Source organism: Sesamum indicum, linkage group LG9, assembly GCF_026168435.1.
Source record: "Sesamum indicum cultivar Baizhima isolate 11 linkage group LG9, ASM2616843v1, whole genome shotgun sequence".
Taxonomy (NCBI): Eukaryota; Viridiplantae; Streptophyta; class Magnoliopsida; order Lamiales; family Pedaliaceae; genus Sesamum; species Sesamum indicum.
In genome coordinates, this window is record NC_142665.1 from 24,145,408 (window position 1) to 25,232,118 (window position 1,086,711).

Consider the following 1,086,711-nt stretch of genomic DNA (forward strand, 5'->3'; position numbering starts at 1 on the left):
CTTGGGGCCAAGAATTCTGTTGATATCGTTGCGATTATACAGCTCGTAATCGAAACCATCAGGGACCTTGATCGTCTTCGAAGGGTCTCCATCCTGCACTATGATCAGGTGGTATGGCTGGAAGAAGGGCCTCCACATCTCCAAGAAATCCAGGTTCCGGATAGTTGGTATCACGATGTCTAGCTCATCTTTTAGCGGCGGTGCTGCGGCTGCCATGGCGGAGGAGGGAATCACAATCCACAAGGAGAAAAGCGTGTTGCCAAAGAGTAACGCAATGTGCGTTGTGTGTGAGTTTGAGTTTGGAGAAGGTAAGACGTTGGTAATATAAGGGGAAAACGCTGGAGCGGGGGGGCCGGCACGTGTGGCGGGAGGTGTCTGGACGGGGACTTGTTCAAATAAAGCAGTTGACGCGATTTTAATGGAGGGGGGTACCCTCTATTTCTGAGTGAAGTGTCAATAGTCGTGTCCCACATCATTTTCTAACTACAAGCTGAAACCCTATATCAAAGCCTGCCACAGAAAAAAAAGGTCAATTGTTGAGGGTGTGGGGCTGGGATTGCACACGCTTTACTTAACCCTAAACCGTTGCTCTGTTACCAGAGTATTTGAAAACCAGGGGTCGTTTGTCCGGTGTTTTTCCCCTTGAAAAAATAAGCAAACGCCGATGCACTGCGTGTGCAATTCCCAGAGGTAGTTAACCCCGGGAGTGGCTAGTAGGTGGTGCTGCCTGGCGCTCGGTACGTGGCTTCGGCGGTCACTTGTTTCCTCGCCGCTTCAACCACCCTCCTTTTTTCTCTGTATTACCAAGCATATTTCAACAAGTATGTATGTTTAAAAACAAAAAAACAAAATTTAAATTTCTATTGATTAAAGAAACTATTATATATACATATATGATAAGTTATTACTATATTAAAAAATTAAATTGAGACTGCTACTGAAATACAGAACCAGAAACAATGAAAGAAAAAAGTTTTCAGTTTAATTTAAATATTCTTTTTATATATTTTCTGCGATGATTTTACTCTTAATTATTCTTTAAAGGAAGCTCGAACTAAAGAGACGTTTGGCTCAACTTATAAACTTCTCAAAGTATTTTATAAGATATTTGAGAGTTTATAAAAACTTATAAGATTTCAAATAATTTTTTTTTTATCTTCTAAGGTTTTACAAAAAAAAATTATTTTCATTCAACTTTTTTTAAAACATCTTATAAACTTTATAATATTAATGTGTCATAAGTAAAAAATGTTCTTATTCATACACACATATCCACTCTCTTTAGGATTTTAAAAGTTTTTATTACTTTTTTCTTTTGGTATTCGAAAGAAAAATTCTTCGTTATTTAATAATAAATTTAAAAATTAAAATTATTATTGATATTATATTTATTAAAAAAATATAAATTCAAGACATTATAAATTATATGACTATATATTGCATTGCATTAACAAAAAAATATGAATTATATATATATATATATATATATATTGATATATAGCAACATGTCCCCAAAAAGTGTCCAAAACAGTATTTTCTTGATTTATTCAACTTTCTTTATATTGGTCATGATAAAAAAAAATCTGGTCTTTCTCTACATGATCAAATATATAAAAACTTACATGGTCAGATTTTATGATGATTCTTGTATATTATTTTTACTTTTTTTTCCGTCTACATGATCGGATTTATTAACCCCCGTCCACCCCCTTCCCTCTTCCACCATTATTATCCTCCCCCTACCCTTCCCCAACTTCCCCTTCCATCGCCGGCCCTTCCCCTCCAGCCTCGGGTCGCCATTGTCTTCCTTCCCCCCATAAGGTTTATTCTACACATATATATTATACACATATTTTTTAATTAAATTTTATATAAATATATAATTTTAAATCTAGACGATTGATTCGAATTAAAAAAAAATTAAATCTGAATCTTAAATTCAATTATATTCAAATAATTCTTTACATAAAATTATAAATACAATTGTATATTTTAAAATAAAAAATATAAAAAGGTAAAATTTTAATTTTTTTTCTCATTAAAAGATCATTTATTTATTTATAATATTACATAAAATATATTATATTAAATTAATTTTTAGATCGCAAAATAAACTTACATTTTGTTAAATAGTAAGGACCATTTTGTTTGAGGAGAAAAAGAAAAAATTAAAATAGCAATAATGGAAAATAAATACTTAGAGAGGCGCTAAAACTTTTTATTTAATCTGGTTTCTAATCAGGGAGAGGAGTCCCGCCTAAATTTTAAAGCGCCAAACCTTTGCATTGTTGCAGAGATTTGTTTATGGCGGCGATTAGTATAAAAATAGTTCTCAGTGTAGAAGGAGAACAGCGACACATACTGATACAACGTTGGGAAGGCACTCAGTTACTCAAGAAGAGTTGCCGCAAAGACAATGGTAAAAGATCCACAGTACTTGCTTTTGAAATTTTGATAGCTTATGTTTGATGAATATTATGTGGATTTCATGTATGTTTCACTTGTTTACCTGTTCAATTATGTGTTGTTTTGATTGTATTATGTTTCTATCGAACAGTAGCAACGCCCGTTCAGATCATCTTCTATTGGTTTGTTTATGTGCACAGCAGATTATTGCACCATGGAAAAATGGGTTTCGAATCTCTAATGCTTGTGTTAGCTGAAAATTTTTTGTACATCCAAAAAAAGCTACTCTGATCTGCCGTGTTAATTCTTTTTTATCCTCTGTACACAGTTCTCTTGGGGTGGTTAGTGAGTCGAAACCCTAATACGAAGTCCGTTAGGCGCTTCAACCCTTGGGAATTTCATTAGCTTGTCTCCCCCTACTTCTTCCCATTTGTACTTTGTCACAAAATAGTGAAGGAACGTGGAAATTTCGGCCAGTCCGAGTTCCTTTCCAGGACACTGTCTAGTGCCTCCTCCGAATATCAAGAAATGGTGTTGATTTTCTAGGCCTTTGTCCTGCGGTTTGAAACATGGTTGAAGTTGTTAGTTGTCGCTGATTCTGGAATCAATAAACAATAACATTTGCAATAATGAAACTGTTATTTAAGATTTGTTACTACGAACCAGCCATCTCCATGGGTTGAAGGTCAATGGATCAGGATAAAGGCATGGATCGTAATTGACCTCCCTTGTGTATACATATATCCTCCATCCCTTGGGAATCAGATATCCTGAAAGTGGAATAAGTAAGAGATAAGCGACTGTGCTAACACTATTTCATTGTGTGTTTGACCAAGAAAATGAAAAATGAAAGCTTCAATTGAAATTTGAACATTATAGGCCTTAAGCTTGTTCTTTCTCTTAACACAATCTAGGACAGTTCGTGGTGGACTAGCTTTTGTTGGGTTAAGAATAATAATTCGGAAATTAGATTCATTGATTGTTTTTAGCACTTGGACTTGACAAAGGAATAATTTAAGTTTCTGATTGGAAAGATGAGCAGTGATAGAATTGAGTTCCCTCCTTTCTTATCCAAAACAATGGACAAAATAATTCTTCGGACCAGAGATGGGTCATCAATCGAATGTCTTGGGTTGGAGTGGTAGGTTATCCATGTGGATCGTGATAGGGTAGGGTCCATACAGAAAAATGATCTCTTAGTCTATGATTGCTTGAATGTGCAACTGCTGCTTTTGTACAATTCTTTTATTTTTGAAGTGAAAGCTGCAAAAATGGGGCAAATATTTGAGAACTCCTCCTTCAGGCAGCAAGTAAATTTTGATTTCCTGTGTGGGCGGCTAAAGCATAAAGAAAGCAAAAAGGAATAGATACTGAGAGAAAAGAGAGTGTGCACACCATTTATTTCCATATCTCTTGTTGTTTTCCTCAAAACTCCGTTCACGATAGTAGCTAGTCTTGATGTCTCATATATGACCTGCAATAAGAATTATCCGTTGAGCATTATTACTTAAGTTTTATTGCACTAATTTTATGAGAAAGCTAGCAGAAAAACTTACAGCACGTGTGAAACGCATTGATTTGTAGTCATTGTAATGAATAGGATCCTCAGGCTTTTTTCTATCTCTTATTGCCATATGTTCTTTCTGAAAAGTTTGAAGCTGAGTTAGAACGCGTGATGATACAGTAATGAAACACAAGCATACTTCATGAACAAGATTTCCGCTCACCCTTAATTCTTCAAGTACTTTTGGATGGTCATGAAGATACTTGACAGCCATCATAGAAGTAGTAGATACGGTCTCATACCCAGAATACAAGATTGTGATGATTAAGTCTATCATCTCCTCATCACTCAGCTTATATTTATTTTCTTCACCTACTAGAAAACCAAGCATGTCCTCTTGATTTTCTCCAGAAGCTCTTCTCTCTTCTACCAGTTTTCTCAACAAGCTTGTAATGTGTTGTCTTGCCTGTGATGGGTTTAAGTTGTTAGTACCCCTTGAGCTATTTCACTTTGTTGAAACACATAAACTAGGGATGAGATGTACCTGAAACCCGCGATGATAGTTTGTGTTGGGAAGGTTGATAGGGAGTGAAAGAGTTCCCAGTACTAGCTTAAAGAATTCAGGCATGAAAGATTGGGATATTGAGCTGGCTTCCTTGCTTGCTATTTGTCTCAATGATGAGAGAAACGCCATCTGAACAAAGATCATGTGTTTGTTTGTATCAGAACAGAGTCGTAAGAATTTATAGTATTCCATGATTCATTGAATAGATCTAGAGTTTCCAGTACAAACCTCTTTTGTTTTCTCTTGAATATCAACAATTTTGTTGTTCCAGTCGCTCAGATGGGATCTCATGAAATCGTCGATTTTTGGCAACAGCTGATCTTTAATCATGGTAGGGCTAATAAGAGCAAGTAATGCCCCTCTCATATGCTTGTGGGCAGAACCGTGGACAGCTGCAATGTTGCATTTCCCTAAAATATCTAACATTGACTGTGGATAGCCAGGGACAAGGCCTTTTGCCTCATTCACCAGGATATATCTGTTTAACTCTGGATCCATCGAAACTATGGTAGGACAGCCCAGTATATGGGATTTGAAAAAACTCCCAAACCTGTCATCGCAACAAAAGTGAAGGAAAAATTAGGTGAAAATTATAAGCCACATACAGAAAATGGTTAGTCAAGAATCTTAAATTTTAATCAAAAAATTCTAGAATCTTAACAACAAAAGAGTATACTGGTCGACAGGTTAGCATGTGCTCCATAGGATTCTTTTTATTGGTTATCATGCACATAAACATGCAAGCACCCTACAAAAAGTTATGATATTATGCTGTAAGTTTTTGATGCATTTATCTTTTGATTGACAGGTATGTTTCCTACCGGATGAGTTGATAAATATGTATTGGAAGATTACATTTGCGATAGTAAATATGAATGTCAGTTCTGCAATAAGAATAATAAGAGACACCTTGATCTCTGGTTTTTCATGAAGCCTGGACCTTGCTTTAGAAACTCAGTGGTCTCTCCAAAAACTGGCCATCCCATGGTACCAGGAGGTAATCCTTTCTTCCTGTACCTTACCTCATTCCATCTCAGTAATGCGATACTCAAGATGCAGAGGCTCCAAAACACTGCTAGAATAATAACCAAGCCAGCCATTTCTTCTCCCTATAAGCTCCAACTACTAGAGAGAGAAAGGAGAAGAGGGAAGCTGGGAAAGATATGGGATTTCCTCTAGTTTGTACTGCCTGTTCATGAGTTCGTGCGGGTGTTTATATAGACCCGGTGAAATCAATGTCAAGAGAGAGGGAGAGAAGGATGCCTAATACGCCAAAATCATGCACATTAGAGGAGTGGGACCTGGCCCTAAAACCTGAAGGAAAATTAAAGGCAGAATCAAGAATTAAATTACAAAATCTTGGTAACTCAAATATTTATATTCTGCTCGACTCTTATTTTTTCTTTAAAAAATTGTATCTAATACCTTAAATTCTTTCATTTTTCTGGTCCTTTAAAACTGTAGCTGTGAGGATATACTTAGCTGGAATTTTGAATTGCAAGTTGTGTTGTTGATATAAGTTACTTTACAGGTGTGGCTCTCTAGTGATTTTTTATCCCTTTAGGAGCTGTATTCCTAATCATTTGGTTACTAATTAATCTTATGTTAAAAGTATTGGAGAGAAAATCTGCCTTTGACTGATGTTAGAATTTTATGCAATAGAAGAGCACATGGACGCCACCCCATTAGAAGCAAAGCACTGCAACTAAATGGTTCACATGTCTGTCAAATAGATCTGTACATGAAATTACAAAAGTCACTCGAGGACATGTTCTTGGTTAGCGAGTGTGTTTGAGAGAGAGAGAGACAGAGTTATTTCCATGAAATAACAAAAGTCGCTGGAGACACGTTCTTGGTTATTGAATTGGAGAGAGAGAGAGAGGGTGTGTTTTTTGGGTTCTACCCTAACTTTAAGCTAGAACATAGAAGTCATAGTCGGTACCCTATTATTAGATTGAACTTAAATCTGTAGGTTGTATTTTCTAGTAAACTTCCCCCGTGAAATTTGACTTTTGGACTGTTTCGCACTTAACTTTTCCAAACTTGTTATCCAATAGTTCCCCATGTTCTAATCTTTGCTCGCATCTCAAAATTCAGTGACTTTTTGGAGCCTTGTGCGCAGAGGGGAGGCTATAAAAAAACAGAGGAAAGAGCCCTTTTTTTTCTTCTAGTTAATGGCAATCCACTAAGCATGATTTATAGTTAGATTCTTGTGGGAGAATAAGATAAAAAACTTAAATATTGTGCTAATCACATCACCTTGACATTCAAATCGCGCTAGATTTATGCTTCTTCATTCACACACGTAACTAAAGGACAGTCTAATTCCATTTCTGCCCCATGTGGAGAGATTAGTGACTACTGAACGTGCGGGAATTCCTTGATAATTGGTATTATTATCAGATTTTTTATGCTTAATAATGCTTGAGTTGACCGCTTTGACTAAATCAAGCTCCAAGCCTCCTGACATACTAGTAGGATCCCAGACGTATAAATGACTTAAGAATATAGAAAACGTTCTTGTGAAGAGGCCTGTGTTCCTCCTTGGCTCAAAACATAAAAAGGACATAAGAAATATGTTTGAAAAATGTGGATGCTTGTTGTTCACTTGATTTGAGCTATCTAAACCATGCAAATGGTGATGCCGTACACAAAGGCGTACATGCTTGACTTGTCTCATCAGTAGGTGAGATTATTTGCACAGAAATTTGTAATACATGCTCCTAAGACATGGTTTGTCTTGTAATTTTCATTTATCTCTTCTCCTCTCATTTTGTTTATTGACTTTGAGCGGAAGCTGATGGCTTGTCATAATGTGGCAAAAAAGGTGGGTTGGAAAATGACTTGAAGAGAAGTGTGGATCCTTGAGAAGATCCTTAGAAAGGGATTTGACACAACTGACACAGTGCCACTTCTACATTCAAAGAAAGAAATTTGTGATCATCCACCCCCTCTTTTCAAGGTACGTGTTATATTAGAATTGCATTTTTGCTACTTAAGGGAAAGAATGTGTTGGATCTCAATTTTATTAGTACCATTAGAAATTAGTCTAGTTGCATACTATCCTAACTTATGCTCCATACCACAACTTGAAGCCAATTATAAGAAATCCCTCCACATAATGTACTTAGCCTTTTTGTTCTATTTTATATAGCGGGCTACTCTATTACGAATCAGGTAAACTAAGTTATAGGATAAATTTGCACATGTAGTATGACTAGTCACGAAACATACAATTACATTTATCGATGTTCGGTTTAGGCCTAGTCTGAACGTTCTTGGGACTACTATAGTTTGATTAATATTTGGTTACATGAAAGAAAGAAGACGATTTATGACGTCATTCCGAATAAGTTGTTTTAGAGAAACAGGAAAAAGATATTGCCGACAAAAATACAAATCAGCGAGGGAAAAGGAAACCCATTAATAATTTTGAAAATTTTGGTAAATAGGAAGTGGGGCAGAAGAAAAAGATGGGAATTGTATGAATGGTAGCACACAGGTGGATAAAAAAGATGTGCACGGAAACTACAGAAAGGATGCACACAATAGGCTGCAAAAGGTTGCATATATACAAATAATAATGTAGAGAGAGAAAGAGTTGGGGGGGGGGGGGGGAGAGGAATGTCTACCCACACGCACACATGCAGAGCTTAACTGGAGACGTTTTTGCTTCATTAAATGTGTGATATACAATCAAAACTCCAGAGGTGCACGAGGGCCTCCATTTTGTTCTTTTCTGCTTTTTGATAAAGTTGGTACCCATCCCCTTCTCTCCCTACCATTATTTTCCTTTGAAATTATTGCAAAGATTTCTTCCTCTATTTCTTGCATTATATGTATACAGAATAATGTATGTATGCCATTCTAGATATATCCTAAGTAATGCCCACTCTTCCAAATTGGTACTCCCTACTTCTGCCGTCTAATAAATACTTTTCTTTTTGATATATGTACTTTGAAATTCCTATTGTATTTATATCGCTGTATAAGCTCACCGGCTTATTTATGAACGGATTGAGATTTTCTTGGCATGAGTGAGCTCTGTTCTATTTATGTTCCTTGCTTCGAGAGAATCAGTATAATTAATTTATTAACGGTGGAACACTGTTTTTTTTAATTAATTTTTTTATTTTGCATAATCTTGATTAATTTGGATTCTTTATATCTTAATATTAGAGAAGTTATAATCCAATGATCTAAAGTTATATTTACTTTTATTTGGTATAATAATAATAATGATAATGATAATAATAGATTGGGGTTTCCTTGTTGGTGGGTCAAGAATTAATATGTAGTCATCCTCTTTGGTTGAATTTTCCGCTTTGAAGCGTCCTTACCTAATTGGTCGTCGCATCTATTTTGTGAACTATCCCATTCTGAGATGATTGGCAATGATATACAACGCTTCTGTTCTTAAATTTATTTCTTCATATCTGATATCCTAGAAGCATACGTGGCGTTGTTTTGATTCATTAATTAATATAAGCATGCGTAATCACCAACATATATACCTATACACGTGATAGTTATACCTACATTTTAATTTCATTTGATCGTTCATTAAATTGAATTTCAATCAATATAAATTATAAGACTAGTATAAAATAATTTAATTTAACTAGCTAAGTAAAAATAATTAAATGGGTAGAAATTCATTCACTAATCATCAAAGCTTTAAACGTACTTTTTTACATGCAATGAATCTTGCTCAACCAAATTTTGAATGATTAGCTAGAGACAAACTTTGAGCAAGTCGATTCTTCATATCCCACTGTACTAAGTGGCATGGGTTGAATCTACCTAAAATAAATCAGGAAGCTGTCACCAGTCAATATTGGGAACTCATATATTCTCAATCTAATCTATGCGTACACGTAAATGCAAAGTATACCAGACCAGTATATGGTACAAGGTAGGAAAATAGTGGGTGCAAAAATTTGTGAAGTTACGGACTACTTTAATTAATAAGAGCAGTGCACTGTTTTATTACCCCGAAAGATGAGTTATTGCGTACGTGTGCTATTGAGAGGGACAGGGGTAGAAACGTGGGCCTCTTATGATTGACTGCACGTGTGGGAGATGCATCCACGTGCACTCGTTTTTATTCACTGAAAATTTTGATTGGCTTTTGTCTCTTTCCCACTATTATTGTTATTATTATTTTTATTATTATTATCATTATTATTATTATTATTATTATTCTGGGCCTCTGATATTTTGTTCCCATCCATTGTCTCACCTAATTTGGTCTTTGGTTACTAATAATTTAAGATTTTAGGGTACTGAACTGAATATAGTTTGGTTCAACCCAACCAATTTTAATTCCAAGATTCCAGTTTTAATTATTAATAAATGCTAGGTTATATTCTTCGCATGACAGATCTTGGAACAAGAAGAATAGGTTAGGTCTCATCTGATTTGAATTCATTCATTAATTGAGTTTGAAAATTTTTGGGGTTATTTGTGGCTTTGATTTTAGGTTAGCCTAATATAAATATAGTGTATTTAATCAGGTTTTGAATGTATTTTCTTAAATAGAAACAACTGATATATTTAATTATTTTTTATTTTGCATATATCAAACTAAATTGTATTTATGAAAAGAAAAAAAACCATCATATTGAAGAATTGTGAAAGTGATGTATACAAGATAAATTAAACTCTATAATATAAAATATAAATTTAAATATTAAAGATAAATATGAAATGAATAATAATAATAATAATAACAGTAATAATTTATTAAAAGTAAAGAGTCCCGATGTATTCAGTTCTCTGTCTTCTTTATCGATCACATCATTAAATAAAATTAAATGAAGAGGTCCAGGAAGATAGCTTAAATTAGCTAACTGTCACTTTCCTGGTGTGGGGATGGTCCCTTGGCTACTGTTTCTAGTCCTGCTACAGACTTGCAGGGTTAATTTAATTTATCGCCCAGAATTTACTGCAGCGCAGGATAAATAGTAATAAATATCAACCCCCAACCCCAAGCAAGTTGCAGCTTTTTCCCTCCCCGTCTTTAACCGCCGCTTCCCTTCCTACTCTTCTCACTTTATACTTAGGTACTACTGGAGTGAGAGGCCGGCAAAAAGATACACCAACACAGAAGAGTATAGAGAGATGTGATATCGATTGTCGGATGAAATTCCAACTTCCTAATTATTTTATCTTTCTAATTTAGCCTGCTTTTATTAAATATAATTTAAAGGATAAATTACAGTTTTGCCCTGAGTGCATAATTTGGTTCCATCATCAAATAATTTGTTGGAAATTACTTTATGCTTACAAGGTCTCCAAGTGCTAAGATTCATTCGCAATAGAAGTCGTCATTTTCTACCTTCCACTTGTGCATTTAGAGTAGTCGGTTGCACATGCATCTCCACTCCTTCAACTTGTCTTCAACTTACACAAAAGCCAGACAGAAAACAATTGATCATTCATATATACCGTTTTTTTTTTTAAATTATTATTAGTGTTAGTATCTTTTTCTTCATTCTTGAACGAATGAGCACTCTGTCCTGGTTTTATGTGGATGCAGCTAAATGGGACATCTAAATCCTTACGTCTTGATACACATGTGACGTACAGCCATTAGATATTGACTTCATGCAAACATCCTTCGCCACGTCCCTTTTCCCTGTTTTATAAGGCGTCTGATCAATTAACTTGAGACTCCAACGTTAAACATCCTTTTGTTTCTATGATGTTTATTTAGTTATAATATAGGAAGTATAATTAATTTAAACATGAAAACACTTGATACATATTATTAGGGGGCGCGAGGGCACGTTGGTCGAAGAAAAGTTAATAGGGAAGAAACACAAATAGAAAAAGACGAAAATAGTGAATGTTGTTCAGGGCAAAAAGTAAATAGCACTGGACATGGACCATGGTGATGCAAATTGCAGCACGAGTGGGGAAGTTGCAGGTGGCTAATGGAATTTAAGCACTCATGGCTGTACCGCTTTCTTGTGCTGGGACTTTGCTTATGGTTTTGTATGTATGAAATTCTATTCTAATAATATCCCATCACTAAATAAGAAAGTCATTTTTAATAAAAAAATTCGCGGTTCGGTTTGTTTGGAGGACAGTGATCTGGAAAAAAATCTGCATGTCGTTTCTAAGGTTGTAGCTATTATTTGTTGTTGGATCGGTACCTTAGTATAAAACTATTACTCAAAATAAATATGTATAAATTAATTGGAGGATAGTTGGATGGATGATTAGGAGATTTATGTATTGGGACAAAATTGAATTATGAGAAGTTAAACATCATGACTTTTATAATTACTATTATGATTATTGTTATTATTATTTGAAAAGATAGTATTATGTGTTGAAACAAATTGTGCGTCCCAACAAATCAAAATAATTGATGAGAAATAAGATAATGATAAAGGTCTAAGCGGGACATACGTACATGACACTCCCTTTAAACCCCTATTATGGCACTTTTAGCTACTGCAATAAGAGAACAATAATGATAACTAATTGATTGACTTATTTTAGTATTACTTTTTCCAACAGACTCACTTATTTTAGGATTGAACCTTGTTAATGGGACGTAAAGTGTAGTTGTCCGCAGAATGTGTCTACTCACAGACATCTATATATAATTTTCTGACTTGCATATATACATAATTTAACAGTCTTTCTCAGTGACACTTCATTCTTATTGAATTTCTAAGGTTGTTCATGCTGAGGAACCTCAAAACTTATAGCTGATGCTTTTCACGTATTACGTATATTCTCATCGGAGAGTGACATTAAAATTTTAATTAACTAAATAAATATTAAAATCCAAGTGTTAATATAGTAAAAAAAAATCAATTATTTGTTTTTCTTAATTTGATTGCTAAATGAACCTATTTGTTGTGTTACTTTCTTGAGCTTTATATCAGGATATTTCTGATTGAGAACCATGTAAAACATGTGTTGCTGGCTTTTTGAAAGTTATGTTGCTTCAAGTAGTTTTTTGCGTGTAAAAACACTGAAAATACTTATGAGGTAAATAATCTTATTTATTGTTATTGAAAATGTGAAAATAAAAATGAATACAGAAAATCTAAATATGAACCCGGTACACTTTTTATGTTAAAACTCTAATTGCTATAAAGAAAGAAATAAGATAGGAAAAGAGAAGTAATCTCCGAACATACTTTAGAAGATTTGAGATTAACAAGAGAGGGGTAGAAACATGCCCCAAAGAGTGTGCTCCTCCAACAAACATATTGCAAAAGAATCTTAGCTTTAAGTTGGCTCCACTTCACAAACTCAATAGCAAAAATTGCACCCCACCCCATGTGTGAATAAGGTCCCCCCATTTCAGTCCTTGTTTGATGCCCCCTTTTCATTTGCTTTGTCTTTGCTGTTGTTTCTTTCAAATTCACCCATTTGCTACATTTATTTACATAATAGACACACACTATCTTTATTTTTCGAGCAATCTTTTATATCACCTTTATACTTTCCCCCTTCTCCTCCCCTTCTAGCCCACATATGTCAAAAAAGAAGGCTCCAACGCCATGTGATCCGGTCATTGCTTGGCCACAATGAGCATCATATTTAGCCCCTCCCGTGGGGCTTTCCCTCTCGTGTTGCTTTCTTATGTCGCATAAACAACCAATAGGAAATCTTCACATGAACCTCAACTGCATGTTACCTATCGTGGGAATATCATAATCGTCCTTGGTACGATCAATGGATAAATTGACTTCTGCCAACCCACATTCATCCCTAGCCCTACATTTCCTTTTCCCTTCCTATGAAAATGGGAAGTAAGAAAAAATTGAAGCATGCATAGTTTTCCTTCTTTTCTTGAGTTTCCTTAGTGATGATCATTTCTTGATTTTTGCATGCATCAAGTGGATTTACATTGTCTGAGCCCATCTATCTAATTAAAGTATATATTTATGTGTATTTTGGTCGGGATTTGTGTTCGAAACTTGGGAATGGAAATTAATGTACATATTTGCAGTTATCTTTATAGAAGCTATAAGGAAGAAAGCACCCTTACATGCACATTTATTTGTCTTATCTCTTATACTCCATCTGACTATCTTTTATGGCGTCCGATAAAGTGGGGGACCTAAAAATTAAACTAATTTTTAATAATTTTGGATATACATATGTATCTATGTACGTGTATGTGTGTGTGTGTGACTATACTAGAATTCAGGGCTTTTGTTGTCTAGAATGAGCCAGCTATTCCCGGTGTATATGGCTCATAACTTTGCATATATGTAGTCATGATAAAGTACAGCAGAGTTCATAAGGCCACTTAGTCTTAGACAATTAGCGGTGGTTTGGCCTTACGATTCACTAGGCCGAATCTTTACTTTGAATGTAAATGTAAATTTTTTTTTTGTATCATTTAACTTATTTTTCAATAATTATTTTTGAAATTATTATTATTTTTTTTAATAAAATATCATTTTGATAAAAACTGCGGGCAGGAGAATTAATATAAAACTATTTATGATTGGGGAATGGAGAGTGTGAAATTATGCTTTGACTATATACAGTCCAATAACAAAAGAATGTTGGTCACCAATTAATTATACTTATGTACTATATGATAAATAAATTATAGTAATTAGCAGGATCTTAGGGAAAATCATGAGTGTGAGAGACTGTGTGCCTTTGTTCTCTACCTATTAATTCTATATTCTAATTCTGCCATCTACCAATAACGTGAGCCCCATTAACGTCGGCATCGATCAAACCAAGATGTAGTTATTTTATTTCTACATTAATAATAATAATAATAATAATAATAATAATATATATGCGTAATTATATGTTTCCCCAAAAAAAAGTGTGTATTTGTGAGGATATGATTTTACTTTGTATTAAACAAATGAAAAGAATTGTTTGGATTTCTTTCAAATTTATTTTTGGTAATTATTGTTTTGGTTTCTTTTTTAACGTATCTTAGGATCGGTAGCATGTGTTAGATGCCACAAAATCCACCTAATCACATGCTACCCACCAATATAATAAAGTGGGCTTAAGTTATTTTTTCGACTCACTTTTATTAATTTTGTATTCAACATAAAATTAAATTTGTAAAATTAAACTCATGGGTTCTTGACTCTGAAGCAGCAACAGTTTGTTTTCTTTTCTAGGAAAATTGAAATATACAACACATATCAAACATTGTATTTAAAGTTTGTGTAAATTATTATATCATCCATACTATGACGATCCTAAACATCGAATCTGCAGTATTATTGTGACTCTCTCTTCTTTCTTTTATTAAAAAGTAACTAAATGTATTATTCCCTATGATGTCAAAATAAGTACCATATTACATGATTTATGTATGTAGCAAGTGGAAAAGGAAATGGGATAAATTTGATAGGTTTGCGTCATAACTTGAATTTTCTATTGAAATTTTTTATATTATTTTTTGTATTGGTACTTTCCATACGGGTATATTACATCAACATTATTTGGAATTGTGTCTAAATGCATAAATGTGTTTTGATTCTTGCAAAATTATAAGTTTATACAAATTCCCGTAAAGTAGAATACATTAATATTCTTTTAGGGAATGTAACTATAATTTTTAAAAACATATTGGGGTGTTTGTGAATCTACCCCCAAGAGATCATCTTTGCATATTAAATAGTTCCCAAAAACCCAAAATTCCACTATTGTAAATTGAACTCATGATTAGAAGATGAGATGTTTAAAATGAGAGCAGTGAAAAGAAGGGTCGATTCTTGGGCTTGGGTAAGATAAAATTAGAAGGCAAAGGTGTGAATAAAATTTGGGCTTTGGATAATTTAATTATTGGACTTGTAATGAATCAAGTTTGGTAAGTGCATCATTGGTTAGTTGTCTGGGGCCACGATTAACTGTAGTACACAGATAAAGCAAGATCTTCCCACTTTCTTTTTCTTTTCCTTTTCTTCTTCTTCTTCTTTTTTTTTTTTTTGTTAAAAAAAAATTAAATATAAAATAAAATAAAGTCCACATGTACTCCAATTCTGCTTTTCTTCTTTTCCAACTATTATTTATAGGAATCGTAATCTTCCACTTTGTAGCCCACTGGTGAGTGCTCATTACAAAACAGCGGGACATCCACATTGTTGTAATCCATACACAAATCAGTGTCCGGCCCAATATAAATTATTCTATTACCTCATTGAACCTACGTTGTCGTTTCGTTGATAATATTGTTAATAGCTCAAGTTTTCAATGCAAGGCAGTGGGTTTTCATATCAATGTCTTGCCTTTTTGCCTTCAAAAACAGAATAATAGGAAGTCAACTTGTGGGGTTCATTATTACCCAACCAAAATAGATAGAGAACTAAAAAGCAACAACTTTTTTATTTGTTAGGAACTTCTTTTATTATTATTATTATGTAGGTGTAAACTGTAATGCATCGACACATTGAAAAAGTATCCTTTGCAGTGTTGAATATTATTGAAGTACAAATTAACTCAATGGGTAGAAGAAGAAATCTCAAATATTTGACTCAATTTGAAGATTATCACCTAAAAAAGAAATAATAAACCCTCAATTTTCTCCTATTAGTTTTTTTCCCCCTTTCTTTCTTTCGATTTTTCTTCTCCGTTGTTAATTACATCGGTAGAACTCTTCAGAAGATATGTTAGAATTTATATTTCAATCTCTATTTACTCGTTAAGGAACTACTTGTGTATATTTTTTAAGGTAAATTTTGATGGGCTCTTTTGAAATTTGCTATAATTATAATATTTTTATTGTTTAAAAAAGTACAAAAATATTCTTTTAAAATTATAAATACCGTAACAAATATTCCCTACAATGGCTATCAAAAGGAGTTATTTGTTAGGATATTTATAATTTCAGGAGGTATTTATAATTTTTCAAATAATGAGAAAGTATTTGTAATTATGACAAAGCGCACGAGAACTTATGATAATTTACACTATATTTTAAGCCATGTGCTTGGTTGAAAAAGTTGGAATTAAAACATTTTCATTTTAGTTTAGTGTTGATTTTCTTTCTTTTCCTTGTGGTGTTAAATATTATGCATTTTAGTTTTATGAGAACATATAAATTAAAATATATATTGTACTAGTGTTTATGTTGTGTCGTATTTTAAATTATTTAGACTTTTGATGTTACCGTGTCCATATTGTATCATATTTGTGTCACATGTCCGTTTTCACATGTCATAATCTATAAATAAACAAATCAAATTTAATGAGCTTTAATTAAGTTGAAATTCTAGCACTTTAACATTTTTGTTTATAATTTTCTATTTCTTTAACTAATTGAATTAACTGTGAATCATGTTTTAATCTTATCAAACAGAAAAAGGTTCAATTTTTTAGCCCTATTTATTAGTAAGGTAAGGGAATATTGAGAAGAAATAGAAAACTATAACCAAAGTCCCTTTATTCGAATGACATTTGGGTCATTACAGTGATGCGCGAAATTGTGAGGAGCTGATGGAGTCAATTTTCCTTCATCTTTGAGGAGATGATGATCATGGACAGCTCGAACCTGCCTGCAGGAGTCCATCAAATTCTTGTCAATGAGCAGTACAGCTCGAACCTGCCTGCAGGAGTCCATCAAATTCGTGTCAATTCCTGCCTTAGAAAGCCTTCCAAAATAAATAAAAACCATACTCTGCCAAGTATCACTACACCAATTTCTTTGTCGATCCATTAAAAGCTGTTTCCTAAAGTTGTTTTCGGCCCTAATTAATTTCTGTTATGGGCCTAATAAATACAACAATCATCGTTCCATTAAAGAAATTAATTAGGGCCCAAAGATAATGGATTGCCAAATTCTTGTTTTGTTTTTTTACAGATGAAAAAATAATAACATATATATATATATATATTTTAAAAAGTTCGATTTTTGTAATAATAATGACACTACAAAGCTATCTCCTTATATATATTTTTTATATATTATTTTCAAAATCGAATTAAGATATAGACTTACAGCGCATGAGTGTACGTCCTTACATCCACACAAGAGCTCCCCATTTAACATGTCTGTGGCTTCAAATGTTCCCCCTCCCTCACTCCTCTGCACCAATCACCAACAATTTCTCCATATTTTATTGGCTCAATTTTTTTTAAAAGAAAAAAGGAAATGAAAAGATATTTAATATAACAACCTTATAAAAATCAACAGCCACAAAATTAGCCCACCGATTGCCGGCGGCACCATAACACGTCTGCAGCATGTCGAGGAGGTCGCCGGAGTTCTGCACACAGGCCAGCGCCTTAACCGGAACCGACCTGAAATAATTTACCAGAACCAAAGACTTACTCTTGTCGTTGAGGGCTGAAGACTCCCCCCTGTTGGAACACTCCCCCGCCTTCATTCCATCATCACCGTCTGATCAAAATCAAATCATTCGTTCAATTCTTACAAAAAATGACATAATTTTTGGAAGTATATATATAGGAAAAAATACAAACAACGGCTTGATATCGCAAATTAGCAAATTAACTCTTTATGAAAAAATAAATAGCAATTTATTTTTTTGTATTTCTTAAAACACAATAATTTGACCCCCTTTATTTGAAAAACTACAAGGGATAAATAGCTATATCTTTTTTTATATGGGAATAATATGTTCATTTGTAATATCGTAAATTACTATTCACCTTATATATATATGTATATATATATATGTTTTTTTTAAGGCAAAGTTGTACATACATTGGTTTTCAACCATGTAATTCCACTGGTAAGCAATCCCTTCACTGCTTTCCTTGGACTTTATAGAAGTGAAGACGAGCAGCCTTTGATTGTTAGCCACCATTTCACTGACCAGTGGCCAGTCCTGTCCGTTTTTAGGCATTTTGGACAACGGAAACCAGTATTTCATCAGCCCTGCCTCCGTGAATACCTTTGTCAATCCATTTTGTGTGTGCACATAGTCTTCCAAGATCACCGTCACGATTTCCGACGGATTTCCGGACAAGAATGCTTCAATTTCCCTCAATGTGTCTATTGCAGGTTCCTAGTAGAAGATATCCATGTAGTTTTATTAGTTAATGTAAGATTAATGAGGACAAAATATGGAAAGTAAAAGAGTTTTGTCGTTACGAATTTGGTGTAGTCATGGCATTTGCCGCCGAAGGAATGGCACAGCCATATGTCTCCTTCAAAGTCATATGTATCGAGCATCAGGGCGCGAACACCGTTCTGCAAATGATCAACGATTACTCATAAGAATTTTGACAAATACATTATGTACGATGAAGAAGTACTTTTGTTAGTTCAGAAGACAATAAAATCGTAATGAAATGAGATGAATTTTGTAACGTACGTTGAGCTGTTGAGTGACGTTGTCTTCTTGATTGGTGAAGGTAAGTCTTGGGACCCCGTCGTCTATAGCAAAAGCGTTGTGGGTTGTCAGAAACGCGTATTTGTTGAATGGTAGAGAATTGTTCTGTTGGCCCCAAAAAGTGAACTTTGTAGGTTAGAATTCTTGAATTCAAAAACGACTAATAACTTCAACAAACACGCTTTTGAGTTGTAACATATTTAATTAACTAATATTATGATTTATGGAGAGATGTAGCGTGTCGGGCCGCCAAACTTCTTAGGTTGAGAAGAAATATGGGCCACTGAATTTGTTCAGTTCCAAGATAAATACATAGGTTTCAGGGAACAGCAGGATAATTAGGACGAAGACTTAATTGTCCAAAATCCTATCTATCCTCACACGACCTTGAACCAACTCTAATTACTCAACATAATTCATTCATCTCACAGTTGAAAAAAAGCATGGAAATTTGGTCATGGCAGTGTTGAGAATTCACATGGTTGGCAAGCAATTAAGAGAGATAGAGAGAAAGTGTGTGTGTGTGTGTGTGAGAGAGAGAGAGAGAGAGAGTGTCGACCACTATGTTGAACTGATTGGTGGCGGTGGATCGAACACATCGGGAGCCCTCAAACGCGGCGTCGCAAGAAGAGCAAAACAGTCCCGCCCCGCAATCACCACCGCTCGAACATCCATCCCCCACCTGCACTTAACCACCACTCATCATCATGCATCCATTCATCAATCCAAAGAAACACACACTCTCTCTCTATACATACACAACCACTTAAACACAAAATCATAAACAAGAAAACCAAAAAAAGAGAAAAAAAAACCCACACCTTGCAGCCTCCACTAGAGCAGGCCGCGCCAACTCTCAATACAAGCAGCGCTGTGACAACTCCAAGAAACCCCTTCGGCATCCCCGTCGCCATCGCCATCGCCGCCCGATAAATTCCGTACGTGGACGAATGCTCAAGTTGGAACAAAAACAAACTCACATTCTGACAGAATTTGTTTCTTTTATTAAACCGAATAGGATATTCAGATCTGTGGAATAGAATTCTTGTAATAATTTCGTCTGAGTAACCGAAGAGAGGAGTGATGTCTTGTATGCTACCTACATAGAACAACAAAAGACGGAATATCTCCCTAACTTATTACATCACGATAACTAAAAATTATGTCAAAGCATACATACATAGTTATATGTATTTGAGTGTGAAATTGAATATGATTTGATTGCAACTGCAACGGTAGGCGTACATGAAAAAATATGTGAAATTGTTCCTATATATTGGTCAAATTTGAACCAATTATATAAATTTATGTGTGATTAATGTACAATTCAAAGAAAGTGACTAATCAAGTGTTATACATGTGCTTTGTAATTAATTTGATTCGACCAAAAATTTTCACCAAAAAATGTGTGTTGGGTGAGTTAGGTTTATGACGATGGTGATATCACTATATATGTCATGGTTTATTTGTTAGCGTTACTCGGCGCCATGTGGATTATTCAGAGAACATCGTCATTTAGTATCATGGGAGAATTGGCTAATTGAGTGAGTTTTCGGCCCATTTTTGTGTGATTGGTTCAGTTCGGACAATAATTAAAAATAAGTAATGCCTTTATTACTCATTGCTGCAATTATAATACGATCTTCAAATAATTTGTATTGATTCTTGCAGCAGTATTTTTAATATCATAATCTTAATTAATCTTTTCCAAATATTTGAAGGGATTTTTTATTTATTTTTTATAAAAATGACCGGTTAAATACACTACAAGAAAATAACTCAATAACTACGAAAACATTTAATGTTAAGATCAGTATCGATTAATATAAGTAATAAATAAAATTCTTATTAAAGTTCTTGCTAATCTACATTAATTAACAACGAATTCCACTATTTTAAAGAAATATATATTCTTGCTATTATCGATATTTTTGTAGTGATATATACGTTCATTTTTTGATATCAAGTTAATTAATTACATAAATAATTAAATTCAACTTTTGAATTTAAACCAGACATAAAAATATGAATTCGAAATTAACTAACGCAAATATCATTGATCATTTAAGATGAGCATGCAATTATGTAAAGAGACGACCAATTATTTTGAACATAATTAGCTTATTGGAAGAATTCATGAGAATTGACAACCTCCACATCCTCTCTCCTCCTCCTATCATCATCATAATCTCCTTATTCTCTACGTCCTCACTGCACATTTTTCAACTTGTGAATTTTAGAGAAATTAATCACATAAAAGATTATGTAAAACAATATTTCTAGAACAAGAAGGCTACCTAATTTAAGACATTAATTCTCAAAATCTGAATGCATGATTCATGGGTCTGATTCTAGTACCATATATTACAAGAAATATGACTTCTTGTTATAATTAATTGCTATAGTTAAAAATAAAACATTATGTTAGTTACTGCGTAACCACAATTGTGCGATGACTATTAGCCATTGTATTTGTAGGTGAGGCTAAAATATTAACAACAATTAAAAATCACGGTGAATGTTTTAGCCATATAACTAAAACCATAGTGAAAATTTAAGTTTCGTCATTGATTTTATATGATCGTTATAGATAGTATTGATTTGTTGTGGTTTTTATGCCGTAATCATTTATAATGTAAGGAATAATTAGTGGGAGACTTACAACACATTCATGGACGTCGTTGCGCCCGCATAACAGCTCTCCGTTGAGAGTATCCACAGCTTCAAATGTTCCTCCTCCCTCACTCCTCTACATATATATTACCAAACATATATGTACATATTAATATTATTACTACATTCAAAATTAATAATTAAAAGAAAATCATCAAAACAAGTCACTAATAATGACAAACAGATGGACAAATTAAGGTACATAGATAGGAATAGTTGCAAAATTTAGGTAATTACAACCTTGTAAAAATCAACTGCCACAAAATTGGGCCATCGTCCGCCAGTGGACTGGTGGCAGGTCTGAATCATGGCCAATAGGTTTGCCGAATTGTGAACACAGGCAAATTTTTTGCTAGGAATAGATCCGAAATAATTCATCAGAACCAAAGACTTCCTCTTGTCGTTAAGGGCTGACGACTCCATCCGATTAATGCAACTTCCTACTATCATTCCATCATCACCATCTGACAACATATAGAATTCGACGTTGTATATATAAGTACTAAGAAAAACTTGGGAAAATTGGAAATGATTGATAAAAGTATAGTTGATTTGGTCTAAATTAATAATAATTACGATAGTGTAATAATATTATTACATGTACGGATAACGTACATTGATTCTCAACCATGTAGTTCCACTGGTACGCAATTCCTTCACTCTTTTCCTTGGATTGTACAGAAGTAAACACCAGCAGTCTTTGGTTTCTAGCAACCATGTCGCTGACAGCAGCCCAATCCTCACCATTTCTGGGCATTCTCGACAGTGGGAACCTGTACTTGGACAGCCCTGCTTCTCTCAGCACTTTGCTAATTCCTTTTGGTGTCTGAACATAGTCTTGCAAGATTAATGTCAGAATTTCCGACGGATTTGTCCTCAGAAAGCTTTCTATTTCCTTCATTGTGTCAACAGCCGGTTTCTACCACGTACAAAATCAATCAAATATATATATGTGTGTGTGTGTGTGTTTAGTTAAGTCCTTAATATATATAGACATGGAAAATCAAATTTCAAGAAATTATTAATTAACGCGAATAGAGTATGCAGAATTTAATTCTATATTCTTACGAATGCTGTGAAATCATGGCATCTGCCTCCGAAAGAATGGCACAACCATATGTCTCCTTCAAAATCATACGTATCGAGCATCAGAGCGCGAACCCCATTCTGTATGAAATTAATATTTGATAGAGTAGTCGAGTTAAGTAATTAATTATTAATATATATATATATATATAGAGAGAGAGAGAGAGAGTAGATGGTTTGATTTATTAAAATTTGTGTAGGTAGGTAGAGATATGATACATTGAGCTGCTGAGTGACAGTATCTTCTTGATTTGTGACAGTGATTCTTGGAACTCCAGTGTGATATGGCTCCCCTTCTATGGCGAATGCATTGTGGGTTGTCAAGAATGCGTATTTATTCAACGGCATAGAGTTATTCTGCAGACCACAAAATAAATAAATAAACTTCAAATTTGATTTACAAAACGCAGCCAGTCTTTTTCATTACATTATTTGTCATTTAAATTCAAAAATTAATCCAATACACCCAAATGCACTCATCAAATGAGGCAAAGAAACAAGAATTAAGCTACTCATTATAACGACAAACATACATTCACGTTCGTAAAACTCACAGTCTTAGCCTTACCAATCAAATAAGGCCTAATTAAGACAGAATGACATAGGTAGTTTATTTAATTTGAGAGAATTAAGGAAGAAATATTAGAGACCAGAATCCGGAATGGGTTGGTGGCTTTAGATCTCACACATCTGGAGCCAGGAAACCCTACTTCACACGAATAACAATACAGTCCAGCTCCACAGTCTCCGCCCCTCCAGCAACTATCCTTCACCTGTACGTATATCTCCCAAAAACAGGCGTATCATAATTCATGCATATATTCAACAAAACACAACACAGAGTGGAAATTACTCAAGTACCTTGCATGTTCCATGGGAGCACGCCACGGCCGCAGTGGTCAACAGCAGCGCCGCCGCCACCACCGTCACAGGAGAATATATATTCTTGACAAACATGGGATTGATGAAAAACAGTATATATTAGGAGGAGTTGATGAGCGAGAGGATGGATTAGCGGGTGGTAATGGTTATACTTTTTTATCCTTCTTCCCAACAAAAATATGACAACTTTTTGTGGAATCGAAGAGAGTGGAAAGGCGGGAAATTGTAGTAAATGCATATTATATGTTTCCTATTGTTTGGGAAATTATGTTAATTTGTTTCACTCTCTCTCTCTATATATATACGTACAACAATAGCTTGCAATTTTAATATACATATATATATATAAGAGGATTTGGATGATTTTAATTATAAATGGTTGGTTTATGATTAATGATCATTACTTCTTTCATGCATGCATTTAACTCTAAATTCACACTTCAATCCCCCTTACTCTTGAATTGCTCATTCATTTTCCTAATTAATTAAGCAAATAATAATTCCCAGCATTGAATTTTATTTTATTTTATTTTTTATGATTACATTAAGAATTCTTACTTAAACAGGTTTAATCGAATCAAACCAATCACAATATAAACGTAATACATTTGTTGTGTGATTGGTCATTTTTCATAACTGCATATTAATTATATAATAAACATATTATACTTGTCATATAATTAATTTAAGTTCGATCAAAACGATTATGAATAGGTCTTTTTGACGTGGAGTTGGTATTAGGACAGCAAGAAGAGAGTATTATAGTATAGAGGGAGATGTTAAAGTTGCGAATGAGTTGCAGCGGAAACATAGTGACAAAATTGAGCATTTTCCAGTCGAGGAAAGAATAATTAAAGTCGGTGTCCATTTCAGGGCCTCGTTAAAAAGTTGACCAATCAAATCTAGTTAGATTATATTATTAATTTGATTAGTCTTTCTTGTTTTCAATTTTTCATTAAGATAAATCCACATGCATTATTCTACTAATGACTTCTTAATTAGTTGTTAATTAACATCTTATCATAAATATGAAATTATAAATTCCGATTTCATTATATATATATATATAAATGAATATTTATATCAAATTTTGTAATATTATTTTTTAAATTTGATTGTCGTGAAATAATATATTGATGTATATATTAATTTCTTGGAAGAATAATATAATGACATGATTATTACTCAAAAGAAAATGGAGAGGACAATTAATTTATTTAATTAACACGGAGATTTCGATTACAATCAACAAAGAAATAATAAAATTAACATATATATAACTTCAAGTTCAAAAAGGATTCACACACAGCTTCATCAACTTGAGGTTGGCGGCGGCAGACGGTACGTAAAAATACATGGTGCGGACATCACTTGTGGTCGGAGAAGAAGCGGTTGAGGGAAGGCATGACTTCCGGTGGGCGTGTGCGGAGGAACTTGCGTAGGCTGTGCTCTGCATACTTTTCTCCTTCCTCTTGATTTTCAAGAACTGCTCTTCTCCGATGAGCTTTGTTGATTCTGGCACGGACGGCCGTGGAATATGGTATTAGCATCAGATCAAGCAAACGAAGTCAAATCTCATTGACATCCATTTATAAAAAGACGAAGACAGATATGGTTAAAAGAGAAAAAAAAGGGGGTAGCTAGGTACGTACCTGACATCAGGATTGAGGAGGGCATTGCGAGTGAGCTGAAACAGGCACATCCCCGTCACAAAGCTCATGGCAGCCACAAGCGGGTAAACCTGTTAATCAATTCCACTTCCATCACAATAAACATATACCTATCCCTATATACTGTTCTAATTAATGGATATATAGCATGAAATTTTCGACGCTTACATCTGGTTTCATCCAACGCCCCATTTCGATTTCGAATACTTGGAATGTTTGAAAATACAAAACTACAGAAATATATAAATTGATAATGATTATCAAGATTTTACGTATGTAGTAACTGTGTACATGGGATCTCTCATATTTATAGCTAGAGTTGGTGTATTAATTAATTTTATTATTCACGTAATTGGACGTCCTATATTGATTGCAAATAAGAAGTTTGAGAAACTTGTATAAGTCTCAAAATGAAGTGCTTCTTTCGGAGTTAAACTCCCATTTGTCCATATTTCGAGAAAGAGTATCTCTTGTTTTTCATTCCCATTCCCATAGGAATGAATACTAAGAACTTCTTCTCCCTAGTCAGGTGTTTTTTCAAAATAAATTCACGACGATTATATAAAGTTAGAGCGATCAATACTTTGAAAAATAAAACACCGATTGAGTCGTAGACTGTGCGTAAGTTATTATTATATATGAAATTAAAGGGGTACTTTATTTGACTAGTTGCAATGAAACAGATTGGATTTGGTGGAAAAGTTTAACATGGAAGCTATGGTTTCAGTGTGCTGAAACAAAATCTTTTGACCTTGACAAGAAAACCAGGTGCTTTAGCCCCTTGTTTTTTTAATTAATTCTACGCTGTTATATATCTGTTGCTTCCTCTATTATATATACTACTATTCCATTTGCTTCTTTTTATAATTAATGAATTTTTCTTTTCTCTTTTCTTTTTCTTGCTTTTCAAGTAATATGGGTTAAAAACTAAATCAAACTATTCAATACTTGATTTTATCGTTTGAATTCGATTTATTAAATTTAAAAACAGAATATTTTGTTCAATAAGTTTTCAAGCTCGACTACTGCTCGATTCCATTAGTATAAAAATAATAAAATATACTTAAAAATATTTTATTACTCGAGTTCAACTCATATTTGATCCAATTAAAACTACAATCAAATCAAATTCAAATATAACTTTTTTCAAACTCGATATTAATTCAAACAAATTTGAATAATAATGTACTCGACTCGACTTGAATAACTTACAAACCTACAAGTGTTTGGATGTGAAGCATGTGATCAATCACTCTTCTTAATTAAATTAAGAATCAATGAATGTAATAATAGACATGATTTTTTGACGAGTCATATAATTTATTTAAATGTAAAAGACTTGACTCAAGCTCAACCTGGAATATCAGCAATTGGGGCATGGAAAAGATCCTTACTTAGAATAGGGCTGATGGAGTATTTGGATGATTGGTCTGGACTGAACTCATTCAGCCCATTCCAGTACTTTTAACAGTGGACTGTGGTAGTTCAGGGACAAAGAATAGAGATGGGGTTGGTGTCATTATTGAGGCCTGCAGCAAGAACATGTCTATATTTCTCTTCTTTGCTTAACTCTAACTCATACTCCTCACCAACAAATACTTGTGCTATCTTCTTACCTTCAATGAAAAAGCTTTCGACACATGATCATGTTCCCAACAAAATTCCTACTCAAGCAACTTTACAGTCTTAATTAAGGTCATATTAATGTAAGAAGATTCTGGTGATTCAATCCTTTGATGATGTGTCTTAATCGTCCTATTACACAAGTATAAAACATACTTCTACAATACTTCAAATATCTGAAAATGGCATTGAACCAGACTGGTAAAAACAGAAGTATAAAACATACTTCTATAATACTTAAAATATCTGAAAATGGCATTGAACCAAACTGGTAAAAACGAATTAGGATTCGAACAAGAAAATGTTGTACCAACGACTTTAACTACAATTTGGTTAAGTTTCGGTCACATTTTTTCAGATTTTTTTTTACCAAATACGACATAGATTGGAACACTTGGATTCTTTATGGAAACTCATCTCTCTATATTCCAATTTTACGTTAAAATCCTTGCTTCAAGATACAGGAATTCCACCAGTTATATACTACTGGAAATGGGGACTGAGCAGCATATATCACTAGCATCCAACTGCCAGTGGGTGAAATATCTCAAATACTCTACTAAACCTCCTTCCACTTTACATATTTCTTTCTTACATTCTGAACATCTTCTCCCAAGAACAGATTTCAGACACTGGCTGTTGCCATAGCAGTAGTTGCTCGAATTATCAAATCCTGCATATTAGAAGAATCTGGAATCAATATAGATAGAAGAAACATGAGAGTACTCATTGCAGCTTCCTTCCTTCTTGTGCTCGTTTCTTCCGTAGGTATAATTTGTGTATCTTTGATATCAGTTTGAGTCCTGCTTCATATTTTTTTGGTTCTTACAGTTATGTTTTTTTTCCTGTTTTTGGCAGATGCCTATGATCCGTTGGATCCAAATGGGAACATAACGATAAAATGGGATGTAATGTCTTGGACACCAGATGGCTATGTGGTTAGCACTCATCAATAGAAAATCTTGTTGTCAATGAGATTTTATGCACAATACCTAGTAAAAAATGTCAAACTGTCGATATCCGTTCATTGTTGGCTTCAAATTTCTTGTTTTGCTTAGATAACAGATGAAATTCTTACAACGATCATTTTGTTTCCCCTAGGCTGTTGTGACGATGAACAATTTCCAAATGTACCGGCACATTATGAGCCCTGGTTGGACCGTTGGATGGACGTGGGCGAAGAAAGAGGTGATATGGTCGATGGTTGGTGCACAGGCCACAGAACAAGGCGACTGCTCCAAGTTCAAAGGCAACATCCCTCATTGCTGCAAGAAAACCCCAACAGTTGTGGACTTGCTCCCTGGAGTCCCTTACAACCAGCAATTCAGCAACTGTTGCAAAGGCGGAGTTCTGGCCGCCTGGGGCCAAGACCCTCAGGCTTCTGTCTCTGCATTCCAAGTCAGCGTTGGCCAAGCCGGGACTTCAAACAAGACGGTAAAGCTACCGAAAAACTTCACTCTTTTAGGCCCTGGACCAGGATACACTTGTGGCCCTGCCAAGATTGTGCCTCCCACAAATTTTCTCACCCCCGATCGTCGTAGGAAAACTCAGGCCCTGAGTAAGTCCAGACGGTTTTATCTCTATACTTGGTCAAATATTTTGATGAAGATATTAGATGTAGAGTTTTCAGCTAATAAGATTTTATCGTCGGACTTCATCTACAGTGACATGGAATGTTACATGCACGTACTCTCAGTTTCTAGCCCGGAAGCATCCCAGCTGTTGCGTCTCTTTCTCATCTTTCTACAATGAAACAATCACGTCTTGCCCTTCTTGCGCTTGTGGCTGTGAGAACAAAAACAAATGCATCAAGTAAGTCTCCATTTTTCGTTTGGTGAGAAATAAATCTAATTAGAATTATGCTAATAATGGTATTGGTGTAGGAGTGATTCCAAACTCCTGAGTGTGGTGGGAGTGAATACTCCAAGAAAAGATAACACGCCTCTGATACAGTGCACGCACCATATGTGCCCTGTCCGGGTGCATTGGCATGTAAAGGTCAATTACAAGGACTACTGGCGGGTAAAGATCGCCGTTACTAACTTTAACTACCGGATGAACTACACGCAGTGGACTCTTGTCGTTCAGCACCCAAATCTCAACAATGTGACTCAAGTTTTTAGCTTCGATTATAAGCCTCTTGTTCCGTATGGCTCCATCAGTAAGTACCTCTGTTTTCAAGCATCAGCTCTTTCCTTTTACTAACTTTTACCAAAACTCAGTTCTTTCAGCAACCAGGAATGTTTATTGATAGCCTGTTTTATTTTTATTTTTTTTTTATATCGATAGCCTGTTTTATGATACTTCGAACTTGCAGATGATACAGGGATGTTTTATGGCATGAAATTCTACAATGACCTGTTAATGGAAGCCGGGCCGTTCGGAAATGTTCAGTCAGAAGTACTTCTTCAGAAGGATCAGAATACATTTACTCTCAAGCAAGGATGGGCTTTCCCCCGGAAAGTCTACTTCAACGGGGAGGAGTGTATGCTGCCCCCACCGGATGCTTATCCATTTCTACCAAATTCTGCTCATCTGAGTCGAGCTTTTATTTCTGTATCGATGTTCTCTATTGTAGTTTTGTCTCTCATTATGATGTGGTGATGAGTTTTGATCGTACTGGAAATTTTGAAGCTTTAAGGACACCGGTGCAGATGAACTCAAAAGTACAGGTATATTAGTCACTTGAGCTTGTGAAAAATAAGAAAATGTCCATGAAATGTCAATTTGCACTACAATTATTTTGCCATATGCAGTTAGTTTAGACGGTTGTCATAGTCATGATAGGATCTGAAGCCTGTAAAAGAATAATTTTGGTGCAATCCAATCGGCTGTAACTATCAAATTGTTCTGATGCTCATACAATTCTATTGAACAGTGACTCAAGAAACTATGAACAATGGCATAGGAAAGAAGTATAAAGCATCTTTTATACACCTAAAGAGAAAAGAATGGCAGCATCACCAACATTACAGTAAGCAGGAACTCTTATGCTCCTCTCAAATTTGTCCACCTGAATTCATATGGATATGTAAAGGGTCACTTTTAGGGTATTTAAGTCCTTCAAGTTTCTCTCCAGATCCAGAATTGAAATGTACTACGGTGATGGCCATACACACAGAATTTCTCCTATTTGAGGATGGAAGATTCTCATGCAAAATGGAATGCCGAAGAAAATAGCAGAGTGATCATTAGCATAAGCATGGAGACATTTTTTCTTAAACTGGCATTTGGTAGATATGGGTATGCGTCTGGAGGTGGCATAACGCAGTTGTCACCATTGAAATAGATTCTTCTTGGGAATGCCCAACCCTTTTCAAAAGTGAAAGTAGATTTGTCCTTTTGGAATAGAAGCTCCGACTGCACGTTTCCAAGAGGGCCGGCTTGCATGAGCAAGTCATTGTAAAATTTGACACCCCACAACATTGCAGTATCATCTGTCACAACAAAAAACATAGTATTAGATTCATGATTAGTTTTACCCCACCACTCGAATCAGTAGAATAGTTTATGCCAAGGAACTAGGAACTAATAAACTGTCGGAACAAGTATAAATATTCTTATGTCAAAAATTATGGCAAAAAAAAGAAAAACAACGGTTGGACTCTATATAGGAGAACTTACTTATATTTTGGTACGGAGTTAATGGCTTGTAGTTGAAGCTGAATATTTGTGTCAGATTGTCGAAGTTGGGGTGTTGGATCACTAAGTTCCACAGGGTATAATTCATCCTGTAATTGAAGTTTGTTATTGTGACTTTGACCCGCCAATAGTCCTTGTAATTTAGCTTCACATGCCAGTGGACTCGAATTGGGCACATATGGCTGGTGCATTGGACTAGCGGTGCCAAGCTATTAGACTTCCCATGATCAGAAACAACTGAGGCTAGGTATGGCGAATTTGGACTGAGAGGAGCAAATATCGAAAATGTCTTAAGTTAGTGGAAAATCTTAAAAGTGAAAAAAAGCAAGATAAAGGATGAGCATAATAAGGTTAAAGGGGAAAACTCACTCCACGCAGCTTCCTGGCTGAGTAAGGTTATTTTGACACCCACAAGTACAAGTTGGACAAGGAACAATAGTGTCGTTGTAAAAGGATGATAGTGAGACACAGCAAGTAGGAGTCTTTTGCGCCAGAAACTGAGAGTATGTGCATGTCACGTTCCATGTCACTGCAATAAGAGAAGCACCAGAAAGATTCCAAGAATCTCAGTCTAAAGAATGACTTCAACAAGAACCCTACAATCTGGTCCTTTGTGCCATACATACTCCCACCAAATATGGATATGATAGCAGAAAATGGATAACTTACTCATTGCCTGCGTTACTCTTCGTCCATCCTGGGTGACAAACTTAGTAGGTTTCACGATTTTCGCAGGTCCACAAGTATAGCCAGGTCCAGGTGCTTTCAGAGTGAAGTTCTTGGGAACCCGAACGGTCTTATTGGTGGTTCCAGCAGCACCAACGCTAAGTTGGAAAGAGCTTGCAGCACTAGTTGGATCTTGCCCCCATGAATTTATCACCCCTCCTTTACAACAATTTGCAATCTGTTGGTTGTAAGGAGTTCCAGGCAATAAGTCCACAACCGTTGGATCTTTCTTACAACAATGTGGAATATTCCCTTTAAATCTTGAGCAATCTCCTTGCTCTGTTGTTTGACCTCCCATCATGCTCCAAATCACTTCCTTCTTCGCCCAAGTCCATCCCAAAGTCCAGCCCGGTGCTTGAATGTGACGATATTGTTGGAAGTTGAATATTGTCACAACAGCCTATCCATTTTTCAAGTACAGAGTGAATTAGCATACCATAGAAGCACAGATAGCAACTACACCAGTATAAGAACAGTATAAACTATCAGACGTCCAATGTCAATTCATCAAGATAGTGCATTCTTTAGATACATTATACACTTAAGTTGACCTTAATAAATGAACAGATTCGCGCCATTATTATACTCAGAAAATTGTTGAAGAGGCAGCAGTAACAACAAAGCAAATGGAAATTGCAATACAGAATATCATTCAAAAGAAAAGATATGAAGTGTTTAAACAACATATTCACAATTTCAGAATTGAAATATTATAGTGGTGCTAGAAATTCAAATGGATAAGTATAAAACTTACAACGTAGCCATCGGGAGTCCAACTGATAACGTCCCACTTTATTGTGATATTCCCATTAGGATCAAGTGCGTCATAGGCGTCTGAAAGAAAAAGGAAGGGAACAAACACATCAGAATTCTATGTTCTTGAAATAATATACTAACACTTAAAATTTTCAGCAGAAATGCATTCAGCAAACCATCCAACTCCATATGAACAATAAATTTAACTGTGTAGATTTTCCTAGCTTATAAATATGCAATTCTCAACTGTGATGCTTCAGATTAATCATGGAAAACCAACGGAAGTGGTAGCAAGATTCACTAATTTCACCTCCCAATGAAGGAAAACAGGAAAAAACAATACTACAATAAAACAGACGAACACTCTAAGCCCACTTGAATTCTCTCTACTGCAGCTCAAGCTTTGATGCAATTCAATTCACCTTAAACTCCCATTCATATCAAGAACCAAATCCCATTTCAAGAGGGTAAAAGAAGAAAAAAGAACTGAAAGGAGCCTCAATTTCGGATTTATTTACTGAATAAGTCACTGATGCAACCAGCTACTTAAAGATCCGAATTTCTTTCCAACCAAAAACTAACTTATTAAATCAGGCAATCAATTGCATTAAATCCTCACGAATAATCAGAATTTAGAGCCCACTTGACCAAATTCATTAACAAGAAAACAAGCGCATAATTTTCAATTACGAAAAGACAAGGAAAATCCAAAAGAAAAAAGACAAAGATTACCCGTTGAAGTAAAGCTGAAGCAAGAAACTAAGAAAAATAGCAAAATGGCAGAATTTGACACTCTCAGCAAAGATCTGAAGCAGAGCTCCATCTCCCGAAGCAGATTTTCTTGACCAGCCACAGCTCTCAAGATCTGCAACTTACGCCAAGAGCGAGTGGAGACAAAGAAGAATAAGTGATGATGAATACCCGGTGGCTAAAGCTTGTTTAAGAAGAACTAACTGGACTTTTAAAAACAAAAAGTCAATTTGCCAGTAACATTCGCTGTAAGATTTCTTGAATAATTTACTCTTCTTTATCATTTTCACTACTCTTTTTTGGCACAAACATACGTAAATCTCAAATGGGTCGATATAGATTTCTACCAAGAAACTCACATAGTCACTGTTCTCCAAGATCACTGTAAATATATCAAGGGATTTGATTATTATACTGTGAAGACGACAACCCAACAAAGGGCATGCAGAAACAGGGAGAAAAAACATTTCCCAATGACATTTATTGAGTTTTTTTTTCTTTTTCTGTGGAAATTTATGACATTTAATTGAGTTTGACCAAGTTATTTGATGATTCTTGTGATCTTTAACCCCAAAGATGGCGACGGTTAAAGTTGCTATCCGGATTCTTGATTTTAAATTTGTATTTGATAAATGAGATGAATTCATTTAATTTATTTATTACCAATCAGAAGTCCATACGAAAATTAAAAAGATATTTGGTTAAACTTACAAGTTATTCAAAATATTGTAGAAGGTGTATTAGTAATGTATATGTTATTCAAAATGGTGTTTTTAAATTTATTCAAAATGGTGTTTTTAAATTTATATTTTTTTATCTTTGCATTGACTAAATAATATGTCAAGTATTAATATTTAATATTAATTTATAATTTACCATAAATAACATTATTAGAGTAAATAAAAACTCATAAATTAATGATACCAAAATTAATATCTATAATAGTCATGAACACTCAACTTCAGTATTTAATTTGAACGTGCTTGATTGGCACCTCAAGTTGTTATTTATGAAGTTAAAATTCATAAATATAAGCTACATTTGATATATTTTAACTCTTATATTTTAATTTTCAATACTTCCATTATGAGAATATAGTGTGATAAAATAAGTTGATATAAGTCAAAAATTACGAGCAATTTTCTATTGATTTATGCAAAGTATGTTAAAATTGTAAATATTAAATTGTTTTTTCAAATACTACTCTGACTCTAACTTTTTCTCTATTTTACTTTTGTTTTCGAATACCCTCAACTTGAACTAAGGCTTTTAACTTACAGTAATTTTTACAACTTATTTCCATCATAATTTTTTTTTTAAAATACCTCTTTTATAATTAATACGATTGAAATTGAATAAAATTTGTTAAAATTTGGTGAAAATGAGAATGCTGGTCAAATTTGTAATTAAGAATGTCTGTGTGGGACAAAATTGCCGACAATAAAGACTGAAAACTACAATATATATATATATATATATATAATGTCCAATAGCAGGTAATGGGTCCTGCATTTGAATTCCATCATCTAGCTTTTAATTTTTTTTAATATTATTAACAATAATAATAATAATATATTTAGTTAGAACAATGCTCCCTAAACACTTTATTATATCTAGCTTAATAAAAAATTGGTAAATTAATCCCTATACCATCGTCGGTGCTGCAATGCCAATTTCCAATTATAGGGCACGGCATTGGGGTTTCTTCTACCAGTGTATAAATATTTAAAAATCATAGGGATAATAATGTTTCTTTTTCTTATATTTTGATTTAATTACATATAAAATTCTGTATGGTTTGAAAATTTACATTTAGTATTTTTGAAATTTGCTTTCATTTAATAAATATATCTATCTTTTAATCAAAATTCAACGAATTTGTTGATATTAACAAAAATAAATAAATGAAAATCGATATTTATTCTTGATTAACTTATTACTGACTTATTGCAGGTCAAATATTTTTTTTGTGATTAAACTACCCTTATAACGGTAACGATATGTATCTCCTCACATGCATCAACATATAAAAATGTATAAGGGTAATTTGATCATAAAAAGATTTGTTTTATATGACAACCGGGATCAATACGAATTTCTTTCATCCAAATTTTTTTGATAATATGATCAAGGCCGGTGAATTTTGACTAACATTGGAATTTATTTGTTAGAAGTAAGTTTCAAGGGTATTAGATGTAATTTTCCGAATCACAGAAGGTCTCTGTGTAATTATACAAAATCTTAGGGGAGGAGAGTGTAATTATTTCAAATTATAAATAATCAATATTTTTATTGATAATTTGGAGAGAATTAATATGCTAAAGAGTAATTTTTTATATTTAAAAGTAGCAGCGACAACATAGTTCTCTAATGCTTAAGTGATTCGGGCAAAAGAGATCGATAGAAAAGACGAAGAAAATTCTTACAATAAATGAGGTATCTATATCTTAAAATAGTTATGAAGTAGTTGTATGACCAAATATCAGTATTTGTAGGAATTCATGTGTCCTAATCTTAATTTTTGTAGTGTTGGATGATTGACGATGGTAATTTTTTACTACTGAATCGAACCGGATCAATTGCGAATCTACTTGAATAAAAATATGTGAATTCTCTATCATGTTTGAACATTTTAAAATCCTAGAAGTATTATTTTTGTTTTTTAAAAGTTGTTCTTCTTAGACCCCTCCTAACACTTACAAGAAAAGGGGAAAAAAAAAAAAGAAAGAAAGAAAACTTGATTATTTGAATAGTTTAGTAGTCTTGGTCATATGTGGAGGACAGAAGGACTCCAGCTCAAAACAGAACACCTAATCTAAATAAATTCAATTAACATATTTACGTAATTCAAAAATCTCCTCCAGTTATATATAGTTGCTCAAAATTTATTTTACGAGCACCAAATTATTTCAAGTGAAATTATAATAAAATATTTATACTGTAATACCCATAAAATACGAATTATTTGCATCCACCTCCGTTGAGGTTTTGGTCTTTGATATCCACATCCCTTGATGTTTTAATTTTTGGCAAAGAGATCCCCTCTTAGAATTTTTGGTCACAATTATATATTACTTCTTTTTATAATAAAGTAATACTGATGTTTATGACTCAAAGAAATTCGACCTAATGAAAAAAGAATTCTCAACATTCTAATAGGATCCATGACATTAGAATAAAAAAGACAAGTTTAAGGCCTCCCCATCAGGCCCACAATCTGTATGAGGAGAAGGGCCTAAGCTACTCACAGATCTTCCACACATAGCGTCCACTTAGATTGTCACGCATGACTTTTAGCCAACATAGACGACGTGTGTTCCCTTTACAGCCCTGACTCTTGGAGTAGAATGATCCCTTGTTGACCAAAGAGTCCTCAACAACGAAGAATCCTCCTCAGCTCGAAAACTTACTTTCCTCAACCAGATTAGTTGAAGATAAGATCGGATTATGATTTATCTTAACTCATCTCGAAATTAAAGAAAACGTGCAGAATCCTGCCGAGGGGGACACCCCCTCTAAATACAGGTTTGGTCTAGCGAGGGACACCTATGCTGGAATCTTGCTGACACTCTTTTGCACTCTTAACACAATTTATCTCACACAACTTATCACCATATCACGATTTTTAATTATAATTTATTTCTTGAAATTATTTTTACTTAAATCCGATACTAATTTAAACGTTGGAGTGCTAACATGTTGTTTTGCAAGTTCCGTTTCTCAAATTCTTTTATCTCTTGGCCAAGCCCAAAACTAAAGTCCAAGTTTGTTGAATCCGTACCCGTTCGGTAAGAAATTTCATAACAAGTTTTATAATTAAACAATCAAATTTTTTGAGTTGAGCTTTTGGAAATTTTAGCTCTAGTCAATCTTGGCCTGTTTTTCTTTCTTTTTTTTTTTCAATAATTATGTTTTTCAAATTAATGTAATATATTACTTTAATATTTAAGTATGATTTTCATCCTTATTGTTTATATTTCTAATATTAGCCATCTAAAACGAAAGTATAGTCTTAATCTGTTATTGGAAAAAGATGAATATGATTTTTCATTTAATTTTATTTAATTTATTTTCGCGTAATCAAAGTAAAAATAATTAGAGTTAATTAATTATTTTTTATTAACTAACCAAACAACAAAGTGTATCAACATAGTGATTAAATCAACCATTTGAATTGAATATATGCTTATATAATAAAGAAAGACTTTTTTTATTTATAAATAGCGGTTAATAATACTAATACACTAATTTTTAAATACTAATAATTAAGTAGTTTTAAAAAATAATTTTAATTAATCTTCTTCTTCATTTTTATTACAAAAGTAATTGAACGTAATTTTTTAACCCCATTATATTGATTTTTTTATTGTATCGATAATATTTTAAGGCCTTATTTACTTGATGTGATGGGATTTAAGTGATATTTTTAGAATTAGAATTCAGTTATAATCAACTATATTAACCAACTTTAGGTACTAATATCGGATCGATTTAAAATAAATTAAATAAAAAATTACTAAGTGATTATTTTCTATTAATAACTAAAGTAAAGGTGCCCTAAATTTATTTTTATTTTTTTAAAAAAATAATTTATTGAGTTATATATATTCATAATTAACAACTATACAACAGATAATAAAGTAACCACTAAAACCAACAGGAACAGCGAGGGTTGTCGTACCCGCGGCACAGCAGATCGCCACCGCCAACGAAGAACCTGATTTCTTTGTTTGAAATAAAAGAAACCTGACTTCCGCCCAACCGTTTTTCCACCAGACGCGCAGACGCAGACGCAGTGCTCAATTTCTTTTTAATTTTTTGGTCACAGTTTCAACTTCGCCTCGTGTTAGGGTTTTCTTTTTGTTTTAGGTGTTGTCTATTCTGATTGAGTGTTCGATGGATATTGGGGGAGGAGGCAGACAATCGTTTGGTCAAACGGAGATTAACTGGGACAAGTAAGCTTCGAGTTTATCTACTTTAATTTGTCTGTTAATTATTTCTTTCATCATTTATAGTTTGTTGAGGAATTTATTAGTTCCTTGCGATTGGTATTTGTTAATGAAATCTTTGTGATTGGTAATGGACATATACTTTGTACTAGAATAATTGCACTACTGCGTACTGGAGTATGGTAAGGTTTACGGCTGTCTGCTGCCGTATGTTGATGTGTAAGTTGAGTTTTATCGGATTGTGGAAGAAGAACACAGTTGCATTTTACTTATTCTTCTTTTCTTGGGTTTGGGTGTGTTTTTGGTGTGGGTGGGTCGTATTAGATTGGTTTGTTGGGATTTCTTTGTAGTGCAATTGCAGCGACATGATTCGCTTAGAGTTGGGGATTTGTTCAAGAATGTTAGTAATGTAGAAGTTCCTAAAGATTCCTTCCAAGATTTGAGTAATTTGTGATTGTGGCTGGTTAAGGGTTTGTTTAGTTGTGGATTAATTGTTTTCCACGGGTGATGAGGGGGGTTCCTTGCAAGACGTTGAGCTGAGATGTTTAGTGGCTTGGAGTGTTAACGTGGTTATTTCATTCATTTTGTTTCCAAGAGATTCTACTGAAAGAGATTTTACTAGCAAATATTTATTTGGGCAGCTTGGAAACGATAACTTAATAACCTCCCATTTATATTGTAATAAGTTCTTATTGTAATACCCAAATGCTGTTGTTTCCAAGAAAAACATTTAATTGATGTAGTAGATTATTAACCGTGTTCATTCTCCATGGGCATAAGAAATCTTCCATTATGTCTCATCACGGGTCCTGTATTTATTAGGCTGCCTTGTTTCTTGTCCCGATTGAGGTAACTACTGCTTGAGAAGATCTTGTTTTGTGCTATTATGTAAATTTGGTATCTTTCTAGTTATTAAATGCTTTTCTTCTCTACTGCAGGCTTGACAAAACTAAGTTCTATGTTGTTGGAGCTGGGATTTTTACTGGAGTTACGGTGGCACTTTATCCAATTTCAGTTGTGAAGACTAGGTTGCAAGTTGCTTCGAATGATGCTTTAGAAAGAAATGCATTTTCTGTAATCAGGGGTCTATTAAAAACAGATGGGATTCCTGGATTATATAGAGGTTTTGGAACTGTAATTACTGGAACAATACCTGCAAGAATTATATTTCTCACAGCATTAGAGACAACAAAAGTGGCTGCTCTCAAGATGTTGAATCCATTCAAATTGTCAGAGCCTACACAGGCAGCTATTGCAAATGGGGTTGCTGGCATGATGGCATCTTTTTGTTCACAAGCTGTTTTTGTTCCTATTGATGTGGTATGCGACAAGTACTCCATAAGTTCATCTTTTGTCCATTAAATTTCTAGATTATTTCTTATTTAGGGATACTTTTTGAACATTGGGGGACAGTGCCATGACCTAGGTTTGATTGAACGACCTGATGTATGTGTTAAATGCAAATAGGTTACGGTACGAAATAATTACCGTCATGTGTAAATATTATATGTTTAACCTTCTGATACCTTTACTTGCTGCTCTGTCCAAAACTCTTATAGTTCTTATTATTCTGTCCAAATCGTAGTATGTTGGAGAGTAAAATAAACATGTCTCTGATTTCACCTTTTGAGGTTGGTTGAAATTTGTTTGGCTTATCTTCTCTTGGTGCATTTTAAAATATCAGTTGCTTAAAGCTAATGCAAGTCATGTTTTCAAAAGGTTAGTCAAAGGTTGATGGTCCAAGGTTATTCTGGGCATGCAACTTATAATGGGGGCTTGGATGTTGTTCGTAAGGTCATTAAATCCGATGGCATACGGGGATTATATAGAGGCTTTGGTCTGTCTGTTATGACATATTCACCATCAAGTGCTGTCTGGTGGGCAAGTTATGGTTCAAGCCAACGCGTGATCTGGAGGTCTTTCTTTGAGCTTCAGTTTACTTGGTTATTTCTGTTAGATTAGAACTAACAGTTTTTTTCTTTATTATTGTGAAGTTTCTATCTTGCATGTTGCATCTTTTGATTTTTGGGTTTTAGTGTGATAAATACTGTTCAAGACTCTATTAGTCCTTGACTGAAGGTCATAGTTCTAAGTTTCTAACTGGTATAGATTTTTGCAGTACTATGTTTACAAGTTTTTCTTTCCCTATTCTTTCTTACCCAACTTAACTGAAATGTTTACTTTCTGTGCCACATGTGTTCACGAGTCATATCATGTTACCTAGAGTAGTTAGGAAATAGCATTCATATTTCCACAGGTATTTGTAATAGTTTTCTATTGGACATGACTTTTATTCTCCATAACTAATGCAGCCAGCAGCACACCTTTAGATGAAACCATGGAATGATTGATTTTTGTGCCAAGTTCATTTTCCTTTGTGTTTTTTTTTGTCTGTCCTCATATTTGGTTAGTCTTGTGATATTTTTCTACTTTCTTATGTCCCAACATTCATTTTGAATGTTTGCGGCAGACTGTTGGATCATGGTACTGGTTCTGATGGGAAAGCTCCAAGCGAAGGGAAAATTGTGTTGGTTCAAGCTGCTGGAGGAATTTTTGCAGCTGCGACGGCCTCATGCGTCACAACCCCATTGGATACCATAAAAACTCGCTTGCAGGTTGGGCTATTTATTTATTCTTGTACACTGGTCTCATAGTACACTATATTTTTTGCTTGGCAGCATTACGCTATACTAGAATTGTTTACGTGGAACTCCTTTAAGTGGTTTTTGTCTTAAAAAATTGTATCCAGTCAATGTTTTTATGTGCTCCAGGTGATTGGGCATGAAAAGAGACCCACTGCAAGGCAAGTGGTCAGAAATTTGATTGCAAATGATGGTTGGACTGGATTATATAGAGGGCTTGGCCCTAGATTTTTCAGCATGTCAGCTTGGGGAACTTCTATGATACTGGCCTATGAATATCTGAGTAAGGCCTTCTTTGCACCTCTTTTATCTTATCTGTTGTCATATCATTTTTACTACAAATGTCCCTTTTGTTAGGCATATAGGTTTATTATTTTTATTTTTTTGGGCATATTGGTTAATTAAGTCTGATATGTTCTGCTTGAATAGAAAAAATGTACAGAGATTAAACCTTTTGACAGCAATATTCTGGTCTTCTGTTTCTGTTGGCCATTGGTCAGTATTTTGTGTTGTTGTCTCGGACACATCTGCAGTCCATGGCAGAAAAACACTTTAAAAGATTTGTTTGCTTTGTGGAGCTTCCTTTTTACGTACTGTTTCTGCCACAATTAGAGACTGCTTTCATATGTTTAATAGTGGCTGTTGCTTGTTCATATTGTAATTTGCCACTATCACAAAATCCTATACAATGTTTCCAGTTGGAAGTTTAGAATTTATTTTATACGTCCATCCTTGTGGCAGCATGCCATAGCTGTGAAGCATTTCATCCCAGCTAATTTTTGAGTTCAAACTAATGGCTGTATGTTGTTTTTTTGGAACATGCAGAGCGCTTGTGCGCAATAGATGAATAGGCTCATGACCACAATCTATTGGGGCTGCATATGTTCACTGGGTGACATGATTTTGCGTAGAACCTGTCCATATAGAAGATATATAGGTTGTTGAAGTTACAGTAGAGATGTTCGCTCTGCATTTGAACTGGATAACAGATATCTTGCCGTCTATTACTGCAGAGTGGAAAGTCAGCGTCTTGGCAGTATATTATTATTTGCCAATTTAACAAAATATTGATGCCTAATTCTTTTTGGTGGATACACATTCTTTAGCATTGAACCACTGCATATTTTGTCATTCTCGACAAAAGAATTGTACTTGATGTAAGGTACAGCAGTTACAATAGATTGCCTGACCACAAGTTCCACTGCCCTGCTATATTTTTTCATGCTGGGGAAAACATCCTTTATTGTAGAGAGATTCGATTTCCTCAATTATGCGCAGTTTCCGAATTTAGTTGATGTATGAATTTAAGATTATTGTGGATTCATGGGCTCTGCTATTCAAAGACGGTAATTGAAAGAAAAAGTGCTTAAAAGATCAATCGACCTTCTACCTGCCTTGTATTGGAAGGTGAAAGCAAGGAGCATTTTGGAAGCCCCTCCTGTTGGCGGTATCTATCCGATAAAATGACTCGTGTGTTTTTCGTTGCCTTGACAAGTGAGGGAGCACAAGCACCTCCAGGAAGCGGAATATTTAAGTTACAATCACATATTATTCATAATTCGGGTGATTTAATAGTCTCTACTCAATGGGAAGTTTAATATCTTATTGAATTGATTATCTAATCTTCTCCAGTAATTTATTGATTGATTTGTAATATTAGTATATAGTCTTCTCAATTTACTAGACTTGGGTTTCTCTGATAAGGACATAAAGCCGTCAGCAAATTATTCTATTCGAGTTCCTGTTGCTACCTGCTTAAAGAGATTCTTGGAGTGGAATTCTTCAAATTCTTGCCTGTATAATTTTCTTCTCTTAATAGTACTAGATTGTCTTTGTGTCAGATTTTCCCGAATTCAGGGCTCCATCTCTTTTGGCTGCATTTGGCTAAGTTGATATCAGTACTAGAAAATATGAAACTTATACACCAGTCATGGATCACTTGATTTCTACAACAAACGACAGCTCAAAAATTGGGTGGATTGACTATAGCTTTCAGCCAGCCACCTTGGACCTTCGTGTCAATGATGAAAACTTTAAATCCCAAGTCCGCGCCGTGCCAGGAACTAACTTATAAAAATGTTACTGCCTGACAATTACCCAAGAGAAGAAACACAACCGATAGTAGGTAGTGGATATGAAATTCGATCAACATCTCAACGTCCTAAGGGGTTCATGATTTCAGAGAAAATATCCCCAGACTTCAACTTTTCACTGCTGGGGGTTGATAAACCGCTGCTCTTTGATCCAGACAGAGCAGCTTCACTACTCCCCCAAAGCATTTCCTCATCCGTTTTGTCTGGTTCTCCAACTGCGAGCAATGGCAATGATGGACTTGCTGCAAAGAAGCTGTCACCACCTTCCACCTTGTTGCTACCTCTACAGTCCGTCCCCTCTTGCTGCTGCATTGCAAACTCGAGCATCCAAAGGACATCACTCATTGCTGGCCTATCAATTCCCTTGTCGCTAATGCAGTGGATGGCCGTTTCCACGAATTTCTTCAAACACTCGGGTGCAATTTGATCCTTGAGATTGGAATCAATAATTTGCTCAAATGTCCCTTTCCTATAACAAAATTTAGCCCACTCCGCCAAGTTCACTTGCTCCTTTGGGAGGCTTGGAATTATGGCAGGCCTTGCGCATAAAACTTCCAACAATACTATGGCAAAGGAATAGACATCGGACTTGTCCGTCAACTGTTGTCGCCTGTAGTACTCAGGATCCATGTAGCCAAAGCTGCCTTTCACCACAGTGCTAACATGGGTCTGCGCGCCACCTGTTGGCCCTACTTTTGACAGGCCGAAATCGGACATTTTGGCCACCCATTTCTCATCTAGTAAGATGTTAGTGGACTTGATATCACGGTGAATGATGGCATGCTTAGCGCCAGTGTGAAGGTAGTGCAGTCCTTCGGCAGCGTCAATGCAAATCTGCAGTCTTTTCTTCCATGATAGTGGAGAATTCTGTGAATTGTAGAGATGCTCACGTAAAGTGCCATTCGCCATGTAATCATAGACTAAGATCATCTCTCCATTCTCATCGCAATAGCCAATTAAAGACACTAAGTGATGGTGCCTTAGCTTGGACAACATCTCGATTTCTGTCAGGAATTCGCGTGCTCCTTGATTTGACGACGGGTTTAATCTTTTAATTGCCACGGCAGTGGCTCCATCGTCGATGTACCCTTTGTAGACATTGCCAAATCCTCCCCTGCCAATCAGAAATTTCTCATGAAAGTTATCTGTAGCAATTTTGATCTCCCTCAGCAAGAAATGTCTGCATAAGTCGGACGGAAGTGATGAACCCGATCCATTGGTCCTGGTGGTGGACCTTGATGTGGTCGAGAAGGGCACCCATGGTGTCTTGGTAGCACTCGTAGTTCCAGAGTCCTTCATTTTTCGCTGCCTCCTGAAAATCAAGAAACTCAAGGCTGCAACTAAGGAAAGAATGCCCACGATGCTCCCTATAACAGCGTAAACAACCGATGATCCTCCTTTCCCCTTCTTCTCCAGTGGTGGATTCACCACTGCTGCAGGCGAGGAAGAAGTCGTCTTAGATCCAGGGTTGGAAGCTGCAAGACTCCGGCCAATGTCGCTGAGTTTGAAAATCTCTAAACCATTTAACAGAGCGCTTGAATACATTGGCAGTCCCTCCATGTTAGGGAACAAAGAAAGCCGTAGGTTTTTCTTCCCACGGTGGCCGTCGTCAGGAACCCATGTTATGTAGTCTCTGAAGATGGGAATTCCACGGCCACCGGACCAGGAAATGACGTCTGCTCGAGTTTCCTGCGTCTGGTTATTGACAGCAATTGTGAAAACCCTTCGGTTTTGCTCCGTTATTTCCTGCTGAAACTCGCAGAAATGGAATCTGAGCAGATAGTAAAACCCGGAATCAACGGGAAATGCCCACTCCAGACTTATGCTTGTGTTCGCCATCGCTCTGGCTGTTGTGTATACTATTTCCGGTGCACTGTAAGGCGGAGTCTGGTTAGTGTAGTTGATCTGGGAGTCCTCAAGATGAGGGGTCCAACCATGATTCTCCCCAAATATAAGGTCATCATCTTGGGACCAGGCCCGAAACATGCCGCGGGTAGGCCCGCTGTCGTCTTCAATTGCAACATCGGCACCGCCGCCCACGTTTAGCCGGTAAAGATTCTCCAGAGCGGTATCGTCCTTGAGATAAAACAGCTGGTCCACAAATTTGATGGGCACATCGTTTCCCCGGAAATAGAGTTTATCTGGAAGTGAAACAATTTCAATCCCATTGACAAAGGCAAAAGAGTTCTGATTCGGGGAGAAGGTCACATCCAGCCTCTGTTTTTCTTGAACATTGACGACAAATTCTTTCATAAAGGAAGGTCTTGAAGGCGACGGGGAGTTCAGAAAAGCACTGAAGTTGCTTAACAAAGTGAAGCCATTGGCAGTGACCGAGAAGAAAGATTGAGAAGTGTTGAAGCCGGAGTAGGTGTCGGGGTAGAAGTAAAGGCGAAGGAATTTCGCGCCTGTTAGGACGGGGAAAGCGTAGGTGAACGAGGAACGAAAAACACGGGCCGTTTGATAAGGGACTTGGAAAACGGAGGGGGCCATAGTGGAAGCCATGGAGCTCAAAGATATGCTGGCGGCGTTTGGTGGAGCGTAGCTTGAACGCTCGTCGCTGTCCCAGCTCCGACTGCTGGTATCGTTCAAGTTTGATAGTGAGCCGCAGTTGAGGAGGATGAGATCGGTGGCCGTGTATGCAGGCGTGGCGGCAGAGGTGGTTGGGATTCTTGGAAAGATGTGGAGGAGAAGGAGAAGGTAAAGAGAGTAGGTGAGCAGCATTTTTAATGGGGGAATAGAAGAGGTTTCAGCTCAGGCTGCTGAACAGAGCTCTCTGCAATCAAACTCTATATGAAGGAAGAGGCCAGAAATGAAAAGATTAAAGCTTGAGAAAGAAGACTTGCAAGTCTTTGCAGTAGAACAAGTCAATGCAATTATATATATATGGGTATGTTATCTTTATATTATTCATTTTAAATAACTCATTGTTCATGTAATAACGAGATAAAAGAATTGAACCAACAGTGAGAAGACTCTCCATCACATCACTTAACATTTCTCCTTCCGACAATAACAACAGCTGCTCCAAACAAACACAACCGGAAATGTTAGACTGATCCCAAGTAGTTTAAAGTTACACACAAAAGCAAGAAAAGAAAACGAAACTTGATCAAGCATCCCGATCGCAGAGATTCTTGAAGTCACAAGGTCGTTTGTAGAGCTTGTTGGTAGTAGGGAAGCAACTGCTATAAACTTCAGCGTCGCAGTATCGCTTATTCTGCTTCATAGATTCGTAGGAAACCACGGGTGGTTTCCCCCCTAAAACCCTTCTGCTAATCTCCGACCCACCCATTAGAAATTCTGCTTCATCGTCAATTCTCCACCCATGGCCGCTGGTGCTGTTCAAACAATCGGCAGTGTCGTTCAGGCATGAGAATAAGAGACAAACACACATGTAAATGCAAGAATTCCTCAAGATTGTCGCCATATTTCTCTATCACACCACTCTGATCTAAACGTGTTGATTCCAATTAGTGAAAATGATGAACTCACGGACTTGAATTAGTATGTCTATTGCCACCTCTTTTTTAATTGTTTCTTGCTTTGTATTTTAGCAAATTGCTGGATACGAATCTTGCTCCAATTATTTTATCTTCACATAAAGATGAATGAGTTAGTAGTTGTCTTCTGTTCCATCTTACTATACTGATAAATGATTGTCATCGTTGCCCCACTTGATCAATGAATTTTGGTTTTGGTGAAAATATTGTCGGCAATGCACAGTTGCGTTTGATGTCGTATGGGTCCCTATGGAGTTGGAGAGATTGGTCCCTTGATACGAGGCCACCTGAAGCTTGACGAGGGCCAAGTAACCCATGTACCAGAATTGGTGAAAATATCCACCTGTTTCCGTTTTTAGGAACAACCCAATGGATTGGACGACTCAAAATTTGAATTCGAATTTGGTTTGTGAATATGAGTATGATGGGCTTGTGTTAAAAAGGATAAAAAAGACATCCTTGTATTCACAAGATGGACATTTGTAGTACTTGCTCTCTGGCGTCTAGACCGATGCAACTGCCATAAACTTTAGTGTCTAATAATATCTGAGGTAAATTTAAGGAAATTCATGCATCTTATATATAGACCTTTTGTGTATTAATCCAGATAATTTGAAGTTTTAGAAGGCAGTTCTGCTAAGTACTACTTATGTTTCCCTGCACTAGTGCACGAACTTGTGTGCTACTTCAGATTGTGAAAAAAATTTGGCACGAGGCAATCTCAAGGACCAACGGGGATGCAATCTATACAATCATGACTCTTCCTGACTGGGCAAAATATCTACTACCTGTATTCAGCTCTTCATGAGTTGAGCACCTTAATTACCTTCTGCGGTTTCCTGCTACTTTAATGCGAGTCTTGTCACTATATCAGACGGCCAGTCAGTTCCATGATCAACCAAACACCTTCCTGCTGTCTCTATGAATGTTTTAAGACTATCTGGTGATATTCGTCCAACCAGAATTGGATCGATACAACCAGCAAGGTTACCTCTCATGCACGACTTAATCCAATGGGCCAGACTCACTTGATACATCCGTTACTCTGTTAATTATTTCTTTCATGATTAGGAGTTAGTTGTGGAAGGAATTTATTAGTTCCTTGCGATTGGTATTTGTTAATGAAATCTTTTGCGATTGGTAATGGACATATACTTTGTACTAGAATAATTTCACTAATGCGTACTGGAGTATGGTAAGGTTTACGGCTGTCTGCTGCCACATGTTGACGTAAGTGAGTTTTATTGGATTGTGGAAGAAGAACAAAGTTGCACTTTACTTATTCTTCTTTTTCTTGGGTTTGGGTGTGTTAATCGTATTAGATTGGTTTGTTGGGATTTCTTTGTAGTGCAATTGCAGCGACAGGATTCGCTTAGAGTTGGGGATTTGCTCAAGAATGTTAGTAATGTAGAAGTTCCTAAAGATTCCTTCCAAGATTGGAGTAATTTGTGATTGTGGCTGGTTGAGGGGTTTGTTTAGTTGTGGATTAATTGTTTTCCACTGGTGATAAGGGGGGTTCCTTGCAAGATGTTGAGCTGAGATGTTTAGTGGCTTTGAGTTATTTCATTCATTTTGTTGCCAAGAGATTCTACTGAATGAGATTAAACTTTTAAGATTTTACTGGCAAGGACTTATTTGGGCAGCTTGGAAATGGAGCATGGAAACGACAACTTAATAACCTCCCATTTATATTGTAATTGATTGTAATAAGTTGTTATTGTAATACCCAAATGCTGTTGTTTCGAAGAAAAACATTTAATTAACGTAGTAGATTATGAACCGTGTCCATTCTCCATGGGCATAAGAAATCTTCCAGTATGTCTCATCATGGGTCCTGTATGTTTCTTGTTCCTGATTGAGATAACTAGTGCTTGAGAAGATCTTGTTTTGTGCTATTATGTGAATTTGGTATCTTTCGAGTTGTTAAATGCTTTTCTTCTCTACTGCAGGCTTGACAAAACTAAGTTGTATGTTGTTGGAGCTGGGATTTTTACTGGAGTAACGGTGGCATTGTATCCAATTTCAGTTGTGAAGACTAGGTTGCAAGTTGCTTTGGATGATGCTTTAGAAAGAAATGCATTTCCTGTAATCTGAAACGTTATGGAAGCAGAAAGAGGTGGGAAAGAAAACAGAGCGAAGAAGAAAGAAGTGAAAGCTGCAACTCCATTAAATTTTTCATTGAAAAACTCAAAATGAATCCGCTCATTACATATAAGAACCAGTCTGATATTCTTCTTTCCCAAAAATTACAACTAAAAATGGAGAACCAAAGCTCTTCAATCTGCTGCTTCTTTCCTTTTTCTGCAAGCTCAAGCTTCAGAGCTCAGGGGCGAGACCATCCACGCCTGCCTCCACGTGTCCCTCTGTCAGGTCCCCTGCCGTTTTCTCCAGATTGCCCTAATTGAGCCAAAACGTCGCCGTTGCTTCCTTCGTCTTCTAATCCGCCCCCAATCTTGAATTCGCCCTTGATCGTGTGGCTCTGGTTCATCCTCTTCGTCGAACGGCCATTTCGAAGAATCGTGACGAAATGCATAACAGGAACACGTAAATTTAACAGGAACATGTAATTACAGGAACAATACCAGGAAGAATTATATTTCTCACAGCATTAGAGACAACAAAAGTGGCTGCTCTCAAGATGTTGAATACATTCAAATTGTCAGAGCCTACACAGGCTATTGCAAATGGGGTTGCTGGCATGATGGCATCTTTTCGTTCACAAGCTGTTTTTGTTCCTATTTTTTGTGGTATGCGGCAAGTACTTCCATAAGTTCATCTTTTGTCCATTAAATTTCTAGATTATTTCTTAGTTAAGGATACTTTTTTGAACATTGGTGGACAGCGCCATGACCTAGGTTTGATTGAACGACCTGATGTATGTGCTAAATTGCAAATAGGATACGGTACGAAACAATTACCGTAATGTATAAATATAATATGTTTAACCTTCTGATACCTTTACTTGCTGCTCTGTCCAATACTCTTATAATTCTATTATTCTATCCAAATCGTGGTATGTTGGAGAGTAAAATAAACATGTCTCTGATTTCACCTTTTGAGGTTGTTTGAAATTTTGTTTGGCTTATCTTCTCTTGGTGCATTTTAAAATATCAGTTGCTTAAAGCTAATGGAAGTCATGTTTTCAAAAGGTTAGTCAAAGGTTGATGGTCCAAGGTTATTCTGGGCATGCAACTTATAATGGGGGCTTGGAAGTTGTTCGTAAGGTCATTAAATCTGATGGTATACGGGAATTATCTAGAGGCTTTGGTCTGTCTGGTATGACATATTCATCATCAAGTGCTGTCCGGTGGGCAAGTGATGGTTCAAGCCATCGCCTGATCCGGAAGTCTTTCTTTGAGCTTCAGTTTACTTGGTTATTTCTGTTAGATTAGAACTAACAGCTTCTTCTTTATTATTGTGAAGTTTCTATCTTGCATGTTGCATCTTTTGATTTTTGGGTTTTAGTGTGATCAATACTGTTCAAGACTTAGTCCTTGACTGAAGATCATAGTTCTAAGTTTCTAACTGGTATAGATTTTTGCAGTACTATGTTTACAAGTTTTTCTTTCCCTCTTCTTTCTTTACCCAACTTAACTGAATGTTTACTTTCTGTGCCACATGTGTTCACGAGTCATATGTGTTTCCTGGAGTAGTTAGGAAATAGCATTCATATTTCCACAGGTATATGTAATAGTTTTCTATTGGACATAACTTTTATTCTCCATAAGTAATGTAGCCAGCAGCAGACCTTTAGATGAAACCATGGAATGATTGATTTTTGTGCCAAGTTCATTTTCCTTTGTGTTATTTTTTTGTCCGTCCTCATGTTGGGTTAGTCTTGTGATATTTTTCTACCTTCTTACGTTCCAACAATCATTTTGAATGTTTGCAGTAGACTGTTGGATCACGGTACTGGTTCTGATGGGAAAGCTCCAAGCCAAGGGAAAATTGTGTTGGTTCAAGCTGCTGGAGGAATTTTTGCAGCTGCGACGACCTCATGCATCATAACCCCATTGGATACCATAAAAACTCGCTTGCTGAAGGAATATAGAAGATATTTACGTTGTTGAAGTTACAGTAGAAATGTTCGCTCTGCATTTGAACTGGATAACAGATATCTTGCCGTCTATTACTGCATAGTGGAAAGCCAGCATCTGGGCAGTATTGTTATTTGCCAATTTAACAAAATATTGATGCCTAATTCTTTTTGGTGGATACACATTCTTTAGCATTGAACCACTGCATATTTTGTCATTCTCGACACAAGAATTGTACTTGATGTAAGGTACAACAGTTACAATAGATTGCCTGACCACAAGTTCCACTGCCCTGCTATATTTTTTCATGCTGGGGAAAACATCCTTTATTGTAGAGTGATTCAATTTCCTCAATTATGCGCAGTTTCCGAATTTAGTTGATGTATGAATTTAAGTTTATTGTGGATTCATGGGCTCTCTGCCATTCAAAGACGGTAATTGAAAGAAAAAGGGCTTAAAAGATTAATCGACCTTCTACCTGCCTTGTATTGGAAGGTGAAAGCAAGGAGCATTTTGGAAGCCCCTCCTGTTGGCGGTATCTATCCGATAAGATGACTCGTGTGTTTTTCGTTGTCTTGACAAGTGAGGGAGAACAAGCACTTGAAGGAAGCGGAAGATTTAAGTTACAATCACATATTATTCATAATTCGGGTTATTTAATAGTCTCCACTCAAAGGGAAGTTTAATACCTTAATGGATTGATTATCTCATCTTCTCCAGTAATTTATTGATTGATTTGTATTATTAGTATATATAGTCTTCTCATACACGTTCAATTTACTAGACTTGGGTTTCTCTGATAAGGGCATAAAGCCGTCAGCAAATTATTCCATTCAAGTTCCTGTTGCTACCTGCTTAAAGAGATTCTTGGAGTGGAATTCTTCAAATTCTTGCTTGTATAATTTTCTTCTCTTAATAGTACTAGATTGTCTTTATGTCAGATTTTCCCGAATTCAGGGCTCCATCTCTTTTGGCTGCATTTGGCTGTTGATATCAGTACTAGAAAATACAAAACTTATACACCAGTCATGGATCATTTAATTTCTACAACAAACGACAGCTCAAAAATTGGGTGGATTGACTATGTCTTTCAGCCAGCCACCTTGGACCTTCGTGTCCAATGATGCAAACTTTAGATCCCAAGTCCGCGCCTCGCCAGGAACTAACTTAGAAGAATGTCACTGCCTGACAATTACCCAAGAAAAGAAACACAACCGATAGTAAATAGTGGATATGAAATTCGATCAACATCTCAACGTCCTAAGGGGGTCATGATTTCAGAGAAAATATCCCCAGACTTCAACTTTTCACTGCTGGAGGTGGATAAACCGCTGCTCTTTGATCCAGACAGAGCAGCTTCACTACTCCCCCAAAGCATTTCCTCATCCGTTGTGTCCGGTTCTCCAACTGCGAGCAACGGCAATGATGGACTTGCTGCAAAGAAGCTGTCACCACCTTCCGCCTTGTTGCTACCTCTACAGTCCGCCCCCTCTTGCTGCTGCATTGCGAACTCGAGCATCCAAAGGACATCACTCATTGCTAGCCTATCAATTCCCTTGTCGCTAATGCAGTGGATGGCCGTTTCCACGAATTTCTTCAAACATTCGGGTGCAATTTGATCCTTAAGATTGGAATCAATAATTTGCTCAAACGTCCCTTTCCTATAACAAAATTTAGCCCACTCCGCCAAGTTCACTTGCTCCCTTGGGAGGCTAGGAATTATGGCAGGCCTTGCGCATAAAACTTCCAACAATACTATGGCAAAGGAATAGACATCAGACTTGTCCGTCAACTGTTGCCGCCTGTAGTACTCGGGATCCACGTAGCCAAGGCTGCCTTTCACCACAGTGCTAACGTGGGTCTGCGCCCCACCTGTTGGCCCTACTTTTGACAGGCCGAAATCGGACATTTTGGCCACCCATTTCTCATCTAGTAAGATGTTGGTGGACTTGACATCACGGTGAATGATGGTATGCTTGGCGCCAGTGTGAAGATAGTGCAATCCTTCGGCTGCGTCAATGCAAATCTGCAGTCGTTTCTTCCATGATAGTGGAGAATTCTCTGAATTGTAGAGATGGTCACGTAAAGTGCCATTCGCCATGTAATCATAGACTAAGATCATCTCTCCATTCTCATCGCAATAGCCAATTAAAGACACTAAGTGATGGTGCCTTAGCTTGGACAACATCTCAATTTCTGTCAGGAATTCGCGTGCTCCTTGATTTGACGACGGGTTTAATCTTTTAATTGCCACGGCTGTGGCTCCGTCATCGATGTACCCTTTGTAGACATTGCCAAATCCTCCCCTGCCAATCAGAAAATTCTCATCGAAGTTATCTGTAGCAATTTTGATCTCCTCTAGCAAGAAATGTCTGCATAAGTCGGACGGAAGTGATGAACGCGATCCATTGGTCCTGGTGGTGGACCTTGATGTGGTCCATAAAGGCACCCACGATGTCTTGGTAGCACTCGTTGTTCCAGTGTCCTTCAGCTTTCGTCGCCGCCTGAAAATCAAGAAACTCAAGGCTGCAACTACCGAAAGAACGCCCACGATGCTCCCTGTGACAGCGTAAACAACCGTTGATCCTCCCTTCCTCTTCTTCCCCAGTGGTGGATTCACCACTGCTGCAGGCGAGGAAGAAGTCGTCTTAGGACCAGGGTTGGCAGCTGCAAGACTCCGGCCAGAGTCGCTGAGTTTGAAAATCTCTAAACCATTTAACAGAGCGCTTGAATACATTGGCTGTCCCTCCATGTTAGGGAACAAAGAAAGCCGTAGGGCTTTCTTCCCACGGCGGCCGTCGTCAGGAACCCATGTTATGTAGTCTCTGAAGATGGGAATTCCACGGGCGCCGGACCAGAAAATGACGTCTGCTTGAATTTCCTGCGTCTGGTTATTGACAGCAATTGTGAAAACCCTTCGGTTTTGCTCCGTTATTTCCTGCTGAAACTCGCAGAAATGGAATCTGAGCAGATAGTAAAACCCGGAATCAACGGGAAATGCCCACTCCAGACTTAAGCTTGTGTTCGCCATCGTTCTGGCTGTTTTATACACTATTTCCGGTGCACTGTAAGGCGGAGTCTGGTTAGTGTAGTTGATCTGGAAGTCCTCAAGATGAGGGGTGAAACCAAAATCCGACCCGAATATAAGGTCATCATCTTGGGACCAGGCCCGAAACATGCCGCGGGTAGGCCCGCTGTCGTCTTCAATTGCAACATCGGCACCGCCCACGTTTAGCCGGTAAAGATTCTCCAGAGCGGTATCGTCCTTGAGATAAAACAGCTGGTCCACAAATTTGATGGGCACATCGTTTCCCCGGAAGTAGAGTTTATCTGGAAGTGAAACAATTTCAATCCCATTGACAAAGGCAAAAGAGTTTGGATTCGGGGAGAATGTTACATCCAGCCTCTGTTTTTCTTGAACATTGACGACAAATTCTTTCATAAAGGAAGGGCTTGAAGGTGACGGGGAGTTCAGAAAAGCACTGAAGTTGCTTAACAAAGTGAAGCCATTGGCAGTGACCGAGAAGAAAGATTGAGAAGTGTTGAAGCCGGAGTATGTGTCGGGGTAGAAGTAAAGGCGAAGGAATTTCGGGCCTGTAAGGACGGGGAAAGCGTAGGTGAACGAGGAACGGAAAACACGGGCCGTTTGATAAGGGACGTGGAAAACGGAGGGGGCCATAGAGGAAGCCATGGAGCTCAAAGATATGCTGGCGGCGTTTGGTGGAGCGTATCTTGAACGCTCGTCGCTGTCCCAGCTCCGACTGCTGGTATCGTTCAAGTTTGATGGTGAGCCGCAGTTGAGGAGGATGAGATCGGTGGCCGTGTATGCAGGCGTGGCGGCAGAGGTGGTTGGGATTCTTGGAAAGATGTGGAGGAGAAGGAGAAGGTAAAGAGAGTATGAGAGCAGCATTTTTAATGTGGGAAGAGAAGAGGTTTCAGCTCAGGCTGCTGAACAGAGCTCTCTGCAATCAAACTCTATATGAAGGAAGAGGCCAGATATGAAAAGATTAAAGTTTGAGAAAGAAGACTTGCAAGTCTTTGCAGTAGAAGAAGTCAATGGCATTTATGTCGGGGCCACAATATGTCAACATTTTAGAAAAAATGAATGCCCAATTCTCTTCTCTTTGGATTATTGGTCCAAAGTATTATTATTATCTTTTCTAATTCCAATCAAATTTTAACATCACTATTTCATGACAGGGTTACTTTTTTTTTTAAAAAAAAGAAAAATTAACCATAGTGTTATATTTGTCATAAAAGTACAAAAAAATTGGTATAATTATATCACTTAACATTTATTTTGAGTATAGAGAATTTTTCATTTTTATATTAATAATATAAATAATAATTATACGGTGGCAAGTATGATTAGTTCATATAGACTAAAATTTTTGATGTATTCTATATTACATAAAATTGACAAGCATCCTATTGATGTTCATATTTTTCAATAATTATCTTTAATTTATATATATATATATGTGGGTATGTTATCTTTATATTATTCATTTTAAATAACTCACTATTCATGTAATAAGGACATAAGAAAAATTGAACCAACAGTAAGAAGACTCAACTTTGATTCCTCCATTACACCACTTGACATTTCTCCTTCCGACAATAACAACAGCTGCTGCAAACAAACACAACCTGAAATGTTCAACAGATCCCAAGTAGTTTAAAGTTACACAGAAACGCAAGAAAAGGAAACGAAACTTGCACTTGAAATTACTGAGAAACTTGATCAAGTAATGAAATGGTTTTATGTATATCAAACATATTGCCTTATATTTTGAAGTCGTTTACGCGACTTCCTTAAGTTGCTAGCCGGGATAGTTAGTTAATTAGTTAGAGTACACATGTATATATTTCTTCAGGGTGCAGTCGTCTTCTCATGAACAAGAAATCTGCTGCAGAAACAAAATTTCGCTTCTTGAAATCAAAACAAGAAAACTTCCTGTTCTAAGCTCATGGATTCTCCCATACACTTCGTAGCTTGAATCTTTACAGGTTTACCCGCTAAAAACCTTCTGCTAATCTACGACCCACTCACCAGAAATTATGTTTCATCGTCGCCAATTCTCCACCCATGGCCGCTGGTGCTGTTGAAGCAATTGGCAGTCTCGTTCAGGCATGAGAGTAAGAGACAAACACACATGTAAATGCAAGTATTCCTCAAGATTGTCGCCATATTTCTCTATCACACTACTCTCTGATCTCTGCGTGTTGGTTCACCAATTAGTGAAAACGATGAACTCATAGACTTGAATTAGTATGTATATTGCTACCTCTTTTTAATTGTTTTCTGCTTTGTATTTTAGCAAATGGCGGGATATGGATCTTGCTCAATTATTTTATCTTCACATAAAGACGAATGAGTTAGTAGTCTTCCGTTCCATGTTACTATACTGATAAATGATTGTCATTGTTGCCCCACTTGATTAATGAATTTTGGTTTTGGTGAAAATGTTGTAGGCATTTGATGTCGTATGGGTCCCTATGGAGTTGAAGAGATTGGTCCCAAGAACAGTAAAGAAGTAGACATTGGGTCGATAAGAGGCCGCCTGAAGCTTGATGAGGCCCGCTCAAGTACTCAAGCTGTCTTTACTCTTTAGGAACAACCCAATGGATCATACTCAAAATCTGAATTTGAATTTGGGTGTGACTGTGAGTGTGATGGGCGTGTGTTTTACAAAAAAAAAAAAGGACATCCTTGTAGTAACAAGGTCGACTTATGTAATACTTGCTCTCTGATCCGGAGCAGGCAGTCTTGGTCAGGCATGAGAGTAAGAGCCAAACACACATGTAAATGTAAGTATTCTTCAAGATTGTTGCCATATTTCTCAATCACTGCATTCTCTCTGAGTGTTTGTTTCATTAGTCCATGCATGCTAGCTCCCATGTTGTGTGATGTAGTATTGAAAAGCAAAATGCATTTAATTATGTAATATTGAAACAGAAGAAAGAGATTAACTTTCTACTCGAATGTAAAAGAAAGCAGTATTTGAAATCAAATCCAATGGAGGAGAAATGCTGGTCTTATGTTATTTTGCAGCAGGATAACTATGTAAATTATGAATATTTGGTAATTTTGATGTTCAATGTATAGTGTGTAATAATATCTGAGGTTTAAGGAGGTCCACGCATTTGTATATAGACCTTTTCTGTATTAATCCAGATAATTTGAAGTTTCAGAAGGCAATTCTGCTAATTACAACTTAATGTTTCCCTGTACTAGTGCATGAACTTGTGTGCTACTTCAGAATGCGAAAAAATTTGGTACGAGGCTATCTCAAGGACCAACAGCGATGCAATCTAGATATTACATGACTCTTCCTGTCTGGCCAAATATCTACTATCTGTATTCAGCTCCTCATGAGTTGAGGACCTTTATTACCTTCTGCGGCTTCCTGCTGCTTTAATGCAACCTCAAGTCTTGTCACTATATCAACTATTGACGGCCGGTCGGTCCCATGATCAAGCAAACACCTTCCTGCAGTCTCTACGAATGTTTTAAGACTATCTGGTGATATTCTTCCGACGAGAAATGGGTCGATACAACCAGCAAGGTTACCTCTCATGCATGACTTAATCCAATAGGCTAGGCTCACTTGATCCTCTTCAGACCACCGATCTGATTCTTTTTCAGCAAATAGCACTTCGAACAAAACAAGGCCAAAAGAGTAGACATAGGACTTCTCTGTTAATTGTTCTCCACGTATGTAGTCTGAGTCCAAATATCCCCAGTTTCCCCTGACAATTGTCGGCAGTCGACTGTTTCCTTTCTTTTTGGATAAACCCCATTCTGAAACCTTGGGAATCCAGTTCTCGTCTAACCAAATGTTGGTTGACTTTAATTCACGGTGAAGCATTGTCTGTTTGACAATGGAATGAATGTGGCTTAGCCCCTGAGCAGCACCGATGCAGATTTGAAGTCTCCGCTTCCATGGAAGGGGATCCCCATAAGGTTCGTGAAGATGATCATGGAGCGTCCCATTTGTCATGTAATCATATACAAGAATCATATCTGATTCAGTCTCAGAATACCCAATTAGAGAGGCCACATGATTTTGAGCAGATGAAGATTTCATTTGAATCTCTTTCTTTGATTGCAACTCATGAGCCATGCAGAGTCTGGCCTCTGTAGTTCTTGACCATCGGATTGCTACAACTTTTTGACCACCATCTATATATCCTTTGTAGACGGTGTCCGATCCTCCAAATCCAATGATGAGACTGTTATGGAAGTTGTTTGTGGCTTTCTGTATCTCCTCGAGAGAGAACTGATGGATAATTACTTGTGGGGGCAGTGGTGAAGCTTTCGACTTTGATGGTGCTCTTGGTAAAATCCCAAATGCATCCCACCACCATCTTGTTGATGGATTTCTGTTGGAACTGTTGTCCTTTGCCTTTGTTTTTGCATTCTTCTGATCACTGCCTCTGTTTCTCGTGCCTGAGCTGGGATTATCTCCACTCATCATTCTATCTGATTCTCCTTCTGGAGGAGTTATACTCATGTCATCAATAGAAATAACCCCATCGCTTTGATCACTGTGAGTTCGTCCAGCATTCTCCTCTTCCTCAACCTGTTTGTCTGGATCCGAGGTCTGCTGTAGTGCCAATGCTAACTCAAGGCCCATCACTACATCAGCCATTGCAGGTCTTCCCTGTGGTTGAGTGTGCAAGCATCTACCTGCAATTCCTACAAACACTTTTAAACAAGCTGATGAGATCTGTCCCATCAGGTTCTGGTCAATAAGTCGGTCCACTTTTCCCTCTCTAATGCAATACCGTGCATATCCAGCTAGGCTGTGTTGCTCCTCCTCAAGTCTTATGTCCACTGCTGGTCTTCCTGAGAGCACTTCGAACAGAACCACCCCGAAAGAATACACATCGGATTTTCTCGTCAATTTACGCGTCAAAAAGTATTCTGGATCTAAGTATCCAAATGTGCCTCTGACATTGGTACTAATATGTGTGAATGAATCATTTGCTGGTCCCATTTTGGATAATCCAAAATCTGAAATCTTGGCAACCCAATTCTCATCCAGCAAAATGTTTGAGCTTTTCACATCTCTATGAATGGCCCTGTGCCGTGAGTGAAGGTAGTACAAGCCACGTGCGGCACCAATTGAGACCTTGAGCCGCAGTTCCCAAGGGAGAGGAGGATTGGACTTCCCATGTCTGTTTGTTTTGTAAAGATGATCGGCAAGTGTTCCTCGGGGCATGTACTGGTAAACTAACAGCCTCTCTTGACCGTCATTGCAGTATCCAATCAGAGAGACGAGATGCTGGTGCCTGAGCTTGGATAGCATCTTGATCTCTGTCCAAAACTCAGTCTCCCCTTGTCTGGACTCTGATTTCAATCGCTTGATTGCAACAAATGTAGCTCCCCTGTCAATGCTCCCTTTATAGACTCTGCCATATCCTCCGCTGCCAATATGAAACCGAGGGTCGAAATTGTTGGTTGATGTTCGGATTTCATCAATTGAAAACTGACGGCATCGATGCTCCGATGATGATGATCTTATATTGGTCAATCCAGAATTTGAGTCTGAAACTCTTCTAAGGTAATAAACAGCAATATTCAACAAGGTTAGTGTACCTATCAGCACAGTGGCAATCAAATCGGTGGTGTAAACAGACGATGGTTTCTTTTGCCGTGGTGTTGATGTTGGACTCCGCAACTCTGGGACTGACCAGCTACCTGCTAGATTGTTGTCTGGGTTGCTCAACTTGAACACTTCTAAACCATTCAGGGAGCCATGGAAGTGTTTATCTCTTGACTCAAAGTTCAGCTGGAACGTTATGGTAAGGTGGCGCTTCCCCACCATTTTATCTCCCTCCATCATCACAATATAGTCCCTGTAAACTGCAACTCCATTTGTTCCGCCCCATTGAATAACATCAGCATTATCTTCAGCAATCTGATTGTTTATGACAACAGAGAACTCTTTTTTGCCTGCCTCTGCTATCTTTGGTTGAAACTTGTAACAATGGAGCCTAATCAGGTACCTAAAACCCAAGTCCACTGGTATTTTCCATGTGAGATTATTTGCACTCAGTTTAGTGTCTGCATAAATAGTCCTTGCTGTTTGATAAACTTTGTTTGGAGCAATGCATGTTGATGTGCCTGTATATGCCATTGTAACTACATTATTGGCTGGATCATCACCAGTTTCCAACAAGTAGTCAGAGTCTTGGTCCCATCTGCGGAACATGCTTGAATCTTCAGCAGGTAAAATGGAGGTTCCACCAACATTTAGCCGTTGAACGAGCTCGAGAGCTGTGCTGTTATCTATGTAGAATCTGTACTTCTGGCCGACAACAGGGGCACCTAGTTCCCCTTCTGGAGTGAAGTAAAGACTGGTCGGCATGTAGACCACCTCAATACCATTGACAAAGGCATAGAAGTTGTCTGATCTCCTTTTTCTCGGAGCCGGTGAGAATGTTATTGTCAATGATCCACCATTATCTATATTAACACAGTACTCCCTGATCATCTGCTTTGAACCCAAAACATCAGCTGCGGTGAAGTTGCTGAGGAGTGTGTAAGGCCCAGCTTTGACAGTGAACAAAGCTTTAGAACTTTTGAACCCCTTGTATGAACCTTGATAGAAGTGCAGACGGACGAATTTCTGTCCCGGCTCAACAGGGAAAACATAACTAAACTCACGGTGAGATACTCGAGCAGTCTTATACGGTACAGAATCCAGTTGGTGGATGGCTCTTGACTTGGAAGGTTTTCCATTAATTTGCGGTGAAAATGAAGATTCGTAACCGGAATCTCCAATCCAAACTCGTCCATCCGGTGCAGTCAACTTGCCGGAAGAACCACAAGAAATGGCAATACTGGCAGGCGAGGAATAATTAGCAGAATTGTTGCTGGCAAGAGTGATCAGAATTTGCCAGAACAAGCAGAGAGTTATGAGAATATCTGATAATCTTGAAACATACATGTTTTTGTTTTGATGTAATTGGGACAGGAAACAATACAAGCTAGCTATGCACAAGATTTCACTGATTTAGGAAAGAAAAATGAGTTGTACTCTGGAGTCAACTCAAGCCGAAAAGTCTTTGCATTTTATATATGTAGAAGATAATCTACATTGGGTTGCGCCAGTTCAGCCCACCAACCGTGTATACGAGAGGAACAACAGAAGCTTATACGTGCAACATTAATATCTTGCTGACAGCTTTGTTTGAAAAAGTAGTCTACTGGCAATTATTGTTCTAAAAGATACATTTCAACGTGGCTTCTTTGCTCGCTTTCAATTATTTCATTTATTTGTTATTATTCGCCAATGCTTTTGATCCAGGTGTTGGTGGAAGAAGAAGAAAGGAATTTCTCATAGTTGAAAAATTAGACGTGTGTGGGGTAGGAAAAGAATTGGATTTGGAACTCGGAAGCTTCCTCCATCAATTCCTTATAACCTCTCTGGACCAAATGCATTTCTGCTCAAACCAATGAACTTTCTTCTGAATTGTTGTGGAAAATAAGCTGTAATCCACTGAGAATTTTCCTTCAGTTTTCACCTGTTTCGGCCTGAAATTGACCTGGTTATGCATGGGTGATCAATTTTATTTGATCGGCAAAATCTTGTTCATCCTTGTCTCCTGCCCACAGAGACCCGTACACACGGCGCTGACACCATCCAGTTCAACTTGCCCCGGGTCGATCAGAATTCTAAACCGTATTGACCCATGGATACCCGTTTACATACAATAGCTGATTGCATCCGGCCCAATTATGGCGGGTGGGAATGGTTGGATGGATGGGTTTGGTTGTCATTTGGCACCGCTAAGGGTTTTTGTATAATTATCATTATATTCAACATCATGTTCACAGTACCTGCAATCTATGCATTGAAGCGAATGTAGCATTTCAAGACAAAGTGGCTTGATTTATTTTCCCGAATTTTAGATATCGTGCATAACGTGGTGATGCTTTGTGATTCTTTTGCTAACGCAGTCAATCTGTTTTATAAAATGAAGCATCCGTAGTGTGCCAACACGGGAACGAACAAGTACAGTACTAATTATGTATATGATGTGGGACATTGCCAACAACTACTTCCAACGAGTATATTCAAAACAAATTTCTTGATCGGAAACTAAATTTATTTGATACAATGTGGCAAACATTTCCAGCATGAATAGAACGGCCCAGTCCAGCATATGGCTACCTTTTGCATTGTGTTGTCATATTCAAAAGTTGCTGCACTTTGGCTACCTGAATCAGGGATGCCATTGTGTTCATTGATTTCAAATGTTCGGGAAGCAATAAATGATGATTCTAGGTATTCATTCTCCAAATTCGAAGCACCGCTACATTCCATATTGCCCCGATAAGAAGCTGCTTCTGCTACTTATAATGAGAACCCTTTATCGAGTAATGAGAACCCTTTATGAGAACCCTTCTGCTACTTTCTTGTAATGAGAACCCTTTATCGAGTAACAGCATAATCACGGAACGCATTGTTGGTCGATGATAAGGTTGCTGTTTTGTGCATAAAAGGCCGACATGGATGCATCTTAGTGCTTCCTCAGCTGGAAATGCTCTGCCAACAGATTCATCTATCAGGTCTAGAGCTCTCCCTACACTCCATAGCTCCCATGCCTGTGCATTGGCTGAATCAGAATGCATGCATGTATAGTTATAGAATTCGCACACTGGAAAATGATGCACATTTACATATTCACATATACTGGTTACTTTTTCCATAAGTTGGCTCTTTTCTTTAATCACATCTTAATAAATTATGTCATCATGGTTCAGAACGAATTAGGAGGAAATGAAGGAAACTAAGAATAGGTGGAACTTCTGAATATATAAATTTGAACATGGTATTATCTTCATGAAAAGTATAAAGGCTACAATAGATATTATGATGGTCTTTCTGAATTATTTCTAGACTCTTTACCTGTTTACCACCCCTACTGTTATTGCATGCGATTCGTGCCTGAAGTTCATAAAAGAAGGTTCTGAATATTTACAAATGCAATGAGGTTTAAGCCATATCTTGGATATCTCATATTTTTCTTGCCACTCAAACGCTCCAGGAGTGCAACGCAGAAGCTGTACACATCTAGCTTTTCTGAAACTCTCCCTTCAAGAGCGTACTCTGGAGGGATATAACCTCTGTACACAAATGTTATGAGAAAAACCATCCTTATTCTTTAACTAGGCAAATACGAATGAGAGGGAATAGGATATTGATCCTGATACTTACAAGGTCCCAGCCACTCAGGTTTCCGCGTCAAATTGGTCATCTCCAAGAGTCTTAGCAATGCCAAAGCCTGAAATTCTAGGGTTCATCTCAGTGTCTAGTAAAACGTTGTTGGGCTTGAGATCTCTGTGAATTATTCTCAACCGTGAACCTTCATGAAGATAAAGAACTCCTCTAGCAACACTCAATATGATTTAGAAGCGTAGCGACCACTGAAGCTGATGACGTTGTACTCCATCTATGTGCAAAGACATTCATCACATTCAATAGACATGAGTTGTTCGATCTCATACTTATTGCCTATTTAATATTTAATGGTAGAAACAGACTCTGAAGGCACCAACCAAAGATGAAAGTGTCTAAACTTCCATTTTCCATGAACTCATACAAAAGCATCCCTCCTTCTCCATGAATGCAGTATCCAACTAGTTTAACAATGTTACGATGATGACGGAAAAAAATATTGTGAATATTGATAAAGTCACCTTATAAACAGAACCAAATCCACCTTGTCCAATCTTATTTGAAGATGAGAATTGGTTGGTGGCAGCTGCAATCCTTTCCAAATCAAACTTGGGCAATTTTATTTCTGCTGCAGTCAATGAAGCACTGGAATTGCTGATTAGAGTGAAAACTCCAGCTTCCACAGTGAATAAGTCCTTGAACTGTGTGACACCTTTATATGGAGCCGGATAAAAGTGCAGGCGGAGAATTTTCTGAACTGGGCTCAATTGGAAAGTGTAGGAGAAAAGAAAGAGAGAGATTCTTGCCGTCTTGTGGGGAGCTGATCTGCAGAGATCAACTTATGGATGACAGTAGTGAGGTGGTCGATGAGCCCTCTATTTGTAGCAAGGAAGAGAACTTCGGGTTTACATCTCCAATCCATTCCCTCCCTGCCATTGCTTGCTGGGGATGTGCCAATCGAGCCACAATTAATGGTAACATCACCTGTGAAGTGAGTTGGATTACTACCGACGAATGTGAATGTGTTGAGGAAGCAGAGAAATAGAAAGGGCATTGAAACTGCGCAAGGATGCATTCTTTGGTTTGTGTTGTGGTGGAATTAAGAGGAAAAGATAATATGTATGATCATGAATTTCAACGTTCATCTGAGAATTAAACGCCTAAGAAAGCAGCAAGAGTTGACCATAGTGCATTTGTGAATATTTTCATCTCTACTATGGCTGAATGATGTTTTGGTAAGTTTTTACTACTTCTGTTTGACTTGCATGGGATGAAAATCTAAAAAGAATGACCAATATTCCATGTACAATTATTTCTCTTCATACATATCTCATATCTTTGGCTTCTTTATTTTATTCTTTTTTTAAATAATAATAATATTTTGAAGAGTCAAAGGAGAAGCCGAATTATATAAAAAAGGGTAAATTATATTTTACTATTCGAACTATGATCGTTTTTATATTTTAATATTTAAATGTAATATTTTTCACATATGCACAACGTGTGATGTTTTTCTAATAAAAAAAATCAATAAAAAACAGTCATATATGGTAAAGTACAAATTTTACAAAGTTGAAATGGTAAGTTAACACGAAAAAAATTGATGGGAAAATGTGAAAATAGACATAATTCGAATGACGAAATATAATTTACTTAAAAATAAATGAGATTTGCTTTAATAAAAAATGTACTTAGACATTACTAATAAAAAAAATTCTCATTTCATTATATAAAAAACACTATTAACATAAAAAATTTCAACTAATTCAAATATATCTGATCACTTAGGATGTTTCATCATCAAAATGGACACTTAGAGACCATGTGTTTTGTGGGTCAGGTATTAGCTCTTCTCCTTGCAACATTTTAAGCACAGAATACATTTCTGGTCTGCGATTTGGATCTTCTTCGGTGCATAAGAGAGCAAGCCGAATGCATCTGATGGCTTCTTCCACTGGAAATGCACCTCCAAGTAATCCATCCACCAGCTCTACTGCTTTCCCTTGATTCCAGAGCTCCCATGCCTGAATTGTGTTGCCAATTATATTATATGAATCTTTCACTAAAATCCCTATACATTTTCTAAGCAAATAATACTTGTGAACATGCATATATGTACAAGGAGTAGCAGTTGACAACTTAGTTCACCATACTTACATATTCAAGAACAACGTACATGCGTTCCTCATCGTTAGGTGCACCAAAAGCAGAAGCTCTGCCGCTGACAATCTGCAGAACTGTCACTCCAAAACTATACACATCTGATTTAAAAGAAAGTATCCCATGCAGAGCATATTCAGGAGGCAAATAAGCGCTGCACACACAAATAACATTGCTGATCCAAAAATAACTGAGGAATCAGAAAGGGATGCGAGACTGTTGTGGATCTTACAACTTACATAGTCCCACAAATTCGTGAGGCTTCGGTTTGAGTTTGATGTTCTCCCAAAGTCAAAGCATAGACAAAGTCTGAAATTTTCGGACTCATCTGCGCATCCAATAAAATGTTGCCGGTTTTGATACTTCTCTGAATTATTCTCAATCCTGAATCTTGGTGAAGGTAAAGAAGCCCTCGAGCAATCCCAATTATGATGTTGAAGCGTACTGGCCATTGAAGGAGGCGACCTTGTTGTGCGTCACCTGTGAGTGAAAGTTAGTTCATTCGATTGTTAATCCATAGTACTGATGGAGAGGGAGATGAGATGAAGCAAAAGATTCTTAAGACACCTACCTAGATATTTAGATACACTTGTGTATTCCATGAATTCATATACTAGCAAATATTCTTGGTCCCTATGAATGCAATAGCCAAGTAGATTAATGATGTTTCGGTGCCGAAGCTTGGGTAGCCAAAGTATCTCATTTTTAAACTCCTCAAAGCCTCGCGTTGAAGCTGGATTATACCTTTTAACTGCAACTACCTGTCCTGTAGGGAAAACACCCTATACAAATAACAAATTAGGAGAATAAAATCTTTAGTTACAATCCTATTTTAGTAGAATGGATGAGTCCAGAAAAGGCCACCTTATAAACAGGACCAAATGAGCCTACTCCAACTTTATTTGAAGAGGAGAACCCACTGGTGGCCGTTACAATCGTATTCCAATCAAACTTTACCAATTTTATGTTCGGTTCAAAGACTTCTTCACAAGTTTCTGCAATTCTCAAACATTTTGCACTTGTCAGAAAATAACATTAATCATCAAGTAGTATTGCGTAAGTAATAGTAGATCACGAAAATTTTGAATACAAAAAAAACCAAAAGGAAATGTCTATGACTGTTACTGTGGGCATATAGATCTATACCAGAATAATAACAACTCTTTTGTTGGTTTTTATATTTAACACTATTCTAAAGAACTTAATATTTCTGAAAAAGAACTTGCATTATGTGCAGCGACCACATACTTTACAATATATCTATAATAATGTGAATGCCAAAATCCTTTCATGTTCATGAAGTGCAGTACTGAGGTAAAACAATCTACATGATGTGATGCCAAAATTGTTGAAACCAACACATAACATATGTCTAGAGATAAGAATTTAAGGCAGTAATTTGCAAATTCTATGCAAAATAAGTGAAATTGTTTCTAAAATTTTAAAATCTTTGCAGTGTGTCATCAAGTTCAAACCTTGCAACTGCGTCATGAATGTTGCATCACCATGTAGAAGATTGGCTGGAGGTGGTGGCTTTTGTGGCTCCACTACTAGCTCTTTGCCTTCCAACATTTTAATCACAGAATACGTATCTGGCCTGTGATTTGGTTCGTCTTGGGTGCATAAGAGACCAACTTGAATACATCTTAGAGCTTCTTCCACTGCAAATGCACCTGCAAGTGATTCGTCTACCATGTCCAGTGCCTTCCCTTCATTCCAGAGCTTCCATGCCTGAACAGTGCCAATTACAAAATTCACCATTCTATTATATGAATCTTTCACTAAGTGGTTCATTTCTAAGTTACCCACAAATACGTACATGGAGTACTAATAGTTGATCATTTACTTCACTATACTTACGTAGTCAAGAAGGACAAAGGGTTCCTGATTAGGTGTATGTTGGTTATGCCTCCTGCCACTAACCACTTCCAGCACAGTGATTCCAAAGCTATACACATCTGATTTAAAGGAAAATTTGCCATATCTGGCAGACTCTGGAGACATATAGCCACTGCGCACAGAAAACACAACTAATCCTGACAATGGAACAAACTAGAAAAGAGAAAGAGGGTGGGAGAGATGAATCCTGACACTTACTGTGTCCCAATAACTTGTGTGGTTTTCAGTTCAGATTGATTATCTGGTAAAGTCCTGGCAAAGGCAAAGTCAGATATTTTAGGATTCATCTCGGTGTCCAATAAAATGCTGCTGGTTTTGATATCTCTGTGAACTATTCTCATTCCTGAATCTTGATGAAGATAAGAAAGTCCTCGAGCAATCCCAATTATGATGTTGAAGCGTACTGGCCATTGAAGGAGGGGACGTTGATCTCCATCTACGAATAAAAGTATCATTAATCAATAATGCTAGTGGTTAGTATGTGATTAAATAAGGAAATGGGATTGTGGAATCTATTACTTGTTATCATTCATTTCTATTATTTTATGAATGTAGGGTGAGCGGTGATGAAGTAAAGAATCTCAAAACACCAACCTATAAAGGTATCTAGACTTTTGTTTTCCATGAATTCATATACCAGCAATTTTTCTTCTCTATAAATGCAGTAGCCAAGTAGTTTTACGATGTTTCGATGCATGATATTGTGAAGGAAAAATATCTCGGTGTTGAACTCCTTGCGGATGAGGATTGAAGATGATGAAGGCCTTTTAACTGCAACTGCATGTCCCGAAGGGCAAATAGCCTGTACAGGGAGTATAATTAACAGAAAGATGGATAACGGTCACCCTCATATCTGATTTAGGAAAATAGTAGAATGGATCAGTCCAGAAAAGATCACCTTATAAACAGGACCATATCTGCCTTGTCCAACTAATTGTGAAGAGGAGAATTGATTGGTGGCAGCTGCAACTTTACTCCAATCAAACTTGGGCAATTTGATGTTTTCTTTGCAGAATTCTTCATAAGGTTTTGTTTTCAGAAAACAACATTAATCATAAAGTAGTATCATAGATAAGAAATAGTAGATCATGAAAATTTGAAAACCAAAATACGGGGAAATGTTTTTTACTATCACTATGTGCATATAATAAATGTATACCTGATAATAAAAATTCCTTTTTCTTGGATGGTTTGAATCTGTTCCAAAATGCATCCCATGGCCAAAGTCGTGGTGGCTTATACGTTGTGGCTATTCTTCCAGATGAAAGCTCAGCAATAACCACTTTGCTGTTAGCTTGTTCTTTTCGAGGAGGTGTGAGATTCTGCACATCTGTAGAGGTCATTGTTAGCTGCCCTGTTTTAACAAATTGGTCAATTTTGTCATCACGTGGACCGATGTCAACAGAAAAACTTGATGTCTCATTAAACTTAAGAGGTTGTTTGCTTTCCTGTTGCTCAAGTGAAAACTCAAGTTGCAGCACAACTTGAGCCATTGTTGGTCGTTTCTTCGGTTCATCAAGCAAGCACCTTTCAGCAACCTCCACAAATGCCCTAAGGCTACTTTCTGAGATTTCACCCCTCAGACTTGAATCTACAATCTCATCAACTTTTCCATTACTGATGTTTTCTCGAGCCCACTTGGTCAAAATATACTCATCCTCAGGAACCATTAAATCCACTGCTGGTCTCCCACATAATACTTCGAAAAGCACCACCCCAAACGCATATGTGTCACTTTTCCTTGTTAGCTTACCAGTGCTCATATAATGTGCGTCCAAGTACCCCTTTGTGCCTTTAACTTTTGTGATAATGTGGCTTTCTGACGTGCTCCTGTCTTCCTGTTTTGCTAGGCCGAAATCTGAAACCTTAGCTACGAAATTTTCATCTAGCAAGATGTTTGAAGGCTTTACATCACGATGTATGATTCCTTGGCCCGTGTGGAGATAGTCTAGGCCCCGACCAGCTCCGATGCAAATATTAAGGCGTTGCTTCCAGGTCAGAGAAGGACAGTCATTGCTCTTCCTTTGAAGTCTGTAGAGGTGGTCAGACAGTGTCCCTCCAGCCATATAGTCATAAACAAGAATCATTTCTCCACGCTCATTGCAATAACCAATTAGAGAAACTAAATTAACATGTCTCAGTTCAGAAAGTGTTTCAATCTCTGTCAAAAACTCATGCGCCCCTTGCCTCGACTCCAACTTTAACCTCTTTACAGCCACAGTATTGTGCCCTTTATCAATCAGGCCTTTGTAGACTCGACCAAATCCTCCGCGTCCAATTAAGAGTGCGTCATTGAAGTTTCTGGTGGCTAATTGGATCTCAGCTAGTGAAAAACGGCGACAGAGTCGTTCAGCCCTGACCGATGGCTTGTTTTTCTCCTCAGTACTGCAAGCTTCCCAAATCTGCGGCAACTTATGGACAATAATATTCACCAGTGCAATCATAGCTACTGCAAAAGTTGCCATAGCATTTCTACGACCAAGAACCAAGAGTAAAGTTTGGATAATCCAGGATGGCGGATCCTGTTCTGGAGGCAAGGGATTTGGACTGGCAAGACTATTATCAGGGTTGCTCAACTTAAATACTTCAAATGCATCAAGCAGTCCCCTTCCATCTATGAGTTCATTATCCCACTGCAGTGAAATCAAGATATCGCGTTTATCCTCCCTCTTTTGGCCTCTCATCATCACTATGTAGTCCCTATACCGGGGGATGCTATTTTCATTGCTTTCCTTCGCTATGTCAATATTAGTCTGAGCAATAATTTCATTAATGAGAACCTTAAACACCACATCATCAGTTCCTGTAATCTTGATTCCTAGCTCCGAGAAATGAAGCCTTATCAAGTATCGGAATCCTACATCTACCGACACCCTCCAGGTCTCATTTCTGCTTTTATTTGCTTTTTTCATTGCCCAAGTCGGGAACACACCATCAAAATCTCCAGCAGACAGGACTGGATTCGGTTTAATGCTTAGCCGATGGACAATCTCAAGTGCAGTGTTGTGATCAACATGGATCAGAGACTTCTGACCAACCACTTGGACTCCAATATCTCCACCATCAAAGTAGGAAAGACCGGCCGGCACTGGGATAATCTCAATGCCATTTATAAAAGCATATGTACTATCCCTCGAGGGACTAGTTACAGGAGAAAATGTAAGGATGAGTTGCTCATTTTCTCGTATGTTTAGACAGAATTCCTTGGCAAAAGACTTGAGAGCAAGAGCATCAGCAGTAAGTGAAGCGCTGAAATTACTGAGCAAAGTAAAAGGTCCAGCTTCCACAGTAAAGAAGTCCCTCAACCCCTTAAAACCTCTATATGGAGACGGATTAAAGTGAAGGCGGATGATTTTCTGACCTGGGTTCAGTAGAAATGCATAGGAGAATTGGGAGAGAGAGATTCTTGCAGTGTTGTGGGGAACTGGATCAGCAGAGATCAACTTATGAATTGCAGTTGATGTGGTTGATGAGCCCTTCAGCTGTAGCAAGGAAGGAAGTTTTGGTTTAACGTCTCCCACCCATTCCCTGCCATTGAGTGCTGAAGAAGTACCAACTGAGCCGCTGTTAATAGAGACGTCGCCTGTGAAGTAAGTTGGAATATCACTAGCCCATATGTATGTGTTGAGGAAGCAGAGAAGTAGCAAAGCAATTGAAACTATATGCAGATTCATTCTTTTTTGGTGCTCAATTGTGAGTCATTGGAATTTGGGAAGTAGGAAAAATGTTCTGAGAGGACTTTGGTAGTCCACGCCCACACTTTCTAGGAAGAATGTTCCGAGAGGACTTTGGTAGTCCACGCCCACACTTTCCAGGCAATAGATACATAATCAACAGTGTTTTAAAAGTGTCGTGGCAATGACAATCAACTTAGAATCCTACGTCTGAATTTGTGTTGGGCTGCTGCTGTGGTCTTGCATATGGAAAACCAAGGTATGCTACAAAATTTGACCCCTAATATATTTGTTAGGTATCAATCCTTCATATACCAAGCCCAATAACAAAGAATCAAACTATTACATATTTTGATAGGGTTTGAAAACCCCTTATATAATAATTTTCGGTTATTATAATTTATAAATTTAAATAGTTACAGTAATAAAATTATAGAAAATATAAAACAGAATAAAAGAGAGTTAGAATACACAATGGTTTACATGAACAAGGCTCAAGTAGCCAGAACCAGTCAATGTAAATCCAAAGCCACAATCCAGACTCACGATTGCTTGAAACCACTGGGCCACAAAGGTTAAGGTCTTACAAGATTTGTTTAGCCACTAAGGTTAATTCACGAAGAATTTTAAGGAACACAAAAGGAGATTAAAGAGAGCAGAAGGGTTTTAGGTTTTGAACATGAACGAGACTGAAGCCAACAATATATAGTGGTATAGCCCATTTAATTCCAAAATAGAATTGAGGAAGAATGGCGCCAGAAAGAAGAAGAATAGAGAGAAGACGAGAGAAACAATGAGGCCGGGGTAAGGGATTAGGATAATGACAAAGAGAGGAAGAGACAGGCCATATAAAAAAGGGGCAAAGTGGGTAACCCTAGTGGATGAAGTCAGGGGATGGGCTAGGGCCAGGTGCACGTGGGCCAAGCATAATGAGGCGGACCAATCCCAACCATGCAGGGAGATGGGCTGGGCCTAAGAGATTTGGGCCACAATTTTTAACAATATTAAAATAGATTCTTCTGAAATTTATTATAATTACAAATATCTCCTATTTTTTGGAATATAAATACCCCTTAAATTACAAATACCTCCTTGTAACATCTTATTGTAGGAAAGTATTTGTTAGTATATTTATAATTCTAGAGGAGCATTTGTAATTTTTCGAACAACGAGAAGATATTTATAATTACAACAAACTTTAAAAGAACCGCTTATAATTTACCATGTATAAAAAGTATCTATTTTTTCTGAATTGAAGTGTAAACATATAATAAAATGAAAAATAAATATTTGATCTTCTATATGTTAACATTCTTTATTATTTAAATTGCAAATGCCACGCGTTTATTCATATATATATATTTTAATTATCTATCTATTTTCATATATCTACACTCCATTAAGGGTGCTCATGGTGCGATTTTATTTTTTTAAAGAAAATATTATTAAATTGTGTTGTCATTGATGGTTTTATAGAATAATTTTTAAATTGTCACTTTTAAAATCAAAATCAAAGATGTAATTTTCGGTGGTTTGGCGGTTGTAATAGTTATAATAAAAATAAGAAATCGAGACTAATAAAAATAAAAAAATAAAATGAATATTTGTATGTAACAATCAAGAAAGACCAACATTATCCACTATAAACCACCAACACGCTCCACAACTTTAAGTAGATTAAAATATATGTACATATATAGTAATCCAACAAAAAAATACTTAATCCAGCAAAGGCCAAGGGTCGATTATGAACATATTAAATATTATATTAATAAAGCATACCAAATTTAGTTGTATCCTTAATCAATATTTGATAAATAGTAGTAGGTAATACTCTTGGTAATGAAGATTCCATGCAAATTAGTCGTATATGTCCGTTGAGGTTGCACAAAAGTTTGATCCTTTCAATTATGAAAACGACAAAATCATTATCAATATATTTAATAAATATTTAAAAGCATAGGACAAAAAAAAAGACAGAAAGACAGAATAAAGAAAAAATGTGGTAAGAGAGAAAAGAAAGGAGGAAGAGGTGGAGAAAAAAAAATATGGGAGTAAAAATAAATGAAAAATTGGGACAATCATCAAATGAGCTTAAAGAGCTAAGCATATTTTTTTTTATTATAAAGTCCAAATATAAATATTACAAAAATGAGATTTGTAATATGGATTTTTAATAATATATGAATTTTGGGCTTATATAATTTGAATATGAAATTAATTATTTTCTTAAATTATTACATATATATAATTTAAAAAATTAATTATATACTTAATGGTGCGATTCCGTTTTTTAGGGGTTTTTAAACTTTAATTTAAAATTATAATTTTAAAAATAACTCATAAAAAATGGTAAAATTGGATTTGATTGGGTGGGTTTAAATTTTTTTTATCAGCCCTGCATTCCGTAACTAATTAAGAAGCAGGTCGTTGTTTAAAACCTATAAATTAGAAACAAATAATCAACTAATTAAGCTGTTAAGAGCTTTGTAAATTGATAATGTATGCCATTAACGAAATTGGTAGGGTTTATTAATTTCTGGTTTTATAGCAAGACCTTTTTTTATTGCAAGAATTTTCTTTTATTTTCTATTTTCACTTTTTTTTATCATTATCAGGGAGGGGGGGGGGGGGGGCACATATATATATATATATATATATCATAACCCATCTACATGTATAAAATAGGAGATTAGGGTTTACATTCGTCCCCTGCAGCAAACCCAGAGGAGGAGAGTTCTCAGCCGCTGCCGGAATTCAACCATGGTACACCCTGCCATTCTTGATGCATACTTTTTCCGTTTAACTCAGATGCTAAAAATGCATTCTTCTTGTGTGTGTGTGTGAATGTTGAACTATCTGGCAGCCGTCGCACAAGACTTTCATGATAAAGAAGAAGCTGGCGAAGAAGCAGAGGCAGAACAGGCCAATCCCATATTGGATCCGCATGCGCACTGACAACACCATCCGGTACAACGCCAAGCGCCGCCACTGGCGTCGCACCAAGCTCGGCTTCTAAGTTCTAACCATATGCTTTTTCAAGTCTTCATTTTGTCTTTATCCATTATGTCATGTTTTGTTGCGTTAGAAGTCAGTGATTTTGATTTTCTACGTAGTCGGAATTAGATAGCAGGTAATATGATTATCATGGTGTAAGACTTTGAATTGGGTTTTCTATTACTGTTATACTGTGCTCTCAATTGAAACCAGAAGTTGGTCTGGAGATAAGTGGGTTATTTCTCTTATTTCAGTTCGTATACGCTGTTCTGTTATTATTGACCAATGGATGTGCTCTGTAAATTGGTGCGCATGCTGTAGCTGTTTTCTTAGTGGTTGTCCCCATGATTTTGGCTAATGCATGAGCTCTGGTTATTAGGGAGAGTCCCCTGTCTAATGTGCCAAATGTCATTCTGGTTGCTTGTTTTTGTGTAAATTATTGAAGTTTGTGGATAATTTATGTTTAGTACCATAAATTATGTGGTTGAAGCTGTCGAGCCTGAATAGTGCCAACAAGTTAACTATAAAGTAAGCTTGATGTCTAGTTGCTAAGTATCTTAAAATTGAAGGTACTACCGGACGAACTTAGTTTGTCACTCCTCGAGAGACTAATCTTAGTGTATAATGTTGGTTTTTTTTTTTTGTGATTTGAGTGTTTGTCAAATCTAGTTAAACTTTGATGGTTCTTTGCATGATAGGTATAGCTAAAACAAACATGAGGATTTAGTTAGTGTTGCATATTATATTACTTGGGCTTCTATGGTGGCACTGTGTGTTTTCTTACTTAATCCCATTATGGGCATGAAGCAATTGCCAAGACTCTCTTGTGGAGGTGAGTTCAAGATGCCACATGTAGCCTCATTTGTTGTCTTTGTTATTCAGCTTGTTAACTTCTGTCATTAGAATATAGCATTGAAGATGTATGTCTGTTTTTATTTTTTAATTTTGTGACAAGGTTTCTGGTCAATTGTTCATCAATAAATAGATTATGGCAGTTGATTTCTTGCTTTATCATGTTTGTTCTAGTAGAATGTGGGTGGGGGTTTGTGGGCAACTAGGTTTGAACCTAGGATCCTCTCCTAGAAAGAGAATGATGCCAACTCAACCAAATGGATGATGGTTTGTTTTATCATGTTCGAACCCAAGATAAACCAGTGTATTGTGATGCGATTGCATTTCATTGGGCTGTGTATATCTAACCCTTTGATGGAGATTTAACCGCCAAATTCCTGTGGACCTGTTTATTGGTTTGGCAAATCCTAGCGTTAATAATTGCCTTGGTGCATGTAGTCAGTGCTGGTTCTGTTATTGTTATTTGGCTTAGTGTAGTGGGAGTGCCGGAAATGGTGGTTTACAAATGAGATGCTTTGATTTATATATATGAAGTGTGGAGGATTGGTGCACTTTTCTGCTTGGTTGAAGATACTCTATTGGTAGGTGTATCAACTTGATATGGAAATCTAGCATCGTTAGCAAAGAACTTGATGATATGATAAATCTTGGGGTATGAATGGTTGACTGCAGCGACGCTTAAGATTCGACTATGACACAACACGTAAATCCGATGACATGAAAGACTCACAGTTCAATACACTTCATTATTGATTTATCTTGATGGTCAAGCTTTTATTTTGTTTTCATTTCCAATTTTGGAAATGTGGGTTTTTTATTTTGTATATATTTCATGTGAAAACAAAAACAAAAGTATGGTTGATTTTGAATTAACTGAGTTGTTGTATTTTATGTTGCTAGTGTTGTTGAATTCAAATATATATTTTTATTAACTTAGAATTGTTAATATTATATCTAAGCGTTATTAACAAAAAATAATGTATAAGATTAATAGTCAAAGTTTTTTTCACATATTTCTAAATATATAAAACAATAATAAGTAAGATGAAACTGATAGGTAAAAATTTGTAAGAAGAATACAGATAACAAATTTTTGCTTCTTTATCACCGTTTTAAAAATATAAAAGGAAAATAAAACCAAACAAGGCGGTTCACATCTGTTTTAGTTTTCCTGCTCTGTATTGCACATTCAATGAGTGGTGGTATGCTGAGTAAACTTATATTATTTTCGCTTGGTTTTGAACCGTGGTGACGACCGACTAAAATGACTATAAGCGTCGTGTCTACAAAGCTCTAAAAAGCCTACAACAATTGTGTTTAAAAGCTCTCGGAAGCCTCATCTTTTGTTTATAGTAGAAAAGATAGGGGAAGAGAAGTCAATGCTGTAAATTTGCAAGACAACTAAATGACCAACAATACACTTGAAGATACAAATCACACCTTAATCGATGAGTTTCAGAATTGATCAAACGGCTGCCTGATATGAGCGTTGAGCATCTAAATAACAAGAAATATTAAACTTCATGAAAAGCGTAAAATTTTTGCGTCTCATCTCAATAAATGCCAATCACCTGCAACAGCATCTCTGATGTAAGTTAAAACTCAGGATGCAGAAAATGTCTACCTTAATCTTCCAATATGTCAGCGGAACTGTGGAATAACAAGGCACTTGGAAAAGGATTTGTCTAACAAAAATTATGGAATCTTCGATATTTCCACTAATACTTTATGCAAGGCTTGAGGCTTTGAGAAAAATGGTGAGTGATCAGCACCTTTAAGACGGAAGACCTGCTCTGGAGGATTTTTGTTTATCATACATTCCTGCACAGCAACGGGTATAGCATTGTCTTCTAAAGTTTCAATATAAAACCTTCTTACAGACCCATGGTTCGCTTCAGAAAGAGAGAGCTTCTCCAGAACCGGCGAAAATGGTATTGGCCTCATTGAGACGGATGCCAATGCAACATCCTGGGAAAGGAATTTAACAAGGAATTAGCAAGTTCTAACAATCGCATGCATGTATTTATATATACTGACAAACTTTTTTTGGTTTCTTATGTGAAATGGTCCAAAGAGGCAAAACATGCAAAATTCTCAAAATCTGTCTGTGTCATTTTCAGTTCATGCAACCAGGACGTGGCAAACAACATTCTGTAGATAATTTTAGTTCACACTAATGAGATTCAACAGAAACATGTGCCTTAATCACTTTCTATAAACCCATTAATCAAAGAACTAATCCAATAGACTTCTTTCCTAGAGCATTATAAATATCAAGACTACGCATTAATGGTGTTTTAACTTCTGGAACCTAGAGACAACACCAAAGACCACATTTTATGGTTGAACTCCAGCCAAAACTGTTGCAAGATTCATCGACCTTAGTATTTTGTTGAACTTCCATGTGTGTCAGTTAATTAAGCGACGACCAAATAAAATACTGCAGTTGGTTTCTGTTTGTGTATGAACAAGACCATGTTACTTTAACTGTTCACAACACACAATACCTTGGCAGGGCTCTGGTTGAATAGCAAGTCCCTCAGGAGGGATTTGTCAAAATCAATAGCAGTTGGGGACTGGTTGTTCCCATTGGCATAAATAAAAACCTGAGCCTGGCGCATCAAGTCATTTGGTTCCACCTGAAATAACAATCATATTTCAGTTCTAATGTTCTATCACATCACACAAGGCAGCTATCTCTTCAACAACTGAACATTAAGGGCCCGTTTGGTTGTGTTTTCATTTTCATTTTCAGTTTTCAACAATTGGAAATGTGTAGAAATGCTTTATTGATTTTTGTGCGAAAATTGAGAATATGTTTGGATTAGTTGTTTTTAAATATAGGTATATAGGTGTGACAATGTTGAATATAGGTGTACATGTATTTTTGATGTGACAGATGACCAAATTGATTGAACATGTAAAATTATAAAATAATCAAAGTGAGTCTTGCCATTTGAAACAATTTTAATTGATTTGAAACAAGAAAAGACATGTTGACAAGATAAGACAAGTATGACAAACCTATGTGACCTATAATTTCAAAAAATTGAGAATTAAAATAGGAATGCATTCTCAATGAAAATGGCTTGACCAAACAAAATCCCAACTACCCACATACTGAAAAGTGAAAAAAATCTCATTGAAAACACAACCAAACACAACCTAAATCTCTCTCCAAACAATGAAATCACCATCATTCAGAATTACATTTCAATTTTACGTGGAAGGATCAGCGTTTAGCCTCAACAAATTCAGAAAACCAAGTGAAAACACAGAAATCAAACTCCTGCAACCGCAATATGGTTAAATGGCAGAGGTGAGTCTTAAACTCTGAAAATGAAACTTTGACCCACAGAATTCAGAATTACATTTCAAATTTTACGTGAAAGGACCAGGGTTTAGCCTGAATGAATTCACTTTTCTCCCGCCTTTTCACAGGCTCATAAACCAAGCAAAAACACAAAATTCTAAAATCCTGCAACTGCAACATGGTTAAATGGCAGAGGTGACTCTTAAAACTCTGAAAATGAAACTTTGACCCACAGAAAGAAATCATATTAATGCAATTTATATCTGAATTCAAGTCCACAGACTAATGAGACACACAGTTCACCAAACACCTCACTCAAAGATTCATTTGAATTCTAGGTAATCCTTGTCTTTTCCTTTTCCAAGAGCGCACAGAGAATGTCATCTCTACTATTCCACATTAGCAGTACAAACCAGAACAAACAATGTTTATTTGGCTCTACACTACGGCTGCTCAAAAGTTTAACTGAAGTTGACAGACTGGTTTTGTTAAATGAAATTACTTCTATCTACATGTCAACATTCGATACAGAACCAACCAGTTAGAAAACCAACCTTCTCAGAGAACATATCAAGGGCACTTTGTCCACTTGTCAACATAGCCGCAGCAAGAAAAACAGCTTTTGAAACTTTAGATGGAAACAGCTCCAAAGCATATGATATACATGCCCCGCCAAAATCATGTCCTACTAAAATTACCTACATGTATCAAGGACATAAGTAACAGGAAGTCATATCTTCACGTCCTTGGAGGAAACTTAGAAATAGAGTCACATGGAAACATGGCCATATAAATTGGGATCATGTTCACAAATAGAAGAAACTTTGAGCTAGAAACAATATATGCAGCTCTTAAGGTAACTTGCTTCTGGAAAGCTTAAACTACAGATAGTGCAATTAGACGACACTAAGAAGATGATTTTGAATAACTAATATTTACACTTTTGTGGGTGTAATCATAAAATTTCAAAGTGCTATGAGCCATTTTCCATGATGTAAATAAAGGGCATAATAAGCCCTTAGTACAAGTAAGTGGATAAACTGCAAAGACTACCACCACCTGCTAGTACTTCGGATATGGGATATGATTTAGCTAAAGAAATATATAACGAATGATGAAATTGCTGAAACAATTTCAAACCTTGAAGTGTACATGTATACAAAACCTGTAAACAGCTCAGACAAGAATTCACATGTATAGCACTATTCACCAATATATGTTAAAGGATAACAAGAAAATTTTCCATGAAAAAAACATTCCGCTCATCCTTAATTTTCAAAATTTAATTGAGAATGCAACATGCTGAAGAAAAGGTTCACATGGAAGATCATTAAATGGAACAACTGTAAAGGTAACCTTCTCTCCATCAGTGAGCTTTTCCAAAAACTCAGTCAATGGCTTCACATATTGGGAAAGACTTGTGATGCTATTTGTGTCAAACGAATGAATCCCTGAACCGGTCAAATCCACTGCTGTAACTTTGTATCCACCTTCTTCTAGAAGTGCAATAGTTTTATACCAGCACCAGGCACCAAAACCACCACCATGAACAAGTACAAAATGGCTAGTCTCTAGATTGTCAAGCTTGATATCCTGTCAATTAGTATAAATTGAATATCACGCAGGTAAAAGGAAGCAGATATATAGATCCAGAATGTTGGGCTGGAAGAAACAAGCAAACACAAATTCAGATAAAATAATAGCAGCGAGTGGAACAAATAACATTTAGTTCTTGGAAGCAAAAATGAGAGAATAGAGTATAAGGGAAAAATTACAAATGTTTTCAGGTTGGTTCATTCTCTATGACATTTAATTCATTTCTCTTTTTCTAATGGAGAGAGATCACAAAAATGAGAGAATCCTGAAGCTAGGAATTTAATCAACATGTAAGGATCAGGTAGCTAATAATGAAAAATCTCTTCACAACAATACACAAGATAGCGATTACCACATCTCCAGAACCTGTCAGCACCAGTTACAAGTTAGAATACTTCAAATGGGACCACCAATTAACAACTGACTTGGGTCCAATGTTAGCAATATAACAATCCAGACAATGAAAATATTCTCCAACAAGAGATCAGGGATGAGAAGGAAATAACACAGTTGCATTGCTAAATGTTGATTGACAGTCAAGAGTTAGAGAAAATAACCATGTCAATTGTCAAATTCCCTATAAATATGCAACTAATGCATGTACAGTGAACATATTTAACACTTCAGGGAGCTCCAGCATGAACAATAGAGAGAAGGTTGTAGAATACTTTTGGAAGTAAGGGAATTTTTCAGATTTACATTAGAAAACAAAAAGGATGTGTAGATACATCATAGCAATATGCTGAAGCGGGACTGCAATTCCTCAAACAAACATCAGTGTTAATGAATTATATATTAGATAACGGCAAGTGGAATTGTATATGTAAAGACCAAGACACCTATCAACAAAATTACATAAAATATATTCCTTATGTCTTTCTCCAATCTCCGCCAATCTAATAATGTAACACAAACTTCAATAAAGCTCTCAAGTTTTTCGACTTTACAGACAGACTTGATTATTGGGAAAAAGCTCGATCATAATAAAATACAAACCAAAATCCCAAACATAATAATTGCAACTCCAAGCCTGTTCATGATTCTAAAAAAAAAAACTCAACGAATCCAACGGACTAGCTAACAAAACACAGCAAAATCAACAAAAAATTAGAAACAGTCAAGTTAATAAACTATACCTGATTAACAAGCTGGTGTGGTTGAAGCAGAGGATCAGTGAGCGAGCGCGCTCTGGAGCTCGAGCTCCGAGGCAAAGCCTGATTCTTCTTCGAGTTCCCAGTCGGATACCTCAAAGACGTCGACCTATCAAACGGCGCCGTTCCGACGCCGCCGTTCTGCAGCTGCTGCTGGAAGAGAATCGCCGCCGCCAGCGCCCGCTCGTGAATTAGATTCTCCTCCTTCCTCGACGACCGAATCCTCGTCCACCGCTTGCTCCCGACGCCTCCATCCGCCGCCGCTGAGTGGTTTGTGATTCGCTTAGACGGTCTTCTCCTCGGAGTGGATCTGTCTCCGCGTGAGAAACATAAACCCATAGTTCGATTGCTGATAATCGATTACTGCTCCTATTCAATCATGGCATGCAAGTAGAGCTGCACGTATAGCGTCGTAGCAACACTCGTATACGCGCGTGTATCTATGAGTTGGATACGGAGTTAGAATTAGAGAGGAAAATGGAACTGTATTGGCACTTTACTGAACGCGGATGATGACGACGGAACAAAGAAAGCTCCTTCCATAAAAGGCGTAAGGGGGGCGGGTGGGGAGGTTATGCGTTAAGATCGTGGCGTGATTTTTGTGAGTATTTACAAAATAACCCCTGTAGTTTCTTATTTTATATATTTTGGCCCGAATCAAAAGTGATGTTTTGACCTTTTTCTATTTGGAAGCTGAATATCTTGTTTGATTTTTGTTGACTTCAAATCTTATTTTAAATTAGACAAAATTTCAAAAACATTTTGGAAAGTTAATAAGTAATTTATCTTTTATTATATTTATATCAAACCAAGTCAGATTTTTTTCATTTTCTTTCTATGTGGGTCAAACTTTATTTCATTCACAAAATAAAGTCTAAATACTCTTGACTTAATAAAAATCTTGAATTTGACTATTATTTTATGCAGCTATTTACTTATTTTTACAATAATAATGATGCGGGATTAATATATTAAATGTCGTATCTAGACATACGATCCCACCTTATTCTTAAACTGTAAACAGTTCTGTACCGGTGCTTTTCATTTCAAATAGTCATAACCTAATCCCAGTACCTCCAAAACCCTAAAATATATTGACTCATTGCGACCATCTTTCTCATTTTATGTGTTTGTGGTTCATACGAAATTATGCAATTATAAAAAATATATAATAGCCGTCATCCATACTTCAAGTACAACTTTTTTTGTTGTCGTAGCATTTCTTACTACATTAAACACTTTGTCATTACAATCTATCTAACTTAGACATTAAATGATTATTATCAGGATATTCCCAGTATAGTTTTGATGTCTTGTCTCGTAAGTTTTCTTTCAGGGTATTTGAGGCGCATTCAAAAAAAATAATCTACATTTATCACCGAACAACAAAAATCTTATTCGTAAAAATTATCAATTTGCGTCTAATTTTTGATTACTTAAATATATAGGGGTGTGATAATTAATTCTTTTTATTTGAAGCATCATATTTGATTAAAAAATACATAAAATAATTAGGGTGGGTATTTGTGGGCGGCTATGTGTATTTTATTAACAGAAGTGCGAATTAATTGGGAGGGTGTGGCAAGATATTTAATTAATAATTTTGGCGATCTGCCAGAGTTGACTTTGGGTCCAGTAAAAATATATGATTATGATTAAACGTGAAAGAAACAAGACGCTGCATGCCCCATTCACCTGGGGATTTGTAATTATAAATTAACTACTTCATTCCAAATATATAGATGCACAAACATTTTTCTTATTTAATACATAGGTCATAATTTAAATAAAAAAATTCAAAACCCATCTCATTGGTCAACAGCTGTGATATATTATTAGTTTTGAAATTCTCCACCCCACAAAATGGAAAAATAATGAAAAAAAAGTTAATAAATTGAATTTTTATATTCGTGTTGGGGTTGGTGCGCAAAATTTGCATAATTGGATAGCTAGTTCATGGCCCCATCAATTACGTCAGCCAAGTCGGATCTGGTTGCATCATGTGATTGGTGTATAATTAAGAAAAAGTGGTTGATTTGATTCGATCAGACTTGATTTGAAATGGGAAAAGTGGTGTGGTTTGGTTTGGAGCCCTCAACTTTTGAGGTGTATCATAAATGGCCCTCTAAGTTTCCTCTTGGTGAAGAAAGGGTGTAGGGAGGTGGAAAGTTGAAGTGGTTTTCAGTTCAAACTTAAATGCAAACCCACCCTCATACCTAAACTTCATTATTATTATATCAAATCTTACACCAGCCTTTCTCCTTACTTTCCACATTTGCCTCAACCTTTTGGGGTCCCCTAATTTCGGTGATGCGACTTTAGTTCTGATGTTATAATATTATTAAATGTAAATCACTTCTTCATCTCCACAAAAATATTACTCAAATCATAAAAATCATGTCGGATTTCCCTAATTGTAGAATTTCACATGAAATCAGGACATAAAGACCCTAATTTAATAAAGTGGATCAAGAACTTATTTAAAAATAAAAAATATGCTGAAGATAGGTCCGAATAATGAGTGCATTGAGTAGTCAGAGATTTGGGCTTATACAACGTACGATAATGGTACTAAACCATGATGATGATATACATGATGTACACATGATCCGAGTTTGCTCTTTTGCGAGTGAGAAATAGGGTGAGGGCAGAAGTACAGAGCATGGAAACGTAGGAATGAAACAAGAGGGAAAGATGAAAGTGTTGTAATTTTTGGACCACAGAGATTTGTTCATCTCTGCGGAATGATTTTAGTTTAGTAAACTAATGCTCCCACATGCGTTGCAGCACTGTAACGTCGTACATATAAATAGTAGTAGTTAAGGTTAATTGTGTTGTGGTCCAAAAATTGCGAGTAATTTAGAGTAATTAGAGGGTTCAAAGGCTAGGACCACATCCTCCTGTTAATATTTGCAACAAGTGTGTGGGTCATTATTCTCTCATGTTGATATAAGGAAATGGGGTGCTCGTGCCTCCAGAGTTGGAGTTATTGCTTTTCGACTTTGTTATTGCCTTATATTTCATTTTTTTTAAAATATAAAAATTTAAATATATTGACTATTAGTTCTCAAGACGAGAGACTTTTGAGCAATGCATATTTATATTTGAGTTTAATATTACTGATACTCTTGAAATTAATATTCGCTGTGGGGACACATTCTATCAATTTTCTTCAGAGTTATATCAAGATTCTGTATTGATCTGTCCAGAATGTCATTTTAAACACTAAATTCTATTTTTATATTTTTAATTTTTTTACAGTTGATATGATTTATAATATAATATATATATATTATTTGTTTTGTTTATGAGGGTAAGGACTTTGGTATTTACTAAGGGGAGCTGAGTGAGTGCTATATTTTAAATGTATTGGATATGTTATGTAAGAACTTAATAAATGTCCTTTTCATCATCAAAAGAAGCAAAGCATTCTATTGCAATAAATTTGGAAGTGGTGTTGGTTTTAGCCTTTATATTCCAGGCAGCATCAATGGAATTCGGGCTCCCCTCATTAAACGTACGTATTTAAGGATACATGTAATAGGCTGCATGTAATAATTGACGAGCGACTGTTGACTGTCCCAATTTGAAATATCCATTTAAGCCCAAATCTAGATTTACGGAATACACCAAAAATGTTTGGCTAAGTTGAAATTCTAACATCATAGTTTTGTAAAAATGTAATAACGCCACTCAAAAGGTTTGGATTAGTTCAATTGATGCTTGTGTCAGTAATGTTGTAAGATAATTAAAAATGAAAGACGAAGAGTTTGTGTTTATAAATATTCCCCAAGTGTAGGACAATACGTGAACTATTGATTTAAGATGGTCGTGTAGTTATCATCCGTCAGTATATACTCAGGTTTTTTGAGTCGAACTTTGGCCTGGTCGATACTGCCCCGATTAAGATTAGCGCAAATCTTGGGCAATTTTCGTGTTATTGAGAAGTTAGGGGGCCTTTTGTAATTTCAGATTATCATTAAGTAGCCCCTCCATCACTTGAAGTAAAATTATGCGAGCCACGTTTCAATTTAACAAAGGGCCAATATCAGCAACTAGTTGGGCCAATATAGTGTATGGACTGACACATTGGCCCAATAGACTTCAACAAGTTCAGAGCCTATTGTATAACATTATTGATTGGGCCAGCACTGAAAGAAGCCCAATTATCCGTATCCGCTGGAATTCCCCAACAACGTGAGACCGACAAAGGCCCGGGTCTGAGTTAAAATCGCTATTCCATAAAAGAAAGCTGTAAAAACGTGAGTTTGGTTATTAACATGGCCCGGATGTCCGGATCGGAGGCCCGGGGCCCGTACCTGAGTCTATACAAAATCAACGCTTACGCACTGCGGCGTCTGTCCGTGTTCCTCTGCCGAAACTTGACCCTGAGGTAAGCATCTTTGCGTGTTTCTGAGGTGTGTTAGTGTGTGTTTACGACTGAATTTATACCAACACCTGTATGTACGTATGCATCAATCGTCAATCTGAGGATTCACAGTCCTTTTATATCGTCTTGAGTGTACAGTTTACCATTGTTATTTGTGGATTTCGCTTTTGTAGATTGCTGTTGAATGGTATACGTGCACATAGCATTTCTTTTTTGTTGCTTATATCAAGTTGTTTCTTAATTCACTATCATTTCTTAAATCCTCTTCATTTGGTTGATGGTCTAGTTTTGCCTGAAAATTGGTGATGTAGTTATTCCTTCTTTCTTTTTTCTTATAGATATGATTATAACAGTATGTAAGAAGAATCTGAAGTGGAAAGGATAATTGATTGAATGTTGTGAAAAATAGATGGTCTTTTTTTAAATTGGTTAATTTAAAAGGATAAAGGTTTTGGAACCTTTTTTTAATGTAATAAGGAGGAGGATTTTCAGTTAAGAACTATTTATTTTGATTTTTTATCAAATGTTTCTTCTTACATGGTGCTGGTTTTTTATGGATAAAGATTTTTCTTCTTTTTTCGATGGATTACAATTTTCCTTTTCTCCTTGTCACTAGCGATTGGTGAAGATTTTGTTATGTGCAGAACTGTTTACACGTGTCGGTGTACTTTAAGCATTTATTTCAAAAATATTTATCCGCTTAGGATGATCGTCACCTATTTATCTTGATTACACTTCAAATGATTGTACTTTCTTCTGTTTTTTGGTATGAGGGGATGAATATGATTGCTTACTGTCGCATTGTGTCATTATGTATGGTTCTGCCTGTAACGAAGAGTGAGATTTTTATACGTGTTGTTTAATGTGATGCTTTCCTATTGGAATATTTTGCCTTTTCTCTGTTTTAGAAAATATTTGTGGGTATCCACTCATGAATGTGAAGGAGTCTTGTGTAACTGAATTGATGAGTCAATGTCCATTCTAATCTTGATGTCTGTTTTGCATGATTCCATGGTATTTCTATCAAATATTAAAAGTTTAAAATTCCCTTCAATTTTGTCTTTTCTTCTCATGGAAATTTTGTTTTGGTTTCTATTGCTTATGGTTCAGGTTTGATCTGTGCATTATGAAAAGCAAAGCAAATAAGATAAAGAGGGAAACTGGACGGACTTAAAAAAATTCATTGTTATAAAAACCAAGAAAATCCAAGAAAAAAGTTGCCAAGGATCTCCTGAAATATTTTTACTGTACTAGCATATGCCAGTAATAATCTACCATGGATATAGAACTACTGCAAAATCCTGCTGGAGGTAGTTCTAAGAGCAACCCAAGAAGGAGAAAGAAACGGAGAGCAAAAAAGAAGGCTATGGAACCACAAATCATGGAACAGATGGATGGTAATTTGGAAGCTTCGAATGATACAAGAGATACTAAATTATTCAATAATGAGGCAGAAACAAATCTTCTTGAGACAGATTTAACTGTGCAACCACTGGCAGAGTGCCCTACGATGGCTGCAGGTTCAGCAGAAAATCTTTCTATAGTGAGTAAGGAGAGCAAAAAGAAAAAGCGGCGGAAAAAAGTGAAGAAGAAGGGAAAGATTAAGGACGAAGTTCAAAGCTTGGACCAAATTAAGATGGATACAGGATCAACAGAAAATCCAGTTGAAGGGAATGCAAATGACAAAAGAAAAAGGAGGGGGAAAAGGATTAAAAAGAAAGCAAAAAGGAAAGATGAAATCCAAAGCATCGGCCAGGAGGATAGCATGTTAAATTTGCACTTATCAGATGGAAGCCATGGGGGAGTGGTTGATGACAAGATCATGAATAATGAGGGCACAGCTCAAGAATCTGAAATTTCTTTAAGGAAAGAATCCTCTTCATCAGATTTAATGCAGGATAAGGGGAATCTCTTGGATTTGTGTAAAGATGAACAGACCATATCACTGCCTGATGTTATTGAGGCTTCAAGCAAAAAAGTTACTTCTGAATTAGTTGATGAGAGTTCTGGACCTATGTTGAGGCCCATGGAGGTGGAAGAGGAACTCTTTCCTTGTGAAAGCCAACTTAGTTCCCATGCTAATCAGATCGCTGGAGAGGTGGAGAAGTTTGATAATGCTAACAATGAGGTTGAAATTGTTGTTGATCAGGGGAAGTGTTCAGATGAAAGCAGGAGTGTCATCTCCACTTGTGATGTCGGGGCCCTGCACCTTTCTTCTCCTGATGTGCTTGAAGCAGAATGCCTGTCACAAGATTTGGGACTGCATCCAAGAATAGCACCAATTGCTTCTATCAAGAGAAAGCTGCTAGTCCTTGATGTAAATGGTCTACTTGCGCACATAGTAATGCCAGCACCAAAGGATTGTAGAGGAGATGTACATATATTAGGACGAGCGAGTAAGATGTGTTATTGATTTATAACTTAAACGATTTATGAAGTTTTTTATTTCAATTATTAGGATGTGAAATCAGTGTATTAATTCAGATAAAATCATTACTTTCCTTTTGTAGTTTTCAAGAGACCCTTCTGTGATGATTTTCTGAAGTTTTGCTTTCAGAACTTTGATGTGGGCGTATGGTCGTCAAGATCCAAGTACTCTTGAACTTTATCTCTTTCTTTTCTAATGTTGCTTGTTACTTCTCTCTCTCTCTTTGGTTCTTTAATTTTCTGTGAGCACTTAAACCCAAAATATGTAGCACTAATTATATTTCCTGAACTTTCCGGAGGTTTCTTGTGTCCCTTGGAAGATTTTTCATGGCAACCTTTGAAATTTATTTGATATGCAGGAGAATTATTGATAGAGTTGTTGAGTATTTATTGGGAGATCTGAAAGATAAGTTGCTATTTTGTTGGGTAAGCCTTCCACAGATTGTATTTACATACCTTTTCACAGATAATGGTTAAGAAATATATATCTTTTTCAATATTTGGATCTGTCTTTGTTTTTCATTGATCCATCAACTTTTTTCTTCATGCTTTTTCAGCATCTGGCTGACTGCACATGTTTATAGTGGCGAGGTGATAAAATGAATTTTAGTTAATATAAGGAATATATTTCAGACTCTTCTTTTTTGGGCCAGCTATGTTTTGGTTCACAGTAATAGAGGGGTGCTAAAGATGGCAACTGTGTAAACTCAGAGTTCATGCCATAATAAAGCTGGCCATGCTTGCAGGAGCAATTGAATTGGCATTTCTTATTTTATGTGTGATCTAATCTATATTAATGCATATTAAATGAAGTATCACGTTTATTAAATCATTCGTAGAGGTTATCAACTCCAACAGGTGCTACAAATCACTGGAGGTGTGCAATTAAATCCCAGCGTCATGTTTTTACTTGAAATGACACAACTCAATGTGGTGCTGTTTATTACTTTAATTGATTTTAATCCCAAAACCAATCTCGTCTTTCATGATACAGAAACTTACAATGTAATGCAGGATATGTTCCACAGTACCCAAACAGGGTTCAAAACTCTTGAAAATAGCCATAAGCCCTTGGTCTTCAAGGAGCTAAGGAAGATTTGGGAAACTGATGATCCTACTTTGCCTTGGAAGAAGGGTGACTATAATGAATCAAACACATTATTGTTGGATGATTCTCCTTACAAGGCCTTACTCAATCCAGTGAGATTTCGTGCTACTTCACTTTTTATCTTGTCTCTGATTCTCTGTTCTTTCTTTAGTTTATTATGTATTTAACAATGTGTTTTTTGCTTACCCTTTAGCTGCATACTGCAATATTTCCCAATTCATACCATTACGGGGATAAAAATGACAATTCATTAGGTAAGATTTTTTAAATATTATTTTCTTATATATATGTTCCTATGGCAATTCTTTCCGAGCAATAAACATTTCGTTATATTGATATGACTTTTATTGATGCATCTATATATAAACTTCTGTTTCTCATTCCCTCTAATTTTTGTAGCATTAAAAGTACCCAACCAAATACCATAGGAGATCGGAGGATATTTAACTTGTCTCTGTACTTCTGTTTGTTCTGCTTGGAGCTGGTCACATAGGGGAGGTGATTCCTAGGAGAGTTTGTTTTAGCCAAACCTCAGGATTAGGATAAGACCCCTGAATGTTGGAGCCCAATCATACACGGCCGGGATAATGTCACCATAAGTTCACCCGTGATATTGCTCTCCTAAGTGTACTACACGGCTAAACAGGTGAACATCTCTAGGAAGCATGATCCACTAACTGATGCATTTCTTCTAGAACGTATAAAAAGGTCTATAGTAGTTGTGCTCACTGACTCACAAGACTTTGAGCAGGAAGGGCAACTAGAACATTAAAGCCTGTAGAATATCTATAGAGGTTAGTTGGAAGAATGCTTCAACTTGCTGATATTTTTAGTGTTAATTGCACTTCCCTTCCCATTTAAAACTCAGTTTCCAACTCGTCTTGTTTATATTTCATATTGCCTTCCTCTCTCTTTTTGTATCCTTGCATCCTCCCTCACCTACACGCTCACCATCTCTGCCTCTCTCCTTCCCCTCCATTGCTGTCATATTGCTCTCTCTCACACCCGTTACACACCCAGTACTCTCTTTCTTCCTAATTATCGTCAGCCATCCCTCATCTTTCCTGTTGCCATCTGACAAAGAGAAAAAATAATGGGTGAAAAAGGAAAAGAAAGAAAGATCTGAGAAAAGAGCATTGGAAAGAAAAAAAAGATAAGGAATGGGAAAAAGAGAAGATTTTCAGTTACTATTCTATATAAATTAAGCCCAATCATGCTTCCAAGGTATTTCAAGATTGTATAGCACTAGAAGTACTTGGACAAGTACAAGAATGATTGTTAGCCACTATCTATCCGAGGGCCAAAGGAAAAACCCTCTAACTCCTACGGCAAAGATTTTGGCCTCAAACGACCAATGTTTCTTTTGAACAATTGTTTTTGGACATTGATTTGTTTTTTTATTTGCATTTTTTTCCTTTTACACTTCCTTTAGGTATCAAATGTTATCATAGAGTATTTTGGTTGATGAGAGATGAGGACGATTTGGTACTAAATCTTTTTAGACATAATAATTTTCCTTCCAAAACTAATATTCATGGAGAGTTCGATAAACATGGTAAATTTAGGATGGAGTTTTTAGTAACTCCAAAAAGTGGAGGGAAGGAGTTGATAATTTATTTATTTAGAGGAGATGTAAGTCTAATTAATCCTTCATATGAACCAGCTTGCATGAAGTTTATTCATGTCCAGCATTCACCTTTTTGTGGTTAATGAAAGGCTGATCAATCAACTAATGAAACTCAATTTCATTGCAGGCCCTGGAGGTGATCTTCGAGTTTATTTGGAAGGGTTGTTGACATCTGAAGATGTTCGGAAATATGTTGAGCAACATACCTTTGGTCAAAGTGCTATAAATGAAACTAACTTGTCTTGGGGCTTCTACTCTGGGGTTCTTCAGACCATGTCGAACCAATTGGAAAATAATACTCCAAGTTCCCTACCTACTCTGAGTTAGCTCTGAAGCCTTTATGAGCTTGAGAAGCTATATACATCTTTTATACTTTTTATGCTTCTTAGTATTTCTCTTCAGACGAGAAAGGAGAAGCTGCGAGACAAGGTGGTGAGCTCATATTTTTATTGAATTGAGCAGCTTCGATATTAGAAACCACAGATACTGATGGAGTTTCTTAGAGAAATTCAATAGCTCTTTTTCCTTTTTTTGCTGATAGTGGCTGCCATATAGTAATAGAAATTGGAGATTGGGTGGAGCATGTGGGGAGCAGATCCCCCATTGTTTTGTTGATTATTGTTGTAATAAATTTGTGTAGTTCATCTCTTCTTGATCTTGAATTAAGAAACAATGGGTTGTTTGTTATTTCTGATGTATTTTTTTTTTGTTTTTGGTAGATAGATAGAGAAAGATCGAGATACGTTTGAAGATTTTTTAATATGTTTGACTTGTGTTTTACTTATCTATACATTGAAATGTGTTCTGTAAAAACATAGGCAAACATTCAGAATGGTTTGGCTATTTATGGGGACAATAAAAACATAAATACAAACAAAGCCAAATGGTATTTGATTAAATCTTTCCTTTGTGGTGTAAGTTTCTGCCCTTCTGGTTAAACGATGCATCCTTTGGAAGTCAGCAATGTATTTTCTATGCCTGATTGGGGTTGTTATGCAGCTTGGATCATTTTGATGAATTGATCAACAGGGTTACTTTCTGAAGGGACTCTAATATTGGTTTCTTGTGCTTGAGTTTGGCGAAAGATATGTTGCATCGTTCTTAGGCCGATTTCATGACTTGGCTGGAGATTTCCTATGTCATTTCTGCAAACTGCCTTTGAATTTCTTACCAAGTGATCATTGGCAAAACAGAAATGACAACAGATTTTTGTCCACAAGTTTCTGCTTCTGCAAGTCCACGACTTGCATCGTGTGCTCTTGATAACTCAAAGGTATGGGAAAGGTAACAGGCGGAAGCCATGATTGAAGTGTAAATTTTGCCTTTCTGACGTTCTAGCAATGACTACAAATCCCGGTAGAAAAAGAGACAAAAGAGGGAAAAGAACAATTCAATGATCGAAAAGAGCTGCAATGCGAGGCCCAATAAGAGGGAAAGCAGGGTAAATTACTATTCCCAAAAGCCCATATACATACCCCACCCCAAGAATAGATGCGTGGTACATGAATTATTAGTACTGTTTGATTGCAATGTAACACCAAAATCGTTGGGACAATGGTAGAAGTAAGGGGAGTAGGGTGTACTCTTTTGCTTCCCTGTGTGTTGTGATTGATATTAAAGCGGTTCCATAATGGGGGGCCGGAATGGAACGGCAAAGTGTGAGGCATGTCTCAAATAGTAGTCATAAGTTGGATATGATCGAACCTCATAATTTGGCCAAGATAAGAATTGGGAATACGCCCAAATCAATCAAATTAGTTGGTTCCCACATGGGATATGAACACGATATTTAGACTTCAATATGCACCTTTTGTGAAGGTAATAGCAGAATGATTGAGAATTTGATTTGTTTTTGTTCCAGTATTAGAGTTCAACTACTTCACACACAGTCCTTGTCCTTTGGATTAGATATTAATTTTTCATCATTTATGTCACTTTGATCCGGACGACCACGTCCCGAGAGAAAGAACACTTAAAAGATTCCACAGAGAAAACTTAATTGATGCTTTGTTACTAGGAATTAAGGATGGATATGGCAATCATGGATTAATGATAGAAAATGAGGAGAGGGATTTGTAGGTTTGATAAGACAGAAAGTGACAGGTGAAAAAGCCATTGAGGGCTATTGCTCAACAGCCTCAAAATACCCCTTAACTCATAGGGGTTGATGAAGTTGCATGTGCCCTTACTTTACTTCATTTTCCTATGCATATCAATGATGCCCTTTCCAAAAGCATACATCACATGCCAATAGTTATTGTTCATGAACTACTCAAGTGAAGTGAGGACTCTTCCCCCCCCGCCCCCCCATTGTTTTCATGATCAATATCAAGAGAGGTATATACATGCATACTCCATACATGACTATATAGTACTCATCATGATTGTGTGTGTGGGTGTGGGTGTGTATTTTTTGATTCTTGAAATTAGGAATGATCCATTGTGGGTTTTGATGATGATTTCCCTCTTGTAAGTGTTGATGACGCAAACTACACAATGACCACACATTCCTAATGCAACTGGACAATCCCATTGCAGATCCCCATATCATAATATTCTCAACATATATTAAAGATCTTTATCAATTAGTTCAAACTGCAAATATTTCTTCATATCCATAAAACTAACTGTAGTGTGTTTGGTGGGCAGGTGAGATACCCCCTAGCTAGAGTTATTAGCAAAAAAGTTGATGATCTTGGGAATATGCATGAACCCCAATTGGGATATCAAGTTCCAATTATCTTCTTCTTAATTTCTTTGGATATTATAAAAAAGAAATGGTGGATATTTGATCAGATCCCAATGGATGAGAGAGTGCAGAAGAATGAGGGTGTCTGCAGCAGCAGGTTGGCATGTGCATAGATTTGGGATGATGATGATCAGCTGGCAATTACTTGATTCTGTGAATTGCAGTAGTTGATTTTTTGGAAATCAAAATCCTCCTTTTGAGCAGTTAATTGTTCTTGCTCTTGAAGCACCTTCCGCTCTAATTCTTCTTTCATGTTCAACAATCTAATTATTGATGATCACCTTTTCTATATTTCATGAATTCTCATCTAAGTTACTTCAACATGCATCCTTCCATCCTTATAATTATATTTTAAACTAATTATTACTATGCTATCACTCACTTTCATAAAGAAATCAACTTTATTTATATACTTAGGAATTTTAAAATTTGGCCCGGTCAATTACAGGGCCAAACGGACACTGAATATTATTATATCAAAGCATAAAAAATTATAGAAAAAATATAAAATATTTTTAAAGATAGAAAAATCAAATTAGTTGGAAGGGTACCTTAATTAGACATACATCTCCCTTTGAAAATATATATGAAAATTCCCTCCCCACAAAAAAAAAAAGGTAAATGGAGAATTTTTGAAAAGGATGCAAAAATTCTCCATTTACTTTTTTTTTTAGGATTTGAACGAAAAATATTATCACCCACAAAAAATTTACATAAAAATTTCAATTATACCCCATATTCTAAGTAATAGTTTTATACTTATAAGTGTAACTAACGCTATTTTGAAAATCTCAAACTTAAACTCAATGATCTATCTTTCGACCCCTTTTCTCATGTGGTGGAGGTGTAGAGTACAACCAAATATCTCATTTAAAAACAAAAACCCATAGTCAAAAGCCATCTATTTTATTGATGGGCCATCTTATTTTTTTAACCCACTATTGCTCAATTCTTCATAGACATGAACATGATAAAAAAACCCATTATTTTTCTCTAGAGCAAGCCCTCCATGAATCTTGATAAGCTTATAAAATTAATAACCAAAAAGACATGGGATTGTTTAAAGAATTATTAGGAGATGATCCCAATTTGACAAACTAAAAAATCCCAATAATTAAATTCAAAATAGACATGAATGCACATGGATGATTTGGTGGGGGGAAAGGTCATGTGGCAATCATGTTGGAGTAATGGGGTAGGGTTTCTTGTAACATAGTATTAGCTATTGGGTTGATTAAGATAGGTTAGTTGGCTTTTGCCTTATAAAATTGAGGCAACCCTCATGGGGATCTCTCCACTTTATCCACATGATCATGCACCATTATTTATAGTCAACATTTTAAGCCACACCCATCAATTTTATTTCAATTTTCTACTATTGGGTTATTAAAGTCAAATAACTTGAAAAATACACATTTAAACCTTTTTTTCTTTTATGAAAGGTCAGTTTATGAATGTACAAAAGGATGCATATCTTCTTGGTGACTACATCCCATGTTCATAGAGAGCTAAGCACTTGCCTTCATTTCTCATTTAGGCAATTTTTTTGTCTAGGGATAGGATCAAAGCTATGAGGATATTTTTGGCCTCCAAGACAAGGAGATACCCAAAGTTCTATATTGATGGATGTGATAACAGACTCTCTTTTCAAATTGCATTAAAAAAAGAAATACAAAATTTGATTTATTATTGGTTTGTTCCCTAACGATGATCGATCATGACTTCAGGAAATTCTAACTCGGATTAGGAGCTGACTGGTATATATAATATTTTTCAGGATAAATTACATTGATCCCCTTAAAAAATTATGCCAAAATACGTAACACTCCCTACTTTTTGTAAAATTACAGTGACTTTTCCTGAGTTGTAGTTGTGATTATAACTACACCTACTGTTCAAAGACAAAGCTTACACGAATATCCCTGAAAAATATTACACTAACACCTTTTAGGGGTATAACGATAATTTTATAAAATACAATGGATATTTGTGTAATTTAGCATAATCTCATTGGGTGTGAATGTAATTTACCCAATCTTTTCTTCTTTCCTTAATCGGTTGGATTTTGTAAATGGAGAAACTCATTACTTGCGTCTGTCTTGGAGCCCTAATGTGGATATCTTGACTTTATTCTTGAAATTGCATATGTAGAGCAGATGGGCATAGATTATTAGGTGGAGAGACTGTCCTTAAATGGCCCCTAACAATCATTTTTGCATGCAAAAGAACATGCATCCATGTTACTGAAATTTTTGGTTAAGCAGTCCAACCCATCATGGCTGCAAAGTTTGGTCAATTAGGTCAGAAATGGCAAGTAATAATGCTGAGGTTAGCTTAATAAGCAGACAATCACCTTTCTGATAACAAATTCACTTGAGTGCAAAACACAAATGCTTGCAATATTCTTCCCAAATTCTGACTAGAAGACTGCACAGATGCCCAAAAACTAATCTACAAGTACTTAACCAATAGTCAGAAATGTATGAAAATTGGAGTAAATGTAGTGGTGGTATTAATTGATGCGTCTCAGACAATTATTGAACTTTTCAAGTTACAAAAGTGACTTGCAATAATTGTTGAGAGTGGTAGCTGGTAGGAGCTGCTTCAAGCTTGTACTGTGAATATTACAACTGAGAAAGAGAAATGAAGACAAGCCCACAAAGGCATTAATTAAGTGAAGGGTAAGAGGAGGGCAATTCTTGGCAATATTTGATGAGGTGGGGAACCATGATGTCCTCATAATCTATCCAGACACAAGCCTAAACAGCTAGCTCCCTATCATCTTCACCCCTTCAATTACAGCTCAATAATATCATATACTTAGTGTAACTATGTTTTTGTATTAATTTACTGAAGTGAACTAAATTCCCTCATTCCTTGGTGTCGTTTCAGATGTATTAGCATTGAGCAGACGCGCACTGTCTTCTCAGCACAGAAAAATCACCTCTAGGCAGCATATAAACTTGCTTGATTTGGAAAATCTTGGCAATCTTTTTCCACCATACGAGATGCTATTGTTTTCTATTTTGACTGACTTTTATGACATTGAATTATGGTACCTAATAACCGGACCATGTCTCTCCATCATATGTAAAAGGTTGCCCATTTATTGCATGTATGGCTCATACTGACACAGATCCTACAGAGAATAGATGCCAAGGCAGAAGAAGAGTCTCTGAATAGATTCCAAGCAATATGTGAAGAATGGACATAACAAGTTCAGAACCATTAATAGAGCCTGGCTGTGATCTAGCTAAAGGCCAGAGAAGCAAAAGAATGAATAAATAAATAAAGGGCCCTTCTACTAAAAACGAACTTCCTGAGAGAATCAAACATTGAATACTATCAACAACATTGTACAGAAACTGCTAATCTCTTTGATGGCAGCCCAAGCAATGTGACGCACAGCAGCAGATTAAATTTCAACCACCCGAATAATAACTTCTGCAACCCTTTTGGATATCTCTTGCAGCAGAATTTATTACTGCCAGCAGATGACGCTGATTCGAAACTGATGAAGTGGCATTACAGATTGACCTTACCAGCCCATCAATCTTGCTTTTTATTTTACCACAGTGAAGAGTTCCTGAAACCGAATACAATCAACCTTTCAAAGAATTGGTCAATGTATATATACCTCACAGTACACACACATATATGATCAAACCAAGTATAAGTCTATCATACCTAATGTATACTGTCAATCTACAGATTAAGATGTAAAACTAGTAAAATTTTCAGGTTGCTTTTCGGATGATTGGTCAGAAAAAATGGTTTGAAGAGCGGTTTGGACTGGAAAGGATTGCCAGTGCACCAATCCACTTTCTTGCATTACCTGACAGAGTCCACATGCCCATATAGAGAGGTCCTGGCTGCAGAACCCAGACCCACCCACATTACATTGTCCACATGGAAATAGAAGAAAATGACCAGTGAAAATATGCCCCACATATTCACACTAGATCTGACCCACATTCTCACCTCAAACAAATAAATTTAAGTACTTGCCTTTATAAATATTACATTCCCTCTTAAAGCTCTAGCCTCTACATATCCAGCAGCCTTTTCCTGGGAGAGAGCCAAAAGACAAACAATCAACTTATTTCGTTTCACTTATTATTCTGTGAGCAAAACCCGAAAGCAAAACATCTCTTCTTCATCTTTCCACACTGTTTTGCATTGACAGATTCAAGGTAAGAATCGGGATCCGGGTCCATCTCCAGTTTCCTTTTCTAATTCAACTGAGGAAATTGTCTGCCCAGATCACTGGAATCCAGAAAAAGTGATCGTTTGAACCAGTGTCCTTTAGTCATCAACCAAATGCTTTGCACCTCCCCTGTAAGTGCTCTGTCTTCTGTCTTCTTTTCTTTCACTCAGAGTTTTAGTAACTTAAATAGATCCTCAGAAAACTTAACTCCTTCAACCTTTTCTTCACAAGAAACATACTGAAAATATGTATTATTAGCTTACGACTGCATGTTATGGTGTAACTTTATTGAATTCTTGAACCAGGCCACATTCTTGGGTTTAATGGAACTCCTTCAAAGAATTGTAGCCAATAGAATGCATTGAAGAGCGCAGATAGAAAGAGCACAGGTTTCAGTTTCCTAAATATGTCTGCAAAGACAACGCCTTCTCTGGCAGATGAGAACCGAGATCTTCGGAAGCAGATTGGGTGCATGCACGGCATATTTCAACTCTTTGACCGTCAACATTTCCTTACAGGCCGGCGAGTTAGTAGTCACAGCCATAAAAAGCTACTTCAAGGTACTTTTCAAGATTCATTCTTCAAATTAAGCAGCCAAGAAATTTCAAGAATTGCACTTTATGATTACAAAAATTTCCGAATTCATCTTTTAAGGCTCGTTATGGATATTACTGTATTTGAATTCGTATCTTTTACAGTAGTGAATGTCGTTTGTTGTGAGCCTAAAAACATGAACAGACTGTGTTGCAGTAAGTGTAAACTCATAAAGACTGACGAGGAACGTTTTTTAAAAAAAAATTATTATATGTGACTAGTATATGTTAATAAAAGGAAAGAAATTATGTAACAGTGTGAAATAAATTATATTACATGATGTCTGCAACAGCCTGACAAGCACGGAGCAATAAACATTCTCTTATAGAAAGAAAACATTGCATGATATGAAGGTGAGTGTAAGACGCATGAATTTTAAAAAAGAACAAAAGCCTATAGCAATTGACAATGTCAGAATGGATCGTTACAGATAAAGACTCAAACATAGTTTTCCTTTAGCGTGCAGCTTTTATATAAATCAATTTCAATCATCCATGTATATATCAATGATTATTCACCAAAGATTTTGCTTAGATTGCTGCATTTTTTGTGTTTGTCAAGGTGTGCAGCACGAACTGGACCCTCAATATGCAACAAAAGATGTCATAGTAAGATTCTGAAGATGTTCCTTTTTTCTTTTCTGAAAGAAAAAAAAAGAAATGCTTTCACTGATTAATCGTTGGAGATGTAAACAAATAACTTATATTCGCAGGAAAAAGATCTGGAAGTGCAGAAAGAGAAACCAAGGATCTCCACTGAATCATCCCGGGCCTCCTACTCATCTTCTTCTTGTTCGTCTACATTCTCATCACTTGACTGTAATCGAATAGCTCAATCAGAAAGACTTGCACTGAGACAGATCAATATTCCTGAAAGCCCATTTCAGATCACAGCTGTGAAAGAACAGAAGCCTTCATTTACTAAGGGCAAGCAATCCCTTGATCTTCGGGATGTGGTTAAGGACTCGATGTATAGGGAAGCCCGTTGTCTGTCTATCAAATCCTTGGCTAATGATGAAAGAAGAGGCACTGTAATGAAGCACATTGACTCTCCCAGGCCATCTCAGCAGGCCAAATCCAGAAGGCCAAATGCCACAAATTATGAGGGATCAGCTCGAGTTCTTGCTAAGGTCCAGGAAGGTACAAAGAACAGCAAGGATGACCGGCTGACACTCCATCGTTTCTCTTATGATGGAAGAGAATCAGGAGAGGCATTTAAGTCGGCCATGAAGCAAAAAGAATTCCCAAGACTTTCACTAGACAGTAAAGCAAGTTCCATGAAGTCTTCGGCCCTTGAGTCAAGTCTGAATTTTCTCGGCCGTGACCTGCATGTGGAAAATGAGAACCCCAGCCAAAATTTTCAAATGAACCAAGAACCTGGAAGCCACAACAGAACGTCCAGTGTTGTAGCCAAGCTAATGGGTTTGGAAGCTTTCTCAGATACCATCTCCACAAATGACGGTAGGACCCCCACGATAAAGTCATGCCCTAAAGAAGCTTTTTCTTCACAATTAACCTCAACAGCTGAGGAAAGTAAGCAAAATCAAGTTGCTAATTCTCCACATGCTTCACAAAACAATCCCGTTCTACCATCACCAAAATTGGATAGTGCCAATTTTGTCAGAAAACCAACTACAGGTTCAAGGTTTCCAATGGAACCAGCTCCATGGAAGCAACAAGATTTCAGTCAAGGTTATCCTAAAATGGCTCCACAGAGTCGGAAACCTCCAATGAGTACCCACCTCTCTTCTTCAGTTTATGGTGAAATTGAGAAGAGGATAACAGAACTTGAATTCAAAAGGTCCGGTAAGGATCTCAGAGCTCTTAAGCAGATAGTTGAAGCAATGCAGAAAACGAGAGAGCGGTTGGACGACCAAAGAGGTAAGTCTGCAGAAGTCCCATCGCAGAGAAGATGTAGTTTGGAAGACAGCTGCTCTGATCAGTCTAACTTGTTAATGTGGAACAATAGAAAGAGTTACCACCAAGTTCCTAATATCAAGGGACTTTCTGCTCCTAAGCAATTAGGCTCTTCTGTTGTGATCATGCAACCAGCTCAAGTGATCAACAACGTCAAACATCCAGTTTCATCCCCAGTCCACACAAGAGAAACATCAAATTTGCAAAGACTCCATGCTCAGAACCCTAAATATAACAGGGGCAATTCAGCTCACAGACAAAAAGCAAAAGAGCTCCCACCAAAGAACAATAATCTGAAAGACCCAAGTAGGCAACTTCCTTCCACTGACAAGAAGACTATTTGGGGAACTTCAGAACCAGATCGAATCTTAGGAGGACACTGGCGCACGAAAGTAGAAAATTCCAGTACCCCAGGAAGGAGTTCTGGAATGGTGAGCCCAAGGTTACAACAGAATCTACTCAGGATAGAAGAGCAAACTCATCCCACCACCCCATCATCAGACTCAGGGAGGGTCAGAAAGCATTGCAGTAGGATACTCATAGAAACAGGTCCGCAGAACAGAAAACACAAAATCAAAACAAAGGATCAGCCGTTATGTGATAGCCAATTGAATGAGCTTAGTAGTGAGACGATACACTTAAGTTACCAAGGTGACACAGCTTCCATTAAATCAGAAAGCATCAACAGCCTAGTCTCACAGACAGAAACAGAGGTCACAAATCTGGCTCATTCAATGCAATTAAATTCTGGAGGAAAAGAGGTAAGTAAAACAGAGCATGTTATGTTACAACACTGCTTGCTTGGTTGTTTATCATTAGTTGACAGGTTTTTTTTATGGTTTCAGAATTCTGTGTCAACAACGAGAGAACACATGCCAGCAGTTGAAATTTCAGTTATCATGTTGGAACAACCAAGTCCCATCTCAGTTCTTGATGATACATTTTACTGTGAAGATTCACCATCTCCAATAAAGAAGATATCAACAGCTTTTCGAGGTATTTTCCCATTGATCCTATCTGGAACGCAAAATTTCAGAGTTGAAGTATGATAGTTTGCTTAATAAGAATTTGCATCTGTTTACTAAAACAAGGTCAATTTGAACATTACACATTGCAAGTATATGAAAAGTACATCAAGCCAAGGCATGATGCACTTTGAAACTCATGATTCAGCATGCTCTTTCACGAGGATAGCTTAAATATTTTTCCCTTGTTCACCATTGCTTTTGCAGCACACTATTAGAAAATAATTGAAACGTGATGAGTATATATACTGATTTTTAATCTATTAATACAAGTCACTGGTAGTTGGTAGGTTAGCCAAACAGCTATGATGTTACCTCTTTGTTTCGATATCAAACATGAAGACAAAATGAACAATAGCACAGGCATCAATATATGCCCTCCAAATCATTTCATTTGTCCTCTTTTTGAGTAGCAATTGTGCTAATCCTTTTAATTGCCACTTAAAACACATCACATGAAAATGCCAACACTTGAAGGTTAGTAACATTTTAAAGTTAACATCAAATATTCAAGATATTGCACCAATAAAATCAATCAGCCAGAGTCCAGACTAGGAAATCAGAGAATCAACGAGACATGCATTTTACAACTACCATGTTTGATTGTATAAATTGGAGTCACGAACACATGACTGACTATATAATCTTTGATTCTCAATTCTCAAAACTGAACAAAAGATGAGAGTCCAAGTCCTGATGAAGCAGAATGGCAACTTGAGACGGACTGCACAAGATCCAGTTATGGTTGCTACAATCAGAAGTCAGAGATGACGAAAATTCCAGTTCACAAGCTTGGATTGTTGAATGCTAAGCCTGATGAAATTGCTGAAAATGACAATGCATTAGTATATGGGAGCCTCAATCCAGATCACAGATACATCAATAAGATACTAATGACATCCGGACTCCTCAAAGACTCAAGCTTCATCTCGACAACTCATCAAATCCTTTCCTCACGCCATCGTATCAATCCTGACATGTTTTATGTCCTTGAACAAACAGAGGAATCCATGGAAGGGATGAATGGAGAAGCAATTGAAAAGAATAATAGGATGAAGTTGGATAAGAAAATTCAAAGAAAGATTATTTTTGATATGGTAGATGAAATACTGGTTAGCAAAATCACTTCAGGCAGATTATTTGCAGCAGGAAAGAAAAGGACAAATAGAGAGGGGCTGTTGAAAGAAGTGTACTTGGAGATAGACCGTCTGTACAGGATATCAGAAAGCACTCTTGATGATGAGGTAGACGAAATAAACAGACTCTTAACTGCAGATATGATGTATCAATCAGAAGACTGGGCAGATTTCAGTGGTGAGACTCCAGCTTTGGCGTTGGACATTGAGCGCCTGATCTTTAAAGATTTGATCAATGAGGTAGTCACAGGTGAAGTTATGGGTTATCATGATTTGCCAAAGAGGTATTGCAGGCAACTGTTTAGCAAGTAGTATTCTCCCTCCCCCCTTCTTGCTTATATGTATACTTTGGCCCCTGAGGTCTGTGATCTATAATGCCACAGATATCAGCAATATAGCTCTTTTAAAATTGGGGACACAGATCACATTTAAATTAAAGTAGCTTCTGTTTCTTTCATCTGCTGCTTCAGTCCATAAACATGCAAACCACCTAAATGAATCATTTGGCTACGAAAGTTAGGATATTCTGATCACATTCCATGAGTCAGATCTTAGAATTCTATCCCTTACTATTCCTGATCCTGAAGTGAAATAGCAAACATCCGAAGCATCTGAAAGCCTTGAACAGAGCCCCAATCCTCAATCCCCTGAATCACACCAATTGTATTGGCTCCTATTAGCTAAATTGGCGTAAAAATTTACACCTTTCAGTCTTTCTAATGTACCGGAACCCCTCATATTCCAGGGTGTCAAGTGCAGACTTCTGGAACCTTTGAACGCAAAACTCCGGTAAATCAAAGTACTTCTCTCGAACTAAATTTCCCAAACATGCAACTTATTTTCCTTAAATCCAACAATATATAGCATTTTTAACTGGAAAATCATCTAGCGAACACTGTTCGAGCGAAAACACTAGGTGTGCTTGCATTCGCAGAAGCAGAACAAACACGCTAGAAGAATCCAATACCGTTGAGCTCCGCTGCAAGAGCCTGTACTGAACCGCAATCTAGCGGGGAGCTGATGAAAACAATTGAACAGAATAAATTTGGAAAATGAATGATTTAAACCACTGTAAACCCTCACCCAATATTTTAGAGAGGAGGCGGTAAAGATAAACTGAACAGTTGGAGCTGTGAGTCCCGACCCGATTAATTGATGAAACTAACGCGACTTTAGTTTAAAGAATTGGCATCGCGACCAAAACGCATGATGAGGTCCAATTTTAGTTTTCTACTTAATTTGGGGAAGAAGAAGAAAAATAACACTCTGGGATGGATTTCCAATAAAGTACTAATTCAAGTTAGCCATAAATAATACATCTCATTTGCTAGTTTTAATTGCTTAAAAAAAGATTTATAAATCAATCTAATTTTTTAGATTTGATTGACTCGAGATTTTGTGAATTCAGTAATAGATTTCCCTGATGAGATTTATTATAACCACAAGGAGATTACAAACATATTAAAAAGTGTAATTAATAATAATCGAAACGAAGCAAACATTGTAATCACTATTCTATTCAATTCAAATTCATTCCAAGATTCCATCTCTTGTACAATCAAATTCCAGAACAACTCCTCAACAATGCCACACTGCAAACATTCAAACCTGCCAATGGCAATGGTTCCCGGACTCATGTCTGATTCATTTCAATTCCATTATCAATTTCAAATGCATGATTCTAATATCAAATTCCCCAATGGTACGTAGATATTCACCCTCCATGTGTTTCAAGAGCATCCCCTGCGTACTAGGGCGGGGGATAAAAACGAAAAGAGCCATTAAAGTGGACAGATGAAGGTTTATGTCTTGCCATAGTGAGTATCAGATTGTAGGATGCATACAGAATGTACGAGTGTGACTGGAATTCTTCTTCCTTGCAGAAACTTCAACATTTGGGCAACTCCATTAAAACCAACGGAAACAAGCTGATCTGGCTAAATTCCATCCCACTATTGTGATCTGCAGGGTAGAAAGATTGACAATTTGATAAATAGGGGGAAATAAAAAAGTGATGATGGAAGCAATGAAGCTCCAAGGTAGAACAGGGTCATAATTAAGCAACCTTAATGTTCAAGCAAGGTCTGGCCTCTATCAATAACAAACACACAGCCAAAGTAGTTTCCAAGTTAATTTAACAGAGTCAAAAAAATTCTACGAATAGGCAATTTTATATCTGTATCCAATTTCCATAATAGGCAAAACAATGGAGCGTATATTTTAATGCGAATGTGAAAAAGGGGAGAGGATAGAAGACTGAAGCTGCTTACAGGTGATAAATTATTCACTAACTACACGCATAAAGTGTGCACCATGCATGAACCTCCCCCCAATTCAGAGGTGAAAATGATGCAACATCACAATTGTACCAAGGCCTGCCTGCTCTATCAACCACCATTAGTACCAGATATAACCAAGATAAGCTTTGACAGGCAAGAAAGCTCCTCTAAATTAAAGAGAGAAATCAAGTTTCAGTTCAGAAAATAATGGAAATAAAAAATTTCACCACTTAAATCCCCAGTTGCATTAACTATTAATACAACCTGACAATCAGTGAAAGAACTTATTTGGAAAAAAGAGCGGCTTACTTCAATGCTACCCCTAATTTGTCCAAAAGAAACATCAAAGATACACGGTCAAAACAGAAACTAAAGAATAGAAAAATTAACAGGGGTAAACAGTGGAGTCATCAAGACATACCCGTGACAATCTCTTCAACCATCCTAAGCAAAAATGATAGCAACGTACATCCCACAGAAGCACTGAGGCAACACAGATCAAAGTGCCTCTAGGTGATCAGAAAAGCCATCACTCCACTGAGGCATATCCTTGCTGGTGAGGTAGTGTCAGAGCTAGTGCGTAAAAATCTTTTCATGGTCACATAAGTGACGCTTATGCTTATAGTGTTAGTAGAAAGTCGGCCATTCACCTTAACATGTCTTCACTTTAGAAACACTGTATAAGAATTATGAGCTCTCTATACGGCTGCTTTAACAGCTTACCAACGCTAAGCATGCAATACTTGCAAATGCATGAAAATATATGTGACCATATGGAACACGGACATAAGCCAGACTTTTATCACATTTAGATCTTTTTTATGGCGTGAAGGAAAAATTTTCACCATAAGGGAGCGTAGGCTATAACTTGAGATTGACTGTCAGGATGAGGTTGGAATGCACTGCAGCAGAAGGTTTGGCACTTAACGTTGCATGGCTTTTTCTATGAAAGTGAGAATGCGTGGTACAAATGAAAATAAATTATCATTGCTGGTTGTATTCACTTAATTTTCTCATAATCCAGGGAAAAACCCTAAAAGCGACGAATTCACCCTAAAGTCAGACAAGATCATTAAAAACCTGTGTGCTTTTAATGCATCCACATCCACGAAATTGTTTTACCCTTATCTTGCTACAAAAGATTTAGTGTTCTTCTTATCTGTTAGATTCACAGGATTTTGTAATCAGATTTACAATTATTATGTCCAATAGCATTTGATCCCTAAATAGAGCTACTTTTCAACACTTCACACTAATGTATTAACTTTTCTGAGTATAAAAATAAGCTCATCAGTTAACAGCAATGAACATAGTTGAGAACATAAGATAGAGAAAGAACACAGAGAGAAATGGAGCAACCAACAGGAGCACCCCAGCAACAACAGCAAGCATCAACCCCTTTGAAATGCCCCCGTTGTGCCTCCCTTGATACTAAATTTCGCTACTTCAACAATCATAGCCTTGCACAACCCCGACATTATTGCAAGACTTGCAAACGGCAATGGACTGTAGGTGGAAACTTAAGGAATATCCCTTTTGGAGGTAAAACTAGGAATGGTAAGCAAACAAAAGCCTCATCTTCAAGATGTGGCAATCCAAGATCTCAAGCCCCAGAACCACCATTATCACTAGGGGAGGAACACCTACAGAACTCTCAATCTGTGACACCAATGGCAGAATTAATTCCCCAAAATTTAGATACAACCATGACCCAACCAGTCACAAATCTGCCTGCAGAAATATCTCCATTCAGTTCATATTATTTCAATGATGAGATCTCTTGTTTGGATGCTATACAATCTTTGATCCAGCCAGAAGTTACCAATCAACATGTCAATGCTTGGAATCAATTCGACAGTGGCAGTGCCAACATGAGGATTCAGCATGAATGGAATATTCAGTCAATGGCACTAGAACAGGTTTTACCACATCAACTCCCCAGACAGATCGAGCCTTACCAAACTCATAATCATGCCAATAATCCATCTCCTTATCACTTATACAACAATAGTTTGGTTCAACCTACCAGGCCTATAGATCCTTTACCCCAAGACATCATGAATAACTTCAACTTCTATACATCAGATGCTAGTGTACGGAACAACTTCAGCGGCAACATAGCTGACACAGAAATGGATACAACTACAGTGAACGTGGATGAATGGCTTAATTTTCCAGGATATGGACCACCGTAGGTAATTAATGAAGCCATGTTTTAATCCTAACGCTAGTTTCACAGGTAACATGGCTTTACTATATCTTCCCCTGTTGCGTAGTGAATAGATTTTGTTGTTCTCATTTTTTTCTTCCCATGATTTAGTAATTCGTATTTCATGTGATCTTCATTTTTCCAGAAATATTCAAAGGTATGCCAGGAAAAAAACAATAAGTAGCGTCCACTGAGTTTTTATGTTAAACCTAATAAATACACTGTTGCTTGAGCTATAAGCATTACAAAGTCTGGAAAATTTACATTTTGCAACTCAAGAAAAATTGGGTGGTGAATGAATGACATGATCTAGTCATCCAAGCAAAAACAAATTCATTGATCTGAGTTCACAAAATTACAAGCACTATCCAGGAAATTCACCTGTTGATCATCACACCTTAAATTTTGAATTGTTTAAACAAATGAAAAAAGATCAAATTTATAATAAACAAATTAACTAAATTTTCCTGTGTCTTGTCTTGAGGTATAAGATCAACGGGAAAACAAATAAAATTCTCCACAGATCAACCGTACTATAACATCCTCAAATTTTGTTCATACGCAGCATCTATTATCATATCATAACAACACAACGTGGAAGTATATTGTATGATTGTTGAGTCTTTTATTCGTTGAGGATTTAATTGACAAAATATTTTTTTGAAAAGCAACTGAATGTTGAAAAAATTAAAAGTTGAGATGTGAAAGTAGAATTATGTAAAAGTAAGGGGGGGTTAGAAATTGAAGTATCCTTAGTCCTTATGAAATTAGAGAATGCTGGGTCGTAGTGGCTCCTAAAACTCAAAAGGGGAAAAAAATTAAGAAAGATCTTGTTTCCTACGTAACTGAAACATCTAAACCAAACTCCATTCAGCACTTCATGGAAAAGCCTCAACTTCTTCTCATGTTTCGTTCTAGCTTTTCTCCCTTTGATACCGGCAATAGCAGATATAAAGATCGTCAATTTTGAAGACGAGAGTTTCTGTTGCACACATTCTTACAACCGGAGAATATTCTTTAGGTTTCCACCTATAGACCATTACCTTATGCAAAGCCATGCATAACAAGATGTCGCATAGCCATTTACAGTCGAGAAATTAGTATGTAAAAAAAGTCGCAACTAGGACATTTCAACAAGGTTGGCGATTACTCCTGCTAATGGGGTTCATTTGCTTCTCTCCTTGCTCCATCTCTATCCCCCACATCGTCATTCGATGTTCTTTTTACCTATTTAGTCGCCAGTATGCATATATATATATAGTGATAGCTATAGTTGACCTCATGAAATGACCGGCAGCAGGAATTTCTATGTTGGAGCACATACCCATGCAAACGATGAGATTCCAGTTTGGCTGCCACACAATCTTTAAATAGCCCTCAGTAATCTATCAACATTTCAAAGGTGAACCCTTATTTGAATGTGCAAAATGCATTTTCCCTCCAATGGCATCAAAGCCGGTTTTATCGCGACAAATTGGTAGTCATTGTGAATCCAGCCAAATTTATAATCTAGATAACACTGGGAATCCTCATAATTTATGTATTGGTTCAGCTTATAAGGCCCATGAATCCGTTGCCTCGAGACTTTACCAATAATATCGGCTTCTCTACACCAAATCCTAGTTTTAGGAACAAACCTAGTGGCCAAACAACAAACATGGAAACAAGTAGAACTCCAGTAAACCGGACACCTAGTTCCAGCAACAGACCACAAGAGAAATAAACGCAGCCACGTGTAAGCACCCCATTGTTTTAGTAGTTAATTAATACGCATTCATTTCCTAAGGCAGAAAAGGGCATAAAATAAACACCAAATATCAGGAGCGCAACTCGAAAGATCACTTATAAACAGCAAAGTACAGATGACTAAACCAAAAAAGTAATAGAAACTCATGCAAGTTCACGCATCATCTATCCCAGAGATCAGCAGGCAAATGCATGATAGCAGGTTAGTCATCTAGCATAATAATTCACAACCACTGAATTGAATCCGCAGAATCTCAAGCTGCATCACCAATTGTTTCTCCAAAAAATCTAGGTTATACCAGAAGATCACTTGTTTACTACGCCTTGAAGATTAATTAAATCCATGGCAAACAAACGAGAAAATGATCTCAGCTAAACACTCCACGTAAAATTCACGCCGACTCTCCACGTTCGCTGCGAGTAGTGATTCGACCATCACAATTAAGCTCGCAACAGAAACATGAATACAATAAGCAAACGCAAATCGACAATTACAGAGATCCTAACAAAAATTCAGGGAAAACGAAAAGGAAAGAAGAACCTGAACTTGGACTGAAATTCTGATGAATTCTCCAACTACAGCCACTCACTCAGTCTTGGAATGTCGATCGCGTCAAGAAGACGCACGTAGGCACAGGTGTATATATAGGCGCGCGCGCCTGATTCTTGATAGCATCACCTTGTTTGATTTTCAGTCAGGAAAAGAGTATTCAATTACAATATCCCTAAGAAATTCGACAGGTAAATTCATTAATTCGTTGAGTTTAAGGATGATTAATGGTTGCTGCTTGCCTTGAAATTCAAGGACTAGTTTTGCATTGTGGGGAAAGAAAATTTAATACACAGCTCTAATTTGTACCCTCAAATTATTTCCATCACAATTTACTACAGCCAATATGTGCACCGTAATTAAATAAAACTTAGGGATAATCAGAGTCCCCTCCCTTGAAATTTAGTGTAATTACATATGTAAACTATTTATGGTTTAAAAAATTATATGTAGCATTCTTAATATTTATTTTTATCTAACCAATTAGTCATTCATTGGTTAAAAATCACTAAATTTACTGATATTAACAAAAAAAAAAAAAAATGAATGAAAATTGATATTTACCCTCGATCGACATATTGCGGGTTAAATAATTTTTTGGGACTAAAATGCTCATATAATAGTGAAAATATACCTTCTTACATGCATTAACTCGTGAAGACGTATGAGAATAATTTGGTAATAAAAAGATTTATTTTTGACCTGCAATAAATTAGTAATAAGTCAATTTTGAATAAATATAGATTTTCTGTTCGATTTTTGTTAATAGCAACAAATTTGATAAACTTTGACTAATAGGAGGACTTATTTGTTAGATAAAAATAATACTTAATGGTGCTAAATGTAATTTTTCAAACTAATGATTAGACATAAATTAATAATTAATAACACAATATTTACTGTATATTATTTGAAGGAGGGACTGTATTTGCCATGTTTATTAGTTGGGATTGAATTTTAGGAGAGATTGGGATTTATTAAAGTAATTTTTATTCATAAAATTTTGATAAAATCATTGTTAAAATATTCTGAGGAATGTACTAACCAACTAGCTTCCGTAGCATAGTGGTAGTGCGTTCGCTTCGTAAGCGAAAGGTCGCGAGTTCGATCCTCGTCGGGAGCTTTAATTTTTCAGGAACTGCGATTTTTTCCGCAGTCTTGGGCTACTATGGGCCAGAACGCATGGCCCATTATCTAACAAACTGACCCATTGTGAGCAGTCTCTTCAAAGTTACCTTGTTTATTTTCTCTTCCCCCCCCTTCCTTTTGATTTATTTACTAGTGGTTGGAGATATTAATTGGATGACAGTCAATTATTTTTTAAATATCTACCAAATGGAAATTGATCTCCGAAATTTAATTAACAAATGACATAGTTGTTTACCTTTAATTATCATTCTTAGATGTGGGATGCAACTGCGATTGTTTTAATTGTTCATACCGAAGTAATTTGCGCGTACGAAAGAGATTGATACCTAATCAAAGCTCTAGTATGAATTACATGGCTATTTTAAGTTAATATAATAGCAAAAAATGTGAGAAGGATGTTCCTCCTATCGTGTCCTTTCTGGATGAGGTTCTTCTTATCGTGTGAATATAATTTTGTGGATCTAATGTATGTGGATGAATGTATAAGGTCACTTTTTCTTCTAGTTGTGCATCTTTTGACCTTGCCTCCCCTTCTCCAGTGGAAGAGGTCCCTCTTTTTAGGCAACAACAAAATTGTTGTAATAGATCACGGATTTGGGGCTATTATGGCCTCATAATTATTGAATAAGATTGATCCTCTCAGATTTGGTGTTGGCTGATACCCTTCAGATTTGAGGGGCAGTTGGAGAATACCTCCATATTCAGGGAGGTTGTTGGAATTCGTTAGGGTTTGGAGTCCTTCTCTCTGATGAAGCCACTTGTCATTGAGGGTCTGTTGGGCCTCCTTTTTTTTTTTCTGGGGAAAACGTAAGTTTCATAAATGAAAAAATTGGCATAGTACAATAGTGCTCATAAGCTATGCTCTTTCTCGACAGGTCAAAGGATACACTACAATCGATAAAATGCATTAGTACTAACAGAGCTAGGAAGATTTATGCTCAAAATTCGTAGTCTAACATTCTCTATTATAGCTAGCTAACGTGACCGGTGTCCTTGCAGTGTGTTCGAACCTTATCAAATTGTGTTCCCTCCAGATGTGGTAAACGCAGGATCCAAGTAATGTACGAAAAGTCATATTAATGATGTGTTTGCCCTCCACTTCCTAGAAACCCATTCTATGTCCAACCGCCACTCTTTATTGGGCCATAGAAACTGTATGGTCTGTCTGACAACTGCCAAGCACCTTCGACTATAATGACAGTGAAAGAACATATGTGTGTGTGTCTCCAAATTATCCTCATCGCAAAGGACGCATCCTCCTAAATGTGATAACCATTGCTTGTCAGTTGTAGTAAGCTTCTCCTGTATGGCAAGCCAAAGAAGTTTATGTGTCGAGAAATTTTAAGAGGTCCTGAAAGTAGTGACGACCAACCTACTTTAGGGCCAGGGGGATCAAACAAATGATAAAGGGCTTGCGTTGTGATAGCATTGCCCGAGAAACGTTATCTTGTCATTACCTCCGTGAATAATAGGTAATGCGTGCAAGATCTTCAGACATTCAATATCAATGAAAGTAAGCCATTACCACTGACCCTCGTGAATAACAACCTGCAGCTTCAAGGATTCTTGCAATCCCATAATAATGGGCCCTCGGGGAAACCCGCTAGAGCCGTCTGCCAGGTCCCTTTGGATCTCCTAGGCTCTCCTAACCTAGGTCTCCTTGGAGCATTACGAGCTTCTTCTTTTTTTTTCCCCTTCATCTTTTTGTTTTTTTAGACCACTTGGGTCTCTTTAAACTAATTTATTTTTATCCACATCACATGTATATATATATATATATATTAATGAATGAGATCAATATGCAATAATACAAGGCACAATGAAAATTATTCTAATATTGCTTCCTTATCATTCTAATTTTGCCAAAGTCATCATAATCTACAATAGAATGTAACACATAATACATAGGCAAAATAGTAATTTTAGTCTTGTAATTTAGGAAGGATGGTATTTTTGGTCCTATATAAATCGGATTTTATGATTTAATCTTTTAATTTTATAATTTTGATAATTTTAGTATTTTTTTTCTAGTTAATTTGATTTAAAATTGAATGTGACTTAAACAACCCAATTAAATTATAATTTTAATTCTATAAATCAATTTGTGCAAGATAAAAAGTGGCAACTTCCTAAATTATAGAATTAAAAATGCCAATGTCCCTTAAGTTACAAGATTCAAATTGCAATTTAATTGTGTCATATACAAGTCAAATGCAATATCCGTCCAATTTGATCGAAAAAGAATGAAAATATTAAAATTTTAAAATTACAGGACTAAATTGAGAAAATTAATTTATGCAGAATAAAAGCACCATCCCCATAAATTATAAGACTAAAATTGCATTTTTTTCCTAAACTAAATTATTTAAGATTTCCAGTTCTCTATGCACCCTGAAATAAAAAGCATTCATTAATTGGATTCAGTATATATATGGGTAAATTACAATGAGCACTCCTAAAATTTGACATAATTATATTAATACTTCCTTATTGTTTGAAAAATTACAAATACCTCATAATGTTTGGTGAAATTATGTATTCTTGAATGGATATTTGGAATTGCCAACTGTTCCTTGTTGTATATATTTGCTTCTTTGAACGAGGTGGATCGAAAATTTTTGAAAAATTATAAAAAAGTTATCCACTCAGTCCCTATTTTTTTTAAAACAAATAAGTAAAATTATAATTCGCTATCCATAAAATGGAAGAAAACCTAATGAAGACTAGTAGATCGGGCTAGTTGTTAGATGACTGTTAAAATCAAGGATATTGATAATTTTTTAAATAATAAAAAATTATTTATAATTATGTTAAATCTTAGAAAAATTACAATTTTAGTCCTATAACGTATGAAAGGTGACATTTTTAGTCTTTGTACGAATTGATTTCCGCAATTTAGTTTTGTAACTTTATAATTTTGAAAATTTTATCATTTTTTTGGCCAATTTGGCCGAAATTATAATTTATTTGCAGTTTTAGTCCTACAATTAGATTCATATAGGACAAAAATGGTAACTCTCCTAGGTTATAAGATTAAAAATACCAATGCATCATAAGTTACAAGATTAAATTGTAGTTTAATTGGGTCATATATGCAAGTCACGTATAATTTTCTGACGGAATTGATCGAAATATGATGAAAATTATCAAATCTTCAAAATTACAGAACTAAATTGTGGATTCAATTCGTATAAAATAAAAATTATTACTCCCACAAAATTACAGAACTAAAAATACAGTGTTCCCACAGAAATTCATAGTAATTTAGCCCGCCGTATTTATAACTCTTACAGTCTCTGATTCTTCTCTTACAATATACCCATGATTGGATACATGCATGTGTATGGATAAACACTCTTTTTGTGTACTAACTGATCAAGATAACTAATGTATGAAAAACTTACATGAAAATTCTCAAAAACTTTAAGGTAATTATAATTAAAATTAGATCATTGCAAGAAAGGTAGGGATAGGATTAACCCTAAAGTTTTATAAGTGTGTAGTTTGGGTTACATAGAGAGGATGGGGGGGGTGGAGTGCAGGCCAATGGGGACCCTCCTAGCTATGACAAGAACATTGCATGGTGGTCCTAATTGTAACTATTATTAATTACACACACTCACACATGATAACAAACCAAACCCTAATACTACTTTTGTACCTTCACCTAACTTTTTTCTGAATTCGGATTTCGGACCACACACTATCTTTTCTTTTCTTTTTCTTTTTCTTTTTTCAATCTTATTTACTTTGTTGGATCTTGTGTAAAGTTGACGTGACTACAACTGTCGTCTTCACCCCGGAACAAAACCCTTCTTCTTCTTCTTCTCATACTTCTGCTCCTTTCTGCTATATTTATATATATATACTTAATTATGATCACCAAATAAAAATGTAATTTAATTTAATTAATTCCTATATATTAAGATACTTGAACTTTGTATATATTTTATTAATAATGTTAAATTCAAGGACATGCATGCAAGATGATGATGAACTAATACTGAACTGGGAATTCAACAGGCCATATGCAGGGGCTGGGACCATGCTACCTAGGTTTTTACTAGGCTAGAAATGTGATTTTTTTTTCCTTAATTTTGTGGATTGTAATAAAAGGGGTGGGAGGAATTAATTAGGCATATATATATATATATATATATATGGAATTTCATCGATGAGTATATGAATTAATTTAGAGGATGATGAAGCCGACATTAGAACAAATTAAGAAAAAATTCTTGGAATAAGTCTTTAATTTCAAAGCTTGATGGGAAGAAAATATGCAAGTGCTCATGCATGGAAAAAGCTATATATACATGTGTGTGTATATGGATCATGTGGAACAAATTCATTATTTTTCAACTATAGTTGTACTAAATAATATTAGTACCAAAGCTAACCATTTCTTTCATTGTCATCAACAACATAAGACCTTGATCATTGGTAATAAAATGAAATATTAAACAGACAAAATCTTTATATATATATATATGTAGTAGGCACCTTACCAGTGTATATATGATCAGCTATATTCATCCACTGTAACCAACTGGAAAGCTTCTATGTACTTCTCCCAGAAGCATCTCTGGCACTTCCATCGATCGATCATGTATATGAAATCAACCATGAAATCACAATCTTGACAACTATGATCACTAGAAATTAATTCTCCGATTGATCCCTAAACGATGAGCTTGTCATCATGCTTGCTCAGGAGAAAAAAACAGGCATGATTGATCTAAACAATTCTCCAAATGCTTAATTTAAGGCTGCCCCAGAATTAATTGAACTCATGAGTGCCATTTCTTGCTAGCTAGCTTCCGTCGTTGTTTTGTGAAGGGAGGAGATTTGCAGTCATGTTGAAATGGATTGGCCTGACAGGCTGAGTAGTGGAGTCATGAACAGGTGAACTAAGGGAAGAATTTGAGACATGTGAACTCTGAAAGTTCACTTGTTTCGGGTCGAATTCAGTACCAGTGGGAGGCATTTGAGAGGGAAAATAAGATTGTGTGCTCAATCCAGCAGGCTGATACACAAGAACCTGATGATGATGATGAGATCCTGATGGCACAGTCGACAGCGTTGGCTGCAACGGGACGAGGCTGAAATTGTGCCAATCTTCGGGTTGAGCCATTAATCCATGGCTTCTTGGAGGGTGAGATAGAGTTAAATTTGAGGGATCCCATCTAACAAATGAATTGAATGGATTAACAGCATTAATTGGTAGTGAAGAGGGATTTTGGCTGGAGGAGAAGTTGTATGCAGCACTTTGGTTTTCCAAGTTAAATTGCCTTTGATCTTCTTCATTTCTTGCCCAATTAGCCTGATCATCTCTACCACTTGTTTCTCCTTCAAAATCCTTAGATTTCCCCCCAAAAACACTTGGTCTGGGCTGCGTCAAAGGATCATTAATATCCCAATTGATGCTTCCTCCACCGATCTTTAGGCCGTGTTTGTCCGACTGAGAAGCTCCCAATTCATGATGGGAATTAGACAGCACTTGCTCAAGACTTTGGCCAATTAAGCTCCCTTGAGGGATTTGGAGTGGGGGCAGTTCATCAATTTCATGCTTTGCAGCATTGAGCAACCAATCAACCACTTTGCTCGGCTGATTTAGCCCTAACCGGTCTTGAAGATCGTATAATTGGATGGCAGTGGGAACGGACAGCCTCACTCGCCTGTCCCTCAGCCCTCTTACAGTGCAGACTTTGCTGTGCCTGTCTTTCCCTCCGAACGCTCTAGAGACGCGCACGATTCTTGGATCCTTAAACCTGGACCAAGACGTTGTCGAGCTCGATGATGAGGCCTTGAAGTTCTTGCTGGGATTATGATCATGACTTGTGCTGCTCTCCTGCTTGGTGAAATCTGTTTCCCTTGGAATCATCTTATGCTGCTCATAATTTGTGCTAAAAGCTGATGATGAATTAATTGCTGCTGCAGAAACCGAGGATGTTGGATCTTGATGAAAACCCTTCTGCTACTTCCCTCCTCCAGATCCTCAAGATTTTCTGTTAATTATGAGAAATTAATAAAAATACATAAACATCATCAAACTGAGAACAATATTTGCAAACCAGTTTGTCCTATTTCTATTCATGTAATAGCTAGACAATCCCAGCCTGAAAGATTATAACATAAGAAATCATTCGCCTTCACGAAAGAAGAACTTGCCGTCGACGTTTGCACACAAACTGAAGTATAATTAAAAAATAGGCAATTAATTAATTTCAAGAGTTCCTCAATCATGTTCCTGCAGAAAATTGAACTGCTGCAGATTGATGAATTGATTGAACTTCGAGAGAGAGAGAGAGAGAGATACAGATATATGCATATGATTTGATTTCTTGTGAAGTATGATGCAACCAAGGACTCAAGAAAACAAACTTGTCTTTCATTACCAAATTAGAAACCAAAATGATAAAAAGAATCTTACACAATTAGTTTGTGTGAAACTACCACATAAGTTTGTTGCAGGATTACCTGTGGTTTGGGTTTTGTCTGAGAAGAGAAAACTCAATATGCAATATGAATTTCCAAGTATTGAATGCGGCTTTCTTATAAACTCAGACTCAGACAACACAGACACAGACAACACAGACACAGACACAGGGCCAGCCCTTGATGAGAGCCATATAGATAGATAGATAGATAGACGTTAATCTGGAAGACTAAAATTGAGTTGATGAATAAAGAGATGTACATATACAACTGATATTAGGTAGCAGTATGAGAGTATGAATGATTAGAGAAAAAGAAAGAAAAGAAGATGCTGCCCTCCGACCGACCATGCTCCAAGAAAACAAAAGAATGGTGCACACAAGCCCACGTGTACATCCGCATCCCATACATATACATACATATATACATATATATGCCAGTCAAAATCTTATCAATCAAATACCCTCATCATGCTTAAATTAACCTATATATATATCAAAGTTAAATTATATGCTAATTTATAATTAACAATGAAGGAAGACGTTGTTCTAATCTACCCAAGAAACTGTGTATATTTTTCTTCTTTGTGCAAATATATATAGAAAAAGTTGGGTTTGGTGCTTTATCGACAACTACAAAAGGCATTATGGTTGAGTTCTTATCCTACGACATCAACATGGGACTTGACAGAATAGATGCACGCCTGTTGCCAATCTCACACAACATCCATGTTAGATTATATGTATATATTGCTCTATGATCCAAGACGACAGCTGCTAGTTATCTTTGTACATTAGGGCATTAATTAATAATCTCAACATTTGTATGAGGAATTAAGGTTTCTAATTATACACACACATATAAACAATTGAACTCAAGATTGACCGATCGATCGATGTCTAGAGCAATTATAGGATGTCAGCGGTTGGATTAATGAGGGACCAAAGTAGTGCTGATTCCCATTAAAACTCTTTGATGATCGATGGTCAGCCTACAATACATATATAGGGGGGAGGACCACACTGTCTTTTGTTCCGGCAGTGCGTGCTGCTGCATGCAGACAGATTTGTTTTCAAAGAGAATGCGGAATTTTTGTAATTGTATGGATGATTTTTGTTTGGCAGACGTCCAAGATTTGCAATTGAGATGAGAGTTTAAGCCAGCCAGCCGTGTTCAACCTTCTTTCTCTCTTTCTTACATCTATCTATGCTGAAAAGGATTTAAAATGCGCGTCTTAATTTCGCCATCCATCCATCGGACAACGATGCGCTACTTAGCTTCCTACCTCTTTCAAGAATAATACCATTGTGGGCTGCCGACCAAATAAATTCTCTCTCTCTCTCTCTCTCTCTCTCTCTCTCTCTCTCTCTCTCATACACACACACATATATATATATATGGGGTTAAAAGTATTTTTTGTCCTTTAATTTTAGTCATTTAACTTACTAGGATTCTAAAATAGTTCTTCAATTTTTTAATTTACTTAATTTTAAGACACTCGTCACCGAATTTTATCAAAAATTGAAAGAAATATGACCAGAATCTGACGTGCCATTTCAAATTGGGAAAAATAATTTTACTGGCTAATTCTATATGATATGACAATTACATGACTTAACAGAAAAAATAAAATGTGACATAGCATTATGACATGGATTTTTTTGGGAAGAAATTGCATAAATATATTTTATAGTATTTATATTATATATACACAATTATGTATATACATAAAAATACATATATATATTATGCAAAATAAATATTGGCTACTGCGAATAAAAATATTAATATATATATATATATATATATATATATTATACAGTAGTGCTTGATGAAATGCTCAACCTTCAAAATTAAATGTAGGCCTGGAAAGAGGGTTTGATATTTGTATATATGTCTATGTAGCCATCCCAAAGGGGAAAAGACTATGATCAAATTAAGTATTATGCATATAAATAATTATTTATATTTAAATGCCAACTGCATAGTCGACTCATAATTGAGTTAATTAATTAGCTGCCGAGCGTAAAATTGTTAATAACTACTGTTTCAGATTGAATTTTCTATTTTAAATCATATTGCATCTGACTTGCTTCAATTACCAGGTCATACACGTGTATAAAATCTTTTTTTTAAATAAAATAAATTTTATTATTCTATACACGTAATATACGTATATTAAATATATATATAAATCTTAATTAATATGTAGCTAGTCCTCAAAATTAATTGTGTGTGACAAAATAATTGAGCATGAGGGCCGGCCGCAACCCCAAAGTTAATTAGGTTAGGACAATTATTTTCAAGGGAAATTAATGGTAGAGTACAACACATGAGATGCATGGAAAAGCTACCTTGTGCTGTCCTTCGGTAACATATGCAATTAATGACTATTACTTTCTTAATTAAGACAAAAATCGATGCGGAAACTTAACTTATCCATTATGAAAAATAATTTTCGTCATGTTGACAAATGCATTAGTCGCATTTGCAAAATTATGACCAACAACTGCTGCGTACTATTTATTATAATTATTTATTTATAATTAGGTATAATTAAATATTATATTATTTTTTCATGTTTTCACAAAAGTGAGGAGAGGAGATATATATATATATATATATAGATATAGATATAGATGATGTGGTTTTGAGGTAGTACGTGATTCTTAATTTAGAGTTGATCTCCAGTTTGGAGGGTGTTGTGAAGTTAGCAGGTGGGTCGGAAGACAAGGAAGTAAATGATATTGCAGCAACAGCGTTGTTTGTAACTCAGAATTATTGGTACTTAGTATTCATCGTCATCATCACATGACTGTGTCAAGAAAGGTGATGGTGAACAGAGACTGTGTCTGTAGGCATGTATAAATTTCTGCAATTAATCAACCATGATTAATTATTACATGGAAAGATCAGCTGTCAAATCTTAATTTCATGGAATCAGATTCAGACACTGTTTTCCAGGGAAACGAAAAGAAAAGGGAAATTACATTACATGCATGTGTGTGTCTGAATTAGTACAAATTGGTCATAAACAGGCAGTGATGGATATGATGAGAATCTCGAGAAAAAAAAAAAAAGTAGTAAGGAAAAATTGCAGGTAGATAAGAAGAGGTATTTACAGCCATTTGCATTATTATTGACAATATAATATATATGTATATATATGGTCCCCAGATCCCAGACAGGAGGCTTTTCCTCAGAGTTTCAGTGATACATCCCTTTTATTAGCCTCTTTCTTTGAAGTCTGAATTATATCCCCCCACCCCCACCCCACCGGCCGTCAGGGTTTTCTTTCCAAGCTGTGAATCTATTGTTCCAACTTCCAGCTGAGTCCTGTATTCATTTTTGTAGTAATTGAGTTCTGGTATACTGAAATATTAACTATAGGACAAGTTGAAATGCATGGGGAGTGTGAGTGTGTGTGTAACAAGGGACAAAACTCTGATGTATTTGTTCTGATGAATGAAGGGTTTTGTTCTTGACCTTTTACCTTCTTGTCACAATATTAATGTAAGAATTCAAGTGGGAAAACAAGGAATAGTAGGCTAATTTATTGAACATTAGGCCTAGTTGATGGGGTTAAACTCATCAAATTTGGCAATATCTTGAAAAGTTATGTCCTAAGAAATATTTTGTGATGTTTAAAATCCTACCATCAAAACTCACTAATCATATAGTCGTTGTAGTACGTTGTTTTTGTTTGTATATAATAAATAATATATTTTTCATCTTTAAAAGTATATTAGAAATAAAGAGTAACTATATATAGCCAACACATTACATTAAGAAAAAGAAAAAAAAAATTAATATATCAGTTAATATAAAATTTGAAAAGTTAAATAAGTTAATCATCTTATGTATATTTTTGGTATTTCAAAAAAAATTTGTAGCAGTGTCACGTTGATGAGTGTGGAAAGTTTGTATTTTTTTTTATCTTAACTAGTCATCTTGGCACAACGTCTCTACGTGTATATAATAGATTGTCTTTCATACTTTAAAATATATTATAAATCAAGAAGTTAAGTATGAGAAGTTGAATAAGTTAATTATCTTATCAGTTAAAATATATTTTTTAGATTATAAAAATTTGTGCAACAATGTCAAAACTACTATTTTGTCTCTATAACACTTCTTCTTCTTCTTCTTCTTTTTTTTATAATAGTATAGATATAGATATTGATGTTTGTATTCTTGGAGCGTTTAGATAGGCATAAGTCCAAGATTTAGCGCTTCGATTGCATGGTTTGACAGTAGAACTTCAAAGGGCCATAATTTTTGTTCGGCTAGAGTTAATAAGAGAAGTGCCATCTACCGTTTCGGTCATCTTCAAAAGGAGAATCTCTTCTCTCACAACGGCAATCCACTATTTTCATGAGGGACAATCGATCGTTGCAAAATTCCATCATTTTGACCATTATCTGGTGGATTCTTTATATTTTTCTATCTTTCCATAAACTTTGCGTATTTTTCATATTTTATATAGTTATCTTTTGCACTTGGTACTTTTTTGGAATATTGCTACTATAGGTATAGTATTTTAGGGCCGAGTCTAGAGGGCTTTTGAAATAGTTCAAATTTTAACTAGTTCTAGACATATTTTACCTATACCGAGATTATGAATCTATCTTTAAATAGCTAATAGGATTCATTCGACAATAAATTGTTAGCTATAGTGAAATTCACATCTATTACAAAATTTGAAATATAAATTCAATTAAAGTCTAGTAAATCTGTAATCATGCAATAAAAGCTCCCGACTCAAGATTGCACTGCCGACCCACATAACAACCGGATGGACAATCTAATTACATAAGTCACTGCAATCTATAGAAAAGAAAAAGTGAGAGAAGGAGGCTACGCGATGTTCCAAAAGAAATGTACCAATTCAAAGAACTTGATTAATAATCATAATTTCATGAGATATAAATGATGGATAAGAAAAGATTAAAACAAGGAAAAAGGGGGGGAAAAAGATTGGTGTCAGTGAACATAAAGGGACCACTCTGATAGAGTGTTGAAGCACTACAGAAGGTGGTACTATACTACTATGCTCCTTTGTCTCTTTATTTGGTAGACAATTGATAGGCGCATGGAAGCAAATTGTAATTTGTAAGCAGCGTGGTGGTGGTGGTGTGCTGTACTTAAAGTTGTAGCATGTGAAAGTTTAATGGATACTGTCGGAAACCAAACAAAAACTTAATTGGAGCGTTGCTACGTACTTACTAGCGATTTAATCACATTCATCTAACGTTTTTATTGCTGCAGGAATAAGTGTTGTATATATTATAGAATCATGAGAAGAAATTTGGGAAAGAAAATTCCACAAAGTAGAAGGTAATTTGTCTCATTGATATATCATTTTAAATGGAGTTGATGGACAGATAGGGGGAGGTGCAGTTCAGTAACTGCACCAACAGATGCAGCAGCTCAACAGTAGAGAGATAAGACAATCCTGCTGTTACTTCCACATAAAGGATCACTCTGAGCTCCCTCCCTCTTGAGGGTATCCTAATTTAACTCACAATTCATATCATTGTTTCTTTATTTTTATTATTTTTCTTTTTTCTGGCAGCTCTTGGTTCTTGATCTTCTTGGACGCTTTTTAATGTTGTCATTATGGCGCATCGATACGAGTACTTGTGCTTATCTTTGAAAAAGTACACTATTAATTCCTTGATGCATATACAAATTGTGATCATAAATGCATTATAATCACATCACCATCGATACGAGTAATTGTGCTTATCTTTAAAAAAATAAGTATACTATTAATTCCTCGATGCATATAGAAATTGTGATCATAAATGCATTATAATCACATCACCATCATATGTGCGTATCGACAACCACTAACAAGTCCTATTGATTTGCATTTGAACCATCTTGATGAACTATGAAGTTATAATGTATGGTTGAGCAATGTGTCGGATGAGTGTATTTGTCTTGTATAGTGATGGAGATGGTAAGGATATAATGAGGGGGCAGAGCTGATGATGAATTGGTGATAGCGAGCGGTGTACCGCGGACGGCATTGGCAGTAAAAGAGGGACCCTCAATCTCATCAATGGGCTGCTGCCCAGTCAGTCTTGAGCTTAAATGTAATAATTTGTACTGGTGACTGCTTTGTTTGGTTAGTTTACAAACAAAATGCAAACCAGTGATGAACCCATCGGACATTGTGCTCAACGATGGTGATGGGAATGGGCATGCGCGAATGGGAACTGTAGAGGGATAACAACCACACACTAAGCACGTGCACGACACTTTAGTTGATGAATACCTCCGCAATTCCTTTATCACGTCACTGTTGATTGACTAAGATTTGCGAAAATGCTCTTGGGACTCATACTTTGCAAATAATTGGAATACTGCAAACTATGGCAAGAATCAAGTTATGGGCCTCAGTTTGGACTACACTTGCAGCTACAAAAAGGGTTTGTGTGGGACAGAACATTTTATCCAAGGTATTTATTTCTGAGAGACCAGAGCATGCATTGAACTGGGTCAAGGTAAAACTGTAAGTGAAACAGTTTACTAAGTCTTACTATATGTGACTGTAATAAATCATGTACATGAACATCCAGGTTTTATGAGTGAGCAAAGGAATGTTGGATTTTGATTTCAAGGCATCACTAAGCAGTGTACCATGGGATTACTCAATGTATAATGTGCAAACTCACCAACTGATATATGTATAAATTCACACAGAGATGGGTATCATACAGGGCAGGCATTTTCTCAGCCATCTAAGTTGTTCACCATGGAATGCTGCGATAATGACATGTCTTATTTCTTGCATGTCTTTCCGCAGAGCTGCTGCATATTCACACAAACTTCTTGTAGTTCTGTAATGCTCGAACAACTAAAAAAGTAATGTTATGAACTGTTATCAAGTTTTAGTTTGTAAAATCTTAAATATATGTAGCTCTTAAATAAACTTTAATACAACTAGAACAAGAATGTGGGTGCAAACTATAGTCTCAACAATCACCGAAAAGTTACTTGGTTCTCATGATTAGTGTTGTCTAGGCGAATTTCCGTGGCTTAGAGTTCGTGCGGGACAAAAAAATCCACTAAATGTAAATGGACTTCTACACCCAACACTTGTCATCCTACAAGACCAAATGGACTTCTTCATAACGTATCACCTACGAATACACTCAATTCCTATCCTGATAAAAGACATTATAAAGAAGGAAGCCCAGATACTATCAATACATATCTTCATAATGGTGCAGAGATGAAATCATGAACTACCCAAGCTTATGGACTACTATATATATCCTAGTATTTAAGAAATATCATAAACCATAACTCCATCTCTAATTGCAATCATTAGACTGCTTAACAGAACGTAGCTTTTCATTTCCTACAAATGCAGGAAAATAATTTAAGTCATTTGAAAAGATGAAATGCTGTCCAATAGACCTGAAGTTTATGTAATCCAGTGGAAGCACATTCACATTTTTATCAGATGTCAAATCACATGAAGATTGACTTGCTGGGTTTAAAAATTTAAAAATCAACTCTGTGAAATATCAAAATAATTCACAGAGCAGAGTGTTATAATGTGCAGAGTGTTTTCATTACCTCAAGAAATTATACAAGCTTCAAGGGTCCTGATAGCAATCAAATTTCAGAACAAAGGAGACCAAATGAGCCACTCTTCCAACGGCGTTCAGAAATATAAAGCAGCATTGAATATTGCCTGAGGTGCAACATGCATTATTGACAGAAGAACTTGACTACACTTTATGTCACAAACCTTCTTGCCTTAATTAAGATGTCTGAATACATGAAACAGAGATCAGGACGGGAAAATAGAGAAATATGGCAAGTACTAAAAGGCAGAGAAACCTGCTGTGTGAAACCAGGTTGACCTTTCTAAGCCTCATCAGTGAGAATTTTGAGAACTCAGTTAACTGTCGCATCTCACAGACCTGTCGCATGAAAAAATGACACTAAGACCATTAACCAGAACCCTATTCTCTGAAGGAACACTGTTAATTAGAGCTAGCCAGCCTAAATAACTTTTCAAATGCAAACATATATGAATTCATTGAAAGTTCAAATGCAAGTACTACCCAGGTGCAATGCTTACATCCAAGTAGATAGCAAGATTGTGATGAATATAAGTCCAATTAATACACACTTTTTGTCCATTCAGAATCTGGTGTTGTTGATTTTTATTGATAACTAAAAATTTCAGCCTCAGATTTCACTTCAGAAGTTCAGAGATCTAGGAAATGAAAAATTCGCCGCGAAATAATGAGCAGGCTGAGGTAGATACAGCTTCTAAGCATGCAGTCAGTATACTCCACCGGTAGGGTCTGAGAAATAGGATCGTGACCCAATATGGTACCAGATAAGGTTCAGGATGACAGGTTACAAGGTCAGAGAAGAAAACGTTAATAAACCGTTGGCAGTTCTAATTTCAGATTGGGGATGCAGGAGTCCCAAATCTTTTATTTGGATAGATTTTGAGGTACTTAAGTGCAATTGAATATCCGGAATGATGTGCATGGGATTCAAAGTATTGCGGCACATCATACTATGACAGTATAGGACCAACCTCCATTCTCCAACTCTTATTCTGAACAAACATACCTTTGTAATAATTATTTCAGACCCTTTAACAGTATTAAGTTTTACCTCTCTTCTTTGGAAATAATATCGTATTAGATAAGAACAATAGGAAATGCATTCACAACAAATTCAAAAGTCTATTGGAGCTTTTAGTATTGAAGGGCAAAGCTCAAAAATAGATAATCACATACACAAAAAGTCTGATGATAATATGAGTCTAATTATCATGAGCTAAACTAGTTTACCAGACCAAACCTCATGGAGTGACTAATATCCTTGACCTTTTTAGTTTGGACAAAATTCAATCTACCATTTAATTGGATTAACAAATTAGCCATTTATAATATATTCAGACAACTGAAACTCCACTCACTGGAAAAGGATATGGAAGTGGTTTAAAATATCAAAATTGTTAGAGTCTATTCACCACCACTGGAAGCAGTCATTTACATATTTTTTACCACACAACCTACATCTACATGATGAGCCAAACTACACATATCAGCAAGGTACAGGTAGTCCTGTTGCACTGTCATTTCTTGAAATGCCACTCCCCACCAATATTGAATGATCAAAAAATTTGATTTATCTGCTTTATCAGCTGACAATTCCTTTCAGAAACAAGTATACCATATTATCAGCAGCATGTATTCTTCACTGTCCAAACTAGATAAGTCTCTATAGAATAACAAGGTTAAGACATCCTACAAAAAGTTGGAACCAAAACAGTTAAGATCCCCGACACAAGCTTCATTCTTAAACACTAGCATAAACGAAGACTCTCATCTCATGATTCAATATGTCTAATGTTACCATGTAAGTTATATCTAAACATCATTTCCATCACATAAAAAATAGTCTCAGTAAATAAACATTTATTAAAGCTCAAAAGTAAAAAAAAATCAAATACCCAGTTCAACATCAAACAAGCAAACAACCATCCATTTGAACTAAATCAAATCCATCTTCCAAATAGAGATACGTAAAATTCATACTCGGAGATTTTATTTCTGGTATCCGCCACCGATAGCATTATCATCCTCGATGACTTTCGCAGTCAAGTACGGCCTAGGGAAATCAGTCAGATCAAAAGTCTTCTCCTTCATCATCTTCTCCACGTCAGCCTTCTTCAAAACGGTGCGTTTTATTGGGGGTCGGTTGCGGCGCTGGTCGCGAGAGAAGTACTTGATGTCGTAAACGGTTTCTGGTAAGGAAGTGGGGACGATGGCTTTAGCGGGGACGGTGGCGGGGCAGAAGACGCGGTATTCCGTAGCCTTCGGTACTGCGGAACGATATTCTGGATCAGCTACAGGGCCGGTGATTTCCCAGGGTTTCTTTATGTAACGACGGAGGGTTTGGATTAGGGATTTCGCAGCGGACGCCATCGCAGAATTGGGGATTTCTTCACTGCGTCAGACTCACCAATTGCCGAAAGAGGAATCGCTATGCCTCAAATGGAGACTTGTGCTTTATGAATTTTTATTTCTAAAAAAATCGAAATACTTCTCGTGGATTATAATTTTGTTTCTAACGAGTTATTAAGTATTTAAAAAAATCCATAATATTTCTGAAAATTTATAAAATTAAGTAAATATTCATAATAGTCATAAAAATATTACCTTTCTTTATAATTCATGCATATATATTTTAAGTTTATATTATTTATGTGCGTAAATATCATTTTTGATCCTTCAATTATGTCACTTATACAGACTTGATCCCTTGAATTTGTGGCTCATCAAATTTAGCCTCTAACGTTTGAAAGTTTCAGAACTCATACCATTAAAGAAAAGGTAGTATGAGGCCACTCCACTAAATACACTTTTTTGCAGTTTTATTCACCCAAATTACTACTTAACACAATCTCATAAGTTTTATTTTCAATTAAGAGCATATTTACTTACCAGTACTTTGGATAGTTTCCTGCATTGATTAGGATGGGCTAATTTAGTACATGTTTACTTAACATGGGATAATGATATTGGTTATACTTGAAACATGTTTACTTGCATTTATGATCACAAGAATTACATTATAAATTGAGAATTTTACCCATACATGAAACAAAATGTATTGTATAGTATTCTAGCACCCTTTTAAATAAATCAATTTTTCACTGAATTTTACAGATCAAATAAAGATCCAAGTTTCAATCATAGAATCAAAGAGACTCATTCCTCAATGCCATTTAGAGTAACATTCAGTCTTGCAAGAAGTGGAGGAATTGAAGGCAGCTTGGTTTGGCAACAGTGTGTCTAAACGATGGAATCATACTTGGATGGATCTGAAATTGATTTGTCTGAAACTCCATCAATAAGCTCAGTTATAACGTCAACAGTCAGCCATAAATAAAAACGCCATAAATGTCGTCCATTTTTTTTTTCTTTTCTTGATGTTTACTTATGTATTTCCAAAGGGAAAAGTGATGATTATATTACCAGTTTGGTGTTTGTGTTGCAATCAATTTCGAATCGATTTTTAATACTATGTCCCAATTTTGAAGTAACAAATATCAAATTCTTTGATCAAAACTTTTATTTCCTTGGCTAAAAAAATAGTCTTTACATTAGTATTCTAATTTACAATAGGCAAGACTAGTTTCTACAACAGAGGGCTTCAAATGTCCTTGGACTTGTGTCAAGATCATCTTCAACAGAAAAGGTCTTTTCTTGTGTCGAGATCATCTTCAATAGCGTTGTTTCTCGACACATCTTTTCTTGTGTCAAGATCATCTTCAACAGCGTTGTGTCGCATCGTATGACATGTCATCATGTAAGCCTGAAAAGAAAAACAAAAGGCAAAGAATGAGAAACATGTGCAATCTATCTATACTCGTTAATTAAGGCCGAGGACTCAAAGCCCATCACTGATTTGTCACATGTGCTTGCCTAAATAACCTCGTACCCCCAAGAGGTGGACATCTAAGGTTAATGTAGAAAATTTAAATACTCTACTGAACACACAATGTACTTCAACAACATTCAAAACCAAATGGCAAGTTATGTAGCCACGTTGTTGCTCTCTCTCCCTCTTCCTCTAACAGAGAAAGTGACCAATGTTCCTATATGTTTCCCCTTTGTCAACTTCTCCCTTATTTGAAAATCCAAAAAGTTGAAAGCCATTGTATTTTCCTTTGTACACTTCAAAACCCAAAAGTCTGCTTTGATTTTTATAAAGTGTCCAAATTCTCACTATTCTAATTTGAAAAGAACAGGTACATGGATTTTTTAAGCCTCCGAAAATACGAGGGATGCAAATTGAGAAGAATGCCTCTTTCGAGAACAATACTCCAACCTTTTGGCAAATTTGTTCCTAATTTATTCAATATGTTGGATTTGTTTCAAGGGTTTGCTTTTGCAGAACTATTTAACATCATATATTTAACATTTTGTACAAATTTTACAAAAAATCATATCTCGTCATGTTATTGACATTTGACTTTTACAGGTGTATCACAATATAAAATTTGTTGGAAAATTATTACTATACAAAACACAACTTATTTATTTGTGAACTTCATTAACAAAACATCACATACTAAAATATTGACGGTTGTGTACATGCCAATTTCTCGAATACATGTGCATTTGTATTGATAAATATTATCATAATTAATACGTCAATTTTTTCCAGTGTTCTCGATAATTAAAAAAACTTACATTCAATCATCAAAATGTGGGGAAATTCATCCATTTATAGGGAAAACGTCAGATGAATTGCTTTTTTGAAATGATGAAAACTGCTTTTTTATAAATTAAAAAAAAAAAAACTGGAATGGGCTTTTTCGAGGAATTTCGAAGCATTTATCCAAAAGCAAATAAATGAATGCATCTCACAAACTACCAATTATTAGGTAGGTTTTTTAAACAAAATGCTGGATACAAAAGTTTGTGCACTAGAATCTGATTTAGGAAGAAAAAAGTTTATCAAAAGAAATTTATTCATTCAAGTAAGTTTTAGACAAAAGGAAAGACCAAAAGAGAGAGAGAGAGAGAGAGTAAAATACTTGTGGTAAAACATGAAATGAAGGCATTTAACAAGAAAAACAAATTTCTAAATATAAGATTATTTAGTTGTCAAAACTGCATGTTGCTTCAAACTACCAATTATTAGGTAGGTTTTTTATACAAAATGCTGGATACAAAAGTTTGTGCACTAGAATCTGATTTGGGAAGAAAAAAGTTTATCAAAAGAAATTTAATTCATTCAAGCAAGTTTTAGACAAAAGGAAAGACCAAAAGAGAGAGAGAGAGAGAGTAAAATACTTGTGGTAAGTACATGTTTTAGAAAAATGAAGGCTTTTAACAAGAAAAACAAATTTCTAAATATAAGATTATTTAGTTGTCAAAACTGCATGTTGCTTCAAAAAACATTTCTCAAATTTGAGACATCATATTAAAGAAAGAGTTCTCAAATCCCTTTAAAAAAAATCAAAAGTGGCATGTAGACAACCATCCTATATTTTGGCATAGTGTTCCATTATCAAAGATCACAAATAAATAGTTTATGATTGTATGGTAAAGAATTTCTAACAAATTTTTCTACGATACACCTGCAAAAGTAAAGATGTCAAGGAACATGACAACATAATTTTCTGTACATCCATACAAAATGATAAATAAATGGCATCAAAAAATTGTAAAGCAAACCCATGAAAAGAACCCCACAAAATGAATAAACCACGAGCAAATCTACAAAAAGAAAGAAGTTTTGTTCTTCCGATTGGCATTCAACTCTACACATGCATCCTCATATTCCTAGGAGCCTTAAAACATACACATTCCTGTTTCTTCCAAATTATAATGGTGATAACGAGGACACTTCACAGAATCACAGCAGGGTTTTAGGTTTTGAAGTTTACAAATTGTAAAAACAATGGTTCAACATTTTCTTGATTTTCAAACGTGGGAGAAAAAATCAACAAAGTAGGATGGAAAGGAACAAGGATCACCTTTCTGGTAGAAAAACAAGTCGAGAGGAAACCATAGATACAACGATTACCATTAGGCTTTAAATGTTGTCAAAATGCATTATTGTAGCAGCCAATGTGTGTTTCAGTTGAGTGTTTAAATTTTCTGCTTAACCTTTTGATTTCCACACAACTCTTAAGAATAAGAGATTACTTTAGTTTGCACAAAATTGACAAACCAAATTCAAGCTGAGGCCCTCAATCTTACAAGAAACGAGTATAGATACAATCAAAATAAAATGCTTGTGACACATGGCACTGAAAAATGATTTTTCGAATAAGTTGATTCCAGTTTATAATTGTATGCTATATGTGTTATGGGCAAAGAAAATCAAATATTGCCTCCACATCCTATAATATGCATTAAGACAGGATTGTGAAAGCAACTTGAATATGACAAAAGAAGATAGCTAATCATTCGGGTTCCACAGGTGCAACCTGTTACTTAAACCATAGCTCATAGAGTTCTCCAGTTAAAGGGGGCATAAGCAAAATAGCAATAATACTCCATAAACAACAAACTACCAAGATGCAGGGGCATAAGAAACAAAGCAAAAATACTTCACAACCATGAAAGTTTTCTAGATGCAGACATAAGCAACAGAGCAGAAATACTTAATAACCAAGAGAGCTCTCCAGATGCACTTAAGAAAAGAAATACTGCTGATCGATCACAGGCTACTAATGATTTAAGAAGATTACTAAACTCCAGCTGAACTAGAAGTAAAAGAGAGCAGCTGGAAGGCACTTACATTACAGTGAATATACATATACAGAGAGAGATAACCTGTTAATTCATCAAACCAAGAAACCAAGCAACAGAAAGAGTCACATGCACAATAATCAAGTTGTAATCTCTCCAAAATTCACTTATTTGCTAGTCTACAGTATCAAGAATCAAATCATAAGAATATTGAAAAAAGAGACTGGATTCAAAGATAATACCACTCTGAATACCAAGAACCAAGGAATATAAGCAATGCAAAGCCATGGTAGAATCTTAATGCACAACTTCAAGATAAGAAATGCTGAAAGCACAAAAATGACAATGCCTTTGAAAGGAAGAGACTATGGAAGTTACACAAGAAACTTGAAATGAAATGATTACGTCTCATAGCAAATTCTCTTGAGGAGACGTCGCATTTACCCCCAAGGAGGGAATGTCGAACAAGCAAGACCTGCCAATATAGACGTAAAAACGGTGTCCAATCATGTTGATAGTATGAAATATAATATGAAAATTAGTAAATATATAGTTTAAATTGTGACGCTTCACTGCTCTTCTAAATCACCAGAGTGACTGCACGGAAAGTGTAGCACAACCAACTTATCTGAGGAAGTGTACTGGACCAGAAAAGTATAAAGCATACAGTTTGTGCAGCTCATACCAAGGAGGGTGTATGAGAATCAGGCTGCCAACTTCCAGCTCAACATCACTACATATTCTCGGGTTGAAGATGATGGTCAAAGTCCTTGCCACCCCTTTCATTCTCATACGCAAGCTATCCTCCCAATATGATTTCTGAAGAGGCAACACATGTAATCACGTAATTTTTCTGTCATTATAAAGGATCATGCATGGAAACTAGTGGATGTGTTCAGTCAATCATGTAGTCACTAAAGTCACATAACTCGTTGCTCCTTTCATAAAATTTAAGTATTTTTTCGAATTGAACTTTTTAAAGTTGTTACTCCATGATTGTACACACACACAAGACTATGCAAGGATCTAGTTTTCAAATGATTCCAGCAAATGCAACTGCTTGCTAAAGCTAGACTGTGGTTTTCATTCTTTAGCTAGTTTGATGTTCAGGTAGCAAAGCAAACCTTTCCCTCTCCAACAGGTGCACAAGAACAAACAATCAGCTCTAACAGCCTTATTCGTCACAGATTGAACCGAAATACTAATTTCACAAACAGACCATCACACTTGAAAAGATGTAGGCAAAATCAGAAAATGCATTTGTTTTGTTAGTGGCCTGTATGCCACTATCAAATAAATGATGATAATGAGAGGTAGAACTCAATTGACAGAGACATACATAATTGCAAGGAATAGGTTCGTGGCGATTGAAAACAATGAGTAAGGATAACAGATTGATAATGAATTCATCATGAGAACTTTCAAGTGAAGATTAACATGAATCAAACCAAGAATTCCAATCAAAAAGTCCAGTTTTGTAGTTTCCCACCTGATATGTAGTGCGAACAGCCAAGCATGAATATCTTCAAGAAATTCAAGTTCCTTCATAATCCTGTCGGGATTGGCAATAAAGGAGGATGCAGATTAAAACCCTGAAACGCATATACAAATTTGAAAAAATAAAACTACGATTGCGGTAATAATTCATTCATCACACAAACAATAATAAGGCTTTCCAAGAAAATGCAAGAAATCATATTGTTCTTGCCTTTCCAAGAACTAGTACAGAGAAGGAGATTGCAGTGTGCCTACGGAAAAACACAAGACCTAATTACCATTACTCCCACCCCTCCAAGAAACATCAACATATATAACAACCAAATCAAGAACACAAAACAATTTCACCGAAACAAGATCATAAAACCCCAATTGAGGCCGTCAAAACATTAAAAGAAAATGAAAATACCATAATGAAGTAGCCGATGAAAACATCACTAGCATCTCTACCGTCAAAGTCGTAAAGATATAGACCCAATTTATATCTAACAGCCTTATTCGTCACAGATTGAACCGAAATACTAATTTCATAAACAGACCATCACACATGAAAAGATAACCAAAATTCATACCCGGAAATTTTATTTCTGGTATCCGCCACCGATAGCATTATCATCCTCGATGACTTTCGCAGTCAAGTACGGCCTAGGGAAATCAGTCAGATCAAAAGTCTTCTCCTTCATCATCTTCTCCACGTCAGCCTTCTCCAAAACGGTGCGTTTTATTGGGGGTCGGTTGCGGCGCTGGTCGCGAGGGAAGTACTTGATGTCGTAAACGGTTTCTGGTAAGGAAGTGGGGACGATGGCTTTAGCGGGGACGGTGGCGGGGCAGAAGACGCGGTATTCCGTAGCCTTCTGTACGGCGGAACGATATTCTGGATCAGCTACAGGGCCGGTGATTTCCCAGGGTTTCTTTATGTGAAGACGGAGGGTTTGGATTAGGGATTTCGCAGCGGATGCCATCGAAGAATTGGGGATTTCTTTCACTGCGCCAGAGCTCTGCAGTTCAGAAGTTAAAAGAAGGGTGGGGAGAATGTTAAGAAAAATGTTGTAAATACTAAATACAAAGCGCTTTTCACTCACCAATTTTGTTTACCGTTGGCATCACAATGAACAACAATTTTTTTTTAAATTTAAAAATATATTAAAAATAAAAATAAAAATATATAAATTAATAAATTATATTTCAAAAATAAACAATAAAAATTAAATAAATTAATTTAAGTTATTGTCGATACAATTAAAGAATTATTGTTGTGATGTTAAAATGACATGAGATCACTTTTGTAAAACAAAAATATAATTACAATTAATTTTTAAAATTATCTAATTAAGGGTATAATTTCATATTAAAATATTATATGGTGATGTTATTAGTAATCATGTAGTGAACGTAGATGATCTTTCTTTTATATACTAGTCGTTATGTCACGTTGTAATTATGGCTCGCAAATAAAATTATTTTTATGTAAATCAGGAATAGATACAGATATTAAAAATCAAAATAAATTGCCATTACTTTTAAATATTTCTTTTTTTGTATTTCTACTTTATGTTTAGATATAAATTTGTACGCAATCAATTTTCATGTCTTTAAACCAATATTTTTAATGTAGTTTTTTTTCAAAAGTTTATCATATTCTTATCAACAATATTTTTGGAGATAATTACACTGCTCTCTTCTGAAATTTAATATAATTGTAATTAAATTCTTGTAGTTTAGAGAAAGTTATGTATTGCATCCCTAACACTTATTTTGTTTAATAAATAGAATAATTAATTAATTAAAATTTATTGATATTAGTAAAAAAGTTAAATGCAAATTCATATTTTTATGCAATTGACTTATTACTGACTAATTAGGTGATTAAATAAATACTTTTTAAAATCAAACTATCTTTATACATGTTCGCACTTATAAATGCAATTATTATATAATTCGAACAAAACATAAGGGGAAGTTAATGTAATTATTCCATAATTTTAGTTCATATTTAACTGATTATGATTGATTAATTGCGTATCGTAGTTAAAAGAAAAGGACAATACCATTATGAAGTAGCCGATGAAAACATCACTAGCATCTCTACCGTCAAAGCCGTCAAGAAGAAGAACCCAAACAGAAAAGATGAAGAAGTAAACAAGAATCAACCCCTCTTCTTCAAGATCGTATAACTAACCGCCCATCAAGAAAGATATATAGAAATTACCATAAAATTCTCCAATTTATATACGCACACCAAAGTAGAATCGTTTTTCACTCACCAATTACCAAAGATGAATCGCTATGCCTCAAGATGCTTATCGTGGATTTTAGTTTTGGTTCTAACACATATTCCGAATTAATAAGTATTTAAAAAAATTCATAATATTTTTGAAAAATTATAAAATTAAGGAAATATACATAATAGTCATAAAAAAGTTAAACATATTACCTTTCTTATAATCCATATATATATATGTGATCCGGGTCGAAATCTACGCGACCTCCTTGGTTCGATCTCCCAAGCGGTTCGAGGTCGCTCCTCCCCCAGACTAGTGATTGAGCCCTGAGAAAAGAAGCAGATCGTTAGGCTTGCTGGGGTGGCCCCCAGCTAAGGCCCTCCGATGCTTAAGTCAGTGTTTGGGTTGAGGTTAAAATATGGGGTCGCTTAGAAAAATAGCGAGCTGAAGGTATAATGCGGTCAAGACGACGTACCTTAAATGCACTGACTGGGAGGTATTTATAGAGAACCTGGGGGTCTATCGATCCGCTATGCGCGCGCCACGTGTCTCAGGTCGTCGGGTCGGGTAGCGACCCGACCCGGTAAAAGTGGTGCGGGTCATGCTGGCTAGCTTGCGATTTTGGGCCCCATTAGGGGCAAAGTTGTCTTTTTACGAGAGAATAGGGTCTTACCCCCATCATTACTCCCCTACTTTTCTTAGTGTGAGTAGCACGCTAAGGAAAGTCGAATGGTCCATCGATCTCGTCCTTTAGATCATCACCGCCATCTCGATATCCGACCGTTGCCTTCGACATCCGACCGTTGTCTTCGACACGAATCTCCATAAATTTACCCCTATAAATATTGGGGGTTCGACTGCAGCTTTGCTCTTCACTATCAATTCTCAATCGTTCCTCGCGCGACCTGCTTCTTCCAGCTGCGACCTGCCTTCTAGCCAGGTACTTCCGAGTGACCTCCTTTTAATATTATGTCTTCCAAGCCTAGTAGTTCTAGTAGCTCATCTGGTAGTTCGAGTAGCTCTGGTAGTTCGTCGAGTAGTTCTGGTAGTTCGTCGAGTAGTTCCGGTAGCTCATCTGCGACCTCACAAAGGCCCATAGCTCATAGGAAACAGATAGAATCTCCTAACGTAGGTGGAAGCGACCCGGAAATAACAATCCCGCTGATGACCTCCGAACATAGCGAGGGCGAACCAACTGACAGTCCTTGGTTAGCCATTGAGAGTACTTTATACTGGACAGCTGATGCGATCAGAGAGAGGTATTATATCCCTTCCGATTTCGAAATTATTCTACCTTCTCCTTCAGATCGCATGAATCGACCTCCCCCAAGCAGTTGTCCAATTTCTATTGTGCATTTAGCCGCCGGTTTGCGTTTTCCCCTTCCTCACGCTGTTGCTAGAATTTTATCTAGGTTAGAGATAGGCCCCATGCAACTAGCTCCCAATTCCATTTGCCATATTTTATCTTTTATTATCATAATGCAATACTTCGAGCTTGAACCCGACTTCGATAGCTTCTGGTCGCTTTACAAGTTTACGACCTCGAAGAGGTCAGGCGACCAGGGCTTCTTCTATCTCACTGCCAAACCAAACTGCTCCTTTGTTACCAAGTTAAAGTCCAATGTGGGCTCTTGGAAAGACAAATTTTTCTTCCTTCGACCTCCTCCTAACCAAGTCTGGCCATTCCCCTGTGACTGGCGAACTACTAAACCCGAACCCAAATTCCACGGCGTAGGGTTAGATGACGACCTGATTGTTACTATCATCCAGTATCAATATGCAACCAAATTGCTTTTGACGGAGCATACCCTGAAGCTCGCAGGTCTCGGTCCGGCTCCTATCCGAACCCGGGGTTCTTTAGGTGATCAATCTCTTACCTCCCTCTGTTCGTAATTTATGGTACTTAGTGGTGACTGGTTTATATCTTTGCAGATTCTGTCGTGATGGATGCCCGTATTGCAAGAATGGTTCGTGCCAAAAGGGCTAAGCGAGCAGTTCCTCCTTTGGGACCAGACTCCCAGCGTACTCCATCTGCTCCCTCAAAAAATGCGTCAAGGTCGCACGGAGTTCGCTCTCTGAGTTCGCCGTGCCCGACTCCCGTTGAGGTCGCTAGTGAAAATAACGATCCCGTTCCTGAGCATCTGTCGATTGGTTCCGAAGAACAAAGTGATCCTGAACCGCTCATACGGAAGAAATCTAAGGGGAAACAGGTCGCTTCAGAGTCGTCCAGGAGGAAGCGTAATTCCCCGCGACCTAATCCCCCATCTGAAAAGAAATCCAAGGCAAATTCTTCAGCGGAGAGCGAGAATCTGAAGGTAGTTGACGAATTGACTGCCTGGTGGAGAGAGACCCAGGTGGACCTCCAATCGCCTTCATATAGTCCTGCTGCCATGGAGGGTGAGAAACTGATACCGAACTGGGCCATCTCGGGCCAAAGTTCTGTGCTGAAGACCCATGTTGGCCAAGACTCCTGGGAGTTGTATAAATCCACCATCCTGCCTCGCGATCAAGCTCTCCTCGCTCCCATGTCGCATATTCGGGTCGAGCAGAACTTCGCTCACTCCCTCGCACGGGTAGTGTTCTACCAACTTCAACTTCTTTTGCTTTTGCTTTAACTAATTCTTAGCTGCTATATGTAGGTCTCAGCTTTCGGACATCATTTGTCCTTAAAGTGCAATTACTGGCGACATTAGAAGATGGTCGCGGACAAGCTACTTGAGGAAAAGAACTCGAAGTTAGCGACCTATGAGAAAGAGAAGGTCGAGCTCGAGGCTCAGAAATCTGAGCTCGAGGCTCAGTTAAGGGAGCTCAGGCAGAAGGTCGCATCTTCGGTGGAGTCGGCTAAGGCTGAGGGATTTTCGGCGGGTCGGGTGGCCGGCCGAGAAGAGTACCTCTTCTCAGAAGAGTATCAACACAAGCTCGAAGTTGCCCGAAATCAAGGTCGCGAACAGTACTTGAGTTCTGATGACTATAAGAAGACCTTAGCGGACACTCGGTTACAGGGAGCTCGAGATTTCATGAAGTCTACCGCCTTCACAACCGCTGTAGAAGCTAAGTCTGCTGACTACCTCATAGAAGGTTTTAATCGCTGCATTTCTCAAATAAAGAAGCTGAAGGGGTTTGCCGATGGGTTCGACACGAACTGGACCGACCCGTCCTTGGATGGTAATCTCGCGGCGTTCCCTGAAGAACCCCCTTTGAAACATAATGATGAATTTGCGGTCTTGGTGGAGGAACTTGAGAGTATGGACGAAGATGCAGCAGGGAAATAGGCTCTTGTATTTTTTATTTCACAGATCTTACTCTGGGATCGAATCTGTAAATCAAATCTGTAATTTATTCTTCTCAATGAAATTTCTTCTCAAGTGATTCCTCTTTCCTCTTCGTGTTCCAAGAATTCCCATTAAGATAATCATCAATCCGACCTCAAATATAGGGAGAATTGGAGGGATTTTCAAGCACTTTCCCTGATCGCATTGATCGGTTTTGGCTGACAGGGAGGATGCATTCTTTTAGATCGCATAATCAATGGTTACCAGACGATTTTGCACCTTATGTGGTCCTGACAGGTTGTACCCTTTCCAGGCCTCGTAGTTGGTGGTCCTTTATAGACGAGGGGTCCCGTTGTTGACGGTCTTCTGCAGACACAATAGGTCGCGCCTTTTGCAGGTCGCGTAGTTGGTGGTCTTTCGCAGACACATGAGGTCGCGCCTTTTGCAAGTCGCGTGATTGGTGGTCTTTCGCAGACACATGAGGTCGTTTAATTGGTGGTCTTTCACAGACACATGAGGTCGCGTAGTTGGTGGTCTTTCGCAGACACAGGAGGTCGCGCCTTTTGCAGGTCGCGTGATTGGTGGTCTTTCGCAGACACATGAGGTCGTTTAATTGGTGGTCTTTCACAGAAAAATGAGGTCGCGCCTTTTGCAGGTCGCGTAGTTGGTGGTCTTTCGCAGACACATGAGGTCGCGCCTTTTGCAGGTCGCGTGATTGGTGGTCTTTCGCAGACACATGAGGTCGTTTAATTGGTGGTCTTTCACAGACACATGAGGTCGCGTAGTTGGTGGTCTTTCGCAGACACATGAGGTCGCGCCTTTTGCAGGTCGTGTGATTGGTGGTCTTTCGCAGACACATGAGGTCGTTTAATTGGTGGCCTTTCACAGACACATGAGGTCGCGCCTTTTGCAGGTCGCGTGATTGGTGGTCTTTCGCAGACACATGAGGTCGCGCCTTTTGCAGGTCGCGTGATTGGTGGTCTTTCGCAGACACATGAGGTCGTTTAATTGGTGGCCTTTCACAGACACATGAGGTCGCGCCTTTTGCAGGTCGCGTAGTTGGTGGTCTTTCGCAGACACATGAGGTCGCGCCTTTTGCAGGTCGCGTGATTGGTGGTCTTTCGCAGACACATGAGGTCGTTTAATTGGTGGTCTTTCACAGACACATGAGGTCGCGCCTTTTGCAGGTCGTGTGATTGGTGGCGGCATGATATTGCATCGTAGAATAGGATACCACTGGAGCTATTTATTTCATGTGAACATTCATACGTGCCAATACAACCAAATATTGTGATTGCATACATGATTTGTGATGTAAATACTAATATTTCAAAAACATAACAATCATCCGTCATGGAAATAAAGATATGAACATACCCACTGTAGTGGATTGCTATCTTCAGTCCTCGTCACGCTTGCTCTCTGGAGGTGACCGTCGTCGCGTACTAGTGGTATATTGGCGGGAAAGGTCCCCTCTCCTGCTACCTTCGCCTATTTCGACTTCGTTCTCGATCTCCTTCCCATTCTCTATCCTTGATTGCATTCATTTCCTCCTCGTTGATATATTTGTGGGCCAAAAGCATCAATTGTTCTAAATCTCCGGGGGGATCTCTAGCTAATGCTGATGCGAATGGTCTCTTTTTTAAACCGTGTATTAATATACTCATCATCATATCAATCCGCAGCTCCTGCACCTCCAATGTCTCATTATTGAATCTCCCCATAAAATCTTTAAGAGATTTCTCTCTTCCTTGCCGGATCGCAAATAAGTGGATCGCTGATCTCTTCGACTTTTGTTTGCTAGCGAAGTGGTATGCGAACCTGTGTATTAATTGCTTGTATGATCCAATGGTCCCGTTAGGCAAGCCAGTGAACCATTCTTGTGCCTTTCCTGTCAAAGTAGTCACAAACAGCCTTGCGTTAATAGAATCCGTTTGCCTATATAAATTCATTACCATTCCAAACATAGTGATGTGCTCGCGCGGGTCCTTCGTCCCATCGTATCTAGGTAGATCGGGTAATTGAAAATTTGGACCAACAACTTCGGATAGCATTTCGTTGGTGAAGGGCGAGTTCGTATTTTGCCTAGCCAGGTCGCCTTGCTTCTCCAGGTCACTTCGCTTCTTCAGGTCGTCTAGCTGTTGCTTCAATTTCTCTATCTGCCTTCTTACGCCTCCCACTTCAGCCCTGGACTGTCCTGCCTTACTGGTAGATGTGGTAGCTGATCTCTCTCTCACCCGACTGGTTCTTGGCATTATTTCCTTATTCTTCCTCATGCGAACAGTTACTTCTAATTGACCACCCAAGATCATTTTCCTCCGTTCTTCCGTCCGTCTTTTCCTCGATGGTTCCCTAACAGATGAGCAGTGCTCATCCATGACATTCTTACTCGCTATCCCGATCATCCGCTGCTTCTCTTCCTCGGTTAGATGCCACCTTCCCTCTTGTTCACGCCTAGATGATTCTGACATGGCGAATTCTTCCTCAAACCAAATCTAGAAAGGGGGCTTTCCTCAGTTTTCCACAGACGGCGCCAACTGATCTGGGTCGAAATCTACGCGACCTCCTTGGTTCGATCTCCCAAGCGGTTCGAGGTCGCTCCTCCCCCAGACTAGTGATTGGGCCCTGAGAAAAGAAGCAGATCGTTAGGCTTGCTGGGGTGACCCCAGCTAAGGCCCTCCGATGCTTAAGTCAGTGTTTGGGTTGAGGTCGAAATATGGGGTCGCTTAGAAAAATAGCGAGCTGAAGGTATAATGCGGTCAAGACGACGTACCTTTAATGCACTGACTGGGAGGTATATATAGAGAACCTGGGGGTCTATCGATCCGCTATGCGCGCGCCACGTGTCTCAGGTCGTCGGGTCGGGTAGCGACCCGACCCGGTAAAAGTGGCGCCGGTCATGCTGGCTAGCTTGCGATTTTGGGCCCCATTAGGGGCAAAGTTGTCTTTTTACGAGAGAATAGGGTCTTACCCCCATCAATATGTATATTAAATTTCTATGTATTTATGTGGGTAAATATCACTTTTGATCTTTCAACTATGTCACTGATCATGATTTGATCCCTCAAATTTCCGGCTCATCAAATTTAGCCTCTAACGTTTGAAAGTTTCATGACTCATACCATGAATGAAAAAGTGGTGTGAGGCCACTCCACTAGTGTAAGGGCGCCTGAATTGACTTTAAATAGTTTTCTGTATTGATTAGGATAGGCTAATTTAATACACATTTATTTAATATGGGAAAATATTATTGGTTGTACCTGAAATATGTTTACTTGCATCTATGATCACAGAAAGTACATTATGAATTGAAAATTTAATACAACAAAAGTGTTTAAAGCTATTGACGGAAAATCCATTGACAATGTCCCAGATGATTCAAAGCTTGAAGATGATGAATATGCTTATTTTTCAATTATTCTTAAGCTATCTTATTTTGTAATTAAAAAAGTAGGGAAATAGAATTTTGCTAAAGATCTTTGGAATAAGTTAGAAGAACTTTTTACTGAAATTTCTTTACTCAGTAAGCTTTTTTTACTGGAGATTTTTTTAGATATAAATTTGATTACTCTAAAAATATTGAAGAAAATTTGGATGATTTTTCAAAATTAATTCAAGACATAAAATTAACAGGAGATAAACAAAAAAAATAGATTATTACTCTCCTATAATGTTGTTAAATGTTATTTTTGAAACTTATGGAGATGTCAAAGCTGCAATTAAATATGAAGGGATAATGTATATTTAGAAACAGTGATTAGTGGCTTAAAAAGCAAAGAAATGGATATTAAAGCTAATAAACCTAGTTAGTATAGAAATCAAGTTAATTTTGTTAGGGAAAAACTAAGAATAAAAATTTTGATTATAAGTTTAGAAAGTATAGCAAAAACAGGATTAGAAGTAGAGGTAAAAGCAGGCTTAGGCCTAAATATAAGGAAGATTGACATAACGAAGATAGATAAAAAGAAAAAAAGATTTTATAACTATGGAGGTAAATGACGCTTTATAAAAGATTGTAAAAAGTTAAAGAGAAATAATACAAAAGAAACTGCAAATGTATCTAAAGAAACTTCTAATGAAGTTTATATGATTTATGATATTAATTCTACTAAATCATCCCTGCATATAAATGATTGGCTTATTGTCTCTGGATGCACTTACCATATGACTCCTTTTAAAGAAATATTAACAAAATATAGGTCTGAGAAACTGGGTTCTGTCTCTATGGCAAATGAAAAATTAAGTGATGTTCAAGGCCTTAGTGATGTTTGTTTAAATTTTGAGAATGGTTTCAAGTTTACATTAAGTAATGTTAGAAATATCCTTGAATTATGTCATAATCTGATATCATGTGCAGCCCTTGAGGAGGAAGGGCTAGAGGGAAGATCATGAAGGGTTCCCACACTATGTTTAAGGCAGAAAGAAAAAGTAATATGTTTGTTCCTAGGAAAGTTTTTGTTTCTTAATGAAGCAAAAATTTGAAGCTTTTGGAAAATTCAAAAACTGCAAAGTTTATGTTGAAAACCAAACTAGTAAGAAATTGCAAGCATTAAGAATGGACAATAGTTGGAATTTTATAACCAGCAATTTTCTGATCTTTGAAAATAATTTGATATTAAAAAGACATAAAACTATTCCTTGAACGTACGGATAGAACTTTATTTAATAAAGTAAGATGTTTATTAATAAGTTTTGGCTTGCCCAAAACTTTCTGGGAAGAAGTCATTTTGACTGTTGCTTATCTGATTAATCGTTCTCCTTTTGTTCCTTTGCTTGGTAAATTGCCAGAATGTGTTTGGTCTGATAAAGATGTTGTTCTTTCTTCACTTTGCAGTTTTTGGATGTTCTGCATTTGCTTTGCAAAATAGTGATAAGTTTGATCCCCGCTCCCAAAAATTTGTTTTTATCAGTTATCCTGATGTAACTAAGGGTATAGACTCTGGCTTAGAAGCCAACCAAGTTTTAGAGTTATAATTAGTAGAGATGTCATTTTTAATGAATCTGAAATGCCATGTTTTTCTAAATCACCTAAAAAAGATTAATAATATAACATAGAAACCACCTTTAATAAGATAGAGGAAACTGTACAGGAGAACCAACAAGGGAAAGAGGTTAATGAAGAAAATCAACAAAATATTGAAAATGATTTATGTGATAATAGTAACTGTGAAAATAATGGCTCTAGCATAGATCATTATCTACTAGCTAGACATAGAGAAAGACGTGAATCTAGGATTTCCTCTAGGTATAGAGACTTTCACTTAGCTTTGAAAATTGAGAGCTATGAACCATCCTCTTATATGAAAAAGCTGTAAAATCTGCTAATTCTAAACAATAGATAAAAGTCATGAATGAAGAAATTCAATCTTTATATAAGAATAAGACTTGGGTCCTAGTTCCTAAACCCGATAATGCTTCTATTATTGACTGTAAATGGATTTTTCAAGATCAACCAAGAAAATGATGAAACACGTTTTAAAGCAAGATTAGTTGCAAAATGTTTTACTCAAAAGAAAGGAATTTGTTACACTGAAATTTTTTTCTCCAGTTGTAAAATACACTACTACAAGAATTACTATTGCTCTGGTTGCACATTTTGATTGGGAACTTTAAGCAAATGGATGTTATAACTGCATTTCTGCATGATGATCTCAACGAACAAATTTATATATATCAACCCAGTGGTTTCATTGATAAGATTTGATTATGTTCTTATACTTAAAAAATGTTTTTATGGTCTAAAACAATTAACCAGACAATGGAATAAGAAGTTTGATCTCTTCATGCATTCTTTAAAATTTCAAAGAAGTACTATGACGTCCGTAGAATTTTTTCACATAATTGAAACACTAAATAGTAATTATTTAAGAATTTAAATTTAATCATAAATAAATTAAAAATTAAAAATGGAATATAATAAAACTTGAACGGATTAAATTGGAGTTCGTTATACTATTTAGAAGCAAATTATATTAATTAAGAAATTAGGTAGGAATGTATATGTGATTGTAATGTATGAACGTGTGAGATATGGTTATGAGATCGTATAATTGATGAAGTTAGTGATAGCGCTATTGTGAATTAAAATAAAAGATGATACTTACCTAGTTAGGAACATAGTTAATTGGTTACGATAATATGGTAGATGATGATGCGATATGAAAAATAAATGAGTTAAGTTAGGTACCATGGCGCGTAGGGTACCGAGATATTTCGGGTACTGGGGGATATCCTGTGTTGTTAGCTACACACTAGGGTGGTGCGGGAATGTCATGATTGTTGTAATGTCCTGTGCTGATATTGCTACACACCGGGATTGAGAGTATGAGGATATCACATACAATGGGTATCCTGTGCTGTATATGATAAGACATTGACTCAATAATGATAGTCGGCAAAACCGTTGATTGATGTACTCCAATTAGAGTAAGTAGGACACTTAGATAATTAACGATAACATCAAATATTATGTCGCGGACAGATTTACAGTTGCGATTTTAGGTTGTTTAGTTGTTAAATATTCTAGTATTTTGTCAGGTTTGTATTTAAAATTTTGTGTGTTGTTTGTTACCCTATTTTCCTTTGAGATTATGTATATGAGGACATGTGTTACGTGTAAATATAAAGTTTTGTAGATATCTATTATCTCCTGTGATATCTACATACTATATTGATAAAATAGAATTTATTTTTCGAGTTGAAAAAAAATTACTTATAGAATGAGTTTGCTATTAAGGAAAGGATGAAATAGTGATCATTAAATTTAGAGAGTAGGGGGTTTTAAAAGTATAGAAACAAGTTTTGAAGTAACAAATATCAAAATCTTTTGATCAAAACTTTTATTTCCTTGGCTAAAAAAATAGTCTTTACATTAGTATTCTAATTTACAATAGGTAGGACTAGTCTCTACAACAGAGGGCTCCAAATGTCCTTGGAATCATGTCAAGATCATCTTCAACAGGAAAGGTCTTTTCTTGTGTTGAGATCATCTTCAACAGCATTGTTTCTCGACAGATCTTTTCTTGCATCTTCAACAGCGTTGTGTCATATCGTATGACGTGTCATCATGTAAGCCTGAAAAGAAAAACAAAAGGCAAAGAATGAGAAACATGTGCAATCTATCTATACTCGTTAATTAAGGCCGAGGACTCAAAGCCCATCACTGATTTGTCACATGTGCTTGCCTAAATAACCTCGTACCCCCAAGAGGTGGACATCTAAGGTTAATGTAGGAAATTTAAATACTCTATTGAACACACAATGTACTTCAACAACATTCAAAACCAAATGGCAAGTTATGTATCCATGTTGTTGCTCTCTCTCCCTCTTCCTCTAACAGAGAAAGTGACCAATGTTCCTATATATTTCCCCTTTGTCAACTTCTCCCTTATTTGAAAATCCAAAAAGTTGCAAGCCATTGTATTTTCCTTTGTACACTTCAAAACCCAAAAGTCTGCTTTGATTTTTATAAAGTGTCCAAATTCTCACTATTCTAATTTGAAAAGAACAGGTACATGAATTTTTTAAGCCTCCGAAAATACGAGGGATGCAAATTGAGAGAAGAATGCCTCTTTCGAGAACAATACTCCAACCTTTTGGCAAATTTGTTCCTAATTTATTCAATATGTTGGATTTGTTTCAAGGGTTTGCTTTTGCAGAACTTTTTTAACATCATATATTTAACATTTTGTACAAATTTTACAAAAAATCATATCTTGTCATGTTATTGACATTTGACTTTTACAAGTGTATCACAATATAAAATTTGTTGGAAAATCATTACTATACAAAACACAACTTATTTATTTGTGAACTTCATTAACAAAACATCACATACTAAAATATTGACGGTTGTCTACATGCCAATTTCTCGAATACATGTGCATTTGTATTGATAAATATTATCATAATTAATACGTCAATTTTTTCAAGTGTTCTCGATAATTAAAAAAACTTACATTCAATCATCAAAATGTGGGGAAATTCATCCATTTATAGGGAAAACGTCAGATGAATTGCTTTTTTGAAATGATGAAAACTGCTTTTTTATAAATTAAAAAAAAAAAAAAACTGGAATGGGCTTTTTCGAGGAATTTCGAAGCATTTATCCAAAAGCAAATAAATGAATGCATCTCACAAACTACCAATTATTAGGTAGGTTTTTTAAACAAAATGCTGGATACAAAAGTTTGTGCACTAGAATCTGATTTAGGAAGAAAAAAGTTTATCAAAAGAAATTTAATTCATTCAAGTGAGTTTTAGACAAAAGGAAAGACCAAAAGAGAGAGAGAGAGAGAGAGAGAGAGTAAAATACTTGTGGTAAAACATGAAATGAAGGCATTTAACAAGAAAAACAAATTTCTAAATATAAGATTATTTAGTTGTCAAAACTGCATGTTGCTTCAAACTACCAATTATTAGGTAGGTTTTTTATACAAAATGCTGGATACAAAAGTTTATGCACTAGAATCTGATTTGGGAAGAAAAAAATTTATCAAAAGAAATTTAATTCATTCAAGCAAGTTTTAGACAAAAGGAAAGACCAAAAGAGAGAGAGTAAAATACTTGTGGTAAGTACATGTTTTAGAAAAATGAAGGCATTTAACAAGAAAAACAAATTTCTAAATATAAGATTATTTAGTTGTCAAAACTGCATGTTGCTTCAAAAAACATTTCTCAAATTTGAGACATCATATTAAAGAAAGAGTTCTCAAATCCCTTTAAAAAAAATCAAAAGTGGCATGTAGACAACCATCCTATATTTTGGCATAGTGTTCCATTATCAAAGATCACAAATAAATAGTTTATGATTGTATCGTAAAGAATTTCTAACAAATTTTTCTACGATACACCTGCAAAAGTGAAGATGTCAAGGAACATGACAACATGATTTTCTGTACATCCATACAAAATGATAAATAAATGGCATCAAAAAATTGTAAAGCAAAAACCCATGAAAAGAACCCCACAAAATGAATAAACCACGAGCAAATCTACAAAAAGAAAGAAGTTTTGTTCTTCCGATTGGCATTCAACTCAACACATGCATCCTCATATTCCTAGGAGCCTTAAAACATACACATTCCTGTTTCTTCCAAATTATAATGGTGATAACGAGGACACTTCAAAGAATCACAGCAGGATTTTAGGTTTTGAAGTTTACAAACGTAAAAACAATGGTTCAACATTTTCTTGATTTTCAAATGTGGGAGAAAAAATCAACAAAGTAGGATGGAAAGGAACAAGGATCACCTTTCTGGTAGAAAAACAAGTCGAGAGGAAACCATAGATACAACGATTACCATTAGGCTTTAAATGTTGTCAAAATGCATTATTGTAGCAGCCAATGTGTGTTTCAGTTGAGTGTTTAAATTTTCTGCTTAACCTTTTGATTTCCACACGACTCTTAAGAATAAGAGATTACTTTAGTTTGCACAAAATTGACAAACCAAATTCAAGCTGAGGCCCTCAATCTTACAAGAAACGAGTATAGATACAATCAAAATAAAATGCTTATGACACATGGCACTGAAAAATGATTTTTCGAATAAGTTGATTCCAGTTTATAATTGTATGCTATATGTGTTATGGGCAAAGAAAATCAAATATTGCCTCCACATCCTATAATATGCATTAAGACAGGATTGTGAAAGCAACTTGAATATGACAAAAGAAGATAGCTAATCATTCGGGTTCCACAGGTGCAACCTGTTACTTAAACGATAGCTCATAGAGTTCTCCAGTTAAAGGGGGCATAAGCAAAATAGCCATAATACTCCATAAACAACAAACTACCAAGATGCAGGGGCATAAGAAACAAAGCAAAAATACTTCACAACCATGAAAGTTTTCTAGATGCAGACATAAGCAACAGAGCAGAAATACTTAATAACCAAGAGAGCTCTCCAGATGCACTTAAGAAAAGAAATACTGCTGATCGATCACAAGCTACTAATGATTTAAGAAGATTACTAAACTCCAGCTGAACTAGAAGTAAAAGAGAGCAGCTGGAAGGCACTTACATTACAGTGAATATACATATACAGAGAGAGATAACCTGTTAATTCATCAAACCAAGAAACCAAGCAACAGAAAGAGTCACATGCACAATAATCAAGTTGTAATCTCTCCAAAATTCACTTATTTGCTAGTCTACAGTATCAAGAATCAAATCATAAGAATATTGAAAAAAGAGACTGGATTCAAAGATAATACCACTGTGAATACCAAGAACCAAGGAATATAAGCAATGCAAAGCCATGGTAGAATCTTAATGCACAACTGCAAGATAAGAAATGCTGAAAGCACAAAAATGACAATGCCTTTGAAAGGAAGAGACTATGGAAGTTACACAAGAAACTTGAAATGAAATGATTACGTCTCATACCAAATTCTCTTGAGGAGACGTCGCATTTACCCCCAAGGAGGGAATGTCGAACAAGCAAGACCTGCCAATATAGATATAAAAACGGTCTCCAATCATGTTGATGGTATGAAATATAATATGAAAATTAGTAAATATATAGTTTAAATTGTGACATCAGTTTTGCTTCACTTCACTGCTCTTCTAAATCACCAGAGTGACTGCACGGAAAGTGTAGCACAACCAACTTATCTGAGGAAGTGTACTGGACCAGAAAAGTATAAAGCATACAGTTTGTGCAGCTCATACCAAGGAGGGTGTATGAGAATCAGGCTGCCAACTTCCAGCTCAACATCACTACATATTCTCGGGTTGAAGATGATGGTCAAAGTCCTTGCCACCCCTTTCATTCTCATACGCAAGCTATCCTCCCAATATGATTTCTGAAGAGGCAACACATGTAATCACGTAATTTTTCTGTCATTATAAAGGATCATGCATGGAAACTAGTGGATGTGTTCAGTCAATCATGTAGTCACTAAAGTCACATAACTCGTTGCTCCTTTCATAAAATTTAAGTATTTTTTCGAATTGAACTTTTTAAAGTTGTTACTCCATGATTGTACACACACACAAGACTATGCAAGGATCTAGTTTTCAAATGATTCCAGCAAATGCAACTGCTTGCTAAAGCTAGACTGTGGTTTTCATTCTTTAGCTAGTTTGATGTTCAGGTAGCAAAGCAAACCTTTCCCTCTCCAACAGGTGCACAAGAACAAACAATCAGCTCTAACAGCCTTATTCGTCACAGATTGAACCGAAATACTAATTTCACAAACAGACCATCACACTTGAAAAGATGTAGGCAAAATCAGAAAATGCATTTGTTTTGTTAGTGGCCTGTATGCCACTATCAAATAAATGATGATAATGAGAGGTAGAACTCAATTGACAGAGACATACATAATTGCAAGGAATAGGTTCGTGGCGATTGAAATCAATGAGTAAGGATAACAGATTGATAATGAATTCATCATGAGAACTTTCAAGTGAAGATTAACATGAATCAAACCAAGAATTCCAATCAAAAAGTCCAGTTTTGTAGTTTCCCACCTGATACGTAGTGCGAACAGCCAAGCATGAATATCTTCAAGAAATTCAAGTTCCTTCATAATCCTGTCGGGATTGGCAATAAAGGAGGATGCAGATTAAAACCCTGAAACGCATATACAAATTTGAAAAAATAAAACTACGATTGCGGTAATAATTCATTCATCACACAAACAATAATAAGGCTTTCCAAGAAAATGCAAGAAATCATATTGTTCTTGCCTTTCCAAGAACTAGTACAGAGAAGGAGATTGCAGTGTGCCTACGGAAAAACACAAGACCTAATTACCATTACTCCCACCCCTCCAAGAAACATCAACATATATAACAACCAAATCAAGAACACAAAACAATTTCACCGAAACAAGATCATAAAACCCCAATTGAGGCCGTCAAAACATTAAAAGAAAAGGAAAATACCATAATGAAGTAGCCGATGAAAACATCACTAGCATCTCTACCGTCAAAGTCGTAAAGATATAGACCCAGTTTATATCTAACAGCCTTATTCGTCACAGATTGAACCGAAATACTAATTTCATAAACAGACCATCACACATGAAAAGATACGCAAAATTCATACCCGGAAATTTTATTTCTGGTATCCGCCACCGATAGCATTATCATCCTCGATGACTTTCGCAGTCAAGTACGGCCTAGGGAAATCAGTCAGATCAAAAGTCTTCTCCTTCATCATCTTCTCCACGTCAGCCTTCTCCAAAACGGTGCGTTTTATTGGGGGTCGGTTGCGGCGCTGGTCGCGAGGGAAGTACTTGATGTCGTAAACGGTTTCTGGTAAGGAAGTGGGGACGATGGCTTTAGCGGGGACGGTGGCGGGGCAGAAGACGCGGTATTCCGTAGCCTTCTGTACGGCGGAACGATATTCTGGATCAGCTACAGGGCCGGTGATTTCCCAGGGTTTCTTTATGTGAAGACGGAGGGTTTGGATTAGGGATTTCGCAGCGGACGCCATCGCAGAATTGGGGATTTCTTTCACTGCAAAGAAGGGTGGGGAGAATGTTAAGAAAAATGTTGTAAATACTAAACACAAAGCGCTTTTCGCTCACCAATTTTGTTTAACGTTGGCATCACAATGAACAACAATTTTTTTTTAAATTTAAAATATATTATAAATAAAAATAAAAATATATAAATTAATAAATTATATTTCAAAAATAAACAATAAAAATTAATTTAAGTTATTGTCGATATAATTAAAGAATTATTGTTGTGATGTTAAAATGACATGAGATCACTTTTGTAAAACAAAAATATAATTACAATTAATTTTTAAAATTATCTAATTAAGGGTATAATTTCATATTAAAATATTGTATGGTGATGTTATTAGTAATCGTGTAGTGAACGTAGATGATCTTTCTTTTATATACTAGTCGTTATGTCACGTTGCAATTATGGCTCGCAAATAAAATAATTTTTATGTAAATCAGGAATAGATACTGATATTAAAAATCAAAATAATTTACCATTACTTTTAAATAATTCTTTTTTTGTATTTCTACTTTATGTTTATATATAAATTTGTACGCAATCAATTTTCATGTCTTTAAACCAATATTTTTAATGTAGTTTTTTTTCAAAAGTTTATCATATTCTTATCAACAATATTTCTGGAGATAATTACACTGCTCTCTTCTGAAATTTAATATAATTGTAATTAAATTCTTGTAGTTTAGAGAAAGTTATGTATTGCATCCCTAACACTTATTTTGTTTAATAAATAGAATAATTAATTAATTAAAATTTATTGATATTAGTAAAAAAGTTAAATGCAAATTCATATTTTTATGCAATTGACTTATTACTGACTAATTAGGTGATTAAATAAATACTTTTTAAAATCAAACTATCTTTATACATGTTCGCACTTATAAATGCAATTATTATATAATTCGAACAAAACATAAGGGGAAGTTAATGTAATTATTCCATAATTTTAGTCCATATTTAACTAATTATGATTTATCAATTGCGTATCGTAGTTAAAACAAAAGGACAATACCATTATGAAGTAGCCGATGAAAACATCACTAGCATCTCTACCGTCAAAGCCGTCAAGAAGAAGAACCCAAACAGAAAAGATGAAGAAGTAAACAATAATCAACCCCTCTTCTTCAAGATCGTATAACTAACCGCCCCATCAAGAAAGATATATAGAAATTACCACAAAATTCTCCAATTTATATAGAAATTACCACAAAAGTCTCCAATTTATATACGCACACCAAAGTAGAATCGTTTTTCACTCACCAATTACCAAAGATGAATCGCTATGCCTCAAGATGCTTATCGTGGATTTTAGTTTTGGTTCTAACACATATTCCGAGTTAATAAGTATTTAAAAAAATTCATAATATTTCTGAAAAATTATAAAATTAAGGAAATATACATAATAGTCATAAAAAAGTTAAACATATTACCTTTCTTATAATTCATATATATATATATATATATATATTTTGAATTTCTATGTATTTATGTGGGTAAATATCACTTTTGATCTTTCAACTATGTCACTGATCATGATTTGATCCCTCAAATTTCCGGCTCATCAAATTTAGCCTCTAACGTTTGAAAGTTTCATGACTCATACCATGAATGAAAAAGTGGTGTGAGGCCACTCCACTAGTGTAAGGGCGCCTGAATTGACTTTAAATAGTTTTCTGTATTGATTATGATAGGCTAATTTAATACACATTTATTTAATATGGGAAAATATTATTGGTTGTACCTGAAATATGTTTACTTGCATCTATGATCACAAAAATTACATTATGAATTGAAAATTTAATACAACAAAAGTGTTTAAAGCTATTGACGAAGAATCCATTGACAATGTCCCAGATGATTAAAAGCTTGAAAATGATGAATATGCTTATTTTTCAATTATTCTTAAGCTATCTTATTTTGTAATTAAAAAAGTAGGGAAATAGAATTTTGCTAAAGATCTTTGGAATAAGTTAGAAGAACTTTTTACTGAAATTTCTTTACTCAGTAAGCTTTTCTTACTGGAGATTTTTTTAGATATAAATTTGATTACTCTAAAAATATTGAAGAAAATTTGGATGATTTTTCAAAATTAATTCAAGACATAAAATTAACAGGAGATAAAAAAAAATGGATTATTACTCTCCTATAATGTTGTTAAATGTTATTTTTGAAACTTATGGAGATGTCAAAGCTGCAATTAAATATGAAGGGATAATGTATATTTAGAAACAGTGATTAGTGGCTTAAAAAGCAAAGAAATGGATATTAAAGCTAATAAACCTAGTTAGTATAGAAATGAAGTTAATTTTGTTAGGGAAGAACTAAGAATAAAAATTTTGATTATAAGTTTAAAAAGTATAGCAAAAACAGGATTAGAAGTAGAGGTAAAAGCAGGCTTAGGCCTAAATATAAGGAAGATTGACATAACGAAGATAGACAAAAAGAAAAAAAGATTTTATAACTATGGAGGTAAATGACGCTTTATAAAAGATTGTAAAAAGTTAAAGAGAAATAATACAAAAGAAACTGCAAATGTATCTAAAGAAACTTCTAATGAAGTTTATATGATTTATGATATTAATTCTACTAAATCATCCCTGCATATAAATGATTGGCTTATTGTCTCTGGATGCACTTACCATATGACTCCTTTTAAAGAAATATTAACAAAATATAGGTCTGAGAAACTGGGTTCTGTCTCTATGGCAAATGAAAAATTAAGTGATGTTCAAGGCCTTAGTGATGTTTGTTTAAATTTTGAGAATGGTTTCAAGTTTACATTAAGTAATGTTAGAAATATCCTTGAATTATGTCATAATCTGATATCATGTGCAGCCCTTGAGGAGGAAGGGCTAGAGGGAAGATCATGAAGGGTTCCCACACTATGTTTAAGGCAGAAAGAAAAAGTAATATGTTTGTTCCTAGGAAAGTTTTTGTTTCTTAATGAAGCAAAAATTTGAAGCTTTTGGAAAATTCAAAAACTGCAAAGTTTATGTTGAAAACCAAACTAGTAAGAAATTGCAAGCATTAAGAATGGACAATAGTTGGAATTTTATAACCAGCAATTTTCTGATCTTTGAAAATAATTTGATATTAAAAAGACATAAAACTATTCCTTGAACGTACGAATAGAACTTTATTTAATAAAGTAAGATGTTTATTAATAAGTTTTGGCTTGCCCAAAACTTTCTGGGAAGAAGTCATTTTGACTGTTGCTTATCTGATTAATCGTTCTCCTTTTGTTCCTTTGCTTGGTAAATTGCCAGAATGTGTTTGGTCTGATAAAGATGTTGTTCTTTCTTCACTTTGCAGTTTTTGGATGTTCTGCATTTGCTTTGCAAAATAGTGATAAGTTTGATCCCCGCTCCCAAAAATTTGTTTTTATCAGTTATCCTGATGTAACTAAGGGTATAGACTCTGGCTTAGAAGCCAACCAAGTTTTAGAGTTATAATTAGTAGAGATGTCATTTTTAATGAATCTGAAATGCCATGTTTTTCTAAATCACCTAAAAAAGATTAATAATATAACATAGAAACCACCTTTAATAAGATAGAGGAAACTGTACAGGAGAACCAACAAGGGAAAGAGGTTAATGAAGAAAATCAACAAAATATTGAAAATGATTTATGTGATAATAGTAACTGTGAAAATAATGGCTCTAGCATAGATCATTATCTACTAGCTAGACATAGAGAAAGACGTGAATCTAGGATTTCCTCTAGGTATAGAGACTTTCACTTAGCTTTGAAAATTGAGAGCTATGAACCATCCTCTTATATGAAAAAGCTGTAAAATCTGCTAATTCTAAACAATAGATAAAAGTCATGAATGAAGAAATTCAATCTTTATATAAGAATAAGACTTGGGTCCTAGTTCCTAAACCCGATAATGCTTCTATTATTGACTGTAAATGGATTTTTCAAGATCAACCAAGAAAATGATGAAACACGTTTTAAAGCAAGATTAGTTGCAAAATGTTTTACTCAAAAGAAAGGAATTTGTTACACTGAAATTTTTTTCTCCAGTTGTAAAATACACTACTACAAGAATTACTATTGCTCTGGTTGCACATTTTGATTGGGAACTTTAAGCAAATGGATGTTATAACTGCATTTCTGCATGATGATCTCAACGAACAAATTTATATATATCAACCCAGTGGTTTCATTGATAAGATTTGATTATGTTCTTATACTTAAAAAATGTTTTTATGGTCTAAAACAATTAACCAAACAAAAGGCAAAGAATGAGAAACATGTGCAATCTATCTATACTCGTTAATTAAGGCCGAGGACTCAAAGCCCATCACTGATTTGTCACATGTGCTTGCCTAAATAACCTCGTACCCCCAAGAGGTGGACATCTAAGGTTAATGTAGGAAATTTAAATACTCTACTGAACACACAATGTACTTCAACAACATTCAAAACCAAATGGCAAGTTATGTATCCATGTTGTTGCTCTCTCTCCCTCTTCCTCTAACAGAGAAAGTGACCAATGTTCCTATATATTTCCCCTTTGTCAACTTCTCCCTTATTTGAAAATCCAAAAAGTTGCAAGCCATTGTATTTTCCTTTGTACACTTCAAAACCCAAAAGTCTGCTTTGATTTTTATAAAGTGTCCAAATTCTCACTATTCTAATTTGAAAAGAACAGGTACATGAATTTTTTAAGCCTCCGAAAATACGAGGGATGCAAATTGAGAGAAGAATGCCTCTTTCGAGAACAATACTCCAACCTTTTGGCAAATTTGTTCCTAATTTATTCAATATGTTGGATTTGTTTCAAGGGTTTGCTTTTGCAGAACTTTTTTAACATCATATATTTAACATTTTGTACAAATTTTACAAAAAATCATATCTTGTCATGTTATTGACATTTGACTTTTACAAGTGTATCACAATATAAAATTTGTTGGAAAATCATTACTATACAAAACACAACTTATTTATTTGTGAACTTCATTAACAAAACATCACATACTAAAATATTGACGGTTGTCTACATGCCAATTTCTCGAATACATGTGCATTTGTATTGATAAATATTATCGTAATTAATACGTCAATTTTTTCAAGTGTTCTCGATAATTAAAAAAACTTACATTCAATCATCAAAATGTGGGGAAATTCATCCATTTATAGGGAAAACGTCAGATGAATTGCTTTTTTGAAATGATGAAAACTGCTTTTTTATAAATTAAAAAAAAAAAAAAACTGGAATGGGCTTTTTCGAGGAATTTCGAAGCATTTATCCAAAAGCAAATAAATGAATGCATCTCACAAACTACCAATTATTAGGTAGGTTTTTTAAACAAAATGCTGGATACAAAAGTTTGTGCACTAGAATCTGATTTAGGAAGAAAAAAGTTTATCAAAAGAAATTTAATTCATTCAAGTGAGTTTTAGACAAAAGGAAAGACCAAAAGAGAGAGAGAGAGAGAGAGAGAGAGAGAGTAAAATACTTGTGGTAAAACATGAAATGAAGGCATTTAACAAGAAAAACAAATTTCTAAATATAAGATTATTTAGTTGTCAAAACTGCATGTTGCTTCAAACTACCAATTATTAGGTAGGTTTTTTATACAAAATGCTGGATACAAAAGTTTATGCACTAGAATCTGATTTGGGAAGAAAAAAATTTATCAAAAGAAATTTAATTCATTCAAGCAAGTTTTAGACAAAAGGAAAGACCAAAAGAGAGAGAGTAAAATACTTGTGGTAAGTACATGTTTTAGAAAAATGAAGGCATTTAACAAGAAAAACAAATTTCTAAATATAAGATTATTTAGTTGTCAAAACTGCATGTTGCTTCAAAAAACATTTCTCAAATTTGAGACATCATATTAAAGAAAGAGTTCTCAAATCCCTTTAAAAAAAATCAAAAGTGGCATGTAGACAACCATCCTATATTTTGGCATAGTGTTCCATTATCAAAGATCACAAATAAATAGTTTATGATTGTATCGTAAAGAATTTCTAACAAATTTTTCTACGATACACCTGCAAAAGTGAAGATGTCAAGGAACATGACAACATGATTTTCTGTACATCCATACAAAATGATAAATAAATGGCATCAAAAAATTGTAAAGCAAAAACCCATGAAAAGAACCCCACAAAATGAATAAACCACGAGCAAATCTACAAAAAGAAAGAAGTTTTGTTCTTCCGATTGGCATTCAACTCAACACATGCATCCTCATATTCCTAGGAGCCTTAAAACATACACATTCCTGTTTCTTCCAAATTATAATGGTGATAACGAGGACACTTCAAAGAATCACAGCAGGATTTTAGGTTTTGAAGTTTACAAACGTAAAAACAATGGTTCAACATTTTCTTGATTTTCAAATGTGGGAGAAAAAATCAACAAAGTAGGATGGAAAGGAACAAGGATCACCTTTCTGGTAGAAAAACAAGTCGAGAGGAAACCATAGATACAACGATTACCATTAGGCTTTAAATGTTGTCAAAATGCATTATTGTAGCAGCCAATGTGTGTTTCAGTTGAGTGTTTAAATTTTCTGCTTAACCTTTTGATTTCCACACGACTCTTAAGAATAAGAGATTACTTTAGTTTGCACAAAATTGACAAACCAAATTCAAGCTGAGGCCCTCAATCTTACAAGAAACGAGTATAGATACAATCAAAATAAAATGCTTATGACACATGGCACTGAAAAATGATTTTTCGAATAAGTTGATTCCAGTTTATAATTGTATGCTATATGTGTTATGGGCAAAGAAAATCAAATATTGCCTCCACATCCTATAATATGCATTAAGACAGGATTGTGAAAGCAACTTGAATATGACAAAAGAAGATAGCTAATCATTCGGGTTCCACAGGTGCAACCTGTTACTTAAACGATAGCTCATAGAGTTCTCCAGTTAAAGGGGGCATAAGCAAAATAGCCATAATACTCCATAAACAACAAACTACCAAGATGCAGGGGCATAAGAAACAAAGCAAAAATACTTCACAACCATGAAAGTTTTCTAGATGCAGACATAAGCAACAGAGCAGAAATACTTAATAACCAAGAGAGCTCTCCAGATGCACTTAAGAAAAGAAATACTGCTGATCGATCACAAGCTACTAATGATTTAAGAAGATTACTAAACTCCAGCTGAACTAGAAGTAAAAGAGAGCAGCTGGAAGGCACTTACATTACAGTGAATATACATATACAGAGAGAGATAACCTGTTAATTCATCAAACCAAGAAACCAAGCAACAGAAAGAGTCACATGCACAATAATCAAGTTGTAATCTCTCCAAAATTCACTTATTTGCTAGTCTACAGTATCAAGAATCAAATCATAAGAATATTGAAAAAAGAGACTGGATTCAAAGATAATACCACTGTGAATACCAAGAACCAAGGAATATAAGCAATGCAAAGCCATGGTAGAATCTTAATGCACAACTGCAAGATAAGAAATGCTGAAAGCACAAAAATGACAATGCCTTTGAAAGGAAGAGACTATGGAAGTTACACAAGAAACTTGAAATGAAATGATTACGTCTCATACCAAATTCTCTTGAGGAGACGTCGCATTTACCCCCAAGGAGGGAATGTCGAACAAGCAAGACCTGCCAATATAGATATAAAAACGGTCTCCAATCATGTTGATGGTATGAAATATAATATGAAAATTAGTAAATATATAGTTTAAATTGTGACATCAGTTTTGCTTCACTTCACTGCTCTTCTAAATCACCAGAGTGACTGCACGGAAAGTGTAGCACAACCAACTTATCTGAGGAAGTGTACTGGACCAGAAAAGTATAAAGCATACAGTTTGTGCAGCTCATACCAAGGAGGGTGTATGAGAATCAGGCTGCCAACTTCCAGCTCAACATCACTACATATTCTCGGGTTGAAGATGATGGTCAAAGTCCTTGCCACCCCTTTCATTCTCATACGCAAGCTATCCTCCCAATATGATTTCTGAAGAGGCAACACATGTAATCACGTAATTTTTCTGTCATTATAAAGGATCATGCATGGAAACTAGTGGATGTGTTCAGTCAATCATGTAGTCACTAAAGTCACATAACTCGTTGCTCCTTTCATAAAATTTAAGTATTTTTTCGAATTGAACTTTTTAAAGTTGTTACTCCATGATTGTACACACACACAAGACTATGCAAGGATCTAGTTTTCAAATGATTCCAGCAAATGCAACTGCTTGCTAAAGCTAGACTGTGGTTTTCATTCTTTAGCTAGTTTGATGTTCAGGTAGCAAAGCAAACCTTTCCCTCTCCAACAGGTGCACAAGAACAAACAATCAGCTCTAACAGCCTTATTCGTCACAGATTGAACCGAAATACTAATTTCACAAACAGACCATCACACTTGAAAAGATGTAGGCAAAATCAGAAAATGCATTTGTTTTGTTAGTGGCCTGTATGCCACTATCAAATAAATGATGATAATGAGAGGTAGAACTCAATTGACAGAGACATACATAATTGCAAGGAATAGGTTCGTGGCGATTGAAATCAATGAGTAAGGATAACAGATTGATAATGAATTCATCATGAGAACTTTCAAGTGAAGATTAACATGAATCAAACCAAGAATTCCAATCAAAAAGTCCAGTTTTGTAGTTTCCCACCTGATACGTAGTGCGAACAGCCAAGCATGAATATCTTCAAGAAATTCAAGTTCCTTCATAATCCTGTCGGGATTGGCAATAAAGGAGGATGCAGATTAAAACCCTGAAACGCATATACAAATTTGAAAAAATAAAACTACGATTGCGGTAATAATTCATTCATCACACAAACAATAATAAGGCTTTCCAAGAAAATGCAAGAAATCATATTGTTCTTGCCTTTCCAAGAACTAGTACAGAGAAGGAGATTGCAGTGTGCCTACGGAAAAACACAAGACCTAATTACCATTACTCCCACCCCTCCAAGAAACATCAACATATATAACAACCAAATCAAGAACACAAAACAATTTCACCGAAACAAGATCATAAAACCCCAATTGAGGCCGTCAAAACATTAAAAGAAAAGGAAAATACCATAATGAAGTAGCCGATGAAAACATCACTAGCATCTCTACCGTCAAAGTCGTAAAGATATAGACCCAGTTTATATCTAACAGCCTTATTCGTCACAGATTGAACCGAAATACTAATTTCATAAACAGACCATCACACATGAAAAGATACGCAAAATTCATACCCGGAAATTTTATTTCTGGTATCCGCCACCGATAGCATTATCATCCTCGATGACTTTCGCAGTCAAGTACGGCCTAGGGAAATCAGTCAGATCAAAAGTCTTCTCCTTCATCATCTTCTCCACGTCAGCCTTCTCCAAAACGGTGCGTTTTATTGGGGGTCGGTTGCGGCGCTGGTCGCGAGGGAAGTACTTGATGTCGTAAACGGTTTCTGGTAAGGAAGTGGGGACGATGGCTTTAGCGGGGACGGTGGCGGGGCAGAAGACGCGGTATTCCGTAGCCTTCTGTACGGCGGAACGATATTCTGGATCAGCTACAGGGCCGGTGATTTCCCAGGGTTTCTTTATGTGAAGACGGAGGGTTTGGATTAGGGATTTCGCAGCGGACGCCATCGCAGAATTGGGGATTTCTTTCACTGCAAAGAAGGGTGGGGAGAATGTTAAGAAAAATGTTGTAAATACTAAACACAAAGCGCTTTTCGCTCACCAATTTTGTTTAACGTTGGCATCACAATGAACAACAATTTTTTTTTAAATTTAAAATATATTATAAATAAAAATAAAAATATATAAATTAATAAATTATATTTCAAAAATAAACAATAAAAATTAATTTAAGTTATTGTCGATATAATTAAAGAATTATTGTTGTGATGTTAAAATGACATGAGATCACTTTTGTAAAACAAAAATATAATTACAATTAATTTTTAAAATTATCTAATTAAGGGTATAATTTCATATTAAAATATTGTATGGTGATGTTATTAGTAATCGTGTAGTGAACGTAGATGATCTTTCTTTTATATACTAGTCGTTATGTCACGTTGCAATTATGGCTCGCAAATAAAATAATTTTTATGTAAATCAGGAATAGATACTGATATTAAAAATCAAAATAATTTACCATTACTTTTAAATAATTCTTTTTTTGTATTTCTACTTTATGTTTATATATAAATTTGTACGCAATCAATTTTCATGTCTTTAAACCAATATTTTTAATGTAGTTTTTTTTCAAAAGTTTATCATATTCTTATCAACAATATTTCTGGAGATAATTACACTGCTCTCTTCTGAAATTTAATATAATTGTAATTAAATTCTTGTAGTTTAGAGAAAGTTATGTATTGCATCCCTAACACTTATTTTGTTTAATAAATAGAATAATTAATTAATTAAAATTTATTGATATTAGTAAAAAAGTTAAATGCAAATTCATATTTTTATGCAATTGACTTATTACTGACTAATTAGGTGATTAAATAAATACTTTTTAAAATCAAACTATCTTTATACATGTTCGCACTTATAAATGCAATTATTATATAATTCGAACAAAACATAAGGGGAAGTTAATGTAATTATTCCATAATTTTAGTCCATATTTAACTAATTATGATTGATCAATTGCGTATCGTAGTTAAAACAAAAGGACAATACCATTATGAAGTAGCCGATGAAAACATCACTAGCATCTCTACCGTCAAAGCCGTCAAGAAGAAGAACCCAAACAGAAAAGATGAAGAAGTAAACAATAATCAACCCCTCTTCTTCAAGATCGTATAACTAACCGCCCCATCAAGAAAGATATATAGAAATTACCACAAAATTCTCCAATTTATATAGAAATTACCACAAAAGTCTCCAATTTATATACGCACACCAAAGTAGAATCGTTTTTCACTCACCAATTACCAAAGATGAATCGCTATGCCTCAAGATGCTTATCGTGGATTTTAGTTTTGGTTCTAACACATATTCCGAGTTAATAAGTATTTAAAAAAATTCATAATATTTCTGAAAAATTATAAAATTAAGGAAATATACATAATAGTCATAAAAAAGTTAAACATATTACCTTTCTTATAATCCATATGTATATATATATATATATATTTTAAATTTCTATGTATTTATGTGGGTAAATATCACTTTTGATCTTTCAACTATGTCACTGATCATGATTTGATCCCTCAAATTTCCGGCTCATCAAATTTAGCCTCTAACGTTTGAAAGTTTCATGACTCATACCATGAATGAAAAAGTGGTGTGAGGCCACTCCACTAGTGTAAGGGCGCCTGAATTGACTTTAAATAGTTTTCTGTATTGATTATGATAGGCTAATTTAATACACATTTATTTAATATGGGAAAATATTATTGGTTGTACCTGAAATATGTTTACTTGCATCTATGATCACAAAAATTACATTATGAATTGAAAATTTAATACAACAAAAGTGTTTAAAGCTATTGACGAAGAATCCATTGACAATGTCCCAGATGATTAAAAGCTTGAAAATGATGAATATGCTTATTTTTCAATTATTCTTAAGCTATCTTATTTTGTAATTAAAAAAGTAGGGAAATAGAATTTTGCTAAAGATCTTTGGAATAAGTTAGAAGAACTTTTTACTGAAATTTCTTTACTCAGTAAGCTTTTCTTACTGGAGATTTTTTTAGATATAAATTTGATTACTCTAAAAATATTGAAGAAAATTTGGATGATTTTTCAAAATTAATTCAAGACATAAAATTAACAGGAGATAAAAAAAAATGGATTATTACTCTCCTATAATGTTGTTAAATGTTATTTTTGAAACTTATGGAGATGTCAAAGCTGCAATTAAATATGAAGGGATAATGTATATTTAGAAACAGTGATTAGTGGCTTAAAAAGCAAAGAAATGGATATTAAAGCTAATAAACCTAGTTAGTATAGAAATGAAGTTAATTTTGTTAGGGAAGAACTAAGAATAAAAATTTTGATTATAAGTTTAAAAAGTATAGCAAAAACAGGATTAGAAGTAGAGGTAAAAGCAGGCTTAGGCCTAAATATAAGGAAGATTGACATAACGAAGATAGACAAAAAGAAAAAAAGATTTTATAACTATGGAGGTAAATGACGCTTTATAAAAGATTGTAAAAAGTTAAAGAGAAATAATACAAAAGAAACTGCAAATGTATCTAAAGAAACTTCTAATGAAGTTTATATGATTTATGATATTAATTCTACTAAATCATCCCTGCATATAAATGATTGGCTTATTGTCTCTGGATGCACTTACCATATGACTCCTTTTAAAGAAATATTAACAAAATATAGGTCTGAGAAACTGGGTTCTGTCTCTATGGCAAATGAAAAATTAAGTGATGTTCAAGGCCTTAGTGATGTTTGTTTAAATTTTGAGAATGGTTTCAAGTTTACATTAAGTAATGTTAGAAATATCCTTGAATTATGTCATAATCTGATATCATGTGCAGCCCTTGAGGAGGAAGGGCTAGAGGGAAGATCATGAAGGGTTCCCACACTATGTTTAAGGCAGAAAGAAAAAGTAATATGTTTGTTCCTAGGAAAGTTTTTGTTTCTTAATGAAGCAAAAATTTGAAGCTTTTGGAAAATTCAAAAACTGCAAAGTTTATGTTGAAAACCAAACTAGTAAGAAATTGCAAGCATTAAGAATGGACAATAGTTGGAATTTTATAACCAGCAATTTTCTGATCTTTGAAAATAATTTGATATTAAAAAGACATAAAACTATTCCTTGAACGTACGAATAGAACTTTATTTAATAAAGTAAGATGTTTATTAATAAGTTTTGGCTTGCCCAAAACTTTCTGGGAAGAAGTCATTTTGACTGTTGCTTATCTGATTAATCGTTCTCCTTTTGTTCCTTTGCTTGGTAAATTGCCAGAATGTGTTTGGTCTGATAAAGATGTTGTTCTTTCTTCACTTTGCAGTTTTTGGATGTTCTGCATTTGCTTTGCAAAATAGTGATAAGTTTGATCCCCGCTCCCAAAAATTTGTTTTTATCAGTTATCCTGATGTAACTAAGGGTATAGACTCTGGCTTAGAAGCCAACCAAGTTTTAGAGTTATAATTAGTAGAGATGTCATTTTTAATGAATCTGAAATGCCATGTTTTTCTAAATCACCTAAAAAAGATTAATAATATAACATAGAAACCACCTTTAATAAGATAGAGGAAACTGTACAGGAGAACCAACAAGGGAAAGAGGTTAATGAAGAAAATCAACAAAATATTGAAAATGATTTATGTGATAATAGTAACTGTGAAAATAATGGCTCTAGCATAGATCATTATCTACTAGCTAGACATAGAGAAAGACGTGAATCTAGGATTTCCTCTAGGTATAGAGACTTTCACTTAGCTTTGAAAATTGAGAGCTATGAACCATCCTCTTATATGAAAAAGCTGTAAAATCTGCTAATTCTAAACAATAGATAAAAGTCATGAATGAAGAAATTCAATCTTTATATAAGAATAAGACTTGGGTCCTAGTTCCTAAACCCGATAATGCTTCTATTATTGACTGTAAATGGATTTTTCAAGATCAACCAAGAAAATGATGAAACACGTTTTAAAGCAAGATTAGTTGCAAAATGTTTTACTCAAAAGAAAGGAATTTGTTACACTGAAATTTTTTTCTCCAGTTGTAAAATACACTACTACAAGAATTACTATTGCTCTGGTTGCACATTTTGATTGGGAACTTTAAGCAAATGGATGTTATAACTGCATTTCTGCATGATGATCTCAACGAACAAATTTATATATATCAACCCAGTGGTTTCATTGATAAGATTTGATTATGTTCTTATACTTAAAAAATGTTTTTATGGTCTAAAACAATTAACCAAACAAAAGGCAAAGAATGAGAAACATGTGCAATCTATCTATACTCGTTAATTAAGGCCGAGGACTCAAAGCCCATCACTGATTTGTCACATGTGCTTGCCTAAATAACCTCGTACCCCCAAGAGGTGGACATCTAAGGTTAATGTAGGAAATTTAAATACTCTACTGAACACACAATGTACTTCAACAACATTCAAAACCAAATGGCAAGTTATGTATCCATGTTGTTGCTCTCTCTCCCTCTTCCTCTAACAGAGAAAGTGACCAATGTTCCTATATATTTCCCCTTTGTCAACTTCTCCCTTATTTGAAAATCCAAAAAGTTGCAAGCCATTGTATTTTCCTTTGTACACTTCAAAACCCAAAAGTCTGCTTTGATTTTTATAAAGTGTCCAAATTCTCACTATTCTAATTTGAAAAGAACAGGTACATGAATTTTTTAAGCCTCCGAAAATACGAGGGATGCAAATTGAGAGAAGAATGCCTCTTTCGAGAACAATACTCCAACCTTTTGGCAAATTTGTTCCTAATTTATTCAATATGTTGGATTTGTTTCAAGGGTTTGCTTTTGCAGAACTTTTTTAACATCATATATTTAACATTTTGTACAAATTTTACAAAAAATCATATCTTGTCATGTTATTGACATTTGACTTTTACAAGTGTATCACAATATAAAATTTGTTGGAAAATCATTACTATACAAAACACAACTTATTTATTTGTGAACTTCATTAACAAAACATCACATACTAAAATATTGACGGTTGTCTACATGCCAATTTCTCGAATACATGTGCATTTGTATTGATAAATATTATCATAATTAATACGTCAATTTTTTCAAGTGTTCTCGATAATTAAAAAAACTTACATTCAATCATCAAAATGTGGGGAAATTCATCCATTTATAGGGAAAACGTCAGATGAATTGCTTTTTTGAAATGATGAAAACTGCTTTTTTATAAATTAAAAAAAAAAAAAAACTGGAATGGGCTTTTTCGAGGAATTTCGAAGCATTTATCCAAAAGCAAATAAATGAATGCATCTCACAAACTACCAATTATTAGGTAGGTTTTTTAAACAAAATGCTGGATACAAAAGTTTGTGCACTAGAATCTGATTTAGGAAGAAAAAAGTTTATCAAAAGAAATTTAATTCATTCAAGTGAGTTTTAGACAAAAGGAAAGACCAAAAGAGAGAGAGAGAGAGAGAGAGAGAGTAAAATACTTGTGGTAAAACATGAAATGAAGGCATTTAACAAGAAAAACAAATTTCTAAATATAAGATTATTTAGTTGTCAAAACTGCATGTTGCTTCAAACTACCAATTATTAGGTAGGTTTTTTATACAAAATGCTGGATACAAAAGTTTATGCACTAGAATCTGATTTGGGAAGAAAAAAATTTATCAAAAGAAATTTAATTCATTCAAGCAAGTTTTAGACAAAAGGAAAGACCAAAAGAGAGAGAGTAAAATACTTGTGGTAAGTACATGTTTTAGAAAAATGAAGGCATTTAACAAGAAAAACAAATTTCTAAATATAAGATTATTTAGTTGTCAAAACTGCATGTTGCTTCAAAAAACATTTCTCAAATTTGAGACATCATATTAAAGAAAGAGTTCTCAAATCCCTTTAAAAAAAATCAAAAGTGGCATGTAGACAACCATCCTATATTTTGGCATAGTGTTCCATTATCAAAGATCACAAATAAATAGTTTATGATTGTATCGTAAAGAATTTCTAACAAATTTTTCTACGATACACCTGCAAAAGTGAAGATGTCAAGGAACATGACAACATGATTTTCTGTACATCCATACAAAATGATAAATAAATGGCATCAAAAAATTGTAAAGCAAAAACCCATGAAAAGAACCCCACAAAATGAATAAACCACGAGCAAATCTACAAAAAGAAAGAAGTTTTGTTCTTCCGATTGGCATTCAACTCAACACATGCATCCTCATATTCCTAGGAGCCTTAAAACATACACATTCCTGTTTCTTCCAAATTATAATGGTGATAACGAGGACACTTCAAAGAATCACAGCAGGATTTTAGGTTTTGAAGTTTACAAACGTAAAAACAATGGTTCAACATTTTCTTGATTTTCAAATGTGGGAGAAAAAATCAACAAAGTAGGATGGAAAGGAACAAGGATCACCTTTCTGGTAGAAAAACAAGTCGAGAGGAAACCATAGATACAACGATTACCATTAGGCTTTAAATGTTGTCAAAATGCATTATTGTAGCAGCCAATGTGTGTTTCAGTTGAGTGTTTAAATTTTCTGCTTAACCTTTTGATTTCCACACGACTCTTAAGAATAAGAGATTACTTTAGTTTGCACAAAATTGACAAACCAAATTCAAGCTGAGGCCCTCAATCTTACAAGAAACGAGTATAGATACAATCAAAATAAAATGCTTATGACACATGGCACTGAAAAATGATTTTTCGAATAAGTTGATTCCAGTTTATAATTGTATGCTATATGTGTTATGGGCAAAGAAAATCAAATATTGCCTCCACATCCTATAATATGCATTAAGACAGGATTGTGAAAGCAACTTGAATATGACAAAAGAAGATAGCTAATCATTCGGGTTCCACAGGTGCAACCTGTTACTTAAACGATAGCTCATAGAGTTCTCCAGTTAAAGGGGGCATAAGCAAAATAGCCATAATACTCCATAAACAACAAACTACCAAGATGCAGGGGCATAAGAAACAAAGCAAAAATACTTCACAACCATGAAAGTTTTCTAGATGCAGACATAAGCAACAGAGCAGAAATACTTAATAACCAAGAGAGCTCTCCAGATGCACTTAAGAAAAGAAATACTGCTGATCGATCACAAGCTACTAATGATTTAAGAAGATTACTAAACTCCAGCTGAACTAGAAGTAAAAGAGAGCAGCTGGAAGGCACTTACATTACAGTGAATATACATATACAGAGAGAGATAACCTGTTAATTCATCAAACCAAGAAACCAAGCAACAGAAAGAGTCACATGCACAATAATCAAGTTGTAATCTCTCCAAAATTCACTTATTTGCTAGTCTACAGTATCAAGAATCAAATCATAAGAATATTGAAAAAAGAGACTGGATTCAAAGATAATACCACTGTGAATACCAAGAACCAAGGAATATAAGCAATGCAAAGCCATGGTAGAATCTTAATGCACAACTGCAAGATAAGAAATGCTGAAAGCACAAAAATGACAATGCCTTTGAAAGGAAGAGACTATGGAAGTTACACAAGAAACTTGAAATGAAATGATTACGTCTCATACCAAATTCTCTTGAGGAGACGTCGCATTTACCCCCAAGGAGGGAATGTCGAACAAGCAAGACCTGCCAATATAGATATAAAAACGGTCTCCAATCATGTTGATGGTATGAAATATAATATGAAAATTAGTAAATATATAGTTTAAATTGTGACATCAGTTTTGCTTCACTTCACTGCTCTTCTAAATCACCAGAGTGACTGCACGGAAAGTGTAGCACAACCAACTTATCTGAGGAAGTGTACTGGACCAGAAAAGTATAAAGCATACAGTTTGTGCAGCTCATACCAAGGAGGGTGTATGAGAATCAGGCTGCCAACTTCCAGCTCAACATCACTACATATTCTCGGGTTGAAGATGATGGTCAAAGTCCTTGCCACCCCTTTCATTCTCATACGCAAGCTATCCTCCCAATATGATTTCTGAAGAGGCAACACATGTAATCACGTAATTTTTCTGTCATTATAAAGGATCATGCATGGAAACTAGTGGATGTGTTCAGTCAATCATGTAGTCACTAAAGTCACATAACTCGTTGCTCCTTTCATAAAATTTAAGTATTTTTTCGAATTGAACTTTTTAAAGTTGTTACTCCATGATTGTACACACACACAAGACTATGCAAGGATCTAGTTTTCAAATGATTCCAGCAAATGCAACTGCTTGCTAAAGCTAGACTGTGGTTTTCATTCTTTAGCTAGTTTGATGTTCAGGTAGCAAAGCAAACCTTTCCCTCTCCAACAGGTGCACAAGAACAAACAATCAGCTCTAACAGCCTTATTCGTCACAGATTGAACCGAAATACTAATTTCACAAACAGACCATCACACTTGAAAAGATGTAGGCAAAATCAGAAAATGCATTTGTTTTGTTAGTGGCCTGTATGCCACTATCAAATAAATGATGATAATGAGAGGTAGAACTCAATTGACAGAGACATACATAATTGCAAGGAATAGGTTCGTGGCGATTGAAATCAATGAGTAAGGATAACAGATTGATAATGAATTCATCATGAGAACTTTCAAGTGAAGATTAACATGAATCAAACCAAGAATTCCAATCAAAAAGTCCAGTTTTGTAGTTTCCCACCTGATACGTAGTGCGAACAGCCAAGCATGAATATCTTCAAGAAATTCAAGTTCCTTCATAATCCTGTCGGGATTGGCAATAAAGGAGGATGCAGATTAAAACCCTGAAACGCATATACAAATTTGAAAAAATAAAACTACGATTGCGGTAATAATTCATTCATCACACAAACAATAATAAGGCTTTCCAAGAAAATGCAAGAAATCATATTGTTCTTGCCTTTCCAAGAACTAGTACAGAGAAGGAGATTGCAGTGTGCCTACGGAAAAACACAAGACCTAATTACCATTACTCCCACCCCTCCAAGAAACATCAACATATATAACAACCAAATCAAGAACACAAAACAATTTCACCGAAACAAGATCATAAAACCCCAATTGAGGCCGTCAAAACATTAAAAGAAAAGGAAAATACCATAATGAAGTAGCCGATGAAAACATCACTAGCATCTCTACCGTCAAAGTCGTAAAGATATAGACCCAATTTATATCTAACAGCCTTATTCGTCACAGATTGAACCGAAATACTAATTTCATAAACAGACCATCACACATGAAAAGATACGCAAAATTCATACCCGGAAATTTTATTTCTGGTATCCGCCACCGATAGCATTATCATCCTCGATGACTTTCGCAGTCAAGTACGGCCTAGGGAAATCAGTCAGATCAAAAGTCTTCTCCTTCATCATCTTCTCCACGTCAGCCTTCTTCAAAACGGTGCGTTTTATTGGGGGTCGGTTGCGGCGCTGGTCGCGAGGGAAGTACTTGATGTCGTAAACGGTTTCTGGTAAGGAAGTGGGGACGATGGCTTTAGCGGGGACGGTGGCGGGGCAGAAGACGCGGTATTCCGTAGCCTTCTGTACGGCGGAACGATATTCTGGATAAGCTACAGGGCCGGTGATTTCCCAGGGTTTCTTTGTGTGAAGACGGAGGGTTTGGATTAGGGATTTCGCAGCGGACGCCATCGCAGAATTGCGGATTTCTTTCACTGCAAAGAAGGGTGGGGAGAATGTTAAGAAAAATGTTGTAAATACTAAATACAAAGCACTTTTCACTCACCAATTTTGTTTACCGTTGGCATCACAATGAACAACAATTTTTTTTTAAATTTAAAAATATATTAAAAATAAAAATAACAATATATAAATTAATAAATTATATTTCAAAAATAAACAATAAAAATTAAATAAATTAATTTAAGTTATTGTCGATACAATTAAAGAATTATTGTTGTGATGTTAAAATGACATGAGATCACTTTTGTAAAACAAAAATATAATTACAATTAATTTTTAAAATTATCTAATTAAGGGTATAATTTCATATTAAAATATTATATGGTGATGTTATTAGTAATCATGTAGTGAACGTAGATGATCTTTCTTTTATATACTGGTCGTTATGTCACGTTGTAATTATGGCTCGCAAATAAAATTATTTTTATGTAAATCAGGAATAGATACAGATATTAAAAATCAAAATAAATTGCCATTACTTTTAAATAATTCTGTTTTTGTATTTCTACTTTATGTTTAGATATAAATTTGTGCGCAATCAATTTTCATGTCTTTAAACCAATATTTTTAATGTAGTTTTTTTTCAAAAGTTTATCATATTCTTATCAACAATATTTTTGGAGATAATTACACTGCTCTCTTCTGAAATTTAATATAATTGTAATTAAATTCTTGTAGTTTAGAGAAAGTTATGTATTGCATCCCTAACACTTATTTTGTTTAATAAATAGAATAATTAATTAATTAAAATTTATTGATATTAATATAAAAGTTAAATGCAAATTCATATTTTTATGCAATTGACTTATTACTGACTAATTAGGTGATCAAATAAATACTTTTTAAAATCAAACTATCTTTATACATGTTCGCACTTATAAATGCAATTATTATATAATTCGAACAAAACATAAGGGGAAGTTAATGTAATTATTCCATAATTTTAGTCCATATTTAACTAATTATGATTGATCAATTGCGTATCGTAGTTAAAAGAAAAGGACAATACCATTATGAAGTAGCCGATGAAAACATCACTAGCATCTCTACCGTCAAAGCCATCAAGAAGAAGAACCCAGACAGAAAAGATGAAGAAGTAAACAAGAATCAACCCCTCTTCTTCAAGATCGTATAACTAACCGCCCTATCAAGAAAGATATATAGAAATTACCACAAAATTCTCCAATTTATATAGAAATTACCACAAAATTCTCCAATTTATATACGCACACCAAAGTAGAATCGTTTTTCACTCACCAATTACCAAAGATGAATCGCTATGCCTCAAGATGCTTATCGTGGATTTTAGTTTTGGTTCTAACACATATTCCGAGTTAATAAGTATTTAAAAAAATTCATAATATTTCTGAAAAATTATAAAATTAAGGAAATATACATAATAGTCATAAAAAAGTTAAACATATTACCTTTCTTATAATTCATATATATATATATATATATTTTGAATTTCTATGTATTTATGTGGGTAAATATCACTTTTGATCTTTCAACTATGTCACTGATCATGATTTGATCCCTCAAATTTCCGGCTCATCAAATTTAGCCTCTAGCGTTTGAAAGTTTCATGACTCATACCATGAATGAAAAAGTGGTGTGAGGCCACTCCACTAGTGTAAGGGCGCATGAATTGACTTTAAATAGTTTTCTGTATTGATTAGGATAGGCTAATTTAATACACATTTATTTAATATGGGAAAATATTATTGGTTGTACCTGAAATATGTTTACTTGCATCTATGATCACAGAAATTACATTATGAATTGAAAATTTAATACAACAAAAGTGTTTAAAGCTATTGACGGAAAATCCATTGACAATGTCCCAGATGATTAAAAGCTTGAAAATGATGAATATGCTTATTTTTCAATTATTCTTAAGCTATCTTATTTTTTAATTAAAAAAGTAGGGAAATAGAATTTTGCTAAAGATCTTTGGAATAAGTTAGAAGAACTTTTTACTAAAATTTCTTTACTCAGTAAGCTTTTCTTACTGGAGATTTTTTTAGATATAAATTTGATTACTGTAAAATTATTGAAGAAAATTTGGATGATTTTTCAAAATTAATTCAAGACATAAAATTAACAGGAGATAAAAAAAAATGGATTATTACTCTCCTATAATGTTGTTAAATGTTATTTTTGAAACTTATGGAGATGTCAAAGCTGCAATTAAATATGAAGGGATAATGTATATTTAGAAACGGTGATTAGTGGCTTAAAAAGCAAAGAAATGGATATTAAAGCTAATAAACCTAGTTAGTACAGAAATGAAGTTAATTTTGTTAGGGAAGAACTAAGAATAAAAATTTTGATTATAAGTTTAGAAAGTATAGCAAAAACAGGATTAGAAGTAGAGGTAAAAGCAGGCTTAGGCCTAAATATAAGAAAGATTGACATAACGAAGATAGACAAAAAGAAAAAAAGATTTTATAACTATGGAGGTAAATGACGCTTTATAAAAGATTGTAAAAAGTTAAAGAGAAATAATACAAAAGAAACTGCAAATGTATCTAAAGAAACTTCTAATGAAGTTTATATGATTTATGATATTAATTCTACTAAATCATCCCTGCATATAAATGATTGGCTTATTGTCTCTGGATGCACTTACCATATGACTCATTTTAAAGAAATATTAACAAACTATAGGTCTGAGAAACTGGGTTCTGTCTCTATGGCAATTGAAAATTTAAGTGATGTTCAAGGCCTTGGTGATGTTTGTTTAAATTTTGAGAATGGTTTCAAGTTTACATTAAGTAATGTTAGAAATATCCTTGAATTATGTCATAATCTGATATCATGTGCAGCCCTTGAGGAGGAAGGGCTAGAGGGAAAATGGGGTAAGGGTGCCATGAAGATCATGAAGGGTTCCCACACTATGTTTAAGGCAGAAAGAAAAAGTAATATGTTTGTTCCTAGGAAAGTTTTTGTTTCTTAATGAAGCAAAAATTTGAAGCTTTTGGAAAATTCAAAAACTGCAAAGTTTATGTTGAAAACCAAACTAGTAAGAAATTGCAAGCATTAAGAATGGACAATAGTTGGAATTTTATAACCAGCAATTTTCTGATCTTTGAAAATAATTTGATATTAAAAAGACATAAAACTATTCCTTGAACGTATGAATAGAACTTTATTTAATAAAGTAAGATGTTTATTAATAAGTTTTGGCTTGCCCAAGACTTTCTGGGGAGAAGTCATTTTGACTGTTGCTTATCTGATTAATCGTTCTCCTTTTGTTCCTTTGCTTGGTAAATTGCCAGAATGTGTTTGGTCTGATAAAGATGTTGTTCTTTCTTCACTTTGCCGTTTTTGGATGTTCTGCATTTGCTTTGCAAAATAGTGATAAGTTTGATCCCTGTTCCCAAAAGTTTGTTTTTATCAGTTATCCTGATGTAACTAAGGGTATAGACTCTGGCTTAGAAGCCAACCAAGTTTTAGAGTTATAATTAGTAGAGATGTCATTTTTAATGAATCTGAAATGCCATGTTTTTCTAAATCACCTAAAAAAGATTAATAATATAACATAGAAACCACCTTTAATAAGATAGAGGAAACTGTACAGGAGAACCAACAAGGGAAAGAGGTTAATGAAGAAAATCAACAAAATATTGAAAATGATTTATGTGATAATAGTAACTGTGAAAATAATGGCTCTAGCATAGATCATTATCTACTAGCTAGACATAGAGAAAGACGTGAATCTAGGATTTCCTCTAGGTATAGAGACTTTCACTTAGCTTTGAAAATTGAGAGCTATGAACCATTCTCTTATATGAAAAAGCTGTAAAATCTGCTAATTCTAAACAATAGATAAAAGTCATGAATGAAGAAATTCAATCTTTATATAAGAATAAGACTTGGGTCCTAGTTCCTAAACCCGATAATGCTTCTATTATTGACTGAAAATGGATTTTTCAAGATCAAACAAGAAAATGATGAAACACGTTTTAAAGCAAGATTAGTGGCAAAATGTTTTACTCAAAAGAAAGGAATTTGTTACACTGAAATTTTTTTCTCCAGTTGTAAAATACACTACTACAAGAATTACTATTGCTCTGGTTGCACATTTTGATTGGGAACTTTAAGCAAATGTATGTTATAACTGCATTTCTGCATGATGATCTCAACGAACAAATTTATATATATCAACCCAGTGGTTTCATTGATAAGATTTAATTATGTTCTTATACTTAAAAAATGTTTTTATGGTCTAAAACAATTAACCAGACAATCGAATAAGAAGTTTAATCTCTTCATGCATTCTTTAAAATTTCAAAGAAGTACTATAACGTCCGTAGAATTTTTCACATAATTGAAACACTAAATAGTAATTATTTAAGAATTTAAATTTAATCACAAATAAATTAAAAATTAAAAATGGAATATAATAAAACTTGAACGGATTAAATTGGAGTTCGTTATACTATTTAGAAGCAAATTATATTAATTAAGAAATTAGGTAGGAATGTATACGTGATTGTAATGTATGAACGTGTGAGCTATGGTTATGAGATCGTATAATTGATGAAGTTAGTGATAGCGCTATTGTGAATTAAAATAAAAGATGATACTTACCTAGTTAGGAACATAGTTAATTGGTTACGATAATATGGTAGATGATGATGCGATATGAAAAATAAATGAGTTAAGTTAGGTACCATGGCGCGTAGGGTACCGAGATATTTCGGGTACTGGGGGATATCCTGTGTTGTTAGCTACACACTAGGGTGGTGCGGGAATGTCATGATTGTTGTAATGTCCTGTGCTGATATTGCTACACACCGGGATTGAGAGTATGAGGATATCACATACAATGGGTATCCTGTGCTGTATATGATAAGACATTGACTCAATAATGATAGTCGGCAAAACCGTTGATTGATGTACTCCAATTAGAGTAAGTAGGGCACTTAGATAATTAACGATAACATCAAATATTATGTCGCGGACATATTTACAGTTGCGATTTTAGGTTGTTTAGTTGTTAAATATTCTAGTATTTTGTCAGGTTTGTATTTAAAATTTTGTGTGTTGTTTGTTACGCTATTTTCCTTTGAGATTATGTATATGAGGGCATGTGTTACGAGTAAATATAAAGTTTTGTAGATATCTATTATCTCCTGTGATATCTATATACTATATTGATAAAATAGAATTTATTTTTCGAGTTGAAAAAAAACTACTTATAGAATGAGTTTGCTATTAAGGATGAAATAGTGATCATTAAATTTAGAGAGTAGGGGGTTTTAAAAGTATAGAAACAAGTTTTGAAGTAACAAATATCAAAATCTTTTGATCAAAACTTTTATTTCCTTGGCTAAAAAAATAGTCTTTACATTAGTATTCTAATTTACAATAGGTAGGACTAGTCTCTACAACAGAGGGCTCCAAATGTCCTTGGAATCGTGTCAAGATCATCTTCAACAGGAAAGGTCTTTTCTTGTGTCGAGATCATCTTCAACAACGTTGTTTCTCGACACATCTTTTCTTGTGTCAAGATCATCTTCAACAGCGTTGTGTCGCATCGTATGACATGTCATCATGTAAGCCTGAAAAGAAAAACAAAAGGCAAAGAATGAGAAACATGTGCAATCTATCTATACTCGTTAATTAAGGCCGAGGACTCAAAGCCCATCACTGATTTGTCACATGTGCTTGCCTAAATAACCTCGTACCCCCAAGAGGTGGACATCTAAGGTTAATGTAGGAAATTTAAATACTCTACTGAACACACAATGTACTTCAACAACATTCAAAATCAAATGGCAAGTTATGTATCCATGTTGTTGCTCTCTCTCCCTCTTCCTCTAACAGAGAAAGTGACCAATGTTCCTATATATTTCCCCTTTGTCAACTTCTCCCTTATTTGAAAATCCAAAAAGTTGAAAGCCATTGTATTTTCCTTTGTACACTTCAAAATCCAAAAGTCTGCTTTGATTTTTATAAAGTGTCCAAATTCTCACTATTCTAATTTGAAAAGAACAGGTACATGAATTTTTTAAGCCTCCGAAAATACGAGGGATGCTAATTGAGAAGAATGCCTCTTTCGAGAACAATACTCCAACCTTTTGGCAAATTTGTTCCTAATTTATTCAATATGTTGGATTTGTTTCAAGGGTTTGCTTTTGCAGAACTTTTTAACATCATATATTTAACATTTTGTACAAATTTTACAAAAAAATCATATCTCGTCATGTTATTGACATTTGACTTTTACAGGTGTATCACAATATAAAATTTGTCGGAAAATCATTACTATACAAAACACAACTTATTTATTTGTGAACTTCATTAACAAAACATCACATACTAAAATATTGACGGTTGTCTACATGCCAATTTCTCGAATACATGTGCATTTGTATTGATAAATATTATCATAATTAATACGTCAATTTTTTCAAGTGTTCTCGATAATTAAAAAACCTTACATTCAATCATCAAAATGTGGGGAAATTCATCCATTTATAGGGAAAACGTCAGATGAATTGCTTTTTTGAAATGATGAAAACTGCTTTTTTATAAATTAAAAAAAAAAAAAAAAAAAAAACTGGAATGGGCTTTTTCGAGGAATTTCGAAGCATTTATCCAAAAGCAAATAAATGAATGCATCTCACAAACTACCAATTATTAGGTAGGTTTTTTAAACAAAATGCTGGATACAAAAGTTTGTGCACTAGAATCTGATTTAGGAAGAAAAAAGTTTATCAAAAGAAATTTAATTCATTCAAGTAAGTTTTAGACAAAAGGAAAGACCAAAAGAGAGAGAGAGAGAGAGAGAGAGTAAAATACTTGTGGTAAAACATGAAATGAAGGCATTTAACAAGAAAAACAAATTTCTAAATATAAGATTATTTAGTTGTCAAAACTGCATGTTGCTTCAAACTACCAATTATTAGGTAGGTTTTTTATACAAAATGCTGGATACAAAAGTTTGTGCACTAGAATCTGATTTGGGAAGAAAAAAGTTTATCAAAAGAAATTTAATTCATTCAAGCAAGTTTTAGACAAAAGGAAAGACCAAAAGAGAGAGAGAGAGAGAGAGTAAAATACTTGTGGTAAGTACATGTTTTAGAAAAATGAAGGCATTTAACAAGAAAAACAAATTTCTAAATATAAGATTATTTAGTTGTCAAAACTGCATGTTGCTTCAAAAAACATTTCTCAAATTTGAGACATCATATTAAAGAAAGAGTTCTCAAATCCCTTTAAAAAAAATCAAAAGTGGCATGTAGACAACCATCCTATATTTTGGCATAGTGTTCCATTATCAAAGATCACAAATAAATAGTTTATGATTGTATGGTAAAGAATTTCTAACAAATTTTTCTACGATACACCTGCAAAAGTAAAGATGTCAAGGAACATGACAACATCATTTTCTGTACATCCATACAAAATGATAAATAAATGGCATCAAAAAATTGTAAAGCAAACCCATGAAAAGAACCCCACAAAATGAATAAACCACGAGCAAATCTACAAAAAGAAAGAAGTTTAGTTCTTCCGATTGGCATCCAACTCTACACATGCATCCTCATATTCCTAGGAGCCTTAAAACATACACATTCCTGTTTCTTCCAAATTATAACGGTGATAACGAGGACACTTCACAGAATCACAGCAGGGTTTTAGGTTTTGAAGTTTACAAATTGTAAAAACAATGGTTCAACATTTTCTTGATTTTCAAATGTGGGAGAAAAAATCAACAAAGTAGGACGGAAAGGAACAAGGATCACCTTTCTGGTAGAAAAACAAGTCGAGAGGAAACCATAGATACAACGATTACCATTAGGCTTTAAATGTTGTCAAAATGCATTATTGTAGCAGCCAATGTGTGTTTCAGTTGAGTGTTTAAATTTTCTGCTTAACCTTTTGATTTCCACACAACTCTTAAGAATAAGAGATTACTTTAGTTTGCACAAAATTGACAAACCAAATTCAAGCTGAGGCCCTCAATCTTACAAGAAACGAGTATAGATACAATCAAAATAAAATGCTTGTGACACATGGCACTGAAAAATGATTTTTCGAATAAGTTGATTCCAGTTTATAATTGTATGCTATATGTGTTATGGGCAAAGAAAATCAAATATTGCCTCCACATCCTATAATATGCATTAAGACAGGATTGTGAAAGCAACTTGAATATGACAAAAGAAGATAGCTAATCATTCGGGTTCCACAGGTGCAACCTGTTACTTAAACCATAGCTCATAGAGTTCTCCAGTTAAAGGGGGCATAAGCAAAATAGCAATAATACTCCATAAACAACAAACTACCAAGATGCAGGGGCATAAGAAACAAAGCAAAAATACTTCACAACCATGAAAGTTTTCTAGATGCAGACATAAGCAACAGAGCAGAAATACTTAATAACCAAGAGAGCTCTCCAGATGCACTTAAGAAAAGAAATACTGCTGATCGATCACAAGCTACTAATGATTTAAGAAGATTACTAAACTCCAGCTGAACTAGAAGTAAAAGAGAGCAGCTGGAAGGCACTTACATTACAGTGAATATACATATACAGAGAGAGATAACCTGTTAATTCATCAAACCAAGAAACCAAGCAACAGAAAGAGTCACATGCACAATAATCAAGTTGTAATCTCTCCAAAATTCACTTATTTGCTAGTCTACAGTATCAAGAATCAAATCATAAGAATATTGAAAAAAGAGACTGGATTCAAAGATAACACCACTGTGAATACCAAGAACCAAGGAATATAAGCAATGCAAAGCCATGGTAGAATCTTAATGCACAACTTCAAGATAAGAAATGCTGAAAGCACAAAAATGACAATGCCTTTGAAAGGAAGAGACTATGGAAGTTACACAAGAAACTTGAAATGAAATGATTACTTCTCATACCAAATTCTCTTGAGGAGACGTCGCATTTACCCCCAAGGAGGGAATGTCGAACAAGCAAGACCTGCCAATATAGATATAAAAACGGTCTCCAATCATGTTGATGGTATGAAATATAATATGAAAATTAGTAAATATATAGTTTAAATTGTGACATCAGTTTTGCTTCACTTCACTGCTCTTCTAAATCACCAGAGTGACTGCACGGAAAGTGTAGCACAACCAACTTATCTGAGGAAGTGTACTGGACCAGAAAAGTATAAAGCATACAGTTTGTGCAGCTCATACCAAGGAGGGTGTATGAGAATCAGGCTGCCAACTTCCAGCTCAGCATCACTACATATTCTCGGGTTGAAGATGATGGTCAAAGTCCTTGCCACCCCTTTCATTCTCATACGCAAGCTATCCTCCCAATATGATTTCTGAAGAGGCAACACATGTAATCACGTAATTTTTCTGTCATTACAAAGGATCATGCATGGAAACTAGTGGATGTGTTCAGTCAATCATGTAGTCACTAAAGTCACATAACTTGTTGCTCCTTTCATAAAATTTAAGTATTTTTTCGAATTGAACTTTTTAAAGTTGTTACTCCATGATTGTACACACACACAAGACTATGCAAGGATCTAGTTTTCAAATGATTCCAGCAAATGCAACTGCTTGCTAAAGCTAGACTGTGGTTTTCATTCTTTAGCTAGTTTGATGTTCAGGTAGCAAAGCAAACCTTTCCCTCTCCAACAGGTGCACAAGAACAAACAATCAGCTCTAACAGCCTTATTCGTCACAGATTGAACCGAAATACTAATTTCACAAACAGACCATCACACTTGAAAATATGTAGGCAAAATCAGAAAATGCATTTGTTTTGTTAGTGGCCTGTATGCCACTATCAAATAAATGATGATAATGAGAGGTAGAACTCGATTGACAGAGACATACATAATTGCAAGGAATAGGTTCGTGGCGATTGAAAACAATGAGTAAGGATAACAGATTGATAATGAATTCATCATGAGAACTTTCAAGTGAAGATTAACATGAATCAAACCAAGAATTCCAATCAAAAAGTCCAGTTTTGTAGTTTCCCACCTGATACGTAGTGCGAACAGCCAAGCATGAATATCTTCAAGAAATTCAAGTTCCTTCATAATCCTGTCGGGATTGGCAATAAAGGAGGATGCAGATTAAAACCCTGAAACGCATATACAAATTTGAAAAAATAAAACTACGATTGCGGTAATAATTCATTCATCACACAAACAATAATAAGGCTTTCCAAGAAAATGCAAGAAATCATATTGTTCTTGCCTTTCCAAGAACTAGTACAGAGAAGGAGATTGCAGTGTGCCTACGGAAAAACACAAGACCTAATTACCATTACTCCCACCCCTCCAAGAAACATCAACATATATAACAACCAAATCAAGAACACAAAACAATTTCACCGAAACAAGATCATAAAACCCCAATTGAGGCCGTCAAAACATTAAAAGAAAAGGAAAATACCATAATGAAGTAGCCGATGAAAACATCACTAGCATCTCTACCGTCAAAGTCGTAAAGATATAGACCCAATTTATATCTAACAGCCTTATTCGTCACAGATTGAACCGAAATACTAATTTCATAAACAGACCATCACACATGAAAAGATACGCAAAATTCATACCCGGAAATTTTATTTCTGGTATCCGCCACCGATAGCATTATCATCCTCGATGACTTTCGCAGTCAAGTACGGCCTAGGGAAATCAGTCGGATCAAAAGTCTTCTCCTTCATCATCTTCTCCACGTCAGCCTTCTCCAAAACGGTGCGTTTTATTGGGGGTCGGTTGCGGCGCTGGTCGCGAGGGAAGTACTTGATGTCGTAAACGGTTTCTGGTAAGGAAGTGGGGACGATGGCTTTAGCGGGGACGGTGGCGGGGCAGAAGACGCGGTATTCCGTAGCCTTCTGTACGGCGGAACGATATTCTGGATCAGCTACAGGGCCGGTGATTTCCCAGGGTTTCTTTATGTGAAGACGGAGGGTTTGGATTAGGGATTTCGCAGCGGACGCCATCGCAGAATTGGGGATTTCTTTCACTGCGTCAGAGCTCTGCAGTTCAGAAGTTAAAAGAAGGGTGGGGAGAATGTTAAGAAAAATGTTGTAAATACTAAATACAAAGCGCTTTTCACTCACCAATTTTGTTTACCGTTGGCATCACAATGAACAACAATTTTTTTTTAAATTTAAAAATATATTAAAAATAAAAATAACAATATATAAATTAATAAATTATATTTCAAAAATAAACAATAAAAATTAAATAAATTAATTTAAGTTATTGTCGATACAATTAAAGAATTATTGTTGTGATGTTAAAATGACATGAGATCACTTTTGTAAAACAAAAATATAATTACAATTAATTTTTAAAATTATCTAATTAAGGGTATAATTTCATATTAAAATATTATATGGTGATGTTATTAGTAATCATGTAGTGAACGTAGATGATCTTTCTTTTATATACTGGTCGTTATGTCACGTTGTAATTATGGCTCGCAAATAAAATTATTTTTATGTAAATCAGGAATAGATACAGATATTAAAAATCAAAATAAATTGCCATTACTTTTAAATAATTCTTTTTTTGTATTTCTACTTTATGTTTAGATATAAATTTGTACGCAATCAATTTTCATGTCTTTAAACCAATATTTTTAATGTAGTTTTTTTTCAAAAGTTTATCATATTCTTATCAACAATATTTTTGGAGATAATTACACTGCTCTCTTCTGAAATTTAATATAATTGTAATTAAATTCTTGTAGTTTAGAGAAAGTTATGTATTGCATCCCTAACACTTATTTTGTTTAATAAATAGAATAATTAATTAATTAAAATTTATTGATATTAATATAAAAGTTAAATGCAAATTCATATTTTTATGCAATTGACTTATTACTGACTAATTAGGTGATCAAATAAATACTTTTTAAAATCAAACTATCTTTATACATGTTCGCACTTATAAATGCAATTATTATATAATTCGAACAAAACATAAGGGGAAGTTAATGTAATTATTCCATAATTTTAGTCCATATTTAACTAATTATGATTGATCAATTGCGTATCGTAGTTAAAAGAAAAGGACAATACCATTATGAAGTAGCCGATGAAAACATCACTAGCATCTCTACCGTCAAAGCCATCAAGAAGAAGAACCCAGACAGAAAAGATGAAGAAGTAAACAAGAATCAACCCCTCTTCTTCAAGATCGTATAACTAACCGCCCTATCAAGAAAGATATATAGAAATTACCACAAAATTCTCCAATTTATATAGAAATTACCACAAAATTCTCCAATTTATATACGCACACCAAAGTAGAATCGTTTTTCACTCACCAATTACCAAAGATGAATCGCTATGCCTCAAGATGCTTATCGTGGATTTTAGTTTTGGTTCTAACACATATTCCGAGTTAATAAGTATTTAAAAAAATTCATAATATTTCTGAAAAATTATAAAATTAAGGAAATATACATAATAGTCATAAAAAAGTTAAACATATTACCTTTCTTATAATTCATATATATATATATATATATATATTTTGAATTTCTATGTATTTATGTGGGTAAATATCACTTTTGATCTTTCAACTATGTCACTGATCATGATTTGATCCCTCAAATTTCCGGCTCATCAAATTTAGCCTCTAGCGTTTGAAAGTTTCATGACTCATACCATGAATGAAAAAGTGGTGTGAGGCCACTCCACTAGTGTAAGGGCGCATGAATTGACTTTAAATAGTTTTCTGTATTGATTAGGATAGGCTAATTTAATACACATTTATTTAATATGGGAAAATATTATTGGTTGTACCTGAAATATGTTTACTTGCATCTATGATCACAGAAATTACATTATGAATTGAAAATTTAATACAACAAAAGTGTTTAAAGCTATTGACGGAAAATCCATTGACAATGTCCCAGATGATTAAAAGCTTGAAAATGATGAATATGCTTATTTTTCAATTATTCTTAAGCTATCTTATTTTTTAATTAAAAAAGTAGGGAAATAGAATTTTGCTAAAGATCTTTGGAATAAGTTAGAAGAACTTTTTACTAAAATTTCTTTACTCAGTAAGCTTTTCTTACTGGAGATTTTTTTAGATATAAATTTGATTACTGTAAAATTATTGAAGAAAATTTGGATGATTTTTCAAAATTAATTCAAGACATAAAATTAACAGGAGATAAAAAAAAATGGATTATTACTCTCCTATAATGTTGTTAAATGTTATTTTTGAAACTTATGGAGATGTCAAAGCTGCAATTAAATATGAAGGGATAATGTATATTTAGAAACGGTGATTAGTGGCTTAAAAAGCAAAGAAATGGATATTAAAGCTAATAAACCTAGTTAGTACAGAAATGAAGTTAATTTTGTTAGGGAAGAACTAAGAATAAAAATTTTGATTATAAGTTTAGAAAGTATAGCAAAAACAGGATTAGAAGTAGAGGTAAAAGCAGGCTTAGGCCTAAATATAAGAAAGATTGACATAACGAAGATAGACAAAAAGAAAAAAAGATTTTATAACTATGGAGGTAAATGACGCTTTATAAAAGATTGTAAAAAGTTAAAGAGAAATAATACAAAAGAAACTGCAAATGTATCTAAAGAAACTTCTAATGAAGTTTATATGATTTATGATATTAATTCTACTAAATCATCCCTGCATATAAATGATTGGCTTATTGTCTCTGGATGCACTTACCATATGACTCATTTTAAAGAAATATTAACAAACTATAGGTCTGAGAAACTGGGTTCTGTCTCTATGGCAATTGAAAATTTAAGTGATGTTCAAGGCCTTGGTGATGTTTGTTTAAATTTTGAGAATGGTTTCAAGTTTACATTAAGTAATGTTAGAAATATCCTTGAATTATGTCATAATCTGATATCATGTGCAGCCCTTGAGGAGGAAGGGCTAGAGGGAAAATGGGGTAAGGGTGCCATGAAGATCATGAAGGGTTCCCACACTATGTTTAAGGCAGAAAGAAAAAGTAATATGTTTGTTCCTAGGAAAGTTTTTGTTTCTTAATGAAGCAAAAATTTGAAGCTTTTGGAAAATTCAAAAACTGCAAAGTTTATGTTGAAAACCAAACTAGTAAGAAATTGCAAGCATTAAGAATGGACAATAGTTGGAATTTTATAACCAGCAATTTTCTGATCTTTGAAAATAATTTGATATTAAAAAGACATAAAACTATTCCTTGAACGTATGAATAGAACTTTATTTAATAAAGTAAGATGTTTATTAATAAGTTTTGGCTTGCCCAAGACTTTCTGGGGAGAAGTCATTTTGACTGTTGCTTATCTGATTAATCGTTCTCCTTTTGTTCCTTTGCTTGGTAAATTGCCAGAATGTGTTTGGTCTGATAAAGATGTTGTTCTTTCTTCACTTTGCCGTTTTTGGATGTTCTGCATTTGCTTTGCAAAATAGTGATAAGTTTGATCCCTGTTCCCAAAAGTTTGTTTTTATCAGTTATCCTGATGTAACTAAGGGTATAGACTCTGGCTTAGAAGCCAACCAAGTTTTAGAGTTATAATTAGTAGAGATGTCATTTTTAATGAATCTGAAATGCCATGTTTTTCTAAATCACCTAAAAAAGATTAATAATATAACATAGAAACCACCTTTAATAAGATAGAGGAAACTGTACAGGAGAACCAACAAGGGAAAGAGGTTAATGAAGAAAATCAACAAAATATTGAAAATGATTTATGTGATAATAGTAACTGTGAAAATAATGGCTCTAGCATAGATCATTATCTACTAGCTAGACATAGAGAAAGACGTGAATCTAGGATTTCCTCTAGGTATAGAGACTTTCACTTAGCTTTGAAAATTGAGAGCTATGAACCATTCTCTTATATGAAAAAGCTGTAAAATCTGCTAATTCTAAACAATAGATAAAAGTCATGAATGAAGAAATTCAATCTTTATATAAGAATAAGACTTGGGTCCTAGTTCCTAAACCCGATAATGCTTCTATTATTGACTGAAAATGGATTTTTCAAGATCAAACAAGAAAATGATGAAACACGTTTTAAAGCAAGATTAGTGGCAAAATGTTTTACTCAAAAGAAAGGAATTTGTTACACTGAAATTTTTTTCTCCAGTTGTAAAATACACTACTACAAGAATTACTATTGCTCTGGTTGCACATTTTGATTGGGAACTTTAAGCAAATGTATGTTATAACTGCATTTCTGCATGATGATCTCAACGAACAAATTTATATATATCAACCCAGTGGTTTCATTGATAAGATTTAATTATGTTCTTATACTTAAAAAATGTTTTTATGGTCTAAAACAATTAACCAGACAATCGAATAAGAAGTTTAATCTCTTCATGCATTCTTTAAAATTTCAAAGAAGTACTATAACGTCCGTAGAATTTTTCACATAATTGAAACACTAAATAGTAATTATTTAAGAATTTAAATTTAATCACAAATAAATTAAAAATTAAAAATGGAATATAATAAAACTTGAACGGATTAAATTGGAGTTCGTTATACTATTTAGAAGCAAATTATATTAATTAAGAAATTAGGTAGGAATGTATACGTGATTGTAATGTATGAACGTGTGAGCTATGGTTATGAGATCGTATAATTGATGAAGTTAGTGATAGCGCTATTGTGAATTAAAATAAAAGATGATACTTACCTAGTTAGGAACATAGTTAATTGGTTACGATAATATGGTAGATGATGATGCGATATGAAAAATAAATGAGTTAAGTTAGGTACCATGGCGCGTAGGGTACCGAGATATTTCGGGTACTGGGGGATATCCTGTGTTGTTAGCTACACACTAGGGTGGTGCGGGAATGTCATGATTGTTGTAATGTCCTGTGCTGATATTGCTACACACCGGGATTGAGAGTATGAGGATATCACATACAATGGGTATCCTGTGCTGTATATGATAAGACATTGACTCAATAATGATAGTCGGCAAAACCGTTGATTGATGTACTCCAATTAGAGTAAGTAGGGCACTTAGATAATTAACGATAACATCAAATATTATGTCGCGGACATATTTACAGTTGCGATTTTAGGTTGTTTAGTTGTTAAATATTCTAGTATTTTGTCAGGTTTGTATTTAAAATTTTGTGTGTTGTTTGTTACGCTATTTTCCTTTGAGATTATGTATATGAGGGCATGTGTTACGAGTAAATATAAAGTTTTGTAGATATCTATTATCTCCTGTGATATCTATATACTATATTGATAAAATAGAATTTATTTTTCGAGTTGAAAAAAAACTACTTATAGAATGAGTTTGCTATTAAGGATGAAATAGTGATCATTAAATTTAGAGAGTAGGGGGTTTTAAAAGTATAGAAACAAGTTTTGAAGTAACAAATATCAAAATCTTTTGATCAAAACTTTTATTTCCTTGGCTAAAAAAATAGTCTTTACATTAGTATTCTAATTTACAATAGGTAGGACTAGTCTCTACAACAGAGGGCTCCAAATGTCCTTGGAATCGTGTCAAGATCATCTTCAACAGGAAAGGTCTTTTCTTGTGTCGAGATCATCTTCAACAACGTTGTTTCTCGACACATCTTTTCTTGTGTCAAGATCATCTTCAACAGCGTTGTGTCGCATCGTATGACATGTCATCATGTAAGCCTGAAAAGAAAAACAAAAGGCAAAGAATGAGAAACATGTGCAATCTATCTATACTCGTTAATTAAGGCCGAGGACTCAAAGCCCATCACTGATTTGTCACATGTGCTTGCCTAAATAACCTCGTACCCCCAAGAGGTGGACATCTAAGGTTAATGTAGGAAATTTAAATACTCTACTGAACACACAATGTACTTCAACAACATTCAAAATCAAATGGCAAGTTATGTATCCATGTTGTTGCTCTCTCTCCCTCTTCCTCTAACAGAGAAAGTGACCAATGTTCCTATATATTTCCCCTTTGTCAACTTCTCCCTTATTTGAAAATCCAAAAAGTTGAAAGCCATTGTATTTTCCTTTGTACACTTCAAAATCCAAAAGTCTGCTTTGATTTTTATAAAGTGTCCAAATTCTCACTATTCTAATTTGAAAAGAACAGGTACATGAATTTTTTAAGCCTCCGAAAATACGAGGGATGCTAATTGAGAAGAATGCCTCTTTCGAGAACAATACTCCAACCTTTTGGCAAATTTGTTCCTAATTTATTCAATATGTTGGATTTGTTTCAAGGGTTTGCTTTTGCAGAACTTTTTAACATCATATATTTAACATTTTGTACAAATTTTACAAAAAATCATATCTCGTCATGTTATTGACATTTGACTTTTACAGGTGTATCACAATATAAAATTTGTCGGAAAATCATTACTATACAAAACACAACTTATTTATTTGTGAACTTCATTAACAAAACATCACATACTAAAATATTGACGGTTGTCTACATGCCAATTTCTCGAATACATGTGCATTTGTATTGATAAATATTATCATAATTAATACGTCAATTTTTTCAAGTGTTCTCGATAATTAAAAAACCTTACATTCAATCATCAAAATGTGGGGAAATTCATCCATTTATAGGGAAAACGTCAGATGAATTGCTTTTTTGAAATGATGAAAACTGCTTTTTTATAAATTAAAAAAAAAAAAAAAAAAAAAAACTGGAATGGGCTTTTTCGAGGAATTTCGAAGCATTTATCCAAAAGCAAATAAATGAATGCATCTCACAAACTACCAATTATTAGGTAGGTTTTTTAAACAAAATGCTGGATACAAAAGTTTGTGCACTAGAATCTGATTTAGGAAGAAAAAAGTTTATCAAAAGAAATTTAATTCATTCAAGTAAGTTTTAGACAAAAGGAAAGACCAAAAGAGAGAGAGAGAGAGAGAGAGTAAAATACTTGTGGTAAAACATGAAATGAAGGCATTTAACAAGAAAAACAAATTTCTAAATATAAGATTATTTAGTTGTCAAAACTGCATGTTGCTTCAAACTACCAATTATTAGGTAGGTTTTTTATACAAAATGCTGGATACAAAAGTTTGTGCACTAGAATCTGATTTGGGAAGAAAAAAGTTTATCAAAAGAAATTTAATTCATTCAAGCAAGTTTTAGACAAAAGGAAAGACCAAAAGAGAGAGAGAGAGAGAGAGTAAAATACTTGTGGTAAGTACATGTTTTAGAAAAATGAAGGCATTTAACAAGAAAAACAAATTTCTAAATATAAGATTATTTAGTTGTCAAAACTGCATGTTGCTTCAAAAAACATTTCTCAAATTTGAGACATCATATTAAAGAAAGAGTTCTCAAATCCCTTTAAAAAAAATCAAAAGTGGCATGTAGACAACCATCCTATATTTTGGCATAGTGTTCCATTATCAAAGATCACAAATAAATAGTTTATGATTGTATGGTAAAGAATTTCTAACAAATTTTTCTACGATACACCTGCAAAAGTAAAGATGTCAAGGAACATGACAACATCATTTTCTGTACATCCATACAAAATGATAAATAAATGGCATCAAAAAATTGTAAAGCAAACCCATGAAAAGAACCCCACAAAATGAATAAACCACGAGCAAATCTACAAAAAGAAAGAAGTTTAGTTCTTCCGATTGGCATCCAACTCTACACATGCATCCTCATATTCCTAGGAGCCTTAAAACATACACATTCCTGTTTCTTCCAAATTATAACGGTGATAACGAGGACACTTCACAGAATCACAGCAGGGTTTTAGGTTTTGAAGTTTACAAATTGTAAAAACAATGGTTCAACATTTTCTTGATTTTCAAATGTGGGAGAAAAAATCAACAAAGTAGGACGGAAAGGAACAAGGATCACCTTTCTGGTAGAAAAACAAGTCGAGAGGAAACCATAGATACAACGATTACCATTAGGCTTTAAATGTTGTCAAAATGCATTATTGTAGCAGCCAATGTGTGTTTCAGTTGAGTGTATAAATTTTCTGCTTAACCTTTTGATTTCCACACAACTCTTAAGAATAAGAGATTACTTTAGTTTGCACAAAATTGACAAACCAAATTCAAGCTGAGGCCCTCAATCTTACAAGAAACGAGTATAGATACAATCAAAATAAAATGCTTGTGACACATGGCACTGAAAAATGATTTTTCGAATAAGTTGATTCCAGTTTATAATTGTATGCTATATGTGTTATGGGCAAAGAAAATCAAATATTGCCTCCACATCCTATAATATGCATTAAGACAGGATTGTGAAAGCAACTTGAATATGACAAAAGAAGATAGCTAATCATTCGGGTTCCACAGGTGCAACCTGTTACTTAAACCATAGCTCATAGAGTTCTCCAGTTAAAGGGGGCATAAGCAAAATAGCAATAATACTCCATAAACAACAAACTACCAAGATGCAGGGGCATAAGAAACAAAGCAAAAATACTTCACAACCATGAAAGTTTTCTAGATGCAGACATAAGCAACAGAGCAGAAATACTTAATAACCAAGAGAGCTCTCCAGATGCACTTAAGAAAAGAAATACTGCTGATCGATCACAAGCTACTAATGATTTAAGAAGATTACTAAACTCCAGCTGAACTAGAAGTAAAAGAGAGCAGCTGGAAGGCACTTACATTACAGTGAATATACATATACAGAGAGAGATAACCTGTTAATTCATCAAACCAAGAAACCAAGCAACAGAAAGAGTCACATGCACAATAATCAAGTTGTAATCTCTCCAAAATTCACTTATTTGCTAGTCTACAGTATCAAGAATCAAATCATAAGAATATTGAAAAAAGAGACTGGATTCAAAGATAACACCACTGTGAATACCAAGAACCAAGGAATATAAGCAATGCAAAGCCATGGTAGAATCTTAATGCACAACTTCAAGATAAGAAATGCTGAAAGCACAAAAATGACAATGCCTTTGAAAGGAAGAGACTATGGAAGTTACACAAGAAACTTGAAATGAAATGATTACTTCTCATACCAAATTCTCTTGAGGAGACGTCGCATTTACCCCCAAGGAGGGAATGTCGAACAAGCAAGACCTGCCAATATAGATATAAAAACGGTCTCCAATCATGTTGATGGTATGAAATATAATATGAAAATTAGTAAATATATAGTTTAAATTGTGACATCAGTTTTGCTTCACTTCACTGCTCTTCTAAATCACCAGAGTGACTGCACGGAAAGTGTAGCACAACCAACTTATCTGAGGAAGTGTACTGGACCAGAAAAGTATAAAGCATACAGTTTGTGCAGCTCATACCAAGGAGGGTGTATGAGAATCAGGCTGCCAACTTCCAGCTCAGCATCACTACATATTCTCGGGTTGAAGATGATGGTCAAAGTCCTTGCCACCCCTTTCATTCTCATACGCAAGCTATCCTCCCAATATGATTTCTGAAGAGGCAACACATGTAATCACGTAATTTTTCTGTCATTACAAAGGATCATGCATGGAAACTAGTGGATGTGTTCAGTCAATCATGTAGTCACTAAAGTCACATAACTTGTTGCTCCTTTCATAAAATTTAAGTATTTTTTCGAATTGAACTTTTTAAAGTTGTTACTCCATGATTGTACACACACACAAGACTATGCAAGGATCTAGTTTTCAAATGATTCCAGCAAATGCAACTGCTTGCTAAAGCTAGACTGTGGTTTTCATTCTTTAGCTAGTTTGATGTTCAGGTAGCAAAGCAAACCTTTCCCTCTCCAACAGGTGCACAAGAACAAACAATCAGCTCTAACAGCCTTATTCGTCACAGATTGAACCGAAATACTAATTTCACAAACAGACCATCACACTTGAAAATATGTAGGCAAAATCAGAAAATGCATTTGTTTTGTTAGTGGCCTGTATGCCACTATCAAATAAATGATGATAATGAGAGGTAGAACTCGATTGACAGAGACATACATAATTGCAAGGAATAGGTTCGTGGCGATTGAAAACAATGAGTAAGGATAACAGATTGATAATGAATTCATCATGAGAACTTTCAAGTGAAGATTAACATGAATCAAACCAAGAATTCCAATCAAAAAGTCCAGTTTTGTAGTTTCCCACCTGATACGTAGTGCGAACAGCCAAGCATGAATATCTTCAAGAAATTCAAGTTCCTTCATAATCCTGTCGGGATTGGCAATAAAGGAGGATGCAGATTAAAACCCTGAAACGCATATACAAATTTGAAAAAATAAAACTACGATTGCGGTAATAATTCATTCATCACACAAACAATAATAAGGCTTTCCAAGAAAATGCAAGAAATCATATTGTTCTTGCCTTTCCAAGAACTAGTACAGAGAAGGAGATTGCAGTGTGCCTACGGAAAAACACAAGACCTAATTACCATTACTCCCACCCCTCCAAGAAACATCAACATATATAACAACCAAATCAAGAACACAAAACAATTTCACCGAAACAAGATCATAAAACCCCAATTGAGGCCGTCAAAACATTAAAAGAAAAGGAAAATACCATAATGAAGTAGCCGATGAAAACATCACTAGCATCTCTACCGTCAAAGTCGTAAAGATATAGACCCAATTTATATCTAACAGCCTTATTCGTCACAGATTGAACCGAAATACTAATTTCATAAACAGACCATCACACATGAAAAGATACGCAAAATTCATACCCGGAAATTTTATTTCTGGTATCCGCCACCGATAGCATTATCATCCTCGATGACTTTCGCAGTCAAGTACGGCCTAGGGAAATCAGTCGGATCAAAAGTCTTCTCCTTCATCATCTTCTCCACGTCAGCCTTCTCCAAAACGGTGCGTTTTATTGGGGGTCGGTTGCGGCGCTGGTCGCGAGGGAAGTACTTGATGTCGTAAACGGTTTCTGGTAAGGAAGTGGGGACGATGGCTTTAGCGGGGACGGTGGCGGGGCAGAAGACGCGGTATTCCGTAGCCTTCTGTACGGCGGAACGATATTCTGGATCAGCTACAGGGCCGGTGATTTCCCAGGGTTTCTTTATGTGAAGACGGAGGGTTTGGATTAGGGATTTCGCAGCGGACGCCATCGCAGAATTGGGGATTTCTTTCACTGCGTCAGAGCTCTGCAGTTCAGAAGTTAAAAGAAGGGTGGGGAGAATGTTAAGAAAAATGTTGTAAATACTAAATACAAAGCGCTTTTCACTCACCAATTTTGTTTACCGTTGGCATCACAATGAACAACAATTTTTTTTTAAATTTAAAAATATATTAAAAATAAAAATAACAATATATAAATTAATAAATTATATTTCAAAAATAAACAATAAAAATTAAATAAATTAATTTAAGTTATTGTCGATACAATTAAAGAATTATTGTTGTGATGTTAAAATGACATGAGATCACTTTTGTAAAACAAAAATATAATTACAATTAATTTTTAAAATTATCTAATTAAGGGTATAATTTCATATTAAAATATTATATGGTGATGTTATTAGTAATCATGTAGTGAACGTAGATGATCTTTCTTTTATATACTGGTCGTTATGTCACGTTGTAATTATGGCTCGCAAATAAAATTATTTTTATGTAAATCAGGAATAGATACAGATATTAAAAATCAAAATAAATTGCCATTACTTTTAAATAATTCTTTTTTTGTATTTCTACTTTATGTTTAGATATAAATTTGTACGCAATCAATTTTCATGTCTTTAAACCAATATTTTTAATGTAGTTTTTTTTCAAAAGTTTATCATATTCTTATCAACAATATTTTTGGAGATAATTACACTGCTCTCTTCTGAAATTTAATATAATTGTAATTAAATTCTTGTAGTTTAGAGAAAGTTATGTATTGCATCCCTAACACTTATTTTGTTTAATAAATAGAATAATTAATTAATTAAAATTTATTGATATTAATATAAAAGTTAAATGCAAATTCATATTTTTATGCAATTGACTTATTACTGACTAATTAGGTGATCAAATAAATACTTTTTAAAATCAAACTATCTTTATACATGTTCGCACTTATAAATGCAATTATTATATAATTCGAACAAAACATAAGGGGAAGTTAATGTAATTATTCCATAATTTTAGTCCATATTTAACTAATTATGATTGATCAATTGCGTATCGTAGTTAAAAGAAAAGGACAATACCATTATGAAGTAGCCGATGAAAACATCACTAGCATCTCTACCGTCAAAGCCATCAAGAAGAAGAACCCAGACAGAAAAGATGAAGAAGTAAACAAGAATCAACCCCTCTTCTTCAAGATCGTATAACTAACCGCCCTATCAAGAAAGATATATAGAAATTACCACAAAATTCTCCAATTTATATAGAAATTACCACAAAATTCTCCAATTTATATACGCACACCAAAGTAGAATCGTTTTTCACTCACCAATTACCAAAGATGAATCGCTATGCCTCAAGATGCTTATCGTGGATTTTAGTTTTGGTTCTAACACATATTCCGAGTTAATAAGTATTTAAAAAAATTCATAATATTTCTGAAAAATTATAAAATTAAGGAAATATACATAATAGTCATAAAAAAGTTAAACATATTACCTTTCTTATAATTCATATATATATATATATATATTTTGAATTTCTATGTATTTATGTGGGTAAATATCACTTTTGATCTTTCAACTATGTCACTGATCATGATTTGATCCCTCAAATTTCCGGCTCATCAAATTTAGCCTCTAGCGTTTGAAAGTTTCATGACTCATACCATGAATGAAAAAGTGGTGTGAGGCCACTCCACTAGTGTAAGGGCGCATGAATTGACTTTAAATAGTTTTCTGTATTGATTAGGATAGGCTAATTTAATACACATTTATTTAATATGGGAAAATATTATTGGTTGTACCTGAAATATGTTTACTTGCATCTATGATCACAGAAATTACATTATGAATTGAAAATTTAATACAACAAAAGTGTTTAAAGCTATTGACGGAAAATCCATTGACAATGTCCCAGATGATTAAAAGCTTGAAAATGATGAATATGCTTATTTTTCAATTATTCTTAAGCTATCTTATTTTTTAATTAAAAAAGTAGGGAAATAGAATTTTGCTAAAGATCTTTGGAATAAGTTAGAAGAACTTTTTACTAAAATTTCTTTACTCAGTAAGCTTTTCTTACTGGAGATTTTTTTAGATATAAATTTGATTACTGTAAAATTATTGAAGAAAATTTGGATGATTTTTCAAAATTAATTCAAGACATAAAATTAACAGGAGATAAAAAAAAATGGATTATTACTCTCCTATAATGTTGTTAAATGTTATTTTTGAAACTTATGGAGATGTCAAAGCTGCAATTAAATATGAAGGGATAATGTATATTTAGAAACGGTGATTAGTGGCTTAAAAAGCAAAGAAATGGATATTAAAGCTAATAAACCTAGTTAGTACAGAAATGAAGTTAATTTTGTTAGGGAAGAACTAAGAATAAAAATTTTGATTATAAGTTTAGAAAGTATAGCAAAAACAGGATTAGAAGTAGAGGTAAAAGCAGGCTTAGGCCTAAATATAAGAAAGATTGACATAACGAAGATAGACAAAAAGAAAAAAAGATTTTATAACTATGGAGGTAAATGACGCTTTATAAAAGATTGTAAAAAGTTAAAGAGAAATAATACAAAAGAAACTGCAAATGTATCTAAAGAAACTTCTAATGAAGTTTATATGATTTATGATATTAATTCTACTAAATCATCCCTGCATATAAATGATTGGCTTATTGTCTCTGGATGCACTTACCATATGACTCATTTTAAAGAAATATTAACAAACTATAGGTCTGAGAAACTGGGTTCTGTCTCTATGGCAATTGAAAATTTAAGTGATGTTCAAGGCCTTGGTGATGTTTGTTTAAATTTTGAGAATGGTTTCAAGTTTACATTAAGTAATGTTAGAAATATCCTTGAATTATGTCATAATCTGATATCATGTGCAGCCCTTGAGGAGGAAGGGCTAGAGGGAAAATGGGGTAAGGGTGCCATGAAGATCATGAAGGGTTCCCACACTATGTTTAAGGCAGAAAGAAAAAGTAATATGTTTGTTCCTAGGAAAGTTTTTGTTTCTTAATGAAGCAAAAATTTGAAGCTTTTGGAAAATTCAAAAACTGCAAAGTTTATGTTGAAAACCAAACTAGTAAGAAATTGCAAGCATTAAGAATGGACAATAGTTGGAATTTTATAACCAGCAATTTTCTGATCTTTGAAAATAATTTGATATTAAAAAGACATAAAACTATTCCTTGAACGTATGAATAGAACTTTATTTAATAAAGTAAGATGTTTATTAATAAGTTTTGGCTTGCCCAAGACTTTCTGGGGAGAAGTCATTTTGACTGTTGCTTATCTGATTAATCGTTCTCCTTTTGTTCCTTTGCTTGGTAAATTGCCAGAATGTGTTTGGTCTGATAAAGATGTTGTTCTTTCTTCACTTTGCCGTTTTTGGATGTTCTGCATTTGCTTTGCAAAATAGTGATAAGTTTGATCCCTGTTCCCAAAAGTTTGTTTTTATCAGTTATCCTGATGTAACTAAGGGTATAGACTCTGGCTTAGAAGCCAACCAAGTTTTAGAGTTATAATTAGTAGAGATGTCATTTTTAATGAATCTGAAATGCCATGTTTTTCTAAATCACCTAAAAAAGATTAATAATATAACATAGAAACCACCTTTAATAAGATAGAGGAAACTGTACAGGAGAACCAACAAGGGAAAGAGGTTAATGAAGAAAATCAACAAAATATTGAAAATGATTTATGTGATAATAGTAACTGTGAAAATAATGGCTCTAGCATAGATCATTATCTACTAGCTAGACATAGAGAAAGACGTGAATCTAGGATTTCCTCTAGGTATAGAGACTTTCACTTAGCTTTGAAAATTGAGAGCTATGAACCATTCTCTTATATGAAAAAGCTGTAAAATCTGCTAATTCTAAACAATAGATAAAAGTCATGAATGAAGAAATTCAATCTTTATATAAGAATAAGACTTGGGTCCTAGTTCCTAAACCCGATAATGCTTCTATTATTGACTGAAAATGGATTTTTCAAGATCAAACAAGAAAATGATGAAACACGTTTTAAAGCAAGATTAGTGGCAAAATGTTTTACTCAAAAGAAAGGAATTTGTTACACTGAAATTTTTTTCTCCAGTTGTAAAATACACTACTACAAGAATTACTATTGCTCTGGTTGCACATTTTGATTGGGAACTTTAAGCAAATGGATGTTATAACTGCATTTCTGCATGATGATCTCAACGAACAAATTTATATATATCAACCCAGTGGTTTCATTGATAAGATTTAATTATGTTCTTATACTTAAAAAATGTTTTTATGGTCTAAAACAATTAACCAGACAATCGAATAAGAAGTTTAATCTCTTCATGCATTCTTTAAAATTTCAAAGAAGTACTATAACGTCCGTAGAATTTTTCACATAATTGAAACACTAAATAGTAATTATTTAAGAATTTAAATTTAATCACAAATAAATTAAAAATTAAAAATGGAATATAATAAAACTTGAACGGATTAAATTGGAGTTCGTTATACTATTTAGAAGCAAATTATATTAATTAAGAAATTAGGTAGGAATGTATACGTGATTGTAATGTATGAACGTGTGAGCTATGGTTATGAGATCGTATAATTGATGAAGTTAGTGATAGCGCTATTGTGAATTAAAATAAAAGATGATACTTACCTAGTTAGGAACATAGTTAATTGGTTACGATAATATGGTAGATGATGATGCGATATGAAAAATAAATGAGTTAAGTTAGGTACCATGGCGCGTAGGGTACCGAGATATTTCGGGTACTGGGGGATATCCTGTGTTGTTAGCTACACACTAGGGTGGTGCGGGAATGTCATGATTGTTGTAATGTCCTGTGCTGATATTGCTACACACCGGGATTGAGAGTATGAGGATATCACATACAATGGGTATCCTGTGCTGTATATGATAAGACATTGACTCAATAATGATAGTCGGCAAAACCGTTGATTGATGTACTCCAATTAGAGTAAGTAGGGCACTTAGATAATTAACGATAACATCAAATATTATGTCGCGGACATATTTACAGTTGCGATTTTAGGTTGTTTAGTTGTTAAATATTCTAGTATTTTGTCAGGTTTGTATTTAAAATTTTGTGTGTTGTTTGTTACGCTATTTTCCTTTGAGATTATGTATATGAGGGCATGTGTTACGAGTAAATATAAAGTTTTGTAGATATCTATTATCTCCTGTGATATCTATATACTATATTGATAAAATAGAATTTATTTTTCGAGTTGAAAAAAAACTACTTATAGAATGAGTTTGCTATTAAGGATGAAATAGTGATCATTAAATTTAGAGAGTAGGGGGTTTTAAAAGTATAGAAACAAGTTTTGAAGTAACAAATATCAAAATCTTTTGATCAAAACTTTTATTTCCTTGGCTAAAAAAATAGTCTTTACATTAGTATTCTAATTTACAATAGGTAGGACTAGTCTCTACAACAGAGGGCTCCAAATGTCCTTGGAATCGTGTCAAGATCATCTTCAACAGGAAAGGTCTTTTCTTGTGTCGAGATCATCTTCAACAACGTTGTTTCTCGACACATCTTTTCTTGTGTCAAGATCATCTTCAACAGCGTTGTGTCGCATCGTATGACATGTCATCATGTAAGCCTGAAAAGAAAAACAAAAGGCAAAGAATGAGAAACATGTGCAATCTATCTATACTCGTTAATTAAGGCCGAGGACTCAAAGCCCATCACTGATTTGTCACATGTGCTTGCCTAAATAACCTCGTACCCCCAAGAGGTGGACATCTAAGGTTAATGTAGGAAATTTAAATACTCTACTGAACACACAATGTACTTCAACAACATTCAAAATCAAATGGCAAGTTATGTATCCATGTTGTTGCTCTCTCTCCCTCTTCCTCTAACAGAGAAAGTGACCAATGTTCCTATATATTTCCCCTTTGTCAACTTCTCCCTTATTTGAAAATCCAAAAAGTTGAAAGCCATTGTATTTTCCTTTGTACACTTCAAAATCCAAAAGTCTGCTTTGATTTTTATAAAGTGTCCAAATTCTCACTATTCTAATTTGAAAAGAACAGGTACATGAATTTTTTAAGCCTCCGAAAATACGAGGGATGCTAATTGAGAAGAATGCCTCTTTCGAGAACAATACTCCAACCTTTTGGCAAATTTGTTCCTAATTTATTCAATATGTTGGATTTGTTTCAAGGGTTTGCTTTTGCAGAACTTTTTAACATCATATATTTAACATTTTGTACAAATTTTACAAAAAATCATATCTCGTCATGTTATTGACATTTGACTTTTACAGGTGTATCACAATATAAAATTTGTCGGAAAATCATTACTATACAAAACACAACTTATTTATTTGTGAACTTCATTAACAAAACATCACATACTAAAATATTGACGGTTGTCTACATGCCAATTTCTCGAATACATGTGCATTTGTATTGATAAATATTATCATAATTAATACGTCAATTTTTTCAAGTGTTCTCGATAATTAAAAAACCTTACATTCAATCATCAAAATGTGGGGAAATTCATCCATTTATAGGGAAAACGTCAGATGAATTGCTTTTTTGAAATGATGAAAACTGCTTTTTTATAAATTAAAAAAAAAAAAAAAAAAAAAAACTGGAATGGGCTTTTTCGAGGAATTTCGAAGCATTTATCCAAAAGCAAATAAATGAATGCATCTCACAAACTACCAATTATTAGGTAGGTTTTTTAAACAAAATGCTGGATACAAAAGTTTGTGCACTAGAATCTGATTTAGGAAGAAAAAAGTTTATCAAAAGAAATTTAATTCATTCAAGTAAGTTTTAGACAAAAGGAAAGACCAAAAGAGAGAGAGAGAGAGAGAGAGTAAAATACTTGTGGTAAAACATGAAATGAAGGCATTTAACAAGAAAAACAAATTTCTAAATATAAGATTATTTAGTTGTCAAAACTGCATGTTGCTTCAAACTACCAATTATTAGGTAGGTTTTTTATACAAAATGCTGGATACAAAAGTTTGTGCACTAGAATCTGATTTGGGAAGAAAAAAGTTTATCAAAAGAAATTTAATTCATTCAAGCAAGTTTTAGACAAAAGGAAAGACCAAAAGAGAGAGAGAGAGAGAGAGTAAAATACTTGTGGTAAGTACATGTTTTAGAAAAATGAAGGCATTTAACAAGAAAAACAAATTTCTAAATATAAGATTATTTAGTTGTCAAAACTGCATGTTGCTTCAAAAAACATTTCTCAAATTTGAGACATCATATTAAAGAAAGAGTTCTCAAATCCCTTTAAAAAAAATCAAAAGTGGCATGTAGACAACCATCCTATATTTTGGCATAGTGTTCCATTATCAAAGATCACAAATAAATAGTTTATGATTGTATGGTAAAGAATTTCTAACAAATTTTTCTACGATACACCTGCAAAAGTAAAGATGTCAAGGAACATGACAACATCATTTTCTGTACATCCATACAAAATGATAAATAAATGGCATCAAAAAATTGTAAAGCAAACCCATGAAAAGAACCCCACAAAATGAATAAACCACGAGCAAATCTACAAAAAGAAAGAAGTTTAGTTCTTCCGATTGGCATCCAACTCTACACATGCATCCTCATATTCCTAGGAGCCTTAAAACATACACATTCCTGTTTCTTCCAAATTATAACGGTGATAACGAGGACACTTCACAGAATCACAGCAGGGTTTTAGGTTTTGAAGTTTACAAATTGTAAAAACAATGGTTCAACATTTTCTTGATTTTCAAATGTGGGAGAAAAAATCAACAAAGTAGGACGGAAAGGAACAAGGATCACCTTTCTGGTAGAAAAACAAGTCGAGAGGAAACCATAGATACAACGATTACCATTAGGCTTTAAATGTTGTCAAAATGCATTATTGTAGCAGCCAATGTGTGTTTCAGTTGAGTGTTTAAATTTTCTGCTTAACCTTTTGATTTCCACACAACTCTTAAGAATAAGAGATTACTTTAGTTTGCACAAAATTGACAAACCAAATTCAAGCTGAGGCCCTCAATCTTACAAGAAACGAGTATAGATACAATCAAAATAAAATGCTTGTGACACATGGCACTGAAAAATGATTTTTCGAATAAGTTGATTCCAGTTTATAATTGTATGCTATATGTGTTATGGGCAAAGAAAATCAAATATTGCCTCCACATCCTATAATATGCATTAAGACAGGATTGTGAAAGCAACTTGAATATGACAAAAGAAGATAGCTAATCATTCGGGTTCCACAGGTGCAACCTGTTACTTAAACCATAGCTCATAGAGTTCTCCAGTTAAAGGGGGCATAAGCAAAATAGCAATAATACTCCATAAACAACAAACTACCAAGATGCAGGGGCATAAGAAACAAAGCAAAAATACTTCACAACCATGAAAGTTTTCTAGATGCAGACATAAGCAACAGAGCAGAAATACTTAATAACCAAGAGAGCTCTCCAGATGCACTTAAGAAAAGAAATACTGCTGATCGATCACAAGCTACTAATGATTTAAGAAGATTACTAAACTCAAGCTGAACTAGAAGTAAAAGAGAGCAGCTGGAAGGCACTTACATTACAGTGAATATACATATACAGAGAGAGATAACCTGTTAATTCATCAAACCAAGAAACCAAGCAACAGAAAGAGTCACATGCACAATAATCAAGTTGTAATCTCTCCAAAATTCACTTATTTGCTAGTCTACAGTATCAAGAATCAAATCATAAGAATATTGAAAAAAGAGACTGGATTCAAAGATAACACCACTGTGAATACCAAGAACCAAGGAATATAAGCAATGCAAAGCCATGGTAGAATCTTAATGCACAACTTCAAGATAAGAAATGCTGAAAGCACAAAAATGACAATGCCTTTGAAAGGAAGAGACTATGGAAGTTACACAAGAAACTTGAAATGAAATGATTACTTCTCATACCAAATTCTCTTGAGGAGACGTCGCATTTACCCCCAAGGAGGGAATGTCGAACAAGCAAGACCTGCCAATATAGATATAAAAACGGTCTCCAATCATGTTGATGGTATGAAATATAATATGAAAATTAGTAAATATATAGTTTAAATTGTGACATCAGTTTTGCTTCACTTCACTGCTCTTCTAAATCACCAGAGTGACTGCACGGAAAGTGTAGCACAACCAACTTATCTGAGGAAGTGTACTGGACCAGAAAAGTATAAAGCATACAGTTTGTGCAGCTCATACCAAGGAGGGTGTATGAGAATCAGGCTGCCAACTTCCAGCTCAGCATCACTACATATTCTCGGGTTGAAGATGATGGTCAAAGTCCTTGCCACCCCTTTCATTCTCATACGCAAGCTATCCTCCCAATATGATTTCTGAAGAGGCAACACATGTAATCACGTAATTTTTCTGTCATTACAAAGGATCATGCATGGAAACTAGTGGATGTGTTCAGTCAATCATGTAGTCACTAAAGTCACATAACTTGTTGCTCCTTTCATAAAATTTAAGTATTTTTTCGAATTGAACTTTTTAAAGTTGTTACTCCATGATTGTACACACACACAAGACTATGCAAGGATCTAGTTTTCAAATGATTCCAGCAAATGCAACTGCTTGCTAAAGCTAGACTGTGGTTTTCATTCTTTAGCTAGTTTGATGTTCAGGTAGCAAAGCAAACCTTTCCCTCTCCAACAGGTGCACAAGAACAAACAATCAGCTCTAACAGCCTTATTCGTCACAGATTGAACCGAAATACTAATTTCACAAACAGACCATCACACTTGAAAATATGTAGGCAAAATCAGAAAATGCATTTGTTTTGTTAGTGGCCTGTATGCCACTATCAAATAAATGATGATAATGAGAGGTAGAACTCGATTGACAGAGACATACATAATTGCAAGGAATAGGTTCGTGGCGATTGAAAACAATGAGTAAGGATAACAGATTGATAATGAATTCATCATGAGAACTTTCAAGTGAAGATTAACATGAATCAAACCAAGAATTCCAATCAAAAAGTCCAGTTTTGTAGTTTCCCACCTGATACGTAGTGCGAACAGCCAAGCATGAATATCTTCAAGAAATTCAAGTTCCTTCATAATCCTGTCGGGATTGGCAATAAAGGAGGATGCAGATTAAAACCCTGAAACTTATATACAAATTTGAAAAAATAAAACTACGATTGCGGTAATAATTCATTCATCACACAAACAATAATAAGGCTTTCCAAGAAAATGCAAGAAATCATATTGTTCTTGCCTTTCCAAGAACTAGTACAGAGAAGGAGATTGCAGTGTGCCTACGGAAAAACACAAGACCTAATTACCATTACTCCCACCCCTCCAAGAAACATCAACATATATAACAACCAAATCAAGAACACAAAACAATTTCACCGAAACAAGATCATAAAACCCCAATTGAGGCCGTCAAAACATTAAAAGAAAAGGAAAATACCATAATGAAGTAGCCGATGAAAACATCACTAGCATCTCTACCGTCAAAGTCGTAAAGATATAGACCCAATTTATATCTAACAGCCTTATTCGTCACAGATTGAACCGAAATACTAATTTCATAAACAGACCATCACACATGAAAAGATACGCAAAATTCATACCCGGAAATTTTATTTCTGGTATCCGCCACCGATAGCATTATCATCCTCGATGACTTTCGCAGTCAAGTACGGCCTAGGGAAATCAGTCGGATCAAAAGTCTTCTCCTTCATCATCTTCTCCACGTCAGCCTTCTCCAAAACGGTGCGTTTTATTGGGGGTCGGTTGCGGCGCTGGTCGCGAGGGAAGTACTTGATGTCGTAAACGGTTTCTGGTAAGGAAGTGGGGACGATGGCTTTAGCGGGGACGGTGGCGGGGCAGAAGACGCGGTATTCCGTAGCCTTCTGTACGGCGGAACGATATTCTGGATCAGCTACAGGGCCGGTGATTTCCCAGGGTTTCTTTATGTGAAGACGGAGGGTTTGGATTAGGGATTTCGCAGCGGACGCCATCGCAGAATTGGGGATTTCTTTCACTGCGTCAGAGCTCTGCAGTTCAGAAGTTAAAAGAAGGGTGGGGAGAATGTTAAGAAAAATGTTGTAAATACTAAATACAAAGCGCTTTTCACTCACCAATTTTGTTTACCGTTGGCATCACAATGAACAACAATTTTTTTTTAAATTTAAAAATATATTAAAAATAAAAATAACAATATATAAATTAATAAATTATATTTCAAAAATAAACAATAAAAATTAAATAAATTAATTTAAGTTATTGTCGATACAATTAAAGAATTATTGTTGTGATGTTAAAATGACATGAGATCACTTTTGTAAAACAAAAATATAATTACAATTAATTTTTAAAATTATCTAATTAAGGGTATAATTTCATATTAAAATATTATATGGTGATGTTATTAGTAATCATGTAGTGAACGTAGATGATCTTTCTTTTATATACTGGTCGTTATGTCACGTTGTAATTATGGCTCGCAAATAAAATTATTTTTATGTAAATCAGGAATAGATACAGATATTAAAAATCAAAATAAATTGCCATTACTTTTAAATAATTCTTTTTTTGTATTTCTACTTTATGTTTAGATATAAATTTGTACGCAATCAATTTTCATGTCTTTAAACCAATATTTTTAATGTAGTTTTTTTTCAAAAGTTTATCATATTCTTATCAACAATATTTTTGGAGATAATTACACTGCTCTCTTCTGAAATTTAATATAATTGTAATTAAATTCTTGTAGTTTAGAGAAAGTTATGTATTGCATCCCTAACACTTATTTTGTTTAATAAATAGAATAATTAATTAATTAAAATTTATTGATATTAATATAAAAGTTAAATGCAAATTCATATTTTCATGTAATTGACTTATTACTGACTAATTAGGTGATTAAACAAACTTTGTACGTTTAATTAGGAATATAATTATTTGAAAATTGAAGAAAAAAGGATATTGAAAATTAATTTAATTTTGAAAATAGAAAGTGAGAAGAGATGAAGCCGCCCAGGACTCTGTACTGGAAGCTTCTCAACTCTCGCTCGCTCGCTCGCTATCAGCCTCTTTCTCTCTCTACAGTCTACGCTCACTCACCATTCGTCACTTTCTCACTCTCTCTCCCTTTATCCACCTCCAAACTAAGTCCCATTAATCAGGTATTCATTTTCACGTAATTAACCAGATCATGCGGGAGCTGGCTGTTTGTCTGATTTGTTTGTTTTCATTTATGGCGTGAGCTCTGCTATTCAATTGATGGAAAATGTGTGTTTTTCTGAATCGATGGATTCGCTGATTAGTTTCTGCATTCGCAATGCTTTTTGATTCCCGTGTTCTATTGTTGATTGCGATCACGGTTAGATCTGCTGGTGGAATGAGTGAAAAGGTGATGATTGGTTTATTCTCGCTGTAGGGTTTTTTTGTTCTGTGTCAATGCTGCTACATGAGAGTCTCACATTTTAGGAAAAGTTGTCGGGGTTTATACTGTGATATAGAAATTAAGCGATTAGGGTTTTAGGTAAACAGTTTTATCTCTTTTTTTTTTTCTTTTCTTTTTTTTTTTTCAAAAAAGAAATGTCTGAGCTGTTAAGAGTGCTGGTTTTATTTTGTTTCTTTTGCTGTGTTCTGATTTTGGATTTGGAATTTGAAACTAATCTATGACGTGCAGTTAGTAATAAATTATAATCCTTACTTGTTGTGACTTGGATCAGTTACTAAAGGAATGAGTTCCAGCATTTTAAGGTTTAACCCCTGTTTAGCTAGGTTTTTATTTTTTTCATGTTGTTTCCAAAGATTATGCACCAGAATGCAGATAGGGCGACCATGGGGCTCCCTTTTTTTTTGGTCTCTTTGCTTTCTTCTCCACCGATTTTGTAATGTTAGGATGAGATTCCATTCTGACATCAAGTTTGTTAACTTTCTAGTAGGATGGCCACAGAAACTGCAAATCTGCCACCAGCTCCCAGCGCTCAAGTGGTTGGAAATGCTTTTGTTGAGCAGTATTACCATATCCTCCATCACTCTCCTGAGTTGGTTTTCAGATTTTACCAGGATACAAGTGTGTTAAGCAGGCCAGATGCTGATGGCTTTATGACTACTGTGACAACTATGAAAGTAAGTTAATAGAATTGTTGAGAATGTTGATTTTATCTCTGTATCAGTTCTTTTCATATTCAAGTTTTTGTTTACCCTCTTCTTTTATGGATTATTAAGCTGTTTATATTGGTAGTGATTTCCCAAAAAGAGCCTCACATTCGTCATAACACTTGTACTAGTCATCAGATAAATTTGACAGGAACGACATATTCATGTGGCCTGGCTGTATTGGCATTACGTTTTTGTACTCTTTCTTCTCCTTTACTGGAACTGTTTTGGAGTCCTTTTCCTTGTGGCTGATTTATTATACAATTTGAGTCATGTCACATGTTGTTTGAACAAAAAACTCAGGTAAACTTCAACAGTAGTGTGTGTACTGGAGTGGCTAAAACTGAGATTCTGAATTTGATATAGGTTGATGAGTGAAAATTGATCTCACTGATTTAAGCATGACTGCCGGTAACTTAGTCAAAAACTTCTGATTACTGCTGATACCTATAAAAAAGAATACTATATTAGAAGCAGAATAGTGCTTGTCCATGTAACTATTTCTGTAAATATCAGCATCTCGAATTAATTTGGTATGTTGAACAACAGTTGTGGAGTTGTAGCTACTAGGTCATGGCTTTGCAAAACAATATATTCCTTCCTCTTTCCATGAAGTTATACTTTTAAAGGGAAAATAATGATATTTTGCTCTCACATTTGCAGATTAGGTACTATAGTTGGCAGTGATGAAGGGATGGATTTGTCATATAGGAGTGAGATCAAATTAAAAGGAATGATCTCCTTGGTGATTACTAAAAGTTTAAACATAGATTGAGTACATTAGAGGCACAAAAATTAGGAAAGCATTATATACAATAATTTGTAAAAGATTATATTTTATTAATCTATGACGGCAGGACGAAATTACAGCGACTGGAATTTTGTATGCGGAATGCCTTTTTGCCTACTTCTGTTAGGTTGAAAAAGTCAGGAGGGATATACTTCTCCTTGCTTAGCAGGTTTTGCAGACAGCAAAGAAGAAAAACTGTAAGGTACAGCACCTTTTGCAGGTCAATTCTCCTTCGCATTGGTGATTGGTGGGAGAGTTAAGTAAAGCATTGACAAGCTCAAATAACAATGTGAATGGAGAAAGAAGAGAAGTGTATGTTAGTGGACTAGAATAAAAGTTGCTTAAAATTAGATGAAGACAACGAGTATGGTTATGAGTAAGTCGTAAATATTATAATATCTTCTCTTTTGCCTATAGTTTTGTCATGTTTATTTGTTATTCCTCTTCAAAATATTCCTACAGAGGAATTGCACCTTTTCTGCCATGCTCATTGCTTCCCTTCATTTACAATAGTCTTAATGCTGCTGTGCATTAGTTACTCTTTCCATGATATGATTTTGAACTGTGGCTTAGAGAATGAAGAAGAATTAGTTCCTTTTGCAGTTCTGGTGCTAGACAACTCCACTGTTAGCAGTTTCTGTTTGCTAAAAACAGTGAGGCTTGCAATAAGTAGTTTAATTCAAGCTGGACTATATCTTCCAGGAAATTTGGAAAACATCATTTCCCTTGACTTTCTGGCTATGCAGAGAAGCTGAAAATTGAATTAAAGCAGATTTCTCATCATACTTTCTGTTGTGTTAGTCATTGACCACTCTGAGTTTTCACTTGCTAAAATGTTATGGTTTCTTCCAGTGCCCTTAACTTTAAACAAAGAAATTATTGTTATATTTGATTTTAGTTAATTTTCCATGTGATTAAAGATTGATTTTGATACTTATACACATAAATTTTGCTCTGTTTTTATTTGGTACCAGAGTATAAATGATAAAATATGTTCCTTGGACTACAAGAACTACAAGGCCGAGATAAAGACTGCTGATGCGCAGGATTCTTATAAGGATGGAGTGATTGTGCTAGTAACTGGATGCTTGACTGGAAAGGACAACGTGAGAAGGAAATTCACCCAGACTTTCTTTCTTGCTCCTCAAGATAAAGGGTATTATGTTTTGAATGATGTTTTTAGGTATGTTGAAGAGAGTGAACCTGACATTAGCTCAGGGGTTGTTCTTGGAGTTAATGAGACACCATCTAGTTCTTTGGGCCAAGATCCAGGTTGGTTTTATAGTTGCTTGTCATTCTACCATCTCTGTTCTTAGGGCAACTTCTTGCTAAAGCCTTTTACATCCTCATGTTATTTCCAGAGCTGGCTCAAGTGGTTGATCCCCCCAATGCAAATGATGCAACTTCCACACCAGAGGAAGTTGAGACAATTGAGGAGAAAACGAGTGATCAAGTGATTGATGAGAGACAAGCTAGCAGTGATAGGGATATTTTGGTGGAAGCTGAGTCTCATTTAGATGAGAATCATGAATCCGTGGTTGCAGAGTCAGTTCCTTCTGCATCCCAGGAGGATCTTCCGAAGAAATCTTATGCATCAATTGTTAGTTCCCAGGCAAAGAAGGGGCCAACCAAAGTTTATGTTCCTGCTAATCCAGCTAAAGGAACTTCAGCGAAAACTGAGAGCCAGCCAGTCAATCCAGCTACAGAGGCTTCAGACACTGAAGCCGAAGCACCTGTTCCCCCTGATAATGCACAAGAAAGTGAAGATGCTGAGGATGAAGGTATTTTATTCTCACTTTGCCCCTATTGCTTATGTGTATCAACAAGCCCCAAGGAACATAATATTTATGATATTTAAGAGACACACAGAGAGCTCGTCAAGGTGTAATAAGAATTGGTGTGCGTCTATAAATCTTTTCCCTTCTTGAGTGCTTTGCCCAAAATTTTGATATTCTTTTATCTGGCTTGCTTCTTTCAGTTGAGGGTCACTCCATATATATCCGCAATTTGCCTCTTAATGCTACAGTTGCTCAGCTCGAAGCTGAATTTAAGAAATTTGGAACTATTAAGCCAAATGGGGTACAAGTTAGAAGTAATAAGGTTGGTTTTACTCAAACTTGCCTTACTGTGTTATTCTAGTTGTTGAGTTGCTTGAACACCCTATCTCCTTTCTTTTCAGCAACAAGGGTTCTGCTTTGGCTTTGTTGAATTTCAAGAATTTAGCTCCATGCAAAGTGCAATTAAGGTATGTGCCTTTTGCATTATTCTTCTTTTTTCTCTTGCTTCATTTTCATATTGCATGCAGAGTTGAGTCTATACAGTAAATTATAGCTTTAATCTGGCTTGAAAGAGTTGTGTGAGAGTCTATTATGGGTCTTCTCATCGCTGCACCTCTGGGACCATTATGCTCCAGCTTCTCTGTACCCTTCGTTTCCAGAAGATTAGGTCATTATGCATTTAGCTTAACAGTTTTGCATTTGATCTTATTTCCTCTCCCGTCATATATCCAAGAGAGTGGAAACTCCTTTGCTTTAATGCAGTCAGAAAGTCTTTGATACTGAAACGACTGCTGAGGTCCCTGTAAGTGATTTTCTTGGTTTCTTGGTTTTGATCAGATTCCCGATGTTGTTATCCTACAATTCATGCATTTCTCTATATTTCTGAGCCACTGATCTTGTGCATGAGTCTGTAACTTGATACGATAAAGTGGCTTTATTTTCCTTTTTAGAAATGATGACAGGCTTGATTTTGATGCAATATATTGGAAATGAGTATTAAATGTGCCTGCTGTATGCTTATTTTATGAGAGACTCCCTCCGGCGTGATTCTACTGATGCCTGGCTCGTCCTTTGCTACTGGCTTGGACTTCTGATAGATGCTGAATTATCTTCCTAATTGACATTTTAATAAATTTTCAGGCTTCTCCCGTAACTATCGGGGATCGTCAAGCTGCTGTGGAGATAAAAAGGACCACCACTCGAGGTGAGCCACAGGCATTAATTAACTCCTCCTCGCTATTCCCTTCCAAGTTCTAGGACATGAATTACTTGACAGTACAAAAATACATGAGATGCAATTCTGGGTTATTAATTAATTCGATGTACTCTAAACTTGTTATCCTCAAGATTCATTCAAATGACATAGGTGTGTTATCTCCATATAGTTGGCAGTGGAAGGGGTCGTTTTACTTCTTCACGTGGAGGGTTCCGTAACGACAACTTCAGAGGTCGTGGAAACTTTGGCAGTGGTCGGGCCTATGTCAGAAATGATAACTTCAGGGGTCGAGGAAACTTGAGCAGCGGGCATGGTGGGGAAGGTTATCAACAAGGAAGAGGGAGGGGTGGAGAAGGTTACCAACAAGGAAGAGGGAGGGGCGGTCGTCGTTACGGTCCAAGTCAGATTTATGCTTCAGTATAGGGAATGGGAGGGTAAATTTTTTACAAGAGTTTTCTTTGCATATGTGAGCACCTGAAACACAGAAAGTGCTGGTACGGGTAGTGGCATCGCATCAACTTAAAATCCTTCAAGAGCGTGAGTAACAATTAATCAATTCTTGCTAACAGAATTTTTGTGTAGGGAGGACTTCTCAGCTTTTTAGGAATGTAATTAAATTGTCATATCTGACTGGGAAAAAAGATGATATTTTCTTGCGAGCAAATGTTTGATATCATCTCCACTGTTCCTGCTCCTTTTTACCTTGAGAAAAATCTCCATTGCTTTTAATTTACGTTCTTTTTAACCAACTCCGTCCCGCCAAACGCACCCGCTCACCAAAAATAAAGCAATCACCGGCAGGAGGGGGGGGGCCCTGGCGTGTTGGCGTAACAAGTAGCTCTCCTTCGATTGGTCAGTCAGACTACGCGTCGCTTTCAGCGACTGCGGTGCTGCCTAGCTACTCCTCTCAACGAAAACCCGGCACGCGCCAATTGCTCCACGTGTCCGACACCTCCAGCTTTCAACATGCAACTTGATTTGGTTGACCCCACTCTCGATTTCCCACAGCAAACTTTCCTTCTTGGGGGTACCCTGTCCCCGAGCTTCTGCTTCTGAAACCTTGTTTTGCAACTTTCTACTATTTCAAAAATCCCCCACTTTTTGGATTACAACCCACATATCTTCAAAATGTCTACATTATTATTATTACTTTTGTATTATATTTTTCTCTATTTAAAATAAATTAATTTTTAATTTATATCTATATATATTAAATAACATTTTCTATCAACATAGTATTCGTGCCACATAAACATAATTGGTACTTACATAATCAATATAATAAAATTGATCGCCAGTTAGAGGGTGTCTAGCTAAGCTACTTAGCTCTTCAAAATATCTTATAAAATATTATTCTCTGCCTTTATCAATAGGATTTTATTTGTCTACTTGATGACATTTGCCGGTCATCCATAAACTTACATACCTTAAACTTCACATCTAAACTTTTAACTATTTTCACGCACTCGCCCCAACATTTTAAGTATTAGCAAACCAGTCCCCTCATGAACGAACCCAAATCCCTTTTCCGCTCTTTCTATCCCCAAAAACCAACCATAGGCGGCATTCATTCGGGGGAGAACTTAATATAGGGGCTATTTCGTAATAAATCAAAATTTAGGGGAGGGCAATAAAATTTTCGACAAGTTACACAATAGTCAAGAGCAAGTAAGATATATTTTCAATGCATATATCCAACTGTTGAGGCAAGTGGGCTTCTGTTAACATCATAGACTCAAAAGCACCCCTCTCAAATCCACCCTTTTTTTTTTATTTGATGATGGGGTCATTGGGGTGGGGGTGGGGGTGCAATTGGCAATAAACTAGAATGAAGAAGATGGGCAACTTGCATAAAATTATTTAAATTTTGGGGTCGAGAAACTAATATGTAGGAGAATTTGTGTGTTTTTCCAAATCCTCATTGTTCAATGGATGAGATGACAAAGTTGTCAAATCCCTCCACCCACTTGTCCTCACATAAGTATTTTACTACAAGATTTGGATCCAGACACAGAGCTATTTATTTTTTTATTAGTAAAAAAAATTTATATTAATATAATTATTTTTAATACATTAATAATAATATATCGAGTCGTGATTTTAAATCACAATTCGACATTAATTTTTTTTTAAATAAATTGAAGAAGTCGTGATTAAAAATCACAACTTGACGTCGTGATCAGAAATCACAACTTCATTCATTTTTATTTTTTTTAATTTTTGAATTAAATTTTATATAAATTAATTATATATAATTAATTTTTAACAACATATTAAAGACCAAAAAAATTATTATATTAAAATTATATTAATTTAAAAATTTATAATTAAGGGTACAAATATTAATTTTAAATCACGACACCAAGCAAAAAATGCTGAAAAAAATAATTTTTAAGTTCAGATCGTGATTTAAAATCACGACTCGATGTATTATTATAATGTATTAAAAATAATTATATTAATATAATTTATTTATTTTTACTAATAAAAAAATAAATAACTCTCCAGACACATACACACATACTTTTGTCAATTCTTGAAAATCTCTCCACGATTTCTATTTATCTCTCACCACCCCTCCTTTTCCCCCTAACTAAAAGTTAATGCGGCTTGCAATTTGACCGATTTCTCATTGTGTGAGGTATTTTTCAATTTGTGAAATCTTACATACTTATTTTGAGACGATATATCTTACTAAAGAAAAAAAAAATCAAATTTATAAGTAATTCAAACACTTCGTTGGTCTATAATTAATATAAAATATTTATTTAATAAAAATAGAATGAGATGCACAAAGGGAACACCCACGTTTTTTAGCATCACAAATTTCTAGACAATCAACCATTGGAGAGGTATCATTGTCGCATCATGTAATAATACTGTAATGTGTTGTGACCAGATTGATGATAATCCTAATATTACAGAATGGCCCCAAATACTTTAGGAAATTACAGGATTGCCACTCGAGATGTGTCGAATTGCAGCCCCATCCACGTGACGACAACTTTGATTGGGTAGAATACCTTTTCCCCGTTTCCATTGGTTGGTATAGTGCCATGCTACTCATCCATCATCATACACCATCATAATATTTTCTATCTAGCCACGTCTGTTAATATATGTGTTTTATTTAGATTATGGCGTATTTCTTGACCTGTTGAGAGAGAAACCAACTGAAGAACTTTGTTGTACTATTATGTGTTTTTATTAATAAAAACTACGTATACCCAAAACAAAAATAATATTTTCTATCTATTGTTTTTTATTATTGAAAAAATAAATAAATCTCGTTAATAATGTTAAAATTTTAATAAAACGAATTAATTACACTCTCCTCCTCTTGTTTTGGTGTAATTATACATAGATTGAAATTATTTGCTTTCATGCAATAAATAAGTCAAAATTCACCAAATAAGGGGACTCACTTGTTAGATGGAAACAAATTTCAGTGATGTTAGATGTAATTTTTCCTAGGGGTTTACCCTTCCCTCATCTTAATTTTATTTAAATTCTTGGTATTTACTGAATCTAAATGTGATCCGGGTCGAAATTAGCGATCTCCTGAGACGATCCCACGTAGATAGTCCAATTGTTCCTAGATCAGGTTTTGGGTTCCCTGAGAATAAAACACGAACCATGAGCTCGTCGGGCACGTCCCCGACAATGACCCTCCGACGCTCAAGTTAGGTTGATCGAGAGAAATGTATTCGATCTAAGAGTTCGAGCTCAATTAATGCACAGCAGTTACCTCATTTATGGCGTATCGGGGTCTATTTATAGGGCACAGTTGGATATTAAGTACTGGGCCACGTGGCCTTATCCTACTGGCTCGCGTTCTGATCGAACGACTGTCATTGTCCGGGTCTTCAATCAGTCTGTGCGATTCGGGTTGGGTCCTTCGCGACCCACCCGTCACAAAAGGCACGGATTCTGATCGCGAAATGACCAAAATGCCATTAATAAAAAATAATTCGATCTTTTTGCAAGGGTTACATGTGTATACCCATCAAAATGAATGAGTAATCTCCCTAATTTTCATGACTTAAGCTTAGGATACGTAAACTTCATAAGGTGGTTGCTACTAATTATTTGAGTTGGTGAACATATAATTGCGTCATCAACTATTATTATACCACTACATTAAATATTTTTTTGTTGACATACTAAAATTACACAAATTTCAATTTATTACTAAATGTTTTCAGTAATTTAAGAATATTATTATAATCTACCAGTATTTGTGTGTACAAATTCTATAATAATATTTGTATTTTTTTATTTAATGAAATATATACAAAATAATAATTTAATATTAAATTTATAAAAATATGCATGACAAAAAAGATGCATGAAAATTATAATTTTTTAATTTTTTCTTTTTTCAACTTCCACATTTCTTTCTCTTTTATTATTTTTTATATTTTTTTAATATTTATTAGTCTAATTAATATATTTTTAAAATTTTAAATTGATTGAGCACACACATTTGAATGTGCGATATATGCTCGTAAAAAATAAAGGCTCTACGCTTATAAATTGCGATTAATGACACGTCGTACCAATTTTTAAAAAATGATAATTATACTTTTAATTAAATATAATATAAAATTTATTGCACTAGTAACTCATATCAATACGCTATTTTTTTAACTTAAAATGTATTTTAAAAAATAAAAATGAATTATTATAGGGGGAAGTTGATGATATGAGAAGGAAGGTGAGGAGGATGCTTGTTTGGAAGTCTTATCCTGGAAAACTGCTGGTCTCAACCACGTGGGCGTCCCCAAATTATCATCCTTTCACCACGTGTCGATTTTCTGAAGCTTTTACGTTACAACTTTGATTTCATGACCCTTTTCGTCTTTTCACAACCTTACCATGAATGACTTGAGAATTCATTATTCATATCATCTCATCTCTCACTTGCTCTCTTCCCATTTCCTTCTTCAACAACTCTTGTTCATGCTCTTCCAACAACCCCCCACCCCCAACATCATCATCATGCATACCTTAATTCCATTCTCTTTTCTTCATTACGATTCAAACCCCTGATTTGTTTGTTTAAGTCTTTCCACTGTTGTAATTCAGCAGATTGCTCTGGGCCTCGCCAAAATTTGATCTTTTTGTGGTTTTAGTGATGGAGGGAGCTGAAGGAAGCAGAGATAAATTCAATCTTTCTCTGCGAATGAACGGCCTTTCAGGAGATCCGGTGCACAAATTCATGAAGCAAAGCCATTGCCGGGAGAATGGAAATGAACAGGGAGTGGAGGATGATGCGGAAATGGAGCTGAGTTTGGGGCTGTCGATGAACGGTAGATTTGGAGTCGACCCGTCGAGGAAAAAGCTGAAACGCTCGTCTTCCATATCAGACTTGGTTTTCACAATTGGTGCTGTTGACAATGGGAGCAGCCACCGAGCGCGTGGGGCGGCGTTTGAGGGGTACGCGCCGCTGGTGAGGACACACTCCCTGCCGACTGAAGCGGAGGAGGAGTGGCGCCGCCGCAAGGAGTTCCAGTCCATGAGGCGCATGGAAGCGAGGAAGAAGAGGATGGAGAAGTTGAGGAATGTAAGAGTGGTGAAGGATAAGGAGAACTCTTCTGGTGATGTTAATTGTGAAAATGTTAATGGAAGTGTGAATGGTCAAAGGCTTGATTCTGGGATTGCAAATAGGTTTGAGGATGGGAATGGAATGTCATCACCACAAGGGTCGATTGGATCACGAGGGAGCGGCTCATCTGGAACCTCTGATCTTCTAGCTAACCAGACAGAGGGTATACAATCTTCTCCCTAATCTCCTATTTATTGGTTTTTCCCCCTCCAAGACAATGATTTTTAACCTTTCTGGTTATTGGCATTTGACCTTTTTGATTTTCTTATGGTAAGGGACACATCATTTATGTGTCGGATGATATGACATACTTTCTGATTCTTACATTTATAACATCTTGTTGATTCTTTCGGGCTGTGGGCGAAGAAAAGATTCTTGTATTCTGGAAGTTACAATCTCTTAGTTGCAAAACAATTTTGCATCTCCTTGCATTTTGTGATAAACTCTTAAAAACTTGTGATTGCTGATGAATTGGATGAGCTTGAATTTTGTTGGGCAAAAACGATTCGGAAATTTATTTGTTATGACTGTAATATGCATTCTAATCCATCCAGCGGTGACGGGAAATAGTTGTCTGGATATTGAGTGGTCATCTTGATGACATTATTAGATTGAGCATTGGACTTCTGAGTAATTTTTCTTTATGTGTATCTTAACGTATTAGTTTGTGCATTAGAATTGACCCATCTCACATTAGTGTATCTGACATCAAAACGTGGACTTGTTCTTCTCATGTAATTACGAAACTGTATATAGTGGCTATAGGGTTTACGCCACTTTGAACCTATGAAGATCACTACTATATGCTAGATCTGTCACTGCTCTATCCTCTCTCTGAAGTTCTATGAGATCATCAACAACAAGAAATGCTTATGTGCTCATATTCAGATTCATTGCTCTTTATATAGAATTTCTTGAATTTCTATGATTTTGTGTATGATAACAGAATAGGAATTCTACCTAGTTCATCAGGGTGCAATAGCAAGGGTAGGTACAATGAAGAACAAAACCATCACTCACTCTTAGAACTTTGTATGGTGTGTATGACTGGTTTTTATTTTCAAAATAGAATCTTTAATGCGTGAATAGCATACACTTGATGATTTCTCCGAAAGGGATGAGGAATTTCTGTCGAGCACTAAATGGATGCAGAATTGTAGTCCGTCACTCCTTTGATGTTTAGGAATAATTCTCTTTTCCAAGGTTCTCCCACAGTCCCACGATCCTGTTCTACGATGATCTTGATATTGCGTTTTCCAATTGTTTCATGACAATCTTGTTTATGCTGCGCGCACAACATTTTCCCCTCCATTTTACTCCCTTTTACCCAAAATGATGCTGCTTCAAAATCAAAGTTCATGAAAATGGTCTTTGTTACCGTAGGATATGCTTTAATTCAATATGAAAGTGCTGGAATATATCACGATAAGTTTCTTTAAAGTGTTTATTTGATTTTTTTTCCCTTTCTGCTTGTACCGATATAGCTGTCAACCGGTAATGCATGGCTCATAGTCCCACTACTTGCATGGGGGGAGGGGTGGGCTGCTTAGCCAAGTTTTGTCTCTGCATAGTGCATAGAGCTTATGTTACTGGAAATAAATTATGTCTTTTGACAGCAGGATCAAAGCGAAATGCTGAGGCTTCACCTTCCAGTGTTCAAGAACAGGGCGAGCAGGAATCTGCTGTCAGAGCCCCTGATAGGGATGTGAAGAGGGCTAACAGTCTGATTAAGAATGCAATGCTTGATATGCCTTATGTGACCACCAAGGAAGATGGGCCTAATGGTCACAAGATAGAAGGATTCCTGTACAGATACAGAAAGGGGGAGGAAGTCAGAATAGTCTGTGTTTGCCATGGCATGTTTCTTTCGCCAGCAGAATTTGTCAAGCATGGTGGTGGCGGTGATGTGGAGCACCCGTTGAAGCACATAGTAGTTAACCCTTTTCCTCTCTTGTGAAATGCAACACGTGTTTGCCGATCGTTAATGGAAGAGAGAGCTGAAAGTCTAGCTTTAGTTTCAGGATTGAACTTTTTGTTTTTAGACTACTTGACGAGAAGAAGCAGATGAGAGTTTGTATTTCGAGTTCATTGATTTGGTCTCCTCAACTATGCAGATATTGTTTGTTCGTCTCATCTCCTGTTCCCAGCAAAACAATTTGCTCATATACAAATGCTAACAAAAGAATTTAAAGGTTTAGATTTAATGGCAGTCAGATTTTATTCACAGGCATAGCGTGATGATACTGATTGCCACGACAATGCAAGTTATATACTGTGAGCTGATCAAGCACTGAACCGAGAAGCTAGATAAGAGCAGCTCCAATTTCCCAATTCTCCTTCTTTTTCAAAGAGTGAAAATCTGGTCAAAAGCTTCTCTTGGGAGCCAAAAAAACCTCACTCAACCAATGTAAAGGAGTATAGACAATAGAAATACAAGCACGGCACTTGGCAGCACAAATACCAGCGGCTTTGCTTTTCAGGAGAATAAAGGCGATTGTTAAGACATTTACCGCGTATGTGAGGCCAGCCAATAGCTTGGTTACAACCAGCTTTAAGTGAAAATTTCATGGGGGTTATATTGCTATGTTAAGGTACTGAATAAACACGTATGGAAGGTTGAAGAAGTGACCACCACTAGCTGCTCTTTTTTCCACAGAGATCCTATCCTTTGTTATTATTTTTGACAACAAATAGAAATGGGATACAAGTATACGGTGTCCGAAACAAATATCTGCATTCTTCTGCAGGGCATTAGTGAACCCCCTAATCTAGGAAACATCATGGAAAAATGGGGGCAGATCTACTCTACAATTTACAAGAAGCTATGACTGAGGACTAACATCAGCCCAGGAAGGCACCGAAAAGCACAAAGTGCAGGGTGTCGCAAATTGCAGTCGGGCTTACCTTTCTACGGATTGCTATGTCAATCAAATGATTCCTTTCTGTGTGGCTAACATGATGGAGGTTGAAGTTGTTTTAGTCGTCTGACCACCTGCTTCATTGTTGGCCTGTTTGAGAGCGAGTCAACTGTACATACCACAGCCAAGTGTAATACTTCAACCAAATCGTCGTGCGGGCCTGAGTCCCATAACCCGGCTGTAAAGAACTCCTTGGCACGGCCTTGCCTCAACAGCATGCATGCCCAAGCCACGATGTTGAAACCATTTCCAAAGGAAGAAAATGAGGGATCCAGTGCTTTCTTGTCAGATATCAACTCAAGCAACACAACCCCATAGCTATAAACATCAGCCTTGTCAGAGACACGACAAGTCATTGCATATTCTGGAGCAACATATCCAAAAGTTCCTGCCACACCAGTTGTTGCATGAGTTTCGGATGTTCCAAGGAGCCTAGCTAGTCCAAAATCAGAGAGATATGCATTGTAGTCCTCATCCAACAATATATTGCTAGGCTTCACATCACGATGAAGAACACGTGGCACACACTGATCATGTAGGTAGGCAAGTGCACGTGAAATGTCCAGGGCAATCTTGTGCAGTATCCTCCAATCAACAGCTCTAGTTGACCTTTCCTGTATGAACTTTTCCAGGTTGCCACCAGGTAAATAGTTATATATAAGAAACATCTCTGTTTCACTGGCATGGTACCCTATCAAAGTCACAAGGTTTGGGTGGCGAAGTCTGCCTAGAGTTTTAATTTCAGCATTGAATTGTTGAACACCTTGGAAACGTCCTACTGCAAGCCGTTTTATAGCCACTAGGACACCTGGAGCAATCTCTGCTTTGTATGTTGCCCCAAAACCGCCATTGCCAATACAGTTGCTTGCATTAAAACTCCCCGTTGCACGCACCACATTTTCAAACGTTAGGGGAACCCCAATGTCGGTAAAGATGATCACTTCCTTCCTAACAGTTCCGCTTACTCTGGACCGTGGTTTCCACTTTCTTGTGTAAAAGAAAAGGACAATGAGAGCAAGAAGAACTGATACAATGGCTGCTGCAGATGTTATGGAGGCAATCTCAATTGAGTTGAAGCCACCATTCCCTCTTCTCCGGCTTGGAGTAGAAGATGGAAAAGAAGTATTGTTTTGTGTATCCCCTGTTCTTCCTAGTTGATCCGTAGGAGGCGAAGAGGAAGACACCACAGGGCAATGCACCAATGGATTCCCAAGATAGCTATTGCATTTGACCATATTATTGTTTAGAGGCACTGATCCAGACAAATTATTGAAGGACACATTGAAAGCTGACAGAGTGGATATATTTGTCAGGCCAGGGGGGACCTGCCCAGATAGCTTATTATTGTTCAAGAGAAGGACCGTCAGGTTTCTCAAGTTTGCAAGGTCCTTTGGAATTTCACCAGAGAGCGAGTTTGAAGACAGCTCAAGAACTTCGAGAGAGTATAGCTGCCCCAAGCTTGCAGGGATTGAACCATTCAGGTTGTTTCCTGCCAAGGAAAGACATTTGAGATCCTTTATCTGGCCAAGGCTGCTAGGAATTGAACCTTGCAAAGCATTCCAGCTTAAATTAAGAACACGAAGTGAAACCAAGTCGCCAATGCTGGGAGGAAGGTTTCCGGCTATTCGATTATCAGAAGCATCTAGAAGTGTCAAAGTCTTGCAGATTGTGGCAATATCTCTTGGAAGTTGACCAAATAACCCATTGCTTGTCACATTAACTATTATACCTTTCGCCTGATCACAAGTCTCAAAGAAAGCTCCAGGAAAGCTTCCAGTAAGCATGTTTCTGCCAGCAAGAAATGCATAAACTGTTTGCTTTCCTAATCTTTCTGATGCAACAGGCATTGACGGAAGGGGGCCAGTAAATTTGTTAGAACCAAAATTATGCAACACTGAGAAACTATCACCATCTCCATAAAATGGCAAAGAGGTTTCTTTTTGAGTTCGATATCGGAAAAATGACATATATGCAGACGAAGGATCATAAGGATCTAAGGAATCCCACAGCATGGACTGGATGGGAGAACAACCTTCATAATTAAATTTGGGAATGGAACCAGACAAATAATTCCCGCTGATGTCAAACACTGTCATACAAGGAACAGGAATGTTGTCAATAATTTCCCCACCAAGTCTGTTTGAGCTCAAATCAAGAAAATGCAGCTTCTTGCAGTTGCCAAAACTCTCTGAGATTTTCCCAGAGTAATAGTTCTGAGCCAAATTCAACACTTCCAAGTTATTGCAGGAGCCCCAACTAGCAGGAAAGTTTCCCTCTAGAGTTGCTCTAGGAGCCCACATCATCCTCAAGCTGGAGAGGCTGGTAATCCCTGCTGGAATAGTACCTTCATAAAAATTGTACTCATCAGCAGTAAATGCCAACTTTTCCAGTGAATAACCACCTGCCAAACTCGATACATTTGGAAGAGGATCCCATAAGTTTGACAATACAAGGACTGATAACTTCGTACAATTACCAAGCTCAGACGGTATAGCGCCACCAAAATTGTTCCTCGACAAATCGAGCACTTCCAGCTGACTCAACTGACCAAGTTCGCTTGGAATAACCTCCTCCAACAGATTGGAGTACAGAAGAAGGGTCTTCAACCCTCTACAGTTCCCAACAGTCTTTGGGATACTCTCGGCCAAGTAATTCCCAGAAAGATCTAGATGCTCGAGCTTCCCACAATTATCCCCTATCTCAACTGGTATAGATCCACTGAGTAGATTAAAGGACAAGTAAAGCCCCCTCAAATCTCTAAAGCCACCAATAAACCCTGGAATCGATCCATTAACTTGATTCCCAGCTAAATTCACAACTTGAAGCCCCACACAATTTGATAATGAACTCGGTATCCCCCCAAAAATCTCATTAAACCCCAAGTTAAGAACTTTCAAATTCTTCAACCCACTAAAGTAAGCAGGCAGAGAGCCGGAAATCAAATTCCCTTCAAGGTCAAGAACCTCGAGCTTTTCCATTCCCCAAATTTCCGCAGGAATTTGACCTCTTAATTCATTGAACGGCAGTGATAAATTCCTAAGTTCACTAAGTTTAGCAACAGCCACAGAGAGTTGTCCCAAGACTTTAACTTTACTGCTGCTCCCAAAACAAGACCTCCTAATCCCAAACCCATAAAGTGGAAACTGAGCAATTCTAGCACAAGACAAAGAATTACCTCCACCAGCAATACTCAGCGCTACGACCCGAGAATCTGAATCACAAGAAACCCCGGCCCACGAGCAGTGATCCGGGCTGTTCGAATTCCAGCTGCTCAGCACTCCATAAGGGTCTGAAAGCGACGCCTTGAACTCCAAGAGAGCAGATTTATCCGAATCGGAGGCCCGAACAGCGTTATCATGAGCTGAAAAAAGAACACAAAGAACAATCAAGAGCTTCAACGGCTTGTGAAGGTGGTGCCATTTCACGGTAACTGAAGACGGACCCATTACAATAGCCCGAAAAGGGTCCCCAAAAAGCCCGAGTAAAGCCCGGACCCGTTCTTGTTCCCCCCTCTCTTGAACGAGCATAAAAACCCAAACCCTAAACCCGATTTTGGTGTTCCCTTTTGTCTTTTACTGTTACACTTGTGAACATAAAACTAAAACACAGAGAGAGAGAGAGAGAGAAAGAGAGGAGGAGGAACAGTAGTAGGTGTTTCCTTGTTTGTTCTAGCTTTCAGAAAACAACGCGTTGCTCTTCACATTTCATTTTTTCTTTGTCTTCTATCTTCCCCTTCTTTTTCTCTTTTCCCTCATCTTTTCTTGTTTTTCTCCCTCTCTCTTTATTTTCTTTTTTTCTTTTTTATTTTTTTTGATAATTTGGTGTTTTTACTTTTTATCAATTTGAATTCCACATAATATGGTGTTAAGCTGGACTGCTAAGACTCCAAATAGGACTGCAGACTCAATATTCTCTTCACCGGTCTTCCTCTCTATCTACTACTCAATAAACAATTTCAATTCATTTCAAATATTTTAAAATTGCACAAAATTTATGCTCAATTTCATCACACTACACCAAACAACTTTCTATAATCATATCCACTTTATGCATACCAAACTAATTATATTTCAAACACAATTTTATCAAATATCATTTACATTCTTAATATTTTCCTACTGTAATATTATAATAAATTCATATAAATATCATTATTTCACATATCCCATTAATATAAAAGATACCAAGATTCTAAAGATGTGAATGTATTTATCATTTTTTGTAATGTTCTTGCAGGGACAAATTGTTGACTTTTTTTTCCCTAAAAATTCAAGATTTTTCTTTTTTGTTTTTTTTTTTTTGGGGGGGGGGGGGGGGGATGGGGACCAGAGAGCAGCGGTCAGTAAATGCAGGGGGGGGGGGGGGGTCAATGGAGGGAAGGCCCAAACCATAGGCTCTTGCTAGGGCTCAACTAGTTTGGGTTCCTTGTTGATTTTTGATGGGCTCAATTATTATCCTTTGAAGTTGACATGTGGAATGGTCTAGGGCCCCATTATCCTATTAGGGCGTGTTTGGTGAGACTAAAAGAAAAGTTAAACAAAAGTCTCAAGCTTGTGAAAAAGCCACTTTTTTCCCCTTTTCTTTTGAGTATTCTTTATTTGGCATGTTATCATGCAAACACTTAACCAATTTCTCTCTTTTTCTTGCTTTCCATTTCTCATCCTCAATTTCACCCCCTCATAGCACAACAAAGTTGACAAATTCATTGGCTCCCATTTAGTGATTTCTTTGCGTCGTTTGAGATAAAAAGTAAAACTGTCGAAAATCAAACTTTATAATATATCAATATTTAGCATCAGAAAAAGAAATAAAATGACACGAATAAATTAATAAAAGCTTCTCATAAGTGCATTTATTCAAGATTAATATTAAAAGTCTCCAAATGGCAAAGGGGTCTTTTTCTAGGAGAATAGCCACAAGACTTGTTAAATGTGAATGCAGAAAAAAATGGGAGGTTGATTTTCTTGGATTGCACTAAAACTGTAGAAAGTTCAAACCAAGAAAACTGTGTCTGAAATTAGCTCCTAGTTGGAGTATTGCATCAGCATGACCTCTGCAACCCATTTCATCATTACATCCCTTTAATAACACTGAGAAAATCTACAACAGGACATGCAGATTCTTTTAAATTATTTTATCTGTGAAAAGGGAATTGTTAAAGCAGGCTGATTGAATATCCTACTTCATGTGGGCAGTTGATCCAAGAAAAGAGAATAACACATTATGTCTGATCATGTGGAAGCTCTACAACCACCTTTGCAACTGACTGTCCCATGAACTGTTGGTTGATTAATTAAGGACAACAGCACATGGGCAACCTCCATAGCTGAATATAAACTAAGGACAACCTTTTTCTTGATGTTCCTCAGAGTCGGTAATGTTCTCTCCTCATTCTCAAAAGCCCAAATACACACCCCTGTCACCTAGCATCAGTAACTTGGTGTCAAAGGCAGTGTGTGAAAAATCACCTCAACTTACTGGTAATTCTTTCTTCAGGCCAATTTTCTTGGGATATTATACAGCTCTTGAATGCACACGCGAGATATCTCAATGATGCAAGACAGTGTGCGTATGTTAATGTAATCACAAGAACATGAAGACAAGAGGAAGAAGTAAATGGATTGATAGTAAAATTCATGAAAACCAATTATATTATATAACTCAGTTCTTGTAAGTGAGTTAATGTGTGTAGTTTCACACATCTGAAGCATCATATACAAGAGTTTCGAGTCATATAAATTTTCCCTGCTTGCTTCCTAGAAAATCTAAGAGCAACTACTCCTGAATCCCTGGTGAAGTAGTCACATAAAGAAACTAACAGGGGAGAACAGTCAGGCTCAGGATCTTGAAGCTTGCTGTTTTCAAGACTGCAAAATTGAACTAGTCTCCCTAAGCTAGACCCTCTGGTTTAATGAAGCTAAGCAGGTCTTAAAGGTATGGGTTATGACTAAGTATCATCGGTAAACAGCATAATGTTGTTAACAGCACCGAGGCCAACAGGAGAATCTAGAAAACCATTTCGTGTTGGAATCTTTAGGAGCTTCTTTAGAGGTTTGTGCTTCCAACTGTGGTTTCTCAGGTTTCTCCGTGGCCATGTTCAACGAGCCGGTCTTTCCTCCATCGTTCACTAATCTGAGATCAAGAAAACAAGCATGTCACATTTCTCAAATGAGAGCATAATCCTGTTCGTTTGAATTCTGTTTTTCAGCCATTTATTTATAAGAGATGGAACAATAGAACAATAATCTTACACTGGGAATGCAAAAGATCTGCTGCTATTTCCACTTTCCTCAGAAAGACGGGGGTTGCTTGTCGACATGCGAGGGGTACTTGTGGAAGTCTGAGTAGTCTCGCCTCCTTTAGAGTGAACTTCTGGAGCAGGACTCGTGTTTTGCTTTGCATGATCCTCGATGGCTGCCTCCGTGCTAGTATTGGGATCTACGTCTTCACGTTTAGAAATATTGCCTGAACTTACACTACATTCTTCATGTGTTGGTACTTCCATAAGTGGGGGAAGGCTATTCAATTCATGAGATTTGGCTTCAGAAACACAAGGAAGATTGCATGGTGAACTGTTCGATTCGTCTAGCCTGCCAAGTTCTCCCGACTTCCCAAAAAAAGGTGTGTGATCCCGGGATAAACTGTTGGTCCCCGTATGAATGCTGAATAACGACTCGTTTGAGGCAACACTCCAATCTGATGCATTTGTACCTTTAGTCGAGAATATGGATGCTGGAATACGGTTTGGATCATAACCTTCCGGCTGGTCCATCGTCTGGACTGGAGGAGACTTCATTTCTAAATCTGGAGAAGCATTGTAGCAATCTGGTGATGAGGGCGCCACCAACCCTACCGGTGGAGATGCACTTATCATGCCCCATTCAGGTGTCTGGGAACCGAATGACAGAGATCTGAATCTACCAGACGGATCACCAGAGTGTCCCTTTTTAATATTTTCAATTTTCAATGAAGAACTAGAACAAGGCGGAGACGCAGAAGAAGCAGGTGAAAAATCTTGAGTCTTTACAGGCTCACTGATTCCTTTCACGTGTTCGGTTTCCATAGCTCATCTGGTTTCTGAAGTTCTCAGGATATTCTCAGACAATCAACTAACTGATTGTAACACTGCAATGTGAGGGAAACAAGGTTCAGAATCAATCATCAAACTACAACAAGAGGAAGTTGCAATACATTGATAAGGTTTAGCAGATTCCGACATAGGCAGTAGTCATAAATTAACCTTGTCCTCGTAATAAGAAGATTAATACACTGTAACAAACTACTTAAAGATGCTTAGAACGACTGCTCTTGTATCGGCTCTACCCTTATACATCAATTTGTTCAAACTATCATTTCAGAAACCAGAAAACTCCGCAGGGACATGCTAGAAATCCCAAGACAGTGACTAAGAAAAGAGTGAATCAGATACTTCTCAGATGCATTCAATCTTATCTGACAGTATATATGTATATTTTAAAGTCAATCTTCTTAACTGATCCGTTAAGGCAATGGCAGCATTACATAATTACCTATGCCTGTTGCAGATGAAACAGCAAGAAATTGGACATAACTCTAGTTTTTTAAGGTTAGGCATGATGATGGTCCTTGTTCAGATTATTAATAAAATGCTGCTCGGTGATCCGTCCTTATGGTTGTTAAGGATCAACTTAATGCATCAAGAAAGATCATTGATCAATATTCAGACAAAAAATCATGTTGAACACAAACACATATCATTAAAGGGACCTCCTAACAGAATCTTCTCAAGAACAGAATGACGATTGGAGTTTGGATTCTTGATGGTCAGGATGTGATGCAACTCTGTTTGATGATTCCTTGATTTCAAACAAAAGGGTTTTTGGTGCTCTGTTTCAAATTGTAATATAGCAGCAGCCATTTAAATGCAAAAACAGAAAGTATCAAAATTATTACACATACCTAATCATGCAACCCCATGAATCAAGAATCAAGTTTTTTCATGACAAAGTTTTCTCCCTTTAATTTAGAAGCCAAATAAAGGGATCATACAGTACCAAAACCTAGGACAAACGACCACAGAAATTGATGTGTATCAAGAAATATTGCAAGTTTGAGTGACAGAACAAGAACGTGATGCATACAAGTTCGGGCAAGGGCAGATCCAAAAAGAGGAATTGATTTCTCAGGGTTTATTCTTGGAAGAACAGAGTCTTTGTTGAAAAGGAGGGGCAAGCATCTATTTCGGACATTCTGATTTGTAACCAACTACATATCATATGTGTTTCATCATGTTATTTTGTGAAGCGGGAGTTGTCACGAGATAGGTGGACTTAAAAATTGAGTCTTGAATTGCTGCCTAAAATTTAGGAACATATTATTCTGTGATTGCTATTGTGCAAAACAAAATAATTCAGCCCAATTCTTTTATTAAAAGAAACAAAAAAAAAAAAAAAAGAATTCCCCGACCAGGAGCTCACCGTCTTTTAACTATGCAGCCCCACCTTTAAATTACGAAATCATTAAATTATATTTTTAAATTTTCAAAAGAAACACGTGTGACATGTTAATGTGTAACACTAATATGTAATAGAAGATCTGCACTGGCCAACAAGAGAGCACAAGTGTCTGAAAACAAAGTATGGTTAAAATTTGGTATCATCTTATCTCTTATACATTTCTTGCCTATCCTATGCTATCCTCAACCACTGCAAGCTATGTTCCTCAGTTCATGCAGCTATTTAAACTATCTTAGAATTATTTCAAGAATCAATGGAAATTACCATGGAGAAGCTGCTGTTAAGCAGTAAAATACAAGCTTTTATGAGTACCCTTCATCCACAATTTGCAGCAAAAACTTCCAAGTTGCCTTCATGCTCTGAATCAAAGTCTCAAACTATTTTCAGAGGGATTCATGTTAAGAGCCAAGTTCAAGGCCATCTACTCAAGGTAACGACGAGTGTGATTCGTCTGTCATGTGAATAGAAGTTTTTGTTTTTCTTTGGTTTTTGGGGGTAAATATGATTGGTAGTTGTTGTTATTGTTCACTAGGTTTGTGCTGTGAGGAGGAGAAGAGCCAATGTAGATAGTGATACTTATGTATTGATGGAACCTGGGAAGAACGAAGAGTTTGTGTCGGAGGAAGAACTGCGTGACAGGTTGACAAGTTGGCTAGAGAATTGGCCCGGCAACGCCCTACCGCCTGACCTTGCAAGATTTGATACAATTGATGATGCTGTTGATTACTTAGTCAAGTCTGTCTGTGAACTTGAAATAGACGGTGATGTCGGCTCAGTTCAGTGGTATCAAGTTCGCTTGGAGTGAGTACTATTTTCTTCTTGGATTAGACGATGTATTCGCTTATAAACGAAATTATTATGTGTGTGCCAAGTTATGTTTTTCTCCATGATTGGATTGATATAGCAGATGAAGATGTGGAAAGTTGTGAGAAGTTCCAGTTTGTTATACAGAAATGGGAAGATTAATTACATAAACCAACACATGTAAGACCTCCCATAAAACAACATATATGTAAAGATTATGACATAGATAGGCCATTAGTTCGGACACTTGTCCATCTGGAGAGAACTCAGTTCCTGAAGCTGAAGAGCTTGAATCTGCATTGACAATTGGATCCAATGTCAGATACATGGAATTTGCAAGATTCTTGATATTGAGGAATAATGCTTGAATGGGTTGTACCTTGGGAGGGTGATTGGCAGAGGGTGGGAAGAGCTTGCTGCCCTTTCTACTTCTGGCAAGGATTCCCCTGGTTGCAGGTGACATCATTTGATCAGTTGGGCTAGTGTACCTGCGACAACATCAAATCCTTAATCATTTCACCTACCTAAATTACTTCAACTGATTCAAGAAAATTGTGTGTAACATAGAAATCAACGTACCTTTCGCGGTATTTGAATGCCTTGGGGACCTTGAGGCGGTCGGGCGTGCCGTTCTTGCCAGAATTGCAGATGGGAGGAGTTTGAGGTTTGTGAATGTTGTCTTGGTTGGAAGTGGGTGGGGTGTTTTGGTCGTCGGTAGTAGTCGGGACGAGCTCGGGAGGGGTTTGGAGTGTTTTGTCCATTGAGTTGTGCAAGAAACTCAACTAAACTCAATCAATCAAATTTTGGTGAATGCAGAATTTGAGTTTTGTGAAGGATTGAAGTGAGATTTTAATCAAAGTGTTGGGGAGTTGGCTTTAAGGTTACCGTTTGGGGTGGTGTTCCAACGGTCGAATTTTGTGGTTCCAAAGGTCAAGAAAAGACCAAACACAACGGCAATAATCTATCTATAATGTAAATGTTTGATGTCAGGCTGTCAAACCAGACTTTGACGCATATTTTAATTTTTTTTTAAATAAATAAATTACGATAATTTTTTTAAACATTTATCATAATTATAAATTATTTAAAAAATTATAAATAACTCTCAAAATTAATAAACATCTAATAAATACCTCTGTTAAGAGTCCATTATAATTTATTTGTAAATAAAAGAATAAGAGAAACAAAGAAGAGTATTTTATTTTCCTACTTTTTAATCTAAAACTCCTCACCAAATTCAACTCTACCGTTAAGGCCCGTTGTAACTGTGAGGGTCTGGTGAAATAATCGGCCCAATTTAAGCCCAAATGTTTACTTCTTAGTGGGCCGGTCCAAGTCTCTGACTTGATCAAATTACTATAGTATGAAAGTTAAATTTTTTTAATAATTCTGATATTGCTGAATTTCTCAATCTTAATATTTATCATATTATTTCAATCTTATTTAATTAATTATTTTAAATATTGATAAGCTTATATATCACTTCATTAGAAAACACACCGTTTTGATCTTTTTTTTAAATAGATTTTTGTACACAGTATTTACGTACATATAATAAATAATTTGTTATATTTTTTTAGTATATTATAAAAATATACAAATAAATACATCATATTTATAAAAAAAATTAACTTAATAATATTATCGATAAAAAAAAATTTAATATCCTTTTGTATCAAACCTAAAACTCTTTTAATACTCGTCGACAATAAATTAGAAATTAAATTGAAAGATTGAGATTAATTTTATCGTTCAGTATATTAGAATATAAAATGACGCGATTTGTGATTCGACTAATTTTTTAATGCTTTGCTTTAAATTTATATGAGCCTCACAATTTTATTCTGAAAAATCCGACTAGAAAAATGAGGTCTTGAACTTGTAGAGCACTCAAAATTTTTGTGTATAATTAACGTGGGATGCTTGCATACGTCATTATAAAAAACAATTAAACACGTCAATAATTTTATAGTAGCAAAGCAGAACACGCGCGTTGGAAGACAATAATTTGTCTGACTTTTTTAATCATAGTATGAAACAAAATTACATGGACGGGGGTTAGTCTAGTCGCGTGTTGGCTATTGAGAAAGAAAAGCAGGTTTGACGATTTGACCTCATGTCCCTGTTTTCCCGCCCATAAACAAGGACCGTCCATCACTAAATTAAAGTAAAAAAGACAATTCTTGAACATAATTTTCAATTATAATCTTGTACAGAAGTAACAAAATAATAATTACGATTAATTACACTTAAACCTCTACGAACAACACAAAATTATATTCTTTCTCAATTTTTTTTGAAATTACACTTTGCAACCCAGTCGATAGTTTTTCATACGGTATCCCTTTTGTTAAAATTTGAACATATAATATTCATTCGTTGTGTTTGAATTCGACTGGGTCGAATTTGAATTAATCGTATGGCAAGTACAATATGATTGACATATAGTTTAGAAAAAGTGATTAATTATAAAACAAGTGTATCACATTTACCCGGTGATTGAATTGATTCGATTGAAGTATGTTGGTGCAAAAATTTTCCCATTCACTGTCTGTGTACAAACGTTTGGAGCAGAAGTGATGGGAGCAGATATGTACTATACTCCAAAACTTGGAACAATGTAATGTAGTGTAGTCAACACTACTGTAACATGATTGGACCTCTATATCCCATCTAATTGTTTCATTCCCTCCTCATCATCATCATTATTTTTCTATTAAGTACCATCTACAAAATCATTTCAAAATATTGTCGGAAAAGCTCTTTAATCCAACAAATTATTATTTAAATTTGATTGAATTAGTATCAATTTTTAAAAATTGTACTTGATTTAGAATGATTATTACCCTACTCGAGTTTTAATTGAATAAAAAATGAACTATATATACGCTAGTTAATTGTTTTTATTTTTAAATATATCTTATTATTTTTATACTAAATGAATTGAGCTCGAGGGTCGGGTTTTTTATTAAAAAAATTTAAGGAATTAGTTTTAGTTAATTCCATTTAAGGATTAGAAAATAAATATAGATATTAATTAGTTATAAATGTTGGTATAGGGAAAGAAAAATGGTTGATTATATATGGTTAGGGAAGTAGGTGTCTGAATAAATCATAAATGTTGACATTGAAATGTTTCGAGCATTTCGATGTATTTGCAGGATAGACGACATTAATGTCTCATTGACCATCAATCCCACACTATTTTGCTTACACGATCTTGCAACTTTAATTTCACTTTTTGGAAATTATTTTTATTTTTTAGTATATATATAGTTGGAATTTTGATCATCCAAACCAATATACATTTATATAATTTTAGAATTTTTCATTTTATTTAGTCACTTTAAATAAAGAAATACCAATCGCGAAAGCTTTATTATCACCAATTAATTCAATTTTCTTGCTCTGTAATTTTTGGAAATTATTATTATATATTTATGCACGAATTAAATGCTTCCGTATGAACTAATCCAACCCCTAACTAAGCATATATATATATATATATATTGTTTTTTTTAAGGAAAAAAATAATAATTTGACTAGTTATGAACGTCATTTTTGGAGTGGGAGCCATCACTATGGAAAATCGTTGTCAAAGCATTATTTCAGAAGCTACCTTATTGTATATATATCTTTCCCATCTCAACCACTTGCTATATACATTGATTTTTGATTTATTTATTTATTTATTTTTGTTTGGTTATTTAATTTAATTCTTGTATTTTATATTAACTTATCCCAAATATATATATAATCGAAAAACGTATAATTAAGTGGAAATTTAATTTTAAAAAATACGGAATTTATATGTATATATATATTGCAGTTGTGAATAGCAACTGAAAGGGAAAAAGAGTGATGAAATATATTTCTAAATTTGTATATGATATGGTACTAATCATTTGGGAAGGAAAAAGGTAATGTATTAGTTGGAAATATTGTTGTTGATCAAACTAACCATTTTCCAAATTTAGGAATTTGTGAAAGTAATAATAAAGTGGGATGGCCGTCACCACTCACCAGGGAAGGCTTATATGTACATATTGTAATGAAAAATTAATTATACTTTTAGTCCCTTAATTCTGGGTATACTATAAATACACCCCCAATACTCATATTGTAGTTTGCAAGTTCCCCAAATTAGATATTTTAGTGTTATTTTCAATGACATGAATGATGATGGCAGGGAATAGGAGCAATACATACATACATACACATGGAAATGATGATCATGGTAGGGAATTGGGAGCAGTTTCATTTCTAGTGCATGAGTCCTATACATGTCACCACTATTGCACAATGGAACTAAGAGGACATACTTGTCTATCTCCCAGCACAATATCAACCACTTATCTACCAATGCATGTTTGTCTTGTGTCTCATTTTATCTTTTCATTTAATAACAAAATTTTGGTCCAATTTGGTTAAAATTACATGACGGGTATTTGTGTCATGACTAATTATTATGTTTGCGCATGAACTGAAAAATTAAATACAGTATATATGAATCGAATTTTATTTATTTCGAACGAATCTCTAATAGTAATAGTTCTAAAAGGTTAGGTACGACCAAACTTTAATTACGAAATAATTAATTAGTATTTAGTATCCTGTATTTAATTTCGTGCATAGATGAATTTAATTTGTGTATAATTTAGAAAAGAGTGATCAATTTTGTAATAAGTGTATCACACTCATTATGTGATTGATTTGAGAATTTTTTTCTAGCAAGAATTATTAAAAAACTGAGATGGGTGCGATCCTACTAGAATTGGCCTACACCCGATGTACTCTCTCTCCCTATTTATTTCAAGCTCATCCCTATTCACCACAAACCTATTGAGTTGCAGAAGTACGTACAGACAGGGAGGGGGAGCATTCATTTACGTTGTTTCATTGGTCACAATTCTTAAAAAGGGCACCCATGTTCTTCTTCCTGTCCAGAAAAGACAAGATGACTTCTTATTTTCTCGCCGTCGTCGTAGCATTCGGTTTGCTGGTGCTACATGTACATGCGGGAGCTGAGGAGGAAGCTGACAGGATTGTGGCTCTCCCTGGCCAGCCTAAAGTCGCGTTTCAGCAGTTCTCCGGCTACGTTACGGTGAATGAAGTCGCCGGCAGAGCCCTCTTTTACTGGCTTACTGAGGCTGTCCAAGAACCCTTGTCCAAACCCCTGGTTCTGTGGCTCAATGGAGGTTTATTATACATACATCTCCCTCTCTCTCTCTCTCTCCCTCTCTCTCTCTCTCTATATATATATATATGTGAGTGTGTCTGTGTGTGTGTGTGTCTTTTGAAACTATGGATGGCTTCATGCACATTCATGTCCTGGGAAATGAAACCTGCATTTAAGAAGGTGGTTTGTTACTGTGTGTGTCTTTTCTTGCTAAAAATCGTGTTTTTGATCTCCTCACTTTAATTTCTAATCTTGATTGTGTTGATTTTCAACTGAAATTTAAATAATAAATCGTGTCCATATATAATTTGCAATATATATCTTATGATGCATGCATGGTAATTAATTAGGTGAAAGCGTGCTTATGAATTTGATTTATGACAAATCATTTCGAATTTCTGGGACAAATCAGCCAACTTCATGGCTAAATAAAAAAATATAATATATTTATTTTCTTTTCTATAATATTCTTCTTTGATTTCCCCCTGGATTTATGATATACACCAATTAATTCAAAGCTGGAAAAAAAAAAAAATAAATGCAGTAATTAGAGAAAATAAATGCGGGAAGGTGACTGGGAACAATTCTCATTTATTGCCATCGCCCCCCTTACAGTTCTGCAAAATATTAAATTTGTCAGCATGCTTGCTGTTGCTGCAACCGGGATAGAGTCATTCATGGTTATACACTCATACTTGTACACAATATAGTACCAAAATGCAATTTACCTAAACTTTTAGACCCGTTTTGCAAATCTGACGACCCTACTGCAAAATTTCGGCCTCCCATTAAGGATGTCACTGTTCACGATTCTTTGACACGTAATTTGGTCAGCTCATGATTTCTACAGCTTCCTCCACTATACATATGTGCTACAAATTAATTCTCCAACACAGGATTTTATGTAATAATTTATTTTAATTTCATATAACCTTATTTTATTTAATTAAAAAAATTAGGGCCTGGATGTTCTTCTGTGGCATATGGTGCGTCTGAGGAAATTGGACCATTCAGGATTGACAAAAAATCCTCAGGCTTATATCTCAACAAATTCTCATGGAACAAGTTGGCAAACTTGCTGTTTCTGGAAACTCCGGCCGGCGTAGGATTCTCTTACAGCAACCGGTCTTCCGACCTCTTCGACACCGGAGATCATCGCACAGGTAAGCGCAGCACGGTAGTATACGTTACTTCATATTTGCTATGAATTATAATTAGTTTTATACTTGAACAATGATTTCAGCCAAGGACTCGCTGCAATTTCTCGTCCGATGGTTGGATCGTTTCCCTCGTTACAAGAACCGTGAGATTTATCTGACTGGAGAGAGTTATGCTGGTCATTACGTTCCTCAGTTGGCACGAGAGATAGTGAACTACAATGCCAACGTGAAGCACAAAATAAATCTCAAGGGTTTTATGGTAAATTAATTTTTATCTTACGACATATGTAGCCTGATCTGGAGGGATTGAATTTTTTATTCTAAATCATATTGCATTTTCTGTTTAATTCATTTAACATATGCACGTCACGTTTATAAAGATGACAAGTAATATTATTGCAGGTGGGGAATGCGGTGACGGACAACCACTACGACAACCTAGGGACGGTGAACTTCTGGTGGAGCCACGCAATGATCTCAGACAAGACCTACCGGCAACTGATGAGCACCTGCGACTTTGAACGCCAGAAGGAATCGAACGAGTGCGAATCCTTGTACTACTACGCCATGGATCAAGAATTCGGAAACATCGATCAGTACAACATCTATGCCCCCCCTTGTAATAATTCCGATGGTAGCAGAATAAGGGCAACGACACGGCACAACATGCGTTTGCCCCATCAACCTCGCCCCGTATGTTGTTTTAATGTTCATAAAAAATGTAAAACATCCATATATATACATAGATTACTTATATAGTTTATCTGTTGCTGAATATGATTACCAGGTTTCTAGAAAGCTGTCGGGGTACGATCCTTGTACGGAGAAATACGCTGAGGTTTACTATAACAGGCCCGACGTGCAGAAAGCTCTCCATGCAAACACAACCGGCCGGATTCCCTACAAATGGACTGCTTGCAGGTAATTATTAATTACTTTTTAAATTAATTTAAATATTTTCTAAATTAAATAATAATTATATATATATATATTAAATTCTTCTTGCAGTGAAACTCTGAACAGAAATTGGAACGACACAGATAGCTCGATTCTTCCTATATACCGACAATTAATTGCAGCTGGGCTCAGAATTTGGGTGTTTAGGTACAATATGTAATTAAATCAAATTGCCCCTTTTACTTAATTTTAATATATTAATTAATGTAATTGTAGTTTAATTAATTGTATATTACAGCGGTGACGTGGACTCAGTAGTGCCAGTCACAGCTACTAGGTATTCCCTGGCACAACTCAAATTAGACACCACTGTTCCTAGGTACCCTTGGTACGTCAAAAACCAGGTGAGTGGACGTGAATCAAATTAAATTTATCCTATGATTTTTAATTATATCAGGATAAATAAATAAAATTTAAATGTAGGTGGGTGGGTGGACAGAGGTGTACAAAGGGGTGACATTTGCGACCGTGAGAGGGGCAGGTCACGAAGTCCCTATGTTCAAGCCCAGAGCTGCATTCGAGCTCTTCAGATCCTTCTTACAAGGGAAGCCCCTCCCTAAATCCTGAACTCATATCTGTCTCAATTACTTCATCATTATTAGTTTATGTTACGTTGGTTGTTAATTGTAGCCGTTAATTAATGATGTTTGTTTTTGGCAAAAATTCAATTGCCCAGTTTGTTGTTCAGTCGTTTGTGACAAGATGTATTGTACTGTCGGTCTTTGAATTTGAAATGCATCTAGAAGTGTACAACTCAAACACCACATGCCCACTTCTTCCATACATCAAATCTTTGAATTTGAAATGCATTTCTGATCAATTTAATGGATAATTACACCGTAAAATTTAATGGATAATTACACCGACAATTATTATGCATAGACCCTTCATATTTTGAGAAATTATACTAACACCCTTGATGTTTGTTTTTATCTAATATATAAGTCCCCCAACTGGTCAAAATTCATTAAATTTGTTGATATTAACAAAAAAAATTGAATAATAATTTAAATTTACCCTCGATCGACTTATTGTAGGTCAAATAATTTTTTTCGAACTAAAGTACTCTTCTAACGGTAAAGATATACCTTATCTACATGCATTAACGCGTGAAGATGTATGAAAGTAAATTGATTATAAAAAGATTTATTCGATCTGCAATAAATCAGTCGAGGTTAAATAACTTTTTTTAATTTTTTGTTAGTATCAGCAAATTCGTTGAATTTTGACTAATAGAGAGATGTACTTGTTAGATAAAAGTAAACCTCATGGGTGCTAGATATAATTTTTTAAACTACCAAAAGTTTACGTATAATTACACAAACCTCAAAAAATAAGAGTATAGTTACCCCATATTGTTTTAATACGAGCAATAGTTATCTCAGTACATCAACATTCTTTTCAATAACTACTGGAAAGACCACAAAAATTTTCTTTTCTTTCATTTTGCCCCCAAAAATTGATAAAACATCAATTAATAGCACACGTGGTTTCCAAAAGTATTGGTTTTTTCTAAATACTGTTAACTCTAAAAATATGCATATCTATATCCACACTGTATTTATATTTGAAAAGTATTTAAGATCACATATCATTTATTCGCTCAAATACATGCGTACACGAATATAAAATCGATTGACATAACATAAAAATACATGAAAATTGGAAAGAGGAAAATATTTAAAATTAAGAAAAAAAATAAATATTTGATGAGTAAGTATAAAAAGATAAATAAAATAATAGATTAAAACTTTAGGACATTCATAAAATCACTTTGAAAATATACTAGAATATAGATATATAGCAACCCCCCCCCCCCCACCCCAACCCCCCAAAAAAAAAGGCCATAATTCTGAGCCCCAGCAATGAGGTTAAAAAAGAGAAGGTTCCAGACCAATGAAAGATCCAATTAATGTAGTTCTAACCAAATGTCGCTGTAAACCACTTTGATTATCTAATATCTATCTATGCCAAGAAAGGAGAAAACATAAAAAGAAAACACACCTCGACTTTCAAGAAGAGTCCGATTGACTGTCTTACCCATGAATTTTTAGTATTTTTTTATTATTTTCAAGAAGACTGGGAGTGGGAGGGTCCAAACTCAAAAGCTACCGCGACAGACGGTTGCAAGAAAATTGTAAAATATCAAGCAACAAAGATTGGGTTTTTCTTTTGCTTCAGAATTAAAGCAAGGAAGATCCGTTAAAGTCCTCTAGATCAGTCATTAATGCCGGCTTTTTCAGCTTCTGAGATGATTAATCAATAAAGGGTCAGTCATATTCTCTCTGTTTTTCGTCTTTCCTCTCTCCAAATATCTATCTTAAGCAGAGATACGTTTTCTCTGTGTGTGTGTGTGTTGGTTTCTTCAGTTCTTGTTCAAGATATAGCAAAGATTTGTGAGAATCTTGAGCTTCTACAGGTTCTTGCTCTCGGCAGCTGCTTGGGAGCGGAGCTGTGATAGTTCTGAGAATAGATATATGTTGAGACTTTCTTGGATTGGGGTCAAAAGGTTGATCTTGAGCCAGGGGCTGTTTTGCAGTTTTGATATCAAACCTTCTTAAGTTTTGGGCTGGCAATTGCAGATCTTCATTATTCTTGCCTTGTGAATACCTTGAGGAGCTGTACTAAATTGGTTTTGCTATTTGTTCAATTTGTAAAAGTTGTTCTTGGATTGCTTGAGGTTTTGGATTTTTGGGTCAAGATAACAAGTGTTGGAGATTTTGTTTGTGGTGATATCATAAGCAGTTCTTGTATTAGTGAGATTTCTTGAGCTTAGGGTTCTTGTATGGTATGGGAGACTGTACAGCTGCAGCATCTGTGATGGAAGCAGAAGAAGACTTGATTGCTGCGGTGCAGCATATTGTGAAAGCATTGGAGACAAAGCATAATTTGACAGATGATGCTAGGAAAATCTTGGCAAATCTTGGGTCACAGTTAACCAATATAACTAGAGTTAGTGAAAGCAGTAATGAAGAACTTAAAGAACATGAGGGACTTAATGAGATTGAGGAGCAGCTAAATAAGATTCAGGATAAAGTCATCAAGTGGGAGAATGATCGGTTGATGATATGGGATTGTGGCCCTGAGGAGTCTTATGAGTATTTGAAAGCTGTCGATGAAGCTCGAAAATTAACGGAGACCTTGGAGAATAGGAGTCTAAATAACAGTGGTGAAGATACGAGTTTGCTGCGTAGGGCTCATGATGTTCTTCAGACAGCAATGGCTAGGCTTGAGGAGGAGTTCAGGCACTTGTTAGTTCAGAATAGGCAGCCTTTTGAGCCTGAGCATATGTCTTTTCGTTCTAGTGAGGACGATATCATTGAGGCGGGCTCTGTTATTTCCTCTGGGGATGATTCTGTCGAAGATATAGTCCAAAGAGATAGCATGGCTCGATCCTCGGAGGAATATATCATCGAGCTGGTGCATCCAGACGTGATACCAGACCTGAAGAGTATTGCCCATTTGATGTTTGATTCAAATTATGGTCGAGAATGTTCTCAAGTGTTTGTTAACGTCCAGAAGGATGCCCTGGATGACTGCCTTTTTATTCTTGAAGTCGAGAAATTTAGCATTGAAGACGTTTTGAAAATGGAGTGGAATGCATTGAATTCCAAAATCAGGAGGTGGATGCGAGCTATGAAGGTTTTCGTGCGGGTTTATCTTGCGAGCGAAAAGTTGTTGACGGATCAGATTTTTGGAGAGCTTGAATCAGTGAGTTCTGTTTGTTTTGCCGAGTCATCAAGAACGGCAATTTTGCAGCTTCTGAACTTCTGCGAAGCCATAGCCATTGGGCCCCATCAACCGGAAAAGTTGATTCGGATTCTTGACATGTACGAGGTGCTCGCAGATCTTATTCCAGATATAGCGGCTTTATACTCCGACGAGGCTGGATCTTGTGTTACAAATGAATGCCAGGACATCCTAAAGAGATTGGGAGATTGCGCAAAGGCAACGTTTCTTGAATTTGAGAATGCTGTTGCCTCCAATGTCTCGGCCAACGCTTTTCCTGGCGGTGGAGTCCATCACCTCACTAGATATGTTATGAACTACATCAAGACTCTCATGGATTACAGCAAAACTCTGGATGAGGTCTTGAAGGACCAAGACAATGAAAGTTCACCTTCAGTTTCACCTAACATGAGTCCCATCACTGAAGATGAGAACGTTGGTGAAAGCCCCTCCAGGTCTCCAATGGCTCTCCGTTTCCGATCCCTTATCTCCATCCTGGAATGCAATCTTGATGAGAAATCTAAGTTATACAAGGACGAATCACTGCAGCACCTTTTCTTGATGAACAACATACATTACATGGCTGAAAAGGTTAAGAATTCAGAACTCAGAACCGTGCTAGGCGATGAATGGATACGGAAACATAATGGGAAATTTCAGCAGCATGCAATGAATTACGAGAGAGCTACTTGGAGCTCGATTCTTGCCTTACTAAAGGATGAGGGAATCCAGCATCCCGGTTCCAACTCTATATCAAGGACCATTCTCAAGGAGAGACTGCAGAGCTTTTATCTTGCTTTCGAGGAGGTTTACAAGAGCCAGACAGGATGGTCAGTCCCAGATTCTCAGCTCCGCGACGATCTTCGGATCTCAACTTCCCTCAGGGTAATCCAGGCTTATCGAACGTTTGTTGGACGACACATTAATCATATTAGTGAGAAACACATCAAGTACACGTCCGATGATTTAGAGGTTTTCCTATTAGATCTTTTTGAGGCATCCCCGAAATCGTTACACGGTAAGAAATGATGATAACCGTATATGGTACTGTAGGGACTTGATTAACGAAGGAACTCGATATTTTTAAGAATTCTTTTTACACTTTTAAAACGTTGTATCCTACTGTGTAAGAGTTCCATTCTTGGTTCATCAGTTGTTCATCACATATCTTGATAATAGAAATTTGAAGTTTTGGGTACTGATGCTCTAATTTTGTTCCCCTCCCTTCTCTCAAAATGGAAAGTGGTTGTTAGCCAAAGAGCAGTAGTGCCAGCATTAATCGCTAAATTCTTAGATCAAATCAACTTTTTTCTTAACTACATATCATTCACACTATAACCATATTATACTTGTCCTGTAATTCATCCTGATTCGACCAAATTCAATTTAAATTATAATTTTTCGCATTAACTGTTGTCGGGATGATAATAAGCTGATAGACGAGAAGTCTCGAGGGATGATAATAAGCTGATACTAAATTTAAACTTTGATTCGATACGTTAATAATTAAAAAAAAAAATAATATATAATTATTCTCGTAAAATATATTTAAGAGATAAGAGACTGCTACGGTGCATTTAACAAATGAAGTGAAAAAACAATACAAAAATGATCAACTAATGAAAAATATTGAATCAATTTATTGCATCTCCACAAATATATTTAATAGACCATTTTTGTGGGCCATATAACAGAAAACCATTATGCTAAATTTAGTATTATTTTATTTTATTTTTCTTGAAAAAAGAGAGAGCACTCAGAAATGAAAGTATATAATGGATTATATGGTGGGAGAAAAATAATAATCAAATTCTAAATTAAAACATATGTCACGAAATTAGTAACCAAAATCAGACGACTATTAACAGACTGATTTTATGGTTGACCAATGACCACCGCCTTATGCAAATTCTAGGGCCGATATCTATTGATCACATGGTCTAGATGTGCACTCACTCACAGAATATTGCGCCCCAGTTGAATTTCCAACTTCAAAACCCTTTTCTGAGTGTAGAAAGTGAGAGAAACTCTGGTGCAGTTTTCAATTGTTCAGAGGTGTGATTCTCTTCGTCTTTGCATCTCTACTGCTAAAACCCTAATACCATTTCCTCTAGTTTTTGGGCCGTTTTTATGATCGGTTAATAGTTTACATTGGGATTTTCGCTTTGAATCGGAGCTAGGCTTTAGGGTTTATCGGAGCTTTTTTTTTTTTTTTTTTGTTTTTTTCGGGAAGGAGTTCAGATTATCAAATATGGAATAATGAGCCAGCTTCTTCTTGTTCTTTTAATGCCACTATCTGTTTACTGTGATTCTTTATATATATAAATTTTTTGTGTTATTTTGGTATGATAGAATGTGTGATTCCGAATGAAGTGAAAAAGGAGGGTTTCCTTTGTTGTGATTTGTGTACATTCTTTTGTGAAGATTGATCGTTATTAAAAAATTTTCAGCGGTTTTACTGCAATTTTTTCTATGGTTAGAAATAGGATTTGCTTTTGATTTTTGAAGAAAGTGAATGGAGAAGGGAACAGAATTGAAATGCGGATGGTTTACCTTTTTCTTACTCTCTGCTGAAAATCACTTGAATTAAGTCTTGATAGGTCTTGATATTAGAGGTAGCTCTCTGTATGCAGCACAATATGGCTTGTAAAAGCTCATTTCAACTCAGGTCATGAGTACGTGATATCATGGTTGAATACCCATAGTCATCCAGTGTTTTTTAATTCAACTAGAGCAAATAAGTTAGAATTGAAGGTTACATGTGAAACCACTAATATACTTGACAGTGATGCATGTTCGCTTCAGTTAGTCCTCATTTTGATTGGCTTATTAGATGTTTAAGTTAACCTCAATAACAATTTTGACTGATGCTCAACCCAAATTTCAACAATGTGTTCTGCTTGAGCCAAGATGTTTATATCTCTTAGAATAGCCAAACATACCAGTTGCACACACACACATTTGACTCAATATGGCTCGTGCTAACCACATTTGTTTTCTATTATTTTTTGGGTGCGTTCCTTGTGTTTAGGTACAGGAATGGCTTTTATGAACAGAGTTGGCAACATCCTGAAACAAACTGTCACCAAGCATGTTACGTCCGAACTCTCTGCCCCAAATGCTTCACTTTTTCAGGCAATAAGAAGCATGTCATCATCTTCAAAGCTCTTTGTTGGAGGTGTGGTAGTCCTGTTCTTCATGATGAATCAACTTCTTCTGCTGTCTTCTAGTATGTAATGCTATTCTCTTGCAGGCCTCTCATACAGCACGGATGAAATGAGTTTGAGGGAAGCTTTCTCCCAGTATGGAGAAGTAGTTGAAGGTATTGTCTTTCTACCAAAAAATTGATTAATTGATGTTCATTGGTCTTGCCTTTTTTCGTTTTGACATGGTGACTGTGATATTTGCTGTTGATACTTTAGAATAGTTCCTGAACAAGAATTGTTGTTCTGGTGATGTATGCTGATACAAATATGCCATATTGGTTATCCTTAAAGATAACCAATGGAGTAGACTTTCAGATTGTTGCTTTCAATTGGGTGCAAATGGTCTTTACTGTATTGACTGCCCGCATATCTGAGAGGGCCATTCTTAGGCTGCTGTAGATGGCCAATATTTCCAGATTTCAACATTAATCATAATTTCTTTTTAATAATTTGCAGCTAGGGTTATTTTGGATCGTGAGACTGGTAGGTCACGGGGATTTGGCTTTATTACTTTCACTTCAAGTGAAGCTGCTTCCAGTGCCATCCAGGCATTTGATGGCCAGGTAATTGAGGTTTAATTTCTTCATATCAGCACCATAAACTTATTTTTAACTGAGCGGAAAGTTCCTTATAATTATTAATCAAAACACTTGTAAATTTCTAGAAATTCCTTTCTTTCGTGTGGAGATTTTTAACTTCAAATAATTTCCAGTGAAAAATACGCTTTCTGGGGAAAATAGCTCTACAAGTTTCTGCATGTTACATTTCCTCATTTTACATGTCTATTTCCTGGCAATGTCGACTCACATTGAGTTGAAGCAACAAATTACCCTTCAATTTCTAGCAATTTACTGCAGTGGAAGGAGAAAAGAGTATGCTAAAGCTTATGTTGAGGGGAATTAGTCATTAGGACTTTCTAAGTAAAATTTAGACATCGGTGTGGATTGTAGCTTTTTTTTTTTCCTGGTCTATCTTGTTCAAGAGGTTTAATTTCATCATTGAACAAAATAATATTGCAAATTTTTGTTTGTGACTGGTTTCGATTAGCTTTTCCAACTGACAATTCAGTAGCATTGCTATGTTTCTGCATATAAAGCTTCAACTTGGTTTGGGATTGAAGCGTCTAATGATGAATTTTTCAGGATCTACATGGGCGAAGAATTAGGGTGAATTATGCGACCGAGAAACCTCGGGGTGGGGGTTTTGGAGGTGGATTTGGTGGTGGTGGTGGTGGTGGTGGATTCAATTATGGTGGTCAGGGTGGTAACTATGGTGGGGGTGGATATCAGGGTGGAGGATATCAACGTGGCGGTTATCCTGGCGGAGATGGCAACTTCAGTGGAGGCAGTGGTTTTGGCGGCAGCAACCAGTATGCCAGTGGAGGCGGAGGTTTTGGCAGCGGCAACCAGTATGCTGGTGGAGGCAGTGGATTTGGTGGTGCTGACAGTTATACTAGTGGAGGAGGCGGCGGGTATGGTGGTGGTGATTCTGTGCAAGGTGTTGGAAACTATGGTGGCAGTGACGGTAATTTCTCTGGAAGTCAAGCTGGCTTGTCTTCTATTTTGAATGACGAGACAACTAGGATGAGCGAACAAAGCCAAGATTCCTTGGTTGGTAATCAAGCAGCTGGAAATGAAGATTTTGGGCAGGGCATGTTGGACGAAAACAACAGGGATGATAATGATGAGCCAAATGATTATGCGAATACCAGGGGTTGAATCATTCCGGAACTAGTAGAAAATGCCATTATATTGCGTCTTTTGCATTGTGAACATGAGGCAATAATTTTTCCTTTGGGTCCAGTATTATGTGCTTTTGCTATTGTGCTTTTCACCGCTGGTGCTGTACCACTCGACTTTCTGCTCGCAAAGTGATTCTTAATTCTTAGCATAAATACAGGTCAACCGCATACATTGTGGATTTTACTTGCCGAGGTTCGATCTTCCAGATTTTTGAGAAAAAAAATGGTGTAGGATTTGATACATTATTTCACTTTTTGCTTCCCCAGTTCTCCATTTTAGTTCCCAAGGTCAAGGGAGTTCGTTGGATTGCTGGGCTCTGCATGCACCGTTTATTTCCTTTATTTTTTGGCCCTCCGTGCTTGAGCATCACTCAAATCGACTGGCTCACAATTAACTTTATTAAACTGGAACTGAGAACTAGACAAAGATCTAACGCCAAAAAGGACGTGCATGATGCAGGCAAAACCCAAAACATTTTCGGAAAATCTCTACAACTAATGTACAGGACATAATACATGCCTTTTCCGGAGGGAGCACCAATACCTCAATTAAGTAGTGGTAATGAGAACTGCTACATGTCCAATCAGGTTGTGAAATTTATCCTTCATCCAGGTAGCATTTCTGCGAAGGATAGAATCTCCACTCCCAAACACCCAAATCCCCGGTGGGTGGGTGGTCGAGGTTATCAAACTCATACAGCCCAGAAAGGTTTTGGTACAGTGGGAGAACTTGAATGGTTTTTTAAGGGCACTGTGGACGTTTCCTCAAGGTTGTCATCATCATCATCATCTCCATATTCCAGCAGCTGGATTAAAGTATCTAACAAGACAATTTTTTATAAGGAAAAAAAGATACTTTCAGTAAGAACATAGAGAACAGATAAGTTGAGGTCAACTGCTTCAGGATTGGGACCATTTCCTGCTAAAGGAGATGAATCACAATAATTCACATAATAGCTAGAAGAGCAAAATTTACCAGGTACAGCCTCTGATTTTGATCTGTGTATCCCGTTGTTGTCTCCATGCACTTTTGGGGTTGGGCTAAACTTTGGTGGGGGTGAGGGAGGCGATATGCGCCTAGGAGGAGGTGGAGGCATTCCATCAGGCGCTGGCTTGACAAACTTATTTGGATCTTGGTCAACCAAATTGTCTCTTGCACCTACATGTGATGTTAGTTCACGTGGCATTGGAAATTCTGATCCCTGTATATTCTTCTGGGAAAGCATATACCAGATCCCTCAAGTTAGCAGGAATATGGTGTCATAAAGCCATGCAGTTAGCAAAATCTTCATTAAGCATGCAAATCTCTGCTCAAAATTTCCGCCTTTGGCAATATAAACATGAAAACAGCAGAAAAGCACCAGCCTCAAACTATTATATGAGTTAAGAGGGAACTCAAGAGATATGGTGAATCCATCAGTACAAGTAGACACAGGACTAAGCTTCTATAGGTTTCATTTATCAGTAATTCTATTTCCTAAGCATCAACATAATTTGTCAGAAAACTTGAGCTGAAAGTGGTGCTCGTGTGCACTCCATGCAAAAACCATAAACAGATACGAAATAAAGAGCATAGTATCTGGCCGAGCGCCAGAAACAAAGCAATGAAATAGCAAGCAGCTATATCATGCCACCTTGATTTCAACCCTGTGAAAGATACAAATGTCCAACATAGAGGTCCAGTATCAGCCTGTTAGCTTCATACAAGGTCAGTGAAAATACCTGGAACAAGAAGTAATAAAAATCAGAGAAAGATACTTACAGCAATAAATTTAGCTTCAATATAAAGATGTAATATAAATGCAACAATTTATGTAGAAGAATTTGGACTTCAATAGTCAACACTCATATTAAGCAACTAATTCATTCAGAGTGCGTGAATAGTCTGATGCCAAGAAAATGTGGGAAATAAAACAGAGGACATATTATAAAGATGGGAAATTTTTGACCCATTCTCCCCCCTTGCTACCCTGATTAGGAGAAATTGCCATACCTGGTTTTGATTTGCTGGACCTTTTGCAGCAGCAGGTAATTCCTGGAACTTCCGTTTCTGGGAGCGCTTATCTTTCACAGGGAGGTTCACCTCTGTTGGTGGCTCAATGCTAGCTGGAGTGGTAACGGGAGAAACTGTAGCAGTGACTGGAGAAGTCGACTGCCTAAGGGCTAAGGCAACTTGTTGCAATGGTGTGGCTTGTGGATATATTCCACCATAACCAATATAGCTTGTTCCACTTGTCACACCATGAGGATAGAAAGCGGTATTTGCTTGTGGTGGGCCAGGATTTGACGATCCAATAGATTGAGATAGCGCACCCTGAGAGGCGACACTGCTCACAGCAGCCAAAGCAGTTGAGCTGAAAGGAGCTATATCTCTCACTTTTGATGCACTTCCCGGACTCTGGATTCCAGCCTGCAACTGAGGTGGAGGTGGCACAGCCCCATACTCCTTGCATGAAGATACCCTACAGCATATGACCATGACAAGGCAATAAGTTATCCTCCAAAAACTGGAGGTAGATTAATGGATTGAAACAGATACTTGTCTGAATTCAACCAATAGTAATTCATAAATTGACCAAGCACTTCATTATATGATTCACGCATCGTGTTTGGTGTAAGAAATTCAAGGAACTTGTATCAATTTTTTCCCCTCCCATTTGAATACAGATACATGAACCCTTGAAGAAGTATAACAAGATTGAGAATTCTTGGAAACAAGTCAAATTGGAGTTCACATAATTAGATAGGTCTCAACATATAACAAGGGTGACACCATCAGTCTCTCATGAATACAATAAATTCTCTAAAAGATATGACACAAATATACTGTTGGAATACTGCCCTTATGATGGGCACAGTCCTAAGTTCACCTTACAAATGAGCATTAAAAAAAATCAATTACCTAGATGCACCACACTCAGTGCTAATTGTGTCCAAAAGATTTTCCGCCAAGAGCTTTGCACGTTCAAGAGTGTGTGGGTCATTGCTTGATAACAACAGATGTAATGGTTCTTGCGTTTCTGCAAGCATGGCAAAGCAGAAGACATATGACCAATATGCCAATGCAAATAATAGCAAATGCTAACAAAATGCACCATAATAGCAACCTTCAGTCTGCCCATTTTCAGAATACCCGGAACCCCTTCCTCTTAGTAAGACAGTTGCTCCTGTTTCATTCATAATGTGGTTTACATACTGGTCCTGCATTTACAAAACCCAACCAGCAGCAACACAAAAGAATCTCTCCAGATTGCATGGAGATATAGAGAAAGCTTCAAACATTAGAATCTCTTATCTTTGATGAGAAAAAACAAATTAAGTCATTGATCAACATATAGCTAAAACAAGAATGCAACAGGTTTGGCATAATTGTAAAGATAACTGCAAGTATGACAAAGCACTAAAATGGTCTAACAATAACCATGCATGACCATAACCATAAAACACCTCTAGAAATGCATAGTAAACCAGGCAACTGAACTATTGCATTCTCCCGTCCCACCACTCAGCTCCCCATAAAAACCCAGGCATAAGTCACAGATTAAATGAGAAAAATCCAAAAGAGTAGGCAAATTATAAAGGGAGACCGAGACAGTGCATAATGTTTTCAAGTAGAAAGTGGTAGGTCTCTTTCTTAACACAGTCCTCTATCCATATCCTCCAAAAAACATGGCAGACATCAAAGAGAAAAACTGAAGTAAACAAAATAATGAGGTAAAGAAAAGGAGAGAAATGAGTAAGAAAAAGCTCACATTTGGGCCACGGATGCGTGAGACAATGTTCAACGATGGGTCTGCCTCAAATCCCAAAAAGACACGTGTATACAATAAATGATCAACCTGAGACACAGCATGTGGAGTTGAAATAATCAAGTATGCACAATTATTTAGATTGCAATATCTCTCAGAGTCAGAATTACCTTAGCTCCACTACTCACTATTGCCTGTTTCAGCATTTCTTCCACTATAGCAGCAGCATGATCAACTGCTTTGATTCTTTCTGCCGTTGTTTCCAACTGAAACCACAACATAACATGTAAACATAACAAAAACAATTCGAAAGAAACAAACACAAAACTGAATACTGAAAAGACGGGAAATGTTCAAAACGTGAATGGCATCAGAATTCAGACAGGATCATAATTTCTCAACTGAACATATCTTTTCGGCATAGAAGCCTTCATCTAACAATTGCCCTATAGATGAACTTACGAAAAGTAATATCTTGCCAGAATCAAAACTCAAGGTCTTAACAGTTCTCTTGACTAGCTTTCATACCATGCACAAGACAAGAGTGCTTACATGTGAAGCAGCCGATATATGAAGATATAAGGGTCTCTCACCATCAGGTGGCGCATTAGGAGGCCGGTATTTTCCACTGAAAGTTCCAATCCATAAGTGAAAGAAAAGCAAAGTAAACACAATGGAAAGATCACCAGCAACTGGCTTACCGAGTTATTACCACAGCCCCTGTAGTCTTCTGGATCTGTAAAGTGTCAAATAAATTATCAACTCCCAGGTCCCAACCAAGACCAAATAGAAACACTTATGCACCATAATTCTGCTATATGTGTATCCTGAGAATTCCTTACATTACATAAGCCAAAATATTGAAATTTTACCTCTTCCTGGGTTTGCCGCTTGGTGAGCTTATAGCGGATAGCAGAATCAGCATCATTTATGACAATTTCTCTTGCTATTAATTCATCTTGGATCTTTGGCTATAAATTTAAAGAAAAAATGAACTGTGTGAGAACAAAAGTGGGTTGAAAGTCCTAAAAGTGTGTCAAGTGTCCAGAAGCATTACTAAATAAAGCTAGTAGCAACCGAAGAAACATATTTTGTTCAAATTTAATAAAAGAAAATCAAAAGATTAAATGGTTCTAGTAGATGCTACCAACATAGATATTACCCTATGGGGTTTGTGAGCCACTGGATTATACAGGATATCGTCCACTCTTGCACTTTTATTACATTATCCTGTGCAGATCCAACAGCACCCAAACCCAATGGGACAAAACCCAAGTCGATTGCATGAAATTTTGGAAACAGAAAAAAGCCAAATAACGAAGAGTTGGTCTTAAAAACCATTTCTTGAATCAACAGAGTGGATGGAAAATAGAAACAGCACTGTGTTAAAAGGGGATGTTTAGTCAGTCAGTAAGCATATTGTACTTGACCACGAATGAGAGGGCCACAAATCACAAAGATGAGTGCATAAACATGTATTTACAGAAGTGAAGAGCCGAACTTCAATATACCCTTACTTGGACTAGCTTTTGGACAATTGCAGCAGCATGCTGCTGTAAAGGCACCTGAACAACTTGCAGCGGAGTGCCACTAGAAGTGGGAAAAGGGATTGCAGGAGAAGCAGATACCGGGGAGACAGCAGGCAGAGTTATCCTGGCCAGAGATCCCATGTTTGCCAGTGGAAAAATTCCTGGAAAAGCTACACCAGCAGAAACAAATGACTCGTCGGGCTGATCCCACTTTCTCTTTTTCCTACAAAAACCGCTTACAACTGTTAAAACCGCTTATCTTATTTAATTTTTCAGTGGAATTAAATACTGGAGACTTGTGGGTTAATGCTTTATGAAAGCACAACATGGAAGGTGGACCAAACCACCAGTCAGAAATTTCACTTTCAGATTTCAAGTTCAAAACCACACTCTATAGACTGTAGAGGTCTCTTCCGTATTCTCTCCTATGTCAAATTGTCTTTTTCTATGGGAATGACGAGATTCCGCTGCAGTGGCAACGACCTCCGTCAAACTCATAACAAAAGGCAAATCAAGATAGAAGAAAAGAGCAACATTCAGTCCAGCTAGTTCTAACAAAATTTCGAACTTCATTTTCATAACCCATTAGCGAATTTTCCATCTTTTTGCTCATTCCCGGGGCGGAACTAAATTCAAGTGAAAGAAAACAACAAAAATATCCAACCACGTCTAGAGTGGCAAAAACAGAAAGCTAAAAAATCTGAGGCAAACTAAGTCAATCTCCATAAAATCAAAGCATCCCACCTTTGCTTGGTCGTCGCTGAATCTGGTTCCGACGACGAAACCCTAGGGCAACTATCCTCCGTCATTGATTTTGTGGGCTACTTCTTCAACCCTATTCTCCTCGATCAATTGTACTTTCCCGATTTCAGAATTAAAATTGCGCGATGTTTACTTGTCCGTCTGTCTGTTCGCGTGAAAATCGTACCACAATTCGCGGGTTCCAACGTTTATGAGGCTGGAGAAAAGAGTTTGGTCTCCTGTCACAATATTTAGAGGTAAGGCAGCAAGCAAGATACATCATACATGGCCGATGCATGTGACTTGCACGTGCTGATAACCACACTCATGTCATTTTTCATGGGCCTAATCTACCGAGCCCAGTATATTATGACATGGATGAAGTGGCCCAATTCTTATTGGGCCTATCCACTGCAACCTACAAAATAAGGCCCAACATCATAGTTCTATTGTTTCTCCAATACCTTATCCCCAATTTTGCGAAATTCCTAACCAGCTAACTTCTTTCTCTCACTCTCTGCTTCCGTTCTACCCCAGGTTCAGGTACTGCAATCTCTCTCTCTCTCTCTCTTTCTTCCTTTATTATGTGTTTATATACTTGTTTGATGTGCATCTCGCTGGTTCCACTTTGACTCTGTTCCAGAGACGCTGTTCTGAATTTGGGAAAGCTTCTTGATTGTTGTTTTGTAACTGGAAGGGGATATGAGTTCTTTTACATTTTGGTTGGATTTATTTTCCATCCCAATGTCTCCTCTATGGAATCTGAATTTGTGTGGAGTTCAGAGAAACCACATTGTTTAGCTTTAACAAGTGACTAGGAATGAATGAATATTCGTCATAAAGTTTGGCTTTTGTGCATTAGTATTACTGATTATGACTAAATTTGAAAAGTTTATGAGGATAGGTTAGATTCTCTAGGAACGAGGTAATATCAAACTAATGAAATGCAAAAGTTTTGTTAGTGCAGTGAGCTTTTGGTTGCTGGGGGGCATTTAAATTGAGCTCTGATGGGATGTCCGGTTGGTGCTACGATGCAATCTAGGTGAGAAAACATATATGTGAATGTACCACATTTCCGAGTCTCGGAAAATGTACTTCTGTTCATGGTGTTCTGAGGCTTTTGACCCCATTCTTTTTGGCTTCAAATCAGTTACTTGAGCTGCCCTTTTCTTGGGGAGGCAAATGGACTTCGTTTTTCTCCGGTTTCTGCACCGCGTGTCGCTGTTGTGAGAAAGATTGTGGAATGCAAGGAATCAAGAATTGGGAAGCAACCGATTACGGTGCCATCCAATGTGACTCTCACGATGGACGGCCAAGATTTGAAAGTGAAAGGCCCTCTGGGGGAGCTTGCTCTTACTTATCCACGAGAAATCAAACTTGAGAAGGAAGAGTCTGGAGCTCTCAGGGTGAAAAAATCAGTAGAAACAAGAAGAGCCAACCAGATGCATGGTTTATTCAGGTACTTGTTTGCATTTTCTACTGCCGTAGATGTCTCCACTATACACACTTAATATCTTGTCTGCAATTTTATGCATAGTGAATATTTTGCTTAAGGTATTGTATTGGGAATCCTGAAGCTAGATGTTTGTGGAATTAGTTAGTGCGGATGAGTTCTTGATTTATCTTTTGAATTAATTTGAAAGATGTAGTTTATAATTTACACAGCCAAAAGATTAAAGATTGAAAACTTCTTCTAATAGCCCGATTTCCTTCTTATGTTTTCTGCTGATCATTTCATATGCCTTAATGGGATATTACATAGTCCAGATTTTGCCTCGTACACGGGATCTCTGAATATAACAATTAAATTTTGACTTGAACCCTGATATTGTTTTTCTTTTTCTAAAGAGAGATTATTATGAAGGAAATTTTCGTAGTTATGATTGAAGTATTTTTGCTACATATTCTCCGCGGATTTTTTAAGTTAGGATTCGCCGAATTTGTTTCTCACTTTTAGATTAGTAAAGGCTCCAAAAATTATGCAGCCATGTGCACACACTGATATAAGTGATGATTCATGTTTGGTAATTATATTTACCAGCTAATTCTAAGAGTATTAACAAATATCAAATGACAGACTGTTTCTGTTTGCCTGAGGTTGAGACAGAAGAGTTCCTTAAGTTTCGGTGTCATGTTTGATATCTTCTCTGGTACTACCTAAATCAGTCTTCAAATATCTACTGAGGTATGAAATACATCAACATAGCCACTTAAAGCCGTACTCTTTGCCTTCCTCAGCTACAGAATTTATGGACAATATACCTTTTTAAGACCATTACCCTAGTTAAACTTCATAAGCTCACATTTCTTTCCTGTATCCATAAAATCAGTTTCTAATCTACAAAGAATGGATAACATTGGTATGCCTTTGTATTGCAACCAGTTCCTATGCGTTTCAATATGTGAAGCATATTGTTCAACTGATTTAGAGAACAGACTACATGCAACTACCGAAGAACTGCTGCAACATTTGTCCGCTCTAGCAATTCATTCTATTCTCTGTCAAAATGAAACTATGTTTGCTTATCGGATTGTTCATGACAAAGTTATAGTACATGTTGCAGATACAAGAAGGATCCATAAATGAAAGCTTGAGGGGACTGGACAAATTTCTATATCGGGCTTTACTACTTTGGCTTCATATAGTCACATTGTAGGGGGGGCAATTTAATAATGGGAAAGGCCAATTTATACCCAAAATTTAAAACTTATGCATAATTCCATAAAAAAGAATTAGAAAGTTTGAGGGCGAGCCTGGGTGCCTCCACCCCCGCCCCCCAAATTCCATCCTTGGTTGCAAAATCCTGACATGATCTTATCGCAGATTTCCACTTCTTGTGTGGGCACTGATTTTATCTCTCCCATCTTATGATATTGTTTTTATTTTCTGAATGATCTTCCCAGGACCCTAACTGATAACATGGTGGTGGGTGTTTCTAAAGGCTTTGAGAAGAGACTTCAGCTGGTAGGCACTGGTTATCGTGCTGCTGTTGAAGGAAAAGACATAGTTCTCAATCTTGGCTTTTCTCATCCAGTTAGAATGGCAATCCCCAGTGGCCTGCAGGTGAAGGTGGAAGAAAACACAAGAATTATCGTGAGCGGATACGATAAATCTGAAATAGGTCAGTTTGCTGCTTCAATCCGGAAATGGAGACCTCCAGAGCCATACAAAGGTAAAGGTGTGAAATATGCTGATGAAGTAGTTAGAAGAAAGGAGGGTAAAGCAGGCAAGAAGAAGTAAACAGATGTACTTGTTACCATTAATTTTGTCGGTCCCTCGTTTCTTGTCTATATGATTATTGAAGATAATTTCTGAACAGTGGTGTTGCTTCACTGACTTCAAGAACTAGTTCATTCAATTGTAGTATTATCATCTGATCTTCATTTTATTTTGTGCGAGTATTTCCACCTTGATTAAAAGTGCAGTGCAGTTGCTATGCTGTTATTGACTTGGTTCAGTCATACCCCATCACGAAAAAAGAAAAAAGGGAACTTACTCCAATCGCACTTTGAATAAATAGCAGAGTTGAACAAAAACAGAGAATTACATGGAGATGCGGGGGATCGAACCCCGTGCCTCTCGCATGCAAAGCGAGCGCTCTACCATTTGAGCTACATCCCCGTTTTGTTTATTCAACGAATGTAACCATATTAAAAAACTGGTCCTCTTGTAAATTCTATATAGTTTAAAAATTATTCTTAATACCCAAAATTTTTTCTATTTTACAAGTAAATTCCTCCATTAGCCAAAATTCATTGAATTTACGGATTTATTGTAAGTGAAATAAATCTCTTTATGATCAAATCACACTCATACATTTATTTTCGTTGAGTTTTTTTTTTTCAATATCGACAATTCATTAAATTTTGATTAACGAATGAACTAATTTGTTATACGAAGATAAATTTTAAAAGTGTTAAAAGATAATTTTTCAAATCATATAAATTTTATATATAATTATATTAAATATAAAAAAATAGAATATAATTATCCCTATTATTAATTTGGAATGAAACAATCACCATACAATATACATCACTATGAATTATGAAATCACAATTGAAAACTCATATGCAATTACCCAAAAGAGACAAAGAGTGGTATACAGTAAAACCTCTATAAATTAATAATCTTGGGACCATGAATTTTTATTAATTTAGAGAGATATTAATTTATCGATAAATTAATATTTTATTAATTAAAAGAGACACTTTTTAAATTTAACAAATTTAGTACATATGTATTGAAAATAAATGAATTCATATATATTTCATTGATTATGTTCATGCATCAATCAATTATTTGTAACTAATTAAATATATTTATATTGTATACAATTAACTATTATATTCGTAGACGCATGTATCAATTCATTGAAATTACTTAAATATACATGTTTACATTAATTCGTTGCACTTAAATAACTATTATAGCCAATTAAATATATTCATGCATGATGATGAAACATATACTTAAATCTCAATATGAAAATAAAACAATTCATGACATCTAACCATGTCTTTTCTTCTAAAAGGCATCGCAAAATCATCCATGAATGATCAAATGCGTAAAGCATTACAAACTTCATATTTTAGTAAATTACCATAATATTTATAATTGTAATATTTATGAATTATTAATTTAGAGTTTTAATGGGACCTAATATTTATAAAGGAATTTTCTGAAAAATTATTATCTTATTATCTTATCGAATTTGATGATTTTTTACAAAGGCCCAAGTCGGGACCGGAAGATTTTATTATTTTAGAGAGTTTATTAATTTATAGAGTATTAATTTATGGAGGTTTTACTGTATGTTCCTTTTTGTGCAGTAGGTGCCACTAGATTTTGCCCACCCTTTTCTCTTTTCTCTCTTTCAACAAAATCTGTCCCCTCAGAAAAGATACTGAATGACCGATTAGGCATCCAAGATCGTGTTGCTATAACTAACCAACAAACACGACTTCGTCTGTTCTGTCAGCATCATCACAAGACAGTATGTGTCAATATCTGATTCAGAGAAAGAGAAAGTGATGTGAGAGAAAAGAAAAAATGATACCCAAAAAAGAAAAAAGAATTTTTTTATATATATTAAATAAAATAAAATTACAACAAGATTTAAAAATAAAAAATGCAGTTGGTCTGAATAAAGAATGAAACAGGATCTTGTCAATGCAACTGTGCTTGTTAATATGCATTTTGAATATTGAGAAATGTGACAAAGATACGTACATTATGTTATGGCATTCAGCTTCAGAAATGTGCATAACGAAATCCGTTTCTCATCTTTAAAACAGGACAGGAAATCGAAACTAGGATGCAAGAAATAACATCAACTGATTGTGTGAGAGGCGGAATAAATTTTGTCTTTTTATTCTTTTAATTAGAAGGGGAAGAGGAGGCGGAATATCTGGAGTTTTGGTACTCTTATTGCGGTTTTGAGGGTCTTGAACATTATTTGCGACGGCTTCTACTTTTAGAGGAGTGACTGTTGTAAGAAAATTAGCTCTTCTTGTCCTGACAATCTCTACGTCCACGATTTGGGACTTGTGTTTGATACAGAGAACTTTCTGGACATATTTACTGCAAATGGGCTGAGTTTTTAGTTGGGAGCATATCACTGTGGAAAGCCCAGCATTGTCCTAACAATGTTGAATCCAAGAATCCATGTCCAACCAAACATGGACTAGGTTTCACCCATTGTCACTTCACTCAGAATGGACGCGTTCTCATTTACATTCCGGCCTATTTACAAGAACAAAGCAATGTCCAGGAACTAAAAATGAACATATATATACAACAAAACTCACACATTAAATAACCGATTCCAACGTTACTACCGACAAATACCCTCCAAGAAACGACAGCCTCATTTTCATCACCATATCCACTTATACAACTAGGTTCACGGGCTTGAGGTGATTAACAACAGAATCTGCAAGTGAAACAAAGTGGGAGAAATGGGAAAAACACATCATGTATTGGCTATACCATATCCCGCACAGGGCCATGTGATTCCCCTGATGGAGGTTGCTCAGTGTTTAGCCAACAATGGAATCAGAGTCACATTTGTGAACACTGATTTCAATCACGGACGGGTTCTCAGGGCGCTGACGGGGAACGTACATGAACTCATTAGTTTGGTTTCAGTTTCAGACGGATTAGAGTCCGATGAAGACAGAAATGACCATGGAAAGTTAGCTGAAGCAATAACCAAGGACATGCCGGGGAAGCTGGAGGCTCTTGTTGAGAAGATGAATGGAACGGAAGGTGATGGAATCACATGTGTTCTTACTGACTGTTATTTGGCAGGGGCAATGCAGGTTGCAGAAAAGTTCTGCATCAAGAAAGCTGCATTCTTGCCGTCTTCCGTGGCCCTGTTGGCCTCAGTGATCAGCGCGGAGAAATTGGTTGATGATGGGATCATTGACGCTGATGGTAAGTGTATATTTGTCTACTTCAAAGGATTCGGTCTCAGGATCAGAAACAGATGAAGTATGTGTCAGTAAAAAATCAAGATATTAAGACTAAGCAAACTGCATTTACACTCAGAAATACACGTTTGTGTGTGTGTGTGTGTGTTGATCAAGCAGTATATGATTTGTTCAAAATCTTCTCCAACAGGAACACCCTTGAAGAACGAGTTGATTCGGCTGTCTCCATCCATGCCTGCAATGACCCCAATGAACTTTGCATGGACATGCTTCCCTGATCCCATGCGGAAGATTATCTTCAATGTTATCATAGAAAACAACAAATCAGCAAAACTAGCAGAGTGGCTAATTTGCAACACGTCTCAACATTTGGAGCCCGGAGCCCTCACTTTCATCCCCAATTGTACGCCAATAGGCCCACTGCTCGCTAGCAGCCGCATTGGGAAATCAGCAGGCTACTTCTGGCCCGAAGACTCCACTTGCCTGGCATGGTTGGACCAACAGCCAAACAATTCTGTCCTGTACGTTGCATTCGGGAGCTTCACCATTTTTGACCAAGTTCAGTTCCAAGAACTGGCATTAGGCCTGGAACTCACCAACAGGCCGTTCCTGTGGGTCGTAAGGCAAGACATAATTAAAGATATTGATGAGGCGTACCCGGTGGGATTCAAGGAACGAGTAAAGAATCGTGGGAAAATCATCAATTGGGCACCTCAACAACAGGTCTTATCCCACCCTTCTGTTGCCTGTTTCTTGAGCCATTGCGGCTGGAACTCTACCGTTGAGTGTGTAAGCAGTGGGGTCCCTCTCCTGTGCTGGCCTTATTTCGCCGACCAGTTCCTTAACCAGACATACATTGTCGATCATTGGGAAGTTGGACTAGGCTTGGACAAAGATGAAAGTGGAATCATCAGACAGGATGAGATCAAGCACAAGGTGGAACAACTCTTGACTGATAAAAGTTACAAAACTAAGGCATTGGACCTTCAGGCTAAGACGACAGCTTGTGCCGGAGGAGGAGGGGAGTCTCAGAAGAACTTCCATAAGTTCATAGATTGGATCAAAGAAAAGCACTAGTCCCTTTTGAAAGCAGAGTTGAATCCTCCTCTGCATGTATAGATCATGGACAAATTTGTGCTAAGACAGTAAGATCACATTAGCTTGAAATCTTGGGCTGTCACTTTATCAGCACTGATCCTTTCAGCAATGTTTTAAATCTTTAAGTAGCGGCATGTTGCTCCTATGTATCTATAATGAATAATTTTTCACGTTTTAAAAAATATATAATAAATAAGAGTAATATATATATATATATATATCAGTATATTACGTTAAAAAAAAAAAAAGAAAGTAAGAAAAGAAAATTAATTTTAAGTTAATATAAGATTTATAAAATTAAATAAGTTAGTTATCTTATAATTGAAGAGTATTTTTAGTTTAACAAAAAGTTGGTACAATAATATCATTCACCGTCGTTTATGAGTGCAACATTGGTTTGTTTTTTATATTCGGATAGATAACTAAAACATTTCGAAATTTTAGCCATAAATTAGTTTATAACTCTTGCAGCTATTATACATAGCCTATCAACTAGAGGCTGAGATTGAAGAAGCCATGGCCCTGTTGGATTGAAGCGGCCCAGAAGCTATTATGTTAAAGGCCCAAATACCTGGTTAGCTACTTGTGCCGAGATGGATTAGGCTGATGGGCCAGAGTGGAATCCGCCCAAAGCTCTATGTTTTCTTGAAAATGGTAAAATTAGATTTAATATAGAAAAATAAATTATTGGGGAAAAGTGCTCAAGTCATATGAACAAATTCAAGGTTATAGATTTGTGTCCCATCAGGCAGGTGATATTTATTTTATTTTATATGTATTATTATAATTTATTTATCATTATTACTCATACTGATGTATTAGTTGAATTGAGGTATTATTTAGTATATCGGAATGAATTATTATAATTTATGATAAATTATATTGACATCTCCTTAGATTAGGCAAAATTACACAAACACCCCTTATCTTTTATAAAATTACAACTACACCCCTAAAGGGTGTTAGTGTAATATTTTTTAAGAGGTGTAAAATTATAGCTACACCACCTCAGAGGTTTTAGTGTAATATTTTTTAGAAAATATTTGTGTAAATTTTACCTTCAACCAGGGGTATAGTTGTAATTATAATTATAACTTTAGGAGATATCGCTATAATTTTATAAAAATATAAAAAATATTTATATATTTTAACTTCATCTTAAAAGATGTCAATATAGTTTACCCTATAATTTATTTTACAAAGCAAGAAGACTCATTTTAGCAAGTATACATTCTTGAATGATACTCAACTAAAAGAAAGGGGCCAATCCTAATCCACGAAAATTGTTTCCTCATTTTTTTTTTCTATGAATTTAAATATATTAACCGTTATAGCACGTCGTCCCTACGTGCATATGATAAATAATTATTTATATTTTAAAATATATTATAAATAAGAATAATAGATATAAACCAACATCATTTGAAAATTAATAAAATAAAACTAGTTTAAGGATATTATCAATACAAAAGAAAATTAGTGTGTGGAATTTTCATATTAATATAGATGAAAAGAAAAATTTGAGTAGAGATGGTTCAATATATAAGGATATTTTTGTAATTTTAAAAATTAATATTACATTGTAAGTAATCGCTATTTGTGAGGGAAAATAAAATTTTCATCCGTATATAATATAGATAAGGATTTTTGTTAATTAAAAAAATCCTCCAATGATTTTGGTTCCAAGATTTTAGAGGGTGGTGGAGGGGTTCTTTTGGGCAGTAATTTCTGTGGGACAGAATTACCAAAAATGGTTAAGATGGTTTTCCGGTGTGGGATTGTTGAATTGGAGTCGATTGAAAATGACGGATTACAAGTGGGTACAATGACTTGAACTCAAACAAGACATGCAACCTTTGTAACTACAGAGTTGTTCGCCTTCCTCAATAACATCAACAAATGTTGTCTTAATCGATGTGTTACTAATTTTCATAACTTTTTATTTTCAAACGATATTTCTCCATCTGAATTTAAATTCATATCAATTTTTTGAATTTAAATTGTATTTGAATCGAAAAAATTGAAATCATGGATCTCAAATCATTCATAATTAATTCTCTGAATATCTCTGGACAATTCTAAATATAACGGATTTCAAATTTCTTTCAAATGGAGTCATTTGAAATCCTTATTTTAAATTTAAATTCATCAATCCAAACACACTCTTAATAAAAAAATATATCTTTATTTAAATTTGTGCGACGTATTTAGGTAAATATATATACATGAGTGGAATATAAAATAAATCATTAATTTAAAAGAAAAAAGAAAGTGTAAAAAGCGTTATCTTAATGAAAAGACGTGGGAAATCAAGAAAGGAGCGAGTGTCGTGCGATTTCGCATAAGACAACAGAGTGAAGAGTTGCACCCACCAATCGAATGCACAAAGTACTATTGTCGCATGTCCGACAAAACAACTTTGCTCCCACCTTTATTTATCAAAAATAAAATAAATATAAAAAAATCAAGAAAAAAAAGGAATAATAAATAATAATTGGATGGAATTCGGTCAAATTAATTAATGAATTATATAGTAAGATATTTATTAATATATTTTAAAAATCGATCGTTATTTATTTTCTAAACAAATAAAAATAATAATAAAAGTAAAAAATAAATAAATATAGGAAGTGGAGACCGAAAAACAAAAGGAATAAAGCGAAGTTAAAAGGAGAGGAATTGGAGGGTGATGAGTACTTAGTACTGAGCAGTTGATGGATGATGAGCCCAAAAAAGCTTGTCATTTCACATCCATTTTTTCCTACAATACCAACAATCTCCCTTCCCCTCTCCATTTTTATTTTCGATAAAATTTGATTCACTACAGTTAAACTTAAAAATTAATTCAATATATTAATATTTATAAATTAGTTAATATTTTATTTAAAAAAAAACAACTGATAAAGTCAAATCGAATATGAGCATTTTTAATTTTCAATATGTTTATAAGGGTATTTTAGAGAAACGAAATATTCGAAGGATATTTTGATAATTTTACAAAATAATAACTTTTTTGCCACCAAATACACTATAACTTCCCCCATTGTTATTTTAAATATGGTCCACGACCAATTTGGTAGGCCCAGCTCATAACTTCCCAAACCTCTTCACTTGGAAGGTTCAGCCCATTCCACCTCTTGGTTCATTTATTGGCTCAGTCCACACTCTCAACCTAGCCCACTCACCCGACCTGATGTGTTTTATGTTTTATATTCCTCTCTTTTGCAAAACCCTAACCCTAATCCATTTCCATTGTCTCCTCGTTTTCTTTCAATGAGTCTCTCTCCTTCTTCTGGTTTTTTCTCTCCGCCAATTTCTATCTCTCTCTCTCTTCTCGATTTCTTCCTCCATTGTCTCTATCTCTCTCCAGAAATAAGTGTCTCTGACTCAAATATCTAAGCTCTACCTCTATAAATATCTCTGGTGGTTCTCTAATAAAGAATAACCTCTGAACAAGATATCTTCTTCTTCTCTTGCTCCGATTAAAAGTTTTTTGTGAATTCTTTCCTAGGAGAAAATTTGAAGTGGTTATGAGTGGTCCTTTGTGGACTGACCTTGGTGGTTTTGTTTCGATTTTTGAGCAATCGAGAAGAGGTTTTCAGCCTTACTGGCTGTGGGCTATCATCTCCGAATCTGGCTCTCTGAACCAACCTCTTTACTGATTCCGTTTTTGTCTGTTACTATTTATAAATCTATAAATAATAATATATATATTCTATTATTCTAGGTCTGTATAGTTTTATTAATAATATTGTATATTCATCTGTAATATAAGGGTTTTCGTAACCCAACATTCTCTGTAATAGTTGAAATAGAGCTTAATCGTTCGGGCTCACTGTCGATGGTTACATCCAATACTTATATTTTTTATATTTGACTCTCGAACACTCTACATTATTAATGTTAATTCTTTTTTATATATTTATTTTTGGCTACATAATCTAAAATTAGCAGGCGATTAGAACAGAAAAAAAATTTAAAAAAAAAAAAAAACCAAATGCATGGGCAGCGAGAACCTTTTGGAAAATATGTGTCCAGATTTAGCAGCTACCCTACCTTTTTGCGCTATGCTTTGCTTTTTCCCATATGGATAAAAATGTAATTCCACAGCCCCTGTAAAGTTTTGCAAACCAAAGCTTTGTGATTTTTAAGTAATCATGAGATTACATTCTCTATGTAAAAATTAAATAAATTACAAGAACTACTTTAATGATTTGTAATTACTTTACTTTCACAGCCAAAAAAGTATAATATATATATATATATAATATGATTTAAGTGATTTTGATTGATCATTATCATTATTTTAATCAACGTGCATATGACGGTATATTTGGATTGATGAATTTTAAATTATTCTATGAAGATTTAAATTCATCAACTCTAATTATGACTATATTTTTTTAAATATCAAAGAATTTAAAATTTATTTTTAAAATATTAACATTTAATTCAAATTTATTAATTTAAATATAGTCGGGTAAAATATCTGACATGCCGTGAAAAGTACAAAAGGTACTTACACAACAATAATAAATAAATAAAAAGTATAGAGACTAGGACAACATTTTAATTTTTGAATAATATAATATTGTTAATGGGGAATGGATTAGAATGAAATAATAATAATAATAATGATAATGGTGAATCTTCAATTTTGGATGGGGCGAATGAGTTGGAAAACAACTTTCCTCCAAACAAATTGACTACGGAGATTACACTGCAATTATTTAATTATCTTAATGCGGTCACGTGACACAGTCACACGTGGCTCACATGCCGGATTAATTGAGTTAATCCCCGGAAAAACCACATGCCAACATGTGCTACATATATATAATTAACTTCCAAATTTTCATACTTATAAATACTAATCCGTGATTAACATTTTCTTAATTATATTACTCATGAGTCATCATCTTCCCAAATCCAGCTACGTGTTATGTGGCTAAGTTGTGTGACATGATATTCTACTTTTATAATTTGAGAAAGTCGGTGAAGTATTTAAAAATAAATATGAAAAAAATAATTTAATATTTTATAATTTTAAAAATAAGTTGCAAAAATTCTTTCTTGTGATTTTTGATTTAAACTAATTTAATTTAATGAATTTAAAAGGAGAAATTGTAAATTAAAAATAATTCTTTAAGTAGAAAACTGATACGAAATAACTTACAGTTTAAACGATTGGAAAGGGCGCTGAAAATGTGTGATTGCATGAAGCTCTAATGTAAATAATATTTTGGTATTTTTGTCAGGTTTTATTAAGGGAAAACTTAGGTAGAATTATATTATTGATAAAATGAATGATAAAGTAGATATGATAGTTAAATTATTATGGGTAATTAAGAAATATATATATGATGTCTAGAAAAGGAAGGAAGGAGGGAGGAAGGGGGGGGGGGGGTGGGGGTGGCATTGGATGAGTAGGATGCAGGGAATGTGCAGAACATGGTGTACAATTGATGCTGCTTCACTGTCTCACCTTTGTCACATGCAATCTCTCTCTCAAAGGTACAATCCTCTTTCCCTACTGCATGTGCTCTCCATGTGCATCCTCCCTTTTCTTCATTTCTCTCTCTCTCTATATATATATACATACTTATGTGTGTGTATATATATTTGTTTTTCCATTTGTGCCCTTTGGGTGGCCCATTCCCACATTCACATGTGCCCTTTTGGGAGGCCACAACACCTCTCAAGAAACACTACCACCTCTCTCACAAAGGCACAGACACCCCCCTTTATGAGTGGAATGACAAGAATGCCCTTCAATTTTCCCTAATATAAATGGGTGAGCTTTTGTCACCATGGGGAAAGGTGTCTCACTAATTCTATGATCATGAGCCCCCCACCCTTTTCTTTTTTTTTTTGCCCTCTTGAATCATTTAGATTTTCAGCTCTCATGTTGAATAGTTATGGGTTTTTGTTGTGTTGCACAAAAAGTGGTTGCATGTGGGATTAATTACTTGCAAGAATGGCTCTTATGGATATAATTAGTTTGGTATTTATGAGACATGTAATAATAATTATAGTTTGTTGTTTGACGATATTTTTTCATTTGATACTGTTATAATTTATTAGAGTCGCGACCGTCAAGTAAAATGATAGTTGGAGTGGAACGAATCGTGTCTTCTCTAAATGCAGAACTGTTTATGGTTATAGCATCAATTTATAACTCGACTATGATACGTAATGCTGATCAAACTAATTACATATCCAGACGAAAAACATTCCATTTGTGGGATTTATTTCATAAAATTGAGATAAGAGAACTGAAATGAAGGATGATTGATTTTAGAAATCCAAGAACAAGGTTTTGGCATTGATTCTAGGGATGCAATCTGGCTGGAGAAATTTGCATGAAAAAGTGCAACTGCAAAACAGTTTTCCAACTTGGATTTTGATTGTGAAAAGGGTTGGCAAATGGTGTACAAGTATTGATTGTGCAGGGGTATTTTGGGAATAATAGGTTAGAGGGAGGGGTACAGTACAGGAGTCTCACATGCGCCATTGCAGATGGCAGGCTTTCTCTCTGTAAAATCTCGCATTGCTCGCAAGATGTGCCCTCTTCCCGCTATAACCATTTTTCAAGTGAGATACGAAAATCGTGTCGTCTTCTGCACTCGATGTTACATAAACACCCCTACAAACATCAAAAATATCTTTTGCCTGCCCTAGTTCCAAATCCGGTTCCCCTCATCCCCAATAGCATAATCCTCCTCAATTTCATATCCCAATTAATAACTCAAAATAAAGACGACTTTAGTGATATGACAATAGAAATATAGTGTAACCAAGATCGGAAAATCTGATCTAAAACATACTTGTGAATATTCCGATATCTTCGTAAAAAAAAATAAATTCAGATAAATCGTACTCTATTGAAACACAACGAATAATGAACGTGAATGGAGAATATCCAAAAATGGCATATTCCAATTTTGATAAACCTATAATTCTATAAGCGTTTTCCATATCATGGGTACTTGTATCGAATATGTTTATTAAATTTACCGTTAGTTCTAGATAATTAGTTCAAAAGAATATGCGATCTCGATTAATAATAAATATTGTTTACTATGAATTAGAATTAATACTCCCTTGATTCGAAAATGTAAATGATAGATAAGCAATAAATCAAAAGATCGGATTATTTCATATGGTATAATAATTAATTATTTAGTTACGCTTAAAAAATATTTATAATATAATAAATATGAAAGCTTGAAAATTTATGAATTATAATAAATGAATACAAACGAAACTCCAAATTATACTATTAATAATTAATGATGTATCAATTAAAAAAAAAAAACAGGAAGAGTTAATTTATTTGAAATTTTTAGATATTTGGAAAAGCGAGAAATGGCAAAGTCGTAGTTCCTCCACAAACTAGTGGGCACTAGTCCGTACCCCTCTTACTTATACCCCTCATAACGCCATTCCTGTGAATCATCCGTTACACCGTCACCCCGTATTCCCTCCTCCACCAACTCTCCTCCTCCTCCGCCGCCGCCGGAATGGGTTCAAAGCCAAGAGCCTCAGGGCCCACCGCTCTTAGAAGGCTGAGGAGAAGATCATCAAACTCCAAGAGAAGGCCAGCTGAAGCGTGCATTGGGGGCGGCGCGGCGTCGTCGGTTTCCGAGAAGTTGGAGGCACTCCGCAGCCTCATTCCGTCGCAAGACGCAGAGATAAAGGCGGAGCAGCTGTTTAAAGAAACCGCGGACTACATCGTGCTTCTGAAAACTCAGGTTCTTGTTCTGCAGAAACTGGTGGATTTCTACGGGGCTCAACCTCAACACAATCCAGATGCGGTATAAAAGGAAAATACTCACCCAACCAGGCAAATGGAGAAGAAGAAGATGAAGATTGTTGTGATTTCTATTGATATTTTTTGTTTATGTAGGTAATTAGTACAGATTTAGTTAATTAGTTTTGATGGCGAGAAATGTATGCTTCTGCTATATATATATATATAATTATATATAGACCACCAAGTAGAGATTTAGTATCAGCAATCTTCTCATATTCTTCCCCAATATCTTCAAATCTTCAATTCCTCATCTCTCTCTCTCTCTCTCTGTCTGTCACACACACACACATGTATGTATGTTTTTGTGTGTGTTGAAAATGGTGTAATTCTATTTTGTTTTGGATTCAGATTTCTCAGAGTCACAGTTAAGAGTTGTGAAGGGGGGAGGGAGGGTAGAACTTAGAAGCGTGTTCCCGTTTTCGATGACAAAAGCGTCACTGTCTCAGTGTGCAACAGGCAGGGCCAGCAGAGCAGAGCAGAGGGTGAGTCGAGTGAGAGCACGCAGCTGCCAGCAGGCAGCAGGCAGCAGGCAGCAGGAGCAGGGCGGACCAAGGAATTTTCATCCTTGCCCAAATAAAATAATAAATAGAAAATATGTATACTATGTATATGTGGAGTAGAGAGAGTAGTAATTTTCACATGATATCTGAATGAAACAGACAGGACTGCCACCATACCATACCATGTGTAATTGAGTCCACATGCCATGTTCATCTTGAAAAATTATTGTTGGAATCAGGTAAGTATATTGTACTTATTATAAAATTGATCATTTTTCTTGAATCGTGCGCAAATACAATGCACTTGCTATTTAATTAGTTTAAATTCAATCAAATCAAATCTAAATTAAAATTTCACGATTCATCTCCCTCCTCGTGCACTTTCCTCGTTTCTTTTCCCTCTCCTAATTAATTTGAGATTGCATTTGCATAAAAAGATTTAAAATTCTTATATTTTTTTCAATTTCATAATGATTAATATTATCATTTCATTTTTCCAGTCTTAAATTTCATTAAATGGGGAAAATCCTCCATATTTTAGTGCAAGATATTTAAATAATTTCAGAGTGGTCAATTCTTGTAAACATATGATCTCATCGAATATTTATTTAACTGAAAATTTAGGTCACCAGGAAAAAGGTTTAGCCCATCTTCAATAAGAATGATGGGCCATCAGAGGTTTCACAATCTGGGCCGACTATTTGGTTCATCATAGCCCATTTGCATATATTACGGAGAGAGAGCCCAAAGATGACACTTTCACTCGCCTTTTTCTCTTTGTTTGAGATCTCCTACATTGATGGCAGCGGATTGCGTTCAAAATAACTCGAAAATAGTTTTTTTTTTGTTTAGTTTTTATTTTTGAATTATTTACATTAAATTAATTTTCTCACTTCTACAAATTATTGATAAAATTGTACACATTAAGTTATTTTTATTAAATAATTTAATGTTTACTTTTATTTTCGCACATTCTCAATTTTCACTATTCCTTAACTTGCAACTTTATATATAATTTATTACATTTACATTTCTGCTATACTAATTTTTTATTGTGTTGATAATATTCCAAATATATATATTTTTTAAATTTGATTTTTATTTATAATAAATTTTAAAATATAAAAAATATTTATCATATTTATATAGAAACAACGTACTACAACTGACTAGTATGAAAAAAAAAAAAAGAAAAGAAAAAGGGTTGTGAAGGTTGGCATCATTATTTATTTATTTTTAATTTTTTTCATGTCTTGTGCTAATACTCAAAAGTCAAGAATCTATGAATGAAGTAGATGTCAATAAATTAAGTCCATTTAATTTTATAAAGATGAAAAATTAGAAAGTCAATGAATATGATTATTATTTCTTGAATATGACCATAAACAATTAATTGATGCACAAATTGTGTCATCATTGCTTTTCAAAAGACCATTCAAATAATTTTATTTCCACTACAAATATAATTATACCCCTCAATATAAAAAGTTTGTGCTTATTAATTGATATTATAAGTATATTTACCATCAATTATGGTGGTTCAGAACATTGAACATTGTTACACCAACGATTCATATAATCAGATATTTATTTTAAAAGACAATAATTCAGCTATAGAGACACTAATTCGTAAACATGACTTAAGTGCAACTCTTTCTTACGGACATACGGATTGATATATTTTAGTTTTGTCTACCAAAATTAAATATATATATATATATATATGTAAGAAAACTCAATTCCTTTCATGAAAAGAAAAATGTGGGGGTATTATTGGAACTTTGAATAAGAAAAATTACACTATTGTATTTTCATAGGATTCTAATAGAAAATTTATACTTTTAATTAATGGGCCACTAATTAATGCTTTGTCCTAATACTTTTTTTTTTTTTTTAATAATTGAAATATTTGTCCTATTGCTATTCCTATAACAATTGTCAAAAGCTTATGTCAATTTCCACATATTTTAAATTTTTTTTTAAAGAAAGGGTTGTTGGGAACATGGGACCCACAGAAACCTCATCCAAATCATGATTTAATGTATCGCGTCACAGCGAATTCCAGCACCTCGCTCGCTTTCTCTCTCATCTTAATTTTCTTTTGTAGATTTTTTCTTCTTTGTCGACTAATCAGCAACGTATGATCCCCGGACTCAAGGTTCTGTATATATTCTCTTCTTTCTTCTTTTCCACTGAATTAATTTTCATTGATTCCTGAATGGTATACATTTTTTTTTTTTTTATAATTTTTACCTTTTCTGGGAATTTAATTTTAGTACTCATTAGGGTTTGATTCGTTTTCTTAAGCAATTGGTTTTTGGGTTTTAGTTTTGATAGGTTTTTTGTCTTTCTGTTTTCGTATTGACTGGATGATGTGACGATGGATTGATTAGTATTTTATTGTATCTTTTGTTCTGTAGTTACGGAGAAATCATTTGGCTGGGTTGGTTTGTTTGTCTGATTTTCCCCCCTTTTTCTGGAGATTTGCTCTTAGATTTACCTTTTTTGCTCGTTCTAGTTGTTTTAGAGTGAATGTTTTTGTTGTGTTATTCTAATTTGGGCTTTTGTTGTAAAGAAGTTTTTGGCGTGTGATATAAAATTGTTAGTCAAGTGTGTTGTTTTGGCATGATTTGGGTGTGATCTGAATCTTTTGTGTTGCATGAGTTGATCTTCAAATTGTCATCTTCTTGCAATTCTGATGGTGTGTTAATATCTGAAATGGAAGTATATATACTCGGATTGCATGGTAAGAGAACTTAATAAAGGGGAGTTATAGGTCATGATACGTCTTTGTTGAAGTGTGTGGTTTGATATGTTGATGAAGATATTGTTGTATTAGTGGTGCTTGAGATGTTGGAACCTAGTACGCAGTGCTGTAATTAGGATTTTAAGATCTTTTCTGTGCTTCTGTAATCCTAAAAAATGTGAAATACAAATCATAATCTTTTCTAATCTTGTTCTCAAGAATAGATCAGTAGGTTTCATTTAGTTATGGTTATACATGCTACATATTAGGGGATTCACATAGTAAACCACTCTATATATGTATGGCATCTGACATTCAATTGTCTTATTGTTTTCAGGAACCAATATGAATTAATTACCCGTAAACCATATACTGCTGCCAAAGTTGTTGAATTTAAGATTTTTGCCATTTGAAGTGTATAATATGCTGTGAAGATGTCATGCGAGGAAATTTTGAAGGCTGTTTTCCCTCATCTAGAAGGCAGAGACCTGGCAACATGTATGTTAGTCTGTAAGCAGTGGCTAGAGATTGCTCAAGATGATTACTTTTGGAAATGCTTATGTGCAAAGAAATGGCCATCAATTTGCAAGCAGCCTTCCCCTCCCACTTTGTCTTATCAGAAACTATTTAAAACCTTCTATAAACGCCAACAGACTAGAACCCTTCTTCCACCAAGGCTATCCTTCAATGATTTGGAGTTTTACATCGACATTTGGACTGAAGAAAAGCTGATGTTTTCAGAAGTGGTGCCGGGGCCTGTTCTTAAGAAGGGAACTTGGACTCCGCCAACTGGAATTTGTGACGTTCTTAGGTTTCACTTGGCAAGTCCTGATTACAAGATGACATTGCCTATGCAACCAAGGTTTAATATTCCTCTGGGCCAGACTGTTAGCGTCTCTGTGCTTGTAGGTCGAAAGGATTCCAAAAAAGTTGCTTGCATAATAAACAAATCTGTTTTTGATTATATAGATCGCTCCACATATCGGGCCCTGGCATTTGACTACCTTGACTTTTCACCTGCACACCCTTTTGTGTCTGGTATAAGGGCGTGGATCTCCTTGCTTTTTATGGACCATGGTAATGAGGGGGTCATTGATGTGTTCGGGATTGAATTGGATTTCTGTGATGCTGCCAACTCGGAGGACCAGGTTTTGTGGCTCCTTGACATGCTTGATTGGAAGTGAAGTATCAACCCATGTCAAACGTGGGAATCAGTTTCTGCCAAATGGCCAAGGTTACCTATTTGGTGTAGCTCTCATTTAGAACAGAACTTTTATGTATATTCTCTCTGTGTCAATATTATGGATAGTTCTTCGATTTGTTTCCATGAATAATTGTGCAAATTTGGCATTAAGCTCTGATAGAAATGTTTTCCTTTTGTGATTTTCTTTGGATTGTGTATAACAGAATGGCTTTCCCATCTGTACTAGTACAATGCTTTACGTCGGGAAAATGACCTTTGTGGTTCCCGTTGTGCAGTACTTATGTAATGTTCATTTATCTGGTCTTAATCTGTAGAGTCATGAATGCTCTAACAACGTGAGGGAGAACGGAATCTATGATATAGCAGATATTTAGTCATGCTGTTAATGACGGCCAGCGCCACAGATTGATTGAAGTTAGGCTCACATCTTTCTTCAGGCTACAATGGGAGTTTCTCTCGTTTTTAAGGTTTCCAAGAGTAATGTTAGTTATTTAGGGATGCATCGCTTGTGGAATTTTTTCGTTCACGTGTGTGTTTGTGAGAAATAAATTTCGAACACATTTCATGCTCTAAAGAAACATATCACATAACTTATAATCTTTTCATTTTGTTATTTAACTAACATTTTTTACCACAATCATTAGGTTTTCTATCTTAATCAACACTTTTCACACCCAGCATCAACTTTCATTGTTATAATTTTACTTCACAGTCAATCATATACTAAAAGAAAACCCTAATCTCAATCAAACTTATTTCATCTTGTATTCTCACTTAGATGAGATGAAACCTCGCGAATAATCCCTCCTTTAATGTCTGCATGAGTTCTTTTCGTGGATATTAGCCTCGAAAAGCATTGATATGCCCTTTTTGTCAATTTACTTGTACATAGGGCAGTTCCGTAACAAACTACACTAGCATAATTCAATAAGGTTAATTGTACCACAAATAAAAATATAAAAAAACAAATGATATGGATAAAGGTCCTGTGGTTTTTTTCTTTTATAAGCAAGCTACTGTGGTTTCAACATAATAACGATTACAGAAAAAAAATAACATAATAATGTTACAGTATGAATATTTCTAAACCCTGCTTGATTACATCCAGAGAACAGAGAAATCAATACAGAACCCCACATTAACATAGAAGAATCAGAATTGGCGCGTCGCGTTTGCTGGACGAATTGGTTCACCAGTGAATGGATCAAATTTGTACGGCTCACCAGTGAAAGGATCAAACCTAATTTGAGGTCGAGGTGCTTGGCGACCACCGACAACTGAAATGTTGGGACTCAAACCTATACCTGCTCCAGCATAAGATGTAGATGAACTGGGTCCTTCTTGGACATGAGATAGAAGCCTTTCCTCAGCTCTTAGTCCACCTATGGAACCAAGTCTAACGTAAGATGCAGAAGAACTGGGTCCTTCTTGCACGTGAGACAGAAGCCTTTCCTCAGCTCTTAGTCCACCTATGGAACCAAGTCTAGCATAAGATGCAGATGAACTGGGTCCTTCTTGCACATGAGACGGAAGCCTTTCCTCAGCTCTTAGTCCACCTATGTAACCAAGTCTAGCATAAGATACAGGTGAACTGAATCCTTCTTGCACATGAGACAGAAGCCTTTCCTCAGCGCTTAGTCCACCTGTGGAACCAAGTCTAGCATAAGATGTAGATGATCCAGGTCCTTCTTGGACATGAGATCGAAGCCTTTCCTCAGCTCTTAGTCCAACTCTTCCATAGGATATAGATTGCCCTGGGGTTGCCTCAAGGGGAGAATGGGTGCTTGCCTCCAATGTTCCTATTCTAGGAATCTGGATGCTCTGGGATCCATAGGATATCGATTCGCCTGGGGTTGCCTTAAGGGCAGAATGACCTCTTGCCTCCAATGTTCCTAGTCTAGGAATCTGGACACTCTGGGACCCAAAGAACGATCGATTTGGTAAAAGAAACTCTGGACCTTTCTCATCCACTCTTCCTATCTGTGTTCGACTTGATAAAGGAAAATCTTGGTCCACTGCTGAATAGTTTGATGCATGAATGTCAGACCTGCAAGAGATCAACTGCAAAATGATATTTCTTGCACATATTGCAACACAGGACACTATATATACAGCTTATAAAGACGACCTTGATTACATCTCCACAGTTAAAAGGCAAGAAAATGTTATTGATCTGTCTAAGATCAGTCAATGAGAGTTCATATCAACTAGACAAACCTTGCAGAGCTTGAATGTGCATGAGAAGTAAAAGGCCCACAAGCAGAGGGAGACATTTGATGCCAAAAGATGAATGAACTGGGCTCACTCCTAGTAGTATCCGCAACTTTTGACAAACTGACTAAGCTCGGAGTCTGTCCCACTTTATCAACTAGGTGCTACATTGGACAAAAATGGCTTAATGAAAATTGACAGCAGCAAAACTAAAGCCAGTCACACACTTGCCATACAGGTCAGTTACATACTTTAGAAATTAGTCCAGCAAGATATTCTCCCTTATTTTGCAAACCGGCTCCACATAACATGAACTACAAACAAGGATCAAGCAAAAATAGAATGGTGATAGTTAGTCAACACCATTTTAGTACATTTTCTTCCATCGAAGAATACACACATCCAAGATAATATAGTATATATCTGCTAAAACCTGGTCAAGGACAGATATAGCAATAGACTCTGGTAATTCCTTGAGACTGCGTAAACTTCTGATATCAATCTGTCAACAAACAAAAAAAATACTGTGTAAATTTCAGAGGATTTTGCATGAGAAATATAAACACAATTAAACTGGAAGCAATCCACTGGACATAATATCCGTTCTACACTGAGATGCCATGATTAGGGGTCCAGTTTCAAATTCCATTACCAAGCACCAATTCTTGGTATCAAGTTTAAAACTTACATCAAATCGAGTAGCAATCCCAAGCCTAAGGATTCCAAGTAAGCGCTCTTTAACAGCTACAGGCAATGATATGACGGCATCCTCATAAGGGTCAGCTGATTCCAGTTCCTATAAGGCAAAGTAAACATGTGATCAGATAATAAAAAAACTTGACTAAACAGAAGACATTATAAAACCCCTGATCCAAAAAAGATTCAGTTATAAATATATGATGTCAAAATAAGAGGAAAGACAGATATTAAGTGCAACTAATGTTTCTAGTTAACCCTATTTGAGCATAGAGGAAATAACGAAAAACAAGCAAACAAATGGATGTCATTAACAGAGAAAAGTGTGACTCACAATGGGGAACATGGTGAAAAGGAGTGCTTGTGAGTCTCAACTACCAAAAAGACATTATATATTTACTCAGTCTATATATTCATTATTTTTCCTCATCTACATTCTCTATCAGGCCAAGTTTTTGCAGAGTTTTGCTTCCAACTTGAGTTTCTCAAGCCGTCTTATAAGCTGCTTTTAATAATTCCAATTGTTGGGGCATAATACTTGAAAAACAGAAAACCCAGTTAACAGAAAATATGGTTTTAGGAATGAAGTTACCTTTTGGACATGGGAACTATCCCTAATGGACAAAGTAAGTGATGGTTCCTCCTTCCGAAGTTTGAAATGAGCTTGAACTGAGGAATTTTCCGAATCCTCACGAATTCGTTTCCTGCTTCTATCCATCGGCCGTGCTACTTCAACCTATTTGCAGACAATAATCTCACATGTAAGTCCGTCAAAGACTCTGTCAAAATAAGTTATGTTTGCCTCATACTATATTTACCACAGAAGACTAGATTCTGAAAAGGAACAAATGTCAGTTACCAGACTACAAACATAAATGATTCTAGTGCAATACTAGTACCTGGAGTTTATACAATGGAGCTCCATTAGGTCCTTGAACTGTTTTCTCGTTCAGTTCCTTGATAGCTCTTTCAAGATCCTACACCAAGAATTAAGAGAACTCAGAAGAAGGAACCACCCAACAAGACAGTGAAGTTGGAATGTCAAAAATATCAATAAGATTTCATCAAAAGGTCCAAACTAAACTACGTTCATGATTACAATAAAAAGGCATAAAACAAGTCATAACTCAAGCAGAAAATAAATAAATAAAAGAAAATAGCATACTAAGAAAACTCCCACAATTCCCCCGTAACCTACCTACACAACAAATTAGATAAGTAGCAGGTTCATGATATTAAGTAAAATATGACACCATAAGGATATAATGAGATAAATCATGGCCAAACAAACACACATACGGTTGACACGTACTTCAGTCAAAAGATGGTAGCTGGCTTGTCATCACTTAAAATTATTTCAGTTTATATATATTCATCACTTAAAATTATTTCAGTTTATATATATTCTTTAACTTGGATATAGAATGTGGTCCGTGCATCAGGAAATGGCCGGACGTCCCTGTGCAGTTATCAGATTGCAATTTGCAGCACCCAATCTGTTTTTATCAAATCAACATACTACATTCACCTTCCCATAACAAAGCAGACAACTGATAATATTTTAAGTAAAAAGACAATTGCCCCAAAGCATATCTTATATCATCATAACCGACGCACATCCATACCCCAAATGACACCCAGCAAGAATAAAAGGCAGGGCAGGACAGATAAGATGAAGACAGTTTGATATGGCACACAACTAGTACAACAACTTCATAAGCATTGCTGCAACCACAAAGTTTCATGTCTGAGTACATAGTTCTAAAGTTAGTTATTTGCGGTGAAATTGAGAGTTTTCACTCCATGGATCTCAATTAACTTAATTCAAAGCTATTGCTTTTTAAAGATCTAGGTTACTTACAGGTGCACGCACACTCCTATATCAACTATATCTGTGGATATATGACACATAAACAGAAAAAACAAACTTCCTAAATTGAATAAATATGCGAGGGAAGCTGCTGACAATTTTATAATTTGTTGATTTTTGAATCACCTGGCGCATTCGCTTCCCCTTACCCCAGCAGGAAGACAAGGAGGGAAAGTAGAAACAGATTTGGTAGTAGGAGCTAAGTGATTGATTATGGATTGGCCATTGAATTAACTATTGTAAAATGGGTTCACTATCATGTGAAGTAACCCAAACCCCAAAAAGGGCTTCCATTTTAGAAATATCATACACACCTGTGGTCCATCATTCGCGAAGATGTACATTTGCGTTCTATATCCCTTTCTGCCTCCACCAAGGCATCGAGAGGGTTGATGATGAGATGTGAAAGTATTAAAAATAAAGAAGGAATGGGGATAGGATAAGGAAGGTCCATAAAAGAAATAGGGTGGGGCCAGATACCAGAAATACCAGAACTGTCTAAATTATTTGAATGCAATAAGAACCTTGAGACTAAAGCTTATCCATTTGGGTGTATCATGTATATGACCATGCATACTTGAGTAGGAGTCACGAAACAGATATCAGAAATTAAATACTAAAGCACTTGTTTTCTATGTTCAACCATATGCCTGGGCTTGCGTTCATTCAAATAATAGGGTAAGGCATTGGAAGAATATTTCCCTGCTAATCAGAATTAGGTCCTAAGTCAGACCTTATATATCAAGGGTAAAAAGAACAAGAAAAAAAGCAAAACATCTACAGTGGAATAACAAATAACCAGTAACTGGCAGCAACTCATCAATCAGTCGAGACAAATAAGCACAGTTACGAATGAATATACCATCACCAATATGAATAAATGAAAACCAACTTACCAATCTTTCAGCAAAATGAACAAACCCAACCGGGAAGCTTCCTTTTTTGGACACCACTACTTTCTCCACCTGGAAGATCCAAAGATGGATTCATCATTCATAACAAGTTGAAATAGGATATAATACACAAGAAAGCTGAAGCCAGAATCAACATATGTAGACCTTGCCAAAAGACTCAAACAATTCTTTTAAGTAGTTCTCCTCTGCATCAACAGGCAGGTTCCGGACAAAAGCTATTTTTATCTGAAAATAAACAAGAAACGTAAAAAATAAAGCAATATTCTTTAGAAAGCTTAAGATTTAAAAAAATATGATGGTGAACCTTAGCAAGTTCTTTTGGATCAATTTCAGGTTCCTCTTCTGCCCACTGAACAGCTGGGTGCAAATTGCCAAGACGAAAATCTGGTTGAGAGCCTACCCGTTGAGCACGTGAAGCAGCCTGTGATCGAGAATTTTGAAGTAGGTAGGTTCAATTTTGTGCTAGAAAAGGGTTAAGTTTCTCTTTTAGAGCCTCTGTGTGAACTAGAAGAATTATAGACTTGGTGAAAGATTGCATATGGAAGGGTAACAGAAGATCGGGCAAGGATGCAAGCTGATTTGTCAATAATTATTATATATATCACAGGCGCAAGTATTAACATTTTTCAATTAAGTTGTTGGGAGTTATTATCAAGCTTCTGGGTTTCTTGAAGTTTAGTTGCCAAATTTATCCACTACGACCACTACTATAAGGTAGGGAGAGAGAGAGCCAGGACAAGACACCAATCAAGATGTCAACTCCACTATAGACATCAGCTGAATCTTAAGTAAACACTACACAGCCTTTCGGGCAGCAAGAACACGAGAAGTTTAAAATAAACTAACTGAAAGAAGGCATATGATTCTTCTATCAAAGGAGTAATCTCCAACACTTTCTGCAAATATGTATTCTCTAGGTATATGGTAGTGCAATTTTAAGAATTTTTTCAAGTTTAACTATATTCTATCCGCAAAAAAGTATCTAGAAAACAAGGAATACTATAATGTTTTGACTTTATACTGTTAGAGTTTGGATCAAATTGCTCGACCCTTTGTAGAACAAAGACACGGCAAACTAGAAGAACAAAATTAATGCTTCAAAAACAATGGTCATTTGAGTAGTGAAAACTTCAAGGAAAGAATATGAAGATTTTATAGATGTAATCAACAGTGATAATTACAAGATTTGAGATTCTAGGAAAAAAAAATCAAAATGAATAGGCAAAATACCATAAGATAACTTCAAGCAAAACAGAAAACATGAAAGTAAATTCTTTTGTGATGATTATCTTCAACCAAATAATGAGGGGCACTGAAAATATAATTAATGCAGTTCTAGAAAAAGCTCACAAAGGCTTGGAGTAGCATGATAGTAAGTTCTATAACACAAAATTTACAATTATACTTTGACCATGTTCGGCTAGAATGATGAGATCAAACATGATCACATTGAATGGGATAGAAAATGGAATGATAACTAATCCCTTGATACATAATCCTCATTTTGGTAGGATATATTGTACAGCTTGATATCCCACGTGGCAATCCAGCCTTGTTTTTAATTGAATTTGGTTGAATGGATCATGTAACATGATAACATGTAAAAGACCAATAAGACTAACATTTTTAAAGTTAATTCCGTTTAAACCATGCAATATGTGAATTGTTACAAAAGATATAAATGCTCTCATCATTTATTGAATTAACATATTTTAAAACAATGTTTACAATAATATTTTTATTATTCCTGGTTCAAATTCAAATAAGCAAAAACGCCTAATCTTATTTAATTTTCACGTAATGCCACTTTGAACAATCATATAAAGTTGTGGGTTAACAAATTCATGTACCTCATAAAAAAGAAAATCACAATCATGTTCTGTATAATTGCTTGAAAATCAAAACAAGAAAAGAGTGGTCAAAAGACATTAATGCATTTTGTCTTCATGTGTAAAGTTTATGGCATTTTAATCCAAACATAAAATTATCCCTAGTGACATTATCACTTGAATAGTGTGGAGGTGGCATTCACTATCCTTCATATGACGATCCATAAGACCTGGACTAGTTTTTACACCAGGTTCCAATCAATTCAGCCAAACTAGTGTATATGCATGATAGGAAATCCTATCATAATTACACCAACCAAACAAGGCCTTCACTTATTGAAATATTGTTTCGAATGATGTAGAATCTTTAACAAATAAATTTCTCTTGATTTTATGTTTTCCAAGCATGTAAATTGGAGATTCGGGATATTCTAGGATGAAATAAATGAGAAGTGTGAATGAATATATCTATAAGAAGTACTGGACATTCCTATCAAACTCAACCGCAGATCAATACATTGGATTAAAATAGCTTTACAAGGAAAATGGGAGGAAACAGAAAAAACTCAAAAACGTCAATATGACATGATGGATGGACATTATATAGAACCTCGCACAGTGCCTGGACAGGAAGGTATGCCGTGTCCTCTCAATGATTTGTACAAGAGGGAAAATAGGCTATTAAATGCCGAAAACAGTAATAGAATTAAATGAGGGAAGATGAGAATAGGAATAGGGCATTGAAACAGAAGAGAAATGAATCAAATGATTCAATTTTCACTGGCATGATAAGTTAAAATGACAGAGCTTGCATAAACCTGTTTATAAATTGATGTATGATCCATCACAGTAGGGAAGGGGAAGAGAGCGATCAGAGAGAAAGTGGATTGTTTTGCAAATTATCACCCATAAAAAGTATGTTGATTTAATGTTTCCGTTGCACTTGATGCAACTAATTATTTGGATATAGTTTAGACACTGAGAATGATCAGAACACAAAACTTTAAGATGGAAGTTTAGACATGCCTGACATATGGAACAGCTGAAAAGTCTTCTCTAAATTTGTTGAGTTAACACATTTTCATCCGTAGAGGATATATTATTAAGGAATCTACTCGCAATATAAGTTTCCAGTTTCATAAACAATAAGAGCTTCATTTAAATTTTGATTTTGTATCACACAACTGTTAGGGGCCTTATTATTCCAATCCATTAGGCAAGCATCTAGTGTGTATTAGGATTTCTAGTAACAAAGGGTGAATAACTGATGCTGGAACAGAGAATCAGAACCACGAACCTGGTCTTTTGTCCTGTATGATTTCAGATGCAACAGGAGAATCAACTTAATTTCACACTACAAGCTTAGGAAGAATGGTTGTTCAAGACCTTTAACTGAACAAATAAGAAATGCAAAAGAAAACTCACAGCATGGGAGCGGAATTTCACAAAGGCAAAACCACGGTTCCGGTGCTTTTGACCTGGAGGGGCGTCTTTAAGCATTACAAGATCAACGGATTCAATGTCCGGGAAAACCTACAGAACAGGAGAAAGAATTAGGCAGACAGACAACAGACAGATGATGAGGTATTTATGATGGAACTTTGTTATGAGCTAGACAAACTCCTCCAACAAAAAAATAAAATTAAATATAATACCTGCAGCACAATTCTTTCAAATTCTTCGGCACTCCAAGCTGTGGGAGGGAAGAAATCAAAGTCATGCATGTAGGACAATAATAAACAGGTCACATAACAGGAGAAAACATGGATGAATGGGGACAGCAGGGGAGGCAGAAAGAGCAAGCGAGTGAGAGGGAGAGGGAGAGGGAGAGGGAAAGGAGACTGAAACAGATAAGAAAAACTATGAGAAAAAGGTAATCGAAGAGAAAGGAAATAAAATAATGTAAAAGTACTTGAATAATTAGACTTGAAATGAACCGATCAATAAGATAAAAAAGAAAAAAAAGAAGGGGAATTTGCAAAAGAGGGGAAAAATACAACATAAAATTTAAGGGTGATGAATTTTAGTATACTCAGTCCTGGTAGTAACATGCAAACTACACAACGTACAGTCATCAAACTCACAGAAGACATAATAGAGGCAGACAACTATTTCAACTACATCAAGCATTACAAAAAGGGTAGGTGCTATTGTGTTAAGGAATACTCATAACATAGCATTATAAACATTAACTGTACAGATATTACGCCAGCTCCCTAACCAGAGGAATATTTGGTTTCAGTTTTTAATAGCAAACAAAGAACTTATGAATTAACCTAAAAGGCCAAATATGTGGCACATGCATAGAGTTATTCTATAACATAATCAACATCGAGAAAACAAACCTTTGTTAAGGTTTCCGAAGTATAAAGTATCCTGCTCGCTTGCCGGGAGAACACCAATCTTCTTTCCATCTAGCTGAAAAATGTTAACACAGCTGTGGGATAAACAAAAAAGCATGGAGGGATAAACAAAAAGGTAGGGTTGACATTTTTCATTAATGGAATTAAGAAAATACAGACCCATACCTTATGTTTGGCTTCGGTTTTGGGCCATCTCAGAGATGGCCCAAAACCGAAGCAATGTTTGCCATTGCTTATTTTGCCATATTTTTGTCTTGTTTCTAAGTATTTTGTCTTGTTTTTTAGTATTTAATTTTTAAATACAAATATATTTTATTTTAACTATTTAATATTTTATACGTAATATTTTCTACATCATTGAAATAATTAAAAATTTTAAAAAATATAAAATAATATAACTATTCTACGCGGTTAATTCATATATTACATTATTTGAATAATGTATTTAAATTTATCACCTCGAATAGAACAACTAACAAAAAATATTGTTAATCCATTATTAGAGTGCATTTAATTATTTTTAAAAGTGTATTTACATAAATTATTTCTTTTCATTTCCATACATATATAATTAGGAAATAATATTTATTTTAATCCACTCACAACTAAATAAATTATATATATATTTATATATATATAAATATATATAAAAAAGACATGATTTGACAATGAACAGTATTTTTTATCTCCCCACTACCCAACATCAAACATAACATACTTATTTTATATTATTTTCAAAAACAAATCCAAACATACACACTATCTCTAACTTATTTTTATTTATCTTTGTTTTTCTCTCTCTATCTCCACAAAATCACCAAAAACAAGTTAAAAACAAAACCAAACATAATGATATGGTCTAGATTAACAAAACTCTGCGAACAAAGTTCAGGATTCTAGGGACAACTTATCTGCTCACCGCAAATCAAGGGAGTAGGAATCATACTCCTCCCCAATCTTAGCAAGACAACTAGAAGGTTTTACGGTTTGAAATAATTAGCTTGATTCCGGTAGACCCTTACCTCGCAGCTCATCTATTGACTATTGTCTATACTTTAGATAAAGAATTTTTTCCCTCATATAGTGGATAATGGGGCTGCATTTCAAAATTGGATCTCTTCTGTCTTTTCGTGGATTAAATGCCAAAAGAATTTCAAATTTATTTTGCATAGAAAAAGACAAGTTTTTAATTGGCTATTTAATATTTGATTCTCCAAATCATCACAATTAGAAGTTAATATCAATGCGACAGGTCATCAGGTCCTAAATGTCTGTAACAAATTAACTTTAATGGGTCAGAACATGCTTTATATTTCTTGGTTGAGGAAAATGTCAAAAAATATTTCACAAATATGCCGAGAAAGGCCTTTATCAATTACTTTTAATATAAATTAAGTGCATTTAAGTTTCCACATGTAAGAAAGATCAACTCCATATTCAACAGACAAGATAAGAGATCTTAATTAGCTCTTTGACATTCAGATATTCCATTGATGAGGTGATCTTACAAATAGAAACTAGCTAAATAGCTGCCCATAACAAAGAGAGCCAAAATTCCAGTCTCCCCCCCCCCCACTCCTAAACCCAGCACGGCTAGCAGGAAACTGGTAGCAAGAAGACCAACTACCAAGTTCTCTTACAGAAGCTTTGTTCAACATGACATAAATCATTGTTTAATGATTATGAATGAATAAAAACACAGTTAATAGTTACAGTACATTAGTTTAAAAAATGGTTCTGGATGACTTCTTGAACAACTATAAGCAAATAGAAAAGTTTTGTCAAAGAATACTGCCAAACACAACAGAAAATTTACCGAAGTGCACACATGCTATCCTTTTCAGCATTCATTTCAAAGGATACGCAACATGATTCGGTTTAGAGATACAAACCAGAATTTGTGCTGAAATCGGGTAAAAGAAAGGCTCAATTTTTATACTGATGGACAGAAGGAAGAGTTACTATTACTTTACCAGCTAGACATAGGCACATCTAAAGCTTATATAATCTCAGTTTGAGAATAAAATAATTGGGAATAACTCTTTTTCATCTCCTACAATCCCCAAGCACTAATGTAATGAGACCTGAAAATACACGAGAACTAAGTGGCTCGAATACAGCTTAACTAGGCTTGTCAAGTTTCTTTGAGCTAGAATTACCAACAATCCAAGATTGAGCATTTTCTTAGACTCCCCAGGCAACCAAGGCTTAAGCAGCCTTATGTCATCTCAAGCCAGGATACATTGAAGTTCTCAGTGAAATGATCAAAGATTCGGATGGAACAGATTAGGTGCAATTAAAAGAAAAGGGAAGACCACCAAAGATCATTTCAAAAACAGGCTTACTGCACCAAGCAACAAATCACCATGATTCAATAGTTTCTTGAAAACTCAGAAGCTGGTCAACTTTCAATAATAAGAATTTCCGCCAGAAGAAAACAATCCTAAGACATTAACGTTACAAAATCCCAGTTATATTTCTCACCACAATGCCGGATTTTTCCCTCACAGCTTTGTTTGCATCTTCTTTTGTCGCAAAACGTACAAAGCAAAATCCCTGCCAAGAATCATAAAAGAAAGAGACAACAATAAGAAGAAAGTATTCATTTCTTGGCATATGATATTTTCCCACGAATTCAGGACGTGGGGGTTAGAATTCCTTCATGAAACAAATGAATTATGTAAGTTGACCTTCAAATTGCCATTCCGGTCCCTCATCATACGAACTTCCATAATTTCACCACAAGAAGAGAATACCTGAGAAAGTCAAGTTTCCACAGGAAAAACATATGTGAATAAAGATCATACCTAAAAAGTTGTTTCATCAGTTAAAGAGCATAAATAAAAGGAAATAAGTCACCGGCGGGCACAAACTACAAGCAGAAACCGCATTTCTGTACCGGAAGGAGAAGGGTGGCGAGATCCACTTCCCCTAGTTAATGGCAAGAACAGGCAGACTAGATGTACTAAATGTTCAAAAGCAACATTTAATGTGACTGGGAAACCCACGCGTAAATACAAATAGCTTTGAGTGAGCTCTTAGCCAATGGATTAAAAGCAACTTCTCCAGATAAAGTATGCCACGTGTATTTGTGCAACCAGAGTTGCCATAACTCCCCACCGTTTTCAACTTGGCTTCTGAACCTCATTGAGAATGATTCACATGCATTCAACGAACATGAATCATCAATTTTCCTCATACAGTTTGTATGTTGTAAAGGTCAATTCGACATAAATCTTCTAAACTATTCAATTCTCTTCAATATTTTTTAACTTCTTCAAGTATATTTATCAAAGCCATCAAAGTTATCTCTGAAGGGCAGCTCGAATCTTTTGACCTAGCATATTAAAATTCTTTATTAACTTGACAAACCAGAAGAACCCTGCTTTTAAGTGATTCTAGGTTCAATCACTCATGACCACTACAAAATCCCATTTCCCTTCCATAGTCAGTGTATCAACCACTAAGGAGTTAAACTGAATCACCAAATATATAAATTGCAATGAACAAAAGAAAGTAATATAGCCAACAAGAGAACAAAAGATCGACAGTTCACGTAAAACAGTCTGATGCTTTTTTTTTCGCTTGTCTTTGCTATACCCATTTTCTAGTGCTTCTTTGAGTTCACAAAATGTTATGCATTAACCTGCAAATTGGCAGCATTGCTCATATATATGATCAACAAAATAGAGAGAAAAATAGACCTTATGGATTTTCTCTTCTGAAATGCTCCGGGCCAACCCACCAACAAAAACTTCAGTTCCTTTTGTTGCATTTTCTTCTCAAGGCAAAATTGTGAGGTCATCAGATACAATGATTCAACCATGAAAACATGCAGATAGTAATTCAAAATCTTTGCATGAAGATTGAGTAAAGAACGTACTTTGATCAGTAGAATGTTGCTCGGACGGCCGGCTCATCTTTAGCTAAAAGGGATTGAAAAACTAATTTAACAAAAATGAAAACAAAGACAAACAAAAAGGAATTATCAGGCATGCCGAGAAATTAACCTCTCCTCCCCTACCAAGGGTTTCTGTACCTTAAAGATATAAAATTTAGGAACTTGAACTACAAGACTCTATACACTGGTACAAGTGCAGACAAATCATTCAAATAACTCGTATTAAACATCAGCCGCTCCGAATCATACAGGGTAAATTCCAACCATTTCAAATGATTATAATAATTCAGGACATCTACATTACTTTCTACTTTTCCAGACAAATGTACCTTCTCGCACAAATTCAAATGACTGTATGGATGCAAACGCTGAATGCCTGCAACCGTGGACTTCAACTCGGCAGAAAGCGGGAATGGAGATGAATTGAAAACCCTAATAATAAAATGATGTTCTTGGGTTGAGAATTTTATTCTAAAGTTGGCTAGTTATATATATAGATTCATACAACGATCGACCTATTGACCTTGTTTTTAAGGTATATGTCAAATTGCCCATGTATTTTTACTCAATTCATGACCCAATTCAAAGGACAAAAATTACAAATTGCCCAATATTACTTTAAAATGGCACTCTTTTTTTTCCTTTTTGGCCAAAAAGAAAATCATAAGATCATTCAGATATCATAAGAGAAAATACAAATCCAATAGCAAGTGCTGCTTCTTATTTTTAGCAATTTTTTTTTTTTAACAAGGAATAGATTTTTATTGCGTATCAAAAGTCATTACAAAAGGGGAGACTGTTTGCCTAAAACATACAAAAGTAGCATCACATTTTACAACTAAAAATGATCTGCAAATGTGATGTCAAAGCAGCTGATGAACCCGCCAAAAAAAAGACTGCTTGGTTGGCCTCCTCATAGCAAAATGTGGTTTTAACTGAATCTAATTTAATTAATATTCGCCAACAATCACTGAGTAGAGGGATGAGGACCCTTAAAAAAAACAAGTTTACTGGGTTAGATCCATGTCAGCCGCGCCAATAGATTTTGTAACAAGGTGCAACCAGTTCTCAAGTTCATCCTGAAGTTGGTAGGACAGGTCTTGGGTCCACCAAAACCTGCCCCTATCAACACCATGACATAAATTGTAAGTGCATGGATATGATGTATCGAAAAACCCATGATTTCGAATGGAATAGGTAACAAAATCACTTTGCCGCCCACGACTACTAGTAAATAAATGTCATTTGAATAACATCCCAATACTGTTCTAGTTTATTATCGTTTTGTCGAAAGTTATATTCTACGGCATTTTCAGTGATCCACGTGTAAGTCCATCCAAAACTTATTTAAATCCAGAACTCAATTACCGTAATAATATATTATTTGAATTTAGTTATTTTGAATTATCAATACCGTAATGCAATACTTTGATTTGTTGTTCTTGCAACAAACTCTATTAAATATTTGTCAAATACATTGACACACACACATTTAACCTTATTTATATCACAACGTATTAAATACCACGTTTAACGAGTTATAGAATTTGTGATATTTTCTTTGTTATAAAGTTTTATGTCTATTTTATGATACGATATACTTCATAGAATTTAAAATTTTGTGAATGTACAAAATTTTCATACAAAAATCCTTTTTGCAAATCACACTTTGTACTTTTGAATTCAAATCTTATGATGAGCACGTATATGTCAATTTTTTTTTTATTACATGGCATTTTATTTCTTATATATATATATATATTTATAATTTGTTTCACGCTATATCCAAATGAACAATTTAATATTGTTGTGAATGTTTTTATCATAGAATTATATATCAAACAATGCAAACAATTATTCACATTATAAACCAAGTGTTTTTACAATTATACTTATAATTTTTTAATTTATATAAATATTTATTGCCGTTGGATTTACTTACCTTTTTTAAGTATATAAACTAAAGAATGAAGTATATGTCCTCATGCCACTATTGTAACACCCTCTAACAGCACTATGACTATATATCTCCTAAATATCATACTTAAAATAAATCATATTTATATATGTAATTGTGCACATAATACAGTCCCTGCGGAGTATATATATACACTCGTAATCCCACCATCACCACAAGCACAATTGACTCTCCATCCACAAGATTATATATATACATATAAAACATAACAAAATAAAGCTTTCATAATTAGTTCGCCACATCACCCATATTTTATGACTTTATACACTCCAATAACGTGATTTTCATTTGTACTATTGACTATGAAGAAAACTGCATACTGGCTCGACCTGACTAAAATGCAAGGTTTGGACTTAGCTCTCGCTGGGTAAAATTTATATCTGGAAAAAATGTTAGCAGATGAATGAACTTGCAACTCAATAAACAAATAACTGGCACTATCTTACATCAAATATTGTCCAGACAAGACAAAATGAACAATATATATAGAATATAGTTAATTAAATCTCAGCATAATAAACTTTATCACAAGACAATACTCCTCTTTTCCTAATCTGTTTACCAGAAGGTAATGTAGTGTTCTTCTCCACCAACTCAATTTCACCATTTATTATATAATGTTTAAGTAAGTCCCCTTGACATGTCACGAAGGGTCATCAATCTCAATTTGTATCATAGTTTTTTTTCATATATCATAGTTTTTTTTATATCGCATCATAGCTCTTTTCTTTTCATTTTGCCACATAGGTTATTCAACAACATCAAGGAGTATTCACATCACAATTATATTCAATTTTCAGCACTCCCTCATTTCCATAAAATCACCATTCTTGTAAACAACTAGTAACGTAAAACTATATATCTATGAATTTCCATTTACAAGCACCAACAACACATCATTCAACCAATGTAATACTTTAATGCATATTATGATTTCACTTTCACAATATAGTCATTTAAATTAAATTATCCACCATCCATACAATTTCATATAAATTAGTTTCAGCATGAGTCACAAACTTACATAAAAGTAGTATCACAAGGAAGGAAACATATAAAGATAATAATAATTATCTACTTACTTTGACCTTACAATGCTTTAATTAGCAAATAGAAAATTGTTTGGTCATCTACCTTATCCTCGGATCCTATAATGAATTATAATGAATATAATTAGTATATCAAGAATATTGCAATTTCTAAATAGAACATTAAATATTATTCATACAATTTTCAACAATCTTTTAATATTCTATTTATACTGAAATAAATTTTTCTTTCCATTATAATCTAACTAACTAAACTTTCTAAGTATATATTTAATTTATCAACCAATTAATAAGAATTCACTTGCTCACACCCCTCATATTTTTATAAGTATTGTTCTTAATAAAATATCATAATTGACTTATTACGAGAATATTATATTTTATTTTAATGAATACAATATTTCCCAAATAAAGTTTTCTAATACTTTTTAAATATAATTTCTAAATATTTCTACAAAATTTTATATCAATTTATCGCTACTATAGAGTTTAATTAAATCCCAACACTTATAGTTAAACATTTGATCAATAGGCCCGGTGGAATTGAGCAATTATGCATAGTACTTGGTGAAATGGAAGGGATGCAACAACGAGGAGAACACTTGGGAGTAGGTGACGAAAGAGTTGTATGCTAAGTTAAGCAAATGTGAATTTTGGGTAAATGAGATAGTTTTCCATAAAACAAAATAGGCAAAAGTTTCCAACTCAAAACCCTCCCAAAAAGAGGGGTCCAGATCTATGTCCGAAACGCACTGATGAGAGAGGTACATGACATTACCGTGAAAGAGGTATTGGATGTGGAGGCGATAAAGGACACCCCCTCATCCAGTTCGGACGAACTGAACGATCGACGCCTAAAAGCATTCCACTATGATTCTCTAATCATCACTGCATTATTAGCCAACTATGAAGTAGGGTGAATTTTCATAGATTTAGGGAGATCGACGGACATATTATTTAGGGAAGCCTATGACCAGATGCAGTTGGGGGACATCCGCTTGATAAAGCTGAACACCTCCTTGTATGGCTTCGTGGGGGAGGTGGTGCACCCTCGTGGCATGATCTCAATCCCAACAGTTATATACATCAACATGTCCTCAACCTAGGGTAAGGGTAGTGTTGAACCAATTGAATAAATCTCCTATTTTTGTGTCTTTGAGCTAGCTGCTTAGCTTCCCTCCACATACATATGGGAACGCATTTGCGTCCATATGGCGGCCACGCTAGCCTTTACTCTAGGCCTATGGTAAGCCTTCCGACTCCTTCTCCAGCCCTAGCTAAACAGACCTTCCTAGAAGACCCCAACTTAAGCTCCTTTTCCTCGGGCCGAGTGTATCCTTGGGTTTCGACTACCCTTTCTCCATGATAGCTCTCTCCCTTAGGCCGTACGGATTTTTAGGGCGTCATTTATAACAGGACAAAAATAGAACATAAAAAATATATTGTTCGAGTAGTGCTCATCATCACGCATTAAGAATGGGATATGACGGGTGACGTGTTGAACAAATTCGTATTTTCTAACTACAAATACATTTAGTTTTAATTAACTTTAGAAAATAAATGACTAAAATATATAATGCATAATTAGAATGTTAAATATGTAATTTAAAAGCCTCACACATCAATATACTCCCATCATGGGATGGGCTCAGGATAGTATTCAACAATAAACTAAAAAATACTTATTGCAAATTTCACTACATTTTACTCCTATTTAGAGAAAATAAATTGTATATAATGCAAATTATTAAAGTGTTAAAAATCAATTTTTAAAATTCTACACATTAACATACCACAAACATAGGGTGCGCAGAATGTTGTGGTCAACAAATAAACTTAAAACACTCGTATTTTTTATTATAAATTTCTCTATTTTTTACTTTTCTTTGTGAGCATAAATTAAAGAAGTATATAATGTAAAAAATAGAGCATTAAAGATGTATTTTCAAACTTCGCAAATCAACATGCCCATAGTTTGGGATATGCCGAGAGTAATGCTAAACAAATAGACTAAACAAACTTATATTTTTTACCCTGCTTAGCAAAAATAATCAAATAAATTCAACAATACAAAAGACTAGAGAGTCAAATATGTAATTTTTGAACTTCACACATCAACATACCCAAAACTAAGGGTGTTCGGATAGTTGTGTTGGAAAGAGAGATTTAAAAAGCTTGTATTTTTTACTACAATTTTCTCTAGTTTCTTACTCTTTGTGAAAATAAATTAACAAAATATATAAATAAAATAATTAGAATATTAAAATGTATTTTACAAAATTGACACATCAATATGCATCCAGTACAGACATATGCTAGGTAGAGTTGACAAGCATATAGATGAAAAAGGAACTCGTATTATTCTACTACAAATTTCTTTACTTTTAACTCATATTAAATAAAATGAATTAATAAGATATATAAAACAAAGAAAGCATTAAAGATCTATTTTCCAAATCTTGGATTTGTTCATGCCCCCATGCTGATGGTACTTTCGAATGAATAAACTAAACAAGCTTTTTTATCATTCAATATTGTGAAACATAAATAAATCGTACAATTAAAAACTTATGTATTTTCTATAATGTTATTTTATATTCATACCTTATAAAAATTAAAATATTTCTCAATTTTATTGAATTTCCTGTTATTGCCATTCAGTATAAATTAAATATTTCTAAAAAAGTTTATGCTTAACAACAATGCACTTGCATTTTACTAGTGGATAGAAATAAGAAAATGTACGAAAGTTAGAAATTTTACTTCTTTGGACTTAAAACGAATAATAGTCTTTATTGCTTTAGGTAAAATAGAAGTACAATCTTTTATATCATACAAAGAATGTTGAAATTTTCTACAAACAATGAGTACTAATTTACATTTTAAAAAAAAAAATCTTCTAAAACCCATTAGGCATATTCAGAAGACAATCTGAGACATGTTCGTCGCTATGAAACAAGTCCAAGATAGGTTCGTCGGGCGAACTCTTTTGTTGATATCAACTTCAATAGTGTCGTATGATACGCCACTTCGACTACATCAGTCGACGACTGATATTAGCTTAAATGATGCTTCCGAGGCAATCCTTTGCTCTAATGTCAACCTGAAGAAAACAAAAGGACGAGTCTTTATTAGTAATACACAGCGCAATTGTAACATGGAATCTATAGTCTATCCATATTCGTTTATTAAACCTCAAGGCGCTAGAGTATATATTTGGTATTCAGTTCTATGCTTATATAAATAACATCATCTCACTAAGAATAGTGCGGGAAACTAAAGGTCGAAATAGGGATTTAAACACTCAACTAAAACTGTTTCACTTTGATTGTTTGAAAAAATGCATTTCAACATCATCTAGAACCAAAGTACTGTATCTCTCTCTTCCCCATTGTCATTTTCTAACAAAAAAGCAACCATTGTCCCTATCCATTCCCTCTACAAATTTTTTCCCCATATTTAAAATTCAAAAAATGGTAAAACCATTGGATTTTTCTTTGTACACTACAAGAACTCGATGTGTGACTAATTTCTACAGAACCTTCACATTCTCACCATTCTCATTTGGAAGACATAGGATTATAAATTTTGAGACAACATTAAATGTGTTGGATACGGGAGACATTAGAGTTGAGGCCTACCGGGAGATCATCCTCCACTATTTTTGTTGATTTATTCTTGATTCATAAATTGTGTTAGGTTCCCATGTTGCTATCTCAAAACTTTTTGTTTGTCATAACATTTATGATTCTTGTACAAATTTTACAAACCACCATATTTATTCACATTATTGACATCTGGACTTTGTAGGTGCATCATAACAAAATTTATTGGAATATTGTTATTATACAACCACAAATTAATTCACTTGTGAACTTAGAAAATAAAATAGCACATACTAAATTGACGAATATTTGTCTAGATGCCAAGTATATTTATTATTTTTATAATACACGTGACAACGTATCTTAAAAAGCTTTTTTGGCAAGTACAAGAATTAATAATACATGTCTTTTGTTATCATTTATCACAAGAAAAATTAATTATGCACTTCTTTGAAAACCAAAAAATATATTTTACATCAATCCATTTTTCCAAAAATAGGAAACAACGTGCATCTAAGTTTTCCAAAGAACTAAAAAAAAATGTTTTAAATCAGTTATTATTCACAAAAATAAAAAATTTAACACATTTATCAGGAAGTGAAAAATTACAAGATTTCATGCATTTTCAAAAAGCAAGTAGATGAATAATGATTAAATACATTCCAAACTTTGTCCATTTATACTTCGTTTTCTTTGAAGAGAAATTAGTACACACTTCATACCGATTTTAAAAACTTCATTGGGTAACAAAAAAACATTTGGCAAGAGAGAACAAATCTTTGAGTAAAAAAGAAAACTAAGTGGGTAATATAAATAAAAAGAAAAAAAGTTCTCCATTTTAAAAATGAAAAGAAAAAAAGTTCTCCATTTTAATAATAAAAAGGAAAAAAGTTCTCCATTTTAATATTTATTAAGCTACCAAAAGTTTGTGTTCCTTAAAAATCATTTAACAAAATCTGAAATTACAAATATTCACAAAAAATTACTCATATTGGAAGAGAAATTTAAATTGGCATCTAGACAACCATTCAATATTTAGCATATAGCATTTTATTTTTAAAGTTCACAAATTAAATAATTCGTTGTTGCATAATATAAATTTTCCAACATATTTTTCCATGATACACCTGCAAAGATGATGATGTTAATAACATAAACGAATGTGGTTTCTGTAAAATCACACAAGGATATTAAATGTACAACAACAAAAATTTTTGAAACCACCACATGAAGAAAACCCAACTCAATAAATGAATAAGGAATAAGTCCACAAAGAGATAGGAGGTTTGTTCTCCAATGTAAGTCTCAACCCAATGCTTGCATCCTCCACATTTTGAGCAACCTCAAAATTCAATGATCCCATTATTTTCAAATCAAAATGGTGACAGTGAGGGATTTCCACAGAAATTAGTGCAGTAAATTTGAGCTTTGTTGTTTACACAGTGTAAAATCAATAGTTTCAACCTTTCTCGATTTAAAAATATGGGGAAAAAATCAGGAGAGAAGAATTAATTGGGCACTGGTTACCTTTCATTAGAAACATGAAGAGAGGAAGATGAAGATACAACTACCATTAGGTTTTAGAATGTCGTCAAAATGCATACTTTTAGCAACCAATGTGTGTTTCAGTTGAGCGTTTAAAACCGAATTAAACCTTTTGTTTCCAGCACTATGCTTGATGAAACGAAGCCATTTAGTTCGCACATAACTTGCCAACCAATATATTCTAGCCCCTCTGTGTTTCAATAGACGATTATAGATCACCTATACTTACTTATATACTTGACTTGCATAATCAAATACATTGGATGTTATATACTAACTAATACTTCACGTGAAGAACCAAATAAATGCATGTCACATGTATTACAAAAAATGATATACCAAGTAAGGTGAAACCCTTTTATAATTGTGTGCTACATGCGTTGGGCGCGAAGAAATATTGCCTCCATAGTACAGTTTTAGCATTCTTTGAAAGGCATAAGCAACAGAATTATGAAAAAACTAACACACGGAAGAAAAGAACATCGATAAATCATTCGGGCATTCTTTGAAAGGCATAAGCAATAGATACTGCATAAGGAAGAAACCTTTTTGGAGACACATCACAAAAATAATTATGTGGGTTCATCAACTAGGGAACTAGCAATTGGTTTACGAAGCTTCATCACAGTCAAATTAAGATCTCTTAAAGTAAATCTCAAATAGAAGAAACAGAGAGTGGAGGGATGGCACTTAGATTTCAGAGAATCACATTTATGCATCAAGACCCACATAGGTGAAATTGATTGGTATCAAAGATAATAGTAGAAAGCATATACATTACTTACTGCTCCTAAGATAGATCGCTGATTTCGTTACCTACAGACCTTTCCAAAGATTTCAATAAGGACCAAGAGTGGCATGACAATGAAACCCATAGAAAGGGAGCTGCATTAACCATGATCGCTTATAGGCAAAATAACCGACATTTCCGAACACAAAATCATTCCATAGCTATAATATAATAAATTCAAAAGAAAAGGAGATCACATCCACAAAATTGATAGAAAATAGAGATTTTAGAAACTCTAAAGTTGTCGAGATAAAGCAAAAGCAAGCAAAAAAAGTGAGTTAAAGATTTCTCAATGTGAACTATCCAATTCAATTGTGTCAGGAGGCAGAAGAAAGACAACCACGTGAAAGCAGATTAGGTTCCGGAAAGTCATGGAATCAAAAAGGATATCATTAGTTGAGGCATTACTTACAAGGATGAATGCACATAAAATATCATGCCTTATCTTTTCAGGAAATTGAAAAACGACTTGCCTCGAGGATGAAAAGAGTCCATTGCAATCAATCATCAGTCAACATACATAACTAATAGATGTAAGTGATCGTACAATGAATATTCAAGCGTAGGGACAAAAAACGATTTTGTAGCTGATCATATATATAAGCTAAACAATCTTTCCCAAGTCTAATTCAGGAAAAAATGTACATATGCATCACCTAATATCATATAAAAATATAAGAAAGTGCGTTTTCTTTCTCTTGTTTCTTTTCTTTTCTAATCTTCCTTTTGTTTTTTCTTTTGGTGGCCGGGACTTGGAGGGTGTAAATACTTACACCTATGTTTTCAGTTACATGGCTTCCACCATGTCACATTTAAAAATCTGAAAAATATTTATTGAGACAGAGTAATTAGTTACCTGGCCATACAGTGTAGGTGATATATTCTTCATTTTCTCTAGAAGTTCTAGAAGCACTGGTGCCTGAAAATAAAAGAAATTATATTATTTCCTGGTCTAGTGACATAACCCACAATCACCAGTAGAATCATAGTTAAGACATAACAATTTGTTCACCACAAACCTTTCTTTATCAAAGACAAAAGTAAGAGAAAGCACGCCAAATGATTAATAGGACTAAGCGACGGAGAAATTCAATACGAAAATAACAATGAACATTGCTTCAATGTAAGAATCTGCTTAAGTTACAAAAAGCTTGATATCGCAAAAGAACAACACCAGAAATTAAATTTCACAGAAAATGACCCCAAAAACATGTAGTTTTCCTTGAATATTTTATCACATATGAAAAGGAAAATAGGGCAAACTTATGGAAATAAAGCCTCTAATTGTAGAAAATGGAGGATCAACCACAAAGGCCACAACACATTTCTCTTGTAAATAGAGCAATGTATTCAAAAATTTCTAAATAACACCAATGATTTAGCATTACCAGAAGAAAACATGAAAAAAATATATAAAAAAAAGGAAGGAAAAGAAATAGTTATTTCACCAAGAAGCATGCAACACAAGAATTCACGAGAAGTGTAATCAGTAGTACCATATCAAGAATCAAAATCTGAATAACAAAACTGAAAATAAGAAAACTGGGTTCGTACATAAGAGCTCTCTGAATGCCAAGAAGCCAGGAACACAAGATGATGAATTAACGAGTCATTTTTTGAGAAACTCCAGTCAACCCACCCACGTGCTTGAGGACTTCACCCTTAGAATCTTGATTTTCTTCCACCCCTTCAGAATCTTGGTCCTTCATTCCGGGTAACTTCCAGTGATTCATAGTCTGTTATCTGCCCTTTCTTGAGTGAATTTTGGATTCTGCAATGATATTAGAACCACTAATAAAAAAAATCTAGTGATTCAAAGAAAGCAAGAAATTAAAAAGTGGGACTGCGAAAACTTACGCAATCCATTCGGTTCACATTTCTTCCATCCCCTCATAATCTTGATCCTTCATTCGGGATAACTTTCAGTCGAATTCGTTGTCTTTTATCAGCCGTTTCTTGAGTGAATCTTGGATTCTGCAATGATATTAGAACCATTAGTAAAAATTTTAGGGATACAAGAAAGGAAGCAATTACAATAGGAAAAACTGGAATTGCCGAACTTGCTCAATCCATTCGTTCAAAAGTTGGGGAGAGATGCTGTGGAAGTGTCTTCTTCCATGGAGATGGTGAAAAATGAAATCAGAAGAAAAGGAAAGAAGAGAAGAAAGAGGAGATTGTTCGACGAAAGTGATTCTATATTTATGCTTATATTCCCTCTTTATTTTTTCGATTAATTCTTTACTTTTTTTCACATTTTATTAAAAAATATTATAAATACTAAACAATTATTATTCATATAATATTTATATGTAAAAAATATTTTTACATCAAATTAAATTATTATAAATTTTTTACATATGAAAGTATCAAATATTCAGGACTATTTTAATATTTATATGTTTTTGAATTGAAATACATGATTTTGTCCTAGAATATTATTAGTTAATTTGTTTTGTGTTGAATATATTATGAAAACTATATTGTTTATATAAATTATAGTAAATAAGTTTACATGATATTTTTTCTTAAATAATATTAGTTAAGGTATTTTGTATTGAATAAATTTTGAAAATTATTTATGTAAATTACAACAAATAAATTATATTATTTATATAAATTAAAATAAATAAAATTTTAATATATTTATATTTAAATATAAAAACACATAAATAATTTAATTCATATGTTAAAATTTATAAAATAAAAAATTCAAAAAAAGAAAGAAAAAAGATGCAGAGCAACAGCATCATCGTCTTCGTCAAGCACTCCCCACGCCGCGCGTCTCTGCTTCCACCTCGCGAGCTCCCTCACCATCGCCTCTACCTCTTTTGACTTCTCCGCAACTGAATTGGATTTTTCTATCTCCACGATCGATCTCATCGCCGCCCACCCAGATTTAGGCACGAGATGGAGCGGTGGACCTCCATTGGCATCTATAGCTATACATATACATATACATAATTGTACGTATATATATGTGTAACATACATTTTTAAAGCACCACCCACGAATGTTTTGCGAGTGATTCTGATATTCTATGCTTATATTTATCGTCATTCGTTTCAAAGTAATTTGCACTTTGCCTCCTAAAAAGCGAAGAAATAACAAAATGCCATGCTCCCTTTGCCATAACGGCAAACCGGGAATAGAAAATTAGCATCCGGGTCGGCTCACCAAGATCTTTCGAGAGATTCATCCACCTGATGCGCCAACTATAAAATAAAGAGAAAATTGCATGATAACCCCTGTGTTATTTTCAAACCATTAAAAACTTACTTATGTTATTGATTATGGTTATTTCAATTGCATTATGGATACATGCATCCAAAAACTGTAATACTATTACAACAAAGATTAACGACCGATTTACTAAATTTGAAATTTATTACAATCAGCCATTAGACTTTTAATTGACTTAATGAGATTTGACCATTGGATGAATTTAAATTTTCAAAATGAAAAGACAAAGTGGGAGGGATGAAATAGGTAAACTACTGTTTTGACTAATTAAAAAATTCTTAAAAAAATATTTTTTAAAGAAGAAAACGGAATGAAAATAGGAAATATAAAAAGATATATATAAAACTAAATAAATTGGTATTTTATGATCATAAATTAGTCTTAAAATCATAAAAAACCCGAATTATTATAGTTTTATTTGAAAAAAATTATGAAATCAATGTTTTTGGTTCAGTAAATTGAGGGACCAAAATGACATTTAATCAAGCTCTAATTCAAGTTTAAAGAAAAAAAAAAGGTAAACAAGAGAATCTAAAAGCGTCGCTCACAAGCTTCATGCCTGCGCGAAAGGAAAACGACGACGTACGGGATAAATTGCAACAGACACGTCACAGAAATGAGCAACGGCATGGGTAGTTTTGTAAATTTGGAGTAGGTTGGACTCTTTTTTACCAGGACATATAAATTGCCAGCGCAGCTCACGAACACAGACAATCTGCTCTGCACTGGCTAAAAAATCCCGAAATTTTCTATACACTTTTCCCCGCCATTTGTCCTTCTCTCTCCTCCTACTCCCCATTTCTCTCTCTAGGGCTGAGCCCCCGTCTCCCCCTATTCGAACTCAATTGATGTGAAATCACTTGATTTGTGCGCTTAATTAGTTTCTGGATGTCGAATCCTAGTGGTGTTGAGGGGGTCCCCAGGGGCATTAGCCTCTCCAACACAGTTCATTCTGAGGTGGCCCCGTGCTTGCCGCTGCCGTCGCTTCCGGTGTTCTGCGGCGCGCTCCATCAGGAACTCCGCCTCTTCGATGATACTGGCGGTTCAAGGTGGAATTCCAGTAGCGGTGATGTCTCTGGCAAGATTGCTGATCTCCTCCGTAATACCGACGTGTCTTACTTGTAAGTGTCGTTTTTAAGTTCTGGTCTTGTTTTGATGTTTGGTTTTCAGGAACTTTAGTTAACGAGTGATTATTGGCACATGTGGTTCATTGGCTTGGAATTACTTGTTTTCGAGTAATGTTGCTTGGAATTGAGAGAATAAGGGGAAAAATTTGATTTATCGGAGCAGTACTTTTACCACCGATAATAATTTATTTACTTATTCTGTTTTCCACTTTGCATGGTTGAAACATAGTATATACTAAGAACTGCATGGTATTATTTGGGGGAAAACTGATTTAAATTTATAACATTTGTCCTTTTTTCTGGAGTTCCATTTGAATTACTTAAGTGCAGAACTTCAAGTACATATTGGGTGAACTCAATCTTCTTCTTTCCCCTCTAGCTAAAAGTGTTATTTAGTAATTTAAGTTTTCAAACCATTGTGCAATTTGTGTTAGTATCTTTTAAAACTGTAAAGGACAGCTTTCGAAAGTGGATTTCTCATTTTCTCTATCTAAAATACCTTACTGAGAAGTTGTTGGAATGAACTTAGCAGACATGTTTGGGACCTTCTTTTCTGCTTTTCTCTTGCTAGAAGGAAGGGAGGAGCAATGAAAAGCCAAATAATGAGCTGAAGAGTTTTAACCGCCAAATTTTAATTCAAAATGTTTAAGTAGAAATTTGGACTTGAATTAGTGGTTCTATGGATCATTGAGTCCTCAGGCAGAATCAAAATGCAATATTCTCCATTTTAGCCAGTGTTGCTGGCCAGAGAAAAAGAAGTGAACTTGAAATGTCTCCTATTCCATCCTAATTGTGACAGATAACAGCTCATGGAATAATTAGTCTCTAGTATTACCTCAGTTTCCTGTAACACATGAAAGAGAAGGTGATAAATCTCTATGATCTCCATTTCCTGCCAAAGCTTTAATCTGTCCACTGGACCGGACACAGCACTACGGTTAGATAAAGGGGACAACTTTAAGACAAGGAGTCATACAAGGTATATTGCGTCGAAGGTAAAACTTAAAGCCAAAGAAAATTGTTGGGAATGGGCAACTCATGTTAGAAATTTGATTAATGTGATATTTGTTAATTCAAAAGGATTGAAATCCTACTTAAATTACAACTTTGGAATAAAAAGAGGAAGTACACCATGATAAAAATCCTGATGAGAAATTAAGAAGTTGAAGTAGCAACAGCATAACAGTAGAACATCTGGGTATATGTAGCACTAACATGCATGGTAAGGGATGCCAATTATCTTTTGCAAGCTAACATATTAATTTTGTTAATCTTGTGGATGAAATATTGTATATGTTCGGTAAACAAGCACGGTTTAACCATTTATGGGAAGTACAATCATTTTATTGCCTAAATATGTTAAACTCCTTTCCACAATTGTGAGTTGTTTGTATCATTAGAAAACTCTTCGTCAGAGTATTGATATTTTCTTGCATCATGCTTTTCATACCAACATATGCTGAACGGAGATGTATCAGTATGAGAGCCATTTATATTTTTCGTTTTAATACGCCTAGAGTGCTTTTAGGCATAGGGGGAAATCATGGAGTATGGAATTTTAAATGTCCCCTCGGTTTCTTAGCGGAAAAAAGGCTGCTTCCTCCATTCTGGCTTTTAATCTGAAAAATGAAATTGTTTAGAAAGAAAGTTAGGCTTAAATTACCAATTTTATTCAACGCATCCTCCTCAAGTGGCTGAATATTTGAAATTACACATTTTATCTATAGGAATCTCAAAGATGAAGAAAATCTTGAACCAGGTGGTTCAGTGGGGAACTTTAACCTATTCAATGATGTTCTGAGACATGATCCTGAAGCATTTGAGTATGCCAGTCCAGGTAAAATGGTCCATGAATGGCTTTTGAAATTTTTATGTTAATGTCTAGAAGATGTCAGCTTGTTCATTTCATAAATGTTGTTCTTTAAATTTTTGGAAACACGACTCTTTGGTAGCAAAAACAACTTATAAGTAGATGGCTTATGTTGGTTGGACCGAACTAGCTGAATTAGTTGACATGAAATGATCCTAGCTCACCATCGATAATTGTATCTGATATATGTTTGGTGCAGGTAGGTTCTGACCAAAGTTTCTTTTGATTAAAACTTTGCAACTTTGTGGTTGACCTAAAATTCCTTGACCTATCTGCATTTTGCTTGTGAAGGATTTGATTACAGCCCTACAATGCACTTCAAGTTTCAGAAAATTTTCTGTTGAGACTGAAACCCCCTAGAACTTCTTCATATGATCCGTTTTTCTGCTCAAACACAGCTCTACTCTTGCCTTCACCTACTAAACTTTCCTTGCTGCTTACACCTTAAATTATGCTATCCTTTCTCGCAACTCAACAGTTTCTAGTAGTAATTGTTGAAAGATTTTTGACATGGTAAGTGGCTGAATGTAACACATCTTGCTCCAAACATAATGTTTTTGGACACATTTGTATCACTTTAAGTCCTTGTCCTTATTAGTTCTTAAAAGCGAATCCTGCAATTGCAGCCTGTACCATGATTAGGGAATCTCATTTACTGTTTCTTCTCCTGCCCACTTAACTATGATAGCATTTCTTGGATATTACCTGTATTGCTCGCATTTTTGGAGTGCTATTTTAATCAATATTACTATGTTCTAAAGATAACAATTATTATCTGGCTTATTATTCAATGCATTGTTCAAGTTTCTCAGGTCCTGCCAAGCAGTCAATGTACAGTGGTAATTTGACTGAATCAAAGCCCCTTGAGCAGAGGAAGCCTACTATTAATCAAGTGCCAAGCGACTCTTCAGGAATGAAAAATAATCAGCATGACCATAATGTTAATAATGTAAGCTATCTACTTCTCCAACATATATATATATATATACATATGTATAGCTTAGAATACCCAATTGACTGATAAATGACTTCTGGTTAATAATTTGACATTATTTGCAGGATATTATCAGTTCTTCTAAAAAACCTAAAGTGAAAAAGAAAGGGAAAGATGACTTAACATCAGCAACTTGTCATGATAACAGTGAGCGCCAAGGTTTTACAGTTCTATACTCTTTTTACTTTTTCTGGTTGCTTTGTCATGTTTTCTGGTTATAAATTATACTTAAGGAATTTGAGTATGGTATCCTTCCTCAGGTGCAGCTATTGCTGGCTTTTGTGAAATGTTGGACGACATATGTGCCAGAGCGGAAATTATTTGTGATGACAGAGATGAAGCAGAATGGGTACCATTGTCTCATGCTGATCTTAAAGCACTTGTGAATGAAATCATGTCGATTCGGTCTAAGAAAGTACTACATATGGTTCCTGTGGATATTCTTTCAAGGACATTAAAGGTTTTAGATCGCCAAATTCATCGAGCAGAAGGACTATCTATTGATGATTGCGAAAATGTGAGTTTGCATTTTTTATCTTCTGAACCGTGCTGTCTGAATTGATTTTCCTACATAAAATTGTCTTGGACTGTTGTCCTAGTTTTACTTCTGGATGCTTCTTTGAGTTGGTTGCTTTTGCTACATAAAGATCAGCTTCTGCTGGAGCTTGATAATCAAACTGACTCAGAGGCTATTGATCATGTTGGTCTTGTTATGGGTTTCATCTAGAGCTGAAGTGTGTCACTTATGAAGAAGCTGGCACCACCTTTGTCTGGACGAATTGATAATCAAATGCGTCCTGTGTAGGACAGGCCTTCTGTGAGTCTGGAGCTATCTGTGCTGAGAAGGGCAGTTCTGAGAGTTCATTGCTCGGTGCATGCACACTGGCCTGCTTATTTTGTTTGGGTTTTTGTGTTGTGGACGTATATGGGCCCCACAATGTGACACATACGACTTTTCTGCATGCTTCTGTAATTGCTCCCAACATAAAAGGAAAATTTACATGCTTTGCTAATGTACTATTAGAAAAGAAGAATCTTAACCCTTGCCCCTCGTTTGCTACTTCTCTCTTTTTGCCCTTCTTTTTCCCTCTCCTCTCTGAGAAAGTTCGATGACATGGGATTCGTCAATTCATGTGTTGAATGCGGGTGAAATGTAGAAGTTGGCAGTAAAATTTCCCTGTGACTGCTTAACTAACCAGATACTTGTCCAGAACTTGGACAGATTTGAAATTTTAAGCCAATGTGAGGATCAGGTTTTTACTTGAAGTAAGATTTTCATCTAGTTGATGGTGCTTTTACACTTAGGCCTGTATAATTGAATATAATTTTAGAAACATAATAATATCGTGTAATTCTATTAGGCTGCATCATGTGTTTCTCCTTTTATCCTTAGGTCTTGGTCTGTAACTTTGCCAAAATGCCGAGTTGAGGCACAGAATTACCGTAACTGGATTACACATCAAGTTCCAGGGTTGCAAACTAGATCAGATGGACTAATCCAAGGGTTATTTGTGAGTTCACTGTTCCTGATGGGGAATGCAGAATGCTGGACATGCCATCTGGAAGATAAAATGTTGACCTATAGGGATCAGGGTATAATAATATTCGATACGCCTTTTGCATGTCTCAAGTTCTACTGGGATACGGCTCTCTCTTTTTCCTCCGCTACTCAGTCAAGATGCTTAATCCCATTGGCCTGAATTGATTATTGCATACCATTAAATTCAAATTATTCTAGTTCTAGAAAAAGAAGGTTTAGTAACGCTAAAGATGTATTTGATAATCTGACATGCCCATAAGGCAGGCCACTTTAACTTATTTCCTGATTAAGTGCTTGAAAATGATAAATACATAGTTTTTCTATAGGATATGTACTAGATTAATGGCCAAATGTGGCCTTGTGAGTATATTGAGACCCTTCGCTGTTACTTCGTAATTAAACTGGTAGGTATTAGTATTCTATGCTATGCATGGGAAATATCAGACAGCCAGCCATGCATTTTAGAACATTGCTAAACACTCCTGAGTGTTCCTACTTCCTAAACAACTGATATTGACTGATGCATCAATTAGAATGGCTTATAGGATTGGCATGAATTGTTCTTTGGTTGGACAATTTATGGCTTGTACTCTGCCACCTAAATTGGAAATGGAAGATTGATTTTACTCATTATCCGGTTAACCTAAAAATGGTATGTATTGCTTTGGTTTGTTTCTCGCGGTTGGCATGAGTGGAGGTAAATGGTAAATTGTGCCAATATAGATTCCATTTTCAAGCATTTCGGTAACTGTGCTTGGTTTTTGAAGATTTACGTTGTTGCTATATTCTTCGAAGGTGCTATCTTTTAAGGAGAGGGACAAAGTGCTTTAGTTATGAATTAGTGGATTGCAGTAATACTCTCTCTCTTGCATTGATCATTTCCCACGCTTAGCACATTATGGATGAATCTGATTCATAGTTGTTAATAGCGCCCCATGGTGCATGGCGCAGCCTCAGTGCCATTTTATAAAAATGGCGCTGAGCTTACGAATCGAGCAGAGGCGTGTAAAAAGGCTGGGGCTTGGAAAAAACAGTTTCTCCACCCAGTGTAAATAAAGGCTGGGCTAAAACCAGCCTTTGATAATTCTTTTTTAAAAGAAAATCAATCAAAAAATTTAGACAACATAAGGGCTGAAAAATTAGGCCTTTACGTTGCAAAAGAGAGAAAAGGGAGAATATAAAGAATGAAGATGAGATTGGGGAGGATTTGGATTTTGATTGATGAATATTTTATATTTGTTTTGTTTTATAATGATTATGTAGGATTTGTTTAATCATTTTGCATGTTTTGAACTCTTTTGTTTTTTTCCTAAGACTTGTTAATTTGCAAATTTCTTTTATGGTATAATGATAACTGTTTATATTTAATATTTGAGCATTATTGATGTGAATATAGATTGATTGTGAAAATATATTATTTCTGTACATGTGCACCGTGCTTTAAAATGGTGCGCGCTGCGCCAGGTGACCCTTGTGCCATGGCTGCCGTGCATTATTAACAACTATGATTTGATTCTCTCGATGATAAGAATCGTAACTTTCTTTTTCTTTTTCTTTTTTCACCAGGCAATAAGAATTCCGTGATCATTTGTTTCTTTAACTATCCATTTCCTTTTTGTCCTACTTTAATACTTATTTCCTTTATTTATTTCTGTTACCATGTCTAAGTTGACACTAGGTCTATCAACTGCCTCATTTGTGGAGCTTGTCATCTTTAGTTTCCTTATAGCTACTTGTTCCAGTTGAATGTTCTTGAATATATAGTTTGATCTTCCCTAGAAAGGATAAAATTTTCATCCTTATCAAATTGAGAATAAGTGTTTCTCAAATGCATATGCTGAAATCAAGTAGTATGCAATTCGCTCTACCTCATAAAATGCCACCTTGCTGCTAAATTGATTCCACTCCCTTAGTCCGTCCATCCAGGATTCTATGCTCGTACTTCCGCTTTTTACATCCACAAATAAAGTTTCATGTCCTAAAAAGGCAATATCTAACTCAATTTACCCTCTTAAAGTAATTGTGTCATCCTATTGACTCCACAGTTTTTTTGAGGTTGAAGATGGGTACTCTTTTTCTCGAACATTCTCAAACAACATTGAAAATGCTGTATCACTTCAAACATGGAGATTTTTGTTTTCGACAATTCTTCAAACCTGGAGATTCAAATTGTGAGAAAGATGTTTGCTCCTGTAAGCCCCTAGTATGTTTTTTGCACAAATCTTTCATGTTCCCTTTTGCTGTATGCCAAAATGATCTCACTGGCTTTCAACAATTTTTTCTTTCCCTCCCTTCCCTCCTTCCATTCTTGCCATGAAGTTACTTTGGTCACACTCGTGGTTCAGATGCTTTTCATAAATTTGAAGTTAAATTAATTTACTGAAATAAAGCTTGAGGAATGACATGCTATAGGTGTTTTACCAATTTGGATTGTTTCTTGATTTTGCTGGCTGCTTGATGATATATTACATTCATGTTTGTTTGTGTATGGTGTTTTGCAAAGTTGCCATGGTGCATCTGTTTGCTATTAATGCGAAGAATGGTATTTTTAACTTATTCTAGTTGAAAATTTTCTTTTATATTCAACGTCTCTAATTTGGATCTTGAATTCCAGTTGGATGCTGATGTGGTGTCATCCATTTACTGCTCTCTGGAGTCAATTCATGCAGCTTTAGCTATTATGACTCATGATGGTATGCCTAAACAGCTGTATAAGGAAGAGGTATGCATTTTATATCATTAGCTATGAGAAAATATCGTGCAATTCTTTGTTGGTATCACTTTCTTGCAGCAGAAAATCTTTCTGGAGGTTGCCAGATTATTGAATCAATTGTTTGTAAATATGGTCTTCTTGTATTAGAATATTGAACGGATCCTGGAGTTCTCGAGACATCAAATGACGGATGTTATGTTCGCCTGTGATCCATCCTATCGTGCCTTGCACAAACCAAACTGTAAAGGGGCCCTTGATGGTATGTTATGCTGCTAATTCTGTCAATCCCTCCTGCTCATTTGGATTCTTATGTCATGCTATTACTTTTAGATTATGATATATGAAGAGCGACCACTCTATCTTTACTACCTATTCCAGAATTTCTGTTCTCTTCTACTTCATACTTGAATATAAAGTAAGATTAAGGTTCTCTTATTATTCTTAAAAAAATGTGAAAAACAGTTCTAACTTTTCATTTGAGCTGAAGTTGCACTCTTGTATCTCCAATTACAGTAAGGAATCTCACCCTCCTTATAACGGTAGCATGCCCCTTAGCAGCTTGATCAATTTTCCATCCTAGGTTATGGGCTGGTTGCAGGGTTTTGGCAACATCTCATGTCTGGCCATGGGATCTTAGCCTTTCAACATGCTTTTCAAATTAAAATCCACAAATATAAGTTGAGCCCTGAAAGAGGGAACAATAGATTACCCCTTTCAGGCCGTGGGATTTTACTCATTTTAGCAAGATTCATGTTCTTTTCTATTATATGCTTATTTACTTTGGAACTTCAGATGAGGAAGATGAAGAAGTTGCGGATTTTGACTCAGCTAGTAAGAAAAGGCGAGCTTCAAAGATTGTAAGAGTTAGGAAGTCAACCACAAACAGGTGTAGTATAACAAAATCGCATTTTCTAAAACAAAGTTATAATCATTTGTGAAATTTCAATATTCAATTAGTATATTTATACATATTCTCTGATGTGGTTTTGTTCCTTCCGTTGTAATACTATTCATATTTTTGACAGAATGTCTGCTACTGTGAATGCTATACTTCAGAAGTTGTGCACAATTCTCAGTTTTCTCAAGCAGTTGTTGTTTATAGAACGCCTGTCAGATAGTTGCATTCTCCAGCTCATCAGAACTAGTTTGCAAACTATTTTGGTTGATAACATCCAGCTTTTGCAGCTAAAAGCAATCAGTTTAGTTGGTGGGGTAATGAATTTGCATACCTTGTCGCTAGTCTGATATATTTCTAGTGGTATTTGTGCTGAATTGCATTTTACATTCCGATTTGCAGATTTATTATACATACACTCAGCATAGATCGTATATGATGGATGAGACACTTCAAATCCTTCTGAAGTTGCCACTTTCAAAGAGAGTGCCAAGAACTTATCATCTTCCTGATGAAGAACAACGGCAGATTCAGTTAGTTACTGCTCTATTAGTCCAAATGATTCTTTATAGTGCAAATCTTCCAGAAGTTCTGAGGCAAACCTCTGAAAATCCTTCACTGGATGTTTCAATTGATGTTGATTACCCTTCCAAGTGCCATGAGGCAGTTACAGAGTCCTGCTGCCTCTTCTGGAGTCGAGTTCTTCAGCGATATACAAGCACAAAAAATCAGGATGCATCTGAATTGAAGGCAATGATGGAAAATCTTGTAATGGATTTGCTCACTACTTTGAACTTACCCGAGTATCCTGCCTCAGCTCCTATTCTGGAGGTACTTTGTTCATAGTTAATGCGAAAATATATGATATCGACATCATATTTACAGACAGTTTGTGCAGGTTCTGTGTGTGTTGCTACTTCAGAATGCTGGGCTGAAATCAAAAGATATTGCAGCTCGGACAATGGCCATTGACCTTCTTGGTACAATTGCTGCGAGGTTGAAACATGATGCAGTCATCTGTAGGAAGGAGAATTTTTGGATAGTACAGGAGTTGATGAATAGTGGCACTATTGATCCTAGCTATCTCAAAGATGTCTGTTCTATTTGTTATGATTCAACAATGGAACGATCTATATTTGTATGCGAAGGTTGTCATAGATCATTCCATGTTGATTGCATGGGCGGAACAGAGCAAGATGCTCCTTCTCGTGAATTTGTTTGTCAGGTTTGTTTGTGTGAGAAACAACTTCTTGTCCTGAAAACATATTGCGAGTCTCAGAACAAGGATGAACACAAGCAAAATCGCAATCGTTCGGGAAAGTCTTCTCGAGCTACAGTCTCAGTCACAAAGCAGGAGATTATCCAACAAATGCTCCTAAATTATTTGCAGGATGCAGGGTCTGCAGACGAACTGCACCTCTTTACACGATGGTATGTGATAAATCAAAATTTTTTGGTTGCAACATTTTAATGCCATAACTTCTGATTAATATTGACTTGCAGGTTTTATCTTTGCCTTTGGTATAAAGATGACCCTGCTTCTCAACATAAATTATCCTACTTCCTCGCGAGGTTGAAATCAAGAGCAATTGTGCGTGACTCTTGTTCATTTTCATCCTCTCTGACAAGGGATTCAGTGAAAAAAATTACTTTGGCATTGGGACAAAATAGTTCTTTTGCTAGAGGATTTGACAAAATTCTTCAAGTGCTACTGGTAGGTGAAATTGCTTGTTGCTAAAAAATTTTGGAGTGTGAATATTTATTTCTATTTCTACATGTAACCAGGCAAGTCTGAGGGAGAACTCACCAGTGATTCGTGCTAAGGCATTGCGAGCGGTACTGTGAACCACTTCTATTGGCTATACGCCTTTCTTTTTTCCTACTTTCTTCTATAAATTCCTTTATGGGTTTGGGAGGTGGAATTTCTCCTTTAGTTGAGAACTCAACATCTTTGGTTACTGCATAATGACAACAGGTTAGTATTATTGTAGAAGCTGATCCAGAGGTTCTGGGTGACAAGCTTGTCCAAACGGCTGTTGAAGGGAGGTTTTGTGACTCTGCTATATCGGTTAGAGAAGCAGCACTTGAGCTTGTTGGTCGTCATATTGCATCACATCCTGATGTTGGTCTGAAGGTATTGGAGTTGCTTATGTTTTGTCTTGTACACTTTTGGCGTATGCTTTGGTCTTTTAACCTCTTGGTTCTTCTTCTAGTACTTTGAGAAGGTAGCAGAAAGAATAAAGGATACCGGAGTAAGTGTCCGGAAACGTGCTATTAGAATTATCAGGGATATGTGTGCCTCGAGTGCCGACTTTCCACAGTACACCACTGCTTGTGTTGAGATAATTTCTCGTATCAATGATGAAGAATCCAGCATACAGGTACTGAATGAATTGAATTTCCATGCATGGTATACTTATTGGTATCTGGCCTTTCTTTTTAAGTTTTTGATATTAGCTGTACTCATCTTCTTTCTGTGATGCTAAATACTTGTATTTCTGTAGATTTGTGTATTGATCAGAGTACATGACCTGAAAGATCTGCTCTGATGTTCCTTTTGTGTATATTTGCCCTCAATTTTCCATGCATCTTTGTTCTCATGATCAAGTCTGTGTATCAACTGGAGAATATAACTGCTTGAAAAGTTGGTGTGGTCCACCAATTAGCTGTAAGAAGCTTCCATTGTTTTTGAGCAGTGGTGTCTATTATTCGAAGCGCTTGCTAAAGCTCCTTCTTTCTGCTTCAATTATTGTTTTGTTTATTCTAATCTATTGCTATTACGGAACAAAGGTTATGTTAAGGTTAGGTTTTGTAGAATCTCAAGACCAAGTTTATTTCTTGTATAAAATTAATTTGCTTTCCGTGGGTGATCCAGATATGATGAAATGTATTGAAAGACGTGTAAGAAAGTATAATTATTCGGATCTATATTTAATATGGTTCCTGTTACAGGACCTGGTCTGCAAGACATTTTATGAGTTTTGGTTTGAGGAGCCTTTGGGTTCACAAGGCCATCTTTTCAAGGATGGTAGTTGTGTTCCATTGGAAGTGGCTAAGAAGACAGAGCAGGTTGTTGAGATGCTGAGAAGGATGTCCAGTCACCAACCCCTTGCTATTGTTATTAGACGGAACTTAGCACTTGATTTCTTTCCACAATCTGCTAAAGCTGCTGGGATAAACCCTGTGCTACTTGCTTCAGTACGCAGGCGCTGTGAGCTAATGTGCAAGTGTTTGCTGGAGAAAGTACTTCAGGTATTGTTTTTCTAAAGAGTAGGTAGTTGATATAAAGCTCTCTCGTTCCTTGCACGTAAATTTCATTGTATGCAAGTTTAGCTTTTTTCAGAAGTAGGTCATTTGTATCATGCCCGCAGGTTCCTGCATAGATTCGTCGTTACTGTTAGTGTTATCTTTGTCAAGTATACCACCAAAGGTTTGCACCCCTGCGTCAAGCATAAGTTTTAGAGTTCCACACAGTATTACGTACAGTTAATTTGAAACTATCAAAACAAAAATGAAAATCATGATGTTAATAAACTGCCTGGGGCTGTGATTAGTTGCTGAGATTGGTATTTATGCCCTGGAAAGTGTATGACAGTATATGGCACCTGAGAGGAGCATTTCTAATATGAGCATTTCCTCTTAATGATCTAGTCAACATACCGGAAATTGACATTTGACCGGGTATTGTTAAGTTCATCCTAACAGAAGCAATTAAATGGCCACTGCTTCTCTGGTGATGGTCATGTCAATAAAAGCATCTGAACTCTCCCTGTCCTTGACCTAGACATCATTTGATGTATATTTTGCCTTTGAAATCATAACTCCTGATATGTATTGCTTGGCGCTACTATTGTGGTTTTACAGGTTGCCGAAACAAACAGTGAGGAAGGAGAGGGTCGTATGCTTCCATATATTCTGCTCTTGCATGCCTTTTGTCTGGTGGATCCTACATTATGTGCACCGGCTACTGATCCTTCCCAGTTTTTGATCACATTACAACCATATCTAAAGAGTCAGGTTAACAAAATTCCATTTTTAGTATATAGATACCCACACGTAACAGTTCTACATATCTAATTCACGAATGCGTATAATCTGTTACATGGATTTTGGTGCACCAGTGGTTGAAGACTTCCTGCTATTTTCGTGCTATTTTTGTTCCAGTGGCTCTTGTTGTTGAACTCTGTAATAAAATATTCTTGAAATTTTGATATAAAATTGAGAATTGCTGACAGTTTTTGTTCTTACAGTCTGACAATCGAGTGGCTGCACAGCTTCTGGAGAGTATATTGTTTATAATTGATTCTGTCTTGCCTTTACTGCGGAAGCTTCCGCAGAATCTTGTTGAGGAACTGGAACAAGACCTAAAGCAAATGATCGTCCGGCATTCTTTTCTGACGGTTGTCCATGCTTGCATAAAGTATTTTACTTCCTTTATTTTACTATTGTCTATTTCTGCTTTTCTTACACAACACATTTACTTAAGTGATTGTTTTTTGGCTTGAATTTCTATACATAATTGATTCATTATTCTCTGTCCTCTATGCATCTTCTTTGATGATGATTTAGTATGAGCTGGTTGTGTTTGGTTATGTCTTTGGGCTGTTTTCAGACCTTTGGCCATGGTTGATCTTTTCTTGGCTGCTAGTGTTCAGACTTCTTTTCCATTTCCCAAAACTTCTTTTCCACAGATATTACTCCTTTGTCCCAAATTGACATATTTAGTTTGACTGGGCATCCAGTTTAGGATAAGAGTGAGAGCTTTATATACTTTATACTATTGCCTTAAAAAGTAGTGGCTGAAATTGGTTGATAACAGATTTTTTTTAGGACATGGAGTCTTATCTTGGAATGTTCCAAAAAAGATTCGTTCCGGAATAGGGAGAACATAAAACTCCTAATCAGTAACACCCCCCCCTCTCTATATATGTATATATTCTCTAATCCTTATACACATTTTATATATTTTTATACTTATTTAAATCATTATATTAATCAATATAATATATATATATATGTGTGTGTATTTATATATTCCAATTATTGAAAAGCTTGATGTGACAATACTAATCCCATAAGAATCTAACAACTCCAAACATCCATCACATTTGGCGATCCATTTCTAAAGCACCCATCTCCCGAGAACCCTTTCCAAAGCATCTTAAGAACTGATCCAAATATTTGCAAGTAACTACTTTTATTGACTACTAGATGTCCTATACTGGCTACCTGTAATGCAGAGAGGACTTATATAAGCATTTCTCCTGGGGGGTTCCTCTGATTTCTTGTTTTCGTTTTTATGTTTCTTTTGAATTTCTAGAAGAAGTAACGATTTTCTGTTTTCTCCAATTCTGTCTCCCAATGATAGGTGCTTATGCTCTGCGGGTAAAGTATCAGGAAAAGGTGCAAATGTTGTTGAGTATCTTATTCAGTTATTCTTCAAACGTCTGGATGCCTTGGGATTGGATAACAAGCAGGTTAATAATCATGTAAATCGTTAGCTTCTTGGCCCTCTCCTATCTGTTGTTTGATAAGTGAAATCTATGAAGGATTCTTTTTGTTGTTGTACTGCTCACTTTTTATTGCTTTTCTCTTTAATCGTTTTCATGCTGCTTTTCTTTCTCTTGTTTCCATTCTTGTACCGTGTTCTACAAGTTTTATTGCAAAGAAAATGCAACCTAACAAATTACTTCTAACTGTCAGTAACTGCTTGATGCTTTTGCATGTTCGTAATCATCTCATGCTCTCATGAATGTATTATTAAAACATGTCGAGATCTTTTCTAAATTGGACTCAATGCACTTCATTACGAAGTAACATATTCTCCCATGAAGACTGTCAATCCGTTTTATCAACTTTAACTGCTTGAAACTTACAAATAACTATTCAAAGTCTTTAAACATTCTGTTAGTACACATCAATACTTCCTATTTCAATAATAGGGGACATAATTAGCTTCAGCCTCTGTGCTCTCAATTTATGTCTTTTATTATTTCTTCCTCACTTGCTCTATTATTCTAAATTCCCACTCTGATACATATTCAACTCTCTCTTTTCAGCAAGTAGGTCGATCTCTTTTTTGTCTGGGTTTGTTGATACGGTATGGTAGCCCATTACTGGATGCATCTGCGTCCAACACAAAAAATATGGATGTTGCAAGCAATATCAACTTATTTAAAAAGTATCTGGAGGCTGATGACGACTGCATCCTGAAAGTTAGGGCATTACAGGTATCCAGCATACTACTCAACTTTTTAGTTTTTAATTTGTAAATTTAAAACATAGCTGTGTTATTTATCCAGGCATTAGGGTACGTATTAATTGCTCGACCTGAATGTATGTTGCAAAAGGATGTTGGTAAAATTTTGGAGGCAACTCTTTCAACCAATAGTGATGTTCGTCTGAAGGTATCATTTGTTTTCTGTTAATTACATGATCTTTCTGTGCGTTTTGCTCATACATTTGTTTGGCAGATGCAATCATTACAGAATATGTACGAATATCTTCTGGATGCGGAACGTCAAATGGAACCTGATAAAGCTGGCAACACTGAAGTTACTCGCCCGAACGATGGTGTACATAGTGTTCCCGTTGCTGCAGGTGCTGGTGATACTAACATCTGCGGTGGTATAGTTCAGCTATATTGGGACATCATCTTAGGGAGAAGTCTGGATGTGAATGAGCATGTGCGTCAAGCTGCTCTAAAGGTGGTTGTGAAATTTTGCCCTTACTCAGTAATCACATTATTCAGAGCTTGTGTACAAACAAATTTGAGTTTATATGCTGGCCATAATTGCCTTGATAACCTGGTTGTTTGATTTCAAAAGCTGGCAATCAGCTCTTACATGTGTCGAATTATTATGTGGCTGAGGTCTGCAAAGAATTTCCTGGAAATTATTTATCTCATTGATCTATTACTTTCTAGGTTTGATTGCCATTATGTCATTAAGCGATTGCTTTCTCATGCTTCCAGATTGTGGAGATTGTATTACGCCAAGGTCTTGTACATCCAATTACTTGTGTACCCTATCTCATTGCACTTGAAACAGATCCACAGGAGGTTAATTCAAAGCTGGCTCATCATCTCCTGATGAATATGAATGAAAAGTATGTTTTTCTTTGGGAGATTGAAAAACTTTTGCTCTATACTTCTTATTATACTAGCTAACTAGTTGCTATTCTTCAGGTATCCAGCTTTCTGCGAAAGCCGTCTGGGAGATGGCCTTCAGTTGTCATTTATATTCATTCGTACCATGAGTGGAGGTAACCCTGAATTTTCGAACCCCGCCCAGGACAGATTATTTAACAATATGAAGGGAAAGTCAGAAGTTAGCTCTTCTATGCATGCACGGCTTGGGGTTGCTCGAATCTATAAGCTCATTCGTGGAAATCGCGTTTCAAGGAACAGATTTATGTCCTCTGTTGTTCACAAGTTTGAAATGCCTACCTGGAGTGATTCCGTGATTCATTTTCTGAAGTGAGATCTGTCTCTTCCACTCATGGTGTGGTAAATTTCTTGGTGCTGCTTTGAAAATGCTTTTAATGAGATTCCCTTTCCTTTTCTGCAGATATTGCACGGAGATTCTTGCTTTGCTACCTTTCACATTGCCGGACGAGCCTCTTTATTTGATTTATATTATAAATCGAGTTGTGCAAGTCAGATCTGGGACATTAGAATCAAGCATGAAGGAATTTTTGCATTCATTACAAGGAAATAGTCAAAAAAGAAATGGAAATGGTGTGATTCAATTAAATGAAACTCTCAAACCTGGTAGCGAAAGAACCATGTGGATTGATGGGAATCATAGGGTAACAGGGGAGTTACAGGATCAACATTTATTTGGAGGTGATGCATATAAGGATCAAAATATAAGTCCTATGACCTCATGGGGTTCTCATAGCATTTCTACTAGTGATCTGCAACAAATTCAGGTAGATTTTGTCTCATTTCGTTATGTTTGATCACCTGAGCAGTGGTGGCTCTTATCTAAAATTCTAGTAGTGGACAATCTTTTTTCTTATCAGTTGGTAAAAACTCCAAAATCTGGTGACCTAAAATTACTAGCCGGGTTAATTTGAACTTTAATGTTGTTAGTTTTCCTATCTGGCTAGTGTTGGCTTGGATTAAGAGTCAATGCCTCAATGGGAAGAACCAGGGTGATATTTAGCAGACACTATCCTTGTTTGGTTGTGGAAGGGTATATGGGTGAAGGGAGCTGGATTATTCACCTTGGGTTCATGTATTTTGTATACCCAATTCTGTGGAAGCTGAATGAAACAACAAATGTTGTTGTTCAGGTCAAGTATGATTTATATTCTCTGATGGTAGGTAGTACAATCCATTGACCTTCCCTTCCCCCTCCTGGAACAAAATCACTTTACCTTTCCAAGTCGCATGCAGTGTTCTCGAGACCATCTTCACAATCTCTTTGAAGTTTTCAGTAATTTATGATTCCAGCATTCTGCTGGTTCTGTTATATGGTGTTTTTGAATATGTGAATTGGGTAATTATTTCCTTTAAGTGGCTTAGTGTTTTTTGTGTTATTTTATCTTTTTGATACTTCCGCAGGCTGACTGTCTAGCAGCCGGTGCAATGCAACTTCTGCTGAAGCTGAAGAGGCACCTGAAGATTGTTTACGCCCTAGATGATGCTCGCTGTCAGGTAATGAATGCTCTGCAGAATCTTAGTTGGAATGATGTGGACGATCTAAATTTGGTTTTCTTCTTTAATTAGGCATTTTCCCCAAATGAACCAGCAAAACCAGGAGAAAGTCTACTGCGACAGAGTATTCCTTTTGATATCAGCGACGTAAACATTGACCCACCTAAAACTTATGAAGACCTCTCGAGGAGATATCAGGTATTTGATTGTTGATGATAGACTATTGTCTCTTGATCTCTGTGATGGGCATAAAATGTCTATTTGTTAAGGCAAACATGTTGTTTTGCTTTCTGAACTGTTACCTACATGTTTTGAAGGTCTGTGCACCTGATCATCCTCGTCCTCCTTTTCTTTTTTGCCTTTCCAGTTTTCCTACATGCTGGTTTATCTTGTTTGCTGAAGCATGAATAAAGATTATTTGCATGGTATATTTTCCCTTGAAACTGCTATCTTCTGCTTCCATTTATCTTCCATTTCCATATCCTCCTCTTTCTATTTTTCTATGGGAAAAGGTAGGAGCTTTTCTTTTGGTCATTCCTGATTTGGTGCTTGGATCATTTTATGTATTTTGTTAGTCTGTTTTAGATAAGCTCTGCTGGAGGTATGCTATTTTGTTTGCTTATTAGTCTATTCTTTTCAGGACTTCAAGAATGCATTGAGGGAAGACACAATTGACTATTCAACGTACACAGCCAACATCAAAAGGAAACGACCACCTCCCAGGAGAGGTGGGAAGGCTGTGCGAGTGCTAGATTTAGATGATGAATATGATGAAGATGATGAGAATTGGGTTAATAGCGTTAGCAGGTTAAATAAAAGTGGCCGGAGAGGCAGTAACAGCAGAAGTAGGCAGCGGCTATAGTTGTAAATACCTGTAGGTAAAAAGCTAACCTGTACAGTTCATAGAAATGCAAAATATCAAAGCTAGTACAAACAGAAATTTTAGGACAAACTGAATGTCAAAAATTCGGAAGTGGCTAAGTTCGTCAGAATTTGTTCTCAGAAGTTAAGTTGTGTCCTGATAGAAGGCATGTTATTCAGAATTTAGTACAGCCATTATAGGACAGAGAAATTATTGTTAGGATGTCTTTTTGGGAATGATGGAGAAAATTTTGTTAGGAGGTGGGGTGTTATACCCCTTTCTAACTATGTTGTTAGAGCTAGCTTGTATATTTTGTTGATTGACCTATTCATTTAAATTGAAATCATCTTACTGTATCATCTTCCCATTATTTTAGATGCCATTGAATATCCTAAATGTTATCTGTTTTACTACTATTTTGTTGGCTGGTGTGCCTCCACTGTCAGGATGCAGTGAAAAGAGTAGGCTTGTTGCTGCTAGAAAGTAAGTTCATAATTCAAAGTCTTCAACATAACAGTCTAGCTGTCATCAGAGACGCACTCGATTTCAAGGACATGAGGTGAGAAATCATTATTTGATCTAGAGCGTTTTCACCATGTTTTCTTTGATAAGCCTTCTCATAATCTTCCCCGAAGGTGATTTTGGGATAGCATCAACAAATTGCAGTACTCTCACTCTTTTGTAGCTGGCCACATTAGATGAAACATAGCCCATCATATCCTCTTCACTTTCTTTTGCTTTGTTGTTCATCACTACACATGCGGCTGGTATCTCTCCTGCTTCGTCGTCAGGTATCCTGCAAATAGTTGTCCTCTTTCCAGTTACTATCCCTTCATTATATACTCATTCCCTACTCCTAGTAGTTAATATAAAGAAGTATATAGATATTACCCCACAACCGCTGCATCTTCAACTGAAGGATGACTTAGAAGGATTGCCTCTAATTCAGCTGGAGCAACCTGTCACGGTACTTATAAATATCAACCTGTCATGTTCTTTGGACAATATTATTTATATTTATACAATGCAAATATAAGTGTGCTACAGCGAATAGCACCTGGAACCCTTTGTATTTGATCAACTCCTTGATTCGATCGACGATGAAAACATCTTCATCATCATCGATATAGCCAATGTCGCCTGTATGAAGCCACCCATCTTTGTCGATGGTGAGGGTCGTCTCATGCTCATTCTTGTAGTATCCTGAATGTTCTTGCATTAATATACAAAAAGTGCACATGAACATCACTAATATAGAAACAAAAGAAAAATGTGCATCATTCTTCGTTATCAAGGCCAACTTCACCTTTCATCACACATTGGCTCCTGACGCATATTTCTCCTGGAGTGTTCTTGGGAAGCGATTTACCCGACTCAGGATCGACAAACTTCACCTCCAAATTTGGAAGGATAAATCCCACTGAATTCTTCTTTGCAATCCCATGTCCCTTGTTTGGATCCCCATGAGTCAGGGTAATGCAGCTATGCTCAGTCATTCCATACGCCTAGAAGCATGAGTATATATATTAGAGAAAAGCTTCAAATATTTCTGGGACTAACTTTAGAAAGATCGTTGTGAATCACCTCTTGGACCTCAACCCCAGGGAACTTCTTCTCAAACTCATTAAGAATTTCAGGGGCGAGGGGGGCTGCAGCAGTCATGATGGACCTCAGCCTCAGCTTGCTGAGATCAAATTCATCCACTATCGGGTTCTTGACCAATCCTAATACAATGGGTGGGACGATAGGTGCAAATGTGACTTGGTGAGTGATCAGGGCTTTGAGAAATGCCCGGAGTTCATACCGACGCATCACCACCACTTTCCCCTTGTTTCTGATGGTGGCACAGCAGATTCCAGTCAGCCCGTATATGTGGAAAAACGGTATCAAGCCCAGTATAGTGATTTGTCCCACCAATTCTGGGCCTACGCTGAAGAGGCTGGAGCAGAGATTAGCCACCAAGTTCCGGTGAGTAAGCATCACTCCCTTCGATAGACCTGTCGTCCCTGATGTAAAGTATCACAACCCGAATATGACACCATCTTTGATACAGTAAAAGATCACAAATTCCTATAATTTAAATATCTTGATGTTACATATTGAACTTGACTCCCTAATAGCATTCACAGTATATTTTCTCTACCCTATAAATAAGTCTTCATGCTACTGCATATGTTCTATATATTTTTGTTTAAATTTGATCACCTGATGAGAAGGGGAGTGCGCATATATCAGTTTGCTGCACCTTATCATCAGTAGTATCAGCGCTGGCCTTGTCAGCTGCCTCAAGAAGTTCATCCCAGTATATAGTTCCCTCCACGCGGTCTTCGCCATGTATTATAACTGGCAATCCCAGATCTTTCACCTGGTGGAAAATCACCAAATCAATACTATGTAAGAACAATTATTCAGATGAGAAATAACCAAACTGTTGGCATAGAAAGGAACTGAAATTGCACATTTCGCTTATATAGTTAACTAATGTTTTACCTTATGATAGGTCGATCCATCAGTCACAACGAGCTTGGCATCAGCAGCCTCAGCTTGCTTCTTGATTTCTGATGCATGAGCACTCGGGTTTGCACCAGAGAAAATTCCTCCGGCTGCCATGATTCCAAGGGCAATGGTGGCGTAAACAGGCACATTTGGAAGGAGCACCACAACGACCCGGCCTTTCCTTAGCCCAAGTGACCTCAAGGCCCTGGAAAATCTCTTCACATCTCTGCTCACTTCCCCATAAGTACACCCTTTTCCGGTGACTGAATCCACAAACGCTACCTTGTCCTGATACAACTCCACGTTGGAAAGCACAAATTCCGGCAGCGTTACATCATCAGGAACCTGAACTGGTGGATATTTACTGCGGAAAATAATCTCTTCCTGCTTCAAGTTTTGAGCGTCGGTTCCCATGTTTGGTTGTGTTTAAGGCGCAAGAATTGATTCACCTCATCATCTTAATTTATAGGAAATGAAGCTGTGGTCATTTCATCAGTTGTTTATCATGGGGGCACATCAGTTAGATTGGTACAAATTTAGGTAAAAGACAAGTTTAAGGCAAAGAGTTGATGGGCTTTCGACAGGTGAAAAATTGTTGAATCATAAAGGTGAAGAAGACACTGATTGCATGAATTACAACTTCAAAAGAAAAATAAGAATTCTGAGTCCAGACAAAGGGAAAAGAAGTTATCAGATTGTATGGAACATGTGTTGTATCCAATTTGGATTTCTACTTTATGGAACGGAAACGACTTGCAGCTAGCCATTGGTATGTACATTTGTTTCTTCATCACTGGAGTGGAAACACACCGTTTGCGAGGTTCACGTTGACGACAATTGTCCAATTCGATTAAAAGAAGAAATATGGGAAATCAGTATAAACACAAAGCATATAATACTCGCAAGAACTTGCTGCTTAATAGTGGTGTTTTTATGACGTTGCATGTACTAACGCTTAATAGTGATGTTTAGTGGTTAAATATACAACTAATACTTAACAGCTATGTTCTAGTGGTCAAATTTATATTACACTATTGCATTGTGCACTGAATGCATACTAATGGCCACGTGCTACTTATTTTTAAAGTGATGGAACGGAACATATACCAACATCTAACTATTCGTTGTGTTGAATTGAATATCTAGCGTTTAATCCATATGCATAATTATTGATAATTGTACATATTTAATAGGCCTAATCGGATGCCTGATGGTAACACCAAACATCAGATGTAGCATGAATTTAACCAGAAAAATGATAGGGTAATTGACTTTTATAACTTTCATAACCTACAGCGTGAAATCAAATGCACACACTTAATATCCTATAAATCTTGAAACATAAAGCTTTCAGTATACTTGATTCTATGGCGAACATTTCTTCATTGAGTGAGAATGTGAATCTTTTCTGCAACATAAGCCAAACAGCTTTCTTTTCTTTCATCGAAGGCAATTAATTACAAAACCAACAAAAAAATCGGGTGATAATGAGAAAAAAATAACATGTTATGTCCCTCTTTTATTCCGTCCTTGGATGCCTTCATCTTGAAATAGTAAAGTTGAACTCCGGGTCTTGGAAATAACAGACAACGCACTGGTTACAGCTCAATTATTTTCACTAATCAGAAATGTTACAAAAGAACAACAAAACGCAAATGGGTGAAATAAGAATAAATTGAGCCGGCCCAATATGCTGTGTGGGTGCTGGAATCATACCATAACATCAAATCACCTGATATGTTGAGAAAAGAACCAAGTAAAAGTGCCAACTGGTCGTGAAGAGGAACCTAGTAACGGAGCCAGTAGGTCCTGCGCCTGAACCAGTTGTAGTCTGGCAAGCCCTTGATTGGCCCCATTGCAGTAATTGCAACATCCTGCATAGACAGCAGAACAGTTTAACTTAGACCCTGAGAATCAGTTCAGATTCTTGAAACACTATTCTCTGCTGAGGCACTGCAGCACTTAAAAGATCTGGTGATCCATCTTACTCTATCAAATATAAATCGGTTTGCCACGCGCTTGACAGTGCTGGCATCTACAGAATCTATCCTAGCAAAGAGTTCGGCATAAGGGATCCTTCTACCATAGGTAAGCAGCTGCAACCATGATGATGAATTAAAAAGGAACAAGTAAGTACCAGATAACATGGCCAAACTCATTTATCAGTTAAGACAAAGAATCTAAGCTCCGGGTTGTTCTTAAATATCAAGCAATTATCTTTGCATATCTGAGGAGAAATATATGTTATTAACAGGTACAAGCCTTTATTTATGAAGCTCCAAACTGCACCATCACCCATTGACTCAAAGCCTAAATATCCAAAACATACAATTGACTCTTAGATACCAAACCATACCTGCCGTCCAATATCTTCAGCAACAGGACTAGTTCCATCAATGTGAAGCAGCAAAGACGACTTCAACTGAAAGTGATCACACACATGATTTAAGTTACGCAAGAATAATAAACAATAAATTCAGAAAATATATAAAGTTCTTAAAATCCACCCACTAATTTGATCACCCAAAGAACTTACAGATATGTTCATAGAAAAACCAATTGGAAATTACTCAATACAAAACCTCAGAAAAGTTAATCAACTTGATACCAGATTTAAAAAGCCTACCTGGTTACGAGCACGAATCACATCGGCCTCTGATACTCGATAACATAGCTTGGTTACTTCATACATAATTGCATAGGCCAAATCATCCAAGCAATCAGGCTGCAGATGGAGTGCGAAATGGAATAATTAGAAGCACACTAAGTAGAGAATGACTATGTAATTACAAAGTTACTGGCGCATCCTCCAACCCACACAAAGAAACGGGAAAAGAAATTGTATGTGCAGTACAGGCAAAGAACTAAGTGGGAGCCAGGATAACTTATAAGATAAACAGACAAAACATATTATAATAAAAGTTTTCAGCAAAATATGCACCAATACTGTCAGTCACACTCTATTAGCATCCTAGAAGGCAAAAGAAAACAAATCATCAATTTCAATAACAGTCACCCTGTATGAAGGTTGGTGAGCCTATATCCCCATGTAAGACATCAGGAACTAAAAAGGATTAATATTCAGGTATTTCCAGAGCCGATGGCTTGTAAATTTATTAACTCTCACCATCGATCTACTAACTCATAACTGAAGCCAGAACTTGAAAGACAACAGACAATATAAACCTAGTGATAAGCCGAATCCCAGTGATGACTCAGAGGAGGAGAAGGTCCCGCATATATCCTCGTACTTTATTTATAATACTGATTCAAACAAAAAGTTCCATTCCCCTCTAACCCAAAGTGAGGAGATCACCTTAGCAACAGCGTAAACACCGAATAAACCAGTGTCTTTGTAGTTGGTATTGAAAGCCATCATGCTCTCTGCTATTTCGTTGATGCCAACTCGCTGCGCAAGCTCAGAACTGCATTACAGATTTCAGACCCATTTAATACATGTGGGTGTAAGTGAAGATCAAAAGCACACACAATAAATCAGATAAATCATCAGGATGTAAAGTGGCAAATACAGACCCCATATGCTTTCCACCACCAGCATTTTTATTCCAAGAACCCAGCATAGATTGCATGACCATTAAAGCAATTGAATCTGGATCTGTCCAGGAGGTGCCTTCAAAAGCTACCGCGAATTGGGCAAGTGGAATGTCATCATCAAGCATCCTAATCTATTTTTTACAATAGAAGTCATCAAAACGAGTTACAGCCTACATTTACCTTCAAGCATTATTACACCCATGGTTATCAAAACACAATCAAATCGCATAAGCATACCTCTGATCCTGTAAATATTGCAGGTTCTTTAGCAACCAACTGAGAAGTGGTTGTTGGATTTGTTGACAAGTTTGTAAATAATTTCTTCACTTGCTCAACAATATCGTCATGTTTAACAGCACCAGAGGCAGCAACTACCTATAACAGAAGCCAAAAAGAAAAAAAATAAGAGGAAATGGGCTACAAAGAACGAAATCATATAGGACATGTACATGGAATCTAATCTAGAAAAGCCTGGATAGCAAGTAAATACCATCCTAGGAGCAGTGTAGTGAGTTGATATGTATTTCTGTAGATGTTCTCTGCCAATTGCTTTGATATTTTCAGCAGGTCCAAGGATTGTTCTACCAAGAGGCGTGTACTGGAAAGCAGTGGCATGCAAGTGATCAAATATAACTTCTTCTGTTTGTCCTTCCACCTGAACTCAGTTGAGAACATAAAATGCAGTGAGCACGGAAACTCTAAATTAGAAGAGAATTTATAAAACGAAGTGAACAAAGAATAATCATGCAGCAACAATACTTGGTTATCTAACAAAACACCCCCTACCACTGAAAATTTAAAATTAGCCTTAAGCTACCATTTACTTCTGCCAGAAGAAAGAATTAACCAAAACAGACAACCTTTCTGATAAAGACAACAATAAACCAAAAATGCCATAAAAAATCGAAATCAAGCAACAATTCTCGTTAAAAGAGGCAAATTCCACTAATACAGTAAACAATTCATCCAATACAAAAGTTTAGAATGAGATTTGATACCTCCTCCATCTCGCGGAGAATAACATCCCTCTCTCGGATGATCCTCTGCTCATCAAACCTTGAATTCTGTAAAATATCAGACAAAATATCCAGGGCACGTGGCACGTCCTTATCAATCACCTTAGCGTAATAAGTTGTCTGTTCTCTGGAAGTATACGCATTCAAATGACCCCCCATGTTCTCAATCTCTTCCTCCAACTCCCTCGCATTCCTTCTCTCCGTCCCCTTAAATATCATATGTTCCAAAAAATGTGCAGTGCCGTTAGATTCTTCGCTCTCAAACCTCGATCCAGCATCAATGAAGACACCAACGGTTGCCGTTTGTGATGCAAGAGTGGACTCGGTGGCGATACGGAGCCCATTCGGGAGAGTGGTGACTCGGGTGAGGGGAGCCGAGAGAATTTCAGTGTGAGAATCTACAGTTGGATGCGGAGAGTTGTGCTTGAGAAACCGAGGGTCAGGGTCTTCTAGTTTTTTCAGCTTCCGTTTCACGGATTCAGCTAACCTGTCGTAGATCATGGCGGTTGGGGGAGGGGGAGACGGAAGGGACGCATCAGGAGCGGTGGCGACGGCAGTGGAGAGGGGTTGGCGGGAGGTGAAGGCGTGGACGGGCTTTCGGGCGCGTCGAGTGAGGTGGATTAGGTGGCGGATGGTCATGATTGCGGCGGTTCAGGCGGGGAATTTCTGTATGTGGACAGACTAGGGTTTGGCCGGAGAGATGAGATGAGAGGGGGGAAGAAGATGAGCGAGTTACGAGGTGGCCACCCAACAATTGTAGCTCGTAAGCTGGAGATCAACACGGCGTCGTCTCAGGTTTTACCAGTTCGCCCCTTGACCCACTGCTATTTCTGTTTCTCCCTAAAAAAAGAAAAACATATTTATTTATTTATTTTTCTTTTCTTTTTGGTCAATAGATCTTAATATTATTACATGTTTTTCTTTCTAAATTAATTCCCTACAAATAACAGAAATCAAATTTCTGAGTATTATTGTTTTGTTTTTACTGACTCAATAATCTTTCCTTTTTATTTTTAATTTTTTTCTGTATTGGGCCAATTGGGAACTACGGGCCCAATATATTAATGAAAGGGGCCAAAGCCCAATAATTCAAAAATGGGCTGCACCAAGCGCAGCCCGACAGTTATATATATAATGTCGCTGTAACCTAACACTCAAAACCCTAGCGTCTGCCACTGCGTCTTTCTCAACCCTCATCTCTCAAGAGAGGTGCTCTAGCGAGCTGCCCCGCACGTGATTCGAGATCTCTTCAGCAATGGCGACCGCGAGAACTGTCAAGGATGTCTCTCCTCACGAGTTCGTGAAATCCTACGCCGCTCACCTCAAGCGCTCTGGCAAGGTGAAATTGTCTTCCCGATTTGTGCTTTGGTCCATGTGGAAGTTTGTGTTTGTGTATTTCTGTTTACGTTTCAGAGAGTTGTTAAATTTCTTTTGTGGGAAATAAAAGTTATGATTTTTTTTTTTGGAGTTGGATTATGTTTGGGTTTGCCTGCTTTTACCACATTCGTGCGTCTGTTTGTTTGATTTATGACATTGTGTGTTGCTGTATTGAGTAATATTGGATGGTAATTGTAGTCACTTTAATGGAGCTCTGGAAAAAAGACAGCTGAATATCAGTTTTTCTTGTAGAAAGTTATGGTTGTTATTTATTGGTTGGAAGAGCGAAAGCAATTTTCTTAATTTGATTATTAGTTGATTGGATGATAAAGGTTTGTATTTAACTGACCCAGCATTTTTGTTGTAACTTTCTCTTATTTTTGGGCATTTTTGCACTGCGGTGGTACATTGCATGCTGCCAATGTGTTAAGTTTATGTTTAATTTAAACATTTCATATATCCACTCCAGAACTTTGAATAGTAAATGGGAGATATATTTTTTACTTCCCTTCAGCATCACATTTATATTCTTTCGTTTTGTCCAAATTAGATGGAGCTTCCTGAATGGACTGACATTGTCAAAACTGGTGTGCTCAAAGAACTTGCTCCATATGACCCTGACTGGTACTACATCAGGGCTGGTAATCCTCACCTTCCTTTTAATTTGGTGTATATTGTTTAATGTATTTTTTTTGCAGTTCTTGTGGATGATCAGCTTGTGTGTATGCTTACATTTAAGCTGCTTAATGGCATGTCATATGTCATGACATAATTTTAGAAGCTAAGTTGCATTCGGATGTTACAGCTTCCATGGCTAGGAAGATATATTTGAGAGGAGGTCTTGGTGTTGGTGCATTCAGGAGGATTTATGGTGGAAGCAAGAGGAATGGAAGTCGTCCACCCCATTTTGGCAAAAGCAGTGGGTCTGTTGCTCGTCACATTCTTCAGCAATTGCAGAATATGAACATCATTGAGTTGGAGCCAAGGGGGTAAGTCATAGTTACTTATGTTGAATTAGGTTTTGTGCATATTTTGACTTGTCAACAAGGCCTGTTGAATCTATAACAAACAGATTTTGAACAATAATGAAGCTTATGTTCATGTGAATATTTGGGTTGCTTGTAAGCGTATACCTGTATTTTTGCTGTTTTTCTTACAAATTGCCATGACTGCTTGTCTTACAGTGGAAGAAGAATCACATCAAGTGGCCAAAGGGACCTCGACCAAGTTGCTGGAAGAATTGTTGTCGTTGCACCATAGATTAATTATTTAGACCTGTGTTTTAGCTTGTCGGGAACTTTATCAGAAGAAATCTTTGAACAATTTTTGGTTGAAAGTGTTTCATGTTATTTCTTTCTAATTTTGGGTATTGAAGTTTCAATGAGATGTACTTTGGATTATTGAGTTACATTTTGATATAAATTTAGTTACCAGTAATGGATGATAGCCTCTGCTCTGCCTCTGCCTATTCTTGTTCACTTGTCTGGGGATAGATAACTGCTTTGAGGTCTCCATGGACCATGGTGAAAGGGTTAACTTTGCATATCTATTCACAGTGAGATATAGAAGAATGAAATTTCATCTGCAACTTAATCTGTTATGACAGTTCGAGGTGAATTGCTCTTGTGCGAGTAGATTTTAACTTAGAAAATTGGTTTTTCATTATTTGTATGTACTTCTATACAATACAAAAGATGTTATATTAGATAAATGGGGTATCTGTAGAATTGCATTTACCTTTGGCAGAGTCTTTTAAGTTAGAATTTTTTTAATGAAAAGTATTAAATTACTTCTTTTAGTTAACAACTTATTTGTTTTTGTTGGAAAATGATTGGATATAATTGTGATTCCTTTCTGTTAATTAAATACTACAAATACTTATGACAAAAGATTAGAGATACAGAATAATTGTGAGTCCATCATTAATTGAACGTTTACTCTTTTCTCCTTTTGTTTTCTTTGTAACATGTAAAATTGAAAATGTACTTAGAAAATTAATTTAGTAATTCAATAATGAATTTAAACAATTCATTAGTTTTAAAAATATGATCACAAGACTGTCTAAATTATATGTTTTCAAACTAGTATTCCATTAATTAAGGTGTTATTAATTATACTTTTGGATAATAAACAAATAATCTTAATTTATGTACATACCGTTAATATTAATATAATTTTTAGAACGTTTTAATCGAGTATGGAAAATTTGCATAAAATTGACACAATTTGCGTTGCAATTATATTAGTATTTCTATATTGTTTCGAAACTAAAATCAAATGAAATATTATTAAAGCAATGCTAAACTTAGGTCCAAACAGAAAATTGTATCCTGGGTCTATTTCTGATTCCATATATTAGGTATTATTTTTTTTAATTTAGCTTTTTGTTACGATTTCTCACGATATATTTCATAAATTGAAAATTTTCTCAATTTTAAACCTTACGTGCATTTTTCATCTAATAATTAATAAAAAATGTACGGATTTGTGGGTGAGACTGCTAAGTGGTTTGTTAATTGTTGGACAAAAAATGCACGTGAAAACTAAAATTGAGAAGATTTCAACTTATGGTAGGTAATGCGAGAAAAGAGACTAAATTAAAAGAGATCCTAAGATATGGAACCAAAATGCAAATTTTCCTTTGGTCTGCTCTTGCCTTGAAATCGAGTTGCATCCAAGTAGTAAAAAAGACTGATGGAAGAAAGAGGATATTCATTTAAGGCACGCCATTGTGCCAGTAGACCACATTTTATGTATTCCAAAATTGCGAGTCTCTCACAGATTATTGCAAGATATACAGATAGTAAAGATTTTGTTTCTGAAAAATAGGATGCCAGTGGAATATCAATCCCACCATCCTTTAGTGTTCAGTGCTGTTGCGCGTATAAGTCGTCCAGTGACAAGTAACACTTGATCTTCTTGTTTTGAGGTACATGGAATTTTGGTTCTTTTGGTATAGTTGGGTGCTTCGTAGACCTGATACAAATCAAAGACACGATTAAAGATTTCATTGTGGTTGTCCTTTAAATCTGTACTGCAACTCAGTTTATCAAACAAGATAAGCAAGTGATGAGACTGCTCACCTTCTGGGAATGAAGGGTCTGTCGAAATATGGCATGGGTTGAGCTTTTGGAACTAGCTCCTTCCTAAGTCTTCTGATTTCTTCTTCCTCTTCCAGCTGCAAAAGCCAACATTTTTCAGAAGATGTTAAGACAATAATAACATTCTGTTTATTCAGATTTTTAACGTAATTTACCTTCTGCAGCCTCTCCCTTTCCATCCGGTACTGTTCAATAAGGTCCATTTTCACAGCAACCTTAACAGACACAGTGCATATGTTAACAGCTGACAGTTGCAGCAAAAACAACCATGCCGTAGCACCAGCTTTCTGGCGCTCATAAAAGCATACATTATTGGAGCACTATATGGTACTTCAAGATGGAATACCTGATGATCAAATTCAGAGCGATCCACAGCCCTCATATCACTGTGCAAAACCAGATCAACAGGCCTTGTGCTTTCTTTAACCGGAGGCTTCACCAAACACTGAGACAGGACAAACCAAATTGACCAAATTGTTACTGAATAAAATATGTATACAACCAGGATATAACTCAAATGATATAAACATGATTTCTGTGTGTGTGCAACAGCTGTTAACATGAGAAACAGCAATTTATCCCTTCAGTAAAAGAGATCCATACAAACTAACACGATGTCTGAAAAATTGCATGAGATAAGAATACTTGCCAAGAAAAGCCCACTATTAACTCAGCAAAAGTTTTTCATACATTTTACTAGAAAAGAATTACTTTAAATAAGTCATGAAGAGCCTAATATAAAAGAGAGCATAAATTCAAACAGAAAAACTTTCCTCAAGTTACCTCTGGTTCATCTGTAGTCCAAGGAAGACCTTGAGCTATAGGTATCCTCAACTTCTCCTCTTCCTCAACCATCTGTTGCAATTTCTTCATGAATTCCTCCTCCTTGATCCTTCCTCTTACCTGAAGAAGTGGGCACAATTGCCAAATTTGGTGTTATTTCAAGAATGATAAAACCAAGGGTCATCCACCAGCAAAGTAGCTGATGTCCATAAAGTGATTGGTAATTAACTGATTCAAGTGTCCACTCAGCATGCAAGCAATCTCAAATCACACTTGCTCCAATTCCAAGTAAAAGAAAGAGACTTCAGTATCAGCCACTAGTTGTCATTGAACATGGAGAATGTAAGTTAACTAAGGAGCAAAAAGGTTTGCATCAGTATTGGCACACTGAAGCTCATCTTGTACCTTAACTTCTACAACTAACTCACTGCTCAATAAACTCCGAATCGGAGCTTATATTTTTACCTCGTGTAATTAAGCTCTATTGCGGAAACATGTCTATCTGTAAGTTGGAGATACTGAAAGGAAAAAAACCTTAACCCTACAACATTTATATATATAAACCAGCTTGGAGATAATCAACCTTATCCAAAACATACAAAGAAAATATCTCCACTTTATCCTCTACGGACCATTAAAAGTCATGATTGAGTAAGAAACATGAATTAGATTTCATAAGACAAACCTCTGTTCTAAGCGTGAAAGGCTTTTGAGATGTTACTTTCAGTTGCTTTTTCTTCCAGTATCTTCTAGCACGGTTTGATGATTCAGTGCTCTGCACAAGTGTAAAAATAGATAAGATCATCAAGAACAGGAAAGAATTTTTATTATTAAGAAATTTACGCATAAAAAGTTCTCACATTTCGCCTGATTTTTTGACCGCTGGCGGAAGATCTCATTGAAATGCTGAAGCTTCAAATACACAAAGTTCAATTGAGAATAAAAAAAAAGGAAGTTACGAACGCACACTATCTGGTTAAGTTGTAATTCAATAATTTTAACTGTTATCCTCACTAACCTTCCCTGGCTGCTGTCTAATGAATAAGAACGATGACAATCAAGGCCTAAGCTCTCTGATGTCAGGAAAAAATCTGATGGACAGAACGAAGAAGAAGAAGCCCCCGTTTCTGAAAACTTGGGAGGTTCCTGCGATCCAGGCAGTGCCCATTTCACGCCATTCTTATCGTCCTTCAACTCCTCCTTTTCCTCAGAATCACCCAATTTGAGCATTGAAAGTTTTTCAAATTCCTTCACCAAATGCATAACCCTCCCAGATCCAGGAGTCACAGTCTCTCTTGCTTCTTCCAACAGCCTATTTCTAGTCCTCTTCGCTCCCATATCATTCACCACAACCTCATCTCCATCATTCTTACTTTCCCAATTAGTTTTAGATGAGACATCATTTCCCTCCATTTTCCCATCAAATCCTTTGTCAGTCTCTGGTTTAACCGCTTCCTTCTCAGCTATATCAAACTCCTTCAACTTATCGGAAATCTCATCATCTATTTCAGTCCGATTCTTGAAAAACTCCTCCTGAGAAGCACGCAGAGTCTCATAGGCCACACACAAACACTTGGATTTCCCAGTCGCCTTCTTGCATTTCTCACAGACCACATCAGCAGGAGCCGAAGAATTCCGTTCCTCATTCCGCAGTTTCTTCTTCGCAATCACGAACTTCCTCTCTCGAATCTTCTTCTTCGGGGAAGGAGTGGCCAAAGCCACTTGGTTAGGGTTAGGGTTTTTGTAAAGTGATTTTTTGGCGCTCTTCTCGGACTTGATGCTGAAAGGAGAGTTGGAGGACTTCAATGCAGGACTTGACACATTCGGATTGACATTCTCGGAGTATCGTAGGGTTTCATTTGCCTTCGATCTGGTGGTTTTTTCTTTAGAAGGAGTAACTGCTCCAGCAGTCTTCGGACATGAATCCATGGGGATATTCACCGGAGAATTGATCGGACAATCGATTCTCAGAAAGAGAAAATAAGAGGAGAATTTTGGCCTTGCCGAAAGGAGATTTTTCTAGGGTTTACAGTGTGAGATTGATGAAGCCATTCATGATAATAGATGGAAACTGGGGAAAAGGAAGAAGTTTAAGGTTTGTACGCTCGCTTTGTAACGGCTAGTTTTCTGCGCTGGGCCTAGGAACGTTGGATTCATTGTTTGAATATTCGTGCGACTTTGGATCGTTGGATTTCCGCTGATTATATTACCGTTATCATGGACTAATATTAGATTTATTTAAAAAAGAACCTCTCTATTGGAAAATACTAACAACAAAAATTGATCATTTTTTTTTTTCTTTTTTGCCGAAAATTTTATGCTCTTAATGTGGATTGGGAGTAAATTTGGATCAACATTATTTCACTTAACACAAAATTCATCTGTGTTTTGTTTCAAAAAATATTAAAATCATATCCAAAGTCAAAAGATTCCACTCATAACCTTTTTGAGGTTAAGACAGTAAAGATTTTTGAAAATAAATCAATATGCAAAATTCAAATATTTATAAATTAGACTCACTTAGACCAATCACATCAAAATTACACGAACTATTATATACTGTTAATAGGAGGTGCATCATGCTACCAAAATATAAGATAATGAAATCGAGTTGGCGTGGTTCAATCCAACTATGCAAAAAAAGACACAAATCCTTGGTGTGGGAAGGTCATTTCTGGATTTTTTAAGGATAATTTTGTCATTTAACACACAAATAGATGAAGCCCACACCAAATACATTTACAAGATATCAATTGATTATTTAAAAATAGTTAATTATGAATAATAATTTATAAAAAAAATTTCAATAAAATAAGGGGTAAAATCCATTTTATTCCCCAACATTTGATTTCAACTTTAAAATAGTCCCTGTCTTTTTAACTCATTTTAAATTAGTCCTTTCCGACGGACAATTTTTCCATATTAACCCTATAAACCTTTTTTTTTTTACAAAAAATTATTTTAGAGCTTCACTTTCTATTTTTTATTGCAATTATTATCGCAGAAAATAATATTATATTAATTGTAAGAATTTGTTATTAGATAATTATTCAGATGTTTGTGCACACTTAATTTTAAATTTTAAAAACTAATTATTATTTTTAAAAGAGTATATATGTTAACTGGATAAATAAAAAAATGTAGAAGAAATTTATGAGAAATTATTGAAAAAAAAGTAGGAGAAGAAAAGGAGAGGTAGAAGTTGAGAAGAAATAAAATTATAAATTAATAAAATAATTTAGAAAAAAAACGGCAAATAAAAAAATTATAGACAAAAAAAGAATAATAACCTTCAATTATATGAAAGTATAGATAATAATTTGATTAATAACGTATGAACGTAAGAATTTACAGAACTTGTTGAATTTTTCAAATAAAAGAACGTCTAAATGAATAAGGGATTTTGTATACCCCATTTTTCAATATTTTAGTTGAAATATTTATTTTCTTATTTATGTTATATTTTAGAAGTTTTTTGTTTAAATATTTTTGCTCTATTTTTTTATTTAAACTTTTTTCTCCAAGTCATTTATTCAAATATTTTTTAATTTAAAAAATTCAATAATTATGTTAATATATCATTAATTAATTTATTATGTAAATAATTGGGCAATGATAAAGTATTCCAATTAAAAGGGTTATATTTTTTTAAGTTTAAAAAAAGGATCAAATTGTAAATTTTGAAAAACGAACGACAAATGATTTATGTTAAACAAAAAACGAGAAGAGTTTCGTAAGGGTGATATAGTAAAGTCACTCATCGAATGGACCAATTTAAAGTGAGTTGAAAGGACAGGAATTTATTTAAAATTAAACCAAATGTCAGGAACTAAAACGAATTTTATCCTATATATTGCACAACACCTAACCTATAATTTGTATTTATTTTGTGAACTAAATATGTCTAAAACATCAATAGTTTAATGTCTCATTTCACAATAATCCACCAATGCACACTAATGTCTAGAATTTAATTTTGATAATACAAAATCCAAATAAAGCACTTTGGGGTTTATAGTGATGTCTTAAATATCACTCAAAGAGACCCCACCATCACCATCACCTCCATACTCTTCTTAGTCTTGAAGTCAGCTCCATGCATCATGCATACAATCCATATGTATTAATCAAAATAAACACAGGATTAAATTTTATTCTAATGCAATAATACATTCAAGTAAGCACTTCTCTTAACTATTCGTCATGTAACGTGCATCGGTGGATTATTTATAATTTTACGACAGCAATGAGGTATTTGTGATTATAGCAAATATTAATTTTATAAACATTCTAAGTTTTGTCATTTAATATTTAAATTGAATTTATTGTATATATGAAAAATAAATTTATATTAAAAATGTTTGGTATGTCTATTGTATGGTCCAAATGTGTCCAACCAAGAATGTGAGGTGGGAGTGGGATTTCTTGATTTGAAGCAATATATGTCTTCTGACAGATGAGGGAATTAATTGAATGATGCTTTATGCTCCTACCACACCCCAAAATTCCACTCCCATATACAATTTGAAATATTCCACTACTTATCTTCAACTTCCAAATTCAAAATTTATTCTTTTTTTCATATCATTTGAGAAAAAAAAAATGGGAGAAAATTTTGTTTTATTATTGATTGTATTTGCATAATTTATATTATATATTAAGGAGAGCATCTTTTTTACGTTTCTTTTTTATTTCTATTTTTTAGAATATTTAATTATTTATTCATGTAATTCCTACTCTTCTAATTTTTTTGATAATTATTGATTATAAATTGAAGTAATTGGATTGAGGATTCGAGATTCTGAAGTTGAATTTTGTTAAGATTATGAGTACAGTCTATTTTAATAATAATTTAATATTTAATGAAATAATTATGTTTAAAAATAATTGGGTTAAGTAAAACAGACTTAAAGTCAATAAAAAGCGTAATTTTGTCACGTTACTAACCACAAAAAATTGTTAATCTTTCGTAATTAAATAATAATAAACAGTTTGGTAAATGATGACATCCCAACACCCGGGCGGTTCAAACCAGCGGGCCGACCCATTCCACGGAGTTTGTTGGCGCACCACACAGGAAGCATCGCGTACAACCCGCCAACAGTATCAGCGTGCTTGACAGTGGTGCATGCACCGCCAGTCAAAACGCGTAGAATATAAAACCCCACTTCTCCTCCACTTCACCGTAAAGGACAATTTCGGTATTGCACAGCTTTTGGCGCAACCTCTGTTTCGGGTTTCCATTTGTCCCTCGCTCGACGTGTGGGGAGGGAAGGGTGTGATTGTCTTTTCAGTGAATCGCCCGGGTGTAGATCTTGGATCCCCAACGACTATATAAGGAGCTGCCCGCTTTCTCTGCTTTGTGTAACGTTCTTTTACACATACATTTTCACTCACAGATCTCTCTCTCTCTCTGTCTTTCTCTGTTTTCTTCTGAAACCAAACGCGTGATCGGGAGGTAACTTATTTGTCCCAATTGAAACTCCATTGTTTTGTATGTACAAGGTTTCCCTGTTCTCTGAAAACATATGAACACACTACCATGGGACGGTTTCATGCATATGTGTGTGAAGTTGTTCGGATGTAATTTTTCCGTGAATAAATGTGGATTTAGTGCTGTTATTTAATTCAGGTTTGCTTGTGTCTGATCTGAAACGGAGATGTGGGCGATTTACGTGATTTAGCTTTTTAATTGATTCCGAATTGGGCGAGTTTTGTAGATCTATGTTGCTTGGTGTGGTCTGTGAATTGATTTGTCTTTGTGATGGTTTATGATTTAGCTTAAATTTCCAGTAGGCACGTAGAGCTCATTGCATGCAAGTGGCTGTATAATGGTGATAGATCTGATCAATATTACTGATGATTTCACTGGAGCTATTTGTAAAATACTGAAGGTTCTGAATCATCAAATTATTCTCGATCTGCCGGTGATTTCTATTTCTTGTTCTGATTGAAACACATTAGATCTGGATTCTGAAGTACTTCAAAATTCTGGTGAATTTGCCCATATTGATTTTGGAGCTTGGAATAGTATAGGTCTAATTGATTGATGGCTCAATCGAATTTTGTGGAAGCAGAGAATAGGTCCTTTAGTTTTGTGGGCATCAAATGCATCCTGTGAATTTCTTAACAGAAATCATGTCACATTTATGCTGTAATGATAATATGTCGACAAATGATCTGGACTTTGGAATTATTTTAAAGATCTGACAAGATCATATATCATGTTATGTGAATGCTGGTAACATCTGCCTGAGGCTTCCATATGGATCTTTATTGCTATTTCTGATGCCTAGAGGCCACCTATATTATAGATATTTCTTTGTGTTAACTTTCATGCTGCGGCTTGTCATCTCATGAGAGTGTGCCTCTAATTTTTCCAGGGAACTGAAACAAGGGCAACATGGTGAAGATTTGCTGTATCGGAGCAGGGTATGTGGGAGGCCCTACCATGGCTGTGATAGCACTCAAGTGCCCTAAAATTGAAGTTGCTGTTGTTGATATTTCTGCCCCTCGTATCAATGCCTGGAACAGTGATCAGCTTCCCATCTATGAGCCAGGGCTTGATGAGGTGGTGAAGCAGTGCCGAGGCAAGAATCTATTCTTCAGCACAGATGTGGAGAAACATGTTTGCGAGGCTGACATAGTCTTCGTCTCGGTCAATACTCCGACCAAGACTCAGGGTCTTGGAGCTGGCAAAGCTGCAGATTTGACATATTGGGAGAGTGCAGCCCGCATGATTGCTGATGTATCAAAATCTGATAAGATTGTGGTGGAGAAGTCTACAGTTCCTGTCAAAACAGCTGAGGCCATTGAAAAAATTTTGACCCACAACAGCAAGGGAATTAACTTTCAGATCCTCTCTAACCCGGAATTCCTTGCCGAGGGAACTGCAATTAGTGATCTTTTTAACCCAGACAGGGTTCTCATTGGAGGCAGGGAAACCCCAGAAGGCCTTAAGGCAGTTCAAGCATTGAAATCTGTTTATGCCCATTGGGTTCCTGAAGATCGCATCCTTACCACTAATTTATGGTCTGCAGAGCTCTCAAAGCTTGCTGCTAACGCATTCTTGGCCCAGAGAATCTCATCGGTTAACGCCATGTCTGCTCTCTGTGAGGCTACTGGAGCAGATGTCACTCAGGTGTCTTATGCTGTTGGTAAGGATTCTAGAATTGGTCCCAAGTTCCTTAACGCCAGTGTTGGTTTTGGTGGGTCCTGCTTCCAGAAGGATATTCTGAACTTAGTTTACATCTGTGAGTGCAACGGCCTTCCTGAGGTTGCAGAGTACTGGAAACAAGTCATTAAGATCAATGACTATCAGAAGAGCCGTTTTGTAAACAGGGTTGTTTCATCTATGTTCAACACAGTTGCTAACAAGAAGGTTGCCATCCTGGGGTTTGCCTTCAAGAAAGATACAGGTGATACCAGAGAGACTCCTGCTATCGATGTTTGCAAGGGACTCCTAGGGGACAAGGCTCAGTTGAGCATCTACGATCCTCAGGTCACAGATGACCAAATCCAGAGGGATCTTACAATGAAGAAATTTGATTGGGACCATCCCCTTCATCTCCAGCCAACAAGCCCCACTACAGTAAAGAAGGTTCAGTCTGTTTGGGACGCCTATGAGGCCACAAAGGATGCACATGCTGTCTGCATTCTTACCGAATGGGATGAGTTTAGGAAGCTTGATTTCCAGAAGATATATAACAACATGCAGAAACCAGCCTTTATTTTCGATGGAAGAAACGTTGTCGATGCGAATAAGCTCAGGGAAATTGGTTTTATTGTTTACTCAATTGGCAAACCACTCGACGCCTGGCTCAAGGACATGCCTGCTGTTGCATAAATGCATCATGCTTGATCAAGTGCCTTGTGATCGTACTAAACAGTATCCGTGAGGCAGGCAACCGAATTTATTCATTTTACCATATATTTTTTGTTTCATTTAAAGGTTGGGATAATATTCTGAATCTTTCTCATATGCCCTTTTTGTAGTTGGAGGATCTGAGAGTATTGTTATCCGGGCTATGTTAGAAGTTGGATGTTTGCTTTTACATTGTATTCATGACTTTACTTATTGTCTATTATTACATGGCTTCTTCAGGGACCTGATACTCTTTTTTCTTTTTTGTGCTGCGTTATAACATGACGCGTTTACTTTCTTAAGAGCACTGCACCCCAGTCCATAGTATTCTCCGAAATGCATCAACAATCTCAACTTGCTTCGGATTCACCAGTGAGGGAACAAAGATTTGAACTTTAGAAAAAGTTGAAATGTGCAAAATAAACAACAACAAAAAGTGCTTGGAAAAACTAAGGATGTAGAATATAAAATGAGGGTGTCTCCCATAGAAATGTTCATAATAATGCAAGATATATTACATCAATACTCCTTGATACGTTAGATTTAATCAGACAAGTATCATTACTCTTTGCAAAATTATTGATACACTCCTTGAGCGGTGCTGATGTAATATTCTTCAAAAGGTATTTGTATAAGTTTTCGCACCTGAGAATGTTGTATTTGTAATTTTTCAAATCCTCAATATTAAGTTTAATTATACAAGAATCCTTTATTCTTTGCACAATTATAAGTATACTCCCTTATGGGTGCAAGTGTAATGTTCCTCAATAAGCATTTGTGTAAGTTTCATCCCCGGAAATATTATATTTATAATTTTTAAAGAACATAAAATATTTTATAATTAAACCTAATCTCATGGAGCGTAATTTATCTTAAAAATTCAAAAGAAGCTAGAAAGACCTACTACCTTTTTTCTTTCCTAAGTGAAAACAATGAGACATTATTTTTTTGAATAAGTTGATTATAATTTTAAATATCAAATATCTATATCGAATACTAATTGTAATTATCAATATTAAATAACAATATCTAATCAACATTTATTATTAAAGTAGAACAACATGCATTAAAATAGAATAAAATTTACAATTAAAGTAAAATAACATCCTATACATTGATGAGTTTCAAACTCACGATCTTAAAATTATGAGATCTCAATTTCACCAATTAAGCTAGACCTGATCCACACAAACACCAACTTCTTATGTTTAGCTTCTACTCCCTTCTCCTTACATAGAACTAAAAATACAAAAGATGTTTTGCAAACACTCTTTCTTAGCAAGAAGTTGAAAAATACTTTACTTCAATGTTTGAAAACACTCCAAAAGTTCCTCCTAACTCAACTGCATCCACTTCTGTGTCTGAATACATTAATTTCTCCATTTTTGCCCTAAAACCAATCCAATATCTATTAAACGCCCTTCATAATGAATTCAGCAGTTCCTACATTTTCATTTTTCTTTTTTTCAAATTTAGACTTATCCCATTACACTGTAATTTTCAATTCTGAGTTAACACATTCATACTAATTTCAGTGTCAAAATTTGACCTTAACCCAATTTTTGCATTTTGAAAAAATCTCATGAAATCTAGACTTTAAAATAACTTTGTATTAAATTTTAGACCATCAAAGGTTTGAAGCATTCTGAATTAATGCCAACAGTTAAAGGAGAGTTATATTTTGAATTTAGTATTCACCTTTTCTTTCTCTTTTTTAATATATAAAGTCAACAATTCAATAGACTTTTAATAAAAATTAAGGTAAAATAAAATAAATAGAATTATAAATTTATCGTTACTAACATCTTATAAGTTTTATTTCATTCAAACACTTTATAAACTTGTTTTTTAAAATAATATTTAATAATTTTATAAATTTTAAAAATATCTTATAAGATATATGAGCTTATAAGATTTTTTTAGAGTAGGTTATAGCCAAACATTGTCTTATTAGTTGCAATGTTGGGACTCATCATACCCAAATTAACCACTCCTTGAATTAACCAATACTCCCCTAAAGCCTAAAAAACCAATCAAGAACACCACATCCCCCACGCTCTGCCGTCTACACAAAGCCTAATCACTCGCCATTTTCGATCAAATCATTATTTTTCTCGAATCGTTTCCCAGACCTGAATAACTGCAAATCAAGAAATTGATTTAGCATTGGAGGCGAGTAAGTGTAATTCATGTACTCGTGCAAGTGTGGTTAGTGCTCGTGCTATGTCTTTGCTTCCATGCAAGGCTTTCTCTTCTACTACTGAATTGAATATTAGGCCAAAGGCAAGCTGCCATCAGAGAGAGAGAGAGAGAATATGAATGCCAAACAGGGCTTTAGTAACCACTATCTTTACTTGAATGTTAAATTTCAATTGGGGAAGTGAACAGTTGAAAAGAGAGTAGAAACAACACTTATGATAAGGGCTCCTTTTTCTTTTTTCTTTTTTTTTAATCCTTTTTCTGTGAACAGATCTTGTATTTTGTCTCCGAATTTATGATGGGTTCTCCTTTTATCCCTTCAGAATTTGCTTTTCTTCAGTGTTGGGTTGCAGCTTCTGAAGAAAGCTAAGCTTTTTTGTTGATCCTGATTTTCAACCTCTGTTCGATTGAATTCTTGAGTCTTTTTCTTTCAATGTGATGCTTCGATTGAGCATAATTGAGCTGATAATTGAGGTTTCCTGAATTTTATCATCTGGGTTTTTGTTTTCCCGTTCTTGGATCGTAGAAGCTTTTCTTGCAATGGGGGAAGTTCAAGGACAGAGGTATGTGTGCAAGATATGCAGCAAGAGTTGCGTTAGCGGGAAGTCTTTGGGGGGGCACATGAGGGTTCATTTGGCTCTGATTTCAGCTTCTAAAAAAGCAGCAAAAAAGAGAGCTGAGATCAAAGTGGAGTTTGAGGGCGGTGAGGATGATGATGATGGCAGTTTTCAGCTTAAGAAAAGCTCCAAGAATCAATCCAACAGTGCTCTTCCGGATGAAGAACAGATCAAGAACTGTGACGGAGCCATGGATTTGGGAGATGGTGATCAGAACAGCAGCTATGAATTGAGAGAGAATCCAAAGAAATCTTGGAGGATTTCTGATTCCAAAACCGGTGTTTCGAAGATCAGAGCTGCTTGTAAAGAATGCGGCAAAGAGTTCCCTTCATTGAGAGCTTTGTCAGGTCACATGAGGAGCCACTCAATCAAGAATAGGAAGCTTCATCAGTGCAAGGAATGTGGTAAAGGTTTTGATTCAATGAGAGCTATGTTCGGCCATATGAAAACTCACTCCAAGAGATCAAGGGTCCCTGATGAATCTGCAGACAGTTTGTCTGAATTGGAGAATTTGTGTCCCATTCGCAGGAAACGGTCCAGGATCGGGTATAAGAGTACTTCAAATCCTTCTCTTTCCAGTTTGAATGCATCTACTTCTGCTGTTTCTGAAGCTGGGGAGGTAGAGGAGGTGGCTAAGTGCTTGATGATGCTTTCGAGGGGTGTGAAGGTATGGCGAAAATCTGACTTAGTTGCTGAATCCTCTGATGATGATTCTGTATACTTTGGAGCTGAATCATCCTGTAAAAGAGAGAAATTCTATGAAAATGATGGAGATTTTGGGTGTGATGGTGCTAAGAAGATGAAGATGAGTTTATCAACTGGGAAGCTTGATTATTGCGTTCCTTGTTCTACAAATGCATTTGCTGAAAGGAATGTGTCTGAATTTGATGATCTTGATTCTAGGTGGTCCGCAGAAGATGAAATGAAGGTTGATTTCGAGGTTTCTGATGAAACAAAAGTTGATTTAAAAGTTTCTGATGATGGGAAGCCTAGTGTTCATAAGCTCGTGAAACTAGAAGATTTGAATGAGTTTGCTGTGGGGCTGGAATATGCTGGTGATTCTAGGAGTTCCGATTCAACAAGATTTGCAGAATCGCATAATGATCTCTTGGGGGCAGCTGGTATGAATGGAGCTGGCTCAGAATTCTTCAAATTCGACTCTTCCAAGAAAGGAAGCTCTTCCGTTGATCAGTCTGGCCTTTCAAAATACTGTTCTGAAAATGAAGCTGATGATCTTGAAACTTTGAAGGACTTTGTGGAAAAGCGCAGAACCTGTGACAAATTCTTTCACCCTCTCTGTGAGTTAGGAGGCCACAGTGCGAGGCATAAACTGCAGGGAAATAGCTCCTCAATGCCTAAAACTCCTAGCCTTTTATCCATTACTGTAGCTGATTCAAAGCTAGATCAGCTTGAGTGCAGTGATAATCAACTTGAGCAAGAAAGTGCAAGTACCGGCATTGTAAGTTTGGAGTCGAGCAAAAGCAAGGAACACGAGTGCCCAATATGCTTCAAGGTCTTTCCTTCAGGTCAAGCATTGGGCGGCCACAAGAGGGCTCATTGTACTGGATCTAACGAAAGTAAAACCAACGAAACCACAACTGTGAATCAAGAAGTTGCTGAAGTTCGTGATTTGCTTGATCTTAATTTTCCGGTAACTGCTGATGAAGGCACCAAAAGTGATGTCGGACTCAATCTGTGGTGGGCTGAGAGAAGCCATGAGCATGAGGCGCTAGTGCTCACTAATTGACAAACTAACTCCATCCCGTTCTCCCTGCATCGATAAAGCTGATTGTCTATCATCCACCAAACATTCCATGAATACGGAGATACAATACTATTTTGTTAGAGTCGAGACAAGTTTTTGTTAAAACATTTCTCATCCATGCTTGTAGCTTTCAAGTAGGAGATATATACTTGCAATACAGCAACTTGATATAGTGTTCATGTTATGTTAGGCTGCTATAGTTTCAACTTGATACCACCTTAATATCTTCTAATTTCCACTTCATTTCATATTACAACTGTTTAAAACCAAGTCTGTGAGATTAACAAAGATGGGCTCATGATTCAAGAATGATCTGATCAGCATCTCTGCTGCTTCAAGAAGTAAGTATTCTTATAATTTATTAAGTAAGAAGGAAACACATTTCATGTCCCTCAAAGCAAATATATTTAAATTACATAGTCATGTAAGACTTTGGGCAGAAGGTGGTTGTTTAGTCACCTACCATACAACACAAACATGACAACAATCTCACTACCATAATGTCTCTTTCCTTCTTGTTGGATCTTACATGGGCCCTTCTCTTTCTCTTTTACCTTTTTCTTTTAATGATAGGAAACAAATAAATATATGCAGCAAACCTGGCATAGGTGTGGGGTTCTCTCTTTCTTTTTCAGCTTTGCCTTCATGGAAAAGTGCTTAGAACCTTCTCTTTGAGATCTACACTTCTTCTTTGCCATTGATCAACCTCATTTGTCAACGCTAATATCAATAATAATAAGATATAATTGTTTAGGTTCCAAAAAGTAAAAGTTTCATCCACCTTGCACAAGTTTGCAGGTTTGGAGTCACTGTTCTAAAGAAATTACAGGACAACTTGGTTAAAATAAAGAGAGTGGCATGCCACCATATGTTTCACAGGGTGTTTGTTTCTGGAGTGGCTGGTGTGCCTTGTTACTCATTGTAAATTACAATGGGGTTTCTTAAAATTTGTCATAATTACAAATACCTTTTTATTATTTGAAAAATTATAAATACCTTTTAGAATTAACGTTCGTTTAACAAATACCCTCTTGTGACAGTCCATTATAGAGTATTTATTAGACCACCATTAATCTCAGAAAATATTTATAATTATAACAAATTTCCATTGTAATTTACTCTTCATAGTATTTCACAAAGTTTCTCTTGTACAATCTATCTTGGGTATGAACACAAATTGTAAAAATATAATTGATTTTCCCTAACAATAGTCAAACTACCACATCCTAAGCTTACCTAAGGGTAAATATAAATATCCTCGAAAAAAGTGCAAACAAAATTTTCTGTTATATTATAAATGAATAAATTATCTTTTTATGAATTTTTTTTAGCAAGTTATATTTTTATATTTTTTAAAATGCAATAATTTAATCCTCTATATTTTTTAAAATGAAATAATTTACTTCCCTCGATATGGGGTAAATTGCTTTATTTTAATTAATACTTTAGGAATAAATTGCTACTTTTTTTTTAATAAGGGAATAATTTACTCATTTGCAATATCATATAGGTAAATTACATAAAACTCAGATATCCTCAATTATTATTTACAAGTCAAGGGACTTCGAGTATGTTTATTTACTAATAGTTTCTTTTACTTTAGAGTTGTGCACGTAAAATTATTTGAAATGACTTCGTTATGAATTTACAAATCCGATTTTTATCATTTTCAGATCCCATGATATATACGTAAATGATTGGTATATCTTATAGCAACGATGTGTTTTACTAGGTTTGCTGCATTTTCGAATAGAAGAATTCTATATTTTGCTTTTTTTTTCTTTTTTTCAAACCCAAGATTATATTTGAACAGGAAAATGAGGCATGGTTATTGTATGATTATGATCATTTTAGGTAGATAGATCCAACGAGAAGCCCAAATAGCCCAAAATCTTGGAATAGGGAGTGAAAGGAATTGAAATTGATTTCCCCAAATCTCCTCTGTTTTCCCTTCAATGGAAATGGTGATGTTGTAGGTAGCAACTGCCATCGCCATGGACTACACCAGATGGGCTGAAATGCAGCAATACCCTAACCCTAACCCTAACCCTAATTCTGATTTTTCTATCATACAGACCACCAATTACCCCGCTAGTTACTCTTACAACACCAATCCCGATCCCTACCAACAGCCCAGCTTTGATCCTCATAATCCATCGTTTCTGCCTCAGCCTCAGCCTCAACCTCAACCTCAGCCTCGGCCACCGGGGGTTGACCCACCGTATGGGCCGCCATTGGGGGTTGACCCGCCGTATGTGCCGCCATTGGTAACATATGCGCAGCAACCAGTCAGCTTTGAGCATCAGCAGGGTGCTGCTGCGGCGTCGTATTATCCGGACCCAAACGTGGCTTGGGCGGCTGCCGTCGCGCAGTTTGGGGTCGCTCCGTATACCGCTGTAAGTTTTTTTTTTTTATTTTTTTTTATCAAAATCTCCTTTTTGTACATTTTCTTTTGCTGTGGAGAGAAGTTTCGAATCGGAAAATGTTCTATCTATTTTTCTGGTTTTATTTTTTCTTTTCTTTTCTGTTATATGCATAACACGCGATTAATGGGTTTCTGAGAAACTTGATTGGAGATTCTTCAAAAAAAAAATTCAGTGTGGTTTTATTAGTTTACCTGTGAATTTGTTTGTCTCTGAGTGTATATTGAAGAATCGCTGGAAAATGTTGTGTTGTGACAAAGACCGAGTACTTTTGGACCCGCGGCGCTGTTTTGTGCTGTTGGAATTCTGCTTAAGAAGCTACTTTGAAATTGGTAGAATGACGAATGCCCTAATTCGACACTGCTACTCATGATTGTCTGATGTCCCAAAATACTGGATCTAAAATATTGGTTTGGAAGTTGGTCTCACTGATGTTGGGAAAAGTAATGTGGACACGAAAAAAAAAGTGAAATGTTTTTAAATTTTTTTAAAACATATAGATTCAGGATGTTTGTCATATAATATTGTAACCTTAACGTAACATGTCAGCTAAGAAGCCAGGATGTGTTTTAGTGCCATCATACTTGTCATTAATTCAAAGAGACAATCCAAACATGAGAATGAAGGTAATGCCTGGAGAGACTTTTATATTCATACATTTCAAAAAGATATGTCTGTTGCATGAAAAGTTTATACAAGTTTGCTCCTCCGGAAAGGTATGATAGTTGGACAATTGTGTTGTCTGAAGAGCTGGATGAAATATAGTTTGACATGTCTATCGTGACCTGGGACTGCATGATGACCAACAAGTCAATGCAATGTGATAAAGTTATCATTTGTGTTTATGGCTGTCTATGTTCAGTTAAGTGTTTTCTCTGTATGTCAGAAGGTGATGATCCTAGTATCTAAACCCACTAGTGACATTATTAAAGCATTTTCAATATGCATTACTGATTTGTTGCTACACTTAAAAGTTGTTTTTGGAAAGATTTGAAATGTCTGGACCATCCCATTGGAGCGATGTAGCAAGATTACTTGTTTTTATAGATTCACTATTTGTTACGTTCATGCATCATTCAGAGCACTTCCAAATTCATTGGCCCTTATTGGGGTTAATGTTCAAACTTCTTTTCTTGTCATTTCTTAATCAAATAAAGAAGTCATTTGTTTTCTTTGTGGTCTTAGGGTGTAAGTGCACCTAATCCAGCAATTCAGTCTCATAGAAGAAAGACTTGGAAAAAAATGCCCAGTAAGACAAAAGTGGTGCAATCTGCTTGGTGTGAAGTATGCAAGATTGATTGTAACAGCAAGGGTGTTCTCGACCAACATAAATTGGGGAAAAAGCACAAGAAAAATCTTGAAAAATTAAAAGGAGCCACAACAGTACCTGTCTCTGCCCCTGTGGCTGCTCCTCCTGCCACTGTAGCTACTACACCAGCTATTGTGGCTGCTCCTCCTGCCACTGTAGCTACTTCACCAGCTATTGTGGCTGCTCCTCCTGCCACTGTAGCTACTTCGCCAGCTATTGTGGCTGCTCCTCCTGCCACTGTAGCTACTTCACCAGTTATTGTGGCTGCTCCTCCTGCCATTGTAGCTACTTCACCAACCACTGTGGCTGCTCCTCCTGCCATCGTAGCTACTTCACCAGCCATTGTAGCTGCTCCTCCTGCCATTGTAGCTACTTCACCAGCCATTGTGGCTATTCCTCCTGCCATTGTAGCTACTTCACCAGCCATTGTGGCTCCTGCTGCTGCTGCCACAGAGGCGGATTCTACACCTTTGCCTCCCTCTGCTTTAGGTCCAGTGGATAAACCAACCATTGGACCAGAAGAGAATCCCCACAAGTCCAGAACTTCCAGTTCTAAAAAAGCAAGGAAGAAGGCAGCTGCACGCACTGAGGATTTGGAAACAAAGAGAAGGAAAGTCTTGGAAGGAGGAGCAGCAGCTGATGGAGTACGCGCATGCAGTATTTGTAATGTGGTTTGCAACAGTGACACTGTATTCAATTATCACCTGGCTGGTCAAAGACATGCTTTGATGATCAAGAAGCAAGCATCCACAGCAGAAGTTGCTCCTGCCATGTGAAAATGGGTTGGTTAGTGGAGATTGAGATTGAACTTTACGTTCTGGTTTTCATTTCTTCTCAGGCTTAGTTTCTGTCTAGATTCTTTAGAAATGAAATTACTTGTACCTCCTGAGTGACTACAGTTACTTTAGGATTTATAACTTTAGGTTCAGGTTAAACTACATTTTACCAATTTGCTCCAAGTCTATAGGCTAATTTCACGATGAAGAATTAGCATTATGCGAGGATGCATGGGGCCCTTGTTTCTCAGGTTGCAGTTCTTACGGTGTTTTTTGGCCCAGATGCTGGATTGTTCTTAGGCTTCAGATGCCCTCCTAAGATGGGGAGCCGATAGTGGTTATGATTGCCCCATGACTAGGATCTTTAAAGAATTTGTATATAGATTCTCTCTTTCTTCCACACTCTTATTTCTATTTTTAACTCAGCTTTACATGAAAAAAAATTCCATTTTGAAATCATAAGTCATGATGTGTGGTTGCCCATCTAAATTTTCATTGGGAGAGTTCATGCTCATCTTCTACCCATCTGTGCCATTGTCATTTTGGTATCACAAGCTTCTGTCAGCATGGAACCACTCTCACTCATACACTATTGGAACATACTTAAGACAACCTCTATTAGAAAAGTTGCCAGTATTATTTCAAGCTCAAGCAGGAGCATTTTCACGAAGTCTACGACAGACCTAGGAATAAGGAATTGAAGTGATCCAGTATAACTGATACAATATGTCAGATTTTCTCATCATATATTTATTAATCTTCACTAACTTCCTATACAAAAGCTTAGGACGAAAGAGGATTGGCTGGTTGGCTGCCTTGCACACGGACATCGCATGTCGATGTCTAAATTATTTCGAAAGGGTTAATGTTCCATATGTCCTTGGCGTACTCGTGAATTGTCCTGTCGCTGCTGAACTTGTGGGAACCTGCTGTATTCAGTATCGACATCTTAGTCCATCGCTGCCAAACAAAAAGTCCACAGATTAGACATCATGCAAATAAGCACGTGGGAAAATGGCACGATTTTCTGAAGTTTGAGGGAGAGAACCATCAGAGGAAAATTAAAGTATTTCAAAGTAGTAACATCTAAGAGGGGGCAAGCCTTCACATTTATGTAATTATTCAGCTGATAATATGCCTGATCAGATGTGACGAACCTAGCAACATAGAGAACACATGATTTGCATAGTACCACTTACCCTTTGATCTCGATAAGCTTCGTCAACCTTCTCTTGACATTCAATGTAACTAGGGAAGTCCTTGCCCACGAGAAAATAGTCTGCTCGACCAAATCCCTCATTCCCTTCCAAGGATCCCATCAATTCATCATAGTTGTAAGGCCCGAAAGCACCACTCCTCACAAATTTTTTGACTTCTTCAAAACGTTTATCTGGTACAAACTGCAATAGTGAAGAAAGAGACTTCAGATCACACAAACCCCAGATTTAACAATACTTGAAAATGGAGGGAAGTTACATTTAAGAAAAGTTTGACGGACATGTTATCAAGCTATTTGCATCAATTTTTCAAATATACAAACTATAGTTTGCAATTTAAAAGAAAAAAGAAAAGCCAATCTTAGACTGAGGAGAAGAAAATTACACTGTACCTTGCCTGCAGCTCTTTCTTCTCTAAGTGCTGCTATCTCGTGAGCTTGAGCACCAAAAAGGAAAAAATTGTCCTCTCCTACTTCCTCTCTAATTTCCACGTTGGCACCATCCAAGGTCCCAATCAAGAGACAACCATTCATCGCAAACTTCATGTTGCTGGTTCCACTGGCTTCCATCCCAGCAGTACTGAGGGGGTGGGCCAGCACAAGCAGGTAGGTTTAAGTGTTAGTTTTAATAAGAAAGACCACCTATTTCGGGTAAAGTTAATTTACAAAATCTAATTTGGTAGATATCCACTTGTTAGACAAAAACAAATATGCAAAATCTCTGAATATATATTTGATTTAGATTTGACTCATACACGTTTATTTATGTATATGGTCAATGAGAACTGTTATCGGACATCTCTATGAATCAAAGAACAAGTAAAATAACAAGACCTAAAATTATGTTCAGATTTGTGCCCATTATACTTCCAAATATAATCTGCATTACCTGATATGCTGTGAAAGCTCACTCGCTGGGATTAACAATTCAGCAGTACTGACATTGTAATCCGGAACAAATATGACCTACAGAGAGATAAAATGAATAAGAACTCGGAAAAGAATTGTACGTCTGCTACTTCAAAATGGCAACTAGCAACACCATGTATCAAGCATGCCACAAAAACTTTCGAAGAAGAAAGTTCAGTATCTTTGATAGACAAGTATGAACAACCCAATGAAATAAATAAACACAAAACTTCATACCTTCAACAAATCACCAATATCTGGATCGTGATTTATCGTAGCCCCAACATCTGTAATAAATTTTACGATTCTCTTGGCCTGCACATATGTAGCAAATGCTTTTCCCCCAAAAATACAGACTCGAGGAACAAACTTGGCTTTCCTTTCAGATGCAGTCATTTCTTTCATTTTCTTATAGCGATAAACAATTCCCAGGATATTTAATAGCTGCCGCTTGTATTCATGAATACGTTTAACCTAGAAAATGGCAACTTTAGTCCATACTGCATCACCATCTTGTGAGGATAAGTAATTGGAGTATCATGCCAAGTGTGAAAGTGAAACTAGTAAATTCTGTCAAAAACTATGATAAGTAAACCTAATATATTCTCACAAGCTCATTGTATCTGAATGGTTCAAAGTTAAAGAAGGGAGAGGATTAAAAGGAGAGAAAGAAACCTGGATGTCAAACATTGCATCAGGATTAACAGAATACCCAGTTCTTTCTTTGAGGAATGATGCAACCTTAATTTTGTTGTTTCTTTTAGCAGTCCTCCACTCAATTTGGAGATCCTCGTTATCTGCAAACTGCCAATGATTCCACTCAATCTAGTCAGAATTCATGTCATGGCTTAAATAAACCAGAAACTTAGAAGAAGAAAAGAAATGCCAAATGGGTCCAAAAAGATAGTAGCTCTACCTTCCGCAGTTCTGCCAATTTCTCAGTTTTCAGGACCCAGTCCTTAGTGCCTATCCACTTAGTTATTACTGCACTTAGATCGGTATTGCAGAAATAGATCCATCTTCTAGGTGTAACCCCATTTGTTTTGTTCTGAAACTTATTAGGCCATAACTGCAAAATATTACCGGTTTAATATTAATATAAGACATATTGCTAGCATAGCAAAATACAAAACTGGAGGCGAATCTTACCTGGAAAAAATCATTAAAGACTTCTTTCTTAACTATTTCACTGTGGATCTCAGCAACGCCATTCACAGCATGACCCCCGACAACACAAAGGTTAGCCATCCGGACCATTTTTGGAGGTCTAGGAGCTGCTTTCTGCTTTACTGCTTCGTTCTCCGATGTGCATTCTCCTTCAAGTTCATTTTTCTCGGTAATTGAAACTACATCATTAGTTTCTACTTTCTCACCGGTCTCATCAACAGGGCTTTCTTTTGGTTTGGCAAATAAATCCGCAATCGGAGCAGGCAGATCAAAATTTTCTAAAATTCTCATTGCGACCAACTTCTCTCCCAACATTTCAAGATTTGATGTGCCATATTCTGATATTATCTCTTGAATTAACTGAAAGACACACATAGCAGGAAGAAACAGTCAAGAAAAATATTACAAGCAGTGTAACTTTTACCTTTTGTATATCCATGTTTTTCTACCTGTTCATCAATCTTTTCTATGATCTCAACATGTCTTGGAAGTAGTCTCTGCATCAGATCGAAACTCCATTTCTCCAGGGCCTCAGGCAAAACAGTGTGATTTGTATATGCAACAGTCCTGTACAGCAAACCCTCGTCAGACTAGTTTTAGTCACAGGAAACTTGAAACTCCATGTATACTGAGTTATTAATGATTGACAAAAAAGGAAGACCATGCATCTCCAATTGTTGGACTCTAGTTGCAGCCATCAGATCATGCATGAGGGCTAATTCAAAAGGTTATCTTAGGACTTATTAGTTGATCCACTTCATTGCATAAATCAATAAAAGAACTTCAGAGCAATATGAAAAATGAGAATTTCTTACATACAAAAATTAAAAGAAGAGGTCTTAATGCGGATAAGTATGCAAAGAATACTAATGGAGTTGAAAATAGCTGAGAAGAAAAATCCATACCGGTTAGTTGTCAGAGAATGAGAAGCTATTGAAAAGATCAGAGCATAAATGACAAGCAAAACATGGTGATGAATAACCATGAAAATGATCATCAATGCAAGATAGCATAAATCATATGAAATCATAGTTTGTTTTATCTTATCTTATATTATTGGTCTTGAGAAAGTACTTGAATAAAATTACAGAAGCAGAAGCTCAGAGCAACAATGGTGCAGGGGCCATGCCTTATGCATTCTCAAGGTAGTGACTATATACTTAATTGAAGCTTCTTTATAATGTTTACAGCCTAACAAATCTAGTTCAAGTAAAACCAGTATATTCAGCAGCTTTGGAACAAACCTAACAGCATTGTCTGTACGGAAACGGTCTATGGTTCATCCTTCATCTGGACAGGACACAGAAACAAACTATCCAGACATATAATCCAAGGGGTGTTTTTTTATCCCGTGCAGATTATCATAACCATGGTCCAGATGCACTGATGCTGTGATGCGGTCATAAGACACTGCACACATATGTGAAAGTTACAGAATGGTTGACTCAATGCATGACCATATAACACTATGGAGGCAAAAATACATAGCATCCCCTTCAATAATGCACCAACATATTCTCCAACCAAAAATAGCTGGTATAATTGGAAGATAACACAAGAATCGTACCCCATACATATTAGGTGGATATCATGCATAATGGAGAGAAATTCCTAAGCAACTATAATTACCTCTGTGTAATAGGCCAAGCTTCCTCCCAACTCATGCCCTTCAAGTCCATCAAAATTCTCATTAGCTCTGGTATGCATAGCGTTGGGTGGGTGTCATTCATCTGAATAGCAACTTTATCAGGGAACTCTTCCCATCTCACATTTCCACCAGATCTTCTCTCAAACCTAGCAATAATGTCTTGGAGAGATGCGGAGCATAGTGTGTATTGTTGCTTCAGTCGAAGAACTTTTCCCTCCTCTGATTCATCTCCAGGGTAAAGTATATAACAAATCTGATGTCAACAGATTGGCCATGTATGTTATCATTGCAAATATATGCGCCTATTCTGTATGATCACATCAGGAGAACTTAACAAATATAAAAAGGGGAAGAATAGAGTGAAAAAAGTGTTATTACCGCATCAGAAAATTAATATCGACTTCACCCTTCCCTATTTATCAGCAGTTTCATTTATTTAATGCTATCATTCAGAGGGTATAACCTAAAAGGTTGTAATTTAAGAATATCAAGAGTAGCTGTACATCAATTATTCTTGTTGTAGATTCATGAAAGAGCATTCATGAAGTGAATACTGCCACGTTTACGTTCCTGATACTATTTCTGAAAATAAGTGCATGCCATCAGTATCAAGTCAACCAATAATTTCAATTGGAATCAGTTCCTGGATGTATCAATCAACTATATCACTGCAGATTAGGACCCAAGAAGAATCCCATGGATCAATCTAGAATTAAATAGTTCAAGAAAGACAAAGATAAAGGAGAGAAACATATATATGAATCGAATAAACTTACTTTTTCAGCATTTGCTTGGGCCTCACAAGCTTTCGCGTGTTCTCCAGCATTGAAGGCAGACAAATCAAATTGGTTAGAAGGTACTTTTGTGGACCACAACCTAAGATTGATTGTAGTTTTCGTCTTGTATCCTGGAATTGGCACATCATATGCAACAGCCATAATATCTTCACCACCTACCCAACGACTCTTCCCATCTGATCCCGTCACCACTTTTCCATAAAATTTCACAGGATAAGAAACATCATTTCTAACAATTTCCCAGGGATTGCCAATCTGAAAGGAGAAGTTCAGTGTTCAAGAGGCTGTTGACAACTGAAAAACCGAAATGAAAAAGAAAGAAAACGAAAACGCCATACACAATGAATATGAAAAGAAGCAGAGTTACTCCAAATAATATTAACAAATGGATCAAACAAGCTAAGTCATTTTTGGTCACATAAAAATGTTCCTGCATGAAAATGAAGTGAAGGCTGAAATTTTAGAAAGCATACTTCAAGCCAATTTTCAGCAACCTCCTCTTGACCATCCTTTGTAATTTGCTGTTTAAATAGGCCATACTTGTACCGAAGCCCATAACCCCATGCGGGGTAGTTTAAGGTAGCCAAAGAGTCCAGAAAACAGGAAGCAAGACGGCCCAAACCCCCATTTCCAAGTGCGGCATCTGACTCCTATAAGGACCAGAACAGAAGATTTAGGAGCTTAGAGAAATGAACGGAGCTCGTAATGATTAAAGAAGTTTACAGCTAATCTTATTTCAGATTAAACAACCTCAAATTACTTATAGGAATCACAGTATAACTATTTAAGCGATCATGCCGGCATGTAATTGTTAGCCTGATATCATAGTTGAGCATGGCCCAACGACTCTAGCCACATGAATCCTATTCCAACATATTCTCAAACTCAAACGGCAAGAAAGAGAGGATCACAGCTATAGAGCTTCCGAGGAATGATAATAAGATAGGATGTACACAAAGTGGCATACCAGGAAAATTTGACAATCATAAGAAAGATACCCATGCTGATAATTTAGAATGAAACAATATTTCAAAGTTGGCAAAATGATCTAGACACAGAGGAAGATGACTTGTAAGTAGTACACTTTTAAATTAATCACAACTGAAATAATCATAAGACAGTCTGACCTGAGAAGCTACAGTTTCTAGAGTGTGGCCAAGCTTTTCCAGAGCCTCTGCATATTCACCAGTGAGCTCCAAATTACCAATTGCATTTAACAACGCTCTACCCTGCAAAGTAACAGAAATGTCCATACAAGAGAATTACTCGTCAAGATTTGTCTAACCATACATTTGTAATGTAGTACTGCATATCTGATGTTTAATACTAAAAAAACTTAGAAAGAAATTGGGCAAACCTGTAAAAATTCCATAGACAAATAATAGGCCTGCTTTGCATTCATCTTTTCATAAAGATCATATGTTGTGTTCCAATTAATAATAAGTGCATCACGCACACTTTGCGCTGTGGCAAAGAAAGCCTTGGAGGGCTCAAAGTTATGAGAAGAAAACAATGGTGTGAACTCGGCATGGTGTTTGATGCTTGAGGCAATAGATGCAGCATCAGGAGCAAAAGAACTCAGATTGCTGAGAACTTCTGAAATCATCACGAAAACTTGAATTAGAAATGTATTTTATATGGTCAAAGATGAGGTGGAGATGCTGTTCTCTAGTTCATTTATGCATCCGTCCATTTCTAATTGATGTGTGTATTGTAGCTAGTGAAGCTCCCTATAAAAAAAGAAACGGTGTGAAATTGTGAATATTGCTACAGTGTCGCAGCAAGGTGAAAACACTACACGACGGCATTGATATTATGTGCTTCATTTTTCAAATAAAGCTGTAAGTTTTCGATCAAGATCTATCATTCAGCATCCACAGAAAGCCATTCCTCAAAATTCAACCAAAAGAATCAACAAGAGTATATCTACATTAGCATATAACCAACACAAAAATCAACAAAAGCTCTAAAAAAGGACAAAGAAACACCTTTCTCGGCGATCCGATCCTGTACTCTCTCCTTCTGCTCACTGGAGACACACCTGACGCATAATGACGGATTTGCTCTTCTCAACAACAACACCCTGACGCTACGATTTCGGGAGGTGAAATCGATCAGTCTGGCATTGGAAGAACAGCGTGACAACGTCGTCGCCACCCCTCCGGTGGATGAGGTCGCCATTTTCGCCCTACCGCTATTCTCTCTCTCTCTCTGTCTTACTTTCTCTCAAATGCACACAATCACTGATCCCTACCGACTGAGAAGAAGAAGAAGAAGAAGAAGGAGAGTGAGAAATATCTTGGAGACAGTGAGTGGTGGAGTGTGTTGTCTTGTAGCGAAAGGTTGCCCCCATTGGAATTGATCGTTTCCCGATACTTTCTCGTGCCGAGTGGCGTAAGCTGTGAAGTCTGAACATTTCCCCATAAGTAACGGTGTGTGGATCTCTCATAACTGTACACCTGCCCACGTACACACATATTTCCAGTCACCACAGCAATCACATCAGTAACTAAATGGGCTGATAATTACCCATTTGAGTTTCTTATTACTGGGCCTAACTATTTGTAGGTCTAGGCCCATAAGAATAAATGGTCTGATACTAAACCATTTGAGTTTCTTATTATTGGGCCTAACTCAATGTTACCCGTTTATCTATTTGACTTGAACTCAGGAAAGGCCCACTTTTCAGTAATATTTCTCATCAGTTTGATTCGTTTTTTTTTTTTTTTTGAGAAAAATTCATCCGGTTCAACTAAATTCGTTGAAGCAGGCGAGTGAAACGAGTATGTGAACCAGTTCGCCACTACAGTGAAAAGATTCCTTCCTTCAAAAGTTGAAACCAATAATGGCTTCTCACCACCACCTCTGCCACCCCTCCACCGCCAGTTACTGCCGCTGTTACTCTACTTCCTACTCCGCATGCCACCACCATCCGCCGGATTCTCACTTCCTTTTCCACCCGCCACCTCAGCCCAACCTCTGTTCTGCCCAAACCCACCTACCTAATTCACAGCACTACTATCCACATTTTCGCGAATCTTCTTTCCAAGAAGAAAGACAAACTCACCCCACTATAGTCTCTCTCCTCCGCCGCATCGCGGTGCTGGAATCCGCCCTCCATAGCCGCTCCTCCTCATTGCAGTCCGTCCGCGACGCCGCTGCCCGTACCATCCAGTCCTACTTCAGAGCCTTCCTTTTGCGCAGATCAAGAACTCTTCGGCAACTCAAGGACCTGGCTTCTATCAAGTCTACTCTCAGGAGTCTCAAATCCTCAGTTTCTGAAAGAACCCACTTCGATTATGATGTTATTTATCGTAAAGCTATGAACTTGCTTCTCAAACTTGATGCCATCCAGGTAAAGATAGAGTCTTCGTCTGAACGCTTCGTAAATATTTTTCATATTTGCATCTTCGATGTTCTTATGAGATTAATGTTAGGCAGATCTGATAGTGGTCTTTCTTGTCCTTCTGTTTATATTTGAAGGGTGGTGATCCAATGATTCGAGATGGGAGAAGTTCAATAAGGAGAGAACTAAATAAATTTTTGGACTCCATTGATGGATTTTGCTTGGAGAGGAGGGTGCTTTCAAGTGGAGTAAACGTGAGATACGATAGGAATAACGTGAAACATAGTGTCGCGAATGGTGAAAGAAATATGGGCAATGTGCAATGTGGGGATTTGAGAAGTGTTGATGTGGAGAAATTGAGGGGTCTGGTTGAGAGAATTGATAGATTAGCTGAGGAGCTTGATGAGGTAGAGAGTGAGGTAATTGAAAGCCCCAGCGTTTTGGCAAAACAACATGGTGTTTCTGGCAACAAATGTGGGGGTTTGGTGAGGCAGCATTCTGGAGTTCAACCCAAAGTGAAGAAAAGCGTGAGCTTTGCCGATAATGGGAAGGTTTATAGGGTGTTCAGGAGGAACTCTGAGCCGTTTTTAGTTGAGAGTTATGATGACAGCATCGATGGGGACAGTGCCGGAAGAGATCTCAAGAATGATTTTGATGGAGAAGTTGAAGAATTTGGAGTGCAATTGAAGGAAGCAGAGGATGATGATGAGGTGGAAGCGCACACTGAAAGTGGAGGTTCTCTGCACAGCAGTGATGGTGAAAAAGACTCGAGGATTTATTTGAGAAGTGAAGGTAACTCTGGAAGCAAGATGTATAATCAAGGTGAAGCTGATGACTTCACATTTTCTGCACCATTGCCTCTGAAGATGGAAAGTAGAACTGACTTGATTGACAAGAGGAAGAAATTAGCTAATAACATATAGTCAATCATGCCTTCATGCCTAGGTTTGTGACTTGCCGAAAATCATGCAGTTAGTTGTTTTTGAGCCTTTAGTTTAGTTTGTAAGTCGCATCTGTCGAAAAACCATGAGGAGAGAAACTGCATCAGACTTCAAGCTCTCATTGGTCATAACCATTAACATCGACTTTACAAGTTGGCGGGATTTGAATAATTTTGTTACTCTTCTCTTAAGATTGAGCTTGTGTTGTATTTACGTCCTCATATTGCATTTGAATTCATTGGTATTGAACTGTATGGCATCTACTTCGCCTACTTTCCATTTATGATTCTTTACTTCCGGCTCATGATAACTTACTGTATCATCTACTTTAAGGAAGGTACATAGTAGTTTTCCATGTGACGATGTATCTGCAATCTGAAAACTCTTCCAACTATTGATTTATGCTTCATTGTTTGCGTTCTGCTGGTAGCATAGTGAAACAAGTGACGGGTCTTTTATCGCCTTCCGCCGGGGGAGCAGAGTTTCCAGGTGGGGCAGGTAGCATTGTCACAGTCAATCACTTTAGTTTGTATTATTTGGTATATTCAACTCATAAAATTTAAAATGAAGTTGCTCAATTGTATAATTACCTTTTCTCCTGTCCTTGTAGTTAAATTTTTAGCACTAATGCATGATAATTATAAATGAACTAGTAAATGAGACTAAGTACATACAACTTAGTGTACTTTGGTTAGCATATAGTGGTGTTATATTGACGGGATTAGTCATATGTACTTGCGCTAGTTGTTCTACTATGTGGTAATTGTCGTGCATTGATTCTTAACAGTGGAAATTTATGATATAATTGTAATCGATTACTCAAAATTTGTGTAATGTAAAGACTAAATTTAAAGATTTCAATGATACCATTTTTGAAGAGCAATTGTTTTAAAAATTTCACGGTAAAAATGAATTATACAAAATCAAATCTCGTTTAATCAACTGTCAAGAATGCAATCATGCTTATTGCATGTAGTGGTTAGATGATATGATATTATGAGTCCGAATCAAAGCAATCATAAAATAAGTGGGATATATTATTATTATGTTATTAGTTATTTTTTTTAAAAACATCCGTAGCACGATGATTATATTGTATTTTTTATATAATTAATTTATGTTGGACCAAACTCAATTTGGTCTTGATTAGTTTGCTGCGCTAAAAACGTGTCTATAAAAAACCGAGTAAAGAAGCAATTTTTTGTGTTGCATCACGAGATTTGCAATTAGCAATAGCGCTAGTCAGCCGGAGTTCGCGGTTTCTTGTTTTAGTTGAGAGTTGTGACGCAATAGAATTTGTTTCCAGTTGATGAATGGCCCATCATGCCCACCTCTATCTCACACGCTAAAACAAATCTTCTCAGCCACCGCCGCACAATGCGAGTCGCTGTTATACCGCTGTGCCACCACCGCCAAATCCCTGGCAACCACCAAGAAGCTGCATGCCCACGCCATCACTTCCGGCATCCTCTCAAATCATTTTCTTTCTCTACTGACGTCTGCCTATGGCCTTTGTGGCCAGATGGAGTATGCTTGTAGACTGTTTGATGAATTGCCAAAACGGACACCGGTCGCTTGCAAAGCCATTATAAGGATGTATACCGAAAATGGGTACCCCAGAAGTGCGCTCGAGCTGTTTGTGGAAATGCATGGGTCGGGGTGCTACTGGGCGGATGACTATACGTATCCGTTTGTTGTTCGAGCTTGTGGCGATTCGTTATTGCTTGAATTGGGCATGGTGATTCATGGGTTGATAGTTAAGAGTGGGTTTATATCAGGCATTTTTGTGGGGAATTCTCTGCTGGCAATGTACATGACTTGCGGGGATAGAGATGGGGCTAGAAGAGTGTTTGATGCAATGAAGGACAAAACTGTTGTCTCTTGGAATACGATGATCAGTGGGTACTTTCGGAATGGCAGTGCCAAGGAGGCTCTGATGGTTTTTAGGAGAATGGTAAATAGTGAGGTGGAGTTTGATTCTGCTACTGTTCTCTCAGTCTTGCCTGCTTGTGGGTATCTGAAAGACTTGGTGGTAGGAAGAGAGGTTCATCTATTGATCAAAGATAAAAGTTTCTGGAAAAGATTGGCAGTGCAAAATGCTTTACTTGATATGTATGTGAAATGTGGAAGAATGGACGAAGCACGTGGTGTCTTTGACGGGATGGTGGAGAAGGATGTCGTGACGTGGACTACTGTGATTCACGGATACATTTTGAATGCAGATGTTAAAGGTGCATTGGAGCTTTGCAGATTAATGCAATATGAAGGTGTGAGACCTAATGAGGTGACCTTGGCTTCACTTCTAGCAATGTGTGCCGATTTACAGGATTTGAAATTAGGGAAATGCTTGCATGGGTGGGCAATTCGTCAATACATTGAATCTGATGTCAATATGGAGACTGCTTTGATTGATCTCTACGCCAAATGCAGTTCTTTTAGACTTAGCTTAAAGGTGTTCTCTAGGACATCTAAGAAGAGAACTGTCCCCTGGAATGCAATTCTTTCTGGGTGCATTCACAATAACTTGGCCAGAGAAGCAATAGAACTCTTCAAGCAAATGCTGCTGGAAGCAGTAAAACTCAATGATGCAACTTGGAAGAGCCTTCTTCCTGCATATGCCATTGAAGCGGATCTGCATCAAGCAATGAATATACATAGTTACCTGATAAGATCAGGTTTTGTTTGTAAACCCGACATCGCCACCGGTTTGATTGATATATACTCAAAGTGTGGAAGTCTACAATATGCTCATAACCTCTTTGACACTCTTTCTACAAGGAACAGGGACATTGTTTCATGGAGTGTGATAATAGCTGGTTATGGGAAGCATGGACACGGCACGGTTGCTCTTTCCCTTTTCAATCAGATGGTTCAGTCTGGGGTTAAACCTAATGAAGTAACTTTCACTTCAGCATTGCATGCTTGTGGCCATGCAGGATTGGTGGATGATGGATTAAATCTATTTAATTTCATGCAAAAGAATCACCCAGAAAATCTACGGACAGATCACTACACTTGCATCGTTGATCTTCTTGGTCGTGCTGATCGGCTTGAAGTAGCTTATCATCTGATCAATACCATGCCCTTTGAACCAAGCCATGCTGTTTGGGGCGCGTTACTTGGTGCCTGTGCGATACATGAAAATGTTGAACTGGGAGAGGTTGCTGCAAAGTGGTTGTTTAAGTTAGAACCAGAAAACACTGGTAATTATATATTGTTAGGAAATATTTATTCTGCAGTTGGAAGGTTTGATGATGCAGAGAAAGTGCGGCAGATGATGGATGACATAGGATTAGTAAAAGCTCCTGCGAACAGTATGATTGAGGTGAGGAATCTGTGATGTCTGAACATTACGTTACTGCAATGCAATTTGGTGGTTCCTGCCCTTTCAGGTAAAGAACAAATGTAGAATGCATGGAGCTGGACTTCAAATGGTTCCCGGCGAACTGTTAATGTTGGCAAATTAATTTTTTGTTTAAATACATGGTAATAGAATTGAAAACTTAATTAAATTATTTAATATTCGATTTGACATCGACCAATAAAAGCTTATTTGACCAACTCAAAGTTAATCTTTCATTTGTTAAGTTTTCAATTAGACTACTCGAATTTAACTCATGTCCGTTTTAACTGAAGTTCATTTAAACACTATTCGATTAGTGGATTGGACTTGCTTACAGCGTTGCCGGACAATTATCTGAATTGATTTAGTTTGCAACTCGCGTGAAAAAGAACAAAAGGACAAACAGATAACAAGGAAGAAAAGAAAACCTTGAAAAGATGGCATCTGTCAAGCAAGTGACTGTGTGTAATATCCCAAAACATCAACATAGTGGCCTAATCCTGATTCAAATTCCCCTAGTTTGGTTAGTGGCGTGATACTTGTCATTTAATTTCACAAAATTACCCTAATCCTAATTCAATTTTTGAATGAAAGGCCCATAATTTGTAATAACAGGAATTTGTAATCCAACTTAATCTTGGCCCTCGTTTATACCTTTTTGTAGTAATGATTGAATTGTAAAAGTCAAAAGTCGACCCCGTCGTTTGATTTTCTCTCTCTAGCACAACACGGTTTGAGTTTTGACCGAAGAATAAATTAATACTATTTTACTTATTACTACTAATAATCATCATTACTTTTCAATTTCACTTTTCGAAGGGAAAAGGGAATTTGATATAAATTTGGGCTAGCAGCCAATCAAAATTAAAGAGTCCCGCAAAATAAACAAAAAGATCCATAATCACTCTTCGGGCTCCCGATCCAGAGAGAGAAATTCGATCACCGGTCATTGATCTATACAAAGCGGCATAATTCAGAGAGAGAGAGAGAGAGAGAGAGAGGATTTGATTACTTGTTTTGCTGGGACGATTTAATTGATGCATTGATCTGATTTACATTAATTCATTCGTTGATTTGCTGAAAGGGATTTCGCATTTAGACATTTCACGTTGAGGTACGGAAATCGGTGACGGAATCGGAAACCCTAGGATCATTGGGTTGGGCGGGATTTGTTTTGGAGGAATTCCAATGCGGTGGTGTTCACCGCTGGGTAGAAAATCAGGACCGTTGAATAGCTGCGGTGGCGGATCTGATGGTGAGCAGTGTGTTATCGTTTACGAAGAATTATTCGGACCGGATTTTTCTGAAGGGTACTATCGTTGGTAATACTGGCAGCGGCTGTGGTGCTGGTGCAAGCGTTGATTTGTTTAATTTTCGGAGGGTAAAAGGGGGGAAGAGGAGGATACTGGTGGAGAGAGGGGGCGGCGGAGGAAGATGCAGCTGCACTTCTCACCTAGCATGAGAAGTATAACAATATCGTCGAGTAGCAGTGGAGGAAATGGCAACGGAAGCGGAGATTTGATGAAGATCAAGCTCGCAGCTCGCCATATTTCGTACCGCACGCTGTTCCATACCATTCTGATTCTTGCGTTTTTGTTGCCATTTGTGTTCATTCTCACCGCCCTTGTCACTCTTGAAGGTGTCAACAAGTGCTCCTCGATCGGTACTTTCTGATATTTTCCTTCCCCTTCGTCTTTTGGATCAATATTGTCTTGTCATTCATTCTTTTGTTAATCCTGATCAATATAGATTACGATGGTCTTAGGTAACTGGTATTAGAAATTCATTTTGTTCATATTCTTGAAGTTGTATGGATTGATATTGGATCTGAATTGTGAGTGCTGTTCTTCGTGGGGTCTGATGCTCCTCCTTTAGTAGTTAGGTTAAAAATGCTTCATAGAGAAATCTTACTGATAATAGATATTAGCATGAATCAAGGATAAGGATGGCTTTGCCTGGGCTTTTGGGTGCTGATCTCGTTTCAGCTGTGTTCCTCAGTTCATCTCTTGCTAAGGTTGCATAGTCTTACTAGCTTCTTCATTCACAAGTTTCTTAAATAGGCTATATTATGGATTTAGGTTGTTGATTTTACTACAAAGAGTCTGCTATCGAAGTAGCTTTTCCCCATATTTGTGTGTGTTAATTTCTTTTGGCTTTCTCCTCTGCCGTGGCAACTCATCATCTGTTTGTGATTGGTACTGGCTTAAAGCTAGATATATTTGGCCCACTTCCATGACGACGTTTTTTGCTGTTTGTGGACTATGTTGCTAGTCATTACATTGACGAATGTGTGAAAAATTCTGATGTAAAAGTGACTGACTGGGTGTATAGACCTAGTGTTTTATTACACATAGGAAACCCTGGGCTTTGCTTTTCTTCTGTACCTTTTGTTTGACCTTTTCCTTTCTCCACTTATATGTTAAGTTGTAATAGTTCCATTAAATTCCAGAAGATTTAGTTCATCTGTTCAAGTAGGTTTTCAGATTTGTTTTCATATTGGTCTCAGATTGTTTAGGACGACGATTGGGGCCAAAGCTTCTTGGAAGAACCGATGATTCTGGGGTAAACTTCCTTTTTTATTCTTTTAATAATTCTTGTATATTGATTTAATTATGTTTATCGGCAGTTTGCTTATACCAATTATCCATGCTAAGAATCATGAGGAAACATTGTTGTTGTTTTACTGTTATGACAGAGGTTGGTCAAGGACTTGGTTAAGATCCTGAATCAAGTGAACTCTGAGAAAGTCCAGGCTGGTCTGAAGCTCCCAGACTCTTTTAGTCAGCTTGTTTCTGAAATGAAAAACAACAAGTTCAGTTCAAAGGAGTTTGCTCTGATTTTGAAAGGAATGGTATGTAGTTGTGTTCCCTGATCACTGTTAAATCTACTTTCTCTTGGATGTTCCTAGGCGATCATCTCTTCGCAAGTAGCGCTTTTAGTTTGAAATCATCCTTTTACCTAACAGTTAAATATTCCTGAACTGCGTAATGCGTGCTACAATTAATATGTATTTCCTAACTGAGAGGATTACAGTCGACATGTGCCCCATAATAAGTTTACATTCTGTTGGATTTTCCTAGGTGAGCTTTGCTTCACAAGTAATTCTTTTAGTTTGAAAATTGTCTTTTTTCGTAACAGATGGAGAAATATGAAAGGGAAATCAGAGAGTCCAAGTTTGCTGAGCTAATGAATAAACATTTTGCGGCTAGTGCCATCCCCAAGGGCATTCACTGCCTCTCATTGAGGCTTACCGATGAATATTCTTCAAATGCTCATGCACGGAAGCAGTTGCCTTCTCCAGAGCTACTTCCTTTGCTTTCTGACAACTCCTACCATCACTTTGTGTTGTCAACAGACAATATTCTTGCTGCTGCAGTTGTCGTGACATCTGCTGTCCAGTCATCTGTAGACCCTGCAAAGATTGTTTTCCATGTCATTACTGACAAGAAAACTTATGCAGGCATGCATTCGTGGTTTGCCCTAAATCCTGTCCCTCCAGCTATAGTTGAAGTAAAAGGTGTGCATCAATTTGATTGGTTAACAAGAGAGAATGTTCCGGTTCTTGAAGCTGTGGAGAATCACAATGGAATTAGGAATTACTACCATGGAAATCACATTGCTGGAGCCAATCTTAGTGATACAACCCCGCGAACATTTGCTTCAAAATTACAGGCTAGGAGTCCAAAGTATATCTCATTGCTTAACCATCTTCGTATATATCTCCCAGAGGTAATCATTTGCAATTGGACATATAGTTCTTCCGTGTGATATGGAATTGTTTTTTGTGTTGATTTGGTCTAGAACACCTTGTGGCAGTTGGTGATTGGAGAAAATGCAACTGCTGTTTATCTGATATTATGAGCCTGGGAAACAAAAGAAACTGGAAAGCCCAAATTTAACTGTGGGCTAACATTTTTTAATCCAATCATATGTGAGCAAATTGAGAGGCAGACACTTATTCCCAACTTCTGCACAAAGCTAAAGAAGCCTTTCCGTCAAACCGAGGACATCTCTGACCCCTTCATTTGTCTTGATCCAAGTTGTTGCTCACATGGTTTTCAATTGTCATGTCTTCTATAAATGTTTTAGTCTACAAATTATCTGGAACTACTTCACTTTGTAACTCTTCTATAGAAGAGATTTTCCTTTTGGTATATCGGAAGAAAGAATTCATTTGTTCGACGATTTAGTGTATAACCTTGTCAAATGGTTGGAATATGCTTTTGGTGTTTCCTGAATGAGAGGATTCTGGCAGATGAGAAATGCAGTTTCGCGTTTTGTTCTAGCTGCTTGTGTATTGTGAATGTAATAGATGGGATTTCGAATTGATTCCATTTCCATCATTATTTCTTCAGACATTGTCCATTCTCTATGTAGTTTGTCGTTTTTTATTCGAGGCTGAGAATAATATTTTGTTATGTTTTTGCAGCTATTTCCGAACCTTGACAAGGTGGTTTTCCTAGATGACGATGTTGTGATTCAACGAGATCTGTCTCCTCTCTGGGAAATTGACCTTAATGGGAAAGTTAATGGAGCTGTTGAAACTTGTAAAGGTGAAGACGAGTGGGTTATGTCTAAGCGATTTAGGAACTATTTCAACTTCTCACATCCGCTTATAGCAAAGAACTTGGATCCTGATGAATGTGCATGGGCATATGGGATGAATATTTTTGACTTGCGTGCATGGAGAAAGACAAACATCAGAGATACTTACCATGCATGGCTTAAGGAGGTACGTTAAATTTCACCTGATTTTAGTCATTTAGCTTATTATCTATCGCTGTGCCTCTGAACAGATCTTTTGGGCAGCTATAATACTCATTTATACTATCGAGTAAACCTTTCCTGCTAATGGAGGGTCAGTTCTTTCCTTATTTGTGTTTTGCTAGGAGTGGTGTGATAGTGTTATGATCAGAATTTTTTTTTAGCAATTTACACGAGAAATTATCTCATTTGAGAGTTGCATCTTGGCAATAAACCCTCACATCTCAACATGACGTAACAATTTTTACTATTATTTTCATCTTACACTGTGTCATGTGTTCTTGCAGAATCTGAAGTCGAACCTAACATTGTGGAAACTTGGGACTCTTCCTCCAGCTTTGATTGCATTTAAGGGTCATGTTCACCCAATTGACCCCTCGTGGCACATGCTTGGGTTGGGCTATCAGAATAAGACCAACATTGAAAGTCTGGAGAAGGCAGCAGTGATTCACTACAATGGCCAGTCAAAACCTTGGTTGGAGATTGGTTTTGAGCATCTCAGGCCTTTTTGGACCAAGTATGTCAACTACTCGAGCGATTTTATAAGGAATTGCCACATCTTATAGTAAGGAAACAGAGGACAACACGCATGAAATGAGTGGACGGAATATGGAAGCATTACGTATTCTGCTGAAAGTCTCTTTTTGGAGGTAATATTAATCAATATTCGATTGAGTTGACTAACTGAGAATGTGAGAATCACAAGGGCAATATATGATATCTGGATTTGGTTGCTGTACCCCCATTCTTGAAGAAGAGGACTTGTGGTCTGGAATTGAGATTCATTCCTCCACCTGTAAAGTAACATCCTTTCATCTATATTTGGTTCGACCTAGGACATCAATTTTTCGACCTCCATGATGGGGTCTCTCCTATGTCTTAGTGCTTATAGAAAGGAATAATAGTACATGCGACTGAGAATGCAGATCCATGCATGAAACGACAGAGCTACGATGCAGGTCTCTGGGAGGCACCACACTGGCCCCATTGGCCTTGGAGATGATTCTTTTCCCTTTGTTTTGTTTCCATTCTCTATTCAGATTTTATTGCGATTCTCCTATTATTTACCTGTTGTTTTTTATATTATTTATTTACGGTGATTCTAGTTGGTAGGCTTGGAGGTTTGTTGTTATAGGGACCTGGTTGAGTTAGGGAAGAAGATAGTTTATATCTCAGGTATTTCTTCTGTATGATTCAGGCTTAGACATTTTAGATGTGCAGATTATTCTTTCATCAAATTTACAATTTGATATCAACATTTTCCTTTTCTCTGTACCCCCTTATGCTTATTCCTTGTACCCAATATTTCTTTGTGGATACCTTTGATTTGTAAACAAGAAATGGTTCTGACTTTGTTTTCTTGACAAGGATTCTTGTGTTAGTGTTTATCTAGTTGGCAACAAGAACACCATTGACAATGAAGCATTTGATTGTTTTCATACACCTCATGCTAAAGTTTTTAGATTCCTTATTTTACTTGACTAAAAAATTGGCCAATGATTATCCCCACCTTATTAGGTTTTGTCAGTTGATTGTGTATTTTTCTTCTACTTTTAATATTTTCTAGGTAAATTATAACGAAATTCCTTGAAAATTGTCATAATTTATTTAAAAAATTACAACTGCCTTTTAGCATTAACGGTCATTTAATTAATACCTCATTGTGGCTACTCGTTGTTTAGGGTATTTGTTAGATGGTAGAAAAATAGTATTTTTCATCTTGTTATTTAGGGTTTTTTTTTCACTTTTGATCCTATTAATTATGAGATTTTCACTTTGGTCCCTTATCTTTTATAAAGTAGTATTTTTTATCCTACGACACATTTTCGTTAGATATTTAACGAAAAAGATCACGTGCTTGTTTAGTGTATGAGATCAGAAGTGCTACTTTTTTAAAGTTATGAGATTAAAAGTATAGAAGTTCTAATGGCTACATTCTTTTTTCTATTAAAATATAACGAAAAATGTGTTATGGAAAGAAAAGTGCTGCCTTTAGAAGTTATGAGATCATAAGTAAGAATTTTGTAATCAATAGGATCAAAAATAAATATACCCTAATTTATGGAACGAAAAAAGTCATTTTCTTGTTAGATGGTTGTTAATTGTATGATGATATTTTATATTTATATTTTTTAAATAATAAAAAAATATTTATAATAATGACAAATTTCAAAAAATTTGTTGTAATTTACCTTATTTTCTATTAAACGATGTCACTGTACATGATTCAAGCTGTAGTTTGTTGGTTTCAATAATTATTAAGTTGTTCTTGTCTTTCATATCTAAAAAACAATGGCTGTCCCTACCCCTCTATACTTTCTCTTACATTTGTTAGTTTATCATCAATATACAACAAAAAATATCCGTTTGTCTTTTATTTTAAATAATAATAATAATAAAGAAAAGAAAGAACAGAAATGTGATGCCACAAATTTCAATTTTTATTACATTGCAGACACTGACAAAGGCTCCGTATCCATATTAACTACTTTGTCCAAAAGAAATAGACAGAAAGAAAGAAAAGTGTAATGAAGAGCTTACAAAAATGTGGGACGTGGCTAATTTGATCATCATATCAATAAAAGAGAAAATAAAAAAGCAAAAAAAAAAAAGGAGTTAAGTAACAATCATAACTAATTCCCGGTCAAAAAGGGATACAGCTATTAATTTTTCTTAATTAATTGCTCCAACTTTATATATATTAAAAAGAAAGAAGATTATTGCCATAGAGTTTGGAGAATTAGAAATTAAATTTCATTCTTTCATAATTATTATTATTAGTATTTATTATAAGTAAGACTTTGAAAAGTACGAAACAGCGTTGTCCGTCTCGTCTTTCTATCAGCATTTTCTTTTTTTTTTTTTTAAATGTGTCTGTCTGGGCTTCACTAATTAATTAATTAGCATTTAATTACCTTGTTGTTACAATATCTTTTTATTAGTGCTAATGCACAGCACTCCTCCGCAGCCCCCTTCTTCTTCTTGTTCCTCTTCTTTGGATTGGGTTTTTGAGTTTCTTGAAAAAATAAAAGAAAATTCGTGAAAAGGGAGAAAAGAGGAGGAGGATCCCAGATCAAGTAAGTGAGTTCTTGCCATATTTTTGTTTACTGAAATATTGGGAAACTAAGGAAGAAATTCTTGAGTGTTTCTTGGGTTTGACTTTTGATTGATTGAGAGGAAAATTGGTGTTAAAAAAAGGATTATTTGGGGGAGGGAAATAGCTGGTGAGATTCTACTGTCACTCTCTTTCTTTATTTGGCTTCATTTTCGTTATCTTTTTGTGTCAAGGTGGAGTTGCATTACATCCATATATTCTTGGATATGTCCAAGTTTTGGGTTCTTATTCTCTGCTACTGGGCATGATTGGATCAGTGCTTAATTTTCTGGATGTATAATAGGATTATCTCTGCACCCATTTGGCTTTTGATTGTATATTTTTTATGAATAGTACATCTGGTGCTCCAATTTAGCTTCCATTATATGCTAATATTCCTTTGTATATCTGCACCTTAGTAATTCCAAGATTTTGTTTTTTTATTAATCCTAAAATCATATCTCAGATTCAAAAAAGAGAAGGATATGGTGGATGGATTTTGTGAGTCAATATCAAGAGGAGATATTTGTAATTATTGAGTGGGTTCTTGATTTGGTGTGAACCACTATAAGTGGGATTGGAGATTGATTGCTTTGTGGAAGAGCAAAGTGAATATCAAGTTCTTTTTGTTGAACTCTGTTCTGGGATAGCTTGAACATGTCTGGAGCACAAGATCAGCTAGAGATCAAGTTTAGGTTGACTGATGGAACAGATATCGGACCGAGAAATTTTCCTGTGGCTACAAGTGTTGCTACCTTGAAGGAGAATATCATAGCTCAATGGCCCAAAGGTTAGTTAAATCTTTCAAGTCTGTGATTGTGTTTTTGTTTGTTTGTCTTTTGCTGAAATTGCCACGACTTCGTTCTGCCATTGTGATGCAATTAGGATGAACATATGTGAGTTTTAATCCTAGTGGCTTAGGCGTGGTTCCTGGGTTCTGGTTGTGCAATTATGCTTGAAATCAGAAAGGGATTGAATGTGCCATGTGTCTAGATTAAGCTGGTATAGCATTTGTCTTGGACCTGATGTAAACTTCTCCACTGGGTTTGTGAAATTCCAAATACAAATTCCTGCCAAAGTTAAGCTCCTTCTGGGAAATAAATTGCATTATTTTTCTACCCATCTGAAGCAGAAAACAGAAAGCCAGGATCTTCAATCATCACTGTTTGATATAGTGTTCGGACGATTGAGTTTGTCTTTGGCCACACCCAAAGTTGGTCTGTAACCTGTAACTTCTCTGTCTTCATAATTATGAGCACCTCGCATAAAACCCAAGAATAGGGTAATTTTTGTTCACGGGGGACAAAAAAACTTGCACATATTCTTAGGTTACTAAAATCTAGTGTTGCTTATCAACTTTCATGCAACCCTCCACTCCTACCCCTCCTTCCTGCTAGAAGTCAAATTGAAATGGAACTCGGAACTTATCTTAATTTTGTTTGCATATGTTCCAAACTTAGACTTTTCCTGCATCGTTGATGTCTTTGCTTAGGACGACTGTTGCCTATTCCACAATTTGAGCAATTTTTATTGTTCCTTTGTATCCTACACGTGCTAAAATACTTATTTTGAAACAGAGAAAGAAAATGGTCCACGTACGGTAAAAGATATCAAATTAATCAGCGCTGGAAGAATATTGGAGAACAATAGAACTGTGGGTGAATGTAGGAGCCCATTATGTGATATTCCAGGAGGAGTCACAACCATGCATGTTGTCGTTCAACCGCCATCAACGGAAAAGGGTATCTTTAAGCTTCTTGTTAGTCCTACAGAAAATTGATAATATGAAGTATGACATTGTCTTTTAGAAATTTTCTGACAGCTTTACAGTATAATCCTTGGCTGTTATTGATCACTTCTTGAATGTAATGCGGTTCAGTGCTGCCCTCTGTGATTTTTGCTTTTGAATGGTCTTGTCTCAAATGCCTTCCTTTCTTCTTTCATTAAGGGCATCTTCTTGATGTGAGCTAATCTTTTTTCATGGAACAGAAAGGAAATTGCCAACTGACCCTAAGCAGAACAAATGCGTCTGTGTGATATTATGAGATCCAGCTCCAGAAGCAGGAGAATCATTACTTGCAGGTTGGTAGGTTCTTAGCTCCATTCACTAGAATTGATGTAAGTTACAAAATAAATTTTTGTTCTTGTTTTCCCGACTTTATGCAGATGAGGTTTCTGGGTTTGGTCGGTAAAGTCATTGAGATTGGCAGATTGGCTTGTCTATCCAATGCAAGTGGTGAAATGTGCAGTCATTGTCAAAATCATATCTTCGTCCAGGTCCACGTGTCCATATAGTCATCAGTTTCGCGTCCATATAGCATATCTTTTCACTAAATTATTTCAGATTATATTTCTGTATTCACGGCCTTTTCCTCCAATTGAAGATTTCTGCCTGCTTTGAATAAACCATTTCATGGTAGCAGAATGAGGCAATTGGTTTAAACTTCAGTGATATGTTCATGTTAGTAGATGAAAGCTGATATGTGTGAACTGTTTCTCAGCAATAATGAAGGAACATAAGGGAAGCTTCAGGTTCATTTGAATTATATCTTCATAGTTTGTACCTGCTTGTGGTTGATCCGGATCAAGATTTGTTTTCTTGAAACATTCATTCGGTCTTGATTAGAGGACTTCTTATTGGTGACGCCGAGCCTAACAGATTTTGTTTTTTATAACTGCATCCGTCTACTCACGTAGTGCCACAGATTGGAAAGTGATTTGAGCCACATAGACTAGTGAATAAACGTCGAAGCTTCCTTGTGATGAGGCAAGAAATCAAGAAACTGTTGCATTCATCACAATCTAACCAGTGAAAATCTTAGATGTTATAAAATTAGGTATGTTAGGTCCACACATCAAGTTTCTGCCAATAATGTGAGATTACGTAAGCTGTTCGACTCTAAACTGAAGAAATGCAAGAGTTGCATTTCTCTTTCCCCTTTCTTGGTTGGAGGTTGGCAAGAAATGTTGATGAAAAGGAATCAGTCAGGCTGTTAACTTGCTTCCGTGATTAGCTAAATTAGCCTTTACACCCTGTATGCAACTCTTTCTTCAATCAGACTTTGACACTAAAAAGCTGACATTAGAAACTATTATTTGTAACATGCATCCTTCTGTTCAAGCAGGAACTGATGCTGAAAAGCTGGTATTAATTTATACTATATGAATTCCTGCTTGTTTACCCCAGGAAAAGACAGATACCAACAAAAAGGCATTTCCATTTTGTTTATTTTTAAGAGTAGCAAGAAGATGGGTAAATTACAATCACAAGTTAGTGCTAAAATCCATTGCAAGTTACGGTATTCTTGATGTTGGCCTGTGGGGCAGCAAACGTTGTTGTGCAGATAACAAATTGAAACATGACAAACAAAATCAATGATTACTTCCAACTATTTAGGGCCAATATTTGTATAGCTTCTTTAAAGAGTCAATCTTGTGCCCAGAAGCATCCGCCCACGCCCTTTTCCCCCATGCCTGCTATAGCTAGAGAACGAGTTTTTCCAGTTCTTCAATGAATCAAGAAAGGAACCAACATAGAGTAATGACATTCTCGAAGTCGATTCTTGAATCACAACTTAGCTGATATATTTGCGGAGCAACTTTGGAAAGGAAGAATGTCTTTTACCATGTGAACTATTTCTACTGCAAGCAGCTTGCTAAAATTATCTAAAATCAAGAGATGAACAGTTTTATGATTTGCTCAGGAACCTGAATCGTCTTGAGAACTAAATTCTAACAGCACTGAGCTGACTTGTAAACTATTGAACTCATTAGCTGTAATAGCTCTAAACCTAATCTTCTATACATCAAATAAGTAACTGAATAATATACAGAAAGAGGTTGGAGGATATCAGAAAAACCTATACAATACAGAGTCAGGTCTCTTGTGGTCTGAACCATAAAGCATAAAGATTGCATGGCTAACATTAGACACTAATCCTTAAGAGTGTTTCTTTTTTTCTGATCAACCTTTTGGTAAGTTTTGCAGCATCAAAGCCCGAGTTTTGCCATCGGGTTTGAGGCCAATCTCACGCATTTTCGCGTAGAATTTTCTTGCCAAGTCAGTCTTGCTCCTCAAGCAGATACCCTGAATAGCAGCATTATATAGAGATCCATTTGGTGCAGACTGCAGCATGACAAATAACATCATTGGGTTAGGAATGACATTCAATGGGAACACATTATCAACCGCCAAAAGAAAAAGAAGGAAGGAAGAAAGAAAAAGGAACGAAAACGTGACTCTTTAAGCAAAAAGGAACGAAAACATGACTCTTTAAGCAACGAAAAGTGGTTATTACTGAAGAAAAGAAAATGAAAAGGATGGAGGGGCAAACAGTCATCTCTCTGTATCCAGATTCCAGAAGGGAGCTCTTGTAAACACGAGATAGAATGTTAAATCAGTTCAGAAACTTACATTTAGGATTTCTTCGACTTCATCCCAAAGGGAACCCCAGATACAACCTCTTATTAGTGACAAAAGAGTGAATATGTCAGGAGATTGTTTTTGCTGAACCATGCGCTCATAAACTCGCAATGCAACCTTCGGTTTCCTTGCAGCCTCACAAGCTCCAATAACAAGGTTATATGATGTAACAGAAACAGGAAACACAGAATCTTCCATTTCCCATAGTAGCTGCATTGCTCTTTCCCAAAGCCCAAGCCTCTGGCAAGACATCAAACATGTATTGTATATGTGCAGATTTATGACGGTGCTGTCCTCTCTTCTAATGGTCTCAAAGAGCCGAAGAGCATCAGCATGTCGATTCGCCCGGTTCAATGCAACAAGCAGTGCATTCCAAGTGTATGCATCAGGTTTATAGCCCAACGATCTCAAAAGACCATAAACCTTGAATGCGTGTTCAACTTTGGCTGCTTTCCCAAGTGAGTTAATTAAAGCATTACAAGCTGTTAGAGTCGGCTTCAGCTCACTGTTTAACATACTCTGCAAGACATTTAGTGCCATATCCCACTTCCCCTCTCTCGTGCAAGCTCCAATAATCGCTTGCATAGAATCATCCCCTGGACATAATCCATTTCGAATCATCTCATGATATGCATCAAGAGCTAGTTCATTTCGACCACAACGAACAAATATGCAAACTAACAGGCGATATGTTACTATTGTCCCTACATGGCCATTATCTTGCAATTTTCTCCACATCCTCTCAGCCTGAACCCAGTTGTTCAACTTTCCAAATATTGCTATCATAGTATTATAAACAATTGTGTCCATATACTTTCTGGTTTTGCTCGCCCTATCTGCTTCCTCAAACATACTTAATGCTATATCACAGCCCCGATCATTTGCAACTGCTTTTAAAATCAAGCTATAAGTGTGGCCAGTAATGATCTCACGTGTCTTCATAAACTCAAATATTTTCAAGGCATCATCAAGTCTTCCATTTCTTGAGAGACAGGAAAGAAGTGAATTGCAAGCATGTGAATTAGGCAGCAGACCAGAAAACTCCATTGACCTATATAATGCTAAAACACTTCTAACTTTATTTGATCTGCTGAGCTTCAAAATCCTTTTCGATAATATTTCTTCATTCCTCTCCTCCAAGTAATATCTCTCATTGTCAGTCTCATCGATAGTTTTTGTAGATCTCCTTAAACTATCATCCAAATTATTTTGATATTCCAACTCTTCATCAGACAAATCACCCCAAGGTGGCAATATATGTTGCGGGCAATTTTCACTAAAACCTTCTTTTCCTTCAAAAAGTGGGGTTCTTCCTTCATCACAATCTGACTCAAACTCAAGCCTCGCAACCTTATTAGGCATTATACAAGGAGTTTTAATTCCAATTGACTTACACGACAGAAAATTTTCTGGGGTTATCTGTTTAGGAGTTCCTAACCACGTGCTCGACCCCTCAGCTAAAGCAACCACACCAAAGACATGATTCTTGGCACAATTCATCTTTATGTTTAATCTCCAACTCAAATATGCAGAACAACCAATACACTTTAAATGGGTTCTAAGATCATGCCTTCTTGAACAGCAAAACCAGTGAGTTTGGTGGCTGTTCCTGTACATGGAAATAGAACATGCTGGTGGATTGTTCAGCATCTCTACCATTACCATATCCAACCCAAAAGCAGAACGATTGAATTTTTCTATATGTTGCCTCTACCAAAACTGGTATCCAAGAAAGAAATCATCAAATCAGATATAGTTTTAGACAACTAAAACTTGTATGCTAACAGAATTTTCTTTCCTCGAAACAAGAAAGACGCAATTCTTGAATTCCAGATTGCACTGCGATTAGAAGATAAAAAAGCAAAGCATGAATGAAGTAGTACCTCGAGAAGGTTTACGGATTTCTAAAAACGAACTTAGAGCTTGCGAATGAAATCTCTCTCTCTCGAAGCAGAGATGGGAGAGAATGAGACAAGCAGCGTAGGAAGTGTCCAGAAAGGATGCTAGCAAGATAGCTAGCGGTAGATAGAAAGAAATCGTAAACAAGATAGCACCCTGACGACGTCGTTCTAACAAAATATCAAACGCCACTCCGTTGGCATAAAAACCCTCTCCCACTTCAAAAACATAAAAACCCTCTCAACATTTGACCTAAAACCCCGGGAAAGAGAGTGCATAGACAACTTCCATAACCCTACAATGGGTAAGTTGTTTTCCTCCCGAACCGGAAAAATACGATTATTTTTGTTTATTTGTTGGTCAATTCGTGTATTCTGCTACCTTTATCATGCTTTCTTGTTGCAGAAGGAGGAGAAAAAGAGGAGAAATCCCAAACGGTAATGGAGGGTGTAGCGTCAATAGCCCTTCTGCCCAGTGGATCCATTTCAGGCCATTTTATTCAGCTTCCGCACTCCATTTGCTATGGCCTCCATGGCACTGGTACTCTCTATCCTTTTAACTTGGAAGTATTAGTAGAATTGTTTTATCCAATATGAATAGCTGTGTATTTGTATTTGATTGTGTTTTTGCCAGTCCATATAAATAAATTTGCTCATGCACTTGCTTTTTCGTATTTTTGCAAAAGAACTGGAGTGTGAAAGGGAGTGCAGCAGGGGTGAGGATTACCGCCTGATCAAGCTAACTGTAACAGACTATAATGTTAGTGTCATTTTCTTTATTTTTTATGCCTTGAAATTTGCTATACTTGTAAAACTCACGTTCCCTTATTCTATTACACCCTACAATCGTGTCAAGTTATCTTGTTCTTGTTGACTCAGTATGTTCTCTAGCTAGGGAGTGTTGGTCTTGCTTTTTGAAAGAAATGGATTTCAATTAACATATGATCATTGCAATCATTCTGATAAATTCCTAACAACAGACTAAGAGAGAAAGAGAGATAGTGGTGGAGTGCAGAGGACATGATGCTGCCAAGATATGCAGCACTGACCATGCTCATGGGTAAGCTATTTGTGCAATATCTTTTATGTTGCTGGCATGCCAGTATAGTCAAAAAGTTGTGTTTGGCATTAAGCATGTACATTTTGTGTATTATTGGGCTTAGCTTGAAGATGGATTTCATTTTAAGTTTATCGTAAATCTAGTGAGTTGTAATATCAAATAGGTTATTGTTTTGGCTTCTAGGAAAAGACTGCCTAAGACTAAGTTGTTATTGTGGTTCCTTGAAGGCCTTTCATTTGGTAACAGGTGGCAGAAGGATGTTGTGGGTATGCTTGAACAGAAGCATGGGAAACATAAGGTTTCAGTTTCTTTTGAATGTGAAACACTCAAAGCTGAGAAAGCAGCTGAGGAGCATCTCAGAAAATTCATGCCTAAGTTAGTGGGCATGGATGCTGTCGGTAAATCAATAACCAGTTCTTAATATTTTAAGAGCCATTTTCTTGAAAGTTGTATGTCCGCATAATAAAAATAAATTAAACTCATTTCAAGCAGAGCAACAAGCAACTTAGAACATCTTATATAATCAAACATGTCATCTTCATCATTCACAGAGGGAGTAGAAAAACTGGCTTACATATAACCTCACAGCCTCATGACTCTTAGAAATCTTGTGTACATCTGTGAGCGTCAAGATTTTAGTAAGTTTCAATAGATTAGGCCTGTTTGCTTGAACAAGTGACAAAATGAAATATGGTAAGAGATCACCAAGCAGTTCTCTTCAGGTGCCATTAGCTGTTGTATGCTTTCATCGACAAACTGCAGCTTGATGTCTAACGTTGTTTTTGATTCGTTTTCAATTTTCGTTTAGTCTTGACAGGAAGCCTATATTTGCAGTTAATATTGGTCATATGACCATTGAGGGATTGAACTTTGATGCAGAGACTGAATGCAAATGTATTGAGCAGAGCAGTTGACTGTGAATCACTAGATTGAACCTATGTACAGGCTGTTGAATTCTGTTATTGTCTTGTCTGAGTTCCTCTGAAAATTGACTCATTGTATTTCTGGTTCCTTTTTTTCTGATACATCTAAACACGGTATCTCTTTCGGTTTATGATCGTTAATGCTATGATACCTGCATCAACACATGGCATACATGGATTTGCCTATTTATCCAAATGACCCATCCGTTCACTGTATCAAAGGTTTGACCCCTTACCTAGCATTGTCCCCAAGTTTCTCCATTATGACTGATGATTTGTGAAAGAATTGTACTAGTTAGAAGTACCTTAATCAACGAGAAGTCTGACTTGATTGTAGGAGTACTTTTAACAGGATCTGCAACTTGTTCCAAACTCAGATATTTCTCATTAATTAACTACTTTGGATAATGAGACAAAGATAATGGGATATAAGCCTTGTTCCCCTTTCAGCAGAATGCATCTTCATGGACCAGATGGCTAATGTAGGAGGCAAGTATACAAGAGATATTTGGTAGCATTGAGGTTCCATCATCCATGTTCATAATAAAATGAAAGGGGCCTTTCTGCTTCACAGACAGACGAAGATGAATTTTTCAAGAATGTCATTGGAATGAAAGTAGCGAATGAGAAGACTGGTGGAGTCTCTCATTTTCTGTGGTGATTATGATCCACTTGAAAATCCAAGCAATATTAGTATCATTTAGAACCTTTCTTCCCAACAATACAACCTTATTCTTTTTTTTCTTTTTTTTTTTCTGATAATTAAATACAACCTTATTCAAGGATAGAGATCCACAAGTTTGAAACTCGTGAATAAGTGTGTCAAACACCCAGCCTTCATTCAAATACAGAACGTTTTGAAGGTCATAATTGTACAAGACAGATACTTTTTTATGAACACAAAACAGTAGAAAGGTTAACAATGCACTAAAACAGTCTGCTAAGTAGGGGAAAAAAAGATCCCAAAGCAGCAGACTTAGAGTGGATTGGAACTCAAAACTAGAAAAAAGAAGTTCCACTCAACAGTCTGTAATATCTGACTCGCCCACTTCTCCAAATTGGCTGTTTTTCATCATATAGGTACACCAATGCGATTACTTTCATACATGATATCCCTAGCAAATAGGAGTAGTTTTCATCAGTAACAAGCTGAGAAGGCAAATCATCAAAGCACTCCAAAAAGCTTAAGCATAAACAAAATCAAAACAACAACAAACAACCAAGGCAAGATATAAGGGGAAGGTGGAAAAAGGAAGAATGATCTCCTGCGGAAGTGCGAATGTAAAAAGTCAAAACGCAAAGCTAGTAAATGACTACCTGACTTGTACTAAATTATCACTCCTCTGATGCTTCATCTGTATCAGATAGGGGCAAGAGGGTACAAATCCCGAGCACATGCCCGTTAAGGCACACATAATACTCAATACAATCTTCATAAGCACCCAACCGGCAGCTAGCACTTGACGGTATCATTTTAGCTGCCAGCATGTTCCATAGCCTTGCCTTACAATATGGACACACCTCGGTTGGATGCATTGGAGCACTTCTGCTTATCAGCATTTTCCTGACCTTTGACAGTGCAAAGGATTTAAATATCCCACGAAAAAAACCAACATCTCCTTCATCCCCTTGGTCAAGATGCTCGCAAGGATCAGACACGTATAAGACATCCGTTCTGCATTGTGGCAAGAGAAAGCTCTTGCCCGATGTCCTTGAGAACCGTGTCCGGTAGACAAAGTGGCCTGGAATGTTAATATTATTGAACAACCCATTTTTGTTGCATCCAGAACAATATATTAGCAGCTTGCCAAGTGCTCTCCAGTTCCCATCCACACTATGACTTCCACTCGACTGCAAATCAAGCATCATCTTGGGAGCTCGAGTCCTACAGAACTCCTTCCAAAGCACTCGTTTAGCAAGATCGTCAAACCATTTGCACACACAAGAAAGCGCCACAATCAACTTAGGGTTCCAATTCAAATGATTAAAAACTAAGAATAACACTTCTTCAGTAAGGTGTCCTTTCGTACAAACACAACTTGCCGAGTGTATGCAGCGAAATTGCTTTGTGAGAATCATTGTCTGCACCTTGTCGTAGAAACAAAAACCATGGTAAGTATCTCTATTCAGGCCCAAGTTTAATGATACCCATATTATCAACGGCAGATAGTAATGGAATATCAAACATCCATTAGTAGGAGTCATTACCCTGTCCCGCAAACCAAGAACAAGATAGAAAAAAGTAATATAATTACAATGATGAAGTCAAGAAACATCCTATGTAAATATAAATTTTGATAGAAGATATCAATTGCAATAAGCAGCACAACAAGAACTCTATTCAGCAGGAAAAGTCAGTGTTATTAAACAAGAAGGAAACAATCTGAACTATCTTTACTTAAGCATTAAATCTCTTGAACGAAATGAAAAGTACCCAAATATCATGGCCAAAAAACCTATGATAAATAACTCTACATTTAAATGTTATCTCTATGTACAACCCAGATAAAGCTGAAAAAAACTTTGGGTTCAGGAGCTGGGAAATATGCATTTTCAGAAACTTTTTTCCTGAAAAGAACAAGCATCATCTGAATCTATTCATCAATGCTCTGATGCACAAGAATCCATAAGTGAAAATCTTACACGCAGTACTCATCACACCCTACATTGATAGCAATGGATTCATCACTTCACAATCACAAGATAAACTCAAACCATCCCAGAAGTAAACCCACTTCAATATTCACATAGCCAGCAGCAAAACCAGCATTAGTTATAATCCAAAAGAGTTTCTACAATTTCCCAGAAAAATACATCTAACATCAACAGAACGCAAAACAATAAAATCAGAGAACTTCGAAAGGGCAAACAACAAATACACTAGATCGCGACAAACTCGAACGAAAGACCCCAAAATTCCACCTCAGTTCAAAGGCAGCTCACTTCCAGCATACGTCCACAAATTTTCAGCTGCACGAACAAGCAAACCAAGATTGGGAGGATCGGCATATAATGCCAAAGGGCAAATTCCGAGGCCGATAAAATTTCCTGATAACATACAAAAAAAATTGCTGGAGATTGTATCTATTTAGCAGAAACAATTTCGGCCCAGAAAATAAAAAATCAATCTTCAGCTTGGAAATATTATTCTCAGGGATTTCGCCAAAGCCAAATATGAAGTCGTGAGCCGGCCTCCGACGTAGCATATCTTGAACAAGAAAGGAAAAAAAAAATAAAAAAATATATATATACATATATACACACAATATATTAAAAAAATAATTAAAAAGAATATCTCTGGTATATGATAAACACAGAGAGAGGAGTGAGGAGTATTGTTTTAAGCTAGAAAAGGACCAATCGTTTATTTTTCAGTGATTTGTACATTTTATCTTTTTGCTTATGTGGAAATTTAAAGGCCATTATTTTCCTTATTTGTTAACTCATTGGTCCTTCAATTTCTTAGGTCACAGACATCAAGTTGATGAGAATTTGCACTGTGATATTCACCCTTTATTGGGTCGACATGCAAAAACAAATTTTTTTTTTCAAAATTATGTCTTCAATAAAATTATTATTTCAAGAATGGGAGTTTAATACCAAAGTTTTTTTACTTCCATTTAAAATTTGTATCCCCTAAAATACAAATTGAGATATTAGAACTAAGGGTAAATTATAAAAGACTTTTTTGATATTTGTTATAATTATAAATAATTTTTTATTGTCTAAAAAATATCTTTTTGAAATTAACGATCCTTTGATAAATATCCCTTATAATAGGTTGTTAAGAGAGAATTTTTGTTATATAGTTATTAAGTTTAAAAAAATATTTATAATTTTTCAAACCACATAAAATATGTAATTATGATAAATTTTAAAAAAATTCGATATTTATATTAGAATTGATGATATGGTGGCAATATCAGCTCACTTGGACATTAAGGAAACATCATTGAGTAATAAAAATATCAGAGGATTTTGCTCAAAGAAACAAAAACCGTACAAGAGTGGATTCTTTCTTTAGAAAGTAACCAAAATATTTCTACTTTTATTTGAATTATATTTTATAAAATATTGATATATTTTAAACTGTTTTGATTAATGAGTTACCAAAATTATTTTAAATACTCAGTTTAAATTCAAATTCTTTTATCCAAACGTAATTGTGATTTTGCTTCAGTTTTGAAAATCATACCACCGTTCCATATTACAATTTCAAGTAGTTGCGAGTTATGAGGACTCTTGGAGGAGTTGCAAGACTGACTTTGGAGAATGAAATGAATTCTTGATAATCTGTTGTAGTTCTTCAACAGTTGCTAGGCAGAAAATGGTCAAGAAAAGTTGCTCTCTGTTATTCATAAGAAGAAGCCCACATCCAGCATACCCATAACAAGCATTCATCAAAGTTATAATTTGTCTGGAACACATTTGAAACCAGACAAAATGTCAAGAAAACCAACACAAAATCTGTAAATCTGTCAATACAAAACCAAGCATTCAGATCTTCAAAGTCAACTGTCGCAAACTCAAGGAAAATAACTCCACTCTTGTCCAGACCTTGAAGTTCTCCTTCTTCCTCTTCCCTTCAGTCTAAAATCTGAGAAGAAAGAAGAAAGAACAAGCTTACCCTACGGAAAGGTTTCGAAGCCACATCAAAACCACCAGGCACGACCACACATTGCAACGAGGCCTCCGAGGCTTTCTAATTATAACCTATATTGGCAGTACCAGAAACTCGCGAAATGCCACTCCACTATTCACACCCTTGTATTGTTCTCTTTAAATTGCTTCAAACTGTCAGAAACATGATGATATGTTATTGAGTACAAGTGACGGTCTGTGAAGAAGGTTTACTCTCCTGGAGGGAGATCACTGTTTCAAAAGCTCCAACCAGGGCTTTAACCTTACTTTTCCTGCTTTCAACAAGTTTACTTGCTGTTTCTTCGATTACATTATTGAGTAAACCTTGAGCATCTCTCTTTCCCTGTACATCTTGGTGCTTTAAAACGACCTTTCCGGAGGAAACCTCTCCACCACTAGCATTGACTCCAGTCTTTTTAAAGGATCTCCCCCTCAAATCATTACCGTCTTCGGCCCCGAGACCTCTTGCCCTCCTAAATCTGAGTCTCCTGGGGCCATTATTATCTGACTGAAGATCCACCACCTTCCCGCTCCTGAACTTTAACTTCACAGGAGAGGAATATTTGTTTTCAGACACCACCACCCTACTCTTTATCAGAGTCTTAGTTTGGTCTTTCACAGGCTTGCCAGTCTCCAGAGACTGATCACTGCCAGAGGTTAACTCACTTGCTTCACCGACACTTTCCTCAGTCCCTTCATTATCTTGTCCGTGGCCTGGTTTTTCATGACACAGTGACTCGCCTGAGGATGTAGGTGGAAGCGATGCAGCAGCATGGTCATGGGGAATGGACTGAACGACACTGTTCTGAGTTTCCTTCTTGATGGCATGCAAGGTTTTCTCGGAAACCTTCTCATTGTCAGATGGCTTAGTCTTGACCTTGCGTATCCGCTTTCGATCCTTCAGAGGAAACTTACTTTTCCTGCTTTCAACAAGTTTACTTGCTGTTTCTTCACTCACATTGTTGAGTAAACCTTTAGCATCTCTTTTCCCCTGCACATCTTGGTGGTTTAAAATGACCTTATGCGAGGAAACACCATTAGCATCATCTTTGACTCCAGTCTTTTTAAAGATTCTCCCCCTGAGATCAGCCTTGCCATCTTCTGCCCTGAGGACTCTTGCCCTCCTAAATCTGAGTCTCCTGGGGCCATTATTATCTGACTGAAGATCCACTACCTTCCCACTCCTGAACTTTAACTTCACAGGAGATGAATATTTGTTTTCAGAAACAACCACCCTAGCCTTTCTTAGAGTCTTGGTGTGATGCTCTTTCACAGGATTGCCAGTCTCCAGAGACTCATCGCTGTCAGAGATTAACTGGTCTGCTTCACCAACACTTGTCTGCTTCACCAGTGACTCATTGCTGTCAGAGATCAACTTGTCCGCTTCACCAACACTATTCTCTGTCCCTTCGTTATGTTGTTCGTGGCCTGGCAAAGAGGAAGATTTTGCATGACACAGTGAATCAGCTGAGGATGTAGATGGAAGTGATGAATCAGAATGATCATGGGGAATGGATTGAGAGACACTGTTTTGAATTTCCTTCTCGATGGCAAGCAAGGTTTTCCCGGAAGCTTTCTCATTGTCGAATGGCTTAGTCTTAACCTTGCGTATCTGATCTTTCACAGGAAACTTCTCGATGGCATGCAAGGTTTTCTCGGAAATTTTCTCATTGTCGGATGACTTAGTCTTGACCTTGCGTATCCGATTCCAATCCTCCACAGGAGTAATCAACTTCAAGTTTCCAGCTTTTCTTGATCTAGCGGATGCTGTCTTAATGGGGGAACTTTTAGGGGGCTGGGTAACAGCACGAGGTGCCAATATTTTCTTTGCAGATGCTTTGTACGCTGTTATATCTCGGACTGTTTTGGCATCACTGTTTCTTCTCCCTTTTCCACGTATACCATCTGAATTGTCAGAAGAAGAAGGTGATTCGACCATAACCGCTTTTGACTTTACGGGAGCCATATGCTGCTTGGACGGATAAGTTGTCTTTTTCTCAGGTCTTGACATTTTATTATCTGTCGGGGAAGCTGATTCTGCAGGAACTTCAACTCTTTTAGATGGAAAGACTACACTCTTAATGATTTCAGGGGGATCAGGTGAAGGGAATTTCTTAGAAGATGAAGGCTTGTTTTTTGGCAAAAGGGTCCTTCTAACAGGTGAAGCATTTTCTCCCGCCGAATAAGTTTTAACATCCGAGGACGTTTTGGGTTTCTGTGAAAAGGATTTGATATCAGGAGAAGGCTTCAGGTTAGGTGAATGGTTCTTGGTACTTGTCAAAGACTTCTGCTTGACAACCTTTCCCTTGTCCGAGGATGTCTTGGGATCTGGGGAACAGGATTTGGTACTAGGAGACGGCTTCAGGTCAGGTGGAAGGTTCTGGCCATCTGCTGGAGGCTTATAGTTAACAACCTTTTCCTTCTTCCGCTCATCAGAAACTATCATCCGCACAGGATTCAGCTCATAAGTAAAACATTTTGTAATTCTCTTTCGTAGAGGCTTCCTTGCCTCATTTTCAAACGAATGTTTTCTTCCATATTTACAGAAATCATGGCAAGAACCAGTGGAAGCTCTAAGATAATGAGGAACCACATTTTGACTACCACTCGCGGAATCTGATTTCACGGTTGAATGTCTAGTTAAACCATCCCCAGCATGGTATGAACCAGAGAATGCTCTGCTACAACGGGCATGAGTGCTGTGTACATCATTCAGAGACCCCGAACTCCCAGCAGAATTTCTGCTTATGATCCTGCCATCCAATTCACGTTTTTCAGGGGTTACCAATGAATCAATACTTCCTTCAGCCATGAAATGGACAGTTCTGGAAAACCCAAAATCCTGCAAATAAAAAGATACATACAAGTGATCAAATGTAACTGCATTAAGAAAGTTATAATGCTGTATAAGAAGCAAACACTTCAAGAAAAATAATATTTCCAAAAAGTACTCGATTTAGATGTAGAAAATGAGTAATATTCGACCCTCTCATTCTTAAGAATTTGGTGAATAAGTTGCAGTAGTTTATGATTTCTCGAAGACGCTCCACCTTAACATACTTGCAAGGTTACGATAAACTCCGTCCAAACCCATTAATAATCATAAATTACAACGAAGAAAGAAAACAGACTGAAAGCTGAAAGCATCCCTGCTAGCTTATTTTCAATGCCATATGCACTTAGCATTGGGATATGACCAAACTGCCTTTACAAAAAGAAAAATTTCAACACATTCCTCGTCCTGGAAATATCAAACAGTCAACTTAACAATTCGCAAGATGCAAAATCAATAAAGTTCCAGGAAATGCAACACCAAATCAAAACCACAATAAAGACTTAATCCCACTGTTGGCATTTGAAGAACAATACATATAGGACTAAATGAGAGATGATTTGGTTGCCACATCAAACAGTTAAGACCAAAAACACTTATTGGCAGAACAAAGAAAGTATAAAGATTCTAAAAAGTATGATCACTACATACTAACGTAATACACATGTTTATTCCAATTGAAAGAAAAAACAAACTAGCAACGTATGCTAATAACACTCTTCTCCGGCCTCAGCACGAATTCATTCACGAAACCAAATGCACAATGCAAATGAAATGATTGACGAATGTCTCTCCTTCCATTATTGTTCCAGAGGTTTGAACATGCAATTTCATTGATATACAACAAACAAAATATTAAATTTGGCTAACAATCTCTAAGAGATGAAAATAAACTCCAGTCTGGATGGGGAAATCCAGAAGTTCAATTCTTGATCCCATTAAAGACAGGAATTCTGATTTGTCATCATTAAGTAGTATATAACACACAAACAAGCACCTTGCAACTTGTCTAAAACCAGTCAATCACCCTGGGAGACGTACCTTTTCCTAAAGAAACCAAAGGCAAATTGAAGACGAGGCAACTCACAGAAAGCCAATTACAAAATCTACAACAAGACTTGCAAAAGAAGTAATCCAATCAACCAACAATCACACGATCACCGCTAAAAATATAAATCTTCGAACAAATTCTCGTCCAAAACATTAAGGCAAAAAACAGCCTATAACCGATTCAGTGGCTCTTGAAATTGCTGCAGCATCAAAAGACTACCTTCCAACATCCCCCAGACATAGAACTATGTAAAACTAAAAAATAAAAACAGATAACCCACGATAGACACATAAGAAAAAGGAGGTTACAATGCATTAATGATGGGACAATCAAGAAGTCCAAGAATCCGCGTACCTATCCCCCTTCCCTGCTGAAGCCCCCTTCTTTCCTTCGTCACTGCTTAACCGCAAAGCAAAGGAAAAACGTTAGGAAGAAATGAAATCAAACGAGGGCCATCCAAGAAACAGAATCAAGACATCCTAAAGCAGAGGAAGAAGAAGCCCCACCTTTTCCATATACAATCAAAGTCTTCACATAATTTTAATCTTCCATTCTTAAGTATTAATATTTAATATATGTTTGTTGTTGTTGTTGGTCGAGAGAGAGATCGTGCAAGCAACGCCTTTAAGTTTTGATGAGTTCTGGGGAGTTCTGTAAGGAGGCCTTTGCGCGTTTGTTGTTGAACAATCTCTGGTGAGGAGAGAGAAAGGTTTATTCCGTTCCGTGCCGTGTGTGAGTGTGAGTGTGAGTGTGTGTGAGAGAGAGAAAGCGCTGGAGCACGCAATGATGGAAGGTGGGAAAATGCGCTTTTAGAGGAAGGTCGGCGCCAGTTTTACTTTAATATTCGTCTCATTCTCATTCTTTCACTCATTCCTCTCCATACCATATTCCCTTTTTCTTTTTCTTTTTCTTGAATTGCAAAACTTAGGTACTAAGTATATATAATAAAATAAATGTTGGACCACCTAAACATATAACTTATATGTAATTTTTTTAATTTAGAAATTCAATCTCGTATATTCGTTTTTTTGGTTCGTGCCACTAATAATTAAGTGAATAATATGTTTGCACAAATTATCAAAATTCTAATACTAATATAAAGAATTAAGTCTATTTAATAGTAATTATAAATTAATTATATATATATTTGATATTGATAATTAATATAAATTAATTATTGAAGATTGAAATCGATAATGTAATTGTTGATTGTGAAAAGTTGCATCAACATTGCACACCGCGCCAACTTCAACCCATACTAGGGTGCTGTCGTGTTCACAGCGCCACAACTTGAGCCCATGCCACCATTCTATGTTCTTGGGAGTTGGAAGTGGGTTAGTGTTGCTATGTAATTTGAATGGGGTTAGATTGCAAAGATATTTTACTAGTTGGAATTAAGTTGGGAAATTGTTTATTATTAAGAGTGGATTGGTTTAGTGCAGAATCTGAGTTCTGCAGCAATGGGATGGGTTTCTTTAATTAAGCCACTAATAATTGCGTTGGTTGGTTTGGTTTAAAATAAGACTTAACTAAGCAAGTGAGATTAAATAATAATGAAGAGTTTGCAGTGGAAGGGTGCATGGATTTCTGTATGATTCATGGGAATCACATCACTTAGCCTAGGATTCTATTTCCTACACTTGCTTTTCCCACCCCAAATCAAATCAAACTTCCCACATGCTTCAGATGTAGCATCTTACTTGCTACTGTCATCATATCATATCATTACAAAATAAGAAAGCCCACCATCTCTCTCTCTCTCACACACACACACACATGAGTTGGACCAGTTGGTAGACTGAGATTGTCAAACCTACTTTCACCCTCTACTCAAAACAAGAGTTAACTTAATCTAAAGAAATTTGGCCATTCTGAATACAAAGAGGATATTAGTACAAGCTCCAAAGTTTCATATCAATACTATTTTTAAATGTAAAAATTGTGCTTTCAATTGCTTATGAATACAAACAGGGGTATCAGATTTAGTAGCTGATGTGTGGGTTTTACAGTTTACACCATTGTTTTTCTGGCACTTTAAAATGAATAAGCATGCTGTCCCGGTGCAACAGCTATGTTTTACCAGATTTTCCGTACGATGGTAGTGACGTTCAAACAAGTATACTAAAGCTATCTACAAAATTTACCATTAGTTTGTAACTGGTGTTTATCACTTCTTACGACCTGAGACGGTCTTCTTCACAGCTCCCACTGATACCAAGAACTGATCGAGAGATGATAGGGTCCTCATGTCGTCTGGGGGGAAATAACTGGCAGCCTTTCCCAGAAGTGATGTGAAAAGAAGGGATAGGGAAGGGCGTGTAACATAGCGTTCACCCAAAAGATCATCGAGAAAGGCAAATGCTGCTAAAAACTCGGATCTGCTCGCATTAATTGGGGCAGCAAAGTGAGCGGGGATTATTCTCTTGAACCTCCAGTCCCGTGCAATTCGATCAATCCAATCTTGGACCTGAAGTTTTCAAGGAAAGGTATCAATGAGGAGAACAATACCATTTGAATTACTTTTGATCTTTACAGTTTGTATGGTCTTAAGAATTAGGTTTATCTGCTAGGTGGGACCACCACTGTACAATTACTTCGTTAATCGTTAGACCACCACTATGCAATTATTTCTGTGTGCTTTATGCTTACACACATAGTAACCCTATGCGATCTATACATTTTGAAGTACCTAGCACTATATCTAATAGCACTAAAAGCCAATTTACAAAGAATATGATGAGTTGCACATCAGGTAGTACATAAAATGCAACACTTCATATATTATTGATGAGGGGACTATTAGGAAACAAAGTGGAAGATATGCTGGATTCAGTGCTTAACATGCAGACGTTGATGGATTGGAGATGCTGATTTGCAGCATATATGAATTTCATATAGAAGCAAACAATTGACCAACTTGCCTTTTCAGGAACTTTGCTGAAGACTAGAGTCTTTACAATGGGCGAGACGATCAGCTTCTGTGACATTTGAGAAAAGCTAGCATTGGGCTCCAACAGATTTGAGGGGCCAAGAAACAAGATCTGAAGGACCATTCTTTCCCATCCTGTAATCAAAGAAAATGAATGAGGGTACAACCTTAAAAGGGCCTTGAAGGATGTCAGCCTTCAAATTGCACATGTGTCTTCTTCAGTTCATAGCCATCAAGCACATCATAAGCTGCTTTGCATGAAACTTACCCTTTTGTCTGTTCATCTTGTTGTCAACAACTGGTTCATCAGGGACTTCTTTACCTTTACTTAGAATTTTGACAGCCAAGCCATTCTTTGCAGATGATAGTAACGAGTCTTTGCTAATACATTCAGGAGGCTGTCTAGGAACATATATTACAGCATCAGTCACTAGTAGTGTCCTCGTGCGCTTATGATAGAATGCTACCTCAACATAAGGTCCAATTCCTGACGCATTATGCCATAAAAGAACAAATATTTTTATGCAATAATGTAAGCTAGGGTTGGTTGAAGGACAAATTAACTCAAGAAAGAAATAGAATAAGTGCAGTACCAACTTCAGGAGAGCTCAAAACTTTCTGTTCGATTTCATCAGCCCATGGGGCAGATGCATCCTCATCCTTCAATGTTTTGGCACGAAAAATCCCAAAAAATTCGAGGGGCAAATTCAAGGGCCAGCTCCACTGCCTAGGTGCCACCCACACCTGTGCTTTAGGAAACTTTCTTGAAAATGGACCAACAAATATTTTATGCTCATATGCAAATGTAGGTAGGATTATGTATTCCACAGGAGCACCTAATTCTTTCAGAAGCTGCAAAAATGAAAGAAGAGAGGTATTAAGAGAGCATATCAGTATGCTCAAATGTACAACAAATGCTCAACGAGCTGCTGACGTCTGCATTGTTAAGTCATGCAAGCAAGATCAGTGCATTCAGCATAGACTGATCCTGTAACTTCTTTTACTTTCTCCATTAGTCTAATGCACAGAAATTACTGCTTGTTCCATTAGCTATAACAGACTGGCCTAATAAAAAGTAACATTCAAGTATCACCAGTCAAAAAGATTGTCTAGAACCAAAAGAAAATCAGAATTTCTCAATGCAGCTATCGTTGATCACCTGGATGCACTCTTTGGTTGGAGCAATAGGGGCATGAACCCATAATCCCCCTGACTTCAGCTTGATAACCGTCATTCGAATGTTTGTTGACACACTACTGAAACCCAGCGCTTGCTCTTGCTCAAACAGCCATATGCTATCCTTCACAGCCTGAAATTCTAACATATAAAACAGTAAGAACTCAGACAGCAAGAACCCTTAACACTACGCACAGCAGTATCTACAGAATCTGAGCATTGGTCGACACATCAACGTTGTATACAAGCAGAATTATAAACAATTATTGGCACTTAACTCAGTTTCTTATAAAAGGTAGCTCATTTTATCAAAAAAAAATAGCTTCACATCTCAGCACCTGGGTAGTATGGAAAGGAAAAATAAAGAATCAACCAACAGAAACAGCTTGAATTGACAGTAAGTACTAACCTCGTATCTTATAGTACGGCGGTTGAGAAAAGGACCAAGGGGGAAGGGAAAGCCAGTGAAGTTGAAGTAAAATCTCCCTCCAGGACCAGCCTGGCCGCTAGCTGCGGCGGCAGCAACGACCAAACTCACTTCATTTCTGTCCTTCCTTCTATTGGGTATCACTGGAAAGCACACACTCTTTAACGGCGACCCACTAACAAAACTGGAATTCAGCTCCCGGGATGTCAATGGAGAAGATTTCGGTGAAGGCACTGCAATGGCCGCCATCTTTTTCCGATCAAGAATTTGTCGTACAAACTCACTCCACCACTAGATAGCATAAAGAAATCAACGTTTACAGTTGGTAGAGTGGATTCAGTTTCAGGACAAGGCAGGGAAATACGACACAACTCCACATTTCTAAGTTCAAGGTTAATATTGCAACACGTGGGAGGTTGATGTTCATTTTATCCTAGTTGGAATTTTTGGATTTCCTTTTTTTTTTTTGTGTATTTTAAGTGGATGACCTCATGAGTTTTTTCGTGGATGACATGAATGTAGTGAACTTCCCAGAACTTCTTTAACTAAACATTCATTTTTTTTGGTTAAGGTCGACTGTACTGTAGGATGTAGATGATTGTATTTGCAGTTGAAAACTTCTTACCCTCAGTTTTAGAAACAAATGCAATCCACCCGTTCTGCCCACAATGCAAATATTTAACTTATATGTACATCAAGCAATAGAGTTCCATACAGTCTTATGACAAAACCATAATGAAAGCAGAGCCACCATTCTGGGCTAGAACTACTGCTACAAAGAACAAATGACACTAGTAGGACAAAATTGTTCCCCACTCTGAAGTAAAAAGATCAACACTAACTACCCAACCAGTTCCACAGCAGCATTAACAAATTGATTCTTGGAATGGAGCAGTTAATTTAAGGAGATAAAAGAGATATATTGCTAGTGCAAAAAGCCCGGCGTGGTGGGATTGCCAGGATGCCAAAAGTTTCAAGCCAACAGTGCTTATCTTGCAGATGCCAAGAGGGATCTCGTAAGGCACCAAGAGAATGAGAAAAGTGGATATCATGCAATGATCTCCCTCACTAGCCAATCCAAGGTTGGGTATGCAAAGTACAGAATGAGGAAAGACGGAAGAGCAAAGACAACTGTAATGAGAATGTACAGTGCCAGGATGGCTGCACTGGCCGGAATTGCATACAAGATGATGAGAAGAAACATGATGACAAGAGGGAACTTGGCTGTCAAGTGAACAAAGAAAACAAGGGACCTCTTGAGGGACAAATGCAGCCTCCCAATCGCATGATAACCGTTAAGCTGATGCCCATCATGAACTGATCCTGATTGTTCAGAATGATGAAAGTGATGCCCCCTCCTCTGGTTATTCCCTGTATGGCTTCCTGTCACTTTCGTGCTTGATGGCCAAACTGCTTGATGATCCCTACAGATGGTGGAATGAGATTTCACTCTGTCACCATTCATGCTCTCAAGCATCCAAAGAAGAAAGAAGTTTTTACGAGGAAATTTCAGATTCCCCCTATAAACCAAGCGCAGTGATAATAGATTGCACCAGGGGCAGGAAACAAAGAGTGGGAGCTGAAGAGGTAAAGTAGGAAATTTCACAGCAGCCCATTGTAGTCCTAGTATGCAGTTTTTGCACAAAGTATGTCCACACCACAAAACGTAGGGTATGTTTTCAACAAGGTTAAAGGATTCCCAGCATATTGGGCATTCCAGGCCTTCCTCCTCTCTGCTGGTGATAGAAGAAACTTCATCATCGGAGCAGTCCAATGAATCTCGTGCTGGCTTCAACACACCTTTCTTTGGCCCTATACTTCCAGCTAAACAACTTGATGCAAAATTCCACATCTTGCAGCCAGCTAAAACCACTACAAAGTGAATATTTCACATCTAGACGGCAGAGACTCAAGTTCCTGAGAGATTGAAAAAGAAGAGAAGGTAAAAAAAGTCACCAGGAAATAGATGAGTAGTGCAGATCCAGTTTAGCCAACTGAGTAATAAGCTTCTTAAAAGGATTTCACTTATTACTTCACAAGAATAAAAAAATTTAGTTAATTCAAATAAACATTGATCCTGTTGAATCGACATATATTATCTGAAAGTTATAAAGCATTATCTCATCAAAAATTCTTGACATCAACTCCACCACTGAAAGTGGCTTTCCAACATGAAAGTTATAAAAGAATGCGATTCACAAGCTGAAGCTCATCGAAAGAGTTCCAAAAGTGTCTGCATCATGAAACTCAGGAAAACTTAGCATCACCTTCTCACTCTCTGTCACAACCCTATTCCCAACAGTTACAAATTAAGTTGACTGTCATCCTCAACCAACAAATTTATTGGCACAAGACAACAACTATGTATTTGCATATCAATGTTCATGTCCCTATCAAAGGTGTTCGTCTCAACTTTTGTCTGCTAAATTCTAGTGCGAAGGGAGTGTTACAGATTGTTTACAAGAAAAACATCTTTCACTGTGAAGACAGCAACCCAACTATTCCGACTTGCTACAGCAACTGAACCTGATTTGGATCAACCACGTACAGACTGGACAAATCACTGGAGCTAAGTTTACTTGATCATGGAATGCCTTACTTGAATACGAACTGATCTTTAAAAAGGAAAAGTCAATAAAAATAGTTTTCATGAATGTTGCTGTTTGTTTCGTTGCACTACAGTATATCCAACTGTAGCATATTTGAAACAGTAATAGAATGCCAAACATCTCAAACAAAATTTAGTTAAAAAAAGTAAAAATTATATCTAGCTCAGTTCGAAACATCTCAAATGACTTTCAGGTTCAGCAAGCCTAATATCAGCGAGTCCCTTCTGATTAATTTTCAAGATGCCACAAACATTCTTCCAATAGGAGCCACCCGGGATCAGTCCTCGTAGATCCATGCACAATAGCAGGTATACATCACAAGACACCCACTAGCTACATTCTCAATCATTCAAAAACAACACCGGCTAGCTTAATTGATTCCAATAACTAAACTCAACAAACCGATATCCATAATCAATCATTCAAAAATAACACCGGCTAGCTTAATTGATTCAAATAACTAAACTCACAAACCGATATCCATAACCACCTTTAGAGCCACACTAAAATATCAGAGTCAAAAAAACACAACGGTACATATAAAGGCACACAACAATAAATCATCATAACCTTCTGCTGATCCAAACAAGAACAGAATAACCAGCAAACATCAACCACAGGAGATCAACGAATCCAAAACAACATTAAGATGCGACCAATTACCATATGATCGGAGCTAGATCAGATAACGGCGGAGGGATGAGGTGTGCGTAAAAGGACGAAATAAGATCCCACGATCGTCTCTCTCCTCTCGCACTCTGATGGCTCTCCGGTGTGACTTGTGCGGCTGAGCTGACGCCTTTTTGCTTCTCTCTCTCGATAAAAATCAACGCAGCACTCAAATTTCTCTTGTTAATATCGAATCGGTATATAAATTTTTGGCAGAATTGCTTTATAAAGACAGTGTTTGGATAGGGGAAATTTAAAAGCTGAATACCTTCCTTTTTTCCTTTTTTTTCCTTTTATTTTTTGTTTTAAATAATCCTCATTTCCGAAGAACTAAAAATTTTAAAGGGTTGGGCCTAACAGGTTTCAAGAAAGTGGCCCAATTCCTTAACAGATAGATCTGTCTGTCACAATTGGGCCAACTTAGGGAATCCCCGGCCCAAATTCAATAAGAATATATTTTGATACATTAACAAAGAAATTTCATTTCTTCTTCTTTTTTTTAAAAAAATAAAAAAATAAAAATACTCAATTCCGTGCTCATTACATCAAAATATCAAAATTAATTAAATATATAAATAAAATTAAAACCATATATTAAAATATTTTAAAGTAAATTAAGTATATTAGATCAATATTCATAAATTTAATTACATTTATTGCCCTGTATATTAAGGATTGGCAAAACAAGGACTTTAAATATAGAGATAATAAAAAGTACCCCAAAATTATTTTTTTTTTTTGACAATTGTAGGACTCCGACCATTAAATTTTTAAAAGTGACCAAAATTTGCTTACGTGGACCAAAATTAAAACTTTTTTTAGAAATTTTTATTTTTTATGGCGATGTATGCACTTTATCTTTGTATTTAATATATCTATATATATAATTCAGTAATATTATAAAAAAATAATTAATTTAAATAAATAAAAGAAATGATTTTACTCTATTTTTTTAAAAAAATAAAAATAATAAATTATTTTTTTAAATAATTTAATTATAATCATTAATATCAATATTAAATTTAACGGACAATTTAGGATATAGTCCCGATTCCGAACAATGATGCAGGAATTAATTAATAGGGGAAAAGCGTGCGTGGCCCAAACAACTCATAATAATCTTTGCTACATTCTCACTCGTTGTTTTGTCCTTTTTCGACGTTAATCAAAATGTAATAGTGTGCTTTTTCAGGTTGTCCCTCAAACTGCTGAAAAAAGGGGTCCTAACATTCTGAATATTAAAAGAAAAAGTGAGATTGTTGCTCACATGTTGTTGTCATAAAAAAATCTTGGGCGTATATATATCATTCCAACCAATTATTGTGGTTAAGCACATGCAACACTGCATCTACACACTTCCTTTTTCTTTTTCCATTGTGGTATGTGTCTGCGTGTATATAATAAATAATTTTTTTTATATAATTAGAGATATAAATGTTGTATTTAAAAATTAGTGCGACGATGTCATTAAACGTTAAGTGTATAAGATCTTTTTTTCTTTTTTATATTAGTATAGATAACTTTGGCTGATTTCTTAACTACCCTCGACTCTAATTACCATGAAAAACTTGTGTTTTGAGCGTAAATATAATTTTATTTTGACGTTTAATTAACCCTTTTTTAATAGTTACTTTTGAAATTAAATTTCATTAAAATTGCGTTCATTAAATGTCAAAAAAAAAAAAAAGAAACAAAGAAAAAAAACGTACTATTTCACAACCTTTTGAAGGAAGTAACGAATAGCATAATGATGAGTTTTTACTTCCCAACCTATTTGTCCATATGATTTGATTTATTACCAGTACAGATACCTCATTTCTCTTGAAGTGATTATGGATCAATTGAAACATTAATAAAAAAGTATAATAGTACATCTCAATGGGGTCCGACCACTAATGTGCATTGTCCCTTAACTTTTTCTTGATCATGTGAAACATGTAAGAATTTTTAGGTTTTGTGATATGATCGGACCCGAATTGTGTTAAAATTTGAAACAGAGGGGCGTCTCTCTTTTTTAAGTTCGTTCATAATCTTAAAAAGTGGATCGTCTTATATGTTCTTTATTGTTGTAAATGTAAAACATGTTACGAGAATTCTGTGCGTTTTGATTGAGTAATATTGTTATATATGATTTGAATCAGGTGAAAAAGTTAAAACAAATGAGAACCACTACTTTTTTTAGATGTACGTTTATGATCTCATAAAGTGGGCTGGTTTGATATGAATGGGAATTTGATCGGACCCATATTTTCGTTCTTATAGTTGGCAGATAACTCAATGATCGATATGTGGGTTCTCGCACTCGGGAGATCGCTCATTCAGCCAAGATGTTTGTCGTACGGCTGTTAGGACCACCGAAAGGTCAAGTGGGTTGATTTCACTTAGGTTTGGATGGTCCATGTATGAAAATTTGTACATAAGCTGCTTTTAATTTAGCATTGGAGAATTGGTCCTAACCACTGCCTTTGTTGTCTTGTAATAGTACTATACTGCTTTCTATATTAACTGCAATGGTCCTTTGTTTCATTTTCATCGTCCTTTTTGGATTTCAGCTGTTCAAATTGGTGCAATATGGTATCTACGTAGTAACTTTGCTGAACAACAAAGGGCCAACAAAAAATGGTATTTTCTTTTTGGCTGTTCTCTTGATAAACGAACATGGCAATGTTGTTACAGAACCAATCAGCTCCGAGCAAGTGGACACATATGATACCTGTGCGCTAAAATTACCTAGTTCCCATGAAATTGGATGATCCTAGGTACCTAATTAGGCTTAGATATGTTCCAATGTGTTGATTTGTTCAAATATCTTGATATGGCCTAATTCTTATCAAAGTATTTGATAATACCACATATATATATATATATATCTTGATTTATTACGGCTTTCGAAACCCTTAATGACCTGACTATATATAATTTGGCTACTTCATAAAGTATGAGTTGAAATGATTACTTCGATTTGAATAAATAAGGTTGACCTGTACACAAAATGTTAGGCTTGCTGATATGGCCCCCAACTAAGCCTTTTTTATACTTAAGTTAGTATTGAAACTTGAGGTTATAGGAATGATATTTAATAGTTGTAATAAAAGGCATATGTTGTTAAATAATTTAAAAGGTATTTATAGATGCTTATGTGCCAAAATCCATAAGGGTCGCGCGTTGTTTAAATGGTCATAAGATGATTTTGAGATCTATAATTAATAATTTGAGCTTTTGGGTTATACGGGTTGCATCGCTCAAAAAATTGGAATTTTTCTCATTTATGGAGGACAAGCCTGTCATTTGGGGCTTATTTATTGTATTTTTCCTAGTATATAGGAATCCTAATAGCTTCATATATATATGTATATAGGTGTAAAAAATTAAATTTAATTAGACCAAATCAATTACTATAGTACAAAATTATTTAATAACATATTCTCATTTAACTATCATTTTCTTTTCTCATCTCCGCACCCACCTACGTACTGCTTATATATGTACCAAATAATACCGACATCTACTCTTGATTAATGCAACATCACTAGTACAGTAGTAATTTACTATATTCAAGACTTTCGTTAATTCCTCATCTTTCTATGTACTACCATTAATCCCTTCTCACGCATCTTCTTCCCCCATGGTTATCCTGACCCCTCCCACATGCCTTCCCTTGATCAACAACCCCATTTCTCCTTTTCAAGGTGAAGCTCTATCTATGTCTTTGTCTATGTGTGTGTGTTTGATTACGTAATGGATGCTGACTCAGAGGTATCCCAAGTGCAGGTGCTGCGGAATACTCCGGCAAGAATCATCGGAGGACAGCAGCGAAAGCGAGGACAATCAAGTCTCTGCCGCCGGCGAATGTTACGCATGCACTCAGGTGGGAGTCCCGGTTTTCCACTCCACCAGCTGCGACAAAGCCCACCAACCCGTGTGGGAGGCTTCCGCTGGTTCTTCCTTGCTCCCCATAAAACACCGCTCGCCCGGCCAGAAAGCCAGCTCCGCCCAGTCCTCCACCAGCCCGGAGAAGCCCACCTTCGGGAGAGTGTTGGACCCCAGGAGCAAGCGGGTCCAGAGATGGAACCGCGCGGTCTTGTTGGCTCGTGGCATGGCGCTGGCTGTGGACCCTCTCTTCTTCTACTCACTGTCGATTGGCCGGGGTGGCTCGCCTTGCTTGTACATGGACGGAGGCTTGGCAGCGGTTGTGACGGTGGTTCGGACGTGCTTGGACGCGGTGCACCTCTACCACTTGTGGCTGCAGTTCCGGCTGGCGTACGTGTCGAGAGAATCGCTGGTCACGGGGTGCGGGAAGCTCGTGTGGGATCGACGTGCAATCGCTGCTCATTATCTGCGGTCGATCAAGGGATTCTGGTTCGATGTTTTTGTGATTCTGCCTGTTCCTCAGGTTAGAGACCAGACCACATACTCTTTCTTAAAATTTTCGATATGCAATAAAATATTAAATTAATTATTATATTTTTATTTTATTTAAAAGAGTAGTGATGAATGATAGGAGTCTTAAGAGAATAGGGCCCAGTTAGTTTGGATGACGTGAGAGGAAGTACAGACATGCGTGCATGGCAACCCACGTTCGTATATATTACAAAAATAGCTAGATATTCAGGCGGTTGGAAATGTCAGGCGGACTGAATGTTGTTACAGACCAGAAATAGAGGGTGCACGCAGACATTCAATTAGTAGTATCTTTTTCTTTTCATTTCTATGTATATATTTATATATATATATATATAGTATGATAAGGTAAGGGAGTGATCGATCTGTCCAAAAAGGTACATGCTAGACGGGGGAGAAATCTTCACGTAATTAGGACAATTCTGTCACCTCCAGTGAATTCTAACTCAAGTTGTATTTAATAAATTTATATTAATTATATGACAAGTATAATATAATATTTATTATATAATTAATGTACAGTAAATTTCTTTTTTTCCAAACTTGGTTAGGCCCCCGGGCTCTTCTATCGTGAATTGGATGGATTGTTATTACAAATCATATTTTATTTTTATTCTTTTAGAATATATTTGTCACCTGTATAAAGTTGATCATATCGTGTATTTAATTAGAAAAAAATTCTACATGTAACATATATATATTAAAGTACAAGATTCAGTACGATTTAGAATGAAAAATTCAATCCGCTGTCTATAATGCTTTAACCATGGAAACAGGCTTGTAAAGCATAGTGATTATCCCATGAACTACTTAAATTTTCCAAATCTTATTCCATCTTTTATTACAACAAAAATATTTTTGTCTATTTTATTAAAAAAAAAATTGATATACGTATGTTGAATGTAATAAAATATAGAAAATAATTTGAAAAAAGAAATTGAACAACGTCGAGAAATTCTGTGACTACTGATACATTTGAGTTTTCGACTGGTTTTCTCAAGTTGTTTTACGTGTTTTTGTTGTCATCCAGGCCGTGTTTTGGTTTGCAGTGCCGAGGCTGATCAAAGAGGAGCGAATAAAGCTTGTAATGACGATTCTCCTGCTCATCTTCTTGTTCCAATTCCTACCTAAAGTCTATCACAGCATATGCTTGATGCGAAGAATGCAAGAAGTCACAGGCTACATCTTCGGCACGATATGGTGGGGTTTCGGCCTTAACCTCATAGCCTACTTCATTGCTTCGCACGTACGTTTATCTCGATCTCCAACTCCTCCCGTTGTCCCCCTCAGACGTTCCAAAATTTGCTGTCAATTAACTCTATGCTGTTCACAGGTTGCCGGTGGATGCTGGTACCTTCTTGCCATTCAACGTGTGGCATCGTGCCTTAAGCAGCAGTGCAGCAGATACGGCTTCTGCAGTCTCTCTCTGTCCTGCTCAGAGGAGGTTTGTTCCCAGTTTCTGTTGCCATCCAGCACTATTGGAAATCCGTGCGGTACTAACACAACGGCTGCGCTTAGAAAGCCGCTGTGTTTGGATGTCAACGGGCCGTTTCCTTATGGAATATACGAATGGGCTCTTCCTGTTGTATCGAGCAGCTCTGTTGCTGTCAAGATTCTTTATCCCATTTTCTGGGGACTTATGACCCTGAGGTAAGTACCGTGACAATGTTTAATTAGTTGAATCTCTCTGAGTTCTTCAGTAACGAAGTAAAAGTGTTGTGTTGATATGGTTGCAGTACTTTTGGCAACGACTTGGAACCGACGAGTCAGTGGCTGGAAGTGATGTTTAGTATATGCGCTGTGCTTAGTGGTTTACTGTTGTTCACTCTGTTGATCGGGAATATCCAGGTGATTTTATTTGAAGTCTCGACTCTACTCAAAATATAGTGGATTGAAATTGCGACTGAAGATCGCTTGTAATAGGTTTTTTTGCATGCTGTCATGGCGAAGAAGAGGAAAATGCAGCTGAGGTGCCGAGACATGGAATGGTGGATGAGGCGGAGACAGTTGCCGTCACAACTGAGGCAAAGAGTTCGGCGTTATGAACGACATAGATGGGCAGCTATGGGTGGTGATGACGAGATGGAGCTAATTAAAGACTTGCCAGAAGGACTTAGGCGGGACATTAAGCGCTTTCTTTGCCTTGATCTGATAAAAAAGGTGTAGTAAAAGCTCATCTTTCTGCTGAAACATACTCAAGATTTGTGTTAATTAAACTTGATGACTTGTATATTCTCAGGTGGCGTTGTTTCACAACCTGGATGATCTCATCCTGGATAATATATGTGACCGTGTCAAGCCCCTTGTGTTCTCCAAAGATGAAAAGGTAGGATTCTCCTATGACAGGTCCCAGAATTTGCTCCATGTACGCTTTCTTATCTTACCTTCCAAATCGACAACAGATCATACGAGAGGGAGACCCTGTGCAACGTATTGTGTTCATCGTGCGTGGTCGTGTAAGAAGTAGCCAAAACCTCAGCAGAGGAATGGTGGCAACAAGCCTACTTAAGCCTGGTGGATTCTTCGGGGATGAGCTTCTCTCTTGGTGTCTTCGACGCCCGTTTTTAGACAGACTTCCAGCTTCTTCTGCTACATTTACCTGCCTTGAGCCCACGGATGCATATGCTCTTGATGCCAACCATCTCCGCTACATAACAGATCACTTCCGCTACAAGTTTGCAAACGAGAGGCTTAGACGTACTGCCAGATACTATTCGTCCAACTGGAGGACTTGGGCTGCTGTTAATATCCAATTGGCTTGGCGGCGTTATCTGCAGAGGATGAGACCGGCGGAGATCAGCTATGGCTCGCCCAACGTTGATAGCGACCGGCGCCTCAGACAATATGCTGCGCTGTTTATGTCGATCCGTCCTCATGATAATCTTGAATAAGACGAAATCTGTAGCTCATGATAGCTAGGCCTGTTCTTCTGATGTCACATGTGGAAGGAAGACATTTGCTGAGACAGATAGAGGACAATTTCTTTCATTTATGTAAGAATTTTCATGTATAATACAATCAGTGTGATATCATTGAGGATGATAGTTGCTGAAATAAAGAGCTGTATATAACATGATCATGTTTTGTTGTAAACAGATGATCCACTTAAGAATTTTACGTAAGAAGGAAACAAAAACGTCAAAACATAAAACAACAGGCAAATGCAAGATCATCACTCATTCATAAAGGATTAAAACATTAATTCAGCAATTTCAAATATCCACGATTTTAGATTTTTGATTTGATGTATCACCCCCAAGAAGAGATATAGCATGCCGAATTTGCGTATATTAAGGTTATAAAATTTTGATAGTATCGCATTTTGTGTTTATTTCATGTTATATTTTGATTTATTTTGTGATCAAAATGCTCCTAATTAAATATTATTTTGTAGCATTAGGACAAATGAAATGAAAAATGAAGAAAAGAACCAAAATGGAAATTCGGACAAGACTCAAACTCGATTTTTAGCAAGAATTTGGAGCTGCTTGTACTACCTTTTGATGAATGAGAAGTTTAACTAGGATTATAATTTTATTTCCAATAGTCTTTTATTTCAATTAGGAATCTATCTTTAATCCTAGTAGAATTATGTATCTAGTTACTATATATATGTGATGTAATTAACTTTAAGAGACAACTTTCGAACTCTTGAGATCTCTACGTTTTTATGAAATTTTCTTATTTTGCTTTTCATGCGTTCTTCCATGAGCATGTCTAGCTAGTTCTCTCATTCCGGTTGAAGACTTGGTGAATACTTTAATCCAACGAATTGTGAGATCTAATTTATGCTTTTTACTTTTATTCATATTGGTATTTGTGTTGTTCTCTGTACTTTTATTACAAATAATCTGATTTATTGTCAAGAATATTTGCCTAGTCAATTGAACTTGCAAATTCGTAATTGTTTGTTTAGTTCAATAACTAGTGGTAACATAGCATAATTGATCATGTAGAAGTTTTCGATTATGTTGTGGAGAATGCACAATCTAATTTAAATAAATCCTTGTAGGAATTTATTGGTTAGAATTGGGTCTTTCTAGTTCTTAATGCTGTCGGTAAATTAAATTTTGAGAACGTTTCCAAGGTTATTTACTAATTAGAAATTTAGTCAACGGACATTTCTTGACTATCCACAAGTTAAGGAAATGTGAGGTCGTTAAGTTGTATCTAAACTAATTATAAGACGAGTGTATTATACGATTGTTGTGTGATTGGTATATAATTCCAAAAAAATTATCAATCACATTATATATATAACACTTGCTCTCAAATTAATTTGAGTGAATCAAATCTGGATGAAAAATGTCAATCAGATCCGGTTAAGAATTTGTCAAGAAGATATATTAAAATGCATATATTAACGAAATTGATGGTGGCAATTCCCTCTAATTCTTTTCAACACAACTGTCAATTTGTATGGCTTAATTTTCATGTTATGTTCCTAACCAATACAAATCTTGTAATAGAAAAATATGACATAATTCATGTGTTGCAAGAAATTAAAATCGGAAGGGAGAGAGGGGGAGAGGGAGAGGTTGAGAGAGAGGAGAGATGTCAGATTGTCCTGGTGAAGCGGCCTCATTTTCTCCAAGTTTAAGGTGGTCGGAATTGTGGACAAAAATCCCAAGCACCCAATTTAGCCAGGAAATCTTTGCCCTGATTTTTACTACACATTCCTCTCACCTGATCTGGACATGGGCTCCTTCACCTCCTCCTGTTGGCCCCCTTAAGAAACATACACACACCTTTGCACAAGCACTGAAATCTCGCAGTTTCTTGATTCTTGGACCAATCTTGGTGATCCCTCCATTCACTTTGATTGTTCCAAGCAACCTTCCAGACGAAGGGTAAAAGGAGCATAATCTGTATGATAAAATAACTCTCTCCACTCAAAATGCTGTTTTTTCTTTTTCTTTGTGGGATCGTGCTATTGCTTTCTTGTTTCTGAAAAAATTCTTTTTCTGTCAATATATTGGGGCCCATTTTGAATAATTACGTTGCATTATTTGTATTCATGGATGATGCCTGCATTCATCTGTGTTTGATCATGTTCTTTCTTATCTCCCATGTTGTGGAGATGAATCAAGAATGTGATGATTTCTTCTGTTTTATAATCTTTCTTAATGCATGCTTTGAGTTCGTGTATTCACATTCTGTCGTTTTATTTCTTTTGTGGTGTTATTTTCGGCAATGTGTGGGCAACAGGTGATGATCTCGACATGAGGAGGATAAGACAACGTTATTAGTTATTTGATTGGCTGGCAAACAAGTACCTAACTAACATAAGACAGTAGCATTTTATTATGCTGTTCGCAAAGAGAAATAACTATGAACTAGTAGTAATTACAACACGTTTATTCCTCAGACAATACAGGTATAAACAGCATTCAAGCAGGCAGAATAATGTTCTTAATCAGCAATGTGGTTTAGGATGTAGTTCCGTATGCAGTGTCCCTTCAACACCTTGTTTACAAATGAAAGTAAAAAATGACGGTGAAGGGATTACACTGTTGTCTTTAATGATTAATTGTGTTGATCGTATTAGTTTCTCACTCACTGTAATGTCCTGAACCAGCACTGATGTTACTTTCAGATTTGTGTCCATTCGCTTGAATTGTGCTCAAGTTCATGATATAGTGTCATAACCTTGTGCAGGTACCTTTTCTCCTGCGTATGAGCTTGTCGTAGTGATTAGATGGGGTTGAAGTTTTCAAAGAAGGAGTCCAAAAGTTCTGAGGATTTGGGTTTGAGCTTTATCCAGAGCCAATTGGTCAATTGTCTCTGGAGAAATTATTTACGTAATTTGGTGTCCAAGCAAAGGCGGCGCATGCTAGTTGCAGGCTATGACCTTGATATGACTTATATAACGGATCGACTATTAGCAATGTCATTCCCTGCAGAACGCGTGCGAGCCATGTACCGTAATCCTATGTGGCAAGTTAAGTCCGTACTGGATATGAGACATCAGGGTTATTATAAGGTCAGCAAGTGTACATTGTTAGTATTCCCTCTACATCACCTCAAATATGATTTTTACTCGTTAGTTTCTATTCTCTCTCACTGTCTTTTGTCCTTTATTCTTGTGGCTAATAGGTATACAACTTATGTATAGAAGAAGATTACGACGAATCACATTTCCACGGACGTGTAGAGAGATATCCATTTGATGACAACCACGTCCCACCATTAGCAATGATCAAGGAATTTTGTGAAGATGTCCACTCTTGGCTATCAAGTGATCCAAAGAATATTGCAGTTGTGCACTGCATGGTATGCAAAACTTTGAGAGTTTCAGTCACTATATTATCTCTGCTCACGAATCAGTATGTTTTTATGATGCTATTTTAACTCAATTATTTAGCTAGTTCCCTTTATATCGCTTTTCTGCTTGTTAGAACCCGGTAATATGATTACTCCCTTCAGTTGAACTGGAGTAAGTCCTCAATGTTTTCATGTTTGCCTAACATGATTCTTCAATACGGCGTGAAAGCAATTCTGTATCCCTTTTCAGTGTTTTTCATTGTTTTGTCAACACGTTTTGTTTCACAGGCGGGAAAAGGTCGAACTGGCTTAATGGTTTCTTGTTATCTGGTTTACACCGGCATGTCAGCTGAGAAGGCTTTGCAAGTGTATGCAGAGAGACGAACCACCAATAATGAAGGAGTAAGTCATTTAGGTATAACTGGGCTGTCACACTGTTCGTAGAAACAAATGTAGGTATCAGTGCCTAAGTTGGAAGCTCGTGGGATGCAGAACACTTGATTCTGACTAAGTTTTTGTGGAAACAGTCTACTTAAATTTGTTTAAAAATTGAGTTACTGTGTGATGCTTACTTTCGCTCTGCAGGTCTCAATAGCAAGTCAACGCCGTTATGTTGCATACTGGGAGAAAGCACTTTCTTTCGCCGAAGGAGCTGATCACCCTTCTCCATACGTCTATTTGCCTAAACCATGTAGTAGAGAACTTCAGCATATCCGGCTATATGACACAGTCAACATCGATCAGATCTTTGTTGTGGTTTCTGAGTTGCAACCGGTAAGCAAACCCACACGTCTTCAACAGAAAATGTTGTTTTGCTGTATATAAGTTTCTGTTTCAGCCGTAACGTTTCTTACTTATGCAGATTCCGGGGCAGCGGTATTGCCCCCCAACCGAAGTCGCCAAGAGTTGCTGCAGACGGATCGGAACAGATCATGAAAGATGCAATAAGCCACGATACTACTACTCGTTCGTCGAGAGTGAAGAAGGAAAGAAAGAAGTAGTAGAGCCTCATTTGGTAGTCCAAATGGACACCGAAAGTTCCATAATCTACCAGAAAACTTGTCTTGGTTGTTATTACGAGAAACCTGTGCAAGTAAGATATTCGACACCATTCTGCTGTAACGTAAATGCTCTTATCATCGGTCACCAAAAATTGTTATTTTACAGCATTTACGCATACTTTTCACCCCATACACGAGCAAATATTGTTTTACAAGTATATAGTAACATGTTTGGTTCAGCAGCTAACAGGGGACGTGCGCATAATTTTCTACCAAAAGCTTATTGGAAGCCGTCTCTTCTACGTCTGCTTCAATACAGCTTTCATAACAAGCAGCCTCCTTCAGGTAAACCTTGTTCTTACTAAACCTTAAAAGGAACCAACATTTCTCACATCAACAGCTCTTGATTTTCGGCTGAAACGTTTCAGTTCACTATCCGGGACTTGGACAAAGTCGGCAAAAGGGGTCGATCAATTTGTGGCCCTTCATTCTGCTTGGAGCTCTTCTTCGGCCCCTCAAACGCTAACTGCTTGATGCCACCATCAGACGACGACGATTAATCTCAAAAAAATGCAGTTAGAGCTGCAATTACATCTGTCTTCCCTGTATAGCTCACTAGCTGCATTCAGCAGTCTTCTTGTCAATAATAGTTCTTTAAGGACGGAAAAAAACAACACTAGGAACGATGTGAAGAGTTTGTAGTTAGGAATCAAAATGAAGATGGGCTCAGTTTTCCCCAGTGGTTCAAGTGGAAAAAAGTGCATTTGTTTTGATCTCTTTAGACACTATTCTCAAACAACATTGTTGTTATTTTGCTAATCTATCTATGTTATTATATTTTGGACTTAAAGCTTTCAACACAACAACATTTTGTCTTTCTTTTAATTATATTTTATCAAGTTTTTGGTGCATGGTTTCTTCATTAACAAGCGCCATTTTATTTAAATAAAATACTCAGAAATTTAATTATTTTCCAAAGAAATTTGTTTATATAATAAAGTTTTGATGATAAATAAATCATGCAATACTTAAGTTTTTATGGAAATTTATAAATATTCTATATGAATATGTGTGACGATTATCTCGTGCTATGCAGAGTTTATGTTCAGTATTGTCGTACATGTGATGCGTGTATAAAATTATTAAAAATGTATTTAAATGTTACATTTGTATTGCAATAATATTACTATGATCAAATAATAATAATAAAAAAATCATGTATGGACTCAAATATATTTGTTAAATAAGTTAGATAGATGATAACTTTTAATTAAATAAATCGATTTTTTTAAGAAGATTGTTATTCTTAAATAATAATTGGAGAAATTTTAATATAAGAACTAATTTTATTTCTTTTTTAGTGGGACGGTTACAATTACATTATAATTTTTGATAATTAATAATTATTAGATTAATTATTAAATTTTGAATATTTATAATTAATCGACAACTATTATTATAATAAATAAATAATTATTATTAAAATAGATCAATATTTAATAATAATAGGATCGGAATCTATAATTTGGAAGTCTTGGCCGCCAATTAAAATGGAAATTGTTGGCAATATAAAAAATTATTAAGCATATGATAGTCGAGGAAATTGCAAGAAAGGAAGGAAAATGACATGCCATTGTTCCCCAGCTCCATCGTATATTTCAGTTTTACCCTCAAGTATAGAGTAATTACAAATCCGCCACTATTTTTCTTGCTTTAAACCTCTCCACCACCATTCCTCGGTAAAATAGTAAAACCAACGATGAGTCGATGACCACAACTCCAAGTCTACAGATTTCTTTCTTCTGATCTACTCCTGAAAACCCTAATTCAAGAGAATCGTTTTGTCGCAGTATTCGAAGGCATTGAATTGTTCTATTACTACAACTATGTCGACGCAGAGAGCCCCAAGAACGCCGGCGGAAATCGAGGATATTATCCTCAGGAAGATATTTCTTGTATCGCTCGTCGATTCCATGGAGAGCGATTCGCGAATAGTCTATCTGGAGATGTCCGCAGCCGAGATTTTGAGCGAGGGTAAGGAGCTGAAGTTATCGCGAGAACTAATGGAGAGAATCATAATTGATAGACTGTCCGGCAACTTCCCCGCCGCCGAGCCCCCGTTTCAGTACTTACTCAATTCTTATCGCCGCGCATATGAGGAAGGGAAGAAAATCGCATCGATGAAGGATAAAAACGTGAGATCAGAGATGGAAGGTGTAGTGAAACAAGCCAAGAAATTAGCAGTTTCGTACTGTAGGATTCACTTAGGGAATCCTGATATGTTCCCTAATAATGACACGAGCAAATCGAATGTTTCTCCATTACTGCCGTTAATTTTTGCTGAGGTTGGGGGTAATCTTGATGGGTTTGGAGGGAGTAGTGGTGGGATTTCGTGCCCCCCTGGTTTTCTTGAGGAATTCTTTAGGGATGCTGATTATGATTCAATGGAGCCTATTTTGAAGCAGTTGTATGAGGATTTGAGAGGTAGTGTTTTGAAGGTTTCGGCTCTGGGGAATTTCCAACAGCCACTAAGGGCGTTGTTGTTGATGGTAAACTATCCAGTGGGGGCAAAGGCATTGGTAAATCATCCATGGTGGATTCCAAAAGGTGTGTATTTGAATGGTAGAGTGATTGAGATGACCAGTATATTGGGACCCTTTTTTCATGTTAGTGCATTGCCTGATCATGCTATATTCAAGAGTGAACCTGATATTGGGTGAGTTTGATTTTTCTTTTATCGTCTTCACTATTTTTCCAGTTACATTGTTATATCTGGTAATGCTACTTACCTTTTATGGGGTTGTATTATAACTAGTGAGTTATTGCTAGCAAAACACACAGAACCTGTGTTGTTGGATAATGTGATTGTACGTATATATATGTGCGCGCACACACACGCACACACGCTTACCTAGTGCTGTGGGCGTAATAGTGTACCTAATCTTATTGAATTACTGGGCTTTACTGATTAACTTGATACTTCTACAATGCAATTGAATCTTTTTCTTTTTCTAGTTGAACTTGGGGCTATGAAAATTGAAACTTAACATTTTCTGGTTCTGTATATGTTGTTACTGATGGATGGTTGTCTCTCGTAATACCAGCCAACAGTGCTTCTCTGAAGCATCAACACGCCGCCCAGCAGATCTTTTATCATCCTTTACAACTATCAAAACTGTTATGAACAACTTATATGATGGGTTGGCAGAAGTTCTTATGTGCCTTCTTAAGAATACAAATACCCGTGAAAATGTTCTTGAGTACCTTGCAGAAGTCATCAACAGAAATGCTTCAAGGGCACATTTACAAGTACATTTTTCCCTCTTGATAGAAAGAACACTTTGACTCCTTTTTACCTTGATCGTCTTAAGAGTTTCTTCTGAATGTTTTAATATTCTACTCCATATTTAACCTTTATCTACATTAATTTTTGGTTGCAGGCCGATCCGTTATCTTGTGCTAGTTCCGGCATGTTTGTAAATCTCAGTGCCGTAATGCTTCGTCTCTGCGAGCCATTTTTAGATGCCAATTTGACAAAAAGGGACAAAATTGATCCTAAATATGTATTTTACAGTAGCCGCCTGGAACTGAGGTAGAGGAATATCTTCTATTCTTTTTGAACCTGTTTCAGCTTAGTATTAAATATTTGTGTTTTTTCCGGTGATGAACTTGTACCAGAGGACTGACTGCTCTACATGCAACATCTGATGAAGTATCTGAATGGTTTAACAATAATACTGCGAAGGTTGATATCTCAACAAATAATAGCGATGGACAAAGCCGATTGCTACAATCTCAAGAAGCTACAAGTTCTGGCAGTAATGCTAATGAACCTTCTCTCCTCCAAAATAATAGTTCAGTCTCCAGAAGTAGTGAAAAAGCCAAATATCCATTCATATGTGAATGCTTCTTCATGACTGCTAGGGTGCTTAACTTGGGGTTGCTAAAAGCGTTTTCGGACTTCAAACATCTTGTTCAGGTTGTGCCTAATTGTTAGATCAACCAGGAATGATATTTTTAACTTTTTCCCTCTCCCTTTGCTGTTTCTTTTAGTTTTGTTTTATTTTCGGTTGTACATTATAAGGATCAGAATATGTTATTTCTGTTGGTTGAAGGTTAATTTAGTTCTCATATTTTATATTCAGGATATTTCTAGATGTGAAGATGCTTTATCCTCTTTTAAAGCCATGCAAGAGCAAGCGCCTTCTGCACAATTGCAGCAAGATATAACCCGCCTGGAGAAAGAAATTGAGTTGTACTCACAGGAGAAGTTATGCTATGAAGCGCAAATACTAAGGGTATAAAAGTGTGGCTCTTGTTGTGCCCGTAATTTGAGTTTTGATTCTTGTAATTGCTAAAATTTCATGCTCATCTGCACAATAACAATGGAAGCCTGGTCCATTTCTATTCTCATACTTCAATGCCATGCCTATCTTTCCTGTGAAGCAAAGATCCCATTGTATTATTATTAACCTTCATTTATTAGTCAGATATTAAGATTTCTCTGCGACTCCACCGGGCTAGTGCATCTGTTTAGTCTATCATTGTTTGCTGTTATGAAGTTATCTCGTGCTGCATAACATCTTATTTGTCTCTTGCTATCATGCTAATCATTTACTCTTTTATCCTGTAGGATGGAGGAATTCTTCAGCGCGCATTGTCTTACTACCGCTTAATGGTAGTTTGGTTGGTCGGCTTAGTAGGTGGATTTAAAATGCCTCTACCACCAACATGCCCAAAGGAATTTGCTTCTATGCCGGAGCACTTTGTGGAAGACACCATGGAGTTGCTAATTTTTGCCTCACGGATTCCTAGAGCTTTAGACGGGGTTATGCTGGTATATTGGGAGTTGATTTCACTTACGGTCTCATTATCGTTTTGCATGTTTGATGAACCATACATTTTTATGTTCTTATTGACAGGACGATTTTATGAACTTCATCATTATGTTCATGGCCAGCCCGGAGTACATCAGAAATCCATATCTCAGAGCCAAAATGGTTGAGGTCCTTAATTGTTGGATGCCTCGGAGAAGGTATGTTTTGATGAACTTTGTTAGGGAGTACGTTATGATCATTCATACCTATGTCTTCACATAAAGTAATTTGTGAATGCAGTGGCTCAAAGGCAACCGAAACTTTGTTTGAAGGGCATCAGTTGTCCCTTGAGTATCTAGTGAGGAATCTTCTGAAGCTCTATGTTGATATTGAATTCACGGGTTCCCACACACAGGTAAATTGTTGCTAAGGACACTTATGGCATCTCTATACAGAATTGCAAGTTTCTCATCTAGGTATTTAGTTTATATGTGATTTTGTAATCTATCTCCTGATTTGAGTCCTACGGAACCTTTCCAGTTCTATGACAAGTTTAACATCCGTCACAACATTGCCGAACTCCTTGAGTACTTATGGCAGGTTCCTAGTCATCGTAATGTCTGGAGAAAGGTAAAGCTAATTGGTTTTCTTACTCTGCCAGTTTCTTATTTCTGTTTCAATGAGATCTTACACTTAATTGCTGCATGCTGCACCAGATAGCTAAGGAGGAAGAGAAGGGCGTCTATCTGAACTTTTTGAACTTTTTGATTAATGATAGCATTTACCTATTGGATGAAAGTCTAAACAAAATTCTTGAACTGAAAGAACTGGAAGCTGAGATGTCTAATACTGTGGAATGGGAGAGGAGACCTGCCCAGGAGAGGCAGGAGAGAACTCGACTCTTTCACTCTCAGGAGAATGTCAGTTTTACTTCATATAATTTGGTTTCCATTAGATTGAAATGCTCACTGAGATTGTCCATTGGTTTCTCTAGATTATTAGGATTGATATGAAATTGGCGAATGAAGATGTGAGCTTGCTGGCATTTACTTCGGAGCAGATAACAGCCCCTTTTCTGCTGGCGGAGATGGTATATTTTGCTTTCCCTGTTGATTATTTCACTTGTTTTCGATTCGGTGTGAGTTAGTTTTTCTGACAGCTGTTTCCTTCCAGGTTGAAAGAGTTGCTAGCATGCTGAATTATTTTTTGTTACAACTCGTGGGGCCCCAAAGAAAATCTCTTAGCTTGAAAGACCCTGAAAAGTACGAGTTTCGACCCAAATTGTTACTAAAGCAGGTATGAGAAATACTTTTTTCATGCTTGCGAATGTAATAATTCTTATTTACATATTCAGAGATTTTCTTGAGGAGATCTTCTGGTAGTTTTGGTTATAAATAGTTACATCAGGTTCAGGGTGAACTTTTCTCTGCCTCTAGTACGTGTTGCGACTATAAGCACTTTACTCCTTTGGAGCCATTTTTTGGATGATGAAACCTCCCTCCCTCCTCTCTCTCTCTCTATATATATATATGTGTGTGTGCTCTCTCTGTCTCTCTCTCTCTCTCTATATATATATATTATATTATATTTCTTCTTTTTCCTTTTGTTGGGGTGTTGAGGGGGTTAACTACCTACAAATTCTGAAATATTACATGACAACCAAATCTGATGTTGCTACCATTTTCTTTCTTTTGAAGATTGTTAATATATATGTCAACCTGGCCCGAGGAGACAAGGATAAAATTTTCCCAATAGCCATCACAAAGGATGGTCGTTCATACAATGAGCAGGTAAAAACTTGAGATTCTTTTCCTTACTGCTAAAAACATCCTACAAATGGGAAACACTTTTTAACAATATAAGCTGAAAAAAAGTTTATTGATTATTTGTGTTCTTTTCTTTTGCTTCTTTTTTACCCGTTTTTTTGGGTTGTTGGATTCGGGCTGCCAGCTCTTTGGTGCTGCAGCTGATGTGTTGAGGAGAATTGGGGAAGATGGTAGGATAATACAAGAGTTTGTTGACCTTGGAGCAAAAGCCAAAGTTGCTGCTTCTGAAGCAATGGATGCAGAGGCTGCTCTTGGAGACATACCAGATGAGTTCCTTGACCCTATTCAGGTAATTCATGACTTCCTTCCTTGCCCTGGCATTATTGGATGCGGTAAGAATGGATAATTCTGTGATGCTAGTAGCCTCTTGTTCGGTATGATTTTGTACTATTCGATTTTCTACTCTATTTGTAAACATGCTATTGTTTCTTGGGTTTCAGTACACTTTAATGAGGGATCCTGTCATTCTGCCATCATCCAAGGTCATCGTAGACAGACCAGTTATTCAGAGGCATCTCTTAAGTGACAGCGTATGAAACTTCAGCTTCTACCTTTTTCTGTTGTCATCGTTCTAGAGAAATCAAGTTAATTATCGATTGAATTTCGAATAACCTTCAACCTCTACCTTTTTTGTTATCATTTTTTAAACAAGTTTAAGTTAATTATTGTTTGATTTGGAACTGCAGACAGATCCATTTAACCGGTCTCATCTGACGGCGGACATGTTAATACCCGATGTGGAGTTGAAGGCAAGAATTGAAGAATTTATTAAGTCCCAAGAGCTGAAAAGGCGTGGAGAAGGCTTGAGCATGCAAAGCACCAAAGCCACCATACAGACTACTGATACAACTACCTTAATTGATTAGCTATGATATTTAGGATGTTATATGTAAATCAAATCTGGTCGTGTATTTTGTAACCAGTCAATATTACATCATCTCATGTTATGCTGATTGTGGATAAGGCAGTCCGTTTACTACCATCAAGAAAATGCATACTTCGTTGAACATTTGGGGAGCTTGGGAATTAACTGCTTAAAGAAATATTGTGAAGCTGCATCATATGCTCCTTCGAAAGTTCAAATACTGGATTTTGGAGCTGTAGGCTAATCCAGCTTTTTACGCTCCTGAAATCTACAGCAATATGTAGCTTCAACTCATTCGTGCCCTGTACAGACTTTGATATTTCTTGACTTCAAGTCTTTGTTTGCTGTGTTTTACAGTTATCTTTGCTTCTATTCCTTTCTATGTTGAGCACAGCAAAGGTCAAATGTGAACACTACCACTCAAATGAGAGAACAAGGCGTGGGGCAAATGCCATAAACTCATCCATATACATTCCTTTGCAAGCATTTCAAGTATGATTTTTCCGCAGTGCAAAAAACAAAGATAATACAGACAGCAATTCAGTTACAAGAGGCTTTGGCTCCAACCATCAAATGAGATCATGCAAGCCGCTCGGCAAAAGTCTGCAACAAAAGAGATTCATCCTCCATCATATCACTTCTTTTTGCTGTAGAAGGATTTGATATTCTTGCCTTTGCTGAATGTAACAGAGCTCTCTAGCTAAATTCTAAAGTATGACTTACTACCAGCGGGATAAGCTTATATACATTCTTTATCGTGATGCTTCCAGCTATTGACCCAGAATTTGATCTAACATGACTTCCCAATTCTTGCCATGAATTTTTCCAATATTATTACCTGCCTCCTCACCTGCTTCATGAGAATTATCAGGTTGAATGTAATTAGACAAATGTATAAACTTGCCTAATCCAGCATATGCCAACAGCATCATGAGACGGCAACAATATACATAGATATACATACCTGGGACAGTACAATCATGATCTGGGACACCTGTGCAGAACAGATTATAGCTTCTACAGTTTGGAGACAGAGCTGGATACCTTCCTCTTAGAAAATTCATTCGCAATGCTTAAGGAGTTTTTGTTGTGGCGCAGATAAAACTCTGCTAGGAGAATCTGGCGCTCTTCCTGTGTTAGATCCCCGTGACAACCCTAAGCCAAGAAAATACCATGAGGGCTAAGAAATGCATTTCCATGTGCGTGCACCTCACTTTCTCAAAAGGACAAGGCTTCATGAAAAAGAAATGGTGTCCCTTACTACATCAGTAAGATATAGATCACAGCAATTTATAAGTCAAGAGAATTGCTAACAGGAAAAGTAATTACTGGAGGACATATGTTGAGACTCCAAAAAATCTGTCCCAGAAGGTAACATGTACAAGTAACTTAGCCTAAAGATCGTACGAGTGCACATTGGATAATATGATATATAGTAACGTTTATTAAATGAAAGGTACAAGAAATTCATTGGCAGCTCAGAAAGAGCAATAAGTGGGTTCACTCAACAAGAGATTACCATGCGCAAAGTCCTATCACACACGGCTTGATGCATAAGAAGGCCAGCAGCTACTGAAACATTAAATGAGTCTACCATGCCTCTCATTGGGATACTGCAGTGCAGATCTGACAGCTCGAGAGCCTCTTTGCTTATGCCCCTGAAAGTGATAGCTCCACCATGTCAAATGATCCAATACTGAGAACACATCAAGATTTATGACATGAATTGAAACGCTAAAAGAACTTAGCTGAATTCACGGATTGTTTTTGACAAATTGTACATGCATCCGAGGCATATCTTGTTGACATGGATTGAAAAACTAAGAAGATTGAGGGTAGAAAACACATACCTAAGTTCATTCCCAACAACTATTGCAGTAGGGCATGACCAGTTGACATCATAGACGGATACCTGGGCAAAGAAGAATTTCATAGCAGAAGGGCAAGATAATAGTAAGGTAATACAAGAAGACAGAGGGAATAAGTTTATTGATACCGCATCCACCCCCAGGTGGGTTGTAGCAATTCTATAACCGCGTGCTTTCAGAATTGCGAAGCACTCCCTAATGGAACTCCAGACTTCAATATCCAACCATTTCTCTGCTCCCATGCTCACATGACGATTGTCTCTGTATCTGCATGGCATAAACAAGAATCCTGAGTTAAATCAATGAACAAATCCGAAAGACTACGTTCCAACGAAATAACTCCCATTGCTCATTAGATGAATGAATAAAAACCAATCAGACAAATGATCAAACAGCATTTGCCTCAGGCAGTAATGCACCTTCTTGAGCTGTCACACGACACAACATGGACAGACTGAATTCCAAGCGCATCAGCAGACCGAAAAGCAGCCGAAACATTCCCAAAATCGCTCAATCCTTCGACCACCAAACTCAGCGAGTAGCTCCTGTTATTCACCACATTCCTAAACCTCTCCTTCCTCGACTCCATTATATATGGATCCATCGCTTCCAAGATCTCGTCACAGCTTAGATACGCATCCCCTACTTTACATTTATTCAAATACGGAAACCAACGCTCCCTCCTCTTATCATCTTTAAATTCATCACCATTTCCCAAACGCCGTTCCATTTTCATCAACCTTGAAATGTCATCCTTGTCTTTCGAAAGTAACTCTTGCACCGTGTCTTTACATGAATCTTGGGGTGTTCCTAAACTCACATTATAAGGTGCAGTTCCCTCCTTAGAATCCGGAGTTTCTAAAGAGACAGCTGCTTTCGCACTACGAAAGCTTCTTGAAATTGAAAAGGGCCTCTGGGTTTTGATTCTCAGCCCTGTTTCAGCAAAGAAAAATCGTAACTTGGTTTAACAGTAAAAGTTGAAGAGGAAAATACATATACAGAAGTACATAAGTATGACTAAATAGGTAAGTACCTGAATGAAGTGAAAGGGAAGAAGTAAAATGGCGGAGGGTAGTTGAATTTGGTGTTCGAGCTCGGAATTCCAGACATGATAAGGAAGTCCGGGCTAGGGTTTTGCAGGCGCTCATTTGCGAAGAGGAAGATCAGTGCGGAGTGCTTACGACGTCGTGAGAAGTTTGAAGTGTGTTTCGCTCTGCATTACCAGAAGAAAAACAAGGACTCGTTTTCCTAACTAATGACGTCTTAAGTCTTAACCAATTCTTGTCTTGAAACATCATTTATTAATATATTTATTTTAAAGAAAAATAAAACATCAATAACATCAATTCCTCACCTGACGAATCTTTTATTCAAATTAATGGCATAACAAATATACCATAGATAATTTTGTTTTAAATTATATATCGATCCCACATCATTTATTGTATAATTAATTATAATATAATCAAATTTCAATTTAAATTAGAATTTTAAGATGAAATGATGTCCCATTTAGACTTCATCTTGTATTTGTCATAAAACATTGTCATGACTGAATGAGATTGTCTCGACACAGCCATTCTTGTTCATAGATATCCCCATGAATCTACCTACCTCAACCTCCACCTACCAAAGTTGAGAATGCCACTGTGTAATATCTGAGACATGTATATATGTCACGTAGCTAGAAGTAGCTGCGATCAAAGGCCACCTTAAAGACAAGTAATGTACTGCTCAATGGCAAGAGGACCACCCAATTTAATGAGCTACCCTCAGAATAGTCTCTATAAACAGTATGTAAAGCATTCCTTTAACCCAAGACACCAAGAAAAACAATGGCAACTACCACCAAATCGGAGAAGGGGACACCACCCCACTTAGCACTGTTTCCGTGTGCCGGCATGGGCCACTTGATGCCATTCCTCCGGCTGGCAGCCATGCTCGCTTCACGCGGCTGCAGCGTCACCTTCATCACCGTCCAGCCCACAGTTAGTGCCGCAGAATCAGATCATCTGTCCAGCTTCTTTTCAACCCATCCGCATATCAAACGCCTAGAATTTCCACTCCCTCCTTATAAGAAATCCAAGTTTTTAAACAACGATCCTTTCTTTATCCAGGCTGAAGCCATTGGCAACGCTGTTCATCTTTTGCGTCCAGTACTATCTTGTTTATCTCCATCTCTGTCTGCTATAGTTGCAGATTTTTCTGTTGCTAGTAGCGTGAGCCAGCTTGCTTCTGATCTCTCCATTTCTACATATATACTAATTACGACTTCCGCTAGATTCCTTTCTCTTATGGTTTATTTTCCTCTGCTCGCACAGTACAAGAATACAAAAAATAATGCCGGTGGTGGAAATGGTTACATTGAGCTTCCTGGTATAGGCCCAATGCCTGTGTCTAGCATTCCTCCAGCAATGCTCGATGATAATAATTTCTTCGCAGTCAGTATCAGTACAAACGTTTCGTCGATCTTTAAAGTGAAAAGCATTCTGATTAACACGTTTAACTGGATTGAATCAGAAGCAATTGAGGCACTGAATAGTAGTGGAGTAGCACCTCATCCAGCGCCTATTCTTCCTGTTGGACCCTTGGAGTCTTTTGATATTGAACAGGCCTCTGATCTTCCATGGCTTGATGAGCAAGCTCCAGAATCAGTAGTTTTCGTTAGCTTTGGGAGCAGGACAGCACTGTCCAAAGATCAAATAAAAGAGTTAACCACTGGATTGGAGAAAAGTGGGTGCACATTCTTGTGGGTGTTGAAAGCAAGCAAAGTGGACAAAGATGACACGGAAAAGGTAGAAGACATAGTAGGTGAATCATTTCTTGGAAGAGCCAAGAAGAAGGGTATTGTTATAAAGGGATGGGTGAACCAAGAGCAGATCTTAGCACACCCAGCGATTGGAGGATTTGTTAGCCATTGTGGTTGGAACTCAGTGATAGAAGCAGCCAGACTAGGAGTGCCCATTTTGGCTTGGCCACAGCATGGTGACCAGAGGATTAATGCAGAGGTGGTTGAAAAGGTGGGATTCGGGTTGTGGGTTAGGGAGTGGGGCTGGACAGGGGAGAAATTGGTGGACGGAAATGACATAGCGGACAGGATAACAGAGCTGATGCTAAGCGAAAACTTGAGGGCTAGAGCAAAGGAGGTGAAGGAAAAAGCTCGGCACGCAAGAGAAACGAATGGAAGTTCAGAAAGGTTGCTCCAAGGCCTAATTGACTCATTCAAGAGCAAGGAAGAAACCTGAATTTTCTACTTCTACTGCTTTCGACATGTCTACATTTAAGTTATTGGTACATGATTTTTCTCTTGAGCTGATTCTGCAATCTTTCCAGTGTTCATGTAGGATAATCTATTTTCTCTTAAGACAATCAAGCATCTGATCAAAACCTGTATGGATTAATAATCCGAAAACATACACTAGCACAATGATTGACAGCTAAAATGAACAAACAACATGCATCAACTTATGGCTGGTTACAAGTATACTGCAACTTGCATAGTGCTCTCCAATCATTTGGAGAATGGAAGGGTGCATTGTTGCTCTCAAGAACAGATATGTATAGTACCATTGTTGCTTGTTTAAACAAAGATCGCTCTCCTAAACTAGTAATTCTTTGTTACAGTTAGAAGAGTGGTTGGAATGGCAATATTAATTAAACTTATCTCATACATATAAATATAGAAGAGAAGTTGACATAAAAGAATTTCTTTTGCATGCAGAATCTTTCATGGGCCAGTAGATCATGGAAAATGGTGTTTCCTTCTTGGCATAATGTTGAAGTAGATTCCTTCAAATTTTCAACAAACTATCGAACAAGCAAGTTTTTCATAATGGATTAAATAACTGGTGTAGAAACATAATCAAACCAGGCAATTTGATAAGACGAAAGTTACAATTTTCACGGTTTAATCTGAGAATTACAGAAGTTGCCCGTTTTATGTCCTTTTATATGGCTTATGTGTGGCAGATCATACCAAGTATCCACCTACTGCTACTCTGCTAATTACAATGTCTGTCTCAAACAGCTTCAACAACAGAGAGTATCCTCACCTAGTTTTCCTTCCAAGTGGTACTGGAAACTTGATTCCGTTTTACCGAATTGCTGTCATGTTTGCATCGCGTAACTGCAAAGTTACTTTCATCAACATTAAGCCTCAAGCCCTTGCTCCTGAGTTTACTAGCTTCTCCCATTTCTCAGCCAACCACCCAAGACTAGAGATACTCGATTTTGAAATGGATTTGCACACCCCCTCGGACTCCACCATCAGAGATCCTTTTATTATCCATTTCCAAAACATCAATCGTTCCCTAGACCAGCTAAAGCCTATCCTATGTTCTTCACCAGTTAAAGCTATATTCTCAGACTTTGCTATAGCATTTAAACTGGCTCAAATCTCTGCTGATCTTGACATCCCTTACTACATTGTTTCCACCACTTCAGCACAGTTTTTCTCCCTTGTCGCATATCTTCCTGTTCTGATGACGGAGGATCCCAATGTATTTAGCAACCCTTTGGGGGATGTAAAGATCCAAGAATTGGCACCAATACAAAAATCGAGCATTCCTCCCACGTGGATGGATGATTCAACAAATTATCTGTTACCAGTATTTCTTTTGCCAAATGCTGGATCATTACCAAAAGTAAAAGGAGTTCTCTTAAGCACCTTCAACTGGTTTGAACCGGAAACAATCGCAGCCCTCAATAGCGGCCGAGTTTTAAACAGGCTGCCACCACTTTTTCCTATTGGGCCTCTGCAATCTTATGAGACTCAGGAAAGCCATCATCTTCCATGGTTAAATGAGCAACCTGCTGAATCAGTGGTGTATGTCAATATCGGGAGCCGAGAAGTAATGTCCACAGATCAAATAAGAGAACTGAGGAAAGGGCTGGAAATATGCGGGTGTAACTATTTGTGGGTGATTAAAGCCAATGAGGACGTGCACCATAGTAGGGAGTTTCATGAATTTTCAGGTGATTCTTCTCCTGAAGGAAGCAAGAGGAGGGGTAAAATAATAAGAGGGTGGGTGGATCATGAAAAGCTACTGGCTCATCCTGCCATTGGAGGATTTGTTAACGAATGTGAATGGGATTCAGTCATGCAAGCAGCTTGGAATGGGGTGCCAATGTTGGCCTGGCCACAACATGGTGACCAGAAGATGAATGCAGAAACTGTGAAGAAGGCAGGCCTCGGCATTTGGATTGAGGACTGGGGCTGGGGAGGTGAAAAGTTGGTCGACGGAAAAGAGATTGGCCCACTGCTGGCGTGGATAATGGAAGACTCGAATATCAAGAAGGCAGCTAAAAATGTGAGGGAGAAAGCTAGGGAGGCCTGTGAAGTTGGTGGGAGCTCAGAAAAAGTCTTAGCAGAAGTAATTGCAATCTTGACGAGCAAGGAGAAGTAGCTAGACTTTGGTGCACAAGAATCAATTTGAAGCATGTGTCTCTGTATTGCAAATATCCGTGCTGTATTTAAGACATTTCCAACTGAGAACCAGATTTCATATACTTACACGCATAATCACAATGAAAACAGTCTTGTTGTCAGTTACTTCTCCAGTTCTTGAAGTAATTGAACTAGAGGAAATCAACACAGACAAGTTGAAGCATCCCCATCTTGAAAGAAGTCAATATAAGCTTGTTTTTACATCCAAATTGGCATAGTAGTGATTGAACATCTAGCTTTTAGTGAATTGAGAAATGCAGTTCAAACATCCTGAGTAACCTCGCAAACAAGGTGGATAAACAAATAAATATCCAAGTAGCGATCAAGACACTGTAAAAAATTTCAAGAAAAGATATCTCATTATATATTATTGCCATTCATGATGAAAGAAGTTTGAGATTATCACATGAAGACCATAAGACTCAACAGAAACAGTGCTCTTCTAAATGAAGTCAAAAGAGATTCCATTCTCTTGGATTCGTGTTTCGAGGTCTGTTGGGCCAAATACGATCCCAGGGTTGAAAAGTCCTCCTTTTGGCAGATTCTCACGGTCCTTCAGCACAAGAAGAGCGCTTTGGAAAAGAATTATTGGAGTTGTCAGATATCTCAGGTCCCGTTGCACTTGTTATTACTTCAGAGATCCTTTCATTATGCAGTTCCAGAACATCAATCATTCCCTCGACCAGCTAAAGCCTATCCTATATTCTTTACCAGTTAATGCTATATTCTCAGACTTTGCTATAGCAGTTAAACTGGCTGAAATCTCTGCTGATTTGGACATCCCTTACTACATTGTTGCCACCACTTCAGCACAGTTTTTCTCTCTTATTGCGTATCTTCCTTTTCTGACGACGGAGGATCCCAATGTATTTAGCAATCCTTTGGTGATGTAAAGATTCCAAGAATTGGCACCAATACAAAAATCGAGCATTCCTCCCACGTGGATGGATGATTCAACAAATTATCTGTTACCAGTCTTTCTCTTGCCAAATGCCCGATCATTATCAAAAGTAAAAGGAGTTCTCTTAAACACCTTCAACTGGTTTGAACAGGAAACAATCGCAGCCCTCAATAGCTACCGTGTTCTGAACAACCTGCCACCACTTTTTCCCATTGGACCATTGAGATCCCGTGAGCCTCAGGAAAGACATCATCTTCCATGGTTAAATGAGAAACCTGCTGAGTCAGTGGTTTATGTCAATTTCGGGAGCCGAGAGGTAATGTCAACAGATCAAATAAGAGAACTAAGGAAAGGGCTGGAAATATGCGGGCGTAACTATTTGTGGGTAATTAAAAGCAATGAGGAAGGGCACGTTAGTAAAGAGTTTCACGAATTTTCAGGGGATTCTTCTCCAGAAGGAAGCAAGAGCAGGGGTGAAATAATAAGAGGGTGGGTGGATCAGGAAAAGATACTGGCTCATCCTGCCATTGGAGGATTTGTTAACCAATGTGAATGGGGTTCGGTCATGCAAGCAGCTTGGTAGGGGGTGCCAATGTTGGCATGGCCTCACCATTGCGACCATAAGATGAATGCAGAAACTGTGGAGAAGGCAGGCCTCGGAATTTGGATTAAGGAGTGGGGATGGGGAGGCGAAAAGTTGGTGGACGGAAAAGAGATTGGCCGACTAGTGGAGCAGATCAGGGGAGACTGCATTGTCAAGAAGGCGGCTAAAAATGTGAGGGAGAAAGCGAGGGAGGCCTGTGAAGTTGGTGGGAGCTCGGAAAAAGTCTTGGTGGAAGTAATTGCAATGTTGACAAGCAAGGAGAAGTAGCTAGACTTTGGTGCACAAGAATCAATTTGAAGTATGTATCTCTGTATTGCAAATATCCGTGTCGTATTCAAGACATCTCCAGCTGAGAGCCAGATCTCATATGCTCACATGCATAATCACAATGAGAACAGTCTTGTTGTCAGTTACTTCTCCAGTTCTTGAGGTAATGGCGCAGGACGAGATCAACACAGACAGATTGAAGCATCCCCATCTTGAAAGAAGTTACGTACATTCTTGTTATGTTGAATATAAGCTTGTCTTTTTATATCCAAATTGGCATACTAGCGATGGAACATCTACATAGCGTTTGTATTCATAAATAAATGTGTTGTACTATTTGGATTTATTTCTAAAGATAATTTAAAATAAGTATTATATGTTTGATTTTTTATTTTAGATAAAAATAATTATTTATTGTCATCTCTTTTAAATATTTATATATATAAGTATTGTATGTTTAATATTGTGTTTTGAAAGATCATTTTATTATCAAATTATGCCTTTTATATATATATGTGTGCGTGTATATGTATCATGCCAAATGAGAGAAAACACCAAGAAATATGATATTTCTACATGAGACCAAAGTGTTTCGGCTTATCCTTGAGAAGATATGATATTTCTACATGAGACCAAAGTGTTTCGGCTTATCCTTGAGATGGTCCGAAAATGAGATCAAACAGAGTAGTTTTTAGTGAATTTGAGAAAATGCATCTCAGACATTCTGAGAAACCTCGCAAATAAGGTGGATAAACAAATAAACATCCAAGTAGTGACCAAGAAACCGTAAAGAATTTCAAGAAAAGATATCTTATTATTATTGCCACTTATGATGAAAGAAGTTTGATATTATCACATGGAGACAATAAGAATCAAGCAGTAAGGGTCTTCTTCGAAATGAAGTCGAAAGAGATTCCATTCTCTTGCAGTCGTGTTTCGAGGTCTCTTGGGCCAAATACAATCCCAGGAGTGAAAACTCCTCCTTTTGGCAGATTATCACGGTCCTTCAGCACAAGAAGGGCGCACTGGAGAAGAATTATTGGAGTTGTCAGATATCCAATCTCAGGTCCCATTACCCTTGTTATTATTTCAGTATCAGGTTTCTTGTTTCCCTGCGATGCTAGACTGCTGTCAGAAAACCCCTGACCAATAAACCACATCTTGAAGGTAGCACTCGCCACTTCATCCTCAGAAGGTCCTTTCTTCCGGAACCACCCAAAGCTGAAAAATGAGGGGAATTTCAAGAGAAGCCATCTTCCTACTGCACTTTTGCTTAAGAGCCCAATGAATATTCCAAGCATGATGACGGGAAATAAACCAAGCAACGATTTTGACCCCAATTTCACACCAAAATGAGCCGGCTTCACAGACAACCAGAAGGCCTCCCTCATTTTAGCGCTTTCAAAACTTTCATTAACACCAGGTAAACCATGAGGATTTTCAGTCAGAGCGGATAGCGTTCTTCGCACAACAATGGAATCAGCTGATGGTAGCTTTATAGCCCAAAGCCCGAGCTGCTTCTGGTGTTCTATGATAGGACCTTTGGGGGGTGCAGGTCCAAGAATCTGCAATAAGCAAGCGAATTTAAGAGACCATGTCCTGTAAGCCAAAAGCAAACAAGTATAACAAGATAAGTTGAGTGGACACCAAACTCTATACAAGTTTGCTTATTCCTATCAAGTCCAACTCCAAGAGGCTCATTGCTCTTGCAATCTTATTTAAATCCATATACAGCTCAATATTATAGGCAGAGAATTTTATGATTACAATTTTTTTTCTAATACAGAATATGCAACAAATACGGCAACTGTTCCACGAGTTCTGAACTACAAAAGCTGATCGTCAGAACAACTTTTACTCTGGGTCAGAAACAATTTTCCTTCAGAATTGAAGAAAGGCATACCATCATCTTCCTCTAACTATTACTGATACTGCCTACACGATATCATCGGCATAAAGAAAGCAAGTAAACAAAAATCCAACTTAAGCAAAAGAGAGAATCATACCTGGGGTCGGGCTCTTTTGGGCCTGTTCCTTCTCAACTCCACCAATTTACCAGCATTAGCCACCCCAAGAACGGCAGACTCATACGTCCCAAAATTCCCAACGATCCTCTTATCCGACTCCAAGCTCAAATATGCCTCCACACGGTTGGGGACCGAAGGCCCGGTCCACTGCCTGGAATGAAACATCAACCCCATCTCAGCAGGAACAGAGTCGAACCCGCAAGCCGAAATAACCAAGGATCCCTTGTCCACTGCCTTCTCGTGGTACAAAGCCTCCATCCTCTCCATGAACTCGGGTTCACCACAAATGTCCAAATAATCGCAGCCGGCATCCACGCAGGCCGAAACAACAGGCTGCCCATAGAGCCGAAACGGGCCGACGCAATTCAGTATGATCCTTGCTTGGGCGGCGAGGCGGATAAGGGAGTTGGGGTCGGAAGTGTCGGCCGTGAGGAGGGGGATATTGGGCGGCGAGTTAGGGGAGGAGGCCCAGTTGAGGGCTTCAGATAATCTCGACGGGCTTCGTCCCGCCAAGGCAAGGGTTTTGAGGGGTGAGTTAGGAGTGTTGAGGAACTTGAGGGCTTCTCGGACTACGTATTTGCCGGTGAAACCGGAGGCGCCGAAGACTATTATGTCATAGTTTTTTGAGCTGGTGCTGGAGGCTTCGTTTGCGTTATCTTCCGCCATTCTTGAAAAGATCTCCGAAGAGAAGAATGGATCTTCTTGGAGGTTTGGTGTTGCTAGTTTTTCGAAATGCGGCCCAAGTTTGATGATGGGATTCAGACATTCAACAGCTAAAGATTCAGTCTTGCATGTTCAGTTCTGGAAACTCCGTCAGATATCACTATTATACTATGTCGATGAATGAAGCGGTTCCATGGTGTAGTGGTTAGCACTCTGGACTTTGAATCCAGCGACCTGGGTTCGACTCCCGGTGGGAACTTTTTTTTAATGTTTTTGTTGTGTTCTTCTCAAGTTTTCATTGCTAGGGGCAGGGAGGGAACATGAGATGTTTTTCTTTCCTTATTTTCTGTTCTTATCTTTCCGTATATAGATGCTGAAAACTTTATATAGAGAAAAAATGGAAGTGAGACATCAAAGATCAAAAGAACTGGGGATTAGCACTTAGCAGGAGATGTTTTAGAAACTATTTCAGTAGAAAATGACATAATAATAATAATAGGAGTGCATATCATGCCAAAGTCAATAATGGGGATTTTTAGTTTTCAAATTATGAACTCCCAAAAAACCCTGTTTAGTTAAAAGTCTATGAGGCTATATCCAGGAGTTCTTTTCAGACCCTTTCCTTTGGCAACAGCTCCTAAATGTGCTACTTCATCCCATTTTCCTTCTCCAGCATAAAAATTTGATACTGAGCAATAGGCGCTTGCATTCTGCGGCTCGATGTCCAATAGCCATTGACCTACTCTTTCTCCCATTTCGGAATTTCCATGAATTCTGCAAGCAGCAAGCAGAGCACCGATCGCTGAAGCATTCCGTCTTGAAGGGACATGTTTTAGAAGATTGTAGGCTTCTTCCACCCGACCTGCTCGACTTAATAAATCCACCATACAACCATAATGCTCATCTGATGGAGTGATTCCGTATTCTTCCTGCATGGAGCTGTAAGCATGAAGCCCCTCTTCTACGAATCCGCAATGGCTGCAAGCTAAGAGTATTGACTTGAATGTAACTCCATCAGGAGCAACGTTCTTGTTTTTCATCTGGTCCATCAATTTGAGGGCCTGAACACAGTCCCCATGTGTACCGTATGCAGCAATCATAGTATTCCAAGATGACAAATGCTTTTCAGCCATGTGCTCAAACAAATGGCCAGCCATTTTTAATTTTCCCCATTTGCTGTAGGTAGCAATAAGAGAATTCATCAATGTTATATCTTTCTCTAGGAATACTCGATAGAGTTGACCGTGTACTTCTTTTGCTAAAGTTACAGATCCAAGCTGATTCAATGCTTGAAGCAGACATGTAAATGTCACAGCATCAGGGTGTTGATTTTCTCTTTGCATCAGCCCAAACAAGGTCATTGCTTCATTCGCAAGCCCGTGGTTCACTAGACCAGTCATCATTGATGTCCATGATACCTTATCCTTCATCTTTGTCCTATCAAAGACTTGCCTAGCGCATTTAATGATGCCACATTTTGCATACATAGTTATAAGTTGATTTGCTATGTCAACGTTTGCTTCCAAGCCTTGTCTGAACACGTATCCATGAATGCACTTGCATGCACGTATGCTGCCCATATCAGACAATGCAGAAAGCACACTGATAATTGTTCCAGTATTTGGTCTAACACACATAGCGACCATTTCACAAAATGTCTCTATGGCTCTGAATACACATCCATTATGGAGATAACCAGCAATCATCACGTTAAATAGAGCATCATCCTTGGTGTCTGTTCTGTGGAAGATGTTCATCGCAGCAGTTAAGTGCTTACATTTACAATACATATCCATTAAAGCTGTGGTACCAACAAGATCGAGATTGACTCCTCTGCGAAGTATGCGGCAATGAATTGCCTTTCCCAGAAGCAAATATCCCAAATCTGCACAAGTCAATAGTCCATTTGCCAAAGCAATCAGATCAAGATTACATTTATTAACCATTTGGAGAAAAAGGTTACAAGCTTCCAATGGCTGCCCCATCTGAAGATGACCAGAAATCAAGGCATTCCAAGAACCAGTAGCCTTTTTGCTCATCTTGTCAAAAATCACGGTGCCACCTTGTAGATCACCACACTTTATATACATATCCATGATGCTTGTTTCAAATACTTCATCCGGACAACCAATTCTTCTTCTAATTGCATAGCCATGAATAGATCTTCCTTCATGCAGTGCTCCTAATCGTGATGCACACTGCAATAAACTCACCAGTGTTACCCTATTAGGCTCAAATCCATCTCTCTGCATATCACGCGCGACGCTAAAAGCGTTGTCAGCATGACGATCGCCGACTTGAGCATATCCAGTTATTATCGAAGTATAAGCAACCACATCTCTGTCAATTATTTCATCGAACACTTTAGCTGCTTCGTCAATTTGATCACACTTAGAGTAAAATCCAACAAGTGACGAACCCACAAACTGATCACAACTCAATCCAAATTTAAAAGCATCCGTATGAAGATTCCTTCCAAATTCATACGCGCCCAACTGAACACAACTTTTCAACCCAAAAATGATTGCTGAACCATGAACCCCTATATTCTTCTGCCTCAAATTCACATAAACCCCTAAAACTTCATTATGTTGATCGGTTCTGAAATATCCAACAATAATTGATTTCCAAACAGAAAGATTGTTGTTGATGATTTTGTTGAAAACCCATTTGGATTCCGTCAAAAGATTGAATTTTGCTAAGGTATGAAGAAGCTTGGAACCCACAAATACGTTCCCGTCAAGACCCTGTGTAATCACCCAAGCATGCAGCTTCTTTAAAGAACTCGTATCTGGACAGTTTTCCAAATAAGAAGCAACCTTTTCAGGGAGGGAAAAGGATTGAGAGCGTAGGATTTCTGCGGTTAAGTTGGAAAAATACAAAGCATGGGACTTGATTGAAAGAAAAAGGTTGGATTTTTTGAGCAAATCCAATTTCCTAAAAGAAAATGCATTCATATTTCTGAAAGAAACGGTCTAAAGTGCAATACCGTTGGCTTTATAGCTGAAAAATATGTAATTTTGCTTGCTGCCATTCTGGATCCAATTTTACTTAAGTTTCAAGAATGTGGCAAAAGAGCAAAATTCGCAGAAGGGCAATCTTTTACAAGCCATTTATCGTTATGACATTTAAAGTAGAAAGAACGAAATGAAGATGGCGGAACAACATCAATTGCAATTGCTAAGCAGGCCTATGAAAACGGCAGAAAATCCCATACAAAGGTCAAGAACTCAGTAACATAAGAATTGTGACATGATAGTACCAGTCTGGTCTCAATGTCGAGTAATTAATCATAAACATATTTGCTTCCGGCAGGAGGAACCAATGGTAACGACAACAAACTTACACCAGTTTACTGATATTGAAGTCGGGAGAATAATATTAACTCTATAGCTATTTACAAAAACTGATACTAGAGCTCAATAATGAAGAAAGTCTTTATGCCACTCCCTGAGTTCGGTTGTCTATTCATCAAGAGAAAACCAGGACAATGGATTTGTCAGCATTTTACGGGAAACGAAATAATCGCATTGGGGCATCTCTGCCGTGGGAGACGCCTAGTTTTCTTTCCCCATCCCGCTAAACTTCTCTCCTCAAGTTGACAAATGGGCTTCTGCACTGGGGTTGAGCAAAGTGCTCTTGTGGTTATAGGTGTCGTTGGACCAGCCGAACGCTTCCTTCCCCTACCGTTCCTCGTGGAGCTTCGTTGTGACAAACCTGACTGCAAAGTTCTACCTTCAGCTTTCAGTAACTCTTCAAACGCCTGTAGATCCTCAGTCACTTCAAGACGTGACAATGTAACCAAACCAGGAAGTATGTCGCGTTGGAAGTCCTTTCGTTGTCTCCCCCTCCTTGACTGCCCTCTTCGAGACCTTTTGGACAATGTAGCATTCCCAATCTCATCGTCACTTGGATTGTTCAACACAGCTGGCTCATAGTGATAGTATTTTTCCTTGGTTTCTTCTAACTTTAATGTCATGAACTCAAAGTAGTCCATACCATCAGGAATAGATTCTTCTTCTTTACATGATCCATTCTGATTCAAGGGAACTTCGACATAAATGCTTGGAGTATCACCACATTGAGATAAAATTGTTTCTGCAAACCATTTGAGATGATCCCTAGATGCGACTTCTGGAGGCCCGCAAACACAGTCATCAACCAAATTCTTCTTCCCAGACAACAAGATGGAAATTATGGCCTCCGCTGCAATTCTATCACGTTCTTCATAAGAAACTCCAGGGTTTCCTTGAGGCATGTCCATTTTCCTAGACTTGGATTCTTTAGGAGATGATGTATTAGTTTCGAATTCAACAACTGCTGGAACCTCCAAATCTATCTCTGTGGTTGCAATTTTTACAATAGCTGTTGGGACAGAAGGTGCTGATGGAGCGTCCTCCTCTTCCAAAGACAAGTTCAAATCGATATGATGCCTCAAGTCAGATATATAGTTATTTAATCCTTTCTGTAAAACAAGATTCTTGGTTTCAAGCTGATTCCTTGAAACATCTTCATCTGTTTTAGCTTTTGTAGCACTATCACCGCAGATACCAGGGCAGTTGGCCCTAGAGAGGTTGTCTCCAGAATTTGGATCCTTGAAGCTTTGAACGATATTAGAAATTGGAAAACCAAGAATCTTTTTAGTACTGATACTGTTGTTGATCTCATTGATTCCACCCTCCACATCCTTGGGTGCTGAGATTTCCTTGTCCTGCTTCGAAGCTTGAAAGGAGCCATCAGCCATCTCAGATTTCCCAAAGAACTTCTGAGAACAACTTTGCAAAGAGTCCAGATTCATGAAATACGACCTCTTCACCCCTTTGTTTGGATCACCACTATCTTGTGAATTTTTAAGAAACCAGGGCAACCCTCCCCTGGAATTCTCCCGGTGGCTTTGACAATCTGCAAGAACAGTATGATGTTGAGGAACCACCTCTTGAAACTTCTGGAAGTTTTCTGGATTTTTCTTCAAGACTTCTGCAGGCTTCAAGTTCATGTCATCCATATTCATGAAACATTTTCTGTTATCACTTTGCCCTTTGACAAAGTTTGATCCAATTGAAGAACAGCCCTGCAACCATTTCCCATTCATATCAGAATGATAGGATTTCTGGCTCGATAGTTCGCTTTCCACATCTGCCTTGTTTTTGCCATTATTCCCATTGATTCCACCAAGCTCAAGATTTTGCACGTAAGATTTAGAAATCCATGAGGGTGAATCAAACGAGACAACATGGTGATTTTCTTGATGAGGTCCAACTTTCTGATCCAGAGTACTTGAAATGTTGGAAGCAACGTTAGAAGGACCATCATTTTCTTCAGAAATTTCAACCCCAAAGATTTTCCTTTTCCCACGAGGCACTGATGTACCCATATCCAACGGACAATTTGAAGGTTCATTTCGTGGTTCAGCCTGTAGTGGTTGAGGAAATGCCAGTGACTTGCCAGAACCGAAGTCTCCAACAGAAGAATGTTTGTCAAATCTCCTTTTCTCTGGAAAGTGCGTTAATTAAATACAGCATGAGAAATGAATGAATTGTAGCAGAAGACCTAGTCTAGCTAAAATGAAGCCATGTGCTCTCTAAACCTAGATCAACACTAGAAATGCCTATTCTTGCAAAAAAAATTCACATGCTTTGTACGTCGTCAGACAAACATGAAAACTTATACCAAGAACCCTGGTGAACGGCCTATCTTTATATGAATAAAATATCTCAGCTAAATACACAAAGGCGCAATATGATATGATAAGTGGGTTTTATGCATGATGGAATAGTAGCCATACAACAAAAAGGAGATCCCGCACTCACGAGGGGTATTTCTCATGCCACAATATATACACACAGGGTTCAATAAGTTTTTCACATGAAATAACTGTCACGGAAGTCTACAGAAGCACGAAAGTTTACAGAAGCAGAGGTCAAATGCATCCCTTTTTGTTTTGTTTTTTTTTCTTTTGGTGTGTGTGTATTTGAATGGGGTAGATTCGTCCCTTTCAACTTGAATATGTAACAGGATACTAAAACATAGTAAAGTCCTGTTGAGTTGACCAAACTTGAAAATGCAAACAAACTACACTAAAGCACACTCAGAAGGTCACGTTAAGCCAGTTGTGCAATAGAAGTCTCAAAACTTGAACAAAATGTTATATAGGCATACCTGCATGGTCATCAGAGTGATGCTCCTTCCCACTTCTTTCATTCCTCGATCCCAGAATGCTCAGAGAACTCCCGTTCTTTGCATCCAGGGAATTTTGAAAGAAATCTCTAGTCATTAGATTAAAGTTTGAACATGTATTTGGAGTTACCTCTCCTCTTGAAAGCGTTGGACCATCAGGAACTCCATCTCTTGGGTTGGTTAAACTTGTGTCTCCTGGATGATTGGTACGTTTGAAGCACAAGTTAAATCCCAAAGCCTCAGTATCACATTGAGATGTCTGAACAGCAGTAAGAGAAAATTTAGCATCTCTACCGTATGCGGCTGGATGGTTCCTGTTTGTGGAGGCAATTTCAACCCCCTGTAATTTACAAAATCTTTCTTGCATCCGCTTCTCCAGATTTCTATGGTATATATCAGCTGGAATTCCGAGGGTATAGGTTCCATTTGGGAAAACGCTGCACTTAGACAACCAAGGTTCACAAGTCCTCAAACTTCTTATGTCTTGGGTGCAGGGCAATACGGGCACACCGTTATCCTCCGGAAAACTGGGAAACAGTTTGCTAGAAGTGCCTGACGTTGGCAGACAATCAGCCATCGAATGAGGGAGATTCCATGTTCTTTTTGCATCTCCAGGAGGGATGGGAGCGAACAAAGTGCTCAACCGATGCTTTTCTCCCTTCATATCATCTTTGTTTAATTCTCTCCTCTTGATTTCATTCATCAGCTCTTGCTGTCTTGCATAAAGACGGTGCAGTTCCTGGATCTGCACAGTTAGGCATACAGAAAATATGAGATGGTTTCTCACCTGTCTATTTCTCACAAAATTCGGGCGTCGAATCACTTGTACCTGATTTCTGAAAATCGATTCATGCTCGAGAATTGTCTGCCTCACTCTCTCTGAGTCATATCCCAGATAACCATTTGTGTACATCGGGGATGTGAATGAGTCAGGATTCTGTCCATTTCTCAGAAGCTGGTTCTCATGATATAAGGTCCTCGCACCACTGCTTGTGCTTCCGTCAAGATCAATGACAGAATGAGACTCCCGCAGAAATGCATTACCTTGTATTTTAGTTCCCATCCCTGGAATCAACAAGGAGCAAAACAACAATTACCCAAAACACTAGTTAAACTAACTCACCCAAGAAAGATAATAACAACAAAATGTCGAAGAGAGTCAACTGTTATGTTAACAACAGGTTAGAACATCCAGCCTCAAAGAACCATGAAGCAAATGAGTACAGTTCATGCATTATCCAAGTCTAACAAACTAAGCAAATCACAAGAAACTCCTTGACCTAAAAAACGAACATATTGAACTTCTCCGCACTCATTTAAGCAAATATAATTATGTTTCAATCAGATCGTTCCTATCTAATTTTGCACAATGATTTAGGAAAGTGGCTCTTTCCTTCCAGCTGGTTTCTGCAGGTCATCAGTTCCCGGCACGTAAATACGGATGCTATCCAGCAGATCATTCATCAAAATGTAAAAAGAATGCTCAGATAATAATCATCAGCAAAATGTCACTACACATCCAACCAGTAGTCAACTACTGCAAATCAAACAACATACACACTACAATTCAGAAAATACCACAACCTTTTTACTTTTTCTGAGATGATGTTAACCACAATCTATATTGCTTCTTTCATAAACAAATTACAGTCCATTTACCGTAAACGATTTACAGTAGGGCTTTCATGTATGCCCAGAGTTTGAAAAACACAAACAATATGCCATTTCTTGAACTGTTCTATTTCACATTTAGGAAATTTCTTAAAATGGGCGAAATTGAGTTGAGCAATTATTACTGTGGAGGGAGAGCATTAAAGAACAGCATCATACCATGGGAAGAACCAAAGGCACAAGCTATCAATTTCTCAGAAGAAGCCAGCCCAGAATATGAACCACAGAATACCATAATTAAAATCCAAATGTATATACAGCACAAGGAAGCAAGAAAATTGGAACTCATAAGAAAGCAAGAAGAGAAAAGAATATTCAAAGTCTTAATGAAAGAAAATCCAAAAAGTTTAAAAAAAAAAAAAAGAAAGAAAGAAAAAGAAAAGAAAACGTATGAGGTATAAAAAGAGACAGAATTACCTCAAAACCCAGATTCTTTTTTCTGACTCCTTTACAGCTCCATATAAACAAATACCAAAGGGGTCAAAAATTATCCAAAGCAAAGCACAAGGAAGGGCAGAAAGCTAGAAAGAAAAATTCAGTTTGACAAGTTGGAATTTTTGTGTGCAGTAAAAGGACAAGAATTGAAGGACCCCAGAGAACAAAGCTGGAATCTTTCTACTGCCATTGGAGAACCTTCAAAACCAAAACAGCAAAAGAGAAAAATACAGTTCTTGATCAATCAGCCAAACTACATAGAAAGAGAGATTGAGACACACAGAGAGTGAGTGAGAGAGAGATCCAAGATAAGATCTCTTCTGTGTACAAACACAAACATGAACAAGTAACAAGTGTTTTTGCAAAGAACAATGACCTGAAATTTGTCAACATGTGAGCTCACCTTATTCTATGTACTTCTCTTTCTCTCCTGGCTTTAGAATCAATCATTTCTTTCCCATTTGGCCATATCAAACTTTGATAATAATAGTACAGTTATACAAGAAAGAAAGATTAAAAAACACCAAGAAACCACACATATATATGTGAGAATATATTATTAATTTATTCATATAGATTTTCTTGGTTTTTTAGGAAGTGAGAAAGGCATGCCTTGCCTATCTGTTGGGACATTTATTACATTATTCAGATTCTCTCACCTTCCATGCTTTTTGGCCTACATTATTTTTTTCTTCAAAATTCCAACTCTCAAACACCATCATTTATTTCTTTTACATATGACCATAAAAAAAATAAAATATATATTTTTCATTTTTCCGAAATGGGATTCTGTTTATTTTTTTTAAATATATATATATATGTGTGTGTGTGTGTATTTTAAAAAATAATAATAATAATTATTAAGAGGAAATGTACACATGATTTAAGATGCAAGAAAGAATGCAACTCTCCCACCCCAGTTTCCTAAAAGCATCTAACTGACCTCATCTACCTGCTTCTTGTCCCACGCGCAGGGGTAGCGACTGAAAGATGTTAGAAAGTACAATGAGGGTGTACGATGAAAGATATACTCCGGCAAGTGGAACACCACGTGCACCCGTGGCGCGTGGACATAGGATGATATGTTTCTTAGATTGACTCATAGAATGGCTGTTACATGGGAGAATTACAACGACCTAAGTGGGGAAGAACAGATATTTATTTATGCAGATAAGGACCTCCCAATTTATAATTTCTTTTTTTTTTATATATAAATTGACAAATCAAAAATTAGTTGGTAAACCTTTTATTTTAAATGTTATCTCAAAAACCAATGTGATTCAGATTTACGTACATGTTCGAAGTCACGAGTTCAAGTCATACTTAATATTTTATATGATTTTTTTGTAATTTATTTCATGATAAATCAAATATATTGTTCAATTTATTACAACATTAATGTAATCACATAATTATTATTATTACCAAAAAAGTGTATGTTAGAAGCATCATAATTCATTCACGAGTAAATTTGATGGGGGTGAGTTCCACCAGACGTATAAGTCTATAATGTATTATTAATTTTCTGTAGTATGAATTTACGATTGAGTCGTTGTATTTCTTGATTCATTCAAAAATAAAAATAAACTTGGGAGGGGTGTTTTGTGAGGTAATAAAAAGGATTGGGAGGGGCATTTTGTCACCTACCCTGATTAGCACATTTAATAATTTCAACTTCAATGAAACGAATAATAAATTAAGTAATAAAATTTGCAGGTTGGGTAATGGAATGGAAACATGAGCATTCATGAAGAATGAATAATTGCAGCGGACGGAGACTATTCTATTCTCTTACTTACCCATACATCCCTCTATCATCAATAATCCTCTTACCCTCTAATTATTTTTATTACATCAAATCATAAATCTTACCTATTTCTGGGAATCTACTTTCAATTTTTATTTTTTTTTTAATTCCGTCATGAATCTTGAAAATGAAGTAAGTTTTTTAATTTTGTGATTCTACATATGTAAAATCAATTATCTTATAATTAATTATGTAACTCGAGGATTGAACTAGCTTGAGGACATATACACAAAATCTAAGTAAAGCCCATGTTTTATAATCCGAGGTTGAATTTCTTTATACCGAGTGATCAGAATTAAAATAAATATTAAAGGGTAAAATTACAGCCACCTTCCCTGAAATCTGGTATAATTATAAATATCATCATTATTGTTTGAGAAATTATAAATACTTCCCTGATATTATCATTCATCTAACAATGAGCCCATTTCATTAGCCTACTTTAGGTTTCCGATTAATTTTTATGGTGAACTTATCAAAATACCCTTTTGGATTATATTTAGAATTTTCTAAAGTACTTTTATGGATTAATATTCCGTATAAGTTATTTATTTTACCCATTCTCAGATTTTTTTACACTTTTCAGTTTATCTAAAGAAGTTATTTATAATTATGTCAAATCTCAAGAGGGCGAGATATAATTTACCCTAAATTAAAACCTAATATTAGTGTAGCAATGGAAAAGTAGGAGTAAGTATAGTATTAGTATTAAAGTGGTGATGTTGTTGGAGAGAAAGATTAGATGGGATTCATAAATGGGAAGAAATTGAAGGGGGGTGGGTGGGATCATGTATTTGTCCTCTTCTCAATGCACATATACTACATAGGGTCCCCTTATTCCTTTTAAGATTTTATAGGGCAAACATTAGTTGAGGATTTGATATTATGCAACTTCTCATCTTTCCCTCATCAACCTAAACTCATCTCCTCAAGTAAAAAATTCTAGGCCCCACTTTTTTTATCCATTTTACTCTTTTAGGAAATGCCCAAATACCTATATTCCATCAATAATTTGTCCCTTTTTAGGAGTTATCATCATGCTCCATATAAATTTTATTTATTTATTTTTATCTACGTACTTTAATAATACATGAGTCGAGCATATATTCTGTGCTATTTTGCTTCTGCACCGTACTGTTTGAGTGACTGTTCATTTACTTTTATGTTATATTGAGATATTGATATAATTATAAATAGTTTGAACGAGAAATGGTGCACGTAATCCGGAATTAGGCTGGCAAATTTGGCCATTTGTGAGGCTTAGTTGTTCTTAGTAAACACCATCAACAATGTCCTTTCTACCTAATGATTAAGAGCCAGCTTAGATATTTATGTACTTAATTTCAGCTGTAAAATTGAGATAGTAAGAAATTCAATAGAAAAAGTATTGGAGGAGGAGAAATAATTATTTTAAGATAAAAGTATAATGAGATAATTATTGGTTGTATGAGAAAGTCAAATTGAATGTAGTGGTTTGAGCCAGTTGGCCAGAATTTACACAAATATGGAACACTTTGGTCTTTGGGTAGGCAGCAGAGCGCCAGACTTAGTTTGAATCTCCAATATTTGTAATCATTTTTTCTAAATTGTTCTCTACTGCTTTTACTCTTATTTTCGTTTTTTTTTTATTTTAATAAATGAATTTACTCCCTTTTTTTTAATTTATTTTTTGGAGATTTTATTTTTTTTAAAGAAAATAGTAATAATTGATGCTGCATCAAAAGGATTTTGAAGGAGAAAGATGAAAAAGAGACAAAAGCGTGTTTCATTAAAGGAAATTGCGGAGAGAGGCAGAATATTACACACTTTTGACATAAATATCAGTTTTCAGGTAAGCTAATAGTCGTGCTTTTCTGAGAAAAGCGGATTGCAACTTATAAGCCTAATTTTGCTATTAATTAAGATTATTTACAAACTCCCTTCAGGGCAATGACTCTTTTCCAGGCCCAAATACTGAGAATCACCAAACTTTTCTTGGGCCCATTAGGCCCAAGATTTCCTCCCACAGCCCAACGCTTCCGACGCTGGTATGCCCAACAACACTTGGGCTGCATGCAGCTACAGTCCAATACCCAGCCCATATCTCATCCCTCAGCTGTTCTCTCTCCCAAGCGCAGTACCCATCAAAGAACCTGAACTCCTCCACTTGAACTGCATTCCTTCTCACCATTTCAGCAGCACAGCCGACACTCTCTTTCGTGCCGTAATACAGACCTTTCATTACCTCCTCGAACACCCCGCTCTTACCAACTCCGTCGTTTTCTTGCTGGGGACTCACCAAGAACAGCCCTTCTTCCAACGGCCCGCCGAAGAACAATGGCCTGTCTGAAAACGCACCAGATACGTCCAATGCCGATGACCGCATCTCCTTAATGGACATGAGTGATGGCCTGTTGAGTATGATGCCTGTTGGGCCTATTGGCCCGGTGGAAAGTAGCAGGATAACTGTTCGTTCGAAGATGTGGACGCCGTCGAGCTTCTCGGTGGCGATCAACAAGCAGCCCTTCTCTGGTTCGTGGATGGTGTGTGCCCATTTGTCTCCTATTGTCATAGGCTGAGGCTGGTCCGTTGGGGCATCTAGATCAAGAACTGCATCGGGAAGTTCTTCGAGTGGGAAGGCTCGTTCTCTGGCGACTAGTCTTGCTCTGAATGATCGCCAGTCGGAGGTAAGAAACGGGCCATCTTCGTCCTGAGATGATGCTGACGCTGGACCTGATTGGCAACCTGATAAACATTTGAATTTTCATTAGTTCTGACTGAAACATATGTAAGTCTGACAAGCTAAGTCACATCAATCAAGATTTCATCAACCATGTTATGATTGTATCTTAGCGCTTGAATCATACCTAAGAAGCTTCGAACAAGGAGAACAGATTGAGTTATAAAACAAAGAAACCACAGAAGGGAAGAACATACATGATATAGAAACAGGAGCACCAAATTTCCTGGTTTGATACTTCGTGTGCATTTTCCTTGTGTGTGTAAGAATTCTGCCTCTGACTGAGGGAAGAACTTCCATGGTTTTTGTGAAGGAATTGGAGGAGAGACAGCAAGCTTCCATGGCGGTTTATTTCTCGCTCAACTTGATGACTCTGTGTTTCGAGGAAAATAATATATATGCACTGTATATAGAGCATATGGTAGCTCAAGGATAAGCTGAGATACACTGTATATTAGCATGTGGAATGCGGATGAATTTGCACCACGAATTATTCTAGACCCATAATGTCCAAGTGGGACCCTTTGGTTTTTTCCAGCTGACATTAAAGGCCCAGCAGACCGCACAGCCATTTTTCGAGACTTTATTGGGTGCAAGAATGAAGTGCTGGTGGTTGAGGTTATTCTAGAAAAATGTTTTGGTCCTTTATAGATTATGTGGCGTGGTTTCAGCCATTCCTGTATTTCTGTTTGTTGTTACTTTGCCTTCTACAGAAAGCTGAAAAGTGCATTAATTTTGGAGGGAGATGGTGGGGGATCAGAGGACCAGGGCCCACCCCTTTACTGAAAAAGTACCCAAGAATACTTAAGAGTAGCAAATTTATAGTATTCTATCGTGGCATTATGTCATTGGTAGCCTGAATTTTTTCATATCTCAAAAGTGGGGAAATAAGAGCAATGCTTGCGCCCCCCCCAACCCTCTCCCTACCAACCAAGAAAAAGGAAAAAGGAATGCTTTATGCACCGAGCGTATGAATGATTGTGATATATCTTTTGTAAGATATTTGTCAATCATTTGAGTTAACTATCAATATTTTGATTTCGAATTCTATTTCCTAAAAAAATTAGTGAAAGAATGTTCCTCACATTTGCTTTTGCATTCCAAATTCCAAATGTTGGATAAGAAACAGGTTGGCTCACAATTAATAATCTTGAAAGAAAATTGATTTTGTTATGATGGTCCTAGAGTGATAATACAGTGCTAAAAACATGATGGTTGAATTGAAGCTGAAAAAACGGTGTAAAATTAGAGAAAGTAATATGATGTATTATGGCATAATTGAATGAAGCTCTCAGAGTGAGTGCTAGACTACTAGCAAATGATACTTTCCAGTATTTATTACAGTGAACAGATTATCATCTACAGAATAGTATCACCATGTACATTTTACACTTTCCAAACTCAAATATTTGCTTGCATTATGTTAATTTCTTACAATTATACAACTATAGAACAGTGACCACGAATTCTTTTTGCGGACAAGTATACCTGCTGATTCATGCCTGTACAGAGAAGGTTCTGATGACATTCACCGTAAAGACTTTCTGCCCCACATCAAGGGCATCAACCCACTGGGCCACAACCAGGTTCTAGATGACAATGGATGGAGCATAAGGTATCTTTGTAAGATGCTGATTCAGTCCCTTGATCGTCTGGTATATTCCGTCTGATTTAGGGTGAGTTGTATCCATAACAGTGAATTCATGAAACTCATCATTTACCTCTATTAAACTAACTCCAGAAGGCCGTTTGCTGGCTACCTTTCTGATCTGCAATCTTGCATTTGAAACACTTCCCCAGTCTCCTGCTGCAGCATATATGTTTGACAGCACAGAAAAGTTTCCTGGCCCAGCTGTCTCTAGTTTCACTAACTGGTGAAGAACCTCCTCAGCTAGTTGCGCAGCATTATGCATTCGGCAAGCCCCTAACAGAGAGCTCCAAATAACAATATTTGGTTCAAAAGGCATGTTATGGAGAAGCCTAAAAGCTTCGCCGAGGCGCCCCTCACGACCCAAAAGGTCAATAAGGCAACCATAGTGCTCTATTTCAGGAGCAATGCCGTAGTCATTCACCATGCTGTAAAACTGATATATCCCATCGTTGACCATACCGGCATGACTGCAAGCAGCAAGGACACCAACAAAAGTCACTTTATCAGGTGCAAATCCTTCTTGCTTCATCCTATCATAAAGCTGAAGAGCCTTCCGTCCATGCCCATGCATGGCTAGCCCGTGGATCATGGCATTCCAGCTGACGATATCTTTTCTTCCCATTGCACTAAATATGCTCCATGCTCTATTCAAGCTTCCACACTTGCAATACATGTCAATCAAAGCATTACTAACCAGGGCACCACACTTGTACCTACTTTCCAGAATAGACCGGTGAACTTTCTTCCCTAGGCCCAATAAACCAGACTCAGCACTTGCAGATAAAATGCTAACAAAAGTCGCATCATCTGGCTTCAATCTCGCCTCCTCCATAAGGTCATAAAGTCCGGCTGCCTCCTTTGCAAGTCCCTTCTCAGCATACCCAGATATCATTATTGTCCATGCAACCAAATTCTTGTCCGGCATATTATCAAATAACACTTTAGCCATCTCAATGTCACCCGTTTTAGCATAACCAGAAATAACCGTAGACCATGACACGACATCCCTTGATGGCATTTTCTCGAAGATCTCAAACGCGGCGCTCATCTCTCCAGCCTTCACATACCCATCCAAAATGGCATTCCAACTCACCTTATCTCTATGAGGCATTTCATCAAACAGTTTCTTCGCTTGCTTCAACTCACCCGCCTTTACCAGCCCACTTATCATTGAATTATAAGTAACAACATCCTTCTCCTCCATTACATCAAACACAATCTTGGCAGCTTTAACACCAATCAACCCGCACTTGGAGTACGCATCAATCAACGAATTGGGCACGAACAAATCCGAGTAAAGATTGCATTTCTCCACATGGGCATGAATCATTTTCACGGATTGCAACCCCGAACAGGCCTTGAGGAGAAAAAGATACGTATAGTTATCCGGAAAAATTCCAGACCACCGCATTTCCCTGAAAACCTCAAAAGCTTTGTCAGGCTCAGAGTTCCTAATATAGGCCTTAATTAACGTGTTGCACAGATGAGCATTGGGGTTCTGAATTTGATCGAACACATTGATTGCTAATGACATTTGTTGGCACAATGACAACGCTGAGATGAGTTTCGGCGCAACGAAGGGATCTTTATGAAGATTGGACTTATATATGAGAGCATGGAGTTGTTTTAGCTGGTTCAAGTCCGTGCACTTGTGGAGGTCCGCGAGTTTTTGCTCGAAAAGCCTCCGCCTGGAGAAAAACGTCGGAGCTCGAATTGGCGCGGGCATCTGCATTTTGTAGTTCGTGGGGAAGACAACTTAGCTCGCATGCGCAGAGATGAAATCGGCGGGCCGAAAGTTTGAATTGGAATAGAACGAGTGTGTGAACGAACGGTGGACACTAGAGATAAGAATCTGATTTTTTTTTTTTTTTTTCTGATGATATTTTGGAAGGTAAAACTCAATTTTGCCCCCTCCAATGTGGATTGTGGATTATGCAACATTTTGCACAAAATCTGATGTGAGTTCCACAACCATGTCATTTGATTATTCCGTGGGTGTTAGTTTACTTATTAATAGGTGAGGCTGGGCTGCTTGATTTTAAAATTATTTTGGAGAAAAGTCTTACATAGAATTAACTTTTTTTTCTAGACAACATAAAATATATCTAAATTATAATTTAAAAATGTAACTTTGAATATTACAAATCCCAATATGCGACTTCAAGCCATTTGTGGTAATTGGGACTTGAAAGGCTAATGGTATTGAGCCTCCAAATATGGAAAAAGAAAAATAGTTGAACTGAGGTGTAGACGTGGACGATGTGGTTGAGGTTTTTTACTAAGGAATAAAATTAGAAATTTTATCTCAGCATAATTGCACACCATGTGAATTGCAATTTCCGCAAGGGGGTGCTATTTTCAAGAAGAATGGGTCTCACTTAATGAATAGTAACTTGCATAAAAAATTAATATTTTGGTATTTATAGTAGTGTTAGAAATTATATGATGTGGTGGATTGTATATGTTTAGTGTATGCCTCATACATATCAAGTTATGTATTTACCCTCAATTTAATATTTTTTATTAATGTACATCATACGGCCCCCTACTCTCGAATGGAATACGCCCACCTAGTATAATATTTTGTCCGAGAGTAAACACTCTTCAGAATTGAGTTAACACATGGGAGTGGATGGGTGGGTAGTCGTTTATTATATTTTCAATTCATTGGGGGTGTGCGAATGCTTGGCCAACAGTGTCTGGTGCCCGGCTCGAGCTGGGGGTTCACTAGGTGGTGCACCCCAAGCCCAGCTCGAGGCAATTCGTTGGTGCACCCCGAGCCCAGTTCGTGGCATTGCCTTGAGCTGGCGCACTCCCGAGCTGGTGCGGCGCACCAGGTGATGCAACTAGAGCCCTCCTCAAGCTTGGCTTGAGTCTTCAAGTGTTGGAAGGAGGTGTACCTTGTTGTGTCTGATGGGTTTTGAACCCAGATCAAAAAGGTGAAAAGTGGTTACTTCAATCACTACACCATCAAGCATTTTTTGATCATATTTATTCTCATTCTCCATTAGTAGACATTATTCAGGGTTTATTCAGCGCCGAATTCTTTCATTTGTTTTGAGGATTTCGACGTCATCTCCAAGAGAGACTCCCGTAAATAATTCTTACATGCGGTGATAGAGCCCCCCAAGACTTTGGAGAAAGTGAAGTGGCGCATTTTTTTTTTCCAGGACGTTGCCTTTTGGGGTGATTTTCTCACCATCCATAGTTGAAAATTTTGATAGGTAATTCGATAGTATTCCATATTCATAAATGTAGTTACTGCACTAACTAAGCTATTGTTTTGTTCTCTTATGATTTATATTCATCAGATGTTGCCTTAAGGGATGTTTTTGCTCATGCCCCGGAGTTAGGTTTTTACCAACTTCGAAAGGGGGGGCAAAACTTTCCGAATCCAATATTTTTATGAGGGAACATTGCCTCAAGAATTTGATAAGGAGATGTTGCCTCAAAGGATACTTCATGTCCCGGAGTCGGTCTTTTACTAACTTCAAAGGGATGCAAAATTTTCGGGGCGACATTATCGACGAGGATCTCAATGAAAGTTCCATTTAGAGGGTCCCGGGACAATAGTGATTTTTGTCTGTATGACAATGACGATTTTTGCCTCTAGGGTCCTCGTGAAACTTCAAGGATCTCTACGTCTAACTCCGTTTCGTTTGTTGGGACTACGACAAGAAAACTAACTTCATTACTTAAAATTTGAAGTACATTATTTTTGGGAAAATCAAAAGAGAAAATTATGTTGAGCTACTAGAGTTTTCTCCTATTACAAGTGAATAGCCAAAAACTGATTTTTCCGCTACGTCAACTCTGAGTTACTCCTTCGTGGCTTGTTGATCTTTTTGAGGTCACGGGATGACTCATGTGGTAGGATAATTATCATTACGAGGAGTTGGCACATTCGGCCCACGGTCAAACTGGAGTCCTTATAGATAGTGGTTGACATATTCCTTTAAGTATCCCCGTTGGATCAATTTTTCCATCTCATTCTTCAGGTGATGGCATTTCTCCATCGAGTGTCCCCTGTCCCGGTGAAAACGACAATACTTATCGGATTTAAGTCTCTTGGGATTATCTTTCATCTTTGCCGACCATTGACTGATTAGCCCTTGCTGTTCCGCCACCATTAATATCTACCCCCGGGAGCGTTCAATGGGGTATAGTGAGCAAACCCTGCCGGAGGTACATGCTTACGTTCCTCTTTCTTTTTCGACTTCTTTTTCTCTTCTCGACCCTTCCTTTTGCCGCTAAGGGAAGGATCCAAAGCATTAGACTCCTCAACCAGGATGTATTTATGGGAGCACGAGCAAATCTTCCACAGTGCTAGGGGACTTGCCGGCTATGGACTCCTTGAATCTTCTCGGCAGCAGGTTCTGTTGGATAATACTAGCCAACAACTCATGATTAACATGTGGAACCTCATGCACTGCATCTACAAACCTTTGCATGAAGTCTCTCAAAGTCTCGCCTTCCCTTTAGCGGATAGTAAATAGATATGCTGCCGTTTTCGGGACCTTTTTGTTCATGAAGAAGTGGTGCAAAAAACGTTGAACCAACTGCTCGAGGCTGGAAATAGTTCCAGTGGGCAGTTGGTTAAACCAGGCTAACGCGCGTTTTGAGAGTGTGGTGCGGAAAACCTTGCAGTAAGCGGCGTCACTCAGATCATACCTATCGATCTTGGCATAGAACTTGTCTAGGTGTTCTTGTGGGTCTCCTGTCTCATCATATTCCGATAGGTTCGACACCTTGAGACCAGTTGGGAGCGCCTCGGCCAGAATGTTTGGGGCAAATGGGTAGGAATCTTCGGTTCCTCGAGGTGGTGGGAGGCGGAAGATTCTCGATTATGGAGATTCTGATCTTGAGTTTGTGCAACTTTGGGTCTGGAGATCCGACTGTTTACTTCTTCTCATCTCTGTTCCTCCCCCTCGGGAGCCGAGGATGGCTCTCGACTTCTGCAAGGGGAAGGAGGGGGCGGGTTCACTGGTTGTTGCGCCACAAATTGGGCTACAGGTATTAAGGCTAGCAAGGCTTCCTGTGTCAGCTGAATCATCGGTTCTTGGGGCGGAGCGTCCGGGGGGAGTGCTCCGGTTGGGGGTACGGCCGGAGATTGCCGATGTGATGAGGGGACTTCCCCATTGAGGGGTGCCTGCTCATGCGTCAGGGGGGTTACCTCCTGGGATATTGACTGTTTGCCAGGCGGGTTTTGTTCCATTCTGTTCACTTAAGCTTCGCGGGTCATGTCCAGATCGTGGACGTCACGGGCTCCAGATCTGCTTTGCATACTCAGCGTCGAGGTAAATTTTTTCCATGGACGGCGCCAATGATGTGGTTGTGGTTTTTTTACTAAGGGATAAAATTGAGAATTTTACCTCGACACAATTGCACATCAGGTGAATTGCAATTTTCGAAAGGGGGTGTTGTTTTCAAGAAAAATGGGTCTCACTTAATGAATAGTAACTTGCATAAAAAATTAATATTTTGGTATTTATAGTAGCGTTAGAAATTATATGACGTGGTGGGTTGTATATGTTTAATATATGCCTCATACATAAAAAATTACTTATTTACCCTTACAATTTAATATTTTTTATTAATGTACATCAATGTACTTTATCAATTCTCCTAAATTAGTAAGGGGAGTTAATTGTTTTAATAGTTAAGCAGTAATATTGGGGGATGTTTGGTACGTTTTGTAAATTATTGGAGAATTTGGTATAATTCAGAGGCGCAAATCGAATTTTGTTACTAGATTGAATACAGCTTGATTGGAGGGCGACCATTGATTCATATTGGACGTCTCACTAGTCTACCAACTTTAATCACAAGTTTTTGGTGTGTTGCGTGTTTAGACAAGTAAGCGCAATGGAGACAGTATTATTGCGCAAGGGACAAGCTATTACGCAACTAAAATGCCCCTTTTCTTGCAAGATTAATGTTTAATTTAGCTGTTAATTACTCAATTATTTATTTGTCAAGAATAGAAATATATATTGTTGTTTATCGTATTCCATTCCGATTATAATATGAAATATTGTGATAAGGATCAAGATTTGAAATTTTAATTAATATGTACGAGGAAACAAAATGAGGTGTAGGGTGATACGAGCTATTGCTCATGAGAAAAAATACACAGTTTCTCGAACACATCACAACGAAGTACAACTCATCTTTTATAAAGGAAAAATATGAGGTCGATCCGATCTACATCCACAATTATTTAAAACACGAAGATATATGAGAATCCCTGTCCCCGAGTGGGAAGAAAGCCTATGAATGAATCTACCTCAGTTGGCGAGAAAATATGACTACAGAAGGCTCAGGTTGGTATTTGTCGAGGATGAGCCTCCTCAAAATTCTAAGATAGTTGGCCAAAATCTCTAAAGAGTCTTACCGGTTTAGAAAATTTGGGTTGGATAAGCCCCAAGCGGATAGTATTGCATTTCTTGGGGGTTGTTGGAGGATGTGGACAATCTAGTCATATCTTTAAACTTCATCGATGATTGCATGGTCATTCTTCCCATGTTGTACGAATGTTATTAACATGTTTGAGGAAGGTACTTTTGGAAGTCAAGTTGGCATGAGAGACATGTTTCTATGTGAATCAACAAGTTTTCATCAGGATTTAATCCCTTCTAACCTAATGAGTGAGTTAGTTGCCGACTTGGTGGTTATTCTCTCTCGGACCTTGTCTACTCAAGGGCCTTTCGTCGGTCCTCCATGTAAATTGGGCTTAAATGCATTTTTTGGACGTTAGTTTTAAATTTATTTATGTCGCTGAATTGTGATTATGAATTCATTATTTGAGAAGTATTTATAATAATCATGACTCAAGTCAACGTTAAAGAGAATTTTTACATTGACTATCATATATTTTTATATTTAAAAACAAATCAATTGCGGTATGATTTTGCACATATAATATAAAAAAATATGAAAGAATAAAAAATAAATTAAGTAAATATAATTTATGTTATACTAACACAACATAACTGTAATATTTTGAGGAAGACTCCATATATATGACAAACAAATTTGGATAGACCCTGGAGTCGGGTGGATTGTGGCCTTTACCAAACTAATAAATTATTCATAGAATTGAACAATCAAGAAAACCCAAATAAAATTAAAAATAAAATAGAACAATCAAGAAACCAAAAAACAATAGTAATAATAGAAAGATAGTAATAAGTGCCTAACCATGTGAGAGTGATCATATCCACATAAAAAGGTCTTTTCAGTGAGGTAATTACTTACTTACATTGACCGAAGTAAGAATGAGTTACGTAATCGGTGAACAAATGCGCATTAGGCCAAACACCACAAACCCACCCTAAACATCGTGATGGGGATTTCCATTTCTCACCTACCACGTCTCAACTACTGCCCTCCCGCCCACTGCTCCCAAATCCAACTCAGCCCACAACAACACAAGCGCCACCAACTTTTTCAACCTCCTCCTCCTGTTTTCTTGATTCTTTGCCCACACCAAACGCGCAGCCCACTTCTTCTCTTCACGGTTTTTTCTTGCTTTTTATATTCATAGTTTTGTTTATTATTGTTGTTGTTTTTCTTGGCTTGAGAAATGGAGGTGAAGATGTTGAGAGCGGCCTCTTCCTCCTTGCTCACTCCTAAGGTTTGCGCTTTTAATCACCGAGCATGGCGTATAAACTGTAGCTTTGAGTTATGCAATTCAAGACCTCCCAAGAACGGCATTCTGGCAATTCAGGCTTCTTCCGCTACAATTGGGTATTATATTATGTTATAATGCCTTTTCTTCCTTGGGTTCGATTTTTTGTTCTTCTTGTATTGTTGGGTTCTTTGCTCTGTCTGATGATGCCTGGTTGGTACATGGGTTTACTCGCTTTTATTATTTCCTTTTTTTATATTTTTGGAAAAAAGAAAGAAAATTCTGGGAGGAATTGCTGATGTAATTGAGCTTTTTGTCTGGTTTGTGTTGATCTCTGCAATGTCATGAATTGCGGCGTGGTATGATGTAAGAATTCTTGTTCAGGTAATTCCACTAATAGGATGTTTTATCCGACATGATAAGCGTGGTCCTTAATTCTCTGAAGATTTTGTTTGAATTTTCGTTCCTGAAGCTATAACTGACACTTTTCCCAAGGCTTGGATAATAAATTAATAATACACCGAAAACGAAAAGCGCCCGCAGTTGATATTACTATGCCAGCTTCCTGCTATGGTTGTGGTTGAACACATTCGTGTTGCAAGATGTAGTTCCAACTATATTCGGCATTTTTGTTAGTCCTGTATGAGCTAATTGAAGCAATTCTTCTCCACTTAGTGTATTAAGGGAGCATATGACTATAGACCCACTGCAGACCTATAAGCCGGGATCCGTTCCTCTAATCTTTTATCTATAATTATACTCCCTTTTTTTTCCAGATGGAAGCAGAGGAAATAGAATACGTTTCTTTGTAATTGTATTCAGGCATGATCGTAACGCATTGTTGAATGAAAAGATTGGTAACTATGATGTTGCTTTTTTGAAGCATTGACCGCTTTGTTGCTGACATGACACAAGAAAATCTTGTGCCTATTTCAATGATTGTCTGACTTCTATGACCTGATCAACGAAACTTGTTCTTAGCATTGTCTTGTTTCTTTTCAGATTGGCACCAAAAACTAGGGTAGATGAGACTCAGAGCTACACTCTTGATGGGATCAGAAACTCCTTGATACGGCAAGAGGATAGCATTATATTCAGTCTAGTGGAGAGAGCTCAATTTTGTTACAATGAAGAGACTTATGATCCCAATGCTTTTGCGATGGATGGCTTCCATGGGTCTTTGGCTGAGTACATGGTCAAAGAAACTGAAAAGCTTCATGGCAAGGTAAGCTCAAACTTTGAACCTTTCTTCAAACTTTGAATAGTAAGAATATACATATTGAACTGGTATCTGGTATAGGTTGGAAGATACAAGAGTCCTGATGAGCATCCTTTCTTCCCGAATGACTTGCCTGAGCCACTGTTGCCACCTCTGGAGTATCCACGGGTAAATTATGGATGTCCTATCACTTTTAGCACTATAAAATCCAACATCTTCTATTAAATCAAACTCATAGTGGAATTCATGCTTGTTCCACTATGGCAACCATGTATAAACTATTGATGTAGATTAATAAAAAAATTGAGGCATTTCTTGATTAGTACTTCTGGGAGTCTTTGCATCCAGCATGTGTATAGCATTTTTGGTCTTTGCCACCCTCATTTTTCTATGATCAAGTTGACTCTTACGGGAGGATGTTGTTGGAATATTACAGGTTCTGCATCCAGCAGCAGATTCAATCAATATTAATGTCCAAGTATGGGACATGTACTTCAAAAATCTCCTCCCTAGATTGGTTAAAGAAGGTGATGATGGTAACTATGGATCAGCTGCAACTTGCGACACAATTTGCTTGCAGGTATATATGGTTTGAGGCTCTATCTTAATTTACAAAGTAAGAAAATGAGTTGGTCAGCCATTATTTTATTCTGAGCATATGTGGCAAGCATCTAATGCGGCTATCAGATGACTATCATATACTTCCTTATTTATGTGGTAAAATATATAAAGAACAGGGCCCCAAAACTTCCGAATTCAGGAATGTAAACTCTTATATTTGTCTTCGGCCTCTTTATAAGCTTTTTTGTTCGTTATAGATAAGGTGACTTCTGTAAATGGTTGAAGTGTGTTTAAATTCCTTTGCGTTATTTGTAATCTCGCCTTCACTCCAAAAGCCAACTGTATCATCTCTTTTCAAAGCTATCATATGCTAGAGCTTGCTCTTAAATTTCAAGAATGTAAGCGCACAAGTGGCTGACTGCTAACTTCCATTTGTAGACCCTGTCAAAGAGAATTCACTATGGTAAATTTGTAGCTGAAGCAAAATTCCGTGCGTCCCCCGATGTCTACAAAGCTGCCATTAAAGCACAGGTCAGTTGATTTTATTTAAAAAACGCAGACATGCTAGAAACAGAATATTGTCGGTGACTGTTTCACCAAATACATTTGCATGCCAATGATGCAGGATAGAACCCGACTGATGGATTTGCTGACATACCCAGCAGTAGAAGAGGCAATCAAACAGAGAGTCGAGATGAAAACCCGAACATACGGGCAAGAAGTAACTATGAACGGAGGGGAAGATACAACTGACCCCGTCTACAAAATCAATCCAAGCCTAGTTGCTGATCTCTACGGGGACTGGATCATGCCACTGACGAAGCAAGTCCAGGTCGCGTATTTATTGAGAAGACTTGATTAAATTGAAGGAAGAAAGATGTTGATAAGAAGATTTCTGCAATATTTATGTAGATTACTGTCTCAGTACTCTGCTGTCTATATTGAAGTAGAAGCTCGCGAACGTGTTATAAAAGTCATAAATCAGTATATATGATTGTCAAAGCTATGAATGTGTATTTCTAGGATTCTACCTCAAGATATTCTGGAAAATTATGAATATGATTATCTTTTTTTAAAAAATTCATACATTTCTTTGTCGATCAACCGACAAATAAAGCATGATTTAATTACGGGCTCTTTTTATATGAATCGAGTGTGAAAAGTACTAAAATTTAATTTTATAATTGATCTGATATATAAGAGAAATTGGATGAATGCGAAGGAGTTTGGGACCAGAAAGATAGAGAAAGAGGGTTATTTTGTGGAGGACAATGAGTAGGCCCAGCCCATGTTGTTCAGTATCATTAGCTCCAAATTGGGCCCACTATGCTTCCAAAAACCACACTACTATTATAAATGGACGGAGCCCATTTGGATTTTTCTCTCAAATTGCACTACACCAATCTTAATCAATCTGTGCCCTAATTTTGGCAATTTGATGATTACAGTATCCCCCACTATGCTCCTCATCAATAATCAACTGAAAAATACCAAAATAAAAAGACCCCTACACACAATTTGTAAAATTTGACAGGTTACCCGATAAACTAGTTTCATTCAATAAATTTTACCATTTTTTTTTTCTTATTTTATGTGGATGTACAAATATTTTGTTAATAAACATCATGTAATTAATTAATATCTTAATATAATAACATAATTACTACTTTCATGAAATTAAGGCTTCAAGTGTGGGGAAAGATTAATTGAGCGTGGCAACTGGCAACTGGCAACTGGCAACTGCCACATCATAATCCGCAACAAGTAATGGAGTAATTGACTCCGCCATCAACACGCTTCCAATCATTGTATGAATCCCAACTATTTTATTTAAATTAAATATCACCTAATTCGATTTAGGTGCCTTTCCATTTCTCATATGTTTTTTTTTATTTTTAATAGTCATCATTACACTTTTCTTTCTTGATATCTGATATAACTGTACATCGATGTTAATTATACGTAAATTATTTTAAATTTAAAAAATTACATCCAACATTCTCGAGGTTTGAGAAATTACAGTATTTGTAATTTTTTAAATAAGGGGTATTCGTAATTATGCTAGACATTTGGAGAGGTTGTTGTAATTTTCTCTTATAATTATTCAAATAATAAGGAGATATTTATAATTATAATAAATTTTACAAAAAAATGTATTGTAATTTATTTTAAATTATTATATAATAAATAGTGGAGAGTGTGATAGTAAAAAATTATGGAAGGCCACTGAGAATGAGCTGTACAATTGCAGTTTTGAACGCGGGCCGTTGATTGGTTCAGATTATAAGGAAAGAAAAGAGAGGTAGGAGGAGTAGGAGTCTTGCTTTGCAAGATTTTCACTACTCCCCGCAATTGTTTAGTATTTACAAATTGGTACCTTGGGTTCACATATTAACAAAAACAGGTCACTCCTTCATGCATACAGATCTGCACTCTACCCCACACATATATACCGACGCGCCTTATTTAATTAATTAATACTGACTGCTCTCTCTCTCTCTCTATATATATCTGCTTTGCCTCCGCTCCCTTCTAGACTCTCACTGACTATACACACTCTTGAGTTGTTCGTTTCTTGTTCCGGAGAAGTGAGGAGACATGGACGCCCTAAGGCGGCGCATTGGACTTGTGGCGGTGGCCTTTATGTTTGCGGCGGTGATGTTGCAGGAGGTCGCGGCGGTGCGTTACATTGTGGGTGCCAATATGGGCTGGACCTCAAACGTCAACTACACAATTTGGGCTCAGGGCAAGCATTTCTACAATGGGGATTGGCTGTGTATGCTCTCTTTTCTCCTACTTTCAGATCTGCTCTTTTCTGGATTCTTTTTCTTTTCAAGATTATTTGCCTATTGGGTATGGTTGCTGACTTCCTCTGCTGAAAATATTTTAACTTGGAACTCAGAGTAGATGTACTGTTTATAGCTTTTGTAAATAAATGGTGTTATTATTAGAATGTTGAACTTAGATGGTTTCTTCTTTTGGTCAATAATTGGGTCATTTGTCTGATTTTTTTGTTTCGTTGCTATTAGATCTGTTGTTTTATCTTACTCCCCCGTGTGTCTCTGTTTTACTTGCTTCAGTAGTCGTTGCTTTCTTGAATTGCTTAATTTGGTAGTTCATGTCGGAGCTTTCTGTAATGTTCTTTTTGATATAATTCTTGGATGACGGTTCTTTTGCTTGTTCTTATCATTGAAGGAATTCTGTCGGCCTTTTCTGCCGCAGTTCTTGCTTTATGGTAAACACATATATGGGCATCCTTCTAATGTTAAAGAGATGAGGATTGTGAACTTTGTTGCAGCTTAGTGGCAAGAATAGTTTTTTTTTTTTTTTAATTTTCTTACAAACTTGATTTTCTCATTAGATTTCTGCTTCCGGTCTCATGCTACTTAGCAAATCAGCACGCATCAACGAGTTGAGTTGATGAATTAATAATTTAGTGATTTGTGGTGGTGTTTTTCTTATTCATCCATCAAAATCTTGTTCAAGCTGTTTCCCTGCATCTCCATGCCTGGCTGGGTTTAGTCATTAATGCTCTTGATTTTTATCTCCAATCTGTTTGTCATTTGATGTGTTCGATCCTCTAACAATCATACACAGATATCATGAAGTTATGGTTTTTCCATAAGAAGCAATTATGAAGAAGTCGACCATGTGGTGGTTCTTGGATAGATTTAGAAATTGCAAATATGTTTTCTCTGTGATTTTGGAGGAGTATAAGTTTTTAGAGCCCAGTTGTCTCATTCTTCGTGATTAAGTCTGAAACCCAGTTTGTGTCTACTCGTCAATAATGACTCTCTATCTTGTCAATGCATGTTGGTCCATTTTCAGTTTTTTCCTTCAAACAAGAAGCCGTTTTTAGCTAAATGTTGTCTTTGATAAAGACAGTTAGTGGGCTGGGATATTATTGTGAAACACACTCATTGAAATATCAAATATAACAAAGAGCAAGACACATTAATAGAAGCATTTTGTGGCTGGCCTTACTGCAATGTGGATTTACTCGAGACATGCAGTCCAGCTATGTTAATTGCAGCTAATAGCAACCAAAAGCGTGCTACTTGTTCGTAATTTATTGCCAACAAGTTGATAACATGTTTCTTCTCTGTCCGTAGTCTTGTTCTTGTTTGTTTTATCATTAACATGTCGGATTGTAGTCTTTTCACAATACTAATCTTGGGCATGGCTTCTAGTTTACATGGCGATAAAACTCTTAAATCTTTTTCCATTTTTTTGCGTATGGCCTCTCATTTATCATTGTATATCTTGAGTAACTCTTTGTTTCCCTTTGCAGTTTTTGTGTATGATAGGAACCAGATGAATGTCCTTGAGGTCAACAAGACTGATTATGAGAACTGCATCTCCGATCACCCACTTCACAACTGGACTACTGGTGCCGGAAGGGACGTGGTTCCTCTCAATGTTACAAAGACCTACTATTTCATCAGCGGCAAAGGGTTCTGCTTTGGAGGCATGAAAGTAGCAATCCACGTGGAAAACCCACCACCACCACCATCATCATCGCCCATAAAGAGCGCATCTCCCAGTTTGCTGTCTACACTCAGAGGCCAGATCTTTGTGCCAGCTCTTTTCACCGTTGCAGCTGTCTGGGATGCATTCGTTCTGCTCTTGTAGTTGTGTTCTTGCACAAGATGGCAGCCCATCCGTCAGTTTGGTCAATTATTTAACCCAATTGTGAAGAAATATTGAGTTTGTGTTTCATTGTTCTGTTAGTTCCCTCAATTTTTATTACTTATTATCCACCCTGTTTTGACCTGAATTACGAAATATTCAGATCAAGAAAGGTGGGGTTTGTAGCAAGTGTTGAAGACTTTTTTTGTTTGTTCAACAACTTTGAGGAAAGAAACTCTTTATTGGGGAGTTAAAAAAAGTGCTTCAATTCCATAAAGCATTGTTGATTCTTGAGCTGTAAAAAGTGGTTTAGGCGGGGCCCTAAACCATGTGGCTGCAAAACGTGAAACGGATTCTGGGCCCTTCAATTTCTACGAGACAAATGACTGTTGTACTAACTTCTCGTTGCTCACATGAAAGTTGCAAGAGTACAGTACAGACTACAGATCATATTCTCTGTTTCTGCTGTCGAGAAATTCCTCATGTCAAGTACTATAATTTCAGTCGTCTGCAAGAATATTTCCCATCTTGGTCTCTATTGAGCCCATTAGTTGCTTCGCGGACTCCTCTGCTATCAGTGAAGCTTCTTTGTTCGTGGGCTCAATTATTTCACATTGGACTTGGGCTTTTAATCTATATATAAAAAAACATTATCATGTACGAATTTGTGGTAGATAATTCCAAGGGTTAAGGAACATTTTGTAGTCTCACACAAAATGCATGTGGTCTCTAAAACTTGACTGTCCAACTGTAGTGTGGGGAAATTCTTATCTGGATTGAGGTTGCTCAGATTTGAATCAATTATACAATAAGTGTAATAATGTATTGTGTGATTGATGTATAATTCTAATATGTATCACACTTGTCATGTAATTAATTTGATTTCCACCAAATATGATTTAGATGAGAATTTTCCGTTTTGTGGAATAGCATGAATGTGGCGTGCGACTGTTATGTTAGTGTGCTGGCTTTTAAATGGTGCCACCATTTCTTGCCAAAATTGGCGTTCCTCACGATTTATTGCTCCTTTCGTTTGCTACTATATATAAACTGCTGAGTAAACGTTTCTTTTCTGTATAGCCTTCTCAACTACACACATATACACACACAACAGACGGTGGTGGGATGGGGTGGTGTTGGCGGCCGCTATGTTGACAAGCGCGGTGGTCGGTGAGCTTATCAAGGTTGGAGGAAGGGCAGGGTGGGCACAGAATGTTAACTACACCGAGTGGGCTGCTGCTCGCCATTTCTATGTCGGCGATTGGCTCTGTAAACAAATCTCTCTCCCTCTCTCTCTATATATATACAATAAAAATGCTATGTTTTTCTCTGTAAGTAGCCAAGTCTTTTTCCTTTACGGTCCAGATTTTGTATTCGACAAGCGGTACTACACGGTGCTGGAGGTGAACAGATGGAATTACGAGCAATGCAATGATTCGGAGTTCATAAAGAACATCAGTAGGGGTGGGAGAGATGTGTTCAATCTGACGGAGACGAGAGCTTACTATTTCTTGAGCAGTGGAGGCTACTGCTACCATGGAATGAAGCTACGCATTCACGTCCAAGAATTCGTGCCACCTTCCCCTATTAATCCTTCTCCATCATCCGCCAACAATGCAGCAGCCATCTCCCCAGCAAAAATCAACCATATTAATGTTCTTCTCATTCTTGTTCCTTGTCATTGCTTGCTTTCGTCTTTGATCTGCCGTCTTCAAAATCGGTTACTAGCTTGGTAATTATTTGTTTGTAAGAAGCTAAATGCCAATCATCAAACGGGATATATATCTATATGTATATGAAGAGTGTGTGACACTCATTTTTAAGGTGGCGCTTTGATTGATACAATTTTTTGTAAGGATGATTTATATATAAGGATTCGATCAAATTATAAATTATAAATACATTTTTATTAAATTAAAAATTACGATTACCCCCTTTGTAGTACATGTAACCCCATTTGGTAGAATTCAAATGAATTTTATACGTGATATTCCAAAAATAAAATTTGACTAATTTTCCTAATAACTTTACAAACGTTTTGTCAGGTACAAAGAGGTGAAAAGACAGACTTGACTTATAAAACGGCATGATGATGAGGGAGACAAGAAAAGGAAACAAAATGACTAAAAATCTTGTAATAAAGGACACAACACGACAAATATAAAAATATCATTATTAAATGTAATGGCTGTTGCTTATCCAATTTATTTACTCCATTTAATTAATTAATTAATTTCATATGATATATATAGCTAGAAATATATGTTATTCCGAGTACCTATATACTCAATGGAATTTAATATTAATAAGTTGGGTGAGGAGGCCTCAAATTAACATTGGCACATGCATGACTGAAATGGGGTAGAGCCCATATGAGTTGGCCAAGTTGAACCTGTTTGTTTCAACAAAGCTGATGACCCCAATTGCCACATTACTTTGAAAATCAATTATTGACTCAATATGATATATTTATTATGTGATTGATAAATATCATTCAATTTTTTTAGGGGAACAAATGCAAGTGGCCTCATACCTCTCCCTTTCTTTTCGATTTCATAAATGCAAATGTGTGTAGACTGTGGTGGGAGCTTAGTCGGTACTTTAGACTGTGAATTCCGCGTGTTTACTATTCAATCCAAATATTTATATACCAACACTACAAAAACCGAACACTTTATGCTGGAGCTTTAGGGTTTGATAATATGAATGACAACCGGGCAGGTTTGGGGCGGATTTGCCTGAATTTGAGACTTGTCCCCTTAAAGAAACACCCTGCCCCCAATAGATTTATATCTTACCTAAGTGTCTCAACTATCGAATTATATAATAACAATAATATTAATAAATAATAAACATTTTATTTTAGGCATTTTAGATTTAACTAGTTTATTATTTTTCAATAAGTAATATCATTTTATATTCAGGCACATAAATTTTGATCTAAAATAAATATATAATGCAAAGAATACATTCAACTAATTTTTAACTAAGTAATATCAATTTAGTTGTAGGTAATCTAATATATTTTTTTTATCTAAAATAAATTATATAATACAAACAATACATTTATGACAACTAATTTTTTATTTTCAATAAGTAATATTATTTTAGATTTAGATATTCTTACATAGTTTTTGATATAAAATGTTTTACATAATTCAACCAATACATTCAACTATTTTTTTTTCTTTAAAGGTAGTATCATTTTAAGTTTAGGTACTTTAAACATAGTATTTAATGTAAAATGAATTATATAATACAAATAATCATTCAACTATTTTTTTCTTATATTTTTTATATATAGTTGGATATATACAAAATAATTTAAGAACTTATATTTAATACTATAATTTCTAATAAGCAGGTTCCTGGCAAAAACCCGAGACCTCCTTGAAACCCTGTTGGGTTTCACTTTATTAGCCCGAACCCCACCAATAGGCGTATCAAATTTGCTTCAATCAGGGCGGACCCCGACTGCCTCGACCCCGTTGCTATCTCTAGATAATAAATCTATAATGTATTTTAATTATTTCATAGTACCAAATGTAGTCCCTACATCATTATGGTTTCTAAATTTCAAATAAAAAAGTTTTTGAAAATCAAATTTCACTTAGATATCATTGTTCTACTTTTATACTCAATTTTCTCTCTGTTTTTTTTTTCTTTCTTTCATAATTAGAAATTTAGGTTGAGTTACTTATTACAGATGTACCAACTACCCAATAATCAAAGAGAAAACATTATTAGTGGTGAAGTTTGATCCTAAATTTCAGGAAAAGTAATAAGGATGTGTGATTCGGGTAGAGAACCCTTTTCATCTACACGGCATATACTTCAATGGACTGCCACCTACTTGTTGTCATTAAATGTACTTGTGCAATTTGATGAAAAGAATACATAGGGTAAGAATATTGACAACCCTACACTTGTGTAACAATTTAATGTTGAAACACACCCCATTTTTTATGTCTGCAATTACTTTATTGTATGTAATGCAGACCCGGAGTTTAATAATATCATAATGATCGAAAAATATTCTTAAAATTTTAAGATCAATAGAAGATTAAGTTATAAAATAGAAATTAGTATTTTAATACTTGATTAGTAAATTATTTGATTGAATAAATTAAAAACTTCAAATATGACGACAATAATACGAATCATGTGAAGTGCAAAAAAAGAATATTGTTTCCTTAACTGTATCGAAGGAGTTCCATCCGCACAATGCTCGTGTCTCCTCTCTCTGGCTCGTCGTCACCAGCCAATCAGACTAGGCGTGCCACACCTACCGCGAGGTTTGGCCTACACAATGGGTATTTATCACTTATCACATTTAAAGATTTGTGCAAATTTCTTAAAAATCATGCGCGAAAAAGATGATCATGCCCAGCACACCTGGACAGACTCTCACCACTCAACACGGCTTTACAACAATAGCCCAACAGGGCACAAGCAAGCAGCTCAAATTTTCCCTACTGCACCAACATGGATGAAAAGAATCTTTTCTAAGTAGATTTTTTACAGGAACGTTTCTTTCTACTTTAGCAATTCAACACCAAGTTTTGCACTCCTAGAGTTGGGGGAGGGGGGTGATGATAACCCCCTCAAATATTTTTTTCAGGTCAAGTTAAGAAGATATCCCGACTAAGCAGCCCAACAAGTTTAACCCAGCTGGCCCATGAACAAAGTAATAAGCTCATAGCCCATCTATTCTTTACTAACTTGGTAGACAGCAAAAGTGACACGTCACATGCCTTTTTGGCATCACAAAACACATTATAAAAAAAAATTCTCAACAAACTTCTCTTAGATTAACGACAACTGACCTAGGAGTAGCAGGTAAAACGAAAACCCGTAGATTTTTGACTGACTGGCAAGACTCATTCAAACAGTGATAACTTTTTCAAGATAAGTCCAAATTGCAATCCATTTTTTTGTTATGCGCATAACAAGATGCAACTCCTTTCAAGATTCACTCTATAGCGACTTATAAATAAAGGCATTTATACAGTTATTTTGGTAACAAGTATCTTATACTCTCACATCCAATTGTCTCACGATTTTCAACTATCTTCAATGTATTTTTGCACTCCATACGACTTTTATCAGATTGTCATCATATTCGGTAATTATTCTCTCAAAAATTTTAAATTTTCTATTTATTTATTCAATCAAACAAATAATTAATTTAAGCATTAATGTGTTAACTCCTGTTTAATATATTAGTCCACACTTGATTGTAGGATTTTCAAAAAAATTATTCGACTATTATAGTGCTATTCGATGCGCATTAATATGAATCTATTTTTTATTTTCTTCTGGATCAGTACATTTTTATTTAGTCACAATAAGTGTTGTGTACGCTCATATCCAATATCCGTACTACATTATTATGACATTTGACCTCTTGATGTCAAGTACTTTGCTAGCTGTTGAGACATCACTTTTTTCACCACAATATTGACAATCGTATGCAGTTCATGTCAAGGCAACCTATGTGTCTTATTACAACAAGAACGTTAATTCATCATTAATCTTTACAATTAGGACCTAATTATCAAATTAATGAACCCAAGTAATTATAATTTTCCTCAATATAAAATAATAAATGATAATTTATTTTACAAGAAAATAGGAATGATTGCATGACGAACAGAATTGCGTCACCCCCATGTAAGTGTAATTTCAAGAAGGAACAATGAACATAAAAGAAAGAAACAGGAGTGAGGGAGTGAGTGTACTGTGTGTGTAGAGCTATTTCTTTCACGTTGAAAAAATACAAGGCCACTTTTTTAGTTGTGGGAGGATAAGACGAAAAGCCAATCACGACCGACGAGGGAAGATTTTATTAAAGAAAAGCAGACAGCAGCAAGTTGATGATATTATTTTCAGACTTCTTTTTTTTGTATTTGTAATAAATTTTTTGAAGTGGGTCCCTGGATCCTTGCACTCACTGCTGTCACAACTTGCTCGATGCATCCATCTTTCTCTCTCTTGTTTCCCCCCCTCTCTCTCTCTATATATATATATATATGTGTTTATATAATGGATTATATGTACATGTGGTGCGGCAGTGGAGTAAGTGAGAAGAAGACGAGGAAGAAACGAAACCTACTTTTTGGTGTTTGAGCAATTTGAGAGATAAAGATCACTTTTTTTCTTCCTTTGTTTTTCTTGTTTGAATTTTGGGAGAAGAGGATACAAGAAATGGGTGAGAGTACTGTTGGGGAGGCGGGGGGTGTTCCGAGACCGAAGCCGACGATCTTGGTGCCGCCGCGGGGGTCGATGGAGTCCCTCTTTACAAACGGGTCGGGTGGTATTGGGTTCAGCCCCGGTCCGATGACGCTGGTGTCCAGTTTCTTCGCGGAGCAGGGCTCGTGTTCTTTCTCGCAGCTGTTAGCTGGTGCCATGGCCTCGCCGATGGCGCCGAACTCGGGTTTCTTGTTCGGTGGAAAAGAAGAAAAGGGAGGTAATTCATGTGATGATGGGAAGAATAGCGAGAGTGGTGGTGGGTACAAGCGGAATAGGCCGATGAATCTGGTGGTGGCTCAGCCGCAGCTGCAGATGGAGAGTCTGAGCCCGCTGTTCATGGTTCCGCAGGGCCTGAGTCCGTCTGGACTGCTCAATTCACCCGGGTTTTTATCCCCACTTCAGGTAAACTTTTTTGTTAAATAACTAACTTTTGAAGTTTGTTGCTTGGATTCACAGAATTTAATGTATTGATGAGAAAATCTAATCAAAATTTCGCAAGTATCACCAAATTCTCATTTTTTACGCTGTCTCCGGTAATTGAAGTTGGGGTGTTTGTGTGAATCATTTCTGAACACAGTGTTGGTGTTGGAGAATTGGAGCCCTGGAATCAGAAGAGGAACTATTTCTGTTCAAATTTAAATCGAATTTTCATGAACACAGATCGATATGGAATTTAGGGTTATTCCCAAAAGACTGCGTCCTTTACCTGTGCAGTGCAGTGACGGTGGAATTTAGGATTATTGGAGATGCCAAAGTTGAAATTAAATACTATCTTGCTCCAAATTTATTAGGGTTAGGAAATCTCAGAGTTCTCGCCTTCACAGTCATATATTCATGGTCTGCAAAAATGTCTGGACGGTTTGCAGGTTATATATTTGTTTAGATAAGCTTTGAGAATCCAGATTCCAGCTATCTTCTCCTAAAATTGCTGGAGAATATGTTTTCATTTCGATGAGTTTAGTTTGAAGGTGGCAGGGTTACATAATCCGGAGTTGGATTTCCTCGACACAGGTGATTAATAATCGCTTCTTGATCTTCATGCAGAGCCCTTTTGGAATGTCCCACCAGCAGGCCCTAGCGCACGTCACAGCTCAAGCGGCGTTCTCGCAATCTTACATGCAAATGCAAGCAGAACTTCAACGATCTTCATCTACAGCTACTGCAGAACTGTTGGCTAACAATTCGTCCTCTGCACCCAGTGAAACTTTGGCACAGCCAACAAATCCTGTGCCAACAGAACCTGAGAGTTCAAAGATTGAGTCATCTGAAGTTTCTCAATCGGATAGCAAAGCTGCCAGTGTGGCTGGCGACAAACCAGCTAGTGACGGTTATAACTGGAGGAAATATGGGCAGAAGCATGTCAAGGCTAGTGAGTGTCCTCGGAGCTACTATAAGTGTACACATCCTAATTGTCCTGTCAAGAAGAAGGTCGAACGATCTTTTGATGGTCGTATATCTGAAATTATATATAAAGGTCAGCACAACCATGAACCACCTCAATCTAACAAAAGGGGAAAAGACAGTTCCCAGACGAAGCACGTTTTTGATTCCCAAGCTCCGACTGAAATGAACAGGTTAAATAAGGCTGTGCGTGTTGACCCTGAGCCTATCGCTACTCATAATGACGAAATGGAGGACACTGTAGTAGTAGTAGATGATGGCGACGAAGATGAACCAATCGCCAAAAGAAGGTAAATTATAATATCTTCATCTGATCATTTTTATCCTCTCTATATTCATTTGCTCATGTGGAAGGCCCTCCCTTGCTGCAGGAGCATGGATAGTGGACAGTCCGCGCCAGCCTCTTCACATCAAACGATTACAGAATCAAAAATTGTTGTGCAGACAAGAAGTGAAGTTGATCTCTTGGATGATGGATACAAATGGAGAAAATATGGGCAGAAAGTGGTTAAGGGGAATCCACATCCAAGGTATGCCAGTTGATTAACTTAGAAGTGAAATTTGTTTGGTTCTTGTTGATCTTTCAATTTACTAATCCAAATCCAAGGGCACCTAATGCATTTAAATTCTTACTGCAGGAGTTACTACAGATGTACATATCCTGGGTGCAATGTCCGTAAGCATGTCGAGAGGGCTTCAGCAGACCCCAAAGCTGTCGTTACTACATACGAGGGCAAACACAATCATGAAATCCCAACCGGAAGATACAACAATCATGGCATGGCCAATGCCAGCGCTCAGCAGTTAAAAGCACAGAAAACAGTAGCTAAGAACCGTTTGCCAAGTCGAGAAATGGACGTTGGGAATAAGGATCAGATGCCTATGACTCTACATCTCAAAGAAGAACAAATTGCCGCATGATCTCCACAAATACACGATGATATGCAGTTTTACATATCTGCTACAGAATAGAAGGCGGGTAAATAATGAACAGCCACCATCAGCTAAAAGCTTTCTGACAAACCACACATCTGAGGAGTGCGGCAACGGAGCTTCTGGCGATGCTGTAAGAACATAATGATATATAGTCTCTTCTGTATAATCGAAAGTGTTTTGTGCTCCTGTTCAGTGTTTCACCAAACATGATACCAATAATGTTTTATTGTAATCTTATCAGTTTTTCCTCATTCTTGTTTATTACTACATAAAACAATTGGTAATGTCCACCTGGTTTTGGTGGAACTTCAATCAACAAATCTTGGGCGCCACGTCTAATTAAGGCGGCCTGCAGGTCAATTTTCTTGTGTTTGCCACCCGGGCACTTCTGAAAGTGAGTGGCTTTGAAAGTTTGATACAAACAAAGCGAAAATCGCATTTCTTGGATCAGTTGTTGGCTGTGTGCAGATGCCCTTCGGATTGATATCCAGGAAAGAAGGAAAAAGGAAGCCTATTGCGGGCCCTAAATATTGGTGATTAATTCAACAACTATCTATCTAATGGAAAATGATTGTATCTTTATGAATTATTAAATTATACATAATAATATCAATATTCTTTTATTTTTGAGTATGAGAGATGGCTCTCTGGATAATTTTGTTTTTAAAGATTAAAGACAATTTTGGTTCTGTAATTATAGCTCTTTTCTATTTTAGTCTTTTAACTCCCTAATGTTGCGAAATGGTCTACTACCTTTATTACTTACTCAATTTTGGTATATTTTTTGTCGGAATTCTATTCAGGTTGCCGAAAATTCCATGTGCACTTGTAAATCAGGTGTGAAATCTTATTGGCTAATTTGAAGCTGAGTCGGCCAATGCTTTCAAATTTTCAAAAAAAAAAATCCCATGTGGCATGACTTGCCACATCACCGACTGAGTTGTTCGATGAGTTGACTAGGCGAGTAGACTTGAGTTTGCAGTGGAATCGATTGGGCAAGTTTGGGATGATGAGGCCGTGGCTGGAATTTCTCTGATGCCGGAAATTGATTGGATAGACAGTGGTGCAAGTCCGCAGGCGAATGGATTTCAGATAACTGAGTAATGGTTGTTTAAAGTCGTGATTCGATGGAGGATTGGAGAAGGCTAGAACTAGCTGGAATCTCGACGAGAACAGGTGGGTCAGTGTGCAAAAGAATTGCCTGGAGGTGGAGAGTCGATTGGTGGTACTCACAGCCGGTGGGTGTGGTGGAGAGTAGCCAATCGAGGCGGAAAAGAAAGGAGATCTAGGGTTAGCGAGATGACTTTCGACGCGTGAGTGTATGCACGTGGGAGCTCCGATGGTGGCACGCAAGCGCTGGGAGGGGGGGGGGGGCGTGCGAGAGCCCGTAACGGTAAAAATCCAAAAATATTAGATATAATTTCTCAAATTACATAGGATTCTGAGAAACATTAAATATAGTACCCCTCAAATCACATACACTATGTTTGTTTTTTTTTCAAGTTATTTTTGGGATAAGTCAAAATATATCCAATGTTTGCCATTATACAAAACACCCAAATACTGTTTTGACATGACTACATACATATTATACACACTTATATAAATAAATATATAAAAAAAGACATAATTTGATAATGAACAATAATTTTTATCTTCTAAAAAACATAACAAAACACTCCAAAAATAAATCTAAATATTATGATAGAGTTCAGTACTCTTGACGAAACAAATATTATATATATATAATTATACCAAATTTTATCTCCATAATATAATTGTTAGAAACCAAAATGTTCATCTCATAATTGGCGCCTTTTTATAGTGGTTGGGCAGTTGGTCTATAGTTCTTGGAATAGTGCAGGCATTGGCAGGACCCCAACTTCTCAACGGTCAGGTTGCATTTCTTTGTTAGTTTGAAAATAATTTGACAAAATTAAGAAAGAGAATGATGATTGAGATTGTTGGACCCACGGAAAGCAAATGTCTCATCCTCTGCCTCTCCTCCGCATATCCCGCAGCACTCTGATGACAGAAAGAAGAAGTGACAAGAAGAAAATCTTTGACCCTTCCTTTTTCCTCTTTTCTCTTTCCTTTGCCACCTCTCCAAAAAACAAGCTCTGTTCTTTACAAACGCTTTCTCTCTCTCCCTCTCTCTCTCTCTCTCTCTCTCTACTTTTCTGGGCTATTTCTTTTTTAACCAAGAGCAGTGCGCAAGATGTTCCAGGGGTGTTTTTAATCTCACCCCTCCGGCATTGGCCCATTTCCCATCTGGGTCTGTTCGGGTTTCCGCGGCATCGGATCCCTTGGATGGGTTTTAGTGGGACATGGGTTGTGTAAGCTCCAAAAAGGCAAGGTCGCAATCACCTGCATTTGATGATGTCTCCTCCTGCTCAGCAAGTGCAGGCCGGAGCAGTAGGCCGGGCCGTCTCGCGTCCTCCGGCTCGGTGCATGTCCAGGCAGCATTGGGATCATTGGAGAAAATAAAGGAAGAGCCCGAGAGGGAGAAGGATGTGGAGGATGTTGATGAGGAATTAAGGAAAAACGGGCTAAACGTTGATGATAATTTGGGGGATTTGAGGGCCGGAAAGAGATCAACTTCTCAGAAGAAGTCCGTTTTTAGCATTAAATTTGGGAGGCCGGCGGAAGGCGAGCATGTGACGGCAGGGTGGCCGGCCTGGCTCACTGCTGTGGCTGGTGAAGCCATTGAGGGATGGGAGCCATTGAAATCAGACGCATTTGAAAGATTAGAAAAGGTAATTCTCATTTCTTTTGTTAAGAGAACACATGAGTAGTAGTTTAATAATAGAATGGCACCTTTTTGCCTCTCCCATGATTCTGAGGTGCTTGTGTATTTTCTTGATGTTTTGATTGATTCTGTGGCTGGTTTACACAAAAAGTTTGGGACTTGTATTTCCTGGATGGTCTTCCACATATTAGGAAAGTGAAAACTGTTGAAGGCAAATTATGAGTTTGAGAAGCATGCTCAGTTAGACATCATTGAAGGTGAGTGTAATTCAGAGTTTGGTAAGATTTGAGGCTGTCTCTAGGTAAGAAAGTTTATTGGTAAGATCTGCTCAATCTCAAGGGATTACACTAACATTGTACCTTGCGAGTGCTCATAGAAAATGGCAACAATGTGTATCCTCGTCCCCTGAGAAAATTATAGCTAGTAGGATAATTCAAGTACTTCGATGATAGAATATACTATACCTCTCATAGATTGAACCTGATCCGGATTATCTTCCATGTCTGTACATGCGTAGATTGGACAAGGTACATACAGCACTGTATACCGTGCACGTGAGCTGAATACCGGTAAGATGGTTGCTGTGAAGAAAGTTCGATTTGACAATTTTCAACCGGAGAGTGTCAGATTCATGGCGCGTGAAATTCTGATTCTGCGCAAGCTTGACCATCCAAATATCATGAAACTGCAGGGTATCATTACGTCTCGCTTATCATGTAGTATATACCTGGTTTTCGATTACATGGAACATGACCTCGCTGGCTTGTTATCATGTCCCGACATAAAATTCACTGATTCACAGGTTTGTTTACCTCCGTCATTTTAGACAATCACAATGGCATATAGCTATCTTGCTTTGTCATGTCTTAAAATGCTGTTTCCTAAGGTGAGTTTCTCTTCTGGAAGTAGATAAAATGCTATATGCAACAGCTATTGAGTGCAGTAGAGCATTGCCACTCACGAGGTATAATGCATCGAGATATTAAATCCTCCAATATCTTAGTAAATAACGAAGGAATTTTGAAGATAGCGGATTTTGGTCTCGCTAACTTCACGAGGCCCAAGAACAAGCAACCTCTGACCAGTCGAGTGGTGACGTTATGGTACAGACCTCCTGAACTCCTTTTGGGGTCGACGAATTATGCAGAATCAGTTGATCTCTGGAGTGTTGGTTGTGTTTTTGCTGAACTTTTTATGGGAAGGCCTCTCTTGAAAGCCAGAACTGAGGTTAGAACATTCTTAGAATTTGCATGTTATAATTGATCTGTCGTCTCTGTCTATATTTCCTTGTGTTGACATTGTGACCAACAGCGCTGGAATTTCTTCTTGCATCTGCAGGTAGAACAGTTGCATAAAATCTTCAAACTTTGTGGTTCTCCACCAGATGATTACTGGAAAAGATCTAAGCTTCCTCTAGCAGCTATGTTCAAACCCCAGCAACCTTATGAAAGTACACTTCGAGAAAGATGCAAAGAGTTCCCAAAAAGTGCAGTTAGCCTCATTGAAACGTTCCTTTCCGTCGAACCTCACAAGCGAGGAACTGCTGCTTCTGCTCTGGAATCTGAGGTTAGGTTCGATAGAATATGAACAGACAGGTTTTCCTTAATTGATCTTATAATTCAATAAGCCAGAGAAATCCTCCTATGCAGTCAAAGATTTAATTCATATTGGCTTCTTAATCTATGATATGTATATTGTTCAATATATGTCTGAACTTTCCCATTTTGCAGTACTTCACTACAAAACCATATGCATGTGATCCATCAAGTTTGCCAAAGTACCCACCCAACAAAGAGATTGATGCGAAAATCCGTGAAGATGCAAAAAGGTCGACTGTCTTTGTTCTTCTACTTCAATATATACATCTTCATTTGGTTTCGAATGCAACTGTAGAACATAGATGCAGATGGTGTCAAGTATTCGGGACGCACATAATTATTTGGGATTGTCCGCTGTTTAGGATTTAGTAATGGGAATAGAGGAGTTCATATGGATTTCTGCAAGTCTTTCTGTATCCGTCACACCGCTATTGAATAAATGAAGTATCAATATTTCAGGAAGAAAAGCAGTGCCATCACTCGGGCAGAAGGAGGTCCAAGAAATCCAAGAAGGGCCCGCAAGACTTTGCAAGAATCAACCGACTTCTGTAAAGTGATCCCAGCTGAGGTTCTCTCTCTCTCTCTCTCTCTCTCTCTCTCTCTGTGTGTTGACAATGCGAAAATTTCAAACCCACTGAGTATTCCACTTGTTTTCTTGAAGGAGGTTGACAATGCACAAGTAGCTCGTAGGAACCACGGTGTCAGCACTAACGCATATAGAAAAAAAGGTGGTGTCGAGACTCGGACGTCACTTAAGCCATCCTACGACACAAAGTCAGATGCTTCCCAGGGTTCCCAGACAACACAGGTATCTCAAGGAACCAGCATTCATTCCCTCCCTGCGCAAGTGACAACATCAAACAGTTTTGCATGGGCCAAAAGGCGAAAGCAGCCAGATGTATTCACAAGGCTACACAGTCAACCCACTCAATCAAGTAATCAAAAATCCATTGCCTTAGAGCCATCCAATATACTGCACGTGCACGACACACTGGAACCAGATGGGCAACAAAATCATGATTATTCAGGCAGAATCTCTGGTGCTGAGACTGCCAGGCGTCCCACTCGTAGAGAACAAGCACAGCTGCGTAGGCCGGAGTCTTTTGATTCATCTGATATATACGAGCCTCAAGAGTTACCAGAGGTAAGCCAACTAGCCTGCATTGATCAGAGGAAGCAGCCTCCTAATAGCTCTTGACGCACTGAATTTTACTTTGTCTTTGTGATTTTAATAGGATTATGGCAATAAGAAGAAATGCCGGGTTGGATACTCAGGAACATTAACATCTCAAGAAATAGCTGCAAGACAGCACGACCTACCTCGTCAAGTTCATAGATCGCGCTTTTACATAGGTAATCGTCTTAACAACCCATCCAAAAGATTTACATCCTGTCATCAGCATTAAGGCAGGACTCCTTTCTTACCCAAACACAGTTTCATAAGAATGACCACTTACGCTACATTTCTGCAGATTAATGACTCCAAAGTTGTAAGATCGCTTGTCCTGCTCATGGATGAATGCATGCTACATAAACTTTGTGAACAGTTTTGCTTCGACTGCTGAAAGTCTTTCAGACTTCCAAGAAGCTCTAACTATATATTGTGCTGGAGTTTTTTCGAGCTTTGCGACGATTCTATACAGAATAGTGCAGACAGAAAAAAGAGTTTTCTGCAACACATAACTCCACAGTTATGAAGAATTTTGAGTGCATCCAGCAGTGTCGTAATAGGGATAGGCCAAATCTTTCAAATTGTAACACAAGAATTCCTCTGGCCGGATACCACATTCTTTTTGTATTTTTTTTCCTACTATCTTTTTTCTTTTAACAATTTTTTTTGCTTTTTTTGCAGTTTCTCTCAGCAATTAATTAATTATTTTTAAGTAAGATATTACTGCAAGAACCAGCCATTTAACGTTTTTGTTGATTTTTGGCTCACACTTGCATTAATTAATTGTAAGAAAACTAATTTTGAATTAATCAATTTTAGTAATAATAATTATGTCATGTAAATTCATAATCTCATAACCGAATATACAAATGTAAAATTATAACTAAGTTCTAAGACGTATCATATTATCAAGATTAATGAGGAAATTAAAAGAATATTTGATGAACATAATGAGTAATTATACAAAGAATAATTACATTCGAATTAAAAATTATAGCTTTTATGAAAAGCCGATTCTGATAGTATTTATCCCAAAAGTATTGAAAATGAGGCCGAACGACGTAGAAGAAATGCGTTCGAACACAAAGCGTAAATTTGAGTTGGCCTCGTGAATCGCAAGGTGAAAGTGAAATAGACACTTTTGCTCTATTTGAGAAGCCATGAGTGATTATCCTGCGTAGTGGCTCTATTCCACCTCCATACCTAAAGGAGTCATTATATACAGGTGAAAATTCTGAAATAGAGATCGGATCAAATCAATCAAATTAATAAATGTATTACACTTGTCATGCACATTAAGCTAAATTCATGCCACTGGATTTGACGGAGAAGAGAAAACACTACAAAAGTTCAAATTCTATTTGAATCTGAGAGAAAGCAAAACAACTACACAAACGATGAAAACATATATATTCGATTGATTTAGTGTTACATTAACATGTTCTAATCCAGTAAAGAAAATTTTCTGAAAAAAGTAAGAAAAAAATATTCAGAATACGCAGAAAATTCTTTCTTTCGGGAGCTGAAAACAGACAAGAAAAATTGTAAACATGAAACTGAAACCCTAGAAAAACATTATTGCTTCCCCATTGCTTAGATTTGAAGAAGTTAGAAAAACAAAAAACAAGAAATGAAGAAGAATATAGGGCAATCCCCTCGCTTTAGGCTGCAAATCTAAGGCAGCAAAGCGGCCATGGAGTCCCCGATTGGATTGATGTGCGCCGATCGCACCAAGTGCGCCACGATTTAAACAGAAACCTCTCCCGTGGAATACCACGCCACCCCTTCTTTCACGAGGGAAGCGCTCGGCCTACGGCGCTGCTTTGCTTTCTCTACTATTCTGTCCTGCCTTTATATCACTCAAGCCCTAACCCCCCGACTTCCTCAATTGCCCTCATATTTTACTTATTCCCATATGTATCCCCAACCCCCATAGAGAGCTTCTAAAAAATATGACTAACTGCAAATCTTCTCCAATATTTTTATCATTTTTTATATTATTAAATGCATTCAATGTAACGTAGAAATATTAATCTATATTGAATAAAATAGATGAAATTAATAGTTATAAGTATGCAAATAAAAACCATAGACATGGTATATTTTATCAGGAAAATGGATATGATAATTTTTAAATTTTCAATGTTTAATTAGTAAAAATGACATCAAAAAATGAAAAGAAATACAAAGAGGCTCAACTTTTCCATCAAACATCTTCCAATCTTGATGCTGATTTCAAGAATCAATGGAACAATATTTACATCTCCACATTGTCAGAGGCTACAGCTTAATACAACATGTTACATTTCAAGAATCGGATGAGTGAACATTTTTGTGTTAACAAGTCACTGAATCCAAGTGCTAAATCAATGTTATGCTCATACATTAGTAGATACTCTCAGTTCATCTGCTTCACAAATTGGCTGGGTCTGGAATTGCTTGGACCCGGAACACATCGGGAGCCCGTAAACCTTTTCTTGCTCATCAGTCATCGTGCCATCATTCATCGTCGATCCTGACGATATTGGGTATTTGTCCATGGTTGACGAAATCGATCTTGTTCAGTCGCACGCAACAGAGGACTTTCTCCGGTAGGTCTTCTGGCTTCTGTGCCTGTTTTATTGACAATGTAAGGGTACATATGTATAAAGGTTAAACCCACATGTGATGTATGTACATATGAAAGAATGTGTGCACCTGAATTGTCAATCCTAAATCCAGTATTCCAGTCGCCAAACGCTCTCGGAATGCTTCAAGTCCTTTTCTTGCTATGTAGCTGAAGCGATGAATGTCCAGGTCGATTTCAAAGTAATTAGGCCCCTGTAGAGAATTCATGATAATAATCCATATCATGTTAACAGCTAGACAACTCATAAAGTGACAAAGTTTTTGCTTATTCTGCGCAAGAACGAGGAAATAGTGCAGAGAATTAAAACAACTTAACCAGCTCTTAAGAATCATCGATAAAGATTCAACTAACCGCAACAAATGAGCAATGAAAGAAGAAGCAGATATTGCGCAAACATCCACAAAGGACTATTCAATTTTAGCAAAAAAGGTGTTTGTTCAGCACGTTCAAGTACAACAGCATAGTAAAAAATGTCTCACCTGATAAAACTCATGCTGAGGGCGGGAAAGAACTGGCTTTTCATTGTATGCGTTCAGAAGTTTTCTTTCAGTAGAACCCGAGACAAAATCTTCGGGGTTAACCATCCCAACCATGATTTTTAACCTTTCTCTGAAAGGAGCTGTTGAATCTTTAGCAAATCCTTTAATCTTTTCCACATCATCCTCGACCAATCTCTGCAGCAGAAAGATTGCTTTCTTAAACAACATGGCACTAACTAAAAACGGAACCCAATAATTGCTGTACTTATGTTCCATTTTTTGTAGGAACAGGTTAATGCATATATTCTATGATCCACACTGTAATAGGCCTCGGAGAAACAGTAATAGTCAAAATTATAGTTATCAGCATAAAAGTTCAACCAAAATTAATTTTTGCCCATACATGTGCTTGCGTGCATGCATACTTGCAGCTAGCATTAGTTGGCTACTGCAGTAACAGGTAACTAGAAACCTGGTATGTTATACCTTGATACTCTCTTGGAATTGAGGAGATATGTCCTTCTCAAAACTGTCAGAAAGTCGAAAATATAGTACAAGACTCAGGCCCTCTCCATCAGTATCACCAAGAAAAATGGGCGGTGGATAAGTGGGCAGCTGACACAAGACAAATAAATGGGACAGGCAATTGTCAGACGATATACTTCTCTTAGGCGAAATTAAGACATCTGAAAAAATGCTAGAGGTTACCTGAATGTTGACAATTAGTAGTGGTGGCACTTTCCCATCTGCTTTTACAGAAGGTAGCTCAAGGCGTTGTGCAATGTGGTTGATCTTTCTTTTAGATGCAAACAGATCTACACCAATTGGAGTGTAAGGAGAGACATTTGGTGCAGGACATTTTTTCTTATCTCTGCAATACCAAATTGTTAGGCAATCGACAATGCAAAAGCAGGATGCATGTACCAGAATAACTTGAAATTTTCTTTCATGGACGACATATAGGGCTGACAGCATACTTAAAGTAGTTTTCCCCACGGAGCTTAAAGGTTGAGGGCTGAATCTCAGACCAAGTTCCAGAAGTCGGCTTCTCCTCAGTACAGCAAGGGATCATTAGTCCGGCTCTGGGACGATATATATACTTTGTTGATGCACCTGAATTGACCGATGTTATTCTCAATTCAGGGTAAGGTTAATATTTAACAAAGAGGGGATCGCATTCTATATGGACACAATACCTAAAAGATGCTCACAGCATTCATTTGTTTCTTCTCCATCAACAGACTTCCTCTTAAAAGATAGCCGGATAACAGTTGATTTCTTTCTTTGAGATTGTGTTCCCGCACTAACTGCACTGTTGATCTTATCATTAAAACTTACAGAAGGAACCAGCCGAGGTAAGACTGACTTAAATAACTTCTCTGAAGCTTTCTCCTCATGATCATTTCTGTCATCTTTCACTCCATTAAAACTCACATAGGACCGGTCTAAGTTTTTCTTCCTCTTGGTACCCAACTCCTCACTCATCACTAAACCTGGAAGTTCTTTTACTTGGTTAGATATAATGTAAATCCATTTGGCTCCTTGAGTCCATCTTTGCTCAAGAACAATTCTATCTTACCATTATCTATTTTCCGATTTTTTTCATAGTAGTCTTTGAAACTGCATTTGCTGTCCAAAATCTGTGGTGGAGTCTCATACTGAAGCACTTGACCATTTGCGACGTTGGGGTAGGAATCTACAGGAGAAGATGAGAAAGTTATAGATATGTTACAGCTGAATTTAAGACTTGTTAAAAGAAGCATACTTTGTTTGAGAAAACCAGCTTAATTCATAAAAGCATCAAATGAGCCATCTAGGTTTTCTAATTTTTATTATATGTGTACTGTGTTTTTGGCAGCTTGTTATCCTAATGTGCAAGTCCCTTCTGAGTGTTAGACAATCATCAGATTCTAACACATGCAATCATAAATCCGTTAGTTAGAAAATTAAACCCATGGGATTTGAACCATAGCAAATATTGGTCATTTTAGATAAAATTAGGCTCCACAGCACATGAAGATATATACTTAAATAAGTAGTGTCACTGCATCAAACTCCCCAGCTAGAATAGCAACATATAGATCTGCAAGCCATTTATTCTCGAGCAATAGATAATTGTTCACTCTACTTGTGTAGGTCTTCAACGGCTTCTTTCAGCATTGTAATATATTAGGAGTTCACACGCCTGTTATTTGATTAGATGTCAATGTCTCATACAAGTTAATTCCCATGATATGTGTCTTAATAGGATCTAAGATTTGTGAAAGAAAATAGACCAAAAATAAATACTGATGGAGCACAAAATTTAGTGGAATGCGTCAATTACAATTTGTATACATTTAGAGCATGACTAACAACAAAAAGTTAAATGATGGCAGATAACAATAACTATGGGTATTGACTTGTCATACATCGAGGCTAGATCCGCAATTCTTTTCTAAAAACTTGGAGTAATTAAGTTTTCCATCTACATAATTCACTGAAATGAGAAAAGAAAAATGGAAAGATGCTGGTATTTTGATGTTCTTACCTCCATGAACACTACTAAACTCCTCATCTGAGTCAGAATCTAGTATGCTGAGTGTGTCAAACCATGCTTCGTCGTTGCAAATTCCTGCAAGTACAAAAATATCTTCTATCATGTTCAATTTGATCAAGCTCATAGTCCCTAGAGAATGAAGTACAGAAATTTTCTCTACACTAAGATTCGTTATACTTGAGTACTTCTTTGACTCATGAAAAACAAAGTACAAGGTTGTAAAGACCAGAGTAGATGAGAATTTAGCAAAAAACTGTTGTATCCTTTTTTCCTCAACAAACAATATACCCAGAAAAATATGGTGCCAAACAAAAATCATTTAATATGTATTCCTGTATGATGAGATTATCGAAGGGTTTTGCTTTCATAAAAGAGTGATATTTCATTTGCATTGACTATGAGGTATGATTCATGACACTCTGGCCTACTCCATGTATCTGAACTTTTAAGAGCAGATAATATATACCATTAGCATCAATCTGGCCATGGTGCCATTGCAACTGAGAGGGATGGAATGTGGAATTGGAGACTTCGGATCTTCTGCTCGTGGTAGTTGATTGAAGAAGCTCTCCAACAGACAAATCTGAGACTCGAGCTCCTGCGTCATTATTCCTTATTCTAATTCCATCTGTAGCTGAAGATGGAAGGTGCTTCTTGGAGCGACCACGGCGCCGCCTCCTTGCTTTAACAATTTTTAATGGTTTATGCGGTAAAGCTGGTGTTGATACACAACCACCCATAATGACTACTCAGTCTCTAAACCTCTGCAACAACATATAAGACGTCACCATTTGTTTCTAGAAGATGTTATCCCAAAATAACTAGTCCAAATAACTATGTATGCCAAATTCTAAAGTTCCAAAAATTCAAATGCAATGAATTGTCAATGGAAGGATGAGGAAACTTGTATTTAAGATTTTCAGCTGCCAACATTATTTCCTAAACAGGCACGTATAATAACATGATAATTAGAATAATACTGGAAAGTTTCTCTAATTTTCGAGATGAGTTCCATCAAAACTGAGAAACATTTTAGTAAAACGGCAGAAGAGAGGGGTATCCTGTCTGGGTTTTTCTTCATCTGCTCCAGCTTTTATCCCAAGAGGAATATGTGTCTCTACACACACACACATATGATGCATTCTGGTTCACATTGGCATACCTTATCATGATTTTTCAAGAGCATTGCTGTGATTGCAACTAGTAAGGTCTGCTTTTATAATGGTTGCACAAGAATTCTTCCAGAACCTTTTCAGCTCAAAGATTCATAAATTTCAAGCTCCACTCCTCCTTAGGACCTGCCTGGACATCAAGAGCGCAAAAGACTTGTGAGTTGAATCTGGAAGGGGTTCAGAATTGATAACTCGACATCACATCTATTAAAAACAATGCGTTCCCAAAAGACTAAACTTATCAGTGGCAAACTTTGTTTTTTCAAGACATAAAAAGATAAAGTTAAACAGCTCCATGTGATCACATAAAACAAGACGCAGAAAAAGTAATCTTGAAACAACACATGCAGGTGTAATGACCTACACAGACCTCTTCTGAAAATGCCAATAAAAGAAAAAAGAAGAATGGGGAGAAAATGACCTCGGAAGGTTCACTTTCATGCATCAATCGAAAGAAAAAGATATTGTACGATACGAAGAAGAAGATGATCCATATGGGTCCGCATCAAATGAGCAATTCAAGACAAATCAGAAAGAAAAAGTTCAAAAGCAAGTGTGTGGATGTGCCTCTGTTTCAATGCAATACAAACAAACACTACATAACCAAATGCCCATTACCAAGAACAATATAAAAACAACAACACGGAGGCAGATGCAACGGCAAACTGAAACGTGTAGGACGAATCCACATTCCATTTCAGACAAGAAGCAGAACATATCAGATATCATCCAATGTTTACCTAAATAAAAAAGCATAAATCCGACTCAAAAAGCTGTAAATTGCCAACTGATGACTCATATTCTCCTGAAAAAAACAATTTAATATCATCCCGAAATCTAAAACAATTCCTTACAGGAAACTTCTGGGAAATGCAGCTCATCATATTAAAAACACCACACAGAAACACCCACCACCCACCCCAATCTCAACAGAAAAAACACAATCATAACAACAGATACATTGCACAAGCACAATACATACACACAGAGACGCACGTGTAAGTGCGTGTATCTATGCAAGAACAATGAAAGGGACCTGGAGAAAAAGGCTTTTGAGGGTAGAGGGAGAAGTGGGTCCGCCGTTGTCGGGTCCGATTTGCAATTCCACACCCTTTTCTTCTTTTTTCGAACACCAATCCTTCTTTATGTTTCCTATTCCTGAAAATTTTATCTTTCATGGATTTCTCAGTGCGCCTAAGGTGATACATATAAATAATATATATATATACACACACACACACACACACAAAGAAGAAAATAAAGGAAGATGGGGAGGAGCAATCAGCGTACATTGCTCTGTTTTTTAATTGGGATGTTCCGCCACTTTCTCCTCCTCGCTATTATGGCTGGTGGGATAAACTTCTTTACTCTTCTACACATGTTGTCTTTTTTAATAATGTCTTCAAATCAATTCTCCCTCTTTCTGTTCTTCAATGATAATACATTACACTATTCATGAGAGTAAAAATATTATTTGGTATTCTAATAATAAATTCAAATAAAGTTCCTCCCATGCTACAATGTGGCTTGAAATAATTGTCACATAATGATTCTTGTTCCGATTTTATTACATTCAAATCCATAATATTTTTATGATGAGGTCTCAACATATTCAGTCAAAATAAGTCATCGTCGATTCAAAAATAACTCGTTTTAGATATAATTATACCTATTTTTGACATTTTAGACAAATGCACGACAAAAAATAGATTAAAATTGGAGAAGGAAATTTCTAAGACTTCACCAACCAACCTAGTCCATTGCCTTTAGAGTCAACTCTTTGATTTTCATGGATGCATTGACTTGTCACCATCTATTTTTTTATTTTCAAAAGTAGTTTTTGGTTCAATTTTCAAAATTTTTTGAAAGTGGATGGAATATTGTAGGGAATGATTTTGAGGGGAGAAAAACAGATCATGTGATGGACAAGCAATTAGGAATCTCAATGCTAAAATTTATGTCATATGTGACACTAATTAGCCAACAATGCAATAACTATGCCATGTGATGAACCCCACTTCAATTATTACTCCATTAATGTTCTATTGCATTTTTGCACTTATATTAATAGTAATCAAATGAATTATTATACTATATTTGGTTTATGCTATAAAATTTTATTTGAATCGGATTTCAATGTCAACATTTCACGTGACTCGAGAAATTAATATATATATATTTTTTTACAAAATTAACTTGTGGTATTATGTTGGTCATAAAGTCTGCATTAACTAAATAAAAATAATGTAAACACAGAAGCAATTTTGTAGCATATTGTATGGAAATTTTAGTATTATAAAATTAATTATGGAGTGTTAATTAGGAATTAAGTGGAGGGTGCAGGTGCACCAAATATGGGTAGGATGGGATTCCAATGTTTTGTTTCTACATTGTTGTCAGGTTTTTGGATTCTCTTTCACTGTTCAAACTTTGAAAGTTCATTGTACAGAGCAGTGCAGTGGCGACAGTGAATGATTGCAAATCAAGGACGCTTTTGATTGATTTGATGTAATCTTGTACATTTCGTGATTTCTGTTTAGCAATTTTGGGCAATCGACATGTGCGCTTTTACTTTAAATCAATTCCCTTTTTCATTTTACAGCACTTCATAATTTGCTTTTTTCCTTTTTTTTTTTTTAATTATAGAATTTCTTAAAATATTTTTTATTTTAAAAAATGAAACACATACGTTAAGTATAATAAAAATAAAAAAGAAAAAAGAGAAAGAAGCAAAAGGGCCCATAATGGGTTAGATATGAGGGCCCATTAAAGCAGGGAGAACGGCCCATACTTGGGAAAGCTATGAAAATCTGATCCAATTCTCTTACTCCCGCATCGTTCATACTCGGCTGTCGTGTAGTTGGGGTGGTGGCAGCTGTGAATTTCCACTTCTATGTAAGTTCATCAGGATCTTTGCTGATTGATTTGATCTCAAGTTTTGATGTATTTGGGGATTGATGTGCGTCTTCGTGGAGCAATGATGGATTTTTGGAATCTTGTGAAATTTAATGTTGATACGTGCCGGATTTTGATCTGGAAATGAGCGGAATTTTGAATTTGTTCCATGGAAAAGGTGATGTGGCCTTGTGGATAGCGATTGTTTTCGGGGGGAGGTTGTTTATGATTGGAAGGACCGAGTTCATAATTAGTGATTGTTTAAAAGCTGCGGCAAGTTTTTCATCAGATTCACCTGATTTCAAGTAATTATACTACTGTAAATTGGGATGTTTAGGGATTTGACTGTTGATTTTAGTGTCAACATATGGTGTTGATGTAAATGGAATTGGAGCGTTTATATCATATTTTAAAATCTGTGCTTTTGGAACTATAAAAGTTTTGCTAAATCACCAGCTCCTTGGCTGATTTCTTTGTATGAAGTTTCTGAAAAGTGGTGGACGAGTGGATACTTTGAGTGTCAGTATTTTCTTACTTAAAATTTTCCCAACAAGGAATTGTAGCAATTTGAATGGTGATGCTTTTGCAAGAATGTCAAGGTTCACATTTGAATTCGTTTTCACGACAGGCTTCTCTTTATATCGTTTGATGTTTAAGTTTAGGCATCAATATGTACTGCAGGTTTTTTTGCTTAATCCTGCTCTAATTAGTCCATCTCTGTTTTCTGTTGAAGCTTCTGTTGATCTGTTCAACTATTCAAGCACGGCATGTTATGAGTCATTTGGCATTTCTGTAACTGAGACATGTAGTTGAATAACATGGAATCTAAACGAAAATATCCACTGTAGTCGTCTTTCGGTGGACGGAGAGGATTCTTATGATGGCTGCAGCCAATGGCGGCAGGACACCTAGAACTTATTTTAAAGTTCCTGGGAACTGGATTCTCCTCCCAGTTTTCACTGGTCCCCTATCACATGGGAGGAGAGTTGTCCCTGGCATGTCTGGCCTTTAGACTAGGATTTCTCACCTTCATGCCTGGTATCCCAAGGACTCTTGTTCCAATTATCGTTTACATGTCTTAAACTGTTAGTTAAAGACTGATCAACTTTGTATATAGACTGTTCTATGTGGAGCCTCTTCTAAATTAATGCATATAGGCTCCACTACTTTGTTTTGAAATTCTTCATTCGGATGACTTTGTATTCCCATGAACCTCCTTTGGCTCCAACACAGCTTCTCAAAATACACCGTATGTACATATGGTTGCTGATAATTGGCCTGAGTTATCGACATCCGTTTTCTTTTCCTGCTATGAAGTAGAACAGATTACTGATTCTCTTATTCCCTCAATTTTTATACAGACTCTTGCTAAAATGTGCTGCAGGCTTCTTGAGACACGAATTGGCTACTATTCAACGTTTCTGCTGGTTTAACGCGTCCAGGCCGTGACTTTTGGTTCGACTTTTCATTCAGGTGTATTGGCTTAAAGCTTCCCTGTGAAGAATTTGCCTGCTTTATGTTCCACTTGTTGTATAGCTATACTACCAGAATTTGTATATTCTCTTGTTAAGTGCAGCTGAAGATCAGTGCTGTATGTCTGTGCAAGTGTTCTATTCTGATTGATTCTCTTAAAGTATTAGAATTTAACTAAAAAAGTGGTGTTCTTGCCATTTTGGAGATAGCATCAAAGGCAAATAATGGGAATATGAAAAGAAGAATGTGTGAGATAATCAGGAGGATTAGAGATAAGGGAACAACTTACCTAAAAGAAAACAGTAGCCTACAAAGTGAACTTATCCCTTTCCCTTCACATGCCTGATTCAGAAATTTCCTTGATTTATTGATCATTCTTGCCACTATTCTAATAATTTCAGGAGTCCTTTTGTATTTATGCAATAAATAAATAAATGAAGAAATAAGAGCAAAAACCGCATGAGAGATTTTCAAGTGTTAGAAGACTGTTTTATGTCCAATTCAAGACAAAGACTAATTGCTCTATAGTTTGGCAATGCCATGTTCATGCAGGTCAATGATGGTGTCATCTATTAATTTAATTTTTTATTTTCAAATATATTCATATTTAGAATTAAATTCAAAAAACGTCAAACTTAATTTATTTTTAATTGAATTCATTTTAATTAAATTGCGATGAGTAGAGATCGAGTAAGCTGATATTTAAAAAATATTATAATCTATCCATGCTAATTAAATTGATGTTCAAATAGTATTTTACCCAAAAGAAAAGTGTTCAAATTTAATTCACATATCCTCAGCAATAGAATAGAACCTAAATGAATTTATAGCCCCAAAATTCAAAATTGTAATACAATAAGTCACTATCACGCAATTATGCTTGAACAATAATAGAAGAAGAGAGGAGGTAAAATTGTGGGATGATGTCGGAGACTGCCCCTTTTTCATTGTTTGGAAATATATATGTATATATGTGATAGTTTCCAGGGCAACAACATTGGCAAGGAATCAACTTTGGTTTCCTCCAAAACAGGTAAAAAACGGAAACCAAATACATTCTCAGTAACGCAATTTTTGGAAAAAGAATTTAATCCAAATCGGATTTTATCGAATTTAAACTAATTATACGACAAATATAATATATTTATTATATGATTAGTAAATATTTAAAAAAATGATCAGTCATAATATATTTTACTTACTTTATGATTGATTTGATTTAATCAAATCTAATTTACATAAAAAATTTCGTCCAATAATTGCATTTCCATCCACCCACACATTAATACTACTCTTCCAATTCCTTAACCCATATTTTTCCAACATCAATCATCACTAATTAATTTTAATTTAAACTTTATTATAGCAAATAAACCAATTAATTACAAATTAAGCTCCACAACTCAAAGGGTTTTCTTTCTTTTTTTTTTTTGTAAAAAAAACAATTAATTAATAAAGCAAAAAGGGTGGGGCGCTTCGCTTTCACCATCATCATCATCATCATCTCCTCCTCAACCTGCATTGGAGGAGTTCCATCAACCCGCATACACGTCACTCACACTGAATCATCTCTCTTCAATTTTCTTCAACTTTTACTATTTTGTTTTGCCCCTTTCCCCGTCAGCCTTTTATATAGCATCTTCACAGTTTCAAAGATTCTGCTGCGGGGCGTCGTCCTTTTTTTCTTTTTTTGGTTTCTGTTGTAAGTTTCGATATCGTGATTTCTGTGTATTCGGGAGTTTATTGGAGAATTTGATTGCTATTGGAATTGAAGTTATGTGATTAAAGAATGGGGTTTTATTTTAGTTTGGTTTGGTTTTCACGAGTTCCGCAGATCTGTATTGGGGATAAGTGGTGTGAGTTTATGGATTCATTGCATTTGTAATTTTGCGGAAATTGAGGGTTGATTGTAAAGATTTGAGCTTTAGGGCGCGGTGTCGAGTTTTTTTCTTTTAAGAATTTTTGTACGGAATTAGCAGTTTGTGATGAATTAGTTTTTTTGTGATTCTTGGTTTGTGATTGCGGCGTTGTTGTAGGCTTTGACTTTTAAATTTGCTATTCGTCGTTTAATTTGCTTGCGAATGTTATTTTTCTGAGGGGAGCTTTATGTTTTGAACTGTCAAAAAAGAGGGACTTCCATAGGTCGTCTGGATTAAAATTCACATTCTTGCTGAAGTTCACTGAGCATGTTGAATGAGAACTTTGTTTGCCTTATATAATTTTGAGCTTAGTGGTACCTTGCTGGCTTTTATTTCAGCCAAAATAACTTCTTGTGTGAACCTTATACACATCAAATAAGTGTATCCATCTGCAATGACCACTGCTTAGATTTTACCGATTTCTCCTGGTGGGTCCTCTCAGTGGCGGGTCTTTGTGTGATGACTGTTATTGTTCTGAATTATTATTGAAGCTCATTGCAATCAATTTTGACATGCATATGTATGTGATGCTTTTGGCTGTCATTTATTCTTTATAGTCATGCATGTTTCTACATTACATACCTTGCTTTAATTATCTCCAATCATATGTATTTAGGATCATGGATGGAACAATCCAAGATGGTAGTAGTGTGGATTCATTCCTGCGGAACTACAAGCTTGGAAAGACTCTTGGGATTGGTTCATTCGGGAAAGTTAAAATTGCTGAGCATGCGTTGACAGGGCACAAAGTTGCTGTTAAGATCCTCAACCGTAAGAAAATAAAGAATATGGATATGGAAGAGAAAGGTCGGTCAAGTGCTTATGCTATAAATGTTCATATTACCATATGTAATACCGTTTATAAACCCATATAGTCTATTACCTAGTCTGCATCTCCTGTCTTTCTTCTGTCGATTTTATTCTTTTTCCGGATGAATTAGTCTAAATACCATTGTTCAGCATTCTAAAAGTGAAAATATTATGTGTTTACTTTCTTCTGGTACATTATCCTGAGCAGCAACTATTTCCTTCCGTATTTGTATGCTTCAGTTATTACTTGCATCACTAATGTTATCAGTTATCCATGATTCACATACTCTTTCATGGTATAAAATCTACCTTGGTTTCGCTAGGTGCCATAAAATCTGTGAAATATTTCTGAGAAAGGCTCATGATATTTAATTTACCATTCTGGCATAGCTGTTTACGAGACTCCAAGTATCAGGTGATGTTTTGCCTCAATATATTTTTAATGTCCTTGAAATAGCTCCAAGTATAATTAACCTCAAAAGATTTATTGGAACTAACTACTGAAAATTGAGGCATCACTGCCAAGTGGCCAAAGACATGGTGTTATCTTCTAAAATATTTAATCTACTGCTGTCTAGTTGCCTTGTTATGTATAATAATCCGACAGCTGCATTTATATTCATGTCATGTGGATCTTCTGCTTCTAGAAATGCAAATTAGCTTAATCAAGCTTGGTTATTAGACCTTTCTGAATTTCTTTAAGAGTCGGTTGGTTCTTGCAGTTAGAAGAGAGATCAAAATTTTGAGATTGTTTATGCATCCTCACATCATACGTCTGTATGAGGTTGTGGAGACCCATTCTGACATATACGTTGTGATGGAATATGTGAAGTCCGGTGAGTTGTTTGATTATATAGTGGAGAAGGGTAGGTTACATGAGGAGGAAGCACGCATGTTTTTTCAACAGGTAGGATGCTTTTTATTCAAGCTGTTTCTTTCACCTAAAGTAAGTATATCAATGTCTTTGTAGCACTGGTGATTGCAGATAATATCTGGAGTGGAGTATTGCCATAGAAACATGGTGGTTCACAGAGATCTCAAGCCCGAGAACTTGCTTTTGGATTCTAAGCACAATGTCAAGATTGCTGATTTTGGTCTGAGTAATATCATGCGTGACGGTCATTTTCTGAAGACAAGTTGTGGAAGCCCCAACTATGCTGCTCCAGAGGTATGCTTTGAATGTAGCAGTGGCAATCATGAGCTATACATGTACCCAGAATTAGAAGAAATGTGTATTGAGGCAATTTTATACGCTTGAAAAATGGGCTATAAAAGCATTCAATATGTATTTCATCTGTAGGTTATATCTGGTAAATTGTATGCGGGGCCTGAAGTGGATGTATGGAGCTGTGGTGTGATTCTCTATGCACTTCTCTGTGGCACCCTTCCCTTTGATGATGAAAATATTCCCAACCTGTTTAAAAAAATAAAGGTATCTTCTTATTAATTTATTTCAAATCTTGTCTTTTAACTTGCTCTCTTGTCTTCTCTATGTTTGAAAGTTTAGTTGATAAAGTTGATCTAAAATTTGCTGGATTTTCCATGTCATAATTATTGCAGGAGTTGTTTACCACTGCAGTTTTATCTTTTAAAGGGTTGTAAGTGCATTAGTGGGAGCACAACTTTATGTTAATGTGGATCTGGCTGTTAGCACCTATGAACTGTAAAATTGCCTCTTATTATTCAGACTAGCTTAAATTAGACCCTTATGAGTTGAGTGGCTTTAGGTAATTTATTCACAATTTAATCCTTATGAGCTTACTGGCCAAGTTTGAGGCAAGTTAAGAAATTCGGCTCTTGAATTCTTATAGGATTTGGCTTGTCTCACTCTCAGCTGAATTCTATGAGCTTGGGACTAGCTACCTGCAGCTGATCTCAGTTGCTAAGGGCTATATACTGCCATAGAAGTTGGACACCCCCCCACCCCGGCCAATTGAACTGAAATGTGGTTTGGAAGTATTTTAATGTTTCACACAATTGTTTGCCGGCATTTAATTCTGAACTCAATAGTTAATTCATCAGTATTCCTTGCCTCCTGTATATAAATTCATTGATAACCCTAGTAAATACCTTCAAATGAAAGGATAACATTCAGATATTTTTGAACCACTTTTTTTTATTCTCTAGGGTGGAATATACACACTGCCCAGTCATTTATCTGCTGGAGCAAGAGATCTGATTCCCAGGATGCTTATAGTTGATCCTATGAAACGAATGACTATTCCTGAGATTCGTGCACACCCCTGGTTCCAAGCTCACCTGCCCCGGTATTTGGCTGTGCCGCCACCAGATACAACGCAGCAAGCTAAAAAGGTTTGTGAAAATTTTCTATGCAATATCTAGATGTTCATAATTGATGGATAAAGTCTAAAGCTCTGGTAGCCCATTCTAGGAGCATAATACAAAAGTCTGAATATGCATTCCAGTTCTTCGCATGTGCATCTGGTGGTTCTCTTATATTAGCGTTTTTTGCCCTTTATATTCTTTTATCTTTTCTGTAGATATGCCCCCTCAGGTGGTTCTTATTGCTCATCTAAATTTGGCAGACCCCTACACATTATTGGATCTGATTCTTGGTGCTAGGAATCATTCCTACAGTTTCACTTTGTAACAAGTAAAACCTCTCTTTATTAATTCAAGAAAGGTTGTCATGTGCAGATTGATGAAGATATTCTTCAGGAAGTGATTAAGATGGGATTTGACAGGACTGCCCTTGTTGATTCTCTTAGAAACAGGGTTCAAAATGAGGTAAATTTTGCACTGGATCATGTCAATATTAATGTTGAAGTTTTTTCTCATTTGTTGGCTGTTTTTCAGGGTACTGTTACTTACTATCTGCTGCTTGACAATCGATTTCGTGTTTCCAATGGCTACCTAGGAGCTGAATTTCAGGAGACGATGGTATGCCTTTTAGTTTCATATGTGAATAGAAAGCAGTACTTTATTATACTTACTAAAGAAGAGCACGTTCTTTTTATATTATTTCCCGTGATCCAGACAATTTCTGTATTGTGGATCCTGTAGTTTGTGTCATTCTGGTTTTCCATTTTCTGATATTCATGCATCATCATAGTTGATTGATATTTCACACATGCAAAATTCTGGCATTGTTACATGTTTGTTCGGATCCTATCTCTGTAGGAATTTGGGTATAATCGCAATATGAGTGAGACCGTAGCATCTCCTGTTGGGCAGCGGTTTCCTGGAGTCATTGACTATCAGCAATTTGGAGGAAGGCAGTTTCCAGCAGATAGGAAATGGGCACTTGGACTCCAGGTTAGTTGTCTGCTTTCTAATACATTGAGATGAGGATATAAATTTGAGCTATCTGAGCTTGTCTGGGAAGATATGAGCTAATTGGCATAGTTTAAACGGTTGGTTTAAAGTCTTTGCATGTGCTGAGCATGAATATACTGTGTATTTTGGATATTCGATCACTATATATGTTCATGTCTTATGTTTGCGTTTAAAATTGATTAAATGTATTATACATTTAAAAATAATATTTTGCCTTCCATTAGAGCAGCCTCTTGCTGGTAGTGGTAGTTATTTGTATTCATTTGGCTTTTTTGATAGTCTCGAGCCCATCCTCGTGAGATAATGACCGAAGTTCTCAAAGCTCTGCAAGAATTGAATGTTTCCTGGAAAAAGATTGGGCAGTACAACATGAAATGCAGATGGGCTCCTTGCAGTCCTAGTCACCATGAAGGAATGCTTAACAACTCCATGCATGATAATAATTATTTTGGAGATGAATCCGCCATCATCGAGAATGATGGTAATGTGAGGCCCCAAAATGTGGTGAAGTTTGAAGTGCAGGTAATAATTTTGATAATGCATTTTATTTTCATTACTGTGGGTTTGTATATACCAAGTAGTTGTGTAAGAAATATGCCAACGCATGATATTAAAATGTTCAAGAACATACAGGTGCTGGTCATTGTTTATTGGCTCCCTGCCAATTGGTTGTTGGTTAACCTGTTTAATTTTATTTCAGCTTTACAAAACTCGTGAAGACAAATATTTGCTCGATCTGCAGCGTGTTCAGGGGCCGCAGTTCCTGTTTCTTGATCTTTGTGCCGCATTCCTTGCTCAGCTTCGCGTTCTCTGATCTGGACTTCTATGCCAAACTAGTTTTAATGTGCGTGGAAAGTTAGGAGTTGATGCTGTATATAATTATTATTGTTAGCTAAGATCTAAGTCTCCCTTCTTAGAGATGAATGCCGCTGATAATTTTGTCGACTCACTCTGAGTTGGCCTTTGCGACATGTTCTCACTTCTCTTCCGTAACTGTAACTTTTCTTCTGCTCTTGTAAGATATTGAGGAACTTCATCAAACCCTTATATCTGATGGTTAATATGAGCCAGCTGCAGTTTGCTAGATGCAGCAAGTCATTAATCAAAGATATTATCTTATGTCTTGCTGCTAATCTAGATCTTGCAGTGCGTGGTAGAATTTGTTGTGTTTCTTGTTAGTTAAATCCATTCATACATTTTTTTCTTAAATATGGAAATCTATTCATACATACTCCCATCTTTGTCATCGCAACGTTGTGTGTGTGTGAGAGAGAGAGAGAGTGACATATATTGTAATTCTGAAGATAGGTATGTTAGATGGAATTCAGGAGATAGTTTTATAAAATTGAAGTAGTTGTGTCTGATTTCTTCTTCAGTGTTTCATCTCTGTAAGAATGGTGTGTGGGTTCATTTTTACGGTTTATATGAAACGTCCCCATTTAGAACATGGACTTGTGGATTTGAGAAAAAAGAGAAGAGACATTATATTTGTTGGATTGTTTCTTCCCATTCTAAATAAGAGATGTTTCTTTTTTGGTTTCTTCTCTTGGACTGAGATTTACTTGGATTGCTTCTTGTCCTTTGTCCAAGTTCTATCTTATTATTGATTGATGTTGTCTCTTTATAATAAAATCTTAAATTTCTGAAAATGTGATTCAATATTTCAACAATTACGGCAACCAAGATTCATGAATACTGCAACTTGGAACTCTATTTCCTGTTAAACAGGGAAGAATCATAAGCGAATACAGTACACTGTTAGAATGTTGATTTCTGGGAAAAGCCATTACAATCATCAGAATTAGAACCTACAATGTTAAGAAAATATGATCATCAAAAGACCATCTATCAGTATGATCATCGGACATTAATTAACGAAGCATATAGTTGGAAGATCAATCGAGCTCCAAAGCGACAATTCTCCATCTTCCTTCTCTAAACTATCATCCTCATTGCCTTTCATCCCTTCTCGATCAACGTTGTTTTCCATCATCATCATCTCTTCTTGGTTCAATTTACAAGCATTCCTAAGCCTAGTTATCTGTTCAGACCTGTTGAATCTGTTCCCAAGCTTCAGCTTCAGGCACTCGTTGATCCCGTTGAAGGCATACAGAGAAGCTGAAAACTTCCTCTCATAGTTCATCCTCTTCATTGCTTCACTCAACATCAAGGGCTCATCATCTTGCACCAATGGCTTTGAAATTTCCTCAGCAATTTCGAATGGCGAATATGCAGAGGAGGATGACCCGATTTCATCAACAAAGTGGAGGTCCACAGCTTCCAGGCTAGCACTGTTTTCCTCAATCTCATTTTCCATTTCCAATTCGCTGGAAACTTTATGTTCACTGGTTTGACAGTTGGAATCAGCTTCTATTACGGATGATTCAAAACTCAGGCTTTTGTAATCACTAGCAGCGATCAGGCTGTTGTTTTCCATGGAAAAATTCTCATCAGGGTCGTTAATAAAATCTCCAAAATATGGTTCGGAGAAATCAGGGACTTCATCTGTGTACTCCATTTCCCGTTCTTGAGCAATAGACGGCATCAAAGATGCCAATGATGAAGACGAGTTGGAAGTGGAATCAGAACTAGCAGCTAACGCATTGTTTCTTGCCTTAAGCTTGCTGAGGAGAAGATTTGTGATTCTTGAAGGCAGAGCAGGAGTGGAAGAAGAATTAGGCGAACAGGGCCAGAAATTCGTTCTTGTATTAGCCCCACGAAGCAAACAGGCAGCCTCATCATACGCCCTGGCAGCCTCCTCTGCCGTATCAAACGTGCCTAACCAGACCCTTATCTTTTGTATGGTGTCCTTTATCTCCGCCACCCACCGCCCTGATGGGCGCTGCCGAACCCCTACAAACCTCTTTCGCGCTCTTTTAACTCCGCCTAGTGCCACCACAGCTGCTGCTTCCTTTACCATCTCATTCAAGGAAGCTAAGTTTCCTTCTCCAGGATTAAGTTTTTCATGATCATCCAACTCCTCACCAGCCTTTCTTTTCCTTGCCATTTTCTTGCTTCCCTTTATGGGGATGGGAAGGTGTTAAGGGGTTAGTTGATGTTGGTTTTTAGTGATTTCTTGGCTTAGTGAGTCATGTTGGTTGATATGGGGGAATGCTGGCCTTTTATATGCAGAAAGCAGGAGATCCTGTCAAGGAGAATAAAAATTAGAGTTGAAATGGTCTTCTTTGTTTTATTTAGACTCATTTGTTGCTTGCAATTTCTTGTAGACATATGGAGAAGAAGAAATATGGAAAATCTACTTTGACCTGGCCAAACCGTGAGGTCCTGGATCGAGTGTGGCCAAATCGAGATCAATTATATTGCAATTATTATATAATTGATATACAATTTTATAAAATGATCAATTATACGATAAGTATAATTTACTTACTATACGATTAATTTAGTTTCAAGGGACCTGATTTGGGTAAAAAACTTTAAAAATCTTCTTGCTTCCAATGTGTATTTCAGTTGTATAATGAGGCTGAATTTCTTAATGCAAAATGTGCTGTTAAGATGCTTTCTTGATTTCCTCATAAAATCAGAAACCTACGGTCACCATCAACTTGTATTTTTTATTGCTACGTGGGAGTACAAGTGGGGGAGTAATGATGTCTTTATTTTAAGACAAAAAACATAGAAATCATCAATTCATGGAAAAGGACTTCTTGGGTCGTTTTCACTGCAACAGTGAAAACAATCATAATCCTCTGCAGCCTTAACCAGTCCGCCATAGTAAATACCTCCCATTTGTTTGGTAATGGATTGGGGCGTGGAAGGAGGGTCGCAGACACCACACGAGGGCAGTGATCTGAGTCTGTGATCATTACATACAACTACTCTTGAATTGAGTTTGTGTCTTGTTGTCATATGAATAGTAAATTTAAGTTTTACCCCTAGTTGCAGTTGATGAATTATAAGGAGCAAGTGCATAAACGAGGATATTCTCGTCATTCCATGTGAATTACATTACATTAACATGGGGTTGAAGATATATGAAACCCATTATTTGTGATTGGCGATTAAGGTCAAGGAATGCGATTTACCCAAAGGCAATTCCACTAGTTGATTGGTGATGTTGATGTTGATGTTCACATCAACTTACAAATGATGTCAGCAAAAAGTTGAGAGCATATATTAAGACATTTCCTGTCTCTCACACAGAAACGGAATCCCACCCCATTTAATAATTCCCACTCTCTCTAAATAAATCTGATTTTTCTCAAGTAAAATTAGTAGATATGATGATGATACGTTTTTTATGTAATAAGTAATTCTTGAAGAAAAACTATATTTTGAACTTTGTTTGTGACGGCAAATAATGCCAAGCTTTATGCTTGAGATATCCCTAGCATTAGATTCTTTATTGCAATTCGTGTTGTATTTCTTATTCCATTTTATATATATATACGTTACATATATAAAAAAATATTTATATATATGGAAAATACAATATAAGATGCAATGCAACTGCAATAGAAAATCCAATTGGGAGGAGGTGAAATGTGAATGTACGGACATTAACAACAGAAAAGACATGTTAAGAGTTCCAATGTTGCCAAAGTACCCCTATTCTGTTTCTTCTGCTGGTTTTTATTTATTTCATCCCCTTAAAATCATAACCAAACTCCAAGTGTGTGAGTGAAGAGAGAGAGAGAAACAAAGAAAGGAATTTATTATGACTATGGTGGTTGGTGTGTAATAAAAAAAAGATAGTGAGAGGAGGGCGCCTGATATATGCAAAAGAATAAGCAAAAGGAATATGTCAATCACGGATTCCTATTGCTCCAGGTGGAGGTTTCAGACAAATTCAGTGGTCTTCTTCCCTCAAACTGACGTCTATAGCTTATTATACTCATTAAGGAAGTTGACTCAAAGAGAAACTCTCCTTCTGCATACAATATTTCAAAACTTGCCAGCATAACTTTGGTGGCTTGAGACACCAAAGTTGATACAAATGTTGCAACATCAGAGCAAACAGTTTCAAAACACGGTTTTGCTTGAGACTTTGGGGACAGGACCAAGAATCGGGCCATATCGCACAAAGTCGATGGATAGTTATTTCAGAGCCGATAAGCAACAGGTGCAATTAGGTGTAGGCCTGTGAATAAATCGAATTCCATACAACTTACTATAAGCTTGTGTATACAAACCTGTTTTTGTAATGTTTACAGTCCAATCAAATCCTTCCTGGGAGAGCAGGGAGATTAAAGAGAAGGGTTGAACCACAATTTTTTACTGTGGACGTCGACCGGGAACAACAAAATAGACATGGAAAAATGTATTTTCTAAAGTGCACGAACCAAAAACTATTTCGAAAGAGATGAATTCAGTATATACACCAGTTTCTACTTGTCCTTCAGCCGTTCTAGCTACCATTTGAAACTTAACAGGAATTCCGTCCAACTTCACCTATGAGCACCATACAGAAGAGGGGAGCTGCTACTTTCCCTGGCTTCAGAATATCTGCCTGATTTCATTGCAGGATCACGATACGCAGTGGCGAGTTCATCGTAGAAAGAAGATATACTGGGATCACTTTGATCAAATCTATCCTTGTTTATTAAGCACTGTATCATAACAGCAGAAGGTGAATACTCGATAGACAAGCAAACAAGATTGAAGGAGCAAACTGCTATTCTGTGACAATCAATATTAACCTAACAAATGGGGCTCTTACATCTCCAGTGAAGGTTAAAAGGGATGACGAATTACCCAGAACTGAATATGATATATAATCTATATGCATAATATACAGATTTTGATTTACTAGAGACAGCGAACGAGAAAATCAGAAAGCATCAGTATTGGTCAGTCGTGTGATTTAGCACAGATACACCCAAATCTATATGGCCACACTTGTTAGTCAGCTTTTGATATCTTTTAACTCAACAACATTCATTAGGTTCAGGAATGAAACTTTACTTGGTAAATATGAAGGGACCCAGAAATATTGGCAACTCTTTATGCCACATCAACTGCTGCTACATAACAGAACAGCATGCATCTACAATTAAGAAGTTAAAGAACCTGAAAATTTAATGTGCAATATTATGAATCTAGGTTTCGTAACAGGATGAAAAATTTCATTTGCTTACTCACTGTCAAGAAGAAAAAAGATGAAAGCATTTCAAGATAGTGAAAATTAATAGGCTATTTAAAAGTTTTTGATTGTCAAACCTTTATCTTATAAATCCAACTTAATCATGTACCAGAGCAAGGAGGAGAAAGAGATTGAATATGATCAAATGACAAGCTAATGCATTACAGTATAGCCACATAACGGAACTAGTTCAAGAGCTTCGAGTAATAAGTCAAGCTAGAATGACAATTTACCTCAGCAGGGTAACTTTTGAAACTAGGTAAAAATCGTCTCCGGCAATAACTGTTGAAAATGAGGGTGAGAATTGGAAGAGGAATTGTTAAGCTGGAAGCCAGTGGAACTTTCTTCAGACCGAATATACCAATGGCAATAACATGCATCAATATTAAAGAAAATATTGTTGCATCGTGCACTACGGGCCAAAACTTTCCACCAGTTTCAAACTTGGGTGCATAAACATTTAATAGCTGCTCCAAAGAGAAAAGTAAGCCAAATGAACTGACCATACTAGAGCAGAACATGTGATGGTTTAGCAAAGGAACTTTAATGAACCACATATACGATGAACAACAGTGAGGAAAGTCAGCTGACCTGGTTGCGGTAGATGACATAACCAAGGCAATAGTAAACCAAGAGGAATGGCAAAATCAGGGGTGCGAGGAAGAAGTATGTTATACCAAGAAGGCTGAAAAATAGAATCCTGGGAATTTCACTGTGATAAGGATTAGACGGGACCTCAAGTTCCTCATCAGATTTCCAACACAATGTTCCTTTAAGAAAACTCCAAAAGAGCCGCTTTAGCCGAAAAAGTTCTGAAGAAAACGTTTTGGTCCATCCAGATGTTACAACATATGCAATGAAAAATGAAGCCTGAAACATGAAACATAAAAGTATTTATTAATCTAATCTATGATGTCTGGAAATGTGTCTGAATGGAATCATTATTTCCCACAAAAAGGTGAAAATACTTGGAAGTTCTTTCAAATCATAAAAAGGGAGTAGCAAACCAAACAATATCAATGAATATTCTTTTCAACTTTTGAACAAATTAACTAATGATATATCCTTTGGATCAAGGCAACATAGAATGGAGACAATCATTTTCAGTCCTCGCTTCACTTTCATAATTAAGACCCTGGCATTTTAACTAGCAATGATCCTCAGACAAATTCTGTCTCCTAGCTTTGGAAGTTTGATTGCACGTTTACAACTTCTACGATCATATAATATTGTTACAGAATGTAATTAAAACAACAGTTCTGTGAATCAATAAGGGATTTTCCATAAATAGTTGACAACCAAATGTGCATTCCTATATGATAAATTTGTTTCACTTGGATTTAATATACTGGTACATATGAAGTTGGACCATGAACTTCTGGAGAATCTTTTAGAAAGATAAAATTATGGGGGCTCCAAGGAAGTTCAACTTCAATGAAAAGAGAAATGGACATTCTCAGAAAGCCACTCAATCACCCAGTCGTTTCCTTTCTCTCCAAATCCAAATACGTTACATGATATGAGAATAAGTCATGAAGGCGCCCAAAGAAGAGAATTCCGGAATTAATGCCATTTAAGAGAGAAGTTAGCTGTTAAAATTGAACGTACCTGTCCAGGAACTGCCACCGCCAATAGTTCAGGAATTCTTTTGGGCTCAAGAAAGACATCAACCCTATACAGTGCTGATCCTGAGAGTACATTTGCAAAGAAGATGTTCCATATGGTGAACCACAACACTTTGATACATGCACTTTTCTCAATCTGACTAAGGGCAATGTAGCCTTGTATGGAGGAAAGCACAATCATGACGGGTGGCACTAAAGATAAAAACATCTCAAGTATGAGACTTGGAAAATATCCTGTAATTACTTGGCTAACGATTTTCCTGCATGACATGTAAAGGTTATATTGTTAGGCTAGTATAAAGTGTCATTCTTTTCATAACCGATATTGCCAGAATAGGTATAAAATTCATATGTAACGTCTGGATCCATATTTTCAATATTCTTCATTTTGAAAAAAGAAAAACTGGTTAAGAGTATTTTATCTACAGATTGACAAAGTAACTTACAGATTTAATATGCCTCTCAGAAAAGGTAACCAAACCTCCAACTGATCCAAATGAGTAAGACCTTGCACTAAGAGAACAGGTACAAGGAACAGAACAGTTACAAAAATACATGCAAAAATAACAGCAATGTTGCAAAACCATCTTTTGATAAATGACGCAGAAAAGAATGGCCAATATACATCCTGGGGATCAGGAGCTGGCTCAGTAAGCCATTCTGTGGGTTTAACCCCTTGTTGAACGTGTGACACTACCGCAGCACTAAATCGAGACTTGAAAGATACAAATGCAGCCGGAACTTCCTATTAAGGGCATAATTGAGTGATACAGCATCAGATGGTATCCTAAATTAAAAATCCCAATCTAAGAATATAAACTAAAATAAATAACACCAGCCATCATGAAAAAGGAATTTCTGGAGCAAGGGCTTCTCAAAACCAACAGATTTGTTAGAATTTGAAACGCAAAAAAATATTAGAGCAAGAAATGACTATCAGAAGTGAAATTTTTCATCTTTATATATGCCAAATCGCAAGCGTGCCTAACAAAGAGAATTACACAATTCTAAGGCCTTTTTTATTGTTGATACACACCCCTTGGAAAATGAATTCATCACCTATAAAATCATGCACAGTTCTATTGATTCATCAAGTGTACAGTTGCTATAGAGCATGTTACAGCAGGGTAATGATTCATGTGAACATGTGATGAGTCGCGTGATTAACTAACTCTTAGATGCCATATCTCGATCTTGGACTTCTTTGTGTGGCACACATTGGTTTCAAACGGAACTGATGTCCCTATCATGGTATTAAAGGTAGGTCTCAACACTGCAGCCCATCTATCCTGCACGTCCGTGAAATCATATTTTCTCATTTTATGCGATAGTAGGTTCAATCCTATGTATATTGGTTTTCAAGCTATTTTTTCCACTTTCCAGTGTCTCCCTACTCATGCTTTGATATGCTAATTTCTGCCCCTCCAGCCAAGTCAATTCTTCCTTCAGCTGTTTTTGCTAAACCAGCTTCTATTCAATAGGTCAGAAAGTGAGGGACGCTATTATGATGTAATATCCCAATAACTAATCTAAAACTCAGAAATTCCACATAATGATCTTAAGAACTCCTCTTTTAAACCAATTTCAATGTGGAATTCCTGTTGCTTATCATTGTCAAGTATATATGACAGTTGACAAGCCTTTAGTGATAAGAAGACTAGTGATTTATGATGGCTATCATCAAGAGGGACCTTATCCCGAAGATTAAGTACTTGGGCTTAAAGTACTTGACAGTGAGAGATTCAACATGCATTCATGCTATTGGTTTGTTTCAAAAAAAAAAAAAAAACAGCAATTGCGACAAACAGAAGAAACAAATCAATTTATTGCATCTTCAGATGAACTACCCATGAGGCAAAGATTGTTACCTTGCCAGAAATAGAAGCTCGTTCTGTCCTGACATTACCTTCCACATCTTCTAGCTTCTTCTCATAATGATCTAGGAGGTCAACTTTGCGTCCAAAAAGGCCCATAAAGCCAGCACGCTTGAATCTTTGTTGAGGATGCTTTTTTGATTTTACGTGTACAAGCCTTTTATACACCTTGTCCGCCTCATTCTAGAAAAAATATTAGGATGTATCAGAAACCAAACAAAATAAAGGAAAATAAAAGGTCTTATATTGCATCTATTAACCAAGAATGAAATACACGACTCTGGTATCAAAATTCTCTAATTATACTTAGAAGTACAGTTGCTTTCTATTTTTCCCCTTCAGAAGTTCAATTGAGCAGCTAACCTTTCTTTATCTAAAAAAGACATAAAAAAGTAGATACAATATACACATGTATCAAAAGAATTTAATGATTAAAATGTATGGAGAAATTTCCAAGTTAGCAATCGGATACTTATAGTTAGCAAGTCCAAGAGGGACATTGAAATGAAAGAAGCATCAATGATAACATGGACAAAAAGATAAATCAATCTATAAGCTCCAGAATATAGTTGATTAAAGAGTTAGCTTTCACGCTTTGCTTACCATGAGCCCTTTAAGTTTGCTTGTCCGACGAACCACAGAGTGGGAAAGATAGGTAGACGGGTAGTATTCACTGAAAAAGCTCTCAACGCTCTCACTGAAGCTCCTCCCAGAAGTGGCAGGAATGCTTCGAACTAAAACAGTGAACTGGCCTGGCCGAGGTTTTGAAGAATAGAAGTAAGCAATCCGTTTGGATGCAATATAGTCATATTCCTGCAGAATAAATAATTATTTATGTTCAAACTCTTTTACCTACAGATGGAAAATCCATGACCACAGATACGGGCAATGAAATACTTACATAGTAAAGAAGATAGCAGACAACGGCTGTGAAAATATAAACAGCAGCAAAGTGTATCCATAACCTTTTAGAACCCAAAATAAAAAATGTTAGTTTTAGAGCTAAATAAAAGCAGTAAAATGTTGACCAACTCAACGCTTCAGTTGTTTGCCACCTCAGCCACATGCATACACACTCTGCATGAAGACACAACCTAGCTTGCTGAATATGGACTGCCCATGTTACAAGGTAAAGAGAGAAACTTTTCAACTAGAACCAGATAGAGAAAGGCTTTCAAGCACCAAAGTCTGAGAAAGCATAGACAGAGAAAAAAAGCTCATCTTTTCTTTGATTTTAGAGGACTAGACCTAAATGACCCCGAATATGCATGACCAAAGGCCTTGTTGAGCTTGGGTGATATCCACCCAATGGCATACGGTTAGGGTTGACACACATGAAAAATGTATAGATTAATATTGCCTTAAAACAAAAGGCCCAACTTGTCGTAAGCAATGCACTAGTTCATTGTTGTAAAACTAAATTTTGACTTCATTCGAATATATAGCACTAACCTGTTTGACCCATCATCAACATTTGAAATACTGAATGATTCCAAGGACTTGTTTGGTAAGTCAGTAAAGTCAATATTTAGCTGATTCCCCATATAATTGAACGGGAGAAGAACACAAATTCCAACAATGCCCGCAAATCTAAATACTCTCAGTCTGCAAATCAAGAAAGAAAAGTGTATAAGATGAGAAGAAATCTGTAGAAAAAGAGAACCAGAAATTACCATAGAATAACTAAGTTCAAGACAGGCCCTGTGAACAGTAAGTGATGTGAAGGAATTAATCCAAACAATAAAATGTGTGAAAATCAACACTTTTTCTCTCTACAAAAATTCTCGGAAGATGCAACCACTGATTTAACCTAATTGCAGATGGCGTATACTACTATCCCTCACCAGCTATAACAAAGTTCAAAGGATTCAGACAAATAGACATCATGAAGTAGATATTGCATTTAATACTTGAAAATGTTTGCTTTCCAGATCCTTTGCCGGTCAAATAAAAAATAGGAATTTACTTTATAAGATTTGTATGTTTACATTCCTTTGTAAGATTGGTAACTTGACAAACAATCCCCTAATTTAAGAGAAAGAAATTGCAATCTATGGCTTTATAAATGTAAACCTGTATCCTAGCTATTAAATACTATAAAGAATGCAGATTCACACGGCCATTTAGATCCCAAAATGTACTTCAACTTCCATTTTTTAACTAACCCGAATGTAAAAATTCTCATGAACACAACAGCATCCAATCCAGAATTCGCCAAAAGCTCATCTTCAGAGGGCTGCCATGCTCTTTTCACCCATTTGACAGAAGATAGTAACTTTCCCACGCTGAATTCATCTTCCCTTTGGAATTTCCCTTCAGCAACCAAGCGTGGTATATAGAAATCGGCATAGCTTGGCCGGTTTCTTAGTACAGAATAAAGGATGAAAAAAATAAGACAAAGGGCAACGTTTATTCCAACAGAGGTCAGAAGTGCAGAAAGAATCATTCCTTTAAACTCTCAAAGTGGCTTGCTCCACTTTCTAAATTCCACACACGCCAGTACCAACTTAGAGATCCATTTGGGACTGAAACTTCTGATTCTTCAATGAACAGACTATTTAGTCAGATAAGCTGCAAAAATGCATGAAGCTATCAGTAATGAGTATAAAGTTACCCAAAATAACATAAAAAAAAAAAAAAAACGAATGTTAATAGCTTACGCAAAGTTCCAAAATGAAAAAATGAAAGAAAAAGAAGAAGAAAAGAAAGGAATCTAATCTTCACCCGTTTGCCACTTAACTTGGACAAGAAGCTTTAAACTTGTAAATAGCATACATAATAGTTGATTCAACTAATACGCAACTCCCACATGAACAATGAGTTAAAGAGAACACATTACATACATGATTTCAGGTAGGAATTAAGCTTCAATGCTTTTTATTAAAGTAAAGGGGAGCGATTTTTACCATGAAATAAACTCCTCTAGTATAGCGCAAGTAGCACTGGGATGCCAGTAATATCTTGAGTTTCGTGCAATTAGAAATTCATCTTATTTAAAACATGAGAAGCACATGCCACCATAAATGTAAAACGTCTGCACCGGTATTGATCGAAGGGGAATTTTGACTGGAGAAACAAAACCCTAACTAGGAACGAGTAGACTGGTAACTAGAGAGTCTTGATAGAGAAACTTAGAGCAGAAGTTCAAACCTTATTGTGCAGAGGATGGCAAGTTGAAGAAGACAAAAGCTTTCGCGGTCTTAGCTGAACGATAGAATGAACACCAAGTTCTTCTTTTTTTCTTTTTTTTTATTTTTTTTTTAACTATAAGTCGATGGTTGCACGATTTCCTTTCTCCGACGCTATGTCGCGTCACTGAATTCCACATACGCGTTATTGCATCACGGGAACACTTTACCATAGTTAGAATATATTTTATTTTAAATTTATTTACTATGCACATGTTATGTGTATATATTTTTTTAAAAAAGACATAATTACTCAATTTAAATATTATCTTATCATTTTGAAAATCTTTATTTTTTTTATTTTTCCAAACAATCAATTTATTAATTTTTTAAGATGAATTATAACAAAATTTGTCATAATTGTAAATATTTTTTTGGTTATTTTAAAATTTATCAGCATTTTCTTGAAATTATTGGTCATCTTACAAATATCCTCATGAAATAGTCTGTTGTATGGAATATTTATTAAACAGTCATTAATTAGAATGAAATATTTATAATTTTTCAAACGAAGTACGTATTTATAATTATAAAAAAATTCAGGACATTTTTTTACAATTTATCTTTTTATTTATCTACACAGTTCATTCATAAAATATTTGAGAAGAAAATGCTCATTGAGCTCATATTGATACACGATGCTGAAATAAATGCATTTTTCGTCCCATAACTTATGTCATTTAATATATTTATTTTTTTAAACTTTTAGGTGATACTTTGATCCTGTATTTTTTCAATTTTTATAATTTCAACCTTCTCTACCAGTGAGAAATGAACTCCAAGAAAAAAAAGAACACTCAATCGTGTGTATGTAGTATAAAAACTATAAAGTTAATTACACTTAAACCCTCTTATAAAATACGAAATTATATATTTTTCAAAGTTCGAAATTACATCTACACCCTCTTTCAAGATTCTCTATTTATATATGACCCTCTTTTGTTAGGGTTTAAAGAGAAACTGGCTAATGTTAAAAAAAAAATAAGTGTATATAAATTTTGAATTTTGCCCTTCATTTAATACTTTTATGTATATTTTTGTACTTTAAGGGGATGAATGTAATATATATGTATATGGAGTGCGATTAACATTGTTATATTTTATTCTTATAAGTACAAAAAAATTATATGATAATATTAAATAAGGGTTAAAATAAAAAAATTATATATATTTTTTTCTAAAGTCAGCATTTTTCATATAAAATTTAACAAAAGAATGTTAGGTATAACTAGTGAATTTTCAGAGAGGATGTAAAGTATAATTTTGAACTTTTCTTTGAAAAAAAAAGTGTAATTTCATATTTTCAGTTTAAGTATAATTAATATAAATTTTTATAATACTTTTTTAATTAAATAAAAAAGAATAAAAACAAAATGAATAATTAACCAAAAAATATTGAGATATTGTAGCTTACATATAGTCATTCATGATAGGCATTTTAGATTGCCCACACTTAATTAATAGTATATTAATTAATAGTATAGATAAGTCGTAATGCAGAGCCCACAACCCCCCCACCCCCCCGCCCCACCCCAAAAAAAAAAAAAAGAAAAAAGAAAAAAGAGACAGAGAGAGAATAGTTGGGCCTGGTATGGGATTGTGTCACCAATAACCATAAAAAAACGGCTAAGGAAATAGTTCGGGCCGAAAGGCGCAGAGGCGCAATTCATCATTTACCTTGCACTTGCATCGAACGCAGAAACGTGCTTTCTCAAATCCCAAGCCACCCAGTGCGTGCGATTAAGATTTTGACCAAAAGTTTTTTAATTCAAATTGCCAGAACTGTCCCCTCGTCACCGCAGGTAGCAGGCTACGCCCCCCTGCGGAGAAAGGAAAAAACACCCCTCTTCCGACTCCTCGGTCTGATCTCCAATCCAACTCCGACTTCTCTCTCCGTTTCACCTCGATTCGGTTCCTCAAACTCGAATTCTGATTGTTGGACTATTGCCTGACCGGTAATCACACGCTTTCACTTCCAATTCTTTATGTGATTGTTGCTTTTGATTAGTCGGAAGGGGCTGTGGTAGATCTTGCTTCGATTTTGTTTTGGTGTTGGATTCCGCTGCCATTAATTTAGATCTGCGCACTTGAGTTGTTTATTTCTTATGCATTTTTGTGTTAGATTTACGGGGTAGGAAAATGTACTTCCATGTGATGGTAGGTTCCACCAATTTCTCCCTGGAATTTGATTTGAATTTGAATCTTACCCTTTTGCTTTTGTTAGCTGATTAATCATGCACTTCTATTTACTCTTTTTTTATTTTTTATTAATTGACTGAATCATTTAAAATAGATCACTAACTGTGCTTAAGAGACTGTATTTGATAACTATTTCATTTAGATTGGAAGATACCCGATATTTTTGTTGAGATCTTTTATTTTCAATATGCCGTGAGTGGCGTCCTTTTAAACGAACAATTTTACATGTGTAATGAGAAAGGAAATGACATTTTGGTGGTGCAATGACGTAGCCAAGTAACTTCTTTCTAGCTAATTGTCAAGAAGTTATTTCTTTTCCTATAGATGTCCGCTCCATTTTTTCTTTAACAAAATTCTTCCAAGCTTTACTTCTGTCCTGCATTCAAATAATGATTCACGGGACATATTCTTCTATATTTTCAAGCAACAAGATGGAAATCTAATAGCGGAATATGCTTTCCAAAAGTGAAGTTTCGTAATGATCCCATTTTGTATTCTTTAACTGGCATTATTCTGTTCACTACTAGATTAAGTAGGATATTACTGGATCAGTTGAGTTCTACTGTCTTCCCATATTCTGTTGTCTAACCAGCACTTGCCTGCCTATATATTCTGTCTCAGTAAAATCTTATAGTGTCAAGTCTATTGATCTGTTAATTTGTGTATAAATTGTGAAGGGCAATACTTAACTGGGCTGGAGGACCTTCCTCATGCATATATTATATCCATAACTTTGTGAGAGCATAGAAGCAAGATGACTATGAATTTGCTAAATCAGAAAGAGGTCAATGGGTTGGATGAGCAGCCCGACTATTTGTTCAAGCTTTCTGGTGGTGCTGTTGCCTGTATGGTGAATTCAGAAATAGGTGCAGTTTTGGCTGTGATGAGGAGAAATGTGAGATGGGGAGTTCATTATGCCTCGGATGATGAGCAGATAGAGCATTCTCTCATAATATCCTTCAAGGAACTGCGGAAGAAGATATTTGCATGGCAAAAACATTGGCATACCATTGATCCAGTTCTGTACCTCCAGCCATTTTTGGATGTCATTAAATCTGATGAAACTGGTGCACCAATCACTGGTGTTGCTTTGTCATCTGTTTACAAAATCTTAAATCTACAGATACTTGATTCAAAAACTGTGAACGTAGATAATGCTTTACACCTAATCGTTGATGCTGTGACAAGCTGCCGTTTTGAGGTGACCGATCCTGCATCGGAAGAAGTAGTACTTATGAAGATTCTTCAAGTTCTTTTGGCTTGCATGAAAAATAAAGCATCTGTTAGTTTGAATAACCATCATGTATGTAGTATAGTGAATACTTGCTTCCGAATAGTCCATCAGGCAAGCTCTAAAAGTGAACTTCTGCAAAGGATATCCCGCCACACAATGCATGAGCTTGTCAGGTGTATCTTTTCACACCTTCCTGACTTGGGCGATGAAAGGCATGATTTGGATCATGGAAACAGGCCTTCTCCTAACATAGAGGTAAAAGGAGGAGTTACACTTTTATGTGGCATGTTTTACCAGCTTTAGAACTGCAAGATGCTTCTGTCACCATGATTGATGCCAAGCCTGTAAACACTAGACTCTAATTTGCTTTACAGTTTGAATTATTTCATTAAGGATACAAATATAGAGACCTTGGATAAAGTAAAATGGGACAGAGAATCTTCTTTAGTTTGTTTACCTTTAGGGTTAACAATTAGGAACAAAACCTTTTAAAGATAAATTTAACAGATATAATCACTGCAGTTAGGTTAGAAAATTCCTCACCACAAAGGATGGATCTTTAAAGTTGTTTCATGCCCTTTTTGAAAAACTTCATTCTTGTCTGGAGATGATTATCCAGGTTAAATTGAGTGGTTATCAGAAAAAGATACTTCCTATAATTGTCTGTCGTCATTCATATGTTTAGTGACAAATTTATGCCTTGTTGAGGGGGATAAAGTTTATGCTAAGTTATTCATTTCAGAAGCACTTACTTCCGTTGCAGGATGATGGAACAGTGCAAAATCACACTCTTGAGGAGAAGCAATATGTCGATGGTTATGCTTCTGCAGATTCTGACATTAGTAAAAATGAGAATGCCCATGGGAAAGATAGCACCTCTAGTGCTGAATCTTTGATGATGGATCCTTATGGTGTCCCAGCAATGGTGGAAATATTCCACTTCTTATGCTCTCTGCTAAACGTGATGGAAAACATTGAAGTTGGTCCCAGATCAAATCCAATAGCATATCATGAAGATGTTCCTCTATTTGCTTTGGGTTTGATTAATTCCGCTATAGAATTAGGTGGGGCTTATTTCGGAAATCATCCTAAATTATTGGCTCTGATACAGGAAGAACTGTTTTACAATCTGATGCAGTTTGGTTTGTCGATGAGTCCACTAATTCTTTCAACAGTGTGTAGCATAGTTCTCAATCTTTATCATCACCTCCGTACTAAATTAAAATTACAGCTTGAAGCTTTTATTTCTAATGTGTTGTTGAGAATTGCACAAAGTAAGTATGGGGCTTCCTACCAACAGCAGGAGGTTGCTATGGAAGCTCTTATTGATTTCTGCAGGCAGCCTATGTTTGTCATCGAGTCATATGCCAATTATGATTGTGATATATCCTGCAGCAATGTGTTTGAAGGCCTTGCAAACCTGTTATCAAGGAGTGCTTTTCCAGTGAACAGCCCTTTATCTGCAATGAACACCCTTGCTCTGGATGGTCTCACTGCTTTGGTTCAGGGTATGGCTGAAAGAATAGGCCATGATTCATCCAGTTTGGGGGAAGCTTCCCTAGAACTTGAGGAATATAAGCCATTCTGGACTGTGAGATGTCATGATTATAGTGAACCTCTTCACTGGGTTCCGTTTGTTCATAATATGAAGAACATTAAGAAAAAGTTGATGATTGGCGTTGATCACTTCAACAGGGATCCCAAGAAGGGTCTTGAATTTCTTCAAGGATTAAATCTATTGCCTGACAATCTGGACCCCAGAAGTGTAGCTTGCTTCTTTAGGTATACAACTGGACTAGATAAAAATATTATTGGGGATTTTCTAGGAAGTCATGATGAATTCTGTGTACAAGTGCTTCATGAATTTGCCAGGACATTTGATTTCCGGGACATGAACTTGGACACTGCTTTGCGTATTTTCTTGGACACTTTCAGATTGCCTGGGGAGTCCCAGAAGATACAGAGAGTGCTTGAAGCATTTGCTGAGAGCTATTTTGAGCAAGCACCAAATATTTTGGCCAATAAAGATGCTGCGCTCCTGCTGTCATATTCTTTGATACTGCTCAACACAGATCAACACAACGCACAGGTCAAGAAGAAGATGAGTGAAGAAGATTTTATTCGGAACAACAGGAAAATCAATGGTGGAGATGATCTTCCTCGAGATTTCTTGACTGAGCTTTATCACTCTATCTGTGAGAATGAAATCCGTATGGTACCAGATCAAGGTGGTGCTGGTGCAGTTCTGACGCGGAGCCACTGGATTGGTCTAACACACAAAGCAAAGCAGACATCTCCATTTATTGTCTCTGAGTCTGGATCCCACCTAGACTTTGACATGTTTACTATATTGTCTGGTCCAGCAATTGCTGCTATCTCAGTGGTGTTTGATCATGCAGAGCAGGAAGACGTCTTGCAGTCATGTATTGATGGATTTTTGGCCATTGCTAAACTTTCAGCATCATACAATTTGAATGAAGTATTGGATGATTTGATTGTCTCTCTTTGCAAATTTACAACCTTGTTGCATCCATCTTTCGATGAAAATTCAATTCTGTATTTTGGGGATGACACAAAAGCTAAGATGGCAACTGTAGCAGTTTTTACCATTGCAAACCGTTACAGTGATCACATACGTTTAAGCTGGAGAAACATACTGGACTGTATCTTGAGTTTGCAGAAGATAGGCCTTCTTCCAGCACGTCTTGCCAGTGATGCTACTGATGAGTTGGAGTCTTCTCCTGATAATGATCAAGTTAAAATATCAGCTACTCCTTCACCAGCACCTCAGGTAACGGTTCCTTCTAGGAAATCATCTGGGCTAATGGGCCGGTTTAGCCTACTGTTATCTCTTGATGCTGAAGAACCTGCACCCCAACCCTCAGAAGAAGAGCTTGCTGCTCGCCAGCGTACTCTGCAGACAATACAAAATTGTCACATTGATACCATTTTTGCTGAGAGTAAGTTTCTGCAAGCAGAATCTTTATCACAGCTTGTTCGTGCTCTTGTCGTGGCTGCAAGACGTCCTCTTAAAGGGAATAACTCTCTGGAAGATGAAGACACAGCTGTTTTTTGTCTGGAGTTGCTGATTGCAATCACTCTAAACAACCGAGATAGGATCATGCTTCTATGGCAAAACGTTTATGAGCATATTGCCAGTGTTGTTCAATCAACTGTAATGCCTTGTGCCCTTGTAGAGAAGGCTGTATTTGGGCTCCTTCGTATATGCCAGCGGTTGCTTCCTTACAAGGAAAACCTTACGGATGAGCTTCTCAAGTCTCTGCAACTAGTATTGAAACTTGATGCTCGGGTGGCTGATGCTTATTGTGAACCAATTACACAGGAAGTAATGCATCTGGTGAAAGCAAATGCAATGCAGATCAGATCTCATATGGGTTGGCGGACAATCATATCTTTACTTTCAATCACTGCTCGGCATCCAGAAGCATCTGAATCTGGATTTGAGACTCTGTCTTATATCATGTCTGATGGGGCCCACCTGTCACCCGCAAATTACGTGCTTTGTGTGAATGCTGCCCGGCAGTTTGCCGAGTCTCGAGTAGGTCATGTCGATAGATCTGTCAAATCCTTAGACCTGATGGCTGGTTCAGTTGTTTGTCTGGTTACATGGTTTCACCAGACTAAGGAAGCTGCTGGTGAGGAGGCTGCCGTAAAGATGTCTCAGGATATACTGGAAATGTGGATGAGGCTTGTGCAGAGTCTCAGAAAAGTGTGTGTAGATCACAGAGAGGAGGTCAGGAATCATGCAATTGTATTGTTACAAAGATGCTTGACAGGAGTGGAAGGTATCCATATTCCAACTGATCTATGGCTACAATGTTTTGATTTGGTAATCTTCACATTGCTTGATGAACTGCCAGAACTGGCTCAGCAACAGTCTCCAAAGGACTATCGTAGCATGGAAGGATCAATGATATTTTCGCTTAAACTCTTGTCGAAAACATATTTACAGACCCTGAATGATCTGTCTCAGTCAACTTCATTCTGCCAACTTTGGTTAAAGGTGCTTGGTTGTATGGAAAAATACATGAAGATGAGATTCAGAGGGAAACGGAGCGAGAAGATCCATGAATTAGTTCCCGAGCTTCTTAAGAACACACTGCTAGTGATGAAGACGAGTGGGATTCTTGTGCCGAGTGATCCTGTTGGAGGAGACAGCTTTTGGCAACTAACTTGGTTGCACGTGAAAAACATAGCCCCGTCTCTGCAGTTAGAAGTATTTCCCAGTGAAGAATTGGAGAAGTTGCAAGAAAAACATGGTAAGGCTGGCTGTAGCCCTCTCCCTGATGGAAATGGTATTGTTCCACCAAATGAGACCACAGCATGAGAATGATCATTCATCTGTATGTTATAAATACAAGGATGATGCATTTATCCTGGGGAGAAGAAGTTCAAAATTCCTGCAGCAGTGATGCTGGTATTAGATCATCTACTATTTGGTCTGCGTTGCTAGATATGTACTACTTCTTAACCCCCTAACGGTGAAAAGATGGATGACTTCTTGGGGAGGCCATAAGCCATTCATTTGGTGGCTCTATTGTTTGTGTTTTGGAGGATGACAGACAGAGGGGTTGCTATATCGTTGAAATGTTTTTTTGGCAGCATTATATTGGTAGAGCATAATACTATATTTTGTACAATAACATAGAGCATCTAATATACTTACATTGGACTTGTCAACTCAAATAAGATAGGTGGTTCAAGTTTCCAGGATATTTTTTTCCCAAGGATTGGTGTATTCAATTGTAATTCTTGTCTAACTTCTCTTTACCACATGAAAATTAATTTGCCAAATTTCAGGTGCGCTTCTAACTATTCTTGGGCACATTACATGCTTGGCCTGTTTGTATTATTTCATTATTGACGTAATATTGAAGGAATTTTGTCATGCCCTTTTAATTATTAGTTAGGAGGTTTCTTTTACTTTTCCTACCCTAACAACAGGCATGCATTAATGTTATCTTGAGGCGTATAAATGCGAGATTGACATTATGTCATATTGGCCAAATTCAAGATTTTGTTACATTAACACGCTTTAAGACAATATTTAATAAGATTGAACTCCCTCTATTTTTACAAATTACAATTGACAGCCAACAGGTATGCCATGTTCTTGACCCATCAATGGAAACTCATGAGAGCTAATTTCTCTAATTAGGTCTTAATTTAGGGGTGGTGCACGTAATTTACTCCTAAATTGAATGTTTTCTTGATGGACATATCCTGACCTGAAGACAAACTCCATGAATGCAAGTGTTACAGTGTAATTTCCTCATTTTTTTTTATTTTTTTTTCCCGCTACAGAGACGGATCTTCAACCCGATTCTCCAGGTTATTTTCATTTTCCTGGATCACATAAGGGTTGTGCTTCTTGTCGCTAAGCGAAGATTTTCAAATTTTGGGGTCATACTACAGATTGGATGGGAGGTTGATTTATCTTTCTTCTTTTTTTCTCTCAATTTAATCATAAAGTTTACGATGAGCGAGGTATTTGAAAGTTACGAGCGCCAGTATTGCGAGCTCTCTGCGAATTTATCGAAGAAGACCTCTTCGGTTAGTTATCTTGATGGAGGTTAGTTCAAGCCCTCATTCAATTAGGAGTCCTAGCTTATTTATTATTTATTTCCCTTCACATATTGGTGAATTAATTCTGCTCGTTTTTGCATTCCTATACCGTATGGCCTTTAGATGTTTATAGTCGTGTGAATTTTCAATAGTAGAAGGTTTAAGCTAAAAATATATACGTGAATTAAACTGAACAAACATGCAAGAGAATTCTCCTCTTTACTGTTATCCTAATTGTTTCTGCGGCGTCGTGAATTTGAGACCTGCTGCAGAAATTTTGGTTGCGTTCCAAATGTCAAGCTGATTACTTTATTCTGTATTGCATAGGATGAGATGTGACACCTGATATATGATAACTGGGATTCGATAGGCCCTGCGTGTTCCGTTTATTTTCTTTGGGGAGTGGTGGGGGTACCATGGCGTAAGGTTTGATCTTGCTCCTATTTCATCGGAAACATGGACAAAATTGGGATCTTCTATGCAAATTGTACGTGGTGTTTATTCTTTCCGTACACTGGGGTGGGGGTACTTGATATCTTTATATTTCCATGTTTCTATTTGATAATCGCTCACTCAGTCATAGTTAGTTTAAAGGTAGGTTTTTAGAGATAGTCGCTCACTCAGTCACACTGATTTCCTTGTTTAACTGGTGAAATGGACCATCTAAGAAACCAAGACTTATTTCTTCACAGAGCAACAGAAGCAAAAGATTTCTGAAGTAAGAGGTGGACTGGATGAGGCTGAAGCTTTGGTACATATTAACCCATTTCGATCATATTTCTTTCTGTTTGTTTCTCATTGAGTTATTTTTAGAGTGTGATTGACCGATAATCTTATAGATACGTAAGATGGACCTTGAGGCCCGTGGTTTGCAGCCAAACATTAAGGCAGTGCTTCTTGCCAAGCTGAGAGAGTATAAATCTGATCTGAACAATTTGAAAAACGAAGTAAAGCGAATTGCATCAATGAACTTAAACCAGGCTGCCCGGGATGAGTTGCTGGAGGCAGGGATGGCTGACACATTGACGGTATGTTTATGCCGTTCTGTTTATGGTCTTCCACTCTTTCTTTTTGGGTTCGGATATCATTTCTTCTAGAGAATATTCAGAAAAATGAGCGCTTCCATTCCTGATGCTTGTCTAATTCTTGGAGCTTGCACTTGACTCAGCAATTATACTTTTATATGATATCTGTATTGCATAAACTTTTGAGATAATTTGGAATATTCTTGCTCGTTGGTCAACATATACTTCTTGTCCTACAAAAACTCCCTTTCAGAGGAGCTTATATATATATATATATATATTTATATTTATTATTTTTTTCCAGTAACATCTACTTTTGTTTTGATCCAAAGCACCTTTTTCTTCCGTGATTTATTTTAAAATAGGAAAAAAACCCTTCAATGGAACACTTAGGTTGTAATTTATAAGGGTAGGGAGATAGATCATTCTTTTACTTCTGCAGAATTTATAATGTGTTTATGGTGATTATCACAGGCATCAGCAAACCAAAGGGACAGATTGTTAATGTCAACTGAAAGATTGAACAATTCCGGCAACAGGATCAGTGAAAGTAGAAAGGTCATGCTGGAGACAGAAGAGCTTGGTGTGTCACTTCTTCAGGATTTACACCAACAACGTCAGTCTCTCTTACATGCTAATAACACGGTATATCTTCTTCATGTTCCACATTTTCTTGCATCCTATTGCAATCTGCAATATGAAGAAAAAATTGCCCTGTCTCTTGCTTTAATGAGTGTGAAACCCCATTCCTCCCTAAGTCCTAATGCAGAAGATCTTTCAAACTCCTTATTTCTTTTGGTGTGAAAATATTTGTTTCCTATATGATGAATCCTGAAGAGTTAGAGCTAGGTAAGACTGTTGAAATGGAGTTCAAATTACATTGTGCTTGGCATGCCTGATCATTCACATTTTCTGTTCCAGCTACATGGTGTGGATGACAACATAAGCAGGAGCAAGCGAGTTATAACTTCTATATCAAGGAGGATGAGCCGAAACAAGTGGATTATTGGTGCTATAATTTCAGTACTGGTTCTTGTTATCCTCTTGATCTTGTATTTCAAACTTGCTAAATGACCAAAAGAACCACATAATTTTGAGGAACAGTTTAGTGAGTTTCTTCTTTTTGTTATGTTCGTTAATTTAATTAACTCGAGGGTCCAGACACTCTCATTTGATGTGACTTTAAAATTTTGAATAGTTACGATTCTACTATTTATTAGTACTACTATTTTGATATCTATTGCCTTGTAAAACTCAAACTTGTGCAATACTTGGAGCCGCTAGGAAAAATCCAGTTTGAACTTGAACCTGTGGGTTTTGGTGGCCTGTTAATGAAGGCCGACAAACAAATCCAAGTGTTAGAGAAGTGGCTCGACATTTTTTTCACTGTGTGCTGAAATTTATATGAAAAATGGATTTTTAGATGCAAGCTTGAGTTTGTCAGATAGGTGATGCTTGTTGATAGCTTGAGCCAAAACTAGGAAGGACTTGTTTCGCTTTACTTCAATTAGTGCTCTATTAAGAAGACATAGCTATTCTTTGGCTCCCTTCCTGAATAGGGTTAAATTTCACCTTCAACATTGAATGGAAACATCTGTGGTAAAAATTTAAAAAATAAAAAGAAAAGAGAGACATGTCAACAGTCAAGAATGTCCACATGCCAATGCAATTGGTTGAGACGTTGAGTGAAAAGGGAAATTTTCATTCGGGTCAAGTTTGACACATGATAAATATAATATATTTAGGTATTATTGGTGTCTGTACAATTTAAAAATTAATGTACAATAAAAAAAAAATAAATTCGATGACAAGTCTGGTACACCCCATTCCGTCAGACTAGATGTGAGTAATAATCTTTTGAAAAATAACTACATGCCATTAATTATTTCCGCGGCATCTCTAAGTTCTCAATATCCACTCGGGTCTACTGAAAAGGCCATAAGAAAGTAAGAAAATGTTGGGCAAATGTATATTTACTTGCTATTACATTGAAATTCCAACAACTTAGAAGCACTATAAGATTTGACGAGGACAATCGGTCCATCTATTTCGACGCTTCCATTGGAATTTGTAGACTACTGTGGTAGGTTTTCTTATGAGATGGCCAGCTGTATGCTCCACTCCCTCTTCACTGGCTCGCCATTGCCGAGCCCTGATGAGATCTTGCGCTCGACACTCAGGTCTGGGTACAGGGAAGAAGGTGCACGCCACTGCCATCACGAGTGGCCTCCTCAACCTTCCGAAAACATTTCTTCCCAACATTATTCTGCACATGTACGCTGCCTGTGGAGATGTCTTGGCGGCACGCAAACTGTTCGATGAAATTCCCATAACAGAGAAGGATACGGTCGACTGGACCACGCTTATGGACAGTTACAGCCGCGGTGGGTTATCCATGGATGCCCTTAGTTTATTTGTTAGCATGCGAAGGGAGGGGGTATTGATCGACGATATCACAATGGTTTCCGTGTTCAGTACTTGCTCTAAGGTGGGAAACAGTGTGTTTGGAATTCAAGTCCATGCTTGCATGATCAAAATGGGTTTAAATTTTTGCGTCAAACCGGGGAACGCTGCTATGGATATGTATGTCAAGTGCGGGCTAATGGGCGATGCTAAGACGTTGTTTGATGAGATGACTGGAAGAAATGTTGTTTCCTGGACTGTGCTATTATGGGGTGTGATGAAATGGAAAGGACTGGAGAGAGGGAAGAATTTGTTCGATGAAATGCCGGAGAGAAATGAGATTGCTTGGACTATAATGATAGCGAGGTACGTAGAGAATGGGTTTAATAAGGAGGCTTTTGGGCTTCTGACAGAAATGATCTTTGAGTATGGATTCCACTTGAATTGTGCTTCCCTTTGCTCATTGTTATCGTCTTGTACCCAGTCGGGGGATGTTGTAATGGGTAAATGGGTGCACACATATGCACTCAAAGCAACAATAGATGCCTTAACGGATGTTAAGTTTGGCACGGCGTTACTCGATATGTATGCTAAATGTGGTCGGATTAATACTGCTATTCGAGTATTCATGTCTATGCATATGAGGAATGTGGTTACATGGAATGCCATGCTTGGTGGATTGGCCATGCATGGAAAGGGTGCTATGGTTTTGGAAATGTTTGATCAGATGTTAGAAGAGGCCAAACCAAATGATGTGACTTTCACAGCTGTGTTAAGTGCTTGTAGTCACTCTGGGTTAGTTGATGAAGGTCGGCAATTGTTCTACAGCCTTGAAAATGTGTATGGCATAAGGCCTTCAATGGAGAACTACGCATGCATGGTGGATCTTTTGGGTCGGTCTGGACGTCTCGAAGAAGCAGAGGCTGTGATACGAGGCATGCCAATGAGACCAAATGAGGTAGTCCTGGGGTCTTTGTTAGGAGCCTGCAACGTGCACAGAATGCACGAGCTGGGGGAACGTCTTGTAAGAGATCTGGTTCAGATGTATCCATACAACACTGAGCATCATGTCTTGCTCTCAAACATGTATGCTTTGTCAGGCAAGATAGATAAAGCTGATTCTTTGCGCAGGGATCTAAGAGACAAAGGAATCAGAAAAGTTCCAGGAATTAGTACCATGTATATCAACGGAAAAATTCACCAGTTTAGTGCAGGGGAGAAATCACATCCAAGGATCAACGAGATATACTTGATGTTGGATGAGATGATTCGGGAGCTAAAATTGGCCGGTTATGTACCCGACACAACCTCCCAGATCATATATGGTGGTGGCGGCGGTGGTGGGGATGATGATACCAATGAGCAGGAGGAAAAGGAGCGAGCTTTGCTGGCTCATAGTGAGAAGTTGGCTGTGTGTTTTGGTCTAATTAGCACAAAAGCTGGGACTCCTCTTTATATTTTTAAGAACTTGCGAATATGCCAAGATTGTCATTCTGCATTGAAGATAGCGTCGAAAATCTACAATAGGGAAATAGTTGTAAGAGATCGCAATCGATTTCACTCATTCAAGAATGGTTTGTGTTCATGTTCTGATTACTGGTGACCTAGACCATAGAATCCAGGGAAACGTGAACAAACATGGAGATCAATGTATTGGATTTTCAAAATGTGTTACTTCATTTTATGCAACAGTTACGCTTACTGACTCCCCATTCATAATCCTGCCATTCTTGTCGCCTTAATGCTGCCTAAGATGTGGAATTGTGGATAAGCCAAGTCACTCTAGTTAGAGAGTTGTTGCATGGGGTGACTTGACCGCACCCAAACGGACTTGTTAAAATTGTTCTACAAATTCACGTCGTGGGGATGTAGCTCAAATGGTAGAGCGCTCGCTTTGCATGCGAGAGGCACGGGGTTCGATCCCCCGCATCTCCATTCCTTACTTTTATAAAGGACCATATATTTTTCTTTTTTTTGCGTGGTTAATGAATTGAAACACAGAGGCAGATGGACTTTGTTCAATAAGCCATAGCAAAAGAATGGCGTAGGCAAGCACAGCAGGAGAAAACTTCAATCATTTACAAACACGAATTCTGTGACAAATTTTGGGGGTTCCTCAAACTTCCTCCACTTTTCAACAGCCTTTATATGTTCCTCAAGAAGACGTATATCACTATCTGAATTGACCATCAGATCAAATCCTGAGCTCATGCTAATGCCTTTGGTCTTTCCCTCTTGAATTCGCTATAATCCGCAATCAGGCTGCCGTTAACTTTATCTTTCATGTTCTCCACCAATCTCTTGAGAACCTATTCACAAAGCAGAACACACAGCAACCTTACTTCAGAAACATATCCTACATATTCTTATCTATCTCTGTGTAAAATTAAGCCAAAGTAAAGAACGATACTGAAACAAGAACAAGTCAAGGGCAGATGTCTAACCGACTCTGCAACATCTCGACGAATATCTTCAGGAACCAATGCAAGCATAGGAGGGAGGATGAAGCTTATACTCATTTGTAGTTGACCTTTCAGCCTGCTTCGTGGTCCGCGTCTGTCGGGGTACAGAGCCCCTTTTACACCAAGGGAAAATTGAGATGGCTTGAGCATGTCATCCAATCCCTGGAGCTCCCATCTAATCTGCATGATGATTGCTAGAGGTTGGTGTTAAGAAATGCTGGAGGCAAAAACAGTAACCGCTAGCAAATGGTGTTGATGAGATCATTGAGATGTTTGTGCATTTACTTACAATGTCAAGCTCAAGAACCTTTGAAATATCTTGAGGAACTCCAGGTGGGTACCCCTTCCCACAAGATTTACATCTTAACCTCATGTCAATCACCGGGGACACAGTCAGGAATAGGAATTCTATTGGTAGCATGTGAACTCTCCACTCTTCCTGCATGTGATTAATACAAAATCATAAATATCTCTCTCTCTCACACACACACACACTAACCAACTACTGCAGCTTGGCTGCTTCAAACTCTCTGATAGTTGAGTTCTCAAAACCCACGAAAGTGAGAGGAGATCACATAATATATTCAACCAAATTCGAATATATGGACCAAACAGGGGATATATTGTTGCTACAAGCACCTAATTTCATGTTCTGATCATTTGCCCTATTGCAAGTTAAACTTCTAGGTTCAGTTACAAAAGTCTTGATTGGGCATCCAAGATATCATTTAAAGCGTAATTTCCCTGCTATCTGCTACAAGTAATAACAATCAGCGACCCCTTTTCCCACAATTCCATTCCTAAGAACCCCTTCCCATCTTGGTTTGACAATGTGATTAGTTGTCAAAATGAAGGTAATTTGATTGTCAAAGAGGTGTGTCCTCATCTGCTCTATACAGCGACCAAACGTTCTGGTACGGACAGTTTTTATAATCTAGCATTCATGGTTCTTTGAGTATTAAAATGCATCAAACAATCTAATCCAAGGTACTTGGTATATAGTTGTAATGGAAGAAGCCAAAATAAAGGGATAACTTTGCCAACCAAAAAGCCAAAAGAAAAGGAAGAACAGTGAAGGACAAGAAATAAGAAAGATAACCTCATTGAGTTGCTGGCTCCTACGTTTATCAGGAAAGATGGCTTTAAAAACCCTGGGCTTATCTTCCAAATACACATCAAACGAAGCCTGCCGGTTTCAAACTCAAACTCTAAATTAAACCCCGTAAACAGAAAATCTTGCTAATAACAAAGATGAAAGAGGGAGACAGCAACTGAATCATTAATGAACACAAGTTAAGAGCTTTGTTGTTACCCCAGGAGTTTCATATAAAGGGATGTCGGTGGAAATTCTGGAAGAGTAAGTAGACGGATTCACCATCTGAGCTTCTACTTTCATTACCCTCAACCTTTTTCCAACGTTGCATTGCCATTTTGCACTTAGCTTAAGCGGGTATACCTTGAAATGGCCGGGTAACAGGGCGTTGCGGCATGACTGCGCCGCCGCAACCTCACCCATTTCAGCTGTTTCTTCGGGAAGATCAAAATTTGAGGCTGGCGAAGAACGGAAGGGAATGGGAGGCATTGAAGAGGACAACCATATCTGAGTTTAATAGTTTAGTCATCTGATGTGTCCAGTTATTAATGGTTCAAGACTTCACGGGGAGCCATAAGCGGGACCCTTCAACACCCAACATTGTCCTGAAAATTTATATTATTGCATTTATAGAAAACTCACTCATAGCCCATATGCAATACACCAATTTTTTCCAAATTAAATTACAATCAACTTTGTTAAGGCTCCGTACAACTTCGCATTTCACATGCAAATTGAAGTATGTGTGAGATATAATATGGAGTGAATAATTATTTGATTTTAGGCGTTTAAGGTGCAAAATGTGAATGACCCAACCCATAAAGAATTGGATTGGACCCGAATAGTAGCCATACGTCCACGTGCCCACATCTCTCCTACACTATACTACTACATAGTGGTGGTAATAAATCTGAGATCCAAGCCCATTTCCACCATTATATACTACTACTATATATATACATACATTGGCCATCACATCCCCATCCCATCTCACAGATATCCAGAATCCTAAATTACCCGATCAATCAACCATGTCTTACTTCCCCAAGGGCCACCACGACACCGGCGACGAGGTTGATGACTTCGATGAGTACGATCCCACCCCCTATGGCGGTGGATACGACATCGCTTTGACCTACGGCCGCCCCCTCCCTCATTCCGAAGAGACCTGCTACCCCAACACCTCCTCCGCTTCCGACGACTTTGATTACGATCGCCCGCAGTATACTTCCTATGCTGAGCCCTCCGCCTACGCTGATGATGCTTTGGACAATGAGTACAAGAGCTACGCACGCCCCAGGCCCCGACCTTCCCAGCCTCGCCCAGGTGGTGGGTATGGTGGAGAGAGTGAATATGGATCAGGTGGTGGATCCGAGTATGGATCTGGGTATGGCAGGAAGCCAGAGTATGAGAGGCCCGATTCGGAATACGGATCCGAGTATGGGAGGAAGCCCGAATACGAACAGTCGTATGGATCCGGTTATGGTAGGAAACCCGAGTACGAGAGGCCCGATTCAGAGTACGGATCCGAGTATGGGAGGAAGCCCGAATATGAGAGACCCAGCTCTGAATACGGATCGGGGTATGGTCGCAAGAGTGAGTACCAGGAACCTACTTCGGAGTACAGCTCCGGCTACGGGAGGAAGCCCGAGTCTGAATACGGTGGATCCGAGTACGGATCAAGTTATGGACGGAAGCCTGAGTCCGAGGAGTTTGGATCTGGTGGCTATGGAAGGAAGAGTGGGTATGGGGAAGAGGAAAGCGGGGGCGGTTATGGGTATGGGCGGAGAAATGAGTATGAAGAGGAGAAGCCAAGCTATGGTCGACCCACTTATGAGACTGAGGGGTACGAAAGGCCCAGCTATGGGAGGTCTGAGGAAGAGGATTACAGGAAGCCAAGCTATGAGAGGCGTGATGATGATGATTCTGGCTATGGCCGAAAGAAATATGTGAGATTTTCTGTTCCCTTCTTCTTTATTACCATGATTCTTGTGCTATACGGTTATCTCTTGTTATTAGTTAAAGGGCGATGCTTATCATTGCAAACATCGATTACTACTGGACTGTCCTTGTTTTCTGATACTGTCTGTATGTTGTCATTTTTTCTGTTAGCTTCTTGATTATAAGCTTTGGAATCATATGATCCTGATGTTACAGAGAATATTAGAAGTAACTTTAACACATACGAATCTTTGTTATCAAAACTTTGGCCTTGTAAAAGTTGGTTTAGTAACTATAATGAATTCACTCATACTGATTGCCCAAGAATAGAGTCATTACTAGTACCTACAATACATCAACATGTATTAAAAGAGTTATTACCGTCAGCATATCCATGTTATTGAGGAAAGAAAGTAGAGTGAAAGAGGTTTCCTGAGTAAAAAGTTGCAGTGTAATAGGTGGCCCAAATTGGCTGATACCATAAAAAATACTGTGGCTGTATATGAAAATTTGAGAATCATTTGCTGGTTCACTCACTGATCTATCCAATAAATCTTGCTGTTGTTATTCGAATAATGGAGTGGATCAGTTTATGATGTTTTTATTTGGACAATGTAACTACTTCAGTTCTTCAATTCAGATTCCATGAAGAACTGTTGGGTAGAACCGTAGAAGAAAGACTTCTTAGATTTATCAGTGCCAAACTTTTGGTACTGTATTGGTGAATCTTTAACTTCTAAGTCTATACAATGCTTTATTTGGCAGGGAGATGATGACGAGGACGACGATGATGATGAGAAGCGTCGCAGTAAGCACCACCACCACCATCACCATCGCAAGCACTATGACGATTAAGTGTAATGCTTGCTGCATTCTGATCAAGGATCATATCATCCCGTATTGAGATACTAAATAAATAGTTGGTGTGTGTTTTTCTGAATGATGTTTGTTTTGAGTGTTCTAAGCATATTGGGTTGTAGCCATATGCAGAAAATAAATATGAAGAAGTACTTGCATGGCTTATGTAGGCCTGGACTATGTGTGTGAATCTTTATGCTTCGTGATGTTTAAACTTAATAAAATCCCAGATATCTGGTAATTTATGTTTTTACTCAGTTTGTCATCTATGTGAGCTGATCTTGTGTGTATTTTTGTATGTTTGCCTCGTAAATGATGCACGTCTTCTCAACGCCTCTGGTGGTGTGTACGGACTTGAATTGGAAGATGATTCATTGATGCCCTGGATAGTTATTTCCCATCTAGTAATTTTGCTAGGTTGTGAAAATTTTGATTGTTTCCTCATAATATTTAGTATCAGTTCTGAAGATTTGATACTTTGTTCATGTGATTGTAAGAAAACTATGTGAAGACCCTTTTTGAGCAAATATACAATATGCAACTCAAAGCGAAAAGCATGGGGTGGGTTAAGAATAGCAAGAATATCAGCCTTGGCAGCAAATATCATTAGCAGCAGCATCTGTACGCTAATAAAATTAAGTGAGTTATTGTTCTTGTCATCTTACACAAAAACACGTCTCCTCGTCCAACTTGCTGTTCAAAACGACCAAATCAACTCAACTTTGGACAGAGCGAGAATGCAATTAAATTAATATCCTTGCAAACAAATAATGTTTCCCTTTCCCTATTCAATTTTTATAGAAATAGCAACAAGTTGGATAAGTTGACTGGTTTCTAAATAAGTGCATGTCAATCACATTTACGTGGTACCTCCAAGATTGATGCAACCGACCATGTATTTCTGTATTACTTTATCTCTGTTTAACAGCTGTTTAACCACTTTGAATGACAGTGAATTTGGTGATGTACAGAGACAGTGAACTTTTGGGTTGAAAAAAAAGAGGCAATGGGGGCGTCGCATGCTGCATGTCCAAAAGTCAATTTTTCTTTATGATGATAATGACTATAATATTGGGTTGCCGTCTTGTCAACAAGACTCTTTAATTAATATAAGAAAGCTGTTGTTAGATAATTACCATCTATTAAAGTAGCAAATTAGGAAGTTGTACCATCAAATACATTTGACTTTTGGCGGATTAGCCACAAAATAAATTATATTTCAATTAAGTAATGTAATTAAAATTGAATATCAACTTATTATAATAGAGGTGAGAAAAAACCATATTCAACATGGTCAGACTCAATCAACTAGGGAATACTATTTTTTTTTTTTAGTTATATATCAATCAAATGATAATTACGATTTTATCGGTATGATTTGAATTCAATCATCAAATTCAGATAAAAACTGTTTATTGAACAAAGGTTTCTATTTAGATTTGTATGTGAAGCTTGGATGTTTTTACTTTATCAAGCGCGTAACAAATCCAACTAATTTTCATTTATTACAGTGTTTTTGTCAAGTAATATGATTAAACATGTGTATGGAGACTGAATTTCATTTTTGGTGGGAACAGGGATGATACAATTACAACAAAACAATTAAAAAACAGCAAAAATGCAGCTGTCATGGCAAATGATTATGAATCAGTTGAAAACGAGTAGAGAATGGAGGTACAGATCTTTAGACCAAATCCTGTTCAAATCTCTAAGACACTTTCTTGTCTTTTTTGGAATTATAAAGTAGAATGGTGGGTAGTAGATTTTCATTACAAGAAAACACAATAATCAAAAGATTTCGTCTTGTCTCAAATATTCTACCTATCAAGTTTGCATTTGCAAAATCACGCGTCATTAATTGTCTTTATTTTTGGATCGCCATTGCCAACCACCACCAAGAACTCAGAGCCAAACATCTTCAGAATCATCGAGAACTCGGAATTGGATTTTGTTTGTCTTGAAACTTAGCAAAGATGAAGTTTGGGAAGGAATTAGCTTCCCAAATGGTGCAAGAATGGCAGGCAGCATACGTGGATTACAACGAACTCAAGAAACTGCTGAAAGATCTCTTGAGGTTCAGAAAGAATCACGCATTGCCATCATCCCCTGGCCCTGCGGCCCGTCAACGCTCCCTGACGAGGAGGCTAACCATGTACAGGGCATTCAGCGGGCTGACTGGCCTGAGGGGATCCCCGAGGAAGAGTGAGGATGAAGTGATATTGGTGAGTGCGGTGGAGCAAGAGGGCTCTGATTATTATTACCAGACCATGTTTTTGAGGTCATCGGAAGAAGGCGGAGAATACGAGCTCATGTTCTTCAGGAAACTGGATGCGGAGTTCAATAAAGTGGTGAAGTTTTATAAGGGAAAGGTGGAGGAAGTGAAGAGAGAGGCGGAGGAGCTGAGCAAACAGATGGACGCACTTATTGCTTTGAGGATAAGGGTGGAGAAGCCTTATGTGGGAGAGGGATTTGTTCCGGCAGAAGTCAGGGTTGCAGCAACTGCTGGGAACTCAGCTCCTGCAACTGTTATTGCATCAGTCAATGGTGTGAAGCAAGGTAAGGCAGAAAGAAACTTTTGCAGACTGTTGCTCTTTTTTTTCTTTGATAAAAGAAGTTGAAGTTACTGTAACGGTCTCATGTTTCGTTCTTGAGTAGTCTTCTCCATTCTCAATTATTCTTCTGTTTTCAAACGTTGAAAAGGAGGACTACGAATGGATGTAATCCAAGAAGTTGAGATGAGCACTGAGGGCAATTCTGTAGGTGAACAGGTGAGCGCCGAGAAGAACAGGAAGGACGGTCGAAGCTTTAGGCCTGCTTCTATAGATGTTTTGGATCATGTAAAAATAAACGTTGATCCCGACACTCCAGTCTCGACTTTAAGAAATGTTATCAAGAGTTCAAAATCAGACCCATCATTCAGCAAGGAGGAGCTGACAAAAGCAGAAGAAAAATTGAGGAAGGCCTTCATCGAATTTTACCAACAGCTTCGACTTCTGAAAAGCTACTGGTAAAAAGTTTCTCTCAATTGTTAGCCTGTTACCTTTCCAGTGATTGAAGTAGACTGACATTTTTGCTGTATTGTGCGCCAGTTTCTTGAATATGCTTGCACTCTCCAAGATCATGAAGAAGTATGACAAGGTAGTTAAATTCCTACTCAATCAAAGAGAAATGATGTTATTTCCTTATGTTTTGCTCTCACTTATCGACTTATTTGCTTGCAGATCACTTCAAGGAGTGCTTCAAAATCTTACTTGGAGATGGTTGACAAATCTTATCTTGGCACCTCTGACGAGGTTTGTACTTGAAGACGTGCTATTAATTTCTACGAGGGTTCAAATTCAAGACTGTTTGGTCTTCATTTTTTGCTCTCATCTGGTCTCCCAGGTTAACAAACTCATAGAAAGACTAGAAGCCACATTCATCAAGCACTTTGCAAATGGCAATCGCAGAAAAGGAATGAAATCTTTGAGGCCGGGACATAAAAAGGAGAGACACAGAACAACGTTTTTCCTTGGTAAGTTGTGCAGAAAGGAACTTGTCATCCTTTCAGCAATCTCAGCACATATAATATGTACTCTTTGCCCATTGAAATACAGTATTGATATGAAATTCTTTCAAATGATTGCGATGAAGTGATTGGTTAATTTCCCCTGCAGGTCTTTTTACTGGTTGCTCAATAGCACTGGTTGCTGCTATTATTGTCTCCATACATGCCCGGAATCTTCTTAATCATGAGGGACGAGGGCAGTACATGGATAATATATTTCCACTCTACAGGTATAAATGTTTTAGCTACTTACAAAGCCGGCAATGGCAGAGCTTTTTTCCTCGTTTCTCCACCACTGGAATAAGTGAATGAGGATAATCTACTTCATAATAGTAATGGATAATTTTTCATTGCTGCAGCTTGTTTGGATTCATTGTCCTACACATGATCATGTATGGATCAAACACATACCTTTGGAGGCGATTCAAAGTCAACTACCCCTTTATATTTGGATTTAAACCAGGAACAGAATTAGGTTTTAGAGAGGTTTTCCTCCTTGCTTCTGGCCTTTCTGTACTTGCATTAGCTGCTGTACTTTCAAACCTCGACATGGAGATGGATCCAAGAACACAAAGTTTTGAAGCACTAACAGAACTGGTTCCTCTAGGCCTAGTCACTGTAAGTTTGCATCTATTTTTTCTCCTCGTAGTATGTGAATTAGTACTAGAAAGATGCAGAACCTTATTTCCTAGTAACACTTTTCCCTCTAAGATCCTTAATTGAACAACCGTCTTCGGATTTTTCTGATATTCCTTACAGGTTGTGCTTCTTATAACCTTCTGTCCTTTCAACATCATTTACCGTTCAAGCCGCTTTTTTCTCCTTCGGTGCGCATGGCACTGTATTTGTGCCCCGCTGTACAAGGTGCTTCAGATTTCTAAAAGAAGAAGAAAGTAGATGTAAACTGATATTGTTACCTCATCATCATCTCTGACTGGCTGTTTTTGTAGGTTACTCTTTCTGATTTCTTCTTGGCAGACCAGTTAACAAGCCAGGTGCGACATTGTCCTCATAATAACTGTATACTATCGTATAGAGATATACATCAATCCCAATCCACACTCTTAAATTAGAAAACAACTATTAGCAATTATTGCTTATCAAGGAGATATTCCGGTCTTCATGTATTTCAGGTTCAGGCTTTCAGAAGTTTGCAATTCTATGTTTGCTACTACGGGTGGGGAGACTTCAAAAAACGATCAAACAGGTGCCTCGAAAGCAATGTATATGAAGTTCTATATATTGTCATCGCCATCATCCCTTTCTGGTCACGGGCCCTTCAGGTAAGTTAAATTTGTGGATCAACACAAATTTTGTGTTCAATCTTCTCTATATTCAAATAGCAACCTAACTCTTAGCTGCTCTAATAAATTCAGTGCCTTCGCCGCCTATTTGAGGAGAAAGATACCATGCAAGGGCTAAACTGCCTAAAGTACTTCTCCACCATAGTGGCGCTCGTCATGAGGACAATATACGATCTTAGGAGAGGACCGTTTTGGAAAGTCATGGCGGCATCAACCTCAGGAGTTACCACGGTCTATAACACATACTGGGACATTGTCATAGATTGGGGTCTTCTGCAAAGGAATGCCAGAAATCCATGGCTCAGAGATAAGCTGTTGATATCAAACAAGGCTGTATACTTTGTGGCAATAGTGAGTATTCGTCTCGTCTCATTATGGTTTAAAATCTTTGGAGTGATTAAACTTGTGATGCTTCTTCAACAAACCATGCTAATACGATATAGTTTCAAATTGCAGGTAGTGAACATTCTTCTAAGACTTGTATGGATGCAGCTGGTTCTTGATTTCCATGAAGCACCATTTCTCCACAGGCGAGCCATGGTTGCAGTGGTTGCCTGCTTGGAGATACTCCGCCGTGGGATATGGAACTTCTTCAGGTTTGAATGGTGATTCATACATTGGATTACATCAAACTGTCGAGGTCTGATGTTAATGAGGATGAGTTTTGATTGGACAGGTTGGAGAACGAGCACTTCAACAACGTAGGCAGATATCGAGCATTCAAATCAGTACCCTTGCCATTTCACTACGAAGATGAAAAGATTATGTGACAGTACATGAACACATTACAGATTCTTTGTATACAGAAGAAAATCACATGAGAGTTGGAATTCTTTTGCATTGTTTAGATTTCTTGAGAGAAGAGTGAGAGATGTACAGACAAATAATGGTTAATATGAGGCTTTGTCGACAGTATTTATTTGTTTTTTGTTACAAAAAGGAAAAAGTTGGGATTTGTATGTACGCGACGCGACAGAGTAGTTATAGCTGTCATCAAGAGCCAAGACCAAGAGGTCTAAACCTGGGAACTTGAGGTGAACAAGAATAGTTATGCAGTAAATGGTGGACAACTTATCAAGCCGCAAATTCAGATCAATTATATTTGTTTCTGGAAATCTAATAAGAATCCTATTTTTCCGTTTGGTAAAATAATTTTAAATTAGGGAAAGAAAATATATTTCATAAATGATGAATATGCATTAAAATTCGAAAATCTGTAACCTTAATATGTGGGTGGTATTTTTATTCCTTTATTTTGAGAATCTGCCAATAAAAATGTATAGACATATTGGCCTTGTGTATGGTCTTGCGAATTTGCCCTTGAGACCACGCAAGTCCACTCGCAATAGAAATAGAATCCAAATTTGTCAACAATGGTACATTATTGGCAGCTTATTGCGCACAGCATATTTATACATATTTGTAGAATTTGGCTGCGTAATATGCAAACAGTACAGTAAATTCGAGAGGAATGACCAATCACAAACACAAGAGGGTAAAAGTCTTGTTTGGCGGAACAGATATCTCTACCTCATGCGCAGTCACCAAGAGTGACGAGGTGAGTTTTCTGCAGTTACAGCCCCGGTGCCCTCATCATCTTCACTTCCAAAGATATATGACATGGATAAAGGATTATAGGTGGAACTCGGCTTTTTGAGGCCCTGTATGGCAGTTAATGCAGCAAGGGTGCTCTGGTATATAACTGCAGTTTCTTCACCGATCAAGGAAACATTTGATATATCAGCATGTTTTATCTTCCCTGTAACAGCAGTTGATTCTACAACCTCTGCTTTCGGTGGAAAGAGGATCTCGCGATTCGCCTCGCACTCATAAACTAATCTTGATAGAGGTTCAGTTATTAAGAAGGGCTGGTTAGAGGCAAGCAGAGAGAAAGGTAGACTCAACGACTCCCCAGTTCGTTTATCATATTTCTTCACAATCTTAACGAGACCTAAAGAGACATGCCAGCAACAACAGAACACACATAAGTACAAGAGAAGCTATACCTGTGATCGTAACTGAAGTTAAAAGAACCTTTTTAACAACCCATCTAAATAATACAGAAGAACGAAACAGGAAGCAGTTTCTCACCTGCAAAGTTAAGGGAGCTGTAGTTTTGGAGAAGAATCATCTCTCCGTGGATGGCAACAAACCCCTTACGTATATCCGTCATATCTTCACTAAATTCAGTCTCTGAGGTAAACACTCCATTGTAGTTTCCCCTCTCCTTCACTTGCTCAATTCTTCTCTTTAGTTTCTGAGACAAGAGCAGCGGACAATAATCAAAAACCATGTTGCTTACATAACTTTGTCATTGAATGATGCTTTAATATGATTAAGCATGTGACATACACAGAGTTCTTCCAACCTGCTTGATGGCTTCCATTACAACCAGAAAACAAAAGGAACACAACACCGAAAAGCTCTATGAGCAGAATCTGTATATTATCATAACAATACCAGAAATTTGGAATACAATGCTGGACTAGTGGATTAAGGTCCGTTAAGAAGCTCCAAGACTGAAATTATTTAAAATAGCTAAATGTTGTGGCTAGACTAGTTAATTATTTTCATTTATCTGTTTTCCTGGCAGAAGAGGGGAAGGGTGGGGAGTACTGCCTTCATAATATCAATAGCAGGAAATTACTGCTTAGTTCATCTATTATCTCCTCTATTGCATAGCATGTTCAGGAAAAAGAGGCATGTTCAGATTATAAGCTGAAGAGATGAATTGAAGGACCGAGGTCCAATATAACACACAGATATTCTACTTCCACTAGTTTCTGAAGAAATAATCCTAGGTCGCTCAAAGGACTCTAGAGTCAACGCGTCCGAATGGCATCAGGAGTACACATGCATTAAGCAATCTCTCAGGCCAATTAAACAATAATTTAAACAGAACCGAATATGCCACAGATATTCTTGATGTGTCGAGTTTTAGGCAAGATTATTTTCTAATTAAAAATTCCCAAAGTACATTGTACTGCGATGTGACGATCGAAGACCTAGCGTAATTAAATTGAATGCATCATAATTTTTTAACAGGTTCAACCTTTAGGTCTCTACAGTCATCTGCAACTCAACAGTTCCAAATGCAACTGCTGAAAATAAATTATCTATGTCAAACTTGAGGTAGCACAAATTTACCAACTTCATCTTTTTTACCACTCTCCCTCTGTATCTAAGGCTCCTTCAGAGTATCAATTTTTCGCCCACCTGAAGTGCTCAAGCTCATGAAACAGAGTATCCGTCAAGCTGAGGGTCTGTAGCTTTTCTGAAGTTGAAATTATTACATTCACAAGCTGGCAGCAAAAAAACACTTCCTGGTGGAACTAAAACAAACTTTCAGCTCCAATTTTTGCCCCTTTTTCGTTGGCATAGACATTAGCATATTCCCTAAAGAATCCATAAACAAATAACTATATTGGCACATCTGGAGCCCATTTATAGACATGTGTTGCAGTTACCAAATTCCAGTCAGGTCACATAAAGAAATCCCATGAAATTGGAATATACCCTTGGAGATTCTTTTAGACCTTCCAACTTCAAAGACTGATGCCCACTTACTTAAGTACTATAATTCATGTTTTTCACATCCACTACTCTGTCAACATAATGTTAAGAGGAAAGTAGACTCCAACAGAACTTTCCTCAGTCTTGTCTCATTCCAATAAATACCATCAATGCTAGTTAGCTTCTCATGCACCTACCATCACTTTCCTTTCCAAACATCATGAATCTAACTCAGACCTCCTAGTATGAAATTGCAATTAACATATCTGCACTTGAAACCAAATTCATCTTGCAGGTTCAATTCAACTTGATGAGTCAGAAAAGTTCGACGGTTTCTACGTTGAAAAGGGGAAGCTACCAGAGTTTCAGGAGTAAATTCTTAAATCCCGTCTCCCTACACCATATGCACACACTTCTTGGCCACCCAAAAACATATTACATAAATGAAATCCACAGCTTTTGTGCGTGTGTGTGTCTATAGGGGAAAAATGTAATTTCTTGATAAATATAAAAAGAACGGCCACTTTTTCTTTATATACAATGCTCAAGTTTCCAATGATGATGTGCTACCTCAATTTTCATTGTATTTAAGCGATAAACTCTTTGACTAAAACTCAATATGTTAATCCATCTTCAAATCAAGGCATTTCTCATAGCCTACACGGCAAAGTCGATAACTTTGATAAAACAACAAACCAGAAACCTGGAGAAACAATAATCAAATTAGACAGAGGAGAAGGAAGTAAAAAGAAAAAGGGGAGAAAGACGAACCTCGAAGCGGATGATCAACTCCTCCTCCTTCTCGACGTAGAAATCGTTGAACTTTTCAAGCTCCTCGTACAGAATGGTCAAAAACCATTGACGAAGCAAGGGCAAGGGCAAGGGCGGGGCAGGAGGAAGATTCTTGAGCAGCTTCTTCAAGGGCTTGTAGCACAAATACTTGTCCCTCCACTCCGGTATGGTTTTTGCTAAGTGCATATAAAATTCTTTGCCGAACTTCATATCTTCTCCGATCTTCAATTCCGATATTAATTTCGCTGTTTGTATGTGTTTGAAAAAAATAGGGGAATTAGGAAGGAATAAAAATTATAGAGAAAAGGTAAGAAGAAGAATTTGCTTTTGGAATCTAATCTAATCTTAAGATTGACTTTAAGAGATCATGTGGTACTGGTATGCTCATTCATTCATACACAAATATATTACACAGAGTGCTGGATATATATATATATATATATATATATATATACAAGAAAGAAAAACAGTGGTGGGGTGTGGGGAAGTAGTGGGATATTCCTGGGACATGGAGGATTGCTTTGCTGGAAGGGACGAAATCAAACAAAGAATTAGACAAAAAGAAGGCAAATAAATCCTAGGAATTGTAAAGAATATGCTTTTTGGATTTGAAGGGAGGGAATTTCTATCTATCTATCTATCTTCTATCTCAAAGTAAAAACCAAGTTGTAATACTTATTAATGGCTGAGTTTACTATTGTAATGACAGGTACACTAGTTTTTTATTTCAAGAAAACTGCCTGCACCGCAAATTGCAAATTGTAAATTGCAGGGAAAGGGACATACTAACAATCTTGTTATTAATCTTTTACAATGTGCTGGCGCTGGGTGGTAACTTTGTTGGCATAAGAGGAGGAACGCCAATACCCAAATTAAGCATTTCAAATGGAATGACTTGCTCACCTACCCACCCTACATGGACATGCAACTACGTAATACTTGTTTTTCCATATGAGACACCACTAAAGTACAAAAAGGCTTTTATTTGCTTGCTTGTGCTACTAATTTTTTTATTAACTAAATTTGATTGAATTAATGATTTCTTTTTTACAAAATTATATTTTGAAGGAATTATTAATTTGCAAGGGAAAGAGTTGAAATCACAGTTGGTTGAGTTTCGTTCTTGATCATGATGAAAACTAAATAATATATATACATATATATATGTGTGTATAATAGTTAGAGAAAGAAAGAGATTCTGGGCATATTCCAAGTCTAGATTCCAACAAGGAAATACAAAGAATGCGTGGAAGAATATCCTGCAGAAAATCATGGCAGTAGCGGGGTTTGTGATCCTTGCTTTTTTGATGCCGATGAAGGATTACGATACATTCAATGTGGTGTGGGTGTGTGGGTGTGCTCGTGGTGTCCACGTCCCCTCTTACCTTTCGGCTCCCTTTCTTTATATTTGCGTCACTTGCTTCTGTTTACCCCCCGCGCCCCCACCATACCTATGACCTATTCTCTCTCTTTCTTCTACTATCAATATAACTAGTTAGTTGTAGGTTGTGTCTGGAGCGGACACCCAAGGCCATGTATGTTGATACAAGTATTATTGTTTCATCATTTATCAGCTTTCAGTATGCCAGTTACTTGGTGGTAGTATTGTTATCATGTCTCAGTATATGCTAGTAATCGGTCAAGAAATAACAAGACAGTGTAACGATCTATGATCCAAGTAATGCTTCTGAGCAAGAACAATAAAAAGCAGTCGGCTGTAGAGCATGCATAGCTCACCTCTTATTAGATTTCAAATCCATTTCAATCAGACCCCTCAATCACAACAACAGCATGATAAGAACAAACAACCACCGCCATCCATTGATGGATCATTCATTTGATGATCCTCAATTCAAATAAGGCTTCATGCTCAACAGCAGTCAAACACCAAAACATCAACAGAATAATACTAATAGAAGGAAAAATAAATGCTAGAGAGAAAGATAACAAAACAATCAGCAGAAATTTAGACGCCTATATGGTCTCCAGTGCCTGAAGAATGTCAGCTTTCAAGTCCTCAAAGTCCTCCACTCCAAAGCTGAAGCGAACCAAATTGTCCAAGATGCCATACTTGGCCCTCTCCGACGGGGGAAGATCCCTGTTCCAAATCATAGAGATAGCATTGTCAAAATTGTGAACAAGATCTAGAATTAATAAAAATTTTACGCGTGCTTCAGGCTTAGTTATTGAAGTAAGTAGAGGACGCACCAATAAGACATTATAGCTGGTTGATCCACAATGCTTTCACAACCTCCAAAGGAAGGTGCAATGTACGGAATTCTCAGTGCATCAACAAATTTTGCGGTAGTCAGCAGGTCTCCATCAACCTATTTAAATTCCGTCACGACTGAAATTTTTGAGTAATTGCTTCATCCAGAAACAACCAGTAACAAGCTAGCTATAGCTTTACAAATACTGACCTCAAAACTAACTACGCCACCAAAACCATTCATTTGCTTCTTAGCAAGTTCATGTTCTGGGTGACTAGCCAGGCCTGGATAATACACACGCCTAATCTGCAATTCATGTCAGTCAAATATCAGTTGTTACAATTGTCCAGGAAAGGAAGACCTAAGAAAATAAGGAGCATCAAGGGCAAAATCTACTTATTCTATAACAACGTATGTCATTTCGATGCTAATCAGCCAATCTCCAGGTATAATGAGAATCAACTAGCTCAGGCACAGGCCACACTGGTCATACCATAGCAAAGTATTGTGGATATAAATATGGAAAATTACAAAGAGAAATATTTGTTGCAAACATAATAAAACAAGTCAACCATACATAATAAAACAAGTCAACCATAGCGTGTCATCACCAGCATGATAGGTTACGAGAAGCATAAGAGAGAATACAGCTACTGTCATAAAAATAATCAAAAGTGTGATCATCAGAAAAAATGATGCAAAGAAAAATTATTAATAGGAATCAGGAAGTGTCCTGCAAAATACAACTACAGGATACTGTGGTGAGGCTGGGACAAACAAATGAAGAAACATGATTTAGATAATAGCCAACGGGAAAGGTTTAAATTCACGTTTACAGATGTCAAATAAATTTTAAAGCCATCGAATACCTTGGGATGTGCCTCTAAAATCTCGACCATCCTTTGTGCTGTTGAGTTTTGTTGCTGTACACGAAGATGCAGCGTTTTCATGCCTCTGATGAGAAGATATGCAGCATTCTGACAAAAGAGGGCAAATTTTACCATGCTTACTTGTGATACAAACTCAAACTGCACTATCTGAAAAGTACTCAGACAGTGCAACAACAGTAAGACAGCATATCAAGACAAGACAACTTACAGGATTAAGAGCACCGCCCAGGATATGATGCAAGTTACGAACAGCAGAAATCAACTTCTCAGGTCCACTGATAGAGCCTGCAAGAACCTGAAAGACAAATGCATGGTTTAATATTTAGACATCTTATGCTAATAATAATGACGCCCCTGATGTGTATAAAGACTATATATAGAATCTGTATGGATCAAAACGAACATACATCATTGTGGCCCCCAATGAATTTAGTTGCAGAGTGTATAACAATATCAGCCCCAAGAGCTAGGGCCTTCTGGTTAAGAGGAGTTGCAAATGTCCCATCTATGCAAACCAAGGCTCCTTTTTCATGGCAAAGCTTGGACACTCGCTCAATGTCAACACATCTCAAGAAGGGATTCGTTGGAGACTCTGTGAAGAAAAGACTGACCTGCAAGGTCATATATGCTTTCATCAATAAGCTGCTAATGGGGAAAGCAAACGATAACCAAACAGAATGCACAAAGAGAATTAAATCAACACTCACATTGTTCTTCTCTAGAGCAGACTCCAGACCTCCAATATCAGCAGGATCAATGACAGTGGACTGCATTTTGTTTATCATGGAACAGAAAAACATCAGGTCAGTTAGGGCTCAGGTCGAAGTGTTCAGCGTGCATTGTGTACATATCAGTAAGCCTATCTATTCTCCATTGCCTTCTCTTTTATTTAACTAAAATCGCGTGTTTGTGTCATGGATAGTCATATGATGATGAAAACAATGATGCACCAATTATTTGTTACTATTCCTGAAACAAATTGAGTGACAATTTTTTCTTTTTTCTTCTTTTTTTTCTGAACTTCCTTTTCAACCAGCAAATTTATGATGAACTTCAATGATTTCCCTAGAGAAACCAAAGAACTCAAGTAATTGAGTAGGAAGATCATACAGTGATTCCCATTTTGGGAAGTATAGTCTCAATGAATATCCTAGTCTTCCTGTAGCAGTCAGTGGTAGTGACCAAATGCCCACCAGCAGGGACCAATGCCATCAACATGACAGTGCTAGCACACATTCCAGATGCCATCATAATTGTTGATTCAGCCCCTTCCAGTGCACTGCCGCGATTCAAGGAGACAGAATGTTGGCCACTTGTTATCTACTTGTGCATGCATGTCAAATATACAGTGAAAGATGAAATTAAATGGAGCATCACACTGACCTTATCTTGTCCTCTGCAACAACAGTAGTATAATTCCCGTACCGTCCATATTCGAAACTTGCACGTCTTTTTTCCTGCCAACAGAACAAGGAGGTGCTGATTTTTTTACATCCACCTCAATTTACAGTGAAACAAAGTGTTTCTAGGGGACTAGCAAAATCTAGTTTAGTTTAAACAAGGGGCCAAACAAGTTCCGTAGCAGATGTAAATGTGAAACAGATAAGCCTTTTATTGACAAGCCTTAGTTTTGACACAGACCAAGCTAGTTTTAAAGTTGAAAGCATTTCTTCTCAGCTAATTGCAACTCCCCCCAGATATGGAATAGATTTTGACCTACCATTTTGCATTCTACTAACTTATACTAGTTGAAAATAGATGAGGTTCACACCACCAGGGCGAATAACTTTGAAATTTCAAAAAGTTCTCACGCTCTTTCCCATCAACAAAGTGATGGTATTTATCATGCAATACCTGAACATACCTTAAAATCAATGAGATCGGCAGTTTTTTTGAAGAAATAAGCAGATGTATTAACTACTGGGGTAGTAATAGCATCAGTAACAATACCACGACCCAATCTTTCACCTGGCCAAATCAATGAAATCCGAAATACGTAAGAACAGAGAACCCCGCTCTTTAGCAAGTGCAATACTTAAATTGGTTTCAACAATGTGCAATTAGAAAGGATAATTTAAAAAATTAAAATCATTTCACTTGCTAGTAAAATAGCTAGTGACCAGTAGCCAGGCCAATTAAAATCATTCTTCCTAACTGGTTCAGATATAAGCTACATCAAAAGTTCATTAAATTAAAAAGATCACAAACTGTATACCTACGGTAATGAGGTGCATATTCTAATTGTAAATGTATAACATAAGTTTATACCTCTCTCTCAATCTATCAAAATTCTCTTATTTCAGACAACTGTAAAACTCTAATAGGATCATTCTCTCCTAAAAGATATATTTTAACTACATAAAACAAAATACAGGTCTACGAACTAAAATTCAGGAATTCATAGAGAACGGTATACCTAAAAATAACAGCAATATATCAGAATTTATTTGGGTTTCTAAGCTATTTTGATCACATGGTACGTACCAGCATGAATTGCAACGCTGCCATCCGAATTCAAAAAAGAAGCGTATTTGAAAGGAGGCAAACCCTCAAGCTGTACATTTTCACCATCCAAAGACGGATCCTCAGCCGCCGGGGGGACCACCTCTTGAAAACCGGTGTCAACCTCAACCGGCGCGACGGCGGCTGCAGCCGCATCGACGGCCTTAGCCGCCGGTGTGAAAGCGGATTCGCCTTGGTTGTTCGACCACGAAGCCGCCACCACCTGAGCGACACCAATGTTGCTGCAGTTTCTCCGAGCCTTGACGCTCAGCTGCCTGACGAAGTTGGGAGGAAATCTGAAAATAAGCGAAGACAAGGCATGCACCCCGGTGTAGCCGCGAAAAGTCGCCGATTTAGACTTCCCCGAGTATCCAACAAAAGGAATCTCCGGACGGGAGAAGTCGGCATCCGAACGGCACTCAAATGACGGAAATGCCTTGGCGAAGCTGGAGACGGCCATTAGGTTTAGGTTTGTGAATGAGGAGTAGAAATGAAGGATATTTTTTGTGAAATTTGTGAGATAGAAGAGAGTTCACAAATTCAGGTGACCACTGAACCCGCTCTCTCCTCTCTCTCTCTCTCTCTCTCTCTCAGCAAAGCAGCTTTGCGCTGGAGGAGTTGTCGTTTTATAGCGTTCCGTGAAAGACCCGCATAGATTCGTTTTCATTGATCAAGTGCATGTATTTAGCCTCAATCCGGGTTCACCCCCTCTTAACCCTCATTACTTCTGTCTCCACTTTTTAATCATATAATATATACACATGAAATTGCAATACCTATTTGGCATTTTTTTACCATTCACTATTTATAAAAAAATGATTGTCGAGTCACGAGTCATATCAAATCAATTGCAAACATTTATTACAATTTTATATAAGCATATATATATCAATGTTTTAAAAAAATTATAGGTATTCAAATTGTTTCTCCATCGAATTAAATGAACAAATTATAAGATACTTTGATTCACTTATCAAATAAAAAAGAAATGAAGTTATTAATAGAGAGATGGGGTGCAGTTGATTGATTACCTTTGTATTAGTAAAAGAAGAGAATATGCTGCTACCAAATGCCTTATCTTCAATCTTAGGGCCCCCCCATCCATGTATCTGTTAGTGGCAAATATGCAACATGCCAATTTGCAGATGCAAACTGTTTTTTTTTTAAATACTACATCAATTTAATTAATATATTAAAAATTATAATAGTTTACATATATTAAAACATTTATGCACACATTCGATGAAACTCTTGTTAATATCCGTAGGGCGTAATATTTAAAATATGGATGGAGGTGTGAATGAGGAACGTGGTCAAATGTTTTATTTTAGTGATATATTTATTATTGATGTGGGGGTGTTTGTTGAGAATCCGAAAGGCCAATCTTGTGGCATGGTCCCTACTCCGATGCTTTGATGATCAACTATTTCATACAATGATTGTGCTTCGTCTCTTGCTAAAATTACAACTCCTTTAGTTTCTCCGGACAGCTTATTATTTTCGTATTTTGCGTTTGGAAATTTGTTGAGCGGGTCGGACAAATCAGGATTTTTAGTGTATTCCGTTTTGGTATCAACCTGAAGTCCTAAGAGTGAGTGGGTTCAGACATTCAGTGGTGGCATTATGGGAGTGTTTGTAAAGAATTTTGTATTTTGAAAAGTGATTTTTGTAAAAAAAATAATAATAATACAATTAAAATTTGTGGAAGTGTAACTCTGATTATTGTTAAATTATTCAAAAACTCCAATTTCAATTTTAGATATATAATTTTAAAATTAAATTAAAAATAATAAAGTTGGATTAAAATTATTATAATAAGGGTAAAGTAGTCAAAGTAAAGTTGAATTTATTTACAAAAAAACTAAAGCAGCTAGAGTGCTTCTAACTTTTGATCTAAAAGCAATTTTCTCAATTACTTCAGAAGTAGAAGCTAGCATTACAAACACTTTAAAAGTGCTATTCTAAAGCGCTCGCAAACACTCTCTATATGTGTTATGTTGTGAGAGAGATTGCCTTTTTTTTTTTTACATTTAAACCCCTTTTAAAAATATTAAATTACACTTTCTCTAAAAAAAATATTTTGAAATTACACTTACATCCCATCGAAAATTTTGATTTACACATGACCCTATTTCTTTACGGTTTGAAGAAAAAATGATGGCGAAAACAAAGAATAATATATAAATTTTTAGTTTTGTCCATCATTTTTCATTCTTATGTATATTTTTATATTTATAAAATAATAAATATAATATATATATATATATATGGTGTGAAGTTAACATCAATATTTTTTTTCATAAGTACAAAATTATTAAATAAAGACGTTAAATGAGGGATAAAATTTAAAAATTATGCATATTTTTGCTAACATCAATAATTTTTGTTCAAATTTTAATAAAATAGGGACATATTTAAACAGTGAATTTCCAAACAGAAGTCTAAATGCAATTTCATTTTTTAGAAAGGAGTTTAAGTATAACAAACCTTTCTTTGTTTCTGATGCAAAATCTATACTTTTATATCATTGAAAAACACCCTTTTGGTGTCTTCAATTATTTGATATGTCAATTTATTTTAATTATTTTATTAACCTTCAGTTTTTTTTTCTTTCTCTCTCCTCAACTTCCCATTTTCTCTATTCTCAATTTCCACGTCCCTATTTTTTTTAAAAAAAAAAATTCACATTTCTTTTTCTTCTCTAATTTTTTTCAATAAATTCTTATAACTTTTTTTATATTTTTTTAGTATTTAATTAATATATATTTTTAAAAATTATAATAAATTTATAAAATCAATAGTTTATTATGTAGAGATATGAGTGATGATGAGTGGGCGAGATATAGTAGTAGTGATAATTGAAGTGCCTAACCCTGACCACTCACATCCCATCAATATGGTCCCCCCGCCCCCGCCCCCGCCCCCTTCAAAAATACACACACTGGCGCACTATTATTTTGTGGTGATTTGGTCACGAAATTTGTGCTGCTCCACCACACAAACTCAAAATTGCAACCATTTTGAAATTTGTCCATAAACATTTTGATATAATAATCGCATATATCCTCTTCACCACTAATAATGCCGCTTCAACTCCACACCATCTTTCTCATCATATTACTCTCAACCTCCAACTTAATCACAATATTTTTTATTTAAATCAGCTTAAAGTCGTGTTTCAACTCAAATTCTTTTATGACTACTTTTAAATTATTTATATGTCTAATTAAATTTAATTACAAATATATTAAATAATGTGATGAATCGTATTTTTTTTTATAAAAAAAAAAAAAGGATAAACCCAACGGTGCTGAAAAAGCCCAGCCCGTCACTAGTGGTAGGCTGGAAACTCCTCTGGATTCACAAAAGAAAAAGCCTGATCAGTGTAGATGGGCCTCTCTCTGAAAACTCAGAAAGCCCAGTCCAACAAGTCCCACAACACGAGGGCTTCAGTATAAAAAGAGGCACCTCTCGCTCTCACTTTATTGTTCCAATTCCGGATCATATTTTCCCTGATTTCACACTCCGCCGCCGCCGCCGGTGCTGCGCGGCCTCACCAACCTGCGCAGACTCAGACTCAGACTCAATCTTACATGTATGTATACGTATCATGTCGTGTGTAAGTAGATAATCATGCGTAGTTATTACGAGAAATGCACAGTACTGAGGCTCTGTGGAAATGAAAAATTTGCAGAAGCCTAATCTTAATGTGCAGAAAGTGAAGATGTCGGGATCCGCTTTGCAGCTTAAATCATATTTAAAAAAATATTTCTGCTGCCTGTAATGCCCGTATATTTTTTAATTTATTTTTCCTTTTTGTTGTTGGTATTCCGTGATGAGCTTCCACCATGTCTGCTCTCAACATCATTTTCTCTTTCAGAGAAGAAAAAAAAAAAAGGAAAAGGCGAAGGGTAAGATTTGGATTTGGATTTGAATCATGATTATGATTTAATTTTTAAAATCTTCAAGATTATTAGTAATTATTACCGATAGTCATGGGAAAGTAGGGCTGGCTTTTGCCGGCTGCTTCACGGTGGGGTGGAGAGAGAGAGTTGTAAGATCAATTCTCGGATTTGAAAATAAAATAAACAAATGATAAAAAATTGAAAATGGAATTTTTAAGGAAACATATTAATATTTACAAAAACAGTGTCGTTGTAATTTTGAATATGAATTTATTGTTCTTAAGAAGATCATAAATATTTAATTATTACTGTTGCAATAGTAATATGGAGGGATAAAATTCATTTTAGTTCCTGATATTTAACTTCAATTTTAAAATATATTTAACTTACTTCGAAATAGTCCTAACATAGGAATGTCACTTGTTGTAAGGATTCACTTAAAGTGAATTGAAAAGATGGGGGTTATTTTGAAATTAAAATAAAAATTCAGGGACTAAAATAAATTTTACCCTAATACGGAGATGTCAATGTCTCATGAAAGTTCATTTTGTGGGTACAAACAATTGATCATTTAGTGGGCAATTGAACGCTAGTTTGAGAATGGATGTACGAACGTACCATGCGTCTAATCCCTAGTTATCATTATTAGGGTATATAATTTGCATTTCACTTCCTTCAAATTTTACATTTTGCAATAAACCCCTTAAGAAACCTGAAATTGAATGTCAATAGACTTAATAACATACCTTTTGAATTACATAATTTAATTACGACGAGTTTCCTTGAAAATTATCATAATTATAATTACTCTTTTATTATTTAAAAAAATTATAAATATTCTTTATAATTAACGATTATCTAACAAATACCTTGTTATGATAGGGTGTATTTATTAGGAGCAAGGGCAACTGGGCAAGGCTTTATATTGAGGGCAGACTCAACCAACTTGGATTTGAGACAAAATTTGAACTAAGATGAGAACACAAATAGTACAAGTTAAATGATTCTTGGTAGACCTCGACAAACTTCAATAGTTTTGAACACAGCTAAAAGTTGGTTACAAACCAAATATTTGTTCATTTAAGCCTCTCTTGATATTAGGTCAAAATATATTGATTTCTAGTTTCGAATTTGAATCCAAGACCCTATCTTGCGACAAAAACAGTGATGGCAATTCAATCAATTATTTGTAAACTATTACTGGTGCACTTGAAAAATGGGGTACATGGATGGAACGTTTTCTTTTCTTTGGTGTTAGGGTAGAACTATAAACATAATTGTTCATTAAAATGAGAAATGAAAGACATCCAGATGTCATATGCATGTGATGTGAGATGGAGTAAATTAATAAATGATGATATGTTAGCATTGACTTTAAAATAACAACTGCTGCTACAACTCTCTCTCTCTCTCTCTCTCTCTGCTTACAACCAAAATTGTGGTTTACATTTCCCACTCCACTACTCTACTTCCCATACAGCCTGTCTTCATTTATGATCCTTTATTGCCAAACCACTCACTTCTCCCTCCCTATATCTATATCTATATCTTAATTTCCCAATTTATTTCAAAATTTAATAATGGGGTCAAATTGCAAATTAATTACTAGTACATTATATGATTGGAGATAGTGTAAAAATTTATTGAATTGTTTTTAAAATTTTATCATTTAAAAAATATCACTGGATGTCAGGCGAGTTCCATTACAAATAACGCTGAATTCAAATATCAACAAATATTTTAAATTAATTAAATATACGCCACGTTACTTGGGTTCAATTAAATTACAGTCTAAGAAAACAAATGGACTTTAAAAACACACCAAATCATACCCATAATTTAGTGGGAAAATATAAAACAAGGCATTGAATGCTATTTTTTTGGCAAGGAGAAAAAGATCCGATATTATGCAATGACGTGGGATCATGATACGCCAAAGATGTGATGTCAATATCAGTAAGATGAAGGGTAATATGGTAATCTTGTGAATCCTGAGATGACATGCATCAAGATTGCTACTCAGCATTGTATTGCTCACTTGCCCTGTTGCTTTCAACTACGTTGCTTGTAATTGTTCCCTTACAAACATCTCTTCAGTAATTGTTAACACTGGACGCGCACTGTAATTTGAATATAATGCGAGGACTATTAAGCAATTTATGGATTTTAAACAAATAAAATAATAAAATAAAAAAAAGTTACGTGTAATTAAAGGCAAGACTCAAATTATATATATATTTGTCTTCACAAATTCAATAATATTTCCTTATTTTCTTTCACTTTATGAGCCGCTCAACACATTAAAATAATGCTTTTCCACCCCCACCCCCACCCCCACCCCCCATAACTATTATTGAACATTAATGAACCAAGGCATATTCGATGTGTATTCATTGTTTCAAATGTTACTGGTGTTTATTTAATTAGAAGAAAATAAAATCAATAACTTACCAAAACTAAATATATTAACTTAATAGAATATTGATATAATATATAACTAATATATGTTACTGTCTAACTACACTAAATTTCAACGGAGGACGATATAATTATCTCAATATTCAAGAGTATCTGACTCAAATTAGACAAGCACACTTAAGATAAAATAAATATTAAAAAAATGTAATAAAAGCTTAATTTTAATGATCCATAAGATGTTAAGACTGCATGACTAATTAAAAATGATTGCATTAATTAGTTTACATGTGAACAATTAAACCTGGTATTAATCAGATTAATTAATTGAAGTGTGCATAATTAATTGACTCGAACACCATACACCTCAGTTAATGTTGAATTTAAAGCACAAAATATTTAGAAGTGTGTATATAATTAAAGTCGTGAATCTAAGATAAGCGATTAATGATTAAGACGTACAGTTTTAGTAAGGGTTTTGTTCTTAATATATATATATATATATATATATATATATATAGGGGGACGAATCTGTCTGATGTGAGACATTTATACATCGTTGTTTGGGGAGCTTTAGATTTAATTTAGGGTTCGGATGTACGTATCATAAGAATAAGAAGAATTTTATATAATTGAGGAAGTGTAGGATATTAATTAATTAGACATGATTTTTATTGGTCATTATTATTATTAGTAATCAAAGTTATTTGGTGGACCCTATTGCTAATTAATCATGAATTTAATTAACACATCACTTTCTTGAAGAAAAGAGTGTTGATCAAATGTCACAAAATTAATAAATTATGGGTATTTAATTCCGACCCCTTTGTTGCAATCTTTAAAATGCCACCCCCTAACATACGGGACATAAAATACAATCTAATCATCACGTAGATGGCTAGAAAAACTGATTGGATCGATGCCTAATCAGCAAATTAAACCCCAATTTAAAAAACTCTAATTTTGTCCACGTCAATAATTTCATAAGAATTATAAAACTCTAGTAATGGTGTTGTAATTGGAAAAATTATTGGATTATAAATTATAATTTACAAGGTGTGGAAGTAGAGTTTAGAAATATGAGCAACCCTCTAACATGCAAGAATAGTAATTGCAGTTTAGTAGGCGGTGGGTGAAATGGATGCATGCACAACACCCATCTAAACAAAACTATTACGTAAAAAGCATTTATCACTGCTTTTATTGTTTACAAGACTGCGACATGGAACGAGAAGCAATAAATTATGTCCCTCACAATTAATTCTTTCTCCATCATTTTCTTTTTTTTCTTACAGACAAACTGAGTAAATGTGTAGAGGACTTTTGTTCATTAATTAACTCTACACATTTTTTTGCACTATTTTGCTGATATTCATATGATCATGCTCTTCTCATACCAACCCTGCTTAATAATTATTAAGCTCATCCATCCTATTTTATGTATCTCTTGATCCTCAATATGATTACGACCGAATTTGGATAATTTTATTTTAATTTTTGTTTTAAATTCATACATTTTAGGTTATTTGAAAAAAAAGTTCGAAACTAACATCTTGAGGAAGCAAGGAGCTACCCGAGCCGAGCATTCCGAAGGCAGCCAAGGAATACAGTAAGGCTCGTACTGAGCTATACCCGAACAACACTATTTCACGAAGGGAAATAGAATAGCTGGTCTACTGATCGATCTTCCTTGAACTATGAGTTCTGAGCTAGATGGATGTTAGATGTAAGATGTATAAAAAAATTTATAAATTTGTCCTAATAGGCTCTATATGCGAGTCTATGACTACTTTTTATTTCCTAATTTTGATGTGGTTTACTATATTAACTCAGAAAAATTACCTAAAAGGCGACTTAATTTGATAGAAATTATTTTCTGAAGGAATGAAAAAATTAAATTATTAAGGTTAAATTTTTTTACATATATTAGTTTTGAATGATAATTTTAATAGAATATTAATAATGTTTTTCCATCAGGAAAAAAATATTAGTTTGAATTATATGTATATATATATATGTCAGGTGATCGATTTAATGATATATATATATATATAGGATCATTAATTTAGCATTAATTATATTATTGAGTGATTAGAAAAGAATTGGAATGATTATGGGAGAAAACGATATTAGAGAAAGAGTGATTACATTTGGAAGTAACTGAAGTGGAGCTAATTAAGTATGGAGAATGCAGATGAGAAGACTAAGGAGCTCCGATCCAACACAATCCCAAAGACGAAGAGGAAGAAGAACACTCTACACATTACATAGTTTATAACACGTCCATCCCTAATTAAAATATTGGCGAATCAGAGGGCGAAGAATTCACCAGATTCAGAATGCTGTTCCAATAATTCTTGTTATCTTCATAATAATCACTGCCGCCGCCGTTATCCGACTCTCCGCCGTCGTCCGAGAACCGACGGTCACCCGAGCAATTACTGAGCAAGAGGTCGGTAAACTTTTCGACGAAATTCCCACAGGGAACATGTTCGGTAGAGTTCCCTCTCATGGATTCCGGCTCCCACGCTGATGGGAAAGACGTCTCCTGCAATTCTGATGGGAATGGAGTCGAAATCCCAATCCCGTCTCTGTACTCCGTCAGATTCTTCCACTCTCCTTCGCTTTCGTCTTTCATGGTTCCGCCGCCGTCACATGTTCCAGATGAGTTTCTCACCAGCTCGACAAAAGCGGTGGAGCTCTCTCCTACTCCCGCGGCGGAGCTGAGCGTCGACGTCGGTGATTCCAGGTCGCCCCCGGTTCCAACCGCCGAAACACCCCCACTGGCACCAGCAGCTTCGTTTGCCTTTCCCCACACGACGCCATTCCACGCCTTCAGCACGTCGAGACATCGAGACGGCCCGGCTGGCTTCTGGACGGGGCTTGAAGTGGAGGCGAATTCTGAGCTCTGAGTCTATACAACGTTGGATTTTTTCAGATTGTTAAATTTAGACACAAGCGATTGAATAATTCACTTGCTTTATTATAAAATCTTAAATATAATAAACCGAATCGCACACCACCTGATAGGAAGTAGACGAGCCGGGTCGGAGTTTGGACTGCCTGACCAATCTGGCTTCGGCTTCGAGGCGAGCGCTTTCCCACTGAGCCATGTGGCTGAGATTAGCAGCGTTCTTGGACTGGCCATCACTGGCGACCAGGGTGTCATTTTTGGGCTTGTGGGTCACCGGGTCGATACCCATTTTGTCTAATCTTTTCTTGAGATGGGTGTTCCAGTAATTCTTGATCTCGTTGTCTGTTCTTTTGGGCAAATGAGTGGCTATGGCCGACCACCTACGACAACAGAGTCATAGAAACGACAACAGGTGAGGTGAGCGATCACTGATAAGAGCAAGAAGAAAACAAAATACCCTTGTTGCTATCCGTGTAGTAGTGTTCTGCCAGAAAACAACTCGTTTTTTCGTTGAGAAGACAGAAAAGAGCCAAACCAATCGACAATTACTAAACTCTTTTTCGCTGTCTTATGTAAAGAGACAACTTACAACAAATGACGTGTGGAATTGACATATCCAAAATGTGATGAATATAAGTTTAAGTTTTCCCATCTTTGTTCAACTGCAGATCGGATTCTGCCATTGAGTTAATGAAACAACTGTGCATGGAGAGGCGTGAATTAATGCCATCATCCAAACCCTGACACTGTTCGAATAAACCTTCTTATGGCGTGTATCAGAAAATACCACCGAGGAAGAGGAAAAGAAGAAACAGAAGAAGAAAAAGAAGAGAATTGAATGTTTGAAATTTTGAACTCAGACATGGATCCCAGCTATATCAACAATTCATCGCAAGATGTTGAGTTTTTTTTTTTTTTTATAATTATAGAAACTTTTGTCGCATTACTGCAAAAGTTTGGCATCCGTACTAAACAGCTGCAAACAAACGAGACAAGAGAAGTTACTCTTACTAAAGTAAGTAAGATTGAGCATCATGATACGAGCAACCTGTGCAGTGAAAACATTACTAGGATCTAAGGAGGAAAACCCGACAGTAAAAATACTGAAGACGCCAGCGGCAAATTCGAAGAAAAACTGCAAGTACATTTTACCTGTTTCCTAAAAGAGCATGGAGCTGAATGATAGTTTGCTCTTCTTGTAAACTGAACTTGCCTCTTTTGATATCAGGTCTCAAATAATTAGTCCACCTCAATCTGCAACTCTTCCCACATCTCTGAAGCCCTACACATCCCAAAACACAAGAACCTTAAATTATTTTGGAAACCAAACACTCGGACCAGGTTGCACATGAAAACTTGTAAGAAAATTAACCAGCTTTGGCGGGCAAGGCCCGCCAGCTTCCATGGCCATGTTCTTCAATATAAGCCAGGAGCTTCTGATCTTCTTCAGGCGTCCAGGGGCCTTTCTTCAACCCTACTTTATCGCAACATGGAGACCGACCCATTGGGGTAGACGAACGACGTTCAGTTCCCTTTGTTGTTGCCGAGTTACATATATGTCGGAGAGTATGAGAAATTACGTAGAGATAAAGAGTGAAGTGGAGTAGTAGTGAGCAGTAAATTATAAACAGAGAGATGAGGTTGGGTGGGTGTGGGTGTGTGTGTGTGTGTGTGTGGGAACTGGGAAAGAAAGGTCAGCGACAGAGATGGGATGATTGTATTTAATTTTGCTTTTTGATGATGAGAGGGTATGTGGAAATTTGCCCATCAAATTTTGCATTCTAAAGTTTATTTTATTTCTTTACATCATTTAATATAAATATATTATATTCATATAATATTTTTTAAAATAAATATACAATATTATTTTTATATTATATATATATTGAATAAAATAGAGAGATGGAACAATATTTCGCATTCAATTGGAAAAATTTGTGTGGCACAATAAAGTGCCCTTTACCTTCCTTTTAGCTTTAACACAAAAATTGAGGGAAATTTTTGCGCCGGCCTCATATGGTTTAAATAGCCTCCACGTAATTTAATGTACATCCTTTATAGTTATTATAAGTTTTATTAATTTTTTTTATTTTAAACTTTATCAAATTTTTATTTTATTAGATATATTTTATATGTAAACAAATTATGTTATCTATTTTATTAAAATCAAGAAACAAATTTGTACATATCTGGAGATTCTCGGACCACGGCATTTTACTTTTGTTTAGCCAATAAGATGTTTCCACACAACTTGTAACGTTTTACATTTTACCAAATATAATCGTATGAAATAACATGTTTAGCAATTAATGGATTGATATATATATATATATATATATATAATTGTATATTTGCATTGGTTACATACGAGGAATTCTAGTTCCCTGAGTTGAGTTATTAATTTGTTTATTTATATCAATTAATAAATCACATTATTGCTATATATATTTCTCATGTTATATTATAATTGATACATACAAGAGCTTGTACTTTAAAATTTAAATGTGAATAAGTCCATATATATATAATCTAGAAAAAGGAAAAAAATTGAAAAAGTTGCAACCCCAAATAAAGGGTCAAAACAAATAATTGCTAGGGTTGTGTCCAACTCCAATTAACATGCTCACAAAATAATAATTATTTTATATAACTATATATATATATATATAATATGGGCACAATAATTGACTGAAATAGCACATACGAATCTGTCAAAAACAGCGCATTTATGTATATTACTATTCACTTTATCAATAATCATAAAATAATTAAGATACTACGTACCACTATTTTTTTTTTTTTTCCTTTATCTCAGTACCCAACTTGAAATGACAATCAACGCTTATTAATTAATTCCAATGCCAATTTCTTCTTCTTCTTCCTTTTTTCTTAAGAGAAGATGAAATCGTACAGCGTCGGCTAGTCAACAAGATAGTCATGACGGATAAGGGTGATGACTACAAAATTTTATTTCATTTTTACGTGTAGCTTATGTTTGCGAATAGGTCAAGATATTTAGACATTTTTAATATTTAGGTCATATATATTGTAGATGGCTTTAATTATAGTAGATTATTGAGTTGGATGCTAGCGTACGGATTAGACATGAATATAGTACATAAATTTAATACGATATAAATATATATGTTGAGTCTTAAATATATGGGTTTAAATAAGAGGTGGACCAGTGAAGGGTCTTTGCCTAAAATTTCACACTCTTTATCATCAATTTCTGCTACTAAATGTCTTTAAGACGGATTCTATTTATGTCTAAGTATGCTATCATTATTTCAACTTAATTATCTAAACTAACATTTTTATATCTATATATATATTGGGGAAAATACAAAATAGTATAGGAAGATTAATTAAGATAAATTTTCTTACCAAAACTCCACTCTTCTTGAGTTGAGTACTATATTTAATTATGAGAAAATGGTATTCTTGGAAATCCCCCCAAGGTAGGATAAATAGGTATTTATCTTTTATAAGCCAATCAGCTGCTTGAAGTTCCAAGAATGTTGTTTACCTCCGAAATTACTGGGGTGGGGGCTCACATCCATTTTTGAAAAAATAGGTTATCAAGGAGGGATGTTACCTCCGAAATTACTGGGGGTGATGAATTTATGACATTCCCCGCAACTAAATTATCATAATATATTTATTATGTGATTGATTATTTTTTTTAAATTATATATCAAATACATAATAAATATATTATATTTATAATATAATTCATTAAAATTTAAATTAAATTAGAAAATGTGTATAGATAGAAATAGAAAAGGCAATGGATGGGGTAGAAAGTGGGAAAGGCAAAATAGGGGCCACAGGAAAGGGTTTGAAAGGCAATGGGAAGGACAAAAGGGGGCCTCCCGCCATAAAACCAATGTCAATGGTGGCAGGCCACCTTGCCCCAATGGTCCAACACTGTCTTAACTCCCCCTCTTAAATTACTCCAATCACTTCAACCCTTGTCAGACCATTCCTATTACTCCACGTCACCCACATTCATCATCATCATCATTTTTCATTTTTATATTTTTAACAATTTTTATTTCTTACTTCAACCCTTAACCTTTTGTTCTCTTTTGGGATGAAATTGTTTTTGAATTAAATTTTAAAGTAAGTAGTGACTTTTAAAGTTAAAAATGCTCTGTAAGAAAAATAAAACACTATAAAATTATTTATCTTTATATCATTCCTATTTTCTTTATTTTTGATAGGGACAAATTCTAAATAGTCATTTTAAGGTTGGTGTCTTCGACTTTAGCGTATCATCTTTGAATGATTCTTTTTTCAATAAGTAAATAATCTTGTAATAATTTTTAAATTGAAAAATAAATCTTGAAAAATTTCATACCGAATCAACTTAAAAATCAATCACATAACAACGATTATATTATTATATTTATAAAGAATGATAAATCATATGATAAACATATTTTATAAATTCGATCGTTTCGAGTGAAATTTTTCCACATACCATTTAACAATATTATACGTTTCTTTGTATGTGATGTAGTCGAGGTTTTTTTGATAAATGATAAAATCGAGATTTTACCACGACGGAATTGCACACCAGGTGAAATGCAATTTCCGCAAAATGTGTAATTTGCAAGAGAATGGGCTCTTGTCAATGAATAGTAACTTGGATTAAAAAATTAGTATTTTGGTATTTATGGGGTGTTGAAAATTATATGGTGTGGTGAGGTATATATGTTTAAGGTGTGCCTACTACATATCAAATTACTTTTTTATCCTTACAATTTAATATATTTTTTTATTAATGTACATCATACCGCCCCCCACTCTCGGATGGAATATGCCTACCCAGTGTAATATTTTGTCCGAGAGTAAACACTCCTCCTCTAGTGCACCTGCCGGTCTCGAGCTGAGCCAGCCGGCGGGGTGCTCCAGGTGGCGCACTCCAAGAGGAGTCCTTATCTCAATATGTATTCGAGATATTCAAACTCTATTTCAAAAATATAAATATATATTGGGTCACGAATTTACTAACCCGTCCAATATCCAACAGTTTGCATGACTGAGAAAAGGGAACAAAACATGCAGAAATTAAGAAAGAAAAAAAAAGGGTACTTGGTAATTGAAAAAAGAATCCGAAATAAGAAAAGTGAAGGGCAGTAGATATGTAATATGTTGCACTGCCATTGCCAAAACCTTGTAAAAAGATTCTATTCTGACACAACTATTAATGAATTCCATCTCCCACTTCATTTGTTTAAACTTCAGCAATGAGTTTGGGTGGAATTGAATGAGAGACGTCTGATTATTTCGACTTCTCAAACTCAAATTTCTCATCGAATATCTTTCTCCTATACACATAAATATATAAATAATACATTAATTAAATTAATTTTGTGAAAATTAGGTAGTGCATGTGAGCTAGTTTGAACAACCGACTCCATCACGGGAAAATTCTAATTTGAACATGGCTCGATCTAACCTGAATTAATTACATGTCAAGTACAATACACTTATTGTGTAATTGATGTACAATATAAAGTAAGTGATCAATCACATAACAAATACATCTGAAATGTGAATATATATATATATATATATAGATGAGAATTAAACAATTGTGGTAAAAGTAATTAGTTATATAAAAAGGAAGGGAAAAAGATACTGAAACGGAATGGAGTGTATTGAAATGGGAGGGGGTGATTCTTTGGGCCCCCATTTGCATTAAGTAGTTTGCATGTGGACTGCTGCTTCTAACATCATTGCCTCAAAACAAGATTTCATTACCCCTTTTTTCGTGTCTCTGTGTTAATGTCCAACATTAAAAGCCCTAACTTGTTTTTTGTAAAAGTTACTATGATAGTGACATAGATAATTAATACGTATAGGAGAATTGAGTTTCAAGAATTGTGCAAGGCCCATTATCATTGTTGGCTAATTGAGTCTCTGGCCCAAAATAGGACTTGCTTACCAAGAATTATATATATACATGTTTACGAATATGGGTGAGTTCCTCTGCCAACAAACATCGTCACATTTAGCCAAATTCGGGTTCCTGACGATGGTTTATTCATTATTCCTTCCACAACTCTCTGTCTTTTCCTTGGAATTTGATGATCAAAACATCCTGCTCTTTTTTGAGTTGTACCTTATACACCACGCAACTCAAACATCATACTATCCAAGAAATCATAATAATAATGCACATATATGTTATGTACTCAACGTCAAAAACATTGACGAGGTGTAAGCCCATTTTTTGGCTATATTTGGTTTTTCATCTATGATTTTTGCTTTATTTGATGTTTGTCATTTTATAAACTACTGCTTAATTATTGGTATTATTTTAAATATGATTATTAATCAAGACGCCAAACTTTATAATTAAATTATTTGATACATAAACGTACAAAAAAAAATAAAGAAAATGATTTTCTATTGTTTCATTTTTATGATATAAGATGCATAAAGTTAGCTACATATTATCCGTAGTTTAATTATTTAAACAACAGGCATTTGGTGTAATTAACAACAAAAATTCTGTTCGTTTTACGTGAAGTATTGTTCATTTTACGAAAGAACATTCAGACATTATAGGTATGGTGTAAATAGTTTATTTGTAATCAATTAGAGATGATAGTTTAGTCATAACATAACATTAATGTTGGAGCTTAATTTCAAACAATTGGACACATACACTTTTAATTGGTGTGGAAGCATGTGAAAAACGCGCTTTAGCATCAACATTTAAATAGAAATTGAGTGTAAACAGTAAAGTTTTGGCCGCGACATGTTTCCAAGTTCAGCCATTATTGGTGAAGTTGGGCTGGGACCATTTGGCGCATATGGATCCATAGATATGGGCTCGGGGGCGAAAAATGATACATATGAAGAAACGAACAAAAGCGGGTAAGGTACAGTAGGGGCCCCGCCTGCGCGTGCCACTGTACGAGGTTGTTTTGCCTCATTCATGCCTTCTCATATATTTCTTTCTTATTATGTGCAAAATTCTTGTTATTTCTCGCCACAATTTTCCATGCACACGTATTGTTGTAAGATTTTGGATTTATTTATCTTTCATCACTTGTTGATGAAGTTCACTTTTATAATGTTATTATATTTGAAATTTGGAGTACGATGTGATCGGTGTGTCGTTATCCGAAACTCCCGGCAGATGGCCAGTAGCTCAAAGAAAATATTTGTCTACGATTAAATCAAACATCAGATAACATCGATTAAATTATAATAATAGAAAGAATGGTAGATTTTCACTAAAAACATTCAAAGATTTTATGTTGACTGTAGAAATATTAGGTAAGTGAAAGAGTGAGTATCTTTGTCTTGAATATTTATTGTTATTTTTCGTGTTGATTTGAAAAACTAGGAATTTTCTCTCACTCAAATCAGGGTGCACACGGTGAAACAAAAGTTAGGATTGTGATGGGGGCTTATTATAAAGTCAAGAATTAAATTCCGAGTTCACATAAAATTAGGTATAATGGATGAGAATAGGACAGACCCCAAAATCTATACGAGAATATTCACTACTCTCTTTATTATATCATTAACATTAGAGTAAATTATAGCCAACGTCGTTCAAATTTGACATTATTATAAATACTTTATTATTATTTGAAAAATTATAAATCTTCACTGATTTTAATGTTTTTTTAATTATAACGAGACCATTTCGTCAGCTTTCAATTTTGGTATTGAAATGACCAAAAATATTTTTATATATTTTCTAGAACTTTTAAAAATGTTTTTATGAATTAATATTCCCTATGGAATATTTATTTTACCCACTCTAATTTGTTTTATATTTTTTAAAAATTTTCAAAAAGGATAAAATTATAACATCCACTTCACTGTCTCGGAACGAACTACATAACTATTTTCTATTTGAGGAGAGTATTTGTAATTTTTTCAAAAAACAAGGGCATATTCATAATTATGATAAACTTCAGGGGATGTGTTGTAATTTACCCTTAATATTATTGACTTGACTGTTTGAGAGTTTTTATCGAGGATACTATAACTATAATTTGACAATCTTAATTTTCATTATTGATTATAGTAAATAATTTGGGTAAGCATCTCATGTTGGTTGCAGACGATGAGTTTGATCGACTTATGAGCCTCAAAGCTTCCTCTTCTCAGCAAGACGCCTTTTTCAAGATAAAAACGCAAAGTTTATACAAAATCAACATAAATAATACCTCATACAACGAAACTTAGATCAACTCGCAAGGTGCAGCCACAAGAGTTAGGAAAACAAATTGAACTCTTTGATTGCACCATGAATTTTATCATGATCATTGGTGAAACATATAAATTCAGTTGAAATTAAACTGAGTGTACGCCAATTTTGTTATAAGATTAGAATTAGATACTATTAATTTTGTAATATTTGGGATATATGTCCTAAAACATTTGAACTAGTAATTGCATTCGGGATACAAAAACTCAATCGGAATGCTGCCCATATAAAAATCAGAGTTAAAAATATAAAAGATGGTGTCCACTTTTAAGGTTTGTCGTATGTTTAATGATGGTTATAAGTGCAATAAAATGGGAAAAAAAGAAAAGAATCTTGATTCCCATTAGCAAATGATTAAGTCCTAAGTCATCATAACAGAAAAAGTTGGCTACTCATCCATTCACTCTCTTAATTATCAAACTTCCAAAATATCATTAACAATTGTGGGCTGAATGATGAGCTTACGGACAAAACTTTCTCTATCAGTACCCAACAACTTAAGGAACCTCAACTCTATTCCACTTACATAAGCTAAGACCTGCAACTGACAAATACTCAGCTGAAATCAAACTTTGCACTATACACATTTTACTTACTTAGGAGTTAATTGCAATAAAAATGCTAACAAGTAAAAAATCCCTCGGAAAAAATGCTAATATGGTTGTGAGCTTCTTTTTTTAAAAATTTAGAAATTATCTTATCCTTTACTGTAAATTTTATACCTATATAAGTACTTTGAGAGGGGTAATTAAAATGCAATGAATGAATTTTGTGAGTGAGAGTTGGTGGCCTAACACACAGATCTAAAACCGTAAGGTTCAAGTCATTAGTTGTTTGTTCTCGGAGAAGCTATTTCTAAGTATAAACTATTGGTTTCAGATGTAACTAAATTTGATAAAAATATAGTATGGGAACTAATCTCTCCAACCGATTGCAGAAATAAAAACTATAAACAGAAGGGATCAAGAAGAATTGAGTACTACATGATGTTGAAGAAATGATTATGATATAGCAAGAAGGTTGAAAGTTTAGTTATCTTTTTGTTACACACAAATGTTTCTATACAGCAACAACAATCTGAATTTTAGTATCTTGCCAAAGACAGACATTTTAGACTTGTCTTGACAGTCTTGTGCTGCTTTTCACCTATTCTAACAGACACCATCATCTTGAATTCAGTAGTTCCACAAGCAGTCAAGGTCCATTGGAGCTGCAGAGATAATAGGGAATTCTTGATCCTCGTAAGCAGGAAATCCCACTTGATCATGATAGGACATGGCAGAGGGGAATTCAGCTTTAGCATTTTGCTTGGCGCTCGAGCAATTGTTGTCGAGCAACAGCCGTAGCGTCGACTGATCTTGCACCATAAGGGGTTGCTGGACGTTGGAGTTTTCTGTACATGGAATTACTTGGGACGAGAATACTGAATTAGGAGGGGAAGCCTTAGGAAAAATAAATGGGAAGGGCAAAATATCAGACTTGTTGAGGAAAGGAGGGTTGGATTGATGTCCCGGGTTCTCCGTTGGGTTGGAGAAGCAGGTCACGTAAGATCCCTCACCAGCGCTTGTACTTCTTATGTGATTTTCATCAGATGACAAGTCCGTGAGTGGAGGCAAATCCGACGACTTGGAATCATCGCTGCTCCTCACAAGTCCTGATATATGCACCTTTTTCCCTCCTGAACTCTTCTTAAAGATTCTACAAATCACCCATTCGTTCTGCAAAATTCAAGATAAAAATCTCAACACCAAACAAGAATGAAGCCAGAACAGAGGAAAAACAGAGGAAATGGTTTGTTTACCTTAGCAGGTTTGGGGAGGTTATGCATGGAATGCTTTCCCTCCAATCTGTACTCATGCATAACCCAGTTAGTCTTTTCCCCTCTAGGAGCTCTTCCTCTGTAGAAAACCAAAGTCTTTTTCATTCCAACCAAGATTTTGGCCCTGAAAATCTCCTTATCTTTTCCAGTTGCCTTCCAGTATCCAGCATCAGTAGCTCTATTCGTCCTCAGACCTGTCGGATACTTCCTGTCTCTTACACAGAAAAAATACCACTCCTTCTCTCCCATTTTCGCCTTCCCTTCAATACCATACAGACAATACAGTTAGAAAAAAGTATCAAGAATCAAAACCCGAGCACCATGCATACATGACTTACATGGCAATTCCCAAGGTTCAACTTTGTTGAGGTCCACCTCTCCGATGGCTTTGGTGACGAAGCTGCAGTCAACTACTTTAGGAGATAAGTAATGAGTTATGAGCTCTTCGTCGGTCGGGTGGAACCGGAAACCTGGTGGCAATTCGACTGGCTCGTCGTTTGTGTCAAAACCGGCCAACTGTTCCATTCTTGCAACGTCTCCTGTTGAATCCTATGATGTTAAAAATATATTAAGGTACAGACTTTGTTTGGTCTGAATTCGCTAAGAAACCCAAAACCCTGATTCAAAACCCACGAAAATCATACAGCTAAAGAGAAGAAGGCTGTGAAGAGGTGGGAGAAGTTGAAAGCTAGTACAAGTGATGGATGGAAATTTAAATGAGCATTTATACAACTGTCTGAAACGATAATGAAGTATGTGAGATGAGATGAGAGAGAAAGAAAGAGAGAGAAAGGGGTCTCTTAACAGAAAGATTGAGAGGTTTAGCTAAGAAGAACACAAGTCCATGAATACTTGTTTTTGGAGGAGATATAAACGTGGGATGTAAGCCAACTTTTGCTACGCATTTCCTCCATTCTTCACTTTTTCTTCTCAATTGCTGTGAATCATCTTCCTTATTTTGACCTCACCACCTTATCTTCTTCTCCTTATTTGCTTTCCATCTTACATTCTTATCTAAATCAAATTTACCAAATCAAATTCAAAAATCATATGTGATTGGTCACTTTTTTTTTTAACTATACATCATATAACTAACGCCCAAACTCGATTCAATTAGATTTTTTCTACATTCATGCACCTTATCTTCTTGTTTTTCTTGGGTCTACTAAAAGAACAAAAAACCAAAATCTTAAGTGAAATTTGCATTTGAGGACCTGATCTGATAGATAATATAATTATGTGTAAAATGGGAAATGAATACATTGGAAACTCAAAAAGTGGAGTTGGTTGGAGTCCGTTTAACCAAAGTCATCTACTTGCAAAATGGGAGTTTGTCTTCAAGTGGAAGCCGAATTAATGAAACAAAGACATGCATCATTAATATAAAAAAAAATGAGAGTTATCTCCAGATTTTCATAATAACAAGACAAGACAACGTGGTTTAGTATGCACAAATACTTTCCAACTGGTAAGGACCACCAAAAACCAATTTTCTGTTAGGCTTAACTTTGGTGCATATTTCTCGTGTTTAGGCTCATGTGACGCACTTTTCTTAAATATTTTAAATGTTTTTAATAAGTTCAATTCAACCTTCTCAAGACGCTAATCAAAATCCCTCCCACCTCCTGTTCTATATATCTTTCACATTTTCTCCGTGCAAGTATCTATATCTATATCTATATATATATATATATATATTCCGTCATTTTTCTCGTACAAAATATCTGTTCTTACCAATTGAGCCAAAATATTCATTGCACTTTTCACTCATAAAACTTGGGCTTTTTAACTGGAAATTAATGGATTGAAACTGAGTGTTAATTAATAATTGGTGCGTGAAGTTTGAGGTACAACGTTATCTCTAATCATGGTCTGAAAGCAGCTATTATTAAAACAACTTGTGAAAGACGAAGGTCTAAAAGCTGCTAAGTAGATAACCTTTTTATGTATGCGGACGTCTGGATAAAGTTTGCATGCAAATAATTGAGTGCATGTAATGGAATTGGACTGATTGATTGGGTGTGTGCAGTGAACGGCGTCCTGTGCTTTCCGGATAATTTTTTAATTTCCAAATAATAATATATTTTAATTTGAATTAATTATATGAATTAATAAAGTATCTAATTATACCATTAATTTATGGTTAATTTGATCGGAACACATTTTGTTAAGTACAATTTGTTGACAGTGAATATAAAAAAAGACATTAATAGACAAAGTCCATTCAACAGTTTTAGTTGTACCCAATCAACTCCATATGTGTATTAATTATATGCTTTAATTGCTTGTACACTACTAATCTACTAATTTATGATTGGACTTTTCATTAACTTTCCATTATGTCAAACAATTATTTGTTTATGTTTTCAGAATTCTCTGTTATCGAGACGATATATTTGAATTTTGAGATGCCCTTATAATGTTATATTTGTTTCATGGACCTATCTAATTAAGTTCCTACTTAAATACAAAATATAAAATCAAATCAATCACTAAACCAACACAACATTTAAATTATTAATCCATACCACTATAACATTATATCGTACCAATTTTAAAATATCTAAATATACACTTTAATTTATTTTTTCCCTTCGAAAAGAAAAATGGGTAAAATAGTAATTTTAATATTCTTTAATATTCTCACAAATACAATTTCCATTTCTCTCGATTCACTACTCTACGTTTCTCTCTCACTTTACTTGTACTTGTTCTTTTTAGCACTCATATTTTTAATAAACTCACCACTTTATGTTCTTTCTTTCTCATCACCACACACTATGATTATTATACATATTTTTTTTTTACAATTTTCCTTTCATCCCATATCATAATTCTTTTTTATATGTTCACGGAACCGCGTGCAGCGACAACTAGTACAATTAAATAAAACTAATCAATACTCACACTTACAATACATTTTAGTGGGTGTTTTTGCCGAGCTTATCAGCTCCATAAAAGTGTTTGGTATTTTTTTCTAAAAGAATTTATAAAATTTTAAAATAAAATTAAATATTTTTTAACTTTTAAAACATTTTTATAAGATATGTGAACTTATAAACTATTTGAAATAAATTTGGGTAGCAGCCAATTAATTCAAAAAATCTCATAATTTTGAAGCCGTAGCTAAGGCCTCAACATTAGGCTTCATCTTTGTAATATGGATTATCCATCAATAATTTAAGAATCACAGACGTGGTACTTTAGTACACTAATGAATTAATACACAAATTATTGACAAGATTCATTATACAAGTCGAAGTTATCCACAATACCTTAATTAATTTATTGATCAAGCAATTAAGAATTATACTACACCATCCTGACATGCTTTTTTCATGTTTATTTTTTCACAAATTAATCCATGAAAATTCTATACCTCTGACTATTATGTATCCTACTCCAATCCATTCAAATGGTTGATTAATTAATGATAAATACATCATTATTATTGGGAGTTTGAGTCCCACAAATATGAATTTTAATTTACTTTTAATAAATTTAGCAATATAAATATATGAAATTAATATTTAAATTTAAATGTATTGAATAATATAACAACGAAAAGGAATCTTGTAAAAAAATGGAAGGGAAAGCTATCCATAACTCAAAAGTTTCATTATCGTATTAGACGCGTGGAATTGAGGGAGGCCCCAAGAAATTAATCGCTCCGCCGGAGAAAGAAAGCAACATTAATTAGATTATCAACACTATATAATCTTTGATTGGTTGATTGATAATGGGATAAAGGTAAAACCGGCCTAGCAAAAATGCTGATCAAACACAATCGAGCTCCAACTAGCCTATTTATTTCGTTGAAACGATCAATTATATCACACAAATATATTAAAATATTATTCTGATTTTTAGTTAAATAAAATGTTTTAGAACATCAATCTTACTATTGAGATAGAATTATGAGCCACGCCTTCCACCTTATTGATCGATGTGTTGGGCTAGGCCATGTTTCCATGGATTCGGACAGGATGTCACGACAGGGAACATGCCCGTGGCATTATTTGACTGGTCAGAAGTCGGTTGTCCATGCGTGCATGCTTGATACTAAAAACTAGAAGAAATGTTAGGCTACCAAAGGAGATGCACAATCATCTTCGTTGGGTCGACTTTGTTGAAATTTTTTCATCAATAGAGAAAGATTTTGTTGAATTTTTTGAAGTTTGAATGGAAATAGCAACAGCGGAAGTCGTGTGAACAGCCGAAATGCAATTATAAAACTAGAATGGAAAGTGTAAACTATATAAATAATATTTGGACGAAATTAAAAGACTATTCACAAGTAAATTAATTCATGCGGTTTAGAAGAGTTCAACGTCTGTACTAATGACGTTTTGTTCAATAATTGTATTTTTATTGAAAATGAATAATTAAAAAAAGTAGTCTTTTTTTTTTTTTTTTACAAAAATAGAAAAGTAGGGCTGACACTTCACATTTATGAATGTCGACTGACCTTATAGATGATTTATTATCGTGAAAAATCAAAATTTGACCACGTGGGAATTAACATAAGTAAGCAGTTTAACCCCACTAAACATTTGACAAGAATTCAAAACTACATACTGGGTACGACAACATTCAACCTTAACTCACCTCCAACGGCTACAAATCTTCATCCTCCGACAAGAGTTTCCAAGAAGGAGACACAGAGTTGCATTTTTTCTTCTATTTGTTTAGTAACACTAGGGTATTAAGATCAATTTCACATTTACACTATGGTTAGAATAAACACTTGGTTACTTTTTATTATACAAACTATTCATTTAGAATTTTTTTTATCATATATTTGATTTTAATTTATCCTATTATCCGTGTATTTTGTAACACAAAGTAAACGGGACCTCAATGTATGAATATTAATTCTATTATCATACATAATCTTACAATTATTGAATTATTTGATTGATATTTTGAAAAATTAGGTATACTTTAATTTGTATGACTAAGATCTGAACAGAGTAAGCACTTCGGTAATGGTTACTGATTTGTTGCTGAGATTCAGTGAACTAAATCAAATGATTAAAAAAGATATTTCAAGATTGAGCAGAAGCGGACAGAATTTGGAGAAAGACGAGCGTTGATTAGGCTGTCTAAATCTTTGCTGCAAACAAAGCAAATGAAGGATAAGAACGAAAATTTTCAAACAAAAATGGAAAGAATCCTGATTCTTGATTTGATTGATAAAGTGAAACTTGGGCCTCCAGTTGAAAGCCCTTTATCCAAAGAGTTTAAATTAAACAAGAACACTAATCATTGACAAAGATGTTCCCTCCTTTGGAATTGCTGTCCTAAAAAGGTTGGTGCAAGATTCAAGTTTCACCGAGTCCAGGCCCAGAACTAAAACAGGGGGGCAAAAGGGAATAGCCCAGATTGATGTCATGTCCTAGATGATCAGGAAAACTACCACATCAAAGAGCTCCGTCTTCCATCAGCGCTCGTCCCTGTGGCGCAACTGTACGAATCACAGAGCCCTGAAGCAAATCCATGCTTGCTTGATCGTCAATGGCTTCAATTCCGATCGCTCTGCTCTTAGAGAACTCGTCTACGCGGCGGCGATTGCTTTCCAGACCACCATTGACTATGCCCACCAAATGTTTGTCAGAATTATCGAACCGGACCTGTTTATGTGGAACACCATGCTTAGAGGCTCAGCTCAGAGCTCCAGACCTCAGTTGGCCGTTTCGCTCTATGCCCGGATGGAAAAACTCTTCATTCAACCTGATCACTACACTTTTCCTTTCGTACTCAAGGCGTGTGCGAGGCTTTCCTGGGTTAACATGGGCTGCGTGATACATGGGAAGCTAGCGAAACATGGGTTTGAGTGGAATAAGTTTGCGAGGAATGCCCTGATCTACTTTCACGCGAATTGTGGCGAAATAAAGATTGCGAGCTTGTTGTTTGATGGCTCCGCGAGGAAAGATGTTGTCGCTTGGTCTGCTTTGACGGCGGGATATGCAAGGAGGGGGGAATTGCACATGGCGAGGTGGTTGTTTGATGCAATGCCGGTGAAGGATTTGGTTTCTTGGAATGTTATGATCACGGTGTACATAAAGCAAGGCGAGATGGAGTGTGCAATGGAGTTGTTTAATTTGGTTCCTAAAAGAGATGTTGTGACTTGGAATGCAATGATTTCCGGTTATGTGCTCAAGGGAGAGCATCGAAAGGCGCTGGAGATGTACGAGGAGATGAGAAATGCAGGGGAATGTCCTGATGAAGTAACAATGTTGAGCCTTTTGTCAGCGTGTGCAAACTTAGGAGCTTTAGATACTGGAGAGAAGATTCATTGCTCCATCTCGGAGATGGGCGAGGGAGTGTTGAGCATTTTTCTTGGGAATGCACTTATTGACATGTATGCGAAATGCGGCAACATAAAGAAGGCACTCGCTGTATTTCATTGCATGATAGAGAAGGACGCTACATCATGGAACTCTATAATTGTGGGATTGGCTTTTAGTGGTTACATGGAAAAGGCCATTTCTCTTTTTGAAGATATGAGGAAAAGGAAGTTGAGGCCTGACGAGATAACTTTTGTTGGGGTATTGATTGCTTGTAGTCATGCTGGGAAAGTCGATGAGGGCCGTGCTTACTTCAACTTGATGAAAGATGTATATAACATTCAGCCAAATCTAAAGCATTATGGATGCATGGTAGATTTGTTTGGGCGGGCTGGGCTTCTGAATGAAGCATTTGAGTTCATTGACACAATGGAGTTTGAACCCAATGCCATTATTTGGAGAACAATCCTTGGAGCCTGTCGAATCCATTGTAATGTTGAGCTGGGGAGACGTGCTAATGAACAGCTGCTCAAATTGAGACGGGATGAAAGTGGTGACTATGTGCTACTGTCGAACATATATGCTTCAAGTGGTGAGTGGTGTGGAGTTGAAGATGTAAGGAAATTGATGGAAGAAAGAGGGGTGAAGAAAGCACAGGGGTTCAGCTTGGTTGATGAAGAAAATGATGAACTCGTCCGCTTTTTGCTTAGTTCAAAACCTCAAACAAAAGCAACAGAATGTATACTTTGATTTTGAAAACTGAGATTTGCTCTCCTTACCCTTCATAAATTACGGATACAGCGAACCGTCCAATATGTAAAACCAGTTTATCTTTTCATTTCTTTTCTTTTGTGTTTTTCTTATTTTCTCTGGCTTTCTCTTTGTGTTGTCAGAAGGAACTAGTTGCAGGTGCTGAATTCCATCCTTTGGACTCTCTGAGATCAATGTATGTTCAATATGTGAAGTGGTTACTATTTGATGAATTGCAATATGTATTTTAGAATTTCTGACTACAGAAAGAAAACATAATGGCAATAACAAAGATATCGTTCATTAGATTATTACAATGTGAAATCCATAGCTATAATTAAACAACTTTAAATTGTTCTCTAAACTAATACAATGTGTAATTAAAAGAAAGAACTTGAATTTGCCATGAACTAAATCACGTGCTTTCGTGACGAGAGAAACAAAGGGTGAGTACTTGCAGCGGTGCAAACTTGAGAAAACAAAACTCTTGTTGCAACATTACTATCGGGAGAGGGCCACAGCAGACAACACTATCAGCAGCATAAGCACAAGAATTCCTATGAAGGATCCAACTAAAGAGCCAGAGACTCGCTCGCAGAAGGAGTTATACTGCTGACAGATAGCGGACCAGTTGGCCTGAACATTGCCCTTGTGGGCTAAGTGAGTGATGGCAGCCGCAGCAGAAGCCCCAGCCGTCAAAAGAGACAGAATTATCTTCACAACAAACGCATTTAATTAATTAGTTTAACAAACAAAAAACACCTATTTCGCAGTCTGATGAAAATAAGGATTACCATGTCAAGTATGATTAACACAGTCCTCGTCACTTTTGCTCCACTCTTCAACATGTGAAATACTGATAGTGCGAGAGAAAGAATGAGGTACGCAGTTGCTATAACATTTGAAACCACAAAGAACCTGTTGGAGCACATTATACAGTTTCAATCATCATAAATCATCCATATAACAGACAGCACTGCAAAAGTTAAGCAAAAATGTCGTTTGAGTTTATCATAATTACGTGAAAGTGGGAAGATCCTGGTACTGAGTCTTGAAACGAATGAATTGGTTGAAGAAAGAAAGTGTATGATTAGCCGTTCCTACCGCAATGGCACTTCCCATAATACTGATAGCAGCAACGATTCTCATGACGAAGTCGAGCTTTGATATCCCTCTATTAGGAGGAGTCTTGGGAGCGGCTTCCTCAGAGACCTCATCACCTCCTTCTTGCTCATTTTCTTCTTGTTCACTGTCCCTCACTTTCTTAGGCATTTCGGTTTTACTAATATTCTTCCAAATGAATATGTTCCTGAGTAGAATGTGTTTGGTGCAGGAGAGATTGGGTTGCATGTGAATTTATACATGTTCTTAGGACAAAGATAGTTTGTGCAAGTTTCCACTAAAAGCAAAAGAGTCAAATTATACGTGGGATGGAAGGTTTTGAACATTGTCTGGTCAAAACCTTAACTAATCATGGGTACGCTGATGAAATATAAAGTTTGGCACAAATACAGAAAAGAGAAGGAGATATTTTGGAACCTATTGGGAGATGAGGCGTAATATGAAATGGAGTAGTTGATGTTGGTTGCATTAATGTGTGTCAGTATATGTGGTGGAAATTAAAGTTTGATCAGTGCATGATGTTGGGGATATGAATGAACAGAACTCGGACAAAGTTGTTGATTTAGGATCCAGTGAATTAAAGTCTTTTTCGTGAATTTGTCCAATTTTGTGGAAACTGAGGATTGCGAAGTCGAATGTAACCAGAATCCCCGGGTGTGTTAGGTTTGTTGAAAGACCATCTTGTGTAGTGGATGGAGATTAGGCCGGTTTGGGTTCGCCATCTGAAAATTTATGTATTAAACAGTGAGATTGTACCGAATGAAGTGCCTCCACCCCTAACTTTCAACTCCATCCCTATCTCAATCTCATCAACAGTTATTTTTATTAATTTGACCATAGATGAATTGTGTTTTATATTGTAAATCAACTCACTGTTTTTAGCTTAATTTTAGCCCAAGCAATAGCTTGAATTTGGGCCATATGAATTGGACTTAAGTAAACCTGAATATGTATGTCTTGTTTGTATTTAGTCCAATATGAACCTACTCAACCTCCCTCAATAATTAAATTACTTGAAAATGAATAAGAATTGGATTTTATATTTCAAATCCTATTATCTTTTATGTTCCATTTAACATATGTTACATCTATACAAAAAAAATTAAATAAATTAATTTTAATAACATGTATATATCAAACAAAGCAGAAAATAATATGATTTAAAATAAAAATTCAGTTTCAGAAAACATATATATATAAAATAAAATAGTGCGACAAAAGGATGTCAAAACAGAATAGAAATTTCATTAGACATGAAAACAACAATGACAATAACACAACACTGCCTTTAATTGGTAATAAACCAACAGCAGACAATTTTCCGACGAAACATAAACCAACAGAAATCAGATATATACATTAATCACAACCATGCCCAGAATCAACGGCTGCGCGAGAGATTTGCAGCCGACATCAAAATCAAGAGTACCAGAACAATCATCCCTCCAAAGGATCCAATCAGAGAACCCGAAGTTCGCTGACAGAAAGAATTGAACTGCTGGCAAATGGCAAACCAGTTGGCTCGAGTGTTCCCCTTGTGCGCCAAGTATACTATTGCTGCTGATGCTGATGCTCCAGCACTCAACAGCCCCAGCATTCCCTTTATTATTTCATTTCAAATTATAATTGCTTCGTCGACAACACACACACACACACAAACACATATATACAAATTTATGCTGGGTACGTACCGTGTCGAAGAAAATCAAGACCACCCTGCTGTTCTGTGCGCTGCTCCTTACGATGTGGAAGATGGATAGCGCTAGAGAAAGAACTAAGTAAGCGCACACGACAGAGTTCGCGGCTACGAAGAACCTGCAGGGATCAAAACGTTGGACATTAATTTTCTCATCATCATCTATGAATATGTAGCTGTGCAAACAGTAGTGAGTGAGAAGAGCATGCATGCACTTACGTGAAGGTGGGGAGATCATTGTACTTGGCCCTGAACCTGATGAACTGAGTGAAAAAGGGGAGTGACTCGTTGGTTGTTGCCATAGCAATAGCACTTGCCAAGGTGGCAACAATTCCAACAAGTCTGAGGATGAAATCCAGAATGGCGACTCCACGGCCCGCACCCTTATGACTTCTCAGGACTGAACCCACCTCCTTGGCACCAAGCTCAGACCCCGCTGCAGCCATTATCTCTACTTTTACTTGACAAGAACAGCCACAGAAATGGTAAGATTGAAGATTGTCAAGAAATGGGGTTAAGATCCAGAATATATATGTAACTAATTAGTCGTAATGATGAATACGTGGGGTGAGATGGGGGGATTTATATTGGTAAGAGGGAGGAATATGAATGGACAATAGGTGTAGAATATTCGGAATCTCACGTAGTCAGTACAATATTATTGAGTAGCTAAAGTGGGAAAAGGGGTCGACCTAGCTAGTTATTAATGAACTCTACTACCTACCGTACTTGCTCATATATATATTATTATGTGTTAATGACGCGTGTGTGTAAGTGGAATGTAATATATATTTGGATAAATTACAATGACATTTCCTGATATTTAACATAGTTATGAATATTTTCTCATTATTTGAAAAATTACAAATACCCCCAATATTTGATGAAATTATATAATCCTTGGATAGAAGTATGAAATTGTCAATTTTGCCCTTGCAATATTTTTTTAGTTTTTTTTAAAAAATTAAAAACTTTTAAAAAAATCAAACGGGATGAATGAAAAAGTTTTAAAAATTATAAAAAATATCCAATTAGCCCATAAAAAAAATAATTTTTTTAAAAAATAAATAAAATTTTAATTTTTAATCCACAATGGCATTTTGATCGATTCACTATAAAAATCGATGAAAATATAATGAATTAAGCTAATTGTTATATTACCGTTAAAATCAAGGGAGTATTAATAATTTTTCAAACAACGAGAAAATATTCATAATTACGCCAATTTGTTGTAATTTACCTATATAGTCTGAAGTTCCATAAACGGAAAAGGAGAGACAACCTCAAGTGTGGAGCCAAATAGGTGAGGTCCTTTGTTGTTGGACAATGAATTGATAACCTAATCCACTTTTTATGTTATCTTATCTATGATTGGAGGGAGGGAGGGAGGGAGGGAGTGAGGTGTCACAACTATATATTCATTCCCTCTCTTATTACATACTTACTCAGTTAGGGAGGTGTCCGTACTGAATCCACGATGTGGGCAGCCGTTTCTTGCTCTAATTTTGATCCACTTGACTACTCACGCATACATAATGCACTGCACAATTTGTCAAACCTTGTGATCATCACATGATTGCCCGCACAACTACAGCAGCTCTACATCATAATCTAATTATTGCAACAAACTAACCCATTCAACAATATTTATTCGACTCAACAAAAGTATGCAACGACACCTCCTTTTTTGGGCAAGCTTGTATACAACTCCAAGACATTTGGGCTACTGTGTTGTGTTTTGTGAGCTAAAGGCCCAGTTATATATACACACACACACACCCCTCGTTATCTAACTTTCTGGAAGCCCAGTTTCTATTTGATAGGTAATCATTGAAACCAGATTTAATCTTTAAAATTCGAACCAAAGTTAAATCCTCAAAAATCAAGGAAGTCAACTAACGGGGGCAAAACAGTATTTTCAGCGAGTAGCGACCAAACGAACCAGATTCATGCTCTGGAAGCGTTGACTACCATATTCTGCTGTTCTTTCCAATTGTTGTTCTCCCATATCCCACAAAAACTTGACACAGAGCAGAAGCACTCCGTTTCAACTTCGTCTCCAGTACTAGGAAAAAAGATTCAACAACTTGGGGGAAACAATGGACCAGAACAAAAGCGCTTTTCTGATCGGGATTGCGGGTGCGGTGATCACCCTTTCTGCTTATTCCCAGACTCTCATGTCTCCGACACAGTGCATCACAGTTGGATTGTTCGTTCTGATCTTCGGCCTTCTTGTCAGGGAGGGTCTTATCTCTATCTGATTTTTTTGTTTTCCCATGCTATGTGCTTTCTTTCTTGTTGTTCTCTCAATATTACTTTATCTCTCTCTCTCTCTCTATATATATATATATATGTATCCCCCTGAAGAATGATGTAAGCCCATATGAAACCCTTCAGTAATTACATCCTATTTTTTGTTTTTCTCCTCTCCCATTTGTTGCTTTCATTTACATTGCGTTTTTGCAATCTGGGATGTTTTGTTTTTTGTCATATATATATTTGGAGTTTCTCTAATTCTAACATGTCTATAATAGTGGGTGGTATAATATCATGTTGAATTGAAGTCCTTGTTTTGGTCCAATTTGATTTCACTTGGACTTGCAGCATTTCTGATTTGTGGGGTTGGGGCAGACTGAAAACATCACTGCGACTTCATTTAGGAGTTTCATCTTTGAACTCAGTGTTAAATGTGGAGGTTGAGGATCTTCAGGCAAGGCAACCATTCTTGCCTGCATAGACCAACAATGCAGTAGATTTGGATAATTTGCTTAAGTTGACAAACATGGAACTGAAAATCCTCACCGCTAACTGGGAAGCAAAACATAATTCCACGTAAATATATTCAGGATCAGAGAAAAGAAGAAAAGATTGATCAATCTTCATAGATATCTGAGGTGTAGGAGACAGACGGGGAGTTAGGTGGGGGAGAATGTAGATCCAAGCCCAGTATATCTATCTAGGTTGGCTCATTGTCGTCAAAGTCTGAGTGCCATCTATACTGATATAATTTGATCAGAGGAACAAACTGTATCGCCACCCAAATCCCACTAACTTTAAACTTGGCATCGCCATCCAACAACCCATCTCCTTCCTCAACAACTCTATCTTCTGTTTCCACTCGGATTTTCACTTTCTTCTGCTTTTTGCCATTTGACTTTTAAAATCGTCCTACCTCAACAATGCTTATCAGTTACCATTATCAACAACAATGTATGTATGTGCAGCAGGCACAACAAGTGGGGCTTTGAGCTCATTTTCGTCCATCAATTCCACACTGCTAGATTTTTACCATTATTTTAGCTTTCAACCAGATTCTATCAAAAGGACGCCTACTTTTTGGATATAATGTCTCGCTTAGATGGCTGTTTAACAAGCTTAATCACATATTTTATAATTTAAAAATATTAAATCTTATCATAAATTACAACTTCTTTCCATGACATTTAATATAATTATGAATACCCCTCGTTGTTTGAAAAATTACAAATACCCCTGATATTTGATGAAATTATGTAATCCTTGGATAGAGGTATGGAATTGTCAATTATAGCCTTATTGTGTTTTTAACTTCTTTTTCAATAAAAATAAAATTTGTAAAAAAATTGAAAAGAATTGATGAAAATATTTAAGAAAAAAGATAAAAAATTATACTTAGTAAATAAAAAATAATAAAAATTTTAAGATACAAATAAAATTATAATTTTTAATCCACAAATACATTTTGATTAGGTTACCACAAGAAGTAAATGAAAGCCTAACAAAGGCTAACATAATGTGCTAATTATTAAACAACTGCTAAAATCAAAGAGTATTGGTAATTCTTCAAACAATAAGAAAATATTCATAATTATGTCAAATCTCAGAAAAAATCATTGTAATTTACCCTAAATCTTAATATGTTAATAAGATTCTAAAATATTTGAATAAAAATAATATCAAAACTTATAAAAAGCTGTCAAGTATGTGGGGTAATAAACCCCTTATACTGCAATGATGACCCAAAAAAACCCGCTAAGCTACTAGAATTTATATTTACATACCAAATATTTCTGCAAAGAACTATTTACTTCATAAAGTATAAAGATAAATACTAACAAGATAACAATGGTGTTTGGTCTGTTAGTAATTCGCGATTAAATAACTTAAAAACCTTACCAAAAGTTATGTGTTAAAAGAGTTTATAAAACTTTAAACATCTTATTTTGTAATGTTATCAGCTCTTTTGAAGAAAATTTTTTATAAATTTTATAAGGTTTTGAACGTCTTATAAAACACTAACAGTAGAACACACTTGATGAGTTTGAAAAATTAAAGAACAATAATATCTGTGCATTTGCCGGGAGAAAGAATTATTAAGCACAATACTTTTTTATTATAATAATATGGACACTCAGATATATGTATAATTAAAAATGTTATTATATTTTTTTGGTCAAATTAATATGCCGAAGATAAATTGATCAAAATTTGCAAAATAAATTTATATCAAATATACATGAATGTGATAAGAAAAACAATCAAATATGCATGAATACAAACTGATTAAAAAGAAAGAATATCTTGTGATTAAAAACATATGTTTAAAGGTCGTTTTATCAATAAATATTTTGCCTACCAAGGATCCCAACTTTAATAAATAGTATTGTTAGATTTTGAGGAACTTATAAGTTCAGCCAAACACGTGGGACTTGCCTCCCCCTGATACTACCACCATATGCTGCAATTTGCCCTTGCATTCGCATATATTTAGATAACTTCAACAACTGTTAACGGACTATAATATCGCATATGAATAGAATAATTGTTAGCAAATCACAACCTCCAGTAGATTTTACAAATTTCAACTACGAAAGTGGTTGATAACAAGGTTTGCAAGAACAATTTTCCGCACGTTTTTTCTCCAAACAAACATCTTTCGGCCGAACCAAAAGTAAGTCCTTTCAAACATGTTTTTCAATATAATTAAACATCATGCAAAACGAAAAACAGATAACACCTACCTACATATACATATACATCTTTAGAATTTTGATTTACATCCCTTATTAGAATCAAAAGCAGCAGAAATATAGTTGTAGCCACTCAAATCCAAGGCCGAAGACATCAGGAAAAATGCAGACAAACATTCACAGATGTTGTACCCAGAGCCACGGAAAACCAGGGGCAAAATAATATTACCAAATGCTTATTCCAATATTCATGTGGCCTTTTTGTTCTTAAAATTTCCTATCAAATCCCACCTGAAACTGCCCTGTGCTAGTAAAACCCTATTTGAACTTAAGAGGTTCTGAACTGTTTCCATGCTCCAACTTCGTTGGCAACTTCTTTCCTCAAAGATATGAATCCATATGGAGTATGGAGTCCAAGACGAACATATGGGCATTAACATAGCATGCTAAATCAAATGGAAAACACAATTTCCATCATCCAGATGATGACTCCCCAACCCCAATAACAATCTAGCTAGAGGATACAAGAAGGCACCGCCTTAAAGATTGAACAATTATATTTCTAAAAAGTGGAGGTGTGTGCATGCAAACTTGCAAAGCATCCCAACTAACAGGCACACTCACATAGAAAAAAGCACCTGGATGCATAAAATATAATAAGAAACCAAAAGCATAAAAATACTAGAGACATGGCTTTTAGACATGAGGATAGCAGACCTATGAGAGTGCTGCGAATATTATGGATTTGCACCGTTGTTATAGCACACATCATACCTAGAAAACTGTATTCCGCAAGGACACCTGCGAAAAGCACACAAAAAATTGATACTAAAATTTAAGGTGAAATTACCTGGTTCCTGCACAGCCAGCCATAATCCATTAAACCTATACGTAGATATATGTTAAAGAATCAGATGCAATCAAACTGAAGCCATGATTTGCCACAAACACATACCGATACATGACTAGCATGATATGAACATACCACCAGACCGAGCGACATCCATACTGTTCTTCCAATCAAGCACACCATTGATAATTACTGCTTCAAACAGCCCGGATTCAAATAAGACTGTGCTTAATTTGACTCTTAAAACTGTAAGAGATACCCAGAAAATTGAATTAATGCTGGCAAGTGTGACCCAACCTGGTTCCCTTCTGCTTTGGTCACTATCACTGAGATCCTTCACCCACAGCATATTTTACCTCTTCTGGCATTTACATCTTGAGAATAATATTGATCAAAACAAGCATTACCATAAAGATTCACTGTAGATGTGCGATCACAAAAAAAAAATTAAGATGCTAAATCTTTCAAACATAGAAGTGACATAATCTAGTATTTTCAACCTTAAGATCCAAAATTTATGGAAGCGGTAGCGACTAAATAACTACTCACAGGCTAATAAGAAAAATGCAATGTTAGAAGAAATTGCAAGAATTTTAAGATAAATGTGCAACAAAATGAGACATGAAGGTCCATAGTTAAGCAAATATTGACACCATACAACAGAAAACGCATAATCACTGAAGTATACAGCTGAGAAACTAAATAGCAAAGTCAATCTGATACATCTGTTGGCGTAAAATGGATAAAAAGGCAGCAGGTTCTTGGGAGCACTACATATTAAGCTTGGTGATATATGGTATCAGGACATGGCATTTTGAATAGGTAAGATCTTCAGATATTGGTCCTCCTAAAGAAAAGCATCAAGGTGGGCCATCAGTTTTTCCAAACCCTGTATCATCTGGTCTTCTGGTTTAGGCAGGTGGCTTCATCAAATTAGGCGAGGCTGACGTCAGGCTTCAGATATCTCAGCTGTTATGTTGGGATGGGAAAGGAAACAGAGGTAAAAGAATAGCATCAGTCATATTGGGACACAGGTAGCGGCAATCACAGCATATTGTCTAAACTTAGCAACAGCCCACACTTGCAAGTAGAAATAAGTAGCAATGAACTTGTAGGAAAATATGGACCGAAATGAAGAATATGATGTACAAAGTGATATCATTCTCTACCTGCAATTTTAATAACCTCCTTTAGTAGTCATAGGTTCTCCCACGTGAAACAGGGTTTCGCCCAGATAACCTGGTAAAGGAAGCTGACTATCAGGGACTATGAGAATGTATTATACCTTACATATGGTGCTAGTACAGTATAACTTGAAATTGGGTAAACCAACTCCCTACAGAAGGAAAACCCTATTGGGCACACTAATAGAGGAAAAAGGAAGCATGGCCAGGTGAGTCCATTCTATTGTATCTGTGATCAGGACAAATTGTTCATGTCAAGCACAGGTCTGGAGGTCAATCTAGCACTACACTCTACGATTTAGACGTCTGAGAAGGACCATTACACTCACTGGGAAAAGAATTCTGTTCATTGTCTTGATTGCAGAGAGACAACACTCAGAAGCTTTTCTCGGTATACCTGATAGAATTCCACAATGAAATACAGAAACTAATCAAGTTACAAGAGATCTCACCCAGAACCAACAGAACGACTAGATGAATAACTCCCATAAGCACCATAAGCAGAGCTGCCACTACCACTCTGCAAATAGCACAGAAGTATGATCGCACCAGCAAAGAGGCAAAATATATAGGTCAAATTGCATTATAGTCTTTCCATTTTTTATTACCAAAAAAATATTACCTGAACACCACCATAGCTACCATAGGGATCCACAGGAGGCAAATCAGTAGAACCACCATATCCACCAGAGTAAGAATACCCACGTCCACGGCTCTTAGTATCTCTACTTTCATACTTCAAGTTTTCTCCACCATCTGTTGACATAGGAAGATATGGGAGAACAGGCAGAAAAGTAGAAACAGCACCTTCCTTTTCAAAGAGATTGGCCCTCAAGCGTGAAGTTACTTGTATAAGAGCGTCTTTAGCAACATCAAGGTCTCCAGAAATCTGATGGAAGTAAAAACATAAAATCAATTTGTAAGATCCTAACTTCAACATTTTCCCTTTGTATTCATTTAAATGGCCTCTCCATCTCTTGCTGGAGAGGTATGACTCTATTTTCCATTTCTTGCAGGAGAGGCAGGACAGACCATACACATTGAAATATAAATACATCAACCTTAGAAGTCCCTCTATGTTGTAACTCTTCAGATCTACAAAATGATGATGATTGAAACTTAAGAAGCACCTGTTAAATTCCATGAGAAGCTCTTAACAGAAACAAAATGGTTCTACTTTCCAAGGAAAACAATGAAGCCACGTACTAAAGGAAGGAGACTCACGCAACCGCTAGTTATGACTCAACACTCAAACATTCAAACAATATCAGATGATTAGACAATAACACTTATGTCTATCCTTTACCTGCACCATCTCATCATCTTCAGAGGCAACTTTAGGCAGATTTTCTTTGGAGAGTATGCGGATATTGGCCTTTGTGACTTTCCTCATCTCTGAAATTATGGACCCTCCTTTCCCAATAAGACAGCCAATTCGAGAAGTAGGAACAAGTAGTCGTGTGGTGAATGAAACAAGACCAGAGTCTCTTTCAACTTTCTCGCTGCACCTGGGCTGCAAGCGCAGAGCAGCGTCTATTGCTGGAGAAAATGAATCTTCAAAAACCTGATATACAGTGGAATTTCCCTTTATAAATGTCAATTTACTATTATCCACAAAATATCAACTATTACTTTACATAATTAAATTACCTCTTTTGCAGAGATAGATATCACACAATCATCTCCCTCAGCAGCTGAACTATCAACTTTAATAACTGCCCCAGAATCTTGTCGTATTTGATTAATTATCATGCCACCCTTGCCGATGACACCTCCAATATTAGCGGTCGGGCAAACCAAACGAAGTGAAAAATCTTTTGAAGATGTGTCACCCCTTGGAGCTGAGTACAGAGACCGAGGCCAGTCCGCACTCTCACCCTTGTACCCTCCATAGGGCCCTATCAGTGGAGTTAATCCCATTATAGGAGCACCAGCAGCCGCCCCTAAAACCGAACTACCAGAACTGAAGACAGTAGGAACAGAAGAAGAAAGCAGGTGCTGAGATCGAGATGGATTGTCATGAAGTCGGGATGCAATCTGATAAAGAGCTTTCTTCACCACAGAAGCATCACCAGATATCTGATTCAACAAGCCAACCAGAAATATATAATCAAGCTCAGGAAATAGTCAACCGAACACATAATGTATCCAAAATGAAAATATAGAATATAAGCTTGAGAGAGCTCATCAACTGAAAGAAATGGCACAGAATTTCCAGTTTAAGAATAAAATGTCATCAAATATTGATGACCATAATGTGAAGTATGGTCACAGTTGTAACAACGAAAGAGAAGGTACATGGAACAGACAAACAAAAAAGGCATAAGATAAGAATACCACCAAAAACATCTTCAAATAAAATGCTTTACAGATGGATTACAAGCACAAAGACACCAGATACAGCAGAAAATGGCATTAAAAAATACCTGTACGAGTTCATCTGAACTCAACGCACACGTTGGCAAATGATCATCCTTTACAATGCGAATCTGTGCCCCAGTATCACTGCGAATGTTTTGAACTATCTGTCCACCCTTTCCAATGATACACCCAATCTGATCAGATGGTACTAGAAGTCGAACAGTGACTTGTGGGACGTCTTCTGAGTCCTCCTCTACTGCAGCATCATCAGCAACAATTCTCTCATGCACCTTAAAAAGGGCATCTTGAGCAGGACATACACGGCCATCCGCTCCTTCAAAATCATTTGTTTCCTCGCTAGAACTGTATATAGTGACAACTCTTTCTTCACATCCTGGCACAGACTCACCAATTCTGATCTTTGCTTTTGTTTCTACTCGTAGTTGCTTGACAATCTCCCCTCCTCTTCCAATAATACTTCCAATCTTCTTTCCTGGGCACAGGTAACGGTACGCAGTATCATCGGGCCCAATAGAGAATGGGTCTTTATCATTTCCGGAATTTCTTCTTTTGTTTCCCCCACTTTCGGAGTAGTCAGACTGAGAATGAGATCGCTTGCCATAGTTGCTTCGCTGACCAGCCATTCTGAATTTGATGATAGGCTTTAAAGAAAAGGAAGAAGCTAAAGAAACATAATACTACATGAGTTATTCAATGAGCTCATCACTAGTGCATTTAAAGCATTTACCATCAGCGCGAAAGCAAAAAGATTATATTAACACACATGAAAGTTTCCAACCCTCTTTCCCTGTTCAATAAGGCAGTCACATCGTGAAATACAGGAAGTTTATTTTTTTAGTACCATTTAAATTCACTTTCGAGTGCTTTCAAGTATGGAAGTGTTCCAAAATTAACACACGCACTTAAATGTTAAACATGGCAATTGCACTCTTGATCAACTTTAGAACTTACACATGGCAATCAAATTGTAAATAAGTAACCAATACATGCAAATAAGTCCAACTGCAAGATAGGAATATAAAGAATATACGATACCACCAACAAGCATCAAACCATGAGTAACAAGAACTGTGAACAAATGGTGGCTCAAGAAAAGTCTCATCAACTGATGGTACATATAATCACGAAAAAAAAAACGAAATAAATAAATAAATCTAAGTTTCAGAAAAGAAAAGAAGATCAAAAAAAAAAACATCAACAAGATCATAATAACTTCAACATCGATTATTTTCACCCAATTAAAACACACACATATACACAAATGAACACCCAGTAGTAAATACCTTGAATTGAAAACCAACACTCTTTTTCCCTAGAGTTAGAAATAATGAGCATACCACGAATCTCACAGTTTATGAAATTCCAAATTCAATTCCGTACTCTCATATCTTCGCTGTAGCATAAAATTACATGTGAATCAAAAAGAAAAGGGAAGGCAACAACATGCAAGATTCCAATTTCAACACACCATATATGTTAGAACCACAAATTATATCACCGAAAAATGTTATGGTACGCAAATTCTCAGGTGAAAAGATTGGATCTGGAAATCAAAACAGGGCGTCATATTTCATGCCAGAAAATATCACAGAATCAACAAAAATAATCGATGGATAGCAGCAGGCAGAGCGGGTGAAAATTTTACCTCACAGACGAAATTCTTGAGGGTTGAATCTTAAAGATTTGCAGATAAGCGACAGCAGGTTCTATAAGGGCGAGCGATGACGCTAATATAATATCTAGGGTTTTGACCCGACTATACCTACCAATAATAGTATTTACTTTCTTCTGCAGTTTATATTGCAAATATTGTAATTCCAAAAAAACAGAATACTGTTTTCTAACTATTATTATGTCATAATATTTTACCTCACAATTTCTTTCCCTAATTCCACACTTTTCCTTTTATTTTTATCGCACAAAAGACACTGTGATTTTTCAAAAATGATAATACTCCTAATTTTTATTTTATTAATAAATAGGTTTTTTATTCAAAATTCATCAAATTTATAAAAATTGAAATTAAAATTTTTACCTGATTTATTGCATATCAAACAAATATTTTTAAACCAAACTACCCTCTTCACATTAATTAACGCGTGAATATATATAAAGATAATTTAAACATTAAAAAAATTATTTGACCTACAGTAAATCAATTGAGGATAATATAAACAAACATTCAAGTTTTTTGCTTTTCAATTTTGATTAATAGATTGATTTATTTATTGGAAAAAAAATACTTAACACTGATATCGTACGCATTATTTATACTTAAAGCAATATGTCATTCTGATCTCTGATGAAAGTCTTTAATAGATGACAATAGGAGTGGCCTTGAGGGCTTCAATCATCCTCCCAAATGCATCTCCTTGGAGCATCATTGTTGAAGATGGATTTAATAGGGATTTGGTTGTAGATTTTATAGTTAGGAAGCATTATCATAGAGATTGGTTCCTCTTTAACTTTGTATATGACTACTATATTATTGTCGTATGTTTTATTTTGGGAATCCAAACATGAGGTTATGAATGTCTCGTATCCTTCTTTTTTTAGGACTTTGTGCCTGCATTTTATTTTGGCATCGTATTCTTTCAAGGTTTAAATTGTCTTGTATTTTTTTCCTTAAACTTCAAATTCAAAAGGTTATCTATATCTTGTGTCTTTTTCTCTTGAGGCTTCGAACATAATATTATTATTGACCTCATATTCTCTTCTCAAATACTTCGAGTTTTCAAATGCTATTCGGGGCCCGTGCCCCTTTTATCTCGAGGCTCCAAACATTGACATCATATTATCTTATTCAAGACTTAGAATGTTTTCATCGTGTTTGATATGGGTATTATGTCAGCTGGGTATTTTGACTCATACCCAGCTGACATAATACCCATATCAAACACGATGAAAACATTCTAATTTTAGAGGTTTTACAAGCTAGTTAATGTGCAACTTGGTCATTGAAGTGTTTACGTTGAGGACATGCCCGACACTTCTTTTGTTTGTACAGAATTTTAATTTATTTATTTTTGTTCGATAAAGCCAACTTATATGATTTTACGATAAAAAACGCACCAAAACTGATAGGATCTAAATTAATAATCTTATAGTTATTGGTTTCATTGACATAATTTGCTCATCTGAATTGCCATTTACCTGAACTATTTTTAAAATTGATTGTGCAAGTAATTAGTATCATATCCTTACTTAGTTTTATTTTTTGTTACAATATATGTCATTATTATTTGGGTAAATTTCAACGAGCATTCATAATATTTTTCATAATTACATTATCTTTTCATTATTTAAAAAATTATAAATTCTATACTAACATTAATAATCGTCTAACAAATAATCCATCATAATAATTCATCATAAAAATTATCTGTTAAAATATTAATAATTGAATTTTTTTTATAATTTTTTAAATAATAATAAAATATTTATAATTAAAATAATCATCTGAAAAATTCATTGTAATTTACCTTTATTATTATTACCATAGTTATCAATTCATCGAACATCAAAAAACAGGTTTCTAGAATTATCCGTACATGAAACATTTAAAAGAAACAAAACCTCTCTGGAATCTAAACTGCATAAATCAGCCGTCGCCCGCAGACACAAATATACAATAGCAATATCAACAGCCCTCCTTCCAACGTTAAATTCATAGAGCAGTCTGAGCCTCTGATTAACTGCCACAACTGATAATCCACAATCCCAATTAAACCCTAATCCTGAAGAGGTTTACACCGATGTCCACGTCGGGCCAGCCGCAGTTTCGGTACACGCAGACGCCGTCCAAAGTCCTCCACCTCCGGAATCTTCCATGGGAGTGCATGGAAGAGGAGCTTGTGGAGCTCTGCAGACCCTTCGGCAAGATCGTAAACACCAAGTGCAACGTCGGGGCTAATAGAAATCAGGCTTTTGTCGAATTCGTACGCCCTTTTCCTATTTGTTTTTCTTTCTTAATTAAATAGTACTGCCTATGTTGACAGAAATGACTGAAACATCATCACAAGTCATAAGCCATCCACACTCTTGATTTGGGGTACGGCATGAGTCGAGCCCGTTTGCCATCGACCTAAATCTAGCTACATCTTGAGTTTGAGTCGAGCTCTACCCAAACTGTTAAATCCCATGAGTTTTTTCCGTAATTTTTTAATTTATTTTTGTTGTTAGTTTTGCTCTAAATTTATTATTAGTAGTAGTGCTAGCAGGAAATTTGACAACACCTGATAATGGTAGTGTGGATTTATATTATTGTGTGATCCTATAATATAATAAACATAATGACAAGTTAAATTACGTTTTAAATTTGATAGTCCTATAATATAATTAATATGATTATGTTTTATGTTGTTATTATGAGAAAACACTGGCGATATTCATACAAAAATATACAACTCTGCTAACTCTATTTATTTTCTTATGTGTGAGCTTGAGTTCGAGCTCATGCACGGTACTTTTAAGGCAACCTTGAGATTGAGCCCAGAAAATTTCAAAAAGCTTGACTCTTTGCACTCTTGACCCCTACTCTTGATGATTCATGCGAATGAACTAATTATTTGTTTCTGATGTAGATATGTCAAAATTTGAAAAAATGATTCCTTGGGATAATTCACTTAGGGGAATGTTTGGGTCTTGGTTGCTCAGACAACAGTAATTTCATGTTGTGCAGTTTGAGGTTTTGTATGAACTGAAAGCTGTAATTGATGGAAATTGTGAATGCTTCTGCAGGTAGATCTGAACCAGGCAATTAATATGGTTACCTATTATGCTTCATCTTCAGAGCCTGCCCGCATTCGTGGCAAAACTGTGTACATTCAATACTCAAACAGGCATGAAATAGTTCACAACAAAAGTCCTGGTGATGTTCCAGGAAATGTTTTGCTTGTTACCATTGAGGGTGTTGAAGCTGGTGATGTCAGCATTGATGTCATTCACTTGGTATGCCTTTTCTGGTTTATAGGACTCATGGCATCATGAAATATCTACTTATCCTGTCCAGATGAAAAGTCTAGAAAAGAGGGTTCAATTAAGTTGTGTTACTCCTTAGGATTGAGTTTTAAGATAATCAACACTTCAGAGGTCTCTTATCTGAAGAAATGAAACCTTTATTTGGCTTGTTGGAATACATATTTCGCATAATTTGTTATTCTTCTAATCTTCATTGATTCCTCCTGCTGCGATTTCATTTTTATGATGGTTATAACCTTCCCAGTGTTTTTAGCCACAATAGCCTGTTTATAATAGTTTCGTCATGATATAAGTTTATGCCAATGATCTGGAAAATTGTGTTCCATGCTTGTGTTACTTAGAGCTTGGGTCATATAAAAAACCTGTGGTCTTAGTCTACACCTGGGAAAGATTAAGTATTGCTATTAGTTTTTCCCCCCATAAATACTTTTTCTTTATATGCCGTGAATCTTGACGATACAAAATAATCACAGATGGTCGTTTTCTTGAGTCTCTTATTGGAGAGTCTGGATATATTCTCATATGACTGCTTTATAAGGTCTATCTTCTCGAAGTTGTTCAGGTGTTCTTCTGCACTTAATAGCTTACTATATTGCAATTTCCCTCTTGTACTTTTTTAATTGTGGATTATGTCTTGCTTACTTATTCCATGGTGTTTCTAGTTATGTTTTCTTTGAAATGCTTAAGTTTGATTTTATTTTTTTCAGGTATTCTCGGCTTTCGGTTTTGTGCACAAGATTGCTACATTTGAAAAAGCTGCTGGTTTCCAGGTCAAGTTTTGATAAAAATTGAAACTTTCTGTAACTGAATTTTGTAGCTCATATTTTTTTATGGTTAAATCTCAGCAGGCTTTAATTCAGTATAGTGATGTTCAGACTGCATCTACAGCAAGGGACTCATTAGATGGTAGAAGTATACCGAGGCATGTATTTTTAGGTCTATTTACAGGGATAGATGGTTAAATATAATCTATTCTTTTGATTCCAGTTTGTGACCCATTATGTATCAGTGGAGTTCTCAATTTGGTGAATTTTCTGTTGTACTGTTTAATTTCAGATACCTTCTTCCAAGTCATGTAAATGACTGTCATTTACGCATCTCGTACTCTGCTCATACAGACTTGAATATTAAGTTTCAATCCCATCGAAGCAGGTACAGCTTAACTTGCACTCATTTGTTGATGTTCTGAACGTTTTCCTTTCTGTGCCTCATTGTTGGATGCTTCAATCGTCTTGCTTTCTTTCTTTCCTCCTATTAAAACCTTTTGGGTAAATGTGACCGTTCTAATTAATGGTTTTTGTCCTTTAGGGGTTAGTGAAGCTCGGCAGCTATAACACAGATGTGTTTTTACATGGCCTCGTAGTAATATTCTCCATCTTATAATTTATGGTTTTTTCTTTCTTGATGTTTCTTTGAATGCTATGATGAGAATTGCTCAATTTGGGTGTCTTAGATTTAGAATGTAATTCATTGATGTCATATTATTCTTTCTTACTGCTGCACAAAGATTTTGTCGGAGCATTTCATGTGGCTTTTTCAATTTTGAACTTTCCAATGTACCTTGGGATTAATTACTATTACCTGGGTGCTGTTACTCTTGTGATAACTCTATCACCAGTAGTCACTCTAAAGGGAACTTCTTTCTTGGTATTTTCTTCAAGGTTCTTGAACTGATATTGAGAAATCTAGATTGCAGCGGTGTCTTTATATCTTAGGAAGAACCTCCGACTTCTGGCAGTAATTTTTTTTTTCATATTGAAGTAGGAGTCTCTTTAGAAGATTTAGCCAAATAGTTGCTTTAACCACTATGAACCTTTAGAACATTGCTGAAGGTTGACATTTTTTGGAGTACAGAATCTAATTCTTTGGTTCACTTGATGTGGAGGAGATCTCACTTGTTGTGGCTGAGGTCTTATGAACATTTTTTATATTTGATTTTGGTCTTATCTTCTGGTTACACGAATTGTACTCCGTTTGACATTTTTATGACAAGTAAACTTATCCTTGCTTAATCATGCAGGGATTATACAAATCCATATCTTCCTGTTAATCCTACTGCAATGGAGGGTTTTCTTCAGGTGCATTTCTGAACGGGATATATTTTTTTGTCTCCAAAATTTTTGGCAAGCTTTAATAATTTACTTTTATCCAGCCTGCTGTTGGGGCTGATGGTAAGAAGATGGAGTTCGAGAGCAATGTTCTGCTTGCTTCTATTGAGAATATGCAATATGCCGTCACGGTTGATGTTCTTCACACAGTAAGAAATTCGTGTCTATATTCTCTCTTTCATGCATATGTAAGGAGGTATGTGTTTCTAATAGTTGTTGCTTTAACCAGGTATTTTCTGCATTTGGAACTGTGCAAAAGATTGCGATATTTGAGAAGAATGGTGCAACTCAAGCGCTAATCCAGTATCCGGGTAAGTTCCTTGCAGACTATTGGACCCTCGATTTCCTCTCATTGAAAATCAAGGAAAAGATAAACTATGTGCGACATTGCATGGATTTGAAAGGTGGACTATGGTGTTCAGTTTATATGTGCCTCTTTTAGTAGTCATTATGTTTTCATACCTGGCAGTTCGTACAGTTTTCTTCTGTAAGTAAAGATATGTTGCTTATTTTATTGGGCTCTGATTTTTTTGGCTGAGGTGACTTTTTGCAAGAAAAGGAAAGTTTCTTTGCTTTTATAGCATTGATTTGCCACCTTTTGGTGAGAACTGAATTGCGATATTTGTCTGACCTTCAGCTATGTTTTTCTTTCCCTACCTTACCATCTACTCACAAGGAGTTAATCTGTTGATAAAGTACAATTTTAGAGAACTAGTGATATTTTCAGAATGAATTCCTATACTAGCTGTTATGGTCTTTCCAGTTGGTATTTGTCGCCATTTGCACATGATGTGTGCGTATGTGTAGATATATTGTCACTATTGTTTGTCCCTTCAGTTACTTTCTGATATTTTCTTCTTCCTATAAATAGAATCTTTTGCCATCCAGCAGATGAAAGGGAACCCACATTTGAGTTTTAGCTTTTTCTAATGGCTTTTATGTGCATGTAATGCTTTTCTAGTGGATTTTGGGTCTGGAGTTGATCTGTGAATTCTTTATTACAGATATCACAACTGCAGCAGCTGCAAAAAACGCTTTAGAGGGGCATTGCATATATGATGGTGGCTACTGTAAGCTTCATCTATCATACTCTCGTCATACTGATCTCAATGTGAAGGTAAAAAAATGTGTTGAGCTGCAGATTTGTGAGACCAATAATGAGAGCGAGAATTCAAATGCTTGTCTGTGACCTAAAAGTTCTTTTAATAATTAAAAAAAATAAGGATTTTGCTGCCTTGGTGTATGCTTCTCGACTCATGTTTGCCCTTTCAATCGATGCCTCATTTTTGCAGAACTAATTGATTATGTGCATACCTTGTAGGCTTACAGTGATAAGAGCCGAGATTACACTATCCCATTATCACTTGCAATGCAACAAACTCCTGGAGTCCCCACCACGGTTGCAGGATTGCAGAACCCTCCAGCTGCATCAGCAGTCCCTGGTGTTGGGTATACTTCTGGTGGTATGGTGCAGGCTCAAACTCCAATGCCACCGGTGTCCTCATGGAACCCAGCTACAGTAGCAAGCGCACCAACATTTATGTCTGTTTCGAGCACATTTGCTGACCAAGCATATGCTTCAGCCCCTCTTCCTGCTTATGCAGCTGCAGCTATTTCTCCTCTAACCTCAACCGTTGCTCAACCCAACCATATTGCCTCTGGGATTCCGCAGATTAGAGATGCTCAGCCTTTGCACCAGCCAAATGTGCTTCCTGGTGGGATTTCACTTCCCAGTCAATCCCCTTATTATGGTTCCTGAAGTTGTATGCTTTTACTTGTCAAATTACCCATGCTGACGCAGAGAAGTAGAAACCAGCTAAGAGGTTGCCCGAAATGTTGTTTTGTTGTGGTGTTTAGTTGCAAATTTCATCAGATGTGCCACAGTGCAGCAGGACAATTTTATTGGCTTCTTAAAGCATAGGTCTTTGTTGTATTGCTTTCAGTGTAATTACCCCTGCTCTTCACACTTTGCACCAATATTGCTGTATATCCTTGAGAGAATGAGGATAACCCAGATTTACTATTTGCCATCTCCAATCGTAATACATGATATTGGTCAAAATGTTGAGTATTTTACTGCAAAGTACTTTTTGGAGTATAGGTCTAAACTCTCCACCACGTACTCTGTTTTCGCACTTCAGATTTAATATTCACGATGATATATGCCGTAAGACTGTCTACCTTGCTGAATCTATTTTATGCCGTAAGACTGTCTACCTTGCTGAATGTATTTCATTTACAAGACCGAACTTTCTGAAAAATATGGATGTAGGAGAAATGGCTTGAAATGGAAGCTCATGGAAATGGGTGCGCCACCGGTCGGGGACTAAAGTAATATTATGTAGCGTGGGTGTGTTTGTTGGTGCCTTCTCTCACAGCTTCTGGCGTCCTACCCTCAACAATCTGGTAACATGAAAAAACTTGGTTCTTATATTAATCAACAATCACATAATGCCAATCTACATAACACGGCATTTCCGACTTTGATCTCCTTTTCGTTCCGTTTTAGTGTTTATGTAATCACCTTCTCTTCATCCTATTCAATTTATTTTGACCATCATCACTGTTTATGATCATTTATTATGTAGTAGAGATTGATAATGTAAATATAACGAAGACTGTTCAATCCCATTTATGGTCCGCTGTCAAACAATTCAATCCGATCCCGGGCCACTCGATGCCGCGCATTAAATTTTGATGAAATATTTCGTTGCAACATATCAGACCAACAATTTATTATTTTTCCGCTGAATTTTCTAAATTGTTGGTTGAAAATAGTCAGTTGTCACAGACTTGACAGTTTTTGCCTGTGACCGGACAGTTGGTGCTTTCACATTCTGCACAGAATGGCAAATAGAGCAATCCACCCCAAACCCAAAGCTGGATTCATTTATTCTTTCCCTGCTTGGGGAGACAAATCTGCTTATTTCATTATATTGTGGTCAAAAATTTTCTCTCTCATTTTCTTATTGGGTCGATTACACTTCGACCCCTTACAAAAATATAAAATTACATTTTTTTTTAAAAAATTTTTTAAAATTATATGTGTATTCCCTTGGAGATTTCGTCGATTACACCTAATTCCATTTTATTAAGGTTTGGACGAAATATATTGATATCAGCAAAATAATTTCATAAAATTTTAATTTTATCTATCATTTAATTTTTTCATGTAATAATTTTGTATTATAAAAAAAATAATGTAATGAAATTAATTTTCTCTCTCTCTCTCTCTCTCTATATATATATATATATTATATTTGTCTCTTTATAAATATAAAAATACACTAGGAATGTTAGATGAGTTACAAAATGGAAATTTATGTAAATTTGCTGATGTCCGTATTTTTCATTCAAATCCTAACAAAAAAGATTAGGTGTAAACGAACAATATTTGAATGGACGAAAATATGTAACTACTATAGAATAGAATAAAAAAATTGGAACAAGAGTTGGTTCCCAGGTTGTGTAAATCGGACACCCAACCGAAATTCGAGAAACATTAGAAGAAATTGGTAGCATTGATTGTAAGCAGGTAGGATGTAAAAGCCAGAATTACGATGAATGAATTATTTGGGCGTGCATGGAAAGTGGAATATGTATATATATACTGTCCGTCATATCCATGAGTTGAGTGGTGAATTGGACAGGGAAAATCTAGGCATGTTAAAGAGATCTTGAGTTGTCTGGTTAGGTGGTTGTGATATTTATATTTTCTGGTCCATCCCATCTCTAACACAACATGTACAACTAGGAAGATTAATTCCTCTATACACATATCCTTTAATTCAGTATTTCAACCACATTTATGTCCAACCCTTTTCAAGAAATGTCCATGCCATGCTGGTTGGTGTCTCAACCCAATCCATATGTGCCTGTTTCCTTGGATTGGACCCCCGGGGCTACAACTATAGCTTTTACATTCTCAGTTAATAATTAGGAGTTTGGGTTCACGGACAAAAGTGGAAAACATAAAAAATAAAAAACAGTGTAAAATGAAACTAATAAATTTGGGTTGAGATCAAGAACATCTCTCCAATCCTATTCGATCGGGGCCACAGTCTTTTTCCACAGTGTCAGGTTGACCTGAAAGCATACATCTGTCAGGCTTGTTGGGATAACCTCAATCGTTAAAACCCTACAAATACTTATTGATGAAATAGAGTTGAGAGGCTATATAGAATACAATGTATTAATTACATACATGCCTATTAAATAGTGCCTCGCTCTCCGTACTTGCGGATAATCATTGAGTTTGTAGTTGTTTAGATCCACATGTTATAATTTTGGAATCAGAGACTGTTAATATAAGTTTGCTGATTGTATAGTTGGGTGGGATTTGAGCAGATTCCCCAAAAAATAAAAAATTTAAGTACTCGAATTCAAAATGAGAGAGTTTGTTTAATTTTGAAATGTGAAAAAAGACATTTTCAATGAATTATGTGTTAATTTTGTAGTATACGAGAAAATTCGGGGTTTTGATAATGCTATTTTGTGAAGCTAGAATCAAGTACGAGAGAGGCTATCAAATGTGGTCCTTAAAGTGCCCCTCGCTAGAAAATGAAAATAGTACCACGTACAAATACAATTAATTACTTCCATTAAATAATTGAGTGATTATAATTTTTGACACTTCATATTCTGATTACGAGACATAAATTAACGCATAAAAATTGTCCCTTCACCAATTTTCGCAGTATAATGGTAATTTTTCCGACCAGAGTTCTAGTTCTAAAAATATGATTCAAAACCCAATAATTTGCCTGGAAAAATAGGATTGATTATACACTTAGGTCTCCTCTAAAAAATGTGATATTATATTTTCTCTTTATAAAAATTTAAAATTATACATTTACATTCCATTCGAAGATTTTTCATTTATATCTAACTTATTTCCTTTAAGATTTGGACGAAAAATTACATCTGACCGCTTTCATTCATGTATGATTATTTTATATCTACTGGCTATAATTTTGGAGCAATATTTTATTATAATTCTATTTTTTTGACTTTATATATATATATATATATTAAATTTACCCACTACAAGTAAGAAATAATTACATAGTAATTAATATTGAATATGCAGTAAATTAAAAATTTATGTATTTTTCTTACTGACCCCTTCCTCATGGCCCTGCTCCCCTTAAAAGACGTCTGCATTTTCCTTTCAAATTCTGACGGAATAGGTCAAATGTAAACGATGAATTTTTAAAGAGGTGCAAGTGTGATTTGAAACTTGTGTTTTAGGGGAAAGTATAATTTTATATTTTTGAATATATATATATATATATATATATATATATATATTCCCTAAGTACCAAGAAAAATATTAAAGAGAAGGAAGAAGGTTGGAAGAAGAGAAGGCCTACTCATGTGAGCAATTAGCTTCACGTCGACTTCTGGGAACCTCAAAACAGTAACGTCATAAATGCATACAAAAAAATAGAAATGCTAAAGCATTTTACATACATACATATGAAGTAAGGCAATCCTAGTCCAGTCTATCACGCATTTAAAAAGCCCACTGTTCCTGTCTGCTTTAGGACCCCATCCATGTGAACCTCACAAATTCTTCTCAACATAACTTAATTACAACCTCATTATCTATCCCACCTTTGTCTATCAATCAAGCCCAACTTGCCAGCAACAGATCAATATCAACATCAACTTAATTATGCTAAGTTTAAGGATAATTAATTCTTGATTAATTACCAAAATCAAGTCTTAATTATTAGCAAATTAACTGCATCTGATCACTTCTGCTAATTAGTTCATGTTAGATATATATCCACCAGCTATATATATATATATATATATTATTACTAAAACTTGAAAAGACTTGAGAATTTAATGACGTGTTTGAATGAAATTTTCTCTTTCTCAGACAACTTAATAATTAGCAGCCATGTTGATGTTAACAAAAGAACACAGGTTATGTTGTGTGATCAGTGCAAATTAATTAACCAGCTGGCGAGTAGCAGTATTAGAATTCAAATTAACTTCTTCTGATGTATAATGCAGATCCAAGCAAATGATCTTAATCACAAGGACAACACTGATTATTCATGATGTTAGTTGCCAAGAAAAATTGCCCAAAATTACACAATTAATCCCATCGTCTATTTTAATATGGTATTTCATCTCATATTTTAGGTACGTACTGTATCATAACATACGACAAACGTACGTACATATATAAAACGCAAAATGTGAAATGATTAGGCAGTGACAGTTAATTAATGGAGAGAATTAGGGGCAAGATAGATTCTCCATTTGTAGTGGTATTGGGCGTAGAACAAAGTGTTGGTTTCCATTTGAAGCAGAGCAGGGAGTGGGATTTTCCACCCATGCCATGCGCCACCACTAACAAAATTCCCGAATCTACTTCTTCAATAAGCCCACGCGGTTTTAATTCTAACATTGTAAGATTTCATGCACAAAAACATACATACGTAACATACATACAACACAATCCCTTTATCTTAAACATCCAGAAAACAACTTCTCAGTTGTCGTCATGGTCCCATGCAACAGATGAAAACTTATCACATATATGTCACCTTCACTGCTTTGCCCTACACTTTTCACACATCTCTCCCTCCACCCCTATTTATTCCCATCAAACACTTTATTCACTTCCTCACAACTCCTCCTCCTTCTGCACATGCTCAAACTTTTTAGCCTCTCTAGAGTAAAGAAATTCAACTTCTTGATTTGCTTAATTTCCTTCTTTACATACTCACAACTCCATAATTAATAATATTAACTAAACCCCCTTTCATTTTTCTTGTGATGCAGGTGGAAATATGACTAGTTTTGCAGTTTTCTTAGTGGGTTTTTTCTCGTTTGTGACATCTGCATATGGCTATTATGGAGGTTGGATTAATGCTCATGCCACCTTCTATGGAGGAGGTGATGCATCTGGAACAATGGGTATGTAATTATTTCATTCACTTGTAACAAAAAATTATATAACTTGTATATTTACGTATTTCTGTATAACTTTTGTTGTTGTTGTTAATTTTTGGCAGGCGGGGCTTGTGGGTATGGAAACCTGTACAGCCAGGGATATGGAACTAATACAGCAGCACTCAGCACAGCTCTGTTTAACAATGGTTTGAGCTGTGGAGCATGTTTTCAGTTGGTGTGCGTGAATGATCCACAATGGTGTCTACGGGGATCCATAATCGTCACAGCCACCAATTTCTGCCCTCCAGGCGGGTGGTGTGATCCCCCCAACCACCACTTTGATCTCTCTCAGCCTGTTTTCCTACGTATCGCACAGTATAGAGCCGGCATCGTGCCCGTCCTCTACAGAAGGTGCATGGTTAATCCTTTAATAGCTAATACATACCAACGAGTTGCAATGTTTCTGGATTTTGCTAAAAAGCTTGAATTAGAAATAGTAAGATGAAGAGAAGAAAAAGTAAAAAGATCATGACAAAGAAACAATTACTTAGTTCATGAGCCACGTGCCCTACACATGATGGAAGGGTTAGATCATAGATGGCTGTCATTGTCAAAACACTCTCCACCATGACCTCTAAATAGCTTGGTAGCCTTTCACAATCATTTCACTGTTAAGTTGAGAACTAGATGCAATTTGTAATAATTAATTACAATACCTTCTTGTTATTTCTTGGTATTATTACAACATTGACTGAACGACTTTTACCTATTGTAATAATAACTAATTAAGGAGATTTGCTTGATCATGTTTTGTCGTACAGAGTGCCGTGCAGAAGAAGTGGGGGAATCAGGTTCACCATCAACGGCCACTCATATTTCAATCTAGTCCTCGTAACTAATGTCGGGGGTGCTGGAGATGTACAGGCAGTGTACATCAAGGGATCAAGAACTGCATGGCAGCCAATGTCAAGAAACTGGGGCCAAAACTGGCAGAGCAATTCATACCTCAATGGACAAAGCCTGTCTTTCAAGGTTACCACAAGCGATGGCCGAAGCGTCGTCTCGTACAACGTTGCTCCGCCCAACTGGTCTTTTGGCCAGACGTTCTCCGGAGGTCAATTCCGCTAGGCCAGTACTGCAACCAGCGATCAACGGGAGTATGGTGTTATAAACTGAAACTGTTTAACTAATTATAATCTAGTTTAGTGCGAGAAAAGACACTATAAGAATCCAATATATACTTAAAAGGGCTTATTTTGAAGGAGCCCTAGCTACTCCTTAATTTGCAGTGAGTAGTATATATCTACTTCACAAGTGTGTGTGTGAGATGGGGGGGGGGGGGGGGAGAGGCAAAAGAAAAGGAGAACAAAAAGAAAAAAAAAAAGATTATTTGCAACCTCCAGGGCTCTCAAATTAGTACTGCTAATAATCCCTGGAAGAGTTTTCTAAGCAGAATCAGTATTGTTGTTTGTATAAGCCAAGTTAAAGTTTATCATAAGCTGAAGCTAGACATTCTCAGAATGTCCAGAAAGGAAATCTCTAAAGGAGATTGATTGTCTGAAAGAAATCTGTACAATGTACGTTGGCACATATCGTCATGTATTATAAGAAATCGTCTTATGTGTATGTACTTCTTGATTCCCGAATATGAATAATTGTGTTCAGATGGATCGAATTCCATGGTTTTCTGATCTTTTCTCAGCCAAACTTGCGACTTCCAGAAATCAAAAAACGATATTTCAACATTAAACTGCGGTCCAGCCCTTACATTATTAAGATCAAAACTCATGTGATGTTGTACCACTTATATCAGTAGTTCTACCAGCTAATTTTCTCCTTTGTGTTGGATCATAGACAAGAAACAGAAACAGAATTGATTGACTCCTAAACCAAAAGTTAAATTAAGGAAAAACAGCCAACGAATTAAGGGGTAGATGTCTTTTGTATTGTCAAAGATTTGATTGAAAGGAAGAAGTGGGTAATTATGACAAGCAGAAGGTGGAATAAATACTGAATTTATTGGCAATTATTATATATAAAAGTGAGCTGGTTTTGTGCAGGAATTTTGGGCTGTCTTTCATTGATAAGTATAGTTGCAAACAACCTTCTCAGTACAAGAACCTGACAACATCTTTACAACTCCTTTGACTGGGCAGCCTGTTTTAATTGCAACTTACTTTAACCATGGAAACTTAGACTTATTTATCAAAATATTATAAAAAAAGATAAAAGAATACTAATGACTCCCCTTTATTCTTATCTTTTTTGTTTAATTTTTAAATCCCATATATTTTTTAGTTTTTTTATTAAGTATTGTTCATGTTAAATTTTATCAATTATTGTGGTACATTAACAAATAAATATATTTTATTTTAAATATGCTTTTCCTTCTTTTTAAAAATTACATAATTATATTTATTTTGATTTATTTCATGCTAATCAAATTGAAAATATTTAAATAAGTTGTGATAATAAACCAAACAAAAATAAAGAACAAAATTAAACACTAAACCGCGTTAGAGACATATCTCAAAATATTTATCAAATCAACAAGTATCAGTACAAGATATGGTCCCTTAAAATCCTTTGTCGCAACATAATGTTCTGATTATGATGATCAAATCAATGATATTAATACTACACTAAATTTATGTTAATTTTTGCACTTGCAATTCAATTGAATATATTTTTGAAAATTGTATGTGGACGACAACGTTGTTACAAATATGTATCATTTTCTTGGTTTATACGACATGTATATGAATAATAATTTTTCAGTAAATACAATATTTGTTAGTTTTGGTGAAGGCAATGCTGATACACATGATATTGTCGGTGGCTCTTCTCCATTTTTTCCCCTTTTTTTGTTTTAGATTATTTTTCTGTTTTATTCTATTTCCTTTTCTGTAGGGCTTGGTACCCACCTGTCAGGAAGGATTATTAAAGACATCAAAATTGACAGTGCACTAATTGATACAAATTAATTATAATCTTATACTCATACCATCCTTCACATATGATCCAGTTTTTATTAAGCAATCATTCGAATTTTTGAACTCCTCCAGCTTATTTTGATCATATATATATAACTCAAAACTTTCTTTCTGAGAAGAAATAATTGGTTGCATGAATGGTCAAGGTTAAAGCAAAAAGAGAGAAAGAATTTACAAGTACCCAGATTTTTTTCTTTTCACATAGTGGTACTGGTTGCCATTACCCAACAAAACTAGGGGTACAAGGACATGATGTTCCCCTGTCAATGAGGTGGTCCTAATTTCCAATACCCTAATTACTTATAGTAAGTACACAAAACTCAGCTCAATAGTCACGTTTCAGTATGTTACTATTCTGCCTCTGCCTCTACATTATTGCAACAGCATCAACTTTTCGTACAGTTTGTCACTTTTGGTAGACGAAACAGTTAAAACATTGTATTAGAACAACTTCTACCTCAAATTGAATTGAAGTTCATTTTAGGATATAAATATGTGATCAGTAATATGTAATAGCACTCCCTTGAATCTATAAAGACATTTTCCTCAAAATAAAGAATCTAATTTCAATGGACTTGAGAGAAAAGAACCACCCAAAATCCATATATAATTTGCTAGCATAGGGCATAGGGAACATATACAAAACTCTTTCACATATATGACTATTTCAACTCAATGGGCTAATTTTTATTAAAAAACTATATGTTACACAGTCAGGGCCCGTTGAAAGTTTGTTCTCATCAAGAAAGTAGAATGATTGCACCCCAAGCCCATTTTTAAGTCCTGGCGGCCTCAAACTCAGGTGTACCATATTGGATTCCGGGCTGAAAATTAGTACAAGTCTTGGGCCGATTTTCCTTGAGAGCCACCGGGTGTGTCCCTGGGGCAACTCATGGTCATAGGGACAAAGTGTAGGGGACAGTGATGTGGTTGTAATAAAGCACTTTAATGGGGAAGCAAGTAGAAAGAATCAAATATAGGAACAAGATTTTTTCTACTCTTGAGGGTGAGGAGTTATCACAGTTTGACCAATTTAAGAAGATGATGAGAAAAGTGAATGTGAAGGGGAAGGAAAGAGAGACGACGGATCAACTGCCGTATTATTACTGCATTATTGTTGAAATAGAGTCTGTGTGTCAGCAAGGACTCTAATTCCAATTCTATGCAACAGGGTTCGTGCAAGAAAAGCAACCTCCTGCTCTGCACCTCTGGACTGGACCGCTTCCTCACTTGGTCAATATGCACACTTCTCTTATTTATATATTCTCTTCCCTTTTGCTGGAAATGGGCTGCAAACAGGTCGAGTCTGAAAATCAGCATCCAGAATTGTCCAATTTTTTTTTGTGTAACACTGTAACAATGATTAAAATTTAATTAGTTGATGAGAAGAATAAGCTTATATATGTATATTCATTGATTACAACTCACAGCGACAGCATAGTTTTGTTTCATGAATACATGCAACGCTCCACGAACCAAGAATGGAACCTATGGTGTGCCCATATTTGGTTTGAAATGTTTGGGGTAGTGATGCATTTATGGGGGTTGAGAATAAGTCAAATTAGGGGTCATTCTCACTGGCCTACCAGTGAAGCCTAGCCAGGCCCTCCCCCAGTCCCTACTGGCAGATATGGAGATGACTAAAATCGTGTGGATTTCACAAACACCTTTTTTTCTGCTAACGCTTCTAAACAACTCTCTGTCTTCTCAAATTCTCATCTTAACGTTTTGCCCTTTATTCTCTGTCAACAACTCGTTCTTCTTGCCATCCTTTCCTTCTACCCCTTCTCTTGGTGTATATATCTCCATGCAGCAGCATACCGCCACCAACCTTCGCCAGTGTCACCAAGAACATGCTGGCTTCGCCGCCTACAAAGGCAGCAACTTCCTAATAGATAGAACTGTACTATTCCCTGTGTTATCAATGGGTTTTTCTGCTGATGCTTTTAAAGATCCAGTGCATGTTTCAGAGATAAAGTCGAAACCGAGGGGAAGAGGTGGAAGTATGGATTTTTCTGTGATGAAGGGCTGCAATATTAGGGTCTCTAAGGATTGCAGTAATAATGTCCAAGAAGAAGTTGAAAAGGCGGCAATGGGAGGCTGCAGCGTAAACTTCTCCAAGATTAATAACGGGAAAAACCCTAGTGAAAGTTGTAAAAGAATGGAACGTGGGCAGACAAAATTTCGTGCTAGGGGGCACTGGAGGCCTTCAGAGGATGCAAAGCTAAGGAAACTTGTGGCCCTCTATGGTCCGCAGAACTGGAACCTCATAGCTCAAAAACTGGAAGGAAGATCGGGTATGGAGTGCTTAATTTCTTCTATTAACCCGAAGAATAAAAGAGGAACATTGTTGACTGAACAAAGAGTACTAATTCTTTTTGTTTTTTTGGTTTCTTTGCTGGATTCTTTAATTTGAAGGTAAAAGTTGTAGACTGAGGTGGTATAATCAACTAGACCCAAAGATTAACAAAAGAGCTTTCACGGAAGCAGAAGAGGAGAGGCTAATGGAGGCTCACAGAGTTTATGGCAACAGATGGGCGTTGATTTCCAGGCTTTTCCCAGGGCGGACAGACAATGCAGTGAAGAATCATTGGCATGTTTTGACAGCCAGGAAATACAGAGAGAAACCGGAATCATACGTGAAAAGGGAATGTAGTACGGATCAGCAGCCTGATCTTGGTAGAAGATCAATGGAGAAATGTTCAAGCAATTCTGCTGCCAATTTTGCAGAGATGCAGAGTTACTGTGGAAATCAAGTTTCCTGGTCGAGTAATGACCACTTCATCGGTGGTATTTCTTTTGTAAATTTGTATTCTGGTCAGTTTAAATTTATCCCTTCATTGTCTACAATATTGCTTGCATTATCCCATTTTCAAGTGCATTTTCATCATTAATACTTTGTTGAGAGTATTCTACAATATATAGCCGTAGCATCAAGCATTTGAGGTACATAAAATTTCAAGATTTGACATTGAGAATGGGGCTGATTACATATACTAACTCAATCTACAGGCTGCGACAACAAGAGTTGGCATATGAGGAGACAAATAGAGGAGTCAAGCAAGCATATGCATCTTTCACTGCCATACTCGCCGGTATCAACATCGGAGATCTCCTTTGCTGCACCAACATCGCCGGCGTCTACATGGTTTGCTGATCACTACCATGGCTCGAGCCATTTTCTGCAGAAAACTGAAACACCTATGTTCATAGATTTTCTTGGAGTTGGAGCCATATGATCAATCGGAAAAGATTTCGACTTTACTTGAGGGGAGAGGAGTTGCAGATGAGGATAATTAAGTAGCTAGAACTAATGGGTACTGTACCTCTAATAAACAGCACATCCTCTTTCTTGATCAGTTTAATCATCTTTTTCGTATCTTTGTTACTCTTCTTGCTGCATATGATGTTTGGTTATGAATTTTAGTGACGAAAATACTAATACTAAGTTTGGAGCTTGGATTAGTAACAAAAACCCTAACGAAATTTTTCTTCCTTTTAAATAGTATAACTGCTGTTGATTTCTTGTTGCAATTTCCTTCTTTCTCTCCCCCAATTGATCCAATTAAACATAGTATGTGAAGGTGGCGTCGTTATTCACACCTCCGGTCGATGAATGGAGGGCTGACCGACCTGGGTTTCACTAGCGCTGGTGGATTCTGGAGTGCTTGTAAAAGGGTGCAGCGTATACCCCGGGGTGATCATCACCACCTGCACCTCACATCTCGGCACAGTGGAACGTGTAACCCGCTTTTTGTTCCATTCAACGACATGTGTTCCTGTAATCCATATGCAGCAGTTAGGGACAACCCGCCCTCACAGCCAGCGGGGAGGATGGCACTACTGGCAAAGACCATTTGGCGAAAATGCCACAGGTGCTAACGAGAATATTTTAAAATGATCCATGCAAAATGTATGCTTTGTGAAATTATGCTAATTAATTAGCACCATCAACTCGACTTCTTCGGGTTTCATGGACATGGAGAATCCAGGTTGTTGGTAGAGGAAGGAGGCCCCTTCTGTGCTATACTCCAATTTCTGAGCAGAATTAGCTGAGTCTCCACAGAACTCACGTGAGGTTAGAGTTCTGATACATTCTGACACTCTGCCCAAAACTTGGGTGAGTTTGCCGGAATGGAGACAAACGAGTACTATACCACACACCTGTCGATTATATATTTACTCTTCTTTCGATTCCTGTTTCTTGCAACTCTCTATGGTTGTCTTTTTTCACAAGAGTTTGTCTCTTGGCTGGGGAAACTTTTTTCACTTATATGTAACAAGAAAAGCTAGTACTTAGAATCACGTTAAAGCTTCAAAGGCAAACCTTGGACGCAGATCAACTCGATGTAATAGAGATAAATTAACTCAATGAAAGTTATTATTTATTTAAAATTAGGTACGTACCCTAACACTTTAGTAAGTTTGTTGTCAAGTCATCCAACTCAGACATTATAACTAAAAAGGAGATTGATAAATTGTATATAAAATCAAATGTCCAACGTCGGGCCACTTGTTCTCAATTTGTGTTTTATGCAGCTCTTGCTTCCTTATGATGGATAAATCCATTTTTCTCCCCGCAAGATGGGCCGCACAAAGACGTACACTTGAGTTCTCCAAGAAACTCTTTAACATTCTTATAGAAATTAGTGTTAGGGTTAATTACATTTTCCACACTTAAAATTTGTTAAATTATACATAAATTTTCTGTAATTTGAAAAATTATATCTAACACCTTTGAGGTTCGTTTCTGTCTAACAAATACATCATCCATTAGTCAAAATTCACTGAATTTGCTGTCATGTGTCTTTTTCAGCCAATCACAATGTAAGCCCCAATTTAAAAAGTCACATGCCTGGCATGTGGCTTTTTCCGGCGAATGACTCAACTTTCCGATCAAATTTGTACCAAAATTGAGATTTTTTCAGTTTTACGGAACCAAAATGGAATCCTTTAGGGGACTAAAACGAGAATGACCTGAAGTTAGGGGACGAAAATTGCCTTTAAGCCTTTTTTCATTCCACCACCTCATCCCCTTTTTCATCTTATTTTTATTTTATCCTACTCACTTTAATATATAGTATGTAGATATATATAATCTGTATATATTAAAAGAAGATTGTATTTGTTTCCTCCTCATCTTTAAAATTTCTCCTTTTTAACCCCGTAAATTTCTATCATTCAAATTTTCACTCACCTCCAAGAATTGAACTTGTCGAATAAATTTCTACTTAAACACCAAATAATATATAAATCATCACATCACTTATTCATATTCTTGTGCTAATAAATGATAATTATGTATATATTAAAATTTGAGTATGTTACAGTTGTTCATGTATCTGAAGAAATCAAGGTATAACTAAGTTCTGTTCAACATTTTCTTATAGATCTTATGTAAATAAATCTAACAGTTTCAACGCACACAACATACACTATTTGATAATGAAAAGAGAAAATAGTATCCCCGGAAACTCATGATTCAAAGTATAACGAGAGTTTCGCCTTTTGAAGGGCCCGTCGCATTGGGTGATCAAGCCAAGCCGAGTCAAAAAGGCGTTGATGGCTCAACGTTCATATTAGGGAAAGGAGAGTGAGGAGAAGAGGGGACAACTCTCAGCCTGTTTATCCAATTCACTCCAAGAGATAGGCATGGTTCTGTAGTCAAAGCAACTTCGTCACTTTTGTGTACCCATGTGATGGAACCCCTTTCAGGGTCCTTAGGGACCGACCTCCGGATCTTGATCAGTAATGATACATACCGTGTTTTAGCATGACTATAGACATCATAAGAACACCATCACTTTTAGCTGGATGCAGTGGAAATATCATATCCTTGAAATTGTGAATGTCATGGAAAAATTCCAAACAATTAGTAGAGTATAAAATTAAAGAATATGATGAACTTGAAGGTTTATAACAAGTTTCTCTTGCAAAAAAGGAGTAATTCAACTAGAGCTATTCTCCATGAATTTTATAAATTCGTCCAAGTCTATCCTTCCATCTCCATTTTCATCAAAAGCTCCAATCATTCTCCTGCAGTTCTCCATTTCTGATCCTTCCTTCAATCCCAGAGCAGAGAGAACCTTCTGCAGCTCCTGTGCATCAATAAATCCATCTCTGTTACTGTCAAACACGTCGAAAGCTTCTTTAACTTCGTCCAAGCTCGGAGTTCTCTCTTCAAACATGTTGAGGAGGTCATTGGCATCCAAACTCGCTGGAATTAGCTTTGCTCCTGCTTGATCAACATCACCGCAAAGCATTCCTAAGCTTCTTAAAATCATCTCCACCTCTCCTCTGCACACACTCTGATCATCAACTCTCTTCTCTTGATTGGACGCAGTCGATGACTGTGAATCTCCATCCTTTGTTGAAACAGCACGAGTCTTTAGATAATCATCATTGCTGAGCAATTGAGACTGAAATCTTGAAACGAAGCAGGAAATTCTCTTCCTGTCAAGGAGTATGCGCAGCAAGAGGAATTTAACCAACCCCACAATCAAAACAGTTAGCTGAATGCTATTTAAATTCAGGGATACGGTCTCATGAACTGGGAATTGGTTTAAACCGGTGAGAGACATGGCTAATTAATTCTATTTCTGTAGCTGAACAAGGTTAGAATTAAATGGTTCAAGAAATAGAAAGTTAAGGCGGTTTTTTGCTAGCAAGAGATGGTGACTTGAAGAGTTCGGAGGTGAGAAGTTTATATATGTGTGTTTTCAAAGGGGAGGAAGTTGCCAGTGTGGTGCAGGTACGTAGTGACAGGGAGGTGGTGGAAAGAATAGAGAAAATTAAGAGGAAATAGACAACGAAATTTCTCTTGTGCTGGTCCTTTTGGAAATTTGACAAGTCTAATGGAGTGGCCTGATTTTCTTGTTTGTTTTTGGCTCAATAGTATTTTATGTGGAATTTGAAATTGATGCAAGGAATTAGTGTGCCGTCCGTATGGAATATTTGACTTATACAAGGAATTAGTGCCTTTGCAATTTCCAGGAATTTAAAGACCTCTTGGCAGCTAGGCAAAAAAGATTGGATGGGAATTTAAAATTTGATCTCAACCAGCAATGTGGTATTGCATTTCCTTGGAGAAACCTCCCTTTTACATCTTTGTGACTATGACTTAAAAATTCTAAGGCGCCTAACTTTTAATTCAAAAAAGCTAAAATGCTAACAAAATATTCTATTTACAGTAGGCAAGACTCGTCATTGTCCTCGAGAGCCTCATGTTGGATGCCGCTGCGTACAATCAGGAAAAGCTCTTGTGTTCAGAACTTGAGATCGTCTTCAATAGCGTTAGGTGTTATACGACAAGCCATTTCCCTCAAGTATGTCGACTTCCAATCGCAACCTTTCGATCTAGTGTCAGCCTATAGAAATCAAAAAGAAAAGAATGAGAAAAACATGCAATCTCCCTACATACTCGTCCATGAAGGCTGAGGTGTTTAGAGTCTTTATTTGGTTTGCAGTATGTGCTTTACTTGAATAACCTCATGTTTCTAAGAGTTGTGTGGGCGTTCAAAAGATTGCTGTAAGAAATTTAAATACTAAACTAAACACACATTGGTTGGCTCAAAGGATGCACCTTGACAACATTTAAAACCAAATGATAACCAATGTAACTACACATTTCTCTCTCACTTTTCTTACTGAATAATAAGTCGATGCTCCTATTTGTTTCCTCTATGTCAATTTTTTTCTTATATATGAAAATCAAGTAAAGTTTAATGCCATTACATTTTCCCTTTGTAAACTTTAAAAACCAAAAGTCCCCCGATTTCTATTAGTAAAGCTCTACGTTCTCACTATTATAATCTAGAAAGAGTGGGAATACAATCTTTTGAAGCCTTAGAGAATACTGCGGATGCAAGTTGGAGAGTTGAAGCCTAAATTGGAGAACAATTCTCCACTGATGTTGCAAATTTATTCTCAATTATTCTTGTGTTAAGTTCTGTTCCAAGATTTGCTTTTTCAGAAGTTTTTTGTTGTCATACATTTAAAATTTTGTACAGATTCTACACCACACCATATTTATTCATGTTATTGACAGATAAGTTTGCAAGTGCCCCACAACAAAGTTTGCTAGAAAATCGCTATTGTACAAACCACAACTTATTTTACTTGTAAACATCAATAATAAAACAACATATACTAAAATATCGAACGGTCGTCTACATGCCAATTTAATTAATTTATTTTTCAAATAGGTGTATAATTATACTGGCAAATGTTAATATAGTTAATAATGTCTCTTGTTAATTAGCGTCTTCAAAAACTTATAAGACAATTAATAAAAATGCGACGTTTCAGCCATTTAACAAACTGAATAATTTTGAAGTACTTTTTACGATTATAAAATCAATTCATATTAGTTTCATTACAACAAAAATAAAATATGGTTTTTCTTGGCGGTCTAAATATGCGACCATATTATGCACTTAGAGAAAAAATATTATCACATAGAATTTTCTACTTCATTACTTATATATTTAGAGATACATATATATAGAGATTTTTTTGAAAAAAATAAATAAATTGTGCAATCTAATCTCATGCTTATTTGAAAACAAAAGAGTTGATGGTGGCAGAACATTTTTCAATACTAGCAATTGGACAAAATTCATGCATATGCAAGTAAAAAGCTTTCACTATTTTAGAAAACAAAAGCATTTCAAAAGACAAAACAAATTTGTGAAATATAAACTATAGTTAATTCCTCAAATGCAAATCATATTATTTCTCATGTATGAGACTATTATAGTTACCAAAACTCCATGTTCTTTAAAATCATTTCACAATTTGCAAATTACATATATTGACAAAGAAGTACCAATTACCAAATCTCGGTGGGAAAAGATTAAAATTGGCATGTAGACGACCATCCTATATTTTTATATAGTGTTCCATTATCAAAGCTCACAAATAAAACAGTACATGATTGAACAATAAAGATTTTCCAACAAAATTTTATGTGAAACACCTGCAAAGTCGAAGATGTCAATAACATGAATAAACATGATATTTGTGTATAATTATACAAAATGATAAATAAATGACATCAAAAAACTCCAACGCAAACCCATGAACAAAACCCAACACAACGAACAAACCAAGATAAATTTACAAAAACAAATGGAGGTTCGTTCTTCAATTTAACACTCAACTCTACACTTGCATCCTCATACTCTAATTTGCCCCAAAAATTGCAATTCCTATCTCTTCCAAATTACAACGATGATAACGTTGAACTTTTCACAGAAACCAGACAGAGATTTAGGTTTTGAAGTTTACAAAGTATAAAAGCAATGGTTTAACCTTTATCTTGACTTTCAAATATGGCAAAAAAATTGACAGAGAAGAATGAATAGAAAACATGACTTACTTTTCAGTTAGAAAAATAGAAAGAGAAAAATATAGCCACACCAGCCACCATTAAGCTCTAAATATTGTCAAAATACATACTTGTTGTAGCCCATGTGTGATTCAGTTTAGTATTTAAATTTCCTACTCAATCCTTTTGATTCCCACACAATTCTTAATTATATGAGATTACTTTAGTTCGCACAAAATTGACAAACCAAATTTAGACTCCAACCCTCAGCCTTCTAATAAACGAGTGTAGATCACCTATACTCACTCACATGCTTCACTTATACAATCGAATAAATGCATGTTACACATAGTACCGAAAAACGATTTCTCATGTAAGTTGATAGCCTTCTGTAATTGCATGCTATATGTGTTATGACTCGCCGAAAAAAAAAATAAGAAGAACCGATATTGCAATCATATCATATAGTATGCATTAAGACAGAATTGTAAAGAAACTGAGATATGAAAATTATTGGGTGCCACAGTCTCCGCCTGTGACTGAAATCATTGCTCATATCATTCTCCAGTCGAAAGGCATAAACATGGCAAAAGTGCTTTACGACCAAGAAACATGTCTAGATGCACTTAAAAAAGAATGCTCTGTTTGCCCATCAATTCGGCCAGAATTTTAAACTCAAACTGAAAGACAACATACAGATGGCCCTTACAGTCCAATATATATACACACACATATAAAGTTAAAAGATAGGCTGAAACTGATGTTAACAAGGATAATAGTAGGAAATAAAAACTTACTTATGGCTCAGAAAGTGACACATGTTGATTAAAGTCAAGATGTCACTACATGAGTTCCCATTACCTTCGAGTAGTTGTAAGATCATCAGCATGGTATAATTGACAAACTCAACATATATAGACAATGGTTGTTTGATAAATGATGGTTCTAGAGTAAGTCAATGTAATTACTGATAGTAGAGGTAGTTTGCATGTTTTGACTATTCTTGCATCAGTCTAATTATCCTTATTAATAAATGCCTACAAACATATGTGTTAGAAACCTTCACTTCACCCATTATCCAACATGCTTATTTTGGCCTACCAACCAAACTTTAATTTTGCTTTTACTTTTATGCTTCTTTGAAGAAACCAAGTCATAAGAATTTCCGAAGACAAATAGAAATAGTACCCGAGCTCGCTTCTTCTCCTCTTCCTTATGATTTCTAGCATGTTTGTAATCCTCCAGTATTGATATCAACCGCGCCTGCTTGTAAAAAGGCAGAATTCTATTAGCCAATTTCTCTTAACCATTAGCAAAGTGTTTTAAAACTGGGAAAAACGTTAATTAGCTCACCCCATCATAAAGAAATAGTTTCTGTTTCTCATCCTCCCATGCTAGCGTCTTGCTAATTAGATCGTCGACCATAACTGAAAAGCGCAGCTTGTTGCCTACCTCCACAAATAAAATCTCACCTAATGCAAGGAAAGACACCAATAGCCCTGAGACCTACCTGGAATCTTATTAACCATAATTCTGGCTCGCTCTGCACGCTTTAGATTTATGTGTGCGCCCCTTCCAGCACTGTAACGGTTATCATCCTGACATTCAAATAAGAGACGTTAGAAAATGCTAGAAATGGAAACTCTTGTACCTGAATATGGAGAAATTACAACTCTTCCTTACGAATCACTGATCTTTAAATAACTAACGTTCCCATAAGAAAATAATGATTAGATCATTGTCATTTTTAGCTTACTTTGATTATAATCTTCAAGCCACTTTTCCCCATCACAGGCAGAAAGCCACCTGTCTATCTTATCCATTATGTCTTTACGGCTCAAAGCTTCATGTTTGGCTTTACATATTTGCGCTTCAACATTAGCCAAAATCTCACATGGATCCACCAAACCTGCAGAGAATCAAGTTCCCAGCAACTAACTTGACTAAGAATCAACAAGACACGAGATGGGGACACCCGTACACAAAAGTACATCTCTTGTAGTCAAGATAGTTACCAGAGTCTATCAAAGCATTGGTTTTATCAGTAGCGGTGCTTGGATCAGGTTGAATATGAGTTCTACGGCATATATTCTCTAACTCTCACCTCTTCGTCATAACAAGTTCCTTCAACCTGCTTGCTTTCAATTTTGTGAGCCTCTCGACCCCTGCTGACCTGTCGGAGTTAACACTACAGATTGGTCAACTACTCATGGGAAGGGAGCTGTACAGGTAGGGATTTTATGTTGCCGCGGAACCCGTTCAATCACCTCTAATGAAAGAGCGTCTGGTTGCACAATTTCTGATTCCGAGGAACCAAGAACAGAAGTAATTCTCAAGAAGCAGACCTTGTCTTCCTTTGGTGTATCCATCAAGTTCCATATTTCAAATAGGGATCCAGCTACATCTTTAAGCTGCAAGCACCATAGTTTTCAATGAACAAGTAAATGAAAAATAAACATAAGAATATCGAGATGCACAATACCTTTTGTAGATGAAATCTTCTCTCTGTTTTCAACCCCAGGATAGCCTGATCAAGCCCCTCTAATGTGCTGCTACTGATATTTGTCGCAAGTTCCATGCTTGATCCATGCAAGCTTGGATGGACATCACTCACTGTTTTGCCAAAATCCAAGCTTAGGACACTAGTCAAAGTATGCACTTCATTCACATAATCCAAAACTTTTTGGAGGCGTTCAGTCTACAAACCAATCCACGACCTGCACCACCAGTTTAAAAAAAGAACACAATCACCAAATATTCATATAAGGCCTAGAAGCATTAGGTCATCAATAAGAGAGAAGGCTAGCAAACATGTCTGTATAATCAAGTAAATAGAAAACAAGACCTCGATGACCATGAAAAATCACAGGTGGAGGACTGAAATTCTCCAACCACAAAATCATTTCGAGAGTTATATCTAATCTAACAAATTTGCCAAGAGCCAACTTCATCCACAATCAATGGCAGTTGGCCCATAGAACATGGTTTTAGTGCTAGCGTAACCATTGATTAGCATTAAGAATAAGTGAAATTGGCAAAACGTCACATACATGACTGAAAGAACAAGTGCAAAATGTACAATTCAATTGTAAATTGGCTTTCAGATTCCACACATTATGAATTAGATACATATGATAAGCTTTAAGAATGATTGAAAAATATAAAGTAAGGTAATTAGTCACCTGGGGATACAATGAAAGTGCCATCTTCTTCATTATTCCCAGAAGTTCTAGAGGCACTGGAGCTTGACAATAGAAAACACTAGAATACTTCATTTTTGTAATATAACCACAAGGCACCAACAATATCATATTTAATTCACCGCAACCAAAAAGACAAAAAAGAACCATATCTAATTCACAACAATTTGTCGACACAAAGTTTTCTTTAACCAAAGATGAAAATAATAGAAAAACACATCCATGAAAACAGGGAAATGAAAAGCAGAAACGACAGTGAACATCCTTTCAAAGGAAAATTAGAGATAATGGCTTAAAGTCTTGTAAACAACACCAATTCGTTTGTGGATATTTCCAAGATTTAACGTCTCCACAAGAAAACATGGGGGGAAAAAGACTAAACAGAAAAAGGGAACCGGTTATTTCATGAGACCAAGAAACTATGCAGCACAATGTACTCGCAATTGCAAACCCTACATAACAGAACTAAAAACAAGAAAGTGGGTTCATATTCGAGACATCCCTGAAAAGCAAGACGCGAGTAATACAAGGAATTAAAAGCCAAAGAATGTTGGAATCTCCACGCAAAACTTCAAGAAAAATTTCAAAACCACAAGGGTTGCACACGCGGTTAACGGAACATTTTCAAGAAACCCAAGAAAAACACCAGCCACATATATACCTGAATCTTGATCTTCTTTGTTTTTATCCTTTTATCCCTTCATAATCTTGATCTTTCATTGAGATGATTTCCAGTTGAATTCTGTCAAGAAGCAAGAAGAGTGGGAAAAATTCCTGTAAAATCTTATATTTCATTGAAGAAAAACGCAGGGCTCTGAGTACGTATATACAAGAGTCTAAGAACGGCTAGGTAAAGGTGCTAATTTAGTAAAGAAAGCGCACGAACAATTACAGCAACTTTATTGATTTAAGGTCTCCACAAGAAAACATGGGGAAAAAAAAACTAAACAAAAAAAGGGAACCACTTATATAAAATTGGATATAAAAATAATAATGTTGGTTAATTAGATTATTAAATTTTTTAGATATAGATATTACTATAGCTAATTTACATAATTCCATCGCAATTATTAACCAAATACGCAATTCTATGTATTATTGCTTAATTAAATTATATAATAGTGAGAAATCGATAGAAATAATTCAAAAAATTATATTTGAAAAATACTATGTTATTAAAGAGGGAAAATAAAGTTTTTAATGATAACCTAATTTAGGAATGATATTAAAAATGATAGTTATAAAAATATAAGGGATTTGGTTAAATTAATTCTTATTAATTACATGATAAATTATAAATATTGTTTTGAACCTAAAGTGTCTAGTTATTAAGAAGAACTAGGACAAAAATTTATATTTCGATAGAAATGAAATAGTAAAGAATTATTAGGAATTGTGCGAATAATATTTAATATTTTATATAAAAGAAATTACGATATTCTCGACATATTAATTATATATGGTATAACTCATTATAGGATATGGGGGTAAGGTTAAAGGACTGACAATTATCGATTGAGTAGATAAAAGCGTTGTAAGGTCGAGGTAAGTAAATAATTAGTATAGTCTATATGTGTTTTCTTTATTTGTGGTATTATTGTTATATAAATTTGTGGTTAATGCTGAAGTTGATTTATCTCAAAATATATGAGTGGTGAATGATTTAATTTGATTGACAATATTGCGTACGTGGAATGAAAAAATACGTTGAAACATTATGTTTGTTGTGTGATGTGTTGTGAGTGTGTGAGAATGAAAATATATTGATATATGATTTTATATTACTAGTTGCTTACAAGAATGGTAATATGTGGAAACAAGGGAGTGGTGGAAATTGAATAAAATTGTGATGTGAGTACCTCTTGATGTTGTTGAAAAGTCTGTAAGGCGAAATGAGATTAAAAGAGCTATGATGTTATATGAGAATAAAATGAATGAAAAGAGTTTTGATTCGATATAAAAAGAGCTATAATGCGATATAAAAGTGTTATGATGCAATATAAAAGAGCTATAATGCAAAATAGATTAATGAGCGGGCTGTCAGTAGGATTTTGCACCGTTGCGCTCACTATTGGAATAGGTTGAGTTATCCATTGCATGCTCAGAATTCTAACTCAAAACTCAACCGAGGGAAAAAAAACAGAACAAAAATAGAAAATCTGCTGCATGAAGTCTAAGAGATAGCATGATTCACACTTCTTTCTTTATTTTCATTTCAAACATGAAATGAGGCCAGAAAAAAAGAGAAAAAAAGAAAAGGCCAAAAGGGCCTATAAAATGAGAAACTAAACCACTTCAGGGAGACTAAGATGAACATCTTCCGATCAATAGTCTAATCCAGGGGAGGTGGGGGAGGAGGAGGAGGAGACGGAAAAAGGTAACCAGGTTTAGCATTAACGTTTGGCCCTGCATCTACGTAATCCAACTCCATCATCTCCCTTGATTTTCCATGCAAACTATTGAAACAATTACTCAACACACTGCAATTTGCAGCTGTGTATGCAAAACTAAAGAAATAAATAGAAGAAAAATGCAAAGAATGCAAAACCTGGTATGAGTCATCAACTGCATGCTCTTCATCTCCAGAACAATTCATTATTTTCCGTCCAAATCCTAAATTTACTCTAAACAAGACGTTGCTATCATGGTACTCGTACTACTTGCATCATAAAACAGAAAATATGGAGACGGGACAAGAAATAAATGATGATGGCAAATGTTTTCTTACTTGTAGGGAGAAGTAGCAAGAGGATGACAAACAGTAGAAGAACCGTACTAAATGAACATCGTCCCATGTTTTCTTCTGCAAATGTTTGTATGGAAAGCTCTCGGATATTTTTCTGGCAGGGAGGATAGAAAAGAAAACGAAGTAAGAAACAACAATGGACAAACTGCTGAGGAGTTTCGAGGAAATTAAAGATTACGTAGCATCAGATCCAATGTGCTGAAGTTACAATGGAGACGGTTGCGACGTCCACTCCCCTATATTTGATAAATTGTGAAACCCGTCGGGTTTCTTGGGTTTGATTCGCGACATTAGAAATAAAAAACATTGAAAATATAATCTATTTAGGTAAATAAGTAGATTATATGCATGTACAGCTAAATTGATATGTAAAAGACTATGGAGTGTATTAGATAAGAAATATTAATGATAAACAACTTAAGTGAGTTGACTTTGAGCTCTGAGCCCAAGGATCTTGCTGGAGCAGCTGAACTTTGCATTTGCTGGAGAAACATCCAACGTTTATATATTGATGATGAATAAAACAGTCACTAGACATAAATTACCATCACGTGAGGCATAAATCTCTGTAATTTGGCATCCCGAAGGTATATACATTAGTACTGAATTATGTATAAGGCTAAGGTGGTTCCTGACAACAGTGAAACAATTTCAAGATCGATTTTGTAGTGAAGTAGTTGAATACAAATTGCCCAGAATATGATTTCGGGTTTACAGTTTGCTGTAAGTTTCCAGACTTGAGACAAAGAAACATCAAAAGTAAGAATCTTGCAACAAAGATTCTGAAATTGACCAATTTCAAGCAGTGCAGATTTCTTTAGTTTGCTGTAAGTTTCCAGACTTCAGAAAAAGAAACATCAAAAGTAAAGAATCTTGCAAGAAAGAGTCAGAGAGTAACCAATTCAAGCAGTGCAGATTTCTTGGAAAAAAGATTTATAGCTTAAACTTTACCACAGTCGAAAAAATTAAATGAGGGATTCAAAAAGGGGATTCCTCCAATATTACCAGTAAAAATTATTTTTCAAAGTTATAATGAGAATATGAGAGAATAAGCTCAGGAGAAGCTGGCTGCAAGATCATTATTGTGGCAGTTGTGCAGCTAGTAGTTGCTATCAAATTTGGTGATGCAAAGCGACATTTTTCTTACCTTTAATCTTTTAGAGGGCATAAATGGATAATGGCACTAATCCGCGGCCCAGCAGTCCCACCAGGAGAAAGTTTCTGCATCATGTGAACCATATCAGGGGCCCCAAAACAGCTAATCTTAAGAGAAATTGATGATCGTCCATCGTTGTTCGACACAAGAACATGTCCTCAACGTTCTTTTCAAGCCTCAAAACTTGTGGCACAAAGTTGCTTTGTTAGGTTGGTGAGGCATTCTATAAAGAGCCAATCACAATGCATATGCCAGCTGCATATAAAAGTTTTCAGCTGTAGAGGTCCAATTCCAAACGTAAGGCCAAGATGAGTCATATATCTACTGTACCAAGTTTGGAGGAAGATGATTGAAATTTATACTTTCCTCTGTTATGGCATAGAAACCGAAAACAAGATCGTAAACGGGAGAATAGATGTTCTGATCAGAATCAAATTCATATGCCGTAAAAAGAGAGAAAAGCACAGAATTCTTTAGGTATTTCCCACTTATTCTACAGCTGTGGACTTTGTTACACAAACTCACTCCTCGTAACTCTCAGTATTTCATATATTTATGTACAAGCTAGCAAAAAGAAAAAAAGAAAGAAAGAAAACCCATTAAAACATCTATATCCTACCAAAGAGAACCTATTTGCTCACCCATGCAGGAGAAGTCTGAAGTAGTTGCTAATACACTTGATTGTATCTTGGGCAGAGATCATGTGAAGATTTCCCCAATCTGCGGTAGTCGATGGCTAGAAGTGCTTCTGGAGTCCAGAGGCAGATCGGATCACTGCAACCAGGTCATCTAAGAAAATGCAAAAAGCTCCTAAATCAATCAGCTTACGAGCTCTCATGGAAGCTCAAAGATCTAGATAATGCTGCTGGATTGGCTTGTAACACTGTGGAGGTTTCTGAAACATGAGTCTTTTCATCACCTTTTGATTGGGTTTGGAAGGCCTTGAAAATACCACCACCACCAGAATCAGTTCTGTCATTCTTTATACCCAATGTTGCCCATATGGAACTCTTAGCAGCTTCCCCTGGATCATCAATTCTCAGTGTCTTCGGAACCCACAAACACTTCTCAGAATTACTCTCTTTTCGTGTCTCTTCATCCTTCGTATCAGCCATTTTCAGAATGTTGTCATCCCTTGAATGCTTCCCTAGAGTTGGGGAATTGGGACCAGAACTTGGAGGTGTATGGCTCTGTGAAGCAGAGGGTGTTGGTGGGATAACCCATGGTACATTCCAAGCGCCAGGTACGGCACAACCCCAGTAAGGTGTTGCTGTAGAATAGAATGGCACCGGAAAGCTAGCAGGGCCAAAAGTAGGTGGCGATACAGGGGAGCTCCACTGAACAGAATTCCACGGGTAAGGCCAGGGCGCTCCAGAAAAGCAGGGTACCTGTGGAGGAAACGGGCGACAATTTGGCATCAATTCAGGCAACCCAGTTTTACCATTGTCCTTTGAACTTGTAGCAGCAGTAGACGATCGACTTGTGCAATCATCTCCAGCCTCTTTACTTCCACGAGAAGCTGGAATTCCTAGTTCGTCAGGTTTATGGAAGCCATTTCTTGAGTTGTTCATAATTGTTTTATCTACGATGTTCAAAACTGATGCCATAGACTCGCACAGTCGTGAATCAGAGCTAAATGTGAGGACAGTGCCATTGGGGTTCAGAGCAGGGTGGTGAATTCCATTCGGGAGATCAACTCGGGGAGTCTGAAGAGCTTCTGGGACAGTTAGATGACGGAATTGGGAAATAGAATTCTTGTTCTTACGGCGACCAGCACCTACAGGCACATTCCTCATGGTTCCTCCAGCTGTCCAGTATCTCTGGCAATTCTTGCAGAAATGCCTAGGTTGGTTGACATTGTAATTGTTGAAATAACAAAATTTTGTGTCCATGCTATTACAGCGAGGGCACGGAAGTATCTTGTCTGGCTTCTTAAGGCTTTTCTCCTGCGAGTTACTTGTCTCAGCTTGGTCCTCTTCGTTCTTTGACATTTTCATGGATCCAGCATCACTATCAGCAGGAGCATTTGAGTCCTCAACTATTGGGGGATTCGCATTTGAATCTTTTAATTCCTCCAAAGTCAAAGGCTGTGCTCGATCTTCCTCTTTTTCATGTTCTTGTGTAGGACCTGACAGGCTCTGCGTGCAAATAGATGATCCATGAGAAAGATGAACGCAAAAGGTCAAAGTAGCGATAGCAGTTAAGCTCAACTTAGCAGATGAATCAACTGCTAAAAACCAGCAATAATCAACAATCCTGTTGCCCTTTGCAAATTAGTCCAGAGAATATAAGTGCAAGGCAACAGCCGAGGGGTGTCAACAGCTAAAGTAGGAGAACACGGAAATATGTCAATTGGTTTTGCACACAATACTCCCACAATCAGATGGCTGGAAAGAACTAATTCAGTTATTGAGTAGGACATAACACTAACTCAAAACCATTCCGACACTTCCTCTGAATTTGAGTTACAATTCAACCATCATCTGTCAGATCATAATCTTAAGGCTAGAAACTGCGTAAAAACGCCCATATCCTTCAATACCGCAGCAAAGCACACTACTGTTCTCAACAAAGGGGAGAAGAAGAAAAAGAAATGGCTTGCACAACAAAGAGAATCAGGGAATGCATCTTCCACTTTTCAGCTCGAATGAAGTTACATTCACCAGTTTTTCATTTTTCATTCAAATAACTGCTTGATTCTGGGTAAGTAATCAGTTACCCCTAAAGAAAATCAAGATAAATCTGGAAATGAAATGAAAATCTCGAAATCAGGACCAAAATTCCTTTTCCAATCCTCAATGAAGTCCAAGCAACCAGACAAGCATGATCACAATGTTGTTTTAATGAATACTCCAAGCCTTCCTAAATCAAAATCAAAGGCGCACTTAAAATGTAGGTCCAAGAAGTTGCTGAAACTAAATTGGACAGACAGCAAAGCCAAAGGGAGGCCCAATGGGAATGAAAAGTTGTTCATGGCAGAACTTGAAGCACCATGAAGATTCCATACCAATCAATTTGCATACAGGTATAAGAAAAGCAGCACCAATTGACATACAAATTGACTCTAATACCTGGATTAGTTATACGAAAACTAACCTAGAGTAGCCAAAGAACAGAACTTTTATTTCAATCTTATCCAAAAAACAACAAAACTTCGTGGTCTCTTTATAAAATTTCTACCCTTTATAATCAAATGCATCTTGAAAGCCCTAAATCGAATGCCAGAACCAATTCCCCAAAGTCCATAATTTTTTGAATAGAAATCAAAACCGAGATTGACCCATTGTAATTCACACCATATCCATCAAAAGGGCGTCTTTAAAACTTAAAAAACAATTAATTAATACCTTGAACGATTCTTGATCCTCTCCATCTCTATTGAAACTGCTATCTTCAAGCATAGAATTGGATGAACAAGGGGGATCTTGATTTAAGCTATCCTCTCCAGCACCCTCGAAAGTCTGAGCTGAGACGGGCCCACCACTCTCAGCCGCCGCAGCAAAAGTGTCCGGCAGTTCAATGGTCTTACCAAAAAGCTTTAACTTGGGGTCTTTTACTTCAGACATTTTTGCCTTTTATTCCTCTGCCCCCCCTCTCTCTCTCTCTCTCTCTCTCTTTCTCTAATTATCCAAACTTGGAAACAGAACACAACAAAGTAAAACACACGAAAAAAGAAAAAGAAAAACAAATACGGAAAACAAGGCCTGGTCTGGTCTGGTGAGTTGGGATGAAGAGATCTGACTCTCGCACACACCTGAGCGTGTAACTGCGCTTTCTTTCTTTTTTATTCCCTTTTTTTTTGGGTTCTTGGGGTTCTGCGTGTATGTATATGATGGCTGCTGCTGAATGCTGTCGTTAGGACAACGTGTGAGAGATGGATCCGAGAAGCTGTCGAGTTAAACTGCCACGTCAGAAAGGAAAACAATTTTGAGCCACAAATTCTATGTGGCCTGGAGATCTTGTCCTTCTCTTTTTCTTTTTTCTTCTGATTCTTTGTGCCAAAAGTGGACTGACTCTTTAATCTGACTCACCCACTTTTTCTCCCTTTTCCCCATTTTCTCTTTTTCTTTGTTTTCTTTTCTCTACTCCTCTCCCTCACCCCTATATTTCCTCCTCCGCGACCGCCACCTTTTCAAAAAGTCCCATTACTTTATTTTTCTTTATTACATTTCCTTTTTCGTGGATAACAAAGCAACTTGCTTAAAGTTAGGAAAAAAAAGTGGGCTCTTTTCAGTGTTCGGACAGCGCCCACCCCATCCATACCTCTGGAATTCCACGCTAATTAATGTTGTTTATTACTAATATATGTATTAACAATTTACTAAAAAAAACTTAATTCAAATCAAGTCTGATCATATTTAAATTAATTATACAATACATATAATACATTTATTGTGTGATTGATATACAATTTAATAAAAATCATTAATCACATGACAAATATATCACACTTATTATGTAATTCATTTAATTCAATCAAATTTGATCAGATTAAGAATTTTCGACACCTGAACATGGTTTTGATTGTGTTCTTGCACCCCCCCACATCCACCTGGTGGTTTTGATTGATAATCAGAAACGGGGTTTGGAAAGTTAAAGATTAGTTTTGAGTGGGGTGATTAGCATTTTGGTGTGGCTCAACTTGTTTTGGAATTGATTCTTGGTTTGTTTGGTCCACTAGAATAATATTGTAGTATATAGGTAGGTGCTTCCACTGTTCATCATTACACGCTTTCAGTTTTTACTTGGTTTTGCTTTTATTTGTAACCACATGTCATTGATGTGGTTTTATTCGTGTTTCCCATTACAAAGGATAAAGGTTACAACAGAAAAAGGGAAATACATTGTACTAGGCATGTTTGTCCAAATTTTTCATTTTTATTCGATTGGGACTTGCATGGTCTTGTGTTTTGTTTTTCCTCCCAACGAACATATCAATTTTACTATACTGTGTACCAAGATATTCAAAATTCTATCAAATTGATAGGGTGGAAGCAATTGAAAATAACCAACGATGAGAACACGTTTCAAATACTTTTGAAATTCGAGACTAAAGTAAGAATAGTTCATTGTCGAAAAATGAATCTTTTAACAGAGTTAGCAATTATTTAAAGGAAAAAAAAAATAATTTTTAGTACAGATAAAACAAATCTAAAATAGGCTAAAATTTGGATTGTATCAAAAGCCAGTGGAATTCGAACCAAAAAACCTCCCACCATGGAAGCAATGTTTTGAAAAAAATATCAGCCCAGAAAATAACTAAAATAATAGAAAAATACACAAATTTGACTAGAAAATAGAAAAATCTAAAGAATTGTCAAAATAGTGGTAAAAAATATGAAATTTTACGGCAAACGATGACCCCTCATAATAATTATGATGAGGGGTTGAATTTTCCTCTCGAAAACGATCGAAAAAAAAAATTATGACTGTTTAAAATTTTACAGTCATGCCACTCAACCAGAACACTAAACTTTTTTCACTTGTGGGTATTCAAACGCTTCACAAATACATTCACCTTTTGTTCTATATCAATAAATAATATTTTTATAAGGCAATAAAAATAATAAGTTACAAATTAGTACATCAATTTTCAAATGTCCAAGACCTAGTTAAATATATAAATAATTTTATAAAATAACATGCACAAATACTTACGTACATGTAATTCGAATTGAAGGTTGTCTTTACCAAATAAAGAGATTTGGGCCTCAACTTTATTATTAAGACAAATGCCTCATTGGCGATCGGAGACATACATGTTATGCATATTACGTTGGGAACACAAAAGGAAGCTAATATGCATATGTTTGAAAAAACATCTTGCCTTAATTCGACCTATCATATGTAATTACTCACGTAATCATTAGTTAATTAAGGCACACTTTCACTCTTCATCGTCACATAAACCAGCATAATTATGAACTCATCTGCCTTATCAATTTCCGAAAATATTAATAAAGTACTTGTAAATGCTCTTAACTCTTCTTTTTCTGTTGGTAAACACTTCAGCAAATGCTAAAGCCATGGAACAATAATTAGCAGTCACATGTAATTAGAAAAGTTAGCAACTGGGTCCCTTCCATATATATTCTTTATAAATCAAAACAATATATAGTTATAATTTATAATTGGAATCCTACTCATTCATTAAAAATATAATAATACAATTAGAATCATCCCGACATATTAGTATTACATTTGTAATATTATATTATTAATTCAAATTTAATCGGATCTAACTTAAATTAAAATTCCCATTTTTAAACTACTTTTAATTAAATATTTGTAAGCTTTTGTTTTAATTTATTTTAAAGCTACTTATCTCGGTTCTTCCAGTTACAGTATTTAATTAAATAATTTGTCTTTTTGTGTTTGTGATATTGTTGTCTCGACTATAAAGAATTTTTTACTCAAATTAAATCTGAATGAATTAAATCCATTACGAAGTAGGTTTGATATAATTATCATATAATCAGTTATTTTTTTTAAATTGTATACCAATCACATGATAAATATATTACATTTTTCAACTTGATTTTGGTTAATTTTCCCCAGTCACAAGTGACACGTGTTGGTGCAATAAAAAGCAGAAGAGCATGTGGTGAGGCTTATTTGTTTATGAGTTCACCCATGCAATTAGGAGTAGTAATTAATATAACTTATTATTACTAGGTTATTTATCTTGCTGACACGTTTAGCTCATCCTAATAGATTATAATCCACTTTGGTGCTCCAGCTTTTGCATGCATTTCAACCAGCCCACGACACGTTTATATAATGTCACCTAACAGGGCAGTCCAAGAATGTCCCTAAATTTACACGTGGAACGTTTTATAACCAAGTTTAATTCTTATTAACCTAATCAAATATTTTGAATATTATGTTTGTTAAGCCAACCAAAACCAATACATGTGCATGTTTCATTTTATGTTCTGATAATATAAAATGAGATGTACCATGTGGTGTTGGGCTCAGATGCCAAATTATCTTCAGTTCTAGGGTTTCGACCACTGGGCTTTATTAATTTTTCACTCATTTAGTATTTGGACAACTTATATGAGTCGATTTTATTCCGGAACCGATTTAGAACTGAAAGTTTGAATAGACTAAAAAATTATACTTATATAATTGATTCACATTATCATATATATATATATATATATAATTAAAAAGCATGTATAACTTTAACAAAACTATAGAATTTGGGGCGATTTTATATAAAAAAAGTTAAAATTTACGAGTGATTTATACAAAATTACAATGTTTGAGAGGCGATATGTTCGAAAATTAAAATTCTATTTAAGCTTGGAATTTAATTCTTCTGAGTCTTACACCAAACCATGGACGGTTGTTGTCCATACAAGTAAATGTCATGATGTTTCATTTGCTTCTTTTAACCATGTGGCGTTGTCGTATATTTCTACTGCATCGTAGTATTCCTAAAAATTGAAATTTTATGATCTTTGGAAATTCAACCTGAGCTCGATTAAGTCAACAAAATAAAAATTGGTCTGGGGCCTAATTTGGATCCCTAGCCACTTAATTGGAGTCGAGTCCTGGTGGGACCTAACTCTATTATCTCAATTTGCCATCATTAATCGGGTATAACCCACATAAAAATATGTGGACCCTAGTTATGTTTGGACGTTCCCCAACTTTTGGGCATTTTGGTCCTTTTCGTACTTAACCCATAACAATGTATAATTTTATTATTATAACCAATAATTTTCATTTGGAAAATGACGTTTGGGAGTATCTACATAAGGCATCCTTTTTCTCTATGTAGAATTTTTTAAACTTAAATTGAATTTGATAAATTTTGAATTGATTATACGATAAATATAATATTTTTGTAATATAATTGTTGTATAATTTAGAAAAATAATTAATTACATGATAATTATAGTATTTGAATGACTTTTCTTTCTATTTCGACATAATATATAATATTTCCAATAAAAAACAAAATAATTCATTTCCTAATGCGAAGGTAGGCCCCAAGTCTATCATGACAGCATCCACAAAGCTTAGCATAAATCATTCACATATCATTTGGATTGAAGTTTAGCCCATATGGCCCATACAATAACAGCCCACAAAACTCCAAGGGAAAGAGCTTTTCCTTGGCGTGTATGACCCTCCACTCCACGCACCAAGTTCCATTCATGTGAAGGAACTTCACCAGATTGTGATGAGTAACTGATAAATTAATAAGCATAAAAGCAGTGTGTACATAATGACTACTACTAATACGACTTCGTAGCTTTCTCTCGGCCTCTGCCTTGTCGTCTCTGCTTCTCCCAACAAAACCCCTCTGGGAAGCCGGCCAAGAATCCATATTCTCATGCCTTTATATGTCAATTTTCTATCCTTCTGCTGTAGATTATGATTCTTGGATACGCAGACCGATGTATTGTCGGATGGTTTTGAGTTATACATGTGAGAAATGGGGTGTTTCTAGTGCCCGCCGACAATTCCGATCCTCGGGTGGTCTGATATCAAATCTGTTTTTCGATTCCTGAACTGGGCCGATCTGGAAATTTGTTGTTTATCAGTTGGTCTGATTCATAATTAGATTTAGATTGGTGGGTTCTTGATAAAGCTTCAATCTTTACGTTTCTTGGGTTCATTTCAAATCCAAATGGTCTGTTTTGATATCCCGATTTCAGTTGACCAGCATATAGACATGGCGAAATCTGTGAATTCCACTGACCCTTATTTGAAACTGAAGCAAATTAATCAGTTTCATAAGAATAAAAAGACTTCAAATCCTCCTAATCACTTGAACATCCCGGCTTGTGAGCAATCCCGATACGCTGTGATTGATGTGGTTATCTTGATTGCTGTGATTGGTGCGTGTGGATTTTTGCTGTATCCTTATGCCAGGGTTTTAGCGCACAAGACTATTGAACTTGGTGAAGAAGTGGTAGAAGTTGTAAGTGAAGAAATCATTCGTGCCCCTATGGTTTTTGGATGCTTAGGACTCAGCATCTTGTTTGCTGCAATGGCACTCGTGGCAATTACGGTCTGTACAGACAACAGATGTGGGAAACCGGGATGTCGTGGGCTCACTAACGCTGCTGAATTTGATATTCAATTGGAGACGGAGGAGAGCGTGAAGAAGTCAACTTGTGTATCGAGAAATGCACTGAAGAAGGGACTATTTGAATTGCCTCGTGATCATCATAGGGAATTGGAGGCAGAGCTCAAGAAGATGGCTCCACCTAATGGGAGGGCTGTTCTGGTTTTCCGAGCAAGGTGTGGATGTTCTGTTGGCAGGATGGAGGTTTTGGGGCCTCGGAAATCTCGAAAGGTGAAGAAGTAGTGTCTATATGGTAGATTATCTTTTCTTTTTTAACTGTAGGAGCATATCCGATACTGAAAGTAGCCTTAGTGATGAGCAGATCCCTTTAAGGTTAATTTCCTTTGAACAATATAGATTTGAATAAGCTCAATAGGCTCACTGGAATAATTCGTCTGAACAGTATACATAAACTGGTTAATTGAGGAATACATATGGACCTTTTTACATCATTAGCTTTATCATTTCAAAACAATTTTTTATGCCCTTTAACTGTTGAAAAAGTGTTTATCTTCTTGTGGTCCTCCTTTGCTTTATGTCTACATGATACTTAAATTCGAGAGATGATTCATCTTCTTTTCCTTTCTATCGATCACTTGGTTCATATTGAAACCTTGATCTGGCACTTGGTATACCATTTTTGCATAATCCTTTGTGCTATAATGTTAAAGTTTTGCACACTCTATGGGAAGGTTTAACATGTCGGTTTCAATTCTTTGACTTTCATACGCGATTTAAGCAGGCATGAATTCTATTGCGGATGGATTTATCCATCATGGTAATTCTTAGTAGAATTCAATGTATTCAGATTCTTCTGTCAAAGCTGTTGCTTAGTTTCATAAAGTTCAAGACAACTGTATAGATTTGACGCAGCTTGATGAATTATTTGATCTTTAATATGTCTTCAAAAGACTTTTTTTCTGAATCATATATTTGCGCCTAGCCTTCTGGATCCATATTTTTACAAGTCAATCCACTCAATTGCTTCAACTTTCAGCTCAATTGTGGCATTGTCATTTTTGTTCCAGCTATGAAGTTTGGACCTCTACTGAGCAGAAATATCACTTCAATGTGGTTGCTAACAATTTGTATTTGTCTCACTTGGATCTTAGGTTAGTTACATGTTGGTTTATTTCCTCCAAGTGGTTCATCTCTGCGATGTTTCGTCTTCCTTCTGCTGTCTATGAGACCCTAAGAATTGTGCTTCCCTTATCACCTTAAAAATTTGCAGCTGCTAAAGTTGAGCTACATATTCTTCTGAATCTGAAAGTTTCGTGGTAGAAGTTGATTAGTCGATGATAGTCTAAGGCTACTCGCCCAGGGAATCAGTCTCCACCTTAACAAGTTCTTTGTTCTCAACATGTTCCACTCTAAATGTCCTTTCACACTCAATGTTATTCTTTATTTAAAGAATAGTAACATGCATCCAAGTGGTGAATTCTTTTTAGCGAAACTATTTCTCATTTCTTATTTCTTAATAAACTTTGAGCTAGTAATCGACAAGTACTTGTAAACATGAAGTTAAGTTGAGGTCGTTGTATTAACTGTGCGTAGCTTGTTTTTCCTCTTCTTCTTAGAAATATTTTGTATGCAGAGGACCAGTAGTCATGCGATTCCTTGCATATTACACACGGAAGCGCTGTTGGCTACTGTTATCAGTGTGGTGATGTTTGAATTATGTTGGCATTTTGACTGTTGAACGAGTTTGGTACCATAAGGTTCCATCTGAATTGTTGAATTTCCTGTATGGATGGTTGTTAGTTCTTAAGTTTCTGAATGAAAGCGTGGCTTGTACGCTGCTTGGACCTTATCACAGAGCTCCCATTTCTTCTGGCAAGAGAAAGATGGTTCGAATAAATTGGTTGTTTTTTGAGTTGGGTAAGCAAGTTTGAATGAATGGGGAGTGCTAGCCATCGATGCCTTATGAAGAAGCATCATCTGGAGAAATCCTTGCTGAGTTGTATTTAGTTTAGTTTTAATTATGCTTAATCGTGCAATCCATCCACCTACTATTTCTAACATTATTTATACATGATACTCGTCTCAGAGACACGTTCGTCTTATAGAGTTAATTGTTAAACTATTGTAATGGCATCATGGAAAGGTAAAGTAGGACTTTTCTTTTTTACCTTTAGCCTAGAGTAGAGATGGGGAAATGCGTCCAAGGGTTTGAAGCCGGGTGAAGGGGCTTTGGGTCCAACGAGGAATGGATCCGAGACCACCACATCTCAAATCTAACCAAACTTAAATGAAGAGGATTTCAAATCCCGAATGAAAGTTGATTTCAAACCCGTGTCGGCGTTCAGTCTTCAAAGACAAGGAGTTTAATTACTCTTTTCTTTTGCCCAAAATAAGACAATACAAATTCCCTCAGGAATTTTAGTTCCAACTTTATATAGTAGGAAGGCTGTGAGTGTGAGCGAGGAGTTGCAAATTGATGTTGAATTTCTACCTAAACGCATGCCCATGACAAGACATCATCTTCCGTCGTGTTTTCCAGCCAAACGCGACACTTGAAGTAGACCGATTGATCAAAGAGGTGCATCTACACCGTTTGACCAAGGGCAATCCTGAGATTGGGGATAAATTAAAAACCTTGAATCGAGCTGACAGGAGGACACTGAGGAGTTGCCGTTTTTGAAGTCCTTCTTGAGGTAATGGATCCACCGATCACCAGCTGAAGAGGAAGGACAATGCGGCGATTTCTTCTGCAGTTTTTATTATGTTTCAGCTTAATTTACTTTGTCATTTTGCTGCATTTCCTTGTAAACACGAAGGAATGTGTAATGGGGAGACTATGAAATGATTAAGTATTTCATCATTTTCCCATCCCCATGTGGTGAGTTTGAAGTTTTCTGCAATTTTCACCTCTGACCATTACATCTTCTGGGCTGCTTTTACCAATATAAATCGCTTTGCTTTACTATTCTTAGCATTAATTTCTTCCAAATCAGCCACCCATTTTTCATTCAGTTTCACATGTGAACTTGCGGGTCCGGCTCGCTAGTGGTGGTGGTGTTCCCGTTAAGTGTTAATTGATTTAACAAAAGTAGAATATATAGAGCAAAGAAAGAAACTTGTGGTGGTGTGAGAAAGATTGCTTTTTAGCTCTTTTAGTTTTTGCTTGCACACACAAATACCTTTTCATTTTTACAACTACCTTCTTCTACTCCCTAATTCAACCAATTTCTTCCCTTAAATTCACTATTGAGTAAATTCAAGAAGCTATAAACCACCCACCAAAAAAAAAAAAAAACAAAAAAAATTAAAAAAATCAATCACTATCACCATTCACCGGTATCTACATCCACATGTTCTGAGCTGGCAACTCATCATTGCCACCATCACCCGCCTCATCAGCTCCACTTTCCATTTCCTCGTCCTCATCCCCACCCGTATCGACGTCCATCCCCGAACCCGACTCCGAATTCGAACCCGGCCTCCCCCGACCAAAGAACACGTGAATCCTCCACCCTCCTGTTTCATGGCTTTCCTTCTTCTCCACCACCGGCATATTAAACCGGCAAACCGGGCATGATCCGTGGATCCCTAACCACTTATCGATACAATCAGCGTGAAACTTATGCCTACACGGCATCTCCTTCACTTCCATGTCCCCGTTGACCTCGTACTCCGCTAAGCAAATCGGGCACTCCAGACCCGGTTCCGACACCTGGACCAGCGGCAAGGACTCGATCGAAGCTTTGGTTGCGGGTAAAGGGCCTTCTTTTGATGGGATTTCTCGGAGGAGAGATTCGATGTCAAGGGAGCCCTCCACAAGCGTTACGGACCGGCTGGGTTGGTGTACGAACACTGCTACCTCGCGCGGTGAGGAGTTGTTGGCAGCCGCCATGCCGAGGATCCAGGGTAGGAGGAGCGAGGTGGCGCCTCTAGTGCTTAGCTCTTCGAGAGATGGTGGCAATGAGGGGGGGACTGATGAAGGCATCGCTTTCCTTTTTCCTTCCTTCTTTTCTCTCTTTAAATCATTCGATTTTTACCGCCCGCCGGAAAATAAAAATATATAGAGTAGAGGACTTAAAGCGATGGGAGCCAACTTATATATAGGGGGGAAGTAGGGAGATTTTCGGGAGGTTTGAGCTTGGGAGGAAGACTCTAGAAGAAATTAATTTAGCCATATCAATCCAATGATGTAATTATATGTTGTTTGTGATTCATATAAATCATAAAGGGAGTATTATAAGTAAATAAATATAATATGGTTTGGATTAATTACACAAACTTAGGAAGAGAAAGGGAATGACTAAAGTAAGAAGAATTAATAAAGGGTGAGGGAGTGCGCGACGAGGAGACAGTCCACGACAAGGCCACTTAGCAGCTACGAGGGTTGGTACCGATGGTTAGACCACGACATGAGCAATCAGGCAACTAGTGGGCTCTCAAAAATTAGGGTACACATTCATCCAACGTAGAACCCAACGTACGTGGTGTTGCAATGGTGATGGCACGAGTAGGTGTCGCCAATTAGAGAGTACCTCGCTTGGCTTTATATTGACTCTTACCACTTGTATTCATTTGTTTAATGCTAGCCTCTCAACAAACAAAAACAGAGGAGCAGCAGAAAGACTCATCCAATACATTGAATTTTGAGTATTCTCATCTCATGATAATGATATGGGACTCAAAAATTAAAAAGGCCAAAATGTCTTCCAAAGTTCAAGAAGTTACAAAACAGTCCAAATATCCCTACTTATCCATTCGGACCGACTAGAACGATCATAAATTAATTTGAATCTTACGGTGCTAATTACATCCATGAAATATTGATGTAATTAAACTGAATATACAAGTACTATAGGTGCTCTTAGATAGATTTATGTGGTTGAGCCAATTGTCTGTCTCTAGGTTTAGTTGTGGCTTGTATAACCAGATCGGTAGTTGAGTTTTAATAAGGTGGAACAATTTATAAGATAAGCCCAATAAAGTTTAGATATTTCTAAATGATCGATGCCTATGATATCATTAGAAACGATTTGACTGAATTGAATAGCGGAGGATTAATGTTGAGTTCTGCCTAGTATTGTTTTGTGATTGTGATATGTGTATATGGGATTTGAAAATAAATTTAAAATGCAACAAACACATATGTTACCAAAAAAAAATATATTATTTTCAAATTGAATAGCATATCTTCTTTATTTGAATAAAAAGTATTCAAATAATGTATCTATGCCAAATATTAAGTGCCAATCCATACTTAATGATGAAGGAGTTTATTAAATTACCTAAATACTCCTATCAATTTGAGGCATTTAAACCCCATAATTGACTATTTTGATCATTTTGACTAATTTTGATCTGGGAATAAATAAAGATCTTAGGATAATGATGATGTGGCAGCATCTCAAGGGGACAAGTGGCGCTCTCCTAAACGGTATCGTACGACTATAAATAGCCTCATTTATGATTATTCAAATTACGTTTTGTCTATCATTTTACCGCCATTTCGTGATCTCATTCGATCTTATTTTGACCCCGCCTTTCTAACTTAAACATTGGAGGGCCATCGCCGAACAGGTAGTACGAAAGAAGGATTCAGCAACCCGACCCTGCTATCCGATCTTGATTTCGCGCGACCTACATCACTTAATAGAACTAATCTTTTTCCCACCTAACTTAATTGTAAGTATATGTTGAAAGTCATCAATCATTTTTTTTATTATTATTATTCATTAATATGATAGTTAGTAAGTATTATCAAATCAATATGTAATATTTGAAACTTTAGGTGAGAAAAAACAATAGTGATTATATGAAGAAGCTTTGACAAAAACCCTGTAAAAGAAAAATATAAATTAACTTGTATTCTATTCAAATTTTGATATTTGAAGAAAAGATTAATACCCCACGTATCTATATCATATTATCTTCAAGGATTCCCACAACACAAGAGCGGAGAGCCCCACCCAAAAAGAAAATATTGACAAACAAGCCCACACTTCCTTTACCATTAAATTTCAGTAAAATAATAATTAATAAAGACCGAAAATATTCCGTCTTATGAAATGGAAAAAATAATTATCATACCTTGAAACAAGAAAAAAGGATCTGAATGGAATCGAATCGGATCATCTTCGGCACATAAGAACCACGAACCGGGTCTAGCCGACAATTTTGAGATTATTTTATTATGAGAAATTAATATAAATCCCATAAATCTCACTCCAAAGGAATTACTGAAACTCCAACGTCTGTGTATTGCGTAATACCTACACAAGTAAATATATGGTATACTTGACACCTTCCATTTCATCAAGACAAAGCAGGGGAGACTACAGTGACAGCTGCCAGCACTCTGCCTTCTGCTGAGAATTCCCATCTGGGGTTTCGTTCATCCACGGAAGCCCAAGACGTCCCGCATCGCCATGGATTTCTCCTCCGATGTTTTCCAAATCTATTGTCAATACTGCGGTATTTTTATTACCCCCTTTTCGTTTTATTTTATATTTTCATATCTGGGTGGAGTGTTTCTTGAATTGAATTCAGGAAGTTCTTGTTTTGTGGAATTATTATCAACAACTTTTAAATTGTCTGAATATGGATTAGTTTGCGTATTTTTCTACAATTTTGGGTTTTTGAGGAAAAAATTGTTCATTTTTAGCCTGGTTATGTTATTGTTATCGGTCCCATAAAGATTAGGCTGGATTTAATTTATATGTAATTTTTTTTGGGGGGGGGGGGGGAGGGGGAGCAAAAGTTTGAGTTGTTTCATTGGAAAAATACGTCCATGATAAGATTCTTTCTTCAATTGTTTCTTTTGTGGGAAAGACTCAATCGTGGCGATGATGTGAAATGTGATTTAGAGATACTAGCAAAGATTATGTCTTATTCAGATAACTTTTTGCTTACTGTTTACAAGAGTGTGGCCTGATTTCCAAATCGTGGAGATTTTAACGCAGATATCACGTCAAGGGCGACCGGTAATGAGGGTGGGTGTTACGTGCCAGATGAGGAGTCGCAGAAAGCAAGAATCTCAAGAGAGGCATTAGCACAGTTATTGAAAGTGCTGGAGTCGAAAGTTAGCACAAGGTATCTATTTTGCATCAAAAAATTAAAATGAAGATGCATTTGGAGTTGGTAATGCTGCTTAGTAATTTATTTGCAGTTTTAGTTGGTTAATTTGCTTACTTGGAGACTTTGAGCTCCTCTTTCCATGCCCCGGTTAGAACTCAGGATTCTCTAATATGTAAACTGGTGCAGTTCTTCTGGAAAAATTAACACAGACAAAATAGTGCAGGTTGGTGATATTTTGAGTTATCAGAAGAAAAACTGGAAATACATAAAAGAGAACTTTAAAATTTATACTATCTTGCGATGCTAGGGAAACATATGAACTGATATAAGTACTTCTGTTTAACTATGTTTAGTTCATTTCATTCCCTTTGTCTCACGCATTTTAACATCTTCAGGCAATATAATTTGACTGAAGTATTTGATATTCTGGGTGTTCTCTGAGGGGAAAAGTTGAACGACAAAACTAAAAATTTTCATATTCTGCTACAGGGTTTCAATTCTCGAGGAAGTTTACAAGCTGATGTCAAGACCAGAGTTGATGGTAAGCTACCGTTTTTAGTATATTCTGCACCCTGGAATGTGCAGTTTTTGGATATATTCATTCAAGACTTTTTATTTTGCTTTTTATAGGCAGATTTTTCAGAGTTCTCTCGTTTCTATGATTTTGTTTTCTTCATTTGCCGGGAAAATGGTCAGAAGAGCATCAGTAAGTTGCTTTACTGTTTTTTTGCATTTTCATTTTGTATTCCAGCTGAAAAATCTTGCGCATAAATCTACCTTTAACACATTAAGATACTTGTAGCTGTAAGCAGGGCTGTTATGGCCTGGAGGTTAGTTTTGGCTGGAAGGTTTCGACTGTTAAATGAATGGTGCAACTTTGTTGAGGTAAAACTTCCTTTTAAAGCAATTGTTGCTTATTGTCTTTATTTTCATCGCCTGGTACAAGTTCTACTGTTTTTCACCCCCATGAATAATTAAAAGATATGGTGCATGACAATTTAGTTTGAACGGTGTCCCTACCTTTACCTGGTTTGATATTCTATATTGAGATTTGTTCCAAGAGCATCTGATGTGGCAGTCGCACAATAATGATCGAAAATTAAAATATTTTGCCTTCATTTTGTCCATAGTATTTATCATTTATCTACACTGATTTTTTTTGGATCTCTCTTTTGTTCTCCAGAAAAATCATCGACATAACATATCTGAGGATACGTGGCGACAAGTTTTAGCCTTCAGTAGATGTGTCCATGAAAATCTTGAAGGGTATGACCCTGAAGGTATGTATTACTATCATCTGTTATGTCATGGTTTGTTCATTTGCATTCATGTAGGTAATACCACTACACTCCTTTAACATTTTTCTCCCATTAGTCCATCATTATTGTGCCTTCTGTTGCGTATATGGTTAGTGGAGTAGGAGTCTTATCCTTTTGATGCAATGTCTGTAGGTGGTCTCTCATGTTTCGCCAAATTCTGCAACCAGTTCTGTAGTAAAGACGTCTAATTTACTCAAAATTCCATTTCACGGTCTTGCACTTACACCTATTATTGTCCAGCTGGACAGGGTGGGGAGATAGAGCAACGTATAAGCATTTAAGATTTGTCTAATTGATTGAATAAGAGGTGGTAAAATCAGGCAGCTGTCTTAAAAAATAAAGCTAACTTACATCTTCTTGTAAGAAAATAGAGATCCGGTGGATATATGTTTTAAATGTGCAGTGGGTTAACACATGGGTTGAACACTGGCAGTGGATTGTGTTTATTTGTGTTCAGCTCTTTTGTCTTATCTTGCATCCTTGGGTTGTCATAGACATAGAGTTGATTTCTATTTATGTTTCTTTACTAGCTCTCTGATGGCATATGTTTTGTGATGTATGGATTGCTTGAAAGCCCTGTCATTTTGTTTGTAGAAAATGGCTTTTTTATACTTGGTCGGTCCATGTGAAACAAACTTTATGTTGCTGTATCAAACTTGGCTGTAGTTGAAGGTGGACGTTTTCTTGTTCTATGAGCATATATGGTTGTGCACATATCATCTTCAGTGGATTATTGTTTTAAGTGGCGATGCATAGTTAATCTCCACTATTCATTAATTGCCAGGAACATTTGTCATCATGCCTTATGTATAATCTGTATAGTGTTTTTGTCATCTCATTGTTGATAATTTTTAACAGGTGCATGGCCCGTCTTAATTGATGACTTCGTCGAGCACATGTACAGGTACAATATCTCGGTGACTGTAATAGTTATGTTCCCACTTACATGCAGAGACATATATACTTTCATAGTGAATCTATTCGACATGTGTCACGTACCAAATTTAGCAGAATGTTTTCCCATTCGGATTGACAATCTGCTTTGCTGCAGGATTAGGGGATCCCATGGAGCTTCTAGTTTGTTCTGTAATTGTGGTGACTCGGAATCTCAACAATGTGAGGACATTCTATCTGGTATGCGGAAGCTGGAGAGATAACTGTAACATCCTTATATGAAACCTATTTTTGCTTCTAAAACTGCTGGCATTGCAGGTTTGAAAATTTTCCCGGGTTCAAAGAGGAAGTTCTGCGACAATTTGCATATGGGATCTTCAGATGGGTATGCAAGCTCTAGCAGTATTGCGAATTCGACGAAAAGGCAGCGCTATTCGACTGAGAAGTGCGCTAACTGGGGTCAGAATCAGGTTGGGAGTGTTGATGATTGCGTTGAAACTTTCAAACATAGCAGCACATTAGGTTGTACCAAGTCTCCCTGTGCTGTTGAGGGTTGTCTGTCCAAGGGTTTTGCGGGACTTCTCTCTGGTCGATCATGTTTGCAGTTTCATCAGGATAGAAGAGTTTCCTATACATAGATAACATAAATTGCCGGCCTCAACTGGTAAAAGTTGTATGTTGGTTGGTTATTGCATGTTTGGGGGCATGCACAGACAGTGATATCTACACACACCAGTTTCTCCGTTGCAGCTGCTGTGCTTTGTCTTGTCTGGTTGAGACTGATAAAATCAATAAAACTGCTATTCAGATATGTCGTTAGATCGTCTCTATGCTGCTTGTAATGCTTGGAAATCGTGTGGTCTTTGTATGTAGTCAATTCCAGTTGCCTGTTCGCTGAGAAATTGTATTTAGGAATACGCATGCCCACACATTCCTTTTCGCTACAGAGAAATTATATTGAGTCGCTCGGCAGCGCCAATTTTTTTTCTCTACAAAATTGTAGTTTCTCAATGGCTAGTGTATTCCCAAGCGGGCTACGCATGTGTCTCTTGTAAACTTGTTTCGCACTGATATTTTGAGGTTCCAAGATCTTCAAAACCAGCTCATGACTATATTTTACTGTTATTTTTTGGTGTTATGCTGTGGTGATACCAAACAGTTCATTTCTTCAATCTGATCTAGGTTTCATCCATGTATTCAGCAAATTCAGGACTACCGCTGGAACCAACACAAAATAAGTGGAACTAATTTTTCTTTTCATCATTCTTCATCTATATTCAGAATTGCCACAGAAAAGAAGCAGTGACCACCACGAGTCGTTTAAGATTTTAAAGCTATTTGTGCCAGAAAATTATTCTAAGATAATCCTATTCTACTGTGCAAGAATCTGTCTATTTAGGCATATTATAGTATGACAAGGATGTCTAGACATGGAGGCAGTCAATAAAGTTGTTTGTGGATGCTTAACCTAAAACACAAAGCGTCAAACTAAACTGTGACGATAATCTTACAAAGAGATTGGATGTCCGCACAAGAATACCTAGAGGCATTTTGTGACTGTTGCTAGTTAACATTCTTCCACTTGTCAAGACCAGCTAAGACAAAGTACTGAATACCACAAGTAGCTAAGTAACCTCCCGCCCACGGTCATCCAAAAGTAAGAATGCATAATCTTCCACATATTGATCAAAGCACCATGCCTCACATTAAGCAGATGGGAACAGAGGATAGTTGACTATTTATGCGTGCTAACACATTTTACCACTGATACTTCGCAGCAACAAGAACTTCCTCATAATTTTGAGCAGCACTATCCCAACTTAGGTCCTGCAGCATACCTCGTTTCTGGAGCCCCTCCCAACTCTCTTTGTATTGATGATAAGTCAATAGGCAGTTCCCAAGAGCATGCATCAGTTCATTCCCGTCTGCTCTGGCAAATGTCCATCCAAGGCCTGATTCTTCAAAAGGGTTAAAGGGCTGCACGGTATCTCTTAGTCCACCCACAGCATGGACAACTGGAATTGTTCCATAACGCATTGCATAGAGCTGATTCAACCCACAAGGCTCAAACCTTGATGGCATCAGAAGTATATCTGCACCAGCGGTTATCCGATGAGCTGTCTTCACAGAAAAACCTACCCATCCTCTGACTTTGTCATTGTACTGTCCCTCGAACTGCCTAAGCATCTGTTCAAGGTCGGGCCTGCCTGTGCCCAGCATGACCAATTGCACATCCTGGCCCATCATCCAGGGGACCGCTTCAGCTATCAGATCAACACCCTTTTGTTGATCGAGTCTTCCAATGAAACCAATCAATGGAACATCGGCACGTACAGGCAAGCCAAGCTCCTTTTGGAGTGCTGCCTTGCACTGGGGTTTGCCCGACTGCAGGGTGTCTAGGGAGTAATTAACATACCCATCAGATTGCAGGTGAACGTCTAACTCAGGGCTCCAATCCTCTGTATCAATCCCATTGACAATTCCACGTAGTTTCCAATCATTCTCATTTATGATTTCATGTAGACCCCAACCGCCTTCAGAAGTTTTTAGCTCCCAAGCATATCCATGACTAACAGTAACAACTCGATCAGCAGTCTTTAAACCTGCAGCAAAGATGTTGAAGTGGTCTCCTCCAACTGGATCATACAACTTAAAAAGGTCCAAGTAGTGTGGTGGAAGATCAACGTAGGAAAAATCATCCAGAGGACCACGACCCTGGGTGGTTAATAGACAAACAAAGAATAGATATGAGTTGAAACTTTTGGATTAAGCTTATGAATTTGGATAATATTTTGACTCGGAAACAGGGAATACAACAGGGAATTGCCATATATTGGTAACTACAAAGCAAGCCAGAGCAAGCACAAATAATAACAGACATTTCAAATTGAAGCTAAAAAGTGACTATTATATAGGCTCCAAATCATAATCTGCAGAAAATGAAGTCAACTGAGCTAGTTATTATGAGTAATGACCTTGTGCTCTTTGCCATAGCTTGGCATATTGAACATGTTCCACTTCAAAGGCTTGGTTGAACATTAGTTTTACATTTTGAAGAAGTTATTTGCAATGAACAACCTATGCCCCTGCTCAAATTCAGTTAGGATTAGGTACCATGTTCTTTTCATTGCGTATGATAAAAGCTGCTTGAAGCGTCTCCATGGAACAGTTTACTTGATAGTTTATCAATCCAATAAAGTAGATGCCAATATTGTGGATGGGAAACTGGAATCAGGAAGACAGTGATCTTGCAATGAAAAAGCTGTGAAGACTTGTAATGATGAGAGCAGCAAAAACAAACACCTCAAGCACCAGGAGAGAGAAAATTACATCTAGTCTTCTGGAAGTTCCCCATAATTTGTATCATCTACTGTTAATTCAATTATCCTAATGAATGTGCAAGCTACAGTTTTTACATGTTTCAACTAATATTTACCTCATAAGTTATTTCACCTCAAAGGCCATCATATACTAGGAACATACCTGATGAGCTATATTATGGATCACAAGGACTGATCTTGTATATTTCATTAACCCATTATCCTGATAATATGCCTTAAGGTAGACTGGCAGTAAGGCAGTGTGCCAATCATTTGCAATGAAAACTAAATTTCCGTCTCCATAGCAGACCCCACCACATGGAACATACCAAGGAACCTGCAGTCACCATATTTTCCAAATCATACAGTATCTAAATGCATGAAGTAAAGAAAAAACACAGATTGAATATGCCATGCCTTACTCTTTCCTTTATTAGAAGAAACCAGATTGTTATGGTGCATTTGCTATGTGTTTGCACATATGTGTATACACATGCAGAACCACATAGTATAATATATAGGATTAGTATAATCCTAAACTTTTCCAGTGAGAAGCCATAACAAAGTTCGTACTGCAACCTTATTCTACATCTTAATTTCATCATACCTCTATAGCAGCTTTGCAGAATAAAATCATGCGTTTTAGAATGTCCTGCAAGATATAAGCAAAAAAAAAAAAAAAGGATTTTAAATAGTAAAAAGCATTTAGTTATATGACTCTTTCAGATACGAGGGCTGCTAATAGAAGCTGAAGTAGTGACAATTTATTTGGAAGAATCAGAAAATTATATCGGGAATACATTGCATGAGTGAGGTATCTCCATTATAAGATTATCAGGGAAAGAAGAACAGTCCCTCGTTTACAGAACTAGTTAGGCTTAGACAGGTAAAATTATAAGAGATGCTTACCACCCGATTTCCTCCATATATATTCTTCTCTATATGCTGAAAAATGGGGCTATCAATAAAAACAAAATCTACACCATCAATGTAGGCCTGGAAGTAATTTACCTCCATATCCTGCGAAATATAATGTGGTGTTAACAAGGAACACAACTGAGAAACAAAATTAAATTATTTGTCGTTGCTCACCTGACCATCCACTTTATATCTCTTCCTAACCCCTGAATCTTGAGCTTCTGGATAATTACTGTACCGAGGTGCAACAACCTATCAGTTACAGCAAAATAATTCAGTTAATGACCTTCAGTCGACTCTCGTTATTTTTATCTTTGATAACGTTAGTGTTACAGCCAGTCTAAGCATATACACTACCCTCTTGACTGACTGGACCCTGCTGTAGTGGTACAAGAGTTCATCAAACTCTCCTCTTGTATGTAAGAGAGATTAGACTATGGATCATTATCTATAAATGTAGAAGCTGTACAAGCAAGCCATCGTAAGTGTTTTCAATATATGAAGTTATATTTACTGCCATATCTACTTGGAATAGTTTTAGCGTAGGACATCTTTACTAAGAAAAAGTAATCAAAATTTACCATGACTCTGTGTCCACGCCTAGCCAACGCCTTAGGTAATGCTCCAGCAACATCTCCAAGCCCACCTAAGTAGCAAAATTCATAATTACTAATTAGCAAATATGCATATATATGAAAAGTCTCCTGGAAGAATAAATAATTTCAGAGAAGAGAAAGGAAATACAAATTTTCTTTCCCCTATATCTTTACAGTGAATATTTTTATCATAATCAATGAAAATCTACATCATGCTTTGCCAGTAGTTCAGCTTATTCTTGAGAGGATTATCTGAAAATAGTGTTAATCAACATATGCATAACAGAGTGAAGGCAAAGTACAAAAACCTCAAATTCAACATATCTGTACAAGCATCCATCTAATGAGAAAACTCTTTTCTACATTATTTTGTTTATCTGCTTAGCTAAGATTGGCACAATCGCATTTACAAATTTCCACCAAATCAGATACTTGTATTCCTTGCATTAGTATCGAATATAAATATCGTCAGGCAATTTGAATTCTGATAATATCTTTTACACTTAAAGGAAGGTAATCTCTGAAGTGTTTTCAACATTTACTTAGTCGAGGAATACCTGTTTTAGACCAAGGAGCACATTCAGCAGCAACCAATATTATGTTCATAACGTTGACCCCAGCCAGTGGAGGGGGTTTCACGTCTTCATTTGAGGGATCATCAAGTTCAGCATTTGCATCTACTGAACTTGACTCCTTCACATCTTCATGCTTTTCATCTTCCGCACATGATGGTCTATCAGATAGAATGGCTGTCTTTACAGTAGTATCCTTCAGCTTTTTGTTTGAATCTTCTTCCATGGAAGTCTTTGTATCAGATATTCTGACCTCCGTAGTGTTCTTTGATTCCATGTTGTACGAACCATTACTTGAAGAAGGCTCTAGATTGGGTGTCATAGAGAATTTCAAAGGCATAGAAGGCACTTTCTCAGATTGAACATCTCCAGAGGTAGTGGCTTCCAAGTGTTGTTGGGGACGGGCAGCAAAGGAAGTTCCATTGCCAGGAAGGTCTTTTCCAAGTTCTGCATCTACAACCACATTTTTAAAATAGATGAAGCTGGATATTTATTCACCTCATCTATGGGTGAATTGATGGTGTTTATACAAGCATTCAAGTTTTATTGATATCATTACCTTTAGATGCAGCAGCATCAACAATGGAAATAGGGACATCACTCTCCAGATATCGCTGCTTACTGCCTTCTTGATCAATTATGCTATTCTTTATTGATGAGACCAATTTCTTCCTTTCAGAAATCTATAAAACAGTGTCAGAGAAAACTATGACTTTAACAACTTTTGACAAGACAACAGAAAAAGAAAAAGTAGCATCCAATTGAATAGTTTCATGCTTATATGTAATTCAAATAAGTAATCTTAGAAATGAAATAACACTATAGATGCTTGTACATCAACAATCTTTTAATAAATAGGGCGCAGAGGAAAAATCAACCAAAATCCTGTGACATGAGCACACATTAGCCCACACAGATGGAGTAGTAATAGGGAAATAGGAGGGATTGGAGCTTCTTGCAAAACCCAAAAACAGAATGTGAAAAGGCACAAGAGAAGCAATTGCAAAAGCTGCATTGACTGTCTCTTTTTAAAACATCTTGCACCATTTCTCATATGACCCAATCCAAATTTTATAAAAACCTGAGTCAACTCTCATATACATCATTCCCGAACAGAATTAGTGGAAGAATCCACAAGATGTTTTTGCGTGTGGGTTTAGCATGAATTGCAGACAATGCACGATGAACATTTTCCCATTAGATGAAACAATTGGACCACAGTGATAAGCCAGTCCATTTAAGTATTCCACAAATAAACTTTCTGCCCAAGCCGATTGCAGCAGCATATGAAGAACTAACTAACAATGCGCCAGAAAACAACATGATTATTCATTTATATGGCTTTTGCTTAGTCTGGAATTATAGATTAATCAAGACCTTCGCAGAATCTTGAGATTGACAGGAGAATGTTACGTATAGCGTCAATAAAGCAGAAATGCTATATGGGAAAAGCTACTCCTTTTTCCGGATAAAAAAATGGAAGGGAAAGATCAACGGGTGCGGGAACCTGTTGTAAAAGGTCTTTTTGCATCGCAAGAACCTGGCTCATGCTCTTGTCAATTGTGGCCTGTAAAGAATCTGACTCATCACCACTTTCACCTCCCTCAGCTGCCTCCCCCGTGGCTTCTACAAGCTGGGTCGTCCACCTGCGTCGTCTGCCATTGCGTCCACAGCACTGAGATAATCGGCTACAAAGATTCAAAGTCAAATCTCTCGAAAACCCAGCTGAATTACAATCACTAATACCCCCAACCTCTACATGCTTTCTTGGCCGGAATGCAAGTATAGGAATCACGTGTTGACGACGATTCGCAATGTTAAGGAGTGCAGAACCGTCGACTCCAGTGGGGAAGGATCCTGTTGAAGCCATTCAACTGTTCGGCTATTTGCCTCGGCGAGGCACGCAACTTTTCAAGATTCAGCAAAATGAGCGACCCAGTGGAAATTGGAGCATGCCCAGTTCAGGAAATTGGTAAATGAACAACCTCAACCAGTGATTCTTGTAACGGGCAGTGTCTGTCGAAAGGCGCTGTCTTCACATGTTTGTGATGGAAAAACCATGGAGAATACGCCAAGATAAATTGGAGCAAGAGGTTTCTCTGTTCCAATGACTGGTTTGAAGTAGGACCTACTGAGAAAATTTCATAGAAGGAGGTGACATTATTTTGAGGTTCTGATTAACCACGAAATAGTAATGTGTGATTGAAACCAAGATTTTGATGGTATTGGCTTTGTGGCTCTGGAATAATGACACGAGGGAAAATATGTGACAGGCGTCGTCGGATACTGGGTCGAAACAAATTGGATCTAACTTAATTGATTGGACGGCGCAACATCTGCAATTGAAGTTGGGAAGTTCAGGAACCGTAGTTAACCTCTTCAATTTAACACGTAATTTCAATGCATACACGTGCATCTCTGCCCTTTTAACGCAGGGCAAAACGCAACATGGAAAATATACATATGAAACTGGCTATACAATAATGGACAAAGAAGATCAGAAGTTGGAATTATAAACATATTGTTATCGCAGGCCGTACATTTGGCATACAAGATTACAGTTGACCTTATGTCGGTACTATTGCACAAGAAGAACGTAGATAAATTAATGGCTTTTGCCTTCTCTCCCGCAAGCTTATGGTTACTCAACAATGTTTATTATCAGGAAAGTTCATTGGAAAAAAGCATCGCAGGTTTCCAATAAACTAAGCAAACTACATATTTAGTTACATGTCCACTTTGTCTACGTCGTTCCCAAAGGTGCAAGTTTGTTGCACTATGATGGTTGCAGCCCATGCCTTACTTATTCTAATGGACCACTTCTATCTTCTTTAGTTTCAACCTGTTGGGCCTCCTTTCAGCAATATATTATAGAAATTGAAACGCTCCTCCTCTTTGTCAACTGTTCCTGACAAAGGATGTCCGGCCCATTAAAACTGAGGATTAGCTTTAAAGAACTGACCATATTTTAGTGCTCCCAAATTATTGGTTTCATCATTAATCGAAATCTAGAGAAGCCCATTATCGGGATTGTATGGTCAGATTTCAGCTTCCAGTGCTCTCTGAGATTCACCCGCCAAAGCCATTGTTCTATAATTCAAACTCCGAAACACTGCGTCGATGTGTGTCTCTCTTAAGCTCTGTTTCTTCGCCAAACCAACTTCTCCAGATTCATGCCCAGCTCATAGTATCTGGCCACCATCGCAATTCCTATATTACAGACAAAATCGTCCAGTTTTGCACTTCGGATTCACTTAGGAAGAAACATTCAATTGATTTGATAAATCACGGCCGTTATGCTGTTAAATTGTCTGGAAACTTAGAAACCTTTTCATGGAACAATGTGATAAGGGCCTATGCCACTTCTCATTTTGACTCGCAAAGAGAAGCGCTATCAGTTTTTCTTGATATGCGGCGTCTGGGAGTTGGACCCAATGAGCATACTTTCCCTTTCCTCTTCAAGGCGTGCGCTTCACTTTTGGGCTTAAACGAGGGGCGACAGATTCATGGGGATGTAGTGAAGCATGGTTTCCTTTCCAATGTGTATGTTCAGAATACTCTTATTCACTTGTACGGATCGTGTAAGAAGGTCTTGGATTCATACAAAGTGTTCGATGAAATGACGTATAGAACTGTTGTTTCCTGGAACTCAATAATATCGGCAAATGTAGAATGTTCTTGGTTTTATGATTCGGTTGAGCTTTTCGTTAAAATGAGGGACAGTGGGTTTGAGCCAGATGAGACTACGATGGTGATTGTGCTTTCTGCTTGTGCTGAGCTTGGTAACTTGAGCCTCGGAAAGTGGATCCATTCTCAAGTGCTTGAGAAGGGTATGGTTGTGAATTGTCAGTTGGGTACTGCTCTTGTTGACATGTATGGGAAATGTGGAGATGTTAATTATGCTAACTTAGTATTTAATAGGATGGTTTACAGAAATGTGTGGACTTGGAGCGCTATGATTCTTGGGTTTGCACAGCATGGTGCTGCTAGATATGCTCTTGACCTGTTTAAAGAGATGAGAAATTATTCAATCAAGCCTAACCACGTCACTTTTCTTGGCGTTCTTTGTGCTTGTAGCCATGCTGGTCTGGTAGAGGATGGGAAACGTTATTTTGAGGAGATGGAGCAAGTGCATGGCATCAAGCCCATGATGGTACATTTTGGTGCTATGGTTGATATCTTGGGCCGGGCTGGTCGTCTTCAAGAAGCATATGCTTTTGTAATGAACATGCCAATTGAGGCTGATGGCATTGTTTGGAGAGCATTGCTCAGTGCTTGCAGTATCCATGATGTTAATGACTACTCTAGGGTGGGTGAGAAGGTAAGGCAGAGGCTAATAGAACTAGAACCAAAGAGAAGCGGAAACTTTGTGATGCTTGCAAACAATTATTCTGAAGTGGGACTGTGGGAGAAAGCAGCAGACTTGAGGAGCAGAATGAGAGAGAGAGGCTTAAAGAAGATAGCTGGAGAGAGTTGTCTAGAGCTAGGTGGGTCTATCTTTAGATTCTTTTCTGGAGATTCTTCTTCTATTCATTGTGCGGATATCTTCCTGTTACTAAATACACTGAATTTGCACGCGAAGATGATAAAATATGGATGAACTTCTTTTTTCTCAAATGAGCTTTACTCTTGAACAAGGTGTTCTGCGGTTAACAAGATGTGAGATTTGTTGTGATTCAGGTCTTTCATCTTCATGCTATTAGGATCAGTTATTACAACCAACATCGTCCAGATCCAGAAATTAGGAAACTGGGAAAAGAAATTTGTGAGGTAAAATGTTCACTTTCTTCTCTGACAAACCTAGTTATAAGATTTCACATTTTAGAAACAAACTAAGATGTCTCCAACAATCCATGACTGCATGACCTTATTGTAATTCGTAATAGTCTAGCATTTAGCATGCTACTCCTACCTGGAAATTGTCCATCAGAAAAGCTAGAACTTTGGAATCGTATATGAAAAAGATATTTGTTATCTCATGATGAGTACAAAAATGGACTGGTGCATGTTGCTAAAATCTATATTAGATAATACTGAATCATTATCTTAAAGATTTTGGGTTATTTGTAATAAAGATGTGTAAGTATCAATAACAAGGATAATAAGCCCCATTAATACGATGCAGCCGCTAATAACCAATTCAAGACCAATCTTCCTATAAGCTTCTGAAAATTTCAAGTAGCAGAGGAATGGGAGCAATATCGAAGTTCTGACACTCAGAAATGCTCCGACAAGCGACATCAGATACCCAAAAAATGGTACGGTTAAGGCTACAATGACACTGCCGCAGACCAAGGTAGTTCTTAATATTAAACTGTAGCATCTTCTCAGTTGGAAATGATCTTCAATTGCATCAACAATTGGCCTTAAGCGTCAGTGCGTATTTTTAGCTATAGGATTGATTAAAGCAGTGTAGATGGCCACTTTGGAGCTAAACTTGTCTGTTGGGAGATTCAATGTTATCTGGGATTGTGCTTCTGAGCCGAACATCAGGTACCCCAAAATTGCCATTGATGCATAAGTTACTGAACTGAAAACAAAGCATAGAAGCAACACCCTGCAGAAAAGAATTGTCACTTCTTGCACTCCTATATCGATCAGTGTTTTTATGCATAGTTTTATTTATGAGCAGTGGCCCTTTCATTGCCCTCCCTTGGTCTTTCTTTTGAAAGAATTAGCCCGTGGGTCAGCGATATGGTTTTCTTCCTGTTAACTCCATTCTTTGACCTTGACCATGGGTAGAAGGCTTGATGATTGATCTCAATGAGTTCCACCCGTCTATCTAAGGATGGATCCCTTTTGCCCTCTTTCCGAACCAAGTCCTCTACCAGTAGAGTGGGATTCTTCTTTTCTAGCAGCTCTCAAAAGGCTTCCAAAATGGATTGAGTCCTAAGCCGATCCGTTAAGACTAGCCGGACAATGGAGATAGGTGTAGATATGCATCTTTTAATTCATTAGCTCGAATAAGATCTACCTCCTAACCACATCAGAGTTCTATTAACCAAGAGCTTCATAGAGAAAGGAGTCCGCATTTGGATGATCTATAGTCCACATCTGCTCTAAGAGATTGAAGCTCGGCCAATGGGAGGGAATTATTTCTTTTATTCCTTCTAGCATCTAGAAACCTCTATTATAAGGTAAGGTTCATTCATTCAGTTTCACTCTTAGGCGATTAAAGGATGGTGACCCATAGCTGCCTATATCATACCCTTTGGTGAGCTTCCATCTTCTATAACAGTAGAGGTTGGAATCCTACTTTTTATATCAATACTATGCGCGGGGAAAAGGAAAGATAAATTTTACCCCTTGAACTATTCAATTGGACTATTCCCAACAGGTCAAATCCAACTCTTCTCGAAGGGGTCGTCTTATTCACTCTTTTCCATTACTAGCTAACTCCAATCATAGGAGTCTCTTGCTGGATTATAGGTCCCTAAAGGCCCCTACAACTCTAGCCAGTGCCTGTGAAAAAGAACCCTATGTGGGGAGCTTCTCTAAGCCGATAGTGGGTTCCATATGCCCATCAAGCTAGGTATTCTACCATTGACATGAAATTGCTTTAGGCCCCTACAACTCTAGCCAGTGCCTGTGAAAAAGAACCCTATGTGGGGAGCTTCTCTAAGCCGATATGGGTTCCATATGCCCATCAAGCTAGGTATTCTACCATTGACATGAAATTGTACCATCGGCCTTAAAGCCCTTACGATTGACATATTTAGCAAGATTGGCATTGATGAGGGAATTACATAATTATAGAAATACCCCCTACTTTTGGCAATTTACCGGCTCCCTATGACTGCTCCCTATGACTGTGCAGGTGGGCCCCAGTGCACAGGTGCAACAACGGCGGTGGTAGGTCAGACAGTGGGTGACGTGTCCTGCTTTTATTGGGGCCACGTGTCGCACATATAGAGGGTAACGTACAAGTATAAATACCCTCATTTATGATATTTCAAATACGTTTTCAAGACTTACTTTTACCGTCATTTACCTGCTCTAATTCGATCTCATTTTCGATCCCACCTTTTTTAACTTAAGCATTGGAGGGCCATCGTTGAGGGCTTCTCGGCTAGTCTTACGTTTGTTGTGTTCTCAGGATCCACTTCAGGTAATTTAAAAGAATGATTCAGCGATCACGACCCAGCGATCCGACCTAGCGACCTTGATCCAGAAATCCTAATTTTGAGCGACCTACATCAGGCATAATACTTAATAAGTAGGACTCTCAGAGAAATCTCTTCCCTATTCTATTGGTTGTTAAATGGCATTCCACGACAGCCTTTCTTGCCAAATCCACTGGTAAACCTAGCAAAGTCCAGGAACAGCTAAAAGGCTTGAAGAGACAGTGGCTCCATCCTTTGGTGGCATCAAAACAAGCATGTTGGTCAGGTATTTCTGAATTTCATTGAACGCTTTCAAGTGCACTTCCTCCTACACGAACTCTTCTGAGTCCATTAGTTTCACAGTAGGTAGACAATGGTTGAAGTTTTCCTACAAGATTTGAGAGAAATCAGTGAAAAATGGAATCTAGCTGATCAATCTCTGCAGTTCCTTTCTGGATGAGCACAATAACAAGAAGGCATATAAGCTGAGAGCAGTAGATAGTCCACTCCAAGCACTCCCATTTGGCGAAACCAGATATCATCAGATAGCCCCACCACAAAACTGAGCCAAGTATGATGAGAGAAGCCACGACGCGGGTGGCAGATACATAAGAAAGAGCAGTCATGTTATTTAACCAAACAGTAGGCGTCATAATGAGTACAACTAGGAGAACAAAACTTGGGCGTCCACAGATATTAACGAAACCATAAATGTCAATTTTCACGTCCGGTAACAAATTATGCAAATTATCACCAGCCAATATAAGAAAACCTGTGGCTACCAAGTTCAAGACTCAGGAAAACAGAGACAATTGTTGCGCCTTTTGTACCAAAAGCATTATTACCGACATCGGGATAGCTTCTTATACTTGGATCAACTTCAATACATCTCCTGATCAAAAAGCCTGTGTAGAATGTAGCACTTGCAATAATGAACAGAAGTATGAAGCTCAACCACCCTCCAGACAACAATGAATATGGAATCGACAGAATCCGAACCCCTGGAAACATGACATATAATTAAAGTATAAAGTTACATCAGGATTAACACAAATCATTATACAAAATTAAAAACACATTATTTGACACTGAAAACAGATAATTAAAGCATAAAGTTACATCAAGGATTAATCCTTTTGTTTAGATTTTGTGTGATCGCTAAAACTGAAGATCCAAACATTAACGAGCAAAGAAACAATAAAGAGTAGCAACGGGGAGAAATTAGGCAGACCTGAGAGAGCATTTAGTCCATTGAAAGTTGTGTTGAGACGTGAAGTTGTTCCAATGAAGTTAAGAGCGGTAGTAGGCTAAACATCAATTTTTGTAGCTTTAATTTTCACAATATGATGACGAACTTCTTTCTCCTTTCTGTCGTAATTATAGAGAAGGAGGGGAACCCTAACTGGAAGCTCATCATCTTGTTGTTTCACCTCCATTTCCTCTTTCTCATTTACTTCAAACTTGAAAAGCCAAAGAGCTTAGCTGATTGTTTTTCATATATATATATATACACATGCACAAGTGCCAACTTCCGTTATGTTGGAAGTTTGGCCCATGTCCCCTGGCCCAAGCCCATTGTCCATCCAAGCCTTTCACCCGGAAGCTTTGGCCGACCACTCACCCAACTGTATATATTTATAAGTAATTTTACCTGGATGGATCATTTTCCTAATCTTAACCTTAATCTTCTCCATTCTCTTTCTCTTCTCTCTCTCTCTCTCGGGTTCTTCCACCACCTCCTTGCCTCTCTTTCCCTTCTTCCTCGAATTTCTCTCCACTGCTTTTCCAACGGTCTCTTTCTCCTCTTTATAATTCCGATCATCTCTTTGATGATATGTGTAAAAAATAATATACTTGCTAAAAATATAATTCTATGTGAACTACCTTTGTAGGTTTGGATTTTATAATTTTCTGTGAACTACCTTTATATGTTTCGATTTTAAAGTTCTTTATGAACAATCTTTGTGGTGGGGTGGGTTGTCCACTGTGGGCGAAAATCACTTTGTGTTGGCCAAGCAACCGCGAAAGGGTTGCCAAAGTCTGGTGGACTTGGTGTCCCTCCCGGATCTGGCCCTGAACCATTATTATTCTAAGATCTTCTCTTATTCTCTTATTTCTGATATTTTTTTTGTATGATATGTTAATATTTTATTAGATCTATATATAGTCTTTATTCTTTATTTATTCATTAATTTGTAATTATATTATAAGGATTTTTGAACCCATCATCATTTCTGGAATAGTTTGATAGGATTCTTGCTGATTATTGGTGGTTAACACCCAACATATTATAATTGGATTGATTTTTTTGTTGCAAACTCTATTCCATTAAATATATACATATCATATAAGGATGATATCATATATTTTGTCTATACTATATAAAAAAGAAAATCACTTTTTCACTAATAAATAGCGGTTACTTACACCGAAACACTAATTTTTTAAATTACCAAAAATATACTTATGTATTTTCAACCCCTCCTACTCACATTATTCTTCTCATTTATATTATCTATACTAATACGAGAATTTCACTCACACCAATTTTTTTTTTGTGGATAATATTTCTAAATTAGTTTTATTTTATTTATTTTTACATATAATATGTTGGTTTGTATATCTTATTTTTATTAGTAATATATTTTAAAAGATAAATAATTATTTATTATATACACACAAAAACCACGTCACATATTTTCAAAAAGATCACATACACATTAATGGATTAGAAGATAAAGTAAAGTAGAATTTTGCAACAGAAAATTTAATCCACCTTAAACATGCAAGACGTACTTCACGTTTTAATTATGTCTGTTCTTTTTTCTTTTGAGATCATTATCTCCAGTCGACCACACTTGCAAGAAATATACAAAACATGGTCTTCCCACAATTTCCATTTTGGCGTTCTTTTATTTATTGCCCATGTGATACGGGCCTCCAAGTAATCGATGGCAAAGCCTACTTCTTATCTGTTCCCACTTCCCAGACCCCATCAACGGCGATTTAAATATATATTCACCTCGTGTGTATATATTAAATAAATAAAAAAAATTACAAGAGTTTAGAATAAATAACCCAAGCTGCGACCCCCCCCCCCCGCCCCTTGACCCCAGAAAGATATTTACACACATCCGCAATATGTGTATATCTGTATTAATATATAAAAAAAAAAAAAGTTTCTACACTGATAAATAATGATTACTGACATCATTGCATTAATATTTAAATTATAACAATTATATTCCTAATTAAATAATTTTAAAAATTAATTTATTTTTTCTTTTCGATAAAAGTGACTCCACTTCACTTTGACCCTACTACACCAATTCTTTTATATATCGATAATATCTTAAACTGATTTTATTTTATTATTTATGTGAAATATAATTTGTTGGTTTATGTACTTTATTCTTCTTTAATATTTGCAGTACATGCACACACGATGCATGAATAAATAAAAAAAATTACGATAAAAATATTAATATACATTAATCGATGTGTTTAAATTATGTATGTTGGTCAATTGTAATACATAGCATCAAGTAAAAAGAAATAAAATATATAAAATAAAGATCATATATATGTATATATCATCCAAATAAATATATAATTCGGGATGGATAAATCTAAATATTTACACAAACACAAATATAAATATTGTTAAGAAAATTATACACATTTTTATTTTGCCTGTATTGAAAGAAAGTTAAATATATTGATGGTATGATTGGTACGAGGAATAGATTAGGAATGGAATGAGAACTCATTCCAAACTATTTGGAGTTAATCCCCAGTAACAAGCCCAAGTCCCACAAATTCTATCCAACGATTACAGAATAATGATGGGTTATAAAACTCTTAGAATTACAAATCGAATATACAAAATAATAAAACAAATATAAAGATTTTACAAATCTATAACAATAAGCAGAAATAAAAGATTTCTGGCTCAAAGAGCCAGATTCAGAGATAAAGAAGTGCACAACCACAAAAGGCCATAAACATTTAAATTTTATAACTACATACATAAGAAAATAATAATTCATGAGTTCTGGTCCTGGGAGAAAATGCAATTACTACAAGTACTAAACGTTGGACAACAATAAAATACGTCGATTCAATCAATGTATTAATATGACTAAGAACAATAATAAAGTATAATAACTCACATAAAGTGAGATAAACACACACATAAATTAAAACAAATACTTATACATTCAGTGAAATGCGAACACATGGCCTTAAATTTGTTCATGGAACCCCAACTTTAATATTAACCACTAAATTAAGACATCATTGACTGTAAACGTTATTATTACATGTAAGCTTTCTGCATGAGTTCGAACTGGAAATAGTTGTACTCCATGTTGTATAGCTAGTACCCCCATAATTAACCGAACCAACAATATATTGCTCTATGACGCCGTCTAAATCTGTACATGTTTAATTAATTTAACAAATAAAAAGGCGGCTAACGGCCAGTTATTGAGTCCGTCGTAGTGTATCAAAGGCATTGTCCAGATCTTACGGCAACAAAAAATCAATATAGTGGGAGAGAAAAGAGCAAACGAAGTTAAAAAGAAAAAAGAAAAAAACATCAACTTATATATAATTAGATTTAAAAATAAAGTATCAAAGCTAATAAACTCTTGCGGAGAAAGTAAATAGTTCTTAAATTATTTTTAAAATCGTAACAAACTTTACATTTAATCATATTATTATAAAATCATCTTTTATTTACATTTTATAAATTTAATAGTTTTTGCCTAAATATTCAAATGTTCCGAGAGTTTATTCGTAAGATAAGATCAAATATTTATAAATTTTGAAAATATTTCATAAGATCAAATACTTACCCAAAGCTCTGTGTTTACGTACGATACATTAATTATAAGCCACTTAATTGTTTCACTGCTAATAAATGGAAGTGTATATGAAGTTGTACAAAAAGACTTGCTCCAACTCAGAACGTATATAAGGGAAAAACGAAATTTTCATTCTATAACTTTGACTCGAATTTCTTTTAATTCTTTAATTTTTGTAATATTAGATTTAGTCCTTATCTATCAATTCATATAGATTCAGTCTTTTAGCCTAATTAAGGATTTTTTTTTTTGTGCCCTTTTGATAATAAGCTTAATAATCTATCTTAATGCTCTTAAAAGGCCCAACATTCTTTCGAAATAAAATTAAGTTTTTATAAATTCATACCATCTATGTGAACATTAGTTATGAGATACAAAATGAATGGAGATGGACTAAATTTGCTCTTTAAAAAGTTATGCAGGGGTAAAATTTATTCGAAATTGTGTTAGAGGACTAAAATTACACATTTCTAAAAGTTACAGGATTAAAACTAAAATGCATAAACTTAAAGGACTAAAGTTAATAACAGGCAAACTTAAAAGACTAAATAAATAATTTTTTCAAATATAAATCCATCTCGTTATTTTCACATGTAACAATCTTGTACAAGTTTAAAAGTATTTTTGATCTCATAATTTAGGTAATTTGTTATTTTCGTTCTTGAACTATTTAGATAGTATTTTGGTCCCGCGTCTTTTTACTTTTTGTGGTCTTTTAGTCTTTTCTTCTGTTAGAGCCACTATTCTCTTCGAAATACATGATTTTTTTAAAATTGAGACTATTGTTCCTATTGGTTCATTTTTTTTCAGTATTTTTGTCTTTTAACTTTGTAGGATAATATTTCAGTCCTATATATATTTTCTTAATTTTTAAAATTTCAATCCTTTTTCATTTGTCAGAATTCACTCTTTTTAGCTATAGAAATTAACTTTAATAAAAAAAATAGAATTACGAAATTAAAATGTACACGTAAGCATATATATAGACATATATATGGTGGCCAAAAAAACATCAATTGGTTTCAACTTGTCTCATTTAAAGACAAATAGGTTCAGCTATTACGAGTGACCGCATGATTGGTGCTCCTTTCTCCGTCTGCTACAGTTACGTGGTCCAAATGGTCTAGGAATTCTGCACGACATTGGTGTTCATAATAAATCATGAGGGGGACGTATTTGGCAAATACTATGAACTATGAAGCTCAATTCAAATCCAATTTCATTAATCCCAACAGTCCCTGTAGCTTCTGGACAAGTTGCGTTTTAAATGTGAGCTACAAGTCGATGTCAAATAGAGCCACCATTAATACATATATTCTGTGCACAAATTTTGTTTTAACAATAAAATAGTTGGTATAATTCTTATACACTTAGTATGTATATATTAAATGAAATAGGAGAAACGATAGGGATAGAATGAAATATCTAATCCAATTTTGGCACGTTCAAGCTCGTGTCGTTTTCCATAAAAGTTCAGAATACAACTTATGAAAGCACAAAGATGAAATTTCACCACAAAATAAATCATGGTGGAATACATTACAATGTTACTAATTAATTATGTTACCAAATGCTGAAAAATCTCCTGCAGAGCCGTATAAGTGCCAATAACAAGAACAAGAATCCCTACCAACACAATGCCCCATATGGAGATGGACTCAAGCCGGAATCTGCCGTAAATGCCTGAAATCTTCAAGAAGCACAAGCATGGCAGAATAATTGAAGCTGTTACGCTTAGAAATGCTCCAACAAGTGACATCAGATATCCAAAGAAGGGTATGGCCAGGGCCACAATGATGGTGCTGAGTACCAAACAAGTCCTGATCAAGAGGCTAATTCCTTTGTTTCGGTGGGATCGGAAACGAGTTTCAAGAGAAGTTATGATAGGAGTTACCATCAAAGCATACTTGGCCAATGGATTGACAAGGGTGGTGTAGATAGCCACTTTTGAGCTAATTTTATCTGTAGGAAGATTCAAAGTTATTTGAGACTCCACTCTTGAACCAAACATCATGTACCCCAAGATTGCCATGGACGCGTAGCTTGTTGTGCATACGACAAAGCACACAAGCAAGACCTGCATGCAATTAATCATCAATCAGAATTCACAATTCACATAAAGAGATAACAATTTGATGTTCTTGTTTTTAATTATGGCCTGTTATATTACCTTAGAGAACTTCTTTTGGTTTCTCATTGAAGTGTATAATGTAGGAAAAACTGGATGAGCACAATAACAGAAGGCATACAGGCTAACAGCAGTCGGCATCCCTTTCCAGTTCAAAAGTGTGCCCTTTTCATGAAATCCAATGCCATCGAGCGTGCCAGCCCACAAGATAGAGCCGAGGAGTACAAAAGAAGCTATAACTCCACTGGCAGAGATGTAAGAGAGAATGCTCATATTATCTACCCAAACACTAGGCAGCATAATAAGGCCAACCATAAAAATAAAGCTTTGTCTTCCACCTATGACAAGCCCACCAACTTCATATTCCAGGTTTGGGAATAAGGTATGTAAATTGTCTCCCTCTAGAATCAAGAAACCTGTCGCCACCAAATACAGTTCAACGTTCATTGCTATGGATACAAAGGCTCTTCCTTTGGCCCCAAATGCTCGCTCACCAATGTCGGGATAACTTCTTATGTTGGGGTCCATATCCATGCATCTTTGGATTAACAAGCCTGTGTAGAAAGTGCAGCCGGCAATAAGGAAGAAAAGTATCAAGCACATCCATCCACCTGATGATAGAGCATATGGTATTGACAATATTCCCACACCTAATCAGAAACCAAAAGAAATTATTAGTCTGTATTTTATACCACTCTAACGTGATATTGCAGCTTAAGTCAAAAAGTTAAGGGAGGAGAACAGCGAAATATTCAAAAATAGAAGCTGATGAATGATTGCATTTTGCCAACCCTGTTCAGCAAATGATGATCACTACTAGCTTACCATGTGTTTTAGAACGCGTTGAAACTAACAAATTTGGATGTTCTTCGCTATCAGACAATAAAATTAATGCTAAGCACGCTGTTTACTGATAATGAAACCATCTCCATCATGATTATTTGGAAGACCAAGTAATGGGAGCTGACATGATTAATTTATACTATGTTACATGTTAATCAACGCTTCACTCAGTGATTAATTTATTCCAAATTTATTGCTTAAGGAAATGTCACTAGAAGAAATTTTGTTTACTGCCTATATAGTTTTATTTATTATAATCTAAAAATTGTAGTAAATAATAATTATCAATTATAGTTAAACCAAAATCAATACAAAATTTAACATTATCCATCATGAAAATTATTTCTATTATGATTATGTATCGTACAAATATTTTTGCCACGACTTTTCAGTTATGATAAATATTTAATTAGTCACACATAGAAAAATTACAATCATACGAATAATCAATAATTATTTATTGTTAATTACAATAATTAATTATAATTAAAATGCTACATTTATTCTAGTGTGTCGTGATCAAACAAGATAAGCTTAAAAAAATATTATTGTTTCCCTTGACTGTCTTTTCAAAATCAGAATAATGGTGGAGCACGATCCATCGTCAGTCACCGTATGTCTGAAATATAATAGTACAATTTAACTCTTATCTGAAGAGCGATATCTGCTCAAACGATTACGTTGAGATGGAATGGAAGGATAACTTTACGTATTAAAAGGCAAAATGCCAAAAATGGTTTACGTACGTGTGACAGACAGCTCATCCATTATACTCACAGATGAGGACAAGAGTCTGCCCGGTACTCAACCCCGAATAGGACTCCTACCAAGAACGATTACCATCTTTCAGAACAGCAAACATGGTTTCTCTGTACATGGGTAATTTTCTCATTTAATTCTTGAATTCGAAGCATCTTCAAATTATAGGAGTGTTAACTAATATAGAATACTGACACAATAGCTTTCAACTAACAGGAGATACACAAACAACCAGCCCACCACCAGAAATGATTGACCATTCTGTTTTTTGGGTACAGCCCACATTTCTCAAGGAAGAAAAAACAGCAATCATGAGTCAAATCAAGATGAAGAAACTGAGAAAGTCTGTAGAGAAATTGCAACAAAAACCCTGGATAAATATCCAGACAAAATTGCTATGAGCCATTTTCTTGAAAAACTAAAAAGAGGAAGGGAATGGACAAAAACCTGACAAAGCGTTGAGGCCGTTGAAGCAGGTCTTGAAGAAGGACGTAGAGCCCGAAATACAGTGCTGATAATTAGCAGAGTCGGCGGTATTATCACCATTGCCAGCCAAGAGGGGTACTACGATGGCCAAGTCGCCGTCGTATGCTTCCGCTGGCTTCATTGAAAAATGAAGAAGGTTTAAGCGCCTGCTGTTGGTGTCTGTGTGTTTTATAGCTAGTTTTGAGGATATGGTTGGGCTGTACTGTTTTAAGCTAGGGCTGATTTTGTCAACGAACTTGCATGGTTGCAAGCTGTGTTGGTTTCGTGAGAAAATTTGGTGTTTGGAAGTCGGAATTCTCGTTATTGTATTCTCCGTTGTTCGACTCCTAGGTTTGGAGCTGACTGGGAGTGTATTAAGGGCTTCCGGGAAATAAGGTTAACTACACAAGACGTACTAATTCGGAACAAACTCGAGGCATGTAGTTTGGCTTGTGGGTTCGGAAGCTAATGGCATTTCCGGGTATTTATATATCCTAAAGTCTTGTTTTTTTAGAAGAATGTCCGAGACTTAATTTATTGAAAAAAAATTACTAGTTACAAATATATTTTAATATTTTAAAATTGCAATTATACCTTCTTTTGACTCAATTCCACCAAACACTCAAATTTGTTTAATTAGTTGGGGGTAAAAAAAATGAAGTATAAGAGAAGTTGAAATAAAAATAAATGTAAAAAAAATAAGAAAAATAGATGACGAAGTAAAACTGAATATACATAAAATTCTTGAAAATTCAATTTTATTTCTATTTAAAATTGAACAAAAAAGTAAACATATAAAAATTAATAATCAATTAGCTCAGAATTTAGGTCGGGCATGCTGGAGCTCGAGCTGAAGGCTTCTCCGTTTCCTGTTTGCGGGTTGAAAACTTCCATTTGGAGGGGGACGGTCATATAAATTTAATGAAATGAAATCATTGTATTTTCTTAAAAAAGAGTTATGTAGGATTTATTTTAATACTTAGCTTCCAGATCTTCAAGAAATGGAAGTATATGTCGCTATACAGTAGACAGCCCCCAACAAATATCAGAGAGAAGTGCGACCTGCCTTTAATTTATATCATGAAAACCGTGAAAAATGTGTTCATTACTCCTATTTATCTAAAACAAATGTCATTGTCATCTTTTTCATAATCTCATTTTTTGTGAGCCTTAGCTTCTCCACAACCATTCCCCTAAAATTGAGATGAAATGGCCCATATACACCCCACATTGAATTTTTTATTTTAAGTTTTATGTTATTTTTTTATATTATATCTTATATATATACGTCACGTATATAAAAATATATTTTTTACACATATAATATGATTCAAATCAAAATTAACACTCCATCATGACCATTCATTAATCATGATCCGTGCATGGACGCGTCTCAATTCATTTATCAATCTCTGCATTTCCAACCACTTGTCCGCTTTGCTTCACTCCTCCAATTCAAGATTTCTGCCTTCTCCAATTATTTACTTTGATTTTTTCCCACAAATGCATTTTTTATGGTTTTCCTGATATGTCTTTAGAATAAAATTTACAGTATAAAGATATAAATATGTCCATCAACTTCATAACATTTTTTTAGAAATGAATTTTTCTTATATATATAGTATAAACTTTCATTTAAATGAAGGAATTAAAAATAGGAAGAGTATGGTAGGGCGCTGATTGCACGCTTTTCAACAAAGAGGAGACATTTGAACCCTCCCCGACAGAATTGCAGCCAGAAGAGAAATGATTATTGTAACTCAGCGAGGACAAGAGGCATCCTTGTCCCTGTCCTTGTCCCTCACCCTGTGCAGCAGCAGGACTGATGATTAATTCCCACCTCAATCAACATTTACTGCAAAGTAATTACCGCGGTAATTCTCGACCAAATTTTAATAGTTCAATTAGAAATATAAATAATAATTATTAAAAAATAATGTAATTTTCACTTTTTATTAAAAACAAAAACATATGAATGGCTGGTCAACAAAAAGTTTATAATGATGTATTCGTATAAAATGCAACAATTTTAACTTTAAGAATAAAAGCCCAGCTCTCTTGGGCCTATTCGGACTGCATATCTTGGAAACCCAAATAATGCAATCCCGTGGGGTTCAAAATTTAAATGTAAATTTGGGACAGAAAGCCCAATTTATTGTCTGCGAACGTCACTAGCTATATTTGTTACAGAAAGACCCTTGTTGCTCTCCTTAATTGTGTCCTGTGAAACAATGAACTCATCACCACCCGTCTTCGGGAAACTTTTTATTAATTCGAATTATATTTGATAAAATTAAGTCAATTGTAAAGTGAATGTCATATGATTGATTGTTTTTTTTTAAATGTAAATCAATTCTACAGTATTTATTATATATTTAGTTGAGAATGGGAGCTAGTTTGAATTAGTATTCCGGCAGTCTCAACTGGTACGCTGGTTTACCCCATGAACCTTCATGTCAAGCATAGGACGAGCTTCATTATTACCTATATAAGATTCCCCAACTATTTTACAGGAGAAAATTCCTAAGTTTGTGGGCCATGCATCGTCATATATAAATAGTACAGTTCAATGTCTGTCCTCTCTCTCTCTCTCTCTCTCTCTCTCTCTCTCTCTCTCTCTCTCTCTCTTTCTCTATATATACACACACACACACACACGCACAACTGTATGATTACTTTTCCTTTAACACCTACTGTCTACACACACGCACACACAAGTGGAAGCTCCAACGCTGTTCGAAACTCATTCTTGGTCATTTGTGCCTTTGCTTCCTTGCGCTGTTCTTGAATTTAAAAAGTCAGCGGTGTTTTCACTAAATGGAGAATATGCAACACGATTTCAGTGATCGGACGAACGGAGCGGGGCCGGTGTCGGTTCAGAACCCGAAATTAGACAGCCGCCTAACCAGTTGCATTCTGAGGCATTTTAGAGAAAATTATCCGCCTGATTTTCTGAATAAGGTACTCTTTCTGGTAAATGCTCACCAAGAGACCTTATGTTGCTTGATTTGTTATTCAAAGTAATAGCGTATAGTTTGATCATCCAATAATTAAACTTGCAGAAACACATGCACTTGTTTCTCGTACGTACGTAGTTGTCTACGCCATAAGTATTTCGTTTGTATAACAGGTGGTTGCAGAAATTGTTGCAACGTATCTACTGGTGTTTGTGACATGTGGTTCGGCAGCTCTTAGTGCTAGCGATGAACACAAAGTGTCCAGACTCGGAGCATCTGTGGCAGGTGGTCTCATTGTCACCGTTATGATCTATGCTGTTGGCCACATCTCTGGTGCTCATATGAACCCTGCCGTCACCCTGGCTTTTGCAGCCGTCAGGCATTTTCCCTGGAATCAGGTTTGTATTTGAAACAATGCCATCTGTTATCAGCTCATCTTTATTGTTTTTGTCTCCCTTGATCTTAAACTACGGATAATTCGTCAGAATGGATTTTGTCGGTGCTTGGATTAGTTTTCTATGGCGTTGGGTAAATTTTTTTAAATATCTTATAAGATGAGTTTATAAGATATCAAAAAGAGAAAAAATGCAAGCAATTCTTGTGATATCGTAAATGAATCAGTTACATTTTATGAAAATATATATATATATATATAATTGTTTACTTTCCTATATTTTTTAAGATACAGTATTTTACCCCCATGATTTTTTAAAAAATAGAGCAATTTACCCACTTAAACATGCTCCATTTTAAAAATAGAGGGAGATAAATTATTATTTTTATATATTAAGAGTTAATTTGCTTATTTGTAATATCATAGTGAGATAAATTGCATTAAGCCCTATCAAAAAGTGTTTAGTAATTTTTTTTTCTATAAAATAAGAAGTTAATAGTTCACAAACTCTTTTGAAAAAAGAAATGATTTCTTTAATCCATTTTATAAATTTTGACAAATTTTTTAACGACTTATAAGTTCAATAACCTTAATTTATCCAAACACTTCAAAAAATTATTTTTAAAATAATATATTAACATTTTACAAGTTTCAAAAACATACTATAAAACACCCTCTTAATAAATGCGATATATATAATCTATACCATATGTTAATTTTCAAGTTGTTAAATGTTCAATTTAATTTTGTCAAAGGGAGAACCAGCAACTCTGCACAACATAGAAAAACGCCAAAGAAGTTAGGCTCAACTTTAAGACAGTAGACTTCAGTCAAAAAATGTTAGAGACATGGCATATCTATGTCCCAAGACTAAAGTGTTCGAAGCTTTAACCGTCGGCACTCGACAGGCGTAGTGGAAAAGCGAATTTATACACTAGGCACGATATACCTTGCTCAAAGTACGCCTAACTCCCACTTCTTTTTCGAGTGGGATCAAGCTTAGAGCCAGAACCAGTTGTTGGAGTTTTCATATCATCCCTTCCATCCATTGAAGCAGGAGTTCTTAGTGCACTTATCATTTGTAATAAAATTATTTTAAAGAGAAAAAAAATAGGGGGGAGAGAGAGAGAGAGAGAGAGAGAGAGAGAGACATAATTGCATATCGCATTCATTGCTGGGTTGTTTGATGGATCACATGGAGGCTGAGCAGTCATGTCTGCTTAGTCAGTCGAGGTTTGAATGCAAGAATTGGGTGGTGGACATTATTTGCTGCCTTCAATAATTCAAAGTTTTTAAGTGGATAAACCACAACATGCATTACATTACATTATTAAGTAATAAGAACAAATAGAATCTTTACGTAGGCAAGTTGTACCATCCACATCCATTCCATCATCATCAACAATACTTTACTCCAGAAACTTGGCTGCCGGGATTGATTTTAGAGATCACATGTACATAGCTGCTTCTTCATTGGTTGTTTGGAAGCATAATTGATCTTTTTCCACTAAAATAATGACAAATCCATTTTTAATTTCCCACAATAACATAATCAGTATTCCTTAAACAAGTTCCTCGTTTCCTGCCAATGCCTTATAGTAATAAGTCTACAATATTTGGATATATCGTGAGATAAATTGCACCAGCAGGTACCGTTTTATGCAGCAGCACAGGTGACGGGCGCTACTTCTGCTGGATTCACTTTACGTGTTCTATTGCACCCTATAAAACATGTTGGCACCACTTCACCTTCTGGAACTGACATTCAAGCCTTAGTCATGGAGATTGTGGTCACCTTTTCCATGATGTTCATCACCTCTGCTGTGGCCACTGATACCAAAGCTGTAAGAACAAACACACCACCCGCATCACCAAATCCATCTTTATGTTTAGTTTTTGACAATTATCTCACAAAAAATTGAGATGAAACATTTGGCAACAACGTTTTCTGCATTTGTTTTCACTATTCTTTTGCTGGATTTGCGTTTGTATAGATAGGGGAACTTGCGGGGATAGCAGTGGGGTCTGCAGTGTGCATCACTTCAATATTAGCCGGGTGAGTAATCCCCACTAAATAAATGCTGAGAAGCATAATCAAGCAGAATTGATGAGATTATCAAGTCGCTTTTCCAGGCCAATCTCAGGAGGATCAATGAACCCAGCAAGGACACTTGGTCCTGCAATTGCCAGCAATTACTACAAAGGTGTTTGGGTGTATTTAATTGGACCTGTTTGCGGGACATTAGTGGGAGCGTGGTCCTATAGTTTTATTCGTATCTCGGACAAGCCGGCCCATGCTTTAACACCGCACTCATTTTCATTCAAACTACGTCGCCTGAGAAGCAACGATGAACACACACCAGCGAATGACAATCTTAACCATCTGTAATGTATGGCCCTGACGAGTACAGGTGCAGATTACCCTCTAGTGAAGCAAGTGTTGAACAGACTAAACAATGCAGAGTGTACATAATCATGCATGCATATTTCCAGCATTGTATTCCTCTGATGAATAATAATAATAATAAGCCAAGTATGGAGATTGATCTACCAAGAATACAAGCATTAACTGCACCATATCATGCGTCCTAGAAAACTGGAGAAAAATCCAATGATGTAAAAATGATCATGCACTTGGTGTCTGGACAGTTTCTCCAATTTCTCAGAAGCAAACTGATTAAAGAATATTTTTTTACGAAATCAGATTACATTGGACACGTGAAAAGATACATCTAATCAGTTAATAATTATTGGAACATCACAATAAAAAAAATGCATAGAAATTGATGCAGTACAGAAATCTATCATGCTTGGATAATACTGTATAAACCATAGCAATGGCCTCAATAATTCATAGGTCAAATAAGGCCAACGATAAATAATAACTCTGTAATTGTCATGATTTTATAGTGATTTAATCTTTTTATTTAAGCTAAAACATCCCTAATTATGTGATTTTATTGCATATTCAGCAAAAAAGGAAGATATGAGGCAAAGATGGTGAAAATCAAGCTAAAATCGAAATTGAAGGCATCAAAAAGAAAAAAAAAGGAGATTACAAGGAAATTTCTGTAGAATTGACTAAGCGTGCCCACGCTTAGTGAAATGGTCAATTTGGAATAAGGATGAATACGAGTAATTTCCGCAAAAGATAAAGGAACGAAGTGTTCAAGTTTAGAAAGATTCTTTAAAGCTTATCTCTTGCGATTTATTTACCTTTTTAGAATTTATCATGTATCTACCCCCTATGTCTAAATTCGTAGGAGACTTTTATTATAAATAGGGGGGTCTTTTCAATTGAAGGCGTTATCAGTTTTTAATTGGAACTCTATAGAATTCTTTGTTCATCCTTTCTCTTTTATTTTTATTTTTATTTTATAATCGGAATTAATGGAATTCCACTTTTTAGTGTGTTCTTCCATTAACATATCCGGCTAAACTCCTTATTTTCTGGTTAAGGTATGGTGATTGCTTGATTCGTAATATGTTGTGAGATCTAATTTGTTTTCTTTATACTTGTTATATGAATATTCATGCTATTCTCTGTGCTGTTATTACAAACGTCTGATATTTGAATAACGTGGTCAGTTGTTCACTATTAAGAAGGTTTGCTTAGCTAATTAGACTTTATAAATCCGTGTAATTATTTATTTAGCTCAATGCTTAGTGGCAACGTAGCATGATTAATTATGTCATAGTAATTAGTTATGTTATGGGGAATTCATGATCTAGTTTAAACGAATTGTCCTCGTAGGAGTTTGTTTATTAGAATCAGGCCTTTCTAATTCTTAATACTGTTAATAGATTAAATCTTATGGACGTTCCCAACGGTCGTACCTTGGCTGACGAAAAAGTAAGGAAAGGTGAGGTTGTTAGGTCGTACCAACACTATAACTGATTTATTCGTTTATACATGTGTTATTCTTGCATCAATGATCAACCCACAAGAATCAAGCATGATCCGAGCCTTAATCGGAAAATCTCTCTCTTGTATCTTTGTCAGGTAATTTCAATTATTTTCTAGTTTATTTTGTTTTTAATTATTTCTTTTTATCATCAAATCTCCCCCCATTATTTTCTATTTCTCTTAAAGAAATCAACTTAAAGTCAGTGTCTGTGGATTCGACCCTACTCCCACTTTTACAAGTGTTGTACGAATTATTTTTGATGGTCTTGACACCCATCAATAAATAAATCAGAACTTGGAGTTAACAAAGAAAATATGAACACAAGAGGCAGAGACCACCTGTTATCCTATTAGACGCTTACAATTCAGCATTAACATATCTGGGCAACAGTAGTATCATCTGCGTACAAATATGAACCTTTTTAACTTAAAATGCCAGGCACCAATAACAACTTGTTCCTCCTCAACATGAACAGTTACAAAACATTGGAGAAGTTGTTTGAACTGAACAAAGTTAAGGCAATCGATATATTCATTAGCGAATTGACTGGATTACACGAAAGATCATTGGTTATCAAGACATTCTCTGATCTCAACACATCCACTAGAGAATAATTAGGCAGGAATCAACCTACCAAACAAACTTACATATCTATTTTCTTAAATACACAAGACCCGTCAGAGATTAAACATGATACTGAATTCACATTCTTTCGAACAATTTCATATGATACAGCAGCAACAGTAAGCAGAAAGCTTACGACGCCTGCTCACAAACCACAAAGCTCCCAGGGTTGATAGTTATACTCTTGGTGCAGTTGTCAGTTTTATAGATTCCCACAAGTCGATCAGCCAACTCAAACATGTTATTCCGGAGGCTGCATATTGAACAAGCAAATAGCATAAATATCTCAAACATGTACAACATATGCAAAGTCTCATAAAAAGATGGTTGCTCAAAGTCCACCTTATAATAATGAACTGTGCATCCTTAGTACGGTCTTTTACATAATGCCCTACAATTGAGACATTCTTGAAATCTGCAACACAAGTGAAAAACGTAGGAAATGCCACAAGGATGGAACTCTGTGCAGCTGCACTGAAGGTTAAATTGCAATAAACAACTAAACTAAATTCCACAAGTGCAAACCTAAAGCAGCATCAATCTCATCCATCACATAAAGTGGAGTTGGTTTGTAGTGATGGAGGGCAAACACCAGTGCTAATGAGCTCAGTGTCTGAAATATCAAATCCAGAAAGAGAAGTGAAGACAACATAACCAAGTCAGATGCTGCTAAGATTTTGTGTCAAAGTAAATGCTGCTGGTGACAAAGAAGCTATCAAGTAAGATGTTCTTGTTAATACCTTTTCGCCTCCTGACAAGTTGGCAATATTCTTCCAGCTCTTTTTGGGTGGCCTGACACTGAAGACAACACCTTCAGAGAAGGGATCCAAGGAGTCTACCAACTCGAGCTCCGCATCACCTCCCAGTGTAATCATCTACAATGTGAAAGACATTGCACCAGTACAGTGGCAAACAATGAGTTTTCAACAGTCACATAATTTCAGCCAAAAGTATACGAAAGAAAAGTAGAAGAGAAGCAAAACATAAGAAAGAAAACTAAATGAAATATCAGAATAGGTTAACAAACATCAAGTACCGAGCTTAAAACATCAAAACTACAATTTAGCAAGATATTTTATATATAGCTAGAAAGGGCAACACCTCACATTGGCCCGACAAACAAAAAGTTAGCAATCCAGCTAGATAATGGTGACATCTAGCATTGTACTCTACCCAACAAACAAAAATTTAGCAATCCCAATAGCCTGAATGGACCCAATAATCTAATGCCAATAAGAAAATGAAATGTCTACAAGCAGATAACACCAGCTAAAGTCGGTAGAAAGATTCAGATAACTGTCTTATCCAACCTGATACATCTCTTTCAGTTTCAATGAAATTGTGTTAAAACCAGCCATGAATTCATCTAACCTGAAAACATTGGACATTATATAATATTATTAGATCTCAGAGGGTGAAGATAAGGAAGTATACTATAAAATAGAACACCAAAGATGCACCTTCTCTTCCTCCATTCGTCATATTGCTTCTTTACATCATCACGCTGTTGAGTAATTAAGTTAAGATCAGTAACTCGCTCATTGTACAAGCTCACTTTTTTCCGGTACCTAATAAAATACTTATATTAGTATCTAAAAAAATAAGATAAATATTAATATTAGTTCAGAAACATCCAAAGAGGTGTATAAATATGCCCTTATATATACTAAAAGCATGTATGTATAAATCATCCAAAAACTGCATACTCTGAGATTGAGTCAAGATTTGGGTTCATGTCTTTCAGTTGAGCTTCAAGAAGTGCCACCATCTCAAGAGCCCTCTTAAGGTCACATGTTTCACCAAGAGTTACATCTGTTAATACTGTTTGAAGCTTCTCTGGATCCACCAAATCCTTGTGAATCCTATTCCAAATAAAAGGTGTGCAACAGCAGTATGCAGAGGTGAGATTTTATCACAGAGATAGTATAAAAGAGGACTCATGATCTAAAGAGTCTTTGAGTAAGGATGCTTTAGTCACGAGAAAATGCTTACTGCTCCATGTGCTTTGAGAGAGCAACTTGTAGATCATCAAGCTTTTTCTTGTAAGCTTTCCCCTTGATTTCCACCTCTTTACAGGCTTTCCGCTTATCTTGTAACTTGTACTCCGCATCTACCTGCAACATTAGTTGTATTTGCTTTCTAGTAGATATAATAAGCAAAAAAAGATGAAAAAAGAGATTAGTGAATCAGACCTCAGATGTCCGCAACTCATCCACAATTTTCTTGAGTTTTTCATAGTCAGATTTAGCTTGATCCAGTACATTTTTGTGTTGATCAATTAACTACAGTTACAAGAAATACATGGTTATTAACTTAAGCAAGTAATTTATATGTTTTACATAAACAGCCTACCCAATATAAATATCAATTTGCCGATGAGTAGAAACATGGGCACTAACCTCCTGCGTTTTCTTATAATTCTCCTGAACGGTAAAAGCTTTCTGTTCAATTTCTTTGAAGGTGGAACCTAATTTCTCCTTTTCCCCCATAAGCCGTTCTTTCTCATTTCTGGACTCTTCGATCCCCTTTGTCAGTTTCTTGATTGTCTTCTGACCTGTTTCTATTTGAACTTTGCGGCGGTTAATCTCGGTGCTATTTTTGTCAATATCCTGACAAATGATCAGATAAGCAGGGAGAAGTGTTTATTCATGAAATTCAATACATAATCAACCTCTTCTTTGTGAATGTCACTTATACTTACAGATTGAATTTTGTTAACTTTAGACTTCTGGTTTTTCAGTCTTTCTCCGCCAGCATTTTCAATTTTATTCTGAAGCCCCAAAGCCTACAAAAATAACAGCAGTTGATGTGAAACAGTATATTCTCCATCCATTTTTGAGATAAGTTAGCAAACAGCATCACTGAGTTCCATAAAGAAGTTCTAAGCAACTATGTCGTGAAAGAAGACATCATATCCAGACTTCTAAAAAGCAAATGCAAATGCCAAATCAGACAATGAAATAATGATAATAAGAGGTATCAGTATGCAACTTATGGGACACATGAGACTTTCTAGCCAGGGAAAAGGTGTCAAAATAAAACAACCTTCTCCTTCAGCTGTTTTGACCCTTGCATAAGCCTATCGATTTCTTTCTCCTCAGCAGAAATGATGTTTCCTAGTTCCTTTAGCCTATCCACCTCATCCTTCAGTGGTTCTGATGCTGCCTTCAGAGAATCTAGTTGTTTTTCTAGGTCACTTGATAGCAACTTTAGGCTGTCTACCTGTCATGAAAAAATGTTTAATTGAATGACTATACATAGCATATGAATGGCAAAAACAATAATCTTAACAATCACCTCCTTTTGGCTTTTCACGAGCTCCATCTCCAGGGATGAAATTGCTTTTTCTGAATCCCGATAATGCTTCACTGCATCGGCCAATTTCTTCCGTATGTTACTTAGGCTTTCAACCAAATCAGATAGCTCCTTTTCAGCATTTGCCATAGCTTCTCCAGAGACACTGGCAGCACGAATAGACGTCCCCATTTTACCTCCACGTGGCTTACCTCCCCCACCAGTCATAGTACCAGACTTTTCAAAAAGAGCACCGTCAAGTGTCACAACACGCCAGAATTCCTTCTTTCCACCATAAGCAATGCGAGTTGCCTATCAAAATAGTCATGAGTCAAGATATGCAGCACTACAGGAAGCATGCACAGCTTATACACTTAAGTGAAATTTAATTACAACCATCTCGAAATTTGAAGGAAAAGAGTTTTATCAAGCACGTAGCAATAGCAGAGGTGTCCTGTCTGAACATGTGAGGTTTCATGGGTCTCAACTCTCAACGTTAATTTCTTGCTGTAGGTATCTCGAAGATCAAATAGCATCATGAACAGTATTATCCAAGATTCGGACTATATGAACAGTTTGGTTCAAAGCCAACAAATTGCACTCTTCATTTCTGCTTTAACAAGAAAAGTCAATAAGCACAACTTGTAATGCAAGAAGCTACCTGATCAATATTTTCAGCGAGAATTGTGTTCCCTAGGGCAGCAAAAAAGGCAAGTTTCATTCTCTCATCCTGGACCTTGATCAAATCAAATAGGCGAGGAACACCTTCTGGTGTAACAATCGTCTCCTTTAATCGAGGTACATGATGGGCTTGTTTCTCCTGCAAGGATCAGAAACAACTTTTTAAGCTCACAAGGAAAAGGTTTTCCTGCATTCTTCTAAACTACACAGCAAGAGAAATTGTTTATTTGATTAGACTGGAAATCTGACATTAAAGACAATACTTAGAGAAATTTAAATTTCACTAATTGAGTTCAGATTTAATAATGTTATTGCAAAACGTGCTGCTATACTTTATAATTGCGTTTTAAAAAGTGCTCCTTTGATGAACTCCAATCGTAACTCACTATCTTATAACTTTCGTAGGGTTCTTGCTAGCCATCCTTTCTGAAGCACAATTGTCAAGCAGGAAAACGTGCATCTGCTAAACTTAAAACTTGTAATAAGCCTCAAGCAGGAAACTATGATGAAAATTTGAAATTGACCGCACTCAAAAACATGCATTATGCTGAAGTGCAAAATCATAGAGGAAACATCTCAAATTGATTAATCATATAATGACACTATTCAAGGATTCTTGTGATTTTAATTGGACGATATTTCGAGGTTAAACCATCAAAAGAAACTTATATCCCTTTTATGTCACTGAGGGTAACCCCGAAAAGGTTATCTACCATTTTGTTTACCTAAATACTGCTAAAATCAGTCATCAAAATTTATTCTGCTCGGTCATAGCAATTGACAACACCAATGGACTCCAAAAACACTGAAACAGGTAAAGTATCTACCAGAATCATGAAAGTAGCAACACCAAGGTTTTGGGTACGAAGCAACTCAACACATGCTTGTGCTGCAGCCGTTGTTTCCACAACAATATAATCAAGTCCCGGACACGCGGTGGATATTGCAGTATCGTATTTTGCTGCAGGGAAAATTTAAGGGTGATTAGTTAAATACAAGAGACCAAATTGAACTAATTAGTGCAATATCAAAATACACACACCATTAATCAATGGCATAAGCAAAAGAAAAATATGGTACTTCACATTCAGATTACCATTTAACTTTTGTGAACTAAGCTAAGAGCAAACTAGATGGCTGCAGGTTAGAAATGGTAAAGCAACCTCTTCCCAAAGGTATGCCAAAGATTCCTAAAGCGTGAATTAATTCTTCAGTAATACATATTACAAGGAAAGACACCCCCCGAGGACAATTAGAGCCAAGATAGATCCAGAGGAGCACAACAAAAAAATTGAACACCACTCAAATCGAAGAGTTGCAATATTGTGCAGGCATATACTCATCAACCATGCATCCCGTTTTATGTATTTAGAGAATGCTTACATTCCCTGAAATAGTGGCAATTCTCCGAATCAATAATGAAGTAGAGGTATGCTCACCATCAATGGCTCCTAAGTCTCCCATCCTGCCATAAATTCCAGGTATAAGATTTGATTCCTTAGCTTGAAGTATTGCTTTTAAGACAGATCCCTGGTTCTTCTCAGATTCCATAACCGATAAAAGCTCGGCAACCTTTTGTCTAGCAGCCTGTTCTAGAGGAATCTGCCTCTCTTGTTCTTCAAGGCATGTCTGCAATTGCCCAAGCAGCTCAGAGAACTTCATCAATAAAACACAAGAAGTCATGAAAGCAACAGAACTACCGTAATAGCTTACTTGCTCCATTTTATGAGCTTCAGATGCTTCAAGTTTGAGCTTCTCTAGCTTATTTTGGATATCCTTTAAACTTGAGGTCTTTGTCTCAATTCTTTTATGTGTTTCATTAATTTGTCTATGCGCATCTTCATAAGCAGCCCGACCTGCTTCATGCTGTAATATGGATGTTAACATTCAGTAAGGAATTAAGGATGTCTAAGGAAAACCAGCTATTAAATGCAAGTAGTTCAAGATTGCTCAACACGTTTGTATTTTTAGTAGGACATGGAGAAAGGATCAGAATCAGTGCACTAATTTAAGATCAATGATCTGTCAATCAGACATCTATGGCTAACTGAAAAAAGTTAGCACTATTTTTCCACCCTCCACCTAGTGACTAAGAAAAGAAAATGAAGGACATCTCAACAAGGTCGGTGGAGACAATGATATTCAGTCAGCCTGAGCACACTTAAAAAACACATTAGTGTTACCCAAAGCATGATCGCATTATAGATACAAATAAATAGGGCCAAGAACAAGGCCAATAGATTCTTTGAATTACTGTAAATCAGGAAGTTAAGCACATAGATAAGTTGAGTCCAATGAGGAGGACGCCATGGTCTTATCAGAAAATGACTGAAAGCTTTGGCCTAAATCATCTGGAATAGAAAGCTAGGCAACGAGAGAGGAAGAGACAGCGAGAGAGAGAGAGAGAGAGAGAGAGAGAACACCAATTTAAAAAAAGTTGTTCCATGACAACATCTCAAAAAGCTGATGAGTACCTAGGCAGTAAATGGTTGTGATATCCACCAACAATCCGTACAAAGACCATTAATTTACAAACCCCACCTTTTCAATTAAAAGTTTTTTCTCAGTTGAAGCAACTTCCAGTTTTCCTCTGTGTTCAATCAATTGCTTTTCCCATGGTTCTAGTTTAGTACGAACATCAGCAAGCTCGCTTCGGAAAACTTCTGTTTCAGCTGTTTGAAACAAAATGAGCAAAATAAAAAGTTAATTATATATCAATAGGAAGCCTGACGAACATAGTACTGATGGCCATCGCATGAAAAAGTAGAAACATTTTATCAAAAGGGCAGCCAGGTAAACATACTTTGACATATTCAATAGTACTGATGGCCAACCTCTACGCTTGGAATTGATAGCACTTGGTAATGATGCTGATTTAATACACTCGTGAACATGGGGATTCATAACATGCTCAAATATGAATGGAATGAAGACTTGAAGAAAATGAACAATGAGTATGTCAGGCCAACGCCTGAATACCAGGAGATTGCAAAACCTCAAGTGCTCATCAGGAAAATAGTGAAATGCAATTGGAACTTCCTTTAAATAGTGCTCAAATTTTATCCATATATAAATTGAATGTTCTCAAGGACAAAATAATAAAATAAGATATGACTTCTTCCCATAACCAAGTCTGTATTACATGGCCTTAGTTGTATGTCTGTTAATAAATGTCTGGAAGGCAAGAGGAACAATATAATATCAAGAGCAATTCTATAGCACATGATGTAAAATAGGATGCACAACAAGAGGAAAAATATGCATTTCAAAATAAATCTAAAGCTCTGGAATCCATTAGGAAATATGATTAACAGTTTTAAGTAAAAAGCCACCTTTAGAATTTTCTTTAATTTCTTCCAAGATTTTCTCTTCATCCACTAAAAGTTTCTGTAGCTTGGGAATGTCTTCCTCAAGGCGAGGAATCAAATTTGTGGACTCTTCACACTCTTTGGTCAGATCAGCAATTTTGGTTGAATCCTAAAGTGATGAGTAAGGAGGAATTGTGTCACGGAAAGAATGTTGAGAAAGTTGTGTCAAGGAAAGAATGTTGAGAAAGTAAGAATTTAAGTAAATTGAGAATGATATCACTTAAAATAGAATATGACTTCTCATACCTTTTCAAGTTTATCATCAAGCTTTTTAATCTTTTGCTTCAAATGCTTAAAATCTTCTCGATGCTTCAAATCCTGCCTTTCAAATTCCTTAAACTCATCCTTGCAGCGCCTGAGATCACTATCCAGTTCCTAAGATTTCCCAAAAATAAAAATTATCAAATAAAGCCTTTTCTAGGTTTAGCAAATTTTCAAGAATTTGTTTAAAGCAATTGATTGAAAAACTCACATTCGTATTTAAGGGCATAGAAATCAATAAAAGCTCCACGTATAGAAAGACAAAGCCAAACCTCTTGTCTCTTCATATACTTCACATGCAAAGCTTCAAGTTCTTTCAATGTTTTGGTATTTTCTTGAATTTTTTCCCTGTAAGATAAAGCCAACAGTAATTCAGCAGAAGTCTAAATGCCTGTCCAAGATTTATACAAATTATAATAGAACCACCTTTCAATGTTTACATTTGCTTCTAGGCTTGAGACGGTTGCCTGCAGTTCTGCCATCTCAGTAACATTATTTTCAGAAGCTAGCTTGGTAGCTTTCTCTTGCCATTTCAACAAGGACAATTCTTTAAGCATGTAATCTTCTGCTTCATTCTTGACACCCTGGTCAAATTAGCAATATAAATGTAAAAATGCTAAAGCACACAACAAGCCCTGCAAGCTACGGTAAAACCTTACCTCCAGGCTCTCTCTTTCTTTCTCAGCTAACTTAACCATTTGAACCACACCAGACCTCTTTTCATTAAGCGCTTCTAACCTAAGCGGTTAAAAGAATTAGAGAACATTCGAACTGCTAATATTGACTGACTTCCAGCAGGACAGTGAATAAAAGTGGTCCCATAAGTTCAGGAAACAACATCAGGATACCGTGGCAAACAAGTGATTAGATTTAAATATTATGTGCATGCTATAGAATGGTGAAATTTTAGCAACTGAATAATGGTATTCAATAAGTTCATTCTGGCCGTGTTACACATAAAATTGATTTGTTATGAAATATAAACTACTATCCACAACAAAAGATTTCCTCAAACCTTTTGCAGAAACCTTACAAGTGCAATTCCGACAGTAGATTTATTTGCATTTTCCTTAGTAGAAATTGATTAATTTTGTCCATGTGCAGAATGCAACATGTGGCTCTCCACGATGAAGCTCGTAACTTACTCTTTAAATGATTCATCAATCTTCTCTACATATTTGTTTGTTCCAATTATATCCTCAAGATACTCAAGAAATCCTTCATCATGGGGGCCCTGTGCCTTTGGCTTCATTAGTGATATTTGCTCCACTTCACCCTGCAGAAATAAAAAACTTTAGTGTCCAAACCACATATACAACAGAAATATGATTACCATGTATATTCTGAACCAGCGCCAAAAAAAGATGGTTCAGACCTGAAGAATCAAAAAGCGGTTGTTATCCAAGTCGACACCTTTCCCTCTCAACAACTTGGTGACCTCTGTAAAATTACTAGCTCTATCGTTGATATAATACTTAGAGGAGTTATCCCGAAATGCCACACGTGTAATCACAAAATCACTTCCAGGGACAACTTCATAAGCCCCATCATCCTACAAGAAAGCAGAAGTTAGCAATATACTACTGGAAACCACCTCCATACAAGGAAACACATTATTGTGCTAATAAAGACAATATACCAAATCAATAATCTCCTGAAAGTGAACCGAAACACCAGCACTGTCTAAATTCTGATGGTTGGTGGAGTTGTGTATAAGCTCGGACACTTTATTCAGTCGCATCTGCATGTTTAGTGAATTCAGACCAAATCATTATTTTTCTGATCGAATGAAAGTGGCATAGATAAAGTTCACTGGTCTAATTACAGGAAAAGAAAAGTTCTCACTTGGCACAAAAAGTTAGAAGAAACAAGAAAAAAGAAACGGAAGAAATACATTATTATTAGGAGAGAACGGTTTCAAGTTTGAATAGAAGATGGGTAAAAAAAAAAAAGTTGCGCTTCTACTGGAACATCATGACTTGAAATTACAGGAATAAAGATCAAACGAATGTAAAGCAAGCATAGCTATTTATGTAGAACAAAACAAAAAGAAAAGGAGTAACGAATAAAAGTTTTCAAATTTGAATTTTCCAAGAAAAAAATTGTAGTAGAACCTGCAGCGAAAATTTTACCTGTTTGGCTCGTTTCCCGAACACAAAGAGCATTGCATCGATGACGTTGCTCTTCCCACTTCCATTGGGACCGACCACCGCCGAGAAACTCTAAACATAAAACACGAAGTGGTCTAAGAACGAAGCATTAAGTCCAAGGGATCAACTAGAATTGCGATCCTTACGGTCCTTCCCTCCAGCATCATACTTCACAAATCGAAAGAATTTTAAGAAAAAACTAGAAAATAAAACCCTAACCTTGTGAAAAGGGCCAACACGCTGTTCGCCCGCATAAGATTTAAAATTCCTCATCACCATCTCTTTGATAAATAGCCTAGGAGCTCGGGACGCCGGAGGAGTGGAGTCGGTCATTGGATCGTCGGTGGGCGTCGAGTCCATCTGTATCCCCATCAGTTTAGACTCACAATCTTGAAAAGAAAAATAGAGGAGCGAAGAGTTGGGGGGAGGGGGGGTGTCTTCACTCAAACTCAACTGGGGGGTTTCTTGATCTTTCCTTATTACACACACTTGAGAATGCGGCCTCCTACTACTCTCAACGGTAAAAAAGCAAGCATCTCAGAGGAATCAGGTTCCGTAGGAGAGAACTTTAAACGGCCGAAATACTTGAGCGGGAAATTGAATTTTCGCTGCGATTTTAAAAAAGGGTCGTTAGCTTTTTATTTTTAATTATAATAAATCTCTTAGGCCCTGAGTTCGGAAAACGGGCTCAGGCCCAACTTTTAATTTTTAATAATAGACTGCTTTTTATAGTCCAAAAACGTTTTTGGGCTTACATTATACCACAAGATTATTCGGACAACGTCTACTACAGCCCATGTTCTGCTGCCTAATAATATCTTTATTATTTATGACATTACATTCTTATTTTTAATGCAATAAGCAAACAAAATAGCTCATTTCATGATGCGAAAATTTGTGATTTCGCTGCCACTTTAATTTTTTCCTTTATATGCAACTTTATAGAAAAGTTGAAAGCTGCAGCATTGAGCAATCAAACTTGGTCTTTTTCTTTAATCTTTTCCCGTTTCCAGATACATATGCTTTCCGCCTTTCCTTTCCGTTGTGTCTTTGAAACTGTGGTCTCTTAAGATATTTCTTGCAAACAATGAAAACGTATGTTCCACCCACTAAATCACGTACCTTTTTTGCGGAATAAAGGGAATTAGAAGGGTTGTTGCCCTGTATTAATGTGTGGCGTAGAAGGGCAAACACGTTTGCAGTAGTACGTACATGGAGAGAATTGAATTAAATGTCTTGGTAGTAAATGTGGAATGTACGGTGTCCGAAGCAGTAGAGTTGATAATTTAGGAAGGACGTCGCACTTGCAGCTCACTAAATTCGACCGCAATGTTTGGTTACAGATGTTGGCAGAATGGGGGGTTCTCATAATTCAGGATTCATAAATAGAATAGGCTGCACTGCAGCCAACTCACATTTAAGACAATCCCTCCTCCGCCTTAATGGAGTGGCATACTCCTAGTACAGCTTACAGTACTACTGGCCGAACAGCAAACACGTCGTAAAAACGAAATACAGATGTCTCATTAGTTAATCAGAAGTAGCTAGTGCCTAGTGCAACAATTAAAACTATAAATATATATGTTGATATATAATAGTAGTTATGATGATGATGATGATGATGATTGATTCAAGGGCACTTGGGGCCTCCTTCCTTGGTCTTCCAGTTGTTGTAGCAAGGGCAAACCGCTTTGTTTCCATAAAAGCCCGGGGGCACACAAAGGCACTTTCTGCAGCACTTTTGACAGAAGAACATGCAGGGCTTGTGGTACTGTGTCTTGCTGCATCTTCTCGAGCATTGTGAGGGGCACTCTGGTCATTTCAATTCCACAAAGCAAAATGTATCAGTAATCAGTCGCCCCCTCCCACCCACACTTTTTTGACTGGTAGTCAAAGAATACACATATATACACTGTGCACCGGCGATGTGTATACAAATTCCTGACACTGGTCAAACCATCCTTGACTACTGTGGGTGTGGGGATCCATCTCAAGACCAAGTTTGTGCAAACCATATTCCTCATTTTCACACAACTTCTCAACAGTCACAACATCAAGTTCAAATGGGATACATTCCATGCAATAATATGAGGAGAGAAATCATGTACGTACAATGTGGGATGAGCATCAAGAAATCTAACAAACACAAAACATTTAAACACTACTTACGGAAGCTCTTGAGGCTGCCAGGACCATATCGGCTCTGCAATTCACAAAGAAAAACAAAAGATGAAACACATTCTAACAAGAAAAAGTAAGAAATACACTACCAATAAACTCCAACCTTGTTTGACAGATAGCTCTCCTCAGATGCCATGGCCTAATATAACAAAGCAGCACAAGAAAGATGAGTGTTAAAAACTTCACACCGAATCATCACATCACTGAATGTCAAGAAAACAAATGTTGGACACTACTCACGGTCACGGGTATCTGCAGCATGGAAATGGCGAGAAGTGCAACAAATACAAGCGCAAAGAACTTAGCCATGATCTTTAGGCAAAGAGCAAAAATCCCTCGAGTGTTAGAAAAAGTAGCACAAGAATGAAAAAGGGGTTTTTGCTTTGGAGATGAGAAATGCTTGTGTGAGGTGGGGGCTATATATAAATAAATAGAGGTTACTATGGTTGGGTGGGGGACATCAACTTTTTACTGGTCTTGATTTGTAATTTGTAGGCCCCACCTGGCTTAATTATGTCAACCATTCGCCAGTGGCTGATGGTTGTATCACACCCACACCCACACCCTCAGATTTTCACATGCTTCACAGTCGCTACGTATCTTGCTGCATTATTGTTCGTAATCTTCTTCTTTCTTCCTTTTTCTAATTCTGTACAAGAGAGGGACAGAACAGAAGTTTATCAGGCTGATGATGGAGATTGGAAAACTATTTACAGGCACGCACGATTTTAGCTGCTGATGAAGATCTCTGGTGAATTAAACGCATTTTAATTATGAAATAGGTTCCAGCATTGCACCGACTTTACTATTAAGGAATACAACATCGGTGATGTGTGATGATGCGTTGGATGTCTGAAGGGCTTTTAAGGCAATTACAACAAGAAACAAGTGTTGGTGCATTAATTATTCTATACATCAGAATAGCCCGCCCACTTCTGTTTGCTTCAATACTTTGCCGCTTTAGATCCCCATATTTACAATTTGAGGGTCTCCATTTTTTAAACAGCGATGGTTGGAATATTTTGAGTTTATTAATTTATTTCAATCCGTGAAAACTACATGATGGGGGTATTACCCTATTTCTGAGGGGAAGGGAAGGGCAAATGTCTTTATTTGGAGTGAAAATAACCAAAAAATCTTGAAGATCCGTGCATAACCGCCCGAGTCGGACTACAAGAACCCAGCCCAATTCGAAACCCTTCACTCGCAGTCGGATGACCCGCTTGCCACTAATAGAGGATATCAGGATGCTAACACGTGGCTTATGTTGAAAAATGAAAGATTGTGCCGTGAAAAATCAGAGAAAGCGAAATTCGCTACTACCGTGGTGCAAATAGTATAAATCGATCACTCCCCAAGATTAACATAGTTATTACTTTCTTACACGCGCACTCGTGGAAAAAAGTTTGGAACAACGAACAAAAATAACACTAGAGCTAGAAGAGAAGAAGAGGCTCTCGATTTTTTTTTGTGTGAAAAATAAAATGAACTCAAGCCTATTTATAGAACCATGTCTAAGTTGTTGAAACAAATGGGACTCTATCCCACCCTCACATAATGCAACAGATATATTTGTATTTAGCATAAAAATTGGAGTTGTTTGTTAAATAAGCAAAAAACAAGGCTAAGAGGGCAAGTGACTTGGTCACTATTAGTTATTCCCAACAATCCCCACAAATGACTAATGTAGAAAAAGAATATGATTTATGAGTGAAGGATTAAATATACTTAAGCATTAATATCTTTCGATTGAATTAATGCGTAGTGAAGTGAGGCAATCAATTTGGCTAACGAGAGTGATATGACTCTTGAACTTTCGATAGCTCAAATTAAGACCCCCCACAATCATGTATGAATTCCTTAATGTTCGTTGTTCCGCGATAAAGTTCCAAGCGCTATTAATGACCATGCGCTTATACCTTGGGTTCTAATGTGTACTCTACAAAGAACTTTCATTTTTCTTTCATAGAATGCGGCCCACCTCCACACTCATCCAGATAGCTTTATCAAGTCTATAGACCACTCAACTATGATGCTATCTTTCTAAACAAAGTCAGAGTTACCCATCAAGTCCTTATGAAAATCAGCCAAACACAAGGCTATGGATTTATATGGTCAATACCATATTTCATCAATCGAGGGATTTTAACCCCATTGCTCTCGAAGACTCAAAGATAATTCTCCTGGTTAGTCCTTTCGTGAGAGGATCTGACAAGTTCCTCTTGGACCTCACATAATCCAAGGAGATTATTTCATTTTTTAGGAGTTCTTATACTGTTTCATGTCTGATACAAATATGTCTCCTTTTGCCATTGTAAGCATAGTTCTTGATTGAGGTTGGAGGGTCTTAGTTGAGGTCGGTTCTTATTTCTTCTCAAGACCCACTTCAATCTCTAGGGAAGCATTGCGAGGTCGAGACCTACTGTTCCAGAGGCGGCATAATTCTTCCAAATCACTACATAAGGTAACAATCTACATTCTCCGATACATTAAATATTAAATGTGTATACGTTTTAATAATTTAAATTATTGTTTATAATAAGATAATCATATAACATTTAATATGATATTAAAATCAAGGAAAACAAAATAGCATCATCAGTTCGGATTTCGTTCGACAATTATTGATGAGAACAAAATCATTTGTAGATTCATGTAAGTGAACTATATATATCAGTCCAAGAGACACTAAATTATAGTAAAAAACAATGGTTAAAGAAGTATTGCAGTGTGAGCGTGTGAAAAAGCAAACACAAAGATAATCAAAGAGCATGTGGGGCGTTAGTTAGGGAAGTTGAGGGCAGGGCCCAATTCAGCATTAAAGTCAAAGTGGGTGAAAATCTTCAAACTAGACAAAAAATAGTAATATATATATGTGTTCAAAATACAAAGAAAAAATGATATTTGAATGAAAGGTTTGAATCGGGGAAGCAAAAAGTAGAGTGAGGGGGAGGCGGGACAGTACATGTGGTGAGCACATGAAGGAGAGTTTGGACAAAAGTGCGCGACCTGCGCTGTAAAACCATATCCTCTTCCCATCCAATTCCTGGTCTAAACGTACATTTAAGTACGCGCATCTTCATTCTCAATGTCGTCCTGATCCAAGTTTTGATTAATTTCAGGCACCGATTATTTCATGTGTTAGAGAATGTTACAGAGATTGTCTTTTATATTTATACTATATAAAAAGAAAATAGTTTTTTTCTCTCACTAATGATGATTATGATACTGCAACATCAATCATACCCCAAAAGTTGATTTTCTTTTTTTCTTTGTTGTTTTCTTTTTTTCTTTTTTTCTCTTTTCAGAAATATAATTAATGGTTTATATATTTTTTTTATTCATAATATAATTTAAAAATATAAAATATTATTTATTATATGTATGCAAAAACAACGTGCCGCGTGGGCAGGCTAGTAATTAATACTAATTCTCATGTCGCAATTTATTTGAGTCCTGAATGATTTAATTCTCGTGTCGTATTTTATTTGAGTCCTGGATGGTCTTTCGTTATCAAATTTTCGTAACATTCAATTGTGGGCTACATTTTTTATTATCAAATTGAGCCCAAATCAAAGTGTTATGTTATGAGCAATGAACTGGGCCACAAAGTTCACTTAATAGTCTCTTACACGAAATATACTTGTACAAAGACCCAATATCCCCTGTACCTAAATAGAACAGTCCAATGTGTAACTGTCACAGGACACCATTACATTTCGGCCTTATGTTCAAACGTACTTCAACGATTGAATGTTGACAAATACTTATTAGTTGTATTTACTTTCATATTTGCCTTTTAAAATCAAAACCAATGAACACGGTGCAAATTCATTTCCTCAAAAACCAACATTCAACTACAACATTAATACTGCATTTGGATTGGTAAATTCAAAATTAGGAATTTCTGAATCCCGAATGATAATTTCTTTAAATAAATATTAAAAATTATTTCTCATACCTTAGTACTGAATTTGAATTACATTCTGTGAAATATTCATAAATTTCAAATTTATTTAAGAATAATTGTAGTGCTCCTTTATGATGTTTGGTATAATCACACTTAAAATTTTCGTTGTTTGAAAAATTACATCTAGCATTCCTAATGTTTATTCTGCTTAACAAATAAATCCTTGATTATTCAAAATTCTCCCCCCCCCCCCATAGACTTATTACAAATTAAATATATTTTTATTTTTATCAAATTATTTTTATATAATCTTCATACGTTAATACATATATAGAGATATATCATTATCTTTACAGGATAGTTTGGTAGTTGTTAAGCACGAAACACGGGTAATAAAAGTGTAAACCTAACCATGGTTTGCAGTGTCGGGCCCAATTTCGGCATTATTTCAAGAATTCACTGTGAAGTATTATCGTAATGTTGATTCTATCATAGATCCACTTTTGATTTTATGGGCCTAATTAGGTTGAAATCGTAGGAAAATAAAAGGAGGCGAATGAAGATTAACGTGCATTAGATGACAAATATTACTTCACATCACAAAGATAACAGCCGTTAGGTATGGCGAGCTTAATCAAACAAGTTATTAGTGTCTGCCGTCAAATCGGTAGGGATGAGAGATAATGACAAATAATCCCACCAAAGGACATGCAATGTCTATTCCTTCCGAAATTTAATTATTTGAAACTAATCACACTAATAAAACAATTTTTAACAAGACATATCTATGCTATTAAGAATCATCATTTAAATTAACTACAATATTATCATTACTAAAATTTTATAATCTTTTATCATAATTTTATTTTTAAAATAAGATTTTGTATTGTACAAACATTTAAAATATTTTATAAGACGCATGAATTTATAAAAAATATTTTAAATAAATTTAATGAAATATCTTGAAACAAGAATATCAACTAAAAAGGTTGAATTTACAATCTTACATGTAGGAGAGAATTTTAAGCTTGACATGCTAGAATAATAATAATTATTATGTCTTAAAATAAAATAGTGAGACTTTTGGTTGGAAGGAAGAAGACAAATTTTTAAATGGAAAACAAAAGTTAAAAGTTTTAATTGAATATTAAATGGCAGGCCATGGTAGCAAGTTATGGGTTTAGATGTGGTGTGGATTGGTAATCCGGTTCTGTAATGGTGGGTCCTGCACGTCTCTTTGTAACTAGTATTTTCATTATTACTTGGTGTTAGTCCCATACCGTGTTTCTAACAAGTTATAGATTGGAATAAAGTGCTGATCATAATTTCTCTTTTTTCTTTTTCATCCATATAACGTGCTTTGTCTTGCTTGTCAAGATTTTCCTTCTTCTTTGAAATTCTTAAAATTACTTATTCTTTTAGGTATTAACTTACACTCTATCTATTCAAATACACTCTAATTTACTAAAATTTTATCAAAGTGGAATCAAGATAATATATAATTTAAAATTCGAATATAATCCGTACTGTTTTTTTCCTTAATATTACTCCCGTATTTGATCCAGATGATTAAATTGCCCTTCAGGAAGCATTGAAACGAACTTATAATGTAGGGATCCATATTTTTTTATGTTTTATATTAGGACTGGATCGAATCTGATTATGATTACATCATTTTATGTCAGAACCATCTAATGCATTACAATCTACGATCTATAACTGCTCACGTCATTTTTATGTGACCAGTCCCAATAAACCTAACCTATAACGAAAGTGTTTGCAAATGTCAAAAACAAGCACTTATCATCTTATTGTCAAGAAAATAGTACTTTTTATTTTATAATTTTTGTTTCTAAATTATTTAAATTAAATTGATATAAACCAAAAGTTATAAGCGACACTTTACCCATTTCTTCAACTTATTGATAAAATTGCATATATTAAACTATATTACCTAACACTCAAACTTAAAAAAAAGAAAAAATAATTTTAACTTTTATATTTAAAAAATCCTCTAAAAACATATTGCAAACAGCAGATAAATACATCAAACACACAATTGTAAAATATTATGGTATTCACATGTCTAATGTACTACCTTGTATGGTGGATCAATGTTTATGGAGCAGTAGACAGAAGATTTGAGAAGGGAGCAATTAAGATTAGAGATGAGTGGAACTTAGGAAATTCTGCTCCCAACTCAAAAACATTTATGGTATATATATATACAGCCCATGCTCATTGCTCCCACACAGATTAATCTCCTTTACTATGTTTTATTTGAAGTAATCAACAATAACTCTCTTATTTTCTCTGGGTTTGTAGCATTAACTATTGGTAGTGTGCATTATCTGAGACACACAACTACCCCCCCCTGAGAGGCAGAAACAGACGTGATTTCACAGAAAAACAATTATTGCTGCGGAGGAGGGAGCGTTGGGGGTCATTCACAAAATTGACAGTGATCCACACCTGGTCAAAAAAGCTAGTTTCCAAGTACACAAACCAACCTTAGCCATCATGCAATATTACCTACACCTTTTATAAAAATCTATTTCATTCTACTACATACCATATATACTAACTAGTACTAATACTTGCGCCACTAACTCTGCCATTCATCTCATTTTTATTACAATATTATTATTTTTTATTTCACAACCTTAATTTTACGTAAGATTTAACTTATTCGCTGTTATTAAATATCTAGTTTTATTCTTTTATGTGGGCAGATATTCTACGTTAATAGCTGATGAAGAGTTTGAGAAATAAAACATTACTTAACAATTAAGTCCAATTTTCAAACTCATACGGACTGTCGTGAAGTCAAGTTGACCAGTCTTGGGTTGGAGTTGACATGATTGATTTGATGAGCAGATTAAAAAACCTGTACTCTACTGTACTGTGCTCCAATATTTGCAAAAACGTATGTTGTGATCAATAATTAGCGCTTACGCGAGTTTCAATAGCGCGTTCCTTTAAGGATTACTGGAGGCATACAGTAGTCACACATATTTCCAAGAGTAAAACCTGAGCAGCAGCTCCATGATTGGCCTGGGTCGATGATCTCATCAAATCTCCTCTAATGTCCTAACGGCTACTTTTTCATCACTTTCGTACCACTCCTATGCACCCGATGATGCCTCTCGTTAGTTTAATTAATGTGCTGAAATTAAAATTTTATTTTACACCAAAATACCAAACCCAATATCTGATAGGAAATTTTTTCAAAATTTATATATTCAATTTTGCAATTAGATTAATTGAATCGACTCAAATATAAAGTTAATTTATATATAAAATCGAATTTATAATGTTTGGAAAAATGATAGCACATCATTACCATTTTTACATGTTTCTTTTCTCTATTCTTAAAGATTTCGACCATGTTTTAATTATTTATCAAGTCTAATTAATAATTTCGATTTGGTATTTGTTATTGCAATTTGACATACCAAATTTCCCTTAAATGGATTAGATTAAAAAAAAAAACCCCCACTATCCTACTGATTATAAAAATTGTAAACTTATTAATTAATCAGGTTTTATAACTTAATATCGTGTGGCTATGTATATGAAGAATATATACATAATACCATATAGTTGTACGTATATTTTCAGTATTTCTATATAAAAAATAAATAAATAATTGGAGCAGGGTAGTAGCAGAGATGTGAATGGGTGGTCTCAGCGGTTTTCCACCTTTAGTTGCAGAATAAAATAAAGGTTATGAATTATTAGTCTTTAGTAGTACTGTTGATATATTCTAATTCCATTCGCAAAGACCTATATGTATGTATATATGTATATATATACCTACCTACCTATTTCTTAATACTCATCCCCTCCTACTTCTATATGTGTAATTACTTTATTCTAAAGTTAAAAAAATAATTGTGGGAAAAGGCATATCTTATCCAGGCTAATGAATTTGTTATAATACGAGATTAATGATGGGACGTGGCAGTGAATGAGGAGGTGGTTGAGAATAATAGAAATATACGTGTTGGGGCATCAGGGTTATTTTAGAACACGTGGCTCTGTATCCTTTTTATAAGACTTAAACGCAGTTATTTAACTTAATTGAGATAAACAGGTAGGGTTTGCATGCACTACACTCCAAAACATCATACCATTTTTTATTAATGTATTCGCAACCAAATATATTATTTTATTTGGACAAAACGCTCAACGTCTCAAAATTCCATGGAATCCGACAAAAGTGCTTTTAGATTTAGGGATGTAGCTGATGGTCCTCATGAATAATCTTCGAATATGACATATTTGCCCCTATTCATTCTTCCCCTTTCCGTTTTTTTTTTTTTTAATTTTCAAAAACTATTATTATAGATAAGTATATACCATATTAATAAAAAAATAATTAATATCCCTCATTTTTTCTTTTGAATTTAGATTGTTACTTTTTTCCGTATATAAATTAGTTAATTGTGATATTAAAATGTTAAACATATGGAATTTTACAGTTACATAAATTAATTTAAATTGAGGGTAATAGGGAGAAAAAATGGAATTGAAATGAATGAAAAATACTGGAAAGGAGGTAAGAAATGAAAAATGTAGTGAAGTTGGGGGGCGAAATGGGAAATGATGCATGGAGAAAGATGAAAAGTAGGACGCAGGAAAATGGGAAATGAGAATAGTAAAGAAAAGTAAGGTAGAGTGTTAAAGTCGGTGAGTGAGTGTGAGTGTGAGTGTGAGGGGCCTTTGACAAATTAAGGTGGGGTTCAGTAAATGCTGCAGACCTGACCTGCACACCACAACTTCAACCTCCCCTTATTTATATGTTTTTCTTTACCTCAATCTCCCTACAAACAATTCTCACGCCATCTTTCTACTATTTTTTTTTTTTAAATATACAACAATCAATTAATGTTAATTAAAATAAATTAATTATAATTATATTTATTGGATATTAATGATTACAATAATCATATTTTTAATTAATAATATCACATAAAATAAAATTTAATCAGCACCTACTATTACAATATAAACAATGCACACACTATTTAGTATAAACAATGTTTCACGCATAAGATGTATTTGGAATCCATAACCTCAACTTGACCAACTGAGTTAGGCCTCATTGGACACATCACCTTCTACTTAACTCCCTCTTTCGGTGGCAATCGTGTATAATTCAATTGACGAAATTAAAATATTATAATTTTAGGGTTATGAATTCAAACTTAATAAGTAGGTGTTATTATATTTTAATAATAATTATTAATTAGATATAATCCCCCTTTATTTACTGCCAAAATGTTCCGTACGATTAGTGGTTAAAAATCCATAATTTCCCATTTAAATGTAATGAATTCCAATTTAATTTAGTTGTCAAAAATGAGTTCCACTGTCATGTATTTTGGTGTATATCTATTTAAATAGTAATTATTGATGTATTATAATAATTATTATTTAATTATATATATTTAATAGTGATGATTTTACGTATATTAATTATAATTGATTAAAAAAAATTATGATATAATTTTTTGATGGAGGTTAATTCATATAAAATTTTTATTTATTCAAGGAATTTTAAAGAAAAGTAAAACCGGTTTTTGTAGGGTGGGTACGTTCATAAGTCCCCATTGATGAAATACCGGTCTGTATGTATGTGTTTATGCAGGATCATCTAATTAATTTTGTCTGTTTGTGATTTATAGCATACATACCGGTGAGTTGAGGTTGATGGTAATAATACATATATGCCCCCTGGGGCCTCCCAATTTTTAACTTCAATTCAAAAATAAAAAACAAAAATATCTGTGTTTTCTTTTTCTTTTTCTGTATATATATATATTTAAAAGAAGAACGATGAATTATTATTAATTAAAATCAATTGATTTTAATCATTCATGTTGAATATCAATAATTAACAAAAATAATACAATAATTATACCTCAATCAATAATTAGAAAAAGAGTTCAAATCTATAATTTAAAAGGTAACGAGGCATCAATCTCAAAAGGAAAGGGATAGAATTTGAAATGGGATTTCAACAATTCATTGAAATTCCACTTTTTGAAATAGAAAATGATCTCAAACCACTTTTTTAGATTCAATTCTCATCCGGGGCCAAAAAAAAAAAGGAAATATACATATATTTCTTAATAATAGAATAGAATAAAGAAATAGGAAGAAGATGATTGAAAGTCAAATTAGGTGTGAAAATGTTGGAAAAGACAATTAGGGTGAGGTCAGATATAATATATAGGTATGTACGTATATTTGGAGTATGGTAGAAGGAGTAATGAAATGAGATTAAAAATAAAGTCAAATGGAAGGATGAAAAGGTAAGTGGTGAAAGAGGGAAAAGAAAAACAGCAGTATTTATGATTTCACATGACACAGCAGCAGCAGTAGCTGTGATGGATTGGCATTGGCGTTGGCGGGGTCACCCTCCACATTACACTCGACTTAACCACAGATTACAACTCAGGTTAAAAAAATTTTAAATATAAAGAAAAAAGAGAGAGAAATGGGTTAACAAGGACAACCACAGAAGCAAGATTTTTATTATCTACAGTCTCATCATCATCATCATCAATTCATCATCATCATCATCATCATCATCCTTCTCCCCCTCTTCTCTTCTCTTCTCTTGTTCCTAATTCTCTCTTCATTCTTCTCTCACATGGCTGATTATTGTTCTTTCTTTTCCCTTCAAACCCTAAATACTCCTAATTTGGTCTTCTACTGTTGATACCAAACTAAACTCTTCTGGGTTTCAAAACCTTAGATGTTGTTTCAGTTTCCATGGAGTTGGGCAATTCTACCGTCAAAACCCCTGAAGCTGACACTGAAACTCCTACCCGGATCCAGCCCGCCAAACCCTCCCCTTTCACCAACGGTGTCTTGAAGCGTCACGCTCCCCTCCACCTCCACCATCCCGTCGTCGTCACCTACAAAGAATGCTTGAAAAACCACGCCGCCGCCCTCGGCGGCCACGCCCTCGACGGTTGTGGGGAATTCATGCCCTCGCCTGCCTCTAATCCCGCCGAGCCCACCTCCCTCAAATGCGCTGCCTGCGGATGCCACCGCAACTTCCACCGCCGTGAGCCCGAGGAGCCTCCCCAGCTCCCGCCGCCTAACGCCGCTCCGGCTCTAGAGTACCAGCCCCACCACCGCCACCACCCTCCCCCACCTCCTCCGCGGGGCAACAGCGGCAGTAGTCCCAATAATTCGCCGTCGCCTCCTCCGATCTCTTCCTCGTACTACCCCTCGGCGCCGCACATGTTGCTGGCCCTCAGCCACGGTTTGTCCGGCCCACCTCCCGATAACAACACTCCAATTCCCACCACCATTAACGCTGCTTCCGCAACTCTTTTAAACTCCGGCAGCCGGAAGCGCTTCCGCACCAAGTTCACCCAGGATCAGAAGGAAAAAATGCATGAATTTGCTGAAAAGGTGGGGTGGAAAATGCAGAAGAGAGACGAAGATGTGATAAGTGAATTCTGCAGGGAAATCGGCGTGGACAAAGGGGTGTTCAAAGTCTGGATGCATAACAACAAGAACACTTTTGCTAAAAAGGATCAACCAGCTCCCCACTTATCTAACAACAGTACTACAATTGCTATCTCCACTCCGCCGGCAGCCACCACTAACGGTAATGGCATAAATTACAGTGCTATGAGCTCCGCCGCGGCAGCCTACCAGCACCAGCGCGAGGGAAATAGTGAAATCAAACTCCAGAATATTCATGGGCAAGAAATGAACGAAAATCAACTCCATGATAGTAGTAGTGGTCATCATGTTCTTGGTGCTAATGGCGGCTCTTCTTCTTCTTCTTGATCATCTTTTGATGGGGTTGAGGATGGATTAAAATTGAGTATTTAGATAGCGAGAAAAATGGATGAAAGGCACGGGAAGGAGGAGCAAAAGCTGCAATAGTTAGTTTCTTAATTTTGCCTATTTAGATTTTCCCTTTTTCTTAATCTTGTTTTAATTAGTTATTAATATGATGATGATCGATGACTTAGCCATGATCAAGCTTTCCGAGGATGGATGGATGGAAATGGAGGAATTAAGGATTGGACTGGAAATTCTATTTGTTTAATTTTCACTTATCTAATCATATCAATGTCTGCAGTTTTGTTGACCACCATGATTAATCATAATTAATTCTGATGATGATTTTATATTATTAGGGTTTCTTCCTCCCTTATCAAATCCTCTTCTTCAAGATTTCAGGTAGGAAGATTTAATGTTTAATCCGAGTGTTGTGTAAGAAACATATGGGGTGGTTTGTCTGAGAAGAAGCAGCAAAAAGTTGTGGTGTTACATAAAATTGGGGCGGTTACATGTATTATTTTATTGCATCTTCTGTAGATACTCTCTCGTCTTTCTTTATACATCTGATCCGATCTGATCTGATGAGCAGAGAAGACGTACGTACTACTTGAGATCTTTATATTTCAGAATATAAAAAAAGTATGACTTGGTGTTTGATTAATTAATGACCGACTATATATAATCTGTACTTTAGGTGTCCTGATTTCTACTTTTATTCTTGCATCTTTTACTTAATCGAGTACGCATCCATCTCCATTATGGGACTTGTGTATGATTATTGCTAATTTCCACTATTACACATGTTTTTAATTAATGCGACTAGTTTTAACTTAGTAAAACTAATAAGATGATTAACATAGATTGTGCATGTTGTAATTAAATAACCTATGTATTGCTATTAGGAGGTGGTCAGAAATGATTGATTGCCAAGTTTGCTAATCTAACCTACCCAAGCTACATATCTTATATCTGAAAAATTCCTATAAATATTACTTTGCTTTTAAGGTAATTAAGTACACACACACATATATATATATATATATATGTATATAATTATTTGGAATGGGAAGGTGAGGAGAGAGCATGGTGGTCTTATTGCGTCTTGTTTGTTTTAGTAATTGGGCATGAAGTGAGTGATGAGTAGTGTTGTTTTGTTGGAGGGGCGCAGTCCATATTGTGGTATCCATCATCACATCACAAATTCTTCACATTCATTCAACAACCCAACCTTGCAATGGGGCACCACTCCTCTCATTTGATTAGACTTAAATTAATAATTATATGCATATTATAATTGATTTAGTTGGAATAAATTTAATTTCAACATAATTTTCCACGGTTTTCATTAATTGGGAGGGTGGGTAATGGGTGTACACTTACATACGTAGCTGCCCTGATTTTAATTATTTCTCATATATAAAATTAATTTTGAGAATATTGGCAGCCTTAACACACACATCATTAGTGCAATTTCTTTGATTGTTGAGAGATGTGGCATAAAATCAAATGGAATCAGTTAAAATTGGACTAGTCACATAATTAGGTCAAATACGCGTAGAAAACTGGTATAATTGTTGACCCAGTCATTTAATTGATTTCTGCACAAATACCATTCCTATTTAATAACACATTTTTGAAGGAAAGAAAAAAAAAAAAATCCCAAAAATGAAACAGGACCACCTCATCCTTAGGAGCATAAAGGCTACTGCACTTTTTTATTTTCTCTGCAATTTTCCTTTTTCTGAAAGTGGTCCCTTATTATCAACAGTAATAATTTTAGCGACTTCGTAATGTATTTCAGAAGCGTGTTTACATCTCTCACCTACCTCACTGTCACACTTTCCCTGTAATTCTTTTTTTCTTTCAATTAAATAAATGTTTAATTAGAGCTGAAAAAAATAGGGTTAATTTTGGAGAGAATCTGGTAATTATTTGAATCACTTTCGGAATGGCATAGAAGTGGAATTAGGGTAGGGATGGAGAATCGGGCATGATGCTGACTTCTCCTAATAAATTAAACTCCATTCTATAGTTGAATTTTTTCAAAATTAATTTATTAAAGGTCAGACTCAGACCTAAATCTCTGTCTCCCTACCATTTTTATAATTATTATTCAATATTGCAAAATAGTATTTTAATTGAATTTATGATATAGAACTATAGTTGATTTAAGATAAATTCCGCTGGAAGGGGTGAGATGAGTGTCGTTTTCATTAATTATATATATATATGTGTGTGTGTAAAATAATGATAGTTTTTGTGCAAAACGGTGGCGTTTGTTTGTTTATTTATTTATTAGTTATATATTTGGAGGACTTGTTAAAGTAATGACCGTCCGTTCAAAATTCAACTGGATGGGCTCGACTATGACTTGTCAGCTTAAGGGATTTTCGGTGGGCGTTTGTCTGTTACCCTTTTTATTATTATTTTTGAATTAAAAGCGTGGCCAACACTAAAATACGAAAAAACGCCTTTTTGCATCTTGCACTTCTTGAGGGTCTGACGACTTTGTGCTTCAGTTGGGTGTGGAAGGGATCAAGTTTGGGTCCTCCACGTACCTGGACTGTTGTTCTCGCCAACAAGCTTGTTTGATTATTGCAAACTGGAAATTTATCTCATCTCACACTTAAATTAATTAGAAAAATTAAAGACTATTTGAGAAGAAAATTAGTGATTTAGTATTTCGTATTAAAAGATGATGTCAACAACTATAGGTCGTTGATTCGAGATACATCATATGGCCGAAAACATTAAATGATGTCATCGGCTGCAATTCGGGTTGGATTGAGCCCATCAAGCCTTACCATAAAGAGAGAGACTATTGGAGTGTAAGGTCAATTCCATATTTTTTTTAAACGATAATTTTATCGTTCAATATAAAAGTGATGGATTCCACGTCATTATTGTATTACAAGAAACTGAAAATAACAATAAAAATTGATAAGAAAAAGTATTTACGATTTTTATATTGTGAACCCGAATCTATGAAATATATCACGAGTTAAATTCGTGTGTGTGTTTTGGCCTCCTAATTTAGCAAAAGTCTTAAATAAACTAATAAAAAGTTAGAACAACAATGACATATGCAGTGAGACTTAGTGTTCGGAATATATAGGGGCTATTGATGAAATGAAACGTTTATGAATTATGATCCATGGAAATTGGGATTGCAAGTAGTGAAAACTTCTGGAATTAGGTTTTGAAAATTAGGGACCAATTGTCTCTATGTCTAACCAAAACGGGAACGAAAATGGCGTATGGCTCCTTACCCAACTTTTGTTTTGTGATATCTGTATATATAACCTTTTAACAAAGGGACCTCTGGTCCAAAATCTGTTTGTATGGGTGCTATCGTAATTATAAGCTGGTCTGTCCCATTTCTCTCTCTGTTTCGATAGGACACTTAAAAATAAAGGTAGAGCCGCCAGAGCTGGAGTAGCTCAGTTGGTTAGAGCGTGTGGCTGTTAACCACAAGGTCGAAGGTTCAAGCCCTTCCTCTAGCGTTCAAATTATTTTTCAATTATTTGCTATTTTCCCCCCCCCTCGGTTAACAACGCCTAGATAAATATGGCTGGCTGCTTGCAGAAAGAGTAATCTTTTCCACTTTCATTCATCTTCCATGCTCATAACTGAAAATCCAAATGAGATGGAAGTTTTTGCAGTATTGGTTCCTCGTTAATTTCGAAATTCCCACAACATGGGTAGAGAACTGTGTTAATTGATGATGTTCTCATGCCATGTCGGCATCTTCAAACTGTCTTGTAAACATTAATAGAACACGTACAACCCTCAACTAAGACCCTTCCACGTGATCAATCTTGAATTGGTTCTCTTTGTTTGTCCTAATACCTTCCAATTTATTACAATTATTGAAACCATGTGCTCTATATTTTTTCATGTGCTCTCAAATTACTACAATAATAATAATATAATGGCGTTTGAAATTTGGGATTGATTCGGATTTTCTATTATTGATCATCAATAAAGGGACAATGATGGGTTGAAATTAGGAAAAGCTCTTTGGAATTTGAGGTTTAGGAAAAGACGTTTCGTGGAAAAACAATTAACCTCAAACCTTAATCAAAGCTGTCCTTATAAACTAGTGCTGATATATTCTTAGTACATATATATATATATATATATGATCAACCAATTTTCCTGATAGTATGCAATTTATTACATCTTGCAAACACAAAAAATGATTCGGTACGTTCAAACGAGACAAAAAAATTTAACGATAATCTACTAAGAAGTAGACAAACACCCATTATCCGCGGGACTCGTACTCGCACCGTTTTCGATTGTGAGGCCTTAATTATATGGAATTTTTACTATTAAAGTAAATGGTGGAGAATAAGAAACTGGGCATATTCATGTAAAATGAATAGTACTGTTGCAGCAGTAGCAGTAAAATAGTAGAACAAGGGTGTGGGGTAGTAGAACGGTGACCACAGTACTAGAAAACACAAGGATTGGAAATTTGTGATATGGTTCTATCTACTGAGTTAAATGTGTGTCAGCCTCTCATTCTCCACACATGGTTTCTGCAACCCTATTAATTATGATTCCAACCTCACCTCTTCTATATATATATATATATAAATCTCACTTAATTTTTCTTTCTGTGAAAATAAAAATTTACCACGGACAAAAAAACGAAAGAGAAGCTACGTACAACATTGACAAGACTACCCAATACATATTTGACCACACCAAAACTTTCACAAATGTTGTGGCTGTGGGGTGGGTTAAATCATGTTTCTCCTGCAGACAGACTCTATATACGCATGCATTTATGTGCCTCAGCGGTTTTTGTTTTAATTGATTTTTCAATTTCTGCTGGAATTAATTATACTCGTAAAGTATAATTTATTATATTGATCTCATGGTACGTACATTCACTTTATAGTTTGAAATTTTGTCTTTATCTCGTGTTTATTACATGAGAAGTTTAAGGTAAGATCCCAATTTTTGTTCCGTATAAGGATGACCTTAATTTATGGAAACTACTTACTTAAGTTAGAACTTCCTGTTCCAAATAAAGCAATGGAAATTGCTTCAAATTCTTTTATCATTGGACTGGGGTGGGGTTTGCAGTCCTAGTTTGACATTGGCACAAACTGGGTTCAGACTCCATATTGTAATCAGACGGAATCCTAATGAATAGTAATGTAAAAGCTATATGTTGAATTGGGTCACATGAAGTTCATAGCCTAGACAATAAGATTGTGACGGCCCAAGCACACACATTTATGCTAGGACATCCGAGTCAATCTGTCTACTTATGAAAGAAAACTCATGTGAGAGCCCATGGGCTATAAATTGTCTGGAGAGACCCAAAGGCTTACTTGTCCTGCACTTGTACTAATTATAATCTATACAACGTTACTTTCCCTGTAAAACTTGCATGCCCACCCTTTATTGTTTGAACACCAAATGTTTTAAAAATTAAGGTCAATTTGGGCACCTCTGTTTTACCAATCAATTGTGTCGGTCAAAGCTCTAGTTATAGGGTATGTGTGATTATTAACATTGATATGAATTTGACAAGCAGGTAGAAACTAGATGTACTTATTGCCTTCTCAAAAGTAGTCATCACAGTTTTAAAAAAGTGACTACCTAAAAACTAATGAATGCCTACCAATACTGTATTCGTGATCTTCACATTTCGATTAACCCATGATTTTTGTCAGAACTATGAAAAAACACATCTGAAGATGAAGATGAGCTGCAGGTTTGCTGAAAATTTATATAATTATGGATAGAATTTGCGTGTGTACATGACAGCTTATTATGATGAAGATCATGACATTATTATTATATATATGATCCGAAAATAATGTGGTTGGAAGGAATGCAGTCTTTGAAACTCCAAAACGATGAAATGGTGAGGTTATAGAATTGACATGTACCCGAATAAAATTAACATATACCTAAAGGTTTGCTCAATACCTAACCGGCCGATGGAGAGCACTTTGTTGTTATCCATTCCATGAAGGGGGTTATGCACATGAGAGTAAATGGAGCATATATGGTTTTGGAGGAGCACAATTCTTAGTGCTCTTCCCTTCCTTTTACCTCATTGCCACAAATATAGACGCTTTCTCATCTTAATCATATATATGTGTTCCCTGCACGTACCAATTCTACGCCCCCCCCCCCCCCACCCCCATCATCCACAATTCCATTACTAACTTAATTCACTAATAATAAGATCATGTCTTGTGCTAATAATTCTAAGTGCCTCAAGAAATGAGAATGATGTGAAAGGTTCAGAAGGACACAAACTTACATGGAGGAATTCATGTGGAGGCAAAGATTATTATCAATCAAATTCAAGACTTAATTTTCAAGTTTCGCAATTAAGTATGATTGGTTATTTGCTGGTTGATCACATTTCTGCGGGATTATATGATGAGCTAGTACCGTGATTAGAGGCAAAATTTCACACGGTGATCATAATGCATAAAAACATAGAACCAACATGATCAATATCATTAATTCCAGCTGCAAAACTACATCCACATTGTCATCGGAATTAGAAACATATGCCAAACGTAATTCGTAGATACTTATTCTGTCTTTGAACAATTCACAGTGCGACGGTCAAAGAATTCCTTCTTGAACAAGAGATTATCAATAAAGATGTGTCCTTCCCCCTTAATTTCCTTGTACGACTGTTTTTTGTTGTTTTGAATTGGTTAGGTCGCTGCTGTAATGATCATACATGTCCGGATTCGCATGCAATATCAAGTAAAGGAAATTCCACAAGAGCTGCATCTAAGAAATTCTGTTTAAGTATTGATAGAAATTGTAATACACAGGAAAGAACAATGATCACTTGATTACAAAAACATCTTTCTCAAATTCCAAAAAAGGGAAAACAATATAAAAGCAAGAAAGAAAGAAGAACAAGAAACAAATTAGCTAGAGCTGCAGTGTGTGTGTCTAATTCTCTCCATGCATATACATAAAAATATTTCGAGAGAGAGAGCTAGAGAGAACAAACACACCGCACATTAATTAATAAACTCTCCAAACATATAATTACCAAAGCATTTACAGCTCTTCAATCAAAGCATATATATATATATATATATAAACTTGTACGACGTCCGATCTCATTTCATGTAAATTAGAAACAAAACCATTAATTGAGAAGACCTGATTTTCCCATCACAATATTCCCTTCACCAAACTTGCACACACAACACACACTCAACACTCGCAACCACACGTGCCCCTCCAACATAATATACTTACACTCTTATGTAGTAGGGGAGGAGCCGTCGCAGACCACCTCCGCCTCCTCCTCCCTGCGGTGGAAGTTCCGGTGGCAACCACAGGCGGCGCAGGTGAGGGCCCCGTTGCTCCCCTCCTCCCCACAAGGCATGAATTCCCTGCACCCGTCTACGGCGTATCCTCCCACATTGGCCGCGTGATTCTTTTGGCACTCCCCATACCTCACTCTTCTTACAGCAAATGAAGAATTGGCAAAGTTGCTAGAAAACTGATCGTCTCTCTTCAGAACCACTTGGCGTTTCTTCATCTCTTCTTCTTATGTGAAGTACTGTTGGAGTTTAAAAGATTAATTAACTAGATGTTATCGAAATAATTAAGATTATAAAAAAACGCTGCGCAAGTGGAAGAGAAAGAAGCTAAGGTTATTTTTTGGTGCAGGGCCAAACCCTAACCCTAGGGCTCTAATTTATACACCCAGAAATTTCAACTACTATTTCAATAGTAAATTTAGTTTAAAATTATAAACTTCTAGAAACTTCCAGAGGTAAATTTTTATTTTTCACTGTATTCACTATTCCGGATCATTATTATTATTAATATTGAGGGAGGAGTAAATAAATGAAAATTTTGACCAGAATCAAACTTTACCTTGGAATATAAATAATTAGTTTTTAGACGTATATATCTATCAATTTTGAATGCAAATACATTGATTTTTGTTTTATTTTATTTAATTTCTAAAGAAAAGTCATTAATGTTTTGAGAGTGGTAGTTAATTAGTGGGAAACAGTTTAAAAGTATTATGAAGGTAAAATGTTATGGAATGGTGGTTGTGAATTGATGGCGCAACTGATTAATTAATTAGCTTACATTACAATGGGAAAGTGTTTATTAGCATATATAGCAATGTGCAACGCCAAAACCCTCTCCACCTTTTTTAATTATTGCTTGATTAGGCCCATAACTTGTTTTGATTAATGGGAAGTGAGGAGCTAATAAACCTAATCTGCTCTGGTCCCATCATCCCATCCCATGCATGCTAAACACTAATTAAAGGTAAAGCGCAAAGACTTGGTTGAGAAGGAATGTACGTGGATTAATTCATTTCTTAACTAAACCTCTGTGCCCACACCTCCCCTCACCAAACTACTTCTACAAAACTCATCTCCTCCTTTCCAAACATCACTTCCATTATCATAATAATGTCCACTCACCACTCACCATTCACCATCTATTTCAAATATTTATATATCACTAAATTATAATGGATTTTTTTATATATAATAATTTTTATTATTTTGAAAAATTACGAATACTTTTTGAAATTAATCACTATCTAACAATTATCTCTTTTGTGATGACCGACAACCCATTATAAGAGTTTATTTACTAAACAATAATTAATTAAAGCAGAGTATTTATATTTTTTTAAATAATAAATTTTTATTTATAATTATGAAAAATCACACACACACATATATATATATATATATATTAATATTACAGAGCTTGAAATTTTAAATTGTATATCTACTTGGTAGCTAGACTATAGAGTGGCGCCTCCACTGTACGTACTGCTTTTATAATTTTATCATATATATATATATATATATATATATAATTATTCATGCAATACTTAATTATATGTGTGGATCGCCTATTTAATTTTTGTTTGTTTCTTTATTGTTGTGATTCAGTGATGTGGTTTACACGTACGGTTCAACCAGATTCATTCAATTATAAAGATCACTAAATTGAAACGATTTTTTGAATTTTCTCTCTTTTTTGAGGTAGCAGATACATTCTCTCATTGAATATTAGTTTAGTTATATTCTATCACAATCACACATATGCCCGATAGGGCTATATATATGTACCTACATATATACCTCGTCTCAGCAGCATCGAGATAGATACCCAAATCTTATTGTATTGTTGTGTACATAATATTCCATCACAACTTTAATTAGCTAGATAAACCGTGCGCGCGTGCATGCTCGGTTATTAAACCACCAAAATCACAAATTTATAATTAATATATATATATCTTGGGCTAGGCATTTGACTTTTATGTTTTTTTGGTAATTAAGCACATTCATTAGCAGAAAATTGATTACTAACAAATTAAAATAGAAATCAGAATTCAAGAATAGTCATGAAGAAATTGAGTCTAGGTAGGTAGTGAACGAGCTTGAAATATGTTATCCCAACTCAAGAAAGGTAGAACGCTATATCTCAATCCAGACATTGAAGATGGGTTCTGAGGATGAAACAATCATGTTAGTCTAGTCGAGTTTATTCTCAATTAAAATCTTTCGACACTCAAGATAGTTATGTTCGAGGACGAAATATGCAATTTGGAGAAATAATCAAGATAGAAAGCGTAAAGATGTCTTGCCTTAAATGCTTCAGTTGTGAGTTATTTATAGTGCTTACTTGTACGGAATTATCTGGGCCACGTGTCATCATCCTGAAGTTTCTTGTTTGCAATCTTGCGGTAGAGACCGACGGGCTCGTTCAGGCCGGGTTGCGGGTCTTTGGGCGAGTAGGGTTTGAGTATCCTACCCCTGTTTACGTCACTCATCCCACCACTAGGAGACTGGGACTCGAGACGTGGTTAAGTATTCCCTTTCGCTGTGGAAGTCAATTTCCTTCCCGGTGAACAATATCTTTATTTTCTTTGATTTTATGTTCGAGGAATAATTACTTTACCTTCCTCTGCTGTGAGCTTCTAGAGAGCGTGAAGTCAGTCTTGTAGATCTAAGGTTTTTCTGACGTAGCCACCTATGCCCTACTCGAAGGGACGGTGGTTCCTTGTCTCTGTTATCCCTATCTCTCACAAGAGCGTCTTAACACAACAATCCATTGAAGCTCGGCGTACGCGATTAGAGTTAACTTAACTACTTTCAAAAAAATGGGATAGACAGGGTTCGAACCTTCCATGAGCCTTGCAAGGGGTCCCTCAGCTTTTTTATTCCCAATTTTAAATGAAGTACTTTTTTGACGTATAGTACCCCCATCAAGTAGCTATGTTGAATACGATCTATACCAAAAGTTGGACATGGATTGATCCTCACTAATATTTTAAATGTTGTAAATTGTATTTTTAAAGCGTAGTCTTAATTTTTATTTTCTTGATAAAATTCAAAATGAATAATATATATATAGTAATATAATAAATTTGAAGGTACAAAGCAAAAATAAATATTGGGATGGATACGTATATAGAGGGCCAAAATATTAGGCCGTTTGTTGGGTAATAGTAGTGGAATAGGGATGGTGGCTTTATCGTGTGTCTTAATCAACTACTCTTGTGTTTTGATACTGGTAATGGCATGTTCTAAGCCCCTGCACCTCTACTCACCCAAACTCAATTAATGCCTTCACCACAACCTAACTCCTTCCTAGTCAACAAAACCTATCCTTATCATCCCCCAACTAATATTCTATTTTAATTACCTTTCAAATTTCACTCTCATATCAATCATTTATTAATACATATATATATATATATAAACCTAGCTACAATATATTTTCTTCATAATTTTATAATTTCTTATATCGCAGTTGCGCCAAATTTGATGACATACTTATCAACTTAGCTTCATTTGACTCGTATTTTATTTGATTAAAAAGTCGTCGTCATGACTACAAAAAAATGATTCAATAAATATAAAAAAAGATTGATATGAATTAATTAATAAATGAATTTTTTGCTAAATTTGTTGCTATTTATCATAATTATTAGCATTATTTCTTATAGTGCGTCTAAGTGTACCTTCATGCGCATGCGATAATATCAAATCCAAATCTAACTTCAAACTCGTAAGAAACTTGAACCAATTTTGGGTACGTATGTTGCTTTCTTTTTCAAATGATTTATTTAGACATCTTTCCCATAATAGGGGTTTTTTCTATTTTACGGGCAGTGTATTCGATGCTAGCTAGTTTGTTATAGTTCAGCTCACTGAAAATTCTTGTCCTGTCTTTTTTTTTTATTTTTTAATTTTTAATAATTATGTTTTTTATTTTATTAATATAGACTGTGGCTCTTATCCTTTTGATGACTCGAGTTCAACTATATATAACACAGAAGCAAAAACTATACAAGCCGAAATGTTGTATATGCACCCGGAAAACTCAACCACATTTCAGAATATTATCTGTTTACATTTATTACAAAATTATAAGTATTAACATTTTTTACAAACTTGAGGATTTTATGTTAGAGATTATAAGTTTTAATATATATAATAGCGATAAAACATACAAGGTTGATTTAAGGAGAGGGTAGATAATTGTGAGTGGATGATTAGATGAGATTAGACAGATGATATATATGCATAGTGGTGGTGGTGCACATGCGCCTGCTATATCTTTTCCCTAAATGGGATTGGATTAAAAATTTAAAAGGAAAGCACATCATACAGTACCATCTTTCATGTCATTTCTGTCTTCTCGTCTTTTAAGTATTTTTGCCTCAAGTAATTACATTTGACTCTTAATTATGTTTTTAGAAGGTAATTAAGACATCTGGTGCGCTGCGGGCCACCCTTCCTCTGTTCACTACACCCCACCCCTAGCTACCTATTTCTCTTCTCCCTCTTCTGATTTTTTTTTTTAATTCTAATTAAAAAATTAGTCAACCAACGTTAATTATGTTCATAGATTATAATTTTATTTTCATAATCCTATGTTCTTCAGATCTCAGCTCACAAATCAGCAATTAACGAAATTACTTTTGTTTTGTTATTACATTATTGATATCAGCAAATACTTTTATATATATATATATAAGAAAATACTAAATGAGTAGATAAATTGAATAATTCATATTTACAGGACTCATACTTACAATTATTCTTTTTTTTTTTTTAATAATGATGCCTCAGTTTTCACTTGATCAGAACTACTAACTATTTAATATCAAAGATTTTAATAAAATAGTCACGAATATTTATAGGTGGAACTCGATCCTAGCTAATTAATGCCTCTTGTAGAGTCATGGCTGTCACTATTACGGGCTCATTTCTTGGTCCGGCCTATTAAATTAGGGGTACTAAACGGTGTTTGTAATAGTTTAAAATAAGGGTATATATTTATTAATTTAATGGAGATAGTAAAAAAATTATTTATATCCACCTTTTGCTTTTAAACTATCTAATTAATTAAGTTGATCAGCTAAAAGCTATGAGAATTCCCTTCTAACTTTTACAATTGTATTAAAATTATAAATATTAAATCATTTGTCCAAATATTTAATCTTTTTTTCCTGCTGACTGACAACTTTCTTCGTAGCTAATTCACACTGCAGCTGAAAACAAAGCTATTGCAAACACCTCTAAATAGGTGATCATTAGGTGAAAGAATGAAAGAATTATACATATATTTTTTTCGTTCTATAACTTAATCCTATTACTTATGAGATTATCAAATATTCTTATATACAGTCCCATAGTTTGCAAATTAAGGTCTCATTTCCAGAGTGAGAAGTTATTTTAAAGTTTGGGAACTATTTTTGAGAATTCTATAAGTAATTAGACTTAAAATATACATGTCCTAAGTAACGGGGCGAAACATATAATTTCTCAGTGATTGATTTGTATAAATAGTTGCCATAAATCGGAAGTAATACAAACTTTTAAAATGGAATTATGATTAGTAAAGTGATTAAGGATAATGGATACGATGAGTGGTAAGCGTTGATTAGGACTGGTAGTGCATGGAGTTGGTGATAAAGAATGGGTTTCCTCATATTTGTGGAGTCAAGAAAATAGGAGGTAAAAGTGAGTGAAACGCATAAATCGAAATAATTGCTTGAGTTTTTATGGGATGATTAAATTGTAATGAATTAGGAGATGGTTTGGAGTAAATGTGGTTGATAGGGACCTAATTAAAGGAAAAATGTGAGTGTGATTTGGAGAAGGAAAGTGAAAGATGAGGAGGCACTTTGCTTCTCACCAACCCAACCCTAATTATCATCAAAATCTATGGGGACCATTAATTTAATTATTTATAGAGCATCTTAGGCTTGTAAGGAAACCCCCTTTTTCCTCTTTGAGTTGGAGTACAGAAATCCCCATCAATTTCCATGTCATTAAGACGTGACCATATGCAATTAATTTTCGTGGTCTTAATTGTTTAGATTAATGAGGAAATGCAGTGTTGATTGATCCCTCTTGACAACTGGGAATCCAGGACGGGTTTTCTGCAAATTTTAGATCAAATTTTCCTTTAAGGAATTCACCACTTAATTCTTTTTCACAAAAGTTGTGAGGGGTACCAATTTAACGTTCGTGCGTGGACCACCAAAACTCAGAAATTCATTTCATTCATTATACCTCAAGATTTTCGTAACCTAAATATTTGAAAATGTTCTTCTTTTGCCCCTCCAATCTTTGTTATTACAGTGGATGTAGATTTTCTTTTATGGTACGTAAGAATGTTATGGGGCTGCATTCATTACTTCTTTCGATATACAAAATTAATTATAGTCTAAAACTCAAAATACCAATTTTAAAGAATATATGTAGCCCTTATCTTGATTTTTTTTTTACAAATACTATTCATAAAAAAACAAAAGATTTTACTGGTAAACATTATTCTACAAACAATCATGAGAAGTATTTCATATATTTATTTTTTAGATTATTTAAATACATAAAAGGAAAAATACAGTAAATTCGGCTGGTAAATATTTGATATTATAATGTGTTAACTGCTTAACTAAAAAGAAATGATGGCAAGACTCCTATGCAATTCCATTTATACCTATTTTGAGAATTGGTCCCGGTAAATTTACATGGGTGATTCGTCTAGTTATAATATAACCAACCTAAGTAGGGAAAAAAATCCGATATTCTTTGAATTTCTTGAATTCTGGAAACAACATTATCGTCGTTTTACAAAACAGAACAACAAAAGAAAAACGATATTATAAAACCCACAAATTCATGTCCAAGTGAAGTGGGCTTCACAATAGAAGTTTTGGGTCTTAAAATCCACAAAGCCCGTACACCTAAATTTAGGTGTAAAATTCTTCAACAAATAGAGCCCTTATTGGATTTGTACCGGAAAACTCCGAAAATGTAGCATGGCCCAACTGGCCGGGCCCATTAAATTATTTAACAGGCCTGCCCAAAATTATTTATTATTTAGGTATTTGGGGGAGATGTAGTTATTCTAAAATCAAAGTAATTAATAAGGGTAGTATAGGCACATGCAGGAGTTGACAGAGAGCATAGAATTGGAAGGTGAAGGATGCACATGCCTCTGTCTGTGTTCATCTTGTCCATGCACCGTCTGCGTCCGCACTGCCATTGGCTCAATACGGGTCCCAAACCATGTGATCACAATTAACCTGCTATTTCTCTCGCTCATCCTTACTTTCTGCTTTGTCATCAAGCTAAGGAAAGCTGGAGCAATATTCCTCAATCATAAATCATACTACCCCCTCTTTTTATCCCTTATTTTTTATTAATGAAAACATCTAGTATGAAATTACAGACACATAAATGTACGTGGAAACAAAGATTAAAACAAATAATAACTTTTAGAAATCAAAATAAATCTCGGTGCTGCTACGTGTACTAAATAGGTAGCCTTCCCGTTTAAATTACCTTATAAATTCATAGGCATCTGTACGTACTGTTGTCTTAGAGAGAGGCATCTCTTTAGCGACAAACTCGTGAGGTCTATATATGAGTCGAATGCCATATATGATTTTGCACCGTTTATAAGAACGAGGCCACGTGTCTCCATCCAGAACCCCTCATCTAGCTAGAGGGCTAACGATTCAACTGCACATCACATATTGATTACAAACAAACATGCATGTTCTTTTTAAACGACAAACATGTGATGTTCATGAAATCAAAACGGTCAATATTTTATAATACGATAAGTATTGATAGTATTACACATTTAATTAAATTTTAATAAATAACCCTAAACAACGTTGTATATATAGATAAGTGTGTGACATGATCACTCTGAGGTGGATGTAGCTACTTAATAAATATAGAGAAATGGTGATGAAATTAAGTGGCATATGAGGAAGTGGTAGCGATTGGGGGAAGGAATATTGTTTGCGTGCCTCCACGGACGAAAGGATTAATAAAAGAGTTCACATGCTGGGTATAGCATTTAAGGCAATCTTGCAGATTTGGAAGCCCATTTCTGCCCACATATTTTCAGTATTTTCTGAATTAATAATTAGAAACTGAAAGCCATAATTCCTTACCATATAAAATGGTGTACCCTGTGAACTCTGATAGCAACACAAAATACTATTAAAGTGCAAATTGAGAGACATGTGAAGTAGAAGAAGAAGATGAGAGGTCGTTGCATTCAATTGGAATCATATATCTTTATCATGTAAATTTTTTACTCAAATCAAATTTGTTTCGATCCGAATTAATCGCATGATAAAGTGCAATATACTTGTTGCTTGATTGTTGTACGGTTCAGAGAACATGACCAATTACATGACAAGTATATCACACTTGCTCTATAACTGATTTTTTGTTCAATCAAACTTAATTTGAATAAAAATTTTCCATTTATCATGATTGATCTTGATCTTTATTATATTCTATAACACGCCATAACATGTACGGCACTAGCTACTAATAACGCATGGGATGAACTTTCATTTTCTATCTATTAATTATCAAATAAACGATATTTCAACTATTTAATAAGGTGAATTTGAGTCACGTTCAAAATAACACTACTAATCAGGTGAATTTGCTGAAACTATTTATATCTATTGATCATTTTTAGGTCAACTCAACAATATATCTCACGAATATTAATTTCCTCTAATCTCTGTCTTAATAATTTTCTATCCCTGAAATATGTGAATTAGTGGGAAAGAATTTCAACATACCTAAATGATATCGGAAAGTGGAAACAAGCAAAAATCTATATATTGCTCTAATAGTGAAATTTATAATGAGTTCCCAGATGTGGGCAAGAGATATATATAGAAATTAGAGAGATAAAGGAAGAAACAAAAAGAAAGAACATAAATAAAAAAGGCAAAATTATATTTTTGACCTTGTAATTATAGTTGGGTAATATTTTTAGTCGTGCAACTTATTCTATTTATATATTTTGTCAATATTTTTGACTTATTTAATTTTGAATATCTTATATTTGGTCTTTTTTGGCAAATGTAGTCATGTTGTGCAAACAACTTTTAGTTGTAGGATAAAAATTGAAATCTACTCCAATACAAAAGAGATCAAATTTATCAACATAAGACTAAATTCACCAAACAAAGAAAAAAAAGGACTTAAACATGTAAATAGAGTAATTATATTACTAAACTTGTTAATGACTTATAATTACAGGACCAAAAATATAATTTTTTCAATAAAGAATTAACTCGCGTCGAAATATCACTCCTTTGTAGTGAGGAATATAGAATGAATTTGTGAATTGTTTGATGTAATATGATAATGTCTTAAATTAAAGGTATTTTTTACGCTGCATTCTCTTTGGATTTGGTGTAATAATACATAAATTTTTCATTGTTTGAAAAGTTACACCTAAAACCTCTTGAAGTTTATTTATGTCCAACAACTAAATCCTTTCATTTGTAAAAATTTATCGAATTTACTAATAATAACAAAAAAAAAAAATTGAATAAAAAATCAGATATTTACCCTCAATTTACTGATTAACCACTTAAATTTGCTATAAATAATTCAGATTTGGTTATAGGGCGAAGCAAGTGGAGTGATGATTCCATCCGTCCCTACGTTACTCGCATTCACTACTGAGGCACAGACTACTGATTTGAGGATTGATTGCCAGATTTATGTGGAAGAAACTATGCACGAACAGCTTTATAAGACATAATTACCCTAACCTAGGATAAATGAAATGTATTACTACTTAGTGCAAACTAGCTAGTACGAATAGACAATATATACACTGCTAGCTGTTAAATACATGACTAATTAAATTGATTAGAAGATGATTAACATTTAACATCAATATTTCCGGCCGTACATGGACTGGACAAAAAAGTGAAGCAAAAAATGCTTAGTGTCAGCAGCGCCTAGAACAAAAAATATCCCGGAAAAAAAAAAAAATCAATTTTCCCACCAAACATATATATGATAATAATCCTAATTATCCTTTCTAAAATAAGTCCGGATTCTCATCAAATGAGAAATTAGAAAGATAATCCTTCCCTTGATCGTCGAGCAGCCAACTCTCCAGCGTGGATAACGGGGCAAGTGTATTCGGGTCGGATTTGATTTCATCCTGAACAAGGCTAGGAGAAGTGGATCTTGAAAATTCATCAGGACTTGAAGATTCAAAAGTCCCAAAACCAAACAAGGAATCAAATGCCTCAGATAAATCGATCCCGCTTTTGCTTGCAGTGCTGGGAGCACGAGTTTCTTCACTACAAGTGGAATCCATATAATTCATGGCATTGTTTGATGAATCCTGAGTACTTGAACACTTAGATTCTTCATGTTTTGGTGTATTCTTCACCCATTCTTTGAGCAACCTTGCTATGTTTTCAGTGCTTGATGCATAGGAAAATGCCTGGTGATCAGGGTTTGTGTTAGAAAAGCAGCCATTGGAAGGAGCCAGCAATTCAGGCAAATGGCTTTTGTTTTCAAATGATAGTGCATCATGAAGGGCCTGTTTGGCAGTGTTGATATCGGCCTGGAGCCGTCTCTCCCACTGCCCCCTAGATATTGAATGTGAAGTTGAGGAGAATCCATGATCGTTTCCGGATTTGTGATCACTGCCACTGGACCCGTTTTGAAGCTTTTTGAGCTTCTTCATCAGATGGGTATTCCAGTAGTTTTTTATGTCATTGTCTGTTCTTTCAGGGAGATAAGAGGCTATGGCAGCCCATCTGCAAAGACAAATCATGAAGATGATCAGTTTAGTTTTGCAGTTTATTAATTAATACTGAAAACTTGAACGTTAATCCCAAAGCCAAACCTGACTTCTTTCTACAATTGGAAATTAAGTATGATCACACACACACACATATATATATATATATGTTAGCTGGCCTGGGAAGCTTACTTGTTGCCTAAAAGGGCTTGAAGTTGAATAATCATCTTCTCCTCATGATCAGTGAAGCTACCGCGTTTAATTCCAGGTCGAAGATAATTAGTCCATCTTAATCTACAACTCTTACTACATCTCCTCAGCCCTGGAAAAAAAGCAAACACAAATACAAATTCAGCAAACCCTCAACCAAAATTCACAAAAAAATATTCTAAATCCAATAACCCACAACAAAAAAGCGATGTATTTGAGCAAAGTTTAGAAGTAGAAAACAAGGTAGGTAGGTAGGTAGCTTGCACAGAAAAAAACAAAGGAAAAAGGATTATGACCTGTAGTAGCAGGAACAGCCCTCCAATTTCCAGGACCATGTTCTTGAACATATGAAACCAGCATTATATCTTCTTCAGGAGTCCATGGCCCTTTCTTCACTCCAACTTTGTCACAGCAAGGCGGCCTCCCCATTTACACTTATCCACTGATTCAACTTGAATTATTTATCTTTTTGCTCTCTTTCTCTCTTTACTTAATTTTCTCTTCCTTGTTTGAAACTGCAGAGACAAAGGTCTAATGGGCTAAGGTTGTTTGATCTGCATATATAGTAGTAGATAAGAGAGAAGCAGCTGCTGCTGCTGCAGATCTATACTGTTTCTCTAAATGATGACGCTGACCTGAAAAAAAAGCAATGGACTCCAAGAGCTAGCTAGAGTCAAAAGTTGACAGCAAATGCATTTACTCCCACCATCCACTCCCTAAAGTCAGCTATATATGTTCTTCTATTCTCGCTCTGCTGCCTCACCAAAACCGCGTTGCATTCAATGTCCTTTGCCCCTCTGCACATTGCAAAAGAAAAAAAAAAAACCCTAATTTCGCCCATTCTCTTTTCCCTAATTTCTTTCCCTCACAAAGTCACAATGTTAATGCATGTTACTCTCTCTCTCTCTCTCTCTCTCTCTCCACAATAAATACGTCAAAGTAGTAATTAAGGTTTGCATGCTTACTGTGGTAATAACTGATGCGTCTAATTGTAAATTGCAATTACTCTCCTCCTATTTTCAATGGGAAGTTGTTTTCAAGAACCTTTTCCTTTTTGCTCTTTTCTTCTCTATGTACATTGTAATTTGTGCATCACCTTTGATATTATGTCAACATGATATGGGAATTAATCCCTCTTACACTTTTATTTACAGGATGGATAATGCTTAATTAATTAATTAACCAGCTGATCACCACCCAAAACCAAAATTACACATAATTACTAGGAAAAACGTTTCCGCAGTCCTATGCATTCAAAGAAAAAACATGGAACACGACAATTGTAAGGTTTCTGCCCATCAAATGCTATTCAACAACAGTGCATTAAACTTTGGTTTTTGTTATAATCATCCATAATATGATAAGGGAAGTCTGTGTGCTGGCGTCGAGACCCTCATCAGATCCAAATCTACACACACACATATATATATATATATATAAATTGTTGCCAATTCAAACACGATTCACAGACTATTATTGAATTGATTGAGATTTCAATCTTGATGGATATATCTATGGGTGCATGTGGGCCAAATAAATGAGGATTTATGGTGGTGGGGACGACCATCATCAACCAAATTATCAATCCTGCAGGAGAGGACCTCTGTCAATATCCATTCTAGAAGCTTAGCTTAATTATAATTCAAATAAGGAGTAACTAAGTTAAGCAATATTGTAATCACAGCTTCACAAAAGTTTATTAGTTTAAGTGTTTGAAACAAATGCTAACACTAATTGGGTCCTATATATTATTCAGCAGGGCAGGTGGTATATATATATATTCTGTTAACTTTACCATTACTTATGGGATTTATATATACGCCCTAAGTCTGAATTTAGATTTTCCGGACCAAGATTAGAAAATTAATAAGATCAAGACTTAATTCTAACAAAATCAATTGTGATAAAAATGCCAATGAAGTAATAACTGCGTGTGTGGATTCAGACACACACACACACATATATATATGCATATGTACAAGAACTCGACTATCCGAAATAAAAATAAAAATCTCATGGTTTTACGAACAATATTTCTTAATTTTTGCTATTCTTCGTTGAACAGCTGTACCTTATCTTAATTTGTATTACTTATAACATGATTTATCAGTGTTGGTAGCTGTATGAGGACCGAAATCCGGGAACAACAATCTCAGCATGTTTGAAAAGCAAGATACTGTTGAAGAAACCCTGGGGAAGGGAAGGGAGGGGATAATATTAATTGATGGATGATGGATGTTTTCTTTTTGATATATTATTAATAAGTGTTTAGCATGTTTTGAACAGGCAATAAGCAAACATTAGCACGCGGCGATGGTCCACTGATTTACTGTACTTTCTTAATGTTGATTGGTGGGTACGCTAGTGTTATAATATATATATAGATTCGATTCAAACACAGTTATTTGTAGTATTAAAGAATCCTCATTAATACCTACCACTGTTACTCGATTCCCAGTATGATAATTCTTTCATTTTTTAAGTGAATTTAATTATTTATTTCATTATCATATTAACATATTGTTAAGAAATTAACAATATATTCATATATTTAGTAAGATAAATAATTACTCGTACGTCTAATAACAGTAATTTTCAATCAGAAAAATATTGATTTGGGCAACACTGCGAAGTCTAATACTTGCCACCGCAGGATGATGAAGAATTAATTGTGACATTAATTAATCAGTTGATAAATACCATATATAATATTGAACAATTTAATACGATAAAAAATAAATAAAAGAAATATTTCACGGACAGTAGTGCATTGATGACATTGGAAGAAATTTATACGTTGGTATGTACGTCAATTGATAATTTACTTCTCACTATCGTATATCAATTCTTCCAAGACTAATGAAAGTTGAAAAGGCGTCGATCAGAAAGCATCTTTTCTCATTTTCTGATTGAGAGAAATCCGTATTCGAACTATATATTTTCAGAAGTGAAACATGGAAGTCGTCACGACTGATCCACGTATAGCTTCACAGTCGTCTATATCTAAACTCTGCAGGGGAAAATATACAATTTTCATCATGTAATGTAGGGAGTGGCAATTTTAATTGTGTATGAACAATTTTGCAATTTACTCATATAACTTTAAAGATTTGGCAATGTTAGCCTTTTTTGATCGAGAAAACACATGTGTTGGATGCATAACCTTTATAATTGGGGCTTTTCGGCCAGATGGGACCAAAATTTAAACAGGACTAAATTATAAAAATTAATTCGTGCAGGACCAAAATTGTTCCAGCCCCCTAAATTACGGTCCGAAATTGCAATTTTTTATAAACGACTCGTATTTTTTTGCTGGAAATTCCAATACTTTTTACTCCTCATAAAGAAAATAAATTAATAACGTCCGTAGAAATATATTTTCAAGCTCTACAAAGTAAACGTGCCGCTAACATGGAAGTTGGCGAGGGTTCTGCTAAACAAATAAATTATAAAAATATTATATTCTTACTAAAACTTCACATACTTTTTACTCCTCTTAGAAAAATAGATGGATAAAGTCCGTACTTCAAATATAGAGTCATAAAATAACTGGAAGAAAATTTATTATTGACTATGGATTAAAATCGTAGTAAATAATTATTTATGGTTAATAGAAAAATCGATACAACAATTTAGATTATCTTTCATGAAAATTATTTTGGGATAATTACACTCTCCTCTCCCGAGGTATGGCGTAATTATATATAAACCCTCTATAATTTGAAAAAATTACATCTAGCACCCCTAAAGTTTGCTTCAATCCGACAAATAAGCCCTATGTTTGTCGAAATCATCGAATTTGTTAATATTAACAAAAAAATTAAAAAAAAATCTATATTTACCCATGATTGACTTATTACTAACTTATAGTAAGTCAAATATTTTTTTAATGATCAAATTATTGTAATTCGTCTTCACGTATTAATGTATATGAAGAGGTATATTTCACCATTATAAGTGTAGTTTAGTTTGAAAAAAAACATTTGACCTGCAATAAGTCAGTAATAAGTCAAAGGTAGATATCAATTTTCATTCAATTTTTTTTTTTTTGTCAATATCAGCAAATTCAGTGAATTTTGACTAATGAGAGACTTATTTGTTAGATGAAAGCAACGTCTGGAGTACTAGATGTAATTTTTCAAACTACAGAAAGTGTATGTGTAATTACAGCAAACCTTAGGGGAGGAGAGTGTAATTATCCCAATTATTTTTGTCATGACTTTTAACAATAATAAATAGCCAACAACCATTGCATGATGTCAATTTGTCATAACTAAATGTTAAATATTTTCTAGTGATATAATTTTAAGCACTGTAAACCAACAAACTTCAACATGGGGTATGCCGAGGGACAGTGCTGAATGAGTAGATTTAAAAAAATTTATATTTTTTTGCTAAAATTCCATTATATGTTTGAAAAAATGAATTACTAATATCTTTTTATTTAAAAATTAGAGCATTAGAAATATATTTATCAAGCTTCGTAAATCAAACATGGTCCAAGAGGTTTGATAGTGCTGAATAAGTAAAATATAAAGGTATCATTTTTTTTACCTCTTCTAGAAAAAATAAATGAATAAAGTTCATAATTCGAAATTTTAAAGTCATAATAATATAATTTTTAGGTATCGCAGATCAACATGCATGCTCGCAACATACGGGGTGCTGGCCCTTTGCATGAGATCCACTTGAAACAAACATTCATGAATAACTGCGATTGATACTCCAGACACAAAATTAGAGTGCTGTTTTGGGACAACTAATTAGGTAGTCCAAACCCAACATGGCCCTTATTCAACTTTTAAAGTAAAACTCCAACTACAAATCCTATGGCTATGGGCATTGAGTCCACCTCCACCCAATTATCGGTTGTCGGCCCAATAAAAATTGGTCTCAACACAGAAACACAATTAATTCTTAAACCCGAAAGTCGACCATAAGAGGGTGTTTGCCTTAGCATGTAATCTCTAGTAAATCATTTCATAATTTTTATAAAATCCCAAAATAAAATATTATGAAATGTTATAATCTACTTCAAAAAATAAGCTCGACCAATCTTCTATTATAGGCTCTTTGAAGTTTTAAATTTTAATATTTTAAGAGACCTAAACACCCTCATTTATTTTGTCATATTTAATCTTTATCTTTTGGCCGAGGTAGGAATATTTGTGATATAATTCTAGGTTATAATGTTTTGGTGGATTTTTTTCTTCTCATGATCTTAATATAACGAGTTTTATTATGCCAAATACTCTAATATTTTATAATTTTTTTAGTATTTTATTTATTTAAATAATTTAAAATTTTATTTTTAAAATAAAATTTAATATTTTTAAACTCTTAAACTATATATACTAAATAGGAATTTATAATTAAAACAATTTGAATAAGTTTGGCCAAACACCCTTTTAAGTCAGATTTACAGTCTGCACTATCTATCACAAATGAATATCATAATTATATTATTTAATAGTCTAATGTTTGTTTTTAGTATCTTGTACATATGGATTTTGTACATCCAACCAGAAAAATAAAATATTTGATGTTGTCGTGTAAGAAAATTTCTATTTAATATAATCATCCTTCTTTTTTCTATACAATGTTGATTAGCGGGAACACGAAAGGAAGCCCCATAAGACATTATTTTAGTAATAAAATTGAATTTTTTATAATAAAAAAATGTGGATTGGTTTTCATAATGAATAAAAAATTCAAAAGACAAAAAATAAAAAAAGATTATGAAATAATTAAAACTTACCCCCATTTTCTTCAATTATTATAATTAGTCATACATAAAATAATGTTGTGCGTGCGTTTGGACTCCACCTCATGAAAAACACCCAAAGATTTGGTAGGCCGGAACAGGAGCATTGTCGGGAATTTAAAAGAGCGAGAAATGAACAAATAACTTGCGTTTATATTAATTATTCCTGAATCGCCACAATTAGTATTGAGTTAGGCGTGGCGATGTGCAAAAAGCGTGTAACACCCATTCCACACGGCATTACAATGACCACGACTTGGTCGAAAAACGACATTGTGCATTTGGGAGGACTCAGGACTTGCCTCAACCCTCCTTTATTTATTCTTTTCCCATTTTTAACATTGTTCCAAAAATTGACAACCTTGGAGGGATCATTACATTTATATTTTTTAATTTCAGATTTATTTATATTTTTTTTACTTAATTATATAAGTTAGCTACTGGCAATCAAAAAAATATAATTAGAAGTGATTTTTATAATATTATTGATATTTTTTAGGGGTATATGTAAATATGATTATTTTATATAAATAAATTATAAGTTGAAGAAGTGGGTTTCACTGCGCACTATAGTGATGGAAATTTCACAACTGACATCATCTTCTTTTGAAATTCCTTTTCCTACCTACCTAAATTTCCAATATGTGATTGATGAGAAATGTATTATTCTATTTTCTTTTTTAAATTTATTTACTTGACTGGTAGTTTTATTTTCGTGCACCCGTATAATATAACAGGTTTTGACGGCCCCATCTGCAAAACAATAAATAAATAAATAAAACAAGAATCCCTTGAATTTCAACTTAAGTACTAACTAAACAAAATAAAATAAAGTCGAGAATTAGGAATAAAAATAATTAAATAAATATTAGAATACAAGAACACAATCATATTTCGATCACCAACTATAACCATTATTGACCAAGTCTTGTTCTTAATACTCGAGGTTGAGATTTGGGTTTTATAGCCCTAAAAAATGTTGAATTATAACTATACCACTGTCAAATGTATGATTATTTATCTTATTTATATAAAACTCATTTTTTGTTTTGATGAACTTGATTTTTAATAAATATCGAATTGCCGATTGACATAATGAATTGATTATCATTTTTTTTTTTGGGTATATAGAAACATGCAGAAAGGAAAAGAAAATAATACATTATTGTTTGGGTGTAAATCAGGATAAAATTAGATTGGAATAAGGCAAGACATAGCCCGCGGATATAAATATAGAATAAGTTTAGGGCAATCCCCTGGTGATTAATTAATCAGAATAAAATTGCATTGAATTATTAGGGTGAGAGAAAATGAAATATAAATGTAAATCAACACCTGTTCAATTACGCTGCGGCCTCATAAATAGGCGGCAACAGATTTTAGTAAATTGGATCATAATTATGAGCAATTGAATGGCGGAACACAATAATAATAATAATGAACATAAATTGGGTTTGGCCAATGGAGTTTGAGACAGGCAGCCCTCCACCACTTGTAGAGGTTGTAGGGGACGGGTCTTTGCCTACCACTCTACCGCCTCCTATATATTTATTATCAATTTAAATAAATTCAAACTCAAATCTTCTAGATGTCCACCTTAAGTTTCCAGGTTTTTATAAATTATTAATAATTGAATTTTTGTTTGAAAATTTACTCCTTCTATAATGTCGTCTCTCTTCTTCTCTCTTTTTATTGATTTATTTTTTAAATATAGAGATAGAAATAAAGAAATATAATTTAGTTCGAGCCAATAAATACAAGTTCCACTATATACGTGCATGTATTTGTTTTATTTTTAAGTAAGTTTATAGTAATTTGTAATTTTTAATTATATTTATATACTAATTAAATTAATATATTGTTTAATTACTTAGACTTACTGTTTTAATTTGAGAAATAGAAAAATTAAACACCAAGAGAGGGTCAGTGTTAAAATAGAGAGATATTGGCCCTACTCTTCGATTTTCTCCTACTGTAGAGTGTATAGTGTGTCCAAAAATTCTGATTGTCAAATACCAAAGTTTCCAATTTCATCGCTCTCTCTGTGTCCCCTGTCTTTCTCACACACACACACACACAAATGACCAGCACGAACCGACCTCTGAAGCGATAAGTCTGATAAACTCTGCCATAGAAGACTTAGGATTTTGTCCTTGTGGGTTATGATTTTCATGCATGTTTCATTTCATGTAAGAGATGAGATTGGAGAGGATTCCTAGGCTCTAAGGCCAAGTCGCTGGCGGGTAACTGTCTTCCCTCAATTCTTTCTTTCAAATCTCATCTCCCCTCATATTCTCCAATTAGGTCGGATTTCAACTTCTTCTCACCCAAGATTTCTCCCAAATCTTGATGGTGTTTGTTATTTTTGACGCCAACTCCGTCTTCTTTGGTGTTTTTTTTACAGGTACGAGGTCCATTCCCTGTTTGAAATATTCAAAGCAGCCATAAATGTGTTCCCCTTGTTTCTTTGCTTCCAACTGAATATTACATACAGCAGCCTTCATGGTTCTCTCAAAACGCGTTTCTGTTGAGCCGTCTTGAACATGGCCGGTTCTACTACTCGCTTTCTCTGCCAAAAACTGCTTTATTTGATTCATGCTGTCTCGATATATCTGCGCCCGCTCTTCAGTTTCATCTCCATCTTCATTTTCAGGTTTCGACACTCTCTTTTCTTTTTTATCCAGGGCGAGCTATACATGTTTTATTGTTGTGAACCGGGTTCTGTTTGCACGCAGGCTGCAAAGAGACGCCTTAAACAAGAATGATCGGAAGATAAAACTTCTCGAAGCAGTGCCAGAAGGGTTATCGCCGGAGCATAAAGCTGAGAACGATGCTACTGAATTTAGGGATTTTGATGTCAAGGAAGAAGAGAAACCCGAGGTTTTTCTAGAATTCAGATTTCCGACCTATGAAGAATTTTGCCAAATCCAGAGAGTAAAAGGTAATATATTTAACTCTGAAGTGGTCCCTTGTGCAAGTACCAGCAAATATGAGTTCACATCCCGGAAAAGTTTTAGTAGCGCCTTTATTGATGAACTGGACACTTTTCCTGTGAAAGAAATAAATGCTACTGATGGAATTGGCGACTCTTGTGTAAATGAAGAGGGTCTTTCTGATAGAAAGTTGGAGGAAGTCTATGCTGAGACGGGAGGCATCCGTGAAAAAGGAAAAGGAATTTTGGTATTTGATGAAGAGGAAATTGAGAAAGGTGAGGCAATGAAACTTAAGGAAGAGCCCGAAGAGGAGGCACAGACAGTTCAGCATGATGAAGGGCTTCAGGGGAATAAAGAGTTTCTTGACGAATCTCAGTTTTTCCCTGAAAAAAATTCTGTGATTACTGATTCTGATTCTGAGTCCACTAGTTTTGAGCATTTACGTTCCGTTATGAGCCGTTTAGTGGATTCGCACAGCGATGGATTCTTGTCAGACGGAGATTTTGCAGGAGAATTTGATATCTATAGTGAGAATGAGAAAATGGAATCGGAGAGTGAACTTTCGGCCTTCGAAGAAAATCAGGACTTATCAGAGGATTTTGACGAGGAAGACAGTGATATACTGGAAGAGCTCAATAAATTAGAAGAGCATAATTTACAGAATCCAAATGGACTGAACTCAAAATTTTTGCGCGAGGAAGATTTTAAGGAGGATTTAAACAAGGGACATGATGCTGAATTTGTCAGCAAAGACGATGAGGGTGTGAATGGCGGCGATAACTCTGAAAATCCAGGATCAAAGGACTCGTCAATGTCGGAATCTGGGGATGCAAACGAATTGGAGTCATTGTGGGAACATCAAGAATTGATTGAACAGTTGAAAATGGAGCTGAGAAAGGTCAGAGCCACCGGCCTGCCCACCATTTTAGAAGAATCAGAGTCTCCTAAGATAATGGACGACTTGAAGCCATGGAAAATCGATGAATTCCAGCGCGAAGATTGTATAGGCGAGCTTCACAAATTCTACAAGAGCTATAGGGAGAGAATGCGCAAGTTTGATATCGTCAACTACCAGAAGATGTATGCCATGGGTTAGTCCATCATTCCATCACTTCATTTGTTTAATTCTCCTCATTATTATTATTTGGTTTGCCCGTTTTGTTACAATGATGATCATGGTTGTTAGTGAAGTCTTGCTTTTACATTCTTATTTGATTAGAAGGTGTACTAAGAAGTTTTGTTTTTGAACGAAATGGACACAAGTAGGTGTACTGATACTTTTTTGGTGTTAGAAGAAAGGACCCAGGAGATCTAGTTTGTTGGGTTGTCCAGAAGCAGGAAAAACATGAGACCTGGTTCGGTATAAGGCATTAGTAGGATGAGTGGATGACACAGCATACTGAGGTGGGGTTTGTTAATAAATGAATGAAGCATTAATAGTCAATAAAATATCGTATCGTTTTGTTTTAATGTTCAAATCCTTTAGTGGTCATCGTCCTGTCTGAATTTTCTCGAATATTATACTATAATAAATACAATGGATCCGGAAACCTAACAAAATTTATTGCAAGTCATACTGTTTTCGTGTTTCAACATGTCCTCCGTTAAAAAGTCAAAGGAGCCATTTCCATGAAGAGCTTTCAGATAGGACTTTTTACCGGTCCTTCCTAATGGCTAATTGCACCTCTAATCCCTGAAATTTGTTGTAATTACGGGTTATTATGAAAACAATAGAGCTTTCCAGGGGCAATGTTTCTCTTTGAGACAACCTCTCATGCAATTGTAGTGAATGCAGGTTTTTTGCAGCTAAAGGATCCGCTCCAGTCTATGTCAAAGCAAAAGCAATCAGCCCCGACACTCAAATCCATTGTGTCCCAAAATCTTTGGCTGTTCAAACACAAAATCCATGGCACTGACCCAATGAAGAAGTTTATCAAGGAATTGCAGGGCGATCTTGAAGTGGTGTACGTTGGACATATGTGCCTTTCCTGGGAGTTCTTGCACTGGCAGTATGAAAAAGCCTTAGACTTGTGGGATTCGGATCCTAGGGGAGCCCGTCGGTACAATGAGGTTGCTGGCGAGTTTCAACAGTTTCAAGTGCTGATCCAGAGATTCATAGAAGACGAACCATTTCAAGGGCCAAGAGTGCAAAATTATGTCAAAAGCCGGTGTCTTCTTCGCAATCTTCTTCAAGTTCCTGTCATAAGAGGTAAGAATTAATACAACCTATTCTCTTCTCGTGTTTCCATGACGTTGCTTAATATATATATAATTTTAAGAATACCATGTAGAAATGTACTTAATATTGGCTATATACATGGCAGAGGACAAGTTGAAAGACAAAAGGATGGGCAGGAAAAAGGACAGAGATGAGTATGTAATAACAAGTGACATGCTAGTGGAGATTGTGGAAGAATCAATACGGATATTTTGGCGATTCGTTTGGGCTGACAGGGATTGCACCATGGCATCACTCAACGGCCACAAGAAATTGCCCGAGCTTACCAATTCTGAAGACCTCAAGTTACTGGAAGAGGTCAAGAAAGTTGTTCAAAAGGTTGGTTCTTGGAATTCAATTTCACGAACTCATCATAAAATAAAGTGATGGAATAACTTGTTAAAGTGAGTGAAGTTTAATGTTTTGTATTTGAATGCAGAAGGAGAGGAAGTTGAAGGATGTTTTGAGGAGCGAAAATTGCATCTTGAGGAAGTTCCGACGCTGTAGGGAGGAGGATTCAGATTCGGATCAAGTGCTTTACTTTTTCTCGCAAGTAGATATGAAGTTAGTGTGTAGGGTTTTGAACATGTCGAAAATAACAAGAGAGCAGCTGATATGGTGTCATAACAAGCTAAGCAGGATTAGTTTTGTGAATAGGAAGATATACGTAGAGCCGTCTTTCTTGCTCTTCCCTTGTTAACTTTTGTAATACTAATGTTTCTTACCCTTAGCTCATCTTACATGGAATCCTACTGATTTTGGAAAAGTTTTTAGTAGAAAGTTATGGTGACCTGTTATTTATCTACTCTTAATAGAGATGCGTCTTACCTAAACCTTAATTGGGTAAAAGTGGATCATTCAATTCGAATAGGTATACTAAGAGTTATTCATGTATGATTATGATCCCATGGGCTTGTGGACATTTCTTTTTGTTTAGCAAAGAGTAGTTGTGTTTCTGCATCCCCATATGGCATATTGGCAGTAATTTAACTTTTCTCTGGTCTGATTCAAACACAGAGTTTGACGTTTGAAACCCATTATTATTTTTTCAGAAATTAAAACGTAGCATATATACGTAATTCCAACAAGCATAATAGTAAGAAGAAAAGGTTGGAACTCAAAAAAATTAAAAAAAGGAATTAATGTGTGTACATAGCATGACTAAGATCACTCTTTAAGGCGTTAGTGTTATTTTAGCACCTGGCACTTATTTTGTGGGAACTTTTAACTTACGCGAGTTTAGATGGAAGTAGTAGTACGAATCAATAGAGCTTCGCCATTCGCGCAAAATAAAATTTATTTGCAGGTGCTGTGCGATCCACGATGTGGTGGGACAACAAAATTTTTTTTGACTCGCCATAATTTTTCTACGACACCTGTTCGGGTCTTTATTGTAAGGGAAGAGAGTAGTACTCTTTGTTTATGGTTTTACTAAAAATTCTAGGAAGGTAGTTCTCCCTATTGTAACTATTTTGTGCGTTTTAATATTGAAAGACTGGGACTAAAAGCTCCTCCATCTGTAGTTGGTTTTTTTTTTTTTTTTTTTAAAAAAAAAAAAAAGGAATAAGAAAGAGCCGTGATCTGTCTAGGGTTTTGACTGCTATAAAGTTCTGCTCTTACCGCTTAAGAAATTCTAGCATCCATCTTATCAAGGAGTGGAAAAAGATTTGGGGTGGCGCGCGACAATGGTGCAGAGACTCACTTACCGGAAGCGCCACAGCTATGCCACCAAATCCAATCAGCACAGAGTTGTCAAAACCCCAGGCAATCATTCTTCACGAGACTGCTTTTCATGATTTTGCTTGGGTTCTTTTCTCAAATTTTGGTCTTCACGTTCCCGTTTTCTGTTCTGTAATAAATTAGGAGGGAAGTTGGTGTACCAGAGCACTAAGAAGAGGGCAAGCGGACCCAAATGCCCCGTCACTGGCAAGAGAATTCAAGGGGTATTTTGCTCATCTCTCGATTCATCTTTCTGTTTCCAGTGATTCTCGTGATTAACATTAAGGTTATTGGGGATAGATGCAATATTTAATTGTGTAGTAGACAACGGATAAAGTATAATTAGTCGTAATTATTTTTATTTAGTTTTTTCTGTATATATTTTGGCTTTGTTTTTTTCCAACATGGGAATGTTGTCTTAAGAAGGATGTATAGGCGTGATGTCTGATCCATAAATTGAGGAAATGCAGGGCCAAGCTTATAATTCCACTTCCCTTTCTCCAGGATTCTATAGTTTTATGCTTGGATGTATTAGGTCTTAGTCTTTGTGGTTTTGAAATATTTGGCTCATGCTTCTGAAGTTAACAGAAACTATTGCCTTGGTTGTTAATCGTAAATGTTTATGCTTTAAATCATTTGTGGATGCTATTCTTTCTTTTGATGGCTTCATTTCCATATGAAACTCTTGTAGATTGCACATAATTTTAGATGGAAGTTACTCGGACGATTTAGGAAGTTCTTTGTTTATATAATCAGAGGAAGATCATGAGGGACAGATAATATTATGAATTTCTGTTACCTATTTCAGATTCCTCATTTGAGACCTGCTGAATACAAGAGATCTAGATTACCCAGAAATCGCAGGACTGTGAACCGAGCTTATGGCGGTGTATTATCTGGAAGTGCTGTGAGGGAGAGGTTAGTTGTTTCTTGCTTAGATCATACTTCTGTACCTTTCATCTCTTCTTTTTGGCTCTGTATTGATGAATGAATAAATATATTTTTCTCTTTTGTGTTAGGATAATTCGAGCTTTCTTGGTGGAAGAGCAAAAGATTGTGAAGAAGGTTTTGAAGATTCAGAAGGCAAAAGAAAAACAAGCTTCTAAGAGCTAAACACGAGGCAGTGCAGTAGCAAAGTTTCCTACTATATTATTTTTGTGGAATTTTTTAACGATGATGATGAAGATTATGAAACTGATGTGGAAAATTTTTGTTCAGATACCTCTAGTTTTGAATGAATTTGTCTAGCTGTTTGATCAATTTAGAATATGTTCATCTATCGACTCAATCTGAAGCAAGCCCGTGTGATGCTGCTATAAAACTGGTTCAGTACTGCATTACGATTTATATATTCTGCATAAAATCAATAATTAGAATTTCTTTGTTTGTACTCTTGTGGTGCCTGCCTTGTGAGCCGGGGGTGCCTGGGTGAGGTGGTCTTTATCTGAGGTCGGTGTCAATTTGACACTTTCTGCATATATTGGTTTGTTTAAGTATTGAATTTCTGCTTAAGATTTCAACACAATGGGATATTTTTTAATCATGTGGTTACTTAGATATTTGGAGAAGGGTGGGTTTTTTCTGAGTAACTTGGGACATGCTGCGTTGCTGCTTGTGTGCGGGAAACAAAAAGAGTCTTTATTTTGAGCGCATGAAGAACAAGCTGTGGTTCCTCTTTTACGAAAATTAACAAGAGGACAAATTAATACCATACATCATATGCATATTGGATAATTTAATTCAATTGGTCATGGATCGTGGAAGAAGTCTCAGGAACAAACATTTCTCTGTAAGATGGAGAATGGCACCGTATCGGTTTAGAACCAGGTGCACTTGGTTTTGCGCTTTTGCTTGTTAGTTAGAGCATATAAAGCTATTCCTTTGAGTTTGAGCGGCTTGAGAGAAAAAATCTTCAGCAAGTTGGTCTACGAAAAATATATTAAGATGAAGAACGTCGATGAGAACTAAACAGGAAGCAATGTAGAGGCGAGCTGAGATAAATATACCAAGGTTGTAGGCACAGAACCAAACGGGAGTTTGCAAGGAAAAATCCAAAAATCTTGATGTCAAGAGTGGGATTTGAACCCACGCCCTTTCGGACCAGTACCTGAAACTGGCGCCTTAGACCGCTCGGCCATCTTGACTTGATGTACGTCTTCCTACAAGACCTCCTTTGTCTTTCCTCAACGCACCAGACTGCTGCATGCTTCTTAACAATTAGTGTCTGTAACTCTCGAATCTTTTGCTGTTTGATACAATTGCGTATATGATCTTCAAAATAGAAACCTCAATATATATGTTACATACATGGAAAGAATTTGGAACAAGCCTCTATTCAACTTCACGATGTTCTAATTTTGACATGAACTCGTTCATGCTCAGGTAGTTTTTTTAAAGTGCAGTTTATAATCTACTTTCTTGAATTTTCCCTGAAAGGACTGATGCTTTTCGTTATTGCTAGGCTATAGAGTTAGAAGGAGTCCAATATTCATACAAAAACGATTTAGTGATACCAATATGATAATAAGCAAACTAAGATAAATAATACAATTTACTTGTCATATTCTTAGGCCAATATCACACTAGTGGAGAGCTGTACACTGACAGTGAATGCAAAAATAGATTTTATACAAGCTCTGCTTGCTAAGCAGAGCAAGAAAGGAGACCATTACATCTTGACAACATGAACTATGATCAGCTATGTATAACACTTGTTTGTAGAGTAATTAGTTGATGATATTTCACTAGGACAGGGGGGTGAATCCCACGGCAGAGTAGGCTTCCATGAATCTGGTACAGATGATGGCAAGCTGAACGGAAACCCCATCGTACGAAGATTTCCCCACTGGTTATGCGTATTTGTTATGCTTTGGTTCTTTCTAAAGCCTTCTTGCTCATCTTCCGGATTTATGCTTGCTTGCATCACTTGTGAGGAGTTGACTGAGTAGCCGTTGAACTGCTGTTTTGACCCTTCAAAGTCGATGGACTCAGATGTCTTGCAGGCTTCACTGCCTAATGCAGGGGATAGATTGAAAAGCATGGAAGTTAGATCAACTGTACTCTTGTTGCTTGTGCCTGAAACTTCCTCAGAAGATGAGAAAATGAGGTTTCCAGGGAAGTAGTCTCCGTTGGGAGATGGAAAGATAGCTGGTTTGCCAGTGATAGTTTTGAATGATGGGATGTTAAGATCAGCGAAATTGACCGGTTGAAACTCGTTTTCAGTGGTTGATGAGATGTTCTCTGAGTTGAACTGAGTGGGATGTCCGCTGTAGTTGTATGTGAAATTAGTATCAGGAGATGCTGTTTCCGACAATGAAGCTGCCCAAGAGTGAGAAAGAGCCCTTTGTGCCGTGGAATTATTCTTCTTGAAAATCCTGCAAATAGCCCAGGAATCCTGTTTTTTGCAATAGAGAAAAATGCATGGCCATTAGTTAAATATAGAATAATTTTACTGTATGCAGTAATTCATCAAAGCGATAATAGACATACAGTTGGCGGAAGGTTCTTGTCCAAGAATTTTTTGGGCGGAGGCGGTGGTGGTGGAGCACCATCTGTCGTGGAAGGAAGTCGAAATTCATGCATCATCCAGTCTGTTTTCATGCCTTTGGCAGCTCTGCCTCTATAGAAAACCAGGGACTTCTTCAAACCAATGCATTTAGTTCCATCTGAAGAGTATATAGGCCTATCGGTTCCTGTGGCTTTCCAGAATCCAGATCCTGTCACACGGTTTGGTCGCGTGCTGTTCCTGTATTTACGATCCCTTGGACAGTAGAAGTACCATTCTTTCTCTCCAGTAGAAGCTAGCTCTGTTTGAAATCAAGCAAAATGGCAGAAATTGAGTGTCACACACATGAAAGACTGTTTGCTAAGCATATCAAGTCTACCATGACCATATTAGATAATTGAAAACTGACAAGAGTATAATGATAAGTATTGCAACAGGTAAATATTCAAGTATAAAAATGAGGTAGATGAATGAGACAGAAATATTTCAGCACTGTTAGGTATAATGACTTCTTCTTCATGAGGATAGGAGCAAAAATCAAGAATGATATGAATTATGTCCAAGATATATTATGCATGGAACAGACAGATAATAGTTTCTTACTTGGAAGGTCCCATGGATCATATTTGTAAATGTCCACTTGCTTAATCAGCTCAATAGGAAGAGCCCTCTGCTGCAGCTTTCGCTTGAGGTAAAACTCCACAAGCTCTTCATCTGTGGGATGAAACCGGAAGCCCGGCAACATGAAATCATCACTGCTCTTGTCGGAATCATGCTTTTCATCCATTGCTTCCTAAAGATCTGGGCGACGTTTATGGATGACCGTAATCCGTTTCTGCGAAAATCACGATGATGACGAGGACTTAAGAGTTAGTGAAGGGTTGAAGTTTGAAGCAAAGCTCCTCTCCCTTAAAAACAGCAAGCATAGAACCCAAGTCAAGGCCATGGACTTGTAATATGCTAGTTACTAGTACACCACCACCACCACCACCATAGGGATTTGGTTTAAGTCCAAATTTGTGATCTCTATGAGACTACAAGATTGATGTATGTGATCTGTATGGGGATATGTTTTTTACAGTTCCCATAACTCTTAGATTGGATACTTCTCCTTATATCTTACTGCAATCAAGACTAGAAGACAAAGCAACCTTCTCATGCACCCATTAGTTTATAGAGTAGTGTTTGAACAATATTTTGTTATCCATGCACTCAAATGCAAAACATTTATGAGGCCCTTACGAATATATTAATTATATATTGGTTATTGGATCTACAAACTACGTTTCTATTCCATTCCAGCTTCTATTCCTGCCAAGATATGAACACGTGAGGTGTCAGTGTGGATTTCTTCAACTCAATTGGAGATTCCTTAAACTACACTTAATGATGCATGTAGACTTTGACTCTTGCATGGATACTTGGACACCCTTACACACTTCCACTCAACATGCTCATCACAAATTATCTTTTTGGTCTGCTGCTTTCAACTTCATATTTTCATTGCAAGATATTTTGTCATTAACTTTTTGTCTTAGATCTTTGTCCTGTTAGCTACCATTACCAACTTTCCTTGAAAAGAAACTATGTAGTATTAACAAATACCTGAAAATAATCGTCCATGATTTCAGGTTTAACCTATCAAATTGCAAACTCGAGGAATTACAAAAAGCTTTTGTACACACCTAATGTGCATATATTAAATGGAACAGAAGATGTAATAATATTTGAAATAAAAAGATAATTTAGGGAGACGATTACATTTTTCTTCTCAAAACCTCATTAATTATTGCCCTGGAATTGTAATTAGGTAAGAATGGTAATTGTAAAAAAGTAATTATTGTGCAAGCAAAGGTAGGCAAACAGTTTTAAGTAGTATCAATATTTGCTATAATGGGAAAAGCATGGTGCAGGATTTAGCTCAACAAACTTGAAGAAAGAAGCAGGTGAACAACTAGAGTTGACTGCTTCTTGACTAAAACTGGAATCCTATGTCATACAAATAACAATTAATTATTCAAGAAAATAATATATATATATATATAGAGAGAGAGAGAGAGAGAGAGAGAGAGAGAGAGAGATTACTTAATTATGAGTAGATGAGTTGAAGCGTGTGTGTCTGGTTGAAGAGCAACACAGAGTTAATGAGTGAAATTAACTCCAAGATGATGATGAGGGGCAAAGTTGAAATTCCCTAAAAATTTTGGTCCTCGTTGGAATAAACCCTTTTTGTGTGTTGCCTAAGCTAATTGGCCTTCCCAATTCATGCGTATAACCTAATTAACCTCTTCTCTGGAATTGGTCAAATTCTTACAACCAAAGTTACATACATATCCCCTAATTATCTATTTCAGTGTTGTGTAGTGTAGTATAGTTAATTTCTGGATGAACCCCTTCAACTTTATATATTTTGGCTTACGTACGTAAGTGCATGCAATTAATAATGCATCATGTATTTTGATTTTCACTCTCTCCACATCTACACATACAATGCATTCAATTCTGTGCAATTAATTAACATTGTCTCATATATATATGAGACAATTAGAATTTAATGATGAGGTTAAGTGTGAATTTTATGTTTGAGATAATTGTTCAAATAATAGTTCATGAACACTGATGCTCTGCATGCTGCTGTCACACTCCGTTCGCCTATCTTTCATCAATAATGAATTTTGTATGGTGTCTGATGATGTGGGTTGGGATGAAACAAGGAGCTAATTACGACCATCACAAAATCTAAACCTTAAATTGACAATTAATTAGATTATATATATGTATCCATGCATGTTAGAGATGAGACATGATGGGGCTTATTCATTGGTTTGTTTTTATGCTCACCTGATTAGTTGATTGACTTAATCGCAAATTATTGAATTCAGGGCGTAATTAACAATATTAACGATTCAATCATTCTTACCAGCTGAGGGGATCCTGGAAACATATATGTTTCTTTTATTTCCACATCAGAGTTAGATTTATGCAATCACAATAATACTACTTTTTTGGCCTCCAATAGGGACATATATATATATATATATATATAGTATATCAAACTCCATATACTTCATCTTTAAGTAATAACGGTGCATCTCAATGTTCCTTGTTTTAATTATTAATTATTAAACATAATATATATGGGTGTGAGTGAGTGAATGGTTAATTGTCGTAAGGGGTCTAACAAGAAGGTGTCTTTTTAAGGACTGTAATGCCCTCCCAAGATTCAGAATATCCAAACAAGAGTTGAGATCCTTGCACGTTTTATTGAGATTGAATCACACTTGATCACCCAAAAACGTCTCAATCTATCATTCGTTACCTATAAGGCTAAAGTTATAATAAGCAGACCTGTACAAATATGAATATTTAGTTCTATAAATTAAATACTCCAAATACCATTTTGAGATTGAGATATGTCATTTATTAAGAGAATTTTTTTTTTTTTTTATTTTTTTCCATTGGACCTCGAACCTGACAAATGCTAAACCGTCACTCGAATTGAAATGGTTTTCGTTGCTTTCGATTGTATTTTAAATACTCTAAACCTAAAATCTTGAGCGCAGTTTCCTGTTTTTATCTTATGTCTGAATGCAAGTCTTTAATTGATAAACATTAGTCCCGTTATTTTGACATTTAATATGAACATCAACTTCTTTTCATATGAAGAAAGCCCCAGAATTGTCGTTGAGCATCATGTTAACTTCCTTCCCAAATATACAAATACCTGAAAATTTATACAATTTGAATATAGATGATGAGGAACTTTCACACGCCTAGTACTCCAATACGGTAGTCCTTTTCTTAGACATCAAATTGATGGTTGGTTTAACTCCTTACGTCTCACATTCATCCCACACATCTTGTAAACAAATATGATCACTTCTAAATGTTTTTCTATTTTAGATTCTTTCTGTCCACATTCAACCCTAAAGCAAAACAGTTTAAGCCCAGAAGAGGAGGAGTTTTGCCTTACAGATTCTCTTTGTACATGATGATCTCCACCATTTCAGCTACAACTTCTAGTGAAAATCCAGAATATATGTTGTCTTCCTCTATTACTTCCATCTTCATCCATCTCGTAAATTTTGCACAGTAATTTCGAGCAAAAATTTAAGAGTCACACAAAAATGGCTGGCTATCTTGAAGAAAATTCAAGACCAACTATTTCATCCTTTCTTTTCCTCCAAGACAATGGGCACCTCCAAGTTTGCATTGCCCCTCTGGATCTTCAGAAGTACTTTGTCCCCTACGTTGTACTCGTCAAATATTTTGTACAGTTCTTCTCTGTTCCTTGCCTGTAACCAAATTATGACCACATACATCAGCATAAGATTTGTGATTAAGAACCCTAACTCGACTACACTTAGACCACATATGGTACTGCCATATTTATGGCCTAATTAGTAATTTGACCATCTGGCACGAAAACTTCATTTACAAGAGAGTGCTTACAGGTTTGTCATCCACTGCCAAGATTATATCACCCAGTACAATATTACCAGCAAAACCCCTTGTAGTTGGTAGAAGCCCAGCCTTAGCTGCCAAACTGTCTCCTGGAACCTATAGCATTGCAGAAGCCATAACATCAGCGATGTTCCATTAGTCAAAATCATAATACTAGCAGCACCAGTATAGCCATCCGCATATTGAGGACCAGAGAGCACCTGCAGGATTAAAGCTCCATTTCGAACATTGAGTTGATTTGCAATAAGATCTGGAGCTATTTCAAGATTTAAACCAGCTCGAACAACCTGGAAAACAAGGATAGCCTTATGTGTCCAGCAAAATCATGAATCCAGAGAAACATTATTGAGGTCCTTCCCCCAACCCACCCACCCATATATGGACTGTTAACCACAGTTTAATGGGTTAACAATACTTCACTCCTTTTAACAAATTTGACTTTTTTTGCAAGGTAAAAGCCCAACCATATAAAATTCTTACTACTTGATTAACATGATCACTAGATAAAATCTGTTCTACAAGAACTCCAAGTTCTTTACCTCACAGAGAAAACATTTAAGACCAGAAAAGGAAAAAGAAAAGATTATAAGATTTTGAGATATAATGTCAGAACAAAACTAAGGAACAGCATAAAAGCAAACTCATACCTTGCCAAACTGGATCAGCTGAGGCACTATCTTTACCACAGTAGATGAAGGGATCGCGAACCCTACACCAGCTGATGTCCCTGTTGTGTCCCAGGGAAAAAATGATTTTACAAGGGTCAGATGCAGGGAATTGCAGGAGAATAAATGCATCAACATCCAATTGAGAAGAACCGAACAAGTTTGTTCTCTCAATTGGTTATTATCAGAAGTAATTCGTATAAATTGTCCCCTCCCATTTAGATAATTCAGACATGCAAACTGCAATATATAAAGAGCCAAAGCTCACCTGTCTGAGTAAATATAGCAGTGTTAATCCCAATTAAGTTTCCTTTTGAATCCAATAAAGGACCTCCACTGCAACATCACGGAAAATAACGTATTGATAATTAAGGGAAAAGCCTTTGAGGCTCAGCATCAGGACATATCTAATTTTGAAAGTCAAACCTGTTTCCAGGATTGATTGCAGCATCAGTTTGAATCCCTCCACCTATTGTAACTCCAGTTCGACTGTTTATATCCCTGTTCAGACCACTAATGACCCCGACAGTGAGCGTGTGGTCAAAACCAAATGGATTTCCAATTGCTAAGCACTGCTGGCCCACTTTCAAAGAAGATGATGGACCGACCTTAATTGGCCTCAACAGTTCCTTAGGGGCTTCAACCTGGTAAGGAAAACATCAATAAGGCAACGCTTGATATGCGCATCTCACATCAATTTTTATTGAAACCTCCTCTAAAAGGTTCACTTCCAATGAAGTTTCAACATCAGAAATTGATATCTGTTAGTACATCCATACCATAGATCCTTGACTTTGCAAGATCAACAAAGAAGACGCTTTCTTGGCCTAAATTTTAGTTCTCAGTGCAACAAGAGCAGGATTTCAGAATTTCTCTTATGAGATCCATAAGTTATAAACAACTCCAAGTCCAATAAAACTAGAGACAAGTGTGTTTCTAGTCTTTGCATGATTGTCCTAATTTCTCCAGTAAATGTTGCCAGTCCAATCTCTTACATAAACAGAACAAAACCAACATAATGAAAAGGGATGGCAGAGCCTTCATATGAACAAGAGTTTGGCAAGATGTTTTACATAATTTTGACAAATCAGTTTAGAAGGTTGGAAATAGTCCTTCAGATCACAATGAAAGTTAAAATGAGAAAACTAGTCAAATAAAAAATTTAATAAAAAATGAGGTATGATACAGCTTAAATTCCATGCATTATTAAGTAGACATCCAAAGTTGGGTGGGCAGTCCAGAAAGACTCCAAACGCAAATTGAGCGAACTAAGATAGTTCATTCACCTTCAACACAGCAAGATCCTTTGCACGATCTGCACCAATTAACTTGCCCTCAAAGTTCTTTTGTACCCTTCACAAAATGGAAAAGGGAGAAAATCACCAGTAAACATTTTAGGAAATAACATTAACTTCAATAGGGAGAAAAGAAAATTCTGACTCTTACCCTTCAGAAGCTAGAATATTAACTCGAGCAACAATTTGGCCAGTGCTTGGATTTCTTGACAAGGAATTGCCGATTACTGGTCATACACAAAGAGAGTTAATCCAATAAATCAAGATCTATACTGTGCATTATTTTTACTTCCAACAAATATGTATACCATGATAATTTGTCACAATGTGACCCTGTTCATCCCAGACAACTCCTGAACCATTCCCTTCAGGAACCTACACATTTATAACCATTTTCTCTTTTAGTTGATAAGAAATTATTCACTTAGCATAGTTGTGGTGAAGGGTGGAGCTTAGCAAGCAACAATTGAAGGAAGCAAAAAACGTTTAAGCATAACAGAGAAAACACAATGTATTACCTCAACGGCACCAGTAATATTAAGTTGAGGCCGCAAAGTTACATCAAATATGTTGACAACAGAATAAGTATTCTTCTCAAAGAGTTTAACAATTCTTTCCTGCCAAGTAGACACATATCAAGTCACCTGCCACGGAAAGTATGAAAATTTACAAATAACTAATTAGAAAGACAAGAAATTAGGAAAAGAATGGACATAACATAATTTGCAAAGAGAAATGACCTCGGATGGGAAAAGTGCCCCAGGGGGCAAAACTTGAGGAGTGACTTGTTCAACTGTCACCGACGGGTCTCCTAATGCGTATGCTGTAATATCAACAACCACATTAATACTTTACTGCCTCATTCTCCACTGAAATGACCAACATCAAAGATTCCCAAGTTGTATAACTTAAAAGTAAATTAGATCTTGAAACATTGTATGTAGGGCTGTAAAGATGAAAGTCAAAGACAGCCGGAAACGTGCGAACCTGGAAAGTACCTTGAAGGAAGGAGATAAAAGTAACACGCGGACATTAACATACGGGCAAAAAAGGATCGACGCGTAGTCAAACCGAAATTTTTCTGCATAATTTTTTGCAGGAAATCGCCACCCATATCCTCTTTATCGTCACCCCTGCAAAAACGGCACAGATTTTGGAGAAACCACAAAAAGTTGAGCCATTGAACTAATATGTAAGCGGATGAGCGTAAGAGCTCTTTACCAACGAGTGGAAGGAATGGGAATACGAGAAACGACATCGCAGCAGAGCTTGCGGCGGCCGAGAAACGGGAGATTTTGACCGGAGATAAAAGTAGTTATGGGCTTGGGGGATTTGAGTGGCGGAATTGCAGAGCTACTGCAAGCCACTATTGCTTGCATTGTCTCTCCTATACTCGAAAGAAAGAATGAACAGAAAAAACAGTTGGATAGTCGGAAATGGAGTTGGTCCGGAGATGAGTGGCTGCAGAGCAAAAAGCCAAACACGGGAGCTGAGAGGTACCGTATCAGTGTATAGATAGAGTCGTGTTGCATCGATAGCGACTTTAGTAGCAATTGGAGGGGAATGGAAAGAATTAAATCACGACGAAGCAAGTCTTTCCTCTCATGTCTCAATTGCAAATATGCAAACTTCATCAAGTTAATAATTTTTTTTCTGTCTCCATATTTATGTTCTCAGATATCAGCAATTTGTACTGCTTTGTGGACAAAAACCTCCCTATTCTTTTCTATCAAAATAAGAAAAATAATATATATATTACCATCTTCTTATTCCTGAGTGAGCCTAAAGAGATTTGGCTGCGAGAATGCAAAACAATTTACAATGTTAATCCAAAAACCATATGATAATCATTTCTAATCTTTCATCAAGACTAATAGTGCTGTGTTTTCAAATTTAGATAGGCAAAGAGAGGACTCCATTTTACTCCCTCATTAGCAGAGAGTCGATGAGATAATCAAAAACATTCCCACATTGTTATTACAATACAAATATATACACTGTATACACAACCACATAGATACCTTTTGTTCGCTGAGCCTGGCAACGCAGGCTTGTAACCCAAGTGGGGGCATTTAAGTGGTTGGACTTTGTACTTGCCTAGCTAACTGAGCCACAGGATGCTCTTTGCTGGCCTGCCCATTCCAAGCGGAGAGTTGGGCCATGTGGTCCAAGTGAAGGCCTGGGCCATGTGGTTCTTACAATGGTGGGTATTGCGTCAGGCTGGTTTCACAGAGCAGCGAAAACCACTAGCTCCTTGCAGTGGGAGGATAACGGGCCGGTGCTTCCGTGGCTCATTAAAGTCAGATGGGCTAGCCCAAATGGACAATCACTTTTTCCGTTGGGCCCTTTTGTGCATTTTTCAGAATAACAGCCTGGGCCCTGGGGTCCATGTAACAACAGGCCAGTGCTTTCTTTTTATAATCTAGGTTGCATGTCCATGAAGCATAGGTAAAAGGATTTTGAAAGAAGTGATATGTATGAGTTGGTGTAGTATTCAATACAAAGATCAAACAAGAGTCCTACTTCAAATCCTCTTCCTAAATTTTTATCGGTCGATTGTCCATTTATAATTCAATTCTCCAACTGCTAGCTAAATCAGCTGGTCTCCCTTTCATATGTCTGCAAATTACCTCCTTCCCACCCACTCAACTAAATAAATGACATTGCAAATTAAGTTGTATAAGCCAAATTCTTCAACCACCCCTGATGTCAATTCTTTCCAATTGATCTCACCTTCTCATCTATAAATTCCCTGCACATCCTATACTCAAAATCACAACACTTCAAATTACTAATCAAGCATTAATATATACATTTAAGAATTAAGATGAAGGGAGTGGCTTTGATTTTTGTGGTGGTTCTGGCGGTGGTTTCACTGGCGGCAACGCCAGGGGAGGCCATATCATGTGGCGACGTGCAGGGCTCCCTGGCGCCGTGTCTGGCTTACCTCACCGGAGGTGGCGAACCATCCTCCTCGTGCTGCGGTGGTGTGAGGAGCCTGGCGGGAAGTCTCCAATCTCAGCAGGACAGGCAAACGGCGTGCTACTGCATGAAGTCCGCCGCCTCCAGCTTCAATGTTCGCTCCGACGCCGCGTCCAACCTCCCCGGAAAATGTGGTGTTTCCATCGGAATGACCGTTACTCCCGATATTGACTGCAGCAAGTAGGTGGATTTTTCACAATGTTCTCATGTTCATTAACAATTACTTTAAGAATTACGTATATTAATCCTTTTGTCTTTGTATTTGGTGCAGGGTTTCTTAGATGAGATTAGTGTTTGATTAAGGAATAAATAGATTGAGAGAAAGCTTGGGTTGCAGTGTTGTGTATATGGTTTTGTATTATATGTAGCAGTGTGGTTGGGAGCTTTCTTCATCAGTTGTGATCCAGTCTTTGGTGTTCATCAAGGGCTTTGTTATTTGGAATAAAATTAATTTCTTTTTAAATTACTGTTTATAAGGTTGGATCAATAATCCTAATGAGAATTTTAACTCAAATTAAGTTTGGGTGGACCTAAATCAAAGCAAGCATAATGTACAATGTATATCATAAATAAATATTTTTTTCAACTTTAATTACCTTATAATTGGGACCGTAAAAAGAAGTTAGTAAGAAAAACAATGAATTCATCTTTGCTCCAAATCGTTAATGGATTCTGGCGCTAAGTTGTCATTCTGGCTCCAAATTTATGTCATTCTGCGATTCAATACCTTAAACTAGTGCTTTATGTCACTATGGATGTCTACATTTATCTAATTTTTATACTAGTGTCAGATTAACATATGATTATTTGTTACAATAGTTCATACAATTAAATAACTTTGTTTTAATAAATTTAAATCAAAATATATATATTATAATCTTTTAAAGTAAAAATCCCTTAATTCTTCTTTTCGTATTGCTGTTCAAGTGCTGGAAGTTTGTTTTTAAATAAAAATACGTGATCTCTTTCGAACTTGTAAGAATAAAATAGGAGTTAAATTGAATTTTAGTACGAATAACTTAAAGATTTGTACCCAACAAAGATGGTGGTTCACTTCATCATGGCTTAGAGTTTTTTTATTTTGTTTTAAACTGGAGTTGCTATGGATTTGATGTGTGTATGTAGTATGTTGTTGTCATCATAATTTACAAGTTCCTTTTTTTTTTAGGTATGAATTAGGTTTTTTATATGTAGTTCATTTTTGTCGGGGTTGAATACTATAAAATCTTTTACAAATCAATTTCGTAATTGTATATAATTAAATGTATTATCCAATCAATCAAATCAAAATAAAAAAATAATTTTATATTTTATCTTGAATCAATCCATATATAAAACTCAAATTCAACGTGTATTTACTATCTTTAAAATATGTAAAACTTAAATTTATTATGAAGTTTAATTTAAAATTTAATTATCAGTCGTTTGAGGATGATTTATTTTTAAAAATTTAAATGTCAACAATAAATAATAAATTATGAGCCAAAACTAATTATTAATTTTTGTTAATAAACCCAGTTTAGGTTTCAAAATATTTGATTGATGGTGTTCTACACTCTTTGATTTAACAGATTAACACAAATATATTGTTATCAGGAGCTAAGAACAAAGCCTTACAAAAAAAAAAAAAAAGAAAGAAAGAAAGAAAAGGCAAGAGCAAGACCGTGATAAACCGGGTCTAGCGCGGACCGGGAAAATAACGACAGGAATGAGGAATGCGCTCACGCGCCTCCGCTGGAATTTCCCACTTTTCTCTGGCAGATATTTTCACCCGCTCCACGGTGTCGCCACCGGTCCCACGTCAAACAGAGAACATCGGCGCATCGTATAAAAACCTGCGCCCCCATTGGCTAGAAACGTAGGACTACTACTGACACTCTGTCCAGACGCACATTTGACATAAGGAACACTCTACCTCAACACTTGCCTTCGAAAACGTACTCTGCTTTTTCACAATCACCTCCGCACACACAACACACACTGCTATATATATGTGTGTGCGTATGTGAGAAACGACAATCTTGCTAAACGCATACTAGGGTTTCCAGTGTGGGCTTTAGGGTTCAGAGAAATGGTGTCTAACAGGGCGAAGAAATCAAGAACTGCTGCGGCGGATGACGATCATCAATTTGAGCGTGATGACATGCTTCTCGCCATCGAAAAGCTTCAGGAAGCGCAAGAGGAGCTTGAGAAGGTTGTGGCTTTTTATAACCTTTTTGTGCTTTTCACCGTTTTGGCGTTTGCACTTGAATTTGTTTCTCCTGTTCTCGTGTGGATTAATTCCGAGTATGTAACGTTCTTGATTTTGTTCTGAGGTTGATTAGTGGTGCTTATGTGATAACCATTTGTTCGCTTACTTTATAAAAGCTCTGTTCTTCTTGGTTGCTAGTCTGGTGTACTAATATGTCTTGGCTGATTTCACTGTTGTGCATTAATTTGAAATGATGGATTCTTTTGTGTTCTACTTGCTTGTCGAGCTGCATGCTGTGTCGAGCATTGGTTTTTTATTTTTATTTTCTGGTTTAAGGAAATTTTGGAAATTTATACTGCTTTCTTTCGGTTGGGAGGGGATTTTGGGTCTGTTCTCAAAGGATCTTGTTACTGAAACTTAAAGCAAGATTAGTATCTAAATTTTTTGTTGTTTTTCACTGAATTATTGTACTACATTTTGCTATGGCCTTCATTGATCTCTGTTTGATTTTCAATTTCTTAGCTCTATTTTGTCCATGCCTAGCCTCATTGCTTAATGTAATACATAGAGTATAAAATGCTGGACTATTTGTTGTTTTGATTAATGTTATCTGTTCAATTTTAATTTCAATTTGGTTGATGATCTATCCATAAATATTTTCTTGTTCTACTATATCACAAAATCTAAACTAGGCCTCATTATGTGTATGTTTCTTTTTGATACTGTGGAGTCACAAAACTTTGGGATAACATACAGCATGTAACTCGGAAATGATGTAAAAATGGATAATCAAATCTAAGAAAAGAGTTGTCTTTACGTGCATCCGAAGGCATGTGTATACATATATGTGTGTGTGTGCGCGCGCGCGCGGGAGTGTGTGTGTGTTTCGCCATGTTATTGCAGCCAATCAAATTAATATGATTTGACAAATTAGTTGGTTGCTGTTTTGAAGTTGATTTTTCAATAATATGCCAAAAAAGTCTGACAAGTGGACACTTGGTTTGCCACTTGCATCGCTGGTTCCTCTTGGCAAACCAGAAGCAATGTTTACAATTGTAACTAACAAATGCTTTCTGATCTGTATACGTGGAAGTAGCCTGTCGGTTATGCCATAATAGTTCTCATCGCTTTTTCCTTTTTAACTTTGTTCTGTTTTAGACAATATTATGGCTTTAAAGATGTGGTGGTCATAATACTGGGATAAGTAAATGCTCAGTTTTGCGTCTGCACATGAAAGCACGATCTTGTACTTGAAACTTATGTCATCACCTTCGCGGTTGGTATTTATTTGTCACTTTATTGATTTTTTTTACTTCTCTTTCTTGGTAAGTATGCGCATGACTCATTTAAGAATGAGTAAGTAGATAAGATATGTTTTATTGCCAAAATATCCTATCCGTATGGAGACTATTTTATGCTGTACCCTTTACTATTTCACCATTCATTACTCCCACACGAAATGCAGATCTTTGTACATAAATACATTTATGCCTTGTGACTATTTATTGTTTCCAATTGATGTAAATAACCATTACCTGAGATGTGATTCTTGCAGTTGGAATTATAAATTGATTTGTTGGATGCTACTTGCAGATAGCTATTATGGAGTAGGATACAAGGACACACATCATCATGTGAACGAATTCTCAATGAGTAGAAAACAAGATGAGGTGTGTTGCTGATGATTCTTTTTTTAATGCCATTGTATAGGTTAACGAAGAAGCCAACGAGAAGATATTGGAAATTGAGCAGAAATACAATGAGATGAGAGAGCCCGTTTATGCCAAAAGAAATGAGGTCATCAGTTCTATTCCGGACTTCTGGTTAACTGCTGTGAGTGAATAAGGCCTATCTATATAGTCCTGCATTAATTGGTATTACTCCATAATTCGTCTTTGAGCTGAATCAATGATATTCTCCCTATTGCCATATACTTTTATTGTAGTTCATGAATCATCCTACACTTGGAGATTTGCTGACAGAGGAAGATCAAAAGGTTTGACAATAAGATCTGTTAACTTTATAATCCAGATTTGATTATTTAATGCTGCTTCCCTAGAAACTTGAGCTGACTTTCTTATATCATTTCATATCCTTACCCTTTCTGTGATTGGGTGAGGATGTCATTTTCCAATCTGAGGAGATATATGGAATTGATAAATAAGCTCATCACTTTCTCTTTTGCTTGATCTAGATATTTAAGTATTTGGATTCTCTTGAGGTCGAGGACTTTAAAGACCCCAGAAAGGGTTATTGCATCACATTTGTAAGTCCTATAACTCTTTGTGGACAAAAATTGTTTTTCCCAGTTAGAAGAGCAGAGAAGAAAGAAGGAACTTCAATTTCTATTTAATACTTCAGCTGTATCATTCCTACTCATTTGATCAGTGATAATTTTTCTTCTGCGTGAGATTCCAGAATTTCAAGGCCAACCCATATTTTGAAAATACTGAGCTCACGAAGACCATTAAGTTCTTTGATGAAGGCACACTAAGGTCAACTGGTACAACCATCAGGTGGAAGGAGGGCAAGGTAACAGGAATAATTATATTCTTCTGTAAATACAAACACCTCTCTCTCCCTCTTCGATTGACATATTCTATTTACTTCCTGAATAATTTTGATTTCTACAGGGTCCTTTGGATGCCTGTAACGATCCCAGAAAAGGAAACAAACGACCACTAAATCTGAGCAGGTATTTCTTTTGCCATTGCCTTGACTGCTCATAATTTTTGAGATATTTGGATAATGTCACTGAAGGCAAAGCCTGGAAGTATATAATTCTCACTAAAGCTTGGATGCTACCTTCATTAATACAGCTTCTTTAGTTGGTTCGGCTTTCCGCCAGAGGGTACAGTGGAGGTGGAGCAGGACGTGGTAAACAGACGCTGGACTCCTGCAACTCTTTGTAGCATTATTACACTTTAAATGCTGTTTTAGCACATGGATGAAAAATTACACTGTTGCTCAATTTAACAAGCCCAAATGTTATCCGCTCTTTTTCAGTGACCCAATGCTTTATTCTCCCTGAAAAACTACAGGTGGCGGAGTTAATCAAGGAAGACTTATGGCCCAATCCAATTGAACATCTCAACAATGTACTGTTTTACTGTTCACCCTCTAGTCTATTAAATTCATCGCCTGTTCTCTTGAATCAGCTTAAAGTTGATGACTACAGGAAGATGATGAAGACTACACTGAAGATGATGATGAGGAGGAGGAGGATGGTGATGAGGTACTAAATTCTGTATCAGCCTCTAAGAGTTATTTTGCATGAAACCTCCGACTCCCTCTACGTTTTCACTTTGGCCAATATCTAGTCTAAAATATTACAGTATCTTTAAAAACTTTGAATTTTCTGATTCCTTATACTGATTTTTCTTCTGGTTTTGCTACTGTGGTCTTCTGTTAGTTCACATTTTGTGTTCGCTAGTGAGAAACTAATTTATGTTCTGTTTGAATGTTTATCACTGTACCCCTGCTCTATGTATCTGTTAGCTATTTTTTGTGTTTCATTTGCTAGGTTTTCCTGTTTGGTTTTCTTGTATAATAGCCCATACCTTCCCCTCTCCTTGCATGTGTGCAATCTTTTCTGGACATGTTTGCAACACTGATTTTCAAGTGCTGAACTATAATAGGCTTGCATTGCACCTGTCTGTATCATTTATTATGATGTTACTATTGGCACCATGCACCATCTTGGTCCCATTACCTTATGGCAGAATTTGCATTGTTATATCCCAATATTTGGTGTTACTGCTACTTGAAATAAAGCTGAGCGCTTCCGCTCTCACATGGGCTAACTTTGTGGTGTTTACATATGGTTGACAGCATGAAGCAATGTCTCCCTTTTGCCCGTATATTGTATAGTCAATTGGAACTTCATTTTCTCATTTCCTCTAATTTTGCTACTTTACCAACGGTTTAGCTGCTTCCATGATTTCAGGGTGACTGTTATATGCTAATATATGATTTTGTTACCAGTTTCTGACTCTGTTGTATCATTAATTAGGGAGACGAGGATGACAATGATGAAGGTGATGAAGATGGCTGCGGGAATGATGACGAATGAATTCTGTCTGCTCCTCTGCTTCTATCTTTTTCAGACTTTTCATTTGAGATGTCCCCTTAGAAGATTTTGAACTACATTTGATTTATAGTAGACAAAGACCAACTGGCTAGCTGCCAGAGATGTCATAAAAGCCCGTTCCCATATATGATATGCTTTAAGTTCTACCTAAGTCTACAAATTGCATCTTTTTGTTGCATTAAACCTTGTCAGTTCTTTAGATCCCTTTAGGAGCAGACTTTATAAATCTCATAATGGGTTTTAAGTTTGGAAGGGCGGCTGCTAAATCTCAAAAAAAAAAAAACAAGAGTTAGGAAGGGCTGCAAAGAATTTGGCAATTAAAACATGCTGGCTTGTCCATTGGCCAAGTCCCACACATTGCAAGAAAGTATAGCTTTATAACTCCTTCTAGTGGCAATAGTTCTTGCTTTCCTCTATGCCCTCCCTCTCTCCCTGTTGAAAACCATCCATTGCTCGAATGTTGGTCTTCTCAAGCTTGAATCCAGGTTTTCTCCAGCATCTTGAGGCCTACGCATGCTACTGGAGTGCACTAATAGAGTCACAACCTGGTCTGTGGCTTAATAACTGTGAAAACCTCGAATTGAACCTAGTTAAACACCAAAAAAAGAAAAAGAGAGAGAGAGGGAACATCAGTGGCGTGCATTCATTTTGCTTGCCTTTCCCAATACTCTCTTCAGTAGAGTTAAAAATCTGGAGTTACAACTTCAGAAGACAGAACAAGAAAATCTAAGCTGGAACGAGGAGTTAAAAAGGGACAGGGACATCATTATATAGAGACTATCCTCCACCATCCATGCATTGATGCTCCAAGAAACGAATAGCAAATACTTGTATGATGTCTCACACAAAGCAAGAGCATGGGAAGAACACATATTCCCTAAACCTAAAGATGTATAAGGATAGAATACATACCCCATGGGGATTTCACAACTATTTTCCCCATTAGGCACCTAGTATATGAGTTACAAAAATCATGTAAATTCACCTAAGTAGAAAATAGGGGTTGAATTCATCCCACGTGGAATCATTGATACTCCACTTGTGGGGCAAATTGCCTGCAGTTGCCCCCAAATATTTCTCATGGGAATTAACAACTATCAAAAACAGGTTGGAGATCAACGAATTGCCAAGAAAGGGATTAATAGCTTCTCCAAGTCTAGACACTTCAGAGAGCAAGTGCCCACAATTGTCATGTTCTTCTTTTAAGATGCAGTTCGACAAGACATAAAATGCAAGGAGATTTGAGTAAAGTGGTAAAAATGCATCCTTGTGATTGCCAACTCCACCAATCCAATCAATACTTCCCCTTTTTCCCATATGGTCATTGGTAAATGCTATCATCTGTTCCAAAAATCTGGTCCTCCATTTACGCAAAAGATCCCTCACCCCACTGTTGATCCATGAATCACCTGCCCAAGATTTTGAAATTAGAATACCTTCCAGATGCGAACAACAAATCTGACAAATTAACAGCTTTTCTTCATGATGGTTATCAATCTCCTTGTCAAAAACACGCCTGACAAGGTCTCCTCCTGACACAGTGTAGTTTGAACTGTTTGCAGCATTCAGGACCCAGCAGCAAAGATAATCCAAATAATCGAGCCAGTGACCAAAGATTGTCGAAAGATGCTCAAAACATAGTTCAATCACTTTCTCAACTTGACTGGACGCCGTTGTAGCGGGAAAGTGTTTTCTGGGGTCTCTGGATGTAAAACACATCTGGACATCTAAAGCAAGCCTTTTCCTGAGCCCAACATCTTCATCCTCCAGAAGCTTTATGCATGTCAACCATAGGTCCAGTACTTTACGGGCAAACAATCTGATAGCCTCTTCTGGTTTAAAATTAGAACATAGACTCCCATCTGAAACTGGGTAGCTGAAAACCAAAGAACCAAGGGCCTCAGCATGAGCCAGCAGACCAGAAGCTATCATTGATTCCGCAGCTGCCTTCCTCATATTTACAGGCTCCGATGCATCACTGCTTTGTTCTATCAGATCCACAAAATAACTTAATGAATCATAGAAATCAGAGAACATTTTACTTGGATCAGTTTGGATAAGCTCAGCTATTTTTATCTTATCTACTTCACAAGACAAAAACCTCATACATAAGTTGGAAATTTGCTTGGCACATATCCCCAAGCAGCAGATGAGTGTTTGTCGTGTCTTTGCATGCCTTGTGATCTTGAATAGAGAAACCAACATGTTCCACAACTGGAATATTGAATGGCAGTCCATATTACAGACATATCTTGGTCCCACCCCTAGTTGGTTGTCTGGATATCCAAGAGAGTTCCAAGTATAAAAAATTTTTAGAAGGTAATGCATGCATTTATGATGTTTTTCTGAAACCAGAAGCTTAGTAACTGTATCTTGAAGATCGACAATAGTCGAGCAAATTTTCATAGCTTCAGAATAAAACTGATCCGCATTGTTATTACCTAATGATTCCCTTCTCTTCAGGAACAGAAGAAGCCACTTCAACGTAGCAATTCGTACTTCATATGATGTATCTGACATGGAGCGGATCAACCTCTCCTGAAATCCGCTAAAGATAACCTCCACTCCCACTACTCTTAACGAACTAGTAGCAGGTGAATGGAAATTGCTTCTCATCAGAAGATCATCTTCAACAACTTCTTTGGATGTTTGGAAAACACAATTGAAATAGGAGGTTGCAGCTTGCTTTCGAAGTTCCTGAATAGTTGGATCAAAATACCTAGGGCCATCAGCAGGTTCTAAATCTAAGCATTCCGATGACAACTCCCAGAGGAGGTTCCAAATGTCACAAGCACTTCTGCTCGCTTCACAGGTTCTTGCAATGCTTAGCATGTTATCAAGCACCTTTAATATGCAGCCATTCAGGATGGGGCAAGTGCACTGTTGTGGTCTTCCAATCCATGTGCGTTTTGCTAGGATTTGAACCAATTCATGAAGAATATTATCTTTTTTAGAGGAATCGGCTAGGTTTCTACAGTTGATATCAACAAGAGAGTTGAGCTGTAATAACATTCCGTGAATTGAATTGAATGAACAAAAGGTCTCATTAGTCGAATCCAAGGTACTAGGTGAACCAGGAGTAGCAATGCTGCTTTTCTCAGTAGGTAGCTCTGATGCAATGTTGAGGATGACAACTTTCAGTTTCTCATTGGCCACAAGACCTGTTAAAGCACCTGATGCAAGGACACGAATGCGAAAGTTGCTTTGAGTAGAACACCTCCGGATGAATGGCATAAAAAGAAAAGGGTCAAAAGCATCTCCAGTTTCACTTGAAATTGGTGAAGGTTTAAGCCTAGACAAAAGTATCAGCATTGGACACAAGCTTGGATGCACAATGTTTTTCAGGTTGGATCCTAACTGTTCTGATGACCCATCCAGAAGCAATTCAGTAGCCACTTTCAGTTCATTGAATAAGAATGAGTGTAGAGAAGGGTACCTTCAGTCAGAGAAACGATGTTATGAGACGAAATCTGCCAGCTAAGTTATGCAGGAAGCAAAGAGACGATAACATTATCAAAATTTACATCAGGATAATTTGCAGGAGATAGAAAACTTCCCGAGTTTGTAGTACATGTTACTTTAATAACTCTCCCCACTACATTACCTCCATTCCTTTTCTAGATAGTGATCCAGCATTTTCGTTAGAACGGGGCCAATCATAACAAATCTTTTTATGTTTGCAGCAATTCACTAAGTTATACGCATTCCCAACAAGCTGCTGAGTAATAATGTTCGGAAGATCAATTAACCATTGAATTTTGTATTTTTCTCATTTTGGTGATCAAAAAGAACAATAAGATTTTTGCTTTTCTTAATCAATGTCAATCACTCTTGGATTCAATAAAATCAACTCAAACTGACCATTAATTTTACCAAATTACCAATTCCAGAATTTCCACTGACGTATTTCATGCAAAACTATCGAGTATCTTAAAAGTTTAGAAATTTGCGACAAATATTTATGTGATATCAAGTTTTAGAGTTAGGTAAGGGATCCAAAACTAGAAACATGAGTACGTAGTGCAGCAGTTATTGTAAATTTACACACCCTCACAATTAGAGAAAAGAACTATAAACAAATCTGATAGATGAAGCTTACCTGTGGAAAAATTCAAGGCCAGTTAGAGCTCGCCTTGCAGATTCTCTTTTCTGAATATTCAGAAATCCAAGCATGCGCCGTACTAAAGCAGTATATGCGAGACAAGCACTGTTGCGGACCTCCCAGTATGACGAAGAGAAAGATCGTATCGAGATTATCAATGCCTCAGCAGAAAAGCCTGAGGTATCAGTCGCTAGGTTTGTATCATTGAAAGCTGCCCTGAGTACATTGAAAGCATGTACAGTTGGAACAACACCCTCATCTCGGACCTTTGATATTTCTTTATTCCCATTCATACCAGGAGGTGGTGTGCATCCAGTTTCCTGGTTTAAATTTGATAAAAACCCACTGCACAAGTTACTATTGGAGTTGTTTGCATGAGGTTGATCAGTTAAAGACTTTTTAGCTATATCTATTAGCCACCGTAGTGCCCTTGGAAGTAGTCTCTTTGGTGTTCCCTCAGGTTCTGAGAGGAAAAATGCAATAAATGCGGCAGGTATACCTGCACTTCTTCTTAACAGGTCATCCACTGTCTGTCCCTTGGCCACAGTTCTTTGCATCAGTTGCTCCATCCAAGACTCTGTCAATTTACATAGCCTGAACATAAAAAAGCGGGTGTCAGCACGTGGACTTGGGACAAATAACTCCATTTCTACCATTCAAGAGGTTATGATTGAACCAGAAAACTAGGTCAAGAAAATGTTGACACTCTTAAAAAGTCAGGTCGGTGGCAGCAATTTGCGGAAGCTCATAGGGACTGAAAATCTATTATGTCAATGTTTACTTCAGATGTGTACACGTGTATTGAGTAAACGAAACATGTCATGGTCAATTAGCCATACAGAATTAATTCAATCCTCAGTACCAAGTTTTCAAATCCTTCAGCTGCAGGCATTTTGTTGTGGTTGCTAGACAAAATCAAATAATTTCACTTTTATGGAAGAATAAATCTTTCCAAAAGATACTTCAGCGTTCAACAATAAGTGTATGCAACTAAATATGCAGTGCTAATCCGACTGCCCTAGATCTGAGAAGGACACACCATCAGGATTGGACAATTGAAGAATTCAAGAAATACCTTGGATCATTTGAACAAAGCAAACGATTACACAGTGCTGTAAACCCGGCCCTTGTCTTATCAATTGCTCCATTATGTTTCATTTTGAGAAGGACTTCTAAGAAATGGTTGCCAATTGTCTCAAGTTGTTTTAAATCAAGCATTGCGTTAGATGCTCCAACAGAATTATCAGCAGTACTACCCATTACCTCCCTCATTTCATCGGAAGTAGGTAAAGGAACTTTCCTAATTATTGTTCCCAGAAGAAGGCTCACCTGGAAATCAAATGAAGACATCAATCAAGATTCGCTGAATGCTTGTGATTTTATTGAATAAACTCATTGTCTGTGCATTCATTCGTATTATTAAGTAGAAATACAAGGAGTCGATGCCAATAAAATATGATGCTTCAACAGCATTCTATTATTTCACAATTCCCCACAAAACAGCCAATAATTGAAATTTATAGTGGGAAACTTACCTCTTTCATTGCAAGCCAGCAACCAACCATAACAACCTGTTCGGAGGGCCTGACCTCCTCCACAACTTTGGTAACTTTAACCTCATCCTGTGATTTCGGGCCAGATGACTCGATCTCATCCTGAATCTCCAGAAGAAATGCCTCGTCATCCACCATTTCTTCCATATCATCAGGTAAGTACCATGCATCAGCTGAGACTACCCAAAGGGCCAAGGAAGTTATTCGCATGACCAACCCCAAGAGCCTTTCTAATACACGTTTCATTTCAGCGATACTATGCAAAAACACATTCGAATTCCAATCCATTTCCTCAAATGTGTAACGAAGGGTGAGCAATATACCATGAACAAAGCTATTCTTGCATGCTTCTGAAAGATTTCTTTCAGCATCTTCCACAGCTGCAAGAAGCCAATCAATAAGTGATATAAGATAAGTTACTGCAGGAGGGCTGGATCTGCAACTTTGATACTCCCCATTTGGCAGCTCAGATTCTGAATCAAAAGAGACACCATTACATGATGGTCTAACAATCCAGCTTAGCTCCATGACATACTTCCTAAAAAGAAGCCGCAGAGTCAGAGCTCCAGCATCAGTTTCTCGGACACGTGGACTGCAGACTAACTTTTTAGCCCATATAATTGCTTCACGGACCAAGTCTGGACTACAAATCCCAGGAAGTGGGGTAGGAAAGTACAGTAAAATACGAAATGAACTCTCTCGCAGTCTATCCCAACTATCAATAATTGACCCAACTAGCAACAATGTTGAATCAGGTAAAGTAAGACTTTTACTGTATGGATATAGATTGGCTTCAGAAACAAAAGCATCCTCATTTCCTGGCAAAGTTGGCACCAGCGGCCAAATATTTAACATTATCAATATGAGTTCCATAGCCATTATCTTTCTCTCATACGGAGCAGAAGGATAACAGGAAAAAAATAAGAAACAACTCAACCACTTGGTAAAATCAAAGAGAGTCTCTGCCCTGTGTCTTACAGTTTTTTCAGTTCCTTCATACAAGAAAAATCCATTTTCATCTCCAGAAACAAGAGGCTTCCATGTCCCCAGCTTAATTTGTCTCTCCAATGCTGTCCGAACCCGAGAAAAGAACTTCCTGAACAAGCTGTTCCACTTCATTTGAAAAGCAGTAGAACAACATCTCATGTTCAGGGGTACAGCTGTTCTCATCAGGCTAAGTTCCAAAGAAGACGGCAAACTTGCTGTCTTTGGGTTTAAGAATAGAGTTTCTGCTGCATCCAAGCGCAGCGACTCATCTATGTGGCTCAAAGCTAATATAAGCCATTTGACCGGAACTTTCACTTCAATACCCTTTATACCAACAACACAATCTAAATTACTATTTTCCAAATCCGGTGCTGTACCTTCAGGAGATACCGATGAACTTTCATACCAATCAATATCTCCTTCCATCAAGGCAAGTACACGAGAGACCTTGAGTAATGATACCAAAACAGCACTTTGCTGTTCAACTCCCAGCACCATATCTGTACAACTGATTTCTGTAAAAGTAAATAAAGGGTCCTCATCCCATCCAATCCCGATAGATGCAAGCATAGAGAATATACAGTCCACATCTAGCTCAAGTAGAACAGGCAATGCATAAGTATTTAAGTTCGAACGCAACTTTGCAAGTCCAAAAGCAAGTCCATGTAAAAATGGTGGCAAGCAATGACCCCTGTATTTTGCATATCCATTGTCAACACCATCACTGCTCCAATATTCATCTCTCAAACACTCAAGAAAACATTTGAGAAATGTAGTAGCAGCACAACACACATCATCATCAATGTAAGCCTTGATTGTCTCGAACAGCAAGCCCGGGTTCATGCCAAGAATAGTCTTAGCCCCCAACCGCCTGGTAAGGGAGGCTAAAGGAACATATCTACCCTTGCAACGTGGCCCCAGACAAAGGAGATCAGAAGCAATCTTCCTCAAGAACAACTTTATGTTTTCACTACCCTCTGCCCACTGAAGGCTAGACTGGATGTCTAGATAGAGATCAAAGATAAGATGAACTTGTTTAACCGTTTGACTTAAAGGATCTTCCAAGTTATTCCACACAATCTTTAATATCCTTGCCCCCATTTCCTCAGGAATCGGGTCGTAATTATCTGCACTGCCGTCAGTATTACCTTGTAACAATGTTTTTATCTGCTGCAAACATATTTGAATCACAGTTAATGCATGAAAATTAGAATGACTATCGGTGGGATTTTCAGCATAGCTACACAACTCAGGCAATATAGCATCATACAGTATCGTCTTGACTGAATATCCACCACCACTAGAAGCCGTAACACCACCCAGACCATCACTTGAGACAACATAATGAGTGTCGAGAACAGTTCTAGAAACTGCCGTCAGAATCCCCCTGATCAAGCAAAGTCTACTGAGTGCTGGAAAATTATGAATTTCGCCAACCAGGTCACCATTATATGGAATTTTCCCAAGCACAGCATCAAGGTCAATCTTGCAGTCCCAAATGTCAGTCTGTTGAAAAATACCTCGGATGATAAACAAACCAAGTTCACCAGGACTCAAACAAACCTGCAGGGCTGCGAAAAAACCCACGCCAGCTGCCACTAAACAGTCCCTTGAAAACGCATGTGACTTCAAAATGCTCAAAACGTTCACAAAAGCCATCTCCAGGACACTGCAGTCGTTCAAACTCATTTCATAACGTTCACCACCTACATTGTAAAACTTTTGTGGGAAACGTTGAAGCAGGTAGTACATACATGAAAGTGCCTCCTGGCATTGTTCCATAACAATTGGAGAAGGCCTTGAAGATTCATTTGTCTCATTAACAACAGTATGCAACCCAGAAACCACATCCAAAGCAACCAAGTTCGCACATTGTTCTACGACTTGAACCAAGTACCCTAACTTAGGCGTGCTCATCATAGAAAGTGCTGCCCGAGAAACGCAGAATCTTTTCCCATTTATCACATTCTCCGCACCACCATACTCCTCGCAGAGCAGCCGGAAACAACCCTCAATCAGAGTCCGAAAGTTCTTGCACTTGGCCAATACAGAAGCTAACGTCCTATGTAAAGGCAAGGAGTTCTCCAGGAAAAGGATTTCTAAGTACAACTTCACTGGACAAGAAACTGTCTTTTCCTCGGAGCTAGGGTCGGCGAGCAGATTAGAAAACGCTGCGGCGAGTCTTTTAACATGTTCGAGTTGGGCATAAGTGGAGTTGAGTGAAACAAGATGCCTTAATTCAGCAAAAAAGGGGGCGTCATAAGGTGCTTGGTTCAATGCCTGAACGAAATGTGGCGGGAATACGACGGCACTGTAAGTGTAACGATGGCGGTGCTGTATGGCACGCCACTTAGCCGACATGATTTAAGGGGCCGCAGAAATATGAAGGTTTAGGGTCGGCGGCGGCCGGTGGACGGCGTTTGGGGTTTTCACTGTATGCGCTCTGGAAAAATACCTGGGGAGTTTAGGGCTTAATAAACAATTGGTTGATGAGTCGTTCTGGTTTGAAGACAATGGCGAATTGACAATATGCCCCCTCTGCCAACGGTTGAGAAAGGGAGAGTACAATCAGACTCAATTCAATTACTAAAAGAGAAGGAAATAGGATTTTTGATTGAGTTGATGTTATTGCCCACGAGGATGGGCCGAATTACCAAAGTTGAGGCCCATAATATTAAAGATCATAGATACATAAAATTTTATTTTTTGTAATTAATAATAATTTAGTATCTTTACCTAAAAAAAATGTTGATGTTATTAAGCTGGACAACATTAAGCAGTGTTGAATTGTTAAAGTTTGAACACCCGCCAGCCATGTTGGAGATAAGATGTGACCTATTTTGATATTAAATTCATATGATTTCCAAGTCCAACATTATTCGGATCTTGCTTGATGAATTCGGATCTGAATTTGAGAGGGATGTTGAAGTGAAGGAGGAGAACAACCATATAAACACATTTCTTTTTCCTATTCTCATGAGGTGATTTGGTAGAATTGAAGGTAGTGTTTGCAATCAATCTGTTTTTTCTTACTTTCCTCAGGTGGTTTCAGCCATGTTTAGGTGACGATTGTGTGTTGGAAGAAAATTCAGATTTTTTTTATTTTTTTCTTTTCTTTCAAAAATAAAAGAAGAAAAGAGAAAAAGACCACTCCAGAAATCAATGGATTACTCATCCAAACTGTGCCTGATATTGCGTTGTCCATTTGAATTGTCCTGATAGCTACTTTTACGATGTGAAAGTCTCGAGATCGAAATGGAATGATGAAATGCAGGCAGAATTAAATATCTAGAATTGATGTATGTATTCTGAGCTGATATTGCAATGTAAAACCAAAATTTTTATGTTAACATCAAAACCGAAAAGGAAAAGAATAAGATGGAGGTACAAGTCACAGAAAAAGAAAAAGGAGTTGCAAGCAATAAACTCTTTTTCAAGAGTAAATGAAAATAGCATTTAACGCTAATCTTCTGGTTTTTATTTGTTGGAAAAAAATGCTTAATCCTCATCCTCTTCTTCATCACCCCCGCCAGCTTTCTTTGCAGCAGCTTTCTGGTTCTTTCGCTTGACTCTTCCAGCACGACCACCACCAAATGGACTAGTTAGGGAGAAATCAATATGCTTTTGTGAATCGACTCTCACCATGAAGGATGGGACATTCACCACCTGTCTTCCAATCCTGATTGCCAAATGGAAATAGTCCATCATATGCACAATCCAGATTATACCAAAATAGAAAAATGATCGCACATCACCAGTCATGATTGGTGAGAGTCCATGGTGTAAAGGTACCAAACAGCAAAAGAACAAGTGTTGAGGGAAAGGAGAGCTTTTATACAGAAACAAGAAAATGTGCGACCATAACCCGTACATTATTTCCATTTCAACATACGGCAATCATGAGCCCTACCATTACTAGAAACACAGTTGATGCCACTGGACATCAAGTTGTTTGATTATCATCTAGTTCTAGATGCTCGCAGAGACCTTATCCAATGCAAAGTATACATGTCCAAAACAGAATACTTTGCATAATGCCACAAAACCTAAGAGCCAACCTAGGCTCTCGAAGGCCTCATTCATCTTAAAGTAAACATGTCAGAAACAGAATACTCTTGCATAATGCCATGGACCTCTGTGCCCACCTAGGCTCCCGAAAACCTTATTCATCTCAAAAGAAACATGTCCAAAATAGCATAATGCCATGAAACCTCAGAGCCAACCTAGGCTACTAAAGACCTTATTCATCTCAAAATAAACATGTCCAAAACAGAATCTTCTAGCATGATCCCACGAGACCTCAGAGCCAACCTAGGCTCATGATCTACCAATAAATCGTAAAATACCAACTTGCAGAAACTTTTGATTATAAATATATGCACCAACAGATAATGCCTTGATAAACCAGCTAACTGTCACATAGATTCACATTTCATAGCAAGCAGAATAAAGATTGAAAGATCAACATATTAATCAAGGATGTGTACAAACATGAAGAATTCATGTCAGGTAAGCATACAAGTACTCGCCTTGGAAGCTTCAGCAGCAATAGTGCAGATCCGAAGCCTTTTATTAAGAAAATGAAAAAAAGAAGTAGGATACAAAGCATGTGTACGGCAAACAGGTTCTAAATTTGAAACTCTCTGTATAAATTTTGATGTTTGTAAATTATGCAAATACCTAATAGAATAAATACCTGATGTGTCTCTGCCTGATGAGCACTCGGGCATGATGAATGGACTTGGCCATGCCAGCCTTGAATACAAGAGTTTGTAGGCGACGTTCAAGAAAGTTCTCCACAGTAAGAGCCAACACGTAATCAAGTTTATTCTGGCTTTCGTCCAATAGCCCATACCTGTTCATCCTCCGGAGAAGAGCCTCACCCTCAAAGATACGGCGTGGATCTTTCTCGTCTAGGGTGAGAAGATTTCTAGCATTGTTACGGATACGACTCAAGGCATACTGCACTCTCCATAGCTCCCTCTTGCATCGCAGCCCATATTCTCCAACAAGCTTCAACTCAGCATCCAATCGCTCCTTCTCGTAGGGTCGGCGAGGCTTCTTGAAAGTCTTCCCATCTATATCAAAATTAATTATACATGACACAATTCATTCAGTAAATAACTAATGGCACTTAGATGGACTCAATTAAACAACGAGAAAAGAGCAGCCAAAAGCTTTGCTTGAAAAATAGAACAGTTTGAGAACTCACTCAAGGTTGATTAACAGATAGAGAATGTGTATAGGGTGAGAAGCTTACAGTTGCGGTAGAAACTGACGTGAACCATTATCAGAGGCTACCTCCGCTGGAGCTTCAAGGGAAATACACGCGAGAAAGCACGGAGCAGTGAGCAAGACGATCGCTTTCATATATGTGCAAACCCTAAACCTCATTGCAGAGTGCAGACCGATTTTAGCCATGAGAAAGTCTACGAGGGACACTGGGCTGGCCTCTGGATTGGGCTGGGCCGCACGCCTAAAATTGGTGCAGTACTCACTTTCTTTATTTGTATGACTAGCAGTTGTGACACGAAGATATAATTTAAATATTTTATAAATAAAAATAAAATAGATAAATAATATATTATATTAAAAAAAATTAAAAATTAAATAAGTTAGTTATCTTATTAGTTAAAGTGTATTTTTGACTTTACAAAAAATTAGTACGACAATATCGTTAACCGCCTTTTGTGAGTGTGGAGGGCTATTATTTTTTATATCAGTATAGATTACATCTGGATCAATTATTTAGACTGGACGTTAAGTATTTAAAAGAAAGAATCTCACATTACTTTGTAGTTCCTATTAAATATATTTAAAATTCATCAATATATAAAAAGTATAGATCAAATGAGAGTATAATTATTTATAACTGCGAATGATACAAATAAATCAAAAGAAATTGTTATTAAAAATTTGAAATCCTAGATTTTACATTTAGCCCTAAATCATATAGGTGGGGAAACCAAACACATATATTTACTATCCATATAAGAGGTAAATTCTAGAATGTTTTGTATGCATTAATATATATATATATATAGGATTATGCAAGGGACGAAAATTTTCGGATTCGATAGGTAATAATTTTGATTTAGATGAGTATGAGGTTGAATCCTTGATGACTTGAAGTCCTTACATAATTTTGTTTTTGCAAATAAGTGCAATAGCAGCTGACAAAAACCCCCCGAATCCCCCCCAAAAAAAGCACCTTGTACTTTTAAATTTATGATATAAAAAGAAATGCATTGATGATAGGGAACTGGAACAACTTGACTGTCAAGACTATGTCCCCATATTGATCATCATCTACAGTATAGAACGATTCTGAAGCTCATGAATCAAGCCGAATCCATTTACACAAATTAATACTGGCATAGAGACAAGAAGATCGAGTCCTTATCTGAATCATCATTTACAAAGTGTGAAAACTCAAGTTCTACAATCAAACATATCAGACTCTTAAAAACTTGACGTCTCCTATGGTGATTTGAAATGCTAGGGCTGCCGTCTGCCTGTACAACTAATCTCAATCATATTCCGTCTATTTGGTAAGAATATGGGATGGCCAAGAATCAGAAGATGAAGGGTAACGGGGCTGTGGCCTGCTCACGCTTGATGGAACCGTAGACATATTCACCTCAGAGAACGGGCTGGGGAAACCTTGGGACTCGTGATGCAATGGCATGACGAATACAGGAGTCACAACGGAAGTCGATTCCGATGCATGGCCAACTAGAGGAAATGCTACAGGATCTTCCAGTAATTGTGCTGAAGCACTGTTCTGGGGTTCAGAAACATTTAAGTCGGAACAATTAGCCTTCTTATCTATTTCCCTCTGGAGACCCTTGATTTGGTCATCTAGAGCAGAAGTCTCCTCCAAAAGCTCATTCTTCTCAATTGTAACCTGTCAATCCAATAATAGATAAAAGTCCCAACTGCACTTGAAAACTAAGTCCCTGAACACTAGGCAAAATGAAATGCACATTCCTTATCCTGATATATTCAATCAGCATTTCAATCTAGTTTTGTATTTATCCAAGTTCTTCTGCTCAAGCAACCTGATTAGCTTGATAATTAAGTCATAAATCAGAAAACAGACTAGTAGAGAGACTCGTCGTGACAGTAATTTTTCAGGCAATAGCTTCTAAGCTAAACAGGTAAAAAGGGACCAAAATGTCGACCTTAAAAGAAACCACAACCAAAAGTTGCATTTAGGGAGCTTACATAATTAGATTCGGAGAAAAGAGTTGCATTCTCCTTTCTCAGATTGTCCACCTCAGTTAGCAATTCTCTGAGGAGTCGAATCGTCTCTCTCAGTATTGAAGCCTTGCCATTGTTCGAATGATCCAGATCTATAACAATTTTCCATTCTATTATCAGCTTTTGACACTGAAAACTGGGAATCGAATCCCAGTTATTGGTTATGCAAACTATGACAAAGTCTAAACCAGACAGCAGAGCATACCAAGTGTTCTCCCCAGATCCAGAAACAATTCATTCATCTGGTCGCGCTTCAGCTTCTCCCTTGCAGCTTTATGAATTTTCCTCGGAACTTTTCCAGTACTCTTTTTGCTGGGAGATGATAAGCTGAATCAGTACAAGTTCTATTACAGCATCACGAAATCAGACAGGGTAATATACAAGCTAAATAATTGAAAGAATGCAAACACCAATGGAGTACTGCGGCAGGGTCGCATCTCCTGCTTTATGATTATTTATTTATTTATTTTCTATCTAAAAGACTTGAATACAAGCATTTTCAGACGAAGGCCCTTGGTGGAAGTGTTCATTCAGACACCCGACATATTTGGGGAAATCGCAATTTCAGGCACTCAAAAGATAAGAATGAGCATTTATAACCGAAAAGAAAAGAAAACGAACCTCGTACGTATCTCGACACCATCGTGGACGGGATGAGCAGTTTCAGAACCCATTCTGTAGAAATTAACTGATTGAGGAAATGAGTTCCCCTTCACAACAAATGACTTCTCTGCAGCAATTAACAAATAAACTGATGAAACGGGCGTTCGATAAGAGTGCATAAAGCAAACCACCGATTCGGAAGATACCTTGAAATTCTGCAAAGTTATACCAAAGAAGAAGAAACAACTGAATCGTTCAATTGTGTGAAGGAAAGTGGGGCGGGTTTGAATGACACGCGTGGGCGTGTGGCCGGCATCCGCCTCCAGCATGAGCTCGTCACGGGGCAATTACTATCATGCCCGTACCAGGTCCTCCAATTTTCACGGGTGAATGCAGTGGTTGTTGGTGAATTGACTCAACAACTGGCGGTGAAATCGTCATTTCAGCGATTTGTAGTAAAATGAGATGGCGTGTATAGCTTTTGGAGAGTATTGAAACCACGTGTAGAGTCAGTCCACCCAGTGAGGAGAAATGTCAATGGAAATGGATATGGATTAATTAATTGTAACTTATATAATTTTCTTTTAATTTGGGATTGGAAGCATAAGTTGGACTAACTTTGGACTGATTGACACTAGCTTGCACGCTCCGTTTCTCCCTGCTTTTTATACTTGTATATTTGTATTCCTTGTTCACACCCAAGTTCTGCTTGTAATACTTAGAGATGGTAATAATCACAAAATTTGAAGTGTTGGTATTGACGCTTTCCCACCTCTTACCTCAATTCACACAAAAACCATATGATGCAAGAATTTGTGTATGCTACAACATAGACCACAATCAATGTCCCCCCACCACCGCCCAATTTCAACCCCAAACGTGACGAAGAAGCCATGCCCATATGCATTCTTAATTGTGAACCCCTCTCCCAAAACCCCCTCCATATACACAAATTACATTGTTGTGCATAATGTAATTGTACCACATAAAAAATAATATATTAAACATTTAGAATTTGGGAATTTAATCAAAGACCATTGCAAAAGTTCCAAATTACATTCAAGGTAGAAATCAAGCATAATGTTTGGTTTCAATTCTGCTTCATCTTCGAGATGGACCAAAATATGGACAATATTTGTCTTAATTTGTTTGAAAGTTTTTGTGGTGTTTTGAAATGTTTTAAAACAGTGTCTCATTTATTTTTTTGTCAAAGTAAGTCTACATTAATTATAGGCTATACAACTAAAAAAATTATATACATACTCATACATATATATAAATATATAGAAAAGAGACATGATTTGACAATGAACAATAGTTTTTATTTTCTACTAAACAACATCAATCATACCATACTTATTATATATTATCTCAAAAAAATAAATCCAAACATACACACAATCTCTAACACATAATTATTTATCTTTATTTTTCTCTTTCTATCTCTACAAAATACATCAAAATAAGTTAAATATAAAATCAAACATATTGGAGGTGTTTGTTGCTTAGATCATCAAGGTTTTTAATATCTAATTTGTGATATTGTGGTGCAAAATCTATAAATTAGCGTTGTCAAATCACAAGTTAACCTTATAAAAAATCGAACATTTGGCTCCATCAAGAAATTCCTATATTCAAACATCATTTTTAAGTTTATAATGTTTGAGTTGAGAATAAGTCGAAAGATCATTAAATTAATGTTATTTTAATAATCAAATCAACCTCAAAAAGAGGATCAAAACGTCAAGTTCAATTCTTAAAATTTTTAAATAAAAACTATATTTTTAAAATAAAGAATCAAATATTTAAAATAAAAAATTTATACTCATAAAAATATCTTGGAATTCAATTTTATAATTTTTACAAAAAAATTTACATTACAATCGAATCCAAATAAAAATGACATCTAACATTACATCACACCTGACGCCAACGCCAGCGGCCGCGTGTCTAGAATCCATCTCCACACTGTCCACAGAGCCATGTTGGGATCCAAAGGCAAAGGCCCTGTGTACACGTTACCAATTCGGGTCCCACCCCAAGTGCTCGTCCGTTTCTGCAACGCTCACCGAAAGTGCTTAGGTGGCATATACGATATTGTTTTTATGTCACGCACTTAATCGCAATAACAACTCTAGAATATGAGTAGTTTATAGAGTGAATGTCGTGGTTTGACCAAATAGCAACATGACACAACATCCAAGTTCAAATGATTGATACAATCAATGGACACGTACACTCACCACGCACTAATATTTCGAAATTAATTAATGTACATGCATAGGTTGTGCTAAATCAATGAGAAGGAGACAAGTGGGTGTTGTCATGGCTATTCATCCATATTTGGCACTAGGAAACCCATTGTCCCAATTTCCTTTTCTAGGACTCAATACTTCCTTTCAAAATAAGTTAATCATGGGGTATTAGACTACGTAAATACCAACTTTTAATTATATAAGCGGTAAAACGCAGACATACCCAATGTGTGGAAGTATTTGTATTTTGTCCCCAATCATTTCTTTTTATATTTTCATCTAATTTTTGTTATCCTTTGCACTTTTCGAAAAATAATGACCAAATATTATTAAGAGCGATTTTCCATTCAATTATAAGGTTTAATGCAAATACCCCTCAACGTATGGGGTGATTTGTATTTTGCCTGCTAAAATTTTAATAAAAATTAAAAAATAGAGAAAAAAACCAATGCCTAATTAGCAGATAAACAACTTCACACTGCAAGATAAAATAAAACAAAAAAAAAATCATGATTTTTCTACAATATTAGTGTGTGAAACCCCTAAGTCAAATGAAAGAACTTTAAACTTCAATATACAAATAAAAAATTTCAACACCATCGCAAAATCAGCAGAATATTACAAGAAAAAAAACAAATGAGAATATTACATATGTAGATGGAATATTTTGTTTTTATTCGTTAAAAAATATAAAGTACAACAAAATTAAAAGATTGAATAAAAAATATTTAAAAAATTAAAATTGAGAGATAAAGAGCAAATGAACCCATACATTAGGAGTGTATTTACCACTTGTGCGAATGTTTGATAGGAAATAAAGAGCATCAAATAAGAGAGAGGATTTCTTATGTTCTCACTCTTCTGAAAAATAATAATAATAATGATATAAGTTACAATTCGTTTTTTTCTTTTTAAAATTTGTTATAGTTACAAATAGCTCTTTATTTTTTAAAAAATTATAAATATTTTTCTGAAATTACAAATACCATCGATAATGGATATTTATTAGAATATTTATAATTCAAGGAGGTATTTATAATTTTTTAATAAATAAATATTTATAATTGTGATAAATTTAAAAAGAGTAGGTTATAATTTATCTTAATTTTTATTTAAAACTCAAGTATATCTGTTGGGACATTCTCAAACATATCCTTCTCATTTTATTTTATTTTTTTTTTAAAAGCCTTGATTTTTAGTCATTGAAATACATATATTTGGTTTTAATTGTGGGGTAGGCATGAATGTTGGGGATAAACTTGAGAAAAATAAAAATAAAAAAGAATGGTTAGGATTAGGCGTGAGAGAGAGTGATACATATATATATATGTATATGTAGAGGAGGAGTTGTAGTTAACGTGTCGTAGGGCGCAAAACCCCACCCACCGATCGAAACGCCAGTGAATAGGACTGCTCCCAGCCCCACCATTTCCATTTCATCTCAATCTCCCTTCGCCACACGTGTCCTCTTCTTCCATATACCGTAATAACTCTACTCCAAACTTCCCCGACTCTTACTCAAATCTTCCTCAATCTCTCTCTCTCTCTCTCTCTACATATATATATATATATATCACACAGACACCTCTCTATACGCATTTATGCATTTCTAGCTTCACTTTGTCTTCTTGGATATATATATACATATAGTAGGTGTGATGATGAGAATGAATGGTGTTGAGAATAGCGGATTGTTGTCGTTGCCGGAATACTCCGGGAGAGCGATGATGGATGGGTCGTCGGAGGTGGATCAGAAATGGAAAGGGTGTAGTAGTTATAAGTTGCAGGCGCATAGTCAGATTATGAGAATCAGAGCAGAGGATTCACACGTGGGAGAAGATAAATTCGGGGTTGCGCATTTCATGCTTTTCTCCAGACCCATGTTGCCAGCTTCCCCTCTTAGCGGCAAGACTGCTCACTGAATCATTCCTTACATCCAGGTTTTTCCAACTCTTGTTCACTCAGGTGCATGTGTTTGTCAATCTCGATATATCATTTTTAGTTACACACACAAACCTAACCACCCTGTTTTTGTCTTTTAAATAGTCGTATTACACTATGAATTACTGGTTTCTAAATTTCGTTTGTTTAAGCAGGAGGGCATTAGATTCCGATATATCAGAATTGAGAAAAGACAAGTCCAAGGGGGAAGCGTCGTCGTTGTGGCTTTGGGGTGTCTTCCTTAAAGAGTTCAACTTCGTCCGTGCCGTGTGCACAACTGATGCATATATGTACAGATCCAGTAGGTACCATAGAATAGCTAATAGCTTAGCATAGACCAAAAACACTACTGATAATAAAAAAACTAAAGTCTTTTACAACTTGTACACGAGCGTCTATGTCTTGTCTGTATGCATCTCAAATTCAGAAACACGCTACCTCTCCAACATACAGATTAATACAATCTCAAAAAGCAGTGACTTTGTGGTAACAACCATCATCATTATGATAACCGCTACCTCATTTCGGATTTCCTCATTCTGTGTGTTAATTCCTTCATACTAATATGCCTATCTTCAGCTTTTGGCGAAAATGTTGATTCCCTAAAATAATCTTAATTATATCTTTTCTTTCATAAATAATTATTTTTTATTATTTAATTTTACTAATAATTTCTTAATCATAGACATTTAGAGTTAACTCATTTTATTATTTTTTAATAACTATTTCTGTTTTTTTATTCAATTAAATAAATATAATTAAATTCATGAGCTCCGATTACAAGAATTAGTTAAGGGCTAAATTTAACATTGTAGTTTTCTTTTCTTTTTTTTTAATTTTAATAAAACATTAGATTATTATGCCTTCTATTACCGACAATACTTGTAACTCCATACTAGTAACTTAAAGTGTTTTCTTTATCTAAAAAAATGTTGAATAAGAAAAATTATATTATGTATTCATTTCATATAATTCTAAAAAATTATACACGTACATAAAAGTAATACACGAACTTACTATTTTTAAAATTGAAGCGATCTCACATTTTGTCTAAGTTTATAATAGATTATACTTATTAAAATATCTAAGTTTATAATAGAGTTCGTTGAGCTGTTGTTGTCTTTTGATCATTTGTGGACTGACCTGTCTATTCTTCGACCTGCCTACGGAACAGTATAACAGAGGTAGTATATTATACAATAAAAATCCTGACTTAGTATCTCTCAATATATATTTTATTTCTTAATAAAGTGTTTTTTTTTAATATAAGCTTGAGTCAAATCATTATAACAGAGGGATGTATTTATGTTCTAACGAGACCGAGTGGTCGAACAGTGAACAAAGTCGGCCATAATGATCCGGGAGTCCCTTGTGGAAGGACTCTCACTCAAAGGATCAAAAGTACGTCAATGATAACAGGCTAGTAATTTCCAAGAGCTCTTACAGATGAAGTCATTTGGCACCTCGACCCATCACATCTTGGAGTTGAAGAAAATCCCAAGGGCTTGGTTGTTCAGTTTAATCTTGACAATTAACAACTCTCAATCTAAGTAGATATAGTATCCATTACTCTATTTATTCTCACTTACCTTTTAGTTTTCTCTTTTTTTATACATTTCCAAATCTTTATAAACAGAACAAGTGAATATTGCTCTATTAACATAATAATAATTTTCAGACGGAATAACAGGCAAATATAAAGCCACAAAACCCTCACTAACACAACACAAATCATAGTCTCAAATTGAAACAAAATAGGGATTACATACGGTCCAGAAATGCAGAAAACAGCTCAACAGCAGACAACAAGTTTAACAGAAACATAAACGGGAGAGGTTTGCAACCCTTCCAGCTTTCTTAAGAAGTACCTAGTTTAGTAGTCGTCATTTTCATCATCCTCACCTTCAGCAGACTCAGCCCCAACTTCCTCATAATCCTTCTCAAGAGCAGCCAAGTCCTCCCTAGCCTCTGAGAACTCCCCTTCCTCCATACCCTCACCAACATACCAATGCACAAAAGCACGCTTGGCATACATCAGATCAAACTTGTGGTCAATCCTTGAGAACACCTCCGCCACACTGGTGGAGTTGGAAATCATACAAACAGCCCTCTGCACCTTAGCCAGGTCACCGCCAGGGACAACAGTTGGTGGCTGGTAGTTAATACCACACTTGAAACCTGTGGGGCACCAGTCCACGAACTGAATTGTCCTCTTGGTCTTGATAGTGGCGACAGCTGCATTCACATCCTTGGGGACAACATCACCCCTGTACATCAGACAGCAAGCCATGTATTTCCCATGGCGTGGGTCACACTTCACCATCATAGATGATGGCTCAAATGCAGTGTTGGTGATTTCAGCAACAGATAGTTGCTCGTGGTAGGCCTTCTCGGCAGAGATAACAGGGGCATATGATGAAAGCATGAAGTGGATCCTAGGATACGGCACCAAGTTGGTTTGGAACTCGTTCACATCAACGTTCAAGGCACCATCAAATCTCAGAGAAGCAGTCAAAGAAGAAATCACCTGAATAAAATATCAAACACAATCAGTCATACGCAAGCTACCCAACGCACCAACACCGGAATGCATTAAACTCGTTGTCAGCTAAATATATTTAAAGATCTCAGAAATCTATACCTGAGAAATGAGCCTGTTCAGATTGGTATAAGTGGGCCTCTCAATGTCAAGTGATTTGCGGCAAATATCATAAATAGCCTCATTATCAAGAAGCACAGCAACATCAGTGTGCTCAAGAAGGGAATGCGTCGAAAGCACAGAGTTATATGGTTCAACAACAGCAGTTGAAACCTGAGGGGAAGGGTAAATTGTGAAGCCCAGCTTTGATTTTTTACCATAATCAACAGACAGCCTCTCGAGCAAAAGAGATCCAAGCCCAGATCCAGTGCCACCACCTACAGCGTGGAAAACCAGGAATCCCTGCAACCCAGTACAATTATCAGCGAGCTTGCGAATTCTATCAAGGCAGAGATCCACGATTTCCTTGCCAATGGTATAATGGCCTCTGGCAAAGTTGTTAGCTGCATCTTCCTTGCCGCTGATAAGTTGTTCTGGGTGGAATAGCTGGCGGTAAGTGCCAGTGCGAACCTCATCAATGACAGTTGGCTCCAGATCTACGAACACTGCACGAGGGACGTGTTTTCCAGCACCAGTTTCGCTGAAGAATGTGTTGAAGGCATCGTCACCACCGCCAACGGTGTGATCTCCGGGCATTTGTCCATCAGGCTGTGACGAAGGCCAACAAAGAATAAGAATCGAACAACGAAAAAATATATTCTTAGATCTGAGTTAGTTACAGAAAAGAAAACAATGGAGCTCCATTATTTGAATAAAAAACAAAAGACGACGAAAATTGCAAGAGCCGTTTATCGAATTAACGCAACTTTTCAACATGTAATTGATTCATCATCAACTATCTAGATCTGACGAAGACCAATCGAAAAACTGAAAGAATACCAAATTACCAACCAGATCTGAAAAGCTACGAGAAATAAAACAACATAAACGATCTGAATCTTAGATGTAACACGTAAAACAAGGAGAAGAAGTAGATCGAAACAAACCTGAATGCCATGTTCAAGGCAGTAAAGCTCCCAACACGCATTGCCGACCTGAATACCGGCCTGACCAATGTGGATCGAGATGCACTCTCTCATTTTCGCTTTTCTTTCGGAAAATTAAACTCGTGAAGAAAATGCGAACGGAAGGAAAATATTCCAGGGGCGTATACAAAGACGTCTCTGGAGAAAAATTGATAGAATGATCAAAAATCGAGGCGAAAGGGGGATTTTATAATTGAGGTTGGTAGTGAGAGGGGGGGGGTAAAAATTTCACTGTCTCTAGGGTTGAAACTTTTTTGAAATTTGAATTTCTTTATTTTTTTTTTCACTACAGCTGGATGGTGAGCGTTGCCGCCTTGTTTTCTCTTTGGACGTGAGATTCCGTTTGAATTTTAAAATGTGGTGGTGGAGGGATACCCGTTTTAGGGATTCGGAGCAACCATATATGGGTTGTGATATTGGACCATTTTTTATTCGAATCCAAGATTTATAAGAAAGCCCAAATCTAAAGATATTGGGCTGAAATACAATACTGTAATAGGCTTTGATGATTAATGTAAGCCGGCGTATATATTGGATAATGGTTCTGTGTGGGCTTCCTAAGCCTGCCTAATACTGGACACAAGTATACCCAATTCGGCCCGTTCAATTGGACTAGCAATTCATTCTATAATTCTTATCATTCCCTCTCGGGCGAAAACACCAGATTGGATCGAATATCTCACCCTAGAAGTATTAGAGTATTAGTCCATTCATGTGATAAAAGTTAATTTATCAATTGCATCATTATTATATCATAAATATACAATAGAGAATATATAATTAAGTATTAAACAATTTATTTAATTAATTGTTAAAAATAAAAAGAAAAAAAGAACACAGATCATACAAACTGATGCAGTTCAAATAAAAATTTTCATAGTTGCAACAACGTAATATACATCTTACTTTCTTTTTCTTTTTTTCTTTTTTTTGTTGGGGGGGGGGGGGGTGTTATAAGAAAAACATATATATCTTGTGAGATAGCATAAATGCAACTTTTTGCAAAAGCGATGCCAACTTTATAGTAAATGTGGTCACAAAATAAAAGGCAAAAGAGATGTTGATGCAAGAAAATTAAATCAATTATTGGTGGGGTGAAGTGTGAAGAAAACTCAAAAATTAAGTGGACATGAGTGTGCTACTCATCAAACTTTGCATTTTTATGCATGTGTCCTACATGTCCTAAAAGATATACATGAATTTTCTGGTCTCTATCATATCATTTTAGCTACCCAATTTGTTCCAGGAGAATGTAACCCATGCACCTACAATTCATGATAAGGTATATATAATACTTTTGCAACTCAGATAATAACGACAAACCTCTTCACTTGCAACTATTCTTTTTTATCATTTTTATTTTATGTATATATATATATGATTAAGAATCAATCATTTCCTAATGGGTTTGAGATTTAAAATTTTCAGTTAACTCAAAAAATATATTTAATTACACCCATCTTTTTTTTTAAAAAAAATTTCTTCATTGCAAAAAGCTTAAAATCCAATTAATTAACTCTAAGAACAGAAAATTAACAATAAATTTGAATAATGATAGATGATGATCGAGAAAGTGTGGGCACGCGGAGCAATCATATGATGCTAACTTTGAGAGTTCATATATATATATATATAGAGAGAGAGAGAGATAGGGTTCTGAAATGATGGATTGGGTAAGAAAATGGTCATAAATTAAGTGTAAATGAATGTGGTGTTATGGAGGAGGCATGCTCACTTCAACTCCAAAAATCTTTATCTTTTTTTAATTCCAACCCTCTCTTGCATCTCTGGATTTCAGCTTTTTTTGCCATCTTAATTAGTGTTTATTTGTACTTCTTCATCACCTTTTCTTGCTGCCTACCTATCTCTTCTGCTTTTTTTATACAGATATATTACAAAGTAACTAAATGCAATCAATAGGGTTAAATACCCATATTTACTTAATTAAACTGTAATCTCATATTGGTTTTATACAAACACGATTGTCTAACTAATTACGTACCATGAACTCATGTCATTTCAGGGTATTAAGTGCTAAAAAGATGAGACAAATACTTCACGACGAGGAGATAAGGAGAAATTATTAATAAGGATTCGTTTGGATGAAGCTTATTTGGGAGGAGAGAAGCTAAGCACATGGCTAGAAAATGTTAGGTGGTAACAAGAAATTAAATTAGGCGTTAATCATTTCACCATGAGGAATCTGTTGTCCCCAAAAGCAGCTACATCACAACCAAATTAATTACCCATTTAAATAATTTCTTTTATAAATTAACAAAAGTTGCCCAACACCAAACAATTTGAGTTGTAGTGTTGCAAGAGCAGGTGGGATTTAGAAGAGAAGTACAATGTGTTGTTAAGGGATTAGGAGACCGTTAGGGTCTTGTTTTCTTTCTTAATCTCACTTTTACCACCTTAATTAATTCATTATTTGAAGTCATGATATTAATAATTATAAGATTGTCGAACGAATGGGCGCCGGCCCTCATTTTCGGACTCTTTTCACTTTCATAAAATCTTAAATATACTGTTTGGAGGCTGAAAGTAATGTTGTTCTCTTTTTGCATGTGTCATGTTTCGTATCCAAACTTTCCTTTCTTTTTTTTTTTTTAAAAAAAAAGAAAATTCAGAAGAAAGATTTCTTCATATGAGGGAATTAATGAGCTAGCAATTACACTATAATTAATGATAATTTTATAATCTAATCGTACCCTCATATATATATAAATGATGAATCAACTGCCATTAATCATCAAGTAATTGCTGACTATGGTTATTATGTAAGCAATTACACTATAATTAATGATGATTTAATAATTGTAATCGTACCCTCGTACATAAAGTCCATTGCCATTAATCATGGATTCATTTATGATTATGATCATTATAGTTACAATATTAATATTCCCGAGAAGTGAATTAGTCCTAGGTTCTAGGTTAGCTCTTAATTTGGACCATGCTATTGCTAGCTATTCCTTCTTTCCCAAATATTTCATGCGGCACTTTTTCAGGACCATCAAATCTATCCTTGTAATCAAAATCCATAACATGTACTTTTGATAGCAAGAATCTGGAATTAACGAATTATGGGTGGTGAAGGGAATTAAAAGCAATGGGCAATGGGCAATGGGTGGAGACACACACACATAACGAGGGCACGATTCGGGCAGATATTAAGAGAGTGTTAGGTGATGAATATGTCTAGTAGTGGGCTAGTACTGGATTGATCGTAGTATTTGTTTGAAGTAGTCATATATATATATATATATATACCGCCACTCTACTTCATTGATCGACGTGATGAAATTTGGTTCCTTTGGTCGGCTTATTACAAATGAAGGTGATAAGCAGACAATAACCACGATGTTGCAGAATCATCCAATAGAAGTAGTTATCACCATAATCTCATATTTTTCCAAGTGTTAAAACTCTGGATGAAGAGATTCCGTTCACGGGTTGAATATCTAGGACGATGAGCTTCGACACTTGGTGGCCATATTTTTGGTCTTGTATATTTATTTTCCTCCACTAACCTTGTTGTTAGTTGGGTTGGTGATGGAGATTTATGAGACGAATAGCTATTTAATTAAAGGATCGCAATTCTTAACTTAAAATCAATTAGATAATATCTTTCTAGTCATGGTTTTCTTTCTTTGTTTTTGCTCTGGATTTCTTGCTATTTGTTTTAGTTATTGTGATGTATTACAAGTGGTTTGCAGTAAATGTAATAGATATATTTTACATAAGTATGTGGCAATGTAACGTGAGACACCAGCCATTCAAAGTTCAAACTATTCCTTTTCTCTTCCTATTTGGACATCTCATCTTTTCCAAGTTATATTATAGACGCAACCTTGATTGCTTGAAATCAAATAAATTTCACTATCAAAATCGTCAAATAAATAATACATTTTCCCTATTCTCATATATATCTCATACATACACCAATAATTCTCAATGGAATACTAGTTACATCGTATAATTACAAATTAACTCTTCAATCATTTGATTATATTATATATATATACACATATATATGTAGGTTGGGATAGAGAGAATTAGTGGTGGATGGAAAAGTAAAAACCCCTGATAATTGGAGGAAACAAATTCGGAATTGCAACCCATGATGTGACCTACCCTAACTACAATATCCATCTCTCCTTTAAGCACATGTAATGCTTCCATCCCATCAATCTCTCTCTTTTCTCTCTCTGTCTCTCTCTCTCACACACACACACATAGAGAGAGAGAAGAATGGTATTTATATATATATATGGAAGAAGATGAGGAAGGATGATTAGGTTGTGTGAAAAAGGAGAAATGTTTGGTGTGATTTTGGGGCCTGATCAGCAGCTAATCCAAACATGGCAACTTGTGTAAGCATGCATCGATCCATGGATTTTTGCATGGCACTCACTTCAATTTTTTTGCACCCCGTAACCAAACTCTAGGGTTTTATCCTTATTCTGCCTCTACCTAGTACCTAGTACCTAGTAGCTAGCAGCTACCTAGCTAGGGTTTGATAATTGATGAAATTATTGGGAAAATGAAGTGATCCCTCTTTTGAGAAATCATAATCCAGGAATGTGATACTTCATATTTTTTAGGTTTAACCTAAATTTGTCGACTCTATTCATAAACCCTCATTGTACCTACTGTCTGGCAATAGCAACCATTTTGGAGTATTCTCATTGTTCTCACTTCTCATTATTCCACTACCCTCTAATTAATAATATATATGCAGAGAAAATTTTAATGTCTTTAATGTAAATTGCACACATATACATTCATATATAATCAATATTGTTAAATTCAAAGATCAATTAGTTTCCCAGATTCAAAATTAGATTTGGCAATTAGAATATTTTTGTAATGTATATTTAGTGCCAAGAATTTTTATTATGTATCAAAATCAATTCTATAATTTTAACAATGACTATTATTTTTTAGAAGTTGTTATAATTGGTAAGAATTATCAACAAAAAAATAGTGCATAATTATTAGAGCTATAAATAGTCACAATAAATTTTTTGTGTTATTATATTGTGTTAAGTAACGTATCACTATAAATGTATCATTAATTATCTATAATGGTAATTTTATGTATAATTCTTCTTCCTAATAATTACATATTGATAATAAATTATTTCATAAACATATAGTATAAGATACAAAGTGAGAGACCTTGGAGTATGAGGAAATCATACCCTACAATTTTCATCCCTAAACTCTTGGTGACGAAATACATGAAAGAATTATAGAATGGTATAAGAGTTTTTTTATTTTTTTTAATTCATTTTTGTTGGTAATTAGAACTATAGAAACTGGGTTTTTTTTTTCCTCTCTTTTTTTTTGTTTCTTAATGATTTCTTAATGATTATAAATAATAAAAAATAAAAAATAGATCGATTCTTGAATTAACTCAAGTCCTGACGCCGAGTAGGACTTGACAGGGCTTGTTTTCGTCCATACGGGTTCTTACATAATTTTTGTCTAGCTAGTGGTAAAATCAAAATTTTGCGACATCAAATTTAATATTACCTAATAAAAGCACAAATTGCTGGAAGTTCTGGTAAGAATTCACAAAGGAGTATATATATATGTAGAAGAGAAGAAAGGGACAAATTAAGAGGTATAGAATTATGTATTGGAAGAGTGAAGGTGATGATAATAATTAATATTTGGCATGTAAATTCGCATGCTCTTTTTATCACAATAAATCATTGAAGCGGTATATTCGAATGTTGAATTTTCATATCATATCACATAATAAACACATGCAAGCTCACTCCAAAGCCGTAGGCGACAGTCTTAATTTTGAATCTTTCAGAACAGAAAGAGAGATGAGAGCATTTACTGTGAATAGTACTATAGTAGAAGTGCAATAAATAGAGATAACTGATCCACTCTGCTTCCTCGTTCGAACAACCTTTGCCTACTTATATATATATACTTCATTCTTCTCCCTATACAATAATATCTATTCCACTTACATATATAATAAATGTCATTACCCATAAATAAAATATAGAAAACATTAAAAGCGTTAATCATTTACTTGTTTTTCATCCGAAAAAATCCTCATTTATAATCTATTTATCCAGAGAGCAAAAGTATTTACTCTGGATAGTCCTGTGAGAGTCAGCACATGCTCATTAATTTAATCGATAAAAACTAGCGATTTCTATGAGAAAATTGTGTATTCTATATTAAAGTATTTTTGTACTTGGTTGTACTTTGTTGATTCAAAAGCATGAGTAGGGGCTATGGCGGGTTGAGTAGTGAAGAGACGGGTGGGGGTGGTGTAAGTAGCGTAGATAGATGATGCAAGACAACGGTGAAATTGAGTTCCATCAACTAAGAGATTGTAAGTTCAAGTTATACGAATATTTAAATTATTTTCAATAGTAGTATGTTATTTTTTTATTTACTTTGAATTTATCGATTGATTTGAAAATATTAATATATTTACGTACTGGAAAATTTGATTTAGAAGTATAAATAAAGTAAGAAAGTAGTGAGATTGGTTGTCTAGTGTGTTTTTCTTCACTACCAAGCTGCGGGATTTAACTCCACCAATACCCTTTTTACTTTTTCATCAAACACAATTTAAGACTCAAACTCCTCAAATGCTCTCACATCCCATTTTCTTGCTTTCCTTTTTGCCCCTAATACTCAAAAAATACCCTACACTACTCAGAATGCACTCACCAAAATCAGACTTCTTTCTGTTTTGAATCCTCCTCAACTGCTACTTTTTGTTCTTCATTTTTGGTACAGGTTAGTGAAAAACACTCTGTTGAAGATGAATGAATCGTGAGTACGCTTCTTCTATGATTATTCATAGGTAGTTTAACTGAAGAATATACAGTAGAATTATGGAACACCTCAGGATTTTGGTTTTCTCCTCACCTCAAAGAATTCCATTTCTATTTCTAAAATCAAAACACCAGGAAAAAGGAAAATTTTTCACCAAATCAGTTTTGGTCCAACCAATTTAATCATGTAATAAGTATGATACACTTGTTATGTAATTAATTATTCTTTTTTTTAAAATTTTTACCCCAATACATGCACAACAAGTAATATTACATTTGCCATATAATTAATTGATATGTGATCAAATTCAGAATTTTTTTTATACAAATTAGGTTCGTCCTAATTAAACTAATCATAGAATATATTTATTATGTGACTGATTATTTTTTTTAATTATAAATTAATCACACAATAAATATATTACAACTGTTATTATGTAATTAATTTAACGCAGCTTAATTGGATATGTGTAAAAAAATTTCATTTGAGGCAGAATTTCTCCAAAGAAAAGGAGGAGTTGGAAAAATTGACAGTGAGATAAAATAATAGCATTGTGCACACATATACCAAAGTATTGGCAGAAGTGAGGGAGGGGAAGGGGGTGGGGGAGATTCCCTTTAACCTGGACAAGACCGTTTTTACAAAACCAGGGTTAATTCTGCACAACTCAACTCTCCCCTTCTCTTTATAAGTAAACCAAACCTCACTCCACACACACACACACTCTCTTTCTTTTTTCTTCTACACACACTGGACTGAATCTCTTCCTTCTCTCTCTCTCCTCACCTCGTTTGACCGCTAGTCTTACTGATATACTGACATTTCCTCCATTTTCCTTTCTCTTTCCGGCAGCCTCTAATTTGAGCTCTCTTTCTCTCTCAGTGAACTCATTAATGAGCTTGTTTATGTATCAACTCACTGCCCGTGATAAGTTACTAGATATTATTACGACTTCAGAACAGAATACTCTCATTTTTTAGATCTCCAGTTCTTCAAGATTCCCATAAGCTTTCTGTGATATATATTATGCTGAAATGGAAAAACCCACCAGAAATAGGAGCATGCAGCTCTCAGTTATATTCAAGATTTGATTTTTATCTTTACTTGAGGTGGTTTTCGTCGAGAGTGATTGAAAACTAGCTGACGGGTTATATCTATATACCCCTCCGAATTCAAGGAAACATTCTTCTCCTTGGGAAATGGCTGAGGCAGCTGACGGGAAAGCAATGCCGGAGTCGGAGAAGAAGAAAGAGCAGAGCCTGCCGTTCTATCAGCTTTTTTCATTTGCAGATAAATATGACATTATTCTGATGATATCCGGAAGCCTTGGTGCTATCATTCACGGGTCTTCAATGCCTGTTTTCTTTTTGCTTTTTGGTGAAATGGTCAATGGTTTTGGCAAAAACCAAATGGATTTGCACAAGATGACCCATGAAGTTGCCAAGGTTTGCTTTCGTGAATTGTTTATTGTTTATGCATAACAATCTTTACTGTGTTAATTAGATCTGACGGTTCATATTTGTGTCGTTTGATGCAGTATGCTCTGTATTTCGTGTATCTGGGATTGGTGGTGTGCTTCTCATCTTACGCAGGTGGGATTTGTGATCTGGGCTCTCTTGATTTTGTTTCCAGCATTTTTGTTATTATAGTCTATAATTAAAGAACTAGTCTTTTGGTAGTATTATAATCAAGTTTTTCATTTCATTGCGTTCATACTGTGTTCGGCCAGTTCACTACGGATCAGTCGCACGTGGTCCGTGGACCGTCTCTTTGTCTTGATCCTATCACCTGTCAATTTCCCCAAAATATTTCCCTATTTTATATTATTCCACCACACATCTCCATCAGTGCTGATACTTCAGAATTTAACATTTTCCCTTAGTTAAAACTTTGTTCTTTTTCAGCAAAATTGTTTGGTATTTTTGCGCTCTTACTTTTATCTTTCTTGAGGGTTAAAACTTAAAATTGAACATTATGCCATGTAAAAGCAGAGATTGCATGTTGGATGTACACTGGGGAGAGGCAAGTGGGTGCATTGAGGAAGAAGTATTTGGAAGCGGTATTGAAACAGGACGTGGGATTCTTTGATACGGATGCAAGAACTGGAGATATTGTTTTCAGTGTCTCCACAGATACTCTGCTTGTACAAGATGCCATCAGCGAGAAGGTCTGTTCTGTTTTCCCTCTCTTCTGATCTGCTACTCCGCATTTTCATTGTTTAATCTCTCTCTCACACACAGACCTCAACGATCACATGGTGTGAGAATTACTGTGTTTTCTGACGGTAAATTGGTATAATCTGCTAGTGGACAATTCTTGCATTAAAGAAGGAAAATTTATGATATGAAGGGGCATTGATGGCCATCAATGCGGGCCCCAAGTACAAATTTCTCACATCTCAATTTATAGCTCATGTTAGAGGAAACTTAGTTAACCTTTACTGCTGCCATCTTTTTCTGCTAGTTGGTTTTTGACTTGGGTTCACTTTAATCACTGTAGACACTCGGATTAAATTGTATGCGTTAATGACTGGGTTTTGTTTAGCTCCAAGTTACAATGATCTTGGGTTTAAAGACTTCTAGCTCATTTATCAGTTGTGCTTTTTAATTTTTTAAATTTTCGATGAAGTTTTGTTGCAAGTAATCTTTGTATTTGGATTCTCTAGGTTGGTAATTTCATTCATTATCTTTCGACATTTTTGGCGGGACTGGTGGTTGGTTTTGTGTCAGCATGGAGGCTAGCTCTACTCAGTGTGGCTGTGATTCCTGGAATTGCCTTTGCTGGCGGTTTATATGCTTATACTCTCACCGGACTCACCTCCAAAAGTCGTGAATCATATGCAAATGCTGGTATAATTGCTGAGCAGGTGAGCTTGGGGCAAAACGATTGTTCTTAATTATTATTTATAATCCTTTATTGGTTAGAAGCTATTTTCCTTTTATGACATCTTAATTTAGAAGGTAGGTTCACTAGAGTAATTGAGTCCTCTATATGCACTACTAATGATTAAATAATGCTGTAGTTAGCATGCGGCTGGAAAACCTCTTTGCCTTTCTTGTCCTCCTTTTCACTTTTCTAATTTTGGGTGAAGGTGTCTCCATCTCCAGGATATGATATTCTTTTTTTTTTCCTTAAGAAAAGTCTAAGTGCAGTGGGTAACTTATTACTGCGTATGTATTAGAATTTCACCAACTTCTTTGCTCCCAGTAGCTGCTATATTGACTGGAAGATTTTGTTCGTATGACAATGCCAGTTAAAAATGATCCTGACAGCTGACAGAGTTGAGAATTAACTATTTGAATAGTCTCTTGACTAATGAAATCTTATCCGAATTATTTCATAAATCACGTTTCAAACTAATATTTTTTCTGGTAATGCAGTCGATTGCACAAGTTAGGACAGTATACTCATATGTTGGTGAGAGCAAAGCCCTCAGTGCATATTCAGATCTAATACAAAATACACTAAAGCTGGGATATAAGGCTGGAATGGCTAAAGGGCTGGGATTAGGATGTACTTATGGTATAGCATGCATGTCATGGGCTCTTGTTTTCTGGTACGCGGGTGTTTTCATCAGAAATGGACAAACAGATGGTGGGAAGGCATTTACTGCTATTTTCTCTGCCATTGTCGGTGGCATGTAAGATATGATGCTATAAACTCTTCCTTCATTCTTCAGCCAATAGATAAAGGGATATCGAGGTTCTGATAATTTCATTTCTACAGGAGCTTAGGTCAGTCATTTTCTAATCTTGGGGCATTCAGCAAAGGTAAAGCTGCTGGATACAAGTTGATGGAAATCATCAAGCAAAAACCAACAATAGTTCAAGATGCATCATCAGATGCAAAGTGCCTGGCTGATGTCCATGGAAACATTGAGTTCAAAAATGTAACTTTTAGCTATCCATCTAGACCTGATGTCATCATCTTCAGAGATTTTTCCATCTTCTTCCCTGCTGGAAAAACTGTTGCCGTAGTAGGTGGTAGTGGTTCTGGAAAAAGCACTGTCGTCTCATTGATAGAAAGATTTTATGATCCTAATCAGGGTAACTAAAAAGCTTCATTCCACTTTGAATTGGAGTAACCAAAATTGTGATTTAAACTAAATGTTCTGATGTCATTGAAATGGACAGGAGAAATTTTGCTAGACAATGTTGATATAAAGACACTGCAGCTGAGATGGTTGCGCAATCAGATTGGTCTGGTGAACCAAGAGCCTGCACTCTTTGCGACCACGATACTTGAGAACATTCTCTATGGAAAGCCTGATGCAACCATGGCGGAAGTGGAAGCTGCCGCCTCTGCTGCTAATGCTCATAGCTTTATCACCTTGCTTCCTATCGGATACAACACTCAGGTTGGCTTTGTTTGCAGTTTCCTTTACCTAGTTGTAGATATAAGTAGGCTCCAGCAATGGTTGTGAGTATTTTGCTGATTAGAGTTGACATTTTCATTCAACAACATAGCCATTTTGGCATTCAGGCGATTCTATCTGTTTCTAAGTTGATTTTTGTGCTAAATTAACCTGCCAAATCAAAATCCAGGTTGGAGAACGTGGTGTCCAACTGTCTGGTGGCCAGAAGCAGAGAATAGCTATCGCAAGAGCTATGCTGAAGAACCCGAAGATACTTCTTCTTGATGAAGCAACTAGTGCCCTAGATGCAAGTTCGGAAAGCATCGTTCAGGAGGCTCTAGATCGCCTGATGGTTGGGAGAACTACAGTAGTTGTAGCACATCGGCTATCAACAATAAGAAATGTTGATTGCATTGCAGTTATACAGCAAGGACAAGTTGTTGAAACTGGAACACATGAAGAACTAATTGCCAAAGCCGGTGCATATGCATCCTTAATCAGATTCCAGGAAATGATAGGGAATAGAGATCTTTCAAATCCTTCGACTCGTCGTACACGCTCATCACGCCTTAGTCATTCATTATCGACAAAGTCTCTTAGCCTCCGTTCTGGGAGTTTGAGAAACTTGAGCTATTCTTACAGCACAGGTGCTGATGGTCGATTGGAGATGGTATCAAACGCTGAAACAGATAGAAAAAATCCAGCCCCCGCTGGTTACTTCTGCCGGCTTCTTAAACTAAATGCTCCTGAATGGCCTTATTCAATCATGGGAGCCATAGGATCTATTCTTTCTGGGTTCATTGGCCCAACCTTTGCCATTGTGATGAGTAATATGATTGAGGTATTCTACTACCGAAATCCTGCTGCCATGGAGCGAAAGACGAAGGAGTATGTTTTCATTTATATTGGAGCTGGTCTTTATGCTGTTGTTGCATATCTGATTCAGCACTACTTCTTCAGTATCATGGGCGAGAACCTTACCACAAGAGTTAGAAGAATGATGCTTGCAGGTGAAATACCGATCTTTACGTGGCATTCTTGCTAGCCAGTTCAAGCTCATGATCACAGCACAAAGTTAATGCACGATAATTTTGTTAAGAAAGCTTGATGTTTCACAAGATTATGAAGGATATTCCTTTTTTTCCTCATAATCCATGCAAATTAATTCTTATAAAAAATTTATATTAACTATTTTGCTCATTTCAGCAATTTTGAGGAATGAAGTCGGATGGTTCGATGAGGAAGAGAACAATTCAAGCCTCCTTGCAGCCCGCCTGGCTACCGATGCTGCGGACGTAAAATCAGCTATTGCCGAGAGGATATCCGTGATACTGCAGAACATGACTTCCCTTCTCACTTCTTTCATAGTTGCTTTCATAGTTGAGTGGAGGGTTTCACTGCTTATACTGGCTACCTTCCCTCTTCTTGTCCTCGCAAACTTTGCTCAGGTAAAACCCTTAATCTTTCACTTGTCCAATTATACTGATACTATGTTGGCGTTGAAGTTACTTTTCACTTGGGACAAGGGTGATCTGGTAATTGCACATTAAAAGTTGTCCTATCGAATTTAAACACTGCAGTAAGGTTTTGAATCTTGGAATCCAACTTCACAGTTCCCTTGGCACTACAAGACAAGAACGTAAATACAACACTGCACCACGCTGCTGCACCCTTGTTTCTTTAAATCTGCTGTTTGACTCCTTGAAATTTACATAGTATGAAGTGATGATACAAGAATTTTGTATATTATATTACCTAGCCCTCGGAAAAAGTATGTAAAGATTCTATTATCTCGACAACTTCAAAGACACTGAGAAGAGTAATATCTATTTATCACTGTCATTCTTAATGCCCATATTTTAATACCAAGTACCAAATTTTAATAGGGCTAAAGCTTTTCACCTCCTCTGACACTGCATTGCAGTGAGCCTGATATTTTTGGGACCCCAAGTAGATGAGACAGATGTCAGGGTTTGAATATGGGGTTGATTGGAAATTTACTGTCTTCCAGTCCACTAGATAATTCATGACAGAGATTCTCGTCCCGTGATGACTTTGTATATCATGATTCCAATATATTTTATATCTTTATATTTTCTCTTTTCTTTTAGAGGGGTGTCAGGGTATTGCTAGTCCAGATGGCATTTTTCACATCCTTTGGCGTTCTTGGATTCTAAATAATACCTGTGGTTACGGCACGTTACACACTAGAAATTATGATGCTAGGAGTATTGTGAATGCTATATCTATAGTCAGATGAATTTTCATTGTGAGGAGTGCCTGAAACATGTTTCCAGGTTTAGATGCTTGAAATGTTTAAGTAACATAGCTATATAGATATGGGAGCAAAGAACAGGGTTGGGAATTAATTAAGAATGTAAAACAACTCAACAAATTCATTGTTGGTATCAGAAAATGATATGTTGAGCCGCTATGTGCATGACAGTGATCAGTAATGCTTTTGAGAAAATTACTCTATTTGTTCCATGTGCACAGTGCCCTGACAATTATGTTACATTTGAATGTTGCAGCAACTCTCTCTCAAAGGGTTTGCAGGAGACACGGCTAAGGCTCATGCAAAAACTAGCATGATAGCAGGGGAAGGAGTGAGCAACATTAGAACTGTAGCAGCATTCAACGCTCAAGATAAAATCCTCTCATTGTTTTGCCATGAACTCCGTGTCCCCCAACGTCGAAGTCTCTGCCGCAGCCAATGTTCCGGTTTTCTATTTGGTCTCTCGCAGCTTGCTCTTTATGCATCTGAGGCCTTTATTCTCTGGTACGGTGCCCACCTCGTCAGCAAAGGTGCTTCGACGTTCTCAAAGGTCATTAAGGTGTTTGTAGTCTTAGTCATCACAGCAAATTCAGTTGCTGAAACAGTAAGCCTCGCTCCTGAAATTATTAGGGGTGGAGAAGCTGTTGGCTCAGTATTCTCAATTCTTGATCGGCCCACAAGGATCGACCCTGATGAACCTGAAGCAGAGCCTGTTGAATCAATTCGTGGTGAGATTGAGCTACGTCATGTGGACTTTGCTTACCCATCACGGCCGGATGTAATGGTGTTTAAGGACTTCAGCCTAAGAATTCGAGCAGGGCAGAGCCAAGCCCTAGTTGGTGCCAGCGGATCAGGGAAGAGCTCCGTTATAGTGCTGATAGAAAGATTTTATGATCCTATTGCTGGAAAAGTTATGATAGATGGAAAAGACATTAGGAGATTGAACTTGAAGTCTCTTCGGCTGAAAATCGGTTTGGTCCAGCAAGAGCCCGCACTCTTTGCAGCCAGCATTTTTGACAACATTGCTTATGGGAAAGATGGGGCGACTGAAGCCGAGGTAATAGAAGCAGCAAGAGCAGCAAACGTGCACACATTTGTCAGCGGATTGCCCGAGGGATACAAAACCACAGTTGGTGAAAGAGGCGTTCAACTATCAGGAGGGCAAAAACAACGCATTGCAATTGCACGGGCCGTTCTTAAGGACCCATCAATCCTTCTACTCGATGAGGCAACAAGCGCCCTCGACGCGGAATCAGAATGCGTGCTACAAGAAGCACTAGAAAGGCTAATGAGAGGGCGGACCACCGTTCTCATAGCCCACCGATTATCCACCATACGCGGGGTCAACAGCATTGGTGTGGTTCAAGATGGACGCATTGTGGAACAAGGGAGCCACGGCGAGCTAATCAGCCGGCCGGAGGGCGCGTATTCGAGGCTATTGCAACTGCAACATCATCGTGTATGAAGAATGATAATATGATAAAGAAAAAAGATCAGTATGGGCCCATTAACCATTGTTTTGATATCTTTTTGTATGATGGTGATAGTTGTAGATATTGGGATGGGAAGACCATAATTCAGCGTGTTGACTCCATTCCCAGTGGAGATTTGTGTGCTAAAAATATATAATAACTTGGATGCATGATCGTGAGCATGACGCTGTGTTTATCATCTTCTGGGCTCGAGGGGACATTGATTACCTTCTCTTTATAAGTCCAGATCCTTCTAACAAAGAGAAAAAAAAGCAAACACCTGATTTTTATGACTGAATTCTCCTTTGCCTTTTTCCCCGTTACATGTGCTTCTTCGTGTTCTTTCCAGGTTCTGGAAGACAGACAGCCACCTTTTTACAATCTTTGTGGCCGACACAAACTACTGGATAGTTACACAACAGCAAAGAGATCGATTAGACTCATCTCCTCTTTCTAATATATAATAATAATGGAAACACATTGATTGGAGCATATGGGCTTGAATTATTACCGGAACAAAGAAAGAACATGGGCATGGCCAATCAATCATCACACAAAAAAGTTAACGACTTTGAGCTAATATGTTCCTTTCCTCAGTGGAAAATTACGTAATTAACGTAGTTAGTGCAATAGAAAACTCAACTGGATCCTTTGTTTTGATCAGAGACATGGTGATGATGACGTATAAAAGCAGTATGTACAGTGTAAACCTGCCATCTCACCATAATTGAGATTGAAAGTTGAGTGGGTGAATGAGGGAGGTACAGTACAGCGAAAAGTGTGCACTTGTTTCCAAAAGCAACAGACAAGTTTGATAGCTCCAATTCCAAGTGATATTAGTAACTGCATTCATCAAATAAAGGAGGACACTACTTGCAAGAAACACATGAAAGCCACCAATCAGTGGATGGCAGCACACCACCTAGTAATTCAACTCACTTTTTTTTATTTAGAAATGATTCAACTGACTTGTTGGAAGATAATACCATAAAAGCAAAGGGTTTGTGAAGAAGATCTGCAAGCCTCAACAATTGGGTTGGAAATGAAGATTTAGGAAATTGGAGGGCCCAATGCCCCATCAAAAACTGGTTGATGAATCAGAAGCGTTGGATTCATTTTACATCTGTAAAGAGATAAATGATTAAAGCTCATGGTCCACCTGCGCCTGCTGCCTTTTTTCACATCAAACTTAGTTGCATACTTATTAATCCATCTCACTTCCCATTTGTTTAATAAAGCAGCAACAATCAGATCAATCAAACTCATATCCACCCATGTAATCTAATCTAATTATATTTTTTTTTTACAATAAATTATATTTTGCCATCCAACTATACTCGTTTTAATATCTTATCATTTAAATTTATTTTTATATCAACTTTGTAAAAAAACAATCATACACGACAACTCATACTCATTGATACATGTGTAAATAAATGAAGGGAAGGCAGATTTTAGTGTCTTTATTATGGTGATGGTGATGGTGATGGCAGCTGCAAAATTTGACTTTGTGAGTGGTCATAGATTTTTGCCTGTTACTATATTCCTCCAATTCTCCTTTCCATATTCTCTTGTTTTCTTCTGCTCAAATAATATATTACATCTTTTGCTTTCCTTATTACACAAATAATTCTTACCCATATCTAATTATTGGGTAAAATACAATTTGCTCTCTTAAATTATCTATCATGTAATAATTACCTCAAAACTAATAAATATAATACTTACCCTTTATAATTATATTTTTAGACAACCCTTATATTATATATATAGTTCAATTTTTTTCTAGTGATTTTTGCATTTTAGGTTTAATTAAAATTTTCTTAATTGAAAAGCATATCTTTTATTTATAATAAAATAAAATATAATTAGTAAGTTAAATAGTTTATTTTTTTTTTACAGATTCAAAGCTAATTAATAAATGAGTACAATAAATACCCTAAAAAAATTATGAAATTTTTTTATTAATTTGGTGATAAAATTAAGTTATGTATAATTAAAGTCGATCAAATTCGATCATTCATAATTATGTATAATTTAAAAAATAATTAATTACATAATAAATATTATACCATTATTAAGTAATCGATGAATTTTGACCGAAGTTGTCATGCGGAAAAAATTATCAGGTGTAGTGTATTTTTATGATATCAGGTAGGATACTTATCACTGTAACCAAGCGTAGCTTTTGGTGAAATTATATTCACGTGAGAAGCACGTGGCAGCTGGAACCGGACTGGATTGGAGGGAAATCCAACAAGAGACTGTCCTTTTAAGAGAGAAATAAATCCTGTGTCAATTGACCCACAAAGCCCATATTTTAGGCCCATCTCGATGTATTTTGATTCTTAATAAATATAATTCGATGGGCTCACCTTTTGTTTGGGCTTCACTGAATATGGATGAAGCTCGTGAGCCCAATGCAATATCTGGAGAAACCCAACCCAATTTTTATTCCTGTCATGGGGTTTCTGGAATTATTACATTTGGGTAATGGATGAATACTGTCTAAAATCTCATAAATAGATTGCTCATTGTTTGGTACAGATTGTGCATGGCATATATTGGACCCACATTTGAATTCTCAATTACTACATAAGAAAAAAAATAGTAAATCATGTGATATATATATATAAAAGAACTACTCGAATATATATCTGTCACTCTATTAATTAATGAAAGGACTACTCGAATAATTTGAATATAATTATATTTGTTGTTACAAAATATCTATTTATATATCAGAATCAAGTATTCAATTTTAGATGCATCGAGATCCTATCGTATCATGTCGGCATTCATATCACATAATAATATTCTCGATTGCAACATAATATATATATATATATTTAAATGGTCATAATTAAAATTGGTAGGTGCAGCAAATTAAAGATAAATTAATGAAATGTGGGAGGGATACAATACATATATATATATAGATGGGGTCAATTAAAGAAAAATATTGGATGGATCTGACATGTGAGTAGGGGGGTAGACAAAAGTATGGTAATTTAAATAGGTTGGCTGTTTTAGGAAATGTGGTTCCCTTAATAATATAGGGGGTAGGGGGCCACGTGTCGTGTCGTGGGTGGATAAGAAAGGGGGCATGTGACATGATTTGGGACAATGAGATTTGCCACACTCTCGTGGTTATGTCTGTAACAAGGAGGGAAAACAATTAATTGAGAGACTCGACTTTTGGTGGAACCCTTCCTCTTCCATCCATCCATATTTGCTGGGCATTCATAGTAATTGTGACTGTGTCTATGTCTCTGTCTGTGTCTGTGTAGTACCCGCCGCCCACCCCCCCCCCCCCCCCCCCCATCACCTCCCAACATCACAGTCATTACTCTCATGTGCCTATCATGTGATCCCTTCCCATTATTGTCACACTACATACAATTAATTTCCTCTTCATTTCTGCTGCTTCCACATTATATGTACTACTTATATGCCTTCTATGTATTTGCACAATATCTATCTATATATATATATCTTTAACAATTATTTTGTTTACATAAGTTGATGTTCACTTGATCTGATGTTAAAATTGGGGTTATGTGATTTTAAATTTACGTCCTTGAACTTTGTCTCAAGTCGTCAAGTTGAATATCCTAGAAAACACAGTATAAGCTTTACTATAATCTTTTCAAATTTAAATTAATAAAGATAGTATGGAAATAATTTGAGTAGTGTTAAAATAGTAAATAAAGAGTGTACTTGGATATGCACTTATGTTACTAGTCGAGTTGTACGAGGTTCCTAAATGATTCAAATTGATCCAATGATGAATAGCCGGTTGTTAAGGTTGATGATGTTAACAATTAGGATCGGGTCAAACTGGCTCGAGCAAAAAATACGTAAATCCTCAAAGTGTTTGATTATTTTCTCTATGTCTTGTAGTGTTTCAATCGTTTTTTGAATTTTAAGTGTGGTCCCTACATCATAATTTACTATCTCTCTTCACATGGCACTGGTAGGAGGCTTCAAATTATTTTTTTATTTTGATTTATTGCCTTTTTTTTTTGGTATAATTAATTACTCACACAACTTTGTTCGATATTTTAACTCTAGAAATAAAAAGTTACTCTATTTCAGACTCTCAAGTTTCAAACTTTTATTAATTAAGGTAATTAATATTATCAATTATTAATTATCGTTGCACGTAGTCCCAACAAGCATATAAAAAAATTTGTGATGTGAAATGAAGAGAAAAAAATATATTATAATCATAAGTTTATTCAAAATATTAAAATTTGTTAGAAAAAACAAACATTGAGAAGTTTGCAAAGAAAAACAAGGAGCAGTGGGTTAGAAAAAAAATATAAAATTGTGATATTATTAAAAAACTTTAAAATACCTATTCTAACCAAATTTGTTTTAAAGGATAGAAATGAAATTAAAGGTAAATTTGGGTATTCAAAAATTAATACGACTAAAGATTTTCTTTTATATTATTATAGATGAATAGGTGTTACATTTTTCTCAAGTTAATTAAGGAATGAAATAAGGGTTTGATTATAGAGGAAAAATGGAAGTCGAAGCCTTCATATATGATGCATACAAAAAATGTACATATCGAATAAATAGTATGAGCAAAAACTTTGGTGCTTTGCCTATTTGGAGTGGAAAGTGGCGAAACAAATGCTAGATGATGAAAACATATAAATGAGTGAAGGAATTTCTATAAATACTTTTATAGAAGTGGTGAATATGGTCGATTTCTCAGGGATTGATTTTAAGTTGGTTTCTTCAATAAAATGATTGGGGGGGGGGGGGTTGATTGTGATAAGATTAGAAGAAAGACAATCAAATAAGATGGATAAATATGATAGGAGACTTTTCCGATTAAAGTTCAGTTCATGCTTGATTTCATTAGTTGATCATTGATGCAAATATAACAATCGTTCAAACAGATAAACAAGTTATGGTCATTGGTACGATTTAACAACCTCACATTTTATTACCTTTTCGTTAACCAAAGAACGCCCGTTGACTAAATCCAATCAATGAATAATTTTGGGAACGTTGACAAAATTTAATTCATCAACAACATTAACAATTAGAAAGGTCCGATTCTAACCAATAAATTCCCTAGAGGATTTATTTTAAGTTAGATCAACATTCCCTATAACATAATTAACTACTATAACATAATCAACCATGCTATTTGCTACTAATTATTGAACTAAACAAACAATTATGGATTTGCAAGTTCAATTAACTAAGTAAATATTCTTGATAATAAATATTAATTGGCCATATTATCCACGAATTAGATTGTTTGTAATAAGAGTACAGAGAATAACATGAATACCTATTTAAACGTAAGTAGTAAGCATAACTTAGATCTTACAACTTTAGGGAATCAAGCAATCGTCATAACATTAATCAAAAAATAAAACACTTAACTTAACATGCTAATAGAAGAACACCTAAAGAGAAGTGAAAATCCATTAGCAAATCGGCAATGTATTAAAACAAAAGAGAAGTCAAGAGATAGAATAATGGATCCTCCAAAAGGTATGAGATGCCTCCCTATTTATACTATTAGCACATCATAAATCTTGACATAAAAGACGGGTATATTAATGATTGTTTTTAAAAAGTTAACAAATCAATCCCTTGTATTAAACAAGTATTCCAATCAAAAGATCCTACTAAAATTAATCAGAAATCATTCCTTTTTCCTTTGCAAAATTCACTCCTTTCCTTTTCTATAGAGTTGACTGTAGCATTAAACGTGGACGCGGCTGGTCGAGTCTGTAAGTCTGTCATGATGTACTCCTTCCTTTAAATGTCTTCAAATGCCACTTTTAGCTCTAATTTACTATTTTTTTACTTCCCATCATAGCTTTTATGCTCAAAATGCAATAAAATCATATGATTATGAGTATTTAGTTTTAAAAAGAAGATATTATTATCATCAAAATATGACAAATTGTGCACTTATCAATACAAAATCAAAGTTCTAAGTATGAAATAACAATACTTCTTTAAGCTAACATGGGAGCAAAAAGAATAAAAAGTATAGTAGGTGAGCTTAAAGAGTGTAATTTGTAAAACATATGCATGTGTAAAGGTGTCTCTCTGGCCGTGTCCTTATGATCGTGTCAATGTATTTCTCCTATTGGGATCTTTCTATTTATAAGCAACAACAAGGTTTTCGGAGAAAGTCACAAATTCGGGAGATCATGGCCTCAAAATTGTTGGATAATGTTGATCCTTCCTCAAACTTGGTGCAAAGTCCTTTAGTGGTTGGCTGATCCCCTCGAATTTGAGGAGTAGCTGGAGGATACCCCAAATTTCGAGAGGCTGTTGGAATCTATTGCAATCTTCTAGGGGAAAAAGCTTAGTCCCATTTGGATTTTTAGGGAGGTTGTTGAGAAGTCCTTCTCCCAATTGGACTCCAAATCTATTAGGGTTTAGAATACTTCTCTCTGGGGACGCCACGTGCCCTTGAGGGCCTGTTGGTCCTCTATTTTATGGGGGACATCTATCTGGGCCTCCTAGTGGGTCTGTGAGGCCTTTTGATCAAGGCCCTCTCAGATTTGGCCGATTAGGCTTTTATTTTGTGGGGAACGTGTGCTTGGGCCTTCTCCCGAATTGAGTCCTCTGGGAAATACCATAAATCTTGCATTTTTTTTTAAATTTTTTATAATTTAAATTTTTTTGGACAATCAATTTTTATGCACGTTAATATCATAATATAAACGGAGAGAAAGTCAAGAAATTGATAGATGAGTAATAAGAGAAAGCGAGTGTCCAATGATCACATGGTCATGTATATTCAGACATGCACATGAAGGCCCACATTGTTAGTACAATAACTAACACACGATATTAACTTTAATGCCAACTTGTTGAGATATGCCCTAGCTACATTTCCAATATTAATTAATTTTATTTATTAAAAAAGGTTATTTTTATTTTTTCTCAAAATAAAAAAATGAATACTTCCACTACTTACTTACAAACTGAGGCCATTAAAAGGTTATTTATATATGTGCAATATATTTTATACTATTTTGAATTCCATTCTACTGTGATATTTATTATATTCTCAATTGATTTAATTGACCACTTCGCACATATATTGATTATTAATTATTGAAATCATGATATTGTTATAATTGATTCAATTACTCCATGCCTGGTATTAGGGATGGCAAATGAGCGGATAGGATCAGGTTTGGGTTGGGTTCAAATGAATCGGGTTCAAAATGAGTTTAAATGAATCGGTTCAAAATGGGTTGGGTTGGATTAATATAAATGATTTTATTAATTTGAATTTGAACATTTCAAAATTTCATGCAATATTTGGAAAGAAAAAAAGGATAATATTTGAATTATTGAAAAAGGTAATTACTACTTGTAATGTAATACGATTAAACTCGTATCACACGTCATTTTTGTCTAATGACCATGTACATTAAGATTTATTTGGTAATTATGAAGTAAAAAATTCGATAAAATATCTAATAAAATACATTCTATCAAACTAATTTATATAACTTTTTGAATGTTCATCTTGAATCAACAGCAAACCGTACAATTAGTTTTTTATATTTGTTGAGAGACAATTTTCATATGTGTGTGTGAGAGAGAGATGTGAAAGTGTGTATATATGAAAAAAGAGAAGTTGTGAGCTAATTTGTGCGTGTGAGAGAGAGTGAGTATACGAGGAAAGAAGAAATGGTGGGTTCTTTTAGTTTTTTTATGAGTTGAACCCATTAAGACTCATACTAAGTCCATTATTAACTCATATCCATCACATAAAAAATATATTTTATTTAATTCCAATCTATATCAACCCATTTTAAAATATGACAAACTAGTTGAATTGAGTTAAACAGATGATTTTGCCACCCCTACCTGGTATATACATTAATGGACCAGAATCATGACTTTTGATATTATTAAGCCATAATTAGTTTAGTGACAATTAAAGTAAATTTCATTTTCCCAATAATATTGAATTAGTGTTATTTGTTTGAATGATGTTAAGAGATGGATAGTGAATGAAAAGGGGTATGGGTAGGGGGCTGGGGGTACGTACACAGAATGGAACTGTCTTCTTCACCTCCAACATATATCACTCTCTATGTTGTGCTGCTTTTCTCACTCAGAGTCAGAGTAATTATCTCTATCTTTTGTGGTCCATATAACCTTATCATTATTATTATTATTATTACTATTATTATTATTATTATTACACGATGATATCATTTTTTGTTCTCATATAATCTCCTAGACCTACCACCTACCTACCTAGCTAGCTAATAACTCTCTGATCTCCACTCCTCTATATATAAAAACCCCTTCTTCTTCTTCCTTTTTTTCCTCTTATATATTATATATATATATATAAATCATTCAAAACTACATCTTCTCGCAATTAATTAATTTTCAGCTTTATTTATTAATATCTTCCTCTTCTTTTCTCAAATCGTCGAATTAAATAGGCATTTAAATTGTATTATATTTTTTAGAATATCATCATGTCGTCGTCTGGGAGAAGGTCAAGACAGTCAAGTTCTGGTAGTTCCAGGATAAGCGATGATCAGATCATTGATCTCGTCTCCAAACTCCACCAACTCCTTCCTGAAATTCGCACCACCAGGCGTCCAAACAAGGTATTATATATATACGTACATCTCTACTTGCAATTTCATTCATTCAATATCTGCACACTACTCATCATAAGTACCCCAGCTACATACCTTCCTACTTAGTACTCTAAGTTGAGAGTATTGCTGCATGGGAAATTCTAATCATTTATATTAATACACTTGTTCTACGATTGGCGTACGCTTCAGAAAAAATGACCAATCACAATGCAAGTTTATCTTATTTACTGTGTGATTGATTAATTTGAGCAAAAATTTTGGTGCTCCATATATGGATATATATATATATATACACCTTAATTAGCAGTTGCGATTTTGTGTGTGATGGAGTAACTAATTGATTAAAATATTAATTAGGGTTGGAATGGTTGAAGGTCAACAATGTTCATTAAAAGGTGGTTTTCAGTTGAGTGATCCGGTCTGTAAAGGGAAATATATGTTTTATATGTAGACAACAATATGATGAATTAATTCCTTGATGGATGGTGGAGATTTGGATATATGATGATGTGCATATATCTTATATATGTGTAGCCTAACCTAGCTAGTACAAATTGTGTCTAAAGTTATTAATATTGTCTGTTCACGACTACTACTCGTGGTTTCTCCACTGCAATGCATATATATATATATATATATACACTTGTGTCAGACACGCCATGTCACGTTGCATGTCATCCTCCTCCCTCTCTACTTAATTGTTTCATATTGTTACTGTTTCACATGAATACATATGCACATTCAATTTCCTTAAACATGAAAAGATATTACATGTAATTAATAATTAAGGCATATATATATATATGTATGTTGTCAAACACTAAGCAATTCATGTAATAAATTGAGCATGCAGGCATCTGCAAATAAGGTGCTTCAGGAGACCTGCAACTACATCAGAGACTTGCACAAAGAGGTGGATAATCTGAGCGAGAGGCTATCCCAGCTGCTGTCTACCATCGACGCTAACAGCCCTGAGGCTGCAATAATTAGGAGCTTAATCTAAGTAATCCATACATCATCATATATGTAATAATTAAATTCAAGCCAATTACTAGAATATATCTATATTGTGGGCTTAATTATCAATTAATTAATTAGTCATTAGTATATCTGAGATACTTATTTTAAGTGTCCATATCCATGGATCCATGCTGTACTTACCTAATATTATTTAATGATGTCGTATTAAATTAATAATGGGAGTCTCCGTACTCAATTACAAGGATTCCTAAAACTTATGTACGCCATTTTTTGTTTTAATATTTCGTATTTTTCATGTGTTTTGATTTCGGGGATAATGTATTCTATTCAGGCATTGATATCTATATATATATATATCAATGGAAAATTTTAAATTATTATAGCAAAATATTATATATACTCATCAACCTTTTATAAAATTAACTTTCCTTAATTAAGTTTGACATAGTTAAAATTAAACTGTCGCTAATTAAAAGATCCTCTTAATTAAGAAAATACATCTTTTGCCACGTCGACGACATGATTATATATAGAAAAAAGAATTGTTAATTAAAATCTTGTCTCCACCAAAAATAAATAAATGAATAAATACATAAAATAAAAAGTGATCAGGCTATCACTGGTTTTGATTAACCTTCTACGTACCTCGCTATCTATTTGTTTTCTTGCAATATTAATTACATCAAATCAGTAGCTTGTCAGCTAATGTGTAATTATTTGATGTTTAATTTCATTTTCTTTCATAAGATTACTAATGTCAAGATGATGATCAGCGTACGTCCACCAAAGGTGACATGAACATGATAGCAATTACGTAAATTGTCATGCAATTAGGAATACATTGATTTAACGCTTAATAGAGAAGCTGTCCGGAAATGGCAAAGATTAATGTATAATCAGGGGGACAGATCTGCACCCCAATAGGGGATAGAAAGGGACATAGCTTTTCTGGCTTAAAACTCCTGTCTTAATCAAAAACAGCCATCCATAATTGCTGTATTAATAATGGACAATCGTCGGTCGCTAACCCCCCATTCATCACTCTACCCCGAATGCTTCATTTTCTATTTTAAATCCTATTACATCTTTTACCATACTTAATATAGGGTAAATTATATTTTTCTTCTCATAAGTGGACCAGATTCCAATTTTAGTCCTATACTAAGGGCAATTCGTACATTTGGTCCCATAAGTGGATTTTTTTTCCAATTTCAGTCCTGGTTAGAGATTTCCGTTAAAAATTAACGACAACTGCTGAAATCCGTTAGATGCTGTTAAATATGGAGGGAAAGCATGTAGACAGGGCATTTCTTGCATCTTGCATCTCTGTGTTCTATATTTTTCTTTGTCTTTGGTTGATTGTTGTATTTTTACAGTATTTTACAGGCCGTTTTTCAATATTTTTTCACTTGATTGCTCAAGTTTTTGGTTGAAGATGGAATATTAACCATAACATAATATTACGTACAAAATTACATATTGCCGATTACAACATAATGATAGAGTAAAAAATAAAGATTACATATCCTAAAATAGCAACCTAATATTGCCGAGTATATGAAAAATTGGAGAATATACTCCAAAGAAAATTGATAAAGACTCAACCAAAGCAATATTTAAACAACACCATAAGCCAAGATACAACTAAAAAATAAACTAAAACAGTTTGTCTTCGTTGCATCTGTGCAATTTTGTCCTACATTCTATTCAGTTTTCGAAGCAATCCGGGTATGATAACCTTTGTCCTTGCACACATCGGCGGATCTTTCGAACGAAAAAAATCACATTCGCTTCTTTTTTTCGTACACCTAAAATACCTCTTACCTGAGTTGTCGTCGGTCCATGAGGTTTTCAAAATCGCAAGCCTTCCACAATGACAAAAATTTTCTCTATTACCAGCCATATGAGATTTTTTTCTACTAAATGCAAGAGAGAAATGAAGAAATGGGATTTAAATAGAAGGAAGATGGTATAGTGTAATTTCCACCAAGTTGTTGATTTTTCCTCAAATTCTCCATGTTTTCACTCCAATTCTACATGCTTTCCCTCCATATTTAACAGCACCTAACGGATTTCAGCAGCTGCCGTTAAGTTTTAACGAAAATCCCCAACCGGGACTGAAATTGGAAAAAAATCCACTTACGGGACCAAATGTGCGAATTGCTCTTAGTATGAGACTAAAATTAGAATCGGGTCCACTTATGGGACCAAAAATGTAATTTACCCCTTAATATACGCATGCCTCCCATGTTGTATCAAAATAAACATTATATATTTATTTAAGGATATATATTATATATATAATGTATATGTGGAGTATTTTTACCTGAATTAGGCTTGATTGAACTAAACCCATCACAAAATATGATGTATTTACTATGTAATTGATCATTTTTTTTAATTGCACACCAATTAAATTAATAACAAGTATATTGTACTTGGCATATGATTGGTTTAAATTTAATTAAGTTAGGTCCAAATTAATTTTTTTCCGTATATAATATATATATAAAGTTACTTAACAAAATTTAAAATAAAAAATTGTGATTAGGACTACTAAGCATTTTCCTGTAGGATATATTGTAGTGGTCACCTGAAGAGATGACACCAAATCCATCCATTAATCCTTCCTGGATTGATAAGCATGCATGCAGATCTCGTAAAAATGAGACATCCTATGACAGTACACAGACAATGGTCTTGAAATGATTTGGATGAGTACTAGTACACACCATGTAATAATAATTAATTAATAATATTATTGACTAATGACTAGGCTAGCTAGCTTTTAATTAGCAATCACTTTGCGAAATTAATTGCCTTAATTGTCACCTTTTTCCAATATTATTATTAGTAACAACGTGGGTTCCGCCAACACTTATTATGTCGGCACCTTTTATATATATATATATATATAATTTTCAATCATTAAAATGATAATGAAAGTGCAAAATATGTTAGTTTATATATATTTTTTTCTTGAAAATATATTCATTTAATATAAAATATAATTTTATTAATTAATTTAAATATATTTTTAGTTTTACACGAAAATTTAAACAAAAATAAAAATATATATTTTTTCACTTTAAACTATAAACAGGTTGTAAATCTCATCCCTCTCTCACGCACGCAATGTATCCGTCATGCTCGTGAATAAAACAAACCTGACGTCGTCGTTTATGGATTTCTTGTGCTAAGCCCGTGCATGTATAATGGGCCGAATCCAATGAAGCCGGGAAAGCAGTAGTATTAGTGCCCAAATCCATTTTATTTTTGGGCCACAACTGGGCTTTTTAGTTGTGGGTCAATCAGACTATCCTAAATGACCCAATCCCAGCCCGATTGAGAGATATAATGTTTGCAAGTCGTAAACCGCCATTCTTCCAACACGTTTTTATTTAAAGGCGGAAGTAATAACAATTTGGTATGACTGTGAAAATGATGAGATGAGGCCCGCTTTCCAACAGGGAATTCATCTGTCAGGATAAATATGCGTTGGCGATATCTGATTCGTTGCAATTTGACAAGGTCACGTGAGAAGTCCGTGATCTTATTGACGGTTGGTCTGCTTATTGCCACTGCCAACAATACTCGTAATAATAGTCATAGCACCCACGACCCACAGACACACTCGCGTATTCATTGGTTTCTTGCTCTCTGTCACTGTGGCTGTGACTGTAATAGCATCCTCCAGACCATTACCGGACAAGGTTTGCAGTAATACTCCTCTCTTACCAAATTCCAGCCTTGAACGAGCTTCTTTTCACTCTTCCTCTATAACTGCTCTATGTCAAGTGCTTGCCTGTGTTGAAATTTTTACATTTGTATATATAGAAAAATCCTTGTGCCCGGTTCATCTTTTTAGCTGTTTAATGATTTTTTTTAATCTGGGTATGTCGCGATTTCATTTCCCCGTCTGTAGAAAGTGTGTCTCGGACTGTTACTTCGTATTTGGTAGAAATAGAAGTCGTTCTTCAAATAGTTGTTTGAAGGTGCATTCTTTCTTCGGACTTTTTTGGTTTCTGCAGTTCATCATAGATGTTGTTTTTAAGAAGAATGTATTTCATAGCTGGTTTAAGAAATTATAGAGTAAAAACCATCGTTTTAGAATTTAACTTATAAAAAGAACAATCTTTTTAATGATCCAATGAGGGAGCAAATGTATAGATTGGTGTGCATGACGAAGAGATATTTGCGGAAAATGAAAAAATGTTTTTCATCTAACTTGTTCGTGCAATTTGGCATTTTGAGTTGAGATTCGAGAAAAATATGGTGACCGCTGGCATGCATCAGTGAACTTGTCTTGGAATTACTGAGACCTTACAATGTCAAGGTACAACGTTTGCCGAGCAGTATGTCCTCTTTCTGTATGCTATTTGGTATATAAAATTCCTCCAGCGGAATTGTTTATGAACCTTTCGATTATTTAACATTTTCTCTAACCTTCTCACGTTTGATTTATTCAGATTTATTTCCGCAATGGCTTTCACTACAAAGAGAGTTGTTCTTATATTATTTGTTATCTTTTTTCCTATTTGATGATGGCCTTGTCTTTGCTTGATAAGTACATAGGAGCACTAGTTTTTTCATGGATGTCTGTGTCTTATGAATATTGTAGTATTTAATCACATACTTCATCAATTGAATTTCTTTGTATTGGTTATAGCAAATGAGGTATTTCAAATAAAATTAAGGTAAATGCATGTTCGGAATAAATTTGGGTGTTTCTCAAACTTCCTTATCACAGTCCCATGTGTTAATCATACAGATTGGTTACCACCTGTACGAATTTCTCCGTTCATGCATGACTGTCTGCCTGCTGTATAGTATGTTCAGGAGCTCATAATAAGCACTGCATTCTTATAGTTGGCATAGTGGTCTTGTGGAGACAAGTAGTTTTTCTTCCTCTGTAAATTTTACTCAATTATAATGCATTCATTTTTCCTAATAGATTGACTCGCCGAAGCAACTAAGCAGCACGTGTAAATGGAGTATGAGGTGGGTACTTATATGGTAGAAGTCATTGGGCTTTCACCAGAAGCAAGTTGGGAAGACGTTTACCAGTTCTTCCTTAACTGTGGAAGTATTAAACGCTTAGAAATAACGAGGTAGCTTAGCTGTCATTTCTTATGTTGGTTGCTAATGCATTTCTGTAAATGATACCATGATAGTAGATCGATCTCTAAGGGATTTACATAGCTTGAGTCCTGTAATAATCTAATTTACTACTTTGACTTGTAAAACTTGTTCTAATGTAGAGGTTAAATTTAAGCCCTTACTACACTGTGCTTTTCTAGTGGAGTATTACTTTTATCCCCAGTTTGCTCAACTGAGGCTGATAATTTGATGGCAGAATAAGTGCTGACATTTCTATAGCCCATGTCGAATTTGAGGAAGCTTATTCCGTGAAAATTGCTCTTTTTCTCAGTGTAAGTCCCTTTTATGCTTTGTCACTACAGTAACTTTTGTTTTGACAATTGTTTTCAGGCAACAAAGTCGAGCAAAACTCAACTTTCATGTAGTTCCAATGGTCTTTCTTTTCTTATGTGATTCCAGGGGTCTGAGATTGCTGGTCAGCCAGTAGCGATATGTAGCTGCGGAACATATAATGTTGATCCATCTCCATATCTTGTTGATTTTGGGGAGGAGGAGAATGGAAGTAACTCAGTGGTATGCACTATTTATCATTCCAGTATTTGGTTAACTGATTACATGAAATTCCTGCTATATTTGGCTTCATAATGTCTCCAAAAAAGGGATCGTGATTCATGTTTATTTTGCTTTGACTGAATATATATAATTTACTAAAAATCAATTAATTTTCAAACTACTTCACCTTAAACCTTCACAAGTATCATTTTCGGGCAACTGCTATATTCTTTACAGATGGCTATTGATGTTGTTTAGCCAATGGTTGGAGACCAGCATGGAGTCTCTGCATAATCAACGGTTGTGAATGAAGTGGATAACAGTTATTTGTAATGCAGAGAAACAGGATTTAGTAGTGCTTCTTACATATTCACTAGCAACTTAAAACAAGTGTTTCGAGCTTTTATGATTGATAATTCATGGAAAATAACAACCAGGGACCCGCCAAAGTGGTCCTATGGTGTAGAAACAAACAACATCTTAAACATTTTCCATGTACCCAATTGAAAATTCTGTTATCTTACAGCTAATGCAAAATGTGTTGGTCTACTTAAGGGATCTTGGTTCCTAAACTTCCTTATAGGCAACACATTCCAACAGCTTTATTTCTACTCCTGGAGAAGCTATGACAGTAGTGCAAGGAGTTATGCAAACCATGATCTTGAAGGGCTACGTATTAAGTAAAGATGCACTGTCAAAAGCCAAAGCTTTTGACGAATCCCATCAAGTTTCATCCACTGCAGCCGCCAAGGTTGCAGAACTGAGCAAAAAGATTGGACTTACTGATAAAGTCCATTCAGGAGTAGAAGCCGCAAAATACGTGGATGAGAAGTACCATGTTTCGGAGGTGACGAAGTCAGTGGCATCATACACGGGTAGAACAGCTGTGGCTGCTGCAAATGCTGTGGTTAACAGCAGCTATTTTGCCAAAGGGGCTCTCTGGGTTTCAGGCGTCCTGGATAGGGCAGCTAAGGCTGCTGCGGACTTAGGTAACAGAGGTGTCGAGAAATGACGATTGTGGAGAAAAAAGTGCCTGTTTGATTTTTACTTTACTGGAAAGGACTTACCACAATGTAATATTCCTGCAGCATTTCTTATGACTGTATGTACGGTTATAAATTGCTGGTCTGGTGACATGTTGGGGTTATTTTCAATTGTTGTCTTCCCCCAATCATAAGATTTCTACAGATTGTAATGAATGGTCCACTTGCATATCCTTGTTAACTTGATTAAAAACATTTGTACAAAGTGGAGATATTTTCAGCAGTTCTTGCAAGTTTGATGCTTCTTGAAATCCACATTTAGGATGGTGGAACCTGGGAATATGGCATTGTCCCAACAAGCTCATTAAATGCCTGGTCGTTGGTTATGCATGGAGATTCCAATCAAATGTTGCAAGAATTGAATGATTAACATAATTTTTCGTTATCGAGCTGAATAGATGTGCTTGGTTGAAAAATAAAAGCCACACGAATCTGATAAGAAACAGTTGCTTTATTACTCATCCATCCCCTGTTTGCTGGCTTGTTGTTGGCTTCCTTTTGTGGGTTATTGCAAACTTCCACTGAAAATGACTGATTGAAATCACACTCCATGTATTTATCTTCTCCTGCTTTTCCCATATTCAAGAGCCCACATGCTCGTGGTTCATATCAACATAAATGACTCATTTCTTCTCAAAAAACAGGGGAAGAAAGAAATTTCTGCAGATGCCCACAAATTGTGTACGCATGATTTGTAGTATCATTCCAGTGTCTCTTAGTAGCTTGACGTTTTCGCAAGAAAAATTAACAACTTCCACGAACTGGAGGGTCCCCTGTAAGGTATGGGTGTGATTTCCTGGATTAGCATCATGAACATCATCAATCAATTCATGTAACTACCATTGCCACACCTGCTCTGATAGCTTTATAGTCATATTTATAAGGCTGTACCCTTAATTGAATACTTGTAGACGCACAGTTTGCTGTAGCAATCAGCATCAATGCGCCTTGGCCGGAGTTTTTAATGCGATAGTTTTTTAGTAAAGTTGGGCTGATGAAAATCATTAAAATCCCAGAATGAACTCTACAAGATTGATAGCTTCACAGGATTGATACTTATGGTGGTTTAGTCGTGTTATTTAATACGCAAATTGATTGAAGGCGACCGCAATGTCATTTCCACATAAACCGAGTGACTGCTAGCTTAGCATCATACTTTATTAGTCACACGAACTGCTTGGACCGGCAATTTTCACCTAATCAACCGACCCTTTTAATTTCTTTTAGAATCAGTAGTAAAGAAAGAAAGGAAATAGTAACGGAGGTGTTGCATAATCATGAGTTTTGGGGAAAAAGAGATGGGGAGAAGTCGGCCACAGACACCGTCACAAGAATGACTTACAACTGGAAATGGACTATAAAATATACATATACAAGTCCATTATTCTTCTTTTTCAACAACCAGATTTTCATGCTTTCCAACCTGTTTTTCCTTCCACTTTGGCGTGCCGGCTGAAGGCCATGAAGCCCCTGGAAAAAGGAGCTAAAATGACTGGTCCATTCAGCATTTGCAGAAAGGGCAATGCTAAAATTCATATGGGATATGAATCTGAATGATTTTAAACAAGAAAGAGAAAACAATTCTGCTGAAAAATATTACATAAAAACTGCTGCTCTATGTTTTCATTCTATACAAAAGTTGGTATTTTTCCCAATTCAGAGGTCTATAAAATAAGTATCAGTATCAGAACAATATACATTACACCCATCAAAAAGCTAAGTAGGAAAAGTTTTTCCTGAGAGAAAACAAGTATACATGCTTCTCATATTACCTGGAAAAATACGGTATGAAGAAAGTATTACACTAAGGTTTCAACAACAGACTGGACCTGAAGAACTCACCAATAGAGCATCTGCAATTGATTGGATTTCTTCTGCAAATCTGGATGGCAAACTATCAAAACTGCTCACTGTACAACAAACAACTCACAAAAGGAAAACCAAGAATCAAAACCGGGAAAAATTCCAGCTCGTGGTTTAGAACTCAGCCACAACAAACAGGACACCGTATAAGTCCGTTTTCATTGCAATCAGGGCATCTATGAAAACCATATTCATGATCACTTTCATCTAATTCTTCTTCGTCGTAATCTCCCTCGTAGTAGATTTTGCAACTTCCTGAACATGTCTCACAAGGCACGAATCTAATATCTCCGCATGCTTCACAAACGTTACCGTTTCCACCTCCACCAGCATCATCAACCAATTCACAACTTTCGACCAGCTTCTCAAGCTTACCCTCTTCGTTCAACCGCCGTATCTCATCAGCCCCACCAATACATTTCTTCCCAAGAAACACTCTTGGCAAGCTACCACCACCAAACCCCTCACCAAGTAGTTCCTTTAATTCCTCCTTGAATCCCGCGTGCATTGATACGTCCCTCTCATCAACCTTAACTCCCAATCCCTTTAAAATCACTCGGACATGGCAGCAATCCTCGTATGTCTTCCTAACCCCTCTTAGACTAGTAAAATACACAACTAACTTGTCTGTAAGACGTGGTGCAATCTTGTCTGTACCACCGGTCACATCTTTCCCGTCCGTTAACTCCAATGCAGAATCCTTGGCCGGCTGCTCATTTTCACCATCCACTGGCTTGAGGTGAAAAGGATTGGTTGGTGGAAGGTCCTCGAGCGCTCTTCTGAATGTAGCTATAACCTCAGGATCAAATTCGGATACTATAGATGTATCATTCGAATTCGAATTTGAATCACTATCAGCCAAGTCTAACCATGCTGGCTTAGGCGATGCGTCGCCATTTTCTTTCACTCTTGGGGTTGGTTGATCATCAATCGAAGATAAACTCGAATGGCTAGGCACATGAAAGGAAAAGCTACGGAAATGATTAACAGGCCTAAGTGGACTAATATCTTCAAGACCCTCCATCATCTCCCAAGCATTGATCGTCTCCGGTTCTCCCGGAGGGGTTCTTATCGGTGTTCTAGGGAGAACTTTTGGGATTTTCTCATTGATCATCTTGGACCAGGTCTTGGCCTCAATCATCCCCATTTCAAATTCCTCTTTAGCTGACTTTGCCCCAACAATCTCCTCATTTCCCAATGAGGCCTTCTCCTCTACAACAGTCTGATACTGATTCAATGGAGCCTCGCCCTCGTCTTTATCTTCCACAAGATGAGGCTGAATCAACGGATCAAGCTTCAAAGAACCCAATGTGGATGAAGTGAGAGACACCAGATGATAGCTGTCCCCTGTTCTTGAACGAGGGTGGTGAACGCTCATTGAGTAACTCCGCCGCACCGGAGAACAAGGTGCCTGGCAATTCCGGCATACTTTTTGCTTCGACGACGCACAACCCATTATCAGAAAAGGCAGAAGGAAAACCCCCCACAACAACAGAAATCAAGACAACGGGACTAAAGAATAAAAAAATCACAACTTTATATAAAAGCGTTCATGTGAAGGGATTCGGGGATGGAGTCGAAGAACATTCTTAAATGAGCTGGCAATGTAATGGATTTGTTAGAGATTCCGGGATTCAAGACAACAAAAAATCTTAAACAAATAGCGAAATATGAGGGAACTGGGATTTTTGTGCCTGCATTTCAGAGATTAAGAAAGAAATACAAATAAAAAAGCTGGTAGAATCGCTTAGGCCAATGAGCGAGAGAAAAAACTGGATGAGAAATTCTCAGCAAAACATGGCACGGAATGATGCATTCATGGGAAAACGAAAACACAGTTTTAAAATCTTCCTGACAAAAAGAGATCAAAAAAAGAAAAACTAAAAAGGGAACAGTTAGAACATGATTGACAACGCGACAAGAAATCTCAACGAAACGACAATCGACAATAAATAAGATCGCCGTATTAGAAATTTGAATCAAAAGAAATTGGAGAAGGGAAAAAAAACTGTGGAAGTAAAAAACAAGAATGCAAGGAAGAAAAGACCCTTTTAGCAGCTTCTTCCTTTCACCTTCTTCTCCTGTTCCTTTTCTCCCCTCTTCTCTGTCTAGAAGGACGCGAAATGGGAGAGCGAAGAAATCAAAGAAAATTCAAAAAAAGACCCTTTCAGACGGCAAGGTGTAAAGTGAGTGGTCACAACGAATGGGAAAAAAAAAAAGAAGCTTGACAAGGTATGGAATGTTGGGTTTTATATGGATTTGTCTGTAAATAAGGATAAGTGTATTGTCTGACTAAACAAGTGTGGTGGGTGGAAGGAAGGAGTCGAAGAACGCGGGAGTTATTGCTTGAAAGGCTCAAACTCCGCGATATGTATGCGTTTGTGGACGCGCACAATTTGTAGACCTACTTACTTTACTTTTCTCGTTCATGGGGTTTTATTTTTTTTAGATGAAAGCTTTAGGAATGGAATTCAAATGGAACTGCGGATCAAATTTTTGGTTCTAAACTTTATTCAATCTTTTACTTCATTTAACATATACGTGTTGTTTGTATAAAAATGACATTATATATTTTATTTTTAAAAAATTATATATACATGAAATGTGTGTATTGAATGAAGTAAAAGATGAAGTAGACTTTGCAATAAACTATTTCAGTTCGACTGAAGTGAATAAAAAAAAATTGAGAGTCAAAACTAATATAAAGACAACTATTTTTAAGGGATACTTCACAATTTGTACGGAAATATAGTATTATGTTACGATATCAGTGATCTTTTAAGATATTTTTTTTCAAATGTAAACCTTAAAAGTATCCGACTTCAAAAGTGTGAAAAAAGTGCCGGTACGAACGAGTTGGTTAAAGGATTGCTTTTCTCTATTTTTTCTAGAATATTGATTTTTAGAATGTGATTCTTGAAATTAAATTCATTCAATGTTGGAACCAATTTGCTAAATACTTTCTTAGAAATAATGGAAAAGAGGAGTTAATAAAAGAAACAAAAATACAAGTCCAAACAATAAGATGAGTTAACCATAAGAAAATTCAAAAATAAAAAAATAAAAAAATGAGAACATTATTATTTGTTTATTTGGGACCCACAAGAGAATTAAGTATTTACAAAATTAATTATTGATACTGATTGTTAGGTTGGTGCAATCAACATTTCCGGAGCGCACTACGCCGTATGCGGGCGCGTGAAAATGAGTCTTATCAGATGTCGCGAAATCTACGCGCGTGATGCTTGACCTCCTGCTGTATCACTCCTCTAGATTTCTACTCCACCCTTAGCCAATCGCCATTCCCCATTTTCATGATAATGGATAAAGGGTAAATCAGACATTAAAAAAATAATATCTAAATATGCTACTTCAAAAAAATTAAATTTTTGCCAAGTATTTTACTTTCATTTATTTCAAAAGTATTTGAGTAATATGCTGACAATATGATAAATTATAGGTGTAATTGCACTCCATTCTCTTGAGATTCGGTGTAATTACACGTAAATATTTTATCTGAGATTTGCTTATGTCTAACAAATAAGTCATTTCGTTAACCAAAATTTATCGAATTTACTGATATTAATAAGAAAATCAGAAAAAAGAATCTATACCTACTCTTGATTGACTTATTATTGATTTATTGCAAATTAAATAAATTTTTTTATTATCAAACTACCCTCATATATTTTCATACGTTAATGCATGCGAGGATATATATTTTCACCGTTATAATGGTAGTTTAGTAAAAAAAAAATATTTAACCTACAATAAATCAATAATAAGTCAATCAAGAGTAACTATAAATTTTTATTCATTTTTTTGTCGATATCAACAAATTCAATTAATTTTAACTAACAAATGGATTTATTTGTTAGATGAAATCAAATCAAGGAGTGCTATATATAATTTTTCAAACTATATGGGTCTACATGCAATTATACAAAACCTCAGAGGAGAATAGTATAATTATCCCTAAATTATTTTAACACCCCCTTACATTAAGTCTGATTATACAAATACTTTTTTACTTTTACAAAATTATAAATACATCCTTTAAAATTATAGTTATAATTATTAGTACCCCTCGAAATATATGGCTCAGATACTCGTTTAAAAAATATATTTATAATTTTACGATCCCTGATATAAGATTAGAGGATATTTATATAATTAAGTCATAAAATCAGTATAATTTAGTGAAAGTATGAAAGGGTTGAGGATTATAAAATAGTAAATGGAGTATTGGTCTTAGACTAGAGAAGACGGAAACTTTGAACAGTCTATTTATTACATGTGGGAGTTTGAATCTCGAGCCCTTCAAATTAAATTTTATTTGCCCTTAATTAGAATTGTTTAATCATAATTTACTTGCTAATTATTCTTTGCACACGTAAGCAAGCACACTAATTTTTATTGAAAAGTCGCTTTTTTTTTTTTCCCCTTTTCACATGTGGTGACGCGTTTTTATTAAGAATTGCACCACCGTTTTAGCTGCGGTTGTTTGGTATTCATCTTATTTTTCTAATTTTAATAAAAAAAATATAATTTAAATTGAGTAAAAATTTAATTTTGAATGTTTATTTGTATGTGGAATAAATGTATAATAATGATAGTTGGATCGATGAGTAAAAATGTTAGATAATAAATAGTTTCTTTAATTTAGTATTGAATTTTTTAAAAAACCAAGCTTTTAGCAAAACGCTCAATTAATTTAGAGGGTGTTTGGCCAACTTATTAGAAATATTTTATAAGACGTTTTAAAATTATTGAATTTTATTTTATTAATAAGTTCAAAAAATATTTAAATAAATAAAATATTAAAATTTTATTAGGCTGACCACCCTCATGCGCAATTTCAACGAATATAATATTTTAAGTGTAAACAAAACAAAATTGTACATTTTTAATTTAAGTGTTCACAATTTGAATACGCATAAATTCTTTAATTTAAACTCATTTATTGAAGATACTTTATATTGTAAATAATAGCCAAAAAAAAAAAAAGTACCAAACTGTTGGAATTTATAATCACGTAACAAGTATTTATACTTAGGACAAAAAAAGTACCATATGTATCGATACTATTATAAAAAAAATCCTCTGATCGTATCAATTTTAAATTTCATCTCTCTCTTTAAAAATATTTGGTCAGATTAATAATTTTAATATTTTTTAATAACTTTATAATAATTTTTTTTCTTTTAACTACCAACTACTCCATATTTCTTTTTCACTTTACTTCTTCGTATTTATTATAATTTGGTATTCTAACTTTTGGAGAATTTTGAAACTTGATGGAAATTTAATTTTACATAAAGTATTATAAATTCGAATTATGATTAATTTGATAGTAGCCATTTTATTAAGATACATACATACATATATATAGAGAAAGACGAAGTAGGGTAAGTTTTTGTATGATTTTCAATGTTTTGGATAGCGGGAATTACTTTATGATTTCATACCAATCATAATTCCTATAGACAATTCCAATCAAATTATCTATTTTTTGGATTTACTTATTTCATATGAGATACTAATTCATACCATTCATTGTTTATACATATCAATTCATTTACTTTTCATAAAAACACAATTACATCATCTAATCTTCACGCACACTCCATACAAACCATTGTTCCATTATTTAATCTTTGCCTCAACCAAAATTAAATAGTTTCTAATTTTTATAGATAAATAAATTAGTATAAGTGGTAATTGTACTACTACCTGACCCATTACATAATAATACTTAGTCACGATACTTATATTATGGCGGTAGAATTTAAGTCCAATTACTCGAGGACCAGTGTTTTTATAGTTAATTTTTTTTGTTTGTGTAGTATTCGTTTATTCGAAAACAAATTAATAAATAAAATTATTTTTTCTTAACTAATTCATTCAAATTATATCGTAGTCTATAATATTTGTATTTATTTTTATACTACATGATATTGGTACGTGCACATATGTATTTATAGAGTTTAGACATTGAGTAGGTTGCATTTAAATTGGGGATGAATGCGGGGCCTGAAAGAGGAAGTAATGATTGATGACAGGGATAGTACGGATTGGGGAGCCCTCCTCTCACATTGCGTTTTTACAGCCAGGACAGGAGGACGACACGTACATCCACGCCTCGCCATTGCTGCACGCTATTCCTCTCCCCAACCCCCAACGTATTCACCACCATTCACGTGATGTCACGTGGCTTCTTCTCCTTCTTCTTACCTGTCTTCTACAACCCCTCATACTTGTGCATAATTCATCCCAATAATTATACTTACATATCCTTTTCATGGTTTATTTACATAAATGATTCATATTTTTATTGTGTTATTGTAAAAATTAATATCGACAGTTAAAAAATAGTAATAATATGTAATGATGTTGATATTTTCGGGAGTTGTATATATAATTTGATTTATGCAAACGATATTGACGTTTTTAGTGAGTATTACATGTAAAATTTCAAAAAATATGAATAATCTGTATAAATAAATCATAGATTAGAATGTAAAAATGCAAATATTCCGAATTCATATTTAATCTTATTGCTTTCAAATTACACAATAGAATTCGTCTCATACACTTGACAATATTGATGTTGCACTACCTCTAAATACACAACATAACCACCGCAATTGATTAATCAAAATTAAATTAATAATTGACATAAAATTGTATAACTCAACAATATGTACAAACTTGTATCTCTAAATGCTCAATGAATTCATTGAACTTGTAGTTTCAGGTATACTTGAGGGATTGGGACCTAAACACAGGCTTTGAAGACATCCAAGTTCCAACACTTAAACATAAATTCAAACTTCAAATCAAATAAACACATGAAATATATAATAAAAAGATGGAATATATATATATATATATATATTAAAAAAAAAAAAGGTGTATTAGGTTGGAGGTTTGTCAAGTCACCAAGAAGCAAAATGTGGAATTTAAACCAATAGTGTGATCCAATTTTGGTGGTAAGTGAGATGAGCCCCGTCCCGTCCATTCCTTTCCCTGTATAGACGGGGAATGTCGGGCTGCCTAGTGCTCCTAAAACTGGTGTTCATGCGCTCCACTAATCAATGCTCTTCAATTCCTTCACAATAATTTCCAAATACATTTATTTTAATAGGCTTCTACAAAACAAATATGGACTGGGCCCACTTGCACCATTCAAATTTGAGATCACCTAACTTAAACAACTCATCAGATGGTAACTAAATGTTAGACGTTACTTGCAGTAATTTTCTGGAGAAAAAAATTAAACATATAATGATATTGGAATATATATTAATTGCTATTATCTAAATAATTAATTATCAAAATTTGTCAATGAGATAAAATATTAAATTAGCTTAGCACATAGATATTTTTCTAATCTTTTATACCCAATTTTTGCTTAGTTGGTAGAATTTGGTAGTACCTGAAAAAAAATAAAATAAAAAAGTTGATATAATGCTTAGTACGTAAGTTGTGATTTTTAGATTTGGTCGCTCCATAATGCTTCTTCATAAGTATAGATTAAATTGCAAGCATGGAACATTATGCTTTTTATTAGTTGTGATGATGGTGCGCTATTACGCCTATATAAATCATGACAATACAAAATTTAAAATAAATTTAGCAATTAGACAAGTCCATATTATCATCGTCATCATGTCCGGTACGTACCAAAAATGGATATGACTGTCCAAAATCTATTTATGGACGATGGCCCATCCGGTAATTATGTTGACAATTGCATTTTTTTTTGCAGTGTTGGATTGGATCGGGTTCAAATTTCTTAAGAGGAGGAGTATAATACCTATATCCTACACGAATTATTCATTAACATGAGAAATCAAGTGATTTCATATAAGTTTATCAATTAGCTTTACATATATAGGGACCTTGTTTTATGAGAAAGATGGGGGGGGGGGGGGGGGGGGGATTGTGGGACTTCATCTCGTGATCCATTACTGTTATCCTAAGTGTAAGAGTAGGGCTGGAGTCCAAGAATAAAGCTGGGCCTATGAGCATGAATACTGATCTGAGGGGATTATGAGAATTCGGTTTGCCCAAATAGATAACGCGCACGACATAATTGTCTGTTATCAGCACATACAACAAAAAAGCTTGAAAATGTAGAAATAATTTTCTTTTCTTTAAACGAATCATACAGAGGAATCTCGGGCGCTGCTGGCTGCTGGCTGCTGGAGGGTTTTATTGTTTTAGACGATTCACTGTTTTTCCTTTGGATGTACAAAATACTAATACGAGTGAAAATTATGAAATGACTAAAGTTTCACTCTACAGATTAAGAACGATAAACGAATCGTAATTTTGCTATGAGGATCAGTGGGTCAACGGCTTGAAACCTTAGCTCTAGATTGTTTGAACATGTGGAATAATTTGAACATGTTCAATGGATGATAACGTATAATTGATCCAAACTCATAAAGAGTGCTTCATGTCCTCATAATGGATCCGATTTATATACAAACCACTACTCATCTATGTTTCTTATATAACCTCTAGACGTCCACTTCACTGATCCGTCGGTTAGAGTGTTTTAATTGAAAAAGACTTTATTATCTCTGATTTTAAATTATTCTTTTAATCAAGACCAAAGAGTAGAGTGACTCGACCATTCCACCTCGATCAAATACATAATCCAACTAATGTATATGTATGTATGTATTTAGAATAGTAGTATATGTAGACTTTTGGTCTTGACGAGATAAAGGATGAGAGTAGTACGTAGTGGATGCAAGGAAGGAGACGGAAACCAAAAACGGAAGAGCAAGTAAGTATAATTTATTAGGAAAAGGCACATGGGGAGAGGGCAGCATGTGAGAGTGGAAGAGAAAAATATGGAGACACCCGGATTTCCAACCACAACACAAAACATTCCAACTAAGTATCCCATGTGAATTAGCTTATTTTCAGCCCACACCATCGTGCACTTCCTCACTAAATACCTCCCATACCTCCCCCCACCCCCTAATTCATCAATTGCCAATATGTATACAAAAATTATACATGTACGTATATTCGTGTGTATGAAATGTATCTTTACATATAATTTCCACCACAATAGTCATATAAGTCTACTGATTTGATTCAATTGGTGCGCCTCATGATTTTGTCCTGAGAAGGTATCTTGTTAGGGGAGGAGGTTTTGAAACTTAAAGACGGTTCAAACTCTTGGTTGCAATCAATACGAGAAGTTTGACTGCATCATCATAATTCTTGAAACAAAATGAATTTTTGTATTAATTAGTACTTATAAATGGTGCTGGAAGCTAATTAAACATGACCAGGTAGTAGTGTTTATGATGTAATTAATTAAAGAACACAACATATGGGGGAGGAGAGAGAGATGGTACATGCTAGGCATATAGACAATATTGTTGTCAATTGAATTCAATTTTATGACTACATTAACCACACCAAACTATGAAACCATTGTCTGAAAGACACAATCAAAGATCATATATACATACACATATAGGAGAGGGACATTTGTGGTGAGTATTGAGTGAGTGTAATTTCAATACCGAGTATGGGTGCCTTAGGTCTCACCCAACTTCCATAGGCTTGTTTTCTTAGGGAATGCCATTGTTTGGTGCCATTGAAATTCTTGATATTTTCTCCCACTTCTCTTTCTTTTGCCTAACACCATTTCTATCTTTGACGTTTTGTTGAAAAATGATGGAGTGCAACAGATATCAGTATAGGGAAACAGAGGGGCTATATAAACATTCTTTTCTTGAAAAGTTAAAATTCCCCCCTAGCCCACATTGTCCTTTTTGCACTGGAATTTACACCATTTCTGTGGTTCACAATGTGCTCCCATCTCACACCCATGTATCAGGTTTTGCTCTAGCTACCGGATAAGACTCAAGTTTCAAATTTCTTTACTGTATCATATTTGTTGTTTAATTGGATTTAAATTTTACTATTAATCTATTCCACTACCTGCACTCATTTTATAATTATTTATTGAATATTAATTTAATGGGCCAAAACCATTAATTAATGTGTTTTTAACACAATTAAATTAAGAGGAATCCGTTAATTATAGGGTAGTGGTAAATTAAGGTTGACTTATATATTAGTGGTAGTATCCATAAATCTAATTGAGGATGTCAAACAACTTTACAATTAACTAAGACGACTGGGATTTTTGATTGATATGAAAACTTGTATAGATATTTTTGAAATCATTACATTGTATCCCATAATTTTAAAAAAATTATAGTTTTAGTCCCAAGCCTTAAATTTGTTAAATTTTTCTGATGGAAACAACACGTGTATGACACGAGCCCCATTAAATTTTGAGAAAAATTAAGATTGTTTCTATTAGAAATTTAACAAATTAAATTAAGGTTTGAACTAAAAATATTGCAAATTCTTCGAATTATGAGATGTGATATGGTGAGTGAGTTCAAAAATCATAGGACTAAATTAAATAGCAAAGAGACTAATTGGTGGGACGTAAAATACAACTTTTTCTATGTTTTTGGAACAGAAACATTATACATTTATATGTTTTGATTTATAGCAATTGATAATCAGATATACAATGATATAACATACTATTAATTTAAAAGGAAAAAAATAAAAAACAAAAAGATAAAAAAGTTAACACAAAATCTTTTTACGTGTCAATATTAATTTGTAGACATATATTCTCCTTGTCTTTCTTTAATTATTTGGAAATCAATGTTTAGGTATAAAAATAAAATGAAACTCAAAGCAGCAATAATAGTTAATGTGAGAAAGGAAGAAAATATAATATAGAAATTAGTATTAGAGTCCACAACGTAGGATGTTGAAAGGCGCTTGAAAACGAAATGAGTGCAACTCGTTGATGCTTTGATTAATATCTTTACGAGTTTTTCCTGTCCGTTTCCATTGAAACAAAGTGGATCAATCATCTATTTCCAAATCAATATACAATTTCAGAACAAAAGAGATGTAACATTACATAGAAATGCTCCAACGACTACAACCCTCAATCACAATATTCTCAGAAACAACCCCCCCCCCCCCCCCCCCGAAAAAAAAAAAAAGGAAAAAGAAAAAGAAAAAGATTTCACATTGCAGCAGGTATAACTATATAGCTACTAGAATCTCTGAGCAATAAATAACACTTCATGTTCGCTCTCTCTCTCTCTCTCTTTCTGTCTGAACACAGATTATCGCTGGCTTCCAGTCTTGCCACCCATGTTCCTCCTCCAAATTCTCTCCTCTTGATCATTTTCACCATCAAATTTCACACACACTAACACGGATACACTGTGTGAATGCTTTTAAGGCCATCAGCCCTTTGGCTTCAGTTGTCTTGCAACTAGTACTATGGCTTTTGTCCCGGCGGAATCCATGTTCCGCAACCATGAAGACAGCCATTTTCCATCATCTTCACCTTGTGCTCCTCAGGATTTCCATGGTATGGAAACGAGCACATGTGTCTGACATACTGCGTGTAGAAATGAAGAATAATCTGATATATGTATATACGGTTTTTTGTTCTCTTTTATTTTGGTTCTAATTCTTGAATTATATGTAATGGTTTTGCAGGCGTGCCCGAGTTCTTGATGAGGAGATCCATGTCATTTTCAGGGATGGAGCGGCCTGAAGATCAATTGCAGCCAGAGGACGAGATGTCGGACGACGGTTCACAACTGCTAGGGGAGAAGAAGAGGAGGCTGAACCTGGAGCAGGTGAAGGCCTTGGAGAAGAGCTTTGAGTTAGGCAACAAGCTGGAGCCGGAGAGGAAAATGCAGCTAGCTCGAGCTTTGGGTCTTCAGCCCCGGCAGATTGCTATATGGTTCCAGAACAGGAGGGCCAGGTGGAAGACCAAACAATTGGAGAAGGATTATGATATGCTGAAGAGACAGTTTGAGGCACTCAAGGCTGATAATGATGCCCTCAAGTCCCAGAACAAGAAGCTTCAAACACAGGTACAATAATTACTCCTTTATTTTTTTTTCTTTTTCATTTTCTCAATTCTATGTCTGCATGATGATCCAGATTCTTTTCCGTTTTAAATTTTCTTCAGAATTAATTAAGGAGTAGGGATCGGGTTACAAGTTAATGTGATCATACAGGATTTCTAGCTATATAGTAGTATAATTAGAAAACAATTCATGATAGTAGAGATTAGGTTTTCTTCAATCATAATGACACTCTCGATGGGATCCTGGGAGTGAATTTTCTTGTTCGGTTTTGTTGAATTTCACTCTCTAGAATATTGCAAAATTCTACTGTCGGAACAACCTATTTCATGAGTCCGAATAATTACCCAAACTACAAGTTGTAACACAGTCCCACTTCACAACACGGGGTAATGTAATCAATGTTATATTGCAGTTATTGGCCCTGAAAACAAGAGACTCAACGGGATCAGGAGCAATCAACCTGAACAAAGAGAACGAGGGTTCCTGGAGCAACGTAAGTGAGAACAGTTGCGAGGTCAACCTCAACACAACATCAACAGACAGCACATTGTATCCTCATCCTCATCATCATCAAACCAACAAAAACCCCGTCATTAATTTCCCTTCAGCCATCGGCCCTTCCAGCCTAACACAACTCCTCCAAAGGCCGGACCATCACCTCCAACTATGTCAAAAGATGGATCACGCCCCCGTCTCCAACGACGGCTTCGGCAACATGTTTGGCGCCGGCATTGAAGAAAACCAGGATTTCTGGCCATGGCCCGAACAGCAAAATTTCAATTAAATAATCAAGAACGAAAATGATACAGACAGTCCTTCTCCAATCTTGAGCCCGGCATGTGAAATGCAAAGCATGCAATGGAAAAAAGTGAAAACAAAATTGGTACTAGCTAGGCCAGTAAGCCCGATCATGAGTTACGACGACCCTGCTGCCTCTGAAAAATTACAGATTTCTTTTATTTTCCTTTTTTGTTTTCTTGAAAAAGACGTCCATCATAAATATATAATTCACGATCCATGTTTTAGTTTTAAATTCTTGGACATAGTTTGAAGCCCCCTTAATTTGTCAAAAATATTTAAAATGATTATTGTTAATTAATTTATGTATTTATAAATATTATATGATGATGGTGATGATCTTATGAATATATATACTTATATATAAATACTGATATTGTAAAGAAGATCCATGTTACATGCAAATATAAAAATCTGGCAGTGAGTGGGACTCCTACTCTGGCATGGCCCATATTGTGCATAGAAAAACAAGATTCCTTGTCCCACCATTTCAACTTTCCAATTGTCCAAATCTACACATACTAACATTAATTAATGTATGTAATTTCGAATTAAGCCAATAAAATTAATCGAATGTTGCTTTCTTGGAAGGTTTCTATGAAGATGCGCACACACACATATATATCTATCTATCTATATTCATTAATAATAAGGATGAAAACGAAAATGTTCGGCAGGAGCAACAAAAATATATAACTAAAAAAAAAAACAAGGAATCGAAGCACAAATTCCAAGAGGGAAGAGGCCAAGGGGATGGGAAAGGGAAGAAAACAGAATCAGAAATGTGAAATGTTGCTTCGGGAATGCTTCTCTTCTTTCTTACTATCATTGTGTCTTTTGTTTTTGCCTTTCACAACTATAATATATATCAGGAAAATTCTAATTTGAATTGGAACCTCAACTAATTATATAGTAAATTTAGTACATTTGTGTGATTGGTGTATAGTTAAAAATATTGATCAATTACATATTAAATGTATTATATTTACTATATAATTTAAAATACGCTTATTATTTAATTGATTTAGTTCAATTAAACCTAAAATTAGATAAGAATTTCCCTATAACATCCCAACTCTCTTCCAGAAACACAAGAAATTCAACTCACTATCACCTCCAATTCCAGTCATATGAAACCCCCACTTTCTTTAATATATATACCATTTTTCATTTTATTGTTTTTTCCAATAAAAATTAAAATAAGGTTTTAATTCTAATTGTTAATTGTTTCCATGTGTATAAATAATATTTTAGACCAAAAAGTGGGTGTTTTATATATTTCATTTTCCACTACCCCCAAACAGACTTTGATGCTTAAACGAATAAACTAACCCTTAATGTTGGCTCCTTCTCTCTCTCTCTCTCTCTCTGCTTTCTTTTACGGATATTTGATGCATTTTCTGTTATCCATACATATCATGGACATATTACAATAATAAAAATTTTGAATTTTTTTTTAAAAAAATCCAGACTAAGTTTAGCTAGATTTGAATTAATTACATAATAAGTGTAATATATTTATAGTACAATTTAAAAAGTGATTAATCACATATCAAATACGATATACTTGCCATATAATTAATTTAATTTGGATAAGAATTTTTCTGAAAATTATATTCCATTTGAAGCCTAAAAAAAAAAAAAGAAAAAAGACAGCATAAAATCAGGACCTGGTTGCATGGGCCAAACGGTCTGGTTATTCCTGGTAAAGATTGGGCCAAAATTCTTGAGGAAGATGAAGCCCACTTGGATAAAAGCCTCAAAAAATATAAAACCCAAATCCAACTCAATAATATTACAACCAAATCAATTTACTCAGCCCATTCCATTTCTAACCAAATCTTTATCAAATTTAGATTCATAATTACACGTATTATTATTATTTTTTTTAAAAAAATGAGAATTGCATTTAGATCCATACCTTTTTGTTAATTAATTTTGATCCATTTGGATAGAGAAGTGTGTTTAAATTGAAGGTGGAATGGAATGGGCAAGAAAGGAAAAGAGAGGAAGAAGGAAGATTATAATCAAACATACAAAAAAGTGTCCATCACCAAATAATAATAATTAAATATAAAAATTGAGGATAGACTTGTCTTTGTTACGTGCTACGTACATTTGACGATCTCACCCTCCAATGGGGCTTGGATTTTGATGTAGGAGGACCCCACATGTTCCACTTCTTCACCAATAGTGTTCCGTCTTCGTATTTCTTATGTCACGGCCTTTAGTGTACCCAATATTCCCTCCTATGTCTCTATAATCCACGTCCATTCTCTCACTTCTTTTCACGCAAAACGCACGTTTCTCTCTCCTCCCTCTCTCAGACACACACACACTCTCTCTCTCACACTACACACTAAGTGAAAACTTTTGTTCTTTTGTTTGGCCTCGAGAACAACTCATCGTGTCCCAGTGTCTCTTTTTTTGAAAAAAATCTTGTTTTGGGGTCTTCACAGTGGGTTCGTGTCTTGTTGTTTGAATGTGGTGTGTGAGTGGAAATGGCGGACTGTTGTTTAAACCCCCGTTGGTTTTCTCAACAGACATTTTTAAGGTTTTTGTGCTTTCGTATGCATACATTGGTCTTTGGTTTCTGGGTTTAGTTTTTTGCATGTTCAAATCTCGTCATCTGCTGCCAATTCCTTTGTATGAATGATCCCCAAGAGTGCGTCATTCAAATTTTGTCATCTGGGCTTGAGTTTTCTTGTTCTATTTTGTCATTAAAGGTGCAATCTTTTGTTTCTTTTTTAATTTATTAATGAAATTTTGTTAAAGCAAGTTCTGCTAGAGTTTGTTTGATTTCTTTTCTCTCCTTTGTCTTATCTGATTAGTTTGGTATCTCTGGATTAGAGAGTACCCTATCTTAACACATAAAAAGAAAAATAAACAGAAAATTTCAACAAAAGAATATTTGGATAAGGGCAAAATGAAAAAGGAGGGATTTTGATGTACTGAGTGGTTCATCTCTCTTGGTTTATGGCGTTTTAGTTCTAGGGTTTGGAGGAAGATGGGGCTGGGTCTTGAAGCTATCAGTGGGGGCACTATGGATGTCGGAAATTCAAAATCAAGGGTGAGGAGAAAAATACTTAATGATGATGATGACGATGATGCTGGGGAGAGTGGATGTTGGATTAAGTTCAGATTCTTTGGGAGCTGCTTGTCTACAAGGTCCAAAGTTGATAGCTCTGTTAGTGGGTCTAGTTCACAATATGGTACATTTAGCTACATCTCCCTGCAATGTTGTTCCAAAATTATATACCTTCTGTTTCCTGTGATTTTATGTGTATGCTGCCGTTCTTTGTCCGTTTATGAACGTTATTGCGAGCGGATGATGTTGATTCTGGACTGGCATCAATTAACTTTTCATTGGAGAACATGCTACAGATTATGTCTATAACTCTTCCCATATCTGCTTGTGCAGTTTGATGTTTTGTGTGTGTTCGGCTTAGTTTGGTGGATGATTTTGTTTGTTTCATCTAGTTGCTTACCTTTTTTGTCTCTTTGCTTCCGAGCAGAGTTCCTCCCTTGGTTATGATACCTATTCATTCATTAGCATTTCACTGTCTCATTGATGCTTTCTCTCTATAAGGTCACTCTTCCGTAAAATTTTACATGCATGTTGCGGTCTAGCTGATCATGGCTGTTCTTGCTAAATTCAGTATTATGTTGCAAGTTTAGGATTGTACGTCATGGTAATCGGTTCCTTGTTCGACCTTGTTTAATGACATTAAATTTTCAGGAAATACAAATTACATTGCAGTTACGCAATGGTTGATCCATCTTCTTTCCACTTAATTTTTATTCCTAAAATGAATAGAATGTTACGGAAATGCATTTGATGTATCTTCTAGATGCAGTTACCACCGGTTTTATGTTGAAAGGGTAACCATAGAAGACATCCTGGACGCATCCCTGTTCAGACATTACTTTTGCAGTGACGCATTATATTCCTCAACATGCACTACTCTGTTGGATCTTCACTAATTATGTCCCTTATATAAACAGAGCCAGTAGGGTGGAGCCCACATTTGATTAATTTCTTTTATTTGCTATCGTTAAAGAACGCCAAATTCTGAAAAATATGAAAAAAAAGGCTAGATATCGGCTTGGATTTAATGGTTCATCAGACAATGGGTTCGGATTATGCAAATATAAGGAAACAAACATATGTAGATGAAAAGAATGATTCGTCTTTTTGTGGTCTTTAGTAGGCATGTAGCCGAATAGTCTCATTCGCACGTCCTTTGACTTTAACAAGTCGGTGTTAAACATAAAATTGCATAAACTTACTACATTTGTGCATTTGATGCTGTCCTGTGACACGGCCAGTTGGCATACAAGAATTAAAATGTCTTCTTGTATGCTGTTTTAGTTTTTGTTTTTGAGCAGGGTCTCCTGCATGTAAGATGAATCTAGTGTTATTTTCGTTCTACATTTGGCACCTACTGGAGCTATTCAGCTACAAATCTTCTATCTGCAGAGTACAAAATGTCTTCTCTTCCTTCTGACTCGGTTGTAGCTTTTGTCATTTTTATGAATTTCACAAGAAGACTTTATTGATAGAAATGTTTCTTTGATAAAGAGTTTGTATCACTTAAGGAATGACATCTGGTCTTTGTAGAAATATTTTTCAAGAGCATTAGCATTTATAGCCATGTTCATGACTAGTGTTTGAAATTATCAAGTAACATCGTTTCCTTGTGTATCAGCGGAAAGTAAGTCTACAAATGATACAAGTAGAGACCAACCAGTTGCTCCAGTTATATCATCTTCAACAACCAGCAATGCAGAAAGTGTTCCCTCAACTCCTAAAATAGAAGAGGAGTTGAAAATAGCTTCTCAGCTTCGGAAGTTCACTTATAATGAATTGAAACTGGCTACGAGGAACTTCAGGCCTGATAGTCTCCTTGGAGAGGGTGGCTTTGGCTGTGTTTTTAAGGGTTGGGTCAATGAGAACGGTAGCACACCGGTGAAACCTGGCACAGGGCTTACTGTTGCTGTCAAAACTCTCAATCACGATGGACTTCAGGGGCACAGAGAGTGGCTGGTGTGGGACCACTCTTTGAGGATTTGTTTGTTCTTGAGTTAACTCAAGGTCTTCTTTACCTTTACTTATGACTCATTATCATATTGCAGGCTGAAGTAAATTATCTAGGTGAGCTCATCCATCCACATTTGGTTAAGTTGATCGGCTATTGCATCGAGGATGACCAAAGGCTCCTGGTCTATGAATTCATGCCTCGGGGAAGCTTGGAGAATCACTTGTTCAAGAGTATGTATTTAGATTCACTTATCACATTGCCACTGTCATGGGTTGCACCGATCTTCCAGTAAATGATAAATTATACTACTATAATATAGTTTCCTGAAGGAGGTAGTGAGTTATATAACTAACGTTGTCATGTGACTAAGTGTAGGGTGGACATGTTATCAGAAACTTCCAATATTAACCAAGAACCCTCTGCATTTATTATATTCTTCATGTAAAATGCTTCAAATCAAGTAACCATGTCGACTAAGACACTAGGATAAGTGGATGTTAGTATTTGTAACCTTTTATGAAGACACTAAACCTTGGCTGTATTGCTATTTTCTGAATTTTTTCCTTTTCTCCGTTTCTGCACTAATACCATTTGCACAGAACTTTTTATTTGTTTTATGATTGTAGAGTAAGTCACGAGGTTTTGTCTTACTAGTGATTCAGTGTATTTTTCTCTGAGCTACAGGGTCAATGCCTCTTCCTTGGTCTATAAGAATGAAAATTGCAGTTAGTGCGGCAAAGGGCCTTGCCTTTCTTCATGAAGAAGCAGAAAGACCAGTTATATATCGAGATTTTAAAACTTCTAACATCCTGCTGGATGCGGTATGCATGAAAATCCTGCAATAGATATACCCTTGTCTTACCACTTCTTTCTTTTGAGATCCTTTCATTTATATCTGTGGATTATTAGGATTACAATGCAAAGCTTTCTGATTTTGGACTGGCCAAGGATGGCCCTGAGGGAGATAAGACACATGTATCAACTCGTGTGATGGGAACATATGGCTATGCTGCACCTGAGTATGTGATGACAGGTGCGCCCCTTCCCCCCCAACACCCCACCAGAGTCTGGTTTCCTGTTTTCTCTTCCAGATTTCTCATTCATCATCTTGTTCTTGACACATAACATATGCTATGCCAGGACATCTAACTGCTAAGAGTGACGTCTATAGTTTTGGGGTAGTTCTGCTGGAACTGTTGACAGGACGTAGATCCATGGACAAAAGTAGACCGAATGGTGAACATAACTTGGTGGAATGGGCAAGACCATATCTAGGAGAAAAAAGAAGGTTCTATAGGCTAATTGATCCTCGTCTAGAAGGTCGCTTCTCGATAAAAGGTGCGCAACTGGCTGTGCAGTTGGCTGCTCGTTGCCTTAACCGGGATGCAAAAATTAGACCTGCAATGAGTGAAGTTGTTGAAGCCCTTGAACCACTACCTAATCTAAAGGATATGGCGTGTTCGACATCCTATTTCCAGGCTATGCATGCTGCTCGCGCCAATACAAGTGCTAGAAATGGAGTTAGATTGCAGCCTGGTTTGCTGAAGAATGGGCAGCCGACGCGAAGCCCTTCCATGCCTAACCGATATCATGGCTCACCATACCACCATATTCAACCCTTCCAATCACCTTTAGCTGACAAACCATAGCTGGAACTTTTGGTTTACTGTTCATTCTTCCTGAATCTTTTTGTCTCATGAGATTGGTTCTCTCTCAAGGAATGGTTTTTATTATGTAGAGCTGAATGTTTAGATTAACTGCAGTTGAGGTGCAGCCTCTTGAGGAGCTGAGCGGATTTCTGGGCTCGTTTTTTGCTTGCTCGTAAATGTTGAGATGGTAAGTTAAATAGGCAAAATGAGAGTTGGCTGTCTTGTTTATAGTCTACTTGAACCTGAAAACTATGGATGCTATAGTTTCTTGGCATTTCGGCTGATAGAAATGGTTTTCCTGCACATCAAAGTTGCCATTGATGTATATTACCTTTGTCTTTTACAAGAAATGTCAAGCGCCTCTAATTTGTTCGGTTCAGCTTTCTGAATGTGATTTATTTTTCTGTTATAATTTGATTAACAAGCTGTCTTACTACAAGTATACAACTTACGGTGCAACTACAAATAGTCGTTATTACAAACAATGATACCGATCACATAATGCGGCATAGAAAATAGAATCATAAAATGGTATAAATTACAGCTAAGTAATCAATTTGACAATTGACACCATGCCCCATCACAAAGAATAATTGAATAGGGTCTTAGAGGTAATTGGGAGAGAACAAAGCATTATACAATTGGATACACAAATCAAACTAGCATTCAACTATTCTTCGTACAGTCATTTCTCAACAATGAACTCTTGTATTTCTATCCCAGTGTGGCGAGCACCTCCCTGTACTCTCAGCAAAATTTCATCACCTAATTTCAGCGATGTCACAGGAATTGCTGTATGTTGATGTCGTCCTACAGATATAAATGATAATGCAATGAATGACAAAATGATTCAACAAAATATAGTTTGAATAGGATTTAGTTTACCTCCAGAGGATGAGATTAACGCAACCGTTTCAGCATTTTGTAAGAGAATACTGTAAGAAGTTTGGCAATCCTGATCTGTCTGTATTGACACCAAGCTGTGTATCAGTCAAGAGCAACTCCACGCCAAACATGAATAAAAGCTCACATATCAATCTGAAAGCAAAAGAAAGGAGGAAGCTCTGGCCTAGGTCCACAGGCAAGATATATGGATGAGAAAATAACAAGGGCGGTCAAAACTAACACTATTCCGCTGCCTCAGTTGTTTCCTTCTATTGTTAAATGATAATCATTATAAGAAAATGGAAGCACCTTTCATTAAGAATTTAACAGAGGCATAGTCAGTCTGAAACTTGTCTGCTCAATTTTAATTTAAAAATATGTGAAGAAACTTCACAGCTTAGCTCCAGCTATGGCTGCGTTCTAATATCTCTCAAGGCTCCATTTATAATTTAAGCAACCAAATTCTCACTCAAAATAGCTTTGGTGATGGAATGCCATCTCAATTTCCAAAAATGTATTCCTGGCAGCTAAAGGCCAGTTTATGATATTTGCTGCAGTTGAGAATTGAAATCTTACTACTCTTCGTCTCTTACAGTATTCCTTCTCTTCTTTCTGTGGGACTAACAGTTTTGGTTATGAAGAAATTAACGGAAAAATCGCAATGGAATAATTTGTTCTGAGGCTCTATAATCTAAGCCAACCCAAGAACTAAATCTTATAGCTCATTTGAAGACAACAGCATGCACTATTTAGTGAAATAATATATCTGAAATCAAGAGCAACCATGTATTGGATATTTTAGCAACATAGTGTTTGGACCTTTGCCTCAACAAGAATTAGTGGCCTAGTCTCTATCTTCACACGACCAATGATGGCTGTTCTCTGTTTCCCATTTTGGTCAACAATGAGTACCTCTTTGCCGGCTTTTAATTCTGAAAGGTAGCTAGTTTTGCCCCCTGGAACAGCAACATAGGCATGGACTGGACCCTGCATACATCCAAGGGCCACATTACTAGAGCACTCTTCCACTTAACCTAGCATGATATAATCAAACATGACTCATTTTCTGAGACTAGGAAATGAAACATCCGCAAATGGTGTTCTGGAAATAACAAAAAGGAGAAAATTTAGGCCAAACAATTGAAAGAAACAATGCCATCAGGAGTATCTAAAATTTTAGACTATAACAGGAACTTATGATCTTGTCAAAGGCATGGAGATAATCATATCTAGCTCCAGCACCTTTGAATTTATGAAGGCGCTAAGAGAAATCTATCCAATGGATTTGGTTGAATAAGAATGAAAATAACGCCTGCACGATATATTGGCAACAACGTATTGAATTTTAAGTTGGATCTTAAATATATATGCATGATTATTTCTCTCCTTCTGAGTTCCTCATCATTTGGAAAGTTATTGTAAAAAGACATGATTACAAAACAATAATGCCACTTTATCTCCTATTTCTCTAATAATTTAATTGGCAAACTGCTTAATATCGAATGTCTACACTTACTGTATAGACTGATTCCTGTAAATAAAAACTCACCGCATTGACCCGAAAAGGCCTGCTAGATATGTAATTAGACTCTAAGCATTCTGAATGCACGAGAAAGAGCCCTCTTGCAAAGGATCCAACCTTTGAGAAAAGTGCAAATAGTAAGTTATCTGCATTTATTATTAACAAGAAATCTATGCTAGGTAATAAAGTATGAAAATTCAGTAAGTTGGCGTGAAACCAGAAGGCCTTCACCAGGTTTCATTAGGCTGCAGAGATCAACACAAACACGGTCACCCATTCCAACCATTTGGATATTAGTTATTGTGGATTTTGTCAATTCCAGAAAACTGCCCTCGTTGTTTCTTCTGTCTAGATAATCCTGAAGATAGTACACTATAAGGTCCACAACTTCATAAAAGAAACATAAACCTCACCATGAAGGTATTACCTTCAGCTCAAAGATGGCTTCGACATCCCCAGTCTTCAAAACCACACCACCCAAGCCCTGCTCCAAGGCCTACTAGAGTAGATATGTCGAGTAAACAATACATAGGACAAAGAATGGGCCAGTAGCAATATTCGAGGCCTTATAAACATGAGAAAATGTTGTCTTTTAATAAGATAGACATCAATTTAAGAAACTACCTCAAAGAAGATTTGAGCTTCAGATGATGTCTTTGAGATGGCAAAGACTGTTCTCTGAGTGCCTTGAATTGCTGCAACAATATTTTCTGCAGGTATCACCTGAAAGACAGGTAAAAGAGTCAATGTGCGAGACAGACCAACTCAGCTTGCATAACTGCAAATATGTACATTTCATGAAAAGCAAATTTGGTTTAAACAGATAAAATAAACTCATATACAGGTGATGGTACTCCGATATTACAAAGATTAAGAAACTCTACAAGAAAGGATTTGACAGAAAGGTTCACAAACATACAGAAAAATGGAACAGAGTAGAAAGTGATATAACTACCTGCCAGTCCAGTAGATTAACAACAACATTTTCTACTTGTTCAGTCAGCAGTTGGAGTTTCTCCAATTCCTCAGGAGAAGAGATCTCAAAGATATTTGCGACTTTGATGTGCTCACCATCAAAGATCCCTCCATCCTCAATGAATAGAGGAGATAATAACGCAATAGCTGCAACATTTCATCAATGGAACTACAATAAATGTCATAGCATCTTCAGCTCGGGAACCCCTAAACCTCATCCCCACCCAGAAGAAGAGGAGAAGAAACATCCATTATCACACCATTGAAACAGCTTATACTCCATCTTTATGCATCAATGTCAACCAAATCAAACAATATTTTACACTTCAATCTTAATCCTAAAACTACAGATACAGAAACAAATGCACACACGCCCGTGCTAAAAGCATTCGCCTTTTTACAGAATATTTCACAGTCAATCTTGATCATACAATAAAATACAGTAAAAAGAAGTTAGAAGCATCCGTGTTGATGTTTTTCTATGAAATACTAACACAATCTTGATTCTGAATGAAAAATTGCACAGTATAAGGGCATTATGTGCTTACAGGACCACTCATCGGCAAGTTGACGGAAGTCAGGTTGAAAGATAAAAGTACTCCATCCCCTTTCAACAGCAGCAGTCATGACCTCTTTCTTCTCCGTCCATATCCATACTTGCTTCTTTTGCGACTTTGAAGAAGAACTACACGCACACATTGCTTTCACAAAAAAAGGCTTGTATTGGAATCGGGTTCTCTTCTTATCGTGAAGTGAAAAAGGGGCCAATCTGCAACTTCCCAATTTGCCTACGAATGTTATTTTTCAACTATTACAATGATGGTTAATTGACTGAAAAATTTAATCTTGATTCGACCCAAGTCGAATTCTATGAAGAATGCACTGAGACAAATGCAAGAAGGAAAAGAAATGAACCTTTGAAGGTGAATTGGAGTACAGGAGCCGACGGCAACAGTGCAGCCATTTTCGAGTCTTGAAGATTGGGCAGTGCGCGAAAGCCTAGAGCTGTCAAATTTCAACTATAGTCGCGTATTAAAATTTGTTATAAACGTGGTTGTCTTATCAATTGAAGCGTCGCTTTTTCTTTCTTGTTGGCCATCAGTAATTTAACTCAGAATCTTTAAGAACATAAAGGCCTGTTTGGCCTTTCAAACATGGAAATATGATACAATTTTTCAAGAAAATAATATCACAAAACCTCTGCATAACTCTTAGAAGGACATATCCACCTTTGGATTCGTTTTCAGATGGCCAAGAATAGACTTTGAACATGTTCAAAACTGCAAAAGGTGGTCAACAAAAAATTTGGATAATTGTGTATGGTTTCTTGGCGTTGGTTACTCGTCAAATGATTAGCTACATCTGTATGCAAAACGACACTGCCGGTTGGGACGAAAGTTTGATCGAGTTCTGTGAAGTTGGGAGCCAGAACCCGGAGCTGATCATGAAGCTGTTGGATAATTCACTGGGAAATTCCCCTTTCTTGAGCTCATAAAATTTAACTTGTTCTGATATGTTATCCTTTTCACTGAGTGCTGAAAGTTTGAATGTTCCTAGAGCAACATCAAAAAGACTAAGCAACATAAGTAAGATTCGACATGGTTGCCCTGGATGAGAGTACTCTGATTATGTATTGGTGAAACCACCGAAGGAAATTAATTGAAAGTTGCATCTTATGTTAGTTTTTATGTTATATCACTAAGGGGATTCTTTTGGTAGGGTGAATTTCCTAATATGTTGGATGCAATATGAATCCGACTAATTGTTACTTTCGTCCTCTGTTTCATGCAAATGTGAGTCCTACAGAGTTTCAGCATTTTAGTCATGTTCGCTATTGTCAAATCTCAAGAAGATAGACAATAATATTTATGTTAAATCGAATTTTTATTGCTACTGTTTACATCATCTTCTCCTGTTACCATCACAGAGAAGGGAAGAATTTGTCAACTGATATCACATTTCAGGGGAGCTAATATAATTAAGCACGCGACATGAGAACTCATATTCTGGATGCAGGACCAGGGAAGACAAGCTTCATGCTCCTACCACATCCTCTTGGATTATTGCTGTAGGGGCAATGTATGACTTTGCGTCCGTTAGCATCTAGACAGATATAAATTTCTTTGATCAAAACACCATTTCTGAAATTTTGGCACGATATATAGAATTTCTGGCCCCTTGTTTCCAGCAGGATAGCAGCCTCAACACTCGACCTGGGGTAGGAAGAGCCATTAGGCATGATATTTTGAGACAATAAAGCCCTCAACAAGTTGAATCTTCTTCCTTGTGCAATAATCACTTGTAAATAACGTGATACATTCATTCTTGGCAGCACGCAGGTTCCGTGTTTGTTCCACTGGTATTGCCAGAATTCTCTGTTTGTGAAATCCCTCCTAAGTGATGACCAACAAATCTCCAGTTGTCTCTCATATTTCTGTAACTATTCAGGTAAAGGATTTATTATGATAAAAAAGAAAGAAAACCAAGAAGAAGAAGAAGTTTGAGGAGGATGAAACTCACAGCCTGAGATATGCTTCCAGTCTTGGAACAATATACCAAACTTTTCCCAGATTTGTTAGCTGGCCAAAGTCCATGCAAAGCAAAATTCTGGGGCACAGGTTTTTTACATGTTACGCTTCTGTCCAGGCAGAATGTATTGGGCCATGTGTACACTAGCAGAAGGTGATTATATGAATTACTTGATGCAGAGCCATAGGAGCATAAGAGAAGAAAGAGGAGGACGTAAAAGGGATGATGATCAGATGTTTTCATTGTTATGGATTAGGCTCTGGTGAACTTCAGATTTCTTCATAACAAATATAAGCATTCATTCCATGATGTCTAGGAATGTATCAGGATTATGCAGCATTAATGACCTGATAAAGAGAGTCAAACATAGATTTTCCAAGATCTATAGCTGCTATGTTTAATAATGAATTATGCCTGTAGATCAAAGAAATATGTGAAAGTGTTGACAAATTTAAATTGCAATTTAAGGTAAAGGAAGTTCAAAAGAAGTGAGAATTGCTCGAGAAGTAGATGGTCCCGGTAATATTTATTGATGTTATTGTGCAGAAAAGGAACAAAAGAGAGTTATGGCTGTAAGCTTAATTATCATCAGCTAAACCTATCATTTCTTCGTGGAAAATGTAAACAGCATACAGTGTTCATAAGTCTTTCCTGGATTAACAATCTCTGAAGGGAAATTGGGGTGATTCACAGAATCCGGGAACCCTTGAGTCTCCAAACACAAGGCTGCATGAGATTGATAAACATATCCACCTTTTCCCTTCACGTCATTGATGTAGTTACCGGTGTACAACTGCACCCCAGGAGCATTCGCCGATAACTTCATTATTCTTCCAGACTTCTTATTATAAACTATAGCTACTGGCTTCATCTTTTGCCCTTTTGGACCATCAACCACATAATTTATATCGTAACCCTTAGAGCCCTTGGGAAGTCGTTTTATGGGGCCTTTTATTACATGGGGTTCAAGAAAATCGTAAGGTGTGGACTTGACAGGGACGATTTTACCGGTGGGGATGAGTTTGTCATCCACCAGTGTGATGTGTGAAGCAAATAACTGCAGCTCATCGGACAAAATATTCCCACTGTTATGGCCACCAAGGTTCCAGTAGCTGTGTTGGGCAAGGCTCACAGGAGTGGCCTTGTCCAAAGCTTTTGCCTTCATTGTTACACTCAATTTGTATGGTTCAATAAGAGCATATGTCACCGAGGCCAGAACATCACCAGGAAACCCTGTTTAAGAAACCAGAATATTATGGTTGCCTGATTCAGAGGTGAAAGAAAACCAGTTTTTCCTTTTTATCAAAATGAAAATTGAATCAAAGGGTAGTTAAATATACTACCTTCTTCGCCATCAACACTGTGGTACGATAAGGTAATGTAAGGAGATCGACCATATTTGACGTGCTTTGTCACTTTCCAAGCCACTTCGCTGAAACCTTTTTTACCACCTGTATGTCAATTGCAGCAGAAAAGTAGGAAAATCACCTATCAAAGTTGGCAAAACCAGGAAAAGAGTAGATGGCTTGATTTCCTTTCTGACTACAAACATACAGTGAAAGGAAGAAGTTTATAAGATAAAATTACCATGGAGTGTGTTATTTCCCTCATTAGCGTCAAGTTTATAGAGAGTTCCATTAAGAGTAAACTTAGCACCACCAATGCGGTTAGCGACCCGTCCAACAATGGCCCCAAAGTAACAGGTATCATTCTGCAGTTGATAGCACTCATCTGATTTGTGTCGTATACCAACAAAACAAAGAAGAAAAAAGAGAAAGCCATTGATACGTGCTATTATCCGTGAGTTGTCCGGATTTTCTACATTTTGTATAGCATGATTTACCGTATCCAACGAAGCATCACATGGACCATGTAATCATGAAATGAAATAATTAATGGCTTACACTAAAGGGTGAGCTGGTTATTAAGATTAAATAAATCATGAATGGTAACAAAAATCGAAATAAGAAACGATTATCTAACACTTGAAGGAAGAAATTGAAAAGACAGTCAGCAACGATGATAGGCCGTATCCCTACATTAGTCTTCACTCAGATGTCTTAAAAATTGAAAATGTTTGACATGTAGTATGACTAAAGGCTGCAAGTCGATGCTCAAGACTTGAGGACTCAAGAGCAGAGGGTGTTTCTTCTGGGGTGTTTCTAGCATATGACAGGAAATAAAGACAAAATAGAAAAAAGGCATCGTCTCATCATAGTACTCTCCGATGAAAGCAACCATTGCAACCAAATGAGCAAACCAGGACTGAAACAATTCCATACACTAGAACAGATTGGCAACAAAACAATGAAAACATACCATGTACTCTTTGATTGTATCATAACCAAGAACAACGTCAGCTAACTTTCCTGAAAAAGAAAACAATTAAAAATTTGCTTCTTTCAGACAGCTTCACACTAACAGCATAGCAAGAAGAATTTCAAAGCAAGGGACACAAATAAAAACTTACCATTCTTATCAGGAAGAACAACAGACACAATTCTTGCACCATAGTTGGTGACCTTTACAGAGAAATCACCTTTCTTGATCTCATATATCCCAAGCCCATTTTCTGAACCATTGGCAAAAATCCCAAATGCCAAAATAATGAAACAGAACAATATCGAAATTTTGGACATTGCTGGAGCTTTAACAAATGTTGCTTTCAGAGTCTCATGAAATTCTTGAGTATAATTAGCTTTAGCCTTTATGGGCTCTGCATATGAGTGCTAAGCCCGCTGAGATCAACCGAATAAAAACTTAAGACTTATCTCGGATACCCCAATAAAAACAGGGGGATAAGGTTAATTAATAATTGTCCTGATGAGTTGGGACTACTTGGAGTGAGGACAGACAGTCAACTAATTTTGTTTCTCCTAAAGGTTAGATTCCCATAATCAAGAAATGGCCGGTTGTTTTGAGTCTCTGAAGGTCCACTTGTCTGCAACTTGCAGGCAATACAGATCAGAGCAACCCTGATGCTGAATCCACAATTTGAACTCTTGTGTATTTTCGGGAGCAGAAACCAAAGGAAAAAAGATGTACCTTTTCTGTGAGTTGAATTTCGTCATAATAACACATTCTGTATTCTTTTATACACACGGAGTGTATATATTTGATTCATATATTTAAAATTCACAAACTGAACATGTATATATTAAATAAATATAACAGAAGACATTATTTTCTAATAAAAAATTTAAACTCTTTTTGTGATCGTTTGAGTAAAAGTTATATATGTATGCAGTATGCATATGAAGGGTAAATTATATATTTTACCATTCGAATTATATTCATTTTTAATATTGTCATTAATTTTTTTGTGTGTCGATTTGCAACTTCAATTTTGCGAAATTTACACTTTGTCATATATTATAAATTTTTTATTAATTTTTTAATCAGAAAAACATCACATATTGTACGTATATAAAAAATATCAACCCTTAAATATCGCATGCACACGTCATTTAATAGTTTTTTTTATCAAAAACTTGATTTAAATGACAAAGTACAAAATTTTATAAAATTAAGATAGTAAATTAATTCAAAAAAAAAATAGTAAAATATAAAAATAATCATAATTCAAATAGCAAAATATAATTTACCCAATTATAAAATATCGCAGGGCCACTTAGGGACCTCTAGATCTCAAATTTTGTGCTAAAATAATATTAAAATAGGTTCTGACATTGGATTACATGTTACATTAAATTGCGTGGGGTTCATTGTTCACAATGAGTTTTGACCTTTAAATAATGATAAGGAAACTCTCTTAGCTTTCACTACAACAATTATAACATTTAATTATAATTAATTGTCATAGTTAATAATAGATATATGTATTAGATAATTATTAACAATGGTCACGAGATGATTGTTGGTCGTAGTTTTTGCAAAAGTAGCTAAAACATTTGTCATGGTTAAAAGGGTCATGGCATGGTGCCCTTAGCCGTAATAAATAATTTTTTCATGATAAAAAGCTAGTTTTTTGCATTGATTTATTTATCCATAGTTAAAGTAGTTATTTATCATGATTTTTAGTCATAGCCACTAATATTGTAGTTAATAGTAATTTTTTTTCTAGTGTTTGTACATAGGAGTGGACAACTTCGAGTCGTAAACAATGTCAACAACTTGATATATTTGTGTTATATATATATAATTTTAGATATATTTTTATTTTTAATAATATTAAAATAATTAAACCCATCCTGACCCATGTCAATGAGTTTATTGTGACTTGATATTCATTTTGGGATTTAACTATTTTAATATTATTAAAAAATAAAAAAAATAAAAAAAATATATATAATAAAAATGTATCAAGTCATGGACAGGATTCACAACTCGAACCCATGGAGACCACGACTTGAGATTTTATTTTATTTTATTTTCTATTCATAAGGGGCTTGTCAAGGCTGGCGTATCAGCCTTTTTTTTTAAAATAAAATATTATATATTATTACTTAATTATAAATATTGCAATAAATAAAAATTATTTATAATTTTAGTATAAATAATAATAAATAAATTATAATAACTTATCTCGATATACAAAATAATAATTAAATTTAACAAATACATCAATATAACAATGAAAATTCAATATCAGTAACTTGCATAAAGTGAACAAATCTTCACGTATTATTATTATATATATGTATATATATTAACCAGTCTGGATTTGTTGAGAATTCAAATTAATGATGTAAATTGATTCACTAAAAAGACTTAAAATATTCAGAAAATACAATAAATTATAAATATTATTTATAATTTGTGATCCCACACTGATATATTGATGTAAGTTAATTATCGTTGTTATTTTGTTAATTTTTTTATTATTTATTATATATATTATTATCAATAATATTATATGTTATAATTATTTAATTATAAATTTATATATATTTGTAATTGTAATTATGGCAAAGAGTTAATAATTTAAAAAATTATTTCAGTTGTTATATGATGTATTACAAAAATTACAGTCAATTGTTACAAATATTATTGTTGTTATATTAATGTATTTATTTAATTGAGTTATTATTTTGTATATCGAGATAAGTAATTTATTTACTGCTATCAATAAAAAATATGTAACAATTGATTGTAACTTTTTAATGATAATAAATTACATGTAGACCCCCTGTGATTTAAAAAATTAATTATAATAAGTAATTATATTTTTATTATAGGTTTATATTTATTATAATATTTGTAATAATTGATTATAATTCTTTTAATTAATAAATTTTTAACATTAATTATAATTAAAATATATATATTTATAGTTAAATAGTTATAACATATAACTTATAATATTAATAATAATAGGGTTGCAGACTATAAATAATATTTGTATTTATCATAATATTTATAGTAATTGATTGTAATTTTTTTAATTAATGAATTTTTAACATCGATTATAATTAAAAAAAATCAAATTTATAACCTTGGACTTGTACTTGTACTTTAAAGTTTAACCGCACAAATATATTTATGTTTCTATATCCTCCTTAAATTCGTGAACTATATTCCTTCATAAGTGGAAATATAATACAAATCGTGACAACAATAAATTAATTCATAGTGAATATTTTAAATTATTTTAGTGAAGTAGTTAAAATTATATCATAAATTTTTAAGATTAATTATATTAAAAAATATTTAAATTTATAATAAATTATTATAATACATATAATATTTATAAAAAAAAATAAAAAGTTGAGGTTGACAATTAGAACAAAATTAAAAAACAAAATAAAATAAGATTCTCAGTCCTGGATGTTGTTCCCAACTCGAGGTTGTTGTCCACAATTCTGGGTCGTGCTGTCCACGTCTCATGTGTTTTTTTTAATTTTTTTTTTCTTTCAAGTCATGAATAATGTCCACGACTTGATATATTTATATTATATATATCGTTTTAATTACATTTTTATTTTTTTTATTTTTATAATAATATTAAAAATAATTAAACCTCCGTTCGAGTGTGTGCTAGCACAAAATGCAGCAACAGCAAATGCTTAGTTTCAGAATCTAATGCACTCAGTCCATTTTTCTATTAGTTTCTATATTGGTTGCTTCAACTCCTATGTATCTCGTAGAGCTAAGAGGATTTCATGCTCAGAATGGATACATCAATTTTCATAACATTCTTCAAATCAGATAACTCATCTTAAACTGGAATCAACAATAATTCTCAAACATATCTGTTTATTAAATCTCAATCAAGGTTTGACTCCATTGTAAAATGAAAGAGACAAAATAACTCCCACTTGGGCGCTTGCCACATTCGCACGCGGACAACGTGGTCGTAAGACCTGCCTGACATAATTCTTTGTACATAATAGAACGGAAAATTTTAATTCAAATTGGGATTGATTGAATTTGGACTCAATTATATGGTAAATTGCAATGTATTTACACGTTTTTTTGCTTAGTTTTATAAGTGCTTTCGCTACTTTCTGATGCAAATTAGATCTTGCAATCATTTTCCATCACTTATAAAAAATATACCACCAACATAGGGAAACAATTCAAGTAGTAAGACTTCTTCTGATCTCAATGGAAAGCCGTAAGCATCTAAAAAAGTTCTGCCTGCGTGTTTGTTTTTCCTTCATAATATACTGAAGTCAATGATCATACATCCTTTTTTAACATGCAAAATGAAGTCATCATATATAAAATTGAAAGTCAATGATCTTACATCTCTTTTCATTTATAGCAAGTAGGCTTCCTGAATATTATATATATAGTAGTAGTACTTTCACATGCCTGCTGCCTCTAACATGCAATATCTACAATCAAATACTGAGAAAGAAAAAAACCAGCCAGATGTTTCCGCTAGACAACTGGTTAATTTGTTGGTCACGTCAACAGACACCTCATTACCATTGCATCTACATGTTACGTTAAATCTTCACCATAAGTTTTGACCTTTAAATAATCATATTAAAAGTTTAAAGATGGTAACAGTATTTTTCTGCTCGCAGAGCTTTGTACATTGGAGTATTAAGAACTGTTGCACATTTCACGGTAGCTTCATCAAGTTAGATATCGAAACAGGGGCCATTTTGTGGCAAACCTTTATGCTCCCTGATAACCATGGACAGCTAGGAGGATATGCTGGGGCGGCAGTGTGGGGAAGCAGCCCTTCGATTGATGAACGGAGAAAACACGTCTACATTGCCACAGGAAACCTCTATTCGGTACCTCAGAGTGTTGAAGAATGTCAAGAAAGACAAAATAATCAGGCAGTTCCGACCCATCCTGATGAGTGCATTGAACCTGATATCCATTTCGACTCTATGCTAGCTTTGGACTTGAACTCTGGGGAGATCAAGTGGAATACACAGCTCGGAGGATATGATGTTGGTTGTTTGCTTGCAGCAATTTGTCCACTCCCAACTGCCCTGCTGGTCCGAACCCGGATGCTGATTTTGGTGAGGCACCAATGTTGCTGAGCCTCAATGCCAATGGAACTAAACTAGACATTGTTGTGGCTGTCCAGAAAAGTGGATTTGCCTGGGCGCTGGATCGAAATAATGGGGCCTTAATCTGGTCTACTGTAAGTTTATTCTTCTGTCATCCAAATAATAGCTGCATAAATTCTTCATCTTAGCATACATATTCCCGAACTTGAAAGTTTCCCACGCAATGTTGGGATACTGATGTTATTAGGAGGCTGGACCAGGAAGTGCACTCGGTGGAGGTAAGTGGGGAGCAGCCACGGACAAGAGGAGAGTCTATATCAACATCGCCAATGGTAACAGGCAGAATGTTACACTGGTTCCATCTAATAACGTTACTACTGGCGGTTTCTGGGTTGCAATGGATGCTCACACAGGTCGAATACTATGGTCGACTGCCACTCCACACAATTCGATGTCTAATCCTGTGACTATTGCAAATGGCGTGCTATTTGTGGGCTCTGTATATCGAACAGGGCCAATATATGCTATTAACGGCAAGACTGGGGAGATACTTTGGTCATATGAGACTGGAGGCTCTATGTACGGTGGCTTATCGGTCAGCGAAGGATGCATATATGTTGGAAATGGATATGCGGTTGCCTTAGGAACTGTAACTCCAGGGATCACTGCAGGAACCTCCCTCTTCGCCTTTTCCATAGAATAAAACTTCTCTGTTATCATGAAAGAATATGAACAAATTTGAAAGTATAACATGTATATTAAGACTGAAGCATATCTATTAATAAAACACTAAACAAGTGGGAAATAATGAATTTTCTATGGAAATTGTTTTGTGGTTATTCAATCAATTCAGAATGATATTTTTAACAGATTACAGTAATGCCTCCTGTAAAGATAATCATGAAAATTCCAGATTGGACCACCTCCAGGCATTGTTGGAATTCAAAGTTGCATCCATGCTAATAACTTCCCGCATATAGAATTCTTCAAATTGCCAAGATATGTTTTAGGCTGACTTATGACTTTGACAGGGAAGTATTAAATGAATTTAAGCACGAATTAAATCCTATCAGAAACCACGTTAAACGACTTCTGGATAAATCGAAAGAGTTCCCATATGTTTTCAAATTGGTTAAGCTAGATAGCTGCTAATTAACATTATTTAATTCCTACTGTTCAGTAATAATCTAATTTACAAGTCTAAAGGCATCCCAAAGTCAGAGATCCCGGCAAAAGGCAAAACTGAAAACTTATAAATTCCAGCTTATGATCCTGTTTGTGCATCAAATTACTTGACAGAAACACAGCTTATTTATCTTCTCCATGGAAAACAATCGTACTTACAGCTTAAGCATTCTCCTCTTCGTTTCAATATTTTGTCTACTCAAACGTGCTATGTCCAGCGCACCTGTATGTCCTCGCTCTTTCATACACATTTTTGTGTGCAGGCATATGTGTAAATCATGTCAATGTTCAGATATCTGAAACTCGAGTTTGTCAAAACCATCAAAATCACATGAAAACTATTATGAAATTTGTCTTGGAGTTGGTCTGTCACCATAGTCTGAGTCATTCGCCTTGTGAATGGCTTGAGCCTAACTAGACCAAGTTCGGGATGAAATTTCATTGCACAGAAAGCAAAGCAAAATACAGTTTCAGATATCATTATAGCTCATTTACATCTATACTTGATTATTGCAGGGGCCTGAAATGCAGAGCTATCTTACTGGAAATTGGTTAAACCATGGTGGTGATATTTACAACCGTAGATACGCTGAAGGAGAAACCAGGATTAGCCCTTCAACTGTTTCCCGGTTGCGTCTCAAATGGAAGTTCTATGCTGGGAACGACATAACTGCAACACCAGCGATCTTTGGTGGGATTGTTTATTTTCCGAGCTGGAATGGATACATATATGCCGTGAGAGCAGCCGATGGCTCCCTAGTGTGGAAACAGAACTTGCAAGTGTTAACTGGCCTTAATGCAACCATATCATTCACAAACGATACCACGCTTGTCTCCAGAGCAACTCCAACTGTTGCTGATGATAAGCTAATCATAGCAATTTATGGACCAGCTTATGTTATTGCTGTTAAACGGGCAACAGGAGAACTTCTTTGGAAGAGACAGCTTGACAAGCATCCAGCCGCTGTTATTACCATGTCCGGAACGTATTACATGAAGTAAGTCTCTCTAAGTTTACATTTCCTTCACATTGGAGTGATTTTCGTCTTTCTGCATGTTTTGGCTCTTCATTGTCTGAAAAAGAAAACCTAAAGAAGATTGTATTTCTGCATAGGATAGAATTCTAGTTCATGATACTCCTAAAATTCAAAACACGAATTAAGTCGGTTAATTTCCTTTCCTAACGGGGAAGCATGAAAATGTGAGGTATCTAACTGATCTTTATTTTAATATTCAGGTCAAACGCCAGCTGTTTAGTTAGTTGTGGATGTCTTAATTAAGATCTCCACTTATTGGAAAGAGAAAAAATTGATGCATCAGCTAGACTTCCCAAGATAGTATTTCCCTCAGATCAATAGCCACCTCATCCTCCTCCGATCACATGTTATTTCATAATTGAAATGATGCATGAACAAATCCTTGTTAGTCAATGTCAAGTTTGATTTTGAACTTCCAATCTCTTGATTGTTTATTAGATAGTAACAGTATTTTCACACTTCACAGAGCTTTTTACGTGGGAGTATCTTCACTAGAAGAAACTTACAGCATTGAGGACTGCTGTACGTTCCGCGGGAGCTTTGCCAAGTTGGATGTCCAAACAGGGGCCATTTTATGGCAAACATATATGATTCCCGACAACAATGGGAAGAAAGGAGGATATGCTGGAGCAGCACTGTGGGGAAGCAGCCCCTCGATTGACGTAGGGAGAAACCACGTATACATTGCCACCGGGAACCTCTACTCTGCACCTGAGAGTGTAGAAGAATGTCAGGAAAGGCAAAATAATCAGACAGTTCCGACCCATCCGGATGATTGCATCGAACCTGATATCCATTTCGACTCTATGCTAGCTTTGGACTTGAAATCTGGGAAGATCAAGTGGTATAGACAGCTAGGAGGATATGATGTATGGTTCTTTGCCTGCAGAAATCCCTCCACCCCCAACTGTCCTCCTGGCCCCAACCCAGATGCTGATTTTGGCGAGGCACCAATGGTGCTGAGCATAAACATAAATGGAACTAAACTAGATATTGTTGTGGCTGTCCAGAAAAGTGGATTCGCTTGGGCGCTGGATAGGAACAATGGGAACATAGTCTGGTCCACTGTAAGTTTCGTTGAATTACTTCACTATTTGTTGGTACTTGGGAATGAGTTCTACTGAGTTGCAGAAGAAAAAAAAAGTCAAGAAAGAAAAACAACATAATTAGTTCCTGATAGATAAAGAGATATTCATGCAGGAGGCTGGTCCAGGAGGCACTCTAGGAGGAGGCACATGGGGAGCAGCCACAGACAACAGGAGAGTCTACACCAACATTGCCAATAGTAATCAGCAGAATTTCACTCTTGCCCCGTCCAAGAATGTCACAACTGGAGGGGGCTGGGTTGCAATGGATCCTGGAACTGGCAGAATCTTGTGGTCAACTGCAGTTCCTTACAATGCCACGACCAATCCGGTGAGTATTGCCAACGGCGTGCTCTTTGCAGGCTCAACGTATAGAACAGGACCTGTATACGCAATCAATGCTGCATCTGGTGAAATACTGTGGTCGTATGAGACAGGGGCCTCTGTATATGGTGGCTTATCAGCGAGCAAGGGATGCATATACGTGGGGCATGGATACCGTGTAATGCCTGCCCTCACTGCAGGAACCTCCCTCTTCGCCTTCTGCATGAACTGAACTTTTAGCATGGTTTTGGCCTGGAAACTCAAGATTCGGCGTTGCTCAGCATTAATATTTTATTTGTAAACTACCAAGTATCATGTGAAAGTACAAGCAGAAAATTGTAACTTCAACTGAAATAAAAGAGACTTGGTCATAATTTCCTGATCCTTTCACTGAAAATCACACAGTAAAATAGACAGAGCAGAGCCTGAAAAGAACATAAGACGAGTTTTCTTGACTAAAGAACTTGAAATGATCCGAAACATAAAATGAAAAGTAGATAGGGGTTTACAATTTTTACATTTGAGTGTCTGCCTTACCTCAAAAGCACCAACCACAATATTGGTATCAATTGGTGTTTATCTAATGATTGTTCTCTTAAACTGGCTAACAACATATGACGCGAAATTTAAGTAAGAAAAGTGAAAGTGAAGAAAATGGTTATATGCCAACTTGAAATAATTACAATACTCTTAGAACTAACGGAAACCCATGACAGGACGCTTTTTATTTGGGCAAAATATGGGGTCAAGATACTTGATCATTTTTCGTTTTAGTTCTTGGTTGTGAAAGAAATGGATGAATGTATGCATTGCTTCAAAAGCAATATAATTTTATCAAACTGCCAGAAAGAACATGTAACATAAACCATTTCCCATTTTATATTTCTCTCAATATATTGCTGGTTATCAATAGAGCAACCCTTTATGAAGTACCACAGGTCCACAACCAACATTTTCATCAAGAAATTAGGATACCTTCCCCACCCAAAATAAAGACCAATATGACATTTTCTCAACTTTTAAGGGATTTAAAGTAAATAAAATAAAATAAAATTGTAGCCAAATTTTCATGAAAAAACGGTCGAGACTTGGTAGAAACAGATTTTAAAGTGAAGAACTAAAGTGATTCTAAAAACAAATTTAAGGAACCAACCACCATATTTACCCAATTCTTATAAACATCCAATAAGGAGTAGATCATGTTATGTTGGTATAATTGAGCAACACCAACTAATATAACGACAAACCGTGGACTTTTTATGAAGTACAGAAAAACATGGACAGTTTACAATGCTGACGACTGTAAGAGAAATATCAATTGAAACTATAAGCACCCAACTGATTTTTAAATTAGTCAACACACATTCTTCATCTATGACTATACATTCCTTGGCAAAACCTCAGCACTACAGAAACACAAAGCAAAAGATACCAAGATATCAAACAACTATGACTTGTCATGTCCCATGTTCCGCGTTTTACACGAAACTCTGCAGCTAATAGTCCTCCAAGCCTTCCCAATTTAGCACAACTGCCAACTCTCATCTCCTCCACCCAGGCTGAAGCACTTTATCTGAAATGTGATTCATTCGCATTCGTAAACAATAGATAAATTAAAACAAGATAAGCAAATTAATAAAATTACTCTGCTTACCATCTTTAGAGGATGTTACTGATCTGTTAGTTTTGCTGATTCCCTTGCCATTAGCTTGGACAGGCTTTTGTACCCTAGGTGACAGTGAGTTCAGTTTGCTGTTGGTAGAGGCTGGGAGAGAATGGCGACGGGTGTAGCCGTATTCAGCCCCATCTTCACCAAGTTTAGAAGATCCTTGAGCTCTAAGCTTGGCCTTTGCTGATTCAGTGGCTGCCATATAACTTGGCACGCTTGGGGAATTCTGTGAGATATTTTCAGGATACTCCTGCTTAGCAGGAAGCGATCTCCTTTTCCGGACTTTATTATTCTCTTTGCCACATTGTTCTTCCTTACAGCTCAATTCATCATTCAACGTCAGATTAGAATCCATCTTCATACCATTCTCTGAGGAATGAGTCTCAGCAACTGGATAGTTATCATGTGGCAGATCAACTGGCTCTTCCGTTGCTGTCTTGGAAGGAGATTCAAGCAATTCCATTTTACCAACCCCAACATCTGAAACACATGGATTTTCAGAAGAAATCACAATTTCCTGCTCCAAGACATCAGCAGTTGCAGAATTCGTTACTGTTTCTACACTCTGAACTGGCTGTGGATTCTCAGTTTCTGTCCCTGATTTCTCAGGAGCTGCCGCTCCAGACGCTGAAACCTTTCTCAAGCTGCGTTTGACCCTCTCAAGTTCATTCTGGGGTTGCTCTTGGACCAACTCTGTCTGACTATTTGCAACTTTCCTGGGGTTGCGTTTAAGTTTATCCATTTCAGAAGAAGGTAAAGCACCATTTTCGCTGTTTGCCACAGTTGAAGCCTTTCGGATAGTCCTTTTTGATTTTCCAATTTCAGGCTCAACAATTTGTCCACCACCTTGCTTTTTTTGAGGCTTTGCCTTTATCATTTTGTTGGTCCGCGCAGGTGGTGCCCAAAAGTGAGATGTTGACCAACGCTCAAGCCAGTTCCAGGCTGAATTTGGTTCAGCCAGTTCATATTGAAGACTCAGGGGCATAGCAGTTGGCAATGTGGCAACAAGCTGAACAAGCAAATAAAGTACATCACAAGGTTCTTATTTGAAGGGAGAAATAAGAACGGAGAATCTAAAGTATTTCCCGAATTATAAATGAAAGGAAGGAAAGATTCTCAGGTTTAATCAGGTAACATTATCATGTAAAGAGCAGAAGATTATGTCATGTAAACAAAATCCAACCTTGCAGACAAAGGTGTTTGTTGCTAGTTTTTGTGACCCGAAAAATGACTTTGCTCCAATGTCCACCTGTTTAGCATCCTGTCGATACATAGAATGATGTATACTTTTACTAAGAAGCACAAAAAATCTTTGCAAATAAAAGTTTCAGTATAAATACTTCTTAAGAAGAAACCAACAAAACAACCAATACATATCAAAGAGGCACCAAAGCTAGGATGATAGATGAGAGGAAAAAGTTGACACCGAAAAGTCTATCATAACATGATATGAGCCAAAAAGAAAGCAGAATAGCTGTTGAAACCCAAGGATAAAAAGCCTGATTTATCGAAACAGGTTATTGATGTTAGCCACACTACTGAATCAATATAACAGCAGTAAAATATTAGTAGTGAATTAAGTCAATCTCTACTCAACTTAATAGCTCTGCACTCACCATGAAGAGAGTAAATAAATAAAAATCAAAGGCAGACACATAGAGGAAGATATTTCAAAGTCCTTCTCACGTCTAACAGAAAGAAAGATACAGTAAGAATGGCAGATCAATCAGGTAGAAAATCAGAGTTACCTGTTCTCCCATATTGTACTTTTTTAGCACTTGAGGCTCAGCACCTGAGAGTCTAACCTTTCGTCCACGAGCCAGTGCCTGGAATTTAACAACTGCTTGCATGCACCGCAAAGTGGCAACAGCTTGTCTCCTGACCAGATGTCCACGAATAAGAGCTTGTAGCCTTATGATACCCTTGAGAGCACGAAAAGCGCGACGAGCCTGTGGGCAGGGTTGAAAGACGGTATAAGTCAAAGTAAATCATAGTAACAAGGCAAAATTATATGCATGCCCACTGAGAATATTCACATGTCCCCATTTATACAAGAGCTTGGGTGGCAAGTATCCATGCTTGGATGGGTATTTCCTTAATGGTTTACCATTCTCATTGAAGAATGCAAGATGAAAGTCTAGTCGACGAGCTTCAGAATGTCAACAGAAATCCTCTCACTGGATGAAAAAGGTAGAGTTATATACTAAGCAGCACTATCAATATGCAATGCCAGAGAACGTTACCAAGTAGCCCCTAAAGGCTGCTTGTGCTTTTGTGGCAGCTTGATCTTGTCTTCTATTCTCAGCATCATCTACTGGAGGAAAAGCATCTTTACTTTGTGAATCTACACCTGGATGTACAGGAGATGAAGCAATACTATCACATGGAGAGGTTCCCTTCTCAACTTGCAAGGTCTCCACACCACTCTCAGTTAACTGAAATGTGTCTGATATTACAGGGGACTTTCCAGCTTGATCCTCTAGTGGTGTCTTCGGAGAATTCTTCTTATCAGGGACAACATTCTTCATATACAATGGCAATTATTATCAGCATAGTAGGTTTACAGCACGCAGGAAAATTAGCGGAGAATATAAATCACATCTTCAAGCAAACAGAATACTCAGAAAGCTGATTGGAAGTACTATATTTCCGTAGATCAAGCAGCAGAAATAGAAAATCAGTGAAATTACAATTTTAAGTTCAATAGATGTAAAATTTCCAATAATTTTCACTCAGCAATAGTATCGACAAGCCCCAGGTACTCGCACATTTTAAACGGATCACACTAAACCAAAGAAAATAGAATTAACAATACAAGATTTTAGCTGGGAGGTCATCAATTGAACTTCACACAAACTAAATTGATCTGTGACAGTAGCAGCAATCCTGGTGGTTTAGTGAATAAAGACATTGAGAAATGTTCAGAACAAACCAAGTCAACACCACAAGGATGATAATAATGATAAAAAAATCCAGAAAAAAGAGGGTTATTTAGACCATGGAACTAAAATCAGCCTCAAATTATGAGAAAGCAACACAAGTAAAAAAGACATTAACAGCTTAGACAAAAATATTGATAGCTAAGTCAACCAATTTCTTACTCTGGATAAATTAGATTTAGAATGCTTCTTTCCAAAGAGTACAGTCTTGATCCATTTTCCAGCAGACTTCCCCATAGCACTCCACTGCTATCGACCACGGCAACCCAACTTAATCCCTGCATTTTCACAAGAAAAGTGCCCATAAGCCACAATGACACAGAGATGAATGTAGGAACCAAGATGTAGAAAAGAAGAAGCAAAAAAACTGTTTCCGGGAAAGAACAGAAGTGTAATATGAAAAATTGGCGATGTTCATAAATCAAAAGCAAAGTGACTGAGGAACTCAACAAAGGCACACATAAAAAAGAAATCAATTTTATTAATCCAAAATCCCACCACTTATTCGACAAGAAAAATCTCCCATTTTTCTGATAGATAGAAAAACGATAGAAGAAAATAACAAGAAAAACAACTGTCAGAAGCTAACAACTAGAAGCAAAGTTCACCTCCAGACAAACCAAAAGGACCTTTCGCACCAAAGTGTTAGCAAAAGTTCAAAAATTCAGCGAGATCCGCACAGAACCCACAAAATATACAAGGCCCTATAAATACGTAGGCTGATGCAGAATCAAAGAAGCTCGGAAAAAACACAACTGAAGTGGATTTTCGAGCAATGTGATTCAGATCTAGCATTTTCTATACCTGAAAAAGAAGGGTCTTTCTCAACCTAAGATTCCAAGCTACACATTTCTTGAAAAACCCACAAATTCTAAAGAGAGAGAGAACCCCAGTTGAGGAATATAAAGAAGAAAGGAAAAATCTTTGGGGGAAAAAGATGTGGAGAAATTTCAAGTGAAAAGATTGATTGAGATGGAAGTAAACATAACGAGAAAACTGCAGCGACAGGCCCATACCTAGTGAGTTGGTTTCATTCACTCATGGCAACGAAAATGGACCCCTCCTTCCCTTCTCTCAGCTCAGTCACTCCACTGTTCCTTTCTTTCCTTCAATGATATTTACGATTTTACATTAACTTTCTCTCTCTAGGAAGCACAGAAATGGAGAGAGAATTATACACACACAATAGAGTATGTGCAGTAGTGTATATGGGAGCGTTGGGAATGAATGAGTAGGCCTGCAGTCATACAGTGTCTTTTAGTAAAGTTGGTGAGTGTGCCATATGATATTTTAGGAAAGAATTTGAAGATTTCCGGGTCTCGGAACGATGCCGTATTATCTCTAAAACATAAAAGCGCTGTCAAGACATAGTTCTAGATAACTTTTTTCGTTGATATTGGTTTTGGTTAAATTTTGTGTAGTAAAAGCTGCACGGAATTATTAGTTCCACACTGTACTTTTGAGAAATGAACTCCATTCATTCAATTCCTCTGTGTCTTTGTGTATTGAGGAAAATAAGAAAAGACATGAACCGGAATTTCGTACTTGGGATTTTTGTGGGAAGGATGGATGAGGTGGTTAAATTGATTGATAGGCGGGTGGGGGGGGGGGGGTGCAGGTAAGTTGTGGGGCATGTCATCAATTTTGGTTGATTAGTTGCACCAAACCAACTCCTCTTTCATTTACTGTCTGTTTATACACAACATCATTGTCTGCTTCTGCTAACAACATGAGATGGACTTTTAATTGGAGACAGGGAGTGTAGTCAGCGTATATAAATGAGAGAAGTGAGGTGGAGATGCTGTTGATTTGATTATATGATTGGAGGGAGATGTAGGAATCTTTAATAAGTAGAGAAACGGGAGAGTTGTTTGTCTGTCATAATAAGGTGAAATAATCAGAAAGATTTGAGTAGACAACACAAACAACAACTCAACAACAGCATCAAGGGTCGTGGCTTATTAAAGAAAGGGTGCGATTCCAGCATCACTCACTGTCCCATGTGAAACGGTTGGATGCACCGACACCTTCCGTCTGGGTTGAATGCAAGTGCAACCACCTCTACTCTCTCCTTCCAACTCATACAACCCACATACAGGTACTGGATTTGCATTTCTGGCAGAAATTGAGGGTGGATCACAACCCGACCAACCATTCTGTTATGGGTGAAACATGGTAGAAATTCTGCCTCTGTCTCTAACAATGCACACCCTTTTAGGACTACAAAAACTGGTAGTTTAACCCACTGGTTTGAAAAGGGTCCATGTCTTCACTACAAACACAAACAGGCAGGATTCCTCAAGTTGAAGAGAAACCTCTGCCAAGATTCTTGAAAAATGTCCTATTGTCCAAAAACAACTAGCAAGCTAATTACAGCGACTCAAATCATCCACCGGAGGGAATACAGGTTGACAGCTGGAAATTATTTTTATCAAGTAATATTAGTTACTGTCTCGCAAGATAAATGGGAGAATGTAAAAGTCCTCTACATTTTTCATTCAATCTGCTGATACAATCACATCTGCCGATGGAGCAGATGAAAGCTCAAGATAACCTAAATTCGTACTTCATATTCCTGAAAATGATTACAATAAATGTTCATAACGCTACTGACGTACTGAGGCCGAGCTCTACTGGCAAACCAACCACCCAAGACAGATATGTAGAAATGTGTTCTCTTCTACAATAGAGATTATTGCTAGTTGATAGAGTTTGTAATTTGTTAGTTAATGATTAATAACATAGTTGGTGAATTGATCGGAGGTATAAATTTGATTAATTTTATCTATATATATTATTTAAAAAAAAAAAGGCCATTCATTACAATGCTTTTTCCCAACTACAAGACTCACTCATATAGCAACGACACTAAAAGAAACATTTCACAGAGACTGAGCCATTAACCACAAGAAAGGATCTTCCAAAGCAGCTTTCTTATGTTCTGTGATCACCCTTTGCTACAACCTTTAGATGGAATGGTTAATCTGCTGTCCAGCTCTGCTCAACAATCTCCTGTTGAAATCACGCTTGTTTTCACTAAACAACCACGCGCAGCTTGCAGGTGAGTTTGGATAGGGATGACAGAGCAGCGACTGTATTTGTAAAGAAGATATCAATAAGAGCAATGGTAAATCATCACTTGGAACCAAAAGACATTACACTAAAACATTGGAAGTTCCAATTATTATCCATTTCAAAACTCAACTAATCCTATGTTTCTACTCACATAGTTTTAGGCATTTTCTGGAGCATATCTTGACAGGGATGAAATTACATATCCAGATTATTTACAGATAAGTTTAACAAGATTTTTTGCACATCATGTTCTTTTGTTCATCTTCCAGCGCCTATCTGCTACAAATGACTTACTGCCAATATCCCACTTTCTTCAAATAACTACTCACCATCTCTATCTTCTTAATATTTTTAATTTATTTAACTAAAATATGTATTTTAAAAAAATAAAAATTAGATTATTTATATTTTAAATTAATGCACACACATTTGGGTGTGCGTACACGCTAGTTATATAATAAATGATTTATTATTTTAGAAAGAATTAGTGGTGGTAACTACTTTGATCCTAGTAAAAATGCGATTTTAGTCTAACCGAATAGCGAGAATAGAATATACGGCAGGTACAATATTCTTCACCCAAAGTAGGGGGCAACATAAACCCTAATTTAAACCCTCAGTTCCGAGTTAACTTCCCAAAAATGTCTTCTTTATACAAAGCCTCAAAAACCATACGATCACGTGGAATCCCTTTCAATCTTTTCTCAAGTTATTATATACCCAGAAAGTTTGATTCAACCCCATATTTGAATTCATACTTGTGTTGGACTCAATGTGCTTTCTTCGGGTCGCATTTTAGGGAAGACCCTAGCATAGATTTGAGTCAATACCCTCCCGACAAAATTCGCAATTTTTCGATTATTGCCCATGTTGACCACGGCAAGTCAACCCTCGCCGACCGTCTTTTGGAGCTCACTGGGACTATTAGGAAAGGCCACGGGCAACCTCAGTACTTGGATAAATTGCAGGTTTTCATTTATATTTATGATTTTTGAGAATTTATTTGCTTAGTTAGCTTTGAAATTGAAGCGGAGTATTAAGGCGTTGTTGGCTATGTGTTATACTGTGTACGACACGCATGTTTAAGAGAATGATTAAGCGGAAAGAAAGCTGGAATTTGATTGGTGTTATCTGTGATTAAAGATACATCAACACTGAGCTTCTTGTAACTGCTTGCTGATTTTAAAAAAAAATTAGTTGGGCAACGGTCTATCGAAAATGTGGCAATGAGATGGGAATGTTTTTCCTTTTATTTTATTTATCTTTAGGAGGGATCAAAATGCAAGCTCAACCTTTTTGAGATAATTTTTAGTAAATTCTAGGCAATTTTCAACGCAAGAACAGAAGGCAGTAACAAGCAATCTACTTCAACTTTAAAAAGTTTCTAGGCATATTTCAACTCCATTTATATACAATGGTGTGATGGTTTTCTATCTTGATCAATACAGGATAATGATTCCAAATTTTGTAGTTTGGAGATAAAGTTATATGACCAAACTAAGCGAATAACTGAATCATGTCTACGCAGGAATATGTTTTGTTGATGTTTATACACGTGACTTGTTACTTTTTGGGATGATTTTGGTTGTCCTAGGTTGAAAGAGAGCGGGGAATAACTGTTAAGGCTCAGACAGCCACTATGTTTCATCAGCACAATTTCCTTGGTACTGACACAAAATTCTTGCTGAACCTGATTGACACACCTGGACATGTGGATTTTAACTATGAAGTGTCAAGATCTCTGGCAGCTTGCCAGGGTGTCCTTCTTGTTGTTGACGCAGCTCAAGGTGTCCAGGCACAAACAGTTGCAAACTTCTATCTTGCTTTTGAAGCAAACCTCACTATAATTCCTGTCATTAACAAAATTGATCAGCCAACAGCTGACCCAGATCGTGTGAAAGAACAGCTGAAATCTATTTTTGATCTTGATCCAAAGGAAGCTCTGTTAACATCAGCGAAGACAGGTCAAGGTCTCGAGCAGGTCCTTCCTGCTGTGATAGAGCGAATACCACCTCCTCCTGGGGATAGTAGCTCACCTTTACGCATGCTTTTGCTGGATTCTTACTATGATGAATATAAAGGAGTTATCTGCCATGTGGCGGTTGTTGATGGGGCTATGCGGAAGGGTGAAAAGATTTCTTCTGCTGCAACTGGTCAATCTTATGAAGTTTTAGATGTTGGAATCATGCACCCAGAACTGACTCAGACTGGAGTCCTTTTAACTGGGCAAGTGGGATATGTTGTCAGCGGGATGCGGTCGACTAAAGAGGCACGTGTTGGAGATACCCTTTATCATACTCGAAGCACTGTAAAGGCCCTTCCAGGTAAAGTATTTCCCATGCTTATGATGGACATGACTGATGACCCTATACCTGGAAAGGAAAACTTTTATGCAGTATTTCACTGGTAAACTTATTTTGATTAGCTACTCAAGTTGCATTGGCTGCATATGATATCCCTTGTTGCAATAGTGAATTTCCAATATCATTTGTGTACTTTCTTTTACTTAATTTTGTTATGTTTCTTGATATTGAAGGTTTCAAGCCGGTAAAACATATGGTATTTGCTGGTCTATATCCAGCTGACGGATCTGATTTTGAAGCACTTAGTCATGCCATTGAAAGACTCACTTGCAATGATGCCAGTGTATCTGTTACGAAGGAGAGTAGCACAGCACTTGGCTTGGGGTTCAGGTGAGGACAAACTACATATATTGCTAAAGATCAATGTTTCTGTTCTGATGATTTCTTGGGTGTAACAGATGTGGTTTCTTGGGCTTGCTCCATATGGATGTTTTCCATCAACGACTTGAACAGGTTTGTTCCAGCTACTTTTTCCAATGGCTTTCTCCAGCAAGTAACAAGACATTTCCAATTTGCATAGTTTTTCAAGTAGTGGTTGCTATTTTTATTCTGTTAGGAAACACACAGCATAAGTGAATTTGCAGATTCTTTTAACATTTTATGAGTCTAAATCTATATTTCATGCTACTGTAGTAACTTTTGTGGCCCCCTCCTGTAATATACAACACTTTGAGGAAGAGTAAAAAATTTGCTACGTACTCATGAATCTTGCTATCTTGAAGTTTCATGCCATTTATGAGTTGTTAAATAGATTCAGTCTAATACATTAATGATACTATAGTATATGGATGAAAATGTTCCTTCTCTAAGTTCTTCTTGAGCCAATATGCCCACCATGGGAACATACGAATTCATCAGCATGGCGGGTCTTTTTCCCCCGTCTTTTGTATTTACAACTATGTACTAATCAAGCATCAGTTTGGGACACTCTGTCAAAGTGGTCATGTCTTTAGTGAAAGAATTAATTTTGCTAGGTGCTGCAGGCCAAAAATGGAGTTCTCTCTATACACATCTGATCTCGACATAGAATCTTATCTGCTCCAACGTCCTAATCCTGTTCCCTTTCAGAAATAAATTTTGTAGACATTCTGAATACGACCCTCATTTTATTGGCATAATTGTCAAAACTTTGAGGAAAAAGCAAAAACGAGTTGTCATGCATTAACTATTGTCAGATTTTTGTTTCTGGCTAGATACGGTGAAGTAGCTGTAATCAAACCTTTTACATGAAATGGCTTTTACATTTAGAATAACTATATTTTCTAATAATGTCTGAAAACAGGAGCATGGAGCTCATGTGATTTCCACCGTTCCTACTGTGCCATATATTTTTGAGTATTCAGATGGGAGGTGTGTGGCTTATTTTCCATATTGCCGTTTGGGTTCATTTTTGTGCTATATAACAATCCATGGATTTGTCTCTTCTTAATAGTAAAGTACATATTCAGAACCCTGCTATGCTGCCTTCAAATCCTAAACAACGAGTAACAGCTTGTTGGGAACCTACTGTAATAGCAACTATTATAATTCCTAGTGAGTAAGCTCTCGAGCTCTACATGGTCCTAATTAATCCTCTTCTCAATGTCTGAATAGACCTCTTTACTCTTCAGATTCATCAATGAATTAAAAAGAATTTTACTACTATTACCTGAAGGTACGTTGGCTCCATTATTACCCTTTGTTCGGAACGGCGAGGCGAGCAGTTGGAGTACTCATTCATTGACAGGTGAAAGTTGCTAAAATGATAAACTCCTAAATGTTTGACAATGTATTCCTTTCTCAGGTCTTGCTGAAACAATGATAAAGGTTCTCTGAAGTATTTGTCCTGTGCTAGGAGTACTTGTTTATTCAGATTCTTATAAATGTGCATCAATGACCCTTATGCAAGAAATTGGACAATTTTTTGTATTACAAAGGTCATGCTAGAATCATTTTAGTATTACTCCTAAGCAGTTTTCTTCATATTTAATTACACCAGTCTGAATGGAGCCTGGGCTGAACTTAACCAAAAAGTGTTTGAAAGTTTTTGTCCTTGGCAGAGTTACAAACAGTGTCTGAAGTAAAAAGTGATGATTCCTTTTGTATAGTGGGAAGAGATGTTTGCTCTTGTGCACACACAAAGTGGAAAATAGTTTATGAGTTAACTTGGTCTCAAAACTATTGCTTGCTTGCTCATGTTGAGTGCCATGAGAATTCCTCTGAGGTGGAATCCAGTGGTCATGATTTATCTTGTATCATATGTTCATAATTACTGTGCTTATCTCTTGCTCTGCTAGATGTTTTACACTTAGAATTTTGGTTCATGTGCAGTCAAAGAGCTCTCATGAAGTACCGGTTACCACTGAGGGAAATTGTTGTTGACTTTTACAATGAACTAAAGAGTATAACTTCAGGATATGCATCTTTTGATTATGAGGAATCAGAGTAAGTATTGATTCTCTTTTCGTTTCCCGCCCTCAGACCTGACATACTTGCTCTGGCTGTCAAATACATATGAGTCCTGCCCAGCTGTCCAGTCTGCAAAGCTATATTTCCATTGAGTTGGACACGAATAAATAACGTGAGTGTATTTATAATGGGTTCTTAACAGCTATCAGGCCTCTGACTTAGTGAAACTTGATATTCTATTAAATGGACAACCTGTTGATGCTATGGCGACGATAGTTCATAGACTGAAGGCACAACGTGTTGGTCGTGAACTTGTGGAGAAGCTGAAGAAGTTTATAGACAGGTCATCCAATTCAATGTTAATTTTTCGTATTTGTGATTCTGTTTTGACACGTGCGGACTATTGTAATACTTTATTGAACAGGCAAATGTTTGAGATAACCATACAAGCAGCTATTGGATCGAAGGTCATCGCCAGGGAGACGTAAGTCTTTGCTTCTTTTCTTTTTTCTTATTTTCTTTTTCTGTTATGGATCTGACTTCTTGTTTCCTTTTTCTGGTAATGTTCTTTAGGATTTCTGCTATGAGGAAAAATGTCCTTGCCAAATGTTACGGAGGGGATGTTACTAGGAAAAGGAAATTGCTGGAAAAGCAAAAAGAAGGCAAGAAGCGCATGAAACGTGTTGGGTCTGTCGACATACCCCAGGAGGCCTTCCATGAGCTATTGAAGGGTTCTTGAAATGCAGTGTTTTGTAGAGAATTGTACTTAAACATTGTAATCATCTAAGTTTTTTGCTTTTGAAGAAGTTACTATGTGCCAAAGGCATTACATTTTTGAGTTAGCTGTGGAAAGTTGATGACATATATGACCGGAACTTGAAAGAAAGGGGGTTCACTCCTGAACAATATTCACAACATTCTTTATAAATGATGTTTGTGTTATCCAACAGTGGAAAAGTTTGGAAACTACATGGGTTGATCTTTTCTGTGCCCCTCAAAATCCGGCTTGACTAAATCCTTTTAGTATGAAACTTGACTACACCAGTTTTCTTGTGAAGGTTGAACTAGCTTTATTAAACAAAAACGCACTTGAAAGACATATAGCGAGCAGGTTTGCAGTGAGGGTATGGAGAATGGTGAGTACTGCTAATTGAACCTATCACCTGAACTTAAAGAATCTCATCTTAATGTTTGAAAATTCCCAATAGTTGGGAAAATTAAATATCAACGGCTCCTCATGAAGCTTCTAAAGGTGGGGCATTATCTTAATTATGTAAAGATTCAATGTTATATTTCTACAGTAGTCCGGTTCGATGGTGATGGATTTCTAGCCAGTAACAGGGCACTGCAATTTTCAACCTCGTGGTCCAGGAAGATGTTAAAGAAAGCAGCAGTGTCACTTTTCAGGTCCATTCCTGATGGCCTTTCAATGACTTTTCTAAGTTGCTCTCCTGGAGAACTGGAGTGTAACACACTTTGTACACATTGACAGGCACCCTAAAATCTTAGATTGCGGTATTAGGTGTTCATTTGTTTCTACCTGTGGATGGCATCAGCTATCAAATATTGATGGAATCTGTGTGAACCAAATGATAGTCTGTGCAGATCATTTCTGAAACCTGATGCAGTTGCTACCTACGCCTTTATTTCATTTCAATACTGATAAATACAAATCAAATATTCATTCCAGCGCTCTATATGTATGAGACTAAAATATGGAGGGCTGGAATAAATATCTCACTCTTTTCATCTCACTAAGCTGGAACACAAAACCAAATTTGTTTACATTGTGTGTTCTGACGAAAACCCATGCTGGCTAATCAAGAACTCGTGATCATCCCTGGTTGAAAATCCCAAAAATCCACAACCAGTTGGTTCTTGATTTTCCATTCAATAGAACTGCAAAGTGGAAACTGTTGAAGATGCAGCCTTCTAATTTATGGATTCAAAAGGTACCGATTTGTTCGAGTATGTTGAGCCAAGATTTTCCCCCTTCTCATAATTGTTCAGTTTTCCAGTACCTCCATTAGCAGCCATTGATGAGATTGCGGCTGCTATTACTGATCGAAAGCTCGGATCAGATGTGATTACCTTGGTCAACGTTTCTGTTAGAGCCTGTTGGGAGGAAGCGTGGTTAAACATTTCAAAGTAGGATTGGAACTTCAGTTCTTGGGCTGGTTTTCCGGGCAGCAAAGAATGGTGATCTTTGTTATAGGGAAATGTCCCATAAGAAGACCCTCCGCTGCCCCAAACCGTCGTTGATCCCATGTTGGAATCCACTGAAGAAAAGCTTAGGTTTGTCGTAGGAACTCTAGGATTCAGTCGAGATGTCGAGGAATACAGGCCAAAGCCACCTTGTGTGGTTGCAGGATTGGTGGTCAGATCTAGAGTTATTGTGGGGAAGGGAGCTGATGAAGAGTTGGGCAAGAAATAAGGCTGAGTTCTGGAGTTATCAAAAGGATAGAAAGTTGGTGGTCCGTAAAGATGGGTGCTTGGAGCTGCGGTGGCCGATGGCTGGGAAGTGGAGGAGCCAGAGAGGAGCATGGAAGCTGCTGCGGAGGTAGTGGAAGCCATGGCGGTGGCCGACATGGGTAGTGGGTGGTTGTGAGTGCCTTCGTAGGTTGTGATCAAGATAGACATGTCTTCCGCACATCGTTGCACCTGAAATGGAGAAAATTGGGCAAAGATCACAAAAATGCTGAGGAACAAATTCCTGGTTCTCCTCATCTTTTTTTCTATTTAGAGGGTACTAACAATTCTCATCATATCCGAAAGTGTCTAATTAATCTTCTTATTTTCCCAATCATGGCCCAGCACTAATTACTTAGACTACATGTTGGAAAAAAAAAGCTACCTGTTTCCTGACGGGGCATGTTGGAGAAACTGTGCAGCGATAATAAGCCCGCGGACAGGGATTTCCCTTTGCAATTTTCTGCCCGTATTTTCTCCACTGGCACCCATCATTCATCTACAATAAACATGGAAAACTCCGTTATTTGATTTTTCATCAGAAAGATTAAAAATCACAACTCAATTTAAAGAAAAAAATTGCAAAACATTTGTACTTACCGTTGGGGTATCGCATCTTGCTCTTACACAAACTCTTGCTCTCTTCACGCTTGTCTGAGAGAGTTCATCATCCCCACTTCTCTGCGTCTTCAAACCATTACCCGGTGGCCATTTTTCTCCTGCCTTATCCTCTTCCTTTTTACCTGTGAAGCTACAATTATCAGGGCCTGGATTCTTTCTGAAAGCCATGGAGCCATCATCAGTTTCCAGCCGTCCAAGGCTGTAGTCCATTCCAAGCTTAAGTTCACCATTTTCACAGATAACTTTGCAGCAGCTGCTACTGCTACCACTTGCAACATGAACATCTTCCTTTTTGGGCTCAACACTTGTTCCGAGGCGAAGAGATACGAGTTCTTGTTCTTGATCATCCTCAGCAGGTGCAACGATAATCGGGCTTCCGTTTTTCTTGGACTCTTGCTGGAAAATATCGACGAATCGCATTTCCAGCGCCTTGTAATCCTTCCCTATTTGTTGCAGCAGGTTTTTCAGTCTCAAGTTTTCTTCTCTGACTCCTCTCAGTTCTGTCTCAGTCGATTCGATTTCATCATCTCCCTGCATGATCAAAGTAGAAAACAAAAGAAAAGTTAGGAAAACAAAGGGATTGCAGATCATGTGGAGAGCGATGCATGAACATCGAAAAAACTAGAAATATTTTCTCTACCTTAATAACATCTTCACTGCTTTTGCAGGTTCCATTCATGTTTATCCTTTCGTCATCACTTACTTTACATCCCATCACATCTCCCATTGCTGAGAAGAACTCTCTCTCTCTCTCTCTCTCTTGCCAGGAATTTGTATACTTTGAAATGTGCTCAACTTGTATGCTTCTTATACAACAAAGTCTTTATCTAATCAACGTGGTTCTTTCATATTTAATCCTTTATTTATGTGATATTAAATCTTAAGTCCTATGGCCATTGTAAACACACAGAGAGAGATTTCAAAATGTCAACTGTTCGCCTACATAGCTCATAGCATCATCATACCGGATATTTTTATCACACATGGAGTTGAAAATTTATTGAGGAGATTCTTTGTTATTTACATTAAATTATCGAAGAATTGACTTCAAAAACACTGGTGACAGATGGGGTTGTGGACTTTGTAGCGGAGCAACGGATAATACGGCAGTCATCGTCTACTACCTTTAATATCATGCATTATTTATCTCTTCAAACTTGGAGTTTAGTACAACATAAGTTTGAAGCATTCACATTGTTAGTACAAGGGTAAGTAAACTCTTGTTTCATCCTAGTCTAAGATTTTCTTGACACAGCTAGTGTAGACAACCCTCATCTCCTTAGCTGTATACTTATTACACGATTAATCTAATTAGTTCAGATCTACCGAAACACCTGATTAGCACGACACCGAGCTGAATTATGATTTATTTGAATTTTTTTTCTCTTTTTGTTAAGATTCTTCGTTCCTGCATGAGAAACCTTGATGATCAGTACACAGCTTTCCGAATTCAAGAAACGTCGTATGAGACTGGAAGTGGTTGCTCAAGTATAATTTACACAGTTTCTCTAACAACTACAGAAGACTATGATCATTATAGAACTCAGTAAAATGAAATTAAGAGTGATTAATCAACTTGTTTAACTAATTTAATAAGAACAGTACTCTACGACTTCGAAAGATCTGATTTCACATCTTTGAAAATCTCAAAATTAATTAGTTTCAAACTATTCTTATTTTATTAGTACATATATATATATATATATATCTTTATTTATGATTTTCTCAATATATGTATAAAATGGCCATCAATCTCTCCAGGTATTTAATAGTACTAAGACGATATTGATCTTGCAGTTGTAGTAATTAATTATTTGATTAGTGGTGGTCCTACTACGCGTACGATAAATCAACTTAATACATGCAAGCTTTTATTTTATGGATAAATTACACCAAAACCCCTAGAAGTTTGTCTAATTACAAAAAGTTTCCTGATAGGTCAGAAATTACATTTACAGACATTGAGTTTGTAAAAGTTTGCACGCTTAATTGAAAAATTATAAAAAAAAAAAAAAAAGACAAAAACACCCTAAAGAAAAAGTTCAAATACTACTATGTGTAAATTTATATTATATATTCTTGTGTTATATATATTGTTATGCTATGAAACATATATTTTTATACTTTTTGTGTAGTAAAAGATTCTTTTTTATATTTTATTTATTTTTACACATTCTATGAGAAATTTTTCATAATTACAACAAATATCAAGAGTATATAATAACTTTTTTCAATGACTACGTGGAGACTTTACGGCCAAGTTGCAATTAATCTATAAAGTTGTAGTCAATTATGTTAGATTATTAGGCGTTTGATTAACTATTTGAAAGCTCGGACTTGGGTTTGCATTTGATTAACTAGTCGATATAGCACGTTGTTTCTGGTGTGTGTATATAATTAATAATCTTTTACGTTTTAAAATATATTATAAATAAAAATATATAAACCAACATATCATATTTCAAAAAATAATAATCTAAAAAATATTATTGACACAATTAAAAAAATTAATGTACTAATGTCACAAATCGTCGCTTGTGATTGAAAATTATCTTTTGTTTTTATATTAGTATAAATTAAATATTGTCTAAACAGTTGGAAATTCAAAAAATGTGGTGGGTAAAACGAAAAATATATAATTAAGAGAAAGAAAGACTACATTTTAGGATCATTGACCTAATTAATATAGTTTAATATGGTGACACCTATATATACTCAATCGTAAATTAAGGTCAACTTGTACACAAACATAGTCTTTAAATATAATGTTTGTTAATGTAATTTTTTTTATTGTTATTGCAAGCTCCCATGATGGGGACACGGTCTGCAACTTCTCAATTTTTAATTTTATTTATTTATTTTAAATTTCAATAGTCATACAAATTTAATTAATTAAATTGTATGAATGCGTCTACGTGCAGTATATTATATTTAAATAATAAAAATCAGATGTCACCGTTGAAATGAAATTATTGAGTGTGATTAATTTTTAGTTAATTATATATTAAGTAAAAATATAATTTAATTTTTATATCTTTTTTCCTACTTCATATCTTTCTACGGTTGGTCACTCAATCTTTTGAGAAATCAAGAATTATATTTGAGACTCATATTTGAAATAACGATTTTGCTAATACGTTAGTTGATGTGTCGCGCGATTTTCAGGTTAGAAGTGGGTGATTGAAGTTAATATGGCAGCTGCTGAATCAAAAGTGAAACTTAAAAAATAGAGGAAGATCCGCGGAGTTTTGGGGGGATTACGAAGTTACTACGTAGGACGCGAGTAATGTGGGTGGGCTTGGATTGGGTCATCAAAGACAATATTGGAATCTTGGAAATTTGTGATTGTTTCACTTTCATGGTATTCTTAGTAACCAGAGATTCAAACTTTGATGCTATCCGTCTGCTTGCCCATCAATCACGAGGCAAGATGGCCATTCTATTTGTTCATTTTTTTCTTTTTTGAGATCAGTTGTCGTCAATATTGGCTTTACCCCATTACAAAGAATATACCTTGGCGTTTGGGGACCTAGTGGAAGTCGGTAAACAAATATGCATGCATGGATGAACTGAGCGCCTATGTGCGGAGATGGTCGGCAAATGGTGTGCGGAGGCAGCACCTTGCATACAGAATCCTTCCACAGCGCTTATGTGCGGAAATGGTGTGTGGATCAGCACCTTGCTTATGGCATACTTCCACCGCGCTTATGTGCGGAGAAGGGTGGCAAATGGTGTGTGGAAACAGCACCTTGCGTCTGGCATCCTTCCGAATCACCTATGTGGGGAGACGGTTGGCGAATGGTGTCTGGACGCAGCACCTTGTGTGTGGCATCCTTGCACATATGTACATACGATTAAATCCAATATGTGGAATTCCTCGAGAGATTGACAGTTGTGCACACGAATGACCTAATATCGTGCATACATACCGCAGCGATCAGGTCTTAACTATTGGTGTTTGGACTTGAGAGAAATCGGCCCATTACCCCACACCATATTGCTCTAAGAATGATGTATATTAGAAATTTGAAATTCTTAAACTCTGATAGCTTGTGGTTTTATTAGATAAATAAAATAAAACAAAAGAAATTTCATTGAGTTTTTTTTCCCTAATATCTGATGGAATATGAAATAATACATAGTGATACGATAATTTTTTGATGTGATGTGTAAAAGTATTATATAAAAATAAAATAAAATAGTTACAATTAAAGTGATAGACATCTTTAAAATAATAAAATATATTTAAAACATAATTCAAAAAAATTTGTCACAAACAAAAATTTAAAAATTCTTAAAAGAATAAAAAAGATCGAGGTACCATCATCTAGAATATTTTTTTAAATATCAAAAGACCAAACAAAATGATCATAACCCGATAAACCAATAAAGACAATTATTGTTATTAAAAAAAAAAAAGAAAAGTGAAGAATAATAGAAATATAAAAGAGAGGGCTGCAATTTCACAATTTCCCTCAGTGCACTGTGAAAATCACTCTCTTATGTGCATATTGGAAGCTCAATTGGTTTAGGTCTCGTTCTAAATATGTACACATCAAACTTTCTAAACAAAGGGAAAGAAAGATAGATACACCCTTTTTCCCAGAAATCAAGAAAAGAGACAAATTGAAAGGAACGAAGGTGAATAAAGTTGAGAAACAAAAGCTCCCTCCCTACCAACATTGCTGCAAGCAGCTTCTGTCAACATCTATCCCAAGCTTCCTTTCCTTGTTCAACTCATTTTCTTGCTATCTTTGGTCCACTGTAGGGCACTCCGACTACCGACAAGTCTTCAGGTTTTTCCCTTTCCTTCAGCCATGCATACCCCTCCTCTCCTTCCGCCAGAACCGACACATTTTCAACTGTATTCCAAACAAGAATGAGCATTTCCATTGTGAGAAAGCAAACATATGGATTTCACTTGCCTAATCTTGAACATCTAGACATTTGCACTGACATATTCTATATTACCTGAAAAACTGCCAAACGGGTAATCATAATAGTACTGACAATGGCGACCCTCAGGATCACAGTATGGAGGGCCAAGCACATCCAGCACAGCACAGGCCGTCCTGGCAGTGAAGCAGTGCATGTTTCCACCATCAGCCGGATAGAGAATGGAAGGTCCACAAGGGGCTGTGAACTCGGAATTGACCTTAAGCTTGGCCAGCCGTAGTCCATCTGGATAACCTGAATCAGCAAACAAACCAAAAACTGAGAAATAGGACCACCTTTCAGGATTGATGGGCAGGATGACTACGGCTTAATTAGGACAGCAGTAGAAGTGGGATGCAATGAAATTGTTAGGGAGGGTCCGCATAGCCCCAAAAAAGATTACATGTTCATCTAGAGGTCTTTAATCCAATATATTTACGTTAAGAGAGATTCAAATACTATTAATTAGGTGACTCCAAATTTGAATTGGGGAAGATAAAAAGAAGACGACCAAATAATTTTGGTCAGGCCTTGAATGAAAAGTTCACCAGATGAGGACATTATGGTCAAAGAAGTATAGTTCTGGACAAAACTTCATAAATCTATTGTTGAATTCAAAAGGGTTGAAAAACCGCGTACTAATCAAAACTATCCAACTAGTGGGACCAATACCTTGTTCACGAAACAAGGCTGGAGTAATGGATATATATTTCTTTTTAAGCATGGCAGAAAGACATTTTAGATAATAAATTGTGTTCAATCAAAAAAAAAGATCTGATTTTTCCAAATACCCAAAGTAATTTTACAAATTAAATTAGTAAAGGTAGAACATCAGTTGGACATACTTTTTGGATCTATACCATTTGCCATTGTGCCGTCGGCATTCTTATCCACCTCATCTGACCAGTCATAGGACTTGATATGCATTGTACCAAAGAGAAGCTTACTGAAAACTGTCATTCCAGGATGGTTATGAAGTGGAATGACACTTGTTGGGGGCAAGCAGAAAATTCCAATCTGTAATGATTCAAGAGATAAAGACCATAATCAAATATAAAGAATACAAATGGGCGTTCGGGATCGGGGAGAGTGGTTGGGTTTGTCATTGGAGGAAGAAAGCAGACTACATACTGAGAATTTGTCACACTCATGGAGGTGCAGATACGTTATGACAGGGGCTCGCTCACTGCTGAAAAACGGCATACTCGGCCGTAGGCCGACATCCACTTGAGTTATCCCATCTGCATAGTTTTCAACTTGTTTAGACTAGACGAAAACTTCCAAACAAAAGAAATAAGACGGCAAGTTGCCTATCTGCAAGCACACCGGATTGCAATTTTATTTGTTTGTAGGCCCCAGGTCCTCTTATCACACTCCCAAAGAAAAAAGATTAGACAAAGAAACATATCCAAAACCCTTAAGCTAAAGTCCAGCTTCCTTTCCTCAATGCGACATCCTTCTAATTCACCAAAGAAACTCATTTGAAAATGCTAATACAAGAATTAATGATTTTTTGCAGAGACATCCACACAAAGGCCAAGTATAAATACCAGATGGAAATTTCAACTTATCTTCCATGGCATATAACATGTCATGGATTTACAGAATGGTGTAGATGAATGTAGAAACAACAAGTTTCACTTAAATTAGACTAGCTTCGTCCGCCTCATCATCCCACACCCGGCTGCACTGCATACAGGAAATTAAGCAGGTCATTTTAAAGGAAAGGGCAAGCCCTCCCAAATATTTGGCAATCGGAATTGGAAGATGAGACAACTTTAAGGCAGGATATTTTATGTTGAAAAGTTCTACAAACCAAAATTTTCATAATATTTTGTTGAAACTTGAAATAAAAACATTAGTGATGCATGAAGCTGCTTCCAAAACGTTGATAGCATTGGGATCAGAAAAACTTCATATGATGCTGAAATTTTCCAGGCCTTGTACCTCGGAAATGTTTCAGGAGTTGTAAGTTTACATGGCATTGTCGATCTAGCCAGTAAAATTTTGTGCTTTAAATACACAATCTCCAAGGGCATGGTACGCTAAATGGAATATAAAACAAGGACAAAAACATAAGAACAAAATGAACTCGAAAAAGGCAAAATCTGAAATAAAATCAGAGAGTCATTATCAGAAGTCCAGATACCACCTACAGAAGCACAGAAAAGCAACTACCATTCTGTCAATGACACAGAAACTACTGCTGCTTAAGGCTTGTACTTTATGCTACATTCATAGCTCGGCCTAGAGTTGACCAGCTATAGTAAATATTCCAGGACTTAAGCATAAAAGTTAGGAAACAACTTTTGCCCCTCAGCAAGTTGCAAAACCTCAAGATACAACTTGATCGTCCCACATTGATAAACATCATATGAGCCACACCAATGGCATCATCAAGATGCAATTTTTTATATTGGATTGGTTTGATATGCTTTTCAGTTACGAGCGCTGTATCAGATACGTAAACCAGACTAACTGCAGAAAGGGTGCTGAGTGTTCATTGGCAGAAATGCACACCAGAATTAGAATAACATGAAGTGCAAAAGAAAAGGTTGATTTAGTACCCAAAAGAGCAGCAAGCTTTTCTACTTTTTCAGGGGATGGAACAATGCCAGGGCCACAATCAGCAAACACTTCCTTGCAAATCTCATACAGCCTCTGAACTGGAGACAATTTCCTCTGTCTCCGCTTGCCCTTCTTCGACTCATTACTCACCTTACCTTTCCCACCCCTCCCGCTTTGCTCAATCCCCATTTGCATCCAAAAATATCACAAAAATTCCAAGTCTTGATTATGATAAAGACAGAGCAGCAAAATTGGAAAAGAAAACAGAAAACAGGGACCAAATTTCGATACGGACAATCCAAATCACAAAGGAAAATGCAAAATTCTGATCCGGGTCCTACAGCAAAAGCCCACAAACATAACAAGAAATGGGCAGGCCTCTTTTTATCCCGGAAAACAGGAAACACTCAAGAAACGGGGTAAAACAGAGCAGTTCTGTTCTCTATCTATAATTGGAATTTTGACATGATATTTCCAGGTTCTAACGCTACAGTAAAACTATGTATTCAGCAGTCTCTGTAGAATGAAAAGACTGACAGAGATGTGATTTTTTCACATCTTCTTCTTGTATATGTCTATGTATAAATTTGAAGCAGCAAAGTTGATGGGGTTGGGGCGTATAAATGCGGGGGTAGGGGGGTGGGGAGGTATATATATGGGGGTGCGGGGTAGAGCAGAATGGAAAACCATGGGCCTGATTATGCTTTCCAATGGGCAGTTCAGAAGAGCGGATTTTCCTTTTCTTTGGTTTTCTTTTTTTTTAATTTTATTCTTTTTCTTTTTTTATCCTTCTTTTTTATCCCATCCCCACCTCCTCTTTTCAAGATTTGACTTTGCCAATTTTTGCCCCTGAAATCAAATTATTTCCATTTTTATGAAACTAAGGAAATTTCCATTCTTAACAATTCCAAGGTTTCCCTTTATTTATTGTTTTCGCACATTCTCAAAAGATTTCATCACTCTTTTCTCACCACTTACCTCCTCACCACTTACTTCCTCGTAGTTTATATTTGGGCCTTCAACTTTGGGAAAATCCAAAAGTTGAGGGTGAGAAATGTAATTAGCATGGAATCATGATTGTATATATTGAAAAAGGATAATTACACTGTCATATCTTGAAATTTGGTGTAATTATACATAAATTTTATATCGTTTGAAAAATTACATATAGTACTTTTGATATTTGTTTTCGTCTAACACATAGATCTATTCGTTAGTCAAAATTTTATCTGATATTAACACAAAAAAATGAATTAAAATCCATAGTTACCCTCGATTAACTCACTACTAACTTATTACAAATCAAACAATTTTTTCTTTACCAAACTATCATTCTAAGGGTAAAAATGTGCCTCCTCACATGCATTATCGTATGTGAAAATGTATAAGGCCAGTTTGATTTAAAGGATTTGTTTAACCTGCAACAAGTCAGTAATAACTCAATTCAGAGTTACGAATTTCTATTTATTTTTTTTTGTGATAATATAAACAAATTTAGCGAATTTTGAATTAGTAAATGAATTTATTTATTGAATAAAAATAAACATTAAAAATACATAATAAATATAAATTTTCAAATCACATAAAATCTATAATTGCAGAAGAAAGACAGTATAATCATATCTAGGAAGGATCCCAATAAATTCTTGAGTTTGGAAAAAATAGGTGGTAAAAGGCTAAATACATTCTTTGACAAGTTCATATGTGGTGCACTAAAATCAAATAAACAATTATGCATTTTGTGACTATCTTCTTGCGCTAAATAGAGTTTTTGCGTGTGAATTAGGATAACATAAACTGCACACTCGTACAATTAGTTGTGATTTATTGGGGCTTTTGTGTAATTCTACAAAATCACATCTGCCAGTCAAGAGTGAAACAAAAAATGAAAAAGAAATCATCTCCAATGAAATAAAAAATTAAATAAATAAATATATAGATAGATTAGGAATATATTATCTGGGATGATGTAAGGAACAAAATATAATTTTTTAACTGTGAAGCCTTTCGCTATATATCCAAAACACTAATTTTTACGTGTTATTTAGGGTTCGATACTAAAAATCATAAGATACTAAAAACTTTTGCTTAGTTGTTACTTACATATAAAATCTTCATTTTCAGGCTTGCAAGCACCATCATCTCCACGTACTATCAGATCGACGAAAACTATGAGAGATAAGAGACAGTCTTGTAAATGTTTATGTTGAAAGATAAATAAATAATAGGGTGAATTATTGTGTGATTTCGTTCACACCGCGTAGTCGATACTTGTCAGTTAAACGTTTAAACGAATTAAAAGTTCAACCCCTCTGTCGCAAACTGCCAAAATAAGGTATCAGTATACGTAAGATTACACGTTCAACCACATTAATGAACATTTATTTCATCCGCCCACGACTTTTTTTTAAAAAAAAAAAAGAAGAAGAAACTTATTTCATTTAATAAATTCCTTTCAACATCCTATTTCATTTAATGCATTCCTTTAAATAAATCTCATACATTTTAGCTTTTAATTTGTAAAAGATAAATGAATTTATGGCATAATGTATCAATTAACAAAAGAAGAGGGTCTAAAATGAAAATACTTCCAATAACATTTCCCTTCTCCCCTCCAAAAAAGTAGAGAAGAATCAAGGAATAAATAGCCAATTCAAAATTAATTAAAATGCCACTAAACAAGGAGAAAATGGTAATTAACACCAGAAGAGTGCTGTACCAGCTGGCACATCTAAATACCAGGGGTAGGTATATATAATTAAATTTTTTTTAAAAAATTAAATTAAATCATGACAAAGTTCCCCGCAAGAAAAGATGACTGGAATTACACAACACGTATACCAATAATTTTTCACCAATCAATTTTATATTTATTAATAATGATAAATAAATTATAATAACTCATATAAATTAAAATAAATACCCACGTAAAATGACACAGACCCCATCAAATCGAAATTGTAATGTAAGGTTTTGGTGGGTCGATTTGTATTGATCGCAGAGCACCAAAATTTGTATCGTAAATTGTGCGTTAACAGTTGCGATTTGTAGCTAATACACTCACTAATCTCGTGATGTTTGGATGTACTGCGACTCTGCATGCAGATGCATTTTTTGTATTTATGTTATGATTACAGTGTACAGAGATGGGTGAGAATCGGAAAGTTGGTGAAGTGTTGATGAAGATAAGTACGGAGCGGTGTGATAATTAGATGGAGTTAAACTATTTTTGAAATTTTAGTTATGAGGAATTAATGGTATTAATTTTTTGTTGGAAGATTTTCATTTTTATAGGGTGCTTTTTTTTAATTGTTATGTTGGTATGTGAATTAAATTTTGTATTAATATCATGTCATGGTTTTTATCATTTAAAGTGAAATGCTTTGAAATCTTTTTTTTTTAAATGAAATTACAATATTAGGGATTTTTTTATATAACAATGGGTATAATATTAAGTAAATAATAAAATTTATGTTATATTCATGAAACATAATTCTTAATGATTATTAAAATAAAAAATAATATATAATAGGTGAACGCATAACGATAATTGATAAAAAAAAATTAACGTCATTAGTTGTGTTCAACAGAGAGAGGAACCTAAGTTGTATTTAAGAGAATAGAGAGAATTTTATGCATATATTTTTTTTTTAAATATATGAGAAGATTTTTAGTTGAATTTTTAAATACAATCAAGTTTTATGCAATTTGGCTAATGTATGATGTGCATAATCTCAAATGTAAGGAGCAATATGGTTTAGTATTCACCTTTGCTCCCAATAATTTTACAACGATAACAAGATGATTCTTATAAATATTTTTAGTTATTTGAAAAAAGATATAAGATAATACACGTATAACATGTTCCAATATATTGACTAAAATTGTCATCATTATTATTTATTTAAAAGGGCATGAGAGAGAGCGAGGAGGGGGGGGGGGTGCATGAGTTAAACCATGCATTGATCTTATCGCCTCTCAAAAAAATCTTTGTCAACATTCACTTTCTTTTCTTCCTATGTATTGGCTATTAGTTAAGGCAAAATGTTTAACTGTGTGCTCCAGACAACTGTTGATTAAATTCCACAGTTTTCATGTATTATTTCATTAATACGTTTCAAGTAGCTTATAATTAATAGATCATACACTAATATATATATATATATATATATAGCTAGCTTTGATTAGCAGTAGTAATGTAGTAGTAAGTGATTGGTGGTGCATGATTTTTGTGCCAATTGGGGGTAATGGTTGCAAGTTTAAAAAGAGCAAGTTGCAATCCTTTTTGTTTATTTCAAGAAAGACCAAACGAGAAACCACCACATCCAACTCCAGTTATAGGAATGTCATTGTATTCCACATCCTCAAATAGTGTAGCGATTTTGATTATAAGCCCAACCCCGATTCATTCATTCTTGAAAAAGTGCTATTTGGGATTTAAATTAAAAGCGATTGCGTAGCGACATTATCATCCAAAGAAATGGAGGGATATGGGACCGGGACCGGGACCACGGCGGGGTCGAATTTCCCGTGGGTATGGGCTTCAGATAGGGTCAACCTCGTCTCCACGATTGCTTTGTCTGAAAGCAAAAATCGGCCATCTTTCTCTCTTCTTTTTCTTTTTATATATACACACGAGTCTTGATCATAAAACCCATAAATTGCAACCGTATATGACCCATGTATCAATCTTACGTCATCCTTGTGCTGGTTCTTCTCAATTTCGGGGAGTGAAATTCACATTTTGTACAAGTTTTGAAAAAAATATTGAATATTATATTGATTTCCATACATGCTTAGAGTCATACGGCACGCTCAGAAATGCTTCTAGAACTTCCCCGACAGCGCGTCCGACGTGATAGGCATGCTACACAACCTTGCAGAAGACAGCTCAGGAGTAGTGAAAAACAACATTTTATTTTCTGTATCAAGAACTTGCAATAATTACAGTTTCATTCCTCGACTGCAAGATCTCCTACAATTTTACGCAACTCCGTCAGTTGGTGCAATGGCTGTCTTGGTACCAGTGTCTATACTTGATACAAGTAGCAACTTCAAGATTTAGTTCTCATCAGAATTCAGTTCGCAGAATCAACAACATCAAAGTAGAAACGTGTCTGGAAAGACAAGTCATCTTTCAGATTCTCACGGTAAGTTTAGAAAAGAGAATAGCTCTGGATGTGTTTCACAGTACACTACTGAATTAGAGACAACACTACAACATTCTCAAGTTCATAAAATAGATTCCAGTAAAAGCAGCCAAATCTTTATCCACCAAATACACAGAGAATGATGCCCATTGCTGTTTATTGTACACCATCCGAATTCAGATGGATTTCCTGACATATGGTAGTTGATTAAACGTTTCACCATCCAACAGATCAATCACAGAACTTATTCTTCAAAGTTAAATGAAAGGTAGAGCAAATACCCTCTGCAATTGACATCAATCACGGGTCTAAATGCAAAAAAAAATTTACAAAAGTATATGAAGATGGGACAACCTAAAATATGAAAACAACACTGTCATGCACTCTTGACTTCTGATTTTGAGCAACACATTCAGATATCCACATCAAGTTCCTGATCTCCTGCTCTCTCAACCTCATGTATGCAAAAAATACACCATAATGGAACTGCATCAAAGGAAATATTACAGATAAATCAATTCACCATCCAAGAATCCAAGATAGAGCACCAACAGGCAGAGAATGGAGTGCTACTTAAAGTAAATACAAATGTAGAAGGATGGTAAATAGTAACTCCTAATCAGGATAATTTGTCTTAAATATGCACCCACAAATCCAATATCAAGCTAAAAAGGGACAAACCTGCTGCTCAAATGCTAAGCAAAGTCGTTTCACTTCCTCTTCATAAAAAGCCTTGTCAAGCATCTGACTCTCTCCATAGGATAACTTAGAAAATATGGACTGATAAGGAGGATACTTTTCCATGGCAGCACGAACCTGAAAAGGATGACAAACAAAATTTAAGAGCTAGTGGGCATATTTGTTAAGTAACACAAGAAAGATAGCAAAGGCAGCAAGGAGAAGAAACAAATACAGACAACAGACCAGGAAAACAAAATCTTGAACGTTAGGCCTCTGAATGTCAATGCATGCTAGCTTAAGTGTGCAAGACCTTTCAAATGGTTTTGTCTCCTCATTAATTAAACAAAAAAAAAAAAATACAGTTACATATGACAGCTACAGAAGCACCCCCCCCCCCCAAAGCACTAGATAAACCTACTTCCCCCATCCCCTCAAGCCCAGAATCAACCGAACTAACAAATAAATGGTAAAGCAAATTAGTAAACAACAAAATTGAAAACTTAAACATCAACGTTGAAAAATTATACATCCTCCTTGTTTGTACTCGGTTTTATCCATTGAACTCTTGATTTGTTTAACTGCCTCTTTCACTCAATCAGCCTAAAGAATTCCACAAAAAACATAGACCTTCGAGCACCAAGTTGAATATATCTTTCTAAAAAGAGCACCGTTATGTTAACAATTTCAGCCCCTAAACCTCAAGAAATATGGGACATGCAAAAAACCATGCTCTCTTTCATGACTTTTCAGTTGCTGTGCTTTTTCAGGGATATCCACAAATCGCCTGTTTGCATTGTGCATAGCTTAGAGAAGTTACAAGATAGCAGGCCAAAGGCAAAAGAATAGATATATAAACAAAATATGGAAAGTTCTTCATAAGAGACATGACTATATTAACAGAAACCATTAAGTACCTGATCTATGTCCTCACAAACAGCAAGCTCCTCATGACCATAAGGATATCTATCCAACAATTATGCCGTCAGTGTCAGGAAAGGACCTCCAATAAAGCATATAACTATAACAGTATGAAATAATAAAGAGCTGATCCAAAAGCCCTTACAGTAAGCCAAAATTAGAATACAACTTCCTACGATCATCGCGAGTAAGCTCAGTACCAATACTGGAAAAGAAAAGCATGTAAAGGGATCAGAACATTGAACTGTCAAATCTCCTGTATACTGGATATCTTTGTTGTAGCAGCCTAACCTGTTTATTGTGATATTGACAGCCCTTCTGTCAGCCTCAAATGCTAGGAGGTCAGACATAATTTCAGCAGTGGCTCCGCCAAGTTTCTATGGTAAAGTTTTATGTTAGATTAAAATACAGAAATAGAGAAACATGTACTTCAATGGCAAAAACATGGACCTCTAAAATATACCAAAATGATCACCTACCTGACAAAATCTGTAGAAATCCTCAAGGTATGCTTTGTAGAGGGTATTTCTCATAATTTCTATGTTCATGTCGTCTAAGTCCTACAAAAATATCCAAATAAGAGAAAATCATACACCAATAATGTACATTGCAGACCTTAATTTTGACTGAGGTGTGCATAACAAATATGAAGCTGCTTTCCAAGGTAGCAAAACAAAGGTGGTCTTTTCCCCATGAAAGTATTTGTCTTGAATAATTATCTGCCCGAGAACAGCAAGTCCATAAAGCAGACACTAAATTGTTCATCTAGTTGGTTTACTAGTTAGCTGCATAACTTGGAGTTAATGATTGGAGACAACAACTAAAAATCACTCTCTTCTTTTTCTGCATATATTTGATGATGGAGAACAAGGACCTGAAATATACAAATCTGAGTGTTTGCATTTTTCTGCATATAAATCTAGTGAGAAGAAAGAAGCACGATGGAAAGACCAATAAGTAGTAAGACTTCGTTGATACAAATAATCACAGATCATAGACTCTGACAGAAGAATCATACTTTTAGAAAATTTAAGAAAGAAAACGAGTGGGAGCAGCCAGTACCTCAGACGTGATGCACTCGGAGAAGTATGGAGCCAGGGGTGTGTCAACAAGCACAAGTCTGTAAAGCTCCCTCATATTTTGAGCTACTGCCAGAGTAGCAATGCTGTGCAGATGAACCGCAATGTTACAATGTATTGTCAATTTAGGTATCTGCCCAAACATTAAATTAAGATAAACTACCTGTCAAACATTCCCAAAGGGTGACATTTCTCTAACAATTCTTGAACATCTCTCTCATGCAAAGTTCCAGTGACAATTAGCACCACATTGTCGATCATGTGACCATATCTAAATCATAAGCAAGACTTGAGGTCGACAATGAATATTGTAGTGAGTTCCAAAGCAGAATATCATCAGTTGGATGGTGCTTGGCAACAAAGAGCAAATGGTATCCCCACAACAAATATCAATATCACAAAAACTTAGTAGAGTAGACACAATTGCATGTGTACCAACTCGAACTTTAACATAGTCCATAGGGATGATTCTACCATTCTTTTTAATATACCAGTGATTTTAGTAACTAAAGAAAAAGGGTATACACAGAAATGACCTACCTGATTATCCTCAAATAAATCCAACCAAGAAAGACATAGTAAGTATATTCTAGAGTTTCATAAGCCACCTAATATAACAGCACTAACTCATGAAGTCATGATTATGTACTATTTAGGCCAACAAAGAACTATGAAAAAGCTTCCCCAATTTTTCCCATTTTGATCTAATAGAAAGAGCTGTAAATTTGGTACTTCAAATTCCAAAATGCCCTTGCTCCCAACATGATTAAGAAGAGCCACTTGAAATTAAAAGAACTGCTGTTTTCTCCTCCATCCAGTATACTCGAGAATACCTCTGTAACCTTTACAAATATCTTCCAAACTTCAAATTGAACTAGGTTTGATCAACAGTTTTCATTTTTTGTTTTTGACCCAAAAAAAAAGGAAGAAGAACTCCTTGTCTGTTACAAACAAATTAGTCGAACTTAGATCACTCCAGATGATTGAAATTGATACTGTACGGTGCCTATGCACCATGGTATTAAGTGGCCTGACGGAATAAAGATATCACAGTAATTGATGAATAGAATTAATATTAATACCCATACAAGCTTTCAGGTGAGATGCACATACGTGATGTACTCTAAAAAGGTTGACAAAGGCTCAGTGGCTTGGGCTAACATATGCTTGTACTCATCAACCAGTTTAAGGGTGCATTTCTCCACAATTGTTGTTGTATGCAACGGAGACGGCTCTGCAATTCCATAAGACAGCCAAAAAGAATAATAACACAGGCAGCTAAATAACAATCAAGGAGGAAACTGGTAATGCTTCATGCAAGCTAATGAATTTAACAAGCTTCTGTTGCTATTTATGAAACTAACAAAAAATATCCACTTCATAGATCACTAAGTCACGAGTGGCACGGCAGATTTTGGGCAGCAACTTATTCACCTTAGGAGATGAAACTTACTTGGACAAGCAAAACAAGGTGAACCAACCTAATGACTGCAAGGCTGAACATGCTGACATTTCAAGATCAGGTGGAATTTCCAAATGGTTCCACGAATGGAGTGAATCCAGGGCTAGAAACTAAAATTAATACACAGAAAATAAACTCACAATTTGATAAGGCAACCACAAAACCTCACAATGCTTGCAGCAGAATATCACTCGTGAACAAAACTAGCATTGTAAATCAACCAACTGTCAACCGAAATTGTGAAGTGCAACTTAATTAACCAACATATAAGAATGAGGAAATTACTTCATTCTCCGCTGATCTAATCAAAGCATTCCCGAAAGAGAACCAGCGTTTAGATCCAACTTCCAGCAAATTCAGTAAATTAAGACAAACGAGTTGGATCAGCCCAGACTAACTCAAAAAATTGATCAAACCAACTCACAGTTTAACGAGTATAATACAATTCCGAACACCCAGAACAGAATTTCAAAGCTGCTAATAGTCGAACAGAAGAAAACTACGTAACAGACTGACCGTTTTGGAGATAAGGCCCATACTCGGTGGCCGAGAGATGCATTTTGATGTCGTCTAAGGTCTCACACTGACAGAGATTGTTGTAATCAGCGGCAGTAAGGAGGCCGGAGCGATATCCTCGGACGATGGCCTCCAGGTAACCGCCATGGATGTTGAAGGTCAGCGCTTCGAATCCGTACATATTGATGCTACAGATCTGAAGCGAAACGAAGAGTCGAAGAAGGAAATTGGTGTGAGCCCCTTCGAGAACCCTGACGATGGGTCGCAGGTAATGACGGAGGGGGAGGTTTCAGGTGTTTTATGGGGTGAGAAATAAGAGAAAGTTATCAAGCATTCGAGCGTCTGATTTTCAGGCCAAGCACTCGCGGTTGATGGGGATGCTCTGGCGAGGGTAATATAGTAAAACTAATGTTCCTGGATGTTAATTAATCCAGTGAGTAGAATTTTTTCAATTTCATTTAATTTGTATTAAATTAAAATTCCATTTGATTATTAAACGCCATGATAATTAAATAAATTATTTTATATTAATTTTCCTTTATTCTATTTACATTACCTTATATTTTTTTTTATTTGATAATTTGCATATATACATATGCAGACTTTAATTATATAATTCATAAATATTTACATATATGGGAAACTGTATTTAGGGCTAGCCCCATACTAAAATAAATATAATTAACATGTAAAATAATCATATAATAAATAATAATCGATTATGAAAATGCAATGAATGTTGATCGTACTTTTTATGAGTGTAACGAAAATATTTATTATTATGCAAAAAGAAAATATTAATAATAATTATGTCTGAGTACGGGTTTGAATTTGGGAGCAGACCTCAATTTATCATAGATTCATCTGTAAAATAATTATTATGAATTTTTTTATGAGACTCATAACTTGCTGGTCAATACTATATATTATTTATAATTATTGTTTTTTCATAAATAATTTAACAAACAAATTCCACATCATGTCCTACAAAATTAATACAAATATCAGTTTTTTTATATAACATTTTAGAAGATTCACATCAAATCGAAATTTATGTGGAGTGATCTACCAACAGAAAGAGTTAAAAGAGGAAACCCGTAATACGATCGTTGGTTATCGGATTGTGGCCCGACGAACCGCGCTTGTATAGTTCTGCAATTCACATGCTCCTCGTGCAGATTTCAGGAATGTCCGGAAAGGCTTTCTACGGGAGCTAGAAGCCCGCTTCCCCATTTTTTCTTTCATGTCGATTGAATTCGACCTCTAAAATCGATCATCTATGTGAAGACTTGCGCTGATAGTTTGCAGTTTGTGCAATTTAATCTCCACGCCTCTCCAGACTCTCATCTTTCTCTACCTGACATTACTAATTCATGCTTCTAGGGTTTTTTCCCGACTGAAAACTGAAGTATTGAGATGGCGGACCCGTCGTCGCCCGGTCGGAGCTCCACGACCATAACGGATCTCGACATGGACAGTCTGACCCGTTGCGCGAGTTACCTCAGCCTTCGAGACATCTCGAACATGGCCATGTCGTGTAAATACCTCAATAGAGCTGCGTACTCTGATTCTATCTGGCAATCGCTTTACAGGTTAATTTATTTTTTGATGGGCCTTTTTCCAGCTTCTGAAGATTGTAAGGAAACTTATACAAATTAAGGATTGTTTTCTGGTTAACGTGAATGAGTTAGGAGTGAGAGACATTGTTAGCGTCAAGTGAAATAACACTTCGACCTTATAATATATATAATTTTAATAGAAGTAGGCTTCTTTCGAGGCAATTCTTATTTCTTTGTCTTATTTTCTGTAGTTTTAATGTAAGCGAAAAATCTCATCTTTCTTTCCTAGCTTCTGTGTGTTTATGTCTGCTCCTCTTTCTTCAGAGGTGTTATATTTGTTCTGTTTTTGTAATTATACGTTTAACTATTTAAGGATTCCCATTGGAGTTAGCAGGGAGGAGTGGCCGCATGTTGTATCTCTGAGGTCTTGTCAAGATTCCAGCATCAGAGAAGCTTATCTGTCTAGGCATACTGCTTTACATCAGTTTAAATATGTTGATCCCCTACTCTGCGACATATATACAGTTGGAAAGCCTCCACACCACATACTATTTGACAAAAACAACATTATATTCTCGCAGGTTTTGGTCCAAACTTTTTCAGATTTTCTTCCATAGATATAATTGAACTGGTCCATGGCCCTCCAGTTTATTGTTTGTGTTAGAGCAATTACAAAGGAAGGCCTTAGACCTGATTTTATTCCTTAGATATAATTTTCCCTACATAATTCATTCTAATAGATTATGTTTGCAGGGTCCATCAATACACACCTTGAACAATGACGACCTCATTAACGGAAACATCTCTTTTCTGACTCGTGGTAACCATAATGCTAGAATCACTTGTATGAGGTAGGCATTTCTTTGTTTCTCTTCTCTAGTACATTAATATCACGTTGTGTAGAATTTGCAGTTCCTTGTCTTGTCCTTGAAGTTGTCTAGAAGAGCGAGTACATTTTGAAGTTGACCTATGTATCGTATGAGAGATTATCCATATAGGATGTGTTAGTGTAATACAAGTGACATGGCCAGATGTCTTCTGGAAGTTGTGCTTTCAGTTTATTTATTGTTCCATAACAAATTGTTTTGTGACTATTCAGCAAAATTGTTGGTCTGCAGATTGTTTTCACTCGGTGAGGCGTATCTACATCAAAGTGAGTCTGAAAAAGATGATAATGTTCTGATAACATCAAGTAATGACCATTTTATTCGCCTATGGTCAAAGGTATTGCAAAAGTATATATATTTGATTTTAATTATGAATACTGTATAGTCTGCAGGTTTTAGTTTACTTAAATCACTCCCCAGTCCCAATTTACACAACCTTAAAATGTGGTTGTTAATATCATTCCATGGTTGATAAATAGAAGTAAACTTGGATTAGTTACACTTGAAATACCCATTAAGTCCATGTCCCACTGATTTGTTAGGGAGGGAGCCGATGCTTCAAAGGTCATCATGGCCCAGTGTTGACCCTCTCAAATGAACTATTGGGCGATGATAATGGGAAACTGTTTGCTAGTGGAGGTGAAGATGGTACTGTTCGCCTCTGGTCCATCAACTCCTCTGGAAAGCGAGGCCAGCATGCACTGAAAGCTACACTTTACGGACATGAAAAAGCTGTGTCACTAATGTCAGTTGCTGGGTAGGCTCATTTGGTGCTCTACGTACATCAAGCATTTCTCTTGCTTTAATGCTGTTTTATCCCCTGATGGCATGCAAGAAACGTTGGTTGGTGATTGTTTTGCATTTCATGTATTTGGATATTATACAATTAATTGTTCCAATCATAAATTTTTCTGGCCAAATGTATCTGAATCTACAAGAGGATTATATCTTCACGCACGCTGTGTCTTGCATGTGCTTGTTTATGAGCAGTCCTTCAGTTACGTAAGATATACTAAATCGTCTTTTTGGTTTCTGCCAGGCATAAAACATCTCTGCTGGTTAGCATTTCAAGGAATGGCAAGGTATTCTTCTCTGCATCTACATATCTTTCAAATTTTTCTCATTGTCTACCAGTGCTGGAGTCAATTTCTTATTCTTGTTGTATATTGTTTCTTTTCACTAGTACTCTATGCACGTTGCATGTATTGCAAATGTTTTTGAAAAACATTACAATTTTATAAGATAGTGTTAAATCTAAAGCTCAATAAATTAAAAATAATTTAATTACTGTAAATATAAATAACAATAAAACTATTATTGCTATATACAAGTATTTTTAGTTTTCAACAATAATAGTTTTTTTCAAATATTCTTTTGGAATATTTTTCACTCATTTGGTGGATCAATAAATTTTATAGTTAAAAAGCCAATATGATTAAAAAAAATTATGTACAGAAAATATTTATTTTGATTTTTTAGTATTAAAATGTGTGCTTTTTCTTACCGGTTCTTACTGCATATATTTGGGTATGCAGGTACATTCCATAGATACAAATTTTTTTCATATATATAATTACTTGACATTTCGACCTATTTTTAAGAGTATTCTTTGTTAACTATATTTGTCAAATTTTCTGTAGCGATTACTTATCCATTAATATTTTTCATATATATATATAGAGAGATAGATGGATTAGGTGTATTCATTGTATTTCCATAATTTCTGAACAAAAAACAAATATATTGAGTATTTCAAAATTTCGTAGCTGTTTGAAGTGAAATATATGCATGCCAACATGTTATATAAATTTTGAGTTTTTCAAGATAACACATAGCTTCTAAGATCATTTACTTAAGTTAGCTAGATACTCATTTTGAATATCTTCTATGATTAATCTTAAATTCTTGGATAATCAAACTTTATATCTAATTACTTCTACTTATTCAAGTTATTCATATAATGGGAATAAGTTTTTATGTTATATTATATTTTACTAATATTTAAAAGTTTTTTAAAAAATCGATATAATGTACTACAATTTTATTTAATTATATCATGAATCAATTTAATGAAAAATTATAAAATAAGGTAATGCAAACAAGGAGTTATTTTAGATTCTATGAAAAGATTAAGAAATCTATTTATATATAAAATGGGATGCACTAATAAAAAGTATTACTTACATAGAAATAAAAAATTTTAGTATTTATGAATAAAAGTTTCTTACAATGGAGCAAATTATCTTAGAACTATATATAATTTCTCCAAGAAATACCTGTAAATATATTAGATTTTTATTATTTTTATTTTGATATCGTAGCAGCATTTCAAGTTCAGTATACCACAATATTCGACATGCTTAGACTATGTATAAAGTAAGTTAATTGATAAAAATTGATATGATTATGAGTTTGAATCTTATAAGAAAACTTTAGATGGTGTGTCATGTAGTATCTTTAAACTTGTTTTATTATTAATAAATTGCGTTGTTTTATTACTTCACCTAAAAGTATAATATTATTGCGCTTTTTTATTGCAGGGGTGACTTAAGCTGAACATATTAAAAAAATTGCTTTTGCCTACCCACAAAAAAGAATAAAGAATGAAATAAACTCTTGGTTTTTTCTCAAAGAAAGTGTTTCATAAAATACCTTAATGATTCATACTACATATTATTTTTAGTGTGCTCGATATAAAACAGAAAGAGATTAATTTTAGAAGATCCATCATATCCTTCTCATAACAGTATTTAATAAAAAACAATATGAAAGTTTCTTTTTCAATAAGTCATATTCAAGAACTATATAATAATTGAAATTCCTTGTTGAAAAGAACAATAGTATCAGTACATATGACATCTGATTGAACTATGTGATTTCGTGATACATAGGTGTGTTAAATCTGAGTCTATATGTATCTTGCTAGGCGTCACTATTCTCACTTCTACTCTCTGATAGGTTAGGGTTTGGGATACCACATCAGCGTCATCTTCTATTCGTTCTTTATGTTGTGTTGGAATGACATCTATACCTCTCTCACCTGTGGGTATGAAATGCCATGAGAAACTGGTCTATGTTGCTGCTGGGTCCTCTGTAATTGCAATTGATTTGAGAACAATGCATAGAGTCTTCACATTGGTCCAGCAAGCACAAATACATTCATTTGAATTTTTGCCCTCAAAGTCCTTACTTTGTACTGGTGGAACTGGCAGGTAATGACTGCACATTATCGCAAATTTACATGTAGTTTGACTACTTGCTAACTTGTTAAGACATAAAGCTAAAGGTTAATATATCTGCAAATTGTTCGCAGAGCGCTTCTCTGGGACACCAGGAGAGTTTCCAATACAGTCAAAGTAGAACCAAGTGCTGAATTGGATGGACATGTCGGCCCTGTAAAGCTATTGCACATGGATCTACACAAAGTTGTTACGGGCGGACCAGATGATCCTCTTGTCAATGTTTGGGAAGCCAATACTGGTACACGGACAAATTCTTTGATTTGTTCACCTCAAGATAGAATGGCGGAAGGCTTAGGATGCTCGGCAATGGCTGTGGATGGATGTCGTATTGTTACTGCCAGTGGTGACGACCAAGAAAACACCATTGTGCGTTTCAGAGACTTCAGGGTTGCTACCTGTCATGTTTCATCGAATCGATCTGAAGCAAATAGTTCAGCCGTTTCCAAGTTCTGGGGTCCCCATTCAGACAGTGATTCAGAAGAATTAGACTGGCAGTAGTAGTGAACCGTGGAAAATTGGAAACTATTGGCTTTGGCTAAGAGACCAGCTCTCTGCCTGTTCAGTCGCTCATTCCTGACCTTCTAAGTGGGTTCTAGCTTGAGCTGGCATAGTTTGTTCCCCTTGTAGGTCAAGGTTGAGAATCCCTACGGAATGGACGATTATTGATCCTTGCTTTGTTATGATGAGCTTGTAAATAATTTTGCTAATCAAACCCCAAAGGAACCTCAGTTTTGCCATCTTACTAGTCGAAGCTAAATTCGAGCAAAATTGACATGCACTACAAAATAAGGGACCCGGCTGCCGAAGTTTTTGTTAATACAGGGTGGTTATATGTGCGACGCCAGTAAGTAATGCATGTTTTTACATGCGTCGTGATTTCTAGTATGTATACGAGGATAAATTGGAGCTCATTTATTGCACAAACAAATATTGATGCTGATAGTTATATGTGCAACGCTGATAAGTAATGCATTTGCTTTTAAATGCATGTTTTTACATGCGTCTTGATCTCTAGCATGTATACAAGGATAAATAGGAACTCATTTATTGCACAAACAAATTCATCAAGAAGATTCAAAATTGGGGAATAAGTTATATTGTTTGGATCGAATTGCATCATTTGATCCAAGGTCATGTCGCAACCCCAGAATTGATGTTATAAAGTTTAAAGGTAACAAAACGGCAATACCATTTTAAATTAAAATTTTCGCAAATTATTTGATTCAAAACTACAATTGCTCAAATCTATATATATATATAAATCAGAATTTAAATTTTACTTTGAAGGGCGTTCAGTTGAAGATTTTGTCTAAAAGTAGTCAATTATGACAAATTTCTTGTTCTTCAATGGAAAAATTGGAAGATTATGATTAAGATGGAGGATTCACATGTACGTATATATAAATAAAATAAAACATGAAATAGATAATTAGATTTTAAATTTTATTTTGAAGGGCGTTCAGTTGATGATTTCGCCTCAAAGTAGTCAATTATGAAGATTTCTTGTTCTTCAATGGAAAATTGGGAAGATTAGGAATAAAACATGAATATGTAGTGTAGGTATTGTTGACAAACTTCCTTCGCTCACTCTACTTCTACTTCGTTTAATCATTTCCGTTGAACTCAGATCCCCAAACCCCTCAAGCTCAGCAGTCACATCACCAGAATGCCCCAACCCCGAGCCACGGTGCTCCTCCCTCTCCTCCTCCTCCTCTTCCTCATCCCCGCCGGCGCCGCCCCAATCATCGGCCTCGATTCCTTTCTCACCCAACAATTCCGCAAAGATCCACATGCCACCAATGATTCCTTCCTCTTCCTCCCTTCCTCTCTCAAAACCCCTCTCTCCCATGCCTCTCCCGCTCGTCCCCCCATCGCCTCCTCCCTCCTCTCCCTCAATCTTCCCATCCCCATCACCCTCCACTTAGTGGGACCCACCTTCTCTTCATCCGCCCCTTCCCTTCTCTCCTCCTTCCTCTCCTCCGCCGTCTCCTCCGATCTTTTCCACGTCATCACCCCATTCTCCTCCTCCGGCCACCATCTCTCCCTGTCCCACTCCCTCCACCTCTCTGCTTCCCTCTCCCCTCCCTCTCTCTCCACCTCCCTCACCTCCGCCCTCAATTCCCACCTTGCGTCTGCCCCCTCTTCTCTCCGATCCCCGCTCTCTGCTGTCCCCTACTCCCTTATCGATGAAATTATTCGACAAGATTTCGAAAAAGAGAAGCCCATCAACTCGTTTCACATCTACATTATCCATCTTGGATCACAGCCAAAACCTTATGCTTACAGCTATACTCCTGGGGACAGCTCTCCGGGTTTTACCAAATGCTTGGGCAGCATTTGGACTGGAAATGATCGATACTTGTGGATTGATTTGGGAGCTGGACCGGTCGATTATGGGCCTGCTTTATCCGGTGATGGGGTTTTGCCGAAAGGTGAGTTTCATCCATTAGCTGCTCTCCATGGCCGACCAAAGTCGCAAAAAGCACTGCTTTCGGACTTAGCTTCATTGGTGTGGAGTGCTTATCAGGTACTCCTTGTACCCTCTTTGAGAATTCCTGTGCCGTTTGAGGATAAATTGATTGTTGAATTTATTCATATACATGGTGATGGTGGTAGTTTTGGGTTGGATTGGAAGTCAATAGAGAGAACTTTTATGGATGAGGTTAATGACCGTGGATTATTATTGGGGGATCAGAGTTTGAGTTTTAAGAAGTATGAGGTAAAATTTTCTGAGTGCTCAATATGCTCATTCACGATTGCAAGAGCAACCACTTCGTACACTTCTAGGTACTTGTTTGATAATTATACTTTGATTGTGAGCGAGTATTTGGACTCGAAGCAATTACATCAAACAATCTTGGAATCAGTTGATGAGTTTAGAAGGGTAGGCAAGCTGCCTGAGGAAGAGTTTGGTAGAGTTCTACCTGTATATGTTTTTGATCTTGAAGTCAATACAATACTGTTGCTTGATCGGTATCACCAGTCTGTGGCATTTAAGGATATGGTCATTGCAGTTAGGACCAAGAGTACCCAGACTGTGAGTGATTACAGTTGCAATGGGCATCATGTGTTCACACAGACTCGGGAACTCGAAAGACCACTTGTAGGTTCCATTTTGCAGAGCATGTGGGGGGTTTCACCAACACATCTTGTTTGGAGCCCTAGGCATAATAGTTCTCTTGTGGACTACACGTGGAGTGTTGGACAAACACCATTTGGACCATTCTCGGAGATATCTTCTTTATCCTTTGTTCAGAAGGATGCCGCTAGGAGAAATGTTCTTTTGACGTCATTGAATTACAGCATTACTAGTGGAATTGATGTTCTTGAGTCGATCGCTGCACATGGTGGGGACAGAAAACTTCTGAAACAGAATCGACATTATGAATTTATACAGAGGTGGAACTTGTTCAGGTACAAGCTGGACAAGTCAATTTCTGCTATGTCACACTTTGATTATGAGATGGCGCTATATTATCTGAGATCTTCAGACCACGATCTATATGCTATCCACACTCTTGTTTATCATGCATCCCAAGAATTGGAGGCATCGCTTGTGTGTTTCAGGGATCCACCACTCCCATGGACATCTCTTTTGCTCTCTGGTGGAGCTTTCTTTGCTTTGCTTTATGTGTACGCAAAAAGAGAGAAATTATTTCGAAGCAAGAGAAAACAGTTTTAAAGTTTTGATAGTGTCAGGCTATGTGTGTTTGGATTCATACATCTGTATTTCAAAAGGAGAGTTGGTACACTTGCTCAGAATGTATAATTCAGTTTTCCAAGCAAAAGAATTGCAGTTTGACTTAACATTGATTTGCTTCAAATCCTCTTCTGAAGTACATCTGTCACCTTCGTAGCCTGAAATAATGATGCTTGATAAATCTTAAATTGTGTATTTTGCTCTGAGATTTTGGTATACACTCTAACATGCATCAAGTCCATCTTACGTTCGTATGGATTTTGAATTTGCTCAGTTGGCCAACAAGTTGATGGTTCTGTGGTTCTGGTTCATGGGGGGGAATTATCAGGATATAATGTGTTACCTTGCACTGATTAATTTGCCAGGCTGCTTCTGATTATTATTTGGTCTGTAATTTTCAGATGTTCTCTTGATGCTATTGGATTTCAAAATAATGAAGACTTTGTGGAATTTATATGTAAAGGGAGCTCTAACAATCTTCATGTAATGGATAGTGATATTAGTTTTGGTTGTTTTACATTCACCAGTTCCCTAATATCGGAAAAATGAACCACATTTCTCCCCCAACTGGAATTCTAAATAAGATTACTAAAGTGTTCCTGAGACTAAATATATTCTCTTCACATTTATACATACACAGACCTCAAAATGATGGCATCTAATGACTAGTAAGTAGTGGCCATGCCTATGTTGTCTCTCCCCATGGTGTCTGGATTGTAGTCGAAGTGGAGTTGTTCTTGCAACTCAATGCTGTGCCCATTCGTAGAAACTGCAAACGGGATATCTTCACTTCCATCACAAAAGATCCCTCCATACTCATCGTCACTGCCAACCCGTGTCAGGTTTCTGTTGTTTTCACCATCAGTTTCTTCTTCCGAGACATTTGAATTCTTCTCAACGAGTTCCCTGAACACAGAGGACCGGAGGAGCAGGCCGAGGGCTGTTGGAGAAGATCTGCTACATGGACTGATAGGAAGGTTGCTGACAAATGTCTCTTGCAGGTCTTCCGCACTAAAAGCTTTTCTTTTTAAACCGGTAGAAAGGGCTTCTTCTCCTGTTAGGAAAGGGGATGAAAATGGCAGTTTTGATTCTTGAGCAGGCACTGAAATGTTTGCTCCGGGTTTTAACCATCTGATGTAGGTGCTCAAGTCAAAGTTGGTGATAGCATTGATCCCTCTGTACTCTATTGCTGCAATATCATAAGCACGAGCGGCTTCTTCTTGTGTACCTGTGAGCAAAATCTCAACGTTAGCATCAGGTGAAAGTTTACTTTTTGGTGCTATTCTGTTGGTTCCAATTTGGGTGCAGATTACTCACTGTAAGTGCCAAGGTAGAGGTACTTGTTTCCGAAAACCCTTCCTATCCTCGCTTCCCATCTTCCATTGTGATGGTGTCTGCATTTTTTCCATCTACATGTTAAGTTATCTGCTAGAATATATCAATCATGAAACTGACTTTGTATATACAATTAGTGGTTGTTTATATGTACCTTGCAACTCCTCTATACTTCGAAACCCCTCTTGAAAAGCCGCTACTTTTTCTGCAGAACCATGATCAACAGGGTCACCATTGCTTCTTGTATGCTAATATTGCGTCCATATGAACACGTGAAACTTTTGACTACACAAAATTAGATAAAACAATCTTACCTTCTGAGTGAAGCTAGATACTCTTCCTTTGTAACGGCCTGCATAATTTCAATCTCCGCTTCATAATCAGAGATCTGCCGAATATATCAAGAAAGTTGGTAAGAATCTGGGGTTTGTATGAAGTGGAGAAAAGTGTTCAACAGGACAAATTGCCGGTTATCATACAGGAAAATTGGTGAAAGTAGATGTTCCCCAATACTTAAGTGCTGCTAAGTCGTAGGCTCTTGCTGCGGCTTCTTCATCGTCATAAGCCCCTGAAGAACATTGATAAATAATTAAGTCCCAACAAAAAACCTTATACAAAAATATAAAAACGAACACCGATACTTTCAAACTTTAAGACTGAAATGTACTCACCAAGATAAACTGCCATTTTCGTTCCATCCCCGATCAGAAACCACGAAAGAAAATTAAAAATTCCGTGTCAGGCACTAGTATTCCTCTTACATGAAAGAACAGATGAGAAGATGTAGTGTAATGTAAGATACCTTGTTTCCCCTTTTTCTTCTGAGTAACATTCCAGGAGAGTTTGTCCCACAGGTGTGCTTCATACCTGCCTGTCCATCTATGCTTGCTCACGCCACGAAACCTCGAACTTCTCTTCACAGTTGTTGCTGCTGATGTTCCATCAGCTTCCTTCTGCTCACCATTGCAATTGAGAATATCAGCAACTACTTCTCTTCGTCTACGTTTGACACATCTAGCTTCACGCCGTCCCAGGTTCTCTTCACTCTTTACCATTCTCATTGCCATGTTCAGCTTCTCTTCCTTGATAATTTGCTCCATCTTTTTCCTATATTCTTCACTCTTTGCTCCTGCTTGTCTAGCCTTCTATCTGAACTCACTCTCAATTCTCAAGCTCGTATAAATAGCATCCATGCCTTTTTTGGCTTATTATGTTGTGTCTGTAGTAGTTGCTTCTAGCATTTGAACAACGACAGGAATGGCGATGGGCACGAGGAATTTGGTTTATTTAAGACAATGTTGTTTATCCTTGTACTGCCTGCCAGCCATAGGAACCAAATATTATACATTCTTGTACTCTGTCCCCAGCCGCATATGACTTCATAACTTTGGAATGGTTCCGACGTAGCCGGTTTTACTTCTCAAATAGATATAGTTGAGGGGTCAATTGTTTCTGCTCCTCCACTACAAAAAATATACTGCTTCTACTAATTAATTAATTTGTTTCTTATTCTGATGCTGGGCCGCTGGATTCCTTAACACAAATACGAATGTTTTTACAAACGATCAGAATTACCCAACTTTATGTTTTGATTAATAAAGCATCGGAATTCGGTATTTAAAATCTCTAATAGCAAATCCTTCGACTATCATTTTTTGCACTAATAATATCGATGTATTTCAAAATCCACTTATTATAGAGTTTTCCTCCAATTTTGATCAAATTCCGTTCATTGCCAAGACAACACTTATTTTGCACTTGTTCCAAATTTACCTCAGCCCATCAAATCACCAATTTGACTGTGTGCTCTTGTGTCTCAATCAGCTGTGTAAGAATAAGAAGCAGAAGTGTGGCTGTGATAAACAGATAGATAGGGTCATAAAAGAGCATTTTCTCGGATTCGTCATCCGTAATTTGTCTGTTGTTAAACAACTCTCATTGAGGTTTTGAGTTCGTTTTTGCTTCTAAGGTGGGAACAGGAATTGTACGGCGATGTTAACTATGGAATCTACTCATGTAATGTAATATACTAATATTCCTCTTCCTCCTACTACATTTTTTGAACAATATATTGAATTACCCAACATAAAATGCATTAGCGCAGGATTAATGCAGTGAACAACCTTATCAAAAACACAAGTACAGGTTCATCCTGATAATAAATATACTTAAATAAAATAAATAAATTTATATTTTTTTAAAATAGAATAAACAAATAATTAAAGATTCACTTATTTAACTAGCCACAAGTTATATCTATCGACATTTTGTACAGCGGAAAATCCATACTATTTATCCAGTTTCAAGATTTTAGTTGGTAAATAAATCCTAGAACACCCTTGTTTTATTTATGTTTGTCCATAAATAACTGTTTATTTTAGGTAATACACATTTCAAGTATTTATTTTATTAAGGTTAAGGTTTTCCAACAACCGGAAACAGACAGATTGGGCCGAACGAAAATATCTCTTATTGGGCTTTGTCAAGTAGCATGGTTTGGGCTAACATAAATGAGCAGGATATCGTCAATTTAGCCTCTGTCTATTGGGCCTGATTGGTTATGCAGCCCAATCTGCTCAAAACCACGTGACTGTCTCGTGCCTTCCATTTTTGATTGCATTATTTAACCGTGAACCGACTCGCAGTGGGTAATTTCCTTTTCGCGCCACTACGGTTGGAGTAGCGCAGTGCGCACTCCCCTTGCTCTATATAACCCGTCCCCTACTCTGCTCTCGCTACTTTCCCCTATTCCTTATTGCAATGGCGGACGGTCACTTGTTCAACAGTATCTCTCTTGGTGGCCGTGGAGGAACCGTAAGCACGATTTCTCTTTTGTCAATTTCTTTGTTTGCTTCTTCCTTTTCTTTTTTTGACTTTTGTTGTTTTAAACCCTAGCCCTAGTAATTACTGTGTTTGCTGTTGTTTTGTATCTGAATAGTTTGGGAGCAGGCACACCATCAAGTTTATCGTTTCCTCCTTTGGCTAGGGTTGCAAACTTGCATATTTTGTTTTTGGTTCAAATTCTGGGTTTACATCGCGATTGGAATTGGAATGGGGGTTTCTACTTTCTAAACAACTGAAGAAGTCGAACTACTTATGGACTTGATATTTCTTAAAAAATTTGTCAAAGTTTAAAGGGACTGTCATATGCAGAAAAACTCTTGATTAAGCAAAAGGAGGAAGTGAGAGAAGTAAGAGAAGAAAATGGGGTGAATAGCAATTTAAACCTTGTGACATTGAAAATGAGCGCGATACCCCTATGAAAAAAATATAGCAATTTACCTCCTTATACAGGGAGGTAAATTGCTTTATTTTTAAAATTGTATTTTAGAAAACACAGATAGGTAAATCGCAATTACTGTTTCATAAAAGGGTAATTTGCTCATTTGCAATATCATAAGGGGTTGCTTGCATTTTTCTTAGTTGATTTCTGCTTCTTTTGTTAAAGGTAAAAAAACAAAAAGAAGAAGAGAAAGAAAATGTGACATAATAAAAACAAGGGTTTGTTAGTTGATTTGGGCTGCTACTTCTTGAGGGTTGGCTAATGAGAGGTCTTGACTTGGGGCACATGCAGCTGGAGTAATAAGTTGCTTGATACTGGTGATTGTGAAAGCTTTGAGATTTTGATTTTCTTTTATAAAAAACCAACTTGAAACTTTGTCTTACATTTTGTAGAATCCAGGGCAACTTAAAGTTCATTCAGGTGGGGTAGTATGGAAGAAACAAGGAGGTGGCAAGGCTGTGGAAGTTGATAAATCTGACTTGTTGGGCCTTACGTGGATGAAGGTTCCGCGATCTAATCAACTTGGAGTACGGACCAAAGATGGCTTGCATTACAAATTCACTGGTTTCCGGGATCAGGTGAACATATATGTTTTGTCCTGTTTGCTTAAGCCTTAGATTATTGAGATCATGTTATTCGTATGTGTTTATTCTTCAAATAAGGTTGCTTGATTGTGAAGCTAAGATTGAGTGTATTCCTAAGTTATTTATTGTATTGAATTACAATAAGTGAAAAGATAGAATTATAATGTAATTCAGAATCATGGCATTTATAACACATCTCACTCATGCATTCCTGTCACATCTTTAGCATGCGTTCAACTGTTCCACTTTTTCAAGTTTCCCCAGTCTGATATTTTTAATGGATGCTTGTTTTGCAGGATGTTGCCACTCTGACTGCGTTTTTCCAGTCCAATTTTGGGACAACACCAGAGGAGAAGCAGCTCTCTGTCAGTGGAAAAAACTGGGGAGAAGTTGATTTGAATGGTACATTATTACTTAATAAAAGGATTTTACCTTTTTTATTACTTCTTCGCTGCTCTCTTTGTATGCTTGCTTAGTTCTGGTTGATATGCCTATGCTTTTCTTTGTTTCTCAGGGAATACACTTACTTTTCTTGTGGGAAGTAAGCAAGCGTTCGAGATATCTCTAGCGGATGTTGCGCAGACCCAACTTCAGGGAAAAAATGATGTTATGTTGGAATTCCATGTAGACGACACAACTGGTGCTAATGAGGTACTTTATGCTTTCATTTCAGTCATTGTCTTTATGGCATGGTGTCTCTCTTGTGATCGTTTTGGGTGTTAAAATCCAACATTGTCCTTCTTTTTTCTTCCTAATTAATGGCAAATTTATTCAATTTATACTCTCTCTACAGAAAGATTCATTAATGGAAATAAGTTTTCACATCCCCAATTCGAACACTCAATTTGTTGGGGATGAAAGTCGTCCTTCTGCTCAGGTAATTCTCTCCCACCGATGCTGATACATGGATTGCCATTCTTATATCTTTGAGCATCATGAAATTTACTTTCTATGTAGGTGTTTCGAGACAAGATTGTCTCAATGGCAGATGTTGGAGCTGGAGGTGAAGAAGCTGTTGTTACTTTTGATGGAATTGCCATACTCACTCCTAGGTTGGTTGCTCGTAGCTAGTTGTTATAAGTTTCGGATCCGATTTGGTTACTTCTCTCCAGGTCTGGATGTCTAAAATAGATATTTCTTTCAGGGGACGATACAATGTTGAGCTTCATCTCTCATTTTTGCGTCTCCAAGGACAAGCAAATGACTTCAAAATTCAGTACAGCAGTGTTGTTCGCGTTTTTTGGTTGCCTAAGGTTCTGTTATTTAGCTATTCTGTTAAGTCTATTTGAGTGGTACTTGCCTAAGGTCTCTGTGACACATTAATGCTTAATCATCTTTGCCTCTGCAGTATAACCAACCACATACATTTGTCGTTGTTACTCTTGATCCACCAATTAGGAAGGGACAAACTCTATATCCACATATTGTGATGCAGGTAATGATTGACATTAAAAAGTTTTGGACATCCATGCTAAAATGTGAGGATTCATCGTAATGAGTTTCTGTGTTTCTTTTGGGGGTTCAACTGCAGTTTGAGACAGATGCTGTGATAGACACCACCTTATCGATGAGTGAAGAACTTTACAATACGAAGTATAAGGACAGGCTTGAGCCAGAGCATAAGGTAATCATCGCTTCTGTTGTTAACCCACTTGAATTCTATTGCTGAATCACTAGTTTAGGCTTGACTATTGAATTCAAATGATAAATGACGCTCTGCTTGGTAGATTGGTAATAGTTTTTAATAAATTATGCAGTCTGTACCATTTCAGCATTGCTGCAATCTTGATATTTCCTTTTTATTGGGTTGTCCATCCTATGTGGGTGCCTTTCATTTCTGTGTAACAGAAGCTGAGGGAAAGAAGACACTCATTTCAATTATCTTAATCTTGACATGATTTTTGTTCAAATATCAGGGACTCATACATGAGATCTTTGTTACAATTCTGCGAGGGTTATCTGGGGCAAAAGTTACTAAACCAGGGAAGTTCCGTAGTAGTCAAGATGGTTATGCGGTGAAGTCATCACTTAAAGCTGAAGACGGAGTTCTTTATCCACTTGAAAAGAGCTTTTTCTTTTTACCTAAACCACCCACTCTAATTCTTCATGAGGAGGTATGGTATTTATCTATTCTTGGGGCAGTCTACAAGTTTAATCTTTTCGTACCAGTACAGATGCCTGTGATGGTACTTGAGACTATACTATTTTTGCCTTATAATTTAGATTGACTATGTGGAGTTTGAGAGGCATACTGCTGGAGGTTCGAATATGCATTACTTTGATCTTCTCATCAGACTTAAGACTGAGCAGGAGCACCTTTTCCGAAATATCCAGAGAAATGAGTACCATAATCTCTTTTCATTCGTCAAGTAAGTGCATCTCTCTTGCCGTGATCTTTGTTTATCTTGGTTGTGCAAGAGTAAGACCTGAGTTAGCTTCAACTTTGTGCCTGAAGTGTAATTCGGATATAATGGGTGTGTACTGCAGTGATAAAGGTCTGAAGATCATGAATTTGGGGACTGATCAGGCTACGGAGGGAGTTGCATCTGTTATTAATGATATTGATGATTCTGTCGACCCACATCTTGAAAGAATCAAGAATGAAGCTATTGGAGATGAAAGTGATGAGGAGGTTGTGTTTTATTTTCTTCTTTTATGTGTCTTATTTTCATAAGAAATTTGTACATGCAAGTTATGAATAGTTCACTTCCATTCTTGATATTTGCACTAAGCAACTATTAACTGCTAGCAAAGGCTGCAACAAACTAAGATTATATGCTGTGTTATCTATGCAGGATGAGGATTTTGTGGCTGACAAAGATGATGAAGGCTCCCCTACTGATGATTCTGGAGGAGAAACTGATGCCAGTGACAGTGGAGATGAGAAAGAGGTGAGATTTCTGTTGCTTTTCTTTTTCCAATTTCAATTTCAGTATTTTACGTGAACCTGAGATCCATTTATTTTTGGTTTAGGCACCCATGAAAAAGAAATCCAAGAAGGAGCCGTCTGCTTTGAAGGCGTCATCAAGTAGAAAAAAGACCAAAGATGACGATGATGATGGGTCAAAGAGAAAGAAACAGAAGAAGAAGAAGGATCCAAATGCACCAAAGAGGGCAATTAGTGCCTTTATGTTCTTCTCCCAAACAGAGAGAGAGGTTTGTATACTCTAATATACATAAACTGATTTAAGCAATTCTAGATCTTATGCCAGATCATATATTACAACATTGCATATTACTTAGTTACACTTATGTATGGATTACCACTTTTTCCCAATGCAGAATGTGAAGAAGAGTAATCCAGGAATTTCATTTACAGAAGTCGGGAAGGTACTTGGTGAAAGATGGAATAAGATGACAGGTATAATCTTGTGCACTATCTATATGAATTTCTTGTAGAATGACAATGTTGCTCTCAATAATGCTGGTGTCATGGATTCTGCAGCTGAGGAGAAAGCTCCATACGAAGCAAAAGCCCGGGCCGACAAGAAACGGTATACTGAAGAAATCAGTGGCTACAAGAATCCACAAACCACAAATGTAGACTCTGCAGATGAATCTGATAGTGCTTAGGCATAACCAGGGCTTTAATTAATTGTGATACAGTCAGAAGAACATAATGCTTCTTAATAGATGTCATAGTACAGGAATATCTGAAAAGCATTTGGACAAATCTTTCTGTGAGATGTTAGTATGATCGAAAAGGAGACAATGTGCAGGATGTTGTATCTTATGGTTATTTGTCTTCTGGGTACAATTGTAGCATAGCTGTGCCTGTCTCCAACTGGCTGACAGGTACTGTTACTACTCTGAACCATTTTATGGGCGCCCTAGACCATTTTGGGTGACTTTTTCGTGCTTGTCCTTGGAAATAAGAGAAAAATGTTCAGCCCCTTTTCTAAAGAAGAGATTGAAAAAACGGTGTTCAATCTAGAGGAGATCTTACTAATAATAAATAAATACGATGGTTTTTCTTTAGGGTTTATTCAGGCTTTATGGGCTTTGTTAGAAGCGAACCGCAGGCTATGGAAGAGTTTAGGTATTATAATACCCACTGCAGCATTTTCAATGCCAACACTCTGAACAGTGAAAAATCGAGCTTTCGTTTTTGTTCTTGGTCGTTAATTCTGCACAAAATTGCTCAAGAGTTTATGATAATACACTCGGTTGGTCTAAGTAAAAAATCGTTGTCCTAGAGCTTTTATTGCAATTTTATGTTTCAAAGTTTGCAATACAAGTGCAAAAGATGACACCCAAGATATAATAATAATTCTCCTATTATTCTATGTATCTTTAACAAAGTTTTCTTCTTTATATTAGCAGAAGACAAACTGTAGAGGGGGAAACCTTTCATTTGTCTCCCTTCAGTATCTTAATCACGTGCCAACTAATCAGTCGCACATTTTGCCTAACAATTTCATGCATCTGCAAAATTTTAACTAGCACGGTAGCGACACCACGCATTTCAGAGCACCTGCGAACCTTGTGAGGTCGTAAACTTGCTCTCCTGGAGCTGGTCTAATTTTCTCTAGAGCTAGATATGTAGCTGCTCCGTTTGGATCACCAGACGGAACGAAATAGGCTCCGTTCAAAAAGACATCATGGTCTGTTACCCATGTCCATTTCCGCCATTCCGATTCTGGGGAGTCGGCTTCCCTATGGGTCACCTGCCTCTTATCTGGCAAAGGTGGTGCAATGTACCGGTTCCCTTGACTTATGATGGTGGCATGGTGGCTACCGCCGATGGCATACATCAGCCAGTGCGTGTAGTCGTTGTTGACCAGGTGGAAGAATCCGCGTCTGCACCTGGGCATTCTCTGCACCAAATGCTTGCCAAAATGGTTGAATGCAAGCGTTATCTGCATTTTGCTGTCAATTTCATCCATGTCCCTCCCTCCAAACAGCAGCACCTGCATCCGTTTTCCGTATGAAATTTCTTGATAGCTTCAAAAATGGAGAGAGATTGACTTACCTTGTCGTGACGAACAAAGTGGCAGTTGGATATTGTTATAGCTGTAGAGCCCATGACGGCATCAATGAGGCCGTCAGCACCTCCAGACATGGAGAGATGGTCGATCCAAATGTTGTGAGATCCGAAAATGTTAATGGCATCCCCATCCGAGCCCGTTCTGAATCCAAAATGGTTGACGGAGTCTCTGATGGTGCCGCCAGGGGATGGCACTATGTTAGTTATTTTCAAGTTGGTAATGATGATGTTGTGAACAAACTGGATGGTGAGACCAGCACCTCCCGTTATCTGAATCAACGCTCCACGCCCATCGATGGTCTTGTCGCTCGTCATGATCAGTTCCTGGTTTAGCTTTATGTTCATGCTATGGGAAAAGATGATCCAGAGCGGGCCTGGCTGGATCACAGCGTGACGCAGGGTTCCAGGCTTTGGGTTCATCATGTCGTTGTCCGACGGGTCTCTCACCACATATATGGGGCCAAACTTTCCACCTGTGGCTGCAGCGCCGAATCCTTGGGCGCAGTCCGCCAACTTCTGGCGGTTTAGGGCCCAGTTGGGATTGCACCTCCAGCACCTATCGATCGGGTTGGTGGCCACGCATGGGCCCATGTATTTCCTTCCCAAATTCCTCCTGGTGCCGTTATGTGGAGCTCTATTCACCTGGGAGTGTTCCAGGGCCCTGGAAATATATAATGCAAAATCACAAAAATCAAGAAACAGACAAGTATCAAGAAAAAAGATGAAAAAAATCACAACGTCCTGGAAAGGCGAACAACATAAGATCACAAAATAGACAAAAATTCCAGGGTCGGGCAAGAATTGTAAACAGACAAAAGATATCAATGGACTTGCTCTTTTGTTTTTTGGTTGAAGTCGGTGACGATTGCCTCTGGATTTGGGTTGTAGGCTTGAAGGATGCGTGCTCTGGCCAAAGCAGCCCTTTCTTGCCAATAGACATCGTGAGAATCTGTGTAGTTAGCCCCTGAGGTGGGGATGAAAGCAGCAGAGATGAAGAAGAGAAAAAGGAAAGTGATTGAGAAATTCTTCTCCATAATTTTTAATCCAGGGATGCTGGCTGTAGCATGGATGTTGGGAGATGGCATAAGCCGATCGAAATTCAGAGGCGAGCCCAGATTACCTTCTTCCCAACATGAAAAATGGTGGTTTCTGACATGGAAACAGAAGCCTTTTTAAATGGTGTTTGGGAGCACCAAATGTGGAACATCCGATGGTTCAAATCTGAGTAAACGTCCCCTCCTCTCCGATCCTCATGTTCGGAGTTGAAATAGCAATAGCAATAGTAATAGCATAAATGAATTAGTAATAACCCTATAATCCTAATCTTGCATACCGTACAAAACAATTTAACTAAATTATTATATCTTTCCTTTCCATATATAGTAATTTTAACAACAGAAAATACCAATCATTTTAGACAATAATTACGTGAGATCCAATGACTTGTATAGTAAAATCAAGCCAACCATCCTTTATTTTTGCATGATTACATGAACACTGAAAAACCTTGCTCGAATCAAATTTGGCCCGACTAAATCTATGTGCTTGGTAATTTTTTTTTAACTGTACATCAATCACACGACAAGTGTATTGCACTTATCATATAATTGATTTAAATTTGATCGAGCCAGAATCGGGCTAAAATTTCCCACACCTTTTAAAACTGTCAACCGTCATTACCATTTTTGTTAGACAATTTTTTGGCCTAGAGCCCAAAGTTGTACTAAAATTTCATGTTTGCCACTGTTGACTGGTCTTTATTATTTTAATTTTTTTTTGGATCATAAAATCTCAAGGAGGTATATGTGATTGGGTATCATATAAAAAACTTTTAAATAGTCCTATTGATGTGTGTCCATTGTTATTCTTTTTTAGTGAATGGTAACCAGTTTGGTTTTCTTTGCCTGCAACAGGGACTCAGTAAGGGGGATCCGTTGTCACTTTATCTGTTTCTTTTATGTATAGAGGCTTTAGTTCGTTGCTAGATAGGGCGGTATTGGATGGATCGGTGTCGAGAGTAGCAATTTGCAGAGGTGCCCCTCCTATATCACACCTCCTATTTACCGAAAATACACTCATTTTCAGTAATGCTAGTGAGGGGGCAATGAGGGGTACTGCATAGGTACTCTCGACCTATGTCCGAGCTTCTGGCCAAGAGATAAATTTCAGTAAGTCCACGGTGGTGTTTAGCAAAAACATGGAGGACTTGGTGCAGGGGGCTCTCCCGAGGATCTTGGGTATTCGTAAAGCGGATCGGCACGTCTTATACTTAGGACTTCCAACAATCATTGGTAAGTCACAGAGGGCGGTCTTTAATTCCTTACGAGATAAGGTGTGGAATATGATTAGTGGGTGGAACGAGAATATGTTCTCTCAGGCTGGGAAAGGGATTTTGATCAAAGCCGTTCTCCAGTCGATCCCGACATATGTGATAGGGGTGTTCAGAATTTCAGAGTCTGTTATTCGGGATACTTTCTTTATGCATTGATTTTTGGTCGCACAATCAAGGACAAAAAAAAGGTGCATTGGCTCGCGTGGTCCAAGTTATGTGCTCGGGCCTCCGTAGGTGATTTGGGCTTCCGTGAGTTAAGGGCTTTTAATCAAGCCATGCTTATAAACAGTATCGGAGAATCTTCACAAACCCAAACAGCTTTCTCGATCGTCTCCTTAAGGCCTGGTACTCCCTGAACACTTCTTTCCTAGAAGCTCCCATCTCTTCTCGGCCTTCTCTCACCTGGAGAAGTCTCTTATTTGCCAGGCCCTTAATAGTAGCTGGTTTTGTTGGCAGCTGGGGTCAGGCTCATCTATTCATGTTTGGCAATCCCTTGAATTCCCCGTCCATTCTCCTTTAGGCCGATTACTCCGACAGATAGTAACACTTTGTATCTTCTTGTGGCGGATTTGATTGATGAAGTGGGAATGTGGAACCGCGAGCTTGTTGAGAACATGGCCATCCCTCTTGGGCGGACAACTTAGCCGGACCTAGCTGTGTGGCATTATTTTAGATATGGTCGCTTCTCAATGCGTAGCGCCTATCACCTAGCCTACTCCCTGCAGGGGACTGCATCGCACTCTGTTGTGGTGCCTTCATGGAGCTTCATTTGGACTGCAACAGTTCCTCCAAAGGTTCGGCTTTTCACGTGGAAAGCTTGTAAGAATGCTCTAACTACTTCTTCTAATTTGATTAAATGGGTTGGAAGTTCTTTCGGGAGGGTGCCCCTTTGTTTTGCGAGTGATGAGGATTTATTCATGTGTTGATCTAATGTCACTTTGTCCACCAATGTTGGGCACTTGCTCAAATTCGTTGGAGTGTTGCGGGTCTTATTTTCGGGGACGTTGAGATTGGTTTTAGGCAGGTATGGAAGTCCTTTCGGGGGAAGAGTTTTGTCTTTGTTGGGGCTTGTGGAAGCATAGGAATGAGGTGTTAATGCAGAATATACATAAGGACCCTTTGGATGTTATGACTGGGGTCTCTCGTTTCTTGGTAGAATCTCAGCGCACTCCTCGAGGGGTAAAGTTGTGTGGGATGCATAGTGCGTAGCTGTTGGAGGCCTCCAGATGTTGGGTGGGTGAAGATTAATTTTGATGGGGCAGTGTTTAGGGATGGTATGGAGGGTGGATGCGGTGTTGTAGCTCAATCAGACTCTGGTCAGTGTGTTGTCTGGGCTGCATTTCGCTTCGTCCAGCCTGTTTTCCCAGAATTGGCTGAAGCTTTAGCAACTCGGGAAGCCGTTTCTCTTGCTCTTCGTATGGGCTGGCGCTCTGTCATCTTTGAAGGGGATTGCGTCTCTCTTATTCACAAGTTACAATCCAATAGTGGGGATCTTTTTGTTATTGGTCGCGTTGTTCGGGATATCAAATTTCTCGTATCTAGTTTTTCTCACTCTTTTTCTCTAGTGCGTAGAACAGGTAATCGAGTGACTCACTCTATTGCTCGTACTGCAGGAACTTATATTATTTTATTTTATTTTATTTTTTTGGTCAAACCTCTATATAAAATTACACTTTGAATAATTGAAATATTATATTATTTTTTTATAATATAAATAAGATAGATTAGAAGCTTATATACAAAAATGATCTCAACTTGTACAAATTATTGTAAACTTTTAACATTAAAAGAACTTTTATTATTTCAAAGTAGGATTTCTTTCTTCTTTACTATCCTTTAATTGTTAATTGGTATAAACATTTATTAAAATTAGAAAAAGTATAACTTAAAGTAGTTTTGTATTTAAAAATATAATTTACTAATTTACTGTAGCAAGGCAAGAGAGTATTGTATTTCTAAAAAGATAAATAAAAAATATTAACTGATCTAAAATTAAATTTAAAGCAATTAACAAGTATAATATCAAAAAGTATATTTAATACAAAAATAAAATTACGTTATTTTACTACCTAAGTTTATTTAAAAACATAAATGAATCTTTTGAATAAAGACAATCAATGTTCATTTATTTAACTTTAAATAGAATCTAAAAATATTATTAGATATCAAACTAAGATTTAAATTATATTACTAACTAATTTATCAAAAAAAAATTATAATTATGAAATTAATATCAAACATTAAAATTATTATTCCCGTCTTCGTCTTTCGATATGAAGTTCAAACTAGATTTGAATGGGATATTCGAACTTATCAAGATGATTGGAGAAGAGATGAGAGTGGATAATCCCACCAAGGACTCCATCAAATATACAGTTGCGTACAGCACTCTTAATTTGTTGAATTTACTTTGACAAAGATTAGATATGCATTACTCCTTATAATTTAATTAGCAGTCCCATCTGATGGACGATTATGAAACATTAATTAATGTATCAGCCATTATCTGATCATTCTCATATTGGCTTCTTTTATCCATACCTACATATATTATAACCACAAATTAATTAATTGATCATCATAATCAGTATAAATATATAGAAGAAGATGGCAAAAATTTACTATATTATTTTCAAGACTGCTACTTCTAAGTACAGCTACTCATCAACTAATGGGATTGCGTAATTTGTAGTGAAAGGAAGGCAAAAACAAAGGATTACAAGATGCCTGCAGCTTTGTTTCATATTTCTTCATTATAAATATGTATATATAAATATAAATATAATCTCATCAACTGTACGTAATATATATTTCCTTACCAAAATTAATTAATAAAAATATTATTGTATACATATTAATTATGCAGTAGCAATAGTAGTGTGTTTCCCTCTTCTTGCCCACAGCCACCAGACGTCACTCACAAGATCATAGTGACTAAAAGCCGGTAATCTACGAATAAATCAGCATTGTATATGTTGACTGATGTATTCTACAGTAGTTCTAACACGGTACTCCTACTTTGCAGCCAAGTGCGCCCGCAAATTTTGTGATCTCAGCAACATTCTGAGCCGGGGCGGCCTGAATCAGGTCATACTTCTCAGGATGCTTGCTAGTGTATGTTGGATCACCTGATTGAACAAAGAATGCACCTCCTTGGAATATATCTCCCTCTGATCTCCACACCCACGACTTCCATACCGATTCTGGCGAGTACTCCCTCTTTGTCACCTTCACAATTCATCAAATTTTGAAAACATTCATTAATTATGTCAAGTTACTGAGGTCATGTTCTAATGCAAACACACACTAGTCATACCTCCTTGGCATAAGGATTAGTTGGAGGAGCAATGTATCTATTCCCTTGGCTAATAATAATGGGGTTCTTGCTCCCACCAACTGCATACATATTCCAGTGAGTGTAGTCATTGTTAACAACGTGGATGTAGCCGTATCGTGCCCTTGGCATTCTCTGCACCATCCTCTTCCCAAAGTGGTTGAAAGCAACTGTGACTTGCATTTTTACGTCCTGTGTGTGGCTATCGCTCGCACCAAAAAGCATCGCCTGCACCATAATTCCACACATCCAATTACATCATCATCACAACATGCATCAAAGTAAATATATGTATATATATATGCTGCAGCAGTCTGTTTTGAGAAATTTTGTATCAGACGTGATCACCTCATTGTGATCTGTGAAGTGGCTATTTGAGACGGTGACTCCAGTCGATCCCATGATAACGTCAATGAGACCATCTGCGCAGTTCAGCATAGAGACGTGATCAATCCAGATATCCTGAGAACCGAAGATCGATATCCCATCCCCATCACTCCTGGTCCTGAGCCCATAGTGGTCTACAGCATCCCTGATCATACCACCTTGCCCTGGACTAATGTTATAAATCTTAATGCCATGGATGATCACATTCTTCACAAATTGGAGGGTAATGCCTGCGCCATTTGCAATAAGGACTCTCGCACCACGCCCGTCGATGGTCTTGTCACTCTGGACGATCAATTCTTGCGAGAGTCTGATGAGCATGTCACGTTGGAATATGATCCACAATGGCTCCTTTTGTATCACTGCATGGCGGAGGGTTCCTGGCTTTGGATTGACCATATCATTGTCTGATGGGTCGGTGACAACGTAGATTTTACCGTTCTTTCCTCCCTTGGCCTTGTAGCCGAAGCCCAACACGCAGTCCGCCAGCCTAAACCTGTTTTGAGCCCAATTGGCCTGGCATCTCCAGCACCTGTCGATTGGATTCGTGACCCTGCATGGGCCGTCGTACCCATGGCTTAGCTGCCTCCTCGTACTATTCAAGCTCAATTCCTCTTCTTTTACTTCCTTCAAGGCCCTGTAGAGTAATAATTAAATTAAAACAAACGCCTATAACAGGAAATAAAACCCATCAAGTAATTAATTATTAGTACCAAACAGTACCTGTGAACATTGAGATTGAGGTGACTAACTATCTTGGCAGGAGCTGGCTCGTAGGATTCGAGTGTTCGGTTCCAGGCCTCCTCTGCTCGCCTCTGCCATACCTCGTCGAATTCTGCAATGTGTGCTCGGACAGCACCGGGAAGAGTAGAAGCAAATGCAAACAAGAAGAGAACCGACAAACATATATGAGCTGTATTCATCGTTTCTTTTGTTGTGTTTATTTCTTTATTGTTTTTGGGGGTGAATGCCGACGGTCTGGAAGTGAAACCCCGCAGGTTGTTGGGGTTCCAACTTTTATTAGCAAAACTTTCCAGACCGGACCACGATTATATGACTATTAAAAGGGCTCCCAAGAAAGAAGCAGCTGCAGAAGATCAAACTGCCTCGAGTGCTTTTGGATGTTGCAGGAATGCCCTTTATATATAACAATTGTTTGCGCGAAGAATGTGGGTAGCCGCTGCTTTCCTGTGCTACATCTCCGACTCCTTTGTTACTACAACAACTCTCTTCAGAATCATCCGCCGCTTAAATCGCTACCCACAAACAAATCCAAATATATATATATATATACATACAATTTTTATTCTAAATATTTCCCCTAAAAATATAGAATTTGTAATTTTTTTATTATTATTTAAATAGATATATAATTGTAAAACATTTTGTATATAAAGTCTTTATACAGTTCAATCAATATTTTCTATATCTTTCCTAAGTATATGCTCGTATTTAACTAATATAATAAAAAAGGAATAAGTTGTGGATTTATACGATTAAGTCAAATTAATGCAAGATATTAAATAGATTATAGATAAATATTTACCTTTATCACTAATTTACAGATAAGAGTCGTTAGAATTCATATAGCTGATAATTGTTGTTTTATCACGTTTTTCTCTTCCAAACAATTATGACGCTATTTTAATTGTTGTTAATTTACGTAAACTAGTGATTTTACATGTTTGATATTATATATCTCATGTTTGCAATAGGTCAAGTTTTGATTTTTTATCAGCATGGTGACTTTATAAGTTACATGAATATCAATATTAAAAAGGGAAAAGTATTATTTTAGTTTGGTAAGTATATCTAATTTTAATTTTAATCCGATAATTATGTTCATTTTTGTTAAGATCTAGTAACTTACGAAATTGCTTACTTTTAGTCCTCTGGTAGATTTTCGGACAATTTTACCCCTATAAGTGTATATGAACTAAAACTGTCTTTCAAAAGTTGCATAGGGGTAAAATTGTCCTAAATTTTGCCAGAGGATTAAAAGTAAGCAATTTCGTAAGTTATTAAACCTAAACAAAAATGGACATATTATCAGACTAAAATTAAAATTAAACATACTTAGCAGACTAAAATAATATTTTTTTTCTATTAAAAATCGTAAAAGTTGCCCCAAATTAATTGGACAACAAAATGCTGGTACTTTAACAATTGTCATATTGGGCTTGGATTGAGATTTTTAAAAAACGTAAATATTATATTGGGCCAAAAATTAACTAAACCGGCTAAATTTGTCCTGTGTCAATTGCATTTAGCGCAGAAAAATAAATCTCCTACTAATTTGTGCTCATAAATTGTTAGGGTTAGGGGATTAAGGATGATTAGAAGTGGAATCAACGTGATGGTGAGACATGCAAATGGGTAAGAGAAAGAGAGCGAGAGGGAGAGCGGTTCCAATTTATGGTACGTGTAAATTGAAGTGGGATTATTCCTTTCTTCTACTATTTATACCTTTACATAATTGAAAATACTCTTTTGGTGTATTCAATTTTATGGTCTGCTAATTTTTATTTTTTAATAATTTTTTTATTTATCTAATTAATATTTTACTTAAATAATAATTAATTTAATTTAATTGTGCACACATTATGTGCCACATATACTCATTCTTACAACGCACCAGAATGTATACTGCACTACTACTAGTATTATTATTTGTCCTTATATATTAAATCATATCATCTCCTCTAAATTCTTTATATGTATATCTATTATATATGTACATAGAGGTTCTTCATTTTCAATATAGAATGTAATGCTTTCCACTCTGGTGTTTAATTTTAGTTGCATAATTTAATAAAATCAGTACTCTTTTTTTTTCTTCGGAAGCACACTTTATCTGATATCTCCACGAATCTGCTGTAAAATACATACGTGCATATATATACATATGTGTGTGTGTGTGTGTTAACATGCATATTTATATAATATGTCGATACTTTATGAATAATTACAGCAAAGCCGTACTATGTTCAAATCTTTAAAGAAAAAGAAAATGCATATCCCATTTCTAACACGAGTAGAATTTCATAGGAATGGCCCACAACCAGAGGTTGCTACCTAGGCCGATGTCACCAAAGAGATTCAAATTCCAAAACCCCAGGCTGAACCCAACCCCCTGGGGCTTGGGGTAGCAGTTCAACTTCAACATATGACCAAACTCTAAGTTTTAAGAGTTTTAATAATTCTTTTACAGGAAAAAGAAAAAGAAAAGAGAGGGGGAGCTTGAGGAAGAAATGCAAAGACTTTTCTGGCAATAATTTCAAACTTTAGACAGCAGTTCTCCACAACACTTATTCTCACACTTTTAACATATATAGCAAAAATGCTTTCTTCACTGTAGTTATTACTCAAGATCTCACTTACTTCCCTTGCAATGCACTTCTTTATTCCTCCCACCTCAAAAAACCTGCCACAAATTTTCATCCAACTTGTGGATTAACGAATAACCTATATATAGGTGAACAATAACAGATTACATTAATCCAAGGAAATCATAAGCATCTAAGTAGTTAGCCAATAAAAACAAACTATAGGAGAATATAAAGAACAAGAAGAAAAAAATTCACTCTGAAAATAACCATTAAACACAATTCAACATGTTGCTCATGAGAAATTATTAGCTAATACGATTATAAACGAAAAGTTAAACCAAGGATAACATTCACCAAACAAGAATTTCTTTTCCTTTATGGTATTCTCACATCTAAGCCTATGATCTAGGTCTATATGCTTTAAACCAATAAGGCAAAAGGGAAACAACCACAAGAAGAAAACTGGAATCAACTTTTTGAATCAGGTTGATATCAGTAAACTGTTCATCAATTAGATCAAATTTCACATAAGCTCTAATGATTAGCGATCAGAATGAGAAAGTAATATCCAGCAAGAAACTTGTCCAGAAGATGTACATGAAAAATAGCTGAGGAAGATTCTCTGGAAAGAGGTAATCTGCCACCTTTTCCTTCAATAATCAGGCACCCAATCAAACAAGCATATAAAGCCTCATCGCAGACATCTGAAAAATATGAAAGACAACAAATTATCACTCCCAACCACATAAGAGCCATGATAACCCTAGCTGATGTCTACCATGTTATCATTGCAATTATCCCCCTGTATGTTGCCATGATTGCAGCATATCTGTCCATAAAATGGTGGAAGCTTTTTACACCAGATCAATGCGCCGGCATCAATAAATTTGTTGCAAATTTTTCAATTCCCCTTTTATCCTTCCAGGTGATCTCATCAAACAATCCTTACAGAATGAACCTGAAACTTGTATCTGCTGATTTCCTCCAAAAGCTTCTTGCTCTCATCGTTCTGGCAGTAATTGCCAAATTAAGATCCAGAGGAAACCTGAGTTGGGTCATCACAGGTCTTTCTTTGTCAACATTGCCGAATACATTAATTTTAGGAATCCCACTAATAAGGGCTATGTATGGGGAAGAAGCGGCAATACTCCTGGCTCAGATAGTTGTGTTACAAAGTCTAATTTGGTACAACCTGCTATTAATTCTTTTTGAGATTGATGCCACAGAGGAATCCATCAATATGACATCACCTTCAGAAGTAACAGGTATGTACAGAGTTATCTTCAGATGAAGGTCTGATTTTGATACTCGTCTAGCTTCTATGACATGTTCCTTCTTTCAAGGTTCGTAGTCAAGAGAGTAAAATGTCGACTGTCGAGCACATTTTTATAATTTATTCACTATAAGATATTGCTATTGTTGGGCCCTACTAAACTGAGTTTTGCTTCCCCAATGTTACCACTATTCACACACATATTGAGACCCCAACAACCAGACCTATACCATTACTATGTATCTGTCTTTAGGGCATATTTTTCAGTTTAGATTTCGGATATAAAAAGTCTAATTTTAAGCTCAGAAATCTTGGAAATATTAATCAATTAACAGCAAACAGAATAATCTGAAAACATGAGGATGAACCAGCATAAAATGAAATGGATATAACTCCGGATAAAAGAAGTAGTGAAGCATCATGGAGTTTCTTCATAGCATACTCTAATCAGATAAGCAATTACTGAATCAACAAAATCATTTCATCAAGCAGCCCAAATAATGTATTGAACAGAATAACCTCCTTCACGAAACTGATCAGCCATATTGCCAATGAATGAAAAACCCTTCCTAGAAACTGTCAGCTATACTGGTGGGTGGGTTCTCTTGCATTCTTTTCTTCACCAAAGCAACATTTTCAATTAGGATATAATCAATTACAGAAGCCTTACTGAGAATTACAGGTTTTATACCATACATTTCAGAGAGTGACGTTCCTCCTCAGGTTTGAAGAAGCTGATCCTGATTATCACTTACAATAATGTTTATCAATTAAATCAAGGATTTAAAAACCTACTGGACTAGAACTGCAGTCAAGCTCTCTCGCCTTCCCTATTCCTGAGTTCGTGAGGGAATAGGGTAAGGCACTATTTACCTCCCAGAATGGACTGTCTTTTATAGGAGAGAGTCCAGAATTATTAACCTCTCTTTACAGGTTGGTAATGCCACTCCTTATGACGTTGTAGTTATATATAGGTGTTGCTAGTTGATATGTTGTGATACTACATCCACTAAGATCGCTTAGTAGGGGAGCAAAAGGTCCTAGCATAACTACCACAATACACATGAAATTTGTTCGTTTGCATAAGATTACAGCTTCGACAATGAGCTCGAGGGAAAGAATGAGGAATTATCTTTCCCCTTCTCAATGTCAAAGTCTGAAGCTAAAGAATTTATGATACAAAGTGAACAAATAAAGGTTTCCATTATCTTTCCTTCAATTTTCATATTTGAAAAGTATGAACTGTCCTTGTGTAGGAGAACTGGAGGGCCCACAAGGACCAGAAAGAATAGATGGAGACAAGGAAGGTGGAAGATTCAAAAATCAGATGAAAAGAAACATAAGAATCATTCTATTGACAGTAGGAAAAAAGCTCATCAGAAATCCCAATACTCATGCCACCTTGGCAGGGCTTATATGGGCAAGCATACACTTCAGGTAATACGAGCTCTATACCTTATATATAGCATTGGACGAACCACTTAATAAGTGGGGGTCATCAATTAGTAACTTGGCTTAGTGTGGGAAAAGGGCCATACGACATTGATGACAATACCAGATTGGATATGTCAAGCATGTCCATAAACTAGGTAGTCATGCTTCACAAGATAATTACATTCCTAAGTGATTGTGAAAATAGATGGATACATCACCTAAAAGGGGAAGTTTTGAACTAATCCACAGGTTAAGCACCTTGCTGATTGTGAAAAACTAGGCCAATTAACCTACAGACTAGTTATCATTGCAGGCCCTCAATAGGGAGATTAATTTTATAGTAAAATTCTGGACGTTACAGTAAAAGAAATTCCTTCACCGAACATCATGGATAAATTCTAAGTTTCACATCATGACTCTGAAATGGTTGGCAGGTGGGGAGTAAAATTGCCTAAAGTAATTCAAAATTCAGTATCACTATTATCAGATGGAGGACTTGGAATGGCTATGTTCAGCTTAGGTACAATTTAAAGTTGCACTAACATTAGAAGCGTTTTATATAAATGAGAACAGAAATTTCTTCAACCACTTCATTCTTGTTTGGTAGGCCTCTTCATGGCATCACAAGCCAGAGTGATAGCATGTGGTACTCGAAAAGCAGTATTAGCTATGGCCATGAAGTTTCTAGCAGGACCATTCCTCATGGCTGTGCCCTCAGTCGCCCTTGGACTAAGAGGAACATTACTAAAAGTGGCAATTGTGCAGGTGCATAAGTGGCAATCCCTTTTCCTAGAGCAATATTTAAGAATTATTGGTTACTTCACATTACACTAATGTAAGGCCATTGTTAAATGTGATGCAGGCAGCTCTGCCTCAAGGGATTGTTCCATTTGTATTTGCCAAGGAGTATAATCTACATCCAGATGTACTTAGTACAGGGTACTTGATACTTTCAGTAACAGTAATGTCTCATAGAACTATATATATATTAAAAACTCTCCTTTCCTGTCTGTAGGGTTATATTTGGTTTGCTCATAGCAGTTCCAATTGGATTAGCATACTACTTCCTGCTGGGTTTGTAAGACAAGGTATTGCTGGCAACTCGGACAATTATTCAGGAGATATATTACAAACAGCAGCTCAATGTTGTCATTGGTATTAATACTATTTTGGTTGATTGTTGTAACATAGCTTTAAAGTTGATTAGCAACCAACAACTATGCACACAGCAGTACTTATCTAATAAGGAGCTGATAGAAAGCAAAGGAAGGAATAGGAAAGGAGATAAACCTGGAAGTGATTGACAAAGGACCCTGTTGCTCTAAGCTTTCCTGGAGCATTATCAATGCGGTCAATTTGCTGTTCTCTTTACCAGCGAAGTGGTTACTGCACTTGTATTATAGACAACCAAAATGGAGAAACATTGACATAATCTTGTTCATTATTCGAAGTGATATTCTTTCTGTCATTGAGCTTGTAAGGGTAGATTCAAACACCTGACTCTGAATATACACAAACAAAATCTTCAAACCTGTTTTCTGTTTTTATCTGTATGAAACACACCAATTATGCAATATATTCTGTCTAATAAATGTTAAAAATCATTCATTTCAGGTCAAGAACAAGCTCTGCTTTTTCAGAAACAATAAATGACTATAGGAGTAAACAAATGCTGAAGAGCAAACAAACAACCTTTTGCATTTGTACTTGTACCACCTATAGCTATATGTTTATGCTAAAGCAGAACCATAGGGGGATCCAGAAAAACAAGCCTGATAATAATGTAGAATTTCTTTACATCAACTAAAGGAGGAAACAAAAAATTGCAGCATATCGAGTAAACCAGTAGGAGATCACAGAATCAATAAGTAATTTCCTCTCGAAGTCTCTCACTCCAATCCAGAGAGAGATGAGAATCTTCACGAATTGCAGAGCACCGAATTGAAAGGAATTTCCTCTCGTCAGTTCCAGAATATCCAGTTTCATAAATTTGTTACTCGAGCTTTTAGCTCTCAGCTGAAGTCGCGTTTGGGGTTTCCATTATTAGCTGAATCGCAATGGGTCTTTCTCTCCTTTTTATTTTTGTTTCTTATTCATACTTTTATATCTATTTTCATCTTCAGTCATTTGCAACACTAAAAAATAAATTCATTTTTCAAATAAATATTTGTACGTTACAGTTTGAAAAAGGAAACAGAACAAACATCAAAATAACTATTTTTTCTTATCAGAAATAATCATAACATTTCTAATATGTATATTTATTTCAAACTTATTTCTACGAATGACCAAACCATAATACATGAGCTCTTGATCATTGTACTTGGCTTCATTATCGGCACTATAGCCAATACGTTTGAAGAAAGCAATCAAACTAAAATTTAATTAGTCTCGAAGCCCAAAATATGGGTAGGGCGTTTAAATTGAATTATTTTTGATCTAAAGTAAGAGAGAAAATAATATATGAGTTTGTTAATTTGCTTATCAAGTTATTCATATTATAAATTGGATCATTTTATACATTAATTGTGATATTATACTATTTTTTAACATTGATAAATTGATATCATAATTTGATAGTAATTTTTATATAATATTTTAAAAATATAAAGTCACATCATGCATATAAATTATAATTTATAAATATAAAATTATTACAAAGAATATTTTTTATTGTTTCTATGTTTCTTAAGAAAAATAATATTTGAATACTATTTTTGATTTTAAATTTATATCGAGTACCAATATATTACTCAAAAGAAATTGAATACTGAACTTAAAAGTCGAAAAATCGGACCCATAGCCCAAAGGAAGTCCAAAGTTTATTATCCTTGATTCAATGTATTTGGCCTTCTTTTTTCATTGAAATTTATGAATATTTCAAACGCAATATTAGGTAAGGTTTTATTTATGGATAGGATTACGTAAGGTTTTCTTGAGGAACAATACAGCGAAGAAAAATTTCAATTAAACCCTCAAATTCGATTTTGATTTTGAGTTGTCAACAAACCAGCACCCAAACATTCCACTGCCACGTGTTATTTAATCCCCCAAATACCCCTCTATTCCACACTCCATGAATTAAATCAACGGTGTCTAAGAAAGGGGTGCCCCAACCCGACCCCATCAACAGATGAGATTCTGTGAAGAACACATACATGCATACACGCCCTTCAAAAATGAATTAGGGCTTGGCCACCACTCTTTATATCACGTTGCTACTAAGGCAATTGTACGAATATATTCTCTCTCTACATTTCTCTCTCTTTCTCTCTCATATTTCTCTCCGGAGCTTCTGTTTCTCAATTTTAGGTTACGAAATCATGGGCAAGGGTCCGGGTCTCTACTCCGATATTGGCAAAAGAGCTCGAGGTGTTTTGTTTTCACTGGTTTTCTATCAAAATATCTGATACGGTTCATTTACTTTTTGGTTTGCATTTTTGTTTGTTTTGATGTAATTCTGTTTCTTTTGCTGGAATTAGATCTTCTGTACAGGGATTACCAGAGCGACCACAAGTTCACAATCACCACATACTCTCCCACTGGAGTTGTAAGTGACTTTTGTGGTTTTTTTACGGATCTGATTCTTGTTTTTGGCTGGAGCTGTGATTTATGTTTGAGATTCTAATGAGTTATCCGATTTAGCTGGCTAATACTTGGATATACTGTTTTAACTAGTTATTTCTTCACTTCATGTAGAAACTTTACTGTTTTCTTCTTTCAATAGGTTTATTTTGGGTTTATGGAGGAAGTGGGAGTTGGTGAATGTTATGTGTTTTCTCTTATGTGCATTTTAAATTTATGCTGTTGCTAAACTGTGTTTGTAGAGATACTTCTAAATACTTTGATCTATGTACGGCCTTATGGTGTACTATGCATTTAATGCGTGAGAGGACAATCTATTTGTTCGTTTGTCATTATTATTGGTCTATATTATGTAGAATCGAGTTCGTGTGGTAATTGTGCAGCTTTTAACGGGCATGCATCCTTTGATAAGTATCTGGTAATATGTAGACATGCTTCTGTAAATCTTTTGGCCAATTTGGTATTATGATAAGTAGTTAATTTAACACCAGTAGTTTAACCTGAGTTGTTTGTTGTGTTTTGTGGATTCAGTTCCGAAGTAAAAACTATTCATGGAAAAATTGGTTTGTGTGTTATACTTGGTGTAATGCCTTCTCTAATATGTTTGAAGGTGTGGTAACCAAGACAGGTGGTTCTGAATTTGAATTAAATGCCAAGTCTGAACTATGTGTGTTCCATGATTGATTTCTGAGACTCTTAAGTTCTGTGTGTTGGGTAGCATATGAGGTCCTTTACGTTGCTTTCTTTATGTTACTCACATTTGTGAACTCTTTGGTGAATCTAGTAAACTAAGTTGATTTCTCTATGATATTCAAATGTTTTTGGTTTCAATTTGGTAACTTTTATGCTCTTTGGACGCAATTGTGGAGAGGTGTCTTTCATGAAAAACACATCATATAGGTTATAGTTGGTTGTGCCACTTTATATGATGTTAGTAATCTGCTGGATCTTGAATTCTGTGAGGAAAATATACCTTGTGCTTGGTTTTGAGGAAAAATAATAAATAGTTAGAGGAAATGTTTTTCAATCAGTTGTTTCTATTTGATTCCTTTTTCATAATACTCATGTGATGTCAAATTCTTTGATTCATCTTTAGTCTCCCCAAAGGAAATTGTGGCTGAAGTCTATGTTTATCAGCTTTTCGACAAGTATAATTATTCATGGTTTTTGTTACTTTCTGGTGGCTGTTTGGGTTCTTGTTGTTTTCTTTATATTTGGCAATATACTTTATGGTGATCTCTGGATATCTTGATTTCTTTTCTGTACTTTTACAATTTATTTTTTTTTCTTATTTTTTCTCTCTTGTTCCCCCTGCTGCAGACTCTCACTTCAACAGGAATAAAGAAAGGTGACCTGTTTTTGGCTGATGTCAATACTCAGTTGAAGCACAAGAATGTCACCACTGATATCAAAGTGGACACCAGTTCCAATGTATGCATTGTGCCAGTAGAATCTCATTGATTATGTTTTGTGATATTTTAGTTTAAAAAAATTTCTTCTCGTAGGGCCAAGAAGTAGCTCAGAGTAATTTGACTTGTCTATGGTGTTCCATAAGTTTTTCTTAAAAGTTGTTGAATAATTCTAAACTGGATTTATTTTCCGAGGATGAATTTTGACTGATTTGTGGAGCCAATGGCAGCTCCTGACCACTGTAACAGTTGACGAGCCTGCTCCTGGACTGAAGACTATCTTAAGCTTTAGAGTTCCTGATCAAAGGTCTGGCAAAGTAAGAAAATGTCTACCACTTTGATATATTACATTTTACACCTCCTGTCTAATTTTCTCTTGTTGACCATTGTAGCTGGAACTTCAATACCTGCATGACTATGCGGGAATAAGCTCAAGCGTTGGGTTGACTGCTAACCCTATTGTGAACTTCTCTGCTGTTCTGGGAAGCAACAAACTTGCTGTGGGGAGTGATGTGTCTTTTGACTCCAAGGAAGGAGCTATCACCAAGTGCAATTTTGGAGCCAGCTTCACAAACTCTGATCTGATTGCTGCTTTGACATTGTAAGTGGTCTGTTGCCCGATTAATATTTTTTATTATATCTATCAAGAACAGTTGGATGTGAGGTTGAGCGCTCGCATTCTGGCATGATCAAATTGATTGTAGTTCTTTTATCTTTTTGGTGTACCCGTAGTTTAGTAGGGTTAACAGACTACTTCCTCTTGCTCCAGGAATGACAAGGGTGACACATTGAGCGCTTCATACTATCACACAGTTAACCCATTGACCAACACTGCTGTTGGTGCAGAGGTGACCCATAGCTTCTCAAGTAATGAGAATACCATCACCGTTGGTACTCAACATTCCTTGGATCCATTGACCATGGTGAAAGCACGAGTAAACAACTTTGGCAAGGCTAGTGCGTTGATCCAACATGAATGGCGTCCGAAGTCGCTCATCACTGTGTCGACTGAGGTGGACACCAAGTCTATCGACAAGAGTGCTAAGTTTGGGGTGGCCTTAGCTCTCAAGCCATAAGTGGTGATTCTGATTTGTGGTTGGATGGTTTGAATGAGGATTTTATCCAAAGACATGCTTGATGCTGGTTCTTTTGGCGGCTTATTGGTAATCATAGAAATAATCTAGGGTGTTGCCTGAACTTTTTGGAGTTCTCTTTTTAAATTTTATCAGGTGAATTTATATCCTTTGTTGTTTGCTCTGACCCTCATGTTTTCTGCAATCAAGACCTCTATCATTTCTTGGTGAAGGTGTGTGCAAAATATTTGTGCTATAGTTTTCCCTTTCCTCATTAATGCACTACTAAGCATTATCAACATCTTTGCCTGGGGGAAAGTTTCGTAATCTGTGAGCTGTATGTACAGATTGGTGTCTCTAAAGAATTTTTTATTTCTGAAAGTACTTAGACTAATTTAAAATCGTATGGTAGTTAAGAGTGCTGGACGGCATACATGAATTACTCATTTCCTACGATAATGATTTATGAGGAAACTGAAAGTTTTGTGAATGTATCTTCCTAATTTAGTCTGTACTGGGCATTATTACAGATTAGAATATTGTTAAGCGAGGGGTAATGTTGGAGACTGGCTATTAATCATTTCAGCTCTTACAGCCCCGAACATTGGCTCCTTCTTCTGATTGACACAAGGCTTTCCTTGTAACTATACATGCGAGTATGGCCATACTCGCTTTGGATATGAAGATTCCAAAGTTGATGCGTATTTGGATTCAACAGCACCAAATCCGAAGAGCTCGTCTCCATCACTAACTCACCATTCTCCCACAATCCAAACGGCCAGCTGAAATCCCAAAATGAAAAGGGTCCAATTGCCATTTGTTTCACCCAATACCCTTCTCCCTTCCTAACCCATAAATCAATAGATTTCCCCTCGTCTTGCACATCCAACGACAGGATCGCGATATCACCGGAGTACAAAGAAAGATTCACATACAAAGAAGTAATACAAGCAGGCACATCCATCTCCACAAACGCCTCAGTTCGCATATCAAATCCTAGAATATAATACCTGAATCTCACATCATCCGCCAGCCAGTAATAAACTCCATTCACATATGTGTTGCATTTAGACTCACTCATATTCTGAACCACAATGCCAAAATCAGTATCTCTAAAATGCCTCCACGAATCAGCACGCAGACTATACAGAGAAATCAGTGAGGATGTCGAAGCAGTCGGGTCCATAAACTTTCGGATCCAAACCACCTTGTAATCATCACTTGACGGGTCAAACCCCAGCCCATATACATTCATATAAGCGCAATACTTGTTTAGGCAATCCGGGCCTGCTGCGGGGATCGGCCTGAATTCACGTATAGTAGGATTCCACAAACTCATTCCTCCAACGTGTTCATCAACCACGCAAAATATGGAGTTCACGGGCCCGATCACTGACACTATATTATGAAACTGTAGATGGTCAGGCATCTCGTACCTTGAATATGTCGGATCCTGGTATAAAGTGAAAATGCATTGTTGGAGATCGGGTCTGTAGTGGTAGACAAGGAGTTTAGCCTTATTGTCCTCGTGATTGAAGTGCTTTTTTATGAAATACGAGCTCCCGATGAGGGCAGCCCAGTTCTTGCAAATGCGTTTAAAGCGTGTTATGGACTTTGTTGGCAGTCTTAGCAGAATATGCAGAATCACAGCTTCTGGCAAGTGGGAGTAACAATTTCGGTTGCCGTGCTCTGTCATTGTCCTTAACGTCATGTTTTCTTGCATCAAATATGATCCCACACTATTGCCATACCATGAGATATATTTTTATTCATAACAAATTTACATGCAATTACAACAAATTTTTTAATATATTTAAAAGGCAATTATGATCCCAAGATTTATTCTTTAATGATAATATTTAGAAATAAATATGTAAGGTGTGTTGTTAATCATGCGACCAAGATTCCCTTATTTTTTTCTTTTTATAGGAAGAAAATAAATAGAGTTTAAATGTTGTGGGGATGTGTAGGCGAATAAATTATTTACTGAAATAATATTTTCTCGCGTGAATTGAATTATAAAGCTCAGATTATTGGTTTTATTAGTAAATTCATTATAATTGATTCTTGCTAATAAGGTTCTACCAACATATATGTAATTAATCTATACTTTAATAACAAAAAGTAATGCATGCATTTATTCTTACACTATGATTGAATTCTATTAATTGAGAATAAAAATTAATAATTTAATATTATATTCAATTATGTGTATTGCTAACATATGTCACGACTGATGAGTACAAGTTGATACGATTGTTATTTGTAAATGTATTGGACTATGCTGCAATCCCCCTTCTCCTACTCCATTTCAGAGGGGGGCAAAGAGAATTATGAAAATAATGAAATTATTTGTTTAATACTATAGAAAAAATTATTTTTTATTGTTCAATTTTTCTTGATTTTTTAAAATCAGTAATACATATAATCATATTAGTATCTCGATAAATTAAATAATATTTCAATTTAATTAATATGATAATATAATTAAAAATAATAAATAAATTACAATTATTCATATAAAATGAGATAGATATGTACTTACCCCGATGAACTCAAAGTAATGATTGTGAATTTATTGATGAAACCTTGCATAGTATTTAGATTCGTTTTCTGAATGGTTTGAATATAAAAAGAGAAATATAAAATAAATAAGTATATGTTTGGATTTGATTTTAGAGATAATTTAAAATAAATATTGTGTGTTTGATATTGTCAAATCACATCTCTTTATATATGTATATATAAATGATGAATATTTAATATTTTGTGTCTTGGAGACAAAAATCAACGTCAAAATCATATTTATTTTATATTATATTTATTATATGTATATATATTATATATAGAAAGCCTAAGATAAAAAATTTACACAAATAAAATATAAAAATAAAAAATAAATATTGAAGGAGGAAGACCAAATTGTACATTTCAAGGGTTTAAAGCCCAAAACCTCTTCCCCAGTCTTCTTTACTCCACTGAGGCGGCGCCAAGTTCCGAATCGCCGGAGCACCGCCCTTCCTCGGGAATCAAGTACCCAACCTGGGAAGCACTAGAACCGGCAGAATAGTAGAAAAATAGAATTAGTTGGTCAAGAATGGGGAAGTTTTCGTATATGAGGCTGAAAGGAAGCCAGAACTTGAGGCTACGGCTCCTCCTGTCCACTCTATCCTCTACACCCATCCTTATCGAGGACATACGTGCAGACGCAACGTGGCCTGGCCTCCGCCCGCATGAGGTCTCGCTCCTGCGCCTCCTTGAAAAAGTTTCCGATGACTGCGTTGTCGAAATTAATGAAACCGGTAAAGGATACAAGCAAATGCCTATATGCTTAATCGACTTCGTTTTAGGTATTCATTGGATGTTTTTTTCTTTTTGGTTGTGCGCAGGCACAAAACTGAAGTACAAGCCGGGGATTGTGATGAGTGGTAGGCATTTAGTTCATGATTGCGGAACCAGCCGGTCCATTGGTTATTTCTTGGAGCCATTGGTTGTATTAGGTTTGTTTGGGAAGAAGCCCCTGAGTATCAGGCTCAAAGGTGTTTTCTTTTGTTCCCTATTTTTGTGTTTGTTAGTGGCTGCATGTAATTTAGTTGTCATTGGTTTCATCATCATTTTTGGAATTAAAAAGATGAGAACTTGAGCTAATGAGTAAGAATTATTAATTTGTCAAGAGACTAATGGTGTCTGCCTTAGGTGATACTAAGAATGTCAGGGGATGAATTATTTGAAGTTTTCCAGTAAGACTTTAGTAACATACTCTTGGATGGAGACCAATATTTGCAAGGTGAGAACTGAACAACTAAAGACATTGAAAACAGAATGTAGTTTAGTTTGGTTGATTCAGTTTTGTAGTTCACCTGGGTTCTAAAAGTTGCTTATAGCTGGAGGTTATGTTTTTGTGACAACTGAGTTACTCCTACTTATTGAACCTGTGATGCTCTTAATTCTATCTGAGTGATTCCTAATTAAGGATTGCCTGCCTATTAGGTATTACAAATGATTCAAAGGACCCATCTGTTGATACATTTCGATCTGCTACCTTACCCATGTTGAAGCAGTTTGGAGTACCTTCAGAAGGACTGGACCTCAAAATAGAGAGCCGGGGCGTGCCTCCACATGGTGGTGGACAAGTTATTCTTTCAGTCCCAATCGTAGATAGTTTAAAAGTAATGATTCCATGCTTTATTTTTATTGTTTATCTTCTCTTCCCCTTTTTCATTTTTGTCTCTCTCACACACATGGTAGAGGATAAATTGTCAGATGTATCTTTTATTTTCATTTTTTATTTTTTATTTTTTATGTTGGACAGGCAATTACCTGGATAGATGAGGGCATGGTGAAGAGGATTAGAGGAATCACCTTCTCAACTAGAGTATCTGCTCAGTTTGAGAATACCATGATACATGCTGCTCGTGGTATTTTTAATCGATTGCTACCCGATGTTCACATATTTACTGACCATAAAGCTGGAGAGCAAGCTGGAAAGTATGCTTATTACCAATATCATTTGAAATGTAAATAAAGAAGATTCTGTGAACTCTTTACTACAATGCTGATCGCAACTTATCCATTTTGAATTTGGCTTCATCTGCAGGTCACCCGGCTATGGAATTTCACTTTACGCTGAGACCACATCAGGTTGTGTCATCTCTGCTGATACGGCGGTTTCTTATGCTCGAGGGGAGGACGAGGGTGAACTTGAGGATGAGAAGAAAGAATTGAGCCCTCCGGGGGATGTGGGTGAAGAAATTGCATCAGCCCTGCTTTGTGAGATTGAACAAGGAGGCGTGGTGGATTCAACTCATCAGGTTTGTTTTACAAGACTTCCCCTCTGGCCCCAATAAGTTGGATAGTTATGATGACTATTGGATTATCAATTTATTTAGCTTGATAACTTGTAAGACTTAAGCCTGCCTTTTTCTTGTATGGCTTTTAAAAGATACTTTTGGTGTGGGTATTTAAAATTAATGAGAATCAATCATAATCTGGAGTTCTGATATGCATGTTACCAAATTTTTCTAATACGACAAAATTGCGCAACTCCGGATGATATTTTCAATATTGCGTACAAGATCGTCCAACCCCAGATGATATTTGCAATATTACATATTCTTTACTGTTTCTCTGATATGGATTTTATGTATTGCAGGGTTTATTGTTCCTTCTCTGTGCATTGTGTCCTCAGGATGTTTCAAAAGTTCGTGTTGGGAAGCTTGCACCTTATGCAATAGAAGTCCTTAGACACATCAGAGATTTTCTTGGCGTTAAGTTTGTGATAAAGCCAGATCCATCAACAGAGACTGTCATTCTTAAATGTGTTGGATGTGGACTCAAGAATCTTTCTAGGAAGGTATCCTGACAAGTACTTGGTGATTTTTCACGCACAAGGTTACATATTTTTGAAGCAAAAGCACACGTAGCCCTGCATCAAAAGGACGCCATGAACTACAGAATCTCTACATCACATGTCCAATTGGCTCCAAATTTTCATTTGTTCTGTACCATTATAAATCAAACTCTTTTTACTCTAACTTAATATATTCTTTCAGAAAATGAAGGTTTTGTTGGTTGCTTGGTACCAATAATTTCTTACTCTGATTGCCTGTCGCCAAGAATCCCTTCTTTGCATGAACATATCAACGAAATCACTAGTAGTCTTAGATGGTGCCAATTGGGACCAACTTTTGCTTGGTTACTGATTGTTGAATGTTGTCTTATAATCCTCACGAGCCAACACAGTAAAGAATAAAAAGCAAGATAATATAGACAAAATGAACATAGACATAAACTTGGGACGAAGAAAAAATCTGAATCAATAAAATTCTATATGCGACTCTTCAATTTTTTGATTAAGAAAGTGGGGCATAAACGTGAGAAATAGAAACAAGATATTTTTTAAGTAATAAATAAAATTAATGTGTATATGGCAACAGAATATGGGGTTGAAGTAGTAATAATGTGGGAAATATTCGAAAGAATATCAGCTTAAACATTATTTCCTTTCGTGGTAATATTAATTATACGCGAAAAAAGTCAGTTATGTATGATATTTATGGCTCATTCCATGAAATATTGGATTATTATTATTAGGATAAAAATGAAGTCGTGTTTACACTCATTCCGAGCCTGAGCCTATTTAATCTAAAAATGATTTGATTTGCCTACCCAATTCATTGCATAAAAACGTACGACATATGGAAATGATACTTCTCTGTCTCTCTCTCTCTGCTCTCTTCTCCAGTTCACCGAGGGCCTAGGGGATTGGGAACTCCTCTCCTTACAAAGTTCACTTTGGACAGGTGTCGGCAACCTCATGCAGCGCCCCTTCCAGCTAAATCCGCACTTGTCTGTAGATTGACTCACCCGTCGACGCCCACCTCATGTTCACTCCAAACTCCAAACTGTAATCTATACTGCTATTTCTTTCTTTCTTTCTTTTTTTTTTTTTGGTAATCGTGGGATTTAGGTTGGAATTAGGAGTTCTTATTTTAAATTCTCTCTCTAGAAATGGTTTTTCTTGGGTTTATGCGTTTTATTCTTTCTGTTTGTTTCCGGAATCGTTTTGAAAAGAGAAAAATAATTTGATGTGGTTTTTAGTCCGCAGATGTAATTTACGTGGATTAAAAACGACATTTGATTTGTGTGTTTCTTTGCGCGTGCGCGTGTATATTTGTATCGCATTAAGATGAAAAATCTGGTCTGATACACTAGTAATTTTATGAATTATATGCCTTTAGTTTTGATTCGAGATCTGTATTAAGGTTTTCCAAGGAAAAAATAATGAAACAATATTGTTAGTGGTGAGTGCTTTTTTGCTCCCTTGGGTTACCTTTACTTTGTTTGTATAAGAAACAACTTTGTCCTGTGGTTCGTTTCCATACTTTCTGTCATCCCAACAGAGTTTTTTTTCCTTTTTAATTAATTTTTAGTATAACGAAACTCATAACTTCTCGGGCTATATGGAAAGCCTCAAGAACGGTGATTTGCCGGAAGATGTGATAATGGAGATTCTATTGAGGTTGCCTGTGAAGACCCTGTTGCAGTTGAAATGTGTTTGCAAGCACTGGTACGCCCTCATCGGAAGCGCGATTTTCGTAAATCAGCATTTTAGCCAGGAGAGCAATCAAGAACACCTACTTATTCGGCATTACAGACCTGATGAGGAACGATATGTATTCGCCTTGTATGTTGATGAAATCTTTTCTGAATACGAAGAGCCTGATCATCTACAGATGCCTGTTACAGTTGCAGCTCTTATGGGACCCTTAAATGGCGTATTCTGTGTGGTTAGTATTTCGGGACATATGGCGCTGCTGAACCCGGCCATGAGACAGTTTAAGCCGCTCCCTTTGGTTCGTCCATATGTTCAACCACATTTATCTTCCTATGATGATTTGCTGGGGTTTGGATTAGACCCTTCTAGTGGAGATTACAAGCTTGTTTCAATTCAATACTTTTGGAACGAAGAAATGGATGTCCCACACTACCCTTCTCTTGTTTCAGTTTACAACTCGGGTAGTGATTCCTGGAGACATTTTGAGGATGTGGATTTGGTTAATTCAAGTCGCTGTGCATATAGATCTCTGTGTAATACATACTTGAACGGAGTCTACTATTGGCTCACAGAGTTTAATGACACTGATGTTGCTATCCTTGCATTTGACATGAGCAGTGAGAAGTTTCAAGAAATACAGGTGCCAGATTGTATTAAATCTAAAGAAGGGGATCTTGCTTTGTATGACAGTTCGATAGCCTTGTTATCATGTGATTTAGATAAGATTGATAAATGTGTAGATGTATGGGTGATGAAAAAGGAAGGTTGCTGGACTAAAATATTAACAGTTGGCCCTTTCCAGGACATCAAATGGCCACTTGGTTTCTGGAAGAACAGTGAGGTATTATTAGAAACAGGAACTTCACTCTTGACTTTGTACAATGTCTACACCCAGAAATTGAGGACTGTTGAAGCTCGAAGAAAAGAAAATGGCTTTTTCATTTATTGGGTTTTTTCTTATAAGGAGAGCCTTGTTTCATTACAAGGAGAGGGGAATAAGTGCAAGCTGTGGGATACTTCATCTGATTTCGTTAAGGATTTCTTCAAATAATCATCAAGCAACAGGTAGAGATGATTATTTATGCATGAGTACATGCCTTTTCTTCTAACTGTGCTAGTAGACAAGGTTATAGAGAGATTCTGTTTTTATATATTTCCAGTAGTTCTGTTAAACCAATCAAACTGTGAAATCTCTAGTAAATACTAATATCTGAACCCTGCCTACTTGTTATTGTATTACTGTTTCATGCTTTATTGAAATGACACTTCTCCTTTTTAAATCTCCTCCTGATCTCAGAAGAATGTTGTGGTCATGGTTACTGTTGGTTGGTAAACCATTATCAGTAATTGAAATGTGACCGCGCTTATGTGTCCTTGTATTGCTCCATGTCCATTTTATTCTTAATAAAAATGGAAAAAATGTCTAGTTTTTCGGGGGCTTTCATATTCATTTGGCTGATGTTGTTGTTACATTTATTGATTCGTCGGCTCGATTGCTTCAATATTAGGGCCCTATGCATGCCCTTTGAACTCAGACTTGATTACGAGTAGATCACTGTGTTTCTATTTACTTTCTTTATGAAGACAACATTTTAGAGTGCCCATTTATCTTTGGCAGTGATTGTGGTCTGGATGCCAGAACTTAGGATGAAGGATTCGCAACGCGTAGGAGGGAGGAAATCCTGATGGCGAGAACCAATCTACCATTCTCAAATGCATCTGATCTTTTATGTAATCTAATAGGAGAAACTAAACAATTGATATGTGACTGGATCCGGGAGTGTAAAGGTCAAATTTGAATATTTGTAGTGCAGATTAGATGGGTATGTGTATGTATTTGGTATTGCTCGGATGATTCATTAACTCAGCTGTAAAATTTGCTCTTTCCGAAGAGAGAAAATTCTTTATGAAAAAGAAAAATCTTGCTCACTCGCGTCGCATTCAACATTACTCATGAATCATCATCAAGAAGCTATAACCCGCAAAGCGCAAGCAACATTGGATACATAAACATAATAATAATGATTAATGGGAAGTGTCACGCATCCCTGGCCAACAAGTCATTTATTAGCCTCCACCTCTTTTTTCTGTGTGTATAAGAAGCCTGCATTCGCGTGATAAATCACTCACGGAATCTGTGCTTTTCTAAGTTGTGTGATTAAATCTTGTGTAGTAAGTAATACCTTGGTGAGGCTAGGAGGATGAGGACCAGATAACCAGAGACGGCCAGACCCATGCTCAAGATTTTTTGTTAAGAAACTCGAAAATACAAAAATCACCCCAAGAAGTGGAGATGCGGGGTACCTCTCGCATGCTAAGCGAGCGCTCTACCATCTGAGCTACATCCCCGTGCATGTCATGCAATGCCAGAACTCTTATCTCCTTCGATATTTGGGTACAGGAAGAGATTGTGTCCGTAGGGTTATTTGTCACATACTGCGGGACTCGTGACATTTCTAGTGATGTGATATGAAGAGTATAAAGGACCGAAATTAATTAGTGTTTTATGTTACTTCAGCATTCAAATATTTGACAGGCTTGATCTCCATATTATAATGGATAATTGTTCGGGGCTGTGAATTGTGAAAGGATTTGGCTTTGCAGGTGATACCAACATTATTTATGTTGCTAAAGCAAGGAAAGAAAATCATCAACCATAGACAGAGAAGCCCCTAAATTTGCTTTTCAAAAATCTACTAGCATTTGCGTCAGTGTAATTTGGGTAATCTTGCTCCGTATAAACGTTTTACAAGAGAAACAGATAAAAAGCAACTGGTATAAGATATGGAACCATCATAATATTATCAAGAGAGAGAATGGAGGGGGTATGAATTCGCATCTCATATTACCTATAAAACAAAAATGAGCAATATTTTGAGGTATACATGTAGGCATTGTCCGTAAGAGCTACGCAGTCCCCTTCCATTCCCTAACTTGTGCTTTTGTCGACCCCCAACCCCTTTAAAAGAAAAGAAAAAAAAAACGGTGGAAGAGACGACTGGTATCTCAGAGCTCGACTGAAAGGAAACAAGAGAGCACAACCAATGAAGCCTAGATTATATCTTAAAAGCACTCAGAGCTCTTAGACCGTGTATGATTGCTGAATTGTGTCTATGTCAAGATTCTTCATCTTTATAACAGATTCAACATGGCCTTTCAATGTATGCAACTCTCTGAGCCTGCAGCAAGGATAAACACAGCTTTAAGAACATGACAATTTGTATGGGCTGGAAATTGTACAGATGTTGTCTAGAAATGATGAAGTTTGATAATCGAATTGGGATTTGTTTATACCTTGCCATCTCAGCTCGTCGTTTAGCCTCTTCAGCTATCTGATTAAGTTCATTGTAATTATTACGTTCACCAAACTGTGTCTGAGGTGGATGAAGCCCGTGGAGTGTCCTTTGCGCTTGTGCCCATTTAAGTTCCCGGTCTTCCTTACCAAAATCCTTTTTCCTTGTGAAGGCAATCTGCGAAGTGGACATCACAAGAAGGATTAAATGAAGCTTCATAAATATGCATAATGAAAATGAACTGGTAGTTTTTATACCCTCTGCTCAATAACAAGATCCCAAGCCCTTCCACTCAATGCGTATCTGATGAAGAATTTGATTAAATCAAGTGGGAAGTAGAATATGATATTGTAGAGCCATATAACTCCAGCCCAACCCCAGCCTATCCCTTCTATTGCAGCAAAGCTCCAGTTTGCGTACACCGAAATCAGGGTAGCAATCTGCCATAAAAAATAAGTGTTGACGTAAGGACAGGATAGTTGGTAGCTTTCCAATAAAGAACAAAAGCAGAGTATAGTTTGCTTACAAGCTGCGCAATGAGGAAAGCCCCAACAAGAAGAAGCCCTGGACGCTCAACAAAGGACCAACTTCTGGACCTTGTCACAAATATGAGAGCCTGGCTGATTATACTCACTTGCAAATATATTGCGGAGGCAAGCTTTCTGAAGTCAGGGTTAACAGTTTTCTCAAGAGACTCAACTCCAAATATCCTCTGCAAGATATCAATGCAACAAAACACAGTTACTAGAGTTCTTGATCGTGTACCAAAGTAAAAGTTACAAGGATACTTGCCATAAATGTGGAAAATGCACATTCACGAGTTATGATACAGCATCAAACACAAACTTAATATCAAGGGTCCAAACTAATGCATACAGATAAAAATGTCTTCCATATGCAGTTCCTATCGTGGAAACATGAAATATGAAATATTAAAATATATAAGTTTGCATTACCATGAACATCCTTTCCAAAAATAACCACTTCCCTAAGCAGAGTTGGAATGGTCCTATATATAGCTAATATTGAATAAGAAATACTTACAGGGAAGAAGTCGGTATCATACGCAGCCCAGAAGAAAATGACTGTCATCATTGCTAAGTAGCCACCAAGGACAACTCCTGTTGTGAAAATCTCAGAAAGCTTCCAGCTGTCTGGTAAAGGAGATGGTTTCACCCTATCCTTTGATATTGTCATGATGGTACCTGCAAAGCCATGAGCCAGTGTCTCAAATTTTCCACTAATCATCACAAGAGCCTATCACAAGGCCTGTGTTTTTCTTTAAGCACAAGATGGCAAAAGTCACTGAGACAAGAAAAAAGCATAAATATATATTTAGCTATCAGAACCAGGCACAACTACGTACCGTCATTTAGTATGGCAATTATCAGAACCATAAATGGCGGGAAGTCAAACTTCCATATGAGTGCAAGCAACATAAAACCAAGCTGTAAAAATGGAACATTAAATAATCAGCAAGAAAAGAAAATGGAAAATTTGTTCAACACAGAATATACCATGATCATGTCCCAGTAATTAACTTGACAAAAGTTATGCATGACATTTAGACTGAACAACTCTCTTGCAGGCTTACCACAATACGTATTGTGATGGAAACAGCATATATCTGCACACGTAGAGGAAGTAGTTAGCATAGCAAGCAACTAAAAAAAGCAGGGGGACCATCATTCGTGGAGTTGAGTTATTATGTTCGCGTCTGTCACCCCCATACAAGAAAAGTATAGCCATGGCATGAAGGAAGGTGGGCTGTGAAGACTTACCGTGTAATTTTTCATTCTTTGAAAGATTGCTCGGCTAGTTAGCACAGCACTGATGATAACGCTTAGACCAGGTTCAGTCAGGACAATGTCAGATGCACCTCGAGCAGCATCAGTAGCATCTGCAACAGCTATTCCAATATCAGCCTTCTTAAGAGCAGGGGCATCGTTCACCCCATCACCAGTCATCCCACATATATGTTTCCGAGCTTGCAAACGCTTGACAATTTCATACTTGTGCTCTGAAAATGATAAAGTAAATTGCTAAAATATCTTATAAATCAAGCATAATAATAATAAAGTAGTAAAGCAATAATAATAATAAACTGCTGATAAAGGTGATCTATGCAACTGATTGACAGACAAACATCACAACCACTTCCAAACCCAGATATGCAGACTATGAGTCTTTTCTCAGGTTAATGTCAAAATATATCCATATAAAGGATTGCAGTGGTAGCTACAGAAGAAATACTAATCGTACCAGGAAAAACACCAGCAAAGCCATCAGCCTTTTCAATTAACTCATCAATAGGCAAAGCAGCAATGGACTCGTCTTTGTCATGTCCTAGCAAAGATGATGAAGGATACATGTTGGTTCCCATTCCCAAACGACGCCCTGTTTCCTTCGCTATTGCTAGCTGATCACCTGTCACGGGGTAAAACAGGTTGGTCTTATGAGAAAACGGAAGTTGCATGTTTAGAGATATAGTAACTAGTGATACAAGTCCAGTATATAAAACCTTAACAAGGAACTATGTTTCTGATGTTAAGAAATAGACATGATCTAGTTTGGAAACTCCTTAAGCATAAACTTAATTCCATGAAGTTACAGTGCCAATTAAGTGAACTACTTTTTTCCCTGGACTTCTCGAAAGAAAATTAGCTATGGCAAACAATACAATGTGCAAACTTTAATCAAGGTATCAACTTTGATCATTCAAGAGTAAACATCTCAATTAATTGCTATGGTCAAAAGGACTCAAAACATTGTAAGCACTTATCAGTTAACTTTAAAAGACAAGAAGCATAGAAGTTGAGGAAGCAAATCAAAACATAGCAGTTAGGAAAGATATAACACAAAGATGAGTTTGGCAGTTGTATTAGTACCCTGTACTTAACACTGGTTAAATTATTTTGTTCAGATTCATTTCAACTCTCATATGGAAAGTGGTTTAACAAAATAGATACAACAAAAATACTCAGATAAAACATGCTCACCAGTGATCATTTTAACGTTTACGCCTAGATTGAGTGCCCTTCTAATAGTCTCAGCACTGTCATGTCTAGGAGGATCAAAAAGGGGCATGAGTCCTATAAATTTCCATGGACCTCCAGGACTCTCCTTCCTTCCTTCAGGAACTTCCTGCGTCAAGAAAGTCATTTGTGAGAACAAGTTCCACCACCCACCTGGCTTTAGTATACAATTCTGCTGGGGATTAACTCAAAAATACATCACCTGGTATGCCACTGCAAGTGATCGCAATCCACGCTCTGCAAACTTATCGATGACAGAATGAACTCTACGCTCTATCTCAGATTTGTTGTATGCAAGATTTAATATCTGGAAACCAAATACATAATTGATAAAGACAACTACTTGGCAACAGAAACAACAATCTGTTGGTAGGACTTTGCTGTACCTGTTCAGGGGCACCTTTGCTGACTCGATGCATTTTACCTCCATTGTCGATGTACGTCAAAGCTGTCCGCTTATCGGTTGGATTGAATGGTAAGAAATGAACCTCCTGAATTCCAGCTCTTGCCTGTTGTTTGAATATATGCATAGTGAAAACACAATTTAAATATATAAGAGTGCAAACTGAAAGCAATATAAGGTGAGCCTAATTATGGTACTTCATAACATCAACTCCTGAGAATAATCATGCAACTTTTTTTGGAACAGACCAAACCGCAAAAAGAGTTATTAAAAACATCACACCTCCTTGGGATCAGCCAGCATCCCAACTATTGCAGCATCAATGGCATCTTGGTTTTCCAATCGAGAGGCTTGGGCAGCCATTAATACAACAGTATCTGCATCAATGCCTTTCACAAAGACCTACAGTTAGGAATACAGAGAGTTAAAGCAGGATCAAAAGGTAAATTCAAATTTATATACCAACTATAGACTATTTTTCGACCTCAATAAGATTTTTGTCAACAGTTAGTTTGTTCAATGTCAAAGTTCCAGTTTTATCACTGCAAAGCACATCCATGCCAGCCATTTCTTCTATTGCTGTCATTCTTTTAGTGATGGCCCCCTGAAAGTTTAACAAGAGAAAACATAAATAGCAGAAAACTTAAGATAGAAGCTTCAACCAAAATAATAAAGAAATTCTTACCTGCTGGGACAAACGATGAGAACCAATTGCCATTGTAACAGACAACACTGTTGGCATTGCAATTGGAATTCCTCCAATAAGAAGCACAAGTAAATTGTCAATCCCTGGACGATAATCACGGTGTTGAATAGGGTACATTACAATGATCTCAATGACCATTCCCACAGCAATAGAACATATGCAGAAATTCCCAATAGCAGTTAAGACCTTCAAGAAACAAACAAAAACTGTTTGTGAGAGACCAAAAGAATATTTCCAAAATCAAATGCAGAAAAGGATAAAATTCAAGAAAGAAAGCCACAGTTAATCCGACATACTCCAATACTTACATGTACCTATATTTCATTAGGCATACATTTAAAAAAGTTTGAGCATATAAACAAAATGAATCAATTCCTAAAATCCCAAAGCAATATAATGCTTCTGATGATAGTGATTTGAGCATAGTCTCTCTGGTGCTCACCTTCTGAAAATGTCCCACTTGGTTGGTCGAGTCTACTAGGTGGGCAGCCTTGCCAAAGAAGGTATGGACACCTGTTGCAATGACCAACGCCTCGATCTCCCCTTGTTTGACAGTAGAACCAGAGTATACACCATCTCCAGGGCCCTTTGTCACTGGAAGGGATTCCCCCGTCAGAGCAGACTGCAAGCGGAAATAGGAAGTTAATTCAGGCAGAACAGAGCAAGTAAAAGGACTGAAACAATAAAAAGAAAAACAAAAGAAAACAACATGCAGAAAGCAAACAGTCCAAATCAAGAAACTGTAAGTCAAATGAGGACCTGGTCTATCTTTAATGGATCACCCTCAAGGAGACGAGCATCAGCAGGAATAATATCGCCCAACTTTATACTAATTATGTCTCCAGGAACAAGAACAGCTGCGTCTTCCTCGTTCCAGTGCCCATCACGAAGAACCTAAAGATATCAATTACTAAGCATGTAATCTGGTCTTCCAAGTTGGAAGTGCGCAATTCCATAATATGTGAATACAGAAAATCACACATAAATGTGCTCTGCAGCTAGAATGAGCTATGCACCTTTGCTTTGGGTGCAAGACGAGCCATGAGAGCAGCAGCAGCATTTCCAGCATTGTTTTCTTCTATGAAACTTATGGTTGAGTTTATTACAAGGAGAGTAATGATTCCTACGAAATCCTGCCAATCTGGTGGTCTCCCCTGCAGAACACACACCAAAATTTAAGAACAACCAAAAAGAAAGAAGAAAGGGATGACTAGTTCCCTACAAGTATTCTTCAAATCATTACAAGTAATCATCAAATTGATGACTCTGTTCGACTAAACTATGATACAGATACAGAAAGACGGCCATAGAGATAAACAAACAGCCAGAATCCAATGTTTGTTTAAGTTACCAGATAAAAACAAATAAAATAGTGTACTTGTTTTAGTTATTGGACAAAGCGGAAGTGGGGAGCAGGAAAACCAGAAAAAACAAATACTGTAATTAAGAGATGGAGTTATTAGAGCTTACTCCTCCGTTCGCTAGAGCTATGGCCATAATAGCCGCAGCTTCCATCACCCACGACAGAGGATTCCACATAAACCCTAAGAACTTCAGAATCTTACTCTCCTGCAATTTCCATCAAATTTTCACGAAAAAAGAAAAATCTTGAAACAAAAAGTAGAGTTGAAAGGTGAGAGGGAAAAAAAAAAAAGGAAGACACTGAAACTCTCACCTCCTTTTCCTCAAGCTTGTTCTGGCCAAAAATTTCTAGCCTTCTGTTAGCATCTTCCGACGAAAGCCCCTCTCTCGTGCATCGCAGATTCTCAAACACCTCTTCGAGCGGTACATTCTCCTACAGACACAAGACAGTCGAAATTCAACGAAAATTACAGAGCAAAATTCAAACCAAAACAGAGGAGGAACACAGTACTCAACAAAACAGAGTAGAAACCTATCCAACACAAAAGTTGGAAAAAAGCATCACATACCAAATCAACTGCTTCCCTCTTGAGAGCTTCCATCGCTTCATCCTTGGCCGCCATCTCCACGCAAAACCACACAACACAGAGCAAATCCTCAGAGCTAAAATTCTTCACGCAAAACCACACAACACAGAGCAAATCCTCAGCTAAAATTCTTCACAAACGCTTAGACACGTATATGTATGAGTTAGCACTCATATATATATACATGTCCCGAAAGAAGATAAAAGAAGGAAACCCACCAGAAGAAACAAGCTCAGTTGGCTATAGTTACAGTCCTGCTCGGAAACAGAGATGGGGTAGGACTAGGAATGCAGACGAAGCATCTCTCTGCCACTCTCCTATATATTCACAAACTCCTCCAAATCACGCGCCACGCGCTGGGGAAGGCGCGTCAGGTGAAGTAAACGAGCGGCAGTGGAGCGGGGATCAGATGGTGTACGGTAAAATGAAGCAGGTGCGCCACTCTAAGAAGATCTTGTACTTGGCGGGTACAACATTTTTCGTTTATCATATTTTAAGGACTAAAGTTCTTCAAAATTGCAAAACGCACATATATTTATTCTTTTTTCTTTAGATTTGGGGCAAGTGCTTCAGTTTTAGTATTGCACCATTTTTGGTTTCCTTATTTTGTTTCATGCATTTAAGAAATTTTTTAATACAAAGAAATTTGCAATTAATTTTTAAAATTCTTACCTAAAATTCAAATTCACTAAACTAAATACAATCTAAAGAATGAAGTTAGATGGAATAATTTGAATTTAGAAAAAAAAAATTAAATGACTCCATATCAAAAGAATTTAAAATTCATCATTATCCCACGAAATAAAAATTAAAAATACTTTTTAATATAGGATTATTAAAATAAATCCAAAAAAATATTAAAAATTTAAAATTATCAACCATCTAGTATTAGGTAAATTTCTCCAGGGTGGTGTGTAATGACGATCCTAATTGTATACTTTGACAATTTTATCCCTACCTACCGTTGAAAATAAGGAAATATTCATCACCAATTCCCATACTGCTTATTAAAAAAAATTAAATTTATTGATTTGAATTAATTAATTTAAATCAAGACAAAATATAGGATGCAATATAAGAGCATGATACTAATAATTAATGAAGAATAATGGTATGGTTGTGGTTTCAGTCTTAATTCTTTCATGTACCTTTACTATTGCAATTGAGGCATAATTTTATACTCATTTGCAAACAAAATATTACGTATGACACTCAATTACTCAAACGTGTCATTATGAGGTTTGAATTCTCTGTGCAAGGGTTTGAATTTTCCCTAATTGCTCCAACCATTTTTTAGATGGATTAATTATATTTTTATATTTTGAGATTAGGTGTAAGTATATAAATATTTTTTATTTTGGAAAAATTTTAATGTAAACTTTTGTCAGTAAATACGAGTGGTAATTGTAATTTTATAAAATATGAGGGATGTTTGTATATGTGTATTTAATTCTGAAGGTGTCAATATAATTTATCAATATATTCAACATAATTTTAATATAGAACATCTCATAAGATGTTTTGAAAAACTCGTAAACTCATCCAAAAACCCGCATAAGCCAATCATTTTAGATAAAGAGAAACGAGAATTTAAATAGACGTACTACTAAAATAATATGCTTTTATAGATTAATGCTACTAAAAAAGTGACTAATGATAATTATTTCCTAAATGTTCCTAATATTTTACGTGTAATCAACAGATGGCGTTAATCATTTATAGAAGTATATAACATTGCAAAGCAATAGCAATTACAAGAAATGGGTACATAACAGGTCAAATTCGCTTCTCACTAATCATGTCCCCAAGACATCATCGTACCTTTTTCTGTAGAGATAAGATTAGTACTAAAAGGTACATAGTAATTTGCCTGCAGGATAACAATCCTTAAACGAAAAAAAAATAAATCAAATCACATCAAATTAATCTGAACGAAAAATGCAATCAACTGTTCTATGATATTATTGAAGAACAAATTACCTCTTATAATAGTAATTTATCCTGCTATATTTTTTAATGAAACAATTTACCTCAATATCTAATGAGGTAAATTACATAAAAAATGCAGAGGGTTAATAGCTATTATTTTTTTATAAAAATGTAATTTGTTCATTTGTAATATTACATAAAAATGAATTACATTTAAACCCTTAATCTTTTATAGTCTTTATTCCTTTTTTCTTTTTCTTTTTTTTTCTCTCTTTTTAACACTTTAAGATGCTTCCTTGAAACTTCGCAATGAATTTGACATCCGTACAATAGGTTTTAGGTGGTGCATATGTATATATATAGTAGTTTTTAGCTGTGGTAGGAAGTGCGAGATTTTCATAGTTTATTAACGATTAAGTACTTATAAGATTGCGTTTTTCCTTAATTCAACCCAACTTTTCTTCCTTGCCATATATGAAAATTCCAACCAATTAATTCACAAGGGCATTTTGGTCAATTCACTACAAGAAATTGATAGAAATCTAACGGATAGACGGCCATTAAAATTACGAAGTATTAGTAATTTTCAAATAATGAGGGGTATTTGTAATTATGTCAAATATCAGGGAAAGTCATTATAATTTATCCAAATTCAAATTGTGTCTTTCGTGACATACTGCAAGGATTATAATGTTATTTTATCCAAACAATCAATAAAATTTAAAATTTTATAAATTGTGGACGTAGCAAGACAAGTATTTTTTTAGTCGTTGATAGATGTGTTTGTGTGATAGGTTGGACATAACTAATGGAAATTTGCAATAGCATTAATTAGGTAAATATTGATTGATCTCATCCAAATCTTGTAACACTATGAATTATGTGAATTAATATTTATTTTAGAAAAAATAAAGATTGGTATTTGGGAAAGTGAATGGGCCAAAAGTGGAGTATATGTTCAACTAAAACCAGCCTTAGGGCGTCACTAAAAGTCAAGGAAGTCAGTGTAATAGTTCGATTAGGAGTCTCTCTCTGTCGCCCCACTTTTCAGAATTTTGACCTGTCAGAAAAAATAAATTAAAAAAAAAAATTGGCAGTGACGGAACTGTCCTTTTGAAATGAAAAAAGGAACGACGTCGTCGTTCGGCCGGTCCGCCGTATGTGATGCACAGTGACACAACGTTCCACCAAGAAAGATTTTTTGATTTGTTTATTTTTTATTGTTTGGCGTAGTTTTATGGGGTTGTAAGAAATGGGGAGTCCCAAGTCCAGATGCTTTCAGGTGAGATGTGTCGATTGTTTTCCAAGCTAAAAGACAGTTATGCCCCTGGAAAGTCGATTTTTCAAGAATATATTGGTATGATTGAATGTGCAAAAATGTGATTATATTACACAAGATGCTACTTCAGTTATATATTATTTTAAAATAATTTGTATATTTAGAGGATTGACATTTCAAATGGATAATTAAGATGGAAAATTTGCCCAAGATTGGATCTTTCATGGAAAGTGATAATGAATTTGTCAAGAAATAATTTTCAACTTCATTGACAAAATAATAAATGTAAATTTATTATTTATTTAATCATTAAATAAAACCCACACCTAACTCGTTGAATTGTATTTTAATTGAGAAAAAAAACTGCATTTATTATGAAAATCAACTAAAATTAAAATATAAGACATTTCAAAAAATTCAACATCTCTAGCAATTGGATCATTGCAAATTCACACACACACATGTGTGCATATTTTTATAGAAATTGGGGGCAGGTGGGATTGCATAGATATGGAGCTTTATAATGAATTTTGATGAAGCACTAAGAAGTGCACACACACAGTCTACTTTACCTACAACGCATTGCTTTATATAGTCCATAGTGGAAGAGTGAGGTGTATCATCTAATCATCATTCATCAATTGCCAACACTCCAAAAAAGCACCTCATGTTATTTCTAAATCCAAGCAATAGTCTGCTACATCATACACTCACATACCAAATTATTTGTCCTTTGATAATATATTTTAAAAAATTCAAAATGATAATTAGGTAAATATACTTAATTGTATGATTAGTTTATCTGATCAAACTTGAACTGAATTCTAAACTCCTATTATCCTGCATCGAACCGCTTATTTTCTTTAACTTTTTATTTTTCTGTTTGAAAGATGGCAATACAGAATAAAATTGACGTGGATAAATCAAAATCATATATTAGCATAATTAATAATGATGAAGTACGTGTTATGTACTTATTAGTTGTGTATTTTTTAGGTCAAGTTTGTAATTGTTGTAATCAGACAAGTGCTTCCGATTTTGCATAGATCATAGCAAGCGATTGCATATGCCTAAACTTTAATACCTATCTTGTCTACTTGACTGTAGTGCTTAAAAGTATTATCTGGAAGCAGCAAGTATTATAATGTGAAAATGGATCCAAATATAAAAAGTCAAGGCAAAGCAGAAAGTGAAGTGAAGTTTGGCATAAATTTATTTATTTATTTATCATATTGCGATTAAGATGTTTTGGCTCAATTGTTAGGACTTTCTATGTGAATTTTATGATAACAATAAAAGATACTGAAATCATCTAAAAAAAGACATGGCTAGGGTTTATTGTTCCTCGTGGAATTTGATCTTTTTGCTAAGCCATGGAAAATTGGAAATATACCATATGAAACTTATTATTATTATGGACAAATATTCTTAAAAATCTAACAGACGGACCACTGATCATCGAACTAACGTCGTGCGGACCCGAACAATCCTTCATTTCCACGCAAATGTTGTGTTTGGTGAAAACGGTCAGAATCAAAATAAAATTCAAAGCAAAAATTAAGTAATAATAATGATAAATGGACAGGATTCGTTTTCAGGTCCCTGCCAGACAGCACAGATGAAATTGAAGGGGACTGGCCAAGTGTGGCAAACCCACAAAAAAATTGTGAAGTTTCGAGTGAGTTCAGAAATGGAACAAAATGTCAACAGGAAAAGTTTTTGGCAATCTAGGAAAGCAAAAACATATTGACACCTAACTAGTATATATATACAGTAAAAATGAATGAGTAAGAACAAATTGTAGTGAGGAAAGGCTGGTTCTTTTAGGTTGGTCCAAAAATTTGAAGAAAATCCACTGCTGACTCGAATGACCGAAAGGTAGACTGCAAGTAGAGGAAGAATAATTTGAAGTTACTTACTAGTCGGAGTTAGTGTTTCTGTGCTTGTTAAAAGGCCAAAGATTGACTAGGCGTTCTAAAACAGCTGCACTTTTAGAGAAGTAGCCAGAGAATCCCTGAGGAATTGTGGGAGGAGGGAAGTCTTCAGCTGGCATGGCGAATGGACGAATCATCTTCTCCATCATCTCTAACGTCAAATGTGATCCCACTTCTTGAAGCCTTTCAGGACCCATTATCGGCAACGTGTGCTCTTGATGCAATGAAGCTGCCTCGCTATCATTTCCCTGCCAGAACAAACAAATTTTGCTGCCTTGCTGAGGAAATCACAAAGTCATTTATATTTCCGTTGAGAGAGGATACAATTAAAACATTAAGAAATAAAACAAAAATGCATATTGGGGATGAATGTTAATTATGGTTCAGGCAGTTCGTCAGGTGAATGACAAACTGATGCATTTTCGCTCTAATTTTCATGGTGAGGTTTCCCAGAATGGCAAACTGCCCACCACACAAATAACACGATGTTGACAAAAAGGAGGATGGAAATCGGTCTCAGTTAAAGGTTACCTCCAAAGGGGATAAATCTGCACCTCGGCTAAAAGTCATCTCTATGCGAAATCTTTTAGGATCTTCCAAAGCCACCTGCATTCAATTCTAGATGTTACTTGAGCTAGCAAACCATTAAGAACGTATTAACATCATCATATTCATAAGTGTGCTACAGTTCCAATTTTGATGAGAAATGCCAAAGAGAGAAACAACCCCAGCTATTATTTATATGGGAAGAGATATATTTATATAAAGCGACATGTGAATCGTGAGATCAGTTCTTTTTTAGATAATGCACCGAGGTGAACTGTGAGCATAGGTTAGGTTATGTGCATAAATGGATTTTTCTTGGTTCTGTCCATCAAAAGAAGAAGGGGAGTGCACATATTTTATGAAAAAATCAAATTATTTCTGAGACATGGATAAACATTAGATTATGAGTACCAACCTCTGTGTCCTCAAATAACCTCAATACAATGTAACTCATATAATCAAGCTCCCTTGTCCTGCACAAGCGCTCTGAAGCATTATCAGATACAAGGCTAGCTTCTCCTTGAAGAGATTCGTCCAGGTTGCAGTAACGAAGAACATTCATCAAGGAATGGATATGTGATTCCTGCATTTAAAGATATAATAAATCTCAACATAATACTTTTTGGTGGTCTCTCAACCCATAAAATGATTGGAAAGGTGCAACCAAATATCATGCCCCAAATCACACTGGGACTTGTTCAATCAATCATGAAAATCATCATGCTTATTTATTAGGTCTCACTGGTAGCATTTTCACATGAATTTCAAGTCATATTACAGCAGTTTTATACTTGATGTTGGATTTAGACCTCATGAACTCAGGAAAGTATAATGCTATCATCACATACACTGCAACGTAATTTCTACATGAAGAATCATTAGGAAACTTCAAGCACAAAAATTAATCATAAAGGATGAATAACCTTCAATATCTATTGACTATGCATCAATACTCCTTCTATCAAGTCTACTTCACAAATAAGGATCTTTCCAGAGAATTAACTGGTTCCAGGGAAAAACAAAATGCTCAGAATTTTCAGCCATAACTACGAAAACAGATGCACAGGACCGAGTAATCAAATAATAAGAATGATGTTTACTTACTGATGTAAAGTATAGCCGTGTTCGCACATGTCGCTCTGGTGTTTTTACATTTGCATACCTGATAGTAAGAAGACATAAATAGGAATGAACTATACTGTTTCCAACAAGTTTACATCAATGTTTCAATTTGTGCGGCCAAAAGCCCAATTATGATGATCAATGATTATTTATACATCGTAAAGAACGTGTGTGGTTGTGTGAAAAGAAGCAAAGCTATTGCAATATTTACTTTGGATCCAAGCGGTATTTAGTTTCTTTGTCATCGTCATCATCTTGATCCATTGACTTTTCACCAGTACAACCACCTTTTCTTGTGTATTCAACCTTACTCTGGGACTTGGAATGATAATCTGTATCTTCTTTTCCATTGTTCTGGACTGCTGAATTATTATCCTGGTTGCTTTTCAATTCTGCAACGCTTAATGCTTCTTCACGCGTATTTCTCAGATCAATCAAAATTTTGCCCAATAAACGGCGAGCAATCTGAAATTTTGTATAATAAAATTTAGAAGCTGACAACAATTTTTTGATGCCAACTGAACTATTAACAACTAATGGTGTACAACGTTGCAACACATGTTTGCCTATTCAACCACTAATGCTATAATCAAGTGATACATGTAAGCAAGTTGATTGCTACAGCAAATTTAAGCATTCCCCAAAGGATGCCCGGGTAGCATGGCATCCTTAAATTAGTATGCACATTTATATTAGTAGCTACTACTATTATCGCGTGATGTCTAAAGAAAATTTAATTACTAAAGTAGATTCAAGAACCCATAATGACCTAGAGAACCTTGGAGTCGTGAAGTAATAGCACTATAAATAGTGATTTTAACTTAGGTCATTTGGTGTAGCGGGTGATGGGCATGCCTCCCTTTACTCTTTTCTATAGCCAAGAAGGTTCATGAATAAATAGATAAACATGTAGCTGACACCTTTGATCCAATCTTCAGTTTCTGCCAGGGATTGATTCCGTACTCATTCGGAATAACACCATCTGCAAGTAACTGGAAAAAAAAAAGAGTCACATAACCGTGACAAGGTTGAGCATCTAACCACCTACACCTCAAACAAATATATGCCTTTGTCTTCAAATGAAATAAAAGAGGGCAGTATGTACATTTCAAAGATTCAGAGACTTTTGGGTGGAGGAGTGGAGGTGGAAGCAGGATGAAGCAGAAGATATTACGCCCTACAGAGCAGATGCATTACATGAATTGGCTGTTTCATACCTGTGCTACTTTGAAAAGTTCATCTAAGCCTTTAAGATTTAGATGTGCATTGTGCAAGAGATCATATCTGTTAATAGAAAGGGAAGGAAGGGAACAAATCAGAAAATGAAAACACGATCTGTAAGTCTCAGAAAACAAAAATCACACAGATATAAAAAAGGTGAGCACGTTTAGTCGTCCGAGCATCACAAAAATGGATGTAGCAAAGTATAGTACTGAAATTGTAGCGTTTTTCCCCTAGTCTAACTAGCTCTATATTCAAAGACCAAACACCTTCATTTTAAAATGCATGTCCTCTAGAAGAGAATGTATTGTTTATATTAACGCACCAACACAATGAAGTCTCAAAGCACACAAATCCCTGTCCCCTGGGCACCTTTTCTTCTTAAATCTTGACAAACAAAAGATACAAGAGACAAGAGGCAGGTGATCATTGAAAAACAATCCTAGCAAACAAAATTTTTTAGCACACATTACAACCACAGTAGTTCATTCATTTTTCCTCATCATTGTTACAAAAATGAGAAGGCAAGGGTGGCACCCCACCAGGGAAGATGTTTCTATACAGCCACTTTAGTTCCTATAACAAACCCATACAGAGATTATGCCATAAATCTGTCAAGAACCAGGTCCCACCCATTTCAGAGACAAACACAGAGTAGTACGTACATTAGCCCCATCAGACGGCTTGCCAAAGACTTGGAAGTCACACTATATTCGACCTTTACCACCAGGCAACAATAGCTAGCAAGCAGTATCATTTCAAAGTAAAGTTGAAGAAAAAGGCGACAACAGCTAGCAGTATCTTTTGAAGATAAAGTTGAAGAAACTTATTGCACAGTGTACATGATTCACCACAAATGCAAGAGTATATTTCTTACTTGCAAGAGTCATAAACATCAGGAATTTGTGTTATATCGAATCTCCTGCAATTGGGTGCATATAGATCGTTAAAGGTCAACCACGAAATGACAGCCAAGGCAAGGTTGAAAAGTATGAATTGCAGCAATATATCATGGAAAAAGCAAAAGAATAAAAGGAAAAATGATCAGGTAAAGACTTACTCTTTGCGCTCATTATACAGATCCCTCTCAAGTTTTCTCCACCGAGCAAACATGAGAAGAAATCCCTCACTACCGCAAGGTAACCCTGCAGCAATACGGTCAACATCTATGTTTGTCTTACCAAGTGCCTTAGCTTGATCATATGGAGGAATTAAATCATAGGGGCTTGTCTTTGCAAGCTCCTCAATTTCGTCCTTGGCCAGAAGTCTTACTTGCTCGGTAACCTTCTTTGTTAACTTCACCTAATAGTGATTTGGCAAACACATTTAATGTTCACAGAAAATAACAAAAAGAAGCTCCTCCAATAGGAGGGGTACAAGTATGTCGAAATAGGATAAATTAACATAACTTGGAGACAGAAGATATAGCATGTGAGGTTCAACTTATCTCATACATGATGTTAGCATTTTACCAATTCGGGTAGAAGTTCAGGTGCATTTGGAGGAACTCCAGCCCCATCTACCATCCAAGGCTTTTCTGGCTGGCCATTGTTATGAACAGTTTTTGTTCCAGAAGTTATAATCTCATTAAGCCTGGCCTGAGAAATAAGCAAAAGAAAACTGATAAAAGAATACAAACTTTATGCAAGTTCCGGCATTAGGGTAATTAAAAAATAGAATTTGGATAATTAGAAGTAATGTTAGTAAAAAGATAATCTAAATTATCTCCATTGCATCCTTGTATTAGGTATACAATGCCCATGGCTGCATTCACTAGACTAATTAAAATTGAATCCTGATTAGATGCAACTCGTCTATTTAGATTATGCTTCTCAACTTCCTTGAACATTGTATTAAATCAATATACAGCGCGGAAGACAAACCTTGGCTTCTTCCATCTTAGTACTGGCATTTTCAAGTCCATCCAACATGGAAGAGTCCTTGCTGACGAGCGAAACCTAGAATAGATGAAATTAAATATAAGAGTGACACGTACAAAAGAGTCAAGGACAAGAGATATGACTGGGTGACCAGGATAGGTGTCAATTGTCCTTCCAAATCCAGAAGGCCTTTTGCAAAAGCAGCTGCTGACATCTGTCAATTAATAAATAACTTAAGTAAACAACCATAAATTAACATGCATATTAAGATTGGACAATAGATAAAAAGGAGTTTGAATATGTACAGTCCAATATAATTTTCCCCAAAATATATATCGATTTGGAATCTGATAACTGTCCAACACGATTGTCACGAATCCAAAGAGACAAATTCTCAAGCATAAACAGAACAGAGCTCCTTATTTACAACCAATTATATGTGGAAGCATAACCTGTACGCGTCCTTCATCCGAGCTGTATATTTTTAAGTCATGACGATAGGTGCTGTGGAGGCGAAGCAGGCCAGTACCTTCACCTGAGAAGGGCAGCACCAAAAACTTAGAAAGAAATAGCAAGGACAAATGGCTGTAAAATCTCACCAATGTGGAATGATTATGCTATTGAAATTCAAATTAAAATGCATTGCTCAGTGAAGTACAATAAATGTCTAAAGACATATGGAAGAATTATCCTATTATCTAGAAGAAATGGAGCCACCAAGCGATACAAAAATAATTGCTGCTTTACAAGAAGGATAATACAACAATAAACCTATAGTGGGGTGTAGGAACCCTGGGTTCTTGGCATTTTCTCTTACGCACAAATAAAGGGAACTAATGCAAAAAACATTTTACCACACAGATGATATGCATGATGTCTAAACAAAGAAACTGCGATCAAGAGCCAGAACTAGGCAGCAACTTGCAGATTGGAGATGTTGACACCTAATAGCGAACCTGGATACATATTGTTCCGAAAATACCTCCCCAGTTCTTCAGCCTGCCAAGGAAACAAGATGCGCGAAGTGCGGGTGAATAGATATTTTGGTAGCAAGAGCCAAATGCATACACCACAAGACTTTCTTAAAATAATAAAAGCTTAGATTCACTTATGAGAAACAAAAATCCTAGATTAAGCATGTAAGACACCACCGAATTTTCACCTGCTTTCTGCCAGCATGAGTAAGAACACCACCATATTTAAGAATCATCAGTGCCTCAACAGGTCTTTCTTCTTCTCCTTCACCATTATCTTTTGCAACTTTGACCCACTTTAATGGCTTAAGTTGAACCTTCCTATAAATACCAGAGAAATGCCCCCCCTGGATGCAATCAAATTAGCCACTAAAAAACGCATCCAAGAAATACGAGTGAAAATCAGAGCAGCCAAATAAAACAAGCAAATAGAATTATGGCAAAAGGAAAGTCCATTACTACAGGAAAAAGGAATTGGGTTCAAGCAAGGAGATACTGAAACTCTGGAAACCATGTGGATGCGTATAGTATGTTCATACAATGGGAATTGGGACGGTTCTTTTGCAAGAAATTGTGTCAGCCAACTCTAGTATACAAGTCTTGTCTTTTTCCTTGTGTGTCCTCTGTTTTTTTTTTAATTTTTTATTTTTTTGGGTTGGGGGTGGACGGACGTGATTCTCAAGGGCACATTGTTGGATACTAAGTTGCGAAAAGGGAAATTGTTGCAGTAAGCTAGTACGGCAAGGCTTCATTGTCAAGTCCTGAACATGACCAATAATAATTCAGAACCCAATGCCCCTCTTGTTTCAGGTAATATTCTATTGGACCAACACATCCCTCCCAAACATAATCCAACAAATTGCGCTCAAACAATAAGTTGTAGCTCTCAAATGAGACAGGTCAACAAAAGGAAAATTTAGGTAACCCCATATGCTTCTCACTTTTGTTTCAACTGTAGATGAACAAGAGTATAAAGATTCAGAGTTGAGTAGCTAAAGTGACTCAAGAGTACAATTTTCACCAGACAATGAAAACAGATTTTTTATTTTATCCGTAAAACAGACAAATGATTTTAAATAGACCTCTTCAAGCACTGCTTTCACTTGACGAAGCTTTTCAGCATGCTCGACGTCTTCAGCTTCACTATCACTTTCTCGACCAGGTCTGGATGATAATTTTATCATCAGTGCAGATGCAATAAATTTTCTGAAATGAAGTAGAAAAGAAAACATGCACTGAAAGCTATTCAACATGCTTCTGCATTTACAAAGAAACAACTTCATGATAGCAGAGACAGCCTTGCTAATGGAATCAATACTTGGCTTGGTGCTACATTTCATTATTTTATATCAAAGTCGTCGTAATTATACATTATCATTTCTAACGAATTACAGCTGTCCGTTACCATTAAAATGATTTGTTTTTGTTCTTCAAGGATAAAATTGAGTTCTAAGTGAATAATTTGTTCAGATTGAACAACTAAACACACTCTATTAGCTACACATTAATATAACTGGCTCGATCTAAAGTTTGTTGTTCGTAAGTAGATCGAGCTGCCAGTAGCACTTATAACATTGTCATCTGCCTAGATCTAAAAACCATTCCCATTAAGTTAGTGAGGATTGATGCAAATAGTCACAAGTTATTATTAGGCTGTTCATGAATTAAATTAGAAAAATCTCCACCAACCTAGTACGAGGTACTAAAATCCTTGTTGCATCCAAAAGATCTTGCAACTGAACGGCACTTTTCAGCTTCGTCTACAGAAGGACATAAAAGAAGGTTAAAGGTAAAGACTCATCAGTTGTACATCATGATGAGAATAGGATCAAGAAAATGAGGTTTATATGGAAGAATTAATAAGCACCTCTGCTCTAGGTCGTCCCCCATTATATTTTAACATCAAATTCAAAAGCTTTTCCTCAGTAACTTTTAACTTCACTTTCTGTTTTGGAGTTCTATCACCACTGTCCAGCAAAGAATGAATTCTCAAGGGAGAAACATGTAAAATTAAATAAAGATGGTAACAAAGGTGATATCTTACTGCCGAATAATGGCAATTACACAACGTAGCTCTTCAGATTGCCCAAATGTCCCAATTATCCCACTTCCCTGACGTGTTAGTCCTTCAGATGGCTGAACTGGCTCATTCACCTTCCAAGGTAAATTTGGTGGAATTGTTGAAGAAAGATATGGTGCTTTTGCTTCAAGAAACATTTTCCTCAAAACACAAGCAGCATCATCATAATATCTGGCATTTAATAGATAAGTTTAAGGGTTATAAAATAGAAGTAGAGGAGGATGGAGAAGAAGAAGGAGCTACTATCACAAAATAAAGGTAATAAGAGCATGCAGAACAAAATCATTCTTTCAGGATCACTAATGCACAGGGTTTTGAGCCTCAGAACAGGAATATGAATATTTTTCGGAATAATCCCTAATCAAAATCCATCCTAACTGATTAGGAAATCCAACAATGAATGAGACAAAAGTATAGCAAAAGGAAATGTTACTTGTAAGAATTCTTAACAAAGCTCCACCCATTGACATCACAAACATAGGAACGTCCCTCGCAACGCAATAGATCAAAGCCACAAACCTGAAATAACATCATGCGTATTTTATAATATTCACTCAAGCATTGCCACACAGACTCTTTACAGAAAGATTGCCTTACTTTTATCATACTATACTATCCTCCTAGCACATTAAATATATTGAACACACAAGCTATGAGATGCTTTTTGATGCGAGCTTATGAAGTAATGGGCTAGACCCAATAACAAAATCTAAGTTGGTACACTTTTATTTTTTGATAAGTCGCTTAGTTACAAGAAAAATGTTCACAAAAAATTGTCATAATGGCTGATTGTCGAATAGTACGGACCATTTGGATAAGACTGATGAAATAAACATTTTGACCAAGCCTATAGAACAGCATGGTAAAAGTATATATATCCATGTAACACGGTATAAGGAGGTGATTCTGAGAACACTTAACTGAACAGATAAAGTATTATTATTTACTTACAGCTTGCCTAAATGCAATGCAAACCTCTCTCGCCATTTCCTTCTCCATAGGAGTAAGCAGAACAGGATATCTGACCTGCAAAGCTAAACCCTTAGAGCCAATGGACACAGAATTGAGAACAGTTGATCTGATATTTTCTTTTGCTTGGCAGAAACCTGAAGCAACAACACAATAAATAATGACGACTGGAAGCTTCAATGCATTAACAGAAGTCCTCATATCTGCCACCGTACCCAGTGCCACAAATATTTCTAAGCATTCACTTACTCATACACACAGATCTCAACAAAATTGACATGAAGGATAAACTTCACTCTATTCTTTTATTACCAAGTGGAGTAAGATCAAGTACGTAAAAGAGTAGCAAAGTTCTTACAGTAAACATATCAAAAGTCTTACTTCTTTACCATCAGGGTTTCTCATAACAACACCATCGACCACAGGAGATTTTCTTGCCTCTGCATGAGCATATTCAGGGCCAACTGTATACACCTACGGTACAACAAGGATCTCAATTATTTCTTAATCAAATGTATAATATCACTGCACAGAGTTCTATATAGTAACAAGACTATAATATCAAATGTATAAAAGTCTAAACAAATGATTTCCTTTGCCAATTCATTTTGACAATACTTATTTTTCTTAAGGAGGCACGCCCACAGAAGGAAGTATGGCCAAAAAAATGGACCAAGGACAAACTTATTGCCAAAAACAATACAGCATAATCTAATATATAGTATTGACAACCAAGAATATATTCATAATGCTTAACATTTTTAGTGCTCAACAAGATACAAAGAAGAACAATAGTCCAACGGGAAATCCTTCAGCAGGCACAATAAACTCTACTGAAGGTTAGGATCGTGTACAGAAACTTTAGAGATAAATAATTTTTCATGTATGTCTCTGATTAGCAAATTACAAGGAAAATCATACAAAACACTAAAAATTTTAGATGAAAATTATTTTCTGAAAACTCTCAAAGCACAGATTCAATAACCTTAGGCAAGGTACTTCATCCTCAGCCTAATTCTGAGTACTTCAGCTTGAGGATGAAAAACAATGCATACTATAAGATGGAGTTCATATCACTCATTTCTCCAAAATATGTCAAATCACATAAGAGACTAAAAGCTAACCTCAGGCAACATCCGGAACTAAAAGATAACCTCATGCGTAGAATGTCCAAAATGCCTACTTGCTTATCTTTTGGTACATCCAGGACTTACAAATACTTACATACTAAAAGGTCAAAATTTGAGAAGGATTTATTCATTGCAAATCCCAAAGTATACAACCTTCACATCTGTTCCTCCAGTGGGCATAAATTCCTCATATATATAAGACCCTTCACGTCTAACTCTTCTGACCTCTGGATGAAATTCACTCGAGCGATTACCAACCTGAGAAAAGATGTGAAAATGTCAATGATTAATGTACGAATCCATAAAATGATAAAGGGCAAAATACTATCATGGTCATAATATACCCCAGCATGTATAGAGTAACCATATGATATTCTAATTAACAATTATAAAGCCTGTTGTTTTCAAATATTCCTGAATTAGACAAAAGTTTTCATTTGCTAGCCAAACAAACAACTTATTTTTAACTGATGAAATCATTTTTTTTCTTAAACCATTCAAATAATGTAGGTCAAAACAGGCCTAGAAACATAGTTAAAAGCAAACTCAAGGATGGGTAACTACAATACTCAATCGACATACACAGATTGAGAAGAGGACTTGTGGCTCTTGTGAGAGAAAAAGAATAATTGAGTAGAAATGAATATATTTCACTGATATTCACAAAAAGTTACATCAGATTAGTTATCTTCTAGAATATCATCTGTTAGTACAATCTGAATTTGTAGCAGTCAAGGCCTTGAGACCATACTCATAAGCATGTACTTCCTGAAACAAGTAGTTATCTTGAAATTTTACATGCGCACTGTAAGAATTGGAATTCACCATTCAAATAATCCAAGGGGTATTGCGTTACACAAAAGAGTTAAATATCTTTTGCTGTTAAACATCCTCCCGACCCCACCCCACCCCTGAAACCCCTATATTCGAACTGGAATACACTTGAAGTGGCAGTTCGGTTGAAAAGAATTTTTAAACGAGGAACATCATCAAGCAGATAGACAAAGAATACTAAGTTAGAAGAACTAATACAATCTTCGTATGGCCAGAGGAGGGCACAATAAATCAGTATGCTACCTTAGCCTACACATGTAGAATAGCAGTTGAGTTATACAGCATAAATACCTAGGACAGAATGGAAAATTTGGCATGCAAAATTTTAGTCAAATAATTTCATTAGAATAAGGCTTTCAAGGTGTTCTTTGTCTCCCACGATCCTTTGACAAACTAAGCATTAGAAATAGGATGGGAAGATGCAAAAATATACGGGCATAATGTCTAAATGAAATACAGTATATACTAAAGCTCTCACCTTCCGGAACAACTCCTTCATCCCCCCACCAGCTGAACTAGGGTAATATATCATTATACTGTGGTCATCACCTTCAAAAAACATAATATGATAACTGGCAGGCTTTTCTAGAATAAAATGAATAAAGACACACAGCATGAGAGCTTCCAGCAACAAGGCAACTGGTCTAGTTAACATCTACATATTCCTTAAACAGCCAATAGCATCAAGTATGTATTGAAGTAAATAATCTTGATAGTATCATAAAGCAATTTAGCAAGAAATTCTGATAGAGATGCTCTTTGATGTAATTATATAAGTTGCAAATTCAGTTCAAATTGGGAGCATATAGGGAATATATAACCCGAGCACAAGCATACAACCCAAGTTGGCGAGTTACCTTACTAGGCCCAATAATAATGGAGGAAAGGAAAAAGAGCTGTATAACATGGACCAACATATATTAAGTAATAGTAATAGATCTTACCATGAACAGGCTTCTCTACAAAAGGCTTCCAGAAGCGGTTGCCACGGACTTCAACAAAATCTTCCTCCTCAACAAAATAATCCAGCTCTTGATTAGGGTATTCCCTGTTAACCAGGGCATATTTTGGAACAGCAATTCCAAACCTTTCAAGACGCTGCCATCATATAAAAGCTCACCAAAATCATTACCACAACCACCACCATCCAGAAAGAGAAAGGTTAAATGAGAAAATGAATACGTTTGTAAGTAAATAAAAAAAATAGATGAAAAATTAAGTAATATACATCTTATTTACCAATGGTAAGAAAAACCTAAATTCCAAGATGGATGAGTGGGAAGCAATTTCCAAGAAAAGCAATTTATTGCTGGAGCTCATACTTTTCTTGATAGAGAAATAAATCAATAAAATGTCGGACCTACGAAACATATATTTTATGGATCACTTCTAAAAATAACTGTAATAAAGAATTGTGAGAAAGTGCTAGCTGCTTATTTGAATTAAATACCTTAATAGGGAAAATGGATGGAAGTTGGATTAGCAAGCAATTAACAGGAGAACTGAAATTTTCATAAGAAGAAAAAATGATGGAAACAACTGAAGTACTAAGGTAAAGAATACGATATGGAATGAAAGATAGTTAGCAAAACGGCTCTAGTACCAAGGAGAAAAGTAATGTATGGAAGATTAGCGCCAAGTTCCTCAAACTCATAGACCAAACAGCTTTCGTTTATTATAGTATTGTCTTTGAAAAGCACAAGTTTCAGCTGAAAAAAGTAGCTCAGATTGTAAAACACAAAAATAATTAATACCATTATATCAACATGGAGAATTTTATAATCTTTCCTCTAGGTTACACCAAACAACTTGAAAAATTAATCTCTTCCCCTAGGTAAAATAAGTTCCACTCCCACTTTCCCTTTCACTTCCCATTTCCCCCGCTCAAAGTTACAAATCATTATCTTTTGGAGTTCTATCTTTTCATGTATAAAGAGTGAAGGGAATGAGAATTAAATGGTACAGAAAATTTTCAAGTAGGTAATCATATATTAAATTTCTCTAATCACTTAAGAATAGGATATACAAACCTCATAAACTGCTCTTCGATCATGAAGAAGATGTTGTTGCCCCAGTTCATTTACAAGGAAGGGCCTACAACAAATAAAATGATAAATCACAAGTACTATGGGATTATTCACAAAACTACAGCAGTGTGACCAAGTTTCCATGATAATTTTTTGTTTTTATTGTAATAAATTAGAAATCAACAACTATAAGAATATATAGCCAGCCTATTAAGAGGTCTGCTATGCATCAAAATTTCTGATCCATGTATATGTATATATCAGATATCAAGAAATGGGAAACAACTATTTGCCAAAGTACAAAATGTGAGCAACAAGGATACTGTGCAGACGAGAATAAGAGGAATAACCATGTATTCGCTTACTTCCTTAATGCAGCATATGCTTCAGCCTTATTCAGAGGATATCCAGTGGAATAAAAAGCAATCAAGCAGTCACATACAGGCCATCTGCAAAACGTTACTAGTATTATCCACCAGCCACTAGTATGCAGTTATATCGAAGCGAATAACAAAATTCTTGACAAGGAAGAGATGAACTAACAGAACACTAGCTCAAAAACATTCAGCATTGCCTTGACATTAAATCTCATCTGAGAAAAATTCACCTTTCAATAGGCTCTTCTAGGATTACCTTGTCCCCAAAATGCACAATCTACAACGATTTTTTGCAATATAAAAAGAATCAACAAAATGAGAAACAGAAATTAGAACTATCTAATTTTCTATTATCATCATTGAGACGAATGTTTTATATTTTCTCAATGCAATGAATTCCAGTGGAGAATTCATTAGGAACTGGCCAAGAGTTAATTACATCAAACTCTCCAAACGCCTGTAGCCTGTCCAAAATCTGCAACATTGGTCCGGAGAAAGCCTGAAGTGTCCGATCATCCAAGCATAAAAATAGAAAAAGGGAAGAAGAAAAAAAAAACGAAACAAAATCAGTATACATTAACACTGTTCCAACCAATCAGTGCATGGTTTGCTCGGAGTGAAAATTTGAAGACATAGGAAACAGAACCTCGGAGCCGCATTTCACCTTCTTTTCCATAACACACACTCCTATCGTTATTTTCTTGCGTAAAGTTTCCCTCTCCCCCTCCATTTCTAACCGAAAACTAGGAGAATCAGAACACCACCCTCCACTTCCCAATCTCTTCTGCGCTGCTCCAAACTTAAGAAAACAACAAAATGCATCTACGTTAATTTTACGTATACATATAAAAGAATCGGGTCCAAAATCACTGCAAGCAAGATAAAAGAGCGAGAAATAAGCACAAGTTTGTTGCCGCTACCGCTCAGATGCTAGAGTTTCGCAACGGGTACGGGAAAAACAGGCATTCAGATAGGACAAGGTTTAACCCAATGCTTTTCTTCTTTTGCCGTTGTCAATCACGAGAAAGAGCAGGGCAGAGAGAAAAAGAAACGGCGGCGACTCCGTAACAACCCAAAACGAGAAAATCGAGATACACTACACTACAGTGTGTGTGTGTGTGTATGTAAAGCTTTTGCTTTTTATGTACACAGCGTGCCTTGAGAGATTTATAGAATATACGAAAAGGCGTTGCGTTTGGAGGTGGGCCATGGATAAGGACTGTTTACGGATTTCGATCGCTTCAACGGCTTAAAAGACACTGTTCAACGCCTTTTCTTTTTCTTTTTTAACATGTGATATATTATATGTCGAGTGATTTATAAAAAATTGTCTTCAAATTTATTAAAATTATAAATATTTTTTTATTATTTAAAAAAATACAAATATAATTGATATTTGATGACATTATACGATATTTTGATAGAGTTTTAAAATTGTTATATTTACTAAAAGATAATTAGACGAGACGAATGAAAAAATTTAAAAATATTAGAAACATCCAATTAGTTCACCAACAAAATTCACAAAATTTTTAATAATAAGTAAAATGGTAATTCATAATTTATAAAGAAATAAAAAGAAAATCTAATAAAAACTAACTAATTGGCCAAGATCGTCAATATTGAAATAATATTGATAATTTTTCAAACAAAGATAATATTTTATAAATTATAATTATGATAAAGCTCATGACAGCTTGTTGTAATTTACACTTATATATTAGTGTTAAATATATCTAAACATATTGGATTATGTGTTTTATAGAGACATATTTAAATGTATAATATATAATTACTGACCGACATCTTTTTAGTGTCTCGATCTTATGTTTTTCTTTTCCTCCCACTAATTTCCACATTTTTCCAAATGGTAAAGAATTATATGTTTTTAAATATTCATTTAGTTTCAGCTAATATTTTTTTCTCTTTCTTCTGTTCAAATGCTTTCTTTCATAATTATTTATTTTTATCACATTTATTTTCATATTATTATTTTCCTCAACAAAAAAAATAGTAAATGATATTTAATTGTTTATATATTATATTAAAAATATTTCACAAATTTATATACAATCAATTTTAAGAGTATTTGATGGCAACTCAAGAACAATGAAAAACTAATAATATTCTTTCTTTACGATCTTAAAGAATACACAAAAGTAGACTATGCTTTATGAAAATGGCTGAAATGTATTTTTCGTATTGGCATTGAGTGGTAAATAAATTATATAAATATTTACTTTTTTTTGCAAATTTGATTTATTAAATTGACGAAAGAGAAAAGAATTGTTCAATTATTGACGTTGTCACATACAAATTTAATTCAGATTCTTATGATTAATTTTTATCAAGAGATGTTTTGAGTTACTGAAAAGGTTTTTCTACAGGCAAGTGAGGAAGAAATATCGTCCGCCTCGTGAATTTCAAGTGCTTCATCCTGGAAAAGGACGAAAGAAAAATCTCCAGGATCAATTGTCTCCTCCGTAAAAGTCATGTTCATAGTTATAGACCAGAAAGTGAATGAGACTGCGCTCCTTCATTTGAATGATTACTGAGTTGTACTGATCAATAAATTCATTTGTATGATCAAGCGAATGATAGTAACCAAATTTAAATTTGTCAGTGATCGTTTTACTTTTTTTCAAACTATTCACAGCTTACTTCCTTTTCCCATTTTAATGCAAGGAAAAATGAAAAATACAGAAAGATAGATACAGATAAAACGGATAAAAGGCTGCAATTTACAACAGCTGATAAACTCAATGTAGGCAACAGAAGAGTAGCTTATAAAGAAAATCACGTCCGACTTACTTCGTCACTCATCTGGTTGATAATTCTCGATGTATCATTTAGTCTATTTGCTCTTTCATAAATGCCAGCAACAACAAGATGTAGATCCTTTTTGTTAATGTTGGGATCTAATTCTAGCCTCTCAAACAAAGTTTCAACCATCTTGAAATCTTTCCTCGAGCCGCAAAGGCTCAGCATTTGAAAATGAACTTCATCTGAGAAAACACAACCCTCATCCTGTAGCTCCATATATACGCCATCTGCCTTGTCAAACTCGTGTAATTTGCCATAAGCATTCAGAACAAGGGATATCACATTAGAGTCGGGAAAATATCCTGTTGCTCTCATTCTCTCATACACCTCAATTACATTTGCATACTTTCTGTATTTGGAGAAAAGATCGATCATGCGCTCAAAGACTGCTATATCTTTGACCTCTCCAGCATCAACGGCTTGTCTGAACACCCAAGTGGCTTCTTCTATTCTTCCAGCTCCAGCAAGGATATGAATGGCAGTTCCCCTTGGAATATTATCTGGGCGCTTGAGTTCATGCAACAAACGTTTGGCATGAGCAACCAAACCAGCTCTCTCATATGCCACAATCATTGTCTGATAAAGAACTTGATCAATCTCAATACCAGAGCTTCGAAGCTTCTGGAACAGCATTGCCGCCCGATCTAACCTCCCTACTTTACCCCATATCGATATTATTGTGGAATAAGTAATTGCATTGGGCTCAATGCGCCTGCTGTGCATCTCCTGAATCAGATTATTAGCTTTTTCATGCTCAAGCGTCTTCCCATAAATCATTATCATAGTATTATACGTCACAACATTTTGCTCAATATTCTTTCTCTGCATCAACCTAAACAGATGTATTGCCTCCCCAAAGAGCTCGGCATCACCATAAACCCTCAAAAGAGTATTATAGCTAACCACATTTGGCTCGATCCCCAATTTTCTCATACTCCAGAACAGCCTATCTGCCTCCTTCGCCATATCAAGCTGCCCGTACACATCTATCATTATATTACATGTGGTGAGATCAAGCAAACACCTACTCTCCCTCATTTCCGAAAACACAGATAAAGCCTCTAGAAACTTTTGATTCTCAACATACATAGTCAACAGTGTTGAGTAACTAACTGTATCTGGCATAACCCCTGCCTTCCTCATCTCACTAATCAATGACCGTGCTTCCCCAAAAAGCTTAGCCTTCCCAAACACATTAAGCATTGAATTATATGCGACGAGATCGGGGGCAATCCCCGACCTCTTCAGCCTTGAAAAAATTGAGATCGCCTTGGAGTAATCACAGAGTTTACGGGACAACTCAATCAAATTACTGTACAAAACCAAATCCCCGGGCACGCGGTCCTGTTCCATCTTCTGAAGCCAAGACAATGCATCATCAAAAAGACCCTCTTTCCCAAAATGAGTAATCAGAGTAGAATAAGTATACCTATCCGGAGACAGAGCTCTCCCCCGCATTTCGTCAAACAGTCCGTAGGCAACCTCCCACTGCTTTGCTCGTAGCACATTACGCAAGACCACGTTGTAAGCAAACACGGATGGACTATACAGTGCTTCCTCATTCATCCAATCGAGTAAAGCAAGCGAGCGTTGCCAGTCGGGCTCACGTGAGAGCAGCGCGACCATGAATCTGACGGAGAGGCTGCGGCTTTTGTAGAGTGACATCAAAGAGTAGAGTTCATGCTCGTCGGAGGTCTGACCAATGGAGGATAACAGTTCTTCCATATCTACGCTGTGGTCCAGAAATGCTGAGTTCCGGTTTCGCCGGTGAGGCTGGTGGGGTGTGGTATTGGTGGGTGTGAGTGGGACATGGGTTTTTCTTCGCCAGACATCCTTTGCAGGTGAGGAGAAAGCAAATATTTTGAGGTGGGGTTTGGGATTCTGGATCTTGACGTCCCCGGAAGGTACGAGGATACTGGGGAGAGTGAAGCGAAGCAATGGAGGAGAAGGGATGGGGTGGTGCTGTGTGTGCATGGAAGTGGCGGGGGATAAAGTAGTACTCATCTGCCAAATTGTGGCTATGCGCGCCGCTGTGTCATGTTATTACATATGTCGTCTTGCTAGCTAGTACTTGTCCCCTTGTACAAATTTTAATTAAAATCACTCTAGTACTTATTTTCACTTCAGGATACTAAATGAACACTACCCACATTTTTTAACAAACTTTTGAATAAAATTTGAAATTAAATCTAAAACAAAAGATTTTCCAAGAAGCTCAAAGATCTGCATGGAGCTGGAGCACTAGGGTGGCAGACGAGTCGAGCCGGCTCGTGAGGCTCGACTCTCGAGCTTAAGCTCAATTCTCTCTGTTCATCAGCTCATGAATCGGCTAGGGAGTTTTTTTCTTTTTTTTATATATATTTTTATTTTTAAAATTTTTATATATTTAATTTCATATTCAATACTTTATCAATTTCATACTCAAAACTGACCATATATTGTAATTATTAATCAATATCATACATTTTATTTTAGATAATAATAAATTATAGTACTTTTATCTATACATGTAATCTATATATAAAATTAAATTTAATCAACAACTTAGTAAATTATAATATTTTTTAAATAATTATTTAATATGATATATAAAATTTTATGTTATATTTTGATATATATTTGTGTTGTGTTATACTTTTTTAAAATTGATAAATAATTCACTTATGATTTTTTAATCTATTTATGAGTTTTATATTTATCAAGATACATACTATGCATTATACAATCTACTTTATTACTTATAAATTTATGTCGAAATTTAGTGATTCCTATGAATTAATATAAAATAATGATAATAATAATAATGATGGTCGACCAATTTTAATTATTTTAATTATTATTTTATTATATATATATAATGAGATCAAAAATTTTAATAAATAATTATGATTATGATTCGAACACTCGATTCATACCAAATTCAAATATAAATAAAATTGTGTCTATTAGATTATATCAAACTGTATAATTTAAAAAAATAGCTCAAGTTCACAAAAAAAGTTTAAGCTTAATTCGAGCTGGACTCGTTGCCACCTTTAGAGCACAATTAGAATTAGTTGAGGTAGCCCAACACAAAGCAACCGAACAAAGGAGTTGGAAATGATGAGTTGAACGACTCAACATGAATCTAATAGTGGATACGAGCACACATAGAAGAACATCAAATTTTCAGAGCCCAAACCCAATTGACTAGGAAGCCCAACCTCATTTGTGCCTAAATACCAAGGATTCAACTCAACAGTTAGCCTAATCAAGGCTTGCTAGTCGCCTGCCTAACTAATTACTCAATCTAATCAATAAACACATTTGTGAACATTAACTCATCACGCCAACAAAAAGTGTTCACCTATAATTATATCAAATTTTATAAAAAAAATAATGTAATTATTCTTCATAATTATACATCACATGAAAAGTAATAATAAATTATATTGATATCCCTTAAATTTGATCGAATTATATAAACACACGTATTCTTCTAAAAAAATTGCACATATACCCTTTAAAATTATAGTTATAATTACAAATAAATCACATCACAATTTCACACAAACATTCATTTAGGTTGCATTTGAATTGAAAATTTTGAAGTCATAGATTTCAAATTCTTAATAACAAATCATTTGAATATGTTTGGATAATTTCAAATTTAAAGCATTTCATTCTAATTTTAAATTATGTTTCGACGAATATGAATGGATTTTAAATTCTTTTCAAATGAAGTCATTTGAATACATTTTTTCAAATCGTTCGTTCAAATATATATACAAAATTAAATACATTGCTTTAATATGTAATTTTATAAAAGACATAAAATATTTGTATAATTAAAACATGATCTAAAAAACAATTATTGGGCGCTTAATTTCTTTATCCCAACACATTAATCGATCCTGAAGATCCCTAACTATCCTCCTAATAAGCACGAAAGCACGACAAGAATTTTACCACTTCTCTCAAAGTCATCACAGAATCTTCCCACAATCTCAGGGTGGTCATAATGTGATATGGTTATGTTTACTTAATCTTAAAAATTTGAAAACAAAGAGACGGTACAGCGAGTTAGGTGGTATTTGTATTTCTTCAACCTTATATTTTTGAACAAGATTGAGAGAAATTGGACAATATAAGCAGGTTAGGTTATTATTACTATTATTATTATTAATTAATGCTAATAGTTAGCGATGGGGAGATCTGAGCTCTCAAGCAAGAACTGATCTTTACTCCATTCCAAAGAAAAAGTTGTCATTTTGTTTATTCTTTTTTACAAAGAAAAACGGAACAGGTGCAACTCACAGCTAGAACCAGACCAAACTCCCGACAGCAGCCCTCCCACCTCCCACCCAACTCAAAAATCCTCCAATCATCAAAACCGCGCCTACGATCTGTAGTTTTTTTCTGCAGATCTGAACTGAGCCCATTTCATTCTCCCTCTTCAGTTTTCAGAAACTTTTTGTTTCTTGAATTTTGATGGAGAAATGAAGAAGCTCAAGAACTACTATCTACACTTGAAGCATCCTCAGACGATGGAACGGAAATGGATCTTTCCGTTAGCCATTGGCTCTATAGTTTCACTATTTCTTCTCTTTTTAACCACCTTAACTTCCCCTGACGGCGTGCCGCTCTTCCAACTGCGCCGCTACTACTCCTCTTCCTCATCCTCCTCCGCCGCCGCCTCCATTTTTGTTGAGTCGAAGCTCAGACCTCTTCCAATTTCTGACCTCCCTCCGCCGCCGCGCTTGGCCTACTTAATCTCCGGTTCCGCCGGGGATGGGGCAATGCTTCGCCGCACACTCGAAGCTCTCTACCACCCAAATAATCAGTATGTTGTACACCTCGACGCGGAGTCTTCTGCCGAGGAGCGACTCGATCTGTATAATTATGTGACTACCCACATAACTTTTCGGAGATTCAAGAATGTTCGGATGATTACTAGGGCTAATTTGGTCACTTACCGTGGGCCTACTATGGTGGCGAATACATTGCACGCGGCTGCCATTTTGTTGAAGGAAGGTGGGGAGTGGGATTGGTTTATTAATCTCAGTGCATCTGATTATCCACTGGTTACTCAAGATGGTAATGATTTCGGTTTTTTAAGCTTAAAAAAGTTATCTTTCTTCTGTTCTTTCAAAAATTAGCGATTTTGATGTTATCTGCTTGCTTTGATTCTGATGACTTTATGGGTTCTTGATGATGATTAGATCTGCTCCATACATTTTCGTACTTGCCACGGGATCTTAACTTCATCGATCATACAAGTAACATTGGCTGGAAAGAGTAAGTTACCTTTAAGACACATACTAAATGTTTTCCAATACTTGATTCTTACATGGATTTTGGGGAGTCATTGTAAAAACTTATGGCATCTTGTTACATTTGATTCGACTAGGTTCCAGAGGGCGAAGCCGATTATCATTGATCCAGGGTTGTATATGACAAAAAAATCTGATGTGTTTTGGATTACGCAGAGGAGAAGCGTGCCGACTGCGTTTAAACTCTTTACAGGTGTGTTTTGCCATTAGTAATCTGATGATTTCTTATCGTGGTTCTATTTGGTTGCATTATTTTGTTCTTTCTGTGTGAAATGTTTCTTATTTGCTCGGAAAGAGTTACAGGGTATGGATGCTTCAACTTTTTGGTCATACCCATGTGCCTTCACCATTTTGTGAAAACTAATGTGTGGAGGATAGGTATCTTTTCGTGTTGGGATTGAGAATATTTTTTTATTTTTTGTGGAAATATGTTGATTCCATGGTGCTTTTTCCTGTCTTCCCACTCTTTGAATAATCAAGTTCTAAACAGTGTTCATACCTAACTCTTTCCAGTTTTTCAGTTGCAATTCAATTTTGTTTTACTACATTGCCTCTCTAATCATGTTTGAACATTTCCTCATGAAAAGCTAGACCATATTTTTGAAGTCACGATTCTCGTGTAACGTTCTTGAGGCAAATCAACTGTGACAACCAGTTAAAGATTTGAGTGCAGTGGGATGTCTTAATGATCATATGGACGATTGTTATTTGTATTTATTTCTGTATGCATCTTTGGTATTCTGTCATTGCACAGCTGTGCCCTTCCCTTGGTTGTGCACTTATGTTTAATCGATTCGAGTTTCATGGTAGACAGCTCTGCCCAGATAAGAATAAGAGAACCATATATGGAGGGGAAAACTATAGTTTAACCCACTGACCTGTTTTCCCAAACTCAACACATTTGGGTGCTTTGTACTCCAGTGATGGACCATGTCAACATATTTCGAATCCTTTCATATGTCTTAAAGAGTGAAATACTAAATGAATGGGATTCTCATTATTACTGTTCCATCTTAACTGTTTTCATAAATTATTCTGACATGAATTCTTAATTTTATTTATGTACTTCAGTTATCATATGCAATTGACAAAGAAAGCAATCTGGATAAATATAGGACTAAACTCTTTTCCTTACAGGATCTGCTTGGATGGCACTCTCTCGGCCTTTTGTTGACTACTGCATATGGGGATGGGACAACTTACCGCGAACTGTTCTCATGTACTATGCAAACTTCATTTCTTCTCCTGAGGGATACTTCCACACTGTAGTTTGCAATGCCCAAGAGTTTCGGAATACCACTGTGAACAGCGATCTGCACTTCATATCATGGGACAACCCTCCTAAGCAGCACCCACACTACCTTACCCTTGATGACATGCAAAGAATGGTGGACAGTAATGCTCCGTTTGCTAGAAAGTTTCATCACAATGACCCGGTGCTGGACAAAATTGACGAAGAACTTCTGTTTCGGGGTAAGGACATGCTTGTTCCTGGTGGATGGTGCATAGGAGGTCGTGAAAACGGGACTGATCCTTGTTCTGTTGTGGGTAATACCACGGTTCTCAGACCTACCGCTGGTGCAAAGAGACTGGAAAATCTTGTAACCTTTCTTTTATCAGATGATAATTTCCGACCACGGCAGTGCAAATAGCAGATCTTGTTCTAGATGGCACCATTTCTATGGCAGGAAAAGTAGATGGCAGCAGGGGATAAGTATTAAATTTTTTCGGTTAGAAGAAAGACGACTTAGAGCTTGATTTGGACTCATGATTTTCAGCTCAAAGTTGTATTCGCTGGGAGGATGATGAAGTTACAGGATGATGGACCTCCGTTGGCCTTGTATTATGGTATATCTCTGATCTTGTTCTTTGACCTGTAATGACCTTCACTTGTCGTTACCTGGTCATTTGAACTCCTCTTGCGGGAACAGAGTAATCGACCATGATATGGTGCTGGCAGAGAGGCAAATTTTAGGAGGGATGGAGATGAGCTTTTGTTCTGTTCTTATATCACATTCTTCTGCTCACTAGTTTTGTTCTATTGGATTAGTTTTGAGCTAGTATATTCAAGTATTACCCCCAAGCCTTTTCATATGGTGTACTATGGAAATGCTGAGAAATGATTCCAGTGCTGTTCTGGACAGAACTGAGCTGTACCAGCTAGCTACAGAGATGTACATGAACAGATCACTGTTGCACTTGCTTTGATTTTATCTATATCCACTTGTATCTGTTGGCTTAATCCTCAAATTTAATATTAATGGATAATTACATTTACATATCTCGACCTATGATCCGTGTAAACGAATCACTCTTATTTTTTAGATAATTATATGTACACTAATAAGAAATGTCAATATTATTTATATAAATTACTCTTATTTCTTGGATAATTATATACATACACCTTTAAAAAATGTCAATATTATTATACAAACTGCTCGTGTTATCTTGTGGATGTTCGGGAGTGGTTAATGTAAACATATTATAAATTAGGGTGTGTAAATGAATGATGAAATGTTTGTTGTCACATGATTGTAATTAGTAAATAATAATTTGGTTTAAGATGATTCCAGATAACTAGAGATGGAAAAGGTTTCACGTGAGAGGGTGCAAATCTAAGTTTGAAAAAAGATGACGAACCTCAAAATTACATTCAGACGGTTTGCTGTTTCGCTGGTCAACTTAGCAGCTACGTTCCCATTAGAGTTTGATCTATGAAACTCAAGATAAAATGCTTGTAGATTTGTTTTCTGAACATTTTGCCAAAACCATATAACAATTCAATAATCAAACTTCACAAACTTGGACTAATTGCAGGCAGTCCAAAAGAGAACGATTGTTATCTATTAGAACAATACGAATGGAAAGTCTCATCCATAAACTGCAAATTAGCTCTTGAGAGACAAAACACAAACACTACATAAACGAAGAGAAAACAGGGAACTACAGTACCGGACGTATTCAAGGAAGGTGCTAACCTGACTGCTTCCTTATCACTAATTCAATCTACATATATTTTAAGTATTATGCATGTTTATATATGCTACTTGAGCTACACGAGCACTTAAACATTAAATACAGCTAGTTCTGAACTGCCAAGCCGACCTCTTTTCACATTCACTGCTTTGACATCTACGTACCTGTTCACAAGAAAACTTGGAACTGATCTTTGTGGAAGATGCATGTACATGCGGGCTGAGGTTGAAGTTTCTGTGAGTGGAATCCGAGAGTGCACGACCGTCATGTCGCGGGAGCGTTGGCACCTGCTTGAATTCTCTCGGAGGAAGGTAAAGCAAGTGCCATCTCTCCTGCGACACCACGACTCCTGCTACTCGGCTTTTTCTCTCCTACTATAACAATATACTGCATGAGCATCCCACCATTCGGGCTGCCTCGCATTTATAGAGGCCTGACCTCAGACCAAGTTGCAAGTCTAATCAATTGGTTATGACGTCGCCATCCACTCCAAGATATTCATAGGGTCCGAGAAATCAGTGTCAGAAATTCAAACTCACGTGTTATACAGGTTGACTTCTTCATCTCACTCATTCCTTTTCTTTTTTGGACCCCTCAATTTTCCAGTGTTTCTAAAACTGTTTGGTCTATGTAGTTTTGATTGTGGTGAGACATTGACAAATTTCAACAAAACACGACTAGGATTTTGAAAGGGATGAATGGTGTGAACGTAGACCCACGTGGTTATGAAGATGCAAAGAGCACGTTTTACTTGTTTTGATTTTTGATATAAACAGTTTTGTAGTCAGACGGATTGTTGAAAGAGTAATACTAATGCTGGAATTAAATTTGATCCAATCGGGATGAGTTTCTTAATTTGACGTTGCTATCTCATTTTAGATTCAATAATTGTGGTTTATTTACACAAATTATTCTTATTTTCTTGTATAATTACACAAACTATCTTTGCAATAAAAGAATAAGTATAATGCTGATAATGTTTTTAGAGGCGAATGTATAATTTTTTAAAAAATAAAAATCATTTGTATAAATGAATATGTTTATTTTTTCACAAAATAAAAATAATTTTTGTGAATAAATTCAATTGATCTTTCAATAATTATTTAAAATATACAATAGTCCAACGTTATATTTTGGTTATGGACTTGTCTCCGAGGAAATTGTTGTTGTGTAGGCGAACAATCCTCTTTATTTATTCCGTCAACGAACAAGCAATCTAATCAGACATATGACTGATACCCCATCTTTCTGGACAGAAAGTGATAACATACTCATCCGAAGCACAACTAGCCAATGGAGGAGGCGTTTGAAAGGCATAGCTAAAATAAGAGGGACAAGCATCCTTGAACAGCTGCGAATACACGCTAGGCTTGCACTTCTCCGGGCTACCGTACGCATTCCTACAACAAAACGAGTCGAGATTGAATGCCAAACATGCACTTTTGCACGCCACGATTTCCCCTTGGCCATTCAGGACCTGGAGCTCCGTTGGGCATGTAGCCTTCAAATCTTTCGAGCAGCCCCCAATTTGACATTTTGTGTCAGAGGCCTTCGTCCAGACGTGGACGGGCAGATTGTAGCCGTCCACAAGACTGACATCATAAAAATTCGGTTTCTTCTTGTCAACCTGCAACGTGAACTCAACTAATGTGGCTGGAGGGAGGCCTATGGCCCCGTTGCACTCAAGTTTTCCATCACAGTCCCCTGTTTCACAGGTAGGCTTGTGGTTTGTAGAGTCAAAATTGCAACCTGTGCGTGCCCAAATTCGGCCTGTCCAATTCCCTGGGGCCTGGAATTTTCTGATTTTTCCAGGTGGGAGGTAGAATCCTCCATTGGCAATGACGGGGTGTCCTTGGTTCGGGGCAGTGGCAGGCCAAATCGGAAAGGGGCATTTGTTACTCACATAGAACGTGCACGCTTGCACCTGTAAATTGCCTGGCGAATGAAATAGTCAGTTCATATGCTACAAACTATTAAATTACATGTCCATTTCATGATGTAAATACCTGATGAGATGAAGAGGCATACAAGGGCAAGAAATGAAGCCACAAATTTCTCGGGTAACATCATTCTACTGGCATTGGTTTGGCTGCAATACTGCACTTTATACCATTTTCATTGGAGGTTTCTTTGATTCCACTTCAAGATTCAAGATTGAGAATCTTTAAAACTAAGAAATTCACCGGTAAAAAATTGAAAAGGGAAACGCCAATTGTCCATGGTATACGCATAAATGCGTGATTCACTTGCTTTTAGGGTGAGGAAATACCCCCATAAAGCCAAATGTCTTTCATCATTTCATCTGTCAGCTGTCACCACTTACCTGATACAAAGGTTCAGTAGGAGCCTGGAGGCTGGAAGAACTTTATGAACAGGAAACAGCTTTCCCATTTTTTCTAATTCAATTGTTAAATATTCACATTCATTTTTACTTGTAAATATTAATTATAATTTTACTTTCGTGCTCTAACATAGAGCTGCGAGTTGAGGAGGACCTTTTCTCCACGAAATGAAATTCTAATACCTCAACAGTCGGAAAAGTCCGTAATTTACTTCTGCTCAGGAATCATGAGTTGTTGTTCTCATAGAAAATCTCTGAAGTCTGACATGTGAATTTTCTTCATAAATCATCACAGCAGAAGTGCAGGAATAAAAGTAAAAATACGAAAACCATTTTGAAAATACTTGGATCAAAGATTAAAACATAAAGAAATAATGAAATTGCAAATATTTAGTCAAAACTGTGGAGGAGATCAGAGTTTGGTAAAGAGTATCAGTCAGGGTTTGTTCAGAAACACGGACCAAATAAGCATTCCTCACATCTCCAAATTCCAAAAAAAAATAAAAAATGGAATAGAAATCATCAGAGACTTAAATACAAGGAATCATGGAGAATTTACCAATCATATTGTTGCAGTTTTTTTATCTCATCAGATGATTTCTGTTCAGAAGAAGAAGAAAGGAAAGCAAAATACAACTGGAAAATGAAGAAAGAGGCGTGCAATGCAATGCAATTGTGAAGGCTTCTCCACATATATTATATATAGCGATGGGGCGAGCAGAAACCCTAAAACGGGCGGCGGAGCGCCGTCAGAGCTGCCCTTTTGCTGGGCCTTTTTGTTTTCTTGACTAGTTTTAGTAAATCTAAAATTAGGCCCGACCCACAAAATATTTGGGTAATTGGGACGTTATTGCGGAGGATTTATACCGATTAGTCATTTCACAGGAGGGTAAAAAATGAATAAACCCATTTCATGCTTCTCATAAGGCTTGTAGAATGTGTGTGTTGTAACTTGACGATTGTCAAACTCAACTTGAGATTCGTTTACTTTTAGCTTGAGAAATTATCGGCCCATCAAATAATATTGTCGGAAATTTTTTATTTAAATCAAATTTAGTCGAATTAAACTATTAAGTGGTACCTCAAGTAGAACCAAACAATATAATAACTCACATAAAATGAGACAAACATTCACATGTTTGGTATGACTCGAACACATGATCTTAAATTTATTCTTTAGACCTTAACTTTAACCTTAACTATTAAGATAGGACAACATTTATAAATAAGTATATCATAAAGCAAGCATGATATACTTGTCATGCGATTGATTACTTTTCCTAAAACTATACACAATCACACTGTAAATGCATTGATTAAAATAATTTAGATGCATATTCATTTCAATGTTGTGAGTTAAATTTACTCATTTTTTGTTACAAGTAGGCATTGATGATTCATGATTTGTGCGAATAAGCATTAGCAGATTTGAATTGGGGTGGTGGGGGTAGTAGATGTGGAGGGAAGCAGTGAGCAATGATTTAGTATGGAGGCGTTGGTTGAGAAATTGGTTCAAGTTTTAAATACAGTTATAGTGCGTGTGGGTAATGGGTATCTTATTTTTATGGACAGCCATGTAATTACTTGTATCTATATTTATTGTTATCTTAAATGTATCATCAGCTTCACTTCCCTTCCCCCCATGGACCAATTCCAATTCCCACCACTCCCACAACATTATATTTGTAAATTTATCATTTCAAAATTGAAATTTGAATTTCATTTTTGAATTTTTGAATTTTTATTTTTCTTATTCGCAATACTCTAAGATCATCATTATTGATTGTAGAGTAATCTTGCTGGATTTATTTTTAGATTTTTTCAATTATAATTGAAAATACGAATAAATATTTCTAAGATATTCTTTGTATGTTACACCAAAATATTTTATTTTAAAAAATATGTTCAAAAAGATTCGAATGCAGATCAATTAATTAGACTATGAAATAATAAATTTTATACAAAGAAAGGTCTTTTATTAGAGTTCGAGTGGTGTAATTTAAATTTTATAGAAATTTAATAATTTTGTAAAATACAATTTTAAATTCCATAATAATTTGAAACCAAATTTAGAACAAGTGTGAGAATATCTTCCCTATTTTATGTTTGGGCATTTCCTTAGACAAGATAAAATACACCTAATTTTATTTTTTTTATTTTCACACTTTGTCTATGTATTTTTTCGTTTTCCGACTTTCTATATATAATATATATACATTTATATATATATATATATTATAAAAGAGACTGACAATGAATATTGATTTTTATCTAAAAAAAATACAACATTAAACATACAATATTTATATATAAAAGATATACAATGAACATTATTTTTATCCTCAAATCTCAACATCAAGCTTACGCCACTTATTTTAAATATTTTAAATTATCTTAAAATATAAATTTAAATATACTATTTATTTCCAACGCACATTATTTATCATCTCCAAAACACCAAAATAAAATACTCAAAATACAAATCTAAACACTATGGTTGGTTTTCACCTGCATAAAAGCATAAAAATAGGAAAGGTCACTGCGTTTAAAAGCTTTATCCGCTGAAAGCAACGGTATTGGTCGATATGTCATGTAACAAAATCTAATAGGCTTTTGTCTCCCCCACGCCGAAACACCACACCCCCACCCCCTGTTTTTGTAAGTATATATGCTTGTATGCGTATTCCTATGTATTTTGTCTCTGCGCTGTTCCATTGGGACAATGTATGACTAGAGAGAGAGAGAGAGAGAGAGAGAGAGAGGGGAGAGTGTTTGGACCCCCAATCCCACCCACCCCCATTCATTCATTGGGCTTCTCAAATCTTACAAAACCCACATTTCAAATTTGAACGCCCTTTTAAGTTTAACTCCGCCCCATGCTCACTTGGCGCCCGCATATCTCTCGCCTTTTCTTTGACTGCCTCGGCGTCTCCAATTTCCCAAAACCCCCCATTTGACCACCCTCCTTTTCCCTCTCTTTCTCTACCCTTTAAAGCAAACCAGCCCGTTGCTCTTTCAGTCATTTCCACAAACATTTTTTAGCTCATATTCTTTCCAATCATGAGCAAAGCTTTGGAGAATGCCTCCAGCAATGACCCCATTTCTCTTAACCTCGCTTTTCATGACCTTAGCATCAATAACAGCCCCAGCATTGATTTTTACAGCAGTACCGTAACTGGGTCTGATAATACTAGTGTAGGCAGTAGTAAAATAAGCGACGGCGGTTTTGTAGACAAGCAAGTGGATATCAAGAATGTTGAGGTGAATGTGAGTGGGGAATGCGTGGAGAGTGAAAAGAGTAGTTTAAGTTCGGTTAGTTATTGTAATGGCGCAGATGGGAATGAGGCTAGTTTTAGGAGTTTTTGCCCATCGAAACCTCATAAGGGAAACGACAGGCGGTGGGATGCTATACAATGTGTGCAGGCTAGAGATGGGCAGTTGAGTTTGGGGCACTTTAGGCTTCTGAAAAAATTGGGATTTGGGGACATTGGGAGTGTTTATCTCGCGGAGTTGAGGAGCATGGGATGCCTTTTTGCTATGAAAGTAATGGATAAAGGCATGTTAGTCAGTCGAAAGAAAGTGGTGAGAGCTCAAACTGAGAGAGACATATTGGGTTTGTTGGATCACCCCTTTCTTCCAACTCTTTATTCGCACTTTGAAACAGAGAAGTTTTCATGTTTGCTGATGGAGTTTTGCAGCGGTGGGGACCTGCATTTGCTTAGGCAGCGTCAGCCTGGCAAGCATTTCTCAGAACAAGCAGCAAGGTTAGCAATTGGTTTTAGTAGTATCTTACTCTATTTCATGTCTCCATTGTTTTAAGTCACTTCACATGCATTTTATCACAGCTTACTGTATTGGCTGTGGTTGAGAGTTTGACTGTGCAACAGGGATGAATTGCATGAAAGTGAACGGAAATTGAATGATTCATGACTTTTCTTGAAATTCTTTTTCGTGGAGTGATGATACTGACAGAATAGTGGAAGCTTCGATGTTTTGTTTGGTGGTTTGCTTTGCTGATCAGTTCATCAGATTGATGTAGTTCTTTTCCTTTTTTTTTTTTTTTTGACTATGGTGGGAGATAGAGCGCTTGAGGAGGATGAAATCCCTAAAAACATCGACTTTGTTTATAATCTAACCTGTTGTCAAGATAATTATGACTGATATATAATTGTTTCCTAGTATTATTTGAAGTGATGCCCATAATAATGCTGTCTTATACATTAGCTTGGCCAGATTCTGGTCGTTGGTTGCACTATTTTTCATAGGATCACATCATCAATTTTTTACTGCTAGAGTTTCAATTTTTATTGAATGTGAAACTGGCAGTTGCTATTTTTATCTGAATCATTTAACTATTGAGTTAACATGTCACCCGTCTAGAAAGAGAAAATTGTTGATACTGACTGTTAATTCATGTTTCTTTTGTTTGATAGGTTCTATGCTTCAGAAGTGCTTCTTGCTTTGGAGTATCTGCATATGATGGGGGTGGTGTACAGGGACTTGAAACCTGAAAATGTTTTGGTGAGGGAAGATGGCCATATTATGCTATCAGATTTTGACTTATCATTGAGATGTTACGTGAGTCCCACCCTCGTTGCATCCAGTGATGGTCCAGCTTGTACAATTTCGTCATATTGCATCCAGCCATCGTGCATTGATCCAGCATGTAAATTGCCTGTTTGCGCAGAGCCTTCTTGTTTCCAACCTTCTTGCTTTAAACCACGCCTTTTCAACTCAAAAGCCGTAAAAGTGAGAGGTGAAAAAACAACTTTGGCCAGTTTAGATTCTCTTCCCGTGCTTGTTGCAGAGCCAACTGCAGCACGATCTATGTCTTTTGTCGGGACCCATGAGTATTTAGCCCCTGAAATTATTAGAGGAGACGGTCATGGCAGCGCTGTTGACTGGTGGACATTTGGTATTTTCTTGTATGAATTGCTGCATGGGAGAACACCATTTAAAGGTAATGGTAACAGAGAGACATTATTTAACGTTGTTGGCCAGCCCCTGAAATTCCTGGAGGGCTCTGCTATTAGTTTTGCTGCGAAGGATTTGATTCGAGGTTTGCTTGCTAAGGACCCTCAGAAAAGATTAGGATTTAAAAGGGGGGCCACAGAGATAAAACAGCATCCGTTCTTTGAAAGTGTAAACTGGGCTCTTATTCGTAGCACAACCCCTCCTCAAATTCCTAAGCCAATAGATCTTGCGTTGCTAAATCAGGGGTTAAAGTCGTCTTTGCCATCAAATCACAAGGGTGCTACAGACTCAGAAAGGTCATCTGGTCCTTACTTGGATTTTGAATTTTTCTAAACAGATTCGACTCAATGTTGTATCAGTATTCTTGAGGCAGTTAGATTTCCATTTCTGATTTGTAGTTATATTTTAATCTAATAAGATATTTCTGTTCATAATTCTTGGTGCCATATGAAAATTGAGCACTACAATTTGCAAATAAACCATGAAATCATCATGTTAAAATAAATTTACAGTATTCAATTATTTCCTTGTCTGAAAGAGAGGAAAAGAATCACGCCTTTGTTTATGTCATCATGATTTTCTAATGTATATCAGAACATTGAGGTAGCTCTCAACATTGGTTTGAAAGGGAAAAGTGTCTGCCTTTCTCATGATGCTTCATCACTTTTTGCCAAAATGAACACTGGAAATCCTTTTGTTGCTTTAATCTGCGGATTCCTGAAAAAAACAAACTGATTGAGACAAATCGTTACATTATTACTGTAGAGTTGAACAAAAGTGTCAGTGAATTGGTTTTTGGTGTATTCAACACTGTGCTTTAATCTATGGGAGTCTGCTCACCTGAAGCTGAATGATTCCAGAGATGTTTTATTCCTCATAGTGGACACAACAGGCTTTTTCTCTTCATAGATGTGCTTTTTCCAGGATACTGGGCTATATGGACCCAACACCTTTCAACTTTACAGATGCCAAAATAACTCCTCCCTATACTTTTTGTCTTTGCTCATAAACCACTTCTACTCAAACTTGCTCTTGTTATTGGTTCCCCTTTTTTCCTCTTGTCTTGTTTCTGGGTTGTAGCTCGAAATTTATTACATTCTTTTGAGATACCATTGATGTTATCAACTAGGATTTACTGTTCATTATTCATCCGACAAACACTCCAATTTTGTTCAACAAGAAAATTCTATGGTAGACAAATAAGTGGTGTTTTCAATGAGTAAAAATTTGAGGCCGAGTCCACTTCAATCTTGGTCCCATAAGATAATGCCATGGATGTTACGGATATAATGTCTCTTTCTGCACGGAAATACCAATCCTCAGTATTTATATATCATAGAAAAATGACATTACTTATAAACTTTCCACGATTTATTACAAGAGATGTATTAACCTACCTCTTGGTGATATTGTTGCAAGGAGTTGTGTTCTTACGTATAAAAGGAATCTAGTATTAGATCGCTGTCGTTCCTTTGTAAATGCCGCCTTAGAATGTAAGTACTCCAGCGACTAATCAGGGTCTTCTTTTGTATTCTTTTACTGCAGTTACTGTGCTGATAATTTGGCCTTGTAGGAGCTCAGTGATAGACTAGCTAGTGAAGCAGAGCAAGAGAGTGCGCCAGATGATAACATTCCTGAACTTGCATGTTGGGTGAACTTGCTCACCGCAAACGAAACTAAGCGTGTCTTATAATGAGAAAGGTTTCATTAGGCTGCTACAAGAATACTCAGTCGACCTGGCAATGGAAATTAGAGTTCTATTGAGTTGAATGGTTCAGAGAATATCACCTATATAGTTACCAAGAAAAGTGTACACATTTTGCTCACAACTTCAGCTTAATACTTATAGCTTATTCCGCAGATCTGAATATCTATCTTCTGAAAATGAAAGCATTTTAATTTGCCTAATTATGACAATACGAAGGACTTTCGATGATCAATACGTGATTCATTCTTAACTTTACCTCAGATGGACCTGTAAAATGATAATTCAGCGAAGACTGTAGCCTAGTTTTGACCAACGTGGAATGAAAACCAATTCAAAATGTAATGAATATGCTGAAATAATGTCTTAATGTTGGAAAGTAACATTAAACTGCTCGATAATACCAATGAGAGTTCTGAATCAAACAATTCTGGAGAGCTCCGCAGCCCATTGATCTCATAACCAACAAAATTGTCCGTATTATCAAGTTGTGCATATAAATTAATTTGCAGCCTCATTCTTACAATATAGTTCAAAAGAAGTTAAGATCAATTACAGCTAAATTACGCATAAATTCCCTCTATCCACACACTCCTTAACTCAATGGCTGAGTCCAAATTACACTCTTCTGTTACATTTCCAAGTATCAGTAAATGCGAATCCCACGGGCGCGAAAAGCACACAGTCGTAGCTGACATGGATGGAACTTTGCTCATAGGCCGCAGTTCATTTCATTATTTTGCATTAGTGGCCTTTGAAGTTGGTGGGATGTTAAGGCTTCTTTTCTTGCTCTTGGCATCTCCATTAGCTGGAATTCTGTACTATTTCATCTCAGAATCCGCAGGCATTCGTGTACTAATATTTGCAACATTTGCGGGCATGAAAGTCTCCGATATTGAGTCAGTTGGGCGTGCTGTTTTGCCTAAATTTTACTCCGGTGACTTGCATCCCGAGACATGGCGTGTTTTCTCGTCGTGTGGGATGAAATGCGTGCTAACAGCGAACCCCCGCATCATGGTGGAGGCCTTCCTGAAAGAGTATTTAGGTGCTGATTTGATTATAGGGACTGAGATTTCAACGTACAAAGGAAGAGCCACAGGACTTGTTACTAGCCCTGGAATTCTTGTTGGCAAGAATAAGGCGGAGGGCCTTCGGAAAGCATTTGGGAATACCACACCAGAAATTGGGATTGGTGATAGAAAGACTGATTATCCATTCATGAACCTCTGCAAGGTAACTGTCATTTGTTTTCGTACGACTCAAATCCAAACAATTCATCCCAAGATTATCCATTTTCATGAACATGTATACTGACTGATTTCTTGATTATATATCATTTTCAGGAGAGCTACATGGTTCATAGAACCCCCAAAGTGCAGCCCGTCAGCCAGGACAGGCTGCTAAAGCCAATAGTATTCCATGACGGCCGGCTTGTACAAAAACCAAGCCCCCTAATGGCCCTTTTAATCATTCTATGGATCCCAATAGGCTTCATTCTAGCATGCATACGTATCGCTGCTGGGGCGCTCCTCCCAATGCCAATGGTCTATTACGCGTTTCGGGCACTCGGAGTTAGGGTCACCATCAAGGGCACTCCACCACCTCGGCCCGAAAAGTCCTTAGGCCAAACCGGCGTCCTCTTCGTTTGCTCACACCGGTCCCTCCTCGACCCAATTTTCCTCTCCACGGCCCTGGGCCGCGCTATTCCTGCCGTCACATACTCGCTATCCCGGCTGTCAGAAATCATATCACCCATCAAAACGGTTCGTCTGAACAGGGACCGGGCCAAGGATGCTGACATGATCAAGAAACTACTAAAAGAAGGTGACCTAGTGATATGCCCCGAGGGGACAACCTGTAGAGAACCATTTCTGCTGAGGTTTTCAGCACTTTTTGCAGAACTAACTGACGAACTGGTACCAGTGGCGATGTCTAATCGGATGAGCATGTTTCATGGGACGACGGCCAGAGGGTGGAAAGGGATGGACCCGTTTTATTTCTTCATGAACCCGAGCCCGGCTTATGAGGTGACGTTCTTGAATAAGCTGCCTGGGGATTTGACCTGTGGGGCTGGGAAATCAAGCCACGAGGTGGCGAATTACATACAGAGGATGATCGCAGCAACACTGTCGTACGAGTGCACCAGCTTTACTAGGAAGGATAAGTACCGAGCCCTGGCTGGGAATGACGGCAATGTGGTGGAGAAACCGAGGAAAATTGCAGCTGATAAAGTCATGGGTTCCTGAAAATTATGCGGATACGTGGGCGTTTGCTTTGTTGTTCCCATCTGCGCTCTGCTGCCTTCTGAGTATGAAACTGATAGGAGGATTAATGTCTGAAGGACACTCTGACCTGTTTGGGGCTGAAAGGAGATAGTGGGCTTAGTATCTATTGGGAGCTGCTGTGAGTCCGCGCATGCGCGTTTAAAAAGAAAAACCACTGATAGAATTAATAAATGTGTGGGATTGGTGAGAAGAGGTTATTTGGTGTACATAAAATATTGGCAATTGGTGTTTGCTAATGGCTACTCTTTTTGTTCGCTCAATAGAAATTTGGTTAGTACGTCTTTTTAGCCTAATACTCGTCACTAATGGGTTTGAATAAAGATTTGATTTCATAATATTCATTTTAATTTAATGAAAATAAAAATGTAGGAATTAAGTAGTTTTAGATATTATTATTTAGAGAATGGTGATGAAGAAAGTAGTAAGCAATCTCCCAAATTTCCCATCTCCAATACACAAAGACAAGAGTGGTTTGAGATGAATGCGTTGGGTTGTGAGAGCAAAAAGAAAGGTGCAACGAGTCTTTTCAAACACTACGGACAACCGATAGAAGTAATTTTGGAATGTGAAGTGGAAAGTGGTCATGTAATATAAAGTTTGTATATGTTTGTTTATGTGGTGATACAGACAAAAAGATGAGATACTTTGATGAGACTGTGTTGTAATATTATATCGTATCAAATTGAAGGCAGTGCCCCTGCCCCAGAGAGTGATTTATCCTTTGGCCCATATGAATATAATTGGACCCACGGCCCAATATCAACCAGATTTATTTTAATTTTCCTTAATTATAATTCTGCTTTGTGTTGAGCCTTGCCTAGACTAGACTAGACTCGCTATTTGCACCACGTACATTTTTAGGTGGAGTTTAAGAAAGCGTGTGTTCTAATTTATAGAAGCAGCAAGAGAGAAACCCCTAATTAATTGATCTAATCACACTTAATTATTTCAACGCCTACCCACCACATATTATTGTGATAATTGCCATTCATTTGCTAATGTTGCTCAAAGTTAATTCCCTTACATAGACCTCTGCGTCTTTTCAAACAGTTGTTTCAAGTAATTAAGACATCATTATTCTTTTGCTAATTCTAATTTGCAAAAATCTTTCAATGTAATTATACACACGAGACAAAGTAACCATTTTTCCTGAGCTTCCCTTCTGGATTAGACTATTACTGAAAATACCGCATTGAACCAGGAAACTTCGAGAAAAAGGACATTATTCCCACGAAATCTCAAATCCAGTGGGCGACCCCTTGTAATAATCCCCCTTTTCAGTTTCAGTCCAGTTAAATACAACGTTTCAAACACAAAGACACAGTCCAAGTCTATTTTCTTGAATTTCAGCACAATTAAAACCCCACCCACCAAGATTTCGCACCCCCACCGCTAAGAAAAGAAAACAGAGGAGATATTTTCAGAAAAGAAGGGGGAAAAAGATTGAATTTTTTACCCCTTTATGGACGCGAGATTTTTTCTTTTGATTTTTCTCTGTTTTCTTGTTCAATTCTCTCATGGGTATGTGATCTTTCTCCTTATATCCGCCTTTTGATTAAAAATGAAGAATGTAGATCAGGGCTGATATGTCTTTTGTTTTTATTTTTTGTGGGTTTACATCAGAAGAGAATCAGTGTTGAAATTGACGAGTGGTGGTTCTTTGGCTGCGTTTGATCCGACCCGGGTCACTCAAATCTCTTGGAACCCCAGGTTTCTTTTTGGATCTTTTGATTTACAGGAATTTTAAAATTTTAAATGGATGCATACATTTTATGTGAAATTGTCTGTTTTTTGTGATGAATGATGATATGGGTTTTGGGTGGTAACTGTTATTCTGCAGGGCCTTTCTGTACAGAGGATTTTTGAATCATAAGGAGTGTGATCATCTCATTGCTCTGGTTAGCCAATTCTTTTCTTTTTTTGCACCCTTCACTTTTTTAACTCATTGATGCTCCCCGGTTTAATATAAGACTAATGCATAAATTGAAATGCTTTTAAATATTAGTAATTATGTTTTATGGAAAAAGGGTCAACTGGCAAAATCCTTGCTTTCTTGCAATTCCCCTTTGGCTACTGTGGATTTATCTATTTGTGATTTGTTTGTGGGGGAGGAACGAACACAAATTATGGGTTCTTCCTTAATGTTGTGGTGAACGTGCTCTGGATTTGTATGAGTAGGCTAAAGATAAGCTGGAGAAATCTATGGTAGCTGACAATGATTCTGGCAAGAGTATAGAGAGTGAGGTCCGTACGAGTTCAGGCATGTTTCTGGGGAAGGCTCAGGTAAGCAAAATCCGAGATGCTGTGATGATTTTTAATAATTTGAATCTCAGGGCCCCAATTGCATGTATCTTATGACTGAATGGTTGGTTTGGATTTTTTGGTAAATCATGGTTTCACATTTAAATATCATTTATGCCCTACATCAGAAACAAAAACATTAGGTTCTTAGTTGCCCGAAATGTTAATCCTTTCAGCCTGTGTATGCTGATAATCCAAGGTGAATCTTGTTTTGTGAAGAAACTGCAGCCCGCATTATGTTTGCTTTAGTGTCGCATTTGTTTGAACATAAATCATGAGTTGAAGCTATTTTAGTTCGTAAGTATTTATTCGTGAGCTCTACCATACTGGATTAACATACCATTTCAATGTAGTTCATTGACATAACATGTGTCCAAAGAGATGGATTCTTACTTGTGCAACCTTTTCATCTGCCTGCTTCAACTTCACTGTTCTCTGATGTTAGAATACCCATATGATGAAATTTTGTTCTCTGTTTCTTGATTGAAGGATGAAATAGTTGCTGGTATCGAGGCAAGAATTGCAGCATGGACATTCCTCCCTATAGGTATTGTTGGAATGGCTTTGTTAGTGTTCCAGTGGTATTTCATCATTCAATTAAGCCTTCTTATTGATCTGATGAATCTGTTGTGCAGAGAATGGGGAGGCTATGCAGGTTTTGCATTATGAACATGGCCAAAAGTATGAGCCACATTTTGATTTTTTCCATGACAAGGCCAATCAAGAATTGGGTGGTCACCGAGTAGCTACTGTGCTAATGTATTTATCAGATGTTGCTAGGGGAGGAGAAACAGTGTTTCCTAATTCAGAGGTGAGTTTGTGATTCCTTGTTTTCTCTTCCTATAGACACTATATATAAAAATCCTTCTCTTTATTTGAATGTCTACTGCATATGCAGGAGAAAGATAAACAGCCAAAGGGCGATGACTGGTCTGATTGCGCTAAAGAGGGTTATGCAGGTAAACATGATTTGACAGTGTTGTGTATCCGGTAATTTTCTTCATCTTGAGATAAATTTCAGTGGTATATACATGCTTGGGGTAAAATGCTCTCTTGCTACCTGAGAGGGTGCTGATGTAAATAAAATACTTTTTAAGAGAATGATGTTGAGCGGTCTTAGAAACTCTGATTTATTTTTTTCCCCCTTGCAATGTTTCACTTGAGTGTTGATGAAAAGAAAATTCGTGTTGGTGTTGATTCATTCTGACTGTCATTCTCTTTTCAACTTGGCATGGCATTTTCACTTATTTTAGATCGATCATATCATTGTTCTTTAAGTCGATGGAGATAGATGAAGATGTGAAATGAGCAGCTTCCGCTTTATGGTGTCAATTGTATTAAACTGGTGACATCGTGTTTCTCGTTTCTTCTGTTTACAGTGAAACCAAGGAAGGGTGATGCTCTATTGTTTTTCAGTCTTCATCCTGATGCAACTACTGATAACACGAGCTTGCATGGGAGCTGTCCTGTCATTGAAGGCGAAAAGTGGTCCGCCACCAAGTGGATTCATGTGCGGTCTTTTGATACGCCAGTATCCAGTTCATCGAGTGGTGACTGTGTCGACGAGAATCCAAACTGCCCTGCATGGGCTCTTAGAGGAGAATGCGAAAAGAATCCTCTGTATATGATTGGGTCTAAGGAAGGCAACGGCTATTGTAGGAAGAGCTGCAAAGTGTGCTCATCTTAGTAACATTTCTCCAGCCTATTTTGCATAGGAAAAGTTGAAAATGTTCAGTTGTACATGAAAGAGGTCATTGTACTGTTTCGTTAGAACATTTCATCAACTCTAAATCAAAAAGTTGCATTAAACTAAAGGCCCATAATTTACTTAATGAATTGATTTTACTATGACCCTCTTGTGCTTTTTAAATGGTTGAGGTTTTTGTCACTGAAATAATCTTACTTCACCCGAGAGAGTCTTGTCTTAGCCTATGCGATTGTGCCTGCATTAATGTAGTGCTCTGCAGGGCAAGGATCATTGCTTCTTCCTTTGTGCTCTGGCAGAGAGGAGCTTCATTTAAGCCAGTAAGAGACCTCTCGAGAAATTAAAATTAGAGCCGTCCAAGAATTCAGTAAACAAGCCGCTTGGTGCCATTTTCAAGCATCTTAACGCAAAAACCCTTCACAAGTGTAGAGTACAGACTATGATTTGCAAGATCTGTCAGAAAAACCAAGAAGAAAGAAACTAGCTGCAAGCAAATGCTGCAAGAAGGTCGCCATTACTCTGAATATGTAAGATACAAATGCTAGCTGCAAGCTTTAACAAAAAAAGTTTCAGGCAATTCCAACCTGACTAGTCATTTTCTTGGAGCCAAGCAAGAGGAGAGAGAATTTGTGTGTGTGTGTGTGTGAGAGAGAGAGAGAGAGAGAGAGAGAGAGAGAGAGAGGGATTGCATGCGTTATTTTCATGTCATGTAAACCAGTTTCTTTTTTCTGATTCTTTGATTAAAATCATGCAATTGTTGTTAAATTGGAGCCCCAGTTACATGCATTTCATGCTCCCTCACTTGTTAAATGTCTTCCTTCAAATTTATGCCCGAAGCTTAAAATCACATCATCATTACATCAGTCTTCCGGTCCAGTCCAGTCCCCCTACTTCCTTTCCCCCTTACAGACAAAAACACCAAGTTATCTGTCCTATGGGGAGACCGCCTTGTTGTGACAAAGCAAATGTGAAAAGGGGACCCTGGACACCTGAAGAAGATGCAAAAATTCTTGCATATGTAGCCAGCCATGGAATTGGCAACTGGACGTCAGTCCCCCAGAAAGCAGGTAATTTTCATTTCTGAATTGCTTCAACTAATGTTGTTCGACGTAAAAATCTGTGTGTTTGCTTTGTTTCATGAGTTTGTATAGGCCTCAACAGATGCGGGAAGAGCTGTAGGCTAAGATGGACTAATTATCTTCGCCCTGATCTCAAACACGACAATTTTACTCCTGAAGAAGAAGAGTGCATTCTTGAACTTCACAGAACCATTGGTAGCAGGTAACTTTACATTTTATTTAGATGTCTAGCAATCTTTTAGAGCTTTATTTCTCTATTACTTTTTCCCCATATGCGCCCTTTCTGCCTCAGAAACAAACTGGTTTGGCATGGAAAAACCAGGAGATCTGCCACTTACATTTTGTGAAATGAAAGTTTTGAGAATATAATGACTTCGTTTAAATCAGATTCCCACTGCTTAAGTTCCATATCATGTGAAAAGCATTGTAATTGTCGTGCAATTCAATGAAGATTTGCCATCTTTTATCTGTTCTGATTTGATAATGTTGTTAGAAAGAAGTCGAATTTAAAAGTTTCTAAATAGCCATCCAAGGTTCATTGGCACTGTTTTAGTAGTCTGAGCTGCTCTACTTACTACTGGTTTTTATGATATAGATGGTCTCTGATAGCAAAAAGACTGCCAGGGAGAACAGATAATGATGTTAAGAACTACTGGAACACCAAACTGAAGAAAAAACTGACCAAAATGGGAATTGATCCCGTAACTCACAAGCCCTTCTCTCAGCTTTTCAGTGAGTATGGAAAGATCAGTGGGTTCCCAAGCACCAGGAATGGAAACCGGTTCCTCCAGAATTCCGCAGCCAATGAGTCCATTTGGAAAGCAGAAAACAATAGACAAAAGATTCAGAAACCTTATTATGATCTCTTGAATGATCAAAAAAATCATCCAGTGGAAACTGTAACTAAGTTCCAAGCCATAAACCAAGAATTCATCCAACCACACTTTTTCAGTGAGGCCTCCTCTTCTGATACATTTTCATCTTCAAATGGAGTCATGCATTTCAGCTGCGGACCATCTCACTCGTGTGAGCCCTCTCAGGTTCACATCGTGCCGCCTTCTCCCTTTCTGTGTAACGAATATGTTCTGGGAGATTCCTTTCCCTCCTTGGACAACACAGATCAAATTCCAGAATGTAAATACATGGGAATGCAGTATTTGCATAATGATTCTATTCCAGTGCAGGAATCTGGACTTATACATAACTTTAATGGAGACGAGTGCAGGGAAACCATAATGTCCTGTCAGGAGAATTCTCCTGGAGTTCTGGAAAAATGCTCTTCAATTGCTACTTCATCTGCTGCAGATTCATTTGTGGAGGCCATCCTGGCTCATGACAATGAAATGCGACTTCAGTTTCCTCACATTTTGGATGAGAATTATGATTACTGATTTCCCGATAGCTGGAGTTGTGTCAATGGTTTTGAATAATCTTCTTACAGTCGAAATGGCTGTTCAAATTTAGTGATCAGGACAGAGTAGAGTTATACAATGTTATAGAGCATGGGTCCATTGAGAAAACATTTGTCATAATATTGAAACGTTTCATGTTTTATGGCATCGTAGCTCTTGAGGATTTAGTGACTGGGCAATGCTTCGGAACCAAATTCCTATGTCAAAATTTCATAAATCAGCATATATAAGACTCCCTATGATGACCATTCAATAATACCTCGCAAGATAAAAGGAAAAAGAATAGAAAATAAAAATAAATAGGACAGTAAAAGTGAATTAATACCATATAACACACACAAAAATAAATAAATAAATGGCTTTAAATATATTGGAGGGGAAAAAAAAAAGAAAAAAGGACAAGAACGACCTGAACTATGTCAAAAAACCGTTATGTTCGTTGCAAGGGAAAACTAACGATAAAGGGAAAAAGGAAGAAAGAGCACTACTGAAGAAGACAAAACATATAGGATTTAGACGAACAACCTGGCAGGCATGAACACATTGCAGAGATCATCCTTCTCATTCCGGAGGCAGGGATCTTCAGGCCGCATATGGGACAGCAGGATTCAGATTCCAGACGTTAAGCCCCCACCACCGGTTGATAAATCCAGGGATTTCAACTACCATCCCATTCCCACTTCCAATTCTGGCGTTGTGAATCCGTCTGATTCCGTTCTTCCTCCTCCTGGTTCCAGATCAGAAGGTAAGCCCCGGAGGTCCGGTTTCGTTTCAATTTTTGGCTGCTGCATCGGCCCACATGCATCTTAAGCAAGCCCACCATTTTTTTACGCCTGTTGCATGGAATTCATGTTGCCTTTTAGTTTTCCAAGCTTTTTGCCTCCAACCAGGCCGTCTTTTTTACAAATGTACACCTGTGTGCTTACAACTTTCTCTTTCTCTCTTTTCTTTGTTATCCAATGCCTTGATAGAGTTTTTGGAATTTGTTATGGGTAGTTTAGCTTGAGAATTTTGTAGACGAGAGTTCAGAATATTTGGTTTGTAGCTTGGATGGAATATGAATGTTTCTGATGGAATTTGATGAATCTTGACGTTATTTTTCAATTATGGGTTTCTTAGAACTTATAACAGAACATGTGGTCTTGGCACAAACATGAACATGTTTTCTGGTATGCTTCTAATCCTCAGGATATGTCCGGGAGTTTTACCTCACTATTTGTAGGAATTTATGGAAAAACAAAGCCGTCAGGGCGCAAACTGGAAACTTGAAAAGAGATGTTTTTGTCGTGACCAGGGGAAAATGTTTTAACTTACATTAATTTGTTACTATTGCAATATATCTGTACACTCAGATATAAGCGCTGTACAATTGAGCAGAAAACCGATTTGTTGGAACTTGGCCATTGACAATACAACAAGAACTTGACTTGAAAAGGTTAGCGCTAAAGTACTTTAGGGAGAAAGGAAAGACATGCTCAAGTACAGTGATTCATTAGCTCAAATCCTCACAGTGTTTCTCTCGACTCACAAGCTAAGTTGGCAATAGTTAGTGTAGTCAATTTCCTTCAATCTTAAACAGCATAACATACACTCTGGTAGATCTTCCGCCTTGTTTCCCTGTATCACATTATTAAACCAATAAATGTCAGAGCTGTGTTTCGACTTAAATTTAGGTCTGATTAGGACAGATACTGATATTGAGCCTACCTGAATTGTCAGGCCGAAGTCAAAGACACAGTGCTTAATTCTGTCTTGAAATGTCTCGAAGCCTTTCCTTGCAATGTAACTGAATCTGTGGATATCCAAATCAATCTCAAAGTAGTTTTCTCCCTGCAAGGATCGCACGATCAACTCTCTTTGTGAAATACGCAAATATTGAAGATCTATCAGGAAAACAAGAGTGACAACTTACAGCTTCATTTATAGATTATTAGTCTATGGAAATTGTTGTCCCATCTCAATATAAGACATGAATGACTCACCCATAGAGCAGATGATTATAGCACGTTAAGAGAATCAAGCTATGGAAAGTAAACAAAACAACTTTACCAAGTAAAATTCATGCTGAGGACGTGAAAGAACTGGCTTCTCATTGTATGCATGCATAAGCTTCCTCTCAGCCGCACTTAACTGAAGATCCTCTAAGTTGGCGACCCGGCCCAAGATTTTTAATCTTTCTCTGAAGGGCGCATTTGTATCCATGGGAAAACTTCTAATCTTCTCAGTTTCATTAGCAATTATCCGCTGTTAACGCAAAGCAAGAAAATTATTCAGATTTTTCTGCTGTCATATGGACATACGAGGTTGTTTTTGCTTTGTAACAAAATGGAGAAGGTTGTCCGCAGGTAAAATGGAAGCTTCAGGTACAAAGTAGAAAGGCATCCTTCTTACCCTTATATTTTCTTGGAAGTGAACAGGAAGATCTGCTGAGTAATTTTCTGAAAGCTTGAAATAGAAAACAAAACTCATTCCTGCTCCATCGTATTCATTTTGGAAGATTGTGGCAGGGTAGAGTGGAATCTGATACAGTGAAAGGGGTGAAAAATTAGTAGTTTGAAGAATGTTCTGAATTCAATTCCGCTGCAGATGTCTCTTACAGAGCCTAACATAAGAAAAACAGCCTAGTTTCCAGTAGGTATAGTTTACAGGGAGAGTTGACATACCTGAAGATTTACGACAAGAATAGGAGGGACTTCTCCAGGTGAATCAACAGTGGGGAGCTCAACAAATCGAGCAATGTGATCAATTTTGCGAGGAGATAAGAAAACGTCCACTCCAAAGGGAACATAGGCAACAAAGTTTGGAGCAAACTCTTTCTTTTTATCTCTGCAAAACACATAGGATGATAATTCAGCGCTATGTTTTGATAAATCTGTTGACTTTTGAGAAAAGGTGAAAGTGAATGCTGAAAACACATGCTACAAATTTGAATGCCATAATCCAGAAGAGAGAAAGGTACTATGCTCCGACCTGGTATAGTTCCGTCCACGAACTTTAAAAGTGTTCGCCTCAACCCATGACCAAGATTCCGGCATTTTCTTCTCTAATGGGGAACACATAATTTGAGAACCAGCTATTGGTCTTTGTATAATGGCCTTTGCCAATGCTGAGGAATACAATAACAAAAAAATAATCAACAACAGTAGAACAAAACCATCGAACAAAAATTTACTGTGAATGCTTTAGTGCACAGGAGTGTTTCATTAGATAGATCAAATTGGCAACAGTTTCATACATGACTTTCCTTCTACTTCCTTAAAAATGGAAATATTGTAGTTATCAAAGCATCGCGTCAAGAGGGGAAAACCCAAACACTTACGTAAACTTGTATGATCTTGTCCTTCTTTCCATTTGAGCGAAGGAGTAAGTGATAATCTTTTCCTTGTGCTTGGACCTCCTAGACTTTGCAATTTTCTCTTCCCATCTAAAGACTCATCACAAGCAAGACAAGGTAGGAATGCATTTGATATAAATCCACAACTGTGCAACGCACCCGTCTCATTCCTCTCGGCATTTTCATCCTGACATTGAGGATCATCAGAGCTCAGCTGAGAATCAGTGCCATTACCATACACCACTTGATTTGAAAATCTTGGAGTAACAACATTGGATAGGGATCCAGCTTGAGATACATCTGTAAGCATTCAAGTCATAGAATTCAATTAAGGAATGTCCTAATCATAGCATCACAGTATATTGGAGCGTCTAACATATATGTTGAAGAAACATAACAATGCCGAAGCGCTAACCATCCTGAACGCTGTAAAATTCATCTTCACCATCAGAATCAATAACCGCATCAGGATCAAACCACGACTCGCTATGCCCTGTTAGGCCACAAAAATTGACAGGGATTAGATTTTACACGTTCCTTTTGCTACCAAGTTTAGAAAACCATCAAAAGTGAAATTCAGGAGAAAAAATCAATCTCACAGAAACTCAACAGCCCTAACAGTTTTTTTTTTTTTTTTTTTTTTTTTTTTTTTTCTGTAAAAGAAAACCTAACTACATCATAAACCACAGAACCTCGTAAAACCCATCATTGTCCCAGCTGCATAAGACACCATATTTGCTGCAAATACATAGAAAAAACATAAATGCCACCCAACGCTACCACTTCTCAGCTGTCCAACCTAGTACCAATCAACTACACCTGCAGCTTCTAAAGATCAATACTTTGCTGCTCTTCTAACAACCCCCATCAACAAAAATTTCCACAAACACCCAAAGAAAGACCCAATATAACAGAAAAATGAAACCTTGGAATGCAGGATTAGTGTAAGAAAGATCCTTTTGATTGGAGGGTTCAACCCGGTTTTTGTTATTAGAAGAATGGGCCTTTTTCACTCTTCTTGTTCTTTTCCTGTGTTTCTTCTGCAACTTCAACTTGCCTTTCATTCCCACGCATCCTTTGGGCTTTGACCCACAAACACCCATCTTCCCCTATTCCACAATCAGATTACAGTAATTCCCAAGAATTTCTTATCAAGAGTTGGGAGTTGGATTGCTTGGGGGGTGGGCGTGTGTGTGTATATATAGGGGGATCGCTCGTTGTGTTGTGATTCCAGTTCAGAATTCAATAAGAATGGATAGCACTACCAACAACCATAAAGGTGCCATGGCTTAACTTCATTATTGATTCTTGTTCAATAAATTAGTACTAAAATTTAAAGAAAATCAGAAAAAGGGATCGGACTGAGTTAGAGGACTTATGATTGGTCAATGAAAACGAAAGAGTTGTTGACTTGTCAAGTTATATAGCGTACGCACTTTCCTGGTCGGATTATGATATCCTTCCCACGTATCATCGCTCTCTCAACAGCTCATCCATTACATTGTTTTCACATATCCAAATGCAATTAGGCTCATTTCATTCGCCAAATTTTTATTCAAATTAAACTAATTATATAGTAGATGTAATGTATTATTTTGTTTAAATTATATATCAACATACAATAAATATATTACATTTATTATATAATTAGTTAAGTATAACCCAACTCAATTCATATTGAATTTGTCATGTAATCAATAATAATTGAATCAATGTACTAGTTGGAATCTTGAAAAAAAAATTCCAACATTTATAATTATTTAGTAAATGCGTTCTTATTTAAAAATAATCAACTAATTCTCAATAATTCTCTTTGAAGATATAATATATAGTTAATTTTATAAAATATTTTCCTGAAGTTAAATACACATTTGGAAAAATATTATTTTTGTGCATTGTGCATCAAACTGAAAAATGAAAAGCAAGAGGGTTGGTGGGTTTTAGTAATGATGGAAACGCGTGTTTAAGAGATGTGAGGACAAGGAGGGAGAAGAATGCGTCTTAGCATTGAAATTGTGGGGGTTAGGTACAATTGGCTTCCACGACTCTCTTGTTAGTACTACAAACGCGTGCGCAAGATAACATTGTGGGCTTCGGCCACGTGTGAATATATGTTGTACCAATATTTGAACCAAAGTCCATTCTCTTCACTTTTAGCCCTCTCTCTCTCTTTTTTTTTTTTAAGGTAAATGTATTAGCCCTCTATTTTTTCTCCATTCATTTCATTTAATTCGTCTATGTTATAGAATAACAAGATAGTTAGAAATCTTTTATTTTTTTAAATCCTATCGTTCTTTTGATTTCGAAAAAAATTTTATTTATCAATATACTGATTCTTTTACCCACACATCTTCAATTCTCCATTCCAGAATAGAGAATGCCAATAGTTAGGATTCATGAAAAAAATATAGAATCCACTCATGCACTAATTTATTTTTAACGTATAATTAGATCAAAAAATTATTCAAATTAAGAACAAAAGCCGGTTGCTTTTTCTTTCTTATAATTAATTGAAGCCCTAAGACCCCTATCCATTTATTTATTCGACCCAACTTAATTTTGTCCCATTCCAAGAATTCGAACAAGGTTTTGTACGATTCGATAAAAATAAAATATCATCAGAACTCTCCATTAAAAATGAATTGATTTCTATCCAAGTCTATTTAGATGTATAGCTATCATATCACGGCTTCATGTACCAAATATTTTGTTACGACAGTATGGCGGAGAATGACTGCGAGAAAGATACTTTCATTTCCAGCGTTGCCAAACTAATCACCCACCAATTATTTATTCTAATTTGGAAATAACATACAATTGGTACAATGCACCTCTTAGGTGCTTTGCCATTGCAAGCACAATTTTGATTTTAACTTCAATATGATGTTTCAATAAGAAATAAATGAATGGATGGTGTACATTAATTCCTTTTTTTTTTTTTTGAGTTACCTATTATTTTTTCATTTCAAGAATTATTTTATGTGTAAAATTATAGTCGGGAGTTTGTAATAACTTTTACTTTTATACAATAGTTTTTTTCAACTTATTTTTAAAAATAAGCTAATTAGCATTTATTTTAGATATTTGCAAACACTTTTTGATTCGTTAAAAGAAAAGCTTTGGGCTAAAATATTGATGTGAAAGCATAAAGCTTTGTAGTGGGCCACCAGATGTGTCTTCAATTTGTATCATTAGATGGGCTTGGTATTATGGATGGGTCTTAGCCCAATGGATCGTTCAGTAAGAGCCTGACAGGCCCATTCAGGCCCAATTACTTCTAATGCGAAGCTTCAAAAATCTTGCTCGACTGTTATTATTATCACTCGGTAGCAAGCTTAGAAGCAGGAAAAATGGCGATTCTACCATCTCCTTTACACATTGCCAGTAGTGATTGGCTTTGCTCGAATTCCAATTTCCTCTGCTTTCCGACGAAGCCTGTCTGGAGCTCTGTCCACCGCCCATTAGTCGTCACATTCTCCTACAGTAAGTCACTGCAGAATCTATCATAATTGTCAGTTCTTTATGTACTAATTTCTATCTGCTTTGTATGATGCATCAGAACCCAACAAGGGAATTGTTGGTACTGACAAGAAGAGGGAGTTTCTTGAGAAGTACGGTCTTAATCCCGATGAGTTCTTACCCGAACCCTCTCCAAAGGTCAATCTTTTTCCCCCATGGTTTTTCTTTATGCTTTTTGGGCATGCGTGAGAGATAAGTAGAGGTGTTTCTGAATGGTGGTTGTGTGTTTCAGTTCTTTCTTCTCTTTTCGTTTCTGAATACAGACAAAGAGGAGAAGGGAGCATGGAAATGCAGGAACGAAGAACCTTATACCCTTAGAGGAGTCTAAGTCTCCTCGGGAGACTCATAAATTGCTTCAGGTTTGAGATCTTTTGCAGTTTTACTCTATTTTGTTTCTTTTCCACTCCTGCAACATGGAATACGTGGGTTCTGAAAACATTATCTTTGTGAATTAGAAATAGTTCCATTCAAGTTTTTCATCTGTAACAGTTTTCTGCAGTATCACACATGTAAAAAGAATTGCTGGATGTCCTCTTTTCGTTGGACGTAGATAATTCAGAACTTTGTTACATTGTGAACGTGGACAAGTTTTATGTAGAACTGATATTGTAATTAGCTCCAGAAATAAGCAACAGAAAAGAAATTAATCTAGAAAAGAATTTCATATAGACCTGAATGGCCATTTAGGTTCTCGGAGGAACAGCGCGTAGGAAAAAATTGCTCTCGCCAAAGGGTATGGATGTGCGTCCTATGATGGAAGTTGTAAAGGGAGCAGCTTTTGGAATTTTGCAGGTGAACTGTGTGTTAGATATTTGAATTCAGTTTAAAACCTATGTGAATTACGAAAGACACTTTAACTTATTGTTTATCTGGTACAAAATTAACATCTAGCAAGGAGTTAATCTGCTTACACTACATGGTTACTAAACAGGCAGCTGGAGGCTCCCCTCAATCTCTAAGGCCTGGACGCTGGTTAGACTTGTATAGTGGCACAGGGTCAGTTGGTATTGAAGCTATCAGCAGAGGATGCTCTGAGGTGCATTTTACTAGTCCATTTTGTTGCATGAATTAGAATACAGGTTCAGTTGAAAACTTTACTTTTTAGTGGATAATTGTTATGATGAGCTCCGTTTTACAAAATAATACCAAGTAACTAGCGATTGCAACTAACTTCCTATAGGATCTTTTTGGCTCGCTTTTGGAGTTCTTTGCCAAGCTCCTTGCTGTGTCTTTATTGAAATATTTCCTGGCTTAACTTGATATTTAGGTGCACTTTGTGGAGATGGATCCTTGGGTTGTCTCAGATGTGCTACGGCCAAACTTAGAATCAACTGGTTTTGTTGACGTTTCAGTTATACATAGCGTCCGGGTTGAAATTTTCTTGCAAAATGCTGAACGATTTGTAGGTGATTATATTCTTTCATTGGTGTCTCCCCTGTATGAATGCGGAATACTGCATCCCATATCTTACATAGATGCATATTAAACATTATTTTTGTAAAAGCCCTTTCAGTGACATCCTTTCAGTTGAAGGATTCTTACATGTCCAGATCTGATTACTGCAGGTAAAGATGGAGTGTTTGATTACATAAGTGTTACTCCTCCATATATGCTTGTTGACTACGCAGTACTGATGGATCAGATTTCCAATTCATCAGTCGTCGGAGAGAATACCTTTATAGTAAGTTGGATTGAACTTTTGCTGGATATTATTTTTTTATCTTCTATAACTCATTTTGTTTATCTCACTTCTCCAGGTAGTTGAGTATCCTTTGAGAACTGACATGTTAGATTCATATGCATCCTTGGTTAAGGTATAAATAGTGACTAACTTGTCACTCCGTCAACATTCATATTATATGTATGTTATGTATTCCTGTCAATGTTAATATCATAATGAAGGTGACCATTATCACTTTATCTGAAAAGCTTTATGTAAACGTTGTTTCTCTAATAATGCAGATAGCTGATAGGCGGTTTGGCAGGACGCATCTAGCAATATATGGACCAAAGTGGGCACAGAAGAAGAGTAAATCAGAGAGATGACTACATCACTATTAGACACAACTGGAAACATTGCCATGGTCAAAATTCCGATCTTCTCTGAAGTTTCCAATATATTGCTCCAGTTATCCTGCAGCTCAAGTTCAGCTTATTCGCCAGGTACATCACTGCCAGCAATACAGTGCTCAACTGCCTGCTTGCAGTATCTTCATTGTCCTTCAGTGTCTTTTATTACTTTCTACCCATATATAGCAGGTCGTTTAATTTTCAGATACCTTTTTGTCTAGGTAGTGAACAACTTTGAAGAGATTACTTGCTCAGTATCAAGTGAAGATGACCTGAACATTCTTACTTTAGTCACTGGGAATGGTTGAATATGTAACTATCTGTACGAGTTTGTGAGCGTGATTTAACTGCTGAAACCTAGTAGGATGTCACTTACCACTGGCATCCTTTCAGCACTCAGGGTGGCCTGTATTATCTTCTGGGTTTGGACAATTACATTTATGAAAGCTTTTACAACAGTTCGATTGGCATTCCATGTTTGTATACTGCAATGTTGTTAATATGTTTAAGTTGTTCTATTGAAGTTTGTGTAGTTTACATGCTTTGCAAACCAAATTGTGCAAACTATTTGAATTGAATTGAGCTAGATTGAGAAAACAACCATAAAGGTGAAAATCCCATGATTTCTCATTTATTGGCTTGGAGCCAGCTTCGTTTCCCCAAAAAGGAATTACATGACAATTTGTTGCAAGATGAGCCAGCATCATCTAATGTGATTTACAGAGAAACAAAAACCACCAAAGTAAAGTTTCTAGTGTCACCACTGTTGTCAATCGTATAGTATGTGAGACACCAACATATAGAGTGGAGCCACAACCGTTGGCTTTCAAAACGCAATCAACTTAGAATACGGGAGTTCGAACTGTATATTGTTTCTTGGATGCCTGAGTCACGATCTAAGAATCCGGCCTCGGACAAACGTAGTAAAGTTGAACTAGAAAGAGCGATGAATTTAGTTTGGACGTGGAGGATATGGACCCATAGTTGTTAAAATCTTCTAGTTTTCTCTTTATCACTTTCGTTCTTTCTTCTCTCTTTGCTCTGTCGCTGCTTTTCCAGTCTGTAATCCTGTATGATACTTTGAGTGGCACTGCAGGAACTTCTCTTTAAACCTCAGTTAACCAAGAAAGATGACGTGCGATGCTGGAAAACCTGGAATATGCACTTGTACTTAAATATTAAGTAGCTGATATGAGCATTCAGAATGATTTTATCATTGCACGGATCTGAATTGGAATCTTTGCTAATTGCTTTGGGATCTTTTGATTACTTTGTAGTTTTAGAATTTCTTTTTTTCTTTTTCATGACATGAAAAAGCATATAGATTCACTAGGACCATGCGAAAGGGTTGCCCCCGATGTTGACATGCTTCTATAATGTAATATACTGATGTAAGAACTCGTTTGTCTTAACAGGGTTCGTTCAAACTTCAGCACATCTTCCTTTTTACAACCTGATCAACAGTTACTTCTGCATGTGCCAGTCCTTCACATTCTCAGAGGACGAGATGCAGTAAAGCAAAATGTTTTATCTCCTCGACATTCACTACAAGTAATAGCAAGCCATTAATATTAACCCAACATTTATCCCTGAAAGTGGAGGAAAAACATCCTGATTGCTTCAAGGTGGTAGTCCTTTGAGTTTATTTTCTTGTACTTCTTTTCTTTTCTCAACACAATTCAAGGTCCAAAACGTAATGTAATTATTAGACGAGGCAAGAAAAGACGGAAAAAGGTGAGGGGTTGTTTCTATAATACTCTGTATCGATAAGTTTCTTTTCTCTCATTTAGGTGTATATATTTCGATTATTTACTTGGTATTGCATAATAAATAGATGTGGCACAAAACTCAAAGTTCCATCTTTATAGAGAGAGGGGTGGGGGGTGGGGGGTGGGGGAAGGGTGTATGCTTGAAATAGGAAAACAGTGAGGTCCCATAAATTTTGCCATGAAAATGAACACGCCAAAATAAAGGGTGAGTTGTGGGTGGACCAATGAAGGGAATAGTGAAAGCAATTGGAGGCCCCAACTTTAACAGTGCTATTGTTTTTCAGAACAAACCAACTATAAAAATTCCTACTAATTTCTTCTTTCATCCCGTATATACTAATACACTGCCCTTTGCTTTCCTCAACCCATCAACTCCTTAATTCCCCGCCAAACTTAAACAATTCTCTTTCTTCTTCACCACATTGATACTTCTCAAGAACTCAGATTCCTCTTCTGTATATCTTTCATTGGATAGTTGTCCTATAAGTCTTGTTCAAGTTCAAGAACGCTTTATCGGACACGTATTTTCGTTTAATACTCCTCGGACTTGTGACTTCTTCCAAGTTTCATATATAAGTCAGGAGAGCGAGCATTATCAGTGATAATGGGGAGCAGGAGAAGAGTTGTGTGCATTGCTCTGTCTGTTAGTTTGCTCTGGTTTTTGCTTGTTCTGAGCTTAGCAGACCGGAGTAATGGAAGGGATGCTACTATGACTACTGTTCCGTCAACCGCAAGTGTTAAATTCTTGAAACCAATAGAAACTGGGAAGAGTGGTGTTCGTGATCGGAATTTCAACCTCAATTGTGTCAGCAAGAGGAGAGTACCCAATGGACCTGATCCTATACATAACAGGTAACGTCAATCACCCAATACTCCAATAACATGACTTGTTGGTTGTACGAACGTGTGGTTGATGATCATGTTGCTATCAGGAATCTGTCATGCTTATCAGATGACGTTTTCACAACTCAGAATTGTCTTGATTGTTTTTTTCCTCCAGGAGAGTGGGGAGTTCAAGATTGCCACCAACATAAGCTTATGAAAGAGGTGGAAGTTGAGGTGATTCAGCTGATCTTGCGTTTCTAACTCCATTTTTCTGGGGTGAAATCTTATCTCTACATATATATATATATATATATATAGGTAAATTGCTTATCTTCCCTTTGAATTCAGACAACAAAGACTCATGTAACTTGCTTTGCATGTAAATGATACACACAGAAAAGATGGATTGCCTTGAAAAAGAGTTATCCACAAGGTTTCCAAATAGTTTGTTTGAGGAATGGCATGTACATTTTTGTTTAATTGTAATGCTGGGTTTTCAGTACATATATTGTGGTTTGGAGATCTACAGAGGTCCATAGTCCGAGATTTCAGATGTTTTGCCGTTAGCGTGTTCATGCAATAAAGGGTTTTTGTCTTCACCTTTTGTTTAGGACTGACCATCTTTTCTACCCTAATAAAGCACCACCTCGCACGGGCTAAAGGGGCTCTTCTTTCCAAAATCATTTTGCCTTAAATGTTGGTAAGTGACATTACTGTGGGTAGCCAGTGCCTCAAATTTAGGTTGTTTAGCATTAATTATTATTTCCAAGCTGCAGTGTCTGTATCATACTTAGGAGACATAATAGCATTTTGCTGCTAGTGTGAGAGGGCGATTAAAATAGTACATACGTAGATAAAATGAATTTACATTGCAAAATTTGAGTAATCTTCAGTACTTGAATGTACATTCCATATTTCCAGTTGGTGAGGGTTGAGATTTTGAGGGTTGATTTTAATCTGGACTGAATTTGATCTGATTGAGATCAATTACATAACAAATGTAATATATTTGTCGTATAATTGATTTACAGTTCAAAAAAAATGATCCAACACATGATGAATGTGAGATACTTGCTGTGTAATTGATTTAATTTTATTAAACCTGATTTGATTACAACCTTATCATATATACTCTCCTTTTGTTCCACAGTTACACTCTTTTATGTTGGGTTTTAAATTTGATTTTGATTGTTTCAAGAAGTCCAAAGTGAATGAGAATGAAACAGGAGGTGGGGGCTCCTCAGTCCTTTCATCTGTTGTTGCATGGAAGGGCGTGGCACAAACCCCACGTCCACCACTTGTTAAATTAAAAAGTGAAAGTTCATCACTTTATTGCAACCTTATCATATATTTTTTTTTCCAGTTATTTTAATTGAAAAAGGGTTCGGAGGGAATTACATCGCCTAGATGTTACAAATAGCTCATGCCAAGAGTTGGACGTCAAAATTCTCAAAAACCTTAAAAGTTTCAATGTTCTCCAAATATTTATAAATTCATAATACTTACTAACACATTTATCTCCTAGGAAATTCTTGATTTACGCATGGACAAACCAACCTGCTTCGTTTAGGTCTTTCACACAATTCTTTATTCCAAATTTTTACTAAATTTTCTATTTTTGTAACACATACAAGTCATATATACGGAAGCTACATTGGTATTTTATTAAAGGAATACTGTACATATATAAAAATAGAATTTAAAATAGAACATTCAATGGGGTATCACTCACCAAGGTGTTCATTACATACAAGAAAAGTAAATCAGGATCCATACTTCCTGTAGAAGCAAATACTTTTCAGCACAATACAAATAAAGCAAACTGGAGGTGGGAAGGAGCTAAGGAAAGAGAATGCAACATAAAGTAATTTGTGTAAGCATGTATAGGTTCTGAATTTTCTGAAACTGTGAGTAGAATAAAAATGGTGGCAGGCTCGCACACCCTGCATTTCTTTCTATACCAAAGAAATAATTTTCTGCTCAACATATGGTGCAGTAAGGCACTATTTGCTCTATTATTAACAGAACTAGTTTTGGAAACATAGGCTCAAACGGAATATTGGAAGCCGACATATCATCATACGCTGTCAACCTTATTTGCAAGGTGTCCGTATCCAGAAACTATGAGGAATGGTTCACAACCAACAACTGTATTAATAAGATAGAGTTCATCCGGATTCTCAACAAGAATTTAAAAAGATAGCATCAGAAGAGCAAATAACAGATGATATGAACCAACAGAGTAGATTTTGTTACAACTGAAACGAACAATAAGAATGCCTCCAGTACAATTTATGCAGCTCAGCTATTATACAAATATATTCAGGAAGAGTAGGATATGTCGCAGTAAGCAAATAAACATAGATTCACACGATTTGCTTGTCATAACTCACCACCGCATGCTGCAAGAGTGCAAGATTAATTTCAACTATCAAGCATACATCTCATGCTTCTGCTCCCAGTTATAGGGGACTTGTTGACTCTTGTTTCCCAAACAGCAGCGGAAATTCATCATAATGTTCTGAGAGACCATGTTCCTCAGCCATGCTCTTCAGTGATTCATAAACTTGATACATGGACCACCTATCCTTGGGCTGAGAAACAACACAATTACAAGCGATTCTCAAGAACCTCACAATATCCTCATCATGGCCCTTCCCACATAACCGCTTATCAAGAGCATCTTTAATTCGACCAGAACCAGCAAGCTGCTTTACCCAGTCCACTAAGTTACCCTTAAACATTTCATCAACAGTACTAACATCAAGAGGTTTTAGCCCAGTTGCCAGCTCCAGAAGTACCACTCCAAAACTGTAAGAATCCCCCTTTACTGAAGCAACCATAGTGCTCGAGTACTCTGGAGCAACATATCCAATTTCACCTAAATCCCCATAGACAAAACTACTCTCATTCGATTCTGATGAGGTCAGAAGTCTTGCCAAACCAAAGTCCATTACCCTAGCATCAAAATCCTCATCAAGAAGGACCACGTTCGAGCTAATATTCTGGTGCAGGATCGGAGGGTGACATCCATGGTGAAGCCAAGCAAGCCCTCTTGCAGCCCCCAGTGCTATCCTAAACCTAGTCGGCCAATCCAACACAGCAGCATTGCCACGCAACATGGAACCCAGAGTCCCATTCGACAAATGCTTATAAACCAAGAGCTTCTCCTCCTCCACCAAGCAAAATCCCAGTAGTGGCACCAAATTTGGATGCCGCAACTGCCCCAACTTATTCATCTCCATCCTAAACTGTTTCTCCCCCATTTTACACACACTGAGCCGCTTAATGGCAAGCGCCGACCCATCCCGCAAGACAGCCTTGTAAGTCGTCCCCATTCTACTGGAGACGATAACATTCTGCACGCTAAAATTGTTTGTTGCAGCCAACAAATCAGCCAATTTAACCTTAACAAGTGGCTTTTGAAACAGGATAACCTGTGTAAGCTTATGAGCTCGTAATATATCAGCCCAACTACTCCCATCATCTCTTCGTCCAATCCCATAACCTTTCTTGCTCCTCTTATTCGACCTCATAAAGTACCACCACCACAAACCAAATCCCAGTAACAATGAAGCGGCGGCACCAAAAACCCCCGCCGCAATAATAATCGCCATACTCTTCTTAGTCAATCCACCACATTTGCCCAAAGGGCCGCCGCAAAGCCCACTATTCCCACCAAAATCAAGCTCCAGTTCATAATTGAAAGACGGCACTCTCCCGGATAAATCATTATTCGCGACAGAGAACTTTTTCAACCTCCCTAAGGTCGAAAGCTGATATGGGATATTCCCAGACAACTTATTATCATCTAGAATCAAGTTATTCAAATACGAACAATTAGCCAGATCCTCCGGTATTTGACCGGTCAAACTATTCTGCGACAAATCAAGAGTAACCAAATAGGGCAGCCAAGTGCAGATTTGCGGAGGGATCGAACCGGAGAGAGAGTTGCCAGCGAGATTTAGGGTCTGGAGGCTGTGGCAAAACTGAAGAGAATCCGGAATACTACCCGTGAGACTGAAATCCCGGAGCTCCAGACCAATAAGCCTGTTTTCCCGGTCATTCCAACACGAAACGCCGACGAATTTGCAAATGAACCCGACTGTAGTGTTGGAAAACACCCAGGAATTGAGCTTGCCTTCCGGGTCAGTCAACGACTTCTTCACTTCTTGCAAGCACCTGGTATCATCTTCCCCAAAGGAAAACGAGAGCAGCAGGGAAACCAACAGTAGAACAAGGAAAACAGATCTATCGTGTAGAATACGACGATTCATGGCACTGGAGTTAGCTTGGGATGGAGGAAAATGGAGGGTCAATGACGATGCATTCTTTCCTATCTCCGGAGGGTTGGTTTTGAAGCAGTCTTTTTCTGGGTTCGTTGGTAAAATGGGAATGAATAGAAGTGGGTTATGACAATAACAGCTAACAAGGTCTTTGACTGATTTTTCTTGCGTATGATTTCTTTTGTATCTCAGTGGAAATAGCAGAGAGGGTATCGTGTTTGACTGGGGTTGGAGAAGATGATTATGATGACCACTCTGGTCCACAATGTGTGGCTTTCTAACTACTGCGCACCTTTTTCTCTGTTTCACCTTTGAGTTTCCTGCTCAAGTAAGTTTAATCATCCATGCTTGTCTCTACTTCACCCAATTATGCATTAACCCTAGTTATGTAATTATGAACTATGAAGAGAAAGAAAGGAATCAAGATTCAAGAAAATGAATGAATGGTAGTAATAAATAAAACTAAAACATTCTTATCGAAATCAAATTGAATGGAATTAAACTAATCACACAACAATCGTATCATACTTCTTATGTAATTGATCTAAATTTAGTCAGACTCAACTTCAATCAAAGTTTTTCTGTATTTATATTCAATAGCCTTCAACATAATGCATGATCTTAAGAATTCGAGATCCCAGATCCAAAAAGTATTTGAAATAGTTTCTATTCTTATAACTCGAATACAAAGTTGCATAAATTAAGAAACGATAAGAAAGATACTTATAACTTTTAATTTAAATCAATTTTATTTAGACCATAAAATAAAAATAATCTTTTGAGCAATAACCTTTGTAAACGCCCCTAAATTAGGTAAATAGCACATTCATAATTGTTTAACGAGTAGTTTTTTAGAGGGCTCAATGTTATTTAAGTTATTAGTAAGGGCAGTCGTTCAACAGTATGTATATGCATGTAATTTTTATATTGTATATTGTTAGAAATATTTGTTTCCTTTTTCATATATATGTGATGTCTTTTTCAGTGTGTTGATGAAAACGTTCTGCGAATAAATAAACTGATCCACAATCCTCACAGCAATTATTATTGGAATTTGGATGATAGTGGTTGGCCTTTTGCAACTGGACTGGTCAAAAGCATTTACCTTCTCCCGCTTTTTTGGGTAGATACAAAGACAAGTGTGCCATAAATAAATACATTTCTTCATTTATTATCACTTTTACTATATACCATACTATAACTAATTATTTATTTAGAAAGAAAATTCAAACTTTGATTTAAAAAATTAAATAAAAGATACATTTTCTTTTAAAGTGGTTCTTATAACCAATGCTTATTACGGTCACCGTATGCAGAGAATTATAAATATTCGTAAATTGTGAGGATTTTTTTAAACTATCTTTCATTCTACATTGTTTTTCTGTGTATGTAATAAATAATATTTTATAGTTTAAAATATATTATAATAAATTATATTTTAAGAAAAAAAATAAATATAAAAGTAATTGTGTATCATATTTGTCGTGGGAGTACATTGTTATATTTAAAAATTAAAAACATTAAGGTTTGATTGCATAAAAATAATAATTACAAGGCCCATAACTCGAAGCAAAGGTTTAGCAGCTAACAAACCCTAGACTCAAAGTATTGTGGATTTTGGGCCGTCTTCACCAGATTAGTTGACCACTAGGCCCACATATTGTTTGGGCCACATGGATTTGTTGATAGAGGCCCAATGGTTAAAGTCCAATTTAAAATTTTTTGAAAGGTCAGTCGCTCAACTTGGCGCGACATCGGAATCTATTCTTCGCGCTCAGCGAAACGCGGGAACGACATTAGAACAGTTGTTCGCTCTAGCGGCAGGGCATCGTATGAGAGTAGTCCCTACCCGGAGCGGGTAGTTGAAACTCGAGAGCAGGGCTATAATCATGTAATAAGCACTTCAGGCGAACAGAACAGGCTGTTCTTCCTCACTCCCAAATTCGGCTCGTCATCAAACAATCGGCGGTGAACCATGACGGAAGCGGAGGCGAGAACGCGAAACTGCTGAGTGATTCGTAGTATTATTTCTATTACCTGTTTGGTTTAGTTGCTTGGTGTAGAAAATGGAGGCGCTGAAGAGGGCATATGCGGAGATGATACTCAACACCGCGAAAGAGGCGGCGGCGCGTGTAATGGCGGCGGAATTAGAAGCTCGGCGATTGGAGCAGGACTTGGTTTCTACTAAAGAAGAAGGCGCTCGGATGCTTCTTCACTTAAAACAAATGATCGATGAAAAGGTGACATTGAAAAAGTTTTTCTTTTTCCCGTTATAGTTGCACTAGTCATAAATACTTGCAGTCGGTTTATTTTTTCGAATCATTGGTTATGCTAATGCATCCATAGAGGATCCTTCTAATACCATAGGTGACCTAACTGTAATTTGTGATTTTCGGACTTCCTCAACGATCTTGCTTGTGTTGCTTATTATATTTTAGCTATATTCTTGTCCTCACATTGCTGGATAATAAAAAATCATAGATCATAGCAAACTACGTTAGAAGCTGGCTCATTATTTCCATGGACACTTTTACTGTGTTTGAGTGCTGAAATTGGTCTTTCAAAATAACATCAAGAGTTCCAAATAAGATGCTACCAGCTAGTGGTTTTGGAGTGACTCATGTATTTGGACCTATTGAGGGGGTACCACAATGGGGTGAGAAGAAACTAATTAAAGTTTCAGTTGAAGATTTCCAATTTCAGTTTTAACCAAGTCTATTAGTGTCCTAAATTCTATTGCTTTCTAATATTGGGAATGTATAACATGGATGGATTTTTGAAGACGGACTTGATTTTGAGAAACCCAAAGTTGTTATCCTCATCTTAAGATTGTGAATTATGATTACATGAAAAAGTAATCAGCTTGGTTTTGGTTACAGACTAAGGAAGCGGAGAAGTCATTGGTGAGTCAACAAAGAAGACTTCATGAGCTTGAATCTCAGCTAAATGAAGCGGAAGGGATCATATTAGACCTTAGAGCAGAGTTGAACCAGGCCCAGGAGCGACTGGATGAGGCGAAGAGACACAAACTGCCCTCTAGGCGACAGAATGAAAATGAAGAAATGCGTAATATGACACCAAAGTGCACATATAATGGTAATGAGCGTTTGGCATCATCTGTGTACTCTGGACCTGAATCTATAACTGATTGGGGCAAAATTTCATGTAAGGACACGAGTACACTAGAGCAAAAGTGTTGCGGTCCAGACAAAAAAAGTGTAAAGTCTAATACTGATCGTGATATTTACTCTGGTGACGACCACCCTTTTCTAGACCAAATAAAAGAGCCTGATCCGCTGAGGAATGGATGTACACAGAGCATTTGTGCAACTGAGACAAACTTACTGCAGGAGGGATTTCCTGTTGGAGACGAATCAAATCCTAGCAATAGTTCAACAAATTTTGGTGTTGTGCATGCTTCTGTATCAGAGAAAAAACCTCAACATGGAAACAATGAACCTATTTCTGTAGTCTGTAGAAGTTGTGGAAAAAGAAAAGTCGATTTCTGGGATGATGTGATTACTGCATGTGGATTGCATAGTTCTTATCAGATCAAGAAACCTTCTCAGGCTTTCCCACATCTTTCCTGTCACAGTCCCAGCAAAGTCAAATTGTGTGTAAAATCTGGCGAGGATCAGTTTCAGGCAGAAGATGAGACTCGAATCAAGAAGAGTCTTTATCTTCCTGAGTCCCCCAAAGAAGAACTCATAAGCACTGAAGTTCTACCAAAGAACATGGAGTTGATTGATGTGTTGGTGAAACAGGACGAGCTTGCTGCAACGTTTGAGTTGACTAGTTCATCAAGAGTTGATTGCGATGTGGAAGATGGTACTGCAACTAATGCATCTGATTTCAGTCATGCAAATGGCAAAATATCTTATAAATATACACTCAGCAGGAAATGGAAGAAGAAATCCATGATTTACCCTGAAAAAAGTCCTTCATTAGGCACAGATGGAAAAAGGTGATTCAGGATTTCAAAATTCAAGCTTGTCGATTGAATCATATGGGGACAGCAAGCAACTGGTGCAGGTAGCTCGTCAGGTTAGTAACAATTTTGAGAACGGACTCGTCTAGTTATCTTTGTAATTCAACAACTCTAAATTGTTTTTCCTTTTATTTGATGGTTGAACAACTATGTATTGTAATGTGAAAAAAGTGCCTGGTTATAGATGTAATATGGCAATTAATTCGAGACTTAAATAATAAAAGGGTGACAGACTAGTTAAGAATTTGAATTAAGATGCACCCGCCTGGGGACTGAACAAACCACCATGGCTAGTAATTTTTAATCAATATAATTATTTGCGGCTGAATAAACATAAGTTCTGTTTTCATGCTTTGGCGTATGTAAACTCTCTGGTGCTTTCAGAATCTTTCCTTAAATGAACCAAGACCTGGCCCTCTGATGCAGCTTATTTATTTGACTGGAAGCGTTGGCAGTACTGTGGCCTTTGCTGAGGAAATTTGAAATTGATGAGCACCTGGACAAAACCAATTATTCAAAGGTACAAGCTGCAATCCGTGAAAGATCCTGATATTCCTATCCATGATCTGTCATCCTAGTCATGTAACATATTTCTACAAAAATTTAATTTCTGATATCTTTCAATTATTTTCTTGCTTTATCATTATGCAAAATAGTGTAATTGTGGAGCTCAGAAATTCAAATTCCCCACCTATTCTACGAGTGTAGGATGGCATTTGATAATACATAGCTAAACTGCATGGTGTTGCTGGGGCTATTTTATTTAGAACTAACCCGTACAGTGGTCATTGAATCACATTCTAATTATAACTCTGCAAAGGGATCTGAGACCATAATTTCTAAGGATTAATCATCCGACTCTCTGAAATATAGCCAGCATACTTTTCTTTTATCTCAAAACTTTTCAAGTTGTCATCCCAAGAAGGAAAAGGTGGGAAAAGTGAAGGGAAGAAGGACATGAGAAAGAATAATAAGGATTTGGTAAACATGTGGGCTCAGTTTAGTAGCATCGGCGTGCATTATTCATGTCCTTTACCCGGCAAAAAGGACTGCACCATTTCTCTGTTAAGTCAGTTTTCAAATTACGGAGAAAAGCATGCGTTCTTGGTTCAATACCCTCATATGTCAGCACCAACAAGTACTTATCTCTTTTTGCCCTTTCGTCCTTTTCTACTTCTGACCTATAAATTTCAAATTATTTTGTAGCTTCATCATCATTTGATCTGATGACATGTTATTACACCATAAATGCATCTATAATAGTTTCTAAAATTGAATCTGCAATTGTTTCTTTTGTGTTGCTATGGATTATCATTAGTTTAGTGTGTGAAATTTTCGCTTCGTAGCGAACTGATTACAAGTGGATAACTAATTGGGCTGAAGATGAGCATGCAAAATGGCAGTCGAGTATAATTAAATAAAATGAAACTGGAAGTGCGACATAAGAATATAACACTTTTTAAATCATTGTGATTAAAGGGCGGTGCACGCCTCAAATACAAGGCTCAAAAGATTGTTTAAGTTGGACGCAATGATAAGGTTGCGGGTGATGCTGCCTGCAGCTGCATAACGAGAATGTCTTATTGTCTCTCTCATTCCTCACCTCATCTGATCATTACAACTCCTGCGTCCCATATTCTTTTTGCACCCCCACCTCACTATAAAGAGTCAAAATATCATTGCCTATGATTTATATATCCCTCTATAAAGAGCCCTTGTCATTCGCCACCCAGCTCTTAGCATACATGCTAAGTCAGTTGAACTATACACTCACTTTTTCCAACTTAGAGTCGTGTGTGTGAATGGAGCGGGACGAGAAAGGAGAAGATCGAGTAAAAGCTGTCTGTTTTGCAGCCGGAACGGCTGCACTCATGGCATGCATTGAGCGTGCGGTCGTTGTGTCTGTGTTCATGCATTGGCGAGTCTGGGCGTTCCTTGCACTGAACCTCTTGCTCTTAGCTATTCTCTTCACTTCTAAATCCCAAACCCCATCAGACGACATTATTCAAGAAGATGGTGCTAATTCAGAGATCAAGAAGAAGAAGAGCATTAGGAAAGATTGTGCCCGGGCATCGGTTTCGACCAACGGTAGTGGTGAGATGTTGAAGTCGGACCAAAGGGGAGAAGCCGTGGTGTGCGAGAAAGAGATTAATGTAGAAGATGATGGGAAGAAAGAAGATAATGAGCAGCTTTCAAAGGAGGAATTAAACCAGAGAGTGGAAGCCTTCATTGCTATGTTTAGGCAGCATTTGGTTTCTGATGCTAAGAGTTGTGGGCTAAACTATCAAGACAAGCCTAATTCTTCCAAGTCGAAGATCTCTGCTTTTGGAGTTAATTTTGGTATGTTTGAGACTAACATTTGATTCGAAGAACTGAGTTGTTCCCCCTGCAGAGTACGTAATTCTTTTGTGAAAATTAGTTCGGAGTTTGTCTCGATCTTGATGATTGTGGAGTCCAATTTGTAATAGATGGGAGGTTGTAATTATAGTTCACAAATTTTGCCTGCAGATTTAGGTATTCTGATTTGCTCATTCATGAAACTGGAACAATTCTTCATCGTAAATGTGTTGCATTCATTAGGCTAAGGTTGTCCCTATTCCGAGTAAAATAGACATGCAAACTGATCAATGCACCAAAAAGAAAAGGTTAAATTTAGTAGATTATGTGAAAGCTTAAAATTCATCTATAAATGAATTAGAAATATTCCATTTTATATGCCATCGATCACCAATAAATTTTAATAAGGTTGTCATCACCTACCGAATTAGAACAGCTTAAGATGGGGAGTTTGCTGAAAATCACTATGCTATCTAACTAATAAAAACGTTTAGGCCCACTTTGTCCCCAATCCCTTCAGTTATATTGTGTACATGTACCGTTTCGCCCCTCAAACTATGATAATGTACACTTTGCCCCTCCATGCAACTTATTTTTCAAGTCTTCATTTCTTTGCAATACATCAGGGAAAATGATTAAATTATTTAAAATATTTCAATTCTGTACATAGAGGAGTGATTTATTATTTCTTGAAGTAAAACACCTTTGTTCAAACTTCCTAAATATCTATACTTTTATATAATTAAAAAAGCACATTTGACTGTGCCACGTGTCTAGTATTTATAATTATATAAATAGAAATAACCTACAACCCTAGAATAAAGCCTACTAAATGAGACTGTTGTACGCTACAAACTAAAGGTAAAAAACAGTTAAAAATGAGATGGGATATGATAAGTAAGATCATAAAGTGGGATGATTTAATAGAATAAAGTTGGTGTAATGAATTAAAATAGAAGTTGAGTAGTGTAGAAGATATAGATAAGATTGTTGGGATATGGGTTCTCCATCATCTTACCCCATATCGCAAGAAAAGGTACAGTATTACTGTGTGTGTGGTGTAGAATTGGCTAACGTTTCATTTCAAGTTTTCAACCTACCCCTACTACTCCAAATAATTTAGTTCTCTCATCCTATTTTCTTTTTCTCTCACTTTCTCATAAATATGAATGATCTATCTCCCAAGGAGAAGCAGAGCTATTCATGATGAATGAGATCCTCATCTAATGTACCTACATTCATTCACCAATTAGAATGTCTCAACCCCCACCCCAAGAAAGCTACATAACATTTAATACCTTACTATCTCTGCTCCAATTATTTGCAATTTAATATCAATTATAAGTATTTCTCTGTTTCATTTTACTTTTCCTTTTTTTCTTTTTTCCTAAAAAAGAGTTACAACTATTTAGGCGTACATATCAAATATTTGTCTTGTGGTTTTTGGAGGTATTAAAGTGGGCTACTATGAGACAAAACATTTCTTTTTTGAAAAGATAATCCAAAAATATCATGCCTAAGTTTCAGTATCGAAATAATATTAAGTTTTTTTTTAAATTGATAAATTTCAAATCTTGAACAACAAATTAGATAATTTTTAAAATTTTCGGTATTTCAAAAATTTTAATTTTAATTCTAAATTATATTTTATTAAATAGTGATGAATTTTAATTTTAATTTTTTCATCAAATTCAAATACAACATAAAAAATACCTCAAAATTTTCAGATAGGGAGGTCCTCATCAAATAATAATTACGGAAGAAGTTCTATTTCCATTATTTTGTGTCGCATGCACAACATCAATAACGTGTGATAGAATACAATTAATAGTGAGTAAATCAATCAACAACTTGGAACACGTATACACACACCACTAATCATTAGTTTTCCACAAGTCAACAGCTTCATAATATAGCTGTGCAAATAGTAGAATCTCCATCCACTCTTTCCACATCCATTTCTATGTATGTATTGTTGAAGCTAATAAACCTCTCATTTATTAAATAGGTAGGTTGATGGGAAGAGCATATATTTTTGGTAAAAATATCATAATCCAGTTGTTGATCCAACTGATTAGTGATAATCAAATTTGCAAATCTCTCATCAAGAACCCAATGTTGAATTTGTTTAGGGGATGGACAGAGTGGGAGGGTTGAAACTTGAAATTCAAGATTCTTTCTGAATTATTCTATCAAAAAAAAAAAAAAAGATACGCTTAATCTTATCTTATAATAAAATTATTCGTATATGAAAGAATCATAGATACATTATTAGGACTACGTGCACGGATAAGGATACTGATTGATTAATTGAGGGCTACAATGTTAACTGTGTGTAAAACATCATGATACAAAATTAGAAAAATAGACATGGTTTTGGGCATAATTGAAAAAAATATGAGAGAAAAATCAGTAAGAATTAAGACAGATTTAGACCATAAATTAGGGAGGGGGAAAAACAAAAAACAACTTATTATTGATCCTCAGTTTTTGAGGTGAAAAAACAAGAATTGGTATTTAAATTATGTTATTAATGGAGTGTACAAAAGAGTTTCACCTAGACGTCAACGGTACGTACCGTCCCTCAAAGAAAATCAATCTCACACAAGAAGTACGTGATAAGCACCCTTCAATAATCAAGCCATGATGGAACCATGTGAGGTCCTAATTTTTGGGTCTCGACTTCACCTAAATTTCATCAAATCTGTGACCTTTGACCTTCCTTATGTCATCTCTCTCTCTCTCTCTCTCTCTCTTGTGATTACCGCTTCAGCCACAAGTTGTTGAGGCTTGTTTTTGTCTGTTTTATAATCTCTTTGTGCAGGCGATCTATACTATATTCGCTTTACGCCTTACAGTATAGGCCAAATTTGTTGTTCATTCGCAAGAGCGGTTACCAAATGTACAACTTTCCATCATGAGAAATTTGGAGCCCGTTCTTTAACTACTTGTGATTGGGGAATGGACTATCATTTATTTTCCTCGCCGTAATGGAAAGAAAGCGCCGAAGCTGGAGAGTGAGAAGGATTCATCGCTGGTTTTTGAGGAAGCAAAAGAGAGCCGACCCATTTCAACTCACTGGAATTTCAGGTATCATTCAATCAATTCATCCTCTTTGCCTCAGTGCCTACGGTTATCCGCTCAACTCTGAATGTATCTGATAACTTTAACTCTGAATGTATCTGATAACTGTATTTTCAACACAGATGGTGGTGAAGATGAAGATGATTTCACAGATGATTTCTCATCTCCATCACCGGCGGTGAACCGATGCATTGGAAACAATGAATTAAGGTGCCTTTTAAAGAGACATAAATTTAAAGTAAGGTTATATACCTGTATCATGTTTTGTTAACGAGGTGACTTTTTATATTTTGCAGAATATTTGTGGGTACTTGGAATGTGGCGGGAAGGTCTCCAGTGGGAAGCTTGGATGTAGATTTGGATGAATGGCTAAATCTCAGAGATGCAGCTGACATCTACGTTCTTGGGTATGTTACAACTGTGAACAATAATAATATGTACTTTAAAGTACTATCATGATATATTTTCCCTATTCCTAAGCGCCGTCTTCATCCTGCAGCTTACAAGAAATTGTACCGTTAAAGGCGGCAACTGTAATTGGAGCAGAGGACCCAACAGAAGCAACGAACTGGAATCTACTAATTGGAAAAACACTCAACAACAAATATGGATGCCCATGGCTAACACCTTTGGTACATCCCATCACCAATGAGAATTACCATTATGATAGAGTTCCCGACTCTGAAAGACAACCTAACTACAGCAACCAAACGGCAAATCTTGCAAACAATCAACATGGAATTCGGTTTGAGCATCGGAATCAATTGAGTAGGTACAAATTAATGGCAAGCAAGAAGATGGTTGGAGTCTTTATTAGTGTCTGGATGAGAAGGGAATTGCTTAAGAGGTACGAGATATCAGGTGTGAAAGTTTGTTCAGTGGCTTGTGGAATAATGGGTTATTTGGGAAACAAAGGATCAGTTGCTGTAAGCATGTCGATTGGTGGAATTAGTTTTTGCTTCATAGCTGCCCATTTGGCCTCTGGAGAAAAGAAAGGTGATGAAGGGAGAAGGAATCACCAGGTCTCGGAGATTTTTAGGAGAACCTGTTTCCCAAGGCTACCCGAGGATGGCGACAAGCTTCATCCACTAACCATATTAGGACATGAGTAAGTTCACCTTTAAGAAATACGGATGATCAATCTGACAAGGGAAAAATCAAGTCATCGATGATTTTCATAAGTAACAAAAGAATTTAGCTTGAGACAAGAAGATAAATAGCAATTATTACTTGCAAGTTACTAGAATTTGAAACTTAGAATATTGTTGAAACACTTGCGGCAGTTACTGACATTCATGACCTGGATGGCAAGTGAGGCATGTGGACATCAGCAGCATTCTAAACCTGATCTTAGATAAGCTGCAATAACACTAGCTCTCCTTTTTCAAGGAAATAGGAAATAGATGACTTCGATTTTTTGTAATCCATATATTTGTAAATACAGTAACTGTTAGTTAATAGGGTTAGGCAATTCATGTTTTATGATAGGATCTGTTTCTCTGTAGAGCAGTCGGATATTCTGGTTTGGAGATCTCAACTACAGACTATACCTAGAAGACAACTTAGCCCGGCAGCTAATACAAGAACAAGATTGGAGAGCATTACAGAAGTTTGATCAGTTGCGGAGGGAACTTGAGCATGGTGGTGTATTTCAGGGTTGGAGAGAGGGAAACATTGAATTTGCACCCACTTACAAGTATTCTTCCTACAACTGCAACAGGTATTCAGGTGGAATTCCAAGTAGAGCAGGAGAGAAGCAAAGAACACCAGCATGGTATATTTATCATCTTGAATATTTTTCACTTCCAATTACCAATTAGCTTCAACCTTTAATTGTAAGAGCCATCACACACTTATCAGAAGCATGATTCTGTGTGCATGTGGTTTTCTCTGGGGGAGAAGTTCCCCATTTAGAGGAGACAACTACCTTAGACTATCTTCCTAGGACAATATATAGGGTGTCTAATACTGTGGTATGGTTTCCATTTGCAGGTGTGATAGGATTCTGTGGTATGGTAAAGGAGTGAGGCAACTTTCCTATTTTCGCAGTGAAAGCAAATTTTCCGATCATCGACCTGTATCAGCTCTGTTCTCTACTCAAATTGAAGTAGTACAATCTGCAATTTCAAGTTGTCCAACAGTCCCAACTACCCTCCTCACGAAAACTCCGAGCAAAATGGTAAGTCCCCTTGTGTAACATAAAAATGTGCTGTCAGGATAGCAGATTTGCACGTTCGTGAGAAAGATACATTTACTTAAAACAATTTCCCTATGTTCAGGATCAAATGACCAATGCTTAATTTTCTTATTGATCTGCAGCAGAGACATCAACCCGAAATGGCTAGTGGGGAGGCTACACCCACCTTGCTGTCATTAATTGTGCAGGATATGTAAGCTTCACAAACAAATATATAGACTTGTGTGTCTGCAGGACACAATTACCTATATCATTTTATTGATACTGAAAAACTTCATACACCCCCTCCTCCCCAAACAAAAAATTGAATAGAAAGTTTGATGAGGAAAAGAAAAATGCAGACCTTCATGACATGTTAAAGCAAATTGTAATATTTATCAAATGTCACAACTTAGAATAGGAAAGCGAATTCATACATTTTGATTATATGAGGTCAGAAGTGCTCTATGTATCTACATCCATCAAAACATCTGAGTGGAAGAGCATATGAAGACACAGGCAAGAAATAATAAGTTGCAAATTTTCAACCATGCAATATGCTGATCTATGCGATTGCACATAGCTATACACTCACATATGTGATTTTCACTTGGAGCATATGAACATTTTAAGCTTTCTCCAGAGTCTTATCTTCATACTTAGTTACCAAGCTCAAATTAAGAAGATAGATCACAGTAATCTTATGAAACTAATTAGAAGATGTTAACTTCCATCACTTATCTGAAGAATTTCACTAAGTTCCTCTGAGTTATCTTGATGGCAACGGGGACATAAGAACCTCTTCTGCAGCTCATCACCAAGAGCAGCATACTTCTCTTCCAGTCCCGATGTCAGCTTGTTTCCAGTCAAGGCAAAAAACACATTGAAAAGACATTTAAGAAATTCATGCTCACGCAGAACTATTCAGCATACAGTAAGTATGTCAAATAATATCTGGACGGATTGCAGGGAACTTTTTAGGTTTACTCCTGCTACATCCAGATTAAGCAGTTGAGATATCGCAAACAAGTGCAAAATTCAAGGATATCTTCTCAACTCCTGAAGCTCCTTGCTTTCCTTCATCACTGACTCCAAGAGCAATACTTTCTTTTCCAAATTTATAAGCTCCTGTTGGACCTGCACAAGCTCTGGTAGTTTGTTCAGTTTATTCAGAAAACCTCAACCATTCACATACTTATAGGCACATTACATGATTAAGTGAGTTCTTTGTTAGATAGATCAGGCATCACAACTCACCTGATCTAGCATTTAACAGGGTTATTAGGTATCAAGATTAACTCCCCACCTGATCATGAATCGCTTTTTCAGCTTTATATTGTTGTTCCTCCTGATTGGTATGTAGGAGTATTTCAGCAAGTTTATTCTCTTGAGTAACTCTGGCTTTCTGAGCATCTTGTTCATACACAGTTGAGGAGCCTGCTTTGGAATGCGCCCAAAAATATTTAACACCAAATACTAGCTGTATCAGCTGAAGTTATGCAAGGAATTGAATCAATTCTGTTTGCAAGCTATAATGAAGTTAAAAGTGTACCATAAAAGATCAGTAGTCATAAACTTCTGGCCGATGCAACTAAGATCCAGATTAGTTTCTTATCTTTCACAAATCAATCCATTTTTGATTATTCAATAGTTGTCTCCTAAACATTTTACAGGATGCATAACATACACTAATGGAATTTCTCTTAGCTCCGATGTCCATCTCCAACGAACATATACATACCACCATTTAAAGTTGCTATAGAGCATGTCTCTGCATTGAAAGCAGAGGGAAACAATTCTTGAAATTTCCTGTCACCCAAAAAACAATGGGATAAAAATACTTGATATAATACAGCATAGTGTAAAACTGGATTTAAAAAAAAGATATTGATACACACACAATTGTCTGTTTGAAATGAGAATTACCCAATGAACCAGCAATAGCCTATATTTGGAGAAATATCTTTTTATAGAGGAGAAAACTCCAAGCATTGATGAAAAACCTACCTTATCTTTGCATTTAGATGAAGCATTTTGTCAATGAATCCATCTCTGTGAAAACAAGGGTAAATGTATATATTCAAGCAAACTCAGTTCTGATTAACATTTGCAATTGTAAATGACTAGTTCTGATTACAGTGAACCAAAATATCCAATAGATCTGTACCGCAAGGAACTTTCTTCACTCTTCAAATCATTGAAGCATATTTCAAACAAAAGCAAAGTCAAAAGACACATGAAACAGAAAGTTTATCAGTCCGTATGAGGTGCACATGAAGCAACTTATTATTTGTGCATCTGCAAAGGAGAGTTACACTATATATAGAAGCATCACTAGAATAGAATAAACCTTAAGTGCAGCCAATTCGGAGGCAAGTTTTGATATCTCATTGTTAGTAAGAGCAATCCTCGCCTGAACAAATTGAAGCAACAAATTTTTAATAAAAGCAACATAAGCACAAACGGCGTTGCACTTCCACGAAATTCTCTTCCCCATGTCATAATCACAAGGGAGAAATATTACTAAGTAACAGAGTACTAGAAAAGTAACCTAATGAGTGCCATCTCCGAAGAAATATGATATAACAAGTCCTAAAGACAAAAATTAAAATGTCGTCCCAGCCAAAATGAGGAAAATTCGAGAAATTTAAACCTCCAGCGCTTGATTCGAAGCCTCACACATGGATAGTTCAACTTGATGGCCATTGAGCTCTTGCTCCGCCGTCTCTTTGTCGAGCTTTGCTTCTTCCAGCTCCCTATTTGATGCATCCAGCTCAGATCTTAGTTCTTCGATTCGTTTCTTCCGTTTCGCAATCCTCCGCTCTGCCAAAAAAAAAGGCGAGAATTCCACGTCCACAGTGAAATCCTTGATGTTTCTGCCGCCAAAATAAGAAATCAGCACAGCAGTGCGAGTGGTTTTGGCATACCTCCTTGAGATTTTTCAGCAGTGAAGTCACGTATCAGGGTTAGGAGTTGCTTCTGCGAATCGCTTCCCGCCATCGAGCTATCAGTATACACCTTCTAACGGTGTAAAGGGGGACTAAATCTAAATTTCCCCACTTTTATACATGCTTGGTGACACAATCTTCACCGTAGGATCTGCTGTTCGATCGTTAAGGCTAAAACAACTACGGAAGCCCAATTTGCATCAGTTCATATTTCTGGATAATATCATATCCAAAGCCCAAACACAGATTTTGGGTCATAACCCAATCCTTACACGGCCTAGTTTGAATCCCAAACTATTTGTTGTGGGCCATCTAGTAGCCCATGTTACGCCTAATCATCATTTAATTTAATAAAGAAAAAGAAAATCAATCATTAAAGCTATTTAAATACTCCAAAATATTTTCATAAGTTTTACATATAATTTTTTAATTACAAAAGAGCAAATTTTAAGTATGTAAATAAAACACATTTAAATAAATATAAGAGGGAAAAAAAAAGAAGGAACCATAAATTAATCTTTGTTTTTAACTAATAATGCTAAAAAAATTAAAAAATTTCGATACATTAAGCAATACACCAATATTGCTAATAATAATAAATAAATTACAATAATCTCAAACTCGTTCATAAATTCTAATTATTGAATTAAAATATCATGGGTGAACTATATATTAAAATAGCTACAATTTAGTGGGGGGTTGGGGGTGTATGAGGGCGATGGGAAAGCGTAATCGGCTTTGGATGGGCACCAAGAGAGTGATGAATGCCGCGTGATGATCTCCACCATTACTCAACACTATTTTCACATTTTTATTGCTGCTTAAATAGTTGTATTCCAAGAACTTGTCACGGCCCACTGGCGGAGAGTGGATTGGGAATATCCCCAGCCGCAGCGCTCTCATTTTTAATCTAATCTTAATCACTCTCATTATCAATATTCAGCACTATTTCTTTGTCTTAAGCATATATATATATATATATAATACTATTGGCAGTTAATACAGATTTGGATTCCCTGCAACTATAGTCTGATGAGTTTCTTTATATATATGCGATGGGCCCTATGCTGCAACTTGGACACAATAACATCTAACTAATCCTGATTAGTACATGTCAATTTCTCATTAACTGAAATTTCAATCAATTACTTCACTTCGCCCATGTGCAATTCTTTTTTATTGTTGTTATTTTGATGAATATATATAAACCCATGTGTCCATCAACCGTGCAATTATTCGAAAGTGTTCACAGATGCCTGATTAGAACCCTCCTAACACAATCTTTATGACTTTTGACAGTGCTTTTTCTAGATATTTATTTTTCAAAATAGAGATTGTTTTCTCCTAACTGATATGGGTGGGTGGATTTCATTATAATTTTAAATTGTATTTTGCTATCTTTTACGGTTATAATGCTCCTAATCAAGTATTATATTGTAATATTCGCCCATAATGGATTATTGGAATAAAAAAAAAAGGAGAAAGAAGCAACAAATCAACACTTGACAGATTAGAAGGATTAGTTAGGCGTGCCCATGCCTAAACATGTATGAATTCGGATGAAAAAGAAAAGTTCAAGAAATGAAATTTGAAAAGATTTGAAGCGAATTGGGACAGTTTTGACTGATTGAAAACTTTTCTTAGGACTTTTAGTTTTATTAGGAATCTACTTTTGTTAGTTTTAACAGGATTAAATAACTAGTTAGTATATATATATGTGGTGTAAGTCACTATATAAACAACTTTTGATTTTTGGATATTTTTTTCTCTATATTTTTTTATAGAATTCTCTCTTTAACATGTTAAGCTAGTTCTTCTAGTTCCAGTTAAGACTCGATGAATGCATAATTGCAATGAATTGTGAGATCTAATTTATGCTTTAAATTTTCATTCATATTGGTATTTGTGTTATTCTCTGTGATTTTATTACAAATAATATGATTTATGAAGTATAGAGCTCATTGCTTTTGTCAAGATTTTTTCTTAGGCAATTGAATTTGCAAATCTATAATTGTATATTTAATTCAGTAACTAGTGGTAACGCAACAAAATTAATTATATTATAGTTTTTAATTATATTGTGGGGAATGCACAATCTAACTTAAATAAATCCTCTTATGAATTTATTGATTAGAATTGGGTCTTTCTAGTTCTTAGTGCTATTGGTAAATTAAATTTTGAGAACATTCTCAAGGTTGTTTACTGATCAAGGATTTAGTCAATGGACGACCTTTGACTATATCGACAGGGTAAGAAAAGGTGAGATTATTAGGTTGTAACAATGACTATAATCAATTTATCTATCATTAATGATTGACATCTTTGTATCTATGATTGATCATGGAATTGGGAATCATCCTGTCTTTAACCGGAATATTTTTCTCATAATTACTCTCTCTTTAAGTGTTTTCTTCTATTCAATTTTATATTTAGATCCCCCCTTTTTCATTTTCACTTCTACTCTCAAAAGGAATTTATCTGAAATCAATCTCTGTGAATTCGACCCTACTCATCACTTTCATAAGTTTTTAATAGAAAATATTTTGGGAGGATTCGACACTCATCACTAACACTTGGAGTCATTTGAAATAACTATTGTTTTTGTGGTCAAATAAGTTATTAAAAAGTTAAAAGAAGGGTATTTGAAAAAAAATAGCATAATTCTTACCATTGTACCAATAAATTGCAAAATTTAGTAAGGAATCGCTTATAATTTTTGGTTTAAACCAATATAATTTAAATAATTAAAAAGAAATTATAAATCAAACAAACTCTTTTCAACTTATTTCTTATTTTAAGCTGTTGCGACCACCCTTTTTATGAAATTGACACTACCTATTATAAAGATATCACTTTTATTAAAGTAGTTGCATGTGATTTTTCCCCGGTTCAATTCAACCAAACTGATTCTAGAATGAAATTCATGCATTATTTAATAATAATAATACATTAGGTATAATAAAAGATGGTGCAATCCAGCTTCTCAACTCCTAAAGCACCATTATGGGCTCCGAATCAAAGAGCCTAAGCACTTTGAATAACTACATAATTGCGACTAAGAATATACATCATATAATAACATTAAATCATCACCCCCCGGGGGGGGGGGGGGGAATTGTAATTACACGAATATACTATTAATTTCACTTTTAAGTGAAAAGGGCATTAATTGTCCCCTTGCCCAAATAGAAATGGAATCTTTATGTTTTTGAATTTATAATACAAGTATACATTCCTTTTTCCATTTCTGAAAAAAAAAATGATGAATTACAGAATTTAGCTTTAGAACAACACGTGCATGCGCATTCACTATAACGGAAGGAAGAAAAATACTTATTTAAATTAGATTCGATCGGACCAAATCGATCACAGAGCAAGTGTAATGCACTTGTCATGTAATTAGTCTTTTTTTTAACTGTAGATTATTTATATGATAAGTGTATTGCACTTATTATATAATTTATTTAAATTCAAATAAATTTGAGCTAGAATTTCTAGGAATGGGGAGGAAAAGGAGTGGTAAATTGCAGAAAGGATGGTGGTGGATGGAAATCACATTTCAATATCAACAAATCAAGTCAAGCGTGATCACTACCATAATGACATCAAATTCTCATGAGTTACGTTTATATCAACTTTGGGAAATGCGAGAGATACACTTAAAGGAAGTTATTTCATCATCAATCTCGTCACACCCCATTTACCATTCCAATTCCATTACAAACATATAACTGTACGAGTCGGGTTTTCTGTTGTTGCTTTCTTCAACCCGCCCTACTCCCATTCACAACCAAAAATCATATATGTTGTCACTTCCAAGATAAAAAATATCACATAATAAAGTTCAATCCACGATATCGTGTAATGTTTTGTGCTTACTTTAAGCCAAAATTCAGTAGCCCAATTCAGTCCAATCGGAATTTATAACATGACGATAAACACATAATATATATCATATGTTATTTAAAAAAAATCACTGATTACATGATAAATGTAATACAATAAATTGAATTTTAAACGTTTTGAGAGATGTGTGTGTATACAGTGCCCCGAAACTAATTATTGGATGTGATGCTTAATAATGCAAGGAAAAAAAAAAAGTGAAATTATCTTTTTCTTTTGCTTTTATGGGTATGGTTATTCTTGTTGCGGACTGGATGCGCACTTAAGGAAAGCTAATTCTAAGTTCCATTTCATGAAATTTCTGGTGAATTATTTTGGAACTAAGCAGGCTCACTGACTTGTATTATCCTACTTACGCATCACTTTAATTTGTGCCAATCCTATAAAAGTGGGCTGTCTCATTGTTATTCATATCTTAGGTAAATAATTAATCGCGGTAAGTAAAAAGAAAAATGGTAAGGTAAATAAAAATCATTATAACTTTGTTGTGTCTAGACGAACGATTTCCATATTATGATAAAAATATCGTTCAAGTACTTAATTATGATATTTTGTGTTGTTTGATTTGATTGATCTGGACGTACTATTTTAATTAGATATGTCTATTCCACAAGAATCGTTTACATGGACCATTATATAAAAAGTGTTGGGATCAATAATTTATAAGGTAAAACAGTCGGGCAGGTACTCTAAATTTCTAAAAAGGGATTCCTACTTTTTCACCCACTTGGATGTAATGAATAGGATGTTCCTGCTTGGGGTGGTTTCGAGCTAGAGAGTAGTGAAGCTTTTGTAACAATAAATATAGGAAATAAGCACATCGATTTCTGAGGAAGATGGTAACATTGATGAACATGCGAATAAAGAGCAATCAAGATTAACCAATTTTGTTGATACAAAGCAATAATGCAAAACAAGCAGATCGAACCCGTCAGTGGAGTAGTCCATTGCGTACTTGATTAGTCCAATTTTCGCAACGAAACCCCGACAGTGCCCACTTACTCCAGCTTCATCAACTACTCACCAATTCGTGATCATAATTTTCGTAGATGACAATGATGAGATAGCGACTTTCAGCCTCTCTGCTTCTATACCCAATTCCCATCTGAAAATTGTTTTTCATATCCATCCTGTCTAATTATTCTTTTTTTTTTTAAAAAAAAAAAAGAGAGTGATAAAATATTCTATATATATTCTTATTGATTTTTCATGTGCTGGAGAAGAATAATTAATTAATTTTGATGAGCCGAAAATTTCGAATTTTATAGCAGTAGTGTTAAATTCGGGATTGCAGAGATAAAGGATAGGTTGGTGATGGTGGGAATATAGAAGGGGAAAATGTGGCGCGTTTGGCTTGGGTGGTGAAACTGCTGGGCTGGGGTTTAATTGATGTTTGTGATTTTTTGTAATCCGGTTAAAGTGCTTGAGGTGGTCCCTTGTGTCCATGGTGTGAGACAAGAATGGACTGCTACACCATATTGGAATCCATACATATATTTGATCAACTTCACAACTTTCGCATATGTGCCATATCTACCAAAGAAAATAACGTCCATTACCAATTTGTCGTCTATTCTTTGCTCTAACTTTCAAGAACTTGTCGTCTATTCTTTGCTCTAACTTTCAAGAACTTGTCGTCGTTTACGTTTTTATATATATATACATTTATATGAACTAGCTAGTCGTATAATAAAATATACGAGATTGTTTTTCTTTTATGATTTTGATCTTTTGAAATATGAAAATCATTCAACATCCTCGCGCTTGAATCTGAAGAAAAGCAAGCATTTTCTAACACGAGCAAATCGTGCGACGATTAGTCGTTTACAACTAATGCACGATTCTGTAGTCCACTACAATGTCGCAGTCGCACGTCACAGCTCACAAGCTTTAACCGGAGCATAGGACCCTATCTGTAGATCGAATTCCTGTGAAGAATTGTGGTGCTTTTCGCTGGATAGGGTTAGACGTCCGGGTAGTGCCATTCTTGATCAAACACAAATCTTCATGTAAAACAACACAAACAGTAGTACTACTTCTCCCTGCAGGAGGGATTGAGTGGTGGGGAGTAAAGAGTAACAGTTCTTGCTGGCCTGATCCGAAATAATAGTGCCTCCACTCGCTGCTGCCTCGTCGTCTTCTCTTACATTTGTAGGTCATCACAACAGTTGAACACGGGCGGACTTGGCAACTTTGGCTTACCAATTTTACTTCAACACCGAATTTTTGCTATTTTGTTTCACATCAGTGCTGCAATCTTTTTCTATATTTGGGAAAACATGTCAAGCATGCCCCAAATAATAATGTTGATTTTCCTTATATGATAAATGGCATTTGTAATTAAGTGGGATTTGACGGATATTAAATTAAATTAGGTCATGATGATATATATATATATATGTAGAATTTTGGAGTGCGTACGTACTTTTCGAAGTTGTTATATTTGCAATTATATTCTAGTATAGTATTTAAATTCAAAATCACGTTTTAATAATTAAAACAAGTGAAGGATGATTTTTATAGAGAGCAACGTTTTCATTATGTACATGATCAGAATAGTTTATAATCGTTGTTAAATGTTAGAATTATGCGTAATACTATCTAAAAAGCATATGTAGTGTAAATTAATTAGTTCAAGCGAGAACTATTAGTATGAGCGGAATATCCATTTCTGAATCTCGCATTGGGGAACCCCCACTATCTCAGGGTCTGAGTTGCCTTTGTTTTGTTTATGCAATTGATAATTGAGATGCCCGTAATATTAGTTAGAAAGAAGAAAAAGTTGAAGATTTTGAATTGAGTATGATGTTGACAATAAACCCGTGGAGGCACTAAAATCTTAAGTGCAACTCCGTATATGAAACTATTAAGTTGTACAGGATTTTATTAGTGCCCCTATAAATATACAAATAATGCATTAAAGTCACTTGATAATAACTTTAGCAGAAAACTCTCTCTCTCTCTCTCTCTCTAGAAATAACTTGAATACCATCACATACTTTATTTATTTTAAAAAAAAAAGTCATACATAATTCTTAATAGGGGCATTTACTTGGAATAATCGGGATTGATACTGATCCAGGTTGTCCCGTTGGAAGGAAATGTCGAGCTCGCTCGCTGCGACCTAGTGTTAAGTCCCTAAGAAAAAGAAAGGTATCGTCAGGTAAGTTGGGAGGGCCCCATCTAAAATTTTTTAATACCTAAATCTAGTAACTTATAAAATGGTCGAAAGCGATATAAGAAAATAAATATGATTGAAAATATATCCAAAATCACGTACCATAAATGCTTCGAAATAGTATTAATCACCGTCCTCGTTTGAAATTGAATATCAAACTTTTCGACTCGATCAATAACTAACTATTTGACCCAACCAGAACCAGGGCCCGTGCCGCTTCAGTAGCCAGGCATGAGAATTCCTTAGTCTTTCGGTAATATATCACGGTTCTCTCGCCCTCTTCCGCCAACAATTGGGTCAAATGTCTAATCTGTCCCTTGAAGCCGGCCCAACTAAAGATATTGGCCGTTCACTTCGGCCCGTACAAAGGAACACTTAAGGTAGCCATCTCTTCAAGGGTATTTTAGGTAAATAAAAATAAAAAACCACATCTTATCGCTCTACAAAAACCAATCAAACTATAAAGATTAATTTTTAGACAGAGTCCCCGCTGCATATGCATAAGTAGCTCGAGTATGCGGATTCGGCCAATGAGACAAGAGCAGATGTCAAAAAGGCAGAGGCGGTGCGGGACTGAGGGTGCAATTAGTGGCAGTTGCAGTTGTCTTGTGGTGCACAGCGCACAAAGACAAAGCCGCAGAAATCGCAATTGCTTCGGCCTGGTCTGGTTCCCGAAGCGGCTTAAATTCCACGACCAACGAGGCTGGCTAGTTAGACATACGGTCCCACCACTGCCTCTGCTTTACTTCCCCTGGACTTACTACTACTCCAGTACTCCTGTTTCCTTTTCTCCTGCCGCTGTTTTACTGTCTTATTTTATTAAAATAAACTAAGGAGGTAGTGCGTAGCAATTTCCAAGAACACAGATATTAAATGACGACTTTTACCAAACGCCTCAGACCGTCCGCTTTCGCCGTTAATATTGCTGGAACCATGGAAGTGAGTTTACGTTTTTGTTTTACTTGGATGTGGACTTAGTGAAGTGAAGACAAATCTTTCACCTTTTTCTCCCTATTTTTCACTTTTAATTAATATATCTTACCATCCACCAAAAAATTTTCTCCAAAATTTAACTCCTTTATTATTCAACCAACAACATATTAATATTATTTTTTATTTATAGTTTCCCCCAAAAAAAAAAAAATCATCCCTTTAATCAAATCAATTATTTAATTTATTAAAACATAAAATCGATCTATTTACAGCAATTATTCAATAGTTTCCATATTCTATAATAATGATTCATTCTCAATATTTAATAGAAAAAAAATACATTAATCAAATCCTCGTGTGATATTATAAATAAGCAAATTATATTTCAAAAAAATAAATAAATAGCAAAATATTTTCTTTAAGATTAATTAGATTGAAGGTAAAGCCAAATAAAATATATAATAGTATTAAACGTGGATTATAATTCATGTGGTATAAAAGTAAATAAAAAATAAAGGTCACATAAAAATCCTGGATTCCCTCCACCGAACGTGCAACCTAGTTTTCCGCAAGCTTACATGACTAAGATTTCCTTTCCCCAAGCCAGACATTTTTGTTTATTGTTCGTTCGGTTAACAAATTCGACCTCACATGCAATAAAAAATGAGAAAAATATATATATATATATTGAATTTGTCGGCTGCTTGTGTGGATATAATTTGTTGTGTTTCACAATAATTTATATTATAAAATATAAATATTACAATAACTATATTTATGTTATTTGTCGTTGATTGTGTGAGATATTATTTTTTTTTATTTTGTAAAAATATTATGAATTGTTTAAACTCCTAATTTCTAGTTGATATAAAACGTTTCTCAATGTTAAAATTTAAAATCGCTGGTTCAACAGAAATTAAAAGTAAAGTGACATAGACTACGAAAAAGTCCACTTTTCGATCATGGCGTAAGAGAATAGCTCAGCATGAATGGCGTGGCCAATTGTCTTGTATTCCTCTAATTCCACGCATCCTCATTTTGGGATGCATCATTATAATTTTATTTAGTGAAAATAAATAATAAAATGATTTTTTTTAAATTTATCAATTTATAAAATTTGTTACCCAATACTCAATTTCATGATGACAAGCAAATGTTTTTACCAAAAACGATAATAATACAATTATATAAATATTTTAATATATGAATTGAGAAAATAAATAATATATTGATTCGAATTTACGTAACATAAAAAAAAATACATAGGCTTTTAGTAAGACACGAACTGGTTTACGAGAATTCAACCTTAATTATTATTTTACAGCATGATAGGCAATTGATTAGCAAGATAATTAATCAAGATTAGTACCCACTTAACTTTTTGACGAGCGGTGAGGCAAAAAATGGAATAAGAATGTGAAGCCTCTCACAGAACTAATTCATTACTATTGATAAAAGAGAGACCTGTCTCCGAATGATTACCACCACTTCCATTAGTTCATTTCTTGTATTAATTACATATTAATATATGGAATTAGGTTGTCTGATCTCAAATTTATTAATAATCATAATTACATATAATTTTTTTAAAAAAAAATCCACCCCAGTTTCCGGTGGTACATACTTCTCCACGTCGTATAATTGAATAAGTTGATGATTTATATGTAGACAAAAACGAGAAGGAATGAAAAAATTGAAAGAGCGATTCTCCAGATTCTGTTTTCACAGTACCCTCTCCACCGGGTGGAACTCACTTTATTTCTATGAAATTAAATCAAATAAGTACGTATTTATTACAGAAATAATTAAGGTTGTTAATCGTCCGTGACCATGAACTCATGAAGCGTATCTGCGTCACTAATGACGGCAAAAAGATAAAAGTCAACACCCCCCCGAATCCTCCAGCCTGATCACATGTATTAATACGTACATTGAACTTCTGCATTCCCGGAAAATATACATATATATATATATATATATGTTTACATTGTAATTATTTAATTAATTAACATAAACTTAGTCAAAGTCTAATTTCGACATATTTTTTTTACAAAATTTAATTATATATAGAAAAAAATAAACAACTCATCGCATCCTGTTGAAAAAGATAATAATAGTAATACATTAATCAGTCTTTTTCATTCCCCCGCTGCGCTGATCTCTTCCCTCTCTCTCTCTATATATATGATTCACTCACTCTCTCATTCCAAAGGCAAAGAATTATTAGTGCTGCTTTCTTCCCAACTGCTCTGTGCTGAAAAAACGACACGAACACTTGCAGCGGAGAAATTTTGGAGTCTGGTGGGGCGCTGGGAGGGGTGACATGGGTGGTAGTGATCATGTGGATCAGCAGAAACAAAAGAAGAAGAAGAAGGGAAGTAGAAGCAGTGGTATTTCTTTTCGTTTGATTTTCATGCATGCGGATGGTTGGGATACGTTGTTGATGGGGCTGGGATTGTTGGGTGCGTTCGGTGATGGGGTTTCCATGCCTGCTATGCTGCTGGTTACCAGCAAGCTGATGAACAGCTTCGGAGACTCTCAGACTTCAGTGACTGATGAGTTTAGTCACAACATCAACAAGGTTGGTTCTCTTTTTTGGTGTAGATGTACATTTTGTTGTTTAGTGTGTTTACTTTCCATTTCTTGCTATGGTTTTTTACCTTGAATACAGTTTTCAAACTAGGAAAGAGATGGTTATGGCATGTCGTCTCTTTATATATTTTTTCTTTCTTTTTCTTTTTTTTTTGTGGGGGGGAATGTTTCGTCAAGTGTGCAGCCACCCTTTATTCAGACAATAATCATTACAAAATTTTCCTTTTCTTTTTCCAGTTTGTTTTGGTTTTATGGTAGAACCCAAGAGGGCATTTGTTTGTTTAGTTTATTATTTTTCCTTTTTTTACTTTGTATTTTTCGTGTTTATGGGGTTTGATTTTCGTGTTTGTAATTTTCCGTGTAGCATATGATCAATTAATTTGGTGTAGGAGTAGTCTTGACAAATTTTGGCAGCATGATCGATGAGGATCTTAATCAATTTATTGAAGCTTTCTTCTCCAGGCTATTTATTTGTGGCTAATTAATTATTTTTCTTGGGATTCAGAATGCACTTGTTCTTTGCTACATGGCTTGCGCGCAATGGGTCGCTTGTTTTCTTGGTAGGTGTTTCTCGGACTTGTATTAAAACGTTGTAAATATTCTTACCTTGAACTTCAGCTTCAATTTCTTGCTTAAATATTTTTGGGATGTTCAGAGGGATATTGTTGGACAAGAACAGCAGAAAGACAAGCTTCAAGGTTAAGGACAAGATACTTGAAAGCTGTAATGAGGCAAGACGTCGGCTACTTTGATTTGCATGTAACCAGCACGGCTGAGGTCATCGAAAGTGTTTCCAGTGATAGTCTAATAATTCAGGACGCCATTAGTGAAAAGGTTATAGTTAGTACATTCTTTCTATCTTAAAAAAATATATATCTTTTCATTAGGTTGATTACATCTCTAACATTCTTGATCTCGCCAACAGGTTCCGGTTTTCATCATGAATCTCTCGACGTTCTTTGGATCCTATATCGCGGCATTCATCATGTTGTGGAGATTAGCAATCGTGGGATTTCCATTTGTAGTATTCCTACTCATACCAGGTTTGATGTACGGCAGGACTCTGATGAGCATTGCAAGAAAAGTCAGGGACGAGTACAGCAAAGCTGGTGCAATAGTAGAACAAGCCATCTCTTCCGTCCGCACGGTTTATTCCTTTGTTGGAGAGAGCAAGACTATTGCTGCATATTCTGCTGCTCTTCAGGGGACTGTGAAGTTGGGACTGAGGCAAGGATTAGCCAAAGGTTTAGCCATCGGCAGCAACGGTGTTGTCTTTGCAATTTGGTCCTTCATGTCTTACTATGGCAGTCGATTGGTCATGTACCATGGCGCTGAAGGAGGCACCGTTTTTGCTGTTGGAGCTGCAATTGCTATTGGTGGACTGTAAGGATCCTTCTTTCCCTCTGTCCATTACAGCACGTCTTGTCAAATAATTGTTATGTTTATAATCAACGTTTTCCTATTGTCTATATGTATAGTTGAACTCTTTATATTTTTGTTGAACAGATCACTGGGTTCGGGCTTGTCCAATGTGAAGTATTTTTCTGAAGCGAGTGCGGCCGCAGAACGTATAAAGGAAGTCATTAACAGAGTTCCCAAAATCGATTCGGACAGTGTGGAAGGCCAAATACTACAGAATGTATCTGGAGAAGTTGAGTTTAAACACATTGAATTTGCCTATCCGTCGAGACCTGAAAGCATAATTTTCGAAGATTTTAATCTGAAAGTCCCGGCAGGAAAGACTGTGGCATTAGTGGGTGGAAGTGGATCCGGAAAGTCAACAGTGATTGCTCTGTTGCAGAGATTTTATGATCCACTTGGTGGTGAAATTCTCCTTGATGGAGTAGCCATCGACAAGTTGCAACTCAAGTGGCTAAGGTCACAAATGGGCTTGGTTAGTCAGGAGCCGGCTCTCTTCGCTACCTCAATTAAGGAGAACATACTATTCGGCAAAGAAGACGCATCTATGGAAGAGGTCATAGAGGCTGCCAAGGCTTCTAATGCTCATAACTTCATCACTCAGTTGCCTCAAGGTTATGACACTCAGGTAAATTTTCAGGCCTGGCCTATAGCTTTTCGCCTTCTGCCCTTATCATTCACTAAGTATAATTTCAAGATTATGTTGTTCACAGCATTATTGTATTTCGATTTTATTGTTTTGGAAGACCCTTGAAGACCTACTGTTTCTTTTTGGTTGTTGATGTTATATGCCTCCACATATTAACAAAGTGGAGACACCATGACAAGTGACAACCATTAGTATGGTATTGAAAACTATTTGTCCTATTTTGTGCAACACATGATGACTTTCTCCTGTTTTCTCTAAATGTGGAACCTCATCAACTCTTCATCTCTGCCTTCCAAAGTTTATGTAGGATATCTTAATCTGGAGAGGTTCTACAGCCACGTTAAAACTAATAATCAGTGTGTAACCCATGAACTCCACAAAATATGTGCATGCACAAAGTTCCAGTATTTGCATACTACCTTCTCCGGATGACTGTTTCTTCACGTCCGTTTTTCATTAGTTGGAATTTTGGATTTTAGGAATCGGTAAATGATCTGTCTTCCAGCCAGACATGAGCAATCTTTTGCACCAAACTCATTAGTCATCTAATTAAGTATTTAGTTTGACTAAATTTGTTTATGACTTGACATAATTCCACGTACTAAAACGACAGGTTGTCTTTATTTCCTGTAGGAAAGTGAAAACTGCACCATGGTGATTAACTTTGTTTGCGCATAGTTATTCGATATTACTAAGAGTTTTGGACTGTTTTGATGATTTTTGGTGTGTGATAATTGCATAACAGCTGCTAGTGGTAAATGAAAAATGTGTCTGGTTGCAGGTTGGTGAGAGAGGAGTGCAGATGTCTGGAGGCCAGAAGCAGAGAATAGCAATAGCTAGAGCCATAATCAAGGCACCCAAAATTCTTCTACTTGATGAGGCCACGAGTGCTCTTGACTCAGAATCTGAACGAGTCGTCCAAGAAGCTCTTGACAAGGCAGCCGTTGGACGCACCACCATCATCATAGCCCATCGTCTTTCCACCATCCGCAATGCTGACCTTATTGCAGTTGTCCAAAACGGCCAGGTCATGTCGATGGGTTCACATGATGAGCTTATACAAGATGAAAATGGCCTCTACTCTTCACTAGTTCGCCTCCAACAAACTGAGAAAACCAAAGAATTCACCACTCCTAATAGTGTTGGACCAGCATCCCTAACAAACAACGACATCCACAACACGAGCAGCAGACGGCTCTCAATAGTCAGCCGGTCCAGTTCAGCCAATTCGGCTGCACCAAGCCGAGGAGTAGATGTGACAATCGTGTTCAGTGATCAAGTTTTCTCGAAGCCTTCATTTAGAAGATTACTGGCTATGAATTTGCCAGAGTGGAAGCAAGCAACGATGGGTAGTATAAGTGCAATATTGTTTGGTGCTATTCAGCCACTATATGCATTTGCATTGGGATCGGTGATATCAGTTTATTTTCAACAAGATCATAGTGTGATCAAGGAGAAGATAAAAATATATTCGTTGTGTTTTCTCGGGTTGGCTGTGTTCTCACTCTTGATCAATGTTTGCCAACACTACAACTTTGCTGCAATGGGAGAGCATCTGACAAAGAGAATCAGAGAGAGAATGTTGTCGAAGATGCTTACTTTTGAAATTGGTTGGTTCGATCAGGATGAGAATGCCACGGGTGCTGTATGCTCTAGACTAGCCAAAGATGCCAATGTGGTATGTTCACTAGCCACAGTTCAATTATATGCTAGTACATATTATGCATTCTGCCATTTGAAACATGGAAAACTTAGGAGCCTTCATAGGAGAAAAACAATTTGTGCAGCTATCGTCATATGAGTGTAACAGTATTTTGATGTCTAATACAGGTGAGGTCTCTGGTAGGTGATCGGATGGCACTGCTCATCCAGACATTCTCTGCAGTAACCATAGCTTGCACGATGGGTCTTGCCATTGCTTGGAAGCTTGCTTTAGTAATGATAGCTGTACAGCCCCTAATCATCATCTGCTACTACTGCAAGCGCGTCCTGCTAAAGAACATGTCGAAAAAGGCAATGAAAGCTCAAGATGAGAGTAGCAAGCTTGCAGCAGAAGCCGTCTCCAATCTTCGTACTGTGACGGCCTTCTCTTCCCAGGCTCGAATCCTCGAAATGCTTGAGAAAACCCAAGAAGGGCCTAAAAAAGAAAGCATACGACAGTCATGGTTCGCAGGCATTGGGCTCGGTACCTCCCAAAGTCTCATGACATGCACTTGGGCCTTAGACTTTTGGTATGGTGGCAAACTTATAGCAGAGGGCTTCATTGGAGCAAAGGCTCTATTTCAGACTTTCATGATCTTGGTGAGCACGGGCCGTGTCATAGCCGATGCTGGAACTATGACCAATGATCTAGCCAAAGGGGCAGATGCAGTAGGATCCGTTTTTGCTGTTTTGGATCGGTATTCCTTGATCGAACCAGAAGATCCAGACGGCTACAAGACCGATAAGCTAACCGGCCATGTCGAGCTTCGTGATGTTGATTTTGCCTATCCGGCTAGACCAAACACAATCATCTTCAAAGGCTTTTCCATCTACATTGAGGCAGGAAAATCAACTGCACTAGTAGGACAAAGTGGCTCAGGGAAATCAACTATAATAGGCCTCATACAAAGATTCTATGATCCATTACGAGGCGTGGTGAAAATCGATGGACGAGATATCAAGTCATATCATCTGAGGTCACTGAGGAAGCACATTGCACTTGTTAGCCAAGAACCAACACTATTTGCCGGTACCATACGACAGAACATCACTTACGGAGCATCAGAAGACATCGATGAAGCTGAGATCATTGAAGCATCCAAAGCAGCCAATGCACATGACTTCATCGCTGGACTAAAAGACGGCTACAACACATTCTGTGGAGACAGAGGACTGCAGCTATCCGGCGGACAGAAGCAGAGAATCGCAATAGCTCGTGCCATACTGAAAAATCCTGCAATCTTGTTACTAGACGAGGCCACAAGTGCGTTGGACACGCAGTCGGAGAAAGTGGTACAGGATGCGCTTGAGAGAGTGATGGTGGGAAGAACTAGTGTGGTAGTTGCACACAGGCTGAGTACCATACAGAACTGTGACACAATTGCTGTCTTGGACAAGGGAAAAGTGGTTGAGAAAGGGACTCATTCTTCCTTGCTGGCTAGAGGGCCAAAAGGAGCATACTATTCACTTGTTAATCTACAGAGAACTCCAGCCGCCAACCAGACAATTAACTAATGTTTTGCCTACTTTTTCTCAGGCCTTTAACATTTAGTTGAATCCATGTGAGTGAGATTCTGATGATTTTGAGGCCTCCTTCAAACCCTTTTTTTTTAACCATTTTTGGATAGTAAGGTGAATGTAATATTCTGGAAAATTCTTAATTTAATATGTACTTCTGGTATGTGTAAATGTACATATAAAATTTACAAATCTTCAAAGTTCCCTGTCTATGCTTATGTATTATTATTTTTTAATTCTTTCAAGTGTAAGCAATCATTTTTTTTAATAAGTCGATTACAACCATCAATATCTAATAACTATCAATAAAAATAAAAAGCATATAGTATTCATCTATATCACATAACATATATAATCAACACCCACTTATGATTAATTATTTTTTGAAATCATGCAACTTTAGTCATTGTGTATAAATCAATAATTATATTACTTACTGGGAGCATTATTAAATTAAATATATTTTTTTAATATTTTAAAAATATAAATATGAAATACTTATAATCGAAATAAAATTTATGATATTTTGTGAAAAAATAATTAATAGTGACAAACAACAAGCGAAATAATAAGTAAAAAGATAGTATCTTTTTAACACATCGGGACAAAAAAATCTTTCACCAATTAAGTTTATTCTAAAAGATTTTTCTCCAAATACTATCCAATTTAGTTGCTTTTCACCCTTTTTACAAACACTACCCACTTTTGATTCTACTACAACTTCTAATTTTTTCTACAAAAATCATTTCTTTAAAAATAGAATTTTTTGCAAACACTCCCTTAGAGCCATGGAACCCCAATTTCGTCAATTGAGTTAGGCCAATGCTATGCTTATGTATCTATTTATACTATTTATGCTCGTTAGAGTAAATAATTCTCAGTTCAATAATTTTCAATTAATTTTTTTTACTAGTTCAGATTGATTTTTTCATTTTATTTTTTTTGTTTAAGTTTAATTCAATTAATTGCATTTATCGAGTATACTTTAATCATTAATAAAATAAAAAAATTCAACATTTCAATCAAATTGGTCGAATTCGCGTCAATTCCTTTTTTTTTTTTTAACCCACGTACATACCCACTCACACACGCTCCCAAGAGTTGAATTCGCGTCAACTCCGCTTTTATTGGAGAGGTTTTGGATTTTGAATCAGATTTTTCATTGAAAATATCAATACAGGCTTTCTTCACACGTCCGTCAAGGTGTAATTGGGGCTATAGGTTTCTGGAAATTGATGCAAACCAGGCTGATATATCAAGTGATAGCACGATAGATTATTCCTGGACGGATCACTAGACCTAAAAGGCCAGTCCAAAACACTTATAGGATTGAAAAGCCCAATGGGTCCGAATTGAAATCTGCTTTGGTTCGCATTCAAATTCAATTTTTATTTGAAAAAATTTCAAATAAAGCGTTATGAAATGATTAATATATGGATTTAGAGATAATTGGGTAAAATATAAATATTAAAAAAGAAAAAAGAAAAAAAAATTCACTCCTCAAAATGACTAGCCTGATTGCTAAAACTAAATATTCCTAAAAGCATCACTAAATAATGAATTAACAACAATTAAAGACAATCTCTTTAATTATCACTACATCACATCCTGTTTGATTTATTACAAAACGACAAACTTGTAAAGTATTATTCATTACAAGATTAGTTAACTTTTAAGTAACACTCGTGTATTTATTGTTAAGATGAAGATATAATCTGTTCATCCACAAATTACTCCTGAAATCATGCATTATTAATATCGAATCACTGAACTCTGAATACACAAATCCTGAATATTCTATCATAGCAAGAAGTTTTATTTCTTCTTATTTTATCTTTTTAGATAACGTTCATTATTAAAAATATCTCATAATTCGAGTAAATAACTGCAGTAAAAAAATTATAGCGGCACAATTGAAAACGCCCACACCAATCCAAAAGTCATTGTACTACAATAACAAGAATTTCGTTCCTCTACTTGTTGTCTCCCCGTTTTTGCCTCTCATTTGAGTAAATATTTACAACTTTTGATATTCATCATAAAAAGTGAGAAAACATAAAAATATTGCTGAAATTTCAATTTGGGTGGGCTTAGAAAATGATGATGGAGATTTTAGGAGTTAGAGCCCAATCCATTTGGAGAGATGTATTTTATTACAGAGTTGGAAGCCCATAAGCAGCCGCTTCAGCACCAAAAAAGCCTAAAAGTTTCGAAATTTTGGATGAATATAAAAACTGGAGGGTCACGTAATAGGAGTAAAACATTTCCTCTTTCACATAAAACTTCACTAAACATCTTCTCCTCTCAACAATTTACCTCTTGGTTTTGGTCTATCTCTCGGAACTTCATTTCCTGTTGTTGCAGACAAAATTGAATAGAGAAGAAAGGATTTATCCAAATTCTGAAGTTTAGTTTGATCCGGACGATTTTCCGGTTCCTGCTTGGTTTGTATAGATTAGATCTGTTCTCCGCTTTTCCCTTTTTCTCAAGGGAGGAGGCTGCTAAGGTTAGTTTTTTTCTTTTGTTCGGAGATATAAAAGAGAATGTTTTACTCTTTTAGTATTTTTGAATTTGTTTTGTTTTGGTTGTTTTTTCTGGTGTGTTTTCTTCACCTTGTTAACGTTGAAGTCGTTAATTTTTTTGTAGAGAGATGAAGCGATTGCGGGATGAGGTGTATATGAACCCTCAATTTAAGCGGCCATTTGGTTCTTCTTCATCTCGGGGGGAATCGTAAGCTCTTTTTTCAGTTCATACGCATCTGGAATTGGTTTAACATGGAGTAATTTACTTGTGGTCTTTTATCCGTGATGTTGTGTGATTTCATTGTTTAGTCGTGGTCTAGTATGTCATGTAAACAGAGAGTGGTTTTGTGATACAACTCCAAGTTAATCAACTGGGTTTGATAAAATCTTTTTGATCAGAAACGTCCGACACCCACTTTTTTATGTATCAGGAGCCTCTTTAGGTGGCCTCATTAGCAGCAGTTGCAGGAATTGGAACCAGAGTAAACAGGAATTAGGTTAATTTCTTGTATTGACTAGGGTTACGGGGATAATAAGGGAAATAAAATTTGGATCTTTATGTGCCGCACCGCCTTGATTTCTTTGGTCTCTTCGCCCCCCCCCCCCCCCCCCCCCCGCAACCCCCGCAAACCCAACACACACATACACACTGTTTGGTGATTGTGGATAGAGTTTTAGGAAAATGCCACTGGAGCCAACTAAGTCTGTCAGTTTTATTTTGGCTGCATTCAGTGGAGATGAGGTCGTAGTTGGTAGTGGTGTATTAATGGAGTTTGGTACCAAACCCTAAAGGTAAATATTTGCAATTTGAGTCTGTTGGAATTATGTAATTAAATTTAAGGGATAGAACCAAGAATAATTAAAACTTTTTGCATGCGGTGTTACAGCTGTTTCCAATTCCAGTTATTTGAATCAACCCATGGTGGTATTAATTTGTATCTTTACTTTCTCATGTTCATAAAGGTATGGACCGTCACATACTCCTGTAGGTGGTGGAGGTGGAGGAGGAGGAGGAGGAGGAGGAGGAAGCGGCGGCGGCGGCGGTAGTAGTAATGGTGGTGGTGCAGGAGTCAGTGGCAGTGGTGCGGGTGTTGCTGCTGGTAGTACACAGAAGCTCACTACTAATGATGCATTGAGTTATTTGAAACAAGTTAAGGACATGTTTCAAGATCAAAGGGAAAAATATGATAGGTTCCTTGATGTCATGAAAGATTTCAAGGCTCAAAGGTAAATTAATCTTTCTTGGTAAGAGGAACCTGTACATCCGAGAAGTGGACGGAAACATCTCTCTTTAACTCTTTCCCAATCTGTTTTGGCAGAATTGATACTGCCGGCGTCATAGCAAGGGTAAAGGAATTGTTTAAAGGGCATCCTAATTTAATCCTTGGGTTTAACACATTCTTGCCTAAGGGTTATGAAATTACCCTTAGCGATGAGGAAGAGGCTCCACCAAAAAGAACTGTTGAGTTTGAAGAGGCTATCAGTTTTGTCAATAAAATTAAGGTGGAGTTTTATTACTTGTGCAATAGTAAAAGGTTCTGAATTTAGTTCCAGACGAAGTTAAACAACAATTAAAAAAAAAAATAAGTCCTTTGCTTTGTTCACCTGCAGAAACGTTTTCAAAATGATGACCATGTTTACAAATCTTTCCTAGACATCTTGAATATGTACCGGAAGGAACACAAGGGAATAACCGAGGTCTACCAAGAGGTATGCATCTGGCCTGTGATCAGTCTATATAATTTTGTTGTTCATTCTAAAGTATTAGGTTTTGATGTATCTGTTATCAGGTTGCAGCACTTTTTGATGACCATCCGGATCTGCTTGATGAATTCACCAGATTTCTGCCAGATACTTCAGCTACTGCTTCAGCTCCTCATCCGTCCTTTGGTCGTCATTCTTTTCCTCGCTATGATGAGAGGAGCTCCGCCTTGCCCACAATGCGGCAGTCTCTAATAGATAAGGTTCTTTCTCCATGTTTATTCTTATTGGACAGCACTTTTCTGTTTGTTGCTTACATCTAACTATTGTATGTCCTATAAACTTTAGCAACGACCACGGAGAGACAGGGTTATTGACCCCAATGGAGAAAGGGATCTTAGTGTCGAACGTCCAGATATGGATGATGATAAAACAGTTATGAAGTTGCACAAGGAGCAGAAGAAGCACCCCGAAAAGGAAAACAGGGATAGGAGAAACCGTGATCAGGAGGACAGAGATCCTGAAACTGAGAATAATGGAGACACTAGCATGCATAGGCTTTCTGATAAAAGGAAGTCTGCTCGGAAAGTTGAAGACTTTGGGGGCAATTCGAATTTTGCCTCCTATGATGATAAAGATGCATTGAAAAGTGAGTATGAAGTGCCCCTGTTTCCCAGTGGTAATGTAGGTGAACCGTTGGTTTACTTTGCTATGAGCAAACCGCCCTTTTGCTTTAAAATGTTTGAAGCGGGATATTATTTTAGTCTTTTTCTCAATTTTCTTCTGAAGGAGTTGGTTACTTGACTGGCAATTTTTCTTCAACAATACCGTGTGATCATTGCACAACATGAAGAAATAGGAAAAAAGAACAGAAGAAGAAAAGGAAATACAAAAAGGAGGAAAAAGTGAATAGAGAGCAGTGGTTTTTTCCTCTGTGTTGCATAATATATCTTTCTGCCTCTGTATTTCTACCTTAGTTGCATCTTGCATGTCTGAGTGTTTGGTGTGATGCCTTTTAAAATTTACTCATGTTTGATCTTGCCAGGTATGTACAGCCAGGAGTTCACTTTTTGTGAAAAAGTCAAAGAAAGGTTACGCAGTGCAGATGATTACCAGGCATTCTTAAAATGTCTTCACATATACAGCACAGAAATTATTACGAGAAAGGAATTACAGAGTTTGGTATGAAAATTATGCTTTCTACTATCACTGTTTAACATTTCATTTGGAGCTTTTAGGTTTCGAAAACTAGCATTTGTTTCTGTTTTTGGTTTCATCTGTTTAACAGACTTTGATATGAAAATTATGCTTTCTATTATCACTGTTTGACATTTCATTTGGAGCTTTTAGGTATTGAACAGTCAACAGTAGCATTTGTTTCTGTTTTGGTTTCATCTGTGTGGTTATCAACCTTACTAATTCTTAATTATGCTTCTAGTTGCATCGTTAGACATTGTTTTCCTATTGAATAACAACAAATTTATTCTTTCAGTTGGTAGTCTGAAAGTGGTTCTTTTGTAGCTGTTACCTTGCCTTCTTTTCAATTATATTATCATGATCAATGGTTCAGGATGATCTTTGTATTATTTGACACTGTTAGAACTTGTTCGTTTTATGGGGTTTCTTATATGATGTTCAATCAGGTTGCTGACTTACTAGGGAAGTATCCAGATCTTATGGAGGGTTTCAATGAATTTCTAGAACGCTGTGAGAGAATTGGTAGGTGGTGATTTTGTATTTGTGAAGTTGTATTTTTTTCATTAGTTTGTTTCTTTTCGTTTCTAACAGATTGGCTATTTTCAGATGGATTTCTAGCTGGTGTTATGGGCAAAAGTATGTAATTTCCTGTTCCAGATGATGTTATGAATATTTCTTTTTTGGTGCCTTTGTCAACTGCTGTTGCCTACCCCAACTCCAGCCCCATCCCTTTTGAATGTCTGATCTGACTCATCTCTCTTGTAAATAGCAGAAACATTATGGAATGAAGGGAATTCTTCGAAAGCCTTAAGAATAGATGACAAAGAGAAAGAACAAAAGCGTGAAGTGGAAGGAGGTAAAGAGAAGGATAGATACAATTTGAAGTACTGGGGAAAGTCCATTCAAGAACTTGACCTTTCTAATTGTCAACGTTGCACCCCCAGTTACCGCCTTCTTCCTGAGGATGTAAGGATTCTCAATACATATTTTGAGAAACATTGTTAGGGAACATTCCTTTTTTCATCTGAAAATTTCAACAATTACAAATTTGCCTTTTCAGTATCCAATATCTTCAGCAAGCCAGAGGTCAGAGCTTGGTGCTCAAGTTCTAAATGATCATTGGGTGTCTGTGACATCTGGTAGTGAGGATTACTCTTTTAAACACATGCGGAGAAACCAGTATGAAGAAAGCCTGTTTAGATGTGAAGATGATAGGTATACTTCCTGGTCAACCTTTTGTGATTGTGTATTTTTTGTCCACTCCTTCATGAAAGCATGTGGAACCTTACTGGAAAAGGACAAGCCTCAGCAATTGTTGTTCATGCTCTACTATTTGTTATCGTGCTGACTGAAAAACTTTATCCTCACCTCTCGCACGTTCTGACAGATTTCATAGAATTTATTGAAGTAAGGAACTCTGGTTACTGTGAGATACTCAAATTTGAGAAAGTGATGTTTCTTTTATTGTTGATTTTTGAATTTGCCATATTTGTTTTATAGAGTTTCCTCAAGGGGATATGTCTGAGACTCTGAGGCATTGCTAATTGTATACCCTTTGGGATAATTCAGATTTGAGCTGGACATGTTATTGGAGTCCGTCAGTTCAACTGCCAAGAGAGCAGAGGAACTCTTGAACAGTATCAATAATAATTCAATTGGTTCAGATGGTCCCATACGAATTGAGGACCATTTCACAGGTTTGTGATGATTGGTTTCTGCCTTAATACTGCCTTATGAAGCTCTCTCACCTTCCTTGTTTATTGTCTTTTCCAAGAAATGACATGCAAACTGATCAATGAGGTCCTTTCTCTTTTTTCATATAGCTCTCAATTTAAGATGCATTGAACGCTTATATGGCGACCATGGTCTTGATGTGATGGATATTTTGCGTAAAAATCCATCTCTGTCTTTACCTGTGATCTTGACACGCCTGAAGCAGAAGCAGGAGGAATGGACGAAGTGTCGTTCAGATTTTAACAAAGTGTGGGCTGAAATATATTCTAAGAACCATTACAAGTCTCTTGATCATCGCAGCTTCTACTTCAAGCAACAAGACTCAAAGAACTTGAGCACAAAATGTAAGTCAAGCACCAATGCTGTATATGATAGCAGCTGTTTAGATGTTCCTGACCATCTCCCTGGCTTTTAAGACTTTCTTTGATATCCTGAGTTACCATTTTTTGTAGTATAACAGCCTGCCTCTAGTTTTAGTATCATTTGATTGTTCATTAGATGAGACTTCGTGCATGTTTATTAATCTGAATTTTGTGTTTTGTCTTGTCATTGCCGCAATTGCATGACTTGTATTACCTTAGTCCTTGAAGTCACTCCCTGTATTAATTCCTGCATCTAAGTGTAAACTGTCTCTCATTTTGTTGTCTTCCTTTATTTGGTAGTCGTTAGACTTCTCCAAAAAAATATTACCTATTATCATCTGGTGACTTCTACCCGTGTTGCCATTATTGGGCACTGCACGACTTATCTCCCTTATTTTTCTTGTTATCTCATCTTTAGTTGTATCATAACCTCCGAAAACATGCAATTTGAGTCATGCATGAGAGTTAGCTCTCTGTTATTGGTATGTGGATCACGGTGGCTAGTTTTCCAAAAGTTACCACTGGAAAGAGATGAGGTACCTAGCCTTCCTTTCCAATTATCTTTTAGTTCTCATGTTTGTTCTTGCTCTCTGTGGACAGCCCTAGTGGCAGAAATCAAAGAAATCAAGGAGAAAAGGCAGAAAGAGGATGACGTACTTCTTAGTATTGCTGCTGGAAGTAGACATTCGGTCATTCCAAACATGGAATTTGAATATGCCGATAGTGAAGTTCACGAAGACGTCTTTAAGATTATAAAGTATTCGTGTGAAGAGGTCTGCTCCACTAAAGATCAATTGAATAAAGTTATGAGGTTCTGGACAACATTTCTTGAGCCGATGCTGGGTGTTCATGCCCGGCTGCATGGTTCAGAGGCTAATGAAGACGATGGTGTCTCTAAACGTAAAACAGCGAAAAGCACCACAGCAAGTGTATTAGAAAGTGAAGGCAGTCCCAAGGCCGATGCTACTATCACAAACTTGAAGCAACCAAAGTCCAGCTGCAATGGTGATTCTAATACATCACCACAAAGACCGAATTTCAGCCGGACTGGCTTCATGAATGTGGAAGCCCTTGCCAAGGACGGAGCTGTGGCTTCTGGTGAAAGATTAACCAACCCTGACCTAGCTGTTACTGCTGGACCAGATGTTAATCATGGTACGCATGTGGGAGAATGGTGAAGGTTCATTTGTGAATATTATTGACTTTTTGATAAATTTTCATTACATTAAGTGTTGATTTTCGCGTTATTAAAGTGTCTTTATTTTCATAATTGGTTTTATTTTGAAATTCAAGGGCGTGGTGCAAATCCTTCTCGAACAACTAATGGTCCCCTTGAGGAAGCCAATGAAGCCAAGCCTAGTATGGAAGATATCCTTTCCTCAGAGGTACGAGTTCTTGCATTTGTCTTGACTCCTAGATTTCAGTTTCTGACTGAACTAGGATATTTTTGGTATGGTTTTATTCTATGTTCTTTTTCTGTTTATTCTTGCACCACCATCTCTTCATTTTTTTTCTTCATTTCTAAGTTTCTTTTTTCTTTATATTTGGGTGTTGAGCGCATCTGTCAGTGGGTGTTTACAATGCAGCATGGGGGGGTTGGAGAAGGCTATCATCCTGTCTTGATTGTTTACCTATAAACCAGGTATTAATCTGTTTTACTTGTGTGCAACAGGGTGGGGAGACATCCAGATTGAATCAATTGACAAATGGAGAGTTTGCAGAAGGGTCTAGACTTTCTGGATACAATGAAGATTCTGTTGATCCTTGTAAAAACGAGAAAGAAGAAGGTGAGCTGTCCCCTAATGGTGATTTTGAAGATAACTTTGGTGCATATCAGGACAGCAATTTGCAAGCCTTGCCCGAGAAAAATCGTAGCAGTGAAGGGATGCAAGGTCAAATGGGGGGTCATGAAGAGATTTGTGCCGATGCTGCAGGTGAAAATGATGTTGATGCTGATGATGAGGATAGTGAAAATATTTCTGAAGCTGGAGAAGATGTTTCAGGCAGTGAGTCTGCTGCCGATGAGTGTTCACGTGAAGAGCACGAGGAAGAGGAAGACGGAGAGCATGATGACCTTGATGGTAAAGCTGAGAGTGAAGGTGAGGCCGAGAATACTAGTGAAGCTCACTGTAACGGGGGAGATGGTGCATCGGTGCCACAGTCTGAACGGTTTCTGCTGACGTGTAAACCTCTGTCAAAGCATGTGGCATCCCCATTAGTAGGTGATGAGAAAAAGGGTCGACGTGTTTTTTATGGAAATGACACCTTTTACGTGCTATTTAGGCTCCATCAGGTAAATTTCTGATTGTTTTTTAGCATTGGGGTTTTCTGTTTGCTTATGTTGGCTGTAGTGGCTATTCTTTCTGAGTTACTGATCTAGTGAGTCTGTTGTCTGGATAGATGTTTCAATAGCATTATTAATTTTTCCCCTTATTGTTACATAATTGTCTTTTCCATCTTGCAGACACTGTATGAGAGAATATTATCAGCCAAGGTGAACTCAATATCTGGTGAATCAAAATGGAGAACCACAAAGGATTCAAGTTCTGATCCCTATGCCAGGTTGTTTACTGTTGTAAATCGTAACTTAGTTTCGGAACATCTTGGAAGTTATATTACTTTCTATTTATTTTGCATAAACATATCCTTTGCAGGTTCATGAGTGCTTTATTTAGTTTACTTGATGGATCTTCTGACAATACAAAATTTGAAGATGATTGTCGGTCTTTGATTGGAAACCAGTCCTATGTGCTATTCACTTTGGATAAGTTAATATATAAGTTGGTCAAACAGGTAATGTTTCTAATAACTTGTTCTACACATCCGTTCTCAGTTTCGGTTGGCACATTTTCTGATACTATGCTTCTTCTGCCAGCTCCAAACCGTTTCAAGTGATGAGGTGGATTGTAAGCTGCTTCAATTGTATGAATATGAAAAATCTAGGAAACCAGAGAAGTATGTTGATTCAGTTTATTATGAAAATGTCCATGTCCTTCTTCATGATGAGAACATTTACCGGCTTGAATGTGTAGGTTCCATTTAATTCACAATACTTCTATTAATTCTTTAATTCGTGCCATGTATTATTCGGAATTTTGCTGTGCTAAATTTTTTCCATGCCTGTTGTAGACATCTTCCCCTACCCGCTTATCTATCCAATTGATGGACGATGGAAATGAGAAGTCCGAGGTTGTTGCAGTTTCGGTAGATCCTAATTTTGCATCGTATCTTCACAATGATTATCTTTCAGTTGTTCATGGAAAAAAGGAATCGTCAGCAGTTATGCTGAAAAGGTATTGTAATAAGTTCCTATTAAACAACTTGAAACACAGAAAGTCTATTTGTTTTAAGAAACGTGTAAAAGTTGACATTATGTGACTAGAATATCAGGAAATGTAATCGGCAGGGAGATGACTAGACGCGGCACTTGTGTTCCATGCGCCCATGCACACACCGTATCATTGTAGTTCTGTCTGGATTACCTCTTTGTTCACTAAACTTCTATGATTGAAATGACAATACGTGTGCACGCTTATTATTCAATTATTTACACGTATCTCATTGCTTGTTTTGACATTATTATATTTATTGTAATTCCAAAATTGTGTTACGGCGAGAATGACATGTATGGTGAGTTAATGTCCTGTGGAATTTGAAATATTGTTGATTTTGGTGATGTTGTTAAGTGTTTTGCCTTATTTGTTGGCTTGCACGGTTCTTCGTGGAAAGCTGAGGCTGGGTCAGTTAAATAAGCAAGAACTTTCTGCTCTTCCAGTGCTTTATATTAGCGTATTAGCTGGCCTAATATTTACTAATCCCGCAGCAAGAGCTGGGGTCGACGCATAATGAATGAGATTAAGACAATGGAATCTAAAGTGTTTTGCCGTACTTCTTGGCTTGCATGATTCCTCGTGAATGCTGAGGTTTGGTCAGTTATAAGGAAGAATTTTGTGCTCGTCAAGTGCTTTATATTAGCCTATTAGCTAGCCTGATATTTACTGATCCCGCAGCTAGAGCTTGGGTAGGCCCGTAATTAATAAGAATAAGACATGGGGATCTAATGTTTTTTGCCTTATTTGTTGGCTTGTACGATTCTTCGTGAATGTTGAGGTTGGGTCAGTTAAATAAGGAGGAGCTTTCGCTCTTCAAGTGCTTTTACATTAGCGTATTAGCTGGCCTGATATTTACTGATCCCGCGGCTAGAGCATGGGTAGGCCCGTAATTAATAAGAATAAGACAAGGGGATCTAAAGTTTTTTGCCTTATTTGTTGGCTTGTACGATTCTTCGTGAATGCTGAGGTTAGGTCAGTTAAATAAGGAGGAGCTTTCCGCTCTTCAAGTGCTTTATATTAGCGTATTAGCTTGCCTAATATTTACTCATCCCGCAGCAAGAGCTACGGTCGGACCGTAATAAGTGAGAGTATAAGACAAACTAATTTAGCGGGCCTTTTGCTAGTTTTCTTCTTCTGAGCTCAATATTTCAAAAAATATCAAATATGATTGACTAACTTATTGAACGACGATTACATTGATGTATTTCATTGTCTAATCTACTTGTAACACGTGCAGGAATATGTCCAAGTATGCTAATCTAGATGAATCCACTGCTCTGTATATGGCTACAGAAAATGTTCTGATCATGAATGGCTTGGAATGTAAGATGGCAGCTGCCTCATCAAAGGTACAATTCTCGTACTCTTCTAGTTGGAATGCTTTGAAGTAGTCTAGCCTTGTTAGCGTATCTCATTTTGTCTTGTCCATAATTCTTTCAATTAATCTTTCACCACAACCTCCCTTTCCTGTATCTCTCTACCCCGCGTGCCGACCAGCACAGCCAACTTTCACCAAATCTTCGGTTCAGTTTACTTTTTACTGGGATCAAGTCAACTGATGCTTATTCTTCTAGATAGTTGATGCCATTGCCCATTTTTCATAATTCACATATATCATGCCATTTATGATAAATTGAGTTCTCTTTTCTTCTCTGCTGCCATCAATATCAATTCTTAGTTTGTCTGCTCAAAATGCTTAGGTTGATTTTGTTGGCAATATGTTGGTACTAGATCAAGTGAAACACAAGTAGGAGAAACGCCGTTCACAAAGTCAAATTGGTTGGTAGATAGTCCTTTTATTTTGCTGGAAATTAACTCTTGGTCACAAATGTGCTTTCAGATCTCATATGTTCTAGACACTGAGGACTACTTTATTCGTCTGGGGCGGAGAAAGGCAGCAGCAAGATCTTCACGCAATGAAAAGGCGAGGGTGCAACGGTTTCACCAGTTTTTGGCAGCCAATATATGACCCTCTCTGTGATGCCATGAGGTAGGCGTATGTGCATTTATATCACCTTTTCAACTTGTGTTTTAAACTAAAATGAAGTTTTTGAATCTCTCTCTCTTTGTTTGTATATACATATATATGTAATCTCTTTTATTTGGCACATTTCAGTCATGGAACTTGATCCTTTCAGAGAATCGCTCCAGCATTTTATTTATTAACTTGTCAACGAGTCAATAACCATGAGGGAGCAGCGACTTTCTTGGGATCGAATCATCTTTTCGGGTTAATTCAATGGCACATGCGCCATTGCTCTGTACATAGTAAGGGTTGGCCCTTAGTGTTAATTTGTAGAGTCCTGTGTTAATTTGATTGTATTGCATTAACGGGCGTAAGTATAGCCCTTTCCTGTTTGTTCCTGTGATAGATTTCTTGTGAGTTTCTGGCTGTGATATTCAGCTAGATAATGTAAGAGACAATGGGATAGGGAGAATGGCATAGCAGAATGACATTCAGCTTCTCAACATGTTTTCTTGAATGTGTATAGAGTTATCTTTGCAATTTTCGTGTTCTTCTTGTGAAAACAGACCGAATGCATGGATAGCTACCGTATCAGCATATCGAATCTGGTAACGTGACAGGTGAACACACGGTGGGAAGTTAAACATATGGACGAGATTGGAAATTTGGATTACTATACATTTCATCGAATTGTCACGATTTGTTGTATATTCCCCCACTGTATCTGACCTCATCTTTTAGATTAAGCGCTTCATTAGAAATTTATATGATGCTAGTTGCTGATATAAATTGAGTTTTGTCTGCAATGCATGCAGCACACCATTTAAGAATGGCGAAACTTCATTGAGCATTTACTTCAGGTATTAAACTACAAGCTTCCAGAAAAAAATTGACTCATTAACATCGTATAATAATTGAATAAATCTGACTTTCCTTTCTATTTTTTTATTCAGTAATTCCCTTTTTACTATTACTACTATATCAGAAAGTACATTAAAATCCATTTCTGGGTCCTGACAATTTAGATCCTTGTGTCCAAGTTTTAGCAGAATTAAATCAATTATAAAATATTTTTTTAAATAATATATCAAACACACGATAAGTTGTATTGTATTTATTGTATAATTTATTAGAATTCGATCAAAGTTGATTTGAGTAAAAAATTTTATTTATAACCAAGTTCTTTGTAGTTGACCTTTGACATAGTATTTGTCGACTTCATTATAAAAGTTGAAATTTTTTATCCAGAAATATAACGCTAAAATAATCGTTTGAACCTCATAGTTTCTGCCAACCACAAATATACCATGGTTCCAACTTCATCACCAAATACAAACTACTGTATATGCGTATAGATTATACGTGTATATATATATATACGTCTGTATGTATTTGTTTGTTGGTTATATATATAGATGGAAAAAGATTCCTGGCCTTCTGCCACCTCCACCGTCCAAGACCCACTGGTGTTGTATTTTTGAATCCTCATAAAAATACAGCTTATAATTTTGATGAAAATTGTGTTGCCACATGGAATAAAATGATTGTTTAATTTCTTAGAGGAATGTCTTTTCTGCAGCCACAGTATTCAATTTAGGACCAAAGAAAGAAGCGTCGCGGAAACAGCATAAACACGTCTTCTTTTATACCAAAATATTCAACATAATAATGCTAATTAATAAGTTAAAACTAATTTTGCTTTGCACACATCACGTGGTCACATGTGGTTAATGATAATGGATGATGCCTGGACCAAACATTTATTCAGGTTCCTCGAACCCATCAATTCTCAGGAATTGTAATAATCTACTTTGAACTTTCCTTGTGTATTTCATCAACTCACCAGCAAAAACGCGTTTTATGCCGAGTTTCACACCAAATTTTACTCGTCTATATACGTACTTTTTAAGGAAGAAAATCTGTGGTCGGCTTCTTGCATTTCTCACCACCCCTCTGCTTGTATCCTTCTCCTTCCCTTGAACAAACATCCTAAGATTGAATCATAGTATGACGATTTGCCTAAGTAGACAATCTTTCATCTTGGCAACGTTTGTTTTTCTTCTGTCTTCAGCTGATGGGATTCGGGTACTTCCACAAACTTCAACAGATAGTGCCGATCTATATTCAGAATACGTTGAAGCTCCCAAGTATGTGAATGGAAATCAGTGCCGGAATCCGGTGAAGGGCAGCTCGTTTTCTATGTGTGATCCATCACTAGTGCATGTGGCGATGACTCTTGATTCCAAATACTTGAGGGGCTCAATTGCATCGGTCCATTCAATTTTGAAGCACGCAGCCTGCCCGGAAAACGTATATTTCCATTTCATTACTTCTGTTTCCGCTTCCTCTGAGCTTGGCGATGTCGTGAGATCCACATTTCCAAGTTTGTCTTTCAAGGTTTACCCCTTCAAGAATGAAGGCCGAGTCAAGCAACTGATATCGTCTTCTATTCGTCCAGCGCTGGAGGAGCCCTTGAACTATGCAAGAATTTACCTGGCCGAGCTCCTTGATTCATGTGTTGGCCGTGTGGTTTATATAGATTCTGATACGGTAGTAGTTGATGATATTTGGAAACTGTGGTCGACTAGTTTAACTGGTGGTTCAAGAGTAATTGGAGCTCCAGAGTACTGCCATGCGAATTTCGCCAACTACTTCAATAAGGAATTCTGGGCTGACCCTGTTCTATCGAGGGTTTTTGAGGGAAAGAAGCCTTGTTATTTCAATACCGGAGTGATGGTAATGGATTTGGGGAGATGGAGAGGAGGAGATTACACGAAGAGAATCGAGGGATGGATGGAGATACAAAAGCAGAGAAGGATATATGAGCTGGGGTCTCTGCCACCGTTCATGTTGGTTTTTGGTGGAGAAATAGAAGGCATTGATCATAGGTGGAATCAGCATGGGCTTGGTGGAGATAATGTGGTGAATAGCTGCCGGAGTTTGCATCCGGGTGGGGTTAGTTTGCTGCATTGGAGTGGGAAGGGGAAGCCATGGGTGAGGCTCGATGATGGCAGGCCATGCCCTGTCGATCATCTCTGGGCACCTTACGATCTACACAGACTACACAGATTTTGAAAGCATCGGCTACAGCAGTAAATATGAAGTTGATGCCGCTTCAACTGTCTGCAACATTTATTCATTCTATTGATTCTTTTGTAAATGAAAATACGGAGACAAATGGAGCTGAGGATGATGACATTGTATGTACTGTCATCAAAAGCGATCTCTCGTAACAAGGAGGATCTTCTTGGAAATCCCGTGTACGAGGCATTACTTCTGGCAAAACTTTTGCACTATATTTGGAATCAATTCAAAACGAAATTTGAATGTGAAATTGGATTTGTCAGTACGTTAAGGATCTGAAATGATTGTTTACTCTTTTCTACTATAAAATAGTTTTTATTTTGGGTTAACGTGGCCATTACTCAACACAACTGTTCTGGAGTATAAGAAAAAATTAACTCAAAAGCAATTAGGAGATAGAGAAAAAAATGTCCACAAAAAGCAAGGCAGATGAGGAAAAAATTGACCAAATGTGATAATTCTCAGTTCCAGCAGGTTACAGAATTCATGTACACTCAGAGTGGCCTTCAGCAGAATAATTTACTGCTCTGTGCGGAATAAGTAATTGCGTAATCCATACATTAGCCTTCATTTTGGCTAACCAAAATGTTTACAGTAACGAGAGAAAAGAGGCTAGTAAAATTCCTACCAAGCATGTATTCTTGGCCCTAACCGTACTCTTAAAAGTTTATTATAATATTCACTTTAGTCAATTAGGCCAACCCCCTCATATGTCTGTCTTAAAAGGGCAGATAAGAGCTGGCAAAGATATTATATAACCTTGGAGGAGCAAAGAATTCAAAGAAATTTCTGGTGAAATTAGATGAGTTTCTCTAAGTGGCTAATTGAGATGGTTACTATCCGAAATGGGATTGAAGGGTTCGGCTATCCTGCTGTCGGGGCATTCCAAACTGAAGTGCATATTACAGCTAATTGTTAGGCAAAGGACAATACACGCCGACACTGTTGTGTGGGTGACATGATTCTTCCCTAGTTTTCCACCATAAGTTTATTAGTAGAAGAAATTTATATCTTCTAAGTTATTTGGATTAACAGAAGTACAACAAAATGTATGGACAAAATAAAATGTAAAAGCATTATGAGCAAAAAGGCAAAAGAAGAATTTACATCCCTCATTGTACTTCCTTTTCTTATAACAAACCAACAACACAACTTAGATGCAATCTGTTCTCCAAGCCTCTTAAATGATGACCCAGTAACATGCACCTGCCAAAAACAACAGCATCCTAATCAGGATCCAGGAAGGATTAGAAAGCAAAAGGGAATGAATGAAAATTTGTTTAATTATTACCGATAATGCAGTGAACAGTTAATTAATATAGGATTTAGTAGGAAATACTAGAAAGAGAACAAATGATAGCGGTAAGACCAAAGGGAAACACAAGTTGTAACGAACCAGAAAAGCAGCTTGGCCAAATAATCCCGTGAAGTGCCAATGGTCTCAGAAAACTCATCATCACTGTGTTGATAGTTCTGTATACTACTTATAGCCAAGTCGCCCTCACAATTAGAGGCCATCTCTTCTTTGAAAAATCTCTGCAGTATATTTTGAGCAAGTTGGTGGATTATTTCCTCCACCTCAGGTGATGATGGTCTAGATAATTCAGTTACCTGAGGTAAAATTTCCATACCACGATTCATGGTGACAATCAAGATATATATACAAGTAAAAAAGAAATGTCGTTATTTTATGTTATTACCATATCCGATTCCAAGGACCTTAAGTACTCCAGTAGATTGTTGTTACTCTTTTTTATATGCTCCATTTGCAAATTTTCCAGTTTCTTGGCACAGAGCTCCTAAGAAAACACAGAGTGAGAGGCAATCAATATAAAAACTACAAGGAGTTCCATCAGATAAAAACTTCCATGTAGCATGAAGCAAGCACAGAAGAACAAAGCAATGAAATTGACCTACATTGTCTCTCACTCATAAAAAAGAACTACATAAACTCCTAATTTAACAGTGAATCAACCTGAACCCACAATTCAGATCCAGAACATATCCAAAGAAGTCCAAAAAGACATAGAGCTTGAGTAGCAAAATATATCAGCTTGCAGAATAATATATTAAAATCTTATTGGACTCGCAAACTGCCATCCAAGGATCAGAAATTAAATCCAAAAGGTAGCAACAGGCTAAAAGTTAATACTGAAACTGAGAAAATCAATCCTGGTATTCAGAAAGGCACATTAGGAGGAACTCAAGTTTAGCACAAGACTAGAAATTGTACTTGCGAGTGAAAAAGTATAGCCTTTATCCATGCTTTCTTACAAGCAAAACAATTGGTTTCTTGCAGAATATTTGATCATGAGTAGTTTTCAAAGAGTATTATTTTTCATAAGTTGTGGAATGATCCAGACCACCAAATACCAAAATTGGCTGTCTGAACTTCCTGTTCGAGTACATTTGTTGATAACATAAGAAGTACCCAACATGGCAAAAATCACATGTTGCCAATAAAATCACTCACCTCCTTAGCTGTGGACAACTCCAATTCTAATTGCTCGATATATTTTGATGCTTCTGGAGACAAATCCCTGAATTTCTGAAGATTCATTCTCTCCAATTCCGCTGCACGCAGTTCGACTCCACCACCAATACCTTTTTCACCTCCCCCACTGTCACTCTCCTCCCACCTCACCTCCGAATTGTGCTCTGCAAAATCAGACCTTTTCGAACTATCCGGTGATATATCAAAGTTCCTCATCAATGATATTCTATACTCTGCATTCCACAATGTATACCTATGAAGAAACAAGTGAACAAAGTTTAGTAACATTCAGCTGCATAATACTACCTATGTTCCAAACTCAAAACTGAAGGTCCGGTAGTCCAGAAGTGCTAATCAAATTATCAATTCCTTCAAAGTGCTAATAAGATGCCAATTAATATTGTTCTGATATATTTTTAAATAAATTAAAGATTCATCAATATAGAATTCTCAAAAACATGACAGCAGGAACAAACATCCAAACAGGGCGTTCAATTATGCAACAGATGTAGTGATAAATGAAATCTCAATTACCCAGTGATGATAGAGGAGACTATGAGACGATCGAGGGGCCGTTTGGAAACCCTAACGGTAACGGAGAACTGATCGGAAGGCAAAAGCCCAAGCATCGTAGAAATCGTCTGCTTCATGGAATCCTTAGCGGAATCAGAAACCCCCTTGGAGATAATCGAATTGTCCAGAGGCTCAATTCGCTTAAGCATATTAGCTATGACGGAGAATTCGCGGCCGAAGGTGGATTTTCTGGTGGAAACAAACTCATCGGAAACTCCACCGCCGTCGACGCCGGAAATAAGGCAGGTGATTGAGGAACGTTTCCTGGGGGCTGGGGGGAGTAAGGGGCGAGTAAGGAGATGGTAAGACAGAGGCGGAGAGAAGGCGTGTTTAACAGATAAATCGGCGGTGGCCCGTGAGAAGAGGATAGCCCTGGCTGCTGCAGAGGCGGCCATCAAGAAACTAGTAAGTGTTCCTGCTGGTATCTGTTGAGGAGAATTAAGGGGCTTTCCGGCGACGCCGAAGCCCTTGGGTTTGGGGGTAGGATTCGCTTTCTTCCTTAGCTTCTTGTAATCTGCGTCTGGAGTCTCAGCCCACCAATTTCTGTTGCTGGAATTTGTCGGGTGGTGGGTGAAGTTAACAACTGTGTTTGGTGAATTAATTAAAGGACTTCACTTTCCACTTTAATTACGGATTCGCCATGGGGGGCGTCACTGACGTCACTCTGTGAAGAAGATTCTTGAGCGTGACTTTCTAATTATTTTCCCCATTTATATTTAAAAGAAAAACAATTAAGAGGAAAAATTACATAAAAACCCCTGTATTATAGAAATTCAGCTGAAAATCTATGTGTTGGAAATATAGACAAAAATAACCTATATTTTTAAAAAATATTGCACACACTCCTTTTACCATTTTCTTTTACTTAACCGCATTAAATTTTTTCTTTAAATTTTTGTTATACCCTTATATATATAAATTATTATTATTATAATAAATATTGAATCTTTTATGATTCGTTGATTTTAATCAATTTTTAATAATTCTTGATTTTCAATAAAAATTAAACGATCTAGATTTAGATATATATATATATATATAATGTATATGAACGATTATGTATAAAACATACAAATTTATATGTAAGTACTATATATCATATATGTACCAGTGGAGGGCTACTGGTGCTCACAGTTTAGACGACGACGATGTTGCCACCCAGATTTGGGTTGGTGACAGGCGTCGTCGACCAGGACGTCGCCGTCTAAATCTAGGCAGCAACATCGTGTCCAAATTATTATTTTTTTAATAAATTTAAACTTTAATAATGGAGATGAGTTGATTAGTCCCATAACTTTTGATACACTAAAATTTAATTTGATGATCATTAAAATAAAAAAGAAATATATAATAACTAAAAATTTAATAGTAATGTGATATAAAATTTAACAGCGTTAGGTGCAATTATCAGAAAGGAAAGTGTACACAAGATTTAAGAAAACAAATAGGTCAAAATGTTATACCACACTCATTTTTAGCGCATGTAAGGCACTTCATTTTTTTTCTTTTACAAGTTTATAATTATAGGGGCTTTTTTTAAAAAAAATATTTAATCAACACAGGTAAGTTTTTAATAAATTTTATATAATAGGGGGTATTTTGCAATATTTTCCAATTAAGAAAGTAGTAGAAATCTGAAATGTGAATGTTGATGCTGAGTCAGCTCTGTTGTTCTGCTACTTGTGCAATCTTCTCATCATGGCCTGCATTAAGGTTTTCAGGACCTCTTTTTATATTAATAATATATTTACATTCTAAAATTAAATAATATATAATTTTATTAATTTTTGAAAGGTAAATTTAATAGAATTATATAATCCTAAATCTTGTATGAAATGAGAAGTTTATTAGATAATGAGGACGGAATGGATTAGAATTAGATTGGAGTAGAAAAAAAAAAGAAAAAATGAATGGGAATTATTGAAAGAAGGCCCATTTGAATAGACTTCCAATATTTGGTGTTTGATAGATAGACCCAATAACCATTTATATATATATATATATATTTAATAATGGGCCTACTGGATGGATACCTTTATATGAATCAATATATATTTGCCGCCACGAATTCCAATTCGAGCTCCAAATTTCACATCCATTTGTTTGGGCCATTCAAATTTAATTGAATGAACAAAAAAAGATTTCCACTATATTTCCAAATTCAGCCAATTGCTCGTTTTCTTTGGGCGAAATGCGTCTGGGATTTGGGATTTTCTGGCCACAAACAATCGTTTGCTATGATTATAATATTACCCTTTATTTGTGTGTTTTTTTTTTTAAATGGAACACAGACGTATAATTATTTTATGAGTCATATACATTCATGTATTATGTTATATTAAGCGAAATAATTTATTTAAATTTCAAAATATTTTGAACTATAATGACATATTTTCTCAAAATAAACATAATATGACCACCCTTTAATTTTGATGTAGGTGAAGGTGTTGGAACACCAAATTAAATGGCTTGAGAATTTAGAATTTTAGTCATTCATTTCTAAGGCTTTATAAGCATTAATTTTCAGTTAGATTATTGTCAGTTGATTTATAAAATGATTTTTGAAAGAAATTAGTGGCGATCCAAAAAAGAAAGAAGCAAATTTAATGTATTATATACAATAGTAGGATTAAAGAATGGAAAATAGCTTCCTTTTTGGACAAAACAAAAAAAACAATTTAGCTATTTGAAATGATTTATTTGGCAGGGAAGTCGTGGGTAGGCGGCAGCAGCAGCCGCCAGGGCACAGCGTATGTTCCACGCGAGAAAAGTCGCCCAAGTTGAAAACCCAGCTGTATTCATTTCCCATTTCCGTCTCCTCTCCATCCCTGAACCTGAAGAAACGCGTTGGCTGGTTTCTCCTCGAACCATTTTATACATTCAGTCGTGAAATCCGGTCCGCCTCAACTTAGATTTATGGCTTCCTCAACTACTCTCAAGCGATGGCTCCGCCCCGAGGTCCCTCCCTAGATCTTCTCGCTTTTTTTCAATATCATTTGTTGGTTGAGGAATTGACCAGATCTGATTTTTCTTGTGTTATACTTTTAGGTCTATCCGTTGTTCGCTGCCGTTGGAGTCGCCGTCGGGATCTGCGGAATGCAGTTGGTCCGTAACATTTGTATTAACCCTGAAGTCAGGTAAGGCTCTGTGGCTTTTTGCAGTTTGGATTTAAAGTGTACATCTCTGTACACATCGCCTGCCTTTCGATAATCGGACTCTATGATAATTGATTATTCTCTATGTTATGCATTTGTTGATGTATGTATGTCAATTTAATCAATTATATGATATCTGGTTTTTAATTTCAAATTAGTGTAGGGAAAAGTGATTCCAGAGAATAAAAATTAAATAATTCACAATAGCTTCAATACATTAATTCTATAATCTATTACTAATGACAATCATGTACACCATTATATTTGTACTTACTCTACTTGGAATTTTCTTATTATCACGACAAGTTTCTTCTGTATTTAAAAATTCAAACCTTCAATTTCTGTACGAGGGAGAAAAGAATAAAAGATGCATTACTATCTTTAAATCTGGCACATGCATTATTCATTCACCATACTGCTATTGTTTCACCCAATCTTAAACAGAAGAAATGATCATTTTTGTGTTATTTTCGAATGAAAATGATGAGATTATATACTTGTATTTGCGGAATGTAGGGTGACTAAGGAAAACAGAGCTGCTGGTGTGTTGGATAATTTTGCTGAGGGGGAGAAGTATGCTGAACACGCCCTGAGGAAGTTTGTTCGCAACAGAGCTCCTGAAATCATGCCATCCATAAATAGTTTCTTCACCGATCCTAAATATTAATTTATTGTTGATTACAATTGTCTCCTAGAGTATAGTAATTATTGAAAATGCATTTTTTTGTCTCTAATTGGCCCCCAAAAAATAAGGGGGATTTAGAACACAGTAAGTTTGAATAATTTATGGAGATATTGGTATGGAGTCCTGAATAATAATTCATCTATTTCATGATTTTCAACACATTCTATAGTTTTGTTCTCAATTGCAGTAGAAATATTTCAGTTGCATTTTTTTTTCACATGTGGGTACTTGTGGGTCGATCTAATTTTTTGCCCAAGATGGCAAAGAGTGAGGCTGTTGCTCTTTTATTTCATTGATCAAGTGATATTTAACACTTATATTGATGCAAATAATGCCCAAACTCTGGATCTCTGTTGAGGTATACTCGGGTTTGGGTGTGAGATGTGACAAATGTAGGCGGATGTACAATAAGTCTCCTGGGAGTGAAAGATACACTACTATCTCATGGTTGAGTTCTATGACAAAAATGAGGAAGAAATGTAGGGTAGAGCACATGTAATGGAAAAAAATTATATAGGGTGACAAAGAAGCAAAGCGTTAAGGTTATGGAAGCCCATCACGCCTTTGTAAAACAGTCAGGTTACGTTCTACATGGAATGCTCTACTAGAGTTAGATGCTCTCTAGTTCTCTTTCCAGTTACACTACATATCCAATCTCTTTAGTTCTCTCTTCCACGGGGCACAACTTACAACACCTTCGATGAGAACAGAAAATTTAACAAGACCACAAACCAACTCATACTTGGTGAGCCAAATTAGCCCATGACTAGGGATGAATTTGATCTCTATTTCGTAAAGGTAAATTGCAAAAGACGTGACAATACTTTTCACCATTGAAACGTGGTATTTGGAATCAAATGCTTAGATGGTTAGCATGTACACAAGTATCATTTATGTGATGAAGTATCATGTCCCAAGCAAATGTCTCGGACCAGGGAAGACACGTGTGGCTGGGCATATTAAGAACTGGTACTAGAGGATGTTCGTATTCTACTGCTATATCAAAAGAATACATCCAAGTAGAATTTACTCTCCAATCTCAAGAGAAGATAATCAAAGTAAAGAATAAAGGTGCATTAGGATGCAGGTCCTGTCTGCTGCTTCTCTTCAGCTTCAACATACCAGGATTTCCATGCAGAAGCATAATGATGAAAAAGGTCACTGATTGCTGCAAAACATTCGCAAAAATGTCAAATTATCATAGCTTGCAAAGCTTTGAAAAGTACAAGCTAGACTACATTCTATGCATGAAAATCTAGTTTAATATCTACCAAGTCCCAACCTTAGAGGAAAAAAGAAAAGAAAAGAAAAGAAAAGAAAAAGATCCTGTAAACAATCATCAATGCTGTTCTAGAGCAAATTTAGGAGTATGTATAGAATATACCCATCAACTTGGAGAACTATGGCATGGAAATGCATGCATATGCAAACTTTGGCAACCAGTGGACAAAGTAAAAGAATGAAGGCCTTTCGAGATGCCACTAATAATTGCTGCGGTGCAGAGAAAGTAAAGATGATTTACTTAAGTAATCATAACAATGGGCGTCGAACACTATATCGTCATCAGAATCAGATGCTTGACAAACATGAAATTACGCTGGTTGAGTGCGCGCCCATATTTTGTTCAAAAGATATACAGACCCCGAATTGTTTAGCTGAAAAATTTTGTAAGTACCTTGGTTGCGATACTGTGGTTGGTAAGCACAAGAGAGATTCTCCCAGTCTGGTATCCGCCTATGATTTTTGTTTAAATGCGCCTCTGAGTTGGTTACATTTGGAGTGAAGGGACCAAACACAAACTCCTTTAAAACGTGCTTCTCATGCTGCGCAGTTGATAAGTCGTCTTTTACACTTTTTGATTTGTCTTTCAAACATTTGCCCATATTCAAATCAATTGAAGAATTAACATTGCATCTCTTCACTACCGTATTACTGATCTCAGTCCCAAATACTCTCCTCTTGGAGCTTTTCACATCCAATGCAGCAGAAGATCCATATTTGGAAGTCCTTTCCATACCTATCCACCTAAATGCCGGTTTTCCACTCTGTGGATCCCGTATCTGTAAATTTGCCAACAATGTCATTGATAAACTATCAATTAATTCTCTAATTCCTTGTTTGGGATCATGTCTAAAACAAAAATACACTAGTCTCTTAGTTTCATAAATGAAAATACAGTTGCAATGTTGTTAACAAACTAACCTTTTCAATAAGTTCCATAGATGAGAACACATTTGCAATATCATACAAGCGTCTGACCTTTGCTGCAGAAGTATTTAAAGATAAAAATATAAAACTGCAATGTACTTTTGCCCCATATTTCACCATAAAGAGATAAACCCAGAGCATAGCAAGGAGGTAAACATTACTTCTCATCGCTGTTGGGTCGTTGCTATCCCCTAGCAAAGCTAATGCAGCGCGATCAAGTGAGAGTAATTCCACCTTAAGAGGGAAAAAAGGGCCTGAATCAAATTATTGTATTCACTTTGATTCTTCAAACCGAAATAGAAGCATTACTATCACTTACATCAGAACAAAGGAAAAGCTTGACAAAATTCTGCGTCAGAAGCCCCAATGATTTTTCTCTCCTGTGTTCTATAAGACCACACGAAGGATATCCAATTTATGGACAGCAACTGAACAAGCAAACTTTTTAACTTCTAAGCAAAATATTAACTAAGCAGAAACAGAAGAAACTTACCACTTTTATCGGGTTCGGAGCATTTTTCTTGCCACTTCATCTTTGAGTCAGAAGATAGGCTACATGCTTTCCAATTTGAGACCTTGGAGAAGAAATCCATAAACAGGTAGATGGTACGATCAGCATATTGAATACTGTTATCATGCAAGATTGGAATTATCCTTGAAATACTACTCTTAAGGTGTTTAATGCAGTTTCTGCAGAACATAAATCAACTATAGGAAAGAGTGTTGTGACAGCAAAAGGAAAAAGCATTTGAATTCAAAATTAATTTAAAAAGATACATTAGCATCATAGGTATCAAACTCCTCTTTCAGTCCCTGTTCCTGTAAAATAGACCAAGTACAACGGGGTCAGTGTGTGATTAAGATTTAGGGCCTAATTCTGGAAACTTTCATTCAGAGACAGAAACAACAAAAAGAATAGGCCACCTTGAGGACCTTCAGAGCCCCACGAATCGCACCAAAACCTTTCCAAGTATACTGATTCTTAGCTTTTTTGCGTAAAACCTGAAATTTTTTTCCTTCTCATTTGAATTTCTTTAATTATAAAATTGATTAAACTAAAGATAAGATGCCTAAAGAAAGTTACCCCAATGCTTTCTAAAATATTCACGATGTCATATATTCTTCGCCGCTCAACACCTGGACAGAGAATTCCATAGAGAGAATAAGCATGCAACTAAAACTTGTATCATGCCATGTGGATCTAAGATTTTAGTACAAGGAATGGCAGAAGCTTGAAAACTCACTCTCATCCTGTGTCCTTTTCCTCAAAATAAGTATCAACTCAGAAAACTTTTCACATGTAGTTCGCATTATGAAAACAATGTAGACTCACAAATAGATAAAAGTCTCAGGCAATTTCATCCCCCAACTTATCTGATTTTTGTTGTGTTTTGCTCCAAACATAGCAAAATAGTTTCTTTACTTTTTACATTGCTTAAAGGCAAGGTCCAAACATGGAGATACTCAACAAGGTCAAATCATAACAGGGAAAGAAATAGGTTAAATTGTGGGAGTTATACCTAACTGGAGAGCAGCAGCGTCCAGTCCGATAGACTCCACACCATCACGATTGTACAACCTCAAGAAACTTCAAAAAACAAGTATCATTAAATCAAGAACAAGGGTGATATTCATGCACAAACAGAAGTGCCTGTGTGGGTGGGTTTTTACATATAGGAATTACTTGGTACATAAGACGCTGAGAGATTTCTCCTTGCGGCTGTAAAGAGGGTCCTTTGTGCGGGAATCACGAGACGCCATTCCAACAAACCAATTCGAAAGCTACAGAGACTATCGAAAATGAAGTGCGGGAATCATAGACATGGCGGATTAGGATTTTTGAACGGGGGGGAGGGGGGTGTGGAGTTATAGATTTGTAGAGCGTTGTGTAGTGCGTGTACTGTGTGTGCTGTGGATGGGCCGCGGGAATTTGAATTCAGATTGAAGCGCGGGAGAAGTAAAATGTCCAATGTGTACCCTTGTTTTTCCTACTTTTTTCTTTTGTCCTTTTTACTGTAAATTGTAATTGTGATTGTTTATAGAGTTTGTCTATACCGTTTTAGGGACATCGACATTTCATGAAACTGAACGTAAATCCGAACCATTCATATCGCCATCATTGGTGATGTACACTCAAACAATAGCAAAGACAAATAGCTCACCAGTAGTTCATAATATACCAGAAGCCCACCTTAGAGGTGAGCAGGAAGTCTTATTTGCACTTACATGGATGGTTATGAGTTATAAACATTAGATTTTTAATTAAGAATAACAGTGGCACGAAAACACGATCAAGGACATGAGAGAGAATATATATCAGAAACAGAGCATAAGAAAACCAGGAAGGAGATTTACCATGATCACAACCTTCTCCATAAGTTTGGTAAACCCATTATCCTATAGAAAACGAACTACAATCAATTGCGTACAGCAAAACCAAATAACGAAATTGGTTTCAGCAATGGAAAACATGTATAAATAGACAAACAAAATAGATCTCCTTTCTATTTTCCTTTCAGCATCTAAATAATCCTGAATTCTATTGCTCGACTGTGGTAACCTCTTGCCATTCCCCATCAACTGCTTCTTTCCATAGTGTGACGTTATTGTCACCAGATGCCACGGCCAACAAATTTCCAGTCAGAGACCATGACACCCTCCAGACAGGAGTCTTAAAGTCCTTCAAAACTTTACCAGCCCATTGATCACCTTCCTTGGCCACAGTCCATATAACCACTGTGCCATCCTGAGAAGCACTCGCGATAGTGGACTTTGGAAGTCCCAAATTTGGTGCCCAGGCAACATCTCTCACCCAATCGGAATGCATCTGTAGGGCAGGGAAACAGTCCATTTTCCAGTTATCATTACATAGCTTCCACACCTTCACTGTGTTATCACAGCCACCAGAAGCCAGCTTCTGAACAGGTTCCAGCACCCCAGAACCAACTAATGCGCCTGGGGCCATCGAGGGGGCCCATGAAACTGAGGTGACACCAACAGGGTGTGCTTGGTCTATTTTTGTAGTGTCCCAGCCACCATCGGATCGAGCTGTGTAGACTGAAATATTCCCATCAGAAGAACCACAAGCCAAGCAGAATCCCAGCTCATGAGGTGCCCATGCAATGGAATTCACAGAAGATTTGTGGTCAGTGAAAACTTGAAATTGTGACCACTCGTTCTGATTACCTTCCTTCCAAATGATGACTTTACCATCATAAGAGCAGGAAGCAAGTGCCGAGCCAAACTTGGGGTGCGCCCAAGCTACCTGCCAGACTGGACCTTGATGCCCACTCAAAGTCGCCAGATGCTGAGAAGTAGAGTTGTTACTGATACCAATTATTTTTATAGTGGCATCAGATGATGCCGTTGCCACTCTTTTTCCATAGTAATCCATGGCCACATCATGAACAACATCGTTATGACCTGTTTCTATCTTCTGTGCAGGCATCTTTTCTTGTTGGTTATAGATTAGAACTTCCTATATTGCCGTCAAATTTTCAACTCCTGTAATATTTAATTCAAAAGCATATTAATACAAAGGTAATTATCATTCCTCAAACAAGCCTCAGCATTATTCCAATTCCTTTTATGCCTATCCAGCAAACCAAATTAACCCACCGTAGAGCAAAATAAATATCAGAGATACAGCAATTAAGCATTAAATAGCACTGGGATCATAAGATTTTTTGCTGTTAGTATCTCAGAAGGGCACCAATTAATCAAAATAGCGATACAGAATTCAAAATTATTGCAGTGACTTCTTATTTCTGTTCAAAATATATCCATCTTCCCGAATCAGCAACCCACGACCTAGTTTCAGGCTTCTGCAGATAACATCCCATTAAACAGTCTTAAAGCAACATACAAATCTCAATTTCCTCAAAAACATTAATTAAGCCAATGGTGAAAAAATTCGAAATCATGTAAGTCGAGATTAATTATTTTAGTCTGCAGAAGACTGCAAATGCGTGATTTCTGCGACAATCTAACTCGGACAACGCAAATCCCGAAACCAGAAACATGAATTGCATGAGGGCGATCTCGAAGAAATATGAGAAACAGACATGCTTGAACATCAAATAAATAGATCGAAGACTTCCCTCAATACCAGATCTCAAAATTTTACAAATGAAAAATAACAAACTGAGAAACGGTAATTCACATAAATTCCCCCAACCCCTCCAGAAAAAGAAAAAACAAATGGTCATGCTATTTATAAAAAGGGCTTTACCAGAGAGAGAAGAGAGAGTCCGATCAGATGGGTCCGGACCGCAGGGAAGAGCAGAGAAGAAAAGAACGCCACAGCTCAATGCTGGAGGGAACTGCAATTGTACAGCACTAAAAAGCAACGATAATTTGCATATCAAATGAGGGTACGTTTGGTTGCTATGTTAGTCGTATCATGAATGAGTTTATTGTCTCCCGATGATGGATATGATGAGGTGGTTTAATAATGTCACTTTGTTTGTTTTTCCGAAAAATAGCATAATTAATTTAATTTTCTTTTTAAAAAATTAAAAATATATTTAGACATAATTAATATAGTTAACATTTTAATGTACAATTGGTAAATAATATTATTTTAAATGATGGTGAAACTTAATAGTTAGTATTTAGTATTTCAAATATTATGTATCATTTACATAATTAAACAATGCTCAAAATTCTCAATTTTACACATATTCCTAGAAAAAACAGGGTATCTCTTGTAATTGTAAATACTCCAATTGTTATTTAAAAAATTACAAATACGCTCATGAAATGAATGTTGGTCGGTATTTGTTAGAGGATTGGATGAGTAATTATAAATTTATAAAAGGATGTGATGGAATTTATTGAATAAAATATTAGTTTTAGTAGTAGGGAGGTAGATTTGTAATTATTTTTGGGGTAAACAGATAGAAAGGTAACAGGAGAGGAGTGTAGAATGGTCAAAACATTGGATCATGATTTGTATTTCTAGTATTTTGGTAATATGGGAGAAAAAAGGGGGGGTGGGGTGGATGATGATTGATGATGTTGGTAAGTAATTAACAAAAATTCCATTGGTTGAATCAAAAAGCTGATTTGATGATATCTGGACAAGTAGAAGCACCAGGTAAATAGTTCCTCGACTAACCCCATCTCCTCACTCTTTCACCAATGATCAAAATCAACGCATCTCGCTCCACTGAGATGCCCTTCTCCTCCCGCCGCTCTGCCGGCGCCTGGCCTCAATCCCTCCTTCCCACCACCAAATCCACACCCAAACAACCACGCAAGTCTCGAAGACGCACCACCACCGCCTTCGTCGACTTCTTCATCTCAAACTTCTTCAGAATCTGCCTATGCTTCACCCTCTTGTTCTTCCTTTTCATCATCTTTCGCTCCACCGCTGTACCTAAACCCTTGCTTTTCCGCTCTTCCACATTGCGAGGCCGCTCCGCCAGGTCTCGCAAGCCTCTCCTCCACAAGTTCCCCAACGATACCATTTTGGCAGCCTCTGTAGATATTTCTACCAAAGACCTCTATGATAAGATCCAGTTCCTGGATGAGGATGGCGGTCCCTGGAAACAGGGATGGCGCGTGAGTTATAAAGGGAATGAGTGGGATGAGGAGAAATTGAAGGTGTTTGTGGTGCCGCATTCGCATAATGACCCTGGATGGAAGCTCACTGTCGAGGAGTATTACGATCGGCAGTCTCGGCATATTCTTGACACTATTGTCGAAACTCTTTCCAAGGTTGCGATTCTTTCTCGATTAAGCCTAGACTGAATTTCTGAGATCGGTTCGCAGTTTGATGTGGCTGGTCGAATGTTGCATTCAGTTCTGTCATAGTTAACTTCCTTTTATGACTTCAAGGTCCTAAGCTTCTAGGTAGAAATGAAACAACGTAACTCTGTTGCTCCCGTAGCTGCATCATTGCAGTATAAATCCTTTAGAGGTTGTAACAGAATAACTAGTTTGCTGTTTTGATACATCGAGATGATCTGTGATGTCTAAATTATGGTTGCTTGTTATTTTATCATTGATTTAGACGAGTCTTATTCAAACTTAAAAAGTGATTGAGTTGAGGGTTTTGAGTTTCTAGATCTGAACTTGATTGGTTCGAGTGTAGGACAACCGACGAAAGTTTATATGGGAAGAGATGTCTTATTTGGAGAGATGGTGGAGAGATGCTTCAGGTGCGAAGAGACAATCCTTCATCAATTTAGTACGGAATGGACAGCTGGAAATTGTCGGAGGTGGATGGGTGATGAATGACGAGGTAATATTAACTCCCAGTTGCCTGTTAAGCATTGGATCAAATCTATTCATTTATCATGCTATTGCATCTGTATATTTAAATTTCATGTAATTTGAATTTGCACAACCCATCGAGTTAATTAAGCTGCATTTTTTAACTACACAAATACTTTGCACTTTGGGTTTAACCTCGTAGCTATTTTTGTGAGTATATCTATGGGGACTGTTTCAGTCATATAATTATGTATTCTTTTTCCTGTTTGGTGTAAATGGCTTGATATTTTGATTCACCAATGTAGAGTTACCTAATCTCACTTTTTATTTGTTTATCTTCCCGCAGGCTAATTCACATTATTTCGCTATAATCGAACAGGTAAATGTGTGATTTCAGTTTTTGTTCTTTTGGTGAGTATATATATAGACTTCAAGCTAGCATTCTTTGCAAGGTGAATTATTGAGTTTTTCCATTAAACATGAATAACTGCATGGGTATCACTAGTCCCCTATGCCTACATCTATAGGAGTCTGCTATAATTTCCAGTGGATTATCCCCCATGCATATAGTAGTAACTATAAGCAAACTTCCAATGCAAGCAGGCAGGGATGAACTTTCTACTTGGTCATATTTTTTACTTTTAAATTAATATTGGGACATACAGACCTTGATATTTGTCCAAAGTTATTATTTAGCATCTGACCTCATATTCATGTTTAAATGATCCATGATCTTCTTTTATAAGAACTGATTTCCACATGGGGAAAGTTGCTTTGGCAGTAGCTCATTCAATTTTGTCACTTTAATCTGTATCTCATCTTACTGATGCTTATCGTATGAGCCTGTTCATGTAATGTTCTTGAAGTGGAAGCAAATATATCCTGTTACATTATCCATATCACCATCACACAGACGTCCTGCCTCTTTTTTTGTGTATGGTATGGAAGTTTTGTTTACATGACATTATGGTCTGATTTGATTTACAATACTCTTTTTTCCTATCGACTTATGTTGTCATATAATATATGTTGCCTCAGATCACAGAAGGGAACTTGTGGTTAAATGAAACTGTTGGAGTTATTCCCAGGAATTCATGGTCAATTGATCCATTTGGCTATTCATCCACTATGGCGTATCTTCTCCGTCGCATGGGTTTTGAGAACATGCTGATACAGAGAACACATTATGAGCTGAAGAAGGAATTGGCACGGCATAAGAATTTGGAGTATGTATGGAGGCAGAGCTGGGATGCTGAGGAAACAACTGATATCTTTGTCCACATGATGCCCTTCTATTCTTATGATATTCCACATACCTGTGGTCCGGAGCCTGCTGTTTGTTGCCAGTTTGACTTTGCTCGAATGCGTGGATTTGTTTACGAGCGTTGTCCCTGGGGAGAACATCCTGTGGAGACTGCGCAGGAAAATGTGAAGGAGAGGGCACTTAAACTATTGGATCAGTACCGCAAGAAATCTGTACTTTATCGAACGAATACACTTCTTGTTCCCCTCGGTGATGATTTCCGCTACATCAGTATTGATGAAGCAGAAGCACAGTTCAGAAACTATCAAATGTTGTTTGATTATATTAACTCTGATCCTAGCTTGAACGCTGAAGCTAAGTTTGGTACTCTGGATGATTATTTCCGTACCCTGCGTGAGGAGGCTGACAGAATAAATTATTCACTTAATAGCGAGATTGGGTCTGGTGAGATTGGAGGCTTCCCCTCTTTATCTGGTGACTTCTTTACTTATGCTGATAGAAATCAAGACTATTGGAGTGGCTATTATGTCTCCAGGCCTTTCTTCAAGGCTGTTGACCGTGTACTGGAGCAAACTCTTCGCGGTGCAGAAATGATGATGGCTTTTCTACTAGGTCACTGCCAGAGAGTACTATGTGAGAAGCTGCCTACTAGTTTTGCATACAAGTTGATTTCTGCTAGACGGAACTTAGCTCTATTTCAACATCATGATGGTGTGACTGGTACAGCTAAGGATCACGTGGTTGAAGACTATGGGACACGGATGCACATGGCTTTACAGGACTTGCAAATTTTTATGTCCAAGGCTTTTGAAGTTTTGCTTGGAATTCGCCATGAAAGAAATGATCAGAATCCAGCTAATTTTGAACCAGCACAAACAAGATCTAGATATGATGCTCAACCCATTCACAGGGCGATTAGTGCTCATGAAGGAACTGTACAGGCTGTGATCCTTTTTAACTCACTGGAGCAAATAAGAAATGAGGTGGTGATGGTGGTTGTTGAAAGACCAGATGTTACAGTATTGGACTCAAACTGGACATGTATCAAGAGCCAGATCTCTCCTGAACTGCGCCATGATAGAAAAAAAATATTTACAGGTAGACATCGTCTTTATTGGAGATCATCTGTTCCTGCTATGGGGTTGCAGACTTATTATATTGCGAACGGTTTTGTTGGATGTGAGAAGGCCAAACCAGCTAGTCTGAGAATTTCCACTCTATCCAAGCTGCTTTCTTGCCCACACCATTATTCCTGCTCTAATTTAGAAAGTGACACAGTTGAAATCAGCAATACTCATCAGAAGCTCACCTTTAATGTAAGTCATGGCCTGTTGCAGAAAATAAGTCATAAGAATGTTGAATTGAATATAGTTGGTGAAGAAATAAGTATGTACTCTAGCACTGAGAGTGGAGCCTACCTCTTCAAACCAAATGGTGATGCTGAGCCTATCACACAAGCTGGTGGAGAAATGGTGATCTCAGAGGGCCATTTGGTGCAGGAAGTTTTCTCTTATCCAAACACAGCATGGGAGAAAGCTCCAATCTCCCACAGTACCCGTATATATAATGGTGATAGTAGCATACAGGAATTTGTCATTGAGAAAGAGTATCATGTTGAACTTCTTGGAAATGAGTTTGACGATAAAGAACTGATAGCTAGATATAAAACCGATGTCGATAACGAGAGAATCTTTTACTCTGATCTGAATGGCTACCAGATGAGCCGTAGGGAAACTTATGACAAGATACCTGTGCAGGGAAATTACTATCCAATGCCTTCTCTTGCATTTATGCAAGGTTCAAATGGAGAACGCTTCTCTGTTCATACTAGGCAGTCCCTAGGTGTGGCTAGCTTGAAAAATGGGTGGTTGGAGATCATGCTTGATCGTCGTTTAGTAAGAGATGATGGACGCGGTCTGGGCCAAGGAGTGATGGATAATCATCCCATGAATGTGATTTTTCACATCTTGGTGGAGTCTAATATTTCATCAACTGCAAATCCCATTCTGAATCCTCATCCGCTCAGCCCCTCTCTTCTCTCTCATCTGGTTGGTGCTCACTTGAACTATCCTATACATGTATTCATTGCTAAAACCCCTGAATCAATATCCATGCAGCCACCTCCTAGATCCTTCTCTCCTTTGGCGACTTCCTTGCCATGTGATTTACATATTGTGGGCTTTAAGGTTCCTCAACCTCACAAATATTCTCAGCAGCCCATTGGAGAACCCAAGTTTGCTCTCATTTTACATAGGCGACACTGGGATTCTTCATTTTGTCGAAAAGGCCGGTCGCGGTGTTCGGCTATAGCTGATGAGCCAGTCAATCTGTTTGATATGTTCAAAGAGATTGCTGTTTTGAGTGCAAAAGCTACTTCTATTAATCTTCTACACGAAGAAATTGATATGCTTGGCTATAGTGAGCAGTTTGGCATTGGTGCTCAGGAAGGGCATGTCCTTATCCCTCCCATGGAAATACAGGCTTACAAATTGCAATTACAGCCTAGGGAATATAATACTTTCTGATTATTGGTGCGGAGTGTAATGAACCATGGAATGAGTCCAACTGCTACTTCTCTTGATTCTGGAGCTTTGTTCATGATTGAAACAGAAATTTTACATCGTGAAGTTGCAATTAAGTGAAAGATCTTGCTGCCGAACCTCCTGGGATTTTGTAGAGTTAGTTGCTGTTTGCATCAAAAGGTTTGGGGAAATATTTTGTGCTCCCTAACTTTGTTAATAGATACAGGGAGAACTTCTTTTGGCGTGATGCTGCTGTTATCCTGTACAAGAACTGCATATTTGGCTGGTGATCTTCAAAGGTGCTGAATTTAGGAAATGTGGGCGGCACTCCTTGCAGAACTTAGGTGAAGAAATGAGTTAACACTAAATAGTATGTATTTTACTTCAGCTGAAAGTTTACAAGATCTAATAGATGATTAGAAATGTGATAGCGTTACCGTTGAAAATCATTTCTGATAACAGGTACTGCTAATTAGCCCTTGTGTTTTCGATTTCGTCCAAGCCCCATTCAGATCTGATGTCACTTCTGGTTCCTAACTAACAGTGTGCTTATCCTCTTCGACTGTCCATTATAGTTCTCTTATTTGCAGTCAAGTCTAGTTATCTTTTGAGTGGATAAATGTAATGAGCAAGAATGGCAAGTGATGTATTAGCTACCATTGGTGCAATTTCTAGTCCAGTTTAATGAGTGATGAACCATGTGTAGCAAGTGGGCTTCTTGGCATACAAAGTACATTTCAGTAAAATGGATTCTATAGAAAATATGAACTGCTTATGCCCATAGGATGACATTGTTAGTTCTCTTAATGTGATAATTAGCTCATTGATAGCTCAACCTTAAAATGTATGGCTTTTGGGGATATGACATGTTTGGAGAATGCAGCCTTAAAGCTGATTCATATAACATGTGAAAAACCTGGAGTAATTTGTGATTTGTCAATGACGATTTCAGTTAAAAAAAAGCAATCATCTCCTTGTATTGCACGGTTGACTAAAAACAACAATTTCGAATTGCATTTGAATCACTATTTCTGTATAATTTATCTTTTTGAAAAAAACCAAAATATGTGAGGCTTCTGAGATCTGCTAAACCTCACAAGATGATCTCTTCCTGTACGCTTACATTGAGCATCTTATTTGGAAGAACTATGCAGTTAATCACAACCACCTCCTCTTCAACAGTTACCGACTCCCCTGCATCAGAGATGATAATTCAATCTCAGTCTCAGCCAGCACAAATTTGACCTATGGGCAGAATGTGAAAAATCAAAGTGGCATACCCAAGATAGTAATCCCAAGCTTTGAATTGTAGTCTCCATCAGCCTGAATCAGTGATGTAGATATTTAGCCACATAATATAGGAACATGCATTTTGTTTGTAGTCATGCATATATTTCTACTAAAAACACAAAAACGCCTTATATGTTGAATGAAGCAGGTGAATGACTTCTGCAACCAGAGAAAGTGCAGCAAAAAGAATTTAAACAATAGTTCTATATTCCTTATTCCTAGAGAAGGGCCATATTTCATAAACACTCCAGGGCCATTGGTGCCTTGGCAATCATCTTTTGGTGTAATATCAAAAACTTGGTACAGCTAAAAGAAAAATCTAGAACTCTACCTGGACTCGCGACCACCTCCCAAGAGATGACTTCCATCCGACAATAGCATGCATAACAACAGCATTCTCCTGTCAAAGAGGAAATATTTTAGACTCGATTCATTTGAATGATATGATGAACTTTTTCTCCGAACTTACATACCTTGATTTCTACATCATCTAACACAATACAATTCATAAGCCTTACACCAGCAGCTACACGAACATTTGCTGATATCGAGACGTTGGGTCCAATCTGTTAACGAGCAAGAGAAAAATTAATATCAAGCACAATTTATGCTTGACATAAAGTTACACCAAGAAAGCTTGTGCATTGGACCCATGGTTTGAGTCTTGCAGAAATGCAATAAATAATGATATTTTCACAAGTTCTTTACAATTAAGGATATCTGGGTGAGAAGTGGCTGCAGAGAATTTATATCCCGAACGCTAATAGATGATAAAGCTACTTTTGGCAACCAGCATGCGACCAAGAGAAGAACTCATCCATTTTTAATTGAATTACCTTTGCAGTCGGATGTACTTTTGCTGATGGATGAATATAGACATCTCCAACAACTGTAGCATTCCTTTTCCCATCTCCACTGACCAGCAGATGTGGAGAGGTAAATCGGAATTGAGCAAGATATAAAGCAGAGCACTTGACAGACATTCTGATGAAGATGTGAGTCAGTGATGATGGTCAAAGTACCTACACGATGAGGAAGAGGATATACGCTGAATAAGAAGTACCTACCCTGGGGTCTTGATCTGTTCCCAGAAGTCCATGGTCTCATATGTATACAATTGCTTCTTACCGGCAAGAGGTGATAAAATATCTTGGTCCAACCTAACAAAATCTGAAGGAAGAGACCTAAATGAAAGATTAAGCAACCAGATGATTAAGCGAAGCAGGACTTCAAAGCTTAAATTCACATAAAAACATAAAATAGCAACAGAAAACATGCATCAGATGAGACCAAGCACTAAACAGTATATGCTGCTCTGTCCCATTGATAGTGCAACATAAAGTTGTTTTTCTATATCTCTAATGTACAGAACCCTTAGATGAGAAGCACCCTTGCTTATGATACCTTATTGCCAGTTGCGGGGATTCATAGCTAGATACATCGCGTAAATCAGCTGCAACAAGAAAAACAGAAAATAAGTGGATAGCAAAGGTCCAGTGGACTTATAACTGTCGGCAGAGCTGGTCTCTATAAATTCTAGGTTGTGGAATTATAATTGACCGCCCAGGTATCAGGTCAGATGACTCACATCACAATTCTGAGATGAAATTCTTTAAGTTGCTGCGCACCAGGGCTTTTTGAAGATAGACAAGTCTAGGTGGTATTAGATAAGGTTTAGAAACTATTGTACTGGTGATGTTAAACAAGATCATCCACATTGTTCTTGTTTAATCTGATTCTCTCATGAAGGAAAAATGCATCAAAACTCAGACAGGCTTCCTCCTACAGGATTACCAAGCTATTATATTAACTGAAGAAGAGAATAAATAGGTTTATAGACCAGAAGAAATTGTCAGAGAATTTAATGTTGGCGAATTTACAATTGCCTGAAGCAACGGTAGCAACGTGTTGTCAAGTTGACATGACTTCACAAAAAAAGGTTCCAAGGATGAGCAATCTTACTTGCCAGCAGTCGTAAACGATGGACAAAACAAATTATAGTATTACCAAGGATACGTTATGCAGCATGACTAACCTCTATCTTCTCTGAGCAGAAATACCTCCTGGATGACACTAAAAATTTTCGGAGTAAAGACATAAACACCACAATTAATGAGATCACTCACCTGTAATTGAGATGGAGAGAAACATAAGAATAAGACCAAGAAAGAAGCAGCAGTCAACTTCTAAAACTGAGATATGTGTTCTTTTACTTGTTATACATACAAAAGTTTCAGGCTTTTCAGTGTAATGCAACAATTCATTGGTGATTGGATCAGCGACCAACTCACCAAACTGGTTGGCTGATTCCGCAGAAACCTGCATAAGCACATTCAGAGAGAGTACTTGGATTAGAAAAGTCATGTTGCATAAACAGGATTAGAGACAGGAGTTAAAATGACAACAGTTTCGTGGAAATAACAATAGAAGAAAATTATCATCTTGCGCAATACGGCAGCTCAGAGAAAGAGAAGAACTTTGCTAAAGGAAACTTACTTTAATAACTAGCAATGTGCCAATCCCACCATGCATTTTATGGGCCTCTGAATAATAAACATAAAGCGCAGTTACATAATTTCAGAAAAGATGTAAGTAAATAAAAAATAGCCATGATATGAACTATCGCAAGGTGAAGAAGATGATTTAGAGCCTCTCAGTGAAATCTTTCAGAGCATAAGAACAAAATAATTCAGGAAGCCGATGAAGAAGAAGTCAATTATTACCTAGCATGTTAGGCAGTGGAAAGTTGCAGCAGACATCAAAATTCAACAAAAAAATATGTGACTGCATGACCCAAAAGCGTATCAGTTTAGGATGTAACAAAAGGAAAACAGGTATATCATGGGGGGATGAGGAGTAAGACAAGGGCAGAACTTTGTCTACTTTGAAACAACAAAGAAAACCAGAATACAACGTGAAAAATAAGTGTTAAGACTTATTATTTGATAAAGTGCAAAATTGGAGATTAAGGTTTCACAAATCATAGGCAGTTACAACTCAAAATGTGCGATAAACTTATATGACTTCTAAATCGGGAGGAAATTAGAGTTATATAAGGCAGTTTATTCTATTGCTTCAAACCAGTGACACATACAGGTGACTCCTCCATGATCTTATCTCTGAAGTAATAAAGGCTGCCTGCTGAACCATGTGGCTTATCTTCCTTCAAATATCTGGAAAATAAAAACCCCATCAGAGAAACGGATAACAAAAACAAGATGAAGAAGGAACTGAGCGACACCATAAATCAAGGGAAAAACAACAACAGGTACAGAAGATGAAGAAAGGAACTGAACGACACCATAAATCAAGGGAAAAACAACATCCGGTTTACCTGACAGGAACTCTGAGCTCGTTAGATACTGAAGAGACGTATAAAGCAAACTCCCGCTCCTCGTAGAACCCAACAAGAAAAACTTGCACCAGGTTGGGTATCTGCACATCAGCAACTATCAATGACAAAACAATATTTGAATCTTCCAACAGAATGTCTAGCTAGATCAATGCCGAAACAATGCCATAAAACACAGTGACATATGTCAAGATCCCACCTTTAACACTCAACACTGACAATGAAAATTTCCCAAATTCTCAAACCAAGAAAATAAAGTATTGCATACAAGAAATAAATGAATTTAGCAAGTATGAAACATACTCTTTTGCAAGCGGAGATGGGATGATAAACCATGGGCTGACCGGCAAGAGGAAATAAAGGCTCTGGAGTGTTAAAAGAAAGCGGCCTGAATCGAGTCCCTGAACAAATGAGGATGAAGAAGGGGGCAAGTGTGAACAAATGAAGAGAAGGATTACATGATTCGAAATATTTGAGAAAAATCGAACCTTTGGTCGGGCCACCAACCAAGATCACCGCGACCACCTTCTCCTCCTTGATCTCCATTTTTGTTGAGGTAAAAGTAAAAATCCTCACTTAAACCCTAATAAATGCAATACCTTGGAACTCAGTTACAGTAAAGTAAGGTTGACTTGCGAGATGTATTCTACTCTTAAACGTTCTTCTTCTTCTTCTTCTTCTTCTCATCCCGTCAATGTGTGTTCAATATAACATGTTATTTTTATTTAAATAAATACATTTAATAAATATTACTCCCACAATTTTAAACAAACTATAGATTAAGATGTGCAAAATAATTATTTCTAATAATGATAATGATAGTGCTGCCAAACTACTCATTATTTTGACAATTCAAATCTAAAATTTTAGATGAGAGAGAATTGTATAATTTATCAGTTGCTACAAATTTCAGAGATCGTACTGTATAAATCATTTCAGTAATATGCTCTTTATCCACTTTCAAAACATACATAAATTTTAAGAGTTTATTACATTTAGACAATGTAAAACTATATTTTCTTTAAAAAAAATTTGAAATTATACTTACATTCCTTCAAAAAATTTACTGTTTATACCTGACTCATTTTCGTTAGAATTTGGACAAAATTTACTCACGCTAGCAAAAAAAAATTTATATAAATTTTCAATTTTACCCCATATTTAACATTTTCATAAACAAAATTAAAAATTTATATAATTTTTTTTACTTACATGAGCAAGCATTTTTTGACCAAACACTAACAAAAAGAGAACAAATTTAAAACGGAAATTTTCTAAAAAGGCGTAAATATAACTTCTTCAGGAAAAGTGTATTTTAGCATTTTGAGAAGGGTTTAAGTATAATTAATTCCAAATTAATATATAAAATAAATAACCAGACTTACATATATTAAGTGGTGCTTAATTTATATTATCTTAAATTACTCCAGCAAAAGATACATGTCAAAAATTGATCCCACAGAAGGGGAAAACATGAAGATCATCCTATGAAGTAACTTTCAAGTGTTAAATACAGGCAATAGCTTATATATTTCGATCAATGTATCTGAAGGTAAATGTTCTACGACTACACTTCTCACCCTAATATTTTCACTATCTGAGATTCTGAGTAGGGGAGAAGAGCTGAATATTCTGTGCACTACACAAATTCCCGCGGAGATGGAGTCACAATTGGATCTTGACACTCTTGTGATATCTGTCGCATGCTTGAATTGAGCGGTCTGCATCAAAGACGACCAGCCATGATAGCCTATGCAAGTGAAGCTGCTCATAGAGAAAGTTGATCCATGATCCGTAGCTTTAAAGCCTGAAATCTTGAAAACAAGAAACTTGATTGAGTAACATACCCTGCTGTACATTGGGATTGACCCCCTAAAAATTTTATCAATTTCAACTATCATATGCAAGAATCTTCATAATACTACCCAAGCATTGAATGTGCAGAAAATATTGGATGCCTATGAATCTAATTATAAGAGAAGAGAAAAAAGAAAAGCACATATAGACAACTGGAGATGAACTTTTTTCTGAGGGAACTACAAATTTATACATAACATAAAACTCTCTTATTTCTAACAGTAACAGAAGCTAATTGCATTGCTCTTTCATCTACATAAACCATTATCTTTACTCACGCAAGCTTTTGCAGAAATGGGTGGATATAAAATAATAACTTCAATGTCGAAGGTTACTGTGCAGTAGTTTCCGACTAATAATCTTTTTTCTAGAAATTTTCATTAAGGGCAGATTGGCTCTTCCCACACTTGCGCTTATCATAGAATGTCACAGGATTATGTAAAACTAGGCGGTACATATATTAAATGCTTTTATGCTTTACATTAAAATGATTCTTAGGTGAAATTAGTAAGGGGTGAACTAAACTCATGCAACAAAGAAAATGAAATGATGTGATCAAATTACCAGTCACTCTTGTTTCTGAATAGCACATTCCGCTCCCTGCCAGACAAAAATAAAGTTTGCTCTCCGAACACATTATACAGGCGGTTAGAAGGTAAGAAATGTTTTCCTCAGTTACAGTTGACACTTTCGACCTGCACTGCCAAATCCTTAATCCCAGCATCCTGTAAAATCTGTGATACTTGTTTTTTTATTAGAGCCTTATCAGTGTCTGCTGAGACATGAAGATGGATGGTCCCCACGACATCCGTGTTAGTGAAGCTCCAGACATGCAGATTCTGAATGCCAAAGACTCCCTTCAGCTTCATCAAATCATTAAGAGCTTCCCTAAGATCCTGCTCACAAGATCTAGGAACTCTTTGCAGCAAGATTTCTGCAGAATTTCTGAGCAGTGGAATCACGGATGCCACAATTAATGCAGAAATAAATATTGAGCAGGCAGGATCAGCAACTAGCCATCCCTTGTACTTGATTAATAGGGTGGAAATGACAACTCCAACACTTCCCAAGGTGTCTGCCAAGACATGCAAGAAGATACCTTGCATGTTGTGGTCAATGTGGTGATGGTGATGGTGATGCTTCTTTTCTTTTTCTCCCAAAAGACATTCAGTATGATCGTGGTTATGGTGGTGATCGTGATGGTGATCATGTCGGTCAACATTGTGGTGATGGTGATCATGTTGGTCAACATGGTGGTGATGGTGGTCATGTTTGTGAATATGGTGGTTATGTTGGTCAACATTGCGCTGATTTTGGTCATTTATGTTAACATGATGCTTGTGGTCGTGTGGGTCAACATGTTGGTGATGATGGCCGTGCTGATCATGGTGGTGGTGGTGGTGGTCATGACCATTGCACTGGAATTGTTTACTTTTATGTTCTCCTTTACCATCAGCTGCATGGTGGTTGTTATGCTCCTGGCTTTCATGACCAACACTGCATTGCTCATCGCAGTCGCTGACAACAGCTACAAATTCCTGTTGTTTGTCTTCAAGATTGTCATGATGTAAATGATGATCATGGTGATGAGAGTGGGAATGAGCTGCCAAATGGTTGTGAGAATGGGAATGAGAACATGCTCCAGATCCACCATGGGCATGATGATGTTCCTCATGAAAGAAGATCAGTCCTACAATGTTCACAACCAGCCCTCCAATTGAAACAGCTAGCAGGCTGCTAGTAGAAATCTCTTGAGGATCTAAAATCCGCTCTAATGACTCAAGTGTAATTAGTGCTCCAACAAGCACTAGAAAAACAGCATTTACATATCCCGAGAGAACCTCAAATCTCCCACGACCATAATTAAACTGGCTATTTGCAGGCAAGCGTGAAATGTAGGAAGCATACAAGCCAATACCCAGAGCAGCACAATCAAACAACATGTGACAGGCATCGGATATCAACCCAAGACTGTTACTCATGAAACCAGCCACAAATTCAACAACCATGTAGGCAGTATTGATCAACAAAAATAGAGCAATCTTGCGGGACTTCCTTTCACTCAAAATGTGCCTAATAGGCTTCATGACCGCGGTGCTAAGCGATTCAGACGATTCGACACCCAGTTCAGGATAATTAGTATAAATGGGATCCAATTCCCTCACGGAAATCCACAGCAACAGCCCACAAATCAGCAATCCCCAGAGTGAAAGCTCTGGGAAATAGAACAACTCCAAAACAAGAGTACAGAGAAAGGTCACAAGATACTCCCTTTGAACATCTCTGGGAGCAGCTACTTTCCCATCAGTGTAATTCTCACTCAAAAGCACACCAAAAACCACAGTATTTGCCAACGGCCAGCTGAGACTCGACAATGATATGCTATCACCTTCAGCTTCAAAGACAAGCATACTAACAGCAGCTGGTATAAAGAGTACAACTGTGGTGAAAAACAAAGTGATCAAACGAACCCTTTTTTGTCCGAGCTCTCGAATATCCCCCCAGTTCCATAAGACCCGCTCGTAGCACCCCAAAAACCCCGATAGAAAAGGAAGCAGCATTGGCCAAATCCTCAAACAATTGCCACTAGGAAACACCGAAACACCTTTGCTCGTAATATTTACATGGGAGAGAGGGAAACATTCAACTCGATCCCAGCTAACTGACAACAAAAGCAACCCAGAAAAAAGTGCAATAAACCCACGCACCTTAGATGATCCAATTGAATTCCGATTAACAAAGCTCCGATTTTTCCCTTCTGCCATAAAACGCGCGGCCACATTTCCGGACAATTCCGCTAAAATCATTGCAGCCGCGCCACAATATCTTAACGCCTGAAATCTTAGTAAAAAAACAACGGCGAGAAGGAGAGATTTAGCAACGAGGAGTTTGTGCTGGGATTGGGTGATTAAAGTGAGGGAAAAAATGGGGCGTTGAGACTTTTGGTATAAAGAGTCTTTACCAAATATCGAGGAAAACAAAGAGAAGGAGAGCGTGAGGATGAAAGACAGAAGGGAGACCAAAAAAGAGAAAGGGAATATGGAGAAAGAGGGAGGGGAAGAGCGCAAGAATGGGAGGAGAGAGTAGAGGGAACGAAGTGAGAAGAGGAGGAGTAGAAGGAAGGAGAAGGAGGAGGTGGAGGCGCTACCAGTGGAGGGCCTGGAGATTGAAAGTCGGTGTTTGGAGGGGGTGGGAGTTGGGGTAGAAGGTGGATAGGTGAAGGGGAGGTAGGAGGGACGTGGGGTCGGAGTGGCGGCGGCGGCAGAAGCAGGGAAGGCGGGGCGCGGGGGAAGGGAGATGCGATTGGGGCGGTGGTGGTGGTGGTGGTGGTGATCTGCCATAATCACAGAAAGAAGTGATGAGTGGATGTCCGATCGAGAATAGCGGACTGTGAATCAAGACTTGCAAGTCTCCGCCTATGAATAGTTTGTTGGAAAAAGCCCAAAACGACCGCCCCTTTCCCTTTTTCCTTTCTCTCTGATGTAATAAAATAAAATGAAAAAATAAAAAAGGAAAAGATTAAAGACTAAAGATTATGAGTTAGTACGCCAAATTAGATGCAGCAAATCAGCCATTAACAAATTAGATGTACTGGACTCAGGACCAGGCCCAGGCCCGCTGCTCATTGGGCCATTACTTAAATAGATATGAGTCCAAGGATGTGATATACGCAAACCCATATGGGCTTCACACAAATCATTGTAATTCTGAAAATGATGGCAGATTGGTGTACGTTTATAGAAGCTGAAGAAGAAAACTTAACTAATATGAACTAACAGTAACTAAGAAAACTAAACGTAAAATCACTTATAAACTCGCAAAAGCGACTTTATGAAGCAAGATAAAAACCCATCTTTGTGTACAAGAAGTGCGTCTTCTTCACTGTGAACAGATGATGGCTAGAGCCCAAGTTAAGCTCCTGTATTGATATTCCCACAGTGTTGTCTTTTTTATTTTTTATTTTTGGCTAAAATGATATAAATTTCACAAACTTTATAGTTAAAGAAAAGTCAAGAATCTGTTGTAATTAATGTAAAAATGTATAGTAATAACCTCAATGCCAAACACAAGTATCAATGGAAAATGTAAAAATATTGAATTATCAAGACTAGGTATAGGAAAGTTGAAAATTTCAAAGTTTTGAAAGCGTAGAATTATTTGGCGGAAAAAGCCCCAACGTCACTGCTTTTTTACCTCAATTATTTGGTCATCAAGTAAATTAAGAAGAAAACTAAAATGATGGATCAATATTTGAGGTGGATTGGATGGATGATGAGATGAGTGAATTAATTCCTATAATATCCCATATAGATAGATAGTATTATATGTCGCATTGTAAGCAAAGAAGGAAGAAGAAAGTGAATTCCATGTCAGAAACCACGTAAAGGAAGAATACAGCTGGTACGAGAAATTAAACAGCAACTGGGTGATGCATCTTTCTTTATGACAACACATTTACGCCATGTATAAGCCCAATTAGAGTTCCCCCGACGTTTCTTCTCACTTGATAAAGTAATTACCCCTTACATCCACCTCCTCCCTTTTTGTAGCCATGGAGTGGAGTGGTGTTGCCCTTTTTATATCTTTTCCAAACAAACATTATCATGGACGCAGCCTCGTCTTTTTTAAAATAATTGACTCATCACCCACTTTCATATTTGCATCTACTGATAAGAGGGGTTTGGGAATTGCGATTCTGCAGATTAATTCTTTAATTATATATATAGGTAATTGGTGGAGTAGTTAAGGAAGGACGTGCCAATTTGGTTGGTTGGTGGAGAGGCATGTGTTGCACACACGATGGGCGTGAGCAGCCATGCGAAACACCACACCCCGGCAGGGGGCTGTGCATGACTGATGATTGCATGCATGCCTTTTTCTCATTAATCTTCACCAAACCCTTTCAATACCATGGGATTAATTACCAAAGCCTTCCAGCTTGAGATGAGATTTAAATACATAAATACTTCAGACAATTTAAGTGAATGCAACAATATATAGTGCATAAAATATAAAAAAAACTTAAATTATTCAACTTATTCGAAAATTTAGATATCAACTTTTAAGATAAACTAAAAACGATAAAATTGAATTAAAATTATTATAATAAGGACAAATTAATTAAAAATAAAATTATATTTATTAAAAAAAAATCAAAACAGCTAAAAGCATCCTCAATGCACTTTTAACTTTTTAGTATAAAATTACTTTTCTTAACCAAACAGATATTCTAAATATTTCAAAAATATTTTTAAAGAACCAAAAACTGCAAAGGAAAAACCTTTTTTAAACGCCCGGAAACAATCCTAAATTGAGTATGAGCATATAGTAGTGCCGTATATGAATTGTTTGGATAAGAAAATAAGTGAGGTGATCCTATTCGTATACGTCCAAGATTCCGTAACTGACTTCCAGATTTTATGCAAAAATACATGGCAATTTCGAGCGTACCCACATGTAAATTGATTGACACATGTCATCACTATGACCCTGTCTACTGTCCATATAACTACCGTCTCATTGATCCAATGTAATTTTTCGTGTCCCTTATGTTGTAATATATATGTTAAAACAGAATATAAATGAAAAACAGTATTTATCCTCGGCACCTAATTAGAAAACATGGTGTAATATTATCTTTGCCATCCCCATCTCATCTTAATTAAATATTTTAGTGCAAATCTTATTTTATTTGTGTATATAAAGATGACATTATGTATTTTATGTAATGAAAAATGTTATACACATAAACATATATATGTATTTCATAAAATAGAAAATAAAACAGACTATACCAAAGTTTAATGAAAAAGAAAAAGGAAAGAAAAGGCAGTCCATTCCCGGGCGTGTGAAAGTGGAGGACCAACTTTTTACACAGTTGAAAATGAAAAAAGTGAATAATAATGGAAGGGAAGAGATGTTTGAATTGAAGTAGTGAGGATGGGAGTGTCCCATTAAATTAAATTCCGAAAAAAGCAACAAACAGATGGTGTTGGAGTTAAAACAGAATGTGCATGCCATGATGGACTACTTCTTTGTCTATCTCCATCGACTCCGACTCTCAGACTGACACACCTTCTTCTTATATCATCCCTCCAACAGAATCACACACCATTTCTCACTTCCCTTACAACCTACCCACCAAACTCCTCCCACCCGCATATGTCAATGGGACTCAACAAACCATGTTTTCTCCTTACAGGTAAGCCCGTATGTATACACATACTTTGATTTAGGATGATCTTCTCTTTTATTAATGGGTTGGGAATTGATATTGAAATACGTTTTGCAACAGTGATAGCTGGGATGGAGAGATTTGCATTCAAAGGGGTGGCTTCCAATTTGGTAACGTATCTGACAGATGTTATGGGGATGAGCAATTCTTCAGCCGCGAAATATGTGAATGGGTGGATGGGATTTACGTCGATGCTGCCGCTCATAGTGGCGACGCTCGCCGACTCTTACTGGGACAGATACTCCACAATTTTCGCCTCTTCTGTGCTTTACGCTGCGGTGAGTTCAACATGATCTCTACGGTTGATGATACAATCTCACGCCGGCCTTGCTACTAGTAGTAGTAGTATTAGTTCCTTTGTCGTTTTTTGTTTAATCTTCTGTTCATGCTGGTTGTGTGTGTATTTCTACACCTGCGCCTATACTCTATTCATTGATTCTCTCACGACTTTCAGTGCCCGAAAAATAGATAATTGGAAGGTTTAGTGGAAATCTACATGCAGAGACAGCCACCTTTATCCCCGTGATGGAGCCCTACTCACCATCCACTTATCTTTGTACGTGAAAATTTGTATGCCTGTTTTTTCACCCAGCAAAAGGGATGATGTGACAACTATAGCTTATGATCAACACCCCGTCCCGCGGGACTATTCAAGGTTTCGTATTTGAATCTTGATTATGTGCTTGTATTGCATGTGAAAACACTCCCTCCAACTCCACAACTCAAAACAAAGGAAATAAAAAGAAAATTAAGACAACGAAGAATCATGTCATGAGCTGGCTCTTCATATGGTTATTTTTTTGTCGCGTTCTTCCTTGTGTAACAATTTTAATTAATACTATGATAAGTATGTAATGAAATATTGATGGATATCAATGCTGATTATTAGGGGCTTTTAGCTTTGACATCAACTGCGGTGCGATGGCCTTGGATACCAACGAACAAAGTACATTCAATATCATCCCTATCATGGTCTCTCTATATGATTTCGCTTGGGCAAGGGGGTTATAACCCTTCCTTACAAGCCTTTGGGGCGGACCAACTTGAAAACGAAGATGAATTACCTCATACTAATAATAACGACGAACAGAGCTCCAACAAGAAGAGTTTGTTTTTCCAACGGTGGTACTTTGGCGTGTGTTGTGGCAGCCTCCTTGGTGTCTCAGTTATGTCTTATATTCAAGACACTGTAGGTTGGGGACTAGGATTCGCTATTCCAACCCTTTCGATGATAGTGTCGATTCTAATGTTCTTGTGTGGCAACCGGTTCTATATGCACAAGCAGAGTAAGGCTACTGATGGAAAGTCTTTGGAAGAAATTGTCCAGGCAATCAAAGCAAGTGTGTCAAAGATGATCAACGGTGTGAATGGTTTGTCGAACAATGGATACACTAAGGTTGAGTTAGAGTAAGTCTTTCTTATGAACTAATACGAAATTAACTTCTTTTTAATCTTCTAATACTTACATACATAGTGATTATTCGATCTCGTTTCTAGACTTCAGGAGAAACCACTTTGCAGTCAAGACATAGATCATGAATCGGGCTTTGGGGAGAGTCAAGAACAATGTGTGCCTCCTCTTGAAGCTGCAAGGATAGTATTGCGCCTGTTGCCAGTTTGGATTATGCTTCTAATGTTTGCGGTCATCTTCCAACAGCCCGTAACGTTTTTCACCAAGCAAGGCATGACAATGAAGAGAAACATAGGAAGCAAGTTCAAAATCCCACCAGCTGCGCTGCAGAGTGCAATTACAGTATCCATAATCATTCTGATGCCCTGGTACGACATGTTTTTCATTCCCCTCATACGTAATATCACACGCAACGAGAAGGGCATCTCCGTGATGCAGAGGATGGGCATCGGGATGTTTCTATCAGTCATAGCTATGATCATTGCGGCTATTACAGAAAGGAGACGTCTTGAGATCGGTAGAAACATGAAAGTATCGTCAGAAGACGTGCCGTTTAGCATCTTTTGGTTGCTTCCGCAGTACATATTGTTGGGGATTTCAGATATCTTCACTGTTGTAGGGATGCAAGAATTCTTCTACTCTGAAGTTCCTGTGAGAATGAGAACAATGGGAATAGCTCTATACACGAGTGTTTTTGGTGTGGGGAGTTTCTTGAGCGCATTTCTTATTTCTGTGATTGAATATTTGACGAGTTCAAGAGGGAAACAGGATAGCTGGTTCTCCGACGACATGACTAAAGCTCGACTCGATAAGTACTACTGGTTCTTGGCATTGTCAAGCTCGATAAGCTTGCTAGCTTTTGTGACTTTTTGTAGATATTTCAGAGATAGAACATGAGGAGTTGTCTAGGAGGGCATTGCTCGATGTAAATAATGTTTGTTCAGTTGACTTCTACCAATGTTAATGTACCATAGCCGACTAAGAGAGTTTTATGCTTGTAAACATGCATGCGGTTTGCTTGGGGTCCAAGTTGTGCATGTTGACTGTCACCTAGAACATCGGAAATTTGGTGCTCTCCATATGAATTACACGCACATGAATTGTGATCCCATACTAATATTTGATGATGATATCACGTCACCTGTGATCTAACAATTTGATGTTACATAAATTGTGAATTGTTGGATTCACTCAATATCATCTATAAAATCATACTTTTATAAAGTAACAAAACTCATATAATTAAAATTGATGTTGACGTTGCTTAGTCCCCGACCCTACCTGAAATTATAATAAGATTGAGACAACTAACGATAACACATGACAAAATTTCTGTCGACGAAGCAAACTAAACTTTGGAAAGAAAGTTTCAGGACATAATAATACAAAATTCGATTACTAAAAAACATCTTCTCAACACAGTACTACAGTAAACTTTCATTTCCATGCCAATCAATTACAACACACTACATTTCTTCCTGATCACTCCTTTATCTCCCGTCAGCACACCTAACGTAGTAATTTTCACAAAAGCCGAGGAAAACACTTTGAAAAACGCATCCTGGTCACTTGCGAATTTTTTGAAAATGTTAACACTTCTGGGGTCCCTTGCCATTTCGGCATCAAGTGCAATCAGTCCATGGCCGTTGAGTCCGTTTACATAGTACTTGTTATCGAAAGTACGAGGAGTCGGATCGAGGTTTAAAGTTGTCGTGAATCGGCCTTGACCTCCTTCTGGACATACTTTCTTCAAATATTTGACGAATTCGGCTTCACTTCCTGGAGGTAAGACTGTGCTGTTCTGGTACAATCGCTCCATCAGACCATCACAGTGAGTCACTCCCAGTGTGTGAGCGCCTGCAAATTAAAAATATTTCAAAACTCATCCTTTTTTTAAAATTTTGCTAAGTTCATTACAGAACGAATTTAAGAAAATAAAATATGACTGCGTGCCTCCAGTAGTGTAATCTGCTTAAACTTGAAAATGTAATAATTTTCCAATTGAATACCTAGAATCGCGGCGGTTTCTTCCAAGGTAATCGAGACCTCTTGAGAGAACACTTGAATGGCTTTAGTGAGATTCACTTCGTTCCTGGGGAGCCCAACGTCTGCTTCTTGGCGGCTATGAGCGACGGTCGTATCTCTGCGTCCTAAGGGGACATTGATCGTCGGTCCGCCGGCAATGGCCACGGCATCACGCGCCGCCAACACCAAAATGTCAGCACAAGAAACCCGCTGCGGACACGCCGTCTCGATCTTCGATTTGATATCGTCTATCACCTCTCTATTCGTGATGCCAAAATTCTTTGGCGAGTCCATTTCCGCCTGATGCTGTGGGTCCTTTATATTCAGGAGAACGGAGCCATCACAGCCCTACACGTGTCCACAAAATAGTAAAGTAAGTTTCAGTTAATTGAACAAAATTATGACGAAATGAGAAATATACCCCAACTTGACAGTCGTGAAACACGAGTCTTAGAATAGCTGCGGTGGTGTTGGGATTAGCTGAGGAGAAAGCGTTCATAGAATCTCTGACGATTTTCTCAACTTGCGGGCACGTTTTTTGGTAGTAGCCGTAGGAGAGTCCATTAGATGGCAATCCTTTAGCTCCGAGAGGAGGATAAAAGAGTGCAAAAATGGCTAAAAATACTAGGCCTAAATCCATGCTTCTTGATATCCATGTTTTGAAATTTTATGGGGTTTAATTTATAGAACGTTGCGTAGACGAGGGACTATTGACTCGTATTAAATGAGATTTCCATAATATTTTTTTGTAATGTTAATTTGACTACAATATTATCAATATTCGTTTCATTTATTAAGTCAAAATTGTCGAAACTATTCAACGATGATTTCATTTATTACGACAACCTGACCTTAAATAACATTGTACTATAACATAATTAATATTGTAAATTATAGGATTTAATTGTTTCATAATGCAAATTATAAATGCAATTCATTTTATTACAATCAAAGGTCAATGAATAATACAGGGCTTAATGCAATTTATCCCCCTATGATATTATAAATTAGCAAACTATCATTATATCCTCTCCAAAAGTCAATATGGGCTGTGGGTGTGTTTGTTTATATGCTATCCGCCCGATGAAATTGGGCATAAACTGATGAGGCTGTGTGTCTACATCCGTTTGTTGTGAAGACCAGAAATTGGGCTGTCCATAATGTTTGGATCCAATCCAAACATTTATTATTGTCTCCCTCCCTTTTTCTCTCAGTCGAAAAAATAATTCAATATTTATTAAATTCATAACTTATCATTTTAATTTAAATAAAAGTTTTGAACTAAAAATAATTAAGTATGTTACTTATATAATAAATTAAATTCATCAACAATAAAACATTTTCCATGATTAATTAATGTTCTTAATTATTCATATTCATAACAATTGGAATTAAAATAATTAAATTTATAATTAACAATTTTAATTCAAATATAATTAATTGTTTTAATCCCCTTTCTGCGTTGGGGTGGGCAGCAAGGGTTAGGGGACTGGTGGCGGAGGGTGGGGGGGGGGGGGCACTATATTTAGACACAAAAGGGATTTGGCTGGGTTTTAAAAACACAAAGAGGGTTTCATAATTAAATAATAATTTTTTTATTAAAAAAAATAAGTATTTATTATATTCATATTAATATTTAAATAGACACAATTAATATTTTTAGTCAATGATTTTCTATTAAAATATAATACATAATATATACAATTTAATCCATCTACAAACTAAATCATAGATGCATATATAAATACGTATATATGAAACATAATTTGATAATAAACAGTAATGTTTGTCTTACATTAATCCAAAAAAAAAAAAAAACATACAACATGTTTTAAATTATTTTCAGCTATCTAGAAATCATACACACTGTTTTCATTTATATCATCATAAAATAAAACAAAACACTTGAAAATAAATAAAAACATGATATATATTTTTTTCTAGGGATAATTATACTCCCCTCCCCTAAGGTTAAGTATAATTACATGTAAACTCCCTGTGGTTTAGAAAATTACATCTAACATCCTTAAAGTCTGCTTTCGTTTAACAAATAAAATCCCTTTGTTAGTCACAATTCTCCGAATTTGTTGATATTAATAAAAAAATCAGAAAGAAATATATATATATATATATTTAACCCTAGTTGTCTTATTACTGATTCATTGCAAGTCCAATAAATTTTTTTATGACCAAATTATCGTTATATGTTTTTACGTTTTAATGCATGCAATGAGGTATATTTTCACAGTTATAAGAATAGTTTAGTCGGAAAAAAATTATTTGACTTGCAATAAGTTAGTAATAAGTCAATCGTCGGTAAATATTAATTTTCATTCATTATTTTTTAATATCAGTAAATTCAATGTGTTGTAACTAACGAATGAACTTGTTAGTTAGACGAAGCAAATACCAGGAGCTCTAGATGTAATTTCCCAAATTATAAGGGTATACGTGTAATTCACAAAATTTTAGGGAAGGAGGATGCAATTATTTATTTTTCTATTTTAAATGCATTGAATATTTTATTTTAAATTTTACTATAAAAAATAAATAGTGTGTGTATATATAATAAACTTAAAATTAAAAAAAATACAAAACAATAATAAAATCGGAGGGAAAATTCCAACAAGGCGAATGCATTAAAGTTAGGATAGCTTGGCATTGGATTTCCATGTGACGAAAAGATAAGATAAAATTGGAAAGTCGCTAGTCATATGTACAAACCCATGCTTCATGGGTCCCACCTGTATGCCAAATAATCGTGTTATTCCCCAAAAGCAGGCGCATCCTACTTTTGGGTACTCGGTTGCAGACGACCGCAACCCTTCCTCGCAGCTTTACTCCTCTTAAAGTGATATAAGATGAAAGAGGATAATACCAAATAAAAAAAGGATAAATGCAAAAAATCAACCACTATTTTAGTGAACAGTAATTTGTTATTATTATTTTGAATATTATGATATAAATTGTTGGGAGTAACCAGCAGTAGGAGTCCCATGAAGTCAGATGCCCTAATCAATTATTACAGCAAATTATGAGTCATAAAATTCTTAATATTACACGAAAATTTAGATCTAGAATTTCATTTACAGGAGAGGGGTAATAAATATAAAAGTAATCGAGTCGGATCAGTGGGTCAGGTCAACGAGTCAAGGCAGACGAGTTGAGTTTAAGCCCAGAAATGAATTAGAGAGGGATATGAGTAGACTATCATCCAAAGTGTGTAGGTTAGGTAATGTTGGCTGGGCTTATGACAAAAATGGTCATGGGCCATTTTTTCAATATATATAAATATATTATAATTATTATATCTGTATATGAAAATATATATCTAAAATGGACCATTATGTTTAAAACTTTCTTATCCAAAAGTTATTATTATATTTAATTACATTTATTATATAAATAATAGATAAATATATAAATTTATGAACATGAAACATAAATTTCAAAAACAAAATCTGGCCCTCAATCTGTAAATTTTGATCTATTTATTATATATTTTTTATAATAACACATATATGTATATAAAATATAAATTTAAAAATGTGAGCCATCCTTTCCTAGATATTGAGATCCAATGGTGGTTATTAGTTGATCAAGATTCATATTTATCCTACAAAATCCAACACCCACTAAAAATAAATATCATAGAAAGCAAAAGCATTTTTTTCTTTTTTCTTTTTATCCCCAGGAAATATTGCTGGGAACGGCCTTTGGATCACTTTAATATAAAAATTACCAAAAAAAAATAATAATCACTTGAATATAAAATCACAATGATGCAAGAAATGATTGTACAATAAAGAAAAAGGAAAAAGAAAATAAAAGGAGTTTCCATGTATATAAAATGACTGTACTCTTTCATCTTCTTTTCCATGTCTTTGGCAGATTGCAGAAAACAATAAAAAACCATGAAATTTAACAATGGGTTCTTTTGTTCCTTTGTTCTTCCCTCCTTTCTTGTTTTGGGATTCTTCCAAGAATCCGTACATGGGCGCCCGTTGCTGATGTCACCGGCCAGGCCTCGCCCTGATAACGCGGCGGCCTTCGCTCGGTGGTTGGTTTCTCAAAGTTCTTGGGGTGTCCTCAAGTAATCGCGTATTCTCTTCTCTATTGTTTCATCATTCATGTTTTTCGAATTTGATAATTGAGCTAAGAAGCATGCGGGTTATCCTGTTTTTTGATTGAATGAATATGCTCCAATTTTGGGGCAACTGGAGATTGTAATCTAATGGATTTGTCTGATTTTTGCTGCATAACTGATGAGTGATCCGAATAACTAGAGAAAAATGCTTGGTTATTTGTTTTGTTGTCGGTTGTTAGTGTCTGACTTGTATATGTTGGAGGTTTGAACTTGCCTGTTTGTTTATGTTCTCATTTTCAGTTGAAATGGTAATTAAAGTGAAAGCATACTTGTTTATACGAATTCTAATTGTAAATATATTGATTTGACGATACAGTTTTGCAATAAAATACCATCTCATTAATTAATCCAAACATCACGTTTCATGCGAAAACCTATACGAAATTAAACACCATTTACACTGAAAAGCTGATGTATTCCATTTAATGTGCAGCACAATATCCAGTGACTGGGGAGGTGCGCCATTTGGGTATGTCTTGATTGAATCCAAATCGTTATAAGCTGTTTTCCCAATTGATTGAAAAACTATTCAGGTGTTTCATCTGGAATTTCTGGTGGTCTACACAACGGTTCTGCTTATGTATGAAAAATCTGAATCCTTTGCAGGAATGTGGTCTCATTCAGCGATGGCTTACCGGACAAAGGAAAAGGCATTCCCTACTTCTACCTCACTGCCCTTGATCCAACAGCGAGTAATGCTTTGAAAGACCAGAGATCGTCCTTCACGATAAGCGAATATAACCTTGGGACTTGTGGCAAGAAAGACCCTGAGAACCCCACTTGTGCTAAGATAACGCTCGTAGGAAAGGTGATTCCTCAATTACTTCATTTAATGAAGGATATAGCATCTCCATCTTCATGCTTGTTTGCATCTCTTAGTCTGCTCTTAGAATGTTTGTTTCTTTACCTTTACTCTTGTGTTCTGCTAAACTTATGCTGGTGCTCACAAGCAGATTTTGACATGCATCATGCTAAGATTGAGTTGTTATAATTTGCTGTTTGGTCATTAATTTGACATTGGTTTATGTGGAAACAAAAGTAAACTGGCATCCAACATATATTTGTTACAATCATCAGACCCTTGCCTATAAACTAAGTGTTTCTGGTACGTGGATCATTTGTGTGTTGATATATTAGTGTAACTTTCACTTGACGGTTGGAGTTTCAGTTAAAATTACTTGAGGGAACTTCTAAGGAAGCTGAATTTGCTCAAACTGCGCTGTTCACGAAGCACCCTGAGATGAAAGGTAAGAGAACATCTCCAGAAACAGCTACAGCTGCTATTTTGTCATTCTGTGAATGTATTGTTGGATGCCGTTTTCCGGCCATCAAGATATGGTATTTTCTGCATTTTTTGCTGTCAAAATATGCCGTTTCTGACTTATCTATGCTTTGGAACTTTGGCAGGCTGGCCCAAAAGTCACAATTTCCAGGTCTTCAAATTAGAGATTGAAAATATCTTTATGATCAATTGGTTTGGGGGTCCTAAGCCTCTTACAGTGGAACAATACCTCCATGCCAAGATGTGAGTTTTGAGGAACATTAGCCTTTTTCTTGTTAATTAGTTACAAGAGTAAATAAGAGCTTCGTCCTGTACGGGATGTAATAATTACAGAAATTGAAATAAAACTGTCGTCCTCATAGTTTCTTGTTCTTTGGCACCTCGTTCATCAGTTTACTCACACACAGGCTCTTTCATCTACAGGGATAAACAAACACTCATAGCAGATGCAACTGCTTGATCACAGTTCATTCCATGATGGTTTCTGATATAATCAACAGAACAAGTGGATCTCTCTTGCTTCCATGTGCATTTGTCGATATCATTAAACCCTCCAGCCAGATGCTTGGGGAAATCACACAAATAACCAAATTGTAAATAAAAACCATTGTCTGTGCAGTCTTTTTTAATTCATTCACCCATTTGAAATGTATGAAAAACTGTGCTGTGTAATTCTTCCTTCAGATTAATGTCATAAATTTACTGATTCCAATAACATTGCCTGGAAACTGTTCGGAGTGATTATATTGGAAACATTGGAGCTGTGTAATGACCTCAACACTATCTGCACAGCTCATTACATGTCCTGATGATTATGATTGTAACTCTTTAACCCTGACTCTGAAGTTTCTGGGAATGCTTACATGAATGGAGGGACTACGTTTGTCCCTCTTAGAGAAATCATTTATGTTTTGAAAGGATATGATAATGTGCAGGTGATTAATATCCGTGTGATGTTTCAAAAACAACAAAATATAATTAAATTAAATGTAATTCGAAATGAGATATATACCATATATATCATGATAATTGTTTAGTTGTAGTTTGTTACATCTTTAAATTTAATTCAAGACGTTTTTACAAAAAGTTCGTTTCACTGACAATTCATGTCTTTATCTCTTATACCAATTTATTAATTGAAATTATCTGTTCCGTACAAAAACAACATCAACGGTTCTTGACATTAGTTTAGTTTGTCATGTTCTGAAGGGTAAAATCAAATTATTCAAAGAATTTGGTCTTTTTAGATGTGGGAATAAACTTGGGGGACCGAAGTGCAATTTAACCAATAGAGAAAAGCTGTTAAACTGATGAGTGGCATCTTTTGAGTTCAATGCTTAGCTCAAATGGAATTTTCTCTCGTTATCTTGCTCTAGATAAATTAACTGCGAAATGTTGGTTTCTCTCTGCAATTGCGATCGTCATTTCTCCTTTCTCCCTTCCACAACCCTTCTAAAACCCTCGTTTGGAATTCCAAGTTATCATTATCCAAATTTTCTGTTTAAACCCTTCCGCCGGCGAGCTTCTATTTCCGTTGCCGCATCCGGGGCGGACAGCCAGACTCTTCCGGCGTCCGCCATCCATCGAATAGCGGAGAAACTCCGTAGCCTTGGATACGTAGAAGAAAGTAGCAATGATAATGATGATGAAACATTACCTCCTGGACCCAATTCTCCTGGAGAAATTTTTATCCCGTTCCCTACCCGTTTGCCGAAGTTTCGAGTCGGGCATACACTGGACCCGAGCTGGAGCACGCCGGAGAACCCGATTCCTGACCCCGGGTCGGGGAATGCGATACGGAGGTTTCATGAGTTAAGGCGCGGGGTTTTGGAGGAGGAGGAGAAAGAGAGGATTAGGAAACGCAGGGAGGGAAAGAAGGAGAGTGCTCCAAGTTTGGCGGAGCTTACGTTGCCGAAGGATGAGCTCAGGAGGCTGAGGAGTATTGGGATTGGACTGAAGAAGAAGTTGAAGGTAGGGAAAGCTGGAATCACGGAAGGGATTGTGAATGGGATTCACGAGCGATGGAGGCGGTCCGAGCTCGTGAAGATTACGTGCGAGGATATATGCAGGCTGAATATGAAGAGGACTCATGAGTTATTGGAGGTTCGATGTGTTTCGACTTTAATATTGTTCGAAATTTGAGTGAATGACAATATATGCAAGCAATGGAAAAACTTGGAGTTACTAAGACTTAGTATACTGGTCATATCGAATTGAATCCTATCAAAACATATTTGAGAAATTTTATTGTGCTGGAATCATCTATCTGTGGGTAGAGCGTCACAATTTTAGTCTAAATATGAAATTATCCATGTATTGAAAACAATCTTGCATGAGGTATCTCAGCAGTCAATTCAATGATTAATATTATCTCATATGTAAAATGCTTGTCTCTGCTTGGCAAATTATTTTGAAATCTAAGTGTAATATGTTTTATCTAACACCAAATTAATTGGGAACATTTCAGAGAAAAACGGGAGGTCTAGTTATTTGGAGATCTGGAAGTAATATAATATTGTACAGAGGATCTGATTACAAGTATCCGTACTTTCTGACTGATGAATTATCAAATGACTCTTCTTCTGAAGAATCTCCTAATATAGACAAGGATCAAGGAATAGTTGGTAAAACGGATGAGCAGTCACCAGTCACCGACGCTGTGGAATCTCGTAGACTGAACTCTGGCACACACATTTCTCATCTACCCTTAATACAAGGGGTAGGTTTGCCAAATAGAGTTCGCTTCCAGCTTCCTGGGGAGGCAGAGCTTGCTGACGAAGTTGATACTCTGCTAGAAGGACTTGGCCCACGTTTCAGTGATTGGTGGGGATGTGATCCTTTGCCTGTTGATGCTGATCTTTTGCCAGCAGTAGTTCCTGGATATAAGAGACCATTCCGTCTACTTCCCTACGGAGTTAAACCTAAACTGACAAACGATGAAATGACTACATTACGGAGACTCGGTCGGCCTTTACCATGCCATTTTGCTCTAGGTTAGTTATCTTGTCCTTCTCCAGATTCATACCTAAACTATTATATTATTACCAACATAATAGGGACGTGGTCAACCCTGACATTTGCATTAGGTCAGACCTGTTTTTCCCCTATCCTATTTTTTAATGTTAGTCCTGTGAAGTTGCAATTTTGGTCTGATGACATTTACCTTAGTGTCAAGATGGTTTTACATGCCATGACAACCTCTTGGAGACCCTTCAGGAAACCTGTATTAGTGAGGTTATTTGAAACTCTTGGGAATCAGAATTATATATAAAATGAAATCTTGGTAGTCACAAGAAGTAGTCAATATTTCCAGCTGACTCATATCTTCTTTACTTGTCTTATTCTCAGGCAGAAATAGGAAGCTTCAAGGATTGGCTGCCGCCATTGTTAAGCTCTGGGAGAAATGTGAAATTGCCAAAATTGCTATAAAAAGGGGAGTTCAAAACACAAACAGTGAATTGATGGCTGAAGAACTAAAGGTTTGTGACCTTGTCTGATTCGAGCAGTTAATGCTTATCATAGTGGTGTATATAAGCAACATAGCTTCTGCTGTTATATCTTCTGCCTTTCTGGTATCTGTTGAATTTATGTGGTAGATTGTGCAATTCTTCTTTAGTAGTTTATTGTCTGGAATTTTTTCAGAGATATCTATATACTTGAAAACTCCTGCAGTGGTTGACTGGAGGAACCTTACTGTCAAGGGATAACGAATTCATTGCTTTCTATCGGGGAAAGGATTTTTTACCAGCTGCAGTCTCTTCAGCTATAGAAGAGCGGAGGAAATACGGGATAGATATGTCAAAAACCAGGACAGGGAACTCACCGATTTTGGATGCAAAGGAAATTAAACATGGAACCAAGGAATATGCTGCTGAAGCTGAGCATGATGAAGAATGTAACCAAAAATCTGAAGAAAGGAAGCTGAAGTTCTCACAGGCAGCAATGGAGAGAACAAGTACCAAGTTATCCATGGTAGGCATTGATCAATGTCCATACACATCCAATTATTTCCCAACTCGTTTTCGGTGCATGATGTTGATGTTTGGATTGGTTGAAGGCCTTAGCAAAAAAGGCCAGGGCAGAGAAGCTTTTGGCAGAGCTAGAGAAAGAAGAGATGCCTCAACCACCTGAGATAGATAAAGAGGGTATAACTGAAGAAGAAAGATACATGCTGAGAAAAGTGGGTTTGAGGATGAAACCTTTCCTACTGTTGGGTCAGTGTTTTACTATGCGGGAGTCCTCCCTTAGAGAAACTAGTGTTTGACATATACTAGCCATTTTGAAATCTAAATAGTGGGGGTCTAAGTAAAAATAAATGCATTTTATCTTTTGACCAATTCTCTTTTCATCTCAGGTCGTCGAGGAGTTTTTGATGGAACAATCGAAAACATGCATCTGCACTGGAAATATAGGGAACTGGTGAAGGTATGTATTGGCAGGAGGAACATCAAAGAGATTCATGAAATAGCACGGACTTTAGAAGCTGAAAGTGGTGGCATATTAGTAGCAGTTGAGCGAGTTAGTAAAGGTTATGCAATCATTGTATATCGTGGAAAAAACTATACACGCCCTGCTTCTTTGAGGCCTCAGACACTTCTGAGTAAACGAGAAGCAATGAGACGTTCGCTAGAGGCACAACGCCGTGAGGTATAGTTGCATATGTCTAATAAGAGACTAAGCTTTTATTTTCCTCTTTAAGGACCTCAAGGGAATCAGTTCAATCTTTTTGTGTTGTCCCAAGTCGAGCCAAGCACAAACACAGAGAAAAGGATCCTTTCTGTTCCGGGATAAAATAATGCCAACTATATTAAAGAAATCAAATGAACATTTTGCCTGTTTCTTTGAGGAACACAAAATATGCTAAAAGAATGTTTGTTTAATCTCATTAACATTATCTTACGGAAGTCCAGTCCTAATATTGAGGCAATAACAGCAGTATTTTTATGCAATACTTTGATGTTCTCTATGTTGTTTGCATATGTAAATGCTTCCCTTTGGTGTTTTTCTCTGCAGATTACAAAAATCTATCTGTTAATGAAGCTCAGATACTATCTTCTCATGTGTAGTAGTTCTGTTAAATATTTTATCGTGTCTCTTTTCTTTTCTATTTCCCTCTTTCGTTCAGTCCCTTACTTTTCTTGACATGGCAAACAGCTGATGTTAGCTACTGTCTTATGCATCTTTTCTATATGATGCAGTCCTTGAAACTACATGTTTTAAAGCTCAGCAGGAATATTGACGAAATGAAGCTCCAAATGGTACATTTATTCTGGTTTTTTCATTCGCAGCCAATTTATTTATCAATTGAATGTGATAGTAATTTACAGCTATATCTTATGCCAGGCCAAAGAAGGTGATCCCAATGATATGCAGTTGACAAAAGATTTGGAACTTGGATTTGTAAGTTATATTTGATAATTTATACTGATCCACACTCTTTTCGTTCTGTTTTATGAATTTGACCATTTAGGCTATGCTTTACTTATACTATTGTCATCTAGGTTGACCAGAAGAATAGTAAAAATCATTACAACAAAGATAAAGCACTTCATCAAGATCCTGAAAGTGCCCACCAGTCTTACTTTGGAGAGCTTGCCAATGAGGTAAAAACTAGCATATAACTGCTCTGGATATATTTTAAATATGTCTGTCCTTCTTTACCTGTAGAATCTACAAATTTATCTTCTTGGAATTTTGACTCGGTGTGCGGTTGAAATTTGTAAGTAAATAATGATAAAAGTATGCTAATTTGGCCCTTCATCCATGTACAAGTGAATTTATATGTTTTTTTCCATTTTCTTTATGGTATTCCTTTTCTCAGTGCAAAATACTTAAGATAGTTCACTTGTAATGGTTGGAAGGCTAGAGACAGCCCTGGAACAGATGACACATCTAAGGACCCAGAGGATTTGATGCACACTGCAAAAGACTCTGAGGATATTGTTCAACAGGACTCATCAGGCTATGTGTCTTTACATTCTGCTGTTAAAGGCAATTATTTGTTTGAAACAACAGAAGAGGAGCTCCAGCCCAGATCATTACCTCAGGAAACCAAGGGCCTTTTAAGCATAAATGAGCAAAGTGGACATATTGAACTTTCATCTAGTCTCAGGGTAAATCCTAAAATAAGTGTGGATTCATCTTTTTATTTGGTGTTATGAATAAATATCTTCTGAATAAATTTCTAATTTGATGTTGATTTTATAGTTCCAAGATCGAACAAGCTCTTCAACCACTACTTGTATCCAGTCTCACACTGGAGGTAGGGATTCCAGTACTGGTGGTTTCCAGAATGTTGAATTAGAACCATCCGTGAAGAAAGCATTGAGCGAGGCAACAGCAGCAATGCCCTTCCGAGCTTTGCAGCTTTCAAACAGAGAGAGGCTGCTTCTAAGAAAGCAGGCTCTTAAAATGAAGAAACTACCTGTGCTTGCTGTAGGTAATACTGATACCATCCTGCACATTTTGTGGCTTTTGCTCTTTTTAATTATAGTTGTCTAAGACTCTAAGCTAAGACTTAGTTTTTCTGAGAGACAAAGTTCACCAATGTTTCTTTGCAAGGATTTGAAGTTACTATTGTTTTATTACTCTACAAATTGTACACTGTGTGATGAATAATATTTGACCTCTTCTACCATTGCTACGTTAGGAAAGAGCAATGTCGTCACTGGAGTTGCTAAAGCAATAAAGGCACACTTTGAAAAGCATCCTCTAGCCATAGTGAATATCAAAGGCAGAGCAAAAGGGACGTCAGTCCGGGAAGTGATCTACAATCTGGAGGTCTGTATGTTGGGATTTTAAGTTCTTAAACTGATTTAGATTGTGAAACTAAAGAATCGTTCTGTTCACTTATGTTCTCAGCAAGCGACTGGTGCTGTTCTTGTGTCTCAAGAACCTAGCAAAGTGATACTCTATAGAGGGTGGGGATCAGGAGTGGAGCCCGACCAAGCTAGTGGAAAGGTGAATAAAGATTTGAAAAATGACTCAGCCCGTGGGGAGGCGAAGGCTCGGCAGCACATATCTCCCGAGCTCATATCAGCTATAAGATTGGAGTGCGGTTTGAAGTCTCAATGATGAACACGTAGCATTAAATGCTACAGACGAACAGCTAGTTGCTTATTCTCTAATGCTCCTTTAACCATATGCGATGAATCCGATGTTTAGGAGCTCATTTCTCCTCGCAAGGTCTACCGTCCAAGACAAAAGGCATATCTACGTGAATCTTTTTTGTTAGAAGAGGAGCAAAAGTCTAATCTCTTTCTAGCTGGTGACCACCCAAAGCAAAGATAATTACTTACAGGTGGTATTATATATGTGGTGGGAAGTAGCTAGTTCATGCTAAAGAAATAAAATGTTAGCAAGTGAGAAAACAGCTTCGGCAACAGTGGCATGAATTGTAAGGTGGGAACCGGCGTGATGATGGGCTTTTGTCATTTCTAGGCATAATAAGCTCTTATCAACTTGTTTCTGATATAGTTCAGGAATCTGTACAGAGCATTGCCATCTTTGTTGTATGTACACAATTTGGAAGTGGACCCTGATGCTGAAGCTGAAGCTGAAGCTGTAGCCCTCATGTGAAGAAGATATCAATTATGCTCCACATCTCTGCATCCCCGATTTGACTTCAAAGTAGTAAACGTACTCGGCATGACCCAATTTGTGCAGTCTTACATGCTCTGGGAAATCACATTTTACTGCACTGTTTTCCCCTTTGGTCGCCGCGTGTGTGACGCATGCCTGCACCCTCCCTTTGTTACCATTTGAATTTTCCATTTCTAATGTTATTACATTTTATATATGCCTCTTAACATATAATTTTATCGTCAAGTAAAATCATTCATGTAATTTTTGTACCCATTGTATGTGTATATATATTAAACAATAAAATTTGGAACAAATACTCCAACTTCCTGTTTTTTTTTTTTTCATTTTGTGTGTACAAGTTTGATTCAATTATCATGTTAGATATTGGAGCATTGAACTTGTGTAGAAATATTCAGGGAAAGGTTATATGTATTTTCAATATTGCCATTGGGCGGCCCTGTTTTGATAATTTTTGTTGTAATTATCTGAACTTCTCTAAGGACCAGAAAAAAGGCGTGTTAGATTTGGTACATTCTCAAGAAATATTACTGTGAGGGAAACTATTTTATTCAAATCATACATTCTGATTTCGACTCCATTTCCAGAAAACACACCTCTCTACTTTTGGAAAAAGCCATTATCTTTGGCACACATGCTTCTATTTACATATGAAAACAAGAAAAATATTAAAGCATTTTTTCCATAAACAAATGTCAAATAAACGTACTAATTAATTAGTCAAATTTTACAACTCATTCCAACACGCGCAAATGTTCACAAAAACGTTTTCAAAGCAAAAGGAATAACATTGTATTAGAACATTTTAATTTGAATCGGATTTGACCATATACTAGGTATAAATAATTATACTGTATTTATCATAAGTATAACAAGTCTGATATAATTTATTAGACACAAACAAGCCTAATTTGAATAATTTTCGTCTTTACAAAATAATATTTGAAAAGTGTGCGTATGTTTTTGAAAAAAGAAGAGGAACGAAACATAGGTACAGCAACCACAAAAAATTCAACGAACTAGTGTTGAGTATTTGGTCAAAAAGGCATAATCATGTTAAATTTTGCAATAGAAGCGCATAATAGGATGCTAACATGGTACGTACTGAAATATATATAATAGAAAAAAGTGTGATTCTATGTAACTTACTTTATTATAATAGAAAGTGAGTAGGTAGTGTAATTTGATGAAGAGATGGAATAACACGCATATCCATGTTGCACCAAAAGAGTGATGGAAGGGCATGCTGCTCTTGCTATCCCTATCAAGAATGAATGTTCTTTTATGTATGAAACTTTGATGAATTTAATGAAAATAAACTTTAGAAAAAAGATGATTTATGTAAATAATATTAACATTCTTTTATATCTGTACTTAGTTTTCCAAAAAATGAATATAACTAATCTAAATAGATTATAAATATAATTATTGCTTAATTAAGAAACGAACATTGTACGAAAAAGAAAAACAAAGAAAGATAGAAAGAGACAGCCCGAAACGAAACATTGCAACCCCCCCTTTTTTTTATTTATTCTTAATTTGCTTGTTATTTATTAAGGATAATTACATTATACACCGATTTATTTTTATATAAATTATTTTGATGGTATATATATAATTAATTTATATAAATCAAATTAAAGAGTGTAGAGGTAATTATCCCTATTTATTAAGTGTATATCCCTCACCTCACCCCCACACACTAATTCAGCGCCACAGAACCCACAAGCAATCATCATTTCATATGATATCATATGATCATGCGCTTACCACCCCACCCCCTCCCCTCTCTTCAAAACACCCATCATTATGCCCACGCTCGCTCTGCACCAAACCTATCATCATCCCTCCAGAAATCGAAGAAGAAAAGGCTTCACCAATTTGGACTTTTTCTCACCTATTATTAATGATGATGATGCCCAACAACAGCCTCAGCAAAAGCAAAAGCAAAAGCAAGCAGCAATTGGAGTCTTCTTCCCCAAAAAAAGAAAATTTGTTTCCAAGCCTTTGATCCAACTCACATGATGATCAACCTTTTTCCCACCTTTTTCTGATGATCTCTTCTCTTCATTTCATGGGGAATCAAGCATCATGGTCCGATATATCGCTCTTCTAACTTTTTTTTTCCTTGTTTTGGGTTCTATCAAAGCCTGCCTTTCTTTGCACTTCCTGAAAGGTAACTGTAATAGATCTTGTGTGTGGGTGTGTGTGTGTAATAAGAAACATATAATTAAGTAGTATTAATTTAGTATAAGAAGGTATGAGTTAAATTAGTCGTGGAGTAGCAGTACTGTCAAGTGTGTGTTGGTGTTGGTACGTCTGTGGGAGTTTGAAACAAAGATCTTTGTCTGTGTGTGTTTGTATTTCTTCCATCTTTTGTTTGGGTTTGTTGTCTCTGGTGCGCGTTTTACGGATCTGTATTTTATGTTCTTCGGCTTGTATAAGATCATGGAAACAAGCAACTTTGTGCTTTGTGTTTACCGAGATTAGGGTTTGCAAACCTTGAGTTTAGGGTTTGATCTCATGTGATATCTATCTATCGACATATATATATATATAGTTCCTTGAATTTCTCTTACCCGTATGTATATATGCTGATCCATGATGTTTAATTATTACATAAGTTTTCAGTTGTCAAAAATTGAAGTTGGTTGTGTCAATCAGCTCCACACTCCCGTAATTAATCATTATAAGTACGTATAAGATATTTCTATATAGCATCAGACGTTGTAATGCTGATTAGTATTTCTTCACTACTCACTACCAATCATAATTAATTTGATGAAAGAATAATGAATGGTGTGTGTGGAAATTCAAGTTTTGAAATGGGAATGATCTCTGCTCGCAATTTACTGCTGAAAACTCCACACAGGGTTTAATTGATAGGTTTTCTTTTTCAATTTATGAGTTTACCAAAATGATTCAATGAATTCATACATATTAGAGAATTTAGAATGGTATGAAATCAGGATGATAAACACTTGGAACGAATAAAACCGATGTTTCCTTTGTTAAATCCAGGGCTCCAGTAATCACATTCATCGATCACTGATCAGTCCAGCGCAGAGCTGATGGGATGGTTTTTAGATTATAGCATGCTACTCTTTAGTGGATGTATATTTACTTGAATACATATATGTACACACACGTTCATTAAATGTTGATGGTGTCTGGTATTTGATATCTTCATTTACAAAGTGTGTGTATATATATATATATATATATATATAGAGAGAGAGAGAGAGAGAGAGAGAGAGAGAGAGAGGGGTTATTTCATGGTACATGAATGATCATATGTAGCTACCTAACATGTCATGTCGGGGAAGATACACAATTGTTTCACCAGCTTTTCCGCCTCAAAATCTCTCTCTTTCTCTCTATAAATTTGTTATAAATATTTAAGGTTGGCTAGCTAGTTTTTTGCACAGCAGCTACGTACCCTACCTAATTAATCACTGCTTTAATTAACACATTCTCTACTACTCATCTTCCATGCTCCACATTTTCTCCATACAATATTGCTAGATTTAGATTTGAGAGGTCACGATTTTAAATAACCATTGCAAAAGAATGTAAAATTCATTAATTTCCAATAAAATATAGTTTCAAAAGAATTTAAAATTCATTAATTTCCAATAAAGAATTCAAGAGAAATGAATTAGGATGGAAATTGGGATGTGAGGGATATGCTCCTTTTCTGCCAGTTTTGTTCTTCCTGTTCCTGTTGCTGTTGCTGCATGCGCGCCTACTGTTTAACTCTCTTTGTCCCCACACAAAACCAACAAAGGCAGTCATGAGTCATGCAAATTCTACACATTTATATGTAAATGGAGAGAATGATCATATCACTCTACATTTTGAGTTGAGGAATATTAATTCTATCTACTTATTCTCACATCATTTGAAAAATGGTATTCCCATATAATTTATTTATATGAGTGTACGCGACACATTCAAATGTACGTGCAAAGCTAATTTTGAATTTTAACAAAAGTATATTAATTATAAAGATAGAACAAAATTATGAGAAATATTGAAAAAAGAGTGAGAGCGATAATACTAAAAAAAAATATTAATTATATATGTGGGCTGTACTTTGTGAAACTGTACATTTTATTGGCCCATTTGTGGATCCTTATTCGCTACTTGGGCCCAACTCTTTTCATGACTTGGGCCATCTCGTAGGAAGTCCAATGTAGAGTTGGGTCCAAGTCTAACCCCAGCCCATACATTTGATGTGGGTGACGGATTTGAGGTGAGGACTGAAGGAGTGGCTCTGTGATTTCGTCCGCCGATATTGTCAACGAGTGGTGCTGGAGCTCAGTGCTACTGCTCACCACCTACAAATTAATCACTCACATAAAATCATATTTTGTAATTTCAGAAAAAATTCTAAGTAAAACATAACAGCAAAATTCATCCAAAGATTCCGGACAATCTGTTGGATAGATATTGCTGTTGTTGCTACAGAACTAAATTTGGTACAAGGCTTCTGCCATGAGAGCTCTTCAGGCTTCCACTTCTTACAGCGTAAGCTTCGCCATTCCATCCGTCGCCCGGCCGCCGCCTCGCCGCCATGGAATTGTGGCTAAAGGTAACCTGAATCCACTGAATTAAGTGTTTTTTTTTTTATAAATATTTTCATTTGTTTTCCCTGGTAATTAGAATTGAAACTATCGAGTTTGAAATGGTTGCGTGCAATTTGTAGTAGAGCCAACTGAAAAATCAGTAGAAATAATGAGGAAATTTTCGGAGCAGTATGCTCGCAAGTCCGGCACGTATTTCTGTGTCGATAAAGGTGTCACCTCGGTTGTCATCAAGGTATTTATTCCGTTACTTGCGGTCTTGCTTTTTTCTTTCTGTCCTTGTAGAAGCAATCCATAAATGCCTAGTGTATGGTGAAAAAACTGATCATATACATTCATGCTAGTAAATTTCATTCCTTAAATCTTGTCTTTCACACTAGTCTTTCATGGATCGTGAAGTCAAAATTTCTATGAATTAGTTACTTGTAGTTTATCTCTCAATTAAATGAAATGATAAGCGCAAACAATTGCCACCCTGATCTTTTAGCTTTGGTTAGCAAATCGGCGTGTGACTTAAAGGTTACTTGTCCATGGATTCCAAATGAGTTGAGGTAGAGAACATCCCAGTTACATTTACATAGACTATATTCACGCCCATTCATCTTAATCAGTTTCTTTTCTTCCACTTATCCCTATACCAGTATAGTTTGCTTCTAGCTGGGACAGTTAATGACTAAAATTTGTTTTGTTTGGTGATGTGGTAACTTTAATAACTTGTGCAAGCTACTGCTCTCAGTTACATGTATGTTTGGCTAAGCTTTAAGAATTGTTTATTTTTCTTTGAATATCCCTACCATTTTCCGTCTACACCTGAGAAGTAAGATGGTTAACCTATTATTTTCTTGTCTACACCTGATGAATATATCTCACTCTATGAGGAATGAAAAACCTTTTGAATTACGATTAGTTATTTCTTTCTCTGGTTTATAATTATAATGTGGGAAGAGGAGCTGGGGATTGTCACAAACTCTATTTGAATCATTGGTCATGAATAACATATGGTTGCAGGGGTTGGCAGAACACAAGGATACATTAGGTGCACCCCTTTGCCCTTGCAGGTAATTATCCACTGTTTTTCTTGTACTTTTGGATTGAACAATATGTTTCTTTCTCCTATTTCATTTCAGAGGTAGTTCAAATTTTATAACATTATGGTGCTTCAAGATGTTTACACCACTTACAACTCAGGCACTATGATGATAAAGCTGCTGAGGCACAGCAGGGCTTTTGGAATTGTCCGTGTGTCCCTATGAGAGAAAGGTAATTTTAGACGTTGAAGGTCGCATCATATTGTTCATATCTAGTCAATATCCTGGAGGATCATGTTTCTTCTCCTGAACTTGGAAGTGTATCTCAAGTTCAAGCTTCAGAAAGTTGCTTTGATTTTGTGTTTTGGAATTTCTTTGATACACCAAAACCTGGGATATTAGATTTGAGGAAGGAATCGTAGGTTGATTAATTCAACTATGGTGTTAAGATTATAACAATATTGGGAATGCAGAGGCCTAATGCTCTCTGCACCTGCAATCTGAAATATCTGGACACTCTGTAAAGGGAATAAAGAACTTTTAGTGGCTAGTTACACTGAATATTTGGGCACCATTTCTCTTTCTCTCTCTTTTTGTTCTTGACATAAAAAGCACATCGATTCTTAAAGGGGGTTTGGTTAGGCTTAGTTAAAAGATCTTATAAGCTCATTCATCTTATAAGATGTTAGATCATATTTTAAAACTAAGTTGTTGAAGTGTTTGGATGAAATAAGATCATGGAGCTTATAAAATGCTATTAATGACAAATTTCTAATTACTTTGAAGGAATTTATTAAGATCTTAGCAATAAGTTGGCAATTCCATAGTTTATTTAAACAACTTATAAGCTTCTAGCATTACCAAATGCTTTTTAGCATCTTCTAAACTCTCAAACATCTTATAAGTTTTTTTAAAGAGCTTATAAGCTCACTGAAACACCCTCTTAAACATAGATAAGTTTGTCCCATTGCCCATTTGGGAGGTCGAAGCGGCCCAGTTTCAAAAAAGTTGCATTCTCATCCTTTTGGTGACCATTGCTTCCTCCTGTTTTTTAGCTTTTCTTTTTAAACCACAAGTCATTGCATTCTTGTGGTGACTGCAGTTGTAAGTTTTCAGTGCAAAAATTATGTCTTTAGAAATAGCTTGGCTTGTTAAGTTTCGTCTTTCTACCTAGTAAGTTACTGTACATATGTTAATATTTCTCCTTGATTACCTATTCTACAGTCTGATTGATTCAAACCACCCATGAAATTGTTATTTAAATTATTATATATTTATTTGCCATGACTGTTTAATATTTGATTATTAGTTTCATTTGTCTGCAATCTTATTCATATGAAGTTTCTCTTTGTAATACCCTTAATTGGTTATCATAGTTGGATGTTGGGCTTCAATTGCCTTTCATATTCTAATCATACTGTTGCATTGGCAGGAAGGAATGCCACTGCATGCTTTTTCTCACCCCTGATAATGATTTTGCCGGCCAGGAACAGGTATGGCTGTAGTGTGATGCTTTTTCGTTTTGCCTAAGGCTCTGAACTTCAAAATTTCCTAAAATGTTATCTGTGGAATTGGAGGCACTATGATGTAAAGTTCCTAGTTGCACTGTTATAAAGCTGCATCATTTCCTTCTTTAACCTGATCAATCCTATATTGCATAAAGGTTTATTGCCTTAGGTTCGTTGGCTGTAGAAAACTCATGTGCGAACTTTGGCGTTTACTGTTGTCTTACTGGAAGCACCTTCTGCTCTGCAGGTCATATCCTTGGAAGAAATCAAAGAGACAACAGCGAATATGTGATGCTTTCTTCTTGTAATGAATAGCAACTTGTGAATGTAAATTTATGTCTATGATGAAGAAAATATAATCCTGTATGCCATATTAGCAATGGGCTTCCTTTGTTTCACATCATTCGTTGTTGTGGCTTCTCCTCATGCCATGCTTGTTTGATTCAATTTCAAAAGGTGAACTCATACCTTATCTTTTGATGCTGCTTCAAAAATTCTCGAAAGCTATATATGCAGTGATTTGTTAATTTGTTGTTCCAGGTGCTGTGTGAAAATTCTTTCCAGTGAGCTAAGATGTATTTTTAGTTGAAGGTGTTGGGTATTTTGCACTTCCCCGTTGAAGAACAAATTAACATTATATATTGCAACATAAGAGATTAAAGGATGCAAGACCCAATTAGGAACTATTAGTAGTATTTGAACTTCAAATTCTTCAATTTGAATATCAGCGATGCTAATGTATGATGAAAGCAAAGTCTTTTTAATGAAATAAAAAATAAAAGAAATCTTTTTAATGATTAAATCCCAAGTAGACCGACTGCAGTTGTTTTTCTATCCACGATGTCCAAGGTTAATTTGGTCAATACGAATAAAATATTTGCTGATATGAAGAGGCTTCTTCAGATTGAAAAACCTAATAAAAATTCCCTGCAAAACTTGCTTCTAGGGCTCATACTAATATCGGTACTTTTAACCATCAACCGTTGTGGAACGATCCCTCGCTTTTTCTTCGTCCCGAAATTCTTCGATATTGAGACCTGTTCTGTGTAGATGTATTTGTAAGTCAACCTCTCTTCTCTTAAGTCGGAGGGGCAACTGGGAAACTATAAAATGGCAAAACCTCAAGTCACCATCACTCTCGGCCGCTCTGGTCAGGTACGACCTTTTTCATCATTATCTGATGTGTTCATTGTCTAGGCTACGGTTGATTAATTTTGCTTACCATATAGTAAAAAGAATAGTTACGTTATTCAGCTTAAATTTGATAAAGATTGTCACTTGTTTGAAATGCGGCTAATTCTTTTAGTGTTTTCTTTTTTGTGCTTTTTATGTGTAGAAAGTGGTGAAGGATTCGTGGAGAGACTCTGATGGTGGTCGTGCTAACGCTCCAGTGGCATCGGGAAGCAAAAGATCATTGTCAGAATCGAGCAGTGCTGATCACTCATTTAGTCGTAACAAAAGGTTAGTACCTCCCGCTTTTCTGCTGTCACTTGGGTTAAGTTTACGCTCCGCTAGCTTGCTAGGCGTTCTTCTTGGCTCAAGTTCTAGAGATTTGTGGATTTATGAAGATAGAAAAATGCCTTCTTCTTTTGCATGGTTATGATGGGATTATGCGTAGGAGGAGAGAGGATCAGAGTGCAAGGAGCTGTGGATACAGCAGCCACGTGGATGGTAATTGTTGATCTCTTGAACATGTAACTTTATGGATTCCGGTTAAAATGATTTGTGCATGTCAACCTCTTTTCCTGGGTGTTTGAATTTTATGGCCGCAGATTCTCGCTTAGATCCCAAGGATCTCCGTTTGAAACTAACGCAAAAGAGAATTTCTAGGCGTATAGAGCTCGAGAATGAGCAGCGTAAAAAAGTGGAACTACATGAGAAGGTGTCGAGAGCTATTCGTTCAATGGAATCTCCTGATAGGAGCCTCTTGAGAAACATACCATCTTCAAGCAGGGTTGTTGAGACTGTGCGTGGGGATTCAATGAGAAGTTCTTATACTTCTTGGACCCCAAATGGAGTAAGAACAAGGTCCCCAGATAGATTTCCCAGATCTTCTGCTGGAATTTCTACACCCAGGAGTGCAATGAATGAACTGCCACGGGTACAATCAATGAGGACAATAGATGCTTCAAGAACAGGGCCTGTGTTGCTAAGTAATCCCATGGAATCTTCTAGGCCAAAGGTGCCGGTGCCTACCACCTCAAGAGGTCCTCTGGATTCTGGCAAGCTGGTTCCGGAGCTTGCTCCAGCACCTGGTGGCATTCCCAGATCTCCTTACCCAGTAAAAATTCTCTCTGTTAGATTCCCCACCTCTTCTGCTAGTGAGGAATTTTCATGGAATAAGTGGTTACTCTTTTTTGTCTGTGCTAAGCAATTCTCAAGTTAAATAGCCTATTCTCATATCAAGAAAAACTTGAACATGCTGCTGTAATAATCTATTTTGGCTATAAGTTCAACTTGTACATGAGACATCAAATTACTCGGGAGGACAATTACACATGCACTTAAAACTTGATTCTTTTGTGCACGATTACCTATCAATATCAGGACGATATTGAACATTGATTTCAGGAGCTTTTTGCTAAAGTAAGATGCATTATAAATAACTTCAAAATAATCCAGATTTTGATATATTGACCAAATGATCCAGCGCAGAATCATGCTATCGAACTGGTTCCATGAGTCTACAACCGCTATTGAATTTGACTGTGCGATTGACCTAGGTTTTTCCTTGACAATCCTGAAGCACGCATTTTCCTTGTGGATACAAGTAGAGACAACACTGTAGTTCTGCATTATTTTGAGTATTCAGATCTTAGGATTTTGTCTAGAAGAGCTGATGATTTTCACTCTTCTGGATTATGTAATAATATTAACTGCAATGAGTCTATCACTGAATGCTTAGTATTAGTGCTTCTTTATTAACACTTTTCTCTCTTATAATTTGTAGGAGAGCCAACCGCTCACGGTGAGTAACTTATTGCATTCAATTGGTCTGGGAAAATACTCCATCAACTTTCAAGCTGAAGAGGTATGCAACCTTGTTGTGTCAAAAAGTAATACACGAAACATCTTCATTTTCTTTCTGTCTACTTAATTTCCGATTGTTTGTGAATTTTGGAGAGGAAAACTTTTGAATTCTGCCATACATGAAGTCTCCTGATTGATTCATTTTTACTCAACCCTATTCCGTTTAAGGTGAATTTCTGATGAATGATGCATAAGAAAGCTGAAAAGGATGGAATCTTATATTATATTATGGCTACAAACCCAGATTTAAAGGAACTGTATTTAAATATTATGAAGTTAGAATACTCTGCCAGACCTTTGGGGTGATACAAACATGCTATTACTGCAACAGCACAGATCTCAAATTTGAAGCATCCGATTGGTTTTGCAACTTAAAAGTATCTCTCGACTTCTTGATTGTTATTGGGAATGGTTGGTGAAACTTATCCAATATGATAGTCATAGATGTACAGTCTTAATCACAATATCGTTACAGTGGAAGCTTTAGGAGGGACATTTGGCTACAAGAGTTGCAACTGTCAATAGGACAATTAGATTTTAGATTCAGCAGCATGCATAACACACCTGTCCTCAACCAGCATCTTGTGTCCAGCTAATTGTGGAGAAGATTATATGTAAGCTTCTTGCGGATCAGTTTAATCCTAGGTCCCAGTATTTTGTCCTATACTATATGTACTTCTTTTCGACTCGTTTTCTCATAGTACTTGTAAGACTCCACTTATCATGAAGCAGTGAAACACCATTAAATATGAATTTTATTATGTGAAAATAAAATCAAGCTTCAACACATGTAATGAGTATGCAATATTTTAATGTGGAACCTTGCTGCAGATTGATATGGTTGCACTGAAACAAATGGGGGACAGTGACCTGAAGGAGTTGGGAATACCAATGGTATACTTTATTCTTACCCTTCGCTGAGATACAGCTTTTGCACATGTGCCTTGTGAATCTTCCTACTTTCTAGTAAAAAGAGCCAGTGAGACAAATGAAAATATCATAAAGACTGGAGGCGAAGATTTAAAACAGACTCCTAAACATTGAAGATAAATGAAAGAGAAAAAATGTATGGATTAGATGTCTTCTTAAGATGACAGAGATTGCTGTTTGACATTATGAGATTTTTGCTGTTAAATGTTTGATTGAGAGAAAAGAAACAGGTTCCAGCTTCTAACAGCTGATCCCCCCTACCCCAAACCCCAAGAAGAAATAAAAATGAGAGTAACTCTGGATGCTTTTGATTTGCAGGGTCCAAGGAAAAAGATACTGCTTGCTTTACAGGCTCGTGCAAAGCGCCCAGCAACTCAAGCACACATCAACTACGTGCAATAGCTATTTTGCCAGAATTATGAAACAATGACTGGCCTCCAACTGTGTATATCAACCTGATTAAACTGAGAAGTTTATGCTATAAGTGTACTTTGGGTGCAACAAATATCATTAGTTAGTATAAACTATAATGGTACATGTCATTAGAAAGCAAAAGTCGTTTTGTTAAAGCCCCTTTAGTGTCTCAATTTTACTGTTCCTACTGCGGGTTCTATCTTGCCCTGGCTATTTGAACGGCATTCTACTCCTAATGGTCCGCTCCTATCTGGAACCTCTACTCTGGCTGTTCTTGCCCTCAGCCGCTGGCTCCGTGAGGCTTGAACTTGTTGGATTTTATGCCAAAATCAAATTATTGGTGCAACGTGTTAGTAGTTCAGAATACTTGAAACTTTAGACTGGAAGACGTTAAGAAAAAACTTGGCAGAATACTTTCTTGACAAATAAAGTTAATACTTCCGTACATAAAAGAATAATTATAATGTGCATACAAGGTGGATCGGAAACAATGATCAAGCTTTAACAAAGGGGTGCGGAGTAGGGGCAGCATACTTGTCTCCACAATCTTTCCCGCTCCTCGCAGCCAAAGCAATCAAAAACTTGTTATTTGGAGTAGTCGAAGAGGAAGGCGATCTCAGCTGCTCACAGGCGTGGTCCGCTGGAAACCTATGCATCAGGCAAATCTTAGTCCGACATATCTTGCACGTCGCCGTGTTGGAGAACGTCAAAGCCTCCTTGCACCGCCGTACCGGGCAAGTCGGTTTTATCTTCTTCTTCGCATGACAGTCTCCCGACTTTTCGTGCCACTCCAGAATTTTCTTCTCATCCTCCCCTCCGAGTCCGGTGGTCTCAATCGCGGCGGAGCAAATTTCACATACCAACACCTTACGGCTGCCGACGTCGGAGTTCGGACAATCATGCGATTTGTATGATCGGTGTTCTAAGCAGAAAACCTGCAAACACGCAACAACAGGTACAATTTACATTTAAATCCTCATTCGATTGAGAAGCGTGAAAATCGAGTTTCAATTCAGGTTTTGGTATAAATTAAAACTTGGAGGAATTATAAAAACGTACTTAAAGAAATTGATGAAACAATGAGAAACACGTAGCAAGCAGCACAAGGAATCAATTGGAAGGAAAATAGGGAAGTACCTTGCGGCACGCGTTACAGGTAAAAGGTAGGAAATCGAGTTGAAGGCAATCCTGGTGCTGGCAGTGGCTCCCTAAATCTGGAAAAGCTTCCGTCCCTCCTCCCAGCATCCTGATTTGATACTTATGTTTCGCTAATAGAATCGATTGTGAAATTGTAGTCAAATTGCATCGGGCCGTAGGTTGAGCTATAGTTATATACAGCTCTGGCTTGGAGCGGAAGTCAATTTGAGGTGTACTTGAATTTGGATTTCTTACGCGGCCGAAACGCACGAAGAAATTGTTTTACTATGCCTTGGATATCAAGCAATATCGTCACGTCGGGCGGGTCAAAATTGACCACGTCTTTCGGGTTTTGACTCGAAGGACCCGGAAAGTACCAGCTTCTTCTATTATGGGCTCTAACTCGAAACGGGTGTGAATGCGTCAGCTATCTCATAAAGTAAAAGGATCCATAGGTCCAAGGACTTTATAAAGCGTATTAGCCCATTCTGCTTAGAGCAGGAAAAGCCTGCGTTGAGTTTTATGCAGCCCATCTATTATATATATATATATATGGGCTAATTATTACTTAAACTCAATTTAAAAACGAAATTACACTATCTCTGAAAAAAAAATTATAATTATATTTATACTCTTTTTTGCAAATTCATCATTCAAATCTGACTCCTTTTTATTACGATTTGACTAGAAGATACTAATATCAATAAAAAATAATTAATTAAAATTTTAATTTTATCCTTCATTTTTCATTCTTATATTATAATTTTATAATTAGGAATCAGTTGACACCCCATATTATGGATGCCTTTAATCAGGTACTAAAATCACGAGTAATCATGCATAACTGTTGCGTTTAGATGAAGGGATTATGACAGGTAATCAAGAATTAGAGATGTGATTACACTGATTAGACCCACCACAAATACAACAAGACATGGTGACAAAAATAATTTGGGGGGTGAGAAAAGTCTGAATTGCTTTGCATTAATGAAGAGGTTAAGCAAAAAGGTGGATGTCAATTTGTAAAGAGGAAGAATCCTCTCTTCTTTTATAAAGGTTGATGTAAAGCATAAATTCCTGTCAAGAGGAGGCCCCATCCCCAACAACTCCCCCATTTCCCCTTCCTCTTTCTGCAATATATATCTTGGTGTTTCACTTAAATTACACCTACATCAACCTAGATGCAATTCAACCAGGTTCAAGGTTCAATCCACCACAAGTGAGGATATTGAGAAAATTTGCAAGACTTGGATAGTTATTTTAGTAAAGTAGTAACAGTTAAGATATAAAACTTGCAAGGATGGTTGAGTCAAATAATTAAGGCAAGTGTGTCTCTCTCATTAATAAAGAGTTGAACCTGTTGAGTGCACACAAGACAAGAGAGAATTACATAACTGATGATAGGAAAGTAGGCAGGAGTTAATTAAAAAGATGGGAAGGCTTAGAGGGGGAAGGAGATAGTGATGTCCAGCCTAGAACAAAACTCAACTCAACAAGTTTACTTAACAATTAAGTTGAAAGGCAATAATTAGTGGGCTATGGCTATGCACTGCACGAGTGGCATTCTTTCTTTTGCATGTTTTCATGCAAATCCAACGGACTCACTCACTCAATTAACCCTTTCACCCCCTAATTTCTACAAACTTTTGGTTTCTACTAATTTATACATATATATATATATTATATTGGTTTTAATGCCCTTTTGAAATTTTGATAAAGCTCCATCTACCAAAGTCAAAATCCAAGAAATTCAGAACCTACCTACTATACTATCAAATATAGTCGTCGTCCTTGAAGTGGGGTTCACAGCTCATACATTATAATTTTAATTAGGTTTCTGAAAGTGATTACGGAAATAGTAAGCATTCATCCACAGAGTACGTAGTTCCCACTCTCTACCTAGAAAACTGCAAATCTCCTTAACATCATTTTTCATTCAATGAATTGCAATTCAGACTTCAGAGTCAGAGTAGATAGAAAATTACTAGGAAAAGTTACCCTGGACCTGGAGTGGAGATGAACAAGGAGTGCATTGCATGCAGCAGCACAACATTCTCTCTCATCATGTACTCTCGTATTCATCATGAATTTTTGTCTCTTTGTTCATTTTCAGAAACTTGAAGAGACGAAGATATGTGAGGAACAGAGAGAGACCCATCACATCAAAATTCAACATGATTGGTCAAACAAATAAGAGCAATGTCATGTGTTTCTTCCTGTCAACTTTTTCTTTTCGTAAAGAAAGAAATTTGCGCTCCAACATATTCTCCTCAAATCCATGCAATTGCAATCATCGCCAATACAAAGTGCCAAAAGTTGTCCAAAATCAAAAAAAATAATCCCCACCCTTTTTATGGGCTTTCTTTCCCTTTGTTCTTTCTCCATTATCAACTTACTGTATTCCCCGTGAATGTGATTCATTAATCTTTCCTCCGCTTTTCATTCACTCTGAATCCTACCAGAATTATGGGTTTCCTTGTAATCCCGGATTTATCTCTTCATCATCACTATTAGCAGTAGCACTCATCTTAGCCATTCCACCAATTACTTCTTCAAACCAATCACTATGGGCAGTGGGAAGCAGAGGTGGAAGATTTCCTTCCACAAGTCACCATCGCCCTTGTTATTGCTCAAGAAACAAACTCACGCTCAAGATCAACAACCCCCTTCGATCCCTGTTGAGTTTCTATGTCCAATTTCGGGCTCCATCATGGCCGACCCCGTCATTGTTTCCTCGGGCCATTCCTTCGAACGCAACTGCGTTCATGCCTGCATTTCTCTATCGTTCAACCCAACTCTACCCGACGGCACCGCCTCCGATTTCTCCACCGTCATCCCCAACCTCGCTCTCAAGTCTACCATTCTCAATTGGTGCCGCCTTCACCTCGTTGACCCCCCAAAACCCATGGATTTTTACTACGCTGAGAAAATCGTACGTAAATTGATTCCCCAGATGCCTGAGAGTGAATTGGCTCGGACACCAAGTGAGATATCCGTCGCCAGTTCAGAAGAATCCGTGACTCCCAGAATCGGTCGCACTACTCCTCTGCCCCTAACAACTCGACCTTCGTGTTATTCTTCTTCTTCGTCCTGTGACATCGAAATTTCAGGCACGAATTTCTCGGAAGAAGAAGAGCTCGTTGTCAAACTGAAAAGTTCTCAAATTCACGAGCAAGAGGAGGCGTTGGTTTCTCTCCGGAAAATGACCCGAACCCTGGAAGAGACACGTGTCCGTTTCTGCACTCCGCGGCTGCTCTCAGTGCTCAAATCCTTAATCAGCTCCAGATATTCAAGTCTGCAAGTGAACGCGGTCGCGGCTTTGGTGAACCTGTCCTTAGAGAAACAAAACAAGGTGAAGATCGTGAGGTCAGGGATTGTTCCACCCCTGATTGACGTTCTAAGAGGCGGATTCCCAGAGTCGCGGGACCATGCAGCCGGTGCACTCTTCAGTTTATCCCTCGACGATCAGAACAAGACAGCCATCGGGGTTCTAGGCGCGTTGCCTCCGCTTCTCCACGCTCTCCGTTCTGATTCGGAGCGGACTCGGCATGACTCTGCTCTGGCTTTATATCATCTATCTTTGGTCCAGAGTAACCGGGTTAAAATGATTAAACTCGGGGTAGTTCAGATTTTGTTGGGTATGGTGAAATCAGGTCATATGTTGGGTCGAGTCATGTTGGTTTTGTGTAATTTGGCTGCCAGCGGAGAAGGAAGGGCGGCGATGCTGGATGGGGGTGCGGTAGAGTGTTTTATTAGCTTTCTGAATCAGGGCGAGTTTGAATCGGAGGCAACTCGGGAGAGCTGTGTGGCTGCACTTTATGGGCTGAGTTATGGCGGATTGAGGTTTAAGGGACTGGCGAAGGAGGCCGGAGCAGAGGAAGCGTTGATGAAGTTGGAGGAAACAGGAAGCGAGAATGCAAAAAAGAAAGTGAGGAGGATATTGGAGGTGTTGAGAGAGAAGCATGAGGAGGATGAAGACATTAATTGGGAGGAGTTGCTCAATTCAGATGATGATTTGAGCAGGACTCAAAGTCAAGCCGGTGGCCGGACTGGATCTAGTTCTTGCTGATTTTTCCAGGGTTTCTTCATTAACTAATTTGAGTTTCATCTTGTTTAAGTGGTTTTTCGGGAATGGATATAGATCTCTCAAAGGCTGTTAATGGTGCTTGGTTCTCGTTCTCATTATTTACATTGGTGCTTTTTCGTTCGAGTTTTTAGAACTTGATAAATGATAATTGGGGAAGTTGTAAATAAAGAATTTTGATGAGTGTGAATGAATTCTCATGTGGATTGGGTAATGCAATGTTGATCTCATACATACATGCTATTTCCTATTGCTTATTGGCATGTTTTGCATGTCCTGTGGAGTATTTTAGTTGATCTTCCTTGGTTTACTCTCTATCCAGTCTTAGCACCTGGTGAGTAGTAGTGAATGTGATAGTTGTCATTCAGTCTCGAGAGGATATGCTATGAATTGCTAACTTGAACAGGGGGATCAGAGACGTTTTTGTTTGATTGCTGATAGCCCAGTCTGCAAACTTTCTGATATAAAAGTTGATAACTGTTCAAAATTCTGCTTCAAGAAATTTGTTGGATTGGATTGCTGATGCTGCCAGTTCTATACCCAGCAGGATTATGTCCATATGAAGGTGAAGGTGGCATAACAATCTTCTTTCAGATGCTGCGTGTTCTGTTCCTTCCATATACTGAAAAATTTGTGAACCAAGCTCAAATGGCATGATCAAGATTTCAGGTTAAGTTAGTAGAGACTGCTTTTCATCTCTTTGTTGTCTTTGATATCATCTTAATAAGAGATATGTAATTTAACACCTGATGCTTTTTTCCAAAGTTTTTTACATTAGTTGTCAGCAGTAAGAATTATCGGTCAAGCATAAAGGAAACTCAGGGTGTTCAGGGACTGCAATGGTTGATGCACTTGAGTTTGTTCTCTCTCTTGGCCTGGCACCTACTAGAACCACCAGGTGATTGTTTCCATTTATAGGAGCATTCTATCAATTATTGTTGACAAGTTATAGTTATCATGTGACTGCCGAAATGGATCTGTATGCTGCTGCTGATGCCTTGTCTTAAACTGTGTTATGGGCATATACCAACAAGACTTTGATATTAGGGCAGCAAGCCAACTTATCCTTTTCTGCTTCCTGCAAAGCTTTTCTTTCTCATCATCTCATTCTGAAACCTGCAGACTACGCCGCCAACGTTCAATATTTAAATCTCTTCATTTTCTCTAGAGTATCTCCAGGTTACCCTTTAGATGGATGAGGGGTTGCTAAGATAACACAAAGATTATGAATTCTGCCGTGTTTGGTAAAGATGTCTTTAACTTCCACTCCTAATCCCATTTCTTCAGTATGATGCTCCTCCATCAACCGTTAACCTTCTTCCGGTATGGTTCAAGTTCTTGTAATGATGGGGGATTAGTATTGGAAATGATAAGAGAGGTGAGTGGGGATGGAATTCATGTTTGAAGTGCACTGAAGCAGGTGTTCCAGAGCTGAGTTGCCGCACATGCAGAGGCCCAATATACAAACAAATCTTGAATGATAAGGTGAGGTTATAAGCCTATCCATCAGTTCGTGCACATGGCCTTAGCCTTTTCAATCATTGTAAATATCCAAATTTTGCATCTCCACCGAAAACCTTTACAATTCATCATGTGGGCATTATTGAGAAACATGCATCCATCAAACCCCATCCCACCTAATTTATCATGCACGTAAATGACTATACTATACGCGTTATTATAGCCTAAAACTGAAAGGTGTCGCTCATCCCATGCAGGATTCTCCCATATGAGTTGGCATTCTTTAAAGTTGTATGTATTATGGAGAATGATGCTCAATGCAACAGACAGTTCTCAAACCATGTAATTAATACAACCAATAATTATATGTCAATTCTACATCTACCCTGCTTTTCCCATCTCCCCCTCTTACCATTATATATTTGTTGTGCCGGGGTAAGGTAATTTCATTTACTCGCAAGAATCTCATAAACTAATAATAATAACCTGATGTTAAGTGAGGAAACATGATGAAAATCTAAACCCATCCCTCTCATTTTAGTTTCATTTCAATTTACTCAGTATTATATGCGTTGTAGTAATATGACCAATTACATTAATTAACATATAATCGCATACTTCTATTTAGTAATTTGACGTAACATTGACAAATAGTATTCTTATATTATTTCTCATAAACACAACGAAGAAAAGAATAAAAATTAAGTAGCTATGTTTATTCATTCATTTTCTTTATAATCATATGAATTAGTAAAAATGTAAACGATTTGTTACACACATTTCCATATCAATAAACTAAACTAAAACTAATATGGAACACAAAAAGGATAAGTAATACAAAGAAAAACCATTGCATACTTTAAATAGTGGATAATATATATATATATATATATATATATTTGTGCGTTAATCAATTGAATATATAGGAGGAAAAAAAAACATACATACCCATAATTATATTAAAACCTCAATATAATTATAATTTCTTGAACAATTCCGTATGCATTCACAATGTATGTAATTATAATCAGCTTCCCACAACCATAATAATTATGATGATGCTAACAAATGGTAAGAAGAAAGAATCGAAACGAAGACAAGAAAAAAACAAGGCTAGAAGACAGGTTTTTATTTTTCAGTTGTTAAAGGCATCACACCTGCGCCTAACCTCGCCTCTCCGTCCGGTCTTCACACCGTAAACACTCAGCTTCTCCATTGCTCTCGCAAATGCCTGGAAAAATGCATTCTGATCCCTGGAATACAGCTCCACGTAACCTCTGGTTCTCGCATCCGAGCTCAACGCGTGGTCCGAAGACAGAAGCCCCAATCCCTTTTTCACGTTGTTGTAATACATATTGTCGAACTTATTCGGAGTCATTACATCATTGAACACCGATAGTGTTGGGTTTTTCTGGTAATCTGCACATGCTTTCCTCAATGACGCCGCGAATTCGGGATAGTATGCCGGGTCGGATTCCATTGTCCTGCTGTAGTTGTATAAAATGGAGCTGAATTCTTTGCAATGGGAGAAACCGATGGTGTGGGCCCCGTATAAAGCCATCATTTCTTGGACGGAAAATCCTTTCGACTCGAAAATTTTGATGATTTGATTCATAGACATTGTGGGCCGCGGGAGATTGCCTTCCACGTCGGAAGCCCGGGAGGTGAGAGAATCTTTCCGGCCCAACTTCACGGTGTAAAATGGGCCGCCCATCATCACCACCAGATTGCGAGTGGCGACGGCGAGGATGTCAGCGCAGGAAACGACGCCGGGGCAGGTGAGCTCGAGGGCGGTCTTGGCGCGTACGACGACGTCGAAGCCGTCACCTGGGAGGGAGAGGTTAATGTCGGCGTCGCGCTCTGCTTGGCTGAAGCGGGTGGAGGAGACGAAGACGGAGGCGTCGCAGCCGCCGACGAAGCAATCGTGGAAGAAGAGGCGGAGGGCGGCGGCTGCAGTGGTGGGGGAGGAGATTTGTTTGTTGGTGGTGGTCTCCTGCACGATCTGCTCAAATCGAGGACATGATTTGCGGTAGTAAGTGGTGGTGAGGAGTGGGTGAGGAGGGCGGCGTTGGGCAGAGGCAACGGGGCGGAGGAGGAGAAGGGAAAGGGAAATGGTGAGCAGTAGAAGGAAGGGCGAAGCCATTAAAGCCTCCTCTAAGCTTTGCTCGAATGCACCAACAAATTGTAAAAGCGGCTTATCTTTCTCTCTCTAAAAGGATTTAAAAGAAGAGGGAAGGAGAGAGAGAGAGAGAGAGAGAGAGAGAGAGAGAGAGTTTACTTAAGTGAAGTGGGCTTTAACTAGTGATTAAGGTTAAAATTTCTGAGGTCTGATGTCCGTCTGCGCGCGTGAGAGACCCGCCACTCTATCTCTATCTCCCATTAATCACGGGGTGTGTGCTGGTCCACTACGCTTGTGGGTGGGTGTCTCTCATCACTCACCATCTCTATCTATATTATGTGTTATGATTATTATTATTATTCCTCACATTTATATTTGAACAAACTTTATGATTTGATGGATAGGTTTTATGATTTTTGGTGAAGTTAAGATATGATGAGTTGTAGAAGAGTTTTGTTATTTCTATAATTTGGATTGTGACATAAGAAGTAAAGATAGAAGATATATGGGATGATATTTGGAAAATGATAGGAGAGAGTAAATTGTTTATGACTTGACACACCACTTGTTTGTAGATGTATTAGATAATGAAATTAGAGTGAAGGGAAGGGAACTGAATGAGGATGTAAGAAGAAGAAGGGTGAGAGAAGTGTTAAGTGAGTGGAGTGGGGATAAGTGAAGATTTGAGTAAATTAAGGTGATGATGCATAGTAGGGGCGAACGTCGTCTCCGCCGCATCTTCTGTCATAATCACATGCATACCTTCACTACTTTCTATACCATTCTTTTCTTATTAATTAAATCAAAACAAACTCATATCTCTGTTCTTGACGCGCTGCACTTCCATATTTCTCTCATCAACCAAACCTTTTCATTTCCTCCTCTTTTGTGTATAAATGAATCATATTGTGGAACTGAGAACACCACCTCTGCATTTCTTAGCAAGCAGACACACACACACAGATGTCGGTGAGAAAAATACAATAATAATGGAGTTATATAATAAAAATGTGGAAAAAAGAGCTGTTAATGGATGTTAGTATTTGGCTGTGTGTGTACAGCTCAGGCATGTGCAAGTGGTGGATCCCAGTTTTTTTTTTTCTTACTTTGATAAATATGTCTCTTTCTTTACTTAACAGCTCTTACACAGTCTGGAGAAAGACAATCCCGGAATTCTTTTGTAGCTAGGGGCATATTTCACCGTATCTACTGTCAACACAAAACGTTGGACATGTACACTAACATAAGGCCCATTGTTGAAGAGGAAAGCTGGTTTGGGCTTTTTGGGCACAAGGGTAGTTGGTGGCTGTATCTTTCAGACAGGGACAGCCCAAATAAAGATCCACACCCCACACCGACATAACTGACATAAGATTCTGATTCTCACTCACAGTTAATAGCATAATTGGTAAATAAGACCCCTGAATTAACCTACAAGTACAACCACCCTGCCACAAAAATGTACTAACTCCTTACCAAAAATTGCCCACAGTGTGGTGCGGGCCACCCCCTAACTAAAACAATGGGGGACAATGTCAGAAACAAATACTGTGAATGAATAAAATCACATCTGTTTGGAAGAAAGCAGCTTAGAGGACCTAGTTTGTATGTCTTTGGTGTATATACTTGTAAGAGCAAAAAGCAAGAGAACAAACACAACTTGCGCGCTCATGATTCCAAAATGGCTAATGCTGTTCCCAATTTCCATCCAGCTTCCTGTATTTTGGACCTGAGACACATAACCCCCACATCATCATATGTTAGCCAACCTTTTCATCTTCCCTCGAAGTATCAAACCACCCAACAAAGAAAATTGCCCTGGTGAACCTCTGTGTGTGTGTGTGTGTGTGTTTCTGTAGGTGATGATAGTTGGTCAGAATAAAAATAATCAATCAAGAAAATGAAAGACGATACCAGGAAGAAGAAGTGAATTGTCATGACGTCTGAACAAATTATGACGAGAAAATAGCATCCCAACAGTGGAACTCTGATCAATCTGGTAATAGCAGTAAACGTGCAGCTGCATTTGATTTTGAAATACAAGGGATTTAATTCAGGCCAAAACTGAAAGCAACTAAATTATCAGTCATCTTTAGAATAGAGGCAAGTATTATTCAAAAGCTGTTGATTATTGAGTTTCTACCGAGTGAACTGATAAAAAGACAGATTCTTCTTCCCCGGCTTTCCCTTATTGACATTTATGATATTTTACTGTCTCTCATGTTCTGACACATAGTATGGTCCTTTCTAAAGATATATGACACTGATGAAAAGCCACAAAAGTTCACAGGATAAAGTATTTTAGAAGTTAGAAGTGTGACCCCCACCCCAGAGGTAGTAAGTAGCACAAATTAATATCATAACTCACGGATTACAGAGGAAAAGGCTCGGTCAAGTTTTCAAGCAAAGCAATAACTGAAATGAACATACTTACATGACAAGCACAAATGGTATCAATAATTTGAAAATGAGAAGGGCTGCCATCAGAAATGGCTGCAACCAGTAGCAAATCATTTAAGTCAGTACAAAAGACAAAAGTTACAAAGAATTATGAATTTTTTTTAGTTTATACTCACACTGAAGATTGTGATGAATCGATAAACGGAAGATATCTCAAAACTCGCAATACTTGCGAAGTTACCAGTTCCAAAGAAAGCAATGTTAAAGAAGACCATCTGCAAACAGAACAATATTTGAAGCACATAAACACAAGTTTCTGAACTATGACAAATAAGTTTAGAGTGGGGAAAAGATCTCATGAGTTATAACTAATCTACTCTTTTTGATATTCATGAGCAATCAATTAAAAAGCATTGAAAGAAGTTAAAGAGATATGTTGTTGCATGTACAGCCAGCAATTGTCCTGTATCCCTCTGTTTCAATGCAAGCAAATACACATGCAGACAAGAACAACTGGGTGTGTCAGGCTAGTGAATTCAATTCAACTAAAGGTATATTAATTGGTCATGGTTATTACTCACAAATGCTAATGGAATACGCATATCAGATAACTGCAAGAATCTATCCTCAGATGCCGAAACAAGGTTATCCTCCATAGCCTCAATGGAACTTGAAGAGTCTCGCATCCTACTTATATGGAGATAAGCATTTTCAAAAAGTATCCATGCCATAAGTGCAAGAGCAAGAGCTCCATAGAATACAGCTTCATATCTGCACAGGTAGCAAAGGAAAGTAAGATCACATGAACACCAATGCAAGTCTTCTTTTGTCCATATAAATCTCCATTCTATCCCAACTTATCATTTAGGTATGAGAATTACCCTATCGAGAGCAGGAGGAATGCAGGTGCAAAACCAAGAAATATGGAAGTAAGCCTAGATAAGATACCAGTTGCTGAAAAAAGTGGAAGAACCATTGATAGACCTACAGAAGAAATAGTAAAATTAGATTCTATGAATGCAGATTGAAGCCCTAGGTTATACCCATGAATGCGAATTTACTTCTTTTAAGATGCAACTCATAACATACATACAACTTCCATTTGAACTTCTCCAATACTTTAAATTACAGGGAAATTTATATGATTCGAGTTCCTTTTGCACACCCTTGACTTCTTTTAAGAATGGAACAGCGGCATTCTATGTAATGCCAAAGCAAATCCTAGTAAATGTTAAAGTTTATATTACCAACAGCAAATGGAGATAAAGATATCTAAGTAGAAGCAGAAAGAGCACAAGAGGCAACTAAGCAGATTCAGTGACAGCAGAAAGAGCCAAAAGATACCAGCAATAGACCAATTTATCACTTGGTGTAGTACAGGCAATTCTTGCTTTTCTGTCCTACGAGCTGTTGACAAAGACACCATAACTGATGAGGAAAGAACCAGTAGGACCTATAAATTGCAGCAACACTTTCAAATTAGATATTCAGTAGCTACAGTTACTGAAGTTAAATTGAATAAATGTATCATGGAAATACCTGAAAGAGGAAAAGGATATTAAATTTGGGTTTCCTAAGTTCATGAGTTAGACTAAACCAATATTTGCTCTCTCCGGCATGCATATCCAGATATCTTGCTGCGGCTCCAATTACTACAATCATAAATCCACTAGAAATTCTACAAAAGTAAATATAGCATTTAGTAAGAGAAACTGTTTTATTCATAATTTATCCGGAGGCACTACACTACAAGATATATATAGGGCAAGATTCCCTAAAGGGTAACCATGATAAGCACACAATTGAGTATGGATTTGCATTTGCTCAGAGGCTCTTGATTATAATTTAACCAGCTTGCTGAGACAGTTAAAACTAGAAAAGATGCTATCTCCCATTAAGACCATAAATTCCTATGACATCATGACGAATATTTGGATGCATGTCAGAAGATTCATCAGTCTTTTCAGATATTTATACATCAGTAAGAACAAGGGATGAATTTTATGGGAAACAAAAATAAACCAAAGCTTACACTAGTTTAGTATTATCTGGAATTTGAGCAGGCATCAAGGTAAAGATTGACAAAAACCAACATGCTAGCCATACAAAAAATGGTATTCCCGAGTCCCATGGTATTGAGTAAAGAAGATAAATAGTAGCAAGAACCCCAACAAGCAAGAAAATCCAAGTATAGATCGTCCGCTTCATGAAACTTTTCACCTGCACAGAGTAGAATAGGATGAAGTATCTCACAATGAGACTCAGAGTATCCTCGATGCTTAAACGATTAATATCCAAACAAATGCCACGTACCAGGATTTCAAGGATAAATACCGATATAATAAAGCTGGCCAAAAATCTAGCAAAATAACTAATTTCTTTCTCAAGCATGTTTCTCCATAGTGCTTTTAAAAACTGATATTCACAGCAGATTTGGACCCAAAGAAATATTGTCATGGCAAAATACGCGTGATAGAGTGGAGGAGAATGTTCCACAAGCAATATAATTGACATTGATCCCATCAGGAGAAATCCAGAGAAGTATACCTGTCAAGGATTAATAAAGTAACTTATTGTACAGAAGCAGAAGAAAATTTGACACTAGCAGTTTGCTTTCTACCTTCCAGGAGTTCGTCCTCAGGTAAACTGATCGGTCCTTGCGGAAAAATTTTCCTGGTAATGCAGTGTAAGATTGCAACACGTGGACTAACAGATAGATCATCCATCCAAGATAGCCAAGAGAAATCACTGTCATGAGCATAAACCAATCATAAGTTTGAAAATAATGAAGCCCTTCCAGTGCCAAGCATCGAAGATTTTCAGATAGCTTCTTTGCAGCCTCATAATCCTTAATAGATAGTAGATGCTCAATTTGATCCAAGACCAAAGTATAATCGGCCAAGGGTTTGAAAGGCTTGAAATGCAATGAGCTCGACTGCTTTAATTCTTATCAAATTGTCAAGGAAACTGTTGCCAGAATAACTTTCTTCGCCGATGCATCCTCTATAGCTTTATATGAAAAGCAACAATAATGTAATTAAACAATTACACGAAGATTTTAAATAGGACTTAGTCAGCACTGCAGTCCATCGCCTTCCCCCAGTTGGCACCCTCTCCCACCCTGCAGGTGGGAGGGACAGAATGGGGTGGCAGATTTATTCATATACTGCAGCATACCAAAATGAACTAGTTAGCATGATGCTCCACACGTGCTAAGCAGATGGACACTTTGTCAGGAATAATCATGAGATTTAAACAGCCAATGAAAATTCATGACAGATGCAGGGGATAAACAGCTTCTGGGAGACATGATTTGTTAAACACAAACACAAACGTTGAAATAAGAAGTCCAAAGCAAAGTTACGAAAAGGCCACATTCCAAACCAAATGGCATAAGGATACGTGACTTCCGAAGGAATTGGTTGAGAATTTGCTTTGAGTTGGCCAGCACAGCCTCAACTTCTTCCACCTGGTAGACACATTATTTCACATCTTCACTCCATCCAGAAATCCCAAATGAAATAGAAAAAATTACAAAATGAAGATTTCTTGAAAAAGAGAAATTAACAAATCTGTTTCATTTCCAGCTCACCTCACCAAGATTAACATATCCAAGTGGCAAATTTCCAACAGAGTTAACAGGGCATGGCAAACCAAGAAGAGTTGACTGTCAAAAGTTTCAGGGAAAATTGTTAAGAATATAGATGAAGGTATTTCAAATGAGTCAAGCAAAAACTAAAATTCCAGTAGTTAATAGATTGACCATCAGAGGTGCAATATCAGCTTGATTCACATCCTGTCTCTCTAAGCCATCAAGACCCCATTCGGATGGGGTAGGCATGTCATGCACATGATCATCAATAAACCGAAGTGTATCATCATGGTGATGGTTTTCAGAAACTGGCACAGGTTGTCGAACACCTGCCCCCCAAGCAACAAGGGGAGTATCAGTGTTTGAGGGATGTCCATCCCCATGGCTTCCTATCAAGAAATGGAACCTATCAGGATGTTAACACCAAATACATAGCCATAAAGTAGCCAGTATGCAGACAGCTAGTAAGTTAACAATATGATTGAATACAGGCATGCTCAACCTTTGTCACTCATCCCATGATCGGCTGTAAAAACGTATGCTGTCAAATTGTCCTTGAAATAATTCTGAACAAGATTATAAACTCTTTCAGCAATATTGTCAACAACCTTAACGTTATTGAGATAGACGGGTGAATAGGGCCGATGAGCATGACCATTAGAATCACAACCAAGCAGGTGCAGAAATACAACAACATTTTCTTGTTGAAGAAGCTGCTTCAATTTGGCATCTTCATTGGACCTGTTCAAGAGGCTCGCAAACTGATCTAGTGACCATTCATCCAGAAATGAGGCATCTGCATGAAAGAGATACCAAATCTAAGGAATCATCTTTAACTGGCAGATAAACTTAGCTAAGAGAAAAAGTTACAAACCAGTTGCAAAATCTTCATATTCATGTGGATAAGAGTTCCATGTGCTATGCTTCATTTCACCACAGAATATAGGAATAATATCTGGGCTGCCAAATGCAAATGTATGCTGACTCCTCTTAAAAACCGAATCAAACTCAACTGGATTTGCTTTCCATCCTAAATGAAACAGTATGCAGTAACTAAATTAGCAAATAAACAAGTAATATCTACATAAAGAAAAGATAATGACGATGTACAACAAAAGAAATCGTAGTTGAGTAGACCAACTGATCCTGTCTGTGTCTATTTTAGATCTCAGTAGAGGTTTCTTCTATTTTTATGAGGATCCTTTTGCGATATTGTTCTTTACCAAGTTTGTGGCAGGTTCTTGTGCATCTTGATGTTCTTTATTTACTCTAGTGTTGATATTGATTTACTGTACCAAGAACAAATTTGACAAACGAAATTTAACCTAAGAAGCCAGCATAACTTAAATGCTTGCCAACGTACCTTTAGTAACAGCACTAGGATCTTCATAAAAGCCAGCAATAATAGCAACATGTCCCGGCCTAGACTCTGTCGGAGGGCGCGCATGCGACACTCCCCAACGACCACGTTCTTTAATCACACTCCTTAAAAACGGCGCCCTGTAATTCCCGTCTGAGTCGGGCTCAAAAAACTTGTCTGCCCTCAAACCATCCGCTGGAATCAGGACATCATATAGTTTTCGGAGTCAATTAATCAAACATGTTGCGTGGAATGCAAAATTTTAAAGGGCAACAAACCAAGCGGTTTACCAACAAGGAGCACAAGGCGTTTAGCTGGGGCGGAAAAGCGTGGGTTGACGGGCTCCATGCCGTGGACTATTGGAGTCTTGAAGTAAATATCGAAAATGCTGAGCATGTAAACTGCGTGGAGTATTATTCCGAGAACGACCAGCCATCTTTCTCGTCTTCTGAGAAACTGAGTTCGGATTCTAAGAATGGTCGCCTCAGTTGATCTGATGCTGTTCCTAGCGCCTAAGATACCGTCGCCTCCCCTCATTCTTGTTCAAGATTGGATTTTTAGGTGAAGCAAAGCTGAAATGGCTTCTGGATCTTGGTCATCAATTTTTCTTCATCATCTTGATGCTTAAACATGGGCGAATCCTCCCTCACTTTACACAAAATAAAATAAAATAAAAATAAAAGAGGGGAATTTTCTTTCGGCTGTCGGGTCGGGTCACTGGAACCGGGTTCTGTTCAAAAGTCGGAAAACCTGTTGAGCTGCCGCTGCGATGCAAACGTAGGTACAACTCCCGCAGCGTAGTTTTCAATGGGTTTTAGCAGTTTCCTCTTCCCTTTTTGGATTAAATATCCTTAGACCACATCTCCAAACAAATCATTCTCTTCAATTAAGCTCAATCTATTTCGATCCAATTATTAATTTTGATAACGCATAAAAATAAATTATTATAAGTTTGAATTCATAATTTCGTAATTAATTTTATCATGCAAAATTTTAAAATTAAAGACATTCTTAAGATTAAAGAAATTATCATACATAATAGGTAATTAGAATAAAAATAATAATTACGATGGATTAAAAATTAAAAATTTTAACTTTTATTGAAATGTGATTTTAGTGGAATTAATCCTAATAGACAATATAAGAATTTTAATTTTAACTTTTATTGAAATGTGATTTTAGTGGAATTAATCCTAATAGACAATATAAGAAATGGCATACTCGAAGCCTGTCCTGATGGAACCTTCAAAGGCAGGCATCATATATGAACATACCGGCGATCATCAGAAAAGAATGATATAATGAGCAAATACTAGTTCTCAACAGTGTGATGAAATACGAAAATCAGAGAGCCATAGAAACACAGCTTTTTAAACCATTTCTGTGTAACAATTGAAGCCAAGAACGGCAAATAGCAACTTAGGGCTTGTGGGATGTTGAACTTCAGCAACGGTGAGACATAACATATGAGACGTTGCGTTGCTGAATCCGGTTAACTGTACATCCCGCATGCAACAAGCCTTGGGTCACTTAAACTTTAAATTCATACTCATTAAAGAGAATGTGAATAGTCTATAAAGCAGTACTTGAGGCTTGTCTTTGTGGGTAAAGCACATCATTATGACTGGGATAAGGTATTAAGAATGATGCTTACTGTTTGCTAGATGTATTTCCTGGTTACACTCCTCCATATGTGTTTACAAATGTGCTTCATCATTAGATCTGAGGCGAGTAAACTAGCAAGTGGGATTAACAGATGTGCTACTTGCAATCTTCCAGAGAATTTGCTGGACTTGAAATTATGATTTATGCTTGTACAGTTACGATACTCTACGAGGTTCCATGAAAATACAACACTTTTACAAATAATCAACAGTGAAGTACCTAAAAAACTACAAGTGATGGGTAAGACCATAAGATACATCCTGCCATGTCATAGATTCTCAAAAATTGGATAAGAAAAATGCACCAACTCTCCACAATCCCTGAAGAGTAGTCTAGCTGAAATCTTCTTCATCCTGGAAGCTCAAATTCAAAGTTTGCAGCTTGAAACCAGACCCTTGTATTATCTCAACCAAATTTGACGCCACCCCTGTAGCTTGCACAGTTGTTTGCTTTGTTAACTACAAAAAAGAAGAAAGATGCCAATTCACTTTGTTTACACTAACTGTGAATCAGTAGGAAAAGTGTAGATCTACTACTAAAACTAGATTATATCCAGAACTAAGTTCACATGTTTAGCTGGCAGTGTTACATTCTACAGGCTAGAAGATCCCCAAAACTGAAAAGAATAAACTATATGAATCAATTGTATGTTTTCAGCATCTCATTTCTCCCACAAGTATGTTTCCACCATGAAATTCATGTTGAAAGGGCAACCGAAACATATTAGTAAAGGGATCCAGAAAAATTTGTAGGTTCCCCCTTGACTGCCATTAAATTAATATCCATTTGAAGAAGAAACAAAGAGCAGGTTCTTTCCACTTCATTTCCACATAAAGTTTGCTTCTTGATGAGAATTTATAAATATGATGTATGAAGCAAGAAGGAACTAAGATCACCTCCACGCTTGCTATACCCTCAAGTACTTGTACTTTGAGATCTGTGATGCCTTCAATTTCCTACAAGCATATTAATTGGTGTCAACATAGACAAAATTATTTATCCAATTTGGAACAAATATAAATTTAAAAATTTTGCACTTGATTACTAACAGATCCGCCAAGTAGACAAGTTTAGCAGCTACAGGAATATGCAGACAGAGTACATTGCCCAGATAAAACTACTTTATTGTTACTTTGAGATGGAAAGTTCGTGTGACGTGTTGCACTTCCGTGCATTTCAAGGGGAATCAAGAAACATGGGAAGAAGAAAGAAAGCAAAAGAACATTTTATTGTAGGATAATGTGTGAGGAATCTTTGTAAAATCAAGGGCATTCTTTTCAATACCGTACTGACAAATGCAGAATTGTTGTTTGATAAAACTAAACCAAAACCAAAATGAAACTATATGGAATGGTTTACAGAACAGAAAGAATCCTCAAGTTAATCTGCATCCTCACGAAATCATTTGCTATTCTCAAACAGACAGAACGAAATCAATATGTTCAAACCAACACTATTGAAAGGAGAGAAGTGGGGGGGGGGGGGGGGAATACCTCCAAAGCCTTGGTAACAGCCGGAAGAGCTGAGTCGGCCATTGTCCCTTCTGCCTACACATTTCAAGCGGACACTGATATAGACAATTGACCAAACAGTTGGGTGATAATACCAACGAAACAACAGTACACAAACAACCACCTGAAAAAACATGGTAAGAACATCAGACGGCGAGACCGCAACAGAAACAGGTTGATCGGGGACGGCGGAGGCTGGTGGAGACGCTGTTTCTTCTTCCTCCGCAACTGCCCTTACTTTTGTGGGCCTTAAGAAACTATGCTTATTGGATGAAATGCAAGAAATGGCGGAACTCTTGAAAAATGGGCTCTGAAATTTAATGCAAGGGAATTGGGAGTGAAGCAGGGAAAAAGCAGATGACGGATAAGAAAAGGAACGAACAGGAGAAGTGGGTCTGGATAGTGAGAATGCGGAGACGGAAGCCATTGTTGTCAGTTTTTTTTGGAGCAGCGCTCTCTCTATTCTATCCACAATGGCAAGGAGAGGAGATACCTTTTGAAGAAGGATTTTCTACGCTACGATAAATAAAATAAAATTTAGTTGGCTATACCTTTTACTTTCTTTTTTGACCTTTTATTATTATTATTATTATTTTTATCTCGAGTGAAGAAAAGGGCAAAATGAAAGAAAGAAGTCGATAAATAATTATAATTGTTAATTAAGAAAACAAATGCGATAAAATCAGAAGAAAAATTACATTATTGATTATCCTCTTGGATCAGTACATTTTGTATTTAACTTTTATTGTTTGATTATGCTGTCTCTTGTAAGAGTTGGTTATTTCAAATTAGAAAATAATTGATAGATTGTGAAACCATAGGCATTTCTGATTCCAACTCTCACCCTTTGGAAGACTTAGAAAAATAGCAGGACCCCGTGATTTAGAAAATCTTTAAACCATACATACATAAGAGGATTCAGCTCTTCCGTGAGAAGCACCTAGATTAGAAATATCAGCTGACTGATAACTTCTAAATCCAATTTCTCAGGGTAGTTCTGCTACAAACCATATTCCTGGTAATTTATCTACAATTTAGAATCTGTTTGCACCAGACCGACAGAAAGCAGAACCAGATGAATCTGCTAGCATTATGCTTTCAGGAATCGGTAAGTAGCCGTCCATTCCTTAGAGCATTTAGGTCATTATTTCATGTCACATTCCACTTGAATTTCACCGGCTGCACAACCACTGCATTATGTTAGAAAAGCAAATATAAGAGGAAGAATATCATCACTGAAAAGAAAGACTGGGATTACTTTTTAGATGTATTCCTAAGTTTGCTTGGGCATCAGCTTCAGTGTTGTAATCCTGACAACAGTTGAAGAAAGGAAAGAAACCTTTGTGGATGAGATAGTACAAGAAATGAGAAGAGAAACATCCATATACAGAAAACTCCGCAACAAAAGTCATCATCTTCATATCAACAGCTTACATACATACGATTCTTACTGCCCATTAGGGCAAACCTATACCTGAAAAAGGTTTGACCTGCTTTGTAATCCGGAGACACATTGCTATGACTTTTGCCTAATAACGACTCAACTAGTCCAGAAAAGGAAATATTTGCATCGGCTGCATTTATTTTAAGGGGAGCAAATCTGGAAGATTGTCAATCATGTAGCCTTATCAAGAAGCTTTGAAGTGTAAGACCACATACTTAAAGGAAATAACATGACAACAGAATGGAGCACTGCAATAAAATAGCAGCTAAAATATGCTTGCACGCATGATGAGTGCAGATACGAACTTGGACTTTTATACACGAATCCAAAATTTATACAATAGCGTAAAGTATGCCGTATCTTGTAAACTAAATATAGCATAGGAAAAATAGAAAATTTCTTCAATTAATAATGCATACTTTATTAAGCAATTTCACATTTCAACTTACTCTTTCAACATGGCATATCTGGAAAGACATAAACTGATCCTTGAGCTCTTTAGCCACCTTACATAATTCAGTCATGTTCTGTGTTTTGGTTCTCCATAGACCCTGAACCTGTCAGTGGGATACAGTAATTAATAAACAAAGAGATCATGCAGAGACTAGTATAGCAATCACAAAAACCACCACATTTCACCACTTCAGGACGGAAGAGCTGCTTTGAAGGGATTACCCCTGCGT

General features: G+C 36.4%; 183 protein-coding genes, 9 long non-coding RNA genes, 9 other non-coding genes and 5 pseudogenes across 367 annotated transcripts in view; 99 read left to right on the forward strand and 107 right to left on the reverse strand.

Annotated features, from left to right (window-relative positions):
• The window catches only part of LOC105177543 (putative UDP-arabinopyranose mutase 1), a 2,136-nt gene extending 1,362 nt beyond the window's left edge, over positions 1-774 (reverse strand). The window contains exon 1 of the mRNA XM_011100735.3: positions 1-774. This exon is cut by the window's left edge and continues 96 nt beyond it. Coding sequence (XP_011099037.1) covers positions 1-216 — 216 coding nt within the window. The 5' untranslated portion in view covers positions 217-774.
• Positions 775-2,109: 1,335 nt separating this feature from the next.
• On the forward strand, positions 2,110-8,425 carry LOC148787015 (uncharacterized). 2 transcript variants are annotated; one of them, XR_016067469.1, is made up of 3 exons: positions 2,110-2,419; positions 5,284-7,161; positions 7,303-8,425. It is a non-coding gene; the product is annotated as an uncharacterized LOC148787015 (long non-coding RNA). The 2 variants fall into 2 exon arrangements; XR_016067470.1 differs by having other exon boundaries at positions 5,284-5,837.
• On the reverse strand, positions 2,630-5,575 carry LOC105177542 (cytochrome P450 85A1). 2 transcript variants are annotated; one of them, XM_011100734.3, is made up of 8 exons: positions 5,385-5,575; positions 4,704-5,025; positions 4,455-4,604; positions 4,134-4,376; positions 3,963-4,049; positions 3,802-3,880; positions 3,070-3,176; positions 2,630-2,961 (listed from the first exon to the last, which is right to left on the reverse strand). In XM_011100734.3, the coding sequence occupies exons 1-8, from the start codon at positions 5,573-5,575 to the stop codon at positions 2,749-2,751; spliced, it is 1,392 nt and encodes a 463-aa protein (XP_011099036.1). In that variant the 3' UTR covers positions 2,630-2,748. The 2 variants fall into 2 exon arrangements, with proteins under 2 accessions (XP_011099036.1, XP_020554882.1); XM_020699223.2 differs by lacking the exons at positions 2,630-2,961; positions 3,070-3,176 and adding an exon at positions 3,449-3,669.
• An 8,424-nt stretch (positions 8,426-16,849) lies between the features above and the next one.
• Positions 16,850-19,998, reverse strand: LOC105177541 (PI-PLC X domain-containing protein At5g67130). The gene is made up of 8 exons (XM_011100733.3): positions 19,609-19,998; positions 19,347-19,469; positions 18,770-18,892; positions 18,547-18,645; positions 18,157-18,460; positions 17,606-17,829; positions 17,428-17,514; positions 16,850-17,035 (listed from the first exon to the last, which is right to left on the reverse strand). The coding sequence occupies exons 1-8, from the start codon at positions 19,705-19,707 to the stop codon at positions 17,009-17,011; spliced, it is 1,086 nt and encodes a 361-aa protein (XP_011099035.1). The 5' UTR covers positions 19,708-19,998; the 3' UTR covers positions 16,850-17,008.
• A 1,068-nt stretch (positions 19,999-21,066) lies between these two features.
• Positions 21,067-23,503, reverse strand: LOC105177643 (PI-PLC X domain-containing protein At5g67130-like). Its single transcript, XM_011100865.1, has 8 exons — positions 23,408-23,503; positions 23,197-23,319; positions 22,766-22,903; positions 22,529-22,627; positions 22,076-22,379; positions 21,701-21,924; positions 21,450-21,536; positions 21,067-21,084 (listed from the first exon to the last, which is right to left on the reverse strand). The coding sequence occupies exons 1-8, from the start codon at positions 23,501-23,503 to the stop codon at positions 21,067-21,069; spliced, it is 1,089 nt and encodes a 362-aa protein (XP_011099167.1).
• A 1,121-nt stretch (positions 23,504-24,624) lies between these two features.
• On the reverse strand, positions 24,625-25,424 carry LOC105177540 (B12D protein). The gene is made up of 3 exons (XM_011100732.3): positions 25,267-25,424; positions 25,081-25,169; positions 24,625-24,943 (listed from the first exon to the last, which is right to left on the reverse strand). The coding sequence occupies exons 1-3, from the start codon at positions 25,288-25,290 to the stop codon at positions 24,796-24,798; spliced, it is 261 nt and encodes an 86-aa protein (XP_011099034.1). The 5' UTR covers positions 25,291-25,424; the 3' UTR covers positions 24,625-24,795.
• A 1,798-nt stretch (positions 25,425-27,222) lies between these two features.
• On the forward strand, positions 27,223-29,361 carry LOC105177539 (COBRA-like protein 4). 2 transcript variants are annotated; one of them, XM_088884909.1, is made up of 6 exons: positions 27,223-27,489; positions 27,580-27,659; positions 27,823-28,279; positions 28,386-28,533; positions 28,605-28,882; positions 29,039-29,361. In XM_088884909.1, exons 1-6 carry the CDS (start codon positions 27,438-27,440, stop codon positions 29,323-29,325), a joined length of 1,302 nt encoding a protein of 433 aa, XP_088741035.1. In that variant the 5' UTR covers positions 27,223-27,437; the 3' UTR covers positions 29,326-29,361. The 2 variants fall into 2 exon arrangements, with proteins under 2 accessions (XP_088741035.1, XP_088741036.1); XM_088884910.1 differs by having other exon boundaries at positions 27,223-27,485.
• A 242-nt stretch (positions 29,362-29,603) lies between these two features.
• On the reverse strand, positions 29,604-32,982 carry LOC105177642 (protein COBRA). Of its 2 annotated transcripts, XM_088884907.1 has the most exons (6): positions 32,578-32,976; positions 31,844-31,923; positions 31,033-31,489; positions 30,733-30,892; positions 30,346-30,626; positions 29,604-30,158 (listed from the first exon to the last, which is right to left on the reverse strand). In XM_088884907.1, exons 1-6 carry the CDS (start codon positions 32,666-32,668, stop codon positions 29,872-29,874), a joined length of 1,356 nt encoding a protein of 451 aa, XP_088741033.1. In that variant the 5' UTR covers positions 32,669-32,976; the 3' UTR covers positions 29,604-29,871. The 2 variants fall into 2 exon arrangements, with proteins under 2 accessions (XP_088741033.1, XP_088741034.1); XM_088884908.1 differs by lacking the exons at positions 29,604-30,158; positions 30,346-30,626 and having other exon boundaries at positions 30,729-30,892; positions 32,578-32,982.
• A 4,261-nt stretch (positions 32,983-37,243) lies between these two features.
• On the forward strand, positions 37,244-41,476 carry LOC105177538 (uncharacterized). Of its 2 annotated transcripts, none has more exons than XM_011100729.3 (6): positions 37,244-37,550; positions 38,483-38,864; positions 39,264-39,460; positions 40,015-40,159; positions 40,316-40,469; positions 41,012-41,476. In XM_011100729.3, the coding sequence occupies exons 1-6, from the start codon at positions 37,492-37,494 to the stop codon at positions 41,035-41,037; spliced, it is 963 nt and encodes a 320-aa protein (XP_011099031.1). In that variant the 5' UTR covers positions 37,244-37,491; the 3' UTR covers positions 41,038-41,476. The 2 variants fall into 2 exon arrangements, with proteins under 2 accessions (XP_011099031.1, XP_088741037.1); XM_088884911.1 differs by lacking the exon at positions 37,244-37,550 and adding an exon at positions 37,825-38,393.
• Positions 41,477-42,028: 552 nt separating this feature from the next.
• On the reverse strand, positions 42,029-45,917 carry LOC105177537 (receptor-like protein kinase FERONIA pseudogene; annotated as a pseudogene).
• Positions 45,918-46,957: 1,040 nt separating this feature from the next.
• On the forward strand, positions 46,958-49,171 carry LOC105177641 (uncharacterized). Its single transcript, XM_088885038.1, has 5 exons — positions 46,958-46,974; positions 47,729-47,864; positions 48,337-48,526; positions 48,578-48,654; positions 48,929-49,171. The coding sequence occupies exons 1-5, from the start codon at positions 46,958-46,960 to the stop codon at positions 49,169-49,171; spliced, it is 663 nt and encodes a 220-aa protein (XP_088741164.1).
• Positions 49,172-50,784: 1,613 nt separating this feature from the next.
• Positions 50,785-55,071, reverse strand: LOC105177536 (receptor-like protein kinase FERONIA). 3 transcript variants are annotated; one of them, XM_011100727.3, is made up of 2 exons: positions 54,870-55,071; positions 50,785-54,446 (listed from the first exon to the last, which is right to left on the reverse strand). In XM_011100727.3, exon 2 carries the CDS (start codon positions 53,724-53,726, stop codon positions 51,069-51,071), a length of 2,658 nt encoding a protein of 885 aa, XP_011099029.2. In that variant the 5' UTR covers positions 53,727-54,446; positions 54,870-55,071; the 3' UTR covers positions 50,785-51,068. The 3 variants fall into 3 exon arrangements, with proteins under 3 accessions (XP_011099029.2, XP_088741032.1, XP_088741031.1); XM_088884906.1 differs by having other exon boundaries at positions 50,785-54,449; XM_088884905.1 differs by having other exon boundaries at positions 50,785-54,466.
• Positions 55,072-55,112: 41 nt separating this feature from the next.
• On the forward strand, positions 55,113-55,671 carry LOC148787016 (uncharacterized). Its single transcript, XR_016067345.1, has 2 exons — positions 55,113-55,194; positions 55,292-55,671. It is a non-coding gene; the product is annotated as an uncharacterized LOC148787016 (long non-coding RNA).
• Positions 55,672-55,962: 291 nt separating this feature from the next.
• Positions 55,963-59,994, reverse strand: LOC105177639 (receptor-like protein kinase FERONIA pseudogene; annotated as a pseudogene).
• Positions 59,995-61,306: 1,312 nt separating this feature from the next.
• Positions 61,307-62,343, reverse strand: LOC148787017 (uncharacterized). Its single transcript, XR_016067346.1, has 3 exons — positions 62,050-62,343; positions 61,741-61,958; positions 61,307-61,436 (listed from the first exon to the last, which is right to left on the reverse strand). It is a non-coding gene; the product is annotated as an uncharacterized LOC148787017 (long non-coding RNA).
• A 1,315-nt stretch (positions 62,344-63,658) lies between these two features.
• Positions 63,659-69,867, reverse strand: LOC105177638 (putative receptor-like protein kinase At5g39000). 2 transcript variants are annotated; one of them, XM_088884903.1, is made up of 11 exons: positions 67,229-69,865; positions 66,968-67,086; positions 66,664-66,871; positions 66,268-66,505; positions 66,031-66,181; positions 65,646-65,901; positions 65,035-65,165; positions 64,742-64,952; positions 64,410-64,650; positions 64,168-64,324; positions 63,659-64,034 (listed from the first exon to the last, which is right to left on the reverse strand). In XM_088884903.1, exons 1-11 carry the CDS (start codon positions 69,741-69,743, stop codon positions 63,795-63,797), a joined length of 4,467 nt encoding a protein of 1,488 aa, XP_088741029.1. In that variant the 5' UTR covers positions 69,744-69,865; the 3' UTR covers positions 63,659-63,794. The 2 variants fall into 2 exon arrangements, with proteins under 2 accessions (XP_088741029.1, XP_088741030.1); XM_088884904.1 differs by lacking the exon at positions 63,659-64,034 and having other exon boundaries at positions 64,184-64,324; positions 64,403-64,650; positions 67,229-69,867.
• Positions 69,868-72,385: 2,518 nt separating this feature from the next.
• On the forward strand, positions 72,386-72,988 carry LOC105177533 (large ribosomal subunit protein eL39x). The gene is made up of 2 exons (XM_011100725.3): positions 72,386-72,509; positions 72,610-72,988. The coding sequence occupies exons 1-2, from the start codon at positions 72,507-72,509 to the stop codon at positions 72,760-72,762; spliced, it is 156 nt and encodes a 51-aa protein (XP_011099027.1). The 5' UTR covers positions 72,386-72,506; the 3' UTR covers positions 72,763-72,988.
• Positions 72,989-74,972: 1,984 nt separating this feature from the next.
• On the reverse strand, positions 74,973-80,212 carry LOC105177532 (putative methylesterase 11, chloroplastic). Its single transcript, XM_011100724.3, has 5 exons — positions 79,638-80,212; positions 78,262-78,498; positions 77,460-77,603; positions 76,100-76,231; positions 74,973-75,560 (listed from the first exon to the last, which is right to left on the reverse strand). The coding sequence occupies exons 1-5, from the start codon at positions 79,989-79,991 to the stop codon at positions 75,288-75,290; spliced, it is 1,140 nt and encodes a 379-aa protein (XP_011099026.1). The 5' UTR covers positions 79,992-80,212; the 3' UTR covers positions 74,973-75,287.
• Positions 80,213-83,919: 3,707 nt separating this feature from the next.
• On the forward strand, positions 83,920-89,984 carry LOC105177531 (uncharacterized). Of its 2 annotated transcripts, none has more exons than XM_088885286.1 (7): positions 83,920-84,045; positions 85,153-86,438; positions 86,553-86,634; positions 86,829-86,895; positions 87,484-87,669; positions 87,771-87,831; positions 89,332-89,984. In XM_088885286.1, exons 2-7 carry the CDS (start codon positions 85,319-85,321, stop codon positions 89,529-89,531), a joined length of 1,716 nt encoding a protein of 571 aa, XP_088741412.1. In that variant the 5' UTR covers positions 83,920-84,045; positions 85,153-85,318; the 3' UTR covers positions 89,532-89,984. The 2 variants fall into 2 exon arrangements, with proteins under 2 accessions (XP_088741412.1, XP_088741413.1); XM_088885287.1 differs by lacking the exon at positions 83,920-84,045 and adding an exon at positions 84,084-84,229.
• A 6,014-nt stretch (positions 89,985-95,998) lies between these two features.
• LOC105177530 (protein LONGIFOLIA 2) lies at positions 95,999-101,288 on the forward strand. The gene is made up of 6 exons (XM_011100722.3): positions 95,999-96,291; positions 96,466-96,720; positions 97,316-97,362; positions 97,467-99,431; positions 99,516-99,666; positions 100,374-101,288. The coding sequence occupies exons 2-6, from the start codon at positions 96,567-96,569 to the stop codon at positions 101,141-101,143; spliced, it is 3,087 nt and encodes a 1,028-aa protein (XP_011099024.1). The 5' UTR covers positions 95,999-96,291; positions 96,466-96,566; the 3' UTR covers positions 101,144-101,288.
• Positions 101,289-102,323: 1,035 nt separating this feature from the next.
• On the reverse strand, positions 102,324-107,938 carry LOC105177529 (uncharacterized). 2 transcript variants are annotated; one of them, XR_016067294.1, is made up of 3 exons: positions 107,607-107,929; positions 103,532-107,479; positions 102,324-102,793 (listed from the first exon to the last, which is right to left on the reverse strand). It is a non-coding gene; the product is annotated as an uncharacterized LOC105177529 (long non-coding RNA). The 2 variants fall into 2 exon arrangements; XR_016067293.1 differs by having other exon boundaries at positions 103,532-107,938.
• A 728-nt stretch (positions 107,939-108,666) lies between these two features.
• On the forward strand, positions 108,667-108,738 carry TRNAT-CGU (transfer RNA threonine (anticodon CGU)). The gene has a single exon. It is a non-coding gene; the product is annotated as a tRNA-Thr (tRNA).
• A 4,351-nt stretch (positions 108,739-113,089) lies between these two features.
• LOC105177527 (transcription factor TCP5) lies at positions 113,090-115,762 on the reverse strand. 2 transcript variants are annotated; one of them, XM_011100721.3, is made up of 2 exons: positions 115,198-115,762; positions 113,090-114,772 (listed from the first exon to the last, which is right to left on the reverse strand). In XM_011100721.3, the coding sequence occupies exon 2, from the start codon at positions 114,646-114,648 to the stop codon at positions 113,578-113,580; it is 1,071 nt and encodes a 356-aa protein (XP_011099023.1). In that variant the 5' UTR covers positions 114,649-114,772; positions 115,198-115,762; the 3' UTR covers positions 113,090-113,577. The 2 variants fall into 2 exon arrangements, with proteins under 2 accessions (XP_011099023.1, XP_011099021.1); XM_011100719.3 differs by having other exon boundaries at positions 115,245-115,761.
• A 7,120-nt stretch (positions 115,763-122,882) lies between these two features.
• Positions 122,883-125,263, reverse strand: LOC105177526 (furry). Its single transcript, XM_011100718.3, has 2 exons — positions 124,787-125,263; positions 122,883-123,145 (listed from the first exon to the last, which is right to left on the reverse strand). The coding sequence occupies exon 1, from the start codon at positions 125,174-125,176 to the stop codon at positions 124,796-124,798; it is 381 nt and encodes a 126-aa protein (XP_011099020.1). The 5' UTR covers positions 125,177-125,263; the 3' UTR covers positions 122,883-123,145; positions 124,787-124,795.
• Positions 125,264-126,308: 1,045 nt separating this feature from the next.
• Positions 126,309-147,205, reverse strand: LOC105177523 (uncharacterized). 6 transcript variants are annotated; one of them, XR_002288397.2, is made up of 7 exons: positions 147,127-147,205; positions 146,842-146,902; positions 131,533-131,945; positions 130,953-131,015; positions 130,149-130,282; positions 129,869-129,938; positions 126,309-126,569 (listed from the first exon to the last, which is right to left on the reverse strand). XR_002288397.2 is itself a non-coding variant. In XM_020699317.2 (4 exons), exon 3 carries the CDS (start codon positions 131,920-131,922, stop codon positions 131,542-131,544), a length of 381 nt encoding a protein of 126 aa, XP_020554976.1. In that variant the 5' UTR covers positions 131,923-131,945; positions 146,842-146,902; positions 147,127-147,205; the 3' UTR covers positions 131,193-131,211; positions 131,533-131,541. The 6 variants fall into 6 exon arrangements, 1 of the variants encoding a protein (XP_020554976.1); XR_002288396.2 differs by having other exon boundaries at positions 129,842-129,938; XR_016067311.1 differs by having other exon boundaries at positions 126,309-129,938.
• LOC105177524 (uncharacterized) lies at positions 126,309-156,840 on the reverse strand. Of its 5 annotated transcripts, none has more exons than XM_088884721.1 (7): positions 156,762-156,840; positions 156,477-156,537; positions 148,511-148,923; positions 147,931-147,993; positions 147,127-147,260; positions 146,842-146,902; positions 126,309-126,569 (listed from the first exon to the last, which is right to left on the reverse strand). In XM_088884721.1, exon 3 carries the CDS (start codon positions 148,898-148,900, stop codon positions 148,520-148,522), a length of 381 nt encoding a protein of 126 aa, XP_088740847.1. In that variant the 5' UTR covers positions 148,901-148,923; positions 156,477-156,537; positions 156,762-156,840; the 3' UTR covers positions 126,309-126,569; positions 146,842-146,902; positions 147,127-147,260; positions 147,931-147,993; positions 148,511-148,519. The 5 variants fall into 5 exon arrangements, with proteins under 5 accessions (XP_088740847.1, XP_088740846.1, XP_088740849.1 ...); XM_088884720.1 differs by lacking the exon at positions 126,309-126,569 and adding an exon at positions 143,262-143,528; XM_088884723.1 differs by lacking the exon at positions 126,309-126,569 and adding an exon at positions 143,262-143,528 and having other exon boundaries at positions 147,931-148,033.
• On the reverse strand, positions 155,900-166,471 carry LOC148787018 (uncharacterized). Of its 5 annotated transcripts, XM_088884729.1 has the most exons (7): positions 166,393-166,471; positions 166,108-166,168; positions 158,146-158,558; positions 157,785-157,824; positions 157,566-157,668; positions 156,762-156,895; positions 155,900-156,537 (listed from the first exon to the last, which is right to left on the reverse strand). In XM_088884729.1, the coding sequence occupies exon 3, from the start codon at positions 158,533-158,535 to the stop codon at positions 158,155-158,157; it is 381 nt and encodes a 126-aa protein (XP_088740855.1). In that variant the 5' UTR covers positions 158,536-158,558; positions 166,108-166,168; positions 166,393-166,471; the 3' UTR covers positions 155,900-156,537; positions 156,762-156,895; positions 157,566-157,668; positions 157,785-157,824; positions 158,146-158,154. The 5 variants fall into 5 exon arrangements, with proteins under 5 accessions (XP_088740855.1, XP_088740851.1, XP_088740854.1 ...); XM_088884725.1 differs by lacking the exon at positions 157,785-157,824 and having other exon boundaries at positions 157,566-157,628; XM_088884728.1 differs by lacking the exon at positions 157,785-157,824.
• Positions 165,531-168,227, reverse strand: LOC148787019 (uncharacterized). 3 transcript variants are annotated; one of them, XM_088884732.1, is made up of 4 exons: positions 167,777-168,227; positions 167,197-167,299; positions 166,393-166,526; positions 165,531-166,168 (listed from the first exon to the last, which is right to left on the reverse strand). In XM_088884732.1, exon 1 carries the CDS (start codon positions 168,164-168,166, stop codon positions 167,786-167,788), a length of 381 nt encoding a protein of 126 aa, XP_088740858.1. In that variant the 5' UTR covers positions 168,167-168,227; the 3' UTR covers positions 165,531-166,168; positions 166,393-166,526; positions 167,197-167,299; positions 167,777-167,785. The 3 variants fall into 3 exon arrangements, with proteins under 3 accessions (XP_088740858.1, XP_088740857.1, XP_088740859.1); XM_088884731.1 differs by having other exon boundaries at positions 167,197-167,259; positions 167,777-168,226; XM_088884733.1 differs by lacking the exon at positions 167,197-167,299.
• Positions 168,228-173,518: 5,291 nt separating this feature from the next.
• On the reverse strand, positions 173,519-188,490 carry LOC148787020 (uncharacterized). 8 transcript variants are annotated; one of them, XM_088885310.1, is made up of 7 exons: positions 188,431-188,490; positions 188,146-188,206; positions 178,782-179,194; positions 178,202-178,264; positions 177,398-177,531; positions 177,113-177,173; positions 173,519-173,787 (listed from the first exon to the last, which is right to left on the reverse strand). In XM_088885310.1, exon 3 carries the CDS (start codon positions 179,169-179,171, stop codon positions 178,791-178,793), a length of 381 nt encoding a protein of 126 aa, XP_088741436.1. In that variant the 5' UTR covers positions 179,172-179,194; positions 188,146-188,206; positions 188,431-188,490; the 3' UTR covers positions 173,519-173,787; positions 177,113-177,173; positions 177,398-177,531; positions 178,202-178,264; positions 178,782-178,790. The 8 variants fall into 8 exon arrangements, with proteins under 8 accessions (XP_088741436.1, XP_088741437.1, XP_088741439.1 ...); XM_088885311.1 differs by having other exon boundaries at positions 178,202-178,304; XM_088885313.1 differs by lacking the exons at positions 188,146-188,206; positions 188,431-188,490 and adding exons at positions 180,258-180,392; positions 180,506-180,618.
• Positions 184,554-199,519, reverse strand: LOC148787021 (uncharacterized). Of its 4 annotated transcripts, none has more exons than XM_088885318.1 (7): positions 199,460-199,519; positions 199,175-199,235; positions 189,815-190,227; positions 189,235-189,297; positions 188,431-188,564; positions 188,146-188,206; positions 184,554-184,822 (listed from the first exon to the last, which is right to left on the reverse strand). In XM_088885318.1, the coding sequence occupies exon 3, from the start codon at positions 190,202-190,204 to the stop codon at positions 189,824-189,826; it is 381 nt and encodes a 126-aa protein (XP_088741444.1). In that variant the 5' UTR covers positions 190,205-190,227; positions 199,175-199,235; positions 199,460-199,519; the 3' UTR covers positions 184,554-184,822; positions 188,146-188,206; positions 188,431-188,564; positions 189,235-189,297; positions 189,815-189,823. The 4 variants fall into 4 exon arrangements, with proteins under 4 accessions (XP_088741444.1, XP_088741445.1, XP_088741447.1 ...); XM_088885319.1 differs by having other exon boundaries at positions 189,235-189,337; XM_088885321.1 differs by lacking the exon at positions 189,235-189,297.
• On the reverse strand, positions 195,583-201,317 carry LOC148787022 (uncharacterized). Of its 4 annotated transcripts, none has more exons than XM_088885323.1 (5): positions 200,844-201,316; positions 200,264-200,366; positions 199,460-199,593; positions 199,175-199,235; positions 195,583-195,851 (listed from the first exon to the last, which is right to left on the reverse strand). In XM_088885323.1, the coding sequence occupies exon 1, from the start codon at positions 201,231-201,233 to the stop codon at positions 200,853-200,855; it is 381 nt and encodes a 126-aa protein (XP_088741449.1). In that variant the 5' UTR covers positions 201,234-201,316; the 3' UTR covers positions 195,583-195,851; positions 199,175-199,235; positions 199,460-199,593; positions 200,264-200,366; positions 200,844-200,852. The 4 variants fall into 4 exon arrangements, with proteins under 4 accessions (XP_088741449.1, XP_088741448.1, XP_088741450.1 ...); XM_088885322.1 differs by having other exon boundaries at positions 200,264-200,326; positions 200,844-201,315; XM_088885324.1 differs by having other exon boundaries at positions 195,583-198,844; positions 200,264-200,326; positions 200,844-201,315.
• Positions 201,318-202,238: 921 nt separating this feature from the next.
• Positions 202,239-207,845, forward strand: LOC105177331 (nuclear transport factor 2). The gene is made up of 8 exons (XM_011100451.3): positions 202,239-202,400; positions 203,166-203,355; positions 205,150-205,447; positions 205,537-205,956; positions 206,154-206,275; positions 206,355-206,420; positions 207,094-207,157; positions 207,339-207,845. Exons 2-8 carry the CDS (start codon positions 203,170-203,172, stop codon positions 207,590-207,592), a joined length of 1,410 nt encoding a protein of 469 aa, XP_011098753.1. The 5' UTR covers positions 202,239-202,400; positions 203,166-203,169; the 3' UTR covers positions 207,593-207,845.
• Positions 207,846-212,083: 4,238 nt separating this feature from the next.
• On the forward strand, positions 212,084-214,910 carry LOC105177330 (ninja-family protein AFP3). Of its 2 annotated transcripts, none has more exons than XM_011100449.3 (2): positions 212,084-212,940; positions 214,394-214,910. In XM_011100449.3, the coding sequence occupies exons 1-2, from the start codon at positions 212,307-212,309 to the stop codon at positions 214,732-214,734; spliced, it is 975 nt and encodes a 324-aa protein (XP_011098751.1). In that variant the 5' UTR covers positions 212,084-212,306; the 3' UTR covers positions 214,735-214,910. The 2 variants fall into 2 exon arrangements, with proteins under 2 accessions (XP_011098751.1, XP_011098752.1); XM_011100450.3 differs by having other exon boundaries at positions 212,085-212,940; positions 214,397-214,910.
• A 417-nt stretch (positions 214,911-215,327) lies between these two features.
• On the reverse strand, positions 215,328-219,513 carry LOC105177329 (LRR receptor-like serine/threonine-protein kinase RPK2). The gene has a single exon (XM_011100448.3). The coding sequence runs from the start codon at positions 219,220-219,222 to the stop codon at positions 215,728-215,730; it is 3,495 nt and encodes a 1,164-aa protein (XP_011098750.1). The 5' UTR covers positions 219,223-219,513; the 3' UTR covers positions 215,328-215,727.
• A 1,824-nt stretch (positions 219,514-221,337) lies between these two features.
• Positions 221,338-223,016, reverse strand: LOC105177362 (uncharacterized). The gene is made up of 2 exons (XM_011100483.3): positions 221,947-223,016; positions 221,338-221,827 (listed from the first exon to the last, which is right to left on the reverse strand). Exons 1-2 carry the CDS (start codon positions 222,756-222,758, stop codon positions 221,674-221,676), a joined length of 966 nt encoding a protein of 321 aa, XP_011098785.1. The 5' UTR covers positions 222,759-223,016; the 3' UTR covers positions 221,338-221,673.
• Positions 223,017-224,278: 1,262 nt separating this feature from the next.
• Positions 224,279-225,122, forward strand: CRR7 (chlororespiratory reduction 7). Its single transcript, XM_011100447.3, has 2 exons — positions 224,279-224,620; positions 224,723-225,122. Exons 1-2 carry the CDS (start codon positions 224,444-224,446, stop codon positions 224,993-224,995), a joined length of 450 nt encoding a protein of 149 aa, XP_011098749.1. The 5' UTR covers positions 224,279-224,443; the 3' UTR covers positions 224,996-225,122.
• On the reverse strand, positions 225,114-225,852 carry LOC105177327 (hydroxyproline-rich glycoprotein family protein). Its single transcript, XM_011100446.3, has 3 exons — positions 225,574-225,852; positions 225,374-225,482; positions 225,114-225,288 (listed from the first exon to the last, which is right to left on the reverse strand). Exons 1-3 carry the CDS (start codon positions 225,753-225,755, stop codon positions 225,229-225,231), a joined length of 351 nt encoding a protein of 116 aa, XP_011098748.1. The 5' UTR covers positions 225,756-225,852; the 3' UTR covers positions 225,114-225,228.
• Positions 225,853-229,811: 3,959 nt separating this feature from the next.
• SCPL25 (serine carboxypeptidase-like 25) lies at positions 229,812-233,049 on the forward strand. The gene is made up of 8 exons (XM_011100444.3): positions 229,812-230,192; positions 231,133-231,336; positions 231,417-231,592; positions 231,736-232,026; positions 232,121-232,254; positions 232,342-232,437; positions 232,529-232,634; positions 232,714-233,049. Exons 1-8 carry the CDS (start codon positions 229,922-229,924, stop codon positions 232,855-232,857), a joined length of 1,422 nt encoding a protein of 473 aa, XP_011098746.2. The 5' UTR covers positions 229,812-229,921; the 3' UTR covers positions 232,858-233,049.
• A 1,249-nt stretch (positions 233,050-234,298) lies between these two features.
• On the forward strand, positions 234,299-237,217 carry EXO70E1 (exocyst subunit exo70 family protein E1). Its single transcript, XM_011100443.3, has 2 exons — positions 234,299-234,559; positions 234,710-237,217. Exon 2 carries the CDS (start codon positions 235,081-235,083, stop codon positions 237,046-237,048), a length of 1,968 nt encoding a protein of 655 aa, XP_011098745.1. The 5' UTR covers positions 234,299-234,559; positions 234,710-235,080; the 3' UTR covers positions 237,049-237,217.
• Positions 237,218-237,916: 699 nt separating this feature from the next.
• Positions 237,917-241,152, forward strand: LOC105177361 (uncharacterized). The gene is made up of 5 exons (XM_011100482.3): positions 237,917-238,074; positions 239,051-239,197; positions 239,273-239,341; positions 239,682-239,788; positions 240,368-241,152. The coding sequence occupies exons 2-5, from the start codon at positions 239,059-239,061 to the stop codon at positions 240,941-240,943; spliced, it is 891 nt and encodes a 296-aa protein (XP_011098784.2). The 5' UTR covers positions 237,917-238,074; positions 239,051-239,058; the 3' UTR covers positions 240,944-241,152.
• Positions 241,153-241,347: 195 nt separating this feature from the next.
• RIK (RS2-interacting KH protein) lies at positions 241,348-247,247 on the reverse strand. Of its 4 annotated transcripts, none has more exons than XM_020699164.2 (12): positions 246,989-247,246; positions 246,227-246,467; positions 245,588-245,686; positions 245,417-245,451; positions 245,268-245,343; positions 244,886-244,981; positions 244,719-244,805; positions 244,074-244,167; positions 243,869-243,986; positions 242,960-243,428; positions 241,943-242,125; positions 241,348-241,786 (listed from the first exon to the last, which is right to left on the reverse strand). In XM_020699164.2, the coding sequence occupies exons 1-12, from the start codon at positions 247,051-247,053 to the stop codon at positions 241,778-241,780; spliced, it is 1,572 nt and encodes a 523-aa protein (XP_020554823.1). In that variant the 5' UTR covers positions 247,054-247,246; the 3' UTR covers positions 241,348-241,777. The 4 variants fall into 4 exon arrangements, with proteins under 4 accessions (XP_020554823.1, XP_011098743.1, XP_020554821.1 ...); XM_011100441.3 differs by having other exon boundaries at positions 241,943-242,180; positions 246,233-246,467; positions 246,989-247,245; XM_020699162.2 differs by having other exon boundaries at positions 241,943-242,180; positions 246,989-247,245.
• Positions 247,248-247,419: 172 nt separating this feature from the next.
• EMB2394 (Ribosomal protein L6 family) lies at positions 247,420-250,374 on the forward strand. 3 transcript variants are annotated; one of them, XM_011100439.3, is made up of 4 exons: positions 247,420-247,528; positions 247,953-248,027; positions 248,136-248,444; positions 249,890-250,374. In XM_011100439.3, the coding sequence occupies exons 2-4, from the start codon at positions 247,993-247,995 to the stop codon at positions 250,224-250,226; spliced, it is 681 nt and encodes a 226-aa protein (XP_011098741.1). In that variant the 5' UTR covers positions 247,420-247,528; positions 247,953-247,992; the 3' UTR covers positions 250,227-250,374. The 3 variants fall into 3 exon arrangements, with proteins under 3 accessions (XP_011098741.1, XP_011098742.1, XP_020554825.1); XM_011100440.3 differs by having other exon boundaries at positions 247,468-247,528; positions 247,948-248,027; XM_020699166.1 differs by lacking the exon at positions 247,420-247,528 and having other exon boundaries at positions 247,939-248,027.
• A 160-nt stretch (positions 250,375-250,534) lies between these two features.
• On the reverse strand, positions 250,535-250,607 carry TRNAA-UGC (transfer RNA alanine (anticodon UGC)). The gene has a single exon. It is a non-coding gene; the product is annotated as a tRNA-Ala (tRNA).
• Positions 250,608-252,805: 2,198 nt separating this feature from the next.
• Positions 252,806-254,646, forward strand: LOC105177321 (UDP-glycosyltransferase 83A1). Its single transcript, XM_011100438.3, has 2 exons — positions 252,806-253,424; positions 253,611-254,646. Exons 1-2 carry the CDS (start codon positions 252,947-252,949, stop codon positions 254,495-254,497), a joined length of 1,365 nt encoding a protein of 454 aa, XP_011098740.1. The 5' UTR covers positions 252,806-252,946; the 3' UTR covers positions 254,498-254,646.
• A 10,202-nt stretch (positions 254,647-264,848) lies between these two features.
• LOC105177320 (F-box family protein) lies at positions 264,849-266,968 on the forward strand. Of its 2 annotated transcripts, none has more exons than XM_011100436.3 (2): positions 264,849-264,992; positions 265,918-266,968. In XM_011100436.3, exon 2 carries the CDS (start codon positions 266,015-266,017, stop codon positions 266,762-266,764), a length of 750 nt encoding a protein of 249 aa, XP_011098738.1. In that variant the 5' UTR covers positions 264,849-264,992; positions 265,918-266,014; the 3' UTR covers positions 266,765-266,968. The 2 variants fall into 2 exon arrangements, with proteins under 2 accessions (XP_011098738.1, XP_011098739.1); XM_011100437.3 differs by having other exon boundaries at positions 264,977-265,055.
• Positions 266,969-267,758: 790 nt separating this feature from the next.
• LOC105177319 (uncharacterized) lies at positions 267,759-281,293 on the reverse strand. Of its 2 annotated transcripts, none has more exons than XM_011100435.3 (18): positions 280,898-281,293; positions 280,551-280,593; positions 280,372-280,445; positions 279,358-279,423; positions 279,152-279,223; positions 276,650-276,722; positions 275,960-275,997; positions 275,730-275,837; positions 272,780-272,896; positions 272,620-272,700; positions 272,458-272,526; positions 270,591-270,668; positions 270,284-270,427; positions 269,684-269,791; positions 269,429-269,497; positions 269,247-269,309; positions 269,002-269,159; positions 267,759-268,831 (listed from the first exon to the last, which is right to left on the reverse strand). In XM_011100435.3, exons 2-18 carry the CDS (start codon positions 280,585-280,587, stop codon positions 267,937-267,939), a joined length of 2,250 nt encoding a protein of 749 aa, XP_011098737.1. In that variant the 5' UTR covers positions 280,588-280,593; positions 280,898-281,293; the 3' UTR covers positions 267,759-267,936. The 2 variants fall into 2 exon arrangements, with proteins under 2 accessions (XP_011098737.1, XP_011098736.1); XM_011100434.3 differs by having other exon boundaries at positions 280,551-280,611.
• Positions 281,294-286,368: 5,075 nt separating this feature from the next.
• LOC105177318 (uncharacterized) lies at positions 286,369-291,921 on the reverse strand. Its single transcript, XR_849042.3, has 5 exons — positions 291,596-291,921; positions 291,393-291,509; positions 291,090-291,306; positions 290,392-290,454; positions 286,369-286,698 (listed from the first exon to the last, which is right to left on the reverse strand). It is a non-coding gene; the product is annotated as an uncharacterized LOC105177318 (long non-coding RNA).
• Positions 291,922-293,488: 1,567 nt separating this feature from the next.
• EMB2773 (PHD finger family protein) lies at positions 293,489-311,794 on the forward strand. Of its 5 annotated transcripts, XM_088885052.1 has the most exons (29): positions 293,489-293,896; positions 295,630-295,739; positions 296,585-296,721; positions 296,832-296,925; positions 297,027-297,283; positions 300,921-301,028; positions 301,167-301,278; positions 301,812-301,905; positions 302,045-302,231; positions 302,317-302,745; positions 302,813-303,345; positions 303,418-303,628; positions 303,700-303,750; positions 303,890-304,048; positions 304,128-304,295; positions 304,867-305,166; positions 305,779-305,931; positions 306,165-306,334; positions 307,283-307,403; positions 307,974-308,144; positions 308,217-308,321; positions 308,388-308,621; positions 308,888-309,021; positions 309,101-309,391; positions 309,483-309,846; positions 310,484-310,576; positions 310,649-310,774; positions 310,944-311,001; positions 311,217-311,356. In XM_088885052.1, the coding sequence occupies exons 1-28, from the start codon at positions 293,664-293,666 to the stop codon at positions 310,974-310,976; spliced, it is 5,178 nt and encodes a 1,725-aa protein (XP_088741178.1). In that variant the 5' UTR covers positions 293,489-293,663; the 3' UTR covers positions 310,977-311,001; positions 311,217-311,356. The 5 variants fall into 5 exon arrangements, with proteins under 5 accessions (XP_088741178.1, XP_011098732.1, XP_020554710.1 ...); XM_011100430.3 differs by lacking the exon at positions 310,944-311,001 and having other exon boundaries at positions 311,217-311,794; XM_020699051.2 differs by lacking the exon at positions 310,944-311,001 and having other exon boundaries at positions 308,265-308,321; positions 311,217-311,794.
• A 92-nt stretch (positions 311,795-311,886) lies between these two features.
• ACOS5 (acyl-CoA synthetase 5) lies at positions 311,887-314,350 on the reverse strand. Its single transcript, XM_011100428.3, has 7 exons — positions 313,929-314,350; positions 313,644-313,803; positions 313,023-313,444; positions 312,745-312,943; positions 312,496-312,641; positions 312,330-312,397; positions 311,887-312,234 (listed from the first exon to the last, which is right to left on the reverse strand). The coding sequence occupies exons 1-7, from the start codon at positions 314,346-314,348 to the stop codon at positions 312,018-312,020; spliced, it is 1,632 nt and encodes a 543-aa protein (XP_011098730.1). The 5' UTR covers positions 314,349-314,350; the 3' UTR covers positions 311,887-312,017.
• Positions 314,351-315,297: 947 nt separating this feature from the next.
• LOC105177315 (putative mitochondrial-processing peptidase subunit beta, mitochondrial) lies at positions 315,298-319,345 on the reverse strand. Its single transcript, XM_011100427.3, has 9 exons — positions 318,488-319,345; positions 317,980-318,144; positions 317,727-317,864; positions 317,469-317,620; positions 317,251-317,359; positions 316,561-316,659; positions 316,291-316,356; positions 315,923-316,030; positions 315,298-315,808 (listed from the first exon to the last, which is right to left on the reverse strand). The coding sequence occupies exons 1-9, from the start codon at positions 319,142-319,144 to the stop codon at positions 315,722-315,724; spliced, it is 1,581 nt and encodes a 526-aa protein (XP_011098729.1). The 5' UTR covers positions 319,145-319,345; the 3' UTR covers positions 315,298-315,721.
• A 298-nt stretch (positions 319,346-319,643) lies between these two features.
• Positions 319,644-321,319, forward strand: LOC105177314 (small ribosomal subunit protein eS19z). Its single transcript, XM_011100426.3, has 4 exons — positions 319,644-319,844; positions 320,433-320,523; positions 320,688-320,871; positions 321,067-321,319. Exons 1-4 carry the CDS (start codon positions 319,761-319,763, stop codon positions 321,140-321,142), a joined length of 435 nt encoding a protein of 144 aa, XP_011098728.1. The 5' UTR covers positions 319,644-319,760; the 3' UTR covers positions 321,143-321,319.
• A 1,274-nt stretch (positions 321,320-322,593) lies between these two features.
• On the reverse strand, positions 322,594-325,898 carry LOC105177313 (TPX2 (targeting protein for Xklp2) protein family). 5 transcript variants are annotated; one of them, XM_011100425.3, is made up of 8 exons: positions 324,785-325,893; positions 324,627-324,672; positions 324,452-324,541; positions 323,767-323,886; positions 323,330-323,428; positions 323,139-323,198; positions 322,966-323,060; positions 322,594-322,858 (listed from the first exon to the last, which is right to left on the reverse strand). In XM_011100425.3, exons 1-8 carry the CDS (start codon positions 325,693-325,695, stop codon positions 322,750-322,752), a joined length of 1,530 nt encoding a protein of 509 aa, XP_011098727.1. In that variant the 5' UTR covers positions 325,696-325,893; the 3' UTR covers positions 322,594-322,749. The 5 variants fall into 5 exon arrangements, with proteins under 5 accessions (XP_011098727.1, XP_011098725.1, XP_088740651.1 ...); XM_011100423.3 differs by having other exon boundaries at positions 324,627-324,678; positions 324,785-325,892; XM_088884525.1 differs by having other exon boundaries at positions 322,966-323,198; positions 324,785-325,898.
• A 3,163-nt stretch (positions 325,899-329,061) lies between these two features.
• Positions 329,062-331,873, forward strand: LOC105177312 (UDP-glucose 6-dehydrogenase 1). 2 transcript variants are annotated; one of them, XM_011100421.3, is made up of 2 exons: positions 329,062-329,224; positions 330,150-331,873. In XM_011100421.3, the coding sequence occupies exon 2, from the start codon at positions 330,170-330,172 to the stop codon at positions 331,610-331,612; it is 1,443 nt and encodes a 480-aa protein (XP_011098723.1). In that variant the 5' UTR covers positions 329,062-329,224; positions 330,150-330,169; the 3' UTR covers positions 331,613-331,873. The 2 variants fall into 2 exon arrangements, with proteins under 2 accessions (XP_011098723.1, XP_011098724.1); XM_011100422.3 differs by lacking the exon at positions 329,062-329,224 and adding an exon at positions 329,238-329,260.
• Positions 331,874-333,614: 1,741 nt separating this feature from the next.
• On the forward strand, positions 333,615-336,383 carry LOC105177311 (zinc finger (C2H2 type) family protein). Its single transcript, XM_020698993.2, has one exon. The coding sequence runs from the start codon at positions 334,370-334,372 to the stop codon at positions 336,191-336,193; it is 1,824 nt and encodes a 607-aa protein (XP_020554652.1). The 5' UTR covers positions 333,615-334,369; the 3' UTR covers positions 336,194-336,383.
• A 1,530-nt stretch (positions 336,384-337,913) lies between these two features.
• Positions 337,914-341,181, forward strand: LOC105177310 (uncharacterized). Its single transcript, XM_088884476.1, has 2 exons — positions 337,914-338,607; positions 339,820-341,181. Exons 1-2 carry the CDS (start codon positions 338,206-338,208, stop codon positions 340,717-340,719), a joined length of 1,302 nt encoding a protein of 433 aa, XP_088740602.1. The 5' UTR covers positions 337,914-338,205; the 3' UTR covers positions 340,720-341,181.
• Positions 341,182-341,319: 138 nt separating this feature from the next.
• Positions 341,320-348,861, reverse strand: LOC105177309 (Glycosyl transferase, family 35). Its single transcript, XM_011100416.3, has 15 exons — positions 348,445-348,861; positions 347,814-348,052; positions 347,584-347,685; positions 346,930-347,106; positions 346,436-346,711; positions 345,641-345,912; positions 344,461-344,578; positions 343,994-344,371; positions 343,761-343,913; positions 343,520-343,648; positions 343,082-343,318; positions 342,825-342,901; positions 342,329-342,515; positions 341,919-342,119; positions 341,320-341,679 (listed from the first exon to the last, which is right to left on the reverse strand). The coding sequence occupies exons 1-15, from the start codon at positions 348,635-348,637 to the stop codon at positions 341,563-341,565; spliced, it is 2,856 nt and encodes a 951-aa protein (XP_011098718.2). The 5' UTR covers positions 348,638-348,861; the 3' UTR covers positions 341,320-341,562.
• A 331-nt stretch (positions 348,862-349,192) lies between these two features.
• On the forward strand, positions 349,193-351,106 carry LOC105177308 (calmodulin-binding protein-like protein). Its single transcript, XM_011100414.3, has 2 exons — positions 349,193-349,811; positions 349,940-351,106. Exons 1-2 carry the CDS (start codon positions 349,302-349,304, stop codon positions 350,723-350,725), a joined length of 1,296 nt encoding a protein of 431 aa, XP_011098716.1. The 5' UTR covers positions 349,193-349,301; the 3' UTR covers positions 350,726-351,106.
• A 792-nt stretch (positions 351,107-351,898) lies between these two features.
• Positions 351,899-354,223, forward strand: LOC105177359 (Tetratricopeptide repeat (TPR)-like superfamily protein). Its single transcript, XM_020698956.2, has one exon. It carries the CDS (start codon positions 352,053-352,055, stop codon positions 354,081-354,083), a length of 2,031 nt encoding a protein of 676 aa, XP_020554615.2. The 5' UTR covers positions 351,899-352,052; the 3' UTR covers positions 354,084-354,223.
• Positions 354,224-354,956: 733 nt separating this feature from the next.
• On the forward strand, positions 354,957-360,236 carry LOC105177307 (putative galacturonosyltransferase 14). Its single transcript, XM_011100413.3, has 6 exons — positions 354,957-355,749; positions 356,593-356,648; positions 356,782-356,937; positions 357,225-357,815; positions 358,516-358,818; positions 359,138-360,236. Exons 1-6 carry the CDS (start codon positions 355,521-355,523, stop codon positions 359,414-359,416), a joined length of 1,614 nt encoding a protein of 537 aa, XP_011098715.1. The 5' UTR covers positions 354,957-355,520; the 3' UTR covers positions 359,417-360,236.
• Positions 360,237-361,767: 1,531 nt separating this feature from the next.
• LOC105177305 (membrane-anchored ubiquitin-fold protein 1) lies at positions 361,768-364,487 on the forward strand. 3 transcript variants are annotated; one of them, XM_011100410.3, is made up of 5 exons: positions 361,768-361,927; positions 362,411-362,734; positions 363,522-363,686; positions 363,934-364,026; positions 364,111-364,487. In XM_011100410.3, exons 2-4 carry the CDS (start codon positions 362,602-362,604, stop codon positions 363,987-363,989), a joined length of 354 nt encoding a protein of 117 aa, XP_011098712.1. In that variant the 5' UTR covers positions 361,768-361,927; positions 362,411-362,601; the 3' UTR covers positions 363,990-364,026; positions 364,111-364,487. The 3 variants fall into 3 exon arrangements, with proteins under 3 accessions (XP_011098712.1, XP_011098713.1, XP_011098714.1); XM_011100411.3 differs by having other exon boundaries at positions 361,777-361,931; XM_011100412.3 differs by lacking the exon at positions 361,768-361,927 and adding an exon at positions 361,946-362,074.
• Positions 364,488-365,606: 1,119 nt separating this feature from the next.
• On the reverse strand, positions 365,607-368,395 carry EMB2076 (Pentatricopeptide repeat (PPR) superfamily protein). The gene is made up of 3 exons (XM_011100407.3): positions 368,251-368,395; positions 366,359-368,086; positions 365,607-366,070 (listed from the first exon to the last, which is right to left on the reverse strand). Exons 2-3 carry the CDS (start codon positions 368,030-368,032, stop codon positions 365,909-365,911), a joined length of 1,836 nt encoding a protein of 611 aa, XP_011098709.1. The 5' UTR covers positions 368,033-368,086; positions 368,251-368,395; the 3' UTR covers positions 365,607-365,908.
• Positions 368,396-368,418: 23 nt separating this feature from the next.
• On the forward strand, positions 368,419-370,379 carry LOC105177304 (uncharacterized). Of its 2 annotated transcripts, none has more exons than XM_011100409.3 (6): positions 368,419-368,570; positions 368,672-368,806; positions 368,952-369,025; positions 369,246-369,325; positions 369,572-369,723; positions 370,134-370,379. In XM_011100409.3, the coding sequence occupies exons 1-6, from the start codon at positions 368,567-368,569 to the stop codon at positions 370,175-370,177; spliced, it is 489 nt and encodes a 162-aa protein (XP_011098711.1). In that variant the 5' UTR covers positions 368,419-368,566; the 3' UTR covers positions 370,178-370,379. The 2 variants fall into 2 exon arrangements, with proteins under 2 accessions (XP_011098711.1, XP_011098710.1); XM_011100408.3 differs by having other exon boundaries at positions 370,160-370,379.
• A 683-nt stretch (positions 370,380-371,062) lies between these two features.
• LOC105177302 (EID1-like F-box protein 2) lies at positions 371,063-373,516 on the reverse strand. Of its 4 annotated transcripts, none has more exons than XM_011100402.3 (3): positions 373,171-373,516; positions 371,566-372,457; positions 371,063-371,363 (listed from the first exon to the last, which is right to left on the reverse strand). In XM_011100402.3, exon 2 carries the CDS (start codon positions 372,451-372,453, stop codon positions 371,584-371,586), a length of 870 nt encoding a protein of 289 aa, XP_011098704.1. In that variant the 5' UTR covers positions 372,454-372,457; positions 373,171-373,516; the 3' UTR covers positions 371,063-371,363; positions 371,566-371,583. The 4 variants fall into 4 exon arrangements, with proteins under 4 accessions (XP_011098704.1, XP_011098707.1, XP_011098706.1 ...); XM_011100405.3 differs by having other exon boundaries at positions 371,566-372,336; positions 373,171-373,515; XM_011100404.3 differs by having other exon boundaries at positions 371,566-372,330; positions 373,171-373,513.
• Positions 373,517-374,576: 1,060 nt separating this feature from the next.
• Positions 374,577-379,576, reverse strand: LOC105177358 (uncharacterized). Of its 4 annotated transcripts, none has more exons than XM_088885172.1 (3): positions 379,280-379,576; positions 379,128-379,169; positions 374,577-377,731 (listed from the first exon to the last, which is right to left on the reverse strand). In XM_088885172.1, the coding sequence occupies exon 3, from the start codon at positions 377,699-377,701 to the stop codon at positions 375,065-375,067; it is 2,637 nt and encodes an 878-aa protein (XP_088741298.1). In that variant the 5' UTR covers positions 377,702-377,731; positions 379,128-379,169; positions 379,280-379,576; the 3' UTR covers positions 374,577-375,064. The 4 variants fall into 4 exon arrangements, with proteins under 4 accessions (XP_088741298.1, XP_088741300.1, XP_088741299.1 ...); XM_088885174.1 differs by having other exon boundaries at positions 379,082-379,169; XM_088885173.1 differs by having other exon boundaries at positions 379,128-379,172.
• A 1,084-nt stretch (positions 379,577-380,660) lies between these two features.
• On the reverse strand, positions 380,661-383,818 carry LOC105177300 (lysine-tRNA ligase). Its single transcript, XM_011100399.3, has 6 exons — positions 383,288-383,818; positions 382,862-383,011; positions 382,296-382,554; positions 381,971-382,189; positions 381,695-381,837; positions 380,661-381,240 (listed from the first exon to the last, which is right to left on the reverse strand). Exons 1-6 carry the CDS (start codon positions 383,552-383,554, stop codon positions 380,941-380,943), a joined length of 1,338 nt encoding a protein of 445 aa, XP_011098701.1. The 5' UTR covers positions 383,555-383,818; the 3' UTR covers positions 380,661-380,940.
• Positions 383,819-383,962: 144 nt separating this feature from the next.
• Positions 383,963-386,814, reverse strand: LOC105177301 (uncharacterized). The gene is made up of 2 exons (XM_011100400.3): positions 386,578-386,814; positions 383,963-385,222 (listed from the first exon to the last, which is right to left on the reverse strand). The coding sequence occupies exon 2, from the start codon at positions 385,155-385,157 to the stop codon at positions 384,354-384,356; it is 804 nt and encodes a 267-aa protein (XP_011098702.1). The 5' UTR covers positions 385,158-385,222; positions 386,578-386,814; the 3' UTR covers positions 383,963-384,353.
• Positions 386,815-390,079: 3,265 nt separating this feature from the next.
• Positions 390,080-394,077, forward strand: DND1 (Cyclic nucleotide-regulated ion channel family protein). The gene is made up of 8 exons (XM_011100398.3): positions 390,080-390,272; positions 390,355-390,976; positions 392,015-392,230; positions 392,318-392,634; positions 392,721-392,832; positions 392,908-393,144; positions 393,224-393,310; positions 393,387-394,077. Exons 1-8 carry the CDS (start codon positions 390,232-390,234, stop codon positions 393,873-393,875), a joined length of 2,121 nt encoding a protein of 706 aa, XP_011098700.1. The 5' UTR covers positions 390,080-390,231; the 3' UTR covers positions 393,876-394,077.
• A 1,307-nt stretch (positions 394,078-395,384) lies between these two features.
• On the forward strand, positions 395,385-399,084 carry PTEN1 (Calcium/lipid-binding (CaLB) phosphatase). 2 transcript variants are annotated; one of them, XM_088884579.1, is made up of 8 exons: positions 395,385-395,834; positions 396,643-396,967; positions 397,081-397,257; positions 397,537-397,650; positions 397,834-398,022; positions 398,111-398,341; positions 398,493-398,594; positions 398,678-399,084. In XM_088884579.1, exons 2-8 carry the CDS (start codon positions 396,683-396,685, stop codon positions 398,807-398,809), a joined length of 1,230 nt encoding a protein of 409 aa, XP_088740705.1. In that variant the 5' UTR covers positions 395,385-395,834; positions 396,643-396,682; the 3' UTR covers positions 398,810-399,084. The 2 variants fall into 2 exon arrangements, with proteins under 2 accessions (XP_088740705.1, XP_088740704.1); XM_088884578.1 differs by having other exon boundaries at positions 395,387-395,852.
• An 893-nt stretch (positions 399,085-399,977) lies between these two features.
• LOC105177296 (U-box domain-containing protein) lies at positions 399,978-405,901 on the forward strand. Its single transcript, XM_011100392.3, has 16 exons — positions 399,978-400,965; positions 401,354-401,558; positions 401,690-401,841; positions 401,928-402,228; positions 402,395-402,547; positions 402,883-403,086; positions 403,172-403,284; positions 403,367-403,481; positions 403,607-403,696; positions 403,783-403,986; positions 404,061-404,156; positions 404,240-404,362; positions 404,764-404,856; positions 405,017-405,181; positions 405,333-405,422; positions 405,579-405,901. The coding sequence occupies exons 1-16, from the start codon at positions 400,136-400,138 to the stop codon at positions 405,756-405,758; spliced, it is 3,114 nt and encodes a 1,037-aa protein (XP_011098694.1). The 5' UTR covers positions 399,978-400,135; the 3' UTR covers positions 405,759-405,901.
• Positions 405,902-406,197: 296 nt separating this feature from the next.
• On the reverse strand, positions 406,198-408,879 carry LOC105177297 (tRNA/rRNA methyltransferase (SpoU) family protein). Of its 3 annotated transcripts, XM_088884596.1 has the most exons (8): positions 408,659-408,794; positions 408,045-408,558; positions 407,754-407,892; positions 407,608-407,669; positions 407,277-407,415; positions 406,722-406,912; positions 406,481-406,607; positions 406,198-406,360 (listed from the first exon to the last, which is right to left on the reverse strand). In XM_088884596.1, the coding sequence occupies exons 1-6, from the start codon at positions 408,771-408,773 to the stop codon at positions 406,775-406,777; spliced, it is 1,107 nt and encodes a 368-aa protein (XP_088740722.1). In that variant the 5' UTR covers positions 408,774-408,794; the 3' UTR covers positions 406,198-406,360; positions 406,481-406,607; positions 406,722-406,774. The 3 variants fall into 3 exon arrangements, with proteins under 3 accessions (XP_088740722.1, XP_020554577.1, XP_011098696.1); XM_020698918.2 differs by having other exon boundaries at positions 406,198-406,607; positions 408,659-408,879; XM_011100394.3 differs by having other exon boundaries at positions 406,198-406,610.
• A 336-nt stretch (positions 408,880-409,215) lies between these two features.
• On the forward strand, positions 409,216-411,012 carry LOC105177295 (UDP-glycosyltransferase 708G1). The gene has a single exon (XM_011100391.3). It carries the CDS (start codon positions 409,461-409,463, stop codon positions 410,868-410,870), a length of 1,410 nt encoding a protein of 469 aa, XP_011098693.1. The 5' UTR covers positions 409,216-409,460; the 3' UTR covers positions 410,871-411,012.
• Positions 411,013-411,137: 125 nt separating this feature from the next.
• Positions 411,138-413,133, forward strand: LOC105177357 (UDP-glycosyltransferase 13). Its single transcript, XM_011100477.2, has one exon. It carries the CDS (start codon positions 411,636-411,638, stop codon positions 413,028-413,030), a length of 1,395 nt encoding a protein of 464 aa, XP_011098779.1. The 5' UTR covers positions 411,138-411,635; the 3' UTR covers positions 413,031-413,133.
• A 243-nt stretch (positions 413,134-413,376) lies between these two features.
• Positions 413,377-415,224, forward strand: LOC105177356 (UDP-glycosyltransferase 708C1). Its single transcript, XM_088884597.1, is given in 1 exon segment — positions 413,377-415,224. A coding segment is annotated over 1 exon segment (1,038 nt). The 5' UTR covers positions 413,377-413,517; the 3' UTR covers positions 414,556-415,224.
• A 413-nt stretch (positions 415,225-415,637) lies between these two features.
• LOC105177294 (Saccharopine dehydrogenase) lies at positions 415,638-417,637 on the reverse strand. Its single transcript, XM_011100390.3, has 2 exons — positions 416,850-417,637; positions 415,638-416,408 (listed from the first exon to the last, which is right to left on the reverse strand). Exons 1-2 carry the CDS (start codon positions 417,534-417,536, stop codon positions 415,716-415,718), a joined length of 1,380 nt encoding a protein of 459 aa, XP_011098692.2. The 5' UTR covers positions 417,537-417,637; the 3' UTR covers positions 415,638-415,715.
• Positions 417,638-417,720: 83 nt separating this feature from the next.
• On the forward strand, positions 417,721-417,792 carry TRNAQ-UUG (transfer RNA glutamine (anticodon UUG)). The gene has a single exon. It is a non-coding gene; the product is annotated as a tRNA-Gln (tRNA).
• Positions 417,793-418,017: 225 nt separating this feature from the next.
• On the reverse strand, positions 418,018-420,629 carry LOC105177293 (pentatricopeptide repeat-containing protein At5g39350-like). Its single transcript, XM_011100389.3, has one exon. It carries the CDS (start codon positions 420,488-420,490, stop codon positions 418,109-418,111), a length of 2,382 nt encoding a protein of 793 aa, XP_011098691.1. The 5' UTR covers positions 420,491-420,629; the 3' UTR covers positions 418,018-418,108.
• Positions 420,630-420,724: 95 nt separating this feature from the next.
• LOC105177292 (uncharacterized) lies at positions 420,725-426,421 on the reverse strand. Of its 7 annotated transcripts, none has more exons than XM_011100387.3 (5): positions 426,220-426,421; positions 425,799-425,827; positions 424,540-424,775; positions 423,693-424,455; positions 420,725-423,026 (listed from the first exon to the last, which is right to left on the reverse strand). In XM_011100387.3, exons 3-5 carry the CDS (start codon positions 424,771-424,773, stop codon positions 421,033-421,035), a joined length of 2,991 nt encoding a protein of 996 aa, XP_011098689.1. In that variant the 5' UTR covers positions 424,774-424,775; positions 425,799-425,827; positions 426,220-426,421; the 3' UTR covers positions 420,725-421,032. The 7 variants fall into 7 exon arrangements, with proteins under 7 accessions (XP_011098689.1, XP_011098688.1, XP_020554879.1 ...); XM_011100386.3 differs by having other exon boundaries at positions 425,799-426,014; XM_020699220.2 differs by lacking the exon at positions 426,220-426,421 and adding an exon at positions 425,541-425,564 and having other exon boundaries at positions 425,799-426,213.
• A 2,944-nt stretch (positions 426,422-429,365) lies between these two features.
• LOC105177291 (PPR containing protein (DUF179)) lies at positions 429,366-430,763 on the reverse strand. Its single transcript, XM_011100381.3, has 2 exons — positions 430,540-430,763; positions 429,366-430,347 (listed from the first exon to the last, which is right to left on the reverse strand). The coding sequence occupies exons 1-2, from the start codon at positions 430,682-430,684 to the stop codon at positions 429,584-429,586; spliced, it is 909 nt and encodes a 302-aa protein (XP_011098683.1). The 5' UTR covers positions 430,685-430,763; the 3' UTR covers positions 429,366-429,583.
• Positions 430,764-431,584: 821 nt separating this feature from the next.
• On the reverse strand, positions 431,585-433,945 carry LOC105177289 (Tetratricopeptide repeat (TPR)-like superfamily protein). The gene has a single exon (XM_011100380.3). It carries the CDS (start codon positions 433,723-433,725, stop codon positions 431,932-431,934), a length of 1,794 nt encoding a protein of 597 aa, XP_011098682.1. The 5' UTR covers positions 433,726-433,945; the 3' UTR covers positions 431,585-431,931.
• Positions 433,946-439,344: 5,399 nt separating this feature from the next.
• On the forward strand, positions 439,345-442,489 carry LOC105177288 (chorismate mutase 1, chloroplastic). Its single transcript, XM_011100379.3, has 6 exons — positions 439,345-439,742; positions 440,626-440,848; positions 440,924-441,010; positions 441,279-441,422; positions 441,842-441,934; positions 442,029-442,489. Exons 1-6 carry the CDS (start codon positions 439,579-439,581, stop codon positions 442,263-442,265), a joined length of 948 nt encoding a protein of 315 aa, XP_011098681.1. The 5' UTR covers positions 439,345-439,578; the 3' UTR covers positions 442,266-442,489.
• A 1,420-nt stretch (positions 442,490-443,909) lies between these two features.
• LOC105177287 (early nodulin-like protein 17) lies at positions 443,910-446,309 on the forward strand. Its single transcript, XM_011100378.3, has 2 exons — positions 443,910-444,179; positions 445,695-446,309. The coding sequence occupies exons 1-2, from the start codon at positions 444,002-444,004 to the stop codon at positions 446,033-446,035; spliced, it is 519 nt and encodes a 172-aa protein (XP_011098680.1). The 5' UTR covers positions 443,910-444,001; the 3' UTR covers positions 446,036-446,309.
• A 784-nt stretch (positions 446,310-447,093) lies between these two features.
• Positions 447,094-447,877, forward strand: LOC105177286 (early nodulin-like protein 19 pseudogene; annotated as a pseudogene). The gene is made up of 2 exons (XR_016067360.1): positions 447,094-447,301; positions 447,398-447,877. The product of XR_016067360.1 is annotated as an early nodulin-like protein 19 pseudogene (transcript).
• Positions 447,878-451,992: 4,115 nt separating this feature from the next.
• On the forward strand, positions 451,993-454,872 carry LOC105177284 (putative WRKY transcription factor 4). The gene is made up of 4 exons (XM_011100376.3): positions 451,993-452,686; positions 453,329-453,975; positions 454,057-454,215; positions 454,324-454,872. The coding sequence occupies exons 1-4, from the start codon at positions 452,240-452,242 to the stop codon at positions 454,604-454,606; spliced, it is 1,536 nt and encodes a 511-aa protein (XP_011098678.1). The 5' UTR covers positions 451,993-452,239; the 3' UTR covers positions 454,607-454,872.
• A 137-nt stretch (positions 454,873-455,009) lies between these two features.
• LOC105177283 (protein IMPAIRED IN BABA-INDUCED STERILITY 1) lies at positions 455,010-460,855 on the forward strand. 2 transcript variants are annotated; one of them, XM_011100375.3, is made up of 9 exons: positions 455,010-457,377; positions 457,888-458,172; positions 458,280-458,597; positions 458,709-458,936; positions 459,101-459,198; positions 459,428-459,536; positions 459,630-460,112; positions 460,204-460,321; positions 460,441-460,855. In XM_011100375.3, exons 1-9 carry the CDS (start codon positions 456,949-456,951, stop codon positions 460,443-460,445), a joined length of 2,073 nt encoding a protein of 690 aa, XP_011098677.1. In that variant the 5' UTR covers positions 455,010-456,948; the 3' UTR covers positions 460,446-460,855. The 2 variants fall into 2 exon arrangements, with proteins under 2 accessions (XP_011098677.1, XP_088741092.1); XM_088884966.1 differs by having other exon boundaries at positions 459,428-460,112.
• A 1,483-nt stretch (positions 460,856-462,338) lies between these two features.
• On the reverse strand, positions 462,339-468,380 carry LOC105177282 (uncharacterized). 8 transcript variants are annotated; one of them, XM_088884967.1, is made up of 13 exons: positions 468,249-468,380; positions 467,995-468,116; positions 466,949-467,084; positions 466,253-466,550; positions 465,778-465,861; positions 464,827-464,943; positions 464,444-464,740; positions 464,225-464,360; positions 463,956-464,118; positions 463,734-463,862; positions 463,248-463,442; positions 462,837-462,959; positions 462,339-462,752 (listed from the first exon to the last, which is right to left on the reverse strand). In XM_088884967.1, exons 4-13 carry the CDS (start codon positions 466,524-466,526, stop codon positions 462,639-462,641), a joined length of 1,632 nt encoding a protein of 543 aa, XP_088741093.1. In that variant the 5' UTR covers positions 466,527-466,550; positions 466,949-467,084; positions 467,995-468,116; positions 468,249-468,380; the 3' UTR covers positions 462,339-462,638. The 8 variants fall into 8 exon arrangements, with proteins under 8 accessions (XP_088741093.1, XP_011098672.1, XP_088741096.1 ...); XM_011100370.3 differs by having other exon boundaries at positions 466,949-467,088; XM_088884970.1 differs by lacking the exon at positions 468,249-468,380 and having other exon boundaries at positions 467,995-468,200.
• Positions 468,381-469,625: 1,245 nt separating this feature from the next.
• On the forward strand, positions 469,626-471,447 carry LOC110013161 (uncharacterized). 3 transcript variants are annotated; one of them, XR_016067266.1, is made up of 2 exons: positions 469,626-470,452; positions 471,238-471,447. It is a non-coding gene; the product is annotated as an uncharacterized LOC110013161 (long non-coding RNA). The 3 variants fall into 3 exon arrangements; XR_002288319.2 differs by having other exon boundaries at positions 469,626-470,158; positions 471,215-471,447; XR_002288320.2 differs by having other exon boundaries at positions 469,626-470,158.
• A 1,352-nt stretch (positions 471,448-472,799) lies between these two features.
• On the forward strand, positions 472,800-478,561 carry LOC105177281 (SNF1-related protein kinase catalytic subunit alpha KIN10). Of its 2 annotated transcripts, none has more exons than XM_011100368.3 (11): positions 472,800-473,028; positions 473,862-474,052; positions 474,778-474,962; positions 475,041-475,223; positions 475,356-475,487; positions 476,183-476,368; positions 476,714-476,803; positions 476,873-476,956; positions 477,197-477,331; positions 477,632-477,874; positions 478,053-478,561. In XM_011100368.3, the coding sequence occupies exons 2-11, from the start codon at positions 473,866-473,868 to the stop codon at positions 478,164-478,166; spliced, it is 1,539 nt and encodes a 512-aa protein (XP_011098670.1). In that variant the 5' UTR covers positions 472,800-473,028; positions 473,862-473,865; the 3' UTR covers positions 478,167-478,561. The 2 variants fall into 2 exon arrangements, with proteins under 2 accessions (XP_011098670.1, XP_088741038.1); XM_088884912.1 differs by lacking the exon at positions 472,800-473,028 and adding an exon at positions 473,065-473,182.
• A 480-nt stretch (positions 478,562-479,041) lies between these two features.
• Positions 479,042-480,527, reverse strand: LOC105177355 (uncharacterized). The gene has a single exon (XM_011100475.3). The coding sequence runs from the start codon at positions 480,357-480,359 to the stop codon at positions 479,220-479,222; it is 1,140 nt and encodes a 379-aa protein (XP_011098777.1). The 5' UTR covers positions 480,360-480,527; the 3' UTR covers positions 479,042-479,219.
• A 1,921-nt stretch (positions 480,528-482,448) lies between these two features.
• On the reverse strand, positions 482,449-490,261 carry LOC105177280 (hyperosmolality-gated Ca2+ permeable channel 2.3). The gene is made up of 11 exons (XM_011100365.3): positions 490,105-490,261; positions 489,120-489,525; positions 488,407-488,559; positions 487,856-487,919; positions 487,558-487,767; positions 486,949-487,137; positions 485,527-485,825; positions 485,064-485,340; positions 484,047-484,325; positions 483,689-483,922; positions 482,449-482,922 (listed from the first exon to the last, which is right to left on the reverse strand). Exons 2-11 carry the CDS (start codon positions 489,398-489,400, stop codon positions 482,761-482,763), a joined length of 2,148 nt encoding a protein of 715 aa, XP_011098667.2. The 5' UTR covers positions 489,401-489,525; positions 490,105-490,261; the 3' UTR covers positions 482,449-482,760.
• Positions 490,262-491,784: 1,523 nt separating this feature from the next.
• On the forward strand, positions 491,785-498,390 carry LOC105177279 (ARF guanine-nucleotide exchange factor GNOM). The gene is made up of 3 exons (XM_011100364.3): positions 491,785-492,097; positions 493,019-493,830; positions 494,339-498,390. Exons 2-3 carry the CDS (start codon positions 493,096-493,098, stop codon positions 497,921-497,923), a joined length of 4,320 nt encoding a protein of 1,439 aa, XP_011098666.1. The 5' UTR covers positions 491,785-492,097; positions 493,019-493,095; the 3' UTR covers positions 497,924-498,390.
• A 274-nt stretch (positions 498,391-498,664) lies between these two features.
• Positions 498,665-501,424, forward strand: LOC105177278 (vesicle transport v-SNARE 13). 4 transcript variants are annotated; one of them, XM_088884736.1, is made up of 6 exons: positions 498,665-498,859; positions 499,069-499,168; positions 499,854-499,912; positions 500,001-500,189; positions 500,661-500,831; positions 501,108-501,424. In XM_088884736.1, exons 2-6 carry the CDS (start codon positions 499,075-499,077, stop codon positions 501,258-501,260), a joined length of 666 nt encoding a protein of 221 aa, XP_088740862.1. In that variant the 5' UTR covers positions 498,665-498,859; positions 499,069-499,074; the 3' UTR covers positions 501,261-501,424. The 4 variants fall into 4 exon arrangements, with proteins under 4 accessions (XP_088740862.1, XP_088740861.1, XP_020554959.2 ...); XM_088884735.1 differs by having other exon boundaries at positions 498,665-498,845; XM_088884737.1 differs by adding an exon at positions 499,489-499,648 and having other exon boundaries at positions 498,667-499,168.
• A 600-nt stretch (positions 501,425-502,024) lies between these two features.
• LOC105177276 (Pentatricopeptide repeat (PPR) superfamily protein) lies at positions 502,025-504,273 on the forward strand. Its single transcript, XM_011100358.3, has one exon. The coding sequence runs from the start codon at positions 502,282-502,284 to the stop codon at positions 504,190-504,192; it is 1,911 nt and encodes a 636-aa protein (XP_011098660.1). The 5' UTR covers positions 502,025-502,281; the 3' UTR covers positions 504,193-504,273.
• Positions 504,274-504,451: 178 nt separating this feature from the next.
• TRNAA-UGC (transfer RNA alanine (anticodon UGC)) lies at positions 504,452-504,524 on the forward strand. The gene has a single exon. It is a non-coding gene; the product is annotated as a tRNA-Ala (tRNA).
• Positions 504,525-504,602: 78 nt separating this feature from the next.
• On the reverse strand, positions 504,603-506,658 carry LOC105177275 (uncharacterized). 2 transcript variants are annotated; one of them, XM_011100356.3, is made up of 5 exons: positions 506,364-506,658; positions 506,151-506,237; positions 505,341-505,490; positions 505,034-505,231; positions 504,603-504,898 (listed from the first exon to the last, which is right to left on the reverse strand). In XM_011100356.3, exons 1-5 carry the CDS (start codon positions 506,631-506,633, stop codon positions 504,797-504,799), a joined length of 807 nt encoding a protein of 268 aa, XP_011098658.1. In that variant the 5' UTR covers positions 506,634-506,658; the 3' UTR covers positions 504,603-504,796. The 2 variants fall into 2 exon arrangements, with proteins under 2 accessions (XP_011098658.1, XP_011098659.1); XM_011100357.3 differs by lacking the exon at positions 506,151-506,237.
• A 442-nt stretch (positions 506,659-507,100) lies between these two features.
• LOC105177274 (glycine-rich protein) lies at positions 507,101-509,196 on the forward strand. The gene is made up of 2 exons (XM_011100355.3): positions 507,101-508,093; positions 508,851-509,196. Exons 1-2 carry the CDS (start codon positions 507,176-507,178, stop codon positions 508,938-508,940), a joined length of 1,008 nt encoding a protein of 335 aa, XP_011098657.1. The 5' UTR covers positions 507,101-507,175; the 3' UTR covers positions 508,941-509,196.
• Positions 509,197-510,678: 1,482 nt separating this feature from the next.
• LOC105177273 (EXS (ERD1/XPR1/SYG1) family protein) lies at positions 510,679-514,709 on the forward strand. Its single transcript, XM_011100354.3, has 13 exons — positions 510,679-511,499; positions 511,644-511,950; positions 512,033-512,081; positions 512,165-512,236; positions 512,328-512,457; positions 512,600-512,720; positions 512,850-513,108; positions 513,250-513,354; positions 513,441-513,485; positions 513,624-513,773; positions 513,867-514,145; positions 514,251-514,390; positions 514,471-514,709. Exons 1-13 carry the CDS (start codon positions 510,917-510,919, stop codon positions 514,562-514,564), a joined length of 2,334 nt encoding a protein of 777 aa, XP_011098656.1. The 5' UTR covers positions 510,679-510,916; the 3' UTR covers positions 514,565-514,709.
• Positions 514,710-515,157: 448 nt separating this feature from the next.
• LOC105177272 (SPX domain-containing protein 4) lies at positions 515,158-518,792 on the reverse strand. Its single transcript, XM_011100353.3, has 3 exons — positions 518,079-518,792; positions 515,886-516,051; positions 515,158-515,745 (listed from the first exon to the last, which is right to left on the reverse strand). The coding sequence occupies exons 1-3, from the start codon at positions 518,307-518,309 to the stop codon at positions 515,336-515,338; spliced, it is 807 nt and encodes a 268-aa protein (XP_011098655.1). The 5' UTR covers positions 518,310-518,792; the 3' UTR covers positions 515,158-515,335.
• Positions 518,793-519,815: 1,023 nt separating this feature from the next.
• LOC105177271 (cystathionine gamma-synthase 1, chloroplastic) lies at positions 519,816-524,321 on the reverse strand. The gene is made up of 11 exons (XM_011100352.3): positions 523,684-524,321; positions 523,064-523,167; positions 522,583-522,656; positions 522,310-522,478; positions 521,907-521,966; positions 521,607-521,810; positions 521,408-521,494; positions 521,179-521,286; positions 520,520-520,615; positions 520,308-520,426; positions 519,816-520,197 (listed from the first exon to the last, which is right to left on the reverse strand). Exons 1-11 carry the CDS (start codon positions 524,159-524,161, stop codon positions 520,074-520,076), a joined length of 1,623 nt encoding a protein of 540 aa, XP_011098654.2. The 5' UTR covers positions 524,162-524,321; the 3' UTR covers positions 519,816-520,073.
• Positions 524,322-532,129: 7,808 nt separating this feature from the next.
• Positions 532,130-534,617, reverse strand: LOC105177270 (transcription factor MYB16). Its single transcript, XM_011100350.3, has 4 exons — positions 534,308-534,617; positions 534,088-534,217; positions 533,045-533,315; positions 532,130-532,935 (listed from the first exon to the last, which is right to left on the reverse strand). Exons 1-4 carry the CDS (start codon positions 534,438-534,440, stop codon positions 532,315-532,317), a joined length of 1,155 nt encoding a protein of 384 aa, XP_011098652.1. The 5' UTR covers positions 534,441-534,617; the 3' UTR covers positions 532,130-532,314.
• Positions 534,618-542,169: 7,552 nt separating this feature from the next.
• On the reverse strand, positions 542,170-543,961 carry LOC105177269 (NAC domain-containing protein 79). Its single transcript, XM_011100349.3, has 3 exons — positions 543,338-543,961; positions 542,982-543,259; positions 542,170-542,898 (listed from the first exon to the last, which is right to left on the reverse strand). The coding sequence occupies exons 1-3, from the start codon at positions 543,522-543,524 to the stop codon at positions 542,356-542,358; spliced, it is 1,008 nt and encodes a 335-aa protein (XP_011098651.1). The 5' UTR covers positions 543,525-543,961; the 3' UTR covers positions 542,170-542,355.
• A 4,188-nt stretch (positions 543,962-548,149) lies between these two features.
• Positions 548,150-550,131, forward strand: LOC105177268 (Pentatricopeptide repeat (PPR) superfamily protein). The gene has a single exon (XM_011100348.3). It carries the CDS (start codon positions 548,402-548,404, stop codon positions 550,037-550,039), a length of 1,638 nt encoding a protein of 545 aa, XP_011098650.1. The 5' UTR covers positions 548,150-548,401; the 3' UTR covers positions 550,040-550,131.
• A 216-nt stretch (positions 550,132-550,347) lies between these two features.
• On the reverse strand, positions 550,348-551,380 carry LOC105177354 (casparian strip membrane protein 1). Its single transcript, XM_011100474.3, has 3 exons — positions 551,061-551,380; positions 550,834-550,957; positions 550,348-550,753 (listed from the first exon to the last, which is right to left on the reverse strand). The coding sequence occupies exons 1-3, from the start codon at positions 551,309-551,311 to the stop codon at positions 550,541-550,543; spliced, it is 588 nt and encodes a 195-aa protein (XP_011098776.1). The 5' UTR covers positions 551,312-551,380; the 3' UTR covers positions 550,348-550,540.
• Positions 551,381-552,384: 1,004 nt separating this feature from the next.
• On the reverse strand, positions 552,385-558,657 carry LOC105177353 (casparian strip membrane protein 1). Of its 2 annotated transcripts, XM_088884800.1 has the most exons (5): positions 558,524-558,652; positions 554,303-554,397; positions 553,077-553,317; positions 552,853-552,976; positions 552,385-552,761 (listed from the first exon to the last, which is right to left on the reverse strand). In XM_088884800.1, exons 3-5 carry the CDS (start codon positions 553,301-553,303, stop codon positions 552,543-552,545), a joined length of 570 nt encoding a protein of 189 aa, XP_088740926.1. In that variant the 5' UTR covers positions 553,304-553,317; positions 554,303-554,397; positions 558,524-558,652; the 3' UTR covers positions 552,385-552,542. The 2 variants fall into 2 exon arrangements, with proteins under 2 accessions (XP_088740926.1, XP_011098775.2); XM_011100473.3 differs by lacking the exon at positions 554,303-554,397 and having other exon boundaries at positions 558,524-558,657.
• On the forward strand, positions 554,762-555,278 carry LOC148787023 (uncharacterized). Its single transcript, XM_088884801.1, has one exon. It carries the CDS (start codon positions 554,957-554,959, stop codon positions 555,116-555,118), a length of 162 nt encoding a protein of 53 aa, XP_088740927.1. The 5' UTR covers positions 554,762-554,956; the 3' UTR covers positions 555,119-555,278.
• Positions 557,789-564,026, reverse strand: LOC105177266 (RNA-binding KH domain-containing protein). Of its 6 annotated transcripts, XM_088884798.1 has the most exons (11): positions 563,868-564,008; positions 562,267-562,883; positions 561,491-561,919; positions 561,147-561,404; positions 560,463-560,729; positions 560,293-560,360; positions 559,826-559,895; positions 558,954-559,030; positions 558,792-558,848; positions 558,524-558,691; positions 557,789-558,444 (listed from the first exon to the last, which is right to left on the reverse strand). In XM_088884798.1, exons 2-7 carry the CDS (start codon positions 562,843-562,845, stop codon positions 559,847-559,849), a joined length of 1,650 nt encoding a protein of 549 aa, XP_088740924.1. In that variant the 5' UTR covers positions 562,846-562,883; positions 563,868-564,008; the 3' UTR covers positions 557,789-558,444; positions 558,524-558,691; positions 558,792-558,848; positions 558,954-559,030; positions 559,826-559,846. The 6 variants fall into 6 exon arrangements, with proteins under 6 accessions (XP_088740924.1, XP_088740922.1, XP_088740921.1 ...); XM_088884796.1 differs by having other exon boundaries at positions 557,789-558,691; positions 562,267-562,846; positions 563,868-564,026; XM_088884795.1 differs by having other exon boundaries at positions 557,789-558,691.
• Positions 564,027-565,792: 1,766 nt separating this feature from the next.
• Positions 565,793-571,372, forward strand: PTB1 (polypyrimidine tract-binding protein 1). The gene is made up of 10 exons (XM_011100343.3): positions 565,793-566,160; positions 566,963-567,172; positions 567,910-567,972; positions 568,051-568,124; positions 568,259-568,354; positions 569,223-569,280; positions 569,355-569,459; positions 569,540-569,621; positions 570,315-570,427; positions 570,632-571,372. Exons 1-10 carry the CDS (start codon positions 565,978-565,980, stop codon positions 571,067-571,069), a joined length of 1,422 nt encoding a protein of 473 aa, XP_011098645.1. The 5' UTR covers positions 565,793-565,977; the 3' UTR covers positions 571,070-571,372.
• Positions 571,373-575,851: 4,479 nt separating this feature from the next.
• EXPA5 (expansin A5) lies at positions 575,852-577,852 on the forward strand. Its single transcript, XM_011100342.3, has 4 exons — positions 575,852-576,004; positions 576,112-576,246; positions 576,345-576,633; positions 577,044-577,852. The coding sequence occupies exons 2-4, from the start codon at positions 576,120-576,122 to the stop codon at positions 577,348-577,350; spliced, it is 723 nt and encodes a 240-aa protein (XP_011098644.1). The 5' UTR covers positions 575,852-576,004; positions 576,112-576,119; the 3' UTR covers positions 577,351-577,852.
• Positions 577,853-580,721: 2,869 nt separating this feature from the next.
• MYB110 (myb domain protein 110) lies at positions 580,722-582,820 on the forward strand. 2 transcript variants are annotated; one of them, XM_011100341.3, is made up of 3 exons: positions 580,722-581,512; positions 581,634-582,005; positions 582,228-582,820. In XM_011100341.3, exons 1-3 carry the CDS (start codon positions 580,846-580,848, stop codon positions 582,452-582,454), a joined length of 1,266 nt encoding a protein of 421 aa, XP_011098643.2. In that variant the 5' UTR covers positions 580,722-580,845; the 3' UTR covers positions 582,455-582,820. The 2 variants fall into 2 exon arrangements, with proteins under 2 accessions (XP_011098643.2, XP_011098642.2); XM_011100340.3 differs by having other exon boundaries at positions 580,723-581,512; positions 581,634-582,032.
• A 2,244-nt stretch (positions 582,821-585,064) lies between these two features.
• On the reverse strand, positions 585,065-585,900 carry LOC105177352 (Calcium-binding EF-hand family protein). Its single transcript, XM_011100472.3, has one exon. It carries the CDS (start codon positions 585,794-585,796, stop codon positions 585,164-585,166), a length of 633 nt encoding a protein of 210 aa, XP_011098774.1. The 5' UTR covers positions 585,797-585,900; the 3' UTR covers positions 585,065-585,163.
• Positions 585,901-586,244: 344 nt separating this feature from the next.
• Positions 586,245-592,570, reverse strand: LOC105177262 (65-kDa microtubule-associated protein 7-like). Of its 4 annotated transcripts, none has more exons than XR_016067259.1 (9): positions 592,405-592,570; positions 591,726-591,787; positions 591,026-591,260; positions 590,811-590,954; positions 590,559-590,716; positions 590,300-590,452; positions 589,897-590,141; positions 589,732-589,806; positions 586,245-586,582 (listed from the first exon to the last, which is right to left on the reverse strand). XR_016067259.1 is itself a non-coding variant. In XM_088884592.1 (5 exons), the coding sequence occupies exons 1-5, from the start codon at positions 590,330-590,332 to the stop codon at positions 586,481-586,483; spliced, it is 372 nt and encodes a 123-aa protein (XP_088740718.1). In that variant the 5' UTR covers positions 590,333-590,452; the 3' UTR covers positions 586,245-586,480. The 4 variants fall into 4 exon arrangements, 1 of the variants encoding a protein (XP_088740718.1); XR_016067260.1 differs by having other exon boundaries at positions 591,726-591,804; XR_016067261.1 differs by lacking the exon at positions 591,726-591,787.
• Positions 592,571-596,063: 3,493 nt separating this feature from the next.
• Positions 596,064-599,660, reverse strand: LOC105177260 (cyclic dof factor 2). Its single transcript, XM_011100337.3, has 2 exons — positions 598,993-599,660; positions 596,064-597,783 (listed from the first exon to the last, which is right to left on the reverse strand). Exons 1-2 carry the CDS (start codon positions 599,209-599,211, stop codon positions 596,470-596,472), a joined length of 1,533 nt encoding a protein of 510 aa, XP_011098639.1. The 5' UTR covers positions 599,212-599,660; the 3' UTR covers positions 596,064-596,469.
• A 4,128-nt stretch (positions 599,661-603,788) lies between these two features.
• On the forward strand, positions 603,789-605,182 carry LOC105177258 (uncharacterized). Its single transcript, XM_020699092.2, has one exon. The coding sequence runs from the start codon at positions 604,290-604,292 to the stop codon at positions 604,971-604,973; it is 684 nt and encodes a 227-aa protein (XP_020554751.1). The 5' UTR covers positions 603,789-604,289; the 3' UTR covers positions 604,974-605,182.
• Positions 605,183-607,813: 2,631 nt separating this feature from the next.
• LOC105177351 (E3 ubiquitin-protein ligase MPSR1) lies at positions 607,814-608,917 on the reverse strand. Its single transcript, XM_011100470.2, has one exon. The coding sequence runs from the start codon at positions 608,674-608,676 to the stop codon at positions 608,032-608,034; it is 645 nt and encodes a 214-aa protein (XP_011098772.1). The 5' UTR covers positions 608,677-608,917; the 3' UTR covers positions 607,814-608,031.
• A 1,994-nt stretch (positions 608,918-610,911) lies between these two features.
• On the forward strand, positions 610,912-615,076 carry AAR3 (defective in cullin neddylation protein (DUF298)). Its single transcript, XM_011100330.3, has 9 exons — positions 610,912-611,159; positions 611,648-611,777; positions 612,252-612,303; positions 612,393-612,468; positions 612,565-612,647; positions 612,946-613,042; positions 613,940-613,985; positions 614,133-614,215; positions 614,294-615,076. The coding sequence occupies exons 1-9, from the start codon at positions 611,114-611,116 to the stop codon at positions 614,611-614,613; spliced, it is 933 nt and encodes a 310-aa protein (XP_011098632.1). The 5' UTR covers positions 610,912-611,113; the 3' UTR covers positions 614,614-615,076.
• Positions 615,077-615,444: 368 nt separating this feature from the next.
• SS2 (starch synthase 2) lies at positions 615,445-621,924 on the reverse strand. Of its 3 annotated transcripts, none has more exons than XM_011100332.3 (9): positions 620,889-621,920; positions 619,941-620,064; positions 619,367-619,828; positions 618,795-618,859; positions 618,388-618,465; positions 618,205-618,315; positions 617,903-617,947; positions 617,459-617,632; positions 615,445-616,690 (listed from the first exon to the last, which is right to left on the reverse strand). In XM_011100332.3, the coding sequence occupies exons 1-9, from the start codon at positions 621,249-621,251 to the stop codon at positions 615,734-615,736; spliced, it is 2,379 nt and encodes a 792-aa protein (XP_011098634.1). In that variant the 5' UTR covers positions 621,252-621,920; the 3' UTR covers positions 615,445-615,733. The 3 variants fall into 3 exon arrangements, with proteins under 3 accessions (XP_011098634.1, XP_011098633.1, XP_011098635.1); XM_011100331.3 differs by having other exon boundaries at positions 619,367-619,834; positions 620,889-621,911; XM_011100333.3 differs by lacking the exon at positions 617,903-617,947 and having other exon boundaries at positions 619,367-619,834; positions 620,889-621,924.
• Positions 621,925-622,324: 400 nt separating this feature from the next.
• LOC105177255 (pentatricopeptide repeat-containing protein At2g36730) lies at positions 622,325-626,615 on the forward strand. 4 transcript variants are annotated; one of them, XM_088885473.1, is made up of 3 exons: positions 622,325-623,868; positions 626,199-626,296; positions 626,478-626,615. In XM_088885473.1, the coding sequence occupies exons 1-2, from the start codon at positions 622,416-622,418 to the stop codon at positions 626,291-626,293; spliced, it is 1,548 nt and encodes a 515-aa protein (XP_088741599.1). In that variant the 5' UTR covers positions 622,325-622,415; the 3' UTR covers positions 626,294-626,296; positions 626,478-626,615. The 4 variants fall into 4 exon arrangements, 2 of the variants coding, with proteins under 2 accessions (XP_088741599.1, XP_020554840.2); XR_016067567.1 differs by lacking the exons at positions 626,199-626,296; positions 626,478-626,615 and adding exons at positions 624,062-624,151; positions 624,507-624,644 and having other exon boundaries at positions 622,338-623,868; XR_016067566.1 differs by lacking the exon at positions 626,478-626,615 and adding an exon at positions 624,062-624,151 and having other exon boundaries at positions 622,339-623,868.
• On the reverse strand, positions 624,162-625,000 carry LOC148787024 (amino acid transporter AVT1J pseudogene; annotated as a pseudogene).
• Positions 626,616-626,891: 276 nt separating the features above from the next.
• On the reverse strand, positions 626,892-627,920 carry LOC105177349 (amino acid transporter AVT1J pseudogene; annotated as a pseudogene). The gene is made up of 3 exons (XR_016067372.1): positions 627,840-627,920; positions 627,716-627,791; positions 626,892-627,485 (listed from the first exon to the last, which is right to left on the reverse strand). The product of XR_016067372.1 is annotated as an amino acid transporter AVT1J pseudogene (transcript).
• A 4,840-nt stretch (positions 627,921-632,760) lies between these two features.
• Positions 632,761-636,014, reverse strand: LOC105177254 (amino acid transporter AVT1I). The gene is made up of 3 exons (XM_011100328.3): positions 635,530-636,014; positions 633,523-634,130; positions 632,761-633,429 (listed from the first exon to the last, which is right to left on the reverse strand). Exons 1-3 carry the CDS (start codon positions 635,687-635,689, stop codon positions 632,911-632,913), a joined length of 1,287 nt encoding a protein of 428 aa, XP_011098630.1. The 5' UTR covers positions 635,690-636,014; the 3' UTR covers positions 632,761-632,910.
• Positions 636,015-638,157: 2,143 nt separating this feature from the next.
• Positions 638,158-641,460, forward strand: LOC105177253 (aquaporin NIP2-1). 2 transcript variants are annotated; one of them, XM_020698961.2, is made up of 5 exons: positions 638,158-638,508; positions 638,678-638,902; positions 640,545-640,742; positions 640,893-640,954; positions 641,032-641,460. In XM_020698961.2, the coding sequence occupies exons 1-5, from the start codon at positions 638,365-638,367 to the stop codon at positions 641,285-641,287; spliced, it is 885 nt and encodes a 294-aa protein (XP_020554620.2). In that variant the 5' UTR covers positions 638,158-638,364; the 3' UTR covers positions 641,288-641,460. The 2 variants fall into 2 exon arrangements, with proteins under 2 accessions (XP_020554620.2, XP_011098628.2); XM_011100326.3 differs by having other exon boundaries at positions 638,161-638,508; positions 640,548-640,742.
• A 1,859-nt stretch (positions 641,461-643,319) lies between these two features.
• LOC105177252 (structural maintenance of chromosomes protein 4) lies at positions 643,320-653,785 on the reverse strand. 2 transcript variants are annotated; one of them, XM_011100325.3, is made up of 28 exons: positions 653,404-653,778; positions 653,167-653,256; positions 652,674-652,775; positions 652,410-652,586; positions 652,180-652,310; positions 651,694-651,772; positions 651,461-651,618; positions 651,307-651,382; positions 651,020-651,148; positions 650,738-650,882; positions 649,947-650,077; positions 649,119-649,271; positions 648,845-649,034; positions 648,233-648,366; positions 647,386-647,544; positions 646,728-647,036; positions 646,476-646,652; positions 646,132-646,215; positions 645,830-646,039; positions 645,623-645,712; positions 645,423-645,544; positions 645,137-645,292; positions 644,891-644,998; positions 644,741-644,801; positions 644,171-644,305; positions 643,956-644,043; positions 643,773-643,845; positions 643,320-643,683 (listed from the first exon to the last, which is right to left on the reverse strand). In XM_011100325.3, the coding sequence occupies exons 1-28, from the start codon at positions 653,554-653,556 to the stop codon at positions 643,563-643,565; spliced, it is 3,741 nt and encodes a 1,246-aa protein (XP_011098627.1). In that variant the 5' UTR covers positions 653,557-653,778; the 3' UTR covers positions 643,320-643,562. The 2 variants fall into 2 exon arrangements, 1 of the variants encoding a protein (XP_011098627.1); XR_016067498.1 differs by lacking the exons at positions 643,320-643,683; positions 643,773-643,845; positions 643,956-644,043 and having other exon boundaries at positions 644,228-644,305; positions 644,891-644,934; positions 653,404-653,785.
• Positions 653,786-654,546: 761 nt separating this feature from the next.
• On the reverse strand, positions 654,547-655,772 carry LOC105177251 (gibberellin-regulated protein 4). The gene is made up of 4 exons (XM_011100324.3): positions 655,606-655,772; positions 655,469-655,504; positions 655,354-655,387; positions 654,547-654,996 (listed from the first exon to the last, which is right to left on the reverse strand). Exons 1-4 carry the CDS (start codon positions 655,672-655,674, stop codon positions 654,815-654,817), a joined length of 321 nt encoding a protein of 106 aa, XP_011098626.1. The 5' UTR covers positions 655,675-655,772; the 3' UTR covers positions 654,547-654,814.
• Positions 655,773-665,773: 10,001 nt separating this feature from the next.
• Positions 665,774-667,403, forward strand: LOC105177249 (zinc-finger homeodomain protein 8). Its single transcript, XM_011100323.3, has one exon. It carries the CDS (start codon positions 666,059-666,061, stop codon positions 667,091-667,093), a length of 1,035 nt encoding a protein of 344 aa, XP_011098625.2. The 5' UTR covers positions 665,774-666,058; the 3' UTR covers positions 667,094-667,403.
• Positions 667,404-670,522: 3,119 nt separating this feature from the next.
• Positions 670,523-670,596, forward strand: TRNAN-GUU (transfer RNA asparagine (anticodon GUU)). The gene has a single exon. It is a non-coding gene; the product is annotated as a tRNA-Asn (tRNA).
• A 2,991-nt stretch (positions 670,597-673,587) lies between these two features.
• Positions 673,588-674,793, reverse strand: LOC105177248 (mini zinc finger protein 2). Of its 2 annotated transcripts, none has more exons than XM_011100322.3 (2): positions 674,357-674,793; positions 673,588-673,873 (listed from the first exon to the last, which is right to left on the reverse strand). In XM_011100322.3, exon 1 carries the CDS (start codon positions 674,640-674,642, stop codon positions 674,361-674,363), a length of 282 nt encoding a protein of 93 aa, XP_011098624.1. In that variant the 5' UTR covers positions 674,643-674,793; the 3' UTR covers positions 673,588-673,873; positions 674,357-674,360. The 2 variants fall into 2 exon arrangements, with proteins under 2 accessions (XP_011098624.1, XP_011098623.1); XM_011100321.3 differs by having other exon boundaries at positions 673,589-673,867.
• Positions 674,794-684,287: 9,494 nt separating this feature from the next.
• LOC105177247 (myb-related protein 306) lies at positions 684,288-686,123 on the reverse strand. Its single transcript, XM_011100320.3, has 3 exons — positions 685,711-686,123; positions 685,397-685,526; positions 684,288-685,220 (listed from the first exon to the last, which is right to left on the reverse strand). The coding sequence occupies exons 1-3, from the start codon at positions 685,841-685,843 to the stop codon at positions 684,488-684,490; spliced, it is 996 nt and encodes a 331-aa protein (XP_011098622.1). The 5' UTR covers positions 685,844-686,123; the 3' UTR covers positions 684,288-684,487.
• Positions 686,124-693,148: 7,025 nt separating this feature from the next.
• LOC105177245 (uncharacterized) lies at positions 693,149-697,095 on the forward strand. Of its 2 annotated transcripts, none has more exons than XM_088884456.1 (6): positions 693,149-693,482; positions 693,583-693,831; positions 693,914-695,202; positions 695,907-696,320; positions 696,436-696,668; positions 696,769-697,095. In XM_088884456.1, exons 2-6 carry the CDS (start codon positions 693,722-693,724, stop codon positions 697,027-697,029), a joined length of 2,307 nt encoding a protein of 768 aa, XP_088740582.1. In that variant the 5' UTR covers positions 693,149-693,482; positions 693,583-693,721; the 3' UTR covers positions 697,030-697,095. The 2 variants fall into 2 exon arrangements, with proteins under 2 accessions (XP_088740582.1, XP_011098621.2); XM_011100319.3 differs by having other exon boundaries at positions 693,149-693,421.
• An 838-nt stretch (positions 697,096-697,933) lies between these two features.
• LOC105177244 (large ribosomal subunit protein eL34) lies at positions 697,934-699,308 on the forward strand. The gene is made up of 4 exons (XM_011100318.3): positions 697,934-698,093; positions 698,193-698,272; positions 698,857-698,966; positions 699,068-699,308. The coding sequence occupies exons 1-4, from the start codon at positions 698,015-698,017 to the stop codon at positions 699,159-699,161; spliced, it is 363 nt and encodes a 120-aa protein (XP_011098620.1). The 5' UTR covers positions 697,934-698,014; the 3' UTR covers positions 699,162-699,308.
• An 804-nt stretch (positions 699,309-700,112) lies between these two features.
• TRNAL-CAG (transfer RNA leucine (anticodon CAG)) lies at positions 700,113-700,192 on the reverse strand. The gene has a single exon. It is a non-coding gene; the product is annotated as a tRNA-Leu (tRNA).
• A 374-nt stretch (positions 700,193-700,566) lies between these two features.
• LOC105177243 (uncharacterized) lies at positions 700,567-702,715 on the reverse strand. The gene is made up of 3 exons (XM_011100316.3): positions 702,157-702,715; positions 701,538-701,854; positions 700,567-701,442 (listed from the first exon to the last, which is right to left on the reverse strand). The coding sequence occupies exons 1-3, from the start codon at positions 702,338-702,340 to the stop codon at positions 700,747-700,749; spliced, it is 1,197 nt and encodes a 398-aa protein (XP_011098618.1). The 5' UTR covers positions 702,341-702,715; the 3' UTR covers positions 700,567-700,746.
• A 2,516-nt stretch (positions 702,716-705,231) lies between these two features.
• Positions 705,232-709,616, reverse strand: DEG8 (Trypsin family protein with PDZ domain-containing protein). Its single transcript, XM_011100315.3, has 13 exons — positions 709,199-709,616; positions 708,965-709,110; positions 708,718-708,800; positions 708,496-708,594; positions 708,286-708,352; positions 708,129-708,204; positions 707,969-708,035; positions 707,109-707,326; positions 706,951-707,018; positions 706,665-706,744; positions 706,218-706,304; positions 706,006-706,113; positions 705,232-705,848 (listed from the first exon to the last, which is right to left on the reverse strand). The coding sequence occupies exons 1-13, from the start codon at positions 709,609-709,611 to the stop codon at positions 705,720-705,722; spliced, it is 1,641 nt and encodes a 546-aa protein (XP_011098617.1). The 5' UTR covers positions 709,612-709,616; the 3' UTR covers positions 705,232-705,719.
• A 391-nt stretch (positions 709,617-710,007) lies between these two features.
• Positions 710,008-710,311, forward strand: LOC148787025 (signal recognition particle RNA). Its single transcript, XR_016067637.1, has one exon.
• A 421-nt stretch (positions 710,312-710,732) lies between these two features.
• LOC105177241 (non-specific lipid-transfer protein AP10) lies at positions 710,733-711,422 on the forward strand. Its single transcript, XM_088885260.1, has 2 exons — positions 710,733-711,139; positions 711,231-711,422. Exons 1-2 carry the CDS (start codon positions 710,805-710,807, stop codon positions 711,238-711,240), a joined length of 345 nt encoding a protein of 114 aa, XP_088741386.1. The 5' UTR covers positions 710,733-710,804; the 3' UTR covers positions 711,241-711,422.
• Positions 711,423-712,664: 1,242 nt separating this feature from the next.
• LOC105177240 (NAP1-related protein 2) lies at positions 712,665-717,391 on the forward strand. The gene is made up of 10 exons (XM_011100313.3): positions 712,665-713,153; positions 714,861-714,983; positions 715,096-715,146; positions 715,345-715,416; positions 715,569-715,682; positions 715,784-715,845; positions 715,970-716,027; positions 716,192-716,248; positions 716,329-716,385; positions 717,163-717,391. The coding sequence occupies exons 1-10, from the start codon at positions 713,031-713,033 to the stop codon at positions 717,220-717,222; spliced, it is 777 nt and encodes a 258-aa protein (XP_011098615.1). The 5' UTR covers positions 712,665-713,030; the 3' UTR covers positions 717,223-717,391.
• Positions 717,392-717,984: 593 nt separating this feature from the next.
• On the reverse strand, positions 717,985-726,457 carry LOC105177239 (thyroid adenoma-associated-like protein). The gene is made up of 4 exons (XM_011100312.3): positions 722,878-726,457; positions 722,418-722,671; positions 721,340-721,936; positions 717,985-720,676 (listed from the first exon to the last, which is right to left on the reverse strand). Exons 1-4 carry the CDS (start codon positions 726,241-726,243, stop codon positions 718,222-718,224), a joined length of 6,672 nt encoding a protein of 2,223 aa, XP_011098614.1. The 5' UTR covers positions 726,244-726,457; the 3' UTR covers positions 717,985-718,221.
• Positions 726,458-727,167: 710 nt separating this feature from the next.
• LOC105177238 (small ribosomal subunit protein uS4y) lies at positions 727,168-729,301 on the reverse strand. Its single transcript, XM_011100311.3, has 3 exons — positions 729,143-729,301; positions 728,579-728,960; positions 727,168-727,561 (listed from the first exon to the last, which is right to left on the reverse strand). Exons 1-3 carry the CDS (start codon positions 729,168-729,170, stop codon positions 727,381-727,383), a joined length of 591 nt encoding a protein of 196 aa, XP_011098613.1. The 5' UTR covers positions 729,171-729,301; the 3' UTR covers positions 727,168-727,380.
• Positions 729,302-730,261: 960 nt separating this feature from the next.
• On the reverse strand, positions 730,262-732,237 carry LOC105177237 (transcription factor bHLH47). Of its 6 annotated transcripts, none has more exons than XM_088884512.1 (5): positions 731,955-732,237; positions 731,767-731,875; positions 731,351-731,472; positions 731,110-731,255; positions 730,262-730,789 (listed from the first exon to the last, which is right to left on the reverse strand). In XM_088884512.1, the coding sequence occupies exons 2-5, from the start codon at positions 731,817-731,819 to the stop codon at positions 730,427-730,429; spliced, it is 684 nt and encodes a 227-aa protein (XP_088740638.1). In that variant the 5' UTR covers positions 731,820-731,875; positions 731,955-732,237; the 3' UTR covers positions 730,262-730,426. The 6 variants fall into 6 exon arrangements, with proteins under 6 accessions (XP_088740638.1, XP_088740639.1, XP_011098609.1 ...); XM_088884513.1 differs by having other exon boundaries at positions 731,351-731,457; positions 731,955-732,219; XM_011100307.3 differs by lacking the exon at positions 731,955-732,237 and having other exon boundaries at positions 731,110-731,237; positions 731,351-731,457; positions 731,767-731,948.
• A 3,054-nt stretch (positions 732,238-735,291) lies between these two features.
• On the forward strand, positions 735,292-736,437 carry LOC105177236 (uncharacterized). Its single transcript, XR_849037.3, has 2 exons — positions 735,292-735,943; positions 736,100-736,437. It is a non-coding gene; the product is annotated as an uncharacterized LOC105177236 (long non-coding RNA).
• A 1,224-nt stretch (positions 736,438-737,661) lies between these two features.
• LOC105177235 (tubulin alpha chain) lies at positions 737,662-739,746 on the reverse strand. The gene is made up of 3 exons (XM_011100306.3): positions 739,530-739,746; positions 738,586-739,191; positions 737,662-738,471 (listed from the first exon to the last, which is right to left on the reverse strand). The coding sequence occupies exons 1-3, from the start codon at positions 739,620-739,622 to the stop codon at positions 737,818-737,820; spliced, it is 1,353 nt and encodes a 450-aa protein (XP_011098608.1). The 5' UTR covers positions 739,623-739,746; the 3' UTR covers positions 737,662-737,817.
• Positions 739,747-747,093: 7,347 nt separating this feature from the next.
• Positions 747,094-754,658, forward strand: LOC105177234 (ABC transporter B family member 19). The gene is made up of 10 exons (XM_011100305.3): positions 747,094-747,832; positions 747,925-747,979; positions 748,379-748,554; positions 749,053-749,253; positions 749,768-750,027; positions 750,114-750,433; positions 750,521-750,744; positions 750,932-751,751; positions 751,948-752,189; positions 753,273-754,658. Exons 1-10 carry the CDS (start codon positions 747,587-747,589, stop codon positions 754,479-754,481), a joined length of 3,753 nt encoding a protein of 1,250 aa, XP_011098607.1. The 5' UTR covers positions 747,094-747,586; the 3' UTR covers positions 754,482-754,658.
• On the reverse strand, positions 753,111-755,873 carry LOC110013158 (uncharacterized). The gene is made up of 2 exons (XR_002288314.2): positions 755,000-755,873; positions 753,111-754,891 (listed from the first exon to the last, which is right to left on the reverse strand). It is a non-coding gene; the product is annotated as an uncharacterized LOC110013158 (long non-coding RNA).
• A 6,967-nt stretch (positions 755,874-762,840) lies between these two features.
• Positions 762,841-764,378, forward strand: PRE1 (basic helix-loop-helix (bHLH) DNA-binding family protein). Its single transcript, XM_011100304.3, has 2 exons — positions 762,841-763,124; positions 763,972-764,378. The coding sequence occupies exons 1-2, from the start codon at positions 762,990-762,992 to the stop codon at positions 764,119-764,121; spliced, it is 285 nt and encodes a 94-aa protein (XP_011098606.1). The 5' UTR covers positions 762,841-762,989; the 3' UTR covers positions 764,122-764,378.
• A 3,291-nt stretch (positions 764,379-767,669) lies between these two features.
• LOC105177232 (binding partner of ACD11 1) lies at positions 767,670-771,017 on the forward strand. Of its 3 annotated transcripts, none has more exons than XM_011100302.3 (5): positions 767,670-767,812; positions 769,054-769,210; positions 769,456-769,531; positions 769,659-769,772; positions 770,335-771,017. In XM_011100302.3, exons 2-5 carry the CDS (start codon positions 769,089-769,091, stop codon positions 770,761-770,763), a joined length of 741 nt encoding a protein of 246 aa, XP_011098604.1. In that variant the 5' UTR covers positions 767,670-767,812; positions 769,054-769,088; the 3' UTR covers positions 770,764-771,017. The 3 variants fall into 3 exon arrangements, with proteins under 3 accessions (XP_011098604.1, XP_088741313.1, XP_011098605.1); XM_088885187.1 differs by having other exon boundaries at positions 767,715-767,819; XM_011100303.3 differs by lacking the exon at positions 767,670-767,812 and adding an exon at positions 767,832-768,435.
• Positions 771,018-772,375: 1,358 nt separating this feature from the next.
• On the reverse strand, positions 772,376-774,936 carry LOC105177231 (Glutaredoxin family protein). Its single transcript, XM_020699042.2, has one exon. The coding sequence runs from the start codon at positions 774,111-774,113 to the stop codon at positions 772,779-772,781; it is 1,335 nt and encodes a 444-aa protein (XP_020554701.1). The 5' UTR covers positions 774,114-774,936; the 3' UTR covers positions 772,376-772,778.
• Positions 774,937-783,799: 8,863 nt separating this feature from the next.
• LOC105177230 (homeobox-leucine zipper protein HOX21) lies at positions 783,800-785,650 on the forward strand. Its single transcript, XM_011100299.3, has 3 exons — positions 783,800-784,106; positions 784,238-784,620; positions 785,030-785,650. The coding sequence occupies exons 1-3, from the start codon at positions 784,016-784,018 to the stop codon at positions 785,399-785,401; spliced, it is 846 nt and encodes a 281-aa protein (XP_011098601.1). The 5' UTR covers positions 783,800-784,015; the 3' UTR covers positions 785,402-785,650.
• Positions 785,651-787,691: 2,041 nt separating this feature from the next.
• On the forward strand, positions 787,692-792,485 carry LOC105177229 (serine/threonine-protein kinase PBL34). The gene is made up of 6 exons (XM_011100298.3): positions 787,692-788,627; positions 790,125-790,462; positions 790,552-790,687; positions 791,142-791,278; positions 791,367-791,490; positions 791,598-792,485. The coding sequence occupies exons 1-6, from the start codon at positions 788,423-788,425 to the stop codon at positions 792,104-792,106; spliced, it is 1,449 nt and encodes a 482-aa protein (XP_011098600.2). The 5' UTR covers positions 787,692-788,422; the 3' UTR covers positions 792,107-792,485.
• Positions 792,486-792,617: 132 nt separating this feature from the next.
• Positions 792,618-797,073, reverse strand: LOC105177227 (3-dehydroquinate synthase). 3 transcript variants are annotated; one of them, XM_020698992.2, is made up of 10 exons: positions 796,404-797,073; positions 796,037-796,276; positions 795,469-795,635; positions 795,138-795,236; positions 794,941-795,009; positions 794,731-794,871; positions 794,541-794,630; positions 793,904-793,978; positions 792,992-793,070; positions 792,618-792,916 (listed from the first exon to the last, which is right to left on the reverse strand). In XM_020698992.2, exons 1-10 carry the CDS (start codon positions 796,450-796,452, stop codon positions 792,792-792,794), a joined length of 1,134 nt encoding a protein of 377 aa, XP_020554651.1. In that variant the 5' UTR covers positions 796,453-797,073; the 3' UTR covers positions 792,618-792,791. The 3 variants fall into 3 exon arrangements, with proteins under 3 accessions (XP_020554651.1, XP_020554650.1, XP_020554649.1); XM_020698991.2 differs by having other exon boundaries at positions 793,817-793,978; positions 796,404-797,071; XM_020698990.2 differs by having other exon boundaries at positions 793,811-793,978; positions 796,404-797,053.
• Positions 797,074-798,512: 1,439 nt separating this feature from the next.
• Positions 798,513-800,832, reverse strand: LOC105177225 (uncharacterized). The gene is made up of 5 exons (XM_011100290.3): positions 800,488-800,832; positions 800,337-800,386; positions 799,605-799,728; positions 799,361-799,468; positions 798,513-799,250 (listed from the first exon to the last, which is right to left on the reverse strand). The coding sequence occupies exons 1-5, from the start codon at positions 800,654-800,656 to the stop codon at positions 798,619-798,621; spliced, it is 1,083 nt and encodes a 360-aa protein (XP_011098592.2). The 5' UTR covers positions 800,657-800,832; the 3' UTR covers positions 798,513-798,618.
• A 5,871-nt stretch (positions 800,833-806,703) lies between these two features.
• LOC105177224 (uncharacterized) lies at positions 806,704-809,452 on the forward strand. Its single transcript, XM_011100289.3, has 4 exons — positions 806,704-806,863; positions 807,155-807,636; positions 808,142-808,742; positions 808,876-809,452. The coding sequence occupies exons 1-4, from the start codon at positions 806,777-806,779 to the stop codon at positions 809,314-809,316; spliced, it is 1,611 nt and encodes a 536-aa protein (XP_011098591.3). The 5' UTR covers positions 806,704-806,776; the 3' UTR covers positions 809,317-809,452.
• An 868-nt stretch (positions 809,453-810,320) lies between these two features.
• LOC105177223 (protein IQ-DOMAIN 31) lies at positions 810,321-814,933 on the reverse strand. Of its 3 annotated transcripts, none has more exons than XM_088885377.1 (7): positions 814,709-814,933; positions 813,855-813,970; positions 812,997-813,275; positions 812,502-812,702; positions 811,937-812,014; positions 810,739-811,762; positions 810,321-810,657 (listed from the first exon to the last, which is right to left on the reverse strand). In XM_088885377.1, the coding sequence occupies exons 2-7, from the start codon at positions 813,927-813,929 to the stop codon at positions 810,626-810,628; spliced, it is 1,689 nt and encodes a 562-aa protein (XP_088741503.1). In that variant the 5' UTR covers positions 813,930-813,970; positions 814,709-814,933; the 3' UTR covers positions 810,321-810,625. The 3 variants fall into 3 exon arrangements, with proteins under 3 accessions (XP_088741503.1, XP_088741504.1, XP_088741505.1); XM_088885378.1 differs by lacking the exon at positions 814,709-814,933 and adding an exon at positions 814,497-814,656; XM_088885379.1 differs by lacking the exon at positions 814,709-814,933 and adding an exon at positions 814,301-814,451.
• Positions 814,934-817,337: 2,404 nt separating this feature from the next.
• Positions 817,338-822,467, forward strand: LOC105177222 (Small GTP-binding protein). The gene is made up of 11 exons (XM_011100285.3): positions 817,338-817,735; positions 818,362-819,091; positions 819,304-819,460; positions 819,529-819,583; positions 820,413-820,480; positions 820,563-820,667; positions 820,785-820,856; positions 821,441-821,554; positions 821,721-821,861; positions 821,943-822,002; positions 822,092-822,467. Exons 1-11 carry the CDS (start codon positions 817,409-817,411, stop codon positions 822,255-822,257), a joined length of 1,995 nt encoding a protein of 664 aa, XP_011098587.1. The 5' UTR covers positions 817,338-817,408; the 3' UTR covers positions 822,258-822,467.
• Positions 822,468-823,127: 660 nt separating this feature from the next.
• Positions 823,128-825,424, reverse strand: WRKY72 (WRKY DNA-binding protein 72). The gene is made up of 4 exons (XM_011100469.3): positions 825,249-825,424; positions 824,588-825,139; positions 824,373-824,486; positions 823,128-824,179 (listed from the first exon to the last, which is right to left on the reverse strand). Exons 1-4 carry the CDS (start codon positions 825,333-825,335, stop codon positions 823,451-823,453), a joined length of 1,482 nt encoding a protein of 493 aa, XP_011098771.2. The 5' UTR covers positions 825,336-825,424; the 3' UTR covers positions 823,128-823,450.
• A 3,663-nt stretch (positions 825,425-829,087) lies between these two features.
• On the reverse strand, positions 829,088-832,751 carry LOC105177220 (plant cysteine oxidase 2). 4 transcript variants are annotated; one of them, XM_088885353.1, is made up of 7 exons: positions 832,111-832,250; positions 831,491-831,588; positions 831,094-831,232; positions 830,675-830,784; positions 830,389-830,560; positions 829,580-829,798; positions 829,088-829,470 (listed from the first exon to the last, which is right to left on the reverse strand). In XM_088885353.1, the coding sequence occupies exons 3-7, from the start codon at positions 831,131-831,133 to the stop codon at positions 829,346-829,348; spliced, it is 666 nt and encodes a 221-aa protein (XP_088741479.1). In that variant the 5' UTR covers positions 831,134-831,232; positions 831,491-831,588; positions 832,111-832,250; the 3' UTR covers positions 829,088-829,345. The 4 variants fall into 4 exon arrangements, with proteins under 4 accessions (XP_088741479.1, XP_011098586.1, XP_011098585.1 ...); XM_011100284.3 differs by lacking the exon at positions 831,491-831,588 and having other exon boundaries at positions 832,111-832,252; XM_011100283.3 differs by lacking the exons at positions 831,094-831,232; positions 831,491-831,588 and having other exon boundaries at positions 830,404-830,560; positions 832,111-832,751.
• Positions 832,752-837,334: 4,583 nt separating this feature from the next.
• LOC105177219 (V-type proton ATPase subunit d2) lies at positions 837,335-842,294 on the reverse strand. Its single transcript, XM_011100281.3, has 10 exons — positions 841,918-842,294; positions 841,053-841,173; positions 840,103-840,210; positions 839,923-840,025; positions 839,340-839,420; positions 839,152-839,237; positions 839,006-839,065; positions 838,857-838,905; positions 837,943-838,077; positions 837,335-837,747 (listed from the first exon to the last, which is right to left on the reverse strand). The coding sequence occupies exons 1-10, from the start codon at positions 842,096-842,098 to the stop codon at positions 837,616-837,618; spliced, it is 1,056 nt and encodes a 351-aa protein (XP_011098583.1). The 5' UTR covers positions 842,099-842,294; the 3' UTR covers positions 837,335-837,615.
• Positions 842,295-842,932: 638 nt separating this feature from the next.
• LOC105177218 (uncharacterized) lies at positions 842,933-848,342 on the forward strand. 4 transcript variants are annotated; one of them, XM_020699175.2, is made up of 9 exons: positions 842,933-843,224; positions 843,301-843,509; positions 843,850-844,057; positions 844,230-844,327; positions 844,595-844,700; positions 844,906-845,120; positions 845,403-845,445; positions 847,322-847,575; positions 847,677-848,342. In XM_020699175.2, exons 2-9 carry the CDS (start codon positions 843,334-843,336, stop codon positions 848,101-848,103), a joined length of 1,527 nt encoding a protein of 508 aa, XP_020554834.1. In that variant the 5' UTR covers positions 842,933-843,224; positions 843,301-843,333; the 3' UTR covers positions 848,104-848,342. The 4 variants fall into 4 exon arrangements, with proteins under 4 accessions (XP_020554834.1, XP_011098581.1, XP_011098580.1 ...); XM_011100279.3 differs by having other exon boundaries at positions 842,933-843,198; XM_011100278.3 differs by having other exon boundaries at positions 842,933-843,509.
• Positions 848,343-849,088: 746 nt separating this feature from the next.
• Positions 849,089-851,412, forward strand: LOC105177216 (uncharacterized). Its single transcript, XM_011100276.3, has one exon. The coding sequence runs from the start codon at positions 849,272-849,274 to the stop codon at positions 851,285-851,287; it is 2,016 nt and encodes a 671-aa protein (XP_011098578.2). The 5' UTR covers positions 849,089-849,271; the 3' UTR covers positions 851,288-851,412.
• Positions 851,413-851,794: 382 nt separating this feature from the next.
• Positions 851,795-854,005, reverse strand: LOC105177217 (AP2-like ethylene-responsive transcription factor At1g16060). Of its 2 annotated transcripts, none has more exons than XM_088884585.1 (6): positions 853,443-854,005; positions 853,120-853,208; positions 852,955-853,028; positions 852,795-852,845; positions 852,623-852,699; positions 851,795-852,533 (listed from the first exon to the last, which is right to left on the reverse strand). In XM_088884585.1, the coding sequence occupies exons 1-6, from the start codon at positions 853,738-853,740 to the stop codon at positions 851,971-851,973; spliced, it is 1,152 nt and encodes a 383-aa protein (XP_088740711.1). In that variant the 5' UTR covers positions 853,741-854,005; the 3' UTR covers positions 851,795-851,970. The 2 variants fall into 2 exon arrangements, with proteins under 2 accessions (XP_088740711.1, XP_088740710.1); XM_088884584.1 differs by lacking the exon at positions 853,443-854,005 and adding an exon at positions 853,312-853,376.
• Positions 854,006-855,280: 1,275 nt separating this feature from the next.
• On the forward strand, positions 855,281-860,321 carry LOC105177215 (FACT complex subunit SSRP1). The gene is made up of 16 exons (XM_011100275.3): positions 855,281-855,454; positions 856,316-856,501; positions 856,804-856,909; positions 857,022-857,158; positions 857,301-857,384; positions 857,465-857,559; positions 857,652-857,760; positions 857,856-857,942; positions 858,039-858,131; positions 858,424-858,621; positions 858,731-858,876; positions 858,995-859,139; positions 859,303-859,398; positions 859,481-859,663; positions 859,790-859,868; positions 859,953-860,321. The coding sequence occupies exons 1-16, from the start codon at positions 855,401-855,403 to the stop codon at positions 860,078-860,080; spliced, it is 1,926 nt and encodes a 641-aa protein (XP_011098577.1). The 5' UTR covers positions 855,281-855,400; the 3' UTR covers positions 860,081-860,321.
• A 360-nt stretch (positions 860,322-860,681) lies between these two features.
• LOC105177214 (putative pectate lyase P56) lies at positions 860,682-862,648 on the reverse strand. The gene is made up of 3 exons (XM_088884581.1): positions 862,329-862,648; positions 861,480-862,155; positions 860,682-861,417 (listed from the first exon to the last, which is right to left on the reverse strand). Exons 1-3 carry the CDS (start codon positions 862,577-862,579, stop codon positions 860,947-860,949), a joined length of 1,398 nt encoding a protein of 465 aa, XP_088740707.1. The 5' UTR covers positions 862,580-862,648; the 3' UTR covers positions 860,682-860,946.
• A 3,970-nt stretch (positions 862,649-866,618) lies between these two features.
• Positions 866,619-868,652, reverse strand: LOC105177213 (putative pectate lyase P59). The gene is made up of 4 exons (XM_011100273.3): positions 868,271-868,652; positions 867,509-868,184; positions 867,143-867,388; positions 866,619-867,054 (listed from the first exon to the last, which is right to left on the reverse strand). The coding sequence occupies exons 1-4, from the start codon at positions 868,468-868,470 to the stop codon at positions 866,827-866,829; spliced, it is 1,350 nt and encodes a 449-aa protein (XP_011098575.1). The 5' UTR covers positions 868,471-868,652; the 3' UTR covers positions 866,619-866,826.
• Positions 868,653-870,587: 1,935 nt separating this feature from the next.
• Positions 870,588-871,580, reverse strand: LOC105177212 (uncharacterized). The gene is made up of 2 exons (XR_849035.3): positions 871,474-871,580; positions 870,588-870,971 (listed from the first exon to the last, which is right to left on the reverse strand). It is a non-coding gene; the product is annotated as an uncharacterized LOC105177212 (long non-coding RNA).
• Positions 871,581-871,630: 50 nt separating this feature from the next.
• PIN8 (Auxin efflux carrier family protein) lies at positions 871,631-875,062 on the forward strand. 4 transcript variants are annotated; one of them, XM_011100271.2, is made up of 7 exons: positions 871,631-872,141; positions 873,406-873,586; positions 874,018-874,103; positions 874,191-874,348; positions 874,446-874,522; positions 874,599-874,671; positions 874,775-875,062. In XM_011100271.2, exons 1-6 carry the CDS (start codon positions 871,631-871,633, stop codon positions 874,663-874,665), a joined length of 1,080 nt encoding a protein of 359 aa, XP_011098573.1. In that variant the 3' UTR covers positions 874,666-874,671; positions 874,775-875,062. The 4 variants fall into 4 exon arrangements, with proteins under 4 accessions (XP_011098573.1, XP_011098572.1, XP_088740708.1 ...); XM_011100270.2 differs by lacking the exon at positions 874,775-875,062 and having other exon boundaries at positions 874,599-874,739; XM_088884582.1 differs by lacking the exons at positions 874,018-874,103; positions 874,775-875,062 and having other exon boundaries at positions 874,599-874,658.
• Positions 875,063-876,773: 1,711 nt separating this feature from the next.
• LOC105177209 (mitochondrial outer membrane protein porin of 34 kDa) lies at positions 876,774-879,882 on the forward strand. The gene is made up of 6 exons (XM_011100268.3): positions 876,774-876,955; positions 877,066-877,133; positions 878,489-878,599; positions 878,808-878,894; positions 878,970-879,178; positions 879,347-879,882. The coding sequence occupies exons 1-6, from the start codon at positions 876,907-876,909 to the stop codon at positions 879,651-879,653; spliced, it is 831 nt and encodes a 276-aa protein (XP_011098570.1). The 5' UTR covers positions 876,774-876,906; the 3' UTR covers positions 879,654-879,882.
• Positions 879,883-880,109: 227 nt separating this feature from the next.
• LOC105177345 (F-box/kelch-repeat protein At3g23880) lies at positions 880,110-881,467 on the reverse strand. Its single transcript, XM_011100468.3, has one exon. The coding sequence runs from the start codon at positions 881,371-881,373 to the stop codon at positions 880,240-880,242; it is 1,134 nt and encodes a 377-aa protein (XP_011098770.3). The 5' UTR covers positions 881,374-881,467; the 3' UTR covers positions 880,110-880,239.
• A 1,104-nt stretch (positions 881,468-882,571) lies between these two features.
• Positions 882,572-885,238, forward strand: LOC105177208 (putative RNA 3'-terminal phosphate cyclase-like protein). Its single transcript, XM_011100267.3, has 6 exons — positions 882,572-882,952; positions 883,040-883,189; positions 883,641-883,819; positions 883,963-884,138; positions 884,248-884,461; positions 884,803-885,238. Exons 1-6 carry the CDS (start codon positions 882,748-882,750, stop codon positions 885,010-885,012), a joined length of 1,134 nt encoding a protein of 377 aa, XP_011098569.1. The 5' UTR covers positions 882,572-882,747; the 3' UTR covers positions 885,013-885,238.
• A 562-nt stretch (positions 885,239-885,800) lies between these two features.
• LOC105177207 (putative F-box protein At1g32420) lies at positions 885,801-888,636 on the forward strand. Of its 2 annotated transcripts, none has more exons than XM_020698998.2 (3): positions 885,801-886,056; positions 886,583-887,772; positions 888,326-888,636. In XM_020698998.2, the coding sequence occupies exon 2, from the start codon at positions 886,613-886,615 to the stop codon at positions 887,756-887,758; it is 1,146 nt and encodes a 381-aa protein (XP_020554657.2). In that variant the 5' UTR covers positions 885,801-886,056; positions 886,583-886,612; the 3' UTR covers positions 887,759-887,772; positions 888,326-888,636. The 2 variants fall into 2 exon arrangements, with proteins under 2 accessions (XP_020554657.2, XP_011098568.2); XM_011100266.3 differs by having other exon boundaries at positions 886,621-887,772.
• An 831-nt stretch (positions 888,637-889,467) lies between these two features.
• Positions 889,468-896,468, reverse strand: LOC105177206 (plasma membrane ATPase 1). Of its 2 annotated transcripts, XM_011100264.3 has the most exons (22): positions 896,312-896,468; positions 896,076-896,177; positions 895,820-895,939; positions 895,615-895,713; positions 895,161-895,298; positions 894,904-895,038; positions 894,587-894,766; positions 894,124-894,330; positions 893,923-894,042; positions 893,721-893,840; positions 893,422-893,544; positions 893,238-893,342; positions 893,000-893,144; positions 892,263-892,427; positions 891,782-892,020; positions 891,595-891,627; positions 891,367-891,448; positions 891,045-891,205; positions 890,527-890,712; positions 890,258-890,440; positions 890,002-890,177; positions 889,468-889,886 (listed from the first exon to the last, which is right to left on the reverse strand). In XM_011100264.3, the coding sequence occupies exons 2-22, from the start codon at positions 896,127-896,129 to the stop codon at positions 889,790-889,792; spliced, it is 2,868 nt and encodes a 955-aa protein (XP_011098566.1). In that variant the 5' UTR covers positions 896,130-896,177; positions 896,312-896,468; the 3' UTR covers positions 889,468-889,789. The 2 variants fall into 2 exon arrangements, with proteins under 2 accessions (XP_011098566.1, XP_020554656.1); XM_020698997.2 differs by lacking the exon at positions 896,312-896,468 and having other exon boundaries at positions 896,076-896,296.
• A 4,377-nt stretch (positions 896,469-900,845) lies between these two features.
• LOC105177205 (inositol hexakisphosphate and diphosphoinositol-pentakisphosphate kinase VIP2) lies at positions 900,846-915,544 on the reverse strand. 7 transcript variants are annotated; one of them, XM_088884815.1, is made up of 31 exons: positions 915,316-915,544; positions 915,060-915,194; positions 914,835-914,894; positions 914,626-914,672; positions 914,384-914,467; positions 914,022-914,085; positions 912,936-913,089; positions 912,470-912,540; positions 911,311-911,415; positions 910,417-910,501; positions 910,010-910,164; positions 909,492-909,577; positions 909,023-909,229; positions 908,846-908,945; positions 908,668-908,738; positions 908,061-908,142; positions 907,167-907,325; positions 906,949-907,003; positions 906,457-906,539; positions 906,156-906,218; positions 906,008-906,082; positions 905,597-905,722; positions 905,185-905,426; positions 905,002-905,046; positions 904,121-904,187; positions 903,824-903,895; positions 903,115-903,368; positions 902,886-902,943; positions 902,197-902,364; positions 901,767-901,841; positions 900,846-901,483 (listed from the first exon to the last, which is right to left on the reverse strand). In XM_088884815.1, the coding sequence occupies exons 2-31, from the start codon at positions 915,123-915,125 to the stop codon at positions 901,220-901,222; spliced, it is 3,243 nt and encodes a 1,080-aa protein (XP_088740941.1). In that variant the 5' UTR covers positions 915,126-915,194; positions 915,316-915,544; the 3' UTR covers positions 900,846-901,219. The 7 variants fall into 7 exon arrangements, with proteins under 7 accessions (XP_088740941.1, XP_088740939.1, XP_011098565.1 ...); XM_088884813.1 differs by having other exon boundaries at positions 915,042-915,194; XM_011100263.3 differs by having other exon boundaries at positions 906,961-907,003; positions 910,010-910,084; positions 910,409-910,501; positions 915,316-915,543.
• A 1,542-nt stretch (positions 915,545-917,086) lies between these two features.
• LOC105177204 (Tetratricopeptide repeat (TPR)-like superfamily protein) lies at positions 917,087-919,260 on the reverse strand. Its single transcript, XM_011100259.3, has one exon. It carries the CDS (start codon positions 919,220-919,222, stop codon positions 917,192-917,194), a length of 2,031 nt encoding a protein of 676 aa, XP_011098561.1. The 5' UTR covers positions 919,223-919,260; the 3' UTR covers positions 917,087-917,191.
• A 2,146-nt stretch (positions 919,261-921,406) lies between these two features.
• LOC105177203 (beta-glucuronosyltransferase GlcAT14B) lies at positions 921,407-924,811 on the forward strand. Its single transcript, XM_011100258.3, has 4 exons — positions 921,407-922,294; positions 922,420-922,495; positions 922,608-922,723; positions 923,668-924,811. Exons 1-4 carry the CDS (start codon positions 921,697-921,699, stop codon positions 924,180-924,182), a joined length of 1,305 nt encoding a protein of 434 aa, XP_011098560.1. The 5' UTR covers positions 921,407-921,696; the 3' UTR covers positions 924,183-924,811.
• A 1,763-nt stretch (positions 924,812-926,574) lies between these two features.
• Positions 926,575-928,529, reverse strand: LOC105177202 (Pathogenesis-related thaumatin superfamily protein). Its single transcript, XM_011100257.3, has 2 exons — positions 927,516-928,529; positions 926,575-927,444 (listed from the first exon to the last, which is right to left on the reverse strand). The coding sequence occupies exons 1-2, from the start codon at positions 927,577-927,579 to the stop codon at positions 926,726-926,728; spliced, it is 783 nt and encodes a 260-aa protein (XP_011098559.1). The 5' UTR covers positions 927,580-928,529; the 3' UTR covers positions 926,575-926,725.
• LOC148787026 (small nucleolar RNA R64/Z200 family) lies at positions 928,062-928,151 on the reverse strand. Its single transcript, XR_016067614.1, has one exon. It is a non-coding gene; the product is annotated as a small nucleolar RNA R64/Z200 family (small nucleolar RNA).
• On the reverse strand, positions 928,368-928,450 carry LOC148787027 (small nucleolar RNA Z199). Its single transcript, XR_016067607.1, has one exon. It is a non-coding gene; the product is annotated as a small nucleolar RNA Z199 (small nucleolar RNA).
• A 1,985-nt stretch (positions 928,530-930,514) lies between the features above and the next one.
• On the forward strand, positions 930,515-933,258 carry LOC105177199 (Protein kinase superfamily protein). The gene is made up of 2 exons (XM_011100256.3): positions 930,515-931,614; positions 932,284-933,258. The coding sequence occupies exons 1-2, from the start codon at positions 930,911-930,913 to the stop codon at positions 933,155-933,157; spliced, it is 1,578 nt and encodes a 525-aa protein (XP_011098558.1). The 5' UTR covers positions 930,515-930,910; the 3' UTR covers positions 933,158-933,258.
• Positions 933,259-935,025: 1,767 nt separating this feature from the next.
• Positions 935,026-936,999, forward strand: LOC105177198 (glycerol-3-phosphate acyltransferase RAM2-like). Its single transcript, XM_011100255.3, has 2 exons — positions 935,026-935,762; positions 935,873-936,999. Exons 1-2 carry the CDS (start codon positions 935,133-935,135, stop codon positions 936,773-936,775), a joined length of 1,533 nt encoding a protein of 510 aa, XP_011098557.1. The 5' UTR covers positions 935,026-935,132; the 3' UTR covers positions 936,776-936,999.
• A 1,010-nt stretch (positions 937,000-938,009) lies between these two features.
• Positions 938,010-940,966, forward strand: LOC105177197 (putative prolyl 4-hydroxylase 7). Of its 2 annotated transcripts, none has more exons than XM_020699010.2 (8): positions 938,010-938,335; positions 938,441-938,524; positions 938,655-938,712; positions 938,993-939,097; positions 939,605-939,662; positions 939,751-939,926; positions 940,014-940,074; positions 940,495-940,966. In XM_020699010.2, the coding sequence occupies exons 1-8, from the start codon at positions 938,277-938,279 to the stop codon at positions 940,800-940,802; spliced, it is 909 nt and encodes a 302-aa protein (XP_020554669.1). In that variant the 5' UTR covers positions 938,010-938,276; the 3' UTR covers positions 940,803-940,966. The 2 variants fall into 2 exon arrangements, with proteins under 2 accessions (XP_020554669.1, XP_011098556.1); XM_011100254.3 differs by having other exon boundaries at positions 938,014-938,335; positions 938,438-938,524.
• A 139-nt stretch (positions 940,967-941,105) lies between these two features.
• On the forward strand, positions 941,106-943,837 carry TDF1 (Duplicated homeodomain-like superfamily protein). Its single transcript, XM_011100252.3, has 3 exons — positions 941,106-941,887; positions 941,972-942,101; positions 942,495-943,837. Exons 1-3 carry the CDS (start codon positions 941,569-941,571, stop codon positions 943,288-943,290), a joined length of 1,245 nt encoding a protein of 414 aa, XP_011098554.1. The 5' UTR covers positions 941,106-941,568; the 3' UTR covers positions 943,291-943,837.
• A 739-nt stretch (positions 943,838-944,576) lies between these two features.
• LOC105177196 (uncharacterized) lies at positions 944,577-947,990 on the reverse strand. Its single transcript, XM_020699008.2, has 9 exons — positions 947,571-947,990; positions 947,061-947,138; positions 946,631-946,945; positions 946,282-946,417; positions 945,975-946,137; positions 945,703-945,831; positions 945,361-945,555; positions 945,019-945,141; positions 944,577-944,928 (listed from the first exon to the last, which is right to left on the reverse strand). Exons 1-9 carry the CDS (start codon positions 947,746-947,748, stop codon positions 944,836-944,838), a joined length of 1,410 nt encoding a protein of 469 aa, XP_020554667.2. The 5' UTR covers positions 947,749-947,990; the 3' UTR covers positions 944,577-944,835.
• Positions 947,991-949,963: 1,973 nt separating this feature from the next.
• On the forward strand, positions 949,964-954,046 carry LOC105177194 (methyltransferase). Of its 3 annotated transcripts, none has more exons than XM_011100250.3 (10): positions 949,964-950,128; positions 950,205-950,302; positions 950,428-950,523; positions 950,852-950,956; positions 951,096-951,200; positions 951,432-951,570; positions 951,730-951,845; positions 951,922-951,978; positions 952,127-952,327; positions 953,650-954,046. In XM_011100250.3, exons 1-9 carry the CDS (start codon positions 949,996-949,998, stop codon positions 952,208-952,210), a joined length of 933 nt encoding a protein of 310 aa, XP_011098552.1. In that variant the 5' UTR covers positions 949,964-949,995; the 3' UTR covers positions 952,211-952,327; positions 953,650-954,046. The 3 variants fall into 3 exon arrangements, with proteins under 3 accessions (XP_011098552.1, XP_011098551.1, XP_011098553.1); XM_011100249.3 differs by lacking the exon at positions 953,650-954,046 and adding an exon at positions 952,456-952,757; XM_011100251.3 differs by lacking the exon at positions 953,650-954,046 and adding an exon at positions 952,460-952,757.
• Positions 954,047-957,035: 2,989 nt separating this feature from the next.
• LOC105177192 (putative inactive receptor kinase At1g27190) lies at positions 957,036-959,367 on the reverse strand. The gene has a single exon (XM_088885496.1). It carries the CDS (start codon positions 959,103-959,105, stop codon positions 957,291-957,293), a length of 1,815 nt encoding a protein of 604 aa, XP_088741622.1. The 5' UTR covers positions 959,106-959,367; the 3' UTR covers positions 957,036-957,290.
• A 1,511-nt stretch (positions 959,368-960,878) lies between these two features.
• On the forward strand, positions 960,879-963,729 carry LOC148787028 (uncharacterized). Of its 5 annotated transcripts, none has more exons than XR_016067181.1 (4): positions 960,879-961,354; positions 961,994-962,942; positions 963,013-963,158; positions 963,529-963,729. XR_016067181.1 is itself a non-coding variant. In XM_088884362.1 (3 exons), exons 1-3 carry the CDS (start codon positions 961,181-961,183, stop codon positions 963,033-963,035), a joined length of 1,146 nt encoding a protein of 381 aa, XP_088740488.1. In that variant the 5' UTR covers positions 960,879-961,180; the 3' UTR covers positions 963,036-963,352. The 5 variants fall into 5 exon arrangements, 1 of the variants encoding a protein (XP_088740488.1); XR_016067182.1 differs by having other exon boundaries at positions 963,558-963,729; XR_016067179.1 differs by having other exon boundaries at positions 961,994-963,158.
• Positions 963,730-963,863: 134 nt separating this feature from the next.
• Positions 963,864-965,658, forward strand: LOC105177191 (uncharacterized). The gene has a single exon (XM_088884363.1). The coding sequence runs from the start codon at positions 964,905-964,907 to the stop codon at positions 965,463-965,465; it is 561 nt and encodes a 186-aa protein (XP_088740489.1). The 5' UTR covers positions 963,864-964,904; the 3' UTR covers positions 965,466-965,658.
• Positions 965,659-968,123: 2,465 nt separating this feature from the next.
• Positions 968,124-971,085, forward strand: LOC105177190 (type I inositol polyphosphate 5-phosphatase 4). Of its 2 annotated transcripts, none has more exons than XM_020698886.2 (7): positions 968,124-968,529; positions 968,646-968,733; positions 968,820-968,930; positions 969,023-969,631; positions 970,034-970,297; positions 970,516-970,702; positions 970,846-971,085. In XM_020698886.2, exons 1-7 carry the CDS (start codon positions 968,430-968,432, stop codon positions 970,915-970,917), a joined length of 1,431 nt encoding a protein of 476 aa, XP_020554545.1. In that variant the 5' UTR covers positions 968,124-968,429; the 3' UTR covers positions 970,918-971,085. The 2 variants fall into 2 exon arrangements, with proteins under 2 accessions (XP_020554545.1, XP_011098547.1); XM_011100245.3 differs by having other exon boundaries at positions 968,130-968,529; positions 970,843-971,085.
• Positions 971,086-971,221: 136 nt separating this feature from the next.
• On the reverse strand, positions 971,222-973,755 carry LOC105177343 (spindle assembly checkpoint component). Of its 2 annotated transcripts, none has more exons than XM_020698888.2 (9): positions 973,627-973,755; positions 973,353-973,522; positions 973,050-973,112; positions 972,867-972,886; positions 972,707-972,751; positions 972,441-972,508; positions 972,006-972,136; positions 971,748-971,836; positions 971,222-971,555 (listed from the first exon to the last, which is right to left on the reverse strand). In XM_020698888.2, exons 1-9 carry the CDS (start codon positions 973,697-973,699, stop codon positions 971,423-971,425), a joined length of 792 nt encoding a protein of 263 aa, XP_020554547.1. In that variant the 5' UTR covers positions 973,700-973,755; the 3' UTR covers positions 971,222-971,422. The 2 variants fall into 2 exon arrangements, with proteins under 2 accessions (XP_020554547.1, XP_020554546.1); XM_020698887.2 differs by having other exon boundaries at positions 972,006-972,139.
• A 10,088-nt stretch (positions 973,756-983,843) lies between these two features.
• Positions 983,844-989,750, forward strand: LOC105177189 (ABC transporter B family member 15). Its single transcript, XM_011100244.3, has 7 exons — positions 983,844-984,242; positions 984,759-984,813; positions 984,909-985,087; positions 985,179-985,636; positions 985,760-986,300; positions 987,103-987,999; positions 988,152-989,750. The coding sequence occupies exons 1-7, from the start codon at positions 983,985-983,987 to the stop codon at positions 989,535-989,537; spliced, it is 3,774 nt and encodes a 1,257-aa protein (XP_011098546.1). The 5' UTR covers positions 983,844-983,984; the 3' UTR covers positions 989,538-989,750.
• A 2,027-nt stretch (positions 989,751-991,777) lies between these two features.
• LOC105177188 (paired amphipathic helix protein Sin3-like 2) lies at positions 991,778-1,002,894 on the forward strand. 2 transcript variants are annotated; one of them, XM_011100242.3, is made up of 24 exons: positions 991,778-992,046; positions 992,187-992,270; positions 993,026-993,289; positions 993,382-993,565; positions 993,674-993,772; positions 993,853-994,026; positions 994,112-994,412; positions 994,809-994,945; positions 995,407-995,482; positions 995,567-995,596; positions 995,730-995,926; positions 996,021-996,175; positions 996,530-996,657; positions 996,784-997,038; positions 997,657-998,211; positions 998,350-998,441; positions 998,729-999,349; positions 999,521-999,618; positions 999,711-999,849; positions 999,932-1,000,084; positions 1,000,186-1,000,349; positions 1,001,626-1,001,737; positions 1,002,229-1,002,378; positions 1,002,505-1,002,894. In XM_011100242.3, the coding sequence occupies exons 2-23, from the start codon at positions 992,191-992,193 to the stop codon at positions 1,002,355-1,002,357; spliced, it is 4,143 nt and encodes a 1,380-aa protein (XP_011098544.2). In that variant the 5' UTR covers positions 991,778-992,046; positions 992,187-992,190; the 3' UTR covers positions 1,002,358-1,002,378; positions 1,002,505-1,002,894. The 2 variants fall into 2 exon arrangements, with proteins under 2 accessions (XP_011098544.2, XP_011098545.2); XM_011100243.3 differs by having other exon boundaries at positions 995,733-995,926.
• Positions 1,002,895-1,004,262: 1,368 nt separating this feature from the next.
• Positions 1,004,263-1,005,767, forward strand: LOC105177186 (putative galacturonosyltransferase-like 10). The gene has a single exon (XM_011100239.3). It carries the CDS (start codon positions 1,004,362-1,004,364, stop codon positions 1,005,427-1,005,429), a length of 1,068 nt encoding a protein of 355 aa, XP_011098541.1. The 5' UTR covers positions 1,004,263-1,004,361; the 3' UTR covers positions 1,005,430-1,005,767.
• A 723-nt stretch (positions 1,005,768-1,006,490) lies between these two features.
• LOC105177187 (seed maturation-like protein) lies at positions 1,006,491-1,009,071 on the reverse strand. The gene is made up of 5 exons (XM_011100240.3): positions 1,008,467-1,009,071; positions 1,007,912-1,008,185; positions 1,007,139-1,007,237; positions 1,006,835-1,007,049; positions 1,006,491-1,006,644 (listed from the first exon to the last, which is right to left on the reverse strand). Exons 1-5 carry the CDS (start codon positions 1,008,898-1,008,900, stop codon positions 1,006,569-1,006,571), a joined length of 1,098 nt encoding a protein of 365 aa, XP_011098542.1. The 5' UTR covers positions 1,008,901-1,009,071; the 3' UTR covers positions 1,006,491-1,006,568.
• Positions 1,009,072-1,011,203: 2,132 nt separating this feature from the next.
• On the forward strand, positions 1,011,204-1,012,504 carry LOC105177185 (uncharacterized). Its single transcript, XM_011100238.3, has 3 exons — positions 1,011,204-1,011,463; positions 1,011,554-1,011,642; positions 1,012,177-1,012,504. The coding sequence occupies exons 1-3, from the start codon at positions 1,011,422-1,011,424 to the stop codon at positions 1,012,325-1,012,327; spliced, it is 282 nt and encodes a 93-aa protein (XP_011098540.1). The 5' UTR covers positions 1,011,204-1,011,421; the 3' UTR covers positions 1,012,328-1,012,504.
• A 662-nt stretch (positions 1,012,505-1,013,166) lies between these two features.
• On the reverse strand, positions 1,013,167-1,016,486 carry LOC105177183 (E2F transcription factor-like E2FE). Of its 2 annotated transcripts, XM_011100237.3 has the most exons (12): positions 1,016,238-1,016,486; positions 1,016,074-1,016,141; positions 1,015,638-1,015,690; positions 1,015,478-1,015,555; positions 1,015,331-1,015,372; positions 1,015,047-1,015,128; positions 1,014,873-1,014,940; positions 1,014,715-1,014,787; positions 1,014,548-1,014,609; positions 1,014,271-1,014,405; positions 1,014,021-1,014,168; positions 1,013,167-1,013,513 (listed from the first exon to the last, which is right to left on the reverse strand). In XM_011100237.3, exons 1-12 carry the CDS (start codon positions 1,016,312-1,016,314, stop codon positions 1,013,422-1,013,424), a joined length of 978 nt encoding a protein of 325 aa, XP_011098539.1. In that variant the 5' UTR covers positions 1,016,315-1,016,486; the 3' UTR covers positions 1,013,167-1,013,421. The 2 variants fall into 2 exon arrangements, with proteins under 2 accessions (XP_011098539.1, XP_020554916.1); XM_020699257.2 differs by having other exon boundaries at positions 1,014,021-1,014,405.
• A 417-nt stretch (positions 1,016,487-1,016,903) lies between these two features.
• LOC105177182 (protein transport protein SEC13 homolog B) lies at positions 1,016,904-1,018,971 on the reverse strand. The gene is made up of 2 exons (XM_011100236.3): positions 1,018,785-1,018,971; positions 1,016,904-1,018,057 (listed from the first exon to the last, which is right to left on the reverse strand). Exon 2 carries the CDS (start codon positions 1,017,999-1,018,001, stop codon positions 1,017,093-1,017,095), a length of 909 nt encoding a protein of 302 aa, XP_011098538.1. The 5' UTR covers positions 1,018,002-1,018,057; positions 1,018,785-1,018,971; the 3' UTR covers positions 1,016,904-1,017,092.
• Positions 1,018,972-1,019,548: 577 nt separating this feature from the next.
• On the forward strand, positions 1,019,549-1,025,246 carry GMII (golgi alpha-mannosidase II). Of its 2 annotated transcripts, XR_016067514.1 has the most exons (5): positions 1,019,549-1,020,274; positions 1,020,651-1,020,800; positions 1,021,119-1,021,151; positions 1,021,811-1,024,928; positions 1,025,021-1,025,246. XR_016067514.1 is itself a non-coding variant. In XM_088885406.1 (4 exons), exons 1-4 carry the CDS (start codon positions 1,019,696-1,019,698, stop codon positions 1,024,559-1,024,561), a joined length of 3,513 nt encoding a protein of 1,170 aa, XP_088741532.1. In that variant the 5' UTR covers positions 1,019,549-1,019,695; the 3' UTR covers positions 1,024,562-1,025,114. The 2 variants fall into 2 exon arrangements, 1 of the variants encoding a protein (XP_088741532.1); XM_088885406.1 differs by having other exon boundaries at positions 1,021,811-1,025,114.
• A 264-nt stretch (positions 1,025,247-1,025,510) lies between these two features.
• Positions 1,025,511-1,030,999, reverse strand: LOC105177180 (uncharacterized). Of its 2 annotated transcripts, XM_088885407.1 has the most exons (16): positions 1,030,781-1,030,999; positions 1,029,689-1,029,783; positions 1,029,504-1,029,601; positions 1,029,183-1,029,283; positions 1,028,943-1,029,021; positions 1,028,572-1,028,632; positions 1,028,345-1,028,391; positions 1,028,075-1,028,167; positions 1,027,884-1,027,974; positions 1,027,253-1,027,301; positions 1,026,916-1,027,032; positions 1,026,685-1,026,832; positions 1,026,322-1,026,414; positions 1,026,180-1,026,248; positions 1,025,839-1,025,881; positions 1,025,511-1,025,752 (listed from the first exon to the last, which is right to left on the reverse strand). In XM_088885407.1, exons 2-16 carry the CDS (start codon positions 1,029,744-1,029,746, stop codon positions 1,025,652-1,025,654), a joined length of 1,248 nt encoding a protein of 415 aa, XP_088741533.1. In that variant the 5' UTR covers positions 1,029,747-1,029,783; positions 1,030,781-1,030,999; the 3' UTR covers positions 1,025,511-1,025,651. The 2 variants fall into 2 exon arrangements, with proteins under 2 accessions (XP_088741533.1, XP_088741534.1); XM_088885408.1 differs by lacking the exons at positions 1,027,884-1,027,974; positions 1,030,781-1,030,999 and having other exon boundaries at positions 1,028,140-1,028,167; positions 1,029,689-1,029,908.
• LOC105177179 (zinc transporter-like protein) lies at positions 1,030,622-1,035,748 on the reverse strand. Of its 2 annotated transcripts, none has more exons than XM_011100233.3 (2): positions 1,031,622-1,035,748; positions 1,030,622-1,031,007 (listed from the first exon to the last, which is right to left on the reverse strand). In XM_011100233.3, exon 1 carries the CDS (start codon positions 1,034,396-1,034,398, stop codon positions 1,031,729-1,031,731), a length of 2,670 nt encoding a protein of 889 aa, XP_011098535.3. In that variant the 5' UTR covers positions 1,034,399-1,035,748; the 3' UTR covers positions 1,030,622-1,031,007; positions 1,031,622-1,031,728. The 2 variants fall into 2 exon arrangements, with proteins under 2 accessions (XP_011098535.3, XP_020554697.2); XM_020699038.2 differs by having other exon boundaries at positions 1,030,622-1,031,014.
• A 1,221-nt stretch (positions 1,035,749-1,036,969) lies between these two features.
• LOC105177178 (protein NRT1/ PTR FAMILY 5.9) lies at positions 1,036,970-1,039,732 on the forward strand. Its single transcript, XM_011100232.3, has 4 exons — positions 1,036,970-1,037,259; positions 1,037,353-1,037,570; positions 1,038,182-1,038,699; positions 1,038,790-1,039,732. Exons 1-4 carry the CDS (start codon positions 1,037,220-1,037,222, stop codon positions 1,039,598-1,039,600), a joined length of 1,587 nt encoding a protein of 528 aa, XP_011098534.1. The 5' UTR covers positions 1,036,970-1,037,219; the 3' UTR covers positions 1,039,601-1,039,732.
• Positions 1,039,733-1,039,950: 218 nt separating this feature from the next.
• Positions 1,039,951-1,041,378, reverse strand: LOC105177177 (peroxidase 29). The gene is made up of 3 exons (XM_011100231.3): positions 1,041,150-1,041,378; positions 1,040,713-1,041,076; positions 1,039,951-1,040,560 (listed from the first exon to the last, which is right to left on the reverse strand). Exons 1-3 carry the CDS (start codon positions 1,041,366-1,041,368, stop codon positions 1,040,160-1,040,162), a joined length of 984 nt encoding a protein of 327 aa, XP_011098533.1. The 5' UTR covers positions 1,041,369-1,041,378; the 3' UTR covers positions 1,039,951-1,040,159.
• Positions 1,041,379-1,044,575: 3,197 nt separating this feature from the next.
• Positions 1,044,576-1,046,840, forward strand: LOC105177176 (Pyridoxamine 5'-phosphate oxidase family protein). Of its 2 annotated transcripts, XM_011100228.3 has the most exons (6): positions 1,044,578-1,044,821; positions 1,045,309-1,045,344; positions 1,045,482-1,045,683; positions 1,046,044-1,046,122; positions 1,046,283-1,046,400; positions 1,046,581-1,046,840. In XM_011100228.3, the coding sequence occupies exons 1-6, from the start codon at positions 1,044,643-1,044,645 to the stop codon at positions 1,046,615-1,046,617; spliced, it is 651 nt and encodes a 216-aa protein (XP_011098530.1). In that variant the 5' UTR covers positions 1,044,578-1,044,642; the 3' UTR covers positions 1,046,618-1,046,840. The 2 variants fall into 2 exon arrangements, with proteins under 2 accessions (XP_088740653.1, XP_011098530.1); XM_088884527.1 differs by lacking the exon at positions 1,046,581-1,046,840 and having other exon boundaries at positions 1,044,576-1,044,821; positions 1,046,283-1,046,529.
• A 635-nt stretch (positions 1,046,841-1,047,475) lies between these two features.
• CFM2 (CRM family member 2) lies at positions 1,047,476-1,054,055 on the forward strand. The gene is given in 14 exon segments (XM_011100227.3): positions 1,047,476-1,048,260; positions 1,048,625-1,049,150; positions 1,049,506-1,049,636; positions 1,049,830-1,050,129; positions 1,050,215-1,050,371; positions 1,050,512-1,050,804; positions 1,051,356-1,051,415; positions 1,051,501-1,051,557; positions 1,051,659-1,051,760; positions 1,052,019-1,052,270; positions 1,052,365-1,052,596; positions 1,052,807-1,052,937; positions 1,053,019-1,053,218; positions 1,053,220-1,054,055. Coding segments are annotated over 14 exon segments (3,228 nt in total). The 5' UTR covers positions 1,047,476-1,047,549; the 3' UTR covers positions 1,053,296-1,054,055.
• Positions 1,054,056-1,058,014: 3,959 nt separating this feature from the next.
• LOC105177173 (ferredoxin thioredoxin reductase catalytic beta chain family protein) lies at positions 1,058,015-1,061,408 on the forward strand. Of its 2 annotated transcripts, none has more exons than XM_011100226.3 (6): positions 1,058,015-1,058,353; positions 1,058,471-1,058,580; positions 1,059,354-1,059,403; positions 1,059,534-1,059,605; positions 1,060,806-1,060,866; positions 1,061,129-1,061,408. In XM_011100226.3, exons 1-6 carry the CDS (start codon positions 1,058,257-1,058,259, stop codon positions 1,061,171-1,061,173), a joined length of 435 nt encoding a protein of 144 aa, XP_011098528.1. In that variant the 5' UTR covers positions 1,058,015-1,058,256; the 3' UTR covers positions 1,061,174-1,061,408. The 2 variants fall into 2 exon arrangements, with proteins under 2 accessions (XP_011098528.1, XP_011098527.1); XM_011100225.3 differs by having other exon boundaries at positions 1,058,019-1,058,353; positions 1,058,468-1,058,580.
• A 363-nt stretch (positions 1,061,409-1,061,771) lies between these two features.
• LOC105177171 (uncharacterized) lies at positions 1,061,772-1,065,410 on the forward strand. Of its 4 annotated transcripts, none has more exons than XM_011100222.3 (7): positions 1,061,775-1,062,036; positions 1,062,218-1,062,342; positions 1,062,500-1,062,552; positions 1,062,654-1,063,177; positions 1,063,832-1,063,912; positions 1,064,743-1,064,805; positions 1,065,160-1,065,410. In XM_011100222.3, exons 1-7 carry the CDS (start codon positions 1,061,992-1,061,994, stop codon positions 1,065,241-1,065,243), a joined length of 975 nt encoding a protein of 324 aa, XP_011098524.1. In that variant the 5' UTR covers positions 1,061,775-1,061,991; the 3' UTR covers positions 1,065,244-1,065,410. The 4 variants fall into 4 exon arrangements, with proteins under 4 accessions (XP_088741310.1, XP_011098524.1, XP_088741311.1 ...); XM_011100223.3 differs by having other exon boundaries at positions 1,061,779-1,062,036; positions 1,062,654-1,063,162; XM_088885184.1 differs by lacking the exon at positions 1,064,743-1,064,805 and having other exon boundaries at positions 1,061,772-1,062,036.
• A 235-nt stretch (positions 1,065,411-1,065,645) lies between these two features.
• On the reverse strand, positions 1,065,646-1,066,656 carry PMZ (zinc finger (AN1-like) family protein). Its single transcript, XM_011100224.3, has 2 exons — positions 1,066,393-1,066,656; positions 1,065,646-1,066,190 (listed from the first exon to the last, which is right to left on the reverse strand). The coding sequence occupies exons 1-2, from the start codon at positions 1,066,498-1,066,500 to the stop codon at positions 1,065,750-1,065,752; spliced, it is 549 nt and encodes a 182-aa protein (XP_011098526.1). The 5' UTR covers positions 1,066,501-1,066,656; the 3' UTR covers positions 1,065,646-1,065,749.
• Positions 1,066,657-1,068,433: 1,777 nt separating this feature from the next.
• Positions 1,068,434-1,072,319, forward strand: LOC105177170 (U-box domain-containing protein 40-like). Of its 7 annotated transcripts, XM_088885182.1 has the most exons (4): positions 1,068,434-1,071,145; positions 1,071,255-1,071,374; positions 1,071,645-1,071,961; positions 1,072,195-1,072,319. In XM_088885182.1, the coding sequence occupies exon 1, from the start codon at positions 1,068,959-1,068,961 to the stop codon at positions 1,070,459-1,070,461; it is 1,503 nt and encodes a 500-aa protein (XP_088741308.1). In that variant the 5' UTR covers positions 1,068,434-1,068,958; the 3' UTR covers positions 1,070,462-1,071,145; positions 1,071,255-1,071,374; positions 1,071,645-1,071,961; positions 1,072,195-1,072,319. The 7 variants fall into 7 exon arrangements, with proteins under 7 accessions (XP_088741308.1, XP_088741306.1, XP_088741304.1 ...); XM_088885180.1 differs by having other exon boundaries at positions 1,068,434-1,071,799; positions 1,071,897-1,071,961; XM_088885178.1 differs by having other exon boundaries at positions 1,068,434-1,071,374; positions 1,071,599-1,071,961.
• Positions 1,072,320-1,072,891: 572 nt separating this feature from the next.
• LOC105177169 (Peroxidase superfamily protein) lies at positions 1,072,892-1,074,225 on the reverse strand. The gene has a single exon (XM_011100220.3). It carries the CDS (start codon positions 1,074,078-1,074,080, stop codon positions 1,073,073-1,073,075), a length of 1,008 nt encoding a protein of 335 aa, XP_011098522.1. The 5' UTR covers positions 1,074,081-1,074,225; the 3' UTR covers positions 1,072,892-1,073,072.
• Positions 1,074,226-1,075,416: 1,191 nt separating this feature from the next.
• Positions 1,075,417-1,082,264, reverse strand: LOC105177168 (sulfatase and phosphatidylinositolglycan class N domain-containing protein). Its single transcript, XM_011100219.3, has 18 exons — positions 1,081,699-1,082,264; positions 1,081,412-1,081,603; positions 1,080,923-1,081,078; positions 1,080,551-1,080,844; positions 1,080,220-1,080,437; positions 1,080,049-1,080,123; positions 1,079,859-1,079,925; positions 1,079,077-1,079,402; positions 1,078,770-1,079,003; positions 1,078,489-1,078,676; positions 1,077,996-1,078,134; positions 1,077,801-1,077,909; positions 1,077,338-1,077,440; positions 1,077,038-1,077,227; positions 1,076,633-1,076,731; positions 1,076,491-1,076,549; positions 1,075,971-1,076,076; positions 1,075,417-1,075,785 (listed from the first exon to the last, which is right to left on the reverse strand). The coding sequence occupies exons 1-18, from the start codon at positions 1,081,943-1,081,945 to the stop codon at positions 1,075,621-1,075,623; spliced, it is 2,967 nt and encodes a 988-aa protein (XP_011098521.1). The 5' UTR covers positions 1,081,946-1,082,264; the 3' UTR covers positions 1,075,417-1,075,620.
• Positions 1,082,265-1,083,170: 906 nt separating this feature from the next.
• Positions 1,083,171-1,085,110, reverse strand: LOC105177167 (Heavy metal transport/detoxification superfamily protein). The gene is made up of 4 exons (XM_011100217.3): positions 1,084,709-1,085,110; positions 1,084,567-1,084,620; positions 1,083,970-1,084,029; positions 1,083,171-1,083,531 (listed from the first exon to the last, which is right to left on the reverse strand). The coding sequence occupies exons 1-4, from the start codon at positions 1,085,009-1,085,011 to the stop codon at positions 1,083,406-1,083,408; spliced, it is 543 nt and encodes a 180-aa protein (XP_011098519.1). The 5' UTR covers positions 1,085,012-1,085,110; the 3' UTR covers positions 1,083,171-1,083,405.
• Positions 1,085,111-1,085,440: 330 nt separating this feature from the next.
• Positions 1,085,441-1,086,711, reverse strand: part of LOC105177166 (uncharacterized) — a 4,047-nt gene continuing 2,776 nt past the window's right edge. For 2 of the 3 annotated variants that reach the window (XM_020699207.2, XM_011100216.3), the window contains exons 8-10: positions 1,086,478-1,086,585; positions 1,085,843-1,085,894; positions 1,085,441-1,085,763 (exon numbers count right to left, since the gene is read on the reverse strand). In XM_020699207.2, the coding sequence (XP_020554866.1) occupies positions 1,085,729-1,085,763; positions 1,085,843-1,085,894; positions 1,086,478-1,086,585 (195 nt within the window). In that variant the 3' untranslated portion in view covers positions 1,085,441-1,085,728. Of the gene's footprint in view, positions 1,085,775-1,085,842; positions 1,085,895-1,086,477; positions 1,086,586-1,086,711 lie in introns of all 3 variants that reach the window. The other variant, XM_020699208.2, reaches the window with a different exon arrangement.

Excerpts from the sequence above, each read along its gene's own strand:
- LOC105177538 (XM_088884911.1), top strand. The coding sequence starts at position 38,314 with ATGGGCATAAGAAATCTTCCATTATGTCTCATCACGGGTCCTGTATTT. Across the intron at positions 38,865-39,263 it reads TTTTTGTTCCTATTGATGTG|GTTAGTCAAAGGTTGATGGT; the intron begins GTATGCGACAAG and ends TGTTTTCAAAAG. Across the intron at positions 40,470-41,011 it reads ACTGGCCTATGAATATCTGA|AGCGCTTGTGCGCAATAGAT; the intron begins GTAAGGCCTTCT and ends TGGAACATGCAG.
- LOC105177309 (XM_011100416.3), bottom strand. The coding sequence starts at position 348,637 with ATGGCGACCTCATCCACCGGAGGGGTGGCGACGACGTTGTCACGCTGT. Across the intron at positions 347,107-347,583 it reads TAGAAACTGTAGCTTCTCAG|GAGTCAGATGCCGCACTTGG; the intron begins GTCAGACTGTCT and ends TGGTCCTTATAG. Across the intron at positions 346,712-346,929 it reads TTGCTGAAAATTGGCTTGAA|ATTGGCAATCCCTGGGAAAT; the intron begins GTATGCTTTCTA and ends TTCTCCTTTCAG.
- LOC105177223 (XM_088885377.1), bottom strand. The coding sequence starts at position 813,929 with ATGGGGAAGTCTGCTGGAAAATGGATCAAGACTGTACTCTTTGGAAAG. Across the intron at positions 812,703-812,996 it reads CAGCCTTTAGGGGCTACTTG|GCTCGTCGCGCTTTTCGTGC; the intron begins GTAACGTTCTCT and ends CCCTGCCCACAG. Across the intron at positions 812,015-812,501 it reads AGTACAATATGGGAGAACAG|GATGCTAAACAGGTGGACAT; the intron begins GTAACTCTGATT and ends ATGTATCGACAG.
- WRKY72 (XM_011100469.3), bottom strand. The coding sequence starts at position 825,335 with ATGGGAGATGTGATGGGATGTAAAGTAAGTGATGACGAAAGGATAAAC. Across the intron at positions 825,140-825,248 it reads GCAGTGAAGATGTTATTAAG|GGAGATGATGAAATCGAATC; the intron begins GTAGAGAAAATA and ends TTGATCATGCAG. Across the intron at positions 824,487-824,587 it reads CAAGATGCGATACCCCAACG|ATGAATGATGGGTGCCAGTG; the intron begins GTAAGTACAAAT and ends TGTTTATTGTAG.
- LOC105177329 (XM_011100448.3), bottom strand. The coding sequence starts at position 219,222 with ATGCTCGTTCAAGAGAGGGGGGAACAAGAACGGGTCCGGGCTTTACTC.
- LOC105177352 (XM_011100472.3), bottom strand. The coding sequence starts at position 585,796 with ATGTCTCTCACCGGTTTAAACCAATTCCCAGTTCATGAGACCGTATCC.
- LOC105177319 (XM_011100435.3), bottom strand. The coding sequence starts at position 280,587 with ATGAGCCGGCCGTCCGAGCAACATTCTACTGATCAAA. Across the intron at positions 270,669-272,457 it reads TTCATTTTGCTGAAAGATTG|GATCTTGAAAGAGCTATCAA; the intron begins GTAAGTTGGTTT and ends TTCTTGGTGTAG. Across the intron at positions 269,498-269,683 it reads GGATTGCTACTCGATTTGAT|ATTGATATCAGAAGTTTACG; the intron begins GTAAGTTTTAAA and ends GTTTGTTGACAG.
- LOC105177251 (XM_011100324.3), bottom strand. The coding sequence starts at position 655,674 with ATGGCTAAGTTCTTTGCGCTTGTATTTGTTGCACTTCTCGCCATTTCC. Across the intron at positions 655,505-655,605 it reads TGCTGCAGATACCCGTGACC|GCCATGGCATCTGAGGAGAG; the intron begins GTGAGTAGTGTC and ends TTGTTATATTAG. Across the intron at positions 655,388-655,468 it reads AGAGCTATCTGTCAAACAAG|AGCCGATATGGTCCTGGCAG; the intron begins GTTGGAGTTTAT and ends TGTGAATTGCAG.
- LOC105177244 (XM_011100318.3), top strand. The coding sequence starts at position 698,015 with ATGGTGCAGAGACTCACTTACCGGAAGCGCCACAGCTATGCCACCAAA. Across the intron at positions 698,273-698,856 it reads CTGGCAAGAGAATTCAAGGG|ATTCCTCATTTGAGACCTGC; the intron begins GTATTTTGCTCA and ends TACCTATTTCAG. Across the intron at positions 698,967-699,067 it reads GGAAGTGCTGTGAGGGAGAG|GATAATTCGAGCTTTCTTGG; the intron begins GTTAGTTGTTTC and ends CTTTTGTGTTAG.
- LOC105177313 (XM_088884524.1), bottom strand. The coding sequence starts at position 325,695 with ATGGATTCATGTCCGAAGACTGCTGGAGCAGTTACTCCTTCTAAAGAA. Across the intron at positions 323,887-324,451 it reads CTTTCACGCTTAGAACAGAG|GTAAGAGGAAGGATCAAGGA; the intron begins GTTTGTCTTATG and ends CCACTTCTTCAG. Across the intron at positions 323,199-323,329 it reads GCTCTGAATTTGATCATCAG|GTTGCTGTGAAAATGGACCT; the intron begins GTATTCCATCTT and ends GTGTCTGTTAAG.
- PIN8 (XM_011100271.2), top strand. The coding sequence starts at position 871,631 with ATGATAACCCTAGCTGATGTCTACCATGTTATCATTGCAATTATCCCC. Across the intron at positions 874,349-874,445 it reads TAAAAGTGGCAATTGTGCAG|GCAGCTCTGCCTCAAGGGAT; the intron begins GTGCATAAGTGG and ends AATGTGATGCAG. Across the intron at positions 874,523-874,598 it reads CCAGATGTACTTAGTACAGG|GGTTATATTTGGTTTGCTCA; the intron begins GTACTTGATACT and ends TCCTGTCTGTAG.
- LOC105177198 (XM_011100255.3), top strand. The coding sequence starts at position 935,133 with ATGGCTGAGTCCAAATTACACTCTTCTGTTACATTTCCAAGTATCAGT. Across the intron at positions 935,763-935,872 it reads CATTCATGAACCTCTGCAAG|GAGAGCTACATGGTTCATAG; the intron begins GTAACTGTCATT and ends TATCATTTTCAG.
- LOC105177327 (XM_011100446.3), bottom strand. The coding sequence starts at position 225,755 with ATGGACAAAACACTCCAAACCCCTCCCGAGCTCGTCCCGACTACTACC. Across the intron at positions 225,483-225,573 it reads GCATTCAAATACCGCGAAAG|GTACACTAGCCCAACTGATC; the intron begins GTACGTTGATTT and ends ATGTTGTCGCAG. Across the intron at positions 225,289-225,373 it reads CTGCCAATCACCCTCCCAAG|ATTCAAGCTCTTCAGCTTCA; the intron begins GTACAACCCATT and ends TTGTCAATGCAG.
- LOC105177320 (XM_011100436.3), top strand. The coding sequence starts at position 266,015 with ATGTCATGCGAGGAAATTTTGAAGGCTGTTTTCCCTCATCTAGAAGGC.
- LOC105177530 (XM_011100722.3), top strand. The coding sequence starts at position 96,567 with ATGTCTGCAAAGACAACGCCTTCTCTGGCAGATGAGAACCGAGATCTT. Across the intron at positions 96,721-97,315 it reads CCATAAAAAGCTACTTCAAG|GTGTGCAGCACGAACTGGAC; the intron begins GTACTTTTCAAG and ends GTGTTTGTCAAG. Across the intron at positions 99,667-100,373 it reads GATATCAACAGCTTTTCGAG|ATGAGAGTCCAAGTCCTGAT; the intron begins GTATTTTCCCAT and ends ACTGAACAAAAG.
- LOC105177255 (XM_088885473.1), top strand. The coding sequence starts at position 622,416 with ATGGTCAGATTTCAGCTTCCAGTGCTCTCTGAGATTCACCCGCCAAAG. Across the intron at positions 623,869-626,198 it reads AGAGAGTTGTCTAGAGCTAG|GTGGGCCCCAGTGCACAGGT; the intron begins GTGGGTCTATCT and ends ATGACTGTGCAG.
- LOC105177258 (XM_020699092.2), top strand. The coding sequence starts at position 604,290 with ATGGTCTGTTTTGATATCCCGATTTCAGTTGACCAGCATATAGACATG.
- LOC105177248 (XM_011100322.3), bottom strand. The coding sequence starts at position 674,642 with ATGAAGAAACGCCAAGTGGTTCTGAAGAGAGACGATCAGTTTTCTAGC.
- LOC105177170 (XM_088885176.1), top strand. The coding sequence starts at position 1,068,959 with ATGGGCAGTGGGAAGCAGAGGTGGAAGATTTCCTTCCACAAGTCACCA.
- LOC105177219 (XM_011100281.3), bottom strand. The coding sequence starts at position 842,098 with ATGTACGGATTCGAAGCGCTGACCTTCAACATCCATGGCGGTTACCTG. Across the intron at positions 839,066-839,151 it reads GTCAATATCACAATAAACAG|TATTGGTACTGAGCTTACTC; the intron begins GTTAGGCTGCTA and ends TTTCTTTTCCAG. Across the intron at positions 838,906-839,005 it reads TATTCTAATTTTGGCTTACT|ATATCCTTATGGTCATGAGG; the intron begins GTAAGGGCTTTT and ends ATTGTTGGATAG.
- LOC105177354 (XM_011100474.3), bottom strand. The coding sequence starts at position 551,311 with ATGCCTAAGAAAGTGAGGGACAGTGAACAAGAAGAAAATGAGCAAGAA. Across the intron at positions 550,958-551,060 it reads CAGGATCTTCCCACTTTCAC|GTTCTTTGTGGTTTCAAATG; the intron begins GTAATTATGATA and ends GTGCTCCAACAG. Across the intron at positions 550,754-550,833 it reads TGTTAATCATACTTGACATG|ATAATTCTGTCTCTTTTGAC; the intron begins GTAATCCTTATT and ends TTTGTTGTGAAG.
- LOC105177362 (XM_011100483.3), bottom strand. The coding sequence starts at position 222,758 with ATGGAAACCGAACACGTGAAAGGAATCAGTGAGCCTGTAAAGACTCAA. Across the intron at positions 221,828-221,946 it reads AGATCTTTTGCATTCCCAGT|ATTAGTGAACGATGGAGGAA; the intron begins GTAAGATTATTG and ends TCTTGATCTCAG.
- LOC105177523 (XM_020699317.2), bottom strand. The coding sequence starts at position 131,922 with ATGGCATCCGCTGCGAAATCCCTAATCCAAACCCTCCGTCTTCACATA.
- LOC105177188 (XM_011100242.3), top strand. The coding sequence starts at position 992,191 with ATGAAGCGATTGCGGGATGAGGTGTATATGAACCCTCAATTTAAGCGG. Across the intron at positions 993,290-993,381 it reads AAAGATTTCAAGGCTCAAAG|AATTGATACTGCCGGCGTCA; the intron begins GTAAATTAATCT and ends CTGTTTTGGCAG. Across the intron at positions 993,773-993,852 it reads TAACCGAGGTCTACCAAGAG|GTTGCAGCACTTTTTGATGA; the intron begins GTATGCATCTGG and ends ATCTGTTATCAG.
- LOC105177272 (XM_011100353.3), bottom strand. The coding sequence starts at position 518,309 with ATGAAGTTCGGCAAAGAATTTTATATGCACTTAGCAAAAACCATACCG. Across the intron at positions 516,052-518,078 it reads AGTTGATCATCCGCTTCGAG|AAACTAAAGAGAAGAATTGA; the intron begins GTTCGTCTTTCT and ends CTCTTGTCTCAG. Across the intron at positions 515,746-515,885 it reads CAGCTCCCTTAACTTTGCAG|GTCTCGTTAAGATTGTGAAG; the intron begins GTGAGAAACTGC and ends ATGTCTCTTTAG.
- PMZ (XM_011100224.3), bottom strand. The coding sequence starts at position 1,066,500 with ATGCTGGGAGGAGGGACGGAAGCTTTTCCAGATTTAGGGAGCCACTGC. Across the intron at positions 1,066,191-1,066,392 it reads CCTGTAACGCGTGCCGCAAG|GTTTTCTGCTTAGAACACCG; the intron begins GTACTTCCCTAT and ends GCGTGTTTGCAG.
- EXO70E1 (XM_011100443.3), top strand. The coding sequence starts at position 235,081 with ATGGGAGACTGTACAGCTGCAGCATCTGTGATGGAAGCAGAAGAAGAC.
- LOC105177308 (XM_011100414.3), top strand. The coding sequence starts at position 349,302 with ATGGCTTCTCACCACCACCTCTGCCACCCCTCCACCGCCAGTTACTGC. Across the intron at positions 349,812-349,939 it reads TCAAACTTGATGCCATCCAG|GGTGGTGATCCAATGATTCG; the intron begins GTAAAGATAGAG and ends TTATATTTGAAG.
- LOC105177186 (XM_011100239.3), top strand. The coding sequence starts at position 1,004,362 with ATGACGATTTGCCTAAGTAGACAATCTTTCATCTTGGCAACGTTTGTT.
- LOC105177266 (XM_088884796.1), bottom strand. The coding sequence starts at position 562,845 with ATGGCTGGTCAGCGAAGCAACTATGGCAAGCGATCTCATTCTCAGTCT. Across the intron at positions 561,405-561,490 it reads TATCTATCTCTGCAAAAGAG|GTTTTTGAAGATTCATTTTC; the intron begins GTAATTTAATTA and ends ACTGTATATCAG. Across the intron at positions 560,361-560,462 it reads GTAGCTATGGTGGTGTTCAG|AGTGGTAGTGGCAGCTCTGC; the intron begins GTAATATTTTTT and ends TGCTATTTGCAG.
- LOC105177241 (XM_088885260.1), top strand. The coding sequence starts at position 710,805 with ATGAAGGGAGTGGCTTTGATTTTTGTGGTGGTTCTGGCGGTGGTTTCA.
- LOC105177351 (XM_011100470.2), bottom strand. The coding sequence starts at position 608,676 with ATGCCTTCATCAGTCCCCCCCTCATTGCCACCATCTCTCGAAGAGCTA.
- LOC105177218 (XM_011100278.3), top strand. The coding sequence starts at position 843,334 with ATGGCGGACCCGTCGTCGCCCGGTCGGAGCTCCACGACCATAACGGAT. Across the intron at positions 844,058-844,229 it reads ACAACATTATATTCTCGCAG|GGTCCATCAATACACACCTT; the intron begins GTTTTGGTCCAA and ends TTATGTTTGCAG. Across the intron at positions 844,701-844,905 it reads TTATTCGCCTATGGTCAAAG|GGAGGGAGCCGATGCTTCAA; the intron begins GTATTGCAAAAG and ends CTGATTTGTTAG.
- RIK (XM_020699162.2), bottom strand. The coding sequence starts at position 247,053 with ATGACGGAGGATAGTTGCCCTAGGGTTTCGTCGTCGGAACCAGATTCA. Across the intron at positions 245,452-245,587 it reads AGCGGCAAACCCAGGAAGAG|ATCCAGAAGACTACAGGGGC; the intron begins GTAAAATTTCAA and ends GACACTTTACAG. Across the intron at positions 244,982-245,267 it reads ATATATCGGCTGCTTCACAT|TTGGAAACAACGGCAGAAAG; the intron begins GTAAGCACTCTT and ends TTGTGGTTTCAG.
- LOC105177187 (XM_011100240.3), bottom strand. The coding sequence starts at position 1,008,900 with ATGGCCGCCTCTGCAGCAGCCAGGGCTATCCTCTTCTCACGGGCCACC. Across the intron at positions 1,008,186-1,008,466 it reads GTCTCCTCTATCATCACTGG|GTATACATTGTGGAATGCAG; the intron begins GTAATTGAGATT and ends GTTTCTTCATAG. Across the intron at positions 1,007,050-1,007,138 it reads GGTCCTTGGAATCGGATATG|GTAACTGAATTATCTAGACC; the intron begins GTAATAACATAA and ends ATTTTACCTCAG.
- CRR7 (XM_011100447.3), top strand. The coding sequence starts at position 224,444 with ATGGAAATTACCATGGAGAAGCTGCTGTTAAGCAGTAAAATACAAGCT. Across the intron at positions 224,621-224,722 it reads TTCAAGGCCATCTACTCAAG|GTTTGTGCTGTGAGGAGGAG; the intron begins GTAACGACGAGT and ends ATTGTTCACTAG.
- LOC105177254 (XM_011100328.3), bottom strand. The coding sequence starts at position 635,689 with ATGAAGCCAGCGGAAGCATACGACGGCGACTTGGCCATCGTAGTACCC. Across the intron at positions 634,131-635,529 it reads CGGCCTCAACGCTTTGTCAG|GTGTGGGAATATTGTCAATA; the intron begins GTTTTTGTCCAT and ends GTTTCTGATTAG. Across the intron at positions 633,430-633,522 it reads ACCAAAAGAAGTTCTCTAAG|GTCTTGCTTGTGTGCTTTGT; the intron begins GTAATATAACAG and ends AATTGCATGCAG.
- LOC105177331 (XM_011100451.3), top strand. The coding sequence starts at position 203,170 with ATGGCCACAGAAACTGCAAATCTGCCACCAGCTCCCAGCGCTCAAGTG. Across the intron at positions 203,356-205,149 it reads CTACTGTGACAACTATGAAA|AGTATAAATGATAAAATATG; the intron begins GTAAGTTAATAG and ends ATTTGGTACCAG. Across the intron at positions 206,276-206,354 it reads TACAAGTTAGAAGTAATAAG|CAACAAGGGTTCTGCTTTGG; the intron begins GTTGGTTTTACT and ends CTTTCTTTTCAG.
- DEG8 (XM_011100315.3), bottom strand. The coding sequence starts at position 709,611 with ATGAAGTTTGCATATTTGCAATTGAGACATGAGAGGAAAGACTTGCTT. Across the intron at positions 707,019-707,108 it reads GCAATCAATCCTGGAAACAG|TGGAGGTCCTTTATTGGATT; the intron begins GTTTGACTTTCA and ends GTGATGTTGCAG. Across the intron at positions 706,305-706,664 it reads AGCTGATCCAGTTTGGCAAG|GTTGTTCGAGCTGGTTTAAA; the intron begins GTATGAGTTTGC and ends CTTGTTTTCCAG.
- LOC105177527 (XM_011100721.3), bottom strand. The coding sequence starts at position 114,648 with ATGATTCCAAGGGAAACAGATTTCACCAAGCAGGAGAGCAGCACAAGT.
- LOC105177314 (XM_011100426.3), top strand. The coding sequence starts at position 319,761 with ATGGCGACCGCGAGAACTGTCAAGGATGTCTCTCCTCACGAGTTCGTG. Across the intron at positions 320,524-320,687 it reads CTGGTACTACATCAGGGCTG|CTTCCATGGCTAGGAAGATA; the intron begins GTAATCCTCACC and ends CGGATGTTACAG. Across the intron at positions 320,872-321,066 it reads ATTGAGTTGGAGCCAAGGGG|TGGAAGAAGAATCACATCAA; the intron begins GTAAGTCATAGT and ends CTTGTCTTACAG.
- LOC105177176 (XM_011100228.3), top strand. The coding sequence starts at position 1,044,643 with ATGAAATTTAACAATGGGTTCTTTTGTTCCTTTGTTCTTCCCTCCTTT. Across the intron at positions 1,046,123-1,046,282 it reads GAAGCACCCTGAGATGAAAG|GCTGGCCCAAAAGTCACAAT; the intron begins GTAAGAGAACAT and ends GAACTTTGGCAG. Across the intron at positions 1,046,401-1,046,580 it reads CAATACCTCCATGCCAAGAT|GGATAAACAAACACTCATAG; the intron begins GTGAGTTTTGAG and ends TTTCATCTACAG.
- LOC105177191 (XM_088884363.1), top strand. The coding sequence starts at position 964,905 with ATGGAGCGGGACGAGAAAGGAGAAGATCGAGTAAAAGCTGTCTGTTTT.
- LOC105177182 (XM_011100236.3), bottom strand. The coding sequence starts at position 1,018,001 with ATGCCTGCACAGAAGATAGAAACAGGTCATAACGATGTTGTTCATGAT.
- LOC105177315 (XM_011100427.3), bottom strand. The coding sequence starts at position 319,144 with ATGACCATCCGCCACCTAATCCACCTCACTCGACGCGCCCGAAAGCCC. Across the intron at positions 317,360-317,468 it reads GGTGGTGGAAAGCATATGGG|TTCTGAGCTTGCGCAGCGAG; the intron begins GTCTGTATTTGC and ends TCTGTAATGCAG. Across the intron at positions 316,660-317,250 it reads GTGTTTACGCTGTTGCTAAG|CCTGATTGCTTGGATGATTT; the intron begins GTGATCTCCTCA and ends CTCCATCTGCAG.
- LOC105177169 (XM_011100220.3), bottom strand. The coding sequence starts at position 1,074,080 with ATGGCTTCGCCCTTCCTTCTACTGCTCACCATTTCCCTTTCCCTTCTC.
- LOC105177275 (XM_011100356.3), bottom strand. The coding sequence starts at position 506,633 with ATGCCTCCCATTCCCTTCCGTTCTTCGCCAGCCTCAAATTTTGATCTT. Across the intron at positions 505,491-506,150 it reads GGAGCCAGCAACTCAATGAG|GAAGAGTGGAGAGTTCACAT; the intron begins GTTATCTTTCTT and ends AATCACATGCAG. Across the intron at positions 504,899-505,033 it reads GTCGAGATGTTGCAGAGTCG|GTTCTCAAGAGATTGGTGGA; the intron begins GTTAGACATCTG and ends CTTTGTGAATAG.
- LOC148787023 (XM_088884801.1), top strand. The coding sequence starts at position 554,957 with ATGGACCAGAACAAAAGCGCTTTTCTGATCGGGATTGCGGGTGCGGTG.
- LOC105177310 (XM_088884476.1), top strand. The coding sequence starts at position 338,206 with ATGGACTACACCAGATGGGCTGAAATGCAGCAATACCCTAACCCTAAC. Across the intron at positions 338,608-339,819 it reads GGGTCGCTCCGTATACCGCT|GGTGTAAGTGCACCTAATCC; the intron begins GTAAGTTTTTTT and ends TTGTGGTCTTAG.
- LOC105177541 (XM_011100733.3), bottom strand. The coding sequence starts at position 19,707 with ATGGCGATGGCGACGGGGATGCCGAAGGGGTTTCTTGGAGTTGTCACA. Across the intron at positions 18,893-19,346 it reads CCAATCAGTTCAACATAGTG|AACAATTCTCTACCATTCAA; the intron begins GTCGACACTCTC and ends TGGGGCCAACAG. Across the intron at positions 18,461-18,546 it reads GCCATGACTACACCAAATTC|GAACCTGCAATAGACACATT; the intron begins GTAACGACAAAA and ends ATCTTCTACTAG.
- LOC105177297 (XM_020698918.2), bottom strand. The coding sequence starts at position 408,773 with ATGAGCGCCTGCAAAACCCTAGCCCGGACTTCCTTATCATGTCTGGAA. Across the intron at positions 407,416-407,607 it reads GTTGTTGGGAATGAACTTAG|GGGCATAAGCAAAGAGGCTC; the intron begins GTATGTGTTTTC and ends TATCACTTTCAG. Across the intron at positions 406,913-407,276 it reads GTGATAGGACTTTGCGCATG|GGTTGTCACGGGGATCTAAC; the intron begins GTAATCTCTTGT and ends TTCTTGGCTTAG.
- LOC105177180 (XM_088885407.1), bottom strand. The coding sequence starts at position 1,029,746 with ATGGAGATCAAGGAGGAGAAGGTGGTCGCGGTGATCTTGGTTGGTGGC. Across the intron at positions 1,029,602-1,029,688 it reads GGTTGGTGGCCCGACCAAAG|GGACTCGATTCAGGCCGCTT; the intron begins GTTCGATTTTTC and ends TCATTTGTTCAG. Across the intron at positions 1,028,633-1,028,942 it reads AGATCATGGAGGAGTCACCT|TCACATATTTTTTTGTTGAA; the intron begins GTATGTGTCACT and ends TGGGTCATGCAG.
- LOC105177359 (XM_020698956.2), top strand. The coding sequence starts at position 352,053 with ATGAATGGCCCATCATGCCCACCTCTATCTCACACGCTAAAACAAATC.
- LOC105177293 (XM_011100389.3), bottom strand. The coding sequence starts at position 420,490 with ATGAATGCATTTTCTTTTAGGAAATTGGATTTGCTCAAAAAATCCAAC.
- LOC105177225 (XM_011100290.3), bottom strand. The coding sequence starts at position 800,656 with ATGTCCAAAATTTCGATATTGTTCTGTTTCATTATTTTGGCATTTGGG. Across the intron at positions 800,387-800,487 it reads TGTTCTTCCTGATAAGAATG|GAAAGTTAGCTGACGTTGTT; the intron begins GTAAGTTTTTAT and ends TTTCTTTTTCAG. Across the intron at positions 799,729-800,336 it reads ATACAATCAAAGAGTACATG|AATGATACCTGTTACTTTGG; the intron begins GTATGTTTTCAT and ends TATCAACTGCAG.
- LOC148787019 (XM_088884733.1), bottom strand. The coding sequence starts at position 168,166 with ATGGCGTCCGCTGCGAAATCCCTAATCCAAACCCTCCGTCTTCACACA.
- LOC105177179 (XM_011100233.3), bottom strand. The coding sequence starts at position 1,034,398 with ATGGCAGATCACCACCACCACCACCACCACCGCCCCAATCGCATCTCC.
- LOC105177192 (XM_088885496.1), bottom strand. The coding sequence starts at position 959,105 with ATGAATCGTCGTATTCTACACGATAGATCTGTTTTCCTTGTTCTACTG.
- LOC105177173 (XM_011100225.3), top strand. The coding sequence starts at position 1,058,257 with ATGAGAGCTCTTCAGGCTTCCACTTCTTACAGCGTAAGCTTCGCCATT. Across the intron at positions 1,058,581-1,059,353 it reads TCACCTCGGTTGTCATCAAG|GGGTTGGCAGAACACAAGGA; the intron begins GTATTTATTCCG and ends ATATGGTTGCAG. Across the intron at positions 1,059,606-1,060,805 it reads TGTGTCCCTATGAGAGAAAG|GAAGGAATGCCACTGCATGC; the intron begins GTAATTTTAGAC and ends TTGCATTGGCAG.
- LOC105177289 (XM_011100380.3), bottom strand. The coding sequence starts at position 433,725 with ATGCAGATGCCCGCGCCAATTCGAGCTCCGACGTTTTTCTCCAGGCGG.
- PTB1 (XM_011100343.3), top strand. The coding sequence starts at position 565,978 with ATGTCCACGTCGGGCCAGCCGCAGTTTCGGTACACGCAGACGCCGTCC. Across the intron at positions 566,161-566,962 it reads ATCAGGCTTTTGTCGAATTC|GTAGATCTGAACCAGGCAAT; the intron begins GTACGCCCTTTT and ends ATGCTTCTGCAG. Across the intron at positions 568,355-569,222 it reads TTTCAATCCCATCGAAGCAG|GGATTATACAAATCCATATC; the intron begins GTACAGCTTAAC and ends TTAATCATGCAG.
- LOC105177269 (XM_011100349.3), bottom strand. The coding sequence starts at position 543,524 with ATGGAACAGTTGGCCGGTTTTGACACAAACGACGAGCCAGTCGAATTG. Across the intron at positions 543,260-543,337 it reads TGAACCTTGGGAATTGCCAT|GGAAGGCGAAAATGGGAGAG; the intron begins GTAAGTCATGTA and ends ATGGTATTGAAG. Across the intron at positions 542,899-542,981 it reads ACCTCCCCAAACCTGCTAAG|AACGAATGGGTGATTTGTAG; the intron begins GTAAACAAACCA and ends TGAATTTTGCAG.
- LOC105177243 (XM_011100316.3), bottom strand. The coding sequence starts at position 702,340 with ATGGATGAAAAGCATGATTCCGACAAGAGCAGTGATGATTTCATGTTG. Across the intron at positions 701,855-702,156 it reads TGATCCATGGGACCTTCCAA|AGCTAGCTTCTACTGGAGAG; the intron begins GTAAGAAACTAT and ends GATTTCAAACAG. Across the intron at positions 701,443-701,537 it reads ACAAGAACCTTCCGCCAACT|GATTCCTGGGCTATTTGCAG; the intron begins GTATGTCTATTA and ends TGCAAAAAACAG.
- LOC105177278 (XM_020699300.2), top strand. The coding sequence starts at position 498,844 with ATGCAAGTGTTACAGTGTAATTTCCTCATTTTTTTTTATTTTTTTTTC. Across the intron at positions 499,913-500,000 it reads TGGATGAGGCTGAAGCTTTG|ATACGTAAGATGGACCTTGA; the intron begins GTACATATTAAC and ends ATAATCTTATAG. Across the intron at positions 500,832-501,107 it reads TCTTACATGCTAATAACACG|CTACATGGTGTGGATGACAA; the intron begins GTATATCTTCTT and ends TTTCTGTTCCAG.
- LOC105177217 (XM_088884585.1), bottom strand. The coding sequence starts at position 853,740 with ATGGAGCAAATTATCAAGGAAGAGAAGCTGAACATGGCAATGAGAATG. Across the intron at positions 852,846-852,954 it reads TATCTAGCTTCACTCAGAAG|AAAAAGTAGCGGCTTTTCAA; the intron begins GTAAGATTGTTT and ends ATGGTTCTGCAG. Across the intron at positions 852,700-852,794 it reads AAGTATAGAGGAGTTGCAAG|ACACCATCACAATGGAAGAT; the intron begins GTACATATAAAC and ends GAAAAAATGCAG.
- LOC148787022 (XM_088885325.1), bottom strand. The coding sequence starts at position 201,233 with ATGGCGTCCGCTGCGAAATCCCTAATCCAAACCCTCCGTCTTCACATA.
- LOC105177177 (XM_011100231.3), bottom strand. The coding sequence starts at position 1,041,368 with ATGGATTTAGGCCTAGTATTTTTAGCCATTTTTGCACTCTTTTATCCT. Across the intron at positions 1,041,077-1,041,149 it reads TTCACGACTGTCAAGTTGGG|GGCTGTGATGGCTCCGTTCT; the intron begins GTATATTTCTCA and ends GGACACGTGTAG. Across the intron at positions 1,040,561-1,040,712 it reads AGAAACCGCCGCGATTCTAG|GCGCTCACACACTGGGAGTG; the intron begins GTATTCAATTGG and ends TTTAATTTGCAG.
- GMII (XM_088885406.1), top strand. The coding sequence starts at position 1,019,696 with ATGATCAAAATCAACGCATCTCGCTCCACTGAGATGCCCTTCTCCTCC. Across the intron at positions 1,020,275-1,020,650 it reads TTGTCGAAACTCTTTCCAAG|GACAACCGACGAAAGTTTAT; the intron begins GTTGCGATTCTT and ends GTTCGAGTGTAG. Across the intron at positions 1,020,801-1,021,118 it reads GATGGGTGATGAATGACGAG|GCTAATTCACATTATTTCGC; the intron begins GTAATATTAACT and ends ATCTTCCCGCAG.
- LOC148787020 (XM_088885314.1), bottom strand. The coding sequence starts at position 179,171 with ATGGCGTCCGCTGCGAAATCCCTAATCCAAACCCTCCGTCTTCACATA.
- EMB2773 (XM_011100430.3), top strand. The coding sequence starts at position 293,664 with ATGTCGAATCCTAGTGGTGTTGAGGGGGTCCCCAGGGGCATTAGCCTC. Across the intron at positions 293,897-295,629 it reads AATACCGACGTGTCTTACTT|GAATCTCAAAGATGAAGAAA; the intron begins GTAAGTGTCGTT and ends TTTTATCTATAG. Across the intron at positions 307,404-307,973 it reads ACAAGCAGGTTAATAATCAT|CAAGTAGGTCGATCTCTTTT; the intron begins GTAAATCGTTAG and ends CTCTCTTTTCAG.
- LOC105177171 (XM_011100222.3), top strand. The coding sequence starts at position 1,061,992 with ATGGCAAAACCTCAAGTCACCATCACTCTCGGCCGCTCTGGTCAG. Across the intron at positions 1,062,343-1,062,499 it reads TCATTTAGTCGTAACAAAAG|GAGGAGAGAGGATCAGAGTG; the intron begins GTTAGTACCTCC and ends GATTATGCGTAG. Across the intron at positions 1,063,913-1,064,742 it reads TCAACTTTCAAGCTGAAGAG|ATTGATATGGTTGCACTGAA; the intron begins GTATGCAACCTT and ends ACCTTGCTGCAG.
- LOC105177232 (XM_011100302.3), top strand. The coding sequence starts at position 769,089 with ATGGAGTATGAGGTGGGTACTTATATGGTAGAAGTCATTGGGCTTTCA. Across the intron at positions 769,211-769,455 it reads AAACGCTTAGAAATAACGAG|AATAAGTGCTGACATTTCTA; the intron begins GTAGCTTAGCTG and ends ATTTGATGGCAG. Across the intron at positions 769,773-770,334 it reads AGAATGGAAGTAACTCAGTG|GCAACACATTCCAACAGCTT; the intron begins GTATGCACTATT and ends ACTTCCTTATAG.
- LOC105177539 (XM_088884909.1), top strand. The coding sequence starts at position 27,438 with ATGAGAGTACTCATTGCAGCTTCCTTCCTTCTTGTGCTCGTTTCTTCC. Across the intron at positions 27,490-27,579 it reads TGTGCTCGTTTCTTCCGTAG|ATGCCTATGATCCGTTGGAT; the intron begins GTATAATTTGTG and ends TGTTTTTGGCAG. Across the intron at positions 28,883-29,038 it reads TGTTCCGTATGGCTCCATCA|ATGATACAGGGATGTTTTAT; the intron begins GTAAGTACCTCT and ends TCGAACTTGCAG.
- LOC105177240 (XM_011100313.3), top strand. The coding sequence starts at position 713,031 with ATGGTGTCTAACAGGGCGAAGAAATCAAGAACTGCTGCGGCGGATGAC. Across the intron at positions 714,984-715,095 it reads CGGACTTCTGGTTAACTGCT|TTCATGAATCATCCTACACT; the intron begins GTGAGTGAATAA and ends CTTTTATTGTAG. Across the intron at positions 715,846-715,969 it reads CGACCACTAAATCTGAGCAG|CTTCTTTAGTTGGTTCGGCT; the intron begins GTATTTCTTTTG and ends TCATTAATACAG.
- LOC105177295 (XM_011100391.3), top strand. The coding sequence starts at position 409,461 with ATGGCAACTACCACCAAATCGGAGAAGGGGACACCACCCCACTTAGCA.
- LOC148787021 (XM_088885321.1), bottom strand. The coding sequence starts at position 190,204 with ATGGCGTCCGCTGCGAAATCCCTAATCCAAACCCTCCGTCTTCACATA.
- LOC105177168 (XM_011100219.3), bottom strand. The coding sequence starts at position 1,081,945 with ATGAGGGGAGGCGACGGTATCTTAGGCGCTAGGAACAGCATCAGATCA. Across the intron at positions 1,079,004-1,079,076 it reads TGAGGACGAACTCCTGGAAG|GTATACTTCTCTGGATTTCT; the intron begins GTAGAAAGCAAA and ends AATCCTTGACAG. Across the intron at positions 1,076,732-1,077,037 it reads TGCGTATTCCATTAGCATTT|ATGGTCTTCTTTAACATTGC; the intron begins GTGAGTAATAAC and ends TTCTGTTTGCAG.
- SCPL25 (XM_011100444.3), top strand. The coding sequence starts at position 229,922 with ATGTTCTTCTTCCTGTCCAGAAAAGACAAGATGACTTCTTATTTTCTC. Across the intron at positions 231,593-231,735 it reads TAAATCTCAAGGGTTTTATG|GTGGGGAATGCGGTGACGGA; the intron begins GTAAATTAATTT and ends ATATTATTGCAG. Across the intron at positions 232,635-232,713 it reads CTTGGTACGTCAAAAACCAG|GTGGGTGGGTGGACAGAGGT; the intron begins GTGAGTGGACGT and ends ATTTAAATGTAG.
- LOC105177307 (XM_011100413.3), top strand. The coding sequence starts at position 355,521 with ATGCAGCTGCACTTCTCACCTAGCATGAGAAGTATAACAATATCGTCG. Across the intron at positions 356,649-356,781 it reads GAAGAACCGATGATTCTGGG|AGGTTGGTCAAGGACTTGGT; the intron begins GTAAACTTCCTT and ends CTGTTATGACAG. Across the intron at positions 357,816-358,515 it reads TTCGTATATATCTCCCAGAG|CTATTTCCGAACCTTGACAA; the intron begins GTAATCATTTGC and ends ATGTTTTTGCAG.
- LOC105177190 (XM_011100245.3), top strand. The coding sequence starts at position 968,430 with ATGGAAAGAAAGCGCCGAAGCTGGAGAGTGAGAAGGATTCATCGCTGG. Across the intron at positions 968,734-968,819 it reads ATTGGAAACAATGAATTAAG|AATATTTGTGGGTACTTGGA; the intron begins GTGCCTTTTAAA and ends TATATTTTGCAG. Across the intron at positions 970,298-970,515 it reads AAGCAAAGAACACCAGCATG|GTGTGATAGGATTCTGTGGT; the intron begins GTATATTTATCA and ends TTCCATTTGCAG.
- LOC105177204 (XM_011100259.3), bottom strand. The coding sequence starts at position 919,222 with ATGAGTACTACTTTATCCCCCGCCACTTCCATGCACACACAGCACCAC.
- LOC105177227 (XM_020698990.2), bottom strand. The coding sequence starts at position 796,452 with ATGGCTGCACTGTTGCCGTCGGCTCCTGTACTCCAATTCACCTTCAAA. Across the intron at positions 794,631-794,730 it reads AACCTGGTGAAGGCCTTCTG|GTTGGATCCTTTGCAAGAGG; the intron begins GTTTCACGCCAA and ends CTTTTCTCAAAG. Across the intron at positions 792,917-792,991 it reads GTTAATCTCATCCTCTGGAG|GACGACATCAACATACAGCA; the intron begins GTAAACTAAATC and ends TTATATCTGTAG.
- LOC105177343 (XM_020698887.2), bottom strand. The coding sequence starts at position 973,699 with ATGGCGGGAAGCGATTCGCAGAAGCAACTCCTAACCCTGATACGTGAC. Across the intron at positions 973,523-973,626 it reads TGCTGAAAAATCTCAAGGAG|AGCGGAGGATTGCGAAACGG; the intron begins GTATGCCAAAAC and ends TTTTTTTGGCAG. Across the intron at positions 972,140-972,440 it reads TATAGCAACTTTAAATGGTG|CAGGCTCCTCAACTGTGTAT; the intron begins GTATGTATATGT and ends CGCATTCCAAAG.
- LOC105177301 (XM_011100400.3), bottom strand. The coding sequence starts at position 385,157 with ATGTGGAATTTTGCATCAAGTTGTTTAGCTGGAAGTATAGGGCCAAAG.
- LOC105177207 (XM_011100266.3), top strand. The coding sequence starts at position 886,034 with ATGTTCACTCCAAACTCCAAACT. Across the intron at positions 886,057-886,620 it reads TTCACTCCAAACTCCAAACT|CCTCAAGAACGGTGATTTGC; the intron begins GTAATCTATACT and ends CTATATGGAAAG.
- LOC105177238 (XM_011100311.3), bottom strand. The coding sequence starts at position 729,170 with ATGGTTCACGTCAGTTTCTACCGCAACT. Across the intron at positions 728,961-729,142 it reads CGTCAGTTTCTACCGCAACT|ATGGGAAGACTTTCAAGAAG; the intron begins GTAAGCTTCTCA and ends ATTTTGATATAG. Across the intron at positions 727,562-728,578 it reads ATCAGGCAGAGACACATCAG|GATTGGAAGACAGGTGGTGA; the intron begins GTATTTATTCTA and ends TTTGGCAATCAG.
- MYB110 (XM_011100340.3), top strand. The coding sequence starts at position 580,846 with ATGGAGATGACTAAAATCGTGTGGATTTCACAAACACCTTTTTTTCTG. Across the intron at positions 581,513-581,633 it reads AAAACTGGAAGGAAGATCGG|GTAAAAGTTGTAGACTGAGG; the intron begins GTATGGAGTGCT and ends TTTAATTTGAAG. Across the intron at positions 582,033-582,227 it reads TTTTGTAAATTTGTATTCTG|GCTGCGACAACAAGAGTTGG; the intron begins GTCAGTTTAAAT and ends CTCAATCTACAG.
- LOC105177262 (XM_088884592.1), bottom strand. The coding sequence starts at position 590,332 with ATGGGGAAAAGTGGCTTGAAGATTATAATCAAA. Across the intron at positions 590,142-590,299 it reads GCTTGAAGATTATAATCAAA|GATGATAACCGTTACAGTGC; the intron begins GTAAGCTAAAAA and ends TTTGAATGTCAG. Across the intron at positions 586,583-589,731 it reads AGGAGAAGAAGCGAGCTCGG|GCTGACACTAGATCGAAAGG; the intron begins GTACTATTTCTA and ends TGATTTCTATAG.
- LOC105177234 (XM_011100305.3), top strand. The coding sequence starts at position 747,587 with ATGGCTGAGGCAGCTGACGGGAAAGCAATGCCGGAGTCGGAGAAGAAG. Across the intron at positions 747,980-748,378 it reads GTGCTTCTCATCTTACGCAG|AGATTGCATGTTGGATGTAC; the intron begins GTGGGATTTGTG and ends ATGTAAAAGCAG. Across the intron at positions 749,254-749,767 it reads CTGGTATAATTGCTGAGCAG|TCGATTGCACAAGTTAGGAC; the intron begins GTGAGCTTGGGG and ends CTGGTAATGCAG.
- LOC105177532 (XM_011100724.3), bottom strand. The coding sequence starts at position 79,991 with ATGGGTTTATGTTTCTCACGCGGAGACAGATCCACTCCGAGGAGAAGA. Across the intron at positions 78,499-79,637 it reads CACACCAGCTTGTTAATCAG|GATATCAAGCTTGACAATCT; the intron begins GTATAGTTTATT and ends ACTAATTGACAG. Across the intron at positions 77,604-78,261 it reads AGCTCACTGATGGAGAGAAG|GTAATTTTAGTAGGACATGA; the intron begins GTTACCTTTACA and ends TGATACATGTAG.
- LOC105177178 (XM_011100232.3), top strand. The coding sequence starts at position 1,037,220 with ATGTCAATGGGACTCAACAAACCATGTTTTCTCCTTACAG. Across the intron at positions 1,037,260-1,037,352 it reads ACCATGTTTTCTCCTTACAG|TGATAGCTGGGATGGAGAGA; the intron begins GTAAGCCCGTAT and ends GTTTTGCAACAG. Across the intron at positions 1,037,571-1,038,181 it reads CTTCTGTGCTTTACGCTGCG|GGGCTTTTAGCTTTGACATC; the intron begins GTGAGTTCAACA and ends GCTGATTATTAG.
- LOC105177284 (XM_011100376.3), top strand. The coding sequence starts at position 452,240 with ATGGGTGAGAGTACTGTTGGGGAGGCGGGGGGTGTTCCGAGACCGAAG. Across the intron at positions 452,687-453,328 it reads GGTTTTTATCCCCACTTCAG|AGCCCTTTTGGAATGTCCCA; the intron begins GTAAACTTTTTT and ends ATCTTCATGCAG. Across the intron at positions 454,216-454,323 it reads AAGGGGAATCCACATCCAAG|GAGTTACTACAGATGTACAT; the intron begins GTATGCCAGTTG and ends TTCTTACTGCAG.
- LOC105177542 (XM_011100734.3), bottom strand. The coding sequence starts at position 5,575 with ATGGCTGGCTTGGTTATTATTCTAGCAGTGTTTTGGAGCCTCTGCATC. Across the intron at positions 4,050-4,133 it reads AAGTACTTGAAGAATTAAGG|AAAGAACATATGGCAATAAG; the intron begins GTGAGCGGAAAT and ends CAAACTTTTCAG. Across the intron at positions 2,962-3,069 it reads TCAACCCATGGAGATGGCTG|GACAAAGGCCTAGAAAATCA; the intron begins GTTCGTAGTAAC and ends TTCAAACCGCAG.
- TDF1 (XM_011100252.3), top strand. The coding sequence starts at position 941,569 with ATGCAATTGTTGTTAAATTGGAGCCCCAGTTACATGCATTTCATGCTC. Across the intron at positions 941,888-941,971 it reads GTCAGTCCCCCAGAAAGCAG|GCCTCAACAGATGCGGGAAG; the intron begins GTAATTTTCATT and ends GAGTTTGTATAG. Across the intron at positions 942,102-942,494 it reads CACAGAACCATTGGTAGCAG|ATGGTCTCTGATAGCAAAAA; the intron begins GTAACTTTACAT and ends TTTATGATATAG.
- LOC105177282 (XM_088884967.1), bottom strand. The coding sequence starts at position 466,526 with ATGGGTGGTTGTGTATCAACACCAGCTTTACCGCATAAACCATTAAAA. Across the intron at positions 464,944-465,777 it reads GTTTAGTAGTGTTCATGGAG|ATTCCTACCCCAACGTCGCA; the intron begins GTAAGAACATCA and ends CTTCTCCTGTAG. Across the intron at positions 464,119-464,224 it reads CGTGGGGAAAACTACTTTAA|AGATAAGAAAAAATGTCCTG; the intron begins GTATGCTGTCAG and ends TTGGTATTGCAG.
- LOC105177361 (XM_011100482.3), top strand. The coding sequence starts at position 239,059 with ATGGCTTTTATGAACAGAGTTGGCAACATCCTGAAACAAACTGTCACC. Across the intron at positions 239,198-239,272 it reads TTCAAAGCTCTTTGTTGGAG|GCCTCTCATACAGCACGGAT; the intron begins GTGTGGTAGTCC and ends ATTCTCTTGCAG. Across the intron at positions 239,789-240,367 it reads TCCAGGCATTTGATGGCCAG|GATCTACATGGGCGAAGAAT; the intron begins GTAATTGAGGTT and ends TGAATTTTTCAG.
- LOC148787018 (XM_088884730.1), bottom strand. The coding sequence starts at position 158,535 with ATGGCGTCCGCTGCGAAATCCCTAATCCAAACCCTCCGTCTTCACATA.
- EXPA5 (XM_011100342.3), top strand. The coding sequence starts at position 576,120 with ATGACTAGTTTTGCAGTTTTCTTAGTGGGTTTTTTCTCGTTTGTGACA. Across the intron at positions 576,247-576,344 it reads TGATGCATCTGGAACAATGG|GCGGGGCTTGTGGGTATGGA; the intron begins GTATGTAATTAT and ends AATTTTTGGCAG. Across the intron at positions 576,634-577,043 it reads GTGCCCGTCCTCTACAGAAG|AGTGCCGTGCAGAAGAAGTG; the intron begins GTGCATGGTTAA and ends TTTGTCGTACAG.
- LOC105177185 (XM_011100238.3), top strand. The coding sequence starts at position 1,011,422 with ATGGCTTCCTCAACTACTCTCAAGCGATGGCTCCGCCCCGAG. Across the intron at positions 1,011,464-1,011,553 it reads AGCGATGGCTCCGCCCCGAG|GTCTATCCGTTGTTCGCTGC; the intron begins GTCCCTCCCTAG and ends TTATACTTTTAG. Across the intron at positions 1,011,643-1,012,176 it reads TGTATTAACCCTGAAGTCAG|GGTGACTAAGGAAAACAGAG; the intron begins GTAAGGCTCTGT and ends TGCGGAATGTAG.
- LOC105177294 (XM_011100390.3), bottom strand. The coding sequence starts at position 417,536 with ATGGCGGAAGATAACGCAAACGAAGCCTCCAGCACCAGCTCAAAAAAC. Across the intron at positions 416,409-416,849 it reads CCAAAAGAGCCCGACCCCAG|ATTCTTGGACCTGCACCCCC; the intron begins GTATGATTCTCT and ends TGCTTATTGCAG.
- LOC105177224 (XM_011100289.3), top strand. The coding sequence starts at position 806,777 with ATGGAAAACAATCGTACTTACAGCTTAAGCATTCTCCTCTTCGTTTCA. Across the intron at positions 806,864-807,154 it reads GTGCTATGTCCAGCGCACCT|GGGCCTGAAATGCAGAGCTA; the intron begins GTATGTCCTCGC and ends TGATTATTGCAG. Across the intron at positions 808,743-808,875 it reads GGAACATAGTCTGGTCCACT|GAGGCTGGTCCAGGAGGCAC; the intron begins GTAAGTTTCGTT and ends ATATTCATGCAG.
- LOC105177253 (XM_020698961.2), top strand. The coding sequence starts at position 638,365 with ATGGAGAATATGCAACACGATTTCAGTGATCGGACGAACGGAGCGGGG. Across the intron at positions 638,903-640,544 it reads GGCATTTTCCCTGGAATCAG|CAGGTACCGTTTTATGCAGC; the intron begins GTTTGTATTTGA and ends AAATTGCACCAG. Across the intron at positions 640,955-641,031 it reads ATCACTTCAATATTAGCCGG|GCCAATCTCAGGAGGATCAA; the intron begins GTGAGTAATCCC and ends TCGCTTTTCCAG.
- LOC105177312 (XM_011100421.3), top strand. The coding sequence starts at position 330,170 with ATGGTGAAGATTTGCTGTATCGGAGCAGGGTATGTGGGAGGCCCTACC.
- AAR3 (XM_011100330.3), top strand. The coding sequence starts at position 611,114 with ATGGATTTCTCCTCCGATGTTTTCCAAATCTATTGTCAATACTGCG. Across the intron at positions 613,043-613,939 it reads TGAAGGGTATGACCCTGAAG|GTGCATGGCCCGTCTTAATT; the intron begins GTATGTATTACT and ends AATTTTTAACAG. Across the intron at positions 614,216-614,293 it reads ATGTGAGGACATTCTATCTG|GTTTGAAAATTTTCCCGGGT; the intron begins GTATGCGGAAGC and ends CTGGCATTGCAG.
- LOC105177247 (XM_011100320.3), bottom strand. The coding sequence starts at position 685,843 with ATGGGGAGGCCGCCTTGCTGTGACAAAGTTGGAGTGAAGAAAGGGCCA. Across the intron at positions 685,527-685,710 it reads GGCTGTTCCTGCTACTACAG|GGCTGAGGAGATGTAGTAAG; the intron begins GTCATAATCCTT and ends CTTTTTTTCCAG. Across the intron at positions 685,221-685,396 it reads CAAGCCCTTTTAGGCAACAA|ATGGGCTGCCATAGCCTCTT; the intron begins GTAAGCTTCCCA and ends TTGTCTTTGCAG.
- LOC105177638 (XM_088884903.1), bottom strand. The coding sequence starts at position 69,743 with ATGAATCTGCATATAGTTTCAATTGCTTTGCTACTTCTCTGCTTCCTC. Across the intron at positions 67,087-67,228 it reads AAAGGAATTTTTATTATCAG|AATTCTGCAAAGAAAACATC; the intron begins GTATACATTTAT and ends AACCTTATGAAG. Across the intron at positions 64,651-64,741 it reads AAGTGTATCTAAATATCTAG|GTGACGCACAACAAGGTCGC; the intron begins GTAGGTGTCTTA and ends TTTCACTCACAG.
- LOC105177292 (XM_011100382.3), bottom strand. The coding sequence starts at position 425,670 with ATGAGTTCCAATTTTCTTGCTTCCTTGTGCTGTATATACATTTGGATT. Across the intron at positions 424,776-425,540 it reads TGCCTTTGGTTCTTCCCATG|GGATGGGAACTAAAATACAA; the intron begins GTATGATGCTGT and ends TGTTGATTCCAG. Across the intron at positions 423,027-423,692 it reads TCACTCTGATGACCATGCAG|AGAAAAGGAGATTTGACAAA; the intron begins GTATGCCTATAT and ends CGCACTTTCCAG.
- LOC105177252 (XM_011100325.3), bottom strand. The coding sequence starts at position 653,556 with ATGGGGATACAGATGGACTCGACGCCCACCGACGATCCAATGACCGAC. Across the intron at positions 651,383-651,460 it reads GCAAATGTAAACATTGAAAG|GGAAAAAATTCAAGAAAATA; the intron begins GTGGTTCTATTA and ends TTTATCTTACAG. Across the intron at positions 647,037-647,385 it reads TCGCTGAAAATATTGATCAG|GCAACTCGCATTGCTTATGG; the intron begins GTAGCTTCTTGC and ends CTATTTTGATAG.
- LOC105177208 (XM_011100267.3), top strand. The coding sequence starts at position 882,748 with ATGGGGAAGTTTTCGTATATGAGGCTGAAAGGAAGCCAGAACTTGAGG. Across the intron at positions 882,953-883,039 it reads TGTCGAAATTAATGAAACCG|GCACAAAACTGAAGTACAAG; the intron begins GTAAAGGATACA and ends GGTTGTGCGCAG. Across the intron at positions 884,462-884,802 it reads TGGTGGATTCAACTCATCAG|GGTTTATTGTTCCTTCTCTG; the intron begins GTTTGTTTTACA and ends TATGTATTGCAG.
- LOC105177305 (XM_011100410.3), top strand. The coding sequence starts at position 362,602 with ATGTCTGGAGCACAAGATCAGCTAGAGATCAAGTTTAGGTTGACTGAT. Across the intron at positions 362,735-363,521 it reads CATAGCTCAATGGCCCAAAG|AGAAAGAAAATGGTCCACGT; the intron begins GTTAGTTAAATC and ends ATTTTGAAACAG. Across the intron at positions 363,687-363,933 it reads ACCGCCATCAACGGAAAAGG|AAAGGAAATTGCCAACTGAC; the intron begins GTATCTTTAAGC and ends TTCATGGAACAG.
- LOC105177531 (XM_088885286.1), top strand. The coding sequence starts at position 85,319 with ATGGATATAGAACTACTGCAAAATCCTGCTGGAGGTAGTTCTAAGAGC. Across the intron at positions 86,635-86,828 it reads GTATGGTCGTCAAGATCCAA|GAGAATTATTGATAGAGTTG; the intron begins GTACTCTTGAAC and ends TTTGATATGCAG. Across the intron at positions 86,896-87,483 it reads ATAAGTTGCTATTTTGTTGG|GATATGTTCCACAGTACCCA; the intron begins GTAAGCCTTCCA and ends AATGTAATGCAG.
- LOC105177524 (XM_088884721.1), bottom strand. The coding sequence starts at position 148,900 with ATGGCGTCCGCTGCGAAATCCCTAATCCAAACCCTCCGTCTTCACATA.
- LOC105177270 (XM_011100350.3), bottom strand. The coding sequence starts at position 534,440 with ATGGGTCGGTCTCCATGTTGCGATAAAGTAGGGTTGAAGAAAGGCCCC. Across the intron at positions 533,316-534,087 it reads CATGCTCTTTTAGGAAACAG|GTGGTCGGCCATAGCCACTC; the intron begins GTAAAATGTACT and ends CTGTTGTCGTAG. Across the intron at positions 532,936-533,044 it reads GCTCGTCTACTTCCTATCAG|ACTCAGAGCTCAGAATTCGC; the intron begins GTGGTGTGCGAT and ends AACGTTGTATAG.
- LOC105177214 (XM_088884581.1), bottom strand. The coding sequence starts at position 862,579 with ATGCCATCTCCCAACATCCATGCTACAGCCAGCATCCCTGGATTAAAA. Across the intron at positions 862,156-862,328 it reads TTCAACCAAAAAACAAAAGA|GGCCCTGGAACACTCCCAGG; the intron begins GCAAGTCCATTG and ends ATATATTTCCAG. Across the intron at positions 861,418-861,479 it reads ACTTTGTTCGTCACGACAAG|GTGCTGCTGTTTGGAGGGAG; the intron begins GTAAGTCAATCT and ends AAACGGATGCAG.
- LOC105177281 (XM_011100368.3), top strand. The coding sequence starts at position 473,866 with ATGGATGGAACAATCCAAGATGGTAGTAGTGTGGATTCATTCCTGCGG. Across the intron at positions 474,963-475,040 it reads CACGCATGTTTTTTCAACAG|ATAATATCTGGAGTGGAGTA; the intron begins GTAGGATGCTTT and ends TGGTGATTGCAG. Across the intron at positions 476,369-476,713 it reads CAACGCAGCAAGCTAAAAAG|ATTGATGAAGATATTCTTCA; the intron begins GTTTGTGAAAAT and ends TGTCATGTGCAG.
- LOC105177203 (XM_011100258.3), top strand. The coding sequence starts at position 921,697 with ATGAAGAAGCTCAAGAACTACTATCTACACTTGAAGCATCCTCAGACG. Across the intron at positions 922,496-922,607 it reads AGTAACATTGGCTGGAAAGA|GTTCCAGAGGGCGAAGCCGA; the intron begins GTAAGTTACCTT and ends TGATTCGACTAG. Across the intron at positions 922,724-923,667 it reads TGCGTTTAAACTCTTTACAG|GATCTGCTTGGATGGCACTC; the intron begins GTGTGTTTTGCC and ends TTTTCCTTACAG.
- LOC105177276 (XM_011100358.3), top strand. The coding sequence starts at position 502,282 with ATGAGATGGCCAGCTGTATGCTCCACTCCCTCTTCACTGGCTCGCCAT.
- LOC105177189 (XM_011100244.3), top strand. The coding sequence starts at position 983,985 with ATGGGTGGTAGTGATCATGTGGATCAGCAGAAACAAAAGAAGAAGAAG. Across the intron at positions 985,637-985,759 it reads GCAATTGCTATTGGTGGACT|ATCACTGGGTTCGGGCTTGT; the intron begins GTAAGGATCCTT and ends TTTGTTGAACAG. Across the intron at positions 988,000-988,151 it reads TAGCCAAAGATGCCAATGTG|GTGAGGTCTCTGGTAGGTGA; the intron begins GTATGTTCACTA and ends TGTCTAATACAG.
- LOC105177194 (XM_011100250.3), top strand. The coding sequence starts at position 949,996 with ATGGCGATTCTACCATCTCCTTTACACATTGCCAGTAGTGATTGGCTT. Across the intron at positions 950,129-950,204 it reads AGTCGTCACATTCTCCTACA|AACCCAACAAGGGAATTGTT; the intron begins GTAAGTCACTGC and ends ATGATGCATCAG. Across the intron at positions 951,979-952,126 it reads CATATGCATCCTTGGTTAAG|ATAGCTGATAGGCGGTTTGG; the intron begins GTATAAATAGTG and ends CTAATAATGCAG.
- SS2 (XM_011100331.3), bottom strand. The coding sequence starts at position 621,251 with ATGGCTTCAACAGGATCCTTCCCCACTGGAGTCGACGGTTCTGCACTC. Across the intron at positions 618,860-619,366 it reads TGCTCCTTGGTCTAAAACAG|GTGGGCTTGGAGATGTTGCT; the intron begins GTATTCCTCGAC and ends TTTGCTACTTAG. Across the intron at positions 618,466-618,794 it reads GGCGTGGACACAGAGTCATG|GTTGTTGCACCTCGGTACAG; the intron begins GTAAATTTTGAT and ends TGTAACTGATAG.
- PRE1 (XM_011100304.3), top strand. The coding sequence starts at position 762,990 with ATGTCGTCGTCTGGGAGAAGGTCAAGACAGTCAAGTTCTGGTAGTTCC. Across the intron at positions 763,125-763,971 it reads CCACCAGGCGTCCAAACAAG|GCATCTGCAAATAAGGTGCT; the intron begins GTATTATATATA and ends TTGAGCATGCAG.
- LOC105177526 (XM_011100718.3), bottom strand. The coding sequence starts at position 125,176 with ATGGCGTCCGCTGCGAAATCCCTAATCCAAACCCTCCGTCGTTACATA.
- LOC105177249 (XM_011100323.3), top strand. The coding sequence starts at position 666,059 with ATGGAGTTGGGCAATTCTACCGTCAAAACCCCTGAAGCTGACACTGAA.
- LOC105177205 (XM_088884813.1), bottom strand. The coding sequence starts at position 915,125 with ATGGAGGGGGAGAGGGAAACTTTACGCAAGAAAATAACGATAGGAGTG. Across the intron at positions 914,895-915,041 it reads AGGTGAAATGCGGCTCCGAG|GCTTTCTCCGGACCAATGTT; the intron begins GTTCTGTTTCCT and ends CGGACACTTCAG. Across the intron at positions 901,842-902,196 it reads GGTTATTTGAGGACACAGAG|GTGGCTTTGGAAGATCCTAA; the intron begins GTTGGTACTCAT and ends AATTGAATGCAG.
- DND1 (XM_011100398.3), top strand. The coding sequence starts at position 390,232 with ATGCCTTCCCTTGATCAACAACCCCATTTCTCCTTTTCAAG. Across the intron at positions 393,145-393,223 it reads GCCTTGATCTGATAAAAAAG|GTGGCGTTGTTTCACAACCT; the intron begins GTGTAGTAAAAG and ends GTATATTCTCAG. Across the intron at positions 393,311-393,386 it reads TGTTCTCCAAAGATGAAAAG|ATCATACGAGAGGGAGACCC; the intron begins GTAGGATTCTCC and ends AATCGACAACAG.
- LOC105177283 (XM_088884966.1), top strand. The coding sequence starts at position 456,949 with ATGGGTTGTGTAAGCTCCAAAAAGGCAAGGTCGCAATCACCTGCATTT. Across the intron at positions 458,173-458,279 it reads TAAAATTCACTGATTCACAG|ATAAAATGCTATATGCAACA; the intron begins GTTTGTTTACCT and ends TTCTGGAAGTAG. Across the intron at positions 458,598-458,708 it reads TCTTGAAAGCCAGAACTGAG|GTAGAACAGTTGCATAAAAT; the intron begins GTTAGAACATTC and ends TTGCATCTGCAG.
- LOC105177167 (XM_011100217.3), bottom strand. The coding sequence starts at position 1,085,011 with ATGGCTTCCGTCTCCGCATTCTCACTATCCAGACCCACTTCTCCTGTT. Across the intron at positions 1,084,621-1,084,708 it reads TTCTTACCATGTTTTTTCAG|GCAGAAGGGACAATGGCCGA; the intron begins GTGGTTGTTTGT and ends TGAAATGTGTAG. Across the intron at positions 1,083,532-1,083,969 it reads AGGGTATAGCAAGCGTGGAG|TTAACAAAGCAAACAACTGT; the intron begins GTGATCTTAGTT and ends TCTTTTTTGTAG.
- LOC105177231 (XM_020699042.2), bottom strand. The coding sequence starts at position 774,113 with ATGGGTTGTGCGTCGTCGAAGCAAAAAGTATGCCGGAATTGCCAGGCA.
- LOC105177196 (XM_020699008.2), bottom strand. The coding sequence starts at position 947,748 with ATGGGTGTTTGTGGGTCAAAGCCCAAAGGATGCGTGGGAATGAAAGGC. Across the intron at positions 945,832-945,974 it reads TTCTTGTCGTAAATCTTCAG|ATTCCACTCTACCCTGCCAC; the intron begins GTATGTCAACTC and ends TCACTGTATCAG. Across the intron at positions 945,142-945,360 it reads CTCAGCATGAATTTTACTTG|GGAGAAAACTACTTTGAGAT; the intron begins GTAAAGTTGTTT and ends CGATCCTTGCAG.
- LOC105177345 (XM_011100468.3), bottom strand. The coding sequence starts at position 881,373 with ATGCAAGAAAACATGACGTTAAGGACAATGACAGAGCACGGCAACCGA.
- LOC105177271 (XM_011100352.3), bottom strand. The coding sequence starts at position 524,161 with ATGGCCGTCTCCAGCTTCGCCAAGGCATTTCCGTCATTTGAGTGCCGT. Across the intron at positions 523,168-523,683 it reads CAGCGTTGCAATTCATGCTG|GTGAAAGATTGGGTCGTGGT; the intron begins GTACGTACCATG and ends TGATTTGGCCAG. Across the intron at positions 522,657-523,063 it reads CCGATCTCATTGATTTTAAG|GAAAAAAGACGTGCAAGTTT; the intron begins GTATGTTCAGGT and ends TTCTGTTGGCAG.
- LOC105177209 (XM_011100268.3), top strand. The coding sequence starts at position 876,907 with ATGGGCAAGGGTCCGGGTCTCTACTCCGATATTGGCAAAAGAGCTCGA. Across the intron at positions 876,956-877,065 it reads TATTGGCAAAAGAGCTCGAG|ATCTTCTGTACAGGGATTAC; the intron begins GTGTTTTGTTTT and ends TGCTGGAATTAG. Across the intron at positions 877,134-878,488 it reads CATACTCTCCCACTGGAGTT|ACTCTCACTTCAACAGGAAT; the intron begins GTAAGTGACTTT and ends CCCCTGCTGCAG.
- LOC105177296 (XM_011100392.3), top strand. The coding sequence starts at position 400,136 with ATGTCGACGCAGAGAGCCCCAAGAACGCCGGCGGAAATCGAGGATATT. Across the intron at positions 403,087-403,171 it reads CTTTAGACGGGGTTATGCTG|GACGATTTTATGAACTTCAT; the intron begins GTATATTGGGAG and ends TCTTATTGACAG. Across the intron at positions 404,363-404,763 it reads CCAAATTGTTACTAAAGCAG|ATTGTTAATATATATGTCAA; the intron begins GTATGAGAAATA and ends TTTCTTTTGAAG.
- LOC105177287 (XM_011100378.3), top strand. The coding sequence starts at position 444,002 with ATGGACGCCCTAAGGCGGCGCATTGGACTTGTGGCGGTGGCCTTTATG. Across the intron at positions 444,180-445,694 it reads CTACAATGGGGATTGGCTGT|TTTTTGTGTATGATAGGAAC; the intron begins GTATGCTCTCTT and ends TTCCCTTTGCAG.
- LOC105177300 (XM_011100399.3), bottom strand. The coding sequence starts at position 383,554 with ATGGCGGCCATTGCAGTGCCTTCACCGAAATCTTCTCCATTGACATCC. Across the intron at positions 382,555-382,861 it reads CAACCAAAGAGTGCATCCAG|CTTCTGAAAGAATTAGGTGC; the intron begins GTGATCAACGAT and ends TCATTTTTGCAG. Across the intron at positions 382,190-382,295 it reads TTTGAGCTCTCCTGAAGTTG|GAATTGGACCTTATGTTGAG; the intron begins GTACTGCACTTA and ends ATAATGCGTCAG.
- LOC105177268 (XM_011100348.3), top strand. The coding sequence starts at position 548,402 with ATGATCAGGAAAACTACCACATCAAAGAGCTCCGTCTTCCATCAGCGC.
- LOC105177540 (XM_011100732.3), bottom strand. The coding sequence starts at position 25,290 with ATGGGGCGTTGGATGAAACCAGAT. Across the intron at positions 25,170-25,266 it reads GGCGTTGGATGAAACCAGAT|GTTTACCCGCTTGTGGCTGC; the intron begins GTAAGCGTCGAA and ends ATTGATTAACAG. Across the intron at positions 24,944-25,080 it reads CTCCTCAATCCTGATGTCAG|AATCAACAAAGCTCATCGGA; the intron begins GTACGTACCTAG and ends CGTCCGTGCCAG.
- LOC105177280 (XM_011100365.3), bottom strand. The coding sequence starts at position 489,400 with ATGATTCTTTCTGCACTTCTGACCTCTGTTGGAATAAACGTTGCCCTT. Across the intron at positions 487,920-488,406 it reads GTTGATGATGGGTCAAACAG|GTTATGGATACACTTTGCTG; the intron begins GTTAGTGCTATA and ends GGGTTCTAAAAG. Across the intron at positions 487,768-487,855 it reads TCTGCTATCTTCTTTACTAT|GAATATGACTATATTGCATC; the intron begins GTAAGTATTTCA and ends TTTATTCTGCAG.
- LOC105177288 (XM_011100379.3), top strand. The coding sequence starts at position 439,579 with ATGGAGGTGAAGATGTTGAGAGCGGCCTCTTCCTCCTTGCTCACTCCT. Across the intron at positions 439,743-440,625 it reads GCTTCTTCCGCTACAATTGG|ATTGGCACCAAAAACTAGGG; the intron begins GTATTATATTAT and ends GTTTCTTTTCAG. Across the intron at positions 441,011-441,278 it reads CACCTCTGGAGTATCCACGG|GTTCTGCATCCAGCAGCAGA; the intron begins GTAAATTATGGA and ends GGAATATTACAG.
- LOC105177216 (XM_011100276.3), top strand. The coding sequence starts at position 849,272 with ATGCCCCAACCCCGAGCCACGGTGCTCCTCCCTCTCCTCCTCCTCCTC.
- LOC105177235 (XM_011100306.3), bottom strand. The coding sequence starts at position 739,622 with ATGAGAGAGTGCATCTCGATCCACATTGGTCAGGCCGGTATTCAGGTC. Across the intron at positions 739,192-739,529 it reads GCCTTGAACATGGCATTCAG|CCTGATGGACAAATGCCCGG; the intron begins GTTTGTTTCGAT and ends CCTTCGTCACAG. Across the intron at positions 738,472-738,585 it reads TGAACAGGCTCATTTCTCAG|GTGATTTCTTCTTTGACTGC; the intron begins GTATAGATTTCT and ends TATTTTATTCAG.
- LOC105177274 (XM_011100355.3), top strand. The coding sequence starts at position 507,176 with ATGTCTTACTTCCCCAAGGGCCACCACGACACCGGCGACGAGGTTGAT. Across the intron at positions 508,094-508,850 it reads GCTATGGCCGAAAGAAATAT|GGAGATGATGACGAGGACGA; the intron begins GTGAGATTTTCT and ends TTTATTTGGCAG.
- LOC105177220 (XM_011100282.3), bottom strand. The coding sequence starts at position 832,306 with ATGCAAATGGGGATTGAGCAAAGCGGGAGGGGTGGGAAAGGTAAGGTG. Across the intron at positions 830,785-832,110 it reads AAAGCTTGCTGCTCTTTTGG|ATGGGATAACTCAAGTGGAT; the intron begins GTACTAAATCAA and ends AAAACTATGCAG. Across the intron at positions 829,471-829,579 it reads CCCGTTTGGCAGTTTTTCAG|TTGAAAATGTGTCGGTTCTG; the intron begins GTAATATAGAAT and ends TTTGGAATACAG.
- LOC105177536 (XM_011100727.3), bottom strand. The coding sequence starts at position 53,726 with ATGCTGCTCTCATACTCTCTTTACCTTCTCCTTCTCCTCCACATCTTT.
- LOC105177302 (XM_011100402.3), bottom strand. The coding sequence starts at position 372,453 with ATGACTCCTACTAATGGATGTTTGATATTCCATTACTATCTGCCGTTG.
- LOC105177357 (XM_011100477.2), top strand. The coding sequence starts at position 411,636 with ATGTCTGTCTCAAACAGCTTCAACAACAGAGAGTATCCTCACCTAGTT.
- LOC105177199 (XM_011100256.3), top strand. The coding sequence starts at position 930,911 with ATGAGCAAAGCTTTGGAGAATGCCTCCAGCAATGACCCCATTTCTCTT. Across the intron at positions 931,615-932,283 it reads TTCTCAGAACAAGCAGCAAG|GTTCTATGCTTCAGAAGTGC; the intron begins GTTAGCAATTGG and ends TTTGTTTGATAG.
- ACOS5 (XM_011100428.3), bottom strand. The coding sequence starts at position 314,348 with ATGGGAACCGACGCTCAAAACTTGAAGCAGGAAGAGATTATTTTCCGC. Across the intron at positions 313,445-313,643 it reads CGCACTCCCCTTCTCATCAG|GGACGACAGGTCTATCGAAG; the intron begins GTGATCAAATTT and ends ACTTTACATCAG. Across the intron at positions 312,398-312,495 it reads TCAAATACAAAGGGTTCCAG|GTTGCTCCAGCTGAATTAGA; the intron begins GTGCTATTCGCT and ends GTACCGTGACAG.
- LOC105177239 (XM_011100312.3), bottom strand. The coding sequence starts at position 726,243 with ATGTCGGCTAAGTGGCGTGCCATACAGCACCGCCATCGTTACACTTAC. Across the intron at positions 722,672-722,877 it reads GCTGGCTTGCAATGAAAGAG|GTGAGCCTTCTTCTGGGAAC; the intron begins GTAAGTTTCCCA and ends TTTGATTTCCAG. Across the intron at positions 720,677-721,339 it reads GGCCTTGAATTTTTCCACAG|GTACCCTTCTCTACACTCAT; the intron begins GTAAGCTTCATC and ends CTCTGACTGAAG.
- LOC105177230 (XM_011100299.3), top strand. The coding sequence starts at position 784,016 with ATGGCTTTTGTCCCGGCGGAATCCATGTTCCGCAACCATGAAGACAGC. Across the intron at positions 784,107-784,237 it reads TGCTCCTCAGGATTTCCATG|GCGTGCCCGAGTTCTTGATG; the intron begins GTATGGAAACGA and ends ATGGTTTTGCAG. Across the intron at positions 784,621-785,029 it reads ACAAGAAGCTTCAAACACAG|TTATTGGCCCTGAAAACAAG; the intron begins GTACAATAATTA and ends GTTATATTGCAG.
- EMB2076 (XM_011100407.3), bottom strand. The coding sequence starts at position 368,032 with ATGGTAATGGTAGAGATGCTGAACAATCCACCAGCATGTTCTATTTCC. Across the intron at positions 366,071-366,358 it reads AAGTCGAAGAAATCCTAAAT|TCTGCACCAAATGGATCTCT; the intron begins GTAAGTTTCTGA and ends GTCATGCTGCAG.
- LOC105177260 (XM_011100337.3), bottom strand. The coding sequence starts at position 599,211 with ATGTCTGAAGTAAAAGACCCCAAGTTAAAGCTTTTTGGTAAGACCATT. Across the intron at positions 597,784-598,992 it reads AGGATCAAGAATCGTTCAAG|AGCCTGTCAGGTCCTACACA; the intron begins GTATTAATTAAT and ends ATTTGCACGCAG.
- LOC105177311 (XM_020698993.2), top strand. The coding sequence starts at position 334,370 with ATGGGGGAAGTTCAAGGACAGAGGTATGTGTGCAAGATATGCAGCAAG.
- LOC105177183 (XM_020699257.2), bottom strand. The coding sequence starts at position 1,016,314 with ATGGCGTCTCGTGATTCCCGCACAAAGGACCCTCTTTACAGCCGCAAG. Across the intron at positions 1,014,788-1,014,872 it reads AGCTTTTCCTTTGTTCTGAT|GTGGAATTACTCTCACTTGA; the intron begins GTAAGTGATAGT and ends TTCCCTCTTAAG. Across the intron at positions 1,013,514-1,014,020 it reads ACCACAGTATCGCAACCAAG|CAATCAGTGACCTTTTTCAT; the intron begins GTACTTACAAAA and ends AATGTTTTGCAG.
- LOC105177642 (XM_088884907.1), bottom strand. The coding sequence starts at position 32,668 with ATGGAGCTCTGCTTCAGATCTTTGCTGAGAGTGTCAAATTCTGCCATT. Across the intron at positions 31,924-32,577 it reads CTTCAGCTTTACTTCAACGG|ACGCCTATGACGCACTTGAT; the intron begins GTAATCTTTGTC and ends TTTTTCTTTCAG. Across the intron at positions 30,893-31,032 it reads AAGAGTAACGCAGGCAATGA|TGACATGGAACGTGACATGC; the intron begins GTAAGTTATCCA and ends CTCTTATTGCAG.
- EMB2394 (XM_011100439.3), top strand. The coding sequence starts at position 247,993 with ATGGGATGTCCGGTTGGTGCTACGATGCAATCTAG. Across the intron at positions 248,028-248,135 it reads GGTGCTACGATGCAATCTAG|TTACTTGAGCTGCCCTTTTC; the intron begins GTGAGAAAACAT and ends GCTTCAAATCAG. Across the intron at positions 248,445-249,889 it reads CAGATGCATGGTTTATTCAG|GACCCTAACTGATAACATGG; the intron begins GTACTTGTTTGC and ends TGATCTTCCCAG.
- LOC105177202 (XM_011100257.3), bottom strand. The coding sequence starts at position 927,579 with ATGATGTTACCCGAGAAATTTGTGGCTTCATTTCTTGCCCTTGTATGC. Across the intron at positions 927,445-927,515 it reads ATGCCTCTTCATCTCATCAG|GCAATTTACAGGTGCAAGCG; the intron begins GTATTTACATCA and ends TTCATTCGCCAG.
- LOC105177229 (XM_011100298.3), top strand. The coding sequence starts at position 788,423 with ATGGGGCTGGGTCTTGAAGCTATCAGTGGGGGCACTATGGATGTCGGA. Across the intron at positions 788,628-790,124 it reads TGGGTCTAGTTCACAATATG|CGGAAAGTAAGTCTACAAAT; the intron begins GTACATTTAGCT and ends CTTGTGTATCAG. Across the intron at positions 790,463-790,551 it reads AGGGGCACAGAGAGTGGCTG|GCTGAAGTAAATTATCTAGG; the intron begins GTGTGGGACCAC and ends ATCATATTGCAG.
- LOC105177643 (XM_011100865.1), bottom strand. The coding sequence starts at position 23,503 with ATGTTTGTCAAGAATATATATTCTCCTGTGACGGTGGTGGCGGCGGCG. Across the intron at positions 23,320-23,407 it reads GCTCCCATGGAACATGCAAG|GTGAAGGATAGTTGCTGGAG; the intron begins GTACTTGAGTAA and ends ATATACGTACAG. Across the intron at positions 22,904-23,196 it reads CCAACCCATTCCGGATTCTG|AATAACTCTATGCCGTTGAA; the intron begins GTCTCTAATATT and ends TGTGGTCTGCAG.
- LOC105177304 (XM_011100408.3), top strand. Across the intron at positions 368,807-368,951 it reads CTATGGCCTCCATGGCACTG|AACTGGAGTGTGAAAGGGAG; the intron begins GTACTCTCTATC and ends TTTTTGCAAAAG. Across the intron at positions 369,026-369,245 it reads TAACTGTAACAGACTATAAT|ACTAAGAGAGAAAGAGAGAT; the intron begins GTTAGTGTCATT and ends TCCTAACAACAG.
- LOC105177197 (XM_011100254.3), top strand. The coding sequence starts at position 938,277 with ATGGACGCGAGATTTTTTCTTTTGATTTTTCTCTGTTTTCTTGTTCAA. Across the intron at positions 938,336-938,437 it reads CTTGTTCAATTCTCTCATGG|AAGAGAATCAGTGTTGAAAT; the intron begins GTATGTGATCTT and ends GGTTTACATCAG. Across the intron at positions 938,713-938,992 it reads GTGATCATCTCATTGCTCTG|GCTAAAGATAAGCTGGAGAA; the intron begins GTTAGCCAATTC and ends TTGTATGAGTAG.
- LOC105177321 (XM_011100438.3), top strand. The coding sequence starts at position 252,947 with ATGGGAAAAACACATCATGTATTGGCTATACCATATCCCGCACAGGGC. Across the intron at positions 253,425-253,610 it reads TGGGATCATTGACGCTGATG|GAACACCCTTGAAGAACGAG; the intron begins GTAAGTGTATAT and ends CTTCTCCAACAG.
- LOC105177206 (XM_011100264.3), bottom strand. The coding sequence starts at position 896,129 with ATGGCGGCCAAGGATGAAGCGATGGAAGCTCTCAAGAGGGAAGCAGTT. Across the intron at positions 895,039-895,160 it reads GTCTTGCACCCAAAGCAAAG|GTTCTTCGTGATGGGCACTG; the intron begins GTGCATAGCTCA and ends TGATATCTTTAG. Across the intron at positions 889,887-890,001 it reads CGACGAGCTGAGATGGCAAG|GCTCAGAGAGTTGCATACAT; the intron begins GTATAAACAAAT and ends TCCTTGCTGCAG.
- LOC105177237 (XM_088884509.1), bottom strand. The coding sequence starts at position 731,927 with ATGCACTCTTATCGAACGCCCGTTTCATCAGTTTATTTGTTAATTGCT. Across the intron at positions 731,256-731,350 it reads GGATCTGGGGAGAACACTTG|AATGGAAAATTGTTATAGAT; the intron begins GTATGCTCTGCT and ends AGCTGATAATAG. Across the intron at positions 730,790-731,109 it reads TTTTCTCCGAATCTAATTAT|GTTACAATTGAGAAGAATGA; the intron begins GTAAGCTCCCTA and ends TTGGATTGACAG.
- LOC105177273 (XM_011100354.3), top strand. The coding sequence starts at position 510,917 with ATGAAGTTTGGGAAGGAATTAGCTTCCCAAATGGTGCAAGAATGGCAG. Across the intron at positions 512,721-512,849 it reads AATATATTTCCACTCTACAG|CTTGTTTGGATTCATTGTCC; the intron begins GTATAAATGTTT and ends TCATTGCTGCAG. Across the intron at positions 513,774-513,866 it reads TCTGGTCACGGGCCCTTCAG|TGCCTTCGCCGCCTATTTGA; the intron begins GTAAGTTAAATT and ends TAATAAATTCAG.
- LOC105177291 (XM_011100381.3), bottom strand. The coding sequence starts at position 430,684 with ATGGAAGCTTGCTGTCTCTCCTCCAATTCCTTCACAAAAACCATGGAA. Across the intron at positions 430,348-430,539 it reads TGCTCCTGTTTCTATATCAT|GTTGCCAATCAGGTCCAGCG; the intron begins GTATGTTCTTCC and ends AATGTTTATCAG.
- LOC105177358 (XM_088885172.1), bottom strand. The coding sequence starts at position 377,701 with ATGGCTGAAGGAAGTATTGATTCATTGGTAACCCCTGAAAAACGTGAA.
- LOC148787028 (XM_088884362.1), top strand. The coding sequence starts at position 961,181 with ATGGAGGCGCTGAAGAGGGCATATGCGGAGATGATACTCAACACCGCG. Across the intron at positions 961,355-961,993 it reads AACAAATGATCGATGAAAAG|ACTAAGGAAGCGGAGAAGTC; the intron begins GTGACATTGAAA and ends TTTTGGTTACAG. Across the intron at positions 962,943-963,012 it reads TGATTGCGATGTGGAAGATG|GAAATGGAAGAAGAAATCCA; the intron begins GTACTGCAACTA and ends TACACTCAGCAG.
- LOC105177245 (XM_088884456.1), top strand. The coding sequence starts at position 693,722 with ATGGCCGGTTCTACTACTCGCTTTCTCTGCCAAAAACTGCTTTATTTG. Across the intron at positions 693,832-693,913 it reads ATCTCCATCTTCATTTTCAG|GCTGCAAAGAGACGCCTTAA; the intron begins GTTTCGACACTC and ends GTTTGCACGCAG. Across the intron at positions 695,203-695,906 it reads CCAGAAGATGTATGCCATGG|GTTTTTTGCAGCTAAAGGAT; the intron begins GTTAGTCCATCA and ends TAGTGAATGCAG.
- LOC105177330 (XM_011100449.3), top strand. The coding sequence starts at position 212,307 with ATGGAGGGAGCTGAAGGAAGCAGAGATAAATTCAATCTTTCTCTGCGA. Across the intron at positions 212,941-214,393 it reads TCTAGCTAACCAGACAGAGG|CAGGATCAAAGCGAAATGCT; the intron begins GTATACAATCTT and ends GTCTTTTGACAG.
- LOC105177215 (XM_011100275.3), top strand. The coding sequence starts at position 855,401 with ATGGCGGACGGTCACTTGTTCAACAGTATCTCTCTTGGTGGCCGTGGA. Across the intron at positions 857,385-857,464 it reads AAAGTCGTCCTTCTGCTCAG|GTGTTTCGAGACAAGATTGT; the intron begins GTAATTCTCTCC and ends CTTTCTATGTAG. Across the intron at positions 858,622-858,730 it reads CTCTAATTCTTCATGAGGAG|ATTGACTATGTGGAGTTTGA; the intron begins GTATGGTATTTA and ends CTTATAATTTAG.
- LOC105177353 (XM_011100473.3), bottom strand. The coding sequence starts at position 558,578 with ATGATGTGTGCTATAACAACGGTGCAAATCCATAATATTCGCAGCACT. Across the intron at positions 553,318-558,523 it reads TATTCGCAGCACTCTCATAG|TAAAAGTAGAGATAATGGCT; the intron begins GTCTGCTATCCT and ends GTTCTTGTCAAG. Across the intron at positions 552,977-553,076 it reads AATGATCTCCCCACCTTCAC|GTTCTTCGTAGCCGCGAACT; the intron begins GTAAGTGCATGC and ends TGATCCCTGCAG.
- LOC105177279 (XM_011100364.3), top strand. The coding sequence starts at position 493,096 with ATGACTATGAATTTGCTAAATCAGAAAGAGGTCAATGGGTTGGATGAG. Across the intron at positions 493,831-494,338 it reads GGCCTTCTCCTAACATAGAG|GATGATGGAACAGTGCAAAA; the intron begins GTAAAAGGAGGA and ends CTTCCGTTGCAG.
- PTEN1 (XM_088884579.1), top strand. The coding sequence starts at position 396,683 with ATGGGGTTGAAGTTTTCAAAGAAGGAGTCCAAAAGTTCTGAGGATTTG. Across the intron at positions 396,968-397,080 it reads GACATCAGGGTTATTATAAG|GTATACAACTTATGTATAGA; the intron begins GTCAGCAAGTGT and ends TGTGGCTAATAG. Across the intron at positions 397,258-397,536 it reads TTGCAGTTGTGCACTGCATG|GCGGGAAAAGGTCGAACTGG; the intron begins GTATGCAAAACT and ends TTTGTTTCACAG.
- LOC105177355 (XM_011100475.3), bottom strand. The coding sequence starts at position 480,359 with ATGGCAAGGAAAAGAAAGGCTGGTGAGGAGTTGGATGATCATGAAAAA.
- LOC105177641 (XM_088885038.1), top strand. Across the intron at positions 47,865-48,336 it reads TAGAAAGAAATGCATTTCCT|GAACATGTAATTACAGGAAC; the intron begins GTAATCTGAAAC and ends TAAATTTAACAG. Across the intron at positions 48,655-48,928 it reads GTTTGATTGAACGACCTGAT|GTTAGTCAAAGGTTGATGGT; the intron begins GTATGTGCTAAA and ends TGTTTTCAAAAG.
- LOC105177222 (XM_011100285.3), top strand. The coding sequence starts at position 817,409 with ATGTCTTCTTTATACAAAGCCTCAAAAACCATACGATCACGTGGAATC. Across the intron at positions 817,736-818,361 it reads AGTACTTGGATAAATTGCAG|GTTGAAAGAGAGCGGGGAAT; the intron begins GTTTTCATTTAT and ends TGGTTGTCCTAG. Across the intron at positions 822,003-822,091 it reads AAGGTCATCGCCAGGGAGAC|GATTTCTGCTATGAGGAAAA; the intron begins GTAAGTCTTTGC and ends AATGTTCTTTAG.
- LOC105177213 (XM_011100273.3), bottom strand. The coding sequence starts at position 868,470 with ATGAATACAGCTCATATATGTTTGTCGGTTCTCTTCTTGTTTGCATTT. Across the intron at positions 868,185-868,270 it reads CTCAATCTCAATGTTCACAG|GGCCTTGAAGGAAGTAAAAG; the intron begins GTACTGTTTGGT and ends ATTACTCTACAG. Across the intron at positions 867,389-867,508 it reads ACTTCACAGATCACAATGAG|GCGATGCTTTTTGGTGCGAG; the intron begins GTGATCACGTCT and ends ATTATGGTGCAG.